This window comes from Rhinolophus sinicus, linkage group LG15 (genome assembly GCF_036562045.2).
Source record: "Rhinolophus sinicus isolate RSC01 linkage group LG15, ASM3656204v1, whole genome shotgun sequence".
Lineage (NCBI taxonomy): Eukaryota > Metazoa > Chordata > Mammalia > Chiroptera > Rhinolophidae > Rhinolophus > Rhinolophus sinicus.
Genome location: NC_133764.1, coordinates 14,098,774 through 15,207,368, shown reverse-complemented (window position 1 = coordinate 15,207,368; position 1,108,595 = coordinate 14,098,774). Strand labels below are relative to the sequence as shown.

Below are 1,108,595 nucleotides of genomic sequence, written 5' to 3'. Positions count from 1 at the left end.
GCTCTACTTGTTCCCATTGTCATACAAAGACCAACTAACCTTGGCTAGTCAGAGCCATCTACCCCCTAGTTCAGCCAAGTTTTCTAATCTAAAATTGTTCTCTCTTGCTGGTCCAATGGGGGGGAAGGCTCTCCAACTGAACAGGGCTCCCATTCCCGAAAAGGTATCATTACTCCTGCTGTTCAGACCTTCCCAGCCCCAGTTCTGTCACCTTCAAGATGAGGGGGAAAGCACCTCCTTCTCTTCTTCCTCTTCTTCCTCCCCCTCGAAGCCAGGGGCAGAGGGCAACAGTTCTTCAACTGGCAGCTTTAGCTGGGTCAGGACATAAAGCTTGCCACTGAAGAACTACTGCGGCTCAGCCAGGTGAGAGTGTGGGAGGCACAGGATCCTAAAGGGAAAGGGAAGAAAAATGGGAAAGACCTGAGCAGGGCCATGTCACAGGGACACTGTCCCACTGGCCATCTAAGTCCAGCCCCAGCAGATACTCAGTCTTCTAATGAAGGGTTCTTGGCTCTGACCTGAGCCTGCAGGAGCTGTTAACTTCAGTGACAAGAGGCAGCTCTAAACATACTTCCCTTGCTCCTCTTTCCAGAGCTGAATGCTGTAGAAACCCAGGCCTGCTCTTACCCTCCTTGCCCCAGCTACCCCGGTGAGGGCAGGGAGTGAGCAGCCTACTCAGCATTCAGAGAAGGCAGGACCTGGGACGCTGAATACACCCCATCTGTCGCCCATATACTAGGTGAGTTGTATCTTAGGTCTGGAAATATGAGTTCAGGGATCAGCCCAACTGACTTGTTCCCAAGGAGTTCAGCTGGAAGAAAGGTTTCGGGGGCCTGCATCTGGGGAAGAGTGAGGAAGGGAGGAGGTCTAGAGTTTGGAAGGTCAGCAGAGGCTCCTGAGACTGTGAGAAGAGGACGGGGACCAGAGGCTGGAGGGGGGAGAGATTGGGCAGGGTGGTTGGGCAGCCTCCCCAGGATTCTCAAATGCCAGGCATTCCGCTTGAGCATTCCGGGTACATCTGGTATGAATTCCAGGCTGTCTGCCTGCCCCTCCATGTCTGAACTTTGTTCCAAGTTCCAAGCCCCGCCTCCACAGTTCCAACGCATGAATCAGCAGGAAAAGCCGGGCCCTGCAGCATGGCCCAGGGAGGGGGCTGGGGGCGTGGCAGGCTTGGGGGCTATAAGCTTGGGGAGGGCGGGTCTGTGCTGACACTCAGGCCCAGGGCAGGCCCATGACAATGGGAGGGGCCGAGGAGGTCTTGCCTTCAGATTTCTATACTCAGAGAGTAAGAAAGATTAGGGTCGGGGTGGGAGGTTTTCAAACTACAAAACCCTCTAGGGAAGCATGAACTTTATGGTACCTTCCTTCTCCCAGGTGACCAGTCCCAACTCCCTCCTATTCCCCTCTGTCTGAGCCGGCTCTGGTCACTCAGCGGCTGCTGAGAGTCTGTGCCAAGCAGGTGCCCTTGGCTGTGAGGCGGGGTGGGTCCAGGGCACTGACCCTCTGACCAGCTGCTCCATCAACCCTTTGGCACCCTGACAGCTTTCAGCCCAGTCTGACAGCCAGGATGACAGGCCAAATGAGTTGGAGGCTGCAACTAGGGCCGAAGAGAGGTGGGGGCGATAGCCTAGCCGAGGCCACGGGGAGGGGCTAAGAGTTGGCCGAGAGGTGGGGAGAGAAGGAGCCCAGTGATGACTAACCCAGGCGCCCCACCCAGCCAGCCGGCTTCCCAGGCGGTCAGGGCCAGGTTTGGGCTAGGGGCCCCACAACCGGACAAGCTTGGGGGAGGTGCAGAGGTGACCTTCTCTCGGCCCAAGACGGTTAGTTAGGCTGGGGGGGGGGGGTAGAGTTTCCAGGCCCTCCTCCTGCCCGCTCCCTCCACCAACCGCGGTGAAATCCTAACCTCTGCGTTGCATAAGGCCCCCGCACCGCCGCCCCCTACTCCCCTCCCCTCCCCCCTTACATAACATCCCCTGGAGGGAATGAGAGGAAGGGCCGGCCCGCCCAGAGACCCCTTCCCTGCCAGGGCGTTCAGCTGGCCCTGACCTAGTGAGTGCCAGTAGTCAAAGCACCTCTACCGCTACCAGCCCTGTCCAAATCCTCCCGTTTGGGTGGCCGGCTCCCGTATCCACAGACCAGGGGGCACCGAGGTTAGCCGCCCCAAGCCCTCCGGCCCCTCATCTTCCTCCCAGCCACTTCGCAAGACCTTCCGCCACGACTCCTGTCTTGGACTCTTTTAAAACCTCCTGACACACTACTCCAGCCAGGCCAGGCCCCTCTCCCCTAGAGTGCTCCTGCCCCCCACCGCCCCTTCTCCCCTCCCCCGGAAGGGCAGGGTGTGGCCGCCAGGACCCTACTTGCCCCCATTACCCAGTTAGCATGCTTCTCTGCTGTGCCGTCAGGACTCCAGCTCACACCCACCTGGTGCTGGGTGTGTGCATGGGGGGATGCTGAGGGTAGGAGACCAAATCAGTGCGTCCGTTCCCCAAGGCCGGCAGCGGTCTCTTCCCAGCGCCCAGCACACACCGGCTCCAGTCTCCGATCAGCTGGCGGCGTCGTGACGCACAAGTTGCGATTGCACCTCCCAGGGCCAATCACCGCCAACTGGTGGGCAGCGTGACCACACCCACTCGGGGGCGCCAGCTCTTCACCCTGGTCCCGCCTCTCCGGCCGTCCTAGTTCTGATTGGCAAGGAGGCCACCCCTTTGCTTAGTGGAGTGGCACTAAGCCACGCCTACCACCTCACGAGCTGGCCAATAGGTGAAAAGGTGTGGCTCAGCCTTCCACTTAGGCTACTTGCTTGGAAAAGCTCTACGTCAAACCAGAGTCCTAAAGGGCAGAAGGAAGTAAAGGCGAGTGTGTTTGCAGTGCATACTGGTCAATGTAGTTCTCCATCTGACACCTTGTTCCCAGAATCCAGCGCGCTCTGTGAGTTGGCATTTTTAAACTCATCTCTGAAACCCTCCCGGCGAAGTCCTTAAAGGGCTACAGCCCCTCCTTTTGGAAGCCTTGAGTGCTTCTTTTAGACAACCCCCAAACGGATTTGCTAACTTCTACAGGAGGCGATAACTCCGTAAGGAAAGGTGGAACAGGCGAAGCAGCAGGAGTGAGCAGAACTGAATCAGCCCACAGGGCAGCCGACTCTGCCATAGAATGAGAACTCCTGAGAGCTTTCGGGGGAGGGAGGACTGCCCATCTCGCCAAGCCCCAGCTTTCACTGGAGAGATCTAGTCCACCTGTCCTGGGGTTGGGGGAGCTTCCTGATCAGGAGGCTTTTCTTTTCTCGGAGATGTCTCGTCCCAGTCGCAGACAGAGGCGCTTCCTAACAAAAGATTCATGGCACAGTCTTCACCTGAGGATAGAAGGAAGACTTGAGGTCAGAAACTAGGGGATGGGCCGTGTCAAAGTACAAGTGGTCGGCAACCCCATCCAATACCTAATACCCCCATTCTGTCCCGCCCTCCAGAATTTTTTCACGGACTCAGGCCTACTTAGGGAAGAGATTTCACAGGTAGAGACCAATGAGGAGGCGGCTCCTTTCCTGGGGTCCAATCAGAGTCTAGAGGGGCGGGGGATGGGCAAAAATCTGAGAGGAACCCAATGACTTGGCAAAAGCAGCTGGACTGCTTATTTAAAGGGGCAAGTCTAGGATCCACGCCACCTCGTCACTCCCCCCCATCCTGCACCGAAGAGATACACGTACACAGGGATCCATGACTTTTCCATAGGCTCCAAATTGGGGGTAAGGGTAATTTATGAGCCAGAAAGATTAGCCTGGAGGGTGAGATAATTCCTTCTGTATTAAATACTGGCTCCGCTAAATGATTGCTGTGGTTCCTAGGAGCTCCTGAATTCTGAACTTGTGTTCAGAACATTGTGCCTTTAAGGAAACTTCCTGCCTTCCACCCCAGTAACAGCTGATTGTGGAAAGTGTGACCTCAAGGGACGAATCAGCTGTTACCACATCTTCCTCCTGGCCTGCCCTACTCCATCCCCTTATTCCCCCACCCCCCATGGGTGGGGAGGGAAGGAAAGAGATGGAACCCCAAATATGGGGACCTGCTTGTATGTACTTTCCCCTGTCACTCCAAGACTGTCTCCACCTGCCCCCCCCACCCCCCCCACCCCAATCCACCACCCCCATTCTACTGATTAGTTCTCCAGAGGTTCTGAGCTTGGAACGAGAGGTATTTCCTGTCAGCAGTCAGCTCCCACCCGCCTTCCCTGGTCTAGTAAGGGAGGCCAGTATTGGGGAGGCCCAGAATGGAGGCTGGAGGGTATGTGGGGGCTCCAGGAAGAAGTACTGGGGAAAGTCCAGTGAAGCTGCGGACCAAGCCTAGGGGAGAGGAATAGCTGTGGAAAGCAAGCCTCTTGGGATCAGAACCCTGCTTCCCAGGCCCGCTGGCCCCTACTCCCTGCTCAAGTTGCCCTATTCCCCAGACAGGGGCCTGCTAAGGGACCTCATGGCTTTGCTCATTCATTCCACTTCTAATTGTTCTTAGATGCCACCTGGTCCTTGGCTGCTCCAGTTTTTACATTCTCACCCTCCACAGCAAGGGAGCTAATGAGAAACTTCCCAGGGGCTGAAGGTGGAATGCAAAGCCCCAGGAACCAGGGGCTTTGGTTGGGAAGTCCTTCAGGAAGACCTAGGTAAATATTTTGCCCCAACCCTGAGCTGGGAGTCAGGGTCACTCCAGGACAAGCTCAGTGTGAATTCCCAGGACTGAGTTGGCAAGGTTGGGAGAAACTGAGCAGGGCCTTGGCCAAGCTTGGAAGGAAGAGAAATCTTACCAGCTGACCCATTCCCATTATCCTTCGCATAGATGTCCCAATCCCTTCCCACCCAAGGCCCTTGGGGTAGGCCTTTCTCCATTTTGTTCTGCTAAATCTCCATCCCCTCACTATCCTACCCTATCGGGCAAAAGCACAGTGTTTAGGTCCAGCGTTTCTCAACCTCAGCACTATTGACATTTTGGATTGGATAATTATTGTGGGGGCCAGCATCACTGGCCCACTAGATGCCATTAGCAACATACCCTGCCCCCCACAACAACCAAAAGCCTCTCCAGACATTACCAAATGGTCCCTGGGAGCCAAAATCGCCCCCAGTTTAGAACCACTGAGTTAGACAAACTTAGATTCAAATTCCAGCTCTTACCAGCTGTGAGCTTACGAATATACTTAACATCTCCGAGCCTCAATTTCCTCATCTACAAAACAGAGTGAATAATAAGTTTATGGTTTATTGCAGGGATTAAAAAAGGACTATGTTTGAAAACACCTAGCCCTGTGCCTGGTCCACTGGCCCACAAGCACTAAATGTTAGCTTCCTTCGCTTTTCTCCCTGTCAGATCGGTAAAGGCTAACCTCACTCGGTATGGGCTGACTGCCAGGGCAGCTGCAGCCTGCCTGACTATCCAAGCCATGACCTCCAGGAAACTCAATATTGAGGTTAGTGAAGGGGAGTGTCTAATTTGGCCCCAGATTACCCAAAGCTCAAGGGTGCTTGGGTTGGGATTCAGGGGAAATTTGGGACTACAGTTGATATCTCAAGATGTGGCCTGCAGACTGCCTGCACCAGAATTACCTGAAATGCTTGTTAAAAATTCAGATTCCTGGGTCTCACCCCAGACTACTCAATCAGAAGTACATCAGAAAGTTTGAAAACCACTGTTTCAGGGCTCAGATTGGGGAAGATGTCATAGACCCATAAATCTTAGTGCACCAGTTCCCAGCATGGCAAGAACTTTCTTACTCAAGGGAAGGAAAGAATTCTAAGAGGAAAGATTTGTTAAACCCACTGTCATTGTTGCATTGCAAGCGAAAACCACTAGAGGGCAGGGCACATGCAGACTTGCAGAAAAAGGAATGCCAGCTCAGTCTAGGTAAACTGAGACCAGAGCAGAGACCAGGTGGACCCAATTTTATTGGTACTAAGAAGCAGGTACTGATTTGGCAAGGTCAGGAGAAACTGAGCAGGGCCTTAGCCATACTTAGCAGAACAAAAATGGAGAAGGGTCTACCCCAAGGGCCTTGGGTGGGAAAGGGATGGGACATGTATGCTAAGGATAATGGGAATTGGGCAGTTATTAAGATTTCTCCTGATCATCAAAACCTGTCCTCTGGTCTCATGTATTCAGACCAAGGTACCTGAGGATAAAATATTGTAAAGGAACCCCTAATTTCCGAGGTGAAAAAAACAATAGTGCATAGCCAAATAGTACAAAGACATTGGTTTTAGAATGAAATAGGCTTGGGTTTGAATCCCGGCTCTACCACTTCTTAGCTATGTGACATTGGGCAAGTTAACCTAAGGTGGTCAGCTTCCTCATCCTAAAATGGGTATAAAAATTTCTCCCTAAAAGTGTTGTGGTGAGGATTAAACAAGATATGCAAAGTGCGTCCCATGGTGCCTAGATCCTAACCAGTGCTCCATAAATGGTGGTTTTACGTAATGACTACCCAAGGTCCTGTGACCAAGCACATTAGGGGCGACAGCTGCACCTTCAAGAAAGAGGATACAGGGGGGAGGGGGTTGTCACTGTGTCAGGAATATAAATGATAAATGTCTAACTATTACATTGTTTTGTGCACCTAAAACTAATACAAAATAGAAAAAAGTAAATTGAAAAATAAAGTAAGCACACCCAAACATTAAAAAAAAAAAAGAAAAAAGGAAGAAGAAGAAAGAGGATACAGATGGAATCAGATCATGGCAGCAGAGCCATGCCTGTATCCTCTCTAATTTGGATTTTAGTTTTTCTTAAGTGCCTTTATGGAACCATCACACCTCTAACACCAAACTCCTACAGGAGGCAAACTCTCCTAGGAGTGAGACTCAGAAAAACAGAGCCAGTGGTTTCACTGCAGACAATGGCCCATCTGTCCTGAAAATGAGTCAGAATTGAGACCCCTTGAAGGAGTTACATGGTTTTGGTGCCAAGTCTCTGGTTTCCGCTCCCTATCCCGTGCTGCACCCTCCCCCCCAGCCACCGTGGCATCTGCAAGACTCTGACCACAGTAGGCAGGCTGTGTGGCACTGCAGAAGCTGAGCTTCAAAAGGAAGTCTTGGGGGAACATATCCTTCCAAAAACTCCAGGCCTCTGGGCCTGGGCCACTTTTCTCCCTCAGATCGCCCAGAATTTAAAAAAAAAAAAAAAAAAAAAAAAGCAGGCTGTAAGCGGGCTGTGAGAGGACTCCAGGGCAGAAAGTCTCCATTCTGTCACCTGGATAAGCCTCTTTGGCGGCTCTTGGTTATCACCTGTAAAATATCAACAGTAATAACTGTCCTCCCTGCCTCACGGAGTGTAATGAGGGCCAAATGGAATGTTACTGATGAAATGTTTTGGAAAGTTAAAAGCTCCTTTTGGAAGGCAGCGCTGAAGGGACTTGATGTCAAAAGTCCCAGCTCTGCCTTTGATTTCTTATCTGCAAAACCAGAGGGCTGAGGGGGGACCAGCCCGCTAAAGGCAGGGATCTCTGGGAAAAACCTCCCTAGATCAGCGTTCTGGAGCAGGAGGAAACAGGGGTGGGAGGGCAAGTCTCGTGGGCGGTGCAGCATCCCTCTCCCTTCCACCTGCAGCGCCGGCTGGAACCCCTTCCAGCCGGGGAGGAAGTGAAACCGCTACCAGCCCAGAGTGGAGCGCTGGCAGGAGGGCACGGAGGCCCGCATGGCGGTGGCGCGGGCCGGAGGCGGGTCCTGCCCGCGGGTTTGAGCCACGTGCGGTTGTTTCCGTGCCGGGGCGATCACGTGAACAGCATCAGCTGACCGGTCACCGTAGAGCGGGGCGCTGGCACCCCGCAGCGCCCGCCCTGCCGCGCCCGGAGCGCAGGACCCTGCGGAGGGGTAAGGTCGTCCCCGCCCTCCGCTCCAGTCCCCGGCCCACCCCCACCGCCTCCGCCCCAGCCCCTGTGCCTTGCCCCTCCCTACCCCGCCGGTCTGGCACCCCGGAAGCCATCGCTAGGAGGGCTGTGGCCGGGCTGTACCCCGCGCTGCCCCCAGGCGGCCAGGAAGGGATGGCCCTGGGGAATAAGGGGCGGGAAGTCGCTCTTACCATCGGGCTGGAGGGCTGGTCCCGGTCCCCAAGCCCTGACATGGAGGAGCTACTCCAGAGCGTGGAGAGGGACCTGAACATCGATGCCCGGCAGCTGGCTCCAGCCCCAGGGGGCACCCACGTGGTGGCCCTAGTGCCCGCGCGCTGGCTGGCCAACCTCCGCGAGCATCGGCTGCCCCCGGGACCCTGCCCCCGGGCAGAGGGCCTGGGCGAAGCGGAAGTCAGGACTCTACTGCAACGCTCGGTGCAGAGGCTGCCCCCCGGCTGGACGCGCATAGAGGTGCACGGGCTGCGGAAACGGAGGCTGTCCTACCCGCTGGGCGGTGGCCTGCCCTTTGAGGAGGGGTCCTGCAGCCCTGAAACCCTCAATCGCTTCATGCAGGATGTGGCTGCCCAGAATTATCGCAACCTGTGGCACCATGCATATCATAGTTATGCGCAGCCCTATAGTCTTAGCCTTGCCCCTTCATCTGTCCCTGCCCTGGACTCAGTAAGACAAGCTCTGCAGAGGGTGTATGGTTGCCACTTCCTGCCAGTGGGTGAAACTACCCAAGGCCCACCTCATGCCAGAGATGGACCCTGTCCCACTCCGGGCAGCCCAGCCTGTCCTAGTCTTTTGAGAGCTGAGGCCCTGCTGGAATCTCAGGAGATGCTCTATGTGGTACATCCTTATATGCAGTTCTCCCTGCATGATGTGGTCACCTTCAGCCCTGCCAAGCTGACCAACAGCCAAGCCAAAGTGCTTTTCATTCTCTTCCGTGTGCTGAGAGCCATGGATGTCTGTCACCACCAGGGACTAGCGTGTGGAGCCCTGTCTTTGCACCACATCGCTGTGGATGAGAAGCTTTGCAGCGAACTCCGGCTGGACCTGAGTGCTTATGAGAGGCCCGAGAAGGATGAGAATGAGGAGACCCCTGTAGCAAGGGGTGGGACAGACATTGAACCTGGAGAGGAGGGAGGAGGGGGACCCGGATGTCCCACCTGTCAGGAGGAACTTAGGGGCCTTGTGATAGACTGGGTCCATGGCCGCATCAGCAACTTCCACTACCTCATGCAGCTGAATCGGTTGGCAGGTCGGCGGCAGGGGGATCCCAACTACCACCCAGTGTTACCCTGGGTGGTGGACTTCACCACACCCCACGGGCGCTTCCGAGACCTGCGCAAGTCCAAGTTCCGCCTCAACAAGGGGGATAAGCAGCTAGACTTCACATATGAGATGACGCGGCAGGCGTTTGTGGCAGGTGGAGCAGGTGGTGGCGAGCCGCCTCATGTTCCTCACCACATCTCAGATGTGCTCTCCGACATCACATACTATGTATATAAGGCTCGGCGCACACCCCGGTCGGTGCTCTGTGGACATGTGCGGGCGCAATGGGAGCCCCATGAGTACCCCGCTAGCATGGAGCGTATGCAGAACTGGACACCTGATGAATGTATCCCCGAATTTTACACTGATCCCTCTATCTTCTGTTCCATCCACCCTGACATGCCTGACCTGGACGTGCCAGCCTGGTGTGGCTCCAGCGAGGAGTTCGTGGATGCCCACCGGGCACTGCTGGAGAGCCGCGAGGTGTCTCAGGACCTTCACCACTGGATTGACCTCACCTTCGGGTACAAACTCCAGGGAAAGGAGGCTGTGAAAGAGAAGAATGTGTGCCTGCACCTGGTGGACGCCCACACGCACCTCACCAGCTACGGTGTGGTGCAGCTCTTCGATCAGCCACATCCCCAGCGCCTGGCCGGGGCTCCCGCCCTTGCCCCTGAGCCTCCACTCATCCCTAGGCTGATGTTCCAGACCATCCAAGAGAGCACAGGCCGGGAGGACTTCCTGGGGCACCTTACAAATGGGATGGGAAGGCCAGTTTTGGAGGCCACTCCTTGTGAAGCTGGTTGGGCCCGAGACAGGCCTGTGGCAGGGGAAGATGACTTGGAGCAGGCCACGGAAGCTCTGGATTCCATCTCCCTTGCTGGGAAAACAGGTGACCAGCTGGGACCCCCCTCTTCTTCCTCCAGTCAAGCCCCTCCAGGGCTCCTGTCTTTCTCAGTGGCCTCAGCCTCTCGATCAGGTCGCAAGAACAAAGCTGCAGGGGCAGACCCTGGGGAAGGTGAGGAGGGGAAGATTCTTCTCCCAGAGGGCTTCAATCCTGTGCAGGCTCTGGAAGAGCTGGAGAAATTAGGCAACTTTCTGACCAAAGGCCTAGGGGGCCAGCTGGAGGTGCCTGAGCAGCCCCAGGTCCAGCCACCTGTGCAGCTGCAGGACCTCTTCCATCGGGACATGCAGGCACTGGGTGTCCTATTGGCTGAGATGGTGTTTGCCACCAGGGTCCGAACACTGCAGCCCGATGCGCCTTTGTGGGTACGCTTCGAGGCTGTCCGGGGGCTCTGCACACGCCATCTCAAGGAGGTCCCTGTGTCTCTGCAGCCCGTGCTGGACATGCTCCTGCAGCTGAGTGGACATGAGGGCCCCGTGGTGGCAGGGAGGGGCAAGCTGGGCCCACTGTTTGAGTACAGGCCCATTTCCCAGGGATTGCCTCCCCCGTGCCCAGCCCAGCTCCTCAGCCCCTTCAGCTCCGTGGTTCCCTTTCCTCCGTACTTCCCAGCACTGCACAAGTTCATCCTTCTGTACCAGGCGAGGCATGTGGAAGATGAAGCTCAGGGACGGGAACTGGTCTTTGCTCTGTGGCAGCAACTGGGTGCAGTGCTCAGTGACATCACCCCAGAGGGCCTGGAGATCCTGCTGCCCTTTGTGCTGTCACTCATGTCTGAGGAGCACACAGCAGTGTATACGGCCTGGTACCTTTTTGAACCTGTAGCCAAGGCTCTGGGCCCTAAAAATGCTAATAAGTACCTGCTGAAGCCTCTCATTGGTGCCTACGAGAGCCCCTGCCGGCTCCACGGCCGCTTCTACCTGTACACCGACTGCTTTGTGGCCCAGCTGATGGTGCGACTGGGCCTGCAGGCCTTTCTCGTCCACCTGCTGCCCCACGTCCTGCAGGTGCTGGCTGGTGTGGAGGCCTCCCAGGAGGAAAGCAAGGGCCTGGCAGGGGCTGCTGAAGATGAGGAAAGTGGTCTCCCAGGGGCCAGGCCCAGCTCCTGTGCCTTTGGGGAGGAGATACAGATGGATGGGGAGCCTGCTACCTCCTCGGGCCTCGAGCTCCCAGACTATACATCTGGCGTCAGCTTCCATGACCAGGCTGACCTCCCCGAGACAGAGGACTTCCAAGCCGGGCTCTACGTGGCTGAGTCCCCACAGCCCGAGGAAGCTGAAGCCGTGAGCCTGGGCCGGCTGAGTGATAAGAGCAGCACCAGCGAGACCTCCCTGGGCGAGGAGCGGGCTGCAGATGAGGGGGGTGCCCCTGTGGACAAGAGTAGCCTTAAGTCAGGTGACAGCTGCCAAGACTTGAAGCAAAGTGAAGGCTCAGAGGACGAAGAGGAGGAAGAAGACGGCAGTGTGGTGTTGGAGGAGGAGGAGGGGGAGCAAGATGAGGTCACTGGGGCATCTGAGCTCACTCTCTCCGACACGGTCCTGTCCATGGATACTGTTGTGGCTGATGGCGGCGGGGCAGATGGGGAGGAAGAGGAGGAGCCGCTGACCGAGCAGTCAGAGGGCAAAGAACAGAAGATCCTTCTTGGTGAGTTCTCAGGTCTGGAGGTGTTGGTCAAACAGTCGTCTGGTTTTCACTCAACATTTCCCAAGCACCTACTTTGCACCAAGCAGTAGGTTGAGCATACCCACATGCAGCATCCATGTGGGCCTGCCCTGCTGGGGCTCACATCTAGCAGAGGAGATGCCATGTTGTAGATAATCCTACGTAAGTACAAATTGTGGTAGTGCTATAAAGAACACAGCTGGGGACTACGAGGGAATATAAAATGGGGCTTGGATCTATTTTCAGGGGTCAGAGAAGGCTTCCTTGAAAGTAGGGCCAGGTGAGCTTCAATGAGTAGTAGGTAGGCAAAAATGGCAGGGTCTGCAATGGGAAGAGCAGTCCATCAAGAGGGAACAGCGCATGTGCAAGGCTCTAAGGCTGTCGTTCCATTAAAGAATCAGTGAAAGGCCAGCACAGTTAGACTGAGAGCGGAGGGAAGAGCAGGGAGCAGAGGTCAGAGGAGGTAGCTAGGGTGCAGCCAGGGCCTCATTTATGAACTGGAGAAGATTCACCGGAGAGGTAACCTGGAGCAGCCCCAAAGCCAGAGTCCTGCAGGTGGTATGGGGTGACCAGGCTCAGTCTGGGCTCTTGGGCAGAGTTGTAGTCAGGGTTGGCTGGGTGGGGTGCTGGGTTGGGTGGAGTGGGAGGAGTGGTGAGCCACGATTATCTGAAGAGCTCAGGGCCTGCTCCCATCCTGCAGATACAGCCTGCAAGATGGTCCGCTGGTTGTCCGCCAAGCTCGGCCCCACAGTGGCCTCTCGCCACGTGGCCCGGAACCTGCTCCGCCTGCTGACATCATGTTATGTTGGTAAGGCCTGTGGTCAGTGCTGGAGATGAAGCTTCTCCCAGTCTCTCTGCTCATCTTCAGTCCTCTCTAGGGGATCCTTCCCACGCCTACTGCAGACCATTTGCAGCTAAGTCCTGGGTCCCAGTCTGTAAAAATCCCTTCCTTCCTTAGGTAGGGCATGGGGCAGACCCCTGGCTAGAGTGAGCAGGAGCGGCTACCACAGTCCCTGGAAAAGCTGCCCTCCTGCCCTCTGCTAGCACTCAAGGCTGCTGGCCCTTTCTCGGCAGGGTCTACTCGGCAGCAGTTCATGGTGAGCAGTGATGAGAGCCCCCCGCTGAGTGCTGGTAACATTTACCAGAAGAGACCGGTCCTGGGTGATATAGTATCGGGGCCTGTGCTCAGCTGCCTCCTCCACATCGCGCATCTGTATGGGGAGCCCGTTCTCACCTACCAGTACCTGCCCTACATCAGCTACCTGGTGAGTCCCCCATGTGGCAGGCTGGGGGCTGGGGATCTGAGGAGCCTGAGGGCCGACCTGGGCTCTCTGGGGGTGCCAGGGGGTCTGTAGGGCAGTCTGGCTCTCATCAACTCTATGGCCCTAGGTGGCCCCGGGTAGCACCTCAAGCCCCAGTCGACTGAACAGCCGTAAGGAAGCGGGGCTGCTGGCAGCCGTGACTCTCACTCAGAAGATCATCGTGTACCTCTCAGACACCACCCTCATGGACATTCTGCCCCGTATCAGCCACGAGGTCTTGCTGCCTGTTCTCAGCTTCCTGACGTCCCTTGTCACAGGGTAGGCCCCTGCCGCATCCTGTGTGGGGAGCAGCCCGGCTGAGGGGGTTATGAGGGTTGGGGGGCTGGGAAGCTTGGAGAGTCCGGTGACACTGCACTGGGTCCTGGTTCTGATCCCGGCTGTGTGACCCTGAGCAAGCCACACCTTTCTGTGCCTCAGTTTCCTCATCTGGTTTGGACCAGCTGGTCTTGTAGCTCTTTTCACTTACAGCTTTTGATAGATTCTGGGCAAGTCCCACAGAGTGGGGAGCTGGAGTTTATAGGCTCTGTTTCCAGGTTCCCAAGTGGAGCCCAGGCCCGGACTGTCCTGTGTATGAAAACCATCAGCCTCATTGCCCTTATCTGCCTGCGTATTGGACAGGAGATGGTCCAGCAGCATTTGAGTGAGCCCGTGGCCACTTTCTTTCAAGTCTTCTCTCAGCTGCACGAGCTTCGGCATCAGGTGGGCAGACCGACCTCGCTAGGATGGGCGGGGTAGGGACTGTGGACCCAGCTGACTCCCTGGGCTTCCTTCCCCCAGGATCTGAAGCTGGATCCCGTGGGCCGCAGTGAGGGCCAGCTGCCAGAAGTGACCTTCTCTGATGGGCAGCAGCGGCTGGTGGACCCCACCTTGCTGGATGAGCTGCAGAAGGTGTTCACCTTGGAGATGGCATACACAATCTACGTGCCCTTCTCCTGCCTGTTGGGTACTGCCCCCTCATGTTCCCTCACGCAGACTCTGCGGCTATGTCTCTTCCCCTGGGAGGGCCCCATGCTCCCCTTGCACTTAGAGTCAGTAGTGGGTGTTAAGCATAGTTCTCTGGGCCAGAGCAAAGAGATTTGGCCTCAGACCTTGAGTCCCAAGGTGACATAATACGAGAGACTGAGCGTTAGCCAGCCAAGAGGCACAAGAGTGACCTAGCATGTCCCTGGGGAAGGTGGGGGAGTCAGGCTGGCATGCTGAGACTCTAGGAGCTGTCTGAGAGGAGTGGTCAGCCCAACATTTATGGAGCTTCCTGTGCAGGCCAGACACTATGCTGAGCATTACCACGTGTCCTCTCCCTGAATAGGATGAACAGCCTCTGTGGTCAGATTAGTGGTCATCCCCCCACTGAAATCTAAGCTCTGTCGTGTTCACTGTTCTGTTTCTGATACCCAGCATGGTACCCAGCACATATAGAAGATGCTCATGTATACATAATGAATGAATGAGACCATGTTTTACTGGGGAGGAAACTGAGGCTTGGAGACGAAGAGTTACTTGCTCAGAGTTGCACAGCCAGTACCTGCCCTGTCTTCTGTGGTTCCCAAGTCCTTGCACGGGTGGTGGCTGCCGTCTGCCATCTTTTCTAATCTTAGGACCACTTCCATTCCCACCCAGGTGACATCATCCGGAAAATAATCCCTAACCACGAACTGGTGGGGGAGCTGGCAGGGCTGTATTTGGAGAGCATCAGCCCGAGCTGTCGCAACCCTGCCAGCGTGGAGCCCAACGTGCCAACCACAGGCCCTGAGTCAGACCCCCAGGGTGGGGGCTGCCCTCAGGATGACAGCCACTCAGGGACCTTTGGGAGCGTCCTGGTCGGGAACCGCATCCAGATCCCCGATGACTCTCAGCCTGAGAGCCCGGGCCCGCTGGGCCCCATTTCTGGGGTGGGCAGTGGGGGCCTTGGCAGTGAGGGCGAGGACAATGCCCTGAAGCGGGAGCTGCCACGGAGTGCCCACGGGCTGAGCGGGAACTGGCTGGCGTACTGGCAGTACGAGATTGGCGTGAGCCAGCAGGATGCCCACTTTCATTTCCACCAAATCCGCCTGCAAAGCTTCCCGGGCCACTCGGGGGCCGTCAAATGTGTGGCACCCCTGAGCAGTGAGGACTTCTTCCTGAGTGGCAGCAAGGACCGCACCGTGCGCCTCTGGCCGCTCTACAACTCTGGGGACGGCACCAGCGAGACGGCCCCACGCCTCATCTACGCCCAGCACCGCAAGAGTGTCTTCTTTGTGGGCCAGCTTGAGGCCCCGCAGTGTGTAGTGAGCTGTGACGGGGCTGTGCACGTGTGGGACCCCTTCACAGGTGAGCGGGCCCAGGTGAGGCCTGTTTGTTACTGCCATCCTGTACCCCACCGGGCCTCTGGGAAGGGGGCTCAAGGCTGGGGTGGTTGGAGTATCATGGTGTGTGGTTTGGGGTGACCCAGTGAGGCCACACAGAGGAGCAGTTAGAACTTGGAATCCATTAGACCTTGCATTTGAATTAGCTCTGCCACCTTAACTTGATGAATGACTTTGAGCAAGTCCCGTCACTGCTGGAAGCGTAAGTTTTCCCTCCTATAAAATGGGAATCAGAGCAACTGGTTTAGGAGCTAATGCATGTAGGGGCTTGTTTTAACAGGTGGCATGCAGTACATGTTTGGTAAATTGTTGCTCCGTTAGTTTTTGGCATTATTGTAGGGAGAAATAAAACTGAAAAGGGAGAGGGGATAGAGTAGCACTGAGGTAGACAGAGGGAGATAGAATTTGGTCAGAGGCTGCTGTGTGAAGAGAGGAGGTTGCTTTGGGGACAGGAGCCTGGCCTGGCCATGGAAGCAGGAAGGGGGGAGGGTCAAGAAACAGCAAGCATTTTCTGAGATTCTCTGGGATATGGGAGGCCGATATTGGGTAGGTTAGGGGGATATGAAGAGTCGGGGCTCTTCCGTCAGCTGCTGGGACCTCAGATCCATTGTACCTTTGCTTCCCAGGGAAGACCCTTCGCACGGTGGAGCCGTCGGACAGCCGGGTGCCCCTGACCGCTGTGGCTGTCATGCCTGCCCCCCACACCAGCATCACCATGGCCAGCTCCGACTCGACCTTGCGCTTTGTGGACTGCAGGAAGCCTGGACTGCAGGTCAGGGGAGTCTGGTCCCCTGAGCCCTGGCCTAAGTGCCTGGCAGTGGGGAGAGACCTCAAAGGGAGAAGGCCAGGGCGTAGTTTCCTTCTGGAGAGAGCTCACCCACAGCAGCAAACCCTGGGGGATGGGCCTCTGGCCTGTGATGGGAGGCGCTCTCCCCTTGATGGGGGACAGAGGCTCAGGCCTTCCAGCTGTGGGGACTTGGGGGCTGAGCAGGACCTCAGGGAGAAGCGGGTTGCAGCCGGCGGTGGCATCTCACTTTGTCTCCCTCTGCCTGCAGCATGAGTTCCGCCTGGGCGGCGGGCTGAACCCTGGGCTGGTCCGCTCCCTGGCTGTTAGCCCCAGTGGCCGCAGTGTCGTGGCTGGCTTCTCCTCGGGTTTCATGGTGCTCTTGGACACCCGTACAGGCCTGGTTCTGCGTGGCTGGCCTGCCCATGAAGGGGACATCCTGCAGATCAAGGTAACAGACCGGATCCCCTTCCCCTCCCCACTGCTCTGGGCTCCCACCTCTGGACAGGCTTAAGCTGATCTCTCTGACACCTGCCCAAGGGCAAGTGTAAGGGAGGGTCAGGAACCAGGTGCACTGTGGGGACTTGGCAGGGGCAAGGCCATGGGGGCGGGCCTCAGGGGGCCGAGCTGACCCTGCTACTCCATGGAGATGTTCTAATGAGTAACCCTTGTCCATATTTGTCTTGCTTGGAGGATCAGGGGTCGGGTCCTGTCCGTGACCCAATTCAGGTTAAATAAAGCTCCGCTGGGAGGATGTTTACTGCCCCCAGACCACTGAGCAGAGTCCATGCCCCCTGCTGGGCTGCCCTGGTGGGGGCAGGGACAGACTGGGCATGGGTATCCTCCCGCCTCCCCCCACCCCCTCCTTTCTCAGACCTCAGGGAGGCATAGGAGGTGAGGCACAGGGCTACTTGTGGGATAATTTTTCCAGGCAACTGGGACTCCCTCCCCATCCTAAGTGGAGGCCAGGGGACGTGCACTGCCACTGCTGGGGGCAGGCTGCCTGGGCTCCCTCCGGGACCCCCCAGAAACCCCTGGGCTCCAGATGCCTCTCATTTCTGACTTTCCAATCCTGACTATTCAGGAGGGCCCTGGGGTCAGCCTGGGTGTTAATCCTGGCTCTGCCACTTACTGGCTCTGTGACTTTGGTATGATTTACTTAACTTTTCTGAGCCTTAGTTTTTCTCTGCTGGAACAATGACAGCATCTACCTCATAGAGTTGTTACAAAGATGGAAAGGTAACGTGGTAACATGGCCCGTCTAACACAATGCCTGAACATAGTAAGTACTCCAACTCTAGCGATGACTATGTGAGTGACACTTTAATATAGTCATATTAAGTAACATTAACATAGTGTGAGAGGGTGGTAGCTCGTCCACTGCTCAGGATGCCCGGTCTTTCTGGGAGGAAACGGGAAGACCCTGAGGCTTGGTGGGCACCTGGAAGGCCCAGGCCCTGCTGAGGCTCTCCTCTCCCTGAGCAGGCGGTGGAGGGCAGCATCCTGGTCAGCTCCTCCTCTGACCACTCTTTGACCGTCTGGAAGGAGCTGGAACAGAAGCCCACACACCACTACAAGTCGGCGTCCGACCCTATTCACACCTTCGACCTGTATGGCAGCGAGGTGGTCACCGGAACCGTGGCCAACAAGATTGGCGTCTGCTCCCTGCTGGAGCCGCCCTCCCAGGCCACCACTAAGCTCAGCTCTGAGAACTTCCGTGGCACACTCACCAGCCTGGCCTTGCTGCCCACCAAACGCCACCTCCTGCTGGGCTCGGACAATGGAGTCATCCGCCTCCTGGCATAGGCTGAGGCAGGAGCTGGCCAGGCCCTGTTGGGCAGACACCCTCCGGGCGTCCACCCTCTCACCCTTGTTTCCCCACTGACCCCCTTCATGCAAGCCTCACGCCCCATGCCCTGTGTGCCCACCCACATGGCCTGCCAGTTATGGCAGGGTAAGGATCTGGGTTCCTGACCCCCAGAGCCACCGAGGCTCAGCTCATTCACGGCTTGGGGAGATGCTGCTCCCAGCCAGCAGGGAGCAAGAGGAGGAGCTGGGAAAGCATCGCTGTGCTCTCTTCTCCCGAGGTCTGCCCTCTGGTTCCACATGGGGACAGGGAGGCTTGGGAAGGGGAAGGGGACTGGCCCTGCCCACCCAGTCTCTAGCCAAGCCCCCCCCCTTGCTGGGCTCTCTGTATCCCTGTCCCCCAAGGACAGAGGCACTTCCCCAGTCCAGGACCCCATGGTGCTTGGGCTTCAGCCTCTGAGGAGGGCTGGCCATGGTTCAGGAGTTAAGGGCCTTGGGCTGGGGTTTAAGTGTCCACCCAGCCAGGTCCTGTCCAGTGTGGGACCAGTAGGACAAAAAAGAGGTCAGGACCAGGGGAGGGAAGATGGACTAGGCTAGCTGGTGCCTGCCAGGAGTGACCCATGCCTTGCCTGCCCACCCCTAACCACAGTGTTTGTGCCTTGAGCCGAGGAGGCAGCCCCTGGGCCCAGAACCCCTGCGAGCATGGGGAGGGGGAATCCAAGATCCTGAGAGAAGGGGTGAGAAGAATTCCATCTCTGCATCTCAGATATCTCCCAAGGGACAGGAAGACCCTGCCGTCCCCAGGTCCTCACATTCTGGAGCAGAGATGAGGTCTGGGACTGGGCCCCTGCTGTCTCCTCACTATTTGCAATAGATGTAAATATGACCAATAAATCCTTTGGAAGAGCCATGGAACTGAGTGAGGCTTCTCTTGATGGTGGTGTCAGGTGGGGAAAAGTTGAGATCCTGCAGCTTGCAGGGCAATGAGGAGAGGGTGAGGAGTGGGGCAGGAGCTGGGGAGGCAGCCTGATCATTGCTCTTCAGGCAGCACAGGGACAGGGCTTCTCATTTGTGTAGCCCCAAGCCAGTTTCCAGAACCCTCACCCTTGGGGAGGGTAAGGAGACATTGCTCCTGGTGAGGTAGGATGCTGAGAGAGGCTGTGTCCCTCAGCATCTCTCCCCATCCCCTGCCTTCTGGACTCAGGCTGAAGGCAGCCAACCAGGATACTGGGCATATAAGGCTTGGTATGGGCATCCTATCCTGGGTTCCCTACATAGGCTCCTATCTATAGCTTCCCCTTCCCTCCCCTCAGCATGGGGAGGCAGTTGTGGGAGAGAGGAAAGGACATTGGAAATGGGCATCTGGATGTAACTCTGAGTGCAGCTCTGTGTCCTTGGGCAGATCACATAGCCTCTCTGAGCCTGACTAAAGTAGGGATAACCCCCCACCTCTGTCCTTCCTGGATCTGCTCTCCAGATGAGGACAGCCTCCTCCACTGTCTCCTGAACTTCCTTTCTTCAGGCTCAGGTGGGACCCAAATCCATGTGGCTCCAGGTGGCGGTCTCAGGATTAGATGCCCTGATGGGAAAGGGGCTTCCGGCCCCAATATCAATGTTTAACCGGATGTGCCGGTCAATATTTACCAGAGGAGAAAGCTGTCTGAACAGGGGTTGGCTGAGAGCAAAGGTCCTGGTGGGAGGGGAGGGCTCAGCTGGGCTGGCTGGAGCCCGGGCAGAGCGTGGGGAGCACCCAAGTGGGGCCAGAGGGACATTGTGTTCAGCAGAGAGGAGCCGGCAGAGGTAGGAGGGGAGGGGTGGCTCAGCCTGCTCCTTGAGCAGGAGAGGAGGTAGGAGCTGCCCACCTGGCTAGGGGGGTCTGGGCTGAGGGCCTGTTATTTCTCAGTCTCCTGGGGTATGTAGGGCCAAGGTGGGGGGTCCAAGAAGAGTCTCTCTAGGACTTGAAAAACTGAAGGTATTTTCTTGACAGGAAGATTCAAAAGCCCAGGTTGGGGATCAGGGCCCAGGCAAAAGTCCCTTGTGTATGATGAGGGTGCAGCCAGGGGTGCTAAAAGGATCCTCCAAAAAGACTGGCCCCGAGATGGGGGCTGGATGATGTGAGACCTACCTGAGGCTAGACCAAGACCTGCCCATCCCCTCCTGCCAGCCTGGCTTCCCGGAGCCAGCCTGGGGCAGAGTGTTTCCCATAAGTCCAAAGGTGGCTCTGGCCAAAGTCATTCATTAGGTTCTGCTGTTAGGTCAACAAGGTGGCTCTCCGGGCCACCCCACTACCCCTGCTGACACCTCAGGGCCTCACAGGCCCATCTACCCTTGTTGGCATAGACGGGCCAGACCAGTCAGAAAAGGTGGGCCAGATGGATAGCAGGTTGGATATGAATTTTGGGGATGGAGTCCCAGGAAAGAGCAGAGTTCTCAGAAGAGGGGCCTCGGGCTAGGCTGACAACAGTCATGACTGAGTGCCAGGCATTGTACTGGGGCTCACAAAGACTATCTTATTTTGGTCCTCACAATGCCTGTGGGAGGAGGTCGGGACTTGTGCCACCATTTTACAAGATAAGGAGAAGCCCGGAGGGGTTAAGGGAGATGTCCGAGTTCCTCTGGCAAGAGTCAGAATCTGGATTCAAACCCAGGTCTGACTCACAATGCCAGGCCTTGAAGAATGAGGACTTTTTCTTGTTTTGATAATATTTTCCCCCTGTGAACCAAAACATTTTCAGTGCATGAAATGTGAAAAACCAGAAAACACAAAGGGGGGAAAAACAATTGAGGAGAGAAAATCCCACCCTTCAGAAGTGAGAGCCACAGCTAATGTGTTTGGGCGGGTGTGTTGCAACTGGCATTGTCCCCTCAGCAGTGATGGCTCAGGACTGACAGCCAGGGATCATGTGGGTGGAATTCCATGGCGGGTGTGGTGGCTTGGCCTCAGGTGGCCAGTCAGATAATTGGGGATAGTGTGTAGGGAGGGACGAGGTGGGCGCTGAGACTGCCTGTCCCTCTCAGGAACATGGTGCTGCTCCAGGGGCTCCTGGTACTCAGCTTATCCTGCCTGCAAGGCCCCTACTTGGTGGTGAGCCTGGGCGCTGGGCTGGGTCTGGGTGGGGAGGGGAGGTGGGCATGGGAGAGGCTAGAAGTCTGACGGGGAAGAAGAGGAGGGCTGGATGGTGGGAGGGTTTGGCTCTGAGGGGGTTCCCCCTTCTCTCCTCGTCCCTTTCTCAACAGTTCTCTCCAGCCAGTGCCGTGGAACTCTGGGACCAGCAGGTAATAGGGAGTGAGGGGACATGATGGAGAGGAAGGCCCTGAGGGGCTTCACCTGTGGCTTCTGCAGGGTGGGGGACCTGTGGGAAGGGTCTCTCTCCATCTGTTTTCTCCTTTCTTCAGACGATGAGTGGGCAGACCCAGGAGAAGTTGCCCCTACTTAGCTTCCTCAAGTTGGGCAACCAGGTACAACCAGGTGGGGCTGGGGAAGAGTGGGCGGGGCCCGAGGGAGGAGGTCCAATCAGCAGGGAGGAGAGAACGGGGGGCGTGGTCGTGAGGCTGAGGCCTGAAGGGAGAGGGTGAGAGGGACCAGAGGAAGGGATCGAGTCCCCAGAATGCCATTGCCTGTGTGACTTGTAGCAGAACTGGGACAAAGGCCCTGCTGCCCCCAGCCACAAGGCTATGAAGGAGATATTCAGCACAGAACCTGGATCTGACCCCTGAACCCCACTGACCCCTGATATATCCCTGCAGGAGTCTGGTGGCCAAAGTGCCTTGCAGAAGGCCACAGGAGACTGCAGCAAGGCCCCAACTCCGGAGCAGACCCGCAGGCTGGCCCAGGCCCTGATGGCCTTCACCACAGATCTCTTCTCCCTGGTGACCCAAAGGTCTACCAGCCCCAATCTCATCCTGTCGCCTCTGAGTGTGGCCCTGGCACTGTCTCACCTGGCACTAGGTACTGTGACAGCACCTGTCCAGACCAGCAAAGCTGGGAGGCCAGTAGGATCTCACTACTCTGGAGTTATTCCTCCACTGGGGTCACTTGGACGTTTGGTAAAAATGCAGGCCCACCTCCAGTCTCTGTGAATCAAATCCTCGGGGATTAGGCCTGGGGATCTGTTTCTGGTGACTTTTATGCAAGAGTTTGTTAGCTACAGTGTCTCCATTGGACTGGAGGGTCTCACTGTGGGAAACTGAGGTCCAGAAAGAGATGATCATTTTATGAGGTCACCGAGACTGTCAGCAGCAGAGATGAAAGTAGAACTTGGGGGCCTGTCACTCAGGCCAGTTCAGTGGATGTGGGAGGGCAGTGTGGGGTTCCACGGGCATGCTCATCGTGGGTACTCAAGAGGGACTGGGTGGGCAGTAGGGGTGGGAAAGAATCTCAGCCTGGGCCACAGCTCATGTGGTCCCCTCCAGGTGCTCAGAACCAAACACTGCAGAGGTTGCAGCAGGCGCTGCATGCAGACTCGGGGCCCTGCCTCCCCCACCTGCTGAGCCGCCTCTGCCAAGACTTGGACCCTGGGGCATTCCGATTGGCTGCCAGAATGTACCTGCAAAAAGGTAGGTGCTGGTGTCAGGGAGCTCCATAGGTAGTGCCCTGGGGTGAATGGGGTGAGGGAGGAGGGCTTGGCCTCAGGTAGCCAATTGGAATCATTGCTAACTGTGGAGCCTGCGCCCTGAGAACAGTTTGTGTTCGCTTCTGTGTAGGATTTCCCATCAAAGAGGACTTCCTGAAACAATCAGAACAGCTCTTTGGTGCAAAGCCCATGAACCTGATGGGAAAGAATGGGGATGACCTGGCAAACATCAACCAATGGGTGAAGGAGGCCACGGAGGGGAAGATTGAGGATTTCCTCTCAGAGCTGTCAGATGACACAGTGCTGCTTCTCCTCAATGCCATCCACTTCCAGGGTACGCACCTTCTCGTCTCAGATTCCCCCACCCTGGCAGCTCCTACCTCTGCCCTGTAGGCTGAGCTGGCTGTGCAGGCTTTGTTCTGGGGGTCCTTCTTCCTCCTCAGGGCTGGGGCAGGAGGCAGGGAGCTCTCTGGTTGTGACTTGGGGGAGGACAGGGGACAGGTTATGGTGTGGCAGGGAGGAGGCCCAGGAACTGGATGGGGCTGCTGTGGAGAGAGTACCCTAGGAGGAAACCAAGTCTGAAAAAACCCAGGGGGAGGTTGCTGGGAGCATGGCAGGGCATGGGAGAATGCAAGCCCAGATTTCAGAAATGCTACTGAAAAGAGACCTCAGATCAACTGGGTGGGATGGGGAAGAGGCTGGTGGTATAGAACCCACTCTGGCCCCAGTCTATGTGGCCCCTGCCCTCTGCTGGCTGCAGGTTTCTGGAGAAGCAAGTTTGACCCGAGCGTCACCCGGACACAAGCTTTCCACCTGGATGAGCAGTTCACGGTGCCAGTGGACATGATGCAAGCCCGCTCGTACCCTCTGCGCTGGTTCTTGCTGGAGCAGTCTGAGATACAGGTCACCCTTGATTGCCCAGGCTGGGCCTGAGTGCTGGGAGGTGGGGAAGGGAGTAGGGGGGCTGTGGAGCAGGCATGGGGTGGGCAGGTCTGCCTCTGCCTTCCTGGCAGTCATGTCCCTGGGGCACATGGTTCTGAAAGGTCTGCTATGCCCACCCAAGGGGACTGAGGTTCCAGGCTCTTTGAGGTTCATTCATTCAACAAACAATATTGGGCATTTGCCAGATACTGTTCTAGGCACTGGGCATTTGGTGGAACACAAGGGGAGCCCAGGTCCCTGTTCTCAGGAAGGAAGACTCACCGTATATGAGCACACACAAATGGACAGGATAATTTCAGATAGTGACAAGTACTATGAAGGAAAACATTTAAAAAGGTGATCTATTAGTGACTGGAGAAGGTATTTTAGATAAAATGGTCAGGGAGCATTCTTTGAGGAGGAGGCACTGAGTTGAGACCCAGGTGATCTCTGGTTATGGGGGTTTATTACAAGGACCCATGGATTGTGGGGCAGCACAGGGCCCACCCCAGCAGCCATGGAGCCACTCAGGGCCTCAGCACCCCCAAGCCCCTCAGGGAGATGTGACCTGAACTCTCACAGTGTTTCTTAGGAGGATCTGATTGGGATGGATTTGTCAGCATCCTGACAGGACATTCTGATTGGATACAGTGCTGTGCCAAGCTATTTCCGTTGTGGCCTCTCTTGCTTCTACAAGAGAAATGTGGTCCCCTGGCTTGGGCACTGATCCCTGGGCCAGTCAGCTGTGGCTGAGGTGACAATATTGGGTAGTTTCACAAGGCCACCATGACACAGGCCACAGTCACTTCTGCAGCCCTCCTGAGGGGGGCTGTGGGTGGGGCAGCTCCTTCGAGCAGCATCCCAGCTTCTCTGTAGCTCACCCTGAAAGGAGGATGGTCTGGTTTACCTTCCCACCGACTTTCTTGCAGCTGCTCCTTCCCTCTCTTCCTTCCCCCTTTCGTCTCCATTCCTTCTCCTCCTTGCCCTTGCTCTCCTCGGGCACTCTGCAGGCAGGCCCAGGCGGCCAGATGCTGGCACTCCTCCTCCCACTGCAGGGGTCCTGCCACCTGGGCGCTCTGCCTAGAGCCCGAGGAGTCACCGCTGCAAGAAACATTGAGCCCAGTGGTTTGCACACTTCTTTAGCTGCACAAACCCCGCTCACATGACATCTTATTCCCAAATCACAGTAAATATCCACAGCTGGGCAAAGTCACTGTTGAAGGTGAGAGGGGTTGAGAGAGTGCCACCCTTTGCAGCAGCTGCTCTGCAGAACCTAGGGCAGTTTGAAGACCAACAACCCAAGTCCATTGCACACATGGAGAAACTGAGGGGGGAATGCAGGGAATTCTCACGCCAAGTCACAGCGCTCGCTGGTAGCAGATGAGGAAAGAAAAACACCGTTTATGGAGTGCAGCTTATATGCAGACATTCTGCTGGAAGCTTCAAAAGTGTTACCCCTTTTGGTCACCTGTCAGCCTGCAATGTGGGCAGGTTGTGCTACTCCACTTCCCAGGTGAGGAATTGGAGACTCAGGGAGGTGGAACTCACACCTGAGAAGGACAGACTGGACCCCGGCTCCATGAGTCTCAGAAGTGCAGGCTGGCCCAGACCCCAGCTCGGTCCGGGTGCTTTCTGGTCCTCATGTCATCTCCTTGCCTTGTCTGTAGGTGGCTCATTTCCCCTTTAAGAACAACATGAGCTTCGTGGTCATTGTGCCCACCTACTTTGGGTGGAATGTGTCCCAGGTGCTGGCCAACCTGAGCTGGGACATCCTGCACCAGCCCTTGCTGCGGGAGAGGCCCACTAAGGTCCAGCTGCCTAAGCTGCGTCTGAAATATCAGCTGGACCTGGTGGCCACCCTCAGCCAGTTGGGTAAGGAGGCTGGGCGTGGGACAGCCCCCTAGGTCAGGCTGGGCATGGTGGGTGAGGAGGGAGCCTCAAGGTAGCAACAGGCCCGAGACAAAGCTAATCTTGTGTCCTGGCCTTTTCTGAGGCTTAGGAAGGTGAGAGGGTTTGATATGAGGCCCTGGGCCCTCTGTCCTGGGGGGGGGGGCTGAGTGGTCCAGGGAACGAGGACCTGCTCTGCTCAAGACAGCATTGCAAAGAATGCCAGGTGGAGAGCCTGGGGTGGCACGTGAGCCTTGCTGGCTCTCCTGCAAGCGGCACTGTACTAGGCCCTGGGAGCCCACTGTGTACAGAGAGCTCCGTCTAGTGAAGTGGGCAGATTAGGAATCAGGTACTTATCATTCAGCATAAGTGAGAAGACAGGAGGGCTTCTCTCCAGTCCACTCGGGGTAACATTAAAAAGGCACCTGTCTGAACTTTGGAGCAGAGGATCAGGGAAGGCTTCCTGGAGGAAGTGACTCTTAAGCTGATAACTTGAAGGTTAAATAGAAGTTAACCAGGGATCTGTGGGTTCGAAGTGTTCGCTGGCCAGGATGCCAGACACCCTCCCAAGCAGGTCCAGGCAACCTGTGGGGCGGAAGGCAGCTCTGACCAGCCGTCTGCTGCCCTGGGCAGGTCTGCAGGAGCTGTTTCAGGCCCCAGACCTACGTGGGATCTCTGACCAGAGCTTGGTGGTGTCCAGCGTACAGCATAAGTCCACTCTGGAACTCAGTGAGGCCGGCGTGGAAGCGGCCGCGGCAACCAGCTCGGCCATGTCCCGAATGTCCCTCTCCTCCTTCAGCGTGAACCGCCCCTTCCTGTTCTTCATCCTTGAGGACACCACGAGCCTGCCCCTCTTTGTGGGCAGTGTGAGGAACCCCAACCCTGGAGCGCAGCGGGAGTACAAGGAGCAGCAGGATTCCCCTGACAGCAGGGACTCCTTCCAGAACCTGAAAGCCTTCCCCCATGGAGACAAGCCCTTTGGCCCTGACTTGAAACTGGCACCCCCCTCGGAGGAGGATTACCCCCAGTTTAGCAGCCCCAAGTGAGGCACTGTGGGCTCCAGCATCCTGAGTCCCTGCCTCAACTCATGTGACTCTTTCTAAACAGCTGTGTGGATTAGGGGTGGGGGCTGGGTGGGCAGTCTGGGAGAGGAGAGGAGCCATTCTCTCTGTCTCCTCTTGGGGCGTCTGCGGTCGGCTGGGGCGGGGAGGAGGGGCAGCTGTGCACCTACTTTTGTCAGGAAGGGAGGTGGGTTATTCCTTAAGTCTGCTGGGGTACCTCCATGTTTGTCCCCAGAGAGGGGGGATAGGAAGGATTGGCTACCCCGGTTGGGGGGATGGCCCTCGGGCAGAGCACTGTCCCAGGGTTAGACGTTGTGGGGCAGCCTTGTCCTGCTCTGTGGGTGGAGGTCGCGTGTCCCACGTGAATGGCTCTGCCATCACCTGTCCAAGGTCCACCAGCCTCCAGCCCACCCCCAAGCCCTGTCACTTCCATCTCCCCGCTGGTCCTTAGAGATATGGACACTGCCAGGACTCCCTTTTCTTCCTCTCACCTCTTCCTCCTCTGCCGGGGGTCTCAGGGGCTGAGAGGAGTGGCATTAATTCCTGAAGGCTCTTTTGTAACGTTTTTGTAGTGATTTTTATGCCTCCTGAATAAAGAATGAATGGGCTGCTTTGATGTCACTGTTCTGGGCATGGGAGGGAACAGGGGTGCTGGAGGAAAGCGGGGAGGAGGCCCCAGAGCAGACTGCACTGAGAACCAGGCTGGGCCCTGAGGAGCAGCACCCCTCTCTGTGCCACGTTGGGTCTCTGGCCACTCACCAGCCCTTCTCCACTGTGCAGTCCCCTCTGGCCTCTCCAGGACCACCTCCACGTCAGCCTGGCTCTGCTGTCAGCCTGTTCCTATCTATAAGCCTCAGGCAGCTGGCAACAAGGGCGGCCCAGAATAGCGCCAGCCTCTGGGTTTGGGAGAAGAACTGGCAATTAGGGAGCTTGAAGAGTTTCTAATTACATGCTGGCCCCTCTGCTAGGAGCTGGCGCCCGCCAGCCGGGGGGCCAGCTCCAGCTGGAGGCTGTCAGCGCCTGAGGATTTGGGGAAAGCGGTGGGGGGCACAGAGCTGGGGACAGCATGGGTGTCCACATGGGTGGGCCCTTGTCTGTGAGTGCAGGGTGTCTCTGCAGCAGCAAACACCTGCAGCCCTGAAATGCAGTGATTAAAAGCAAGTACCTGGGATGGAATCTTGCTTCTCACAAACTAGCAGTGTGAGGAGATAGGTAATAAATAAACAAGTGAAATATAATGGTATGTCAGAGGGTGATAAGAGCTATGATGAGAGATAAAGCAGGGAGGGTCTCCCTGAGAAGGTGACCTTGGAGCAGAGATGTGAAGGAGGTGAGGGCAGGCACCATGGAAACCTGGGGAAGAGCATCCTGCACGGAGTTCCTGAGGAGGGAGCCCAGTTGGAAAGTTCAGGATGAGCAGGAGATCCATAGGGCTGGTGTGGCGGGAATGAGGGGGGAGGAGTAGGAAAGGGTCAGAGAAGTGGGGACAGATCACGGGGCCACTGTAAAGACTGTGGTTTTCATCTTAGGAGAGATAAGAAGGAATTGGAAAGTTAAATCAGCAAGCCCAACACCTTAGCTTTACCTCCTGTCTTTCTCAGCTCTCTCCTCCTCCCCATTCCGGCTCTAGTCATGGTTTGGATCTATTTAGTCATCACTCCAAGCATCACTGCCTAGGTTCTCCTCCCTGCTGGTCTGGCGGCCTTAATGCACCCTTATCAAGCCCCTCCCACATGGCCAGCAGCCCACCCAGCTCTGCGGAAGCAGCAAGGAACAAGCAGACAAGCTCCCTACCCCCAGAGCCTAAATCTGCTGGTGGAGTGGTACAGACAATCCACAAGTTAACATTTTGTGTTGAAATATAGTATGCAAAGTACACAAGTCGTAATTGTACATAAGCTAAATGAATTTTTTTTCATGAACCAAATACCCCTGTTGCAACCCAGATCAAGAAACCGTACCCACTCTCCTGACTTGTAATAACAGACTTGTTTTTCCTGGTTTTGAACTTTATATAAAGGAATCGCACAGTCCGTGTTCTCTTGTGTCTTGCTTCTTCTGTTCAACCTCATGTTTGCGAGGTTCATCTGTGGTATTGTGGATGGCAAGGGATCATTCGTTGTGGAAAGCTTTTAGTTGGGGAGTGCCATAGTGTGATTCACGCTCTAGGAGGCCCACTTGGCTGCTGTGTGGAGAACAGACTATAGGGGGGATTAAAGGTGGGAAGGTTAGTCCCCCCTTTAGTCCCCCAAGAGACGGAGGTGGCTTGGCCCAGGGCGCTGGCTGTGCAAATGGAAGTGGTCAGAAATATTTTTGCAGGTAGACGTTACATTAGGTTGGTGCAAAAGTAATTGCAGTTTAAAAGGTTAAAAATAATTGCAAAAACCACAATTACTTTTGCAGCAACCTAATAGACTCTGTGGACAGGCTGTATGGGAAATGAGGGAAACGAAAGGCTCGAGGATGGTGGGGTTCATTTTCCAAATTCCTGGAGTTTTGTCTTGAGAAAACAGGTTTTACTGAGATGGGAATCAGAGTGAGGGACAGAGTTTAGGATTGATGGGAGATTTCCATTTTGAACGTGTTGTGATCGAAATGCAACACAAATAGAGGGTGACCATATGTCCCAGTCTGCCTGGGACAGTTAGAGTTATGTCTGTGGTTCCAGCTTAATTAGTAGCACCTGCTTTTGCTCTTAGCTGTGTTTGGATGATGAGTTATATGTTCTTGCTGCCCGCTAGGCATCCATGTGCATATGTCAAATGGGCAATTGGATATCTCGATCGGGGCTGGCAGTGTATATTTGGGAGCATACAGATGCTTTTAAAGTCATGGAACTGGCAGAAACCACCTAAGAGGAGATGTAGACGGAGAAGGAAAAGGGTCCCAGGATCAAGCCAGCAAAGGGGGAGGGAAAGATGTGGCGGAGGTGGGAGAAAAACAGGAGGGTGTGGAGAGTCAAGGTTTCAAGAAAGAGGAATAGTCTGCTCTACTGCTGGCTGCCAAGGACAGGGATGGCCATTTGGTGGTCAACACAGAGGTCACCGTGAACTTGGGGACAGTAGTTTCAAAGTGGGCACCGAAGCAAGTCTGAGGTTGGGGAGGGAATGAAGCTAAGACAGTGCAGACATAAGACTAAAGCGCTCCTTCCTGCGTGGCTGTGAGGGAGAACAGAGGACTAGGCAGTAGCTTTCAGGGATGTGGGACAAAGCAAGTGTTTTTAAAGAAGAGACTGATAGAGGATGTTTGAAGTCTGGGGGATGGTCCTTCAGGAGAGGGGCTACCTGGATGAGCACAGTCCTTGAAGAGCCCAGTGGACGCCCTCTCCTTTGGCAGGAGCAGACACACTCCTTTCACGGTAATCAGAGGAAAGAGAAATCTTCTTCCTTTATAAGTGATTATAAAATAATTAGGACATGCAAAAAGGTATAATGAATTGCATAACGCCACTGTTCTGCTTAAAATATATTCTCAGGATAGTGACAGGCCTGCATTCCCTTCCCCAACCTTTCCCCTATAATCATCATTCTGAATTTGGTTTTTATTATTTTCATTCGTTTCTTTTACTTTCACCACATGAGTTTTTATCCGTAAGTGGGACATAGTATCATTTTGTTTTTCAGCCTTCCATAAATGTATCATTGTTCCTATTCTCCTGCAACTTGTATCACTCCCCATCTTGAAATAACTGTGTTGATCTAAGTGTTATCCCTTCATTGTTTCTCAGGGTTGTAGACATTTCCACCCTTTATCTAGTCTCCTGTTGATGGACATGCAGGGAGCTCCCATTTCCCCCCACCCTACACACAGTGCTTCTAGAATATTCTTGTACATACTACTTTGTGCACATATGTGGAGTCTTTTCAGCTCACGTGCTTAGGAGAGAGATTGCTGAGTGGTGAGCTTGCGTTTACTCACAGTAACTCTTGCCACGTACAGATAGATACAACTTTGCCATTTGTTGCCAGATTGTTCTTCAACATGGTTGTATCAATTTACACTCTCACCAGCTGTGCCTAAGAGATCCTGGTTGTCCACACTCTCTCCAACACTTGCTATTGTAAGATGTTGACATTTTGCCCACCTGATGAGTTGAAATACATTCATCAATTATGGTGTCAATTTGCATTCCCCTGCTTCCTGGTGAGGATAAAACATCTTTTCATAAGTTTATTGGCCGTTTAGGATTCGTCTGCGAATTACCTGGGCCTGGTTTTCTGTTGAATTTTTTTGTTTGTTTTTCTTATTGATTTGTAGTTCTTTTCTATATTACAGTTAGCAATCGTTTTTGTCAGTTATCTGTGTTACAGATATTTTCTCCCCGTGTGAGGCTTATCTTTTCGTCTTGTTTTATGGTGTCTTTTCATGAGAACATGTTTTTCATTGTAGTGCCAAGTTTATCAGTCTTTTATAAGTTGTGCTTTTTTTTGGTGTATTGTCTTTAAAAAAAAATCTCTCCTACCAAGAGATCACAAAGGAATTCATCTAAACTTTTTCAAAAATACGTGTGTGTTTGTGTTTGTTTGTTTGTTTTTTTAATTGGGGAATATTGGGGAACAGGGTGTTTCTCCAGGGTCCATCAGCTCCAAGTTGTCCTTCAATCTAGTTGTGGAGGGTGCAGCTCAGCTCCAAGTCCAGCTGCCATTTTCAATTTTTAGTTGCAGGGGACGCAGCCCACCATCCCATGAGGGAATTGAACTGGCAACCTTGTTGTTGAGAGCTTGTGCTCTAACCAATTGAGTCATCCGGCCGCCTCCGAAATTAATTTTAATAATATATTTTATTTAACTCAATACATGTAATCAGTGTAAAATTACTGAGATAGTTTACATTACTTTTTCACACTAAGTATCAAAGCCTGGTATGTATTTTACCCTCAGAGCAGATCGCAGCTTAGACTAGCATGTTTTAAGTGCTCCGTGGTCACACTCGGCTGGTGGCTATTATATTGGCCAGCCTGGCTCTAGAGACTGCTATCACAGAATGTGTTGCATTCTATTGAAACGATCTGTTCTCATGTCAGCCCGTGTTATTAGCCAGTAAGTTTCTGGAGGGTGGACACGAGTCTTATTCATCCTTCTCCGTATACCTAGCTAGTCTCTTGTGTTGAGGTGCTCAGCTTTTTGTTGAAAGGACTGAACTCTGACTTTTGACACACTTTTCCTTATATAAAGCTGAACTTTACCCACTGGAAAGTTCTACCCAGGGGCTCTTGCTCTGCTTCCCGGAGTCTCACAGGAGGTGAGGTTCCCCTAAATTTTCTCTTCCTCAGATTAAATACCCCAGAGTGCTTTCCTTTCCTCCTCTGGCCAGGATTCATACCTGCCTAGAAGACGTTTCATTACTTTCTCTAATTATCAATACTTCCCATGTCACTATTTCAGTTTCACAATTGTACCGCAAGCTCCTAAACATCCCAAGGTGCTCAGGGCGTAGGTGTTCTCCTCTCCAGGTGGCCTCGATCGTGCCTAGTAGGTGCCAGTGAGACACTGGGCTCCTCTCAGGACTAGTGGTTATAATACGTCTCAGGTCTTCCTCTGGCCAGATGATTTCCCCACTGCCCTTTCTGATCTTCAGAAATCACAGAATTTCGGGGCTAAAAAATCACCCAGCCATCCCAGTTTCACCCCTTTATTTTTCAGCTGAGAAAGGGAGGAGCCGTGACAGTTGTCTTATCCCAAACCCCAGTTAGTGCCAGAGCCAAGGACCCGGAAAAGCCCAGAATCCCAGTGTTTTTCCCACTCCACCCGCTTGCCTCCTGGGCCTCTTCCTGCAAGACTCTTCCTCTGTCCCATCTCCCACCCAGGCTGGCCAGGGTGCCCTCTGGGGGGTGGGACCACAGGCAGTGAGGAAGGCCAGGGCCTGAAGGACGCTCCGGTGGAGGAGTGGGGTGTGCGAATGTGTGTGTTTTGGGGGTGCATGGCGGAAGGGCAACAGTGGGTTAAAGTTAACACCAGACAATGATGCAATCACAGAATCTGAATTGAGTGCAGGTCGCTTTAAGAAAGGAGTAACTGTAATCTGAAGCCTACTGGACGCTGGATTGGGAGGCAGCAGAAAAAGCTCTTGTACTTGCAGGAGCCCCCTCAGTGTGCAGACCTAGGCTGGGCGCGGAGCTGCAGTGCACCCACAGGTAAAGCAGCTCCCTGTTTGGTCTGTGTGTCAGGGGAAGGCACACGGTCCTCTCTGTGTTGGGGGGACTGGGAGAGGCAGGGTACTCAAGGGAGTAGAAAAGAGGGGTGCAAGGCAGGAGGTGGGGAAACAGTAGCCCCTGCAGCTTGGGTACCAGGGTGAGTGGATGAGAGAGGGCACAGGGAGTTGGGGGTCAGAAGGTCAGGACCCAATTATCTCTATACCCCACTGTCCCACGAGGAGAGGTTGGAAAGACTTGAGTGAAGTGGGTGGGAAGCAATGGAGGGGGCAAAGGTGGGGAGGAAGCAGAGAGCTCGGCTGCTGGGTCAGTTCTGAGCAGCACCTCAAAGGAGCTCTGCAGCCCAAAGGGTAAGAGGCTGTCAGGGAGCTGAGCTTCCACTAGGGCAGCTGGGGAGGCAGCCCCTCCTGCAGCCCAGCCTTGGCTTGGGCTCAGCTCCTTGTTGCTTTTTCAAAGTCAACTGGTACTGATTTCAAAGGTAACTTCCCAGCACCACCAAGCAGCCGGTCTGTTGAGCCCTGCTCGAGGGATGGGGTGGATAGCTGGGTTCTTCTGTCTAGTGCCGACCTTTGTTCATTGGCCAAATTAGTGGCCAGTAAAAGCTGCGAAGTCCATGGGGTTTTGGTCTCTTGCAATAACCGCTATTTAGCCCAGTCGGGGTTTGGGGCTGGGGGGCTCAGCTGCCAGAACTGGAGAGAATGGCTGCCCACACCCTTTCTGCTCCCTGGGGCAAGTCACAGCAAGGACCAGGTCAGAGCCAAAGAAAAGCTGCAAGCTTCCCAGAAACTCCATCACTGTCTGGCCCATGCCCATCCACCAGGAGTTTAGCCCCCAGGCTGAGGGTTGGAGAGGAAGGGGCCAGGGAGTTCTGTTCCTGGGGTAGTCCTGTGGGGGTTTGGGGAGGTGACACTCATAGGCACCCTGGCCCAACTCAATCGGGTTCCAAGACTTCAGAAGGAACATTGCCTGGGAGCCTAGTGGGGTGACCATGGGTGGGGTAGGCCTGGAGAGGAACCCTTGGAGTCTCCCTCCCAGAGCCAGGAGAGAGGGCGGTGCCCTTCCTTGCAGTGCCCATCAGGTCCACTGCCATGTGGCTTGAAGGCTGTGTGGTTCTGGGAGGAGGAGGAGGGATGGTGTTTGTCTCACAACTGGGTTTAATCTGAAACACATGTATTGGCTCAAATTTATCCTCCCAGCTTGAAGGCAAGATCACAAAAATCACAGTTCCTGTGTCTCTTGATTTGGGCAGTGTGGCAGAAAGTAAGGCCTGACCTTGGCCCAACAGAGAGGATATCTACCTCCTCACCATGCCCTCCCCCACCTGACAGGACAGGAGTCTGGCTGGGATACTGCCCTTTGGACAGGATGGCATCGTTGTCCCTGTGCCCCTGGCCAGGCAATGGCTGCCTGCCCCAGCCCACGGAACAATCACCTTACACAGGGCATTGAGTTATGCTCAGTGAGGGCCTCCCATGCAGACCCTTACTATGTGCCCCTCACTACCCTTGGAGGGGGCTTTCAATAGTCTCTCCACTTCCCTTATTCCTAGGGCTTGAGGTGGAGGATTCAGAGGTGCCATTCATACTGTGACTGGCTCTGGGCCAGCTGTGGTGCTATGTGACTTTCCCCACTAGGGCCCCTCACCTCATCTTCAGTCTTCAGCTCACCCATGTGGTGATGGTGACCACATGACCAGGGGCTTGGGCTCAGACTCTGTAGGGACTCCCAGAGAAGATCCCACCTTTGAGAGCATTAGAATTGGGAACTTAGTTTGCTTAAAGACTATGCCAGGATGACCCCCACCTCCTTGCTCCTACCTCAACTCTCAGCCCTGGCCAGAGAGACTTGAGCTAGCAACTTTTCCTCTAGCCTTGGACGCATCTCACTGAATGTTCAATCTCCAGTAAACCAGTCCCCTGAGGCTCAGGCAAAGAAGGCTCCTGCCAGCGCTGGGTGGGGCTGGCCGAGGGGAGAGAGCAGCTGTAAGCCTGGGTGGTGTTAAGGTCTTATTTTGCACTGGGGAAAGTTTTTTGTTGTTGTCTCAAAGGAAGATTTCTCCTTGAGAGGCCGGGGCAGCCATGTGGAAGAGCAGCTGGCTAAGAATACAGGGCCCCATGGAGCTCACTCTGAGACACGAGCTCAAGATGAGGGTTAAGGAGGAAAGCGGGCAGGTTCCCACTGGCAGTCCAGCCATAAGCTGAGCAAGCTCGGGGGGCAGTCTTTTCTGTTGTTGCCTTTCACGCTCTACAATCTTGTCCAATGGATTATCAAGCTTCATTTTAAAAACAGGCCAAAAATCACACACTGCACCCACTTTCCTATTTGTTCTGAGAAGACAGAAAAGTGTGTGTGTTGAGCTGAGGGGTTATCGGTCTATAAAAGGAACTGAAAGAGCTTGAGACCCTTGGTGTGCACGCCCGCGTGTGCGTGCGCGTGTGTGTTCTAAATTCTTCACCTGGCGGTGTGAATGGAAGGAGAACATGGATCAGACAAAGGTCCTGGTTGCTGATGCTTTGTCCCCCTTTCTAACCAGAAGGACTCTTGGATGATATTATCTATGAATGCCCCCAGCTGCCTTATCCCCTTTTGCCCCCATATCCTGACTCCAGGGGTGAGCTCATAGATGCAGTGAAGGCAGGAGGGTAAGGGATGGCGGAGAACACAGAGCCCTGTACCCAGATTTCCCTTTTCCCTTGTGGTCCAGGGGCCAGATGAGAGCTGGGTCAGAAGAGACCATGGCTGGGGTGGTGAAGGGGTTGGGATGGTCTTACTGAGAAGTGGGGTTGTTTCACCTGAAGAAGGCTCTGGGGGTATAAAAGCTATTTTCAAGCTGGCAGGGGGAAGAAGACCTGGCTCCCCAGGTGAGAAGGGGGCGCTGGGATTCCAGTTGGAGGGATACATTTTGGCTCAGGGACTACTGGAAAGCTCACCTGCCTCTGGCACTCGTGCGTGCTATCAAGGCATTATCTAATTTAATCCTCATCACAATGATTTCCATTGTACAAGAGAAGACATTATGATTTACAGAGCTATTAAGACACAGAAGTGAGACTTAAGCCCAGGCTGTCTAACCCTAGACCCAGCACCCCTAACCATGAGAGGAAGAGCTCTTGGCACAGAACTGTCTGAGAAGGGAATGAGTCCCTTATGAAGCCACAGCGTCCAGGTCAGAGGAATTTAAGGAGAGTTTGAGAACTTCTTGGGGATAGCTGAGGCTGGACTAGATGCCTCCATTCTCTGTGTTCTGTGATCCTACATATGGGACCAGGGTTCTGCCCCCATTCTGTTACTAGACATTGCCCCAAATCCTATGTAATGAGCTGGTCAGGTGCCACCAGCGAAAAGCCTTCATTGTGCATTTGTGCTAGACGATATCCACATAGAGGAGCCCACTGCCCCGGAGTTTTAGGTTTGAAGGTGGGTCTCCTGTCATAGACGATGGGGTGACAGCACAAGCTCACCATAGGACTGTGGGCCGTGAAGCAGGTGGAGGGGTGGGGAGTTGCTGAGAGAGAGGGATCATCAAACAGAGGGTCCACTTCCGGCCTGTGGAGGCTGGAGGGAAGGTGCCCAGTCCTGCCAAGGCCCTGCTCCCTGCCTAGGGTGGCCCAGGTGGCCCAGGTGGTGCAGGGTGGTGGGTGAGGGAAGCAGGCTGCCACCTCTCGCTTTCTTGCAGGCCCCGGGATGCAGGTCCTGATGCTGCTCCTTTGGACTGGAGCCCTCCTCGGGCACGGCAGCTGCCAGAACAATGCTGGCAGCCTGGAGGAGGTCAGTGGGGAGTGGGCTGAGGTGGGGGTGTGGGGACGTGAGCAAGTCCAGCTCCTCCCGTGCTTAGCGGGTACCCAGGTTCCAGGCCAGGCTCTGGTCTTTATGTCTAGACAGGATCTTGATTTCTCCATCAGCAAAATAGAGACAACGTCTTGCCCTTCCTTTCAGAGAACACAGTGGGGATGAAAATAAGATCCGGAAAAGCACTCTCACAAACCAGGGCTGTCCCTTCAGTGAAGACCTTTCCTCATTACCTTGCGTGACTGTGGGTCTCACTGAGTGGGTGGTGTTCTTAGACATTTGTTCTGATGTAAAAGCATGGAAGGTCTCTTTCCTGTGCAGACGAAGCATAGCCGGGTTGCAAAAGCAAATGATGAAAGCATAATCCATGTGACCATGGGGGTTGACTGTCACACGAGGGGCCAGAGCAGCCAGGGCTTATGGGCTGGAGCCGTGGACATGGTCGTCGAGTTCTGAGTTTGAATTCTGGCTCTACCCTTTAGCTAGCTTTGTGACCTTAGAAAAGTCATTTTTACCTTAGTCCTGTTTTCTTATTTATAAAATAGGATTAAAAATACCCATGTTTACAGGGCACTGTGGCCAGGCATTCATATTTCACCTACTGAAAATCTACTTTATAGGTGCTGGGGATGGGTGGAAATATAAAAGCCTCAGTTCTGCCTTCAAGGAACTCAGTTTTTAGAGACATTAGACTTTGGGGGTATCAAATATATCAACAAGTATAAAAGGAAGTCAGTCAGAAAGGTGAAGAGACTAGGAAGGACACATTGGTAGTTACAAAGCAGTCATGGGGGTGTGAAATACAGTGTGGGGAATATAGTCAATAATATGGTAAAAACTATGTATAGTGTCAGATGGGTATTAGACTTATCGGGGGAATCGCTTCCTAAATTATATAAATGTCTAACCACTACACTGTACACCTGAAACTAATATAAAATAATATTGGATGTCAACTGTAATAAAAAAATAATCATGGGGATATATAGTACAGCATAGGGAATACAGTCAATAATATTGTAATAACTATGTACAGTGTCAGACGGGTAATAGACTTATTGGGGTGATCACTTAGTGACATATATAAATGTCTAATCACTTTGTTGCTTTGTACACCTGAAACTAATAAATAAAATAAAATGAAGTAACTCAAATGAAAGGAACAACACAGAGCCCAGCACATGGGAGGTGGTGAATAGACAAGTGAAAAAAGGTGCCTTCAGATTGGAATCATCAGGGAAAGTCTGTGGTGGCAGAGGCGACAGCTGATCAGGACCACGAAATACGGGGACGTTCATAGGACGGTCCAGCTAGAGACCTGGGAGCAGTGAGCAGAGTGAGCAGATGGGGAGCCTGGTCTGGCCTGAGAACTAGGAATATTTCTTGGGAGTGGAGGGGGCTTCTCTTTGTGTGTGTGTGTCACAGGCCTGAGGCTCACGGGTCACTAGTGTTTAAACCTGGTGAGCTAGGGGGTGGCCGGTTAGCTTAGCTGGTTAGAGCAAGGTGCTAATAACTGCCTCTCCCCAGCAGACAGCTCCTGCACGATCAGGGAGCACAAACTCATTCCCACATTAGGCTTCACATACCAGACTCAGGCAAAGGGCCAGAACAATCCCACTCAAAGCCCTGAGGAGAACCAGTCGTTCCACTACTCACCTCCGCTGGTCCTTGTACCCAATCCAGGGCTCCCCGGCCCCCACGGGAGTGTCAGTGGAAGAGGAGGATCCCTTCTTCAAGGTCCCTGTGAACAAGCTGGCAGCGGCCGTTTCCAACTTCGGCTATGACTTGTACCGCGTGAGATCCAGCAGGAGCCCCACGGCCAATGTGCTCCTCTCTCCACTCAGCGTGGCCACGGCCCTCTCTGCCCTCTCTCTGGGTGAGTTCTCTGATGCAGAAAGCCCCAGAATCCTAGAGCTGCCATCCGGCCTCTGCACATCTATGGCTGTCTAAGCCCTAGAGACACTTCACCTCAGGGAGGGGCGAAGAAACACTGAGATGGGTCCCAGCGGGATCCCCGTGTGCGAGTGGGAGCCCGAGGGCTGTGCACACACGATTCCCTTGCTCCCCAGGTGGGTGATGAGCACAGCTGACGCAAGTGTGTGGCCTTGGGGCCACTTATTGACAAGGTGACTTTGACACGCATTCATTCCTCAAACGAGCTTCTACTATGTGCCAGCCATTCGGCTAGTTTCCAGGGATATAACCGCACACAGGCAGGCATGGTTTCTGCCCTCACTTGGGTCCCAGTTGAGTTCCTGGGGTCAATTGATAAACAGGTAACGACAGGACAGTTTGGTAAGTGCTGTGACGGGAGAAGCACAGGGATGGGTAGCCCTCTCTCCCACCCTGTATCTCTCTAAGTCTGATGCCCTTAGCCTACCTTAGGAAAATCTCTGTTTCTTCTGTTGTCTTCCAATTCCTTGCCCACATACAACACCTTCAGTATCAGGAGACAAAAAGACTACCCGTAGTCTTTTAGAGTGTCCCTGTCCTGTCTTGGGAGCTGGCCTGATTCGGGCCCTGTTGGACAGTTATCGAGGCCCACATCTTTGCCTCTCTGGCAGGCGCTGAACAGCGGACAGAATCCAGCATTTACCGGGCCCTCTACTATGACCTGATCACCAATCCAGACATTCATAGCACCTACAAGGAACTCCTGGCCTCCGTCACTGCCCCCCAGAAGAACCTCAAGAGCGCTTCCCGGATCATCTTTGAAAGGAGTGAGTGTGCTCGCCCAGGCTGCCTGCTCCACGTGGGGGGCGCTCCTTTCTAAACAGTAAATCATATCTGTCTAGGCACTGCTGGGCAGGAAGGGGCCCTGTGAGCCCAAAGAGGATCAGAAAGAGGAAGTGGGCTGCGGGAGACAGTGGGAGGGTCGGGGGAGGGCAAGAACATGAAGAGAAACAGCGATGAGCAAAATCTGTAGTTCCCTGTCCAGTGTCCCAGGGGGAAGCTGGCACCAAGTCCCGGCGAGTCAATGGAAGACGCCAGGCAGGAAGTCAGGGCCTGCTGAGTGGTAAACCAAAACCTAGGTCTGGCACGCGCTCAAAGAGGGAGGGGATGCTGGTTCAGCTCGCAGAGTACAGTAACCCTGCTCTCTCTCTTCCCAGAGCTGCGGATCAAATCCAGCTTTGTCGCACCACTGGAAAAGTCATATGGGACCAGGCCCCGAGTCTTGACCGGCAACTCTCGCTTGGACCTTCAGGAGCTTAACAACTGGGTCCAGGCCCAGATGAAAGGAAAAATTGCTAGGTCCACAAGGGAAATGCCCAGTGAAATCAGCATTCTCCTTTTTGGGGTGGCTTACTTCAAGGGTGAGGGTTCCTTCACTTCTCTTTTGACCAAGGGTGGATGGTGGGTGTCAGGTGGAAAAGAGGGGATGTCAAAGACCTAATTCACCAAGAACCCAGAGCCAAAGCCAGAGGAGGACCTGAGAAATGTACTTGCCTGAGGGCTATCTACTTGTGTCAAACATTTGATAAGAGGCTTGTGGAGAGACCAGCAGAGAGAAGAAAGCACTACCACTCTTGTGCCTGTTTGGGGTGGGCTGCAGTCAGACCCGGGTCAAAGGCCAGCTCTGCCTTTGCTGGCTGTAGCGCCCTGCACAGCTTCAGAGGCTTGCTGGGCCTATGTGCTCACCTATAATGAGGGGACGATACCCCGTACTTCAGAGGACTCTGTCTACGTTGTCTCCCACCTTCCCCTCAAGCCCAGCACGGTGCTCAGGACGTGGCAGGTACTCAACACACCACTGCTAGTCCTCTAACAACATTCTTCTAGGTTGTGGTGATGTGCCCAAGACTATTCCACGGGCCCAGTGGGAAGCCAGTCCCGTTCAGATAAGTCTTGGGTGGGATTTTGGGCAACCTCCCTTGAAAATGCTTTATAACCACCTATCAGGCAGTAGCGAGAATGGGCCCCTAAACCTCTAGAGAAGGCCCCACTGATCTCTAGGAAGTGAAAGAAGCAGTTACAGAGCAGCGTGCTAAAAGGCTCCGTTACAGTCAGTGAGCTGGGTCACCACCTTGCGGTGTGAGCATTGGCGAGTCACTTCACCTCTCTGGGCTTCAGTGCTTTTCCAGCAATGAGAGGGGTGATGAGATATGTCAGGTTCCCTTCCAGCTCTGACCTCCTCCGATTCTGTCTCCCAGACACACCACTATAGGAGTTTACTCTTTGTCCCAGCCATCACGGAATTTGTACAATCCAGACAGCCAAATCAGTAAAATCAACGTATTTCCTTCTGAGTTTACTTATTCCCTGATGTGTCAGGGCCTCTGACAAAAGATTCCTTTAGCCAGGCAGTTTTCAACACTATGCTTTGGCCTCAGCCTGGTCCCAATGCCTTTCCCGTCTCCTGGGGCTCAGGGCACTCATTTGTTTCATTTCAGGGCAGTGGGTAACAAAGTTTGACTCCAAAAAGACTTCCCTCCAGGATTTCCACTTGGATGAGGAGAGGACTGTGCGAGTCCCCATGATGTCAGACCCCAAGGCTGTTTTACGCTATGGCTTGGATTCTGATCTCAGCTGCAAGGTCTGTAGGAAAGGGGTGACTGGTGGGTGGGTGGGGGGAGAGATGAAAACAGACAGATGGTGTGTAAATAGAATGACCTTTGAGATCTGTCAGCTGTCTACATTTTACCTGCTGTGTGACTTTCAGCAAGTTAACACCTTCTCTGAGCCTTTTGTCTTAAAATAAAGGTGGGTTTGGTATCACAACTTATCCTCTCAGGGTTTGTTGTAAGAATTAATCAGGTAATGTGACATGGGCTCTCAAGATTGGGCACTCAAAATGTTGGGTTTTTTTTGTCTTTTCTTTCCTTCTTTCTTTCTCTCTTTTTGAAGGGTGAGGGTGGCGGTGGGGGAGAACTTTCATTTCTGGAATTCTAAGCCTTTCTCATATACCCGACTTCTTTTAATTCTAAGTCAGAGTTCTCAAACTTTTTCTTTGGGAATCTGACGGAGCACCTGAAACCCTTGAAAGAAATGCCATGTATGCACACGCACGCATTTCTGTATATAATTTCAGGAGCCACTGGGGCCCCTGACACCATTTGTCCCATGGACCTTGGGTAAAGAACCTCTGCTCAGAGGATCCATTTCCCTGCTATTTCTGTGTTGCTGTGCCCGACACCCCTATTTCTAGTCCAGGGCTCTGTACATAACTGCTGGCAGACAAACGTTGGGAGAAACCACAGACCTGGAATTCAATTCTAGCTCGTTAGAACCACAGGAGAAAATTCTTTTAGCAGATCACTTCAGTTGGTATTAGGCCACTGTAAGAAAAGACAACAGTCAAGTTTCTGAGGGAACCTCAGTAGAGGTCTTGCTGCCGGAAAGCAATAGCTTAGAGGGACAATTGTTACATAGATTAGGGGCTGGGGAAAGCAGGGCCAGGGCCCCACCATAGGCGAGGAGAAGGCGGCCGTGTGTGTGTGTGTGTGTCCATCCCTAGACTCCTGGGCTCCAAAGGACTAACCCATGTGGTTTCCTCCTCGTTGTTTCAGATTGCCCAGCTGCCCTTGACCGGAAGCATGAGTATCATCTTCTTCCTGCCTCTGAAAGCAACCCAGAATTTGACTCTGATAGAAGAGAGCCTCACCTCTGAGTTCATTCATGACATTGACCGAGAACTGAAGACCGTCCAAGCAGTGCTGACCATCCCCAAGCTGAAGCTGAGTTATGAAGGAGAAGTCACTAAGTCCCTGCAGGAGATGAGTACGTCTGCAAGCCCCTTCCTCTTGGGGTGCTGGGGTTGGGTGTGTGAGCTTTCCACCTTGCTAAGCAGAACCCCAGGCCTCCATGACTTTGCAGGGAGACCATGGATGATTCTTTAATTCTAATACATAGTGCTGGCGGGGAAGGCTGAGTTTCCTCCTTATCAGACTCATTCCTTATCCCCATGAGCGAGCGAGCGTACATCCTATAGCAGGAACTCAGAACACTGCCTCTCAAGAACTGGTCTGTTGACCTCGTTTCTAATCTTAACCTCACTTGCTGTGTGCTTCTGGGAAAGTCCCTTAACCCTTAACCAGCCGGGAGCCCGATGTACCTCAAAACTTGCTTACCTCCTTGAATTAGGATTTAAGAATTAGGATTGTATTCTTCCTTGGGTGTTGGATAAGGCAGGGTTTTAACGGCAATCTCTCTCGATCTCTGCAGAGCTGCAATCCTTGTTTGATTCACCAGACTTTAGCAAGATCACAGGCAAACCCATCAAACTGACTCAAGTGGAACATAGAGCTGGCTTCGAGTGGAATGAGGATGGGGCAGCCACCACCCCCAGCCCAGCGCTCCAGCCTGCCCACCTCACCTTCCCCCTGGACTATCACCTTAACCAACCTTTCATCTTTGTACTGAGGGACACAGACACAGGGGCCCTTCTCTTCATAGGCAAAATCCTGGACCCCAGGGGCACTTAATGTTCCAGTTTAATGTTCAAATACCCTAGAAGAAAACCCTAGAAGGATAGTAGATTATACATTACATGAAGGCTGCCCCTATAATGTTTCAATGTATACTCAATGTTTCAATTGCAATAAAAGTGCTTTATCCTTAACTTTTTCACCCTGTTCCTCCTCCGATTTTGAGCTATACTAACATAAATAGCCCTTTAGGGATTTGCTGGTCCTGTGCTTACAGCCTGGGTCTATCAAAACGCTGCAGTAAGTCACCATTTATGAGGACTTTTAGTTATCTACACTGTATAAGGCAGGGACTGATTCTCTGCTCTGGGGTGTTTACATACTAGGACCACTAATCCCCCCAGGAGGGCATTTCCTGCGTCCACAATCTTAACAACACTAAACTTTAGGTTTTAATTTAAGCCCAGATATCCCCTAGTCCGCTAATGTCACCTGACAACACAGGACAACATATGGACAGATACGGGAGGTAATTTGTGCCTTCAGAAAAGAATTCTTTACTTTATAAAGCATTTAAAGAAAGCTCTCAAGTACACAGAAAATGGGACCTGACATGCAAGAACTTTAAACATAGTCTTTTAAGGAAGTATGCCTACTTTACACAGTAAAACAGGACCGTTGTCAGGGACATGAAACATGCCAAGTGTTTAGAAGAGAGTAACTACAGAATTGTCTACAGGACTAAATTTTTCTCCTTGAAAAAGTTATCGCTACCAAAAAAAAGTCTCACTGGCCACTGCCTTGCCCGAGTGAATTAGTAGAAAGGAAAATAAATGAGATTCTGCCTGCCCTTCATTGAAATGTTTAAGTATGAACTGTGTTCCAAATACTCAGCTTCCTAAAAGCTTCTGCCAGAAATCTTCAGAGCTATTCATTTCCTGATTATAATGCCGAGGCAACCAACGAGCGCTTTGCGGGCATGGTCAGGGTTGGCAAGCTCTCAAAGCAGTGTGGACCGGCCATGCTTTTCCTCTAACTCATCCGAACCACTTGGCCACCAGGGTTTAGACTCAGAGAGTCTCCCCATCTTCTGACCGGGATGGGGTCTAGACTGTTGCTACACATCCAAGTAGAAGAGTGTTATCACCCCTACCTCGGTCTCTGAAGTTTGAAACCACAAGCAATAATGCCCATCCTCTCAGTACCTTCTGAAATGTTTGTTCCCCTTCTCAGTACTTATGCTGGCTGTATTTCATTTGCCAGCTTGGCGAGGGCTGGTAGAAAAAAAGTCCTCTCTTTTCAGGCTTGCTAATAAACAGAACTCAGACAGCCCATGTGATATAAAGTCACCGCTACAAGCTTGATTTTATTATTTGGTCAGTCGAGTCTGCCAAGAGTATAGAATGAAAGCCAGATAATAAGGACTGGAAAACTGGTCGCAAACAAACGGAGCGTTGCCATCCTAGGAAGAAATTGCCTGACAATAAAATGGCCTCATATTTATTTCTCTATTCACAATTTGTACTCCACCAGTTATAACAAAGGATTTGAGGAAGCTAGATACCATAAATGAAACTGTGTCTCTGGAGGAATGGAGCCTTACTGATTTCTCGCTTTATAATTATTTTTCAATTACAATACAACCACGCAGAGTTTAGGTTCCCACTAGAGTGGTACACAACATTTCATTACTACTAGAAGCCATAGGACTGTTCCAGGGAAACAGACTACCATCACTCAGTGAGGTGGCATCTAGCCCACACCCCAGGCTAACCTCCAGATGCCTGCAGAGCAGCTAAGATCCTTTTAAAGGGCTTAGGCTCTCTAGATGCTCGTTTTAGGTCTTTTCTGGGAACTTGGACTTTTTACTGGAGGGCAGTTAACTATTTCAAGAAACAGTCATCAAAATAGGTGAGCGTCTCTCCAACCGCAATGCTATCCAAGTCCTTCCCACCCCTCAGACACTAAGCATGTGACTGTCAAGCAAGTCCTGTGTTTCCTGGTGACAGCTCAGTGGCAACAGAACCTCTTTAACTCATCTTCCACGGGCTCTTTTCCTGTGGGTCAAAGTCCCCTTAGAACCCTACACTGAAGGCCCCGCAGGGATGGGCGGCAAGTCCAATAAGTAGGATTTCATCTTTTGGAGCTCCTGGATTTCGTCGTTCCAAGGGCCATAGTGCACCAACAGAACCTTCTCTGCCTCTTGTATTGTGCTCAGAGCTTCGGGTATTGCAAACCTGAACCAAAGAAGGTAAGGGGAGTGAATCCACTCATTCAATCAGGCAAACGCTAACTGAGGGCCTACTCACACCCTGTGTGCATATAAGGTCGGTCATTTTGGCCCTCAAGGATCTTACCGTCTAGAAGGGCAGGGAAGAGAACTTCTACAAACACAGTGCAAGGCAGACTTTGAGAATGAAGTTATGAAAAAGAAGTACAAAGATGCCAGGATCTTGAGAAACAGGCAAATCTCAAAGTATTAATGTGATATTTACCCCAAGGTTTACTCAGGAGTCTTCATCTTAACGGTAGCCCCGTCCACCATTGACTTATCTCGGCAGCCCTTTTGTGTGTCTCTCTCCGACCAAATGGACTGTCTCTACGTCTCAGGTATCTGGTCCACCCATCATTCATAATCTTAGGATCAAGCGTCAAACACTTTCTCTCACCAATGTACTAATGGCAGTTTTATCAAGGCGGGAGGTATTCCATCCAGAACTTAGGGCCTCCCAATGAGCTCGGCTGCAAAAGTGGATGAGGCATCAACTCATCACTTTTCACCTTTCCTTTTCACCTTCCCTTTCACCTTTAAAGCGTGGCTCTTCCCTTTTAACCTTTAAAGCAGGGTTTCTCAACCTTGACACTACCGACAGTTAAGGCTGGGTAATTTTTAGCTGTGAGGGCTGTCCTGTGCACTGTAGGATGTTTAGCAGCCCTTCTGGCCTCTACGCTGACTCATGACAATCAAAAATATCTCCAGATATTGCCAACAGCCCTGTGGGGTGGGGGCAAAATTACTCCTGGCTGAACACAACTGCTTTAAAAGGAATAGGATTAGGGAGAAGGAAGAGCCCCTGGAGTTAAGGGTGCTGAGAATGAGAGCCCGAGGGAGGTGTGAGTAAGCAGGGAGGACTGAGAAGAATTGCTATGACGTGGGTGGTGGGGCTGCCTGGCAGTTCTCCCTAGGAAACTCCCTTCAGAGCTAAGAGCTTTACCCGTATCTCTCAGGAGGAAACTCTAACGCTTCAAGTTTGTCAGCAAAACAGAAGGAAAGGATCTCTCCTAAAGGGGAAATAAAGAAGTTTCACCACGCTTAAAAGCTCCATAGAAAAAAAGGAGTACACAGAAGAGCCTAATAAAAAAGACGGCACAGCATGTGGCTTGGTGAAGTGCTAGGGAACAAGAGAAAGACTTACCCATTGAAAAAGATTTGGGCCAGTTTGAAGAGCTCATGGCCCATTTCAACACTGGATGGCCCGTGGCGAACCTCGACCACTTGGAGACTCTTCTGGAGATGGGTAGCTGATTTTTGCCAGTCCCCTGTAAAGAAAGAAAAATCTGGTTCCAGAAAACAACCACAATCAACTGTGGATGAACATTTTCAGGGTGAGGAAAAAGCTAACTGGAAGGGAGAGCAGCCTCAATTGAAAGACTAAGAGATAACCAACCGGATGAGGCCGGGGTCATGACCAAACCCACAAGGCAAACTTGTTCCCCACAGCAGAAAATGAAGACACATGCCATACCTAACGTGGCATAGGCCTGGGCCAGGTCATCTTCAATTTCTCCTACCACGCTGTGTTCCGCTGACAGGAAGCTCTCAGCATCACGCTGGCACCCCAACAATAGCTGAATGGCTCGCTCTATCAATTCAAAGAAAAGTGGCCTCATTATAGACACAGACACAGCTATAGAAATGAGAACCCAGCTCTTAACATCTATATTAGCTGGGCTAAATGTGGATGCCTCACTTTGTCTCCTTGAGTTGTGACCAACTCACAATGTTTGTTCTAATAAAGCTGCTGTGTTCTTATGTTTTCTCTTTCCAGAGAAAAAGGTGCTGGGTGAGGCCTCCCCACATTTACTCTGGGCCAGGTCATCTTTCCATTTCAGTTTGAAGTATTTCACTGTGGTCATTATTTTTCTTGACTCAGAAATCTAAGCTAAAGGTCAACTATCATAAAGTAGGGTAAATACATTCCCGTGACCTCGAGCTCTAAGGCAGGGTTTTCAAGGGTAATGAGGAGTCCCACGACGCCCACTGTGGAAAAGGCAGGATACTTATATCCATTGGGCACAGGCCTCACTGCTCTCTAGAGGAGTTATGAGGCTCTGCTGAGGGCAGCACACTCTCTCTAGGAAATTAGGTCATTTGGCCCTGGAATTGAAATAAATGACACTGAACTTCTGGATATCTACAAAACTCACGGCTGTCAGGGATGACCTGTCAGTTGTCATGGGCTACTTTAACTTCGCCGTCTGATGCATAAGAGAACGACAGCTCAAATCACCTGGCCCTTTTCCAAGGACACCACACAAATTGAGCTGGTTAGGGTTTGGTCTCCTTGGCCTACACAGCCATCTTGTGGCTGGCATGGGGATAATTAAATTCAATTGTTCAATCATTACTGAGTATCCTTGAGTCCAAGGTGATCTCAGAATGAATAAAAAGGAAGGGGCGAGAGGATTAAAGCTGGGAGCCGGTCTCACCTAGTTTACCATTTCTTAGAAGCTTCCGGGCCTTCCCAACCTGCTGCTGAAGGTCCCGTAACCGAGAGACTAGGTGATCCCTGCTGACTGCTTCCGTACAAGATGTGTTGTCACAGCTCAGCACATCAGCTCCCTGTGGAAGTCAGTTATATCTTTATTCCTATACCAGAGTCAGTTAGCAGCACTGCATGTGATTACATTATAGAATGGCTCCACAGCTTCTGACCCGATGGTGGAAAGAGACTCCTGCAATAATGCACTATGACCAAAGCCTGACTGACTCTGGTTTGACAGCAGCAATTCTAAGGAAAGCAATGGCCCTACCTGCCGAGATTTAATTTTTTACATCCAAAATTAAACTGGTACAGTCTACGGTTTCTTTCCCTCTCGAGAGCCCTTCTCTCATCTCTCTCTGGGGCCAGGATTTTGGATGACAGACATGTCTCTGGTGGTTATGAAAAAGCCATAAGAAAACCAATAGGTGAGGCCTTCCCACATTTGCCCTTGGGTTTGTAACTTCAGCTTTCCAACACAACCTAGCCTACATTCTACTTATGGTTCCCCTAAGAATAGTGTGTCCTCTGGCAGAGGAGAAAATCTCTGAGGTGGACATCTGCTGGGTTTTAGACACCAGTATCTATGCCCTCATTTGGCAACAGCAACCTGATTTCTCCTGAGGATGCGCTCCCACCCTCCCATACTCAGAGCCTGGTAGCTGAGGGGGTAGCTCATGTGGCTCAAATATGGCCCATTCCTCTGGCCCAAATGCCTGGAGGAAAACTATTTGACTCATTTTCTTCCAGCCATAGGTATCATCAGGTCAATGAAACAGTAAAATTTTTGCCCGGATTGCAGTTAGACCAGTGCATGTTTCCGGTCATCGTGCCACCACAAGAGGGAAGTCTGTCTGAGGATGGGGCTAACAGAAAATGGAGCTGAGGGAGGCACAGAGAAAAACTGGGTCTTGGTGATATCACAAGCCCCTGGATCAAGCTGTATCTGAAGTACTCCTGCCCTGGGACCTTTTAGTGATTTACTTGTGCAAACAAATTCCCAGTCCCCCCCCCCCCCCCCCCGCCAAGCCAGTTTAGGTAGGATTTTCTATTTGCTCTGGCAAATCTTTTTCTTGAAAGATTATTAAATCTGACTTTTCCTGCGGTTCCTGCAGAGGGGTAATCAATGTGTGGGGAAGATGGGGTGAAAGGGAAGAAAGAGCACTGCTCTCAGCCCAGATAAGCCCAGATGGCTTCCTCCTAAAGATTTATGGCCTTTGGGCTGGATAACTGACCTCCAGGAGAAGTCAAGAAGAGCAAGGAGAAGAGAGATTCACCTGCATGAGTGCTCTGCAACGGTTACAACAGAATGCTTCCCACCTGGGCCCTGCAGCGGGTCTGTGCTTCTCATTTTGACAGGCTGGGCAGTTGCAGTCAAAGAAATACTGAGACCTCAGCTTCTGTTGCCTTTCAGCAACACCCATCCTGCTTTCGTGAGGCCCTGCAGAGAGATCACACTTGGCCGGTATTTAAAGCAAGAAAGAGTCAAGCACTACTTAAAACAACTTCAGCTTAGCAGAGGGTCTGCTCAATTATTCATCCGGTGATAGGTTCCCTTTACTCAAATATTTGTGGAACCAGATGTAGAAATAAGCTTTCAAGTTGAGGAGACAGGAAGAAAAAGAATCCAAAAAGTTGTTCCCAGCTCATTTTCAGCATACGAGGCTTATGGGATTAAGCAGTGACATACATGATAATTTAGACACAACAGGGCCCAGTAAGAAGGCCTTTTTTTCTTTCTTTTTTTTTTTTTTTTTTGCTGAGGGATGCACTGCCTCTTGCAAGACACAAACACTGGACAGGTGACGGCACCTGCCCGGTGCTTTGCTCCTTCTGGTTCACCCTGTCCTTTTTCTGCGGGAGCAGGCAGACAGCAGTGAGAAGGGATGCCTCACCATAGCAGTGGAGAATCTCTTGCCCTTTTCCGATCTGCTCTGATGCCCGAATGCTGGCGACAGTGCTCCTGAAGGACACACTGGTGTTGGGGCTGCAGGAATGGTTCAGGAGGCTGACCACAGGGAAGATGCCTGTGGCGAGGCGGACCTGCCTGCTGTTGGTCACGACGTTGTCGTTAGATCCTGGAAGTGCACAAAGAAAAAGGGAAAATGGGCCAGGACATGAGTCCTGCCCTCACCAGCCATGCCTCAGAAGACGAGTGGGGCAGTTGGGCCTGAAGCCCGCTTGAGTCATAGCTCCACAGCCGGAGCCGATATGAATCAGATGGAACATGGCTTACAGCAAACTCTGGTCCCCAGGAAGCAAAGCAAGTGAACACATGAAAAGTCCACCTGAATCCTGGAACCTAACCACTGTGTCTCAATACCACAAACACCCAAAGATTAGAACTTAGAAAACATAATTAAAAAGGAATTACCAGTTGGGAGCTTTCTAGGTAGACATAGTGTTCATAAGGACACAGAAACCAGCTTATTTCCCAAAGACTTTTATAGTCTAAGTGCTCTTTGGTTGGTTAACAGAACAGGTAACCTAATTACTACCCCAAAGTAAACAGGCTCCTATTTTACAAAATCAGTGGTCCTTATGCTTCCCTGCTCATTCTGCCCTTTGTCCCAATTTTATGGGAAGTCAGTCGGCAGTAGTTCTCTTTGAAAAAAACTCTGGACTAGCTCTATTCAAGACAGTCTCATGTCCCAAGCAATCTCTTCTTTGAAACACAATTAACCAACAATTTAACTACATGATTGAAAATTAGGAAGGAAGAAAGGAAGGAAGGAAGGGAGGGAGGGAGGGAGGAAGGAAGGAAGGAAGGAAGGAAAAATCCCTCTAAGCAGCCAGGCTATTTCTGCACCACAGCTCTTACCTTTATATGTGAGTTCTTTGTATACTTGGTGTAGGCCTACTTGCTCTTATTTTAGCCACAGTTCTAATGAGCTTGGCTATTCAGTTTCTCAGCCCACAACAGTCCAGAAACAGAACTAATAAGAGGCAGGTTTTCTGACAACGGCCAAAGAGATGGGTGAAAGACTGGAGAAGGAGCAGAAAATGTATACAAGAATAACAGTTGCCTCAGGGCAAACACTGTACCACTCAAGTTTTACTACAACTGCAGCATTTCCTTTAACCAGAGGTTCCTAGACTGACAGCATACCTGCATGGGTTTTTGTAACAGCCACCCATATCTCAGCAGCACGCACAATATGGATAAGCTGGGGCATCCAGAAGGGCTTAAATTGTGTTCAGCGGCCTTGGTTTATAAGAGGAAATTGTATTTCCAACAAAACTGGTTTAATATGAAAGATACTGGTACTCAAAGGGAAACTTGCAGTTTTCTGGAAAACTAAAAAAACATCAGATAATTCTGGTATCACTGTATATGCCGGGAATCTTGATACACCAATCTCCAAAGAAATAAATTTGGAGTCTGGGTACAAACGTAATGAATAGAGAAAATATCATGAACCAGCAAGTGAAAATGTTCTAGAAGGGAAAACATGAAATATAGGAATAATGTGTCTCTGCAGACCATTCTATAACATTACCTGTTGCTATGGAGGACAAATAAACAACACAGAGAATCCAAATGACTCCATTTTAGTCAACAGTTTTACAAATTGTATTGAAATCTTTCATCAGAGCTTCTTCTAGTGCTTAACAGATTTCAGTTCTTCTCTCCTCCCACCCCCTTTGTCCCTTCTGGTATACGTGCTAATGAGCAGTGAAAATGCTAAAAGGTAGGCAGCAGGAAGGAGCAGAACAGGGCAGGAACAGTTTGTGGTCTGAATAATCAGCCTCTGCATAATTAACAGTTGACTTGCATTCCCAACTACTGATAACTGGCAATCTATATTAGAACAGCTGCTAAGATTTTCCCAGAAAAAATGATCACAATACAGTGAGTAATGTCAGCTTCGTGAATTATTTATAGGTTATCCTTTAACAGAAGTAGGCCCAGGAACGGAGTGGGGTGAGTATTTATGTCAGCGTTGAGTCTCTCTCTAATTATTTCGAAAAAATTAAGTATTGATTTAAAAAAAAATTCAATATTTCGCATTACTCATCTATTAGTAGAGATAATAGAAAGTGAGACTATGTATGTACCTTATCAACCAAATTTAACATGTGACATTTTGTGCATAAAAAAAAGAGGAAATGATGCTTTATTTTACCAAAAGTGTATCTTGTTAATATCCCTCGTGCATTTAAGATGGGATTCAAGCAAAGAGAAAAAGATTCATTCGTAATACTTCCTGAATATTCTGGTAGGTATTTCACAAAACAAGAAATCTGTGTGTATATCAAATAGTCAAGGACCCAAACTGAAGGTAGATTCCTTGGTTGTTGAAGAGTGAAAGCAAAGGGCAGTGAATGGATCTGAACCTACACAGAACCTCACGGAGCCCTTTGCTATGACATGAATCCAGATACAACATGAGCCATTCTCACCGCGACAGAACCACACATACCACGGTCTAGAATATCATCAGTGGCTAACTCTGCCCCTTCAGATAAGGACCAAAGAGAGGTTTCTGAGGAACTTTGATTAAAGAGGATTTATTCAAAAATATTAACATACATTTTTAAAGGTTTTTTTGGTCAAAGTCTATTCTAGTTAACACTTTAATCCTTCTTCTGTGCTACTAATGAAACAGCTGCTAATGAAATTCAATGAGAACACTAAATTGGGAGGTGTTGGAACCCCAAAGAAATAATAAAAAAGGATATAACAAGATTAGAAAATATGAGCAGACTAAAACAAAATTAGATTGAATTCAAAAATGAAAGTGAACATTGCTGGTGGGCGTGTAACTGGTACAACTTTACTGGAGGGCAACTTTGTAATATGTATCAAGTGCCTTGAAAATGTTCATACAGAGCCCGCCTGGTGGTCCAGATCGCCAGTTCGATTCCTACATGGGCTAGTGAGCTGCGCCCTCTACAGCTAATATTGTGAACAATAGCTCTCCCTGGAGCTGAGCTGCCAGAGGTTGGCGTGAGCTGCCGCTGTGGGCTACCATGTGCCGCCGTGAGCGGCTCCTGCCCAGCGTGAGAGGCCAGCTTTTTTATTAAAAAACTAATTAAAAGTACAAAGGAATACATGGTAGTCAGGAAGATTTTAAACCTGAAAATTCTAGAGAAAATAACAGTCAAGTATAATCCTATAAGCCAGGTGTAACATTTGGGTGCATTTTCTTGCAGTCTTCTTTCTAGCCTTACTTACGGAATTTTAACATAACTGGTACTAGGGTGCACACAGCAGTCTGTAAGTTACTTCTTTTCACTTAACACAGCATGGCCATTTCCTTACAGCCTAACCTAAAATGCTCATCACCACCATCATCATCATCGAAATAACCAAAGCAACTTTGCCAATCTGATGGGCCAAATGGTATCTTGTTTTAATTACTAGAGAGGTCAGACCAGACCCCCTTTATTACTACTTTGCTAAAATGCTTGCTTATGTATATTTTAAACATATTTATTGAGATCTAATTTATGTAGATTCACCTATTTTAAGTGTATGAATTCAATCGGTTTTTGGGGGAAATTAACTTAAGGTGAGCAACCAATATCACAATCCAATTTTAGAACATTTCCATCACTACGCATCTTTTAAAAAGTTGGATTTTAAGAGCTGTATAGTTGCTAGCAATGTTCTCTCATTTTGTCATTCACATTTTAATTTTTGGTTATGGGTTTTTGGAGGTGGGGAGTGTTAAAACAACAATTATTTCATTTGCTTACAATGCTGTGTGCCAGCAACTCAGGCCTGAGCTCAGCTGAACATTTTTTCTGCTGGTTTTGCCTGGGATTACTCATACGATTGCATTCATCTGGCACATGGTCTTGTTTCCTCAGGGAGGCTAGCCAGGCTTGTTCACATGGCCATATTTAAGAAGTTGACAACGGAAGCTTCAAGGTCTCTTAAGGTTCAGAGTCAGAAGTCACATAAAGTCACTTCTAGTGCATTCCATTGGTCACAGCAAGTTGCTGGGCTGGCCCCGATTCAAGGGCAAGGGGAAATAGACTCCACCCTTGGTGGGAGAAAAAGCAGGCAAGCAGCAAAGGGACAAACAGACAGGGATGGGAGAAATTGTGGGGGTGATTTTTGCAAATAATTTTCCCCAGAAGCCTGGAGGTTCATCCAGTCCTCTCTGCGTATGAGAACACTGAGACACACAGAGGCTAAGTAACCCCACCACGTTCATACTGACGGTTAGCAGTACATCCAGAACGGGGACTCACATCTGCTGCCTCCCAGTCCAGTGTTTTCATTCCTTCAAGGATCTCGTTCAGATCCTCTACCTTCTTTACAGATTATAATATTTTTGATATTTGGTGGTTAGGTTAAATCTAGCTATCTTCAAATTTCCTACATTTGGTATTCTATACTTTAGAAATCTTCTCTCCTTCTAAGACCATGTAAATGTGCAGTTACCTCTTCCTAGATATTGTATGGTTTGATTTTAAAACATTGAACTTTTTAATGATTCGAAGGAAGAATCTAATACTTTTGGGGGCTATCGTATCAGTACCAAACTGTTTTTAACTATTGTAACTCAATACTGATATGAAATCTGATAGTACCAAGCCCCTTCAGTACTCTTTGAAACAAAAAGGCTGTTCTCATCCACTTATTCAAGATGAACTTTAGAATCATTGTCAAATCCCCCCCCTAAAAAAAAACAACAAAGAAAAGAAAAACATCTAATTGTATCTAATTGTGATTTTATCTGAAACTGCATCAGACTGATTAGGTTAGTGAGAGGAAACTGCCTTTTTTGCAGTCTTCAGTTTTTCCATCTAAGAATATGGCATGTCTCCACATTCATCCAAGCCTCCTTTTATAGCCCTCCAAATTAAAATATCCTGCATTTCTGGAAGAAAGTGTACTTGGTAATATATTATTATTCCTTTGATAAACTGCTGGATGTGATGTGGCAGTGATTTGTTTAGGATTTCTATACCTACATTTACAGGTGAGACTGGTCTATAGTTTTTACTGTTGGCTTTGCATAACAAATGGGAAAGGGTTCTAGGTTCCCCCAAGCCCTGGCATAGTTTATATTGTATAAAAACGATGTGTTCCTTGAAAGATTTTTTTCTTTTCTTTCTTTATTTTTTTAAAAACGTGGCTAAATATGTTCCTTAAAAGTTTTAAAGAACTCACATGGAAAAGAGTGGGACTGGCTTGTTTTTACGGAAATATTTTGGTAACTTTTTCAATTTCTTCTACAATTACTAGGTTTTTGAAATGTTTCCTCCTTCTGGGAAAATTTTGACCATTTATATTTTTCTGCGAAGTTGTCTACTTAGTATTTTCAAATTCGATAGTTTTAAATTGTATTAAATATTTGCTTAAAATTTAAAAGTGAATTTATATTATTGGCTATATCCCATTCATTGTTCCCAATTTTGGGGAAATTTTTTCCTAAATAGATTTCTTAGATTTGTCAAATCTTTGTCTATATCAGTCTGTCAACTGTAGCCTGTGGGCGAAACCCGGCCTGCTGTCTGTTCTTGTACAGATGTGGCCTAAGAATGGTTTTTACATGTCTAAGTGGTTGGGAAAAAATGAAAATAATTCTCATGACATGAAAAATTATAAGAAATTCAAATTTCAGCGTCCATAATAAAGTTTTATTGGAACCCAGCCATGCTCATTTGTTTGTGTATTGTCTATGGTTGCTTTCATGCTACAGTGGCAGCTGGGTAGTTGCAAAAGACACCACATGACCTGCCAAGCCGCAAAGGACATGCCTGGCCCTTTACAGAAAAAGTTCGCCATTCCTAGTCTATAGGACACAAGTTTTGATAAATATATCTACTGAATTCCCCAGCTTATGGTATCTTGGTTTTTAGGTTCTTATTTTTTTTTAATATAGTTGATCAGTCAAAGTCAGAGTGGTATATGAAAGTTTCTCACAACTATGGAGTTTTTGCCGGTTTCTTCATGTATACTTAATCATTTTTGTTTTATAGACACAATCTCTATGTTTCTGAGAGCTGATATATTTCAGTGTGGAGAGTTTCTTTTATAAAAATAGAATGCCTTCTTTATTTTATTAGACGTATTACCTTGGGTTCTACTGTTTCATACTGAAGGGGAGCAGAGTTTGGCACCCCAAAAATATGACTTTTGGGATATTGACTATTTTAAACTGGTTATTTTTAAGAAACAAAGCACTCAGGAAAAATCGTTGACCTTTCCCCCGTCTAAAGGGAACTGAGAGAGAGGACCTGCTCCAGGAAGGAAGATAACACAGATAGCTATAGATTAACATGAACTAGTGTGTGATAGACAGAGAGGAACCTAGCAAGGCCTATTGTTCAAAGTTATATGTGTGTCCCATTGTTAAAGATGCCCAGCAAATATTTACCAAACATTTGCTTTTCCATCTCCAGGTGAACTGCCTTCCTGCCTTTCAAAGTCCCAAACCACAAAGCCCCCTTCTCCTTAGCTCCAGAATCGCAAATAAGCCTCGACTGCACAACGGGTCTTACTCGGGTCTCACATTCTACGGTACCCCAGTGGACGTCCACAGTATTTTAGACATTTTCTCCTGTTAATCTGTCTCATGCTCATTTGATTATTAGCCGAGCCAAAATTTAGAAAAGTGGGAGGAAAGTTGTATTAGTGACCCCCGAAATATTAATACTAATACTCTGATTAGCTTTGTGATTCCTGACACGTCTTGCCCAAACACTTGGTGGTGTTTTGTTATAGGTGTCACTTTTGTAAACAGAATGTAGTTGGATTTTAATTTTTTTGACCCATTCTGAAAGATTCGTTTAATAGAGTTTAACCCATTTATACTTACTATTTATAGTCATTTTTTACCATCTTCTTATCTTTTGCTCTGTGAACTGTTTTTTTTAAAAATGTTTTTCTTTTTCCCTTGAATGATGGGAAAGGTATACAATCCGTTTTAAATTTATTAGAATAATGTTACCACTGTATGAATGTTTTTAATTTTAAAACTATAGAAAAGTTCAAAGAAGAAAGTAGTAATCACCCATATTTCGACTTTGAGAATTAATCACTGTTAATTAAGATTTTAGCACGTTTGCTTGGAGTGTGTTTTTTTCTATGTATATATTTTTAAAACATCATATGAATAAGAATAAATTATGCATAAAATATTAGAACCATATAGATGAAGCCAGAGTCTCTAATTCTCTTTCTCTCACCTCAGGTAACCAGTATTACGCTATGTATCTATTTTTTCCAGTCCTTATTAACCACAAAAAATTTGCTATCCAAAAATGAATTTTGCTATCCAAAAATTCATTCTTAACAACCTCTGAAAAATTTTACCCAAAATTTGCTATGCAGATAAAAAAATTGAGTGTAGGGGTTGCCGGTTAGCTCACTTGGTTAGAGTGTGGTACTAACACCACCAAGGTTGCTGGTTCGATCCCCACATGGGCCACTGTGAGCTGCACCCTCCTTAAAAAAAAAAAAAAAAAAAAAAATTTGAGTGTAATGAAATGTCATATACACAGAGCAAAAACATTTCTTTGGCTGTAAGGAGTAGACCAATGGAGAAAAGTGGATAGAAAACATCTTCTTTTGTCCATATGGTTCTGCCATTCGGCCACAGGGAGTCAGCCTGCGTTAGTGTTCCCTGCTACTGTTTACCTGGACAATAGTTTCCAGCTTTCAGAGCTCCTGATGTTTGAATCTTTTTTGTATGTTCTATGAAGTATTTTCGAGGCAAGACACAATAGAATTAAGAGTTGGTAAGTTTCTGCGCTATAATCTGGAAGCCCATAAACTATTTTTTATATTCAGAAAAGCAAAACAAAATGAAAACAATATTTTTTTAAATGCCACTGAATGTACCCAAGGGGAAACATAATTCTGGAAAAACACTCAACAGATTTATTTTAGAAGGTAGCAACGGCTCAAAGAAACAAAAGAAAGCAGAGAAGAAAATAGAGACTAGCTTGCTTTTATAGTGCAAAGCCAGTGCAATTACTGGGTGTTCTACATGCTTCAGGACCGGGAAGAGAGTTTTGCCCCGAAACACCTCTAGTGAAACACCTATACGTGTATACTGCATAACTTGGCAGCTGAATTAAAATTAAAGATGAAAATCTATAAAACAAAAGGTTGACAAAATTCTACATTACCGAATAGGAGATCAAAAGAGCTGAGCGTGGATATTTAATATTCATCTGTTTAGCAATCCTAGGTTTGGTTAATATCTAATTCCTCCCCTCAACAGTTGATCAGAAAATTGAGAAAAATATAATGAATTGATTGAATCAAAAGACATTATCTGCTAAAAGGGAAATTGTATGATAGAAATACAGGAAACACCCTTTCTTTTGAAATAATAGGTCTGCTGTCAGTACATGATATTAGATATGTCACTCATGGTGCTGGGCACATCTAACCTTCCCATCTACCTTAAACAGACTCATAAAAATATGACATCTGGTTTAGGAAAGCAGGGTGAGGCTGGTCTGTGTCTAGAGGTGGACAGTGGACAGCGCAAACGTAGGCTGGCCCACAGCTTACATTAACATTGTGTGGAAAGCTATGCTTGGCCAGATTCCTCTCTTGGAAATTTAAACAGCAAAATGAGAAAAATTTGTCTATTGAAAAGAGAAGAGAGAGTACCTGAGTCACACGAGTGAGCTAAGATTCTGATACCTTGACTACAGAAAGAACTGGGTCTGTAGTTAAGGTATCAGAATCTTAGCTCACTCTACAGACCCTGTTCTTTCTGTAGTCTTTATTGCTTCAGTTCTCCTTTACAATAAAAAATTAAGAGGGTAATAGGGTTTTTAGCTTTAAAGTATGTTTACAAACGAACACATCATTTTCACAACTCTGTAAAGTTATGTGGGATGAAACTACCCACTTTACAGACGAGAAAACCGAGGCAGAGTGGGGTCAAATATTTTGTTAAGGTCACAAAGCTTCTCAATCATGATAATACATGACAGCTGTGTTTTCCCATGACACCACTCTAATGGCTTCCTTTACAGGTCTTTCTCCCCAAACATTAGCTACACCAAAGCAATACTGTAAGGCAGAAAAAACGTTTCCCTCTTACCTGTTTGCTGTATGGTAGTTACTGCCTGAGCATTACATTGTAGCTGTAACACGTGTCTCAGCATGGCCACTCCCCAAATATGCAACTCTTGACACAACGCAGGAGCCATTGCTGCTTTCGGCTGAGAGGATTTCAGACCTGTTGTGAGGGTCTGTAAACTGGCTGCTTCCAGCTGCCTGCACAATGCAGAAACACTTAGAGCACAGAGGAATTTGTGCTCTGGGCTATGGTTTTCAGTATGGGGCAAAAGGTTGAAGACAGCATTATAATTATTTTCATACTTCCCATTAATATCACATCCAGGAATTGGGGTCTCAACCGTCTCACCATTTTCCTCACTCTCCCCTCCTAGGTCATCACTGAGTGTTTGCATCAGATTCTTGCTTTCAGGTAAACAGATGTCCTTGTTACTAATCTCACCACAAAGCTTCCTTATAACATTGTCAACATCCTCAAATCTAGCTAAAAGAGTTGACCTCAGGGCAATGTGGCAAAAGACCCCCAGTGTGAGAAGCAGTCCCCCTAGAGAACATTCTACACTATGGTAGAGATCCCAGGCCTGCTGCATACACTCTTGGCTGCAATACTTGGCATAGCTGCATCCATCACAGGGAACCGGAGCCAAAGTGTGCTGCAAACATCTGTGACAGTACAGGTCCCCATTGGTAACTCTGGTATCCCACTTGCTCTCCAGGCCATGACATAGTGGAGGCATTTCTCCCGGGTTAAGGACACTCACAAAAGCATTCTCCTTCACCAGGAGCTCTCCTGGGAGAATATCTTTTGTGGCAATCAGATAGCGGCCTTTTAAAGGGTCTGTACATAAACTGACAGATGATGACGCATTGGAAATTCGTTCATTCTCTTCCCTTAGGTCCATATCCTCAAAGGCTTTGGTTAGAGCTTCTGGGAAGGTTTCTGTGAGATTCTCCCTTTCTTGTACCTTCATTTTCAGATGACTAAGGGTTCTCTGCAGATTCTGAAACTGGGAAGCTGCTAGGGTTGGGTTGGCAGCGAGGTTCCTTTCGAGATCACTGATGGTCTGGCTTGCCTCCTGTAGTCTCCCTAGAGTCACCAGACAGTCTGCCTTCCGCAGCATCAGCTTGGGTTGCAATCTTTCCGGATACCGATGCATCTGTGCTCTGATGATGTCTTTAAGACACGTCTGAAAACAGGAAGGAAATCCCACAATGATCCTCGGTCCTTACTCTTCAATATCTACTGAAAGTCTTAGCACAAATCTACAGGAAAGTGAAGGATTATTAAAAATGGAGCAAGTACAGTCATGTGCTTGTTTCCTTATATCATATGCTGCTGTGTGATCTTTTAATTGAGTGATAAGAAATCCATGCTAAAGAGATTAGGTTTAACTATCTTATTAAATATTTCTGTTTTTGAGGAAAAAAGTCTTACAGATAGAAGAATTATAGTGTGGGGATTAAAAGGGCAGTCTTTGAAGCCAAACAGACCTGCATTCCAATACGGACTTTGCCTCTTACTAGCTGTATGACCTTGTGCAAGTGACTTAATTTCTCAGTGTCTTAGTTTTCTCATGGGAAAACAGGGGAAATAATACGTCACGGGGTTGAAATATGGATGAAAATAAAGTTATATATCTAAAGCGCTGAAAATAGTGCCTGAACATTGTATGTGTTCAATATATGGTAGTCATTATTGTAAGAAGGGAAGTAGAAATAACCAATATAGGGAAGTTAAAAGGGTTAAATGTTCTTCCAGTCACAAGTTCTTCTAACCACCGTTTTCAGTAGTCCAGGACTCTCTTGCTTAGGGCCTAGAGTTAGGTTCTTGCTCTTTTATTTTAGTCCAAAGGACATAAAGGTGAACTTGTGACTATTCTAGTTCTAAATTCTAAGGCATAATTTAAATTTCTGTGGAATTCTGAAATGGATGTACCAAAATGGCATTTTAGAGCTTGTCCTTAGACCTCCAATTAGGGGATGAGGAGAAAGCCACTCATCCAAAGCCCCCGCCACCCCCCCGTTAGGCATACACAGGCATTTCACGGCAACTTTTACTTCCCCACTCAAAATGCATATTGAGGGTCATCTATATTATTGCTGGAATAATCTTGATTATCTATCTATCTATCTATCTATCTATCTATCTATCTATCTATCTCCCAAACAAGTAAATAGTTTGCAAACACTTGGAACCTGAAGTATTATTAGCACCTTATCTCACAGCTGATCTAGACACTGAGAACTGCTGACCCATTGGATATAGTCCATTGTCCTGTGGAATGTGCCATGACTCTCTTGTCAACAAATACTACCTTCACATAATCACCTCCAATAGGTGAAATGAATCAGGAGAAAGAACAAGTTTGGTAGGATATCAATTTGCTTCCAATTCAACCAATGGGCCCAATTTTAGTGTCCTAAGGTAGAAGCAGAGACGAAGGTCTGGTCCTCCAGCGAACCCCATACAGACCCTCTCCAGTCACACCAGGCATCCTGATACTCACTTCATACTGACCCAGGTGGAAGAGGGCTGCGGAGCGATTGGCATAACACAGCGAAATGTCCTCAGTGTTAGGCCTTGAGTGCGATACTCCCTGCAAAACAATGAACCAGTCAAAGGTATAAATGGAAACCAGCATCTTGAAAGTATTTTTTCAGATAATAGGGGCTCTACTGTTAAAGACTGCATGAAATTGGGAATGTTACTGGATCTCTTTGTGCTTCACCTGCTTCGGCTTCATTTTTAACTACCTTAGAGCAAAGCTGTAAAGATCAAGTGAGGAAACAAATATTCAAAGCACTTAGAAGACAGCAGCATCAGACATGGCTTCAGCCACAAACAATACTAAAGGAGAATGAAAACCAAGGAACACAACAAAGGGTGAGTGGCACAAAGAGAAATTCACAAAAGAAGAAAGACTATGATATATAGGAAACAAATGGTTAATTCACATATAGATACCCAGATATATGAAAACGAATGCAGAAAAGGGCTACTTTTTTTCTATCACCAAATTGGCAAGGATTAATAATAATCATAAAAGTGGCATCTCAAATCACTGGAGCAAAGATGGGGATTATTTAATAAAAGTATTGGGACAAGTAGGTAGCTAATGAGAAAAAAAAAGTTGGCTGTCTATATATGATAAAACTTTCATTAGGATAAAGTCCAAATAGATCCGAATCTTAATGTAAAAACGAAACTATAAGAGCACTAGAAGAAACTATAGGAATAGTCCAAAGTCATGTTGGAGTGAGGAATACCTTCTTAGTTATGATATGAAATTCAGAAGTCATAAAAATTAATAAATTTGACCACATAAAAATAAAACATTTCTTTATAGCAAAAACCAATAAAAGCAATATCTAAAGGCAAACATTGAACTGGAAAAAATATTTGCAATTCACATTACAGGCAAAGGGCTCATTTCTTTACTTTATGAACAGTTCTTACAGATCAATAAGATGAAATAAGATGACAAACCAAAAATTCCATAGGAAAATAAACAAATGATATGAACAATTCTAATAGGAAATATAAATGGCTCTTAAACATTTGAAAAAAAAAAGCTCAACATCATTTATAATCGGCAAAATGCAAATTAAAACTACTGAGATGCCATTTTTTACTTATAGTTTGGCAAAAAAAAATTGATAGGACACTGAGGTGGCAAAGGAGTGGGATAATTAATATTCTCATATGTATGTTGCTAGTGGGAGTGTAAATTGGTCTCATGATTATGGAGGGCAATTTAGCTATATATATATATATATATATATCCATTGACCAGCAATTCCTCTTCCAGGAATTTATCCTACAGATGTAATTATTTATCCTATAGGTATGTGCTAAATAATATACATGCAAAGTTTCTCATCACAAAATTGTTTGAAATAGCAAAAGATAGGAAACAAATATTGGTCTGTAGGATTAATTAAATAAATTACTATTATATCCATATAACAGAATACCATGTAGCCATAAAAAAAAAAAAAGAATAAGGAAGCACTTTATGCTCTCATGTAAAAATGATCTTAAGATATTAAGTAAAAAACATGCAGTGCTGGGGGTGGCCAGTTGGTTAGAGTGTGGCGCTAGTAACACCAAGGTTGCTGGTTCAATCCCCACATGGGCCAACGTGAGCTTCGCCCTCCTTAAAAAAAACAAAAAACAAAAAAACAAACATGCAGTGCTAAAGAGTGCATGTAGAATGTTATTTATATAAAAACAGTATGTGTGTGCAGGAGTGGAAGATTATTTGTATTTATTTATAGATGCAAAGTACCTCTGGAAACATACATTTAACAGTGCTAGCTTCTGGGTATGGGAAAACTAGGTGGCTAGGGGACAGAAGAGGTAGACTACACTGTATACGCTTGCACTTTTTGAGTTCTAAGTATGTATGTATAAACACATTTCCTATTCAAAAATAAATAGATAAAATAATAATAATAAAACCATAATAATTGGTAAAGCTTAGGATAAAGAGAAATGAACATTCTCATACTCTGCTAGAAAGGATGTTAACTTCCCTGGAGAACAATTGAGCATCAACTATCAAAGGCTTTAAAAGAATACATTCAATTGACCCAGCAATTGCTCTTCTAGGAATTTAATCCTAAGGAAATAAGCAGATGTGTACAAATATTTACATAGAAAGATGCTCCTTGCAGCTTTATGATACAAAACAATCTGCCAACATTAGATGTTAAATCAAGTATAGTTCTCTGTAATGGAACACTAAGCCAGCCATAAAAAATCATGTTCTAGTGGAAAATTTAATAACATGAGAAAATGATTACAATAAATTGTCGAGGGAAAAAAAGCAGGTTACAAAACATTAAGTATAGCATTATCCCAATTTTGTAAAAGAAAAACATATTTTCAGAGGAAAAAGTGGCTGGATGGATATAAGCAAGAATGTTAACAGTACCTATCATTGGTTATGGGATTTTTTTTTTGCTCTTTATGCTTCTCTATATTTTCCATGTAAACATATATTACATTTGCAATCAAAGACAACAAATATTATTTTAAAAAAAGAAAGAAAATAGCAGCTTTATAGAAAATTGCAAAGTACCATAATCACCAAAATACTAGCTTCATGAAATAGGCTCATCTCCCTTCTCATCCAGAGCAAACCTTAACTTTTTGTCTGATTTCACTTTTTATTTTACTTGTTTTCCATAAACAACTTCCCATGTGATCACATTTATGATGCACATGAATAAAGGGGATGAGATCAGCTATGAACAAGAACTATTATGCCATTTATCAGTGGATCATTATTGCATCGAATGGATTTCAATTCTTTAGCAATCACTAATGCTTATATAATTCAGCTAAATACTTGGTTATAACATTACCAAGCAGGACTTTTATTAATTATAGAAGTTGCGATTGTAGGTCTGATAGTTTTTAGAAAACTAATTCCAAAATTTAAGCATAGGCAGTTAAAGACTCAGAGTAGGGGTCCACCTTCAAATTTACAGTCATTCTTTTAATACACAAGATCACAGACCTAGTCCAAGGGAGTGATGCATTCTTGCTTTAAGCCCATATTTATCTCTAAAAAGTTATGGAAGGAAGTCTCTCACGGACTTTGTTCCAGTTCCTACTATGGAATTAGGACAACAAAAGCAATAGGTTGATAAAAGCCACTATTCCTCGTCAAAATCTAGCTCCTTGATGGTTAGTATAATTTTAGCTATTTGTTGACAACCTTCAAAATGGAGTTCAACTGGGTGGTGGCAATTGAGTTTATTTTCCTTTCTAGTAATAATTTAATCTAAGTCATACTGGTTGTAGCTAACACTGGATAATCAAAAATCTAGCTGCTCTCTAAATCGGGACTATCAAATGAATAGTCTCATGAGTCATTCAGACAAAAATGGCATACACGTCAATGAGCTGACAGACATGAGCAAGGCGGGACAAGGGGTCCAATAAGCCTATTGCTATAAGGTGTTTGAACAAATATGGGAATAGAAGTTTCTTGATGGAATTCAGGACACATAATACAAACTACCTTTTGTTTCAGAACATAACCAACAGCAGAATTCTACCAGTTTTCTTTTTCAAGTCCAATCCACAAATTATAGACAAAGCTCCCACTGGCTATATCATTCAGCAATAAGGCTCTATCTTCTGAGGAAATACACATTGTGAAATTGTTGAAATAACCCCTCCTGCTGGGCTGGGAGTTTCTTACCTTAGAGTACAGCACTGTGGCTCCCATATAATCCTTCTCCTGAAATTTTTTGTTTCCTTTTTCTCTGTAGAAAAGGGGAGCGTTGGGGTCCTTTCCCACAAGGTAACCTCTAGAAAGCCTTTTTAAAAACATCTCATCCTCAGATCTTCATGGAGAAACAAACAAACAAACAAACAAAGCACAAGTTTATTATTTCAAGGAAAGCTCCTTACCATTGCATTTGAAACAGTAATGACTGCCTGCAAAACATTGGGACACATAAGGTTCTATGTATTACGTAGTGACTGGGAGGGAAATCTTGTCTCCGAGACAGGGACTGGAATTTCTATTTAGAGAACAGAGTGTTAATTTTTTATTCTTTATCTCGTAATTACTAGCCAACGGATAACACATCATATACAAGCATGGGTGTGGAGAATGACATAATACACAGTCTTTGCACCAAAGCATATTCTCCACTTAAACTGTGTTGAAAATACCTGAGTTGAATGGCTGCCATAGCAGAGAGGTTGGGGGGTGGGGGGTGAAGGACGGAGAGAGGGAGAAAGGGTGGGTGAATGAATCATAAAGTAAATGTAGTGAAATGTTAACATTTGGGGAATCTGAAAGAGGGATATTACACAGCTATTCTTTGTACTATTTTTGCAAGTAAATCTAAAATTTCAACTTGAAAAATTAAAAAAAAATAAGTACTGTATGCAAATGCTCTATATAACAAAATTAATAAAGTTGATCTAACATATAAATACACAAACATACACACACACTGGCAATAGAGAATGCACCCTTTTCCAATAAGGAGAAACAGTACAGAATAACCTAGATTATACCGTTTGGCTACGAAGCAAATATGAATTAACATGGAAACTAAAAATTCTCTTAAGTAACTCTAGGTCAAAGAGGAAATCAAAATAAAAACTGTGGAATGTTTAGAAACTGTTTTTCAAATTTTTGTTTACAAAGACCCACCATAAGAAATACTGTGTTGTTTTTTTTGTTGTTTTTTTAAAGATTTTATTGGGGAAGGGGAACAGGACTTTATTGGGGTACAGTGTGCACTTCCAGGCTTTTTTTCCAAGTCAAGTTGTTGTCCTTTCAGTCTTAGCTGTGGAGGGCGCAGCTCAGCTCCAGGTCCAGTTGCCATTGCTAGTTGCAGGGGGCGCTGCCCACCATCCCCTTGGGAGTCGAACCGCAAACCTTCTGGTTGAGAGGATGCGCTCCAACCAACTGAGCCATCTGGGAGCTCAGTGGCTCAGCTCAAGGTGCCATGTTCAATCTTAGTTGCAGGGGGCGCTGCCCACCATCCCTTGCGGGACTCGAGGAATCGAACTGGCAACCTTGTGGTTGAGAGCCCACTGGCCCATATGGGAATCGAACCGGCAGCCTTTGGAGTTAGGAGCATGGAGCTCTAATCCTCTGTGCCACAGGGCCGGGCCAGAAATCCTTTTTACATTGTGTTTCAGTATGGTACATCTGTGTATGTATACGTTGGAATTTCACAAAACGTTACTTTGTTATATATAATAAGTTAATATCAAATAGGATTTTATTGGTACTTAAATACAATGTAGAAAAAACTCAAAATTAGTAACACAAAAAGAAAAGTTGGGAAAGATTTTATTTAATTCAAAAGGTGTGCTTGTCTGTTTTAAATTTATTCCAGTCCAGAAAATAAGAGGACAATATCTCATGCACATCTGGTGTTCCATAGAGCCTGTTCGTTGTTCTCTTTGTTTTTGTATTGTTTTAAATTAAGTTAAACCTGAAAAACCTATTCAAACAAAAAGGTTGGGGTGAACAGTAATAACAGCATATGGATATTCTTTCATCTTAATCCAACATGATGGTAAACTCAATGTTTTGTAATTGTTTGGTGTAAGACCTAAGCTGCAATAATTCATTCTTTACTTTGGGCACCAAGTTTAACTCAGTAATTAATTTAAAGTTTTGAAAAGAAAATGGGTGTTCTTTCTTTTTTTAATATTTTAAATTTTCTCCTGGAATGTTATGATAAAAATTTGAGGAAGTGAGGTGGAACAACTTTTCTAATTAATTTTTTATTATGGTAAAATATACAAAATTTATCATTTTAACCAGTTTTAAGTATATAGTTCAGTGGCATTAAGTACATATATAGTATTATGCAATCATTAACACTATCTATTTCCAGAACTTTGTACATCCCAAACTTGTACAGACTCGTTAAACTCTCCATTCTTCACTCTCCCCAGCCCCTGGTAACTTCTATTCTACTTTCTGTTTCTATGAATTTGTCTATTCTAGGTACTCCATGTAAGTGAACTCATACAATATATGTCTTTTTATGTCTGGCTTATATCACTTAGCATCATGTTTTCAAGGTTCATCCATATTGTAGCATGTACCAGAATTTCATTCTGTTTGACAGCTAAATAATATTCTATTGCATGTATACACCACATTTTGTTTACCCATCCATCTGTCAATGGACATTTGGGTTGTTTCCATTTTTGGCTATTGTGAATTATACTGCTATGAACATGGGTGTGCAAAATATCTGTTCAAGGTCGTTTTCAATTCTTTTGAGTATAAACTTAAAAGTGGGATTTCTGGATCATATAGTAATTCTGTTTTTAATTTTTTGAGGAACCGCCATACTGTTTTCCATAGTGGCTGTACCATTTTACTTTCCCAGCAACGTGCACAAGGGCTCTAATTTCCCCACATTCTCAACACTTGTTACTATTGTCTGTTTTCTTTTTTTAATAGTAGCCAACCTAATGAATGTGAAACAATACTTTATTGTAGTTTTTGCTTTACGTTTCCCTAATGATTAGTAATGCTAAGAGCATCTTGTAATGTGTACTTTGGCATTTTGTATCTTTTCTTTGGAGAAATACCTATTTAAGTCCTTTGCCCATTTTTAAATTGGGCTTTTTTGTTTTTTTTTGTTTTTTTTTTGCTGTTGTTGAGTCTTAGGAGTTCTCTACATAGTCTGGATATTAATCCCTTGTCAGGTATATAATTTGCGAATATTCTTTTCCCATTACTCTGCTGATATTGTCATTTGATGCTCAAAATGTTTTAATTTTCATTAAGTCCAATTTGTCTATTTTTCCTTTCGTTGCCTGTGCCTTTGGTGTCATATCTAAGAAAGCATTGCCAAATCCAACGTCATAAGTTTTTGCCTTATGTTTTCTTCTATGAGTTTTATAGTTTTAGCTCTTAAGTTTAGGTCTTTGAGCCATTTTGAGTTAGTTTTTGTATGTGGTGTAAAGTAAAGGTCCAACTTCATTCTTTGGCATGTAGATTCTAATTCGGAAGCAAAGAGAAAGAAGCAAGTTCCTTCTTCTTCCAGCCTTGCTTATCTCTCTGGAGCCCTAGAGAAGCAAAGCCTCTCTTGGAGTAATTGGCATAGCAGAAAGTCCCAGCCCCAGAAGAGAGCACAGAAGATTGGAGCTGAGAAACAATATCTTAATAATTCACACACATACATATATACACATTATTTCCTGAAGCATTTCAAAGTAAGTGCAGTCATTCTGGGAGTTCACCTGCTAAGAGTAAGGACATTCTTTTATATCTTGATATCACAATATCATTATCATGTTTAAAAAAATTAATACTAAACCAAATATCATTTAAACTTCCCCCATTATTCCTAAAGTGCCTTTTATATCTTTTTCTTACCCTAACTTGATTCAGGATCAGCATTCCCATGTATTAAATTTAGTTGTTATTTCTCTTCAGTCTCTTTTGAGACAATCCCACAATTTTTTTGAAGACTCAAGGCCAAGAAAATGTTCCACATTCTGGTTTTACCTCATTGTTTCCTCATGATTAGATTCAGATTAAACAACTTTTGTCAAGAATATTAGTACATAGTTAAATCTGTATACTTGTTTCAAATCAGGAGACATATAATGTCACGTAGTTTCTACTACTGGTGACGCTAAGTTTGATCACTTGGTTAAAGTGGTGACTATTGGATTTCTCCAATATAAAGATACCTCTCCCATTGTACTTAAGTAATCTTTGGGGCCATACTTTGAGACCACGTGAATAAACTGTTTCCCAGAGATCTTTCTTCTAATGGTTTCAGCATCCATTAAATATCATTGCCAGAATCAGTTATTACACCAGGGATTACAAAATGGTGATTTTCTAGTTCTATCATTACTTCTAAATTTATTAATTGATATGCTTCTGTAAAGATAAGTGTTTCCCCCTTTCTTTCTTTTACTTATTTACATATTTATTTGAGTATCACCATGACCTTTAAAAAAATTCATTGTTATAAACCATTACATCATTATATTTTTTGATGCTCAAATTGTCCTAAATTTGGCCAGTGGGAACCTCTTCAGACTGGTTTCTATGTTCCTTTTTACATAAATCCATTAGGCTTTGAGCTCCTCTCTTTCTGGCAGGAGGTATTCTAGTTGAATCAGTACAAAATCGAAACAAATGGTAAGGCAGTGAGTGTGGATAATGAGTCTTAAGGATTCCATAGGACACTGCAGATCACCAAGCAGGGGGAAGTCATCTGTCTCAGAAGGTCTTCCATACCGATGAAAGGCATCAAATTTGGTAAAACATTCCTCAAAGACTAAAAACAGCAAGAAAGAAAACTGTATGCCTGGTTTTAAGCTTTAAAGGCCCAATTCATACTTAAAAAATTTTTTTCTCTGCTTATTTTTTATTAGTTTCAGGTCATACTTTTATTTAATGGGCATGCACATGGCGATTAGAAGTTTAAATCTTTTTTGGGTCACTTTAGATTATGATTGAATAGTTTTACAAACAGCTCTTCAGAGCTAATTTTTTTTCGCCATCCCTCCCCGACTTGTTCTGAAGTAGAGAAGTTTGAGGATACACAAAACAAATAAAATGGAGCTGGCCCGGTGGCTTAGGTGGTTGGAGCTCCGTGCTCCTAACTCCGAAGGCTGCTGGTTCGATTCCCACATGGGCCAGTGGGCTCTCAACCACAAGGTTGCTGGTTCGACTCCTCGACTCCCGCAAAGGATGGTGGGCTGTGCCCCCTGCAACTAACAACGGCAACTGGACCTGGAGCTGAACTGCGCCCTCCACAACTACGATTGAAAGGACAACAACCTAACTTGGAAAAAAAATCCTGGAAGTACACACTGTTCCCCAATAAAGTCCTGTTCCCCTTCCCCAATAAAAAACCAAACAAACAAAAAAATCCCCAAAAAAACAAATAAAATGAAGGTAATTATTAACTCCAGGGAAAACAAGAGTTGTACAAGAAAGGAAATGTAATTCAAAGTATATTTCATGGTTCATATGAGCAATATTTACAGATATAATGACATATGTATTGAATATTGGTTTAACCAATATCATATTCTATTAGTTATATTATAAATTATAATATAGTTATAATGAGAGAATGAGGGAAAAACAAAGTACAGACATACATGTGAGTGAGGGTAGGAGAGCAAAATTTGACATCTAAAACTAAAAATTCAAGAAATAGCAGTGTTAGGGCTGGACCGGTGGCTCAGGCGGTTGGAGCTCCATGCTCCTAACTCCGAAGGCTGCCAGTTCGATTCCCACATGGGCCAGTGGGCTCTCAACCACAAGGTTGCCAGTTCAACTCCTCAAGTCCCGCAAGGGATGGTGGGCAGCGCTCCCTGCAACTAAGATTGAACGTGGCACCTTGAGCTGAGCTGCCGCTGAGCTCCTGGATGGCTCAGTTGGTTGGAGCGTGTCCTCTCAACCACAAGGATGCCGGTTCAACTCCTGCAAGGGATGGTGGGCTGCGCCGCCTGCAACTAGCAAGGGCAACTGGACCTGGAGCTGAGCTGCGCCCTCCACAACTAAGACTGAAAGGACAACAACTTGAAGCTGAACGGCACCCTCCACAACTAAGATTGAAAGGACAACAACTTGACTTGGAAAAAAGCCCTGGAAGTACACACTGTTCCCCAGTAAAGTCCTGTTCCCCTTTCCCAATAAAATCTTAAAAAAAGAAGAAGAAGAAGAAAGAAACAGCAGTGTTAGCATACTGTTTATAGTACTATGAAATTAAGTGCCAGAAGAAACAAAACAATTTTAAGTAGCAATCTCTGGAGAGTAGGAATGGGGAAGAGTGAGAAAGAGAGTTGCTGTTTTTCTTTACAGGCTTTAAAGTACTATTTGACTTTTTACACTATATGCATATTAATCTGACAAAAATTAAACTGAAGAAAGAAAATATTTCAACTTTATAAGGCACCAGGTCTACATAGGTTTACAGGATTTTTCTACCAGCTTTTAAGAATTAAATATTCCCTACATTATGTAAACTATTACAGAGCACAGAAAAAGATGGGAAGCTCTCCAATTCAGGCTATGAGGCTACAATAACCCTGATACCAAGAGTTGACAAACAGAGCACAAAAAAGAACATGTAGGCTAATATCACCTATGAACATAGATCTAAAAATAACATTAGCAAATTGAATCTAGCCATGTGTTAAAATGATAGATGATAGTTTATCTTCAAAACAGTTCAACTTCAGTAAATCTACTGATGTAAATCCAATATTAACAGATTAAAAGAGAAAAAGAAAATGATCATTCCTCCCACAATATATCAAAAAGGTATTGGTAAAATTCAACATCTATTTATGATAGAATATAGGAGGACTTACTTAAATCGTAAAAGGGTATGTATTATAAACCTATGGCAAATGTCTTAAAAGACTGTACTATTCAACATTGCACTGAGCTCTAACCAATGCTATGATAACTAAAGAGTAAAATAAGAGGCACAAATATTGGAAAGGAGGATTACTATCTGCATATTTAGCTACTTACCTAAAAATTCTAAGTGAATTGGCATAAAAATTATGAATTAATGTGAACGTACAGTTAGGTGACCAATTATAAGATGATTTTTAAAAAGTCCTGGCTTTTATTTATACCACCAATTATCAGAGAATGTAATTGGAGGGGGGCAAAAGTCTTATTTACAATAGCAACAAAAACCTTACAAAAGTACAAAAGTAAGACTAAATCTAAGAGGAAATGTATAAGATCTATATAAAGAAAACGATAGCTTTCCCCTCAACCCGCCCGCCATCTTGGAACCTGTGGAGGCCTACTGGTAACTGGATTTCTAAAACAACAAACATGTCTGGAAGGCAGTGGTCCCAGGCCTTTTTTTCTGGCTATAAGCGGGGTCTCTGGAACCAGAGAGAGCACACAGATCTTCTCAAAATTGAAGGTGTTTATGCTCGAGATGAAACTGAATTCTGTCTGGGCAAGAGATGTGCTTATGTGTACAAGGCCAAGAACAACACAGGGACTCCTGGTGGCAAAACGAACAAAACCAGAGTAATCTTGGGCAAAGTAACTCGTGCTCATGGAAACAGTGGCATGGTTCATGCCAAATTCAGAAGCCACATCCCTGCTAAGGCCATAGGACACAGAATCCGGGTAATGCTCTACCCCTCAAGGATTTAAACTTACAGAAAAGTAAATAAAGTGGATTTGTTCTCTTGTAAAACAAACAAACAAACAAAACAATAAAATTTTACTTAAGGGCATAAAAGAAATCCTAAACAAATGGCAAGACATACCATTTACTTGGGTGAAGAAATTTAATATTTTGTAAAGATGTCAAGTCTCCCTAAATGAACCTATAAACCCAACACAATCCTAATTAAAAAAAACCAACAATATTTTTTATGGAACTTAACAGCCAATTCTAAAGTTTACATGAGGAAAATGTGTATGAAATAGCCAGGATATTCTTGAAAATCTTGAAAAATAATGCCTTAATATGTGTGGGTGGGAATCTGGCTTACCAGACAGCAAAGCCACATATGTACTAGACTTCCTTGCTTTTGAGAGCCCCTTCTCAATACATTTGGTAATAATATCTCAGAGGGGAAGCCGTTCCTTGTGGTTGAAGTAGGGTGGACTCCAATTGCACAACAGGGTTGGGCATGTGATATAGGCCTGGCCAATCAGAGGAGCCTAGCCCCATTGGTTGAAGGGATGCACATGTGATCAAAGTTAGGTTGATCAGAGTCCAACCCAAACCTTTTCTGCCAAAACTCTCAGGAAAGATGGCCTCCGTTTTTGTGGTTATTAGACTTTTTTTTGTGGTTATTAGTGTGTGCCCAGGGCTACCAATGGTTATTGTGCCATCAGGTGGAGAGAGTCTGACCCATGAAGAGATAGAGTCTGATGACATTATCTGAGCCCCTGGATACAATCCTGCTTGAAAATAGATCTGCCTTGGATATCCTAGTTTCATAGGCCATAAATTTCCTAATTTGAACTGGGTATCTGTTACTTGAAATTGAAAGAATTCTAATATGATACTATAAAGTCACTAATTAAAAACCTCTGGTTTTGACATGAAAAAGAGTCTAGAAACAAATTTATGGAAAAGTGGGGATTTAGTTTTTGAAAAATATAGCATTTTGAAGCACTAGGGAAATGATGAACTAGTCAATAAATGCTGTGGAAAACTTATCTGGAAAAAACTTAGACTACTCCCTCACATCACACACAAAAATAAGTTCCAGATGGATTAGAGAGCTAAAATGAAATCACAAAATTACAAAAAATGTTAGGAAAAAATAAATAATATTTTTATAACCTTGGAGTAGACTATCCTAAAACACATAATCCAGAAGCTGTAAGAAAGTGACAGACATAGCTGTATAAGTTAAAACATATACACATAATTTATATACAATGCAAGACACCATTAGTAAAGTAAAAAAGATAAGTAATAGACTAAGAGAAAAATTAGTAACATATATAGCAGAGAATTACAAAGCCAGATTTAAAAAGATCTCCTACAAATTAATAAGAGAAAGATAGACACTCCACTAGAAAAATGGGCAAAGGGTACACATGAACAATTCACAGAAGAACTATAAATGGGTGTGATGTCAGAAATAGTCAATTACTTCACTAGTAATCAGAAAAATGCAAATTAAACAAGATTGTTTTGTCCTTATGGTTGGCAAAATTAAAGATGGTTGCTTTCTAATGTTGGTGAGGACATGGGAAAGGGTTTTTATATGCTGCTCATGGTAAACTGGTAAAGCCTTTTATAGGAAGACAAATTTATTAAATTTAAAATGCTTATAACTACTGATGTAACAATTCCTCTTTCAAGAAACTATCTTAAGTTCTAAATCTATGTACAAAAACATATAACATTTGTTCACTGCAGCATTATTTGTAACAGTAAAACAAACAAACAAACAAACAAAAAACCAAACCAAATCTAGAAATAATGTAATTGCCCATCAATCAATAGGGAAAAGAATAAATTGTCGCATATTGCACTAGCAATATCATATGTGATGTTAGAAAACACCTCACAGGACAAAGCACACGATATAATCTAACAGAGAAAAAAAGGTAAGTGTATATTTATCTACAAATGAATGAGACTACATACAAAGAACTAGAAAGACACTGTGATAGTTAGTGGCATAAAGATAAAACGTCAACCTTGAATGTGAAAGGTACGTGTTTATGTATCTGCATATAGATGAGACTCTCATTTATGTGTCATATGTGCCTGCCACTGAACTAAGAGCTTTATACACATTACCAAGCTGTCATTCAATCAGTATTTTTTTTTCTTTTTTAAAATTAGTTTCAGGTGCACTAGTTAGACATTTCACCCCTCACAAAGTGATAACCCCCCTCCCCCAATCTACTACCCCTCTGACATTGTATATCTATTACAATTCCATTGACTCTATTTCCCATGCTGTACTCCACATTCTGTGACTATATATATTAAACTATAGTTGACATAAATATTAGTCAACTTCAGCTTCAGGTAATTCAATCAGTATTTATTTTATTATTATTATTATTTTTAAACACCGTTTTTTGTTTTTTTAATTGGGGAATGTGGGGGAAGAGTGTGTTTCTCGAGGGCCCATCAGCTCCAAGTCAAGTCGTTGTCCTTCAATCTAGTTGTGGAGGGCGCAGCTCAGCTCCAAGTCCAGTCGCTGTTTTCAATTTTCAGTTGCAGGCAGCGAAGCCCACCATCCCATGTGGGAAGTGAACCAGCAACCTTGTTGTTAAGAGCTCGACCTCTAACCAACTGAGTCATCCGGCCGCCCCTCAATTAGTATTTATTGAGTACCTGTTTTTTTGACACTGCACTGCTCTTGTCTACAGAAAGACAAACAAATACAGACAAGATCCTTGCCCTCATGGAGTTTACAGACTAGTAGTGAAGACAGACATTAACCAAATGATTACACAAATGTAAAAAAGGAAAGGTATGTAGTATTGTAAATGTATAAAAAATGAAGATGACCCAGCTGGGATTCAGGGAAGGCTTTCCTGAGGAAAGATTTGGCTGATCCTGAAGGATGAGAAGTTAATTAGTTCTTAGGGAACAGTGGAGTAGAGAGGAACTAGGACAAGCATTTCAGGCAGAAGAACTACAATAAGTGAAGGCCATGTGACACAAAGAAGCATAGTGAATATCAAGAATTGAAAGAAGGCCCAGTATGTCTGAAAGGGGAGAGTGGTGAAAGAGGAGGCCGGAGAAATAGGCAGTAAGAATTTTAGTCTTTATTTAAGAGCAAAAGAAACTCCTGAACAGTTTTCAGTGAGATCAATAAATCTGATCTGTGTTTTGAAAAATGATTTCTGTTGTGGTATAGAAAATAGTTCTGAGGGAGACAAGGGTGGAGGGGAAACCAGTTCGGAAGCTATTGTAATGGTCTAGCTGCCAACAGTAATTGGATTAGGGAAGTAAAGGGAGTGTATTAGGTTTTTTGTTGCTGCTGTAACAATCACCACAAAATTAATGGCTTAAAACAAACAAAAATTTATCTTACAGTTTGAAGGGCAGAAGTCTGACACGAGTTTCAATGCGCTAAAATCAAGGTGTTGGTAAGGATGCATTGATTTCTGGATGTTCTAGGGGAGAATCTGTTTCCTTGCCTTTTCCAGTTTCTAGAGGCTGCCTACATTTTTTGGCTTGGGGCTTCCTTTCTATGTCTTCAAAGCCAGCAATGTTGCATCTCTCTGACTATTCTTCCATAGTCACATCTCCCTCTGATTCTTCTCCTCTTTCTCCTTTTTCCTCTTGTAAGGACTCTTGTGCTTACCCTGGGCTCACCTGGATAATCCAGGCTACTCTCTCTATCTTAAAATTGGCTGACCAGCAATCTTAATTCCACTTGCAACCTTAATTTCCCTTTATCAGGTAACCTAACATATTCACAAATTCCAGAGATTAGGCCATGGACATATTAGAATGTATTATTCTGCCTACCATATGGGGAAAGAGAGAGAATTGACTTGATTATAAATTTTTGCATACATTTGGTGGTTATCCTAGAGGTTACAAAATGAATCCCTGATTTATTACCATATTCAGTTAGTACTTTTACCATTTTCCAAACAATATAAGAACCTAACAACAATTGAACTCCATTTATCCATCTTCCCCTTGGTACTACTGTTGTCATGTCTTACTTCTAAATGTTTTAGTTTGCATTCACTTTTGCAAGGTATTTTCGTTAGGAATAGAATTCTAGGTTGGCAAGTTTGTTTTGCTTTATTTTTCTTTCAGTCCTTTAAATGTGCCATTCAATTATCTCCTGGCTTCCGTAGATTCATTGAAACAAATCAGCCATTATTAGTTTTATTTTTATTCCTATAAAGGTAGCATGTCTTTTTTCTTTGGTTGTTTTTAAGATTTCCTCTTTTTTTTTTCTTTAGTTTTTGGCAGTTTGAGTCTGCTGTCCCTAGGTGTGATTTTATTTATGTTTCCACTACTTGGGATTTGCTGAGCTTAGGGAATCTGTGTGTTGGCATCTTTTATCAGTTTTAGAGAATTTGGGGCACAAAATAGGTGATCAATAAAAATTCACTGAATGAAGTTGTAGAAAAATTCTTGTTTTAGTTGTATGTGTGTGTGTGTGTGTGTGTGTGTGTGTGTGTGTGTGTGTACTAGGTTGTGATCTAAAATATTTCTTCCTGATGAATGTAGTCAAGAGTTTGAAAAATACTGAGGTTAGACTATATGACCTCTAAGATCCTTTCCAAATTTGAGCACTTAGGAATTTCTATGTGCAGCTAGTAAATCTCCACTACAACCTTTGGGAGATGGCAAAGTTCACAGTCTAGTGACTATTGCAAGGCACTGGTTATTGAAATATAACATTGACACCAAAAAAGCTAAATAACACCCCTACCTTTTCTGTTATAGTAGGTTAGAAAACACTGGAAACAGTAAGAATTGCTGAATGCCCCAAAATATAAAAATCTAAACTTAATCTTTCTACGAGCAACTATATGCCAACAAATTAGACAATCTAAAAGAAATGGATAAATTCCTAAAAGTATACAATCTTCCAAGGCTGAATCAAGAAGAAACAGAAAATCTGAACAGACCAATTACTACCAAAAAAATTGAATCAGTTATCAACCAGCTCCTAACAAACGAAAGTCCTGGACCAGGTGGCTTCACAGGTGAATTTTACCAAACATTCAAAGAAGAATGAACATGGGCCGGCCTGGTGGCTCAGGAGGTTAGAGCTCCATGTTCCTAACTCCGAAGGCTGCCGGTTCGATTCCCACATGGGCCAGTGGGCTCTCAACTACAAGGTTGCCAGTTCAATTCCTCGATTCCCGCAAGGGATGGTGGGAAGCGCCCCCTGCAACTAAGATTGAACACGGCACCTTGAGTTGGTTGGATCCGCTCAGTTGGTTGGAGCCCGTCCTCTCAACCACAGGGTTGCCGGTTCGACTCCTGCCAGGGATGGTGGGCTGTGTCCCCTGCAACTAGCAACGGCAACCGGACCTGGAGCTGAGCTGCGCCCTCCACAACTAAGACTGAAAGGACAACAACTTGAAGCTGAACGGCACCCTCCACAACTAAGATTGAAAGGACAACAACTTGACATAGGAAAAAAAAAAATGTCCTGGAAGTACACACTGTTCCTCAATAAAGTCCTGTTCCCCTTCCCCAATTGAAAAATAAAATAAAATAAAATACAAAAATAAAAAAGAATTAACACCTATTCTTCTCAAACTGGTCTAAAAAATCCAGGAGGAGGGAAGGCTTCCAAGCTCATTTTATGAGGTCACCATTACCCTGATCCCAAAACCAGAAAAAGACATTCCCAAAAAAGAAAACTATAGGCTGATACCCCTAATGAAATAGATGCAAAAATACTCAACAAAATATTAGCAAACTGAATTCGGCAATACATTAAAAAGATCATACACCACGATCAAGTGGGAGACATTCCTGGTATGCAAGGTGGTTCAATATCCGCAAATCAATTAACGTGATGCACCAAATAAACAAAATGAAAAATAAAATCATTTGGTCATCTCAATAGATGTAGAAAAAGCATTTGACAAAACACAGCATCCATTTATGATAAAAACTCTCAGCAAAGTGGGAACAGAGAGAACACATCTCAACACAATAAAGGCCATATATGACAAACCCACAGCTAACATCATTCCCAATGGGGAAAAGCTAAACGCATTCTCCTTAAGATCAGGAACAATACAAGGATGCCCACTTTCCCCACTTTTATTCAACATAGTACTGGAAGTTTTAGCCACAGCAATCAGACGAGAAAAAGAAATAACAGGCATCTAAATTGGAAAGGAGGAAGTAAAATAGTCATTATATGCAGATGACATGATAGTATATATAGAGAACCCCAAAGATTCCACCAAAAAAACTATTAGAACTGATAAATAAATTTAGTAAAGTAGGACACAAAATTAATATTCAGAAATCGGTTGCATTTTTATACACCAATAACGAATTATAAGAGAAATTAAGAAAACAATCCCATTTACAATTGCATCAAAAAATATTTAGGAATAAATTTAACCAAGGAAGTAAAAGACCTGTACTCAGAAAATTATGAGACATTAAAGAAGATACAAATAAATGGAAACATATACCATGCTCATGGATAGGAACAATTAATATAGTTAAAATGTCCATATTACCCAAAACAATATATAGATTCAACACAATCCCTATAAAAATACCAATGAAATTTTTCACAGAACTAGAACAAATAAACCAAAAATTTATATGAAACTATAGAAGACCCCAAATAGCCACGGCAATCCTGAGAAATAAGAACAAAGTGGGAAGTATCATGCTACCTATATCAAAGTATATATAGAAATCAAAACAGCTTGGTATTGGCATAAAAACAGACACATAGATCAATGGAACAGAAGAGAGAGCCCAGAAATAAATCCATGCCTATATGGTCATTTAATCTATGACAAAGGAAGCAAGAATTTACACTGGGGTAAAGACAGTCTATTTAATAAATGGTACTGGGGAACCTGGACAGATATATGCAAAAAAATAAACTGGACCACCTTCTTCTGCCATATACAAAAATAAAATCAAAATGGATTCAAGACTTAAATGTAAGACCCCAAACCATAAAACTGTTAGAAGAAAACACAGGAAGTCAGACATTACCTTTAGTAATAGTTTACTGATATACCTCCTCGGGCAAGGGAAACAAAAGAAAAAATAAACAAATGGGACTACATCAAACTAAAAAGTTTTTTCCCAGCAAAGGAAACCATTAACAAAACAAAAAGATATCTTATTGAATGGGGGAAGATATTTGCCAATGATACATCTGATAAGGGGTTAATATCCAAAATTTATTTTAAAAACTCATACAATTCAACACCAAAAAACCAAACAATCCAATTAAAAAATGGGCAAAGGACATGAAGAGACATTTCTTCATAGAGGACATACAGATGGCCAATAGACACATAAAAAGATGTTCAACATAACTAATCATCAGAGAAGTGCAAATAAAACCCACAATGAGATACCACCTCACTCCTATCTGAATAGCTATCATCAATAAATCAACAAACAACAAGTGTTGGTGAGGTTGTGGAGAAAAGGGAACCCTGTGCACTGTTAGTGGGATTGCAAATTGGTGCAGCCATTATGGAAAACAGTATGGAGGTTCCTCAAAAAATTAAAACTAGAACTACCTTATGACCCCACAGTTCCACTCCTGGGTATTTATCCAAAGAAATCCAAAACACTAATTCAAAAAAAATATATGCACCCCTATGTTTACTGCAGTGCTAGTCACAATAGCCAAGGTATGGAAACAACCAAAATGACCATAGTAGACGACTAGATAAAGAAATTGTGGTACATTTATACAATGGAGTATTGCTTGACCATAAAAAAGAACAAAATCTTCCCATTTCAACAACATGGATGGACCTAGAGGATATTAGTCTAAATGAAATAAGTCAGACTAAGACAAACATCATATGATCTCAATCATACGTGGAATCTAAAGAACAGAATAAACGAGCAAACAAAACAGAAATAGACTCAGAGATACAGAGAAAAAAAAACTGATGGTTGCTACTAGATGGGAGGGGGTAGGGGGGCAAGGGAGAAGGTGAAGGGATTAGAAAGTACAAACCGGTAGTCACAAAGTAGTCAAGGGATGTGAAATACAGTACGGAGAATATAATCAATAATGTTGTAAAGATTATGTAGGGTGTCAGATGGGTACTGGAGTTATCGGGGAGATCACTTCATAGATTGTGTAGATGCCTGATCACTGCACTGTACAGCTGAAGCTGATGTAGAGTAATACTGAATGTCAACTATAATTAAATATATATACATATAGTCACAGAATGTAAAGTACCGCATAGGGAATATAGTTAATGGTATTGCAATGGCTATGTATGATGTCAGAGGGGTAGTAGACTTGTTGGGGTTATCACTTTGTGACGGGTATAAATGTCTAATCATGATGTTGTTTTGTACAGCTGAAACTCATGAAAAGTAAATAAGTAAAAATAAATAAATAAAATAAAATAGGGTTACTTGACCACACGAAAAAATTAAAATGATAAAATGCTTTATGCAAAAAATAAAATAAACTTAGAATCTTTCCATCAAAATGAGATATAACTTGAGAGCACATGACAAAAGGGAACATTTCCCAGATTAAAATTTCCCTGGTTAAAGCTTTCATTCACTTACTGAAGAAGCGAAGAGGTGTGAAGAAAGACATCGCTCAAAGTCTCTGCTGTAGAAATTGTGACCTGAATGGACTTTGGGAGCAAAGACCACTTCTGAAATAGGTATGATTTCCACTCATCTACAGGCAGATCCATGCTACTTTAAGTCTACAAAATGAATAAGAAAGTAAGGAATTTAGATTTCTACAAATGCACAATTTTGAAAATCCAGATTTCATTCCAGCAAGCATGAAGCAACATAACCAATTCTTGTGCTCTTTTTCTATAGTTGTTTACATGCTGAAGAAGGATCTATATTTTCTCCAATTCACTCAACATTCTTTCATTCAGAAATTATTTATTGAAAACCTACTTTGTTCCAGGCACCACGCTAGGTGAATTGACAGCCACCATCCTTGTTCTCTTAGAACTCCATCTACCCTAGTTGCTCAAGTCAGAAACCTTGAGAGACCTCCCAGATTCTTCTTTCTCACTCTCCCCAGGGACTATTAACAAATATTTATATCTCTTACATCGTTGTTTTTTTCAATCCCCAGGTCATTCTTTTAATTCAAGCCCTCACCGTGTCTTGTCTGGCATTCTTTCCAGCGTGTCATAACTAATCTCCATGCCCTCAGTCCCCCCCCCCCATTTAATCCCTCTGCATTCAGACAGATGTCAGTACTCTGCCTTAACTTCATCAATGCTCCTCCTAGCATTTAGGAAAGCCCCATAGAAACCCTTCATTATTTGACCCTTGGCTTACTTTCTAATGTTCAAAGTCTCACCTCCTCCGTAGGTAACTACTATCCTGAGCTATTCAATGCTATCCCCAGCTTGCCAGGCTATTATTCATCACTCCATTTTTTGCATAGGCTATTCATTTTTCCAGGTTCATCCCTGCCCTCACTTGGAGTCCACCAGGCAAATTTCCACAGTTCAAATGACACCTCCTCCGGGAAGCCTTCTCTGATTTTACATCAGTGTGATTCCAGCACACTTTGTCTCTCTCCTGGGGCCCATATCATGCCTACCTTGAGTTAGGGCTACTTACAGCGGAAACTCCCGCGACAGCCTATGTTCTTTTCTGAGGGCAGGAACCAGGTCTTATTTACCTTCAGAAACCCCAGTGTGCTAATCTCAGGATCACGTCACTGCTTTGACTACATTTAGCAGCAGGGTTATCAGGGAGCAGCTCTAGCTCTCCTCTGGGCTACCAGTCGAGCCGGGTATGTTTCCGAGAGCCCGCTCGCAAAGATCCCGGAACTGTTCCACTCGCTTCTTTCAGTGGCGCTCGCGTCAACCTTGGCGCGTCCCGTATCCTGGCTCTATGCCCTCAGATCCCGCCAAACGGCGACTAGGCCTGAAGTTAGGTTTGGGAGGGTCACGTGGTCGCCCGCCGCGCCTCGGCCAATGCGGTGGCTGCTCAGCCCCTAGGCCCGCCCCTGTGCCGGGTAAACGACGAGAGGCGGAAGTGGCGTACTCAGCATTTCGGGCCAATTGCTTTAGAGCGCGCCGTAGTCCGGGGGTGAAGCCTGGGCAGCAGCGCAGCCGGAGCGCGGGAGTTGTTGCGGCGGAGCCATGGTGGGCCACCTGAGCGAAGGGGCCATAGCGGTGAGGAGATGCCTGCGAGCTGGGCCGGAGGGCCGGAGTGGTTGTGGGCTCTGGGGCTGTGCGGAGTGGAGAAGGGGATGAAGAGCTGGAGGCGAAAGGGAAGAGAAAACGAGAGGAGGAGATAGCGGGAATGGGGGGGGGGAACCGCCCGGTGGACTCCCTGGAATCATCACCCTTTCTTGAAAGGATTTTTCCCATCGTCTTTTAAACATGCTTGCGTTTTCCTGCTTAAGAACACGAAACAAAATAAACTGTTGACTCCCCCCATCTCACTCCTGAGACCATTCTCTGCCTCCCCCCCCCCCACCCACAGCCAAACTTCTCCAGAACTGTCTGTTTTCAGCTATTTCATTTCCGATTTCACAGAGAAAGCGTTTGAGCCTTCAAGCCCAGGTAGTCCATCCGACCCCGTGCCCTGGTCTGCTTGTCTGTCTCCTGCACTAGGCTGTCAGCGTATTGAGGTCAGAGACCTGTCTTGCTTTCTGTATCCCCAGTGCTTGGCACAGAGTAGACACTCAGCACATGTTGAATTCATGAAAGCCAACGCTCACCAAACATAAACACTAGATGGGGTATTCTAAAGAACCACACTTCTTGCAAAACTGCTAAAATGCAAAGGGATATTGCTTTTTTAGCTAAATCATGGCTGTTTAGAACTCTGGTTGCTTCAGAACTTTCCTATAGGTGCTACAGAGTTGTGGGGTGTGGCTGACTGCAGTACATATGGGGCATATGGGTTTGCCACGCTCTCTGAGGCAATGAGAAATCACTCCAATGAAACCAAAACCATATCTGCCATTTTAAAAACAATTAGGAGAAAGAACTAAGCAGGGGTACAGAAAAGAGCGTTTCTTAGTTGATTCTGGAGAAATGAACCTGAGCCTTGTACACAGTGGCAGCAGGACTTGGAGTGTTCCAGGCACAGCTGAAAGGACAATTTCTGAGAGCCACTGGAGTTGCACAACCGCCCTCCATCAACCCATTAACCCACTTTAATCAGTCACCCCCAGGATCACTGTAGAAATAAATAGGGCTGAAATTAACAGTGCCTCCAAGTGGCTAAATCCAACAGATGCTTCAATCTTCAATTTATCAGAGTGCTCAGCAGCATTTGAGTCTTGAGCATTGCTTCCTTCTGGTGGCAGTCTCTTCTTTGGGCTTCTGTGGTGCAGCTTGGCTGGTTTTCACATCCTATTTACAGGTTCCTCTTCGTAAATGTTTGTTGACTCAAGGCTCTCTTCCAAGACAAACTCATTACCATCTCTATGTTACTTGCTCACAAGTTTCTTTGTCCAGAGTCACCTTTTACTCTGAAAGACAAAACTCTATAATTTATCTGCCTACCTGATATCTCAAAGTCATTTAAATTTCAACATGTCCCAAGTCCATTATCTTCCTGAATCTGGGCCACTTGGTATTCTCTGTCTGGGTGAATCGCACTATTATCCATTAAGTTATGCTAGCCAGAAGTTGAGCAATTGAGGAATCATTCTTCCTGTGTCACCCTGAATGTTCAGGATACATGTTTACTTGCACATGTATCTCTTAACTCCATCTACTTCTCGCCATCCTCGCTGGCACCATCATTTTTTGCCTGGATCACTCACTGCCACTCAGCATACCCTCCTGCTATTTCCATTATAGCATATTCTCAACTTGTTCTCTCCTCCTTCCCAGTCCTTTTTCTCTTTAAATTCCTGGTTTATTCCATGCCCTTGCCTTCCACAGGGTTTTGATCATTCTTTTCCCTCTGCCTACTGCCCAGGTGGTTTTTCACACTCATAGGCGAACAATCTTCACATGTCAGTTCAGTTGTTAACTTCCCATGCTGGGTTAAATCCATTTATTTTGAGACCCAAATTTCTCTGAGTTCACTTATCAGCTCTGTGACTTTGGGCAAGATGCTAAACTTGGCCTTTCCTGTTCTATAAAATAGGGTAATGATATCTAATACCTATTGGGTAGTGGGAGGATTAAGTGAGTTCTTACATTTAAAGTGCTTAGCCCAGGCCAGATACATAGTGAATGCTCAGCATGTTACCTATTGATAATCACAGATGTAATCTTACATTTATTTGTTGTTGATTTGATTAATATCAGTTACTTTCTGTCTCCACCACTGGACTACATTTCTTTTAGGTCTGAAATGATGTCTGTTTTTTTGTGTGTGTTTTTTTTTGCTCAGCATGGTACCTTGAATACCTGGGGCAGTGCTGGCAAGTTTTAGGTGCCCAATAAATGTTTGCTAGTTGCATATGAGGCGGGGGGAAAGAAAGGGACAGAGATGAATGGGGAAGAAAGGGAGCTTGGGGGAAACGGGAAGGGGAAGAACAGTTGGCGGAATGAGTAGATATTTTAATACATTAGGAATAATTAGACCTGGGAAGTAATTGCAAATTGGCATCATTTACTTTATAGCTGCTTTTCAGACAAATTATGGTAGTAGGAAAAAAATTAGGAACAGGTCTTCACTTTAAAAAAAATGAATGATTATGAGGTTTTTGCTATATTCAAGATTTTAGAAACATATTTCTAGTGTCAGATAAAGTATTCGGTTTTATTCATAAATGACAAAGAAAATTTTTGCCTATGTTTGTGGTGACAGAGTGTAGAGGACCTTTGTCAACTTTGATTATTAGCTAAAACAAATAATATCATTTTAGTTTAAAAGACACAGGCCCTAATGGGTAAACAACTAACACACAAATAGCAGAGGCATTGTGGGTAAGAGCTAACACAAAGTAAGAGAGAATGCATGGGACTATTGTGATAAATAGAACGAATAGCTTTTATATTGTAAGTAATTGGGTAATATAAAGAAAGGCAAAGGAACTAATGTTTTCGACCATTTCCAATGTGCCAGATACTTTATAATAGCCAGTACTTCCCGTAACCCTCTAAGGTAGATTTTTATTATTACCCGTTTTACAGATGATGAACTTAAAGTGTAGAGAAGTTAAATAATTTGTTCATGGAACAAGGATTCAAACACATGTGCCCTTGATTATGGCATTCTGTTGCCTTGTGTTTTTATTAGCAATGTTAATTTGGAAAGCTTAAGACAATTTTATCTTAAGTGTACATGTCATGCTGTATGTCCCAGAAAACAGTAAATGTTATAGTCAGTATCTAAATTAAAAAGAATAAAGTAACACATGCATGTGGTTTTAAAATAAAATAGAACAGAAAGGCGTTTAATGAAATTACTGAGCTGTCCTACCTTGCCCCAATTTGTTCCCCAGAAATAACTACTTTTTTTTTTAAAGTTTATTGGGATGACTGTTGTTAGTAAAGTTACATAGATTTCAGGGGTACAGTTCTGTAATACATCACCTATATATCACATTGTGTGTTCACCACCCAGACAACTACTTTTTTAAAAAGTCACCTTTATTGAAGTTTAATTTACATTCATCTATTAAAATACACTTATTATAAGCATGCAGTTTGATGAGTTTTGACAAGTGTTGACTCCCCTGTCATCACACCACCTCAGTCTCCTTTGCCTTCCCCTCTTCTGCCTCTACCCCAGGCAACCACTGTTCTGAGTTCTGGTTTCTATCACTATAGTTTTGACTGTTCTAAAACTTCATGTAATTGGAACTAAATAATATGTACGCTTTTGTGTCTGGCTTCCTTCTCTCAGCAAATGGCTTTTGAGGTTTATTCATGTTGTTTCAGTATTTGTACCTTTTTATTGCTAAGTAGTATTCCATTGATGAATAAACACTGTCTTATTGTTGGACATTTGGGTTATTTTCATTGTTTGGCTATTATGAATGAAGATACTTTGAACATTTATGTACAAGTCTTGTGGAAATGTTTTCATACCCCTTGGATAAATACCTAGGACTGCACTTGCTGGGGCATATGGTAACTTTTGTAAGAAATTGCCAAATGTTTTCCAAAGTGGTTATGGGACTTCTAGTTGTTCCATATCTTTGGCAGCACTTAGTTTTGTCAGTTTTTGTTTTTTTTAAAGATTTTATTGGGGAAGGGGAATGACTTTATTGGGGAACAGTGTACTTCCAGGATTTTTTCCAAGTCAAGTTGTCCTTTCAATCGTAGTTGTGGAGGACTCAATTCAGCTCCATGTCCAGTTGCTGGTGTTAGTTGCAGGGGGTGCAGCCCATCATCCATTGCAGGAGTTGAGGAGTCGAACCGGCAACCTTGTGGTTGAGAGCCCATTGGCCCATGTGGGAAGCAAACCGGCAGCCTTCCAGGTTAGGTGCACGGAGCTCCAACCGCCTGAGCCACCGGGCCGGCCCCCAGTTTTGTCAGTTTTTTAAAGTTTAACTATTCTAATAAATATGTAGTGGTATATCACCATGGGTTTAATTTATGTTTTCCTGATGACTAATAATGTTGAGCATCTTTTTATGTGATTATTGGCCGTTTGTATGTCTTCTTTTGTGAAGTCTGTTCAGATCTTTTGTCCTTTTAGAAAATTGGGTCGTGTTCTTATTAATTAGTTGTAAGAATTCTTTTTTCTGGATATGTCTTTTGTTAAATATAAGCATCACATATATTTTTTTAACATAAAGTGAGTTGGAAGATGTTTTCCATTTTCTGAAATAATTTATGCAGGGTTGGTAGTTTTTGTTCTTAAATGACATACAGAATTTGTCAGTAAATCCATCCTGACCTAGAGTTTTCTTTGTTGAGCTATTTTAAAGTATAAATTTAGTTTCTTTACTAGATATAGAGCCATCTAGATTTTTTGTTTTTCTGTATGTCAATTTTAGTAATTTATGTTTTTCAAGGGACTTACCCATTTTATCTAAATTGTTTCATAAAGTTGTTTCTAATATTCTCTTATCTACATAGGATTTATAGTGATGCCTTTTTCTTTAAAATTTTTTTTAGCGATGCCTTTTTCATTACTCCTATTGACAATATATGTTTTATATTTTTTTGACCATACTAGCTGGAGATTTATCAATTTTATTGCTCAAAGAACCAGCCGTTGATTCAATTGTTTTTTTCCTATTGTCTATCCATTTTCTATTTCATTGATTTTTGCTCTTTTGTTATTTCCCTCCTACATACTTGGGTTTAGTTGGTGCTTTTTCTGGCTTCTTATGGTGGAAGCTTAGATAATTGAATATAATCATTTAAAGCTATAGTTTTTCCTGTAAGCATTGTTCTAGCTACATACCGCACACTTAGATAGATTGTATTTTCATTTTCATTCAATTAATACTTTCTAATTTCTCTTGTAATTTCATTTTCAGCAGATGGGTTATTTAGAAGTTTGCTGTTTAACTTCCAAGTATTTGGAGATTTCCTAGATATATTGGTATTGATATCTGGTTTAATTCCAGTGTTGTCAGATAATGTACTCTGTATGAATTCAATCTTTTAACATTTAATGAGTCTTGTCTTATTGCCCAGCACATGTGCTATCTTGATGAAAATATTCCAGGTGTACTAAAAATAATGTGTATTCTGAAGCAGTGGTGTTGTCGGTGAGCCCCTCGGCCTACAGCCCACTGTTGGGTCTGGCCTACAAGGCAGGAAGGCCGATTTTGGTGAGAATATGTCTGCCAACATGACTGGTTTCAGGGCTCCTGAGTCCCCAGTTTTGCTCAGATGCTGAAAAAGAGCTTGCCAGTTCAGCCATCAGCCTGCACGGTAACTATACCCACCGCACATTCCTCGGAAAGTTACAGGCTGTTGAATATGGCATCCAAGGTTACACAAGTGACGGGTAATTTTCCAGAACCATTGCTTTCCAAAGGTCTTTCATCTATTTCAAATCCTGTCCTTCCTCAAAAAAATAAAAAATAGAAGGAATTTATAATAAAATATAAACATGGAGAGAGAAATCTTGTACCAGCCTTGTACCAGTTGACACCAAGTGCAGCACATTCAGCTTGACCTTAAGGAAACAGTAGCAGGTAATGTTATGGGACCATAATTTGCTTTTTGTGCTGTAGTGGATAGTGTGCAATACAAGACTGGACTGGAACAAAATAAAGAGGAGTCTAGATCCAGTGCAGCAAAAGTAACTCTTGATAAGCTTCTACAATAGGGTGAACCTGAACCAAGAAATTTAGAACCAGCGGGTCCTCCTCCTGTCCCTGCAGAACCTGTTGCTTAACCATAGGCAGCATATGTTTCAAACATACGTTATGAAGGGAGACACATGCAGTACGCAAAGATTTCGCAGATTGTTAAAGAAACATTTAATCAACTGCTTTCTGGTCATTCAGAACTTTGTCTTCCAAATGGTTGATTTGAGCCTCTGCTTCAGCTAGTCTGCTGGTGATAACTCCTAGTGCATTCTTCATTTCAGTTATTCTTCACTTCTGACAGGTTGTTTTTTATGGTTTCTATGTCCTTTCTTATGCTTGCTATCTCTCTGTTGAAGTTCTCACTAAGTTCCTTGAGCATCCTTATAACCATTGTTTTGAACTTGGTGTGTGGTGGGTTGCTTGCCTCCATTTTGTTTAGTTCTTTTTCTGGAGTTTTCTCCTGTTCTTTCATTTGGGATGTATTTCTTTGTTTCCTCATTTTGGCTGCCTCTCTGTGTTTGTTTCTATGTATTAGGTAGATCTTCTATGTCTCCCAGTCTTGGCAGGTAGTCTTATGTAGTAGGTACCCTGTGGAGCCCTGGCTAAGTCTCCCTGGTCACCTGCTCCAGGTGCCCCAGGAGTGTCCCTTGTGTGGGTTGCATGTGCCCTCCTGTTATAGTTGAGCCTTGATTGCTATTGACACATCAGTGGGTGGCATTGTCCCTCGGGCTGATTGACTGTGGGGTTTGGCCATGTCCACAGCTTATAGGCTGCTGTGTGGGAGGCTTAACCCACTGAGTGGGATTCACCCCATTGAGTACTGGTGCGTTGAGGCTGCCCTTTTTGTGTGCCACTTGTGGGGCTAATTGGGTGGTGCTCTGCTGTGGTCTGAAGCCATCCTCCAAGTATGGTGGTTCTGGGGCCTCTTGGGAGGGGCTCCGGTGCAGGCCCAGGTTACCCACTGCCTGTGACTGGCTGGGGACACCAGGTAGGAGCTACAAAGCTATCTGTGATTGTTTGCTGCCTGTGCTAAAGTTGGAGGCATGTGGGAGAGGAAACACTGGGAACCAAGGACAGTTGCCACCAGTACCAAGCCTGGGGTAGCTCTGCAAAAAGCCAGGACACCCTGAGGCCTGCCAGCTCCCTTAAGGTTCAGCCACTGATAGAGCCTTGTATGGTATGAAAGTTGGGTAAGGCAGGGTTTTGGAGTCACTAGAGTGGGAAGAGTTGTCAACAGGTTAATGTAAATTCTGGTTTGGTGCCAGTGCTGAGCCTGGAGCTACTCAGCAAAACTCTCAGGGCAGGGGCCGGCCCGGTGGCTCAGGCGGTTAGAGCTCCATGCTTCTAACTCCGAAGGCTGCCGGTTCGATTCCCAGTGGGCTCTCAACCACAAAGTTGCCGGTTCAACTCCTCGAGTCCCACAAGGTATTGTGGGCTCCGCCCTTTGCAACTAAGATTGAACACGGCACCTTGAGCTGAGCTGCCGCTGAGCTCCCGGATGGCTCAGTTGGTTGGAGCGCATCCTCTCAACCACAAGGTTGCCGGTTCGACTCCCACAAGGGATGGTGGGCTGTGCCGGTTCGACTCCCACTAGAAATGGCAACTGGACCTGGAGCTGAGCTGTGCCCTCCTCAACTAAGACTGAAAGGACAACAACTTGAAGCTGAATGGCACCCTCCAAAACTAAGATTGAAAGGACAACAACTTGACTTGGAAAAAAGGCCTGGAAGTACACACTGTTCCACAATAAAGTCCTGTTCCCCTTCCCCAATAAAATCTTAAAAAAAAAAAAAGTCTCAGGGCATAGGCCAGTTGCTACCCTCCTGGGGATCCCAGACTCCAATAGTTTTCCAAGAAAGAATGCAATGTAGGCGGAGAAAGTGCTTCAGGCGCATTGGGGGAGTTGGGTGGGGCATGGTCTCAGCAGAGCTCACCAGACCAATGAGTTTCAGATTTGGCCTAGTTGGGGAGGCTCAACACAGGAAAGATGGTGCCCACCCCTCAGCCTCATGGGAGGAGGACCCTTCACAGGAAAAATGGTGACTCCTCTAGCCCTCGCTTTGAAGCCACACACTTCAGTCTGCCCCGCTCCCTGTGTCCCTCCAATACCTCGAGTCACCATCCCTCCACCGGAGCCTAGGGTGAAAGCCTATGAGTGAGTGAGTTTGTGTGAGGGCTGTTTAAGATTGTGTCTGGGTTTCCTGCAGCCTTCCGTACCACCTGGATGTTTGGAATACCCACTGTTTTTCACAGCCAGATGTTGTGGGCGGCGCCTCTTCCCGGTACCAGTACTCACGGCTGGGGAGCCTGGTGTGCAGCTGGGGTCCCTGGCTCCTTTGTAGGAAACCTTTGCAGCTGAGATATCCCTCCTGATTCTCAACTGTCATATGGAGTTTTGGGGCTCGTTCACGTATCTGCCCCTCCTACCAGTCTTGATGTGGTTTCTTCTTTATACTTTTAGTTATAGGACTTCTTTTTGGCTAGACTTCAGATGATTCTCCAGGTTGATTGTTCTATAATTTACTTTTAATTTTTATGTGTTCGTGGGAGGATGCAGGCACAGTGTTTATCTACTCTGCTATCTTCAGCTTATCGCTCTCTTAATACTTACTCTTTGCCTGGCCTTGTGGAGTCTCATTTTGTGTACGCACAACTTAGAATTCAGCCAAAGACTCAAGGGAAGCCCCATGTAGGTTATTGAAGCTTCTCTGTGTAGCTCCCTCCTCTCTGGTACTCTGTATCCACGAAATCCAGCGAACTCCCCTCCCTGAACCCTGATCTATGCTCAACAGGGCTGCCATGTGCTTGGGTTTCCTTCCCTGCACTGTGATCCAGAAAGTACAGAAAGCCACGACCATTGTGGAGCTCACCTCATTTGTCTTCCATCTTTTAGGGATCTCAGTCTTGCTCTACTTGTTGTCCAATATTTGAAAACAGTTCATATATTTTTGTCCAGGATTTTAGTTATGGTTGGAAGCGCTAGTCTGGTATTATTTATTTCAGCATGGGTAGAAGCAGGTCAGGCAACCAGTTTTAACTACTGTTGATTTTTCTGATGTTTACCTTTTATTTATTTTTTTTTTTAAAGATTTTTATTGGGGAAGGGGAACAGGACTTTATTGGGGAACAGTGTGTACTTCCAGGCCTTTTTCCCAAGTCAAGTTGTTGTCCTTTCAGTCTTAGTTGTGGAGGGCGCAGCTCAGCTCCAGGTCCAGTTGCCGTTTTCTAGTTGCAGGGGGCACAGCCCACCATCCCTTGCGGGAGTCGAGGAATCGAACTGACAACCTTGTGGTTGAGAGGATGCACTCCAACCAACTAAGCCATCCGGGAGCTCAGCGGCAGCTCAGCTCAAAGTGCTGTGTTCAATCTTAGTTGCAGGGGGCGCTGCCCACTATCTCTTGCGGGACTCGAGGAATTGAACCGGTAACCTTGTGGTTGAGAGCCCACTGGCTCATGTGGGAATCAAACCGGCAGCCTTCGGAGTTAGGAGCATGGAGCTCTAACCACCTGAGCCACCGGACCCGGCCGGCCCTGATGTTTACCTTTAAATGATGGCTTTTAAAAAACCTGATTGATAGTTCTTCTGTTTTTCTTTAGAAATTATTTTTGTAATTGCTAATTGAGTGGAGATTTCAAAATTTAAAAGGTATAGGGTGGCCAGATGGCTCAGTTGGTTAGAGCGCGAGCTCTGAATAACAGGGTTGCTGGTTCGATTCCCACATGGGCCAGTGAGCTGCGCCCTCCACAACTAGACTGAAGACAATGAGCTGCTGCTAAACCCCCCGGAGGGGCGGCCGGATGGCTCAGTTGTTTACAGCGCGAGCTCTCAACAACAAGGTTGCTGGTTCAATTCCCGCATGGGATGGTGGGCTGCGCCCCCTGCAACCAAAGATTGAAAAGGGCAACTGGACTTGGAGCTGAGCTGCGCCCTCCACAACTAGATTGAAAGACAATGACTTGGAGCTGATGGGCCCTGGAAAAACACACTGTTCCCCAATATTCCCCAATTTGAAAATTAAAAAAAAGTTTTTTAAAGGTGCAAAAGAGGATACACTGCAAAGTCTGCCTCGCAGATGTGTCCCCTACTCACCCAGTTCCTCTCACAAGAGGCAACCAGTATTATATAAACATTTTTTCTTTAATCCTGCATAATATTCTGTTTTAAGGATTTCCCATCTTTATCTAATTTCCTATTAATGGGCACTACAGGGAAGTTATTGTGTTGTTAGGTATGAGTACATATGTGATTGCCAGTATTTTAGATGTAATATTTCCTTGTTGGTAAGCATGTATCTCACTTTTATATTTTTATAATTTGTAGAGGGATAAAACTAGATTTTCAAATGATAAGCTCCAAAAGTGCTCTTTAAACAATGTTACCTGTAGTTTATTCCAAATCCTAAACTGTACAAATATATCAAATTTTAATCATGATTTGAGTGTATATCTCACGAGAATCTGTTTTTACTCTTTTAGGCCATAATGCAGGGAGATACAGCTATAAAACCCGTCCTCCAAGTCATTGTAAGTACCTACATGCGTTTTATGCCAAGCAGTTTTCAGTTATATGTAATGATAAATTACATTTGATGAAGGACACAAAGATTTGTTTACTTTAGGAAATTCTCTCCATCATCATGAAAAAATAGGCCAGTCCATGTTGTAACCCTGAGAAAGGAACTGGGCTTTTTAAAAAATGGGTTACGTTAGCCAGAGGTAGGCCTTTGGAGGTTCAGGTTTGAGGCTTTGCCTCTCTTTGTTCCACCCTTACTGGATGCTGTAGTGCTACACATCATTACACCTGCCTCCTTACTTGTCTTCCTGCCCTGAGGTTTATCTTGCTCAAATCTGCCTTACAGATGGCCTCCAGAGAGAGCTACCTAAAAAGAACTTGTCTGGTTAAAATTCTTCGTTAACTCTATCATTTTAAGAGGTTCTCAAATTTAGGTGGGAATTTACAAAAATCAACAAAAGCAGAATCATGGATCGTACCTGCAGATTCTGAATCCATAGGCCCGACGGTCTCCCTGTTATTCTCAAACTAGCTGCCAGTCATCGTAAGGCTTATTTCATCTCGAGGCTCTGTTTTCCTATTTCGCTTAATGCTGCCTCTGATTTCCTTCAAGTTGGGATAAATGTCTCAGCTCTGCCTCCATGTCATTCATTATATGCACACTTCTCTTATGTCTCTGCCTCCATCTCTACCCTAATTGCAAGGCCCTTCAGGGCAAGAACTTTTTTTTTCTTTCTTTCTTCATTTTGTATTTTTAGCATGTTTCCTACACGGCACCTTGCATATGTTAGGGACCTTGTTATATTTTTTTTTTTCCAGAATTGATTTTCAACCAAATTCAAATTAGGGGAGAGAGAACACAAGAGTATTGGCAACTCATTTTATTCTCATTTATGTTGTGTTTCATAATGTTAGTGGAGAGAGGTTGGTAGAAGAACCATCAAATCTAATTTTCTTTTAGTTGGATTTAGGTGTCAAGAGAATGGGCAAGCAGTTCGGTCTGTGTTGAACTAATGGCAAGCCTACTCTCCTGCCACTTAGCATTACTTATCCTTGGGGATGGGGCAGACAACCTGGCTAATGAATCAAGTTTTCTGTTCTAGAACATCCGTCCCATTACTACAGGGACTAGTCCACCCCGTTATCGACTGCTTATGAGTGATGGGTTGAACACTCTCTCCTGTAAGTATGATGTATAAACCTGGGATTTTGTGTTTAAATACTAAAAGCACACCCAACACTTGTATTGCAATAATTTGGGGCATTCCAGAAGTGTGCATTTGCTCAGATGTGTAGTTCACTCAGACAGGATTGCAGCTGGCAGAGAGCATTCTAACAATAGACTGGATCTAGTGGAAAGCTACCACTTGGCTTAATTAATTTTCTCTAACTGGTGCTTTGTGTTTTTCTTGATTAATTTCCCTCAGGATAATATTGACATTTAGTGAATTTGATGGGTTAGCTGTCTTATACTTGCCTTTATGGGGTTTCATTTCTGTGTTAGAAGCTTTACAGGGGAGAGAGGAGAGAATTTGCAGAATATATGCTTGCTATCTCAAGGACCTAGATGGGAGGACCTAGAAAAGATTTTTCAGTCTTTGTCATGAAACGGAAAAAATGATTTTCCGTTTTGAAACAGAAAAATGATTACAGGGGAGAAAGCAGAATTTGCAGAATATATGCTTGCTATCTCAAGGACCTAGATGGGAGGAACTAGAAAAGATTTTTCAGTCTTTGTCATGAAACAGAAAAACCGATTTTGGGCACTTTAAGAAATACATACGTTTCACAGTAGCAGCAGATGTTTAATTAATGCACAGCAAATTATACTGTTTTTAACTAGGCAGAGTCTGACTAGTTTTAATTTCAGGAATATATTTAAGGCATTATTTGTCTTTGCTAGTACAGGTCTGATCAACTTTTAGACTGTTATGACTGAAGTATTTTGGAGACTAAAATAATCTCTGCTTTTCAGCTTTCATGTTGGCAACACAGTTAAACGCTCTTGTTGAAGACGAAAAATTGTCTAGCAACTGTATTTGCCAGATTAACCGATTTATTGTTAACACACTGAAAGATGGAAGGTATGTGGTGTGTTGGTTTTTTTTTGTTTGTTTGTTTTTTTAATTGTGTTGTAGAATGGGGACTGATTTTTGAACAGTTCTTTGGATGCCAGAATTTAATTAGAAATCCAAAAAGCAGCGGTGAACATTCAGCGTAGAATTTACAGCTATTGAATTCTGAACTCAGGTGGCTAAAATATGGCACCAGAAGGAGAGAAATATGGAAACAAATTGGATATTTCAGAGCAGGGAATTAAAGCAGAATGCAGAACTCTTCTTATTTCTAATCTCTTCAGAAACACTATTTTTAAGATTCTCTCTCAAAGTATCTTAATAAAAAGGGGTCACTTATTAGAGCAAAAAAAATGTATAATTAATTATGTAATGCTGCCCCTTTTTTGTGATGTTGAATCTTTCGTAGTAAATACTTTATCCAGCCAATATAGAGAATGTTGAATAACTACAGATGTTACATGCTAGAGATATAATGGTGAACAGAACTGTTATTCCCTCATGGGTAACATTGCTAAAATGGATTTTTTTGTTGGGGCGTTGCTTTATATTCCATGTTTTTCTCAAGATTTTAATTTTCAATTACAAAATACAACCAAAGCACATGAGAAGCAAAAATGGCAAGTATTCCCATCGTAATAAAGATATATCAATGTATATTACACCATTATCTTTATGTTTCCAAATAACTTTTTTGACTTCTATTTGTTTGCTATATCTTTATTCTTCTTCTGACTTTCAACCTTTATGTTATTAATTTTAGATGTCTTATATAAACACTATAAGTTTTAAAATTCAGTTTGATATTTAATTAGTGAGTTTATTCTGCCTAATTATTAATTCCCCCCCCCCCTAAATTTTGTGTTTTTACTGGGTTCTTGCTTTACTTTTTTCTCTTTTCCTGCCTTGGGTTGATTTTCTTAATTATTTTTTTGTTCTACTGGTTTGGAAGTTATACATTCTATGTATGTTTTCTTTGTGGTTACTCATATTTGTTTTTAAAAATCCATATTTGAGTTAACAAATATGCTAAAATGGGTCAGTATTTTTACCATCCTCCGAAATAAAACAAAGGTCTTAAAAAGATCTATGTTCAGTGTTTTAGTTCAACTTTGTTTTTAGTCCCTCTAATTAGTATATTCTCTTACATAGTCAGTGCTTATTTAGATTTACCCGTAGTTTATTAGCTCAACCTTTGCCTCTTTGATCACACTCCTTCCTTTATAGCTCAGCTTCCATTTTCCTGAAGAACATCTTTTAGCAGTTCTAGGGAGAGTTTACTCTCATCCAAAAATGTCTATATTTGACTCTCAGTTAAAGTAGTTTAACTGGGTATAGAATTCTAGGTTAACAGTTACTTATTTCTCTATATCATGTAGTAGTCTCTTCACCTACAATTCATCCCAGGAAAATAGTATAGATCTTTTCAAAGGGTGGCATCAAAATGTCAGAGGTCTGTCACCATTTTTCTCTTAAGAATACTCACAAACCACTGCTCCCCACTGTGGAAACAAGTACCCCAGACTTCCTTCTGCCCTGCCCATTCTCACAGGACCAGTCTCCATGCCAGGTTTTCACCCCTGGCCAGCCTTCCTCTTTGCCCGACTTCCTCCTTTCTCAGCTACAAGAGAGGAAGCAGTCACACGGGGAGCACATGCTGCGAGTGGAAGGGCAGAACTGTAGTGGTTTCTTCTTCCTTGTTCCATTATATTTGTTGTGCTTTAGCAACTCTGCAAACTGACTCATGCATAGACTTGCTAGAGAATAAAAACCGTTGGGGCCGGAACAGAGCTGAAGATGCTTTTGTTCCCCCAGAGAAAAGCACTCCCAAAAGCAGCAACAAGTGCATGATGGAATTTTGTGTTCTTGTCATTATGTTTTGTAAAACAACTTTTATTATACAAATAATATATGCATATGTTACAAAAGTCACATAAACAAAAAGAGAAATAACTCTAATCCCACTGCCCAGAAATACCTATTAACATTTTGTTGTCTAGCCTTCCAGATTTTTTCTCTGAATATAAATACTTATGAATATATATTTCCTTTAGAAAAACCTCATAATATATATGGTTTTATAATACTCCTTTTTAATTTTATAGTGATCATTTTTACATCTCCCTAGGTATACCTCTGTCATATATTAGTGTATGCCATTGTATAAATTTACCGTAATTTAGTTAACATTTAAAGTATATACAGCATTTCATTATTGAAAAAGTTTTACCAGTGTTTCTTTGAATATATCTGTAACTGTCTTTCTAGGTGTGTTCAATTTTTTTAGAAAATATTATGATACCTAGTATAATATACTCAAACAATACAGAAAAGGGTACAAAGAAGGAAAAAATTGTCCAAAATTTATACATCCAGAAATAACCATATTATCATTATCGCTCAGTGCATGTTTATCACTGATTGATGGATACACAGAAATAATTTTGAAAGTAAAATTATAATGTAAATTCAGTCATGTACCGCATGACGATATTTCAGTCAATAATGGAGCACATATACGACAGTGGTCCCATAAGATTAAAATGGAGCTGAAAAATTCCTATCTATTGCCTAGTGACATCATGGCCATTAGAATGTCATAGAGCAATGCATTACTTTCTGACCAGGTTATAAAATTATCTTTTAGTTTCTTCAGACACTTCTGTGGATTTTTAAAGTAGACTTTAGTTCATCTGAGACTTATTTTTACATAGGATATGATGGAGAAATTTAGCTTAATTTTTTCCAAATGGATAGCCCATATCATGGAGGGGTTCTAGGCCCCAGTAAAGAGGTTAGGGTTTATTCGGAGGGTGATGGGAAGCCATGAGGTTTTGAGCCAGGGAGTAGTGGTATGATCTAAGTTTTAAGAAGTTTCCAAAAGATTATTCTGATAGCTATGTGGAGAATTGATGGTTGGTGGCAGAACTAGATACAGAGAGACTGGTATTCCATTTATCTAATTTATTCTGAGTTTGCCATCTTTTTTTGTTGATCTGCTTGTCTATGCTTGTATCAGTGCTGTAGAGGTTTTTTTGGTCCCTTTCCCCCCTTTTCTTTGGTAACAACTGTATTGAGATATGATTCACATACCATACAATTCATCTATTTAAAGTGTGAAATGGTATTTAGTATATTCAGTTATGCAGCCATTGCCACAATTAATTTTAGACTATTTTATCACCCCCTAAATAAACCCTGAACCCTTTAGCTATCATCCCCAAATTCCCCATCCTCTCTAGCCCTTGACAACCACTAATCTACTTTCTGTCTCTGTAGATTTATTTTGGACATTTCACATAAATGAACTCATATAATGTGTGGTCCCTTGTGACTGACCTCTGCGCACTTAGCATAATGTTCAAGGTTCATCCATGTTGTAGCGTATGTCAGAATTTCATTCCTTTTTATGGCCAAATAATAATCCATTGTGTGGGTCTACCACATTTTGTTTATCCATTTGTTTAGACATTGGATTGTTTCCACCTTTTTGCTATCATGAGTAATGTTAAGGACATTTGCATACAAGTTTTTGTGTGGACATGGTCTCATTATTTTTATATATACCTTGGAGTAGAATTGTGTGTCAGATGGTAACTTTATGATTAAATTTTTGAGGAACTACTAGACTGTTTTCCAAAGTGGCTATACCAATTTACATTCCCACTAGCAATTGTATGAGGGTTTTAGTTTCTCTGCATCCTTACCAACACAGGTAACTTCATCTACCATAGTGTTTGCGATTTAAAGTATTAGGTTGGTGCAAAAGTAATTGTGGTTTAAAAGGTTAAAAACAATTGCAAAAACTGCAATTACTTTTGCACCAACCTAATATCATAGGCAGAATATTTAGTAACTTGTAGGTGATGTCTTCCTTTACTTTTTCCCCACAAATTTTCTTGACAGTTCTGTGTTTTATTCTTACATGAATTCTAGTTATATAGTGAAGTTCAAAAAAGACAAAAATCTTGTTTGAATGCAAAGAATTGCATTAAATTTATATAGCACTTGATAGTAAGTCTTTTCATTGAAGAATATGGTATGTGAATATCCATGTCCCATCCTCCAGCTTCAAATTATCACCTGATAGCCAATCTTGTTTTTATCTATATCCCTTCCACATTTATCTTCCCCTGTAATCTTGAAGCAAATTTCAGACATTGTATTATTTTATCCATAAATATCTTAGTATATGTCTTTGAAGGAAAAGAACTTGTTTTTAAAAATCCCACTTTACACCTAAAATATAAAATATGCTGTCAGTGTTCAGTTTCCATCTATTCGTGTGTGTGTGTGTGTGTGTGTAAATTATCTGAATCAGGATCCAAAGTAAAGTTCACACTAAAGTAGGTTGATAGTTTTTTTAGTCTCTTTGAATCTGTAGGTTCCTCCTTCATAACTTTTTTCCTCCCTTGCTGTTTATTTGTTGAAGAAACCAGGTCATCTGTTCTTTATCCTCATACAGTTTCCCACTGTCTGGATGTTGCTGATTGTATCCTTATAGAGTCATAATGTGTCCTTGTCACCTGTTTTCTGTAGATTGGGATTGGTGTATTCTTTTGCTATGCTGCTGGATTCATCTTGTTAATATTTAGGATGTATGTATATTACAATATAAAACTATTTTTGTTTTTTTTTAAATGTGTTTTCTCTTAGGTTTTGGTATTAGGATAATGCTAAATGATTGATAAGCCTTCCATTTTCCTATGTTCTGGAGTAATTTTGGAAGGTAGTTAAATATCCACTACTAAATAACTATTGGATAGTTTTTATAGGGAATCTATCTAATTTTTAGGAACAGATAGTTTCAAGCTTATTTTATTGAAATATAACCTTGATATGAAAACCTGATAAAAGTAGCACAAACTTTTCAATTGTATATAAAAATCCAAAATACAGCCATCAGATCGTTTAAAGAATGCAACATGATGAAGTTGGGTTTATTATTCCTTAAATATTGCTCCAACCCATCCACTTTTTTTGTTGTTGTTTTTGGTAGGGGTGGATATTGGGGAACAGTGCGCTTCTCCAGGGCCCATCAGCTCCAAGCCGTTGTCCTTCATTCTAGCTGTGGAGGGTGCAGCCCAGCTCCAAGTTCAGTTGCCGCCCTCAATCTTTAGTTGCGGTGGGGCACAGCCCAGCATCCTGTGCGGGAATTGAACCGGCAACCTTGTTGTTGAGAGCTTGCACTCTAACCAGCTGAGCCATCTGGCTGCCCCTCCACTTTTTTTAAATTTTTTTATTGCTACTACCCTAATTTAGGCTACCGTTAGTTCTCTCCTGTTGGTCTCCCTGCCTCCAGTCGTGTTCCCCTAAAATTTCCTTCTCTGTGTTGTAGTTCTCTTTAAAATACAGACATGATCATGACATTCAAGTTTGTACTGAGCAACAATACAAACTGGCGCAGTTGTTGCATTAAGCCCTGGAGGATACCTGCCCTCATTGAAAGTGCAGGCTAGTAGGAGAAATAGATAAATGATGAATATACAATCAAAATATGTATGAATGAATACATAAATAATGAACATATAAACTATATATTAATTAAACCTTAGAGAAGTGATCTGAAGGAAAGAAGTCGTAGCTATAGGAAAGACTATAACAGAAACCTGATCTGAACTAAAGGTTAAGGAAGTGTCTCTTAAAGAAGTGATGTTTGAGACGAGAGCCAAAAAATGAGTATTCGATGAGGCAGAATGAGAGGAGGCCATCCCGGTCAGAAAGAGGCCTACGCACAGGCCTTGCGGCACAAGAGAATATAACATACCCCAGTAACTGGAAGGAAACAGTATGGCTAGAGTGCCACTCTGGTGTGAGATGAGAAGGCCAGACCATACAGAGCCTCGTGGGCCAAGTGGAAGTTTTTGGCCTATGGTCCTTGGGCAGTTACTGCAGATTTTAATTAGAGTTAAAAGTAGGTCAAAGAACTCAGTTCTTAGAGAATTATTACATTAAAAAAAAATATCTACAGTCATGGGGCGGGGGATTATCACTTTATGAGGGGTATAAGTATCTAATTAGTACGTTGCTTTGTACACCTGAAACTAATTACATATATATATAGTCATACTGATTTTCCCTGGGAAAAGGTAATTGTTTAGGTAAGTGTTATGTTTCTGAAAATAAATCACCTCTTGTTGTGCCACATATTCTTGTGTTTAATAATCTAAATTCTTATCATGTCATTTGCTCCTTGAAGATATGGTATGTAGTAAGGACACTGCATTTTAATTAAGGGACTAGATGGGAAATGAAAACCCTGTGATCGAAAGAAGCCTTGATAATGATGCAGTGAAAGATTAAGGGAAATATTTATGTAGGAATTGCTATCATATATTTCTCAAGTTATTCAATAATGAAAGCCAGCTGACAAAGGGAAATCATTTTATCAAAATGATTATTGGTGGAAAGCTTTTTAAGTAGCTTGTCATTTATAAGGCTTCTGAATTTATTTTTTCTAACTTGTTTCTATTTATTTGCCTTTGTAGGAGAGTAGTTATTTTGATGGAGTTAGACGTTTTGAAATCAGCTGAAGCAGTTGGATTAAAGATTGGCAATCCAGTGCCCTATAATGAAGGTAAGATGCTTTTTACAGGTTGTAACACTCAAATGAATACCTTTTTATAGATCTGGAATTCTACTTTTTGGGTTCAGTTTGATTTGTTAGTCTTAATAAAACGTGATTTGGGGGTCTAGGAACCAGGTTCTTTTTTCAGTTTTTTTCATTACGGGAGAAATGATGGTAACAGTCCATAAAGGAAAAACTTCTGTGTTTTTCTCTTTACTCAACATTCACACTTCTGGCACTTCTGTAACTAAATGTGTGGATTGTTTTCCCCACACTAAGTAAGTCTCGAATTCTCTGTGGGTGCCAGCTGGGAGTCTACAATTCAGTTCAGTCCTGATACCACCTACTTGGAGTTAGCCTCAGATCCCACAGGGTAAGGCCTCAGGCCCACAGGACCACCTCCCCCAGAATAGTTACAGCAGACAGATTCAGCTAGCGCAATTGTAGTCTAGGTTGGGAGATAGATTCCTGCTGCTTCCTATTCTGCCCTTTCCCCAGAATCCTCTCCACAGTGATTGTCTCTTAATAATGATTTTGATTTTCTTGTGAAAGTACATAGAAAAGCATAATGAAATTAGAAAAATTCAATTAATTTAAACAAGAGAGACAATAATAGTTTTAGAAAAAAGGCAAAGAATCTTTAATCACTGACCCCTTAAAAGGAGGAGGCTTATCTGCCCCTCCACCAAGTCAAATAAAAATAAAATTATAGCCGGGGCTGGCCCGGTGGCTCAGGAGGTTAGAGCTCCATGCTCCTAACTCCGAACGCTGCCGGTTCGATTCCCACATGGGCCAGTGGGCTCTTAACCACAAGGTTGCCAGTTTGATTCCTCGAGTCCCACAAGAGATGGTGGGCTGCACCCCCTGCAACTAGCAACGGCAACTGGACCTGGAGCTGAGCTACGCCCTCTACAACTAAGAGTGAAAGGACAACAACTTGGAAAAAAAGTACTGGAAAGTACACACTGTTCCCCAATAAAGTCCTGTTCCCCTTCAAAAAAAAAAAAAAAAATACATGCATGATATAAAATTTAAAAAATAAAATTATAGCCTCACTGTCACCAAAATAAATTCCAGCTTTGTTTAAAAAGTTAGAAAATGAAACCATCAAACAATTTTACAAAAGAGGTTGGGGCTATATAAATGTATTGGAGTAATTCACAATGAATATTTGATTATATTGAAATAAAATTTTATATGTTAAAAATACAAAGTATGTAAAACTTCATCTAGGATAAAATAGTTACAGAAGATAGGACTGACAAAGGGTTAATACAGGCATACCTCAGATACTGCAAGTGCGGTTCCAGACCTCCACAATTAAGTGAATAGCACAGTAAAATGAGTCACGAATTGTTTGGTTTCCCAGTGCATATACAAATTATGTTTACTCTCTACTGTAGTCTGCTAAGTGTGCAATACATTATGTCTAAAAAATGTACAAACCTTAAAAAGTACTTTGTTGCTAAAAAAAGTTAACCTTCATCTGAGCCATCAGCAAAAGTCATAATCTTTTTGCTGGTGGAGGGTCTTGCCTTGATGTTGATGAAAGCACTGTATCTGTGAAGTGCAATAAAACGAGATGTGCCTGTATCTTTAATATTTACTGAATTTTTTTATAAGAAAAAATTACTAAATAACAGAGTATATTGGCTATTTTAATTGTATATGTGACATTGAAAAAATTAAAAGTGACTTTCATCAGGTCAGTGTCGAGATGCTCAAAATTTTATATGTGACTTATTTGAAGTCTTCCACTGTGTATTTCCTCCTCCTTCCCATATTATTTCTCAGTAGAAAAGTAAGTACATTTGTTTTTTTAAACTCAAAGAGAAAATTAAATTCTCTCTGTTGCTCCTAATAGAGAAAGGTGCTTTGGTGGTTTCCATTGAAATATACTAATTCACAGTCCTACTTTAAACTTATCAAATGTAGTTCTTCAGTTTATCCTTTATTTTTGGTGTTAGTTGGGCTTTTGCCTGAGGATAAATAGAGTTGATCCCAATAATTCTTGTGCTGGAGGTAAACTGCATCCTGTCTTCCTACCTGGAGCTCAGTTCTAGCCTTCGCCTGCGTGGAGTAATAGAAAGGAAAGGAAAGTTTGAGGAGCTCAGGCCTAAACCCTAGGAGAGCACTGAGCACAGTAACAGAATGTTAGAGAGTTTACTTATTTTTTATTTTTTTGATTCAATTTTTTAAAGTTACTTTTTAAACTGGTCTCTCTTTTAGTTGCCAATAAGAAGGAACTATTTTAGAGATCGATAGTTTTAATCATAAGAAAAAATGAAGGTGAATGAAGTGACGAAGTGACTTGCTCACGGTCATACAGCAGATGAGTTGCTTCAAGAAATGACTCATTGTTTCTGATTTCCAGTCGTTATCCCACTTTCCACTGGACCCAGACACTCAGAGATTAGCCTTTATATCAAAATTCTTGCCTATTGTGAAAATTGTATTTAAGTTAATAGATTGTGAGTGAATCCATTACAGGAATGTTATATATTTAGTCACATGCCACTTAATGACAGGGATACATTCTGAGAAGTACGTCGTTAGGTGACTTTGTCATTGTGGAGCATCACAGAGGGCACTTACAAAACTAGATGGTATCGCCTCCTACCCACCTGGGCTCTATGGTACAGCCTGTTGCTCCCAGGCTACATGCCTGTACAGTATGTCACTGTATGAAACAACATGAGATTAAATCAAGCTCAAGGGAACATGATATAATCAAGAGATGAAGTAAACGAAATGTATGGCTGCTGCTGGTGTAACACAGCATAGTATTTTACAGCAAATTTTTTTATAAGTAGAAGGAATACACTCTAAAATAACAATAAAAAGTGTAGTATAGTAAATAATATAAACCAGTAACATAGTTGTTTATTATCATTATCAAGTATTATGTACATAATTGTGTGTGCTATATTTGTATACAACTGGTAACATAATATGTTTGTTTATACCAGCATCACCACCAACACACAACTAATGCAGTTTGCTATGACATTATGACGTCACTAGGCAACAGGCATTTCTCAGCTCTCGTATAATCTTATGGGATCATTGCTGTATACAAGTATGCAGACATTGAGCAAAACGTCCAACACATGACTAATTGGAAGTTATCTCTATTTCATAGTATGTTTGTCCATTAAAACTTGTATAATTTTAAAAAATTGAAATATAATTAAGATAGAGAGCTTTTTAAATAAGCAATTATTGAAAAGATAATATAGTTACATGTTTCAAAACTCAAAACTATAAAATATGTATTTAGAGAAATCTTACTCCTACCCCTGCCTCCTCCCACACTGTTCCTACTCACTGCTGCCCACTTTGGGTAACCAATTTTAGTCATTTCTTTTTATCCTTCATGTGTTTCTATATGTAAATATAGTCAAGTACAGATATTCTATATTCTCATTCCATACTTCACTTTGCTTACTATGTACAAAAAGGATACTATGTACACTACCTTGCCTCTTTTTTATTCTGCTTTTTAAAAAATTCTCAGCCTAGAGATATTTCATATAGAGAGAGATCTTCCTTTTTTTTTTTTTAAATGGTTATGGAGTGTTCTGTTATGTGACTGCTCGGTAATTTAACCAGCCCTTTACTGATGGACTCATGGGTTGTTTCCATGCTATTAAGACACTACTGCAATGAACAACTTTATATGTATGCAGAGGTATGCGCAGAGGGGGTTTGATTGCCAGAAGTGAGATTGCTGGATCTGTGGATAAATGCATCTGCGGTTGGTAGGTATGGTTGAATTCCCCTCCATAGGATGGAATAATTTTACATTCCATGAGCAATGCATGAAAATATTGGTTTCTTCACAGCTTTGTGAACCAATATGAACATTAACCACATACTCTGAGTATGTTCTGAATTTTCACCAATCTGATAGATGAAAACTGGCATCTCCAGGTAGTTTTAAATTGTATTCTGAGCAAGGTGAGCATCCCTTTAAATGTTTAAGGGCCTTTTCTCTGTGAGCTGTTATGTTGTCCATTTGTCTTTTGGGTTGGTTGTCTTTTTCTTCTCAATTTCTAAGAGTTCTTTAAAAAGTGAGGAGGGATCAATCTTTTTTCTCTGATATGACTTACAAAGTCTATTTGACTTTGTGGTGTTTTTGCTATGCAGCAGTGTTTTGGTTTTTATGAAGTTGAATTTTCCAATTATTTTTTTATGACTTCGGGGTTTTGAGCCATAGTTAGAAAGGTTTTCCTCACTGTAAAGTTATTAAGGCATTCACCCATGTTTTATTCTAGTACTTGTGTGATTTTATTTTTTACATTTAAATCATCCAGGCTACTTTCGTCTTACTGTTGTGGTTTGGGGCTTCACTTTCACATAATTTGGAATTTATGGGTTTTCTCTGTCCCCTAGTTTCACTAAACATGTAGTCTATATGTGGAATGTTTGGGTATGGTTTGGATAGTGTCTTTGTTGCTCTGTATAATTTTTAGGAGAAGTGGGAAGATTTGGGACTAGGTCATCACCGTGCTTGTTCCAGAAATTAGAACCTTTTACATTTTAATTTGTGACTACACAAACTAGTAGTAATTTGGTGCTTTAAATTGGAGAGGGAAAGCTGGAGTTTATTCAGGTAAAGTTCTAAAATATTAAATGGAAACATCACATTTGTTTTGCAGTAGTGAAGTTTTGTTAAAATGAGCACATTAGTCTATCTTTATTCTCAGCTTTTAGGAAGGAGAGTTAAGACAAAGCAATGCTTAGCATCTCTATGAAATCTTTGGATGCCACTGAGGTGAGGCAGAGATGACTGTGCCCGGGTTTATCACCTTTGGCCACATTCCTAATATTGTTTATGTTGTATTTAATTAAATGGTCCTTTGGACATTTTGTGTTTCAGGGGCAAAAGTATTTGAGATAAAGAGATAAAAGGGTTAAAAGGTAATTACCGCTTGAGGTCAGACTATGGAACTATGGGAAGAACTCCTTGGTCTCAGTACCCAGTTCCATTGGCTCTTCCCTTTCTTCAGGGTCTGTTAAAGTGCGGAGGGGATGAGAGAAGATTTTGCTGTTTAGGGTTATGTGCCGTTGAATTTCATTGTAACTAGATCAATCACACATTGTTACTTGGACCATCCTGGAAATAGCTTTGTTACAATGACTATTACTTTACAGGTGTATTTCACAGAAATGGTTTCTGATTGTCTATTATTAGTGGATAGAGAACTAAAGTTAGATTCTATCCTCCCAGAACCTGTGACATATCAGGTGACCAGTAAAATTAATTGACTAAACCCAGCCCAGAAATAGGCAGAGGTATTCCAGAATGTGCATTGAAATTGTCTTGTGGGACTAGTACTACCTTAAATAAAGATACTTAAAGGATTTTTAAAATGTGGGAAATAAAAGTTACAATTCATATTTCATACAATACTGGATTGGATGATTTTAAATCTTCCATATTAGCCGCTATATATTTTTGTCAATATGTATATTAGTTCTATGTACCTATACTATTTCTAATCATGATATTCTTAGACTTACATTTCTTATATGATACTTAGTACTATTACTCATTATTAGTTGGGTTTTTTTTTCTCCCTGATTCTGTCCATTTTCTGCCAGCAGGAAATTATAACTTCAATTGACTCTTCTTTATATTCTTTGTAGTTGTTGTTAAGAAAGCATTTGCTAATAGAAGTTGAGATTTTGTCATTCTGTTTTCCATCATCTGTTAGATAATTTTTATCTGCTTGTGGCTCACCTACCATTATAATGATGATAATAAAAAAGATTGGTGTGAGGGCAAGTAACTTGAGGAGCTAGAGTCTGCTTTAAACTATCCTATTTCCCTCCCAGGTCAGAGCCAGTGATATTAAGCCAGCATAGAGCAAACGAGTAAGAATTATGACCTTGATCCTTCTTGTGGAAATGGTTTGATTTACAGGTGGAACAAAACAGAAAATTATCAGAAGTTAAGTCTCTGCATTTCTGCTTTCGGGTATAATTTTAAATGTAGGAAGATTTTTATTTAGCTATAGACTGATTTCTTTCAGATCTGTGTTGAAGCGCGTTAAATTGAAGAGCAATTGTTGCTATTTAGAATGCACCAGGATTCTTACCGTCCATTTACTTTGAGTCTCTTGTGTCCTATGCTAGATTTGCAAATATGGTCCAAAGCCAGAATTAAGGATTGCTCTGATAAATGGATTAGTAGCTTTTCCTGGCTACCAGATGTGAGGGTTATTAGTTATGTTCTATATAATTAGAGTTTGGCTGCTAGAATTGGTTGCTTACAATTAAATATTAACTAGATGGTGAAGTGGATGGATCTAGTCAGATAAACCTATGTTCAGGACAAGGCTTTTGCCTTTTCCTAGCTCTGTGACTTTGAGCAAGTTACATGATCTCTTTAACCCAGTTTTCTCATCTGTTAAATGGGTATAATAAGACTATCTATATCGTAGGGTTGAAGATTAAATGGAATAATGCATTTAACTGTGTACCTGGTACATAGTAAGCACTCAAAAATGGTAGCTGATACTAATGTCTATTATAGGGCATAATTGGTGTCTTGTTAAATATTGTACTTCATTGAATCTAAGAATCCAATGATTATAAGACTGTACCATTACATTATGTACTACTAAAAAGAAATTATAACACTAATTTTAATTCATGTGTTAAAATGTCAAAAAAAATCTTCACTTTGAATAGGTAAACAGGTAAGTTACATTTTTTAAAATTGTGGTAAAATATGCATAACAAAATGTATAGTTTACCCTTTTTCAAGTGTACAGTTCAGTGGCATTAAGTACATTCCATTGTTGTGCAACCATCACCCTTAGAACTCGTCCATCATCCCAAACTGAAACTGTAGGCATGAGACAATAACTCCCCATTTCCCACTCCCCCAGCCCCTGGTAACCACTATTCTACTTTCTGTCTATGTGAATTTACTCCAGGTACCTCATAAATGTTGGTTACATTTTGATAGAAATTAAACAGTAAAGATCAGCATGATCCTTTGACCATGTCCTGTTCAACAAGATACTTGAAGAAGCAGACATTGTAACGAGGAAGCCACTCAAGAGCTTGGGCATGTTTGAGATAAAAAGAGAGGGAGAAACTACAATGGAGTATAGCAGGGGTCTGTGTATTTTTGTGGTACCATCTTTGAAGGTTTAAATCTTTTCGTTCTTTTGAATATATTTCATGAAACACATAAAAATAATTCTTTTCCTAGCCATTTAGCCCCAATACTGTTTACTGAGCAACTCATCTTTTCCCTACTGATTTAAAAAAAAGATTCATTGTAGAATTTCAAAATGTTCCTTCACAAGACACGTTATTATCAAAGACAAGCAGTTCTCCCTCTCAATTTCATATGATACTTTGTAAATTCAGAGATAGTGGAAAAGCTAAAAAGTAAACACAAAAATTCCCTATCAAGAATCTAGGCTCTTTTTTCTGTGTAAGTAAGGTCTCTCAATTTTTCTCTCCATAGGAAGAACTAAAGAATAACCCAATTCTGTTTAACTTTTTAATTTTATGCTATATTAATTTTACTCTAATGGCACAGTTTACTCTCATTTAGTCGTACCAGTTAAGAGTAACATTGGCAGAAGGAAATGACATCGGTGTGTAATATGCCCATTTGAGTTAGGGCCTTGGAAAACCCAGCAGGAATAAACCCAGTGATTGGAGAAGGCAGCGACAGGGTGACAGGAGGGCAGCTTTTTCAGCAGCACTCACCATCTTTGTTCTGAGGGCACACTAGGAAATTTTTTTTGAGCTGCGCTTGTGTGCTGCAAGCACTCTGAGTGAACAGCCCAGACAGGTTAGGTTGACTTCTACTTTTAGTGCCAGTTACAAAGGCATAATCAAATTCTGTGAATCTGGGGTTTTTTTGTTTTTGTTTTTGTTTTTGTTTTCAGTTAGGTGTATTTTTCTATCTTAACATCTTTCAACTTCATAAACATTTGTAGAAAGGATGAGGGATAAATAAATACTCTAATGGTATGGTGTTTCTTATTTTCTGCTTGAGAGACATGTTCATTTCCCCTCTTTTCCTTTTAATCTTCCTGTTTCCTTGACACACCTGCTTCTGAACTCCATTCTCATCTCTTCCTGCTGTGACAGTTCACTAGCACTTCAGGGTACCTAAGGCTCTTTCAACTCTTATTTTCCACCAACTGTCAGTTGCAAAATAAGGTTGCTTTGTTTGGGAGGCAAGGAGTACAATCCTTTCTGAATGTCTCCTTTCCTTTGAACCAAGAGCACTTCAGAGACAATTGAACTGCTTTTAGGTTTTTCTTACCACCCAGCTTTTTCTTCTAATAGATCCTGCCGTGAACACACAGCTCTGTTGATGACATCGATTTGTTGCTATGGAAATAGTGATATTGTCACAGATTCAGCCCAGTGGCTTTCCTTCAGGTTCATGCAGGAGAAATGGGCAAGCCTTTAGGGGAGAACCTCATTAAAACTGAAAGCTATCAATTATAAGCAGGTGAAAGGTAAATGGAGCCAACCTTTTATGTCATGAAAACAAAAGTGAACCCCTAGCAAATTCACCGCATGCAGTTGACTGCCCCAGCGTGAATTGTGACCCTGTCGAGTCTTTGACAGAAATCAAAAATTCATGCTTTCTCAGAGTATTTCTTCTACGTAAGTTTAACTCTTTTAACCCAAGTTATTTGTACGAAAATGGTCTTTCTCTTTGATCCTCAGGACATGGGCAGCAGCAGGTCATTCCTGCTCCAGCCTCAGCAGTCAGTCCACCAACCAGCAAGCCGCAGCAACAGAATGGGAGCCCAGGAACGGGTAAGCCCGCCGTGTGGAGACTGGTGCTGAGGACACGTGTCAGGCTTTTGAATAATGTTTTGAAATTTAGTCTGGGACTAAAGGGAGTTTTCCAAATGCCATTCATGACAGTTGCTTCTTGCAAAGAATAATTCCAATTAAATAATTCCTGCAAAGTGTGTGATTGAAAAAAAATGATTAAAGACAGTCTTTTCAAGGTACTTAATATGCCTTTTTTTGTATCAGAATGATATACTCTTCTCTGTCAGTAGTTTTTCTGGTAGTTCCTCACATCTTAGGTTTTCCACCCTCTTGACTTTGAACTTACGTACCTTTTAAATTCTAGCCTTTTAACTAGGATCCGCTTATTAAATTTGGCTTGTCTCTCTCCAAGTTTTCCATTTTTCTGGACTCTCGTGGGTATTTATCTTTGCTTGAAGACAGTGTCATTTATATTGGTCCTAGGTTTGCTTCTCAGTCTCATGGATGAGAAATACTTTCTTCTTTTAATTTTCTCTGCAGCAAGTCCTGAGAGACTGTACTGGATCATTTTGTTTTTTTTCTGGCCGTTGCTTTAGGGACCACCATTGAAAATTATGATTTGTAGAATTTGGTTGGATTTATCTTTAGAGGTCCTTTTTTCTGTCACAGCTTCACATACACCACTTCCTCTCCTCCTCTCAACTATTAGTTTCTATTTTTATTTATTTACTTCTTTTTTAGTTTCTATTTTTCAATGCTAAGATTCTAAAATAAAAAAGCAAAGTTAGGGTGTCACTAATGTTTCTGTGAAACTTTTAATACGTAAGACTTTTCCCTGTTGGTCTTCGATGCTTTTATCTACCTGGCAAAATCTATCTACCTACTTTCTATCTATCTCCCTTTATAAGCAGATCTATTCATACACGAGCCTTAAAGTACTGTTGAAGGGAGGTGGTCGAGCAGATTATCTAAAATGGTGAATAATCTAGCAGTCACTTCCTTAGGCTGAAATACAAATGGTAGTATATTATTCCTCTCCCTCCTTCCACAGATTTATTTTTTCAGTTGTCTGTCTTTGGCTTATATTAATACTTCATTTTAAAGATCAGTTAATGTTCCCTAAACACAAATCAGTTTGGTAGTGAAAGAAGGAAGACTCGGCGTGTGTTGAGAGGAAGCAACCTGATTGGGAGGTTGAAGCTTTATAGAAACAATGCACATACAGAGGAATTCTTGAACTTACAGGCTTTAATTACTTATCCTTTCCAAGTGCAAGGCAGCTCCTTAGGCTTGGATAAAAGAAGCAGAAGGAATCCTGGTGGCCAGCTACCTGTTTGTCTTGAACCAACAACTGATTCTTGCCCTTTGCTCTCAACTGAACTCAACCCCATAAACTTCATTCTGGACTTTTCAGTCCTGTAGAGCAGTTGAGGACTGAGAGTTTTCTGGGGATGTTTTGAGGTGATATATTTGTGACAGGTATTCTTCACCTCGGATGGTTCATCCACTATGTCCTTTACTTACTAGCCTTTCCTTCTGCTTTTTTTCTCATGCACCTAGTGACTTGCCATCAGTTTTACCAGTCAAGGAGATTGATTTTCTTTCTCTGACCCATTATCTTGCCCATTGCTATAAGGGAAAAGTTTAAGGAGGGTGGCCCTTTGAAAGAGCTGTGCCTGGGTTCATTACTATTATTTATTTTCTTGACCTCAGGGCTTAAGTCAGCAAATATCTAATGAACTTCTTTGTGCCCAGCATTCATCCTAGATCACTTTTCTAGCCTCCTGTTTGGGTCTCTGTTTGACCTCCATATCTCTTGACTACTAAAAAGGAAAAATTTCACCTCTCATTTTGTATGATTTCACCAGTGACGCCTCAGTACTGGAGAATTATTACAAAAACTTAACTATAAATTTTAAATAAAATTATGATTGTCCTTCTTTGCATTTGTTTTTAAAGGTTCCACTGTATCTAAGGATTATGGTGCTGCAAAGATATTTGGAAAAGCTGGAGGAACCAGCCTGGTGAACAGTTCTGGGGGAACACAAGCCAAAGTGGTACCCATTTCTAGCCTCACCCCTTACCAATCCAAGTGAGTTATTCCATAGAATAAGTTTAGAACATACTTACAAAATGTGTAAAAGGTTATTATGGGCTCTTGACTTACTTATGTGTGCACTGTTAACCACACATAAAATAGGTTTCCTCTTTTTATTTTCCTGGAAGGGGAGGAGGGTACAAATTGTGGCAGACTTGAACTTTCTCATCAGAAAAGAATGGCAGAAAAGAGTAATCTGCCATAGCATGTGGAATTTCATTTATTTTGAAATTTAAAATATTTAATGCTTAATCAGTTGGTAGCCTTATGAGTAAAACTAAATATTCTACTTCAGAAGGCATTTGTTTTATCTTCTCATCATATAAATAGGCAACTTTTAGTCTAAAAAAAGTTACTCTGATTTAGTTGACTTAAAGAATCTGTACTGTTTGTAGTAACCACATGAACATACCCTGAATAGATATTTCTTTTATATGACTTTTTTCTGTTAAAAGTTAATTTTAGCAGTTGCAAATTAGTACGTTCTCTTTTCAGAATTCTTTCAGATATGTTTTTATTTATCCTTTAGTTCTTTACAATGTAGGGAAGATATGTTCCCCTGTGAAATTGTAAGTAAGGTAACTGATGTACCCAACTCCTGCCTTCAGGAATGGAAGTTGGAAGTTGTCCTCATTTTTCAGTGTCTTCTGTCTGAGGTCATACTGCTTTAGTGTATTTTTCTTTGGGGGCTTACCAATACCATGTTTCATAACCTTGTATTTCTATTCAGTGTGTATTAGAAATGAGACGGAAATTTGACACCAGTTATATCAGTTCCCATAATGAAAATAGTGGCAAAATATAATTGCTGGTGTTACTGCATTTTCTAGCTTCGAACCTGTCATTAAGGGGATATTGTTGCCTTGGTGATGCTTTTTGGAGAAGGGAGAGAGTTTATAAATTTACTTATTTGACAGGAGAATGAGTTAGTGTTAAATTACGTTGTATGTTTTACAATTTGGTTCTTCCATAAACTGTCAAACCTGTATGTCATCTTGGGGGTTTAATTAGGTGGATTAAAATATAGCTTACCTTGTAGAAAAATGGAGTGTGCAGAAGATAAAGAAGGCTATAGGAAGATGTTATGGAACCTTTCCAATCTTTCCCAAGACTCTGAACACTAATATAATCCATTTGGTTCTTAGGTGGACTATTTGTGCTCGTGTTACCAACAAAAGTCAGATCCGTACCTGGAGCAATTCCCGAGGGGAAGGGAAGCTTTTCTCTATAGAACTAGTGGATGAAAGTGTGAGTATTTGTCAAGTGGGGAAATAGGAGTAGTCAGCGCTGAGAAACAGGAGGCACTGTGCAGGCCAGTGAGGTGAAAGACAATAGCAGGCCAGCAAGAAACATGGCTGTTGCTGTTGTTTTCCCTCTGTGGCAGTCTTTTTTTGGGTTAAAGGTCATAAATAAAATCTTTGACCTTAAACGAAAGCATTTGCGACAGTGGACATTAGTTTTCTAAATGTGTAAGTAGCCTCACGGGCAGGAGAAACCAGAGGTGCTCTGTCTGCGTTGCTGCTGGGCAGAGTTGAAGCCGTAGGAGGTGATGTCTGCTTATGAGCGAAGTGGAGCTCTGAGCCCCAGTGGGAGGCACGAGGCAGCTCCCTGGATGAGTGAATGGTTTTGTGGGAGATGAATTCTGACTATGCAGACGCTCTACGTGCTTGGCGTAAACAACACCAAACCATGATGAGGAGACAAAAAAATCCAAGTTGTGGCATCTCCACAGTCCTGTTAGCTGTTTCTCTTCTGCCCAGTAGTTTTGTTTATATAATCCCTAATATGTACTTCAAGCATTCTTTTCAAACTGCCACATATTTCCTATTTGTTCGAAGCTCTAAGAGGGCAGACAAAAATAGGTTGGTTTTTTGGAAGGTGGAACAATACCCCAAATGTATTGACTGGGTAATGCTTGAATCCCTATCAGAACCTAATTTTTTTTTTTTTACCAGATTATTGTCCTATTCTGTCAGTTGGCTAAAATTTCAGCCATTTACTAAAGTTTCTTACCCATCTGTAGCATTTTGACTGACGAGAAGTAAAAGTGAAAATCAAATCATAAGCAACTTGAAAACATGACTTGTTATAACATTTTTGGCAATGACTCATGAATATGAAGTAATTCTTTGCTTAGTGCAAATGTGAGGGAAGCTGGTGAATCATTATGATTTTAGCACACTTCCCCGTGGGCTTTAGTCGTGTCACTCAGTGTTCAAAGTAGTTTTATTTTTGTTGTCAGAATATTAAACTCACTTTTGGGTTTGTTGGTTTCTTTTTTTCCCGGGTTTCTACCTTGAGATTGATAAAGCATGATAGCAGCATCAGTTAATTAAACTTAGGTTGTTTCATAGGATTAATAATTTGACTATGTAACTATAAAACATGTTTCTGGGGTGTCTGTACTCTTACTGATCTCATTTTTGCTTGTGCTACTGCTTTAAAGAGGTCATTTGACACTTAAAAAAAAAAGTGACCTGGGGCGGCCGGTTAGCTCAGTTGGTTAGAGCGCGGTGCTCTTAACAACAAGGTTGCCTGATTCAATTCCCACATGGGCCACTGTGAGCTGCGCCCTCCACAACCAGATTGAAATAACTACTTGACTTGGAGCTGATGGGTCCTGGAAAAACGCACTTAAAATAAATAAAAGTGAAAAGAAAAAAGAAAGTGTCCTGTTTTTCACTGGCAAAACTTGAACACAATTGTAACCTGCTCTTGCATGCTTCCACAGGGTGAAATCAGAGCTACTGCTTTCAATGAGCAAGTGGACAAGTTCTTTCCTCTTATTGATGTGAATAAGGTATGGAAGTGTCGAGTCTAGAACTGAAACGGGTGAGCAGTAGGGTGAGTGAGGCTGAGGGGACTCCCGACCGTTGGCGAGCTGTGTAGTGGTACAGGGTTTTCATGTCCACTTTGATGGACTATCCCATGTTCCCTGGCTTGGCCTCTTTTGCAGGTCTATTACTTCTCTAAAGGCACTCTGAAGATTGCAAACAAACAATACACAGCTGTTAAAAACGACTATGAGATGACCTTCAATAATGAGACTTCCGTCATGCCCTGTGAAGATGATCATCATTTACCTACAGTTAAGTTTGATTTCACAGGGATTGACGACCTTGAGAGCAAACCTAAGGACTCCCTTGTAGGTAAGTCTGCCTCTGAGAGCAAGGGGAGGGGTGACGATCGGTGTTGTCTATAACACACGGGGGAGGTGTGAGACTTACCCGTGTGCTGGTTGTGCTGTAATGGGAACCTTGACCATCTCTTGCTGAAACATTGTGCCTGTGTTTTAGACATAATTGGGGTCTGCAAGAGCTATGAAGAAGCCACGAAAATCACAGTGAAGTCTAACAACAGAGAAGTTTCTAAGAGAAATATCTATTTGATGGACATGTCAGGGAAAGTGGTGTCTGCTACTCTGTGGGGAGAAGATGTAAGTACGTGGACTGAGCAGCCAGAGCATGTGCAGAAACGTGGTGACTTGTCCTGGGAGTTGTGGAACTTGGCCCACGTCGACCCATCCTAATGAAGGATTGCGCTGTCAGGGGAATATTTGAAATCCTTTTTTTATTTACTTCTGTGAGATGTGTTATGACTTAAGTGTTACATAGCGAAAAGCTGTTTCTCCTAACTCTACATTAGTTTTGATGTATCTCTCAGCAGATTCTTGCGTGTGAGGTTATCTTGTATAGATTCCATGTACCATTTATTGCATTCACTCTGCTATTGACCGTTTCCCTAGTTTTTGGTAAAAATGTTCTGTGTGTTCTTCCTGCCAGTGACACTTGTTTGTATTTGGTATTTTTGTTGTTATGCAGGCTGATAAATTTGATGGTTCTAGACAACCCGTGATGGCTATCAAAGGAGCCCGAGTTTCTGATTTTGGTGGACGGAGCCTCTCTGTGCTGGCTTCTAGCACAGTCATGGTGAATCCTGACATGCCAGAGGCCTATAAGCTTCGCGGATGGTAGGTGTTATGGGGCTAAACAAAGGGGCTATTTAAGCCTGGGCTTTGAGAAGAGATGGTTCTTTTGGTTGTTACAATCAGTATGTGAGCTGTCTGCCGAGCAGAGGGCTTTGTACTAAATGGAGCAGTTCCCCTATTTCTCAGCGGCATTATGCCTTCTGAGAGGATCCCGTTAAAGCCCTTAAACTGACAAACCTGTAATCCCATGACAAACCTGGAGAGTTGGAGGAGGAGGCAATTAGAATGGAAGTGCTGCATGCTGACCTCAATCCTGCCAAAGCAGGGTGAGGCCAGGCTTTAGCAGCTGTTTGCTAAAGGCATCTCTCTTTCCGAGGTGTAAAGCTGTGGGTTACTGTGGTGTGGGGGGAGAAAGCTTTCTTGTTCAGTCCAGTCTTTGGTGCTGATCCCACCTTCTAGCGCTTATTCACGGGACTCTGACAAAGTGCGGTGAGAACAATGGGCTTTTGTTGGCATTTTATTGCTATTCCCAAAGCACTCGAGCTTAGGAGAGCCTGTTAAAATCTCCTCCTATATCTATCTTTTTAGGGTGTTAAAACTCTGCCTCAAAAGAGCACTTCAAACTGAAACGTGGTATGCAAGAATTGATGTGATCAGGGAAAACACGTTAGCTTGAGCTTAAATAATTTGTATAGCTGTGGTCATGGGGGTGGGGGTCGGTTTCCATCTATGTCTTAGGGTTTAAATGACTAAAGAGTTAGCTCATATTATATACTCCCCACTTTTGTTTCGAGTCTAATGTGAACCAGTACTACTAGTATTTGAATAGTTTCATGAAACATCTACTGGAGTGTTCATGTCACTTAAACCAGCCTTATGAGTGTGGTCCACATGTATCTGTATTTAACATTTTGTAGCTGGCATTGTTTTATAAGGCAGGGGGCCCGTGAGCAGTCCAACCAGAAATAACCATAGCTTTGGGTCTTTATTGCTTGGTTTTCTTTCAGGCTCTGGAGCTTGACCTCAGGTTGATTGCATGCCCACATTAAGGTCTTCATATTTCACTTGTCAGTAATCGTGATCCCGGTCAGCATAAAAAAGACATGGCTGTCTCTAAAATACAGTAACCGGGCATTGATCAAAGAGAGGTGCAGTGCACACACCCCACCTAGGCCAGGATTGGAGATGTTTAGATCTTGGATATAACAATGGGGAGTTTTTATTGTAGGAAGGGCTGCCTCTCTCCTTGCTCTGTTGACTCCTGATGAGCTGTTGTTGGTGGCAAATGTCTCCTTGGAGTTTTTGAAACCGTAAACTTGTGTAGCAAGTAGTGGCGAAACAGATTTATGGACCTTGCTGTGCCTCTGTGACGGATTTAGCCGCTTGCCTGACAGAATGAGAAGGCAATTGTCTGCAGCTTAGGGCAGCGTCCATTCCATTAGATGGTTTCTTTTTAAGGAGCCTGTTCTGTGTGTGGTTACCTTTTAGTTATCCTCCTTTTGGATGACATTGGCATGTTTTTCATGTCAGACTCACTGTGCCCTGCCACAAATATGTTTCTGAGCCACTTTCTCCCTGGTCCCCCCCTTTCCTTCATATTGGCGGATATGTGATAGAAGTATAATCAATTTTAATAACAATTTAGTACAAATTAAATTTAGTATTGGCATAAAATACAAAGAAGGTAAATCTACACGAAAATCTCACTAAAAAGGTAACTGTACCAAAAAAATCTTACTAAAAAGGTAAATCTACAAGAAAATGGATAATACCTTCTAATAAATTACTTTGGGTTTTATTAGCTTTTGGGCTTTAAAAGATCTCTCACCATGGGAACATTTTTTTTTTTTGCCCCTCTGTTATAATATGTCGAATGTCACCTCCTATACTGATACATTTCAGTGATGATAAAAATGCAGCTGCTTATGGAGTATGAGCATCAGTAGCCCAAAGAACTAGACCAGAGCTCTACATTACTCCTCTACTGTTGTTGACTGTGTAGGTTACTGTTTTTAGGCCTAGGGGCCTGAGACCCTTGGGTCAGTGTTGGTATGCAAGGCTAATTTCAGAAAAGGTTCTGTGGTACTGTCTTTCTTGACCACTGGGGGGCATCAAAGCAATTGAGATAAAAAGGGGTTATTGAGTTTCTTCGGTAGGGTTAAGGTACAGTGAAGACACTAACTGCAGCCCACGTGACCTATGTTAGTTGGGTGAGGGTGCATAGCCTGCCTGTATCTGGTCTAAAGAAGTAAGTAGCATATTCAATAAGTATATAAAGTGCCCGTCATTCTTCCTTTATTTCTCAGGTTTGACTCAGAAGGACAAAACTTAGATGCTGTTTCCATCTCAGATCTGAAGAGTGGAGGACTGGCAGGGGGCAACACCAACTGGAAAACTTTATATGAGGTTAAATCAGAGAACCTGGGCCAAGGTGACAAGGTAGCCTACATTCCTAACGTTCTTCACAGACATGTAAAGTGTGCAAAAGGATGCATTTTCAAACTTGATTTCTGGTACAAGCTGTCAGGCATTAATTCAAAGCTGTGATTCTTAACTGGGGCTCTGACCGGAGCATGGCGTGCTGGGTGGGAATTACTACCAGGATGAGGAGTCGTGTTTCCTAATAGGAGTATGTTGTGTCCCTCAGGTACGTGGAGGCAGAAAAATGTTAAGAACTCTGACTTAGAGAGTTGTTTAGTTCTTAAAGGGATCGTAACAAAGTGGTCCTAACCCAGCTGTGTATGAGAATATAAACTGCCTTCGGGTCTATATTTCTTTTCTGTGATTGTTCCTACAGATTGAAATGCCCCATACCAAGAAGACAGTGCTTTTTGAGGATATATATATATATATATATATATCTCACACCAAGCATTAAGCAGGCTCAGTGTCAGACATCAGGCAGTTCACATGTACTTTCGCCAGCGGTAGAATATTAACCCCTCCTGGGCTGAGAGTTGCCAGTGTTCTCTGACAAGAATTGGCTCTGGCATTTGACTTCCGTTGCAGCTTCCCTTTCAATGTTTGTATTTAATGACCCTCCCGTCTTGATCTGAACCTGTATTCTGTCAGCAGTTTAATATTTAAATTATTTATTTCTCTTTTATGTTTCCCCAAAACAGCAATTCCTGTTTTATTATTTTCATATTATATAATATGGTTTTTATTCCTTACTGTCTCATTTTGCTGTACTCCCTCATCCATCATTGTCATCAGCTGCAACTTATAATGCTGTTATACAGCTCCTTGGGAGCTACGCGTTGGACAGATGTGTGTTGTCCTGTCATAGGAACAACCAGTCTTCAGGTTCTCTTGTCACCCAGCGTCTCTCTTAGATCTAAAGGTAGACAGTATGGAATAAGGAATCAGGCCTAGAGGGTACCTATTTGCACCCAAACTTGCAAGTCATGCTTTGCATCTGAACCTTACCTGGAAATACAGAGAAACTCTTTGGGCATTCTCCTGGGAGACTTATTTTCTGTAGAGCCCTCTGGATTGAGGAGTCATCCAAGCTCTTCACACATCCCCACGGTTATTTTGCCTCTTTTGGTCTGAAACATCGGGAAGCCCTAGAAGTAACCTGAATTCAGGGTATACCAAGAGGGAACTGTTCACCCCGAAAAAGTATCCACCCCATACGCTTTCTAGGAGAATTAAAGCAAAACAAAGAGCAGTAACAAAGCCCCAGCACTTGCCTTTAGTCTTTGTTGCATTTACTTACCAGTGATTTCTCCACTCTGAATGCCCTCAGTCAGTTATTTTTGCATCCTGCTGAATTCAATGACTTAAACCAGGACTTGACAAAGCAGCCCACAGGCCAGATCCAGCCTGCTGCCTGTTGTGAATAACGTTTTGTTGGAACAGAGCCACTTGTTGTTATTTACGTATTATCTGGGTGCTTTGTCCCAAGCAGCAGAGTAGCTCCAACAGAGACTGTGACCGAATGGCTTGTAATGCCTGAAGTATTTACTGTTTGGCTTTTTACAGAAAAAGTCTGCTGACCCCTGGCCTAGATAAAGATAAACACTGCTATTGCTTTTAATGTAGGAGGATGGTTGAACATAGCTGCATTCAATTTTACTGCATTGCTCTGTATTTCCTACATCTATTACCTTCGGAGGGTCAGAGGAACAGAAGGAACGAGTCTTTATCACTTGAAGTCTTTCTCTTTCATATACTCTTTCTCAGCTTTAATTCATTTAGTCGAATTTAGAATTAACTCTAAAGGAATAAGACACTTTAGAACTTGGTTTATTACCTTAATGGGTTTTGTGATTAGCACGAGTGATTTCTAAAACTATAGAGTGACTTACTGTGGTCAGGATACATCAACACTCACCAGTTCTACGTAAGGGCACGCTTGGGGCTGCCTCTCAGTCCATCAGTCCAGTCCTGACGCAGGCCTGGTGCTCAGTGTCTCCTGTCGCTCTTTTCTCCTGAAGGCGGACTATTTCAGCTCTGTGGCCACAGTGGTGTTTCTTCGCAAAGAGAACTGTATGTATCAGGCCTGCCCGACTCAGGACTGCAATAAGAAAGTGATTGATCAACAGAATGGATTGTACCGCTGTGAGAAGTGTGACCGTGAATTTCCCAGTTTCAAGTACCGCATGATCCTGTCAGTAAGTAGAATGGGTAGATGTGAACCGCTGTGGTGTTTGAGTCCCTGCCGAGGGCCGGGCACTGCGTAGAAAAGATTGCTCGTGATAGGAAGCCAAGCCACCGATGAGTAAGTGCTAAAGAGCTCATTATTGTTCCATAAATACGAAAGCAAGGGGCCTTCCAATTGAATAAGCAGTCTGGTTGCTCCTTCTAAAGGCTTTTTTTCATACCAGAAAGTTGCATTTAGATACCCAGCTGATTTCAGTCTGCTGTGCATGTAGTACAGTTACAGCATTGGTGGCACTTGCCTGGTAACAGTTATGAAGATAAATTAATTTGAAATGGCATTTCTGGAGAGCAGTAATTACACAGTTGATGCCTATATGTAGTTATTTTTCTTGTGGCTAATCTGTTCCCCTAGCCTCAATAGAGCTGACTTCAGAGGAATGTGACTGCATGCTGATGTGGGATTGTGGCTGTTTTGCATTTGTAAGACTTGCTTCTTTAAAGGCTTTGAAAACCTTTAAGATAAAGGGTGTACATTTTTTAAAAAGTTACCACATTAAATGATAATAAAGGTACAAGAAAACAGGCACTCTCATATTTTTCTAGATGGTGATTTGGCGGTAATATATCAGGAGCCTTAACAATATTTATATTTTCTGACACAGTGAACACTTGGAGGGCATTTCTTGGAAAGAAGTAATCAGAGATGTTACGTCTCTATGAAGGTGTCTATTACCCTGCTATTTATTTTGAAAACTTGGATAAAACTTAAATGTGCTTAATATTCTACTGGTTAATTCCTTTACTGAATATCTGTAGGATGGAATACCATGAAGGCATTAGAATTTGCTGTTTAATAGTTTCCACAGTTAAAATATTTGAAAACCATTGTTAATGCAGATGACTAAATGACACAAATAAATGTTCAGGCTTTATTAATTGAAAATAGCAAATTTAAAATGGTATGTTTTATATAGTCTGGAGGTGTATATACAGACAAAAAACCAAGTAGGGGGATGAATACCAGACTGTTGGTAATGGTTATTGCTGGTTGATTTATCTTCTATATATTTTTCTGCATTTTCTATTTATTTTCCTGCAGTGAATACTCCTATAATAGGAAAAACTTTTTTAATCTCTTCAGATAAAAAAAGTTAAGGATTCCACCTACCCTTCTACATTCTAATTGCCCCTTAAAATGTTAGTTCAGCAGGAAAGTTATATATTTAAGCTTCTTATTTTCTGTAAACTATAAACTTCATGAACTGAAATGAAGAACGTTGTTTCAGATAGTTGACTGCATCAACCTTACTGTTAAACTTCTAAGTGGAATCTCCGGCACACTGATTTCATGTGACACCCGTGTGTCTGCCGTTGCTGTTCTTGACCTGGAAAGGGGGTTCCCTTTGCCTCTAGGAGGATAACATGGGGTGAACTATAGGTGTGAGCCCTAGTATGCAATATGTTCCCTTACATTTGTGAGTGTTTTAACTTCTCTCATCCCCTTATTTTTCATCATAACTTTGTATATTAAAGCCCCATGGATATGCAAAGTGAACATCAAACCATCAAAATGATACCTTTTTTAAAAAAACCTCTTATTTCTATTAAACCTTTTACTTTTACTTTTTAGTAACTGAATTCTTTGTGATCCGCTTTCTTCCTTGACTCACCTGTTTAATTGTACACTATGGTCCAGTTGGAGACAGTTGATTGCTCATTTCTGTGCTAGGTAAATTTGGTGGCCAGCTGAAAGCCCTTAGCTCAGGCTTTTAAATCGTCTGCGATGCTCAGCAGTGACTGAGAACCATCCCATGGAGCTCCTCTTAGTGACTGAAGGACGCACAAGTTAAAATGCAGAGAACCTGCCCTGACTCATTGAAGGCTGGTTCCAACCGTTAGTCAAAAGGCCGTTGGATAGAAACTGAGTCTGGTATGCCTGGATCCTGTATCTGAAGAAAAGTTTAGTTGGGCTATATCTCCATGGAGATCTGAATTCACATCGTGTTCCTGCTGTGATCCAGACTTACCTTTTAAACTTTTTTTCTATGATACTTTTCACGTTCTTTGGAAAGAATATATATGGTGGTAATAGTTTTTTCCCTGGCGTTTATTTTAATGAGTGGAAAAAGTTAATCACCCCATTTCCTGAGTGTATCATCCTTTTATTATTTCTTTGCTGAAATAATACAGAGTTGTGTGTTTTAGGTAAACATTGCCGATTTTCAAGAGAATCAGTGGGTCACTTGTTTCCAGGAATCTGCGGAGGCTATCCTTGGACAAAGCGCCGCTTACCTTGGGGAGTTAAAAGAGAAGGTCGGTATTATTACTGTAATCGTTCTTGTGCTGTAACACTGCTCTTTAATATTTTTTGGTTTGTTTCTTTTGGGTGTTGTATATGTAGTTTCTCAGTCTGATGATTATTTCAGGTGCTCATCTGATTTTGTCTGACTTTGTCTATCTTACGCTAACAATGAAGTAAGTAATGTAGATAAAAGTGCCTTAGAAACAGCACGGTTTCTCCTATTACTGTGAGCGCACCAAAGTTGGTGTGCCTGTGATGACTGATATGGAAGGTATCTTCTGAAATAATCTGAAGTATAAGTGTGCCTTTTAAACATAATAAACACATTCCCGGAAAATTGAGCCAAATCCTGATTTAAATTCACATATAAGGTACTTGCTATTTCAGGTGGTCAGATGCAATTCTAATGAAGTAACTTTCACAAATTAACTTTATCCATTTCATTTTTATAAATTTGTATTTTTACATTTTAGGTTTATTTAATGCCAGGAATAAATGACTACTTATGCTAAATTTAGGGAAGATAGTTGCTCAAAATGTGTATAGAAGCTGGATTTTCTGGCCACACTATCTTTAGTTGACATCTATCTAAAGATTATTTTCCCCCCATTTCCTCCAAACTGTTTAGAATACTTATGAAAGTATAAGAGGGGATTTGACATTTGTTTCGGCTTGTTTTTCTTACTCTTTTCTGTCTGCAATTCTGTCCCTCTGTCCCCATTTCTTTTTTAAGTTGTCTGTGAGATCTCGAAATAATCCTAACAAGTCCTTTTATAGAAATAACTGGAATTGACTTTAAAGTACGATGGTATATTTTGTCTGTTTTGCCTGGTCCTCTATTTTCATATCAGATTTTAAGGCTTGAGTCAGCCTTTTCAGGTGTTTTTTTTTTAATGTTTTTTTTTTATGACTTTATTACATGTGACTGTTTTTACTGCTGGTGAATGAGGACATACAGAAATTCTTCCCTCAGGAACCATGATATTCTTGGAGTATGCGCTCCATGCTTTCCCTAATCTTGGAAGAATAATGGCAGCTGATACAATTTTCTGAAGGTTTAACACATTGTTTTATTTACATATCTGAAAGCCCAGAGGACTTGTTTTGTGTGTGTAAAGTAACCTTTACACAGAATTTTATGTAACAGCCATTTTCATGTTCCATGTGGCTTGCAAAGATAACACTTAGCTGATATGAATTATATAAAGTTACTATAAATTCATTTTTTGCATATTTATATAAAACGCTTTCTCTAATCCCGTTCTATTTACCAGGCTTTGTTTTAACAAAGAAGTTTAATCAAGTAGTGTTTGAGGGGTGAGGGAAAGAGGAAGAGGACTGGTTTTTTAACTTGCCCTAACCTTGTCCACTTTACCTGTCGTCTTCAGCTGCTCACCAAATTAGTAGCTGTAAATAGTGAGACTGAAATCATGTGTATAGCAACGTGAACTGTTTTTTGAGTGATTTTATAATTCTTAATTTACAGTGAAGATGCTGGGTCTCAGATCTGTTTCATCTCAAACTTTTGAAGTTTAGAAATGTGTTTCCTGGAAGTGTTTCAAATTTTTTATTGTGGTAAAATATTCATAACAAAATTTATTTTAACCATTTTTAAGTGTAAGTTCAGTGACATTAATACATTCACATTGTTGTACAACCATCACCACCATCCATCTCCAGAACTTTTTCATCTCTCCAAATTGAAACTCTATACCCATTAAACACTAATGCCCTTTTCCCACCACCCCCATCCCTGTCAACCACCATTTTACTTTATGTCTCTATAAATTTGACTGCTCTGGCTGGAGTATTTTAATTTTTAATAAAATTCTACTTAAACAGTTTTATGTAATGAAATATCACCTGTAGTCATTCCTGAGTATTTCAAACCACTGGGGTGATAATTTTCTCAGAAATATTTTTTTTTCCAAAGTCTTTTTTAAAGTCTAATAGATATTTTGAAATGGTTCAGTAGTATTCAAGCCTAAAGTTTTGTATTTCTTTTTGCAGAATGAGCAAGCATTTGAGGAAATTTTCCAGAATGCCAACTTTCGATCTTTCGTATTCAGGATCAGGGTCAAACTAGAGACCTACAACGTAAGTAAGGTCACCCGGGCTGCAGAAGGGTTAGCAGTGGGAAACTGCAGTGTGCCACCCACAACAAATGACAATAGTAGCTGTCAGTTTATTGCTTACAGACCCAATGCTAAGCACCCTGCATGTATTACTGAATCTTCCCATCACTGAGATACCATTATTATCCTCGTTTTCAGATGAGGAAATGGACTTAGAGGTTAAGTGTCTTGTCCATGGTCGGGCATCTCGGGGGAGGGAAAAATGCTGCATAGCTTTTCAGTTCGTGTACCGACAGAGACTGATAATGTGTCTGATGGACTCACGTGTTCCACGAGGTTTGGGTTCTAAAGTCAGAATATGAAACAAAGACCACATGGAGTTAAAATTACCTTGAATTAAATTGCCTACAACATCGTTTAATTGTGTAGTCATTATAAAACAGTATTTATTGAGCACTTACTAATCTGCCAGATACCGTTCTGCACCCTTTACTTTTCATAAATCATCTCACTTGATCCTGACAGAAATCCTATATGTAGGAACTAATGTTATCCCAATTTCACCAAGGCAAAATGTCGCCATCCAGAGAATAAGTAACTTGCCTAAAGCCATATGCTAGCAAGTGGCAGAGCTAAGATTCCAACCCAGGCAGTCCAAGTTCAGAGCTTTGCTTAACCATGCTTAGAAATATGACTGTGTTGAGTAATTACTATGCATGCTCAAGTGTGTGAGCCCCGGAGCTAGACTCTGCAGCCTTTCTGGGCATCACCCCATTCTGCCTCCGAAGGTACTATTCAGTCTTAATGAATGAGTGAGGAGGGAGAATTCTGAGAACATCTCTACTTGTTTCAGCGTTAACTCATTCTGTTTTATTATTAGACCTTAATCTTCATACCTGGTGATAGATGTGTTTGTTTTTATAAAGCATTAAGTGAATAGGGTGGAGTCAGGGGTTTATAGGTCCATTCAGTGCCCTGGTGGTATGGACAGGAAAGGACATGGTATGGCAGAGAGGTCGCCTCTTGCGGAGCTGAGATGGGACCCAAACCAGGTCTTTCTCCTCTGCCACAGCGGCTTTTTCTTTCACACCACACCCAGCTTTCAAAACTAGCTGTGTGGCTTTAGGCAAGTCCCTTATCTTCTCTGGGTTCCTATTTGTCCCTCTGTAAAGAGAATAAATTGAACTTTATAAGCCCTTGGAGGTCACTCCCCCATTTGGGTTCTAGGTTTCTGTGTATTTGGGAGCATGAGAAAAGGATGCAAGGGGCCTGTGTTGCAGGAGGCTTCTGTCCACTGTCCCAGTGCCAGAAAGTCTGGACTTGGCTCTCACTTGTAATTGTTTCTTTATTAGAATTTCTGAACTCTGGATCCAGCATGTGTTTGTGTTTTCTCCTGCTGGGATCATTGAAGCAATGGGAGGTTGTCACCACTGCTTCATGCATAGGTTTTCACAAAACTGCTTTTCTTTTCTCAAAGGATGAGTCTCGAATTAAGGCCACTGTGATGGACGTGAAGCCTGTGAACTACAGAGAATATGGCAAAAGGCTGATCATGAGCATCAGGAGAAATGCAGTAATGTGAGAAGAGCAGTGGTGATTGGGCAGATGTTTGCAAATAAAGAACTGAAATGAAACTGATTTCTTCTCACCCCCTGTGTGACAATTTCACATTAGCTACACGGTGCCTAGTGCCGCTTTATGGTGGACTAAGCAATTTCCTCTCTTATGTGCATCTTGGAACCCATTGGTAAGCGAAGGAGAGTATACTCAGATGGCTGTGGTATAAACCGTCAGACCGAAGGGCTTAGCCAGCAGGTAGTGTAGTGCCAGTCATTCCCTCTGTCCTCAGGCTTTTGTCAGTTTTATTAAGATGTCATTATCTTCAAGCAGGAATTATGTCACAAGTAATTGACCCTAAGTCTGCAGACAGTAAAATAAATTATGTAACTAGGGTTTCTGCTTCTCCAGTGGTGACACCTTCACAACTTGGGTTCCTTCTCAGGAGAGAGAGCTGAGAAGTGGTTGTGTGGAACCTGGTATTTTAGTAAGCAAGTCTTCCTAGAGTTCAAAGGCTCTCTTTCCAGAGGTGCCACATAGTTGTTCATGCTTGGAATGGCAATAGGGGAGAATGATTAATCAAAGACATATCTTTTATATCTGAAGACTATCCTTCCTTCAGGGTTTAATAGACCAAGTCAGATGGGTCTGATATTAATCAAAATTGTCTCTTCTGAGGAAGGCTGATAAGCATTGACTTGCTGTCCCCTAGGGACTTCCAGGCAACTACAAAGTATTGCTTTAGTTTTCACTTCAATTAATGTTGCATTTGGTTGGTGAATGTATACTTACTCTACCTGTACATATTCCTTGCATTTGTGATGCATTTCCTGATTCAAGTTGTTAAGTAGGAGGGATTTTGAAGGAAGAAGCCTTTTGTTTCCCTTGCTTTGTCTTAATAAACAGTTTATCCTTTGCTTGTGGATCCTACTTTCTTTGAATGCAGAGGGTTCTTGTAACTGGAAAGCAATTAATTAGCCTTCATAATAAATATTCACTTGGGGGAGATGTTAACTCATTACAAACTCGGAGATTAGTCCAAGGCATGGAGATCATTCTTCCTAATATTTGCAACCCTGAAATGCATCTTTAAAAGAATGAAAACACTAAAAACAAAAAGCCGCTGTGCCCAAGAATGCTGATGATCTGGCACATTGGGATTTTATTGATGTTTACACAGCAGTCTCACACCAACCAGGCTTTGAAATGTGTACAGACAGTGAGCGGGTAAGAAAACAGTAATTATACTACTGGGCTTTTCAGTCAGCAAGAGCATGCTTGCTCTGAGTGTTCCTAATCATATTCATTATCTATCCGGTTGCTGCAACCCACCGCTTGGCATTTGCTGCACATCTCCAAGTGCCCAGGTAGCGTTGTAGGCAGCCGCCAGCGGTAGGACCTGGGTTTTGATTTGCGGAAGTGCGGCATGTGGAAGCCCCCTGTGGAGCTGTAGAGTCACGATCTGTCCGTTTCATCCTGAGCCGCCCTCTTTTGGGAGGAACCAGCCGGCTCTAGGCAGGATGGCTCCCACTGCTCGGAAGAGACATAGAGGATCTTTTTCTCAGGCCCACTAATTGGACACGTTCTAATCCCAGAAGATGGTCAATGGGCTGCCCTTGATTTTCTAGCTAAGGCCTCACCGATTTTTTGTGGAAGTTCTTTTCTGTCTGACCTTGCTTATACTTGTAAAGCACTGACTAGGAAATTACAGTCTTCAGACACTGCTCTGGATTGACAAATGGTGGGTTGGAAGTGGTCATCTAGCTTCCAGTCCAGTAACCAGTCTTCTATATCTACCACTCCCAGCGGCCCCTCTCTCCCCACACGTCTGTCTGTGTCACCCCACGAGGAAAACTGACTAGCAGTGTTACTGTGACACGCTCGTCTCAAGGGACTGTACCAGTCACCGTAAGTTCTCGACGACCATGTGCTGGAACCAGCACAACCACATGGATGTGATTAGAAATCCACGAGGGAGCAGGAAGGGATGTTCTGATAGAGGACGGCTCCCTCGAGGGAGGGTGCTTAGCAGATTTCCCTACTAAAAATTGGATCGCCAGTAGAGGAGCCTCAGAAATTGGCTCCACTGTTATGCTTTGAAGAGATTTAGGTCCCCGAGGATTGCCTAAATAGATTCTGGCCCATAGTTCTTAGAATTCTCTTGGATATAGTATAGCGTACCTCAAAAAGGCTGTTCATGTTGTCCTATTTCTCATCTTTCACTTAGGGATCAATGTTTATTTTGTGTCCTCCATGACATCAGCGTTAAGCAATTAGGAAAAAATCTAATCATGTCGCCTTTATTTTAAATGGTTCTTGGATTCCCTCCAGTCTCATTGTGAAGGAGGCAAGAAAAAAAAGGGGGGATAATAATCTGATTTCTGTCCATACTTTGGGTGTTCTATGCTTTCCGTTAAAGCCTTGCGAATCTCGAGGGTGCTGTTCTGACTTTTTTGAACTGCGGGGTCAAAACTTTCCCCCTCCCCCATTTTCCCTCCCCCCAAGTGGCCTGTCTTCAAAAAGGATAAATAATATTGATCGTGGTATTTAATACACTAATGAAACCCATGGTTATTGACTACATAATTAATATACTGTCTAAAAGTGAACTTTGGCAGCCCAGTACATAAAGGTTTATATTGACTTGTGTTTCTTTGCCGTTACGCCTTCCAAGGTTTTATTTATAGAAAACGAAACAGGGTATTCGGTCTCCTTCTCTTCACTTGTTAGAAGGCCACTACTCCCCCGGTAAATTGATTGTTTCCTTATCTCAAAGAGAGGATTTCTTCCCTACCCTCACCCCTACCACCATCTTTTTATGTGGTTTGTTAGTTCTTAGATTTATAGTCCACTCTGTTGGTAGAGTTCTGGCTGTATAAACACTTTTACTGAGTGAGTATATTTTATTATTAAGCTGATGTTAAGTATTATTAATGTCTGTAAAAAAAAAAAAGGAAAGGAATGGGGACTCTTTGGATCATTGATTATTTCTTATATGAGTAATCCATGTCCCTTGTAGAAAAGTAACCTGCAGATAAGAAAACAAATGACCCCTGTCCCACCAGTCAGCAAGACCCACTTGTGTAGCTGACTACTTTTTTCTATGCATGTAACTATAGTTTCAATAAAAAATGGAATTACACTATGTATACTTTTCTGCTAGCGTGGACATCTTTTCTATTTCAATAAAAATAGATCTGCCTAATTTTAATTGGTATTTGGCTATATGGATGTGTAAATGTATTGACTTTTGCTGGATGCTTATACTTTCTAATTGTTATCCTAAGCTCAGCTTTTGATGGGGCCAAGCGTGCATTCTTTGTGGCACTGTGAAAATGTATGCCCTTTTTTCTTGTTCTCTTAGATTCTCTGATAGCTTTCCTTTGCTTTAGTTTAGTGATGACCCCTGTAATCCTGTACACCATCAAGGGCTCGCAGGTAATTTGAGCAGGCCCTAGAATCCTCTGGAGCAAAAGCAGGTTGGCTAATGTGAGGAGGAGATGGGAAAAGAAGGCTTTGGAGCCATAAGTGGTTCATCCCACCTACCACATATGAAGAGGCCTGAACACTCTTGTTTTCTGCTAGTGTGGCAGAAATGGCTTCTTGAGAACACGTTTGATTTGCTTTAGAAGTCAACCTGATTATCTAAGTGTATTAATGATTATTAAACCTTTTAATTAAATTTGGTAGTGGTTTGTTAAGTCGTTGAGAAAAGTATATAGCACTTGTCTTTTTTATTAGTTTCAGGTGTGTAGCATTTGTCTTCATTGATGACCTGTTCTACCCTCTTTCTAGGTGATTTTTAAATCACGATACCTTGTCCCCAAGAACTGGTCTGTTTGGAGCAAGGCTCGGAGCTAAGTAGTAAAATCACAAGTCAAATTAAAATTTAGAAATGAAAAGATCACCGGAGGCTGGAATCATCAGGAAACATTTCACAAAGAGTTGGGTGATTTAACATTTTCGTTGCGACATTCGTCGATAGTCGAATGGTATTTCCATGATGCTGACAGCGGCGTTCGACTTTACCCCACGAGCTCAGTGTTCCAGAAGGGCAGTTTAGGAAAGCAGATGTACATTTTTCTATATTTGTGTGTTTTTCAAGAATGAATAAGTAGGACATTTTTATACTTTAAGCATTTATTTTAATAAAATATAGCACCTTCACTGTATTTACTTAAAAATGTAATTACTGTAATTATTTTCTGTGGATTTTTGACACCTTTTGGAGAACAAACTTGAAATCAGTTAACGCAGTGAAAAGGTTAAGACACACAAATTGTAGCCTTTACGTAGATCAAGGGGTGCCTGATCTAAATGGGAGAATGTGAAACACCTGATAACCTATGGTTACCACTGAGGGGTGAAGCTGTGTAGACACCATGGAAGTGAGGTAGACGGTACCAAAGGAAACTGGGTTCCTGGTGTGAATGTTTGACCATGGATGGCATACGAGGGCTTACTTGTATTCTCTATTGCCAGACCCCCTAACTCTTGCATTGGGTTTGTCCTAAGAGTCTGTGACTTGCCAATGACTTGCAGGTATACTTGAGACTTTGAACCAACCATCTGGCCATTTTTACAGCCTTCCTACAGCTTTGCCAGGCTCTTAAATAAATGGCTGTCACCTTGCATCCCCTACTTAGCTATTGATAAATCTCAAAATGCATAACTTTCAAGAAAATATTTTTTTCAGCCTTCAATATAGACCATGTGAAAAACAATCCCACCTGCCTTGTGAGAAATATTTATACCCAATGCAAAAGGAATCATGTAAACTTTTAATAATTGTGAGCCATCCTTATAAAATCACCCCTGCTCCCTAGTGTATTACCCAGTTGGTAATTGGAAGATTGTGCTGTCATTAAAAGTGACAGCTTCCTCAGATAACACTCTTGGTGCTTGTAAAATGTAGATAACTCAGCCTATATTTAACGTGTGTGGTGCAGCTTCCTTTCAATAGTTAGGTAACCTAGGGGCTGGTGCCTGGTAAGGGGGGGGCGGGGGCTCACTGCAGGGAGCAGCAACTTTGAGCTCATGAATGCCCTCCCTGAAATGGAGTCAGAACAACCTAGACTTTTAAAAAATAAGCCCCAATTTGACTCTCATCTCTCCTCTCACAGTTGACACTGCTGTTCATGTTGAAGTTTATTTATATCTTCAGTCAGCCATGGTGCAGAGGTCATTTCTATTGGCCTAAAATTTTAGAGGCTTCTGTGTTTGCCTAGGAAAGCTGATCTCCCCAGCACCCCGCTTGGAATGCAAAGCTCGTCTCATGTAGAAGCTTTTCTGCCTCCACAGCACCCCTATTCCCACCTCCACCACCAATTTCTTCCTCCACTATTTATTTAAAATTCGAATGGCTCTAGAAGGTGCATCTCTGTAAATGAGCTCTCCTCCTCTAATGGGTTCTCTCCAGGCAGCAAACCTTCCATAAAGGAGCCACTAATTAAGCAGAAAACGGTTTGTCTTGCTTAGCCACGTTCCATGAATCTAGCAGTCAATTTAGAAGATGGCAACATCCTTTATAGCTATGATTTTAATATTCTTTTGTCTTTCAGCCAGCGGGTAGGGTGTGTGTGTGTGTGTGTGTGTGTGTGTGTGTGTGTGTGTGTGTATTCCTGTTCCTGTCTTCCTCTCTATCTTTAAGAGGAAGATGCGTTTCCGTGGACTTTTATTTTTACGAAAACCCTTATTAAAGTACTCGAAGGATCAAACCCACGCCGAGCCTTCCTGGTTGGAGAGTGATGCTGTGGGAAACCGTGTGGATTTGCAGTAGAGGCACGCACCGGCGTTCAGGGAAGGTACCTGTCAGTCAGACGAGCCTCGTGTGGTGAGAGGCCTGGATGGCCTCCTCTGGTCTGAGGGAGAATTGAAGGTGTTAGCAGGCTTGCCCAGGCGACATCACTGCCGGGTGGGTATGCATGCCACCGCTGCATACCGCACATGCCCCCTCACAGAACCTTTAGCTCCTGGAGCCAAGGCTCATTTTGTGTGTGTTATTAAAGTGCGGGCGGTTAGGAAAAGCAGAGCCCTCTTAATTAGAGAGCAACATTCTTGCATGGTAGTCATGTTCCGTTCGTGGCATAATTGTCACAGCAAATTACCAGTTAGGTTAAATATTGAGCTGGGAGTCCTCGGAGCTCCACCCCGCCCTCCCCACCCGCTCCTACCCTCACCATCACCTGCTATCCTGCACTTCTAACTTGATCTTCTGCCAAGTGGTAGCTTTTAAGTGAGGCTTAGAGAAGATACACTTTTCAGCAGGAGCAATAAATCTGGCTTTGGGCAAGTTATAGGATGCCAGGAACATCTGAACGAGGGGTGCAATTTTTGCTGGGTGTGTGTGTGGGGGGTGCGTGCTGGGTCATGTACAGATCTTACTCTAGCTATAAAACTACTAGTCGGTCAGTGTCTAACGTGGGTGTCTCTAATGTGAAAACCCTATTTGAGATGCCACAAGAAATGCAAAGGAAATAAAAGACTTAGTTCCTTCTCTAAATTTTAATCCAAGAGGGCGAGACCCTCAAGACGCAAGAACGCTTCATAAACAAAGCGATACGGAGCAGATGGAGTGTGTGGTGTGGGAAAGGAGTTTGGTGGAGATGAGGGTGGAGAATCTGGTGGACGCAGCCACAAAACTTGTGAGCTGTAAAGATGATAGAAATGGATCAGCAGGGAGAACAGGGAAGTCCATTTCAAGCTGAAGGGATGGCACACCTCTAGGCAGGGGAATGGGAGAAAGTAAACGGTGCAGGTGATACCAAGGGAATTGGCCTGGTTCAAGTGCAGATTTTTGTGGAGAAATAATAAATGAGGTTGCTAAACATCAGGAGAGCGGCCTGGATCTTGATTTTCTTGGGGCTTACTACTTAAACCCTTAGGAATGCAGGTCCCAGCGAGAGTCCTTTGTCTTTCATTGACCTTTCTGTTGCTCCTAGAGCTGGTATTCTGGCCAGTCAGGTACCTGGGCAGATTGTTCCAGTGCAGCCTGCTCTGCTTAGCCAACTAAATAGCTGAGGAAATCCTGCAGGGAATGTTATTGGAGTGTTGTACACTCAATTCCTCACAAGCTTCATGCTGGGCTGCTCATTTTCGTTGGACAAAGATAGACTGGCTCCCTCTCTTGTTGATGGAATGAAAATTCTCTCTTGCATTATGGCTCCTGTGATAACTTTGGTGGCGGTGGTGTGGGGATAATGAAGTGTCTCTTAATGGCTCTAGTTAAACCCAGTAATATCACTCTATCAACCTTCAGCGGGCTGTGGGAATCTAACCCAGTTTCGTATTCCTAAACGTCTAAAACCTGCCCCTGGCATCTTCAAGGAGCTAATAAGGAGCCAGCCGTCACTCCTCTGTTTCCTGGAGCATATTTATAAGCCAGTGCTAATTTCTTGACTCCAGAATTATGTCTCTTCCAATTCCAGCTCCCCAGCCTGAGGTCAATGTCCTTGGATAAACTTGGGAAGTCGAAGTTATTTCGGCCACAGCATCACTGTTCTCTGTCTCTTAGCTATTGGCGTGCTGGTTTAGTACCCCCAAAGGAAGAGAACTCATTATATTCTGGAAAGTGGGGAAATGAATTTGCTTCAGGACTGGCCTATGTCTAATTAACCCAGTCTGTAAGCAGAGTTTGCTCCGTGTGTGGCGCGTGTGCACGTGTATGGTGTGTGTGTGCACATGCGTGTACCATATGCATATATATGCCCTTGGCTACAATAATATGCTCTGCAATGACTGCTCTTCATTCAGGTTGGCCCACTTCAGTTCTGTTCTCAAGAGAACTGGTGGACGTAGCCACCCTACATCCTCTCTGCCTTCCTAAAAATATCCCATATTCACCCCCAAATAGAGAAGTAGCCAGGTGAGATAGGAATGCCAAGGCAACTTTTTGATGCATCTGAATGAATTAGGAAATGGAGGCCACATGCTGAGACAGGAAGAGGAAGGGGGGAGGGACTAGGAGAAAAAGACTAGATGGGGAGAGAGGTCATTTTGACCTAAATTAAATAATGGAAATGACAATTATGAGCATCAATGAGAGCCTCATTCGGCTGCCAGAACTACATGACCATGACAAATGGCCCTCCTGGGAAATGGGGTGCAGCCTCCTCTCCTGGAAGTCGGGGAGAAGGGGGTGTCTCCACCAACCAGGAGCAGGAGGCAGGGCCTGCTGCTGCCTAATTTAGCCTGGAAGTTAAAAATCGCTGGAGCAGTTTATGGAAACACCAGAGTGAGCTGCGGTGCAGGATCCAGAGATGATGGCATAAATGTTTCAAATGTGCTCAGGGTAATTAGTTTTGAATTACCATGTGCATATTTTAAACATTTAAATGATCATTCCAGGTTTTCCAAAACAGTTTCACAGGGCTTCTCGTCACTCCCCCTCCCAGTGTGGCCTCCCCACGGGAAAGCAACTGGCGGGGCCGCTGTGGATGGAGTCAGTTCGGAGGCTTCAGCGAGGAGAGGAGCAGCGGGAGCCGAACTAAACCCTCAGATAAAGGGGGATTAGCCTGTAGCCCTGGGTCCTGGCAAAGCCAGCTCGCCCAGGACTTTCCTTCCTCCAAGCCAATGTCGGCTATGCCAGTTTTTCAAAACAATTTGTTCAGCTTTTAAGTTTTTCATTGTGCATGAAAATGCAATTTCATCTGGGTAACCTTTTTTTTTCCCCCCCCCCATTTTATTTCATGAAGACGTGGACAGCTGGGAAACTTGAAGGGTGATCAGCCAGGTAGGAATGCCATGTGGTATTTTAAACCAGTGACCATGTCCCCCAGTCAGTCAGAGCAAGCTGCTTTCCAGCAACTTCAGTCTCCTCAATGTTTGGCCCAGAATGCAAACAATAATTTCTAAAATCCCAAATTCAGTAAACAGTGTAAAGGGCAAAGGTTTTTCTGTCACACCCCCTCGAGTCACCCTGCCTCCTACTGGAGTTGTTAAAGGAGGTGTCCTCCGGGGTCTCACAGAGGACCTTTGGGCTTTGAGGGGTGGTGGTGTGTGCCGTCATGTCTTGAACTTCGCGGACCTAAATTTAGAGTAGCGGTTTAGAGAAGCTGCCCGGCGTCCTTGTCTCCCTATTAAGTGCTGTGTCTCCAGCAGGGGGCGCTAGGAGAATAAAAACTGAGCCAGTGCCAAGGACCCATGAGGGGGAGCTATCTGTGCTAAGATCCTGATTGAATGAAAATTGTTCATTATGCAAACTGTCTGGTTCAATACACAGAGGTGGCCCCCAGGCACAAACCCCAAGTAGTTGCTTTTTCTCTCCCCAGATTAAAACATATGAATTGCTTTGATGTAATCTTATAACAAAGCCTAATAGAAATTTTATTTCTTCTGAAGTTCCCTGTCATTTCTTATTGCCCCCCTTCTTCTGTCCTATTAATACCCTTTCAGTCGGGGATATGCGGCTCAGTGTAGACTATTTGAGGACGGGAGGAGTGCGGTTTTCCTCAGCAGTGGCCCGGGTTATTTAAATACAGTTACACTGCTTGCAATACGCTTAATCTCTTGGGTTCCCCCCCCTCACTGCTATTTATCATTTTAATGGAATGCTACAGAATATCACATTATGCAATGTGTTTAAATTGATAAATTATATTAGAAAAATATAAGATAGGATTTTTTAATGGTAACTGGGCTTTTATAGAAATATTTTCTCATTAGTAGATCAGCTGCTTGCAGGGTAGAAATGGTAAGGATTTGGGAATAAGCTATATTTATGACCTATTTGGCTAATTAAAATTAAAGTATAATTTTAGCATGAAGTTCCTATAAGACTTTACAGGAAGGGTGGAGGAAGAAACTTGCCCAAATCCAGTTACTTTTAAATGTCAGTTGCCATAACAACTTCACATGAGCCATATTTTTACTTGAAAATTCTTTTTAGGATTTGGTTGCTATAATAATTTGCCTCAGCACTTTTTAGGAGACATATTTTTCTATTTTCCTTTTGTGATCATTTCAAGGCTTTTAGTACTGTAACAAAAATGACCACGTAAAGCTCAATTTTTCCTTTCTCCAATGTACAGGACCAGGATGGCCCCCCAAAAATTGAACTGTGGGCTCTAAGGAAGTCTGCAAGGAGGGCTGTCCCAGGACCCGGGGGAAAGGGCAAATCCTGGATGTCCATTGCTGCAGGAGCCAGTGCCCTTCTGGGTGGGAATTATTAAGCCAACAGAATGTTTTGAAGTGTAACTGTTTGGCTTTTCTGTGTCCTGGGGTTTTGCACAGGCAAAGACCAGTCTGACCCTCAGAAGGAAGCATGGGTCCGCTCATGTATTCTGACGGCCTGTCAGCTGCCATCAACTTGTTGGTCACTGGGACTCCTGGCATTTGAGACCCAGTGAGGCAATCCCCAAAGTATTTACTTAGAAGCTAAGTGGTAGCACAGTAAAGTTCAGTGCCCTTTCTTTCTCTGTTTGGCTGTTCACCTTCATTCGTTAGACAATATGACCTTGGAGAACCCGCCTGCATCTAAGATCTCTTCTGGTTACAGGCACACCAGAGGGGACATGGTACTGCCAGCCTCTCCCGGGCTGACACTGTCATTGCCTAGGGCAATCTCATGGTCCCAAGGTAAAGCTCTTGCAAGTGGGAAGAACATTTAATTTCAAGACTTCTGGCCCTATCTCCTTGAAGGAGCTTGGGCATTCTTGCTCATCTCCGAGTTCCTAGTGGAAGCTGTAATCAAGTCTCTGACTGGACCCCACCATGGTTTTAGTGACCACAGCTCCTCTTCCTGGGCCTTGCCTTGGTCCTTCTCTCCCTCTCCCATCCTTCCTTCCCCTACCCCAACTCTTTGGTGGGATGTTGAATTGTTAACCTGGGACTCTGAAACTCGCAAAGGGACAGTAGGGCTCCTACAAGGAGGATAGTAAAGAAAAAGGGGACCTGATTGCTGTCCTGCCTCCCCCCCCCCCCGGGGTCTCCCACGGGGCAACTCACATCACCTCCTGTTGTCCTTACCTTTGCAGTGAGGGTAACATCTGCCCCCCACCTTATAGGGTGGAAGTAAGAATCAAATGCAATGATATGTGGGAAAGAGAAAGCATACTTTCCATAAGTGTGCAAGGAATAATTATGTGTTCTCCTCTGGGTGAACCAGACTTTGGAGGTAACAGCACTTATACTCTAGAAAAATCAGCTGGGCTGGCACTGAGCTGCTCTTTCCAAATCTTAGTGATGTGCCTCTGGTAAAGGTTTGCATCTGTTTGGAGATGTTCAACCTTGTAATTGTTCTGTACATGTCCACTGAAATGCAATACTTGATATTTCTCGAGCACCAGTTGAGTTTTTTTGTTTTTGTTTTTGTTTCTCCTGAGTGTAACTCTACTATATGTTCAGGGAAATTGAAATAAAACATTATTGCTTGGTTTAGATGTGCAGCTGGAGTTTCTGCTTCATCCTCACCCTCCCTTGAGGACTTGCATCCTTTCCAGCCGTCAGGCACAAGAAGCGGACTGATCCTTCACCCATGAGAGAGTCAGTGTGGAGGAGAGACAATGTGAGGACTCTGTGGACAGACAGATGTGGGTTCAAATCCCACATCTTCCACTTATCTGACTTCAGAATTCATCCCCTCATGTATAAAGCACAGATGCTAATGCATGCCTTTCGGGCCTGTTATGAAAATTAGAAATAATATACATAAAGCATCTAACATATAGTAGGCTTAATTTAAAAATCACAGGGAGGGCCGGCCAGGTGGCTCAGGCGGTTAGAGCTCCATGCTCCTAACTCCGAAAGTTGCTGGTTCAATTCCCACATGGGCCAGTGGGCTCTCAACCACAAGGTTGCCAGTTCAACTCCTTAAGTCCCGCAAGGGATGGTGGGCTGCACCCCCTGAAACTAAAATTGAACACAGCACCTTGAGCTGAGCTGCCGCTGAGCTCCCAGATGGCTCAGTTGGTTGGAGCCTGTCCTCTCATCCACAAGGTTGCCAGTTGGACTCCCGCAAGGGATGGTGGGCTGCGCGCCCTGCAACTAGCAATGGCAACTGGACCTGGAGCTGAGCTGCGCCCTCCACAACTAAGAGTGAAAGGACAACTTGAAGCTGAGCTGCACCCTCCACAGCTAAGATCGAAAGGACAACAACTTGACTTGGAAAAAAGTCCTGGAAGTACACACTGTTCCCCAATAAAGTCCTGTTCTCCTTCCCCAATAAAATCTTTAAAAAAAAAAAAAGGCTGACCATACCAAGTATATGGAGCAACTGGGACTCTTATACACTTAAAACAAACAAAAAAAAAATCACAGTGATGCTTGCTATCCAAGCTTGTGGAAGGACTGAAATTCCTTTGGTTGGTCTGGCCCAGCTGCCAGTGCCCTGTGACCTCTGGGGGGATATTTTCATCCCCTCAGTTTATTAAAATGAGGCAGTTTCTGGGAGCCCAGTGGTGATCTTCATTTCTAGAACTCTCAAAGGCCAGTTTGGGATAGTGGGTGGCTGGCATTACAAATAAGTCAGTTTTGACCCAACCCAAGAAAGTGTTTTCTAATTATCAGCGTGACCAATGACATACTAGGTCACTTTAGAACATAATGAGCTTCCACCCCTTTTCCATTAAGAAAAGACTTGTAAACATTTGCAGAGCCCCTGAAGGAGAGGAGCCCTGTGCTCGGCCATTGCAGCTCAGAGCTTTGGGTGAAGACCAACCTGAGGAAGAACATTCTGGCTTCAGTGTTTGGCCTGAGATGCCTTGTAGGCCAGGTGCTCGGCAGAGAGAAGGTCCTCAGGGCTGAGTGACACTCTGAGATGGGGAAATGTTTTTGAAAGGTGTGGGCCTGGCTTTAAGGAAAGGTTCAGTGTCCCCATGGCTTTGTTACAGGGCCAAAATCACAGGTGCCTCAAGGGCAGGCAGAGGGTCCAACGGGAGAAGGCATTGCCCTGGGAGCAGTTCTCCAGATGGTTTTGGCTGTCATAGTGAGTTGAATGGTGACTCCCCAAAAGAAAGGTCAAACAGAACATGTAAATGTGACTTTATTTGGCAAGAAGGTCTTTGCAGTTGCAATTATGTTAAGGATCTTGAGATGAGATCTTCTTGAATTAGGGTGGACCCAAAATCCAATGACAAGTGTCCTGAGAAAAGAAGAGAGGAGAGGAGAGGGGAGGGGAGGGGAGAAGGTAGGGTGGGGAGAAGAGTGGAGAGGAAACATAGAGAAGTTAATTGTGAAGACAGAAGCAGAGATTGGAGTGATGCTTTCACAAACCAAGGAACACCAAGGCTAGCTACCAGAAAATAAGAGAAAGGTGTGGAAGAGATTCTGTCTCTACCTCCAGAAGAAAACAATCCTATCAATGCCGTGATTTCAGATTTGTGGCTTCCAGAACCAGAGAGAATAAATGTTGGTGATTGTCAGCCACCCAGTTGTGGTTATTTGTTTCAGCAGCCCTAAGAAACAAATACGGCTGTTCTGCCATCTTGAATTCTCTCATGCTTTTTCAGCTGGGTCAGTGAGGGGAGCCATGGGCTCACTGTTTCCACTGTATTCCATGAACCACTGGGATCCCTTGCTCCTGGGTTGTTCTGTTAGGCTCCTCAGCACAGTACTCACTCTTCTCTGTCCCCAAATGCTTCCTGGTGTCTGCTCTGTTCTGCATCACGTACAATTGTGTCATCTTCTTAGTGGCTGGGGTTTTATTTCTTAATAACATCTGCACCACAGCACGAAGGCACACAGGCCACCAGCACAAGCCCATGCCCCACGCAAAAACAGAAAAACACCGTATCACCCACAGGAAGAACATTTTCGAAAATCACCTAAAAAGAAAAAGTAGCATCAAGCATGCAATAAACAGCTTTCTGCCACAGTCTGCCAGTCATAAATTTAATCTGTTTTGACCTGGACACAGTTGTTTGTTTTCCTCTCCTTTCTTCAGCATCTTATTCTGAACTGGCAGCGGCCAAATGCCCATTGTCGTTGGCAGTGAGTTTTCATGTTGAAAAACACTTTAATGAGAGAGTTGGCACCACCTTCTGCACCTCAGTGGGTATGATTCCCTCAGCAAAGTTTTTAGTTAAGGAGTTTAGGGGTTTTAATATCAAAAGCACTAGGGAGATAAGCTGGAAGACCCCGCAGTGACATTCCTTTGGAGACAAGCATGAGGCAAGCAGCATCTGTTTTCCAAAAGTTGCAGATCAGCCTGCCAGAGGTCTGGAGGATTAAGGAGGCTATTACTCCAGCCCACCTAATGCAGCCCCCAATCCAGCCCCCTGCCCTCTCCTGGGAGAACCCCTGAACCCCTGGGTATATTTATTTGAGCTACGGTGGTCCATCCGGCTTTTCAGAAAGACACGTTTCTTCTCTGTGTAGCCAGGATTAGCATGGAAATAGAGACATCATTCTTTAGGGGACCTCTGTTGACATCTCCCTCACACATCAGTATTGGGGAATCGGTCCCTGGGCTGTGCTCTGAGGAGACAGGACACATTCATCCTGCCTCCTGGCAAGTGGTACCAAGGAACTCTCACATTGGACCCTGTCGCTACAGAATGTCAAACCTGGCCATTGCGATTCTGCAAGCCAGGCTCGGATGCTGAGGAACAGCAGGCTTTCTAATTCTCGGGACTAATAAGAACCTTGTAAACCTTTTTCCTTTCTCCCTCCCCCCTCCACCGCCTCCTTTTAATATTGTTTTCTGTCTGTGTGAAAGGACCAAGCACTGAATGCTGCCAAAAATGAAAGGAGTTGTCAAAAGTCAGAAAAGAAGGGGCAAATCCAGTGCTTCCCCCAACAGCGATAGCTGTAAGGTGGGTCATGACCCGTGCCCACTCCTCAGCAGGTGCTGTGCCTGTGCCAGCCTGACTGCCACCAGTCTGCGGCCCTGCGTGGTCACGAAGAACTCACGCACCAGGGTCCTCCTTAAATGATGCCACATTTAAACAACATCCATTTACCTTTCATGCACCTCTACTTCACGTCTTAATTATCAGCAGACTTTGACTTCCAAGGAGGCCTCTTCTGCCCATGGAATCCATTTCCTCATTCTCCCATGGAGACGGCTGTGGTCTCATGAGTACAGTGGGGGGCAGCACATTTTGTGGCAACAGATTGTGAACCAGGGGAGAAGGTTGTGATCCCTAACGCAAGAGAGCTGCTGGGAGAGGGAGGGTCCCTTCTGCAGCATGAAGTGTAAATATGATGGTTGTTGTCTCTTTCATGGGAAGTAAATAAATCAGTTCCATGTAGATTCGAGAGGTGGCTGGTGAGGCTGTGTACTTACACAGCGTCCTGAACCTGGCCTCTTCAGAGCATCTCAGAAGTTGATTCATTATGCCTCCCACCCGCCTCCTGAGGGCGGGAGGTGGAGAGAATTATTATCTCTTCTCTGAAAACCAAGCGACTGAGAGAGGTTAAGAGGCAGTAAGTTGGGAGTAGAAGGCGCCAGTCCCAGCAGCCCATCCAGTGTTTCTGCCACTAGATCATGCTCCACTTAGAAGCAAGTAATTGTCAGGTAACCTATTTTTCGGGGGCTAATTTCAGCGTATGAGGGCTTTGTCTCCTCGGTATATTTCTTTACCTGAAAAATGTATGAGCTTATGGAGCAGGAAAGAATGGCTTTAATCATGTGCCGTGCTTATCTGGGGGCCAAGGGGCCGAGCAAGGGAGGATGGGAGGATCTGACCCAGCCCAGCCCCCAGCCCCACCTGAACGGAGTCCCTTCGGCACATAGATGAAAAGTTGGAAGGGGAAATGCGTTATGTATGTGGAATCATGAGGCTTATGGCCTTAGGTTTCATGAAAATGTGGATCTGGAATCGTTTTCTCATCAGGAATCTGTTGACTGAGCATCATGAGGAAGGGCTCGGCCCAGGTCAGGTAGCCTGATGCTTCGGCCGTGGGTTCTGCTCAGCAGCCGTGCTGAGGCAGTGGAGCCTGCAGCAGGTGAGGTTTGCAAAGGTGTGGAAAGTACATGAGCTTTTGTCATCCCTGGTCTGGAATTCAACCCTAACTGTAGGATGGGAAAGCCAGGCAATGAAGAAGGCATGAGTTTCAGAACCCAGAAGGGCAGCTCGTTGGACTTTATCTGCAGTGGACTGTCCAGGGCCTCCTCATCCCAAACCCTGCAGGTCTCCTGGGGTGCCTGAGAATGAGGGGTGACAGCAGGCGAGTGCCTGCAGAGCTCTGTCGTGTGCGTTACCAAGGAGCAGGTGAACAGAGGAAACTGCCTTCCACATCCCCAAAGGCCAATTTCCTCCAACCCCAGCCAGTGTGGAGAGCCAGCACCAAGTCCCACACGGCAGGGTGGCCGGCTTGGTCTCTCACCAGTGGCAGGGCAGATTGGTGCAAACCCAGCACCTCCAGGCACCTGGGGAGCCTGTGCAGCTCCTTCTCCCAAGGAAGACACATCTGGACATGCCCGCCTGGGCATCACCTCCGCCTGTTACTTGTCCCCAGATGGAGAGAGGAAGCTGTAGGAGGCCTGGTCCCTGTTTACTCAGCCCAAAGCTGCAGGGCCCAGACTGATCCCAGCTACACTGGGCAGGCCTGTGGGCACAGAATAGTACGTGGTTAGCACTGTGGCAGGTACCTGCACCTTTATAACTGTCTGACTCGCTCTTGGCCCCCACTTCCATCCCTCCCCTTCATTCTCTCCCTTCTCCTCCTTCCCCTTCTCTCTCTTTTTTTCTCACTCAGCCTCTCTGCTGAATTCTGCATTGACATCAGCACTTCCAAAAACAACAACAAAGGAAAGTAGGTCACTGGCAGTTCCAGGTCGGAGCTGGGTCCTGGTGCCAGCTGAGTCGGGGTGCAGCCCATCTCACAGAGAGCAGAGGGATGCCCCAAATTCTGTGCCCGCTGCTTTAGAAATAGAGCTTGGTTCCCCCGATCCCATATTCTTAGGGGGAGAGGGTAGGTATGTGCATGGACGTGTACTATGCGTTTTCACACTGGCTCACTGATGGGGCAAGGTTGTGGTTCCTGCACCACAAGTAACACTCCACACATTTGCTCTGGCTCTGGTCCTGGTCCAAAGTTGGGGTTCCAGGGATCCGGCTGCACACACCCAGTCTTGTAAGTGGGAAGCCAGCCTGCAAATACATGTTTATTCACACACATGTGTGCACAGGCCCAAGGCTCTGCCTTCTCTGCCCTCTTCCTTGGAGGCTTCACACGTAATATTTCCTCTGCTCTCTACGGTCATGGAACTCCCAGTTCTACTTGAAAGATTACCCAACACGCTAATTGGGACTCCTGCTATGATTAAAAAGAAATTTCAGATTAGAGCCGCCATGCCATAGAGCTCAGGAAGAAAACAGCTCTTTATAAACCCAGCAGGAGCACACTTTAGGGGTTTATTTTTTTTCTAACTTTGAAAGAAACTGCCGCTAGCTGTTGTTTTGCCCACGACAAGTCAAGTACAAATAGCCACCAGGTAGGGCCCAAACTATAAAGAGAGGGGCACTTGCGAGGAGATAAAATTGTAGCTTTCCCCCTCTATTTATTTTTATTTTCCCCTCTCTTTTTAACAACCACCATAATGGAGTTATGTCTGTAAGCCTAGATGCTTCTTCAGCCAGCACCTTTGGCCTCCTGACTTGCAAGATGCCTCCATTCATCCTGGGTCAGACTTTGCCCAGGATAAAGCTTTTATGAGCAGGTGAGGGTGAGGAGCACATTTCAATCAAGCTCCCTAAAGCGATTAGCTCTGGAGGTCCCCAGGGGGGGCTGGGAGGGGAGATTGAAGCTGTGGTCAGTAAGAGGCTGGCACAGCAGCGAGGGCAGCACTTCTGAATGACTTTACTTGCAAGGCTGAGCTCATCACATTGATACTTTTAGATCTCATTAGGTTGGGAAGGGCGGGCGCACATTGTGCAAGTTCCCCAGGGCATCTTACCTTTTAAAGCATCTCCTCTTGTTTCAAGAGGGAAAAAGTCCTCCTAACTCCTTTTCTACCCTGACCATCAGTCCCAAGCATGAGCCCCTTAGTTAAGATTTTAAAACTTTAATGTTGAACCCATATACTCCTAGAAAGGAACCGTTCGGTTTTATGTAAATAAAGTGTCTCCTTAATACCAGCTTCATCAAAAGACCCAGGAAAAGAACATCAATGTTTGCTGATGGAAAAGTATAATTGTCTTTAAGAATAATCAGCTAATTATTGCAGATAATTGCCTGCAAGTAACAGAGAATCAGGTAATAAAGGGAAAGGAGGCCATATGAAGATGTGAAGGGGTTGGCATAGGTAAGTAGGCCCCTCAGCCTGGGTGGGGTGGGGTTGAGGCCAGGAGGATGTAAGGCGAGGACCACACTGCCCAACTCCTCCAAAACCACTGTCCCCGGAGTCTGGGATTCCCCAGAGCAATAAAATTCCAGAAAGAATTTGGAGGGCCGAGCTGGGGTGGCCAACATTTTATCTGGCCAACTAGAGATATGGCGAAACAACAAGCTGTTATGCACCCATATCAGTTCATTAAAAAAAAAAAAAAAGATCTTTTAGGGCACCCGTCTCCTTCTCCCAACCAAAAATAGGGACACAATTTCAGAAGGATTATCTTTACATTGAATAAATTTGGCTTAATGAAAAGCTCCCTACATTAATGTTTCATTGCAAATCAGTAAAATCACAATTACAGACTCCCCTGGTCTTCAGACTGGCATTTGGAAACCACTGTTCCCGGAAAGCTTTGCTTCTGCCAGTGGCCATAGATTTTGGAATGAAGAGGAAGCAGAGAGCCTGGGTTTATTAATAAAATGCTGTTGCCATCTTCTTCTGCTAGTCTCTCAATCCTTTTTTCACCCCCATTTCCTTTGTGTGAGAGAGTGGGGGGTAGACAATTTGGTCACAGGCAAATTGATCAAAAATTACTATTCCCACCATAGATTTTGTAGCTTTTCCTGCCTATGTTGTCCTTACAGCCAATGGACAATACTTTTTTTACCCCCATTTCTTTTGTGTGAGAGAGTGGGGGTCGACAATTTGGTCACAGGCAAATTGGTCAAAAATTACTATTCCCACCACAGATTTTGTAGCTTTTCCTGCCTATGTTGTCCTTACAGCCAATGGTGTCAGCCCAAAGACAGAGCGCCACCTATGGGTCAGTGAGGGGAGGTGCAGCAAAGCTTAGGATTTAATTAGTGTGAGTCTGTCTACATCAGCAGTTATTAACCCAAATTTTTGAGGATCTGAGGGAAAGCTCTCTCTAGAAACGTATACATTCCTGGAAGGCCAAGCATCAAATTCCGGGAGGTTCGTGGATACACTCCTCCCTTATTCCTCCCAACTCTGGCATGAACTCTGGTTAAGAACCCTCAGTCTGGGCAAACATTTCTTAGTACAATGATAAATTTACACTCAAAATCCTAATGTTTCATTCAGAAATATCCAAGCAAAAGTGTGACCATTCATGTCTTTGTTCCTGTTGGAAGCTTTATTTTATCTTATCAAAGTTATTTAAACATAAGAAAACTCTACCTAAATAGGTAAAGAGAATGCCATTAACTGAAAATAAATTTAGACTTGAAAAGGCACAATAACATGATGGTACCACTGGGGAAAACTGGGGTATAGGGTATAGGGCACCTCCCTGTCCATTTTTTTTTCTTTCTTTTTTTGGTCTGTATGCGGTGGGCAGACTTCTTATGAACCTATATTATTTCCAAGTAAATTTTTTTTTAAAGGAAAAAAATGTTACTAAGATAAATTGTAAAAAGTTCTATTACTTATGATAAATTAATACATGAAGAAGTGGTTGTCTGTTACATTTTTAAAGCCAATTTGCTATTAGACAATTTAAAATTGGAAACAAAGTGTAAAAAACCATGAAAATACTCCAAACAAGCAAAGCAGACATATTTGACTGAAAATTATTATGACGGTTTTAAGTTAGTTTTCCAAATGAACAAAAACAACCAAAAGAAAATATAAATTCCCAGCCTAGTCCCAAGTTTCACAGGAAGCTCTGAGGCAAGGCCAAAAATCAATGATCAGAAATGCTTGCAGCAGGAAGAGTTGTGAAGGGGCAACCAGATGGCTCAGTTGGTTAAAGCGCGAGCTCTGAACAACAAGGTCGCCGGTTCAACTCCCGCATGGGATGGTGAGCTGCGCCCCCTGCAACTAAAGATTGAAAAGGGCAACTGGACTTGGAGCTGAGCTGCGCCCTCCACAACTAGATTGAAGGACAACGACTTGGAGCTGATGGGCCCTCGAGAAACACACTGTCCCCCAATATTCCAAAAAAAAAAAAAAATGCAGCTGCTTGAGTGGGGCATCTGGGAAGATACCCGTGTCATGTTTGGTCATGGGAACCCCCATGTGCTGACAGGCCTGATTGTTTACTTCAACTAGCCTGTTGCCCCACTGCCTCCCTTTCCCATGGTGGAAGGAATTCCCCCTCATGGTGTCCTGCAAGATGTAAGTGCAAGTTGTAAGCCAGATGTAAGGCGGGGGGAACAGGTCTTCTTTCCCTGCCTTACCACTGCAGTCTATTGTGCTTTATGTGGGGTCCGTTCAGAAACCAGGACCCAGCTACAGCTGTCAAGAAACTGGAGAAACAAACCTGGCCAGTGGTGAGTTTCCCATTACTGCACACCTGTTCTCGGTGGGCAGGAAGGCAGAGATCAGGGGCTCTGCCAGCTCCTTCAGTCACCAGGTTGGGGACTCCAGTGACCTAGTTTGGAAAGCTTAGGGGGTCAGGAAAGCAAAGAGACCCTCTAGGAAAAGCTCCTGACTTCCTCCCTCGGGCTTTTGCGAATCAATTCTTCTAAGCTTGAAATTCCTGGGGGTGAGAAGGGAGAGTTGGGTCACCCAGGGTGGTCCTACTCTTAGGCATGGGTTGCATGGGATGGGGGTCGCCACTAGTGACAGCCTGAGCCTGGGCCTGTTCAAAGAGTTTGGATCCCTCCCCCTCAGGGGATAGAAGCATAGGGCTGTGTTGGGGAAGAACCCCATCTTGGATTCAGCAGCTTGAGTTTGAATAACCAGGAGACCCATGTCTTCCACTGCATAAAGGGAATTGTAATCAAATCTCCTCAGAGGTGACACTTCCCAGTTTGATATGAGGTGTGTCTCCGAGGAGACCTTAAAAATCTGAAACACTACCCAGTTCTAAGTTGCTGTTTCATTTTCACTCATCACTGACCTTAGGAGATGAAATGGATGAGGAAGAAAGAACTGTAAGAAGATAGGGCCGTGGGCTGGCTGAAGCCTGTCCCAGGGGTGGAAGTGGGTCAGCGACTCTGTGAAATGAAGCTGTCTCCGAGCGAGAAGGCCAAGAAGTGGGCCAGAGAGGCAGTTCCTGCAGCTCCTGTCGGTGGACGCTGGGGCGGCTGAGGCCAATGTCAGGCCCAGCATGAGGTTGGTGGGGTTGGAGAGAGAGACTAGTAAGGCAGCCGAAGTGATTACAGGGAGAACTTCTCTGTAGATATTACTTGTGAGGCTGAGAAGAGGGGACATTGTTTTGTGGGGTGACGGGGAGGACATATCAGGACAGGCCTGGAATCAAGGGTGGCTCGGAGATGAGGAGTTCACAGCAGCTGTGCCTGTAGCAACCTCCAACCAGAACACCCAGTCCTTGACCTGTCTCCCTCTGTGGGCGTCGAGCTGAGAGCAAAATAGGACCCGCCAGGGTGGGTCTGAGCCTCTTTCCTGATGGATACTAATGAAGGCTGGCAGAGGCAAAGGCAGGGAAGTGAGCCTGAGGGTGGTTCCTGGAAAGGGAGCTGCCGTGGACATTGAGACGAGCCTGCACCTTAGACGTGCAACGTGCCAGACGCTTGATGGCACTTTAAATGCCACAGATCAAACAGGGAGAGACTCTGGTGGAAGGCAAGGGTCAGGGACCTCAGGGCCTCTGAGGCTCGACGCTGGGATAAAGAACAAAAACACCTTGGAGACCTATGTGACCCAGAGCGCCAGGGGTGGGGGATTGGGGGAGGAGAATGGCAATGTGGCCCAGCTGACCCAGAACTCAGAGCTAAGAGGCATATGCCCATGGACCCAGTGCCAGAGAATTAAGGGTTCGAGGCCTCTTGGAGCCTCCACTGCACTGGGAGCTAGACAAACCCCTTCAGGTTCAAGGCTCAGAAGGAAATGCTGAGGCCCAGGGCTCAGACCAGAATCTGCCCCTTGTCACACACAGGTGCCCCTGACAGAGGGTCACCAGCATGAGGGGAGGGCAAGACTCACCCCACTCTTCACTCTCCCTGGGGGGTGTCTGCATGACAGACCCTTCTGACCCTCTCCTGACCACCCCCATTGTAATCAAATAAAGGGGCAGCTCTCGGCTGAAAGGTGAGCTCCTTGTGGATGGGCACTCTCGTTCACCATAGTATCCCAGGGCCTGGCCAGGGCCATGCACATGATGGGCAATCGAATCTGTGGACTGCAGGAGTGTCCCACACTCGGCGGCACAAGGCACAGTGACGGGAAGCAGCGCCTGAGTGATGTGTGTGCCTATATGTGCACAATGGCTCTCTCCCTATCATGCTCTCCTGTCTGTCTGCATCTTTCCTTGCCTCTGACTCTCTGGCTACATGACTGCACTGTAGGGCTGTGCTTCCTCTCTCCGAGTGACACTGTATGTGTGTGTCCTCTAGGGTTTCACTCAGACACCACCTTCCCTTGACCATCCAGTCCACGCCTGACCCCATCCCTTGCAGCTCTTCCTCTGTGGGTTTGTCTTGGTGGCCCCTCATCACTGAGAACGTTTATGTGGTGATTGTATCTTGCATCGCTCTCTGGCTGGAGCAATGAGCAACCAACTGGACGTCTCAATCTCCCGTCAGCTGCCGTTCAGAGGGCACCATTGTCTTGCCCCCTGGTCCCTGAAGCTGGGAGAGGGGTGAATATGGAGCCGGTTGATTCAGAGGCCTTCCACCTGTTTAGGTTCTGAGCACTTGCATTTCCTTCTTCCTTAGAGTCTGTCTCCTGGGAAATGGTACTTACAGAGATTGAAGAGTTTAATACATCTCTCGCTTCCTCTCTCTTTTCTGAGGCCCTGAGTGGGAACAGCAGAAGCTGTCGCTGGCAGGAGCCCCCTGAGATGCCTGGGTGAATGAGGAGGGGTTGATGTGGAGCCTCAGCCAATTTGGAAAGCACTGTGACCCAAGCACATTTTGCAGCAGCAATGTCAAATTCTGCTGTTCAGGCATGCCATTAGTGTGCACGCTGCCACACAGAAATCCATGACACAAAAGGCACAGCCTTCCCCACCCTCCTGGTGCTTAGAAACTAACGGCTCTAATGAGAAATAAGAGCTGAAAGGGGAAAGATGGGGGGCAGGCCCCCTCGGGGCAGGCTGGTACCGGATCTCAGAGAAGGCTGACTCATTTCTTTTGGAGGTAAGGGGTCTTGTGGACCAGCCCACTGAAATGCCACTTGAATTAGCCACTGCCTGCACAGGGGTCCCCTGTGTCCTTACTCCTCCCTCGTTCGTCTTGGAGGGAGCCTGTCGACACAGCACTATAACTACTCTCTTCTCTTCCTCCCTTGGGGCATCCTTGGTCCCTTCACCCAGTGACTCTTAGAGCCATAAACCGCCCTGAGTCTGGCAGCCCCCTTCAAAGAGACGGGCGAGGATAGCCTGCGTAAGAAAGCACGGGTGGGCGTGCATCGTGCCCAGCCTTCCGTTTTAACCCTGGCTTTTTGATTGTGCTGTGAGTTATTTAGCCAGCAATAGATGTTTATGTATATTTTTTTAGAGCTTGTATTTATTAACAGCCTGCAAAGGGGGAGACCGGGAGATTTATACCGAAAGAGTTGTGAGTTAAAAGGGACAATTTGAAGAGCAGAAAGAGATATTGAGCATAGAATTGTAAAGGCTATTTTAATGCACAATCAAAGCTTCTTGAGATATTTTCCAAGTAGACAGAAGGTAAAAGAAAATTGGCCCATTATGAGCTGAGAATGGGGGATTGGTGACAGGGGATGGAGTAATGGCTGATGGGCTACACTCCTACTTAGAAGGAGCTGAGGCCAGAGAGCTAAGCTGGAAGGAGATCAACCAGAAGGTGACCACAGCTGGGTCAGGAGGCTTAACAGCGGAAGCTGACCAGCACCCCGTCAGAGTGTATACTCACCCCCGTCAATCAAAGAATGTGCACAGAGAAAGGCTGGCATCCTCTTGGTCAGTGTTGAGCAGGGGCCTGAGGAGCTGGGTCCCAGAAGTGGAGACAGTCTGGGTGGGTGGTGACGATGCTAGGAAGGATTTGCTGGGAGCTCCCCAGGCCCCGAGGCTCCCAGCCAGCTCCAGGGAGCCCTCCCAGCAAATGCATTCTCTCTGACATGGGGGCCTGCAGCTCAGCCTCCAAGAAACCTTCTTGCCCTCCTCACGCCCCCTCAAACCTGTCAACAAGCCTTCTGGAACCCCATTTGCCATGGTGGCAGAGTGCTGAGTGATTAGTTAGGTGACGAGTAAACATTTGCTAAATGGGATTCTTGGCTCCCTGGTAATGAACAGCCCTAGCAGGAGAGAAAAGGGAGGAGGTGCAGTTTAAAGGGTTCTGGGGATCACTGATAGTCAGCTAGAGTGGGCACGTGTAGAGGTGGCTGAGGGAGTGGCTGTGCAGCCATGCTTGGAAGCAAGGAGAGGGGCTGAGGGCTGAGTCCTGCGTGGATGGGAAAGCAGGGAGCGTAGGAGACAAAACGACTATGGGATACTTTCCGAGCTTGGAAGCAGCAGGTGTCTGGAATTGGGACTCTGGCCCAGGCAGATTTCCAGAGAGCGCTCCAGCTTGCTGGCACAAGGGAAGGATCTGGCTGAGCAGAAGAGGCAAGTTGCGATGATGAAACCCACTGTTGAGGAACATTGGCAAGCATGACACTGGTGCGGACCACGTGCTTGGAGAGGTGCACAGGGTGAGGGGAAGGGAAGAGGGCCCCGAGGGGCGGCACACCTCCACTTCCAGAGTGGAGTCCAAGTCCGGGCCATCCCCTTTCCAGACTCACCTCCCACGCCTTCCCAAACAGCATTCCCAGTCCTCAACTCACAGCTCTTTGCTGATACCCCAAACGCGGTGCTATTGCATGCTTCCAGCCTTTTGCCTGGAATACTCTTAACACTCTTCTCTGGCCACTTAATCCTCTGAGAGCCATGGACTGTCATCTCCTCCTGGAAGCCCTCCCTGACTGCCTCCACCCCAGGCAAATTTCTCACTGCAGGGGTTGGGGTGGGCACTAACACAGGCACCAATCCCACACTGGTTTCACCAATCCCATACTTGTTTCCATGTGTAGGCTCTGAGCTCCTTAAGGAGAGCCATATCTTCTCATCTTGATGTCCTCAGAGCCTGGACCAATGGCTGGCACACATAGTCCCTTGATCAGCACTTGTTGAATAAAGATAGGGAGCCAGCCATGCTCAGGGATCATGGGAGGTGGTTGTGTGGAGAAACTCAGACCACTAATGGCCACCCTCCTGCAGGCCACCTTCCAGAGTGGAGGGCTGTGTGGCCCGAGGGGACAGAGGCAGAAGAGATGACTCCCTCCCTGGGCCTAGGAAAAGTGCTGAATGAAAGTGGCAGTAGGGCTCACTGCATCAGGAACAAAGGAGTGGCCTCAGCCCTGGGAGGAAGACGGGATTCCAGGGGCAGAAACCCACATCTCCCGGCCCTGAACCACCTAGGAGGTGAATAAAGGGGCCTCCCCTTAGCCCCTGACTTGTCAACTGCATCTGATGTTTTTGGCAATGGTGTCATCGTAACTGGGTAGCATGTGAGCAGCTGAGTGATGAGTGATGTCATCCACAATTAAACTGCTTTCCCCCCCACACCTCTTAGAGAAAGCTGCTAAAAATACACCTGGAGTCCAGGACCCCTCTGCTTTGCCTCTAATAACCGTCAGCAACCAGAGACTGCACTGCGCTTGACAGAAGTGGATCATTTATAAAACATTAGCATTTCTCGTTCTGACATTTCCCTTCCATATTACAGGACTTACTAAGTCTTTTTTAAAAAATTTAATAAAGTGCTTGGACTCTTGATTTTCCCACTGAGGGCTATACTGTCTAAAGTTGGAAATGAAATGAACAACCAGACAACATCCTCAGGTTCTAAGGGAGAACCAAGCCTGGGTACCAGCTTGGGTAGGAGCAGAAAGCCATCAGAGAACAACTGCAGGCTAAAGACGATTTGTTCTGCCCTCACCCGATTCCCATGAGTGCCCATCTTAAGCCATATACAGAGGTGGCTTTGTCCAGAACCTGACAACGTAGCCCTCCTCTCTCTCTGGGAACTTTCTCCTTTTTCTGAGACCAGAGAGGCAGGTGCAGCCTCCAGATCCTGTCTACTGCTGTCTGGGTCGGTCCCTGGACTCCTGGAAACTCCTCAGGGGCTGACAGTTTCTTTCCAGCCACCCTCAAGCCCCCAAGAATCAACAGCTCAGCCGCTGTTGGTGAGGCCCTTGGGAACAGGCGAGCTAGCCTGCTCCAGGGAGAGTCACAGAGATGGTGCCGACCCAGGACCGCCAGTGTGGAAAGTGAGTCATGTTCTCTGCGGGTGAGGGAAGAACCACGGAATGGAGAATGTGTGTGTGTGTGTGTGTGTGTGTGTGTGTGTGCACATGCAGCCCAGTGAATCAGCATGCCCCTGCCCCATAAAGCTCCTCCTGCCAACAAACATACTGTGTTCTCAGAGCTGTGCCCTGCCAGGCTCGCCCACCCTACAAAAGCCTGGGATCTGCCACTCCTTTAGGAATGCGGGGTTAGGAAATGAGAAACAGGATTCTTGTCCAAGATAAAATTTTTATTATTTTTCTCTCTTTAATTGATTCAGTGTTTCTTGCTCCTCACACACATCCTCTCTGGTGGGGAATTCAGGTTTGTGCAAAGCGTAAAGGAGATTGTGCCTCCCCAGGCCCCAGCCAGTAGCATGGCCAACCTGGACGGGAGCCCCTGTGCCCTATCTGGGCTGGCCTGCTCCATTCCCTGCACATCCCCGCTCCTGACCCCTGAGTCTGGCCCACTGACCGCTGCCCATCCCTGGGCATCTTCAGAAGGGCCAAGAGGGATGGGGCCTCCATAATGCAGAAGTGCCTGAGATGGTTCTTGAAATGCCCTCATTGTTCCCCTTCTGCTAAGGCCACCGGATACTTTCCCTCCTGCCACCCTACCCAGGGCCCTTGCTAGGACACCTATCAAAGAGCCTCAAGAAAAAATTCTGCAGCTGAGCCGTAATGGAGGCCTGGGATCACGCCCAGAGTCTCCCTGGCCTGTCCAGACTGCCGCTGGCAAACGCTAGGCTGACGACATTGCCCAACCTGTTGAACTAACACTGTGAAGGCTGCCTCACCCAATGGCCGAAGAAACCCAAAGCTCCTTCCTTCCCCTTCTCCATCTAGCCTGTCCCCAGGACCTGGCTCCATGAGGTCCAACATGATGCTTCTCACTTCTCACCCTGATGCCAACAGCTACTATGGTGGGGGTGATGGTGTTCCCAGGCAGCAATGGGCTTATGCTGCGTATAAAAACGAGGTGATGCTCTAACTATCTAAGAATATTGGTCCCCTGAAGTGATTCTTGCTGCCTCCCCTTCTCCCTGAACCTCCCCATAACCATTTGCCCCAGGCCCCTGGCGAGCCCAGGTTGCAGAGGGATGATTGCTGCAGGTTGGGATCCTAGACAAAAATTCTCTAACTCTTTTCTTGCTAGAAATCACCAATACAATCCTTAGCTCAGCAGATATAGTTTTCTGTATAGTTTATAAACATGGTAAGACATACAGTTTGGTAAGGGAGTGGGGCGGGGACCTGTGCCTTTGTGTACGTATATATTTATACATATATATATGTAGAGTGTGTGTGTGTATATATATAAGAGGACATAGTTATAAAACTGCACCTCCTGGGAGAGCCTCGTTGCACATGATGAAGTTCTGAATTTCAGCCTCTGATGATCTTTCCTTTGGTAATTGGTTCTTGGAGCCCAGGGTCTGGGCTGGGTCTGCCAGGGTTGCCTGAGACATCAGTAATGAGAGGTGTCACCCTGAGGGAGGTACTGAAGGTGGCAAACTGTTGGATTCAGGGCAAGTTGACAAAGTGGCCTCAGGCAAAAGCCAAAAGGCTGCCTGCATATGTGCTCCCAGACAGCTAGTCGACCCAGCCTTTTGGGGTGAGCCTCGTCTGTTCCTCTGAGTACTGCTTCCTCCAAAAATGATGGAGGCGCTTCAAACCTCTCCAAATGACCAGGATTCCACAGAGCCAGGCGCCTGTGGGGCACTGTCCCATCGTTGTTTATGAAGGATTCACTTTGCGAGTGTCAACCGCCTTGCTGGATGGCTGCTGTCCATGGCTGCTCGGCAGGGGCTGGCTGGGGCTGCGGGGTGAGGTGTGCTAATCCCCTCCCACTTGGGGCTGTACACTTTGGGTTTATAATCCACCGGGCAGGGCCTAGACAGCAGCCGAAGCCTTTACCAGCCTCTGCCTGAAACCCAGCAGATCCTCCACTGGTAAAAAAAAAAAAAGAAGAGAAATTCTGTTCCTTGGTGGACATGTGGCAATGCTGGGCGCTGCTGCCCTGGGTCCTCAGCGGAGTGTGACCGCCAGCCCAAGCATCCAGACCAGAATGGAGGCCGCCAGAGAACTGCCTGAGGAGGCCTGCTGCACCCCACTGGGGGCAAGGATGGGGGTCCTGCGGGCACACTTGCCCTTCCTCTTGGGCCGTGCTGTGGGCATGATACCAAAGCTGAACTTGTGCTGGTAGTCAGGGGCGTAGTCCTGCAGCTCCTGGGCCTGCTTCCCGGCCCCCGCCTTCCAGACCTGCTTGTGATTCCTATGGCTGGTGCAGTTCTTGCCTGGCTTCCGGGAGCCTATCCGGGAGCCAGGCAGATGGCCATGCGAGTGGCCCTTGTCCCTGGCGGGGCCACGGGGTGGATGGTGTTCCTTGCGGGCAGCCCTGTCGGTGGTGGTGAGCGTGTGTGACTTGATCTGGTGCGGGGACGCTGGCCCCGAGCAGTTCCTGAAGTCCTCGGCACTCAGCAGCTTCAGGTCCTGGCCCTGCCGCGGCTCGGGGGACACGCAGGGCACAGCAGAGCTGGAGCCACGGAACCTCCGAAGCCATTCCCACAGGGAGCGCGCCCGGCAGCCACAGTCCCAGGCATTCCCGTTGAGGCGGAGGAATTCCAGGGCCCCCAGGGGCGCCAGGCAGTCTCCCTGCAGCTCGGAGAGACTGTTGTTGAAGAGGAAGAGGGTGGTGAGCCGGTGGAGATCGTGGAACGCCTTGTGGTGGACCCACTGCAGCTGGTTCTCGTGCAGCAGCAGCCGGTCCAGGTTCACCAGCCCCCGGAAGGTGTCCTGGCCCAGGCTCCACAGCTTGTTGCCGTGGAGAAACAGGTGGCTGAGGTTGACCAGGTCCACAAAGATGTCATCCTGCAGGTACTCAATGTGGTTGTCCTGCAGGAAAAGGTACTGCAGGCTGTGCAGGCCACTGAAGATGCCCTCAGGCAGGGAGCTGAGCCCACACTTATACAGGTAGAGGGAGTGGAGCTTCACCAGGCCTTGGAAGGTCTCCGGCGCCAGCGTCCGCAGCTGCCGGTTGTCGCCGAGGTCCAGCTCCTCCAGGTGCACGAAGCCCTCGAAGGTATTGGGGTGGATGAAGGTGATATTGTTGGAGTAGATCCACAGGGTCACCATCGCGGGGCTGAAGTGGCCCTGCTGCAGGACGCTGATGCGGTTGTTCTGCAGGAAGATCCGCTCGCTGTCCTCCGGGATGCCCTCGGGGATGGCGGCGAAGTTGTGCGCCTGGCAGCTGACCGTCATGGGTGCCGGATAGCACACGCAGTCCCGCGGGCAGCCGCCGCCCAGCGGCAGCTCCCCGGCCAGCAGCAGCAGCAGAAGTTCCACACAGCACCCTGGTGGGGAGAGAGCACAGCCAGGTCAGGGGCTGCCCAGGAGGCGGGAGATAGAGACGTGCAGAGACTGCACGGGACCCTCCTAGACCAGCTGGGGCTCTGTTTTGTCTGCTCCCCTCAGTTGTCTGGGATGGTGGTCCCCTTAGGGCTTGGCTCTTGATAGGAGGAAGGCAGGGGTCAGACCCAAGCCAGGCCACCATCTAGCTCTCCACACGCTGGCACCCCACCTCTACTGGGGGTTCAATCCCCAGCCTGGGCTGTGAGGTAAGCTTGGAGTGAAGGCTCTGATTCCCCCTAGTACGCCCTAGCCATTCCCCCAAGTACGCTCCCAAACACCCCAGTCTCACCCCCTCAGGCTCTGTCAGCCCTGCTGGGTGGGGGTCACAAAGCAGCTAGTTCTGAGTCCTGTCCCAGCTCTGTCACTTACTCACAGTTATCTGTGTAAATAGTGGTGCAGACACCTACCCAAGTCAGTATCTCATATGGGGTCCAGAGTCTCTTTATTTAAATTATTCTCCCAAACAAGAGAGGCATGCATGCATGACAGCAAAGTTCATCTCAAAAGATGTCTCATTTACAGTGCCTCCCATGTCCTCAAATATGTGACACCCCTCTGTGCCTCAGTTTCCTCATTTCTAAATAGTAATCACTGTCCCTCACTGAGCTGTGATGTACTGAGAGGACACAGGTGTTCAAAGGACTGGGGGAGGCACCAGCGCTGATGGGCTCTGGGGCCCATGAAGGCCCCAGACGCCCCCATTCAGGCCCACCTCTGGCTTCTCCCCTTCCCACCCCCATTCAGGCCCACCTGTAGTCCCTCCCCTCTCCCCACCCTCATTCAGGCCCACCTCTGGCTTCTCCCCTCTCCCCACCCCCATTCAGGCCCACCTCTGGCTTCTCCCCTCTCCCCACCTCACTGGCTCGAGCTCCCAGGCTGTGGCTGCAAACCAGGCCTTGCCTTGTGATTGTCCCGAGCATTTCCTCTGTAGCTTCCCTCTAATTGGGCATTAATTAGGCATTCGTTAATGGATCCTTAAAATAATTTATTTTCGGATGTGTCCAGCCTGTGGTCAGATAATAGCCCCATGCTCATTATCGGAGCAGCCTCATTATGGACGACAGTCATTACCTGCCTTTTTCCAGGGTCGCAGCTGCCCCTGGTGGCCTGGCAGGCGCGCCGGTGCTGGGGGGACAGGCTCCAGGCTCGTCACTGCCCGAGTTGGCCTCCTGCCCTTCCCTTCCAGCTTGGCCAGCCAGGCTTCTCACGAGAGCTGGGGGCCATAGGGCAGCTCAGCCGATTCTTCCTGCTGCCAGCTGTGCCCAGAGTGTGCAGCATGAGAGAACCAACCCTCCTAGCCGCTCTCCAGCCAGCCCTGTTCCCAGCCTCACGATGGCTGCCTAGCCAGGCTCCCAGGTCTGCCGCTGCCCCAGCTGCCTGCCCAGGCTCAGGCCGGCCTAGCCACAACTGCCACCCCCCTCGTTTCTGGCAGAAACAGTATTGTAAATAAGTGACAGCTCCCAGCTGTTGGAAGTTATGGGCTCCCAGAGAGTGGCAGCTGTTTCCCGTCCCCTTGTAATCACCCCGCTTCGACCTAACGTTTCCAACACATAAAAATCATCGCACGTAATTTGGTTTTTGCATAATTGGGTTCGGTTGCAATCTCAGAGCAATTATGACCTCAGTGTTGGTGGTGGTGGCAGTGCAGCTGTGGGGACCCTTTCTGGGCCAGGCCATGCTCTATGCAGCCTCTGCAGTGCCTTTAGTCATGACCACTGGACAGCCTGCAACCTGCAGGCCAGGTACAAGGCTGGTGCCTCCTCGGCCTGTTTCGCTGTCTGTGTCTGTAATGTGAGTAGATGACCACCATGCCACCTTTTCTTCCCACGTGGAGGCTTGGATCTGACCTCCAGCCCCTCACTGCCCACCTGAACCTGGCCTAGGGACCCCAGCCCCACAGGGGGAGGCAGGAGTATGAGGGAATAGGAGCCTGGATCCCAAAACCCAGCTGATTCTTGGAGAGCCTGCAGGGCTGCCTTGAACCTCTAACACCCAGGGCTGGGAGGAGGGCCCAACCCATATTAGCCACACCTTCCAGAGCCCGGACACTGCCTTCCCCCTCACTCAGCTCCACTCCTCACCCCTGCCCAGGCTGCTGTCTTCCAGGAACTCTGCCCCAGGGAGGCAGCCTCCACCTGGCCACTCTGAGGGAGCCCAGGGTCCCCTCCTAGCTCAAAGGAGTTCATGGTGCTCTCTGTGCTGAAGAGTCAGGGCCATGGCCACAAATCTGTGCTTGTGGGACACCTCTAGGGTCCTGCAAAGACAAAGGCATTTCCTTCCCTTAAGTGTGGCAGCAGTGAGATGCTCACCGCTCACCATGGGGATGGGGGTAAGCTGGGGCAAGCTCAGCACTAATGCCACTTGACAATGACTTTTGTACAGCTTATGGAGTTGACAAAGCTCTTCTGTTCTTGCCCTTCTGATCCTCAGAACTACCCTGTGGGTGGGGAGTGAAGGGTTCACCTGTCCCGACCTGGGGCAGGGGCAGACAACAGAGCCGGCTGTCGTGGCTTTGTCTTCTTAAGGCTCTGGGATGAGGTTCTCTGAAATGATCCCCAGAGAAGCTGGGGTGTGGCGGGGGGGGGCACAGACAGCCACATCCTTCCCTCAGACAGGTGCTTCCAGGGGTGGTTGGGGCACAGGGGAAACCAGGTGAAGACCCTGTTTGGGTGAAAAAGCCAACTGCCTAAAGATCTAGGTATGAGCTTAGCAGCTGGCAAGTGAACACACTTCGGCAGGTGGGAGGGGTCAGACAACAGGGGATGGGGTGAAGGCGGAACCCGGTCCAGGAACTACCATCCCCTTCTTATGACAGGGGCCCAGAAGGAGGCAGGGAGTCCAACCAATGCTTAGCGCTGCTCTCCATCCTTCAGTGCTACCCAGATGCCAGGGGACCCATGCCACGGAAGCTGCCCACTCCCACGGGGCACTGGGGTGAGTCTCAACTGAGTCTGCTTCTCCACCCTGGAAATTGGTCCCATCTTCAAGGCCCTGGACCAGCCCTTCCAGCCAACCCCACCTACGTCTGGCACCCCCCGCCTGAGCCAACAGTGCCCTGGCCCTAGAGTGTCACCCTGCCCAGTTCCTGGCACTGCATTGCCAAGACTCCTGTGCCCCCTCCAGGAGGCCCATGGGAACCCCGACCCACTGATTGCTGATTAATGCACAAGGAGGCCAGTGCCTTTGCTGTGCATTTTAAGATTGCAAGTTAGCAGGGATTCAAATCTCCGTGGAGGAGCCTTGCATCCCCTCCCATCAGCCTCCTCGACTCCCTCCTGGCTGGGACAGGGGTTGCTCTGCCTGAGGGGGCTGAAGAAAGCAAGGCTGGGCCTCCCCCACTCTCTGGCTTACCTTAGGCTCTACTCCTCCTCCTTCCCCAGGGACATGCACCCAATTGACTGTTCTGCTCAGCTGCTCCCAAATCTGGCCTCCCACGTATCTGAGTTCACCTGCATCTCTGCAGCCTCATTCATTCCTTCCTCCATTCAACACTTGTTGCCTGAGTCCTGGAGTGTCCAGGGTGCCAGGGCAGGAAGGGGCCCAGGATGAACTGAGCGGTCCTCGTGAACTAGCAGATAGGGGGGTTTCACAATACTGGGCAGTCTGTCTAGGTGCTGGGCCCAAAGTAGGTACCTAGGGGTGTGGTGGGGGAAGGGAGGAAGCTCAGGGAAGGATCCTGCTGCCCCTGTGCCACCTCTTTCATGAAGCCCTCTGCTCCCCTGCCAGCATAGAAGATGCACAGAAGTGGAGAGCAGGTATTGTTTTCATGTCCTCCTTCCTGCAAATCCCCAAACCCCTCACCTGCTGGGCAGGGACCTGAGGGGTCAGGAGTGAGTGTCCTGAGCATGGGCAGGCATGTAATCCAGTCCACTCAGCAGCCCATTCATTGGATGTGTTTATGAATAGTCCCATGGGGGCTGGACCTGGCAGCATGGGTGGGAAGGGCATTCAAGGCAGAGGAAATGTATGTGCAAAGCCACTGGGGTAGGGAAGCAGGTGGCAGGCCCCCACCGTACTGCAGCCCCTCCCTCTCAGCCCCTAAGTAGCCAGAGCTGCTAAAGAGGCTGTAATACCATCTCAGTTGGAGGGAGGATCCCAGGACTGGGGAGGCCAGAGAGCTCCCCACTGGGACCAGCACTGACAAGGGCCCTGCCCCAGTCCCAGGCTAGATGACCAATGTGGCAGGGGCCCTACCTCTTCCCCACCCCTGGCAGCAGGAAGGGAACTAAGCAAGGAGAACCCAGCCCTCAGCCTGTGCCAGGTTCTTTCCATGGAATCCTTACAACACCTTCGTGGGTGCTGTGCCATTTCATGGGAAAGGACATGAGGCACACAGAGGGAAGTGGCTGGCCAAGGCCACACAGCTGGTGAGCCAGACAGTGGAGCAGGCCTCACCCAACTGACTCTGAATCCAGGACCTCCACGCAGCATGGAGCAGGCAGGGCAGCCTCATCTGGCGGCTGGTCAGCCCTCCCTGGCCCCAAGGTCTCGGGCTTCCTCCTGACCTGAGTCTGATACCAGGTGGCCCCAAAGGGGGGTCCTCCTCTCTACACCTGCACAGGGGCAGCCCTGACGGATTGGCATCCCCATGGGCGCCTGGGTCGGTCCACGGAGCTCCCTTGGGCTCAGAGACTGGTCAGCTGTGTGGTCAATTCTTCTGGCTCTGCAGCCCACCCTCCCCCTGAAAAGGGCAGAGCTCCCCTTCGCCCCAGCCTTGCCAGATGCTCCTCTCTAAGCCAATCGATGCTAACCGAATGGCTCTGCTGGTCAGATAATGGCCTCAGGCCAGGCCGCCTGTGCTCCAAGAGCTACTGGCGCCTCAGGCCACTTGGCACTGTCCCTCTGTGCTGCACCCAAGTACAGGCCACTTCCTAGTGGGCATCCCCACCTCCTCAGCCTGGCCCAGCCCTGGAGACAAGGAAGCCAGCCAGGGCAGAGCTGGACTTCCCTCCTTGGCACCCACTGCTGGACATGGGGGGTTGGGCAGGGCAGCCAGTGTTTCCCTGTCCCACAGCACAGGGTAGTGGGATGAGCACAGGCTTAGAAGCCAGAGAGGCCTGGGTCCGTCCCATGTCCTTTGCTTATGTGAGCCTCATTTTTCCTCACCTGTAAAATGGGTATAATCCTTTAAAGTTGCAGCCTGGCCTACTCTGTCTGTAGATGCCTATATCTACCTGTTTCCTCCATATCTCCATCTGTCAAAGTCAATCTGTCCAAAGCTGAGCTGCTGCTCTCCCCCCCACAAGCCTCCTCCATCTCAGGAGAAGGCAGTTCCTTCATTCTGGATGCTCAGGCCAAGAACCTCCGAGTCATATCGACTCCTCTCTCTCCCTCTCTCACCTTACACCCAATCTGCCAGAAATCCTGTCAGCTCAACCTCAGAACTTACCCAGAATCCATCTGTTTCTCCCCACCACCAACTCGATCTGGGTCTGGGCCACCATCATCTCTCCCGTGGACCAGCACAATCACCTCCTGAGTGGTCCCCATACTCCCACCTCTACCCCAACATCTCTGCTAACACAGCAGTAAAAGCGTGAGTCAGAGCATGTGGCCCCTCTATGGCCGCCATCACACTCAATTAGCCCTTACCTTACCTCCAAGTCCTTATCATGGCCCAGAAGCCCTCTGCCCCAGGCTGCTGCCTCTCCTCCTTCTCTCCCCCTCGCTGCCTCTCCTAGCCTCATTCTTCTCCTTGCTGTTCTCTCACAGGAGAGGCCTCTAGCCCCGTGCCTATGCTGTTGTTTCCTCTGCCTGGAGCACTTCCCAGGATATCTGCAGAGCTCCTCACCTCACCATTCTGGTCTCTCACCACCTCCCCTTCCCCAGAATTTTAAATGGGCTCCTTCTCTGTTTGCTTTTCCCCATTACATTCAGCCTCTTCTAACAAATGATATCATTTATTTATGTCTCTTATTTTCTGTCTCCTGCCAGAACAGTGATTTTTGTCTGGTGTGTTTCCTGCTGTACCTCCAGGGCCTAGAATAGTGCCTGGCACACAGTAGGTACTCAAGAAGAAAACCCTTGGGCCTGGCTCATAGTAGGTGCTCCATAAACATAGTGGTTCTTATTAGTACTGAGGCCTCCAGGGTCAGAGCAGATTCAGGATGGCTCCCTCCAGAGGTCCCCTAGGCCATCACAGAGGTGACAGACAGTGAGGGAGGACGTGCACCAGGCCTGCCTGAGGTCGGAAAGGGGGATGGGTGACCAGTGAAGGTTTGCCTGGGACTCAGGGCATTCACAAGACGCAGGCGTTGTGTCAAAACTGGAAGTCCCAAACAAACCAGGACAAGTTAGTCACCCTAGCTGGGGGCCAGGACTGTGTCCCCAACCCCGCAAAAGAAAAAAAAAAAATCTCTGGGCATAGGAGGAGGGGACAAACAGGCAGGCATAAATGAAGCATATGAAGCTTCATAAATGAAGCATATGAAGCATAAATGTTCTCCAGACACCAGCACCTCAGGCCCAGTGCCTGCAGCCTGCATGCAGTTCTGGGCTCAGACGGAGGCTGTCTATGCGCGTACACGTGCATCTCTGTGTGTTTATCTATGTGTGTGCACATGCCATGTGCACGCATGCATGCATGGATCTGAGTACACACGTGGGCATATGTAAGCACAGATCTGTCTCTGAAGGCCATCAAGGGGGCTAGCAGCCGGGCCCTTTCTTGTTGCAGCATCCCCGAGTTCCATCCTCGAGGGGGCAGGGCCCTCTTCTGAAGAGAGGTGCACCACCCCTGGCCTGTGGTGTCCCTGTCTTATCTCAGTGCTCACTCTGGCTTTGCCTTTAGCTCCCACTCTCCTCCTGACATGCTAAATTATGTACCCACTCCAGTCCCTTCAGCACACCAGGTTCTCTCTCAGCTGGCAAGTGGGCAGCCCCTTATTGGAATAACATTTTAGCTTTCATCTGCTGTGCCCAGTCTCCTGAGCAGGCCCAGCTGGGAACACCAGGTTAATTGGGCTGCCAAGCTCTCAGGGGGTCTTGTTGGATCAACCTCTGGTGCCTATCGTGTCTACCACCTCCTCACTGCAGGGGGTCCCTGTGTAGGGAGGGGTGGGGTGGGAGGCTAGCTCGGGCAGCTCTGTACCACAACTGCCTGGGCTTCCGAACAGCCCAGAGGGAGCACATTTCAGCTGGGCCACCTCGGGCAGGTCACTGACCCTCCAAGCCTTCAGTTTCTTAGTCTAGAATTGGGGTCAGGGCACCTGCCTTACTGGATATTGGAAGGAGGCAGTGAGGCTGTGCCCCTGAACTGCTAGCCCAGGGGGGCTACAAGGAGGGGCTCCCCAAGGGTGATGATTTGTTTTTCTGTTACTGTTATCAACGGGGGCTGCTACCCACCCCCTTTGAGGTCTCCCAACCCCCAGGGACTCTGGCTTTCGCCCCACTCACCCTGGTGCTCCAACCTAAGCAGCTTGGCAGAAGGACCTGAGAGATTAGACTCTGAGGTGGGGCTCAACCCCAAATTCAAGTTCCCTGCCAGGCCTCAGCTGCCCCCAGGGAACAGCAGATGGGGACAGGGTTCCCCTATATTGTCCTTTCTCCCAGTCCATCCATCCCCATCTGGAGCTGCCAGCTGTCTGCAGAAAGCTCAGGGCATGTGGACTCTATCTTCACCTTGTGAAGCCTCCACCATGAGGCTCATCCAATGTGTTCCCTGTTACCCAAATTTGCTCTTCGGTTTGGGGGCCCCAGAAATTGGGTTATGGCACCCCAGACTCCAAGACTGAGAGCCAAGGGCCTCTAGAGCCAGCTCTTCCTAGGAGGTTTTGAGAAGGCTCTGGGCCCCACCTCGTCCTTCCTCCCAAACCACAGCAAAGAGTGGACCCACCAGCAATTGAAACCACAGGTATCTTAGGTGTGTTCAGTGGGGCAGGGAAACCTCTGTGGGGGTGGGACTGTCTTCAGGGGCAAGTGTCCATTGAGATGCATGCCAGGGGGCTCCACCAAATCCTGACAGCCCTCGCATTGGGCGACACAAAACAGGAGCTGAAACCCAACCTTTGATAAGCAGGTCCAGAAGTCCCCACCAGAAGCGCCTGCTCCTAGTCCCTGGAATAGCCAGCCCTTTCTTGTTGTCATTGAAAGGCATTCAGAACTCACATCTGGGTGTTGATCACCCTGTTCTGAACCTGTCTCCCAGCTCCTTCATTCATGCGAGAAACAGCTCCATACTTGGTGCTGCAATAGTAAGCGACACGGCTCCTTCCTTCATGGAACTTACATTCTGGGGGTGGGGGCAGGGGGGAATGATTAAACAGAAGATACCAGACAAGTTCAAACTGACAAAGGGTGATAGGTGCTGGGGACACAAAGTGGGGTTAAGATTGAGGCGGAAGGACTGACGTTAGTTTGTGTGCTTATGGAGGGCCACCCTGAGCAGTGACACCTGAGCTGAAACCTAAAGGATACGATAACAGCTTTCTAGGCAGCGGGAACAGCAGGTGCAAAGGCCCTGGGACAGAGCTGAACTTGGTGTGGAAGAGGAAGAGGGGCAGGAGATGCAGTCAGAAATGCAAGAGGCAGGCCTTCCAGGGCCTTAAAAGCCTCAATAAAGAGTTTGGATCTAATTCTGGGTGTAGCAAGAAGCCACTGAAGAGCCTGAAGTAGGAGCGACAACATTGGGTTTGGGGGACTGCTACTGGAGCATGGGTTGAGGGGGAGCAAGAGGTCGAGGCAGGGAGGGCTGTGGTTATTATCTGTGAGAAATGTGGGTGACCTGGAGGGGGTAGGGACCACGGAGACAGATGTGGGGCAGAGGACAGATTGAGAAATGTCTGGGATATAGAACTGACAGGACACACAGATAAACCAGTGTGAGGGAGGGGGAATGGGAGGTCCACGGGGTGGCTCTGAGAGGATGAGGGTACAGGGAGACTGAAGGAGCCTCAGCAAGCAGGCACAGGGGCCAACAAGAGCTCTGGGGAGCCTTATAGAGATGTTTACTTGGTGGCAGCTGAATGTACAAAACCAGAGCCCAGAGGCGAGTCACACACTGGGGAATCATTGTCATAGAGATGGTATTTCAATTCATGGGAATGGATGAGGTCACCCATGAGAGTCGAGAGAGAAGAAAGAAGATTGAGGCCTCTGGCAACACAACAATTCTGAAGGAATGTGAAGGAGAAGGAATGGCCAAGGAGATCAGAGGGAAGCCAGGAAGTGTGATGTGCAGAAGCCAAGAGTGCTTCAAAAAGGAAGGAGGAATCAGCCCTGATGAGGGCTGCTGAGAGTTTACATGAGGGCAGAGAAGTATCCCGTTGATTTGGCACCATGGAGGTAATTGGTGATGCTGGAAAGTTCGTTTCAGGTAAAAAGGTGGGGGCAGAAGTCACCGATTGGTGAAGAGTGAATGGGAGAAGGTATTATGCTAAGTGAAGTAAGTCAGACAGAGAAAGATAAATACCCTATGATTTTACCTATAGGTGGAATCTAAAAAACCAAAATAAATGAACAAACAAAACAGGAACAAACTCATAGATACAGAAAACAAACTAATGGTTGCCAGCTGGGAGGAGGGCTGGGGGGATGGGTGGGAAAGGTGAAGAGGATTAAGAAGTACAAATTGCCAGCTACAAAATCAGTCACAGGGATGTAAAGTACAGCACAGGGAATATAGTCAATAATACTGTAATAACTGTTTGGTGCCAGATGGGTACTAGACTTACCGTGGTGATCACTTCATAAAGTTATAAACGTCTAATCACTATGTTGTACACCTGAAACTAATATAATATTATATGTCAACTACAATTGAAAAATAAATTTTTTTTTAAATGTAAAAAAAAAAAAAGTGAATGGGATATGAAGAAAAGGAAACAGCACTGTTATCCGTCAGGACGGGCTATGGTATGCTGATGGGTATGTGACCCCAGAGTCCCAATGGCTGACAACAAAGGCTGGTTTCTCGTGCAGGCAGGACAGCTGAGGCTCTGCTCAGGGACCTGGGGGGAGAGCACATCCTCCACCCAGAATGCTGCCAGCTACACATGACATGGCCAGCTACTTACTGGCTCTTATAGCTTTTGTTGCACGAGACACGTGTCACTCCTGCTCATGTTTCACTGGTCAAAGTCAGTCACGTGGCCCAGCCTGTCCTCAATGGGATAGGGAAGAAAACTCCCAGGGGAGTCAGGGAGCAGCACTGGTGGGTACCCAAAGGCTACTCGTCCAGGAAGCTTGGCTGTGAAGGGGGCACAGAGTCTGGGGAGGTTGTTCATTTTTAAAGATGGCAGAAACTAGAGTCTGTTTGCATGCTCATGAGCATGATTCAGGAGGAAAAAGAGAGAAAAGAAAACAAACAACAACAACAACAACAAAAAAAAAAACACCTGATGCAGTAGGAGTGAGAGGGCCAAAGACCCTGAGATCCAGAGCTCCCGAAGGCACACCTCCCGAGCTGTCACAGAAGGGAATGCAGCGAGTGCAGATGAGAGGGTGGAGCTGGCCCCTGAGAGCTCCTGTTTCCTCCATGAGTGAAGGTAGGGAAGAGGGTGAGAGTTTGTAGAGAGAGAAGACGAGTGCATCAGGCATTCCGAGTGCTGGGAAATCAAGCTACCCTAGCCACAGGAGAGGTTTGTGGGGACCAGGAAGTAGGTGTTCACAAACACAGGTCTCCAGGGCCCACTGCTCCGGCCTCTGCCCTCTTGCTGGATGGTTAGACTTATCTGGCCCCTCCAATTAAGTCTGCTCATGTCGCTCCCCTAATGCTGACAGGGCATTAGCTCAGCCAATATTTACTCCACCCCTTCCTCTGGGCCAGGCACCATGCCGGGAGGGCTCTGGGGACAAAAGACCCAGTTTCTGGCTTCCAAGGGCTGACAGTCTTCCCCAGATGACTTCAGGATTGTATGTTGTGGACATCTGTCTTTTTTTTTTTTTTTTTTTTTTTAACCTAGCCACTAAACCCTCTTCCTGTATTTTGGGAGATCTCCCAATTTATGTAAGTGAGCCTTTCCCTCCCTGTCAAACCTAGAAAGGTCAAGCCCTCACTTTCGAAACCTCCTTTGCAGCGTGGGCAAAACCCACAGCCTGGACTCAACCACTCCACACACCTACCCCAGACACAGAACGAGGAGTTAGTGATGCAAATAAGCAGGGACCCAGCAGGATCTATGCTTTCAAGGATGGCAGCAGTGGCAAAACCAACAGGGACAGTGGCTGTGGTGGGAACATTGGCCGTGCAAGCGTGGAGGTGTCTTTGTCTTCATTTGGAGCGCTGCTCCTGCCTGGGGAGCCCCCAACCCTCTGGAAAATCTGCGAATTACCAAATATCCTTTAAATAAATCTGCTTTTTGTTTAGTCAAGGCTGGTGTCCATTGTTTGCAAATAAGAGTCCTTACTAATGTGAGGTCCCCTCCAGCTGAGCATGGCGTCCGAGCCCATCATGGTCTGGCCCTGTTCCCCCCCATTTCTATCTACTCTCCCTCACTCATCTCTGCTCAGGGGCTTCTCACTCCTCTTGTCCTGCCTTCTTGAGAGAGCAGCTCCCCAAGTTCCCTCAGCAGGTGATTCAGGAGGCAGGGCTATCAATCAGTGGCCAGACTCAGCCAATGAGACTCTATCCTAAGAGGTGAACCTGAACTTGAAGTAGAGTGATTGGGTTGGAGCTGTTGCACCCAGGTGTGGCCATTCTGAGGATCCAGCCCCAGGAGTTGTTTGTACCAAGTCCCCACCCACCCACCCAGAACCACCCTGTTTCCTGCCCTCCCCAGTGGTGGGCTGTTCAGCTTCTCCTTTGGGGCCCATTTTCTTTCTGCAGAGGTCCCCTCAACACCCTTCTTCCTGGCTATCAGGATCCTTCATTTATCAGGCAGCCATATACTCTAGAGGATCTGGGCTTCTGCCCAGCCCAGGGAATGTGTCTTCACTCCACTGTCAGTGATTGGTTTAGACAGGAGCATGTGACTCCATTCTAACTAATGAGACACAAAGATGGTCTGCTGAGCCACCATATTTTGACCATGAGGGGCCCAACCGAAAGGCCAAAGCCAGCTTGGCAAGGACTACAGAGCAAAAAGATGGAGAGAACCTGGATCCATAATGACCTTATTGAGCTAATAAGCCAATCAATCCTGGGATCTGCAAACTCTTTGGTATATGACAAGATAAGCCCTCTTCTTGTTTTACCCATTTTGAGTTGGGTTTTCAACTACATACAGCCCAAATTGTCTTAACACACCTTCCAATGAGTTCCTCTTTTGCTTAGCCAGACTAGATTTCTCTTGCTTGCAACCAAAGAAGTCTAATGTATGTTAGATGGTAACTGCATGACTCAGCTCAGACAGGACCTGCTCCAGGAAGCCTCACCAGATTCCGCCTTCCGTATTAGCACCTCCACCATCCTCAGTGTTCCCTTCTTGTAGCGCTCCCTCCTCTCACAGCACTGCCCACTCCCTTAAAATTACCTGTTTCCACCCTCAGAGATATGGAACTGCTGAAGTGTCCAGTGGGGGCCTGGTACATAGAGCTCATCCATGCATATCTGGTCGATGAGTGAATGAATGAATGAGTGAATGAATGAAGTAGCTGATGTGATTCTAACCAAAAGCAAAGAAACCTGGTGCTTTCGTTAGCTGAGGGGGCCTTATTGCGAGTAAATGTAGTTGTACAATAAGTTTTAGCTGCCAGAGGACCCACTGGACACCTCAGGGGAGACACCTCATGCCTAAGAGAATAAATGAGTTTACCAGGCATTTCAGGCCTCGCCTCCCAGACCCCTCTTTTGACCCCTCTATAGAATCTCTCCTGACTGGCCACTTAAGATGCCCTGTAGGGAATATATCGCTGATATTCTGTGTCTTAAAATAAACAATGGGCTCAGGGATGTTCATTTTCTTACTCTCTATATCTTATACATACATACATTTTGATGTATGCATTTACTATTGAATACAAGAAATAAGTCATGCAAGAAAACCAAAACAAAACCCTGCAGAGTCCATTTGAGGATCTCAGGTCCCAGGCCTTGAATTGCTTCCTCCTCCCTGCTGGTCTGGGCCCTGGACTCTCTGCAGGGACCCACCTATGGTCAGCCACCGGCACATGACAGCCTCTGGCCCGAAGCCAGGGGGCTTTGGCCCAGGTAGCCCTCAGCATGGCATTCCCAATATGGTCCCCAATATCTATTTTCCCCCATAAGGTCACTCTTCATCATTTATTTCAATTTAAAAATAATACTTGCCAATGGTAAAAAAAAAAAAAAGTATAGAAATAAAAAGGAAGAAAAATCACCACAGTCCCATTACCCTTGACAACCATTGACAGTGCCATGCTGTACTTTCTTGTAATACGTCCTCCATTTATGTAGGGATATATAAAATTTAAATAAAAAATTTATTTAAAACAATAAAAATTGGAATTATGCCATATAGGCAGCTTTGTATCTTGTGTTTTCTGCTTAACTTAGAACATTCATTCATTCATTCAGCAGCTCTCCAGGTGCCTGCATCTGAAGGCTCTATACTTAGGCCGCCATGGGCGCCCAGCAGGCAGAGTGACCCCACACTCCAGGAGAGTACAGTCTGATCGGGAAACACTCATCAAATAGCCACAGCGATATAAAATCGCACCTCATAAGGGAGTACAGAGAGAGAGATCCAGGTAGCTGTGAGAACTGTGGGGCTCCTCTGGCCAGTGGGGGTGGGAAAAGTGGGAGTTCAAAGATTGAAAAGGTCTCCACTGGGGCGGGTGGAGATTCTAGGCAGAGGGAACAGCATATGCTAAGGGTCTGAGGCCAGAGGCAACACTCAGTTAAGTAACAAAAGAACGGTATGGTTAACAGGCATGATTTTTAGAGAATGCAGGGTATCCTACTCTATAAACAGACTATAATTTATTTATCTGTGAAATATTTAGATTGTTTCTCATTTTTTTACTATTAACAAATTATCATGGCAAAATTGGTAATATTAGTTGCCTCCCAGGAGAGTTACTGGAAGCTCAGGGACTGACAGGTGAACTTTTGATTTACTACCCTGTGAATGTATCTATCGATTCTTTCATTCTTTTAAGAGTCAGTTAAATTAAAGTTAAATAATATCGGGATGAACATATTTCTGCATAAAGCTTTGTCCAAATTTCTCTTTCCCTAAATCAGAGATTCACTGAGTCAGACTTTTTTTTTTCTTTAAGTGTGTTTTTCCAAGACCCATCAGCTCCAACTCAAGTAGTTGTTTCAATCTAGTTGTGGAGGGCGCAGCTCACAGTGGCCCATGTGGGGATCGAACCGGCAACCTTGTTGTTAAGAGCACAGTGCTCTAACCAACTGAGCTAACTGGCTGCCCCAAGTCAAACTCCTCTTGATGCACAATGACAAGTCACCTTCTGAAAACTTTAGCCCATAAAGCCTTTTTTTTTTTTAGATTTTATTGGGGAAGGGGAACAGGACTTTATTGGGGAACAGTGTGTACTTCCAGGACTTTTTTTTTTTCCAAGTCAAGTTGTTGTCCTTTCAGTCTTAGTTGTGGAGGGCACAGCTCAGCTCCAGGTCCAGTTGCCGTTTTCTAGTTGCAGGGGGCACAGCCCACCATCCCTTGCGGGAGTCGAACCGGCAACCTTGTGGTTGAGAGGACACGCTCCAACCAACTGAGCCATCCGGGAGCTCAGCAGCAGCTCAGCTCAAGGTGCCGTGTTCAATCTTAGTTGCAGGGGACGCTGCCCACCATCCCTTGTGGGACTCGAGGAATTGAACTGGCAACCTTGTGGTTGAGAGCCCACTGGCCCATGTAGGAATGGAACCGGCAGCCTTCGGAGTTAGGAGCATGGAGCTCTAACCGCCTGAGCCACCAGGCCAGCCCCCCCATAAAGTCTTAAGTTCAACACCCAGAAAATCACCAACCGTGGGGACTGTGAGAGACTTGACCTTTTCCCTCTGTTTGTCTTCCCAACTAGACTGTGAGCTGCACAAAAGAGACAAGAGCCACGTGCCTGGTATGAAGAGGAGAGCTCCGGGGTGGAGAAGCGAAGGAGGTCGATGTGTGTTGAATCTCTGCCGTGTGCCAGACCTACCCATCTGGGAGCATCCACATACATTCATGGAATGCTCCCCCCAAAATCTTATTGCAAAGGTATTCACATCCCCATTTTGCTGGTGAGAAAAATAAGGCTCAACAGAGTGTGGTGATTTGCCCGAGATGGTGGAGCCAAGATTCAAACCAAGATGGATCTGGTTTGAACAATGGGAGGAGAGTTCTCTGTCCTTTGAGGCTGCTGCCCCCTCAGAGACCCTCTCCCAACCTCTCCCCATCCAGCACCCAACAGGCAACTCCCCCACCTTCCGTGAACAGTATCCTTGCTCCCTTGCCAATAACTTCATTCCTCTCGCTGTGTTCATTATTTATTTCCTCCTCTTGTGCTTCACACTCATGAGACTGGGAAAATGGACAAGGCAGATGGGGAAGGAAGTGGAAATTCTGTGTAATACCATCGTCTGTATCACAAAACTTGTCTTAAGTGCCAGCCCCAGGGATTTGCTGGAGTTGGTGTGACAGAGGTGGGGCTGAAGGTCACATTAAATTGGACTAGTAACCCCAGGGGGATACTTGAAAGAGGTTGCTAAAGAAAGCCTTTCCGGCAGGAATGCTTGGCAGCTGAGGCAGGGCAGGCAGCTTGCAGGCCAGCGGCGAGGTCAAGCTTTAGCGGGGCTCGGTGGTGACAGGCCTGGGTTCACACGTCCTCCCCCAGAAACCTGAAATCTTGCCTTTTCCCCCCAATAATGAGTTGGTATAAAAATGGATCTTGAATAAAATTGTCTGCAGTTTCCAAATTTCAAACTGCATTAGTCAAAATATATCAAATTTCCATGTACTGACTTACCACCTGCTCAAAATCTGATCCTTTTTTTCAGCTGGAATATATTGAAATATGAATCACCTCCTGAGAGGAAAAAGGGAAAAGAAAGTGGAGGGAAGGCCCTCTCAAAATGTGCCGGTGGGCAAACTGGAATCCTGTGCTCCTTTGGGCCCCCAGACTCCCTCAGCCTCCTCCCGACAAAGGCTCTTTGGTGGCCCAAGCCCCTTGGCCACTTCCCCTTGACACCCAATTTCTAGCTAAAACCCTCATGCCCTGGGCAGCCTATGCCACAACAGTGCAGACAGAACACGATCATTTCAAGTCTGCCGACCTTTTCATAAGCACCTACTATGTGCTGGGCGCTCACTACGACCTCTAATCATATTGCTAAATTCTGACAATGGCTCCTTTGTCCCCATCTATTCACCTCTTAGCAGCACTGGACACAGCTGGCCCTCCGTTCTGGAAACACTTTCTTCACTTCTGAGACGGGGGCTCTGCTGTGTTTTCTCCTGCCTTGCTGGCTGCTCTTCCTCTCTGCTTGATGTCTACACACTTGATTCCCCAGGGCTCAGCCCTGGGACCGTCTCTCTTCCACAACTATACCAACGTCCAGGGCAGCTCACCCAGGCCCAGGTGTTAAATACCATCTCCATGGGGAGGAACATCACATGTGTGTCTTGGTCCTGAATTCCAGACCAGCCCACACAACTGCCCACCTGACATTACCATGTGAACAAACTCAATGCGTCCTGAAGGTGTTTGCCACACAGACTTCCCCTTCTCAGTAAACAACTCGATCCTTTTGGTTGCTCAGACTTTTCTGCAAATGAACTTGGCATTCTCCATTCCTCCCTTTCCTCTAGTCTCTTTCCCTTTAATCCATCAAGACCTATTGGTTCTGCCTTCAAAATAGATCTCAAATCTGTCCATGTCACTCTATCCCCACTGCCCACACCCTGTCCCAGCTGCCATCATCTCTTCCTTGGGCCACTGCAATGGCCCGCTTATCTGGTCTCCCTGCTTTTACTTCAGCCCCATCACCATCAATGGCCCTCACCACAGCCCCAAGGATCTTCAAAAACAGTAAGTGTTATCATGTAGCTTTTCCTGCTTGAAACCTTCCAGTGGCTTCTCATTGCACCAGAATAAAACGCAAACTCCTTACCAATCCACAACGTCCTCATGCCCAGACCCCACCCTCTCCAGCGCCATCCTCTCTCATTCTCCCTGTCACTAGCCCCATGAGCCTTTCTGCTCCTGGACCACCGCAAGCTCATTCTTACCTTGGCAGTTCTCTGCTTTATGGTAAAAATACACTAAACATAAAATTACCATTTTAATCATTTTAAAGCATACAATTCAGTGGCATTTAGTACGTTCACAATGTTTTGCAACCATCACCACTATCTAGTTCTAGAACATTTCCATCATCCCAAAGGAAAACCCATACCCATTAGCACTCACTCCCCATCCTCCCCCCACCCCCCAGTCCCTGACAACCATTAATCTGCTTTCTGTCTCTGTGGAGTTGCCTATTCTGGATATTTCATACAAATGGAAGGATATGATATGTTTGCATTGACTGTTCCTGCATGAACCACTCCGCCCCAGGCCCTCGCACGACCACCTCCTTCTTAGCATTCAAGCCTCAGCTAGAACACCACCTCCCTGACTAAAGCAGAGGCCCCCCCCACCAGCACCAGTCACTCTTGATTACATAAGCACTCTGCTCTATTTCCCTTTTAGCACTTAACACTCCCCGAGAGTACTTGTTTAATTATTTGTTTACATGTTTATTGTCTTTCCCCTTTCTGCTTCTTCCCTGCAGTGTCCCCAGGCCTCAGGACAGTGCCAGGCACCTGGGAGGCGCTCAGCAATTATTTGCAGATCGAATGAGCAAATGCACTGTCGCTGTGATGGAGCCGACTACGCGGCTGAGGAAGGGAGGAAGCAGCAGTGCTGCCAGGGAGTGGAGGAGTCACAGAGGGAAGGCAGCCCCTCCAAGGGTGAGTAGAAGCTCCTCTGGCATTTGCAGGGTGGGGGAGAAGGCAGGGATTGCAAGGGGGAGGAACGGCATGGCCAAAGGCCTGGAGGCATGAGGGGACATGTCCACTTTGGAGTCCTATGCTGTCTTCTCTTCTAGTTTGCAATCTGTCCCCTAATTGTTTCCCCAGACTCCTTCGGAGGGGAGACACAGCATATGTCTGGGAATTGGGTTTGATACAAGATGCGAAGTACTGAGAGGGAAGAAAGGACGGAGTCTGTTTCGTTTGTTTCTTTCCCCCCAGCCTGGTCCTAGCACGTGCTGAACACCCACACAGACACAAAGGAAAACAGACTGGTTCCAAGTTTTCTGATTTTGAGTCATTCTGCAACCACCTTTAAGAGAGATAGGGTTCTCACCTGCTTACTTGCCACATTTCCCCAGGGTGGGGGGGGTCTCCCCAACACCCTGCTGCCCATTTCTGAGCAGTGAGAGGTTGAGAGGTGCCCGGGAAGGGGTGACACACTTTGGGGGGTAGTGGGGCGTTGTTGGTGAAGATGGGCATCCCAAAGACAGAGGGCAGAGGATGAAGCCCTTGCATGGTAGGGACCCTCTGGGGGAGGTTAGGGGTAGTGCACCCTGCTTGCATGCTTTTCCTTTGAGGGAAGAACCCCCTCAGCCCCAGCTGCCTCCTTGCTTGGCCCTGGAGCTCTAGTTTGTGGGAAGAGTGGTAGGAGATGATGGTGCGAAGGCCCCAGCCCTTTGGTTTGGGGTCAGTGGCCTGTTACGAATCTGAGCCCTCCCCACATATCTGAAAATACAGCCGCGCCATTCCACACCCACATGTTGACACCCAAGAAGAACCAGATTGCCATTTATGATCTCCTTTTTAAGGGGGGGAATGATGGTGGCCCAGAAGGACGTGCACATGCCTAAACACCCCGAGCTGGTAGACAAAAATGTGCCAGTCTCTCCATCACCAGGCTGTGTGAAGCAACAGTTTGTCTGGGGACACTTCTACCGCCACCTTACCAACGGGGCATCCAGTATCTCTGTGACTACCTCCACCTGGACCCCCCCCAATCGCGTCTGTCACTTTGCGCTGCACCCAGCCTGAGGCTGGCAGGCCAAGGCCCAAAGGTCTGGAGGGGGATCGACCTGCAAGACTCATAGGAGGGGAAGCTGACGGAGACACCCAGAGACCAGCGCTGCCTCCAGGTGAGGCTGGGGCTGGGTGAGCAACGGAATTCCAGTTCAGAGGCGGATTTGGTTGCGGACGTGGTCAACAACCTCAGTAAAGCTGGAGGGATTCTTTTGTGTTGATCAAACTTGTGGCCAGAAGATAAAATTTTAAAGAGAGAGAGAGAGAGAGAGAGAGAGAGAGGGCAAAGTAGGAGGAGATGATGATGTTTATTATAGACAACGGTCAACTGTGTTTTGAGGATGGGGGGGCCAGAGCTAGGATGGACCTAGGGCCCCCATGGGCCCTCCCTGGCCTTATCTTTCTGGGCTGAGCCACCGGCCCCTCTGGGCACTGGGCTGTCTGTGAGCTTGCATCCTTCATTCCTCCTGATCAAATCAGGCTTGACTGACCCACGCCCTGTGGCTCTCGGAGTCCCGGAGGAGAGGCCCTTCCCCAAAGCTGGGAGGCTCATGAGGGCAAATTCAATTGTGTGCAAGGCAGGAGCCATTAACCTGTCTGTGGACCTAGTCCTGCCCTCTCTCCCCTCGGACGGCTGGGCCTGTCCAGGCTGCTCTGAGGGACCCCAGCCTCCCACCACCCCAAGGGCCCCCTGCTGTGCTCCTGAGCTGTGCCCGTGGCTCCCATGACCCCTGCCTCTAGATCAGAGTGGATTTTGAGCCAAGAAGGAAAACAAATCTGTAGGGTATTTGCTCCCTCTTCAGAGGCAAGCCTGGTTCTTGGCCCTTCCCACCCTTCAAGCTTCTGGGTACAATTTCCCTTGGGCGTCCTAACGGGGAAGCAGCCCTGGAAGCAGGTGGGGCCTCTGAGCTGAGAATTCTGAGGTCTCAGTACCTAGCATGTGGTCTAGAGCTGCGCTGTCCAGTGTAGCAACTGCTACCCAAGAAGTCTTCTGGAGACTGGAAATGTGGCGATTTCAAAGACTTAGTATGAAAAAAGAATGCTTGCTATATTGATTACATGATGGAATGATCATATTTTTGAATATATTGGGTTACATAAAAATATTTTAAAACGAATTTCACCTGTTGCTTTTTTACTTTTTTAAAATGGCTACTAGAAAGTTTAAAGGACACGCAGCTCACATTTCTATTGAACAGAACTGTCTGCAGTGATGGGCATGGGCTCCAGGTGGGGACATCTCCTTGGCCCCATGCCTTTGGGGGAGAGAACAGGAAGAGGGCCAGAGCAGAGCGCTCCACAGGGTGGTGCTGCTTGGAGAAAACCAGTCCCGACACCCCTCAAAGGGCTCCCCCAAATGAACGCAGCTAGAAAACCAGTGATTCCCACACTGAAGGATGCGCCCTGAAAGGTCCTAAAGACACCACTAGGAAGGGGTGTGGCCTGGGGTGGAAGCAGGGGAAGGGCTTCGCTGTCATTCACTCCTTCCTCCAACACAGCACAGCTGGAGCTCCTGTCTGGTGCCAGGTGCAGCACAGGACCTGTGGACGCAGCTGTGGGCAGGACGGACCTGGGGGCTGCCTTCCAGTGGCCCAAGCTCTCATAGGAGCAGCAGGCCCACACATAGCTCCCTGTAGCCCCTGGGGAATAGGGGCAGTGGCAGGGGGAATGCCCAGGAATTTGAGAGCCCCAGGAGGCAGAGAGCTCTGAGTAGACAGCACATAGAACTCAATGGGAGAGTTGGTGTAGCAGGTCCGCAAACTGAAATGCCACAGACCTGAGAAGGGAGACAGGAAGAGAGAAGAGGTGAAAGAAATGAGACAGAAGAAGGAAGAGCTGAGAGAGAGAGAGAGAGAGAGAGAGAGAGAGAGAGAGAGAGAGAGAGAGAGAGAAGCAAGGCATCTATGAGGAGTGTAGGGAGTTCTGGTGCCAGGAACTGACAGGGTTACACTAGGAGAAGGGTCTGAGTGGCTGGTGAAAGGATGGCCAGAATGGGGCCACAGAAGCCAATCGGAGGAATCTGTCTGAGGATGGGAAGGGGGGTGGGGGCAGTAGGGGGCTGCCCAGGGAAACATGCCATCCCTGCAACAGGGAGCCATGGGTGGCACCACATGGGGACAGGCTGGGCGTTTGATGGAGAAGGAAGGAGCTGTCATGGGACTGCTGGGCAGGCTGGGCTTGGGCCACTCTTGTCTCTTCTCTGAGACCTGCCAGGAGCCCCTGAAGGGATACACAGTGCTCTTCCCACGGAATAGGAGGGTGGGTTGGGAGCACTTCTGAGTGGGTCTAGCTGATCCTCAAGGGTGCACAGGGCAGAGCTGGCCTTGGGTCTCTCCCAGTTGGCTCTCCTGGTGAAGACCCCTGCCACACTCTGCCCCCACTCCAGGCCTCAGGGACACACACCACCATGGAGGACTGTGGCTTCTGTCTCCCCCCTCACCCCCAGAAAGGGACAACATGTTCGTGTTCCTGCTTCAAAGCCCAGAGCATCCTTTTAGACTCTCTGCTAAAGCTTCCACTTCCTGCCCAAGAATGGGGCCAGCTCAATGGCGCAGCCAGGATGAGGAACAAATCAGGAGCTCCTCCAGAGCTAATGAGTGATCCGAGCCTTTGGCTCAGGTCAGCAGCCCCCACCAGCTTCCTCGGTCCTCGTGATGGCTCATTATTCCAGCATTCCCGGGAGATAGGCGGAATTTTCCCCAACATTGCCTAATTACATTCCAGCTCAGTGATACAGCGACACGTGTCCAAGCCGCACACAATTCCCAGGAAGACCAAGAGGAGAGCATTCCCGCACAGGGTGTGATGCAAAGTTTTTAATCTTGAGGTGTGCCTGGAGAGCTGTTACCTGGAAGCGACACCCCTCTCCTCTCAGGAGCAAGCCCCACCCTGGGTGACTAATAGAACTAGACCCAAGCCACAGAGGGGCGGATGGAGGAGTCTTTAGAAGGAGGACAGATTGGGGGCTGGGGGGGGGGGGAAGTGTGCTTCCTGACCGTCTGCCACAGAGGACAGGAGCTGGAGTCTCAGAAGCGCGTCAACTTCACAAAGGCTCCCCTGGACTGATTGCTTCGCTGTGCCAGGTGGAGACTCTCAGCGTGTCTGTGAGGCCCTATCTGTGTGGCCCCAAGTCTCAGGGACTGCACACACTCACTAACAGAGCCAAGGGACACTGAGTTGGACGCGGAAGCTCCTGGAAGACAGAGTAGGCTCCTTTGCCCCCTCCACCCTCTCCAGTCCCTGTTCTGTTCACCCAGGGGTGTGAACTGGAGCCCCTGCAGGTCCCTGGCTCTCAGTCTTAGCTGGTCCCAGCACTGCGGCCGCCCCAGCGTCATTCTTCATCTTCACGGCTTCCTCTCCCATCTGCTCAGCGGCCAGTCCAACCTGTCCCTTTCTCCTTCAATCCCTGCCCTTGGCTTCTAGGACTAAGCCCCTCACCTCTCAGCATGCGCATTCAGCCTCTGCCTGAGGTTGGCTCTGATCCCACCCTCTCCTCTCTCCTCAACCCAAGGTTTCCATTTAAGTGCCTTCAGGGGCCAAGCAGGACACTGCAAAGGGTGAGAGGGGCAGGTAGGAAGGGGCAGGTAGCAACCTGGAAGCCAGGCCCATCTGGATAGCCCCAGGCTCCGGGTACTGCTCCCCTGCTGAAAGAGGGGCCCTAGGTTATTAGGTCTTTGGGTTTTGCCAGAGGCTGGGAATCAGGATTTTTACATGTAATTGGTTGGCAGCAAAGTCTACCAAAAAAAAACCACTGTGTGGGCCAACACAGCTCCACCTGCAGTCTGATTCTGCCCGAGGCAGAGGTTTCTGACAGCTGCCTCCCTGTCTGCTGTGCCCCCCCTCCCGGCGTCTTCAGTTCTCCACCCCTGCTGTAGACTGCTCCCTCTCTGCCTGTAGACATGTTCAAGTCTCTCCCATTGAAAACCAAACGGTGCCTAACCAAAATCTCCCCGCAGCTACTGCCTCTCTCTTCCCCTCATAGGCAAACGGCGTGAAAGGTCTGTCTCCCTGCACTTCCTTTCCCTTCTCTCCTTTTCTCTTCAAGCCCCTGCACCTGGAAGTCTACCCACTTCTCACTGGCAAATGCCCTGCTTATGCCCAAATCCAACAGCTTCCAGTCCCTCTCAACTCTCCTGTCCCTTGGGGCAGAGCGCCCCTTGCAGTCTCCTCCTCCTCAAGTTTCCTTGACACGACTCTCTCCTGGGTGGACTCCAGTGTGGGTCTACTCCACATTCCCTCTCAGCTCCTGTCATGGGCACCTCTTCCTCACCTCATTTTATCCACCTTGGGGCCTTGGGGCCCAAGGTCCTTGGGGCCACCAGGACCCATGCAAATTCATCCTCTTTTTAGAGCTCTCCTAGCTGCAAATCTGAATCTCCAGTGACTCCCACCCATGTTTCCTGGAATTTCCCAGACTCTTCCCACTGAGCATTCCCAAAATAAATATCACCCCCTCCAAACCGCCTCCCCTCTTCCTGGGTCACCTTCTTGGTGACCACCAACTCTCCAGTCTGCACAAACCTGAACTCTGCCCCTCTCCTCTTCCCTACAGTCCAGCTCATAACATCCTATGGTTTCCATCTCTGGAACTGCCCCATGCGAAAGCTGCCCCCTCACTAATCTCCTGCCCTCCCCCTTGCCCCTCTCCATCTTCTCCATCTAGGAGTTTTTCTTAAACTCAGCTCTGATTGTATCACTCCGGACATCTGTGATCCTTCTTTCAGGAGGATGTCTGATTGTCTAGGGCCCTGGGCCCTAAGTTATACCACTCACCGCCTCCCAGGAGCCCAGCCAGGTCAGCCTGTTGCAGCCTTTCATACAAGCCCTGTTCTCTTCCCTCTCCAGGCCTCAGACCATGCTGAGCCCTCTGCCTGGGATGCCCCTCCTTAACGTCATCTTCCTGCTAATTCCCACCTGTCTTCAAACTGGCACAGGTTGGATGGGATCCTCCCCACTTTGGACCTTCATGTTCCTTCAACATGGCCTCATAATTGTCAGTCTGCACGCAGGTATCTATTGTTATGTAAGAGTCTAAATATACAACAGGCAATGCCAGACCACACAGAAAAAAAGAACTCTGACCCCCAATTTGCAGTATCCAGCCCAGGAAACCATCCCATTATCTACAGTAACCATCCCAAGAAGCCAGCCTGCTTCTCGTAGGAAGTAAACCTGTAGGAAATCAGACCACATCTCTAGCAAAAAAATCCAGGAAGCCAAACAGTAACCCCTGTGACAATCAGCCCTAAATGGCCGGGACTTGATCAGCTTCCCTAATTTCTGTCCTCACTTTCAACTTTGGACCAAGCAAAGAAAACCAAATATGGTCCCCTAACCAATCACAGAGGACGTCCCCTCCGTGCTAGTTGGCCCGCCTCCATCTCCCTACTGCCAACGATCTCCAATCAGGGCAGACCTGAAGCCTTCCTTTACTTCTACTGTAAACCTTGCCACTCCTCCTCCTGCCTTTGAGCCTCTGCCAACATGTAGGTGATGATGGCTGACTCCCTTGAATAGTAAGTTCCGAATAAGTAGCCTTTACCTGTTCTCATTTGGTTAGTGTCCATTTATTTCGACATGGGTAACCAACCATTCCAAACTTGAGGACTTGAAACAAAACCATTTTGTGACCTCATGACTTGTTGGGCTGACTGGGCTCCGTGGGACGGTTCTTCTGTCGTTCTCGCTTAGGGTTTCTCATGTGGTTGCAGTCAGATGGTGGCAGGCGCTGGGTGAACTGAGATAAGATTCTGGAAGACCTGGGCCTCTCTCCCTCTCCATGAGGTCTCTGCGCGTGGTCTCTCTAGCAGCGTAGCCAGACTTTTTACATGGTGTCTCAGTTCTCCCAAAACCACAAAAGGGAGGCTGCTGGCCCTCTCCAGACTTGGGACTGGAATAGCCTCAATTCCACTGCAACCCACTGGCTAAATGAAGTCTCAGGCCAGCCTAATTTCATTTTGGAAGAGACCCTCACAAGGACAGGAGAGCAGAAGGCACAAGTTCCCTCTCTGGGGGTCCTTCCTTCCTTCCTTCCTTCCTTCCTTCCTTCCTTCCTTCCTTCCTTCCTTCTTTTCTTCCTTCAGTCCTTCCTTCCTCTGCATGGTCTCTGGGCCCTCAGTATTTTACAGAGGGCATGACTGAGTCAGTGCTCAGCAAGGCTTTATGATCCAGTGAGTAGATGGAAGCATGGTGGGTCTGACAGATGGACAGAAAGGCTCCACGCTGGCTTTCCTGCCCCCAGGCCCACACCACCACATTGCCTTCACATAAACACTGCTCTCAGCTGCTTAACACGCCTCTATTTTTAAACCTCTCAAGCGGTGAGTGGTGCTTAACATTTTTTGAATCAGGGACCCCTAAGGGAATCTCATGAAGCTATCAGAGACCCTCTCTCTAGACAAGTGTGACTGTATACAGTCCCTCACCGTTCTGCAGCATTTAATGACAGCTGCTCCTTACTGAGGTCTTTGTTGTGTGTCCGTGGCTCTGCACAGCATAGCACATCCATTACCCTACTTATTACCCCAAACATGCTGCGAGGTAGATACTGCCACTTAGTTCCATTTTATAGATAAGAAAGCTGAGGCTCAAAAAGATTCAGGAATAACTAGAAAGTGAAACTGGGACTCAGAGCAGGCAGGCCTGACAGTAAAGCCCATACTCTCCCAGCCACTGCACCCACCATACAATTTCAGGAGGTTCCGGGGTGCTCTGGAGTCCACCTGTGAACCCCAGCTTAAGAATTCCTTCTCCAAGGGCTCCCAAAGTCCTGCTTTCTGACCTAAGACCTTGAACAAGCCAGCCCCACCCTATGTTCTCCTGTGGATTTCTGACTACTTCCCGACCACACCTATGGCTCCCTTCAGCCTGGCCACTGCTGACCCTTCTTGCCTTCTGGTCCCTCTCCTGAAATGCGCTCTCTACCCTCTGTCTTCACCCAAAGTTCAAGGCTCCTTCTCGCTGGAGTTTCCCTGACAGTCTGCCCCAGACCAATGCGTATTTATTCCCTCTCCTGTTTGGGGCTCTCATCATTTCCTAAATAGGTGTTAGTTTCCCAACTTAGCTGCAATGCTTTTGAGAGCAGAGACCCATCCTCCATCCTCTGTGTGTTTCTCACCTTCCCAGACAGGCACTTGCATAAACACTAACAGTTCATAGACTCCTCCCCAGGCTTGTTTTCTCTGCTATCCTTTTGGTTCCTGGATCCTCAAACCCAAAAGCTAAATGAAACTCCGGAGTGGGCCAGGCCAGAGAGGGGATGATTGGCACTGGACACGTCTGCTTTATACAAAGAAGCAGCATCTGAAATGGTTTCGGAACCAAGCCCAGCGTCCCTCCCCGCCCAACTCTGGCCGCTCCACCTGGGATATCCGGTATCATCTGTTTCTTTCCCATCCTCAGGGGACACCATGTTGTGTGAAATCTGTGGTTCTTCTGTTTCCTGATAACAATAAATAAGGACAAAAAAGAATGTGCACGTATCGGCCGGAGATCACAGGACCAAAGAAATACCAACTTGAGTCTCATGAGCTGGTGCCACCGGTAAGCAGTGCCTGGCTCGCGGACGGAAAGCAGAGAGCAGGGTGTAAGCCCACCATGAGCCCAAGGACAGAAGTGACTGACCAGTCCCCACACAATTCCTATCCCTGAGGGCTAAGGGCACTGCCCTCCAGGCCCTGGCTCAAGCACTGTGCACTCACTTTCAACCACACGAGCAAACTGTTTAATAGTAAGATTCATTTTACAGGTGAAGGAACCAAAGCTCCACGAGGTCAGTGACTTGCTCAGGACCACTACGTCAGTCAGGGGTCAGTAGGTAGTATGAGGACAGTTTAATAAAGAGACAGTCGACAAAGATGTGGGCAGGGCCCAGGGAATGCACAGGGATAGTAACTAACAGGCAAGACACCAACGTCACCACCCCTTAGCCTGAAGGAGGGAAGTGATGGGAAATCAGAACCATAACAGAGAAGCTGTGTGGAAAGGACTCCTTGACAAGAGCTGAGACCTCAGGCAAGGATGGAGCCAGCCCGTAAGGAGGGGGATACAGACCCAGCAATCCTCCTGCCCCCTGATCACCTGCCAGTGACTCCCCTTGGCTGAACCTGAGGCTCAGTAGCCGGAGCCCATACGGGTCAACCTCCAGGCCCCCCTCGGGCACAGTGCTGGGGGTGGGGGGTGTGAGGGCTGTGGGTAGTGGAATTCCCTAGCATCTTCACCAGCTGGAAAGTGGCAGAGCCTGCATTCAAACTCTGGTCTGCCTCCAAAGGCAGGCGTTCCGGCCTTCCAAGACCAGATTTCTGTGGTGGAAGAGGCCAGAGAGGCCCAGAAGGGGTTGCACACCAGTCTGGGGTCTCCCACTGCCTGGAGTGTTGGTACCCTTGTCAACCCCAAGCATTGCAGTCTAATCTCTACCTTGCTCACTACACAGTTCTGACCCCAAAATGGACCTTCTAGTTCTTTAAGACATTATGGCCTGGGAGGGTTGAGAAAGTTCCCAGCAGAGGGGAGCTGTGGTTCTACAATTAATCTAAAAGCCTCTTATTAGCATCTTGGCCTAAGAGGCCCCAAACACCCACACAGCACTGGGTCTCCCCTATGCCGCCTGGCTTCCAGCTTAGGGGAGAGAAAGGATTTCAGCAAAGGTGTGGGCTGAGGCAGTTCAGAGCATCCAAAGAGAGCACAACCCCTTGAGGGGCGGACTTAGCCTGCACTCGTGACAAGAGGCTCAGGGCAAGCTAACGCCACATCATCTCACCAAACCCTGCTCCATTTGCAGATTTATTAAATCGAGAGCCAATTCTGACAGTTTCTTTCCAGCGGTTCTACCTTGCAGGTGAGCAAAATTTGAGATTAAAAAAGAAAAAAGAAAAAAACCATTAGAGAGAAAGTTCAATCTTCAAAGCCCACCTCTGAGACCAGAAAGAAATAAAAACAGTAGCCCATACAAACGTGCAATTAAGTTTCCAAATTATTGAGAGCCATGAGAAATGCCATCCCTGCAGAGAGCAAGTCTTTAAGGCAATTTTTTTGAATTCTATTCAGCACTCACTCAAAATGCCTTTTAAAAATAACACATGATTTTCCGACCTCTCCAAAGACTCCCTTGTTCTTCCCAGGTAAGAACGAGCCAGCTCTGGAGAGAGAAATGCAGTTGCTCATTTTGATAGCGGATCACGGACTATTTCCAGGAAGGCAGATAAGGAAGCCAAGCATCCCTGCCCACTGGTGCAGGAGTCCTCCTGAGGTGTGGGTAGGCCCAGGGGCTGGGGGCTGTCTTGGGGGGTTTCACCCACTCATAGAAAGCCACAATTCCAGAGATGAGACTCGGCTCTCAGGGGTATCTATCCACAGCCGAGGTTGGGTTTGACAAATGCCCTCTTCCCCAGGTGAAGATTTGATTCCCTGTGAAAGGGAGAAGGCTCATTCTGCTGTAAGGGTTGCTCAGAATTAAAGATTACTAGGGTGGCCAGATAGCTTAGTTGGTTAGAGCGCGAGCTCTGAGCAACAGGGTTGCCAGTTCGACTCCCGCATTTGATGGTGGGCTGCGCCGGCCCCCCCCCCCCACGCAACTACATTGAAAACAGCAAGCTAAGCTACGCCCTCCACAACTAAGATTGAAAGGACAACAACTTGAATTGGAGCTGATGGGTCCTGGGAAAAAACACACTGTTCCCCAATAAAGCCCTGTTCCCCTTCCTCGATAAAATTTTTAAAAAAGAGAGAGAGAATTAAAGATTCCTCTTTCTGCGTGGGTTTAGTGAGCTATAAGGAGGTATAAGATAGAGTCAGCACTGCAGAGGGAGACATAACACACATCCCAGCCCTGCCACTCAGTAACAGTATGACTTTGGTCAGGTGGCTTGGCTTCCCTGAGCTGTAAAATGAGACACTTCACAGGGCTGTTGGGAGAATAAGTGGCGGCTTATCTGTAAAAGCACCTAGCAGGTTATGTTCCCTGGAGCCAGGCAAAACCACTACAGCTGGGACTCAAATCATTGTCCCAATCCTGAAAAGGGCCATCAGTCACCAGACCAGGGAGTCAGAGGTACCACCATGCAGAGAGACAGTACAGGCCATGGCTGAAAGTCCAGCTTTTGAATGGGGTTCAGTTTTGAATCTTAACTCATCATTTAGTGTCCATATGCTCTTTGGCCAAAGTCCTTTGCTCTTGAACCTCAGTTTCCCCATCTGTAGAATGGGAACATTAATAATACCAGAGCAAATGAGCTAATCCACCTAAAGTGCTTAGCTAGTGCTTGGCACTGAGTAAGTGCTTAATATGCAGTTATTTTGTTATCTTTATGGCTTTCCCAGATCAGACTTCATGTGCTAAAATTTAATTTTGTGTCTTTGTATTTATTTCTGCAGTTACTTTCTATTTATGGCAAATGATATTGAGTCTCCATTTACAAAAGTGTTATCGAGTTTCCTTTTTAAATATATTTATTTAAGCTAAAGTGGGTCAATATGAAGAAGAAAAAAGAAGTGAAAAAATAGTGCAGTGGCTCACAGATGAGCAAGACACTGGGAAGGTGTGAGCCAGAGACTGAAGTTTGGGAAATACCCAGATAATTCACCTGTGCGTAAAGCCAAAAGCCGGGCCCAAACCTCTCCCCGAACCCCACCTGTGGCCATCCCAAAGTTGTCCAGAGGCGATCGACTTTGGAGCCTTCCCTTCCCCACGTTCGGGGGTCCCCCTCGGTCCACCATCTGGTCTCGGTGGAAGTCCCCAGCTCCCCTGAGGATGACTTTCCCAAAATGAGGGAGCTGAGAAGGCCGGCCTGGGCCCCGGGAGTGAACCCGAGGCAGGTCTGGCGGGAGACCGCTGGGCTGGGGGCTGGAGAGGGGCTAGTGTGTGAGGTGTGGTACCTTTGAGGAGGGAAACCAAATGCTTCTACAACTTCTAAGGAGAGACTTGGAGCAGCCAGGAAAGGAAAACACCGTCCTGGCTCTAGCCGCCGAGGTGTTACAACTCCGTCCCAGTTGCCTGGCAACCGTGCAGGTGTGTGATAGGGCGAGTGGCGCTCCCAGGGAGCCAACCAGCGCCCGCCGGCCCGGCCCAGGTGGGAGCTGGGTGTGGGGGGTGGGAGAAGGGCCTGCAGCCGCAGCCGCACCGCAACCCGCATCCGCTCGCACGTCCCGCCGACGTCCTGCTGCCCCTCCTCCTGCCCCCCTCCGAGACGAACCGCCATTGCCTCTGGGGGTCGAGGTTTGAGCGGCTGCCAGGCCCTGGCACCCGTGCTCCCCCGCCTCCACTGCTATCTGTAGCCGGTGTTGGGTCACCGGCTTCGGAATCAGTGGCCATGAGTCCTGCCTGACCTGGTGCAAGACGCCGCCCCCCACCCCCTCCCTCCAGCCCAAACCCGGCATTTCAGAGAAATCCAAGACTGGGGACAGGTGGCACTTTCCTCTCTGGAATCTGGGTTCTCCTTTGACACATAAATACACTTCCTTCTGTCCCCAGAGACGGTGCTAATGGGGCAGAAGCCTTCGGAGGAGGGATTCGGTGGACTCCTGCAATAGCCGTCCAAGTGTAAGCATTCAGGCGGGTGGGTTCAGGTGGCTGAGACAGCTGGCTTGGAATTAGGCCTGCCGTTGGATTCTGGCTGTGTAACCTTGAGCAAGTCAAGTAACCTCTCAGTTTGCACATCTGTAAAATGGGGGGAAACAGAACCCCCATTATAGGGCTGCTGTGTGGATTAGGTAATACACATAGAACATTTAGCATGGGGCTTGGCAAATTCTTAGTCTACACTCTCAGAAAAATGAATGGTTCCATTAGGGCTTGGAAGCTGTTGCCACCAGGCACAAGTCACAGAGTTGCTGGGGAGGCTCCCACCCACAGTATATGGGGTTCCAACCCCTCCTCCTAGTAACCTGTGCAGGTGGCCTCTCAGAGGTGGGGCCCAGTGAAGGATGGTGGGCCACACTGCTCCACATGGGGTAGCCAAGCCCAGCCAGCAGAAGGTGCAGCCCCTGCATTTGCTGCCTCCTGGCACATTTACAATGATCCTAAAGGAACACTGAGTGAAGGGGCAGTCGGTGGGAGCACTCAAGGGTCACCCTTTCCTGGCCCTGCCTTTTCTCTCTCCTTCTAAGGTAGCATTCTCCATGGGGTCCTCATCAGCCTACGCTAAGGACTCGACTTCCCAGGACAGTGGCCACTCAAATGCAATTCAGCAGGCCTGGGCACTCCCTCCCCCCACACACACACAATATACACACACACCTTCAGGAAAGAAAAGGTGGAAGCAGGCCAGCTCACTCCAGCCCTTTGTGCCAGATGGGACAGCCCTTCTCTTTGGAGAGCGCCTCTCCCCACCCCCCCACACACCCATCCCCTTCTTCCATCTACCCTTCACTGCAAGCGGGCAGGCCAAGTGTGAAAGCTCTGCTGCCGCCCCTGCCGGGAAGCATGTGAAGAAAGAAATCTTTGTGACTGAGGCAAACTCCATCCAGCCCCCCTGAGAAGCCTTGCTGAAGCCCAGAGGCTGAAGACCCAGACTTTGTCCCACACTCCCAAGCCTGGGGGTGCCTCTACATCCCTGCACTCCAAGCCCACATGGCTCAGATGTGCTTTCTTAAAAGATTAATTCTATGGAATCCCAGGCAGCCTTTGACATTGATGTTTACATGGGATTTTTAAAAGCTCCTGCTTTTCAGTGGAAAGCCAACATATCAACATGTAAACAAGTTGTGCTTGACTCTGCTTTGGTGTTTGGGCTTCCCTCTCTCCCCACCCCACCCCCTTCTTTATAGTTTTCTATACTTCTCAAATTTTCCACAGATGGCATGTTTTACTTTTATAGTAAAAAAATAAAAATAAACAAAAACAAAAGATTAATGAGTAGGCCTGCTTAGCAACCTGCTTAAATGCTTATCGGAAATGCAGCAGGGTTTCCCTGGGGACCAGAACTGGCCCTTGTCCCTGGCTCCAGGCTGCTTCCTGGAGCCACAACGGACAGGAAGGACCAGGAGATACTGATGGGACAAAGTGCTCCAGATGAGCCCTGTGGCCCCTCCAGGGCATGGCTGTGGTCACAGTGGGCAGCAAGAGGCCAGCAGCTTTCTGGAGTCACTGGCTCAGGGCACCAGCCAGAAACTGCCCTCTGACGAGGCCTAGAAACAACACTGACTCCATCCCTTTGCTCATCTCTATATTTCCAGAGATGTTAGGGAAACAGGCTGGGGGGTCGGAGTGGCGTGGTTCATCCGTGCAGCTGCCTCATCTGCCCATCCTGACCCAGCCCAGCAGAGTCACTGCCCCCTTCCAGCTCGGCCTGCTTCCAGCCTGATGTAGCGACACTGCCCTAGGCATTGCCCTGGGAGCTCTGTCCATGTCTCACCTTCGACCTCTGCTCCCAGGAAGCTCTAGGACCCAGCAGAAAAGGAGCCTCACCAGAATGCTAGAGAGGAAAGGGTGTAAACTCCCAAGGGCAGTGCTGGCTCTTCCAAAATAATAACAGTAGGTGAGAATACAGCTGCTGACCACAGGGCAGGTGCTGCACTCAGCCCTCCACGTGTGAAATCCCTAACCTTCTCAACACTCCAGCAAGGTAGGTGTTATTATCCATTTTCTAGATGACAAACTTGAAGCTCAAAGAGGATCAGAGGCTGCCACAACACCCGCAAGTAGAAAGTGACAGAGCAAGAGTCAAATCCAGGGCCTCTGTGGTCAGCCTCTTGCTCACAGCAGCATCGTTCTCACCATCCTCTCCCCAGTGCAGTGCCTGGCACACAGTGGATACCCCAGCAAATACCAGCTGTGTGACTAAGGCAAGGATGGAAGCAGCCCACAGCGTCTATGCCCCCGATCCTCCATCTTCCAATGGAAATGCCCAAAACCTGGGCCTGGACAAAGCAGAGTGCTCTACTCATCTCAACAGAAACTAAGGGAAGGGACAGTGCCACAAACAGTGGGTCCCCTCCTGGATGCCCTGCAGGTAGCCCTTGCCTCGTCCTGCACAGAGGTAGACTGCCAGGGCTCCCTGGATCTCCAGTCTGTTGGGTACCCCTGAAAGTGAGTGAGGGGGGCCGAACAACTTGCTGAGCTGAAGGGGTGAGGAAGGGGGTGGCTCAGCAGGCAGCAAAGTGACAGCAGGAGAGGGGCAGAGAAGTCATTCGAAACTGGGTCTCTCTTTGCTGGGAGCTCCTTGAGGGCAAGCTGGTCTTTTCATAGTTCTAGCTCAAGCGCCCAACAGGGCAGCAACCAGAGAACTGGGGCAAACACCTCTGGGGGGCAGCAGGCTGTGGGAGGCCGTTCGGTGGGTGAGCTATGCTGAGACCCCACATTCTCCTGGGGACACGTCTAGTAATGACACCAGTGGGGGCCGATTTCCAGGGATACTGATGACATTCACAGCCCCTCCCAAGGCCCTTCCCCTAATTCTGTATTCATGACTTGTTACGCTTTTTTACAGAAGGGGGCCCTCAAATTGTGTAAGTATTAGGCTCCACAACATCTGGATCCAGGTCAGAATGCCCAAACCTAGAAACTCCCTCCCCCTGCTCCCAGCTGGCGCACGTACACTGGTTTTCCTGAGGAAGAAAAGCAAGAACCAGACTAGAATGAGAAGGATTGGCAAGGGCCCTGGGGCCAAGGAAACCCCCAAATCACAATCAGATCTTGATCATAATTGAGGCCGTGTAGACACCAAATGCAGGCAGGAGGGGTGGGCAGTCCCCCTCCTTTCACACCCTCCCCATTTAGTCACAATATCACAGGATCCAAAAAATGCTTAATCTTCCTTTTGAGAATGTGAAAGCCCTGGATGCACTAAATGGCCCCCCGTACACAAAACAGTGCACACTGTTTCAGGGGGTTATGGATGCCTGAGGCCCATGGGTTGGCCCTGCAGGAGGCAGAGAAGTCCAAGCTGAGGCCCCTCCGACGCAGGCAGCATGATGTGACAATGCACAAGGGTGACAGGAAGGAGACCGGGTTCCATCCCAGCTTCTAAGTCTCTTCGCTTCCCCAAACCTCCACAAGCTTTTGCATTAGGTGTTCTCAACATTCCTTCCAAGTCTAGAATTCTGGTTGTTTCTGTGACTTTCATCTTCTGCAGGCCTGAGCAGTCCCAGACCTTCAGAAAGAAAACACCCATTACATGCAACAAGCATTTTTCATGTTTTGCTAATTTAATTCTCTCAGTTACCCAATGGAGCAAATATTCTTTGCTCCATTTTACAGATCAAGAGACCCCTCAGTCAGGATAAGGGGTAAAGGAACACCCCTGAAGGTATGGTAAGTGGTAGGGCTCAGATTCAATCTTGGGTCTGTTGAACTGCACAAGCCTGTGCCTTTTCCATGGCCTGCACCAACACACTCAGTCCCTTCCTTCTTCTCCCACCTGCTGTCAACTCTGCCTTGAAATATGGGTCTTTCCCTCCACCTCTTGCACCTCTTGGCCTCAAGCCACCTGCCTCCCACTTTGTCCCTAAGGCCTGCTAGGCACCTGGCAGATGGGAAATGAGAACCCCATTCCCACCTAGATGGATGAAATCCTACAGAGCGTGACCCCTCCTGAGGCCACTGCTTCGTTGGGGGACAATTAATGGCTGTGGCTGATTACTGGACACTTAGGCACGGAGTAGAATCAACCAGGTTTGCAGCCCCAGCTTAAAAACCCAGATTAATCGCCCTGGGCTGGTTCTGTCACACACAGGGATATATTTTCTTCTTGGAATTTACAAGTAGTTCCATCTGAGAAATAAACAACCAGAGATAAAAATTACATTGTCACAGTGCAGGTGTGATAGATGTAGGAAGCAAGCCGTCGTGGTCGCTGAGGAGGTACACTGCCGACAAAATCCACCAAATGAGACCTGGAGGAGCCCCAGGTAAACTGAATGAGATGCTGATGGGATCTCAGCCGAACGGGAAGCGTGGACTCTCTGCAATTTACATTTCATCACTGTAAATCATAGGGTTCTGATGCCGGCATCCAGGAGCCAGGGTGAGAGGTGGATTGGCAGGAGACCTCCTCAGGCTGCCCTGCCTCTCAGCAGCAGGCCTCCGGAATGGGGACTGCCGGGACAATAGGACAGGCCCCAGCTGAGAAGCAAGCAGCAAGACACTCAGCTGTAACCTTGGCAGCTCTGTCTCCACCAAAACATCGGCTACATGTCTTGTCTCTGCTACTACTAGCTGAAGGGAGCTAAGCCTACCTATGAAAAAAGCCACCTGGGAAAAGGCCACAGGAAGACCAGGTTGGATCTGGGGTCAGAATAATAATAACTAACATGTATTCAGCACGTACTAAGTGCTTGGCTCTTGGTGAAGGACTCAATGAGGATTATCTCATGTTGTCATCCTCATGACAACCCTATGAAGTAGGTACTATTATTATCCCCATTTTACAGATGACAAACTGAGGCTCAGAGAGGTTAAGGGACTTGCCTAAGGTCCCTGGAATGGATTGAATAGTGGCTCCAAAAAAGATACGTCCGTGTCCAAATCCCTGGAACCTGTGACTGTGACCTTAGTTGGAAAAAGGGTCTTTACAGATGTTAAGGACCTTGAAATGAGACCATCCTGGATTACCCAAGTGGGCCCTAAATTAATAACAAATGTCCTTGTAAGAGACAGAAGACAGAGAAGGAAGAAGCCTCGTGAAGACAGAGGCAGAGACTGGAGTGAGGCAGACACACGGAATGCCATCCACCACCAGAAGCTGGGAGGGGTGAGGAACAGATTGTGCCCAGCGCCTTCGAAGGGAGCACGGCCCTGCCAACATCTTCATTTCGGATTTTTGGCCTTATGAACTGTGAGAATAAATTTCTACTGTTTTAGCCACTAAATGTGTAGCAATTTGTTACAGCAGCCCTGGGAAACGAGTACGAATACAGCCTTACAGCTAACAAATGGCAGGGCCAGGATTCAAATCTGGCAGGCTGACCCCAGACGCAGGCGCTGCCTACCGGGTAATGCTGCCAGGCCCCGGGGCCTGAGTGCCCGTCATGGCTCTCCCACAATGGAACTGAACTGTGTGACCTTGAGAAAGTTGCTAAGCCTCAGCCTACTCATCTGCAAAATGAGGGCATGGGACAAGATAAATGGGGTGCCTTCAGGGGCTGCCACAGTGATGAGAAAGACAAATGGAGTTCTGAGTAACACAGTCAGGTGTGAAAAAGAAAAAAGCCTTAGCAAACTACCTGTAGACTACAATTCGTGTGGCTTTCTGGCCCCCCACAATATGTTCCCATCCTCCTGGACACAGCACACTGATTTTCCTTGGGGAGAACTGGTGCTTTCTAACTCTGTACCCATGTGCCTTGATGAAGCTGACCTCAGCCCTCTCCGTCAGGTGACCAAGTCAGCAAACACTCCCAGGCCTCAGTGCCTGCTTCAGGGCTGAATTTGGGCATCAGGCCCACAACTTTTGTTCATACTGTCCAGGAAAGAGATGCTCTCTTTTTCTGAGGGGAGGGGCCATCTGAACCTGGAACTGCTGGAGCCTTCTGAGCATGATGGCGACTCATGAATCCAACGCCAAGAAACAGGTGAAGAAACCAAATCCCGATGACACTGTGTGATCAAGGTGTACCTGAAGAGGAATCTTGAAGTTTTAGGAGCCCGTGAGGTTCCTTTTTTGTTCCAACAGTTTGGGTTTCTGTCGTTTATAACCATAGTGTCCCAACCCTCAGGTCACCAGGCACCACTGTTTCTAAGGGTCCTTCTAGCTCTGAAGCAGATAATTTCAGGGCCAGAAAATCCACAGTGTGTGCGTTTGCCTGCAAAGCACACCTGTGTGTGTTCACAGACATGCCTGCGCATGTGTACTTTCCTCACAGGACCCCTCCAACATCTCTGACAAGAGATCATTATACCTCCACTGCTTGACACCTCCCTTAGGAAGCTGCTGTTCCATTGGGGGGCCAGGTCAAGCCTCACCAGACTCTTCCGGGTAACTTCCAGGTAACACCCTGGAGACTCTGAGTCTAACTCCTTTATGCATCTGAAGACACTTCCCCCAAATCTCTTCTTCAGGGTCAGCCATCCCATGGCTCCTTCAGGAGTTCCTAGCATGACCTGGTTTTTAAGCATCTCCGTGACTTCCATAGTTCACCATCATTCAATAGGCGTGTACTGAGTACTTAAGAACATGTACCAAGCACGGGGTGAGAGCTACGGATACAGAGCAAATAAGTAGACAGATGTAATCCCTGTCCTCACGCAGCCCACAGTCCATGGACGTGCATTACTAATTACAGCACTAAATAATTAATGAACACAGCCTTTCAGCTCCTAGATACCACCTAGTCCAAGCGGCCACTCTTCTCTGGGGCACTGCAGTGTCTCCTAACTTCTGTCCTCGTCCCCTCTTCTTCCCCAAAGTCTCTTCCCCCGTGGCAATCAGGCCAAACTTCCAAAATATTCATCTTTTAAAAATGTAACCCAGTCCCTCTTATGGCTCACCATCACACCGAGAATATAACTCAGCAACCTCACCATGGCCTACAGGCGCTGTGTGATCTATCTACCCTGCTGCCTCCCTTGCCCCTCGCCCAGTCCTTGTGTCCCAGGCCTCTGGGGGCCGTCTTGCTGTTCCTGGAACACACCAAGCACAGGCCCTCTCAGGGTCCTTGCATTGGTTGTTTCCTCAGCCCCGCTCCTCTCTTGGCCCAGGACCCACATGCTCCCTCCCTCATCTCACCCGATCTCTGATCAGTGTCCCCTCCTCGAGAAGCTTCCTTGAACACCTTACCCCAAACCACCCCCACTCACTGTCTGTGCCCTCACTTCCCCAGTCTTCCTCAGCCCTGCCATTACTTCCTGTCCGTGACCCCCCCAGGAGTGTCAGCTCCATGACAGCAGGTCTGTGCCTGTCTTGCTCACCACTGTGCCCTCAGCACCCAGGGGCCTGGCACCCAGCTGATGTCATTAGACGTTTGCTCAGTGAATGAATGAATGAATGAATGAATGAATGAATGAATGAATGCTGTAGGCACATATAACTGGGAGACCAGGTGTAGTCTGGGGGCTCAGGACCACTTCCTGAGGAAGTGGCATTTGAGCTGAGCTCTGAAAGAGAAGGAATCATTCAGTTGATGGGGATGAGGTGGGGGCTACTTCACAGGCAACACAATCTGCTTGTGGGAGGACCCCGAAGTGGAGGGAGATTGACTCATGTAAAGCACAGAAAGTCAGCATGAGGGGTAAGCGGTGGAAGGTGAGGCTGGAGGGATAGGCAGGAGCCATTTCACATGAGGGCTTAAAAGCCCTGTTAGAAACCAGGTTCTCTATTCCCAGAACTGTGAAAAGCCAGTGAGGGACTTTAAGCAATCAAAGTGATATGATCAGATCATGTTGCCTTACATCACCTGTCTGCACTGTGGAGCCTGGAGACAAGAAGCTACAGCACCAATCAGGAGGGTATTGCAACAGTCCAAGCGAGAGATGTGCAGCGCTGGTCTAAGATGGTAGAGGCAGGGAAAATAGAAGGGGCTGAATTTAAGCAACGTGCAGGCGATCCACGGGATTGGTGGAAGATGACGAGAGAGAGCATGACTCAGTGGGTGCTCAGCGGAAAGCGAAGCAGCTCCCTCACCGTCCTAGATTTGGACACTTCTATTAATGTGACCAAAGATTATAGATGCTTTTTCGGGGGGAAGGCACATCAAACTTTCTGACTCACTGTGCTTGCAGGAAAACACTTCCTCATCATAATAACCCTTACAGAGACAAGCAGTGTCTACTGCGAGAGAGCTGGAGTGCCGGAGCCCATGGCAAGTTGCTGGATCACAGCCTTGAAAAAGATGCCGGGGCGTCACACACTGGCTGAGGCCAGAGAACCACTTGTGAGGGGGATTTCATTTTAAGAAAGAGAAAGCGGTCGTGGGCAAGGGCTACACATTCTCTCTTTCCTCCAGGCTAGTGTGGATATTTGAGACAAGAAGAAAGAATAGGAGAAATGTCACCACACGATACTACCTACATCTCTTGTTTCGAGAGGTTTCCAAGACCACTACCCACATTCTTCTGGACTGCCAGTGTATGATTTCGGAGAACAGAGAAGGCATCTATTCGGTGGAGGCTCCAGGAGCTAGTATCTGGAAGATGTAAATGGAACACGGGCCAAGTCTGAGAAAGGACACCCTCCTTAGGCAGAACTCAAATGGCCATGGAGAGGCATCTCTCAGGCTTTCTCTACCTTTTAACAACTGTTCTAGTGGTACCCTTCAAAATGGTCGTCATGGGTTGCACACCAGTGTGACTGCACTTAATGCCATAGAACTGTACACTTAAAACGATTAAAATAGTTTTATGTTATCTATAACATAGAGTAAACAATAAACAAGTCCACCTAGAGTCCACTGAAATCACCAACTACCTCCTCATGCTTTAATTTCTCTTACAAAATGCCTGCTAAGGTTGTCTTCCAGCCTATGGTTGAACACAGACAACAATAGGTATTCACGACCATGCTTAGCCGAGAACTCCATTCTTTATCTTTCTGTTAGAAAAGTTCTTGGAATAAAAATCAAACACATTTTCTTTTTAAGTCATCATGGAGCTTTTGGAGCCCACTATCGATGCTCCTTGGAATCGGACTCTTTCCAGAGCTGGGCCTTCCCATGTATCACACCCCCACAGTTGTTCTGTCCTGTTTCTTACAGTCACACTGTGCTGTGTCTCAGGAGGTGAGACGGTGTACACCAAGCCCCACACTCACCCTCCTTCCTTGTACACACAGGCCCGCACTCCCTCATGCCACACAGCCACATCGGAGCAGGGGTTTGGGCTGCATGCAAGGAAAGAGTCCCTCTCTGGATTCAGAGAGAGTCGACCTAGGTAGGATATGGTGTCTGACCTTGGCCAATGAGTACCTTGCTCGGTGTAACCACCTAAGTCACGGATTCAATTCTATTCAGCAAACATTTATAGAGCATCTTAGCACCAGCTGATTTCTGTCTGTTCTGTAAGTGCAATGGAGCTCAGCCTTCTCTCCAGATTAGAGTTATTTGTATTTCAAGGAAAAAAGGTAGGTTTTAAGTACCTGTAAGAGGCAGTAATGGATGCCTTGGGGAGGGGTGGGCATATGCTGGGGCTGAGGGAGAGGAGCTGAGAAATGTCCTGAGTCAGGGCAGCAGGACCTGGCTGCAGACAGGGAAGAAAAAGTAGACTGAGAAGCCAGATAAAGCCTGGAGGACTGTCTTTTTTTTTTTTTTTAAACCTCCCCCAACTTTCTTTTTAATCAAAAAGATGATGCATGCACATAGTAAAAACACACTTTTTTTCAAAGAACACAAAAGGGTATACAATGAAAAATAAGTCTCCTTTCCTCTCCCAGACCTGCAGTCCCCAGTATCTTTCTTCAGAGGCATCCCACTGTTAGCAGTTTCTTTTGTGTCTTTCCAAAAAATTCTATCACATACAAGTATATCTTTCTTTTTAAAACCCAGATGGTAGTGCAGTGTATTACCATTGTGTTTTCACTTAGCAATACATCTTGGCATCCACCCCATATCAGCACATACAGAGTCACTCATTCCTTGAAGTGCAGAATCCCATTGTACGGGGGTGTTGTAATCTACCCAATCGGTCCCCTTCTGATGGACATTTAGGTTGGTTCCAGTTTCTGCGATTACAGGCAATGATAACACACATGCTCCTGTATGTGCCTTAAGGCCGCCAGGTGCCAGGGTATCAGTCAGATAAATTCCTCGATGTGGAATTGCTATATTTAGATAACTGACTGAGACCATCATTGTTAAGTCCAGTTGGAGCTGTGTCTCCAGGAAAGGAGATGGTGTGTGCTGAGGCTAAACTGCTCTCCTTCCTTGCATACACAAGCCCCCAGTTCTCACACGGACATGTGGCCAGAACAAGGGTTTAGACTGCATGCAGGGAAAGAATCCCCCTCTGGATTCAAAGAGAGCCGACCTCGGTGGTTGGGGACCCAGTTGGGATTTATGAGTATGAAGACCTGCTCTAGTCAAGAGCTAAGAGTATGTAGAGGGATCAAAGCTTAACAGTAAGGCATTTAGTTAGCACAATGCCTGGTATATAATAAGTGCTCCATCAGCATGAACGATTGTTGGTATTATTATTTATTATTATTATTATTCAGAGGAAGCCCTGTCTGGCCAGGAAAGCTCCCAGGGTTGGTCTGTGTAAGAGTCCAGTTGCGTCAAAGGCACTGAACTGGGAGCCTGCTCAGCATTTGCAACTGGGCAAGAGCTGGGACAGGCAGTTCCCACTTATCACTGCTTGGCATCTGGAACTCCTGGGCCTTTGCCAGTACCTAATAAACACCATACTTCATGCCTTGCCATTGTCACCCACGCATCCCCCTGATGCCTGCTGGTGACATCTACATTTCACACGACTCCTTCATGGCCTGCTTTCTTTTTTAAGTAGTGAATACAGCCCAAATGATGTCACTGTGACATAATGAAACTAAATTTGTGTGTGACTGGGGACAAGGAGGAATAGGGTAGGTGCACCAGAACTTACAAACCCAAAAAAGAATTAGCCTTGGCTTTGGGGGCCAATCCTGGGTTTGAATCCTAGCCCTAACACTTAATAAGCTCTGTGACCTTGGGAAGTCATTTAATCTCCTTAAGCCTTAATTTCCTCACCTACGAAATGGGCTAAACTCTTGTTCTAACAGGATTACTGTTAGGAGTAAACAAGATAATGGATTTCTGAATTTTTTTTATGGATCAGCTTTACTGCAAAAATGATTTCCGGCAATTGAGATAAGGTATGTAAAGCACCTGGCACATAGTAGCAGCTCAATAAAGCATCAATTCTCTTCCCCTACCCTTCTGCCAAAGTGGTCACCATTGGACCCAAGCTCCCCATTTCAAGGTGCCGCCATCACTTGCAACACTTCTGGAACTTCCTTGTGAGAAAACTGCCTCAATTCTTGAGTGCCATCTTGTTTTTAACATAAAAAAAAAAAAAAAAAAAATCCCAACAACAAAACAAACCACATTCTTCAGATTGCTCATCTCCTTTATTCACAACACACAGCTTCAAATTACTTTTGGCCTTTTCCAAAAAAAGTCAAACCCACCCTCAAAGGTCAAGGATTTCCCAACAGTCAAGGCTATTAAGAGGAAAATGCTGTGAGATCTGAAGCCATTTCCCAAGAATGCATCAACTGTTTGGAGCTAGCACAACAGAACTGGCCTAACACAGCCTCCCAGCCCCCACCCCCCAGGACGACTTTGAACTGCCCATTCCTTAGGACACTTACATTCAAAGCCTCTTTGTAGGCAAATCTGCCTCCCTGCTCTGTGGTCCTACTCTGTGGATCACATTTCCCTCTCTCTGGGGGGAAAGCAGATTTTGCTGCCTCTGAGAAGTGTGTGCTTAGGTGGAATTTGTAGGCACTGGGTGTCAGGATAAGACGTTGAGAGGAAAGTGAGTGATGGGCAAGTTTGAGAGGATGGAATGGTCTTCCCTCCATCTTTTGTGGGGACACGGAGAAAGGAGCCCAGGGACTCTGAGTGGGAGATGGGATGTCTCAGCGAGCAGAGAGCAGTGTCTCCCCTGTGTCTGTGCCCACTGTGTTACAACAGACCCACCAACTCTCCCAGCTGGAGATGCCCTTGGCCCTTCCTAGGGCAACAGCAGGGCAAAGACTGCCTGCAGTCTGAACGTCCTCACCCTCATCCCCAGATATTCTGAAGTCAGAAAATGCCACAGGGCCCTCTCCGTCTTCTCCCTGCCAGCTTGTGAACTTGTTCCTCTCAAGCCCACAATTTGAAAGAAATTCCTGCCCCATCTGACCTCAGAGAAGGCTGCAGGCAGGGAGGCCGAGTGAGAAGACCCTACCCTCCAGATCAGTCAGGCTTGGGATCACATTGCTTGGGCAGACGGCACAAGTGGGGGGGCCTAGAACGGCTCTGTGAGGACAAGACCTTTGGCCTTCTCTAGCTCTCCTCCTTACAGGCTCATCCCGGGGAGGAAGGAGCTGACTCTTGCTGTTGAGGAAAGCACCGTTGGCCAGAATGCAGAAGGGCACAGTGATGCCGCACATGCAGAGCTGAAAAAATGCCTCTGAATCTTTATCCTCCCTCTTCGATGGCTGACTGCGGGATCTACAGTCAGTTCAAGATAAACAAGTCCTTATCCTCTTGCTAATTGGTTCAAATCGATTGACCTCATAAGTGGGTCTAATGCACAACTGGTAATAGATGGCCTGTATGTCAAACAACCTGTACACTTAACTAGCTGTCGCTCAAGCAGCTGAACAAGGCACATTAACCCAAATTTCTCAGAACACCTTCTCATGATAGGCTGCAGAGCCAGCGTTTCCCCCATTGGGCTAAAACATTTGCTGGGTCAACAGACCTGCTTAAAGGCACCGGATCCTATTAAGCGGATGGTGACAACACTAGTGTAGATTCCTCGGGGAGACAGAGGAAGTGCTGAGCCTGTGACAAGAGTCCCTGGGCCCTGCCCTGCCCAGCCCTGGCTCAGATCACTTGGCAGGAGAAGGGGCTGCATCCCAAGTGTTGGCAGAGGAGGAACAGCAGGAAGGAGGTATTCCTGGCACTCTCATGATCTGGCTTCCCATTGGCCTTTTGATTTGTTTCCTCACTTGTCCAGTTCCCAGGAAAGCTTGGGTCTGTCTCACTGACCCCACCTCCCGAGTTGGGTCACCGCTGCTTTCCAAGTGGAGCTGATGTTCAGTCTTTTATTGTGGCAGTGTCTGAAATGGTCTGGGAACTGATAAAGACAACAGACACCAGGAGATGGCCTAGAAATCTTGGCTAGGGTAGGGGTAGACGGCACCTTCTCTCCCTCCCATTCCCTCCCCACCCCGTGGAGGGCTAGTTACTGGCCCAGAATACCTCTCAGTCCTCCAGAGCCCCCACCAGCCACCCCTACCTTCCCTCTGCTCTATTAATAGACCTCAGTGAAGATCCTTCTGAGCCCCCTCCTCGGGGTTTGATCCTCACTGCTTTGCCTTATCAGCCTTGCTTTTCACAAGCACTTAAATTCATGAGAAAAGGGAAAAAGTGAAATCAGATAGAAATGCAGGTCTGTTTGCTGTTTTCTCCAATGAAATGGTTCTGGGTAAACAGCAGACGCCTTTGATGAAATCCCAGCAGGCTTAAACAATAAAGCTAGTTACAAACTCAATCTGGCAGAGATATCAGATCTGAAATTGTTTCAAAAAACATGTCAACATTTTCTAATGCTCCTTAAAAACCTTCCTGGGCTGCCCACTGTGGAGTCTGGGTGGAGGAGATGGGACAGGGGCAACCCCGGCTCTCAGAGTGCCCTGGGACTCTGTGAGCCAGGAGCCCAGGAGGCTGGCAGCTGGGGGTGGGCTACCAGCTGTATAAGTCTAAATGGCCACTTCACAGTAACTGCTCAAGCCAGGTAGGGCACCAAACTCCCTCTCATATGCCACCGCAGCCTGCCACCCCCCAAAGCTGGCCTCCCTGCCTCCACCCTTAACTTTCTAGCTTCTATTCTCCATACTGCAGCCAACAGAAGCTTTTAAAAATGTAAATCAGATCATGCCATTCCTTTGCTTAAAACCTCTAATGCCTTTGCACTGCACTTAGAGTAAAATGCAAACTCCTCCCATGGCCTATAAAACCCTATGGGATCTGCCACTGCCTACCTCTCCCCCACTCACTACACTCCAGCCTCTGGTCCTAGAACGCCAATCTCTTTACTGCCTCGGGGCCTTTGCACTTGCTGTAAACTACCTGGGATGCTTTTGCTGCAACCCTTTGTCTTGGTTCATCTCCCTGACCACTCCTGCTAGTTTTGCTGCTCTCCCTGGCCAAAAACAGTATCACATTATAGTTTATTCTCTACACTAAATTCAATCACTATCTGAAATCACTTTGTGTTTCCGTATTAACTGTTTCCTCCTTTGGAATGTAATCTCCCTCAGGACCGGATTGTGTCTCCTTGCTGGCAGCCTGTAACTGGCACGTAGTAGGTGCTCAATAATTATCTGCTGCATGAATGAATGAAAAGCAAGGATGTCATCACCCCTCTAGGTATCCTCCAGGGCAATGTCCAGGAGGCCTGAAGTACAGCCTCTCTCTTGGCCTCCCAAGCTGTCCCTGCCCCACCCAGCCTCATCCAAGGTCCCTGCAGGCTTTGGGCCTTGAAGGTCAGTTCTAGCCTGGGGGCAGGAATTCAGGCACCAGCGGGGGACTCAGATGTTCCTCCCATTTTCACTGCTCCCGCCCCCCTCCTCCACCCAAACTCACACGCAGCCTCTAAGATGTGGGTGTGCAGGGGTGTTGGGGGAGCTGGGTCGACTCGATCTTCGCAGGCCTTCTTGGAAAAGCACAAGCGCTGGCGTGCGCGCAGGCCTGGGGGAAGAAAGCGATGCCACCCGAGGGCGCAGGCCCCCCATCCCCACCCTGCCCGGGGCTGCGATCGATCCCTGCCGCTCCGGCCTCATTACGGAGGAGAGCTGCCGGGGCTGGCAGAGGAGCCAGACGGCTGCGGAGGGGGCAGGGAAGCCTCATTGGCTCCCTGGCCCGGATTAAATATTTACTACGTTTTGTTTGGCCTTTGCGGGGGAAGGGCGGGGAGGATTGTCTCATCGATCCGGAGCTACCGGAGAGGGCGGGCCGGGTCCAGGGGCGAGGGCGGTGCCCCGGCCGGTGCCCCCCGGAGCCTCCCCGGGCCGGCCCGGACCCAGCACTCCCGGGCCCGACCCTCCCGGGGCGGGGATTGCCCGCTGCCGAGCCTCTGGGCTGCGCTGGGCTACTGTGCTGAGCCGCAGGGAGCCGCTGCTGCCTGGGATACGACTCCCTAACGCGGCCCCCGCGCTCTTTGTAACCCCGCTTCCTCCGGTCGTGGGTCCTGCCCGCAGACCCGGAGCCCGAGCCCGGTGCCACGCGATCCCCGTCCGAGCGCCCAGACTGCGATAGGCCGCGTCGCTAGTGCAAATCTCAGCTGATCCCAACAGTAGCCCTGAGAGGGCTTCATGCTCCCATTTTACAGATGTGAAATCAACAAGAGGAAGAGAAAGATAGATGCGAGGCCAGAGCGGGCACAGGTCTGCCCCCAAAGCCCAGGTTTCCTCACTAGGTTCGCTGGCACGGTGCCAATGCACTGGCCCGCTCTGCCCACCTGCTGGACGGGTTGGGAGAGAAAGGTAAGTGGGATGGTCTCAGCCGCACAGGGACCCAGTCTGGGAGTGCTCCAAAAACTGGATGGGTGGGCGAGTTTGACACGCTCCTCCTGCTCCTGCGGCAGCCAGAGAGGACTATGGAGTCCCTTTTACAGCGCGTGCACACACACACACACACACACACACACACACACACACAACTGCTAGCCATCCACCACCATACACAACAGGAGCTGTGGGGGCAGAGTACGGAGGAGACAGGCCCGCCCTCACTAAGCATTTGGTCTGAGATACACCCAGTAAGAGCTGCCATCCTCCCCAGTCCCCACTCAAATACATGCTCACACATAGCAGTGACCACTCTCCAACAATCCCATTACACATTACACAGACGTACACTCACCCTAAAGATCTGCTCACATCACACTCTACACATGGAGATACACACACTTGCCCACCCAACCTCATCTCTACATATATTTGTGTACAAGTGCCCACGTACATGCACACATCATCTAAGGAGTGGCTGCCCCACCCACTGTCACGGATGTGCCCACTAATAAAAACACGCGCACATACATACCAAGAGCTGCCCCATCCCTATTCTGGCGCACACACATTCACACACAAAGAACACCCATCTTCACCTCTGTACCTGCTGGTGTACACACACACACACACACACACACACACACACACACACAATCAACAATTCCCTCATCCCATCCCTGCACACGTGTGCACACATGCACATACATACACTGGTGTCCATCCCCACCTCATCCCGGTACATGTGTCCCCATACACACACACACACACACACACACACACGCACACGCTTGCGCACTGACTACAGGCAGCTGGGGAAGAGCTGCAGCCTGGAGCCCTGCTCCTATTTAAAGAGAAGCATTGCTGGAAAAGGAACAAAAGCAAAGCCAGCTATAAATAGCCACCTCCCTCCTGCTTTTCCTGCCCTCCGGCCTCACTGCCTTGCTTCTCCTCTCCTGCCTCAGGCCCAGAGCAGCCAGGGCAGGCCTGTCCCCAGGGGGCAAGCTGCAAAGCCCTAGAAGCCATGTGGCCAAGCACTGACCACTGGGACAGGCCGGGAACTCTGGGCCTGGGTCACAGCAGGGGCATAGTGCCAGCCACCTGCAGCCAGCCCTGTATGCGTGTGCCCAGCTCAGAGGGAAGCAGGCCCACTTAGGGCAGGGCTGCTGCTTCAGCAGAACTGCAAAGGCTGGCAGCTGTGAGGGGAGGAAGGCGGGGCTGCCAAGCAGCAGCCACGGCAGCCCTGGGCACTCCTTTCCCAGCCAAGCCAGCCCTTCTCTGGGCCCAGTGTCAGGGATATCAGGTGTCCTGTCAGGAAGCCACATGGGGTAGAGGACAGGAAAGGGGGGAGAAGATACAAGTCCTACTTTGCGTTCCAGTTCTATCACCTAATGATCCACCAGCTTTGGGCAAGGCTCCTAACCACACCGTCCAGCCTTGGGTTCAACACCTTCTTCACAGGGTGTTGGGAATGCTGTAAGAAAAGCAGGTGTGCCTGGTAGGCCCTTGGGTACTGTGGAGGGCCATAGGATGGGGGAGATTACAAACTGCACTGTGTGTCTAAGAATTGGATAAAAATAACAATGAATTGCATTCATTTTGTATTTACCATGTATTTACTAGGCACTGGACTATCTTTGGCTTATTTGATCCTCTGTGAGATAGGTTCTGTTTATACTCCCATTTTACAGATGGAGAAACTAAGGTTCAAGTGTTTAACTCTAGGTCACGCAGACCCCTAAAGCACAAAGCCAGGTTGCAAAGCCAAGCTGAGACTGAGACCAAAGCCCTCCTTCCTACCTCTTGTATTGTGGGCGACTGGGGGCCCCTGGTTCTTAGGTTAGCCGCTCTTCAGGTGCCAGTGGAAGGCTGGGCTCAGCTGCCTCCCCCAGGCTAGCCTGGGACTGGAACTGGATGGGCTGCAGGGAGGGAGCTGGTTGGTCCTTGCTCCTGAGTCCCCCACCAGGGACTTCCTGCATCAGCCCACCCCACCCACCCCTGTCCCTAGCTCCCTTGAGGGGCCTCTCTCCACCAATACTGGGGAAGGGGAAGGGAGGGGGTGCGGGAAGAGCTTAGGCAGACCTACTTTCAAGGCTTTAATCCTTTTTGCTTAAAGGATTTTTTTTTTTGCTTGGGGAAGACTTGGTCTGATCAGAGGAGAGACGCAGTGAGCTGACAAGCTGCGGAGGATGGGGGGTGAGGAGAAAGAAATACATATTTATTACCCTCAATTATTAAAAAATAGATAGTACCGGATCTTAGGTCCTGGCAGACACTGCAGTGGCATGTGTGCAAGGAGTATTTTTTTTCTTTCCCTCTTCTCTCTCTCTCTAAAAAATTTTTATTTTATTTATTTTTTTGATTAATTCTGTTGAGATTGTAATGTGGCTAGCTCGTTAGAAAAAAATGCCCGGGCCAGTTCCCAGCAGGGTGGAAGCGTTGAGCACTAGAGAGGTGAACAGTCCTACTGCCAGGGAGCTTCCATACCCAGGTATGGTGTGGGGGAGCCTGGACCCCATCTCAGTGGAGGAAGGGACTGTGGCAGGACGGGTCTGTACCCCCATTTTGGGCTGCACAGTCTGGGCCCATGGCAGACATGTATCCCAGCTGCTTCTCCCCCCCACCATGCTCTCTCAGGACAAACCCGCCACCACTAACAGGCCTTCCCTATGTTGCTGCTCTTTTCAAGGGAGTAATGAGAGAGAAATTGATCCAGCTTCCTCTGTAGGGGAGGTGACAGTTCTCACCCCAGGCTGCTGAGGGCTTCACCCAGGGGCACTAACCAGCTCCTGAGACACACCCTTCTCCTCCCAGGATTGTATCAGCCTGTTGAAAAGGGTTGTCAGCTTGGTGCAAAGGTAGGGAGGCATCCTGAAAGGGCCCTGAGGCCTGCTGGGAGGCAAGCAGGTGACACTCAGCCTCTTTTGTTATGGATCCTAGAACAAAAAAATAGAGGGATCTGTAATGAGGAAAAAGGCCAGGGAGGCAGGCCAGCAGGAAGAGGACTGTGGCATTCATTCTGGTACTTGGGAGTCCCCGCAGAGCCTGGCACACAGTAGGCCTCAGTTCATAGCTATTGAAGAAGAATAAGGATGGTGAAGACTGAACAGCAATCGCTCTCTCACTGAGGCCTTGCTATATGCCAGGAAGGTACTTTATATCCATGGGCCACAAATCTCAGAACCCCAGGAGGTAGATGGCATTAGCCCACTTTCCAAATGACCAAACTGAGGCCCAAACAATTAAAAGCATTTGCCCGAGGTCAGGCAGCTGGTAAGTGGCAGAACCGGGCCCTGATTCCTGTCTGGCTGGCTCCACAGCCCTTGCTCTCAGCTGCTTGGCTCCATATACAGTGGTGGCAGGAAAACCTGAGCAGACCAGAAATAAGAGGAACCAGGCAAGAAGTAGTGTCCGTTTCCCAGGGCAAGAACCTGGGCACTGGGCTGGGGCTGGGTTTTCCTTTCTGGTCAGGGAGACCCTTTTTTGGAGAGAAGGAAGAGGCAGCTGCATAGAGGTCAGGGATGTGGCTGGGGGTTGGTGGGTGATGCACCAGTTTTCTGGGGAGGCCTTCAACCTCATCTCACTTTTCTAAGGCAGTGAAAACCACTTGGGAATGCGCTCCAGCTCCCCCTGCACTGCCTCTCAGTGGACGGGGCAGAGGGTTCAGGACAGAGTCAATCCTCCCCAGAAGCCCCTCCACCCAAGGTGACCCTTCCCTGCTGGTCCTGAGACTCTTGCCCCTGGCCAGGGCTGGCCTGTGTCAGTCTGACCACGCACATGGACTCAGCCCTGCACACAGAGAGGCGAACCTTCAAAGGGCAGTCAGGTCTGGCCTGCAGGAAGGACGGCACAGGAAGTTACTACTACTACTAACTACTGCTGCTGCTGCTGCTACTACTGTGCTACTGTTACTATTATTGAGGGAGGCATTCATTAAGCTCCTATTCTGGGTCACAGTAAAACACCAAGAACTTTATCAGCATCATCTCATTTAATCTTCACAACCCTGTAAGATAGGTACTCTTATTAGCCCCATTTTACAGAGGGAGTGACTCAAGTGCAGAGAAATAAGGTCATTCCCAGGACTTGAACCTGGGTCTAGCCAAATCCTACATGCTAAACCACCCCACTCAGAGGAGAAGGGCTTGGCCACTGATCCCTGGAATGAGATTTCCCTACCAGACTTATGGGAGAAAGCCTCCATGGAGCAAGGACAGCCACTACCGTGTTTCCCTGAAAATAAGACCTAGCCAGACAATCAGCTCTAATGCGTCTTTTGGAGCAAAAATTAATATAAGACCCAATATTATATTATATTATTATAACATATTATATGATATTATATGATATGATATGATATGATATGATATTATATGATATTATATTATATTATATTAGACCCGGTCTTATAGTAAAACAAGACCGGGTCTTATATTAATGTTTCCTTCAAAAGACGCATTAGAGCTGATTGTCTGGCTAGGTCTTATTTTCGGGAAAACACGGTAGCACAGACAGAGAGGCCACAATGTGGGCTCTGTGGGAATAGAGAGATAGAGGTGCAGGAAGAGGCTAGTGGGGGTAGAGTCCTGGACAGATAAGGGGCATGTTACCAATGCTACCAGCCAGTGTGCCTTGGACAGTCGATGGAACACAGCCAACCACTCTTAATGCTGTGTGATGCTGGGCAAACCACCGTAGCTCTCTGGGCTTCAGTTTTCCCAGCTGAGCTATAAGGTCCCTTCTAGCACCAAAGAGCCTACAAATCTGTCAAAATCACACAAAGCAGAAGCGAGGGGCATGCTCTTTCTCCTACTACCTCCTCAGGAGTTTTGGGTGCCACAAGCTACCCAAACCCCAAAGAAAACCAATGCCTCTGTACATCTCCTCCCTCTGGTGCACCCATAGCCTGTTCCCCTGGAGACCTAGGCCACGTGCACAGCCCCAACACACGCACGCACTTGTGGACCCTCTGGAAGGCTTCGATCTGTCTGGCTGCTGCCTGGGGTAGTGTCAAGCCCGCCTACCTAAGGGCATCACGACCTCCCAGGATGGCTTCCACCCACCTGGCTCCCTGTGAAGGTCTTCAACTCTCACCCTCTTCTCCTTCCCCTGACCAAAAGCCCGTACAGCACATGGGCCAAGGAACGTACCCAGGTGTTGGCTGTGGCATGGTCTCTAACAGCAAAAACCTGGAAACAGCCTCCATGTACAATCCCAGAGCACTGGCAGTCATACAACAGACATTTTGCAGTCATTAAAACAGGTTTAGAATTACCAACCTTGAAAGGTGTTTGAGGTATGCTGTTATTTCAACAAGACAGTGCACATTTGCATGAATGTAGGTAAGAAGCGTAGGAGAAAGGATGCACCAATGTACCAAATGCCCTGGGAGGGATGAGCTTTCCACTCTCTGGGTTGTGGGATTATAGAGATTTTCTTCTTCTTGCCAATCTGTGGTTTTCCAATGTTTTCTGTCCTGTGTATGCATTACTTGATAAGTTAAAAAAAAATTTGCTCTGGGGAGAAAAGGCTGATGTATGTGTATAAATGAGACAGCTGGTGAAAAAGACAAGACCGTATGCAGAACTAAGTTCTATGTTTCATCCTTTGGAGTAAAAAGGAAAGCCTTCTGGGAACTGATCTCTGACCCTGTACTCAGGCCTGAGCCATCATGTTAACAACCCAAGGAGGAGGGGGATTCCCCAATGGGAAGGGGGATTCCTTAGATCCACCACTCCTTCCCCGCTCCCCATCATACCTGTTGCTTTGGTCTGTGCTTTAGCTTCTCCTCCTGACCAACTGGCTGATGGACTTGGGGCTGACCCCAACCTCTGGTCCTCTCCAAAGGAACATGACCTCAGATTACCTGCCCTGACCATAATTGAAGCCCCAGAGGTAGCCAGGTATTGGATCAAGCACACTCCTGCCTCAGGGCCTTTGCACCTGCTGTTATCTCTATCTGGCGAGCTTTTCCCAAGCAGAAGCAGCTCTGATACCTGCAGAGAGCCTTCCCTCATCCACTTAGTCTCTCTAAAATAACAGCTCTCTGACAACCCTCTGTTCCTTAATTAACCCTCTGTTAATTTTCTTCTAAGCACCTACCCCCACCTGACAGAATACAGCTAGTCATTTATTGTCTATTCTCCCTGCTAGAATGTAAGCTCCATAAGAACAGGGGACTTAGTTTTTATGTTTTATTGCTTTATTCTCAGTGCCAAGCCAGCAGTAGGCAGGCACTCAATAGTGGTTCAATGTTTGTTAAATGGAGAGAGTTCTCCCACATCCCTCTTGGCTGATAGGATAAAAGGTGGCCAGCTCATCCATGGATAGATAATCTATAGATGACCATGATCTATAACAGGTCTGACATGGAAAAACACAGCTGGCTCAACTGGGGTCTCCCTTCTGGGAAACAAAGCCAGGAATACCAAGAATGAGGGGCAATTAGCAGCGGGGGGAGGAGGTGAAAGGCCAATTTGAAGAGCAAGCAGCCCTGGTGGCCATCTGGGGCCTCGTTCAAGATGCAGACAGTGGGACAGAAGCAAGAGCAGCTGGGTTAGGTGGAAGAAGAGGTCACGTCATGAGTAGGACCACAGACAGGCTGCCACTTCCTAGAGTCGCCCCCTATTCTAGAGGTTCTGGAGTCTAGGTCACGCATCTCCTTGCAATAATCCCCCATGTTCCAACAAGCTTCCTCCAGTCCCTGCGATTGGATTTGTCCATTAAGGCAGAAGTGCCAGCCCACTGGGGGCAGTGAGCCACTTATAGAAGGATGACAACCTCTGCTACCTCAAGGCAGCTCCAGAGCCAATTGCCACCCCACGATTTAGTGGTAAAATTTCCCCTTTGGCTGGTGCCTTCTCCTGAACGTGGCCCTGTGAACTGCCTTCACATCTCTCCCTCTGCTCAGATTCTATTTCATCCTCAGGCTGGACAACAACCTGGCAGCCACAGTTCAAAGTCACAAGTCATGTTCACAGATGGGAGAGAAGACAAGAAGCAGAGTCTTCTCACCCCAGGCACCATCTGAGCTCAGCTTCACCTGGCAATTTTATCTCCTCATGTTTGGTCCAGCCTCATTTAAGCATTTCAGATCTCTGAAGCCCAGAGTGCCCACAAGAGGTTTTCATTTGCCATGGAATCAATAGTGCAAATTTTGTTCCATAAAAATCTGCCAGGTACAACCCTAAACTTTTCTGAGTGAGAATCCTGTGTTTTTTTCCCAACACAGCTCCTGCCCCACTAGACATCCTCTGCGGTCCAGTCGGCCAGTCTTTCTGTGCCTGCTAGCTTCCTCGGGCCACAGAGGAGGAGAGCCCGGCCGGGGTCAGAGGCAGCAGCCTGGGTCATAGATGAGTTATGTATCCTCTCTGAGCCTCAGTGTCCTCGTCTGTAACTTGGGGCTCCTAAGACCTGCCTTTTCTGCTTTTAATGAGTTGTTAAACAGTGAAAACTGGGAGACTCCTTTCTGCATCCTTTCTCACTAAAAAAATAAATAAATAAATAAATCTGGGAGCGGCAGGTTGGCTCAGTTGGTTAGAGCGCGGTGCTCTTAACACCAAGGTTGAGGGTTCAGTCCCCGTGTGGGCCACTGTGAGCTGCCCCCTCCACAACTAGATTGAAACAACTACTTGACTTGGAGCTGATGGGTCCTGGAAAAACACACTTAAAATAAATTTTAAAAGTTTAAAAAAAGAAAATCTACTTCTTCCTTGTTCCTGGCACTAAGTTTCTTTTTTTTTCCTCTCCTTTTTTTTTTAAAGCCCTAAGTAATCATGACTTAATTTTTCTTACTATTACAGAACAATTTAAAAATTAGGTTTTGGTAGTAAGTTCCTTGGGTTCCAACTTGAACGCACAATCATTCAATCAACTTTTCCAATCAACTCATAAAGACATGACATTAGTTATTGATTCAACATTATCTACTCAATGTCACTATGTGCTACATTTTTGTGCAGGACGTTGTTTTAGTTGGGCCCTGGTACGAAAAACAGGGAGCACTCTCAGATTGAGTAATTTAATGAGTACCTAATAAAGGTGAGAACAGGGGGTAGGGAAACACTAAGAGATAATGTTGTTTACTGTCCCCCAACCAGGGCTGAATGAGGGGAGGGAGCACTCACTGAACCTGGAGACAGGGCTGTGGAGACGCTGGCTGGGGGAGCTGTGTAGCAGATGCTGTGAGGGCCTGCCCATATCCCTTGCCTTTACCCATTTTCAGCACACACCAGCCTGACTTCCAACTTCCAGAACCTGCATTTCTTTGCCTGAGGGCTTTCTCTAGCAGCAGAGCGGGCTTTGCTCAGCCACAGAGCAGGCCAAAAGTGCCCAGGAATTAATCCCCCCATAGGCACAATACTCAGCCAATGATAGCGGGAGTTGGGTATATAAATATCCCAGCTCCCTCCCCTCTGGTGACATAACTTTGAGGTGCATGTTCTAGACCGTGTCCCAAAGTTCCCCAGTGGGATGAAGCTCTGGTTGCCCACAGCGGTAACTTGCTCATTGACAAGCCCATTATTGGCTTCTTCCCATCTCTGTCTTAATTCCCCCACTCATTTACTGGCATTTCCTAGGATGCCTCCCAAATAAACGACTTGCACTTGAATCCTGGTCTCAGGCTGCACTTCTGGGAGGAAACTTTTGGTGATGGAGGAAGGACACAGAGAGCCATGGTGACCCACCATTGGTTGAACCCAACTGGAAGCCAGAAGGTGTGGGAGTCGCTGCTGAAGTTGGATGAGCCAACCTCCAGGACAGACAGCAGGAGAAGAGTGAAGAGCAGGTCTGGTGGGGCAAAGGATAAAAAGTAACCATCTCCTCATAGAACTCGCCATCCAATGGGGGAAGGCAGATAATATAAAAGTAAGCTGAGTCCCGAAGGATAAGAGGGAAGGGGAAGAGGCAGCCAAGAGCGTCCTAGGCAGAAGGAGCTGCTTGTACAAAACCTTCAAGAAGTGAGAGCATGATTCAGTGGAGGAACTGAAAGAGGTTCATTAGACCTGGGCCTCTGAGTTCAAAGTGGGGAGTGGGGAGTGGGGAGGGGAGGGCTGCAGTGGAGCAAGTGGGAAGGACTAGACAGCTGAGCGGGGCAGTATGCACTACCCCCTGGAGAAAAAGGGACCACTGAAGGTTTTTAAGCAAGGGAGGGACGAGACCGTGTAGCGTTGTAGAATCTGACCACAATGTAAAGCCTAGATTCGGTGAAGGCAAGAGTCGAGGCAGAGAGGCCGCTGGTATGGTCAGGGAGAGGACAGCAGTCTGGGTGGGGCAGAGGGCGGGAGGGAGGGGAGGAGGTATGAAGGACACAGAGCGAGAACATGGACTAATGGGGATGGGTGGGGTGAGGGGCTCATCCATGGGTCCAGTTCTTGGGCTGAGGGTACCTGGGAAGATGATGGTCCCAGATGCGGAGATGGAGGGGAAATAGGGAAGGAGCAGGTTCGCTGCTAGCTCGGGGAGCATCAGGGGTAAGCCGGGATGGAGGCTCTGGACAGAGTTCAAATCTAGGTCCTGGGGACAGTGTGGTGTCCTCTTGTCAGCACACAACACACATCACACCTAGTGGCCTTCCTGGGTGCACTGTCTTGCTAGGAGGGCTCAGAGGGGAGGCTGCGGGGTGGCAGTGAGGTCAGAGGAGGAGGCCGCTTGCCCCAGCTCTGACCAGGGCCACCTGTGCTTATCTATTTTATATTCTGGGCTCTGACACTGGATATCATTTTAAGGAACTCTTTTACTGCTGAAAAACATTTGGAAAACCATCCATCTTGTCATATTACACATGGGGAAACTGAGGCCCAGAGAGGAGAAAATGTGTCCAGGGTATAAGTGAGTCAGCCACAGAGATGGAACCAAACACAGCCCCAGGACTCCACGTTGGATGTTCTTTCCACAAAGTGTGGAACTGTGTCCCAAAGTTCCCCAGTGGGATGAAGCTCTGGTTGCCCACAGCGGTAACTTGCTCGTTGCCGAGTCCCCAGGAAGAAAAAGGCTGTGGCCAGGCCAAGGCCAGGGTCGTCTGGGGTGGCTATTAGAGGCACAGCCTGACAGCCAGTGAAGACAGACACAGACAGGAGAGTAAACAGCACGTGTGTGATGCTGGCAGCACATGCCCAGGAGAGAGGCAGCCAGAGGGTGACTGGCTACCGGAGGCGCAGGAACAGAGTTGCGTTCCCCCGAGGTCCACCTTGCCCAGGCTGCCCCACACTGGCCCCCAAGTGACCCACCAGGCCCGACCTCCCCCAAGGCTGGCTGGCCGAAGCCCCGAAGCCCACTACACCACAGGCTCCTTCCTTCTCCCAGTCTGCTCAGATAAGCCCATGAATAGAACATTAAAGGCAAAACCTTCTAAAAGAAAAGGCAGCTCCCTGGTAGGAGTCACCCCACTAAATGTCAAACACAGAGCAAGACTTCCTGCCTTGCGTGCGTCTTACTAATGGAGGCACCTTAGCCTCCATATCCCCATCATCCAATGGCCCTATAAATAAATCATCGTAAGAAGAATGCCAATTTCCCCCCTAAGGCCTCGTGAATCTCTTATAGAGGAGCATATTGTAAAGGCCCTTTCACTACGTGTTGGCTCAGACGCCCAGAGAGAAAGAGATAGCAAACTCTGCTGAGACAGTTTTAGAGTCAGAAGCAAACTTTCATGCCACCTTCGTGGGCTGAGAGTTGAGAGCCCAGCTTGTCTCCTGACCTGGGGAAGACTTTTGCTCAGTTTCCTGTAGACCCACGCCAACCATGGTGCCATTGCCCTCTGGAATCAGCCCAAGAAGCTGGCAAGAGGCCCCATCTCCAGGGGCAGCAGTGGTCTGTCTCCTGGAAGATCTGTAATGAGTCATGTTCACCCACCCCTGCACGGGCAAGCCACACACCCGCTCACCAAACTTTGTTCACGACATGTGGCGCACACAGCACTGGCCTGCCCACTCTTGGGGGCCCCCCACCGAGTGGCTCACCAGCTTGGCACCACACCACGCCGGACCCAGGGTGTGAATGCTCATGTGGGCTCCAGAGCCAGCAGGCCAGGCACCTGCACTCTGGGTGCTCCGCGCTGCAATAGCAGACAGCTGGCACACACACTCACAGAGCCTGCTGTGAGCGCACCAGGTGTGTTTGCGCGCGCGCGTACGCACACACTCACACACCACACACATACACACACACACACACACAACACACAACGCTGTGCCAACTTTCTTGCTGTGCCAGCACCGAATCAGAGAGCAGGGACTATGGGAAGTTTCGGATCCCAACTTCACGGGCTGATTAGACAGTCGCCAGGCTCAGAAGCAGCAGCAGAATCTGTTAGAGCAGACACCCCACCTCACCACGTGGCGGGGGCTCCTCACTCGTTGGGGGGGAGGGTCTGCTCTTCCACACGCTGAGATCAGCTTGACGCTCCTCCTTACTTCATCTTCCTTTTCCAAATTGCAGGAAGCCATTGGTGTCTCTGGAGCTCAACCATGGTGGGAAGGGGGTAAGGAGCAGTCCCTTCTGGAGGACAGCTCTGAGTTCTGCAGTTACCATCTGGCTACCAGCTATGGTTGGGCTGTGGGGACACCCTCCTCCCCAGAGTGCGGGAGCACTCTGAAGGAGGAGGGGCAGGTACGTGTGGGGGCCCTACCTCATCCAGCCTGCCAACTGCCACTTACCTGGGCCAGTGTGTTCTGGGGCTGTTGCTCCCCAGACAACCACCCGCCAGGTATGGCTGTGTTAGCAAGTCCACCAGGTAAGCCTGAAAGGGGAAACCAGAGAGAGCAACCTTTGCAACGGGCCCAGCCCCCAAATAAACCACGGCCTGGTCTTTTTCAAGGACATGAAAGCAGGCAGGCTTGTGCTGGCCCACTGTCCCATCTCTGTCTGCAATGAAGAAACCAGAGCAGGAGGCAACAAATGAGGGATGTATCTGCCCAGATATAAAGGGGGGCAGAGAAGAGGACATGGGAGACAGTGGCTCAGGGTCCCAGAAGCCCCAGGGCCCAGCCAGACACACTCCTGGAAGAACACCAGGAGGGGAGTGCAAGGGAACTACCAGGACACTCTGTGAGAAGATACAAATGATTCAGCACTGCCCAACACCCTGCAGAAACAAATGTCACATAAATCAAGGCAGATGGGCACGTGAGACAGTGGAGCTTAGAGGTGAAGAGAGCGAAGGAGGTAGTGTGGTGGCCGACAGACCTGGGATTGCATTCTGACTCAACAACGTGCTAACTGGGGAGCCTGGCGAGAGACTTCATTTGCCTGTGCCTCAGTTTCCTTATCTGTATAGCAGGGACAAGCACAGATTGATTGTGAAGGGTGCTTGTGGAGCTGACATGAGATAGAGCACAGAGGACACTTAGCTTGGCCCATCGGGAATTACAAGCAGCTACTGTCAGCACATGGGCAGGGGTTAGCATCAGCGGGTCCCAGGCAGGTTGGGAAGAGTCCAGTCCAGGTTGCCCGGTTGCCCGTTGCCTGTTAGCATCCATGCCTCCTCCCAGCAGGCTTGCCAGGCATGCTGTGCGTCCTGAGGTGGCTTTGCCTCACTCTAGTGACGGCCACTGAGTCAGCGATGCTTTCTCTCCCAAGTCAACGACCTCTCAGAAGGTCCCTGCTCCTGGGCCCCCTAGCCAGCTCTGAGAAGCCTTCACCCTAGGGACCCCATCCCACTCCTCTACCTCCTTCTCCCCAGGGTGGTCTAGCTAGTGCACCCTGAAGAAAGGGCTGTTTCCGGCACTCTGCTCAGAGGTCCTGCCTTCTGCTGTCCCTGGAGGCTCTGTTCCTGTTTCGCCAGCTATTTTGCTTCCTCGGCCATCTGTTCCCTCCCTGTCATCTCCTCTCTGCTTTAACCTTAACCACTACTTCACTGCAGATGGTACCAAACAGATCCGTTCTTGACATCCTTCATGACGCCTGCCCCCTCCTTCCTCATCTCCTGCAAGTGAACTTCTGCTCTGTCCTTTTTCAGGTCTTGACTCTGAAGCTTGGAGTTGGTTTCACCCCACAAGCCTCCTTCCTCGGTCCCATCTGCTGTCAATTCTGCTCCAAGTCGCGGGGCAAACACCTACCCTCTTTTCCCTTGCCTTTGCCTTTTCCTAACAAGCCTTCCTCTTTTCAAACTTGGCCAAGAACCTCTCATGGCATCAAGTCCACTGTCTGCTCCTGGTTATATACATGGTCTCCATAAACTGAGCCGTTTAACCCTCCAGAGGGCTCAGGGTAGGTAGTCTGAGACAGAGACCAGAAACTCTGGGATTTGTTCGTGCCTGCAGTGGAGGGACCAGAGCGCCCAGGCTAGGAGTTTGGGTCCTGAACAGTTTCTCTGTAGAAAATGGACCTGCGAACTGCAGTCAGGTGTTGGCATGACAGGAACTGAACCAAAACACATATTCTGTGTTGTCTGAGCTCACAAGGGGAACACTGCACTGCTTTCCTTGCCTTTACTCTGATTACTGGTGATAAAAATGCATGCATGGGCTTTAGTGAGCAACTCACTCTGCCTCTCCTTCCTCTTTGGGTGTCCTGGTGTTCCCCTAAAGTTCCTCCTCTTAGCTTCTCTTTTCTGGCATAAGGACGAGGCACTTTGAGGAAAGCAGCAATCCAGAAGCTCCCAATTAAAGAAGCTGTTTTGGTGACATTGGTTCTACTAGGCTGCATTCCTTGAGGGGAACAGAATTGGTCTGGGAAGACTGAAATTCCACTTCTGCACCTGGAGTTGGGCTAAGAAGCTGCATATAACTACTCTCTCAAGCAGGGCTCTTTTATTTCCCCTCTACACTTCCTCTGCAGCAGAAAGAAGAGTCTCTTGGTGGTCCAAGAACACTCCTCTCTTCCCCTCTCCACTGGGGTTAAAGTGGGCCATGTCACCAATAGCTCACACCTGGTCACACGAAAGCTCTCTGATCACCTAAGGAACCTCTGGATTCAAATCAACCAAGCATCCAACAAGCCTGGTCCCTTCCTGCCTCTGCCTTCCCTTTTTCCCACAAAGGAGACCCAATCCAACCACCAGGCCAGCCCATCTGGTTATGGAAACCAAAAGGACACAATGCATCTCACTGGGTTACAGGCCTTAACCTAGCTCTTGCTGAATTATTCAGGGACAGCATTAACTTGTAAATGAGTGTGTTTGACTGATTTTGTGGTTGATGTACAGATAAATTCTAATGAAAGACAGCTACAAGATTTTAAATTATTAATAAAGACTGCCACTTAACAAAGCCTATTTGGCACTCTATTTCCTTGCTTAACAAGACAAAAACTTTAAGGTTCTGTATTAACCCAGAAGCTGTTGATTTGCATTCTGTTTTTGTAGCTCTAAAAATCAAAACAATAGATTCTGACCTTAAGCAGACCACTTCTGGCCAAAGCAAAATCCCCAGCGGGCCACCCTTCCTTCCTGGATGGTACTGGGTGGCTCAGGCCTTGTTTGCCCTGCTTGTCTCTCATCTCTGACCAGAGGTTTGCTTTTTATATTCCTGGTTTTGTCAGGATAGGCCAGGAGATGGCAAAGCCTGCAGGGCAGCTGCCAAAGCCTTCAGCTACCAGCACCATCAGCAGCAAGATCACCGAGGACTCGGTGTTGTTCTGGTTCACCGAGGTGCGGCTGCGGCCAGCAGAGTCCGTTCATTAAGAGATACAAGGCAGCACCCCCAGTTCCTAAAATATCCTGCCAGGGGACAGCACCCGCTTGCTATAAAAGGTCAACCAGAAATCAGAGAGACGACCCTCATGGTCCAATGCCTACTCTCGCCTTCTTCCTCTTCTGGGGCTTCAAACCCCTGAGCCTCCTAACTCCACAAAGCACTCCATTGTCAAGACCATGAGCCCTACCCTTTGCAGAAAGGTAAGGGTTTTTTTCCTCTCCCCTCTCCCCAGGATCTAGGGAGGGTTACTCTTTTTTTCCTTCAAACACTTTTTCATATCATAATTAAAATACTAAACTCCTTCAGGGCGAGGACCCCACTCAAGGCTCTGCATCTGATAGGCAGGGAAACTGCAACAACTATCTGAACCCATCCTATAATATTTTTGCTTGGAACCTTTGGGAACAATTCCAAAAGCAGAAACTTCAATGGCCACCTCCCTTGACATTAGCCGCAGGCACACCTTTGGCTTTGGACACACATCTAGAATCTACACAAAGAATCTGAGTGTCCTGCGTGTGTGTAAAACAGACAAGTCCTAGGGATCAGATCTGGGGCTGAGAGAAAATTGCCCAGGAAAGAACCAAAATAAAAGTCCTTTGCTCACACAATGTCCCAGCAGCAGGCTCCAGGCCACCGAGCCCAGCCCAGCAAAAGGCTTCTCTGCTCGTTTCCCTCAGGCCAATCCAGGTGGAAAACTCTTTGTTGGTAGAACCTCTCCCACCAACCAAGCAGTGCAGGAAGGGAAAAATAACCCAAGTGGCAAACACACGTGACTGCCAAGCCTCCAGTGGCCAACTCTTGAGCAGGGTAAGGGAGCCTCCCCCTGGGGGAACGGCCCCCAGAATGCACTGGGCTCATCCTGAGCTGGGCCTCTGGCTAGCAAGGATGGGAGAGAAAGACTCCTGGAGGCTGCTCAAGCCTCTCTGCGCACCTAAACCATATAAACAAAGTGCGTGGGCTGCCTTATGGCTCATTTTTAACTGCAAACTGCCAAAAGACAAAAGACCAAAAGGGAAATGAGATGTCAGTTCCTTTCTACTATCTCCATCACAGACCTGCAGCCAGACATGGCGGCCTTTTAAAACTGCCAGAGAAGACTTCCCCACTGGAGCAAGTCTGCATGCTCCAGGCCCAAGCTTCTCAGACCTGAGCATGTACTCAGCTCTGTAAGAAGTACCCTTTCTGTGCAGAAACACTATGGCCAGCACCCCTGGTTGCTGAAAGGACTTTTAGTCCCTTTCTGCAGGGACAAGGAACTGGGGTGGATCAGCGGGAGAGACTTTTCCCACACCATGGTGAAAAGCAGTCAGCGTTTTCCTGGAACGCACCGACCCACGTGGAGGGCACAAGTCACACACAAGTTTGTGACTATTGACACGAGGATGGGGCAACCCAGGCTCCTGGGTCAGCCCGAGACAGTGGGGTCCACCCCAGGGCCCTTACTGTTCCCAGCGAAGGCGTGGTTTCTTCTCCCACCTGTCCGACCTGCTATGGGGTCTCTTCCATCACCCCACATCTGCTCCTCTCCACACATCTTGGGGCTTCACTTCCTTCTCCTCTGCCACCTCCCCCTGCCCGTTTTCTCCTTCCCCATGCTACTGTGAGGTCAGAATCCTGTGCTTACGACACCTCGGTCTGTTGCCATGGAAACAGGGGCGGATTAAGGCTGGAGCGCGGAGCGCTGGGATCAGGCCCCTCAGCTACCTGAGCTCCCGCCTCAACCTGCTCCCGCAGGGCTTTGGCTGCCCGCCGCAGGCGCCGCGGCTCGCCGGCCGCGGGGCCGGGGCTAGGGATGAGGAGGTCCCGGCAGCTCGCCGCAGCCCTCCTGGACCTGGGAGGGGGTAGAGGACGACGCAGAGGCCGGGACAGTGGGTGATGGGGCCCGCGAGCTATCGGCATGGTCACTTGCCCTCCCTGGGCCCGGGGGACCGCTCCCCGCGCGGCAGCCACGTGGGGGCGCGGCGGGACTTCCCAAGCGCCGGCGCCAACTTTGCAGCGCTCCGCAATGAGCCGGGCTGCCGGAGGGTCGTGGTGAGGTGGTCGCAGGGCCAGATTCTCTCAAGTTGAGCCTGGCATCGGCAGCACATGCTGCCGGCACAGCCTCAGCCTTCGCATCCCTTGGCGCCAGGCATAGGGAAAGTTTGGGAAACTGGACATCAGGCACTAGCCATCCCCTTCGGCTGCTGGGTGCCCAGAGCCCGTCCCTCGAGACCAAAGCAGAGCTGCAGAGAAGGTGCCCGCCTCCCGAACCCACCTGGGAAGCTAAGGCGCGCAGTGAACGCCCGGGCCGCGCGGTGACTGACCGCTGGCTGCACTGGAGCGCAAATTGGACCCTGCCCCGCCAAAGCGGCAGAAGCTGGCGGCGTGTGACCACGCAGGGGATGGAGCCTGCAAGTGCAAAACTTTATAGTGGCAAAGCATAGGTCCCAGGAGGCCAGTTCCCCTGCCATCACCGGCAGCTCAATGTGGTCTCGAAATGGCCTCGCTGTGCCATATCCCTAGGCCAGGCTGCTAGATCCACGGAGCTAATCCCGTGTCTCGCAACCGGCCACCAACGGGGGCTGAGCTCCAGCAGCAAGCCCTCTGCGGGTGCGTCCCAGCAAAGCCCGCCAGCTCGCCAGGGGCTGCTTCCCGAGCCGGAGTCCGGCGCCGGGCAGATCTCTAGCGGCTCTAGGGCTCGCGGCTCTGCCCCGTGCGCATCCAACTCCAACTTGCCCCTGCGGCTCCAACTCACCTTTGCGAAGCATGTTGGCCGCTGGGCCGCCACTCCGAGGTCGGCCTAGGCGCGATCCCTCCCGGGGTCTGGATTCAAATTCTTGGGAGCCGGCTGCAGCTAATCCGAGCGCATCGAGGTGGGGGCAAGCCGGGAATCCGCTTGTGCCCGGCGGCCCGGCCCCGCACGGGCATGGTGAGCCCGAGCCCCGCGCGGAGGGCACCGGCGCCCACCAGCAACCGCGGCGCTGCCGGGCAGCCCCGCGCGCTCGCTCAGCCCCGGGGCGAGCGGATTGCTCCGCGAAGCCGGCGGCCTGCTTCTGCAGCCCAGAGCACTTTGCAGGCGGTTTTGAGGGGGGACGCCGCCCCCCGGCCGCTACCCCCTCCTTTCCGCCCCCTCCGACCGCTGCCGCCGCGGCTGCTGCAAAAGGGCGCTCGCACGCACCGCGGAGCTCCGGGGAAAGCGCCCGGCGCGCGTTTGCAGGACCGAGAGATCGGCGGAGCGGGGCGCCTCCCTTCCTCCCCCCGGCTTCCCCCACCTCTCCTCCTCCTCCCTCCCTCCTTCGCTCGCGAGCTCCCTCCCCCTCGCTCCGCTCCCCGCCCCCGCTCATGGAGCGCCTCCCATACAAAATTTATGAAAGTGCTCTCAGCTCGCGGTGCGGAGCGCCGTCCTATTCCCAGGGCAGCAGCGCTCAGCCGCGCGGCGCCGCCTCCCAAGGTGTTTTCGCTGCGCCCGCTCCCGGGGACGATCCTCGACCCGCGTCCGTCCAAGTACCTGCCCTAGCTCCCGGGCGGGTCGTCGGACCACTTGAAAGCCCCTCCCGGGCCCCCTGGGCTTCCCGGAGCTCGCACCCGCAGCCCAACCCCCGCCCGCTCGCCCTTCGCGGATGGAGGTCACCCAGCCAGGCGGCTGGAAACGTGCGCTCTGCCAACCGACTGAGACGAGACGACTGCCACCCAGAGCGCCCCCCGCCCCCTCGCCCCATCACAAGTCCGCACCCCTGTCCATCTCTTCTTTGGCCTGTTCCGCTTCCTCCTTGGAGGCTCGACGGCTCCTGCCTGCCCAGGATAGCTCCCGCGGACCAGCTGCCTCGCATCCCGCGTCCCAGGATATTATTTTTGGGGGGAGGAGGTGTAGCGTGCCCCCAGGCAGGTCTAAACCTTTGCAGCAAGCATTGCGGAGGCCCAGTTGCAAATTCTAGAGAGAGGGAAGAACCAATGTGGGGGCTCAGGTGGGCTATCTTCACCTGGGGGGGGGCTCTGATTTCCCTCGGTCTACACAGGTCCCGCCCTGGGCTTTGTAGAAAATGGAGGAGGCACCGCCTAGAAAGCTGGTCCCGTAGAGGGCAAGTTGGGCTGAGGGTAGAGAAGGTTCAGGCTAGCCCAGATCCTGGGTGGAGACCGGCACCCCCTACTGGCCTGGGATTAGAGGGGTCCTGGGAGAGGAAAAAAGAGTGTGCTAAGTCACTCATTCAACATGCATTTACTGAGGGCCTGTCATGTGTGGGACACTACTATTCCTGGGGATTCATCCAATGAAAAAGACAAGGTCCCTGCCTTTGTGGAATTCACAGTCTGATAGAGACACAATGTGGATAATCTAGAAAAGATGGTTTTTGGAAGAAAAGCACACAGGGTATTTGTTCTGGAGCTGACATGAGGGGGTCCAGGAAGCTGCTCTGAGCAGGTGACATCTAAGCAGAGATCTAGCTGAAGTTCAGAGAACGAGTTGTGTGATTCCTTGCAGAAAAACTTGGCATGGTAGGAAGGTCAAAAAGAAGACCAGTATCATTCAATATATTCAGTACACTGAGGTTCGGCTGAGAGCTAACAATATAGGCTTAGATTTCCAAAAGCTTATGGCATCCATGAAGAAGAAAGACCCACAATCCATCTTAGAATGTGACAGGAGGCGATACAAAGTGTGGGAAGGGTCTCTGCTAGTTCTGTAGGGGATGAAAGACCATCAAGGAAGTCTTCCCAGAAGAGACACCATTTGGGTTAGGTCTTGAGGGCTGACTGAGTTCAACAGGCTGAGAAGGGGAAAGGTCATTCCAGGCAGGAGAGAATGTGCAAATGCTTGGAAGTGAGAAAGTAAGTTTGTTCTGAAGATTTAAGAAGATTGGTCCATTTTGGCGTGGAAACAGAAGGTAATACATTCTTTCTCTTAGCCTTGATCAGCTGCAGGCCTGGGCTGGCTCCTGACCCCACACCCTGCCTGAGCTCTGCCAGGCTGACACTAAAGTTGAACTTGATGACACAGAGCTTGCAGAGGCCCATCCACAAGTAAATCGAGTCCCAGGGAGGTTGAACAACTTGCTCAATATCATACAGCAGATCAGTGCCAAACTGTGGGCCTGAATCAGGGTGTTACTCCTTCTGCCACCTCCCCAAACTGCCTCCCCATGATCCCCTGCCCCACCAACTCCAGCATTTTAAGCAGAGTTGGCTGGAGCTGGGCGTGAGTGTGAAAAGCAGAGTTATTTCAGGCGTCAGGAGGGCTGGGTGCTACTTTGAAGTCCAGCCAGGGGTGGGGGTGAGTGTAGGCAGATTTTGTAGTATAATGTGGGGGTACACTGTGCGCACCTTCTTGTCAGGCAGTTATTACTCAGATTGCTGAGTAACTCAGGCAGGGAGACCCCCACAGACAAGTGGAGGTGTTCTTGAACCAAGTTGTGTGGCAACCCCCAAAGTTTTACACTGCATGATTTTGGGGAACATGCTCAAATCTGTCCTTGATATCTAGTTCTCCTGGACATCACCTGGTTTCCTAAAGGGGGCCAGGGCAGCTCATTCAGCACAGAGGCTGTGAGGCAATGTTAAAAGAGAATGGGGGCCTTCCATCATCAATGGGCCCCACCTCTGCCTAGGGAAAGGCCCTAAGGGGCAGAGTGGCTGGTAGGGAGAAGCCACTGCTGGAGCCAATCTTTCCCCCTTGGAACTTACAGCTGCAGCTGGAGCTAAAGCTGCCCACAGGCTGGGCCTTAGTGTTGTGAAGGGGCAGGGGCTGGACTCAGTGGATCCCTAGAATTGATATCCTGTACCCTGGGGTCCAGAGAACATGGAGAAAACGGGAAAGTCCAGGCTGGACTCTCATCAAGGAGAAAGGGGTGTTCCTGGGACCCATGCTGGCCACACTCCTGTCCAAAGTTGTGACTGTCCTAAGAGCATGGGTCAGTGGCCTGAGGGATAGAGCCCTGACTCCTTCTGGTCCTGCCCTTGGCTGCTCACTCTCAGCCTGCCTAGCCATCCCTCCGCTCTGGGCAGCCTCCCAGGCAGGACCAGTCCCTGGCTGCTTGTTTTTCATTTCTCTCTGCACCTTAATTAGAAGTTTCCAAGCTGGGAGGGCCTCCAGGGGAGCCTGAGGCCACAGAGATGCCTTAAAGGGCCAGCTGTGCTCACAGCACCACCTCAAGGAGAGGAAGATGGTGCCAGAGGGATGGGTGGGCAAACGGCCCTGGGGACCATTGCTCTTTGGGGGCAGACCTTGCTGAAGGCCAGTCCTGCAGGTACTTTGCTCTTCCAAAGGTCAAGGTTGTTTCACTGGCTGCTCTGCCTTCCCTTTGGGATCCCAGGAGCTCAGGCCACTGATCAGGAGAAAGGCTATCCTAGGCCTGAGGGGCAGCCTGGCAGGGAAAACTTGGCCAGAATCCAGAAGGTTTAGGTACTCTGAGTCCTTAGACTGCCCCACCCACACAGAAAAGCACCCTCGGGTGTAGGACTTTCCCCTGTTAGCAGTTTTTCACAGGTGAACCTTCCATATAGTCGGTTCTAAAGGTGATAAGGGCACCCTGGCGCTCCGGAAATGGGCACCAAGACTCAATTCGGAGGTCGGGTGGGAGCGGAGTTCTGTCCTGTAGGGGCAGTGGGGTCCTCCGAGGTCAAGAATGTGGCCCCACCCACACGCACCCACTGCTTACCCGGGGAAACAGGGAGGGAAGCAGAAGGAAGACCTGATGGTGTCCCCAAGACTCGGCCCACAGATGTCGGATAGGGAGTCGGCAGATAGGGGAGCTCTGGTCTAAGAGTCAGGTTCGGGCCCACGGGGAAGAGGAGGAAGTGGGGACAGGGTCGCGGGGAGAGTGCAACCGCGGTGGTCGGGGACCACTAGGGGCTCCCGCGAGCCCCGACCTTGCGGGCGGAGATGGGCCCCCAATAGCCCCTCCTCTATATTCTCCTTCACGGTCCCCGCCCAGCAAATCCCCGCCCCTCGCTGGCCGATCGGCGATCAATCGCAAGGTCTGTGCTCTCCGCGTTCTTCTAGCGCTGCCTTTTTGGTCCCCACGTGGGCAGGGCGGCGATGGCGGCGCTGGTTGCATCCGAGGCGGCGGAGCCTGGCGGCCGAAAAGGCCCTGGCAGAGGTGGGTGCTACAGCGTTGCGGCCTCCGGACATCGCATCTCGGGGTAGGGCCCCCAAGTCAGGGAAAAGACCAGCCAGTCCCCTTTCTCCGCCAAACCCGGAAGGCCCCGCCGTCACTCGTTCTGGGCGGCTGTCACCGGAGCCCTGAGGGACCGGTCTTTTGTAGCCTTACAGCCCCTCCTAGGTGCTTGTAGTCCTTAAGCCGGAAACGCTGCCTCCTGCCTTGGCCCGCTGACAGATGCCTGAAGACTCACGGAAAAGACGGAGCCGACGGGGAGGGAAGGAGCCAGGCGCCTTGCAGAGGGCATTCCACAAGTGGGCCCTCAGGGAATGCTTCCAGGTGGTTTCATTCACTAGGCTCTTACTGAGCGCCCACTGAATACCACGCCTGTGCAAGGTGCTGGGACCAAACTACAGCCCTGCCCTCAGGGATCTCACAGTCTCCCCGGGGGGAAAACTGACATAAACAGATTACAGCCATGTAATAAAGGAGGAGGCTCCTATTAACCCTTGGGACAAATTGAGCTGCTAAGACTAGCAGCACCTACACCCCAACAACCATAAGGGACTTGGGCCTGTCAGAGGAACTTCTGTAAGGGACCCAAGGACACTAGGCTGGTTGTTCCAAGGCCTTTGAAACAACTGAACAAAACCGTAGCCGTGGTAACATTCAAATCTGTTATCAGGGTCGCAGCCTAGAGTGCTAGTTCTCCACTGCACCCCCTCACCACCACCATCCCCCCTCACACACACACACACACACACACACACACACACACACACACACAGGGTGAAGGATCAGGTCTGAGAGGATTACACCTATCCTAGTAAGGAACCCTAGCAGAGGTTCTGGCACATAGTACAAGTTCAATAAATATTCGTTGAGTAAGTTAATTTCTTGCCTTGTCACATTTCCAAATTGGCTCCTAAAGAAATAACTGGGGGTTGAGCTAAATTGAATTGTGGGGAGTAGGATGCAGTTTAAGGGCTGCAGTTTTGCTAATGGGCTACAATGTTTTCTACAATAATCAGGGGGTTGTAATTGTATTTGCTCCCAGTAGACTACTAGCCCCTAATAGGAGAGGTCACTTTTCTGTCCACCTGTTAGCCCACAGTCCTGACTAGAGTGTGTTCTTTCCATCCTTCCTGGGGTGGGAGGTGGGTGGAATAATGAGATGAGGGAATTCATTAAAGGTGTTTATTTCCCTTTTAAATGATGAGAGGGAAGAGTGCAGAAATTAACCAGTGTAGACATAATCAGTGGGACTCAAGTAAGGAAGGCAGGGTTTTAAATTAATACTTATAACATGTTGCTTATAGATCTCTTATCTAGGGCTCAGAACTTCAAGGTGTTCTCAGGATGGGGGAGGAGGAATGTTTTCCCAGAATTCTTGGGCTGGCTTGGCTCCTGGGTTTTCCTTAGGATAGTTCTCTTATCAAGGAGCAGTTGTATAGACATTCTTTTTGCTGTTTGCCCCTCAATTCAGTTCCCTGGTGTCACCTCTGCTGAGGTAAGGGGTGAAACATGCCCCATTCATGGGTTCAAGTTGTTGATTCCCAATAATCTCACAACACGGAAAATAATTATGCATATTTCCTGCTGGTTTACTGAGTTGTCTTTCCAGCTTCAGGATGAACTCAGGGAAGAAGGCAGGGCCAACCCCCTTGGGATCTGGGATCTGGGATCTGGGCCAGAAACTTGGGTGGAGTTAACACCTTAGCTGGGTCTGGCTGTGGTTTCAGCCGGGTACTGACTCAGGCCTTACATTCCTCCTAGGTAGAGCCCCTCGGGGCCGCGTGGCCAATCAGATCCCCCCTGAGATCCTGAACAACCCACAGCTGCAGGCAGCCATTCAAGTCCTGCCTTCCAATTATAACTTTGAGATCCCCAAGACCATCTGGAGGATCCAGCAGGCCCAAGCCAAAAAGGGTGAGCCCCCAAACTTCGACCTGGTTTGGGGGTGGAGAGGTTGCCTGGCCTAGTTAGGGGCAGTGTCCCCATTCCAGCCTCTTCCCAGCCTTCTGCTCTCATGTCTGTGCTCTGTCTTGCAGTGGCTTTGCAAATGCCGGAAGGCCTCCTTCTCTTTGCCTGCACCATTGTGGATATCTTGGAAAGGTGAGGCTTGGGGCACTGGAGAGGGAGCTGAGCCGAGACCTTCCCCATGCCCATTACAGCTCTGCCTGTTGTGATCATTTTTTCCTTCTTTACCTCTGCCTTACCCAGCCCCTTCCCACGACCATATACACACAATGAGAAAAACCCCAAATTAAGACAGAGCAGGTGGTAGGACCTAAGGAGGACCTCAGAATCCTTAGAGCTGACCCTGGAATGGGCTGAGTAGTCTGTGTGAGGTCTGGCTAGGGGAACCCCTTTCTCTGGCCCATCGGGGAATAGGGGAATGAGGGGCTTGGCAGGGGGAGAAGTGCTTAAGAGATGGTATTCAGTTCCTCTGCCCCCTCTGTCTAAGTTTCTTCAATACAATGAGCCATCCTTGGGAGGGGGGTTGAGTACTTAGCCATCTGGAATGGGCACAGGGACAGGGAGGGGGAATGGAGAAAGGGGAGGTCATCTCGTGATGGGAAACTCCCACTTCCCTGCTGCTGCCCTCCCCCACCCTACTTCTCATCAGCTGCCTCCCTTTTGCCCCTTGGGGAAGCTCTCTGGGGCTTGGGCCAATTTGCATACATTTTAATCTATAAAAAATTAAGTGCTCAGGCTGACTCAGATGCCTGGGCTGCATTCTAAGGAATTGAATAATCTGCTTCTGTGCACAACCTGATTTGGGGAAGTGGGGGGAGTAGGGGCTGACAGGCAGCAGCTCAGCTTTCCCCACCATACCTCCATGAGAGGAATGGGGAGACCCATCACTCAGCCAGGACATGCCCGAGGGGTGGGTCTCAGGGAAGAGCTGGTCCTCTAGCTCCATTCCGGTAGTGAGTTCAGGGGGTGCAGGGTCTTCCCTACCCACCCCCGTCCCATAGTGATTCAGGCCTGGCAGCAGATCCCATGGCAATGTGCTGGCCAGAGCCCACTCTTCCTGACACATGAGGTGTGTGGGCAGTGCCATGTGCTGTTGTTGTAGAGCTGTGCATGGGTCCCCCATTCCTGGGCACAGAGAGCCCTGACTAAGGGTGAGGAAGTAGCAGGGGGTCTGGGAGTCAGGGAGGCTGTGTGTACCCACACATGCATACCCACGCACCCAATGGTACCAGGGCTTGGGGGTGGGTACCTTTGCACATGTGTACATGCTCACTGCTCTGGGTGGGATGTGTCGGCATTGGAGGTCTGTGTTTGACCTGTGTACGTCAGTCTCAGAGTTGGGGGTCCCTTTTGCAGTCTGAGCCTGGGCAAAGAATCAGGGTGCTGCAGAGACCATCCTCATACAGCTACAGTTCCAGGAGCTGCTGCCAGGGCTGGAGGAGGTGGCAGCTGGGCCCCTCCTACTCTTTGTTGGCAGAAGTGGCAGCTGCCTACCCAAAGGATTGGAAGAGGTAGTGAGAGAGGAGCTGGGCCCTGAAATACCTCCATGGGGTCAGGTATCACTCTCACCTCACTCCTTGTGTCGCTGTCCCATTATTTCCCACCCCCACAGGTTCACAGAGGCTGAAGTGATGGTGATGGGTGATGTGACCTATGGGGCTTGCTGTGTGGATGACTTTACTGCAAGGGCCCTGGGAGCTGACTTCCTCGTGCACTATGGCCACAGTTGCCTGGGTATGGCAGATCAGGACACCTGGATGCAGGCAGGGCTGGTTGGGAGGCAGGACTGTATGCTGATCTCCATCACAGTGCTTCTTATCCTGCTCGAAGGACAAGGGCTGGTTGGAAGGCAGGACGGTACACTGATCTCCATCACAGTGGCCTCCTTGTTTCTGGGATGGCCTCAGCCTTACTGCTCTGCAGGTGGATCTTGCCTTTTGATTTGGTTGCCTTGGAAACCATGCTCCTGTCCCAGATGTGGGTGTTTGAAAGGCTGTTGGTGGTAGAACAGGCTAGGCCTCCAGCCGAGTGAAAGAGGAAGAGCTTCTAAGGGACCTGTGACCTCCCCAGCCCCACCCCTTCCTTCTAACCCCAGCCTGAAGCCACTGGTCCTGGCTGCTCAGAGACCTTGGCCCGGGCCAGGTCCTCTGCCCCTCCTGCCTTCCAAAACCAAGTCTCCTGAACTCTTTGCTCCTCCCAGTTCCCATGGACACCTCGGCCCAAGACTTCCGGGTGCTGTATGTCTTTGTGGATATCCGAATAGACACTACCCACCTACTGGACTCTATCCGCCTCACCTTTCCCCCAGCCAGTGCCCTTGCCCTGGTCAGCACCATCCAGTTTGTGTCAACCTTGCAGGTAAGTGGACAGACAGCAGCATGGGCCCCCATGCCAGGTGCTGCAGGCTGGTCCTCCTCTGTCCTTGGCTTTCCCTCCCCCATCCACTTGCTTCCCTTCCCTTGTTATTCCTACAGGCAGCTGCCCAGGAGCTGAAAGCTGAGTATCATGTGAGCGTCCCACAGTGCAAACCCCTGTCCCCTGGGGAGATTCTGGGCTGCACATCCCCCTACCTGCCCAAAGAGACGGAGGCTGTTGTGTAAGTGAAAAATGGGGGTGGGGGAGCAGTCATAGAGAATAAGAAATGTATCCTAGGAGTCTGAAGCTCCTAAACCATTTGCTCAAGGTCACCCTGCAAGATGGGGACCAAACAGGATTTCAGGTTTCCTATCTCCCTCTCCAGTACTCTGTCCACTGTCCAGAAGGCCATGCCTCAGGTGGGGCAGGAATTGGAGGGCCTGATGGGGGATGAGGGTGGGCTAGAAATGGTGGGAATATAATTGGAGAAGATGGATGGGCACACCCAGGCTGTAGCCCCATTAATTTAGCATCCGGACAGCTAACAAGCAGGAGCAGTGTGTCTCCTGCTGCCTAATTATTTTAGGTAATGGAAATGCTTAATGTTGTGTGAATGCAGCCAGCCTCAGAGCTGACAGCTCCCAGCTGGGGCTGAGGAGGGGAGCCCCATTTCCAGCTAATGGCCGGGAAGGAGAGAGGGACACTCCTTGACTTAGCCCCATGTCTGGGGCTGCAGATGCTGCTTCCATAGGCCTTGCTACACCCATACAGACACCCCTGCCCATAGCCAGGCCCACGTCAGGGCCTTCCCCAGCCCAGAACTGGCAGTCCTGCTCCCTAGGGACAGTCCCCCTGCGCCTGTGCCTGCATAACTGAGATCACGGACACGTACCCTTGGAGGCTTCAAGGTGTGTGCTGGAGAGAGGAACACCCTGAGTGTTGGCCATTCATCAAAATTCTGTGTGGTCTCCCAGAGAAGGAGCTGCCATGGCAGATCGTCTCCCATGCTCTGGCCTCTCCATGGCCTGGGAAGGTACTGTTAGAGGTAGCATCTCCTAGGGCATGCTGGGTACAGCCTTTTGGTTAAGCCTAGAGTCGAGCCCCAGATATACTGCTTAATAGCTGTGTGCCTTGGGTAAGTTTCTTAACATCCCTGACCCTCAGTTGTATCTTGTAAAATGGGGACACTGTAGGTAGCTTGGAGGATTATTTGATAGGACTGAGTGAAGTCATGCATGCCAGGTGCTTAGCCCAGGCCCAATACACAGAATACACAAATCCAATAAACAGTAGCTGTTGTTACGACTCAGCGGCTGGACCCAAGAGCTAGTTTGGGCAGAGCGTAGCCAGAGTATACCCTTAAACCTCATTTACAGCATAGATGACACCCTGAACACTACTTCCCATGTCTGTATTGAGCTAGGTGAGGGAGAATCTGTCTCCCCATCTCCAAGTTGGGATCTCTCCTTGCCTTGGCTGCCCCTTTACTCTTCCCCCAGAAGGTTGGGGATTGGCGGGGGTGCGGAGGGGGTCTTAGATTTCGCATTACATAGCTGAAAGGGCTTTATGGTCATCCAGTTCAAACTCCTTACTTTACATGTGAGAAAACCAAGGCCTTGGGAGGTGAAATGATTTGGCCCAGTTCATACACAATCAGTAGCATAGCCAGCCAAGAACTCAGTGCTCTGTACCACCAAGCCAGTACCTGCTTCTGCTGCCCCATCCCACACTTACCACCCCCTTTCTATCCCACTGCAGATATCTTGGAGATGGCCGCTTCCATCTGGAGTCTGTCATGATTGCCAACCCCAATGTCCCTGCTTACCGGTATGGGCTGAGCTGGGCTGAGCAGCTGGGAAGGGGTGGGATTCTCTGCCACTGAGCCCCTCAGTTGGCCGAAACCTCCTCATTCCCTGGCCACTTAATAGACCCCACCCTAAAGATCTGAGGCATTTGGGTCCTGAATCTGGATATCAAACCCTGGGCTGCTGTGGCACAGTACCCATTCATCCCCTGGGATTCACACCAAATCCTAAAGCCCTCTCCCACTCTTGCCTGACCCAGCGATGGGACTGATCTTCTCAATGATAATCTCTGCCCTCGCCTCTGTTCCTAATTACCTGCATTGGAGCCTGAAGGTTCAGGAGACCAAGGGCCTGAGTCATGGAGCCGTGTGCACAGCCCAAGTCCCCTGAATGGCCGTCACCATGACCCTGACAGTTTCTTTTCCAGATACGATCCATACAGCAAAGTCCTGTCCAGAGAGCACTATGACCACCAGCGCATGCAGGCCAATCGCCAAGAAGCCATAGCCACCGCCCGCTCTGCCAAATCCTGGGGACTTATTCTGGGCACTTTGGGCCGCCAGGGCAGCCCCAAGATTCTGGAGGTCAGAGGGCTCAGCATGGCCTCTGGAGTAGGGGACTGGCTGGGAAAATCAGTAGGCTAAGGGATTTCGTCTTGGCTGCTTGATCCTGGCGATACCCGCTCTGCCTGTCTCTACCAACAGCACCTCGAATCTCGGCTACAAGCCTTGGGACTACCCTTCATGAGGCTGCTGCTCTCTGAGATATTCCCCAGCAAGCTTAGCCTACTTCCTCAGGTGGATGTGTAAGTTTCCCCACCTTACTTACCTAGCTATGACTCTGCTAAAGAAGCTTAGGATCTAGGTCCGGCCCAGCACATATTGAAGGCTGGAGTCAATGGGCATTGCTCCAGTGATGATGAGATTTTTATGTTGACAGAGCATTCATCCAGCAGGGATGGATCACACCTACTTTGTCTGCCTTGGGGCTCAGAGGCAACTGCAACCTCATAGGGGTTCTATGTGAGATGAGTTTGAAGGATGGTTGGCACCTGTGTGTCCCGGGCACTAAATTTGATTCTGGGGATACTATCACCTATGAGCTGCCCAGGCCCTACCCTCAGAAAGCTGTAGTCAGTGGAGGAAACTGAAGACAAGCAACACTATAGTGTTATTCTAAACAGCAGCAGGTGATAGTCTTTAGAAGTGTAGTGTTCATTCACTGGGTGTGTTGGGGACACAGTCATGTTCTTCAGCACGCTGCCCAGGAGAATGGCAGGACACCACCCCCACTGCCCACCCCCAGGTCTGACCTGACTTCCCTTCCCAGGTGGGTTCAGGTGGCATGTCCACGCCTCTCCATTGACTGGGGCACAGCCTTCCCCAAGCCGCTGCTGACACCCTATGAGGTAACACAGAGGTTTGAAAATCCCTGAGAAAGAGTGGCCTTTGCAACTGGTTCTGTGAAGGGAGGGATCTGAAGTAGAGTGGGGTGGGTGGGCAACATTCAGTTACAGCTGAGCCACTTCCTAGCTGGGTGACCTTGGGCAAGTGTCTTAACGGTTCTGGGCCTCTCATTTCCTCTGTGGTATGGGGTAATGGGACCATTGTAGGCCATTGTGATGATTGGATTAAATAATCCTGCGCAAAAAAAATGTTGGCAGATGTTATTGTCCTGTTTCCCTCCCCTAGGCGTCAGTGGCCCTGAGGGACATTTCCTGGCAGCAGCCCTATCCCATGGACTTTTATGCTGGCAGCTCCTTGGGGCCATGGACGGTGAACCACGGACGGGACCGCCCCCCCCAGGCCCCAGGTTGGCCTGCGCTGGGGAAGGTAGGCAGGGACTCCAAGGAGGGAGGAGTGGCCCCTCCTGGGCGCGGCCTTGGCCCTGGCTGCTCCCTAGCGACGTGAGCCGAGGCCGCCACCGTGCGGCCGCTACGGGAGAAGCATAGGAGCGGGGTGGAGGACGTCGTAGAAGCGGAATCCTGACCAAAATGTGCGACTTCAGGTGCAGGAGGGATCCACGCGCCCCTCTTCCGACGCGACTTGCGAGGGTTGCAGCTGCAGAGACAAGGCGGTGCCGCTTACTCCTTGAGACGCTCCCGGGTCTCAGGTATCCGCCCCGCCCTGGCCTCGCCCCACCCCTCCGCTTTGTCCTGGGAATGCCCACTCGCTCTGAGGCCCGCCTTCAGGGTGGTGCCAGCGTTTGGTCCCGCCCCCTTGCGTAATTCAACCTCCGCTCGGGGAAAGGCCGCTTCCGGTCCCTGAGGCGCGCTGTTCCGCACTATGGCCGCGCGGCAACCTTTGCGGGTGTTGTGCTTGGCCGGCTTCCGGCAGAGCGAGCGCGGCTTCCGCGAGAAGACGGGAGCGCTGAGGAAGGCGCTGCGGGGCCGCGCCGATCTCGTGTGCCTCAGCGGCCCGCACCCGATCGTGGACGTAGCGGGCCTGGAGGGCGCCGGGCCGGAGTCTGGTGAGACGAGGTTTGCCCAGGAAATGCGCTCCGAAGTCGCTATTTTGCCTCGTCCCCATAACACCCTTCAGCATCCGCCCACTCTGTATCCTCCCTCTTTCCTCCTGCCCCCACACTTCATTCTGCCCATACCCTTCATTTTTTCTGTCCCAGCCTCCCAGGCTTCCACCTTGATAAGTCTTTCTCCTCTCTCTATGCCAGGCGATTCCCCATCTCATTTCCCCCAGACTGACTTCTCTCCCGTCAGCCTCCTCTCTCCCTGTCAAACCCTCCCTCCCTTTCTCATTCTTTTCCTCCTGGATTCCCCCTTTCCCTAACCCCATCCTCTCCCCCATATCGCCATAGGGCCCTGCCCTCCGGAGGAGCAGCTTCGAGGCTGGTGGTTTTCAGAACAGGATGCAGACGTTTTCTCCGCACTGAAAGAGCCCACAGTGTGCAGAGGTCTGGAGGAAGCCCTGGGAACGGTGGCACAGGCACTGAACAAGCTGGGACCTTTCGATGGGCTTCTTGGTTTCAGCCAGGGGGCCGCGCTAGCAGCGGTTGTGTGTGCCCTTAGCCAAGCAGGCGATCCCCGCTTCCCCTTGCCAAGATTTATCATTCTGATATCTGGTTTCTGTCCTCGGGGCCTTGGCCTCCAGGAATCCATCCTGCAGGGCCCCTTGTCACTGCCTTCACTCCATGTTTTCGGGGACACTGACCGTGTCATCCCCTCTCAGGAGAGTATGCAACTGGCTAGCCGATTCACTGGAGCAATCACTCTCACCCACTCTGGTGGCCACTTCATTCCAGCAGCTGCACCGCAGCGCCAGGCCTACCTCAAGTTCTTGGACCAGTTCGCAGAGTGAATGATCAATAAACGCCTCGGCCCCTACACCCCCACCCCATCCCCAGTAGGGACACATGACGTTGGGTCAGCCTCGGTGATCCCCGTGCCTCCCCTTTTCCCTACTCTGGGATCTCCACTGCTGTTAGTGCTCCTCACCATCACCAATTAAGAGATAAAGACCAGTTCTTAAAACGCATAAGACCAGCTCAGCACTCAAGAAAATGGGGAGGAGGAGGCCTTACTGGACGTTGACCTTGGATCAATACTCAAATATGAAAAAGGACAGTGGAGCCCTGAATGAATAGAGGGTGACATGGAAAAAGCAGGGGCTGGCAGTACTGCTACTGTCACACAATAAAGTGGTGATTTGGATTTTGAGCGTCTTTTTCCTGATACATAAAAAATCCATTGTATAACAAATCTGGCCATCCACACAGCCTCCAGAGCAGCACCAAGCAGGGAGGTGTTTACAAGCTCCCAGGAGAAGCTCATGCATATGCGCACATACACTCACATTTTTGGTAGAAGTCTTAAGTCCCAAGCAAAAGTAAAGGAGGTCTCTGTGGCCAAATCAGGGAAGAGTTTATATCTGAGAAATTCTGGAAAGAGTTCACCTGGCAGGGCTCTGCCTGGGCCACTCTGAGTTGAGGCTTCCTCTTTCCTGATCCCTGAGAGTTGTGTGCCGGCCTTATGTCAAACCCTGGCTTCTTGTGTTCTCTGCTTTCTCCTCCATAACTGCCTTAGCATCTCTGGACTATATAAGCTTAAAGAGTGGGATGATGCTAAACCTTGGATGAAAGCCAAAGACAGCACAGAAGAAACCCTTTTCCAAATTTGCCCCCACTTAGAGTTTCTGAGATTGATACTACGTCTAGTGATCACAGACAAAGCCTAAGCAGCCCCTCTGGTTTGGAAGTGTAGTTGTTCCTAGGCATTCTAAAGACTGTCCACTTTAGCCATTTCCCCGACTTCTAGTGTCCCCACACTATGACATCGGCACTGTCTCTGCAGGCTCACCAGCCTGTTGCTTTTCTGGAAGATCATAACAGACCGTATAGCTCTCAAGCATGGTTGCCCCTAGGGACTTTAGTAATGAAACAAGAATTAGGATTAGGAGATACAGCACAAATACCCTAGCCCATCCTGAAACAACGAGACTAATATTTCTTAAGCGAAATTCTGAGTTCTTCACTATAGATAGAAACTGTCCAAGTTAAAAAAAAAAAAAAAGCTGGCAATACCCACCCAGACAGACCCAGTTTACTGGATTTAGAACATTTACAGCAGATAGTGTGGGTGGGGAGAAACTTCTTTGCTACAATTGGCCTCTCCCTTGCTCTTGGTGTTTTAAAGGGACCTGTCATGCAGGGTGTCATGCGGGGTCTCTGGTCCCACTCCCCGCATAACGCAGGATATGGCGAGGCCAAAAAGGAACACCTACGGAGCCATAGATAGGGGAGTCATACCACTATATTCTCGCTGGCGGCCGGGTTGGAGACACAGGAAGCAGGAGCCACACTATCCGCTACCTGCCGTCCACGTCTCTGCCAACCAACCTCACTTGCTGACTGCAATCCGCCGTGCTAACTGCAATCTGCTCTTGCTAGCTCAGCCACCATCTTTTTGCTAGCCCCCATTTTCTGCAAACATAGCCATAGGCAGTTATATTAGTGGCCAATGGCTCACTGGTTACAGCTGACAGCCAACTAGCCACAGCTGATGGCCATCCAATCACAGTTGATGGCCATTTACTACCCGAGCACCTTTCCACGTGAGGACGAGAGCCTGGAAACTGCACTCCTGGCTCTGTCCCCACAGGATCCCTTCCTTGGCAAAAGGGGGAGACTCTGAAATGGGCTGAATTACTCCTAAACCTGTTGAATTTGGCCCATAGAATTTTAGAAAAGACTGGATTTATGGTATTTAAAATTTTAGGAATTTCACACAAAAATTCAGATTCTTGGCTTCTCTAGAAATAAACAGTTCAGAATGGGATGCAGTGGCCCCGCAGTTCAGGGCTCATGCTTTCATGGCAATCCTAGGCTGCCGCCTTTAGCAAGGTCCCAAGAGGTGAAAATGATGGCTGTGTACCACAGCTGCTGCTGCTTGGGATTATTATGGGGATTAAAAGAGAGGGGAAGATACATTGGGGAATTAATTTTTAGCCAGGGCCTAAAGTTAGAAGGGTGAAGGTAGAGCACAGCAGTATTAAGTGAAGCAGAAGTACTCGCTTGGAGTGAGGAGAATTCCCACCAAGAATCATAAAATGTCCAAGCCAGAAGGCAACATCACGTGGTCCACTAGTTCCCTAAAAGTGAGGTGTCACCTGGCATCATGCCTTCCAGGAACAACGGAGAATCTTAGCCCCCCTGCCCCAACACAAACACACAGATTCTATGGACCATTTACATCAGCATAATGTTAAAACTTAGATTCCTAGGGCCAACTCCAGACTCAATGAATCCCTGGGACCCAGGAATTTGCGTTCTGACAAGTCATCCCTGGTCATTCCCATGCAGCATAATATTTGAAAACCACTGCTTAAAGAGGAGAATATAAGTCTCTGTTAATATGTGTTATTTGAAAAAAGCTCCTCATGTGATTCTCCTGCACTCCACTAGGGAAGGGGAGCAGGCAAGCTCTCAAGAATCACTGATCTAACATTTTCAATCTATAACTAAGGAAAATGAAGTCGAGAGGATAGAGGAATACCATGTATTAAGTGTGCCAGACACTTTGACAAGCAAAAACTTTACAGTTGCCTAATTTAATCTCACTTCATGAGGTAGATACTCTTATTAACCTAATTTTACAACTGAGGAAACAGGCACAGAGAGGCTATGTAACTTACCCAAAGTTGGTTCAGATCCAAGAACTCATATTCTTGACCTTTACTAGTCATTCTTTCCGCTGCTGCACCACTGCAGGTGAGCAGAGGCCACCACTCACTACTGTTGGGCTACATGTCTGTCTGGGCCTCACCTTTCTAATTCATAAAATATGTTGGGGTTGGGAGCAGTAAGTGATTTCCAAGATACTAAAAAACTCTAATATTGTATGATCAGTCTTCTGGTTTTTCCCCCTCTACCCACCTACTCCAGATGGGTTCCAACTGCAAAAGACTTGGTCCCTTCAGAATATCCTTATATTTTTCTTTTCTATCTCTCACTCCACCTTAGATTTATAAAGCTCTTGGGAGAGAGAGTCCCTTAGCAAAGAACCTATCAAAAGCCCCAGTCCCAGAGGTTCTGCTCAGAAAGACGTGCCCCCCCTCCCTTGTTCATTCTGCCTAAGTGCCCAGAGCTGGGGTCTCCTGACCACCACCCCTCACAAAGACATAGTAGCCTAATAGAATAGTACTTAAGAGTGAAGTATCATTCCGCAGTTTTTAAAGGTTTTTACTTACATAATTCTATTTGATCTTCACAACAGCCTTACACAAAAGGAGGGATTATTATCTCATTTTACAGAAGGCTCAGAAACAACATGGTCCCTTAAATATTAATAACAACCAGTTGGTGAAGCCAGGCTGGACCTCCTGCTTCCCAGTGCACTACTCCCACCTGCACACACTACAGTCTACCCACGGATGTCCACCGGATTCCAGAATCAAGTGCATTTTAATCTAAGACCTCAGAGTCCCTGGGTAGGAGGGAGGCAGCATGTGGGCACGGATCAGCTGTAAAACCAGCACCAATTGTCTTAGAAGGAGTTTAGAAAAGGACAGGGTATGGAAAAGTAAAGAAAATTTTGATTAATTGGTGGCAGGGCTGGGTGGCATTAACTATTCTCAACACTGCCCCTAGGGAAGTCCTGCAGCCAATGTCCAACAGCCCCTGTGGTGGGTGATGGTGGTAGCAGGTGACATACACAATGTTTTGAAGAGTTCATCGCTCACACTTCACTGGCACAACAGGACTTCGTCCCTTCTGATTCAGTCCCCCTCTTTAGGGCTAATTTGAGACACTGTCTGAAATTGGAATCCAGCACATAGAGATAGACTGCTGAGACGTTCAGACAACGATTTTGGGACCGGGATGATTTTACAAGCCCACTGGCTTCCTGAGGGTTGGCGACCCTACTTATCCTAGGTGGCTCAGAGGAGGAAAGAGTGGGGAGAGGAGTGAGGGGAGGTTGTGACTCCATCAGAAACATGGGTTCAAGGATTACTCTTCGCCCTCAGCTAAGCGTTCCTGGAAGAATGAAGTTAGGCGTATTTAGGAAAACTTTCCTTTGTCTACCCCCTTCAGTCCCTAGGAGGCAAGCATTTTTTCTTGCTTCCAGGTCCCAGCAGCTTCCCTCACACTGAGGAGATAAAAAGAACCTAAATCTCATAACTACCCCTTCTCTCGCCATCTCCTGGTTGCAGCACCTCGGCTAGGAGGACAGCTCAGTCACTGCGGCCAACGGTCAGACATACTCTGCACACCGTGCTTCCTTCCTTCTCTTCCTCGGAAGCGCGGCAGTCGAACCCCGGAGTAGCCTGCCTGCCAGCATCGAACCTCCCGCCCCGCCCCCCGCCCTCAGACTTATCCAATCTTGACTCGTCGCCCCCGCTTCCTCCTGCTCATAGTCTCCCTCAGCCAGGGCTGGCAGTGCGCGGCGCGGCGCGTGGGCGTGCTGCGGGGCGACCATGGCTGTAGACTGTTACCTTCGGTTCCCACAGTAACAATCGAAAGCCACGGTTGCCCTGGAGACGCGGGGGCGGGGCGCGCGCTGCTGACGGCACCGCGGCAGCTCCAGTTAGGCTGACGTCAGGACCGCTGGGGTGGGGGGTCGGGGGCGGGGCGCACAGCGGGGACCCGGTGCCGGACTGCTCCCCGGCTGTGCGATGTGCTTGTGGGCCCGCCGCCCCCCCGCAGCCCCTGGGGACTAGGGACGCGACGTCCCGATGGCGGAGCCTGCGCTGAATCAGCACCGCGGACAGCGGTGGCGCGGGCAGTGAGCGCAGGGCTGAGGGACCCTGGACGGGGGAGGGGGTACAAAGGTGCCAGGGGAGCGGCAGGTGGCCGGGTCCGCGGTCCTGGGGCGGGGCCAGGCGTCGGTGGCCGTGACTGGAGACTGTTACTGAGGGTGGCCCGGGCAGTAAGCAGTCTAGAGCCAAGGTGCCGGCGCGCTGCCCGGGGAGGGGGGGGAGTGCCTCTGTCGCCCGCAGCTGGGGGCGCTGCTGCTCTTCCTCCCCCGCGACTCCCGCCTTTCTCGGCCCCAGCGCTCGGGTACAGGCACGCGGCCCTTGACGTCAAAGCCCTGTGACATCAAAGATGTCCCTGCGGAGAGGCACTTCCGGCGGTGGGGGGGGAGGTTGGGGGGCTGGGGCGGGGCAGTCCTGCCGAGGCCCCGCCCCCGCCTGGTCCTGAGAGGACAGCTCCTCGCGCAGAGGCGGGAAGTCGGGGGAGCAGAGGGACAGCCCGACGGGACAGGACGGGGAGGGGGCGCCCCGGCTGAATTCAGGGCAACGGGCAGGTGGGCATCTGTCCGTCGCCGGCGTCCCGCTCAGCTGGCCGGGGACAGCGAGGCTGAGTCACCGCGATGAGGGGAGGGGAGATGGGGGCGCGTCTCTTGAGGCGCCAGCATCTCCCCACTTTCTTGGGAGAATGGCGCAGAAGCCCCAGGAAAAGCCGCGGGGTCTCCGGGGGTCCATCTTCTGTTCGATGCTCCTCCAAAGTGGCTGCGTCTCCATCTGGGTGCAGGCAGGTGCTGCACGGGTTTCTGTGTACGCCTCCGGTACCGGTTCAACCAGCTGTGAGGGAACCCTCATCCCCCACCCTGCCTCCAACCCTACCTCGTAGGGGCCCTCCAACCTGCTGCCTGCGGGTCTCCTCTTTGCTCTCCCGTCCGTGTCCATACATCCGTCCATCTATCGCCCGTCCGTGGGTCAGTCTCGCTTACCTGCCGGGCCGCGTCGCGCCCGCGCCAGCTCGCCTCCTGCAGCCCGGCTGGCGCGGCGGCTTTTATAGTCGCGCGTAGTACTCGTGCGGCGGCTCATTCATGCGGCCGCGGCTCCTACACACTGACGCGTTGCCGACGTCAGCAGGGAATTTAGGAAACGGGAAGAGGGGCTATTTATAGAGGCTAGGGGGGTGGGGACCGAGGCGATGAGGAGCTGGATGAAGAGCTGGGAGGTGGAGGAGGGTGCATGGAAGCAGGAACGGGGGGCAGGAACACATGCCCCATGCACCGGTCTACAGGGGGTTAACTTTCCGGAACTGCGGGCTGGGGGCCCGCAAGAGGATAATGCGGGGGGGGGGGGTGGCTGACGGGTCCCTTACATATGTATTCACTCTGCGACACCTCGGATGCAACCCTACTCCAGCCCAGCCTTCCAAGGTAGTACCCAATCCTACTCCTTCGTTTCTGGACCCGAAGGCTCTGTGACGTCACAAGATGTCCCACGGCGGCGTTATACTCCAATGGCCACTGCGGTGTTGTCATCCTGAGGAGTGAGGCAGGAGAGGAAGCTCCAGTGTGTGTGTGTGGGGGGGGGGCAGGGGTGAGGACGCTAGGGCAGCACCTAGAGCTATGGTGTGGATGGGGGAAGAGCAGGGAAACTCAGGGATCTCGGAAGGCTTTGTAGGAGAAGGCTGGGCCTGGAAGGAATGCCCAATGGAGGTCCAGGTATCAGATGGGAGCTGGAGACCCGAGGGAAGGCAGAAAATTGAGGAGGGTGGCTTGGACTCGCTGGAAATGAGCAAGGGGGTCCTTTATGGGGGAGGTGGGGAAAAGATGGCAGGAGAAGGGAGGCAAGAGGAAGAGGAAGCCTCAGCAGGTGGAGAGGAGGTCAGGTCCCCTAGTGTCAGTGTCAGACCCTGGCACGCAGCAGACCACGTTTAGGACCCATTTGTGGAATGATGGCATTGATAGAGCTCATATGGGGGTGATAATGAGTGAAGGGCTCAGCAGCTTGGCAGAAACGGGTCTCCAGGGGCTGGCAGGGCAGAGGAGTTCGAGTTCCTGGAAATCAGAACTGGCAGGAAGGGCCCATGCTATGTGGGTGGGTGTTCCTCTGGAGCGGAGCAGGAAAATGAATGATCCTGGTCCACCCTAGCTCCATCAATTGAGATGGGCTCTCAATCAGGGAAGGGGAGTGCATTGAGAGAGAGGAGCTGGATTGGGATGGGGAGGGGGCAGTGCTAGGCCAGGGCAGGTGGAACTAGGGAAAGGTCAAAGACTGAAGAGTGAAGCCCACTGGAAGGTAACTAGGCTGGGGGCGTCTGTGAGACCCTCCCATACAGATGTAAGGACAAGGGCTGGGGCAGTGAGCTAACTTGGAAAGCAGGGATCCAGGTAGAGTGTTGAAAAAAGACAATGAGGGCCGGCCCAGTTGCTCAGGCGGTTGGAGCTCCATGCTCCTAATGCCAAAGGCCGCTGGTTTGATTCCCACATGGGCCAGTGCCAGATGGCTCAGTTGGTTAAAGAGCATCCTCTCAACCACAAGGTTGCCAGTTTGACTCCCGTAAGGGATGGTGGGCTGCGCCCCCTGCAACTAAGATTGAAAGGACAACAACTTGACTTGGAAAAGTCCCGGAAGTACACACTGTTTCCCAATAAATTCCCCTACCCCTTCCCCAATAAAATCTGAAAAAAGAAAAAAGAAAAAACACAAGGATAGTGGGCACATGGGTCCACAGTGGACAGAATCCACCACACAAAAGAGACACAGAGCTGAGGGGCTCCTTGTGAGGCTAGGCCCTAACCCCATCAAGAGGATAAAAGATTACAGCAGAAACAGGGTCAGAGAAGTCCTCCATACTCTTTGGGGTCTGGCTGACTAGAGTTTTTCTGTTTGTTTGTTTGTTTATTTGTTTTGCCTCCAGGCTTCCTCCCAGAGGTTCTCTTCTCCAGGAATGCCTTCCTGCCTGGCGGGAGAACTCCTCTTCATCCATCAAAGCCCAGTTCTAAGAGCACTTCGGAGGACCCTTCCCACCTCCTTCCAGCACTCCTTTCACTTTTCCATCTCAGCGCACAGCACGTCCCCCTGCGGTAGGGGTCTGCAGCTCAGGAATTCCATTTTCATTTTTGGAACCTTACTACTTCCCTAGTGGGGCCATCATGGGAAGACAGAAGAGGATTAGGATAAGATTGATCCAGAACACAGAGTGGAAACAGGGTGAGGGCGGACTCCGCGGTAGGAATGGGGACCTGCGGGGACCAGGAGCCGCCTCCTGGCCCCAAGGCCATGAAGTCTCACGTGGAGGAAAGGGAGCCTCTGGGGGGCGCCAGAGCCCTTGGTGTCCGTCAGGGACCGCGAATGGCCTCGCCGGCGTCCCCTCAATGAGTGACTCAGCCACTACCTCTAGCGGGGCATCGGGGCGGAGGGCCTCATGGGGGGCGGCGAGCATGGCCCCCACCCGCCCAGCGGCCCTGAGCGGTTGTTATGTTCTCCAAGGCCTTGGAGAGACGCGATCTGGGCGAATCTCAACGGTTACTATGGTAACTCTGCGACCCAGCCTCTAGCGAGGCAGCTGAGGAAGGCGCAGCCAATCAGAAGCTGCAGGCGTTCTCAGGGACCCACTCCCACCCCCCACGTGTGGGCGGGGGTCAGGAGGTGCGGGGAGGAGGAGGAGCGTGGGCCGCAGCGAGACCCCGCGCCGCTACCAGCTTGATGCGGGCTACTGGGCTGCGCGGGGACGCTTCCGGAGTAACCCTGCATTGGCCTGTGCGCCAGTGCGGGGTCCCCTTCCTCCCACAAGAGGTGTCACCTACAAGAACAGGGCCTTCACGCGGGATGCAGGACCTTGGGGGGATCCCGGGCTGCTGGCCCTCCTGTCACGTTTCTCTCGGGTCGGTGTGTTGGAGATGAAATCGTCCAAGCAGGTCCCTCAAAATGGCTCACTCAGGAATCTGGGGGCTGCGCTCGCTTCTGTGGGATCCCCAAAAGACACTGTCCAGCCATTCCCAGTCGAATAGCCTATGTCCCCTCTATAGATCTGCAAGTTCAGGGTGGCCTGTTTGGGTAACGTGTCTATCCAGGTTCACGGAGGGCCCTACGTAGCAGCCCCCAGAGTATTCCAGAGAGCCGGGACTTGGACTCCGGAAGGGGGCAGGTGTGTCTGTGCAGATTTGCGCGCCCGCAGGTGTCAGTACCTGGAGAGGATCTGGGTGCAAACGGGTTTATTCTGTGCATGTGTCATTCTAACCCATGTGTCTGAATGAGGACATGTGTGTTTGGGGGTGGGTACAAATGGACAGTCCCATCCAGGAATGTCTAAGTAGAGTCCCCCAAGATCTTGTCTATCTTCCTCTTCCTTAGGATTTCCGTAACCATCCTCCCACCATCTACTGTCACCAGTCTTCTCCTTGAGGGCAGGACTTCTCCGAATTGGGGCAATGTGAGAATCTGCAAATATGTACACCGGAGTGTTTAGCTCAAAACCTCGGGGTTTGTGGGGCTCACAGGTCCGGAGCTTGGGTTGCCAGTCGGGCACATCTGGGAGGGTGAATCTGCGAGTAGGCCTCCCTGCAAGATCCAACTCCGCATCTGCGAGCCTCCAGCCCAGGTGCGCGAGAGGGAGGTCGTGGCTGTGTCGCGCAAAGCTCCGCGCGACCGCGAGGTGGCTCCATAACTGCAGCAGAACCCGCCGGCCCGGGCCGCTCCAGATAAGAGTGTGCGGAAAGCGCGGCGGGGCTGAGACGCGACCAGGACGTGGGGAGGACGGACCAGCAGGACAGACCGACCGGGGGCCCGGCGGGCGGAGGGCAGCGCAGCGCAGCCACGTCCCCCCTGGATCCGCCGGCAGCCGGGCCCGGGGCTTCCGACATGCCCCCCAGGTGGGTCCTCGGGCTGGGGACCGGGAGGGACAGGGGACCTAGACAGCCCGGTCCTCGCGCGCTGACCGCCTTGGGCGCATCCTCCGGCGCGGGCGTCCCAACGCGGCTGGCGTTCGGAGCTCCGAGTGTCGCCCCTGGAGGACTCAGGACCACAGGGTCGCTGCTCTGCTCCGGGTTCACGGCGGGGTCAGCGGCCCGGGCCGGCTCTGCCCGCACATGGGCTGGAGAGGCGAGGGGAAGGGAAGGGGAGCTGGCGGGCGGGGCTGGCAGGGGCGCTGCCCTGGCACAGCTCGGCGCCTGGCAGCGGGGCGGGTGGGGCGCGGGCAAGGAGCTGCCACCACCGCGGGGAGGGAAGCCTGGTCGGGCTGAGGCCGCAGGTAACGGGCCGCGAGGCCCTGCGGGCCAGGCGGGGAACAGGGGAGGGCGGGCGAGCGGGCGGGCAGGGTAGCTCAAGGCTCGACTCAGGCCCTGCGGTCGCCCGGCTGCCAAAATGGGGGGCGAGAGGAAAAGCTGGGAGCCGAGGGGACTGGGGCTGGTGCGCCCCTCCCGGCCTGTCTGAAGTTGGGAAACTTTTCCCCAAGTTTGGGGCGGCGGAGTTCCCGCGGAGAAGGGGAGCTGGGGAGGGTGGCGCCGGTCTGCGAATGCAGACCTAAGGCCGAGGCCCAGCCGGGACGCGGGTGGGGCGCAGGCCGAGGTCAGGGCCGCAGCCGGCTGCGCGCCGTGCCCGCCCGGGGCGCTGCCCCCTCCCTCCCCTGGGAGCTGCGTGGCTCCCCCCTCCCCCCCACCTGCTTCCTGCCTCAGCCTCCTGCCCCGATATAACGCCCTCCCCGCGCCGGGGCCCGGCCTTCGTGCTCTGCCCGCCACGGCAGCCGCTGCCTCCGCTCCTGGTGCCGCGGCCGCCGCCCGGGCCCCAACTGAGGGCCTGACAGCCCCCGGCCAGGGCGGCGCCACGGCGGCCACGGCGCTCCCCTCCTCCGGATCACTTCCCCCAACTGGGGCAACTTCTCCCGAGGCGGGAGGCGGTTTTCAGTCGTCTCCCTTAGATCCCACTTGGGCAAACTTCTCGGCCCTGAATGACTTTTCCTGAAGCGGACATTTCCCTCAAATCGGGTAACTGTCTCCGAAAGGGTCACTTCGCCCGAACAGTTTTCTCCTTGGAAGTCCCCCCGAAGCCAGCCTGTGTGCCCGGTACCTCCGGGCGTGGGGTGCAGGCCAGCCTGGCCTCCTCTCCACCAGCCACTCTCCTGCTCCTTCTTCTGGTCTGGGCCTCCGGCCCAGGCTCCCACACTCAGAGGCTGCTGATCCTCCGCCAGTGCCCAGGCCACGGTGCTCGATGCCCGTGCCTAGCTGAGGGGAAGGGAAAGTGGAGGGGAGAAGCGCCGGGCTGGGGACAGGCAGAGAGGGCTCGGTGCGGCTCTGAACCGGCTGGTGTGTGTCCCCGCAGGAGATTGTGCTGGGCAGAGGATGCTGGACACGATGGAGGCTCCCGGCCACTCGAGGCAGCTGCTGCTGCAGCTCAACAACCAGCGCACCAAGGGCTTCTTGTGCGACGTGATCATCGTGGTGCAGAACGCCCTCTTCCGCGCGCACAAGAACGTTCTGGCGGCCAGCAGCGCCTACCTCAAGTCCCTGGTGGTGCATGACAACCTGCTCAACCTGGACCATGACATGGTGAGCCCAGCCGTGTTCCGTCTGGTGTTGGACTTCATCTACACCGGCCGCCTGGCTGATGGCGCAGAGGCTGCTGCTGCGGCGGCAGTAGCTCCGGGGACCGAGCCGAGTTTGGGCGCCGTGCTGGCTGCGGCCAGTTACCTGCAGATCCCCGACCTCGTGGCGCTGTGCAAGAAGCGCCTCAAACGCCACGGCAAGTACTGCCACCTGCGGGGCGGCGGCGGCGGCGGCGGCGGTTATGCACCCTACGGGCGGCCAGGCCGCGGCCTGCGGGCCGCCACGCCGGTCATCCAGGCCTGCTACTCGTCCCCAGCCGGGCCTCCGCCGCCGCCCAGCGTTGAGCCGCCGTCGGGCCCCGAAGCCGCAGTGAACACGCACTGCGCAGAACTGTACGCCTCCGGTCCCGGCCCGGCGGCCGCACTCTGTGCCTCGGAGCGCCGCTGCTCCCCACTCTGCGGCCTGGACCTGTCCAAGAAAAGCCCATCGGGCTCCGCGCCTCCGGAGCGGCAGCCCGGTGAGCGCGAGCTGCCCCCGCGCCCAGACAGCCCTCCCAGCGCCGGCCCCGCAGCCTACAAGGAACCACCGCTTTCTCTGCCTCCACTGCCACCGTTGCCCTTCCAAAAGCTGGAGGAGGCTGTACCACCTCCGGACCCGTTCCGTGGCGGCGGCGGCAGCCCAGGACCCGAGCCCCCCGGCCGCCCCGACGGGCCCAGCCTCCTCTACCGCTGGATGAAGCATGAGCCAGGCCTAGGCAGCTACGGCGACGAGCTGGGCCGGGAGCGGGGGTCCCCAGGGGAGCGCTGCGAGGAGCGCGGCGGGGACCCGGCATCCTCGCCCGGGGGCCCCCCGCTCGGCCTGGCTCCACCACCGCGCTACCCGGGCAGCCTGGACGGGCCTGGAGCGGGCGGCGACGGCGACGACTACAAGAGCAGCAGTGAGGAGACGGGCAGCAGCGAGGACCCCAGCCCGCCCGGCGGCCACCTCGAGGGCTACCCATGCCCGCATCTGGCTTATGGAGAGCCTGAGAGCTTCGGTGACAACCTGTACGTGTGCATCCCGTGTGGCAAGGGCTTCCCCAGCTCAGAGCAGCTCAATGCGCACGTGGAAGCGCACGTGGAGGAGGAGGAGGCGTTGTATGGCAGGGCCGAAGCGGCTGAAGTAGCTGCTGGGGCCGCGGGCCTCGGGCCCCCTTTTGGAGGCGGTGGGGACAAGGTCGCTGGGGCTCCCGGTGGCCTGGGCGAGCTGCTGCGGCCCTACCGCTGTGCATCGTGCGACAAGAGCTACAAGGACCCGGCCACGCTGCGGCAGCACGAGAAGACGCACTGGCTGACCCGGCCCTATCCATGCACCATCTGCGGGAAGAAGTTCACGCAGCGTGGTACCATGACGCGACACATGCGCAGCCACCTGGGCCTCAAGCCCTTTGCGTGCGACGCGTGTGGCATGCGATTCACACGCCAGTACCGCCTCACCGAGCACATGCGCATACACTCGGGCGAGAAGCCCTACGAATGCCAGGTGTGCGGTGGCAAGTTCGCACAGCAACGCAACCTCATCAGTCACATGAAGATGCACGCCGTGGGTGGCGCGGCCGGCGCAGCCGGGGCACTGGCGGGGCTTGGGGCGCTGCCTGGCGTCCCCGGCCCCGATGGCAAGGGCAAGCTCGACTTCCCTGAGGGCGTCTTTGCTGTGGCCCGCCTCACGGCTGAACAGCTGAGCCTGAAGCAGCAGGACAAGGCCGCCGCGGCTGAGCTGCTGGCGCAGACCACGCACTTCCTGCACGACCCCAAGGTGGCGCTCGAGAGCCTCTACCCGCTGGCTAAGTTCACGGCGGAACTGGGCCTCAGCCCGGACAAGGCGGCGGAGGTGCTGAGCCAGGGAGCGCACCTGGCCGCTGGGCCCGACGGCCGGACCATCGACCGTTTCTCCCCGACCTAGAGTGCCCCCCAATGAGGCCCGCCTCATTGCCGCTGCGTGGCCCCTGGCCTGCGCCTCCAGGGAGCGGCGGCGGCGGCGGCAGCGAGCCGGCACACCGCTCCAGGATAACTGTAGTAGCAGCGGCAGCGTCACCGCAATGGCGGCGGCCCCACCTCTCTGCGGCCTCACCTGGCCTCACTGCTTCGTGCCTTAGCCCGGGGGTGGGGGTGAGGGGAAAACCCCGGGACGGGGGTGGGGTGGGGGAAGGGAGATTTATATTTTTGATATCAGCTTTGACCAAAGGAGACCCCCGGCCCTTCTCCGCCTCTTCCTGTGGTTTGTTGGCCCCATCCCCCCCGGCTCCGTGCTGCTTTTTGGGGGAGGGGTGTCACTGTTGGGGCGCTCCCAGCCCTACCTCCGGCCCTTGCGACCACTCCCATTCTCACTGTGAATCTCCCCGCCGGGGTCGGAGCGTCGGGCAGAGTTGGGGAGCGGGGAGGGGACTGAGCCGGCCGGAGGGCCCCCTGCCCCCGCTCCCACCCGCCCGGGGACTGATAATGTGAAGTTCCTCATTTTGCACAAGTGGCACTAACCCCAGGGCCCACCCTTCCCTCCCTCTGGAGTCAGAGGGCTAAGACAGCCCTGGCATACCCGGTCTCCCATCCCACCGTGTCTCCTCCTTCCTTCCCTGGGGCCCCGGACCATATTTATTGCATGCGCCCCGGGCAGCCCCACACCCCGAGCCCAGGCTGGGCTGGGCCGGAACGTGGTCTCTTTAGCTCCCTCCTCCTCATTTGTATATTTTCTACCTTGTACACAGGCTCTTCTAGAGCCGCTTCCATTTTCTATACTCGATCCAAACAGCAATAAAACAGTAACCAAGGACCCTGGACCCTGCGGCTCTCTTCCACGCTGCCCTAGGACCTAGGGTGGGCACAGGTGGGGCCAGACAGGCAGAGGGACCAGACACAGCGCCCTTACACAGGTGCAGAGGCTTGGACCTTTTTTCCTCCCTTCCCTCCCCAGTCTCAGAGAAAGATCAGCAAGAGGTCAGATATGTTTCATAACTAAAAATTTATTAAGGAAACAAAACCAGTGCTGCAAATGGGACAGAAAGGAGAGATGGGTCTCCCACCCACCCAGTCATTGGCCTTCATCCAGGGGAGAGGATTTCAAAGGAGAGGCTGGGGACCCTGTACCCTAAAACAGCCCAGTCTTCTGAGGCCCTGGGGAACTCATACCCCCAAATCATTGGCTGTGGCTCTTTGTACAGTCCCTCCACCTTCTGGCATAATCTTGGGCCTTGGGAAGGCACAGACTTGCTCCCATTCTCTGGACAAGCTATACAGTTAGACAAGGGGCTCTGGGGGGATTCCCCCATTGGTCCCATCAAAATTTACTCCTGGCTCCTCCTCAAAACCCTGTCTTCCCCTAAATTGCTCTCATCCCTGTCCCTGGGTTGGGAGAATACATTCCCAGCAGGAAGCCTCCAGAGTGAGGCTTTGAACACAGGTGCCAGCTAAAGCGGCAACAACAAAAAAACTGAAAGGCCAAAGGGCCCTGTGTCAAGTTCTTCTAGGGCAAAGCTAGAAAACGGGGTGCAAACTCTAGGCTAGGCCATGCTCCTCCCAGGCACTAGCCTGCAAGTTTCTCAGAGCACAGGGGCCTGGAAAGGTCAGGGCGGGAAAGCTTTATTAGGTTCCTGCCACGGGTACCAGAGGAAGGAGTCTGAGAGTTGACAAACCCCATGGCAAGGAACTGAGGTGAGGAAATGGAGGGAACAAGGAGGTGAGAGGGACCAACTAGAAAGGGAAGGAGGGTGAGGCGAATGATTCAGTGAGGAGGGAGAACAAGGAGAGGGTAGGGGAGAACAGAAAAGTCTTGAGGAAATTTTCTTCAGTGGGAAATAGAGCAAAAGAAAGGCCAAAGAGGGGAGAGGAAGCAGGCAAAGGCCATCCCAGAAGCATGGGCCTGAGACCAGATGTCCCTTCCCTCCAGACCCATGACCACCCGAGAGGAAAACAAGTGGCAAAGTGCTATGGACCCAGAGTGGTAAGGGCAGGAAGAGCAGCAGGACGAGGGGGGTAGGCGGAGGACTGCTGTTTGGGACGTGGTGTCCAGAACCCAACTTGGGTCCGTGGGGGAATCCAGGCCTCAGGGAGAGACACACCCTGGGCACTCTTTCATGGCATGACCAAGCTTCTTGGACACATTCAGGACAGGGGTTCTGAAGATTAAAGGGACCCGTTATTTCACCTGCATCTGATGGAAACCTCAACACCCTGCCCCATCTCCACCTCAGTGGCTGAGTCCCTGTGCTGAGAAAGCCTTCCCCAGCCCTTGAACTAGACAGACGGGGAGGGAGAAAGGCTGGACAGCCTATCTGGCTTGCCCACCTGCTGTCACTGCAGCCAGCCACCTCTCTACTAAGTCTTGGCAGCCCAGGAGGGTCCCAGCAGCTTCAGCCCAGCCCTCTGGAGGGCTTTGTGAGGAGCAGCTCCCCCACAGCACGGCCACGGCGTGGGTTGGAAGAGGATGGTTTATTGTCTGGGAGGATTGGTGGCTCAGGCACGTGGGCATCTCCGTGCTACACTGGGTGCCTGGTGGCCTCTCAGGAACGGTTCCACGGGGGTGGGCCCCGGTGTGGCCCCCTCAGCCCACCTGGGCCCAAGTGAGGAAGGCCGGGATGTCCCGCACAGGCACGTTCCTTGTCAGCGCCTTCACACGCAGGTTCCGGTCATCCGTCAGCAGTACCACCTCCCGCAGCAGCCGAATTGGCTCCTCTGTTGGCACAAGAGAGCAGGAGGACTTCACTGAGGGCAGGAGGCAGAGGTACTGGCCGCCTCTCCTCACTGGAGGGGAATATGGTCCTGGGGGGGTCAAGGCCAGACATCTCCTGGCCCTTCACAACTCCTTTCCCTCATGGAGATGATGAGCTGCGGGTGCCCCTCCCCTGCTGGCTGGCGAGAGCCGTGCTGGGCCGGGGCTGGTCTGTGTTGGACCCCTGCCTCCCGCACGGGGCTGTGCTGCCTCCTGTCCTGAGAGCTGCCAGAACCACCGGCCTCCATGCAGCCCTCTCCTGGTACTCTGAACTGAGGGAGCAGGAGAAGCCCTTTTCCTTCTACTCCTTCTGACTGCATGGCTGGTCCTGGACTCACAATCCTCCTCTTACTGCACAACCTCTCTCCCTCCAAGGCCAGCAGGTTGATCATTCAGGTATTAAGAGGTAGAAAATGAAAGATGGAATATGGAGTGTATCCAGGGCTTCCAGAAGTGAGGAGAGGGGAGCTCTGAGGGGACGAGGGCAAGAGTCCTTGGCAGAGCTGTTGCCAAGGGGGCCCGGAAGCTGTAGCCAAATGATTTCCTCTATTAAGTAAAAGTAATCCATGGTGAAAATATCTAACAGCACAGAAGAGGAAAAAGGAAAGGTAAAATCGGGCTCAGCCTCCCAATTTTCTCCCTTCATGCGTGGCTGCCTTGTTCCCCAGGGTAGATCTGTGTATGCTTCCAGATTTCTTTATGCACATTTACAAGTATATATACTTGTTATATAAGCTTCCCCCCACACATTACAATCATACTAGCCATACTTACTTTATTCAAATTTTATTTTTAAAAACAGATAGCCTTTATTCTTTTTACATGACTTTTAGCAGGATGCCTTCTACCACCTCTCTTCTCCTAATTCTCTAAACTTGTCATGTATTGGGGAGAATTTAAACTGGGACCAGGTACTAACACAGGAGACCTCCTCCCCCACCCCCCCGCCCCTGGCCCAAGGCCCCTGAGGTGGCAAGTACACTCCTCAGTCCCAGGCTGGGTGTCTCCTATCAGAGGCCAGCACACAATGAGGCACCGGGAACGTCCGGTGGGGCTGACTGACTGCCGGCGCTGGCTCTGCCGGGGGCCTGCAGATGTCCATGTGGGACCTGAGCACTGTCAGGCTTCCAGCCCCAGGCAGAGAGGCTGAGAACTGGCTGTCAGCCTCGGGAGGAGTTTGGGGGAAGAGGGAGGGAGAGACTTGTGGGGTTGATGGTGGTGAGAGGAGAGAGGTGGAAGGCGGGTGTGAAGGGGGGTGAGGGGCTGTGCTGGGCAGAGGGAGAGGAAGGTGGCCAAGGGGAAAGCGGATGCCCTGAGGCCGCTGCTCAACTGCCTGGGCCTGGCCTTTCTGGGGCAGGGTGGGGTGGTGGTGTGCGGTGCTGTGTGGGGCTCCCAGCTGGCTGCCCGAGCCTGTCTGCAGCCTCACCATTCCTGCCCTGGGACTCAGACCAGGAGAGTCCCAGGCTTTAGGTCAGCCAACTAAGGCCCAGCATTGCTGGCAGGGGTCTGCAGGGGTTTCTGTGGATACTTTGAGACATTTTTAACAATAAACATCCTCTGTTTTGACACTGGTAACTTCACTTTGTTAGAAACCAGAGACTGTCATCTTGTCAGGCCCCATCCGCCATAATCCACATGATTTTAAAATTCAACATCGTTTACACATAAACATTTGGTGACAGTTTCTCTGTGAATCTGACAAGTTAATCTGCTAAGAATTCACACTGACAAATGGGGTTTGATTACACCAGCCGTTGCTGATGTAATTCTGATAGGGGCGGTCCCCAGGATGGCAATGGGTTCCTGTAGGCTGTTTGGGGTGAAGTGGGGGTGAGGTGGGGAGACTAGTAGGGCCAAAGCCAAAATGTGTCTCTGCTAAGAAACAGCTCTGAGACTGGGTGGGGTCACAGCAGTATCTGAACTGTACTTCCCAACAAGGCCTTCTGCACTCCTGCCTACCTCTTCTTCAGAAGGTGCCTCTCTAGGAAGTTGCCTGGGAGCAAGCCCAAGCTCCTCTGTTTGGCTCAGCCAGGACTCCTTTTTACCATTCAAATGCTCCAGATCTGGCCTTAAGGGACAGGACAGGCAAGCTGCGTGGCAGGACCCATCTGAGGAACAGCAGTTGTGGACTCATTACCAGCCCCCAGTACAGAGAGTGAGGCAGGAGTGAGGGGCTGCACTACCGTGGGTGGGAGAGCATTAGAGAAGACGATTCCCAGACCAGCCTGGAAGCCAGGGCGAGGAAAATGAGCAGGGGGAATGGGTGACAACAACTAAAAGAAAATGACAGGAGACTAGATATATGTAGACAGAAACCAAATGGTGAGAATGCTCAGCTCTGCAGATGACGCTGAGGTAGGAGGTCCTAGGAATTCCTTCCACAAGATGAAATGTCAGACTCCTGGGAGCCAGGAGCAGAAAATACCTGAACTTTGCTGACTCTGAGGGGCTGTGCAGGAAAGTTCAAGGTTGAGTGAGGTGCTCTAGTACCTGGAAGAGAGCCCCAGGGTGGGCCTTTGGCCCAAAGATGGGCTTTTGCTCACGAAAAGGTCCCAGAAAACTGGGCTTAAGGCTCAGTCCTCAAGCTCTCACTTGCCTCTAACTCCAGCCAGCCTGTAAAGTGCTGAGCTCATGACCATAGGGACAGGCAGAAAAGACCCACAACTTGCTGGGGAAGTCCCTCCACCCCCCACCAGATAAGAATCAGGGTAAACTTCAGAGACGAAGTAAGAGGGTGAGCATGGCCCAGCACAGGGAGGTGGGCTCCAGGGACCACTGGGACTGTCCTCTCAGAGCTGCAGGGGGCTGGGCTCAGGAGACCATGGCCAGAAGAAGCTAGGCTGAATCATAAAGACATTCTTGCTGTCAGAGAACTCACTGAAGACCCAAGAAAGGAAATGGATGCACGCTGAATGAGAAAGCTCACTGCTTGCAGCCTGGCTTCCTGGGGTAGGTCCATCCTTAGTTGGCTCAGGGTCCACCTGACAGTCCCTGTGAGTGGGGGAGCTGTGACAGGGGAGGCTGAGTTCTAGGAGGGCAGGAAGCTGGGCTGGCCTCAGGGTGGCCTCAGGCTGAGGACGGAAGGGCAAGGTAGGGCAGGCAATGAGCCCAGGCAGAGGCAAAGCTGTACCTTTGTTGGTGGGCATGAAGTCCTTAGCCTTGTCTTTGCAGTAGTGGAGGCAGCAGGAGAGGATCAGGTCGTCGTTGTTACCCTGGAGGAAGACAGTGTGAGAAGTGCTACCGGGCAGGAGGGGGCACCATGTGGAGGAAGCACAGGTGTACTGTCTCTGGGGCCCTGGCGAGGGTCACACCCCAGAGTCCCTCCCACACATGCCCTGGCCCTGCCTGGCCGAGTCCAACTGTGCCAGGAGCAGTCTACGGGACAGGGAACGCCCATTCCTGGGCCCTGATCATGGCTGCCCCCTCAGCCGCCCAGGTTGACTGAGCTTCCTTTATCTTCTCCCTCCTAGAGACCCTGTTCTGAAGGCTGGCTGTGGGCACTCCCTTTCTTCTGGGGGGGGGGTCTCACCAGCTGGCCAGTGATGTCCTCACTGCGGAAGGCGATGGATTCGAGTTCATTGCCACGGCTGGTGAGGGCCCGTAGACAGGAGTCCCGGCTCTCGAATCGCCGCTCAAGGAATTCGATGGACTTTCGAGCCTTTTCCTGCACCACACGGGCATAGCCCCCAGCCCGGTGGTCTGTCTCTTGTCCCTTGGCCAGGCCGTCCAGCTCATTGATCACTGATGAGACACAGCCCCACAAGGTATCAGCCTCAGCAATCATGTCTGTCTTCACCCTAGGCCTCGCATTCCCAGTCAGCCCCATACCAGACCACAGAATCCATCCTGCCCCACAGGACTCTTCCAGTGAAAGTAGGGGACCTTGTGGGGCAAGAAGTGTCCCCGACTTTCCACAGTGCTCTCTCCTTTCTGCCTCTTCCTCCAGGCCCAGCCCTCCTCCTGGGAGGAACTTATAGAGATTTTTCTGGAACTGCTGTATTCAGAGGAAGAAACCTGGCCCCTCTATCGCATTCCTTAGTTATAGGATCAAATTGAAAGGGTCCCTCAGGAGAGGCCAGGGTCTGTAGCAGCTAAAGGGAAAGCGGCTCCCCCTCATCTACTTGGGCTCCCAACCACAGCAGTCCAAGAGGGGCCAAGTTCTATACCCCACACCCTGGCAGAGGGCAGAGAGGTTACCAACTGGGAAGTGGCAGTCACAGTCTCACTTGCAAGAGCCCTGGTATTCCCCAAAACCATGCCCTTGGCACATCTACCTCCTCTGATACTGCACGTGTGTGTGTGTGTGTGTGATGCCTGTATGCCTGTCTGCCTGCCTATGTGTCTGGGACACAGCTTCATTTTCTGGTGAAGATTCTTTCCAAAATTCCAGCCAAAAGCCTGAGGTCAAGTGGGAAATATGCACTCCTTGGGGGCTCCGGGAGAGTTTGGGGTCTGAGGCCTCTCCTCAGTGCAATGATTCATGGCTTGGGGAATCGGCATGAGCGTGCTGTTCCATGGTGAGCCTGGCACTCACTGTCTGGGTATTCAGAGCCACTTTCTGGAAAGGGCCCATGTGGGAACACAAACGGACACACACACACACACACACACACACACACACACACACACACACACACACACCAAGCGTGCGCACACACGACACCCATGCTTTCAGCAACCATGGGCGACCGTGTCCACACAATGTATGCTTAGGTTGGAGAGTAGTGGTGGATGGGTACATGGTACAGCAAACAGAACATCAAACACAAAAAACTGGTATTCCATCCCAAAATCTGCTTTCCTGCTTCCAAACTAAACAGGCTTCAAAGGGGAAGCTTGTTTGTGCTTCTGCACCAGGCGGGGCTTCTTGATGCTGGGGTCAGGCCTAAGGAGCATGGAGCAGGTTAAAGAGCACAAGAAGCAGGGAAGGCTGATGGCTTAACTGTTTGCGCTCTGGACACAGGGCAGGGCACTGAGGGAGCCTCACTAAACAGGAGCTTCTCTACAGCTCCTGGGAGCCAAGGGCCCTGCCCAGCCGAAGAAGGTTCAAAGCGTCTGCCTAGGCTGCTTTAACAGTTGTCATTTCCCAATGCCCTCGGGGGTCATCGATTTATTAGGCACATATCCTCAGGATGTTCTCATATATTTGCTTCCTCTCTACCACCTTTGGCTTTCTTCACTGAAACATAAGCTCCTCAAGACCAAGGGCTGCAGCTCTACCTTCCAGTGGATACCCAGGAACAAGGGAACTGTGCACACAGTAGGGGCACAAGAACCCTGCTAGCCTAGCATAGTGTTGGAGGCTCCTTCAGAGTCTTAGAGGGCTTCTGAGATGCCATAGCTTTCAGTTACACCATTTCTTGACCATCTAACAAAAAAGAGACCAATTCACTTTCTTCCCCCTGAAACTCCTGGGTAGGAAAGCACAGAAATCATCTTGAAAGCCGCCCCACCCCAGGACCCAGGGGAGGGGAGAGGGGAAGTTGGGACAATTTGATGGACTTGCTGCTCAGCTGTGGGGAGAAAGGCTGCTCTACTTTTGAAGAACAGAAAACCTTCCCTTAGGTCTAAGAGCCTGGGTTTAAGAGGTTCTGGCCAGGCCACATGGGGAGGGGGAAGGAAGACAGGGAGGGTGGAGGCGGGACGAGGGCTGCTTCAGTGCCAACATTCTCAGGTGGTGCTAACGTGTTTCCCACAACCCCCCAGGGTTCTATAGCCTCTGCAGGGGCGGATGTTTCCTGCCCTTTGTTTCCACCCTCATCTGGCACTAAGACACTTGGGACTGGGAGGGAAGGCCCAATGGAACATCTTGGCATGGATGTCAGAGGTGGCTTGGCAGGCAGACTGCCAGTCTGGCGGCTTTTCCAGAGGACAGGGCTCCCATATTGCTCCAAGTGGCTGCTGAGAAGGGGACAGTAAAAAGCCTGGGCTTCCCAATTATCTCCCAGAGACTCTCCCTCCACAGGATAGTCCTCAGCTATAGTAGTCGTATCAGCTAGATTAGATAGGAGCCCAGAGCCCAAAGCCCGTCCTGAGGGTCACCCACCACAGAGCTCCAAGAACTACTAGTACCTAGACAGTCCCCTGGAGACAGCCCAGCTGGGCTCTTTGGGCCTGAGAGAGGAAGCAAGCTGGCTGGGTCCTGAGATGCTGACCCTGTACCAGCACCAATGACCAGACAGTGGGAAGGGCCCAAGTGGCAGGAATCCACGGGCATGAGCCAAGGGCTTGCTCTGGAGGGTTTCTGTTGGCCTGGCCTTAGGGTGACATTGGCCAGAAGAATGCTACCTCGAATGATCATGAAAAGCTACAAGACAATCAGACCAAAGGCATCTAACCACTTCAAAATCCTCCCAGCCTCCCTGCCAGACCACCCAGCAGCACTGCCGTTATCTGCCAGGGTTGAGTGTTTACCAATAACGGGAACCAGCTTTGCTGTTTTACTGCAAGCTTTATAAGGATAAAAACAAGGGCTGGGCTCATGCAGCCTCTGGTTGCTGGGACACAGGAGTCCATTTGCTCCAGCAGTTTAAGCCATGGATCAGCCATAATAATTTGAATTGCTTTGATTATTAAACAATTTTCCCTGCCCCACACATTCCCTACTTCCCTGCAAATCCTGTCTCACACACACAGCAGGGCTCTGCCTGCCTGGCCCCCGGGCTGGGGGACGTGCGTAGAGGGGGCTGTGGTGCACGTGCAGGGCTGCTCTGGCCTGACTCACCGATGAGGGGTACCACCAGGATGTACTTCCTGCTGTCCAGAAGCCGTGCCAGACTGGCCAGGTGGTCAATGAAGCCATTGGTGTCTGGTACGAGGAACAAAGGTCTGATCTCGAGCTCCATCTGCCTCATCTGACTCTGGTCCTCCAGGACAGCCTACAGGGACACAGAACGAACGGTGAGTGAGCCAGAGAGTGAGCAGACGAGCGGGTGGGTGAGCCAGGGCCCTGACTCCACAGTGTGTCAGCATCCTGCCCCCAAACCTCGTCCCCCTCCAGAGGAACAGCCAGCCCTTGTCAGGCCTGAGGGATAGACAGGCCCAGTGGCTGGGCAAAGCACTGCAATAAAAATCAACATAGACCAAATGGCCTAGAGAATGGAGCGTGACTAAAACCTTGCCTAGGACTGAGAAAGGACCTGATGATATTAAAAATAACAGGTCTCTGAAAGTAAAACCTTGGGCTAAAGATCTACAAGGGCAAGTTAGGTTCCTTGGATATGAAAGTGGTTTCACATATGTTATGTAGGCAGGTACTTCTCAATCCAGACACCATATCCCAAATAGAATTTGTATTTCAATTTACTTCACTGTGTAGTTAAAAAAAAAAAAAAAAAAAAAGTTCAACTCAAAGGCTATACAAAAATAGTGACGCTGACAACTATTAATACCAAAGTTTCCTGCAGCAGCAGGAGTCCATAGGTGTGATGGATTAGGAACCAATTCGCAGTTTTGCGAAGAGTTAATACTCAGACTGATCAAAATCACCACCTTCCCCCAACCCTAGCAGCACAGTATTTCCTAAATGTTAAGTCTTTTGTGTTCTACTTGCACGCCTCTGCCACAACTCTGTACAATCTATACTATTATTTACTTGCTGTTTTCCTGTAAATTGACTTTAGGTCAACTCATTTTTTGGTTAGCCTCTTCTTAAGCAATGATATCCATGGGAGCAAGGGTTGACGGTCAAGTGATGTTTACTAGTGCAAACTAAACTTCCATAATAGTCAGTTGAAGGACCACCTGCATCACTAAAAAACCACCTCGTGCGGCACCAGAGGTCTGTACACCACACCTTGGAAAGCACACGGCCTAGTGCTTGTTAGTCTTACAGCTGTTTGCATTTCAGGGAAGCTTCGTGTACGTCTGGGAAAGCCCGATTTTCTCCAGTCTGACAGCCGTATGTGTGGCAGCAGCTCTGGGTATGCCTGTCACTACAGAGCAAGGTCACAATTGTGCTGCTTCCTCTTCTGGGGGCCATGGCCGAGAAGCAAACTGATTTGCTGGCATCTGCCCAGACAGCGTGCTCCCAGCATCTGGAGCTGGAGGGCACCGACACAAACCTTGCAAGGGCCAGGTGAGCAGGTCTCAGCCCTGCCACGCCCTCTCATGGCCTCCTACCGCACACCAACTGGCAGGGACAGACACAGGCGCAGGGCAGGAGGAGTGCATGTGCGTGCCAAGTGAGGGGGGCCCACAGTGCTGGGTCCTGGCCACCAACAGTCAGTGAGGAAGGTGCTCAGGTTTCACTGGCAATGACAGTAAAACTGAAAGGGCATGCCTCTGAATGCTGGGGGTGGCTTCTCTGTGACCTGCTGGGGACCTCTTCCTATGAGTAAGTCGTTGCTGCCACTGCTACCACAGCTGGTGGAAGGCACAGGCCACAGGACGCTGGCGGGCATGAGAAAATGCAGCTGAGAGGCCCAGTCTGCTAGTCTTCCTATTGCTCTCACCTCATTTGGGGAAAGTGCCACCGCTGCTGGCCACCTTCCCAGGGAATTTGGGTCACTGTCCCTCCCCCACGGGGCTGCCAACTAGAGGGTGACACACATTCCACCAAACTCAACTCGGGCATTTAAAAAAATTATTTTTTATTGCAATACAACTGACATATAACATTGCGTAACGGCTTGGACATTTTGTAAGAACAGGACACGGTCCCTACTCAGGTTCAGTAACAACTCTTTCCTATTTCTCTTTACACTGAGGGAACATCAGCATTTCTGGTCCTCATTTTCCCTGCTCTTGCGTGTTCTCTATCCAGCATTTCCACTCCCAGGAACATTTGTTTTGGTACCATAGGCATAAAATCGCTTTCTGGGTGAGAGGGAATAGAACAAGCACTGACACTGACCGGGGAAGGAGAGGGGGCCCCGGCACCTGTGGTGACAGGGGCTCAGGGTCCTCACTGGACACTGCATCTATACCACGGCCCCACTGACTCCTTTCACATCGTAATTTTCCTGCCTCCAGAAATGACACTCCAGCCCTGGTTTGACTCGAAGGAAGTGGAACTGGCTGCCATTTTTGACCACGTGTGAACGACCTCCTCAGACTTGTACCTTTACAGCTGGCAGCAGGCAGGACGGCTTTAAATTAGGCGGCCACGGGAGGCTGGGAGCCTACTTGTGTGCTCTGATGACAGGACGGAAGAAAAATCGAGCAGGGTCCAGAGAAGCTCTGAGTTCCTTGAACTCTGGCTCAGGGCCAGAAAGGTGAACAGAGGCCACAGCCTCTTAGGGAGGTAGCAGCCTTGTTGGTTCCCCGCGGGTGGGGGGTGGGGGGTGTCAAGCTGTATGAGGGTGGTCAGAACTGTGTTGCCATCATCCGGTCCCAGGGACACCCGCAGACAACTTCCCTTAACCTGGCTCTGCCCAGTGAGTCACCACACAACTGCTTCCTGTTCCCCCCATGCCCTCACGGAGTCTCTGGGGATTAAATGAAGCTGTTCCCTCTACTCCTCGGGTACCTGTGGGCCTCTGGGGCGGGGGTCACACCTGAGTCACGAGACCGGCTCAGTCCTTTTCAAAAGAATGGCAGACTGAGGAAGGACAGGGAGTCTGCAGGCCCTCTTCTGTGGGTGTCTGTGTTTCCGGCCCTCTCTGAGTGGCGCTGTGTGTGTGCGTGTGTGTGTTTAGCATTTGCCCTCCCAACTTTTCCAGATTTTACCCGTCAGATTCCTGGCAGCTGTGCACGGCGCCTGTGCCGGCCGTCACGTCCCATTCCAATCTCTGGGTCGCACGGTGAGAGAAGGACACAGGATGCGCAGGGAGTGAAAAAGTGATGTGGGTGGGGAGAGTGCCAAGTCCCCACTCACAGCCATGGACGCTTAGGGAGAAGGGGGAAGCGTGCTGCTGTGGAGTTCAGAGGCCGGTAGTGAGATTTATTTTTGTTTGTATGAGTAAAAAGCTGCAGAAGCCTCTGGTGGGGGTGAGGGGGGCGCAACTGGAATGTTGTGATTCAGACAGATTGGTCTTGGCCTGGAATCAAGTGTGCTGACCCGGAAGGAGAGTTTCATAGGAACCCTTCTCACTGCAGCTAAGATAGGGCCACAGTGGTCCTAGGACAGACAGTGAACTGGGAAATCAAGGAAAGCACAGACGCTTTGAAATCAGATCAGTGGCAATAAGGACCAAGTTGTCATAAAGTGTGGAAGCAAAAAAGAACTTAATTCTGTTTCCGGAAGGTGCTAAAGAACCAATTTTCTCTGAAGTACGGGAGCATACCTGAGCCAGCTGGTGGGGTGCTGAGAAAGATAAACCACAATAACACCTGGTGAAGAAGCTGACAGCCTTGGGTCCCCAGGAAGGGCTCTTTTACAGGTTAAATTCCTCCTTCTAGGCAGTGGGGATGGTTTGGGGATGCAAAACCACTGAACATTGAGATACTGAGAATTATTAATATAAATAAAGGCAATGTAATTAGCTCACATAGGAGTTATGGAACTTGAAAAACTCTGATGACGAAGCAGAGCCAGATCACAAGAAGGCCTGCTTAGGTCTTCCTTCTGCTTAGGGCTCCACAGAGAGTGTGGCTGCTCCCTTCCCTCTGTAGGGTGATAGAATCCTTTATCCTTGGGCCTCTCTGGCCAGAGCAATGTCTTCACCAGAAATGAGTTCTGTTAACACAGAAAATTTCCACGCTCACCTTGTATGTGAAAGTATCTATCTAACTAAGTGCCTGAAACACATATTAGTAACTTAACAAATGTCAGTTTCCTTTTTTCCTGCCCAGCTCCATTTTTCATCTTCTACATATCCCGGAGGGTAAACATCTGGGGAAACCACGAGGGAGCAGAGCTGGAGATGGGGAGGAGCCAGGCAGAGGGCTAGTGATTTCTTCTGTGAGACTCATGATACTCTTGTTGTTTTAACTATCTGGGGGTATTTTTTGAAAATGAAAAATGGGAAAACGGAAATGAAATAAAAAATAGGAATAATTGGTAAGATAACCACCAAGAGTACAGCAGGCAGTTCCTTCTTGAGCCACAGAAACGAAAGGGAGCAGATACTGCATTTGCTATAGAAAACAGGTGGAGCCAACCAGCCTCTCCTGGGAGAATGGTTAGCATCTGTGTTGGGGGGTCCTCGTGAGAAAGATTCTGCTTAGGCTGCCTTCTCTGGATGTCCAGTCACTACCACAGAGCTTAGCATATACTTGCTTTCTTTTTAAAAGTCATAAGCATGATGGCTTGCTTGCTACTTCTTATTGTTTTATGAGGATTGATCTCATTTTCAAACTAGACTAAGGAGCTCAAGGAGAACTGCCTTTTCTTAGAGATTCTTTCATAATGTTCAGCATCAAGTTTGGTATATCATAGCAACTCAATAAGCTAAATCACAGAATCTCAGGGCTGAAGGGCACTTTAAAGGTAATTTGATTGAATTTTATCTCATAACTTTTGTTCTGAGAATGCCCTGATGGAGAGGAGTGGCAGCGCTAGGCATGACACCTCTGAACCAGCACCGAGCAGCAGCCTAAGGGTGTCCCGGCCAACAGCCTGCCCATTCTGTCAGAGAACAGGACCCTCTGCGTGCTGCTGGAGCCAGGGAGGTGGGAGCGCCTGGACCAAACCGGAGACCCAGCGCCACAGTTTGTGGAGAAGCTGGAACAGGCTCTGGAACGGGTTTGTGTGGGGAGGGCGGTTGCCCGGCTCTGTAGGCTGATGTGCTTTCCTGCCCTGGCGTGAACGTGCCCCTGGCCTGGTAGCCCGCTGGCTCCCACCCTGCCTCCGACAGCTAGGAGCCAGGGCTGAGAGTCTGCCTTCCGCTAGCTTCCATACAGGTGTGGGGGGCTCTGTACATGCCCCATTGTTCCACAGTGCCTCCCCCCCACAGCTGGGTGGCAGTGTGAAAGGGTTGAAGCTATATTTAGAAACTCCCGGGGCCACCACAAAGGAGTGACTGCATCTTCAGGAGGGTGGGTGGGCGGGAAGGGGACAGGGGAGAGAAGCTATTTTCAGAACACATGTCATTGCTGGCTACAGAGCAAGACTGTGGCCATAATGCGGAGGGAAACAATAGCTGTGGCCAGAGGAAGAGCCTGTTATGTTTCAGGTGGGATGTTTGCAATTGCTCAGGAAACCTGACCCCGCCCGACAGCAGCACAAATCACAGCAAAGCCTCGTGGAGGCAAGAGGCGGCGGGGGAATCACAGGGCCAGTACGAGGTGCCAAGAGGCCACGCCTCATGCCTGGAGGAGGATTTTCAGTGACTGCTTTGCCCTGGGGGTCTAGTTAGGAATGAAACACTTCGGACCAATTTCCCAGACAAACCATGTACCCTGCTGTGGTCTCTGGACACCTCCCAAGAATGGCAATGGGAAAGAAAGGAACTCAGGTGGAAAGCAGCAAGGTGGGAAGAGCCAACCCAATATGAAGACATCTGTCTCAAACAACAGGCAAAGCCTGGAAGAGTGTGGCCTCAAAGCCCCGGGTGGGCGGACTTGGCCCCCCAGCATCCAAGGGCCTGCCTGAGAGCCAGGGCTCCAGCTGCACAGGCCCTGAGAGCTACCCACACCCCTTTTCTGACCTCCAGTCGGCCCCACTCACCAGCCCCTGTGCAATGCCGGAAACAGGGAAGGACAGGCTGCACAGGGAGGCCAGGCCTCACCTCCCCCAGCCCCACAGATGAGCTTGGGCCCAGGGGTCTAGGTGTGAGCAGGAAAGTGGGGGTGTGGCTATAGCTCAAAATCTCAGTTGGACTTTATAGCCATCATGGGGGCCAGGAAGATTTTTTTCAACCCCATCTTCATATCCCCTTCCCCAAACATGTGTGGTTCCTGTTTTGCTGCATCTGTAAAAGGCGCTGGGAGCGGGGGACTTGCCTTACACCTCTCGGTTAACACCCCTGGAGACTGATGGAGTTCAGAGCAGTGTAATTTACAGCCCATCTCTCCGATCTTAATTCACTCGATGCTCTTCTCTTCCTTATTGTATTAGTGTGACCCAAGTACCTGCCAACAATAATGGCCTCTCTAGTTAGGAGCCTCTCCCCCACTCCCAGGACAATTTATACCTTTTCCTTGGGATTTTCCCCCCTTAAATTAAACAAAAAGAGGAAAAATAAGAAAAGGTTAACATAGGCTTGGAGCACTGCAGCCCCGTGGTTCTGGGCAAGGAGCCAATGGCCCGAGGGCACACACATGTGTGTGCTCTCCCAGAAGGGCCTTCACCGGCCCTGTTTTACAGCCACCTCGGCACAGACTCCAGGGTTCACGCATATGGCCAGACAGATGTGTCTGGCTTACGTTCAAGGCTGGAAAATGAAGAATTATGGAAGTGAAGGGCCCCGGGCATTAAAGGGGGGGGGGAGAAGGGAAGGGGGGAATTTTTCCTCTGCTGAGAAATCCTCCTGTGGCTGTGAGGCTGGAGGAAGAAGGCTGACAGGAGGCAGGGCCGCCAGCAGCAGTTCATGTGGGGCCTGTTCTTAAAGGGGCCACAGCAACCCAAGCCCCGGCCAGCCCACAGCAGGCCCTCAGTGCCTGGGCCTGAGCAGCCTGCTCTAAAGGAGGTGACGGGGACATCAGCCTTCTTGACAGGGCAGCCACAAGCATGGCGAGTCCAGCCTCATGCATGACCTCCTATTTGTAAGTTGCTGTCTGTTGCTAGAGGCTGGGCCAAACGCGGCGCTCCAGGCAAGGCCATGTACCCGCAGCACGGGCTCCCACAGCATCCTATAACAGCGCTCACTCACATGTCACATCACTGGGTTCTCCAGCTCACTGCCCTCTGGGATGGGACTCTTTGTTTACGCCTGTGTCTGCTGACCACTACTAGCACAGTAGATGCTCACCACCACTTACTCAGCTGAGCTGAAGACACGGTACCTGATTCCAAGGAGTTCACAGTACAGCAGGGGAACAAGCCCAGAAAGAAGCGTAATACGAGACGTGATATAAGTTTCACACACGAAGTATAAATCAGTGCTACAGGAACACTGAGCAGAGAGAGATTAATTCCTCCTGGGGGAAATCAGGGAAGGCTTCACTGGGGAGATGGAGTTTCATCTGGGGACTGACTGAAGGAGGAATAGAATTTAAACAGGTAACAGGAAATGTGGAGCAGAAAAAAGGGTACTCGGATTGTGGGAACAGCATGAACAAAGACACGAGAGTGGGGAAGGGCAGAGCACGTGTGGGGACAGTGAGCGAAGGGGAAGATCCGTGCTGTGGTCCAGGCAGGATCGGGGTCTGGACAGGCACTTTACATGCACTGTCTTTCTGAGGTAGGAGGTCGGTGCTGTTCCAACTTTAATTTGATAGGTGGGGAAAGACACTCAGAGTTAAATAATTTGCACAATGTCATCTAGCTAGTAAGGGCTCATGGGGGATGGGAGAAGAGGTTGGGAACACATGAGAAAACCTTTAATGCCACCATAAGGAATCAGACTTTATTACATCGGCTAAGCAAAGGCACTGACGATTTCTGAGCAGGGGAGTGGCTCTTTTGGGAAGAGAACGATGAAAACATGTAAGGTGCAGGGGAGGCAGGGGGCCCACCACGCAGACTGTGTGCTGCACAATTCTAGGAGCTGCCATTCACAGACTCCAAGGTCAATGACACCCCTGGAGTTGTGCAAAGCAGAAGCCTCCACTACTATAATTCAAGTGGGTCCCTGGACTAGAACAGCAGTAGTGGCAGCAAGGATAGAGAGGAGAGAAGGGAATGAATGAGTGAACAGATGGGTTTGATAAAGAATCAGGCCCGAGGGGTTAGAGGCCAGTGTGGATTTAAGGTGATGCTCTAATTCCTACCATCTATTAAGTCACTGAACAAATATGTGCCGAGTGTCAACTATGTGCTGAGACTAAGAAGCAACAGAGAGGAAGAAAGAGACCAAGAAAAGAATGGTGGTGAGGAAGCCCAAGTCAACAGAGAGAGAGAGAAGATGAGGGTCCACTGGTGCTGACGTGAGGCTGGAGGGAGGCAGCTTCAGGGTCCAAAGCTACGGGAAACCAACTACGACGGGGGCCGCAGCCTGACAGGTATTAATACGTGCTGGGTTGAGTCAAGAAATGGAGGTAGTGAGTACAGACAGAACTTTTGAGAAGACTGATGGTAAGAAAAAAAGAGCCTCAGGACAGGAGGAAAGACAGTGTGAGGATGAAGCTGCTTTGTGGGCCGCACCAGAATCCCACACAGACCACAGAGGGCTGAGGGGGCAGCCACACCGCGGCGGATGACGCGGGCAGAGGTGTCACACACTTGATTCTAGTGTGCAGGGGGACATGAGTATGTCGAAAGAATGATGGCTCCCAACTGGTATGTATTCCCTTCCCAGGGCAGGGCTCGGTCTGATGGGTGATTAGACTAATCTCAGACTCCAGTGACCGTTTATGGAACACATACTGTGTGCCAGGCACTGTGCTAAGTGCTTTACGTGTGCCAGCTTCTGTGGGCCTCACAGCAATTCCAAGAGGAAGGTGCTGTTACCACTTTAATTTTACAGCAGAGGAAACAGGCTCTGAGAAATCAAACAATCTGCCCAAAGTCACAAAGCTAGTAAGTGCTGGAGCCCAGACTGTGATCAGGTCTCCTGACCACGTGCACTGAGGCCGCTGCCAAAGGCGAGGGAGGGGGTGGCTGGAGAGAGAGAAGGAAACAGACATTGCTAAGGAGGCTTGATGCTTCCCTATGCACATAGTTCAATGAAGGAGCGTGACTGGCTCTTCTCTATCTATCCTGAGCCCCAGATACGAGGAAGTGACCTTACAGTGCAAGAAGGCAGACCTGGGAGCGCCATAAAGAAAAACTTGCTGGAAGTTGAAGTGTGGGTCCACGAGAGGGCAAATGGTGGAGGAACCCTTGTGTGGAGGTCAAGCAGTGTCTCTCTGGGAGGAGTACGAGTGTCCTGCAGAGGGGATTGGCCATCACACTGGGAATCCAGATCAACAGACTGTGGCCACAATCTCTTCTCCCCCGAGAACAGGTGTTTTCAACAGAGAATCCCTGGCCTCTCTGGGAGTATCTGGATAAGGTTCAGGGGAACTCGGAAACTCCTGAAATTGTGTGGGAGATCGTGTATGTGTGGTGTCTATTCACAGATCATTTCTGGGGAAGAAGCCTTCGTTGGATTCTCTGAGAAGAACCTGCTCCTGCCCCCTGGAGCCCAGGAGGAGGGAGCCTCCAGGCACCAAATGTACTACCAGAATTTAGTGACGGAGAAAGAAAACGAGGGTCGAACCAGGCAGGACACTGACTTCCTCAGAGTGTGCTGCTTGACCTGACTCCCAGCACACCTCCTTCCTCCTTGTACAGCACCACCCTGATGGCAACCACCCCCGCAGGCCCTACCTGGATCTTTTCCTGGCGACGCTGCTGCTCGGCTATCTTCCTGGCCAGAGCCAGCTTCTTGGCCCGAAGCTCCCTGATGTCATCCTCGCCCCCGCTGCCTTCAGCCTCTGAATCTTCTTCAAAGTCTTCAATCACCACGTCCTCCTCCTTTCGGGCAGGCCGGGGGAGAGAGGAGACTGTGAGCCCACAGACGGCACTGAGACCAGACCTACCCTTCTATGCTCCCGGCACCCCCACTGCAGGCCTATTCGGATCATTCCTCGAAAGGGCCCCAAGGTGTGAGGGGTAAAAACAAGCTGTCACTCCCTCTCCCCACCAATCACTCCCTTTTGCACTCTAGGGCTCTTTTCGAATCCCACAGTCATAGATCCACACCGTAAGTCACTAGCACACACATATATACTTCTATGCTTATACTTGCAGCTCTTCATTCTCCTTTGCACACACTCATGAAGTCAAACTTTGGGTCTATTTTCATTTTGAAATCACCAAAAGAAAATCAACAGAGAAAGTTAAACAACCCAATTTAAATCTAATTCATGCTAATGATCTGATAGGAATCAATTCTGGCCAACAGCTAGGAGTCAGGCATGGAAGCGCCCTTGCCCTAGACAGCGTCAGGGAGCAGACGCTATAGCTCAGCAGACCTTGCCCTGGTTTCTTTGTGAGACCACAGCTTGGCGGTGTCAGGGCTGCTGGGCCCCCTATAGGAACTCGCATGACACGACCTTGCTCAGATGCCCTACGAGGGCCTGGGCAGGTTAGGAGATGGCTGGCTAGCTAAAGGAGTCTCCTGCCAGGCTGGTGGAGCCTTCCCTGGGGATGGCACCTCCCTGCTCGCAGCTTCTGCTCTGTAGAGGCCACTGCTCCCCGGGTGGTCCCAGGCTCCATTCCTCACTCTCTCCCTTTTGGCCTTGGTCAGTAGAAAACATGCAGCTGCCTGAGAGAGCTTCCTTTGAGGGACAGGGTTAGCATGGGTAATAGGGAGTGATTTAGTAGGAGAGGATTCCTGTGTTTCTAACTGGATGATAATAATGACAGTGATTATGACAATAATGGTTACCATTTACTGAGAGCTGAGTATTGGCCAAGGACTGGGCTAAGTGCTTTTTATGTATTAACTCATTTAATACTCACAACAGCCGATGGAACAGATGCTATTATCATCCCTATTTTATAAATGAACAAACTGAGGTTTAGAGTTAGACAGTCTGCTCAAGGTAACAAAGCTAGTAAGTGGCAGAGCGGAGATCTGAACTCTAGTGAGTCCAGCTCTAAAGTCTGTGCTCTTACTGATCACACCAAGCAGCGTGGGGGGCCCTGAGTCTGGACGGTGAGCCCAGACCCATCCCTTCGTGGCTCAGCTTCGCCAAGCCCGCCACAGGCGCACCCGGCCCTGTTCCATACACACCGCTCTCTCCTCTAACTGTCCATCTGAAGAGGATATTCCCATAGATTCTCTGGCTGGAAGTGGCTGGTAAAGTGTGTGGGTGGGAGGTGATGCTGTGTCTTGGGAGCAGAATACAGGGGTGGGAAGACAGGTGTTTTGGTAGCATCCCGAAGGAACGGGACTCTGAATGTCTGAAAAAACATATCCCTCTTCTCTCCCAATCGGCTTAAGTGACTCAGTCTCGCAGTTTGGGGAGATGAGATCTCAGGGGTCTGGGTGCTGTCTGCAGTCACCACTCATCTGACCACCTGCAGATGACAGTGTCACAGGGTTCACTTCCAGAGAGGCCCAGGCCATGGGAAGGAGGAAGACTCGACACATTGACTTCCTTCTTCGTGGGCTTAACCTGGACTGGAGTGAGTGGAGCAGGATGCTGGCCGGTCTGTGGAGGGCCACTGCCACTGCCTGCTCTGATCAGGGACACACTGGGTTATCACGGGGCCTGGAATGAGCTTGACTGAGGTCACAAGAGGGTCAGCGAAGCTTGTCTGAGGTTCGCTCAGCTCTCACAACAAACGAGGAAGTGCAGGGTTATGAAATTACACAGACCAGGGTACGGAGGGTTTCCCAGGGGCCACTAACATAAAGGAACCCAGGAGACTCGTGGGAAAAGGAAGAAGTGGGCAGTGTGGCATGGGTCACAACCTTTGTCTGGTCCGTAAGACTTAGAAGGAGAGAGAGGGCGTAGCACAGCCATGATCTGGGACGGGAGAGCTGGTCTGCTCTCTGGAAGTGTGGAGGAGCCCCACCCTGGCTGTCACACCGAGGCCCTCTCTGGGCCTCGCCTGCCTAACTGGATTTGGCATCGCAGGCTCCACTGGCCAGAGGACGTCTCTTACGGCAATCCTGGAGAGCTAGTCTTGCTGACCTTCCATCGCCTGCCTCAGCCTTAATGTGTGGGTGAGATAACCGAGAGGCACTGCCCCACCCATGCTTCCCTACACAGCACCCAGGGCTGGGGTGGCACTGCTCTGACACGCCTGAAGTCTGGACGCCCACCGATGGCTTTAGCAACCCCACCGTCTCCTCCCATGCTGCCAGCTCATTCCTTCCCATTATTCCAAGCCCAGGTTTCATCTGGAGAGTCTGGAATCATGGGCTCAGCTTTATCCCTGGAACCACCTCTGTCCTGGAAGCGAAGCCCCATGTCATCAGGGGTGGGGTGGGGTTCTCCAGTTATTCTAATGAAGCCAGTCCAAGACTTTGCTGCTCTGAAGACTCTGAACTGAAGGTGGCCACTCTATCACTGCTTCAGATCACAAACGACAGCTTCCAGCTGACATCTGGCTTCCCTGGCCTGTTGCTGATTTCATCCCTGCACCCCACCCTGCTCCACCAGGCGCTGGAGACTGCTGCGGGCCAAATGACTGTGTTGGCCTATGGGTGACCTGGCCTCTGGCTAGAATCGCTTCCGTCCCTTCCTTAAGTCCCACGTTCCTTCCTACCTAAGGCCCCTCTGTCTTTAACACTCTGGGGTAAAAAGAAGGAAAGAATCAACCATCAGGCAAAAGTGAGCTGTGCGCGCACACACACCCAGACAGAGTTACCCACACCCAGACACACAGCAGGGCCGCTGGCAGTGATGTTAAACACATATATGCGCCGACACCATCCCACACTCACATTCACTCAGAACCCACAGACAGCAGGGAAGCTGGCAGCAGTGTTCAACTTAAACTGACACACAAACCCACCACATACAGACCCATGACAACAATCACCCTCAGATACATACACGCATGGCAGGGCAACTGCCATCAGGATTTAGCAGGGGTGGGTACACTGGCTCACGCGTGCGCACACAAGCGCGCAAGGTCTGGAGTGAAGCAAGGGCTACAGGAACAACCAAGGGCAAACAAACAAGAGGAGAGTTCCTTAATCACATCAGGATGTGCAGGAGAGAGGGAGGGAGGGAACGAGGGAGGGAGGGCAGGCCGGGGGAGGGGGTGATTTTCCACACGGGGCCAGCAATGTCAGCTCTTCCTGTACGTGTGCTAGAGGCTGGAGTTCAGGCCTGTGCTGCACTGAGCTCCACACATCTATAAACTTGATCCTCAGCCTGAACCCTAACACCCCCCCCCCCAATGCCTTTCCTAAGCCTCCAGAGCTGCACATTATTAAACTCTTTCTTTCCCTCCCTTCTCCTCCAATGCAACATTAAAAAGAAGCATCTGGAACTCGTAGCAGAGTGAGATGGAGGCACTGGGGTGGGACTGGCAGGAAGGGGCACCAGCAGAGTGCACTCTTGAGAAGTTGGCTGGTCACGTTAACATTGACACTGCCCTGAGTGGTTATAAATAACCAGGGGTAGAAGCTGAAGCCGTGGGTAGAGCAGGGCTGGAGGGGGGAGGGGAGCCTTCCCTCTGCCACAGCGGCCTCTTCCCGCATAGTACCTCATCTTCCAGTTGTTTTCCCTCTTGGCTTCCCATTTCCTTTCCCATGGTGTCTGGGACGGGTGCCACTGACACATATTTTCCACCCTTGAATGCCAGCAGAGGCTCTTCTTGTCCACAAAGGGCTTCCAGAAAATACTTCAGCACTGTGACCCTTTTGCAGTCGGCTGCAATAACCTACAGGGTGGGAGGGAAAGAAGAAAAACAGCATTTTTTGAAAGGGAAGATGAAGATGAGAGACACTGTTTATTGGCTGAGGGGCACATGAGAAACGTATCCAAATTACTGGGCAAGGGAGGCAGAGCGTGTGAGATGGTGAGCAAGGGCCATGAGTCGGTTGAGGACCAAGATCGACTTCTGAGGGAAGCAAGTCGCCACCATCTCTCCTGAGGTCATTGCTAGGGTAGCAGACAACCTCAGGACCAATGACAGGTATCCTCTGGGCTGTTGCCTTTCTTTCACTGAAGTCTTGATAAAAAACAACGACAACAACAAAAAAACACTCAACTAAATTCTTCTAAGTTTGGGATCCAACTGATAGAAGGAAGGGTGAAGTGCGAACCACTGGCTCTCACAGAACACAGCGCGCTGGTAGCCCTCACTGCCCCTCTCCATTCTTCTCCCAGTTCCCCTCTCTCCAGACTCCCAAAAGGAGAACTTTCAGCCTGAGTACAAAATGAATGATGAGGGTTTTCTTGGCTGTTTCATTTCAGCCAGATCATTTTGGGCTTCCCCTGACGGGTTCCTGCCCCACCTAAGAGCTTCTCATGCTCAAGAGACTGGGGTCAGGCAGGAAATTGTTGTCAGGAGAAGGGAGACAGGCAAAGCAGGTGGGGGGTGTTTCACCAAAGCTCTGCTCCTCCAGGGGTTCACACCATCCTGCTCCCATGTGGCCACATCAGCACATAAACCAGTGCTGTCAGAGAAGCTGGGGCTGATTTAGCTGAAATGAAATTCAATATCTTGAACAATTGTCAAATTTGTAAGTGTCTCAGATGAAGTTTCCATAGTCACCCTGTCTGGGGTCCTTCTCACGTGAGACCACACATGCATGGCCTCACCTGCAAACCCATCTGCGCTGCTTGCACCCCCTTATGACCTTCTCTTCATCTCTAGCCTCTGAGGTCCTCTCCTCTGTAATGGCAGAGCACTCACCAGGGGAAAGGAGGGGCCCTGCTTGATCTGGAACTCAGAAGCTGGTAAAGGCCAAGCCATGCAGGGAAATACACTTCAGTGGCCAGAAATGCCACAGGGTGGCAGCCCCTTATCATCACTGACGAGCTCGCCCATGCGGAGTGCTCCTCCCACGCAGTCCTGTCCCACTCTATAAGGTGAAAGGGACTGCTAGGTCTGTATCACACAGTGAAGTGCTAACTTGGGTCTGCCTCTGATTGTTTGCTCACTTTTATAGGTGCCCTGCATTTATTATCTCCCTCACCTAGTCAACAACCCCAAACCCACTGGTAGCAAAGACTACACCTCACGCTTCTCTGGCAAGGGGCGCTGTGGACCAGCAGGGCACACAGGAGGCTCCCAGTAAGGGCTGACAGGCACAGGGAAACGCCGCTGGGTACCACAGCGTGCGCACAAGGCGGGCATGATCCAGCTCCTGGGGACACAGTGGGAATGAGCACATTTTGCCAGCTGCCTGACAGGGAAGTGCAGCACACACCAGTCTCTTGCCACCTTTCTCAGGCAAACCTGCTACTCTCCCTGCCTAGAAATGGCCCCTGCTCACCCTCACCAATGGTCCTGGAGTCATTATAGGCCTGAATCTCAGGCTAAATACTTCGACCACCTCCACCTGAGAAGCTGATGTAGCACATGGTCAGCTACCCAGAAAAGGCTTCAGAAAGAATAGCTGTCCTGGGCTTGGCATGCCCAGTCCTGGGCTTATCTCCTTGAAGGAGGAAGGAAGCTCTCTTGGGCCAGGGCAGGTAACCATGGGTTCCATCGCGTGTATTCAAACATGTGATGAGGAAGGCTAGAAATACAGAAGCAGGGCTAAGAGGCATTAAAGAACAGAGCTGAAATGAGTAATAGCCTGGCAGGCAGCACGCACAGTGGCCTCCCTGCATCCCCAGCCTCTCACTTGCAGAGGAAACTTCTGCATTTCCACAAGACTGCCAGTTTCCTCTCTGTGGTCTAATTTTAACCACCTTGTCGTTACAGTGTGTGTCAGCCACCTGACCCCACTATGACCTCTGACCTTATGCCCCAGCTACTGCTCGCACCATAGAGAATTATGTAATGGGTCTAGGACTTTCCTTTTTGGTGGGAGGCTGCTACTACTGAATGGTAAGGAGGTGGGGGCTAAGGGGCGGGAGGAGGACAGAGAGCAAGCTGGCCATGGGCCTTGGCATCACCTGGATGGTGAGAGGTAGGCTGGCATTCCTGCGATGTGCAGCAGAAATCTGCCCAGAAGAGGAGTGTGTGCCTGAGTGTGTGCAATGACAGGAGGGCAGGAAAATTCCCGCTGTTAGAGCACAGGCTGGGTGGCATGCCGAGTGGCTCAGGAAGTGTGTGATTCCTGGCCAAGAGGGAGAAAGGCTGCATGTGTGGACGTGGGACTCCTGGAGACGGGGATTTCCAGGGCACAGCGGGACCCAGGGATGCAGACATCCTGACCCTGCCTGCAGTACATCCTTAGAGGATCAGTGGGAAGTGTCATTCACAGGGACTCAAAAGCAAAGAGGAGTGCCCCCACGTCCCCATTTTCATTTTCACCCTGTTTAGAAGGCACTTGATTTCCTTGCAGATTTTGTCTGCTATGGCCATCAGTCTCTTCCCTAGGGCAAGGGCAAGGGCAAGGGCAAGGGCAAGGGCAAGGGCAAGGGCAAGGGCAAGGGCACTCCTGGCTGATTCTCAAAAGGGCTTTGATCCAATGGGGTCTCTGAGCTGGTGCTAAGAGGCCTGAAAAGGATTCTACGTGTTTGGAAAGTGAAAAAGTCACCCAGTCTTTAAGAAGAGTGTCCCCACTCCTTTGCCACCCAACCAGCAGGGAGAACAACCAAAGTTGCACACAGTCTCCTTAGGTTTCCAAAGTGTACTGTGGGTGTGGGAAATGAGGTTCTAGCTATTTGGCAGATGGGGAACTGGGAGGCAGAAAGTCGAGGGCTTGCCCAGGGACACAGAGCAGTCTTCTGTCTCTAGCCCGCTGGCCTAACGGCTAAAGCATTCTGCTTTAAGGTAGGAGGAATGAGCCCAGTGAGGTGAGGACCACAGTTCTATATGGGTGGTTTATGGGAATATTCTCCTAGACGAAGCCTCCAGCACTTGAGTCGGGGTGGGGGGGAGGGCAGTTTAAATATGATTAATAAGGGACAACATGACAGAAGAAACCCTTCAAACAACCCACAAAGAGCCAAGTTGGAGGTGATCTTTGGCCACGGAGGACTTCCTGGTAGTAGAGGGGTTAAAGCTAGGCTCCCTGCTTGGAGAGGAAGGAGTCCAGATGAAGTCTATGACATAATCCCCACAACAGCTCTGTTCATGAGTACATTTTTCCATTCTATATCAATGAAAAACAGAGAATGTAAGTGGTATGTACATTGTAGCTCTGGGCAAACTCTAGATTCTCTAGAGGAGAAAGCTGGGCAGGAGAGGCTTCCTTCCTGGGTTGTTAACCGGTTGCGTTGAACTGGGGCTAGAGGTGGGTAAAAGGGCTGCTGGCCAGGGAATACCCTAGGGAACCTGGGACCCAGCACCTTCTCAGTGGCAGTCATGCCCCTCCTGGAGGGAGACTCACTGCGGAGATTATCAGGAACTCCAAAGCGAATGGACAAAATGTCTCACGAAACATTCCAGTCAGCTATGAAAAGAATACTGGGGCTTTAGGTCAGGGAAGAGCCGCAAAGAAAGGCACCCAGAGAAAGCCCCTCTCCCTTCCCCTGACTACCATCTGAGACAGCGCGCCCCATCAGTGGGAACTGAAACCTCTAGCTTCAGGGCTCCCGTTATCACCCAGATCAGGTCCACATGCAAGAACCCAGTGGAAAGGAAAACTGAAAGTGAGATGTGGCAAAGTGATACAAGAGTCTGGCCGTCCCAGGCTCAGTTCCTTAGAAAGAGATAATGTGAGTATGCACAGGAGTGTGGTGGCTGGAGCTAAGAGGAAGGTTAGGTCTTGAGGAAAAAAGGAAGAAGCCTCTAGGTCAACAGAGAAGAAGGAATGTAGACTGATTAACAGTCTGGGGCACCTTAGCAGAGGGGTGGATAAATCAAGAATGGAAGTCTCTGAAAACTGGTGACTCTCCACAGGCACTCCGCAGGGCACATGCCTGGCCTGGGCAGAGATGCCAAAGGAGGAACAGAAAAAGAGATCTAAGCTGCCTTATGGAAGACAGAGGAGGGTGAGAGAGAGAAAAGGAACTGAGCACCAGGCGCCAGGGACTGATACACTCTGAGCTGTAAGATTTAACCTACCTCAGAGCAGGACAGGGAGAAAAACCCCAGTCTGGCTAGGGAACAGGAGGAAGGTCAGAGAGCTGAACCAGGCTTCTCTGGACGCAGCTCCAGGGAATGAGGGACTCACTCCATCGCTTTTGGGGCCCAGTTCTCCATACAGTCCTCTTGGAAGGCATGAACACTATACTGACTGGTTAGGTTTTGCAAAATTTTTTTTCTGCACTTTTGGTTCGGGAGAATAAGAATTTAAACTTGTATTATCAGCCAGTTCTATTTTTTCTGGTCTTAAAAAGTCTTGCTTGCTATTGCTCCTCTGGTTAAAGAGAAAAATCACATGGGTTTTCCCCTACAAACTCAAGTTTACAGGTTTTTTTCTTGTTTCTCTAAATGGAGTCAATTATTCTCACATTTGTTGAAACCTTCAATCAAACTTTATAGCTTGTTAATTTTACAGAATGTCCTTAGAGCAAATAAGATGCAGACAGGAAAGTGAAGTCTTGCTGAGATTATTAAGAAACCTTAAAATAGCCTACAAATCCACCACCAAGGCTGGTAAAATACAGGCTGCTTGGCTGGCTTCTGAGGTCAATTAGCAATGGGTTAATTATCATCTTTAATGAGCCCAGCCTACAGGATTGGCAACAAGAAACTGAACTCAGACTAAACTGTTTTCACTAACTGGGAACCTCTAGTTATGCACGACTCACCCTCACAGGAGACTGAAGGGTGGGTAGGACAATTCTGTAGTGGCCAAGGGTGGGTCAGCCTAAGGAGAGATCTGCCAATGAAAGTTCCGACCCAGGGAATCCTCTGGAGCTGGGAGGGCGGGAGGAAATGGTTTATTCACATTCCTAGGGGGAGGGGCTTCGAGGCAGGGAGCAGACTCCAGAGGCAGGAGGGAAGCTGGCCACAAGGATCCACAATCACTCTGAAGACAGAGGCAGCGGTTTCGAGGGGGAGACAGACATGCGAAGCCTACCTCAACCAGAACAAGTTGTACTGAATTGCGAGAAAGGGTCAGAGGGCAGAGAAAGGAAGCACCAGTGCAGGGGCTGACAAAGGGGTCAGAGGGAGGCAGGGCCCAGGTCCTGGTGCCAGATACATATCCTGCCGGCCCCTGGGCATACTGTCCAAGGGGAGCAACTCAATCAGTATTTCACTCTTTCCCTGTTCCTGCTGCAGGAGAGCCTCATTTCTGTGCAAGGCAGCTAAGCATAGGTCTCTCCCTCAGTCCCTTTTGATCCCAATGTCCAGACCCAGCCCTCCCTAGTTCTATGGTTGGTCTGTGCTAGCTGAAGGGTCAATAGGTCACAAGATGAAATGCTAACATCATCAGCCAACCCATAGCAGTCACACCATTCCACGTGTCTGTCCCAACAGCTGTTTCCTTCTTAGCGGAGGCAACGTGGGCCGTTACTAATCAGCCGGTATGGCAGTCTGTTCACCCCATCCATATCCACTGTGTGTGTGTGTGTGTGTGTGTGTGTGTGCACGCACGTGTGCGTGTGCCGGCCTTAAGTCTCAGAGAGGGGTGTGTGGGAACTGGCAAATGGTTAGGTGGGAACACTCGGTGGTGGGGGTAGAGGCTACTCCAATAGTTTTACTGTAAACTCCAAAAGGTGCAGGTACTTGGCTACTGAGAGGGAGATTATGTTCCCACTGGAGAGAGAGTTGGGAGAGCATTGGGGAACATACACTGGCAGGGAGGAGGTAAGTACAGCAGGAAAAACGGGTCCATTCTGGGAAGATGCAAGTTGAAGCAATATAGGGAGTTAGTTATTCAAGGACCTGGGCTTCATAGTCAGTCTATGAGACCTGAACCTGAGATCTTAAGATTGGAACCTGCGTTCAAGTGTTAACTGTCACTTCCTAGCTGTGTGTCCTCTGACAAGTTGCTTAAGGTCTCTGAGCCTGTTGGCTCAAGTTGTTTGTGAGGTTTAAAAGAGATAATACATATCAAAAATTTAGCAAAGTGCCTAAGCCCAGTAAGTGCTCAACAGACGAGTGGCTGTGACTTTTTTCCTTCCTGGCTGTCTCACTCTGCTCAGAGGTAGGAGGGCACCCTGCCTAACACCACTGCAATGTGTGGAAGCCAGACTCAGAGGTAAGCAAGGAAACGTGGGGCTCCCTCCTAGGGAGGAGGGGAGAGGCCCTGGAATGCTCACCTGGGTGTTGAAGCTGCTGAAATATTTTATTCAGAGCTAAGGTGCTGGATCCAGGCTGCTGGGCAGGTTACTTGGTAGAGGGAAGGCCCAGTCTCTCTCTAGCTAGCCCTCGTCCTGTTCTCCAAAATGCTTCCTGGACTTAACCAGAGGCAGGCATGCATTCTACAGGACTCTAGCGAGGTCCACGGACCTTGGTTTTAGGACAAGCACACCACCAGTGCACACACATCAGGAAAAAAGCCTGCAGTGAACATCACAAATGCCTTGCCCATCTGGTCCCTCGTCCTGGGGTGTGAGTGGTGGCTTTGCTTTTCTTAACGGTATCCTCCTCAAACAAGACCAGCTGGGTCGTTGTTTCTGGTCTCTCAATAGAAAAGAAATGATGAAAAACCTCCCAATGAGGCATTTTCTACCCACCTGCACTTCCTGAACTTGAACATTCTGAACAAAGCCAGATAGGAGAATGGGCACTCCTGGGCAGAGTACAACTTGCTCTTCTTGAACTGTTCCCTCACGGAAAGAAACTATTTTATTCTAGAGCTCTGCACTCCAACCGTACGAGTAAGGTGCACTCTCAACAGTCAGTGCGTCACAGAGCAAACTATAGGCAGTGGAAGCTCGGGCTGCAGTCCAATCGGCTTCCCCTGCAGAGTGCTCTGAGAGCAGCCACCCACATTGGCAGGGGTTAGGGGCGGATACTGGCACTGCCAACACGAGCCTTTCGGGTCTGGCCGGCTTCAGCTGGTCTGAAACCTGGAACACAGGCGCTGAGGCCCTCACTTACTGAACCAGCAGGGGAGGCTACAAGCTCAGCCCCTGGGGATGCAAGTGCTCACGTCTGTCTCAGTCTGCAAATATCCACATGCCGTCTGCTTCTGCACTGCCAGTTAGTTCTGGGCCAGGAGCAACGTATCTGGGGCTCTTGTTGCTCTGAGCCACACTCTTATTTGCCTTGTAGACAGGCACGATCAGGAGACCACCCCTTAGGTTTGTGTTCAGGCCCCTTTACCGAATTTGCTCCTAATTTTATTTATTTTGTGTGTGTGTGTGGGGGGAGCACCCTTTCTGAGACATCTACAGCGTTCAATTCAACAAATATTTGTAAGCGCCTACTGTGTGCACTAGGCACTATTCTAGACACTGAGGATTCGGTAGAGAACAAAACCAAGTCCCTGCTGTGGGGGGAGTGGAGGTGGGTCCCATTTAGATCAGGTACCTCAAAGACTTCCTGTATCAAGAGAGAAATACCCACTCCCCCCACCCCATACATTACCTACAGCACTCAGGGGGCACAGTTTTCATTCCTTTTCCCCAAGGGAAGAGGAAGAGGCAGCCTGAGGAGAAGAAAAGCTCCTTATGGAGACCTGGCACACTGCTCTATCTTTATACTTTTTAGGCAGAGGGTCCTAAGGAGGAGAATTCCCTGTGCTCAGCCCTGCTACAAAACGAAATTCCAATCTTTCTTAGTGCTTCCAACGATCCATGCCAGCCCTCTATGCCCCCACACCCCACTTGTCCCCACTGTGCATTACCACCCCCACTTCTTGCTATTATTCCCCAGTCCTCAACTCCAAGCCCCAGGCAACCTGTTCCATATTTTCCTGCATGGCTATCTGCTCCCCTCTGCACCTCTCAGACTTTACAGATTATCCTCCCCACCTACAGTGCCTTTACCTTTATGCAATCAATTCCTTTCTCTTCCTTTAAGTTTGATAAGAAGGCTTTGCTTTCAAGAAGGCTTTTTCCAGCCTGCCAGCCTACTGTCCACAAAGTCTTCCCCAAGGCCCTACTACGTGACAGGGACTAGGCTAGATACCCTGGGCACACAGGAGAGAACAAGGCAGAGGCAGTCCTTGACTTCACATAATTTTCAGTCCAGAGAGGCTGACACTAACCTCTTCCAAATGCGCAGGTGTCCCTTCAGCATCTATGGGCTAGGCCCACACTTCATTCATCTTCTCTGCGCTCATTAGCAGCCCTCAACATCTTATTATTTATATGCCACCAAGTGAGTCACCCTTCGTTCCCGGCCACACTAGGACCGCCTCAATATCCTCTCCCTGTGATCCAACCTTTACCTTTCTTGAATATTTTGGGTGGAAAGTATTCAAGACCCTGGGGAAGCTTTTAAAACCATCATTACTTAATGTTTAAGAAACATATAAGTAATTTTTTATTATTACCTACTTAATAGATTTATTTTCTCTGTTAACTTTCAGTCCTGACTGCTGTGTGAGAGGTCTGTTACTGTCGTGGATCTGTGAGGGGGCTCATATGCTACCAGGGAACCCATTCTATTTTTTTTCTCTTCTAATTGGTAGAAATGTCTATGCCTTTTAAGCCCAAATCTGCCTCCAAGTGCCTCTAATTCTGTCCTCTGGGGCCTCATAAAAAAACTCTAATTCTACCTCTATATGACTGGCCTCAAATTATTTGAAGTTGGCGGTGTTATACCCTCTGTAGGCTAAACAGTCCCACTTCCTTCAACTGTTCCTTCACTTCAGCTGTCTCCTCAACATCCTGCTTATTCTTTCCCTAAGACTTTCACTTAGAATACTACGTCTCCTAGAGTGAGTGCCCATGTGTGATATGGCAGCAGGGAACCCAGAGGAACATCTCCTCCTTGTTCCGTTCTGGACACCTCGATTCTATGAATAGGCCAAAAGGCACTGCTTTTGTTCTTCACCACCTTACACTGAGGACACACTGTGAACTTTTAATCAACAAATCCCTGAATTGTTTTCACATATGTGGCTAAGTAACATCTCCCCCCACTGAGTGCAAGACCTGCACTGTAACGATTGCCTTTTGTAACATTTCTTCACCTAAGTCTCTGTCCCCCCGCCACCCCGCCAAGAAACCCTAGTATCTGGTATTGTGCTGCGGCCACCTGCTATGTGCAGCTGACTTTCTGGATAAGGTAAGATTTTACATTTGTTCTTACTTATTTGATTTCATTTTGTTATTTACTTCTTTCATTGTAGCCTGTCAAGTTCTCTTTGGATCTTAAAATCGTCATCTGAGAATGTATTCCCTCTCAAGTTCATGACATACATAAATTTGACCTGTTGACTTGTTTACGCTTCTCACTGTCCTTCTCCCATTAATCTGTCCTGTTTTCTCTCTTAAGTAAGATTCCTGAGGGCAGGCACTGTGATTTGTACACACACACACACACACACACACACACACACAGAAAAATCTGTCTGCAGCATCTAACATACACTACGGGTGCTTGGACAACGTGGATGATTCATCATGGGAGGCAGGTGGCAGCCTTAGGAAAATTCCAGAGGACATCATGGCCACGGAGGGGACGCCAGCCACATTGCGTACTATGTGACACATGCTCCTAGTATTGTGCAACACAGACACCCTGGGCGACTCAGATGCTCCTGCTGCTGTGGGTGGTGCACCCATGGAGGTTTAGGCTCAGGAAGGGACAGGAACTGCCTTCTGACAGCTGCCTACAGTTTCTAGTTGGAAACAAAATACCACAAGACGCCAAGCTCTGGGCATGTCTCACCTTGCCTTAGTGGAGGCTGTTGCTCCAGGGCAAGGTCCTACACACCTCAGCAAGAGGCGACACTGAGGCTCTTCGAGCACTGATGTCATGCTCTGGGAAAAAATTACACCCTTATCTGGAGAATCCCCTCAGCAAATTAAAAGCTAACTAACTACTAATGAAAGTCTATTCATAATCTGAGATGAGGTGTAAGTAAGGTAAGTACGTGCCACATGGAAGAGGTTCCCTTTCTTCACCTCTGAACACTAAAACGCATTTTTTTCAAACCACCTGGGTCGGAATCACATAGTGAGCCTGTTAAAAATGCAGATTCCTGGACTCCACTTTGTACTAAGGAAGTCAGTATTTCTGGGAATCGGGCCTTGGCCAGTGCACTTTAAACAAGTCTTCCAGGTACTTACGAACATCAAAGTTTGAGAATCACTGCTTTAAAGGTTGCAAGGCTAGCTGAAGGTAGTCACAATTTTAGTCCATTCTTCAAAATGCAACTCCACTTTAGTTAAGGTACAAAAAAATACTACCTTATATTTGTCATGGCACTTTTAGGATCTAGAACATTCTCAGCACCCTACAAAGCAGTTGCTATTACATTCGGATAATGAGAATATAGGTGAGGAAACGGAAACTTGAGTTATTTAAATGAGCTTTGAAGCCGGGTGTAATGGCTTCCTCGTCCAGTGTTCTTGCCAACTCCCCAGAGCAGCTTCCCGGGAGAGCGTCCCTGGGCCTTCTAAGGTGTAACAACAAACCTGCCTTGTGCTTCTCGCGCCCCGAGCGGTCACAGATAACACTTAGTGAATGGCTGCTTCGTGCCAGGCGCCCCGCCAAATGTTTTACATGTACCAAGTCATCTAATCCGACAACCACCACATGAAGTAGCTATTATCATTATCTCCATTTAACAGAAGAGGAAATCAAGGCACAGAGAAGTAACTGGCTTGAGGTTACGCAGCTAAGAAGTGGAGGAACTAGAATGGGCCTTTGCTCTTAATTGGTACCCAACTGCCCACAGCTCTCAATGGATCTGGGCCATTTACCTGTGGGTCAGGCAGAGACGCTTACAATTCCCACAAGGGGAAAGATCTTATCTGGTACAGAAATTCAGACGTGGCAGTCTCTCACTGCTGATTTCTGAAGCCTGAGCTCCTTCGAGGCTGGGTATACCTCTCTTAGGCAGTTGGTATGACATGGTTATGGGCAAAGCAGGATCTAGAGGAAAGTTCACTTCATGCTCTCCTTACTTGGGCAAATGTTTGCACAACAATGATTCTTAAGGTCTCCTACCATTCTTAAAGGTTTCTATGATTCTGAGCAGTCATCTTAGAAAGGAGGAGAGGAAAGACAGTTCAGTTCTGCCACTGGCCTTAATGCTGGAGCTCGGCTCTGTCACAGGGCACAGAGCTGGGCTTGGCGTTTTTGGAAGGGCTGATGATTCAGAATCTGAACTAACAGTGAGAGGCTGGAGATAATTCCTGATGGAAAAAGGTGGTATAGGTTCTTCTCATATGATAAGCCACTCAGGAAGACTTGGAGGCTTGTATGGAATCATTAGCACAGAGCTCCCCTCTGGCCACAGAGCAGAGGAAGAAACAGCAGACCAGTTTATAAAGCTCCAGAGCGGAAAATTTCTGTTGGTGTCCAAACTAAGTTTTTGGCTTTCTGTGAGGTTTGGAAAGACTTGTACTGATGTTTTAATCACCTGTTTAGTGTTCTGAAGACTCTTGTCAGCGGCCTCACTGAGCCTGCTCCAGCAGGCAGTGGGGAGCTGCTGGCTCATGCTCCGTGCTCTTTTTGTGAGCCGTTTCTTTCCCATGGCCATCTCCAACACCTTGTAGCTCCCTCCAGGCCACTTGGAGGATATAAGCCAAACCTGTGAGTCCCGTAGGAGGCTGAGGACAAGCTTTCTGGCTAACTTCTCACCAGATCTGAAGCCAGGAAAGCCTCCTTAAGAAAAGCCAAGGTGCAAAGAGGTAAGGAGTGGTCTCTGGAGACCAGTCTGCTGGCAACACCTCTGTGGTGGCACAAAGGGCACAGGCTTGCCTTCTAGAAGAGCCATCACCTAAACATGCTAAAGCCCTTGGGTAGTGATCATGAAAGAAATCCTCACAAGTGAAAACGAATACTGAACAAACTCAGGGTGGGTACATTCCAGACACAAAACCTCACAAGCATGCAAGGAGCCCATTACGGAGATTGAGGGTAGGGACACGTACAAGCCAGCATTTACTTCCTCTGCAGTTTTCACTGCTCACAGCTTCTTGGGGGCTAACATATCCCATTTTACTGGAAAAGCTGTGGTGGGGATGAAGTGTTAAGTGATGATTGCTAGGCATTAGGTTATTTCATTTGATTTTTACAGTAATCCTGTGAGATAGAAAGAAGAAGAGGAAACTAACCGAAGCTCTGAGGAAAGAAACGTCTAGTAAGTGGTGAAGCTGGGATTTGAACACAGATTTGTCTTACTCCAAAGTCTGTGCTCAGTCCATTATACTCTGTACCCTCTTAGGAAGGTAATGGTACTTTTGGAGAAAGGGGCTATTTCAAGTCCTTTTCACGAAAGGGTACTACCTCCCCAGCAGCAGCCCAAAGTCCTGCGTGCCTCTAGGACAAAATAAAGAGTTTTGATAAATTTGCGTTTAGATGAACACAAACCAAATGGGTGCTTGGCTAAGCTACAGGCAAGAACAGAGATAATGAAATTAAAAATTTCTCAGAGCACCTGCCCTAAAAGGAGTTCTATCACTCAGATTAATTTCATTTTCCTGGACACAGTATGGGCAAGACATCAGCTGAACAGCTGACGAGCTGAATGAATATGGGAAACTAGTCACTGTGGGATGCCCCCTTAAGACTATCAATGAGTATCCTCAGAAAGTTCTCTGCACTACACAGTCTTGACTTCTGGGTGTACTGTAAAGAGGAAGGTCCAACAGAGAGTCCGGGGGCAAGACAAAGGAAATCAAAGCTCCCTCCTACTTGGCACACAAAGGCTACACATATCTGTCAATCCAAGAAACTTACTGTGCAAGCAACCGGGTGGGTTGTTCATCGGGCAACCCTTGATCTTGGAGGAAGATATGAAAGCAGAGAAGAGAAAGAACAATAGTTTACTTCTCAGTAGGAAGACAGGCTTAGGGAAGAGATGCTGATTTCTGATTGAGTTCTCAGGGAGTACTTCCATGCCACAGAATTTTCTTTCCTTCTCTTCTCTCCAAAGGAAGCTTCTTCAACTGTCTTCTCTCTCTGAGAATTAACTTCCCTTGGTCTGGCGAGACCACTCCACACATACCATTGTTCCCTGCCCTTATGCCTGAGTTCAAACAGATAAGCCGCCAACAAGGCTTTAATGGAGGAAGGGAGGGAGTCTCTCAAGGGAACTCTGCTTACTAAGGGGAAAGAGACTCTTATAGTAGCAAATGGCACACACTGCCTTTCCTCAGTGATCTCAGAGGAATCTACGTACAAAGGCTACAGTTAGAGAGGGAAGAGACAGAAGGAAGGGAAAGAGAGGGAGCCCATGAACAGAGAGGTCTAAAGTCCCACAGGAACACTGTGAGGACAAGGAAAAGGCCGCCTTGTCACGAGGACAAAATTAAACAGACCCATGTGATTATGACGGAGAGAAGGAGGGTCCTGGGTTAATGACTGGGAGCAGAAGCGTACAGACCACTGCATACATGGGGGAATGTAAGAGACAGGTATTGCAAAGCCGATGACGAGGCAGACAGGAAACTTACACGTCCTTGCTGACAGGGAAGAAAGAGTAATATTTTGGGTCATCTCTCATCTGCAGGATTTCTAATAGGCGACTCAAGTTCATCCTCTTCCCAAGGATGTGCTGACAGCTGGGAATACTGCCCTTCAGGTCAGGCAGGGCAGGGATCTAGACCTCTGCAGAAGTTCACAAAGAAGTTCAGTAAGGACTCAAACCACGATCAAAAACACAAATGGGACTGCCATTTCCTGTTGGGTTTCCATGCTGTAAAAAAGTAGGGGAGAAATGCCAACTACAAAGTGCTCTGTCTTCTGTGGAAAATGGAGTATGCAATGTATCCGGTTCCAGGTTCTGACTTGTAAATCTAAGTGAGAACTAGTTGCTAGCTGCTAGAGGATTATAGTGTTAAAGAGACATTCCACCAGCAAATCTGCCAGCCTTTCTAAGCTCACTGTCCGTGGACTTCTAGGGAGCTGATGACAAAATTGTCTTGGGCCTCTGTAGGAAGGGCGGCCTTAGGCTTTGGCAGCTCCTTCTGGACCCCAGTTCACTGTCCTGTGTTCTTAAATAGCTCTGATGGAACAAGCCATCTGTGAAGGTTATTTAGCTTGGAACTGGAAAAGGGTGAGGATGTGGAAAAAATAAACTGAGCAGTCAAAGGATGGGGCCAGAAAGAGAAGGCAGGTGGCATGTTCATGGGACGATATGCCAGGGCGGAGAGTGGGATGGGACTGCAGAAAGGAAGCATGCCGACAGGAGGCCCACATGGGAAGCGCTGCGATGCCCAGGACAGCATGGTTTTGTTTCCAAAGTGGTGCTTTACTGTGTCCCTTCAAGGGCTCACAAATCCTCACTTGAGAGTTTCCATTATAGGGATAATGGAACTATACGCACATCTGTTTTGCCTCCTAAAAACTACCTAATTTCTTGTTGGGCCTGAATTTCAGCCTAAAAGGTAAATCTAACAGGTTTTCCACATCTAAAGTCACTAGATAATAGTAACAGCTGAAAGGGCAGAAAATGAAGATGGTGGAGAATCTGAGAAAATCCTCATGAATTACAGAAAACAGCAAGAGAAACTACAGGATAATCTGGGAAGACATATGGGAATCTGGTGCAGGACTGGACTGGTAACTGGTTGTTTCTTTGGAGTCTTTGTAACTGCCCCCTCCACTCACTATGAAGAACATATATATTGAGAGAGACTTTTATTTTTATAATCTAGACATTTTCACTTATGTTATCTCATTTAACCCTTACTGAAATTTTATGAAGGGACGACTGTCATCCCCATTTCAGAGAGTAAACTCAAGCCCAGACAGAACGAAGAATTTATATGGAGTTGTCTTATGACCAGAACAGAGCATAATGAAGACTATGGCTTTTATTTAGATCAGGGAGATGTATTTTTCTGCAGGTCTTTTTGGCAAAATGGCATTAAGAGTTGTTGGTATCTCATCTGATCCATTCCTGGTCACTGAGCCTATGAAGCACATCCTCACAGGATTTGAAAAAAACACAAAAAACCTGCTGTTAGAATATACTTCTGATTGTTTGCAAAATCTTTCCATGTTATTAGACTAGAAACAGATGTAGAGATGGCAAGTTGGTAGCTATAAATGCTGTTTCCCTACTTTCAAAGCACCCACGTAAAAGACATGCAACAGTGATAGTCCTTCCTTATCCACGGTTTCACTTCCTGAAGTTTCAGTTAGCCGTGGTCAACCGTGGACCGAAAATATTAAATGGAAAATTCCACAAATAAGCAATTCCTAAGTTTTCAATTGTGCGTTGTTCTGAGTAGCATGTGAAATCTCACGCGTGCCCGCCTGGGGCGTGAACCATACCTTTGCCCAGCATATGCATGCCATACACCAGGGGTGTCCAAACTGCAGCCCACGGGCCAACTGCGGCCCGCAATCCATTGTTAATTGGCCCGCAGCAAATTCCAAATATATATTTAGTTTACTTAAATAAACCAGGTGAGGCAATACGTACTTCACCTCGAGTGAGTGGCCCGGCTGTTTGTGTGTTTTACCGCATGTGGCCCTTGGTGAAAACCGTTGAAAAAACTTTGGACACCCCTGCCATACACTCCACCTGCCGTTACTCAATAGCTGTCTGGGTATCACCGTGGTAACCCTTATCTTACTGAATAATAACCCCAAGTGCAAGAGTTGTTTAAACTTGATCACAGGTATGTAAGTACAGGAAAAAATATAGTATATATAGAGTTCGGTACGATGTGCACATTCAGTCATCCACTAGGCTCTTGTATGAATCCCCCACGAATAATGGGGACCACTGCATAAACTAGCTTCAAGTACAGTTTCAGTGCTTCATACTGATAAGAGAGAGAAAACTTCTGTACCTGCCTGTACTAGGGAAGCCTACACACAGCCTAAACTTTTTTTTTTATTGACTGCAGAGATAAAAGGTGACACTGAATGCTGTTATTTAGGCTAAAGCCACTCTTGCTGCTGACAAAGCAGAAAAGTTCAATCGCCAGCATCTCCTCCGGGAGGCACTGAAGTATATGGTGGCATCTTGGCTTCAAGCACCAGGCCAAACCGAAGCTGCTTAGTAATGTGTAGTGTAAACACACAGCACTATGGTACAAACAAACAAACAAATAAAGAGAAGACTGAATTTTAAGAACAAAATCTTCCCACGCCTGGTTTCTAGGACCGCTGATCCCCAGCCTTGCTGCCAGTTTATGGTGTGTCCTTCAGAGTGCTTCATGCATATACTGCCATATAGGGCACCATGGGTTCTCCTAGACCTTTTATAAACATATTTGTATCAATGGTGATACACTTGCAATTCTTTAAAACCTGAGCATCTTAGGGATCATCAACACGGTTTGTGAATCACATCTCATACCAGATGCTAAACGTCATCAACAATAAGGTTCTGGAACAGACCCAGAAAACCTAATGTGTTTATTGCAACCAAGTTTCTCTTACTGGGAGGACAGGAAGACCTAGCAAAGGCCTCACAGGAAAAGCAGAGAGGAGAAAATCCCTGTTCATCAGTCAAATCCATCCCTCATCATCAAGTCCAACACGCCTGGGAGTGGTCAGCAACAACAGACCCCCCAACCAGGCAGGGTCTCAGATGACAAAAAGCTGGGCAAGTGGAACTGCATTTACGTATCAGAAAAGAACGTGAAAAGTGTATGTATGTGCCCCAGTCTGCATGCTACCCAGAAAGAGCTCCCACACCAGAGGGTCTTCAACAAATCTGAAGGCCAGAAACAAACACTACAACATTTTCTTTACTGTGAAAATTAGACTGTGTTAATTCCATCGCTATGTGTAAGCCAGGTGTTATCACAAGCAGCAGCTTGGACAGCTGAAGGCTTAGGCACTGCCTACAAGTGCCAGTCTCCCTCTCCGGGACCATATGCAGCTACCATGAGGCGTTTTCGGTTTCTCTCACTGTCGGAAGCTCTACTGTGTAACAGCACTCTATTCTAAGGCGGGGTATAACTCTTTGCATCCTAGCCTGTACTCCTGAAACATTTTAAGGTATTCTGTTGAATTCATTCAACAAATATTTATTAAGCACCTGCTATGTCTGGCAGGCCTTATTTAAGGCACTAAAATAAAGCAATCAATACAACAATGTTCCTGCTGTCTTGGAGCTTAACATTCTTGTGAGATTGAGGAATAAATAAGCAAATAAATACAGGACAAGTAGTGGGAAGTGCTATGAAAAAAATAAAGTAGGGTAACGGGACAGAGAGTAACAGGGTGGGGAGAGTATTGCTATTTTATACAAGATCGACAGGGAAAGGCTCCTGGATAAGCTGCCGTTTGACCAGACGTGACAGAGTGAGCTACAAAGGAGAGGGCCTTAGAGCAGGCTTGTTCAGTGGGTAACCAGAGTGCCAGAAGTCCCTTCTCTCCTAGAAGGGGCTGCCAGCTATGCAGTATGAAGAAAGGAGAAGAGACTCTTCTAGCCCAGCAGGGTGAGAGGAGAGGCCTTTGAGAATTTATGCAGCTTGCATGGCCTCCATTCAGTTTCTGGGTAGTTTCCATCACAGATTGAGAGTTTTATGTTGAATTTTAAGTTGACCACAAATATTTAACTTCCCTGGACCACAAATGCTGTATCTTCTCTGTGGTTTAGCTGGCACCAAGTACATATTTACGAATCTCTATATGTCTGCCTGTTATTTAAATTTCGTACAGAAGTGCCAAGGTCTTTAGTTGTGATTTATCCCCTCCCACTCCGTATTAGAGGGTCTGAACCCTGATCAGGGCTAATTCTTAGAGAAAGGAGGTATCTTTACATTTGAAGCTTGGGGGTCTTCCTAGTTAAATTTCGTATTAAAAAAATATCAATTGAGGGTCTGTTCTAAGTTCTTGTATTTTAATTACTATGTAAAAATTTTAAAAATTCTGTGTTTTCCCCACTAGAGAACAAAGAATAAAACTTAGTACATATACATACTTTAGCTATATTAGAAAGCAAAACAAATTTAAAAAGCCAGGTGTAATAAACCCCATACATCTAAATGTGTACTCTTATTTACTCCTTACCAATTCCTGAGAATTGTAACCAGCACTGGAGTTACAAAGAAACAGTCCCTGTTACCCAGCTCAGTCTTCAACAAGCCGGCTTGGGAAAGGACTCTGGCTCAACAAGGGCATAAAATTCTGAATCCTCCCTAATCCTAGGGTCAGTTTCTCTTACCCAGTGGCAAGAGAGCCACGTAGCATTTTAGCATTTTTATCAAATAAAGGCATACAGGCAGATCTCTGAAACTCGTGAGTTTCAAAACAATCATTGCTACCCCATTCTGGATATCATTTACTATCTTATCTTTCTCAGTGCAGCTTATTGGACCTTTGGGCCATGGTTCTACTCATATTTAGGCTGCTGGCGTTGGGGAGGGAGAGATACCAAGCTACAGAGTTGAGACTTGAGGGTAATTTCATGAGCACAGATTGTTCCTTCCTGAGTTTACAGGCAAGTAGCAGAGCTACTTGTTAGGAAGTAACAAGTCGCACACGTGTAAATCCATGAAAGTGCATTTTAAGAACAATGCTCACCTTAATAAGGTGTTTATTAAAATGAACAATGACCATCAATGTAGTCAACTTGGAAGGCTAGACACTCATTTTTAAAAAACTATCACTGACTTGTAATTAGAATGGCTTTAAGTATATGCTTCTAGCTATTCTGTCCACCCTTCCAGTTTTCCACTGAAATGAATGGGGGAAAATGAAGAAAGCATATACCAGTACTAGGCAATCACATACCAGAAACTAAGGAATTTTCTGCAGGACAAACTGCAGATGGGACCGGAATGAGGAAAAGGACAACTCGTGTTCAATCCTTTGCCTGCCTGGTAAGTATGTAGATGAGACCTTAGCAGCAGTACCCCACTAATGCTCTTATCTTGGAGCAACTAAGACAAGAGCCAAAGGGGATTGTGGTACACTTAGAAGGGCACAACCTGGGTTCCCACCAGGGTATCAGAAGAAACTTAGCGTTTGCTGGCTTACAATTGGTATGGTAGAAGAAAAGATAAAGCTGAGGCTGGATTCTAAAAGAAGCAAGATCCTCAGAATGAGAACATCTGAGTTGAGAAACTTGGTCTACTCCAGCAAAGAGGGTGTAGCGCCTTGCCATGACTATCTCTAGCTCCTAGTTTCCTTTCAACGCTCCTCTAGGAGAGTTTAACACCAGCAGTACAAATCAGATGTTCCTCTTGTCAATTAATCTGCACCTGAAAATCTTAACAGACACATCTAAGCTCTCAATATGAACAAGTATGATTGCTCCAATAAGGATGAAAAGACATCATCTAATATATGAAAAGGTATTACAATTAAACCTCAGAATACCAATCTAAGGAATAAGTAGCTATTTCTCTGGGAGAGTCATTGTGAAAAGTTTGGAAACTTTTAAACTAATATTCAACATTAATAGCCTAAGGACAGATAAATGTCTAGAAACAGACCCAAGCGTGTATAAATCATCTGCCTTATGACAAGGTACCACTGCAGTTCATTAGGTAAATTGATCTTTGAATAGTGTTTGATCAACTGGGTATCTATATGGGAAAAAAAACCCTGACCTTGCCTCTACTTAAAACAGTAGTTTACATTACTTTATGAAGATTAAACCTGAATAAAAAAGTAAAAAAAAAAAAAAAAAGCCCAACCATAGTAAATTGCATTTCAATCTCGATTAGGCAGTCATATGAGGAAATGATCAAGAAAAACTACAGGTAAGGCAGTAGGCGGCAGTTAAATACAAAAGACAACTGAATTAGTGAAATAGATGACTTACTTGACCTTCTTCTACAACACAATAAAAACAGATGAAAACAATGAAATTTAAAAAAGCAAAGAAATGTAAAAATAGAATCCTTTATCTTTAAAAGCTTTTCCAGAAAGATCAAAACTGATAGAAGAGCAATAATTTTTAAAAAATGAGAAAGGAAGAAAAAACAAGGAAAGGGAAACTTTCCTGAGTGAAAAAGAGATTTAAAGCCAGAACTTTCAAAGGGCATGCTAAGAAACTTAATATCAAGAGACCAACACCTTCATTATGGATAGCAAAAAGGTGTGGTTTTGTTTTTTATTTTTTTTGGGGGGGAAAGGGTTTTATTTTTTTTTTAAGGGAAAGTAAGGCTTCATTTGCATTCAGTGGGAAAAAGTGCTGTACTCAATTAGTAATGCATAGATTGTCTTTTGCATAGAATGAATGCATACCTACCTACCAGACAATTGCTGTCCTTGACCCAGTTATCTTGGTTCAGTCTTTAATTTCCAAGGATAATGAGAAACAATAATCCTATAAACCATTTACACACACACACACACACACACAATTGGCCTCAGACTTTTCTGCCCCCAAACTAGGTAGCCATTCATGTGGAAAGGCAAAAGTCATTTTCAGATAAACTAAGACTCAGAAAGATAATAAAAGATAAAAAAGATAAAAAATATTTTTCAGAAAAAATATTACTTAAATATGTATCCCAGTAGAACAAGGTATTAGTAAAAACAAAACAAAACAAAAAGGGCAAGAACATTGTTTAAAAAAAACAATCAAGAACATCCTCAACAAATAAATGACATAAGAAAAGAGAGGTGGAAATTGTTATACATTAAACGAGTCTTAAGAGACATCAACCAAATACAAAGTATGGAATTTGCTTAGATCTTAATTCTGACAAATTCACTGAGAAACGACATTTTTTAGATAGTCTGAAAAATTTAAAAATGGACTATATGTATTAACAAGTTATTAATTTTGACATGTGTAATCATGTTATGGAGGTTATGCTAGGGGAAAAAGCCTTACAAGTTAGGAGATACCTACTAAAGTATTTTCAGTATGACGAATGGAATTTGATTTAAAACCTCCAAGAACAAAAATCTGGCTGGGGGACAAGGATAATGATTGAAACAAAATATTGGCAAAACGTTGATCACTGCTCAAGCTACATGGTGATTCATTACACTAGTTTCTTTACTTTTCTTGTATGTTTGAAAATTCCAACAGTAAAAACAAACAATAATATAAAACCTAAAAAAAAAAAAAAACAACAAAAACTAAATGACGAAAAGCAAAAGGAGTAAAAGATATTTAATTCTATATAAGTGATGTTAATAGAATTCTGAAACAGTGCCAATGTGAAAAATTATTCTTCAAAGAAAAGACAGACAACGTACACACCACAATGAAAAAACATTTAATGACAATAGGGGTCAGAGTGTATAGTGGTTAATATGGACCCTACAGCATGGGTTTGAATTACTGGATGTGTGACTTTAAAGTGCTTAATCTTTCTGGGTCTTAGTTTCTTTATCTGTAAAATGGGGATAATAGTACTTACCCCAGGTAGGGTTGTTGTGAAGATTAAATACTGGCATGTTGTAAGCATTTAATAAATAGCTACTACTGTGTTTCCCCGAAAATAAGACCTAATCGGAAAATAAGCCCTAGCATGATTTTTCAGGATGACATCCCCTGAACATAAGCCCTAATGCGTCTTTTGGAACAAAACTTAATACAAGACCCGGTCTTATTTTCGGAGAAACACGGTATTACCTAACATCTTACTGATAGCTATAAAAACTAAGAAATTGGAGGAGAGGAGAGAAGAGGAAGTAGAGTATCCTACATGATGCATGGGAGGTGTGGCAGAAACTACTTGTTTCCCATTATCTGTTCTTCTCTCCTTCTATAATAGAACTCTTGATTTTAGCTGTGTCCATGGCTACCCAGAATAAAAATATTTCCCAGTCTACACTGAAGCTAGGTTTGGCCACATGACTCAGTTCTGGCCAAGAAAATATAGACCGGAAGTATGTATGAACTCCCAGGATAGATACTTAAAGGGAGAGGTGTCTTTTAAATAAATAAATAAATACATACATACATATATGTATTTTTTTTAATTGCATTCCTTGTTTTAACTGTTTCTACTCCCCACAGGCTTGTATGCTGGTTAAAATGACTGGCATTCCAACAGCCATCTTACACGTTGGGGGTGGGGAGTGGTCCTTGGAAATGAAAGACATGTACAGCTGAGCAACAAAACAGAGAGAACCTTGGTCTGTGACACCATGGAGTGTCAAACCAGAAAACCTCTGGGCTTCTTCAGTTTGACAGGGAAATCTATTTCTATCTTATTTTAGTTACTGTTATTTTGGGGTTTTCTGTTTCTAGCAGCTGAACATAATCTTAACTAATGTGAGACCCTATTATAGTCTGTTTAATTCTTCTAGATAAGCAGAGAAAAATAATCAAAGTATTTTATTTTAATAATTAAAGATAAATGAGTGGAATTAAAATACAATGAGTATCACGGTGATAATTGCACAACATTGTGAATGTTCTAAATGCCACTGAATTGTTCACTTTAAATGGTTAATTTCATATCTAATAAAACTTTTTAAAAATGCAATGTGTAGATACAGTTTAGAAGAGACATAGTTAAGACAATGAGATTTTTTAAAAAGCTGGAGGGGTGGTATTAGGCCAAAATCTATCAAGCAAAGACAAGCACCAAAACAAGACACAACACTAAAGTAGGATTCAAGTCAAGAATGAACTGAAATAAAAATATAAAAAGTAAAAACCTTTGAAATACAAGGAGAAACTGACAAAACCAGAATTGTAGTGGCATAATACCATTTTAACTTTTAATATATCAAGCAGGTAAAGATGATAATATAAGCAATAAGAATAGTATAATAATGATGGTTCAACAGCTATATATATTGAATTTTGTATACAACAAAAATACATTCTCAAAATTCTTCAAACTTTAAAAAAAAATTATTAGGTCATAGAATTTTTTTTAAATACCCCAAAGTAGAAATTAATAACAAAAGTTTAAGAATTTCTACTTCAAAAAGCAAAACTCTCCCTAAAACCATTAGAATCAAAGTGATAATCAAAGACTATTTAGAAAATGATCATCAGAATAATACACATATAAATGGATTAGAATGTGGCCAAAGTATTAGTAATGGCATATTCAAAGCCATAGTTTTTAAAGTAAACTAATCAAAACAAATGAACACAGAAGATCCAACACAAGTAGAACAAAACAAGCCTAAGAAAAAGAAAAGAAAGTTAAAAATAAAAATTAATAATTTACAAAACAATAATTACAAAAGCCAGTTTTTGAAAACTAAAAAACGCAAGTTGCTAACAAATTTAAGAAAAACATAAAAAAACAAAAACCAAATAAAATTAGGAATGGAAAGTAGATGTAATAATATATCCCTAACTTATAGTTAGTTGAAAGATTTAAAAATGTGAAGATTGTAGAAAAATTAATGATTCTTCTGGATAATATAACAAAATTGACACAAGAAGTGATGGAAATGTTCCATTCATGTGATAGGACTGCTGAGAGATTGAAGGTAGAGTCTGAGAGAGTCAAGAATGACTCTTCAAGTGATAGACACTTTTCAGGTCACAGAAAAAGAAAAGCTGCTTCCCATTTCTTTTTATAAAGTCAGCACACCGTAATACTCAAATACTAAAAGGAAAAACAGCAAAGACAGCAAAGAGAGGCCAGGCCCACTATGGAAATGCATGTAAACACCCTAAGTAAAATAACAGCAAATCAAATTGAGCAGACCATTAAAATACAACTAGACTAAGTCCAAATAGGGTTTATCCCACTAAGTCAACTTTTTCAACACGTCACATAAATCAAAGAAAGAAATAATTATTTTAATAGTTGCTGAAAAGACATCTGTTAAAACTTCAACATGTGTTATTCTAAGAAGCTCAGAAAATTAAAATAGACAGTTCCTTAATATGCTAACTATGCCTTTTTAAACAACAGAAACATTATGTAAATGTTTAAAATACTAAAGTATTCCTATTAAAATAAAAAAGAATTCCTACTTTTAGCATTATTATTTAATGCTTTTAAAAGTTTCAGTTAATGAGATGAGGTAGAAATCAGAAAATGAGATGTATGACTATTGAAAAGAGATTACACTGTCATTATTGAAGTAAATATACTTAGAAAATCCAAAGTGATCAGCTAAAAAATTTAGAATTAACAAGAAAATTTGATGTGATGGCTAGATATAAATAAATAAGTTAGCTTTTCCCAAGTACTATTTAGAAGGTATAATGGGAAAAAAATCCCATTACAATGATAGCAAGAAAATTAATGAAAAAATGTGAGAGACATAAAAGAACTGATATGCAGAGAATACATTATGAATTCAACTCCAATAAAATACCACGAGGAGTAGACACTTCTGCAGCACATATACTAACACTGGAAATGATACCGAGAAAATCAGCAATGTGCTACACAAGTATGACACTCACAATTTGTGAACATCCCATATTTTTTACTGTATATTTGAAAATTGCTAAGAGAGTTAGATTTTAAAAGTTTTCATCACAAAGAAAAAAAATTGTAACTGTGTGGTGATAATTGTTAACTAGACTTATTGTGGCTGATCATTTTGCAACATATATATTAGGTTAGTGCAAAAGTAATAGCGGTTTTTGCAATTATTTTTAACTTTTTAAACTGCAATTGCTTTTGCATCAACCTATAAAATCACTGTGTTGTATTACTTGAAGCTAATATAAAGTTATATGTCAATTACATCTCAATAAAAAAATACCAGGAGGATTTCTTATTTTGGGGGGGGGTAGATAAAGGGACTTAAAATTACTTTGAAGTTTGCATAAAGCATAAATAGGTGGGGAAAGTCACAGGTAAGTTGCAATAAAACATATAAAGGGGTATGTGTAAACTCACATCACTAGTATTAAAACATAACCCAAAGCTACAGTAACTAAAACAATGTTTCAAGAATAGACAAACATAAAAAAAAGGCCCAGAAACAGATAATAGTATGCATCTATATCTATCTACAATATATTCTAGTATAGCATGAATATATTGTATGTATATCTGGTATATGATAAAACTTAACTCTTAGTTAATAGGAGCAGAATAAATTATTCAATAAATTATTTTAAGACTGCTTGTAACTATTTTAGAAAAATTAAATTAGCTCTCTACCTCACATCATACAGCAAAAGAAATTCCAGATGCAAGCTTTAATAATTTTTCAAAAAGTAAAATAACAGAAAATATACAAAATAATAGCAAATAATAGAAAAATCTGATTTTATGTTAGGAAGACTTTTCTAAGCATAGAAACAAATTTCATAAAGGGAAAATGGAAAGACTTGACTACACAAAATTTAAAATCATTTGCATTTGGGAAAATTCCATAGACAATGGAAGGTAAGTGACAAATTGTATAAAATATTTTCAATATAAATTATTGGAAAAGGGTTACAACCCTTACTATTAATAGAAAGGCCTTTTAAAAAAACAAGTGAAACATATTCCAATAAAAAATGGGCAAAGGACATGAGAAGGTAATTCACTAAGATATACAAAATGTCTATGCTCAGAAGTGCCTGAAAACTCCTCTTTTAAACATTTTCAAAATCAGTTTATTAGTCATAGTGATAATACTCATTATTTCAAAGACCCAATTTATTTTCGACCCTAAAAAGGAGTAATTCAATTTGCTCACTGTATTTATGGTTCAGTAGAAAATATATTTACTATTCTGGATTCCAAGTGTTATTCTGGCTATAAAAAAAATCAAAGCTAGACTTAAAGTCTCAAGATTTGACATCCTTACAGGTATCTAAAGAATGTCTCATGGGTCCAGAAAATAAATGTCTACAAATTCTTAAGTTAGCCAGTGCAGGAGTTCTGCTTCCAATATGACCAAGTAAGCTCCTAGACAAAATATTAGTAAAGGCATAGAAGACCTGAACAACACCATTGGCCACTTTGACCTAGTTGATATTTATAAAATGAGAGGCCCAACAACTACAGAATACATTCTTTTCAAGTGTATACAGTTACGATCTTTAAGACAGACATGTGTTAAGCCACAAAACAATTCTCAATACATTTAAAAGGACTGAAATAGTGTAGAGTATGCTCTCTGATCACAATGGAATTAAATCAGGAATCAATTAACAATAAGCTATCTAGGAAAACCCCAAATATTTGGAAATTAAACACACTTCTAAATAATCCTACAGTCATCAAAACGATAGTAAGAAATTATTATGAACCACTTTATGCCAATAAGTTTGACAACTTACATGAAACGAACAAATTCCTTGAAAACTAAAGCTTACCCAAATTCACACAAGATAAAAACAGAAAATATGAATAACTACACAGTATATTAAATAACCTGAATTTCATTATCAAAAAGTTCCCCACAGAAACTCTAGGCCAAGATGGTTTTACCAGTAAATTCTATCAAATATTTAAGTAAGAATTAACACTAATATTACACAAATTCAGAAGATGGAGGAAGAGGTTACACTTCCCAAGTCATTTAGTGAGGTAAGCATTACTCTACTGCCAAAACCTGACAAGCTATAATGATAAAATTATAAATATCCCTCATGAACACAAAGATTCTTACCAAAATATTGGCAAATCTAATACAGCAAATAGGGTTTATTCAAGTAATGCAATGTTGTTGCTGTTTTTTTAAATTTATTGGGGTGACAATTGTTAGTAAAATTACATAGATTTCAGGTGTACAATTCTGTATTACATCATCTATAAATCCCATTGTGTGTTCACCACCCAGAGTCAGTTCTCCTTCCATCACCATATATTTGATCCCCCTTACTCTCATCTCCCACCCCCCACCCTGCAATGTTGTTTTAACATTTAAAAATCAATCAGTGATTCAAATCTTAATAAAACAAACAATCCAATTAAAAAATGGGCAAAAGATCTAGATACCTCACTGAACTAGATATACAGGTGGCAAATAAGCATATGAAAAAATGCTCACCATCATAGGTCATTAAGGAATTGCAAATTGAAACAATGAGTTACCACTACACACCTATTAGAATGGCTAAAATCCAAAACACAGACACCACCAAATGCCAGTGAGGATGTGGAGTAACACAGTCATTCATTGAACGTAGGATGCAAAAATGGTACAGCCACTTTGAAGGCAGGCTGGCAGTTTCATACAAGGCTAAACATGGCCTTACCATACGATCTAGCAACTTCAGTTATTGGTATTTACCCAAATGAACTGAAAACTTATGTCCACACAAAAATCTGCACACAAATGTTTATAGCAGCTTTATTCATAATTCCCTAAACTTGGAAGCAACCAAGATGTCCTTCAATTAACAAACTGTGGTGTATCCATGCAAGGGAATATTATTCAAAAATAAAAAGGAGCTATCAAATCACAAAAACAATCTTAAATGCATATTGCTAAGTGAAAACAAAAAACAATCTGAAAAGGCTATATACTGTATGATTCAACTATATGATATTATGGAAAAGGCAAAACCATAGACAGTAATAAGATCAGTGGTTGCCACGGGCTAGAGAAGATGTCCATGGATGGCACAGGTGGTGGAGCTCTGGGTATTTTTAGGGCAATGAAACTATTCTGTACGACACTATAATGATGCATACACCTCATTATACGTTTGTCAAAATCAATAGAACTGTACAACATAAAGCGTGAACCCCAGTGTAAACTATGGACTTTAGTTAGTGTAATAATGTACCATATCCGCTCACCAGCTGTAACAACTGTACCACACTAACGCAAGATGTTAACAGTAGGGGAAGCTGCAGGGGTGGCGGCGGCGGGGGAGACGAGTGCAATGACTTGGGTTGTTCAGCTCTCCTAAAGTAATAGCCATAAAAGAAAAACCGGATGAATTAGATTTCATCAAAATTAAAAACTTCAGCTCACCAAGACTGTTAAAAAAATAAACAGGCGAGCCATGGACTGAGTAACAATATTCACAAAACATATATCTGACAAAATACTTATATTCAGGATATATAAAGAAATCTTATAACCCAAAAACAAGAAAACAGACAACTCAAAAAAAATGGGCATAAGAGCTGAATAGACCCTTCATAAAGATATACAAACGGCCAGTAAGCACATGAAAAAGTATTACTAGTCTAATAATATTAGTCTAATATTATTCTATTGTTAAGTCATCATGAAAATACAAATTAAAACCCAAATGATAGATCACTGGAAAAATCTAGATATCCATCAATCGATCAACTGGAGAATGAACAAACTGTGACATTTTCATAAAATGGTATAGTACTCAGCAACAAAAAAGAATAAACTACTGATAAATGTAACAACATAGAGGAATCTCAAAAGTACAATTAATATTTTTCCATTTCATTGTACATAAATTTAACCTCAAAAGAAAAAGCCATAAACATACTGAACTCTAGTTAATGATACGTATGTAGACTGATTTACAGAAATTGTATTGATGACATAGATCAAAAATAAATCGATGGATGGAGAGAGAGATGGATAGATACATGATAAAGCAAATACAGTAAAATGAGAGAATATAGATGCTGAGGATAAGTGAGCTTACTGTAAAATTCTTCAAACTTTGCAGTATAATAAAATGTTGGAAATCAATTATATCACTAAAAAATAAAAAGAAAATGTACATTTGGATGCAGTGGACAAGGTTGTCTGGATTTAAAAAAGAAATATGTATCTCTCTTGCCTTTACTAAATGGCCGTCTTACTAGCTATTAAGGAAAATACGGTAATTGTCAGAATGCTGGTTTTGCCACCTAAAAGAAGTCTCCAATCATTTGTGTCATAACATTGGCTCTTATGTAAATTCCAAAATTCTAAAGCTAGAAATCTGCAAATGTAGAGGCAGGATTGGGAACTGAGAGATAAAAATGTGGCTCTGTCCCTGGGTGGGAGTGGGGCCACAGCTAAGCTCAGTTAGAAGTGGCTGGTCAGTGAGAGCCTCTCAAGCTCCAGAAGTTCTGTGTCTGGACATCAGCCCCACATACTGGCTTAAAATCTCAAGAAACTAGAAGATCTCACCAGTGGGATCAGCCAGAGCAGCTGAAACACGTCCTTGTAAACAATAAATGTTTATCTGGGCAGATAACCTGGCAGATAGCCACATCCTGATCTCAGGCAACTTGAAACCCCACCACAGGAGGCTGAGCACAGAAGAGCCCTTTGCCACACGGGTAGGAAGGCAGAGATGGAAGGTGGTCCTGGCTCCTAATACAAGAGAGGCAGCAGGAAGCCATTCTGCAAATGCCAGCTTCTTCTCTACTGGGCGATGGCCAGATTCCCCTAAACACAGAGGGTGGGGACAGAGAAGTCAAGTCAACCAACACTAAACAATGCCACCGCATAAAGCTGGCTGTTACACCACAGCCCTGAAGGTATGAGGAGCTCTGGCGTGTTTGGCTGCTGCCACAGGAACCACACTGGCTGAGGGCTTCCCCAGGCCTGGGTGGGAGGCTCGTCACTGACTCCGGCCACACACACAGGCTCAGTCGCCACCTCAGTCAGTGGCAAACAGCTGCTGAGAAGGGAGGGGCAGACCCAGGGGTGCTGTGCACAGCAAAATCTGCCACTTTAGGAGATTCCAGACAAGATTCTAAGAGACAGACGACTTAAACCCCATGGACGTACCAGGTGAAAGGGCTCTACAGGGAAGAGGCAGCTGGAAGAAAGGAATGGAGGTGTGTTGATGGAAGAAACTCCTTTCATTGACAATTGTCTCTGCAAATAATTGTATTACTAGTTTTGAAAAGCCCACTCCCTAATTGAAGGATTAAATCTTGGCACTGGTTATCCCTCCCATTTATATGCCTCTGCCCACATTCCTCTAGGGAGGGGAGAGGACAGGGAAGTAGAACCCACAGTTTGCCTAAAGGGAAAGTTCAGCTCTCGTTCAGCAGACTAGGGCTGAGCTCTCTTCCAGGGAAGAGAATGGAGATAGTTTAACAAAGGTTCTTTGCTCTGAAACAGTACCAAAGTGAAGCCCGGCAGAACAATAAGGGTGTAAATCTGGGATGGAACCTAAAAGAGGAGTGTAGGGGAGAGGGAGGGAGGGAGGGGGGGAGGGAGGGAGGGAGAGAGAGAGAGAGAGAGAGAGAGAGAGAGAGAGAGACACACAGAGAACAGAGAGAGAGAGAGAGAGAGATATTGAGAGATTTCATCTGTTTTTGGGGGGAGGGGGAATGGGGTGATGCCAATCTATTCTTTTGACTTAATTCGCACTTACAGCTGCTTTATAATCATTTCCTGAAAACACAGTAGGAAGAGTGGGATTTGCTCACCCCACCCTGCATCTAACATTGCCCCAGCGATCCAACTATGTGTTTTAAACAGAGAAGAGGCCAGCTTTTTGCCTTTGGCAGCACTGACGGCCAGACATTACCAGCAGTCCTGTGAACAGCTCAATGCTCCACCCAAGTAAGACTGCACACACTGAAACCCAAGAGGGATATCATCCCAGCACAACAACCCAGGAGACAAACAGGAGAGCTGAGGAGGCGCTGTGACAGTTGGGACACTTCTAAGTTCTGACACCAGAACACCTAAGTGGTTAGCACAGATATTTTGGTGGAGTGGTGACAGACCAACTCTTGTGTGGGTAAACCCAAACGCTACATAATATACTAAGTGAGTTATCGCCATACAAGGAGAAGGGTGAGGGTGAGGGCGGGGTAGGCTACCGGGCAGTAAGGTGGAGAAATAGTTTTCAGAGAACTATGTAGCTGCTGGGCTAGTCCAATTCTGAATATACAAGGGAGGCTGCAGCTTCTTCTTAGCAGAGGCTGACGTCAAGTGGCGACGGCAGGCCAGGACATACAAGTCCCACTTCTGGCCTAGAAGCTGACTGGAAGGCTCCTCTGCAGGGCCGTCGTAACAGAATGTTTATAGAAAACACCACAAACCCACTGCTCCTGGCTGTCCAAGGCGAACGGCATATTCTTCCTGGAAAGCCGCGTGTGAGCCTCTAGGCGCTAAAACTCCCCATCTTATTTATTAAGTTTTCCTGTTTGCTCTGAGAAGCGCTGCAAATCTCCCTGGGGAGTGTTTGGAGAGATGCCAGGGAAGGGGGCGGCAGGAACACTGCTGTGAACAGTACTAAGGACACAGCTCTGTGCCCTATATGACTTTTTACCTGGTTAAGAAAGTGAGACTGGACATGAAAAGAGAGTTTCCTAGTTTAATTCATTAATTAAGGAAGTAAGCTTAATGTGCTTCCTTTACTTGTTCACTTCTGATGTGCAGGGATCTCTCAGACTCTTGATCCTCAGGTAAATGGAATCAGGAGTACAACAATTCTTGGCACCTAAGGGCACGTTTTGTTATTTCCATGAGAGCAGCATCAGACCGATAAAGTGTCAGCGCTTTAAAATAATCTCCATCTTCTGTTAGAGAGGGAATTTCTTTTAAAACACTTGCCCCATGTTGAGCACCATGGTCTCTGCTTATGCAAAAACCGGAAAAGGCAAAAGGAGGTCCATTTCAGCCAGAGGCACTCTGTCTTTTGCTAATCTTTTGAAAGCAATAGGTTCTCTTTGGTTCTGGAGGAAGCCAGCCATTTCCAAAAGGAAACAGGGTCTGGTGCTGCACGACTTGCATCTCATTTGGGGGGTATAGGAGGGAGAGGGAGAGAGGGGAGAGAAAACACAGAGGAAGAGAGACATCGCCTGGAGGACTTAAGCCCTCCGATATGCAGGTCTGTCTAACTATACTTTCCATGCGGTGCAGTCATCCTGAGACCAATGAGGATTCAGGCCTCTGCAGATGTCACCACAGTCCATTGTTTAGAAAGGAAAGCAAATCTGAGGATGCTTCTCTAGGGCTGTGCTGTCCAATACGGCAGTCATCAGCGACATGTGACTATTTAAACTTCAATTACCTAAAATTAAATGTAATTAAAAATTCAGTTCCAATAAACAGAAAGACACCCCATGTTCATGGATTGAAAGACTTAATATTGTTAAGATGACAATATTACCCAGTGATCTACAGATTCAGCGTAATCCTCATCAAAGTTCCAATGGCGTTTTTTGTATAAACAGGAAAATAGACCCTAAAATTCAATGAAATCTGAAATAGCCAAGACAAACTTGAAAAAAGAAGAATAAAATTGGAGGACTCCCATTTCCCAATTTTAAAACTTAATACAAAGCTACAGTAATCAAAACAGTGTGGCATTGGCGTAAGGACATACAAATTAGTAGAACAGAACAGAGCACCCAGAAATAAACTTTTACATATATGGTCTCATTCAACAAGGGTGTCAAGACCATTTAGTGAGGAAAGGACAGTCTTCAACAAATGGTTTTGGTAAAACTGGATATCCCCATGCAAAAGAATGGAGTTGGACCTTTACCTTTCAACATATTAAAAAATTAACTTCAAAATGGATCAAAGACCTAAATGTCACAGCTCAAACTAGAAAACTCTCAGAAGAAAACATAGGGAAATCTTCATGTTTCCAACCTCAAACATGTATCCCCAAGGGCTTCCTTTTTTCTGACTTTCCCATTTTAATCAACAGCAGCTCAAATTTTCTAGCTATTTAGTCTTCAAAAATTTGTAAAAACACTCAGTTCTTCCCTCCTTTACCCAATTTATGTTTCAAGAAATACCAAGTCATACTGTAATCCGTCCTTTCCTTTTCATTACTGCTGCTGCTAGTCTGAGCTAGATTCTCATCACCACAATCTGAGCTATTACCCTGCTCTCTAACTGGCTCTTGTTTTTACTGTTTCTTCCCTCCTACACACAGCCACCAGATTAGTGCTCTGTATCTCCAGTTCTGTCATATTATTCTCTAACATTTTATTTATCATATAAAAATATAATGTATTTTTTAATACTTTAAACATTTATTTCCCACAGTTGTCCTTTTAGCATATAGCATACTCAGATCTGATTCCAGGTTTCTCCTTCCGTATTTCCCCACCACAATTAATGGTAAAAACACAGCTGTTGCTCAAATATTATATACAGAAAGAATAAGTGGCATGCAGGCAGCAGAATAAAAACATTTAAGAAAATAAGTGAAAAACAAGATGTATCTCCCACGAAATAAGAATGGTCAAGAACACACACGTGTATGTTCATTTTGGGGGTAGGAGAGTAAGGATAAAAACACACTGCGCTATTTTAGGAAGGAAATGATAGTTCCACATTAGAAATTTATGAATGTATATCTCCATATTAACAGGTCAAAAAAGAAAGACCACATGATCATCAACATATGGAGAAAAAATATTTAATAAAATTTAACCCTCATTTATTTATGATTAAAAATAATTCAGCAAACCAAGAATAGAAGGGACCATCCTTAACCTGAAAAAAGATATTTATCAGACATCTATGGCAAACAGATCTAATGATACAACTTTGGAAGCATTGCTGTTAAAGAAATAAAAGGGTAAGAACTGCTGTTATTATCACTAGTATTAGAACTAATCATAGTAGGGTTGGTAGATGGAAGATCAATAGATAAAATAGTACTCATATTTATACCATTAATAGTTAACTAGAAAACACAGTATTCAAATTAGCAGTAAGAGCTGTGCAAGGCTTTTACAGAAAAGATTACAAAACATCTTCAAAGGACATAAAAGAAGACCAGTGTATCACATTCATGGATGGGAAGACTCAATTATCGCAAATATGGCCATTGTCCCCAAATTAATCTTTGAATTGTTTGTACAATTATAAACAAAATCCCCACAGAGTTTTTGGTGGAACTTGAAAAGTTGAACTCATCTGGGAGAAGGACTAGGAAGAGTCAAGCCATTTCTGCAAAACAATAAGGTGGGGAGACTTGCCCTACGAGTTTTAACGACTTACAAACCAGAATTGTGCTACTGGCTGGCCCACTGGATCAGTGGAAGAGAAAAGAGAACTAAGAAACTGATCCACATATAAGGATTTTGATTTACAAAAACAAATTCCAGACAGATCAAAGACATAAATGTATAAAGTAAACTAAAACTTTTAGAAGAATAAAACAAAAAAAGGTAATTATGTATATGGTCCTTGAGACCTCAGGGTAGATAAGGCTTTCTTTTTTTCTTTTTCAGGTAGAATTGCAATTCTTTTTGGTACATGTTTTGTGTGTGTGGTTTTCTAACTTTAATTTTTTCACATTAAATTTACTGGACTGACAGTGTCTTCTTGATACATTTTCACCTAACAAAAAAGTGGTTAGAAAAAGATCAAATGATAAAATCTTACATGGAGATAAAAGAAATCCTTTTACCCACCAAATTATGAGCTTTGGCTTCTTATTAGGGCAATTGCTTTTTATATACAATAAATTAGTACATTTGCTACCAAATGCATTCCAGTGGACTTGTTTTAATTAAACACTGTATTTTATTATGGAAAATTTCAAACACAAGGTTGCCAGTTCAATTCCTCGAGTCCCGCAAGGGATGGTGGGCTCTGCCCCCTGCAACTAAAACTGAACACGGCACCTTGAGCTGAGCTGCCGCTGAGCTCCCGGATGGCTCAGTTGGTTGGAGCGTGTCCTCTCAACCACAAGGTTGCCGGTTCGACTCCCGCAAGGGATGGTGGGCTGTGCCCACTGCAACTAGCAACGGCAACTGGACCTGGAGCTGAGCTGCGCCCTCCACAACTAAGACTGAAAGAACAACAACTTGAAGCTGAACAGAACCCTCCACAACTAAGATTGAAAGGACAACAATTTGACCATTGTTCCCCAATAAAGTCCTGTTCCCTTTCCCCAATAAAAAAAAAATAAAAAAGAAAAAAAAGAAAAGGAGATGCCATGTGTAAACATGCAAAATAATACTACGTAGTTTATGGGTATATATGTTTAAAAGATACATAGATAATCAGGAATTCAGGATAGTGATTGCCTTTAGGGAAGGAGAAAGAGAAATGGGATCCCCAACAGGGATACAGAAGGAGTTTCAACTGTACCTATAATGCATTACTTCTCTTAATGCTGGGTGGAATGTACCCAGGTGTTTGTTAACTATTCTATTTTTCTTTATGTAAGCATCATTTCTTTAAAAACAAAATAAAACAAAACAAAACAAAAAACCCCAAACAACTGGGTAGAGATTAGGATCATTACCAAGACTGTTCTAATTTGCACAAGGGTGGAGTTCAGCCTCCGTTTATGACCCTTCACTCACAGTCAGGTCTTCTAGTTTAATGGCGGTAAAACTGTAGCTCAAAGTAGGTGGTACTGGAACAAGGTTATGTGACTAAATCAACTCCCACAGTTAGTTTCTTATCGAATGGCCCTCTTTATTTCCCTTCGTGGTATTTAACGCAAGTTGAATTTATTTTGCTTATTTCTTTCCTTGTTTACTGCCTGTCTCCCTTTAACTAGAACATAAGGTCCATGAGGTAAGAGGCTGTGTCTGCCTCACTCACCGCAGAATTCCTAGCACTGCAAATAGTAAATGCTCAATAAATATGTAATGTTAAACGAATGCCAGAAGTCAAGTCTACCAGAGTAAATTAAGGGGTGAAGTCTAACCTGTGCGGAGAGCTCAGGCTACACACTGACTGCAAGTTCAAGCACCAGTCTCTGTGAGTTGTCCATGGGAAAGAGGCAGGGAATGAATGATATATGGGTGGTGCACTTACCAGCTACCGCTAGAACTGGGACACTGGAGCAGGGGGAGTGGGAGTGAAGAAAAAATAAAAATTACATTTGGAAACAACATTTCTATTAACAAGATATAGAAACTTTGAACCTCGGAATTCTCTACCTACACCTAATTAATTACCTAGCATAACCTTCTCATTCAAGTTCCAACATGAGTTCTGGGATATGAACTTTCGAAAAACCTAAAGCATGTCATTTCTTAAATAAAATATAAAGCATAAAGGAAACAGATGATAAATTTATCAGAGAAAGAATTTTTTATACAAATGAAAACACGATATATAAATAAATTTAAAAGATAAACTGTAGAATGGGAGAACTTTTTCCCCAGCGCCTCAGGTTTGGGAAAAGGATTGAAGCAAGAACATAGGGGATGGAAAAACAGGAAGACACATCAAATACATTGCTTTAACACAGCTTCTGAATAATCCTGAGGAGAACGGCATGCCCGTAGGGAGATGTCTGGAAAAGCTCTTCCCTTGGGCCATGGCAAAGGCCATCAACATTTAGGCAATCACAGCACTTCCCCGCAAGTCTGTGTAAAGTAGCAGTGGTTCAGAGGATGGAATCTGGGGCAAGACCTCCCGGGCTTGAACTCTGTCTGACTCAACTATTTACTACCTGTGTAAACTGGGCAAGTCACTTAATGGTTCTGTATCTCAGTTTCCTTAAATATAAAATGGAGGTTAATAATGGCACCTACTGCATAAAGTTGTTGTAAGGATGAAATATTTTAATATATGTAAAGCTCTTAGAATAATACCTAGGATATAGCAAGTCCTCAATAAATGGTAGCTTTTATTGTAACCATTCATCTGGGAGAGAGAGAAATTACGTTTAATTCTTTGGAGAAACTGCTAGCCCTGGAGGCTTGGAAGACTAAATCATTAGCTAATGAAGCAAAGACAACATGAAACAGTGGGAAAGTACCAGACCAAAAATCAAACCATCTGTTTGGGCAGAGATTACCAGTTATCTCCCAATACCCAGTCTCCTCTTTAGTAAGAGAACTTTTTAGCTGGGTACATTACTGTCTAACTAGGAGACTGTACTTCTAGACTTTTCTGCAGCTAGAATAGCCATGTGACTGAACTGTAAGAAGTTTTATGTAAAACCTCAAAGAAATCTTTTTAAAAGTGCGAGGGGGACCTTTTCTGTCCTCTTCTTCCATTCTGCTGCCTGCTGATGCTCTAGCAGCCGTCCTGGGATGGGGCCACATCCTAGAATGTATAAGTAGTGAGATGAAAGAGGCCGCAGTACCTGCCAACTAACTTGGTGGAATCCTCACACTAGCCTTGGACTGCCTACTTCTGGATACCGATGTGAAAGAATAAAACCTTCTGTGGTTAGGTCTCTGTAGTTGGGGTTCATATTCACTCAAACTTAATACTTAATGATATAAATATATGTGGTCTAGCCTATTACTATTATATGATCTCTGACAAATTAGTTTTTCTAAATCTTCGTTTTCTCACCTGAAAAATATGGGTAATACCTCACAGAATTGTTGTGGGAATCATGTGAAAAAACTTGTAACAGCTCTGTAGAATGTTACAATTTTTATCAATGTTAATACAGTTTTTATCAATGAAAACACGAGAGACTCAGAAAGGAAAAGCAGGTGATAATGACAGGGGCACAAAGATAAAGACAAAGAAAGGATTAGGAAAAGAGCACGGGAGAAAGACACTGTGCTTGTAAGAGTAGAAAAATTTCTTACAGACATCATAAAAATTGATCACTTAGGCAAGGTAAAATACCCTGTATCTTGAATCCTGCTTAAAGACATTACTAAATTATCTCAGTAAGAATCTCCTAATTTCCCACTTTTTGGAGTCCACTATCTCTGATGTTGACTCATTCTTAATTAGATGGCTTTTGCCATTCAAATCCCAGTGTCTCCCTCTCTACATCCTTCCTGTCATTACCCCCAACCTTAAAAATCAAGTCATACTTCTTGACTTTACCACAAAGTAGAGCTGTCCAACGGAACTTCTAGTGATGAGGGAAGTCTTCTATATCTACTCTTGACAATATGGTAGCCGTTAGTCACATATGGCTATTAATTACTTGAACTATGGCTAGTGTGACTGAGAACTGAATTTATGTTTAATTTTAATTTAAATAGACACACACAGCTAATTGCTACTGTTATTGGACAGTATGGCCTATCGAGTGAGCTCTAGGAAAGAGAAGTAAATTGTATGTCATTTCCTCATCCTATTTGATTTATCCCATTTATTGTTAATAGCTATGCTAAAATGCTTTCCCTTAGCCTCCCCCTGATATGGCCCTAAATCCTTGGGGAGTCCCCATTTCCCTATTTGGGATTTGGGCTTATTATCTTCTTTCCAGAGGAATAGACATTATTTGTTCAGCACGCATACATGGTCCTGAGTGAGACAATCTTAGGGCAAAGCTTTACTGAATACACTAGAATAACTGGATTCATGGAATTCACCAGACAAATGCACCAAAGATGATTAATTCACTGAAAAGGCCAACTGCTTTTTTGGCTTTTTGGTCTAAAGACATCAGAAGTTCAATTATTCTTCTTGATCAGTCCTTATGCATCCAACGTAAGTTTAGTATGCTCTTTTAATTAAATAAAACAGGGAGAAACAGGCAAGTTCTGCTATTAAGAGAAGATCAAACTAAAAGAAATGGCCTGAAGCAAAGTTACTGACCATGGAAAGCTTGGTATAGTAAGTAAAGCTGTCAAAATAAACAATCTGTCAATTTGAGGAATTAGTATCTTCATGATGGGGATGGGAGGTTGGTTAAAATAATACTGCAGGTGATTTACCCCCCAATGAAAGGCGGATGCCTCTCAACAATGTTACCCTCTCAACAACCAGTCATCAATTCACTGGCCTGCTTCACCTGCCTGGACAACCGCAGACACTTGAACTTGCAGGTTATTTCAGCTCAGGACCGGACAATTTCCATTAGGTGTCTTCTATGCGGCTGACAGGCAGGACAGAGAACAAGCTCCAGGAAGAAGAGGGTACCAGAGGTGCTGGTAATACAGACAAATGTTTTTCAAGCTCCAAATACACTCTAGAACAAATACCCTGACCCGATGACCCCTCCAAGCTGCTACTCAGGTGCTCAGGTTTTAGATGTGAGCAAAAGTCTAATTCCTTCAAAAACTCCTTGATGTGAATCCAAGAAATGATCTGACAGTACTTGCTGCAGATTTCCCTTAGAGGCATACCAGTATGACCTTTTTCAAATGCAAATTGGCTTACTCATTATAGCTGTCAGGTTTCTTGGGGAGGAGTTTATAAAATAAGGCAATGCTCCCCTCTGACTGATCTGATGAGGATGGCTGCCCTTGATTAAGTGACAACGAGGGACAAAGGACACCTGGAGAATGACCTCTGTGGGCAGAAGGCTCCCCAGGACTGGCCCAGACAGAACTTGATGGGAAATGGAAATCTCTGGCTTTGCAGACTCTTGCTTGAGTTGGACCACTTTGATTTCAGCAGCCCCCTCCCTCCTGATCTGAGTACAGAATTGAAAAGTCCTCTAGACCACCAAGTCAGATCTCCCTTGTTTTCAGGTCAGGAGTGCCTATAAGCCGTGACATCAGCGATGTCCCACTGGCTCTTACTCCCACAGGAAGTATTCATCAAGTCCTCATGAGATCAGCACCACCACACTGGACACTTGGGAATGTTTGTAAGAGAGTACCTTCAAGGAGCGTACAATCTAAGGGTCCATGTGTAGTCTTAAAGGCAGATACAGGCAGAAAGGTGTGAGAGATGACCCAGGAGAACTGAATCTACACTCAGAAGATACTTCCGGTCTTTCTCGGGGTTGTTCTATCACAACATGGAAACTGAGTTATTTAGTAGGGGGTAGAGAAATAGAAACGTTGTGATTTCAGAAATGAGAGAAAAAATGTGGGGTAAAGGCAGGTAGTAGTTGGGATTAGTGAAAATGACAGAGTGGAAGCTTTGGGCTCTCTCAAATAGAAAGGCCAGGGAAGGGAGGCCTGGAAATTCAAACATGCCTAGATTAAGGAGCCTGTCCCAAACTACAGGAAGTTTATCCCCAAAATCTAAATAGTCATGTTTTAAAATCAACAAGTTTGCTGGTTTTCAGCTGCCACTGACCGGAACCCCCAGTGGCTCTGGCCCGCAGTGTAGACAGACTGTGCCCAGCCGGACTAGATGAAGACATGCAGCCGGAAGTCAGTCAGCCAGCCTGACCCCGCCCAGCTTCGGGAGGAGTTTGAGCAAAATGCTACTCAGCTACATTAGTAGACAAGATGGTTTAACCCTAGCAACACAAGGCTATACCAAGGACCCTGTATCTCAATCAGCAGATTCAGAGAGTAAGTGGTCTAGGACCCAGGGGGACCCCAACAATGAGAACAGAAACTTATCAGCAAGTTCAACAGGACCTTTGGTCCCCCACTGCTCTCCCTCCTTGTCCACTGTAGTTGCATATTCACGTTCACCGTCACATATTTAAAAAATCTGATATAATTATCTCCTAGAAATTACTGTATGTAGCCTCTTGGGATCTAAAGCAATTAAGTGAAGATAAATTTCTTTCATGGAGCAAGCTGTCAAAGGATGAAGCAATTTCATTCCCCATTTGAAGTGGAAGCTTTGGGTCATGCATGGTTTATTTGAAACAATGCCATCACCTAAAGCTGCTGATCTTATCTCTAACTCCGTTCTCCATTTCAAGCTGCTGGAGATATGTAGCGTGGCACTGCCTGAAGTTATGACATCTGGCTCAAGGCCAGCAACCGAACAAGCCAGCTCCTCTCCAAGGTTTCAAGCATAAGAAGACAAAAATCATATTAAAATAAGATAACTATATAGGTGAAGCCTGTTAAACCCTAAAAAGTAGAGATGTCCTCTGGGCACCTATGGAGGAACCCTAACAATGGGGAAGTGGTACAAGAGTGGGCAGAAATGCCCCCCAAAGTGTGTAGGGCAAAATAAATGCCAAGGAATACATGTCAGATTTTTCTCTTCTGAGACACGAAATCAAACAAACAGTGGGGCCTATTTCATGAAACAGCCTGATGGATGGAAAGCATACCAGGCTGAGAATCAAAAGCCCAGGGTTCTAATTCCAGCACTACAAGACTGTATGTGAGATTTAGGGGATCTCATTAACTCTTTTCATTTTGAACTGTGGTTGGCACTTTATTTAACAACAAAAAAAAATTCTTCAAAGCCATATTTATTTTATAAAATATAGTCAATGTGCTACCTAGGTAGCAGTATTCAAACTTTTTTTTAAAGCCATTCAAACTTTCTTCAGATGAAATCCATGCACGTCAGACCATGTCTGAGCACTGCTTTTAACAGAACCTTGAAGAACTAGAAATGGCTTTCAAGTGCCAGGGCACTGCAATCACTAGAAGAGCTTGTTAAAAGAGACTGCTGGGCTCCACCCTTATAGGTCTGGAGTAGGGCCGAAGGCATTACATACCTAACATGCTTCCAGGTGAATCTGCTGGGCCCAGTACCACAATGTGAGAACCAGTGGTACAGAAGAATCTGGCCAGGAGCATGATCTAGAATTGGAGTGTCTAATATAGTAGCGTCTAGCCATAGGTGGATATTTAAATTTAATTGAAATTAAAATTTCTGTTTCCCAGTCACACTTGCCACATTTCAAGTACTCAACAATCACATGTGGCTGCCATCTAAGATGGTATAGAAATAGAAAATTTTCATCATCAAAGAAAGTTCTATTTGATAGCGCTGGTCAAGAACCTATTTAATTGTGCTGGTGAACGTTTACCTTAGAGAACAGTAAACTTAAGGAGAATTTCAAGTATACTAAGATGTGTCAGGTATAAGAAAAATAAAGACTTTGTGACTCTTAGAGAATCTCTCTAAAACCAGTAAGTGGGATTACAGAAAGGCAGACTGTGTTCAGTTTCAGAAAGAACTGTTTAATAGTGACCGTTTCATGACATAGTCAACTCTGGGAAGTATCTGAAGCAGAGGCTATGAGGACACTGGGAGACTATTTTGTAATTAGGTAGAAGACCAACTGTGATGTCTTCTAAGGGCCTCCCAACTTCTTGATTCTTTCATAATCAATCTGATCCAAAATTATAATTACTATCACAACAAACAATCCCTTCCTACATCTGGGATAGTTTTCTAAAGTATGTAGGTACCTCAGGTAGAAGGAACTTCTTTCGTAAGGGTGTCCTGGTGATAAACTTTCCCAGTTTCTACTGTTTAAAAATGTCTTCGCAACACTGACGTACAAATAACAAAAGAAAAAACACACACAGATAAATTGGATTTCATTAAAAATTCAAGAAAATGAAAAAGCTATCAACCTCCAGAATGGGAGAAAATATCTGCATATCATATATTTGTTAATGGACTTTCACCAGAATATATAAGGAATTCCTACAACTCAACAATAAAAAGACAAATAATCCAATTTTTAAACAGGCAAACTATCTGAACACACATTTCTCCACTTTTGTAAAATCTTTACAAAGTAGTTTCACAGACCTGATCTCCTTTTATCTTTACAACAGCTCTTTTAGTTGGATAGGGCAGTTATAAATTTTCTAGTTTTATTGGAAAAGAACTGAAGCCTAGAGAGGCTTATGAATTGTCCAAGGTAGCACAACCAGCATATACCAGAGTCAGGATCAGAGCACATCTGACACTTTCTTTTATTCCATCCTGCCTTCCTTTGCCTCAGAGGGAAAAAGTTAATGCTTAGGCATCCTAAAGCCAATCAAATAGAAAAGTAAAAACTATATATTTTAAATGTACAGTAAGCACGTGAAAAGATGCTCAACATTAATATTAGTTACTAGGGAAATGCCAATCTAAACCACAATGAGATATCACTTCACACTCATGAGGATGGCTATTTAAAAAACAACAACAACAAAAAAAACCCACAGAAAACAACAAGTGTTGGTGAAGATATGGAGTAATCAGAGCCCTTGTGCATTGCTGGTGGGAATGTAAAATGGTACAGCCGTTGTGCAAAGCAGTATGGCAATTCCTTAAAAAATTAAACACAGAATTACCCCATGATCCAGCAATTCCACTTCTGGATATATATCCCCAAGAAATGAACGCATGGACTTGAACAGATATTTGTACACCCACGTTCATAGCAGCATTATTCACAATAGCCAAAGGTGGAAGCAACCCAAGTGTCCTCCATCTATGGATGAATGGATAAACAAAATGTGGTGTGTGTGTGTGTATATATATATATATATATATATACACACACACACACACACACACACACACACAATGGAATATTATTCAACTTTAAAAAGAAAAAAAATTTTGACATGTACTACAACAGAATGAATCTTTAAGATGTTATACTAAGTAAAATAAGCCAGTCACAACAAGACAAATATTATATGATTCCACTCATATGAGGTTCATAGAGTAGTCAAATTCAGAGACAGAAAGTAAAATGGTAGTTGCCAGAGGCTGTGGGGAAGGCAGAAAACAGGGAGTTAGTGTTTTATGGGTACAGAATTTCAGTTGGGGAAGACGAAAAGTACTGTGTAGATCGATGGTGGTGATGGTTGCAAAACAGTGTGAATATACTTAATGCCACAGAACTGCACACTTAAAAACTGTAAAAAGTTATGCGTATTTCCACAATTACAATTTTAAAAAGTGGAATGAACCTGTTTTAAAGAATAAAACTTTCATGAGAGGAAAACCACACTTTCTGATACAGGCATTTTCCAGCTTCTAGTACTGATAACATAAGGAAGAACAGATTAAAACTATGAGTGAACCAATGGCTGCCCTGTGACCCTGGCACATTTGGTGCAAAAAGCAACCTAGGAATTCCTTGACTTCATGGTCTGATTCTCAAGGCCAAAAACTACCCTCAGCTTTGTCTGTGTGAGATTCTGAGCTAAAGGAAGGAACAACAAAGTATTTTCCTTCAGTTGTCTGCTTGTGGGCAGGGCCCTCCAGGAAACAGAGGTGACTCTTAGTTCTACAAGGGTAAAACTTGCCTTATATCAAAATGTAAGCCAGCGGCAAAGCACCAATTCCAACATTTAAGTTCTATGTCCACAGGACTTGAATGTTCCCACAGGGAGGATCCTGCTCATGTTTTGTAATCCTGAAAGGCAGAACTGCCTGTTCTTTAGTGTTCAGTTTAGCCTGAGGGCTAAAACGAATACAGGTTGGATTCTGGGAAGAAGGCCTTCTTGGGCCAACTGCATCCATACTCTTGAGCATCAAGGGCATAAGACCAGTGCATGGGACAGATGACATTAGTGTCCTTCCAGTGTGTTCATTAAGGCCCCCAAAGAACAGTTATGTCCCCACTTAGTCAGAGGTAGCTGCCTCTCACAAGGTTATGCTCTCTTGATTCTTAGATGCTTTGGAAGTGATCAGACCTTATTCTGATGGCCATCTTGAGACGTTGTTTATATCGCACTTACTGTTTCCAGAGTCAGAAAGCAGATCACCACAGATCTCTGCTGATACAACGTGTAACTGTAACTCTAATGTAATAAGACATATTTTTAAAAATCACAGATGAGTATCAGAGTAATCAGGGTACTTGGTAGTCACACCTTACACTAGGCTGTGAAACACTCTTTCCCCAACTCTTAGGCCCAAATCTTACTCGAGTGTGGAGGAGGATTTTACAAAAACATCCCTAACCCAGCTGTGACACTTCCTTCCACCTTTACCTGGACATCTGTTTCCTACAGAGTGCTGCTGCCTCAAGTGAGATGCGTGAGGCTTCTGTAGATGCTGGGGAACAAGATGGAACAAAAATGCTTCACACCTGGCTCCCAAATTACAGGAACGCTGGACTGGAGCCAACATAAGCTGGCACAGCACCAGCTGAAATGGACATCAATTAAGGAGCCTGTCATCTTTCAAGACTGCAGGCTCTTTTTTCACTCCACGATCCACAGTGCTCCACAGACCAGCCACGGCACCACTGGCAGAGTTTTCCAGATGGGATCATTTCCCTTAGATTCCACACTTGCAGATTTATTGCAGAACTTGTTTTTAACTCCTCCCTTTGTTTTGAAAGCCTGAACTATTATTCCACACTACAGTTTTATCTTTAATTGCTTTTATGTGTCCTTGGTAAAGTGAGAATTTTGTACCTATATGAGCAGAAAGAGAAAAATTTTAAGCTTGCCTAAAAGATGCTTTGTTTACAAAAAAAGGCATTCAAATAACTGAGATTAGTAAAGGGTCAGAAATTCTTCTCTGTACACATCACTCGTACTGGGGTCAGAAGCCAGAGAGCCTGACCAGAGCATTCGCCTGGAGAAACGCGGTCCTCTAGGACGAAGGCAGGCCTCTCTGACCATCCCATGCAATGCTAGCGATCCATGTCACGTGCGGAAAGAAAAGCAACTCTGCTAGTGTCTAACTAGTGGCGAATACTGTTTAAGAAAAACACGGTAAGAGTGTCAGCAATTAAAAAGTGACAAGATTGCACATACTACCTTTCCTTGACTTTTGTCCAATGAGGCAAGATACATTTTCTCCCCTGTACTTAAGTGGGCTGCCCTGTGGAAAGAATTCCATGCAACATGAAAGCGTCCCATGATAAATAAATATCTCATCCACATTTAATATATGTTCTGAAAATTGAATTCCATTGCCTCAGGGGGCTGCCTGTTGCTGCCAATTTGCTTCTCATGGCAGAATCCTGTGTGGCAGAGCCCTGACTAGCTTCTGCTGATGCTTGTTTGCAAAAGAGTCCAGCTGGAGATGAAAGAAGATCTTCAAAGTGGGTGACAACTTGGGGGCTATCACTTCAGGGCTTGGGAATGATTACTTATCAAAAACAACTTCAGTCTGGAATATACTCTGGGCAAAAAGCTGGACTGCCCTCTTGGGTATTCTATTGGAGTTTGCAGAGCTGGAGAGGCCTCAATGAGCTTGGAGTGATGGCAGAAACTGAAGAACCAGCTGAAGGTAAGAGCCCAGAACCCACATCATAGGTGGGGACAGGAGAGAGAAATTTAAAAAAGCCTCAGACATCTGTCTGCACAATTCAATCTTGGCCCACCCCTTTCCTCCCTCTTTTATTTTAAATAAACAGTTTCAAAAGGGGTGGTCCTCACATCTTTCTGCTGACTAAGGTCTCAATTTCCTTACTTTACCAGGAGAGCCTGAAACCTCTAGCTCTCAGCATTTAATCAGTCAAAACTTAGTCTCTGAAGCAAAAAGACATGTCACAGACTGAGAGAAAATATTTGCAACACATATATATTTGACAAAGGACTTGCATCCAGAATATATAAAGACCTCTCAAAACTCAGTAAGAAATCAAAACAATACAATTCAAAAACAGTCAAAAGATCTGAAGACACGTCACCAAAGATAATACAACGGCAAATAAACACATGAAAAGATGCTCAACATCATTAGCTATTAGAGAAATGCAAATTAAAATTGCAATGAGATACCTATTAGGATGACTTAAAAAAAACACACAAAAACTTCAGTACCAAGTGCTGGCAAGGATGTGGATGAACGGAAATTCTCATATACTGCTGGTGGGAATGCAAAATGGTACAGCCACTGTGGAAAACAGATTGGCAGTTTCTAACAAAGTGAAACATACACTTAACCAAATGACCCACCCATTCATTCCTAGGTACTTACACAAGAGAAATGAAAACTTAAGTTCACATAAAAACCTATACATGAATGTCTGTAGTGGTTCTATCCACAATCACCCCAAACTGCCAACAACCCAAATATTCATCAACTGGTGAACGGATAAAAAAATTGTGCTATATCCATACAATGGAGTACTAACCGCACTGCAACAAAAAAGAATGAATTACTGATATGGGCAACAATATGGATATATCTCAAATGCATTATGCTATGTGAATAAAGCCAGACTGAAAAAGCTAATTACTACATGGTTTTATTTATATGACATTTTGGAAAAGGCGAAGTCACAGGGAGGGAAAACAGATCAGAGGTTGCCAGGGCCTGGGAGTGGGGGGCGGGGGGAGTTGGTTGCATGAGAGTTTTTTTGGGTGCTAGAAATACTCTATATCTTAATGTGGTGATGGTTACGTGACTGAATGTCAAAATTCTGTAACAAAAAGTAGATGTGAATGCATGTAAATAAATAAATGAATCTTAGTCTCGGGGGAAGGGAATGAACTGGAGGAACATCCCTCCATTCTGTGAATGTGGACACTTGGAAGGCATACAGCTAGAGTAAGACAGGGATGACACAGAACCCACTTTCTCCCTGAAATTGGAAGTAACATTAAAATAGACCCAAATTTCTGCTGTAATAAAAGAACCTTTGTACCCTTTGTCTCCCAAATTTTTCATTACTGCGGAGACAATACAACCTTCTTCACGTAGATAACAAGATACCAAGTCCCAGCCTGGTTTTCCTCCTCCCCCTTTCATTTCCTGTTTCATTTGGGCAGAAGTCTCTGTTTCTACAAAGGGCAAAGTGTATGCAAGTTTAAACATCACGGGGGAAAATCAGAGGCCTAGGCTAACTGGAGTCTTCTTGGCTTGAATGGATTAATGTGCACAGAACCTAATAAAACTAAATCCGGAAACATTTAAAAAAATAATAAACAAACACCTGCTGACATCTAATTAAAAGTATTCTCCACGAAATCTCTATCATGTTGTCTGTGAGTGAGGTCAAAAAACAAAGTATACCTGTAATAATAAAATTTCTTTTAATATTATTATTATCCAATCATGAAATGATGGGGGATGGGCACTCCAAAGGTGTAGTATCTTGAAAGAAAAATTATACTTCTATAATGAGGTCACAGGACCAGAGGCAGCAAGAAGGTCGAATGAATAAAAAAGTGTGTTACAGCGGTACCTGGAGAGCTGTGAAAACAGTTAGCTTCCAAAAGACAACATATTCCCACTCTCATTTTAGTGGCTTATCTTCACACCTCTGCCTCACAGCTTAATCCTAGAACTTCCTGGGTGCTTCAAAGTGAGAGGAAGGAAATAGTACTTGTAAACTATAACTAAGCTAGAAACTCTTAGCTCCTACCTTCGAAGAGCACAAGCATGTAAGCATATGCACACATACAAATGCAGAGAAAGGGCTTTTTCATTTAAATGGAGGAAGCTGCCATGTCTACCTCTATAAGCAAAAATATTAATCATCCACCGTCTGGTTTTAATCCACACGCTCCTGATCCTGCATCTGAATGTATTGTTATCAGGGGAAGGAGCATTTCTGCTCAATCTTATTCACCAGCCAAAAATCTGAAAATGTGAAAACCACATTGGTGAAGTGCCTTCTTGGGGACCCAGAAAACTTTGAGCTGCTGCTTTTTTATTGTTTTCTTTCTTTCTTCCTTTTTTAAAAATGATGAACAAATGTGAATTTCAGAGGGTCTGGAGGGGGAAAAAAAGAAACAGCTCAAGTTACAGGTCCCTCATATCTTGGAGTGACATTATCCTCAGGGAAATTAGCACTTTCTCCTGCGCGTTTCTCAGAAGGGATCCAGCCACACAACCTGACTGACATCAGCCTGTCAGAGACAAGCTTGGGCACCCAGGTGCATCCCTTAGGAGCATTTACAAATGAAATGGCAAGCCCCAACAGCAAGTCTTTGCCTCTGGTCTCCATTCTTCTGTTTTGTGCTTTGCTAGCAGGAAAAGTAGGGACTAAAAAAGTGTCTGTATGTGTCTAAGCATGCTTCTCCCACAGTCTGTGCTGGAGACCCTCCCCTCTCCTCAGGCTCACCCAGAAAGGGTCTCCAAGCCAGTACGTGGGCTTGAGGGCCTTCAAAACCATTAGTCACCACCCATGCTGTCTCACTCCGGACTGCGAATGGGGCCACCCGTGACACAAAAACTCTGGCAAGATTAGGGGATAGCAACAGCAGAAGAAACCACAATACGCCTGAGACTCCCAGGAGAACAATGACTAGGGCTGGTAGGGAACAGACTGACAGACAGAGCAGACAGACTGTAACCAGGCCTTGCTCTGTTTTTGATGCAACACAAATGTTTTCCATTAGAAGTTCCCTGCCCCACAAACACTCATACAAGCAGCTATGAAATCCACATACTTAACTTCTGCTTTTTGGCACCCTGACCCATCTACCTCTCCTGCTCCTCTGGAACAGAGCAAAGTTGAGAGCAAAGAGATTCCAGTACCCCCAGCATAAAGGGAAGAGAATGAGGATCAGAGCATGCTTACTAAATAAGTACCATCTAATATGAGTGCAACTGCGTAGGCTAAACGGAAGAAGAGAGAAAACAAGGACTTTTCTTCTGCCAAGAAAGAAACAAGTACTGTATAGCTCTGGCTCTAACTGGTTGGCTCCTATGCGTTCAGCTTAAAGTTTGGCTTTACTTTCTAGTAAAGTCTGCAGCTGATCTTCATCAGGAGGTGTCAGTCGTCATTAAAAGCAAAACAGGCAAAAACCTCAAAAAACTCATTATAAAGTCTGCAAAATTCCAGTACTGTACTAAAAAAATCAGGGAACGCTGGCTGATCAGTAATCCATATTTCAAACACTCAGAACCAGCTGAGTATTGCAATTATGAGAAGCTGAACTAGAAATCCTTAAAACATCAACAACCATCCGCTGTAGAACCTGGCCCAGGTTCATGTCTAATCACAATCACAGAGGTGGGGACATGTGATTGTCTGGCTAATTAATCTCTTTCCTTAAAAAAAAAACAACACGCAAAAAAGAAAACCACAAATAAGAATTCAAAGGAATTTAAAAAAAAGAACAAATATTAAAAAGAAGGGAAAACGTGAATTTTTAAAACGGCATGTAAGGAATAAAAGGAAATCCCCTATTCAGGCAGCTCTGGAGTTCCCTAATTGCACAAGAGCAAAGGACACCCCCCCCCCCCCATGTGTATGCCTTGTTAAGCAATTGCTCAACCTACACTCATTGTGCAATTCCAACCTTCCAAAGCTTTTTGCTGCACATATGCAAACCACGTTTTCCACTGTACTCTAGAATTAAGAACAGTTTCTCATTTTTCTCTTCTTCACTTTAGAGGGGGCTGTGTGCATGAGGAAAAAAAAATCTATTGCTAGATAAGCATTCACTACAAATGAGGTTTTCCATTATTTCATCTGGTTATTTCTAAGTTTACTAGTAGTCAAGAAACATTTGGATTTACTCTTAGGCAGCTAAAGATTAGTTTTTCCTGTCACTGACAATAATGATATCACAGAAAATTGTCCACAAAAACATCAAACTTTCAAAAGCCTTTGTTCCAAATGATTGCAATTTTGGAATATGTGGAGCACTTAAAAGTGGCAGTCCGGACTTTACAGCCAAAACTCCAGTGGAAGTCTGGGTAAATCACAGTGTATCCTGTTAATTATATACCTTTCTTTTTAGAGAAATCAAGTTAAACAATCAGCAAGAACAATAGGTTTATGCAAAGATGAGGAAAGTATGACAAGAAAACCTAAATGTCATATAGGAAAAGACAGATTTGACTACAAAAATCTTAAGTTGTGCACTGTAAAAAGTATAAACAAGAATATAAAACAAGCTACAAACCAGGAGAAAACTATCTGCAACATATAAAATAAAATATATCTACAGTATATAAAGAATGCTTACATAGCAGTAAGAATAATAAATAACAATATAAAAATGGCAAGGCCATAAATATGCAAGTCAGAGAGGAAGAATATAAATACACAATAAATATACAGAAAGATCCTTTATTCTGCTAGTAAACAAATGCAACTTAAAATGAGATTTTTTTTAACCCACAAAATTAGCAGAAATTGAAACTATCAATAATAATACACAGAATTGGTGAGAGTATAAAGAACCAGACACTTACATACTATTAATGAGAATGTAATTGGTATGATCATTTTGGAGGGCAATTTGGCAGTATTTGTCAAAATAGCAAACATGTATATCTTTTGACAAAACAATTCCACTTGTAGGAATCTATTCTACAGAAACAGTCGTGTAAGTATACAAAGATTTAAGTACTTGTAGGAACAAGGAAGTTCATTTCAGCACTGTTTATAGTAACAAAAATTGGACATAACTAAATATCACCTAAAAGACAGATGGATAAATTACGTCTGTACAATGGAATATGATGTAACTTGAAAAAGAATGGTATAGATTTATATGTACTGATTTAGAAACAGTTCCAAGGTATAACAAGCAAAAAAAAAAAAGTAACGTATATATAGCATGCATTTTAATTTTATTAGAAAAATTAATGCTCTGTGTATATATGTCTGCAAGAATGTTTACCAAACTGATAACAAAAATCATCTTTGGAAGGGAGGGACTTGTACTCTTATATTCTATAGTTCTATATTATTTTAATATTATTGTAGAGAGCCTGCATTAATTTTGTAATTAAAAAGTAAATTACTTTTGGAATTAAAAAGTCCACCTTCTGTTTCTGACCATGATGGAGTAACTGGTACAGGACTAGTCCTCCCACCATAAACAGCTTTAAAATACATAAGACAACTGTTTGAGGTGGTGCGCAACAGGCAGTGCAAGACTGTGACCCCTGACAGCAATGAGCCTGTGATCACACAGTCCTCTGCTTGGCAATCATTTTCCAACCATGACACAGAAAGCTGAATCCCAAGAAAATTATGGTGGTCCTGCCGAGCTGAGGAGGCAGACAGCAGAATTTGAGGCAGCTGAAAGGGCTGAAATCTGTCAGTAAGGAAATGGACAGGAAGAAACTGCCAAGGAAGGGCATGGATACATGTAAGAACCCTCAGGAAATAAGGGGGTGAAAGCTGGCCTGAACATAGGCAGGCCAAGACCATCAAGGGTTGAGAGTGGCACACAGAGGTATCAGAGGTAGAGCAGAGCTGGGGGTATAGCACAGGGTGCCTAGGGACTGGGGGAGGTGGAGTTCCAACACTGCCAGAGTGAAGAGATTTTAATACCTCTTGAGTTAAAATCTGAGACCTCAGAGAGGCCACACCGTAGAGTTAGACCTAATCTAAATCTGCGCTAATAGATCCTAAAACCCAAAACAAAATCTGCAGGGGAGACAGGGCTTGGAGGTTGACTATCACCAAGTTACTGGGGCTTGGGAAACATCCTAGATTTCCAAAACCATGCCTACACAAGTTCAAGATAATCAAGCAATAATTTAACTGTCTGTTAAAATAAAATAAAAAATACTCTCTAGAGAGGAAGGTAACAAGCTCCAGAGTCTCTCTAACAAATTATCCACAATGTCCAGTGATTTTAAACAAAAATCTCTAGATACAACGAAACAGGAAAATGCAATCCATATTTAGTAGAAATCAAATGTGAGATGGCCCAGATGTTGGAACTGGCAGGCAAATACTTTAAGCAGCTATTATAAATATGTCCAAAATATTAATGGGAAAGATGTTCAAAGAATTATAGGAAAATATGATCTGAATGAGCAAACAAATAGGAAATGACAGCAGAGGAAAGAAAATTATAAAAAAGAACCAAGTAGAAATTCTTGAACTGAAAAGCAAAATAATGAAATAAAAAATTTAAGAATAAATTTAAAAGTATATTGGAAATGGCAGAAAAGTCAATGAACTTGCAGACAGATCAATAGAAACCAAATAATCTGAAAACCAGAGAGAAAAAACACTTAAGATAAATGGAGCCTCACAAATCTGTGGGATTGTATCAAAATATCTCACATACACATAATTGGAATTCCAGAAAGAAGAGAGGGTAACTGGGGCAGAAAAAAGAATCAAGTCTGAAAGACACCTCAAATTTAATGAAGAACATCAACTTACAAATCCAAAATGATCAGTGAACATCAAGCAGGATAAATGTAAAAAGAACCACACCTATGCACATCCCAATCAAATTTCTGAAAAGCAAAGGTAAAAAGAAAATATTCAGAGCAGCCCCTACAAAATGATACATTACTTAGAGAGACATAAGAACGCTGGTTTCTCATGAGAAGTGGGGGCCAGGTAAAAATATTAGGTTGGTGCAAAAGTAATTGTGGTTTAAAAGGTTAAAAACAATTGTAAAAACCGCAATTACTTTTGCACCAACTTAATAGAACCACATCTTGAAGATGCTGAAAGAAAAAATCTTCCATCTAGAATTCTGTATCTAGTAAAAAAAAATCCTTAAAAACCAAAGATACAAAGAAACAGAGACATTTTTAGATAAACAAAGGCTATGGGAATTTATCACCAGCCAACCTGCTTATGTACTATAGGCTCAAAATAAAGGATACCAGATGGAAACTCAGACCTACTGAAAAGAATGAAAAGCACTAGTAAACAGATAAATATAAAAGTATGTATTTTCTTTTTGTTTGTAATTTACTTGAACTAAGTAGCAATAAAAATATCGTACAGTAGGGTTTATAACATATAAAAAGTAAAAGGTAAGACAACTGCACAAAACAAGAGCGAATGGGTAAATGGAATGATATTGTTTTAAGGTTACTACATTTGTAAAATGTGAAGCAGGAAATAGGAAGTATAAGATGTAAAGTGTAACATACAATACTGACCCTAAATGTATTCTGAAAAGTTAAGGATACAGATTGTTAGCCCTAGAAAAACTACTTGGAAAGAAATTAAAAAGGGTGTACACACACACACACACACACACTCTTAAGAAGACAAAAGCAAAGATTTCTTAAGACAGAGAAAGGCACTAATCATACAGGGAAATTTTGAAACACTGTGACTTTATCACACACTGCAAGAAAACAGTCACAGGATATACATCTGACAAGGGTTTGTGTCCAGAATATATAAAGAACTTTTACAACTAAATAAGACAACATCACTATCCCAATTTTTTAAAAATGGGTGACAGGTATGGACACCTTCCAAACAAGGCACATGAAAGGATATTATGAATTACTAACAAACACATGAGAAGATGCTCATCAATCAGGGAAAGGCAAATCAAAACTGAGATACCACTTCACACTTACTAGAATGGCTAAAATTATAAAGACTAGAAATACGAAGTGTTGGCAACTGGAACTCTCGTACATTACTAGTGGGAACAAGACAACTTTGGAAAATAGTTTGGTAGGTTCTTTAAAGTCAGATACATACTTATCTATATGACTGAGAAACTCTATTCCTATTTACTCCACAGAAATGGAAACATATATCCACAAAAAGACTTGTACATTAATGTACATAGCATCTTTATCCATAACAGCCCAAAATTTAAAATAACCCAAATATCCATCATCAAGTGAATAGACAAACAGACTGTGAAATATCCATGCAATGGAATACTAATCAACAAAAGGGAATGAACTACTGGAAAAACACAACACGCATGAATCCCAGAGATATTATACTGCGTGAAAGAAGAAAGACATAAAAGTACATACTGTATGATTCCATTTATATGAAATTCTAGAACAGGTAAAACTAATCTATAACAAAATTAATGAGATCAGTGGTTGCCTGGGGCAGGGAATGGGATTGGAGAGATGGAAATACTCTGTGTCTTGGTTGGGGTGGTCTTTACCTAGGTGTACACATACATCAATACATTCAAATGTATGATTTTATTATATGTAAATTGCATACAAGTTGATTAATAAAAGTAAAGATATAAACTAAAGATTAATTTTTTCAGATATCTAAAAGTTATGAAGTAAAAACATAATGCATATTCTTTTATATATAACATATTCATATATACATGGGATTATATTAGTAAAGAAAAATTTAAAAGGTGGTGCAGGTAGTACCACCGGTAGAGGTTTATGTCAATAGTTAAGTCTTTTTGCTAAAGAAGGCACATCTTCCTCTTAGTAATTTCAACTTTATTTTTCATATGGCTCATTTTATTAATTCTTGAGCCAAAGACTGTTTGCATGGCGATAGGTAGGCAGGCTTAGAGTGCTGACCGTCTGGTTTTTATGCATCAGTTACCCCCATCAGCCAACTCCCAAGAGTCACTGATCATCTTTAAGGAATCCTGTTTGCAAAGTTCAGAGTCCAGGGCATTGTCCTGATCTTCTGGTCCTTGGAAGTTACACTACCACTACTGTGCCCTTACACACACTTCCAAAGTGATGTAGATCATCCCGTGCATATACTCAGGCCCTCTTAGAACACTTTCATGGGTTTGTCAAAAATAAATCAAGCTCTTTTTCCAAAGACTTATATTCTAGACCGAGTATCTGGACCCAGGGTATTCCAAGAGTTGAAGAACATTCAACCCAGAGAAAGAAGCAGGTAAATTCAATCTGATCATCCATTCCCCTCATATAAACTTTTACTTCTTTGTTCATCCTCAGGAATTACGACCTAAACCAGATCAACAGCTCCCAAGATCCTGGTGAGAAATCAAGCTCCCAGTGAAAATAACTGTCAAAGCTGAGAAGAGAACTGGACGTACTAAGCAATATGTTTGTTCAGCCACTCTATTACTATATTTATATTGAATTTTTATTTACTTTAAGTGTGTTTTTCCGGGACTCATCAGCTCCAAGTAGTTGTTTCAATCTAGTTGTGGAGGGCGCAGCTCACAGTGGCCCATGAAGGGATCGAACCAGCAACCTTGTTAAGAGCACCGCGCTCTAAACAACTGAGCTAACCGGCCACCCCACTATATTTGTATTCAATTAAGGCTGTGTGCTCTCGATTTTGAATTGCTCAGATTTGATTCCTTTATTCTCAGCTGTGTCATCCTGGGCACGTTCGGCCCTATAATTCAAATTCCCATAGGGCTTTTGTGAAATTTAAATGAGATAATGTAAAACATTAAACCAGTGCCTACCAGATGATAAGCACTCACTAAAAGTCTGCTGTTTTGCTGAGGCTCTTTTTGGGAAAGGAGACCCAGACATGTAACTCTTCATATATATTTAGGAAAAAATGTATTTATAGCATTCTGAACATAACTTCATTCTGAAGGACTCAGAAAGCTGTTGGGCAAAATGGAGGTAAAATATATGAACTCTCAGGTAATATGCTCTACATTCCAACGTTAAAGATAAAATTAGGAAGATTACTTATACCAGAAATCTTTATTACTTTTACCTGGGCCAAAACCTTTGTCTGATGGCTGCAACCCTGGCAGCCCCCAAATTCCTAAAAACAGTGGGTCTCAAAGTGTGGAACCCAGACCACTGGCATCACCTGGGAAGTTGTTAGAAATGCAATTTTTTAGTCTCTCCTCCTTCTGACTAATCAGAAACTCTTGGGGTGGGACCCAGAACGGTTGTTTAACACATCTTCCAGGTGATTTTGATGATTATTAAAGTGTGAGAATTACTATCATAGAACAAAAAGAACCCTAGTGATTGATCTATATCCACAGCAAGGGCATAAAGATAACTGAGTTCAACAGGGTCCATTTGGGGAATTAGATTTATACATTAGGCAGTAACTTATACAATCAGGGATTGGAATAAGTGGTAATCAGTAATTTTATATATTTATAAACAATTTTATAAATTTATAAACAAAGAGGTGAGAGAGCACTAAAAAGGTGAGGGAGGGCAACAATGAGATAGGAAGAGAGAAACGTAGCCCATCAAGGTATTCACTCACCTAAAGTGAGAAGAGGGGGGAAAAAATCTAAATTCATAATGTTTTCTAAATATAAACCAGAGGACTTGCCAAAAACACTGTGACAACTATTACTAAGTTTATACCCATATTAAGGGCTCCTTCGATTAGGCAAGCAAAATAGAGAAGGAAATAGATACAGTCCATAGTTCATTTCTAAATATCTGGCTGGAAATGATTTTTCCTTAGATATCTGTGGACTGATAGAGGGAGGTGTAAGGAGAAACTAAACGAAAGGGTGAAAACAAAAGATCTTACCTAGCATGATGTGACAGAGGAACACACATATTCTTATTGCCTAAAAAGTAGAGTGCTACACCCTTCCCTTCCAAGATTCCAAAAGTTCTCATCTCATTCAATATAAAAATAAAACACGTCTTGTACAAAGGTAACCGAAGAAAGTTCAAAAGTTATTTATAAATAGCTTTTACAAATCATTAAGGAAAAAAGGATGTCAAATACACAGTGATGGAAGGAGAACTGACTGGGTGGTGAGCACACAATGTGATACACAGATGATGTATTACTGAATGGTACACCTGAAATCTATGTAACTTTACTAACAATCGTCACCCCAATAAACTTTAATTAAAAAAAAAAAGAAAAACAGGATGAGCATCTCAATGGTAAAATAGGCAAAGAACTTAAGGCAATACATGATAAATATAATTATACATATAACCAATGAGCATAATACTTTTTAAAAAATCAACCCTATTAATAATCAAAAAATGAAAATCAAAACAATGAGATGCCATTTTTGTCCATCTCTCGCAAAGCTGCAAAAAAATTAAACCATTTAGGATTGGTGAGAATGCTAGAAAACAGATATTCTCAACATTCTGCAGTTTAAATGGCTATAACTTTTTTGGAGGGCTATTTGGTATTATTTGTTGAAAGTGTTAAAAATGTGTATACCCCCTTTGACCTAATAATTCCACTTTGCAAATTTACCCTGTGAACTAATAAAAGATTTATGTAAAGATTTCTGTATAAGATTGCTTGAGATAGCATCATTTATAAACTGAAAAATTAGTAATTTCCTAAAAAGTTTAATGACTGGGGACTAAACATTATGGTATATACATGTAAGTTGATATAACGTAGCCATTAAACTTCATGTTATAGGTGAACATGAAATATGTTCAGGATATATTTATTGCTAAATGAACAAAGTAGATTAGAAAACAGTATATACAATTTGATTCTGTTTGTTAAAAAGAAAAAGACTTCACATTTATCCACCTATCTGTCCAGCGATCCGATCAGTATAGAAGGATCAAGGACTCTTTATTTCCCTTATTGCTAACCTTGACTTCCCTAGCATTTCTAAAATTAACATCTATTTCATAATACAAAGAAAGATTATTTTTATAATAAAAAATGTAAAAAGCATTGACTTCTGAGTTAAATAATTCTACTTTCAATATCCCAACTGAAATAACCAAACTGAATACACAGAGTATATCCCCCATGCCCCATGAGTCCTCCTTTGTTTACTGTGTTCACTCCTATGGCTGTGGTATCCTCCAGAATGGTGCCTGATGCATAGCAGACAGTCAATAGCTGTTACTGGGAAATGCCATCCATCTGCCATCAACCATAAGAATTACTGTCAGATGGACAGAGGATAGCAAGAAGGTCATTAAGAGCCAATTCACAGCTTCCCTTCCTAGGAAAGCAACTTTTTAAAAAACATCATTTTGTTTGATGTTAGTTCGCAGACATGGATTAATTTTTCGTATACTGACTTTATATCCAGCAACTGTTAAATTCACTTATTAATTTTAATAATTTATCCTTATTTTCTTTAGGTTTTCTAAGCATGTATCACATTATTTGCAAATAATGACAGCTTTATTTTTTTTCCTTTCCAATTATCTTTTTTAAGACTTTGTTTCTTTTCCTTGTCTTACTGTACTGGCTAGGACCTCCAACAAAGCTGAATAGAACTGGTAATTAATCACCCTTGTCTTGCTCTATTTCTTGACCTGCTTGGTGGTTATACAGTTGCTCACTTTGTGATGAGTCTTTGATTTATGCATTTCCATATTTGTATTTCATAATTAAAACGGTTAAAAAAGAAAGAGAAAAAGAAAGCAGCAGGAGAAGTTAATGAAGAGCCTGGCAAAATTCTCCAGTTTGGAAGGATGTATTAGTTTCCTACTGCTGATGTAACAAATTACCACAAATTTAATGGCTTAAAACAATACAATTTATTATCTTACAGTTCTGGAGGCCAGAATTCCTAAAACCAAGGTGCTGACAGGGCTATGTCCTTTTGGAGGCTCTATAGAAGAATCTGTTTCCTTGCTTTTTCTAGCATTTAGAGATCTGCATTCCTTGGCTAATGGCCCCTTCCTGCATCTTCAAGGCCAGCAGCATGCTATCTCCAAATCTCTCTCTCTCTCTCTCTCTCTCTCTGTGACCTCTGGTTTTATCATCACATCTCCCTTTTCTGACTCTGACACTCCTGCCTCCTCATAAGGACCCTTATGATTACATTAAGCCCTCCTGGATAATCCCAGGCACATCTCCCCATCTCAAGATCCTTAATTTAATCACATCTGCAAAGCTCCTTTTGCATTGTAAGGTAACATATTTAACAGGTTTCGGGGATTAAGACGAGGGCCACCTTTGGTCTACCTACCACAAAGTCTGAGGACACATGCAGAACACTACTTGGAAGCCTTTTCACTGCTACAAAGCAGTACTACTTACAATCAGAGAGGGCCCAAGATAAGTGGCCAGAGGGTAGAATTTCTTCTTGAAAATGGTAGGCCAGCTCCAGGAAGGAGGTCAGAAAGTGCCATTATCATTTATGTGAAACAAAGACTGGACAGAGGAAACTAGCTTTGGTATAGCAGCTCCACTATAAACAGAAGAGAAAATGTAAAAACTAAATTCATTTATTGAGATTGTACCACCTGGCCTCCTGCCCACTCCCTTCAGAGTGGTGACTTGGTATTTCAAACTTGTATCAACCACCTTTAGACTTGAGAAGGAGATTCTAAATAATATTTGGAGACAAAGAAGGCATCCAGTGAGACTCTACTTAACCTGTTCTGGACCAATTATCAGACCTGGGTAAATCTTTCTTTGTTTGAAGAAATATAAATGGCCAGAATCAGATTGTAGAAATCCAAGTTGGGGCCTATGAAAAGAGTTTGCAACATAAAAAAAGGGAGATCATAGCATGCAAAGAGACAGAAAGACAAAACATATATTTTTTTTAGGAAAAAAATGTTAGATGAAGAAGACAGTGTCTGTCTTATTCTTACAATTGAATTTTTAAAATCACAGAAACTGTGAAGTATGCTAAAAGATGAATGATAAAACAAAGACAGATAAAAGGGATCTGAATGAAAGGCAAAAAGTATAAAGGTTACAGGATAAGAGAGAGAAATAATATAAAGGAGCAAATAATGTAATAACAGATTTAAAAACTGAATTAGGGGCCAGCCCGGTGGCTCAGGTGGTTGGAGCGCTGTGCCCCTAACGCCATGGTCACGGTTCGATTCCCACATGGGCCAGCAAGCTGCGCCCTCTGCAGCAAAGATTGTGAACAATGGCTCTCCCTGGGGCTAGGCTGCCGTGAGCAGCTGGAGGTGGGTGTGAGCTGCTGTGTGCTGCCGCGGGCTGCTGTGTGCTGTCGTGGGCTATAGTGTGCTGCCAAGAGCAGCTAGTGGCCAGTGTGAGTGGTCATGGGCTACCATGTGTTGCCAGTGGCCAGCGTGAGTGGCTGGTAGCCAGCGTGAGTGGCCAGCAGCCAGTGTGAGCAGACGGCAGCTGGTGAGAGCTGCTGTGCGCTGCTGTGAGTGGCCAACCGACTGCCTCAGCCAGGAGGGAGTGCAAGGCTGGTAACACCAGCATGGGCCAGGGAGCTGTGTCCTACACAACTAGACTGAGAAACAATGACTTGAACCAAAGTCAGGGGGTGGGGGGGGAAGAGGAGGGAAGTCGGAAGAAGGGGAAAAAACCCCCACTGAATTAGAAGCATTAAAGAGTAGAATCAGCACTATAAAAATCTGAATCAATTATAGAGAAGACAAACTTGAAAAGCCCTCTGAGAATGTAGAGGCAAAGCAGTATGTGATGAAAATGATGACAGAAAAAGAGATGTAGAGGACAAAGAATGGAGATCCAATCTATTAGGACAAAAGAACTTAAACAGACCATTAGCAATCAAGGACATAAGAGATGAAAACTTTTTTGGTCCAAAGACAGAACTGGATTTGCAAATTAAAAAAGCTCATTAGGTACCATGAAAAATTAAAGTACAGAGCCCAACATTAAACAAATCTTCACACGATTTGAAATTCAAGGTTAGAAAAAATTATGTTACCCATGCTGGGCTAAAATAGTTTACCTACAAAACAAGAAAAATCAGACTTTCCTCCAATTTTTTCTAATTATTAATGCAATGGAATAATATCTATAGTTTTAAGGGGGAAAAAGTTAACCTGAGCTAAGGGCCTTTTCATGTGGAAGGACAAAGTAGGAACAATTTCAAGACACAAATGTTCAAAAACTAGTCATGATGAATGTCCTTAATATATTGTTTAACGCAAAGAGCAAAGTAAGGAAGAGAATGTACACCACACTATCACTTTGATCACCTGTATATATGTGTATAAATATGTTTCAATGGGCACATAAGTGGTCTAAACAGACATATATCAAATTGCTAGTAGCGGTTATCCCTGGAGGATGGCTTTTGACGACTTTACATATTTTTGTGAATTGTTTGATTGTTTTGCATAATAAATATGTGTATCACTACTGTATTTTACAAGTCATCTTAATTTAAAAAAAGCATCCATGACATCTTTGCTGAAAAAAATTCCTCCATGCTGCATTTGAAGAACAGATGAATCAAAATAAACACAAAAATGGGAAGCCATAGAATAATAAGACAGATGGTAAGCTCTGAAAACACTTAATATAAATTAATTCTTAATAATTAAATTTAGAAACATAATGCAATTGGGTGAAAAAGAAAATGCATATTGTAAACTGTCCTAATTTTCACAACCTAAATATGGGATAGTCAACAGCTTTTTTTTTTTTTTCATTCTTGATGTTGATACTTTGAGAACAGAGGATCAAATATGCTTTTCAAAAAATTAGTCACTGGTAGCACTTACAATAAATATTTTCCAGACCACCAAATACCAAAGACATTTACCCCCAAACTGCAACTATAAAACAAGGGTATATAAAAAACATAAAACAAGAACAAAGCATATATTGTATGGTCCCAATTTTAAGAAAGGAAAAGAATAAGGACACACATATAGCATGGTGGGAAAAAGACAGGAAGGGCATATACTAAACTATTAACACTGGTTAATTTTAGGTGGCAGCTTATAGGTGATTTTTATTTTTTTGTGCTCTTCTATATTTTTTATTTAAAACATTTTTGGTAATTATATGAACAAACAACATGCCAAAAATGTCATTTAACAAATTGACAAGCCAGTAGTTCCAAAGGCTGGACAATTTAAGCCTCATCTTTAACCTCAATTATATATTTTATGAATGACAAAGCTTCCTGGGATCCTATATCCAGACAGAAAGCAAAGATGACTATAAAAATAAATGGGATGTGACATGAGACTTATAACATGACTTTATATCATGACTTGTAATGTATTCCCTAATCTAGCCAGAGTGGCCCTGGCATTAGCCTGTTCGGAGGTTCTTCACTTAGTTGTCATATGGAGGAAGACAAAGAACATCACACAGATTAATCTACCTTGGGATGCTAGAATGAGGATTGCTCATATCTGCTTATGAAATAAATGCTTTGGTATCCACTAAATAACTAGTGCTTTAGAGCCTAAGGAAAGGGCCTGTCACTGAATAGATCCTTGTTTAGTATCACCTATAGCTATATAGTCACACGCATATATTTTGAAGATGATTAATTAAGCTTTTTTTATATTGACTAAGACACAACATGAATTCATTATCTTTCTTCTAAAACAGTTTCCTTTCTATGACTTGTCCTATCTGCCTACAGGGTTGTTGGGGTATTGATGAGAAAATGCACGTAAAGAGCTTAGCACTGTGCCTAGAACATCATTAGTGACTGCAAGAGCTTAATTTTATTATTATTATGGTTTGATTACTTTTTCAATCACTTATGTACTATAATGTGGCAGGAAGGACACAAAGTTTTATTCATTTTGCTTTCAGGATGGCTATTTATTACTCCTTTTAAAAACTGTTATTATGAACAATACACACATATACAAAAGTAGAATACTATAATGAACTCAATGTACCCGTTTTTCAGATTTAGTAATAACGATCAATATTTAATCAATAATAATAATGATCGATATTTAATAAAGATCAGTATTTGGCCTTCTTTTCAGTTATACTCCTATCTGCCCACTTCCCTCTCCAGGGTACGGTGAAGCAAATCCTAGACATCAAATCACTCATCAGAGCGTGAAGTTCCGAAGTGATACAGACAAGGGTTCTAATCTTATGCTTCCTTCCTAGCGACGTGACCTCGGGTGGGCTACTTAACCTCTGGATTTAGGTGCCTAGCAGCCACTCAATGAACCTATGATCACTTCCTTTTTCCTGGTTGGCTCTAATTGGCTTCAACATCTGTGATGTTTCTCTCAAAATGTAACCAGCTCCACTCTATTGCTTTTACCAGAATCTGTACTCCTTACCTTACTTCTGAATAATCCCAATAGCAACCTGGTTTCTCACCTCTTGCTCATCCCATGCCTGGGTTTTCTACTGTGATTTGTTTATTTTAGGCAGATCACTAATCCTGCAAGATTTTACTCACAGTAAATCAAAAAGATCAAGGGTAAAAACAAATATGGGAAAGACTGCAAAGCCTCTCCTTCTTACAATGTACACTATATAAAAAAACACCACGAAGTCTGCAGTACTAGGTCCTGTTTTACACTACTTTACTCTAATTTATATGATCATAAAACTTTCACCCAACAGTCAAGAACCTACAAAACTAGAATTCCATAGAACGTGCTTGGGAAATACAGTGCTATGTTAACGTCAAATCAGTACTCCTTAAGCAACACCTTCAGGGGGATACTATCAACTCAACAAAATTTCAAGAGTTCCTCCTTAATTATAGGTTCAAATTAACTTACGTTTCTTCTCACGTTTATATATGCCACAAACTGCCTCCCAAATTAGGGTGATCTTTGTCTTATATGTCTGGATCTCTCATGTGTGTGTGCAAGACATTCTCAGTAATTATCTGTTGAACGATCATCAAGGCTGGACTGAACATGTGATTAATCTTGACCAGCAATAAAATTGCTCATGTTGCTGCTACTATCAAGTCCTTGAGATATTTTACATTTCTTAGGAGTGAACACTAGAAACTGGAGAAAATGTCTATCTTTTTCCTGTTTCTAAAAGGTCAAGAGTTCCTAAAGATTCCCTCTGACACATTCATAGTAATCTTCTAGGTCAGTCATGGAGAAATGAGTTTCTCATCATTCTTCACCCTTCTCTTGAGCCTCAGTCATCTCTTTTAAAAAATGAAAGTACTCATACCTAATTGACAGGCTTATTGTAAGGACTTAATAAAATAGCTAGTCCAGGGACTGATACGTGCTAGATATTCAAGAGATGTTAATTTTTCCCTGCCGTGGAGAATAAAGCAGAATAAAAGGAAATGAAAGGCAAGTAACACCTTATACAGGATAGCTAGGGAAGACCTCTCTAACAAGGTGACATTTAGAAGGAATGGGAGAGCCACATAGTCATCTGGGGACAGACTGTTTCTTCCTGGTGGAGAGGAAAGCAAGTGCAAAGACCCTTACGTAGGAGTGCGTGCCTTATTTGAGGAACAGTAAGGATGCCAATGTGCCTAGAGCTTATTGGGTACGAGGAGAGCAGTAGGAGCTGAGGTCAGAGAGTTAAGAGGGTGTAGGTGACATCAAGTCATTGCGGGCACTGTAGGCTGTTGTGAAAACTTTGGCTTTTATTCTAAGTGAGAGGAACAGCCGTCAGAAGGTTTTGAACAGAGACGTGACATGATCTTATTGATGTTTTAAAAAGATCATTCCAGTTGCGGTGCTAAAAATAGACTGGGGAGTAAGAGGAGGGAGGAACGAGAGAAACCAGTCAGAAGGCATTTTGATGAATTGAACTAGGGTGTGGTATTAAGAAAGAATTGTATCTGCATTTATTTTGAGAGTGAAGAAGACATAAATTGCTGATGGATTAGTTATGGAGATGTGAGAAAAACAGAAGAACCAAGAATAACCCCAAGAATTTTGACATGAGTAACCCAAAAGTCAAAGTTGCCATTTACCAAGATGGGAAGACTGAAGAAAGATCAGGTTGGGGGTGGGGGGAGACATTCAGGAGTTTGGATTTAGATATGTTATATTTGGCACACCGATTTCATAGTCCTTGAAGTGGAGCCCTACCTCAGTCTCAATGAGCTGTAACTGCCCCGGGTAGTCGGTGAATCACTACCACAGGCTGTGGGCTCTGTTCTTCTCGGCCAGATCATATACTTACCATATATAATGTTCTATCATATACATGTATCGTATCATGTACTATCTCATACACATGTATCATACACTGACCCCGACACTGGGAGAGCTAATGAGAACACAGGGCTTAGGAAATCTGAAACTGGCTAGGACTCCTTCGCTGGTCTGCACTAAAAGGCAGCTAACCCAAAAGCCAACTCCCACAACTACCCTCAAGAGTCAAGACCACCTTGTGATCACATAAGAAGAGAACCAGGATCCCCTGACTCCAGCCATGGTCCTCCACTTTCTCTTCTAACTCTTGAACTGAACATCTTCTACAAAGTGAAAACTGTTAGCTGTCCTCAGCCTCACATACTAATCCTATTCTTATCTCCTTAAACTGGAAGAGCAAGGTTTCATTCCACCTTGCACTGGAAAAGCATAAATGAGTATCCCTCTTGCTCTCACATTCCCAAGATCCATTAGCCATTAAGTGCATCCATTAGCCATTAAGTGCATTTTGATATGTCAATGTCTAGAACCTTTACCTACTTACAGAAATGTATCCAAAGGGAATATATACCAAAATTCTGCTACAAGAAATCACTTCATTGTTGATAGTGCAAAAAATTGGGAACAGTCCCTTGGTTCAATAAAGCAAAGACTTGGCATATAAAAGAATACTAAGTGAGCATCAGCAACGATTCCATGTGAGACTACATTAAAAAGTATTGAGTAAAAGAAACAGATTACAAATATTATGTATAATATGACCCCCAGTTTTGTTTAAAAAAGTGCATGCGTATACTAGAAATTAAATATGATTATACATGATCAGCAAAAAATAACAGTGGTGTTACCTTTGGGTAGAGGAATTATACCTAAATTTTTTTTTCACTTGTCTACAATGAACTTACAGTCAGTTTGTGTACTACGAACAAGTTTTAAAATTTTTATGTTTAATATAAAACCGCTCATATTTGCAGTTTATGTTTGAAGTTTAGTTTTTACTACTTGATTTAAAAAAACAAAATCTACCTACATGTCTGTACACATACTTCATCTAGGTCAAAAGACTTCTTCCTGAGAAGCCATTTGTGGGCTCTTCCCCCAAAGCCTCTCTCCCAGGGGACATGACGCTAACAACGCCACAGAAAGCTCAGTCACAGGGTTCCCCTGCTCAGCACAGGAGACTCTGCTACTAGGGTCTGTGGGTGCTACTTCCCCAGCCTAACAACCGCTGCACGGGAATGCGAGGCAGAATGAAACGCCTTGCTCTCTGCACCTGGCCGAAGACCCAACTGTTAAGCAGAGACTAAGAGTTGCATAGTCCCCACCAGGGCAACAGGCAATGGGCTTTGTTTTCTATAAACAGACAGACAAGAAAAAAGTTCAAGTTAAAACACAGTCCTCAGAGGAAGAAAAATAGAAACCAGGCAGCGGGGAATGCTTCATATTCCTAAAAGCTTTTTTTGTAAGTTAACACATGGTGTCTGCTTCTCTCTAGTCACCTATTTATCACTCTCCTCCTTAGAGAAGGGAAAAAGCCCTGGCTGTTTTCCTAGTGCAGAGTTTTGTGGCTGGGGGGAAGGAGGAAAGGGGGGAGGAAGGAGGGTGCTTTAAGCATGATGCAAACCATTTGGAGTTGAGTGAGAGCACTGCCAACACAAGCTGGACTATTTAAACAAGTGAGGAAATGATCGTATATACAACATGCCAGCAAGCACACACACCAAAGGAAGTCGAGAGGCTTTTTTTTCAGGACACAGAGCTAGATGTCAGCGGCTAAAAGGTCGATATTTTCCCTTAACACCCTTCTCAATGACTTAATCATGTTCCGTTTGCACAGAAAACTTCCCAAGAATAAAAAAGTCTGGAGAATTAAGAGGAAGGGTGAATGGGGAGTGATGTTTGGCCTGGGGCTGACCTTATCCGAGGTTTTCTCCACGTAGCAGGGGTCCTGAGGGGCAGCCAGCAAGGGGACAAAGCCCGAGAGAAGCCGATCCTCTTCCAGGATGAGAAGGGTGAGGTCATCGTCCGGGTCCTTGTACAGTGGCACCTCAGACTGATTCACCGCAGTCAGTATGTTACAGAAATCAGCCAGCATCGACCACACATCCACAGCAACCCTGTGAGAAATAAGGTAAGAAAAGAGGAGCAGCTCTAAAGAGGGACCAGTAAAGTATACTAAGCACTTGTGAGCAGGGTGGTGCTTGTGGCGAACGTTATCTACTGCAGGTATTTGCCAGGAAATCTTACCCCAAAAGCTAGGATACAAAATTGCACCCATGGCAGCAATCTGGTGAATATGTGTCCGTCTATGCAAAGTCAAAATTGATTAGGAGGAGTTTTTAATCCTAACCAGAGAGGGAAAAGAATTTAGAGAATCAGTTGCCTAATGCAGGTCCTGTCACCTTTCCAGATAGTGTGCCTGCGACACTTACTCAAACACTCTAGACACCCAGTGCCTGAGGCAGCTCCCAGAATTCCCCCACTCCTGTTCAGCCAAGTATATGCCACACAGACAGCAAGCGAGTGCCAATCTCCCCTCCTCTTGCACAGCCAGAGGGAAGAGTCTGGCTGTGGAAAGAGTCATGTGGGCTCCCCCCCACCCCAATGCTTTAGAAATCTCTTCCTATATATAAGCAGGAAAACACACACACCCAACAAAAACCTCATCCCTGGCTGGCCAAGCTTCCTAAGCATCCAGCAGCTGAACCAGTATCAGTGCCGTCTCGTCTATCCTGTTCCTTCTCCTGTCCCTCCCTTGTGGAAGGTGAGATACATGGTAATCGTCCTGGTTTGCCTGGGACTGTCCCAGTTTTAGCACCGAAAGCCCCACATTCCCAGAAACACCTCAGGCCTGGGCAAACCCGGACGGATGGTCATCCTAACTGCGTATCACCAGGTCCTGGTTGAACTGAGAAGAAACCTTGAAAATGCAAAGGCCAGTTCTCCCCCGTTCAAACTCCAGGGGAGAATTATAAAAAGAAGGTTCATTTTTCTGTCACCATTTGTCAAAAATCTACTGTGGTTCAGATCCCTGCTTTGGTGGGCACTAAGGATCCCTACAGCTTTCTTTTTTCCAGCCCAGGACATACGTAGCTCAAATAGCCAAACTGTGGTCAGATCCAGAGCCTGCCAAGTCTACAGACTTGGCTGTCTTCCCCAGAGGACCACCTAACCAAGGAGTTTGGAACAGGAAGTACCCTATGGATGCTAAGCTGTACTCCAAAAAAAGTGAGACCCATAAAAGAATTACAAAGAAAAGCTTTACAACTAGGTTCAAGAGGTGGAATGGCAAGAGGCAAGAAGCAAGGGGAGCTATACGAGCGACCTACATCCTGGAATCTTCCCAGACGAGTTACTGCGCATGAGTCAAATCTACTAGGGAGGGGCCTCAGACCTAAGCAATTTGTTTCTCCTGGAGACTAGGAACCTTTGGGAAGTGGCAGAAAAGAGGGCATTCAAGGGACATACCACTGAAGGTGATGCTGGAGGAGAAAATGGAGTAGAGGTGTGGGGACTCCCTGACTGGCTCCAGGTGGAAGGAGCCTGCACTGGTTTATTTACTGTAATCACTGCGCTAGGAAAAGGCAATGAAATGAAACATCTTGTTTTCAAGAGTGTCCTGGGAACCAGGCGGAACACAGCCCCATTAATCACACAACGGCACATAATCAACACACGTGTACTGCAGAAGTAACTCGCTTCACAGGCTTTGCCCAGGAAAAAGGACATGATTGGGAAGAATCACCTGAGGGACGAGAGTTTTTTAAAGCCTCTCTCTGCACAGACACCAACAACCAGACTCATTCACAAAGCTCCATCTTTTGGCTCAGCCGGGTTTGGCTGTCAGAAATGTTTAAATATGGAAAAAAATAAACAGTTGCAACACGTTTCTGTGCAGAGATCTGCCTGAGCCCCTTTGTGATGTAATGGGAAACGCGGCATTCAGGCTACCAGCTGTAGAATAAACAGAACTTCGAGGGTTAAAAGGAACTGAACTTTCCACGACCCCATCTGCAGAGAAGAAAATAATAAGAGGAATGATGCACTGCCCCACAGCTCTGATAGTTTATCCTCCGGTCCGGCTGCAGAGACAAGCACCGGATGTGATAGGGCTGCTCGGGGCCGCCTCCGAGGTTAGCGCTGCCCATGGGAGACGCGCAGGGAGGCTCTTCCAGCTCCCCACTTCCTCCCCCAGTGCCCTGCTGGCCACTTGAGCCCACTGCCTGAGTCCGATCCCACAGCGCTGGTGAGCTCTGGCCAACAGGCACTGCTCGGCTGCAGAGCAGCAATTTGGAAAATAAACAGGAAAGACGACAGTGAGAAGGAAGAAGGTGAAAAGTCTCCCAGCTGAATTCTTGGCTTGGGGGCCTGGGTTGGTGCTATGCAGGTCAAGCCTGCTTCAGGATGCAGTTGGGGGTGGGAGGTGTGGGCAACAGCATCCCCGGCCAGGGAGAGGCAGCAGAAAATTACCCACGGCGGCCACAGTGGGAGGCCCCACATCCCTCTCTCATCCTCCCACCCCTACCATCTTGGATCCAAGATGAAGAAATATGTGGTACCATGTGGTTCTCATTACCATGCTCCCCTGTCCCTTAAGGCTCAGATAAACCAAAACTGACTCCTCCCAGAGATTGCTGGCCACCACTAGGGACCCCTGCCCACATTTGCCTTTTGCCCATTACCACCCACCTTGTGCCAAAACCTGAAGACTCACTGCAAACATGAGGTGGATGAGAGTTCCTACTTCAGTGTGGATTTTTAAGACAGCAGCTGGTGCCAAAAGACATAGGATGTGTCCTGAGTTCCCAACTCCGAAATATAAAGCTACACTGAGCAGAACCAAGGGAAGACACAAAATGCTTCAATGATAGATCATTCCTGCCCTGATCCATTCAGACTGGTCTTGTGTTGGAACTCTGATTCTGAGTAGCTGCTTTCTTCTGGTATCTCTGGATTGCCCAAGATCACTTCACATTTCATCATCAGTTGTCTCCTCCCTCAGCACCACTGACAAGAACACAGCTAACTAGGCACCCATGGCCCGTATGGTGACTCTCCCCAGAAGGCGGGGAAGAGGGGAGTGTTAGGAAAGAAATACTAAAAGGAAGAGGTACTCTGAAAAACTAGGTGAGATGCCTGAACTCAAAAGTTAAGATATTTGCAACAGGATGAGGTAATTCCTGGAACTTGGGCAACTTCACCCGGCTTTACCCCAATCAGGCCTCCGGGCCGAGAGGTCAGTTCCGTGGGTGAACACAAGGTTTCCTGAGTAGAAGGGGAAAAGCTTAGCTTTTTCCTGCTCTAGTTCCTTATCCCAGTTAGGAGTGCCTTCCAACCTTCACCCTACAGCAGCCCTTGAATACTAAGGATTCAAGGTTGGCCTGGGCTAAGGAACCCAAAGTCAAATTCTGGTGGCTATGAGCAACTTGAAACAGCTCCCAATGTTTTACAAATGCTTGGGAAATGACTCCCCAAAAGGTTTTTCAGATAATGTCAAACCACTTTTGGTTCTAAATGGACCCTCCAGAGCGGTATGGGCTCAAGCAAGTCCCTTGGGCTTGTTCTGGTCCCAAGTCATATTTTGGGGAAGCTCCCAGAGCCCACGAAATCCCACTAAAGTTAGGGTGCCTTCTTCACCTAGCAGACACAAAGCAGCCAGAGAATATGAAACTGTGTCCAATGAGTCCGTTTATGGCTCTCAGAATGGTGGCAAGGGAGCCTCTTAGCAGCTGTGATGTGATTAGTGAGCAGGGATCAGCAGTTGCAGGGTGACCCAGTGGCCCAACCCCACAGAACACACCACACACCAGGCAAGCAGACCCCTGGCTGGAGTCTGAACACCAGATCCTAGCTTGGGACAGACCAGCAGTGGCTAGTTAGAGGTATGCACTCAGGACCAAGGCTCACTCACTTCCCCACAGACATGCATTTACTTACTCCACCAGGAAAGGAAAAAAATAAGAGTTAATTTACTTTTTATTGCCTCAGAATTCCAAGGTTTAATGTAGCTGTCAGTTTGAGTGCAGTGCAGCTGCTGGCCGATACAATGCAGCCCAGGCCAGCCCAGGTGACTGGGGAAACACATTTCACAGAAATGAACCAACACACACTCTTGCTGGTTGTTTGGGGGATATTGACTTGGGGAATCAGATTAACCCTTCAGGCTGGGGTTAGTTCTGCAAACAGCATGAGAAAAACAGCTTTAGTCCAAGGAACTGAGAAGCCCTGGTGTCCGGTGGGCCAGTGGATTTCTGTGTTTCTGTAATTTTGGGAGTTTTCTCATACAAGATGTTATTCAGCTATAAGATGCTCTGAAAGATAAAGGTATGAGATATGTGAGGCAAGTAATACCACAACAATCTATCTCCTTCCTAGAACTCAGAAAAAAGGGGCAGATCTGCCAGCTTTATAGGGAAGAGGTCAGGTAGGAACCTTTCGGCAAGCTCCATCCAGGGCGGGACCAAGGGAGGAGACAGTTTGGAGAGTGGAGTATTCAGGCCCAACCAAGGCTCCGGCCATCCTTCTGGCAAGTCTAAGGAAGACTGAGCCCTCACACACCCCTTCATATTTTTACTGGGGGAACAGGCTGACTGGTGATTAATATCAAGTACAATGACCCCATGTTACAAGCCTGCAGGGGCCTGTGGAGGTGGCCATTTCCTGTGTAATACCAGCTTGTTTAAACACTAACATTCAAACTCCACAGCTGCAGAACAAACCCGGAAAGAGTTGAGTGAGAAGAAGCCCTGCATTGTGTTTCGGAGCTATGGAAGATCAGAGAAGTAGTACAGATGGGAAACGAGTTGGGTCTTTTGGTTCCTGGGGTGAGGCGCTCTGGAAATATAGCCAAGATGGCATGGAAACTATGAAGCTGAGAAAGAGAAAGCCCATGGACTATAGACACAAAGGGAAAAGATAAAAGGCCATAACAAGAGAAATGGTCTTAAGATATACAATATCCTCTTTTTAAAACTTCTTTGCCTATGGACCATTATACTTGAGCCCACAACTCTCGACATATGGTTCAATGGCCAAAATGAGACCACTGCAACCCTGGCGGACTTCCCATCCCACTGGAGAAAATTGCAGGAGGTAAGCAGAATAGCAAAAATGGTCCTGCCTCCAACAGGTCAACTTGGGCCCTTGGGAGCGTGCCCAACTTAAATTAATTCTGCCCAATGGAGCAAATCAAATTCTGAAGCTCAGTTACCCACGCCACTCCAAGAACATAAACTTCTCCATGTTCTCAGCAGTGCGGCTGGAGCTCTACGGCTAACAACAGGTCACGCTAACCTCATTCCAGGGTTTCTCAAGTACCTCTACTGTGCCTCCCTCAACCTCTATCTAGGTCAGCGCCTCATTTGATTGCAGTTCTCCCAAGCCGCACTCATATGTATATCCTGTCGCATCACTATGGTGTGTTAAACCCATCAGCCCTGTGTGTTTGGGAAAGAGCAGCCCCCAGGGGACCGCGACATCTCCACGGCATGAGTGGAGCCCTCGGCGGCCTCCCTGGTGCGGATTCTCACGGTTCCTGCCTGTCTAAATTTTGAGCTGTAACCACTCCAACACGTCTTCTTAGTTTAGCACACACTGGACCCAAATAACCTCAGCCCAGAGCTGGAAAGTACTCTCCCTGGGGTCAGCTGCTGTACCCTGCTGGGGTCAGACTGGAGCCTTAGGCCAACACCCCTTCCTCTCCCAAGGAGCCCTGTGGGAGGAGTGGGGAGGGGACAGAGGCTCCTGCCGTGGGAGCAATCACGTGTGCCCCACACTCAGCACTTGGAGGAAGAGGAACCCCCTGGTGCCAGGCTGTAGTGCTGACGCCCTAACACGGAGCCAGGGAGACTGGGTGGGGAGCCAGGGTAGCAAAGGGGCTTCCCACAGTCACCACCACTTCCTTCAGGGAAGTGCTGATGGACTATTACTTAGTGACCTCCTAAAATGCCCTTTTGGGAAGACGTATTAAGCGTCCTTGAAGGGGTGCCGATTAGACCTGGGATTGGTTATTTCAGAACTGCCCAGTGAAATAGCTGTTTTTTAACTCAAGAATTTCTATCTCATCCATAGGGTCAACACATGTAGGCTCCCTGAGGAAATGAGCTTACTGCATACTCCCTATGTATCCCTACGTCTCCCTATGTAACAGCACCTCAGAGGGCTCCCTACAAGTCTTTTCCAGCATGCTCTGTAGACTATACAAGACAAGCCATGGAAAAGCAGCAAGTCCAGGAATTTCTGGAGTTTTTTTTTTTTTTACAGTACTCCAATCCAACAGTGTGATAAATGCATCCGAGCTACAATTAGGAAGATATATAGCATCAGAATGCGAAGGTCTGGGCAGCCTGGTGAAACGCGGGCTCTCCAGAGCCCCAGCTATGTTTCCCATTATGTAACCCTGGTCATGGGCAGACAGCCAGACTCCAAATGAAAAAGAGACTCTGGCTTGGCACTGGTTCTATTTTCCTATCCTCATTCGGGGTCAGCGCAGTGTCATACAGCTGCAGAGAAAGCTCTGGGGATTAAACCTGGGAAAGCCTCCAAGACCAGGACCTGGGTTCAAGTACCAGCTGAAAGCAATAAACCAACTGCCACAGCTGGGCTAGGTTTGGATGTTCTCAAAGTCCCCTGACTCTTTCACTTACTGAGAACTAGAGATCAAGATGAGGGAAGATTTGGCTTCAGCAGAGACTATGAAATGAGGTAGGCTGTCCTACTGCCCTTGCCTTGCCAAAGGTCCTGGGATGCCAGGGGTCACTGAGCTTAGGCTCTTGGAAGACTGTTGCCCTGCTCCTCTCCATCACCTGACATTCACAACTTGACTCATGCGCACTTAGTAAAGTGGGGAATGGCTGCCTCTCCCTTCTAACAGGAGGCCTGGCACAGAAACTGTGCTCCCCCCTCCTCTCTCACACCCCACAAGTAGGTGGCCCCTCCAAACACTGTGGTCTGTTCTAAATAGACCAAAGCACTTGACACTGTCTCTCACAGTGGCCCAAGGCAACTTTCCACACCCTGCTACAATCCTCTGTACCAAAATCTCCTGGGATAGAAAGCCATCTCATTACAGCTCCTAACAGGTACAAATGGGAAGCTAACCTACTTACATGTTGACCCTGCACACAATACTTACTAAGTACCATCGTGTGGGAAGGCACAAATGGCCCTGAAATCCTGCCCCCATCACTCTGCAGTGTCAGTGATGTTCTGTCACGTCAGCCCAAGTGTCGCACAGGTGCCTAAGTGGCTCTTGCCTAAGAAAAGCAGACCTGACCAGAAAGAAGAGGAATATGGGCAAGAGGAGAGAACCAAGGAGACTGAGGGTGAGCGCTGGAATTCCCCTAGGAAACGAGGGGATGCTGTGAAACGACTCTCAAACTGTACAAGGAAGGGAGGTAACAAACTAGAGACAGGGAGAAGATTAAATAAGGGTACGAGTGTGTCAGGGAGACAATCTGGGGGTGGGGGTTTCTGGAGGAGAAGCAGGCTATCTGGCCACCTTGTCTTGGGATCACTGAGGAATCTATCTTCACAGAGAACAAATGCAGGCAAAGACCAACGCAAGCACACAATGTAGAGGCGCCAAGTGGAAGCCATTTCCTTCCTCCTCTCCTGAGAGCATTCCTGAACCCTCCAAAATGAAGATCACACAAGGACCTTGAGAGTGTCAGAGGGATTACTATTCTGACACCTACAGAACTATCTGCAGTATGTGATTCCTTATGGCCTTAAAGAAAAGGCTCCAATATATGAAAGATCAGTAGGCATAAGATGTGACTTTGAAACCCACAGAACCACCACACCTTGCCAATCTTTCAACCATAGTATTTACTCAGTAAGTGCTAGGCAGCTATATGAGAAACTAGAAAGGAGGGAGATAAATTCATATTCCTCTTTTCCAATGCTTGGATCTGAAAGCTATGAGGTAGAACCACACTCAGTGGTGGTCAGGTTAGGTCTGCTCTGTCCAACAGTGGCACCAGCCCTCAAACCACCAGGCCTTGTGGTCAGGCCCCAGGACAGTAAGGCCCCTCCTTTATGCTTAAACTTACATTCCAGAGCCAACCAGATGCTGTTCCTGATGGCAGAGAGGGACAGCTCAGAAGGGAACTCGATTCTCTACCACACTGACGTCTCTCGTCCAGGCTTCATCAGAGAGTAAGTGGTGCCCACAGCTATAGAAACTTGTTTACTGGGCAATAGGATTCAGTATACTATTTGGTCAGATTTCCTTCCCCCATGAAGAAATCTAAAAAGACGAAGCAAATTTGACTGAAGAGTCCCAACCCCCTCTGCCTCTCTGTAGCCCAGGAGGTGAAGCCCAGCTGGGGATGGCTGTAGCTCGGGACCACGTGCCCAGCTGCTGATTGAGCCCTTGCCCAAAGATGGGCAGCAGCTCGCATAAGCCGGCAACGGGCCATTTGCTACAGCATCCAAAGAGAAATCAGACTCAGCACCTCAAGCAAATGAGGCCCAGCACTTCCTGTGTGAGCTTTCCATTTCTTCAGCCAAACAAAAGCCAAAGAGAGCAAGGGAGGGAGGCGGGATGAAGGGAGACGGCTGCAGAAGAGAGTTAACAGGCCTGATAGCCCAGGATATGGGTAAACAGGGGCTGGATGGACCGTATCTAAGGGACTTGTGGTGAGGTGACCCAGGGAAAGCCCAAGCTCCAGGGACAGATGGTCTGCCTCCCCACCCCCTGAAAGGAAGGGAAGAACACTCGGTGATTCTCGCACATGCTCAGAAGCAGTGGCTTCAGATATTTGGAGAGCTGAGCCTTTCTTTGTCATTTTTCTTCCACAACTGCAAATCGCCTAGTTGGCATTATAGATTAACGGCCTGAAAAGTTTGAAGCTGTACATGTTAACTCTTTGGGGAACATGGTGGGAAACAGCTGACCCCTAGCCAGAAGATCTGTCAGTTCCTTTGTGTGGCCCCAGCTGCCTACTCAGGGCTCAACCCTGGCTCATCAGGCCTCAGCCTGGAGTGCATTTTGGAAACCTAGGAGAGTTTACAGAGGAGGATGCAGAGAACTGTTTGATGCTGTGAACATCTCTCACACGGTTCGAGTTAGAGCCGGGGGGAGAGGGGGGGGAGGGAAAGAGGGCCAAACAGTCCAGGGGCACATCTTGGGGTGACGAACAAGAAAGCTCAGTAATTGCTGGCCAGAAATCTCTGCTGTAACATTCCCTCTGTGGGGCACTCCCAAGTCCAGGGCTCACATGACTAGGCCCCAGCCCAGAGAAGCACCCCTCTGCACTCCCAAGAAGTGCCGTCTGCAGGAGCCTAGGTCTTCATACTGTATTCTCCAGTGTTTTCCCCCTCCCAGAGGAGCACTAGAGAAGAATGATGAGATGCTGGGTATGGACGCTTGTTACCAAACACACGTACATATACCCAACACAGAGCCGAAAGGAGCTCTGCGTGCACTGTACCTGCCAGAGACCACAATACAGAGAACGGAAGAGGGAGGGAGGGGAGAAAAGTAGAAGGAAAGGAGAAGCAGAGAGGCAAAGACAGAGAGACACAGAGAATCCAAGAGAGAGACGGAGATAGGAAGAGAGAGAGCGAAAGGAAGAGGGAGGGAGAGAGTTGAACAGTCAACAGAATTGACCAGAAAGGGGCACCTACATGCAAATACATTAAGACGCTACTGTGCAAACATGAACACACACACCGTGACACTAACACAGAGAAGAATGGGACACATGGGAACATGGATATAGATCAGGAGTTGGCAAACTTTTTCTGTAATGGGCTAAACAGTAAATATTTAGCTTTGTAGACCATAAGGTCTCTATCGCCACTACGACTCCTCTTTGGTGCGGTGTGAAAGCAACCACAAACAAAGCACGAACAAATAAGTATGGCTCTGTTCCAATGCGACTTCACGAACACCGAAATCGGACTTTCATATCATTTCCACAAGTAATGAAATATTCTTTTTAAAGTTTTTTTCCCCAACCATTAAAAACATGTAAACCATTTGTGGCTCATGGGCCATAGTTCACCGTTCCCTGGTATAGACACACACAAACACAGCAGAGGCAGACAGAGGCAGGCAGGCAGGGCCAGGCAGGAGGGGTAGGCAGAGGCAAGAAGGCAACAGGTGAGGCAGGCAAGAGACACAGGTGCAGCAGGGAGAGGCAGGTGGGTACAGGCAGACCCTCACACACAGAAGTCCCCCCTCCAAATGAGAGACCCAGTCATGGACAAACATAGACACAGGCGGTCTTGGACACAGACATTAAGGCACACATACAAACACACACTCCCACAGGACACAGACACACACAGAGACATGGAAAGGACCAAAGCAGACATGGGCTGACATGGGCCCAGCATCAGACACAGACACAGACGGACATGGATACGGGCACAGAGACATAGAGACACAGACACACATTGCAACAGACCCCTCATGGGGACACATGAACCCCACACATAGACCCACACAGTCAAGGACAGACAGAGACAGGTACGAACACAGCCTATGGACACATACACGACAGGCATGGACAGGTCCAAATGAAAGACCCTTCGGTGGACAGACCCCCAGAGACAGAAACACAGACCCTCACACTCAAATACAGACAGATACACAGAGACAACCAGACCCAAATAAGCACACACACAGATACAGTGCACCACAGATACACACAAGAAGCAGCCGCATGTGGTTGTGCAACAATGTGAATGTAAAGTGCCACTGAACCGTACACTTAAAATGGGTAAGACGGCAAATTTTGTTATATATATATTTTTACCATGATTAAAAAAAGAAAGAAAAAAGTCACACAAACACGCAAACAGATCTACATAGATACGCCTAGGCATACACACTAGTACCCTAGCCCAACACACGCCACACCAACAAATGCTTGGACAGACACCACACTGAAACACAGAGACAGGGAAAGAAGTGAATGAGGAAAAAGGTGCATGAGCTCCCCACTCCCCACACACTACAACGTGGTGCGAGGGAGGAAGGCAAGGAGACAGAGGGCGCAAGACAGCACGAGAAGCAGAGAGAAGTAGCCTGAAAGATGCATAGAGATAAACCACAAGTTTTAGGGGTTTTTGGGGGAGAGAAACAGACAAAGTCTCTCTCACACACATTAATATACATCCAGAGTCAAAAGGCAGCGCAGAAACAGTGAACATGAACAATATAAGTGAATGAGAGAACAAGAGCAAGAAAAAAGAACAAAACAGAGCACGCTAGGGAGAGAAAAAGAGACTGAGAGAGGAGGAGGAACAAACCAGAGAACAGGCAAAAACAACCTTCAACATCAAGGGACAAGGAAAGTGTTCAGAGAAGGGGAAAAACAAAGTTCAAATGAGGAGGAAAGAGAGAAACAAGGGGCTGTGGAGGAGAGGAAATGAAGAGGAGGACGGGGAGGGAGCTGCGGGAACGCAGGAGGGCCAAGGCCAGCGGCAGCGCTGAAGGAATGAGCAGCTGACTCACTGTGAGGGCAGGTCCAGGGATGTGGGCGGAGGATTCCAGGTGTGTGGGTAGCCGAGCATCCAGTCTGACCAGACTTTCACGCTGGGGAGCAGTTCCTTCAGGTCCGGGACGAAGGAAGACACCTTGATGTCATCTTGGTCATCCCCGTCCTCAGGAGAGGACAGCTGAGCTGCAGAGGCAAAGGGTGAGAACTGGGCCTATGTCTGCTGTGGCCCCCGAGTGAGGCCTGGGGCGCTGGGACGGCAGCAAGCTCTGAGGGAAGGGAGACCAAGTCGACAGGAAAGCTGGGCCCAGAAGCGAAGGACAAGTGCCAGCACCTAAGAGGATTCTGAAAAGCAGGACAAAGAGAGAACCAGTGCACTGGGTCTGCCCCTGCAGACAGCTGTTTCTGCTCCACCTGTGGCCTGGCTGAAGTTGCTACTCTGGCCTCTAGCAACCCCTTTTAGCTTTCTTTCCGCACAGTACTGAGATGGCACCAGAGTTCCTGCCACAGCTGCATAACCTGAATTTAATCATGAGGAAATTGATCAGAGAAACCCAAATTGTGGGACATTCTACAAAATAAATGGCCTGTACACTTAAAAATGTCAAGGTCGTAAAGCACAAAGAAAGATGGAGAAACCACTCCAGATTGAAGGAGACTAAAGAGACGTGACATCTAAATGCAAAGTGTGATCCTGGAGTAGATCCTAGACCAGACAAAAACATCTTTTTTAGGACAATTGGTACAAACTGAGTAAGGTCTGTAGATTCAATAATAGTACTATATCAGTGTTGGTTTCCTGAATTTGATAACTGTAGTGTCATGTAAGAGAATGTCCTTGTTATTAGGAAATACACAGTCAAGTATTTGGGGCTAAAGGGCTACCATGTACGCAACTTACAATCAAATGGTTCAGAAGTAAAATAGTAAGTGTAAGTCTAGTGTGTGTGTAAAAAGAGAGACAACTTGAATCAAATATGGTCAAATGTTAACAACTGGGGAATCTGGGTGAAGGGTACGAAAGAGTTCTTTGTATAGTTCTTGTAACTTTTCTATAAATTTGAAATTGTTTCAAAATTAAAAGTTACCACGACCCTCCCTCCCCAAAAAGGCAGCTGCAGAGGCTGGAGGCATTCACAAAGCTGATGTGGCAAGAGGATGAAGAGGGCCTTCACTATTCACCAATACTGATCCAGGAGCTGAAAGGAAGGTGCAATCTTCAGCCCAGCCCTGCCTTACACAGCTCAGCAATCAGGCTTGGAATTCTAAGGGCAGCCTTGAAGGACATAAGACACTGCTCAACCCAAGGGATCAAAATAGCCCCTGCTCTGGTCCAGTGAGTCTCCCAAGATAGCTGGTCCACAGCGGTTATAACACCCACCAGGTACCAGACAAAGGGGGGTATATAGAGGGGAGAAACCAAAACATCCATGATGAACAAAAAGGGAAACTCATTTTTCTGTTTTTTAAAAGTGGCAGGAACATGCAGCAGCTCATAGATACAGAAAAAATGCCAACTACGAAAGGAGAAAAGAGGGAAGGAATAGTTCCACAAGGAGGAAAGAGGGCCCCAGAGGTAATCAGACTGCAAGAGGAGGTGGGATTAGTTAGGTGGACCAAAGGAAGAGGGTAGATTGGGAAGTGGAGAGTGGAAGATGAAGACACCGAGAGTAGCGTGACATTCTGAGCTTGTCGGGATAGGGCCGAGGCAGCTGGAAGGCCAGCCAGTCAGGGGGGCCCTCATCTGCTTACCTTTGGCAGACTCCTTAAGTAAGTGGGTACAGCGCTGCACCAGGAGAGAAAACATGGCCAAGCCCAGGGCTGCGGCTTGCTCTTGGATCACAGAGCGACACTCCTCCGAGAAGCAGTCTGTGGAGAGGCAAATGACACTGCATCAGTACGCTGGGGGGCCAGGGCTACTCTTCCTGGCCTAAGTCACACCCTTGGTCACTTCACTGAGCTCCTTTTCCTCACTTTAGACTGCGGGGAGTAACGTTCCCTCTCTCGAAGGATAGTCGTAGGGCCAAATACAGTAACGCACGCAGAGCACTTACCCCGATGCCTGGTGTATGGTAACATTATTAGAGGAATCAACTGTGTACCTTCTGCATCACATCACTTCCGCAGCACCAGTTACTCCAAGCTGTGCTGTCTGAGCTGGAGCTGCAGGCTCTCTGTTTCAGTTAGCTACTGATAATGTGGAGCCATAGTAACAAGAACTCATATTTAATTAATTCAGTCTCTCTAATGTAGAGATAGCAGGAGTACAATCACCAATGAAGAACAGAAAAATACAAATGTTAAGAGTATCTTCTTGAATCACCATCCTTTGGTTCCATCCTAACCTCCTCTGTGTTCCTCTCCTAGGAGAACACATATGACACTTATAAATAATCTATTTTCACTGAATGAGTTACTATTATATAGGACAGTGCATGGTATACAACAAGCACTTAATCGTGTTAGTGTTTATTTTCACAAATTCTTTCTCCTAGGGCTACGCAATGAATCTGGCTCCTAATACTAGCACCCTTGCCTCCTTACTTTCTCAGCCTGGCTAACTTCCTTCTGGCTGCAGGTCAGTGAAAGGACCCACCGTGGTGCTGGCCAGAGCTCTTATTTGGCAAAAGCTACATGTGCACCCCGAAACCGCTGCCTCACCTTCTCCTTGTCAGTGCCCCTCCCTGGGAGCCACTTCCTCCAGACTTGAGAGGAGTCAGTGACAAACAGAAGGCAGCAGTCCAACCTGCAGCCTCAGAGGAGGAGACACCCAATACACGCAGGAGATGAAATCAGGGGCCAGGCTCACTTACTCTGGCAGCAGCTAATCTGTTAATTCCCTCTGTAATACAGGAGAACTCTCAAATCTCTGAGTGTTAAAAGGATAATTAGCCACATGTTGTGCTCTCTGTCCCTGACTGCATTTTAACCTTGACAGTCAAGGGGGAGCCCTCTTCCCTCAGTCTCCACTGACACTAGTTTTGTCAATGGGCCTAACTGAGGTCTCTACTCCAGGAGATACTACACAACCACATTTATTCCTAACCATCTTCACCACAGGCGCAAACATGATTGGAGTATACAAAGCCAGCCCCAAACCACTTTAGAAAGCCATGGGAGTGAGAAGGAGCAGGCTACTGCTCAGAAGGTCCCAACATATGAATAGCATCTTCTATTGTGGCTTTCCCACCAGCCTTCCAGATGCCCACTGGTTCCGAATGTCACCCTCTAACTCTCCAACTCAACTGCGGCAGGCAGTGAGGAAGTGGTAACAATCCATGTGATTAGAATAGATCACCACTCTCATTCTTCTGGTAAGGCCCTGAAACTCTGTTAGAGACAGAAAACAAGCATCTAAGAACCAAGAGGAAGGAGGATGGAAAGTAGGAAAGGGAAGATGTGTAAATCATCCCAAGAAAAGTTGCCAACGTCTCCCCTCCACCCCTTCGATAGGCGGCAGCACTGTCTGTACCATCCCAACTCAGCCCAGGCCCCTGCCAAGCAGTGCCAGCAGCCTGCCTCTAACTGCCAACATAGCCTGCAATGAAGGAATAAGTCTGGAACAGAGGAGGCTGTGATAGGACAAGTGGAGGCTACGTCCTGGTGGGTGACACACTGAGTACACACTGGTGTCCCCTCATCAATTAGGCATCTTAGGTAGAAGTTACCTGCACACAGAAGGCCCTTAGAAGAAATGGGTGTTTGCTCCAAGAGACTGGTATATCGAGAAGCCCAAAGCTACAACAAGACACTTATTGGCCTGGACAAGATGGGGCGGGGAAATTACTTTCACCAAGCCCATTTCTGTTTTTATGACATATAGCAATCTCTGGCTAGACTATTTCTTAGAATTCAAAGTGGGGGCTAGGGCTCAAAGCGGAGCATGAACTGCTTAAGAACAATGATACCTGTGGCCTCTGGGGAGTCCAGGCTGGCTCCTTTTTTAAGCCTCCTGCAATAGAGCCTGGGGACCAGGTGGGGGAACAACTGGCGCCTCTTTGCTGTTAGGTCTAGAAGAGCTCAGTGGCCTCTCAGAGGAGCAGCTGAAAGGCAGCTTCATGACAGCTGGTTTTTGGCCATGGTTAGATCACCTCAGCCCTTTTTCCACCTCTCACCTTCTCAGAATGGCCTGAGAGCACTCCCTGATGGGTGTCTGGTCCGACTGATGGGGAGGTACAAACCACTAAGTTTTACTGCTCTGATCAAGTGGGTGGCAATACCTCAGCTCTGTGGGGGTCAGAACGCCTAGGTTTCAGACAGCCCTCTGAATGACCACTTCATATGGAGTCCTTTCTGGAAGGCCTGCCCTTCTTCTCCATGGCTCCACGGTACCACAAGCATATCCTGTGCATCTACAATGTGCAACCCTATGCTGGGTACTGTGGAGAACACGGCTACAAATAAATCAGGGTCCCTATAACTGTGGGACATTTCAATCAGGTGAAAAAAAATAGTTATTTAACCACGTAACCATGGCAACAAAGACCCAGTGCCTCCAATAAGAAATATCTTAAGTGCTATAGTAGCTTCAGGAGATGCTCTTCCCCTCACGCGTGCTTCTGTGGGCTAGAAGCCATATGATGCCATTCTTTGAAAAGTATTCACTTTTTACAAGTAAATAGGAAAACCGTATCCAGGTTCCCAGAGTCCACCCACTTTGGGGCTAGACCTGGGAAACGGGGCCCAGTCTGATGAATGCCCATATATATCCCTGGAGTAGGGCTGGGCCAGGCCAACAAATGATGTGGGTGGGGGAGGAAAAAGCATTGTTTGCCTTGGTATTTGCCTGGGTTCCTCTGGCTTTGTGTCAGGTAGCAGGAGGCTGACATGAGCTGAGGAACTCATTAACATTGTGAGACAGCCTTTCCCCTTCTTTCCAAAAGCAGGTTTGCTCAAGGGTTTAGGGGGATGGTTCTGGCTACGGAAGTCAGATGGAAATATTTCTTACCAAGAAAGTCACCTGAGGTCTGAACTTGGTTGTGCCCTTTCCCACATGCTCTCAGATGGGCAGGTGACCATGGCTCCCACTATTCCTGCGGCCAAATACCTGCTCAGGCTGAAATACTCTTCTTGCTCCTATGTAACAGGGAGACTTTCTCATTTTTCTGAGAACATATTCATGGAAAACATAAACCAACTGTCGTCAAAGTTGTATGAAATCAGGAAATGGAGCGGCCGGGAGAAGGCTGCCATGTGGCCGGATGTTATGTATTTCTAATTAGTGCTATACATCTTTCAACAGCAAGTGTCCTTCTGCTGGGAAACACAACACACTGCCCTTGTTATTGTAACTGTCAGAGAAGTGCTTAAACAGATAATCTCCAGGAAAAGTGATAAACACGTCCCCTCTCCCACCAGTGTGTGTGCGACGGTGCTGCCAAAGCAAAGCTGTGCTTGACGGCTCCAGGATGGCAAAGCATCCTCCTGCAGGAAATGGGAGTGAGGCAGGAGGGGTGGAGAGGGAAGAGGAGGGGAGAGGCAGGCCCACCTGCTTGGACACTTTAAGCCCAGCCAAGGGACAATGGTTCAGAACCATCGCTTCTGATCAACTCCTGGGTCAGGGAGAGATTTGGAGGAAATCAGTATCAGTAGGGATGAGGTCTGGCCGGTCAAAAAAAGAAAAAAAATACACACACACACACACACACACACATCTGGCAGTAATGGAACAAGCAGAGTTCCCCGGGTGCACACAGCCAGCTTCCTGGCAAGAGGAGAAGAGTAATGAAGGGAAGACACAGGATGGATGACACATAAGTCTGATACCCTGACAGCAGCAGACGGGATTCAGAGGGCACTGGGGTCCTCCAGTCATTCCAGCAGAGAGAACCAACCAACTATTTGCCTGGCTGCTTCACTAATAGCTGGAGAAAAATGCAGGCAAGACCACTTATTCACTGATTCCCTCCCCACTGGCTCCTCCCAAAGGGAGGAAATGAATGGTCAGTCACCTCCAAACTAACACCACCTGGAGGCGATTTGTTGGCTCTTATCGTTCAGACATAAGACTGCTTTTCTCATGAGTCAGTCACCAGTCAGACACAGGGCTGGCACAGCTCCTCAGCAGCCCACCCGGACCTCCTTGTCTACAGGAAGTGGGCAGTGAGAGGCCTTTCGACTGCTGCTGTGTGAGCCAGAGTGCTCTGTGGCAGCTGCTGGCTGAAGAGAAGGTGGAGGAGGCAGTCATTGTACAGGAACCAGACAAAATCTCAGAGCAAAAACAGAGATGCCCATGCCATCAGGACATAATTTCCTTCCCTGAGGAGAATAAATGAGTCAGAAGAATCAAGCATCAATACTCCCAAACAAATTGTTTGTGTACAAAGGCAGAACACAGGCTGAGTGGAAGGCAAGCCACGACATACCCCCAAACAGGGTACAGCTGAGACAAGACAGAGGCATGTGAAGGGTAACGCTCTTACCTAAGAGTCCCTACTGTCATGCCTGCTACTCCCTTTGGATTTTCTAGGATTGTAAAACTCTTAACTTTTAGTGGGCAGATGTGGAGCAAAGGAAATCCCAACCTCCTAACAAAGTGATTGCTCCCATTATTTCCAGAAATATTTATTTGAGTGCCCAACTGTGGAGGATATAAAGGAAAATAGGATCCTGTCCATGAGAAGATGATAATCGAATGAGGAAGACAGAAAGAATAGATACCCAAATAACTGTAATTCATGACAATGCCTTACATGCCATAAGGAAGATGGAAGGAAGATGCTTTCTGTCACCAGAGGGAAAGGAAACCATTCCCAGCTAGTGTCTATCAGAGGTTTCGTGAAAGAGAGCACTTCTGAGCAGGGCCGCCTAAGGTAATGATGGGATGGGCAGGATAAAGGAGGGACTGTGTGTATTCAGGAGGCAGCAGGTGGGGACACACCAAACATGTTCCCTGATGGCAAGCACTGTGCTCAGCCTGCTCTGTACGGGGACTGCAAAGCACAGGGCCTGTGGTGCCACGGCAAGGGAGACAGACTGGACTGCACAGGCAGTGAGGAAGGCACTCGGCTCAAGGTTTCTGAACGAAGCAGAGGGATTTCATGAAGATTAATCCAGTTAAAGCATTTAGGACAGATTAGGGCAACTAGAAAAAGGTAGCAGGGACAGAGATCAGGTGGGAAGCTAAGAGGGCATGAACTTGTTTGAATTAAGAGAAATTACATGTAGAGTACTTCATAAAGCTTAGAATAGCAAATAAATGTAACATCTTTCTTACAAGAGGTGGAAGAAGGATGGGAAAGGAGTGCACAGATGTCAGAAAGGCCACAGAAAGAAAATCAAAAGAAGGTGGAGATGAGGTGGGGGAGGTAAGGGGTGAACTGGAATAGGTCAAAGACTCTCACTGCTAATCTCGGCAGGTTGCACAGCATCCTGAGACCTCCAGAAGGGTAATACCCACCAAACAAGATTCAGGAAATGGGCAGAAACTTGGGACTGCAGAACACCTGGAGGGAGGGAGGTATGCATCAAGGAGTCCCCAGGCTCCTGCCCACTTGGCTCAGGGCCAGGCCTGTCTTTCCAGAACAAAGACACTTCAGGGGGTCAGAAATACTCGAGGAAGACCTTGCATAAGGAGGCCTGGGAAGTCTGAACTGGCTCTCCCTGTGGAAGCCATTAGATATTCAGCACTTCATTTGTTTCTAATTCTTGTATGAGTGCAGCTCCAGGCTGTGGGGTGAGAGGCTCCTCTCTGACGTAATCAGGAAGCAGCTGCAAAATTAAGGAATCCCTCATGACATCATAAAAAGGGTCGATGGTTTACTGGGGAAAGTATAAAAATTAATTACATATTCCCACATGATTCCCTTCCCCTAAAGCTGTACACACCCCCTCCCACCCTCACACATTCTCTCATCAACAACATCCAGAAGCCACCTCACTAAACAGGGTACAAAAGGGCAAACAAAACCCAGGAAGAGAAAGTTCTTTGATGTACCCACTGTCTGCCCCATGCATTTGGAACTTAACAAGTGATAACCTTCTCCTTGAATTTTTATACATGTAACATGTTTCCCAACAAAATTATAAGCCCCTTAAGGAAAAGAGCTATGTCAAGGCTTCATGTCCTTGAAAATTAGCACCATGAAGGGGTTCAAGAAACGTCTGTTGTTTATAACGGTAGGTATACTTGCCTCTCTCATTTGTGAATCTTAACCATAAACAACATGATTCTACTGTGGCCAGAAATGATGATCAACATACACTGAGACCTGCATTAGGCACAAAACAGTTACATGTTATCTTAAAGCTTTACAAATGATTTGCAAAGGAGTATTAGTCTCCCTTTCTGAGAGTTGAGGAAACAGACTCAGAGAAGTTAAATGACTTGCGCAAGGTCACAGAGCCAGGAGGTGTAAGAGCTGGGATTTGAATTCGAGACTGACTGCTCTTGTATCCACAGTTTTTATACCTAGCTTTCAAATCCCTGCGATTCAAGCTTCAATCTCCAATTGCTCCGTTCTCCTTTGCTATGAACACGAAAACCTCAGACTACTCCAACCACACAAAAGCTCTGAGATACCAACTATGTGGAAACCAAAACTTAAAACACAATACCATTCACAATAATGCCAAATAAAATGAAATACTTAGGTATAGAACTAACAAAATATGTATAGGATCCCTATGCTGAAAATTAAAAAATGCTGATGAAAGAAATCAGAATAACTGGAGAGACTTACCATGTTCATGGATCGGAAGACTCAACATTGTACAGATAGCAGTTCTCCCCACATAGATCTCTATAGGCTTAATGAAATAACTACCAAAATCTCAGCAAATTTTTTTTGTACCTAAAGACAAGCTTATTCTAAAGTTTATATAAAAAGGCAAAGGACCTAGAACAGCTAAAACAATTTTGAAAAAGAACAAAGTGGGAAGAATCATTCCTCCCAAGGTTAAGTCAAAGAAAGAAGGATTGCCTTGTTAACAAATGGTGCTGGAGCAATTAGATACCCACAGGCAAAAACAACAACAACAACAACAACAAAAACTGAACCTTGACCTAATTCTCACATCTGATATAATACTTACCTGAAAATGGATCAAAGACTTAGATGTAAAACATAAGATCATAAAACCTTTAGGAAAATAATAGAAGAAAATCTTTAGGACATAGGACTAAGCAAAGAGTTCTTAGATTTGAAAAAAGTGCAAACTATAAAAGGAAAACTGATACACTGGACCTCATAAAAATTAAAAACTTAAACTCTGCAAAAGACTCTGTAAGGGGATGAGAGAGAAATTACAGACTGGGAAAATATATTTGCAAATTATACATCTTACAAAGGACTAGTGTTTAGACTATATAAAGAACTCTCAAAACTCAACAGTAAGAAAACAAACAATCCAATTAGAAAATAGACACAAGATATGAACAGACATTTTACCACAAAGATGAAATATAAGCACATGGAAAGATGTTCACTATCATTAGCTATTAGGGAAATGGAAATTAAAACTGCAATGAGATAATCACTAAACATCTACCAGAATGGCTAAAATAAAAACTAGTACCACCAAAAAGCTGGTGAGGATGCAGAGAAATTAGATCACACATACATCGCTGATCTGAATGTAAAATGGTATAGCCCTCAGGAAAACAGTTTGCCAGTTTTTTCTAACACTAAAAATGCACATATGATATGACTTAGCAGTTACACTCTTGGACATTTATTCCAGAGAAATGAAAACTTATTTTTGCAAAAAAACCCCCCAAAAAACCTGTACACAAATGTTCATAGCAGATTTATTCCTAACAGCCTAAAACTGGAAACATCTCAATGTCCTTCAATGGGTGAATGGTTAAATAAACTATGGAACATCATACCATGGAACACTACTCAGCCATAAAAAGGAAAAAAACTACTGACACGTGCAGTAATGGGATAGACTGTCAAGTTATTATGCTGAATGAAAAAGCCAATTTCAAAAGGTCACTTCCTCCATGATCCCATTTATATAATCTTTAAAAAAATTTTTTTTAAAGATTTTATTGGGAAAAGGAACAGGACTTTATTGGGGAACAGTGTGTATTTCCAGGATTTTTTTCCAAGTCAAGTTGTTGTCCTTTCAATCTTAGTTGTGGAGGGCGCAGCTCAGCTCCAGGTCCAGTTGCCATTGCTAGTTGCTGGGGGCACAGCCCACCATCCCTTGCGGGAGTTGAACTGGCAACCTTGTGGTTGAAAGGACGCGCTCCAACCAACTGAGCTATCTGGGAGCTCAGCGGAAGCTCAGCTCAAGGTGCCGTGTTCAATCTTAGCTGCAGGGGGCAGAGCCCACCATCCCTTGCGGGACACTCGAGGAGTTGAACCGGCAACCTTGTGGTGGAGAGCCCACTGGCCCATGTGGGAATCGAACCGGCAGCCTTTGGAGTTAGGAGCACAGAGCTCCAACCGACTAAGCCACCGGGCCGGCCCATATATAAGATTCTTGAAATGATGTAATTATAAAGGTGGAGAAGGAAGGTTAGGATTTGGGGATGGGAGGGGGTAGGGATGGGTCTAACGGGGTAGCATGAGCAGCTTTGTAGTGATGGGAACAGTTCTGCATCTTGACTGTGGTAGTAGTTACATGAAGCTACATGTGTGATAAAACTGCGTTGAAACTACACACACAAACACAAGCGCATGCATAACTGGTGAAATCTGAATAAAGGTCTGTGGATCGTGCCAATGTCAATTGCATGGTGTCGCTTTGCACTGAAGTTAAGCAGGACGCTGAAGTTATGGAAGGAGGGATGAAGGGTGCACAGGACCTACCAGTACATTTTTTTTTACAACTTCTTGTGAATCTATAATTATTTCAAAATAAGAAGTTTAAAATACGTAAACAAATACAAGTAACAAACAAACAAACCCCAAAAAGATCTGACACAGGATTCCAGAAACTTTTTTACTTAGAAAAGGGCTACTTAAGACATTTTGGGGACACTTTCTCCGTTCGTTGATGGCTACGTGCAGATGCTGCAGCCCCTTGTTCTCATCTTGTTCTGCCTGGCCTGAGCTGCTGGAGATGCCCAGCTGTGGGGTCCTTATCTGGACTAAGCGAAATACTGCCAGGGGCAACCAAAAGGAAAATTAAAAAAAGAAGGGAAAGTTCACTGAAGACCAAACTTCTGCCTAAAGAATAAGAAGTAAAACAAGAGAACTTCATCATCAAGGCTATGACTCATCGGATCAGTAAAATCCATGTCAAGCAGCACAAAGTGAAGGTGATGAGAAAGTGAAGAAAGATGACAAGAAGAACGAATTGCAGAAGCTAAGTGAGCTGTTTAAACATGTTCTTGCTGCTCAAAAAATAAGTAAAGGTATAAATCTCAAACCAATGGTATGTGCATTCTTTAAACAAGGGCAGTCAGGGAAAAAAACTGCTTAAAACATGAGCCTTAGCACTGTTTTCTTCATAAATGAAATTGCTTATGCATTTTCAGTGCTGCATTACTTTGGACCATTAATCAGATGGGTATTAAGAAGTTTTAAAAATTGGCAGCATCAGCTGCAATACCACGTTAAATTGCCCCTTTGCCAATAAATCTACATGTAAAGATCAAACTTTAAAAGAAATAGACTTCATTAAAATAAAAAACACTTGCTCTTCAAAAGATAAAAATGAAAAGAGAAAATTTTCTAACTGGGAATCAACAGTTGTAAAACATGTCCGACAAAGGACTCTAACCTAGAATATATAAAGAACCCTTTCAACTTAAGATAAAAAAACGAGCAAAGAAGATATATGGATGGCAAATAAGTACATGTTCGACATGCACTTATGATAAGATGCTCAACACTATTAATCATTAGGGAAATCAAAACCATAAATACAACTCCACACCCACTAGGACGGCTGTAATAAAAAAGACATAGAATAATAAGTGTTGGTGAGGATGCGAAGTAACTGGAACTCTCACACACTGCTTTGGGAATATAAAATGATACAACCACTTTAGAAAACAGTTGTGAAGTTTCTTAAGAAGTTAAAACACACATTTACCAAATGTAAGTTAGTTACCCACGAGAAATGAAAGCGTGTGTCCACACAAAGACGTACACCTGAATGTTCATGGAAGTTTTATTCATAACGGCTAAAAACTGGGAAAAACCCAAACGTCCATCAACAAGGGAATGAATAGACAAACTGTGGTGTATCTATACAATGGAAGACTACTCAGCAACAAAAAGGAAATTACCGAATCATTCAACAAATGGCTGAATGTCAAAATCATTATGGGGCACACAGACAAGCAGGGGGGTTAGAACAATCCTAGAAAACGCAAACTAATCTACAGTGCCAGGAAGCAGATCAGTTGTTGCCTGGGGACTGGGAGGAGAGGGTTAGGGAAGAATGGATTACAAGGGGACACAAGGAAACTTTTGGTGGTAAAGGATATGTTCACTATCTCCATGGTGGCGATGGTCTCACAAATGCATACATGTCAAAATTCACCACTGTATTCTTTAAATGCTTGTTGTCTAAAATACATCAATTTATCTTAATAAAACTGGTAAAAAAAATTTTTTTAAAGAGGAATGATATTCGAAAGGCTACTCTGACTCATCATTTCAGATTTTCAGAGTTCATATTAGAGGCTAACTTTATAAAGAAAACTAGACATCTACTGGGTGCCTAATACATACTGCCCTGGGTAAGGTGTTTTGCATCCTGCAAACCGGTAGTGACATTCTCCACTTTATAGATAAGGAAACTAAGCTTCAAAGAGGGTAAGTTAACTTTCTTCGTCAAGGTCACACAGATGATAAATGGCTGAGTGGACAACTCAGATCCTTGACCTGGTTGATTCCAAAGCTCTTTATAGCACTACAACACAACTGCGACCTTCTGCAGGTGAGAAAATGACCTACAGAAGTACTAGGCCTTCTCCACAGGACAGCTTGGCTTTCCCTTCTCCTTCATATGGCACTCTAGGCTCAAGAAATGTCCTGGAAGCTCTATCAATACATTTTGGCAAGACAGACAGCAAATGAGTGCTTAGCTTTTTCCAGAAAAATACCCATGCAGTTTAGAAATGGTGCTCCTATAGATTTCCTGGGAAATCAATCTACCAGTCAATCAATCAACCAATCACCAGCCAAAACACACTCTAGCCATTTCCATCTTAGCTGTGTCCCTGGATTGGTATTTTTGTCACTCAGAATTTCCTACCTCATTCCACGGTTATTCAAAAAACATGTCCTCTCTTGGGTAAACAGAGATGCTGCCAACAAAATGGCATGCTGGCAGCAGCTGAGTCCCTCAGGAATGGGGCCCAGCAGAAGAGAGCCTGGCATTCCAGCATCTCATTTGGAAGAGTTACAAGTAGACCTTGTAGGACAGAGTTTCTGCTTCTACATTGCTTGCCAGGAGTTTTGGGAAGCTTGCCTCACTCCCAATATTTGGGGGAATCAAAGGAAGAGTAAACAAGAATGGCGGCTTATCAATTACACCAGGCAGGTAAGTCCCTATGAAATTCCATCAGCAGATCTGGGGTGTCTTGTGACAGAAGTTACTTAAGGTTACAGAGGAGAATAGAAGTGAAAGAGGCTTCCTAAGAGGCAGGACCATTAGCCAACCTAGAAGGAAGCTTTTACTGCAACAGTGAGAAGGAATTAATACAGCTACATCCCTTCTGATAGAGCAGGCAGAGATTTGGCAGCTGATGCAGACAAACAGCTTGAAACCCGCCTGTACTGGTGTGAAGTTTCAGGAGCACCTAGGGCTTAAAGTAAAAGTTAATGAGAGAGAATGCCTGCAGACATCCTGATTCACAGAAAGCGCCTTTGATATGGGTGGCAGAGGGGCAGAGAAGCGCTCAGCATCCACATTGACAGATTAAATCAATTTGTTTTCACTTTATGGCTTCCTGAAGAATTTTTTTTAAAGAGTTTGACAGAATTTGCAAACAACGCCAAAAAACAAAACAAAACAAAACAAAAAACCCAAAGAAATAAACAAATAGAAACAATTTTGAGATAGGTAGGACAAAGAGGCACCCAGGATAGGAAGCATCTCTTGGACTCCTCAGAAGCTTCTAGAATGCAAAGATTAGAGCCATCAAACAAATCTTGAAGAGTCAGTACTAAAAAATGAGGCCAATGATAAGTCATAATTCTTGGGTGGATTCCTTGTGAAAACGCAGATCTGCACATTCATCTGGCTCTGCCCCAGCAACTTACCCTAAAAATTCCTCAAAGCTTCACAATCCAAGATCAATGCCCAACCTCGGGTGAGTAAGTAATGACTTCATCCAACCCCACCCACCATGTAACATGTCATTTGAAAGCAGAAAAGAGGTCAGCAGAATAATAGCTAAAGAAAGCAATTATGCCAAAGAAGAAAGTGCGAAGGGTAGGACTCAATGAAGGTGTAGAAATCCGGTGAGCGAGGCAAGAGCAGTCCTGACTTAGAAGCTTTACAAAGGATATCCCCTTTAGTAACAGCCCTTCCAAATTTGTATTCAATTTGCTGACTGGTCAGTTGTCAACAATACTTATTGAAATTTATATACGTTGTTTTAAACTAGATTTACATTTTAAAATTTAGATTTATTCTTTTATACCTATTCCACAAAAGATTTCTGACAGCTAAGGCAAAAACCACCTACAATGAAATAACATTAAAGTACATGTAGAAAATCAGGACCAAGAAACAGGGAAACACAAATATGTCAATCACAGGGGTTAGTCGTCTGCCATGAACGAACTTAAAATTTGCCTCTGATTTTCCTGGTAGTCATAGCAAAAAAGGAAACACCAATAATTGTATAGTTGTCATTATTGGAAAGAGTAAGTATATCAGTTCCTCAGGAAAAACAAATCTTTTCTCAGCACTGAGTTCTAAAAGAATTTTTTAAAATATGGACTCTATGCAAGTGATACTGTATGGAAAAAAGAACAATGATCTTGAAAAGGTCTTTATAACACATAGCCTTACACTACATATTGTTACAAGATACCCAAGAAATCATATCCTAGTTATCTGTGTGGTGAGACAAAATATGTATGTATCACAATCTAAGAATACTTTCCCAGTAACATAGATATAGGAATATTTTCTATATTAATAGGTATACAGTACTTTAAGAAAATCTTTAAAAGTTAAAATAACATTAGATGATAATTCTTATTTCAAAAGGATCCATGAAGGGTTTCTTTAAGCAGAGAATCCTGATGTGTAATGCATTTGTTTACCCAACATTCAGTATGTGACAGAGAGATTAAGGGTCAGAAAAACCAAGTGCAACTGCTATCTATATGCAGTTGATTACTAAAGACTGAAGCATTCTAAAATCTTAAGAAAATCCTAGATAAATGAGAAAATGACATACACTGTATACGATCCTTATTTAAAAAAGCCAAAAGATATATTAAAATATATATGCTATTAAGTATATACATATATAAACATAGATGTAGGGATATGAAAGGGAAATGGTCTAAACTGTAAAATTCAATTTATGAAGATTTTGGGGCTATTTCTAAAACAAAAAGTACAACAGCATGTTATAAAACAAAGAGATTTAAAAGCTAAATTTCCATTTGGGCCCTGGTACAGAGAACAAAGCTCTACAATTCTGAGATTAGCACCCCCTGCCAAACAGACAGTTTTTAAGCACCAGTTCAACTTCATTTTCTTGGTGAGATTTCCTGCATTTGGAGGGCAGAATGGATCTGCTTCTGCCTGGTTCAAAAGACCTAACAGATTTATTTATAGAGCACTGCCTTGCTTCTTAAAAAGGGCCCCCACCACAAGATAGTAAATGACAACAGCCAGGAAGAAATAAAATAGCAAGCCTGCCTCTGTGGCCCTGAATGGCCATTCTTCCACCCTCACTCTGGAAAGCCTACCTCTTTCCTCTCCATTATCTAAGTCCTTCCTTCAAGACCCGACATATATTTTTTAAGCCTGTACTGTGCTGCCTGATAGGCCTCCTTCCTCTGGTCTTGAAGTATTTCTATCTATAACATGCACCAGGCATGTGGCTCAAAGCACAGGATTTACAACCCATCAAGCTTTCCCAACGAGGCTGGAAATCCCACCAGAACAGAGTGTACAGTGCAGACTCCAGTAAACACCAAGCACTTACCAATGTGCCTGGTCACCAGAGTTGGTCTATTCTGAGTAGTACCTCACTAAGCGCTGGATCAATTCATTTCCTTATTCACATAGTCAGCCTTTACTAAACAGTTACTACATAACCTGTGCTAGGCACTTAGTGTTCAAAGATGAACCAGGTATAAACTGGACCCTCAAGGAGTTGAAATCTAATAGGATTCATGCATGTAGTTAACTATAAATCAAAGAAGAAAGTGAAAGATATCTTCAGAGATAATGTTTGAAATGATATGAACAAAGAAATTCACTGCTACATCGTATGGACAGGAAAAGCCTGCAAACAACCTAAATGTCCATGCGTAGAAGACTACTTAAATTATGGGACATACATACATTGGAACAGATAGCCATTAAAAAGGGTGAGATAATGCTATTTGTAAAAATACATGTATGTAAAAATGATATAGTAATTAAAGCTACTATCTACTGAACTCTCACTATGTGCCAAGAAGGGGAGGGGGAAGCGGGGCAAGCAATACGCAGCAAGCAGAGCAACAGAGAAGGCTTTCTTGGTTCCAATCCCTTCTGCAGGCCTGGCCATATCCTTGTCTTCACATTCCTTGCAATACATTTCCTTTCTTGTTTCAGATATTTCAAGATGGTTCTTGTTATTTTCAAATACCCCTTACATACAGGGTAAAGAAGGGAAAAAAGTGGGGTTGGCATTTGTCAAAATGTATCAAATCGAACATTTAAAATCTGGGCATTATTGTTTTATGTAAATTATACCTCAACTTAAAAATAGAACCAGTGAGGCTGAAACATACGGAGGACACTGGTACCAATAACAGATACTGTATGTAGCAGGAACAGTTCTGGTGGGGCAGCGGGTGATTTGGTGCCCGGCCCAGATCACCTCCAGGACTAAAGCACTAATTCTCCCAACTGCTCAGAGTGTTGGCGGCAATAGATCCCAGCTGATCCCTCTCCCAGACTTGCTCTCAGTTGAAGAAAACCATCTCCCCAACGCCACGCCCCCGCCCCCCCCCCCCCCAGGGTAACTCATCCATTCACTGGTTGACGGAGGGCAGGAGGTGGTATAAAGATTCAGCCCCTTTGGCCCAACTGGGGACTACACTGAAGGGTTAGCCCAGTTCCAGAGCTCCTCACAGAAGTGGCTAAGGCCTCTGTTACAGGTGCAGTGCAGTTTAACTTCGCCCTCTGCCCCATCCTGCTTCCTTCACATGCCCCTTCAGGTTGAGCTTGAGAACATTCCCCAACCAACTTCCGGGTGGGGTGTGTGTGTGTGCAAATCTCCATTTTAAGAGTTTGCATCCTGGGGAACTTGATTTGCAATATGTGAAAAACACAATGAGTCCATTTTTAATAAGCTTGAGATTCCAGGTGAAAATGTCCAACAAGAAGTTAGAAATGTGGGCTAAAGCTCAGGAAAAAGATCTGGGCAGGAAAGAGATTTGGGAACGACCCAGAGAGGTGACAGTTAAAACCATGAGATTTTACAGTACACCAATGGGGAAAGACTGAAGAGAAAAAGGCCAAGGTAATATCTTTAGTTAAGTGCTGATATTTAGGACACTGGATAAGGAAGGGAAGACCCAAGAAACGGGAGAGGAAGGGGAAAACAGAGAGAAAACAGAGTTATGATCACTGAAAGCATTTCTAGCAAGTCTGCTGTCAGCAAAGGCAAACGCTACCCAAAAAGCTAAGAAGAAACACCCAACGAATGCTTAATAAACCCGTTAACTGAACTGAGTGGGATATGTGGCCTGCAGGATACTCAACTTTTGTTGGGTTGTCTTCAGCAGCTTCTGTCTTAGAGGACAAGCACACAACCCATCTGAATGCCCTAAAGTAGACCCACTGCTAGGCTGCTCAGCAAAGAAAAGCTGAAATGGCACAGTACATAAACCTAAGTGAGCCAAGACAGAGGTCAGCTGCTTGAGCAATTTGGAAGAAACCCCCTTCTAAAAGGCTTCTTTCAAGAGAATTCCCAGGGATTATCTGAACAAACAGCTGGGATCCTTGAGAAGGATCATTCCTTACTGAGCACATTCAAACCTCAGTCAAAACCCACAGACGTTCAAACAGATAAAACTGATTCCGGGGCGGCTGGTTGGCTCAGTTGGTTAGAGCGCGTGCTCGTAACAAGCTTGACGGTTCGCTTCCCACATGGGCCAGTGAGCTGCACTGTCCACAACTAGATTGTAACTATTACTTGAGCTGAGCTGCCACTGAGCTGCAGGAGGGGCGGGCGAATGGCTCAGTTGGTTAGAGTGCCTGCTCTTGACAACAAGGTTGCCGGTTCAATTCCCGCATGGGATTGGTGGGCTGCGCCCCCTGCAACTAGATTGAAAAAAAAAACCACACGGCAATTTGTAGCTGAGCTGCGCCCTCCACAACTAGATTGAAATACAACAACTTGGAGCTGATGGGTTCTGGAAAAACACACAGTTACCCAATAAAAAATTAAAAAACAAAAACAAAAAACTGATTCCAAAACAGACGTGCACGCGCGCGCACACACACACACAGACAGTGTTTTCCCGAAAATAAGACCTAGCCAGACAATCAGCTCTAAAGCATCTTTTGACGCAAAAATTAATATAAGACCCGGTATTATATTACATTATATTATATTATTATATCATGTGATATAAGACCCAGTCTTATATTATAGTAAAATAAGACCGGGTCTTAAATTAATGTTTGCTCCAAAAGATGCATTAGAGCTGACTGTCCGGCTAGGTCTTATTTTTGGGGACATACGGGATATATATAGATAAATACATATATTTGCATCAGACCACAGGTATAAAAGGGGAGGAGTGATGTAATCACTATAGACAGTACCGACATCATCACGCTTTGAAAACAAACTGTTAGCCATGGCACCCTAAAGTAAGTGACATACCACACAGCAGGAGTTATTTGACCTACAGTCCTTGGCTGGCGTAGCCAGAAAAGAATTTACCTTCCGTGAATAGACGGAATTTATCGTCTGCTCCTGTGCCCAACACAGCTATGTAATATTCTTCAATGACTCATTGACTTTCCCTGTTTTCCTCTGGGTGTGGCGGGGGGATCCCCACATCTACATCTCTTGTCCCAACTCCTCCCGCCCAACCTGCCATCAAAGGCCAAGGCACAAAATATCGCAGACTCCCTAATGTGGCTGTATTTCCCACAGAGATCTGAAAACCTGTTAGAGTTTCTAAAGTCAGCACCAATTTCAAATCTGATCAGCATCTCTGAAAGTCACAGTTACCATACAGCTGAATAAAATATTTTTTCATAAATTTAACGCCAGCGTGTCTGTGTTTGGAAACTTTGAAAATAACATGTTGTATGGTTTACTGCACTGGAAAAGGTGCCAACAGAGTTTCAAAGGAAGGGAAGTGTATAACTGTTTCCTTTCAAATGCATTTTCCAATGGGATCCATTCAGGGAAAAGGCTGGAACTAACTAAAACATTATTAAAAACTGTTATGGAAAGAGACAGGGAGATGGAAAAAGATAGACCCAAAAAAGTGAAATACATAACCAAGAGTGAGACAGACATACAAGGAAAAAGAAAGGGGATCTGGGCAGAGAGACAGGTTGGACAGGGAAATGGGGTGAGATGAAGTTTTGTCTGGCAGTTGCTGTTCGTGGTCTCATATTGTTGCAGATCAATCGATCAGGGCTGCAGTGCTGCTGGCCCAGTGGCACAAGACAAACCACAGAGTTGGCTTTAAGTTCGGCAGTTGCGAACTGCTGACCTTCAGTTTTCAAACCAAAAATATTCTTTGGGAAACAGTAATACCAGGTTCAGCCCAACCAGCCAAGCAAAAACAAGGACTACTAACCTGAAGTAACACCCTATTCAGTTACATCAGGCACCAACCCTTCACAGCCATCAACGGGGAAGTCTACAAACCTGAAACCACACCCCACCAAAAACTAACTCCAGGTTCTGACTCAACCAACTAGGCAATGATAACTAGAAATGCTAAAACAAGTGACATGGTGTTTCAAAGTTGGCTTTACCAGGACCTACCCAAACAAGAAGGCCAGTCCTCACTCCCAGCGCCAGAGATAAAGCAATTCCTCCTCAGGTCACATGTGCATGACTCCAGTGGAATCCGCATGCAACGCTTAGGGCAGGGCTTGGCGCTAACTTACAAAGCCATTACATTTCTAGACAAAGAATTAACATGTTGTAGTGAGTGAGGTTTTTTCCTTTGGGTTTTTTTTGTGTGTGCTAAATTCATGTAAGCTAGGGTGATGCTAAAATTGATCTCCTAAACTGAAATACTTGTGAGAATGAAAGGGCGTGCTATTAGTAACTCATAAACAGGGTCTATCCCTGGGCAAACCAGGGCTTACCTTCACCCTAGTCTAAGCCACAGCAGTTTTTCTTCTCCTTGGGTCAGGATTATAAAAATTTAGCTCAGAACAATCTTTTTAAAAAGCCAAGACTGTTCCTGATTAGTGCCAAGGCACTTTCTTTTTGAGCTCCTCCAATGGAGAGGTAAACAAATCAATTAAGTTAACTGCAAAACTAACAAGAAAGACCGAGTTGACAATCAGGATTGTGGAGGAGCTAGAAATTCCAGGCAGCAGCTTCAGGGGGGAAGGAAAATCTGCTGTAGATGGAGCAGCTGAGGCTGATCCACCAGGCCTCTCAGCGCTAGGCCCTGATGCCTCGGCCAGCTTCAAACAGGGAAGGGCGGGCAGACCTTGGTGCAAGTTTGCTGAGTTCCAGGCCATCATTCTTGAGGGTGTAATAACCATGGGCTGTCGCACACATGTTGAGGGATGAGGGAAAAAAATAAACAGAGAGACAAAAGAATGAGGATGCACTGCCAATTTCAATTGTGCAGCTTTTATTTTTAAATGCTTATCAAGCTGAGAGAGAGCAGAGTTCTTGGAAAACAAGGTTTCCTTTTTTCCAATGCCAGCGTAAAACACCCTCAAGGACGGGCACTGCACGGGCTGTAACAACAAGGACCGGGCTCTGCATCCTCCCAGCAGCACAGCCCGCCATGGGTCTCACGCTGCTCTGATTTCGGCTCAGCTGAGAACTGGAAATAACAGGCCCACTGCCTCTGGTAAAAACTGCTCTTTTTAAATTTTTTATTAATCTCCAAACTGGCTGTGTTAGAATTACAGCCCATTACCTACCAACTCTCTTCACTAATAAAATAAATTTGTAAAAGGCCTAATTACTACTTTTACTAAACTACACTGCCTGGGGATCAAGTACAGGAAGCCGAGGGCTCAAACAGTTGTCAGCTAGGGGATGATGGGGAGGGGGTTGGGGGAGGACCTAGAGTCACCAGTGGGAGAGAACATGAGGTCCACAGACAAGTCTCAGAGCCCGTGCCCAAAAAGAAACAAAAGGGCACTCACCCTGTTTTTGGTCTCAGCAGTACCATGCGGACCCAGGCCATCATGGCATTTGGGGAGGCCTGTCACGAGTTACACAGGCCATGCTGCCCACGCCCCAGCTCAGCAGAAAAAAAGTACTTGCAGTCCAAGACTGATGGATCCCGGCTGGGCTCTCAGCAGAGCCTGGAGAGTCTGACCAGTAAGGAAACAGACAACCATCCTTCCCACCTATCCCACTCTCTCCTTCCACCCCAATCCAGGCCCCCAAAGAGGAAAAACAACAACAACAACACATGCAGACAACTGCACAACAGCTGTATCACGAAGGTGAGGCCGACTGCAGCAACTTCTGGGCTGTGCCCTGCACCCCACCCCAGAACGCTGATTACTAACGCTGGAAACGTTACTCACACACTGAGCCAGTCAGCCCCTCATCCAGGGCTGGTGCTGAGAAGTCTGATTAGGAACCAGCAGTCAACTCCAACACACTCATTTATAATAAAAGGTGTGTATTAAACAAACTAGTCCAACCTTAGGCACAACGTAAGGAGAAAATAGGACTGTCATTCTTAATTGTTCACGAATAACCCTCCTAGCAAATCCCATGCATCTCTTGGACTTGGACAAACGGTATTTCTCCTCCAGAGAACACCATTGCCAAAGAATATCTTTCTTAAAGAATCCTGCTAAGAAACCCTGTTATAGCAGGTGAGCTAAACCTGTGGAGACATCCCTTTTTGGGGATGACCGGACTGGAACATGGCATTTCACCGAGGCAGAGGTCTGCAGTTACTCTCTGCATGCCACATGTTTAACCCTAAAGAACTGAGGAATGCTCTCAACGGGAAAAACACAGCAGCAAATGCTGTGATACCAAAGCCACAATTCCATGGGCCCCTGGAGTCTCTCAAACTAAGCTGCCAGCTAGGGAGCTAACACTAGCTTTGGATAAAATGCAGCTCTGGTAGAGTAATTAATTTTTTTCTTAACTGGGATTACATTAATTTTCAAGGACTAATGGAGTCCAGCTGTAATGGGAAGAGCGGCTGCTGATGCACAAAGGCACTTGTGCGTACAACATTATAAACACACACATACACACACACACACAGGCCTATAAAAAGGATCCACTATAACAGGATATTTTTAGTTTCTACAATGCTGCACTAAAAATACAGCCCCGGCTGATACATCATGGCAGAACTATTCTCTCTGTCCCTTCAGGAACAGTTTAAAACATTTATTTTTGTTTCCTTTTGCAATGGTCAGAGTAGAGAGAGAAAATAGCAACTCATTGATAAGAGGAAACGAGAGAGACATGAAAAATTGAAAACTACCTAAAAACTCATGGAGAGGTTTATTTTATTAGTTCTTAATAAATATCTTGCAGATTTCCTCAGGAAATACACCAGATCACATGTAAAATAGTTTGATACTGATGTCAACTGCATCAACATATGAAGTCTATTAGGGTGAAGCCGCAGCAGGGTGATCAGCGTGCTGAAAAACTCCACAGTACTTGGGGGCAGGGAGGGGGGGATCTCACGGCCTTCCAAATTCTTCGAGAGGTAAAAAAGTCAGCCAAGACGCAGAGAGAGAGAGAAAGAGAGAGAGGGAGAGAGAGAGAGAGAGAGAGAGGAAAAAAAAATCCCACATCCTGCTTTCAGCTGCCAGCAATGTGAAGTGCCCAGAGATTAATTCTACGTCTGGCCTGGAAATGTGACTTTAAAGCATGAGGGAGGGGAGGTGGGGGTGGGGGTGGGGGTGGGGGGTGAGGAGGAAAGAGGAAAGAGAAGGGCAGGCTAACTGAGGCTGGCAGCAGGCCACTAACCCCCTCCCAAGCCATGTTTCAATGCAGACAGAAGTAAACCCCAATAGACAGCAGCGCCTCAGCCTGCCAGGGCCTTACACCAGCTGCAGCGCATCTAGCTCTCTCCACTCAGCCCCAGTGCAGATGTTCCCTACAGCATCACTTCCGCTAGACTTTCTTTTAAAGAAATAGCACACATATGTGGAGGCCTTTCTACCACGTCCCAATACAACTTTCTTTGCCTTTAAGGGCCTCAAAGCAAGGGTGAAACTCTGACAGCAGGTACCACACGGCTGAAGGAGCTGTTCCAGCCTCCTCTGGAAAGGAGCATCCGTGGGATAAAGAGCCATTAGTTAATTAATAGGAAGTTCTTTACAAGTCTGGCTTCCTATTATCTTCAGAGGGAGAAAGAGGCCCCCATAGTTTGGGGCTAAGAAAAAAAAGGGGGGAAAGTATATCTAAGATTTTAATCCTGGTTTCTCAAAGCAGGCGATTGTAGTATTATCACCACAAAGGGGTTCTGGTGGCTTTATCCTCATGGAGCGAGCTCGCATAAGGTAGTCTTAAAAGAATTTTTTAAAAAGCACATTAATATTTTACCGAGCACAATTACTTAGCTGCAAGAAAGACATAGATTTTAAAGAAATAAAGCTTGTTACTTTCTTATATGCCTAAACTCATTTTATACAATCCCAGACCCTGATTAAGTTAATCAATCAATCACTGATTAAGGACCTAATTTTGAAGTCAGTCTTGAACACTGTTAGGGATTTGATAAAATATCATAGTCTCTTGTCTTCATGGAGTGCATACTCTAGTTGAGGGATCTGTGCATTTTATGAAGCTAAAATAATGGCATTTTTTAGAATAGCTGCATAATTCTCAGGTTGTTTGTTCTTCTGGAATGAAAGAAGAGAGAAGAATCAGTAATGTCAAAAGAAAACAAAACAGTTGGTAAGCCCTCAAAACCAAAGTTGTTTTGGTTGAAATTCAAGTTCAAGAGAGCAAACAGAATCTTCCCTTAAGGGAAGGAGAGAAATGCTGGCAATCAGTAGCAAACATACTATGGTGAGGTTTAATTCAACAAATATTTATTAATTGATTTTTATGTAGAAGACACTAGATGTAGAAAGTACAGATATAGAAGTGGTTAAGTAATTTGCATGATACAGCAAATAACACAACCAGACTTAGAACCTAGTTTTACCTAACTTCAAATAGTTTTTGGTCATTACAATTTCTAAAAATACATTTCTTATTATAAAAATTTTGTGATCATTACAGAAAACTACAAAAATACAGAGAAAACAGAAGAAAATTAAAAACACTCATAATTCCACAATCATAGAGACTCATGATTAAGTTTTGATCAATATCCATCAGCCTATTTATGAATGTATGTGTAATATGTATAATTTTATAAAAATGTGATCAACTGCAAAGTTTATAACCATGGAACCACATGACCTTCAGAGAAAGGGGACACCACATTTTTAGTCGCTGACCCCGCCCCAAGAGTCAATCACCTAGAAAACAGAAACATCGTAACCTGGTTCCCCATACTAGGCAGCAGCCATCTGTTCCATCCCTATACCTCTCTCTGAGTTCCCTAAAGCAAAGAAATTTCCAAGATATCTCATTATACTCTATCCTCCTGTACATCCTTCAGTCCAAGATAGGTATGCGGACTCACTCAGAAGAAATACTGCCCTCCATACACAGTGCTTCCAAAGCCAAGACTAACCAATGAAAAAGGCCGTCAGAGATTATGGGAAAACTTGTATCCAAATGTCTCTGGCTGAGTATGGTCCCATGAGCTGGTGGCTCATGGGCCCCTAATTGCCACAGCCTTACTCCCTTGCTGTTCAGCTCAATAGATGGTTTAAGCCTAGAGCTTTTATTCTAAAATAAATATGGACTTCCCCCATAGCATTCTGTTATGCACAGACGATTCATTCGTTAGTGAAAACTAGAAGAGCCACAAAGGCAACCGTGCCCCTTCCTCTCAGAAATGGCAAGACCACACGACCACTCACCTACATGCCCATGTTATTTTCCAAGCTTCAACTATTCCCAGCTGGCAAGTTTTCACCTATAGTAAGATGAGGTGAAAGGTCTGACCCTGACAATCAGTCCATGATGACTCCAACTGTACGTACCTCACTCAAAAGAATGCATAGAAATGGACTGATCTGTTGGTTGGGAACTTTTATATCTGATGCAAAAGATTTACTCTCACAACATGCTGCATTATTTAATTATGTAGGGTTCCTCACATCTCTTACCTAACAAATGGTGCTGGAATTCCCTCCAGCTGAAGCAAATGAAAATATAGTTGCAGAACTAGTTAAAAATTTCTCCAGTGGAAAGACCTTAAGGTCAAGAGCAATGGAATTAATCACAAAGGAAAACAAAATGGCATTTTAAACTAAATAAAATTAAAAAAACTTTTATACATTAAAAAACATAAACATCATTGAAAATCAAATACAAATAAATTACCAATGAGTATAGAAAGGACTTGCTATATGTACTATCTGGAAAGCTCAAATAAATTGATACAAAAGACAGTAGGCTGGGGCGGTCAGGTAGCTCAGTTGGTTAGAGCGCAAGCTCTGAATGACAGGGTTGCTGGTTCGATTCCCACATGGGCCAGTGAGCTGCACCCTCCACAACTAGATTGAAGACAACGAGCTGCCGCTGAGCTTCCAGAGGGGCGGCCTGATGGCTCACTTGGTTAGAGTGTGAGCTCTCAACAACAAGGTTACCGGTTCAATTCCCGCATGGGATGGTGGGCTGTGCCCCCTGCAACTAAAGATTGAAGGCAGCAACTGGACTTGGAGCTGAGCTGCGCCCTCTACAACTAGATTGAAGGACAATGACTTGGAGCTGATGGGCCTTGGAGAAATACACTGTTCCCCAATATAATGTATTAAAAAAAAAAATACTAGGCTGAAATAGAAAAATGAGCCTAGAGGCAAGACTACACATAAACGGTTAATAAAACATCGGAAAAAATGTTCATTCTCACTACCAATCAAAGAAATGCTATTTAAAACAAGATAGGATGGAAGACGATTTAGCTGTTTCTTACAAAACTAAACATAGCCTTACTGTATGATCTAGCAATTGCACTCTTTTACCTAAAGGAGTTGAAAACTTATGTCCACACAAAATCTGCACACACGTTTATAGCCGCTTTATTCATAATTGCCAAAACTGAGAAGCAACCAAGATGTCCTTCAGCAAGTTAATGGATAAACAATGAAACATTATTCAAACAATGAAATATTATTCAGCATTAAAAAGAAATGAGCTATCAAGCCATGAAAAGACATGGAGGAATCTTAAATGCATATGACTAAATGAAAGAAGCCAATCTGAAAAAGCTACATACTGTGTGATTCCAGCTATATGACATTCTGGAAAAGACAAAACGATGGAGACAATAAAAGATCAGTGTTGCCAGAAATTAGGGGGAGGGAGAAATGAACAGGCAGAGTACAAGGATTTTTAGGGCAATGAAACTATTCTGGACGATACCATGATGGTGATACATGTCAATACACATTTGTCCAAACCCACAGAATTTACAACGAAAGTGAACCTCAATGTAAACTATGGACTTTAAGTAAAAATGATGTGTCAGAATAGGTTCATTAATTGTAACAAATGTACCACTCTAGTTCTGGATATTGATAGTGGGCAAGGTTGAGTATGTTTGGGGCAGGAGATACATGGTAACTCTGTACTTTCCACTCAATTTTGCTATGAACCTAAAATTTCTCTAAAAATTAAAGCCCACTGAAAAAATGATAGGTTTTATTCCATTATTTACTCAACAAATATATGAATACTTACATTGTGCCAGGGACTATAAAACATTAAAACTACTCACTGCTAACAAGAGGTGGTGGCTGGGTATTCTCAAACACTGCTGCTAAGAGTATAAACTGGCACAACCTCTTAAGAAAGTAATCCAGCATCACGTATGAAAAGTGTTAAGACTTCAAATCCTTTAACCCAAAATCTGAGCTTCTAAAAATATATTCTAGTAAAACAATATGAAATGCAGACAAAGGTTTTAAGTACAAAGATGTTAATTATAGTATTATTTACAATACTAGAAAAGTGGGGAAACAGGCTAATGATTAAATGATGCTAAAATATTCATGAGAATGTTATTTAGCCATTAAACATGTTTACAAAGAATTTTATAACTGAATACTTATAGTAAGTGAAAACAGTAGAATCAAACATTTTATATTCAGTATCCTTTCAACTATGTAAAAAACACTTGAATATTCATACATAGATACAGGAAGAAACATCATTGCTGGGAAGTTGGTTTACAGGTGGTTTCCACCCTTTTTATTATTTTTTAGTACTCTCAACAAAACCCAAAATGTTAAGTCTTTTTAAAAAAAATCTAGTTTTCATAAACAGGACAGTCACTCTAGTACGGTGAGAGTAAAAATATGGTAAATGAGTACAGAAGGAGAAATAAAAGAATATTTATGGGCAAGAAGAAAGGACAGAGAATAAATGATGAAAGATTTAGGAGACCAGAAAAAACCAGAACCTACGCTGTTCTCAAAGAAATTTTGCTTTCCAGAGCCCTGAAGACATTGACACCAGGATTAACACTAAATACAAAGGCATATTTAATGTATTTTAATTTAATACCAGGATACAAACCATGCATTTAGAAATTACACTTTCAGAAATGTCATCTACACAAAAAAACAAGGAAAGACAGCAAGATTATGAGCAATGACCCAGATAACAAATATCCCTGGCCTTGCTATTCAATCTTCATTGCCCAGACTGACTTGCTGACAAACTTTATTCTTGAGTTGAACTCAATTAAAAACATACTTATTGAGAACTTATGGCACACTAGGCAGTTCTAGATGCTCACAATACATCAGCGAATAAAACAGGTCAAGGATCCCTATCTGCAGGGAACTTACATTCTTGCAGAGAAGCAGTAGGGGAAAACAGGTTAATAAACACATGCACAAAATTAAGTTATCTAGCAGTTATAAAATAAGGGTTATGAAAAAAGAAAGTAGAGGGCAGCCAGATGGCTCATTTGGTTAGAGCACGAGCTCTTAATAACAGGGTTGCCAGTTCGAGTCCCACATGGGCCAGTGAGCTGCGCCCTCCACAACTAGACTGAAGACAACGAGGGCTGGATGGCTCAGTTGGTTAGAGCACGAGCTCTCAACAACAAGGCTGCCGGTTCGATTCCTGCACGGGATGGTGGGCTGTGCCCCCTGGAACTAAGATTGAAAACGGCGACTGGACTTGGAGCTGAGCTGCGCCCTCCACAACTAGATTGCAGGACAACGACTTGGAGCTGATGGGCCCTGGAGAAAAACACTGTTCCCCAATATTCCTTAATACAAAAAAAAAATTTAAAGAGCAGGATAAGAGAGATTGGGAGTACAGGGTGGGAGTGCAACAGTGTTAATAGGATCTTGAGGGTAGGCCTCATGGAGGTAATATTTAAGCAAAGACTTATAGGAGGTAAGGTTATTTGCCATGCAGATAGCTGGAGGCAGAGCATTCCAAGTAGAGAAAACTGCTAATGCAAAGGCCCAAAGGTGGGAGAAGCCCTAGCTTATCAGAGGAGCTGCAAGGCCAGTGTGGCTGAAGGAATAAGTAAAGTAAGACAGAAGAACAGTAGGGAACGAGGTCAGAGAGAGGCAACGTGGGGAGTGGGGTGTTTCATATAGGAAGACCTTACAAAGACTGTGGCTTTTACTCTGAGTGAAATGGGAAGCTGGTAGAGGATTCTGAATAGTGACATGATCCTGATGCTTTTAAAAGAACCACTCCTGTATAGAGAGCAGGCTAGTGTGTGCGTGCGTGTGTGCAAGCACATGTTTTTTTTGGGGGGGGACACAGGGGTAACAAAGAGATTACTTAGGACTTTCAAGTCTTGGTGAATTGTCTTTCTCTTCATGTTTAAAAATAAGTTTTCTCCACAAAGGGTATCCAAGCCATGTTTGCAAAGAGGGTTTTCTCTTCCAATGTGGAATCTTGAAGAATGTGTCAATGGCCTGCAATTGTGTCCTTAGCAGGCATCTCAAAATAATGATTACCAAACATTTCTCTCTGCTCATTGCCCTGACACGAGTTCTGGGCATCACCCTCTCTCAGGGGAGAGGTGAAAGGAAGTTATGCAGAACAAGGAGTGATAACAGGATGACGTCACAGGTGTGCCTCAAAGAAGCCCCCAGTGAGTTCGGCTCATAACCATTCTACAGTGATTTACTCTACCCTGCCAACGCCAGCTGGAAAAGGGATGCAGAAAGCTGACACAGCCTTAAGCCCTGGGCAGGCATTATAAGATCCTTCTCCCTCCAGTCCCCTGCCAGCCCCTCCCCTCTTCAACCGCTGATCCTTGCTTCAGAAGCCAAAGTGTGAACAGCACGTGTCTGGATTTCAGAAACCTGCCCAGCAGTTGGAAATTCCCTGCAGCGTGTCAATTGCTGCATCTGCTGTTGGCACTTGGGGCAAGGGATCACATGGGCATTTTCTGAAATAACCTTCAAGATGGGAGTCTGATGTCTGAAGAGAGGACTAAAGAAGCCAGAAAACCCCAATTATAGTAAATAAATTGCTAGTACTGCCTTCTAAAAATGAAACTGAGACATACAAGCAAACCAAACAGCTCTAAGAACAGAAGTAGTCAAGAACAAAAGCACAGAGCACCCTGACTAATGGAAAGGATTTTATGGGCCAACAGGGTTCACCAGATATGTAATGTAATGTGGCTGAAATGAGAAAGCGCTCTTTTCCAGATCTCTAGCTCATACCCTTTTAGTAAGAAATAGCTTCTATCATTTCGGCTGCAGGCCTCCCTCCCACCTCCCTTTGCCCAATTAGTCCCCTAAATAGTCTATAACTTGAATACCTCTTGGAAATTTTAAAACATATGAGCCCAGTAACACCGCCTGCCATAAACTAGGCGGGAGGAGCTGAAAAAGGAGCTACCCTTTGAAAGAGCAGCTTCCATGCCCTTGCCACCCTAGATGCAGGTGCTCCAGTCACACCGCTCATAGGCAGAGCTCAAAAACTGCTCGAGTCTGACGGCAAAAAGAAAAAAGGAATCATAGCATTTCTCCTAGTAATAGGGCCGGCAGTTTAAGTACCTAGATCTACTCTCTCAAGGAAACAACTAATTATCCTACAAAAAGTATTTTAAAAATGTTTTTAAAAAGCATTGATGAGTTAGTAAATTAAAAAGGAATTTGTTGGTCAGGGATTGGATAAAGACGGGAAACTAGAGATTCAAGTGTGGAACGTAGCCAGCCTTTACCCTAAGAACATTTGCTACCTGATGAACGTGAGCTTTGGTTTCCAAAGCTTCCTGGTACTGCCAACATCAGAAGATGCCCAAGATCTCTACCATAAAGCTGGGATCTGACAGAACTAAATCCAAAGAATAGGGGTGAATCAGAAATATCCCTCAGCCTCTTGAGAAGACAGCTGGAAAACTGACTACCTCCAACTCTGGGGCTGACTGGAAGAGAAAAAATATGGCACTGAAAATATGGATTATACACTAGCCCTCACAGGGGTGTATAGTCTGAATTCACATTACCTCGGTGGTCTGAAAAGCTTCAAGCAGATATTTTAAGTTAGAGTAATTATTTCAGACTGCTACACCAGGCTGTGGACAAAAGCAAACTCAAATCCTTTTCCTATTTTCACCCTAGGTCTCCAGGAATTCTCACTAATGAAACCCCACAGAAAATAAGCCGATTACTGAAAAAATTTTAAATGACACCTGAAAAAATTTAAAAGGCACATGAGCAACAACCAGCAGAAACAAGAGATTAGCAGAAACTCACATAAAAGGACCCCTTCATCAATCTCTAAAATAAATAACCATGTTTAATATATTTTAAAGAACTAAAAGACAAGCTCACAAATATGTTCAGGGAACAAGAAACTATAAAGAAGGAGCAGATTTGAGGGGAAAAAGAACATCTGGAAATAAAAATTTATAACGAAAATATAAAGCTCAGTGGGGCATATTTAGCAGATTAGATATAGCCAAGGAAAGATTCAGTGAACTGAAAGACAGAGCTATGGAAATTATCTGGAATGCAGCACACACACACACACACACACACACACACACACACACACACACAGAGAGTCGGAAAAATGAAAGAGAAGTTTAAAAGATATTAAGACTGAGTAAGGTCTAATATATGTCTAATCAGTCACAGAGAAGAGAAAGCATGGGAAGATGTAGTATCTTTTTTTAAAAAGATGTAGCTGCTAAGAATTTCCCAAAACTGCTGAAATCAACTCATAGATACATGAAGTCAAAAAAATCTTTAGCAGAAAAAATAAAAAATAAATCAGACAAATCATTAAACTGCAAAACATCAAAAAGTTTTTGAAAAGACCTACAAATCACCCAGAGAAAAAAGATAGATTACTTTTAAAAGAGAAACAATTAGACTCATAACTAACTTTTAATCAGCAACAGTGAAAGCCCAAAGACAGACAGTCAAGTATCTTAAATGGGCTAAAGGAAAAGAACCGTTAACGCAGAGTTCTATTACCAGCGCGTACCAATAAAAGATCTTTTAGGAATAGGGAAAACAAAGCCTTTTTTCAGGCAAGTGAAAAATAAAAGTTTGTTATCAAAAGAATTTCACTAAATAAATTCTAAGGAATATACTTAAGGCAGAAAGAAAATGATCCCAGGTAGGTCTGAAATGCAAAATGGAATGAAAAGAAAGTAATAAATATATGCGTGAGTCTAAACAAACACCATCAAAATAATAATAACAACAACAACTGAAACAAAAACAATTACTTTGTCTTGTAGGGTTTAAAAGGAAAAGAAGAATTGAAATATATGACAGCAGCAGCATATAATTGGGCCAATAAACTGCAAAGAGAATGAATAGAATTTAAGCATTCTATGGTCTGTGTATTATTTAGGAGGAAAGTGAAAATGCTGAATGCCTTTTGGCAAGGTAAGTATGCATGCTTTAATTCCTAGGGTAACCACTAAAAGAAAAAAAGGATCTAGTGGGGGGGCAGATGAGGAGGGAGAGAAGAAGGGAAAAAGAAATCCCAAAGAAAGTAAGAAAGGAGCAGAAGAGAAACAGAATGGGTAGGAGAATGGGAAAGCACGGGGAGAAAATATGTACAAAACATTTATCTGATAGGGGTCTTATATCCAAATTACATAAAGAACTCTCAAAGCTTAATACAGATAAACAACTTGATTTTTAAAATGGGGAAAAGAGTTGAACAGACACTTGCCAAAAAAGATATACAAATGGCAAATAAGCACATGAAAAGTCACTCATCATCCTTAGTTATCTAAGAAACACAAATTAAAACTAAAATGAAAAAGCACTGTACATCCATTAGAATAGCTAAAGTAAAAAAGACGGATAATACCACGTGTTAACAAGGATGCAAAGAAACTGGAAATATCACATACTGCTGGAGGGAATGTAAAATGGTTCAAACACTGGAAAAAACAGTTTAGCAGTTTCTTATAAACACTTACTGGATGACCCAGGAAATCTATTCCTAGGTATTTACCCAGAGAGATGAAAACATATGTTCAATTCACAAAAAGATTTTCATAAAAATGTTCATGGCAATTTTATTCATAAACCCCCAAAGTGGAAACAACCTAAATATTTACTAACAGGTAACAAGATCAATACATAAAATCATAGTATATCCACACAATAGAATATTATACCGTAAGTAATATGAAGGAATAAAATACTAATAACATGTAACAACATGAACACATCTCAGAAACATTTAGCTGAGCAAAAGAAGCCAGACACAAAAGGGTTTACACTGTATGATTCTATTTACATAAAACTTTAGAAAAGACATATCCAGTGTTTCTCAGTGGTTTCCTGGGGCCAGGGCTCGGGATGAAGATCAACTGCAACGGGCACAGGGAGAACTCTATGGGATAATGGAAATGTTCTGCGTCTTGACTGTGATAATAATTACTTACTTAGGTAAAAAGTGGCCAAACTCTTTGAAATGCGTGTGTTTGAAATGCGTGCACTTAAAATGCGTGCATTTTCTTGTATGCACACTTTACATCAATGAAACTGATTTGAAAACACAGGATGGTATAGTATATAATCCAAATATACCAATAATTACAATCTTGTCAATGGACTCGATGCTCATAATAGCCCCAAAGAGAAAACTCAAACGTCCATAAACAAAAGAATGGGTAAACTATAATAAATGAATAAAATGTAGTGCTGTAGCAATGAAAATGAATACTACACACATCAACATGGACAGTACTCACAAACAATACATGGAACAAAATAAGCCAGAGAGAAAACAATATAAATAATATGATGAGCATGATTTCATTTATATGTAAGCAAAACCAAACTATGTTTTGTTTAGGGGTGTATACTTAGATGGTAACACTATAATGAAAAGCAAAGGAGTGAATTCCACAGGTCAGGATGATAATTACCTGTAAGGGCAAGGGAGAGCTCCGAGGGGGATGAAACACACAGGGAGCTTCTGAGGTACTGACAATATTGTATTTCTTAACCTGGGTGGTGGTTATATGTGTATTCCCTTAATCATTCTTTCAAATGTTTTATACTCTCATACTCCTTTCTGTATGAATGCTTTACCCACCTTCTCCCCATTTTGTCTAAGAATGACACGTGAAAGCCTCTTTTTTTAAAAAAGCAAGAAGGATACTAGAAAAGATGGTGAAAATACACAACATTCTTAAAAAGTCCCCTGCCCCCCTTTTTAAAAGACTCTACATATCCTAAAGAAATTCCCCCCACCCATGACAATAGTAAATATGGATCCCGGACAACCCTGATTTGCTCAGACCACATCCTTCTGCCAGCGTATTACCTGTGGCCCCCACTTTAGCCTCAAGCAACTTGGGAGAATTTTGACTCCCCCATCTCCCTCATCTCTACTTCAGTTCCTCTTCTAGTCTCAGATCAGATTCAAGGATTAGTTTTTCATCAAAGAATGGCAGCTGCTCAGATTTGGGGTTGGGTGGGGGGATTGTTTGCATTGTTTAGCTGTCTCAAGTCCAGAGAAGTTTTTGTGTCTTCTGATATAGAAGGCTGGACACTTGAGACCTGAGTGTAACTTACTACCCTGTTTCCCCGAAAATAAGATCTAGCCGGACAATCAGCTCCAATGCGTCTTTTGGAGCAAAAACAAACATAAGACCTGGCATTATATTATACTATATATTATATTATATAAGACCCGGTCTTACAGTAAAATAAGACTGGGTCTTAAATTAATGTTTGCTCTAAAAGATGCATTAGAGCTGATTGTCCGGCTAGGTCTTATTTTTAGGGAAGCACAGTAGCTGTGCAACATTGCTCGTCACTTAACCTTACTTATATGTTTCTCAGCTATAAAAAAGGACATGAAATATCTATCCCACCTGTCTCAAAGGGCTGACAGATCAAATGGGAATTCACATGAAGCAACTATAAAATGTCACCAGGTGTTATCAGTGTCGTAGTGTTGGCATTATTGGCCACTACCTCTGAAAGCTACACTTCTTCCCCAGACCAACATTTAGTTGGTTAGGGTCCAAAGGGCAACTTACTGCCCCTAACTTCTATCCCTAGACACACTCACTTCTCCCCGTTAATTCAGCAAACAGTACAGTGCCTCTCGGCCTCACCGCCCAAGCTACCCATTTAAAACTCTACTCCTCAGGAAAAGCTTAAAAAGAACCCCACAAAGGCAGCTGAGTGTCCCGCTGCCAACACTCCACCCAATGTCTCTTTTGCAGAATAAGTCCAATCTGGGGGGGAAATCAAATTGAGAAGCTATAAAATGGCCAAAGAAATGAGGTATCTAGCCCACATTAACTACTGGCCAACGATGGGCTATTGCAATTCTTACTCCACACCAAAGCAGCCACACCGTTAACTTGGGGCAAAAACACATTTCTTTAACTGACATGATAAGAGGCTTAATTTTATTGATATAACTGAACTGTCTCATTTCTTTAGCTTTTCATAACTGCTTCTCCCCCAGCCTAAAGTAAGAGGTTCATTCTGAAAACAACAAGGACCCTGGATTTCAGAGTTGGGAAGACAGGGTGTCCCTGGACAAGCTCACTTCTTTAACTTTTTCTTCTTTTCTGGGAAATTCTGAGGGAAGAAGTCTATGCTAAGCAGCCTGTTGATAAGTTCTATCTTCCCCCCAAAGGAACAGAGGGCATAGCTGAAGGATGCATCCTCTGGCCTGCCTTCTAAAGCCTAACTAGCCTCTTCTGACCTTTGAATCTATTTGTCACAAAATTTCTTGGCCAGTCTGGCTCTTTCTTTGTTCATTTATTCTAAAATGAGCAGTCCTAAAAATGAAGGGCAGGCAGTGCTGATTACCTGTAGAAATCTACCCATGGACCCTGGAGGAGAAAAAGCTGAAGGGCTTCTACCACCAGAGATACAGAAGGAGGAATGAGAAGGACAGTTTATTCAGCTAAACTCAAGTCTAACCCCTTATGAAAGGTGGATTTCCTGTACAACTGTTCTGACAAGCAGAGGATTAGGCACTTCATACATTCTGCTTGGGTAAGAGACTCCGACAGAAGTGAATTGCCACAAAGGAGCAAATTGCTTTACTCAAGATCTCTAAGGTGGTTGTATGCTGGAAGACAAAGCAATTTTGGTTGTGAATTGAACTTCTCAACTATAGTCAACTTGCATATACAACAATGGCAGGAAGGTGTAAGGTCCCCATCTCAAGTATCCCACACATCTGGATTAAGCTCTACCATTCCCATATAGACAGCTAAGATTCTCTGTCCCTCTGGAAGTGAACATATGGCACTCCCTCCACCTCCTGCAGCTCAGGATTACTAACAATCCATAAAAGCAAGCATAGATGATAATGAAAGGAATGCCAGGTTAACTCTGCCTCAATCTGAGCCCCTAAATGTTCCCAAAGGGCAGGAAGCACCAACTGCACACACAAGAAGTGTCTCTTGGGTGCCCTCTTGCTGCCACCAGCGCTTTTCTGCAAGGCTGAAATGGAGGCCTACTCTGCCTGTGCGCTGGTAGAGGAGGAAAAAGAGGGGGCCAGGGCATAGAAAAGGGAAGTTATTCCAGTGGTGGCCAATGAATAACATCCAATGATTTATAGGAAGTATAATCCAATAATACAGTAAAATAAAACAGTGTGTGCCTGAGATGGTTTTGATTCCAGGAATTATAAAACATATTTTTTAAAAAGAGAGAGAGCAAGAGGGGAAGAGAAAAAGGAAGGAAAAAAAGGCCAGATTGGAGCAAATTGGGCACAGATGGGGGATGCAATGGGGTTTCAGTGATGCCCTACCACAAATGTTGCTTCAATTATTCCTCTTCAAGAAACTAGAGTTTTATTTCCTTAAATTACAAAATTTTTAAAAAATTAAAATTCTTGGAGTGCTTGTGGTTTAGATCAGCAGTTCACCCTCCAGCATCACGTCAGCCAATCAGATGGCTACTGAAGTGTTAAATGCTGAGGCACGTGGAGAAGGCCCCATTTCTCCCTTCAGGCTCAGGAATGCCATAGAGATTACCAATTGTGACATCACTCTGGGAACCAACTATCACCACAACCCATCACTCACCAAAGGATAATTCTGGACACAGGCCAGGTAAGGAACACACTATTCAATGAGAGCTGGCTTGCCTTCTTCATCCATGCATTCAATAAATAATTACTGAGTGCCTAATAAATTCCAGGCACAATGGTAAGGACCCCAAACACCCCTCAAATTTATCTGTCCCCAACAACTTCAGCATAGAGTATTAGGATTCCAGACGCTCTGTATTCCCACTGATGTAGGATTTTTGTATAGGGCCCATGAGAGGAGGAAATAAAGGTCTCCCCACCAATAGCCCCGAACCCATGAGTTTTAAGATCACTCTGAGACTGGAAAATTTAGTTGGTTAAACGATGTGGCATAACTCAACTTATTTTCTCCTGTGGGCAGGAGGGCAAATCTGACCTCACAACCTCTGCCTCCCTGAGCTCTGGGGAAAATTACAAACTAGGAAAAGGGGAAAGATGCCTTTCTCTCACTCCCATCTAAGTTTTTTTCCTCCATTTTGTCTTGTGAGGTGTCCAAAGCTTTTAAAAAGTTCTCTGTCTCCCCTGACCACAAGGAAAGCACAATTGAAAAACAATCACACTGAAGTGTCGGTATCATTTCCGTCCCTGGACTATTGGTATTTTGAAAAGAGGACAGTTATACAAGGGTAGCACTGAATATACACAAAAAATGAACTAGAGGCATCACTTTTTATTTTTAGTGAGAACATGCCTGCTGCTCTCCCAAACATACTCCTTAGGGCCACATCCACAGGGAAGGCCCAGGCACAGACTGAGAGGATCCAATGCCTTAGGGGCCACAGATCACCTCTGCTTCAGGCTGGAACGTTCCTTCGCCACAGAGTCCAGAAACTGACATGTGCAAACACCCACCCAGAAGGACATGTCCAAGAAGGAATGGAAAGAAAAATGATGGCCCAGATGTTCTGTAACTTGCAGTGACTGCCAAATCTCCACAGACCCCAGCACCTGGGAGGCCAGGCAGCAGCAGGCCCTTGCTTCCTGGTGTCAGACAGCCAGGGTCCCGCGGCTGGGTGGCGACTCTGACAGCAAGCAGAGTGGCCTGGAGAGAAGCCTTTAGAAGGGCACCGGCTGACGGGACTTGGGGGCTCAACACTCAGGGCTGATTTATCACTTCCTTACTCATAAAACTGTGATTCAAACTGCTGCTGATTAGTGAAGGATTTAAATCTTTACCCTCTCCCCAGCCCCCTTCCTTCTCCACCCCCGGCACAGATGCTGCTCCTCAGCCACAACACCCCCTTCTTGCCACTGTCCGTGCAAGCACAGCACAGGGGCCCAGAGAAGATGACTCATGTGCTGGGAAATGGAAAAGTGCATCTTCCCACCAACCAGCCCGCTGAGTGCTCTGCTCACCCCTCTCCCAATGGCAGCCCACACAGTGGGGTCTGGACGGCCGCCTCAGCTGCACACCGGGTACTTGGCAGCATGTCCACAGAGCTCTCTGTCCTAGTTGAGTGTTATATCCTGTGGCCCAGTATGCCTTTCCCTGAAACACCCTTGGAGCTTCTGAGCACCTCAGCTCAGACTCTGCTGGGCCTCAGTTGCCTCAGATGAGCACCAGGACGAGGCCAGAAATGAATAGCAGGGTCTCAAGCCCAGGCTTTGACATGTCCTTCCTGGCTATGGGTCCTCATCATGACCAACCATGGAGAGGAGCCCTAGAAAAGGTACCTTGGCCTCAAGTGGGGGAACCACCTATTCCCTTCTTTCTCTGTTCTCACCATCTCACCTTCCTTTCACTCGTATTTTCTTAACCTTTACCGAACAACTGTTGCAGGAAAAGGCCACTGGTGGCCTATGAAAAGGCCAAGGTATTCCTTTTCATGGAGCAGAAGCTGCTGACAACAGATGCTTCACAGGCAAGAGTGGCAGGTCCTTTACAGTCACACCTCCCAAGACAAGTCACTTGACACTGGAACAATACCTTGGCAGAGACTGTAGCTCACTGAACTCTGTGGCTGTTGTTAGAGGGAGGCAAGAAAAGCAACAGGAGGGCACCTCGGGAGGCCCCATTTCTTGAGTCCGGTGAGCTTCCCACGTGGCAGCAGAATCACCCGAGTAATGAAGAAGAAATCAACCTCCCACCCCTTTACACTCCACAGTCTCACCAGGACAGCACTTTACAAACTTTATTTCCTCCTTCCTGGAAACCACCACTGCCCCTCAGGACTGCACGCTTCCTCAGAGCTGTTCTCAGGAATAATTAGCCAAGTTCAAAATGGCACCTAAGCCTCTGCATCTTGCCTTCTGCTGGGAATTCTAAATGGGGTAGCAGGCAGCCTGAGAGAAGGAAATCCTCTATGATTCAGATGGGACTGCAAACCCAGGCAGAACAGCAGAGCACCTTGCAGAATCCCAGGAAGAGCCGAGTTCCAAGGGAAACGGTGGCATACTTACTCACCGGGGGGTAATACCTACCCCCCACCTTCCTCCAGCAAGCTGATGCAGAAACTCCCAAATACAAATACAAACTCCACAGTGAGAGAAAGCACCAAGGAAAGGTGCAACAAGAGAACTAGTGACACTCTGTCCAGAAACGCCAGGTCTGTTACATAACAGAGTCTCCATGGGGCAATTCCCACTTCTTGGCATTTCAGACAATAACCTTTCAGCCCTGAAACCAAACTTTACTCTTGGTCAATGCCAGGAAATGATTCTTTGGCACCATGGACCAAATCTCTCTTGCAAACAAACATACAAAATAATGTCACCCCTATACTATATGTTTCCATCAAGTCAAACCACATGATCCTTACCTACACGGGGTAAAGGGAAGGGAAGGGATCCTTTGACTGTGACCTGGTCATCAGAACATTTAAAAATCCTTCCAATCAGCACTCCCCTGCCCCCCTCTCCATCAAAAAACTCCCGTGTTCAGAAAAGTATTTCAGAACGCACACCAGTATGTTAGCCAAACTCTGGGCCTGGTGATTTTTGTGCTTCCAGATTTGAGTCACCAAAGCTCATCAATTCTCTGTTCTTACTCCCTGGCAGGCTCCCACAAGGGATATCCCACAGGGAAAACTAGACTTTTCCATATTGAACAAACAGGGTACATGAGTCCAGAAACAGCTATTCCCAATCCCTGCCAAGCGTATGGTCTCTGCAATGAAACATTTCAGCAATGCCTCTCCCCTGGGAGAGGCTCTGAGGCTGCAGACTCCAAGAGGCCTTGCTGCTGCCTTTAGCACGGCCAGATGTGCAACAGCATCGCTGGGTTTGCAAATTAAGTTCTATACCCATGATTCCCTCCTTCCATCCCACCCAAGCACTGGAGAGTCATACAGATTTCAGAGAGTAAATTAAAGATCTGAGAAGCAATGGTGGGTGGGGGAGGGGGGAAGAGAGAAAGAGAGAGAGAGAGAGAGAGAGAGAGAGAGAGAGAGAGTTGGGAAGGGTGTAGTCGTATGGTAGCAAAGGAAAGAAGCTAGAGTAATCTTTATCTGTCTAGATAAAGAAACTGGACATGCCTTACCTTTCAGCTGGGAGTTGTGTACAGCAAACATGTTGATGGTCATAAGCTGCAGCATGCGGGTACTTCCGATAGGAGACGGACTATGCTGCAGCAACACCTGAAACTCCTTGAGGACTTTCTCAGCCACTGCAGGGAATGTCTCCATCCTACAAATAGAGCCAGCTCGTCAGTGAGGCACATCCCCAAGAATACTGGGTGTACGTATGCGCGCGCGCATACACACACACACACACACACACACACACACCTGTCTCTCTTGGCAAGCAGACAACTAAGGCCTAGGACGTTTCTTTGCTACTTTCACAAACCTTCCTGGTATCCTAAGGTTGTGAACAAATTTAAGAGAAAGAAGTGTGCAGGGTTCAGAGATGGAAACAACTCAATTTTGGATAAATTGCTATGAGTTATTATGCTTTGGTATGCTATTTCCTAACCCCTGGCAATAACTGGATTCATGCTGAAACAATCGGTTTTTTAAAACAGCAAACAAATTTCTTTTAAGCTCTAAGACCTACATGTTCCCCAAACATTCTGGTATGAGCACTGTATTCTAAAAAAGGTTCATTAATCTAAAGATTCTTTACTTGAGGCTTTACTTCGGGCAACCAGAACTAGTTCTGCTGTTGTCTCCTTAGGTACTATCACACTAAGTGCTCCACCCAAGGATCCCAAATTTCCCCTCGAAGAATGCCTAGATCTAGGGCCCCAGTGATCAGTTTCAGCCTTTCCCCTGTCGCTGTTCTTCCCTCTCTCACACAAGACTGCTCATCAGGGTCTGTATGTTTTCAGGCCAGTGGAAATATAATGCCCTGGCCAACTGCCACTCCCAATACAGGAAGAGCCTGTAATGTAGGGAGGTAGAAATCCAGCCAGTGACCTAGGGCTCCTAAAGAGAGGTCATTCAAACCACTGCTTGCCAAATGTGGCCACTGGATCCCAAACAGTGGTGCATGTCTGCAGTTCCTTTGGCAATAGGAACAAACCACAGCTGAAGTCCTCAGAAATAAAAGCAAATTCAAACTTGGTGCTAGAGAGAGAAACCAGGCACACTGGGCCTTAGGGCCATGCTGAACAATTCGTGGTCAGCAAAGTATCTTTTCTCCATCTTCAACTCCCCCCCCACACACACACACAACAAACTGCTTGTGGTGCCTGGAGGTGGGGTGAGGAAGAACTTCAGGCTGGATTAATAAATAGCTTCTGAAATGCCACAGGAAAGGGAATCCTTCTCAAAAGAGACAAAACAGTTTCAAATCCGAGAAAGGTGTTTCTGGCTTCACCCAAACTATGGCCCTTTCCCCACTGAGTAGTACCCTCCCCCGGTTAGAAAACTCCAGAGCTTTCTAGTATCCTGGCAATCTTCATTCCTTGCCCTTGGATGTCAACTCTATTATGGACCTTCTGGTACCCAGAAGTCATGCCACAGCTATGGGTCAGTTACAGTTTATATTCCAGTTCCATTTTCTGAAGAGCTGCCCTCATTTTCATTGGCACAAAACATGCCATGCATTTGCTTCCCCCTTCACATACTCCATTTCAAGTACCCCCCCCCACATGCCAAAAAAAAAATGTATACATACACACACACCCGAAAAACCCTCTTATTTTTTGTCTCGCTCTAAAAAGTTTCAGAACCATTAAAACTCTTGGTAGGTTTAGAATGGCAGAGTGATATGTTTGGGGCTGGACTGGATCCATTTTCCCCATGGGCTGTAACAAAGGTTTCATTTTAAATCCTGATACTGTGCAGCACTCTTTCTGGTCGGAGGTGGGGAGGGAGGTTAGCAATTCTTATTACGAGAATAGCAGAGTTCACTCTGCTTGAAAAGCAGCCACACTGGGCAAGTTTCAGAGCCATGTGTCTCCGTGTTGAAAGGCGGTAGAGAGCCAGCACAGAACGACATGACAGAATGTCATGTGGGACAGTCTTGCTTCGAAACTGTGTCTGAGGAAGCCTCTTCCCTGGGATGGGAATTGAAATAGATCCATTAACACTTCCTAGGTCAGACTGAGGTCTCAAACGAGGCCAAATGTCCACCGTCTTTTTTTTTTTAAGTTGAAAAAATAAAAAATCCTCCCTTCACCTTTGAACTAGTTTGATATGATTAAAACAAAAGAAAAAACCAAATGCGTAAGGATATAAGTTAGAATAACTTAAATTCTGAGATTATGAGGGAAGATGGATCTACTCAGACAAAATCAGCTTTGTCAGGTGATAACTGAGGAACTCACAGCACAGATAAAAGACTCTTCCTCAGAGCTCAGTAATGGGGTTTCTGGTTCCCAATTTTGTAACTAAGATGCTGTCTGATTTTGGCCTCAAATTACCTCTAAGTAGTTTTATGTCTTTCTCTTTGCTTCACCCCATATTAAAAACAAAAACTATACTAAAACTGTGATAATGACAGTATACAATTTATGTTTAGAAAAAAACCACAAAATAAAATTATGGTTTTTATGGATACATACAAGTAAGAAGGTTTGGAAGAACACATAACCTGATGCCTAGTGTTCTCTTTGGAGGGCACAGGATGGGGGAGAGTGGAAAGAAACTTTAGCATCAGCAGTAATGTTACATTTTTAATAAGGAGATTTTGTATATTACTTATGTAATAATTATAGAAGTTTTAGCCAAGAAGCAGGAGTACCAGTAGCAACAGAAGAGGAGGAGGAGAGAAAGCATAAGAGGACGGTAATTTATAACAGCAAAAAAGTGGAAGCAGCCGAAAATGCCCACTAATAGCAGGTGATTCAGACGGTCCATCTATACAACTGAATTCTATTTTTTGAAAGTTGTATCAGATTTTTAAATCATGTTTAACATACATTAAATGAAAACAGTTTTTAAGTAGTTTAATGTGATCCCTTTATATATTTGTCAAAAATAAATGTGTGTGTGGTGATATATAGAAAAAAAGATAAAATTATACATCAAGTGTTGTTATCTGTTAACAGTTAATCAGACAGTTACCTCTGGATAGTGAGAATATGGGTAATTTTTTATTTCTTCTTTTTGCTGGGTTTTCTAAATCTTTTACAATGAGGACTGCATATAATAAAGAGATTTCCCCTATAAAGAATACTTCTGGCTTTTACATAAAACATAATTTTAAAAGTAAGTCAAGACACAAACATTATATTTTTAACAATTCAAAGTCCAAAATAAATATATCAGTCTTTGACTTCCAAGAGACCTTGAAGCTGTTCAAATAGCATGACTAGGCAAGCAAGTTAAAAACTAAACTAATAACTTTAACCGAGGTAAAAATGGGAAGCAAAATTATTCTATTTGTCACAAATCAAAAGTCGACAGGCTGCCGGCTTCCCAGCCTCTCTCGGTGGAGTCCAAGCGCAGGTCTGATCTGCCTGCCTCTCAACAGGAAAGGCAGTGTCTGTCAGGAGCCATTCGGCACCCCTGACTGACTCCTCTTCCTGAGAGGATTCTGTCCCTATCCTTTAAAACTGCAGAAGATACAATCATTCTCAGGATGTGCGTTTCACTGACTGAAGTGACTACTTTCTGAAGTGATCTCTAGAGACACCTTGTCTCATTAGAATGGCAGTTTCAAGAAACCAATCTTTCATACAACACTGAGACCCAAACCTGGGAGGGACTCAGTGACTAACGACACAAGACGCAACCTCTCAGATGCTGAGCAACACAGCTGAGCTAGACAACATTCTCCTCAGAGAAGAGTCAGGCTTTCCTAAGTCTTCTCAAATTCTTAAATTTTTAAAAACTGAACAAGACAGAAGCAAGCCAGTAGCAAAAAACAAACAAATAAAAAAACCCAAAAAACAACTAATCTGTGTGACAAGCGTAGAAGTGAAAGAGAAAAAAAAACCCGTTTGTGCTACAGAACATCAGGACTGGAATGGACCTTGGATATCATCTATTTAAACTACTGATAAGGAAACCAAAGCCCACAGAGGCTTTGCCTTGTTCACTCTTGAGGCCTTGTAACTAGTTAATGTTGAAAAACAAATTCTTTTTGGCACGTGATTCCACCAAACACTCCGAGCCTCTTTTTCACTGGATGCTGAGAGTATGGAGACTTGTGCTGCCCACAGTAGGCATTCAAGAATATACTGATGCAATCTGGAACACTCAGCACAGACAAGATGAAAACTGGGAGAGCAACGTTGGGGCTTTTCTCCAAAGGCAGGCGGGACAGTGGATGTGTCTTCAGCTGCTCCCCATTACAATCTCCTCACTCTTAATTCATTTTCAACGCCTCCCACATTTCACATCTTCTTGGTAATTAGGCAACAGTCCATGTTGTTGTGTGTGGTTTGGGCTCATTGCTTTTCTAGTCTTACAGCTTCTATACTTCTTTTTTCTCGAATAGAAAAGTTATTGCTGTTTCTGCCTTCCAAAATAAATATGGGGCTCGATTCTCTTTTACCTCCAGGAGAGCATAAGAAGAACACTCATGGAGCGGCCGGAGTGCCCAGAACGTACATACGCTTCCCTCATGTGAACACCACTATAACTCATTTTTTATGAAGGTGAAGTAGACTGGCCTTATCTTTTTGCCAACAGAACATATCATATGTAGAAATGGAAGAGATACTGAAAAATAATCTGGACCACAGCAAACCACCTCTTACAAAGAGATAATCTATTCTTTTTCACAAGCTTCCAGAGAAGAAAATTCCTGAACATCTTCCCTCTGTGACTTTTTTTACACCGAACCCAAATTTCTCCAGCTGCAACACAAGCCTATTTTCTCTTGCTGTCATCCCACAGAAATCAAAAGTATCTGGTTATGACTCTTTTATATTTAAACACTGTTAGAAGAATCCACAGCTGTCTTTAAATAATTGTTCTTTTACCTTAATTTTCTTAAGATTAATTTTTCCTCTCAGAAATCATGTTCTAGCTTTTTAATCATTATTGTGGTTCTTTCCCAAACCTTCTCCAAAATACATGTATCTGAATGTGAGAATTTTAAAAGGGGGAAAAAATAAGGTTCTAACTAATGCTTAACTTGATAAAAAAAATATTATATATCCTACATATTCCTATATTCTGGACCAAGATTTAGAACTTCTTTCGTCTCTAACAGAGCTAACAAATACCTAGAGCAGTGGTTCTCAACCAGGAACAATTTTACCCCCAGGGAACACTTGACAATGTCTGGAGACATTTTTAATTGTCATGACGAGGGGAGAGGAGAAGGGATGCCACTGGCATGTATGTGGTGGGTAGAAGCCTGGGATGCTGTTAAACATCCTACAACGCACAGGACAGCTCCCTACAACACAGAAAAACATCAACAGTACAGAGGTTGAGAAATCCTGACTCAGAGCAACATGGCACATGAAAATGTAAAGAACACACTTAGGAAAAGGGAAAAAGGAGACAAAAACTGAGTGGAAAGCTAAGAATGGAAAGAAAGATTTTAAAAACGGGAACTAAGAAAGATGATGAAGAGATAAAAGAACCACAGTAGCTATTTCAAGTGCGGCTCAACAGTATGTCTTGCTATGATGTGTTATTTTATAAAACGATATTGGTATCTTGCCCACCTGTAACTGCAGCTTTACATGACTAAAGATGGGCCTGAGTTCACTGTAACCTACTAAAATACGACTGTAGATCCTTCTCTCCAGTCTGTCACAGTCTATCCATTTCCATAACGATTCACCCATTCATGCAAATACTTACTGAGCACCTACTACATGCCAGGCTCTAGGGATACAACAGTGTTAGGCAAAGACAACTGCCAGAGTAGAGCTCACACGGGGGTAGGAAGGTGGTAAGAGGGGAGCTACTGATGCACCTAGTTCACTTTTCCTAAGTGAATTGCTTCACACTTATTTCTACTAATAGAGATGCGTCTATTGGCACTACTCGAAGTTTCCCAAGTCATTTAAAAATCAAGACTACCCTTGTGATGACCATCACTGTCACTCTTGCCCACACTGACGACAAATGAATATGTAACAGGCACACTTTCTAGTTCACCATCCATGGCACAGTGTTTCTTCAAGCAGGACAAAGCGTCTCCCACTAAGGCAACCTTCTAGAGCATTACAGATAAACTTACAAGGTTATGACAGAAAGTGAAAGGGGAACACTAACAACTGGGGGACCTATAACACAAAACAAATCACCTCAAAGGGTAGCTCACAATAAAACTCCAACTCAGAAAATATTAAAATGCAGCAGAAGGCCTGTCTGCGAGCACAGCCACCGAGTTCGCTCCGAGACGGAAGCAGCACTCAGCACACGTCCGCTCTGGTGTGCGGCCACTAGTCAGGCTTGAGGGTCACCGGTTTTATGCAGTGAGGAAAAACACTGATCCAACAAAGGAACACTCAAAGGTTGATCTCTTTCCAGGGATTGAATGGGTGAAGTAACGGTTTTGTTTTGTTTTCTGCCACATCACCTTCCCTGAGATTTATGTAAATCCACCATCGATGGTGAAACCATGGAGAAGTCTTAGCATTTACCGAGCTCGGCAATATAATGCAAGAACCTGAGCGCAGAAGGAAGGGGTATGGGTCATAAGGAAGAGAAAATGTTGGAGGGAAGAAAACGTAATTCTTCTCTTTAAGAGAAAATAAGTGGGCAGTATTTTCACCAAGGAGGACCCCTGACAGCGCACCCAGGAACTGAGCATGACTTCTCTGAGGAGCTCACTAAGGGTTGAGCTGGAAGGCAGAGGAAAGAGAAACCCAGAGGGATTAGGAGTGGGGGGTTGATAAAAGACTGGGCTTAAAAGGGGGCTTTAGTAAAGGTAGAGAAAGAAGACACAGACGGATGGAGAGTCACATTCCCCAAACTTGATGAGCACAGCAGGAGACTGAGTGAAGGGAAGAGAAGGTGGAGGCCTCTCAGAATTCACACCCTGTGCCCTCAGTTACAAACACAGTCTAGTTGCTAACAATATTAAATTCCAAAATGACTTGTAATGTAGGAAAATAAAATAAACATCCTGCACACTTACCCAATCCGGGTAAACAGCTTCCCATGGGCATGGAGAAAACTGAGGATGAACCTTTTGTTCAGCTGCATGGGAAAAAGAGAGGAGAAAACAATTAAACTTTCCCCAGTTTCCTGTTACTGAACAGAGTCCCTAGTGACACAATAACCTGGCCAGGGTCTAAGGGGTGGGCACTAGGGATGGGAACCAAATGGACATGCCCAAACTTTCACACAGACCCAGGGCACATGCCCAACAGCTGCTGCTTAGCTGAGCCAAAATGACGGCAGGCTCAGTGAACGAACAGCACCCTCTGCTGGCAGCGGTGCCTGTGTGCCGGGAATGAAGCATTGAATCTCAACTAAGTTGAGTCGAAAGGAAGATGCCTGCAGTTCTCTGAGATCTGGGAGCCACTCTGGCCCCAAAATGATGGAAATGAAACACTGGCGAGGACAGGGCTGATACTCACTCTGGATATGTCCCTAATATTAGTTATGAGCTATTTTTCTATATACCTAAGAAAGCAGGACTCGTCTTTGGTAGAAAAGGGTAAGGTGACCCACCACTCATCAAATTATACGTCTCCATCTTTTAAGACTGAAGTTCAAGTTCAAGCTCAAATTCAAGTGTCCATAAGGGGCCAGGTTTGAAATAGGCTGGCTGCTGGGGACAATAGCAATCTGTCACTGGTCCACTCCCGTTCTGTTCTTTGTGGACCCAGTATTATCATTTCTTTCCTTTCCTTTTTTTTCTTTTAAAGAAAAGCTGAAAGCTGGGTTTTTATGTGAAATCCTCTGGCTTTTAAATGTTGGCTACTAATGAAAAATATTTAAACATTAGGCAAGTCAAAGACACAAATTTGCCAGCCACATCTGGCCCATGAACTAACAAATTTATAATCTCAGTTCAATGTTCTAAAAAACTTAATTCTATTAAAACTGAGGGGGAGATTCTTCTGAGCAAAACAAGGGTGGGGAAAAAATTAAACTCCAAAGAAAAAAAGTGGAGATAATAAAAGGCCAAACCTTGTTGTCCTCTTCCCTGGTCTCCTAGAAGCAATATGCTCAGAGCCCTACAGCCAGTCAAGAATCTTGATCTGAAGGGGGTGGGTAGGGCAAGAAACAGTCCAGCACTCCTGGATACTTTGAGCAACAGAAAAAAACCTTTCTGGTTTATCCCCTTGCAAAACAGAACACCAATCAAATTATGGCCATTCCATCTATTTCACGTGGAAGCTGGGTGTGGCAAAACAGCGTATGCTCATCCTAACAATGACTTCAACAGCAAACTCTGCATACAAGCTTTGGCCTTTACTTTCGCTTAAACAAATTATATTTAATCAGCAATACTACATCACACATTAAATTATGTAGTTAAAAAGCTCAGGATACTTCGGTGAAGTTAACCTGTCTCTACAGTGAGGTGAGTCAGGGCCAGGGATACTGGGTGCCATGAACAGAAGCAAAAGATGAGGAACTGCTGCAAAATAAATTGCCAATGGTTAGACCACTGTTAGTGGCAAAACCTGGGCTAGAACGCACGTCTAGCTCTACCGTGTTTCCCCGAAAATAAGACCTTAGCCGGACAATCAGCTCTAAGGTATCTTTAGGAGCAAAAACTAATATAAGACCCAGTCTTATTTTACTATAAGACTGGGTCTTTGATATATGATATGATATATGATATGATATATGATATGATACGAGGTCTTATATCAATTTTTGCTCCAAAAGACGCATTAGAGCTGACTGTCCGGCTAGGTCTTATTTTCAGGGGAAACAGGGTGCTAGTAGAGGAAGGTGGTGAAAAACATGGACTTTCTTGTCAAACCACTGTCACTTACCTGCTGTGGGACCTCAGACAACTGACCTAACCTCCCTAAGTTTTTCTTTCTATACATGGAGATAACAGTACTCATATGTTAATGGGTTGGTACATGAGATAAGCAAGTAACAGCATGCTTGAGATGTTGTAAACACTAAACTGTTAGCTGAACATTCTCTCCCAATGAATGATAAAGCAGATAATAAAATGTTAACAACTGGAGAATCTAGTGAAGGCTATATGTGAGTTCTTTGTATTCTTCTTACAACTTTTCTACAGGTAAGGAATTATTTCAAACTAAAAAGGTAAAATATATATATTCTCTCTATTCCTATTTTAACTAGAGGATCCCTTTTTCCACAGCTGTCCATCAGAAACTGGTTAACTCATCCATTACCAGGAGAAATCCTTCAGAGCTGGTTATATTTATACATACAGGATACTCTGGGAGGAACAGAAAACTACCCCCTCTCATTCAAGCCAATTATCATCCCCCAAACCCTAAGGCAGCTCAGAAACTTAAGGAACTTAAATCAGTAAATGCCAGAGTTAGAACTTGTACCCAGGTCTTCTGATTCCAAGAAGTTCTTCTCTTATGAGGCCTCTATCTCAGGAAGAGAACTAGTGAGCTTTATTCCTGAAGGGCTGATGGAGTAAGAGCAACTGAAAAACAGTTCAGTTTTACTTCTAAGTTTTCTTTACCCATTAGGTAGGAAACTCTACTGTGTGACCCACCATGCCTCCTGCAGTAAAGTGGGAGCACCAACAAGTTTCTGAATATTGTGGTTCCATCTATGCTTCCCAAAGATCCTTTCCTTAGGGTAGCAGATGAAGCCCACTTAATTACCTGAATACGCACTTGCCATTATTATATTTTACTGTATGTAGTAGAAAGTGGATTTCAATGCGTTGTATTTCTACTTGTGAGAGTGAAGGGAATCTTTAGGAACATTTTCAAACTATACACACTTTCTCTCTGACCTTGGTTAATGAGAACCACTGCTTTACTTTTAGTCTGAAAGTATCTGTCACCCTAAACACATATGTAGTTGACCCTTGAACAACATGGATTTGAACTGCATGGGTCCACTTATACAGATTTTTTAAATAAATTCTATAAATGTATTTTCTCATCCTTATGTTTTTATTAGTAAAATTTCTTTTCTCTAGCTTGCTTTATTGCAAAAATACAGTATGTAAGTATAATACATTAACATACAAAGTATGTATTATCAATTGTTTATATCATCGGTTAAGACTTCCAGTCAACAGCCGGCTATTAGTAGTTACATTTTGGGGGAGTCAAAGGTGACATGTGGATTTTTGACTGTGCAGGGGGTTGGTGCCCCTAATACCCTCGTTGTTCAAGGGTCAACTATAGTTTCTCTCTATCGTCACCAACACTTCAAGGAGGGAAGGAGCTAAAAATGTAGATGCATTCTAGAGAGGTAAGGCGTCTTATATTGAGGAAGTAGGTTTGTTACCAAGTAGGTTTGTTACCCGTTGATCAATATGGGTCTAAGCAATACCACACGTAACAATATGAAGTCCCGCTAGAACTGAGGCAGAACTTTGGGAAAAGCTAATTGACACAAAGTCCATGGTGAGGAAAGTCTGTTTGAGCTTCCTCCCTCTGCAACACAGAAAGCCTCTGGAATGGCTTTCATTTTTGCAACTTTTTGTTTTTTAACAATACACTCAGATGGTCTCCCTCTGGTAGAGAAAGAAACGTTGCTCCTGGAATGAGGAGACTATCCGTCTCCAGATCTTTCATGCACATTTATGTATTGTTCACCAGAAACTAAAAAAGCTTCTTGGGTATATCCCTGAGAGACAGTGTCAGAATTATTAAAGGGTTCCTGGCTCCTTATTTCAAGTCCAAACGCAAGTCACAATGGACTCCTGAGCTTTATTATACCATCTGAAAGCAATGACCCAAAGGGACACTAATGGCAATAGCTGGATGGCTAAGCCTCGTCCTGCCATTAACTATGGGATGATGAGTAAACTGGTTTGGGTTGTTCCTTGACTGTCACTGACATTACCTAACTCAGAGCTGAAAAGGACAAAATAAATAATACAAATTAAAGCATTTTGAGGAGTAAATGTTTTATACAAGCCCTGGTAATTATCACTCAGAACTGCCTAAGTGCTTTGCAAACTGTGGAGCAAGGAAGGAGAAGGAAGCTGCTTAGAGGCAGAAATACAATACAAGACAAGAAGATTCTAAAATATGCCCAATTTCAATTCCTAAATAGTTGCTTCTGCTTCTAAACAGTTGTGTGGAAAACTGGATTTCTAAAAAGTGAATCATTTTAAAGATAGTAAGAGGACTCAGTATTAAAAGACATGCCAATGTGCATTTTTAAAGTGTTTTAGGGAGCATAAATTATCATTCTTTAATTGGTCCATCTGGTCCTTTTATATACCACGTATTAAAATAAAAATACTTGGTGTGTTTGAAAAAGGGGGCTCTATCCTCTTGGATGTGAGACAACATAGGTGGAGACCAAATTTCAATGGCACCTGCTAGCAAATGTCCGTGACTTTCAGAGCACGCAAAGGCCACTTCTCGTCTCCCTAAAACACTGCGATCACAGGGTGGAGGAGAATCTGAGCACAAAGAGGACACTGCCACCTCCATCCCCACGCCAGGCACAGTCAAGAGCAAACCAGCAAGACAGGGTCCCCAATGCTAAGGAACTTGTAGTCCAACAAAGATAAATAACATACCAGTTTGCCAACTTCTCATTTATGCTCCAAAACCTACGAGGAGGCTTGAGGGCTACAAAGGTACCAGGGGGCAGTGTCCCTCAGCCCCGGAGACTTTGTGAGAGGTGAGATCTAAGGAGGTGATAAAGAAAGTGAGGAAGGGGGGGCTGGCACACAAAATGTGGGACCCTATCAGTAAGTCAGTAATGTAATAATCACGTAGCAGAGGACAACTTTTTTCATGAAGACTTTCAGCATTCCTCTTTCTAGGACATAAAGAACCACACGGAGGCTGAGGTGGAGCAGGAATGGTGATTACTCCTCACCTTTAGTTTCTCCACCCCTGAATTGTTCTGGGCAGGATGACAGCTCAATTAGCTCTAATTAAGCACAAGTTCCATGTGGCGATGTCCTACTTAGACTGCTGGACCTGAGCCATGTGAATTCAAGTGTAAAACATGCCTCTTAAAACCACCACTTCCAACTAATGCACCCCTTGAAACAACGGCTCTCACCCTCACACTGCAGCTTAGTGCTGCCTCAACAAAGTCTTACATTAAAGCAATTTACTGGCTATTATTTCATTATCTCTCCTACTTAAAGCCAGCAGACCGGAGGGAAATTGGGCTAAATGTCAAATCAGCAGTCAGCTCCAGAAAACCCAGCCAGCAAGCAGAGGGGCAGCAGAGCTTAGAGAACCCAGCAGGCTCTCAGGAGGGAAACTGGCACTACAGTGTTTCCCCGAAAGAAGACCGGGTCTTATATTAATTTTTGCTCCAAAAGACGCATTAGGGCTTATGTTCCGGGGATGTCATCCTGAAAAATCATGCTAGGGCTTATTTTCCATTAGGTCTTATTTTCGGGAAAACACAGTACATATACAGAAAGGAAGGAACCACAATTTTGTGACTGTTCTGTATTTATTGCTCATTTGTTTATTGGGAGGAGAAGAGAAGAGAATGGTACAAAGACCACTAACCTTAGTCAAAGACCTGGGTTCAAATTTTGGTTATGCCATTTATTTTCTATATAACTATCAGCAAGTCACGTATCTTTCTAAAGCTGTTTATTCAACTATAAAACGAGAAGGTTGAGTGAGATCAGTATCCGTGATGCTATAACTCTGAGTATGTGTGCATCACAAGAGCTCCTGTTAAAAATACAGAATCTCTAGCCCTACAGAATCAGAATCCTCAGGGATGGCGGAAGGGGACTTCTCAGCATTTTTTTTTTTTAAGTCTCCAGGTAATTCTGAAAGACAGCCAATTTGGGAACCACTGGGCTGGATCAGGGGTTAGCAAAGTGTGGCCCAACAGTCAAATCTAGCCTGCAACTGGCTTTTTGTATGGCCCATGAGCTAAGAATGGATTTTATATTTTTTAATGGTTTAAAAAAAAAAATCAAAAGACAGTTTCATGACATGTGAAATTTAAATTTCAGTGTCCATGAATAAAGTCCTATTGAAACACAGCCACACTTGTCTGATTAAATACAGAGGGTGCCAAAAAACATATTCACATTTTAAGAAAGGAATAAACTATTAAAATTGTAATACTCAATATATACTGAGAACAAAAGATAAATACAAGTCACGTGTATACATTTTTTTGGCACCCCTGGTATTGTCTGTAGGTATTTTTTCCCTACAAAGGCAGAGCTAATTAGCTACAGTGGAGAGTGGATGGCCCAAAAGACTAAAATATTCACTATCTGGCTCTTTACTGAAAAAGTCTGATCTCTGGGCTAGGTCATCTATAACACTGGTGTCTCAAAAATGTTTGTACCTGCACAACAGTTGAGGGCCACCACACACACAGGATGGAAACAGCAATGATTCTCAAGGGCTGAGCAGTGAGGCGGGGTGGTGAATAGGAGTGTGGTTTAATAGAACCCCCACCTCCTTGGAGATTCTGATACGTACCTACCTACCTCCTACCGCCTCAGGAGAATCACCAATCTACACTATTCCTTCCAATTCTAAAAGCCCACAAACGTCTAATTCTAACTAAAGCTAACCCTTCTTGCCAGCTTCTGAGCAAGCACCATCTTATTCTATGTGGTGCGCGCACGCGCACGTACACGTACACACACCCCCCCATCAAAGGTCAAAAATGCTGCTCTCAAAGCTTTTGAACTCAAATGCCCCAAAGGCTACAGAGAAATATAAACATGGTGCTCCAGGTTTTTACTTTGGAAGCTACGATGGGACTAAGTGACCAGGTAGAAAAAGAACACAACCAGCCCAAAAAGATTTCACTTAGGCCTGAGGGCCCCTGGACATCTCCCCAAACATCCCTAATCCAGGGAAAGTGCCAGTTTAAGGTTTACGAATCCTGTGCTGTAGTCTGACAACCTACAGCAACCAACTCAGAAATGTCACCGGCTTAGTACCTCCAGGTATACAGAGAAAGAGAGAAAGTTCACCCAAAGGGCAGCACTCTGCTCTGACTGTGTTGCTTTCTGAATGACTCTTCTCTCTGACTCATCTTTCTCAGTGCCTGGGAACTCTCAGCCTATCCACCTCGCTATACCCTGGGTCTGGACTGCACCAAGTGAGAGACAAGAGGAAATGGCGGACCCTCCCACTCGGCTAGCAGGTGGGCAACCAGAAAACAGTTCTCCAAAGGCACACACACAAGCTCAAACCTACCTTACAAATGAATGGGTCAACAGAGTGTGAGGACGGTGAGGTCCTTTTCACACTTTCCACCCATTCATTTATGCATTCAACAAAAACTTCCTCCCCACCTTCTATGTACACGACACTGTGCGCGAACTATGAACAAGGCAGAGATAATCCCTGCTCCGTGGGTAACACAATTATAAAGGACCGTGACTGGGGAAGTACAGGATGCTGGTATTCCCACAAGAGCATCAGAGATCTCCAGAGGAAGAGACCCTTGAGTTGAAACCTGAAGGTAGGGTAAATTAATCAATTGGTTTTGGAGGGGTATGGAGTCATACTTGTGTGTCATAAACAAAGGGAACAGTGTGTGTGACAATTCCAAGAGTGGTATATGAGAGACTGGCAAGGCCAAGTGAGTGATTCTGAAAGAGGCAGGCTGGAGAAATAGGCTGGACCAAGTTGTGGACGTCCTTGTTAAAGAGTTTGACCTTAATCAAAGCCAGGGAAGTGACGTGAGCAAACATCCATTTTTAAAAGGACATTCCAGCTACTAATTAGAAATTTTAGGTTTTTTATGGGGGGGGAGGTGGGGGGCCGACGGGGTCAAATGTGTGGAGGCCAGGAGACCAGCCCAGAAGCTGTTGCAATCATCCAATGACAATGGAGACAGATGATCATTCCACACTCAGACAATTATGATCCCTGTTCCTACCTACCAGTGGTTCCAGTTCTAATTAACTAAATTTACAGAGACCAGCAGTGGTTCAGAACCAAGTATGAGGCTTTAGAAAAAGACTCAAACTAAATGAAACACTGATTTCATTTTTAGAAGTAATATGGATGTCTTATTTTCTTTCAATAATATTTTTAAATGGCCTAGCATGGTGTTTGGTACTTAGTACATATTCAGTGACTGTTGAAACCTACTCAAATATATAGATTTTATAGTGATTAAATATATGATCCAAGAAACACAAAAACAAGAAAAATAGTACAGTACTAATATTAATGCTGTAGAAAAATAACATACTTATCACTTATTGTACGAATTTAAGTCTATCTCTTTGGGGAGGGTAATTTAGCAAAACCCAGACAAAGGTATTCAAAGGCAGACAGCGTTCTATCAGGACTTAAGGACTCGGCTCTTGAGTAACAGCAGTTCCATCTGCCCAAGAGAATGGACAGGACGACACCACAGTTAACGTCAGAATAAAGCCAAACCCTTTACAATGGCCTGCACAAGGCCAATACAATAATCATGTCCACTCCTGCGGCCTCCTGTTCCTTGAATGTGCCAAGCATGCTCCCACTTGGGGGCCTGTGTATTTACTCTCTAGCCCAGTGATCCTCAAACTTTACAGCTTCTTGGATTTGCCTGCAGATCTTTAAAAAATACATATGCCTGGCTTCCATCGCTAAATATTCTGATTTACTTGGCATGGGGGTGAGACCTGGGCATCAGGATTTTTAAAAGCTACCAGTGACTGTACTGTGCAGCAAAGTCTGAGAACCACTGCTCTACTTTATCCTGTTTTTAATAGCACTTATCAGCCATTTTTACACTCTTGTGTGCACGTGCACGCACACACACACCTTGAGAGCAAGGCTGTTGTTCACCACAGAGGGCGCAGAGAATGTAACCAACAAATACTTGAACAAATAGCCTTTCTAGCCTGGTCTTCGGCTGTTCCCCTGCCTTCTTGCTGATACAGTCTACCTTTCGACAACAAAAAATTATTCGTGGTGCCCTGAATTCACCACGTTCTTTCCACTGCCCAATCGCCATCTGATGCCTTCTCATGCACTCCCTTCTATATCCAGTCAAGTCCTACTTTCCTTGCTTAAACCTCTCCTAACCCTCTACTTCCAGGCTGAACCTCATACTTTATCCTCAAGGCTCAGAAAATATTTCATACACTTCCGTAATGGTAGGCACCACAGTACATCTTAATTATATACATATATGTTTGTCTTTAGACCAGCTCTGCCCATGGAAATTTTCCATGATCATGGAAATGTTCTTTATCTTCACTGTCCAATACAGTATAGTCACTTGCCACATGTGGGTAATGAGTATTTGAAAGGTGGTTAGTGTGACTGAGGAATTGAATTTTTGAATTTTTCATTTTAATTAACAGCCACATACAGCTAGTAACTACCATACTGGTCAGCACAGCTCTAGACTGTGATGTCCTTTAGTGAGAATGATTCTTTTTAATATCCGAGGACATAGGAATTATCAATAGGTGATGGATGAGTGGACGATGAGATGGATGGACGTGAGAGAGTTGGCTCCCAAGATTACAATATCAATACTTTTACAATTTCTAGCTTGCCATACGGTAGGAGCAAAAGACACTCTAAAATACAAAGGACTGGGAAAATCAATCAGTATTCCACTCTTCTGCTCAGATATACAATCTACACAGTGTGGGCAGTGTGGCCTAACACCTGATTTTAACTACTGGGTTGCACTTTTCAGAAGTTTGGGGGCAGCCCCCAACTAAGGACAGGCTGAATTTATAGAGCTGGCGCTGTTAGAAGTTAACAGTACGCCAAGATGCTCAAAGACACAATTCAGACATTAAAAGCTCAAGTTTTCCCTGCTGAACAAAGCAAGTGTCATACTCAACCACCTGAATAATAATAGTCAAAACTTCCACAGCACTTTCATGTGTAAGGCACTATTCTAAGCACATTATGTCTATTAACTCATTTCATCTCACAACAATCCTATGAGGTAAGTACTACTATCATTTCTATATTACAGATCAGGAAACTGAGCAGAGAGGTTGAGTGACTCGCCCAAGGTCAACCCAGATAACCTGGCGCCAGAGTCTGAGCTCTTCATCTTATAACCTTTAAAAAAGGCAACCTTTCTAGCAGAACCAAGAAAGACATGACGATGTTTATAAATGGCCAAAAGCTAAAGCAACCCCAAGCAAAAACCCACCGATGGTAACAGCTGTCAGTCACGGAGAGACCACTAGGTCAAACCAACTGAGAAGTCTTGCAGATTAAGGGAAGTAGAAACTTCCCATCCAGATCCCATCATGCAAGTCAGTGGAGGCACTTTACACCTGCATCCCAGGATAATGCCAGTCAGAAGAGAGAAAAAAGTGAGAAAAGTGAACAAACACTTGTTTTCCATAACAGTAAAACAGTAGTAATAAAACTAACAAAATAAAATCCCTAACATTTTTCTTAGGAAATCCACAATCTGCCTATTATTAAGGAAACAGTTCTTCAAGAGTCAAAGAATATATGTGCATTCAAACACTACCACCAAGGGACTGTGCACAGTTCAGAAAACAACATCTGCAAACATACCCTCCTGCCTCCTCACCTACTACAATACAGGAAAACCCCTGAATCTCTCAGGAAAGGGAGGGGTAAGAACTAATCTAAGAACCCAAAGGAGAACAAAGCTTAAGTTTAAGAAAGATGTGGTCACAAAGGTTTCACAAACCACTCTGCTGTGGGCACCAAAAAGCAAATAATCAGCATACAGAGAGCTCTGGCAACCTCGTACAAGCTTCAGATGTAAGCAAGGCACCAAATAAGGGAAGGATTCTGGCGCATCAACTCCTAGGAAAAGTGTTTCAAGTTAAAAATGGCTATTCAGGTTTGGATGTGAACTTTTGTATCTGTTCTTTATCAACAGAGGCACCTCTACCTCACTGGCAGCTCGCAGCAGAAAGAGAAGAAAACTGTTAAAATACACTGGACACTGTGACCTGGTACAGCCTGGCATTTACCTGGACCCCAAAGACAAGACCATAAACATGGCAATGCAGAGCTTGTGGAATTCCACATCCCAGCTGGACCCAAGCATCGCCAGAAGCAGGCAGGCCATGATGTCACTTTTCCCTCAACAGCTGGATAGTTCAACATTAAGGCTGAAAACCACAGCACTTTTGGTGAGAGACTCAGTTTCACTGTGACTGGAGGCAAGATCTGCTTCCATCTAGTTTTTTGTCAGTCATATCTTTTCTGTGCTGGTTCCCAGACCCAACATACCTAGTTCAAAAAACATAGCAAACACCTTCAAATTTCTTATCTTCGATCCAATTCTCCTTATCTTCTCTCAACAGTGAAAATCAATCTTAGGCATACCAAAAAGCAGGAAAATCATGAGCACTACTTCTTCTTAACTTATTTATTATGCTCTATCTCTGTCACTGTTACTATTAAATGCATAAGAAAAATTTGAGTTTATAGAGTTAAAAAGGAAGAATGAAAGTGGCACAAGTCAAAAAACCAATCACTCTGCTGGTTACACAGTATGCTTAGTTTGTGACAATTTATCAATCCATATGGCTCTGACAGGTGCACTTTTCTATATGCATATTATACCATAGTAAAGGTATTTTGTTAATTATCATCATCTTTTCTGCTGTTCCACAAAAAATCTTTATTCCACAGCCAATGCCCTTTGCCCCACATGCCCTATACCGCAGCAAGCGTCTAACTCTGAGGTGATAGAAACGAAGGTCACTGTGCTAAAAGTTTGGGGTTCCATCCAGGTGCAGAAAGCTACATGGTGTTAAATACCAGACCTGTTGATGGTGTAGACTGTATTCCTATTTTATAGATGTAGGACCAAGGAAAGAGATTAAGAAATATGTTCAAGGAAATTAAAAAAAAAAATCAGAAATACAATCCAGAATATCTGACTCCTATTCTGCATTAGCCACAAAGGGACAGCTTCTCAGGGACAGAGGGCATCTGTTAGTGCCTTATTCAACCTTTTGATACATGTCACTTCAAAGAACTTTAAAAGCCATACTGTTTTACAGATCTGTCCAGAAGTCTAAAGGAAAATCTGCCAAAGAAATTCCTCAGAGAGAATGTCAACTGACTACACATAGTTTGCTTTACAAATTAGGACCTGGCATGTCGGAGATTTGTAGCACAAGTCAGCTCAAAATCTCATTAGATAGAATAAGGTTTTACATCTTTCCCAAGAAAGAAACAATCCAGAAAAATGCAAATCCACAGAGGATGTTATTCCAACTCCTCTTTCCCATATGCTTCAGCAGTTGCAGCCCTACTGTGCATGTGAAAGGCAAGAACAGGACTTATTGCCAATGGTTACAACACAAAGCATAACTCATTCCTAAGCCAAGCTGGGGCTTGGCTCAGAAAGCTTCCCAGAATGATGGAAGGCATGACTTTCGGATGACTCAACCTTTGCTAATGCATAAAATAAAGCAGAGAAGGACCATCTGAAGGATCCACTTCTACGCTTGAGCCAAATCAAAAGCCCAGAAGTATCTACTTTGTGGTGAATCTGCAGTTCCAGTTGATTGATTAGACACCATCAATGTGGATATCTGTACCAGGGCCTAAGATCTTCTAATGACAGACTCTTGGCTAGGAATCTCAGAAGCAACCACTCGCAGTTTCTAACCACACCATGTTTTTAATACGTGTTGTTCCTTCTGCTAGAAAGTCTGCTACCCACATCTACCTAAAGAACTTCTTTCATCCTTCAAAACTAAGGACAGATCACCTTTCTAGGTAGCTTTCCCTGTTCATCGTGAGTCAATGTCTTTCTCCTCTGTATTACCGCTGTACAGTGTACATTATTTCTATTATTACACTTGGAACACTTTGTTGCAAGTATTTATTTACTTATCCATTTTTCCTAGTAGACTGTGAGCTGTACTTTGAGCGAAGAACCAATATCATTTAGCTTTCTATATGCAGTGCCTAGAATAATTATTAACATATAAAGGTATTCACTAAATATTTAAGGAAATGACTCGAATGGGGATGGGGGAAGCTTGATCCCCTCAGAGATTACTAGCTGACCTGAGAAAGAGGTTTTACAACTGAATAAGCAAGAGAAAAGAGGAAAACGCCCCTATAAAACTGTGAAGCCACTTAGTTAAAGCAATATACAAAGTTATATACTGTACTACAAGATAAAATAAATTAAAAACAAGAAAGAGGAGTCAAAGAGAAGAAAATTAGAGGTCACTAGTAGTAAGGACACAACACAAAATGTATGCCAGGAAGTCCTTCACACTTATTCAAGGAAGTTACAAGTTCAGTTCTAACCTCCGGAACAATTAAAAAGAGAATTATTCTAAATAACAAATTCATAAATGTGCAAGAAGTTAAAAAAGAAAAATCAAAACACAGCATGACTATCTCTGATACTAAAAGTAGAACTTTCTCCCATGAGTTTTCACTAAGAAGACATCATGTAATACAAATAGCAATGATTCCCTAGACTCTTTGTTATTATTCGTCTTAATATAGGCTGATGTCCTAACACCAAAAAGTACAGTTCAGAGAAAGCAGTATTACTAGGGACCGACATGTCACCTAGCCACACAGCTCTCTGATGGTTCTAGGCATGAATGACATGGAAAGAACAATAGGAGAGATGCCTAGTGATTCCTATGGCACATGCTCAATAAATTTTTGGATCAATGGATAGATGGAAGACAAACAACTGGAAAAATTACTGAAGCTCTTAAGAATAAAAATGTGTGGTAAATACATTTTATACTCAAGCATCAGAAGGCGTCTCGAAAGTATTTTAAGCTCCTTCTGGTCTAGAGCGTCTATATAATAATACTCAGGAAAACAAAACTGAGCAGTAACTTCAATATTAAATATTTATGAGTAAAATGAAAGGCTTCCAAGATGGGGAAAAACCCGGAGTTTCCCCCTGGAGCCAAACAAATAGTCTGCCGACTGGGGGAAGATCATGAGCCAAGAAAACAACTATTTCATATTCTCTGTCTGAGCCCAAACATCACATCCAAGACAGTGAAAGTAGGCAGATAAAACTGTGGAACCTTTAAGAGTAGAGAGGGATTGCAGAATGATAGAATTACAAATACATCTCCCCCAAGAGTACGGTCAGACACAAAAACCAGTCTAGGAAATTGGTGAGAGAGGCAACATGGGGAAAACAAAAAGGTCGGTGCAGTCTCTTACCCCACACAACAGGCAGTACGTTACTACATAAAGTGAGCTGCTCCCACAGAAACATCACCTCACTACTCTACTCCTTCCTATAGCAGCTGCAGATTAAACAAGGATCCAGTGGATGGGGCTCACTCTGATTTGGAAGGCTCTTCACAGACTAGGAGCCGGATCCTAAGGGACGATTTATATTATAGTACACCCTTACATACATTCCAGTTGGCTGGAACTCAGCAGCTGATTGCTCCCTTGTCTAACTTGGTGAGGAGCCAAAGGAGGACTTTTCTCAGTCAACTCTCCCAGGCTGGAAAATTCTCTAGCCCCAGAGTTCTGGCTTAATTCTGGATATCAGGTTATTCATGAGATGCCAAAACTACATCTTTACATTGGCTTTGAACAAGTCTCTCAAGTAAGTAAACCATACGGATTCCCACAGATCTCAAAATCATCTGGACATTAAGGCCAGAGATGGCCACTCTTCCTCTCACAAAGAGACGAACATGCTTTTCAAAGCATGGGCAACATCAACACAAACCTTTCATCAATCTCAACAATTCCTGAAATGGGGGAACAAGCAACAAACAGGCTCATTAAGTGGTCTCCTCAAAAGCGTTTCATTCTACCCTACTGAAAATTTGCCATATGCCACTAGCTACTCGAATTCTCTCATTATGGTTGATCCCTACGCCATGAAGAGCCAAATCCCAACTCTGTCCGACTGAGAGGATATGAAGGAGGAAATCTTAACAAGGTGTTTCTGATCTCATCAAGTTTCTTATTTGGTATTTCTCAACCAGAATTGTACCGCCCCTCCCAGGAAGTGCTTGGAAATATGTGTGAGCCACTACTGGCATCTAGTGGGAGGGGCCAGGAATGCTAAACATCCTGCGGTAACAGGTCCACAAAATGAAGGACTGTCCCCCCAAAAGGCAAAACACCCTCGTTAACAATTAATGTCCTAAATGAAGGACCTCCACGTTAACTGCCTTCACCCTTCCCAGCTTCTAGAGCAGTGGTGGGTAAGCTTTCTGTAAAGGCTCAGGCAGTAAACAGTGCAAGCCTTGTGGGCCACATATAATCTCTGTCACATGTTCTGCTTTTTAAACAACTCCGTATGTAAGAATGTAATAAACCATTCTTAGCTTACAGGCCACTGGCAGACTTCATCTACCCCTGTTCTAGAGTATTACCTGACTCATTACAGTCTGTTTATATTGAGATGTTGATTAAAATTAAATGTGATGGAGCATGTTATAAACAACTCCAATAATGTATACTACAATTTAAAATAATACAGTAAGAGCTTCAGAATTTAGCCTTAAAACCTAAGAATTGGGACATGTACTTGACTTTTAATCAATTAAATAGTTTTCTCATTTCCTTTCCTCAGTGCATTCCAGTTGCAAATTTTCTTCCGAATGTTCATTTTCAAACCTGTTACTGGAAAGAACATAGGCACTGTCTTTCCCTCTCCCTTCAGGAGATCACTTCCTATTCACCACTTGTGCCACTCAAAAACTCTCTTTAAAATTACTACTGGTAACATTTTCTAAAATGTCTAAATCAAACCAAAGCCTGGAAATTCTGACTGGTATCTGGGTCCTGACTTTCCGGATGGTAACTAAAGGTCACGTGAGGTGGAAAGTGGCCTGTGGGTAACACAGAGTACACACATGCACGCGAACAGGATATGTTGGTAATCTGGTTTCCTGAGACCTGGTGAGTTGTGAGAGTTCTCATCAACACCCTTGGGGAAGATGAAAAACCTTAAGCTGGGAAATACTGGATTTTAAGAAAGTGTCCATTCTTGGAATTAGATTTCTGGCTAAAGCAGAATGGGCAGGTACGTCTCTTCTTCCTCCTCATTTTATTTATCTAAAAATACAAACACAAAAAATAAATGAGTATCTGACAAGGTTTCCTCACAGTGTGGAAGCTGGTGTTTGTAGCATGGCTTATGTCACGTCTCAAGCCCAGAAAGACGAAGAGTGTGGTTTTGGTGTTTAACCAGCCTCAACTGCACCCTGGCACTCTGTTTCTTCCCTCAGAGAAATTTGCTCTGTTAGAGGAAAGAAACCAACCTCACATCTTGAAACGAAACGGCCAGGATAAAAATAAAGCCCTGAAGTGGTTTGGTGACCGAGGTCATGTGTGGCGTTAAGGTTTGTAGGTAGGGCCAATGTACTTTGAGAACTTCCACTCACTGCCAACCACAAAGAGACAAAGAAAGACACCAGCCCAAGAGTCCAGCAGTCATCCTGGCAAGCAGCCCCGTCCTTGCCTGTTAGGGGCTGCTCCTCACACGACATTTCACATTAGCAAGAGCTGAAAAACCCAGGCCTGGTCCTGACTATCTTTGAGAGAAATCTCACCAAGCTGTTTCTAACGGTCTAAGAAACAAGAAAGCCAATCTGTAGCCCCTTCCTATAGAAAGAGGCTATTATGAACTCCTGTCATTACACGTTGCCAAATCTCAGTTCACAGAATACTTTCAAACAGCTTCCAGGGTGAAAGAATATGACATGAAAGGTACAGACCGCAAACTACTTTACAGAAGCAACGGGCAATATGAATGACACGAAGTTAATATAATCCCCACAGCAACCCTGACAAACTGCATGGTACTCACCTTACAGATACGGAATTTTTACATTCATCAGGCCAAAAAATTAAGCTCATTTTCTCTGCTATGATTATATAATTATTGGGCAATGAAATAATGGACTCACCACAGAAAAACCATTTACCTACTAGCACAGAGACTCACTTCTTCTCTATCACCATGGATTAAATCAATGCTTATGTCATCCAAAGAAAATTGGGTCAAAAGCTTTTTTGAGCTTCATCATGGCACTAGTTCCACAACTGCCAACCTAAAGTTTCCTGATACAACTCTAGCAACTGGAACTCACTCCAGTACAAGGCAAATCATCTTGCCTAAGGAAACAGGCCTTGTGAAACCATGCTTTGACCTATAATTGTGTTCACGGGGCAGGGGGTGGGAAGGAGCGAGGGTAAGGTGAAGGCATTAACTGTGTACCACCCACACTTCACAGCTTTCTTTTCACCACAGTGGTCGTGGCAGCAGCAGCAGCAGCTCAGGTGCACAAACCATGCAAGGGGCATTGAAACACACGACAAATGATGGGTCTGAAGAAAATGCCACATGTATAACACACTTAAAAATAAAAAAAGCCTTCAAGCAAATAAAACAAGTTGAGCACGTGTAAGCTCTATGCTACAGGCCACCTGACCTGGGTTTCCCACAGTGAAGCTGTGCTCCTTTGTTGGCATGTTTACTTTGCTGGACTCTTGATGAAATGCAAGAAAAAAATTTATACTCATATATTATCCAGCTTCATAGAGCCAAGTATTCAGAGTCAGAAAGAAAATCATCATTCTCAACTTATAGTAGAGCCTCGAAGAAAAAAACCAACCATGGAAACATGGACACGAGAGATTTAGGCAGGGGCAGCATGCAAAATTTCAGGCAGAAAATATGATTCCCAAATCCAAGGAGACAAGGTTCTCACTCTGCCAACGATTTCAGGTAACTACTAAAAAGCCGGAGGGGAGGGGTAGGTAGGGAGAACTACGAGACAAGAAAAGTTGATTTCTAACTAACAGATTTGGTGGGTGGCATCCAGACTTTACCAAAACATAGTCGGAAGTTTTTCAGTTCACACACGTAAGCAGTATAACTTCTCACTTTCCATCAAGCTTGGTTGCAACAGATGCTAAGGAAAGAATCTGTCCCAGAGCTCTGTACGTAGATCTCAATTCCCAGAAGCACAAATTTCATTAGGAAACAGAAGTGATACCTTCAGATTCCTCAGGCTCACTATTGGATAGCACACAAAGAGTGAGCCAGCCTGGTAGCAGGACATACTGCTAACTAGTCCCTGGGTCAATACCAATGACAATGTGACATGAATCCCAGCAAAACACCTATGGCTCAATGATTAAGACACTTCCCTGTGCCCAAAGTCAGGCCTGTTTGGGGGGACTTGCCAATGTTAAACAGAATCTCTGAGAAACAACTCAATACCTCTTAAAAAACTGGATTGCAATAACCCACTTTGGTGACATTTTTAAAGGAAGTTACCGTGGAAGCACATAAAAATATCAAAACGAAAAAAGCTTTGCCCTACTTAATCAAAGCCATTGGCAATTTCCTCCAACAACCAAGACTCAAAGAGATACTAGTATCTTCTACACGTTTGAGTTCAGAATGCCTAACGCACTGTCTAAAAGAGTTGCCCTCAAATTTTAATCAGCAAACTATGGGGCAAAAAATTCAGTCAACTGCCACCCTACCAAATTTAATGAATGGAACAGTATTGCTTTTGTTGAATTAACAATACAGACATGACAATAAACAATCAGGAATTCCAGAAACATTATTTCCAGAATCCAGAAGTACATTATATGGGCCAGCCCACTGACCATCACCCACGTATATCAAGCACCAAATGAGAAAGCTCTTCCTGTGGACGCTCCGTCTCTCTACCACTCCAACTTTCTCACATCCTCCTCCAAATGACCACAGGTTTAGACACCCTGCAAACCGTCTGCTGTGTCATACCTCCTCCATCTTTGCTCATGCTGTTCCTTCTCCTTGAAACACTCTCTTCTCACTCTGCTCAGTTTACTTTTCCAGGAAGCCTTCTGAATTTGTTCTCCTTTTCCTCCTCATAACCCACGCCTCGGCCAAGATTGGACCAAGTGCCCTTCTCTGTGCTTCCATGGTACCCACACATCCCTCCCTCACAACATTTTCCACAATGCAGGTGAATTCACAGATACGGAATCCACAAACAATGAGGACTCTCATTGTTTGTGGATTTCCTATCTGTGAATTCACCTCCTCGCTAAAACTTAATAGTAACACCAAAATGAATACGCTTGGTGTTTTTGCAGTCATCTGTGGACATGCAGAGTGGCAAAAACGTTTGAGTTGTCCAATACTCATGTTCCCAGCTGAGGTCAAACGGATGCCTCTTCGACTTCTTGTTCAAGCTCTCACACAACAGACAAGAATCCTTCCCATGGTCTATTTGGTGCCCCATTTTTCACACTTTTGTACTTTGTGTAGGTAATTTCGCTGATTAAAATGGCCCCCAAATGCAGAGCTGAAGAGCTGCCGAGCGTTCCTAAGCACAAGAAGGCTGTGATGTGTCTTATGGAGAAAACGTGTGTTGGGTAAGTTTTGTTTGGGCACGACTGAGTGCTGTTGGCCATGAGTTCAATGTTAATTAACAATAATATTAAATAATGTGTCTTTAAACTAAAACAAGGTGATGTATTGGTCAGTTGATGAAATTCTTATAACCAGAGGCTCACAGGAACCTAACCCTGTATTTTCCTTAGGAGCAATGGTTCAATATTCACTAATTCAGTGTCCGTGGCAACTTTATAGAACATAAGTGCTGCAAATAACAATAATCAACTTGATACTGAAACATTCTGTTTATGTAGCTATTCCTTCCACTAGACCAGAGACTCGCAAACTAGGCCCATGGGCCAAATGCAGCCTGCCACCTGTCTTCGTAAATAGTTTTACTGGAACACAGCCATACTCATTCATTTATGTACGGTCTACAGCTACTTTACAGCCACAACAGCAGAGTTGAGCACTTGTGACAGAGACCACGTGACCCGCAAAGCCTAAAATATTTAATATCTGGCCTTTTATATAAAAGGCTTGCTGACCCATGCACTAGACACTAAGTTTTTAAAGGAAATACCAATGGCATCTTCATCCTTACAATCCTGGCACAATAGGACAGGTAAACTATACTTTAGTCTGGTTAAGCACTGGACATGGGTCACTTCTACTCCAAAAACTCAGGGGTAATGGCACCAAATTCAGGACCTGAACAAGTCCTGAAAAGAGATACTATGCAAAGAAATAAAGAATGGAATGTGACAGAAGGACGAGGAACAAAAGGAAAAGGCCAAGGCAAACAATATCATTTGGTGGGTGAAATAAAGTTTGAGAAATTCTAACAAGGAAAAGCCAAATAATAGATATTAGAAGCTACTGAGTGATGTACAGTCTCGTATGAACCCCTAAACAGAGAAGGGCCAAAAAGAAGGAAGGTTTGGCAAGAGCTTGGCCAAATGTACAATGACATTTCACTTGTCTAAAGATATATTTTCTACACATAGCACCAAGCGTATTGAAGGTACAATAGTCATAGTCAGTTGGGGAAAATGCTGGGAATACTAAATCAAATCATGCCAGAACATGAGAACTCTAATTAAAGTTGGAGAGACAAATATTTATCAACAGCTCCCATTCTCATTTGCTCATTTCTCCCCAATAGACAGATATGTGTGACATTCTATTCAAGATGCTAATAAAGCAATCAAGTCTGAAAAAATCCTCAGCAGTTCCATCAGAGACCTTCACCTTTCAGTGTGAAAGTTATTTTTCTGATACTATAATTTAATATCCTTAAATAACTCATTGACTACCAGCAACAATTCATTTGCTAAGCATTACCCTTTTCTGATTGCTAAAGGGAGCTAAGCATAGCAGAAGGCACATCCATGAAATAAAGAATGCAGCTGGCCCTCTGGCTCAGGTGGTGGGAGCCCCATGTTCCCAATGCCGAGGTTGCTGGTTCGATTCCCACATGGGCCAGTGAGCTGTGCCCTCTACAGCTAAGAATGTGAACAGCTCTCCCTGGAGCTGGGCTGCCGTGAGCAGCCGGAGGTCGGAGTGAGCTGCCGGCAGGCTGCTGTGTGCTGCTGCCGGCTACTGTGTGCTGCCATGAGCTGTTGTGAGCTGCCGACCAATGACTGGCAACCGACTGCCTCAGCCGGGGGGGAGGGGGGGAGCGCAAGGCTCATAACACCAGCATGGACCAGGGAGCTGTGTCCTACACAACTAGACTGAGAAACAACGGCTTGGACTGGGGTGGGGGGGGTATGGGGGTGGGGGAGAAATAAAGAATGCCTGGAACTCTGGTGACATTGAATTTGAGTGGCCTATCTGGCAGGGGTAGAGTTTAAATGGGAGTCTTAACAGTTTAAGAGGAGGTCACTTAACAGTTGAGGTTGGCAGTCCCTCTCCAGGTTGCATGTTCAACCCAAACCACATCTCAAGGCTGAAAACCAACAACCCACAAGCTAACTTCCTGCAGCCATTCAGAGAGAGATCCAAAGCCCATGCTTGGCAAAGGGAGAACAAACTAGTTGGGAATTTACTATCACTACTAACAACCATCTGAAGCCAAACATTCTGTTTCTTATTCATGGATCTGAATTTTAGTAGTTTGTGCTAGAAACTCTCTGGGAGTTGTCAAAGGAGCAATTCCTATTAAGGCTAATCACCCAAAAAGGACAACTGAAATGAACAAGCAATGCACAGCAAATATTTAAATTACACACATAAGTTAAATAAATGACATACATCTTTATAATGGTATATCATGCAGCCATATTAAGAATGTACTAAGAAAAGGTATTCTTAGTGGAAAAACAGTCAGTTTTACAATAATGTTTTGAAATTGAGAATTTGTTCCATTGTGACCATATTAGGGAATAATATGAGCACAACACAAATTTTACATTTATGTATGATTTTGTTCATGAGAAACACCAGGTGAACACAGAAAACTGCACCCAGCTGAACTGAGCCGCATAGGAATACATAAAACACTCATTTACCAGCTACCACAGTTCACATGTGAACCCGTGTCCTGAGCCACACCTGTCCACATCTGGTATTAAACCTGCCCATCCAGTATCAAATAATAACGAAGTGCTTCCACCACTTCACAATAACTCACAAGCTGCAACCCTCTGAATCCCACTTCTACGGGCAAACTTCATGTTTTTTTCAAGACAGTATTTATGTTATTTCTTAACCAATGGACATGTATAAAATTGTACGACTGTTTTATTAGGTTCATAGCTTTTTTTTTTAATATGACACTGTGGAAATTTTTGAGTGTTGCTCTCCTAACCCCATTTTTCTCATAAGCTCTGTGGTTTTTATTGTGTGATTTTGCATAGCACAGTGATTTTTAGAAATGTGTTATGTTACAGCAGAAGACATATATATAGACTGTATGTCCAACTAATAATGTAAAAAAGCAAAACTGCAGATTGGTATATATAGTATAATCCCATTTTTGTTAAAAAATATATTTCATGTGTCTGTAGGCATGTATGCATAAATACACACTTACAAATGCTTACAAAAAGGTCCGCAAGGACCTCCATCAAATAGTTAACAGTGGTGTCTCTGAACGCAAGAATACAAGCAACTCTCACTCTAAACTTTAAGTACATTTTTGTTTGATTTAGATATAATGAATTGGGGTTACTTTTGCAATTTAAAAAATTCCATTTAAAAAAACAAAAAATCTTTCCAATACTAGAAAGACTAGAAAGTGATTACACAATTATGCGAACCCCCTGCTTACACTCTTCAATGCTTGAATGCAAACTTCTCAATATGTATGAGGCTCTGGCCCCCTCCTATCTTCTCCAGCCTCATCCCCCACTGTTCCTCCCCTCATTTATATATTCAACTAAGATTTATTTAGAATCTTCTATATGCAGGCACTGGGGGTAAAGCAGTGAACAACTAGATATGAATCCTACCCTCACAGAGCTGTGACTCTAGCAAGGAGAGATCTTAACTAACTACAACAGAAGTGCACCTAAAATTACTTAATAAGAAATGTGATATTACAGAGGGAAAATAGCCAGGCTCAGGGATCAGGAAGTTTCCCGGGAAGAAGCAAGTGAGATTTAGGTTGAAAATTTAAGGCTAAGAATGGGACTGGATAAAGAGAGAAAAGTACTGCAAGCAGAGAGAATGTGCAACAGCCAAACGGCCAGAAAAGAGCCCAGGCCCTTCAAGGAAGAAGCCAGTACAGCCAGAGAACAACAAAGAGGGGAAGAGAGATAAAAGGTTAGCAGTAGCAGGGGCCAAACCATGTGGGGCCCTGAGACTATGTTAAGGATTCTGGACCTGACTGTACGAGCCAACAGAAACAACTAAAGACTTTAAAGTAGGGAAGTGACATGATCAGAAATGTGTAATTTGAAGCTCATTTGGGTTACTGTCTAAAAAGAAAGGCCTAATGAGGAGCAGAAATAAATGTGCAAAGGCCATTGGGACCTTCTTTCAATAGTCCGTGGATTACTGAATGATGATGGCGTGGGCTAGGATGGTGGCAGTGGAAACAGAAAAGAAGATGGAGTCAAATGATGTTCAGGAGGCAGATTCAACAGCTCTTGGTATTGACTGGATGTGGGGGTACAGGGAAGGAAGGGGTAAAGGATGACTCAAGGCTCTAGCAAGAGCACTTCTCACATCCTAGCCTCCAGCCATACGAACTAGTTTCCTAAGCCTTCACGCCTCTTTCAAACTTTCATGCCTCGGAATGGAAATGCCCTTACGTCATCCTTCAGCTGCAAAATGCCTCCTCATCCCAGCCTTCCCTAACTCTGCCTGGATTAGGTGTGCTAACTGCGTGCTCCCGCAGCCTCTCATGTTTACCTTTATCACAGCACGTGGCACACTGCATTATAATCACATTATTTATGTTTCTGTCTTCCCCATATGACTGAGTGCTCCCTGAGGTTAAAGAACATTTTTCTGTAGTTTTCATCTCTGTATCCCCAACGCCTAATCACGTAAACATATGTGAATAAATCCCCACTCTCATCAACTGTATGTTCCAAGAACAGAGAAAGCAAGCTGAGTTCTTATTAAAAAATATATATATATACATATATATACATATATATACATATATATACATACACATATGTGTATGTATATATACATCTATATACATCCATATATCCATATATATCCATATATATCCATATATATCCATATATATCCATATATATATATATATATATATATATATATATATATATATGTATGGGAAGCTGACTTGGGCCTGAGAAAGCAGGTAAAAAAGGCAGTGTGCTTTCCTGACTGGATAAACAAAGAGCTATGAAACTGCAGACTTCTTCCTCAAGTGCTGGTAGTCTAGAGCTAAACCCCAAACTCACAGATGTAAATTTAAAAGAAATGAAGGGAAGGAATTACCTAAGGATTATGTATAGGCTGAAAATATATAAAAAGCTTCACAAATAGTTTAGAAAAAAAATCACCACATTTTACTTTACATACATCTGTAATTATTTGAAATTTTTACTAAACATATATTCCTATGTTATTTGTATAATTAAAAATAAAATAATTAATAAAATTGTAATTGACCCAATGATAGTTCACATGCTAAAAATGCCTTCTCTGAGATGGAAATAAGAATAAACACACAAACTTAAGAACACACTACTTAAAAAATAAATAGGGGCGGCCGGATGGCTCAGTTGGTTAGAGCGCGAGCTCTCAACAAGGTTGCTGGCTCAATTCCCGCATGGGATGGTGGGCTGCGCCCCCTGCAACTAAGATTGAAGGACAACGACTTGGAGCTGATGGGCCCTGGAGAGAAACACACTGTTCCCCAATTAAAAACAAAAACAAAAACAAAAAACCAGAACTTAAGTAAATAAATAAACACCTCATAGAAGAAAGAGATCTATAAAAGATTAGTTAGGACCTTTATGAGGGATACTCCCCAACTGTAAGGCCAACGCCAAAGAAAGCAATAAAATGCTTCCTCACACTGTCATTATTGCTTTCATTTTAAAGATTGTTAGATAGTGGGGATAATCCAATAGAACAATTTATCTCTTTTTCAGATAGGTTTCCAGCAACTGTAATACTCAAACTAGAAGAGGGCAGCAGTGAAGGATTCTACTACAGCAGCAACTCCTCAGAAGCACCTTAACATGTTGGGGCCCCATGCACACCACAGCACATAGAAAGTTGACAGTTTCATTTATAAGCAATAACTACTTCATAAGTCATTCAGAAAACAGCTAAAGACTAAAAATACAGGAAGATAAAAGGAAATTTTAAATTAAACCACATAGGACAAGTTCTCCTATCCCACCACTGACTCATTCTTAGCAGAAAATCATGCCTCCAATTTCAAAGAGAAAATAGAAAACATCAAAAAGGCCGTCCCTCATCGTACTCCTACAACACTCACAAACTTCCCTGCATCCCCAATTACCTATTCCTCCTTTCTCTCAAGCATTAGAAAATAGGGATCATGCACCCTCGTTCAGGCTAATCACTTCACTTGTGCTCTGGATCCTATTCCATTCCCATCCTCTGCAAGGACCTTTCCCTGCCATCTATCTCCTTTCTTTCTTAGCTCTTCACCTGTTTATTATTCTGTGCTTTCTCCTTGAATAACTGAATTAACTCTCGTGACTTCATTATCATCTGTAAGAGGATGTCTTCAAATACGTATCTTCATCTCTGACCCAGACCACTTTCCTCAGCTTACGGTATCTGTTAGCCTCTAAAACTCTCCACTTCAATGTCCTATAGAATTTCCAACGTGTCTAAAACTAAACTCATCATCTTTCTCCTAAAACCAACTCCACTAAAACCAACCAACTTTATTCCTTATCTCAGGGAATGGACCATCATCCACCCAGTTTCTAAGCCAGTAACCCAGGTGCTACTTTTGACTCTGTCTTCTCCCTCAGCTCCCCATGTCCAATCGAATCCTTTGGATTCTACCTCCTTAAAACACCTTGTATCTGTTCACTTCTCCTCCTCTCCAAAGCCACTTCCTGGTTCAGGTGCTTTTTACATCTTGGATTACTGTAGCACCCTCCTACTCTTCTTATTTCTCGTCTTACTCTTCTCCAAATTTTTCACAAGCAGCCAGAATTACATTTCTAAAATACATATCTGACATGTTATTTCACTCTTTAAAGCATTCAATAGCTCCCTCCTACTTTCAGCATAAAGATCAAATGATTTATTGCATGACCCCTCAAGAGCTGGTGCTAGCTTATCCCACCACTCACTCCACTATGAATTTTACTCTCAAGGCACAATGAACCAGCATTTACAGTCCTCCCAATACTATGTTCTCTCTCCCTAGCTTCACCAAATCCCACACAGAATCTTAAAGCACCATATTGGTAACTCCAAACCCAAAGCAGCACTATTTTACGAAGTAAATCTTCATTCAGAAACTACTTTTACTAAATTCTACAGTGCCACATAGTGGTGAGAGATGGAAGCGCACAATGAAGATAAAGAAGTGTAGGTGGAGGGGATGGACCAGAAGAACATCCAGGAGCCCGAGTGATTTCCCTTCCCTGTCATTATTGGGAAACGACTATGCAGCGCCTCATAGCTGCATGTACCAGAGCACTGTACACGTATCCACAGGTACTTTGCTAGTCTTGCTCGTAACAGCACCCTCAGGAACTTACATCACTGGGGCTCAGGCTGCCCAGCCCATTCTCCTGCTCAGAATCCTTCCCAGACTCAGTGCCCTGAGAGGACCGGGGATGAGATGGATGAATCCAGATCTCCAGGCGAGTAGTGTCATCTCCAACATGCCGGAAAGTAGACTTCTTTCCTTTCCGCCATTGGTCAGGGCTCAGTTCCAATTCTTCATGTTGCTTTTTTTCCATCTGTTCTGCCTGTACAACATACAAACATAAAAGCTCAGACTCTCCTGGGATTCAGTTAATAAAGAGAAGCGCTCACCTCAACTGAGTTTGTTGCCCAAGGACTGTAAAAAATAAAGACTTTCCCACAGTTACATGGTAGCAGAGTATCATCTGCTTTGTCTGGTAAAAGTTATTAATTCTGTAAACTAGATGCTATGGAACATATATGTACACTCAAGGGCCCCCGAGAGCTCTCCCAAAAATGAGTGGTTCTACACAGGGACTGAATGACTACCCTCAGCAAGCCTGATGGGACCCCCTGAGGACATTATTAGTCGTTCCCTTAAGGACACAGAAGCACTACGAGAAACATTCCTCTGGGAAGGAGTGATTCTGCCTGCATTCCCACTCACCTTTCGTTTGGTCTCTTCAAATAAGCTCATGAGACTCTCCTTGGCAGTCAGGATAGGGTTGCTGGCAGCTAAACTGCGCATATAATAATACACAGCATCAAGCTTCCTCCTCTGTGGAAAGAGGCCAGACACACACTGTCAACCAATTCTCTTCCTGACTCCCAGGCTAAGTCAGCTGACCCAAGAAACCCTACTATCTCTCCCAACCAGTGCCCCAAGCTGTGAGGAATTCCATAAGAAAACCAGAATGCTACCCATTGAGGAAACCATGGCAATTATATCACAGATCTCTTCTTGCAAAGTACTATATACCTTACAGAGATACTCTAAGAGCCAAGTACTCACCAGAGGGAAAAAGAATATAGAGCCTCATAAAATATAAAAGCCAATTATGTTTTGTTTTTAGAGAAAGAAAATGTTCAACTTACTTACTAATTATTTTTAAAAATTATAAATAACAAGGTCAACATCATTGATTAATCATAATTAAATATGAGGAAAGTGATAAGCCCTTCATAGATAATATCTCTAAACCTAAGGATACCACCCATAATTATTAGTCCCATTTTAAAGATGAAGAAATGGGAGCTCTCCTCAGAAAAACTGAAAATCGAATTACCACATGATCCAGAAATCCCCCTTATGGGTATATACCCAAAAGAACTGAAAGCAGGACCTTGAAGAAGTTTTTGTACAATCATGCTCACAGCAGCATAATGGCCTAAAAGTGGACGTGTCCACTGAGAGATAAATGGATAAACAAAATGTGGTATATACATACAATTGAATATCATTTGGCCTTAAGAAGGAGGAAATTCTAATACAAGCTGTAACATGAATGAACCTTGAGATATAATTTTAAGTGAAAAAATAAGCCAGTCAGAAAAAAGTAAACACTGTATGATTCCACTTATATTAGGTATGTAGAGTAGGCACATTCGTGGAGACAGAAAGTAGAAGGGTGGTTGTCAGTGGCTGGAAGAAGGGGAGAATGGAGAATTGTTGTTTCAATGGGTACAGACTTTCAGTTTTGTAAGACGAGGAAAGTTCTGGAGATTGGTTACATGACAATATGAGTACACTTAACACTACTGAAAAATGGGTAAGATAGTAAATTTCATTTTATGTGTATTTTACAATCAAAGAATTTAATTAGAAAAAAAGGATAAAGGACTTGAATAGACATTTTTCCAAATGGCTAATAAGCATATGAAAAGATGCTCAACATCATTCGTCACTAGGGAAATACAAATCAAAACCACAATGAGGTACCATCTCACACTCACTAAATTTATAGGTACCAACAAACTGATTTTAAAGTTTATATAGAAAAGGCAAAAGATCCAGAACAGCCTACACAACATTGAAGGAGAAGAACAAAGTTGGAAGACGGACACTATCTGACTTCAAGACTTACCGTAAAGCTATAGTAATTAAGAAAGTGTTGTACTGGCCTAAAAATAGACAAATAGATCAATGGAACAGAACAGAGAGTCCAGAAATAAACCCACATAAATAGTCAGCAGATCTTTGACAAAGGAGCAAAGGCAATTCTATGGAGAAAGGATAATCTTTTCAACAGTTGGTGTTGGAACAACTGGACACCCACATACAAAACCATGAATCTATACAAAGACCTTACACCTTCCATAAAAATTAACTCAAAATGGATCACAGAATTAAATGTAAAATGCAAAATAATACAACTCCTAGAAGCTAACACAGGAGAAAATCTAGGTAAGCGTGGGTTTGGCAATGACTTCTTAAACTCAACAGCAAAAGCACGATCCGTAAAAGAAAAAGTTGGTAAGTTAGATTTCATTGAAATTAAAAAACTTCTGCTGTGTGAAAAACACTGCTAAGAAAATAAAAAGACAAGCCACAGAGAAAATATTTGCAAAACACATATCTGATAAAGAACGGGTATCCGAAACACATGAACTCTTAAAATTCAACAAGAAAACAACGCAATTTAAAAACGAGCAAAAGATCTAAACAGACACCGCACCAGAGAAGACACACAGATGGCAAATAAGCAAATGGAAAGATGTTCCATATCATATGTCATTAGGGAAATTCAATTAAAACAAGATACTACTACACACCTATTAGAATGACCAAAATCCAAAACGCTGACACCACCAAATGCTGGCAAGGATGGAGAGTAACAGGAGCTCTCATCCACTACTGGTGGGAATGCAGAATGGTACAGCCACTTTGGAAAACAGTTTGGCAGTTTCTTCCCAAACTACATACATATACTCTTACCATATGACCTAGCAATCACACTTCTTGGTATTTACCCAAATGAGTTGAAAACTTAATGTCTGCACAAACACCTGCACACAAATGTTCACAGCATTTTTATTTATAATTACTAAACTTGGGAGCAATCAAGATGTCCTTTGATTAGGGGAATGGATAAACAAACTGTGGTACATCCATAAAATGGAATATTACTCAACAATAAAAAGAGCTATCAAGCCACAAAATCAACCCTAAATGTATACTGCTAAGTGAAAGAAGCCAATATGAAAAGGCCACATACTATATGGTTCCAATTATATGACATGCTGGAAAAGGCATAACTATAGAGACAGAAAAAATAGCAGTGATTGCAAGAGGTTCAAGGGAGGGAAGAAGGATGAACAGAGAAGAGGGTAGCACACACGGTATTTTCTGGGCAGTGAAATTATTCTTTATGATACTATAATGGTGCATACATGTCACTAAACATTTGTTCAAACCCACAGAATGTACAACAGTAAAAGTGAACTTAATGTAAACTAGGGACTTTAATAATAATATATCAATACTGGCTCATTAGTTATAACAAATGTACTACACTGATGCAAGATGATAATAGAGAAAATTGAGGGAATTGAAGGAGTACATGGGAATTTTGTACTTTCTGCTCCATTTTTCTATAAACCTAAAACAAATCAAAAAACTTAAAAAAAAAATTAAAGAAAAATAAAATGTCCCTAATGGGGGGGGGGCCCACAATGAGACATTACCTCATACTAAGTTGGTCATTAAAAAAAGTAACATGTTGGAGCGACTGTGGAGAAATCAGAACCCTGGTACACGGCTGGTGGGAATGTAAAATGGTGCAGCCACTATCAATAATAGATTGGTGGTTACAGAATTGCACACCTGAAATCTATGTAACTTTACTAACAATTGTCACCCCAATAAACTTTAATTAAAAAATAATAATTGTTTGGTGGTTCCTCAAAAAGTTAAATATAGAATTACCATATGACTCAGCAATTCCACTCCTAGGTACAGACTGAAAAGAATTGAAAACATATAAAAAAAATACTTGTACTTCACAAAAGCACTGTTTACAATAGCTAAAAGGTAGAAACAACTCAAGCATCTGACTGATGAATAAATAAAATGGGTTGTATCCATACAGTGAAATATTATTCACCCATAAAAATGAAATATTGGTATGTGCTATAAAATGGACAAACCTCAAAAACTTTATGCTAAATGAAAGAAGCCAGATATAAAAGGTCACATCTTGTATGATTCCATTTATATGAAACATCCAGAATAGGTTAAGTCCAGAGACAGAAAGCAGACTAGTGGTTGCGAGAGGCTGGGCTCCAGAGGAATAGAGAGTAATGGATACAAGGGTTTCCTTTTAGGATGATGAAAATGTCTTGGAAGTAGACAGAGTTGTTGGTTGCACAACACTGTTAATGTAATAAATGCCAATGGATTCTACAAATAATTAATGGTTACTTTTATATTTTGTGAATTTTACTGTAATTTTTTAAAGCCATTGAGGGAAAAAAATTAAATTTTCTAATTGACAAGAAACATATCATTCAATAATTATAAAGAAGAAAAACTAGAAAAGGAGACAAGAAATGAGAAAGAAGGAAAACTAGACGATGGATAAGGAGAAAGGGGAGAGAAAAATATAGCTACAAAGACGGGTGAAAAAAATCACGAAGAGAATAGGACAAAGGTAAAAAGTGAAGACAGATTCTATATTCTGAAGGAAGTGTATCAATAAACCACGTTTCTTAATCAACAATTTCAACCCATAATTAAATATTACATATTTATTTGAATCTTTTGTGGAATAAAGGGGAATAAAACATTCACTTAAACACTGCTTATTTGGGCATTTTATAGCATGAAGAAAACTCTCCTGCTAATGAGCATGTTTAGCTGCTTCTTAACTTGAACCTTTCGTACCTACCACTGGCCCTCACCATTCCCCCTCCAATCCAGCTTCCTCACTAGGAGCTCTGTAAGTTCCCAAGGCTCTCTGTTACAGCCACATTTAGAGGAGCTTGGTAAGATCCAGAGAGATACGATTTGGCATTTACTGTGCTCCTGCCTAGACTCCTTAGGTGAAAAGCTAAGAGGAATAAGGGGATGATCTGGAAGGAGAAAGGAAACAAGGATCTGAGCACTCAGGGCTAGTTGAGGACTTTAAGGGGGAGAGGTAAAGGAAGCCTCACTTTCTTCTTAGAAACAAGTAACCTAGTTCAATGAGATAGGAAAGGGAAGCAAGTCAAGATTCAGAGCAGAAGCCTTGGTCAAACAGAGTGGTGTTGGCTGGAGCATGAGCATTCCCCTAGGAACTTAAGTGCAGTCAAAATGGAGGAAGTGCAGATTCAACTGAAGTGAGGGATCACTGACAATTTACCTCAAAAAGTAACAGTAACAAAGGAGCGTAAGGATGGGAGACAGAAGGGGATATTACAGTATTCGGATGAAATCTAGCTCCAGGAGCTGATGCTATCAAAATCCATATTTCTAAGATACTGCCTGCAAAATTCTTCCCGTCCTTAGGATTTCTTACCGTATACACTGCCAGCAGAGCCAATTGGTTGTAGGGGCGCCCATTCTTGGGAGCAATGTGCTGGGCCTTCAGGTACCAACTGGAATAGAAATAGAGTAAGAAAAAAAAATGCTAGTACCATATCAACTCTTTCTCAATTCATCACCTGACAGTCCTTAGTACTTAAGACATAAGCTGGAGTATTAGATGTAACCCCGGAGTGGTAAAGTATGCCTACAAAGACCAACATGGACACCTGTAGGACACCCATATGGGAGACAGCTCAGGTTGTCCATTGCTCTTAATAGGGCTTAGCTTAAACCCACACAAGGAAGAGAACAAGAAGTACCTGCGAGCTTTCCCATAGTTTGCTGTGTCATTGGCTTGCTCCCGATACCTAGCGATATCTCCTTGACAAATCATACATCGCTGGGCACTGATCAAGGCGTATTTTACCTTCAGGAAAAACAATCAGTTAATAGCACACCCAAGAAACGCTACCTTCAACCCCAAAGGACAGGGATGGGGTCGAAATGACAAAGCAGATTTACTCAACAAAGTAAAAAGTTTTCAATCTAAGCTTGACTAGCCAAAGCCAACAATGATGAAAGAGTTGTTGAGAAAGAGTGGCAGAGAAAGAAGGAAGAGGGATGTCATTCTTATTTCGAATCTCAGGCAAATGGAAGATACCATTCTGAAACTAAGTCAGGAGACCTGATGCCCGATATAATAGTTGTGTGATCTCAAGTAGGTCTTTGGGACTCTTTGGGACTCGGTTTCTTCATCTAAATGTGAAATTACCTATGCCATAGGGTAAATGGAGGGAATAAGTATAAAAATACAGTGGTACCTCGGTTTTCGAACATGTCCGATGACAAACATTTTGGTTTACAAACACTGTAAATTTTATGGGTCTATGGTATCATTAGATAGTAAAATTCACACTAAATTTGCAGCTTCAGGGGTTGATTTTAAAGGTCTGGAACGGATTAATGCATTTTGCATTACTTTCTATGGGGAAACCATGCCTCGGTTTTTGAACGTTTCAGAACACGAACGGTCTTCCGGAACGGATTACGTTAAAAAAACGAGGTACCACTGTTCTTTACAAGCTATAAAGTGACACATATATATTAAGACAATTGTTTACTCTGTTCTTTTCCTGCCATCATACTCTTTCTCTCCTCAAACTGTTAATATCATTGCTCTGTGTTACTGCATTATATCCCCTTTGCAAAACAATAGTAATTCCCTAAAACAGTAAGTTATCCTTTACCCGACACCTAGAATGTGCCAGGACTGTGCAGTACATATATGTGTGTGCGTGTGCGTTTTCTCAATGATGGGCTTGGCATCTGTCACTCAGTGAGAAAACAACAGAGTAAACCCTTAGCAATCCTAACACATGTGCCCAACCTAAAAACCTCCCTAAGGAACATCACTTCATAACATATTCCATTCCACCCCACACACAATTACCATGTCATTGAATAAAGAACAAGGCTTCAAAGAGAAGTACATAATGACCCCCAAGAAGGTTCACTTACTAGCTAAATAACTAGCTCCTGCACGTCAGCTTCCTAACACATAGCTCAAATGTGCACCTCAGGAAACTTATATATCACTACATCATACACCTGCAGAATCCTGACAATTCTACACATTCTCTCTAGGAATGAACACCAAGAACTCTTGGTATTTAACTGATAAAGCATCAAGAAAACTAGTTATGTTTCCATACTACAGGCACTTTGTTATCTCAATGAAAGGAAGGAAAAAACATTCCACCAAAGGCTTACTGCTCTCTGCAGAACGAAGTCCTAGATGCCCTGGCCTTTGCTCACCTCCTCAGCACCACTTGCCTCCTCACTCTCTGTCTGTCAGACGTGGCTTTTCTTGGTTCCCCTAACACACCATGATCTTTTCTATTTTAGGACCTTCACATATACCTCTCCCTCTCCATAGAATGTTGTAGTTCTCGCATCTTCACAGACACCTTCACCTGGCTAACGTCTCAGGTCTTCAGCCTCAGCTTAACTGTGACTTCTTCAGTCCTCCATGACCCTCTAGGTCTCTACACAGTATATACCCCAACAACATCCTTTGCAGGAGTCATTTCATCTGCAATTACTAATCCAACATCTACACTCACTCCTAATCAAACTTGAAACTCCAAGAGCTGGGATCATGGTATTCTTGTTCAAACTGAACTGTGCGTGCCTAGAACGGCACCTGGCACGTAGAAGGGACTCAATAAATACTTGATTAGTAAAAGAACTTGTGCACAGCAATTCATCAGAAGGAGATGAAAGGCAAGAGGAAGACTCTGCTCCATAGATCCACTCCTTTCTCCAACGAATTTCTAACCTCTTCCTTTCCCCTGGCCCTTTCCTTTCAACATACTAATAAACTCAAGTCTCTCCCAGCTTAAGAACAAAGAAACTTCTCTTGACACTATGTTCTCTTTTAACTACCATCTCCCCTCCTTGCCCTCACAGCCAGGATTCTTTAAAGAATAGTCTATATTACTCTCTCATTGTATCTACTGCCCCACTTCTCATTTACTACAATCTGGCTTCCATCCTCTCCAATGAAAAAAACTTGTGATAAGGTCATCCAATCCAGTAGACACTTTTTCAGTAATCTTAGCATGTGATGCTTCTATAGCACTTGACAATTTTACCCATCACCACCTTGAACTTTGACCCCCCCCAATTCTCTGTCCAGCCTTCCCAGTATCCCAACTTCTACTTCAATTATCACCTGAATCCGTATCACCAGCCCAGCTCTTTCTTCTGAGTTCTAGACAGACCGATTATCCATCTGTTCATTTTCAAGCTCCTCCACCTACTCATGACAAAACTGAACTAACCTCTTCCTTCCTAGCCACTCTCCTGGCCATAAACTGGGAGATGAGCTAAACTCCTCATGCCTCCAATCTCATCATTCACACCAAATCAGCCAGCAATTTAATTCTATTTCCTTTATATCTTTCCAACATCCCTTCTCTTTTCTACTTCCACTACCTCTACCTTATTCAGGCCCACACCCTGACTCCCCTACCTCCACTGATACCCAAATTCACTGTTTGCCAGAGTGGCTGGTTATAAGACCAAATCTATGATATCCACTTGTTGGATATCAGTCAGTGGCTCCTCACTGCTTTCAGAATAAACTCCGAATTCTTCAGCATGACATACAAGAGTTTTTGATCTATCCCTTCCTACTTCATTAGCTCTACCTCCTATACAGCCCAACTCCACATTACAGATGTCAGCATACTGAGCTTCTTGCACCTTTCCAATAAGACCTGGTTCTCTCTCACTGTGCCCTGTACTGAAACTGCCCCTTTGGCTCCTAGTCATGTTTCAAAACTCAATTTGATAGTCTCTGAGAAGCCTTCCTTGACCTCCATCAATCTAAATCAGATCCACTTTCCTCTGTCCCTTCAATACTCTGTATACACCATAATGGTAGTACTTACGACATTACATTATAATTATTGGTTTGATGGGTCTGTTCCCCCACTGGATTGTACCTTTCATTCTTGTATTCTCAACACTCTGCACAGTGCCCAGCACATAACCAACACTAGATAGATGCTTACTAAAAGGATGAATCAATTTAAGATAAAGAAACTGGCTTACTGTTTTGCGTAATGGCTTGCTGCGAATGGCAAGACCGTCCATGTAGTCCTCCAGTTTGAACTTGTAAGTAACCTGCAGCTTCTGGAGCAAACTATCAAAGAAGTCACTACCCTATAAAAAGAAAAAAAATTAACGATACAGCTCAATCAGCCTGTTCTGATCCAATCTACCCACCAGAAACTGGGGCAAGTGATCCTTTCACAGTTCTGCTAATGCTCAGCCATCTGATGTAAAGGGAGGCATATACAGTATTTAGGGGCCACCAACTAACGAGAAATTCATCGCATAAGCCTCTCCATGGTTTTAAAGAAAAGAACACATGCTCACTCTTCTCCCCACCCTCTGCAATCCCCCTACCCATGGCTAAGACATTCAGAAAGCATTCAAGCTCAGAACTAACTCCAATTTTAAGTTACGGTCTCAAGAAAGCAACAAGGGTAGGGTAGACCTAAATCCAAGAAAGAACATACAGTTTTTTGTCAATGTTCTGTTATAAAACATGGTATCTCAGGTAATAAAAAACTCATCACAACTACAGGATGCTGAAGCCTTTATCCTGAGGGCAAAAACATAATGGTTTACCTCATCCAAGAGCTCCAAAAGTCTGTTCCGAATCTGTTCTGGGTTCTCAACATTCGGATCCTTGAGAAGCTGCCTGAACTTCTCAATCACCTGATAGAAAGCATTCTTCCACAGGATCTGATCCACATTCTGATTATCAGAGAACTCAATATCTAACAGAATACAGCGTTCATACAGCTGCAGCAGTTCAGCTCTGCAATAAAATACATGCAACTTCTAGTTCCAAATATACCACATAAAAGGCTAAACCCACGATTTGAGCTACCTGCAAATGAAACATCTTCCTGGTGGAAATCCAAAATGCTGTCAGATATACCGTGTTTCCCCGAAAATAAGACCGAGCTGGACAGTCAGTTCTAATGCATCTTTTGGAGCAAAAATTAATAAAAGACCCAATCTCATTTTACTATAAGACCCGGTCTTACATAAAACAGTGTCTTATATAATATTTTACTGTAAGACTGGGTCTTATAAAACCCGGTGTTATATTAATTTTTGCTCCAAAAGATGCATTAGAGCTGATTGTCCGGCTACGTCTTATTTTCGGGAAAAGACGGTAGTACTCATTCTAGTTTCCATTCTGCACAGCAGAATGTCATTCTGAAGACAGTTATGTCGAGGAAAGTAGTTTTTTCTCCATATGCCTCCACCTAAATTTAACAGCTGAAATAAGATCTTCACCACAAGTTATATGTTGTTCATTTCTTGGCATTCTGGAAAGTCTTTCCTTTTCCATTTCCAGATTCCATGTTCTCTTAAAAGATTTTTTTTTTCTTAAAGAAGAAGTGGGGAGCGTCATCATTTCTAAGACTAGAAACAAAATTTTCTGTTCTGCTTTTTCCAACTGCCTCTCTCACACAAAATCAATATGAAAGGCAGGTAACACCTAGTGGCTTACCTAAAAGGATTCTACCTTCCTCAGATATAGCAGCCTATATACCCCCAGTTTATCCCCATTTCCCTCTAGCCTGCATGGAACACACCATACCTGAGCTGAGCCATCTTCTCCAGGCCCTCAGGACTGATGCGGTCCCTGGAGAGCAGGTTGCTGAGCTGCAGTTCCTGGTTGTCAGCCACCCGGAGAAGCCTATGTAATTCCTGTTGCTGCATGTTCCTCATGTGCTGCTCCATCTCCTCAGGACTCATGGTGCTGGCAGGGAGAGGGCTACAAACGTACTGTCCTGATGGAGTTGGGTAGCCTGGGTAGTAAGGCCCTGGGTACACACCATTGGTAGGGCCCACTGGGTACTGCAGAGGGCTGTAGCCTGTATAAGGATACTGGGAAGCAGGGCCTGGCGTCCGGGGGTAGTAATAGGGGTTGTCAGAGTTTTGAAATTTATAGTAAGATGCTTGGGCCTGGCGTGAGTCACCCCACGATGTAGGGCTGATTTCATCATCAGTGTCCAAGAAATGTAGCTGGGGAGTTTGGCTCTTTAGAGCAGGTTTCTGATCAGGATTGTTGGGGTCCCACAATCGTCGAGTGGTGCCTCCTCGGCCCCAACTCCGAGAGCCCTTATTACCAGATCCAAATAAAAGCCGAGTTCCCAAAGGTGCAGACTCTGGAGAACTGGCTGAATTGACAGAGAGGGCAGTATGGGCAGGCAGAATCAGAATGCCACGCCCGCGACCCCGAAGTTCTTGCTTCAGGTTTTTGGACTCCTGCTTCTCAGAGCCTTTACCCCGAATGCTCAAGCCTTTGTCAGGCTTTATCCTATCCACATCCTCCCTGGCTAATCTCACCGTAGGGGAATCTTTGTTCATGGTTTCTGCGTCAAAAGTGACACGAAGAGTGCCTCGATTTTCTTTACCATTGTTTTTCTGCTCTCCCTCTCCACGGCCAGACCAACTTCCTTCTACATGTTTCTTCCTTTCTGAGCTCCTCCTGGGCCCATCGGGCTCATCAACTCTGTCCTCATCTAAGGAATCAGTTGAGGACATAGATACTTGCTTCTTCAGTCGTGGCCTCTCCTTGGTCCTATCTTGGCGGCGGCGGCGGCATCCATTATCAGTCAGGCCAGCCCCCTCAGCACTGTTGTTGCTACCAGCTGAGCTGGTACTGCAAGTGCGGTAGCGGTTCCTTCGTTTGTCTGAGCGGGAATAGCGCTTTGCAGAACCCGGCTTCCCCTGTGCTAGGTCATCGTTCACTTTCTTCATCTCCTCCCCCTTTTCAATCCTCTTTCCTTTTTCTCCCTTTGCAGCCCTTACTCTGTCACCGTTTAGGCTCTTTTCTGCCTCATTTTTGTCTGGTTTATTCACAACCTCCTCTTTCATATGTCCCCTACACTCATTTTCCTCTACTCTCAGTTGTTCTACCTGGTTGAGGATTTCTTCCTCATCTACCCGGCATTCTTTGGTAACAGTCTGCAAACGCCTTCCGGGTTGATAGATCTGCATGTCAGGTTTCTTTGTTCGCTTGATAATTCTTAGACTTCGATCCTCTTGCCCAACATTCCTAGGGAAGGACTCCTGTGCCTGAATATTTTCTGGGTCTATAGGACCATTTTGTTGTTGGTTGTCCAGTTCCTTGCAGATATCTTTAATGGGCTGTGTACCATTTCCAACAGCAGAAGAATCTCTGTCATTAACAATTTCATCCTTAAATTCGTCACTCCCAGAGGGTTCCTTAATTTTAGGTTTGTTCCTTAGTCGAGAAAGACCAGGCTTATAGATTTCCAGATCTGGGCGTCTGTTATCTTTCCGCTGCCTGGGCTCCTTCATGTTTTCTGTGATGTTGGAAAGTAGAAGAAAAGAATAAAGGTGGAGGGAAAGAGAAAAAATGTCATTCTGGTAATGTAATAGAAAAGTCAAGCAAGAATTACATATTGAAATGCTATTATTGATGGACAAGGAAGGAAATTTCTGCAGCAGAAATTCTACTAAGTTTACATTATTTGTTCAGGAACTGGCATGGCTAAGAACTTAACATGTTGCGTACAGCGGGGTTTAAATCCCTCGTGAAGATTCTCGTGATCCGTACGCAACGTGTTAATTGTTAGCGCTATCTCCACCTGGGATAGGGAAACAGGAAAACAAAATCACGTGTTACACAAGTTATATTTGGATCCCTAAACTACCCTTATTGCTGTCAGAATAAAAGATTTCTAACCATTTCAGCATTAGACTGTTCTCTACCATAGAGCCATTGGATCCACTTAGTTTTTTCTTCTTCTAGGGTGGCTAAGTCCTTTTGTCATACAAAGAAAGGTATGCATAAGAAAGGTATGCATAACAATGCATGGCTCGGGACATCTCTGGAGAAAAAACATTACAATTCTAGTTTCTGAACTTGGCCAGGAGAATCCTCTTCTTCAGCAAACCGATTACCCAGTCATATACCTCCTATTGAAACAAACAGGAAGCAGTTTCTTCCACAATCTTCAATTTCACTCATGCTCACCAACTCTCTAACAGCACGCCAGCAGTCATTCCAAGGAAATACTGCTCAGACTATCATCATTAGAATACTGAGGCTAACTGCTACTATGATGATGGAATATGAGAAGGAAAAAGTTCCATAAGGGAGCTTTCCCTAGAAGATGATGGAAGTATTATGACATGCTGTCAAAATACCAAAGCCTGGGGCACTGAAGAATAAGAGCACAGGACTTCAGAAACCACCCTCCAGGCTCCACGAGCTTACTGAATGACAGATAAGCAAGTATCTATTTTTCGTTTCTGTTACCTTTATCTATTAAACGGAGAAACTACTACAAAGAGCCACTAAAGATTTCAGTGGGAAAGTGACAGGAATTAGTGAGATTACAGAGTACACAAAACAGAATGCTACAGAAAATCCTAATGTTGTTCTAGAAACACCACTGTAAACAAACCCATAATAGAGATCATATACTCCATTTACACTCATGGGTGTAACAAAACAGAAAACAAAAACAAAACCCTGAAGTTTAACATACTGCCTCAATATTATCAGAAGTTTAAAAGACTGTTTCAGTAAGTATGAATAAAGGTAAAGCAGTTTAACTCCAGAATAGCTCACCCTCAGCAGCCTTTGAAATTAGATGAAGTGGAGGAAAGAAGAAGGAGAGCTACTACTTTCCCGCGCAGAGAGAGAAAACAACCTGAATAATCCAATTCAGTAGATCAATGAAAACCAATTTCACAGACTTTGGCCACAGGTCTACAGAAGCATAGCTACCTTTTTACACAACTCCACTGCCTAACAAAGAAGAGGTGAGACACTAGAATCTTCCTTGGAGCTTTCCTGGTGTGGCTGGAGGCTTTAACTTGCCAGTTGAGCATCCTCTCTGATTAAAAACTGCTCCCACATACGCCAAGGCCAAACCAGAGTAGAGTCAACTCTCTGAGGTCCTGGATCCCTCCAGTGGCGCAGCCTTCAGAAGCCTGCCTTGGGGGGAAAAGTTCAGCAAGGAAGTCCCAAGCTGTCAAACCTTCCTCAATTTCCTAGGTCCTTCTCTCCAACGCTAAAGAGATGACGGAGCAGGCCTGCGGATGATTCCTCTGGGGACGATACACCCAGGCCTCCACCAGACCCCAGAGCCCATTCCTTTCCGCGTCTCCTGACGGCTGGGAATCCACCAGCTGGTCTGAGAGGAATGGGGCAATGGGGAACAGTCACCTTCGCGGTAAGAAAGGGGGCGGAGGCAGGGATTCGGGTTGGGATCTCCCGAAGGGGGCCAGAGCTGGCAGAGCGGGACCCCACACAGGCCCTGGGGCTGGTAAAGCGGCGAAGGGACCGCCCTCAGCCCCCGCCCCCACTGCTGAGGGAAGGGGCGGGGGCTCCGAAGCGCCGCGGACCAAGCGGGGAGGAGGGAGAGGAGAGGGAGGCGGGGCGGGCAAACCCGGCCCAGGAGCTGGGCGGCGCGATTCACCTCTGCTCCCGGCCTGCGGAGCCAGAGTGGTCAGGATCCCTCGCAGCTCCGACGCGGAGATCCGGACACGCTCCAACCCCTCCGCCATCTTCGCAGCTGCTGCTAGAGCTGCAGCTACTTCACCACCGCCGCGCGCAGCCAGGAAACCACGACGGACGGGCGGCGCGCGCGCTCACCCACCTCCCACTCTTTTCCCCGCCCCCTCTCGCCCTCCTCCCCAAACGACGGTGGCCGCGCTGGGAGGAAAAGCGCCGAACGCACGTTCAGCCGCTCGAGAGAGGAAGAGCCGGGACGCGAGCCTGGGCGGGGAAGGCGGGCGCCGCGCGTGCGCAGAGGTGTGATCGGGGGAAGGTGAGCTGCAGCTGGAGTTGGAGGCGCGGCGCCTGAGGTGAGGTGAGGCCAGGCCAGGCCAGGCCAGGCCGGCGTTGGCGGTGATGGCTGATGTTGCTGCTGTGGTAGCCATCGAGGACGCTGGTGCTGGTCTGGGGCTCGGGTTGACCGAGACACCCCACAGTCCGGCCCCCTCCACTCGTTTTAGGCCAGGATCTCCCGCCACAGGCCCAAACTAGTGCCCCAGGCTTTTACTTTGGGACCTTAAAGATCTTGTGAGAGTAATTATTATCCCCATTTTTTTTTTTTTTTTAAGAAGAGGAAACTGAATCCCAGAGAATTGTAGTAAATTACTTAGGATGACACAAGTTGGTAAGAACCATAGTATCAGTCTTTTCCTTTATGGCAAAGTACATCCCCGAGCCTCACGACTTTTTCTTTAAAAAAATAGTGTACTTGGCTCTTACTGAGGGAGGCGGGGGTGTGGAAGTAAATCAGGAGGTATTATAAGTCGATTTGTGTATTCTTGGAAAAATTACTTATTTGGATTACAGGTTGATTTTTTTTCATCCTTGAAATGTAACTCGATCAAAAGACTGGTACTTTTAACTTTTTGTTCAGAAGCCCCTGTTCAGAGCTGTGGTGAAACTCCCTCCCTCAAGTCTGCTTCCCTCTGCCTGTTGCTCCTTCCCAATCCCATAGTCTATTGAACCTCAACACCATCAAAGAATAGTTACAAATTATTCCTTAGACTGGGCCTAAAAGATTTGAACAATCTCTGTGACAGAACTCATTCAGTTCCTATTATGTGACAGACACTTCCGCCACCAGAAGGTTAAACAGATGGAGAAAGTCAGTAGATACATGAAAAGATTCAGTGGGTCAGAAGAAGGGGAATAATTTGAGCGGTGGGAGCAAATGGCAATCTTTAAGACAGATATGAAAGAAATAGGAAGAAATGTTCAAAACTAATTTGTTTTCACATTGAAGTTGGAGAGGACGTTGCATCAATGTTTTTTAAAGATGGAAAAATAATCTAAAGAAAACTTTCTTAAACAGGAAAAGCATGATTGCCAAATTAATGCAACAGTGCCAGTGAACTGCAGGTGAGATATGCCAAAAGAATAAACCAGCTCAAGAAAATTGAGCAGAACTCAGAGGGAAAATATAATAGATAAAAACTGTTAAAGATGAGGATAGAAGACATGGAGAATGGATCCAGAAAGTAATAATCAAATATGAATTCCAGAAGGTGGTAACAGAATTGACTCAGGAGGAGCAATAATCAAAGAAATAATAGAAGAAAATTTACTAAGCTGGTGGAAAATTTTGAATTTAAGATTTCAATTCAACCCTCAGATTTAAAGGGCTCATGAAATATCAGGTAAAAATAAATGAAAAGCCAACCATATTTAGAACTGTATCACAACAAACACTTCTGAGTTTAAAAAATTAAAATAATGTTGACATGGAACAGTCTTCAATATGTTGAATTTTGTATTTAAAGTCAGTTGTGGGACAGTATATAAAGTATGGTTCTATATGAAAACAGCAAAACTGTCTACTGTATATGTAAATTTCTATATAAATACATGAGAAAAGGTGTGGAAGAATACATATCAAACTTTTAAAGTGGTTATCTTTGTAGAAGAGTGGCTTTAATAGTAGAGAGTGAAAGGTCTATATACTTCTATAATGTTTTACATTCTTACGGTAGGGATTTGGTCACATATTATGTGAGTAATCCAAAAAACAACAAAGCAAATTTGGATAATGGGGGAGGGAGGAATTCAATTTCTAAAACCAAAAATTGCTGAGCACAAAGTAATAAAACTAGAAATGAATAACCACAAATTAAACAAAAAATTCTAACCACTTGGAAATTTTTAAAAAACACCAATTTAAAAAAACTCATGGGTTGGGGTGGCTGGTTGGCTCAGTTGGTTAGATCGCAGTGCTCATAACACCAGCATCGCTGGTTTGATTCCCACGTGGGCCAGTGAGCTGTGCCCTCCACCAATAGATTGAAAACACCTCCACAACTAGATTGAAAACAAAAAACAAAAAACGACTTGACTTGGAGCTGAGCTGCGCCCTCCACAACTAGATTGGGGGAGAAAAAAACAATGACTTGATTTGGAGGTGATGGGTCCTGGAAAAACACACTGTTCCCAATATTCCTCAATAAAAATTAAAAAACAAAAAACTCATGGTCAAAAAAGTAAACAAAACTAAGATGATGGATTCTTTAGAAATTAAGATTAATGAAAATATTGCACATAAAACCTATGGTATATTATTAAAGCAGTACTCAAAGGAAAATCTGTAGCCTTAGATGCTTTTATTATTAATTTAAAAATGAAAATTCAACAAGGATAGAAAAAGAAAAATAGAAGAAATAAAGATAAAATCAGAAATTAATAGGGGAGGGGTAGACAGTTAGCTCGATTGGTTAGAGCGTGGTGCTAATAACACCAAGGTTGCCTGTTCGATCCCCACATGGGCCACTGTGAGCTGCGCCCTCCTTAAATAATTATATATATATATATAATTTTTTAAAAATAAGGGGAAAAGAACTACTTGATAAATAAACTGAGCTCATTCTTCAGAAATAAAATAGACATGAAAGTAAACCCATTTCTGGCAAAAAATCTAAAGGACATCCTCTGGGATGTCTCATAATTCAAACTTAGCTCTTCAGGTCTCTGATTTTCCCCTAAAATACTTGTTTGTCTTCAAATTATACCGCCATCTAAGTCAAAACCCAGGAGTTATCCACGACATTTCCATCTTTCTTCATATTCAGTATCAGGGTATGTCTCTTCTATTTCTAGTTGACATGGAATTCATCACCTGAACATTCTCTGCTTCCTATTCTCTTGAAAACTGCCCCTCACTCTCACTCAGAAGTACTTTTTTGTGTGTCTTTCTCTTTCCTTTTTACCTTCTTTCTTTCCTCCGTCACTCGCTTCGATTGCTCCTATTTTTCCTTCAGGTGCAGAGATTTGAGAAATCATACTATTTGGTTCACATGATCATCAACAGGGCCTTTCTCATTTTATCTTTTCCTTCATTCCAATTCCCACTCATGTTCCTACCCTCCCTGGTTAGGTCGCCACGTTTGAAGTACATCCTTGGATATACATTTATGTTTGAATAATACATAGTTTTGTGTATGTATATGTTTTAAATGTACATAATCGATATTGTGTGATAGAAATCACTCTGTTTCTTTTTCATGTTTCTACAAATACTTCTGTCTATTGCATAGTATTGTCTTAAATGACCTCATACCCTTGGCCACTGGTCCTGGGCCAAGATGGGCCAATCACAGTCCTTACCCAGAACTTTTGAACTGAAACTAAGAAAGAAAATCCCTCTCGAATGTGCAAGCTATAAAATGTAAAACACAGGAGCTGTCAGCAGCCACGCGTCCTGCCACGTGGAACCAGCTGGTCTGCAATGAAAAAGAATGAAGCTGACATGCAGAAAGCAACAGAGGTGAGAAACAATGAGAGTCTCGGAAAATCTCAAGTTCCTGGTTCCAACTGTTCCTGAAGCTCCATATTCTGCCCCCCCCCATGGTTCAACTTTTCCTTTGATTCCATGAGCCAGTAAATCTCACCACCTCCATCTTATTTATGCCTTAGCCAATTCAGATTGGGGTTCTATCACTTCAAGAGAACTAACTAATTATAATCTCCAAAATGTAACTAACTCTTCCTGTTTTATTTTTAAATTGTGGTAAAATACATATAACATGAACTCATAACCATTTTAAGTGTACAGTTCGATAGTGCACATTTACATTGTACAACCAATCTCCAGAACTCTTTTTGTCTTACAAAATGAAGCTATACCTTTTAAACACCTTCCCTTTTTCCACATCTACCCAGGATCTGGCAACCCCCATTCTACTTTCTATGAATTTGACTACTCTAGGTACCTCACATAAGTGTAATCATTAAGTATTTGTCTTTCTGTGACTGGCTTATTTCACTTAGCATAGTATCACTAAGATTCATCCATGTTGTAGCATGTGTCAAAATTCTCTTCTTTTAAGGATGAATAATATTCCATTGTAAGTATATACCAGATTTTGTTTATCCATTCATCTGTCACTAGCTATTTGGGTTGCTTCCACCTTTTGGCTATTGTAAATAATGCTGCTACATAGGTATACAAATATGTCTTTGAATCATTTTGGGTATATACCTAGAACTGAAATTGCTAGATCATACGGTAATACTACATTTAATTTTTTGAGGAACTACCATACTGTTTTCCATTAACAACTGCACCATTTTACATTTCCATCAATAGTGTACAAGGACTCCAGTTTCTCCACATCCTTGCCAACACTTATTTTCTGGGTTTTTTTGGTTTGTTTTTTTTAAACTAGTCATTCTAATAGATGTAAGGTGGTATCTCATTGTGGTTTTGATTTGCATTTCCCTAATAATTAGTGATATTGAGCATCTTTTCATGTGCTTGTTGGCCATTTGTATATTTTTAGAGAAATATCTATTCAAGTTCTTTACCCATGCTTTAAGTCAGATTTGTTTTTCCAAAATGTATCTTGAATGATTTTTTCTACCTCCACTTTCACCATCCAAGCCACTTGTCTTTCATGTGGACAACTGTAATACTTCTTAACTGAATTCCCTGATTCCACTCTTATTTCTTTACTTTTCATTCACAATGTAGCCAGGTGATTTTCTGAAAACATGAATTCTAACATGTCATTCACCTGCTCAAAATTCTCCAGTGATATTCCACTGCTCTTAAGAAAAAAAATGAATCATGGTCCCTTATGATTTTAGACCCTGCCAACTTCACCCTCATTTTTTACCACACTCCCCTTTGATCACTATTTTCAGATATATTGCCCTTCTTTCAGTTCCTGGAATATGCTAACATCTTTTCCTCCTGAAGGCTTTCACACATTCTCTCTACCTGAAACACTTTTCCCCCCTCTGCTCATTCGTCTTAAGCTGTGGGTCATAACTTAAATTTCACTTCTCCATGGAGGGCCTTCCCTGATCTAAATAAGGCCCCCATTATAGTATCCTATCATAACACACTTCCCTAATCATAACACACCTATCACTATTTGTAAGAATGTATTTATTTTTGGATTACTTATTATACATCTCTCCACTAGATTATAAGCTTTGAGAGCAAGGACAAGACTTTTTCTAACATTATATCCCCAGACCAAACAGTATCTAACACATAGAAGGTGCTCAATATTTCATGATTGAATAAATGAATGAATACCACAGATAGGAAGAATACTTAGAAACATTAATATGTATAATATACTACTAAATTTGAAATTTGAAATTAGGTGATTTTGCCAAAAAATAAAAGTTATTGAAATTGAGGAGAAGGTGGCAAATCCACATTAAACAAATAACTGAAGTCACTGAAAAAGTTACCAAAGGAATATTTATAAGGTAAAGACAAATTTATTTGGAGATAGCGTGATTATTTGGAGAGTAAACTGTAAAACTATTAGATCTAACAAGGTAATCTAGTACCCTATTACATGATAAATATACAAAAATCAATAGCTTTCATATACATTGTCAGTAAGCAGTGTAAAAATCTAAGGAAAGAAATATCTTAAAAACAACAAAAATATATTGTACTTTGGCATAATAATGTCTCTATATAGGATACAAACTATGAAAACTTTACTGAGAAACCTAAAACAAGAAGACTTTACTAAACTGAAATACACCCATGTTCATGGATAGGAAGACTGACTATTTTTAAATGTCAATTATGCCCCCAATTCATTTCTAAATTTTACAGTGGAATTTCCTGCAAACTTGATAAAGAATTTCTAAAGTTCCTTTGAAAGAATTTATGTGAGAAAAGCCAATACATTTTAGAAAAAGTAATCGGGGAAGAACATTAATGAACAACTGGAAAAAGAATTGGCACTCTGATCAATGTAACAAAATAAGAAGTCCAGAAAAGCCCCAAGCATTAATAGAAATTTAATTTTTGATAAATGTGGCATTTCAGAGGAAAAGGATGATTCGATTAGTAAACAGTGTGTCAAAGATTCATTAAAGAATAAGTGGCCAATAACTATACAGAAAAAATGTTCAATCACTATTAAAGAAATGTAAATTCAAACTACCAGACGTTTCATTAAATTGACAGATAAAAATGATACAGCAAAGGGGAAGGAAAATGGACATTCCTTAGAAACTGCTGTTGAGAGTGTAAATTGGAGTAATCTACAACTCTTCTGGAGATCAGTTTGGCAGTGGCTAGCAAATGTCTTAGCAGTGTGCATGACTTTTGATGCAAAACTGCCATTGGTGGAATCTACCCAAAGCATGTATGTAGATACCCAAAGATCTTGCAATAAAGCTGTTCATTACATCATTATTTGAGACAAAAAAAAAAACCTCAATGTTCAACAAAGTTATATGTAAAACTAGTATTTTTGTAAAAAATATATTAAACCATTTTAAAAGTTGTATAACTATACCTATTGATAAGCAAAAATTCTGAAAGAATCTTTGAAAAGTATATTTATACTTTCTAGTCTGAAAAAAGCATGTTACCAAACCTGTCAAAGTTTTGTGTGCATATACCGGGGGTGCCAAAAAAAATGTATAAGTGGACACTGGTCAACATTGCTCAAGCAGTGGTTCGCCGTAATCGGAAGTGTCTAGATGCTGATGGTAACCACTTTGAGCACCTCTTGTAATTGCAGAAGTCAAACGTGACTAGGATTCATCTTTTGTTATTGGTATTCATTATTACAATTCTAATTTTTTCCTTTCTTAAAATGTGTATACATTTTTTTGGCACCCTCTGTATAGGTGGTCCTGGAAAGATAAACACCAGAGCTTAGATAGCAGTCATCTTGGGGAGAAAGCAGATTAAATTCTGTTTTTCTATTGAACATGAATTGTTATTAATAAGGAAAAGTAAAGAGAAACTTCATGTTTAAATGCTACAATAAAAATAATGAAAAATGGAAGCATAATGCAGTTATTGAAAATTATAATTATGAAAACTTTGAAGAAACTAAGCTAAATGGAGTAGGAGTAAACAAAATGTTATCTTTGCTTTGATTTTAACTGTCATGTATATTGAAAGACAGAAGGAAATATAGAAAATGAACAATTCATTAAGATGGTAGGATTGTAGACAATTTTCCCCCCATTAAATAATTTTTTTAAATAAAAATTTAAAGCAGATTTTTAACCTAGTTTATTACAATAATGGAAATGTAGAGACCAGTGGCAGTCGAGGGATGGATGGTATGGGTGAGGGGTGGGTTTTAAGCTTTCCATAATCACCACCAATTCCTATAAAGCTTCACCAGGTAAAATCTTACATTTACTATAAAACTCAGCTTCAAGACAAGTTCCCTTCTGTACAAAGATTCTGGAGCCCTGGTAATGGAGACATTTCCCATAATAACACAAGCCCCAGTTCTGTTTTCCTGTGTTGTGCATTTTCTTTAAAGATACATATATTTTTTTTTTTTTTTTTTGAGTAAGGCTCACAGCAAAATTGATGGAAAGGTACAGAGATTTACCAAAATTTTCCTGTCCCCCACACATGCACAGCCTCTCCCATTATCAACATCTCCCACCAGAATGGTACGTGTTACAACTAAACCTTCATTGACACATTACCACCCAAAGTCCATAGTTTACATTATGGTTCACTCTTAGTGTATATTCCATGGGTCTGTGTTACGCATTTTCAAAATATGTTCATTGAACACATTGTCTCGGACTTTACTTTGACGCCTTTTTTATTCCTGGGTTTCAGAACCATGTGTGCTCAGTACTGCATCTCCTTTGCTGATGTTGAAAAGGCTCATAACAACATTCAAGATTTTATCCACCTCACACCAGTGCTAACAAGCTCCATTTTGAATCAAGTAACAGGGCGTAATCTTTTCTTCAAATGTGAACTCTTCCAGAAAACTGGATCTTTTAAGGTAACAATCCTTCTTGAGTGTTATATATCTTTTCAAACCCCTTTCACATATAAATGTATTTGATTTCCTGACTACCCAGGGTGAGGCAGGTAAAATTAGTATCTTTTCATAGCTGAGGACCTTTTCCTTTGATCAAATCCTGGTTCCTTCGAGCCACTTTTACACAATCTCAAAATTCCTTATAATTAGGGTGATGATATAATTTACTGTCCAAACTAGGTCATGTTTTAGAATGAAAAGAGACAATAGAAACCACCCTGTACTGTTGCAATGCAAAAATGGGCAAGTGTGATCATCTTGTATAACCAAAGCATTCACTTTGTGTGAATTTGCTAGTCATTGATACTTTATTATGAATATAAAAGGCCTAAGCCTAGCTAAATCCTCATAATCTTTTTCTACAAAATATATCAGTGCCTTTCCTATGCAAATAGCCTTCTGTATGTTGATTCATTACCAGAATTTTCTGACCATTTGTTGAGCTTTAAGATCCTTTCAGGTAAGAATCTGAAAGATGCATTTAGTATTGTTGACTGAGTTATTAGTATCTAAGTAAATTTAAGATTGTAAGAATCTACCTTTTTCCCTGCCCATTCACTGAGAGCTTTTATATTAAAACAAAACAAAAAAATTCTCCATTCCTTTGCCCTTTGCTTCAGTCATGGTTTACATCACACATCAAGCACTTTCACTAACTATACGAGGCATATATACAGTAGGCCTTGCCCTGTATCCATACTTGCAGGGTAAGACAGGCTGGTCAACAAAAAGGTTTATGAGAAGTATCTTAAGAAAGAGACATACAAAGTCCCATGGAAGAATAAAGAATGAAGTGACTAATTTTGCCTGGGAGATCAAGAAAGTTGAACCAGACGATGTTCCAAGTTATACAGGATGAGTGCTTGTAGCCACTCAGGGAATTGGGGGAAAAGAACTACAGGTAGAGGTATGAGCATGCTCAGGGGTGTGAGCTAAACTGGTAGGAGGCAAACTAGAAGCAATTTATGATGGCTACAACAGTGACAGAGGCAGTAGATAATGTTGAAAGGCTGCAACTTATAAGGAATTTGTACTTATGACAAAAGGCAAAGAAACAACATTTGTTTTTAAAAGATCACCTTCATAAACTAGTGGAAATATTAGATGAGAATGATCTGTGAGGTAGGATCTGTGAGGTTTGATAACACACAAGTTGAGAAATGAGGCCTCATTAAGGTAGTGACAAAGAAGACACGAGATATTTAGGAGGTAGAATCGGTAAGATTTAGTAATGGGCTGGATGTGCAGTGTTATGAAGAGAAAATCTAGAAAAGTTTGTTTTGAAAAAAACTTAAATACACGAATTCACCATCCCTCTTTTCCAGATTCGTGGTGTCATCAACGCAATCCGAGGCTTGATGCCGACCACTTCCGAAGAGAAGCCCAAAGCCGTTGTTACTCACAGCAGTGGAAACCATGGCCAGGCTCTTGCCTATGCTGCCAAATTGGAAGGTACTTGGTTAATTTCTTAGGGTACTGGGTAGGATCATTAGAGTGGAAAAGTATCCTTACTTTCACTGAGATTGGTAATAGCTGTGGGAAATAAACTATCTGATTACAAGCAACTGAATATAGAAATTTCTATCCTAAATTCTCATGATTTGTACTAAATGTGTTTCTCCATCTCAGGGATTCCTGCTTATATTGTGGTGCCCCAAACAGCTCCCAACTGTAAAAAATTGGCAATACAAGCCTATGGAGCCTCTATAGTGTACAGTGAACAGAGTGATGAGGTAAGGGAGAGAGCAATATTCCAACCTTTTCTGTCTACACTCACTCAGATAATCTCATTAATCTCATAGTTTAAAATATCACCTATACTCTAACTCTAGCCTTGACCTTTGCACTTAACCCAGATTTGTAGATCCAATGGATACCCAATATTCCCACCTGGATGTCTTCATAGGCATCTCAAACTTACTATGTCCAAAACCAAACTCATGATCTTATTTCCCCTATACTAATCCTCTTCCAGTCTTCCCCATCTCAGTAAATGGCAACTTTTATCCTAGTTGCTCAAGAAGAATTTTGGAGCCATCTTGATAACTTTTGCACCCCACATCCAAATCTTAGTCCTACTTTCAAAATATTTCCATAATCCAACTACTTGTAACAGCCTCTACCATTCAAACCAACATCAGTTGTCACCTAGATTCAGTAGCCTCCTGACTGGTCTCTGCTTCCACCCTTGCCCCACTGGTCTGTTTTCAAAGAGCAACCAGAGCTATCCACTTGTCTCGTCGGCTCAAAATCCTCCAAGGATTTCCCATCTCATACACTTGTGGAACCAAAGTTCCAGTGTTTGAGACCTAGATGAACTGGTCCATTCCTATCCTTCTGACATCATCTCCATTATTCTCCTTCAAACACTCCACGCTAACCACACTAAGCAGCTTCTTAGAAAGGCCACTCTTACACTGTAGTCTTTGCACTTAGAATTACTCTTTCCCTGGAATATTTTGGAGGTGGGACTGATTCAAATCTATTAAAATGTTACTTTATCAGAGGCCCTTCCTATGTACCCTATATAAATTTTCTTCATAGCACTTAGATACACCATATATTTACTTACTTTATTCTACCCCTCCCCACGTTATAACTCCCTTGAGCACAGGGACTGTTTTGTTCAGTTATAGCCCCAGTGTGCAAAGTCTCAAAAAAGTAATTGGTCAATAAAGTGTTAAATGACTGAGTCTAACTTGTTGGCAACTCTGTTAAATACAGATAAAGTACATTATTCTTTCAGTCCAGAGAAAATGTTACCAGAAGAATTATGGAAGAAACGGAAGGCATCATGGTACATCCCAACCAGGAGCCTGCAGTGATAGCTGGGCAAGGGACAATCGCCATGGAAGTGCTAAACCAGGTAAAAAGGCCTACTCAGTTCTTGTTGAGCTACCGGTAAACCTGATGTTTATCTATAGAGTCAACTATTTCGTATGTGTATATAAAACTGGTTATTATGGGTCTCTTTATACTTTATATTCTTTCTCCCAAAGGTTCCCTTGGTAGACGCACTGGTGGTACCTGTAGGAGGAGGAGGAATGGTTGCTGGAATAGCAATCACAGTTAAGGTGAGAAAACAGCTTCTGGAGGACTCCCCCACTTCAGCATAGAGGACTTTATTTTACATCATAGTACATTGTAGTACTTGTTCAACATTCCCCCCAAATTGCTCTTCCTTCCCATCGTTCCTTGGCACTTAAGATGGAAGGCCCTTCTCTGCCTCACTACTTTTCTTAATTTGCCAACTTTACAGCACAGAAACAGTTACAGTGAGTGGCACCCTCACAGTTCTTTCTCTGAATTCCATCTCACCAACCTACTATCTAAGTCAGGGGCTACTCTTTTCCCAAGTTACCAAGAGAACCAAATGTGATTGAGGCAACTAAAGGCCAGTATTGGGCATACAATGTAAAGTGCTTTAAGGTCATATTTTCATTATATCACAGAGAAGGCTCTTACTTGGGCAGAAAAGTGTATTTTACTGCAGGCTTGCAGGCAAAATGCTGTGGTTAGTGGTAAGGTGTCTAATATTCCTCTTCCCAGGCTCTGAGACCCAGTGTGAAGGTGTATGCTGCTGAACCCTTGAATGCAGATGACTGCTACCAGTCCAAACTGAAAGGGGAACTAACCCCCAACCCCTATCCTCCAGAAACCATAGCAGATGGTGTCAGATCCAGCATTGGCTTAAATACCTGGCCTATTATAAGGGACCTCGTAGATGATGTCTTCACTGTCACAGAGGATGAAATTAAGGTGAGACTCCAACGGGAAAGAAAATAACAAAAAGAATGGAACAACTTTTTAGGCAAAAGAAAATGAAGTAGCAACTCATCCACTGGGAATTGACTAGGTGACTTCATGACATGTGGGAGGGTGTCCTAGATATTAGGACAACCCTCTCAATAGAAGCAGAGTTAGGTTAAAAAAAAAAAAAAGCTCTACTCTTCACTGGCAAGTATATACACATATATATACACATACCTCATTTGGTCTTTAATTGTGAAGGCCAACCAACTGGGCTCTTTCCCCTTTTCCCATTTCACTAACTGTTACTCCCTTCTATACCAACAGTATGCAACCCAGTTGGTGTGGGAGAGGATGAAACTGCTTATTGAACCTACAGCTGGTGTTGGAGTGGCTGCTGTGCTGTCTCAGCATTTTCAAAGAGTTTCCCCAGAAGTAAAGAACATTTGTATTGTGCTCAGTGGTGGAAATGTAGACTTAACCTCTGTAACTTGGATGAAGCAGGCTGAAAGGCCAGCTCCTTATCAGTCTGTTTCTGTTTAATTTATGCATAAGAAAGAAGAGGGATTCAGTGTCTCTAGACACTTGGGAATTTTGTTTCCTTGTCACTGTCAACTTCCTATCTTACTCTTCAACAGTTTTCAAAATCCTAATGGAAAGTGGATATTTCAATAAGATTTAGTAGTTTTTTGGACTAAGTGGCAATAGAAAAACATCCATACTTAACTGAGACACCTTGTCAAGGCCAAGAAAAAACCTTTTGCAGAAAGGGGCAGCAGACCTCTAGGCTCAACACAAAGTTTGCCCAATTGCTACCTGTAGGTTCCCATCCCTCGAGTGCTAATGAGTAGCAATGAGACGGAATCTATTAAATCCATTACTCTGTGTCCACTTCAGGCACCGTTGAAGAAATCTCACTTTTCACCCAAGGTACCGGTTCTGGTACATATGGATCATAAGTCCATTTGGGGAAAACTCGTTTATAGAGGTTCATCAGTACTGTGTCTTGCGATTTTAGCTTCCCATCAAAACTGCATTTCATATGGCCATGAGTACCTAGAAAGAAAACACAGCAAGTTGGTCAAATTAAAACAGAATTTGAGCCGTGGTCTTCTACCCCCGTAGATTTAGTAGCACTGGGGAAGTCCAGACAAGGTTCCAAACAGCACGTTCTCTTACCTAAAGGCTCCTTGATGTGTCCTCTGCGGCCCCACTTTGTTCGCAGTTCCACTGGTTTAAACCACAGCACATCCTCTTAGAATGAAACACACAGACCAAGATGAAACATTTCCCCACAAAATGTAAACCCAACCTTCACCCCACAAAGGCAATCAGGTCCCATCCTTCACACCTACCTCTACTGAAGAACATGTAACGCACTACTGCCATCTTAGTAAAAATTTTGAAAGGATGACCACTCAGAACAACTCTCTTGATGACCATTCTGTCCGGATCCACTGACAATAGATGGCCCGTGGCAATGAGGCTGTGCATTCCTAAAGAACAAAAGGAATCTACAGAGCCAAAACCTTCATTTTATTGCTCCAGTCCTTAAAGGAGTGGCACTATGCTGCCCTCCTGGGCCCATAGCAAAGATTACTAAGTGCTATTCTTGCTGAGCCAGTCCCCAGAATCTATCCTAAATGCAGCAGTCTGAGCAGCCACTACCAATTAGCTGAAGTCTGCACGCAACGTCAAATCCCATTTGTCATCCTTGCCTTAGACCCACTGTGAGGCTGAGATTGGGATGTTCTAAAAACCATCATTATCTCTTCATACCAATTTGGCTCCCAAATCTAAATACAGAAAAGTGTGTTAAGACTATTAGGGACCTACAGGTCTGTTTATTTCTGTAACATAACTTACCATTGCTATTCTGTTTGAAAAGCAGCACAGATGCAGGAGGAAAAGTGATTGGGGCATATGCTGTCACCACCTGGGCCGTGTCAGCAGTCATGAATCTCTGAAATTTATGTTTATCCGCTGCCATAATGAAAGTTAAAAAATAAAAACCAAAAACATGTTGAGAAACTATAGGTAATCCAGAGACCTGTGAAAAGCTGTAGCACTGCAGCTCTTAAACCCAAGGCAACTAGTGTTTCTTTACCCCTTTAGTTCTCACAATATTTTCCTGCCTCAATACAACTGAAAGATATAAAACCCAATCCTATAAGAGTGATTTTTTTCCACTAGGGGCAGAATCTTGGAGCCTGGACTATATTCTGCGTTTAAAAAAGTTCTCCAGGTGATTCTGATACCCATCACCCCTACCTCCTCTGAGAATCAGTGCTTTATAGAGAATATGCCCACTAAATCAATAGCTCTTAGTCTTGAGCGAGTATTGGCAAACATTTTCTATAAAGGGCCAGAGAGTAAATATTTTAGGCTTTGTGGCCATACAGTCTGTTCCAATTACTCAACTGTCATTGTAGTACAAAAACAGCCATTGATAATACATTAAAAAAAAAAAGTACAACTGTGTTCCAATAAAACGTTAGCAAAAACAAGTAGTGGCAAAGATTTGGTCCCTGGGCCATACTCTGCTGACCTCTGATCATGGGGACTATCTGCAGCTTGTGTTTTTACCTTTGATGAAACTCTCCTCCTTTTTTAATACTGTACTTATAGGGAAATAAAATGTTTTAAGGGAAAGAAAAATTAATCCCTCATTCAGACAGCATGGCTGGTGTCTGAATTATCCCGAGCACCCATTAATACTTCCTTCATCGTCTTCCTCTGGCCGTTGCTGAGAGCTGAAAAGTGTCTGGGTGCTGTTCAGAAGCCCCCAAGTTAGTACAAAACATATTCCCACTTCTAATGTGTAGGAATACAGTAACTTTTGCCACAAAAGTGTCCCTGGTCACCACTCTCCAAACTCATCCAGTGTCGACATGTCAGAAGCCACACATCTCTGCTCTATCCAACTGTAGGCTACCCCTACCCTTCAGCAATGCTACCACTGGCACGTCAGATGCTAAGAGTGTCACACTTTGACACATCATTTTTATAAAGCTGCTAACTCCAATTCAAAACCTACTCTGGAACCCATACACATGGCAGAGGAGCCTCAGCACCACACGGGGGCTGCATCCCTGGGATGCTTCAGACAGGTTCAGACATTTGGAATAAATACATCATTGGTTCCTAAATCGGAATTCTGAAAATGCCTAACTCAGGGACCTAGAGTTTGAAATTGTGTACTCTGCGCTTCCCCACCAAAAGTCACAGTTCCCCAAAAGACAGTAAGATGAACAAGAATCCAGAAGGTTCCCCACTGCTTACCTGCAGTGTGCTGAGAGAATAAAGGCGAGGCTCGGAAGCGCCTGAACCCACAGTGGAAGATCAGCTCCTCTTTAGCTTTCACAGGTTCCGTGTTGCCAGGGTGCCGGCTCACCACCATATTCAGTACTGACATCTGGGAGCCAAGTAAGAGCAAAACAGAACTGCATTATCGAGGAGTAGAACAGCTTAACCCAAAAGAAGGCAAACCAAACTAACAGATTCAGATTCACTCTAAGAACTGCCAATGCTAACATATGGTGGAGTGTAGATGATGGGACAGTCATCCTTTACCTCCACCAACTGGCATTTGAGCCGAACACAGGCTGGTTTTCAGAGCTTTCATGTACCCTTCTATACTAGTTGACAGGCCTATGTCTAATATGCAAGAGCCCAACCTCTACTTGATGGCCAGTGCCTTTAAGCCACTCACCCATCACTCACCTCAAAACCACACTCATTCAAGCCCCTTTTTCCTCAACCCTTACACTGCCCAAAGGCCAAAGTTCTCACACACACTCCAATCTACATGACTGCTGGGCAAGAGCAATGAGATCTACACATTGGCATAAATCCTCTTTATTTTTAAGACTGCAAGCCTTGGTTAAAATCTGGTATGACAAACATACTTATCTCAGAGAAGTCTCAGAACCACATAGAGTTTGCATCACTGAGATGCTTCAGACAGGTTCAGACATGTTGGGTAAAACCATCACTGACTTCTCTATCATCCCGATTCCTAATCCTACAGGCAGATTTTTCACATCCCAATGAGCAAAATGTCTGTCCTAAGTAAAAATTTAGATTGCCAGACAAAACTGGTTGGATTGGAAAGTTTTCTAACTCCCGTTTCCCACAACATACTAACTCACCTTCTGTTCATGAGGTAGTAAAGAAAACGCAATCAAGGGTGCTCCCCGCCTGAAGTGCTCAACCACAGACACAGGTACTGCAGAGACATGAAGTGTGACATACCAGCCAACCTGCCAGAAGAAAGCAGAAAACAAACATGCAATTACTCTTTAGGCCTCAATAACGATGAAGCATTTTTCCAACTATGTTAAAAGTCTCATACGACCCTAAAGCCAAACCTCACCCTTCAAATTTGCCTTTCACAGATGCCTCAACTACCCACATTAAACCTTCTCAGTTAATATTTCTGATACGTCTTTATTCGCAATGTCATTCTTATCACTGACTCAGTGGCTCCTCTAATTAAGCTATGGACAGCACGAAACTAAGGGACTCTTGCCAAGAGAAGGAGTAAAGGAGGGGCACCTTGGCCAGTGAAAGCAAACTGTAGAGATGGAGAAAGGAAGGCAGATACCTCTGCTCCTTCAATCTCTTTTTCCTCAATCTCTTTAAAGATGCGTTTCCTAGTATTAGTAAAGTTCTGAAACTGAAAGATCCGAGCATAATCTTGAGGAAGGTTTTCCTTAGGATCCCATGGAGATGTCCGGAAGCTCTTGAGGCCTCTGTATTTCTGAAATCTAGAATATAGGAAATTTTATAGAAGTTAATAGTTAAATTTATATGGTGCTACTTACTGTTTCACTCAAGTCAATAATATGGCTCTAACTTCAAGAACTTTTATCACTCTCTCTCAAAATAACCTAGTAGTCTAGGTCAAGACCACAGTTCAAAACAGTTTTTAACAGATACTTCAGAACCAAATCCAAGCTTCTCACTGACAAAGGACAAAGAATTTACAGTGGCTCCCTGGTGCTTACCAGGGAGTATCTTCTTAACCCGACAAACATGGTCCTCGATAAAAACCTTACGTCTCTAATATCCAACGTAAGCTCTCTGGGTTTAATCAGACTCACCTTCAGAGCAGAAATGATCATCTACACCTTCATGTTTTTATTCTTGTGGTTCTACCCCAACTCCCCAAAATCTCCAAACGTTATATACTTCAATTGAGTATTAGTTCACAGAGGAAGCATATGTTAATTAACCTTCGTTATTTCTCATTAAGTACTGTAACGTTATTAGTCTATACCACACAGTCTGGAACTTGATTATACATTCCTGTTTCCTGTACGTATGTCTTATTTTCCTGTATATTTTCCTGTATAGAATGTTAGCCCTTCAGGAGCAGGGACAATGTATTTCCCTTCTTTTGCATCACACTGATAAGGTGTGAACCACATAAGGTTTAATAAAAACATGTTGACTGATTTTAGACTTGTTAACTAACCGAATTCTAGCAGCCACGTCACGGGGGGTATCTACTTCATCTGGAAACATCTCTTCCAATCTTTCTTGTTTATATTTCTCCAACAGTTTTTCTTCAGCCTCTTCATCCACTTTCTCATCATACAGATCATCACGCACGGACTCTCCTACAGTCATAGTTTCACATTCCTCCTCTTCTTCCTCTTCACTACTCTCATCCTGTAAAACCAAGGGTTACAGTTTCAGAAGAAACCCACACCTGACTATACCCTAAAAGCCATGAAGCTAAGAATAAAATAACTTTAATGGACACCTAGTCCAAACCAGTATCAATTCTAAGAGACTCAGTTATAAAACAAATCTCAGTCCCAGCAACTACAAAGCCATTCCTAAGAAAGTGACCACACACCCCTCGGGGTCAGGAATACACTTTGCCTTGCCTTTGAGGCTGTACACAGACGTGGCGTAAGGGTCCATTTCCTTACCTGAGATTCCGCTTCCATAAAATCCTCATGTTCTACATCATCATATTCATCTCCTTCCCCACCACTTTCGCCATCCTCATCCAAAATCCATTCAGCTTGGTAACTGGATGTTCCTTTAGGAACCTTCTTTACCACCTTGGAACTTTCCTTCAAGAAGTCTGTAAAAGCCCAAACAAGTAAATTATCAGGTTGGTGCAAAAGTAACTGTGGTTTTTTGCAATTGTTTTTAACCTTTTAAACCACAATTACTTTTGCACCAACCTAATATATACCTCCTTTCCCCTTATTTAGGTATTGTCACATAGGCAAGACACTATATACTGCTGCCAACACCGAAAACTCTAGCAGTCGCTATGAGCAAAACAGACTACTACTTCAGTTGCCTCAAAACTAGCACTACTGGGGCAGCCGGATGGCTCAGTTGGTTAAAGCGTGTGCTCTTAACAACAAAGTTGCCAGTTTGATCCCCGCCGGGATGGTGTGCTGTGATGACACCCCCCCCACACCACCACCCCCGCAACTAGATTGAAAATGGCGACCGGACTTGGAGCTAAGCTGCGCCCTCCACAACTAGATTGAAGGACAACTTGACTTGGAGCTCATGGGTCCTGGGAAAAACAGTTACCCAATAAAATTTAAAAAAGAAAAAACAAAAAAAATCTAGCACTACTTAATAAACCTTGTAATGAATCCAAAGATGTTTGTTCATTAGAAAACAATAACAAGTAATTTTGAGAAATACAGCAAAACTGTGTCCAGTGTTTGCTTAATGCAAACATACAGCATTTAGGGGTGAGAGGATACAGACCTCCAAATACATCCTCATCCCACTCTACCTTATAGGTTCCTGACTGTGAGCAGCTAGACAAAATCCACAATTCCAGGCCAGGTGAATTACAAACAAGTTTGCCATTACCAACCATTTGCCTCATTCAGCTCCTCCTCAGTGGGCCAGGTTTGCTCGCCCTCCATTGGATCTGGGATAACCTCTGTCTGCAAAGATTCTTGTCTATCGGGGTCTGCCTTCATTAGGACCTTAAGGTCTTCTTCCATGTCAGTTACAGCATCCATATCACACAGCTAAAAACCAAAAGCACGTGATAGTCAAACATTAACCAAAAATCTACTAAATCTAACATAGTAAACAGAAAGATCCAGAAATAACAAACATAGTCCTCAGGTAGAAGATGAATGAAATAGAATGAAATAGAAAGCCACAACTTGTCAAGTTTTTTCAAATGGTTCTATTTCTTAGCCTTTTAACTCTACACCTCTGCTTGGCTCTTGAGGCCTCTCATAATCTGGCCTCACTCCTACCTTACTCACATCAAGCGGATTTCTTCAGGGTTCAAAGAAACCCTTTGATCCATCATTGTGCTAGCTTCATGTTGTCTCTTATCTTCTACGATAGTCTTTCACCTCTCTTCAACTCATAAATGACATCCATCTTTCTCAACTCTTGGCTCAAGTCTGATCTCTGCTGTGAAGCTTGCTAGTCTGTTTTCTCAACTTCCACAGCAGGTCTGTACCTCAACCACTTTCTCAATCTTTACTTCACAGGTGCTTGCCATTTTTTTTCTGACCTAATCGTCTGAGGAAAGAGACTGCATCTTGTGTCTTCTATAAACTCAGAGCCAATTGCTGTGTAAGACATCTACAGAATGCTGGATAAATATATAATATAGCAACATATTTGTAGTTGACTATTGCCTTACTTTGAACTAGCCCCCAGGGACCAGTGTAGTTGTCTAGGTGTGCAAAGACTACCTTCTCTGAAGTTAGTTCCCATCCTACACCAGCTTACACATGAATCTACAATACAAAGTCTTTAAAAACATCAATCTTACCTCCATTGCCATGCCTGGGTCCTTTTGGGATTTGACCACTCTAGGATTTAAGGGGAAAGGGTCCACAGGGGCATCTATCTGTTTCATCTGGAAATCGCCATGTCCAATGATATGCAGTAAGCTATTTACACTCAGAGTCTGCCCACGAACATAGCCTGAGATTTTCAAGGTGCCCACCAAGTTATTCTCTTCATTAGGCACAAAGTCAGCAGCAGAAGCAAAGAGGTAGGCCCGCCGATCTCGAAAGGCAAGATGCCGTTGCTTTTGGTTAGCCAACTGCCTGAGCAGCATCCCTGCCTCCTGTTGAGTGTCTAATTGGAGGAGTTTGTCATCAGGAAAGCGCTTCTCCACTACTTTACTTAGCTTCTTTCTGGCATCTATTTGTTTCTTCGGTGGGAGGCCAGAAATTCCCTGGATAGCTAATGCTGTGAGCAAAAGAGAAAGGGCTTCATGACCTGTTGATTCACTATAAGAAAATAACCCCTGCAAATTCACAAACAAGTTCACAATAAAAAGCTAACAGTTGTGAGCCCAAAGATCACTGGGAAATTCAACACTCAGCTACGCTAAAGAAATTTCACAGTAAAACTTCAACCCTTCTTCCTCTGGGCAAAGGATAGTACAGAAATAAAAAGGCCCCCTGCCAATTTATAAATAACGGACCAAATTTAGGCCATACATGTACAACCCACCATCAGCTGAACACAACAAGTTATATTCCCGAATCAAGCGTCAGGCACAGTGCCTGGCAAATTATACATGCAATGAATGCTATTTCACTTCCTTCATGGCCTCCAATATTCCACACACACTTACTATAGGTGGGAAGGCCCTGAGCGAAGAGGCAGGAAAGGCAGTAATCCCCGGTGCTGTCCCAGCCTTCTAGTGGATCAAGGAGGAACAGGATGGTATCAGCCACTTTAGCCAAGTCTAACACAGTGTGCAGATCCTCTGGAAATAGAAGACAAAGTCAGCAGGAAGAGGTGGTCTGCACCAGCACATTATACGAAAAAATATTACCACTATGCAAAACATAATGATAGAAAATACTGTTGTATACGCTAACCTGGCCTTGCAGATGTGAAAAACCACCGATGTTTCAAGCGGGGGCATAACAGCATAAAGCTGTGGGTGCTTCCCCAATCATTCAAGTGTACTGTTCCAGTATCCCTATCCTGAAGCCTCTGGAAGGCCTCTGGCAGGGAAATCCTGTTGTGCAGGGGCACCACCAGTACCTGATGAGGAGGGCCATCCTTGCTGCCCAGCTGCCTCTTCTCTGCAAGAACCTGAAAATAGAAAGGATCAGAGAGCATCTCAGTGTTTCAGTACTTCGTTCCAGTATTGCATTTCCAACAGTACAGATGCCCCACGCCCAGCATCTAGCAAAAAGCGACAAGTTTGTGGTGGGGATTGGGGAGTGGGCAGGAGCTCAGACCAAAGCAAAGAATGCTCTAGCATGCGTCCAGACCCGCACACCTGACATGTGCGCTCGGGTTATTCTCCATCTCCGGTCCCTTCCCAGGGTCACATTTTCTAGTTCGAGGCATTATCAGCCCAGAACGATTGTGAAGCCACACCATCCCCAATCCCTGTTCTCTCTCACCGCCTCCTTCTTCTGCTTTCGGAGCTGGCTGGCACGATGCCTCTGGTCTACTCTGCTGAGCTCCTTCCTCACCTTCTTGCTTAGGGTTTTCGGTGCTAGACGGCCTGGAGGGAGGTCAGAAAGGGCTCTTGTGCAGGGTCTCACAAGAAGGTCAAGAAAGGGGACCCCTTTTCGCCCACCTTAGAGCCTTTACGCGGCGTACAGGCCGGAGGTAGGAGCTGTGTCTGGGCATGGAGAAAAGCAGTTAAAGTCGACTAAACAGCCGTTCTTTCTCCAACCCTATCTTCTTACCCTTGCCGTCCCGCTGCGCAGACCCCCGACCCCGATGCCGCCCGCCTTTATGAGCTTTATTCTGCTGCTTGAGCGGGCCGGAGCGGTGCGCCGCCATGCTGCGACTCACGTGTACCAAGTCAACACTACTTCCGGGCTGGACCGAGCGCTTCCGGTCCCCTCTTTGGGGCGTGCCCTCCCAGTGGCGGGGCGGGGCGGGACAGGGATCCCGTCCTTCGCGAGGGTCCTTCCCACCAGCCTCTGAAAGCAACGCTCCCGCCTCTCTACAAAACCGCGTACTAAACTTTTCCCACGCCGTAGTCTGCGGTTGGGGGCTTTAGAACTACGGATGTATACTCCAGGTTTGAACTCTCAAGTCTCGGGGAGTCTGTGTTTTCTCCTCTGTATTTTCATTGTTTGCGGTATCAAGTTGCATCACTTAGGAAGATGTCAATCGGAGGATTCTCCATTCCTGTGGAAGAGGGCTGAGCCCCTCCTCTCACCTAGTTTCTGCGTGCCGCCCCTCAAGTTTGCAGCAACAAGTGTTCTTTATCACTTTGAGCAACCATATGTCCCTCGATTCCCTTATTGGGCTGCTGAAGTCTATAAGGCAAATCACAGAGAAGGTTCTTTCATCTTCACGGGTTCGGTACAAGTTCCCGCAGGTTTCCTTTACCCCAACCGGCGCTCCCACCTCCCACATAGTTGCAAGAAGAGCAGGACTGGACGTAACGATTCCCACGGAGGAGGAAGAGCTTGCCGAGCCTCTTTAGGTCCGGGGCGGCTGCGGTCCCATTCGTTTTCCCCAACAAGCTATGCAACGAGGGCGACCGGCTTGCAGGGGTTTTAGAGCAACGATGGAGCTCCGGCTTTTCTCAGCCTGGGGGCTACTCCTGGCTTCCCCTTGGCCAGACCCGTTGGGAAAACGAGCGGATAGAAATCAGGGGGAGTCTAGCTGGATAGAAGCCAGCTCCTGCGCGAAAGACTTTCCCCTCAGCCGCGGGGCCCAGGGCGCGCCCCGCCTCCCCGCGGGTCGCTGTGGGAGCCTGGCTGCAGACGCTCACAATGCGGGTTCGCGCCCTCGGCTGTGGAGCCGGCGCGTTGCCATGACAGCGGCCCGCGTGGCGCGCTCCCGGGCTGGCCGCCCCCAGGCGCGCGCAGCCTGCCCCCGCCCCGACCCCCCCTTCGCTGAGTGCACCCCCCGCTCCCGGCTGTGGGAAGGGGCCGGGCCAGGCGCCTGACGTCTGTGCGGGGTTCGGAAGATGGCTGCGGAGCCGAGCACCGGGCAGTGGCTGCGGCGGCGGCGGCGGGCCGGGACCGCGGTAGGCGGGGGCTCCGCCTTGCGCGTGTGGCGCTGAGCCGAGGCGCGGAGGCGGCGAGGGCAGCGCGGGGCTTGGGGGGCCGCTCGGCACAGCCTACTGGCCACCCGCCGCACCATGGGCAGCGCGGAGGACGCAGTTAAGGAGAAGCTGCTGTGGAACGTGAAAAAGGAGGTAAAGTCGGGGCAAGGACCCCCGGGGGGCTCGGGTCTCTGCCCGCGCGGCCCCGGGGGCGGAAAGGTCCGTGCGCACCCTCGCGCTGGCGCTTGCTGGCCCCGGCCTGGGCCGGGCGGGGGCGGAGTTCTGGACTGGCTGCGGCTCCTGCTCCTCTCCCCGATCAGGGGGCAACACCCCTCTCTGCCCGAGGGGTCTAGGCCAGTGCTCCGGGTCTTGTTTGCTCCGGGATCCCGCAGCTCCCCGCCCTGTGACGGCAGCAGCGCTGGGAGACCGAGGTCGGGGGAGGGGTGGCGGCGATTTCTAGAGAGCCAGAGCTGCCCATTCATTGCCGGCGCTGCGTGGGGAGGGGGCGGGGCACCGCGCGGGTCTCCTAGGGCGGCTGAATGGGTGATTTCGGGTCTTAGCTCCGGTTTGTCCTACACCCCACTCTGTTATCCTTCTGGGAAATGAGTGGCGGCTGCAGGAGGGTTCGCCGCACACCTCACTGCTTCTCGCTCCACGCCCACCTCCTTACCCGGCGACGCGGTGGGCGAGGTTGATAATGGTTTTAAAGACTCAGATTTCCCCCGCTTTTGAGGAGCCTCCCCATATCAGAAAGAGATGAGTCCTTCTCTACTAACGTCCTTTACCTTGACCCTGCCCTAAACCCATTTCGATTTCATGGTTAGAGGGGCGGGGGCATATGAATGACTCACCCCCATATGAGAGCTGGAGAGCTCAAACCCGCAGAGTAGATTAGAATAGATTAGGCTTCTGGGGCCATGAATAACTCTCCCCTACCTCTGTGTCTGCCAGATGTGTATACTTCATGAGGGCAGGAAAACCATCTGTTTTGTCCACTACTTTTGTATCCAGTGCTTAGCACACAGTAGGCACTCAATGGCTATTTATTAACTAAATCTGATCTTGGAGACTGCAAGCTCTGGTGGGAATGCATAAATTTGAGAATAGTCTGCCCCTGGCTCTATGTGATCTCGAATAAGTTACTTAACCTCTCAGAGTCTCAATTATTTCATCTCTAAAATAGGGATAATGGAGTGGCCAGTTAGCTCAGTTGGTTAGAGCGCAGTGCTCTTAACAACAAGGTTGCCGGTTGGATCCTGAGATGGGCCCCTGTGAGCTGTGCCCTCCACAACTAGACTGAAACAACTACTTGACTTGGAGCTGATGGGTCCTAGAAAAACACAAATAAATAAAAGTTTAAAAATAAAATAAAATAGGGATAATGATATCTGCCTCATATATAAAAGTTTACCATAGTGGTTCCTTTACCCCCTCCTAGAGTTTCAGGATTGGAGAAGACTGAGTCTCATGAAATCTCGGAAGGCTCTAGATGGTTTTCATGCATTAATTATGGCCCAGCTATTGTACCCTAACACTTGCTCTTTTCCTTCTCGTTGGCAAAGAAGTGGTTGAAGCCATCACTTTTCTAGCAGTGTATGGGAAGCTCCATTGTGCCTTTGCTGTGAAGTGGCCAAGAAAGAGTTTTTTAGGCCAAGGGTATATCAAATTACAATGTAAGCCCCAATTGCCATCTCCCCAAAGAAAAGAGAAGTCTCGGGTCTCAGTGATTATCCTCAGGAAACAAGCAATCTAGTGATAGAGACTTATATGAACAGTATAAACAAGAACGAAAAAGTAGCCATCCCCTAACTATGGACAGAGGGGTTAGGTTTGTTGATGTGATCCAAGTTTGGGGTTGGTCAGGGATGATAGGAAAGATTTTTGAGAAGACAGTGATTCTTTTTTCAGTACTGAGAAGGCTGTCTGTACTCCAAGAATGATTCGTAAACAAATGTGAGAACTGTCCAGAATATGCCACCTGTGCTGAACTCTTAGTTCTCTTCCCCCTTGAGTGCTTGATTTTAAGAGATTTTATCGTTTCTTCTCCTACAAGTAGAGATAGTGTGGATAATTAATTGTAGGCAAGGCTGGCCTTTCACAAAGACCTCTGGTATACTTCTAGGGGCATCTGTAAGTTTTCCGAACCTGAAATTCTGCCCTGCTTCAGATGCCTATAGGTCTCTGAGTTGTGACGTTGTGCTCTGTTTAATGCAAACACTCCTTGGGAAGTAATCTAGGAAGAGTTTAGAGTTTAGAGTGCAGGATCGATCTGAACTCCCTTTACCTAACCGCTAACCATGAGCACTTTCCAGCAGGGAGGAGCTTTCATCTCCTTTCCCCCTACACCCCAGACTTTAGAGACTCTACCACCCTCCAAACTCTGTAATCCTAGGTGAGGGACTTGGGAGCAAGGGCAGCACCAGGATACTGCATGCCTTGTCCAAAGAATGGCAAAGTCCGGCTCTGCCCAGGGCTTACTTTATCTGGAAGATTTTACACTGGGTTTGAGCTAATCCGTTCCTCTAACTTCCAGGATTAATATCTGTCTCCTGGCAGGTTCCCTCAGGACATCAAAAGTGCTTGGTTTAAGTGTTGGGAGCAACTAGAACCTCACATTCTGCTGATGGGTGTGTAAATTGGTACAACCACTCTAGAAACAATTTGGCAAAATCTAGTAAAATGGAAAATATGCATCAGAAATTCCTTGCCTAAAAATATAAATCCAAAGAAATGAACACCTGTGTTCACCCAAAGACATGTCCAGAATTTCATAGCTGTACTATTCATAACAGCCCCTAATGGGAAACTACCGAAATGCAAGTCAGTTGTGGCATGTTCACACATTATAAAATGAATAATCCACAACTACACACAATGTGAACAAATCTCACAATCACACTGGGGAGCAAGAGAAACGCAGTCACAAAACACTGCACACTGAGTGAGTCCATCTAGTAAAAGCACAAAAACCTGCAAAACTACTCTCTGATGTTAAAAGTCAGGAGAGTGGGTACCCTTGAGTACCCACTAGTGACTAGAAGGAAACTTGGCAGAATGGGGGGTGCTTTGGGGTACAGGTCACATGTTCTATTTCTTGATCTGGATGCTGGTTTCACAGGTGTGTTTAGTTTGAAAATTTATCAAGCTGTATAATTATGATATACACCCTTTTCTGTATGTTTACTATATGTCAATTAAAAAAGGTGTGTGTGTGTGTGTGTGTTTAACTGTTTTCTTAGAAATGTGACTGCTTACCTCACAAGGTATTTAGAAACTTACATTCAGATAGGAACCCAAACTTCAGGGTTTTGTTTTGTTTTTAAAGATTTTATTGGGGAAAGGGAACAGGACTTTATTGGGGAACAGTGTATACTTCCAGGACTTTTTTCCAAGTCAAGCTGTTGTCCTTTCAATCTTAGTTGTGGAGGGCGCAGCTCAGCTCCAGGTCCAGTTGCCATTGCTAGTTGCAGGGGGCGTAGCCCACCATCCCCTTGGGAGTCGAACCGGCAACCTTGTGGTTGAGAGGACGCACTCCAACCAACTGAGCCATCTGGGAGCTCAGCAGCAGCTCAGCTCAAGGTGCTGTGTTCAATCTTTAGTTGCAGGTGGCGCTGCCCACCATCCCTTGTGGGACTCGAGGAATTGAACCTGCAACCTTGTGGTTGAGAGCCCACTGGCCCATGTGGGAATCGAACCGGCAGCCTTTGGAGTTAGGAGCACAGAGCTCCAACTGCCTGAGCCACCAGGCCGGCCCAAACTTCAGGTTTTTACCTAAACAAGAAAGAAGCCTGGACTTGTGAGCATGTGGAGAGTGTCCCTGAGGCCTGGATGGACCTACCCCTAATCTCAGAGAAGGGGGTGAAAAGGAGGGACAAGTTGTTTATCTGCAGCCTATACTGAGACAGTTTGTCCCTAAAGGACAGTGTGTCTGCCCAGAAGCCCTTCTCCAGCTAAGTACAGATGTGCAAACAGCATCCTATCCCTGTTCTCCACAGCAGGGCACTTCCTCCTGGGCTGGAATGTCTGCACTGATTGGTTGGTGCGTTTATATTATCTCTTTTCCTGGTTGCCTTTCTAAGATGCTTGGAGCTGTCTGTGCTGAAGAAACTTCCCCACCCCTCCCATCCCTATCATATACTGTGCAAGTATCTGAACCCAGACAGGAGGGCAGAGTCAAGCTATTTACTTGCCCACAGGCCTTTGATCAGAAAAATAAATGAACGACTATGCTGCCCATTTGTCTACAGGTGAAGCAAATCATGGAGGAGGCTGTCACCAGGAAGTTTGTGCATGAAGATAGCAGCCACATCATTGCGCTGTGTGGTGAGTGAGTGACTGGGGGATAGTGGGAGATGGGTTTAAAACTGAAAAAACTATCCTGCGGCCAGGGAAACATGAGTCCTCAGGTTAGTAGTTCTTAAATCTGGCTGCAGGTCCGAATCAACTCAGAAGCTTTTGAAATCTCCTGGGACCCCATCCCAGGCCTACCGAATGAATATTTCCAGGGCTCAAGAATTTATGTATGTTTAGTCCCCTAAGACAGTACTGTTCAAATTTTATCGTACATTAGAGTCACCTGAAAGGCTTCTTAAAACAGATTCCTGTATCCCAACATTGGAGTTTCTGATTCTAGTAGGTCTGGGGCGGGCCTGAGGATTTGTATTTCTAACAAATGCACAGCTGATGCCGATACTGCTGGTCCAGGGACCCCACTTTAAGAACCATTGTCCTAGGTAACTCAAGTGTGGGAGCCACTGGTCTGGCTTAGCCTTACTTTATCTTTGAGGAAGGGTTTGTGTTTTTCGGATGCTTTCGGTGCCACACCTACTTTCTAATTCATCCCACTGGTGTTGCTTCAGCATCCCAAATCTCCAGGCACTTGATTGGATGCAAAATGAAATGAGTGTAGGATAGGAGAGATAGCCAAAGACTTCCCGCCTTAGAAAGGAGAAAGTCTGCACCTGAAACTAAAAAAAAAGGGGGGGGAGGGGAAGTGAGGGGAAAAAAAAAGAACTGTGCTTACAGAATAAAAAGAAAGAAAGAAAAATAAAGATGCCCCCATACCTAAAAAAAAAAAAAAGGAAAGAAAGAAAGAAAGGAGAAAGACCATAATAAGCCATCGCTTTCTCCTCAGTGTGAACACTTCTGCCATTGTAGGAGCAAGCCTGCCTCTACGCACAGCAGAATATTTTGGATTTCCAGAAATTTGAGCTTCTTTTCAACCCCTTTCCAAGGGACACGGAGCCATTGCCATCTTTATGTAGTTTTCCTTAGCCTCTGAGATTGGTGTTTGGGGTTCGTGGAAGGGAGATTGTGCACTTCTGAGGGGAAGGAATGAAAGGAGCAGATAAGGGAAGGAATACTTTTGACAGCAGTGTGGTGAGGCAGGTAGAGCTGCCCTTCCCGTCAGCCCAGCAACAGACACTGACGGTCCACCAGGTTCCAGATGCTGTTCCCCAGGTAGGCAAACAGCAGTAACAAGGTGGACAGAATCTCTGCCCCAGGGCTTACATTCTTTGGGGAGACAGACAGACAACAAATGCACACATGAATATATCATGCAATGGCAGGTATGATAATAGCTATGAAGAAAAATAAAACAGATGTGGGAGGGCGACTGGGGGAGGCGGCCTGTGAGCAGAGCCTGAGTGACAGACTGAGGATTCAGACAAATCCTGGTGCTCTGCTTATTTGGACAAGTTTCTTAACATCTGTCACCCTCAGTTTGCTCCTATAAAAACAGGGTGATGGTTCCCACCTCAAGGAATTTTTGTGGGGATTGAGGTGATGCACGTGAATGTTCTTAACATAAGAGCTCAGAAAATGCCTCTTTCCTTCTCCTTTGGGTGTTGAGGCTGAAGCTAGTTTTGCAGGATTTGAGTTCCCACCATCTACCTCCCTTTTGGGTAAGTTTCCCCAGTTCTTTAGACGATATAATGATTCCCATGTTTACAAGGAGCAATTTGACCTCATCTTTTCTTGGGCAGAACCTGTGCTAGGGAAAAAGCATGCTAGTTTTGCAATAAGTGGCTTGGAAGAGTGTTAGAACTCTACTTCTTTCTACCTGTGCTGGGTTTGTTCCCCTGACGTCAACCGCTGTCTGTTATTGTCACTAGAAGGGCTCTTCTGGCGGCCCAGTTTTTCACGGCTTGGTGCTAGGCTTCGTCCAGAGCAAACACAAAACAGAATAAATTAGTGCAAGCAGCTTGTGCATGGGCGCCACACATGGGTGGCCATGGGGGGTGGGGGAGGAGAGGTGGGGAGAAAAGCAGTGGGCATCCCACGTTAGGCCAAGTAGGGTGAGAAAAAAACATCAGCTCTCTAATCAATCCTTGGGCCCCCAGGAAGCAGTGGGGCTTTCGCTTTTTTCTCCTGCCTGGAAGCCCAGGGCTCTTTATAACAGGCAGGGTATCACCTTCAAAAGAAATGATTCTTCTGCTTTCAGCCAGTTTCAGTTGCTGAAATAGAAAAAGGGTTTATGAAACAGACCCAAGTCTCCAGGGTTCTAAAGTCAGCCCTGGAGCCAGAGGAACCCTGTTCTGCTGGATCTTGGGAGGTGTCCTGGGTCCAGGAGTGCAAACTCAGTTGCCTACAGGGTCAGATGAGAAAGGTCCTCCAGGAAGCTGTCTGGGTATGAGACAACGGGCAGCGATGGGGGCTGGGCTGAGCTGGACAGTGCTTGCCCTGTGTGAAGCGGGCAACCACCACTCAGATCCTGCAGGAATGATGGCCCATGCTCGCCATGGCCTTTGTTTTATTTTAAGAGAAGACATATGTCTGGGTTTTTATATGAAATTTCCCAATTTTTAAATGCTGATAACTAATTCCTGTTTTTTAAAAACTGTGTGGGCCAAACAAGCCTCTGCCAGTTTGCAGCCTCTGCCTTGGGCTCAGTGCATAGTCACGGAGGGGAACGTTAGCAGGAGGGGCTGCCGACAGTGCATCGCTAAGGTGAGCTGGGCACCTCAGACCCACGGAAAAGGGAATCCTCACACTTGGTCAAAACCCAGGAAAGTTGTGCCAGAGCCCTGTTCTCCTTACCCATGGGGAGGAGTGAGACTCCCAGGATTGGTGAGAAATGTGTATTTGTTGTGTGTTTGCTGTGGTTATTCATAAACCTGCCTGTCCAGAAACCGGTCAGGCCCCTGAAGGTAGAAACCTTATGAGGAAGCTTTGCTGGCAAATCCTGGCTGGCAGGGAGGGGGTTCTCCGTGTGTTGTTCTCCAATGACAGAGCATGGCTGCGGTGCTGTCTGAGGCAGTTCCCTCTGAATGTCCAGGCCAGAGGGTCAGAATCTGTGTGACTGCCCCCTCCCACTGGTGGAGGCTGGGGCTTGGAGAGTAGGCCCAAACCTGTATGGTTTGTCAAGTCATGGCAGGTTTGCATTGTTTCAAAACATGGTCGTTGAAACTTTAATGTTAAGACTTCCTCCCGAATCAAATTAATGCTTCTTGTTTTCCCTGTGGCCTCTTGAACCACCCTCCCCCACCCCACCAACCCATGTAGACTGATAGTCTCCTGCTAACCCCTCCCCGACAGGGTAAGGTGCTTTTAACTTTTGCTGTGGGCAACTCAAGGTCAGGGTTAAACAGCAAATTGTCCCAAGTTTCACCTGGGAAGTCTGCATTTGTAGTAATAATATATGTGCTTTAAGAGGCGTAATCAATTTAGGCCTCAGCCCAGGAGTCCAGGAGCTCTGGACCGCCACCCCCCCCACCCCCCCACCCCCGCCCCGGAGGTGCGGGGAATGTCTTCCTCCACAATATAAGCAGACCTCAGAGATAGTGTGGGTTCAGTTCCAGACCACTCGCTATAAAGCAAGTCTAGCAAGTCGTAATCTTTTTGCTGGTGGAAAGTCTTGCCTTCAGTTTGTTAAAAAAACGCATCTGTGAAGTGCAATAAAGCAAAGCACAATAAAACGAGTTGTGCCTGTATTTCTGTTTGCTCTATTCTGATTGGGTGCTGAGGTTGGATTTTAACCTTTAGTGGTGGAGTGGGTTTTGGAGCTTCACGGAGAATTTCCTGGCCTGGCATAACAGGTTCTCAGACTCCTAAGGATCTCTTCTTCCCCTGCCCCGCCCCCGCCTACCCCCAGGCATTGGGGGCGGGGCCCAGGCCTCGCTGCGGCCATCCCTGCCCCTCAGTCACCAGATTCCCTGCCCTCCCTGAGAAGATCGGCCAACCTGAGGGTTGCTTCCACTGAGGGAAGAGCTGTAATGGGAGACAGGGGTGGAGTCTGTGGAGCTGGGAACCACATCAGGGCTTTATCAACCTGCTCCCTGTTGCTAAGCAGCTGTCATTAGCTAGGAAGGTCGGCGGCGGTGAGCCCCTCCGGGGAATGGCAAGGAAATGCTAATGAGCCGGGAGAGAAGCAGGTGCTGCGGAAGCATTGCACCCACCTGGGATGTTGCTGCTGGAGATTTTAGCACATTCTGAGATTCAGACTCCAGGCAGTTTTCAGTCTGTCTCTTTCCAGTGAAAGGGATTCCTTCTCTTCTTCCCACCCACACTGAATAAACAGCTCATTCTCAGGATATCTGGCTTCTTCCTTCCATCCGGAAATGAAGTAGTAAGAAGGAAGGGCTTCTGGGGAACTGGCTCCCTTCACCCTGTTTTGGGGAGTGGCTGAGGGTGTGTGGTGGTGATCTATGGCTGAGGCTTTGGAGTCTGACAGACTTGGGTTCCCATCCTGACCAGGTCCCTAAGTGTGTGTGCCCGTTTTTTTAGCAGTTTTTTTAGCAACTCCGAGCCTACCCTAGAAGTTTGACTTGGGGACTAAAGGAGTGAGGTAGGTAAGGCACACAGCATGGAGCTGGGTAGGCAGCAGGGGCTTGGGAATGTGGCTGTCATCTCCACCACCAATGACATTCTGCTTTGTTCTTGAAAGCGATCTTGCAACCTTTCTCATAAAGCCTCCTGGGACCTTCTCCAGGATTCCATCTGGGAATCCATGTTTCTGGGAGTTTGGAGCATCCGGACAGTCCAGAAATTGGAACTCCAGGAACTCAATCAGGAAATTTAATAATAATAAATTTCTGTTAATTTTGTAGGTGCAATAAAGGTATTATGCATGTGTTTTGAAAGAGTCATCTTTTAGAGATACATACAGAAATATTTATGGATAAAAGTGTATGGTGTCTAATCTAAAATTTGCTTCAAAATAATGTGGGGAAAAGCGAAAAAGTGATTGGAGTTGGTGGAGCTGAAACAAGACTGGTCATGACTTGATCGTGGCTTACGTTGGCTGATGAGGACGTGGGGGCTGCCATGTTGTCCTTTCCACTTGTGTCTATGTTTGGAATTTCCATAATGAAATGATTTTTTTAAAAAAAGGAGATGAGGAGGAGGAGAGGATGGTAGAAGGAAGAGATACAGACAGTGAATATAGACAACTTTCCTGAGGAATTTTACATAAAGCGGAGCAGCGGCATGGGGACGTAGGGCCAAGGGAGGTGGTGGGTGGTTTTTTCTTAGGTTGGAAAAATTACAGAATGTTTGTATCTCATAGGGGAACATTAAAGATACAGGCAAGAGAAGGGACATTTGCTGGAGCAACGCCCTCGACAGGAGAAAGGGGCCAGAATCCAGTGCGCAGGTGGAAGGGGTGGCCTTAGGAGGAGCACAGCCAGACCGTCTTGGGTACAGGAGGGACGGCAGGGCGTGCAGATGAGGCACAGGGAGGGAAGGCACCAGCATTCGTGATCCCCGTCAGGGTGTGAGGCAGTAGAGATCAAGGAACCTTTTGCACCTGTGACATGCTGTTGCTTTCGGTCACTCGACACCCACTGAAATCAGACTTGTTCTTTTCCCTAATTGCAGCCGAAGCTCAAGAGTGATTTAGTGATTTGCATAAAGTCAAATAGCTAGTAAGGAAAGGGTTTGAACCCACATCTGTCTTGCTTCAGAGCCTGTGCTGCCCAGGAATGGGTCTGCCCAGGAGGTCTGCCTACAAGGGGAGCCTGGGGGTGGGGGGCATTGAAGAGGAGTTGGCCCTCGTGGAGGCATAGCTTGGGTGATGAAATAGTGGACTCATGGTGTCCAAGAGCTACTCTGGGAGACAGTGGTCCCTTGCCAAGCTGGGTGAGGCCGGCCCTGGCCTGGCTCCCTGGGAAGTCACTGTGGGCACTGTGCATGCAAACTCAGCCCTACATCCAGGAAGGTGGGTATGTGTGGTAGGAATTGCATGTCCCTCGCCTGCTTGGTTCTGGAATATCGGGGCAGTGCTTTCTTGTTTTAGGGCGTTGAACAAGGCTGAATGCTGCCCCCGCCAAAAAAACAAAACAACCCAAAACTGAAGCAAACAGCCAGCATCACCAGTGTAGGCTGAGAGAAAATGTATTCTAGTTACCATAGAAAAGACTTGTTCCGAGTGGAGGCAGCAGTTGCAAATCCCTGGGTGTAAGTACCCGCTAGGGAAGTGGGGAGGAGAGAGGCGGATGATGGATGACGCCTGGCCTGGCCTCTTTGCTCCTCCCCCCTCATCTCTGCTGCAGACAAACATTGACTTCCTCCATCAGCGCCTGGAGGAAGTTCCTAACTTAAAAAGAGGCCACATTTTCTTTCTCGCCAGCGAGCCTACTCCTTTCCTGGCAGGCTTGGTTCCACTATCCAAGGCATTCGACTTTTAAAAATTCTGCTCTGAGTAGTGTCCCCTAGAATTCCAGGACCAAAACCAGCCACCTGTGGCTGGCTGCTCCACCCAGTACTTTCCTCATGGGGTTCTCCATGACAACTACAACCAAGCTCCTCCACCACACAGAGAGCAGCTGGCAGAGGTAGGGAAGACTTCCACACCTGCAGGGAAGACTTCCACACCTGCTGCTCCCATTACCGAAGCCTCCCAGCTCAGAGCCTTGGGCCATGTCATGCTGTGCTAACTCTGGGGGCTGTGTCTCTACACCTCAGTCAACTGGCCTAGTTCTCTGAAGGCTGTTCAGTGGGTCCCCATATTACCAGTCTGGGCTTGTCCAGGCTTGTGGCTGCTGAGCACAGCTTTAATAATAGATATGCACATGAGAGGCAGGATTGTTTCTGAGGCCCCCTGGGCTGATCGAGGACCCTTCTCAACCACTGCTGCGTTTCCTGGGCAACCGTCGCTTTTGTCCATTCTTGGGGGCTCCTGAGACACCTAGGCTTGTCCCTGAATTGTTTCTCTGGTCCCTGCCCAGCTCAGATTACCTATGGCTGCCCTAAGCAGATGCTTCTGTGGGGATGGGAAACTAAGCCAATCGGGAGACTCTATCTGCTGAGAGAGCTAGTGAAGGAGTGGGTGCCATGGACGGACCCACCTTTCTGAGTTCTGTGAGTTTTGATTCATCTCCAGGTTGGAGAGAATCTTTGGCATCATCTCATGATGGAATACTGGTACTTGGGTTGGATGGCCATCTGCTTAATTATTATAATCATTATTTTGAATTGGTAATACGTTTACTTGGTTCAAACATCAAAGCTATACAAAAGGTATATGGTGCAAAGTCTCACTCCTCTCCCTGCCCCCATTCGCCCACTTCTCTTCCACGTACCTGCTGGTTCCCACACAGGCCGCCGCTCCCACTTTCGTTTCTTGTGCATGCTTCCAAAGTTTTTTATACTAATAAGAAAAAACAGCCCGTATTCCTTGGTTACCCAGTTTTTGTAATCAGGGTGTCGTTCGGTCTTACATACGGCTCCGCATCTGGCTCCTGCCATGATTTGCTCCCGCGTAGCTGCCTCATTCTTGTTCCGAGTTGCATAGCGTGCGGATGTGCCACGTTGACTTAACCCGCTCTGCGATGAACATGTGTGTGGTTTCCAGCCTTTTGTTCTTAGAACTAAGTGACCTTGCCGTCACATCTGTAGACGAGACTCTCAGATGAAAGGTTACTGGGTCAGAGGTTACTTGCAATGCTGAGGGACGGCGCCGCATGGCCTCCGTAGGGGTGCTACTGGCAGCCTTCCGTCCCGCATGGTGTGAGAAGATTGAGTAACTTCCCAAGTCCCTTCTATCTCTACCAGTGTCTCCTCCATTCTAAATCGGACTCCTTGGAATGGTTAAGTTGGTGTGTAAGGGGTTTGTGGGAGGGGGCCCTAACGGAATCCATTAGCGCTTTGTGGTCTCCACCCATTTAGCATTTATTAAACCCTCTGACTTAATAGATTTTCGGGGCACATCAGAGGCTGGCGAGGAGAATCACAGGTTTAGTCTGGGCCTGTAGTTCCCAGCCTTTTCCTGGGAAGATGGTGCCAGCCCTTTTGAGGGAGGGGAGGGGAGATGCCCACAGCAAGTTCCACTCCTGCCCAGAGTTGCAGCTCTGTGAGCCTTCCTGTCAGTGGGATGTGAAGACGGATGGGCTCATCTGTCACCGTAATTCCAAAGGCCACCAGGAGGCCAGGGTGGGGAGTTAGGGGATCATGCTTGAGTCGTGTCTCTGTTTCTCTGTTTTGACTCATTCATTCAAACCTTTCCACCCCAAACAATGACCAGAAACAATGTTGATTGTTTATTAGTTAGTATGCATTTTTCAGAAATGAGCTGAATGATGTCAGGGCTGTCTCACCCCTGTCCACAGGGGCTGGAGGTGGTGCCTGCATGCCCTGAGACAGGAGGTCCTGAAACCCATACGTCTAGGTGATCAGGGCCAAGACCGCTCATTTAGGAGGAAGATGGGTTCAGCTGCTTTCTGGGGCAGGAAGAGGAGTAAGACTCGAGTGTGCTCCTGCTTGGTGCTCTGGGCCTTCAGTCAGGAGGAGAGCAGCGCGGGCCCCTGCGTGGACTTCTCCTTGGGGAGCAGGGACAGGAGGAGAGGTGGACATTGTTCCTGGTGGCTCTGGAACTGCAGCTCTGATATTGGAGGAGGAGAGAGAGTTTTTATATTCGCATCTCTGAGTTTTGACTGATGGGAATGTCTATGTTTCTGCTCAACCCCAAAATCTCAGAGCAAGGATTCTTAAAGTTTTGGGGGTCAAGTACTCCTTTTGGAAGCTAAAAGCCATGGATCCTCTATCCAGAAAAAAAGCGCTCACCTTAAGTATGCTGGAGCACATCAGCAATTTTGCACATGATTTCAGGGGGTTCTTAGAGCCCCCGAAGCCCATCCACAAGCCCTCTTAGAATAGTAGGTCTCACTTATTATTAGTGTTGTTGTTATTATTACTATTTTGCCTACATGCTGCATACAGTAATATTTTTCATAGCCTGCGGGGACAGCGCTGTAGGAATGGGGAAGGACAGGGGTGATTTGAACAATCACTGGCCAAGGACCCGTGGACCTGGGGTAGCCATACCTGGCACAGAGGGTTGTTTACTTTGCTTGAAAAGCAGAGAGGTGAGAGCAGTTTCTCCTTCCCCAGACATTGCCCGGGCACCTTCCCTGGGTTTCACAGAAGGCAGTTAGGAGCCCTAGGATGAGCAACGGGGACTGGGCATGACATTTGGGCTTCTGCAATATTCCCTGCCTATAGTCATCACTAAGGAATGCCTCAGCTCAGCCTGGAGAACCCTGCTGCCCGGGCTCCGAGGCTGCCTCGGAAGGTGGGTGAGGCCAGGCGGGATGGGAGTGCCGCTGCCTGCTGTCCCCAGGCTTCCCGGCTGGCCGGCTGCAGTCACTTGCCTGGGAAGGTGGGAAGGCTAATGACTCATTATCCCAGCCATTAGTCACACCACTGAGGCATGTGATTCCCTGAAGAACTGGTGCCACCTGTTCAGTTGCTGCTTCTCTCCTGCTGTGGTTGGGGAGTGCAGCTCAAGGACCAAGAGCCTGGGACAAAAGGGTCACTCACCTGTCCATCCCAGGGCCACCCAAGACCTCCAGGGACCAAGGGGACTCGCCATGGAAAGGAGTATGTGCACATACTCCTTTTTAAGCAAAGACTCCCCCACAGGCCCCATACACACATCAAACATGTGGATACATCTGTCTGTATACACATGGGCACATAGATGTGTGAACACACGTGAAGGAAAGACTGTGTCTGGTAAAATAAATCCTGTGAGGCCGGAACAGGGAAGAGCTTTAACAGGAAGCACTCGGGAGAGGGAGGGGCCCTGCCTTGTTTCCCCTCCCCTGGGCTGCTCTTACCAAGGGGCCAGCCTCCAGGTCGGCCCCAGGGACTGTCCAACTTTTTGACATCAGTACAAGAGAGGGCCAAACAAAACTCTGTTATAGAACAGCAGTGACTACCTGTCAGTTACTAAGAATGAAGGTAAAAAACAGGTGAGAACCTCTGTTTTTCGTAATGACTTCCTAACTCCAGATTTCATATTCTAACACTAGTCACAATAAACGATGGGCCTCAATTCCCCTCTTTCTAAGAGAACAGCATCTTTACCCCCATCTGGGGCAGCCTATGATCCTGTCTCCAATGCGTCCTCTCTTCTCCCTGGCAGGGAGAGGTCTTGCAAAATCCCAGCCCCTACAAGTTAGTTGTAGAACAGGATCTGGACAAAAAGGTGAGGAATCCGGAGCCGACAGGGGTCAAGTGCCAGACCCTGTGTGAGGGATTTTGGGTACCCCATCTCATGGGACATTTCATACAAATCCTAAGAAGTATTCCATTTCACAGATGATAACACTGAGGCTCAGAGCGTTAGGTGACTTAAGTTCCCCAGAGATAGTTTTGAGTGGCTGCATCAAGCTTCAGACCCCCACCCCCACCTTCAATACAGCACTATTTTCAATCCATGTGAAAAGAGCACCTGTGAAGTGAAGGGAGTGCCTCCTCCCACCTGCACCCTCCTGCCCTCTGAACACACCTGGAGGAGGTGAAAGGGGCTCAGGGGGGCTCAGGCCAGGGTTTGGGGCCCTAGGTCCTAGTCCCAACTTTGCCACCATGTTTCTGTAATCAAATCCCTTCCCCTTTCTGGACTCTTCCTCCTCACTTATAAAACAGTCAGCTTGGCCTCAATAATCACCAAGCCCCTCCTCCCCCCACACATAACACCCTAATATTTTTAGAGTCTGCACATGGCCAGGGTAAGTCTCCACCAAGCCTTCTTTCTTTCCCGTGGGGTCTGTCTGCAGGAAGCAGGCTTGAGACGGAGAGCGCAAGCCTAGCCCCTAAAAATATGAATGAATGGAAGGAAGCCCTCCCTGCATAGGAAATAGAAATCTCTCACTCTCGACTGCTGGACTCATCAATAATTCAGGGGCCACTGTCAGGTCTCATCTCTGCAATGGCTACATCAATATTTCAGCTCCTTCTCCAGAGCCTTGTTCCTTAGCAACCACATCAGCCACGCACTCCAGGAGGGCTGCTGGGCTGTGTGCTGCCTGCACCCCCAGTCCTTCAGATGCTGTCCATGATTGCCCTTGAGGGCAGGGGGTGGAGCCACCCATGCCAACTGCAACTGGCAGCTTTGGTCGTCATAGCACCAGGGGCAATGCGGTGTACAGGCGGCATGTACACACCAGGTGAGGGAGAGGAACGGCATGGCATGGTATGTCCAAGCCCCCGCAGGTCCACCCCGGGCAGGGACAGACAGAGGGGGATTTCGGTGTATCTTCCTGTCCTGCCTTAGGCTGGCACCCCACCCCATAGTCCTAGCATGGGTCAGGCCTGCCCTTGGCCCTCTGTCCTCCCTAGGTATGGGGCAGAGGGGTGTTGTCTCTTCTCCCCCTTGCCCAGGCTCAGGTGCTGGTTCCCTTTGTGGCCCAGGTGTGGTGGAGGCTTGCCTCCTGCATCAGCTGAAGCGCCGTGCCGCTGGTTTCCTGCGCAGTGACAAGATGGCAGCCCTGTTCACCAAGGTGGGGAAGACGTGCCCAGTGGCTGGGGAGGTTTGCCACAAGGTACAGGAGCTGCAGCAACAAGTAGAGGGCAGGTGAGCCCTGGGCCAGCCCCACCCACCACCCCCTTCTGCTCTTTTCACTTGGCATTTGCTCCTTCCCAGGTTGGCTTCCTGGGCCCATTTCTTGCAGGGCCTCTCAGGACCTGCCTAAGGGTGGGCACAAGGCCTTTTTCCCCCACTTTAAGCCCCCCCCACCCCATCCCGGTCAGTCCTCCTGGGTTCTTGACTTGTGGCACCAAATTCCACTCCCAGTGCCCCCAGTCCGGGGCTTACCCCCAGCCCGTCACACTCCTAAAGCCCATCCACTCTTTGCAGGAAACCCTCAGCCGGCAACCAGGAGGCTCTGCGGAGACAGGGCTCTGCCAGTGGGAAGGCCCCAGGCCTCAGCCCACAGGCCTTGAAACACATATGGGTACGCACAGCACTTATTGAGAAGGTGCTGGATAGGGTCGTGCAGTACCTGGTAGAGAACTGCAGGTGAGTGCCCCTCCCTGGGACCCACCTCCTGCAGCCCCACCCCTCAGCATGCTTGGCTGTCCACAACACTCTGGAGGCATAACCCATCTCCCCATAGCACCCTGAAAGTATAGACCATATCAGGCACCCCACAAAGCTCAGTCCTTGTGGGTTATTTCTTCTTGGTGACTGACATGACTTTGGTCTTTGTGGGGACGTCCCTACTTGGTGAGCTTGACTGCCCTGGAATGAGTCTGGGAGCCCTAGCAGTCCCACTTCTGTCTCTCCCCCTGGCAGCAAGTACTACGAGAAGGAGGCGTTACTGGCAGACCCCGTGTTTGGCCCCATCTTGGCCTCTCTTCTAGGTGAGCATGAGAGCAGAGAGGCCTATGCTGGGCCAGGGGGGGCTGAGGGCAGGTGCTGAGGGGGCACCCTCTGAGCTGGCCGTCCCTGTCTCCACAGTGGGACCCTGTGCCTTGGAGTACACCAAGCTCAAGACAGCTGATCACTACTGGACTGACCCCTCTGCTGATGAGCTGGTCCAGAGGCACCGTATCCGGGGTCCCCCTAATCGCCAGGACTCCCCTGCAAAGCGCCCTGCCCTAGGAGTAGGTGTCCCTCTCCTCATCCCTGTGCTCATCCAGCTGGTGCCCACGGGCCATTAGGGAGGGGTAGCCAGCCTCCACGCTCCTTGCAGACACAGGCTGGGCCTTGGACATGCCCCAAGGTGGTGGCCACCTTCGAAAAGCCTTTTCCCACAATGGCACTTACATAAATGCCAGGAGCACCCCACTGGTCTGTGGCTAGAGAGCAGAGGGTGGCAGAGAGCAAACCAGGGGCAGCAAGGGCCCCCGGGGTCAGCTAGAGAGTCTGCATGGAAGGAAGCCACGGAAGGAAGCTGAGGGTTCTCAGCCTTCCAGATTGACTTCCCAGGGCTGGGGCTGAGCTGGGCTTTCCTGTGCAGATCCGGAAGCAGCACTCCAGTGGCAGCACATCAGGAGACAGGCTGGCGGCCTGTGCCCGGGAGTATGTGGAATCCCTGCACCAGAACTCGAGGACGCGGCTGCTCTATGGCAAAAACAATGTGCTGGTGCAGCCGGTAGGGAAGTCGAGTGCCCGTTCCGCATCTCCCTCCTCCAGGGACCCCAGGACCACAAGCTTCCAGCTACATTTGTCCCTTTCCTAAGGGGCTTGACCAGAGAAAAGGGGAGAAGGGCCCCACCCCCACTTCACTGTTTCATACTCCTCACGCCCAGCCTTCAGCTGGCAGGAGCCAGCAATGGCATCTGCTCTGGCTAGCTGAGAACCAGGTTATCCAAGGCTAGGAATGGCAGCCAGCAGGCAGGGTGAACTCCCAGCTTGGGTATGGCCCGCCCAGGACACACCTGGCATCCAGGAGGTTGACAGGGCAGAGCCAGTGGCACCTGGCCAGCCAGGAAGAGGAGATGCCCCCATCTGGGTGTGGTTCGTGTTTCCCCCTGCTTCCACCCAGCCCCCATTCCAGGACCTCCTGACTGGATTAGGTTGGCCGCCCCCACTCCCCCCTGGAGCTGGGTTTCCACAGGCCATCCCTGGAGCCGCTCAGCCCCTCATCATCTCTATTCTGGTGTGTCTGCTCCCGGTAGAAGGAGGACATGGAGGCTGTCCCTGGCTACCTCTCCCTGCACCAGTCTGCAGAGAACCTCACTCTGAAGTGGACACCCAACCAGCTCATGAATGGGACTCTGGGGGACTCCGAGCTGGAAAAGAGGTGGGGGCTTTGGGACTCACTCCCAGGAGCCAGGGAAGGAAGTGAGGGCTTGCCCCCAGGCAGGGGGGTGGAGAGACGCAGCCTGCTCCAGGAGGCAGGCCTCACCCCTCATTCGATGCCAAGAATTGCAGAGCTGCTGCCTGGAGAGATTGCCAAGCTCTCTAAGATTCAGCCAGGCCTGGGCACGGAGAGGTTTGCCTGAGCCAAGCTCTAGGCAGCTGAGACTGCCAGGCTGTGTGCCCTGAGGGCAGCACGGGGCCCCGAGGGACTTGGCTGGCTGAGGTCACTTCTTGGCTATGGTCATCCGGTCTTCAGGGTAGTTTCACAGGTGTTGGGGCCACGAGATGAGAAAGACAGGATGGCTGGTCTTGGGACACAATGACACCAATCTGGTTTCTTTTCAGCGTTTACTGGGACTATGCCCTGGTGGTGCCCTTCAGTCAGATCGTCTGCATCCACTGCCACCAGCAAAGTGAGCCTCCCTGGCCCTGGGCACAGGGGTGAGGGGAGAGACTGCTGCCTCCCAGCCATGCACTGGGCATGGCGCGTCCGATGTCTGGTCCTCCTTTCATCAGCCCCACACTCCAGCCCCCCTGTCCTACCCGGCCTGGGGGCCTGGCCGACGGGGCAGCAGTGATGGCTGGGAGGTCTCAGGGAGATCCAGCCTCTCTCACCCATGGTCATCCCCCAGAGAACGGTGGCACACTCGTGCTGGTGAGCCAGGATGGCATCCAGAGGCCACCGCTGCACTTCCCGCAGGGAGGACACCTGCTGTCCTTTCTGTCCTGCCTGGAGAACGGGCTTCTGCCTCGAGGACAGCTAGAGCCCCCGCTCTGGACCCAGCAGGGGAAGGTACCTCAGGGCTTGGATGGCTCTGGGTGGAGGGATGTGTGAGGTGGGTTCTCTGCCCACCTGCCTTCCTTCCCCACATGGAGTTCTTAGGAGCAGCCACGGGTGGGACTCTGCCCTGGAAAGGCTGACCACCCACCTCTCCCTCCCTAGGGGAAGGTGTTCCCCAAGCTACGGAAACGCAGCAGCATGCGGTCTGCGGACGTGGAGGAGGTGGGCGCAGGGCGGGCCACAGACTACGTGTTCCGGATCATTTACCCCGGCCACAGGCACGAGCACAGTGAGTGCCCCACACTTCTCCCATGGAGGACAGGAAGATGCTGAGGGCGGTGGGGGGGCACTTCACCACCCAGGGGACAGCAGGCAAAGCCAGCTAACCAGGCCAGTTAAGAGCAGTGGTTCAGTACTTAGCCTCTCGCTGGACCTTTTCCCTGCAAACCATCCCCCTGAGAAGTTACCTCTCTTCTGCCTGCTGTTTGCCCCCTACCTCGTCACCCCAAGACTCTTGGCTTAACAGATTCAGGCGTCTCTGCAAAATATTCTCTTAGTCATGCTTTCATGCCCTGCCCCAGGAGGAAAAAATGTGGCAAGACTAGAAATAGAAGGTGGAGAGCTCTCCATTTCTCCTCGGCCCGCTGCCTGACGTCCACAGGTGCAGGCAGCCTGGGTGCAGGATCGGTGTTTCTTTTTGGATGGCACAAATTGTTCACTGACTCTGCTAGAGCCAGAACCCTCCTCAAACCAGCTACTGATGAGAGGAGCTGTAACTGGAGTAGGGGCTGCATCTGAAGAGGATGAGACTTCCAGCTGGTGAGGGGCTGACAGGTGGCCTGGCCCTCGTGGGTCCAGCCCCTCCTAGGTGGGCCCAAGGGAGCCTGTCTATAGGAATCTACCAACACCAGAGTTCCCTTAGCAATCAGAGTGCTCTGCTCCCCACGGGTTTCTCTGGGCGACACTTGCTGATCTGAGGGAGAAGGGCAGGGAATTTGCCAGCCCAGAGCATTTATTGCCAGACAGACCACCTGCTCCCTAAATTTCCTAACCTATGCCAATAAATCGTCAACAAGTTGTCTCTGTGTTAGCAGACATATTACCCAGACTGCAAACACATAGCCACAGTCCCAGTAGTCCCAGCAGGCTCAGCGGGCACAAGATGTGGGGATCCTGCTTCCCTCCCTGAGGTGCCTGACTAGGAGACACACCTTCTGCCAGAACGTTTGCAAACCTGGATGTAGTCTCGGGATGTTGCTCGGCTTCGATTATTTAGTCTGCACTTGCTGTCTTCAATCCTTGGCATTTCCCATTTCTGGTCACTTTACTTCAAGGACTACTTCCCCGGAGGGCAAGCCAGGGCACCAAGGAGCTGAAACCCAGTGAGGTGACTCAGCCTCCTAGAGAGCAACTCTGAGAAACCCTGGGAGGAGGAGGTTGGATTTATAGTCTGAAGAGGGGAATTTGGGGTCATCTTCAAGATTTGGCCCAGCCTGACCATGACGCAAGCTGGAGTAGGATCCGACCCCACCCGCCAGCAGTTGTGCCCAGGCCTGGGGGCTCCTGAGCTGCCGGCATGTCCCAGCTGGTTCCCGCCTTTCACTACCCTGGCTCCCCCCATCAGTTCTCTCTTTCTGTTCTTCCTAGAGAGGGCCTCCTCCAATGAGTGGAGCTCTGTAGCTGCCGCCGTTCCCCGCCCCCCCCAACTTTCTTCCCTACTCTCCCCAGGAAATCATCAAAAGACTCTCAGGTCCCCCTTCCCCTCTTCCGTGCCCTGCAGGCTCCAGGTGACCCAGACTCCACTCTGCTCCCCATGAGGACGGAGTCGGGTCCCTCCCGCCCGGGCCTAGGGTCCTCACACTCCGCCTCTCTCGCCGTTCTCTTTGAGCAGTCACTATTAACTACCACCACCTAGCGGCCAGCCGGGCGGCCTCGGTGGACGATGATGAGGAAGAGGAGGATAAACTCCATGCGATGCTGTCAATGATCTGCTCGCGGAACCTCACAGCTCCCAATCCGATGAAAGGTTTTTATCCCTCCCCCCCACTGACCCTCACCCCCCCGCCCCCCCTGGGCCCCCCTGCCACCCATCGCAGGGGCTCGCATGGCAGTGTTGGCATTCCGGGACTTGCACCCAGGGTGGTTTTCATTTGGGCAACCCCAAGAGTGTTGCTTTCTTTCTCCCCTGCTGGCTGGGCAGACCAGCTTCTGGGCCATGTTCCTCTGACTCCAGGCTCAGTGGAAACAGGATGGTAGAACCAGGCCCCTCCTGGGCAGGGCTAGGGGCTGGACAGCTTATGTAGACAGCACTCACCTGTGGTCAGGTGAGAGGTTGAGGCCACCATGGAAGGAGACCCAGGGCTCCGTTTACCCAGCAGACCTGGGTGCTCCAGCAGGCACTGCCTGGCCCTTGAAATTTCTAGCGTGAAATCTAGAAATATGTGCCAGGGATATGTCAGGTGCGATCCGCCCTCATGGGCTTCAGAGCACATGGTAGCAGAGGTCCCTTCATTGTAAACACAGGACAGTGCCCATAGCCACTCTGTCCATTACCCGTCTTAGCACAGAGCTAGGCTGGTGGAGGGGGAGTCCCACTCTGGAGAGCGATTAGCCAGGGGACCTGGGGGGCGAGGCTGGGGTGCTCAGAGGAAGGGGTGAGGGCCGGCTTTCTCAGCGTTTAGGGGAACTTCCCCATCCCCATTCAATCACATGCCACAGAATCAATTTCTTCTCCCCTTTCTTTACCCTACAGAGGGTGTCTAAGAATATGGGACAGTCCCATTATGCTTCCACAAAGTTCTGCCAAAGAGCCCAGTTCCTTAGCCCAGTCACCAAGCCAGTAACGAGTCTCCCCATCCCTGGGCAACCAAGTCTGTGGCCTAGAACACACACCTGGCACACCCTCAGCACATCCCTGCCAGCTGCCGCCACAGAACCCACCACATACCTGCCTTCGTGTCCACCCGCCCTCCCAGCCATTCCAGTAGGAGCTACAGGCCAGCCCGGGTAGGAACGCAGGGGGGCCTCACTTCTGAGGTTCATTGGCTGCACACAGCCTGCCACCTGGTTCCTAGCGAGCCTGGGCTTGGGGCTGATGCTTATTTACAGGTTAACTGACTAAGCAGTGTGGAAAGGCTGAGTAAGGAGGCCAGGGCTGACTGTTCTAACCCCACTCCAGGGTAGTCAGGCTGGAGGCCGGGCAGCGGGCTGAGTCCCAGAAGAGCCCCTGTCTTGACAGACTTGGTGATAGGAAGCACATCCCTGACGAGTCTTCATGCTGAGGCCTCCAGGGTCAGAGAAACCTCCCGGCCTACCAGGTCCGGAGACCCAGGGCTTATCTGGGCATCTTCTTGGGGGAACTCGGGGGCCAGACCCACCCAGTGTGCCTGTACGCAGTCCCTGGGATTCCACTTCTTGGTAAAGGGGAGGAGCCATGAGGCAGAATCGGCAGGTGGTTGCGGAGATGGGATGGCAGCTTCCCCCTCCACTCCAGTCCATAATGACAACACTGCTAGCCATTGCTTTTCAGGCCTGCAACATGCTTGACTTGTGCATGTGACTCAAGTGGCGGGTGTCCAGACTCTCCTTGCCCTCCCCTCCCTCTCTTCCTGCTTCCTCCCCACAGAGCAGAGATGCTGTTCACTCTAATTCTGCTCCAGGCCAGGCACCTTTCACTCGGAATCTTAGGGGCTGTGGGGTTCAAGCACCCTGATTGTTTTGCTTCAGACTTTCCTCAAGCCCAGAGGAGAGAGAGTCAAAGCTGGCCCAGCAGAGCCCCCATCCAGCCTGCTGCCCCTTGCCCAGTCACTCCAGAGCTCCAGCTGTCTGCACTGGGTTAATTCAGAAATGCAGTGTTCAATGCTGGCTGGTTCAGCTCCTTCCTGGAGAATTAAGGTGAAGAGCATTGACCCAGGAGACCTGCCTTGGCTGAGCCCTGCTTTCTGGGCATGAGCTCGTGTCCCTTTGTGCCCACCTTTTGCCCTCTGCACCTGTTGCCCCCCCCCAAAGCCCCCAACCACCCCACCCCACCCCCGCCTGCTGCCTGCTGCCTGCCTGGCTGGGCTTGCTCCTGCCCTGGCTCCTCCCATGACTGGCATTCTGCCTGCTGCAGGGCCATGAGCTGGGCTCACCTGCCCCATCCCACCTGCATTTGTCCCCCCTTCTTCTTCCCAGTCTTGGGCATGGCTTGCAATCCCTTACTCCCAGAGCCGCAGCCCCTCCATACCAAGAATGTTCCCTTAATTTGCCTCCTGGTGGAGCTGAAGGGCCAGATCTCTAAAAAAATCCCAGCCGTGGGCCTGGGAAGACAGCCCCAGGGCCGAGACATGGCAGCTCCTGAGGGGACTGGAGGGGGCTCAGCTCAGCCCTTCCCCCCCAAGGCACACCCAGTGGGAGTCTGGCTCCCACAGAAACCAGGCCTAGGTCTGCTCCAGACTCAGCAGGCCAGGGCTCAAGCCACCATTCGCAGAAAGAAATACTGATTGAAAGAAGTCTTCATCACACACATATAGCGCTCTCTTTCCCTGTTCTTCACTCTTCTCTGCTCTTTCCCTCCTCCTGGCATCATCTCCTAGTCCTTTCACTTCCTGCCCTCACTTTGCTTCATCTTTGTGGCTCACTGGACCTGCCAGAGTCCCCTATGAGCACTGCCTTGCCCCACTTGGGCCCTAGAAGCTCTCAGGAGTCTTGAGTTCTGATTCAGACCATCTGGGCTGGCTGAGAAGGCTCCATCTGCTGGTGGTGTAGACGTGTCCAAGGAGCTGTCTTCTGAGGCAGCACCTGGGGACATTCTTCTGGATGGTGGAACTGTGTGCACAGCCACCACCCACATCCCTGCGGTGGCCTGGCAGCCCTGGGAATGCCCTTCCCACCAGCTCACCTGTCTGTTTGTAAGAGGCCACTGTGCTGAGTGATGCCAGTCTAGGCAAGGATGGAGAACTCAGGAAGGGCCCACAGGAGCTGGCAGCAGGGTCACCTGGCCTGGGCAGGGAGCGGTGGCAGGAACCACTGGCCATCAGGTCTAGAACCCTCAGTGGTCTTCAGGAGCTTTGATCAGGGGAGACTCCTCGCATAGGAAGGGTTGAAGTTTGCGGCATTCCAAGTCCAGGCTCCTTCCCTGCATCTCAGCATTTACCCAGGAGGATCAGGCCGAAACCTCGAAGGCCAAGCTAGCTGGTGGCATTATAGGGAGCTCAGGCTTTTGTTGTTCCTTCTGTTTCTTTCTCCTTCCTCCAGAAAAGCAAGTGTTTATTCTATTGCTAATAGCAAGATAGAGAGAAAAGGCACATTTAACCATGACTTAGTCAAAGTATTTTAGTGCGAGGCTGGGAAGTGTCAGGCACCGCCCCCTCCACCGTTGTCATCTCTGGGCTCTGAACCAGGCAGGCACCACCACTGTGGTTCACAAACGGGTGACTTCTTGCTGCAGCTCTGGGTACAGAGGTGGGCACACTGCAGGCTGCCTGGGGGAGAAAGCCTGCCAGGCCCTGACCACAGCCCCCTTCCTGCCCTCAGATACTGGAGACATGATTGAGATGCAGGGCTTCGGGCCCAGCCTGCCAGCCTGGCACCTGGAGCCCCTGTGCAGCCAGGGCACCTCCTGCCTCTCCTGCTCCACCAGCAGCTCCCCATATGCAGCTCCCAGCCACTGCAGCTGTGTCCCTGACCGGTGAGTGAGCAGGGTCCAGGAAATCAGCTCCCTGTGAGGGTGTCTGTCCTTCCGTGTGCATGTGTCAGTCTGCCGTGTGTCACTCGCCTGACAGAGTGGCCTCAAGTTGGACAGACCTGGGTTCAAATTTCACTTCTACTACCCATGTGACTTTGGCAAGTTACTGAGTCTCTATAGGCCTCTACATTCCTGAGTCTCAGTTTCCTCATCTGTAAAATGGGGATCATAACACCTGCTTCCTAAGATTCTTGTGAGGACTGAATGAAGTATATAACCCATGTGAGTACCCAGAACTATGCAGTAGGTGCTCAATACTTGTGAGCTCCCCTTCCTAGTGTGGACATAGATTTCCTGTCGGGCTTTATGTCTGGGAACACACAACAGGTATCTGGGCATCTGCCATGTGCTTGGAACAGCGTGGGAATGGTGTTTGTGTAAGGATCATGTCCCAGCACTTGATGCTTTTACCACTGCTCGCTTTTACCTATTACTTCATTTGTTACCTGTTAACTCCTGATGACCCTGAGATGGTTCTCTCCATTTTTCACTCAAGGAAGCCAAACTTCGCTAACGTGAAGTTACTTGCCCAAGGTTCCCTGGGTGGTTGGAGGTCAGGCTGGGTCCCTAGCAACTCTACCCAGGGTGGCTGACAGCAACGGGGAGCCCAGTGACGTGCTGCCAGGCTGTGAATCCTGTTCCCTGCACCACCCTGAGTGCCGTAGCTGCCCCCCAAACTCCACACCCCCCAGAATGACCCTCCTCATTCTCCTCCCACCCGAGGAGCCCATAGCCCTCTGAGTCAGGTCGATTCCACAGGTTGCCCCTCCGGCTACTGTGTGAAAGCATGAGGAGGCAGATCGTGTCCCGGGCCTTCTACGGCTGTGAGTGTGGGGTGAGGTGGGGCCATGGGGGGTGGTGAGGGCAGGGGAGGCACTGTGGTCATGGCCTCCTGGCGCCCCGTCCTCCCCCCAGGGCTGGCGTACTGCCGCCACCTGTCCACGGTGCGGACCCACCTGTCAGCACTGGTGCATCACAACATCATCCCGCCCGCCCAGCCCCCAGGAGCCTCCGGGGGCCTCACCAAGGACGTGTGGAGCAAGTATCAGAAGGACAAAAAGGTATACACTCTGGGGTGCCGGGGCCAGGGGCGGGGCCAGAGGCCGGGGCGGGGGGGCAGCAGTGCATGCAGAGTAGTCTGCTCTGGGACCAGCTTCCACGGACCAAATGGGCATTCAGGTAAAACTCAGTAGGTGGTGGGATTGACAGGCCAGGACTGAGGTCCTTGGAATGGCCCAGGTCCTGGTAGAATCTCATGGCTGGGGCTGTGGGTTTCCATGGGAAGCGAACTAGATGGGGAGTCTGTTCTGCTTGCACATTACTCCGCAATATTGGGCAAATCTCTGCATCTTTCTGGGCTCTCTTTCTGCCTTGGAAGGAGGGGGGTGTTGAAGTAGATCTCATCCAGCTCTGACCTGGGGCGGGGAGGATGTGACCGACCCCACAGCAGGGTTTGGTGGGGCTTCAGCAGAGTGACTGAATCACTGTCCCCAGCCCCAGCTCCTCATGGGCTGGGGCCACCCAATGGGGCCACAGTGACTGTAGGGGCTGCACAGTCTTCACTGCCTGGGTCCCTCAGAACTACAAGGAGCTGGAGCTGCTGAGGCAAGTTTACTACGGAGGCGTGGAGCATGAGATCCGCAAGGACGTCTGGCCCTTTCTGCTCGGCCACTACAAGTTTGGCATGAGCAAGAAGGAGATGGAGCAAGTAAGGGGAGCCCTTTCCTATGGGGACAGGGAGATGGGGAGCCAGGCCAACAGGCCCCAGGGAGGGCCCTTCCCAGCCAGAAAGAAACATGGCAGAGGAACATGGTAGCCAAACGGCACCCCTGTCCTCACCCCTCTGCCCAAGCCCAGTCTCCAGCTGTCCCAGCCCCTACAGAGGAGGGCTTGGTGCACCCCTCCCCATGGTCACGGTGTGGTCTGAGTACAGGTGGATGCCGTGGTGGCAGCGAGGTACCAGCAGGTGTTGACGGAGTGGAAGGCCTGCGAGTTGGTGGTGAGGCAGCGGGAGCGGGAGGCTCACCCCACCACACTTACCAACTTCTCCTCGGGCAGCAGCATCGACAGCCACGTACAGCGCCTCATCCACCGGGATTCCACCATCAGCAATGACGTGAGCCAGACGGGCCCTGGGGGGGGGGCCGGGGGCCACCCGAGTGTCACACGCAGGACCCTGAGCATCAGCCCGACCCCTAGTACTCACTGGCGGTGGAGCCCTGGGAGGACGGCTTAATGTGTCTGTATCTTGTTTTCTTCCACTGAAAAATGGGACAACTGTCCCCTTTACGGCCCACTTCTCGGTTTTGCAGGAATACAGCGAGATAGCACACTGTGTTCTGTTTTAACGGACTAGGAGGGCGAGATGAATTTCTGGGCATTTAGGGAAGCCCTCCCTCCTGCAGAGAGAGCTGAAGGCCAGGAAGAGGCAGCCCTGGGTTCTCGTCCCAGGTCCCTGCTAATGAGATGAGTGACTTGTCTTCCCCGCTCTGAGCCTCAGTGCCCCCTCGCCGCTCTACTACCCTTGATGGTAGAGGCTTCACTGAGCTGTTGGCCAGAGACCAGCAGAGAACTTAGAGTGGTCCCATCGGTCTCTACTGGCAGGGTCTCCACCATGGTCCTCATCGTCTTACAGAAGCGACTGTGCAAAGCCCGTTCAGAGCCTGCCTACTTCTGGTGGCATTACCCCTGCCTGTCTGGGAACAAGTCCCAGGCTGTGGCCGCTGGGCCCAACCAGAAGTGATAAGAAGTCTCAGTTTTAAGGACACTCTTTTTCTAACTTTCATGTTTTTTTCTTTAAAAGTGCCTCTTTAGATAATGTGTATTCTCTTTACTAAATTCTTACTCACATTGACAAAAAACTCAAGCTGGAGCAAGACTTAAAGGGATATAACTACCAGGCACACTCTCCTTCCATGAACATATTCGTCCCTATTCTCTTTCTCTCTGGCTTGGGTTTTGCAAAATCCTGTGTCTAGACCGGTGCCCCAGCCGCTTAGCTTACGGGCAGCAGTAGCCTTCCTTGCTGGCACAGTTCTGAGGCTCTGGATTGCCTGCATCCCAGCCTTACCAGATACTGTAACCCAGCACCACTTCGTTCATGCTTCTTTTAGCATCCCTTTACCTACGTAGTCCAAATAGAAAAACAAAACAGTGTGTGTGTCTCTCTTCTTTTCCCTGTGACTTGTCCATGGTGGTAGACTGTTTCCAATCAGCAGAATGTGTTTCCTTTTACTTACTTTTCCTCAGCTCGTCTGAAGCTAATATAACTGGTTAGGTACTTGCTAGAGAAGTCTCCTGCCTTACCTTGTTCTGCTGAACATTCAGTACTGACAATAAGGAAGAACTTGTTTTTCCGACGGCCTCCAGCCTGCTGTCCTCCAGGCTGTCCCAGCAGCTACACCAGGACACTAAGGACGCTCTTCTGACCTGAGGCCGCCTCAGGACTTCAGCTATTTGTACAGTGACACAGCTCACACTGGCCATCGAGGGACAGTGACTGTCCAGGCCTCCAGTTCCCCTTCTTCCCTGTAGCAGCCACAGGAAGCCTGGAGTGCTTCACACTTTTCCTCCTGCCCCAGGGAGAAGCCGGAGGCAGGGACTGGATAGGGCTGAAGATGGTATTTTGGTGTTTGCTCAGAGCCTGATTTCTCTGCACGTGGTTGCCTGGGTCAGAAGGGGAGGCTCGGTGCTCAGGGGAGGCAGTGTTGGAGGCCATGTGGTGGGAGTAGGGGGTGTGAAGAGAATTCTCTCCGTCCCTCTCATCCTGACCCCAGGAAAGAGACAGTGGCGAGCTGAGGGAAGGTGCTGGAATGCAGGTGTGAGCCCCAGCATCTGTTCACCCCCACTAGGTGTTTATCTCGGTGGATGACCTGGAGCCCCCAAAGCCTCCGGGCCCTGAAGATTCCAGACCCAAGCCTGAGCAGGAACCCGGAGCAGAGCCTCCGGGCACCGCCATGGTGGAACAGCAGCAGTCGGTGGAGTTTGACTCTCCAGACTCGGGACTGCCTTCCTCTCGCAATTACTCCATGGCGTCGGGCATCCAGTCGAGCATAGATGAAGGGCCGAGCATGGGCTTCGAGGAGGAGGATGGCGTTGGGGAGGAAAGCTCTGACAGGCCGGTACCTGCAGTCCACGCTTTCTCCGAACCCCAAGATCCCAGCCAGGAGAAGGCCCCGCAGGCCAGCGAGCTGGAGGCAGGGGAGGAGCTTGCGGCTGTGTGCGCTGCTGCCTACACAGTATGTGGACGTTACCCAGACATTGTTCTCAGCTGGCCCCAGAGCCTTCCTGCCATCCCCAGGCCTGGGGGCAGGCTGGCGGGTGGAAGGTGGGGGTGCCCTGACTGTCATGGAGGGGCCCTGGGCCTGTCTCTCTGCATCCTCAGAAGATTCAGTTCACTGAGGCCCTTGGCTCCTTATCTTTGCTGCGTTGCTTTATGTGGGCGTCACCTGTGGCCTCAGCTCACCCCGGAGGGCTCTCCACTCTTTCAGATAGAACTCCTGGACACTGTGGCCTTAAACCTGCACCGCATCGACAAAGATGTACAGCGATGTGACCGCAACTACTGGTACTTCTCACCCCCCAACCTCGAGAGGCTCAGAGACATCATGTGCAGGTGCCGTGACAGGGCAGGGCGCAGGGCGGGAGGCAGGGACCCTGCTCTGAAAGGCTAGGCCCACGGGCACCCTGCTCCCCCCCTCGCACCCGGATCACGCTTGGCTCTCTCTGTCTGGAACACTTCTCCCCTGCAGTGCCCCCTGCCCCATCCCTCTTCATTCTTAGAGGCCTTTCAGATCTCAGCTTCAGCCATCCTTCTGGAAGCCTTATCTGGGTTCCCTCACCCCAGGGCTGCCCCTGCCCCAGCATTGTCTCTTCCCCAGAGAACCCGAGTGTCTTGAGGACAGAGCCTGTGGGTTGTTTACCATTGAACTCCCAATGCTTTAGGGTTACCAGAAGGCTGACTTCTGGGTAGCAGGCTATTCCAGGGGCCGTCTCCCCAGGGATCCCTGAGGGGCGGGGAGGGCGGCACACATCCACAGTGACTCTGTCTCTGGCATTTCAGCTACGTGTGGGAGCACCTGGATGTGGGCTATGTGCAGGGCATGTGTGACCTACTGGCACCTCTCCTGGTCGTCCTTGACAATGGTGAGGAATGGGGCTGGGGAGGGGTAGGTGTCCCCACAGTGGTATCAGGGTTGAACTGACGTAAGCTGGGAAAAAGGAAAAGAAGACCATTAGGTCTAGAAGGGTGGGATGTGAAGGCACCTCTGTCCTCTGGGCCACAGGACACCCCCTGTGAAGTGCTGGGGTCTCCTACCCTGTGGCCTCACTCCCGTCTCCCCTCAGATCAGCTGGCCTACAGCTGTTTCAGCCACCTCATGAAGAGGATGAGCCAGAACTTCCCCAATGGGGGCGCCATGGACACCCACTTTGCTAACATGCGCTCCCTCATCCAGGTGAGGTCTGTAGCTGTCCAGGGGCACGTGACCAGGCACCATTGGGCTTGTCCATCATCCACAGGGAGGCCAGGGAGCATTCCCAAATTGTCCTTTATGAATAAGCTTAATTTCTTTCATTTTAAAAACACATTGTTTTCTTTTTCCAATTACAGTTGACATATTAGTTTCAGGTGTACAGCATAGTGGTCAGACCCTTCCGTGACTTATGAGGTGATCCCCCAGAAGTCTAGCACCACCTGGCTTGTATACTGTTATCTGCTGTACCTTACACTGCATGACTGCCCATTAGGACTTCTTATTCCCTTCACCTTCTTCACCCAGCCCCCTAACCTCCATCCCATCTAGCAGCCATCACTTTGTTCTCTGTATCTATGAGTTTGTTTCTGAAAAACATGTTGTTTTCAATATTATAAATTGAGGAGGCACATCAGTAGGTGAATGCCCGTGCTCATGAAAGTTCTGGTGAGCTGTGCCCTCTAGGATGCAGTCAAACACCCAGAAAATGGTGTAACTCCAAAAAGAGTACAACCCAGAGAGACAGCAGGTAGGGCAGCAGAATGCAGCCTCCAGGAGATGGGAGAGGGCTAGAGCGCAGCTGCCAGGCGTGAGACGCAGCACGGCCGGGGAGCTGGGGGCGGCCAGGAGAGGCAGCCTGGGTTCAGTGCGGCTCCCTTTCTCCACTCACACAAGATCCTGGACTCAGAGCTGTTCGAACTGATGCATCAGAATGGAGACTACACCCACTTCTACTTCTGTTACCGCTGGTTCCTACTGGATTTTAAGAGAGGTGAGTGATGGATTGGATGGTGCGCCTGGGAGCAGGGGCACTGGGAGATCCCTCGTCCCCAGAGTCTGGTTCTCAACCCTAATTGCACTTGGAACCACTTGGGGAGCTTTTTAGAAACAATAGTGCCTTGAGCCCCACCGGTGTGGCTGCCTGGGCGTGGAGATTTTAAAGGCTCCTTGGGTGCATCCAAAGTGCAGCCAGGGTGGAAAAATCACCCTCAGGCAGTGGTTTTCGTAACTGTTTTCAAACCAAATCTCCTGAGCACGAAGGTCTGTAAAAGCAGAGCCATTCTAGCTGGAGAGAATGTGGTGTGGGGTCTGCAGGAGCCTCGTGTGCAGGGGTTACCAGGAAGGACAGGGCCTTGCCCAGGGGCACGGAACTGGGCTGTGTATAGTAGGGAGACCCCAGGACTTTGGCCCTGGGGCCAAAGCTCTCCCTCCATATGTGGCGCTATTGGGGACCCACGGGTGGCCAGGCTCAGCCTTGGCCCTCGCTGTCCCCAGAGCTGCTGTATGAGGACGTGTTTGCTGTGTGGGAGGTGATCTGGGCCGCCCGGCACATCTCGTCGGAGCACTTCGTGCTGTTCATCGCCCTGGCCCTGGTGGAGGCCTACCGTGACATCGTCCGCGACAACAACATGGACTTCACCGACGTCATCAAGTTCTTCAACGGTAGGAGCTGCGCCTGGCAGGGATGCAGGGGCCTCCACTTCTGTCCTGGGGAGGGTGGGAGGGGCTCAGACATACCGGGTCCCTTCCTTTAAGCGGGTGTCAGGAGTCCAGCAGGTAGCAACAGAGCAGGGTGGGCGACCCGGGCTCCTCTAAGGCCACTGCCCTCGCTCCAGCACCCCCACAGTTCTCCCTGTCCCCCCAGAACGGGCTGAGTGTCACGATGCCCAGGAGATCCTGCGGATTGCCCGGGACCTCGTCCACAAGGTGCAGATGCTCATTGAGAACAAGTGAGGGCTGTGGCCAGGAGGCAGCAGCCAGCCAGAGCCTGGGCTCCCGGTCCCTGGGCCCCTGCAGGGAGAGGGGCGGGGGTGGTGAGGCAGAGACGGCCCCAACCTCCAGCCCCCCCCTCCCTGCCCCACTGTTCCTAACAAAGTGCTTGTGAGCCTGGGATCCGACTCTGGGCAGTGCTGGCGAGTCAGGGGCCAGGGTGCCCTCAGGTCAGGGCCGGGATGGGAAGCGTCGGCCTCAGGGAGCAGCTGCCTTGGGGAACACCGACTCTGCTCCCCTCTCCAAAACCTGAGAATAGCCCACTGCCACGTGCAGCCTCAGCCTGAACTCCCCACAGCCTCTCCTGAGGCCTGCAGAAGTTACCAGGCTGTAGTTGCCTGGGTCCCGTCCGGCAAGGGTCATGTGGGACAGGGGACCTCTGTGCTCTGTTTCTTCTGAGAGTCCCTTTGCAGGCCCTGTGAATGTGGGCACACCAACCCCACAGCTGCCAGGTGGGGTATGTGTCCTGGTCACAGGAAACCTGGGCCGCTTCTGGGCCCTCCTCTGAGACTGTGGGTGGTCAGAAGTTGGGCCCTGGGTGGAGGAGCCCATCTCAGCAGCACGCCACTGCCTTTGGCCACCTGAGGAGACCCCCCGCAGTCCCCCAGCCCATGCAGTACACCCACGTGTATCTGGAGTCTCACTCTTGCCACCCTGCTCTTGCTTTATGCATTAGATGCATCCCTGAAAACTGCATAAATGATGCTTTGACAGCCAGAGGATCTGGAATGTGGTGGGAGCACTTCCTCTGAAGAGGAATCCCGGGTTGATTCCTTAGGGAGGCAGTGTTGTCACAGCCTTGTCAAAGGTGGCCCTGGAGCTTGGGGACAGCCCATCGCCCATCCCAGGCATCTGCTAACTACCTGAGGCAGGGCGGTTATGCCTGGATCTCCCTTGTTTGTCCCTGGTGAGAAGCAAGTTTTCCACATGCTTCTGAGGGTGTCAAGAGGCCTAGGGACCTAGAAACCCCCTTGTTAGAACCTCACTCATGTGGGGTGCGAGGAAGGGCTCAGCTCCTGATCCCAGGCCAAGGCACGCTGCTTGCTTCGTCCTCCCTGTCCCCACCGTCCAACACGTGTGGGCGAGGCCTTGCTCTGGGGCCAGGAGGCCGGCTACTCTGCCACAGGGGCTGGGGCCTGCCCAGCAGTCACTAAGGTCTGGAGACTTCCTGCGTTTGAGAAACACGAAAAAGGGCCCAGCAGCCCTTCTGCATCCAGCACAGCCTTCCCAGGCCGCCCCGCCCCCAACCTCGGGCACTGCACGACCTGTTTGGGGGCCAGCCCACCCCACTGCCCACCCTTGTTGTCCATGAGTCCTTGGCCTCCACAAGCACCGTGGCCATTGTGTGCCTGCCTTAGTGACTGTTTTTTTGTTTTTTTTTGAGGAGCAGAGTGTGTATGTTTTTTGGCTCAGAAACTATACTCTTCAGTGTAACAGACCAATAAACACAGCATTTGGCAATGCTTGAGGCTCTGGGGGCTGTTTGTGGGCTGGCACTGGACAGCGAGTGACTGTGTGTTGGGGAATTCTGTAAGCTCCACAACTGAACTGGAAGAGGGTCCACCCCACAAGGCAAAGATGGCAAAAAGAGAAGCAAAGTTTCCAGGAGAGAGGGACTTCGGCGATGGGCTGGTCGGGGTGCGGGGTGATAGCCAGGCCCCAGGTACTCAGAGAGGGCCCTTTGGGGGGTCCTCATCCGAGAGCCAGCAGTCCCATCTCAGATTGACCAATGGCCTCTGCAGCCTCTGGATTAGTGTATGTCCCTGTCCCACTGCTGCCCCAGCCTGCCTGCCCTCCTGAACAGCTACCGTATTTCCCGGAAAATAAGACCGCGTCTTGTATTAATTTTTGCTCCAAAAGACGCATTAGGGTTTATTTTCAGGGGATGTCTTATTTTTTCATGTACAACAATCTACATTTATTCAAATACAGTCATGTCATCTTTTGGAATATCGTCATAGCTCTCAAAACCCTGAATTCCAGCTTGAATTTCTTGCGACTCCATTTCCTGTAGAACCATTGGCCCCAATATCTTATGTCCAGCAATAGAGCTCTCCTTAAATGAGCACGTCTTGTCCATGTAGTGCATTGGCAACACAGCTGTCAGTGATTTTATCCCATGAATTCTTCACCCAAGTCACGACCTCTTGCAGGTGAGGCTTCACAAAGTTTCCACACTGATTTCTCTCCATCTATTTTCAATGTAGTCATTGATTTCCATGCGCAAATGGTCCTTGAATGGCTTGTTTATTGCAATATCAAGAGTCTGCAGATAGGCAGTCATTCCTGCAGGAATCATTATTTGATCTACTCTTCTCTCTGCAAGGAAGTTCTTCATGTCTTTAGCGCGGTGAGTTCTGGCTGAATCCCAGACTAGCAGACCTCTTTGGCCACCTCACAAAACAAGTGGGAGCATTAAATCGACCCACTTCCTTATAACTGTTTGTGTGCACCAGGCTTTTTCGGTTTCAAGAACATAAATGCCTGAAACATATTCAACCTTATCTTTCTAGCCCTTAGTGATGATTAGAGGTGGGGCTTTCTTTCTATCCAGAGGAATTGCCAAAATACAGGTAACACATGCACGCCAGTAACCAGTGGAGGGAATGTAGATTGACGAGGCACCCCTCTGATCAACTGTCGTTTGAGATCCTTGGTCCATAAACACTGCAGTTTCATCCACAGCAATCATGTGAGAGAGTTGGTATTTAGAAAAGTCAGGACTTGAATGCAAGTGCACGTTTAATAACTTCAATATCTTCCAGCTTGAACAGTGTTGTCCATTTTCTTAGAGACAGTTCATATCACTGAAGGAAGCCATCCAGCCAGTATCGTGATGCTTTGAATTCTTCTGGGGATATTTCTGTGGTGCCATTGTGAGGGCAAATGCTTGAATATCAACCCTGCGCACAACCAAAGTCTTTGCTCTCCTGTCAGCAATCCATTCACAGGTGATGTCTTCCAGCTCAGGAAATAATGGTTGCCGACCTGATCCACACTTGCGCTTCTTAGCATTTCCTTCGTCCACCTGTTGACTGAGCTTATTGTGCTCTGCTCGCCATTTTCGGACCATTCAGAGATCCAACTTCTTCTCTTTGCAGAAAGCCATAGAGTCTTGCCCCGAGAGTCCTCCACGATTCCTTACTTGTATTCGACAGAATAGCTCTTTCTTTTTGCACTCATCTTGTCTGGGGGTCAAAATATTATTCCCTTTAAATCTACCATTAAATCAAGTGTTAATTGAAGACTTATGAGACGAGTGGCAACAAAAGTGATGACAGTTAAGAATGACGGTCCACACAAAAGCGATGAAAAACTGCAGGCACCAAAATTCAGAACATGGTTCTTTATTTCACACGAGTGCATTAAGTACGTCCGTTACAACACACGGCGTATTGAATTATGAAGATTCACATTAGACGCAACCACGTCCATTCGTTATCAAGTGTGCACGTTATTCGTGCGTTGTGTCTGTACTCTGATTGGTCATTTGGCAATAAGTCTCGAGTTCATCTGTTTACATAGGCGTTTACCTCTCGTCCAAAGGTGCCCACTTGGGTATTTATAAATAATTATAATTTATATTATCATTTAAGTATTAATGTCAATAATATTATTTATATTTAATTATGTATTATTATTTTTTTAAACACATATTTATTCAGCGTCATGATCAGACTATTACATTTAGCAATCAACAGAATGGGTGCAAAAAAAAAATCTACATTAAAACCCTTTGTTGGAATGCTTTACATTTTCCACAGAACAGAAACTAAAATCACCTGTTATACAATTAGTCACAAATACAGTCCTCGAGTTTTTTGCCCATATACATGAGTATTGTCTAAAACGTGTCTTCTTTGTAGCAGCGAGGCCCTGCCACCACTGTGCTTGGCTGAGTTCACAAATCTGTTGTAACCTGTAGCTTCCCTGTCACTTCTCTGGCTCTCCTCTCCTGCTAAGCTTTGTGTCCTGGCAGGAATTAAAACCTTCTGCCACTGCCATAGCTACTGCTGCTGCTGCTGGAACCACCATAGCCACCTTGGTTTCGTGGTTTGGCCAAGTATTGACCTCCACCACCATAGGGGCCAGAGCTTCTGCCTCCAAAGTTCCCTCCTTTCATGGGTCCAAAATTTGAAGATTGATTGTTGTAATTGCCAAAATCGTTGTAGCTTCCACCACCTCCAAAGTTGCTTCCACTACCACCGCCAAAGCCGCCTCCGTCTCCTCCGTCGTTTTAACTGTCATAGCTGCCACTCCCGCCACAGCCACTGCCCTGGTTTCCATAACCCTTCCACCACTTCCATAGCCTCTGCTTCCTCCAGAGGAACCAGGGCCGCCTCCTCCATAACCACCATCATTACCAAATCCATTATTGCCGTCCCCACTGCCACCTATCCTCCTCCACCACGACGGCCTCCAAAGCCACCTCGACCACTGAAGTTTCCTCCACGACCACAGTTGTCATTCCCACCAAAGCCACCTCCTCAACCACCACCGAAGTTTCCAGAACCACTTCGACCTCTTTGACTGGATGAAGCACTAGCCATGTCTTGCTTAGATAGGGCTTTCCTTACGTCACAGTTGTGGCCATTCACAGCATGGTATTTCTGAATGACAATCTTGTCTACAGAGTCACGGTCATCAAAGGTTACAAAAGCAAAGCCTCTCTGTTTGCCACTGCCTCGGTCAGTCATGATTTCCATCACTTCAATTTTCCCACACTGTTCAAAATAATCTCTTAGGTGATGTCCTTCAGTGTCTCCTTTAATACCACCGACAAAAATCTTTTCCACAGTTAAGTGGGCACCAGGTCTTTGAGAATCTTCTCTTGAGCAGCCCTCTTTGGTTCCACACCTCTTCCCTCCATGTTGTGTGGCCTTGCCTTCATGGCTGCACCCACCTCCTCCACAGTGGCATAGGTGACAAGCCCAAAGCCTCTGGGCGCTTAGTGTTTGGGTCTCTCACACAGTCTGAGCGTTCCCCACTGCTCAAAATGGCTCCTCAGACTCTCATCGGTTGTTTCAAAGCTCAAACCTCCGCGGAAGAGCTTCCGCAGCTGTTCAGGCTCTTTGGGAGACGCTGACTTACACATGACGACCGCGAAAGGGGAGACTTTAACGATGCTTCCTCGGCGGCGTCCACCCACAGAAAAGTAGTAGTATTATTTTATAATTCAATACGTCCGTCATGTGTTGCAATGGACGTACCAAATGCATCTGTCTGGCTGACAATCTTAACTGGGGCTTATTTTTGGGGTAGGGCTTATATTCCGAGCATCCTAAAAAATCATGCTAGGGCTTATTTTCCGGTTAGGTCTTATTTTCAGGGAAATACGGTAGTGATGAGCTAGAGCTTGACTGAGAATCTATCTGCAGGAGCCTCCTGGCCCCTCCAGCTAGTGGGAAAAGACCTTGCCCCTCTAGTCTTGGCTTTTGTCCACTGAGTGCTGTCTTTGAGATGCTTCAGACTGGGGCACGGGGGGGAATGTCAGGAGAGGTCAAAGCCGCTCGGGCATGGAAAGGGCCCGACTATAATAGCAGGTTCTCATCTGTCTTCCCCCACCTCACAGGGCCTCTGCCCTCATTTTTCATGGTCTCCGGTAGAGGGCTCCTGTCATCAGCATATAGTCTCGTCTAGAGGACACTGGCTTTCTGAGTATTAGGGCCTATTGTCAACTCACTCTGAGCTGCCCAGTCAAGGAAACCAGTTAACACAGGGAACGCTGGGGCCAGAGAACCTCATAAACCTCTCTCAAGGGAACATTATACACCCCCAAGCTGATCCTGTGGCTTGGCGTCCTCAGAATGCCCTCTGCTGTGATTCCACCTGAAAGGTCACAAAAGGCCCCTGATAAACTAGCCTGGAAGTCGCCTGGTTCCTTTACACACTCCCACCCAGAAGTGCTGGCACTCTCCAGGCCCCTGGCTGGACTTGTGGGACCAAGGGAATCCCAAAGCCAAAATGATGGGTCTGCTGAAGGTAACTGGCTAGGAGGAGCAGGAAGGAAGAAGAGGGTACTATAAAGGTCATCTCAGGGAACCCTCTAACTCTGGAAATAAGTCTCTCCCACAGAGCAGAGCCGGTACCTGGAAGCTCCTGGGTTCTTACTTGAGATGTTTGTTTTCCATCACCCTGATCACAGGCCTCGCTCTTGCAGGCCCCGGCTGAGCTGGGGGGACTGTCCTTTGAGTGCAGGGAGGGGAGTTTCTGTCTCTAAGATACAGTGATAGCTCTCAGATGATACCGGGTCTTCCCTGCCAGGGGCAGGTCTTCATCTTTGTCCCCAGTGCTGGGCAGTGTCCGACAATGGGCACTCAGGAAATATTACCACTACTGCTGGGCCCTTCCTGAAGAAGAGACTGATCTCTATCTGGAGCTACCAGCAGGGGGAGCCAGCATGTCACAAGTGAAGGGCTGGTGGACTTGTGGGGCAATGGATCTGGCCTTTTGAGGCTTTCCTTCAGCAAATGGAACCCCAAGACATTGGTGGCCACCACTCCCTTCCCTAAGGATGACCCCCTTCCCCCATATCCCCAGACCCACCCCAGGAAGAGAAGCTGAGTCAGTTCCCCTGGCTGGGGCGGGTGTCAGGAAGTTAGAAAAGGCAGGAAGGGACAGCATGCCTGGTCCATAGCTTGGCCCAGGTAATTGTTCCCTCACCTCCCTACTTACTCCTGGGACAGCCTGCCAAAAGGGTGGTTTCCCCTAAACTGGGGAAAGATGTAGTCAAAGGGACAAAGGTCTTCCAGGCCCCGCTTATAAAGTGGCTTTGACCTCTTCCTCTTCTTTTCCCTGAAAGGACAGCTTATGGACTCCCCATATGACCTGTCCTAACCACTACCCCATAAACACATCCCCTCCCAGGAGGCCTTCACCTTCTGGGCACAGATCATCCACCCTTCCCACTGGAAATTGGTTGAACTCAAGATTCCCAATTCTACTACAGGCCGCAGGGCAGGATGGCCGTGCTAGGGAACTCTGTACCAGCTGACTGCAGCACAGGACCAGGCTAGCTGTGTGACTAACGAATCACTCACCCACCTCAAACTTGTTTCCTTTTCTGCCAGAATGGGGCTAGTTCTTGGCTTATGTACCTCACCGTGCTATTAGGAGATGCAATACAGTTAAGACAGTGTTTGTAAAAATGGTTTGAGGAAGTATAAAGTATTGCAAAAACATAAGGCCAGAGATGTGGTTCTCAAAGCTTATTGAGGCTTTAGCACTGGGATCAGAACTGGAAGGTCCCTAATCCTTTTCTAAAAGTGACCCCCCCAAACTTCAACAGGGAAAGGCCCCTGCTGCTTCCTGCTGGAGGCCTTTACCTGAAGGTCTCTACCTCCTTCTGTAACAAAAGGACCCAGATGCTGCAAGCCGGCAGCTCCAATCTCAGGTTTCAGTGCAGGTTTATTTCAATTTTATATTTTATTCCAGGCAAGTGCTTATTACAAGGATAGTATTCATGTCTCAATACCTAGTCTTGGAGCATGAACAGCCACTAGAATACAGTTCAATAGTAAAAATACAATATGTACAAAATTAGGGTTTTTGTAGTTTTTTTTTCCCCCCACACAGCAGATGTATCCAAACACATAAAAATCTCTAGTCTGGGGTCACTACGGTTTATATTTCAGGAAACGGAGACACAGTGACCGAGTCCTCACTGTAAACAAGGGCCACCTCTTGGGGGGTGGGACCGGGACCCTGGGATAGGGGAGAAGAAGCTGTTCCTGGAGAGAGCAGGGCTTGTGGTGACCCCTAGCTCCCCTCCAGGCATTCCCTGCCCTTCTTTGCCCCCCACCAAGGAACCAGCCTCCCCCTCTCCCCGAGGTAAAGACTCCCAGCCAGTGAGCCACTCCGAACATCAAAGTAAAACACGCATGAGAGGTAAGATGTGTGTGTGCACGCGCGCACGTGCGCGTCCCCCAGGCTGGAAGGGCTAGGGAGGGGAGGGGCAGGCGGTCCCACAGGGCGAGGACAGATGTGGTCCTGACAGCTCGGAGGGGAGATGCCCAAAGAAGGGCTGGGCGGCGGCTGCCCTCTAGGGCACACAGCGTCACAGCATTCACAAACAACGACAAAAACAACAGCTACAACACCCATCGTCACCAATCTGGACATAGTCATTCGGCACTAGATTCAGAGGCCCCCGTTGCTGGGGCCGGGGAGGGTCAGGGGCAGCGGGCGGATGAGGTATCTGTGCAGGCCCGAGGGGCAACTGGCTGACAAGTTTCAACTCCGGACCGGCCTCAGGGTGCAGGGAGGTGAACAGAGCTGAGGGAGGCTCACCAATGCTTCTGACTGTTCCCTGGGTGCCAGGCCTGCCTATCTCCCTCTGCTTTTCCATTGTAATCACACTGGGAAGAGCGAAACTGGCTCCCTGGAGAACCAGGGTGGTGGTGGTGGCTGCAGGCGCAGGAAGGCAGCAAGCTTGTAAGGTGGGAGCGCTGTGGGGCGGTACGGGGTTCCCTCCTGGAGGCCGCTAAGGCATGGATAGGCCTTCACATTCCCCACCCCCAGGAGAGAAATGAGAAGAAAACAGTCCCCTGGGAGGTCTCCAGGGGCAGGAAGGAAACCAAAGGGAGTTCTTAGGCATCGAACTCCATTCAAGACCCCTGCTGAGGTCACTCTAGAGGATCCTGGGCCCCTACACTCACCCCACCCCCAAGCCTGTCAGTGCAAACTTCACACCTAGGGACACTAGCTTCCTCCCCCCACACTGAAAGGCCATCAGTGAGTGTGTCCAGGTGGGGAGCCAAGTGTGCACGTGTGTGTAACTGAGTGTCTGCCACAAGGCCACTTGTAATAAATACCCACATAAAAAGAAGCCAAAGCAGTCCGCCAAGGCAGAGGCAGGGAAAGCAGCATTTCCTGCACACCAGGCCCCCACGCTCCTCCCCACCCCAAGCTTGGCCCCGCCCTTGGCCCAACAAAGGACCTTTCCTCAGAGGAAAGCGGTAGCACACCACAGCTCCCACCAGGAAGGGTACACTCAAAACAGCCCACTGGAGAAAGGTGGACGTCTAGGGGAAAGAGGTGGTGCGAGAGACAGAGAAATGGGGCAGAAGCAGCAGCCTTCCAACAGTCTGGCCCTGCTCTCTCTCTACAGGACCCCAGGGCCGGTTTGGAGAAAGGTTGGGAGCTCTAGTGGAACCCCTATATTTTAATTTCCTGACTGCCTCCACAGTGTGGCTTCAGGCTCCTGGAACCAGACGCTGGCCTGTGTCTCCCAGGAGGCATGAGGCACCAGGTCCACCCACCCCTCAGGGGAACACAGAGCACTGAGCAGAGGCCAGGGAGTCGGGAGTAAATGCCAGACACCACCCTTTCTCTCTGCCTTCTGGAAGCCAACAGCCATGCCCAGGCATGGGGACAGGGGTCCAGAACATCTCTCAGTTCAGACCCAGACTCCGGGGCGGAGGGGGGGGGGCGGGGGGTTGGCGACAGGAAAGATGGGGACAGCCAAGCCCCCTTACCCACCCCATCCTCAGCCTATCCTCCTGAGGTCAAGAGCCCAGTGACAAGGGGGGGGGGGGGGCGTGTTCAGAAGCTTGGCAACAGCTGGGGTTTGGTTTCTTAACCAGTTTCTGCTGTAAGGAATCACAGTGACTGCACCTGGGTCACAGAGCCCCAAGAGAGGGCGCCCACCTCTCGGTAAGACTCCAGACCAGCCACGTCCTAGGACCTGTCACCTGGACTCAGAGCAGGGCTCACAGTGGTCCCCAACTTTCTGCACCAAGTTGCTTCAGTTCAGTTTCCCCCCTTTCCCTCCAAAGGCCTGGGAAGAGAAGGCGGAGGCTCAGGAGGAGCGAGCCCGGGTGCTCAGCCACCTCACCCGACAGAGCAATAGCAGCAACAGCACAGGAAGGCCGCAGGGGAGGGACAAGTTCCACATCACACTGGTTTCAGGGCACCACATGGGGAGGCAGGAAGGGCACCAGGCCGGACAGGCAGCAAGCCCACCATAGCGGCTCTCATCCCTTTGCCACGTCCTAGTGCAGTGGGTACCTCCTGCCCTGTGCCCATCCCTGGGGTGGCCCCTCCCTTCCCTGGCTCAGTCTCTGCACCCCCTTCCCCTAGGAGGCCTGGGGGTGGGGATGGGTGGGGTGGGCCTGGCTGGAATGTGTGGAGCTGGTGGGAGAGTGGGGGACAGGTCCCCCTCTGTGCCCCCACTGGGGGCCTCTGAGCGGCCTCATCCTCAAGCCAGCTTGAGTGTGCTGACTGGGAAGGAGGGCATGGTGACCATGGTCACAGGGTTGAGCACTGTCTGGCCCACCAGTTGGGGGTGGTGTACCACCTGAGCCCCCACGGCGGGCTTTGCCATGACGGTGGCAGGAGGCCCCAGCCCGCCTGTGCCATTCACTTGCTGGTGTGAGAGGGTGTGGGCAATGTGGCTCACCGCCACGGGCTGGCTCACTGCCACAGGCTGTGGGTACAGGGGCAGCTGGGAGCCAAGGTGGGCCACGTGGTTGAGGGTGGCAGGGTGCACTGTGATGTGGCCAATGGGGGGTGTGGCAGGTGCCAGCTGCACAGCAGGGCTGGGGGCCGAGGGGGCAATGTGAGCAATGTGTTTGCCGCCCGGCCCCTGGAGAACATGGTTCACAGTCTGGATGACTGAGGCGTGGGTAGTGGCCGTGTGGGCGATGACCGTGGAGCCTCCCCCAGCTGTAGCCACCAGATGGGCCGGAGCGGGCACCAGCGTCTGGGCAGGGGCAGCTGGTGGGGGAGGAGGGGCTGGCAGAGGTGTCTTCTGCTGTGGAGGCGGCTGCTGCCCGGGGAGGTGGGCAGGAGACAGGGCCACAGGCTGGGAGTGGGGGTGTGGATGGGGAGGCAGAGGCGCAGGGGCAGTGCTGGGCGGTGGCTTCGGCAGCTCCGGGTGGGGGCGATGGCTCAGCTTAGGTGGGCCCAGGCCAGCCTGGTCCTCCTCCATATCCTCGTCTATGTTGTCCTCACCCTCTGTGGGGGGACATGGGGATAAGGACAGGTCAGAAGAGCTTGGGAACAAGAGACTGGAGAAGTAGATGCCCTTGGGGTTCTCGGGCTATTACAGGGCTGGGGCGGGGGGCATCTTTTCTAGCAAGCAAAGGGCTGGACAGGAAGCTGGCATGTGAGGGGTGGGGCTCACCAGAGGCAGTAGAGGTGGAGGCCTGGTCGTCCTCGGGCTGGCCCGTCTGCCGGAGCACGCGGTCAATCTCCAGCACATCCATCCATTGGCTCAGCTCGTGCTTGAGCTCCGCCAACCGCTGCTGCGTGGCAATCTTCTCCCGTGCCAGCCGCTCCATCTCATGCTCATATTCCTTCTCCTTTCTCTTCAGGGACTGGAGAACAGGGCAAGGGACAGCAGACTACCCTGAGCAGGAGCCTCGGGGCCACAGTTCCTCAAATATCTCCCCTCAGCCACCCTTGCTTCCAGATCCCCTGGCCCACAGGGGCAGGTCTGCAGTGACCAGGGGGCCCAGGCTGATGGGGGCTGATGGAGACCACAGCTGCCTCGTGGGCCGTGGCTCTGCTCAGTGAGGCCCAGTGTCCCGGGGAATGTGGGCTCTCAGGCAGGTACCACTGACAGAAAGCACAGATCCAAGTCAGCTGCTGCCCCATCTCTACAACTCTGTCCTAAGGGGCTTTGCTGCCTCTTGCTCCATCCACCCTCCTGGCAGCATCTCCCTTCATTCTGCAGAGGACAAAAAGGATGAGCGACTTCTCTGGTATTGCCCAAGGCCTCCACCGCCATGCACTCCATTCTGTCACTCACTGACACGAAACCACAAGCTACACTCCTTGAATTCCATTCCCCCAAGAATCACAAATGATCCAGCCCTCCTCTCCACTTCATCAATCACTAGTCTCCTTAACTTCAGTATCCTTAGAGGATAACCCACTAGATTTTGTGACCCCCCCCCACCAATTTCATATCCTTGACCTGCCTCCAGCTTGCCCTCAGCAGCTGCTGGCTCTGCACCTCCTCCCTGAGCTCCGGGACGACTGCCCGCGGTGTCCACCATGACACCTCTACCCAGCCTCACACTGTGCCTGCAGCCTCTAGTCTCCCCAGGCTGCTGAACAACCCCCAAGCCCTGGAATGTGCCCTCCTTTCACATCTGAACCTGAGTTGCAATGAACAATGAGAAATGGCTCTTGGGGTACTGGACAGCACCACTGACTCGACTGAGCACCCCTGGAGAGGCTTCTGTCCGCCACCACAGGTTCCAGGTCACTGCTGCCCCCAAGACACTGATCCCACCCACTTCACTAAGAACCATGGGGGAGCTCCCTTACCTAGGGTGCCCTTCAATTCATTCAGGGCCACAGGCAACCTGTGTCCCTTATATCGACCCCTCACGTAGGTGCTGGATGCCTTGCCTCCCTCACTGACACTGCTTCCCTATCAGAAGGGTGTCCAGTTTCCCTTTGCATGAGGTTTTATTAGCTCCAAAGTGCCAGCTCATGACCCATTTCTCGGCTTCCTTCCACACCAAACCTTCCCTGTCCTCCATGACCTCCTGACTCTGACACTATGAAACCAACCTAAGTCTCACAGGCCTCCCTGCTGCCAGCTGCTCCTTGGCCCAGGCATGCCACGACTGCTGGGTCTACCACATGACACAGACAATCCTGCACTGCTGCCTCCTGGGTCTTACCTGCCCTGCTCCTGAGCTTCTAGCTTCCAAGCTTGCCCGGTCATGGCCAGGTACAGAGCACATTGGCTCTTCACACACCAAACTCACCAGCTTGTCTTAGTTTGCCTCTCCCGACCCTGTGTGCCCTCTCCTCCCTTCTCACCCTTCTAGGGCTTATCTGCTCATGCTCCAAGGCCTCTGGAGCCGTCCTCTGCCCCATGTCCTCACCAGTACATCCTCCTGACCTCCACCAAACACCTGAGCATTTAATGAAACTGTCAGGTAGCGCTTTATCAGACACTAGTTCATATGACCTCCTAAATATTGCATGTTTTGTCTTTCCATCTCAACACACACTGTCCCTGTCAGACCCTGGGAGAGAAGACAAGAATTCTTCTACAGTTAGTTTATACAGTGGTACCTCAGTTTTCAAACGTAATCCGTTCGATAAGACCGTTCGAGTTCTGAAACGTTCGAAAACCGAGGCATGGTTTCCCCATAGAAAGTAACGCAAAATGGGTTAATCTGTTCCAGACCTAAAATCAACCCCTAAAACTGCAAATTTAGCATGAATTTTACTATGTAATGATACTATAGATCCATAAAATTTTTGGCGTTCGTAAACCGAAATGTTCGTCAACGGAGATGTTCGAAAACCGAGGTACCACTGTATTCCGACTCTACCAGTGGCAGGGCAGAGCTACGTACAATGTCTCACTCGGCCCCTGGGGAAGAATCTGTGAGGGCGTGAGCGCGTCAATACCCACCTCTATCCTGTGTCTCCCCTTCATCACAGTGAGTCAGTCACCCATTGGACTTGAGTATCCCAACACCATTTCCTACCGGCCGTTTTGCAGGGCCTCTCCTGATAGTTAACCTGCTCCTCCTGGGAATGGTGACATTTTCAACCCCACACACCAACTTGGCCCAACTTCCCCATGCTCCTTCCTGCAGCCCCTAACTCCTTGCATTTCTGACCTCACCAGTAAGAGATACCTCAAACCATTAATCAGTGCCTGCGACATAAAACCCAGGTCCAGCCATGCCCTGTATTGGCCTGAAACGTGGTAGCTTTATACTTCTGTCGCCAGCCCCTAGCCAAACATAGCCCCCTCTATCCTGGCTTTGAGATTTACCTGCTTCTCCCCCATATTTCTGCCAGAAAGATTCTTCCCCTGACCCACACACACCTGTCTGGCTTCTCACCCCAAGAGGCCAGTGCTAGACATGACATCAGATGAGGCCACATCAATAACGGGGGCTGTGGTGAATCAACCCTCACTCCAACCTGGCTGCTGAGGGCTGGAAATGGCCATCCTAAATTCTACCTGCTAGCAGAGAGTGTAGACTTCTGGCTCAGGGATTTGATAGAACCTTAGGGGCCCAAACCTCTTCTCTCCTAATCCATTTCCCCACAAGCCTAGAGGCCTCTGGAAAATTTTCCGAGGGTCTAACTTCAGTCCCCATTGCTACATTTAAAACCCATTCCCTTCCTACAACACCTGGATGTATGGTTTGGTACTTGCTTACTCCTCTTCCTGTTTCTGTCCACTTCACTGTGGCTTTCTTCAAATCCTTTACCATCTCCAAGCCATTCTGGGTCTGGCTGGGGCCTACAGTCTTTCCACAGCTTCCTGCCTCAGCACACGACCAAAGCCCTCAGTCTACAAGCCCTACATGGTCTCCAGTAGTCTTTCGACTCCCATCTAATACCCTGCAGCCCTCATTTTTGTACGGCAACCCCCCTGACCATCTTTAACTACCAGAAAGGGATCCTGCTCCCTCCCACTGGAGAAACTTTGGCCTTCACTGCGCGTTTTGCCCTCCACTTTGCTTAAGTCACCCTGAGACCTTTGGGTCTCAGCTCAAATGCCCAGTCCTCAGCAACAACTTCCCTAACTCCCCCAGAACAGATCCTGCAACCCCTGTCCCTATTACGCCCTCATGGCATAGTCCTGTTTGATTTTATAGTCTGCCACAAGACCAAACCTACAACAGACCCACTTTCTTCCTTGCTCCGGCTTTAACCCCAGAATCCTACACATGGCTGTCCAAAAGTATCTGAATTAATAAACAAATGAGGTGGAGAATTTATAGCCTTATAAGTTTCCTGTTTTTGCTTCCACTGTCAGCCCCAGGACAAGTATCTCTGTGGACCTGGGTCCACCTTGCTTCCTTCCTACTCAGCCCATACCCATGTCCTGAGTCTGCTGGTTCTGAGTCTCTATTTCTGACTTTTCAAGCCCACACGTCATGCAAACCAAGGCTCCCCTCCCTAAGTATGTATCTATAAAGAACCTTCTCACTTCTCAATAATTGCTATTGTTAATATTAGGTTGGTGCAAAAGTAATTGCGGGACCGCAATTGCTTTTGCATCAACCTATTATTTATAGACAGCCAATCATCCTAACTACCCCATGATGAAGTTAAGTACTTTTTTTTCCTGTTTAGCACCACTGCAGTACAGGAGAGGAAACATATTCACAGAAATGGCACAGCATTTAGACAGGTATTTTTGGTGCCAGGACATCTGACTGTACCATTGAAGGAACAGTAACTTCTAAGCCCAAGTTCTGTAAAAACATCCCAAAAATAAGCCTCCAGGGTAACCGTCCGTACGCACGCGAAGCCCCGCCCCTCCCGGGGCACACGCGCACCCACGCGGACCCGGCTTTGCTGCGTCACTCCCCGCCAGCCGCACCCTCCCTCCTGGCGTGCAGGAGCCCCGCCCCGCCCCTCCCAGGTGCCGAGAAGAGGTGCACCAGCCCCGCCCTCTCGCCCCTCCAGCGGGCGGAAGGGCGTGCGTTCCCGCCGGCTGGGAGCAATCGCGAAGCAGTGCCTCCGCCCCTTAACGAGTCAGACTGCGGTTACCACAAGGCTGTGACCCCGCAGTCGATGCCGGGGGAGGGGTGGCGACCAGCCACTGGCTCCCAGCCCAGCCCCCAAGCTTCCCGAGCACACTGATGGGGAGACCCTGAGGCTCCTCCGCCCCCGCGCCGCTAGGCGCGGGCAGGGAGCCCTAAGCCCCTCCCACTCCCCAAAGGCTCTGTTCCGACTCTATCTCCGCGGCAGCAGAGCGTGGCCGCCTGCCCCACCCCCACAGCCGCCTTCCCGGCACGCGGAACCGTCCGCTGGTTTCCAGGGAAACCGAAACTTGGGCAGTCATGGCAACAGTTTGATCTGGCGGGCGCCTCTCCCCTGTACTGCAGAGGCGAGCCAATACCCAAAGGGAGGGGACACAAGGCCCGGAGGGCCCCTTGAAAAGGGCTTTTTAAAAACCCAGACGAAAGGAGGGCTCGGTGACCCCGGGGATGTCTGTCACCCAGTCAGACCGCCACATTTACCCAACTCCCAAGTTTAACCCCCAAACTCGGGTCGTGGCACCTCAGTGCTCTCACTGGAAGGATCTTAATCCTTCTAGGGTGAAAAGGGGGGGTGGGGGGCTCATCAGCGAGCCGCCATGAGTAAGGGGCCACGCCCAGGGTACTACCCCTCTACACACACCAGGAGCGATAGACTGGGTTCCTGCCAGGGCACTGCTGGCGGGGTGGAGGTGCTGCGGCTCCACGCCCCTCTCACCCGTGGTGCACTAATACCATCAGGGGATAAGGCAGAGCCTGGCACCAGGTTTGACACCGAACTGTGGGGCGGTGCAGATGGCAAGGCTCGGCGGGGGAGGAGTTGAAAAGGGGAGCAGCGAGGAGCACCCCCGCCGCCCTCGGTGCGCAAGCGCACGCGTCTTCCCGTCCCCTCCCGGGCGGGGAGCCCCGCTGACGTCAGCCGACCATGTGCTCAGCGCCCGCGTGGAGGGAGGCGGGGCTGCGGCGAGGGGCGGAGGGCGGCGGGAATGGGGAGGAAGTTGGCGCTGCATTGCCGCCACCGCCCGCCTCCTCTCGACCCGCTTCCCTCCCCCATACCTGAATGTACCGCAGCGCCGTCCGCAGCACGCTCAGATTCGAAGTCTTCTTGTCGTCTACGTTGGGGATGTTGCGCTTCAGGGTCTCAAAGCATTCCTTCAGATGGGCCCTCCTGGGGAGAGGAGGGCAAGCGGCTCGGGTCAGCCAGCGCCCAGTGGGTGGGGGCACGCTGGGGAAGGGGAGGGAAGGTCCAAGGAGAGCTTGGGAGAACCAAGGGTGGGACGGAACCAAGGGTGGGACCAGAGCCACACACGCACGCACACACACCTGTTCTTCTCCAATTTGTTGTGGACTTCTCTGGTTCCGATCCTGCAACCCAGACAGACAGGGGGCTCAGGGAGGAGGGCCTGGTTTAGGCAGCCTTCCTGCCCCGGCCCCGCCCCCCGCCCCCAATGCCACAGGCTTTTTGTCCCCGACTTTCTATAAAAGCAGCAATGGGAGCTGTTCCCCTTGTGCCCTGGTGCATTCACCCCCTGGAGAACACATGTATGCTCAAGTCACAACCCCTTTAACCCTTGATGCCACCGCTCTACTTGAGACAGAAGGGATCCTGGGACTCGAGAAATAGCCAGTTTACCCTAGCCCTCACCCAAGGAGGCCTATGATCCGACACTGTCCAAAGGCCTGGAAATGCTATCAGCCCTAACCTCGGAGGGGGTCAGAGAACACACAAGCCTGAGAACAGCGGGCTAAATAGCCACTGGTCACTGCCGCGATGGGCACGGGCACGGGCACAGTGAGAATGCCCGAGTATCGGAGAGCACTTCCAGTTTGGAGCGGTAGGAGGGTATGGCTCTGAAGGGTTAGCTGGGGAGGGTACTTTCTCTTGCACACACAGCCTAGGGGTGGGTAGTTCTCCTCTCCATCCCACCAGCTCAGTCTCTGCCAAACCTCACTCACCCCCCAGGCCTCTTCTTCTGTTCGCTGGATTTGACTTCTTCAGCTGGTGCCAACTTCAGGGTTCCAAGAGTGGGTGGGGGTGGCTGCTGGGGGGCCAGCTGGGGCTGGACTCCCGGGTGTGGTGCTATGGTCAGGATGGGTGTGGGTAGGGGCTGCAAAGGCTTGGGGCTGCCGGTCGGGGGAAGGGTGGTCTTAGAATCTGGCAGTAGGGGAGCAGGGGTGGGCACTTGTGGCCTGGTGGGTAAGGGAGCAGACTCCTTAATGCTGAGTCCAGGGGTGCTAACTAGGGCTGGCTGGCGAGGTGCCAGGGGCAGAGGCTGAGCTGCAGGGGGCAGTGGTGGGGGTGGGGGCAGAGTCTGAGGGGAGTTGGTCACTACTGGAATAGGAATGACAGTCAGTGGTGTGGGGGTGGCAAGTGGTGGTGGGGGTGCCGGTGGGGGTGCTGGGGGTGACAGAGGCAGGGGTGGTGCCTCAATTCGGGGTTCTTCCACAGGAAGGGCATGGGCCAGCCTGGCCAGGCTGCTGGCCTTCTTCTGCTCCTGCTCCCGCTCCCGCTCCAAACGAAGCCGCTCCTGCTCCTCTAAGCAGAGAGAACACAAGGGGTGTCTCAGTGGGGCCAACAGTCCTGGGCCCCAGCTTCATATGTCCTCCCACCCATCCTCTAACCTTGTCCAGGTCGGCATTCAATGACACCTCTGCTCAGCCTGAGATGCCACAAATGCCCATCCACACCCAGCCAGGTACTGGGCTAAGTGCCAGGGACACAGCAGTGAACAAATGAAACAGACCCAGTCCCAGCGATTGGGGAACTCACAGCCTGAGGGGTCGAGGGAGGGACAAGTAACCGAGGTAACAATCCAGGCTAGGGGAGCAGAGGGGCCTTAGAAAGGTGGAGCAGGAACTGTCAGAGGATGCAGGAGGCCTGGGAGTCTGAAGGGTGAAGGGTTAGTTGACAAGCAGAGAGGGTCAGGAGCAACAGTGATAGGTGAGGTGGGCAGAGGCCAGTCCACAAAAGACCTCACAGGCCACCAGAGAAGGGGGGCAGGGAGCGGATAGATCATAGCTTGTAGGCAAGACCTCAACAATATTTACCAAGTACCTTCTAGAAGGCAGGCAGTACCTTCATTTCACAGATGAGATAAATTAGCTGAGAGGGAAAGTGATTTGTTGAGGGTCACCCAGCAAGCCACAGGTAAAAACAGGCTAGACCCAGCCAGGTCTCTTGACACCTGGCGGATGCCCAATATTTGCTGTGCCAACATATGCTCACTACATGTCTACACACACACACACACACACACACACACACACACATCCTAACAAGAGCCCCCCACGGGCAGGACAACGACATCACCTTCAACTCACATGAGGAAACTAGACCCAGGACTTGGGACTACCAGGCTAGGTCCCAAAGCCTCTGGTTTCCTCAGGGACCATATAAAACACACGTGGTCTTTCTCTGCCCTTTTTCATGCTAGAACTCATTTCTCCCCAATCCCCCCATCCTCCCACTACCCCCAGCAGCACAAACTAGTAAGAGGCAGGCAGAAAAGAAAGCTGAGTTTTTTAATACGCATTATACAGGGTAATGAGCTTGGGCAACTTGCACGGTTGGTCCAGCATCTCTGCTGAAAGCCCTACAAGAAGGGGAGAGGGCCCCTATTCCAGAGGCCCAGCTCCATCTCCACCCTGCCCCATTTAGGGGCCCCACCATTCTGGTTCCCTGGCTACAGAGCTGGGCCATGGCCCTGGGGAGCAGCTGCAGCCCCTAGGCCAGAGATCAAGCTGGTCAACCAGCCCTCCCTCCCTCCTGCCCCAATTCGCCACTGCTGACTAACCCAGGCGACAGCATTGGCCTACAGACACGCCCCAAACACGCCACCCCACAAGGGGCGGGGCTATGGGATGAGGTTGGCTAAGTTCTCAGCAGGAGGGTATCAAACCCCACTTGTCTGTCGACGCAGGACACCCCCCCACCCCCCAAAAAAAATCCTGAGGCCTCAAGGACCTTTAGCCAATCAACAACTTGAGTGAGCCAGGCCTGCTTGGAGCCCCTCCCTCCACAGAGGAGGAGAGGCAAGGAGGAAGTAGAGGGGGACGGGCTCTGAGAGGGGAAGCACTCAGTGGTTTCCCAGCAGCCAAAGATCAGGGGTTGGACAGGTCAGCACCGGCCTCTTCTGTATCTCCCCTGCCCTTCAGGAAGTGGAGCTGCCAGATCAGGCCTACTCCAATGAGGGAAGGCCTTGCTCTCCCAGGCCTTTCCAGCCAACACTGACTTATGTTACAGCCCCAGAGAAAACCAGCTCTCTGCGCTCCAGCTTCCCACAGACCACACTGTTCATTACAGATGAGCCCTTCTCAGGCCCAGCTTGGGACATTCCTAGTCCTCACTCCTCCTCACCTCCCCCACCCCATCCCCAAGACAAGGCCCTGGAGCTCAAGGCCCAATACAGCCTCCACCTCCTCCTTTGAAACAGGACCCAAACTTTCATTGGCCTTAGGGCAAATGTTCCACTCTCCCATAAGCAGGGGGACAGACAGGGCCCCAGGTGCCCTAGGAACTCAGATTAAAGGCAAACCTCTTATCCCCCATATTTTAAAGTAATTCCAAAGCTCACCCAGGAGATGGCAACCTCCTTTTCACCTACCCTCTCTTCCAAAGCTAGGTAGCCTCACAGGTGCCAGGAAGGACCCAGGTGAATGGCCAAGCGCTATCACACCTGGATCAGCACGATAAAGCTTAACTGGTGGTAAAGAAGAAGGGGTGGCCTAAGCAAGATCTAGCCCATCAAAGCTTCCTGCCTCCTCCCTGCCAGCTCTGACTCAGTATCTACCCAACAGCACTGCAGAGGGGGAGACAAAGTGGGGGAAGTAAGCTGGCAGTCCCTCGGGACCTCCCTCAGAAGTATATGGGTTTAGGCTCTTTAAAATAATGCTCCGCTGCACCCATGGCTGCACTCCCTGTCACATATGCACATACATAGTATGGTACCTTCCATGGGCTCTGCCCAGAGACCACCCCTTGAGAATTTAGCATAACCCCTCTGGGGTGATCCCGGGGCCACAATGGAGAGTATGGACGTTGCGCTCCCTTTAGCCATCCCTAGCCACTGTGGCCCAGGGGCTCAGCAGGCACAGGGCTGGGGCCGGAGGAATTTATACCTGGTGGCCCCAAATATTCAAGGTCATTCTCCCTTTCTGCATGCTCACAGGGAACTTGGCACATAAGGCAGGCCTCAGGTGCACCTGTGGACACTCCCGCCAGCTCCTTCCAATCAAGGAAGAAGAGGGTCCCATTCGAGCCACCTCCATGAATGCTGGAAATGACCAGGCCCTCCTACTAACCACCAGAATGGCCTTTCCCTTCCCTCTCTGTGCGCTCACGAGCCCACCGCCCGCCCCCCATCCTCAGGTTATCATGTGAGTAAACTGGCTGCTCCAGACCAGAAAACTGACCCTAGAGGTTAAAGGGGGGCATGCACAAGAGGCTCCCTGTTCCGAGCTGCTTATCAGGTACATGACCTGAGACAGCAGTTCTGATCAGCTGGTTCATACCACCCCCTTCTCTCCCATTCTTCCCATCCCCCGCCAGAGGAAAACCCTCAAAAAGAGAAAAAAACAAATTCTGGAGATTATACTGCTGCGGCTGGGTTTACACAAGTTTTTGATGCAGATTTGGCTTTCCAGCATCCATCCATCTTCTAAGACCCCCACCCCACCACCAAGAAACTGTGACTGGGCTGCTAAACTAGGCCTCAACTCAGCTCCGTCCCCAGTTCTCACCACCTGAAGGAGAGGGCAGAGATCTGCAACTTTTTAGGAGAGAACCATTCCCAGCTTCCTTCAAAGTGTTGTACACATAATCCCTGTCCTCCTTACTGGTCAACTGTGGACTTATTTTAGAAAAGGCAGCAGAGATAACAGTGGGAGTCTTTTCCCCTTCCCCATATGGTCAACAAGTCTGCAGGAAAAGTGAAGGTGAAGTGTTTCCTTGGGACAAGGTCAGGGTCAATCCTGTTCAAATCTAGCACAGTGCCTGGTACACAGTGGACACACAATAGGTATTCTTGAATTGCATTGTGTTGATGGTAGCAGCAGATGACTCAGTCTCTCCAAATATTGTGCATGCTCCTACCCCTCGCCCCACGCAGGGCATTCTCGGTTACCACCAGCACTGTCCACCGCGCGACCCTACTCTGGACCCCAAAGACAAGTGGGAGGGGCGTGTGAGCTGATGTCCCAACTCATCAGTTCCGCAAAACCCAAGCATCTCGGTCTCACATATCTCCAGTGACTCTTGACCTTGAGAGGCCGGCCGGTCGACCCGACTAGGCCGGCTGACCCACCACTCCCCCCGCCCCTGGTCCATTGCCACTCCCCCCACTGACCGCGGCAGCACACGCTGCAGGCGCGCGCGCGCGCGCACACAACACACACTACTACCTTCTGCATGACTCATCATTGAAGCAACAATAGGCAGAGAGAAAGGAAAGGAGGGCGAGCGCAATCTCCACCACAGCCAACCCGACTGAAGGGTTGGGAGGAGGAGGGTTGGAGAGGGCAGGAGCCCCCGATACTGCACACACACCAACCGATCCAAGGCTTAGGCCCTGGCAAAGGTCCGGAAATCGAAGGCCTATCCCCCCATCCTCTATTTCTGCAATACCCTGAAGCTGGGGACCATCAACAAGGGCGCGTGGGGATAGGGGGCATCAGAATCTTCGTCTCCCCTCTGTCGAGGGACCGCCAAAGTTTGCCTCTTCTCAGCCTGGTTCATTCCACAATGTGGCCAGGGATGTTGCCAGGAGGTCCCGGTGAGAATGTTTTGAGGTCAGTGGGAATGTGAGCTCTAAATGACCTGTCGCTCTGCGATTCTGAGGGTTTCCCAGGAACAGAAACAGGAGGTTGGGGCAAGAACCGACAGGTGAGCTCGGCTCCTCCTTCCAGGGCAAAGGCTCTCCCCGGGAGATGCCCAGAGCCAGGGCCCAACCCGGCGCGAGACCGGCCCCGCCCAGGCCCCGCCTCCGCCTGAGCGCGAGGCAGAGAGGAGGGGCCGGACCGCGCCGTCCCCAGCGGGAGTGTCCCCGGTGCACGTGGTCGGGGGCGGGACCCGTCCACGTCACCACCCGGTGTAACCAACGGGCTTAGAACGCAGGCACACGCAACATTCCAGTCGAGAGCGGGTTTGGAACGCGCAGACACGCCACATTCCACACCGGCTAAAGTGGGGCGCAGCAAGGGGGGCCCGGGGACTGCCCCCAGCGACCTACGGGCCATTATCTCAAAACACCCTGAATCAGCCCGGCTCTCACCCAAACCCCCGACGCGCGACCCAGCCCAAGCTCTGGGAGGCGGGGTCAGGTGGCTGGCCTGGATCATAAGACACGCGATGTCATTTCATTCTGCAAAGGCCGCCTCCGCCCCAAGCGGCGCGTAGATCTGCCGGGAGCGCTCTCCGCACCCTCCCCACAAGGCCAGGGAAGCCGGGGAGCTGCTCGGCGTAGAGTAATTCCTACCCCCCACTCCGTTACACACACGCCCACTCGTGTGCACTCTACACTCTCCCGAGTACACGTCCGTTCATCCGCTCTCAAGGCTCCCATTACACATCACCCGTGCACACACGCACGCACAGGCGGGTCTGCCAACCCCACGCAACACCATTGCTCACCCCACCCCGCCGGCTCACACATCCTCAGCGCTACCGAGAGCGCCGCTGGCCCACGCGAAAGTAGCCCCCCACGAAAGGTGCACCAGGGGTGGCAGCAGCTGGGGTGGCGCCCACAGGGGCCAGGTCCCTCGCTGCATGTTAATGAATTCATTAGTTAATTTCACTACCCACAACACTCCTCCCCCGGCGGCTGCTCTTGCGCGGAGCCTAGCGCTGCCAGGCTTCGCCGGCCTCCTGGGCGGGGGTCCTGCCCGCGCGGCTTCAGCGTGGGTTCGGGGACCGGGGTCGCTCGCCTCCCCTTCCCGGGTGCCCCTGGGGCCCAGCCCGGCCGCTCACCACGTGCTCTCTGTTGTTGCTGCGCTTGCCATTCCAGGAAGCGGGCCGCCTCCAGTAGCGTCTCTATGCTCATCGCGCCGAGAGCTGCCGGGGGCGCGCCTGGGCCGAGACTGCGGCCCGCAAGCCGGGCACAGGTCAGGCTGGCGGGCAGGCAGGAGGGAGGGATCACCTCCGGGGGGCGACAGGGCTGGGCGGCGCAGCGCACTCCGCAAGGAAGAACGGGGGAGCACGGGAAGAAAAAAATCAATGTCTCCCAAAATATTTGCAAAATACAATTTGCAAATTTAAAAAAAAATTGATGCAAAAAAAAAGGCGGCACTGCCTCCCTCCTTCCCCTCCCTCTCTTCCTCTCTTCTAATGCCTCCCGCCCTGCGGCCCCCGGGAGTCCCGCCGACAAGAAAAGGCTTTGCAACAAGATGGCGAGGAGGCACCGACACACACAACAAGGGAAGGAGCCGCGCTGCCCCCGGCCACCGCCCCCGCTACTACACCGGGGCCACAGCCAAAGCCCGGACCGGAGCCCCCACCCGCTGGGCCGCGGCGTCTCACGGAAGGAGGGGCGGGGTCTTGAGAGAGCTGCTCCCGCCCACTATAGACGGCGCGCGCACACGTGTCCTGGATCGGGGTGGGAGAAGCCCCAGCCGGGTTCGCGTACTGCATTTCCGTTTTCCCGCCTAGCCCCGCCTGGATTGCAAACCACAAGTTGAGCAAGGACTGCGGGTTTGGGTCATTCACAACGAAATTTAACCTGCTGGAGGAAAGGAAGGATGGAAGACTCACTCAAGACTTGTTAACTCAAATGAGGATATTCCGAGTCAGGGAAACCTTAGGATGGTAGAGACTGGCCTGAACCTTACCCACACGTGACCTAGTTCCTGCAACCACCCGGCTGTTGCAATTCCCCCGGGATCCGCCCCTGGGCGGAGCTGACAGCAGGAGGCTGCCAGAGAACTGGCGCAGGGAGCGGAGTGGCGATCCAATTCCGCGTTTTGTCTCCCTTCCTCCCCCCGCAGTGCGTTCGCATCCTATTAGGCGACGTCACCGGGCCGCGGGCCAATGGGCGGGCAGGACAACACGGCATGGAGCAGCTCCACATGGACACCCCGCACCGCCAGCCTTCTGTTTAAAGGGCCAGTGTCTAGCAGGGTCACATTAACTGGTGCGGATGGGGCCACTGTATGAACCGAGGGTGGAACGCCGAGAGGGAAATTCCGCAGTTGTGCCCTAGTCTATCCTCGACTCTTCACCACGCCTTTCTTTAAATCCAAGTCTCTCTCTCTCTTCTTCCCCTAAACTCTTTGTCCACCCATGTCTAATGTGGGTGGAGACTCCAACTGTGCCACCCCAGAGGCCACCCCATCTCTGAGGCCGGGGCGGGGGCGGTTAAGGCGAGGCACCCACAACCCAGACCAAGGGGGCGTGGTCCAAATCGGGAACAACAACGTGGAGGGCGGAAGCCCGGCCCTCCCCTTGGCCCGGCGACAGAGGCCGCAAGCGGGACGCGGGGGCGGGGCCACTTCGCTTGGCCTTAACCGCGCACGCCGTGAGGGCGGCGACCCCGGCCGGCGCTCGTCATCGCCGTCGCTTCTTTTGCTAGTATTTGGGGGCGTCTGGGGGTACAATCAGAAAGTTAGACCTTGAGGTCAGTTTGCCCAAATCCTCTCATTTTGCAGATAGGGAAACTGAGGTCCAGAGACGAGATAGAACTTGTCTAAGGTCACTCAGTATTCCAGTTGCTCCTTGCCCTGTAGGGAGGAGCATTTATTCCCTGACCCCACGGGCGACTCTTTTTGAAGGCCGTTCTAGGGCAGGGCACCCAATTGGAAAAAAAGTCCTGGAGGAATACCAAATTGTTCGCACGGGAAGGGGTCTGGCCACTTAAGAAGTTGTGATTGGGGCCACCAAAATCTACCTGAAACCCTGCTGTTCCACTTTGGTGGAGGCCTCAGAAACCCCACCGGTATAGTTAGTAGTGACAGGCACAGGCCGGTTGAAGGTGTATTAGGGGTACCCTGCAGCACGTCAGCTCTGCTGTCCCAATGGCAGCAGCCTGGAACCCCTCGGGTCTGACCCGATTCTTTCTTTGCTACTATAGCACATTGGGACAATGCCATTTGGGTTCAGGATCCCACAGCCTGGGCTTCACCACCACACAAAGTCAGAATGTCCACCCTGACATCCCATCCCATCCCCACAGCACCCTAAAGGGGTACGTTCCTATTTAGGGGACTACAGGAGAGCTAGATGCATTGAAGATGTATGCTTGTTGGCTTTGCTCCTTACCTTTGAAAGCACAGTGCATCCTCGGCAAAGAAAATCTGCACAGATCCGAAATCAAGAACATAGTGAACAGGAAGAAGGGGGTGTTTGCCAGCACCATCTACAGAGGCCACCTTTGCACATTTAATGCCCCTGCATCTGTAGATGAGCATGGAGTGCCCCCCCCACACACACACACGCACGCACGCACGCCTGGGCACTACTGTTTATGATGAAGCTGGAAAGCAACAGGGTATTAGAACACAAGAGCCCAGCTGAATGAATACCCCTTCCCTGTGAGGGCTAGATCTGGGCTGGACCTGACAGTGCTTCCTTTAAGGTGTCTGCCACCTGCTACCAGTGTGGTTGGGCCTGGCCCACTGCACAACCAAAGAAAATGGGAAGTTTAAAGGCAGTATATAGGTGTGTGTGGCGGGGATGGGGGGTGGCTAAACAGTATATAAAATAGTGACCTGAAATAATGTTATTGACCAAGGTCTCATGTTGTTTGGGGTCAGCATGGTACCGTTCTGCCCAGTGGCCCAGGATGCTCAGAGCTACATCTAGCCGTACACTTCTGCCTTTCTCAAGCAGTCACGGCACTCATATAGCTCTTGAAGTCTCTTCTAGGGGCTGAGGTACAATTTTTTGACTCTTCTTGTGAGGGACCAGCTCTATCACACTAAGAAGTCACTACTCTGAAAAGCAGTATTCTGAAGACAGCTTTTTGTTCAGGAGTGGGGAAGCAAGAGATAAAAGTGGGGTGAACCAAATGCCAGTCTCTACCTTGCCCCCAATACCCCATCTGCTCCAGAGCTTAGTGGAGATGCTTGCTATTTAAAACAAACAGCCTTACTGGCTTCACATGATCATCTGTTTATTTGGGTCATGTGGGGACAGCAGCCAGGGGATGTTAGGCAAAAGCAAGGGTTTAGAAAGGAGGCTTTTTCTAGGCCTGTTGTTGCCTACAGAAGCCTGAAAATGGTCAAATAGAATTTCTCATCAACCAAGGTTTCCCTAGTTGGGGAGTGGACAGTGGGGAATGGACACACATTTCTGTAAAGGGGTTGAGTGGGGAATAAAAGGAGAGGGGAATGAATAGGAGGGCTGTTTAACATTTTAGCCCCAGCTTCCTATCCCAAGTTGTTCTCAAGTTTATGGCTTCTAGGTGCTCAGTACTTTTGGGGCAGCAGGACCGTCCGTGTGCTTTCTCATGAGATTCCTATTTTCAGTCTTCCTCCTCAAGTTTTGTGCACCCCAATGCCCAATTCAAATCCCTCAATTTTTTAATATGCTGAGCTGGAGACATTCCCTAAGGAGACTGTCTTTCACCCTCCGACCATTCACTCCAACAAAGCTTAACATATATACACAACTCCAAGAGCAATGAAAATTAGTTCCTTGACCGCTACAAAGCATATGTAATGAGATGTGAGAAATGTGTGAACCTAAAAGTACATGTATTCACACTAGATCCCAGAAGATGTCCTAACCCTTCAGGCCTGACTTCTCAAATTTTGCAAGTGGTTTTCGGGAGCTTTTCACCTATCATAATTAAAACCAGAGGGAGAAAATTAGCTGTAAGATGAAGATGGAACGGAAGACTAGCACACTCAGGGACATACCAGACGACATTCATTTAACAAATATTTATTGTGTGCCTAACATGTGCCAGGCACTGAGCTAGGTAACCTAGTAGCCAAGGCCAGGGGACCTTTGGTAAGTCAGAGTGGGGTAAAAGGTCACAGTGCACAACTCCACATAATACCTGGAACAGGTTAGCTTTGCTTTCTACCACCATGCTAGACGTAGCACAAGAAATCATGGCTATACAAAATCCCATGAGCACGGAGATACTCATTTTAGAAGGTTAGGTTCTCGACAATCATTTTTCTAAAAAGGTATAAGAAAAAATTAAGTGGATTTAAGATTGGGTTAGCCAACTGAACCTGAATCCTGACAAACCCACTCTGAATGATGAGCAGGATTTTGAATGACTTTAATAGAGGTGTATCCTATAGGGTACTCATTCAATCATCAGTGAATGGGCTCTCCAGAGCCAGAAGTTTCCACTGAAGTCTTCCTCCACTCCTTGTGAGCTGTCCAAGGACCTCGCCTGAACCTATAAAACAGGTACAATCACGTTCTATCTTCCTATTCATGTACTTTCCCCTCTTCATTGCCTCATGTGATGTCACAGCTGGAAGAGTGGAGATCACTTGGTCCAGCCTCCCAAGAGAAGGTGTCTTATCCAAAGTCACACAGCCACTGAGTGTTAGCAGGGATGAGAAGTGGCCTGGTTCTCCTCTGACTGTGTCAAACAGCCCAGCTGGGCAAATGAGTCCAGAGTCCTTGAAGACCTCACAGAAATGGGTGATGATAGGGAGATAACTTCTCCCTTCCTGTCTAAGACAGGAATACTCCTTAACTTTGCTTAGTGGTGCTCAGTAAACAAACTTGGCAGATGAGTGAGAAGGAAAGAGAATCAAGACTTAGAATCCAGGGAGTAGAGGACCTCAGAGGACACTGCACTGCCTCAGGCCACTCCGAGGAATTAAGAGCTTCTAACTGGGCCTGGGTAGATAGCCATTTCTCACCGGAGCTTATGTCTGGCCTAAAAAGGTGACTGTGGGAAGGGGCAGATTTTTATCCAGGCAACCGCCCTGGGTGTGGACACTGAGTAATAAGGAAAGAAATGCAGTTCAAAAGCAAAAAGGGAGGAGCCATGCACTTGGAGCTTTTCTGAGAAACCAAAGAGGCTAGCTAGCTAGGCTCGCTATGCAGCTAGAAGAGATGGGGGCTGTGGATGACTTGGGGAGGAGGAAACCAATCAAAGTGGAAGGCACAAGGGAAAGGATGAAGACTTCAGTTATTCCTCTGGGGAGGGGGGAAGAGGTGGCTTTAGAATAAATTAATTCAGGTCATGGGAATGAGACTGGGCGAAGTTAGTAGACAGAGGTGAAGTCTTGCAATGTGAGTCAAGAGCCAGCTGGATCAGTGGGGGTGGGGAGAGGTTGATGATTGGGAAGGCCCCTCCCAGGGCACAGAAGCTGGAATGAAGTCAGCACCCTACAGAAAGGACTATGGTCTACTGTAACAGAAGACGATGTAAGGCCCGGAGCAGTGGCCTGTCGCTGGCTGGACTGCCTAGATCCAGGGCTCAGCTCCATGCCCGTAATCAGATTTCTTACCAAGGCCCCAGAGACAACTGGGAGAGTCTCTACTGGGCAATGTTGGGGATGCTCCAGGAGCCACACACCAGCCTGTGCCTCTCCTTCCACTTCCAGGCTGGGGTCTGGGATAGAACATACCCCTACCCTCCAGCCCCCAGGCTGCTCAAGTCCCTGCCCATGACGGACACCTCAGATGGCAGTGTAAGAGCTTACCAGTCATCTCTCTGATGAGTTACTCTGATGACGCTGAACCATTCATTAAACAGTTAGGTCCTTAACCTCACACTATATACCAACACAAATTCAAGTGTTAAATGTAAAAATAATGCCAAAAAGAGCCATAATAAAATATAGGCAAACATTTTTCTGTTCCAAGGTGGTGAAGGAGGTTTCTTCCCATAAAGGAAAATATATAAAAGCTCCTTAACTGTAAAAACAAAACAAAATCACTATAAATAAAAGGAAAAGGTAAATGACAAAACAGAAGGAAGCATTGGCAAGAAGTGCCCTTGCAATTCAATAACAAAAAGAACACCTGGATAGAAAAGTGAACATAGACCATAATCTAAAATTTATAAAACAATAAATATACAAAATAATTCATACAACATGAATATGTATAAATTATCAAAAAATGTTTGATCTTGACACTACCATAATAAAATTAAAACAATGAAAATATTCTTGCCTATCAATTGATAAAGGGTTTCTAAAGATTAGTCTTCTAATGCTCTCACAGGTGTGGTGAAAACAGGTATTTGTGGAAATGTAAGCTAGGCACAACTGCATAAAAGGTTCTTTATAGAACCTTTAAAAGAGTCATATCCTCTGCTTCAGTGATTCTAATATAAATTTATGCTAAAACAGTAAGAAAACACATAAATATTTTTAGAAAGATATTCACTAAAGCATTATTTACAATAATGAAAACCAGGAAACCTAAATTTCCAACAAGTTTAGTGAAGTGACACTCACAATATGGCATGTGAAGAAAACACGGTTGTTAATAAATGAAAATACTAACTGGTTGACTTTGGGCAGTGTGATTACCAGTAACGTTTATTTTCACAAGTTTTCTAACACAAAAATTAATGTCATAATCAGAAAAAGGTTATTATAATATATGGCTAAATGGAAAAGATTATAAAACATAATATATAGTATGATCCCCATTTGCTGTTTAAAAATATATAAGCATACAAAAATAATAAGATAGGTAAAATGTAAAATAACTCCATTTGAGTAGTGGAATTGTAAGTTTTTATTATTTTCTAAATTTCTTATAATGAAAACGCATTACTTTTGTAAAATCAAATTATATTAAAGGGAAAAACAGTTCTCCTGTGCTTTATCAGAAAGGGCCTTATATTTCTGCATCTCAACTAACGTGACCTGTTGCTGTGGGTCTACTTCCCATTCTAGTTTTTCTTCTGAAAGCTCTCCCATTTCACCCCCGAAATCAGGTTTCATCCCCCCGCCCCAAAACCTACCCAAATCTGCTCGGACGCTTAGCTCCGAAGTCCCCCAGAAATGGTTCTGGCTCCCCTTATAGGCCAGGTGAGAGGAGAGACAGCACGAGGCTGCGGCAGTAACATGGAGAGGCGGGGCTGGGTATGGGAGCTATTTCTAAGGTGGAAGATTTTAGTCCCTGGTGGTGAAGGAGATGGAAGAGTAAAGATTTCTAATCTGGACAGCTGGGTGATGCTCAAAAATATAGGAGAGAAACAGGTAGACAGTAAGTCAAGTCTGACACAGCCATGGTCCTGGGGGAGATGTCCAGTAGGTGGTTAGGTACGTGCATGTGGGAAGTTCAGGAAGGTCTAGATTTGGGCCTGATGAGTGTATAGGTGAGCAGTTGGAAGTCACGGAGATGATCGGTGCAGCCATAAGTGGGAGAAAAGAGCAAACAAGGCCCATAGACAGAATCTTTGGGATTCTCCCTTTAAGAGATGAGAAGAACTCTAAAAAAGGAGTGTGGGCAGCAACTAGACTTCAGTAGCTGAAGTGAACAAGAGTTAGGAAAGTGGAGGAAGCAAATATTAAGTTCTACTGCCTGGCAGTAGAAAAGGTCACAAACTTATGGTGTACCAGGTTTTTATAAACTACAGGATTAGTTGTCAGGATTTATAATTATATAAATTTCTCATAAATCTGGATTTCTGGTTTCCCTAAAAAAAACACCCCAAAACCCTCAAAAGACCCAACAACACTGGTCACCTATTTTTGCAGGGCAATAACCAGTAGGAATTGAATAAAAGCTACTTCCTTTTAGTCAGAGCATGAGCCCCATCTCTTCTTGCCTGGCCCCTGGTGTAGGAAAGGAGGAAGTCTTGTACTTCCCCTTGTGAATGAAAAAGTCCTTATTAGTGCTCGTCTAGAGGTCACTGAAAGACAGGTCAGAGTTTGACCCACAAAGCCCACCTTTGGCCCTGAAGGCAGGAATCCTGGGACAAACAAATCTGAATGGAGGACCCTGTTGGACCAGACTGGGAATGTCCATTCTCCAGCCAATCTAAGGGAGCAGGCCCTGCCAGACCCACTGTCCCAGGCCCAGCAGCGATCTCTGGCTCGCCTCCTCTTTTGGACAGCAGCAGCACATTTCCCTAGGGACGAGCTGCTGGAGCCAGCCAAGTTCCCCAGCTGGGAATTTCCTAGCTCTGGTTTCTAGACTCTCGGGCCACACTCCCTGAATGGGTCTACCAGATGGCAGGCAGCCTTTTCTTTTCTCCAGATTTTGAGTTCATTCACCCAACCAAACACAAAATTCTATGACGATTTGGTAGCATAAATGAAGAACTAATTATAAGCAATCTCACCTACTAAATCTTGCTCATTGATCATAGACTGGAAAATAATATTACCTTATAGTGCTAAATTGTACAGCTGGGTAAGAGGTGTCCTTTCTCTCTTTCTTGTGTCATATAATTTCAGTCTCCTTTCCCAGAGGTAGGTCAAATGAGCCTGGAAGTCTATTTCCATCCTAAGTGTAGCACTTGTTCCAAACCTTGAAATTTGTTACAAGATCCCTGTCTTGGATCTCTGGGCCTGAGTTCAAATCCTGTTTCTGTGACTTAGCTTTGTGAATAACCTTAGGGCAAGTCCCTTAAGTTCTCTGAGCTTCCATTTCTTTAATCTGTCACACAGGGACACCATACCACTTTGCAGGGTTAATAAATGAGACAATTTATATAGAAGATGGCCAATCAATATTGGTTTCCTGTTCGTCCCTCCAGGAAGCTTGAGTTTAGCTCTTGGTCAAAAAGTGGTAGTCGCGCCTGCTATTATATACTCGAGGTCTCGGCCTTTTCACTGGAGTTTATTGGTAGAAACGATTTTCTGACAAGAAGTCGATAACTCAAAGAAGAAGAGATGAACAAGCTGAGAAGCGTACTCTTTGCGTATGTACTCGTCCAGCTGTTTTAGTACTTCTCTCACTTAACTGCTGCTGCAACTCTGTGAAGCAAGAATCCCTCATCTTTCCTGAGGAAAAGGCTTAGGAAAATTGGCTTCCCCGGTCAGGGGAACTGGAAGGTACCCATGACTGATGAACGGTGAAGTCTGCGCTCTTTTACTGTTTTTCATTCCCCTGGGGTGGTTGGAAAAGCATTTAGGATTTAAATATCCTTTGCCCTCTTAAAAACATCATAACAAGCCAAGTCTGCCAAGTTCACCTGCACTTTCTGGTCCACTCCTTCTTATCTTAGTTCCTTGGCTCAGAGTAAGCACCAGTGACCATTAGCTTTCCTGCAGCGAAGCCAGCGTCGCTGATGGCTCTGCCTGAGCTGACACAGGGGACAGACTACACCTTACAGGGCATTCAGCAGTACACGGCCTTCACTCAGTCACAACAGTTCCTCGGCGTAAAGGCACTGCCTCCACAAGGCAGCAATTAAAATAATAAACTGCTCTTTTGGTCATTTGGGTGAGTCACAGCAGAGGGCATGAGTGTCTTTACAGAGCAGAGTGTGTGTGAGGCCCTGCTGCTAGTAGGGGAGCCCTAGGCAGGGCTTTCTAATACTGTGCTGGCACGGGCACCAAGAGATTTGTACTTGGGAGCATTAGAAACGTTCAAGAACATCAGTACCCTGCTCTAGGAGGCAGCGGCCAATTCATTCTGCTAGTCAGCCTCTTCTGGGTTTTACTGGGGTTACTGCCCATTTAGCAAACCAAATCTCCCAAGCACCAACTTCCCTAAAAAAATGTGGTCAGGTCCTTTTCCCAGGGGCACCTCTTGATGGCTGTAGAACTGCTGTACTTTTGAGACTTTCCTACTCCCAGAGGGTTCCTTAGTTTTCCAAAGTGGACCTTCCTCCTAATGTGCAAATCTATTGGGCGACCGGGCACCTGTAACATCTGATTCTGTGCTGTAAAAATAAGGGTAGATGGAACTTTTCCTTGAGTCACATGGACCCCAGGGTTAGTAATATACATGTTCTACACAGAAACACCCCTTGCGGGGCAGAAGGCCCGGCTAACTGTGTATATAACACATACCACACAGAACCAACGGTGCCAATTTTTGATGTAAACAACATATTACATGAGTGCTAGTCAGCCAGCCAGATAAACCAAAACAAGAATAAAAAGACAAAAGAACATTGAAAACAGTTTCTTTCTCAGAGCTCTCTATATGACTCTTCCTGGAACATAGAGTAATATAATGAAGACATCCAAGGCTTTTGAAAAGTTACTGTTTAAGATTACTAAAATTCTCCCTCTAGTGCCCCAATTAACTAGACACCAAGAAAAAGTTGATCCAAAGTACTGACCCAACTTGGATATATTGTAGAGTAGCAGGACAGATGGAAAGAAAAGAAAAAAATAGTCAACTGGGACTATAAAGAAACAAAAAGGTTGGAAGATTATGCCCAGATAAAAAGACCAGGGGATAGTGGAGTTTTAATTCTTTCTCCTTTTATTTTCCAAGTTTTATTTATGTGAAAATGTACTTATTTACATAAAAATATTTATCTGGGTAGCAATCGGATATTTCAAGAAAATACCAAGGACACAGTTTTATTTATTCCCACAGAGCAGTTAAGGCGCTTGATAAAAGGGCCACAGGTGCCCCCGTGTGGCTACGGAGGAAAATGCTGTGGCTTAAGTAAGATGGAGGGGCTACTCCCTTCTTTCAAGAGGCCTCGGGTTTTCCACACCTTGCAGTTTTATTACTTGTCAGAGCTTGGAAGTTGGTGTGCTCACATGATAAGCTTTGATTTCTATCAAGAGGAGAGGTTTCATGTTTTAAATAATATTATATATATTAAAGTTTTAAGTAATCAACAGGAACCCTGAAGAAAGCTGAAACTGTTCTGCAGGGACGCCAAGCCTGCTAGGACATGTGGCAGTGCTCTGGTAAGTGAGTAGTCAGATGAGGATGTGGGGTGAGGGAACCAAACGGTTGGAAGCAAAGCAGATTCCAAAGAACAAAAGCAGCTTTAGTCCTCCATGGAAAACAAGTTCAGTTTCTGTTCCCACTTTAGTTATCAGGAGATCAGAAGCCAATGTCAGGGACCAGAACAGGATTTAAGATAATACCACAAATATTTAATTCCATACCAATCCATCAACATGAACTTGACCTCCAGACATTTAAGGCAAGTATCATTCAACATTATGATACATGGGTCAATAACCTGGTTCTTTAAAGAAAAAAAAAATCCTCTTTCCCCTATGCCAGAGGCATATCTATGCTATCACATATCACATAATGATAAAGTATATGCATAACTAAGAGAATTTTTGGATGTCTTTTAAAAATGTTTTCAATGTTCTCTCATGAGATAGAAATAAACTTCTTCTCAGAAAAGGAAATGAAGACATCCAAACGCAAAGAAGGCACTCACAGCTCTAGTAGTGAAAGCTACCCCGTCACATACTTTTCAAATTCTAAGAACATTAACTTAAAACCTATTAAAACCTCCTCCACGACACCAAGGCTTAAACATGGGGCACTGAAACACACATACAGACACAGTTATACAGCCTTTTCTCTGGGAATCTAAGTACTAGACTTAAACAAAGGCTAATTAATATTGTGCCTGAAATGCATTTTGAACAGGCAAGGAGTGTAAATAAACACACTACTGTTACCATGTGTAAAAATACTTCTAAGATGTTAAATTAAAAAAGCATAATATAAAACTGAAATAATAAAAAATAAAAATAAAAAAGCATATCTCACAACATGAGTAAACCAAAGTCAAACCCACACAATCACACACCCCATCTATAGAAGGAAATACTAAAATACCAGTAGTGGCTGTGTTTGAGAAGGTTGATACTTTGTTGCCATTTTCTACTTTCACTTTTCCAAATCTTTAGAGCACTGTGCTAATTCTTTTTTAATGAAGCAAACAAGACTGACTACTTATCAAATGAACAGTTGCCACTTAACTCAATTACCCTAAAATTCTATCAAGATAGAAACTTAGGTTTGGGTCTGGCATACGATTCAGATGTGTCATCAGAGGTAAGGAGAGCAGGACAGCGTGGGTGGGTGCAGGAGGAGGACCTGGACAGGAGGAAACCAAAGCCATGGATTGAATCTTGGCTCAGTGTGACCCTATGCGTGTTTCCTCATCTTGTCAGATGAGAGGATGGACTAGAATCGTGGTTCCTAATGCTCAGGGGGTTATTGACCCCTCTTCTCTCTAAATCAGGAACTCCTCTCCAGGAACACACACACACACACACACACACACACACACACACGCATGCACACGCTCACAGAGCTTTTGGAAACAATCCAGGAAGTTCATGGATTCTCTAGAGGGTCATGAACTGGGTAAGAACACTGATTGGTTAACATGTTATCTTCTGTAGCTCTGTCTCCACTGCCACAGGAAGGTATAATATAGTCCTATTTTCGTTTCCTGTATCTTTGCTGAGGGCCTGGTCTTGCTGCTGCCAAAATATGCCAAGGTCATCAGTATTCTGCCCTAACCAATAGCCACGTTTCGAAAGTGTGGCTTCATTACTCAGCCCCAGTCTTCTTTGCAGATAACAAGGAGTTCTGGCACCATCCTCAAAAATGTCAGTCTAAAAAGAACCGTGGGCTGCTGGTATAAAAGCAGGCTGTGAAAGTCAAGCACAGCAGAGGGTAACTGAAATACCAAGGGAACAAAACAAAGCGAGACGCCTTTTCCAGAGGCATTCTGCTGTGCCCTGACATTCCAATTAGAAACCTGTGTTAAGAACACGCTTACCCAGGCCTCAGTTCTCCTATGCTAACAGGTAAGCAAAGAGGGGACAACAAAGGAATCCACAAGAAGCAGTATTTGATCAGGTACAACTTATGTGCCAATAGATGAGAATTTCTTAAGCAACCTACCACACATAAGTATCTTGCTCCATTTCTTATTTCTATCATTTACCCATTCAAAGCCAAGAAAATATTTTCCCCAACCCCAGTGTTCAAACACAATCAACAGTTCTCAATTCTGAATACTCTTATATTGACAACAAAAGTTCCACTTCAAATGTCATATACTAGTGAAACTGCTACGAAACAGTACTTTCAATAGGTTGGAGGTAGGAGTATGGCTTCCTTCTGTTGTGTCTTTCAGTCACATCTGGGAGTTTTGCTTACCTAATTCTGTTTCTGAAATAAGCAACATCAAAACAGCCGTGAGTCAGGAATGTGATGGCTCCAGGCGCTCCCCAGACCAGCCCTTCTTCTGGCATTACTAGCTTTCTCTCTCTGACATTCCCACCGCCTACCATCAGGCCAGTTTTTTTCTCAGTTCTGACCCAAACCAGATTCCAAAAAGAATCCTTTTGGCCTCAGAGAAGCAGTCTAAAGCGAAGGTGGGATCACCTTAAATCAGCTTTAAATCCCTTATGAGTTTTCTGATGGCTTTTTATTGATGCCGATACAATTCTTCCTCTTGAACTACCACCATACCACAATGCCCTGTAACTTTAAAAAAAAAGGGGGGGGATGGTAGTTACAAATGCATTAATCTGTTTCTGTTTTTAAAGATAATTCCTAATAACGCTACCAATAAACCCATGGCGGAATTCTTCTTGCCACTCCACAGGCCACTCCAAAGCAAGCTGCTTTAGAGACTTCTCGACTGTGCAAGAAGTTGGGAGTTAACTCGCCACAAGCCTGAAAATTTGGTTACGTATGTAGGTACAAAGCTGGTTCATCAAATCCCTGTTCTGGCCCTCAACCCAGTGCATTTCAACCAAGGCATCATCTACCTCCTTCTTAACGTTTATCAGACACTTGAATAGGTAACGTCCGGCCACTCCTTGGAGATGGTTCCCTCTGTCAGACACTGGATGGTGGAACTGCTCAGAAGCCTCTCGGACTTGTGCTCCATTGCTACAGCCTTTACAACTTTCTAAAACCTCCATCTCTCCCTTCTCCTCACTCCTTTCATCCTCCATGGGTTCTGGGTTTTCTTCCTGGGAAAGCGAGTCCTGGTTTGGGCCTGGGTCCCCAACAGTGGCAGACTCGCCTTCCCGTAGAGCAGGCCCCCACAGGGCACTTTCCTGGGGGGCCGGGTCCGGGCTACTGCCAGACTCTTTGGGAGTGAACCTTTTCTCTTCCAAGGCTTGGATGACGTCCTCAGGAGCACGGGGCACTTCTCTCAATTGTCTCACTCGTTCTCTTTTCTTTCTCCTTAAATGAATCCAGGAGTTTTCTACAGCTGTCAGGAAAAGGCTAACTTCCTCTTTTCCACAGGGAACGCGTTTATGTTCGACCTGTTTGGAGGAAAAACAGGATTTTATAGGAAATCATTTTCCTGCTCTCAAAACTCCTTTAAAAAAGAACAAGAAAAGAAAGAAAGAGATTATTATGGTATAAGTACTTCTTCAATGTGCATAACCAGGTACCTTCAGATCGGTGAGAATTTTTTCAATCCACGTCGTCACAACTACTATGCCTTCAGCTGTCTCGGAGCCCAGAGGAGATGCTTTGAGGGCCAGTTCTTTCATCACAGACTCTAGCACTACAAATGTAATGGGTTTCCTTGGCTTCTCTAATTTTCTTCGCTTACTTGGTGGTGACTGAAAGAAAAGAAGGCAGGGGAGAAGAGGGGAAATTTACCCAAATAATTAAATCCCATGTATTATAATGAACTCAGCTAGTGAAATTTCCGTGACTTCTGCTACCAATTACATAGCACTAAAACCACAAAGACCTTTCTTTGCATGTTTATTTTTTTTTAAACAACCCTGAAAAATAGCGATCATCACCTCCGCATTTTACAGAAGGGAAAACTAAGATACAGAGAGGCTATGTCACCAGCTCAAGGTCACAGAGCTAGTAAGTGCAAACTTAGGATTTGAACCCAAAACCCAAGTTCTTTCTGCCATACCACACTTCCGGTGTTCTGGCTATCCTCAGATGTAACTCCTCCTATTACCAAATATCGTGGATCACCCTGTTGCGCCCCCAACAGGTTAGTGTAATTACTTCCTTCATGGCAACTCAAAGACCCTGGGGGCACCGTGTTCTTTTCTGTAAAGAACTGCACAGCTTAAAATCATCGACTTGTAGTCTGAGTTTATATTTGCTGAGGCTTGAAAGAAGGCAGCTGTGAGCCCCAGCTTTTGAGCGCACATACTTGGAATGACCAGGGCACTGAGATCACACAGGCAAGAGAGGAGCACCGCTGCATCTCGGCTAATGAGTCAGGCCAGTGACTAGCTAAGCTCTGTCCCTCAGCTGGGGAGAGAGGACAGCAGTGCCGATGAGAACAGTGGATTAGAGAGCTGGTTCCACGTAATTCAAAATTGTCATCTTTCTTTCTGTTTTAAGCTTGGAAAGTGAACTATACTCTATCCACTAGAGGGACTCAAGTTCCATTTTGAAAACCAAATGACACTGCTGTATTTAAAATGTATTTCTTTACTCCTTTAGTAAAAACTTACTAAATATTTTAATGACTCTTAGCTAAGACCAGCTATATTGTGGACACTTTAAGAGACAGACTTGTACTTATTGACAAAATTTATCAAACCTTTTAAAAAATTAAGGTAATTCTAAGGTCAGTGTCAAAATGAGAAGGTAAGGATTATAAGGAGAAAGTCTAGTTAAGAGAAACACCTAGTTAGTTAGCTTGAAGATCCTTTCCTATGAAAAGGAGTCCCTGATAATTATGCTGCTGTTAAAACTCCAGTTCTACCTGGAAACAGTGACAGAGCACGTGCGCGCGCACACACACACACAGACACACACACATACACACACAGAGTAAGATCCAATTAGTGGGTGGAACTAACCAGCAACCCCATACCCCATACACATACAACAAAATAGCCAGTTTATTCTATGTTAGAAAACTTTTAGACGGTATTTCTAAGAAACAATTGACATTTTCTCTTTACACCATTAACTAATAAAAAATAAAAATGAAAGAACACTAGAAAACAAGCTTAGAAGAAAAGGACTAAAACCAAAGGGTATCTGTTTGAGTAAGAACCTGCTCTTGAGAAAGGAATAGTGGACTCTAAGCCCTGAGTCTGAACTTGCTCAATTAAGGTTTCAGACAAGAAGAGACAAATTCATATTGACATCATGACAGTAGTATTGTTATTACTCAAACACCCAGTGTTAGAAACATAGCTTCTACAGTCCACGAAGAGCCTAACACTTTGCACTAAGGAGCTTAAGGTATGATTATGACGCTCAGGAGGAAGAAAGATGGTGGTGTGTAGGATGGGGCACAAGAATCAGACTCTCCATTCCACTCCCCAACATCCAAGACTGTTATCATGGAGACATGAGTCACTGTAACAGGGCCATCCCTGACAGCGCTCCTAGCCACCAAAGGTCCTCAGCAAATACAGTAAAAGGATAGTGCCTCGTATCTCTTCTCACAGAGGGAGTGATCGTTTGTGCTTACAAACTCCAACCAGCAAAGTGAAGGTACGGCTGTGTTTCTCATGTGTTTTGCTAGAGCCAGCCTGCTGTGCTCTTTCTCCACAAGTAAGAACGGACTAATCATGATTTCTAGAATTTAAGGAGAGAAATACATCCTCACCAAACCTAACAAGTGTTCTATCAAGGATCCACTTTCCAAGTTTTGAGGGTGCCAGGAACAACAGAACAGAGAGTTTATTGCCCTGATACCCCAGGGCCCAGGGCAATGAATGGTCCTGATATCCCAGGACTAAAATGAAAACTTCTCTGTGTCACATATGGCTCTTTTACGGTGCTTGCATCCTGGCACCAGTTTTCCATATACAATGATAACTGACAAATCTGGATACACATATACACACACATGTTCTCAGGATTGTTTTAGTTTTACACTATTATAGAAACTAGGCACTCAAGAGACAGATAATTTATACTCTAGAAATTCTAAAGCAAAGTTTTTAAATGATTGAAGATTAACTTAAGCCTGGCTTATAGCAATCATTCTTTCCCCCCTCATGTTTGTACTGAGAATTCTTAGTAGGCAGGGCCAGAGTAAAATACAGGAACAGGTCTTAAGAAATTAATAGTTAAGATCAACCCCACAGGTCTCTGGTAGTAGATAATTTTATCCCCAGCCACAACACAATTAAATAGAAGCTGTCTATTCTTCCCCCAATTGAGATGGTCTTATTTTGCTAATATGCTTGTAATCTCAAACCACAAATGTTTTAAATGAAGAGTGCTACACTCAAAGTATCATAATCTCGTTTATCAGGTAAGATAATACAAATAATTCATCATTTTTAAATGTAATAAAAAAAAATCAATCCTTTAAAATGGCTAATTCAGTTTAATGCAAAGACCAGAAGGTGAATTTACAACTGATTTCATATGAGAAGATGCACTGCTATGTTACCCAGCTGAAATTATAATGCGAAAGAAGTTTGGTGGGGAGCTGTAAACCCCACAGGAGACACAGGGTTTGTATCTTTGGAACTGCAAGTATTCAATGAATAGTAATCAACAGGGGAAGAAGCTTCAAGTGTTACTTTGTTGCAGTGCTAAAAACACATTCGATTGAAACCATAAACTGGACAAAAACAGTTCTTAAATTTTAAAATATGCTTTACCTAGCAGTGCTGTTTATACATTTCTTAAATCCACACTCTTACTTTAATTTCTAGATCTCAGTGGTGTGATCAGTCAAGAGACTTTCAAATTAAGTGTAACTTGACACAAATCCAGTAGTATTACCTGCCATGCTGCCAAAGCTCTGCTATTAACTACAGCTAAAGCAAATACTCCCAATGAGGCCACACACTGCAGGAAATCATTAAGTTCACCCTAGTATACGCAGGGAGAGAGTCATTCACTAGAGATCTGCTGAGCATGAAGCCACAGCCTCCTAGTTTTGACAAAGCAGCTTCTAGAATGGTCTTGAAGGGGAAGGAACACTTTAGACCATTGCCCTGCGATCTCGGCTGCCACATGGTGAATGGCTACTGCCCCAGGTCCTCCAGGAACAGGCAGAATGCCTGTGAGCTGTTGACTAAGCACAGGCTATCACTATTGGAAGAAACAGAGCCAAGGGGCCCACACGACACCTGGCATGAATACAAACAGGAGGTGAGCTGGGAAGGCCAGCCAGACTACCTCACCAACTGTGCCTTATCCAAACGTCTGTCACCTCTGCCCGTGGAGTGGACTGGATATTTTGTTGTCTAAGGGTGTAGCTTCCCTATTAACAGTCCAGTGGACATTTCTATTGTTACCGTAATCTGACAGATTATTGTTTAAAATATCCCGATCATCTCCAGGATATCAGTAAAAATTGTAAAAAGTTAAAAAGCAAGGGAAGAAAAGTTTATGTAGAATGCTACCTATCTAAAAAGGGTAGTTATAACTCTGCAGGTGTATTTCCTTATTAAAAAAAAACAATGGAAGGATAAATTATGAAACCGTTTAAATAGAAACCTACAGAGCAGCGAGGGATTAGGGTGAAAGACAAGAGAAAGAAGCTCGACTTCTGACTACATCTTTTTATTTTGAGATTTGATATTGACACCATGTAAATATATTTCATAATTACAAAACAAAATTAAATAATACAAACAAAGGCAATCCCTAAAATATAAAGTCAAATGAAACAAATGACCCTAGCTGTGTATACAGACTTGGTGACTATAAAACTCACAAAGAGGAAACATTCCAAATGACCTTAAAATCCATCATGAGATTGTCCCCAAGAACAAAAAGAAAAAGCAAAAGAAAAAAAATAGCATTTTCACAAATCTTTTTGTTGATAGTAATGTTAATTCTGAGACTTGTGGTGCATCGTGGGTCAAAACAAATGAGTAATTATGTTAGTATGGTTGATGACTGATATTTTTGACAAGGAATTTTTGGTGGGAGATATAGATGGACAATTGATAATGTTAAATAGAAACCGAATAGAAAGTATCAGCATGAACTTAGAATGTACTTCATTTTTAAAAAGAAACTAATTATTCCTAGCTCTACCCACAGAAAAAGTCTATAAACAATGACCAACCTACTGCTCAGATAAATACCTCTAAATACCATTTACCACTAAAATAAACAAGAGGTCCTCGGAGAAATGATTGATTCCAGGTTTGGGATGGAAAAATAGATGAGCCAGGAACAACTTGTCCTACTAGAAAGCAAGGAAGCTACCAAAACTCTAACTGCCACGTTAAGAAGACTCAGGAGTCAACTTGAACAAACTCTCCTTGGCCGATGATGGACAAGCTGGGCATCAATACGGACAAGCGTAACGGGCTGAAAAATAATGAAAGTGTAAATCCATGAGTTCATAATACTCTACAAACAAAAACTAAACCACCCTGTTTGGTCAGTTTTGGGAGACAGGGAACCACTAACTCATCCTTTTTTCTTTTTTCTTTCCTTCTCTTTTTGTAACTCATCACTCTTAAAACTGAAAAATAAAGCAAAATAAGCAAGCACTTATCCTGACTTTCTTAGATGAACTGTCCAATAACCAAGTAATTGATAAGGGGAACTTTCTCTTTACAAAAGTACTCAGCTAATAAATAAAGAAGGAACAAGAGAATTGAAATACCATCATTTTACAACTCTAAATGAGTTTATGGATCTAGGCAATGGTCATCAATGGCTGCTCACATTACAAAATGACACAAGCAAATATGTGCCTCCTGCTGGAAGTGTACCACACACACCACCTAGAAAGTAGTCCTACCCCTCCCCTCCCCCCTTCCCCAAATCAAGCCTGTATCTGATCAAGCCTCTAGATCTAACTACCAATTTACAGGAAAGGCAGGGTCTGAGGAACATGTTAACACCATGGAGATGCACTCAGAAAAATCCGGATGTAAAAAACTGTACAGTACAAATATCCCAGTTTCTTCAGCAAATTACAAGGGAGTGAGTGAGAGAAGGGGGGAAGAAGGGGGGGGAATAAAGAGGGGGTCACTATAGAGTAAAAGCAATTTAAAGGCTATATCAACCCACTGCAATGTGTAAAACTTACTAAGATTCTAGTTTGACATACTTTAAAATATTTGAGACCATAAGAAAAATCTGATCAACTATAGAGCTGACATGAAGGAATTACTGTTAATTATTTTAGGTGTGACTATAGTATTATAGGTACGGTTCTTTTTAGAGAGAATCTGATCTTTTAGAGATAAATATGAAAATAGTTATGGATGAAATAATACACTGTCTGAGATTTGCTTCAGAATAATCAGGCCAGGAGGAAAGGAATACCTGGGAATACAGATGAAAGAAGAATGGCCGTGAACTGTCAATAGTTAAAGTGGGTGATAGGGAAATGGGAGTTCATTAAACTGCTCTCTTTCTATCTTTTTGTAAATTTGAAATTTTCTGCAATTAAAAAGTTTTCTTAAAAATTCCTTTGCGAAATAAGACAGAAAAAGCAGAGAACCATGTGATTTCACTGATATGTGGTATATAAACCAAAAACAACAAAAGAACAAGACAAATGAGAAACAGAAACTCATAGACACAGACAATAGTTTAGTGGTTACCAGAGGGTAAGGGGGGTGGGGGTGGGAGATGAGGGTGAGGGGGATCAAATATATGGTGATGGAAGGAGAACTGACTCTGGGTGGTGAACACACAATGGGATTTATAGATGATGTAATACAGAATTGTACACCTGAAATCTATGTAATTTTACTAACAATTGTCACCCCAATAAATTTAAAAAATAAATTATAAAAAAAAAATTCCTTGAATGTGAAAAATCAAATGATAAAGCTTCTAGAATAAAAATAATATGAGAATACATTCTTGTCCTTGAGGTAAAGAAAGGTTTCTTAAATAAGACAAAAAAAGCCTACCCACCACAAAGGAAGACTGGTACATTGGGCTAAATTAAATCTATGATTTTTTGGTTTATCAAAAGATGTTGGCAAGCTATAGTCTGGGAGAAGATAGAAGCAACATATACAACTAAAAGGAGTTTCACATCCAGAAAATATTGAAAATGCCTACAAATCAATTAAAAAAAAAACCAAAAAAAAACACCTAGTAGTAAAATAGGCAAGAAATCAGACACTCAACATGAAGAGACTATCCAAATAGTTGATAGGTATCTAAAAAGATATTAAACTTCATTAGTTACCAGGAAAGAAAAATTAAAAACACAATGATTTAACTGTTAGGACCTCAAGTGCCAGTGAGAACAGGGAGCACCTGCCAATAGCATCACACACTCAGGGCGTAAACAACCCCTTTCCGAATATTTACTAAAGCTGAACCCACACGCCCTGGCCCAGCAGTTCCACTCCTAGGTTTATACTCAACTGAAATGTAAAATCATGTACAAGAATGTTCACAGAAACATTATTCATAACACCTGCACACTGGAAACAACTCAAATGTCTCTAAACAGTAGAATGGATAAACTGTAGTATATTCATACAATATAGTTACACTGTTCCAAAGGATGAACTCTCCTTCCCACGACAATATGGAGGAATCCCACACACACTACTTGCATGAAAGAAATCAAATACTAAAGACTGCAAACAGGCAAAAAAAATCCATGGTGACAAGCGGTGGGATATTGAGAAAGGAAGGGGTTACTAATTGGGAGTATGAGAGGGAATTTGGGTTACTGGTAAATAAGTCACTAAGATTTAAATTTATAATAGACATATTTTTATAAAAGCATATATCTTTCAATTAAAAAAAAGTTTACAAAATTATATCTGAATATAAACAGAATCCAGGCAATTGAAACTGTGTAAAGTTGATAAATGAAGAAGCAAAGGTAAAAAGCATATTAACTTTCTGTAATGATAGAAATGTTCCATATCTGTGCTAGCCAATACGTAGCTTCTAGCCACATGTGGCCATTGAACACTTGAAATGTAGCTAATGAGACTGAGAAACTGAATTTTTAATTTTAGTTAATTTTAATTTAAAGAGGCACATGTGCTAGTGGCCAGCATATTGGACCGCACAGATCAAGAGATACGGAGCACCACCATAGGAACCAGAATCCACGAAAATATTTTCTCTCTGGAGAGTGGAATAGTATAAAGAAGTCAAGATGGGTGAGGCCAAGTTGCTTTTATCATCTTCCCCCCCCCTTTCTTCTGCCTCACCCCCTCCCCCACTCCAGTTCAAGCTGTTGTTTCTCAGTCTAGTTGTGTAGGACACAGCTCCCTGGCCCATGCTGGTATTATGAGCCTTGTGCTCCCCGCCCACTGCTGAGGCAATTGGTCACCAGGCACTGGCCCATGTGGGATTCGAACCGGTGACCTCGGCGTTAGGAGCATGGTGCTCCAACCAGGCTGTCCCACAAATTCTTTTGTACTATATGATGTGTAACATTCTGTATGGATCACGTAGGCAGAAATTAAAATTTAATTGTAAAAAAGAAACTACTCTTTCTTTTGAGTTTCTGAGGCACTCAAAATTGTTAACAGTGCTTATCTCTGGGTGGTAGGATTTATGGTCGTTTTTCTTTTCTTTCTTAAAAACATTGTCCATATTTTCTAAAATGTTTACCATAAGGAAACATTAAAAACGAACAAAAAACCCAAAACTTAAAAAAAAAAAATAGTGCCTCAAACTTAATCCCCTCTTCTCTAAGGAAGGAAGAAAAGTAGAAAAAGGGTGTACTGGTTCAATAAATATTAAGCGCCAAATACCGCAGACTGCTCAAAAAATGTGTAGAATAAATGAATGAATGTATGATTTCTACCCTCAGGGAACTTCCAAATTAATGGATAAATCAAGATGTCTATGGTATAAACATAAATCAGCAAGGCTGGTTTTTAAATAAAGATTTAAATAAACCAACGTTCAAATTCAAGGGAAGGCCATCTGCTTAAAGTATTTACCTTGGGAGAATCATCTAGTACAATAGTTTAAGAAGCCATGTAATAGTTGTAAGAAATACCTTCGAGCTATTGAAAGAAAAAAACCAAACCCACTTTTAAAGCACAAAAGTATTCCATCTTGGATAACATTCCAAAAAAGCTAGTATGTGGGCTTTGAAAGCAATTTTAACAAAATTCCAAACTCCAAAAGAGAATTCCTTTAGGAATGAAAAATAATTATAAGCTGAAACCAAAATAAAATGTTTTGATAAATAGTAATAGAATACATGCAAGACCTACTCCTACTAATCTAACATTGTATTTAATTCTGTGTGCTGCATTTTGGGAATAGAAAGGTAAAAGTAAATGAAAAATTGAAATACTGAACTTAATCTTTTTTATGATTTATAAAATAAACATTATTTGTCATACTTTGTAGAAACAGCAATGGAACTAAATGATAAATATAGGATATCTTCTTAGATTATTGTCAATTTGACTCAATGGTAAAATTATTTAATTAAAAAAATGAAAAACATATATACATTATGGAAGAGAACACAAAATTCAAATGGATTTTAAAGAGAAAAGAGGAGAGTACATGAGCATAAATTACTTTTTTGGGAATTTTATTGTTACCTTGATGCTGAGGGATTTGTAACTTTTCTGCGATAGCTGGTACTTCAGTGGAAAAGTCTGAGAATCACTGTACCATGTCATTTATTGCTTCATTTTCATTCACTTAACAATTATTATTTGAGGACCAGACACTATGTCAGGTTGGTGCCACATAAAAGATACAATAATGGGAATATGAACAAAGTACTATAGTGAACACAGAAGGATCTTAATATCAGTTTAGGAAGAGTCAGGGCAAGCTTCCCAAGAGGTGGTAGCTAAACTAACTTGATAGATGAGGAGTTTGATGGTAAGAAAGGAATCTCCTGGTAAGAAAGTCAATCTCCTGTTGACTACCATGTTTCCCCTAAAATAAGACATAGCCGGACAAACAGCTGTAATGCGTCTTTTGGAGCAAAAATTAATATAAGACCCGGTATTATATAATCTTTATTATACTATGTTATATTATATTATATTATCCAGTCTTGTATTATATTAAAATAAGATCAGGTCTTATATTAATTTTTGCTCCAAAAGACGCATTATAGCTGATTGGCTGGCTTATTTTCGGGGAAACACGGTATTTGGATATTGTCTTTATGTACAAAAAAGGATTTTCAGAGAGCAGTTGCTCAACATTATTGGAGCATCAAATACATGAGCGGGTGAGAAGAAATGGAGGGAAATGATAATACAATATATTTTATTGAGCATTTACATACAGACACTGTGTTAAGTACATTTAATCGTGAAAGGCCTATGAGCAAAGGCTGAACAAGGTCAGCTATAATTCTGGCATCATGAGAAGTCTGTGGGGGCTCATATGGTAGAAGACAGTATAGTAGGGAAAACAGGGAACAGGATGGAAGGGCAAGTCAAGGACAGATTTAGAAGGCCCAAGGAGGAGCCAAATGCCAAGCCCATTGGCAGTAGGTAGCCACTCGGGAGTTTCTGAGCAGAATGGTGAGCTTAGGATGAACCCACGTGACTCGTACAAGGGAAGAGAGGCTGCTGGGGATGGCCTAGAAGCCAGATGATGAGGGCTTACAGTGTAGGTCCTTACATGGTCAGACGGGAGCACAAGGCAGCACTTTGAAAAGCAGAGTATCGCTGACGAGGAGCGCAGGCCATGACTCAGAGCGACCTGGGTTCCAACCTGACTGTTCAGCCTCTCCAGTTCCCCAGTTTACTCATCTAGACGAGGGGGCTAATACCATCTCATTCACCTGACTGTTGTCAGGTTTAGATAAGGTGACATAATGTGCATGAAGCATTCAAATAACAACAAAGATTATATCCAGTGCTTCAAATCTACTAACTCTATGAATGTCCTGCTCGCAATGTTGCGCCTTAGTACAAGTCCTGTGTCATTCCTTTTCACATTCAGCAAACAGTTACTGAGCACCAGCTACAAGGCAGACACGGACAATTCCTCCTCCATGAGGTCGTCTCTGATGAGCTCAGTCGGAACCGCCGCCTTTTCTGAAGTCCTTAACTCCCAACTGTTCTTGTCCCTACCATTCATTTCAGTACTTACTCATACATAATTTTGCATCAGTGCTTCATGTGTTTTTTTCTCTCCCCTAAAACGAATCATTGTAAAGGACAGAAAAATCGTGTCTTATTTCTTTGGTATTATCTCAATGAAGATCATACTTCATAACAAAAGTAACTAAGAGGGTCCTTAGCTTTGGGTTTGCTCAAGAGCTCAGCTGCCTCATCACCACATCTGTGTTACAGCATAATGTAGAATTGCCTAGTATAGTACTGGTCTTCAAACCATTTTTTAAACAGCGACGCCTCTCAACAAATAAAACCAATACATAATACTGTTAAAAGCAGATCATCTCTGACTGAAATGAGAGTGAGGCCTGAAGTATCAACCTGATGTCCTCGCCCAACTGTCCTCCCCTGGGGTACCCCTGAGGGATCCCTAATCTACCTGGAACTAGTTTGGAAACCTATGCAGTAAGCAGAGCACTGTCAGGAGACCCCAACTCTGAAACTGACAAGGCTATCTAATTAATTTGACCCCTTCCCTCCACCTGCTCTCCAAAAGGCCTGCTAGTTATTACTCCCTAGGCAAGAAAGTCCCAGGAAATAAATGTCTTGAATGCACAGGAAGAGTTTTCTTTTCTTTTTTTTTTTTTGAACGCAGGGGAAAACATTTTAAAACCAGAGTTCCTGGGCAATGCGCATACCCAGAGTGCACAACTTACTAGATCCACATTATTTTTCCTTTTTGTTTTAACGAGCGTCAAACCTCTGAAAGCAAAGCAAAGCTAAAATAACGCCCAGAGCAATTACTCGAGAAGCTGGGACAAAGAGGCATTCTAAGGGGCTTGTTAAAAATTCTATAAAGAACAGTCCTTACAAGATGCTTCCTTACATCCATCAATAGTCAGAAATGATTGTACAAAAATTCTATCCACATTAGGACTCGTCTTTTTGCTGCTAAAATAAATCAGACAAGAGCAACGGGCGTAGTGGAGGCACTTGAATCAGCAGGGAATTGGAATTTTTCAGATTCAGCACCAACAGAAAGGAGTCGTAGGCCTGAGATAAGTGAAAACAGAAGTTGCCATAGTAACTTGCACATTTACCCTAAAAAGGCGGGAGTGGGGTTGGGGTGGGAAAGTAGGTCAATATTTCTGCTTAACTAGCTCTAGTTCTTGGCTTCCACTCCTCACTAAAGCAGCATCCTCTTCCCTCCCCACCCCCTGAGGAGCAAGAGGGGGAAAGTCAGGTGATAGTCACCCCTGCAAAAAGCAAGGTAGAGGGAAGGAGCACCAAAAGGACAGCCCACTAAAAGCCTCGCGAGTGCCCTAGGACTACCCCTGGGAAAGCAGTTGCTGGGGAAGGGCGCCAGTGCTAAGAAACTGTTGCTGGGTTACCACAAATCAGAAATTGCCCTTTTCCCTGTAGCAGTTTAAGTGCACCTAATGGAACACTTGGGAATGCATTATAACAGCTTTGGGTTGGGGTAGTGGAGGGGAGGAATGAGTACGCTGGCATGGGAGAAACCTGAGGCCCTTAGCAAGACGCATTCTTTGATGATGGAAACTATGAACAGGGCTCGAGAAGGGCCTGAAAGACAGATAGGGAGGGAGGAAGCTCAGAGGGCTCCTTTTCAAAATAAGCTGCTTTTGCGAACATAGAAACATAGTGCCCTTCGAAACTTTGAATTGAAATAGCTACGAACCCAAGACAGCAAGAACAACTCTGGCCTCTGAGATGGCCTGGAGGGTGCCCGCGCTCAGTGCCAGCTCTTCCACCTGCAGTGCCAACAGATGTGGGAAGCGGGTGAAACAGAAACCACTTGGAGACCATTTTCCTGCAGTTGTTAAGTGTCTGCAAAGAATAACCTAGGGCATTACTGATGATTTTAACCATGTGGTGTGAAAGCCCTGGTATTCTAGAAGATGACAGAAATAGGAGGGAGGTTCGAAAAGCAGAAACATCTTTTTTAACCAGTGAACATTTCACACTCTAACCGCTAGATAGCCCACAGCACTCATTGTACAGACGTGGGTCTAGGCTTCCATGAGACAGGCCATTCAAACTTGACTGGGAAATCTACTTCAACCCAGCAGCACAGCTAGCTGCAGCGCACAGCACGGGCAGGCTCAGTTTCAAATTTGGGCTCATGCACTCAGAATGATCTGCAAATTGTCCTGTTGTACTTCTGCGCATGTCTCTACTCCTCTGCCCTATGAGAGGAGGGAAAGAGGCTCATACACATCACCATGTAAGGACTGTGCAGACCGCGAGTGGCCCCGACCTTGGGAGAGGAGCACCGAGAGGAAGCCGACCAGACGGACAGGGGATCAGAAATCTGAAGGACCAGGTACTAGGCCTCCATCAATCCCATGGGGACATCTGACACTAATAAAAAAATTTTGTAAAAAAAAAAACAAGAAAAGAAAAAAAAAAAAACCCCACGGGCAGAAGGAGCACAGGCCAAGCAATGCGGCAGAAACTTAAGGGGGGAATCCCACTCCAGGCAACAATAAGTGAATCACTCCTGCGAGAACAAATGGATGCTATCCTATTGCGACCTCTAGGTACAGCCCAGAAAACTTATTCAGTCTCACCAGTTCATAAGCATTTTTCCTTTACATACAGCAGCAGAGGGGGGAAAGCAGAAGTTTGTGGAATAAATCATTTTTTAAAACGTTCTATTACAGAAAATGTTCAAGCTCAAGCACAAAGTAGAGAGAATAGGACAATGACCTATCACCCACTTCAAAACTGATCAATACAGCTAATCCGAAAGCCAAGATAGGGATCATTCTAGTGAAGGGTTCTAAGTGTTACACATCAAAAGCCTGCAACCCAAAATGGCCATTTCTATAGTCACCCAGGAACCCTAGGAGACAGCTACTCTAGGAAAGCAACAGTAGGAAAGGGAAATAAACAGACTTCCAGTTCAATTCTTGAGGAATGTCCAACAGGATAATTATACCCACAAGGTGTTTCTGTAAGATACATTACCTGAATTTGCAATTCCTAAGAGATGCGCTTCCAATTCATTAATGTTTGCTAAGCAAGAATCACCACACTGCAGCAACCCACGGGAAAGACACCATGGTCACCAAAATCAGCCTTCCAGAACTGCGTCTTTACAACCACTTTCATTCTGACATAAGCTGGTGGGACCAACTTCAGGGAAACAGAACAGTACGAATTTAGTGTACTTATGACCTACTAAACCCACCACGTGCTGGCATTTGGAGACGCAGAGCAAGGTCTCTACTTACTGGTACTGTTACATCATCATAAAAACTCCAAGCTAAGGCCCATCGCATTGTCCGACCTTGACAGAATTCAGTGTAGGTGACTTTAGGAACCTGAAACCAACGAACACAGTATCTCATCAAATTGAGGTCATTCTACCAATATGTTTCTGGCTGCTGCCTCATGTTAAATTATTGGTGTTGCTCTTTCTTTTTATCAGTTAACAAACGCTACTATCCAACAACAGTTATGCACAGCTGCCTAATAATGAATAAATTATCTCGCAACAAAGTTGTGCTTTTTTCCCCCTCCCATAAAACATTTCAGAGAATTTATAGTTCTGGCTTGGAAGTGCAAATATATTAAACACCTAAAACACAGCTCTTCAGAGAATCATTGGCAAAATGATTCAAATGGTTTTCTGTTTTCTCTTTTTTTAAGAAAGAGAGCCACCAAAGGCTAGCTAGACACAGCTATGTAGTCTCCCTTTCGTCCATCAGATTTTGGGAAAGAAAATGCAACTACTTTGTAATTGTCACAATTTTAACAAAGAAAAGGGATGGTAGGGAAAATAGAATGAGTAGAGGTGTCAGAGAATAACCAGAAATCAGAAACTTGGTTTCTACCGCTGACCCCATATCTGATCTCTTCTCTGAAAAGTCATCCTGCTCATTCTTACTCAAGCCAAAACACCATAAACTGGGAGGGGAGTCAGAGGGGAGTAGTTATTCATCACTTGCTTTTCAAAACAGAAGGGGCTGATTGCACCATAGTGGGAAGCACACTGGATGAAGGATCATTCTGGTTCTAGCTGCTCTTAGATAACTAGACTTGTGACCCAGAACAAGCCCCTTAACTTATGTAGCCTTGAGTTTCTGCAATTATAAAGGAGTCAGGTGCGGTGTCAGTGGTAGGTAAACACCAGGTTTTTTGATTTCTGGGTTCTCTCTGATATTCTCTCTCTCTCTTTTTTTATATATCAAGGTAATACTGGTCTCACAGAATGAGTTGAAAGTGTTTTTCCTCGGTTTTCTGAAAGAGTTGTGATGAATTAGTGTTTTCTTCTTTTAAATATATATATTTTTTTTCCAAGTCAAGTTGTTGTCCTTTCAATCTTAGTTGTGTAGGGTGTTGGTTCAGCTTCAAGTTGTTGTCCTTTCTGTCTTAGTTGTGGAGGGCACAGCTCAGCTCCAGGTTCAGTTGCCGTTGCTAGTTGCAGGGGGCACAGCCCACCATCCCTTGCGGGACTCAGGAATTGAACTGGCAACCTTGTGGTTGAGAGCCCACTGGCCCATGTGGGAATCGAACCGGCAGCCTTCGGAGTTAGGAGCATGGAGCTCTAACTGCCTGAGCCATCGGGCCGGCCCTGATATTCTACTTATCCTGTTTTCTCACCCTTTCTTTAAGTAATTGTCAAAGAAGGCCTTGTTTTAATAATTTGTAAAAAGGCCCTTTTAGCCTTAAAATTAAAAACTAAACAAGCAAAAATAAAACAAAAACCCACTTAGAGTTTTAAGGTATAAAGGAAAATTCTATACTCCAACTACCATTAAAAGTAGATACACAAGAACAATAATGACAAAGGCTTACCCCTTGTATGCGAAGTTCTTCCTTCAGAGGAGCAAGGCTGCATTTCTTTCCCAGCATACAGCTATACCACCTAGGGGGAAAAAAAATCAGACAAGTAAAATACCATTTACGTGGATACATTTTTAAATTAAGCATTACTTAAGTAAACAAGATGAGAACAGCAGCAAACAGATACTGAGTTAAGTTATAAGTGACAATAATTAAAACTGTATATAATGTACTGAAACAAAAAATAAATCTAGCTAATAAAAACAAGCCCAAAGCAACTTAAAACAACAAAAACCGCTAAGTCTCTCCAGTGATTCAGGGTTGTTATGAACTTGGAAAGAGGGTGACAGAGAGAGATGTTGCACGTGTGATGCTCAGAATATAGGCCACTTATTCTTAGAGCAGAAATCAGTTAATAAGTAACAATAAAAATAAGTGTACCTAAAACTAATAAATATAATGCTGTGTGTCACTCATACCTCAATTGAAAAAAAACAACCACCATGTACTGTATAAATACTGTTCTCACCATATTAAGGGAAGTTATAAAATCTAGCGTGAACCTGTATTTTGAGATGCCCTCACCTGCAAATAATTTAAGGATATATATTACATTAGAGTTTCAACAGGACATGAAATCAATTTCTTCTATAGTAAATACAAAGGGTGCCAAAAAAAGTATACACATTTTAAGGAAGGAAAAAATTATTAAAATTATGCTGATGGTAACCACTTTGAGCAACGCTTGTAACTGCAGAAGTCAAACTTTTATTCAGCTTTTGTTATCAGTATGTATTGAGTATTACAATTTTAATACAGTTTTTTCCTTTCTTAAAATGTGTATACATTTTTTTTTTGGCATCCTCTGTACAAATCCAAAAAAGGGAGTATACAGAAGATGGAGTGAACTAGTTAAATGATAAAGGGACAGAATTTATTTCTTCTGATTAATCTAAAAAGTTTGCAAAATGAAATTTATACAGCATTTCTCTTTAGCCTATGAAGGATTAACTACTACGGGAATTACACTTCCATCATTAAAAAAAATAGGAAACTGGACAAAATATATGAAACAATTGTTTTCCAGACATTGAACAACTGCAGTGAAGACCTATAATGTCAGAGCGAGAGAGAAAAAAAAAATGAGTCCTACAACTGCCAGAGCTTATTGCTAAAGGAAATTTCCAAGCTGCAATGCAGGGAAAGAAAACTCAAACAGAGCCCAATAATCTTGGGCTGAATTGATGAGATAGATGTTGGAATTCAGAGAGGTCAAGGCAGCAAGGCTTTGAATAGCAAAATACAAGGAGCTGCATAGAGAGAGAATTCTGGGCATCCGCAGAGGGGGTCCCTGGAATATTTTGCAGAATGATCTGCACACGTGGGGTGGAACTCCGTGGGGGCTAGGGAGAGAACTCACTCCCAGAAAGCAGTAAGCTCTACAATTCCTGGAGTTCAGACAGAGACAGGACTAGTCTGTGGTTCTACTAGTGAGAGCAGAAGGCCCTTGTTAATAAAAGGGGTATCTACATAGTAAGAGTTCAGGAAAGGATATGGCTTTGTAATAGGGCTACAGGCTATTCTATATGTACCCTAATGAAGCTTAAAAGCAAGACTCAAAAACTGATCACAAGTAACTTAAGAAAGCATAAGAACAAAGGCAAACACTCTTTAAAAGGGATACAGTGAAACACAGCACCTCAAAACATAGTACCTACGATGTCTATCATCCAATAAAAAATTACCAGATATTAAAAGAAGCAGGAAAATGACTCACAACCAGGATTAAAAAAAAAAAAATCATTAGAAACAGACCAATACTTATTTCACTCAGCATAATACCCTTTAGGTCCACCCATGTTGTAGCAAATGGCAAGATTTCGCTCTTTTTTGTGGCTGAGTAATATTCCATTGTATATATGTACCACTTCTTTAGTTCCATTTCTTTAGTTAGAATATCAAAGATATGTTCAGGCTGGGTAGTTTGCAATCTCTAAGAATTGGCTAGCACAAGGAGGGGCAGTATCGCTCCATCCAGAAAGATTTTCAAAGTCTCACAACATCATAATACACAGAAAATTTAAAATATTTACAACACAAAAATCTATTAAATGGGTGCAAAAGTAATTGCAGTTTAAAAGGTTAAAAATTGCACGCCGGCCCAGTGGCTCAGGCAGTTGGAGCTCTGTGCTCCTAACTCCGAAGGCTGCTGGTTCAATTCCCAATGGGCTCTCAACCACAAGGTTGCCAGTCGATTCCTCGACTCCCGCAAGGGATGGTGGGCAGAGCCCCCTGCAACTAAGATTGAACATGGCACCTTGAGCTGAGCTGCAGCTGAGCTCCCAGATGGCTCAGTTGGTTGGAGCACATCCTCTCAACCAAAAGGTTGCCGGTTCGACTTCCGCAAGGGATGGTGGGCTCTGTGCCCCCTGCAACTAACAATGGCAACTGGACCTGGAGCTGAGCTGCACCCTCCACAACTAAGATTGAAAGGACAGCAACTTGACTTGGAAAAATGTCCTGGAAGTACACACTGTTCCCCAATAAAGTCTTGTTCCCCTTCCCCAATAAAATCTTTAACAAAATAAAAAGGTTAAAAATTGCAAAAACCACAATTACTTTCACATCAACCTAATACATTCTGCATGATTCCATTTATATGAAAGTCTAGAACAGGCAAAACTATTTGACAGAATCATCAGTGGTCACTGGAGGATGGGATAGGTTATGGACAGACTGCAAAGGAGCACTAGGGAACTTTTTAGAGTGGTGGAAATATCCTACATCTTGATTGTGGTGGTAGCCATGTACACATTTGTCAAAACTCATCAAACTGCATACTTCCAATTGGAGAATTTTACTGTATGCAAGTTATACCTCAATAGAACTGATTTAACATAAATTTCTAAATGTGATGTATCATATACTTTCAAATAAAAAGAATAGTTAATAAATGTTTTGCACATTTCTTTTTTGTTTGTAACATGGCTTAGTTACACCAGCAATACAGACTCTGTATCCTGTGTTTTTCAACAAGCATCATACAGTCACTCCTAAGTCATTTGATATCCACCTAATTGCACATTATTTTTAAAGAGAAATTTCAAATTGAGGAGATATGTATTCAATATTTATTTGTTTACATACAAAATAGCTACTATGAAGGTGAATTTTAAAGTGACAAATTCTAAGTGACTTTAGGAGCATCTAAAGACATGTATTAAGTTAAAAGTATATAAAATTGCCATTTTTCTCAGTTGAAAATTGTTGACGACTGGCAATTTCATATGGTTCAACCTAACACATTAAATAAAGTATTAATTGTACAAGTATGACTAATACTATTACATTGTTTTAGAAATAGTGTGCATTAACCAATATTTTGTTTTCTTTGTTTGTAGGTTCAACATGTGACTGCCCCTATTTTTGTTTAGTCAATCCCGTTTTTCTTTCAAAATACAAAGAAATAATTGTTCTACCTAATCTACTTTAAACAAACCTGGGTAAATTTACTTAGAGCATAATCAATTTCATTTGGTGGTTTTAAAATGTTTGGAAGAAAAAGAATATGCTCCCTTTAAAAAGACAGTATATAAATGGAGAAACCAGGAATTAAAAGCCTTTGGTATGTTAGGAACAAGATGAAGAAAAAGAAATTAAGACCAATTAGTCCTCACGTAGTAACAGTATAAAATCGGTTAATTAACACCTCTCCTTTAAAATTAGCGTTCCTGATTAGATCAGATCACCAGAAGCCAAGAAATGGCCCAGAACAGAGACAAAAGAAAGATACTGTAAATTTCCTCAGGAGATGAAGGAAAGCAAATATTTAGATAAACAAGGCTTCTCATAGTTAAATGTCATTGGTACTTGATGTTCATATTTCTTTAAACCCTTGCTATAAGGCGAATCTTTTAAGATTTAACCTCATCAATATATTTACTGTTTTCTGCAAGTTATATTTCTTAGACAAAAAGCAGAAGTAACTGGGTGTATTAAAAATTCTGTGTTAACTTCACTTAAAAAAAAATGCCTACCCAATAGATTTTAGTTACTCTCAACAGGATCTTGTGACAACTAATCAAAATCCAAGTAGAAAAAAAATTAACAAAAGGAAGATCTAGTTACCCAGGAGACTTTGAAACCATTATACTATTTTAGTGATGAAAGCAGCACTCTAGTCATTACAGCATTTAGCAATTTCTCTAAAACAGCAGGTTTCAAGAAAACGTATTCTGAAATAATTTCAAACATACAAGAGTTGCAAGATTAGTACAAATGATTGTGGTATATACCTCACTCCCATTCATCGATTGCTCCATTTGCTTGCTCTATGTCTGTGGCGTTTTTCTAAACCATTTAAGAGTTAGTTACAGACATCACCATGCCCCTTTAACCCTAAATATTTTGCCATGTATGTTTTAAAAACAAGGGCATTTCTCTTTCATAACCACAGAAGAGTTATCAAATTGGAAAATGTAACACCCATACAATACTATTATCTGGAATATAGTCCATATTCAAATTTCACCAATTATCCCAATAATGTCTTTCAAGACAATTGTTTCCCCTGATGCAAGAGCCAATCTAGGATCATGCATTTCATTTACGTGTCAAGTCTCTTTAGTCTCTCAATCTGGAGCAATTCTTAGGTCTTTTTTTTCTTTCATGACCTTAATATTTTTGAAGGATTGTCTTACAAAATCCCTCAAGTAGGTTTGTCTGAAGTTTCCTCCTAGCTTGATTCAGGTTGTCATTTTGGGCATGAAGAGCAGAGCACTGCTGTCGAGAACTTCCAGGTGCCTCGGATCAGGTGGTGATCACCTGGTCAAAGTGCTCCCCCCAGGTTTCTCCACTGTAAAGTTACCACATTTCTCTTTGTAATTATAAGTCATTTGTGGGGAGATATAATACTTTGAAACGATGCAAATGTCCTGCTTCTCTTTGTTGATCCTTCCACAAATCAATTATTACTATAATGAACGCAAAATGGTGATTTTTTTTCTAACTTCATTATTCCTGCTACATTTATTAGTTGGCATTCTACTGTAACAAAGAGCATCTTCTCTATCCCCCTTATGTATTTCACTTGCTTATTTTATTCAGTGGGTCATAATCCATTACTGTCATTATCCATTATGAACTAATACTACCCTATACACGGCTTGAGCTGGCACCTACGTTCTTCTGACATTTAATACTGTAAAAGGTATTAATCCATCCTTATAGACCAGGAAAATGGAAGTGGTTTACCCTTTTATAAAGGCAAGTCAAATTCACAGCAGAACTGGACAGTCTTTCAGCTGGAGAATTAACTAAAAGTTCAGTTATGAAATCTACAATTGTTCCCTGCAACTATTACTTCTAGCACCCCATAACTACACAAGTATCTAGTTAAAAAAAAAAAAAAAAATACGGAAAGGGAGGGGAAGCTCTACATTAACGTGAAATAACAAAGTACCTGTAACATTTCCTTTTAACACCATGGACCTTAGCATTTAAATCTACTGGATTCCCTAAAACAGTCAAGAGTTAAGATGATCATATTTAATATTCATTATTATTATTAATTATATCAAATACACATTCATTTAATTCTATGACTACCCTACGAGGTAGCTATTGTTATTCCATTTTACCAATGAGATTTACCAAATTTTAAACAAAATTTAAGTCAAAGAATCACATTTTAAAAAAGCCCAGATTATTACATTTATCTGTCCATCACCAAATACATGGATTACACCTAAATCTAAGAAGTATCCACCATCTGGCAGGGGGTAGGGAATGGAAAGGAAAATGCATAAAAAGGGAGAATGGGTGAAACCAGTATTAAGTTGGAACTCTGTCAGATACAGATCTCTGGTACCCGGAAAAACCGTAAAATCACTGCCATAAAGGGCATCAGTTATAGACATACCGACCACTGACAAGAGTGGAATCCAGGCCATGAGGAGTTTGATAAAGTCTGCTAATTTATTTAGAAGGTTAGGGGAATGAGTCTCTAAAAATGAAAATTAAGTAAGCTCAAGTCACAGGCACAAAAAGTGAAAGGTAAGGATGACAAGCACTTGCAAAGTTTCATCAGTGATAGAATGGCTGTCTAATGTTATACGTCAATTACAGCTCAAGTAAAAAAAAAAAAGGTTGTCCAATGAGAAGGCCAATTGCAGGCTGGGCTGCAGAGGCTGCACGGGGTGGTGGAAAGAGCACTGGGCCAGAACCAGGAGATCGGGGTCCCAAGTCTCTAATCTGCACGACTAAGAGGCTGTATAACCACCCCGCCAAGACCTCCCAGCTGCAAAATTCCTTAAGATACAAAACTGCAGTTGCTACTGGTGAGGCATCTGAGTGCCATCACTGAAATCAGTCTAACAAACTGCACTTATTTTTTTCCCTATAATGTTACAAATTTTGCTTAGCTGCTGCACTTCTTCAGGAACAAGAAAAAAGTCTAGAGGGATAAGAAGCAGATGGATTAAAATACTTGTTTTTAATGCATTATTTTTTGGAGCTTCAAAATATGCAGTTTCCAAAGCATGCTAAAATTTGAGAATTACACAGTGGAGTAAATATTATGTCAACTATACAAATATGCAGGAAGACGTGAACAGGTAATATGTACAAATGAAAGTTGTCATGGCACAATGCGAAATTGTAAACAATGTTTACAAGTAATACTCTTTCAAAACACAGGCTCTATTTTAGTTTCAATAAAAATCACTTCATTTCTTCCCTTCCTTTTATGGTCCCTCTCAACTTGCTTGAGTCCTAACACAGCAGACAAGACTACTGAAGCCTGTTTTTAATACATCACAACTGGGTAGGTAAGGTGACACCAACCTCAAAATAGTCAACTCTCAAGAAATAAGACAGGCTCTAGCAATTTATCCTTCCTAGCAAACGTATGCCTTTCATTCAGTTTGGGGGCTGCCACAGAGCCAGGTGCAGGCAGACTTGGAACATATTGATCAATTTCTCTCCCTCAGAATGATGTTCCTTTACAACATATTTTTGTAGTTCAAATGGGACTTTGGAAATAATAGAAATGTACTGATTAAATGCCTCCTGAAAACAACCTTCCCCATTTTCCTGGTTTAGTTTCAGTCCCCTCAAAAGCTGACAGATACTGAAATGGTCACACGGCCCGGGTTACCTCTTGTCACGAGTTCCAGGCTCTGCTACCTTTTTTAAGTTCATTTTACTTACTCAGACTCTTCTCAGTTCTCACTGTAATTTAAGTCTCATTCTTCTTCATACCTTAATGTATCTTTGAAGGAATCAATTTAAAGCAAAAATTTAGTAATCTTTTGGCTTCAACGATGTGTAAATTTTCTAAGACACACCATCCAACAATCCAGTTGCTTTCCACAAATATTTAAATAAATTCACACTTAACAAATCAGAATATTTATTGATTTCAGAATTGGCCTTTTTCTAAAAGCAGCAGCTTTAAACACCTATAAATCCAAAAGAAAAAAAGAGTCTTCCCTATTCAGCAATGCCACTTCTGGAAATATGTCCAAAAGAATTGAAAGCAGGGTCTTAGGAGATATTTGCACACCTGTGTTTGTAGCAACATTATCCACAGTAGCCAAAAGGTGGAAGCCACCCAAGTGTCCATCAACAGATGAATGGGATAAACAAAATGTGGTGTACACATACCATATCAGCCTTAAAAAGGAAATTCGGACACACACTATAACGTAGCTGAACACTGAGGAGATGATGCTAAGTGAAAGAAGCTAGTCACAAAAGGACAAAAACTATTATGATTCCACTTACATACGGTACCTACAATAGTCCAATTCTTTGAGACAAAAAGTAGAATGCTGGTTGCCAGGAGTTGGGAGGAAAGGGGAATGGGATGTTGTTTAATGGATACAGAATTTTACTTTTCCAAGGAGAAACAATTCTGGAGATTAGCTGCACAACAATGTGAATGTACTTAACATTACTGAACAGTACACTTTAAAAATGGTTAAGATGGTACATTTTGTTATGTGTATTTTAGCACACTTTTTAAAAATCTTCTTTATGTCCCAAAGCTAAATCATACAGTGGAAAGCCCTTTTAGTTTGAACTACTGCATTATCCATCATTTCAACAACACTTGGCAGGGTGAGAAGTCAAGCAAGACAAATAGCTCTTTTTGAGTACCTTATGCTGCTTAATGACAGGTGTGTTGTCCAAAATAATTAGCTTTTAAAAAAGAACAGACTTAACTCTCCTCTGGCACTGGTTAGTGATCTCAGTTTCCCTTCATTAAGTTCTTGACAGCTCAATGTCCTCACATCTGTCACTGTTTGGGATACCGATTCCAAGAACATAAATTATTTCAAGGACTAGGCAACAAATTTATTCTGGTTCATGGGACAGATCTGAACCCATCTGTTTTCTAATCAAAAGCCATATTTGAATCAGTATTGTTCCATCACAGTACCGAAAGGAAAGCAATACGATCATATGGTATTTTCCTCCTTTCTTTCCATGTAGTATAGATGATTACAGGAAACACAAATAAATTAAAGGCATGAGAGCATCCTCAGAAACAGGGTCTTTGCAGACTGTAGGATCTGCTACCTTTTCAGTTTTTATAGGTTTATTCTTTAGACCACCATGGTTACATTTACTCTAAGTGACATGGTTTCTTTGAGAATCACATAGAGGGAAAATACTCCCATACTGTAATAACCAACTTACCTCAATCTTTTTTTAAGTTGTAAACTGTCATGGATGATCCTTTTAACAAACTCTAATTCACCTCCTTCTGCCATGATCTCTGTGATACCACCTGTATTGACAGAACTAGGTGGAGGTCTTCGAGGATTTCGAGAATTTACTCCCTGAACAACAACAAAAAACCCTGGTGAAAAATTTTTAGACCTGAAGACCAAGTCTTCCACTATAGTTTAGTTCTAAATAAGAATGCTTAGACGTAATGCTAGATTTAGGATTTAAAAATCACATAATCATTGCAATATTACATTTTAAACAACTGCCTTCCTAGAGTCTTTTACCTTCCAAGTGTGTTTGTGGTAAAACATACAAAAATTTTACCTTTTTATAGTAGCCAATTCTGAAACTTTTTCTTTATGTTTTGTCTTGGTATCATGCACAGAAAATATTCCACCCAAAGATTTATATAATTATTTACTTATGTTTTCTTCTAGTACTTTCATGGTTTTACTTTTTAAATTTAAATATTTAATCCAGTCTTAACTCACACCATATGAAAAAAATAACTCAAATGGATCAAGATCTAAATATAAAAGCTAAAACTATAAAACTCTTAGAAGAAAACATAGGAATAAATTCTCATGACCTTAGATTAGACAATAGTTTCCTAAATATGACACCAAAAGCATAAGCAACAAAAGAACAAATAAATTAGACTGCCTCAAAATTAAAAACTTTTGAGTTACTCTCAACAACAAAAAAACAAACAACCCAATTGAAAAATGGGCAGAGGACTTGAAGAGACATTTCTCCAAAGAGGACATACAAATGGCAAATAGACATATGAAAAAATGCTCAACATCACTAATCATCAGAGAAATACAAATCAAAACCACAATGAGATATCACCTCACTCCAGAATGGCGATCATCAACAAGACAAATAGTAACAAGTGTTGGAGAGGCTGTGGAGAAAAAGGAACCCTCATACACTGTTGGTGGGAATGCAGACTGGTGCAGCCGTTATGAAAGGCAGTGTGGAGGTTCCTCAAAGAATTACGAATAGAATTGCCATATGACCCAGCAATCCCTCTCCTGGGTATATACCCAAAAAATCTGAAAACATTTAGAGATAAAGACACGTGTGCCTCAATGTTCATTGCAGCTTTGTTTACGGTGGCCAAGACATGGAAACAACCAAAATGTCCTTCGATAGATGAATGGATGAAGAAGTTGTGGTATATATACACAATGGAATACTATTCGGTGGTAAGAAAAGATGATATAGGAACATTTGTGACAACATGGATGGATCTTGAGAGTGTAATGCTGAGCGAAATAAGTCAGACAGAAAAAGCAGAGAACCATGTGATTTCACTGATATGTGGTATATAAACCAAAAGCAACAAAAGAACAAGACAAACAAATGAGAAACAGAAACTCATAGACACAGACAATGGTTTGGTGGTTGCCAGAGGGTAAGGGGGTGCGGGGGGGGGAGGGAGATGAGGTTAAGGGGGATCGAATATATGGTGATGGAAGGAGAACTGACTCTGGGTGATGAACACACAATGGGATTTATAGATGATGTAATACAGAATTGTACACCTGAAATCTATGTAATTTTACTAACAATTGTCACCCCAATAAATTTAATTAAAAAAAAAAAGAAAAACTTTTGAGTTACAAAGGATACCATCAAGAACATGAAAAGACCACCAAGAATGAGAGAAAATGTTTGCAAATAATATATCTAATAAGGGACTTGTTTCTAGAATACACAAAAAATTCTTACAACAATGATAAAAAGAAAAATAACCCAATTTTTAAATGGGCAAAGGATCTGAATAGGCATTTCTCCCAAGATATGCAAATGGCCAATAAGCACATGAAAAGATTTTCACATCATTAGTCATCAGAGAAATGCATATCAAACCTACAGAGAGATACCACTTCCTACCCACTAGGATGGCTATAACCAGGACGACAGGTAATAACAGGTGTTGACAAGGATGTGGAGAAACTGGAAACTTCATATGAATACACTGCTGGTGGAGGAAGGACAAATGGTACAGCCACTTTGGAAAACAGTCTGGCAGTCCCTTAACTGAACACTGAGTTATCATATGACCCAGTAACTCCACTCGAAAGTATACATTAAAAGAAGTGAGGGGGCCGGCCTGGTGGCTCAGTCGGTTAGAGCTCCATGCTCCTAATTCCGAAGGCTGCCGGTTCGATTCCCACATGGGCCAGTGGGCTCTCAACCACAAGGTTGCCAGTTCAACTCCACTGAGTCCTGCAAAGGATGGTGGGCAGTGCCCCCTGCAACTAAGATTGAACACGACACCTTGAGCTGAGCTGCCGCTGAGCTCCGGGATGGCTCAGTTGGTTGGAGCGCATGCTCTCAACCACAAGGTTGCCGGTTCAATTCCTCAAGTCCCGCGAGGGATGGTGGTCTGCGCCCCCTGCAACTAGCAACTAGCAACGGCAACTGGACCTGGAGCAGAGCTGCGCTCTCCACAACTAAGACTGAAAGGACAACAACTTGACTTGGAAAAAAGTCCTGTTCCCCTTCCCCAATAAAATCTTAAAAAAAAAAAAGTTTTAAAAAAAAAATAAAATAAAAGTGAGAACAGGTCCAAACACTTGAATGCTCACAGCAACATCTTCATAATAGCTAAAAAGTGAAAACAACCCAAATGTCCATCAACTAATGAATGGATAAGTAAAATGTAACTATTTCCATATAATAGAAAATTATTTGGAAATAAAAAGAAACGAAGTACTGATAAGATGGTACAATATGGATGAACCTTGAAAATACACTATACTTAGTGAAAGAAGTCAGTCACAAAAGAACATGTATTATAGGATTCCATTTATATGAAATGTCCAAAACAGGCAAACCCATAGAAGCAGAAAGTAGATTCGTGGTTCCCTAGGACTAACGGGACTATAGAGAAATTAAGAGTAACTGCTCATAGGTATGTGGGTATGGGCTGTTTTTTCTTGGGGAGGCGGGCAGGTGAGGAAAATGTCTAAAATTGTGGTGGTGGCTGCACAACTCTGTGAATATACTAAAAATAATTCCACCTTTTAAGTGGATGAATTGTATGGTATGTGAATTATATCTCAATAAAGCTGTTATAAAAAGATATTTAGTTCTAATGCTAGTAATATTGTATTTCTTCATCTGGATGCTGGCTCCACAGGAGTGTTCACTTTGGAAAATCCAGTTTATACTTATGGCATGTGTACTTTTGTATGTTGTATCTCAACATTGCACAAAAGAAAAGAAAAAAAAACACTCCAAGATGTGACTGTTTTAGTTCTTACAATTTATCTGCATTGAAGGCTAAAATTTAGATTTCTTAAATCTTGCTTCACTTTATGTTCCAATCTAGAATGTTGGTATTACTAATAAATTTCTGTCCCACTCTCTCCTCCCCCCTCAAAAAAATTTAATCCATCTGGAATTAATTTTGTTATGAGATATACAAATGGTACATTTAGGGTATCTGAGGGATTCTAAAAACAATTTATTCTTTCAAAGCTTTAAGCATACCATGTTTCCCCGAAAATAAGACCTAGCTGGACCATCAGCTCTAATGCGTCTTTTGGAGCAAAAATTAATATAAGACCCGGTATTGTTATGTTATGTTATATAATATAAGACCCGGTCTTATATTAAAATAAGACCGGGTCTTATAATAATTTTTGCTCCAAAAGACGCGTTAGGCTGATGGTCCGGCTAGGTCTTATTTTCGGGGAAACATGGTACACACCCCACTTCCCTCTGATTAATATTACTCACTTTCTATTAATAGGGAATTACCTACACAAAGGAAAACCTGGGTTAAATCAATATTTTATTTTAATGAGTTTTTTAATAGGTTCATTGTTTTTATCCAATGTATATTTCTTTCCATATTTATAAGCAAATATATTTTTCATTTGAAGTTGGAAAGACTAAATCGGACATTTGTTTACTATCAAATGATAGATGGCAGTAAAAACAGTGACCTTCCTCCCTAAGCCAATAAGCCCAATGCAGAAGTAGACTGTGACCTAAGTTGGTCCAATCAGAGGAAACCCAAATATTTAATGGTTTGAGGAAGAAAAGAGCGCTCTCCTCACCCTCTCCCCCTCCCCAAATATTACTCTGGCACATGTAAACCAGCCTGAGAACAAAAACAACCAAGGGCCAGGTCAGAGCCAAGAGAAACCTGGAAAAAAAAAAAAAAAGCAGCCTCAGCTTTGAACTACTATGAACTCCTTGATCAAATTGTTCCTGAAGTCTACACTATTGCTGGATTTCTCAGATACGTAAGCCAATAAACTTTCTGGTTAAGTTAATCTGAATTGGGTTTTCAGGTGCTTGATACCAAAAGCATCCTAACTCATACAGTTTCCAATATAAAAGCTGCTCTTTGCTCTTATTTTTGCAAACAATGTGAAATTAAGTAAATATTCTTTAATTTACTTTAAAGCAGAAGATATTTTACCTTGGCTTCCAACTGATTGGCAAAAAAGGGAGGGTTGCACATGCAAAAGTCATAGATTATCTCAGATTCTTCTTTAAGAGCATCCATCAGTAGCGTCTTCTGTGGTACTTTTACCACTAGGAGAAAAAATAGAATTGTTAACTAGTATTAATGCTGTGGTAGTTTTCAAATATGTCTAAATTCTTTGACACTAGTCCCCTCAAAAAGTGGAGTTTAATGTCCCTCTCTTTAAGTACAGGCTGCACTCACTGACTGCTTTATAGGACAGAATGTGACAAATGTGACAGGGTATAACTTCGGAGGCTAGGTCATAAGAAGCAATATGGCTTCCTCCTTGTCGTATCTCTTGAATTACTTGCTCTAGGAGAAGCCAGCTGCCATGCTGTAAAGGACGGTCAAGTAACCCTGAGAACAGATTCACATGGCAATAAATTAAGGCTTCCCGCCAATAGGCACTTAGGGGAGCTATCTGGGAAGCACATCTTTACCCCCAGTCAATTCTTCAGATGATGGCAACCTTATGAAAGACTGACCCAGCACCACCCAGCTAGGCCATGCTCAAATTCCTGACCCACTGAAACTATTAGATAATAAATGTTTATTGTTTAAAGCTGCTAGATTTTTGAGTAATTTGTAATACAGGAATGATAACTAAAAAAAAAAAAAAAACCGCATTAACAATTTTAGTATCTCTCCTTATAATGATATGCTTGACACTAGTAAGAAAAGCCTATTTCTTCCATAAAGAAATATGAAGTCTCTTTAATAATTTAAAAAACCCCAGCCATTTATATATAAAATAAGCATAAAAATACATAGTAACTGATCATTAAGGGGATTTGATTATTTGTAGCACAATTCCAAGTACTGAAATAAAAAAGGTGGTAAAGTTTAATCAACAACAGTAAGTAGGGTTTTCTTCCTTTTAAAAGTGACTAGGTTACTTCATATAGAGTTGATTCTCATTATTTGCAGTACTTGAACATATATTTACTTATGTTCTATAAAGTCATCTCAATCACGGAATTACTGAATACTGAACCACTGGCTCCAAGGAGAAATACAGGGCTAGGTAACTGTGAGCCTCTGGTCCAACATTTTCATCAACCAATCAATACATAAACTTATTTTATATGTGTTTCTGTTTAAAGACACCTTATTTAATATACATTGCTGATTCATTAACATCGAACTCACGGTCAACAATACTCTAACTCAGGTCTGAATGAAGTTTATCTAACACACGCATTTTCTCTGTAAGGCACATCACAGCCTTCCCGTACTTAGGAACAGAAGATAGCACTTAAGCACTATGTTTAGGGACCATTTGAAACAGCAAAATCACCAAGAAAAGGCACAAAAGTGCAAAAAAAAAACCACAAAAGGCACTAAATAGACCATGAAAAGGACACTTGTTTACAGCATAAAAGCTGAAACAAGAAGGCAGGGTGCTGGCTTGTTCATCTTCAGCTGGGAACATGCATGGTGGCTGACTGCATGTGTCTGTGGATGACCACAAAAGTGCCACGAGGACTGATCTGGGGGTTAAAAATCAATAACCCCAAGTAGGCAATTTCACAAATACAGAATCCATGGATCAACTCTTATTTACTCTATTTCTTTCTGAATTAATTCTGATAACAAAACAGCAAACTCAATTACAATGTACCAGATTTTTAAAAAAATTACCCAAGTTTGTATATTAAAGCAAAAGATAATGAGATGTGTTAAATTAGAAAGACAGGTTAATAAGCAAAGCTTGAAAGGGATATTAATTCTGTAGAGCTAACCTTTTATAAGATCAGATAAGTTATTCTGTTCCACATTTTTCTTTGCATAGTTGAAGCACATATCGTCTACTTCTGTTGCAAGGAAATACCAGCCATTTAAGGTACTTCCAAGTAAAGGATAGATGCAGGAGGCCCCAGTACCTAGTAAAATGAAAATTCAAAACATATTGCACACACCTAAGGGAGAGGTGAGAATAATAAGCAAAAACACCATTCTTCTCTTAGAATTCTTATCGCTTTAACAATTTAAATCACAAGCTGGTACCCGATTATATACATACTGTGGCTTCTGTGTTCTCTAGTCTTTTCATATGTTTTAGTCTTACCTCCTAATTAGATTCAAACTTCCTAGAGGATATAAATCTTGCTGTCCTCTTTTTTTGTATGTTGTATATAAAATGAAGTATGCATAATTGACTGGTGATCAAGGGATAATATATGACTGATTAACTGAAAATTGTCAAAACAATTTTGCTTTATGATATTTGTTAAAACACAACAGTGATATTGTAAAGTAGATCAATATGCATCCAGTCTCCAAAAGCAAAAAAAAATACACAAGGTACAAAATTTTTATATTATAAAAATATAATAAAAACCACCCAATTCCCAATATATCCGTAAGCTGTTACTTGAAGGAAACCAGAAATAAGATTTTTTTAAACTAAAGAGAGAATTCATTTCTTAGATGTAGAGACATGGAAAGACATTTGATCCAGATGTAAAACATCAACCGTTGGCTTGACCCACCATAGTTTCAAGGATTAAGAAGCAAATGTTCCAGGCAAAAACTACTCTTTGACAACTAGGGTTTGGTCCTAAACTTGTATGTAGAACCCCTCACCATGGACTGAACTACATATTAACCATAAATATTGCTTTTACGATCATTGACTAATCTTGGTCAATAAGATCTTAAAAAGCATATTCAAGAGAAGAAAAGCCAGTTTCTCCCGAAGGCCTACAGAAGTCAGCCCATACCAGCCACTCCAGGTCTGCTTTCTTCTAACCCAGAGGAAACCCAGACTCATCTAACTGCTTCCTCATGCAGTATTCTGAACAGGCTAGTAAAAGACATGACAACTGATGGCCAGAACATTTAAACTCTTTGACAGTCACAGAGATTGCTACACTTTCTATCATGCTTACCTAATAGCACCCGGGCCCTGATGCTACTGGACAAACACCTCCCCGGGGATGTGTGAGGGTGGTGGAGGAACGGAGTGGCTCCTGCCAGAGGCCACAGTTACTTAGCCCCTGCCAGCCACTCTGGTAAACCACCGTCATTCAGAAAAAGGAAATTTAAGTAGCAATTTCAGCTCCATAGGAAAAAATTCCAGACCAGATCTCAGGCCCTTGATTCTCACATAACTGCCTCTCTCTTCATATTTCAATGTCATTTAAAAGAAAAAAGAAAAAAAATACGCTTTCCTCTAGTTGCCCAACGATCAGGTAACTCCAAGGTAATAAACGCAGATAAGATTCTGTCTTCCGCCAAAAAAATCAAGTTTCTCAATTCTTAAGACCAAAAGACTTGCATTCTAACATCCCAATCCCCTCAGAAAGCCGAATGATATTTTTAAATGGGTAATAATCCTTTTAATGATAAATAAAATTGGAACGTGTATAATCATAGAATTAGAGCAAACTGATGGAGTCTGGGGGAAGAATTTCTATAAAACACTAATTAGAATGAATGTGATTTTAGCACCAGTGCCCTTACAAAGAACTAAAATCCATTAACCTCCTATATCCCCAAGTGTTATTTTAGAAGGTTTGGGGCATAATTAAAATAAATTAGTACCAAATAGGCTCTCAAGCTTTTTAAGTTTTCTGTATATCCCATCAGCCAATCTTCTGCCATGAACATGAAAGGGCTGAAGTTTCTGTTGAACCCCTTTATTTTTACATAATGCTTAGGTCATACGGAGTGTTTGCAATTTTGAATGTTGAAAGACTGATGTATTTACCTGGCAACATTCAAGAAAGTATTTATTAGATACCTACTATGTACCAGAAATTTTTCTAGGCCTTTGGATATTATGGTAAGTAAAAAAGTAACAGGCTTGGGGTGACCGGTTAGCTCAGTTGGTTAGATCATGGTGCTGATAACACCAAGGTTGCCGTTTCGATCCCCACATGGGCCACTGTGAGTTGCTCCCTCCTTAAAAGAGTTAACTATGCCATTGTAGCATGAAAGCAATATGTAACCAATGACCATGGCTGTTTCCCAGTAAAAAATTGAAAAAAAAAGTAACAGGCTCTGTACTTTGCAATCTAGTGGTAGACAAAGACATTAATCAATCAGACAAGTGAATATATAGTTAGAAACTAAAAAAAAAAAAAAAAGAAAAGAAAAGAAAAGAAAGCCACAAAGGAAGAAACATGGTTTTCTAAAGCTCATAATCAAGGAACTTGTCTTATGTTAAAAGGTCAGAGAAGGCTTTCCTGAGAAAATAAAGCTTGAGTAAACAACTACAATATTAATGCGAATAAGGTGAAGGTGGGGAAGTTCTACACAGAGGAAACAATATGTACAAAGGCCCAGGGGTCAAGGTGCCTTAACAGCAGAACTAAAGAAAAGTGCAGAAAACAAGGAAGACAAGCACATAAGATGAGGCTTAGCAAGGCCTAGGGAAGAGGGCAGGGATCAGACAATGGAAATCCTCACAGGCCAAGTCAAGGTTTTGGGTGCTTATAATGGGAAGCTATGAAAGTGTTAAAGATATGATCAGATATGGGTTGAGACAACTTTCTGGAGAATGGAATGGAGAGGCAACAGAGTGGGTGAGAACAGAGTAGTTGAGAAGCTGTTCTCCAGTCCAGGAGAGAGAATGGTGACGTGGACTGGGAAGGTGGCAGTGGAGATGAAGAGAAGTAGAGAATTTAAGAAATATTTAAGAGAGAAAATCAACAGGAAAAGGTGATAGACATTCTCAGTGAGAACGAGAAGTAAATATCAAGGATGACAGGGTGGATTGTGGTGGAGTCACTGAAATAAGGAACAAAGGAAGAGGACCAAGGTTAGGAAGAAAGAACATGAGTCTGGTTTTGGACATGGCAAAGTCTGAGATGTTTTTGAGATATTCAAGTTTCACATATATATGGGACTAGAGCTCAAGAAAAGTAAGCTGAGTTGGAGAAATATATAAATTTGTAGGTTATTTGTATGGAAGTGGAAAATAAAGTCATACATGTGGATCAAATTGCCTAGCAGTAGGGTGCTGAATAAGAAAAGGGCTAAAGACTGACCTCTAAGGATCTGCAATAGCTAATGGCCAGATACAGGAAAGTGAGCCCGGAGGAGGAAGAATGACTAGAAATGAAAGAGCAAAACCAGAAGAGTCTGGTGTCATGGAAGCCAATGGAAAAGGGTGCATAAAGGAGAAAGGAGCGGTCGATAAATGCTGCTGAAAAGGTCCTGTATGCAGAGGACTGAAAATACACGTACATGTTAAAGTTAAACTTTTACTACTAATAGGAAATTGTGTTTCCTATTAACTATACTTTATTTAGAAATAGGGTCACAGAGTTTTTAATTCAATTTTTCTCACAAAGGACTGGTAAAGGCCACAGGATTAAAATTAAAAATTAAACCGTATCAAATGAAAACATTGGCTATAACAAACATTTATAATTTGCAAAACATACGCTGGCTTCATTTCCTTCTGTATATCCACTTACTCTCTTAAATGAATCAAATGGGACCATCTTCTCTATTGTAGTTTACAATTAAGAGGACATCTTATTTTTAACTCAATGACTTTTTTCCCCTCCCTTTAATTTTGGATTAAATACCCTCTATGAATAATCATCTAAGAGGTCACTGAAAGTATTCAGGCCCACATGATCTTTTATTAAATAGCCATCCCTACAAAATCCCAATATGGGCACTACATGACTACCACCAAATAATTCAGAGTAAAAATGATACCCAGTAGATACGGACAGCAACATGGTGATCTGAAAAGCTAAGAAAACAAGAGCCTCACTTTTGTTCTGCCTCTCTCACCCCTTTGCTCCCTGTTTGGTGCTGACAATCCCTTCTCAAGAGAAATCAATAGCAGAAAAGCCCAGGTGTAGCAAATAATACCTGTAGCCAGCTTCTTTCACACAGCAAATACCCAGAAGAGAATTTTACAAAAGAATTTGACATTGCAAAGTGTGTGAAACTTATGTTTAGCCCCCTAAAAAAAGAATTTAAAAACATATACCTATGTCAATTCCTCTTCGGAGAGTACTTTTGTCAGAGTCCTGATGACCAATCAGATCTTCTACCCAATGAATATAGTTGAGTCTCAAGGGAACTGTGGGAATTAGTCTCTCCAATGGAATATCAATAGAAAGTCCAAAATCTTCCTTTAGGAGAGTACAAGTCAGAGCTCTGACTGCTTCAGGGTCTTTAAAATTAAGACTGAGGGGTGGAAAAAAGTAAAGCCAATTAGTAAGGTTCGCTATGCTGTACAAGTTCTATGGCAGCCAGTCAATACCAAACACCCATTTGAATTTCCTAGGAGACCACACGTAAATAGCTGTGTAGAATATGCAACACAGTGGCATATGCACAGAGGTATCCAACACACGTACAGTATATGACACGCAGTGTATATTCCCACCCAAGACACTGCCTTTTCATACATGAGAAGCATAGAGGACAAGCGTGCCTCCATTCCAATCCCTGCCTGATTGTCTCCTTACTTAGTTATGTGACAGCACAAGCTGAGCACTGTTTCTTCAGCTGTAAAATGGGAAGACTGGTGCCTACATCATAGCGCTGCTACAAGATAATCTGTGAAAAGCACTTAGCAGAGTAATGACCAGTACACAGTAACTATTTTAGAATGATGGCCATTTTTACTATTATCAATTAACATGATTTGACATTAGCATTCTTTGAAAATCAAACTTATAAGTGGAAAGAAAGCAGAAAAAAATGTTTAATAATGAAAACAGGATATGATACTTAAATATAACAAATATTACAGACATCAAATTTAAAATGTGACTACTTTTAGCAGCTACATTGAGGTATATTTACATACTATAAAACTCACCTAAAGTATACAATTCAACAGTTTTTAGTATATCCACAGAGTTGTGCAACCATCACCACATCCAATTTCAGAACATGTCCATCACCCCAAAAAAGAAAGCCATGCCCATTTGGAAGTCATTCCTTGCTTCTACCCTCAGCTCCAGGCAATTACTAGTGTACTGTCTCTATAGATTTGCCTTTTGTGAACACTTCATATAAATGGAATCATAAAATGTGTATTCTTTTTGTCTGGATTCTTTCACTTAGCCCAGTGTTTATGAGGTTCATCCATGATGCAGCATGTATCCGTATTTCATTCCTTTTTATGGCCAAGTAATATTCCATTGTATGGATATTACTGGATATTTGTGGTTTGTTTATCCATTCACAACCTGATGGTCTTCTGAATTGTTTCTACTTTTTGGCTACCATGAACAACACTGCTATAAATATTCATATATAAGTCTTCATATGAATGTGTTTTCATTTCTCTTGGGTAGATACCTAGGAATGGACCACATAGGATATTTAAGTTTAACTTTTTAAGAAACGTGTGCCAATGTAACTATTCTGATGTTCAAATGCTACTAAAGTGAAAATCTTAAAAAGAAAACCAACAGATCATATTTATAAATAGGGCAATGAAAAGAGAGCAGAAAACTAGTAGATGGGACTGAACTATGAAAGGTAAAAAGAGCTTTAAAACTAGTATCTGCTCAGAATTCTGGCCTAAAATTGTATGGTCAGACAACTGGCTATCCTCAAACAACTTCTTTTCTGTTCCATTCTTGGTCATCAAATGCCCAATCATTTTGAAAAGCTCAATACACAATGCTTGAGTGCCAAGATAGAAGGAGGAATGCTCTAGCCACCTGGTTACCATGGAAACTTCAGGTAGTACCATGGACCCAAGCGCCTCCATCACCCACAGCTAAAATGTTCTAGTATGGGAGTTCAGAAACTTGGACTCTAATTTTGGTTCTGCAATCAACTAGCCATGAACTTAGTCACTTCAGTTCTTAAGTATCACTTTCTTCAACTGTAAAATTAAGGGATTGGACACAATAATCTAAGGGTCATTCCAGGTAAAATTTTATGACTCTATGAAGAATATTATGAACCTGTGCTATGGTAGTCATTTAAATACTTATAGAGCGAATTATGGAGACATGGAACAATGGAAACAGTTTCTGAAGACAGATATAATAACCAAACAACAGTAAACATTTCAATAACCCTTCTCTCTGACCTCATAAAAAATTGTTCTTCTGCTACATAAACATACAGTAACACTATTAAATACATATGAAAGAATATACAATCAGTGGTTGTTACATGTTACTCTTTAAAAAAATATTTAGAAAAACACAACTTTAATTGGTAGCCAAGTAAAAGAACTTGTGAAAAGAGGGATAATGTGCAGGATTTGAGTTCAGGAATATAGATTTGTTTGTTATCTATATAAAAATCGCATTCCATACTTGAATATAACTGTTTCTTGTGACCTTTAAGAATGCTTCAGGGAACGAACAAACAAAACAGAAACGAACTTACAGATACAGAGAACAGACTGATGGTTGCAAGATTGGAGGGGGATTGGGGAGCTGGGTGAAAAAGGAATTAAGAAGTACAAATTGGTAGTTACAACATAGTCATGGAGATATAGGGTACAGCCCTTACATATATTTGAATGAAGAATGCTAGGGTAAAGCGTGGGCAATGTACGCAGGCAATAATATTATAATAACTATGTATGGTGCCAGGTGGGTACTAGACTTATTGGGGGGATTGCTCGCTTTGTAAATTATATAAATGTCTAACAACTATGCCATACACTTGTAACTAATATAACATAATATTGAATGTCAACTGTATTGAAAAATAAAAATTAATTTTTAAAAAAAGTGCTTCAAGGCACGAATTTATGCAGGAAAAAATGGAAGAGATTAAGAACAAAACTTGAATATAATCTACAGAAAACAGAAAGAAAATAGCTACAATGGAATCTTAAGAGATACAGTAAGAGCCTAGAAGCAGTGACACTGCCATAGCAATGAGCATACCTAGTGTTCCAGAACTTGGTTTCCAAATACCACTCCCCACTGAATGGAACTGGAGCTCCAGGTCTGAAGGGGCTCCCACTAGCCAAACCTGGGACAAGCTGAATGAAGAATGCTAGCAAGGGATTATAGACCATAGAATAAGTCCTTGAGTCCATACTTACATAAATAGATAAACACAGGGAGAAAGGACAGCTCTTACTTACAGTGGAATGACAACAAATTAGAAGTAATGAAGGAGTTAGACATGGCAATTACCATGCTAGTAATTGTCTCAATTAAGAATCACCAATGGATGCTAAAACGAGTAGGTAAAAGTTTCATGAGAAATAGAATACTACATAGTCTCAAAGCATTGCCCCACAAAGTATCAATTACAAATATTAACTCTACAATGAAGAAATCTGATGGATACCACCTAACCAAGTGATTGAAGTTAACACCACTGATCATGGGACAAACTGAAATCATATGCTTCAATGAGACATTGAGAAGGACAAGAGGACAAAGACAACAAGACTTTAAAAAGCATGCAAAATGAAATAGAATTCAAGAATGAGATGGTGGTGATGATTATACAATCTTGTCAATATACCTAAAAAGCACTGAATTATATAATTCAAAAGGGTGAATTTTATAGTATGTGAGCTATATAAACAAATGAAATGAAAATGAACAAGAAGTTTTTAAAAATTAGAGAAAAAGTAATAAATAGGGGAGAGGTAGATAATGGAGACCTCCTCATACACATAATTGGTGTTGCTGAATAAGAGAACCAGAGGAGGAAGTAGCACAAAGAAACATTCAAAGATATGATTCAAGATAATTTTCCAAAAACAAAAGATTCACTATGTCCCTAGAAAAACTGATAAAAAATTAGCAACACCAACACATACCCTAGAAAAGTTACTAGACTTCAAGGATTAAGAGAAAAAATCTTTTAGATATCTAGGCAAAAAAGTAAAATCAGCTATTGGGGGCCGGGGAGGGGGGGTAGCAGAGCAAAGGAGGCTGGCTTCAGACTTCCACATAACATTATTTAATAGAAGAAGACAAAAGAACACTGATTGCAAAGCTCTTTGGGGGGAAAAGAACATTACTCTGTTATTCAACAATTTTATACTCAACCAAATTATACTTCAAGTATAATAACAGATAAATATTTTTGAGCATACAAGAACTCAAGAAACATGGTGCCCACGACCCTTTTGTGAAAAAGTTCCTAACAGAAAAAGTTCAACCAATCAAGAGACAAATGAAGAAACTATGGCACAAGGACTATCCGTGAACACTGAAACTGTTTTAACCCGAGAGCTAATATTAAAACACCTGCGAACTGTGGCTACATGATAGAATGCAAATGTTTGTAAACCATTTAATGTACACATAGCTAAAATCCAGGAGGGGAAATGGGAAAGGAAAACGTAATTTAGTATGTTATTTCCTCATCTTTCACACATGGGGCCAAAGATTTTTTTCTAAAGTTGATAAATTAAGTAGCAGAGATATAAGCATATATTGAAAAATACAAACACTAGGGCCGGCCCGGTGGCTCAGGCGGTTAGAGCTCCATGCTCCTAACTCCGAAGCCTGCCAGTTAGATTCCCACATGGGTGGGCTCTCAACCACAAGGTTGCCAGTTCAATTCCTGGAGTCCCACAAGGGATGGTGGGCTCTGCCCCCTATAACTAAGATTGAACATGGCACCTTGAGCTGAGCTGTCGCTGAGCTCCCGGATGGCTCAGTTGGTTGGAGTGTGTCCTCTCAACCACAATGTTGCCGGTTTGACTCCCGCAAGGGATGGTGGGCTGCACCCCCTGCAACTAGCAACGGCAACTGGACCTGGAGCTGAGCTGCACCCTCCACAACTAAGATTGAAAGGACAACAACTTGACTTGGGGGAGAAAAAAAAACCACACACACACACACACACACACACAAAAATATATATATATATATATATATACACACTAGAAAAATTAGGAAAAATAATATAATCAAATAAAATCATGCGGTAAAGAAAAGGAAGATGCAAACCAGATCACGCAGTGTAAAGAAAAAAAAGCAATCAAAACACAGTATAAAACAAATGTGAAATAAATACATGTAAATAGTAAACTGTTATTGTAAGCCACAGAGTAAATCATAACCAAAACCAACCATAATAAAGTATGCTATAAACAAAAACTATGTCTAAAACAAAGTGATCCAGATCCAAGATGGTGGAGTACATAAACGCTGTGCTTGCCTCTCTCGTGAACACATCAAAATTACAACTAAATTGTAGAACAGTCAACATAGAGAACCATCTGAAGTCCAGATGAACAGAAGTCCTACAACTAAGGATATAAAGAAGAAGCCATGTTGAGGCAGATGACAGAAATGATGCTCAGGAGAGTAGCTTAAGAGACCTAATAAAAGAGCCGCCAGACACCCACTATGGTCTCCTCAAGTACCTGTGCCAGATCTTGACAAAAGTAGCCAAGTACCATGTGCAGAATCGCATGAATGTCCACAATCTTGCCACTGTATTTGGACTCAATTGCTTTGAAATAAACCTGTCTGGTGACTTACATGGAAGAAGTAAAGTGTGCCATCCGGGCTTGAAGGCATGAAAGAACAAGACCTCTGCAACATGATAATGGCTCAAATACTAGAAAATTATAATACCCTGTTTGAAGTAGAGTATACAGAAAATGATAACCAGGTGTGAAAACTGTGAGGCTCATCATAGTAAAAGAAGCCAGTTGTAAGAACTCCTTGCCCATCCTTCTAACAAAGACTTAGATAGAGACATGCAAAAACCATCTCCAAAAACCAAGATACCACAGTCCAGGAGTGAGGGGTTGATTCGGGCCCACAGGGTACCACAACCAGAGCTACCTGATGGTGTTCCTCAGGTCAGCCTGTGACTAAGAAAACCCTGCCGGGATGCCATGCAATCAGCAGGGAACGCTAGGGGGGCCAAACTGGTATCCAGGTTGGCATATTTCCTTCGTTTACACATTACATATTGCATTGTCTGCTCACATATGTAGGTATGTTTGTATGTATCTATCACTGGGGTCAATAGAATTCAGAACAGTAAAACTATTTAAAATTTAAAAAAAAAGTGATCCACACATTGAAAATTAAAGCTTATGCAAAAGTATACCAGTCAACTTTAAATAAAAAAGAAATAGCAGTCATGATCCTGTATGGAAAAATAATAATAACAATAATAATAATAATAATAATAATAATAAAGCATTACATGAGATAAAAAAGAAACTGCAGGAATGGTTAAAAATGCAAAATGCTGGAACAAAGTTAGGAGAATAACAATGCCAAAGGTAACTGACTTTACACTTAGCTGTGAATTGGTGACCTTTTAAAGACCAGTTTCTATAAAACAGTAGAAGTGTATGTTTATTGTACAAATATATGCTAGCAATGAAAAGTCTCACTAAAATACACTGTCTATTTAAAGGGGTGTTGATAAAAGAGTTAATCCATGGGCAAGCAATCAGAACACATTTCTGCTTCACTCAGTGGCAGAGCAATTGCCTCAATTAATTTTCACACTAAAAAAAACAACAGTCGCACTACCTTTGTATTTCTTCCTCAATTAAAAGCAGTACAAACTCAGGTTCAACAAGATAAATAATGTACAGCAATGAAAAGGTATGAAATCTATTAAAAACTTTATTTTTAATTCTAACAAGAATATTATATTTTTATTCCCGTGAAATCAGTCAAGCATGTGAAAAAGATGGGCCACTTCCATTTCTTCAGTGAAACAGCAATGAGAGTTCATTTTTACACATGGAAAGAAGTTCACATCTGAGTATGATACTAAGGCATTCAAAGAAATTCACAGTCTTTATTCTATAATAGTCCAATCTATTTCTAAATTTCATTGCTAAGCACACAAAAGAACTACATCCCAATATGTCTATGTTCAAAGCCTTAAAATCTGAAACGTAAAATTTCAGGATTTTTCTATCAAAGGAACTAGATACCTTATAAAATAAACTTGAACATTATTACCTAAGACCAGTACATATTGACATAATTACTGTCCTACAACTTCTGAATGTCATTTTGCACTGGCATTTTAAATAAAATTTGTGAAAATCAGGGATTGTGAACTCAAATATTTACAAAGTGCTACTCAAAATGCCAGGCCCTGACAAGACATGGAGCTTGGGCTGGAATGTGAATCAACACATTGAAGAAAGTCACGCAACCAGAATGTCTGCTGAAGTAAACGTGTGGTGTAAGGTCTTTATCTCTGGAGAGTAACAAAGAGTTTGTGGCCGAGCAGACAATTCAGCGACCACTTTCAGCAGCACTATGCCAGGTGACACCAGATGACACGAATGACCATCTCAAAGGGTATGGCCACCACTCCGTTCTAGGTAATTAATGCCAAGTGGGTTTACCTGCCCAGTTTTGCCAAATTTCTAAAATTCTCAAGTGAACCAGCCACCCATAATTTTATATGAAATTTCCCCGATTCCTAAAAATCTACGTGGGTAATAAACAACTGCAAGCCTTATACAACTCAGAGGCTGACAAGTTGTACCCTCTATTGTAAATAGTAGAATTTTTTTAAAGTTGGGGCATTTGGCCACTTCACACTTTTACAGATGAAGTATAAAAATGTTTCATTCTCTTTGTGTACTACTTTGTCCAACGGAGTTCTATGGAATAGGTTAGAATTTTTAAGAAGTGAGAGCTAGCATTCATTCCTTTATTCATTCAACATACTTGTTATATGTCAGCTATGTGCCAGGCATTGTGTAAAATGCTGGAGATATTGCAGAAAGCAAACAGACACAACCTCACCTTTCATGAAGCTGACCGTCTGGTAGAGCAGGTATTAACTCAAGAATCACTCAGACACATGTAAAATGATCACTGTGATAAATACTGCAAAAGGTAGGTAAATACAAGGTGCTATGAAACCTATGTAGTAAGTGAACTGCCTTAGGAAAGTCCGAAAAGGCTTCCCTGAGGAGGCAACTGAGCTAAGAACTGAGAGTAGAATAACAATTAACATAGAAAAACTAGGGGAAAGGAACATGGCATTCCAGGGTCTCAGGTAAAAAGAACTGCAGGTACAAAGACCCTGAGGCAGGAGAGAACTTACGGGAAAGTCCAGGTACTGACAGACAGCCAAAGAGTCTGCAATGCAGAGGGCAAGGTTCAAGATGCATAGTTCAAGATGAGGCTGGAGAGGAAGATAGGGGCCAGATTATGTAAGGCCTTATAATTAGGATAACTATATAAATTTATCATCTAATCCAGGACTCTTTCAAAAGTGAAAGTAAAAGCTATTATAACCACACCAGATAATCATAATCTATGTTAAGGTTTTAGGTCTGGCATGGAATAAGGAAGGACTAGCCTGGAAGCAGAGATGCTAATTAGAAAACAATTGTTGTATTTGAGTTAAGAGGCTGGATAAAGGTGGCAGTAACAAAGGCAGGGATACGTGAAAGGGATTAAGAGCTATTTAGGAGGGAAAATTTACAAGATGTGGTGATGGACTGATATGTGAGGGAGGGAGGACGCGTTCACCGTCACAGACGTCTCCTATGCGTCTGTATTGTTCAACAGGATAGGCAGTGCCAGTCACTGAAAGTGGGAACTCTGGCAGAGAACCATTTTTGAGGAGCAATATTATAACTCTGAGCTGTATCTGAGACACCTAAGTAGAGATATGAGGTAAGCAGTGATCTCTAGATACAGAGCTCAGAAAACTGGGCTGGAGAAATAGACATGTAAGTGACGTGCAAACCAACAAGTGAGGCCCTGGCATAGAAGAGAGTGCTTCAGGAGAAAATACACAGTGAAAAGAAAAGAGGTGAACATTAAGCCCTGAAGCAGCCTTTAGTGGTTGTAAACATGATCATTACAGAGGAAGTTACAAGGAGACAGAAAGGGTGGAAGAAGGAAAACTAGAAGAGTGTGGTGCAGTGCCAAGGAAGCCCAGGGAAGAGGCTGCCCCTGAGGGAGAAGCGTGAGCAGAGTGACCTGTTTCTCAGAAGCCAACTGAAGAACCGAAACTGGACTTAGTGACATGAGATCACTGGAGACCTTTTCAAAAGCTGCTTTGGTCGTGGTAGAATTAGAAACTACCCTGGAATGAGCTAAAGATTAAGGATGTTGTGACAAAAAGGAAGATAGTAAATACAAACAATTCTTTAAGATGTTGAATTGTATAAGAAGAGAAGTGAGGCCATGAAAGCGACAGGGTTGATGGAGTGGTTTTACTAATTTTTTAATGGAAGACTTAAACATGTTTCGAAATCAATGGGAAATCACAAAGGCCACATATTATGATTCCATTTATACGAAATGTCCAAAACATGTAGACATGTAGACAGAAAGCAGATTGGTGGTTTCCAGAGTCTAAAGAGAGAGGAGTGGGGAGTGACTGCTAAATGGGTACCCAGTTTATTTTGGGGTGATGAAAATGTTCTGGAATTAGATAGTGGTTGTGAACATACAACTGTATACTTCAAAATAGTGATTTTATGGTATGTGAGTTATATATCTCAATTTTTTAAAAAGTCAAAGGGAAGAACCTAGTTGACAAAGAGGGATTAAATATTTAAGAGAAGGAATAGTGGACTGTGTCAAGTTCCTGACATGAGGGGAGGGTATGAGATCCAAAGCACAGATCGACTATTTAATTCAATTCAAATACAATAACAATCGTAATAATAATTAATAATAATTGGTTGTTGAACAGAACCAAAAGCCAAACCCATGGACTTCTGTTGTATTTTCCACCAACTTATTCCTCCCCATGACAGAGTTTAAGAATTTGTAAAAAAACAGTAACACCTCCATGGGTCAAATAAGCAACTCGATAGTAATGCACAAAAGCAAAGATCCTGGAACAGTGGAAATGATCATTACCAATAACCCTAAATTAACTAAATAACCCCAAATCCTACCTGCAAAATAGTAAGAAACTACCCATGCAGATCCCTGTCCTAAAGAAAAAATAACGAGAGAAAACCTGGTCATCCAAACACCTCTTTACCCTTTCCAAGTACAGTTAAGAGTATAGCAATTTTCTAGCACAGCCCAGGGACTTACCCTAACTTCAGTGAAACTTGAAAAAAAAAAAAAAATCCAACAGTCAGGGAAACAGCTAAATAAAGTTTTATATTACAAAAAAATTAGGAATGACCTAAAAGAAACAAGAGAGTTGGCTGAATACATCCACACGAGAACACTCTGCAGTCATTAAAAGTTGTAAGACTAAAAAAAAAAGAAGGTTGTAAGACTGGGTTGACCCACATATTCTTACATGAAGAGCGTTCCTTGATCCTTGATATATTAAAAAAAAACACCACAAAACTGTAAGTTTGAGTAAAAGCATATACATATATTATGATCACATTCTGGTAAAAATAAAACAAAAACAAAGCAAAAGATTGTGCGTGTATACATGCATAGAAAAGGTCTGGAAAGGTAAAAACCACCTGTAGATGTGGAAATGCACGGGTGGAGAGTAAGAATGGAGATTTTCACTCTCCTTATATTTTTGTATTATCTGAATACATTTTATATAATATCACCTTCATAACAGTGTTTTGTAACTACATGGAAAATGCTTATACTATAATGTCAAGGGGATAAAAATAAGTCCTATGTTGTATCTGTATCAAAATTACAACTACAAAAGTTACTATATAAGTACAAAGGCTTTACAAAGTAATTTGATCTCTTGGGGTGGGAGAACTGTGACTTTTTCCTTTTACATACACAACTTTACCGTTATAAATGTACTTAGAAAAGCTATATTTCTGTTATTCTCCCATTAACGGCTCTATATTGTCTGCATAATAAAAAACAATTCCTTTTTCAAAAAAGGAAAACATGTTCTTGGTTCTAGAGTACTTGTTTCTGTTGGAGATCAAACTGGGACAGTTCCCACGGTAACAGTAATCACCAAAAAATAATACTGCAGTTTGGGCATTAATTACATAGCGTCATGAAACATTTGGTGCAAGAGAAACAGCAACATAATTCATGTTTTTTCTTAGTGCCTTCAGAGTTCTTTATAGAAATAGTTCTGCTTTTCAAAAAAGAAAATATATATATACACATATATATATTCACTTTGATGGACCACTGCATACAATTTATTAATAAGGAACTACATCTTAATCACCAAAAAGTACAAGACATCAAGTAGAGGCTGGTCTAATTGAAGAAAATAAGCTGAAAATTCAACAAAGAGTTGATAGATTCTGTTAGCAAAATGAGTGTTCATTTTCTTATGTCTAAGAAAATACAGACACTACTACTCTGAGGGTTGGAAATCTTTTTGTAGGACAAAGTCTAGTCATCCGACTTTACTAGTTAAATATCTAGGTCACTTCAGCACCCTGGGACATTAAAAAATCCTGAACACAGGCACGATCTCCTTTTACTCTCCTTTCTGAGATCACAGGGACTAAAATTAGCTCTCACGTGGAAATTAGCAATTTATTCCATCAGTCTTTGTTGTTTGTTTAACACATCCGGCTTCACAAAATAGACTATTGTCAACAGGCTCATATCAGATTTCCCCAGAATGACTCCCGCTCTGCTGCTGCTGAATACAGCATTACCATCATAGATGGCATTCGGAAGGACACATCTGTGGCCCATGGTTAAAATAGCCAGCATTCTAACACTGCAGAGGCTGACCCTGATGTAACAACAAAGGCTGAAGCCTCCCGGCTTTACTCCAACATGGGTTTCTAGTCAGATCTTCACTGAATTGCTAAAAATGGTACAGTCACAGGTGTGACAAAGCCCTTCAATGCTCGGTCTTTGGTGTAAAAACAAATCAGTTGAGTGTCACACTCTATTCAAACTCAACTGACAGGGTTCAGGTAAATGGCAGAATGTCCCCATGGGGCTGGTAACTGTAAAAAGCACAAACAAAAATCTAATTGCAGTGGTCAGATATAATTATAACAAGTAGTGACAGGCACAGGGAAGAAAAACAGAGAGAAATGACACCAACAACCCTCTTCAATTACACCAGGCATCATAACAATGAGAAAACCTATCATTTACTGTCCACACGTTGCCAGTGACTGCATGCATTAGTGCTAGACTGTATGACAACCATCCACAGTATGGCATTTATCCCTCTTTTTTAAAAAAGGAGGACATTCAGTTTTAGTACAGCTAAGAAAATTATCGAAAGCCTCACAGCTGGTCAATGGCACCCTCAAGACTGGTCTTAAGGATGACTCACTCAGAAGTGCCCCCTCTTTCCATGCCACACCCCACTACCCTTAAGAGTTGAGCAAACAAACGACACGGTCAGTCCCTCTCAGAGCTGATGTGTTGTCTGATAGTCCTTTCCCGTCTTTAGCTGGGTTTATATCTGGACCATTCTTTTTCATACATCTCATGGAGTGAAATAAAAAGCCATTATAAAAATAAAGCACATTCTATCAATGCAGACGATCATCAACGTCTCCTACCTGAGTAAGTAGAAATGGGATAACGTCTATGAACAGCTAGGTCATTTACACTAAAAAAAAGTCCATCTCCCCTCTCCTACATCTATCACAGATCCCTCCTAAATATGCTATAGGGCCAACTAATAAATAAGTTCACGCTGCTCCCTTCTTTAAAGAAGAGGAGGTTCTCCTCAAGCTTGCCTTAACTCTCTTCCCATCCCTTCACAGACAAGCTTTTTTCCTTTGAAAAACATTTAAAAATTACTTTTTAATTTATTCCAAAAACAACCACTTTGAACATTAAAGCTCATAACCTTTTAGTCCCTTTCCATGCACAGCATACCAGTGCTGAAATTTTGGTTTCAGTTTGAAACAAAATTATCATGTTTTATAATCTGCAACATCAATCAATAGGCTACGTGGTATTCCACTGTACAGGACTTCATTCTAAGAACCCACAGTACTGGATTCTGTCAGTATGCTTTTTAGAACTTTCAAGGTTGCAATTCTACCAGCATTTTACCAGTCTGACTATATCATTGCCATGGATATTGTAATATTTCACCTTTGCTAATTTGGTCCACTTTCCCCCCTCTCTTGTGAATTACCTGTTTTTATCCTTTACGCTATCTATTAAGACTTCTTTCCTTTTTCTTATTGTCTTATAAGAGTTCTTTATATAAAGGAAGCTAATACTTTATCATATACTGTAAATATTTATATTGTTTCATCACCTTTTAATTTTAGTTATTTCCTGATATGTATAAGTTTTTACATCCTATGTACTAATTAAATCCACCTTTTCTTTTATGAATTCTACTCTTGGAGTATGCTTAGAAAGACCATTACTACACCTAAAGTTATATAGTCATTCACTCACATTTTTTTTCACGTACTTAAATATATATATTGAAATAATTAAACCATCAGGAATTTCTCTGTATGACTTAAAGAGAATCTAATGCACGCTCCCGATGGCTGTCCCAATTGCATTTATTTAAAATAAACTATTGAAAAAAAATTCAATTACTGTCTGTCTCACCCCTAATGACCTGAAATGCTACCCTTATTCTACACTATAGTCTTTACATGGTGGGGTGGTTTCTTACGTTGGAGTCAAGTTCCAACGTAAGCAGATAAAGTGAAAATCCAGTATGGTCAAAATGACACGGCAAAATCTCTTTTGTCATACACAGCACTGTGAGATATTCACATTTTGAGAAACACACAGGAGTCGAGACTGATTAAGGAAGGAAGAAATACCCTGCCCACTCTGCACTCCCTCTGGGAGGTACCCTGTGGAGTAGAATGACAGGCAGCAATCATCCCACAATTTAATGTGCACATGCGATGGTTTCTGCTGTTTAGACTTAAGTGTGTTTCCGAATGCCACTCTGCGTGGGAGAACTGATAGCCCATTCTTACTCCAACACTACTATACTAATATTTTAATTACTGTGTCTTCACAATATATGTAACTATCCTCTGGGAAAGCTTACACACTTACACCTCGCCATCATCCATCACTGTTTTATAACATTTGCTCTCAACATCTTTTCTTTGTACTTTGGAAACATTATGTCACTTATGCTCCCAAAAACACTTATAGGGATTTTTACTGGGGGAAGAATCAACATTTTAACCATATTGAATCTCCCCATTCAGAAACACAGCATCTCCCTAGATTTGTTCATGTCTTCCCCAGGCCCCAGGGTAACTTTGTTGTTTCACCCCCACAGATCTTTACGTATTTTTTGCCAAGTTCCTGCCTATTTCTCTTTGCTATTGTGGATGGAATCTTTTATTGCAACTATATTTTTCAACTAGTTTTTGGAAAACTATCAATTTTTGTTGTATTTATTTTTATGTCTTATATTTTTAAAATATTTAAATGCACATTTTATTCAGTAACCTTGTTTATTTAAATTTTTTAGACGATTCTCAAATGATTTTCAGGTAGACAATAATTAAGTCATCTGTAAAATATCATAATTTTCTTTTTCTTTCTAATATTTATAATTTAATAAATAAGGAAAGCAGTAGACTGAGCCAGAGAGTGTTCTGGCTAAGTCACTTCATTGGGTTATAAGCCTGTGCAAGTTATTTGAAAAAAAAAAAAAAAAATGTATTTTGTAGGTTAAAAAGTTCTAAATACATCATTAAATCAAATGTATTGACTACATTACTTAGCTCCTCTATCAGCAGTACTTAAGCTTTTGGGGGGTCAATGACCCTTTTAAAAGTGGAGTTCTAAATTATAGGTTAAAGTTTTGAACACTATCTCCTTAAGAAAAGGAATACATAAAAGGTATTTTTATCTAATTTGTCTTTGAAGTATTCAGGATCCTCTGAAAGTCCCTAAAGGCCATTGCTCTCTGTTTATTTTTGGTTGCCAGTATTAACCAAATACTCTTTGGTATTAACCAAAATAACTGTTTTTAGTATTAACCAAGAGACTGGTGAACAGTTAACGGTATTTCTAACCAAGTATTGCTACCTGGTTAGAAATACAAAGAAAAATGTCTTCGAATTATATCAAAGACTTTTTAAAAGGTATTTGTTATATTTTTCAAAATGTGAAAAGTCTTCATTTTTATTTACTTTGTGTGTGTGTGTGTGTGTGTGTGTGTGTGTTTCCAGGACCCATCAGCTCCAAGTCAAGTAGTTGTTTCAGTCTAGTTGTGGAAGGCGCAGCCCACAGTGGCCCATGTGGGGATCGAACCGGCAAACTTGTTGTTAAGAGCACCGCGCTCTAACCAACTGAGCCAACCGCCCGCCCAAAAAGTCATTTTTAAATTTTCACTGAAAGGTACTTATCAATATAAACAAGCAGCTTTTCCAACTTGATGCTTTTTTGCCTTCTATTTAACTTTTTCTGATTTGAAGGGAACTCTCACTTGCCTAGTATTTTTGCCCATCCCTTTTTCATTTATCTGTGATTTTGTTGTAGGTATGCCACATGTAAATGGCAAATAGATTTTATGGAGGAATTATTCTCATGTATTCAACAACTATTTATTGAATGTCTATTACTTGCCAGACATCTTTAACTCATTCAGAAATATTGCAATAACAGATATGTTTGGTCAGCTCTGAGTGATTTTTAAAAAAAATATAAATCTTAAAAATCCTCCTCTCGTTCTTCAATGTCTGAGCAATCAAGTCCATTCCATGTCCATGCTATGAAAGGCTCTTTGTGACCTGTTCTGCTTTCTTTTCAGTCTTATCTTCTTTTAGTCCCCGACCTGCTATCCTAAATCCACTTCCGCCCCATCTACATGCAGTTCTCCAAACTTCCCATGCCGTTCACAAAATTCTATTTTCTATACTTAGAATACTTCCCCTGCTTCTATTCATCCTTCAGTATTCAGTTCAAAGACCCAGGGCCTTCATTAACACCACCCCCATATCACTGCGGTGTCCCTCTTCAGACTTCTATTTTCAATGGCCTACAAAATACTCCACTTAAATATCCCACAGACTTCTCAGATTCCATATGCCCAAGTTGAAAATCATCTCCCCCAAACCAGCTCATTCCCCCTTGGTCCCTCCTTCAGTAAATCCCACAACCCTCTATTCTTGCTCTTGCTAAGTTGGAATCCCAAACACCACACTTGGCTCAGACTTCTTAATTTCCACGCTGTCCTGATAAACCCATGAATTTCTCTTACATTCACCCAGTGACCTCTATCCCTACTGCCTCCACCTAGTCCTGCCACCAGTACAGAGCTAATCTGCATGATTGAAATCATTCCCTGCTTACTTCCCTAACCTCGTCTTAATTCCCCCTGCAATCCATCCTCCACGATGCCCCTAGAATACATCTATCTAAACACAATTCTGACCACGTTATTCCCCTGCTTGAACAATTTAGTGGGTAAGGGAGATGGGTAACTCTGAGTACACAAGAACTCTCTGCACCAAGTCCTTAAGATAAATTCTAACTCCTTACTGGGCCTTACAAAGTGCGGCGACCATCATCCTCTCCAGCCCCATCTCCTGGTGTCTGTCTATGGCATCCTTGTGCTCAACTCTTCCAGTTCCCCTACTACTCTGCTCTTTGTACACGCTACTGTGTTTCCCCCAAAACAAGACCTACCCCCAAAATAAGCCCCAGTTAAGATCGTCAGCCAGACGGACACATTTAGTACGTTATGATGATGTTCCAGAAGATGACATGACTATATTTGAATAAATGTAGATTTTGTACATGAAAAAAATAAGACACCCCCTGAAAATAAGCCCTAATGCGTCTTTTGGAGCAAAAATTAATATAAGACCCGGTCTTATTTTTGGGGAAATATGGTGTAAGACCCGGTCTCATTTTTGGGGAAACACAGTGTAAGACCTGGCCTCATTTTCAGGGAAACACGGTGCTCCCTCTGCCCCTCTGCCTGCAACACTCGTCTTTCTACCTGGCTAACTCCTACTCAGTCTTCAGAACACAACCAGGACACGCTTCTGTTTCAAATGATTCTCTAAATCCCAAAGTCGGGGTCAGATCACCCTTCTATGCGAGGCCACTGCACACCCCACCAATTTGGCCACATTGAGAAATATCGGTTTCAGAAATACCAAATAAGGTTAACTGCTTGTTTATTTGTCCACTTCCCCTACTAGGGTGGTAAGCTCCAAATATGGCAGTGACTATGCTTTTCTTCTATTTCTTTTCCTATTGTTTAATCTGTAGGCAAAACATTTAGGAAAAACTGGGCTAGTTTGGGGAGGAGTGAGAAGTGGTGGGAGAAATGAAGCAGGGCCTTGTTGGCAGCCCCACAGAAGAGGCCTCTCCAGGTCCCCGGCCCAGCCTCACCTTTACTTGACCTACCTATAGCTTAACAATCATCAACCCCCTGTGGCTTGAGATCAGAATGTCCCCTGTCCCGTCCAGTTCCGTTTTAGAAAATTACCCTGAAACTTATGATTAATACCCTTAGGTTTATTGATCATAATCTCTATGGTCTAGCATTCTTTCCAGGCTCCTCCCATCTTTGTTTCTGGGTTGTAGACTCCACCACAGAATCACGTGACCAGAGAGAAGGCTCCATGCAGAGCCCCAAAACTATCATGTGGCCTCTAGAGGAACACCGAGATTTTCCTTTAAATACCCCCAGCCAGTCTGAGAATGTTAAGGCAGTTTTCTGAGGTGTTAACCTGCTGCCTTTTCAGACCACCGGTCCGCTGATAATATATACTTATTATTATTATTTTTTAATTGGAGAATAGTGTGTTTTTCCAGGACCCATCAGTTCCAAGTCAAGTTTTTGTTTTCAATCTAGTTGTGGAGGGCGCAGCTCACTGGCCCATGTGGGAATCGAACCAGCAACCTTGGTGTTATGAGCACTGCGCTCTAACCAACTGAGCCTTCCAGCCGCCCGTAAAAGCTTATTCTATGACCCAGCTCTTATCTCTGTCTTTTGGTTGAGCGGCGCAGGCAGCATGAGCCTGGACTTGCTTGGCCTCTGGTTTCAGAAATATCAATAACTTAAGATATGCAGATGATCTGGCAGAATGTAGTACTGATTTGAAACAACTTTCTGATGAAAGTGAAAGAAGAAAGTGCCAAAGCAGGACTGAATTTGAATATCACAAAGACAAAAATCAACACTGCAGAATATACAACTTTAACGTTGACAATGAAGACACTGAAATTGGTAAAGATTATGCTGACCGTGGCTCAGTCATCAATTCAAATGGAGAGACTGCAGCCAGGAAATCAAGTCTGAGACTCGTAAGGGCAGCAATGGGAGAATTAGAAAGGTGACCAACAGAACTGATGCGTCATTAGAGACCAAGGCTAAGATCACCCACACTCTCGTATTCCCGATTACTATGTACATGTGGGAAAGGTGAACAGTGAAGAAGGCTGATAGGAAAAAACAAAATTATTCATTTGAAGTATGGTGTTGGAGGAGAGCTCTAAGGACTCTGGGTCACCAGAAAGATCACGGGGGACCTAGAGCATATCAAGCCTGCAGCATCCCTGGAGTCAAAAATGACAAAACTGCAGTATTATTGGAGACTATTTCCTTCAGTCCCAGAGCCTCAGAATATCAGGATGTCTGGTTTCAGTTGTATTGTTGCTCATTTTTAATTGTAACAGTCTTAGCAGTAGAAACATTTTTGTTTGGGCTAATTGCTTTTTTATCAGGAAGCTGTTTTATAAAGTAACAAAGTCATCCCTCAGGTGTCAAGTTGTAAAAACTATTTCCAAGAAAACAGGTTTTGTAACAATTTTTTTCTTGTCTTTGTATTGTAATGTAACCTTTCTTACCACATAGAAGGAAACAAATTAAGTATGTTAAAAATAAAGCCTTGACTCTCCTTAGCTATAGTACAATGTCAGGCCCAGACATTGCCACTATTAGAAGTGAAAGGAGACTTTGACTTGAATAATTGAATACTAGTAATTCTTAAAAACACAGTGGTTTTCTCCTAATAATTACTTGTGCTTGCTCACTTTATAATCTGTTTCTAATCGATAAATAGAAAAAGATGAGAAATATACCTACATAGTTACAAATTTCAGATGTATGCCTGTGGCTAATAGAAATTAGTACGCACAATCATGACAAAAAAGTATTATTAGAAATTATTATAATCTCTTTTTCTGGGCATCACTAGTGGTCGACTCAAAAGGGATGAACTATAATTTACTTCAGTTAAGGAGGTTGAAAATTGGAGCAACTTTTCAGCCAAAGCAGTTCATTTTCTAACACAGTAACCTATATAAATTGAGAGAGTAAGATTATTAATATATAAGTAGAGAGCATGGGACTGACTGCAATTAACTGCACTCTCTGCTATGCATGTACAATGTATTAAAGTGTCACTGCCAAAGAGAATAGAAAAGACTGAATGTTTTTAAACTTCATTTAAAAAAAGAAATTTGATTGCTCTGTGATATGTTTTAAACAATAAAAAGATTTTGCTCTTGGGGAAAAAACAAAAAACGGAAGCTGTCCTACTTTGGGCACATCATGAGAAGGCAGAGTTCTTTGTCACAGATCCCTTTGAGAATCTGATAAAAACTAAGGATTATCTTCCAGAAAAATGAACGTAAATATATTTTAAAAATACTTTGATATTTCTAGAGTATTTTGGTCCTCAGGTTAAGCCCTGCCCTACGGCCTCTATTTCTAAAGCCCTAAGGCGACTGCTAGGAGGAAGGAAGAGGTCACCCTATGATCCTATTATTCCTTACCTTCCTTCTTCTCCACAAATCCTGCCTTCTCCTCCCCAAGGTTAAATCACCACCTTTCCCCAGGCAGGCTTGGAATGAAACATTTCCCTCTCAAGGGTACATCACACACATCAGTTATTCCCATTCCATTATCATAATCTTGCCACTTCCTGAAGCACTCATACCATTCTTTCATTTATTTATCAATGACAGTTGACATTCAATATTATATTAGTTTCGGGTGTACAGCGTAGTGATTACACATTTATATAATTTATGAAGTGATCCCCTCGTAAGTCTAGTATCCCCCTGGCACTATACAGTTATTACAATTTATTGACTATATTCCCTATGCTGTACTTTACATCCCCATGATTATTTTGTAACTACCAATTTGTACTTCTTAATTCCTTCGCATTTTTCACCCAGCCCTCCAACTCTCCTCCTATCTGCCAACCATCAGTCTGCTCTCTGTATCAATGAGTCTCTTTCTGTTTTGTTTGTTCTTTTATTTTGCTCTTTAGATTCCATATATGAGATCAAATAGTATTTATCTTTCTCTGTCTGACTTACTTCACTTAGTATAATACCCTCTGGGTCTATCCATGTTGCCATAAATGGTAAGATTTCATTCTTTTTATGGCTGAGTAATGTTCCATCGTGTGTACATACGCATATATGGGGTGCCAAAAAAATGTATACAAGTGGACACTTTGGTCAACGTTGCTCAAGCAGTAGTTTGCAGTAATCAGAAGTGTCTGGAAGCTGATAGTAACCACTTTGAGCACCTCTTCAGAAATCAAACGTGAATGACTTGTATTCATCTTTTGCTATCAGTATATATTGAATATTACCATTTTAAGTTTTTTCCTTTCTTAAAATGTGTATACATTTTTTTGACACTGTGTGTGTGTACACATACACACACATATATGTGCATAGAGTCGAATAATTAAGTTCACGAATTTTCTACCATGTGCTCACACAGTGGAAGTTCATGAACTTAATTGTCCGTATATCTTTCTTTTTTTTTTTTTTTAAGATTTTATTGGGGAAGGGGAACAGGACTTTATTGGGGAACAGTGTGTACTTTCAGGACTTTTTTCCAAGTCAAGTTGTTGTCCTTTCAATCTTAGTTGTGGAGGGTGCCGTTCAGTTTCAAGTTGCTGTCCTTTCAGTCTTAGTTGTGGACGGCGCAGCTCAGCTCCAGGTCCAGTTGCCGTTGCTAGTTGCAGGGGGTGCAGCCCACCATCTCTTGCGGGAGTCGAACCGGCAACCTTGTGGTTGAGAGGACGCACTCCAACTGAGCCATTCGGGAGGCAGCTCAGCTCAAGGTGCCGTGTTCAATCTTAGTTGCAGGGGGCGGAGCCCACCATCCCTTGTGGGACTCGAGGAGTTGAACTGGCAACCTTGTGGTTGAGAGCCCACTGGCCCATTTGGGAATCGAACCGGCAGCCTTCAGAGTTAGGAGCATGGAGCTCTAACCGCCTGAGCCACCAGGCCGGCCCATCCGTATATCTTTTCGAATTAGTGTTTTGGATTTTTTTGGTTAAATACCCAGAAGTGGAATTGCTGGGTTATAAGGTAGTTCTATTTTTAATTTTTGTGGAACCTGCATACTGTTTTATTTTCTTGATTTGGGGCGAGTGGGGGAATCAAATCATTTTATTGAGGGCCTTTGGGAAGACAATGAGATCCAATGTCTTTCGCCCAGCCAGGATATCTCCAGCTTAACAGCCGCCAAAAGCTTATTTTCTTAATTTTTAAAATCAACTTTTTAACTTAAATGTAGTAAAATCCTAGGTAATAATATCCGTGAAATCATGGTTTTGATGTTGTGGTTATTATTTTCCTACCTCACATCAAAATAAACAACATACTTGAAAAAAGGACTTCAAACCCTTACCAGCAACCAAGTTTTAGAGGACAATCTTAAGGTTTCTACAGTTACTCTGGGATCTCTGGGTAAGCAATAATTTGGACATCGAGAGTTCTTTTTTTTAAGCCAGAGCAAACTTAAAAACATTTGGTCTAATCCTCTTATTTTGTAGATTAAAAAGATGAAACCCAGACAGGTTAAAAATTTTGTCCAAGGTCAGAGGAGACATTTAATAACATGTCTAAGATCAGGACTCAGGTCCACTGTCAGTCCAATATGCTTTCCACTACACTGTATCCATTCAGATTACACTAGAATAATACAGTATCAAGAATTCTTCATCTGTTACCTACCTCACTCTTCCATTCAGATTTATCTGAATATGCTGCTTAAAATCTGGATATTTGGATGCCAGATATGCAAAGTCAGGAGGTTTGTCCTTGTATCTATTTCTTGCATGCATTGATTTACTCAGAGCCATCTTTAAAAAGAAAAAAAAGGAAAAAAAAATCAGCATATTTAGTTTTAAAAAAAAACATTAATGGGGAAAAGCTGTGGTTGCCAAGTCAACAGTTACAGCCAACACATCCTTGCCAATGAAATGAGAAAATAGAAGTTATATTTTTAAAATGTACACAACAAATAAGCACATGAAAAGATGCTCACCAACATCTGCCATTAGAGAAATCAAAACTTCTACCCATTAGGATGGCTATGATTTAAAATTTTTTAAAATTTAAAAAAATAACAAGTATTAGAGAGGATGTGAAGAAATTGGAGCCCTCGTGCATTACAGGTGGAAATGTGAAATGGTACAACCACTGTGGAAAACAGTTTGGTGGTCCTTTAAAAAGTTAAAACACAGAATTACCATATGACCCAGCATTTCCACTCCTAAGAGAGCTGAAAGCAGGGATTCAAACAGATACTTGCATACCAATGCTCATAGGATCACTATTCACAAGAGCCAAAAGGTGGACACAACCCTAAGTGTCCATAAACAGATGCGTAAACAGAATGTGGTATATACATACAATGGAATACTATTCAGCCATAAAACGTAATGAATTGATACATGCTACAACACGGACAAACCTTAAAAAGCATTATGCTAAGGGAAATAAGCCTCACACAAAAGGAGTATTAGGAATATTGTATTATGCCACTTATATGAGGTACCAAGACTAGTCAAATTCATACAGATAGAGAGCAGAATAGAGGTTACTTGGGGGTGGGGGGAGGGAGCAATGATGAGTTATTCTTTAATGGGTACATAGTTTCTGTTTTAGGATAAAAAAGTTACAGAAATGGATAGTGGTGATGGTTGTACAATACTATGAATATACTTAATGTCATTGAATGGTACACTTAAAAATGGTTAAATTGGTAAATTTTATCTTATATGTATTTTACCACAATAAAAAGAAATGTACATAATACATGATGATTTTTTTTAACCAAGGAAAGAAAGTTGGAAATTATTCCTTTAAAAGCACCAAAATAGCAGAAGGTGCAGTCCAGAATCTTATTATCTACAGCCAAGAATATTATAATCAGAGATTAGTATTTACAGTGACCTATAGACTAAATACTTGGTGGTGCCTCATAGGGTCACTAAAGTTTCAAAAAAATATCTTCTATTCCAACCTCCTTTATAAATTTCAGTCTTGTCATTCCTAAGTAGCTCAAACCAAATGAAAACAAACTTAATTTTGTCTTCTTTCAGATTACAAAGAAGAAAAAAGTTAATGCATTTAAAGAAAGAAATAAAAACTAGAAGAAAAAACATTGTTGTGGTTTAGTAAACCTCTAAGTAGTTGATAATTTTAAAATATGTTAGTGTACTATATATCTCTGAGTGGTAGGTGATTTTTATTTTCTTCTTTACACCATTCTGCATTTTCCATTTTTATAATGAGCATTCATCTAACCAGTGTTCCATAGTCAGAAACCTGGGAGTTACCAGATTGTTCTCCACCCTCTCATATCCCAAGAAGTCAGCATGTGGACGTAACTTGCTAAATACCTCTCAAATCCATCTATTTTTCCCTATCTCCACTAATGTAAGCCAGTACAAGTTACCTAGACTACAACAGCCTCTTAATTGGTCTCCCTGAATCCCTTTTATTCTCTCCACTTCTTTTCCCATCTTGCAGTGATCATTTCTAAACACAATTCTCATTATGTCCTTCTATGCCCACTGGCTCAAAAGTTTACTCTTAGGATAAAAATAAAAACCTGACTTCAGCATACGTATAAGGCCCAGCATGGCGTGGGCTCACCTATTTCTTCACCATCAGCTTAAGTCACACCGCTCTAACTTATTTTTCTGTCCTTCCACCCTGGCAATAGAATCTTTACACAGCTTACTCCTTTTGTCTATGTTCTTTCCTCCTCCTCTTCACCTGAGGAATTCCTCACTCATCCTTACTATCACAGTTCAAGCATCTCTTCTTCAGGAAGGTCTTTCCTTCCCTAATTTCCCGGGTTGAGTCATATCCCCTATCATAAAGTTTCCTAGCAACAAAGGACCTTTCCTTTGCAGGCTTTGTTAGAGGTGTAATTTTACATAGTAATAAATCTGCTAACACTCTATTTCAGAAGGTTTTTGACAGTTTTTGACATTGGAAATATAACAACCATTTTCAAAAAAGAATTGTTGTCTTCACTCCAGACCTTTCCAAATCATATATCGAACTGCAAATGAGACTTTTCACCTGAATGGTTCAAAAGTACTTCATGCACAATATGTTTAAAATTAATAATTTCTACCCACCCCAAAATCGTCTTTTTTGAATCTTCCCTATTTCACTGAATGACACCACTATCTTTGTATGACACACAACCCAAAATCTTTAGCATCTTCTCCACTCCATGTCCCCTATTCCAAACACACCATGTCCTGAATATTCTCTATCTCTTAATTATTTCTTGACCCTATCTATTTTTCACCCTTCACAACGCCCCCCCCCCCAATCATTATCATTTCTTACTTGGATTGCTACAATAGCCTCTAACTGATCTCTCTAGAACCACTCCTGCTCCTGCAATCTCCTTTTCACCCAGCAGACAATCTTCCCTCCTCCATCCCATGCAAATTTGAACATTCCTTGTTAAATCACGTCAGTGTGATTAAGTCCAAAATCATTATCGAGGCATATAAAATCTAGGCCTTGCCTATCCCTCTAACTTCATTTGTTGCCACCTTTCTCTTCTTGCAGATGTACTGGTCTTCTTTCATTCTCTGCTGCATCAGGGTCTGCCCTCCCATCCCTTCATCCTGTGAAGGCTCAGGAGTCCTTCATATCATATCCTTGCATCATTTTCTCTGGTAGGCTTTCTCTGACACCACACATTCAATCAAATGCCCACTCTATATGAGGCCTGAAAATTAAGTTCGCGAACTTCTTGCAACAATGTTGCTAACCTTTTTTGATATCCCAGGGATTATTCATTATGAATTTGTACCAACTGGACAAACAGTTAACCAAGTTTACTATTTGGAAGTGCTGAAAAGGCTGCATGAAAAACTTAGACGACCTGAACTTTCCGCCAACAATTCATGGCTCTTGCATCACAACAATGCACCTGCTCACACGGCACAGTCTGTGAGGGAGTGTTTAGCCAGTAAACAAATAACTGTACGGCAACGCCCTCCCTACTCACCTGATCTGGCCCCCAATGACTTCTTTCTTTACCCAAAGATAGAGCAAATATTGAAAGGAAGACATTTTGATGACATTCAGGACATCAAGAGTAATACAACGACAGCTCTGATGGCCATTCCAGAGAAAGAGTTCCAAAATTGTTTTGAAGGGTGGACGAGGCGCTGGCGTTGGTGCACAGCTTCCCAAGGGGAGTACTTTGAAGGTGACCATAGTGATATTCAGCAATGAGGTATGTAGCACTTTTTCTAGGATGAGTTCGCGAACTTAATTGTCTGACCTCATATGCTTTCAAAGCTTTCTATACTTTTCCCTCAGAGACCTTTGGTTTACATTTGTCACACACACACCAGGCCATAACCATGTCCATCTTATTCTTCACTATACCCCCCCCCCAACAACTGTCATATACTAAATATTTGTTTAGTAAATGAATAATTCAGAATTGGGGGGAATTAATAGTCTCTTGGAAGTTTTTCCGCACATTACTGTTACCTTTTGGCCCTCACATTGTTACAGAAACTCACTATATACAAGTTTTAACTTCCTAACATTAACATACCCTTTACAGACCATCAGGAAAGAAGTGAGCATAAAACCAGGACAGGTCCCAGTCCCCAAGAAAAAGTTGAAAAGGAAAATATTTTCCTTTCTTGTGATTCTGGCAAGCAACAAAAAAAGCAAGGTACTCTGAACAGTAATTTCAAGAGACACTGGTATGTTAGGGCTCTGCAACACATTAAGACTTTAAAGACATACATTTAAAGATTTTAATGTATGTACATTGATGTCAGCTGTAACATGTTACAGCTGACATCAATGTACATACACTAACACTCTGAACATATGTGGAACAAATTAAATTACAGATGTGTCCACAGAATATCCAAACCTACAGAAAAGTTTTATAAGAGTTTCTCGGAGCCAAGTTTTTTTGAGGACATGCCCAGAAGCAAGATATCAATGGTCTGGAGAATGGCAGTCTTGCAGTTCCTTGTATGCATTTAGAATAAAGGAGAAAACATAAGGAAGGCACAGGAAATCCACTGGTGGTAGATTAAGGAGGCAGGAGAAAGAAAGCAAAGCAGGAAAATCTCTAGGGTTGGATAAAGCAAAACGGAGAAACACAGACTTCTTTGACATTAGTGGGTACAGGATAGTTAATTAACATTTACAACACACAGCGATGGTATTCGTGTAACAAGATAACAATGAGAGGTTCTGTGGTCTCGTGTTATGGTGCCGATGGTTGTGCCTTCGTGGGGTCTAGAAGAGAATATTACTCTGACATTTCAAAGTATGTTATCCTAGGTGCATCAGAACAAAAGACAGGCTTCACTTAAGGTAAAGACTGGCCTTTGCTAAGGAAGCTATAAGCCTGGTACGTGACTACCGGCTATGACCTGCCCAGTTAGGAATTTGTGATCAGACTATCCTGTGGGGTTACTTTCGGTCACTGAGCTTTTTCAGCCTGCTGTGTGGCCCCTTCTGAGCTTATCAGGTTTACTACATAGACCCTTTTTCATTCACATATGGCAGATTCCGTTCATTTCCTACATTATTCAACTTTTCTGGTCAGAACAGATAGAACGAGTCAATAAAGCCACTTCTTGCTAACCAAGCTCCTAATATAGGCAATGGGTTCTTAAGTTAATCTATCCCATTCCTCAGCATTTAACTGAGTGTCAACTCTTACCTGTCCTCAGCATTGTCACTTCCTTCTTGCTAACTCAATTTATATTTCTCTTTCTGGCTCATTCTGCTCTAGCTACACTGACCTCCTTGTTGTTTCTCTATCAACTCTGGTATATTCCTGCCTCAGGACTTTTGTAATTGATGTCTGGTCTGCATGGACTGATCTTCCCCTGGAAATACACACATACAAGGTACCCTGGCCTTGTTCAGGTCTCTAAATCAAATGTCACCTCTTCATTGATGCCTTCCCTAAGTACTTCTACTTTAAAATGCAGTAAGTGAACACACTTCGTGTTTCCCTTACTAGCTTCAATCTTCTACATAGAACTTATGCATTTGACTGACATTCCATATATTTCACTTTTTTAAAACATTTTCCCTGCCAGTAAGCTTCATGAGGGAAAATGTTTTGCCTATTTGTTCACTGTGATTTCTCAGCACCTAAATTAGGTCCCGTAGGCACTCAACCAGTATTTGTTGATTGAAAGCATGACGGAATTCTTTTCACTGTCCAGGCCACTGAAACACAGCACCCTCATTCTTGGTGAACAGTCGCGTCTTGATTCCCAAAGAGACTCATCCCTAGGGTTGGGGCTTTTTTTTCGGGTTACCCGAGTCAGTCCAAAAAGCCAAAACAGAACCTTGAAGCTACCGTTACCTTGGTTTCTCTTGACGTTTAAATCCTCCTCCTCAACTGCCACTTACCTTAACACACATATTCTAAATTCCGCGTTCAGAATTTCGAATTCCTTCTGCCCAGATCCCTCCCACTTCAATCCCAATCTTTTTTTTTTTTTTTTTATCATTGCCTTCCCTCATAAATCCTACTTTTTCTTCTAGTCCCGCCAATGCCAGTTTTCCATTTCTTCCACTACTTTCACACCATCTTACCTACTCAGATTGTTTTCCCGCCTCAGTTTCGGATCCCTCTAAATCTCCTCAGCCCTGGGGGTCTTTCCTACCTCAATCCTAGTCTCCATTCTATTCGCCAACTCCTCCCACCCACCCTACCACCACTCCAGCTCGCGCGCGCACACACACACACCCATCGGGTCTCTCTCCCTAGACCCCGAAGCCAACACCTCACGGGCCCAGAACCCGAGAATGAGAAACCTGGGTGATACATGGATTAAGCGAACTCGCAACCCACATGAAAGATATTAAGGGACTCACCTCTAAGGTCAAAGTTCCTGCCAGACGACCAGTCTGAAGTGGGCCTCTAAACCCAGCGTCTTAAGGCAACCTCGGCGCTAAGCTCCTAGAAACGCAGATGTTACGCTCCCAGCGCGCCGCCATCTTGGGCAGCCATCCAGCCTCGTGATTGGACGAGTAACTCTCGCGAGACCTGTACAGATTCTGAAGAAAGACGAACCTATCGCGAGACTGGAATTTGCGGCTCCTTTTGAAAGAGGGAGGGGGCTTGGTAACAAGCGGAGTCCTTTTCGTGAAGGCACCTGCGTTAGCATCTGCTAGGTAACTTGTTTTTTTAAATGTAGATTTAAAAAAAGTAGCTTTCTGGGTCCCACTCCAGACTTTGGGGTTGGGCGGGAAATATGAGGTTGGTGGGGGACCGGGGAGAGAGGGCTTTTGGATTTGATGGCGGGCAGTTAAAGTTTATTGTGCAACAGGTCTCTCCTCACGCTATGTGTTATTGAAACATCACAGATAAACTGTGAGGTGAGAAGGAGTAGTCTCTTTTACAGAGGAAGAACGGGATCAGAAATATGAAGTCGTTTGTTCAAGATCTTACACCCAGATCACATCAAATCTTTGTTCTTTGTATTTCCTCACTTGCCTCTTGAGCTGGAAGCGTTTTATTTTTCTTTTCAACTCGGTTATACTAATTTTACCCTCTGGGAAGTAGAGTGAGCATTAATCTCCCCATTTTACAACTGAAACAAACAGGTGAATTACTTTCAAAAGGTATACAGTTAGTAACGAAACTTGGGCTAAAATCTGAGCCTCTGGACCCCCACCTAGTACCTCTTTCTATTTAAAAAAAAAATAGCCTACGTCCTAGTAATTAATGTGAGAGCTTCTGGCAAACTATTGCCAATTGAGAGATAGGTGCTAAGGAATGGAGACTCCAGCTTTAGGAAGAACTAAGTTTCCCAGCAGGGGCCCAAGGAAATGGAGGTTTTTTCATTATCTATTGTATAACAAACCACCCCAAAATGTACAGTTTGAAACACGCCAGTCTGGGCTGGGATTAGCCGGCTCCCCACCCCACCTCACCCCACCGTCTCCCCACCCACCCCCTCCTCACACCTCCGGCCATTCTGCTGTCCTTGCTCTTGGTGGTAACATCAACTGGGGGCTGGTTCAGCTGGAATGACTGGGCCACTCTCTCCCTGTAGACTCAGATTCTCTCCTCCATGTGATCTTTCCACATTATCTCTCCAGCAGAGTAGCCATGCTTCTTACATGGTGGCTAAGGGCTCCCAAAAGGGCAAAAGTGAAAGCTGCTAGGCTTTCTTAAGGCTTAGGACCAGAAATGGTGCTTTGACCACATTCTGTTTGTTAAAGCAAGTCAAAGGGCCAGCCCAGATTCAAAAAGAGGGGAATGGGGTAGCTGGTTAGCACAGTTGGTTGGTGCATGGTGCTAATAACACCAAGGTTGCCCGGTTCCATCCCGGCATGGGCCACTATGAGCTGCACCCTGAAAAAAAAAGGGGGTGGGGGACTATGCAAGGGTACCCTCCAGTACTTGAACGTATGGTTCACTGGGTCTACCACTGTAGCAGAATACCACAGAAAGCGTTCTGTCTTTAGTTGGTAGTGACTTTGGTACTGGTTATTTTTACAGTATTTGGTGCTTTCTTCTGCACCAAAGGCATGACTAATAGACTTGAATGTGGATTGTATTTAAAATGTTGGTGAATTTCTCTGTCAGCTCCAAACAGATCCAACTCTCCTGTAGGTCAAACCAGAGAAACCCTAACTCTGCAGCCAGGGAATCTGGGCTTTAATCCTGACCCCACCACTTACTAACCCTGTGATTATGGACAGTTTATTTAAACTATTCAAGCCTTGGTTTGCTTAATATTGCAAAACTGGAGAGTAATTTCATAAAGTTGTTGTGAGAATTAAATCAGATAATGCATGTACAACACTTAGTATAGTTTCTGATTCATAATAAGCTGTTATTATTATTACTATTACTATTATTCCTTGTAACTTCTCTGGTCACTTTCCATTTTTGAAAAATTATTTCATAAAGATAAAACATCCCCCGTCCTAACAAAAATTTAAAAAAATAAATAAAAACATGTTCATTATAAATTTGTAAAAGTAAATTTGTAAAAAAAAATTAAGTAATTCAGGAAAGTATGACAAGAAGCCAAAAATTCTCTAAAGTCTCACCACCTAGAGCCAATGACCATCAAATTTTGGTAACCTTACTTCTAGACTTCTATATATTCATAAGGATATAGGACTAAATAATTTTTATAGAAATATTTTATATTTTTTTACTTAAATATAAGTCTTGGAGGTTCTACTGCAGTTAATATAGTTCTATATGATCCTTTGTGATGGGTGCATAGTTAGAAAAGGGGCTAACAATATGCTCCCCCCCAATATAAAATATGCCAGACAAATTATCAGAGAAAAACACCACACCCATTGGACTATTGCCTATATCACATTGATGTGCTTTGCCTCCAAATTTCTTGACTATTTTTAAGCCACATCCCTTAATCTGTTTTCCAATATGGACTATGGTCCTTCTATTTTGAAGTTCCACAGTCTTTAAAAAAATACATGTAGATGGCATTTTAGAACTGGGAAGTACCTAAAATTCATTAAGGATTAACCAGTAATTTATATTTTTCCTTTAGCTTAATATTTAGAATTCAGTTTTAAAGTAATCTTATCTCAAAATGGTCCAACTAGCTTCTTTGCTTTACCTAAGTTATCAAAACACTTTGCGCTAAGAATTTTTTATCCAAGTATCATACATAGGATTAAAAACTAAAACCAAAGAGGTTTAAAATGAAAATATAAATACACCCCACTTGGACTCCATGTCCTTTTCCCCAAAGTATTTCTTAGCTACTTCTCCTGGTTGTGCTAATTTATTTTGAAAATTACATTTGTTCAAGTCAAATTTACACTTGATATTCCTTGTTGGGTTTCTTTAAGTCATACTGGTGTCCTCTCAAGTTTCCCAGGTGTTTTGTGCGTCAGCCTTGTGCTACTGATTTTCCTGTGGCTTTGTTGGTCAGATCCACAAAGGCAAACGCAAGTGTTTTTCCTTGCTTCCGAATGTGTGCCGTAATTACTGTATCTCTTCCTAATTTAGCAGATGAAAGGTACCTTGTGTTCCTATTGACACTGATGCCAGGTGTTCCCCTTTCTGTGCAGATCAGGCGATTGTTGATATGTTACCATTGAGGTGGCTATCAACCTCCTGGGGAGAGGGCCCAGCTTGTTGGTTTGCTCCTCTTCTACTTTCAGTTTACAAAGCACTTTCCCAGGAGCTGCAGAGACAAGAGTCACCTGCTCCATAGCTGCACTTATCGCCCTCACTGGGCAGTTGATATAGGAGTACCGGGGCAGCCTTTAAATTTTTGTTTTCTACATAAAATGAAAATTGTCTAGAGACTCCACAACATAGATTAACAAGATATTCAACATCTGGTTCTTAAGGTTTATCTCTCTGACTTACCCTCAAATTCCCAAGAATATAATCTGGAAGAAGTCGATACAATTTCCATACCCCAGCAAGGACAAAATAGGCATTCAACTGAATTGCGTCCTTTGCTCCATGCTGTCTCTCTGTTTAGGAAACTGATGCTGCATGTTCAGTGAGTAATGCTGTTAATTCTGAAATATTGCAGAGCTGATACCGGAACTGCTTTCAGCCACTTGCAGGGCTGACATCAACCCTTGAGGGCATCAGCCTGGACTCCCACTTTACAGAAGTGAATTATTTCAAAGACCTTGTTACTCTTCCCTGCTTGTCCTTTAGCCAGGGCCAAGTCAATATCCACAGGTCTCTAACTTCATGTCTCAGGAAGCAATGATTGAGTATCAGTTCCTTGTAGCCCAGAACACGCTGGCCTTCTTACGTAAATTTATCCAGCTCCTCCTTAGGGACCAAGTTAATATATGAGAGATCTAATGGCCACCTTAATTAAGTCACAAAAGCTATGCCCCAATCCCAGAATAATGACTGTTTCTCAGCCTACATGTACATAACTGAGAGAGCTATGCAAGTGACGCTTTACCCTTAGGACACCGTATTTTTTATTATAAATAATGCTGAATTCTTTTAAGAACTTGGAAGGTAAATTTCAAAAATGAATAGCTGATGGAAGAACTGGATCTAAATGTACATTTGACTACCCTCCCTCTTGGTCTACGTCCCCAAAACAGAAGATATTAATTAAAAACAAATAAATTCCAAATAGGCTGAAAACCCAGAAATAGTGCCATTAACACACCAAAAAATTGAGGATACTCTGAAAAAAATAGGACACAAATAGGAATAACAAATAAAAGGCCAAGAGGTGTTTTTTTTTATATAGGGAACTGTAGATGGTTTTGAAATTTGTCTCAAAAACAATATGCAAGAATACCTAATAATAATGTTTTCTACCTTAAAAATATTAAAATTACACCATACCTAAAATACATTTCATAGAGATAATAAAACAATTATAAAAACAAAAAACTCTATAAACTATGAGAAGAATGTAGGAAAATGTTTGTGTAAACTTAGAATAGGGAGAGCCTTCTAAAAATACAAAACAAAAACTGTAAAGGAAATGATTGCTAAAGTTGATTATATAAAAATTTTTAAATTCAATATAAAAAATACTACAAATAATTGACAACAAACAGAAAATATTTGCAATATATATAATAAAGAGTTAATATCCAAGATATATTCTCAAACAATGACAAATTAATAAGCAAATAATCCAGTGTTAAAATGAGCAATGCATATAAAGAAGACACTCACAAAAGAGCATATATAATTGACCAGTGAATATATTTTTAAAATGCAAAAACCCATAATCATAGAAAGACATAGTAAAATAACTATAACGTACCATTTTTAACACAGCAGATTAATAAAAAATATTGATAATGTTCAGCGATGGCAAAGTTTGGTATGTTGGTTGGCTTTTGCTGTGTAACAAACTAAAACTTGGTGGCTCAAAACAACAAACATTAATTATTACTCACAATTTTGTGCATTAGATGTGCAGTTATTCTGGTCTGGGCTAGTTCAGCTGATCTCTGTAGTTTGCTGGAGGCTACACTGGGGCTTGGATGGTCTAGGATGACCTTACATGCCTGGCAATTGGCAGGCTGGTTGGTTTAGGGTAAGGGTCAGTGAACCAGTGGGCCAAATCTGGCCACAACTGTTTATTTATATGTTGTTTATGGCCGCTTTCACAATACAACAGCAGAGGTGAGTAGTTGCAAAAGAGACCAGATAGCCCGTAAAGCTGAAAATATTTACAATTAGCCCTTTACAGAAAAAGTTTGCCAACCCCCAGTTAGGGAACCTAAGATGGGAGTACGTCGCTACTTCACGTTGTTTCTCACCCTCAAGTAGGATAGATTGGGTTTATTCACATGGCAGCAACATTCCAAGAAAGCTAGAAAGTAAACTACAATATCTCTCAAAGCCTAGGCCAACCCAAGTACAAGGAGTGGGGAAATAGACTTCACCTCTGGGTGGAAGGAACAGCAAAGAATCTGGTCAGTTGCAACCCACCATAGTTAGTATATATTGCCTTTTTGAAGGCTCATTAAGCAATATATATATAAATCCAGAATGGCCAATCCTAGAATATTTGTGAAAGGAAAAAAACTGATGACAGTGATTCCGTCTGGAGTGACGAACTGATGATTGGGAAGCAGGAGTAGGAAGACTTGCTTTTCAATATGATTGATGTCGTAACTTGAATTTTGTACGAAGGATATATTGAAAAGTAAATAAATGTGTATATATTCTCCTAAACAGCAATTCCATTTTTAAGTTATGTTCCAGAGAAATGCATATTTATTTATGGTGAGATTGAAGTAGGTACACTGATGTTCGTTGTCACATAGTTTATAAAAGTGAAAAAAAAGGGAACAATATAAATATCCTTCAGTAGAGGAGTAAGTATACAAATTACAATACATCTGTATGGAATGCTATATAGCTGTTAAAAAGAAATAAATCTATATCTACTGACATGCAAAATCTCCAAGGTACAGAATAAGCTAAAAGGAAATTGTGAAACAGTAGGTTCAATTTGATACTATTTATATAAAGAAAAACAAAACACCTATTTCAATATAAAAAATACAAAAGTAGCCATAGGAAAAGATCTGAAAGGGAAAACCCTAAACTGGGAAGTGGTTACTTTGGGGAAACTGAGTTGGAATGTTAAACATAGAGCATGAGAGTTTTAATTTTTTTCTGTATCATTGAAGTGTTTTACAAGGACAATGAATTAATATACAGTTGTACAATTCAAAAATAGATTTAAAATAATAAAAGATAAACAAGAAGATAAAATCAAGTTTGTCAAGAAACCACAGCCTGAAAACTCATGAGGCAAGGACAGTTTGGAAGGGTGGCAAAATTGGATAATATGAGATAAAAGAGATTTGGAAGATATACTCAGATACTCCTAACTCTTTTTAGTAGGAGTTCCAGAATATGAGAACCCAGAAAATAAAAAAATAATGGGGAAAAATTTCCTAAAACAGAAAAAGATAACAAATCTTCACATTAAAAGAGTTCACTGTGTACCAAACTGAATAAATTTTATAAGGCCCACGCCAAGTCAAATTGTTAAAGTGGACCCTAATCCAATGTGACTGGTATCCTTATAAGGAGAGGAGATTAGGTCCCAGACAACACAGACAGGAGCAACCATGAAAGGACACAGCGAGAAGGTGGCCATCTGCAAGCCAAGGAGAGTCCTCAGAAGAATTGTGAGAAAATCTCTGTTGTTTCAGCCACCTAGTCTGTGGTATTTTGTTATGAAAGCCCTAGTAAACTAATATAGCTTCCTTGATTATGTTTGTTTTACAAGTATTTTATACTTTTTGATGCTATTGTGAGTGGAATTTGTGTCCGGTTTCTTTCATTTAGGGTCCTGTTTTCAAGGTTCATCCATATTGTACCATGTATCAATACTTCATTCCTTTTTATGGCTGAATAATATTCCACTATACGGATATACCACATTTCACTTATCCGTTCATCGGGTGATGGATATTTGGGTTGTTTCCATTTGTTGGCTAATGTGAATAGCGCTGAAGTATTCCTGTACAAGCTTTTGTTTGAACATTTGTTTTCAATTCTCTTGAATATACTCCTAGGCGTGAAATTGCCAGTTCATACGGTAACTCTGTTTAACTTTTTTAAAGTTAATGGCTGCATCATTTTACATTTGATCAGCAGTTTATGAGTGTTCCAACTATTATTAAAAATAATAAGTGTGCTTAGTTCTAAAAAATAGTGCTACAAGGCTAATGGCAAAATACAATAGTCCTTTACCCATATCTCTGTTCCATTTCCCCAGAGGCAACTACTTTCAATTCTTTTAATTTTTTCCTTTGTTTTTTCTCCATTTTCTAAATTATATTCATACTACAATTTCATAGTTTTATCAATTCTAGGCATTATGCTGACTTCCAGTACTCTAATTATGTTTTCTTTCTTGTACAACTTTTTGGTTTTCCTGAAATTACCGTCATATTTTCACTTGCTTGGTTTTCTGTGTACCTATCTCTATTTCACTACTTTTTCTCAACTGCTCCAAAACATCTGTCACATGACTGTCAGTAGTTTTTCCATGCACTCAAACACAAGTTGAAGCCTTTGTTGGTTCCATTTGCATTTTTTAAATCTGGAGACCTCTATCCCTTAGCCCCCTCTTCCTTCCCCAATTTGAACTAGCTGTGCCTGCCCGGGGCCTGTTCCCACCTGAGTCCTGCAGGGTCCGCCCTCACCAGTGCCCTGGGTTGGAACTCCAATTTCCAGGGTCCATGGTTTCCCTCCTTCATATTGCATATCCTCATTTTGCTAAAATACATCTCTCAGGAGGAGTCTAAGATTGAGTGCTTCAGAAATTAAATACCGGAGCCCTTATATGTCTCAGTATGTCTTTATTCCACCATAACACTTGGCAGGCTGGTTAGGATAGATATAGAGATCCTTTTTCCTCATTATTCTGAAAGCAAAGCTTCATGGTCTTGTAATAGCCAATGACTCTGGTAGGAGCCCAAATGCCACTCTAATTCTTGATGCTTTGTCTTTGGCCTGTTTTTCCTTTTTTCTCTTTGGAACAACTTAGGATTTTCTCTCTGTTCTTGGTGTTCTGAAATTTGATGACAAATAGCTGCATTGGGTTTTTTTGTTTGTTTGTAGTGCAAGCCTTTTGGTGAGCTCTTTCAATCTGGAAACTCAAGTCCCTCAAATCTGGAAAATATTCCTGTAGTATTTCCTTTGATAATTTAAAAAGATTTTTGTTATCGGGACTTGTTGAATAATCTGAACCAGCTCCTTTATAAATATCCAGCAAATGCTTCTGGATGTTTCTGTATTTTGTGTTTTATTGTATTTTTTCTGATTATAAAGATAATGCCTACTTACAATGGAAACTGTAAAATTTAACATGCTTTTTAAAGATTCTGTGAAAGTGGAGATGCAATAATAAAGACATAGAGTCATTTCTAACAGCTGCGTAGCATTCCATTAGAAAGATGCACCTTTATGTATTTGACTAGAATTCTACTAGTAGGCAGCTGTTTTCAGTTTCTCTTTCTATGACCGATACTGGGATACACATCTTGTATGCATACTCGTAGATACTAAAATTTAAGCGCTCTCCTTATCCCTGCTGTATTGGGGGACAGTGGAAGTAGGGGAAGGGTCATGAGAAGAGGGGATTCTAATTGTTTCTTACAGAGGAGCTGTTGGGAGAGTGTCTGCACCTTTCTGGAGATGAACTTGGCGTGACTTCTCTGATGGCAGTGCCTAGGGCAGCCCCTCTCCATCCTCAGTGTGCACGTGGATCGCTGGGGAACTTGTTAAACAGCAGGTCCCTGAGCTGCACCCCAGAGAGATTCAGTCTGAGGAGGGGCTTGAGAACCTGCATTTTTAACAATCACTCCAGCTGATTCTCATGGGGGTGGGTGGTGGCCCACATTTAGAGAAATACTGTGTTTTCCTGAGAAATGAGTGGGGGGCTGATAGGGAAGAAAATTAAGCATCTTCAGTTACCCTAGGGGACTAGGCTCCAGTGTGCTGTGGATTAGAGCAGAACTAACACATCTGCCTTCATTCTGTAAAAGGATCCAATGATTCTGATAGTCACATAGAAAGACCCCCCCAAGTCCCCAAGTCTGTCCCTAAACTGTCATTTCCTTCCCTCCTTTGTGCTCAGTGTTATTCAGTTATGAAAATGGGTTATATAGAAACATTTCAGCATGTTCATGGGGCATTAGAAAAGTCATGGGCTCTGGCTGGGAAAGGTGGGAGCTGATCCCAGGGTCACCAACAGAGATCCCCAACCAAGGTTAGAGATACTTGTGGAAAGTGGAAGAATGATACCAAGTCTTGGAGAATGTGGCGCAACAGGAACTCTGATGGGTGGAACATAAATTGGTCCAACCATTCTGAAAAACAATTTGACCCAATAATTCCACTCTAGGGTATATACCCCAGAGAAATTGGGCTCCAGGAAACACAGATATCAATAAACAGCAAAAAACTAGACAATCCAAATACCCTTGGACAAAAGAATGGATACACTAATTGTGGTATACGAGTATTTACACAATGAAATAATATACATAGTATAAGTGAGTGACCCATACACACATCAGCATGGATGAATTTTAGAAATATAATGAGTTGAAAAAAAGTAATTCATACAATGAATGTATTCCTGTTAAACTTAAAAATAACGATAACTAAACAATTTATTGTTTGGGGATTTACGTGTGGGAAAATATAAAGAAAAGCAAAAGATTATGGGACAAGTTCAGAATAGCAGTCACTTCTGGATAAGGCAGGGTTTGAGATCTTTGAGCATTGGCGATGTTCTAGTTCTTCGGTGGGGTGATGGATTCACAGGTGTTTCTTGAATTATTATGCATGTGACTACACATATATAACATATGTCCTTTGGGCTATATCAAATATTTCAAAATTTGAAAAATAGATGAAATCTCTTAGCCACTAGTGTGATCTCTCAAGGTTATTTATCCTCTGAACCCCATCTCTCCTCCAACAGCCATGATGGACCAGAATGTAAGATGTCAGGCCCAAAGAGGCCAATGGCAGTTTGTAAAATTCCAGCCTCTCTGATCAGCCAGAGATCAGGGCAAACCCCTGTTCTGCCCCTTCCCAGTCTGTTTCTCATAGACTGTACCTGTCACTAAATGATGACCTCTTTGCCCAGCTGAGCTGATGGCGTGTTTAGGTAATAAGGCATTTTTCTCTGACACCAGTTCGATGCTTGGGACATTGTTTTCTGAACAAGCAAGCCATCCTAATACCTAATTTTTCTTACCCCAAGGCATCCCTAGCACCCACTCTTTTCCATCTGCCAGTCTCACATCTGGCTGGGCCTCTAAACTTCCTTTTGCACCTCTGATGATGAACGTGTTTGGCTTCCTTGCTCACTGCCTGTGAGCTCAGCAGCAGGCCTAGGGCTTTCCTGGGCCTTCAGTGTTCTCCCTCTGCGTGCTTCCTAATTCAGAGACCACTCAACTTTTAGTTTAGAAGAGGGGCAAAGCCCCTGAGGTGAGGGTTTTGTTTTTGTTTGTTTGTTTTACACTTTATTTAGACATTCAATATTATTTTATATTAATTTCAGGTGTACAGCATAGTGGTTAGACATTTACATAATTTAAGTCCACCAGACTAGTCTAGTACCCACCTGGCACTATGCACAGGTATTACCATATAATTGACTATATTTCTATATTTTACATCCCCATAGCTGTTTTGTAACTACAAATTTGTACTTCTTCACCTTTTTCACTTTGCCCCAACCCCCTTCCCATCTATCACCCTAATTAATGTAGTATCCATCTGACAACATGCATAGTTATTACAATATTATTGACTATATTCTTTATGCTACACCCTGCATCCCCATGACTACTACTGTGTTTCCCCGAAAATAAGACCTAGCCGGCAGATCAGCTCTAATGCATCTTTAGGAGCAAAAATTAATATAAGACCTAGTACTATAAGACCAGGTCTTATCTAACATAATATAAGACCGGGTCTTATATTAATTTTTGCTCCAAAAGATGTGTTAGAGTGATTGTCCGACTAGTTTTTGGGGAAACGGTATGTGACAACCAATTTGCCCTTCTTTTTTTTTTTTCCCCCCTTCTTGCACCTCCCCCCCCCCACTTCAGTTCAAGCCATTGTTTTGGCTCATGGCAGTACATGGTAGCCCCCTGCGGCAGCTTATGCCAACCTCTGGCTGCTCACCACAGTCCAGTTCCAGGTACAGCTGTTGTTCACAGTCTTAGCTGTAGAGGGCGCAGCTCACTGGCCCATGTGGGAATCGAACCTGCTACCTCGGTGTTAGGAGCACGGCGCTCCCACCACCTGAGCCACCAGGCTGGCCCCAATTTGCACTTCTTAATCCCTTCCCCTTTTCAGTCACCCCAACCTCCTTCCCATATGTCAACCATCAAAATGTTCTCTGTATCTATGAGTTTGTTTCTGTTGTGTTTGTTTGTTTATTTTGTTCTTTAGATTCCACATATAAGCGAAATCACATTGCATCTGTATTTCTTGGTCTGTCATACTCTGCTCAGCATGATACCCTCCAGGACCATACATGCTGCCGCAGATGGCAAGAACCCGTTTCCATATTCTGATTGTATATATGTACCACCTAATCTTTATCCATTCATCCATAAACGGAAACCCAGGCTGCCTTCACATCTTGACCATTATAAACAATGCTGCAATGAACATATGGATGCATTCATCTCCTCGAAGTAGGGTTTTGGGTTTCTTTGGATAAATACCCAGAAGTGTAATTACTGGGCCCTTTGTCTCTTGCAGCCTCTGTTTTAAAGTCTATTTTCTCTGGTATAAGTATTGCTACCTCAGATTTTCTGTTTTGCTTGTTTCCATTTTCATGAAATATCTTTTTCTCTTTACTTTCAGTCTGTGTGTGTGTCTTTCGATCTGAAGTGAGTTTCTTGAAGGAGCATAATAAGGGTTTTGTTTGCTTATCCATTTAGACCCCCTGTCTTTTAATTGGAGCATTTAATTCATTTACATTGAAAATAATTGTTGATAGATAGGACGTTATTGCCATTTTATTCATATTTTTAATCTTTTTTTCTTCTTTTCATCTTAAAGAAGTCCCTCTAAGATTCCTTGTAATACTGGTTTGGTGGTGATGATTGCCTGTAGCTTTTTCTTGTCTGGGAAGCCCTGTATCTGTCCTTCTATTCTAAATGACAGCTTTGCTGGGTAGAGTAATCTTGGTTGTAGTTCCCTGATTTTCATCACTTTGAATATTTGTGCTAGTCCCTTCCAGCCTGCAAAGTTTCTGTTGAGAAATCAGCTGATAGTCTTATAGGAGCTCCCTTGTAGGTAACTAAGTGCTTTTCTCTTGCTACTTTTACGATTCTCTGTTTGTCATTAACCTTTGGCATTTCAATTATGATGTGTCTTGGTGCGGGCCTATTTGGGTTCATCTTGTTTGGGACTCTCTGTGCTTTCTGGGCTTGTATTTCTATTTCTTTTGCCAGGTTAAGGAAGTTTTCTGTCATTATTTCTTTAAATATGTTTTCAATTCCTTGCTCTCTCTCTTCTCCTTCTGGTATCCCTTTCATGTAAATGTTGGTATGATTCCCTCTAATGTATTCTTTATTTCCATTATTGTATTCTTTATTTGTGACTGGTTCTTTTTTATGTTTTCTATCTACATTTTTTGTGTTTTCTGTCTCTTTGTTGAAGTTCTTCCTGGGGCCATAGAGCATCCTTATAACCAGTACTCAGAACTCCGTTTCTGGTAGATTTTTTGTCTCCATCTTGTTTAGTTCTTTTTCTGGTCCTTTGTTCTGTTCTTTTATTTGGGACATGTTTCTTTGTCTCCCCATTTTAGCTGCCTCCCTGTGTTTGTTTCTATGTATTAGGTAGAGGTGCTATGTCTGCTGGCCTTGGTAGAGTGGCCTTATATCGTAGGTGTCCTGTGGGACCCAGTGGTGCAGTCTTTCTGGTCACCAGACCAATGCTCTAGGTGTGTCCCTTGTGTGGGTTGTGTGTGCACTCCTATTGTAGTTGAGCCTTGTTGCTGTCTGCATATCAGTGGGAGGGATTGACACTCAGGCTAATTGGTTGTGAGGACTGGCTGTGACTACAATGGAGGAGCTGTGGTGCACGGGCTGAACCTATAGAGCAAGATTCGGTTTCATGGGACTCTGGTGCCTGCCCAGTCTGCCCTTTGGGTATGTTGCCCTTGGAGGCAGCTGGGTGATGCTCCATCTTGATCCGAAGCTGGCCACCAGGCATGCCAGCCGTGGGGCCTCCTGGGAGGGGACCCGCTGCAGGCCAAGTTTAGCCTCAGCCTGTGCCCTGCCTGCAGCCACCTGGCATGAACCACAAAGCAATCCACAGATGGCTGCTGCCCACACTGGGCTTGGAGTTGCCTCAAGAGGTCAATCTACCAAAGCCTGCTGCCTCTACTGGGGGCTTAGGGATGTTCAGCCAGAGGTATAGGTCATGCCGAAGCCAGATGCTGCTTGTTTGGGTTTTGTGAACATTTGAGAGATTTTAGGAAAGTCCACAGCATGAGTTAAGACAGGTTGTTTATATCAAAAAGCCACTAGAAGTGGCTTGGGTGTGCCCGAAACTTAGGTAGGGCGGGGTCTCAGGGAATCACTAGGGCAGGGCAGACGAAAGGTGATAGCCAGTTTGATGGAGACTCAGATATGGCAACTGCCTGTGTCTGCACGCAGGGAGTGGGGAGGGCTCAACAAAGAAACAGTGGCTTCCACGAGCTCCTCCTTCCTAGAGAAAGCTGCCCCTCCAGCCCTCACCCTGAAGCTAGACAATTTAGTTCCTCCCATATGTCTCTGGTAGCTTTCCAGCTGCTGCCCAAGCACTGGAACTCAGAGCGAGTGAATCTGTCAGCTATTAAGTCCATGGGTGGTCCCTTTAAGAGGAGCACCTAGGATTGCAGCTGCCCTCGTGCTCACTCAGCCACAATCTCCACTGGTTTTCACAGCCAGAAGTTATGGGGACTTCTCTCCCCAGGACTGGAACCCTGGGCTGGGGACCCTGGTGTGGGGCTGGGGCCCCTCACTCCTCCAGGGGGGACCTCTGCAGCTGAGATATCCCTCTCAATTTTTAATGGTCACACATGGGTGTGGGACCAGCCCGTTCTGTGTCTTTGCCCCTCCACCAGTTTTGAGGTGGCTTCTTCTGTATTTCTGTAGTTGTAGACATTCAGTTCAGCTAGACTTCAGGCGATTCTCAATGACAGTTGTTCTGTAGTTTAGTTGTAATTGGTGTGGTCCTGAGAGGAAGTGAGTACAGCACTTACCTACAATGCTGTCTTTACTGGAAATCCTGAGGTGAGGTTTAGCCTTGACCAATGCAGTTGAATGGATTAAGATTCTAAATAGGTGCATTCTTATCCTCTCTTGATTGTGTGGCTTGGAGCCTATTGGCTTGCCTGTGGGTAGAGATTGTTGTCTTTTGGGATGTTGATAATGTGCAGGGACCATTAAAAGATGGAAAGGATGTTAAAGTTCATCTAGTTTCACCTACTTGTCTTAGAGATGGAAAAACTAAGACTAGAGTATGGAGGAGACTTAGATGGACCAGGCATACTTTACTGGCAGATATTGGACTAGAACCCAGGTTTCCTGTCTCTCTAACACCTTGCCTCCCTGTTGTTTGCTGAGGCGTAGAGGTGAGGGAAGAGGCCCTACAGGCATTAGCTTAGCCCTACCCCAGCTCCATCGAAGGCCGAGAAGATAATGCCTTTGAACTGCTGACACTATCTGGAGGCAGGAAGAGCCTGCCTCACCTGTCAGCTGGTCCATTGCACAATCTGGCAAGCTGAGGCCTGAGACTCCTTCCCACACTAGGCCCAGCTGTAGAAGGGATAGGTCAGGGTTCAGGGAATAATAAAAATGTTGGTCACTACCCCTACCTGTCCCTCAGACCCTACCCATCCCTCAGGGTTTGGGGTTTGTTGAGGGTAGGAGAGGCCTGAGGGAAGGAGAAGCAGAAGTGGGTAAGCAAGCTCTCCCTAAGAGTTGCAGGGGAACAAGGCTAGTCTTCCTCCTCACCCCAGAGTGGTCTTTTGTTTTGGGAAGGGAATTTGTGGACAAGGTAGAAAGGAGGAGGAAGAAGCCTTTGGCCTGGTTCTTCTTGCAGCACATGGGTTGAGAGTTTATCTTTGAAACAGGGAAAGGGGAGAAAGTGAGACAGAGAGCTGAGTTGGTCCATGAGGCTGCCAGTGTAGACTCTGATGGAGGCAGTGGAGACTGGACTCAGTGCAAAGATGTCTGGGGTCCCAGTTTGGTCCCCTGACCAGTGAGGCAGCAAATAGACAAGCCAGGACTACATATGGCCTCTCCCAGCTTTGGCACACATGCAAACTGCCATACATCAGCCCCCATCTGAAACACAGCCACTATTCAGAAATTCCATCAAAGGCCCCTGAGCAATCCAATTAAAGATTTATTTTTTGTTTTTTAATTACTCAGTTGTCATATATGAGACCACATGACTATAATACAAAGGGGAGTTCTTTTTTCACTTAACATTACAATATACCTATCAAGTCTACGCTAGATTTTACAATCTGAACACAGGTATTTAACTTCTTCCATGCTGTTTATGTTTATAGTGCACAGAAATCCTGTAATTTCAGCTGTGCCTTTTGGTTACTAGAGGAACCTTTGTAGCTGCCACAAACTTCAACCCCCAAACTCAGTTGTATGAAAAATAGAACTTAGCTTTTTTTGGGGGTTCTCCCATTCCCATGAGTTATGCACAATTTTGGGAGGACTTTTGTTGTGGGGAGCACCAAGGTCTCAGGCATTAGTCCCCGCAGGACACAGAGGCTCTGACGACTGTTTCCATTCCTAACTCAATGACATGGGATTATGTCCCCAGATGCAGAGGGCAGCCGCGCTCTCCCTGAGGGCCTAGGGCTCCTGCTTTCAGTCTCGCAGTCTTCTCTGCTCTTTCGTTTTTTTCCTTCCACCAGCTTGGGGGGAAAGATTGATGTACAATTATCAAAATATTTTAAAAGCAGACTTAAGATATAATAACGTATAGATTTTTCTTAATGGAATACCAGGATCTAGTGATGGAGCTAATAACGTCATACTTTTGAAGTGCTGATTAATGTAAACAATATTTCAACGTATTGCAACAACTATAATAGGATATGAAAATAGCTGATTTTCACAGGCACAGGTACTGTTAATACAACGGTAGTTTATTTCCTCTATTTACAGTTGAAGGAAATGCTACAATTCAGATACAGGTTAATGGAAATAAAGATGTAATTTTTTTCCCCCTGTTCAAGATCAAGGGCCCAGGTCATAAGAAACTCTGGTCAGAGGATATTCATCTCTCCTATCCTCTATTTCTTCAATAGGAGCCACAAATTCTCCCTGAGCAAAAGACCTATTATCTGCTTGAATAAAACGGGAGAGAGTACATGCATAGTTTAATATATCAATTTTAAAAAATGGGGGTTTACTCCTAGTTTACACACACAATGTTATTAACATGGCTGATAATCTCTTTTCTTAACTCACGGAAAAATAGAAGCAGCACATTAGAAAGAGGGATATGCAGCATCTAAGAAAACACATTTATCATACAGAAGGTGACTGCACACAGCCTGAAATGTAGGAAGAACATTTTTTTAAAGGCAGACAAGAATTCAAAACGCATAGAAAATTGGAAAGATTTCGTTGGTCTAGGAGCAAATAACTATATGTACTTTAATTTTCCTGATTGCTTCTCTGAGATGACAATAACGGATATTCATCACTATGACCCTATATTCTGAAGGAAAACACTAAGAGAATGTATGCTTGTTAACCTATATTTAAGAAGAAATACTGGATATAATATACATATTTAGCATGGTTTCCAAGCAAGATGGTTAAAATAAAGTTTTGATGCTTAAAGGAGTAAATCTGCAAGTTCAGGGTAGTTGAGGTTTTGAAATCAATGTTACACCCATGACCCGATGTACCCTTAATCCTGGGGTTCTTCTTACAGGACACTTTTAAGCTTCCTAAGCTACCTTGGGAGTAAAGGACAGTGTTGGGGATTATGGGACCACAGGAATAGAACCCATCTCAGTTCAGATGGCAACATCCATGGCAAATTATAAAGCATACAGCACAAGACCAGGTGACTCCCATTCATCCAAAGATAGTCAGTAGGTACTAAACCACAGAAAACCAAGACTCTGAAATCTTTTTCTATCAAAGCCAAAGCTCTTCAGCTTCACAAGGTCCTGCCAGCAGACGTGCCAAAAGAGATATCAGAGACAGACACAGCTTGGCTGATTCAACACCTGCCTTTTATAGATGAGGAAACTGAGGCCCAGAGATGAAGTTAGTGAAAAATTAACATTGTTTCTTTCTGAAATATTTGGGTAGAATTCAGTGACAAAGCCATCTGGGCCAGGAATTACTTACAAGAATGTTTTTAAGTATTAATTTAATTTTATTCATAAGTATAGAACCATTCAGATTTTCCATGTCTTCTTGTGTCCATTTGGGAAGTTTCATTTTTCTCATATTTGTCCATTTCAACAAAAGGTAGAAATGATTAGGTTAAAGTTATTTGTAATATCATTCTATAGTGATATCCCTTTGTTTATTCCTGGTAATGGTTATTGAAACCTTTTCTCTCTTTTTCTCGGTCAGTTGTGCCAGAGGTTTAGCAATTAGTCTCTTCAAAATACCAATATTTATCTTTATTAATGTTCTCTGTTGTATGTTTGCTTTCTACTTCATTAAGTTCTGCTCCTATTTCTTTTTCTGTTTTCTTTGAGTTTAATCTGTCATTTAAAAAAATATCTTGACATGGCTGCTTTGAATATTGGTTCTTAGCCTTTCTTCCTGTCTGATATATGCATTTAAAACTACAAACTTTCCTTTAATACAGTTACATCTGACAAGCTTTGGCATGTCATATTTATATTATCATTTAATTCAAAACGTTTTCTCATTTCCATTGGTAGTTCTTGTGTGACCTATAGTTAATATAGAAATGCATTTTAAAATTTCCAGAGATTTCCTAGTTAATCTTTCTGTTGTTGATCTTGAGTTTAATTCCATCATAGTCAGTGAAAAAAACTCTATATGATTTTAAATACTTTAAAATTTGTTTAAAATAATAGTCATTTAAAGTAATATTCGTTTAAAATAAATATTGTCAATTTTGGTAAATGTTTGTTTCATCTGCCTAATATATACTAATTTGTATTCTGCAATTGTTGAGTATTCTGCATATGATAATTAATCGAGTTTGTTAATTAGTTATTGAAATCTTTTATATCTATACTGCCTTTTTTGTTTGCTTGTTCTTGAGTTGCTAAAAGAGGTATATTAACACCTCCCATTATCAATGTAGAGTTGTCCAATTTCACTTTTAGTTGCATTAATTTTTGCTTGCCCTATTTGGAGACTATGTTAAGAGCATAGACATTTAGAATTGTTTTATTATCCAGATAGTTGAAAGTTTTATTAATATAAAATGTCCTTATTTGTCTTTAGTATACTTTGTCTGGTATTGAGATAGCTACCCCAAGGTTTTGTTGTTACTGTTAGCATTTGCAAAGTGTATTCCCCTCCCTTTTTTTAAAGATCAGTGCACAACTTCAATTTCTTTTTTAAACATTCAAATTAACTGTGATCTAATTAGCAAATTAAATGGATAACTAAGGTATTTTTCCATTTTTATTTTCAATGATCTATTTACCACTTTCATTTGATTTTCTCCTTTTAAAATTTTTCTTTCTTTCTTTTTAATGGGTGTCAAGTTTTGTTGTTGTTTTTTGTTGTTGTTTTTTTCAATTTTGTTGGAGAATATTTGGGAACAATGTGTTTCTCCACGGCCCATCAGCTCCAAGTCATTGTCCTTCAATCTAGTTGTGAGGGTGCAGCTCAGCTCCCAGTCCGTTGTCGTTTTCAATCTTTAGTTGCAGGGGGCACAGCCCACCACCCCATGCAGGAATTGAATTGGCAACCTTGTTGAGAGCTCGCACTTTAACCAACTGAGCCATCCGGCCACCCCTCTATTTTTAATTTTTAATTGTGATAAAATACACATAACGTAAAATTTACCAAATTAATCTTTTTTAAGTGTACAGTTCAGTGGCATTAAATACATTCACATTGTTGTGCAACCAATCTCCAAAACTCTTTTAATCTTGTAATCTCAAATCTGCACTCAGATTCCAAGGATTAAAGTGAAAAGGACAAAAATGTCCCAGAGAAAATGACGCTGGTAAAAAACAAACAAACAAACAAAATACCTTCACATTAAAGGAACTCTCAGAGATATTCCATGACATTGAAAGCTCAAAGGATAAAATGTTGGAAGCTGATCCAAACTTGGAAAGCACTGTGATAGTTCACCAAGCCATAGAAAAGATGTTTATATAAAAATTATATGATGAGGAGAAGGTAAGCACAGTAGAAAAGTTTTCTACAAAGAAATAAAACATTTTAATTTTCAATGTTTTTAATGTTCTAAATAACAGTGTACGAAATAAATATTAACTTTCCTTTACTTTTTTCAGTTTCCTATGTACTTACAACTGACAGTAGAGGGATTTTAACATTTTGACCAAAATATTTAAAAGTCACAGAGCACTCATACTTATTCTCAGTGATTTTTTTTCCTCATTGATTATTAAGATTGCTTAATAAGTTATTTTTATGATCCTGCTACCAGGCAAAGTAAAGACTGCCTGTATATAGTATTTATTACAGGGATTTGATCTTACATAATTGTGGGAGCTGGTTTAGCAGTTTCTGCAAGGCTATTGTCTTTACATCCGACACTGGAGCTTGAAGTCCACAGAGCAGGCAGTGGGAATGGAAAATGGGTATAAAGTGAAGGAGAGCAAGAATAAGCCGGAACTCACAGGCGTGAGCTGGAGCCCACGTCAGCTCTTGTTCCCTCTGATGTTGATGGTGTGAGTGTCTGGCAGAAACCAGGGCCCTTTGCTCAGAGCTAAGCACCCACACCTGGCTCAGGAGTCAGACTAGCTGAAGAAAGATTCAAGGGGAGACGAAGCAGTTGCAGGCATGGCTGCTAGCTCATGTCAATAAGGAGAGGCAGCAGATAATGAGCAACATGTGTCACTACAAAATAGCTAGTGCTTCACTTCCGCCCTCCCGATCTCCCACAAAAAACTCTCATGTGGCACATGCTAGCTCGCAACATACTGAAAAGGGAATTTGGGAAAATGTAATTTAGTTTAGACAAGCTGATACATTTCAAAGGCATCAGACTTACTCAGTAGCTAAATGGTTATGTACATCTGCCCTAGAGTCAGACTTCCTAGGTTTGAATCACAGTTCCTTTATTTAAAGCTGTTTGTCCAAGAGTAGGATACTTAGTCTTTCTGTTCTTCAGTTTCCTTGTCTGTAAAATGAAGATGTAATAGTGATACTTAGCGTATAAGATTTGTGTGAGGTTTAAATGAGATAATATATATTTGCTGTTGATATATTGATATATTATCAATAAGACTTGGGCCATTGGAATAATTCAATAAATATTAGTTATTATTGTTTGACCTTGGGCAAATCATTAATTTTTCTGATCTTCAATTTGTGGTTTTTTTATCTGTAAAGTGGAGATAAATTCCTTGGCCTATTGAAAAGTCTTCTACTGAGGATAAAATGAAATAACCTGTCTTAAAATCTTAGTCAAGTGTGAACAGAGGTGATGGCGATAAGCACCTCTCTTAGCTCCTTTCAGCCTCAGAACTGATACCTACCCCAGTGATTAATGTAAAGCCAGCTCTTGAGTGATTATTCGTTAGAAGAGCGATTCTCCAAATGTACCATATTAAAGTAAGATGTGAATAAGAGGGGAACCTGGATGAGGGGGTATTATATGGAACTCTGTACTATCTTGCAACTTTTCTGTACATCTAAAAGTATTCAAAATAACAAATTTATTTTAGAAAAACTTTAAAAAATAAAATAAAACTTAGAAAGAGAAAATAGTTCTCAAACTTTAGCAGGCGTTAGAATCTCCTAGAAGGCTTGTTAGAATATACCATGCTGGGCCACACTCCAAGAGTTGTGATTCAGTAGGTCTGGGGTGGGGCCAGATAAGTTGCATTGCTAATAATAAGCATTGCTGAGACTGCTGATCTGAGAATCACACTTTGAGAACCTCTGACATAGAATTTAAACTACTATATTAGTTTCCCTGTATTTCTCATCAACAGAGGTTCCCATTCATCAGGGCCCATCATTTCTTGGCTCATTCTGTCTATGACATCACCCAACATTTACTTACCAGACAGGAAGAAGGAGACAAAAGATGACCAACTCTGTCAATTCAGCAGAACAGAGTTCAACAGGGCCTGCAAAAATCCTTTTACCTTCCTTCTCCTGTTCTCCAACCTCTTCAAAGCTCTAGGCCACGGATCAAGCCATGCTTAAAACAATACACACACACACATATTTAAATATATAAATTTCATGATAAAGAAAAATATGCTCATGGAGGAGAATTTCAAAAAGTAGAAAGAAGGAAAAATTACCCACAGCTTTCTCACCCAAAGACAATCACTTAATATTTTTTATATGTTTATTTCTCCAATTTTATTTCAACTATATTTTAAGATTTTTCTTTTAAACATTGTTATAGTCAAAAAGGATATACATTTTTATACTCTTCTTTTTCACTTAGCATTATACCATAAACATTTTTATATTTGTAAACGTTAAATCAGGGGTGTCCAAACTTTTTTCAACGTTTTTCACCAAGGGCCATATGCGGTAAAATACACAAACAGCTGGGCCACTCACTCAAGGTGAAGTACGTATTGCCTCACCTGGTTTATTTAAGTAAGCTAAATGTATTTTTGGAATTTGCTGTGGGCCAATTAACAATGGATTGCGGGCCGCATTTGGCCCGCAGTCCGCAGTTTGGACACCCCTGCATTAAATAAATGCACAATACTGCAAGTGTTCCCCTCTTGTTGGATGCTCCAGTTTTTCCAATTTTTTCACTGTTGTAAAAGAAGGTTCAAATTTCACAGGTAAATGAATTCAGGTTTGGAAAAATATAACTTCATTTATTTTTCTATAACTGAATTAAATTTCTTTGTTAAGCCCCAACTTTCTAGAAGCAAAAAACATTATCAAGTCACCTCCAGGTAAACTCAATTATAATCAGAATCTTTCTGCTCTTCCCAGCTCTTCACCTCTGTGTGGCTGAGGGAGGTTTGCAAATGTCACCGAGGAGTAAATGGAGAGGGGACAACCACTTCTTGGTCTTTCTCTGCTTTGTCTCATGGTGGCTTCCTGCTCAAGTATAACAGGTGAGTCATACCTGTCTGGCTCCTAGAAAGGCGGTGCTGTGTGAGTGGGAGTTGGGAAGGGTCCCTTCTCTGTGCTGACAGTCGGCTGCTGTGGAACCACATCCTCATCTGCCCGTGTGGATCCTCCTAACTCAGCCAGGAGACACCCCACCACCACCGTTTTCCCACCCCACCCCCAGAAGCTGGGAGAATCTGCTTCTGATCTCAAGCCTAGACATGCCAAGCTGTCAGTTCTACCACATAGAATCTGCACCATAAGGTGGAAAATTTGCCTCTGAGGCTTGCTGCCTGCCTAGGTTTGTCTAGGAATCAAGGTCTTTTCTATCTCCAATTAAAAGGGGTTTATTGAAGTTCAGATGGGGCCAGGTGCACAGTTCCTGCTGTTTTGCTTCCTCTTTAAAGGTTCCACCTGTCTAATAAGACTTATCTTTTCTAGAGTGGAGGTGGGAAAAATTTTTTGGACTATTGTTTTGACATGTCTCTTCCTACATCGTTCAGTCTTACACTTGGATATATAGTTTGTAAGTTTAAAAGCTGGGGGTTTTGTTGATTTTCTTCCCTGGTTCTATGCTAGCAATTTCTCTAGGTGCCCTCCAGTCTCACAACCCAAAAGAAGGGATGGTGGTCTTGGATTTAAAGGGATTTTGAGAAGGGGAAAGAACACACTGGTTATCACCTCATTACCCTGCCTCATAACTAATGCTGTAGAAATACCTAGACACATGTCACTAGTGACCTTTGACAGACACAGTAGGGCTGACAACTATGTATCAGCCAAAGCCTGATGTCATTAAGGAAGGTAAGGGGAGGTTCTAGAGGCTGAGGGCAGAGAATGATAAAAGCAAACTGGCATTTTAAGAAAACTGACCTGGTAGCTGGGAGGTCTATGGATTGAAATGGGCTTTCTGTTACTCTCTAGCCCTGACTTCCTGTTAAAACTTTATGGTTCTGATTTCCTGCGGGAGGGATATAGAGAGAGAGGTCAGATTGGGAGAGGGATAGAATGTTGCATGTGGGCAGCTGGCTGGAGGTGTGCATTCTCTCACTGCGGTGTTGTTTTGCTTTTGCTTTTTCCTCTTTCTGGTGGACTACCTGGAAAATTATTTTGTCTACTCAACAAGAGATGGTCTTGTTGACCACCATATGTACAACGTACATACATTGTATGCAGATGGTCCACTGGATGTACAGCAGTGACACTGTCCAAGGAACTAGGAGTAATTGCCTGCTCCTCCTCCTTCAGTGAACAAAGATGGGGAGAAGGCCCTGACATATTTAAAAGTGCCCTTTCCAAACCACAGGGACAATCTACCTATCTGTTTATCCCCTTTATATATGTAATTTAGGTATTTTTCTTTAAACATTTTCTCAGAAGCGGAATTACTGAATCAAAGGATAAAATTTGTATAATTTTGATGTTAACAAAGAGATATACTGCTATGGTCTTAATACAAAAAATGCTAAAGCTGTTAACTCAAGGGTGATCAAGCATCAGACCCTGGTTCTAGAGAATAAGTCAGTACAATCTTCCTGCAGGGAAATTTGTCAGTATGTCAGTATGTATAATACACTTTGACCTATCATCTCCACTTTTGGGAATTTATCTGAAGGAAATAATTGGATAGATGTGCAAGGATATATATTGCCAAGAGGTTCAAAGACACATGTTAAAAATAGATGTGATTTAAATATCTAATGATAAAAGATTATTAAATAGGGGCTGGCCCCGTGGCTCAGGCAGTTAGAGCTCTATGCTCCTAACTCCGAAGGCTGCCGGTTAGATTCCCACATGAGCCAGCGGGCTCTCAACCACAAGGTTGCCGGTTCAACTCCTCGACTCCTGCAAGGGATGGTGGGCTGCGCCCCCTGCAACTAGAAATGGCAACTGGACCTGGAGCTGAGCTGCGCCCTCCACAACTAACACTGAAAGGACAACAACTTGAAGCTGAACAGCACCCTCCACAACTAAGATTGAAAGGACAACAACTTGACTTGGAAAAAAGGCCTGGAAGTACACACTGTTCCCCAATAAAGTCCTGTTTAAAAAAAAAAAAAAAGATTATTAAATAAAATAACAGTACATTCACATGATGAAATCACACGCAGTCCTTAAATATGATGATAAGAATCAATATTGACTGAGAAGAAAAATATTCATGATATAACACTGAGTGAAAAGAGCAGATTAGAAAAAAAACACATATAGTATTATCCCTTTAAAAATTATATTGTGTATATATGCATAAAAGACCAGAAGGAAAAATACCAACATATTAGTAGTGGTTATTACTAGGTGGTGGAATTATGGCTGCTTTCTCTTTTCTTAGTTATTCTTTTCTATATTTTTTTACTTTATATTACATTACTTTTAAAAAATCATGGGGAAAAACACTGAAAGGTAGGTAGCATATGTAATTAGGCTACTCGGAATGTTATTTTATACATTTTAATCTGTAATATTCACATGAAGATCTAGCTACACTAAAATAGATTTCTTGGATCCCATGTCCCTTTCCACTTTACTCAGCTCAAGCCCTGCTCTTCCTTTCTGGGTGACTGCAGAATTCCCCACTCTCATTCGCCCGCCTCTCATTATCTCGGCTTCCTCCCACAAGCCCCTATTCTATTTCCACCAGGCTTCCTCAGTCCACATTCTTTTCAAAAGTGAGCCTTGCCCCTTGTGACATCTCTCTGAAGTGGCTCAGCCTGGAAAATCTCCAAAGACAGTTGCCCTTTGCTGACTTTCACTGCAGTCAGAGTTGGAGGTCACAAGTCCTCTGCAGCATGGGGCCTGGCATGGATGAAGGAGTCAGCCAAAGTGGCACTTCTGGGGCGCTTACTAGATCAAACAAAGTCCACTGCCAAATAGTCACCTGGGCCGGGTGAGTAATGTACTCCTGATAAGCTGCTGGGAAAGTCTGGTCTTCAACCCTTGGACTCCAGCCATGGGAGGACTCAGCAGAACTCAAGGTCCTGCTCATCTAGCTGGTTTGGGCCTCAGATGTGCCACTTCCTGCCCTTAAACCTGGACATTGGAAGTAAGGGAGACACAAAGGGCAGGGAAGACTCCTGGAAATGCTGGAGGTGCCGGAACCTCTCAGGTGCAGCCCTTTCACTCAATGAGGGCATTCACTTTCTCTTCTGATTAACTTCCCCTGCAAAACAGGTCCTATATGGCTCGTGGGCTCATATAGGACCTCAGAGCTGAAAAGGCCATTAGACATCAGCTACTCCAAGCCTCTCCCTTTATAGCACAGAGGATCCAGGCGACTTGCCCAATGATGCTCAAGTTTATGACGCAGCAAGTACCAGAGCCCAGCTTTCCTGACTCCTAGCTCAGAGCTCTTTAATATAATACTGTTTATCTGTTTCACAAAGGGGGAATTTCTAAAGCAAACTGTCTTATGTCTTATGTCATCTTACCCTCAAATCCACGCTGACCCAAGGTATGACTGTAAACCATCAAAACTAGAAAATAGATGGGTCCAACCCACTTGTTTTTTTGCAGTTTAGTCTGTACTTTTAATTTTTATTTATTTTTATTTTACAATTACAGTTGACATTTAATATTAGTTTCAGGTGTACAGCATAGTGGTTAGACATTTATATAACTTACGAAGTGATCTCCCCGATAAGTCTAGTACCCTCCTGGCACCATACATAGTTATTAAAATATTACTGACTATATTCCCTATGCTCTACTTTACATTCCCTTGACTATTTCATAACTACCAATTTGTATTTAATCCCTTCACCTTTTCACCCAGCCCCCCAACATCCATCCCATCTGACAACCATCAGTTCTCTCTATGAGTTGTCCAACCCATTTATTTTACAAATGAGAAACTGAGGCCCAGAGAGATTACCCAGGGTCCTTGACTGTCCAAGTTTGGAGCCAGACCTGTGGTCTCATTCACAGCTGTTTCCATTACAGGTGGCCCAGGCCCTCAGCCAAATGGGACTGAACACCATAGAAAGCAGGTTTGTGTCTCTAGGCACAGACAATCGCCAGGAACCTCTTAAGCAGATAACTATTCTCTTCCTCTCTTTTCTCCTTATTTCAGTTCAGCATTCTTGTGTTTAATTCCTGGAGAGATGAGTGATCCAGCATCTGTGGATGTTGGTTCTGGGGAATAGAGCTCTCAACTTAGGAAGAATCGATTAAAAGAAAATGAGAGGTGGAGTTAGAAAATATGTGTGTGAGGGGATGGAGAGGGGTGGGTAAGGCTGAGTGTGACGGTCTTATGGGGACCATGTTTTCCAAATAAAATGTTGAGACTGTGATCTAGTGCTTCATTTAATGAAAGGGAAGAATATTTCAAACTAGGATTGTTTGTTTGTTTTTTTGTAGATAGTTTAAAATTCTGAAAGATGCCTGTGAATGATTTGCTTAACTGCATCACCCAGGCCATACAATTGCCAAATCTTAGAGCAGAAAAGTGACAATGAATTCTTCCCTTAGCTTCTAGGTTGGTAAATGTTTCAACAGTCCAAGACAAACGGCTGGTGCCCACCCTTCTCTTCCTGATGTCTCCAGAGGGATGATAGCACATCCCATCACATATTCTCTGAGGGATGACACACTGAGCAAGAACGGGAGATGGGACATATAACCCAGGACTGGGACATATAACCTCCCCAGGGACTTGGGGTTTGGGGTCAGCCTCACCCAACCACGTGGATTGCAAGTGGGAAGGGTGGTTCTTCAAAGTAAAATCAGGGGACTATTATTAGAAAAAGGGGACATGCATAGCAGGGAGGGAAAAAATAGCTCTGCCCATAAGAGAGACGATGATTTCCTAGAGGTGACATGCTGGATCTCTGGGCAGGACCCTCAGCATTGATGCCAGTGGTCTTCCTGTGCGACAGAGGCTGAAAAGATAAAGCTACACTTCCCAGATTGCATGCAGCTAGGATTCTGAGTGCAAATTAAGTTCTATCCCTTAGATATAGTTCTGCGAGCTTTGAAAAGTGGAAGGGAGGTGGAGATCACGCCATATTCTTGAGATGAGATTGCCAATATCTGGTCTTCCAGTTCAAGGATGTTGAGAGGAAATTGTGGAGACAGAAGTGGGAGAGTTCCACATTTCAGTGTCCAGGTTGGGCTGGTGGCAGCAGCCTTCTGGTCCCAGCTTTCTGGTATATGGATTGTGGCTAGAGCAGCATGTCCTGGAACTCCACTTTCTTGAGGGTCACAAAGGGAATGGCTCCCTGGAAGTGTTCTGGGAATGTTCGAGGAAGCAAGCCTTGAACCTGCTCCTCCCACCCTTCCAGGGGGGCCGTCATCACCTAACCTTTGTGTTGGATCCATTCTATTGTTAAACACTGGAGGTGATTTCGTTTCCTCACCTGATCCCTGAGAGTCACTGATGTAGAAGAATGCAGGAAAAGATGTTGATGATATACTAAGAGGTGAAAGGAAATTACAAAGTTGTAAATATGATTTTCTGCTCCTTCTCCTCAAGGCATATGAGTCTATAACCAGATGTCCGCCTCAGGAGATTGCCAGTATTTCCAGCCTTTGAGAGCCATGCTTTTCTGATTATTCAAATAGAATGACTCCCACCTCTATTCCACAGACTCTGGAGCCCACTCTCAAATAAGCTCCTAAGAGTTTTCAGGAGGCTTACTGTTCTCCTGGTCACTGCAAAATTCTCAATCTTCACTCTGTTTTCATCACCTTTTTTGTTCCTTGCTGGACCATCTCATTCCTTCATTTCACCAAAAATACGGTATTGCAAACCTCAAATTCGGTGTGTAGCAGACTTTACTGAAGATTGGAAGAATCAGAACACTCTATGGTTTGGGTAATAGCTTAAAACTGAACATTAGACATCAGTGCCCTCCATAACGACCTGCCATTCTCCCTCCCGAAGACACTGTTTGACGTCCCTGTGTTTGCCACCTCCCCACGGGCTGCCCACTACCCTATACTGTGCCTTTGTGGAAATTAGGAGAAGATGCCTGCCCTGAGTGGGGCTGATGCAACACTCGCCCAAAAAGAATATGTGGGCAACTGGAGAGTTTATGCTCCAGCTTAACTGGGCAGGTGCTACTCTCCTCTGGCCAATTGTCGCTTATCGGGAATGATGTGAGCTGGGGTTGCCAGGTGTTGTAAAAGGGAAAAGAAAAAACCAAGGGAAAAACAAAAAACAGCCTGAAACCTAGATTTTTATTTTGATCTCAATTTTTGTTAGTAACTAACAGGCAAATCGAAGAACATATTTAATAAGTACTTACTGTGTGTCAGGTACTTTCCTAAGCACTTGCTAGGTATTTATTACTTGGTCTCTATAACAACCTGTAAGGTCACTACTATGATGATGTCCGCTTTACAGATGAAGAAACTAAAGCATAGAGATTTAAGTTGTCCAGAGTCGTATGGATAGTAAGTGGCAGAGCGGGATTTGAACTCAGACATCTGGCTCTAGAGACCACCCTCGTAATCATCTTGCTTTACTGCTGTGAAGTAGATATGGCCCGTGCACAGCAAGTTTTTGCTCTTTGTTCAAGACCAGTGCAATCCAGTATAGCGCTCTGCAATAAGGGGATGTTCTATTTTTCGCTGTCCAATAGGGTAGCCGTTAGCCCCACGTGTCTGGTGAGTACTTGGAAAGTGGCTAGTGCATCTTAGGAACTGAATTTTTAATTTTATTAAATCTAAATAGCCTCATGTAGCTAGCTCTAGTGTCTACCACATTGGACCGTGTGACTCTAGACCCTTCTCTCTCTGTCAGTTTTTTCACTGCCTTCATGTTTTAAATTTCATTTTTAATGCCTTAGTTCCTACCCCTTCCAACTGGCAGAGTGTTTTATTGCTCTTTGTTTTTCGAAAACATTTTCTGTCCTCATCTCTTTAAAACTACAGTTCTGGTGTGGAGGAGGCGGGCAGGCTTTTGATATTCGTTGACTCATGGAGCCCAAGGAGCTATTTTCCCCACAGAAGAATTATCTTATCGCTGAGATAGGAATCATGCTATTCACCCAGGGGCAGAAATACAGTAGTCATGGGTTTTGTTTTCCAGATAGCATTTTCTTCTCTTTGATGTATAGTGATAAGTATAAAAAAAGATTGGAAAGATATATACCAAAATGTTAATGGTTGTGTTTGGGTAGAATACACTTTTATTTTCTTTCTTGTGCCTTTAAACTTTTTCTACAGTGAACAAGTAGAAATCACAGTAAATTTTGAAATCATATGAAAATAGTTATAAAACAATTCTCTTTGGAATTCCCAGGAGGTCAGCAAAGGAACACCTCAGGAACAAACCTTGCAGAGGCCCAGAGAGCAACCTGGGCAGGTGGGGGGAGGAGCTGTAAGAGGATGCACAAGGAAAAATGGAATTGTGGGATTATCTGACAAGTTTCACTGTGGAAAATTGGCTTGAGGGGGTTTACAGAGTCCTGGGAGAGAGCGGGAAGATTCACAGTTTCAAACAAAGCTGAGTACATGAAAAAAAGAGGAAATTAACTCGGGGAAAACAGAAGGGAAATGTACTTGAGTCTGTCATCATTGATATGTACTATTTATCTAGTCATTATAAGAAAGGCGTGAAATACGGCTTTAACCAAACTTGTGTTAAAAAACATTGAGAAAGGATGGGGAAAGGTGAAGTAAGACTTAAATCCTCCGTGTTCATAATAGGAAGCCCGTGGGTAATACCTGCAAATGAAAATTTGGGAAACACCAGGATACGCTTATTATTAGAGCTAGGGGGTAAATACAGAAGAAACAGCTGAAAAGGAATGAAAAGTTGGATCTGAGGAGCTGGACTTGGGTTGGGAGTGAGGGGACAGAGAGCTGCTATTTTTCCTTGAAACCTTTTTTTTTTGACTTCCTAGCTTTTAAGAAACTCTGTACCTATATTATTTTATTACAGATAAACAGGTGTGGCATTACCTTGGCTTTCTCTTCTCCCGGTGATGTCAAGTGGATCCCTGCTTTCTGGTCTAGTCCTGTTTGGGTCACATTTTTGTCAGGAATGGTGACTAGGATGGGATACCTCGCCCACACAGGCTGAATGACTAAGAGGTCAGGAAAGGATTCCCCCACACACCCCCTTTGGCTTTGATGGGTAGTCTCAGTTTTCTAGGGCAGCCACATCGCAAGGGTCTCTTCCACCAGAAACTCGCATTGCTGAGGCTGATGAGCAGCATGATAGCTCCCTGCAGGAGGAACTCTAATGCCACAGGATCGTGCTGGGGGTGCAGACGAGGGAAAGAGACTGGGGTGTGGTTCTGTCCATTAATTATCCTGGCCCTACTCATCCCACTGAGCCCAGCAGTGTGCCAGCCACAGCTGGAGGTGGGAGAGGTACAGGAGACAGTCAGGACCTGGGGTTCGCACAGGTTCTCTGCTAAAGAATCCAGGGACCAGGACAAATTCAGTGTCCGTCCTAGATGATAGCGGCCCTTCTCCCCACCCAACCCCATGGAGGCAGACTGCCTAAGGAAGACAGGACAGGATGCCTGGGATACCCTCTTCCTGCTGCTCCGCTTTCTTGCCCGCTAGAAGCCCAGCCCAGGAATCTCACTGGGAAACGGTGTGTGTGTGTGTGTGTGTGTGTGTGTATGTAAATATATATAACATAAAATTTACTATTTTAACCATTTTTAAGTGGACAGTTCAATGACATTAAGGACATTCTCATGGTTGTGTAATAATCACCACCATCCACCTCCAGAACTTTTTCATCTTCCCAGACTGAACCCACTACCCATGAAACAGTAACGACCCATTGCCTCCTCTCCCAGCCCCTGACAACCACCGTTCTACCTTCTGTCTCTACGAACTTGACTACTCTGGGTGCCCCATATAAGTGGAATCATACAGTATTTATCCTTTTGTGTCTGGCTTATTTTACTTAGCATAATGTTTTCAAGGTTCATTCATGCTGTAGGATGTGTCAGAATTTCTTTCTGAGACTGAATAATATCACTTTGTACATATACACCACATTTCACTTATCCATTAATATTTTGATAGACACTTGGATTATTTCTACTTTTTGGGTATTGTGAGTAATGCTGCTATAAACATGGGTGTATGAATATCTGTTCCAGTCCTGCTTTCACTTCTTTTGAGTATTTAACCAGAATTGGAATTGCTGGTAATTCTATGTTTAATTTTTTGAGGAATTGCTATATTGTTTTCTACAGTGGGTGCATCATTCTACATCCCTACCAGCAATGCACGAGGGTCCCAATTTCTCCACACCCATGTCAACACTTTTTCTTTTCTTTTTTTTAAATAATAGCCATTCTAATGGGTGTGAGCACAGATTTTTTTTTTTTTTACTTCTCTCCTAGCCTTTCTCCTTCTCCTTCTCCTAGGCAGTCATTTAGTTACATTGAAAGGCTATAGGTTGAATTAGGCTGAGCTTGTCTGAGGTACCAAGGCTTTATTGGGGGATGCTGAGCTAGCCTGGGACTAATAGGTAGGACTAGAGAAGATGGAATTTACCATCTTGCAGCCTAGTCCTGAATCAGCCTTGAGTGATGGTTAGTGGCACCGACTTTAGAGCCAGAGCCTGGTTCAGTCCCTCTCTCTGCCTCTGCCTCTGCCTCTTCCTCACTCTGCTTTACTGTAGTGTGACCCAGAGCAAGGCATTGGTCTCTCTAAACCACAGCTTCACCCTCTAAACAAGAGGGATAACAGTGAAATCCCCTTTCTAGACTGTTCTGAGGATTAGAGAACAATGCCCAGAATGTAGTAGGCACTCAATAAATGTTATCTATTTTTATTAACTCTTTCCAGGAAATACTATAATAGCTTTTAGGTCTGGCCAAATGTCACCAAGGCCCCTGCTATAGTCTAAATGTTTGTGTCCCCCCCCCCCCAAATTCATATGTGTGTCCTAACCCCCAAGGTGATGGTATTAGGAGGTAGGTCTTTAGGAAGTGAATAGGTCATGAGGGTGGAGCCCTCATGGATAAGATTAGTGCCCTTAGAGGAAGAGATTCCATCATGTGAGGACACAGTGAGAAGATGGCATTCTAGGAACCAAGAAGCGGGCTCTTACCACATCCTAATCGACTGGCACATTGATATTGAATTTTCCAGCCTCCATAACTGTGAGAAATAAATTTCTGTGGTTTATAGGCCGCCCAGACTATTTTTTTTATAGCAACCCAAGCTGATTAAGACAGCCTCCTTTCCACATTTGATCCACAAATCTTTATGGAATGCCCATTGTGCACCAAGCACTATGCTAGGCACATGGGATCCAATGATAAACAAAAGTAGACAAGATCCAGCTCTCATGTAGGTTATAATCTAGTGAGGGAGAAAGACTTCAATTGAATAATCACCTTAACTGCATGTATGATTACAAAATAAGATAAATGCTATTGTTGCAGATACTCTAGTAGTCCCTCAATGTCCATTCTCCCCTTCTTTATGAGTAATATAAGTAAATGTCCACTTCCAGGTGTACACATGGTTACCGAGAATAACGATTACATTCACCAGCCTTCTTGTAACTAGATGTGGTCATGCGGCTAAACCCTGGCCAATGGTATGTAAGCAGAAATATTATGTACAACTTCCAGGAAATGTCTTTAAATGGAGGAGTCTTGCCCTTTTCTCCTCTTTCTTCTTCTTGCTTGTGGGAATGTGGACATAATGGCTGGCGCTCCAGCTGCTGTCTTGGATCATGAGGTGACTTTGGGAATGAAAGTCACGTGTAGCAGAACAACAAGGTAGAAGGCACCTAGGCTCCAGGTACCATGGATGTGAAATGTGAAAGAGAAAGGAGCTTTACTTTTGTTTAAGCCACTGTTCTTTGGAGTTTTTCGGTGATTTTCAGTTACAACAGGAAGATACGTGGTTTTACCAGAATATATAACATAGAACCTGACCCACACTGGGGGGCTTCTTCAAGGAAGTTATGCCTGGATTGAGTGAGCCAAGAATAGAGTGGGATGTAAAAGGTTTTCCGTCAAAGGGAAACTTCTATGCAAAGGCGCTGGAGTGGAAAGCAGCTTGGCATGTTGAAAGGAAGAGGAGAAAGGTCAGTGTGTCTGGAACAGGAAAAGCAAGGAAGGAAGTGACAGAAAATGAGATCAGAAAGATGACCACATAGGGTCTGATAAGCCTGTTAAGGCTCTTGGTCTTCATCCCAGGAGTAATGGGGAGCCATTGAAGGGGTTTCAGTGACGGGTTACAGGATTAGATGTGCTCTCCGTTTTGGCTAGTAGTTCCGTCTCTCTGAAGCATAGTTACCATCTCTCAACCTCAGACTATTCTTGAGGCCCAGACCACGTATTGTTTATCTATGAATAAATTCGTTTTGGGTTTTTGGGTTTTTTTCACTATTTTATTGCTGTGGTAAAATATGTAACATAAAATTTGCCATTTTAATTATACTTAAGTGTACCATTCAATGGCTTTAATTACATTCACAATGTTGCGCAACCATTACCACTATCTATAACATTTCCAATTTTTCTTTTTTGTGTGTGTGTGTGGATGAACTTTTGCTCTTAATAATCATTTAACAGCTGTGTGTTGGACTGAACTGTGTCATCACAACAGTAATTGTGTATGAATTCCTAGAAAGTGGGCCGTGGGCTGTGAGGAACAGGTGACCAAGTCAGAGACACAGCTGGGGTCAGCCTGAGGAATGTCATACCCTGCCAGCAGGTCCACCCGTCTGTCAGCTGTCACCACACAGGTCATTTGGTGTGCTTTGCTTAAGGGACAAATTACACCCTAAACTGGAACAGGGATAGAGACCAGAGTTAACTGATGTTTGATCTCTTCCAGGATCTTAGGAAAACATTTTGACCTAGTTGATCTACCAAAGAATGCCAGGAGCAACAGAGAACGGATTTTCTGTGTTTCTCAACCTGGGGCAATACACAGTGGTGTGTCCCGGACACATGGGACCTCTTCCTGGAGCATGCATTTGACTTGATGGAAATAACTTGCACGCTTTTCCTTTTAAACAAATGTACACGTATTATGAGACAGAAAGTAATGTATAATGAAGTCTAAGGGTAAGATAGGAGCTTTAAAGCAATTGTACATGTTGCTTTGGATCTTACTCTCAGATTTCCAGGAATATTTGTCCCTTTCCCCAGTAGAATTTTGGTGTAATATAGTAATTATGAATAAGACTCTCAAGCCACATGACCCAGAGTCAAACTCTCGCTCTGACATTTCTTAGCTGTGTCACCTTGGACAAATTATGCAACTTAGCAGAGTCTCAGTTTCCTGATCTATAAAACAAGAAAAATGATTGTGTCTAACTCACAGAGTTAGTTATATGTCAAATACCTATAAAATGCTTGGCGCATACCAAGTATGCACTAAGAGTTTTCATTATTGGTAGTAGTAGTAGTATCAGATGGAAATGTTTCAGCCCTTTGGCTCTTTTTTCAGCCTTTAAACTTACAATCCTAGCTGTACTCTCTGCTGATGTAAAATATTCAAACAATATAGAGTACGTATAGGAAACCATGGATGTTCCCACTCCCTCTTAATTCTGGTGAACAAACCAGAGGTAAACACAGATGACATTTATGGAGCACCAGGTACTTCGTGCTACCATTGCATTTTCCCCCTCATTCTTCTGCTGTGTTTTAGTGCATTTTGGCTGCGATGCTGACATAGCCTTCTCCCAGAAACTTGTGATGTGTGGCATCACGGAGAAGGAATGGAAAAGACTGTGCTCCAGACCCAAACCTGTAAGCAGTAGCCACTCTGTCCACAACCTCCCTCTAGGAAAATCACTTCGACAAAGGATCTTTTATGATAATAGAATCTGATGAGACTGAGAGACTGGGGAGTTTCAGAAAAATCGGTCTTGGCATTTTGTGTTTGTTTGTTCTGCTTAACGTAAGGCTTCCATCTTGATTCTGTGAGTCCATACTAAATGTGTGCGAAGAGGATAGTTGAAAGTTGAAGGCTGATTGAGGCTGCTAGTTCTTTGTCTTCATTTCTAAATGTTCCCCTCATCCTTCTCCTTTCCCTCTTCTCACTGAAAAGGCAAAATATAGAGGGTCTCAAATTCTCCTCGGCGGTCACTTCTTCCAGGCATCCTTCCTATGTCCCTCTCCCAGTGTGAATCATGTGCCCTCCTACTTACTTGCACAGTATCCTTGAAACTTTGTTGTAGTTTCAGTTGCACTGCATTGTGGTGTTAGCTTAGTTGTCTGTGTTCTTCACTCCATCAGATCTTCTTGAGGACAGACGATGTACCTGTTTTCTCTTTATACCTAGGACCTACCATGTGACACACGATATTTACTAAATCAGAACATATTGAATAGGAGGTAGGAGTGGTCATATGTTTACAAAGATGGCTACAATGATTTTTCACACATTTATATGCAAGTCCCTTTGCAATGTGACTTTGTACCTCCCATCAAAGGGTGAGGATTATTCCTTCACTCCTTGAATCTGGGCCTGACCAATAGGACATTAGCAAAAGTGATGCAAGCAGAGGCTTGAAAAGTACTTGCACAAAAGAGCTGACCCTGTTTTGTATGTGGCTCTAACCCTGAGACTGAGAAGTGAACCAGCCTGAGCTTGCCCAAACGAGAGGCCAAAATGCAGGGTAATTGAGGACACCCAGCCAGCAGCCTGCTCTATGTCCAACTGGCCAGTTGCCTGACATGTGAATGAGGCCATCCTAGACCATTCAGCCCTAGTTAAGATCCTTGATGGCTATAGACAGATGAATGACTCCGGGTAAGACCAGCAGAAGAACTACCCAGGTGACACCAACCAAAATTGTTGACCCACAGAATCATGAACAAGCCAATAAGTTTAGAGGTGGTTTATAATGCAGCAATAGGTAACTGACATGGAAGCTACTTTATAAGTGATAGTTCCTTCATGCAGTTTCTCTTCCTACCTTACTTTTAGTGGATATCTCTTGTTTTTACCTGTCCAGGCTTTATTTACTTGCTTGTTGTAGCAGCAAATAGATATTTTCAGTAAATACAGAAATATTCTTAAAAACAAAAATTCTGAATCTAAGAGTAGTAGACATTATGATTTGCTTTCCAGTTTAAAATTTTGATAGCCTTGATGATAGTGGTAATATTTTCACAGATGTATTTATATCAAAACATAAAATTTTATACTTTAAACATATCATATGCCAATTATACCTCAATAAAACAGTGAAAAATTTGACAGGGAAATTAAATATAAGCTTGGATTTTACCAATATATGGGCAGTGGTGTGCCAGAATTGCCTTGTCCAGCTTGTGAGAGCTGGTGATTAAATTTCGAGTGAGCCAGTTATTAAATGCAGCCGTCATTAAAAAGTAATTTATACATACTTACAATTAAACTAATTATATTTTTGAAAAGTAATAAATACTCAAAATTCATTTGAACTACATTTTACTATTATCTATGTTTGTAAGGTGATTTACATCTATTATAGCTGAATGGTAGAAATATTATATAATGTTGGGCAGCTGTACTTCTCTTCCCAATTCCTTATTCAGTGACGTCACATTGGAAGTTTGAAATTGGCTATGATGGAAGTATTTATACCATGGAAATTGGCAAGCATGGTAAATTAGGGCTTTCCTCCCCCCTCCAGAGAACCAACTAATAAACATTCTCAGCACTGTGCTATTTAGGAGTAACCACAAAAAGAATTAAAAATGGGTGTATCTTTTAAATCAACAATAGAGAATTTAGTTTATCCAGTATAAGGTACTAAAGGAGGGGGAAAAAAAGATATATGATAAATAGAAAACATATTGACTGTCTGATTAATCATGCCAATTAAATCTAAATGTTTGTTTGGTCCCTCCTGTTACCCCATTAAAGTCACAGTAAAGAACTAAAAATAATAAGCCCGTAGGTCAAAGAGAACAGTAGCAGAGAAAACATGTCACCTACATCTTGGGAAATGGAAAGAGAATGGATTAGTGATAACTGATTTAGGTTTACACTGTCTCTTTTCTGCTAAGTCCTCTAGAGAAATAAGACCACAAGAAGGAAGAAGCAGCAGATTTCCCTTGAGGAATTACTGTCGAAAGCCTCAGAAATTGGAAGCATCAAACACCTCTCAGGGTGGGAGTGGAGGTTAGTGCTAAACACAGAAGCACAGCTGACAGTTTGTGTAAGTAGTTCCCTTTCCAAGCCCACAAGAGCAGGTAACTTCTCCCAGCAGGAGACGGGAGGTCCACTCCCTAGAAAGATTGAAGAGGCTGTGGACTAGGGACTCCAAGCACAGCTGAGAGCAGGTACTTTACTGAAAAGAAGAAGATAGATTGGAAGTGTGCTTACTTAACGCCCAGCCTCCTTCCTCTCTTGGCCTCAGGAACATTCACTGCCAGGATTATTACAACTTTCCACCAACCCCCACTCTGTAATTGGAGGGTTTCTTTCTGGAGAAATTGACCACATGAGAGGAAAGTTCTAAAGATACTGATCTGTGTGGATCATTCAACCAAATGACTGGGTCCCTCACTCACAATGAAGCTAGCAGATATCAAGCCTTACCCATGCCGAGTTTCTAATCACCTTTCCTGTACCTCACTCTTAAAAAGAAATGGATAAGGATCAGACATTTGATGGCCCTCAGGTGATGAAATAGAGACAATGCAGAGAATAGAACAGAACTTAAGAAAAAACCAAAACTATGATTAATAGTCCCAGAGTGCTCAGAGAGGCATCTAATGTATGAAATAAGAACAGGATGCTTTGTAAAAGGAACATTCAGCAAATAAGAAGTACATCTTTGAAAATAAAAACATGTAAACAAAAATAGTTGGGAGATAAGGTTAAGGAAATCTAAGATGTAGAATGAGAGTGGGGCAGGGAGAAAGAAGAGAGTAAAGAAAGAATTGTTTGTTTAGAAGGTCCAACAACTAAATAATAGGATTTTCAAGAAATAAGAGAACAGAGAAGAATAATTGGGAGGAAAGTATTAAAGCACAGAATAATTCCCCAGGATTAAATAATGAGTTTTCAAATGGAAAGGACCTACCAATTGTCCATCATGATTATTGAGGAAATATCCACACCAACCCAATCTTCATGAAATTTCAGAATACTGGAGACAATAGAAATTTTAAGAAAAATAAAACAGGTTACATATAAAGAATCAGAAATCAGAATGATACTGGATTTCTCATCGTAAAAATTGGCAGCTAGTATACAAATACCAAATCATTAGTTGTATACTTGAAACTAATGTAACATTACATGTCAATTATATCTGAATAAGTAAATTAAAAAATGTATATAAGCACAAGTTGAAAATTAAAAATATATATATTTATATATATACATACATATATATATATATATATATATATATATATATATATATATACACACATATATACATACATACATATATATGCAGCTAGAAGACAATGGAGAAATGCCTTAAAAATTCTAAGGAAAAATTGATTTCCAATCTAAAAGTCTAGTCAAACCATAATTCAAATGTGAAGGGATAATAATTTGAACACGCATGGTCTCCAAGAATTTATCTCCTATGCAAGTACATTTCTCAGTAAGCTCCGGAAGTATGATCTCCACCATAATGAGGATAACACAGGTCCATGAAATAGGGGCTCCAATATAAATTAGAGACCAAGCATGGACATGGAGGAAATCCAGGATAATAGTTCTTAGCAGGTCTTAGGGGTAACTTACCCATATTGGAGCAGGAGGCTAGAACGCTTCAGAGGCAACATTACCAAGATAGCTGTGTTTGCCCATATTGAGAGCAGCTTTAGAGTTATTCTGCAGACTTTGAGCATGTGATATCTACACGGAAAACCAACCAACCAACAAAGCAAGGTCATTTTTAATGCCAGGAAAAACAGAATGTTGTCAAAGAAAGGACACATAATCATGGCATCATACTATATGGCTTAGCTGTGAACAATATTACATGGTTGTATCAAGTTGAGCACTGAGTATCAATTCTTAAAAAGTGTCGTAAAGCTATATTGGTAGGATGATGGAGGATGCCTGTGAGTGTGTGTATGTCTGTCTGCTGCAAAATAGAACAAACTCCTATTCTATCGTAAGGAATCTATAGAGAATATCAAAAATAGGAATACAAAAAATGACAGTGTAAATATCTTGCTTAGAGATACGGAGAGAAATACCAGGAGAAAGTGCGGAGAGGGTGCAAGTGGTGGCTTCTAGGGCTTGGGGTTGGAGAGGGGTAGAGCAAGGGATTGCTGAACGTTATTATACCCTTATTGTTCTATTTTATTTTAAAGTGTATGCACTCACACTACTTTAAAAAGTCAATTCCCCCCTAATTTATCTATAAATTCAAAGCAATGCCATCATGATATTTTTAAGGAAATTGAACAAACGTATTCTTGTTAGAATAACTGAATTCATTTTGCAAACAAAGAGCAACAGGAGAGGACTAGCTCAATCATATTTTATGATATAACATGAAGCCATAGTCGTAAAACAAGAATGGTGATGCTACTGGAATAGATACATAAACCAGAGGAACAGAATAGAGAGCTCAAAAATAGACTCATACATCTATGGGAATTTGATATAAGATGAAGATGACACTACAAGTCAACATGGAGAGGAGGAATTATTCAGTAGATGATGTCAGGAAAACTGTCTCAGGAATGTAGACAAATAAAATATGATTCCTATCACCTACTATACACTAATCTGCACTCCAGAGGACTTAAATACCTACCTATATGTGAAATATAAAAGAACACCCACACACACACACACACACAAAACAGGAAACCCACTAGTAAAATGGACAAAGACTATCAGTGGGTAATTCACAGAAGAAGAAATGCAAATGACTCACAAGCATAAGTGATGGTGGGAATTAAAGAAATGAAAATGCCTTTGCATTATTATGGGAGTACAAACTGGTACAGACTTCTGGAAAGAAATGTGGCAGAATTCAGCTCATCAAAGATAGAAAGACCTAACAACCAGTGATTCCAACCTGGAATATGTGCTCCAGAGGGTTCTCAGGTCCATAAGGGATCATGTACAAGGATGTCTGTTGTGGAAATGAGGAGCTGGGTGCATCCGAGGTATCCATCACTAGTGGAATATTTGGGAGCATTTTGTATGACGCTCCTCAGCAATAGGACCTATGAGCTAGATGTACATGCAGCAGCATAAGTAGGTCCTAAAAACAGTGTTGAATAAAAAACAAAACAAAAAACAGAAAAAGATCCTTAGACCAGTACTATTTATGTAAATTTAAAACATGCAGGAAACAGCAGTATATATTTCATGAGAATACGTACATATGCAAGGGCACATTTCAAACACCTAACAGTGGGTGTTTCTGTGGGAGGGGAACGAGAACGTAGACTGAGATAAGGGAAGGGTTAAAATAAGTGAAGAGCCTTCCACAGAACATGTGTGCTATGAACTGGGGAATCTGATGAACTCAGTTCTCAGCATGCAAGGCATCCCCAGGCCCCAATATATTCCTTCAGCAAAAATCTCAATGGAATTTCCTGGGGACTTTGCAACGTAGTTCTAAAGTTTTTCTGGAAGAATAAATAATGAAGAAAAATTCAGAAAACTTCAAAAACGAAGAGCATCTAGGGATGACTTGGCCTACCAGATAATAGAATGTATAAATAATGTAGCAGTCAGTAGAACAGTATGTTACTGGCACAAGAATAGACAGAAGAATCGATAGAACAGACAAGAAAGGGCAGAAATAGACCCAAGAACTTAACAAAAGCTACTAGATGATAAGAGTGGCATTTTTGATCAGTGAGGGAAAGGCTGGATTTTACAACAAATGATATTTGAAAAGTTGATGAATGATTTTTGGAGGAAGTTAGAAAATATATACAACAATAATTAAGAGCTCTGAGAGTAAATAGACTTTGCATCTGAATGCCAGTTTTGCCACTGACTAACTGTAAATGCAGGCAAGATACTTAACCTCCCAAGCCTTATTTCTCCCATATTTATAAACAAGGTAATAAAAGTGACTACCTCCTATGATGGTGTGGACTAAAAGAGATCATGGGTGTTAAAAACTAAGAACGTGGTACCTATCACACAAAATGTGCCCCATAAATGTTAGCTATTATTATTTCTACCCCTTACCACTTGGCAAGTAATGTACAAAATGAAGCTATAAATGTTCCAGAAAGAAAATAAATGAATATTATTATAATCTTGGGGAGCAGAAAGACTTTCTAAATAGGACTCTAAGGGTAGAAAACAGGAAGGAAAAGAAAATAGTTCTGACTGAAAAAAACAAACAAACAACAACAACAAAAACCTTCTTAATGTCAAATCCCACCACAAACTTAAAATACAAATGGCAAGCTGGGGAAAATATATGCAATAGACAAACAGTTAATATCGCTTACTGATTGAGAAGGAAAAGATGGATACAGCCATAGAAAAATGTACCAAGAACATTACCAAATAAACAAGCAAAAAAGTGATTACAAATACACACCTAGAGGGGGAAATGTTCAACCTCCCTAATAAAGAATGCAAATTAAAACAGAATCTCATTTTTCATCTATCAAATGAGCACAGTAGATTTTTCATGATATTTTATATAATACAACATTTCTTTTGTGTGTGGCTTATTTTCAAGGTTCGTCCATGCTGTAGCGTGCATCAGAAATTCATTCTTTTTTTAGGTTGAATAATGTTCCATTGCATGTATACACCACATTTTGGGTATGTATTCATCTTTTGATGGACATTTGGGTTGTTTCCACCTTTTGGCTATTGTGAATAGTGCTGCTATATGTGTTTGAGTCCCTGTTTTCACTTTTTTTTTAGTGTATATCTAGGGGTGGATTTGCTGGATTATATGCAAATTCTATGTTTAGGCGCTGGCCCGGTGGCTCAGGCGGTTAGAGCTCCATGCTCCTAACTCCGAAGGCTGCCAGTTTGATTCCCACATGGGCCAGTGGGCTCTCAACCACAAGGTTGCCAGCTCAACTCCTCGAGTCCCGCAAGGGATGGTGGGCTGCGCCCCCTGCAACTAACAACTGCAACTGGACCTGGAGCTGAGCTGCGCCCTCCACAACTAAGACTGAAAGGACAACAACTTGACTTGGGGAAAAAAAAAAGTCCTGGAAGTACACACTGTTCCCCAACAAAGTCCTATTTCCCCTCCCCCCCAAAAAAAATAAAAATAAAAAAAATTATAAAGAAAGTGATTAAAAAAAAATTCTATGTTTAACTTTTTGAGCACCTGAGACACTGTCCTTTTTCGAAAAGTCAGGTTTATTAAGGAATAATATACATACAGTAAAATTCACTTTTTAAAAAAAATATTCATTTGTTTATTAATTAATTAATTCATTCATTCAATAAATATTCATCAGGCCCTTGCTAAGTACCCAGCACTGTTCCAGGCACCAGGTGAACACAGTAGACAAGTCCATGACCTGGATAAAATTCACTTTTTAGGGGCACAGTTCTGACTTGTCAAACACATGTAGCCACGTAACTTACCACCACAATTAAGATACGGAACAGTTCCATCACCCCAAAAAGTCCTTGTGTGTTCCTTTGTAGTCCATTCCAAACCCTAACCCTTAGCCTCTGGTAACTCTAATCTGATTTCTGTCCCTATAGTTTTGACTTTTCCAGAATGTCCTACAAATGGAATCATTGGAGCTTGGCTTCTCTCATTCAGCACAATATATTTGCGATTCATCCATGTCAGTGGATCAATAATTTGCTCCTTTTTATAGCTGAATATTATTCCATTATATGGCTGTACCATATGTATTTATCCATGTACCAGTTGATGGACATTTGGTTTGTTTCTTCTATAGGCATTTGCATACAGGTCTTTGTGCAGACATATTATTTTTATTTCTCTGGGTAAAATACCTAGGTGTGGGATTTCTAGGTCATATGATAAATGTATGTTTAATCATTTTAAACTGCCTGTTTTCCAAAGCAGCTGTACCATTTTTGCATTCCCCCCATCATGTATGCAAGTTTCAGTTGTTCTGTATCCTCTATAATTTTTGGCATTGTCAATTTGTTTATTTTTATTTTAGCCATTCTAATAGGTATATGGTGTGGTATCTCATTACAGTTTTAATTTTTCACATCCTTAATGGATACTGATGTTGAACTTTTTTCCATATGCTTACCATCTTTTCCTCTTACCTGGTGAAGTGTCTGTTCAAATCTTTTGCCCATTTTTACATTGGGTTGTTTTCATACTATTGAATGTGAGAGTTTTTTTATATATTCTGAATATAAATCTTTGATCAGATGTGTGTTTCGCAAATATTTTCTTTCAGTTATGTCCTCTCATTTCATTTTCTTAGTGTATCTTCAAGAGCAGAAGCTTTCATTTTAATGAGCCTAATTTGTCAATTTTTTCTTTTAAGGTTCATGCTTTTTGTGTCTTATCCATGAAATTTTGACTAACCTTAAGTCACAAATCTTTTCTCCTTTATTTTATTCTGGAAGGTTTATAGTTTTATGTTTACATTTAGATCTGTAATTCATTTCAAGTTCATTTTCATATACAGTACAAGGTACAGATCATGGTTCCTTTTTTTTTTTTTTTGCATATTGATGTCCAATCATTCCAGCACCATTTGTTGAAACAAACCTGTTCTTAACTGCCATTATATTGTATAAAATAACTCTTTTCCTCATTTTGTACCAAAGTCTGGTGAGTTGTGGGATATACAGGTGATACACTTGTACTGTTCTTTATAGTTTACAAAGTATTTTTGATTATATAATCTCATTTGACCCACAATCAACCCTGTGAGGTAGGAGTAAAAATCTTATTCCTCCTGGTTTACAAATGAAGAAACCCAGAAAAGCTAGCGATTAGCCAAAGCTTTTGGTGCTATTTTCAATAGATTATTGACCTTCATTGAACACTGAACTGCCTTTTCCAAGATCCAAGCTACTCCCATAAATCTGTCCAGTACTCAGGAGCACTGGAAACAAAAGTCAATACTCACGACTTAATTTTGAGCTTATTGGTCCTTGAAAACTGGAAAGGCTAAGAGATTTGGTGCAACTGGGATCAAAGAGGATGGTCATTTGGACTAACCATGAAAAGTGGTCATATGTCTCCACTCTGCTATGTGAACTGACCATGGTCATGCAAACTTCATTCTATAAAAATGTATTTGAAATCTCTTCTTTAGAATATTCCTGAGCTTTAAGAAGTAAAAACTGATTTGGTTTATGTTTTTGGTCATTTCTTCAGTCCACTAAGCACCCCACTTTTTCTGGGAAGCACACCCACATACCACATCATTGGAATGGGCTCTTGAGAGCCATTTTGCTACCCCCCGACTGCCTTCTTGGCGGTGGCTGTTTGCAGCGGAGGTGGAAAAGTTGCCCAGGTTGATGATTAGATTATTTATTTGGGGAATTTAGGATTGAACTGAAACAGATAATCAGTCTGCAGTTGACTGGAATTTTAACATGTGAATTGGAAGTTATATAGTGGTCATATTCTGCCTGTCAAGTGAATTGGAGGAGGAAAAAAAAAGCAGAGAAGCAGGAAGGGAGAAGTTGGGACTCAAGAAGCCTGCTTCACTGTTCTTGGTTCCAGATGTTTTCAGTGGCCTTGCTGTGTACCTGACCTTTGGTGCTGTGAAAGTACCTATCCTTTAAAAATTGTCCCCCCTTTTTTTTTTTTCTTAAGCTAGCTCGAATAGATTTCTGTTACTTACAACCCAAGAGTTCTAACAAATACAATACAGGTAAATTAAGTTATCATGGAGTAGAAAGACATGGCCTTGAGCTGCCTTAAGGGGATTTAAAAAGAGAGATGACTTTTTGGGCAATGGGTACTATAACCGGGAGACAAAATTTCTCCCCTTTTATTCTTTATAAAATAAATTGCATGAAAGGTTTAGGACAGCTGAGTGAACATCTGCTGGTACAATGAAAACAAGGGAGAGAATTATCCAGGTTCAACTATCATTTGTTTCCAATCGGGAAGGAGCAGGGAGGAGAATCGATAAAAGAAACTGGGGTGAAAGGGAAGCCAGTGGAGGAAGAAAGGATAAGTCTGACATGGCACGGTGCCCAGAAAAATTTTATACAGTCACATTTGGAGACTCCTTTATCTTTGAATAAAAAAAAAAGTGCTGATCAACTGCCAAGTATTATTTTGTTAATTAGATACTCTCGGTGAAATTAGCCTTCTGACACATTTCCAACCATTTCTGAAGCAGCCCGGCGGAAACCCTGACTCTGTCTTTACAACAGGATTAAATACTATAACGGCCTCGTGTTCTCTCCCTCACCCAGAGGCTCCGTCTCTCTGCCATGTTCCTGCCTTTGCCGTTTGCTGTGATGAGCAGAATCAATGATGCGTAGAGGCTGGTGGGACAATGGAGCTGATTCATGGTTTGAGAAAACGGAATTGTCACAGAGCAAGCACTGACCCTTCTTTTTGCTAGGGGCACTACAATGTTTAGCTGAAAGCATCTTGTTTGCATTCTTCCAACAGTGGATAAGCATCTAAATGGCAGGAGCAACGTGTTCCCAAGGTCCTTCAGGGCCCTTAAAACAATCCTGAGATATGCTGGCAGAGCTTATGCTCTTTGTAAACAGAGAGAGTTTATTCAAACAGCTGTTAATTTCATTAAGAAGCCTCATTTTAAGGTCCCAGAACAGGCATTTCTTCTTATGTCAGGATTATCTCTGAGTTTTATATTTGCATCTGCTCCTGGTAGCTTAGCTGGGATGTCAGGTGCTAAACTTACATTTGCATTGGTGTTTTGGCTTGGGTTTCAAAAAGAATTTACCTTTAGAGCAGACTAAATTTGACCAAAATAAATTTGATGGACAATTTAGGACTATTTATATACATTTTTATTGCTATCATATTGTACATAATATTTTGTGATCTTTTAAATTGAGCCCTATAATATGAAAATAATAATTTACCAACAAATTTTAATCTACAATATCACTTCTATATGAATGAAACATCATTTAACTAGTCCCTTGTCTTTAGACATTTAGATTGTTCTAAATTTTTCATAGCTATAAACCATGTTCCAGTAACAATTACTGTAGCCAAATCTTTGTACCTTTCCTTACTTTCATAGGAAAAACAATCCTGGGTTTTGGTTGCTGGGTCATAAGAGATGATATAGATATATAGATATATTTTGACTGTCCTAAATTGTTAATTTTACAAATATTACTCGTATTAGCGGTAACAGTGGAGCTGGAGAGTATTGCGACTTCTCCAAGCCGCACGGGGAGACCACCAATAGTATGGTGGAATTTGTGGCCCTTTCCAAGGCCACGGCTCTTGTGGCCTGCAGATGTCAGTCCTCGCATCTCCCTGTGCCTGGGGACTGGTTTGGTGATCCTTTGGGTGTCAGGATTCTGTGTGATAGCTTTATGGAACGGATCAATGAGGATAACCTCAAAGAATTTGTCAGTGGAATCTTCACCAACCTAGTAAGAATCCAGGACTCTCAGAGCCCACAGTGGTGTCCAGCAACAGACTGAAGGCTTCGAGCAAACTTTAGTTGGTTAACACTGTGATGGACAGGCTTGCTGTAGGACGCACCCTTAGGCACTGGGTGTTTGCGGCCACCACGGTTCACACAAATCCGATATATGACATTATACATCGTGTTTTATCGAGCCAGGTAGGGCTGGGAGCCCTGTGGAACGTAGAGCTGGCTGTACTGCCAGCAGCGCACCCTGAGAAGAACGCGCATTACATCGGACTGCTTCTTCCTCCATAGCTCCTGGATATACTTGTAAGAGCCCATCTTGAATTACCTGACGGCTGAGGCCAGACAAAAAAAAAAAAAAAGCAAGAGATGTATATTTTTAGTGTTTTTGACTTGTACTGAGAAATTGCCCTCCATAGTACTATTTATACTTCCCTTAAATATGAGAGTGCTTTCCTTTACATACCCCTGGCTCTTCAGTCAAAACTTAATTTAGTTAATTTTCTTGGTTTTTCCAGGTAAATGATCATATAATCTACAAATGATGACTTTTGGGTTTTGTTTCATTTACCAAATGGACAAAAGTTGAAAGAATTTATATTTCATTGTTGGTGAGACTATACTAATAGATAAATGGATGTTCTCAAGCCCTATGACATTAACTTAGAATGTTAAGACTAGTTCTAACTAAGAGTAGTAATGGCTGACATCCTTGTCTTGTTCCTGACTTTAATAGTAATGTCTTGAATATTTTGCAGTTAATATTGGCTTTTGGTTCTTTATTCTCTTTATTTCCTGTCTCCGACATTTTTCCTGCATGAGGCTCATTTTCTAATATTGGCATTCATCATAGACTGGAGCCACAGGCAGCTCTGGCCTCGGTCAACATGGAGAACACAAGAATATACCCTCCTTGTAACAAAATTCAGATGACATAGAGTTTCAAAAGTAAATAGCAGCCAAATTGTGCAATCCAGGGGGTAGGTACCATTTCATCATTATCTATCTGAAAAGCTGTGCATTCCCCAAAGAAAATTGTGTATTTTTGTACCAAGGAGATCATCTCTTGTTTTTGCCTGCACAAATAGTCCCCGAATTTTACCTTCCATATTAGAGACAATCTCTCTCTTGGGTTGTCATCAAAGGGTGGGCACATGCATGTCCCAAGCTAAGACAATCAAAATCTCTCTCCCTGTAATTTGAATATTGAGTTGGAAAATGAAAAAACCTACTGGAGTGTGTATATTCTAACAGCAGTACCATAAAGAGCCTACCATCGGTTGCTTCTCCCCAGCTCCTTAGGGCTCTGTGATTCCTGTTCTTTCTGACACCTGATTCCTCGCATTTTGCTTACGTCCCTGAGAGGACCCTAATTATGCGATAAACTTTTTCTGTTGTTGTTTTTTGTTTTCCTAAATTAGGCAGTCAGATTTTGTTGCTTACAAACAAACAACCCCAAACACAAAACTATAAGTATGTATACAATATATTTTTTGTTTTTGTTTTACCATAAATGGATTATACTATATGTATTGTTCTGCAACTTGATTTTTTTCTCTTAATTATATGTCTTGGAGATTTCTCCATGTCAATATATCTATTGATCTACTTCATCCTTTCAGATATCTTTCTCAATGTGTGTATGTGTGTGTGTGTGTGTGTGTGTGTGTTTAAAAATGGGTCACTCTACACATATGTTTTGTTAGTTGCTTTTTAAATATGATAAGCTATCTTAATCATTTTTTTATTCTCATACATGGATCTAAGTTATAAGTTTTAATGGCTAATTCCTATTCAAATGTCTGAATATAAGTTAATCTTCCTTAATGGTGGATATTTGGGTTGTTTACAACATTTTATTATTATTTAAAAAAATGCAACAATGAACATTCTTGTACAGACACATATTTGTGCATTTGTTCAGTTTTTTCTTAGGATAAATGCCCAGGTATACACATTTCAATTTTTTAAGTAATTAATTTTTAATAAGTATATATGCGCATGGTACAAAGTTCAAATAAAACAAAAAGATTTAGAGTACCATGTGGAAGTTATACCAAAAATGTAACTTTGGTTTAACATTCAAAAACTAATCAACGTGGGGGGCCGGCCTGGTGGCTCAGGAGGTTAGAGCTCCGTGGTCCTAACTCCGAGGGCTGCCAGTTCGATTCTCACATGGGCCAGTGGGCTCTCAACCACAAGGTTGCCGGTTCAACCCCTCGAGTCCCGCAAGGGATGGTGGGCTGCACCCCCTGCAACTAGCAATGGCAACTGGACCTGGAGCTGAGCTGCATACAGCTAGGACTGAAAGGACAACTGCTTGAGGCTGAATGGCACCCACCACGGCTGGGATTGAGGGGACAACAACTTAACTTGGAAGAAGAGGCCTGGAGGCACAAACTGTTCCCCGGTGGAGTCCCATTCCCCTTCCCCAATAAAATCTTAAAAATACAAAAAAAAATTAGTCAGTGTAATTCACCATATTAACAGAATAAAGGAGAAAGATCATATAATCATCTCAGTAGATGCAAAAAAAAAAAGCATTAACAAATTCAAAATCATTTACGGTTAAAACAAACCTTATCAAGTTAGAAATGGAAACGAACTTCTTCAATCTGATATAGAGCATCTAAAACAAACTCAGCTGACATTGTACTTAACAGTGAACCATTTTCCCCTAAGAATGGAAGCAAACAAAGCAAGAATGTCTGTTCTTACCTCTTCTACTCAACATTGTACTTGAATTCCTAGCCATTATAATAAGGCAAGGGGAATAAAAGCATAAATGATTGGAACAGAAGAAGTAAAACTATTGTTGTTTGCAGATGACATGATTGTGCATGTAGCAAACTCTGGAATCTACCCCAAACAGCCCTACTAGAACTAATAAGTGAATTTAGCTAGGTCATAACACACAAGGCCAATATACACAAATCAGTTGTTTTTTATATATTACCAATAAGCAATTGCAAACCAAATAAAAATAGCATTTATAATAGCATAAAAAATCATCTGGAGGAATAAATCTAATGAAAGATTTATTTAAATACGGTATCTTCTAACTGAAAACTATTGAGAGAAATTAAAGAAGACATAAATAAATAGGAAGATATGCCATTTTTATATATTGGAAGACTAAAATTAAGATTTCAATTATATCTATATATAAAACATATATATAATATACATATAATATACATATATATATTGTGTATATATATATATATATATATATATATATATGATGCTTCCCCAGTCAAAATCCAGCCAAGTTATTTTAAATGAATCTACTTTATATGAGGTCTGATGATTAAGTTAGCAAACTTATTGCAACGATGTTGCTAACCTTTTTTGATATCAGAAGGATTATTCATTATGAATTTGTACCAACTGGACAGTTAACCAAGTTTACTATTTGGAAGTGCTGAAAAGGCTGCATGAAAAAGTTAGACAACCTGCACTTTTTGCCAACAATTCATGGCTCTCACATCACGACAATGCACCAGCTCACACAGCACTGTCTGTGAGGGAGTTTTTAGCCAGTAAACAAATAACTGTATTGGAACACCCTCCCTCCTCACCTGATCTGGCCCCCAATGACTTCTTTACCCAAAGATAAAGCAAATATTGAAAGGAAGACATTTTGATGACATTTAAGACATCAAGGGTAATACAACGACAGCTCTGATGGCCATTCCAGAAAAAGAGTTCCAACATTGCTTTGAAGGGTGAACTAAGCACAGGCACCGGTGCATAGCTTCTCAAGGAGAGTACTTCGAAGGTGACCGTAGTGATATTCAGCAATGAGGTATGTAGCACTTTTTCTTGGATGAGTTCGCAAACATAATTGTCCTACCTCGTATGGTTCTATGCCAAAAAAGTTTGAAAATCTTGATGAAGAAAGAAAAATCATTCTTCAAAATGACTCAAGGACAAGATGAAAACCTAAAACACCAACGATCACAGCAGAAACTGAAAACATTATCAAAGAATTATTCAAAAAATTGCTAATGTACAGATAGCTTCATGAAAAAATTTTCACCTTCAAGGAATTGACCATTTCTATGTTATCCTTTTTTTAATTTTCAAGTATAAAGAAATGTACAAATTGCATTGTCTTTTTATTACTGATTTGTAGACGTTCTTAATATATTATGAATATCCATATATTAAGGTACAACCCTGTAGTAGAATGTTTTCAACTGCAATGGGTGTGATTTCTCCAAACATTTGAAAGAAGTCAATCCGAGAGAATGGATTGGACACATAGGAAGAAGCACTGACAAGAGGCTGAAAGAGCGTATCCTGGAAAAATTCACATCTCTGTTTCCAGTCCTTCACTCCTACACTTTCTATGGTTGGTATATGAGCCAATACATTCCTCTTTTTGCCTCAGCTGCTTTCATTTGTATTTGTCCCTTGCAACCAGAAGAGTACTAATATAATAATTATTTAAAATGTACAGTCCCAGGTGACATCTTGTCTGATATCTTGTCTGCAGCCTTGTGGGAAATCCCAAGCCAGAACTGCCCAGCCAAACTGCTTTTAAATTCCTGATTCACAGAAAGTATAAGATATTATAATAATGTTTCTTGTTTTAAAAAATGATGTAGAAGTTTATTTATTGACAAAGAAAAGTAGTTATGATATATTGTGAATTGAAAAAGCAGATTATAAAACAGCATATGTAGTATGATTGAGTTTTTATAAAAGTAAACAATATATGCAAATGTAACTATACAACTACAATTTAAAAATTATGGGAAGATAGATACCAAAATGGAAAAAGTAACTACCTCTGTGTGGGAAGAAATATTTTCATGTTGCTTGTCTTTGTTTGTTTGTTTCCTGATTATTCTGTAATGAATAAAAGAGAAATTTTTTTTTAGAAAAAAATAATACTCAGTGTTTGTAAGAACGAGTGAAGCCACCGACACTACCTTTCTAAAAAGTGACTTGTACGTTAAAAGCCTTAAGAAAAACCTGCTTACCTTTTGGCCTAATAATCCTAATGCTAATCTTTGGATTAGAATAAAATATTTCCTATCTTAAGAAAATAACTAGGTCAATGATGCAAAGATTGATGATTAAAAAATTTCATCATGTTCTATATAATAATGAAATATTAGAAATAGCCTGAATGCTCATTAAAAGAAAAATTGTAATTCCAACCCAGAGCATTTTTGGCTACAACTGAGGAATGCTGCTGGCATTAGTGCCCAGGGACCAGGGATGTGACACATCCTTCATAAAACAGTACTGTCCCAACTTCCATTTCTGGAAAGAGGGAGTAGATGTACTTTTCCCTATTATTTCTAAGTACAACTACAGACCTTGAATGTTGTGAACAAACATAAGAAATACTTCCAAACTCATTATTTGTGGCTAGCATTACCCTGATGACAAAGCAAGACAGACACTACAATAAATAACAAACTGCAGACCAGTATCCCTTATGAATATTGGTGCAAACATCCTCAACAAGATACTAGCAAATCAAATTCAGAATCATATTAAAAAGATTACACACCATGACCTACTGGGATTTATTCCTGGAAGGCAAGGATGGTTCAATGAACAAAAATCAGTAATGTAATACAGCATTTTTTAGAATGAAAGGAAAAAAATTACATGATCATCTCAATTGATGTAGAAAAAGCATTTGACAAAATTCAATATCCTTTCATGATAAAAACACTCAATAAATTATAAATGGAAGAAAACTTCCTCAACATGATAAAGGCCATGTATGAAAAACCCACAACTTATATACACAATGGTAAAACACTGAACACTTTTCCCTTAAGACCAGGAACAAGACAAGGATGCCTGCTTTCACCACATGTATTTCAACGCAGTATCCAAAGTCCTAGACAGAGCAATTAGACTAGAAATGGGAGGAGAAGGAGGAGGAATCCAAAGTAGAAAGGAAGAAGTAAAAGTATCTCTTTTTGTAGATGACATGATCTTATACCGTGTTTCCCCCAAAATAAGACCTAGCCGGACAATCAGCCCTAATGTGTCTTTTGGAGCAAAATTCAATATAAGACCTGGTCTTATATTGTATAATATAATATAATTATATATATAATTAATATATAATATATAATTAATATATAATATATAATTAATATATATAATTATACATATTAATTATATTATATTATATTACATTATATTATACTGGATCTTTATAATATAACATTATAATATAATATAATATAATATAATATAATATAATATAATATATAAGACTGGGTCTTATATTAATTTTTGCTCCAAAAGACACATTAGAGCTGATTGTCCGGCTATGTCCTATTTTCGGGGAAACACAGTATATAGAAAACCCTAAGGATTTTACATACACACACACACACAGACACACACACACCCCTGTTAAAGTTAAACTCAGCAAAGTTACAGGATAAAAAGTTAACACACAAAAACCAGTTGCATTTCTATACATTAACAATGAGCAATCCAAAAAGAAAATTAAGAAAACAATTCCATTTATAATACCATCAAAAAGCATAAAATACTTAGGAATCAGTTTAACCAGGGAGGTGAAAGATTTGTATTACTGAAAATCACAAAACGTTGCTGTAAGAAATTAAAGAGGACCTAAGTAAGTGAAGAGACATCTTGTGTTCATGGATTAGAAGATTTAACATTGTTAAGTTTTAACATTGACAATATTAAAATTCAAACAAATTCAATACAATCCTTATCAAAAGTTTAATGGCTTTTTTTTTTTTTTAAGAAATAGAAAGACTCATCCTAAAATTCATGTGGAATCTTAAGGAACCCCAAGTAGCAAAAAAAGGAAGAACAAAGTTGGAGGATTTGCAGTTCTAAATTTCAAAAATTACTACAAAGCCACGGTAATAAAAATCTTGAGATACAGACATAAGGGCAGACATAGAGACCAATAGAACAGAAGAGAGAGCCCAGAAATAAACCTTTGCATATATGGTCAATTGATTTTCAATGTGGTTGCCAAGATCATTCAATGAGGAAAGGACGATCTTTTCAATAAATGGTTCTGGGAAAACTGCAAGATTAAGTTGGACCCTTACTATATAAAAAAATCAACTCAAAATAGTTTAAAAACCTATTTTGAATTGGGAGTTTTTAAATTATTAATTCAATACCCTTAATAGTTATAGGGCTATTTGGATTACCTGTTTCATATTGGAGTAGTTTGTAGTAGTTTTCAAGGAACTGGTTCACGTTCATATAAGCTGTCAAATTTGTGTGTAGAGTTTTTCATAATATTCCCTTATAATCTTTTTGATGTCTGCAGGGTCAGAAATTATATCCCCTTTTCCATTCCTAATTGGAAGTTTGAAAACTTACAAAAGTGTATTTCCAGGCCCAGTTGGAAATCAAATATTTAAAAAGAAACTTAACACCAATTCTACATAGTCTCTTCCAGTAAATAGAAGAGAAGGAAACACTTGCAAATTCATTTTATGAAACTAGTATTATCCTGATACTAAAACCAGAAAAGACAGTACAAAAAAAGAAAACTATAGACCAATATCCTTCATGAATACATACACAAAAATCTTCAACAAAATAGTAGTAAATAGAATTCAGCAACATATAAAAACAATTATACAGCATTAAAAGTGGAATTTATTCCAGGGATGCAAGGCTGTTTCAACATGTGAAAATCAATCAATGTAATCTTTATTAGCAGGTTTTAGAAGAAAACTCACATAATCATAATAATTGCTGCAGAAAAATCATTTTACAAAATCCAATACCATTTCACGATAAAAGCTGTCACAAAAATAGGAATAGAGGAGAATTTTTTCAACTTGATAAAGAACATCTGCAAAAAGCCTATAGCAAACATGGAAAGTCTGAAAATGCTTTCTTCCAAAAATTGGGAACAAGTCAAGGATATCTGCTCTTATCACTCTTAGTCAACATAGTGCTGGAAGTGCAATAGGCAAGAAAAAGAAGTAAAAGGCATATAGATCATAAAGGAAAACATAAAAATCTCCCTGGTTCAGATGATATGGTTGTCTATAGAAAATCCCAAGGAATCTTAAAAAAAAAAAAAAAAAAAACCCTCCTGGAACTAATCAGTGTGACTTTAGCAAAATTGCAAGATAAGTGATAAACATAACAAAAAAAACCACTATTGTTTTTCCATATACTAGCAATGAACACGTAGTCACCAAATTAAAAATACAGTGCATTCTTAATTACTCAAAAAACATGAAATACTTAGGTCTAAAGCTAACAAAATGTGTTCAGAACCTTACATACTGAAATCTACAAATTGCTGAAGGAGAAAATACCTAAAGAAAAGGAGAGACATGTGATGTTCATTAATTGGAAGAATCAACACAGAAAAGATGTTAATTCTCTCTAAATTGATGTACAGGCTTAATACAATTACTATTAAAATCCCTTTAACTGTTTTTTGTCGATGTTGACAAGATTTTTCGACAATTTATATGGAAAGGCAAAAGAACTAGAAGAACTAAAACAATCTTGAAAATATAGATGAAGTAGGAGGAATCCCTCTTGTCAATGTTAAGTTTCATCATATAGCTATAGTCATCAAGTCTGCGTAGTATCGATGGATTGGCATCAATGGGACAGAAGAAAAACCCCAGAAATAGACCCACATAATTATGCCCAATTGACTTTTGACAAAGGTGTAAAAAACAATTTAGGAAGAAAGATAGCCTTTTCAGGAAATGGTGCTGGAGCAATTGGACATCCACAGTTTAAAAAAAAATCTCAACCTAAGCCTTACACCTTATACAAAAATTAACTTGAAGTGTATCACAGGATTAAGTGTAAAACAATAGTAATTTCAGAAAAAAACAGAAAATCTTTGGGATCTAGGGGTAAGCAAAGGTCTTAGGCTTGACACCAAGTACACATTTTAAAAACAAGAAAATTGATAAATTGGACTTCATCAAAATTAAAAAATTTTGCTCTGTGAAAGACCCTGTTAAAAGCATGAAAAGACAAGCTACAGACTGAAAATATTTGCAAACCACATATCCAACAAAGGATTCGTGTCTAGAATATATAAAGAAGTCTTAAAACTCAATAGTAAAAAAACAAACAAACCAATTAGAAAGTAGGCAAAAGACACGAGGAACCATTTTACTGAAGAGGATACACAGATGGCAAATAATCACATGAAAAGATGTTCAACATCATCAGCCATTAGGTAATTGCAAATTAAAACCATAGTGAGATATCACTACAAACTTATAAAAATGGCTATTACCAAAACTAGTGACAACACCAAATTCTGGCAAGGATTTGGAGAAACTGGATTGCTCATACATTGCTAGTAGGAATGTAAAATAGTAGAGCCACTCTGGAACAGTCTTGCAGCATATATATATATATATATATATATATAACACAAACATATATATGTATACACACACACTATATATATATATACACATACATATATATGTAAATATATGTATATGTACATATATGCTATATATATGTATATTTACATATACATATATATAGCATATATGTGTGTGTATATAGCATAAACATCGTGTATATATGTATATCATATATATACCATATATACCATATATATCATATACATATATATGATGTGTGTGTGTGTGTGTGTGTATATATATATATACACCTTGTTTCCCCGAAAATAAGACCTACCCGGACAATCAGCTCTAATGTGTCTTTTGGAGCAAAAATTAATATAAGACCTGGTGTTATTTTACTATAATATAAGACCGGGTCTTATATCATATATAATATAATATAATATAATATAATATAATATAATATAATATAATATAATAATATAATATAATACCGGGTCTTCTATTAATTTTTGCTCCAAAAGACGCATTAGAGCTAATTGTCCGGTTAGGTCTTATTTTGGGGGAAACACAGTATATATATATCTCCAAACATGCAACTGCCATGTGATCCAGCAGTTGTACTCCTGGGCATTTATACCGGAGAAATGAAAACTTAGGTTCACACAAAAACATGTACACAAATGTTCATAGCAGATTAATTCATAATTGCACCAAACTGGAAACAACCAGATGCCCTTTAACAGGTGAATCATTAAACTGTGGTATATCCATACCATAGAGTAGTGCTCAGCAATAAAAAGGAATAAACTATGGAATACACATAATCGAGATCAATCTCCATATAATTATGCTGAGTGGGGGGAAAAAGCCAATCTCAAAAGGACTGGCTTACTCCATTTATATAACATTCTTAAACTGACAAAGTTCTGGAAATGAGGAAGGGGATGGGTAGGAGGGAAGTAGATGTGACTGGCTATAGAAGGGCAAGGTGGGGGAGCCTCCTATTGATGGAAATGTTCTGTATGTTAATTGTATCAATCTCAATAGCTGTGAAGATATCTTGTACTATAGTTTTGCAAGATGTTACCTGTGGGGTAGGGTATCAGGGTAGAAAGGATCTATTATTTCTTACAACCAACTGTATGTCAGTCTACAATTATCTCAAAATAAAAAGTTCAATTCAAAAAATTTAAAAAAGGATTGTCCCATCCAAAATGCCAATAGTCACCCTGTGAGAAACACAAATACAATGGACTATTTGTTAACCATTAAAAGTTCATGCTTTTGAAGACTATTTAATGACATGGGAAAACGTTGATTTTTTTTTTAACCTTCGGGTAAAAAGTGTTAAGATTCAAAATTGCATTTAAATTAAGATCCTGATTTTATCAAAAATATTTACTTACGTATATGCAAAAAATTGAAAGTATATGTATAATTTTTTCACTGTGTTATATCTGAATTATGGGATTACTTGTGATTTTCCTTTTTTTCATAACTTCTGCATTTTCCCAATTTTTTGTCATGGCATAAATCATCAATACATGAAACAAATATCTAATGAGAAGGAAAAGGAAATCTCACAAATAAGCAGGCTGTGGTTTGTGGGGCATACCGGCCTTCTGCCCTAAGTTATGTTCCATCTCATCTGTCAGTGCTCACAGTAACCTGTTTGCAGTCCTAGAAGATGCATATGTATTTAAAATAAACTCCAATTTTACAAAGAAGACATTTGGAACTAAATTTGACATAATTTTAAATATGCATGTATCAAAAGTGATTTTAGGGAAAAGAATATTATTTTGTTTAAGTACTGTATACTGGAATCCAGGAGGAAATCATAAATTCTAGATATGCAGTCATATTCTACTTAGTATAGAGTTATTGTACTAATTTTTTTTTTAACGAATCTGATGTGAGTTGCAAATGCTCTCAAAGATGCACAGTGAGACGATAGAAATTTCTTCCTGCTGGTGTACTGGTGGAGGGGGTATCAGTTTGTGCCCCCAAACCCTTACTGCAAACAGGGAAACTGTTTTTGTTTGCTGGCTTGTTTTTATACACATGGGAATTCTGTACATTATTTTGTTTGGGAAAATAAGCTTTGAGGAAAAAAAGTATGAAAACCACGATTTAGGGTATGTCTTGATATAACTTAGCATTAGTGGTTTTTCCGGACCATCATTTTGAGACCTGAAATTCAATCTTCTTTTCTCTGTACAGTCAATATGGTTGGGGAAAACAGTGTGCTGTTGAAGAGAGTAGGGAGAGTTCTGTTTGGAAGATGAAGGTTACTGGTTTGTGGTCTTACACAAAGACAATATAAGCAAGCAGCCCCATAGCAAACAGAACAGACTAGCTTCAAGATATTCAGAACCTTCTAGTCCAGATTCTCTTCCCAATCTTACAGCCTATATACTGGGGCTGCCAAAAAAAGTGTATACACATGACTTGTATTCATCTTATGTTATCGGTATATATTGAGTATTACAATTTTAATGCAGTTTTTTCCATTCTTAAAATACGTATACATTTTTTTGGCACACTCTGTTTTTTTCCCTTCCCCACTCTGCAACCCTCCATCAACCGTCCCCGTCCCCTCAGACACAAACATTCCTTTTCAGCTATTCTTGTTCCATTTTTTATTCCCAGAACTTGCCTTCCACATTTATAACTCCATACCTTTGCTCAAACCATTCTTTCTACCTACATTGTCCTTCCCCCCCGCCCCCCGATTTGTACTGCCCAGTCTGATAGCACTAGCCACATGGGCTATTAAGTACTTGAAATGTGGCTAGTGTGGATTTGGATATTCTGTACGTGTAAACTGGACACTGGATTTCAAAGAGTAGGAAAAAAAGATAAAATCAATTTCAACTTTTCCTTTTTAAAATGTGGCTACTACAAAATTTTAAATTACAGTACATTCATGTTTCATATTGTATGTCTATTGGACAGGGCTGCCCTAGATCCAGGAAGTTTTTCCCCTTATAGAATTGACCTTAAGGACGTGTTGACTCAGCATTTGTGAATCCAAGTGTTTTAATCAGAATTATACTAACTTCATTGAATTTTTAGGGGAAATGTATTTATTAGCAGAGTTAAACCACTTCCATTTTTTCTATTTTCATTTTTATTTTAATTGAATTATTTTCCTTGGAATTGGTTCTTTCCTCTAATAATTTTACAAAGCAAATTTGACATATTTATCAGGTTTTTTGTTGTTGTTGTTGCCTCTCTTCTATGGTTTCTATCACTGTGAGTATCCTTTTGTGGTCATGATTTTGACTACAAGCAATTTTCCTGGGTCAAATTTGGCAGATAAAACATTTACTGTGTGAAGTTTCAGCCATTGCCATTTACATGCTGTGCAAATCATTTCTACTAGTAATATTCATTTTAATTGGATAAAAGACCCATTGCTTATATTAATTTTTAAATTTATCCATAAGAAAATTGCAGGCTGATCTCAAATAATTCAGGATAATTCTATTATCCAAGATTGCTTAACTATACGCTTGTCCAGTTTCCTCATAACTTATGATCACTCATTGTCTTTGGTGAGGCAAAGATCAAAGGGTAGTGTCAAAATATTCTTAAGGAATTATTGTTATTCTTTTAGGTTTAATAATGGTATTGTGATTACGTTTTTAAAAGATTTTTTTAAAAAGAGATACATCCTAAACTATGAATAGTGAAGTAATGTGATATCTAGCATGTGCTTCAAAATAATGAGGGGGAATGAGTGGGAGTATAGATGAAACAAGATTAGCCGTGAGTTTATGAGGTTTCATTATATCATCCTGTCTACTTTTGTATATATTTGAAAATGTCCATATTAAAAAGATAAAATAATAATAGCATTATGATTTGTTAAAAGTCTTCAAGAGCAAAAGGCAAGGGTCAAAATGTGTTTTCTTTTTTTTCTTCTTGGTCCTTACCTTTGTACACAGCTACAAAAATGTAACCCAAACTCCCTACTATATTCTCAAGGTCCTGCATTATCTGATTCCTACCTGGCTCTCTGATCTTGTCGCCTGCTTTTTCCTCTGCTGGGTTATTCAGGGAATAAAATAGAAGTGGTGTCCCCTGGACCAGTGCAGTCAAGAAGACTCCTTCCTTACCATCATTTCACTCCATCCACCTGGACATTCTTTCATTTCCTGGAACACAGCAAGCATTTTCCTGCCTTGGGGACTTTGCACTTGTTCTTCCTTAATCTGGAATCCCTTGGCTACTCAAACCTCAGTTTAAATGTCACTCGCTCCTCAGAAATGTCTTCTCTTACCACACTCACTAAGGTAGTCCCTCCTGTTTTTCTCCACCTCAGTGCTGTTTATTGCTTCATAGCTTTGTCACCTTCTTTCCCTGTGTCTTCTGCCAGAATATAAACTACATGCGCTCCGGGATTCTGTTTGTTTTGCTCATTGTGTATACTCAGCACACAGCACAGGGTCTGGTACATAGAAGACACTCAATAAATATTTGTTGAATCAACTAATTAAAATTCTAGCCATTTTTAAAGGTCTGCTTTAAATTACTTCCTTCATAAAGCCTTCTTTAAATCCTCTAAGTGAGAATTAATCTTTTACTCTACTAGGTATACAGACATAAAAGGGAAGAAAGTTTGTTTTACCCTGTGCCTGGTCTACTGTGGTGACACCTAGAATGAACGTGATAAATCTTTTTATATTGTTTTTTGTTAGCACTTTAAAATTATTTTTCTATTTTTTTTAAGGTTCCAGATTACAGGCACTAATCATCAGAGAAATGCAAATTAAAACCACAGTGAGATATCACCTCACACCTCTCAGAATGGTTACCATCAATATATCAACAAAGAACAAGTGTTGGCAAAGATGCGGAGAAAAAGGTAGCCCATGTACTGTTGGTGGGATTGCAAATTGGTGCAGCCACTATGGAAAACAGTTTGGAAGTTCCTCAAAAAATTAAAAATAAAACTACCTATGACCCAGCAATTCCACTTCTGGGTAATTATCTGAATAAATCCAAAACACTAATTTGAAAAGATATATGCACCCCTATGTTAGATGCAGCACTATTTACAATCAATAGAAGACTGGATAAAGATGTGGTACAATGGAAGATATATACAATGGAATATCACTTGGCCATAAAAAGAATAAAACCTTACCATTTGCAACAACATGGATGGACCTAGAGGGTATTATGCTAAGTGAAATAAGTCAGACTGAGAAAGACAAATACCATATAATCTCACTTATATGTGGAATCTAAAGAACAAAATAAACAAACAAAACAGAAACAGACTCACAGATACAGAGAACAAACTGAGGGTTGCCAGAGGGGAGGTGGGTTGGCCATCTGGGTGAAAAAGGTGAAGGGTTTAAGAAATACAAATTGGGGCCTGCCCACTGGCTCAGGTGATTGGAGCTCCATGCTCCTAATGCCGAAGGCTGAAGGTTGAATTCCCACAAGAGCCAGAGGGCTCTGAAGCACAAGGTTACCTGCTCAATTCCTCGACACCTGTAAGGAAAGGTGGGCTCTGCCCCCTGCCACTAAGATTGAACACAGCACCTTGAGCTGAGCTGCCACTGAGCTCCCAGATGGCTCAGTTGGTTGGAGTGCGTCCTCTCAACCACAAGGTTGCTGGTTCGACTCCGGCAAGGGATGGTGGGCTGCACCCCCTGCAACTAACAACAGAAACTGGAATTGGAGCTGAGCTGCGCCCTCCACAACTACGACTGAAAGCACAACAACTTGACTTGGAAAAAATCCTGGAAGTACACACTGTTCCCCAATAAAGTCTTGTTCCCCTTGCCCAGTAAAATCATACAAAAAAAAAAAAAAAGAAATACAAATTGGTTGTTACAAAATTGTCACAGGCATGTAAAATATAGCATAAAGAATATAGTCAATAATATTGCAACAACTATGTATAGTGCCAGGTGGATACTAGACTAACGAGGGGGGAATCACTGAATAAATTATATAAATGTCGAACCACTATGCTGTACACCTGAAACTAATATAAAATAATATTGAATGTCAACTGTAATGGAAAAAAGTAAATAAATAATTTTAAAAAAAGGTTTCAGATTACAAAGTGCGGCTTCTAAATATTTCTTCTATGTCCAGTCTGAGAGTTTCACCTCTTTTCATAGTTTTTCATTTGTTTCTCTAGCCTCCCAATGTTCGTGACATATGAAGAAGTCATGATGCTGAGATGAAGAATGACTGGTTTAGTTGAGCTTGCCCTCATTGAACTCATTGACAGGTCCATGCTTTGGGGAAATGCAGGTACACAAATTAATTAGCTAAAATCTCCTGGAGTTAAGTCTCTTACCAGTTGAGTGATGGTTCTCTTTCATATGGGACTTTGACACACATAACTTGTATGCCTGAAAGCTACCTTCTCACCATTTACTAATTGCTTTGTATCAAATATGCACACACAACAATGTATGTTTGTCTATAAACAGAGGACGGTTTAATTCTCAAAATAATGTTTTAACATGTGTGCTCAATTGTAAAAAAAAAGATTTTTGCTCTGGAGCTACTTTTAGAAAAAATTTTGTCCTCTCCCCAATAGCAATATTTTTGGAGTGTTTCTTCCAGTCAGCTCATTTGTAGAATTGTTTAAACTAACACTAATTTTACTGCAGCAATTGAAACAAATGTTTCCATTTTGAAAATGTCTGCTGGAAAAATAAAGATTTGCAATTCAAATGAATGGAGAGATTGTTAGATTGTGGTAGTAAATGGATTTTTATTTTTGTTGTTGTTTGTGTTTTTTCCGAGTTTTGGTTTTTATTTGTTTTTGTGAACCTTTGCTGACATTATTTATAGCAAGCAACAATTCGTAACAAAAAACTGGATAAGTCAAACTTAATTTCTCTTTCTACCTAAAATAGATGTTTATACTTAGTTTTTTTCAAGAATCATCCAAAATATTCATTTTTAAATGTTTCCTGGACGGATCTAGTAGGTTCTGTATAAGTCCTTACGAATTATGATTGATAGCATAGATGTCTTAATTCTCCATTCTCTATAGACAAGTGTTTATTAAGATAGATCTATCGTTTTAGCAACTGAAAAGAAAGTATACAGAAAGAACACATGGTTCCATATAAAGTCAAGCACCCAACAATTTTCTGTTCAGAAAAAATTGTAATCAAGGAAGAAAGTTTTTACATATTCCTCCAAAGAGATTGCTATAGAAATAAATCCATTTTTAAGGATTGCTATAGAAATAAAACCCGATCTCAATTTAGTATATAATTACGTAATACAAATTTTAAAGGATTCTAAATATATGAATCTATGAGCTCAAGGTTTATAGGGGTTAGTGCTACCTATTAGTATCATATCAGTGTTTATCGATGTGATTCTGATCTCTTTCTGGGCAATTTTGTTGGCTTTTAGAACATTCATTTTAAAAAATAAAGAACAGATTTACTCAGCTGATTAAATATCAAATAGTGTGGTATCAGGCAATAATAAATATTTTAAAAGGCAAAAATGAACCAAAGGTAGATTCTCAGGACAAGGTATGTGATTTCATGTTCATCAACTTACTGGACGTTACACGGACTAAATCTCTGTGCCTCGTGTTCTCATCAAACTAGAGAAGCCCAGAACTGCAAATCTGGAAAATACCTTCCAGAGATCATTTGATTTCCTTCCCTGCCTTCATGAAGGGGAAAACCCAAACTCTCCATGCAATTCGCTCATGTCCCTCTTGATCACCAAGGATAGAGACAACTTTTCTTGATGAAAAAAACCTTGTTTTGCTATCAAGCTACAGTAATGGTTACATGAGTTACCCAGTAAGGCAATCTACTTCACACATGTAGCATCTCCTCTCTAATTCTCACAAAAGCCTTACAAGTTAGTTAGTTATTAAGTCTATTTCATAGAGAGGCCCAGGCCAGAGAGAGTAATTTAGCCAATGTCACATTTCTGGTAAGTGGCTGATCCAGGATTATATCTTTCATTAACTCAGCTGCTTCTCAAAGGCAGTGTATGTAGGTTGGTGCAAAAGTAATTGCAGCTTTTGCAGTTATTTTTAACCTTTTAAACTGCAATTACTTTTGCACCAACCTAATATTTACTTGCATAAAGGGAATAAAATCCATGAACATAACCCTAAACCTGTGTTTCAGGAAGAGTTTCCTTGGGCAATACAAATTAATGATGAGACAATCACACTACAGTAGATAGCTCTTATTGAAAGAATATTCCATATTGAATGATTCGAAACCTCCAATCTGGCCTCTTTTTAATTAAATGTCTGTGTGGAATAAATTGACTACAAATCCCCAAGACTTCTTTGTCATCAGTATTTCAACCTATAATTTAGCACACACACTCACAAGCCATGTAGGGATAAAGTTCCAGACCTTTCTTTGGGAGACAGTTTTGAGACTTCCAGAGTCGTGTGTGTGTGTGTGTGTGTGTGTCTAAAAAAAGAATAGCTGAATCACATCTAAAAGCGAATGCTCCCAATTAAAAATCTGTAATAAAAATGAAGACAATTAGGCATTCCATCAGATTTAATCTCAACAGCTCTTCATCCCAAACCAACACAACAAACTCCCACCCCCGGCCCCAAGCTGGGAAATAAACCCAAAGGCCGGAGATAGAACGGGCGACAGCTTGGCTCAGGCTCCGCTTTATTCTGAAGCCTATGGGGGTTGGCGTGTGTGTGTGGGGGGGTGAATGGGGAGCCAGAATCCACGGATGCCAACGGGTACCGCAATTAGCCGGGGGAAGGCGGGAGAGCGCGTTTGTCGGCAAAAGCAGGACTGGGAGGTGAACGGAGACGGAGTTCGCGAGGAGCCAGAACAGTCAGATGAGGGTCTAGGAAAAGGAGCGCCTTTTTGCCAAGGTTACACAGACGTACAAGGCGCGAGGAGGGGCGCCTCGTGCGCAAACTCGCTCGCCGATCTCTGGGTACCGCCAAGCCGCACCAGCCGCCCGCCCGCTAAGCCGAAGGCCGGTGCGGCTCAGGGCCCAGCCCAGGTCAGCGCATGCGTCGCAGCCCCTCCTCCGCGCTCGGCCCCCTCCCCTCCCTCTTCCCGGCTGGTCTGGGGCGCGGCGGCGGCGGCGGCGGCGGCGGCGCGGTGACGTCAGGGCGTTGGGGCAGCTCCTGTGACAGACGGAGCTGGAGCGGCGGGGCGGCGGCGGAGTCCGGCGGCCGAGATAGCGAGTGAGCGAGCGAACGAGCAGCGACACCGGGGTCCAGGGAGCGAGAAGGAGAAGGAGGGGAGCTCTCGGGCGCGAGCGAGAGAAACCGCGAGCGCCAGGCTTGGGCTCGAGCCCCGGAACGGCTGAGGAGCCCGCCCGCTCCCCTCCCCCTCCCCGGGCCCGGGCCCTGCGCGCCATCCTCCCCCTCCCTCCTTCCCTCCCTCCCTCCTTCTTCCCTTCCCTCTCCCTCTCCCCCTCCCCCGCCGGTGGATGGGAGTGAAGGACGGAAGAGGCCCTGCGGAGGCGGCGGTGCAGCGCTCCGGTAAGGCGGCGAGGGTCTGCGCCCTTCCCTCTGTCTTCTTCACCGCGCTCGGGCGGCTGCGGGCCGGGCCCGGCGGCCTGACGATGTGGCTGCGCCGGTCCCCTCCCTCCCATTCTCCCCTCCCCCTGCCGCCGCCTCCTCCTTCTTCTTCTCTCCTCGCTCTCAAAATGGCGGCCGCGACGGCCGTTGAGTGAGACACACGGAGGAGGGGGACAGGCTGAGGAGGGCGCTGCCCTCGCTCCGCTCCTTCCCCGCCCGGGTTCGGGGGTTGCCAGGCCTCCGCGGCTCCACCCGCGGCCCTCCCCGGGAAGGGATCACCCTCCTCTCTCGGTGACTTAGCAAGAAAAGTATTCTTGGGTAGGAAGGGCGTGGAGAGCAGGTCGCTCTCTGATCTTGGGGAAAGTGTTCAGCCCTCTCCCCGGCCACGGAAAGCGAGCTCCGCTGTCCCCACCCCTCCCGTGGTTGGTGGCTCGGGAACCGGGCTCAGCCCCGCGCCGCCTCGGCACCTACAGGCCTTCCAGGCGTTCCGTCCCCAACCTGTCCTTAGGATGGGGTGACCTGAGAAGGATGGCCCACCCCTTCCCTGGCTCCCCTGTGCGGTGGTCCACCCTCTACACCCACTAAGGAGGAGGAGGAGCGGCCCGACCCACAGAAACATCCGCAGCATCCACCCACCAAATCAGGCAGGTTTTTTTTTTGTTTTGTTTTCTTTTTTCCTGCCACCGGCTCCTCAAACGGGAGTTGCCTTTTGACGTTGTAACACGGGGTTTCGAGGCCCTCAGCCATTCCTCTTCATCTAATCTCCCCACTCCTTTAGGAAATGCAGTGCCTTCTTCCTTAGCTCCCAGGTGAGAAATGCCTTTGAGGTGTTGGGCAAAATTTAATTCTACGTCTCAAAACATGAGTGGAGAGGATGAGGAGGTTTTCAATATCTGAGATAAGAGAGCAAAGCTTTATTTGTTTTTCTGCCTTTCTTCAGTGACTTAGCAAGAAACTCCTTGGGAGGAGGGCAGGAGATTTTCTTTGGGGATTAGGGTTTGTATCAGTCCGTTGGTTAAGAAATTGTGCTTTTGAAGAACCAGATTTGTGGTCTCATTCTCAATGGGCGATGTCATGCCAAGCCCCCCCCCTTCCTTAACAGGCTAATCGGGAGAGAATAAAGATACTAACTGTTATTCCGACCTCTAGTGTAACACACAGTCCTTGAGATTCATAACGTCATAAAGTCTAAACAAAAAAATTGTGCCATTTTTGGTAATTCTATTTTGTTGGGAGGTGGATTGTTTTGTGTGAATTTCATTTTGAGGCTAGGGCGGAGGAGACAGTACTTGGGCCTTTCAGACCAGTAGTCTCATTCCTCCCCTTTTGCCACAGTAGTATTTGCTTAAATTTTTTATTTTTATTCATTTGTTTTTTGCAGCAGGGTTTGAGTGCTGCGAGGTTCAATCCCTTAATCAGAAAAATTAACTGCCTGTGTATGTCTGTAATGATATAATGTTAAATATATAAAAGCTTTTACTTAAAAAAATTCTGATGGGGGTTTAAGGCATTAGCTGCTTTTAATCTCCCATGGGGATCTTTCAAGACACAGTTTTGCAAAAATAAGTGGCAGTTGCAAATTGCAGTTTTTATTAGAGCAGGAGAGTAATCTGTATTTGGGTGATTTATTCTTTCATGTTCTATTATAGATGATCATTGTTTGGATTGTTTAGAAGGGAAGGATCTCCTATAACAAATTTGAAGCTTTTTTTTTTAATGTATCAGGGAAAGGAACCCAATTTTTCACAAAATATTTCCGTATATATTGATTTTGATGGAGCTAGCCCTATTTTGTCACCCCCCCTAAAAAAAAAAAAGGGCTAATATTTGTGGATGCTGTGAACAGCCATTGAGCCATGGAGACTGGGTGGAGTAAGAGAGCAAAAGCTGTGAAGTGCTAGATTTAGATTGCCCTTTCATAGCATTTTTATCTTGCTTATGTTTTGTAATGTTATTTGATCCTAACTGATGCTGCTACCACAAAGACATTTCTCTGTAGTAAATCTTAAAATCTCATGTTTAGTTTCCACTTTTTTTGCAAGGTGGATGGATAGTGAATGGGGTGAAAAACCAATGTCCCTGCTCTAAAACAGACACTTACTGTCTATGTATCTGTACATATACATACATACACATTCATATGTATGTATATATGTATATGTATGTATATATACACACACACACCCTTCTTAATGTTTTTTGTTTTAGTCAAGTAAATGTAAATTAATGAATGCCAGAAATATTTGGCAAGAAATAGAAATGTTGCAAAAATCTAATACGACAGATATTTTCTTTCAGTTTGCATTAAAACAATAAATGCAATTTTTTAATAACAAACATCAAAGATAAGCAAAAAAGGATAATTTGTGTTAAAGGCTCTTTATATGGACATTTTCTGTTGTGTTGTCCCTTGAAAGGGTCCTTTTTGTAAGGTACTACCATAAGAGAGAGTAGGTCACTTTAACGTTTTGTATTAAGCATTCATGTGAATAGACATCTTCAAAAGAATGTCAGATTCATGTGGTAAATGTGATTTTGATGAGCCTTATAACTATGAGTATATGTATTTTCGCACTTGTTATTTTTAATGAGATTAGAAAGTAGAAGGGTTCCTATGGTGAGGAGTGAGTAAGGTTAGGAATGATAAGTCAGTTACATGTCTGACATATCTCCATCCCTAGTATTTGTAGCTATAAAAGTGCACTAAGAGCAGTGATTTTTCAGTAGATTATTAATTGATCAGGAGCTTAATACAATTTGACTTAAGAGCTTTAGTTCCAGATGTGTATCTGTGTGTGTTTCTGATACATGTGGCAGAATCTTTTGCTTTATTTGGAGGTCAATTTTTGAAATTCTTCATAATCCTGTATTTATAAAACTTTTAATAAGAGTGGGATGGATTTCATTTTATGGAATTACTTGGTATCTGTTTTCTAGATAAAGTAACTAGTATGTAAAAGATTCTGATACATTTCTGGAAGGGAAAAGTCAAACCATATAATTTTTGGTTTTCTAGGTAGAACATTCATGTTTCGTTGTGTATATTTTTTCAATGTAAATGTTTTCCTTCTATGTACTAAATTATATGTAAATATATACATGACTACTTTTTGTTTACATGAGGTTCATATTATTCACAACTTAATAAACAAGCCATAGAAACTATGAAACTTGTCAACATTAGGATGGATAGCTTAAAAAACAAACCCAAAACAAAATCTTACGGTAATCAAAGTGAATTTTCCAGTTCTTCCCATTGAGTTCTAAAGCAGTGAATCATGCACTCTTTTGCCAAAAGGACTTGAGGCTTAGTTGGTTTTAAACCTGCTGTGGTTCTAAAAGAGATTTTTTTTTTTTACTTGCCTCTAGTCTGTTGTGAAAATATTTCATGATGACAAGTAACCTGTTTTCGTGTACATTAAAGAGAGAAATGGTTAAGTTTGAAGTGGAAATTCTTTGCCCCTGTTCTGTCTTCTACAAAACTGTCATTGTTTTATTACTTAAAAAGTTGCTCTATTTAAAATAAAACTAATAGCATGCAATATAAGTTCTGAAAAGAAAAAGAAAATCTGTTTTCCTGTAGATGCTTAGCTGTAGAGTGAATACTAGTTGCTGATAGTCAAATGTTTTGAGAAATCTGTTCTTCATGAAAGATGCTGTGTAATATAAGCCTAATAGTTAACTGCAGTGAAGGCTTTCTGCATTGTTTTAGTTTTGTTGCTCACTTGATTTGACACTTTGGGCTAGTCATTTAAATGGAACCTTAGTTAAGCTTCTGCTATGTGCATAATTTTTAAACTTGCCATGGCAGTTATAGACTTAATTGATATTTGTGTAATGTTTTATACTTGTTGGATGCAGGCATCATAAGTGCCTATTATTTTGATTTGTTGTTTTTCTCTTCAAAAGATGGTGGCTTTTGGTTGACTTACCTGGTTAGGATTGATCTGAGCATTTGTCAAGAATGCTTCTGAAGTTACTGTTGTTTAACATTGTCATAAACATTTCCTTAGAGCTTTGTAAATAATACGGTACTCATTTTCACTTGTTCTGTCAGCTGTTTTTTCAGGTAGGTTGGTATTTTTATGGGTGAGAGAACTGAAACTCAGAATTTGTTTTCCTAATGTCACATGTTAGGCTAGAGCTAGAATGAGGTATATATGTATTACAGGCACCAAATCCCTTGGGTATTACCTTGTGTGGTCAAGAAAATGTTCCTTTTTCTTTTGACAAAATGGACTCATTTTATAATTATTCTTATGTTTGTCAATTTCTTTTTTTTAAATGGTGAAAATCATGGCATTTATTGCCTGCATCATTTAAATTGGCATTTATTAACGTGGTCTTATATTGTTAACTATTTTGCTTGCATAAGGACTTCGACATTTGAGTAGCGACTCCCAGAAAGTGCCTACTACTGCTTTACAGTAATATTAATAAGTTAATAAAGACTTGTTGCATGCATGCACGTGATATACAGGTAGTATTAGTGTTAATAAGTAAATATTGCATTTGATTGAATGCAGGCTTATGTGAAAGGAAATATGCTATCTTTTGTAATAACTTCCAGCGATCTCTCAGGAATTAAGGTGAAGGAAGGAAAAGAGTTTATACTTCCCTTAAAGAGATTTTATGGTGTCTTAGGGAACAGTGTCATGCTTCTGACATAGGGCCACAAGATTCTCGACTATAAGAAGTGAATTAACCCAACTGGACAAAGTGCATTTGCATTTTATAATGAGCTGCTCTTTGCATTTTCATTATTGCTCTTGAGCTCTTAGGTGTTGACAAGTACAGCTGTTAAGAAATTTTCTGATAGAGTGTCTCTTGATAACAGTAAAGTTAAGAATCTGGGAGATTTTTAAGGAATTTAATTTTTGAAGGCATTATGCAGTTTTATGTTTATTAAGATTTTTACATTATTGATTAATTGACTTTTAATCTATGGCAAAGATAGAAGGATGCATTTATGATATTAGTCTTGTATGCATAAGGCATATATGCTATTTATTCATCTCATATTTGTTTTTATCGAAAATATGCTGATTGCAAAAGCAGGGAAGGTGTAGCTAATGAGTCCGTTTTATTGATTAGTTTCTTTTTGGTTAACTTATTTTTTAAAGGTGGGAAAAGGCTATAAATATGGCATTATCAGAGAAATTTAAATAAAGCTTCTGACTAAAATCATATATGAATATTTTAGATCCTAATACTAACTCCACAACTTCCCAGCTTTATACCTCGAGGAGGAGCCTCAGTTTCCTTATCTATAAATGGATAATGTTGACAGTATCTAACTCATTGGGTGGTTACTATTATTGAATGATAAAAGGCCTATAAATCCTTCAGTAAATGTTTTTTTATTGTTAGACTTTTTTTTTAAGGAAGAGAATTTAACATACAGTTTAAGCATATAAAGAAAGCCATTACTATATTAATATAATTCTTACAGTTTTAAGTGTATTTCTTAAGAATTAGTATTGAAGATTCTTTCCCCTTTGGTATCCATTCTGTTATCTGAAACCAATGGTGGCTTCAAAGCTTCTTAGTAGGCAAGAAGTGCTATGTAAATCAGTGCCAAACAAACAACAACAAAAATCAGTTTTTTAATATAAAATTATACTGCAAATAATCATTTTATTTAAACTGCAAAGTACAATATACATTTTTATTTTAACAATCAAAAGTTTTGTGCCTTTGAATATTATTTTAATCACATTTTTCCTGTTTTTTTGTTTTTTTTAAAATAAACTATTTTGGACTAATTCTAGATTTACAGACAACTTGTAAAGATAGTGCACAGTTCTTGTATATGCTTGCCACCCAGTTTTCCCCATTGCTAACATCTTACATTTCTGTGGTACATTTGTCAGTGTTGGTATTTACTATTAGCTAAACTCTAGACTTTACTTGGATTTTACTAGTTTTTCCATTCATTTTTATGTTCCAGATCCAATCCAGGATACCACCTTGCATTTGGTTATGTCTCCCCAGCCTTTTCTGGTCTGTGACAGTTCCTGTCTTCCTTTGTTTTTCTTTACCTTAACAGTCTTGAGTAGTACTGGTTAGGTATCCTGTAAAATGTCCCCTAAACTGGGTTTGTCTGATTTTTTTTTTTTTTTTTTTTTATGATTAGACTGGGGCTATGGGTTTTTGGAAAAAACACAGAGGTGAAGTGCACTTCTTATCACATCATGTCAGGGGCTTCATGACACCCACAAAACATTACTGGTGATGTGAACCTTCATCACTTGGTTGATGTAGTGGTGTGCCACTTTTCCCTGTCATCATTTTCTTCCCTTTCTCAAACTTTATCCTTTGGAAGTAAGTCAAGTCTGTGTCCCAGAGTGGGGAATGTGACATATTATTTGGAATTCTTCTGAAAGGCAGATATATCTCTTCTCCTCCATTTATTAAAACAATTTACATCTTTATTATCAGAAAAATTTCACTTAGAATTTTAAATATTATTAATTTAAATAACCTCAACATTTTCCTAGTTTTTTAAAAAGTAAAAAAAATTGTTTTTTTCTTTTTTTTGGAAGGGGAGCAGGACTTTATTGGGGAACAGTGTGTACTTCCAGGCCTTTTTTCCAAGTCAAGTTGTTGTCCTTTCAGTCTTAGTTGTGGAGGGTGCAGCTCAGCTCCAGGTTCAGTTGTTGTTTCTAGTTGCAGGGGGCGCAGCCCCCCATCCCTTGTGGGAGTCGAACCAGCAACCTTTTGGTTGAGAGCCCATGCTCCAACCAACTGAGCCATCCCCGGGGCAGCTCAGCTCAAGGTGCCGTATTCAATCTTAGTTGCAGGGGACAGAGCCCACCATCCTTTGTGGGACTCGAGGAATTGAACTGGCAACCTTGTGGTTGAGAGCCCACTGACCCATGTGGGAATTGAACCGGCAGCCTCGGAGTTAGGAGCATGGAGCTCTAACCGCCTGAACCACTAAAAAGTAAAATATTTTAACCGTAGTTTGGAGACTAAAGATCAGAGCAAGTCTTTGAAGAAGCTTATTAAATTAATTATATATCCCTCTAGAAATTATTCTCAGTAAAGTTTAGTGTTGGGATTGTAGAGAAAAGCTCCCCATTTGGGGGCTATGATCTGCAAAGAAAAACACATAGGGTATCTTACTCATTGGTTCTATGCTAGTATTTGACACACCTTGTTCTTCCCCTTTCCTTCAAAAATGTTTTAAATACTACAGCAGAAAACAAAACATTTTGATTAGACTCTTTATTTTAAAAACAACTGGTAGATCCATGTCCTGAAAGACATTTATATTAAGGAGAATTTATTATTTGAGAGCAAGAGAATTGAGAATTATAGTTATTACAGTTCTTGCAGTTGGTTTTATATCTTAACCTTTCCATTGTAACACTTGTATAGAGAATCTCATTGGGTTTCTACTTTTAAAAAAATTACTCAACACCATTACATATTTTTATTTATCTTCTAAATTTTCATCAATTTTTCTGTCCAGCAAACATTTGTTATATTTAAGCTATATTATATCCCAAGTATTGAGGATAACATGATTATCAACTCCTGCCCTCAAAGATCTTAAAGTTTATAAACATTTAATATGCAAAAGTAGCATAACAGTTCTACAATCAAAATATGTACTTGGTGAGATGAGAGCCCAAAATTTCCAAGGAAGTCTTCACAGAGATATTGGTTGAACATCTTTGAAGAAATCTTGTCACATTGGGGTTTCAAGCAGAGGAAGTACAACTTGGTTGGTGAGGGAAGTACCCTGTTCAGTGTGGCTGGAGTGGTGGGTGAGTAGAGAGTACATTACCCTGATCTGCCCTGTAAAATAGGTGGTGCATAGACCCTTCTCAGATGGAGATTTTTACTTGTTAAAAATGTAAATTTCCAGGCTCCATCTTAGATTTATGCAGTACAAATTCCATGGAGGGGCACCTGGGATTTCTGCATTTTTAATAAGCTCCCTGGTTGATTGTTTTTGAGAAGCACTACTTTTCCCCTTTTGAGGTGCCAGTGGAGGATTTTAAGTTATGATAAGTAGACCTATGAGGAGACTGTATAAGTAGCAGTGCATGTTGAAGAATGAATTTGAGAGAGATTCAGTCTGTATAAAATTAGTAACCAGTTGGATATGCAAAGTGAGGGAGATGAGGAGTGAGGAATTGAGGTTTTTGGGGTTTTTTGTTCGTTTTTTGTTTGAGCTGTAGAGTGGATGTGGATGTTATGAAGGAAAAAGAGAGTTGAGGAAGGAACAAAGTTGGGGAAAGTTATTTTGGTTAGGGAAAGTTTTTTTGGTTATATTTGTTTGTGTATGTTTAACAGGATAACCATTAAGTGTAGAGGGTGTGTGTGTGTGTGTGTGTGTATGTATGTAAAGGCTAGCTATTTAAATTCTCGTAGGTAGTTGTGAGCAGTAAATGAACACTTGTAAAACACTTAAAGCCGTGACTAACATCCAGTAAGTGCTATGTAAATATTTGTTAAATAAATAAAAAATAGGGAGCCAGTGAAGGGTTTTAAGTAGAGAAGTGATATGGTCAGATTGTATTTTAAACAGATGACTCTGGGGGCTGTATAGAAGATGGGTGTTAACAGGCCAAGACTGGATTGAGGGAGACCTGTTGAAATGAATCCAGGTGAGAGATGATGGTACAAACTATGGTAGCAGTGGTAATAGACAGAAGGAGAATAGTTCAACAAATATTGGCGATAAACTGGCAGATCAGGTAATTGATTGGATATAGAGGGAAGAAAGAGTCAAGGTTGACTCCCACATAAAGTATTATTTCTAACATTTTAAAGTGATAGTCTTTTAAAGTACTTTTTGGATCTTAGATGTCTTCTATGCAGTGATATTTGAGACATTTAGAGTATATTGTGATGCTTCCATAAAAATGAGAACAACGTGAGATAGTGTTTAAGTTCTCTAAATTCATAGGCCTTTGCTATTTTTCTCAGATAAATTTCTCTTTAAGGATATACTATTCAGAAAACTCTTCATTTAGCCCAAGTTCAAAAGGCCAGAAAGCATGAATAATGATTCTATTATGTTGTTTTTATATCTTTATGTTGAGACATGTAATTATAACAGCACCACGGTAATACTGTAAAAAGTTAAAGTGACTGCTGAATCATTAAAAAATTAAAATTTGTTACTTTTGTTATATCCAGTTTTTTTCATTATTCATATATGATAAAATAAACTTTGACCAGAATATTTCATCACCAATTCATTCCTTGGATACATCTTCTCCTCCCTATTTCTAGATTTGTCATGTTAAAATTACTTTTTTGTCATTTGGTTTTATAAAAGGGGAAAAAACTTGAAGTTAGAACTTTCTTGAATTTGAATTTTCTAGATTTTTAGTGAAATATGTAATTAAATGGGTAGGAAATTGATTGTCCTTATGTAGTATTTTAAATCTGGGTCCTGGATATAATGGTGTACATTTGTATATGATTATCTGTCATTTAGGCTATTGCAGGACCCATCAAATCTCCCCACCAAAGACGGTTGAGAATGGTGATATTAAACTGAACCTGGAATAAATAATTGGAGTGGACATGGTGGCCATTTTAGGTAGAGAGAATGGTAACATACACAAGTACAAAAGCATGAAAAACTATTATTTATATGTATGCTGAAAAGTAGTTTGGCAGAGGGGATTGTAGAGTACATACGGATATGCGCCTGGAAAGGTACATATGAGTCAGGTCAATAAATGTGTAAATTATATTCTATTTAAGTGTGTAGGCGATTTGGAAGTCAGCAAACAATTTTCAAGCAAAGGCAAGCATTATGATCAGATGTGTATTTTAGATAATTTATGTGAATGCCAGTGAGTAATACGGATAGGAGATTTTTTTCAGGAAAGAATGATTAATGCTTGAAATAAGACAGTGACAATAAAGGTTGTTGATTGGAGAAAGATTTAGGAGGTAGGATTGTGAATGAGTAGTGTGATGGGGAGAGGGAAATATTAGAAGACATCTCAGATTTGTAGCTTGTGCGACTGGGTGTTAGTAGAGAATAAGAGGAGGAATTATGTGGGATATTGCATAAAGCAGTCAGATTAATTTTCCTGAACCACAGTTCTCAAGTCACTTTCTTGTCAAAAACCCATTTTTACTATCAAAAAGATTTTTACTATCTTTAGTGAGGTATGTATATAAAGCGCAAAGGGCACGTTGCTAGAAACGTATTCAATAGATGTTAGTTTAATCCTAAATGGGCACTCAAGGACTTTTCTAATGTATCCTAACTGACCTTTTCTTTTTTTTTATTGCCTGCTGTGTATCCTATGATTCGGTCTTATGATGTTCCTTAGATCTATCACTTTTTTACCATTCACCCTCTTCTGTTTTCCTCTGTGTGTCATCTGGCCTGTCTTTTGAATCTGCATACCAGATCTCCTTTTCTAGGCAGCCTATATTTTTCACCTGAAAGAAATTTTCTTTTCCTCTGAATTCACAATCTTACGGTATCTATTGCTTTTTCTCTGGTATAGCTTATACAAAGTTTTATCTGATTAATCAAATGAGTTATTGCATTTAAAGAGCCTAGAACAGTACCTAGGACATAGTAAATATTCAGTAAATATTTGTTCTTTATTATTATAGTGTTGATGGTTCAGGTGAGTTGATAATAGGGCAGTCTACCTTTACTTTGCGTTTTTGTGATGGCAAAACTGATTTGCGTCCTTACTACTGGAATGCAATCTTTTACTTTGCTTATGTAGGTACAGAAAGTACCAGGCCGTATCATTGTCTTCAACATGAAATTATCATCTTCATACATCTTAACTATTTCTGAGCTCTATGGAAGAAAGGAAAATGGCAGACAGCCCTTCACACTGATTATCTCACTAAGCTTCACCACTGTTTGAGGTAGATGGCAGTATTAGCCCCTTTTATAAATGGGCAAATAGGCTTAGAATGTTTGAAAATTTGCCCAAGGTCATGCATAGTTTGTAGTAAGTGGCCAAGTTAATGTTTGAACCTCTGCTGTTTGACTCCAGAATTCTACACCGTAGGACTTAAGAAGTGTGGGATTTATATCATTTACATATTCAACTTGATGTCAGAGGGTCTGTCATGTACTCAGAAAAGTGTTTTTTTCCTTTTAAATTTTATTTTACGTATTCACAGTTTATCTTTATTACAGAATATGTCAAACATGCAGGCAAATATCCTGCAGTAATTTAACAAAATAATCCACATACGAGTAGCTACTACCAGAATTGACAGATGTCAATTTTGTCATATTCGCTTTAGAGTTTTTTAAGACAGCATTATTACAGTTACCGTTGATGTTTTTTTGTACCTCTTTCCAATCCCATTCCCCTCCCTCCTTTTTCCCAGTTGTAAAATTCCTCTTAAAGTTTGTATATATCCTTTTTTCCTGTTTTTATACTTTTTTACTATACATATGTATCCATAAACAATGTATAATAATGCTTAGAAGTCACAGGAATGTTATTCTATATATTCTACAGCTTGCTTTTTTTGTCTAACAAAATATAGTACTGATATGTATACAGTTTATGTTGTTTAGTTTCTTATATAGGATTATACTGTAATTTCTTTAGATGTACATTACAGAAATGGGCATTTGTTTTCACATTTTCACTACGGTAACAGTAAACTATAAATCGGTTCAGTTGAGACACTGCTGGTTTTCCAGTTGAGTTATCCTAACACCTGGGCAGTTGTCTTTGGATGTAAACAAGGGATCTGTCTTTAGGACCAAGATCGTATCCTAGAGAAGGCCATCTTCAAGAACAAGTAGTAAACTGTGTCAAAAAAAAATTCCACTTTTACATAATTACAGTTGGACCATAAAGCTCCCTCCCCCCAAAATCATTCCCATTGTTTCCATCCTAGTCAGGCCTCTGTCACCTTCTACTTCCTGCCTTCCTCTACTTTAATATCTCCTATGCATTATCTCCAAAACTATCAATGTGAAATAACCAATTTTAGACTATCACTCCATTTCTTAAGAATTGCAGTAATTTCTGTATTGTCATAATTCCTTACTGTATTAGTATTCACCATACTTTGTGCTTAAAAAAATGCACATAGAACAGTATGTCTTCTGTTACTGTTTGTATACTTGGAAATATTAGCAAGCTTTTTTGTTCTTAAGGCAATGAATTTTTTTGTGACTTTGTTTTGACCTTAAAAAAATCTTATCTACAGGGCTGTTGTAGCTGTTTTTCTAATTGTCACTTGAAAATGTAAACAGAAACCAAAAGAGGAACACACATGTTGGCAGGTCAAAAGGTCTTTAATTTTTAAAGTTTCAGGATAAAGATAGCCAATTGATTTTCTGCAGGATTTTTAAATTGGTGTACTTTCTCTGACATGTATTAATTAGTGTTCAATCTTTACAAAGAAAAATTACATCAAAACCAGCCCCAAACAGCTGGACTTCGATGTTTGCCCATATTTCAGAATTTGATTTTTTGGAATTTTAAAAAGGGATTGAGAATAAAGTGATACAATATGTCTGTAGTTTTGAGACCATAATGAATTTTTATCTTAGTTTTACTGTGAGGCCTGTAGTAGTCATTTAGAAACACTAGATGCCTACTGTGTGTTGATTACCGAGCTATTTAGTAGTGATACCATGAGGAGTAAATATGTCAAGGTTGCAGCTTTGGCAGAGTGTTGTTGAGGAGACACCAACAAGGCAGATAATTACAGTGCAATGTGAGAAGTGTTAAATATGTGTATGTACAAAGAACTCGGATATCATAGAGAAGGGAGTTAACTCTGCTTAATTTTTTTGTCAAAACTATGTAAATAAATAAATCCAAGTTCTATTTATGCTAGCTGCTGAGAGCTCTGCTAATGTTGTTTGAATGCCATTGATAAGTACTAGGTTGAACCTGTGTAATTGCCATTATTGGCAATTTGATAAGGTTTAATCCTAATAGTATTTCGGTGTGGCAGTTAAAACAAGAAAATGAAACATGGTTAATGTCTTTTGCCAATACTGTATGACAGTTGTTGGATAATTGATATTTTATTAAAATAAAGCTTTGAATATTGAATGAATGTGCCATTTTTGGAAAACATTTTTAAAGTTCAGCTTGGTTTCTCTTTTTAAGAAGATAATATTTATGAAAGAAGTTTATTAACTCTAAATTTCTATGCAGTTATAAATTATTTATAATTGCCTGTAACTGTGGAAATACAGTTATTTGGAAAGTTTTACTTTCAGAGTTTGATTCCCTACAAACGTGTTGAATGCCAGACACTGTGCCTGGTACTAGAGGCAAAGAAATTCAGTTCAGTGTTTGCTCCTGAGGAGGTCCGTCTGGCACTAGCAATGGCTGGTATGTAGTTATAGAGAATGCAGGAGGCAGCACAGGGTAGAGTCAGTTATTTGTTTCCAATTTATCTTAGCAGTGGAAACTTTTACCCAAAAAACTCTTATGCAGAAACCCAATATATAAACAGATAAAAAGGGAATCCTGCCTCCTTGGCCTCCTCTCTGTCCTCATTCCTGCTGTTTGAAACCATTGGTGTGGGAGTCAAAAACAAACGTGGTTTGAATCAGTGGCCTTGACACCTGCCTAGCTATTTGACCTTGGATTCATGACCTAACCTTAGTGAATTTGTTTCCTCATCTGTTAAATGAGGATATTGGTTTCTTCACTAGGTGTTGTAAGAATTAAACATTGTAGGAAAGGGGCCTAGCATGTAATGACATTCAGTAAATGTAGCTGTTAGGATTATATGGACATGACACAGTGAGACTAAAGAAGAGAGAGAGTACCTACCTCTGCCAAGGGGAGTGGGCTGGCCAGGGAGAACTTCACATAGAGGGTGATGGGCTGCTGCATTTAGGCTGAACCTTGAAGGCGAATGGAAAATTGCAAGACGTGGGTGAGGGACATGCATGCAAACTAAAACATTTTAATAGTGAAGATTTGGGCATGTGGAATGCTACCCGTACCTTTCTGGAGACCAATGGCCTTATGTGCATCCTAGGTAGCTTTTTCTTAACAATCTTTGACTCACAATTTAGTATTAGGTTGGGCCCGGCCAGAGTGAGAGGCATTAACTTTCTTTGGCTAATTAAATTGGACTACATAATTAACTAAAGGGGAAAGTACTCTAAACCTGAATTTGTAAGCCATGTCTTGGTTATAATGTAATGATGTATTTATAGACAAGTCCTTCCTAAATGCAGTTGCATATGTGTGTTGAAAATTAGTCATCTTTATGTCCTCTGACATCTTAGTAGGAAAGATTTTTTAATGCCTGAGATTCAATTAATAGGACTACTGCTATGGATCAGTTGCAAGTTGTGATACCGAGGGTGCCAAAAACGTGCACAAGTGGACACTGGTCAGCGTTGCTCAAGCATTAGTTCGCTGTAATCAGAAGTATCTGGACGCTGGTGGTAACCACTTTGAGCACCTCTTGTAATTGCATAAGTCAAACTTGTGTTCATCTTTTGTTATCGGTACATATTGAGTATTACAATTCTAATAGTTTTTTTCCTTTCTTAAAATGTGTATACATTTTTGTGGTACCCTCTATATTTACTTTGGATTTTTGAGAAAGAGAGCTAGAAAGTTAGTTTCCAGGAAAAGCTAATGGATACTTTTTCTACCTCAACAATGAAGGCTCTTTTCTTTTTATAACAATCAGTCACATTTTAGGCAAAACATTTCAATTTGACACAGTGAAGGGGGTATTAAATAAAATGTAGGAGATACAGAAACCAAGAGCAATTATGTGTGTATAGAGTCATATAGCAGCTACAATGTACCAGGCACTGTTCTAAGCACGTGTATCAACCCACTTAATCTACCTGACAAACCCTGTGAAATAGATATTACTATTAAAAGTAGCCTGTATAAAATAACTTCATTTGTCTAGTTAAGGGAGTTTGCAACCTATGATTGGCAAGCTAGATCTTGCCTGCTACTTGTTTTTGTACAGCAAGCTAAGAATGATTCTCACAATTTTAGTGGTCGAAAAAGCAAAAGAATAGTATTTTGTAAAATTTTATTTTGTAAAAATGTTTGTAAAATTCATTTTGTAAAGTTAAAATTATAAATTAATAATTTGTAAAAATTACATAAAATTCAAATTTCACTGTCCATAAAGTTTTATTGGGACAGAGACACACCTGTTTCTTTACATATTGTGTATTGTTGCTTTCTTGCTACAGAAACTGTAAAGTCGGTAAAACCTAAAATATTCACTATATTTATAAAAAAATGTTTTACAGGAAGTTTTTTGACACCTGGTCTAGATACAAAGGGGAGAAAATACGCTCAAGATAAACAGCGACAAAGTTAATGTATGTGCAAAAGAATGTGCTTTTTTTAGAACATACAGGAAGACTAGATAGTTATATAATGCACAAACCAATTGTATTTTTTTTCTTGAAAGATTGTTTTTAAATCTTTAATAAAAGCTTAACTATAATTGAAAAATGCTTACTTATTTCAAAATTTGGGGTTGACCTCTTTTTTCCTGTTAATATAATGTCTCTTTCTCTGAGGGGTTTTGTAACCATTTATTTGAATTTGAGTGACAGTTATAGCAAATGCCATTGAAATCAGAGTACCTTGGCCTCACAATTTGTTTTTTGCCCCTTGGATGGAGTTAAAGTTTTCTGACACTGGTGATTTCTGGATTTCCCCTTTAGGACTAGCTTTAATTTGTACTGTTGAGTGTATGGCTCCTGAGATTGTGCATTAAAATAACCAGGAGAAATTTTTTAAATTTATTAGATGCCTCCTCAGAATCTCTTGAGGATAAGGCCTCACCATGATTATTTTCAGGAAGTTCCTCAGATGGTTCTAATGTATACTCCTAGTTAAGATCCATAGTTACTTCCGTCTTCAACTATTATAGTACATCCAGTTTGAAAAAAATACATGTGTGGCATTTATTATTCTGTTTCTCAGAGTTGTTTTTCAACCCTACAGAATCATTGCCTAAATTTCTGTAAACTCACACAGATTAACAGCATCTGTTCAGTAAATTCGTTTTCTCTTTTGATGTTATTCAATGAATAGAATAATGGAATCCAACTTGGAAGTTACATTAGAAAGCAAGTAGTATAATTTAGTATTCTTCATTTTTATGAGATATTTATTTGGCATCATAGAATCCCAGTGAATCTGAAAATAATGGATTTGGTAAGGTAGAACACAATTTATGGGAAACCCAACATTTTTAGGAGGAATAGTTTACAATCCAGAATGATTTTGTTTTGTCAGTGTTCCTATCAGGCTGTATGTCTGTAAGATAACCATATAAATAGTAGATCTTTTCCTTTTGCTTTCATTTAAGTGTATTTGACACTGAAGTAAATTTAAAAGAAAAAAGTGACCCATAATCTCTAAAGTCATGTTAAAACAAATGTTTGTCTTTTTTGACATTCCTTTCCACTGTTTACAGGCATACACAGTTGTATCATATAAAACAACTGGTTTGAGATAAAAAGCGATATACAACGAAATCTAAGCAAGTCAGAATTTAGTTTCTTTGGAACCTTCAGATGTTCAAAATGGCTTCATGCCTTAAGTTAAAGAAGAGAGGGAAACTTCTTTTTTTTTTTTTTTAATAATGAAGAAGCAGCCTTTGAGCACCCATCAGCAAGCAAACACTGCTGGGATGGTAAACACAGATCTAGTATGTGTTTGATCTGTGTGCCACAGGAATGCCGGTGCTTCGTGCTAATGTTCATAAAGGGAGAGCCAAGAAGTAATGAGGCAGGGCCGGCCCGGTGGCTCAGATGGTTAGAGCTCCATGCTCCTAACTCCGAAGGCTGCCGGTTTGATTCCCACATGGGCCAGTGGGCTCTCAACCACTGCTGGTTCAACTCCTCGAGTCCGGTGGGCTCCGGCCCCTGCAACTAAGATTGAACTTGTCTGCTGAGTTCCCAGATGGCTCGGTTGGAGCACGTCCTCTCCACCACAAGGTTGCCGGTTCGACTCCCGCAAGGCATGGTGGGCTGCAGCGCCCCCTGCAACTAGCAACGTCAACTGGACGTGGATCACGCTGAGCTGCGCCCTCCACAACTACGACTGAAAGGACAACTTGACTTGAAAAAAAAAAAAAAAGGCCTGGAAGTACACACTGTTCCCCAATAAAGTCCTGTTCCCCTTCCCCAATAAAATAAATAAGTAAATAAAAAAGAAGTAATGAGGCAGACAGGCCTACAAAGCAGCAGCAAGGACAGAAAAGGGAAGAGAGGAAAATCAGCAGTAATGAGATGGTGCTTATAAGTTGCAGTGGCATTGAATATCAGAAACTCTTAGTGGAGAGAGTGATGAGGAAACAGGAAAGGATCAGTTCTCAGTTACCTGTTTTGCCTCTCAGTTGCCTTTGTTTAGCACATCTCTGCTGTGTGCTGTGGATGGGAAGCAGTTTTTTACATCTGATAACACTTATAGGCATTAATTTGCCTGGAAAGTATCAGAGGAGGTAGAATGAGAGGTGAATAGTTTTCATTCCAGTAGAGTTTGGTGAAAGGCTAAGCCTATTAATAATAAATGTTGCTATAGTATTAGAACAGAACTATGAGTTTGTGGGTATGTTAGGATTCTCCAGAAAAACTCAACCAATAGAATGTATTATATTTAAAAGCAAAAAGTGACCCACAATCAATCAATCTCTAGAGGAGTGGGGAGGGAGATATTTGAAGGAATTAGCTCACTTGATTATGAAGCTTGGTAAATCCAAAATCTGTAGGGCAGGCTGGCTGTTTGGAGACTCAGGGAAGATTGATGTTACAGGTCAAGTCCAAAGGCAGTCCGCTGGCAAAATTCCCTCTTCCTTGGGGGATATGAGTCTTTTAAGGCCTTCAACTGATTGGATGAGACCCACCCACATTATGGAAGGTAATGTGCTTTACTCAGAGTCTACTGATTTAAATGATAGTCTCATCTAAAAACAAAAACCTTAATAGCAACATCTAAATTAGTGTTTGACCAAATATCTAGGTGCTGTGGCCTAGTCAAGTAGACACATAAAATTAATCATCACAGGAGGTATAATAGAAGCCATCATAATATGCCAGTGTTCTAGTGAATGGCAAAGACAAAAATGGCTGATCTTAAAAGAAAAATTGGACATCTAGAAATGACTGTGTTTTTAAAATCTAAATCTAATTTCAAAGCTCAAAAATGGTTTCTTTTTTTTTTTTTTTTTTTAATTGGGGAATCTTTGGGAACAGTGTGTTTCTCCAGGGCCCATCAGCTCCAAGTCGTCCTTCAATCTAGTTGTGGAGGGCGCAGCTCAGCTCCAAGTCCAGTTGCGGTTTTCAATCTTAGTTGCAGGGGGCGCCGCCCACCATCCCATATGGGAATTAAACTGGCAACCTTGTTGAGAGCTCAGGCTCTAACCAACTGAGCCATCCAGCTGCACCTCCACTGCACAGCTCGTTGTCTTGTCTTCGATCTAGTTGTGGAGGATGCAGCTAGCTCACTGGCCCATGTGGGAATCGAACCGGCAACTCTGTTGTTCAGAGCTCACGCTCTGACCTACTGAGCCATCCGGCAGCTGCCCCTCAAAAAAGGTTTCTGCTTTGTCTCTTCGGATTCATAATCTGAAGCTATGAAGCATCTATTTGCAACACTTGCCTTAATATTTACTAGGTGAAATTGGTAGGAATAACTCTCAGTGAAAAAAATGATATCTTAATCTTTGGCCCAAGATTAAATGAAAAATGCAAAATGTGTTTTCTATGTACAATTTGGATGAGTGACTTAAGTCTTGCAAAATATGAGATGTGGTAGTTAGCTATAACTAATAGGAAAGTGAGGAAATGGTGCGGCTGTTGGAAGAATTTTACTTTTTCATGGAACTATGCCTGAGCTCAGTCTGTACCTCATTGATGAACCAACCTGGTCTTTTTTTGTTGTTATTGCATGCCAACAGCAGGTCCCAGTGAGTCATGGGCCTCCAAGCTGAAGCAGAATAAAAACAAGTAGACATTAAAGCCTAGCTATTTGATTAAAAACATTCAGTGGTCTGAAATTTTCATATTGTGGGAGTGGGAAAAATCTTTTCTCATAATTGTTCACGAAGAGCACAAAATAGTGGAAGAACAGTTAATGTTTTGGTCAATTTTGCTATCTTTTTATTAGACAATGATTTTGGAACTCTAGAAGCTTAGCTCTGTAGATGGGAAAGTGAGGAAATCATAAAAGTTGATTTAAGGAAATGATGTTACTCTTAGGGGTACTTTGTTGTCCTATGTAATCTCACAGATTTAAACTATAGATGGGAGTAATTTTCAGAATATGCAATGCATTGACTTCATAGTTCAGTTTATTTTTCATTTTTTGACTGCATTGCAGTGCAGCATTAATGATACAGTTTTAAACATTGTTTTTACCTAGAATAATAGGCAAAGTGAAATACTGAGAACTTAGAGAAACCCGTAACCTGGGATCATGTCTGATGCCATGTTAAGGAGCGTCATTTGATGCAGTGATAAAGAATTTGCAGGCACACTTGAAATACCCACCACCAATTATTTGTTTTTTTTTAATTTTCAATCATTTAGATTTATTTGTAGGAGAAAATCCAAGGGAAAAAGTATCTTTGTTTAAATCCAGGAGGGGCCTTTCTAGTAATAATAGATACATTATTATTATACCATTGACAAGCAGAGGAATAACTTGTTTAGTATTTTCCTCTGACTCTTAAGTACTGCTTTTGGGAATTTTTCTTTGGCTTTGAAATGGAGTCACTTGGCTCTAACCACTCTTTTAAGCAAAGCCATGCCACTTAAAAAACCAGTATTTCGTGCTAAGGGAAGAAATACTACAGAAGAGCAAAGAGCTTCAGTGTGTCCTTTTTAAAATTTGAAATCCTAGTTTACACCAATTCAGATTTTATATTATGTGAACATAATTCATAAAGCCACCTTGTTACAACCACAGCTAATCAGGTCTAGTGATTGGTTAAATTTTACACTTCTTTAAAAAAACGTAACACTGTCATATTATCTAGATGCATACAGAGAACGTTGCATCTTCAGATGCAAGGACAATCCAAATGTTCATCAATGTTCTGATATAATGGGTACACTCTACAAACTCAGTTCTAGAATATGAAATCACCCACCACCAATTATTTAAATAATTATAGATGTTCCTCCTTTTACTACAGGACTGTGCAAATCAAAACACGTGTGTCTGCTGGGTTAATCATACAGAAATCAAAAGGATTTGGATCGTGCAGATAATTTGGGGATGGTGCAAATAATTAGGGGTGGTGCGGGGAAGAGAAGATGGCACAGATGAAAAAAACATTTCCAGAGAAGAAGACCATGTTTTGGGAGAGAAGAGCTTATTTTTATTTCTCATGATTTGCAGAACATCAGTCGTGAGACTACTCAGGAGATCATAAACATTATTCATTACACCTTATGAAAAATGTGTCAGAAATTAAGCCAATTTCAGGGGCTTTTTATAAGAAAGCATGTCCCAGATTCATTGCTGGTGTTGGTTGGTGCTTAAGGTACGATTTTGAAAATACATTTAAAGTTCAGAACTCTTTGTGACATACTGTACCTATGTCAGTAGGTAACATGTATGGTATTCTTTAGTTTACAGAGTTTATATTATTATCCTGTTTAATTCTCACTAAACACTGTGAGGTAAATTTCACATTTAAGTCCATTTCATAGTTGAGAAAACTCAGGCTTAATAAGGAAACGGAGGCTTAGGGTATATGAATACAGCTTTTTAATTATAGAACTGGAAGTCTTACAGAGAACTCAGGAATTCTTTATAATATGCTCCTATCCCATATTTTCATAAATATTACTTGGTAAACTCCACCTGGTTTTTAGTATATTAAAAAGAAAGTGAGTAACCTCCAGTTTTGATTAAATTTTGTTCCTTGTAGCTTAAAACTTACGGTGAGGTTCACTAAGCATTTGCTGCATTGATTGTGTAACCCTAAAGTTAAGATAGTGTTGTACCTTGCTTGCGTACAGAACATTCTTGGAACTGTAACGTTCCCCCTAGAATGGAAATGTATAGATTGTTCATAAATACAAAATTTCTAATTCTCCAACTTTCTGCGACTTGACTATATTTTACATCAGTATTCTCTTACACAATATTTCAGTTTGATTCTTTTTTGATTATGTAAAAGACAGAATATTAGGTAGGAACATTATGACATGCGACACGAATAACCAAATATCAGTGTATCTTTTTTGTTGGATGCTGGTTATCTGTGCCCTGTAAACCTTGATCTGATTCTTTTAAAACATGTATAGCCAGCATAACTAAGAAAGTAGCTTTTATTTGTCTAACTTAAATTGAAACCTTAATTCATTATAGACAAGTATTTTTTTACCACCTTTTAAGAAAAGATCAGCTTTTGTTTTCTTTATTGGATTATTGTGTACAAAATCTATGTAAAAATAATTGGACAAAATTGTAAAAATAGTTGGAAACATCAAGAGGGGTATATTTGTAATATGAGTAATCGTACAGATTAAGAAAATATTTTATGTCCCATTAGTGACATTGAGAAAAATTCTGTTTTTTTGGAACTGTTCTAAAGGATTTGCACAGTATCATGGTTTGCACAGTTTATTGGGAAATAACAGTTTATTTAACTCTTGAAAATGAGTCTGAAAAGGTACTCAATAATTCTTGATTGACAGTAGCCTCTGCTTTGCCTCACTATTGTATCTGGACAATATTTGAATTAGGATTATGAGCTATAATATGTGCTGTTCAAGCAAGATAGATAATCTGCTGACCCTTTTTAAATAAAGCATTGTCAAGTGAAAATTTCATGAGAGCAGGAGTCATTGGTAATCACCCAATTATTGTATGTCTTTAAGTGGCTCTCAAACTCCTACTTCTACATCTAATAAATGAATCTGATGATTTCCATTTTTTATGTTAATATTCATCTACTATTAACATATAATTAGTTATGTTTTTCCTCACACACATCCTTTATTTTCTGCATTATTTTCCCCTAGTTTATAAATTCCTAGTTAGCAAGGAGCAACTATGAAGTAGATTATTAATGAAATAATATTCTATAAAGGTTGTTTTGATAAATGTGAGACCTGTTTTAACACATCGAAATTTAAAATGAGAAGAATTTAAATCAACAATTCACTCACTGTCCTGTTTTATAAGATCATGTTTTAATGCTATGTTACTTCCCTTGTGTTTTCTTTTTTCCTTTCCCCCTTTCTCTTTCTGTGGTGAGGTACTTACCCAAGCAGTAAAACATTGTCTAGGAGAGTTGCATTGGTGTAGCAGATGAGTGGATATAATGTGAGAATATAGAATGCTCAAGAATTCAGCATTCCAGAAAACACTGAAGCCTCTGTTAGTAGTGCTTAGGCAGCACAGATCTGATCTTTAAAAATGTCTGGAGATTGACATGCAAAGGAAAAAACGAGACTTCTTTGAAATATGTTTGTAATATATACAAGTAGCTTACAAGGGATTATTGAAATACTGCCAAAAGACATTTCAAAAATGTTGTCTTTTCATTCATTATGTTGACTTTGGAAGAATTCATGAATCCCCTTAAAATGCATGTAATATTTTGTTTATATGTGCTTCTTTGAGGGAAAAGTTCTAGGCTTTCATCACATTCTTAAAGGAATCCAGCGGACCCCACCACACCGCCCAAAAAAGATTAAGAATTCCTTCACCAGGTGGTATGAAAATATTGCCTGGTTTATTTGTACTATTGGTTATAGATTGTTAATTGCAAAATGCTCTAAACTTTAATCTTCTTTGCTCCACTTGAGATCCATTTATTTTTGTTGTCATGTGATATTTTGCAATTACATGTTAAAATATTAAGCTGACAGGTAACTGGAAAGATAAATCTGAGAAAGGCTATGCATTGTATTGTTTTAAGTATGATAGCTCAATCACATACTTGTGCTTTCCAATAGCAAAAATATATAATAGTAATATAAATAATAGTTAACAAATTGGGAAGTCTTTAATCATCCACTCTGACTCTTCTCCCAGTTTATAGGAAGGCAGCTATACTCGCCACAGGTTATAGGAACCTCTGTTTTCTTGATCCCTCTACTTTCTATTTGCCTTTCCTGTTTTCACTTTCTGCACAATACAGTTTAGGGCTGGGGTGTCCAAACTTTTTTCAACATTTTTTACCAAGGGCCATATGTAGTAAAATACACAAACAACCGGGCCACTCACTCGAGGTGAAGTACGTATTGCCTCACCTGGTTTATTTAAGTAAACTAAATATATTTTTGGAATTTGCTGCAGGCCAATTAACAATGGATTGCGGACCGCAGTTGGCCCGCGGGCCGCAGTTTTGACACCCCTGGTTTAGACTCTATGATCCATTATTTCAACTCCCCTCATCATGCATTGGTCCCATACCTTGCAAACCCTCAACGCAACGCTAGGTCTCTAAATATGCAACTTTTCCTTGTCTGCAGCCAGACTGTACATACTTGTTAGAGAAGAATCGCATGTTTTTGTAGATTGGCACCACTAAAAATTCATTGTCTCTAATCTAAAAAACGTCCTTCTGTTCCATTTCTTTGCTGTCCGTAAGGGCTATTTCAAGCCTCCCAATGCCTTCTTCCTTACCCCTTCTACTCAGCAAATGACCTCACCATCTTCTTTCTAACACAGAAGAGGTGACCCATCTTTATGTTTAAGATTTTTCTACATATGGATCACGTTCCTTTCTCTTCCTCCTCCCTTAGCTCCTGTTCCATCGAATGTTTCGTTCTCCTGGTTTTTTTTAAATAAACTTTTTATTATAGAAAATGTCAGACCCTTAAAATTAGAGAATAGTGTGTTGAACCCTCTTTGTACCCATTAGCCAGCTTCAACAGTTAACAACTCAAGGCCAGTCTTGTTTTATATTATCTCCCCCTATCCTCTCTTTCCAAAATTTTTGAAGCAAATCCCAGACATTTTTAACTGATATGTTTTTCATTGTGTAAAATAACCACAATACTATCATCACTCTTGAAAAAATTCAATTCTTTAATATCATGAGACATCTAGTCAGTGTTCAGATTTCCCCAGGTGTTTATTCATTGATTTATTTTGCAAACAATTGTTTATTTATAATCAAATTTTTAAAATCCAGCTCTAAATAAGGTCTATACATTGCAATTGGTTGATATGTCATTTGTCTTTCTTAATCTATAGGTTTCCCTTTCCAACTTTTTCTTTCCTTGGAATTAATTTGAAGAAATTAGGTCATTTATTTTATAGGGCTTTTCACAGTCTGATTATATCCTGATGGTGTTTTTAACATATTCTTCTGCCCTCTATACTTGTTGCAAATTGATAGTTGGAGCCAGAGACTTGAACAGTTTCAGATTGATTTTATGACAAGAATGCTTTATAGGTGGTGTAGTGTAATTCTGTCAAGAGATAGATCATATCTGGTTGTCTTTTTGCCTTTGGTTGATTATGGGGTGAAAATAGTGATACTAAAATTCTTCATTCCTTTCTTTAGTTCTCCTCTGTCTTTTTTTTCTTTTTCTCCACCGTTAGCATTTAAGCATCTCACTTGGTTGAAGGAAAAAAAACCCAAAACAGCTTCTCAACATTTTCATCTATTCCTAAGATATTTCTTTATGGTACCATCTTTACTTCACCTCTTTGTACTCATTTAAATATGGTTTTTGCCATGTTAAACCATGTGGCTACCATGTTACTGAAACCACTGTCATCAGTGAGTGCTTTAGAGAGCAGACCCATTTCAGACATCATTTTGCCAAATAAATAATGGATAACTTTGGATATTTTGATTCCTCTCCTACTTCTTTGGCTTCTGTGACATACTCTCTCCTGTTGTTACTTTTACCTCTTTAACTGCTTTCTCTCAGCCTCAATTGTAGACTTTTTTTTTTTTTTATTGTTGGTGTTGCTCTTCCAACTCTAGTTTAGGCCCTCTGTTCATCTTGCTCTACACATTCTCCATGTATCACCTCACCCATTGTCATGGCTACAATTATACCATCTCAAACCTTTTGTTTCTTTTTGGTAGGGTGGTTCTCTTTAGAGCTGACTTATTTGTACAACTTCCTACTAGAAATCTCACAGGCACCTTGAAATCAACGTATCTAAAATGGAATGATACATGCACTTTCCTCATCTCGCTCACACATAAGAGTTTCCTGTTCAATTTAGTTCTAAGCCAGAAATCTCTGCAAGGTACCCTTGACTGATCTTTCTTTCTCTCTTTCTTGCTGCCCACATCTAAGCACCAACCCTGTAAGATTTGTCTGGTAAATAAATTCATCTAATTGTCTTCATTTACTGCTGCTGTGCTAGTGTGAATCCTCATCGTTACTACAAGTCTCCTATCTGGTCTCGCTTCCTTTGCAGTCTTTCTGGTGCTTCACTATAAAAGTGAGAGTGATTTTTCTAAAAAACGTTATCTAATGACTCCCCATTACCTCTGGGATAAATTGTAAAGACCTGAGCTTGTTTTGTGATCAAGCCCCTGCTAACCTCCTCAGCTTCATCTGGTGTCGTCGCCCCCCCATGTGGTAACACTTGTCACACTTTCACACTGTTTCAATTGCCTGTTTCAATGACTCTTCAGTAGACTCTTTAACTTCTTGAGTGTAAAGACCAAGTCTTTTTCTTCATTAAACCTGGTCCTGGCACATACACAGTAAATGTTTTGGAAATGATTGGTGAATGAATAAATTAACTTATGCAGTATACCAGTGTACTGTGCAGTCACTAATTTGTTTATGTCTTGGTTTTATCATCCCTAGTATTCCAGTACTATTGTTGTTATACATTGATTTTCTTTTTTGGCTAGAGGCAGTCTCTCCATAATTAAATTAGACCTTGTAACGCACATAAAATATTGGATTTTTTCCTGATTAAAACAGGGATTTTTGCCATGTTCCTTTTTCAGTTTGCTTATATGATTAATTCTCTTGTCAGTGTATTGCCTTCATCCCAGATAATAGAAACCTGTAGACAGTTCAGATAGTCCCACCTCAGGTAATCCTGTCCCTTCTGTGACCTTTGTCAAGAGTGTATGAGACTCTATGTGCTTTGGCTTGGTGATAACTAAGACTTAGAAAAGTGAGGCTTAAATAATTAAGAGTTGTTAAATACCAAGGGTGGTTTTCTGGGTTGTCCATTGTGTTTGGTTCTCATTCGCCTATTTATTACTGACAGTCATAGTTCTCTAGATGTAGACATAGTGATATGACAGTTTTCAGCTGTCATTTTGAGCTAGCTGGCCTCCAGGTCAGAAGAGTCATTAAAAATCATAAAATAAAGCCCTGATTAACATTTACTAGAATTGCTCAATGGAGAGGGATCTCCATTAAAATCAGCACCTGCCATTGGGCACTCACTTTTTGACTCAGTTCTTTTTTTTTTTTTTTTTTTTTATTCCCTCCCCCGCCCCTCAGTTCATTTTTAAAACCAGAGTCTTTCATTTTACCTGGATTGGCTTATTCACCGCTGTATCCTCAGTGCTTGGAATAGTGCCTGGTGTGACATGAAAAAGGTACTAAATGCTCTTTGTCACCTCTGTCCATGTTGTGTCTCTTGATAGGTGGTTCCATAGGCCCTTCGTTAAGTGCTTATTTCATTTGGAGGATGATTTCGTATTTCTTTGAAGTGTCCCTTCCAATTGAGTTTTATATAAACCAGTAGTCTGCATTTTAAGTAAGATTATCTCATGTATTTCCTAACTACAGTGGAAATTCTGTCTATTTTTGTGCAATGTGATGACACAACAATTTTTTTGTAAAATAGGAACTTTGAAGAATAATTTTTTTTTAAGAATAATTCTTTAAGAAAGCTAGATTTTGCTTATTTTTACCTACCTTTACTCTCATTGAGCTGATCACGATACTTTTTAGATACTGTACAGAAATTAATCTTATAGTGTTATAGGTATAAATAAAGGGCTCTGAGGTATTAAGTAATGCTCCCTAAAAACTAGGTTAAAGAATTAGATTACTATCATAGAATCTGTTAGTTCATTCACTTTTTATTTTTAGAAGACCTGCTTCTAAAGGACACAGTAAATTGAAATAATAGTCAATTATTTCTTGGTAAGTGCGTTGGTTAAGAGAACATTAGGTTGCCAAATAGTTTACTTGCATTATAAGTAATACCAGCTATTCTAAGATTATTGGTGACTAATATTTCATCTTGAAGATGACTTCAGTTATGGTTGGTACCTTTTGGCTTGTGGACAGTTTATCAAACCCCTATCTGTCATGCTTTTAAGATTATACCTTTTTTGTAAATTAGAAATGTGATTTTTTTTTTTGTCTTTAAGGGAGAATGACAGTCTTCTAGGGAAGTCATGTTAATGTTTGAAATTTAATGGAATTAGTATCAATGTATAGCAGGTGACATGGTAGGGAGTGAGTACATTTTAAAATAGTGCTGTAAACGATTAAAGATAATTTTAAATAGGTTGAAAATAGCTGATATTCATATTAGTATCCCAATAACCATCTTTGAAAGTGTGTACCGCAAGTAATAATTTAGTAGTAGCTTAAATTCTAAGTGAAAGAAATAATCTTTTTTCTCTCTCTTTCTCCTTAGGTGGAATGAACCTTACTTGTTGAATATCTCCTGGTTACTCGTTGAATTCATTTGTAAAAGAATCATCTGCCCTTGCGTGGAAGCCACTCAGTGGCGTATTTAACTATAAATCCAGGGATCACAAAGCCTTTTGATTTCCCAAAGGAGGGGACATACCACTATATCAGATAAGCTTGACATTACAGCCAAAATGGTGCTGTCCCAGAGACAACGAGATGAACTGTAAGTTTCTCTGTTTTGTGTGTGTTTTAAATTCTCTCATAAAGGACCAAAGTAGTAAATTAAAGTACAGCTTTGGGTGGGGGGGGGTGTCTATTCTCATTAATCAGCTATTGTTATGAGTATTCAAGAATTGGTTTGGGCCGTTGGTCTGATTTTAAAACTGGGTCTTAACTTTGGTATAGCATTATTTACCCTTGTGATCTTATTGTGTGTAAGTTTAAAGCAAAACAAGTTAGTTGAAATAAGTTTTATCCTAAGCTTGTCTTAAATATATTATGTTCAGTTGGAAGATAGGTGCTTCAGAGCTCTTCTAAATTTTTTTGTCTGTAATCCATGTATTAGAAAAATGAAAGCTTTTTTGTTGTTACTACTAAGGCTTTGTTTGCCTTTGCCTTACTGTACTTTCTATCATCCAATGGCTGTTACAGTGTTTGGACTTTATGAGGTAGCTAACATAATAATTAATGCAAATGCATTAAAGAGAGGCATGAAAATGATTTGACCACTGCTATTATGTGGTATCTTACAGCATCCCATATTTTACAGCATTCTATTTTTGTAGGTGAAGAATACAGTGGGGAAAAAATTAGTTTTGTGTTCTGTGGCTTTTTTGAAAACTTTATTTAGAAATAGTTTCACATTTATAGATTTGTCTGATTAGTACAAAGAATATTTAATATACATTTTATCCAGGTTCACCTTTTATTAACAGTTTTTACCATTTGCTTTCTCATTTGCACGTTGTAGCTATATGTGTACATGTACACACATGCGATATTGTTTTCCTAAACCATTTGAGAATAAGTTGCATACATCAAGGAGCTTTCTCCCAGACACTTCACTGTGGAGTCCTATAAGGATATTCTTTTATAAAACTACAATACAATTAGCAATTTCAGTAAATTTAACATTAAAATAATACATTTATTTAATTCACCTTCATATTCCAACTTTGTCAATTGACCCAGTCATGTCCTTTACAGCATTTGTTAAATCCTCTCTAGTGCACCATAAGGTATTATGTTCAGTTGTTGTGTCTCTTTAGTCTCATTTAATTTGGAACATGTCCTCAACCTTTCTTTGTCTTTTATGACATTGATGTGTTTTTTTAAAGGATTCGCTTTATTTAGCAAAGCTTTATTTATTTATTTATTTATTTTTAAAACTTGTATTTATTTAAGTGTGTTTTTCCAGGACCCATCAGCTCCAAATCAAATAGTTGTTTCAATCTAGTTGTGGAGGGCGCAGCTAACAAGGGCCCATGTGGGGATCGAACAGGCAACCTTGTTGTTAAGAGCACCTCACTCTAACCAACTGAACTAACTGGCCGCCCCGACATTGATATTTTTGAAGAATAGTTCCCTTCCCCCACTTTTTTTTTTTAATAGTGTGTACTTCATTTTGCATTTGTCTAACTTGAATTTGTTTCCTCATGATTAGATTCAGGTTATGCATTCTTAGCCAGAATACTGCATAAGTAGTTTTTAAATTATTTTCAGTATATCATATCTAAAGACACATAATGTTCATCTGCTCTTCAATGATGATGTTAATTTTGATCCCTCAGTCAAGATGCCTGATTTCTCCACTGTGTAGTTATTATTATTTTCTTTTCAACAAATAAGTGGGAAGACACTTTAAGACTATGTAAACATTTCCATCAATATTTCCTCCCTTAGGTGGTTGCAAAGTAATGACTTTTCAACGCTCTTATTATTTCCACATTTGCTAGTCAGCACTCAGCATTTTACTGTAATCAAGGGACCTTGTCCTCCTTTTTGTTTACTTGTCTTTTCATTATTGGTATGACCTCATGGGTTCTTATATTTTCAATAGTTTCATCATTTATTACTATTTTCACTGTTTTGATGCTTGAATTGTCCCAGATTATCCCATTGGAGAGGCTCTTTAGTTGACTCTTAAATGTGCCCCTAATTTTTGTATGTGCACTTCTTTCTGGAATAACAAGATGTTCCAGGCTTATTGTACCAATCCTGCCTTAGCCCTAGAATCAGCCATTGCCCCAAAAAGCCCTGGTTCCTCTTAGTGGGGAATGGTGTTAAAGATCAAGATATGGGCAGTAAGTGTACTTATTACTACTAGGTTATTTTTGCTTCTGGGCCCTTTACATAGACAGAACCAGGAAACTTAAGTATGTGTAACCACCTATACAGTGACACCCTGGTGTACATCTGTACTCAGGTTTCTCAGTCTTGGCACTGTTGACATTTTGGGCTAAATAATTCTTTGCTATGGGAGGTGACCTGTACACTGTTGGTTGTTTAGCAGCATCCCTGGCCTCTACCCATAGATGCCACAATCAAAAATGTCTCCAGAGGGGGCCGGCCCGGTGGCTCAGGCAGTTAGAGCTCCATGCTCCTAACTCCTAAGGCTGCCGGTTTGATTCCCACATGGGCCAGTGGGCTCTCAACCACAAGGTTGCCGGTTCGACAACTCGAGTCCCACAAGGGATGGTGGGCCGTGCCCCCAGCAACTAAGATTGAACACGGTACCTTGAGCTGAGCTGCCGCTGAGCTCCCGGACTCCCGCAAGGGATGGTGGGCTGTGCCCCCTGCAGCTAGCAACGGCAAAGGCAACTGGACCTGGAGCTGAGCTGCGCCCTCCACAACTAGGATTGAAAGGACAACAACTTGAATTGGGGGGGGAATGTCTCCAGATGTTGCCACTGTCTTCTGGGGTGCAAAATCTCCAGTTGAGAACCACTGATACACGTATACACGTGCACATACTTATTTTAGAAATCGTTAGGCTATATTTTAATTCCAGTCTATTCCTACACGGTTCTTTCTTGTCTTCTTCTCTGCCTTATTTGTATCTCATCTTCTATAGTGAGATCCTGTCTTGCAACAATATCAGTATGTTGACTCATTTGCTCAAGTCTATAATACTTCTAAAATAGTTTTAGAATTGTTATGCTCATACCACTTCATAAAACAAACCTCCTGGAAAGGGTTCAGAATTTGTATGCAGTTCTCTCCCTATCCACCCTGCCCAAAGCAGAGTATATAATCAAATACAGCAGGTCCTCAAATAATGTTTCGTTCAATGTCATTTCATTACAATTTTGATGAAATGCCATAGAAACTTAACTCTTGTTTTATATCAGTTAGCCTATGGTAAAATTGGTTTCATTATCTGTCATTTCACTGCAGTTCCAAGAACCTATTGATGACATTAAGTGAGGGTTTACGGTGCTATTTGTAAGTTGCTTGGATTAGTTTTGTATTTTTCCCTCTTCATGTGGTTATATTATTTATTTGAGATACATTTGGGTTCATCTGTTCTAGCTTTTCAGTTTTCTGCATCCCCTTTCCCATCTGTATTAATATAATATTTTGAATATGTAGAAGATGATACAAAAATGTATACTCAGAAGTGTTACTCTCTTCTGAATCCCTTCTAAGTTACCACCCTTATCCCTGGTAAGAACCAGCCTCATTGTTTTATAAAAATAAGAGAGATGTATGTATGTTTTCTTGTTCCTCCTTTCTTAAATAAAAGGTAGCATACTATATGTGCTCTTATGCGCTTTGCTCATTTTTGTTTAGCAGTATCTCCTGGAACTCACTGCATATCACTTCATAAAGATCCTCCTCCTTTTTTTTCTTTCAACAGCTGGATAGTACTCCACTGTGTGTATACCATTATTTCCTCAGCCATTCTCCTATATTTGAACATTTATGTAGTTCCCACTATTTTGTAATTATAAATGACATTGTAATTATTAGGTTGGTGCAAAAGTAATTGTGGTTTAAAAGGTTAAAAATAATTGCAAAAACCGCAGTTACTTTTGCACCAACCTAATAATAACTGCATATTATTGAAGGTATATCTCGTTTTTAATCATTCTTGTTTCTAAGTCAATTCAGGTCTTTTTCTTCTAGATGCCTTATGTGACCTGACTGCAAATCATGCTTTTTACCATCATACTCAGGATGAATATTTAAATATTATGGCCAAAAATAGAGCTTTTCATTTGGATAAAAATCAGTTGAGAAAGGGAGAACCTAATTTCAGGTGGCTGAATTTGTAGAGAATTTTAGATAAGAATGGACTTAAAAGGGCTCAAGTAATGAACATTTGTCTTATTGATCTAAATGTAAAGGGGAATAGATTTAGTATCTTCTAGTTTTTAGTAAGGAAATAAAATGAAGGTTCTTGCTTTTTCTCCTATTTTTGAAAATAATATAAATATATATTTACTATGCTAAAAAGAAATAAATGTTTATGTACCTCTTACAAGTAAGATAAAGTCTGACACCTTAATTTGCCTTTATAACATTTTAGCATTTTTAATAGGTTAGATACCAGTAGCAATTAGCCTATAAAATTCTTTTAGATATTTTTGGGGAAGAAGTGAAAATTTTTACATACTTGAAACAGGTAATTTGAGCAGTACTACTAAATGTGGTTCAAATAATTAAATGAATGTTGCCTGCCTTCTGTGTTCTTACTACTTTAAGGTATACAAACATGAATAATATAAAAAACATTTATGTGGATAGCACAGATATCTTTATTTTATAGATAAATCGAAGATTGGGGAAATAAAAATTATCCAGTTTCATGACTAGTAATGGAGGCAGAACCAGTTTTCTAATTTAAGTTGATTCATTAAACAGAATTCAATTACCAAAATTAATACAAATCAGAATGTAAACATTATCCCTTCCTCGGTTTCTCAGTCCCGCTTTGCAAAGCTGGCCAACATTACCTCTGTTTGTTATTATCTTTCCAGATATTTTTCATATATTTACAAAAATTTCGTGAATATTTTTTCTTAAGATTATAAAATAGAATTGTACTTTACAACCTGTTTTTAATATTTGTTTGTCACCCTTTCTGTGAATTTGGAAGTAGTATTATCTGTTGTTAGTTCATCTAATAGTTACTTTTAACAAAATAAATTTGGACCTCTATTTGTTTATCAAATTTTACCCATTGATCTCCCCCCATGAAAGATAAAGAAAGTCTTATTTTTATGTTATCCTGGTTGATGATATTTGCACTCTCCTTGAGTGCAAATGAGGGGTTGCTCAAACCTAATTCTTTTGTGCCACAACTTTCCCATTCTTGTATTTTTTTAACAGCTTTATTGAAGTATAATTGACATACTACACATATTTAATGATGAATTTGGACCACTCTTGTATTCTTACTTTGATTACTCGGTTAGTTGGGTGGATTTTGTCATTATGTACCTTTTTCAAGATGGGCTCATAAATGTATCTCCCTGAATCTTTGCATGCTAGGAAATAATTTTTCACTTGCTCCCATAAATAAGTGTCAAGTAAAAAGTTAGGTGAACAATTCTTAGGTTATACATTTTCCTCACTCAGTTATGTAAGTATTAAGGGGGGAAAATGTCGCTCAGTGGGCTGCAAAGAAAAATCTCAAATTCCAAAAAAGCAGAAGGCCTCATTGCTTGACCATAATGCAATAAAAATAAAAATTAATAGCAAAAATAAAGCTACGAGAAACCTATCCACATGAACATCTAAAAATGTACTTCTAAATAACTGGAGTTAAAAGGTCGAAATGAAACTTAGGAAGTAAAGGAAGCAGTAATACTGAGGGTACTCCTAACAAAGTCCTGTGGGATGTAGCCAACACCACATACAGAAAATTAGATAGTCTTTAATGAATATATTTTAAAAACCAAAGATCAGAAATGAAATACACATTAAATTGAAGGATAAAAACAGAATAAGCCCAAAGGAAGCAGAGGGAAGGAATTAATACTAAATAAAACAGAAAATATAACATGTTAAACTTCATTGGTAAAATTAAGTACTAGCTTTTTTAAAAGACCATAAAATAGACAAAACTGATTAATAAAGAGAAAAGACACAAATGAACAATATAGTAATGAGAAAGGCAACTTAAAATGAACTAGACTCTTAATGCTCTTTAGTCTTTAAGGACCAGTAACTCCCCAAATTATATGGTCTCTTAAAGAACATAGAGGTGGAAAACTTAGGATCTCATTTTATGAGGCTAGAATAAACCTGATAACAACACTAGGCAAGAGTAAAATAATGAAGAACATTACAAGCTAATATTTAATATGAACACAGATATAAAGATACAATATAACAGTGAAAAAAGTTAATTATGGCCAAGTATAATTCTCAACATTAAGAAACCTATTGATGTAATTAATATGTTAATAAATGGAAAAACGATAACCCATCCAAAATATGCAGAAATCCTATTTTTAATACCCATTCCTGATTGTTAAGATTTTCCTAGAAAACAAATAGGATATTTTTTTAACTTGATTAAGGGTCTGCCAGAAGTTTACAGCAAACATTTAGAACTATTAGGTGCATTCCCATTAAAGACAAGAACAGGTTCAGAGTTCCTATGTTTCTGCTACCATTAAAACTTGTATTTGGAGATTCTAGCCAATGCAGTAAGAACAAAAAAGACTAGATAGGCCTTATTATATGAGGTGTGATAAAAAAAAATATAGTGAATGTTTAAATTTAAAAAACTTATTACAGTAAAAAACACATGGCCATTAACCCCCCCTCAAAATACATCCCCTCGCTTCAAACACATTTATTCCATTGTTCTTGCCACTTTCTGAAGCAGTTCTGGAAGTCGTCTTTTGTGCGTGTCTTTAGTTGTGCTGTCGTGGCTGCCTCAATGTCTTGAATCGATTCAAAACGTTTACCTTTCATGGTCATTTTGACTTTGGGGAAGAGCCAGAGAAGAGTTGCACAGTGCCAGATCTAGTGAATAAAGTGGATGAGAGCACACCGTAATGTTTTTATTTGACAGAAATTTCCGTACCAGAAGTGATGTGTGACATGGAGCCTTTCCATTGTGATCACAAAATACAGTGAATGCTGCTGCAGAGTGCCATCGAAGGGAAAGGCAGGGATGTTCAATATGGGAAGCGGCAGATCGAACCTTAGTAACAGTGTGTGACAAGTTTCAACTTGTTGGGTGCAGTCAGTCGGGTGTGAGCTACGGTTGAGAGAAAGTGTGTTTTAAAGTGTGCCATAAACCACCCTACTTCATGACAATGCTTCCTGTCACACATTGCTTCTGGTATATGGCAATTTCTGTCAAATAAAAACATGACAGTGTGTCCTCATCCACCTTACTCACTGGATCTGGCACCATGCCACTTCTGGCTCTATCTCAAAGTCTAAATGACTATGAAAGGTAAATGTTTTGAATCAATTAAGGACATCGAGGCAGCCACAACAGCGTAACTAAAGACGCTCCCAAAAGAGACTTCCAGAACTGCTTCAGAAAGTGGCAAGAATGATGGGATAAGTGTGTTCAAAGTGCGGGGGATTAATGGCAATGTGTCTTTTACTGTAATAAAATTTTTTTTTAATTTAAACATTCACCATATTGTTTGATCACACCTCATATTTCCCAGCTTCACACTAAAGAATATAAAAGAGGGTCAGGTTATGGTCCCTTTTCTTCGAGGAAATTGTAAATCTATTTGAGGAACAAAACCAAAGTTACTGACGTGTGTAAAGCCTAAAGAAAAAAAGAAAATGAAATTCAATAGAAGAATCTTTTTATGAAGGCAAGATGTGAATTGGGCCTTAAAGAAAAAAGAAAAAGTGGCATTATAGACAGGGGACTGAAGGAGAGAAAGGGAAAGAATAGTATATGACGAAGATCTCAATGTATACTTGATCAAATTCTTCAACATTTTTTATTTTAAAACATTCCTTAACCAGGAAAGGTCTTCATTAAGATTAAAAAAGGATCTTATCGTTAACATTTAAAAAATAAACCTCTCAAACCTTCAACCAAATGTAACAGATAATGGTAAAACACTAGAAAGAATGTCAAGAACATTGATGTCGAGAGTAAGACAAGGATGCCTATATCAGTACTATCATTTTAAATGGTTCCCAAAGCAGTCTATCTAAATAATAGATATAAATATTGGGAACAAGATTAAATGAGCTAAATGGCTGAAAAGACAGAACAGGAACAGGTTATGGACAAGCATGGCAAAAAACAATTTTAGTGAAAGTGGTGTTTTAAAAAGACCTATTTCTCAGAAGCCTACAAGCAGATTAGATGGGATAGCAACTCAGTAAAGGAAGATCATCACATTTTAAGTCAAGCCCTAAAGAATAAAAGTGAAGATCCCGTAAAATCAGGCCATATTGTAATAACTATCTCCAGAATTACCTGGCTAAATATAGGATCCATTTGTTGATGGAGCAGTTTTTACCCTGCATTGAACAGTAGGATAGTCAATAATCTACAATACTACTAATAATGAATTTATATTTTTAGAATTAGTATGCGTCAAGTCCTAATATGTGGCTGTCATTCCAGTGTTGCCTGATGAATCATTTTCTTGTTCCTCATCCCGTTTCATCACTCTCAAATACCTAATTGAATCCCAGCCCTCAGCTGACTTCCAACCTCGTATTTGAAATAGGATCTACTTAACATATATAACTAACTTTCTCAACTTCCTGATTGGCATTTGTGGCATTGCCTTCCTCTTCTGTAACAATCCTCTTCTAATACAATCCTCCAGAATACGGTCAAGTCCTGTAGCGAAATGAAATGTGATACGGCACAATAAAAGGGCTTTCTATGAGTTCCACAGAAAGTCAGCAATCTTGACCTCGATGACAATATTTTAATTATCTTTAAGGATGCCTACAATGATGTCAATAAATGTTAAATATATTTTTTGAGACCATCAGCAATTTCATAATTTGGGTTCAAATTCACAAATGAAGTATTTGTTTACGGGCTTATTGTTTTAACAAGTCTAATATTAAGAACAACAACACCTCATATAACAGACACTCATCCCTTTCTCCTTCCTTGTTTTGCTTTACATTTAAAAAATGTAAATGTTTCAGAGTTGTCAATACATGACAATTATTTATACTGGCTGTTCTTCATGTTGTACAGCCTGACTTTTCCTTATGGGTTTCTTAAGTATACAAAATAATTTTTTACTATATTCTAAATGGATCTCACAGTTAAATAAAATAAATGTCTTATAATTATTATAAACGTATTAAAATTGGAGGGAAAATATGTTTTAAAAGTTGCAAGTTGTACTGAGGAACAAGGCAAAATGTCCCCCTCTGGAGACATTGCTGACCTCTGAATTACATTAGGCCATGCCAACTCTCTTAACAGGTTAAGAGGGTAAAGAAGAAAACATAAATAAAGGGCGGGGATCAAAACGGAACTGTTCAGTGGTGCCAACTGCTTTGTGGTTTCATGACTCAAAAAATTTTGTCTCACTATGAGAATGAATAATAATGCTTTTTTTTTTTTAAGATTTTATTGGGGGAGGGGAACAGGACTTTATTGGGGAACAGCCTGTACTTCTAGGCCTTTTTTCCAAGTCAAGTTGTTGTCCTTTCAGTCTTAGTTGTGGAGGGCGCAGCTCAGCTCCAGATCCAGTTCCCGTTTCTAGTTGCAGGGGGCATAGCCCACCATCCCTTGCGGGACTCGAACCGGCAACCTTGTGGTTGAGAGGACACACTCCAACCAACTGAGCCATCCGGGAGGCAGCTCAGCTCAAGGTGCCGTGTTCAATCTTAGTTACAGGGGGCGCTGCCCACCATCCCTTGCAGGACTCCAGGAGTTGAACTGACAACCTTGTGGTTGAGAGCCCACTGGCCCATGTGGGAATCGAACTGGCAGCCTTTGGAGTTAGGAGCATGGAACTCTAACCACCTGAGCCACCAGGCCGGCCCCAATAATGCATTTTTTTGTGTTCACTTTTTTGGTTTGCTGTTTTAGAAAACTCCAACAGTGTTTTTACTTACTGGGTAGATAGGTTTTGTTTTTGCTCTGGTGTGGAGAGTGAGGAATACATTCTACCTCAGACCCAGATATCTGCTGATGAGAAACAGTAACTGAGAGGCTCGTATACCAGGCATCTGTTCTGCTTAATGGTGAGGATGAGGGTCCATGCATTCTGACTCGCTCGCCTAAATTTCATTCTAGTTTTCCTTGTCACTGACAGGATAATCTCGTTGTGACGTCTTACTGTGCTTGTACTTGTCCCAAGACTCATAGCAATTGCATCCTGGACTCCCCTTTGGAAGTTGGTATCTTCAGTTGTGATGGTGAAGGATGATCATTGTAACAACCCTTTGTCAGGGCATATTCGGTTGGAAAGGTGTAAGACCTATGGCCAGGAGCTCATCTGTGCTACTTTTCCCCCAAAGACTCAGTGTGTAATTGTTGCATATTTAAGAAGTCATGTTACCTATGTGGCAGCAGCTTTTAGAATGAATGACACTCAGTAGTATCTCTGCTTAAAATGAACTTTATTCACACCTTCTCCAGGACTGTGGAGTTCATCTTGGTGTTAGTCTAAGATGGTGTTGCCTTGGGGCAGCCGGATGGCTCAGTTGGTAAGAGCAAGAGCTCTGAACAACAGGGTTGCAGGTTTGATTCTCACATGGGCCAATGAGCTGTGCCCTCCACAACTAGATTGAAGGCAACAAGCTGAGCTTCCGGAGGGGGGCCGCAGGATGGCTCAGTTGGTTAGAGCGCGAACTCTGAACAGCAAGGTTGCTGGTTCGATTCCCTCCATGGGATGGTGGGTTGCGCCCCCTGCAACTAAGATTGAAAACGGTGACTGGACTTGGAGCTGAGCTGCGCCCTCCACAACTACATTGAAGGACAACAACTTGGAACTGATGGGCGCTGGAGATACACACTGTTCCCCAATATTCCCCAATAAAATTCAAAAGAAAAAGAAAGAATAGTTTTTTTAAAAAATGGTGTAGCCTTTGGTGTGAGTTTTCTTCTGGTGCAGGGCACTACAGATAACAGTATACTCCTGGTGGCATGGACTTCCATGCTTGATCCTGCCAGTTCCTCAGTTATTTTAATGATGTGCCCTCATAACCCTGCAGGCATCCCAGATTCACTGGGCAGCGGTAGCCTTGTAGAGAGATGTACCTTATCTCCATTGCTATTCTAATCCCTGAATATGTGAGATCAGATCAGCCTTTTTCAGTGTATCTTGTTTAATGGTCCTGAGAAGAAAACATCTGTTTGTCAGCTTTTGATTTACCCTTGTTTCTCCTCATATAAGCAATGAAATTAAAATATTTATAGAATTCCAGAACACTTTTATTCAACCTCAGAGTACTAGAGTACACAGCTTGAAAAACACTAATATCATTTTGACTACAAGAGAACAAGGTTTGATTCCCAGCTGCACCACTTGCTAACCAGAAAGTCAGTTAAGCTCTGTGAGCCTGTTTCTTTACCTGTGAAAAACAGCTTCTACCTCTGTCTTCTCTAATGCATGCTCTGTAATTCTCTCTGCTCCAGTTAAAATTTGGGAGAGATGTTGGGGACTTTGAAGTATTCTGCTTTTATTGATACAAGCGTATGTTGGTCATATACAGTCTTTTTAAAGTTGTCATCGTTTGGCAGTTCATAACATTTAGACTAATTTTTAAAAATTGTATTTTCATTTATAAGAATGAAAGTGTATATGGGTTGGTAGTGGTATGGTGTTGTGTTATGGCTACAGAATTATTCTGGGGAATGAAAAAACAAGACAGTGTAGGAAGTTGGCCAAAATGCTTAAAATCTAATCCTGGCATTTTAATAAACTTGGAATAGTTTAGAAAACGAACGCAATCTTATTTGTTATTGTAATAGTATCAAAGGACAGCAGTGGACATTTTCAGTGTGGTGCTTTTCCACATGTGAGCCTAAGCTCTGTCTAGTTCTGTTTGTTCATGGATAAAAATCCTTCATCTCAGTTCTTTTGATTTAAACCATTTTCTCTGATTCTATAAGGGTTACTGGTTTTGGTCTGCTCAGAATGACCTATTATACTTCTGCATGAATTTTTCTTTTATCTTCCTGATTGGTTGCTTTTCTTTATCTCCTGGGGCTTAATTGGTTACTTTAAATCAAGTATATGAAGTTTCTTTGAGAGATTATTATAAACTTGTACCTTGAGGTCCAGTTGTTTCAAAAGAGTTATAAGTCTTCCATCCTTAATAAAACTGATGAAAATCAACTCTAGGTCAACAACTGAAATTAGTAGCAAACCCCAGAAGCACACTTGAGGCTGTTAGAACTAAGAGATCATTCAGTCTTATTCTTACATTAAGGGGTGGTAGTATCCATGCTTCAGTTATAGGTTCCACATTCACTGGAACAATAGTTGGCTTAGATATTGAAGGATGAGACAATGGGGGCGGGGCCAGAATGACCTGTCCCAGGGAAACAGACTTCTGTTGCTTGACTTTGTCATCATCACTTACCTGACCTGTGGCTAGAAGTGTGACTAAATTGTATTTGATTGGGAAATAGAATTGACTAGACTCTTCTGGGACTGGGTTGTAGACTTCGTAAATTATCAGTATGTTGTACAACTATCCCTCATGGTATTAGACTCATTTAAACTTCAGTTCTAATTTATTCTCTGTTTTTGCACGTATATCTTGTTCTTTTGGTAGTTCCGTATTATATTATTAATGACATGTGATATCTCCTTTATTTTCCTAAACTCTCAAATGTCATGGTGTTATTAAATATTTTACCTTTATTAGATAGAAGGAGATCCCATCACTGATATTTTAAAAACTCACTGCTCCTTCCCAACTTCAATATTTCATAGTGCTCAATTGACACCTTATTGTGGAATGGACTACTGACACTTCTTTAAATTCTAAAAATGCACTTGCTAAAGTCAACATGGACCTCTTAGTAGCCAGATTGCTTGGACTTTTTTTTAGACTTATTTTGACCTCTCTTAGATCTTTATCACTGTTATCCATTTTCATTTCTTTGAAACTCCCTTCTCCATTGGCTTGCTGACATTTCTCAATTCTCTTAACTAGGGTCCTTCACTGTGATAACTTCTTTTTTAAAAAAATTTTTTTTATTGAAGTATAATTGTCATACAACCTAATAGCTTAAGTATTGATATCTGTCAAGTTTTCGTTATTTACCTTCTAGTCACCTTTTTTCTTCCCATTGCATACCTTCTTCTGAAGTGTCTTTCACCACTTACATAGTTTGAAGCACTACTACCTGTTTGCTAATTTTTCCAAATCCTCTTCTTGTCAGATCTCTCTCAAGCCTCTAGCTTGTATATCCAGTTACCTGTTCTATCATATATCTTCATTTCAATATCTTAAGCTACTTCAAGTCAAAAGATTTAAAACTTAGCTTATTATAGTCTCACCTCTTTTTCTTCTTCCTCTTCTGTGTTTCCTATCCTAGTAAATGTTACTATGATCCATCAAAAACCACGAATCAACTGTTTTCTCCCATTTTCCACATTTAGTCAAGTTACAAAAAAACAACAAACCTAGTGGTTAAAAGTTTGAGTCATTCTTCGTTTCAAGGGTTTGTGTATAGGGCTCTTTTAAGAGCAGTTTAAGTCCATTTTAAACACATTTATGAAAAAATACAATTGGAATTGTTTTCCTAAGATTTCACTACTTGCTAGTTTTTTCACCTTAGATAAATCAGTCTGCTAATATATAATATAGAGGTACCACACTTTTCTACCTAATTTAACAGGACGGGTTTAGAATCAAAAGAGACAGTGAATATTTGAGGTGCTGCTTTATGCACATTTGGAATTACCTACGTCTTTCTAATTATATTTGCCGCACAACAACTTTTTAAAATACAGATGTTGGGTTAAGCCACATAGAATTTGGAAATACAGGAAGTCCTCATTTAACATCATCGATAGGTTCTGGAACTGAAGAACCAATTTTACTTTAGGCTAATTGATGTGTAAACAAGAGTTAAGTTCCTTTGACATCTCATCCATGTTATAACGAAATGATGTATTCAAGGACCTGCTGGATTGCGGAGGTCTTAAAAATTTAGCATCTAGTCCATGTTCATAAAAGTTACATGAGCAAAATCAAAAGGTATCGATTATTTCTTTATTTTAGTCAGTAAATACTAACCCAAATGTTTTGAAAAGTAAAGATGTTGTAAAGGAATGACAATCATAACTACTGGTAGGAGTATAAATTGGTACAACTCTGGGAAGCAATTTGACAGTAGCTATCAAAATGTCTAAAAAAAATGTATGTAACTTTTGTCTTAGTCTGTTCAGGCTCTATAACAAAATGCCATAAATTGGGTGGCTTATAAACAAGAAAGGTTTATTTCTGACACTTTTAGAGACTAGGAAGTTCAAGATCAAGGCACTGGCAGATTCGGTGTCTGGTGAAGCATGATTCCTGGTTCATAGTTTCTTTTATTAATGAGTAATCACCTCCCAAAAGCCCCACCTCCAAATACCGTTACATTAGGGATTAGGTTTCAACATAAGATTTTGGGGTGGTGTGGGATACAGACATTCAGTCTGTATTGTCTTTTGATTCAAATGTAAAGATATGAGAAAGGCTTATCTATATGAATATTTATTTGCAACATTGTTTAAAATGGGAAAAAAATTAGAAACAGCCTAAGTAAGCATCTAGCAATAGATGATTGCGTAAATAAAATGGGTGCATTTATATAATGGAATATTGTTTGAGTATTAATAACTGTGAAGTCATAAATGAATATTTACTGAGAAGGAAAGATTTTTCACAACATGTTGAATGAAATTAGCAGATTAAGTTACTTAATTAAAAGCCATGCATAGGCATACATGGCGATGTGAACATATGGACAAAGAACATGGTATGAAACTAGGTTGAAAGGTTAGCAGTAATCTCAAAGTGTTGGAAATTTTTTTTAATAAGGAAAAAGGAATAGTCGTTTTGCATTTTTTCCTTTTAATATTCTTACCTGGAAAAGTGTCACCATTTATCTATTTTTTAAAAATCCATTAAGATTTATAATCATTACAATTTGTGCATATGTAACATACATGTTATCTGTTATATGAGCTTCAGAGTTGTAAGCTGTGTGCGGTGTGTTCAGGCAGTTTCAGGCCTTAGGACTTGATCCTGAAGTAGGAGTGGAACTAGGTAGAAACATTAAATATTTACAAGTACTATATATATGATTCGTTTATCCTTGACATTTCCCCCATTGTTTGTTTGCTATTGGTTTTTTAGATTAAAAGAAAATAAAGCTAAGAAATAGATGTCTTTTAGCTTGTTTCCCTTATTATTTGGGATATTCTAACCAAAGGGAAATTTATTTGTGTTGAAGGTTTATATTACAGACTTTGACAACACAGTATTTCATGGAATATTTTGAGAGAGTCATTGCCTTCCTATTGTGTATTGTTTTAGAAGGCCCAGGTAGAACTATTTGGTGGAAATTAAGAAGTAGATTTCGGCTCTGTGTAAAGAAGATTCTTGTTAATGAATCAAGTTATCATTAGTGGAACAGGCTGTGATATGAGCAGCACACAGACTCACAATCATAGTAAGAATTTACCTTTCCTCAGCCCCCCATCCAGGAAAGCCATGTGCTGAGCTTGTCTTACACTAGTTATTGTATTTTAATCTTTGCTATGCTAATAATTGCCTGGAACATGAAGTGTTTGCTCTAATGCCCTGTTGTCTTTCTCCACTGTTTGTTTAATTTTTAACGTGCCATTGAATTAAAACTTAATCCCACCAATTCTACGATATTACTAGAGTGTTTTTATTTCCAAAAACATTAGTGAGGCAGTAGCATTGACATTTATATAAGGATAATCATAGCAGCATTGTTTGTAATAGTAAAAAAACGCATGTTTCCATAATGGAAATACAATATAAAAGAAAAGGCAGATTTACATCTGATAAAGAATGATTGCTAAGATTAAGTAAGTGGATGTGACATTGGGTGTAAGACATACGTAGTGTACTGTACTCGTAGTTTATTTTAAAAACAAGTATTGATTATCTCTGGACTATGCAGGGATATGTGTTTATAGGTAGATTATCTCTGAAAGAAAACACAAAACACTGGTTAAAGTGATTGCTAAAATCACTTTTTAAAGAAAATCCCAAGCAAACAACTATCTGTATCACAATGGACTTAAGACTCAAAAAAAAAATTGAGAGAGAGATACTGGAATAAATAGGTTGCCTTGGGAAGGAGGTAGTTGATTTTCTGTTTGAAAGAATGTAAGATCATGAAAAGGCCATATGCTAATTCAACTTCTTTAACCTTCACGTTCTTTGTAATTCTAAATGAATGTCTTATTCTGTGATCGGATGCTAAGTTTAAAGCTTGTGCCCTTTTTTTCCACCTACTCTAATGATTTAAAATTATCTCTTACATTAAAATTCTTCTTAATTATAACTTTATCAGAACAGTTCTTTCTGCAAAACTAAATTTCAGTTGCATAACAGGTAGTAAGGGAAGGCTAAAGGTACACAGGAACAAAATAGATCATTAATGTCACAAATCCATGCCTAATTATATAAGCCATAACTTGACCTATAGAGTACCCACTCTAAGGTAAGCAACACATTAGAATCTTAAAACTAAAAGCTCAAGAATAATATATATGGGTGTACTATGTCATGGCTACAGGCTTGGGGAGGGGAGGGGTCCCTTTTTTGTGAAATACTTGTGTGACTTGGAAGGTAATACTCTTAAAATAATGTCATGAGATTTTTAAATAATCGTTTCTTCAAAATAGAGATGAGATTTTGTTAGGAGTCATTTGAATTTGTTTTCTTTCAGAAATCGAGCTATAGCAGATTATCTTCGTTCAAATGGCTATGAAGAAGCATATTCAGTTTTTAAAAAGGAAGCTGAATTAGATGTGGTATGTTTGACTTTTACAATTACTCCTAGTATAGTTAATGAGTGGATTTTACTCAAGTATCAGCAGTTAACAGTCACCTGAGTTATTCACAGATCTTATCATTTGTCATTTACTTGGCACTAAACTTGATTTTCACCCTTTTTTGTATAATTAGATTTTTTGTAATGTATAATTAGATTTCTTGGACTTAGAGATAAATGGTCTGTATGGCTTGAACTATTGTAGTTGAGCCATTTTTTAAAAGGTTCTCCTTTTTGCCTCTAGAATGAAGAATTAGATAAGAAATATGCTGGCCTTTTGGAAAAAAAATGGACATCCGTTATTAGATTACAAAAGAAGGTAACTACGTTTTTTCTTTAAAGTTAGTTGTATTTGGAATGTTCTTACATAAACTTTCTGAAATTATTAGCATAATAAATTATTCTCCTGCATTAATTATAATTATATTTAACCTTGAAAAGGCAAATAAAAATACATTTTTGTGCATTGAAAAAACCTTGACCCAGACAGATCGTTGCTGATACATGCTAACTCGTGTAAACTGGTACTGGTGGGTTGAATCTACACAACCCTGACTTCAAGGAATTGATAGTAAAGAATGTATTTGTGCACTTAGATGGGAAGAGCGCTTGGAGCCAATATGATGCTGGGAAAAGAGCACTAAAGTATGTGCTTAGACAAGTTATTTTTATCTCTGAGCTTTTATTTTTATGTGTAAAGTGAAGGCAATAAATAATATTCTGGTCCTCGAATTTAATTTTTAACATGCAAAGTTAGAATAAATAAATAAATAACATTGTTATAACATGAATTAATTGATTCAAAGTTCCCAACACATAGATGCTAAATAAGTGTTAGCTTTTATTGGGAATATTAATATTATTAGCATGTACAGTGTAAACTGTGGTTTGGGAAGAATTAAGAGTAGCAGACTTCAGAGGGCTCAACGTGGGTGTACTGCTCTTCCTTTAATTAGTATATATAAATTGAAATTTTTCTTTGAGTTAAGTAAGACAAAATTGTACTGAATTTTTCTCAATTTTCAGTTTGTCATACCACTAAAAATTTTGCTGGTATATGATATAGATAATTTTTAATAAATCTGATGAATGCTTTGTAAATTACTGATTGTTTTTCAAGTATCCTGCATGCATGCGCATATATATATATATATATATATATATATATATATATAATGCAAAATAAAGGCAGTATTTAAAAATATCAAATATGCTATCTTTATTGGAATCTGTATGTAACTATATGTTCATTCTCAAGGTTATGGAATTAGAATCAAAACTAAATGAAGCAAAAGAAGAATTTACGTCGGGTGGACCTCTTGGTCAGAAACGAGACCCAAAAGAATGGATTCCCCGTCCACCTGAAAAATATGCATTGAGTGGTCATAGGAGTCCAGTCACTCGAGTCATTTTCCACCCTGTGTTCAGTGTTATGGTCTCTGCTTCAGAGGATGCTACAATTAAGGTAATTTTTTCAAAATGAATGATGTATAGTAGGATAATTATTAAAAGTATATTTAAATTTAATTGGGTGAAAGAAAAAGATCCTGAAAATGAGGACTTAAAAGAAGGTCAGAAGGGACTCTTTGAAACTGTGTGATTGGTTCTAAACCTTAAAAGACAGAATTAGAATAAAATTTCATTGTAGCTGCTGGGAGGCCAGCTGCCAAACAAGTTCACTGAATCTGAGAAAATGGGTGTTGCTAATTTAGTGTTGCCCAGTAGGTCACCGAGTGGTTGAATAATTTTTGTTCTTGGAGAATGAGGATAGAAGTGTGTGCCTTTTAAGCAGAGGTGATAGACGAAAATACAGGATTACAACACTAGTAATTCAGGGGATGAATATATTCTGCAAAAGAATCCAATAGAGGATTTATTTAAATTAGGCTCTCCTTGATATAGTTAATATTGGCTATGATTCCAAATTAAACAGTTCTCTCCAGGGGTGTGGGAATATAAGGGCTTTTCACTTTATGTTATTTATTTATTTATTTCATTTTTGTATTTTTCACAATAATCATACACATTTTAGTGTTTTATCTTTTGATCAAAAAAAGGTAGTTTTTATAATTCCCTTTGATCCAGACACAGTACAATGGCGGTTGTATAAACCACCTGCAGAAAGACAAAAAAATATAGTTAAAAGGTTTAGGTATGTTTCTGTGTTCTAAGACTTATTTCAGATTAAGTTCTAGATTATAAGTTTTGTTTGTAGAGGTTTAACTAAGAAAATGTGAGTAGATTACAATTGTATACAGAGGGTGCCAAAAAAATGTATATACATTTTAAGAAAGGAAAACTATATTAAAATTGTAATACTCGATATATACCGATAACAAAAGCTGAATACAAGTCACGTTTGACTTCTGCAATTACAAGCGGTGCTCAAAGTGGTTACCATCAGCGTCCAGACACTTCTGATTACAGTGAACTACTGCTTGAGCAATGTTGACCAAAGTGTCCACTTGGATCCATTTTTTGGGCACTCCTGGTACATCACATAGCAGCAGTCGAGCATAAAATGCAGGAATGACAAATGTGACTATACATAACCTGTTCTTCGTTGTTAAACATTGTTTTGTGTTTTCCTTATGTGGTTTCTTTAGTTTCTAAATCAGTGGCTTCCTTCCATCTTGTGTTCTGGTGATCCAATGGGCGGCTGCAAAATCACTGGAAGAGAGCCTTAAACTCATATGTGCGTCATGTATTTCTGTAGGCTGGGATGACTACATACTAGTACACTAATATATTGCTGTTTTTCAAATGTATATAGACATGTGTTTAAATTATTGACTTCATGACAGTCTTTTTAAGTACAAAAACTGCACTGCTATCATGAGGCATAGGGGTGAAGAAGAAATTCTTGAATAAGTTGAAAATCCAGTCTTAACTATTGATTTTGCAGTGTTGGTGTAAAAGCAGAAAACAGAACTGTAAATGTACCATCTTAAAATATATCTGTTGAGTCAACTCTGAAATATTATAAATGAAGTTTTAAAATTTTTCTGTATAATCATACCACATATCTCAGCAACTAGTCAGTTTTTCCTTCCATTTAGTCTTTATTTAATATACACACATGGTTTCCTTAATAAAAGGCATTTGTTTAGTTTTGTTTCCTTTTATTAAACTTATTTTAGAAAGACCTTTCTTTGTTTCTAATGAATCATCATTTTTAATGATATCAAACTGATAGTTTGATTTATATGTGGAGGCTTTTTAGGATAGTTAATGGTCAAGAGCACAGGCTCTGGGTTCAAGTACTGACCCCGACACTTAATAATTAATGTGATCATGGGCAAGTTAACTTGCCGTGCTTCTCTTTCCTCATCTGTAAAATAAAGATAATTAATACCTGTTTTAAATGGCTTTGGGGAGGATTAAATAACTTAATACAGGGAAACTGCTGAAAATAGTGCTGGCCGAATAATAAAGGAATACTTATCAGAGTTAGCAGTGTTTTAGTACTACCATTAACAAATCTTCCTTTGGACTTTTAAGTATTTTTGGTTATCTACTATCATAAATAATGTTTTCTATTCACTTTTTTTTCTCATAAATTACTTCCTTGGATATTCTGTGGAATTTTTTTTAAAAAACAACAACTGGGTCTACTCCCCTTCCATACTTTTCTTTGTTCGATTGTGGAAGGCTAGGTGATTTCTAAATGATGATTATGCTAGAACTACTTTCCAAACTTAAAGGAGAACACAAAGACAGAATTTTTTGTAATTTTGTGACTATCTTGGGCAAAGTGATTGATATGTTTAAGGCTCAATTCATTTGTTGGGAAAGGGAATTAAAAATATGTCATAAGATTCTTTTGCTTAAAATGAAGTAACATATACATAATATATATATAATAGTATAGTGCCTGGCTAATAGTAGAAAAATGGACTGCAGGAAATGAACAGATAATTAATGCATAGAAGAAGAAAAAATGGCTAACCAACAATAACAGAAGTTTTGGCCCCACTACTAATAGTAGAAGAAAGGCAAATTAAAACTACAATATGTATCCAATCTGCCAAGATGTTTTACTTTTTAAATGAGAATTCCCAGTGGTGATTAGAATTTGATGAAGCAGGCATTCTCATTACATGGGATACAGTCTTATGGTAGAACAATTTAGCAGACTATTATGAAGAGCTTTAAAAGTTTATACTTTTTGACCGAAAATTTCTTTCACCATCACTTTATAACCTAAGTATTGAAAAATGAGGACAGATACTTTTCAGTATTCCAAGATTTTCACTTGACTCCTTTAAAAAGAATGTTTACTAAGTTTTTCATGACGTGGAAAAATTGTTCCTGTCAGAAGCAAAGGGAAAACCGGATAATGAAGTATACAAGTTCGCTATACTTCAAAAGCATAGAAAAAATTCGGGAAAACATGCCACTGATAAGATATTTATTTCCTTTATATCTGTACATTACAATTTTTTATCATGAGCATTTATTTTATAATCAATCATACAAAAGGTAAATATAGAGAAAAATAAAATTCTTAATAATTCTTGACATTAAACTAACACTGAAATGCTCTATTTGCTCACTATTTGTGAAGAAACAGAGTTAATTTTCTGGTTATAATTATTTTAGAGAAAATGCTTTAATGTTCTTGAATGAATGCATGGAAAGAAAGTTAACTGAAACTGAAGTGAACTTCAAGATCACACCTTATTTATTTTTCAGTATGTGAAATATTCATCAATTCTTGGTGTCAAAATTAAACAGATACCAAAATAAGACAAAGATATGTAAATACATATAATTATAGACCAGTACAATACCTTTCATAAACACAGATGCAAAATCCCTAACATAAGCAAATTCAATCCAGCGATTCATTAAAAGGATGATTAATACATCATAATCAAGCAGTGTTTATTCCAGAATGCAAGATTGGTTCCACATTCGAAAATCAAATCATTGTGATTGATGAACAAAAAAATGTAATAGGTTCATAAAAAGCCTTTTGACAAAATTCCAGTATGCGTTCATGAGAAAAAACTCTGAACAAGCTAGGAAGGGAGCTTCCTTAACCTGATAAAAGGTAAAGGTATCCGAAAAACCTACATGAACATAATGGTGGGAAACTGAATGCTTTCCCCCTGAAATCAGGAACCAAGGCCAGGATGTCCATTCTCAGCCACGTGTATTCACCTTTGTACTGGAGTGCTCAGCCAGTGCAATAAGGAAGAAGTAAAAATAAAAGGCACGCAGATTGGAAAGGTAGAAATGAAACTGTCTTTATTTGTAGATATGATGTTCTATGTAGAAAATCCCAAAGAATTTACAAAACCTACTAGAACTATGACTGAATTTAACAGAATCATGGGATACAAGATCAATGTACAAAGCATAACTGTATTTCTATAAACTAGGAATGAAGAATTTAAATTTTAAAATGCCATTTACAGTAGCATCAAAAAAACCCCCACAAATTACTTAAGGATAAATCTAACAAAATTACACAAAATGAAACAGTAACCCTTCTATGTAGAAGTACTTGAACATTTAAATGATAAAATTTTTGTTTATATTGGGAAGGTTATGTAAATTTTCTATTAAATGTTAGATTGTTTTTTTTAGGTTCATTTTTTATGTAGTTACGATCATGTATATAATCTTATGTTCTTTACATAATATTATACATGTCATAAATTCCTTGTAGTTGCAAATTTTATATTTTATTTAGTTATTCCCTATGTTGAATATTTAGATTATTTCCAAGTTTTCAAAATGCATTTTCTAAGTTTCTGTAAATTGGTTAATATACATCCTACCACAGATAAATTTGAACTCATGGGAAGAATGGAATCAATCATTTGATTTTAGAGTAATGTAATTGGTTAAAGATCAAACTTCCGACTTACATTTGGCTGACAGAATGAAGTTTAATGTGTTCTTGAGATCTCTTTGTAATATTTAGTCCTTTTTCAAAAAAATTTATAAAATTTTATTTGAGCCAGATTGACAACATATACCAGGGAGCAAGATCTCAAATGCTCCCTAACAATTATTCTTGATAGCTCGTTATTTCTATTAGAAAAGTTATCTTTAAAATATGTGGCTGTGACTTTGTTTTTACATCAGAACGACATATGCTTTTGTTAATCTGCTATTCATGGACAGTTACATCTTATGAAGTCTTTTCTGGGCCTCTTAGATCTCTGAGCTCTGCTTGTCTAGTAGAATTGAGTACCCCTTTATCGTTCCCCTCATATTCTACATATAAATGCCTGTCATAGCCTTGTAAAACTTTTTTGTTTGTATTTAAATCTACTTATTTACATGTCTGTTGCCTACTCAGACTCGAAGGGACTTTGTCTTATGGCTTTATATAGCTAGTCACTAGCATAATTAGGATATGGTAGATAATGTACTACTAGAGGTCATTTTAATAATTGCACCATCAATTTTCACTATAGAGAAAAGACCAATTTATACTTCAAGATGTGCTATTTCTAAGACAGTTACCCTTTGTCACTTGCTCAGTTAATTAGTAAGGTGCCAGACTGGACTGTTGAGTGCAAATGTGAAATGAAAAAAGAATTATAGGTTGATATTAACCAATTTTCTGTTCACGTGACAGGTGTGGGATTATGAGACTGGAGATTTTGAACGAACTCTTAAGGGGCACACAGACTCTGTACAGGATATTTCCTTTGACCACAGTGGCAAGCTTCTGGCTTCCTGTTCTGCAGATATGACCATTAAACTATGGGATTTTCAGGGCTTTGAATGCATCAGAACCATGCACGGTAAGGGTAGAGGATGGTTATTTTGAAATTGATTTCTAACCTGGCATTCCAGAGACAATATTGTTTTCTAACAGTGTGCAAGTTTCCTTTGTTCAATTGTCTGTGTTGGTGGAGGATCCTATGATTTAGATAGTGCATGGATAAGCCACAGTAGTTAACGGTTGTTTCTGTTACGAGGCTTTAAGTATCTCTTAGTTATATAAAATATTTAATTTGTTTCCATGAATATTTTTAGATAAGAAACTGCTTGGACATCTATCTTTGGGAAACTGAAGTTCAGTGAGAGTAGGTGTAATAAAAGCTGGAACCCAGATTTCCTTGCTCACTTTTTTAATGTTCCACATATACTGTAGTGTCTCATTGTTAGGTTGTTTTCCTGGGTTTTGTCATGGAGACTGTTCTCTGAGGCAATTTGGCTTTGGAAAGCGCTTTGGAATCAGATATCTGGGTTCAGATTTCTACTTGTTTACTTATGGCATTAGGAAATTTTAACCTCTTTCATCTTCAAGATAGAGGTAATAATACCTAAGTCATAGGCTTGTGAGGATAAACTGAGATCACATAAAGGCATACCTTGGAGATAGTACGGATTCAATTCCAGACCACCACAATAAAATGAATATCACAATAAAGCGAGTCACAAATATTTTGGTTTCCCAGTGCATATAAATGTTATGTTCATACTATATTGTACTCTATTAAGTGTGCAGTATTATATCTGTAAAAACAATGTACATACCTTAATTTGAAAATACTTTATTGCAAAACAAAAGGTAAAGTCATCATCTGAGCTTTCAGCGAGTCATAATCTTTTTGCCGGTGGAGTGTGCTACCTCGATGTTGATGAAAACGCTGTGTCTATGAAGTGCAATGAAGCAGAGCGCAATGAAACGAAGGATGCCTGTACTGACTCATCTTGGTTTAGTACCTGACACGTAGAAGGTGTCCGCTAAATAAGAATTTTTGTTGTTTCTTTAAACAATGAAATTTGAATGTTTGGATTTTATATAAGGAACACGTACTATGTTAGTAAATAAACATTTTTCTGAGTAGATTATCCAGTGATATTAGCACATTAGGAAGCTATGTGGTTATATAGAGGGTATAAGTTGAAGAGTGTGTTTTCTTCCCAAATTAAATGCATTCATGAAGCTTACCAAGTAAAAGAATTCTATTGAATACTTTTGTAAAAAAATCTGTATTTATGTTTCTTTAGCCTGTATCTTGTTGCTCTAATTTAAGAAGAGTTCTTTTCAACCATTGTGTATTCCTTAAAATAATGTATTTATTAGGACTAGGGGGCTTTTTTCTCAAAGGATATCTAATTAGGATTGTGAAATAATGTATACAGAATAATGCGTTTTTACCGTCATGAACATCAACAACAAAAACAATCGTTTTCAACCACTATTTTAAATATAGAACCAAATCCCCATTTTAAAAATCTGTTTAGCTGTATAAATCTTATTTCTATTTAATATCTTAGAATATCAACAGTAGAAACTTGTGTTTTTTCTAGTGTTCATACATAAACATTCAGTGTTATTAATATAGTCCTGATGATACTGATGCCTTGTGATTTTAAAACAGTTGTACAGATTGAAATTTAATCATAAATTGAGCTGGCTGCTTATTTCATTGTGGGTTATTTTATTGTTACTAGTTCCTTAACTTTTTTTGTGTAAATCTAAATTTTTTACAAAGTCCAGTGTATTTAAAGTTGCTATGACATTTGAAATTCCATGAAGAATATCATGGTAAACTCATGGTAAACTTACTGGTATATCGCTTAATATGTTGCTGTGTTATGTGTTTTAGGCCATGACCACAATGTTTCTTCGGTAGCCATTATGCCCAATGGAGATCATATAGTGTCTGCCTCGAGGGATAAAACTATAAAAATGTGGGAAGTGCAAACTGGGTAAGTAGATGTAGTTGAAAAGGTGTATCAGCTAAAGAGACAGTAACAAAATTGTGTTCTGAATGTTCCAGTAGTTTTGGCTTTAACCCATAATGATCACCATGACAATGTATTATATACTTTAAAATTAAGTTTTGATCTCTAAATGTATCCCAAAAAAGAACAGAGAAATTATAAAAGAAACTGTGTCCTTCCTTGGGAGCCATTTTCTGTGTAATGGCTTATTTTCTCTGTGGTCTTCTTTTAGGTGATCTCTCTGTGGGTTGAAATATATTGTAAATAACATTGTGCAGGTATGCCCCTATTAGGTTTAATTTGGCTGTGCTTAGAATTACACGATTGTTATAATAGAACCTTAACCTACCAGTTTTACTCAGATTAGTAGAGCATGCTTTCTTCCCAACATGGCTAGAAATATTTTTGTCAGGTTTATTGTGTGTGTTTAGTTTTGAAAGATTATATATTTTACCTTCTAGATTTTTTTGTTGGTTTGGTTAGCTCCTTAATGATAACTTCCATCAGCTTATTTTAACTGATGTTTGACTTTCCAGCCTGTCCCTATCTTTTATTAACCAGGAGTGTACATTTGTTCTGTTGACTTGCATACGATTTCTCTACCTTGATGCCATTCTCTTCATTCCAGTGTATAGCTAGTTTTGTATTGCTTTTGGGAAGTGTTCCAATGATTGCTATGTATAATGTAAATTATTACTTATTTCGATAGCTACTGTGTGAAGACATTCACAGGACACAGAGAGTGGGTACGTATGGTGCGGCCAAATCAGGATGGCACTCTGATAGCCAGCTGTTCCAATGACCAGACTGTGCGCGTATGGGTCGTAGCAACAAAGGAATGCAAGGCTGAGCTTCGGGAACATGAGCATGTGGTAGAGTGCATTTCCTGGGCTCCAGAAAGCTCATATTCTTCCATCTCTGAAGCAACAGGATCTGAGGTACTGTGATTTATGTGTCACGTCATGATTTTATTGCTCATATCTCAGAACGTTAGTAGTTCTTCTGATTCTCAGTTTCAGGGCCATTAAGGCATTTAAAAATCTGCATTCCAGAATTCTGGATCTTGAAATTCTTTATTCTTTCCAGTTTGCAGATGTGTTTATATTTTTTAACCAGTGATTATTATTGCTGTCAGCTGACCCTTAATATGTGATAGGGATGGGGGTTCTCCTGAAGAATACAAATGGTCCTTCACATTTATCAGAAATGCCATTGTTTTAAGAGTATACCAGAGCAAAATAAAACTTATGGGAGAGATTAAAGTTATCTTTTAGAAGAATATCCTTTTTAGTGAACATAATTATTTATAAAATAATTTTTGGTGAAATGCAATTCAGTGTTGTAAATACTTGTTTTTAATGAATATTTCATATGGAAGCCTTTGATACTCTTGATCATTAGACTCACTAGCTGAGTCTCAGTTTTATTATATTTCTTTACGATTCTTAACTTGTGTTCTTCATGTTATTCTTTATGATTAATACCTTAAAAGTAAATTATAGAATATTATTTCTGTGAGTAAATAAGTTATGAGCAAAAATTAAGCACATTTCTTTTTTTATAGAGACATTCCTATTGTGGATTTTTTTAAATTGCATTTTAAGAAAGGAAGGAGGAGATTCTTCACCTGCGCCTATCCCCTCCCCCCCCAAAGTTTATTTTTCTAAATGAAGCTTCTATTGTAATCTCTATTTTGGCTGGCTGCTTGCATTTTCAAATTCTTTTTACTGCCCTCTGGTGGTGGTTACTTACCATATGTCGTAAATTTGATTCTGGCTGGACTTTAAAGGCTGAATTAAATAATTTTTAAATCCTTCTTGATTACAGAAGTCTTGAGCAGTAAATTTATCATCTTGGTATTGTAGAATTGAATCTTAACCTAAGTGGAGATTTTCTATTTTTATATTATCTGTGTAGCCTAGGTGTGTTAAAAGACTTGTTACATTTTGATAGAGAAAAACAAGATGAATAAGTCCTGGAGATCTAATGTATAGTGTGGTAACCACAGTTAATAATACTATATTATACACTCGAAATTTGCTGAGAAGGTGGATCACCACCAAAGGGGGGAGGTCTATGAGGCGGTAGATATATTAATTAGTTTGCTTGTGGTGATCATTTTAAAGTCCTTACGTAACTTCTTGCATGGAAAAATCAACTTTTATATGGTTTCTTATAGACTAAAAAAAGTGGCAAGCCTGGACCGTTCTTGCTGTCTGGATCCAGAGACAAGACTATTAAGATGTGGGATGTCAGTACTGGCATGTGCCTTATGACTCTGGTAAGTTTGAACAATCGCACTGCTGCTTTTGCATCGTTACTGTGTTTGTACCTTTTGGGGTCAGATGTCTCGTGATATCATTTAATCTAAATTATTCTAGGCTTTAAAATAACTTCTTTGTAAAAATACTGTTTCTTAAACTTTTGTTACTCCATTGTTACAGTGCTATAAAAATTATTCCTAATCAATGTCATGTTATGTAAAGGAACTACAAAGCCAGTCAGTGCTTGGAAAGAGGTCCTAGCTCACTGTATCTTTAAAAATGATACATTTCTTATGGATGGCAAATGAGTATAGACTCATTTATTTTTGAAGCTGTTTGTGTCTGTTTCACTATATTTCATTTTAATATGAATCCTTTATTACCTGTTTTTTTCACATGTTCCAGTTTTATTTATTTTACTATTATAGAAATTAATGGTGCTGGCTTTATGACTTAGAAATGCTTGTTTCATTTTAGAAGCACCTAGATTTCAGTATGAGAATATATAAACTATAGTATGGGATTGTGGGCATTCTTGTTTGCCTAAGAAATTTCCAAGGGGATCTGTGGGCATTAGTCCAGTAGCAGTTTTTGTAATTTGGCATCCATATTTGTTTTAGAGATTCTTTAGATGGTAACTGTACCTTGAATTGATTATAGGATGTGATAGACACATGAAAGTATCATCAAGAATTGATTCGAAAATTAAACTCTCCTCTAATAATCTGAGCTGAGTTCAGGTATAATATATTATTAGGAAAGATGAGCTACACTTAAAATCAGGTAGCATGTGCTCGCTCCTCTTCTGTAATAACATGGTTCACCATTCATTTCCCTGGAGGTTTTTGGCTCCTGTTTTTCAGCTGAAGGGGGTTACTTTTTTGTTTTTTAAGTAACAGTTATTTACAGTTCAGAAAAATTTAGAAATATGCAGAAAAGCCAAAAGAAGAAGATAAAAATCACACTTAGATCACTGTACCATATCTAATAATACTACAAGTGTATTTGTTAGACTAGAATTGTCTGATAGAACTGTATGTGGTGATGCTCTGTACCTGCTCTATCCAGTGTGGTCGCTACTAGCCACGTGCAGCTGTGGAGTTCTTGGAATGTGGCTAGTAAAACAGAAGAACTGACTTGGCGATTGTATTTAATTTTAGTTTATATTTAAATAGCCAAATGTGATTAATGGTTACCCTGTTGGACTGTGCAGTTCTAAATCTTTTTCTTAAATTACTATGTAGATGAATGTGGTGATGTGGTTTGGTTTTTTAAGTAAAAATTTTTTACTGTACATACCACTTTGTAGTGAACTTTTAATTTAGAAGGTGTATGACACTTGCTCATGTCATTACGTACTCTGCACTGATTACATACAGTGCTTTGATGAACATCTTTTTAAGCTCTGGGCACATTCTTAATTCTTAGGCTAAATTGTAAGAAATGGAACTACTGGACAGCAGATATAGATGGATGGATGGATGAATTAGATACACAGCGAATACCTATATATTTTTCACTTAGAGTCACCAGTTGTTAACATTTTCCTATGTGTGTATAGGTGTGTGTACATTTTGCTGAATAATTTGAGTTACTTGTAGACATCGTGACAACATGTATCCCCTAAGAACAAGGGTATTCTAATATTAATACACAATTTCTTCAGTTATTCCAGCAGTGTCCTTTATAACTTTATTTTAACCTCTATCCAGGAACCAGCCAGGCATCACACACTGCATTTACTTGTCACGTTATTAGTTTCCAGTCTTCTTTAATATAGAAGAATTCCCAAGACTTTTTTTTTTTGGTCTTTTTGTCTTTTTTGGCATTGCCTTTGATACTATAGTTTTAGTGCACTTTGAGTAATGACTTACTGTTTTCATAGATGCTACTTAAATAATTTATCCCTTTACTAAGTCAGATACCTTTTTGTTTTTAAGGTGGGTCATGATAACTGGGTACGTGGAGTTCTGTTCCATTCTGGGGGGAAGTTTATTTTGAGTTGTGCTGATGACAAGACCCTACGTGTATGGGATTATAAGAACAAACGATGCATGAAGACCCTCAATGCGCATGAACACTTTGTTACCTCCTTGGGTATGTATGAGTTATGAGGTTTCTGAGCAACTAGATTTTGGATGTAACAAAGTTTTATATAACCCTATGGACTTTTCCAGGTAAGAAATGACCATGTGCTTTTAGGACAGAATAGAGAAGGCAGGTTAAAAAACTTCATGGATTCCTACCATTTGTTTTAAATTCTCTTTTCCCTAACTCTCTCTCTCTCCATCATCAGCCTTATAATAAATAAATAAATAATTACTTTCTCCATGCACAACATTGGTTTTAGAAATTAGAAGTGTGAAGAGGATGCTTTCTGACCACTCTGATAGGTAATTTTTCTCCCCTGCTAGTTTGTAAGTTTCTCAAAGGAAATCTTGCTCGACCTTTGTCCTCTGGCAGGTATATACTATCAGGTGCTAGGAACTCAGGGAATTATATTTCAGTTTAATAAACATCCTTACCATCATCTGGACCTGAATCTAGAATCGAAGATAGTGAATAAAGTAAAATATAATACGCTCGGGTATGGTGGAGCTAATAATGAAAATAAAACCTTAGCAGAATAGGGTTACAGGATGGTTACAAGATTTGAACATGAACATAAAGCATTAGCATTTAGCTTAGAACATGGTTTGTGTTCAGTAAATGGACACATTGCAGCTACCCTTGTTAGAGTGTTTATTCAGCCTCAGTTGGGATAGGGTTTTTGTTTGTTTGTTTGTTTGTTTGTTTGTTTGAGGTGTTAATACAGGATTGAACTATTAAGTCTCAGTTTCCCTAACATAGTTGGTTAGCTTGATACCTTCTAGGGGTGTATGTGGGTGTAGAAAAAAGTGGGTATTCCTGGCCCTTGGACTTGCTTATTTTGTAGCTTATTAAAAATTATATCCGACTCAATCTGACTTTAAGCCTTTTCTTTTTCTTTCAGATTTCCATAAGACGGCACCATATGTCGTTACTGGCAGTGTAGATCAAACAGTAAAGGTGTGGGAGTGCCGTTGATTGAGTCTCATTTGGCCCCTGCTCCCTTTTTTCCTCTGGATGCACTCTGATGATACCATGGTTACCCCATTGAGCTCTGTTTAAATAAATATTGTCCTTTCATGTAAATTATTCTGGATGTAGATTGAGCTTATTAAATGTTACACACAAAGTACTCATGCATGGTGAATCCAAATTGTATACTGTAAATTTACATGCGTTGTCTAGAAGTACCATAGGGTTTGAAAACCTGGGCTGGCATTGGTCACACCAGGCCTAAGAAGGCAGAAGTTGAATAAATTAAACTAGGGCACTAAACTGAATAGTTGACAGTGTCATTTTATGTTGGATTATTAATTCTTGTTTTTCTTTCTGCTATCTGTTGGTGCCTGACTTGATGGCCTCATTTGGGGGAAAGTGGTGGTTATTAGGGCTTTTTCTGAAATGTGTATCTATGTAACATCACTTAAGTGTGCTTAATAAATCTTCTTTAAGGATGTTAGATAATAAGGCTACAATTCAAAATCTTCTGAACCATCTATGTAATTATTGAGGATTACACATCGGAATTTTTGTCATGACACATTTGCCAAACCAATAGAATACGTTTGTTTTGGCAGCCTATCAGGCAAAGGCTAGTGGTATGTTTATGTAAGAAAATGACTGTAAATCTCAAATAAGAAAAATCTCAGCAGCTAATAGCAAATCATTTATTTTATTTGGGTCTTAATGCTTTGTAAACAGGTTGAAAAACACTGTAATACTCTAAGCTTCTATTTTCCACACTAGACACACTTCTAGTTGTATTCTCCATACTATGAGACTGTATAGTGATGTGACTTCCAAGTAGAATTTAATCTTCCCATTTGAGTGTGTCATGGTACAATAAATCACTATTTGTTTTTGTTTTTTAGGGATGTGCAATGTGCGTTACATAATGACAGAAATATTGAAAATGTTATGTTTGCCCATTTTAAGGGAGTGAGAGAAATACAGCAGTTTGTTTTCCAACATGACTCTGATATCACTTTGAACTGTGTTTAACTTAAAAGTTAAAAAAAAAGACAGTTTAATGGAGCGTGCATAAAAATGTACTGTGTTTTCACCGTTTGTTTATATGTAAATGTTTATAAGTATATGGGCCTGTCTAGTAAGTGGGTAAGTCCATATATGTATCTCACACACATACAACCTCCATGTCTTTGGGTCCTGAGCTTGAAGAAGTGCTAAAACATAAAAGTAGAATAAATCTTGCTATGGAATACCATGCTTTAGAATGAACCCTTTTTGATCCTCATGCTTCTGAAAACTAGGTCTGACTTGGGGGGAATTTTTCCCAGCTAAAGGAAAATCACTTCCGTTATCCCTCTCCCCCAATTGGGCTGTTCAGCATTTTACACATCCCCCACATATTGTATATTGTGATCCAAAGTTACTACAAGTAGGTTTAAGAATTATCTGTGACTTTGGAAACAATATTCCATTACAGATTATTAATAAATAATTCCATTGCTTAGCTAACCAACAGTTATTTTTAAGAAGGTCATTTGAAAAGTTAACAGTGAAATAACAAAAGACAGTTTAACAATGAAATTTATTCGGAATTACATTTTATTCATTTGTGTAATAGGTGACTTTTTAAATGTCCCTTTTAGTATATTTAATGAAAATTTGGTTTCTGAAAAAGACAAAGGGTTAGAGTTAACGTCCTGTAGATACACAGAGAATAGGCCATATATATACTAGAAGCAGCTTTATGTCTAGCTTGTGTCTTTTTGTTTGTTTGCTTGTTTTTAATTCCTGAGAGACATCTCTGGAAGGAAAAGTGTTTTGAGAACTAATGGCTATTTTTGAGGACATAAATTACAACTTAAGCTAATTTCTTAAATACAGTAGAATAACTTTCAGGACAATATTGCCTCACAACCCTGCTCACATTGAGAAGTCTTTTTTTGTTTCCCCTTAGCTGTTCTGACTGGATTTTTCTACAAAAGCTATGGAAAAATATCTTTGTTCTCATTTGCTGCTATTTCCTGTCCTGTTTTAAGAAATATAAATACATAGAAATGGTGCATCTTAACATTTGTTTGTACATGTATAAATGTCTTGTATTTTAATTCATTTTTAGCATGTAGCAACACAAATTGTTTAAGGGTAAGCCACAACATCTAGAAATAACTCATAGATATGAACAATAAAGGAAAAAAATGGTACCGATTAAGGAGGAAACAAAGCTGCTGTTCACTGGGTTTTTCACCCTGCAGCATACAGTGACTTTCATTGACAAAGGAGAAACATCGTTGCTCTGTAAACAGTTATCCTTACTTGGGAGATTGCCACAGCCTGCTGCTTAGTTGAGTTCCCAGACATCCTCCATTTAAGAAGCAGCAAACATTGAATCTCAGGGATGGTCCTCAACTGGATCCAAATGTAACGAGCCCTGTTTGAATAATGAAGGGGGTGGGGGAGAGTGATCCATCCACAATACAGAATCAGATTTGCAGAGGTTTCCTGCACTGTTGTTTGACACTGCCCTGTTGATGCCCTTTCTTCCTGTTGCCTCCATTTTCTGTCTGCTGTCTAACCCTGTGCCTTGCCTGGGATAAGTACAATGATTAGGTTACTGGTTTGGATTGTAAGTAGAGGAATTTATTAATTGGTTTTAGAGGTTCACTGCTGCTTTGTCACTTTCTCAGTCAAATTGGCCATGTATTAAGAAATAAAAAGCTGGTAGAATTGCATCCTCAGATGATTACTGACTGTGTGTGTGTGAAGACAAACATTCCAGTGCCACCCGTATATAATGTGCCCAAGAAGTCCTAGCTGCACCCTTGAAAGTGCAAGCCACGGAAACTGGTTTAGACATCACTCGGAGAATAGTTGCTTTTTGACATGGCATCTTGCACTTTAGGAGACTAAGACCGTCCAGTTTGGTCCGTTTGTGGTGTGACCAGTGCTGTGCCCAGAGCACTGCTGTAAGATCAATAGTGTTAGCAAGTCGTCCGGGCTGTGAGGCGCTCGCTGTCGTCTTTGGAAGCTTTGGCTGTAGGTCAGCAGGCCCAGTCTCCTCACTGTCAGTGCCCTGCTCTCCTGTTTGCCTCTTTCTGTTTCTGTGTGAACTTCCAGGTAATATCACTCATTAAATAGTTTTTTTTTATTAAAGAAAAACTATTTAAAAGTAAAGGGTATTTTGTTGACAGTGGTGGCTTGATAATCCTTAAAGCAACTGAAGTTAAAATTGTTGGAATTAAAGGACAAGGCACTTAAAATGGTTACTCTTTCTGTCCAGCTGTATATAAGTCTAATGTGTTAATCTAGATGATGCAAAGAAGAATCTCCTGGTAGAGAAGCAACATGTACAAAATCGGTGAAAAAAGTTGTGTTTTTTTTTTCCAGTGGGGTGGGGGGAGGGCAAGCTGGATTTACAAGTCACAACTGGACTGAACTGGCCTTTTTATCTTTCCACTATATCATGTAAGTAGCTGCTTTCTTGTCCTGCCTATCCTTCAGGCATCCCTACAGCTCACTCTGAAGATGACAGAAACACAAAATCTTCGAGTTAGAAGTTGATTCTGACACTGACATGAAGGCAAGCATTGATTTCATATGAACGTTGCAGAGGTGGTGATTGGAGAAAATTCCCCAGATTGTAAGAGTAAACTGAAGATATTGACACATTTTAAAAAATTCAGTAAAGGAATGTATATAATATTGCTCTTGTGTTTTACAGTAAGATTTGTTGCTCTCAGACTGTGTAAAACAAAATTTATTCATGTTTTCTGCATATTAAAAAATCTTATTGTACCAATTGGTAAACTATTAAATGCCTATAAAACTAGATGTGATTTTTTTTTGTTTGTTTCCTTGTGCACAGATTTAAAACCTTTTAAGTTGAATCCTAATAGGGGCTGAGGGTGTGTTAAGCACCGGTCACAGAGTACGATGTAAATTGGTGGCAGGGTAGCAGGCCCTTGATGGAAGGCTTTTTTTCCTTCAAAGCAATGTCAGCACTGCCTCTGCTGTCTGCTTCTCCCTATTTGTAGAAAGGAGCTAGGAGCTGTGGTGGGATCTGCCAGCTGCAGCCTTGTTTTCTAAGGCACCACCCTCCCCTCCAGCAGCTCTTCCTGACAGTGTCTCTACAGCTGAAACCAGGAATGACCTATTACAGCCACCTGTAAAAAGATTTGGCCCTCATGTGGTCAGAGTCCTGAGATTGCGGTCCCTCCCCACTTTTCTCAATGAATGAGCCTCTTATTCTGCCTAGTGGTCTTGGATTCTTGAAGATTCTTAGTATTGTTTTAAATTTTGGTTGAAATGTACCAAACGAGTGTTCAGTCTTGCCCCAGAAGTCCGAAGGCTTTCTCTGCTTAACATGTGTTGGATGTCCTGACTTTCATCCCCAGAATACTGCTCACCTAGCATCCAAAGTGCCTTTAGGGAATTTGAGATCCAAGGTGGAGTAGGTAAATGCTGGGCTTGTCTCCCACGAACACATTAAAATTACAACTAAATTATAAAACCATCAACCTGGAGAACCATCTGAAGTCTAGCTGAACAGTTTTGTAACTGAGGATATAAAGAAGGTACATCGAGACTGGTAGGAGGGGTGGAGATGGGGAACGGGCCCCAGACCTCCAGGTGGTGGTTGAGAATCAGGAGGAACATCTTGACCTTGGAGGACCCCTCTTGAGGAGCTAGGGCCCAGCCCCACAGCAGGTTCCCTAGCCTAGAGTACTGGTGCCAGGGAGAGTAGCCCCCCACTACATCTAGCTGTGAAAAGCTGGGGATTCCAACTCTCAGGGTGGGTCAGAAGACTGGGAAGCCCAGCTGTCTTGCTCATGCACAGACTCACTTGCTGGTACTCACCCTGGGCTCCAGTGGAAGGACAGTGACTTGAGGGTGTCAGACATGGAGTTGAGTGGCTTCAGGGTATTATAGGGACAGTTGCCATTTTTCCCTGTGAAGGGTCCTCCCGTGCAGCCAGTAGGCAGGTCCTAACTTGCCTGTGTTTACCCCACACACACAAGCCAAATCTGAATCTGAATCGGTCTGGTGAGCTCTACTCCACCCTGGTGACTCCTTGAGACCCTGCCCCACCTCCTTAAGAGCTTCCCAGACAAGAAAAATCTAAAGGAGTTTATCACCACCAAATCTGTATTACAAGGAATGGTAGAGGGACTTCTTTACGATGGGGCAAAAAAGATAAAAAATAGGAATAATAAAATGGCATTAGGTACATATCTATCAACAATTTAAATGTAAGTGGGTTAAATGCTCCAATTAAAAGGGTGGCTGAATGGATGAAAACAAAACCCTTACATATGCTGCCTACAAGAGACTTCAGATTGAAAGGTACACACAGACTGAAAGTAAAGGGATGGCAAAAAATATTTCATGAAAATGGAAATAAAACAACACAAAAACTGAGATAGCAAAACTTACACCAGACAAAACAGACTTTAAAACAAAGGCTACAAGAGACAAAGAAGGACCCAGTAATCACACTTCTGGGTAATTATCTGAAGAAACCAACAACGCTACTTCAAGGGGTCATGTGCATCCATTACAGCATTGTTTACAATGGCCAAGATGTGGAGGCAGCCTGGGTGTCTGTCGATGGATGAATGGATAAACAAGATGGTACATATATACAATGGAATATTTGCTCAGCCAGGGAAGGGAGTGGGTTCTTGGGTTCTTGCCATCTGAGGCTGTATGGATGGACCTAGAGGGTGCTGTGCTGAATGCAGTATGTCAGAGAAAGACAGATGCAATGTGATTTCATTTATATGTGGAATCTAAAGAGAATAAACAAAACAGAAACAAACTCATAGATACAGAGAACAATTTGATGGTTGCCAGATGGGAGGGGCTTGGGTGGGTGAAAAAAGGGAAGGGATTAAGAATTACAAATTTGTTTTTACGCAATAGTCATGGGGATGTAGGGTATAGCATAAGGAATTGTAATGCAGGGTCTCAGCTCCCACTCCCCGCACAAGAACGCAGGATATGGTGAGGCCAAAAAGGAACAAAAATGGAGCCATAGATAGGAGAGTCATACCACTATATTCTCGCCAGCAGTGGGGTTGGAGACACAGAAAGCAGGCTCCACACGATCCGCAATCTGCCATCCACACTTACTAACCCCACTTGCTAGCTGCAATCCGCCATAGGCTTCTCTGCCAACCAACCAACCTCCTAGCATAGCCACGGCAGTTATATTAATGGCTAATGGCTAATCGGTAACAGATGATGGCCACACAGCCACAGCTGATGGCCATCTAATAGTTGAGCCAGCACCTTTCCACATGAGGCCCAGAGCCTGGAAACTGCTCTCCTGGCTCTGTCCCCACAGGAATATAGTCAACAATATTGTAATTAGTATATATGGTGTCAGATGGGTACTAGATTTGTTGGGGAGATAGATGGGGGGGGGGGTTGGGGGACAGGGTGAAAAATGTGAAGAGATTAAAAAGTACAAATTGGTAGTTACAAAATAGTCATCAGGATGCAAAGGACAGGGGATATACTTAATATGGTAATAACTATGTATAGTGCTAGGTGGGTACTAGACTAGTCAGGGGAATCATTTCTTAAATTATATAAATGTCTAACCACTATGCTGTATACCCTGAAATTAATATAAATTATTGAATGTCAACTGCAGTTGAAAAATTAGAAAAGGGGGGAAAAGGTGAAGGGGAATAAGAGGTTCAAATTTCCAGATATAAGACAAATAAGTCATAGGAATGTAATGTACAGCATAGGGAATATAGTCAATGATATTCTGACAGTGTGGAACAGTGTTAGATGGTGGCTGGACTTATCATACTGATCACTTCTTTGGGTATATAAATGTTGAATAACTATGGTGTACACCTGAAACTAATATAATATTGTGTTAGCTATATTTTTAATAAAAATCTTAAAACAACAACAACAAAGTGTTTTTAGGGCACCCATGAAGTCTCCAGCCTTTTTCATGTATAAAGGACTTGTTGAGTCATGTGGTCGCTCTTTTCTTACAGTCCAGTTGTTTTCCGGCCTCCCGCTGAGAGAGGACTCTCCCCAAAAGGGAAGCAGGGCCAAGAGCACCAAAGTAATTTGTTCGAAGTTAGCTTCCTGGGTTTTGCAGCTTTTCCCCTTTCCTTGTAAGATCAGATGCGCCCGACCACTTGCCTAGGATGGGAGTTCGAGCCTCATCATCTCTCCTGAAATGCAGTTAGCTGATGAAGACCTGTGAAGTAATTCACTGGTATGTCACACACAATAAGCTTCCTTCCAAGATTCATGGTTGTGTCTGTCCCAGATAGAGGATGAGGGGTAGGAAAGTGGAAGAATTGGTGAAAAACTGGTGTGGTCTCCATGCACACCAAGTGACAGCTCTGTCCCTAGTCTTTGGTGAAACTTGACTTGCACGCAGACACAAAATGCTCAACTGCTGACGTACCAGAATCCTCTAGGAAAGTGTTTCTCAAAGTGTGTTCCCAGGCAAGCAGCGTCAGCATCACCTGGGAACTTGGTAAATTTTGACTCCAGCTCAGATCCACTGCATCTAAAACAGGTGGGTCTTGGCAGTTCTATTTTAACAAGTCATCCAGACAATTCTGATGGAGGCTCAAGTTTGAGAACCACTGATTTAAATGATTCAGCTACTCATTGAAGGAGAAATTTGGACAAAAGTCGCTGGTCCCTGGGTCTCACAGCTGGGGTTTGAAGTCAGAGCTCTTTTTCCACCATCACTTCGACACGTGGAGTTTGTTCCTTTGTGAATATTTTTTAAGGACATCAGTCCCACTTAGTCACCAGCCCTCTGCGAAATTACCCGACATTTGCACGCCTGCTCGGTGCCGACACCTTCTTCTCCACACACACCCTTAGTCTCACATAGACCCCCTGCTGGTGGATAGTAGTGCATTTTTATAGACCAGAAAACAGGCTCACTTAAGGTGAGGTCATATGCCAACGGTATGAAGCTAATTAAAGGGTGAGCTGGTGACCCCAACATACTTGCTCTTTCCCTTATCTGGTTCTGCCTGTATAAAGCATCTTATTCGCTATTTAAATGCCAAGAAAGACCTTCTCACATCTTTTAAGCAGTTTTTTGACTTTTAGTAATACAGGCAAGGCCCTCATCCCATCCGAGCCCCTCTCTACCACGTGATCCTACTGCCAACTCCCCTCATTCTCTAAGAAATGACTGTATTCTCAGGGTAATTGTGTCCTGAATGGTCTGCATCTCGGTGTCTGATTTTTGTTTTTGTTTCTAAGCAATAGCTTTGCCTGCTGAATGGGGGTGTTTCACTTTCCATTGGAGGAGGGTCACTTGCCCTCTGTAGGTGTCCTGATTATGCATGCCTTATTTGCTCTGGGAGTTTCCACTCTGGAAGAAAGTGGTGGGTACATACTTGGGCCACATCCGATACCTTATTCTGTGTCAGGGTAGATAGGAATTCTTCAGTGAAGTCTAACAGTTCTTTTCATCCTCACTTAACAATGATAGTTTGGAGGGCAAGAGGGCAGACAGATGGTACCTTAAAAGTGTAATTTGGCTATAATTTTAAAAATATTTGAAGTTTATAAAATGCATGTTAAAAGAAATCCAAACATAGAAGAAAACCTTAGAGTGGAAAGTGAAAGACCAGGTGGGGGACATGAAAAGACATGGTAAGTGTGGCTCACGAAACTTAATTTCCTTCTCAAACAGCTGCCCATGGACACAGACCGTGACCTAACACACGCCAGTTGGTACATGAACCCTTCCTGATGACCACTATTCACCCTTTTAAAAAAATTGGAGTCTGGGAAAGAGAAAGGGTGGAGTGCACACCTAGAGCCTCTTGTTTCCTTTATAAAACAACAGCCTCGTCATCTGGATTATCAGAAGGTATCTAACGACACTAATATGCTTAAGGGATCAACCAGGAGAAATGGGCCTCTCAGGTACAATTAAACCTGATCCATGCTCTGCTTCCATTTGCAGCTTTACAAGATGATGTCCCCATTTCTAGAAGTACTGTGAAGCACGTGACTGGTGTTCACAGGATAAAGGCCATAGGAAGGCACGTTCAGAACACAACCGTGAGACTGTGAAAGAAACTGGCGGTGGAGGGTATGGGGGGTACATGTGTCCAGTCACCAAGGACAATCACTTGAAAGAAAACCTCGAGGTCAGGGATGTTTTTTTCCAGTTGGCTCAGGAAAACTAACACATTAGGGTTGAAATGCCCGAGACACAAAGAACGCTGCCAGTATTCCAAAAAGCATTCACGTGTGTGTGAGGCTCAGGGCAGGGGTGGCCAAGCAGCAGCCACCAGCTGAGACGCCCCCTCTTCTCAGACAGGCCTCACCCCCATTCCCACTTGAGGCCCTGCCCCTCAAGCTGGCCTAGGTGGCCCCCCTTCCTCTTCTCACTAGGTCTCCAGTCTTCCTAGCCCTAAAACTTACCCCAGGATGGCAAATTTTGGACACCCCTCCATTCTCCTAAAACTCCTAGTCTTCGTGGGGGTGCTGCCCAATCCTTCAGACTCAAAAGAACAAGGACAGATGCCCAGCGTTTGGTGACTTATCAGGCCAGCATGCGCAGGGCTTGGGCCTCCACCTTGTAAGCACCCCTCACTCCAACTGGCCTCTGCTCCAGCCTCCATCACAAAGGAGGAGCGAGTCTCCTGTGACCACCAGGTGGTGTTCATCTATGAGCCACTCTCACAGGTCTAGACGCAGCAGGGAAACCTGTGCTGGGTGCCTGTGACCGCAGCCCTTGTCCTCCCTCTTCAATGACATGAGGACAGCCTTGAGTTTGATCACATTCAAACACATTCATGGGTTTTAAAGTCTTCTACTAATAGGTTGGTGCAAAAGTAATTGTGGTTTTTGCAATTATTTTTAACTTCTTAAACCGCAATTACTTTTGCACCCACCTCATAACATTTCCGGCAAGAGGCCCACGATCATGACACCGACACAGAACACACAGGAGAGGCTGGGGCAGCAGGTTTCAAAAACTCACTTTATTCCAATGTGAAATGAAGACGTGATGGTTTAAAAACAAGAAAAAGTTCTTGATCAGCTGTGGGGATGCTTTGCTTGCTAGCTCACGCCCACTCCCTTTGAAACAAGGTGTTTGGACAGACCATACCCATAAGCAGCTTCCCCCCAGGCAGAGACCCCAGCAAGGGAACAGCTCCCTCAAGCTCACAAGGGTGGCAACCTTCCTCGCCATCAGGGCCCCAACAGCAGGTACAGAGAAGCAGCACAGGCAGTGGGAGAGGGAGCAGCCGGGGCCTGTGGGGCCACCACCTTCCATGCTGGCCCCCACTTGCCACCCCAGAGCTACTCGCTGTTGAAGGTGCTTGTGTGGCAAGAACCAGGGAGGGAGCTGGGCTCCACAAATAATGACAACTACTCCTGTTATCAGGTAACTTCCCCCCAGGATCCATGATTCAGTCCTGGTTCCCTTAGGCCTTTGCCCTACTCATTCCCACTGTGCGTTAGGCAGCTCAGGTTAAAATGGGGAGAAGGATACATTCAGACTGTAGCCCCCAAGGTACCCCCAGCTTGGGAGGAGGGGGCGGGGAGGCAGACAGGTGGGGCTGGGCACAGCGGTGTCTGAGGAACCACCACTGCCAAGCCCCCCGTCTTTCCCCACCCCAAGCACAGCCAGGCCAGGCCCAACCATGATTAATAAAGCCGCTGCAGCTCTCATCTTGCCACAGAGCTAAAGTGCACCCCAGCCCTCTAGCCCTGCCACAGAGCTCTGGCTCCCCATTTCAGGACTCAGAAAAGCTCCCCTCATTTTGGCTTCAAACCTGGACTTTAAGCCAAGTTGGGCCCAGGGGTAGTGGCAGCAGAAGCAGCAGCCATGTCAAACATACAAATGACCTGAGAAATCGCATCTGCACGTCACCCACTCCGATCTGACTCGGGCTATGTACAAGTTAGGACGGACGGATCAAGACGCTCACGGGCACGGACACACTCGCACACACCTGCTGGAGGATGGGGAGCCTGAGGGGCACCCACCCCCAGCTGGGAACTGATGCCCACACACTCCATTCACGTGTCTTCAATTAGGCTTCTGCATCATATATTCATTGAGCCAGTGCAAAAACATCTCTCGGGGTGCAGGCAGGCCAGGGTCCCAGGAGGATGCTGGGGGTGGGGTTGGGGTTGGAAACGTGGGAGAAGAGGGCCTTGCTTCCTCTCCCGATCTGCAGGGCGTGCCCCCTTCTCCTGAAGTCCGGATCACTGGGTAACGGGGCGGCTGACTGACTGTCCGTCTGTCTCTCCCTTTCTAGCCCTGCAAGCTTGGGGAAGGAGGGTCCTTGGCAGCCTGCGGCGGGGAGGCCGCATCCTCCGGGGCCGCCGCCGGCTCAGGCTCGGTGGCCATGGGCTCCTCAGCCTTATCCCTGCTTTTGCTGGCCTCCTGGAGCTGGTGCCGCCGCGCCACCTCAGCTTTCAGATTCTCCAAGTCTTTTTGGCTGAGTAGAAGGATGGGGTGAAGGGTGGGTGTCAGAGCAGGCCTGGGCCCTCCGCCACCTTACTGGCTTTGCTCCACTTAAACACGGGACACGATCAGGCTCTGTGCTGTTTGGTGCGAGGCCTTCGTGGAACAAGTGCTCCCCTTGCCTCCCCAAAGCAGGAAGGCCCCCTAGTGCTGAAAAAGGAAGAGCTCATGCACTTGACAGAGCACTCAGTTAGGGCCTGGCTCCCACTCAGCCTTCACACCCAGTGCAGACCCGCTGCTCCTGTGGTCGCTCCCACGGCAGATTGCACACAGAAAATGGGAGTGAGGCGGCTGGGTGACACACAGGAGATCCTCTGTAAACACCCTAGCCTCTGGCTGACCAAAGCCACGTCCGAGGACGGACACAAGGCCAAGGGTCTCACAGTGGCAGCACTGTTTGTAAGAGCCGCACCAGAGCCCCAGGGTCCGGTTTTACGGCACATCCCTACCCTGGAACAGCAGGAAGCCAGAAAGAGAATGAAGCCAAGATGCAGTAAGCGAAGAAAAACGGATCTATGAGCATGGTTTGCTACAACTTTGTTTAAAAGAAGAGGAAGGAGAAAAAAGCTTACAGAGACAAGTTTGCTCAATTATGCAGAGTATTTCCGGAAGGATGCACAAACAACTTCTCACCCCTGGCTGTACTTTCCCACACTGAGCTACGACAATGGATTATATGTTTTAAAAACCAAAGAAACTAAAGGCCAACTAACTTCCCCGTGGGGGTGGGGAGCAGGTGGAGGAGCCTCACCTGAGTGGAATGAAGAGGATACCGTTGATGACGTTGAGCTGTTCCAAGACACTGGCCATGCTGGGGGCTGTGAACTGAGGGGGACAGGGAAGATGAGCCACCGTGCAGGCGCCGGGAGGTTGGGGCGGGGGCCCCCAGCTCCATCCCAGATGTACCTTGAGGGGTGGGATGTTGGCGCTGGAGCCGTTGCGGTAGATCTCGTTCATGGTGCGCTGCAGGGCCACGGCCTGCTGGGTCAGGCACTTGAGGTACTCAGAGCTCTCCTTGGTCTTCTCGTGGTCCTCGCCCAGCTACAGGGGCGAGAGCCGCACAGGCAGGAAGGGGTCAGGGCTGCCCGAGGCACCGGCCCAGTTGCACCCCCAGTCCCCGCCGCAGCCCACCTGGGTCTTATAGATGGTGTAGCCTTCCTTCTCGTGCTGCAGGGCTGACCGGAACTCGGCTTTGCTCTCATAGACCCGGGCAACAAGGTGGTGGCTGCAGCAAGCATGGCATGGGCGGCAAAAGAGGGACATGAGGGGCTGGGCAGGGGGCCCTGCCTAACGGGGATGCGGACTAAGCTAGATCCCGCTCCGCGATCTACCCAAGGGGAACCAACAAGCCCAGACTCAGAGCAGGGATGGAAGTTGAGAGAGACTTCCTCAGGAGCCAGCAGGACAGAGCACTGAGTCCCACGCCCACCCTCAATCCCAGGGCTTCCTGGGACCCTGGCCCCACGGCCCTGGGCCTCCCTGCCCCCTCTCCCAGCACAGCCTCACCTGAGGGCCACCTTGAGGGACTTGGGCCCATGGTACTTGGTGCTGACCGCCAGCGCATTCTCCAGGAAGCGCAGTGAGAGGTCATACTCCATCACCCCATGCAGCACCAGCCCGATGTTGTTCTGGGGGCAGTAGGGAGGGCCCTGGTCAGCTCCCGTTCCCCCGGGAAGGGGGCTCGTCCCGCCGCCCCTCCCCAGCACTCACGTCCAGCAGCGCCATCTCAGGGTGGTCTTCCCCGAACACGAGCAGTGTGAGGTAGCGAGCGCGGTACAGCAGGCTCAGGGCCGTGGACAGCTGGCTGCTGGCGAAGCAGTACAGGGCCAGGTGCATCTGCAGGGGCAGTGATGTCAGGCCAGCGTGGCCGTGGGCCCCACCCACCTGTGCAGCCTTGACCCAGATGGCCACTCACATATTCCTGAATGGTGTTGGGGTGCTCGATGCCCATCACTCGCTCACTCATCAGCACAGCCTTCTGCTGGTTACTCAGGGCCTGGAGAGGTAGGAGGTTGTCATCCCGGGTGAGTCTGCCTGGCTCTGAACCCTCAAGCCCCTCCAGCAGCTTGGCCTGTCCCTTGGGGCTGCACTTTCTATTTTTCTCTTTGCACAAGGCAGTAAAGAAGGGGTCAAAATTCAGCTGTTGTGACCATGCAAGTCTCCGCCCCACACTCGGACTGTTTCATCTTTTTAAAAAGCTTGTCTTAAACCTTTTCTCCCCCCTTATAAAAATCGGTGTAAAAACGTATATACAAATCTAAAATTGTGCTAAAAATAAAGTATTAATAATTTTTAAAAAACACCTAGACAAGTCTCTGTGACCGCAGGGGAGTGGGGAGCCTAAGCGTGCCTGCCCCATGAAACAGCCTCTTGAAGCCCTGGGGGCTGACAGGGCAGGTGAATGCCACCAGGCCACCCACGCACGCACGCACGCACGCACGCGCACACACACACTGCTTAAAGAACGAGCAGGGACACTCCTCCTAAGAGCTTCACAGGGTGCTCACACAGCACTAGGTACAGTGAGTCTCAGAATTTATCCTTCCCGGCGTCCTTCCCTGTGAAGGGAGGCCCTGCCATCACTCCCAGTTTGTCACCACAGCTCCCCCAAGGACACAGCTATTGAGTGGGGGACATGGGGGGAGGAAGCCCAGGCAGAACAAGCAGCTCCCGGGGTCCCCTGGTCTCTGCCAGTGCCTCCCTGTCCCACTGGCCACCTGGTGAGCAGCACCAAAGGCGCTCGGACAGGGGCTCCACCCACACAGGCCTAGACGCCCACTTCCTGCAGCTCCCTCGCTCGCCAGCCCCCAGGCCTCTGCTGACACAGCCCAGACGGTGCGCAAGGCCCACCTCGGCGTAGTCCCCCATAATGTAGTGGAGACGGGCGAGGAGGCGCAAGCAGGCGCAGATCTCCACGTGCATGGCTCCGTACACATTGTTGAACAGGTTCAGGGCCTCATTGATGAGCTCGCAGCCCTCCTTCAGGAAGCCTGCAGGGCAACCCCAAGGTGGCGAGGTCAGGCTCAGGCCAGGGGGCCCCCCGTCTCCCCGGCCGCACCTGGCCACGCACCCTGCTGTACTTTGGCCTGTCCGCTCTGGAAGAAGTGAAAGGCGTCCGAGGCCTTGGGGTTGACGTGCTTGACCACGGGGAAGATGTTGAGCACGTCCTCCTCGGTGAAGGCAGGTTTATGGCGGCTGTCAAAGCTGTACTCCTTCAGCAGGATCTGGGGACACAGCCGACGCCCACATACGCACAGGCAGCCTCCACCCCAGGCGCACATGGCCAGCACCTCCCAACCCACCCCTACGTGAGGAGCGAGCCCCCCTGGCTCAGTGGACCTGGCGGACACTGGAGCACGGGAAGGACACTTTGCCCACCTGGATTCCGGTTTTTAAGGAGATCTCCCGCAGCAGTGTTATCTTCTGTAGACCGTACGTCTCTACGACCTGGTCCACAGTCTCACTGGGGGAGAAGAGAAAGGCGGGACTAAGAGCCCAGCGCCCAGCTCTGCCCTTTTCAACAGCTACTGCACCCCCTCGCCCCAAGCCCAGGCACCATCCCGGCCACCCTCGCCCTGCAGCCAGGACTGACGGCTCCCATCCCTTCTCTCCTGTTCGGCCCCTTGGGTTGTCAGAGGACCCCTGCCTGCCAGGCCCCTGGCGTGTCACATACCACTCAAGGCTGAAGTCAAAGTAGTTCTTGGCCTCCTGGCAGATGTTCTTCCAGAGCTCCTGGGGGGTCATGACGGCCCAGGCGGTGTTATCTGCTGCTCCTGGAGGCCGGTTTTTCCTCCTTCTATTCCTCTTCTTGGAGACCAGCTCGTCGGCAGGCAGGTGGGCCACAGGGTTGGGGTAGGAGCTCAGGAAGCAGTTCAGGAAGTGGCTGATGGCAGCTGAGAGGCCCGAGAGCTCGACTCCCTGAGAGGGACATTTGGACCAAAGTCATGAGGGCCCTCGGGCCCCAACCCAGGGTTCTTCCTGAGACTGCACACTACCCAGCCTGGGGAGGGAGCGGTGGTACCTGTAAGTACGTCTTGAAGATGTGCTTGGCAGAGCGGGTGATGAGTTCTCCAATGCCAATTTTCTACAAAGGTTCAAAGAGGGAAGCCGTGGTCATGCCCAGGCCTCCAGCCTGCCGCAACGTCTCGTAGCACCCCCACCGGGCAACACTCACGTAGATGTGGTCCAGCTGGTCCCGAGCTGGGCTCCGGAGCACCAGGTCCAGCACCTTGCCCAGGTAGCGCATGTTGATGCCACGCTGGCGCATCACCTCGGACAGCGTGGCCCCATCCATGGGCAGCACCACATGGTCTGTGCAGTCCTTTACCTGTGGGCTATAGCAGGTCAGCCCCCAGCCCAGGCCCTCTGCCTTCTCCAGCCCCACTCTTCCCGGGGGAGCTCACAGAATCCTGAGACCCACCCAACGAGGAAGCAGGGGACGAAGACCCCAGCTACCAGTTTGGAAAAGGGGAGGAGACAAAGCATCAACGAGGACATGAAAACGTGTCCCTTAGCCTTCCACACAAACCAAGGAAAACAGGGGTGCCTGCCAAGCCTATCTGATGGGGAAGCAGGGACAAGGGAGTCCCACAGGTGAACTGAGAAACGCCCAACGGGCAGCACAGGCTCCCCTCTGACCAGGCCAGGAGCAGAGATGACCACTCAGGGGCCAAAGCTTCACCATACCTGTGCCGAGCATTAGAGGGGTCGGGCAGGGGGCCCGGGCAGCTGGCAGAGCAGGCTCGGCTCAAAGATCTGAGATAAGCATGCCACCTGACCACAGGGCTGCCCTAGTAGGGAGCAAGCACCCCACCATCCACAGGGACTACATAGAAAGCCCATGAGAGTGAAAAGGGCAGGACCCCCCAACTTTACTCCCAGATGACCCCCTGCCCTGTCAGCTGTCTGTCACGCAGGGGCTTAGAGGACCAGACCCCCAGCCACCAGCCCACATGGAGGGCACGGCAGAGCAGAGCCTACGCCTAATACCTCCCTTGGTCTCTCTGGGTCACTAAGCAGCCCCCCTCTGCACAACGGGGTCGAGCACTCTGCCCCGCCTGCCTTGAAGGTCAGCAGGTCTAAGAAGTCACTCCTGTGAAGGTCCCACAAGCCTCCAGAGTCGGAGATGGATGAGGTTTCAAGGCCTGTAACAGCCCCCCACCTTGCGGCCCCTCCCTCACCAAGCCGGGGATCTGGCAGGAGAGCAGGAAGGCAGCAGCATCTTTCAGCAGCTGCTTCTGGTCCCGAACTTCCTCCTGGCAGGACTCGGGGAAGCGGACCCCTGTGAGTGGGACAGCAGAGGCTTGAGGTAGGTAAAAGGAGGTGGGGGCGGGTGGCGAGACAGATGCCAGCACGCAGCTGGGTGGCCCCAAGGTGGCCCCGCAGTGCGCTGCCCGCCCTCCCCCACCACCTGCCTGGTGAGAAGATGTCAGGGTTGAAGCGGACATCGAAGGCCGTGCTGCTGATGGAGCCGACTGCCTTGCATGCGTTGCGGATCACCTCCCGGCTCCGCGGGTCTGCTGTGGAGACACGGCCCGCTGGGAGGTAGCCCCACTCTGCCATCGGCAGAGCCTGGCTGCCCCGAGCCTCCCCCCAGCTCCTCGCAAACACATCTGCCTGCCTCTCTTGGGGCTGGGTTGGGAGCCACCCCTCGCAAGCACTAGCTAAGATAGGCCTGGGGCTCCCCGCCACCCCCGCCCCGGGCACCCACAGCAGCCCCACCTGCCCCGTCGTCTGAGGCGATGGTCTCTGCCAGCTCCTTCACCCTGGCTAGGCCACTAGCATTGCTGCCCTCCTCCTCACTTCCCGCCTCAGATCCCAGAGGGTCTTCAGGCTTGGACTCCGAGGAGGGCAGGCTGCCATTTTCCAGTGAGGTTGGGTTCTCTATCTTGCTGGCTTTCTGCTGCATCAGCTGCAGGGCAGCCAGCTTCATGAAGAGGAGGTACCTAGAGATGGGGACGGGAAAGGGTGTGTGGCAGCTTCACTGGCCTAGAAGCTTTCTGCTGGCTGTGGGGACCAGAGCCAGGCCCCGGGCTCTGGGCTTGCTGGGGGTGATGAATGTTGGGCTGGACATCCTGCTGGCACAGGGACACATCCCACCCAGTGTACAAGTGTCAATGCACACATGCATGCGCCAACCCAGTTATCCTACCAGGTGGCAGCAGGTCACAGCAAAAACAGATCTTTCCAGACAGGAAGAAAACAGCTGGGGTGCAGGGAGGGGAATAACTCACCATGCAGGCCAGGGCTCTCGGGACTGACAGGAACCCCAAAGGCATTGGGAGAGGGAGAATTATTCACGGTATAGGACACCTGACGTGGCTACCACCTCAGCACGAAATGCCACCAGCAGCGACCCCCTGGCCGTCCTCCTGGCCCCTGGCACTGGGACTTTCAATAACACCCTCACAGGTATTTCCACATGCTCCTTAAGGGAAGAGCACCGCTTTGGCTGAGAGCCCGTGGTCTCACTGCTCGGTAGTTTTTGACCAACAGAAAGCTCTTGGATGTCCCTGTGGGGAGCGTGGCGTCACAGTGGGTGAGACTGGGACCGAGTCTGTAATGACTGTGGCCACTGTCCAAAGCTTCTCCCGTCAGGATGAGGCCCAGAGCCCCCACTGGCTGGGAGCTGCCGGCCTCGGCCCTCACCTGTGCTCCACAAAGGCGTCCACCAGCTCCTGGCGCAGGCAGCAGAGCTTGTGGCGGTGGGTGCGGGGGAAGCCGGCCCGGGTGCACTCCTCCGGCAGCCGCTCGCCGGGCACAGGCAGGAAGTTGAGGTCCGGGGGGAAGGTGCGCAGCAGGTCCAGGATGTAGTGCCGCCCGTCGTTGCCAATGATGCCCTTGCACTCCACGGAGGAGCAGAGCTCCACCTCCTCGTCGCGGTCGTTGAGCACCCGGTGCCTCAGGATCTTGAGCGGCCGGCTCGTGCGCTCCAGCAGCTCCAGGTACCGCGGGTGCGACACCACCGTCTTGCCGAAGTCGATGGAGCCGTAGATGACGCTCTGCTCCTGGTCCCGCTCCAGGATGCCGGGGATGATGGACTGCGCCGTGACGCGGTAGCCGCGGTAATCCACCACCACCGTGCCCAGCGTGTACAGCCCCTCCACGTCCACGGCGTTGTACGTGCGCACGCCGTTCAAGTCGTTGGCGGGCGCCACGTAGGCGGCCACGTCCCCGCCAAAGTCCTTGTAGTGGTCGCGGACGTCGAAGCCCAGGCTGAAGAAAATGTTGTTCCAGATGAACATCTGCATCTTGGTCTCCTCGCTGGGGTTGATGGCCATCACGTTGCCGTCGATGACCGCCATGGCGCCCCGCGTGGCCGCCGCTGTGAAATCACTGTGCACCTGGGGGGCCAAGGTTGGGACGGTGAGAGGGGCCCACCCAGCACGGCCTCGGGTTTCCGTCCTGCCTGGCCGCGCTCACCAGGATGGTGGAGGCAAGTAGGCCGCCTTGGGGGCCGTTTCCTCACATTTGGAAAAGGGCATTAGTAGCCCCTTTTATGAAAAAACTTATCACTTACACTCAGAGATGGCAGGGCTTAGTGATTAACAAGGAATGGAAGGCCTGGTGCAGGTTTGGGGTCCACCAATTAAATGCCAGGTAAACTTGGACAGGCCACCTCTCGGACCATTTTCTCATCTATAAAGCACTGATGATACCAGTATCGGCCTTTAAAAAGTGTCCAAGAGAGGACAGGACAACGCCTATGAAACACCCCACAGCCCCTGGCAAAGTTAGTATCCAAAACATTCAGACCTTTTTATCATCTCTAAGCAGTAAGATTAGGGGTGATTTTAAATTTAACTTTTTTTTGAAAGCACTATTTTTTCCTCATGTCTCTTAGCTCAACAAAAGTACTCATAACATCACAGTAGGGCACGTATGCCCAGGCAAGGGCCCGATGGTGGTCAGTGGAGGGCAGGAACCTGGAACGGACCTTGCCACTCAGCCTACATTGGAGGCAGGTCCCAGCCCTGCCTATGGACTCCAAGTCTCAGAGGCCGGGAAAAGGAGTAGGGGCAGTCTGCCAGGAGGTGGCGGCTAGCTGAACGTCCCGCAGGGTGCGGTACCCTGATAGCACGTCCGGCTTCCCTTCTGTCGAGAAGAAAACCAGCCGGCAGGGGCAGGTGGTCAGGCACCAGGGGATGTGGGCACCTTGAATATGGCTCTTTCTCGCAGCAGCCGCTCAGGCAGGTTCTTGCGGGGCAGTTCCCTTGTCGTCTGCAGCTCCTCGTTCCAGTCCCGGGTCTGCAGGGGGACAAGGGAGGGAGACACCAGCTCAGGCTGTGCCCCACGACCTGCTGTGCTCTGGGCAGTCCCTTCCTCCACCTCCCCGTGGACAGCCCCACAGGCTCCCATGTGAAAACGACACGACAAGGAGATGGAGCCCCCAGGGAGGTGCACCCTCAGAGGGAGCGGGAAGGAGGAGCCCCAGGCAGCAGGCCCAGGCCACAGGCACCTGTCCAGGAATGTGCTCCTCGTAACCCAGCCTCGAGGTGTACGCGTCCTCTGCACGCACACAGTCCATAGCATGCTCTGCTTGGGGGGCTGTCCAGCTGTACACCTGGAACGGGGTGGCGATCCTCTCAAATGGGTGGCGCTGGACCCTATGGCAGACAGAGATGGGGAGATGGGGAGGCCTGCCTAACTCAGAGCCTTGCCCCGGGCCCCTTCTCTGAGGTCCCCAACAGCTTGTGTCTCCCCACCCTGAGATGCCTGCCCCCAGCCCCCAGAAAGCCTGACAGAAGCAAACGGGCACCTCTCCTACAACTGCTATCTCAGTGCCTGGCTGACGACTCCCTAAAGGGAGGGCACAGCTTCTTAGGGTAGAAACGCTAGCGTTCAGGCTGGCTAGTTCACCCCATTCCCCCACGGGACATGAGGCAAGGGGCAGAGACAGGGCAAAGGCACTACCTTTTCTTCTGCAGCACGGCAAAGTTTTTTTTGAAAGTCGGGCTGATCTGGTTGAGCAGCTCCACCAGGGAATGGCTGAGGAAGCGGGGGCTGGCGGGCTTGGGGTTGAAGTGATACGCTGTGGACCTGCAGAGAGGGTGGTCACTGCACAGGGCCCCCCACATGATGCCCAGGGACCTGGAACGGGCTTGCACAAGGACTCACTGGTTCAGGTAAAAGCCCCGCGTGGATGCAGTAATGCTGACTTGCCGGTCCTCAGCTGTGATTACAAACAGGTACATGAGGTCCCCGTGCATCTTACGGTTCCCAGGGGGCGGGTTCCAGCCGCTCATGGTGAGCACTTTCAGGCACTGCAAGGGCTGCAGGAATGGGCAAGCGTGAGTGGGCCGGGCCTCCTGGGGTGGAGGTCCCCTCCCAACCAGAGACCTGCTCGCAGCTGTGCTCTGGGAATCCCACCTTCCAATCACGGTTCTGGGGCTGCAGGGGACACAGTGGCCGCTCCCGGCTCCCTGGAAGGATGTACTCAGGCGGCGTGCAGTCAATAGGGTCCATCTCCAAGCCCTTCTTCCGCTTCCCGCTGTCTGAGGGACCCGAGGCTAGTGGTCAGCACAGGACTACCCACGGGCCAACAATCTGCCTGTCTAAACTGGCCCCAGTCTGGGTGCCTCCAGCCCCAGCCCCTCCACGCGGGACGGCCTGGCCCCTCTGCCCAAGCCCAGCCACAATGCCTCGTGCACCTCCCAGGTCGCCATCGGTAAAGACACTCAGGAAGGACAAGGAGTTGCAGTCAACCCCGTTGAAGGCATCGGACGGGTCCAGGCTCTTGAGCAGGTCTCGGACGTGGCGCACGTGGATACGGGCCTCACGTACCGTGTATGGCTCTGTCAGGAGGGAAGTGACAGGCGTTGCCAGGGCTCTGCTCCCTGCAACAACCCTCCCAGCACAGACAGGTCTGCCATGGTGCTACCATGGCTCATCTCGATTTTCAATTTTAGGCTTCCATTGACAAATTCCATTATGAACACATAAGCTCGAGTTCTGGTTTTAACACACACACCTGCCTGCTGGTGGGCAGGGATCCTTGTTTGCAAAGAACCTTTTGCCAAAGGGCACAAGAAATGTCTCTGGAAGCACACAGGCCTCAGCCTGTCCACAAAGCCCCCTGCTCTGTTCACAAGTGTCACAAGTGAGCAGGCCAGCAGAGATGCGGGGCCGCCACGGCCTCTGTCCTGTTCTCCCAGCGCAGCCTGCGTCCAGGGACGGCCTGAGAACCTAACAGGACCTGAACTACCACACTGCCCCCTAATATGTATCATGAAATGCTAATGGGGGCTCTTGTGGTGGAGAAAGGGGTCTATAATCAAGCAAGTTTGGGCTCAGTTGGGTTACATTTTTTTCACATTTCCTTGTAAGTCAACACACTGGGAACCGCGAAGCCACTTCTGTCCAGGGGACCCAAAGTTCACGAAAGCTTTATTTTACAACTACACCAGCGTGACCATACCAGCTGATCACTCCACACTGGGCCTGACTTCCCTCCTCAAGAGTTGTGAAACTAGTTTCCATAAGAGATCTAACTTTTATCTCTACAGGACTTGATTGGGCCAATTTCAAGCCTTTGCTTGGTATTGTTTTTATTTTTTAAATCACGATTCGTATTGAACCCATGAAGTTAAAAGGTGCACAGGTGACAGACAACCTGAGAAGCACACCTGTGCTCCAATCCTTCCCCCTCAGTTTGATACCACTCTGAGCCTCCACGTACTATGACCAGCTAGTGTGAGTGGAGTGCCATCTGGCCCTGCCTCTATGTGCCCTCCCTTGGCGGGCCGCCCAACTTGCGGACAGACCTTCTACCACCCGCAGCACCGAGCCCTCCTGTAGCCCCTCCACGCTGCGCAGCTCTGAGAAGTGGTCCAGCATGTTGCCATCCAGATGCAGTGAGAAGCAGGTGCGGTGACACGTGTCTTCACGGTCCATGAGCACCTGGTGGATCTCCTGTACCATCTCCTGGGGGGACACCTGCCAGGGAGAAGGCCCCGACCACCCTGGTGAGGACATATCACTTTCCCCAGCCCAAAGTAGCCAGTTTCCCACTTTTTGGCTTCTAAATTGCAGGCCCTGTATATATATATATATTTATGCCTATCTACACCTGTGTGTGTGAGTGCAGGGTATACACACGTCTGCATGACAAGAGTCTGGCCCCAGTACCCTCAGGCCTAAACTATTTCTGCAGACCAAGAGTAAGCCCTGAGCAGAGTAGCAGGAGATGTAAGAATGGGGGAAAGAAAACAATCCTGCCTTCTCCCTTGCCCAATGCTGAGGTCCCCAGGGCAAATGGCTTCCCCGCTCCAGAAGGGGTGCTCTGGGGCCCAAGCACGTGGGTACAAAAGACATAAGAGCACTACCTCATTCCCCAATGAGTTACCAGTCTGCAAGACCCCTGAGTTGGCTCTGCTCTTGGAGACCACCCAATACCATTCTCCTCTCAGGCAAATGGTAAAGCCACAGCCAGAGAGAGGTGACTTCCCTGAGAGCACAAAGCAGAGGGCTGAGGAGCCCTGGACGCCACCACCACCCAGCTACCACCATACCTCTCCCCAAACAGGGCTGGCAGTCCCAGCAGGGAGCTGTCCCATAGCAATGGGACCATGACCTGAACCTGGAATCACACATCCACCATGCTAGCTGAGTGACCTTGGGCAAGGCACAGGAGCCTCGGTTTCCTGCCTATCACATGGGACCAGGATGAGTACAGGCAAGGGCTGGCTTTTCCCTTGTCCTCCCAAAGAGGCTTGGGCCTTGGTCCCCATCCCACCTGCAGGGAGAAGGGCTCAATCCCGGGGGCCAGGATCTTCACAGAAAAGCCCGTGTCCTGAATGACAATGACTTCCTGTCCAGTGGTCTCTTCTCCCGGCTCAGCCTCATCCAGCCCATTTTCCCGGGGCGGTTCGGGGGCCCCCTCTTCCTTTTTCAGGCTCTCTGGGCAGTCTCCATTCAGTAGCATGACCGACGGCAGCTCTGCGGGTGACAAGAAAGCAATGAGTCAGAGGGGTCTGGCTGGTCAGGTGGGGCCGTTCGCCTCACCCACCGGGCAGGGGTGGGCACCTGCCTGTGCTCCCAACACTTAGCCCTACCCCACATTCCAGTCCCCCCACCCTGGGCACAAACTTCTCTCCGTCCTGCCACCTGCAGGCCACAGCCAGAACCCTTCCACTGCTAGGGCCCTCCTTTCCCATTCTCTTTAGTCTACCAGGCCGGCTTTTATCTGAGCGTGCCACCCAAACCACTCTCCTCAGAGTCACCAATGCCACTCTAAGGGCCAAACCCAAGGGTCTTCTTTGGCCTTACTGTGTCCCACTTCTCAGCAGCGTCCCCTCTCTGCTATTCCTCCTCCTCGTCCCTGATGGACACGGTTGCTCTTATTCCTCGTTCCATCCTCTCCCAGCAGTCTGAACTGTCAGTGCCCTCTCCTCCTTCTCATCTCACCCTCCCCCGTGGCATCAAATACCCTCATGCATCACAGCTCACATAGCGGTCCAGGCCTGCTCAAGCTTTTCAATATGTGGCATCACCAAAGACATCTTGTCAGCTTGGGATTCACAAACCGGCCCCCGCTCTGTGAATGTACCCCACCCCGATCTAGTCACCCAACCTAATCTCCACTGGTCACAGGACCAGGACTCGACAGCCACAGCCCCAGTACAGGCCATTTCCCCTATTTCAAGAGCACCACTTAGAACCTTCTGATACTCCCCACTGCTCCCACGATCCAAGTTTCTCAGGCCAACATTCTCAGGCACCAGCCTGAAGTCCCTCTCAGCTCCTGCCAGCTCTCCCTGTCAAGGTGTAGCCACACCACACTACTCGAAAGCCTGATGACAGGCCATACATCTTCCTTTCCACCTGTGCTTTTGTTTATTCTGTCCCCAATGTCACATTTCCTTGGGCAAACACCTCTTCATCCTTCAAGGCCTAGGTGAAGTAAATCCTCTTCTCTAAAGCCTGCCCAAATGACCCTATGGCAGAATTACGACCTCCCACTGTCCCCAGAGCCATGGTCACCACCTCCCAGAACACTGGACTGCTGCTTTCTGGGTGGCTGCGCATACCAGCAGCTCTGCTTTCCTCCTCTTGCCTGTGTACAACAGAAAGGCACTGAATTAATGAATTAATTACTGTAAACACAGTGAACAGCACCTAACACACATGCTGTGGAGAAAGGGGGTGCAGGTGACAAAACCTTCCATTTCTACTCAGACACTAAGGGGAACAAAGGAGAGCCCCCTCGCTCCCTTGGGGAGCAGAGGGCCTGCTCACAGAAACCCTCCAGCAAAACCCAGGCCTGGCTTCGTACCCATTTGGCCCACGGAGCCTTCCGACCCAAGGTCTGCCTGGCAACCAAACCAGCCCCTTCCTTGCCTGGGAGTTCCAGACAGGTCCGCTCACCCGCTCTGCTCCGGACCCCATCCCATCCTACCCTTTCCCTACTTTTCCCTACACGGCTGTTCGGAGTGGGGCTGCAGTACATTTCCCCAGAGCTGTATGGGCCCTATCCAGACCCATCAGAAACACGGAGCGAGGGCCTTGGGAAAGGAGATAAGCCCAGCACAGAAGGGCACACCAGGGGGACGTGGAGAGAAGCCACTCCCTTTTTCCTGGGTCCCCTCAACTTAGTGATAAACAGGACCGCCAGGAGCTCAGATACAGTCCCCTCCTCCTTCCCCCAAATAAGGACGTCCGAGGCCCAGAAAAGTTCAGAGCCTTGCCCAAGGTCAAGAGTCAAGAGTGGACCCTGCATTCTTGTGCCAGCACGTCACCATGCCCTCCATCCTGGCCACTGTGGACCTTCACTGACCATCATCCCCCAATCTCCATGCCCAGCGACCTTCTCCAAACCAGAAGGGAAACTACCGAGAACCACAAGGACGCACAAGGACCTCTCCTTCCAGGGAGCCCACAGCCCCTAGAAAGTAAGCAACCAGACCCAGAGGGAGAACCTGGCCAACTCTATGACAAAGCCAACAGGGACAGGAGGGCGGGGAGACGGGCGGTGGTTGGTCTGCTTTTAAAGGCAGAAAGAGGGAGGGCAGATACGAGGAGGCACTTCCCCCAATCGGGTCTCTGAGGAAAGCTTTGTGGCTGCAGAGCCCCTGGGATAAGGGAAGATGCAGGAAGGGGCCCCCACCCAATACGGAGCAGCAGCTTTGAGATCTGAGACCCCACAGTGCAAAGTCAGGGACCTGACCCAGACAGGCAGACTGTACTCCCTGAGTCGGGCTGGGGAGGGCAAGAAGGGCAGGCAAGACAAGGCAAGGGGGGGACACAGTTCCCACTCCCCCTTTGGCAGTCCAGGGAGCCTGCCCAGAAGGCACCTGGAACCAGGTTCCCACCCCAGGGGGTACCCAATCCCCTATCACATTTCAAAGGAATGTGGCTGGTTCCCATGGGCCTCCACTCCCCAGGACAGCCTGCCCTGCCCCTCCTCCTTCCTCTTAGGGGACCCTGAAGGTCTCCCTAACACTGGATTAAAACCAAATGATCTCCCCACAAGAAGCTGGCCACCTGGCTCCACTGCCCCCACAGCCCACCTGGTCTAGTCAGCGGATGCCCTCTCCTTGGCTCTGGAGTCTCTCGACCGCCATCACAGCAAGGCAGGCAGCTCTCCGGCTCAGGCCCGGCACTGCCTGTGTCCCCCATTCCGGCCTCTGCCACTACCCTTGCCCCCATGCAGCTGGTCGGCCCAGGGCTGGAGTTCTGGCTGGCTTCGGGTTTCACTGGGGCCAGGCCTGCCGGGGCGGCCCCACGAAGGGCACACTCCCCCTGACTCGCATCTTGCTCAAGGTCGGCCAGAAGGACAGCTGTGGGCCAGGAGGCCCTGGTGGCTCCAGGACCCCAGGTGGAGCTGCCATCAGCACTCAGATCCACCTTCCTATACTCCCCAGAAAGGGAGTCACTGCTGATAAAGCTGTTAGGGGGGCAGGAAAACCCAGCGTTTGGGGTACCTAGGCCCTTCAGGATCGAGGACCCCGGGGACTGGCTGGCAGGGGCAGGGTCCAGCAAGGGGGTCCTCTCCTCAGCCCCAACCCCAGTGGGGGTGGGCAGAACTGCTTCAGCCATCTGCCGGCAACAACTGGTGCAGACCCAGACCCAGGCCATGAGGTGGCTGCCCTGTCCACCAGTCCCAGACGCTAAGCACCCTGCCTGCCTCCTGGGTCAAGGTGCTGGCTGGGGCCTCTGGCTCATGCTGCCCCCTGCAGGTGACCTGGCAGCTCTCCCTTTCCAGAGAGTCACTGGTTCTGGTGGGAGGGGGGATGGGCCACCAGAGGACAACTGCACCCGTGCCCCAGGCCTCCAACTCCACCAAGAAGCTGGCAGGCTCTGCCTTCCCTTCCCAGCAGCCCCTGCTCTGCCAGGAGAAAACCAACTCTCTCCCCCGGGGGGGGAAACAGAGCTGGCAGCAAGAGGCCGAAGGCTGTTCGGCTGTGGAGAAGGAACATGCCCAGCCTCGCCAGGGCGCCTTCCCAGGGCACTCTGACTTGTTGCCAGGGCCCAGCCAAGACTGCTCCGGCATCCATACTAACCAGGGTGGGGGCGGGAGCCAGGTTCACTCCAGACCCCCTCCCTTCCAATCCAATCCTGTCTCTTCCCAGGCAGCCCTGATGGCCCTGCACAGGCCAGGTTCTCCGCCTCCCCCAAACCCCCACCAAAGGTTCCGACTGCACATACCAGATGTTACTAAGGGCCAGGTCCTGGCAGAGTCCCTCCTATCCTATCCTCCTCCCCAAATACACCCTAACCCTCTGAAGAAGGGTGTCGGGCAGGCAACGACCTGCAGAGCGGTGACAGCCACCTTCCTTCCGGCCACCAGAAAGCCAGTGCTCACTCTGGGCCCATCCACAGCGGGTCCCTCAATCACTTCGACTAGCCCATCTCACCTGAGGAAACAGAGACTCCAGAAAGCTAGTAAGCAAGCTGCCCAAAGTCACAGAGGGAACAGGCAGCCAAGCCAGGTCAAGAAGAAACTAGGTCCATCAGATGCCTAAGCCCCTGCTCTGAGTGCCACTCCCCCAGGCTGTGGCGCCCCCAGGTACACAAGACCCCCCTCCTCCTCCAGGCCTCAGGCCTCAGCCCAGGAGGCAAATCGATCTCCAGCCATAGGACTCCCTCCCCTAGCCTCTACACCTTGCACTGGCACCCCCACCTCTCTTATCCCAGGGGGCATCCCTGAGCATTTGGGCTTTAGGGAAAGGGAAGTGGTCCTCTGCAGAATGGGAAGGGGTTTTCCAAATAGCACTGGATATACACCCCTAGTCTTCATTGGTCAAATCAGCATGAAGAGACAACGCGTGGCCCTGCCCTGGCCTGGAAGCACAGGGACCCCACGGGCAGCAGAAAGGAGGAGTTAGAAACTTAGGCCATCCTGGGTGGCCTCTGTGTGCCTTCCCCAGCCTGGCATGGCCTTACTCAGTAGACGGTGCCAGAGCCAGGCCCCGCCCCAGCCAAGGCCTCAGCAGGTGAGGCTCCAGCAGGAAGTAAGGCCCCAAAAGACACATGGCCCCATCCCAGGAACTCAGGGCTTCAAGGGAAAGGGGTGAGGGTAGACAAGCAGCCTAGGGAAGACTCCAGGATGCGGGCACCTGTTTGCCTTCCTCCTGTCCCCCAGGCCAGAAGCAGGTCTGCAGGGTCTGGGGACAGTCAGTACTCCTCAAGCTACTCTACTCCACCTACCCAAGAGAAGAGCTTTGGAATCCTGTCAGGGAGCTCCCCTATGCCCCCAAGCTCCTCCCCAGTCTGCCACCCCTTCTCAGCACTGGGTGCCAACTCTAAGGAGCCCTCCCCTAGGCAGAAGGAACTCGACACACCACTGTGAACTTGAAAAACCTGCCTGTTCTCTTAACCCCTAAAAGCAGCTTATGCCCAAGAAGGTAACTGACCCTTGCTCCCTCCACAAAACAGGAGCACCTCTTCCGTGGGATTAGGGAGTCTTCCAGAGCTGGGTAAGAGACTACTGGGAGTCTCCATTAATGCCCCCTCCTACTTTGACTAGATACAGGCGGGCTGTAATTCAAGTCCTACCTACCTGTACTAGCTTCCCAGAGAGGAAGGAGCCAATGTTCCACCTGCTAGTATGAGCCCCGTTTCCCCAAAATGAACAGCTGGGCAGGGCTTCACTCAGGCCTTCAGAGACGTCCTCCAACAGACTCTCCCCTCGTTAGCCCTCGTGTTCTCAGCACCATCCCAACCAACATGCCTGTCGCAGCTTCCTCTTGGGACAGTCGGGGCAGCCTTGGCATGCCTGCCTTGAGCTAGAAATCCAAATGCTCTCGACAGCTACATCGCTGTGTGACCTTGGGCAAGTCGCTTCATCTCGTCAGGTCTCTTTGCTAGAGAGGAAACCAGCCAGCCCCTTAATCTACCTCCTCTTATCTAGCATGCCCTCACTGATTCAGAGCCACATAGGGCAAAGCCTGGAAGGTTGGGGTCATCAGGATCTGTTGTTTTGCCCAAACCTTGGCCTTGTCTAGGCAATCAGCAAAGCTGTCACCGTACCTATCCCCTACCACAAGGTAAACCCGCTGTGACAGGTGACAGGGTCAGAGAGCCGACCTAACACTTGCCCCATCCTGACTCACCAAAGCTGGGTGGGAAGTAGAATGACACTAACAAGTCCTTGTTGAGGAGAGTTGGGGGCAAGTGGGAGACAAGGGGCATTCTGCCCTCCCACCCCCACACAGGGCAGAGAGGGCCCAGTCCAGCCCTGGGGCTCTGGGAAGACTCAGACATGACACCTGATGGGCTAGGAAGGAGCTTCGGCCTCAAGGCCAGATTCTGAGGTGTGATGAAGGGAACAAAGAAGGCCCAGGAGAAACGGAGAGAAGCAGTCCCCACCAGAGAATGCTGCAGCCATTCCCAAAGCCACAGCCACACAGCCCCCATGGGGGAGAGCCAGGAGCTCCACTCCACACTGACGACCTTTGCCTTAAAAACAGCAACTCTGGGCTGACCCACTTTTCGCAATAAGGCGGGTTAATGATCAAGTTCTGGCACAAACACCTCCTCCTGCCAAGGAGTTTGGCTCTGGCCCCACACACAGGCAGACCCCTAGGTCTGCCGACCAGGCTAACTGGAACCCGGCAGAGAGCCGAGCCTGAAGACCTGGGGTTAAAGGCTTGCCTCCGAATGAACCAGAGAAACCCCTTCACAGTACCCACAGCTGAACTCGCGCTCTTCCCAAAGAACAAGCCTGGGAAGTCCCAAGTGGAGCCTTACTCGCAGGGCTGCAGCCCGTGCACAAGGAACGCTTTTGAGATCCTGACGTGGACCGGTGCCTGAAGAGCAAGTGTCAGTGACCCCAGCCCCGAGAGCCAGTGCCCGGGAGCAGGGGGGGTGGGGCCGCCGATTCTGTCTGCGGCGGCGGCGCACCCCGAAACCGCGTGTGCGCGCACGTGTCTCCGCGATCTGGCGCGCGTGTGCCAGCCGCCGTTGCCCTCCTCGGGACCCCACGTGCGAAGCCCCGGTCGTAGCCGGGGGCGACAGTGAAGGTGACCTTCAGGGCGGGGGCGGCCCGGTGGAGGGCCCGGAGAGATGCAACCCCGCCCGGCGCGGAGGGAGGGCGGCGGTCTCCGTGGAACCTCGAACCAAGCCGCCCGCTCGGCCCAGTCTGGCCTCCCCGCCCGGCTCCCCACTGGCCCCGGCCCTGCTCACCGGCCGCGCCCGGCCGTCCCTTGCCACCAGCCTGCGAGTTGGGTTCCCGGGCGCTGTCGGTCGGGGCGGCCGCCGGCAGTTCGTCCGTTTTGATGACCATGACGGCGGGAGCCGGCGTCCGGCTCAGCTGTCCGCACCGCCCGCCACGCCACTAACCCAAGTGCCCTGCTAGCCGCGGCCGCTGCGGGAAGGACGGAGTCACCGGCCCACGTGGTGCGCGCTGTAACCTTTGACCCCACCATCGCTCCCCTGCCCCGCCCCTGCGCCCGGCCCGGCCCACGGCGGCTCGTAAGGGACAAAACGCGCCACGCCTCGTTGGCCGGCCACCAAAGCTGTGACGTTTTTGAACGTCTTAAAGGGAACGTACGTTGATTCCTGGGAGAGAGAAGCTTCGGGCCCCCTAGAGGGGCGGGGCTGCGGGAGGCGTACTTGTGGTTCGCTGTCCGTCGGGCGGGCACCTTGACCTTGAGTGGAGACTTTTCTAAGACTGCAATGCCAACCGCCTCCTCCCCCAGTGTCCTCTTGTTTCCAATTGCAAATCTGCCAAATGACCACGCGGTCTCTAATCTGCGATGTTAGCGTGACCCTCAGCTCCCTCCTCCCTAAGCTTGCCCTTTGCCGCCAAGGTGTGGGACTGGGGTGCCTGGCTTTTTGAGGAGTGGGTGGAGGATGGTCACTAGAGGCGGGAGTGGAGAATGGCAAATGGGGATGAAGTGTCAAAAATAAACCCACCACAGACTTTGTCCTGAGCCACAACGGGCTCCTCCTTGCCAGCGGCCTCGACACCCCCACCAGATAAGTGAGTCCTCATTTCCAGACTGGTACACTGTCTCCATTATACAGAGGAGGAAGCTGAGACTAAGGTCGTACAGAGAACAAGAAGTAGAGTTGGGTCAGGCTGAATCCACAGCCTGGAAGCTTAACAGTAATTCAGATTTTCAGGTGGTAGGACTTGGTAGGGACTAAGAAGAGAGGTCAGAGAATGCTGCCCAGGTGACATTTTACCAGTGAATTGATGGGAATGGAGAGTGAGGAGGGTCTTCCATGCACAGACCCAGGAAGCCATTGGGAAGCACTTAAGGCATATTCCTAACATTTTCCAGGATCTAATGGGAATTGGGAAGCTGAAGCTGCAGAGCTGGGCTGGGGCGGGCCCTAGGGCCTCATAAAAATTGCAAAGGAAAGTGGACTTTGTCCTGGAGTATAGGTGGTGGGAATGGGAGCCAGTGATAAACTTTGAGCATTTAAGCAGGAGGAAGGGAAGTGAGAAATGCTCTGGCTGCTGTGTGGGGGATAAGGGGGACTGACCTAGACTAGAGTAAGATCAGTTAGGACTATTGGCTGGAAATAAAAGCAAGACCTGACTGCTTGGTGTACATAAAAGGTAGGAAGCCAGGGTAGTGCATGAACCTAACACTAGACTGGATTGGAAATCTGCACCACAACTTCCACCTGTCTCTTTTTGTAACCTTAAGCAAGTCTCTTGAGTTTCACCCCACTGAATCTCAGGTGCTTCCTCTGTCAATAAAAACACCCATATATATCTAGCCTCACTTAGCTGTTGGAAGGAGATGGTGGTATCACTTGTAAGAGCTCGGTGCTACAGAAAGATCAGAGATGAACAGGATCCAGTCCTTGCCAGGAAAAGTTTCAATCTGGTAGATGAAGTGAGATGCACACAGCAACTTCATGTACAAGGCTGCAGCATAAAGGCCTCTAAGGAAGGCTATTCTGAGTGTGTGGAGGAGGCAGTCAGGGAGGGCTTCTTGGAAGAGGCTGCTCTGAACTGTGCTTTGAAGGGTAAAAAGGATTCTAATGAGCAAATCAATGGAATCATATAAGGAGGCACAGAAAGAGTGACTCTGGGAATTTATTCACTCATTTAGTTTTTTTAAAAAATTTTAATTTTACTTAGAATTTTGAATAGGTAATAGATTCACATGGTTCAAGCTTCGTAAAGTACAAAAAGGGTATACAGTGAAATCTCTCACCTGCTTCCAGCTACCTAGTTTCCCTCCCCAGACCACCAATTCTTTTATATTCTTCTAGAGATATTCTTTGCATATAAAATGCGTATATAATAAACATATATACCGTTTGAGTTACACGACTGGTGACATACTGTACCTGCTATTCGTCACCCTGATTTTATAATTTAACAATATAGTCTGGAGATTGTTACATATCACTACACAAAGAGCTTTCCTTATTACATTTTTAAAAATATTTTTTAAATTGGGGAATAGTGGTTTTTTCCAGGACCCATCAGCTCCAAGTCGTTTTTTTTTTCAATCTGGTTGTAGAGGGCGCAGCTCACTGGACCATGTGGGAATTGAACCGGCGACGTTGGTGTTATGAGCACTGAGCTCTTAACCGACTGAGCCAACCAGCCACCCCTCTCATTACATTTTATGGCTGGATAATATTCTATTGTGTGATTGTACCATAAATCTTTTAACCAGTCAGTCTCTTGATTGATGGGTTCTTAGTTTGTACTCATGAAACGCAAGGAATTTGGAGAATCGTACCAAGTCCAGTGTAGCTGAAGTTGGAAGCCTTCTCCATGTTGGTAACATTACTCAGAACCAGAAGCATAGCTCAGTTTTAACTGGGGGGTAGCAAGCCTGGGGACGAGGAGACAGACACAGAAGTGTCATCCTCTGATCACTTTCTCTATAGTGAGGTGGTCTGACCTCTGATCACATATTAAACAGATTGTTTCTTGCTTTCAAGCTGCCTCTATCAATGTCGTTTCATCACAGTTTTAACAGCAACTACTCCCACCGCTTGGCCTGATTATTTCCACCATTGCCTGTACGTTGTGCTATGGTTAAGGTGACCATATAATTTAGCATCCAAACCAGGACTCTTTTGAGAGTGAAAGGAGACTACCAATAATGACATTGGGACAAGGGGCATAAACCGAGACTGTCTTGGCCAAACTGGGATGTCTGGTTCTCAGGTGAGGAGTCTAGCTGCTAGACTGGGGGACTTCTGGAAGACAAGGGCCATACCTTATTTATCTGGGTATCCCCAGCATCTTCTCAGAGCCTGATGCATTATAGGTGTTTAATGTTGTTAGTTGAATGGCTGACCCGGGTGTAGGGAGTGCCAAGCAGTCCTTTCGAGGCCTCCACAAGATGCTAAGCAGGAGCGTTTCTAGCAGATCAGCCTTCACCTTTGAGCCCCATCGTTATTTATAATATCTCGGCTTTCCTTGCAGATATCCTCTTTGTGTACACTGTGCTTTGACCTTTGTATCAGAAGCTTCAGATCATGTCCACAATGCCTGGCTGAGACCCACCAGCCTGAGCCCTGGAAAAGCCTGTACTATTTCCTTGGCCTTCCTCCCCTGTCCTTCTCAAGGTCAGGGGCTGTGAGTGCCTACTGGTCAGCCTGGGTGCTGGTGACTAAGTGGTCCCAGCAGCCTTAGAAGCTATAACTTGACTTCCTTGGACCCCTACCCCTTTGGACCCCTACCCCTTTTCCTAGCAGGCTCTTGTCACACAGTCCCCATCCGCAGGGCGGTCTGGGTAGCACTCCTGAGCACCTCAGTTTCCCCATCTTTAGGGCCCCTGGGTAAAGATGCTAAGTAAATACAGAGGGAGGTGTATCAAGGCTGAGACCTAGCCTACATAATTAGCCTGCTTGAAACCTCCCACCTCCCTAATTATTGTTATGATGGATGTACCCACTCAGCTGGGCATTCCCATTTGCCCCCTCCTTTTCAGAATTCCCAAGGATAGCAGGAGGGTTCCCCCCTACCTCACTGACCTGACTTTGGGGACCTGTAAGAGAGGAAATGCTCCACCTTCCTCAATCCCAAACCTGTGTGGGCAGAACCGCCGGGAGGGAAGGGACGATAGTCCGCCCTGGGCCTCAGTCCTCCGATCTGTAAAATGAGGGGTTTGCATGGGTCATCTCTGAGTAATCTGATGACGATATTGTACATTTCACCCCACACTGTGATTCTGGCTGGGCTCAGCAGAGCACCCTCAGGGGTTGGGGGGGGGGACCCTAAGATCCTTCTCTCCCTGCCCTCTTTTCTCCTTTTTCTCAAATTGTACACGAGACCCTGAATCCTGGGCAGATGTTTATCCAGGGTTGGGCCTTCCCTCTCAGAGCTGCCCCAGGAGATCAAAGGCCAGGGACAAGCAGAGGCCTGGGCCATACTTCCTGGGCTTTCCAGCCCATCCTGTGTTCAAACCTGATCCCCAGAGGCTGGAGCCAGGAACTGAGATGGGACTGACTGGGCCTGCCTACTGGTTCCACCTGGACACACTGGATAGGAATCAAAATATGTGACTTCAAGTCTAGCTCCATCCCTGACTTTTTCCGCTATGTGACCTTGAGCAAGTCAACTGGGGACAGATGTGGAAATGATCCCAGGTCTCCGAAGTCAAACTCAAATACCACTGTGTCTATTAAATTTCCTGTTAGTCCTGGCAGCTGGAAGTGGTCACTCCCTCCCCAGAACTCTGCGAATATTTTATTCAATATATTTTATTGGTTGGCATCCATTTGTTTTTCCCTCACTGATGAGTTGTTCTTGGACATCATAGGACTGTTGAAGTTATCAAGGCACTAAAACTCAACTCAAAATGGCTTTTAAAAGTGTGTCACAGATTAGAGGAAACTAAGAAAAAATAACTCAGTGCAATGGGATCCTGGATAGGATCCTGGGACAGAAAGAGGACTGTCATGCAGGGTGTCATGCGGGGACTCAGCTCCTGCTCCTGACATAAGAACTCAGGATATGGCGAGGCCAAAAAGGAACACCCACGGAGCCATAGATAGGGGAGTTATACCACTATATTCTCGCTGGCGGCTGGGTTGGAGACACAGGAAGCGGGAGCCACACATCCACTACCTGCTGTCCACTTCTCTGCCAACCAACCTCACTTGCTAGCTGCAATCCACCGTGCTAACTGCAATCTGCTCTTGCTAGCTCAGCCACCATCTTCTTGCTAGCCCCCATTTGCTGCTAGTGTAGCCACGGCAGTTATATTAGTGGCCAATGGCTCACTGGTTACAGCTGACGCCCAACTAGTCACAGCTGATGGCTATCTACTACCTGAGCCAGCACCTTTCTATGTGAGGCTGAGAGCCTGGAAACTGCTCTCTGGGACTCTGTCCCCACAAGGACCCTAGAGGAGAAACTGATGTAATTCAAATCAGGTTTGTGGTTTAGTTAATAGTCATGTACCAATATTAACTTCTTAGTTTTGATAATTGTATTATAATAAAGTAAGATGTTAACATCAGGGAAAGCTAGGTGAGCGATACACAGGAAATCTGCATTTGTATCAAAACTTTTAAGTCTAAATTGTTTAAAATAAAAAGTAGAAAAAACCCACTAATTAATGCTGACTACTTAAGTACAAAAGTGGGGGAGGGGGCTTATTGGTCTGTATAACTGAAAAGGGCAAGGATATGTGGGCTGCAGGCATAGCTGGATCCAGACTGCTTAATTCTCAGGAATTGTCTCCATTTCAATTGGTCCTGCTTTTTTTTTTGGTGGAGCTTCATACTCAGGCAGGCCCTGTGGTGGCAAACAGCCTGCCAGACCTCCAGGCTGATATGCTGCCACTTTAGCCACCCAAGAGTTTGTCCTCAATAATCCCGTTTTGTTCCCTGCTAGATCCCTGTCACCTAACTTGGTGTTGACTGAATGGTTCCAGTAAAAGTCTTGAGATCAACTCTCATTGGCTCAGACTGAGTCATGTGCTCAACTACAACCCAATCAGTGTGACCTACCTTACCTGGGTCACGTGTGTGGGGTCAATCCCTTCCCCCCACCACATGGACTGAGATGGGAGGGCAGTTGCTCAAAAGGAAGCCATGGTCCTGTTATCAGAAGGATTTGAGCAAAACTAATATGTCCCCTGCAACCTTAGAATACAGAGCTGCTGCTTTTTCTGCTAGAACCTTCCACAACACAGAACTACACTGAAAATGTACAAGCTTGGGTTCTTGTGGGTGCTAGGTGTGCTGAGCTGTCAAACTGCAGCCCCAGGATAACTGTCATTAGTGGAGGATAAGAATAGGGCTCTTCTCTGAGGTGCTGGGCTTCTTGCAGCTGGATCATATGGGGGTGGGTGTCTGGGAAGGGGACCAGCATGGCCAAAGATGCCAGAATACCAGGATTCTTTCCGGGCCAGGACAATGGGCAACTTCAGGCATGGAGCTCTTCCAGTCTATCCCTCCCAAGCCTAGCCAGGAGCCTCTGAGGTAAGGCCTCATTTTTTCATTTAAATTGGGGTGGCATGGAGAGGACAGGATGAGCCTGAGCATGGGGGACATCTCAGATGAGCACCTTCTGCCTTGTGTGAGGAATACTTACTGAGGGGACTCCCAAGTCTTAGCTCCCAGTCTCACCCAGCCCACTGGCTGACTCCCAAACCACTCTATCTCCCCACATGTCTCCCACACCCTCCGGAACTGCGTTGGGGTGGGGCGGAGTGCCACAGAGAAGAGGTCTGGCTTGTTTTTCAGATATTTTATTAAGAATAAGGCATATGACAGTCACCCCTAACACATAGGGCTCTATTTCTGTGGGTGAGTGACTACACTCTGAAAAGCATTGGATTAAAAAGCACAGCCAACAGAGAATTTGGAGCAGGATGCCTCTGCCCTACCCTGCGTGTCCCCCATTCAAGGCTGGCACCTCAGCGAGCAGGCGCTTACAGATCCTGGCTCTCTGTGCTGAGATGCGGTTCCATACCCTCTAGGCCTCCTTCCTCTCCACAAAGGAGGCCTCCATTCTGCTGCTTGTTTGACGAAGAGCTACCCCATTTCAGCCTTGAACTGGTCCTCCAAACTGCAGGCCACTCTGGGTGGGATATGGAGGGGGTCGGGGTACAGAGCCTCACGCTGTTTTGCCCACTGGTCTCTGGCTGGTTTCCAGATCAGGGAGGTGTCCCCAGCTTCAGCTCTCCTTCCTAGGTCTGTCCACATTTGGGGGGTGGCTGGAGCTCCAACTAGGACCCCTGACTGTCCATGTCACCATGCCCCTCCCCCAATGGGGATCCCTGCAGTAGACAAGAGGGGAGGAGGGGGAGAAACAATCCTTTCCCTTCTGGTCACCTAGGTGTTCCAGGGGCTTGTGGGAGGGTGGGTTCCCCAGGCTAGGAAAGCGGGCAGGGCCTTTCCAGGCCCTGAGGCTGAGTTCTGGGACCCCTGAGGCCAAGCCTAGGCCACTGACTTCAAGTTCCATTCTGCTGCCCTGAGGGTTCTGTTCCAAACTCCAGGGGAGGCAGGTGGAGGGAAGTCTTTAGCCCATTATTTCCAGGTGAGGGGTGGGGAAGGGGAATGTCTGTTAAAATTGGAAGCCTTGCATCTGCCTCTGCCCCTCCCCTCCCTAGCTGGCTGAGTAGGGCGGGGAGGGTTGTCTTATTTCCTTTCCCAGGCACCCCCAACACCGCAGCTGAGAGTCTAGTCAGCCGCCCCAGCACTCAGGACTTTCATCTGGGGTATCTCCAAGCACTCCACACACAATTAAGTGTCATTATCACTGGTTGTTGGAAGCGAGACAGGACTTGAGAGGTGCTGATGGGGGTCACTTGGGGAGAGGCAGGTAGGTCACCTGAGGATCCCTGGGCTTGGGGTATGGTAGGGGTCCCCAATGGACAGCTCGGGTTCAGAAGGAAAAGGGGAAGAGGGCTATTGCTATAGAGCTGGGGGGTAGGCCAGGTGGGCGTAACTATGGCTTTTCGTGGGTGGGTGGGTGGGTGGATAAAGTACTTTGTCATCTCTGTAGAAGAATTGACGTAGCAAAGTCACCCTGTTAACCCCAAAAGTGAGGTTATGGGACATGAGGGTCTGGGTAGACACCTCCAGAAAGTTACCCTTTCCCTCCTTCCCACAGTCCTCTGGGCCCCTTCAAGTGAGTGCAGCCAAGAGAGGAGAGAGGCCTCCTCATACAGACACACTCTGAAAGGGAGGTGACAGAGTGAGGGTACAGTGAGTTACACACACTTGAGGGGAGACAGAGAGCAGAGGCACAACCACAGAGACTAGAAGGAGTGGGGGTTCAGGAGGGGGGCAGGCAGAGCAAGGCCCCTAGGCCACTCCTGTGGCCCAAGTTAGACTGGAGAGCAATGTTTGTGCCAAGGATGCCCACACCGTGACCTCTGCATCCCAGTAGCTGGACACCTAGACCAGGCTGGTTATTGCTCAGTGGTCTCAGCAGTCCCGAGCGCCACAGGCCGGGGAGGGGACTGTGTCAGTGTGGGCTGGGAGTGTGCTATTTCCTGCTCCCTGTCACAGAGTCAAAGAGGGTATGCATGGGGATTTCTCCCCCTCTTCCTCATGGGGGCTGTGATGGGAGAAGGGCTCATCACCCCTAGTCATTGGCTCTGCTCATCTCACGGATCCCTGGGTGACACACAGAAAGCTCAGCCTCAACCAGGGTCAGGATGTGCCAGGATGGGATGTTTGTGAGGTAAAGGCCTCTCCCTGCCCCATGTCCTCCCTCTGCAGCCCCTGGATGACCTCACAGGCACTTAGGACTCAATGAGGGACCAACAGAGGAGGGATGGCATGGGGCAGGGAAGATGGGGGTTCTATGGTTTTGTCCTTCTTTCGAGGCTGGGCTTGGGGTGGGGTGAAGGCAATGAGCTGGATTAGAACTGCCTTTGGTCATGAGAGGGGAGCTGGGGAGAAATGCAGTTAGGAGGTGGGGCATTCCACTTTCCATTTCACCACTCCCCAACCTAAATAGAAGGGCACAGAGCACCCCACCACTGTCAGACCTCTATCAACAACTGCCACTTCCAAGAAACTGGGCCCTTCTTCCAGCCTCTGGGTGCACCCAGCTAATTAGGAAGCTGGGCAAAATTAGCACCAATAAACAGGACTAGGCAACTCCCAGGGCACCTTCAGATTCCCAGCTACCTCCTGAAGGCAGTTTCTGCCCCTCCACCGGCCTGACAGGGCAGCCAACTCACCAGCGTCCCCTCACTTCACCAACACAGCTCCCAGTCTGAATCTCAGTTGGTGTCCTGTGGAGGAACCCAGCAGAAGACAGTTCTAAACCAGGCTCTGCCACCAAACCCATCCTGTAATCCTCTCTAAGGGTCTGTGGGTGCTACCTTCCTTAAGTTCAAACTTCCATCAGGCCACACGTTCCCCACCAGGGTCTCTGGGAGGAGGTGTCTTCTAAAGTGTTCGGTGCTCACCTGTAAGGACCTATCTGCGGGGTAGAGGGAGGAGAAGCGGCTTCCGAGGAAAAGGTCCAGCCTCTAGCCCCTGAACCCGAGCCTCTCCTTGGAGGAAGGCTTGGCGGGAAGAGCAGCCGTGCGGGGCTGGGGGAGGTCGCGGGGTGGGGACAGGTTGGAAGGCCTAGGGGTGCTAAGTGCCACTCTGGCTCCTTTCTGTAGGCCAGCCCAGCCTTCCCCCTCCTGCCAAACGATTGTCAGCTTTCCCGGGGCATGGCGCGACCCCCACCTCCTTCCCTCCCAGTGGCAGGGTGGGAACCAGATAAGGATCAGTACTGCTAGTCCTCTACAAAAAAGGTGCGCTGGCGGAGTCCCGTGGAGGAATGCCTTCGCGGGAGCGGAGAGCTCGAAGCTTCGGAGACGGTGGGAAATACAAAAGGCGGGGCGGTTGGAACGGATGGAGGAGCCGGGGCCACCTCTGCCCGCTCCCTGGGGGAGTGGCCGGCTCCCTCGGCCCCCGGGATCTGCCTGTGTGGCCCGGGCTGCGTCCCTAGGCGGGGGCCGGCCACCCCCACTCTCCACTCCGCCAGCCCCGTGCCTACTCGGGGGCCCCCGGCGCACTGGGCGGGCTGGGTGCAGCCAGTGGGTCAGCTTGGTCCGGGGGCTCCTGGGGAGGCGGCTGGCGGGGGCTGCGGCCGCTGGGCCGCGGGGGCCTCCGGGCGTAGAGGAAGAGCGCGGGGTCGGGCATGGGGTCGGCGTCATCCAGGAGGCCGCCCGCGCGGTCCCAGGAAGCCCAGTCCCGACCCGGGCCCTTGGAGGCGGCCTCCGCGGCGGGCTGGCGGCGGGCCCGTTGAGCGCGCCGGCGGGGCCGGGACTCGGCGGCGACCGCGGCGACGGGGCCTGGGCGTGGTGTCTGCAGTCTCTGGCGCGCGGCATGCAGCTGGCAGGAGAGGTAGGCGGCCGCCTCGGTGTGCTTCTGCAGCTCGGTGCCCAGAACGGTGGCGCGGTGGCTGCGGCGACGCAGCTCCTCCAGGAAGCGGCGCTCCTCAGCGCGCAGGCTGCAGCGCAGCGCGGACACCAGCGCCTCGCGCTGCGCCACCTCCCGCCGCAGCTCCGCATTGGCCGCAGACCGCTCCGCCAGCTGGGACTCCAGCGTGCGGCACTTGCTCTCCAACTCCCGGGACGTCGCCTCTGGAAAAGGGAGATAGAGGTGATAGTCCCCGCCGGGCCGAACCCGCACAGCTCACCCATCTTCATAACAACGGCCTCTGACTCCCCAGCTACACGTCCTGTCCGGCTCTCCCTCCCCACGGCTACGCAAGCAGTATTTTTTCTTCCTCGGGGCCCTTGCGTCCATCCTACCGTCTGCTTGAACTCTCCCCTAATTCTTCAGATTTCAGCTTAAATGCAAAACATTTCCTGACCATTTACTCACCCCATAAATATTTGTTGAGCCCTTACTATATGCACCATGTTAGGCACTGGGGATATGGTGGGTAAGAAAACATTCTCATGAAGTTTCATCAAGCGTTGGGGGAGAGGTACAGGACGGAATCACAAACGAAGGCGAGGTTAGTCATGTGCCAATGCCCTGACTAACATGAGAATGTGACTTAATCATGGAAGTCTCCTCAGCAGAATAGCGACTTGGGCTAGGTAGGATCTGAAGGATGCATGGGAGTTAAGTAGTGGAGAGGGGAGAGAAGGGTGCTTCAGACAGAGGGAACAACTTGTGCAAAAGCCTGTGGCAGGAGAAACATGCAAGAGCAAGGGGCTGAAAGAACTGGGAGTGTGGGCAGAAGAAGTCAGTGTGCCCCAACCTTGTTTCCTTCAGAGACAGAGCATTTATTACATTTCGTAATTTTTTGTTTACTTGTCTATTGTTTGCTTTTGCCCCCTGCATTGGGTTTCAACCCGGGATATACATTGGAACCACCCATAGAACTTTAAAATGTAGTTTCTCGGCCCCTCCCAAAGACCAGTTGAGTCAGCATCTCTGGGATGGACCTGGGAACTGGCACTACTTAAATCTTGCCAGGTGACTCTAATGGACCCCCAGAGTTGAGGACCCCTGCCTCCTGGATCATAAGCTCCATTTCAGCAGGAAAGCATCCCAGGATTGGCACATGTGAGTGAGTATAGGGACACAGGTAGCTGAAAGGTGACAAAAGGTAGGTAAAAGGTGACTGGAATGGAGTCACCAAGTGATTTTCATAGAAAAAGAAAACAAAGAGAGCTCTCAAGCCCACTGAGAGAAGATAAAAACCGGGACACTGGGGCAGTGACTTCAGTCCAGAGAACCCCCAAAACCCTTTTAGAGGAAGGGCAACAGCTGGAGTGAAAGCTACTGTTGTCACAGAACTGTCCTTACTTGGTGTCTGGGATGTGTGCCCCCTTCCTCCCAAGTACCTAGGCACCAAGAGGTAGCCCATGGTTGCCACTTAAAAGAAGTGGGTAGAATTCCTTCAAGTCCATAAGTGTTTAGATTCTTATGCACGAATACTCAAAGCAATTTGTAGGGCTCCTACCCTTTTACCTTAAGCTTCCAGCCTTCCCCATCGCTAACTCACGTCGTGTTGCTCTAGTTGTATAAGCAGCACATCAGTATGGCAGGAGTCCACTCTTAAATCTCTCCTGGCTAAGAAAGACTATTTTTGTGATTCATTTTTAATTAAGCACCAACAGAGTCCCTCTCCACGTCAGGTAATGTGTGGTACACTTCGAGACAATGGGTGCCACCCAGTCCTAGATCTCAGAGATCATACAATCTGGTGACTAAGATCTCAACAATGCAACCCCTTCCATTAAAAAAAAAATAGTTTTAAGTTGTGTTAAAAAAACCCCATAAAATTTACTGTTCTAAACATTTTTAAGTGTATGGTTCAGTTGTGCTAAGTGTACTCACAATGTTGTGCATCAGATCTCTAGAAATTTTTCATCTTGCAAAACTGAAACTCTGTCCCCACTGAACACCATCTCTCCACCCCACCTTGCATTTTATGGCTGAAGTCATAATCTGTAAAAAAGTCTTTTAGTGGAATGGCTACATGGGCAAGAAGTCATGCTTTTGTAAAAATGAAGGATTTGCTAATACGCGTGTGTCTACTTTTTCCTCATCTAGGCTAAAGTTGTTGAAGTCAAGGACCCCATATGCCATTGTGTTGCATCTTGACACTCAGCATCTTGAAGGATATGGACACTGGCCATGGGAATCACTTGTGCAACATGGGAAAGACTGAGGAGGTAGGTTTCAGAGAGGAATGAACTTGGCCAGGTGGACTTCCTGGATGCCATCTCCTTCCTGCTTTCCTTTTCCTACTTTGGCCACAGACATGGATACAGGGCACTATGTATGGTGGTGCAGGTCGTCCACTGCACAAGGTCATCCAGCTTAGTGGGCAAGTGGGGCTGACATCCTGCACTGTGCTCAACAAGCTGAGGAGTGGCTGTCCCCAAGTCTGGATGGAGGACAGAGAAGGCTTGGATCCTACTAAGTGGTGGGGAAAAGGTGAGCCATTGCGCTCCCAGGGCACTTCCCCATCAGTCATCCTTCTCTTACCTTGCTGGTGAGATTGGGCCTCTCTCATCTCCAGGTCATGGGTCAGTTCTGCGGGGAGAGAAAAAAAAGGTAGTCGCGCGCTTGTGTGTGTGTGTGTGTGTGTGTGTGAGAGAGAGAGAGAGAGAGAGAGAGAGAGAGAGAGAGATATCAGGGAATCACAGCTCAGTAAAAATGTCAGTAAAGATCCTTAGAAACCATCCATATTACGCCCCCACATACCTACTGTGTTTTCCTGAAAATAAGACCTAGCTAGACAATAAACTAATGTGTCTTTTGGAGCAAAAATTAATATAAGACCGGGTATTATATTATATTACATTATATTAGACCCAGTCTTATAGGAAAATAAGACCGGATATTATGTTATGTTATACTATATTATACTACATTATATTATATTAAAGACCCAGTCTTATAGTAAAATAAGACAGGGTCTTATATTAATTTTATATTAATTTTAATTTTTATATTAATTTTTGCTCCAAAAGATGCATTAGAGCTGATTGTCCGGCTAGGTCTTATTTTTGGGGAAACAGTTACCTATTTTACTACAGCCCAGTGAGGGAAGAGATGAAGAGAGGTGTCAAGGCATAGCCTGAGTCTGATCTGCCTGATTCTAAGCCCAGGGATCTTTCCAGTGCATGCTCTATGGCCTGGATTTCGGGATTAGTTTAACTCTGGTGGGATTGAGAAGCCTGGCTTGCTTTGGGGGTTGGAGGAGTATTTGCCCCTTCCCAGAGGTGATATATAAATATTTAACATGCCAACCAATTAGAGCCATTTTGGAAGACCCCTCTAGTGTTTAGTTGGTGGATCTGGGAAGCCTGGAGGGTCCTGGGCTGCTTGGATCACTGGAGCAGGACTCAGAGTAGCGGTTATTTACCCAGAGGACACATGCGTTTCGCTGTTTTCACAGCCAGCACTGCTGTGCCAATGTTATTTTTTGAATATCAGCCCTGCCCCTTTCCAAGCCCGGCTTCCATCGTATTCCACCAGACAAGGAAAAGGGCTTCACGGAGCACAGCGCCACCTGGTGATGGAAAGCCTGCATGGTACTTGGCACGGTGTGTGGCTTGGCGCTGAGGGGTGGGGCGGGGCAGCCAAGGAGCCCGCCAAGGGCGCTGGTGTAGGAGCACTTTTTCCCTGAGCAGTAGAGCACCCCAGCCCCCACCTCTCTGCCTGTCTGTCTTCCCAGTCCCCATTACTTACAGCCCAGAACGCCCCACCCTTCAGCCAGCTGAGTTTGATCATTTTTCCAGTCCTACCCACCTTTCCCCAACTCCACCAGGTGTTGGGGAAAGGGGTACCAGGGAGGTGGGGAGTCATAGCTTCCTGTGTGAGGGCACTTATTCAGGAGCACCTGTGTGTACCTGAAAGGGTGCAGTCTAGTGCCCAAAAGGAGGTGTGAACCTGGGGGTGGAGGCAGGTAACATGTCTCTGGGACCAGCACACAGCAGCACCTACAGAGACAGCCTTGTGGACCCTCTGCCTGCCCCTGCTCTCTGCCCTCACCCAGCTCTTCTAGAGACCAGGGGCTCTGGGGAGGCCAGCTATTGCTAGGAGATGGAGAACCGGGGTACCTGGGCCTTTTGCTGTGACTGGAGTTTGAACCTCCTCCCTGAGGACCCTGGGAGGACTGATGCCTCCATCCCCAGGGCTTCCTGGGGCCAACTTGGCCCCTCCTCCAAGGCCCTGCTATGTAGCCCAAGGGACCCTGGACTAGATTCAGGGGCATAGCCCAAGGGAATTTGGCTCTGCCACTAATTCTTTTTGGGCTGGTTTTTCCTCTAACCTTAACCACAGGAGTGGGGGAGGGGAGATAGAATCCCAGCTGGACCCCACTCCCCCATCCCATCAAATCTCTCTGCCCATCTTCTGGTCAGAGTCCTCAAGGTTTAGATGAGCATGCTGTGAGGTCAGACACACTGTGTGATCTTGGGCCAGTGACAGCAGCTCTTTGAGCTGAGCCTCAGTTTTCTCATCTGCAAAACGGAGACAAAAATCACACCTGCCACACAAGGGGCTGTTGCTGGGATTAAATGAGAGAAAATAAACAGAGGGTTCAGCCCAGGGCTGAGTCAGTGCTGAATAATACGTAGGGTCAGTTCTTGTTATCATCTAGCTGCCCCACCACCCACCTGTCAAGCCCTTCGTTCTGAGCTGTCACCCCTTTTTGGCAGGCTCTCCCTGCAGCCCTGTCCCCTTTGCTCCTGCACCAACCCCTCCCCTCTCCCCTCCTCCCCTTCCCAGCCTCTGAGTCCCTCTTGAATTTACTTTTTTTAAAAAAGTCTTCTCTTGTGTTCTGCTCCCTTCTCCTCCTCAATCCCCCACCCCTTAGAGGGAGGGCCTTACTCAGTCATTTCAGGCCCAAGAGTGGCTGCCCCAGGCCAGCCCAGAGTTATTTTTATCTCCTTAATCTATAACCAAGAGGCTGCAGGTCCATACCCATTTGAGAAAGGTGGTGGGGGCCAAGGGCCCTCTGTTCCTGCCTATTACACTTTCTTGGGATCTTGGCCTGTGTCCTGAATGGAAGGACCCAGGTCTTCAGAAACAGGGCAAAGCAAAAAGAAATTACAGGAAGAGCTGTTGGGTCTTAGGGTTCACTCATCTCAACGTTCCTTTAATGCTACTGCAATGAAAAAGTGGCATCAGGCAGGGTGAGTTGGCGTGGGACTGGCCATGGCTGCTGTCCAGGCTTTGGGGGAGATTGCAGGGAGCCTGGCCTTGGAATGTGGCCAGTGCATACGGAGCCAGAGGAAGCTGTGGGGCCGACAGTCAGGACTACTGGTTTCCCATGACAAAGTTAGAAGCCAGGCAGGGTGTTCAAATGCTCTGGGCCTCAGTTTCCCTCTGGGAAATGGGGAGCCTCCCATGCACAGGGAGGGGCTGGAAAAGAGGTAGAAGTCTGAACATTTTGGGGACAGAATGTGCAGAAAGCTGCAGAGGCACGTAAGACTGGGAGCTCTGGGTTCTAATCCTGGCTCTGCCACTAACATTGCCCTCTCTCTCTCTCTCTCTCTGGGCCTCAGTTTACCTGCCTGTACAATGAGGAGGTTGAGCTGTTCCAGCTGAGACATTCTGTGAGTCATTGGCTCTAAAGCCTGCACTTGGAGACTCAGCCTGAGTGAGCACCTAGGCCAGAGGCAGGCCTCTGAGAGGGCCAGGCAGCTGAGGCCTCAAGTCCAAGAGGGAGGTCAGGCCCCGGGTTTAGCTTTGTCCTTGGTGCCTTCCTCTGTCTTGCTCACAAACCCAACTGGTTGCCAAGTACTTTCCTTCCATCTGCCTCCCACTGGTCCTCTCCTTTCTATCCCCCTTCATCTCTCTTCTGGACCATTTCATCAGCTCTGTCACTAGCCTCCCTGCCTCCCTCTCCCACCAATTCATCTTCCATACAACTGCCAGGTTGAGTTTCTTAATGCAGCATTATGTTGCTCAAAACCTTCACTACCCAGGAGGACAGGCCAAATTCTTAGCTGTCCTGATATTTCTCAAGGTCTTCCATGATCTGGCTCCAGCCGTATTTCTCACCCTGCTCCTTTAAGCTCAGCTTTATCCATCAAATAGAAGTTTCCCTAAGCTTTTGGTTTCCTACCTCTGTACTTGGTCATGCTGTTCCTTTCATTTGGAATGTTTTCTCTACCCTCATTCCCATGTAATGTCTCAGTATGTCTAAATCTTACTCAGCCTTCAGAGAGTGAAATGCTTCTCTTCTCTGGGGAACCTGGGATTCCTGGTCTCCTCTCCCATTACCCATGCCTCAAGCTGTACAGGATCCTACCCATGAACTCCCATTGGCCCTATTTATTTTCTATACCTCTTAATATTCCCTGTGCGTGTGTGTCTCCCCAACTAGACCAAGGACTTCTTAGGGCTGGGAGATGCTGGGTGAACATGTGATAGAAAAGGACAGGAAATCCCCAGGAATGGACTCCAGGTTTCCCTCCATTACCGAACCAGAACCCTTTGCCCTGAAACTTGTATCTCATCTCCCCAAGATTCAGTTCCGTCATCCAGAAAAAGGGGTGATGAACACCCACCTGGAAGGATTGTTGTGAGGCTCAGAGAGACTCACGGTGGGCACCCCTTTGGAGACAAATGATTATGATGTTGGCAGTCGCCCCTGCCCGCCCTGCCCCCACCCCCCAGCCATCCTTCCCAGCCTCACCTGAGCAGCGTTTCTGCAGCCTCAGGATTTCCAGGTGCAGGTCTCGCAGCAAGGCCATCTGCTCTTTTTTCAGGAAGCTGATGTGGCGTTGCACACTCTGGATCTGATGCTCCAGGGACATGGTATCCATGGAAACCCAGGCCTGGGCCCCACCTGGGGAGGAGGACAAAGTGAACCCACATCTTCTGGTTCCATCTGCCCTCAGATCCCTCACAGTGTCCTTCAATCTCAGGTCCTGTTGCCACCAGGTAGATGATTCTGCCTTTATGGTCATTTCCCCTGTATTTACTCACCAAAGCTTCACGAACATGTGGGTGGGTTGGCAGGGAAATATAATTATTCCCATTTAACAGATGAAAAACCAGAGGTCCAGAGGGAAATCGCTTCACTCCCTTGCCCCATGGTCTCCTTTACTTCTCAGAGAGGAAAACCAATGGAGCAGCAAAGTCAGTAAAGAGAGACAGAGATGGGTTCTAGTCTGCTTCTTAACCAGCTGTGTGACTTTAGGCAAGCTCTTTCCCTCTCTGGGCTTTTGGTTTTCTCAGGGCTAAACTAAGATTTCTCTCTTAGTTTGGAATAAAAAAAAAACCCTGAGGTCTCTTCCAGCTCTGCCATCCTGTAAGCATCCCAGCTCATGAGCCACCCTCACCTGGCAGGGCAGCAGGGTGGTTCTGAGAACACCCTCTCCCAGTTGAACTCCATTTCTCTGACTTAACCCCAACCCAGAGCTCTGGGCTCCTCTAGGTCAGGGAGGAGGAAGATCTGATGAATGTTTTACTAACACTAACTGTGGGCTGAAGGCAGGTGGTGGAGTTCTTTTTTAAAAGAGGAATGGGAGAGGGTGCTAAGGAGACCCATGCAGGGAATCCATGGGGGAAATGAAACCTAAGACACTGATGGAAGGGGGAGGTTTGCATCCCTGAATCCTAAAGATGTCCTGGCCTTTCAGGGCGCCCTCTTCTGGCCCCTCCCATTTCCCAGTCAGTCTTTCCTGTGGTCATCGGCATCCTGGAAAAGAGAGGCAGAGGGCAAAAACAGGAGGCGGGGGGCAGTGGAGGTCCAGACCTCTGGAACCCAGCACTCAGCTCATACCTTCTCTGCCAGGGACTCCCTAAACTTTTGAAGGAACTGCCTCCACTTGCCCCAGGAATTCCCTGGACAGAGGAGAAGAAGGCCCATGGATAGATGGATGGCTCCATTCAGCAAATGGTCCCCTCCCAATGGGCTTCCATGTAAGTCTCTGCAAATGCAGATTCTCATTTATAGGGTCACCCCAAGCAGGTCTACCTGAGACCCTCACATTCATAGGCTTCTCTTTCTGGACTTCCTTCCCTTGTGTCCCCCCGACACCAGAGTCCAACCAAATAGGTCTTTCATTTCAGCAGAGGGTGGCCTTTTGGCCTGTGGGTATCACTGGCTACATTTACTGACAATCTGCTATGTTTGAGGAACTGTATAGACATTATCTTACTTCTGCCAACCACCCTTCAGTAGGTATGCCACCTCATTTCACAAACAAACAGAGACTCAGAGCTGAAGTGATTTATGCCAGTTCACATGGTCAATAAGTGGTGGCAGACCCAATTGTCCAACCAAATCTTTTGAATCCTAAGAATATTCCACATTTACACTGAGAACAATCCCCAGTTTAAATCATGGGTCTTTCAGTTACCTGCTGTGTGACTTTGGGCAAGACAGTTAACCCCTCTGAACCTTTTTACCCCCTTTCTGTAAAATGAGGCTACTAATACCATGTTTCCCTGAAAATAAGACCAAGTTGGACAATCAGCTCTAATGTGTCTTTTGGAGCAAAAATTAATATAAGACCCGGTATTGTATTATATTATATTATACAAGACCTGGTCTTATAGTAAAATAAGACCGGTCTTATATTAATTTTTGCTCCAAAAGACGCATTATAGCTGATTGTCCGGCTAGGTCTTATTTTGGGGAAACACGGTTCTAACAGTTCTAGGACAGCTGTGAGGATTAAATGAAATTAAAATGGATGGAGCACTTAGCACAGGACCTGGCTGAATCAGTGCTACGTCCCTTCTCTTCTCTGTTCAGTGTGTGAGTGTAGGTTAATCCCTGTCTGGATTTGCTCATTTGTTCGTCATTTATTCATTCAATGATTGACTATCGCCAACTGTTATGCTGGGTATCAGGGTCACTGTGATGAACAAAACAAAATCTTTGCTCTCATGAAGCTCACAGGGCGAAGGGGAGAGAATCAAACAAGTAAATAATGCATCAAACAAACATAATAATACAAAGAAGTGTACAATTACAATGTGATAGGGACCATGAAAGAAACCTACAGGGTAAGGTGAAAGCATATAAAGTGAAACCTATTTGACATTTGGGGTCAGAGAAGGTATCTTTGAGGAAGTGACTTTAGGCAGAGATTTCATGGCAGATAGCATTCTAAGATGGCCCCCAGGATTCTCAGCCTGTGGTAGTCTCACTCTCCTGTTTTATCTCCTTACCTTGGGTGTGGGTGGGACTGTGAATTCTGATGGATTTCACTCCTGTGATTAGGTTAATGCAGAGATGAAGGGATTCTGCAGGTGTAATTGAGGCCTCCAATCAACTGACTTTGAGTTAATCAAAAGGGAGATTGTTCTCAGCAGGCCAGTTCAAAGGGCCCTTACTGAAGGAAGAGATCTGAAGCCTGAGAGAAATTCTGCTGGCCTTGAAGGGGTAAATTGCCATGCTGTGACACAGGCTGTGGGGAAAGCCACAGGCAAGGACCTGAAAGAGGCCTCTAGCAGTTGAAGATGGTCCCTGGCGGGCAGCTAGCAAGACCATAGGAGTTTCAGTCCTACAACCACAAGAAAATAAATTCTGTTAACAACCTAAGAGATCGTGGAAGCATATCTCTCCCTAGTTGAGCCTTTTGTTAGCGATGCAGCTAGTCTTGATTTCAGCCTGTGAGACCCGGAGCAGAGGACTCAGGTAAAAAATGCCAGACTCCCGATCCTTGTAGACTGTGAGAAAATGCTTTTATGTTGTTGTAAGCCACTTAGTTTGTGGCAATTTGTTAGGCAACAGAAAAGTGACACAGACTTGAGGGAGGGGTAGGCGTTAGAAGAGTACTGGGAAGAACATCCCAAATAGCAAACAGCATCTGTGAAGGCCCAGAGTTGGGATAATAATGATAGAATACATTTATTGAGTACCTACTATGTGCCAAGCCCTGTACTAAGTGCTTCACATGGTCTTTTTGAGAAACAGAGACATTACCAACTGCTGGTGACGGCTGGTGTGTAAGGTACTAGGGGAGGCTCGCAGGACGTGAGGTTAGCAAGGGAAGGCTCACACAGGGTCTTGTAAACTATATTAAGAATTTTGGATTCATATCAAGTGAATTGATAAGTTATTAAAGGATTTCAGGCAGGGAGGGACATAATATGATTTGAATTTTAAAAAGATCACCCCGGTTGCTGTGGGGAGGGCAGATTAGAGGGGGCAAAGTGGATACGGGGAGGTCAGCTGGGAGAATGTAGCCATTGTCAAGGTGAGAGATGATGGAGGCCTGGACCAGATGATGGAGGTAAAGATAGAAAGAAGTTCCAGGTATATTTTGGGGGTAGAATTGGCAGGATGTGGGATGGATTGGATGGGTCATGATGATGGGCAGGGGAATGTCCAAGATGTTTGCCAGTTTTCCGGCCTGGGCACCTCAAGTATGAAGGCACATTTGCTGGATTTCCCCCTCACATTCTCATCTTTCTCATTAGACCACTTTCACGCTGGACCCCTTCTCTATCTAATCACTCCTAAGGTGATTTCGTCCAATCCTACAGCTGTAAATTCTGTTTATATGCTGACCCCTAAACTAACTCCCCGGAACACTAGACTGACTACCTAATACATTCATTTGGATGTATAATAGGTCCCTCAGACTTACAAGTCCCAGTACCAAACCCTTGTGGTTGTTCCTACAAACCTGCTCTTGCCTACTGTCTGCCATCTTGAAAAACAGCGCTGCCATTTGCCTCTTCACCCAGTTGCTCAGGCCAAATGATTAGGAGTCATCTTTGATTCCTTTCTTTCTTTGTATTCCACAGCCAATCTATCTGCAAATTCTGTTGGCTCTACCCTCAGAAAAAATCCTGAGTCCAATCGGTTCTCACTACCTCCATTGCCGTCTCCCTAGCCCAGCTGCCAAGCCTCTCGTATACCCCTGCAGTGGCCTCCTAACTGGCTTCTCGCTTCTATGCTTGCCTTTGTTTTCCACACAGCAGCGACAGTTCCTTTAGCAAATCTGCTCATGTCACCCCATCCTTCACTCACAACTCTCCAGTGGCTTCCCATCAGGCTTAAAACCAAATCCAAAGTTCTTACCAGAGTCTACCTAATTGCTCCAGGCTCTGTTTGCCCTCATCTCCTACTATTCTCTCATTGCTGGCTCCATCTTAGCCACGCTTGCCTCCTTGCTGTTTTCTGAATATGCCAAGCTCACCCCTGCCTCAGGGACTTTGTATGTGCTGTCCTCTCTGCCAGGAATGCCTCTCACCAAGATACCCTCATGGCCAATTCCCTCCCTCCATCCAGGACTCTGTTCAAATGTCATCTACTCAGAGCCCTTCTCTGATTATCTGATTTAAAATAGAGCCCTCTGTCACTCTCCACACCCTTAATCCGCATTGTTTTTCTCCCATGAGCTCATCACCACATGCATATAGTGCATTTTTGTTTATTGTCTGTTTCTCCTGCCAGATTGTTAGCAATACAAGATGGACTGTTTTGTTTCCTCCTGTTCCCTAGCACCTAGCACAGTATCTGGCAAACAGGAGATACCCAGTAAATATCGGTGGAATATATGAGTCAGAGAATTTGCAGAGCCAGGGTGAATTGATGTGAAGGAGCCGATTTGCAGAGAAGGTAAGCTCCAGCCTGAGACATGTTAGATTTGACGTGCTCAAGAGACTCAGACAAGGAGAAATAGGTGCCAAACGGGCAGTGCGATATCCTGGGGCATTACTTGGGAGGAACAGGTGAGCTGTGTCACTGCTATTGAAAAATCTATGTTGAGATGTGTGTGCATGTGTGTGTGTGTACAGGTCCCTGTGCCTGTTCCATGCCTCAAGGAGTGCACGATTGTGTGCATGCCTGAATGTGTGGGCTCTTGCTTTTCTGGAATCTGTATGTGTGCTGTGCATGTAACTGGAAGATGAAGGTGTGTGGGCCTGTGCTTATGAGGAAGAAAGAAAATGTCTATTCCCAGCTGCTGAAGTGCAAATGTTTCAGGAGAGTCAAAGCCTTTTCCACACAGCCCTGGAGACTGGACCCTGGCCACAGTGACACGATGAGTCAACCAGCTGTTTCCGTGCCTTTGCAGAAGGACTTGAGTATTTGCTTCCAACTAGGCAGGCTGCTCTTCTCAGGGCAGAAATTTGGGTCACAAATGATCTTGGCAAATATTCTTTCTTAGACGTTATTGTTTAGTTTGTTTGGGGAACGGCGGGAGATGGAGTGGGGAAAGGGGAACCGGGGACGACAGATCTCTGTGTGGCTGGGGAGTCACGTGTACTTTGGAAGGCCCATCCCAGGGAAAAGGTCAGGTTTTAACAGAGAAATGCAGCCCCGGAACCTCCTGGCTTCAGAACCTCGTGCCTGAGGAGGGTCCAGGCCAGTGCAGCAGCTGAAGGGTGAGAACCATCAGCTCTATCGTCTCCCCACACCCAGTCTGAGATGCCCAACCTCACAGGTTAAAGTCAGAAGCGTCTGTCCACTCTCCTAACTACCTCAGGAACTGCGTTGTCTCTGCTGTCCCTGTCCTTCTTTTTATTTTCCTGCTCGATGGCAAAAGTTCATTTTTAAAAATTAAATAAAAACGGCCCGTAACACAGAGTTAATTATAGAGTTAATTCCAAGTCCTTTGGACATGCTTCTGATCTGTCTGAAAGTTACAAATATTTTTCCCCTTTGGGAAGTTGGTAGGAGGCGCCTTCTGTGCTCAGTTCCCCAATTGCAGACAAAGCGTCAGGCGCAGGAACCCTCTGACCCTGGCACAATTCTGACTCTCTAAGGCCTGAGCTCCTGGTCCCTGAAAACAACTTCACCTCCTGCTTGTCTCTTTGGAGCTTCTGGGTACCCACTTTCCTTCCCAGCTATCTGCCTACAACTGACTTGGCAAGTAGGAAATTGTGGTTCTCTCCCCTCTCCAGTTCTTACAGTTCTTTGGATTGGAAGAACCACAGAAAGGACAGAATCATAGCGCTCAAAGCTCTAAAGAGTCTTCAGAATCATCTCAATCGGTGATTTTCAAATTTGCTCCATGGAGCCCCCGAGGTCTGCAGAGGGGTCTCAGATGATGCCCAAAGGGGCTGGGTGCAAGGGGCAGGACTTGAGGCTTTGCTGTTTTTACTCCTCTTTTTTATGGGCTTGTGTGCACAAATTCATTGGAGAAAAGGCTCCTGCTAACCAAAAGTTTGAAAACCACTTTTCTAATACAATCTCTCCTTGGGTGACCAACCACTCCCCCTCCCTTAGTCTGTTCAATGTCCCCTATCCCCTGCTGACCCCCATCTCTCCCTCAGGCACACGCAGTGGCTGGGAGAGGAACTAGAACTGAAGACTCTTGCTTTCTGCTTGCATGGAGTTTGCATTATCTGCCACCTCTCACCCTTGACTGCTTCTCTTGTCCCAGTTTCTATTTCATTCTTAGTATGTCTTTTCTCTTTGGGACTGAAAATATTTATCGAGTCAACAAATATCCTTGTGCTGTTCTGAACACTCAATAACCACATTTTGTTAAAATTCTTTAAGTATGCCTTCTTGTTTCAAGGAGAATGTTAAAATTATTTGCATCATTCTAATTGCCAAGGCAGGCATATTAGGTAGGACAGTCGTGCTAATAAATGAGCAAGTAAATGAATTAAAATGTTTTTTATTTTTATTTGTTGTTATTCCTTTTAACTACCTGACTCTGAGACCTGTAGTAAGAGAGAGAGTAGGAACTCAAGACGTCTTTCTCTGATCTGGATGCACGAGTAATAATACATAATAATTATTATTGTACAGGTAATAATACTTATAATAATAATAACTACAACAAATAGCTGGCACTGTTCTTAGCATTTTACATGTGTTAATTCATTTATCTTCACAATAATCCTACGTCGAAGGTTCTGTTAGTACACATATCCACTCCACAGATGAGAAAACAGGCTCGGAGGGGTTAAGCAGTCTGCCCAATACACACAACCCACAGCGCCTGGCAAATAGGAGCACTCCACTGGGTGCTCCCCTGGCATTTAAGGCTCTTCACCATCTAAAAGCAGTCTGATCTCTTCCTCTTTTGGATTCTACCTCTTGCTGTTCTCACAACAAACTCTCCTCGTACCTGTGAACATCCCTCACTTACTATTCCCCCCCCCCCATCTCTGCCTCCTTAAGCCTTGAAGGACGCTCCCCTGCTCAAATGCTGCCTTTTCCAGGAAGCCTTCCCTCACCCCCATGGAGCTGGACTGGCTCTCTCCTGCCACCGTGTTCCCCAGGCATTCTACCATGTATCGTGTGTGTGTGTGTGTGTGTGTGTGTGTGTGTGTGTCTTCTGCTCTAAGCCATAAGCTTCCTGAGGGCAGGTTTTTGTCTTCAGGAATCCCTTGCATGGAACAGGAGCACAAGGAATATTGGTGAAACAGGGAGAATGAATTGAATGTTACTGGCAATCACCAGGGCAACTAAGAACATGTATTAAAAAATAATCACTTCCCCCACCCCCAGGTCCTTGGCTCTCCTGGGGGACTTGAGTTGGGAACAAGAAGTCAGCCCTTGACAAATGTCTGAGACTCTCTGTAAGGGGGGGCACTTGGCTACTGGTGGAGCCACATTCTCTAGGGGTCTTGTGTTCCTGTCCACTCCAGGCCCTTCCTCCTCCAGTACCCCTAGGCTATGGCTCCCCCACTCCACTGAAAATCCCACGACCCCAACATCAGCAAAGCTGAGGATTCAGGCACACAGGAGAGGGGTATATGGGAAAACTGGAGCCCCCACCCCCTTCAGTCTTGATGTTCTGCCCTGATTACTCCTGGAACATGACTCCCAGAGAAGGTGGAGGGATATGAGACTAAGGCGGAGGGGGAAGAGCGGCTCCAGGCAGGACAGAAAACGGTAGGCAGAAAGAAAGATGTGTGCGACAGGAGGTGGCGGTGGCTTAACCTCGGCTGCTCTGGACTCTCCGCCAGGGCCAGAAAGGGCCCGAGTCTGCACGGTGGAGCACAACTTCTGCCAGCAGCCCGTGGGTCCTGTCTGCCTGGCGCGCTGCGGTGCCCAGCCCCGCACCAGCCCTCCCAGGGGAGCTGGAGCTCGGGCCGTGCTGCTCCCCACCCGGGGTCACCCCGGCGCCCACCCCTCAAGCCCACCAGCTTCCTCACCTTGGGGACCTGAGGGAGCTACAGGCCAGAGGAGCCCTGGGTCCGGGCCGGGCTGGGTGGGGGAGGCGCTCTTCTTCCCCGCGCTAGCTGCGCTCGGGGTTCCGCAGCGCCCGCTCCGGCTGTGGCGCCATCAGCTGCTGCGAGGCTGCGGGGCGGCAGGGCCCGTGCTCTGGGGGGCTCCAAGGCGCTGAGGGGGCGTCCGGGGAGGCCTCCGGGCGTAAACACCCAGCAACGTGACCGGAACTGGCGAACGAGCCGTAGGGGGGAGCTGGGGGGGGGGCGGGAGCGATAAGGGGGGAGGAGGAGGGACCTGGGACTGGCAGGGAGGGGCAGTGGGCGGGGCGGGGGGGAAGGGAGGCTGGCGGCTCCGCGGTCTGGGGAGGGGGAAACCCCGGGAGCCCCAGGAGCCGGGCCTAAGGACCCCAGCGGGCCACCGAATTCGTGGAGCTGGCTTTGGCTGGGAGCTAGAAGGGAAATGCCGGGAACCCGCCGGCCACTTGGCGAACAAGGGTGAGGCGGGCGGATCAGCACCGCGGACAGCGCCCAGGCCGCCAGGTCCCGATCCGCTCCGCCCCTCCGCCCACCCCTTGGCACAGTGCCCCCACTGGCCCAGGGAAGAGTTGGGTGAGGGGCGAGCTGGCCAGGGGTCAGATAATGTACCCGGTGCCTAGTTGGCAGCAAAACTGCCCCAGACCTTCCACTAGCTGTATGACCTTGGGTGAATCACATCACCTCTCTGGGCCTCAGTTGATAAGACATCCTCTTTCCCTTTACATGAAGGTCCCAAGAGCCAAGAGTAGATACTTTAAAAACTCTAAAGTCTAGAATATTGCTGTCGATCCACTTTCACTGCACACGGAAGGCTTCTGAAGTTGGGCTGCTTGGCTTCTAATTCTGGCTCTACCAATACCTTCCTCTTCCCTGGACCTCAGTCTTCTCATCTGTAAAGTGGGATACTGATGGTCTATGCAGCACCTAAGAGCTTTGGGTTGTTGTGAGGAATAAATGAATTTGAATGTGTAAAGGGCTTAAAACAGTGCTGAGTGTTCATTAGGCATTTGTGCTCATGATGGCAAGGGACCAGATGACATTGTGTGAGTGGCTGGTGGCTCAGAGCTCTCTCTGGGTAAGTCATTTCCACCCTTGCCTTCAGGGACCTAAGGAAGGAGCTGAGAGGATTCAGACTAAAGGGCTTGTCTGGCTTTTCACAGCCAAACAGTCCCTGCCCTGACCTCCTGGGCCAAATATCCAGAGAAGTCCTCTTCCTTGTCTTCCCAGCTGGGAGACCCTGGCACGAGGGCCTGGGGGGGGAGGTGTCTCAGCAACTCAGTGGTCTCAAGGGCTGTCTGCTTTTTCTCTATGGATCCCTTTTCTCCCTGTCCTCCCTAGTCAACTTTTAAGTGTTAAATGGGCTTGGGTGTCAATGGATAGAAGCTTTAGCTGCTCCTGGAAGATTCTAAGCCTCAAAAAGCTGAAGAAATGACTCTTAGTCATTTCTGCTTGACAGGCAGTAGGGTTTGTATTTTGTTCGAAGGCGTCTCAAATCCCACTTTGTAGGAACTCCAGCTTCTCGCTGTGCTTTCTGTGGTCCCTCTTCACTCTGTCTGCCCTGAGTCAAAGTCAACTAAAGTGTACAAAGAGTACACATCTCACCTCAGAGATAACCATTATTTTGAGCTGAGCACTTTACCCATGTAATCTCATTGAAACTTCAGAGTTGGAAAGTCAACGCCACCCAGCTGATAAGCAGCAGAGCCAGGATTCAGGCTCCAGCCCAGTCAAGGCTGGAAGTGAGGTTTGTCACGCCTCTCAGCAAGGACATGAATCCAGCTGTGGCAGAAGGCACCCACACTGGTCATGAGCTTTAGGCGAAGTTAAGTGCCTTGAATGCTAGCTAGGAGAATGAGGTCTGGGTGGCAGAGAAGGCCTAGAAGGTCCCTTCATCTCCTCATGACAGCTTGTAATACTGCCTTTCTGAGTTCTGTTTGGGTAACAACTCTGCATGAGTCAGTGTCCTGGCAGGGAGCAGACAGGACATTTAAAATGGATCATTTGAAAAGAGTTAAGGGACTATTTACAAAGCAGCTGACAGAGTTTAAGGACAGGGATAGGCAGAGCTATTAGCATCCCTAGGCCTAGAGGGACAAGAGAAGAAGGCCGTTATGGGAACTCAGAAAGGATGGATTTGTGGAGAAGGCTGTGATTTTCCTTAAGGGGAAGTAACTGACCCTCACTGAACTGTCAGGGAAGGAACTGAGTAATAAATAAGCCAACCTTCCTCTCTTCCTGCCTCCCAACCCCTGCTAGTGCTTCCTTCAGTCAATCTTAATCAGAGGCCAGAAGTTAAGGGAGTCCATTAACATTGTTTGTACAGATTGACTTCCCAGGGCACAGGCAGAGTAGACAAAGGTGAAGAAAGATTCTGGAGGACCAAGATATCTGGCACAGTCTTCCTTGCCGGCTTGGGCTGAGTTTGCTGTTCTCTTCCGGACTGCTGCCCACTGAGGGCTCCAGCATCGGTGAGCACCAAGACCCCTTTATGCAACAAAGAGGCAGGTGTCAGTATTACAGGGGTAGCCTCTAATCGTCAAAGACGCTGGCTATATTGTCCTGGCCTCAGTTCAGCTGGGCCCTCAAAAGACCACCCAATCTGGGTTCCTTGGATTCTGAGGCTAGAGAGATGGTGTGTTGGGAGCTCTGACATGGTAGAGTCAACCAGAGGTTACTGTGGATACGTTTCTTAGCTAGCTCACCTTCTAATGAAAGATCAAACTGGGGCAGGGCTGTACTCTCTTTAGTGGTGAGATGCCTGATTTGGACAAAATAGTCCCTAAAATCTCAGCTCTGACTTTCAGAGTCTCTAGCAATACATTGATCATTCCTAAACTACTAGCATGGCAAGAGGAATGATGTGTGTGTGTGTGTGTGTGTGTGTGTGTGTGTGTGTGTGTACATATTGGGCTACAGTTTCGCCTCAGACACATCCTCTCTGCCTTAACCATGCCCACATCCTCCTCCATCTAGGGCAGAGAGCTCAGTAGCTCATCTCCCAGGTGTCATTGGAGGGATCCTGAGAGGTTCCACTGCCTGTGCCTGAAATCCTTCCATTTCAGACCACTTTCTGTGATCTTGGGCAACTCGCTCCCCAAATATTTCATGATCTAGTGTACCCTGTGACACCCTTTTCCCTGTATTTTGCTCCAACTTTATATCAGCTTTGCCACACATGATGCTCCACATTTTGCCTTAAATGTACCCCTTCCTACAGTCAGTTCTTTTTAACATTATGTTTTGTTAGAGAAGTGTTAGAATTACACTTCAGAAAGATTGGGAAACGCAGTAACAAAAAGGTAGCTATAATCTTGTTGCCCTAATGCAACTAGTATTATTTTGTGAATTATCTTCTAGTATTTTCATATTCAAGGAAAAAACCCTTTTTCCTTGCATATATTTACACATTGTTTCCATGGCATAACTATCTGATGTTGTTTTTAATCCACATTGTATTATTGTTCCCCCATGTTTCTGTATAGTCTTCACAATTCTTGCAACCTTTTAAAGATAATTGGCTATTTGTGGTTGGTTTCGTCTATTTGTTTGAAATACATTATTTAAAAGTGATTTTTAAAATTTCTAATGAAGAAAATAAATAGTCTATAATCTCACCATCTAGATACTACATCTCTCTATATATTTGTTAATGGTGGAAATTTACACACACACACACACACACACACACACAGTTTTTTATTTTGAAGGCATTGACCAGATCATACAGTTCCACACTCTGTTCTGCACTGTGGTTTTTTTACTTGTATCTTGGAGGTCTCCTAAAGATCGTTAAATGTTTCATTTGCTAATCATGGCTGTGTGTTTAAAAAAATTTTTTTTCTCATTATTCATTGTAGAAAAATTAGGAATTCTAGATAAGCAAAGATATGGAAAAAATTGCCATTTATACCTCCCAGTCATAACAACCCCCTAACATTTTACATTTGTTTAAAATCTTTTTTCCTTGCATATATAAACATTATACATATTTTTAACATCTTATTTTATACTTGGCTTTTTAAGTCAGCAATACAGCATGAACATTTTCCTCCTGTGCAGAGTATTATTACACTGTAAGAATAAACTACAGTATACTCTATCCATTTTCTTATTGTTTGAAAGTTAGAGTATGTCTACTCTTTAATGTTATAAATAGTAATATGATGAACATCCTTGTAGCTTAATTATTTAAAAGTGACTTTTATTATTTTTTGTTATTGCACATGCTTATTTAGAAAAATTAGACTATATGGATAAGAAAAAGAATAAAATAAAAATCACTATAACTTTACCCAGCTAGAGATAAATCACTTTTTTATATGTTCCATAATTCTTCCAGATTTTCTGCAAGTATACTAATGTACTAGTTCTATTTGGAAACTTTTTTTTTTCATTTCAAATATGTCTTTTTAAAAAATTGAGATGTAATTGACATGTCATATTAGTTTCAAGTGTATAACATAATAATTCAATATTTGTATATCTTGCAAATGATCACCACAATAAGTCTAGTTAACATCCATCACCACACAGTTACAAATTGTTTTCTTGTGATGGAAACCTTTAAAATCTACTCTCTTAACAACTTTCAAATATGCCATGCAGCATTATTAACTATAGTCACCATGCTTACAACAAAATATATCTTGATTTTTTTCATGTCAATAAAGTCTTCCTGAGTAGCGGTGTAATATCGCATGACAGGGGCAAGCTTCTTAACTAATCTCCTGTTGGACTTCTGTGTGGTTTCCAGTTTTACTCTATTATGAACAATGCTGCAATGGATATTCTTCTACAGAGACCTTTTTCCACATTTCTAGTTACGTCCTTAGGATGACTTCCAAGGAGAGAAATCACTGAGTCACCAGACATGCACACTTGATGGCTTTACATCATACTGTCAAATTGCCAGACACAAAGATTGGACCAATTTGTACTCCAACCTCAGTTACGATTAGGAGTGCCCACGACCCAGGAGTGCCCACAACCCTTCTCTATACAAACCCTGTGTAGGGTAATTAAAAGCAACATAATTAACTGTCCCAAATTTGATAAGGAAAAAATGGTATCACACTTACTTAACTTTCAAGTACTTAATTTCTAGTAAGACAGAATTTTTAAAACGTGTGCTACTCGCCATTTATTTCTTTTGGGACTTGTTTCTTCATGTCTACCCATTTCTCTATTGAAGTGTTTATCATTTCTTATTCCTTTACAATGCATTTTCAATATTTTAATTTTTTATGGTAAATACACATAATATACAATTTACTCTTTTAACTATTTTTAAATATGTAGTTTAGTGGCATTAAATGTGTTCACACTGCTGTGCAGACATCACCACTGTCCATTTCCAGAATTTCTTTCATCTTGCCAAACTGAAATCCTGTGATCATTAAGCAATAACTTCCATTCTCTACCCCCTGCCCTTTCTTCAGACGCTGGTAACCAATATGCTACTTTCTGTCTCTATAAATTTGACTACTCTAGGTACCTCATATAAGTCGAATCATACAGTATTGTCCTTTGTGCCTGACTTCTTTCACTTAGCATAATGTCCTCAAGGTTCATCGTTGGTGTAGCATATGTCAGAATTTCTTTCCTTTTTAGGGCTGAATAATATTCCATTGTATGTACACACCACATTTTGTTGATCCATTCATCTGTCCATGAATACTCAGGTTGCTTTCACCCCTAGGCTATTGTGAATAATGCTGCTATGAACATGTATGCACAAATACAGATATGCATTTTAAAAACCAGTTTGTTGTGTTTCTGTGATGTGCTAAAGTTAAATATTTTTATTTTAGTCAAATCCATTAATCTCTTCCTTTATGGCTTCTACCATTGATGTCAAGCTTAAAAAAATCCATCCCCACTTTAATATAATGTTAGTACTTACCCATGTATTTTTTTAGTTATTATATGTATTTATCCACTTACATTTATAATTTATCTGAAATATATTTTGTGATGTGAAATAGAGACCTTGTTTTCCCCCTTATAAATAGTGAACTAGTTGTCCCATCATCATTTCCCTCACTAATTTGAAAAGCATATAACACACACACACACACACACACACACACACACACACACACCCCTTTGGGGATGTTTCCAGACTTTCTATTCTGTTTCCTGGTCTCTGTGTTAATTATGTTGGGAAAGCTTAAAGGAAGGATGCTCAAAGGCAATTGCTAGCCTCTTGCTAGACACTACTACACGTAGGGGTCAAAGGCAAACTACCAACCTACCTTGTTTGTATCTCCTGCCTGATTTTTTTTTTTATAGGATGCTGTTGTGTTGGTTACATTCTCCACCTTCTGTTGCTTCCTGTTACTTCTTTAGTTGAGACATAGTGGAAAGCACAGGTAAGGATTCTTAGCATTTATATAATCTTGATTTTTGTTGAATGCTGGGAAGGGCACCTATGACTATAATGACAAGTGTCAATAGCATTTGGATTCCTCTGCACACTTTTCCAGTGCTCCTGGGAATGGCCCAGAGTCCCTAAGAGGAAGGAAGTTCCCAGGATCTCCACACTGGGGCCAGGTTTTGTCCTCTCTGCATTGTTTCCCTCCTGCAGAGGATGTGGGTTGTGCTGGTATGGTAAGCAGGTGAATTGGGAGGGCACTGTGCAATGTGTAGAGAAATGTTTATATTTATAAATATTTCTAAAACTCAGTTCCTTCAAACCAGGGTTGAGGTGCATGCTCCCATGATGCTATGGGCCAGGTAGGTTTCCGCTCAACTCCAGGAATGAAAGCATCCTAGGGTCGAAGCAGGTTGAAAGCCTGGGAGGAGCTGCTGCTAGGCTTGGGCAGTGTGCCCTGCCAATGCCATGCTGTTTGAATTACGCTCACCATTCACATATTTTAATAATCTGTAGGGCACCTCAGTCTTTATGTTAGACATTTAGAGTAGCTTAATTTTTTAAAGAAAACTTTTATTTATTTAAGTGTGTTTTTCCAGGACCCATCAGCTCCAAGTTAAGCAGTTGTTTCAATCCAGTTGTGGAGGGCGCAGCTCACAGTGGCCCATGTGGGGATCCAACCGGCAACCTTGTTAAGAGCACCGCGCTCTAACCAACTGAGCTAACGGGCCGCCCCAAGAGTAGCTTACTTTCTTTAAGGCATGTCTTTCTGGGTAGGCAGAACAGGTGTCATAGGGAATAAAACGCAGATGGATTAGGTGGATCCCTTCCAGTTACTCAGCAAGTCAGGTTTCCCTCACAGTAGAACTTGGAGAGACTGAGTCCTCGCCCAGTACTCCCGAGACACTGGTGAAGGGACAGTCTGTGGTCTCTGGCTCTGGCAAAGGAGCGCGGTCACCCAGCCCCAGTGGGCTCCACAGTGGGGCGGGCCTCAGCACTAGGGGGACACTGACCGCACCGCGGGTGCTCGCCCCGCTTTGCCTCACGCCCGCCCCACCCGCTGGGCTCGGCGCGGCACCCTGCGACAGCGAGCACGCCCTCGGCACTGGCCTGCGGCAGCCGGAGCAGCCGAGGCGGGCAGGGAGAGGGTGGCCGGCCGGGCGAGACATGGCGAGCCGCCGGGCGCCGGGGGAGAAGCGTTGGCAGCTGGTGCGCTGGTGAGTGGGCACCTGGGGTCAGGGGGCCTGGCCACCGCTGGCGCGAACCCGTGTGCGCTGCGACCCGAGGCAGGGCCGGGCGTGGAAAGGAGCAGGGGCGCTGGCCCAAAGTTTCTTCTGGAACTGAGGCTGCGGGCCCGGGTTTACGGAGAGGCTCTGGGCTGCCTGGTCACAGTCCCCGCGCCGGGTCTTTGCGGCTCTCCAGGGAGATCGGCGCTGGGACCTGGGACCCGGTCCCTGGCGTCAGGTTTTGGAGGGACTCCATCCTCCTGCCACAGGCTCATGGGCAGGGCTTCCCCTCCTTCCCTTTCCCCCCCACCTCGCTTTTTTATTTGTGCATTGGGGGTCCCCTGTCTACCTCCATTCCTTCTGCTACTCAGGGTCGGGCCACGGACTTGAGCCTGGAGAGGGCACAACGCACAGCCCTCAGCGCCTGTGTTCAAGGAGTTGCCCTGTTCTACACAGGGACCCCGGGGGATGGACACTGTGGGGAGGGGGGCGTACAAAAGGAGGCCTAGGAGGCAGGGAAGAGGTCTCAGTGTGCGGGGTGGTTACCCCTACCCCCACCGCAGTCCTGCCTAGCCTGGGAAATCAGAGCCAGCCGGTGTCAGGTTACGGGACTGCAGGCTGAGAGGGTTTCAGACGCATCGCAGCTCAGTCAGCTGGGTTGGGCCCATGTCCCCGGGGACTGAATGTCGAGGGCTGCTTCAGCCAATGACCTGACCTCTGCTTGGAGGGGCTTGGAATTCAGCACAGCCTGCTCAGCCCACCCCCGACCTGGGGGGATTCCAAGAATCAAAAGAGAATGCCTGGCTGGGACCCCTTCACATCCCACATCATCCCGCCCACACCAAGGCCAGGGGCATCTCTGAAGTAGCATTCCAGGCACATGTCACCAGTTACATTCTGTAGCTTGAATATAAATAACAACAATATTATCAATAATAACAACCTAGGCTTCCTGAGTACTTCCTATTGGCTCCACCATAATCAGGATCCAGGCATTGAACTCAGTTATTCTTCACAGTGATACTCAGAAGAAGGTATTAGCACCCCCATTTTACAGATGAGGAGTTGAGGCTCAGTGAAGGAAAGTGGTTAGTCGAGGTCATTCAGCAAGCAAGTGGCAGTCAGGGTTTGAACTCAAATCTTGCTTAGGGGCTTAATTGATCCTCTGTTTTGCTTCTTATTTCCTGGACCATCACACCCAGCCTGGCTACACAGCCAACTTCATGTGGTCAGAAAAATCTCAGTATATCAGAGCAGGAGGGGTCACTGCGTTTCCAGCCTGCTCATCAACCCCCACCTTGGGAGGATTACAAGAATCAAAGTCCAAATATTCAAAATTATTATTATTATTAAAGATTTTATCGGGAAACGGGAACAGGACTTTATTGGGGAACAGTGTGTACTTCCGGGACTTTTCCAAGTCAAGTTGTTGTCCTTTCAATCTTAGTTGTGGAGGGCGCAGCTCAGCTCCAGTTGCCGTTAGTTGCAGGGGGCACAGCCCACCATCTCTTGCGGAAGTCAGGGAGTCAAACTGGCAACCTTGTGGTTGAGAGCCCGCACTCCAATCAACTGAGCAACCGCCTGAGTCACCGGGCAGGCCCTCAAAATTATTATTTAGCGGTGGAACTACTCTTCAAATGAAGCCCCAATGCATACGTCAGATAAAAGTAGAGTTAATCTGTTTGGAAAGCTGGTGGGGACTGGCAGTTACTTAGTGCCCTCTACCTGGAAATGAGGCATCACCACAGGACTTCCCAGATCACTTTGCTTAGTTTAAATCCTTACCTCACTTCCTGAAGGAGAAACAGGAGAGTTTAAAAGGGGCAGAGCTTGGATTTCTGCTCTGACTCTCTCTTTCTGCCCTGGCACTGCCTGGCTGGGTTGGATCTTGGGCTGGACCTTATAATGCGTGAATCATTGTTAGTGCCCTAATTAGGTTTTGGGTCACCTTCCACCTCCAGATTAAAGCCCATTGTTTTAAGAAGGTCCTGAAAGTGACTTGAGTGGTGAGACAGCCTGGCAGGGAGCACTCTTGAGGGCAAAGAAACCCTCTGAACCCCATGGCATGCTCCCAACATGGTCAGCCTTGACTCCTGGTTCCAGGATTTCAGGTTGCATAAGTTCTCAACTCAAACTGGCTTTATTGGCTCACAGAACTGAAAACTCCAGGAACTCTGTGTTTCAGGCATAACTACATTCAGATGCTCAAATATTATCAACAAATAGTGCTCTACTCTCTTTATCCCTTTACTTTCTCAGCTGTTCCACTTTTACTTCCTTGTGGAGGCAAGTGGTGATCAGTTGCAGGCAGCCTTCCAAGTTAGTGACTATCATAGAAAGAGAGCTCTTCTTTTTCAGTGGTTCCAGTCAAAGTCTCAGGATGTCATCTCATTGGCCTGATTTGGGTCACATGTCCATCCCTGAGCCAATCACTGTGGTCAGAAGGATGGACTGCTCAGATTGGCTAGCCTGGGTCATGTGCCCACCCATGGAGCTGGGGCCTGGGGTCAGCTCCACCCAAACCACAGGACTTTTAGTAGGAGAGAGAGTGATGAATGGTGAATTATTGGGCAACAAAAACACGCCATGCAAACCCACAATGAAGTTAAAAGGTAGAATGGAAACTAGATAACAATATTTCCACATAACAGGTTAAATATTATTTTGCTAAATATTAGAAGCACTCTTATAAAAAAAAAAAAAGAAGCACTCTTATAAATGAATTTTTAAAAATACCACAGATTGGGTAGCTTAAACAACCAAAATTTATTTTCTCACAGTTCTGGAGGCTGGAAGTCCAAGATCAAGGTGCCAGCATTATCGGGTTCTGGTGAAAGCCCTCTTCCTGGCTTGCCATAGGCCACCTTCTCCCTGTGGTCTCACGTGATGAAGAGAGAGTATGTAAGCTCTCTGGTGTCTCATCTAATAAGGACATTCATCTGGTTGGATTAGGGTCCTACCTAACCTTAGTTACTTCCACGAAAGCCCTGTCTCCAAATACAGTCATATTGGAAGTTAGGGCTTCAAAATACACAAATTTGGCTGGTGTTGGGGGTGGTGAGGAGACAAGGACACAAACGTCAGTCCGTAATGCTTGCCAAATATCCTGGAGTCTAGATGGTGAATGATTCAGGCTCAACATCTGAAAGCTAGTGGATGCTGTTCAGGGTCTCTTTTGGGGAAATAATGTCTGAACATGAACCGAAGGAGCCAGCTTTGGAGCCCAACTGTGGGACACCACTGCAGAAACAGCAGATACAGATCTCCCCAAAGTAGTTTCCATGTCTCTGCGGCTGTGCAGGACTGGTGTTCAACAGTGCCACCTTGTGGTGTGGAGAGGCAAGGGCAGTAGAGGGTTGTTGACTCCAGTTTTCCCAGCATCTGGTATTTCAGAAGCAGGACTAGGTAAGGATCTGGGCTTTTGGAAAATTCAAAAGCAAGATATTGAACTTTATAAGAATAGAGTTTGAGGGAGAGGTAGGATTCAAGCAATTAGAATAAAAAGAGAGATGACCAGATTCATACCCTAAGCTATTGGTATAGGTCGAACCAGTTCCACAGGAAATAAATGCATAGCTGTTAAGCTCCTTGGTCATAAAAGTTTTCAGCTGTTCAGATTGGCTAACCTCTTTATATATTCATGGTACGTAAGAGTATAGGCACACCTAAATAGCCATAGAATATGGGGCAAGACTTTAGTGGTTCTCTCATAAAATAAAATGTTTCACATGCCTTTAGAAAGTGAAAACCCAAGGCAGAACCTTTGTTTAATGTCCAAGGGTGGTAAATTACCATGTTTGAATCTGTGGGAGAATTGAGATCTTTTAGAAACCATATCAATAATTTGTTAAAATGTACGCTTTAAAAGAAGTAGTGGTTTAAAACAGCAATGAGATACCACGACATACTTTTTGGAATGGCTAAATTCTGGAACACGCACAGTGCCAAATGCCAGTGAGGGTGTGGAGCAACAGGAATTCTCGTAAATTGTTGGTGGGAATGTAAAATGGTACAGCCACTTTGGAAGACAGCTTGGTAGTTTCTTACAAAACTAGACGTACTCTTACCAATACGATCCGGCAGTTACACTTAATATTTACACAAAGGAGTCGAAAACTTATATTCACACAAAAACCTACACATGAATATTTATAGCATCTTTATTCATAGTTGCCAAAACTTGGAAGTAGCCAAGGTGTCCTTCAGTAGGTGAATGGACAAATAAACTGTATATCTAGACAATGGAATATCATTCAGCGCTAAAAAGAAATGAGCTATCAAGCTATGAAGAAACTTAGAGGAAACTTAAATGCATATCAATAAGTTAAAGAAACGCTACATAAAGTAAAGGCTACATACTGTATTATTCCAACTATATGACATTCTGGAAAAGGAAAAACTAAGGAGACAGTAAAATGATCAGGTTGGAAGGGGATGTGTGTGTGTGTGTGTGTGTGTGTGTGTGTGTGTGATGAATAGATAGAGCACAGAGGATTTTTAGGTTAGTGAACATACTCTGTATGATATTACAATGATGGATACATTGTTTTTTAAACAACTCATGTCCACTTGTCCTTCCAGAATAGCCCTCTTCCTTCGGACTCTCCTCCAAACTCCCCATAAAGTACTCATAGTTAAATTAGAATTTGATTGGGTTCATCAGCTCAATTTATTAAATATGCATGTTTTTTTCAGAATTCCCACTATATTTAAGGGCCTATGGTAGGCCTTGCCAGATTCTGAGGGTAGGTCTTAGAGTCTGGGACAGGGAGCTCACTGAAGCTAGAGGTCAAGGCTGAAACAACAAGTGGTTGAAAAGCAGCGCAGAGTGCTCTGGCAGTGTTCTTTTTACTGGCTGCATCGTATTCCATTGTAAGTTGGACCATAATTTCTTCACCTAGCCTCTTTAGGGTAATTTGAATATTTTTTTTTTTTTTGTAATTTGAGTATTTTGACATTACAAACAATCCTGCAGTGAACATCTTTGAACCTATTACATGCACATGTGCAGAGATAATAGTTGGACATAGTTTTCAAAGTGAAATTGCAGAGTGAAAACACATGCATATTATAAAAGACACTGCCAACCTGACCTCCAAAGAAATTGTACCATTTTATACTATCTGCAGTGATGTATAAGTGCCACTTCCTCCACAACTTGGCTCACACTGAAAATTAACAAACTTTTAAATCTTGGCCAATCTCACCGGTGAAAAATGGTCTCTCATTGTTTTAATTTTCATTTCTTTACTTAAAGAAAAGTTGCATTTTTTCATGTTTACTGTTCATTTGTGTTTCTATTTTTATAAACTACTCATTAATTTCCTTTGCCCTTCACCTCCCCTTTTTGCTCATTACATATTTTTTCATATTGATTTGTAAAAGCTCTTTGTTTATCATGGGAATTAGTCTTTTTTATTTTTTAGTAAATTTTATATTTTAGAACAGTTTTAGATTTACAGAAAAATTGAGAAGATACTACAGAGTTCCCATACACCCCACCCCCAGTTTATCCTATTATTATTAATGTTTGACACGAGTATGGCATATTTGTTACATTAATGAACCAATATTGCTGTATTGCTATATTATTATTATTAACTAAAGTCCACAGGTTATTAAGATTTTCTTATTTTTTCCCCAGTGTCCTTTTTTTGGTTGTTGTAGGGTCCCATCTGGATGCTGCGTTACATTTAGTTGTCGTGCCTCCTTAGGTTCTTCTTGGCTGTGACAGTTTCTTGGACTTTCCTTGTTTTTGATGACCGTGACAGTTTTGAGGAGTACTGGTCATATTTTGTAGAATGTCCCTCAATTGGGATTTGTCTGAAGTTTTTCTCGTGATTAGACTGGGATTATGAGTTTGGGGGAGGAGGACCACGGGGATAGAGTGCCATTTTCTTTCTTTCCTTTTTTTGTTATTTATTTATTTTCAATTACAGTTGCCATTCAATATAATGTTATCTTATATTAGTTTCAGGAAGTGGCATTTGCATCACAGCATATCAAGGGTACATACTATCAACATGATTTGTCACTGTTGATGTTGACCTTGGTCACGTGGCTGAGGTGGTGCTTGTCAGCCTTCTCCACTGTAGAGTTACTGTTCTCCCACCCCTTTTCCATAATGTACTCTTTGAAAGGAAGTTACTAAGTGAAGCCCACGTTCAAGTGGAGTGGAGTTGTGATCTATCTTTTCTAGGGCGGAATATTTACCTATACGGTTTGGAATTCTTCTGCAAGGAAGATTTGTCTCTTTCCCCCCTTTATTCATTTACTCAGTTATTTATTTATATCAGTACGTATGTATGGATATTCACTTATTTTTTATAACAGCTTTATTGAAATAGAATTCACATACCCTACAACTCATCCATTTAAAGTGTAAAATTCAGTGGTTTTTAGTACATTCAGTGAATTGTGCAACCGTCACGATAATCAATTATAGGACATTTTCCTCACCCTCAAAAGAAACCCCATAACCTTTAGCAGCCCTCCTCCTCCATTACCTCCCAACCCCGGCTCCCCCCAGCCTTAAGCAACCACTAATCCACTTTCTGTCTCAATGGATTTGCCAATTCTGGACAATTCATATAAATGGAATTGTACAGTATGTGGTCTTTTGTGACTGGCTTCTTTCACGTAGCATAATGTTTGCAAGGTTCAGGTTTCAGTGCCTGCATGACCTACCCCAGTGTTCGACTGAAACAAACAGGTGTAACCTGTAAAATGCCAGACCCTGCTCTCTTGGGTAATGGGTTGCGTCCTCCTGGGTGTGTCACCCACCCCCACAATCTGGAGCCTGTTTGTATGAGCAGCTCCTACCCTCCCTCTCTCTCCTCATTCCCTTCAGTCAGTGCCCAGGTCCCTTGACTCCTACTTTCCCAGGGAGAAGCTGGTTCTTGCTAAAGCTTTAATGGCTCATAGTGGTTTATAAGGCAGACCCTCTGCACTATTCAGTGTACTGGTCAATGGAATTTCAGGGACAAGGCAGGGAGATATTTGGGGATGGGTAGTGTCCTGTTTTTCCTCATATTCAATGTGGTCTAATTCAGCAAATATGCTTCCTAAGTTAAACTGGATTTATGGTGGAGATAATCTGTATCAGAGCTTCCCAAGGATGTAATGAGTCGACAATCACTGTTGCTGTCATGATTTTTATGGCAGACTGGCTTAGTCGACCAGAGGGCTGCGTGAGGATGTTGCAGGGTTTTCAGAGCCGAGCAGACACAGTCTTGCACTCTAGCGGGGAGGCAGACAGGCACATAAATAACTCAAGTACAGGCGGGCAGAGAACAACATTGTGATCAAGGTTAGGCAAAGCATCCTGGGAAACTTGGAGCTGACTTGGATTCTGGCTGGGGGTTGGGGACCGATTCTTAGAGGCTGTGTGGTTTGAGCAGTTGGGGCAGGGTGGGCAGGTCTGGGGTAGAGATGGAGGGAGGGCAGTTCAGGTCAGAGCACAGCCTGAACAAAGGCTTCAAGGTAAGAAAAGCCAGGGCATGACTGAAGAAGGAAAGACTGTCAGGCATGCAGGGGTCTGATGTGTGAATGTGGAGAAGGGTGACATATAATGGTGGGAAAGCCTGGAAGGGAACAAAGTGGGGAAGGGTTGGATGTCTGAGGTGAGCAGTTTGGATGATATTTGACAAGCAGTGGGAAGACACTAAGTTCTGGGGCAGTGGGGGAGCTGACAAGGTCTGTGTTGGCAGGTGGGGGCTGGTATGGGGGAAGGAGAGGAGGTGTGTGTGCGGAGTGGGCTGGTTAGGAAGAATCTGGATGCCATGGCTGAAGGGTCGAAGGAGGCCAGCCTCTGCTGCTTCCTCGGACAAGTTCATGTCCCTCCCCAGCCTCTTCTTCCTCATCTCTCAAATGGGATCCACCTGTTCTAGGGGGTTTGATGTGAGGCTTAGAGCAGAGAATGCGGAGAGTGGATTTGTCTGTCATCGGGGAAGCATGTAAGGCCTGTAACCGGTGAAGGCCCATGAGGATGGTGGGGAGGGAAGGCGATAATGATGCCATGACAAGAGCTTCTCTAGCATTATCTCATTTAATCATCACAACAACCCTTCAAAGTGGGTATTATTATTACTCCCATTTGACAGATGAGGAATCTGGGACTCCCCGTGGAAAATCACTCACCTACAGTTGGTAAGTGGAATCCGGGTCAGGGCGCCTTCAAAGAGTGGGAGACAGTCCCCTCCACCTGTCTCTGGGAGAAGGGGATGGAGAGAGAGGGGAAGGGAGGGGTGCCTGGGTTTTGACTGGGGCAAGGAAGTGGAGATGGTGCTTGTGGCTGAGGTTGTTTGCACTCCCCTGTTGGCAGGGGTGAGTGATGGGTGAGGGGAGGATTTGGGTGGGGATGGTTCCTGAGTCGCTTATTTTGCTCTCAGCCTAGGGATGTGTGTATACCTGGTGTGGTTAGGGACAGCCCTGTTTGTGGTCTGTCAGCTGGGAGTGGAGGGGATACCACTATCAGGTGTTGGCTCTTTCTGGCCTTGTCAAGCCCTGTGCCCGCTCTGCACCTCATGTCCTCATGTAAAATAAAGCTATGGGACTCATGAGTGACCTCTTGGGGTTTTTTTTTTTTTTTTGGTCCTAATGATCTAAGACTTCGTGATCAGCAGAGTTCTCAAATTAAAAAATAAAAAAGATGTTTACTGTTCGAAAACATAGTATATTCGCATGGTTCAAATTCAGAAAGCACTAAAGCAGTTACAATGCTACCCAGCCACTCAGTTTCCCTCTTTGGAGGCCATTAGTTAATGGCCATTTGTTGATCCCACACAGACACAAGAGCTTGTCATTCGGACTGAGTCCTGAGGAGCCCAAAGGTGGGGAAAGGCATGGAAACTTGTCATCAGAATAGGAGGAGAGTGGGCGGCTGGATCGCTCAGTTGGTTAGAGTGTGACCTCTGATCAACAGGGTTGTCGGTTCGATTCCCACATGAGCCAGTGAGCTGTGCCCTCCACAACTAGATTGAAGACAACAAGCTGCCGCTGAGCTTCTGGAGGGGCGGACGGATGGCTCAGTTGGTTAGAGCTCAAGCTCTCAACAACAGGGTTGCCAGTTCAATTCCCACATAGGATGGTGGGCTGTGCTCCCTGCAACTAAAGATTGAAAATGGTGACTGGACTAGGAGCTGAGCTGCACCCTCCACAACTAGATTGAGGGACAATGACTTGGAGCTGATGGGCCCTGGAGAAACACACTGTTCCCCAATATTCCCGAATAAAAATTAAAAAAGAAAAGAACAGGAGGGGATTAATTAGGGCAGGCTTCCTGGAGGAGCCAAGTTTTAAGCCAGGTTTTGTAGGAGGGGAGTCATCTTGGGGCAGAAAGCAGGTCACAGAGGAAGGTCATGTCCCAAAATGAAGTCAGGACCTTCTGTCCCAAACCTGTCCTTGTCCAGCACAATAGCACTGCAGCCAGCTGCCTGCACAAACCAGGAACACCTGGCACAACTTTGCCACCTGTCTCCTCCCCTCACCCATGTCCAACCCATCACCCGGTCCAGCCAGCACTACAGCCTTAATGCACTCGAGAGTCCTCCCATTTCACTCCGCCTCCAGCACTAGCCCCCTTTACAAACCACCACTGTCCCACCTGGACCCCTGCGATAGCATCTCACCTGGGTGCTTTGCTAATTTCCACCCAGCAGCCAGATGATCTTCCCACAATGCCCACTGGATCATGTCGAGTAGAGTAAAGGGAGAAAGGTGGGGGCCAGATGCTCTGAATGGGAGGCCACGGGAGCAATGCAAGCCTGCTCTGCTCTCCAGGAACCTTGCCTTCTGGGAAATACCCGCCCCCAGTAAATAGCCTGAGCCCCATGGGACAGTATCAGAGCAGCTGCACAATTTTTTTTCATAGAACTTTATGCAGTTTGTAATTACACACACACACCATTTGGAATAGGTAAAACCTCTCCTGTATGAATACATTATTAAAAAGTCACTCTCCTATGCCCCATGTACCCAGTTCCCCCTTTTCCCCACCTGGGTAACCGTTTTTATTAGCTTCTGTGTCTCCAGGAAATCTATATACAAAGATAAGTAAATATAAATTCATAGTTTATTCCTTGCCCCCCTTTTAACATAAATTATAACATACCGCTCTTTCTGCACTTGATTTTTGTCTCTTAAGAATGCATCTTGGAGATCTTTGTATGATAACACACAGAGAACATTGAAAACGTGTTTTTTTTTTTAATATGGCTGCGCACTGTCTTTCTATATGGATGCACCATAATTTACTGTATTTTGCTGTGTATGATGCACACCTTTTTGCCCAGCTTTGTGAAGGATAAATAAAGATGCACATTATACGTGGGGAGTACTAATTCCGTATCCATATAAATGTTTTTAATTCTTCTATTTATGCTTATGAGTTAAAAGTGTAACTCTAGAAATCAATAACGACATCCGTACGCAAGATAATACCCTGGAATACGATAATCGATTTTGTTGAATTTACGACGAACTTGCAAAGATGAAGAGTTCTTGGCCTTCTACAATGCATAAATATCATAAATTTGTTACCGCTATGTAAAATTTCTTGTACCTTGTATCTGTTCTTGTGTTTTGTCATTATTTGTTACATAAAGATTTTTGTACCATAATATGTTAAAAAATAAATGCTAAAATTCCTTTATGATGCAAAAAACAAGTACCTACATGTGAACAAATAAAAATTTGAATTAAAAAATTAAAGCGAAAGATTTTTTCCCCTGAAAGTTTGGGCCCCAAACGTGGGTGCACTTTATACACGGCAAAATACGGTATTTAACCAGCTCCCTACTGATGAGAACTTGAGTTGTTGTCAGTCTTTTGCTATTATAAGCAATGCTGCAGATAACCTTGTCCACATGCTAGAGTCTGTAGATTAATTCTCCAATAGGGGAATCGTTGGGCTGTAAGGGAAATGTAATTGTAACTTAGACAGATGTTGTCAGGTTGTCCTGGAGAGGGGTTGGACCCATCGGCACTCCCACTGGTAATGTATAAAGGGGGCCGTTGGTAATGATGTATTTGTTTATATGTTTATTTGGTGGTTTCTCTTCCACAAGACTGTGAACTCCAGGAGGGTAGGGATCAAGTCTCTTGTGCATCATCGTCGGCACTCAGTAAATGCTGGATGTATGAATGGATTCATGGTTCTACCAGGAGGGGCTGGCCAGAATGGGAGAGACCCTTTTGTGTTCAGCTTGCCCAGCCCAGCTTCCCCCATCCTTACATTGGGCTGATTGTCTATCTGGAGGGTGGCTGGGGACCTGTGACAGATCTTTGCGTTTCTGGAAGAACTAAGCCCAACATTTAACTCATGACCCCCTCTCCCGAGCAGCCCTTCTGTTGCTGTGATATCAAGAAATCCAATGTCTTAGTACTGTAGGGGATCGGAGAATAGACCCTGTGTGATGCTTAAATCCTCTGCTTACTTACCTCCAGTGACAGAAAACTCACTCCTCCCAAGTGACTCCTTTCAACTTCAGGCAACTAAATTTTAGAAAGTATTCCACCTACTGAGTTGAAACCTATTCCCTGTAGCTGCCTCCTGTTTAGGGAATTTTAATGGTGGCCCTTTGGAAACAGTGTTTTCAGGAAGATGAGCAGGGGGCATATTTGGGGACAGGTACTCCTGCTCTCTCTTTTTCCAGCAAGCAGGGCTAACTCCCCAGAAGAGCTCTGCAGAGCCCTGCCTGCCCACCTCCTGACTCTTTCCTGTCCCACCCTCAGGTACGTGCAGGAAGGGCGTTTCCGAATCGAGGAGAGAACGCTGACAGCCTTCCAGTGGCTCTACAGCCCTCAGCAACATCGCATCCTCAGTCGTGCTGACCTCGAGTCTCCCTCCAGGTAAAATATCCCATAGCCCTTACTCATATTCTTTGCCTGGGGACTAGGCCCCCTCAGGTGGTACTTACACAGCCACGCTGGTCCATAAGCTCACAGTGGGGAATCATTGCCCTCAGTGGTGGAAAGGCCTCCCAGGGTCCTGCAAAGAGTTTGTCCAGCCTAGAATGCACTGAGTGATCTGAGGTAGATCATGGCCTCCACTTTCTCCTCTGTAAAATGGGTATGATCATATTTTCTCTGCTTTCCATCAGGAAGATCGTGAGTCTCCAGTGAAATGATGCCTGCAGCGATTTCCAAAGCCTGGAGATCAGCAGGTTCCTCTGTAAGAGGGAGAGTGGCTGGGCAGCCCCTGCTTTGACCTGGGTAGAGACAGCCCTGCCTTCTTTGTCTCTCTCTTCCCTCATACCAGGGAATCCAGCTGGGACCCTGAGTCCGGGTGAGGGGCTGGGATATGAGGACTTTTCTTGGTGCAAATTCCTGCTCCCAGGCTCCTGCCCACTCTTTGTCCACACTGCAGACAAGTATGACCAGTGTTAGCAGCGTCAACAGAAATCTCCTGGGTGGCCCTCCTGCCAACCTCCCCCTTCCCAAAGCTTCTGCTAGACCTGATTCTGGACCTTTCTTCCCACTTTCCCCACCAAAATCTCTTTGCACCAGCTTCTAAATGAGCAGGACCCTAAATGAATCCAAGAACGAACAGCTCTCCTCCCAGGAGTGGCTGAAGGAAAGAGAAATGGAAGTGATATCATGGGGTGGGGGGGAACACGTGGCCTGGCTAACAGGAGAACAGGGATGATGCTCTTACTGAAGTCCCCCAAACTGGCCCCAGGAATAAGGTTTAGAAGTGATGGGAGCCTTCATCCCCCCAGACACATGCCAGGAATCCTATTTAGCTAAGAGTAGTTCATCTGCTTTGTCGCAGTGATGACTTCAGAAGGTATGGGAAACAATGAAATGGACGGGTACTTTGGATTCAGTTCTGTCCAAAAAGGAAGAAATAATTAGAGGATGATGGGGAAGCGACAGGAACCCTGGGAAAGGTGACTCAGGCCACCTGGGAACTCCTAGTGTTCAGGGAATGGGTGGTCAGACAAGTTCCCTGGACTTCAAATAATGGATTTCAAGTAATGTAGTGAAAAGACACAAAGGCCCCTAGAGCTTAAGGCGAGAGTATTGGGAAGGGTGCAAAAAGGAAATTCTGAGTGTACAGTAGTGAACGCATGCAGGGAAAGAGAAAGAGGCCAGTGTGGCTGCCCTGGGAGCATACTAGCGACACTCGGACATTAAGGGTACATGGTGGGATTCAGTTTTAGGCCACATGCAAAGCCTAGTGCAAGCCAAATGCCATCTGACATAATGTAGTTTCTCCCTCATCTTCTTTCCTGACCGTCAAAGCTCGCACCTCTCCTGGCATTATCTTATTTGTCTGTGTTTTCATTGTTGGTGCCCCCATCCCTTCCCCCAGGATATAAGCTCTGTGAGGGCAGGGCCTTTCTATCTCATTCTCCTCTGTACCCCGAGGTCCTAGCCCAGAGCAGAGCTCATTAAACAGGCACTGGATGGATGGGAAAGGAACACAACGCAGTCTCAGAACCTGTAGGAAGGTTGGTAGGGAGGCCCTCCCCCCACAGACTGAGGTGGGCCAGCTACACCTGCCCAAGATAAGAGCAAGGGAAGAAGAGGAGGGTGAGACCTCCTGCCTGGGCAAGTGGTCTGAGGCGACGGAGCTGCTCTGTTTTCTGAACCAAAGAACAAGGATTCTCTTCAGAATGTAGGAGCAGAGCCGAGTCTGTGAATGAAGGAAGCAATCATAAGACAGGATGGAGCCATTTGCTGTAACTTCAGCTTTCATACTTGGGAATGTTACGTCCCAGGATACTTGAAGAGGAGGCTGCCATAACTCCGTGACTGTGCTAATTTCTGGGATAGAATGTTAATAGTTATTTTCTGAGGGTTCATTATGTGTCGCGTTTGCAGGAAAAATGGATTTAGTCTTAATCACCATGCTATGACCTAGGTACTACTGTTCTCCCCATTTTTCAGATGACAACACCGAGGAGCAGAGGTAAAATAATAACAGCGAGTAAGTGGCAGTGCTCACCACCACTGTGCACATTGCTTCTCAGAGAAAAAGGCATGTGCCCAAAGGCGGGAGATGGGGAAGGTAATTTCTATCTTTACAAAGAGGAAATAAGTCCACAGACCATAGATAAAGGAACTCAGCATCAGTCCTGGTCCGGCTAAGAGTCTGTTATTAAAGAAATGGTTTGGAGGCACTTAGAAAAGGAAGAAGTGGGTGATCATCAGTAGCGAGTGAATGTCTGGAGAATCCACACTGCTGCGGGGAGCTTATTTGCTGTTCTGATTAGTTTTCCGGACTAGAAAGTAGGTTGAGGCTGTTGGAGCAGTTGTGAGTTTGAGCAACAAATTGTTCCTTTCTTCCTGGCAAAGCCTTGCAGGTGACACAGAGGAGTGTGGGCAGGGAGATGGCACAGCTAGGGAGGTTGAGGAGTGGGCTGCCATTGGCTGAGTTTCTGAGTGGCTTGGTGACATTGCTGATGGCAGGAACCTGGGCACCCTCCCAACAGGAGAGGTGTCCGAACTGGGACCCATACTGCCCTACAGGCTGGATTCCAGATCCAAATCTAGAAGGTACAATGTAACACGGATAAAGGCGAAGTCTGTTTTGGCCTCCAGTCCTGTCTGTCCCTGGGTAGCAGGGCAAGGGAATCAGAACTGTGTGAGATGTTCCAATTGACTAGAAGCTTGGGTATGGCCTTGTGTTTTAGGTTTTAAGAACATGCTTGTATCTTGGGGCTATAAGAGCTCAGAGCAATGTCCAGAGTGAGGGAGCGAAGGACACGCTGTTCTGAGTCTCAGACTCTAAGAGGAATGTTCCCTTGTTTGTTCATGTATTTGGTGGATAGGGACTGAGGACTTTTCCTCCGCTAACACTGTGCAGACGTCACTTTCGAATGGCTGAGCAGGTTGCCTTTTGGGGTAATGGACCAGGCAGCTGAAGGGACTCAGACCGTGGGCGGACCACCCCTGCCTTCCTTTCTTCCTTCCACCCTGCTCTGAGCCAGGCCCTGAGGTTACAGTGACTTGTTTCAAAACAGACAAAGGTCCTGCCTCCGTGGGACACATATTCTAGTGGGAGGGATAGACTATAGACACATAAACAAGAAAATGTCCCAAGATGATCAGAGTGCTGAAGAAACTAAAACAGGGCATTGAGCTAATGAGTGACCAGTGGGTATATGGGATTTTGGAAAAGGTGGAAGGCCTCTCTGAGAAGGTGACATCTGAGCTGAGTTCTGCAGGGTACAGGGGGCAGCTATATGGAAAAGCTGCTGGTGAGGGATGTTGAATGGATAGGGGGAAGGTATTCAGGAGATGGGGTGGAACAGTATTCCTGCAGGGGGGACAGCAAGTAGGAGGCCCTAATTATGTTGTAGAAACAGAAAGCCATTGTGGCCAGAGCAGAGTGAGGCCGTGGCCAACAGATAGAAGCCAGGCCAATTTGCTGGCAATGACGGAAAGGGCTTTCTAGCACTGAGAGCTGCCTGAGGACAGGGTAGGCTGCCCCCTTAGGGAGTGATTCCCATCATTGAGGTGTGCAGCCATATTCAGAGGACATTCTCCCTGGAAGTTACTAAGAGACGCGGGCATCCCAAAAGCTGCCTAGAAGACCCTTTATTCCTTCACCCCCTTCAAGTTCAGCGTCCTTGGTTTGGCAGAAGCCTAGAAGATTTGTGTGGCTGGAACGAGTCAAAGCTCCAGGCTGTCAGGTCCAAGGCAGGGGCACTTTCATTGGTTGTGGCAGTCCCTGAAGCCTCCCATTTGCAAGTCCAGACAGCACTGTTCCCCATTCTCAGTCCCAGGGCTGGAGAGAACCCCCGAGTGTCTTCAATAGACCGGGAACCCGTGGATCTTTCTGCACCTTGATTCCCCAGCGCCCCGGGGCCCCATCCTCCAGGAACTTCTGTGGGTAGGTGGGCTGTTCTCGCCTTTCTCCTCCGGGTCCCTTGGGCGCGCCTGCCCCGCCCCGCGCCTTTGTTCCCGAGGAGCCGCTTCGGGCAGTCCCCTGGCGGCGGCGACGCAGGAGTCCCAACAGCGGGCACGGCGCTCAGGACCCGCGGTATCCCCCTTCCCAGCCCCGGCGCCCTCCTCCACCCCTGCGCCGGCCCTTCCACCCCCTCTCCCGCGGCTTCGTGGTGGCAGCGCCTGGCGAGCCCGGTCGGCACAGCCCGGACCCCGGCCGGAGCCGGGTGGGGCGCCGCGGGGGTCGGGAGAACGAGGTGGGCACGGCCCGCAGCAGGCGGGTGGCGGCTGCAGGGTCCCCGCCTCCCGCCGTGCGCCCGCTTTCGGGAGGCTGGGGGCGCCCACCAGGTGTGCCGCAGCTGCCGGCGGGCGGAGGGCGCAGCTTGGTGCGTTCCGAGCCGCCGGCGGGTGTGCGCGTGTGCGCGCCGCGGTGACGGTGCACGCGCTGGGCGGGCGGCTCGGGCAGCCCGCCGCCGGGGAGGAGGAGGAGGGGGCCTGGGTCCGGATGGAGGCAGCGGACGCCGCCGTTGCAGGCGCACAGGCGGGGACAGCCGCCGCGACTGACTGTTGACATTCCGTCCACGTCGAGGAGTGAATCTGGGCGCCGGCGTCACAGAAGGTCAGTGGGTCCAGGGCTGGGTGGGAATTCCACAGTCAGCCTGGATCGGGACGTGAGTCCCGGGTGTGACTGAACGTGGAATTCGGGTGTATGTTGTGAGTGGAAATGCGTGTGTTTGCAAAGAGAAATCCAGTCCTCATGGACGTGTGTGAGCTGCGTGCTGCGATTCCACAGAGCAATTCAGCGTGATGTGTTGTTTGGGAGGTGGGGTGGCTGTCCTCTGAAATCCATGCGAGTGGGGCGTTGCTCCTGAGTGAGATGTTGCTCAGCCCCTGTCAGTCTCTGGCTAGAGAAGCTGACCGCGGCGGAGGTCAGAGTTGGGGTGTTTACAGGTGGTGGTAGAAGGAAAAAGCCAGGAACCCCAGGAGAACCCTGTAGCGAGGCTGGCTTGGTTTGTTTTTTTCTGAAAGGTCATAAACCCCACCCCGTCCTCGCTCCAACCTGTGTCTCTGACAGGGAGGGGAGCTAGGATGGTGGGGTGCGGGCTGAGACGCCTTCCTGGACCTTTGGGGCAGGGCCAACCTCCAGGCTGACATTCAATTCTGGGGGCCTGGGTAGGTGCGAGTGAGGCAGCCAGCCCTGAGTGGGGGTCCAGGGCAGGTGTGTGTTCAGAGGACCTCAGGACTGCGTAGAATCCAATTGGTTTTGCCACCACCATACGCTGTGTGTGTCTGGATCTGGGAGCTGGTTGGGGGGACATCCTTCTTTTTCCTCATCTGTTTTCTATATCTCCTCCTTCACCCTTCTAACCAACTGAAGGGCATTTACATGCAAGTGGGGTTTGGGCTCTGAATGCTGGGATCCGCCTCTGAGTGGCCCCCATTAGAGCAGCCTCCACAGGGAATAATAAGGTTGTGCTGGGCTGGGCGCCAGGGCTCTCTGGTTCTTTTCATGCTTTGTGACCCTGGGGCTGTCTCTGAAGCCCCACGGGCCTCAGTTTCCCATGGAGAGGGGAGAAGGTAGCTCCCTCCCCCATTCTTCCTACTGTGGGGTGAGGAGTAAACAGAAAGCTCACACAGCTACTGGGGCCTGAGGTCCCCAGCAGTGGATTTCCCCAGGAAAGCCCCAGCACATCTTTGTAACTTGGGCAGGAGTCCAGGGACGCTCTCCCCTGTCCTCCAAGCAGGTGTGTTGGGTTTCCTGAGTCCAGGGGTGGGGCAAAGTGGGTGTCTGCTACATAGGGCTGCTCAGGCTTCAAACAGCGACCTCAGGTCTCCCCTTCCTTCTGAGACATTGAGGACTGGGGGTGGAGTGGAGCTTGGGGGGGTGGTGGTCTGGGAAGGGGTGGGATGGGGACTGGAGCTGAAGAGGCACATAAGTTTCTGGGCAGAGGCAGATGCTAAACTTGGAGAGAGCTAGGGCACATCGAGCTGGGACTGTCACTCAGCCCAGGGTGTTGAGGCAGTTTGGCGAGAGGTGGCTTTAGTTCCAGAGAAGATGACCCTAGTGCTTCAGGCGCCGTCACACCATCTCCTTCCTCTTTCCCATGACCCTGACTGGATCAAGTGTGGCTGAGCCACAGTGGTTCAGAATGACTTGAACCTTGAAGGAAAGGGACCCTGACATGGACGGTGGTGGCACCGCATAGCATGGTGGTTAAGCATAACAGTTCCGTTGTCACTCACACCTGGGTTTGAATCCCACCTCCACCTCCCACTCAAGGGGTCTGTACCTGTGTTCCCCCAAAGCAGAACCCGAGTGGTCTACTTGGGAGGTGGTCTCGGAATAAGGGTGGGGGGAAGGGTATGAGGAGAGAAGGGGAAAGCGGCACAGGGTGCATTATTTTTAGCGTTACCATCACTCTGTCCTGAGCAGGTCTCCTGATGAGCCTATGGAATGGGTTTCAGAGCCGCCCTGTCGGAGACAAAAACAGGGGAGTGTTCATCCATCAGCTCTGCCCCCCGCTGGACAAGGGTACCTCCATGGGCATGTGTGAGGCCCATGTGCGTTCCTGTGGGCATCCCTCACTGTAGCTTCAAAGAAGGCCTGGCATGGCCCTAGATGAAGCTTTGCCATGGGAACTAACAGGTCGTTGCGGAAGTGACTGGGGTAAGAAGTGGGGCAGAGAGAGTTTGAAGTGGCACACTGAGGCATCCAACATAGTGCATGACCTTGGGCAAATTACCTAACTTCTTGGAGGCTCAGCTTCCTTATCTGGGGGTTGCGAGTGTTAAATAAGATATTTATTAAAATTTTGAACACACTGACGGGTCCACAGCAAGGACTCCATGAATGGAGTATTTTTGTGTATTTGAGAAGATAGCATGTTCTGGGTGGCTCAGATATTCATTTGTTCAAGTGGAGGAGGAGGCTGGGTAAGGTGACCTCTAAAGATACCCCTCCTGGTTGTAAAATCTGGGGCTCCAGGGCCACACACCAGTTCTTCCTGGAGCTGTGGCCCAGTCTCCCAGACCCCCTGAAAGGTTCTATTTTGTGAATTGGAGCCAGCGATACCCTGCCCCTGGGCCAGCTGCTCAGACGTGCCTCTTGCTGGGGTCTGTCCCAGGAGGACATGGGAGCCTGGCAGTGGGGAGAGGGGACAAGCAGGCAGCTTGGAAGCAGGTGCTTGAAGGAGGAGTGGGGGGAAGGTGGATGCTGGCGTTTGGAGCTGGCAGATGGTCATGGGCACTGGTCTGGTCAGTTACAGTCAGTAGGAAGGACAGGGTAGGAGAGTGGGGGAGGGAGAGAGAAAACGGAAGGCAGGGAGGGGAGAGTAGGTTGGCAGAGGGTGGACAATAAATATGAAAATCAGGGCAGTGGGGCGACTTACACAGCCTTGATGCATGGGATTAGGGGTGTTTGGGGTGGCGGGGGCAGGCTGGGGAGAGTGATGGGGTGGCGTGAAGGAAGTGAAAGCAGTGGTTGAAGATTAGATGGGGAGTCCTAGGGCATAAACCAGAGCAGGCTTCGTATTTCAAGGTACAGCAATCATAGGCGTCCTCATTCTCCTTTTCCCTAATGTGTCTACCTGTCCCTCTTGGGCCATTGCCCCCATTGGCAGGGGACATTCTGTCTGCAAACACTCAGGTCCTGTTGTGAGTGATGACTGGAGAAGGCGCGGACGTGTCTGCTGAGGCCTGTTGCCATGGTACCATGGTGGCCCTTGTGTCTCTACCCTCTCCCATCTCTGAGCAACATGCCACCCCCTCAGGGAGAGGTCGCACAGTGGGGAAGGTGTCCAGCTGCCTCTTGCTCATGCATGGGCCACACAGGCTGGCAATATAAAGGTCACTGCGTCCATCCCTCAGCCCACAGGCAAGGTCACACCCAGCCTAGGCTGGGGAGACGCAGCAGCCACTCTCTTCATTTACGGTCATTTAAAGGCACCACAATTTGGGACTCCTTTTGTTTTTAGTAAGTTTAGTCAAAAAGACAAAAAACAGTAACGCAGCCTATTCATCGTCTCCCCTTTTCAAGAGAGCATCTTTATGGAGCCAGATGGCACTCTTCTTGCCCACACCTCTTTCAATGCTTTGGTGCTTCTCTAGGGGGAAGTTCTGCTTCATGTCTGAGCTCAGCCTCCCATGCTGCTCTTATTTTTTTTCTCTGTTTGCCACAACCTTTCAGGGCTTCCAGATAGTCATAAGGGGATTCCTCTCCACCAGGTTAAGATATGAAGCAGATGGAGGGGCTCCTGAAGCAGGTGGAACACCAAGGAAAAGATTGTGCCCTGGGGGACCTGGCCTGAGACCAGTCTGTGCTGAGCCCCCCGGCCCTGCCCACGCTCAGGGTCTGGACTTGCAGCTTGCTCTCAGGGCTGGCTGGCGGCCCAGCCCCTTCCCTAGCTCAGATCCAGGGCTGTCAGCCTCCTTCTTGGATTATGCCGGGAGTGCTGGCTGGGCCCTGCCAGGTCTCGGTCAGCAGATGGCATCAGGCAAGGGCACGGGGGACCCACTGATGAGATGGACCGGTAGTGGGCAAGAGCAGAGGGGAGTGACAGGCAGTGAGTCACAGTGAGATGCGCCTGTAGGTGTGTGGACATCTGGGCACGTGTGTCCCTGGAGGGCGTGTTGCTGGGTCGCTGTGTCTGCACATCTGTGTGTGGCTCTGTGTGTGTCCCCTGAGCGTGTGTGTGTATGTGCACTGCTCTGGTTTGTTCCTGTTCTTTTCTGTGGGTATGTGTGTGGGCTGCCCACCAAGCACTCTCCAGGGGCCTTGAGGGTGTGCCTGTTGGGTGGCCGGCGAGCCTTTACCCCTGCAGGGTTTCCTGGCCCCCTGGAATTCCTGAATCTTCTGCCCTACCCAGTTCTGCCCTCTCTCCAGGCTTCCTGTCCCTGTTCCTCCCTCTGCCTTGAGGAAGCTGCTTCTCCTCCAGTGGCTGTGTGGGTACCCACTGCTGTTGGGGCGGGGCCTGGGGAGGGGCAGCCAGTCCAACTTCCAGCCTTATCCTTGGAGCTTTTGGCTGAAGGTGACGGGTGGGTGAGCCCTGGGTTGAAGAGATGAGTCAGGGTTGGCTGCAGGGGTGGGTGGAAGCTGGGCTGTATGTCAGCATGCCTTAGGGAAGTGTGTACCCTCCACCTACTCATACCACTCTCAGAAGCTTGGGCACAGCACAGCAGTGGGAAGGCTCCCTCACCCCTGCTAGCCACGCTCTGTTCCCCCATGGCTAGCATAGGTTCTGACGGGGAGCAGAGTGGTTTCTGCAGCTCTGGGCATCCCATTGGGGACTTAGGCCTCAGTATACTTCCTGTCATCACAATCATTTAAATTTATAGAAGCTCTTCCTGCACCGGGCCCTGAACTGCACGCTACACATGTGTTAGCTCGTTGGCTTCTCGGAACAATCCTATGAGGTAGATTCTGAAAGCATCCCGATCTTATGAGGAAGTAGATGCTTAGAGCGGCCGAGTTACTTCTACAAGGTAAAACAGCTAGTAAGTAATGGAGCTGGCATGTGAACCCAGGTCTATTCTTAACACTTGCTGCTGTTTCCTCCATTCTTCACAAAGCTGGATCCATTTCACACTTGCAGTCTCCTCTTCAGAGAGGCTGTCCCAGCGCCTCCCCTTTAAACAGAGCTCCCCACCCGCCTGGTTTGGACATCACCTTAGGGTAAATACCTGTGTAAAGCTATTCCTCTTTTATCCTCTATCTCCTCACTCCCCCACCGCCCCCAATTGTCCCAGAAGAGAGCCTGAAACACAGTAGGGATGCAATAAACATTCGATGAATGAATGAAGGCATGAATGAATACTTGAAGATATGTCTGACTCCAGGCCAAGCTCTAAATCCCTCCTCTACACTGTCCCCCCCACAGCAGGGACCACAGAGCAGCAGGGAGCACAGGCTCTGGGGCCAGCTCACTTGGTTCAAATTCTGCCTCTCCCATTGTTCTGGTATCTAATGCTGCATCCATAATAAACTACCCAAAGGCTTATGGCTTAAAACTATGGTGACATTTAGTTTGCTCAGGAATCTGCAGTTTGGACAAGGCTTGGTGGGGATATTTGTCTCTGTTCTGCCATCGTCATCCAGGGTGACTCAAAGTCCAGGGGCTGGAATCCTCTGAAGGCTCAGTCGCTCGCATGTCTGGCATTTGATGCTGGCTGTTGGCTTGGGGGCTCAGTTCCCCACCACATGGGCCTCTCCCGTGAGCTCTTTGGGCTTCCTCATGGCCTGGTGGCTGGTTACTGAGCAAGAATCCCAAGAAAAAGCCAGGCCGAGTCTATTTCACCTTTTCGTACCTAGCGTTAGAAATACTGCAGGTCCACACAGATCCAAGGGGAGGGAACGTATGAGGTCGGATAATCAAGTTCGCGAACTTTTTGCAATGATGTTGCTAATCTTTTTTGTTATCAGAGGGATTATTCGTTATGAATTTGTACCAACGGGACAAACAGTTTACTGTGTTTACTATTTGGAAGTGCTGAAAAGGCTGCGTGAAAAAGTTAGACGACCTGATCTTTGCCAATTCATGGCTCTTGCATCACGACAATGCACCAGCTCACACGGCACTGTCCATGAGGGAGTTTTTAGCCAGTAAACAAATAATTGTACTGGAACACCCTCCCTACTCACCTGATCTGGTCCCCAAAGACTTCTTTCTTTACCCGAAGATAAAGGCAATATTGAAAGGAAGACATTTTGATGACATTCAGGACATCAAGGGTAATACGACGACAGCTCTGATGGCCATTCCAAAAAAGAGTTCCAAAATTGCTTTGAAGGGTGGACTAGGCACTGGCATTGGTGCATAGCTTCCCAAGGGGAGTGCTTCAAAGGTGGCCGTAGTGATATTCAGCAGTGAAGTATGTAGCACTTTTTCTAGGATGAGTTTGCGAACTTAATTGTCGTACTTCGTATATCCCACCTCTTAATGGTGGGGTGTCAGTGTCACATGGTGAGAAGAGCATATGGGAAGGGGTGATATATTGTGGGATGTGTGGCCATATTTGGAATATACAATCTTCCACAGCCACTTACTAGCAGTGTGACCTTGAGCAAATTACTTAGTCTCTCTGTGTCCCAATTTCCCCATCTGTAAGTGGGGATACCATCAATATGTACCTCATGGGTTATTCCTTTAGTCGTGATTACACTTCCACCCATGGAGCTCCCTGGCCACACGTGATGCGTTGGTCCAGATTTCCACCAAACTACAGTATCCAGCCCCAATTCCCCACCCACCCTAATGTAATACAGAAGGTTCCTAACTGGGCAGAACCCTTCTGAGGGTGGGGCCAGTAATAGGAGAGAAGAGCGGGCCTTGAATGGAAAAGGCCTTTTCCATCTCAGTTCATTGTATTATTCTGAGTCAGCCCTCCAAAGGGGCAAAGGATAAGCATCGATGGAGATGCCATGAGGCTGGACCTCCAACAGGATTCCTCTGGGCCTGGGGGTGGGGCAGACCCCACTAGGACCCCCGTCTTTATCCAAGGAAATCAGGATAAATGAGTCATGAACATGCTGTGTTTGAGATGTAGGCCTTTTCATTTTTATTTTTATTTTTAAGTGTCTGAGGGAGCTCCCTGCCTCTCCTCTGTCTCCCTGCCTGCCTCCACCTGAGTCACTGCTCATCTGCCAGTAGTATGACTCCCCAGCCCAGACTGCCAGGCCTGGGGGGAAGAATCTCTGGGTTTGCTCCTCCTGATCCAGGTTGGGGCTGCTCCTCCGCTGGGCATTGGCAGGAGACCCAGGAAGAATCTTGGGGTTTGCCCCAGCCCAGCCTGGCAGTTACTCACATCTACTGCTGCCCTCATTTGGGGCCTGCTCTTCAGTGAGCCTTCCCTATAGGAATGGCAGTATAGTTCAAAGCAGGGATGCTGGGTTTCAATTCCGCTGCCACCCTAATGTAATACTAGCTCTATGACCTTGGGTGAGTCTCTTAACCTTTCTGAGGCTCCATTTCCTCACAGGAAAAAGGACATGGTTGTGGTATGGATTAAATGAGATAAAACGTGAGGCATATCTGGTTCATGGGAGATTCTCAAGAAATGATGGCAGTTATTCTCTACAAATGATAAAACTGAGGAGGGAGTTTAAGTGGTTTCCCCACAGCTATTTTACATGTCAGAACCAGAGCTGGAACCCAGATGTTCTGACACCTACTGGTTATTATTTATCTCCTGCAACACAGAATTCCCTCATCCCTCAATCCGTTTGGCCAGTGGGCAATATGTCTGCCATCCTAGAAATACCAGCAAGAAAGTGGCCCCCCTTTTCCTTCTTGCACTACCCAACTTGCCTGCAGGGGCGCTGATGTCTACCTTCTGGCCCATCCTGGTGAAGAAAGTATCCGGGGGAGGCCCTGCAGGGGTATGGAGAGTGGGGAGGGACCCAGCTGGGTGGAGGGAGAGTGAAGAGCTGGCTTTGTGATTTCTCAGTGAGAATCCCCTTCAGACAGCTCTTAGTGCTCAAGCCTTTCTACAGGTAACTCTGGGGCCATCAAAGATAATGGGAATACTGTAGTAGATTTCATTCCAGTATTTCTCACTGGATCAGAATCATCTGAGGATGTAGATTTCCTGGCCCCAACCCAGGACAAGGGAATCAGAATTTTAGCACTCACACTAGCTGACACGGCCATAGGTCTGTGCCAGGCCCTGCTCTGAAGGCTTAGCATGTATTAATTTACCTACTGCTCCTAATCCCTATGAGATAGGCACTGTTAGAATCCCCGTTTTATAGGTAGGGAGTCTGGTTTGAGGCACAGAGAGGTTAAGAAACTTGCCCAAGATCACACTGCTGGCAAGGCAGCAGGGCTGGGGTTTGACCCCATGCTATTCAAGCCCCAGGTGGTTCTCACACCCACTGCATCTCAGAACCACTATTTTATAACATCGGGCCCATCCCCTTTCTTGTTTCCTTTTATTTGTCATTATTTTAAATAGCATTTGTGTTTTTCAAATTATAAACGCAAGATTTGCTTATTACAGAAAATTTATAAAACTCAGAAAAGCACAAAGGAGAAAAAAAATTATGATCTTGACTCTCATCCCCTGAACAATATGGTCCTAAGCATATTAATTAGCCTGTGTCATTCCATTCAGAAATTTTCTGTAATTCTTTTCCGTGTCGTTACATATACTTCCATGCCTACTGTGGACTAGCTGAGAAGCACTCCGTTGTTAGGAGATACTGTCTTTCTTGAACTTACCCCCTACTGTTGGATATTTGGGTTGTTCCCAGTGTTTCATAGTTATGATAACAATGTGCTGGAGACGCTCAAAACTACAACTTGGTACACATTTCTGAATTCTTCCTCGTGCGATGGTATCGAATTGGGAATGGAATTGCCAGGTCAAAAGGCATGCATGTTAAAAAAAAACAAAAAACAACACAACAAAAAAACCTTTTTAGTAAGCATAATATACATACAGAGAAGTGCACAGATTGTAAGTGTACAGGTTGATGAATTTCCACAAACTTGACACATCCATGTTAAACCAACACCCAGGTCCAAAAATGGGCCATGATCTGCACTCGAGAAGCCTCTTGGGCATGCATGTAAGGGTTCTGATTTGTAATGTCAGACTTCCTCCAGCAAAGCTGTACATGGCTCTCCTTTGAGTTTTTCTTAAGATTGAAATGCAAACTCTTTTCTTAAAAGCAGAGTGATGGTAAAACTATCTGGAACCAGGCAATGAGAGACAGATGGTGGTCCTCCCTGTCTGGGGCAAGACACACTTCCCTTTGGGGTGGAAGAGGTGGTCCCAGGACGGGGATCAGTGGTCAGCTTGAGCTCCACGTGGTGTAAGAAGGTTTTAAAGAAATGAGCCTTTGTACCTGCTTCTCTTCCTCTGTCTCCTCCTTCTTGTCCTTTTTCTCTTTGTCCTTCTTCTAGAGCAAACCATCCATATAATTAACATTTCCTCTTTAAGTTGTAACATGTTCGTGGTTAAAAGACAAAAAAAAAAATCAAGTAGCACAGAAGGACACTGAGTGAAAAGTCCCTTCCCCCAGATTTCCAGTTCCAGTCTCACTCTTCAGTCTCACCATTGCTTCTATTTCCTTCCAGAAATTGTCTAGACAAATGTAAAAATTCACGTATTTATTTAAACGAATGGGATCCTACCATATGAGCTGTTCTGTGTCTTTTCTTTTTTTTAACCTGAGTTTTAAGGGTATCTTTAAACAGTAACATTATCTAAATTCTGCCTCCTTCTTTTCAATGTTACCTAATATTCCATATATGCTTGTTCCACAATATAGTTAAATGGTGGTCATTTAGGTTATTTTTTGTGTTTGCTGTTACGGAGAGATATTGAACACCTGTGTGCATACATCTTCTCATGTTGTGTGAGTTTGCCTGTGGAATAAAGTTCTAGAAACAAACATGTTGGTACAAAGTGTATGTGTGCTTACCATTTTGATAGATACTACCGAATATCTACACACTGATGGTGAGGGTGCCTGTTTTCTTACATCTTCACCCCATTCTCAAGTGTGTTTTTTTTTAACCTTTACTGTCTGATGGGCAAAAGTGATATTTTCTTCTTATTAAAAAATTTTTTAAATTATGGTACATTTTGTAGCTTCTTTAGTTCATAGCCGTGTACTGCTAGTAATTCTCTTGGAAGGCTGGCATTACTGAACAGATCAGAATAAACTGTGCAAGCCTATGTTGGGGTCCTGCTCTTGGAACCCAGTTTTCATAAGCACTCATCTTGAAGTTTTTTTTTGTTTTTGTTGTTATTGTCTTGCTTTTCAGAACTTGTGCAATGGAAAATTCAATCTCGCCCTTGAGATGAGCGTGGGGGACGTGATCAGTGTACTGTAAATCACAGTGCGGAGGTTAGATGTCATTTGATCTCCACCCTGAGGTGTGAACTCCTAACTTGTATGGGTTTGCTGGCTCCGAATACCACTGTGACTGGATTTCCTTCTCAGAGTGTCCTTCTCTGCCGTCGTCCTCTGTTCTCACCTGGCTTATAAAGGAAACAGAGGCTAATCCAGCCTCCCCTTTGAGGAACATTTGGCTGAAGCTCCCAAAGAGTCCATGACCTGCTCAAGGTGATTCAGTGGTAGAGCTGGGAGGAGAGCTGAGCCCCACTGGGTCAGTACTGGTGCCAACTCACAGTGTCTGGAGTGGGGGAAGATCTAGGCCAAATGATTGGGTGGCTGCCTCTCTCGGGGCATCTGTATCCTGAGCTTCCAGTAACTGCCTCATCCCCACGCCTGGGAAGGGACCTTGTCTCATCTTTCAGCTCCCACTGGTGGCTGTGAGGACAGAGCTGCCTAAGCAGAGGAAACCACACTGTCTCTCCCTTCCCTCCTGCTCCCATCGTGCAGACACGATGGAGGGACTGCTGGCAGGGGCCTGGGCTGCGTCGTCACCTCTGATCCCAGCCAGCTTTCTCAGCTACCTTGTTCCTGTAAAACCCAGAGCGCTGGGTGGGTTCCCTGGAGTTCTGCCCTGGAATTGGGAGCCTGACTGGGACTTGCCACTTCAGCTGGTTCCAGAAATGCCCACAGGCTTCCACCAGGGAGGCCAGGGCCTTGTGACTTGGTGACTCACGGTGGGCTCTGTGGAAGAGGTGAGGAGCTATCTCGGAAGAGAGGGAGCCCATCTGGCGAGGTGTTGGGAGGACTTGGCACTTGCTCTTTCCCACTTCATCATTGTTCTCTTCCAGCTATTGAGCTGAGTTTTTGCTTTCGAGGCCTTAGTTTTTCCATCTGTAAATGGGCACTACATCAACTGTGTATTTCTGTAGGCTTCACAATCAATGGGGCAGGTGTGATCCAGAGATTGGCACCTACTGAAGCAGATCGTACAGAACAGTGGCCGAGAACTTGGGCTCTGGAGTCAGACCGAGCTGTGCCCCCATCATGCTGGGTAAATTTTGTCAAATTCCTTATCCTCTCTGAGTCTCAGTGTTCCCATTTGTAAAATGGGGATAACAGTGGTACCGTTTCAGAGGCAGTTGTGAGATTGAAATGAGCTAAACTGGTAGGTTACTGCTGGCCTGTAGTAAACTTACAGACACGGGCACTGCCCCTGGCTCCTCGGTCCCCATAGCTCGTCCTCATCTGCACTCTGACCTCCCGGCATGCTGAATCAGCAGAGGTCTGGGAGGAAGCTGAGCTGTGCTTGGTGGGGGCAGGAGGGCTGGGCCGGGCTCACAGCGTGCTTCTCTTTTCTCTTGACTCACAATCTTTCACAGAGAACCCATGGACCCCTTGCTGCCCACTCTGCACAGAAGGGGTTAGAGCAGGGATGGCAGGAAGCTGAGCGGGGCCAAGGGAGGGGGCAGAACTATGATAGATAATAATTATAACAGCTCCCATAAGGGTGTGGGAGCCCTGTGCTACGGTGTTTCCCTGAAAATAAGACCAAGCCAATCAGCTCTAATGCGTCTTTTGGAGCAAAAATTAATATAAGACCCGGTATTATATTATATTATATTATATTATATTATATTATATTATATTATATTATATTATATTATATTTATTATATTATATTATATTATATTATATTATATTATATTATATTATATTATATTATATTATATTATATTATATTATATTGATCCGGTCTTATATTATAGTATGATAAGACTGGGTCTTATATTAATTTTTGCTCCAAAAAATTCATTAGAGCTGATTGGTTGGGTCTCATTTTCGGGGAAACACGGTAAGTATTTACATTCATTTATAATCTTGTGAGGTTGGTGGCAGCCACCCCACATTATAGAGGAGGCAACTGAGGCCCAGAGAGGTTAGATAACTTGCTGGAGGTCACACAGTTTTAAAACTTAGGAGACTGAGTGCTGAGGAGAGGAGAGTGGGGGAAGCTCTAGAATGGCTCTCCTTGCCCTGCAGGACTTACAGAGAAAAATGAAAAGTCCTCTGGGGCCTTCCCCTCTCTCTCTCCAGGCCCTTGCTCTGGGGGAGAGGAGGACATAGGCCCTCTTCCAAGGTTCCCGGAGCCCAGTGGCCTTAAGAAAGTCCAAGATGCTCTGAGTTCTGTGCCCTTCTCTGCTTACACAGCCAGGCCATTGCCGCGTCTTGGATAGGTGTCTGAATCCCATGACTGTATCTTTTATGGCTACCGTGCAAGGGACCAGAAGCCCAGGTGGGAGAATCCAGCCTTGGGGTAGCAGCAGCTGAGGCCTTGAAATGCTCCTCCCTGCCTGGTCCCTGGGCTGCTCTGCTGACCTTCAGATGTGTGGTTCTGGGCCTGCATCCTTCCTGGGTCTGTCAACACTTGGCCCAGGTGGCCTCCTACTGGGTGTTTACCTGAGTGTTTCTATAGATTGTTTGTCTTGTTCTTTTGTTATTTTTGGTTTATATACCACATATCAGTGAAATCACATGGTTCTCTGCTTTTTCTGTCTGACTTATTTCGCTCAGCATTACACTCTCAAGATCCGTCCATGTTGTCACAAATGTTCCTATATCATCTTTCCTTACCGCTGAATAGTATTCCATTGTGAATATATACCACAACTTCTTCATCCATTCATCTATCGAAGGACATTTTGGTTGTTTCCATGTCTTGGCCACCGTAAACAAAGCTGCAATGAACATTGGAGCACACGTGTCTTTATATATAAATGTTTTCAGATTTTTTGGGTAGATACCCAGGAGAGGGATTGCTGGGTCATATGGTAATTCTATTCATAATTTTTTGAGGAACCTCCACACTGCCTTCCATAACGGCTGCACCACTCTGCATTCCCACCAACAGTGTATGAGGGTTCCTTTTTCTCCACAGCCTCTCCAACATTTGTTACTATTTGTCTTGTTGATGACAGCCATTCTGACTGGGGTGAGGTGATACCTCATTGTGGTTTTGATTTGCATTTCTCTGATGATTAGTGATGTTGAGCATTTTTTCATATGTCTATTTGCCATTTGTATGTCCTCTTTGGAGAAATGTCTCTTCAAGTCCTCTGCCCATTTTTCAATTGGGTTGTTTGTTTTTTTGTTGTTGAGTTGCATGAGTTCCTTGTATATTCTGGATATTAGCCCCTTATCGGAGGCACTGTTTGCAAAAATCTTCTCCCATTCAGTTGGTGGCCTCTTTATTTTGTTGATGTGTTTCTGTAGATTGTAAGGGCTTATACAGGAGCGTCTCTCAGCTGTGTCTTCCCCTAGAACACGTGTGATGGACAGTATCACGCATGGTCCCATGTGTGTAGAGATGAGTCAGAAATGCCCAAGCATGGTGACCTTCACTCCAGCTCTTTCTCTCCTATGTGAAAGCACATCAAAATGCACTCCAATAATGGGCTTGTCATGAACTCCCTCTAATTGATGAAAAAGAGAGTCATTTGCAAAAGGAATTTTGTTATTAGTAACCCACGTGACACCAGCTGAGGCTGTGAGCTGTGTCTGGCTTACCCTGGTGTTCTGTGCACAGTACCTGGCCTGTAGTCCATGTGTCGTCGGCATAGGTGAGGCAGCTGGCTGAGCGGCTGATGGGCTGTTTGTTTTCACCTTCATTCTTTCTCTCATCGAACTCCTTATTTTAGTTGGGACTTTCTCAATGGAGAGAGAAAAATTCAGCTCATATTGGCTTTAGGCATAGAGGGATATATTACTGTTTCTTAGCTACCTGAGGATCGAACTGGCTTCCAGCACAGCTGGATCCAGAAACTCAGACGATGTCCTTAAAACCTGGTCTTTCTTATGTTCCCCCTCTCTATCAGTCCTTCCCTTGCCTTCCTCTGGGTTGGCTGCATTTTCATGTGCTCTCCACCCTGTGGTTTAGCAACCCTAGGGAAAAGAGGAAGGAGCGTTCTGGGAGTGAGTCCTGTTGGGACCACCGAGGTCTCCTGCCCACTCCTGAACCAGGCACTGTGGCCAGGAAGGTGGATGCCCTGGTTGGCCAGTCCCGGCCAGGTGCTCCCCCTCGGGCGGATAGGGAACGGTTTTGCTCAGAGAAAGGCCGTGTGGATGTAGGGCAGGCAGGACCCAGGTCCACGGTACCTGGTGAGCATCTCCTGGGTGTAGGAGGCAGTGGGGGTGTTGAGTGGATGCCCAATAGGGAGCCAGTGGTCTGATGCAAGCCCAGAGGGTGAACCACAAGGCCCTTCCCTTCCTGGTGAGGGTGGGGTGGAGGGTGGGGCCTGAGCCGAGGATCACCAGTCTCCTGCTGAGAGGCCAGCTGCCTTGGAGGAAAGGGCCCCATACTTGTCACCCCCAGCCCTGAACTGGGCCAGGACCCTGAAGCTGCCCCTGTAGCCCATCCAGAATGCTACCTGAGGCCCCTCAGAGTTCCTCGCTGTGGGGGAGTCAAGAAAACAGAAATGTCTGTGCCCTTTTTCCATGACCTGGGTGGGAGGACCTCTGGCACCACAGCACAGATCTGACTCCCACAGTGGCAGCAGGGCCCCAAACAGGAAACTGCGGGGAGGGTGGGCCAGCAAGAGAGGCCAATGGCTGCAGCCACAGCTTTATTTCCCTTTCTCCACTGCTTGGGGGCGGGGCATGGGCCTGGCGCTGCTTCTGTGTCCCCTTACCCTAGTCTTGTTGCAGTACATGTGCCACAACCCTCTGAGGGCTGTCATTAGTGAGCTCCTACTGTGTACCTGGCATGGTCAGCACTGGTGCATGCAGAAGTGAGAGCTAGCCTTTAGTTCCAGCTGGAAAGACAAACACACTGGCTCACAGGTGCCACTCTCCCACCTCCACCACTGCTGAAGCGTGTGCTGTTGACCTCTGTGTCCACAGTCGGAGGGGTCTGAGAAGTGCGAATCTGTGCCTGAGCCTGTGTATGTGTACATGTGAATGTACTTTGTAGGCATGTGTGCAACCTGGGTTGTGTATGGCCTGGGTGTGCACGTGTATGTTGATGTGTATATGTGAGCAGGCGTGTCTGCACCCATATGAGAGCCTGTGTCTGTATGGGGAGTTGTGTGTATAGCTGTTTGTACAGGTGTCTCTGTTAATGTCTATATGAACCTGCGTGTGAGTGTGCAGTACCTGTGCTCGTGCATGCAGGTGTCTAATGACACGTATGTGAGCATGTGTGTGCCACTGTGTACCTGTGAATATATATGTGCACCTATGTGTGTGTCCCTGTGCAGGTCATTACATGCATGCAGGTGTCATTATATGTGTGGGGGGCTTTATCTGGTGTGTGCTGAGCCATGGTGGGGTAGGAAGGCAAAGGTTCGGTGTTGAGCAGCCAGCCCCAGGGACGGGTGTGAGGGGCCCCGGTCTGCAGGGCTCCCTGAGTCTCCCAGCCAGGTCTTCCTCTCCCTGCCAGGCCCAGTGTGGGACTCCTAGGGCCTCCTTTCGGTTCCAGGAAGCTAGGGCTGTGTGGGGCTGGGCTGGCAAGGCAGGCTGTGGTGCAATTTGCCAGCTGAGCCTCTTCCGGAGCTGCGGGTTCCTCTAGGTGGGGAAGCTGCCCTCTGCGACCTCCTCTGCTTGTCAGAGTGCAGGGCACACCTCCTGGCCCGGCAGCCTCACCCACAGGAAGCCCAGGTTGGGGGGCAGGCCATAGGGGAGGTGCCACGCTGGGCGCCCCGCCCTACACCCCTGGTGCTGACCCTGCTGCACTACAGCTGGTCCCTTTGACAACAGCCCTGGGGACATTGCTGGGACCTGGGGCCCCGCAGCCGCGACCATGTTTAGCAGGAAGCGCAGCGTGTCCTTCGGGGGCTTCGGATGGTGGGTGACAGGTGGGGGGGTGGTTGAAGGGATGGGAGTGACCTAGCTGTGTGATCTTGTTGCGTGTTGTGGGTGCCTGTGGGAAGAGGGGCATTCAGGTTGTGCCTGAACCCTGGGTTGGTAGGGGCACTTTCAGATGCCCAGCAGATGGCGAGGGAGGATTCTGGTGGGGGCATCAGATACTGTAAGCTTTCCTCACGGTTCCTCAGGTACAATCTTCGCGGGGATTCTGAAGGGCAGAGCTGGAACTAGTGTGAATGTGACTACTTGTGACTGTGGTTGAATGTGTGTGTCCCTGTCATGTATGCGCATACATGTGGAGGCACCTCTGTGATGACCGTGCACGTGTGTGCGCATGTCCGAAACCGTGCGTAGTGTGCATGTCTGCAGCTGACAGTCTGTGCGACCGTGTGTGAAGCATGTGCCTGGCTGGGTGGCGGTGCCAATGCGTGTGCCCATGGGTACACTCTTCGTTTCTGAGCAGGTGACCGTCCGCACCTGAGTTGCGTACCTGTGTGTGCATGTGTATTATGCTCCTGTCTGTGTCATCTTTGTGACTTGGTGGCAGGAGGAGTCTGTGGCCTGCTCAACCTTTGGGGCTGCCTCCTCTCTGCAGGGGGTGAGCTGGAGGGAGGGGCAGGCCTGTCTCCAGCGGTCCTGCCCCTCCTTCCCCCACCCTGGCAGCCAATCCTAGTTCTGTCCCAGCCTGAGCAGCTGGGTCTGTGCTACAGCCTCTTGCCTGGCCCTCTGGACCACCTTTGGCCACTAAGCTTCTGTCTGGGACATGGGACAAAGGCTTTTTTCTCCCCAGGGAGCCAGAACGTGGGGAGACTGAAGTCAAAGGCTTGTCTCTGGTTACCAGCTGCTGGCAGCTTCTCCTCAGCTGGGGAACAGGGACTCGTGGTTTTAATTATCGGTTTCCTTTCAGCTTCTGGGCCTGGGGCATTGTCAAAGTCTCTTGCTGCTGCAGGGAGGATGGCTGGGGGGTGTCCTGGGGTGGGTGGAAGCTGGTAGGCTAATGGGAGGCCGCAAGAAGCAAGGGAGACGGGGAGGGAGGCACCAGGGACTGGGAAGACGTGGGCTTTGTTCCTCTGGCCAATTCCTCACTCCCATATGTGTGCAGCTTTCCATTTCCCCTTGACTCCTCTTTGAAAACACTTTGCTGTCCATCCTCTGGTAGGAAGGGCTTATGGGTGCTCCACGTTTGGCAGATGGGGACAGTGAGGATGAGAAGATGCCAGGGGTAGCACAGTGTGGTCTAGTGCCTGCTCATGGGCGCTCCCTGACACCCAGGCCAAGGGGCTGCGGTCCTGAGGGTGGGTCTGGGTTTGAATCACCTAAGCTACTTTCTGGTCAGGGATAGTATGCGAGGCTGGGCTGGGATTCTTGTCGGGCAGGACTCAGGTAGTGAGATGGTGTCCTCTGATGCCCACCCTTGTCTGGGAGGCATGGAGCAGACAGAGGGAAGGTGCTTGGCACATTGTACATGCTCATTAGATGCTTATGGAATGACTAAGTGAGGTGTGTCGACCGCGACAGGCATTTGGTTGGGGGCTTGTGGAGCTGGAGGGGGTGCCAGGGCTTCCTGGTGGGGTTGGAGATGTAGGGTGGGTATCATCTGGAGATGGCTGTCAGCTGGGAGAGTATATGACAGTTGGTTGGGGAGTAAATGACAGATTCCTGGAGCCCTGGTTCAGACAGTGAGCAGAATCTTGGGGATGATATTTTACAAGTCCCATTGGATGCCTGGGTGGACAGCCACTAGCGCCAGGGATGGACAAGGTGATGAGAGTGAGTGAAATGGAGTGGGCAGGAAAGAGAGAAGGTGCCAGGGACAACCTGGGGACTTTGACTTCTTGAAAGGAAAAGTCTAGTGTCAGAGCTGCTGCTCTATCTTCTGCCTCAGCCCTGCCAAGGCCTTAGGCTCCGCCCTCCTGGGGCCACACCCGAGCATGGGAACCCTGTGCTGGACAGGCTGCTTGCTGGGTGGATGTGGATATGGGCTCCGGGTTGGGTTCTTGTGACCCAGAATGGTGGTTGGGTTGAGAGGGTGTCACCCCAGAAGCCTGGGTTCTATTGCTGACTCCGCCTTGACTCACTGAGGAACTCAGATGGGACACTTCCCCTCTCTGGGTCTCAGTCTCCCCATGTGTAAGTGGCAGATTTCTGCCTCACCCACAACACAGAAATATTGAAAGAATTAAAAGAGATTCCTTGAGAAAATAGAAAACGTGAGGGCTTATTGTTTGGGGTTACAAATATTACAGCAGAATGTGGGGCTCTGACTCCTGGGTCCAACCTACCCCCACCTGGTGGGTTGGATGGGGGAGGAGGAGGGGCTGCATCACACAAGGAATTGGGGGCCCAATGAGACCCTTAGAGACCGGTTGTGGAAGCCTCAAGGATGGGGCTGGGAAGGTGTGTGAGGAAGAAGCTGGGCGGGACCTGGACCAGGACCCTTAGGGCAGGCCCCTGGGGTGGGGCTTGTTTTACTGTCGGGAACCTACCGCAGAAGGTGCTGGGAGTTTGCTCGGAGTGGAAGGATCCCAGGCCCCAGCTCAATGGCTCGGTGCTGACTCGTGTTGCTGGAATAGCTCGGCATCCTCACCAGGTGGCCCCTGACACCAGTCCCCTCCCCCTGCTCGCCCCTGTAGTCCTTTGTAGGGGAAGGAAGCTTGTGGCAGAGCTGAACTGGCTGGATGGGGTAGCTGAAAAGAACTCTCCAGTGTTTCAGGCATCCTGAAGGCGGTTGTGATTTTGGTGGCACTGACGGTGATGATGACATAGGAGTGGTGGTGACACTGATGATGATGCTGGTGGTGATGGTGGCAATGAGCGTAGTGACATCGATGGTGATGGTGACACTGGTGATGATGGTGACATGGGGCAGTGGTGACATTGATGGTGATGGTCATATTGGTGATGGTGATAGTGACACTGATGCTGATGGTGACACTGACAGCAGTGGTGACAGTGGTGGCGATGGTCATAATGGCAGTAGTAGTAGTGACATTGGTGATGGTGACACTGATGGTGGTGATGATACTGATGGTGATGGTGACACTGGTGGTGACGGTGACATTGGTGCTGACACTAGTGGTTGTGACCCCTAAACAAGAGGAGACACAGACAGTGGGAATTTTGCCCACCTTTCTGTCTCTGGAGAGAGGAAGGGGCCTCTTGTACCAGCCAGGAAGGCTGACATATGCAGAGGGTGAAAATAGGAGATAGCAGCACTGCCTTGTCCAGTGAGGGAGGAGCAGGCCGCGGCGGAGGAGCTGGCTGCTGGGACAGTCTGCCACGAATGTGACCTTCCCTGCTCTGAGCTCCTGGGCCTGACAGGTCCCACATGCCCCATGCACCCTGGAGCCTGCTGTCAGGTTCTGGTCCCAGGAATGGGGTCTGTCTTCTTGGCTGGCCTGGCAGCTCCCAAACAGGAAGGTCCCTGGTACTGGGGGTGCCGAGGGTGCTGGTATCTTTCCAAAGCGGGATCCCGGGAAATATTGATGGTGGAACGTCCAGCTGCCAGTGACTGGCAGAGTCTTCTTGTGGAAGGAGGGTAACGAAGGGAGAGGCTACATACAAAGTGCTCAAGATCCCTGGATCTGGAGTTGGATATCTGGATTCAGACTGGTCTAGTGATTTTACCCTTCTGAGCCTCATTCTCCTCATTTCTAAAATGGGGAGAATAACTGTATTCATCTCAAGGGGAATGTGTGGCTCCAGCCCTTCCAGAGCTCACGGTCTTCCCTTCCTGGGCTGGAGGAGAACTTCCCCCTGGAGCAGCTGTCTCCTGCAGCGCCCTCTCCGTCTGGACTGGCCCAGGGAACTCTCCCCTGCTAGGTGGGAGCCTTCAGCCCTGGCACTGACGGGAGCCTTTGCTTTTCTCTTGGCAGGATCGACAAGACCATGCTGGCAAGCCTGAAGGTCAAGTAAGTACCCACTTCCTGTTATGTAGTGGTCCAAGATGATGGTAAACTGGGGCTCCTTTGGGGCCCTCTTTTTTCCTTAAGTTGTGGGAAATATGGGTGGGGCTGCATTTGTCCATTCTCCATCTTAGTTGGGGGGCTTCCGGATTGGAGGAGTCTGGATCAGGCTCTTGATTCCTGGCATATCTGGGAAAAGATAGAAACTAGAATGGAAGCAGCAGGTACTAAAATGGTGGGAATGTGTTTAGTGGTGCGACTTTTAGGCTGCAATTTAGGGATGTAAGAAAGATCATTGTATTTTCTATCTCCTTAATTTTCACGTGCAGCCTGGTCCATCAGGCTTTCTGACACGCCCACCTACCTGAAAATTGTGCCACATCATTCTAGGACCGTATAAAATACCCCTGTGTGTGTGTGTGTGTGTGTGTGTGTGATCAGTTGGGTACCGAGTCATCTGTTAGCAAACATATGTCATGCTGGTCAGCCTGGTCCTGGGGCTGTCTGAGGCTTTCAACACCAGATTCAGGGGCTGCTTCATTTACCGCTTATCCATTTCTCTGTCTGGGAAGACCTGAGCAGACACACCTCTCTCCTATAACCTCCGACTGCACTTCCCTCACCACCTTCTTTCATTTTCCCTCCACATTTCTGGTTAAAGCATCTTGTCTGCATCCTGATCTCTTTCCCCATTGAGACTTAACAAAAGTCAACTTCCATCTGCATCCCTCCCTTGAGCAATGAGTACTGACCAACTACCTGCTTCAATGGAGTGAGTTGAAAAGGAGGGAAAGTCTACGAAGGAAAAGTAGCATTGGTCACTAGCTCAAATTATTATTCTGACACATGTGGGTTAGTTTTTATATGACAAACCCCTCCTTCGGAGGCAGCTCTTCATGCCTGTATCTCCCCTATCTCAGTGGAAAGGTTTTCTAGGCCTGCCGCCCTCTGCTGTGCCATTCAGTTGCCCGCACTGACCGTGTATCTCCTGGGTACAGGTTACTGGGCAAAGCACAGCTAGTCTTGACAGTTGTCATATAAGGTGGTCAAAATAAGAGGCTTCTCACTCTGGTTTGTTTTGCTCAGATGGGTGAGGGTGGGCAGTTCGCAGCGCAGGGAGGGATGGCAAACTGTCCTTGCCCTCTGAAAGCTTTCAGTCTCTCTGTCGAGCTGATGCCAGGGGTGCAGTGGGAGCAGTCCGGGAAGACTGACAGAGGAGGTGGCTTCTAAAGCAGCTCTGAAAGATGGAGCAGGACAGTGGGCCCACCTGTGCCCACGCTGGTTGACGTGGGTGTGCATCAGTACAGCCCACTATTCAGGGCAAGTCACTCTCGGGCAGAACACAACTTCTCGGGACTTCAGTTTCCGTATCCTTTGTCCAATGGGCACAACAATGTTTGACCTTCCTCCCTCTTCTTATCTGCATATTAAATGTGATGCTAAGCATGAAGCAGAGATGCTAAAGGGTGTCGAGTGACAGGAGTCTTTCTTTTGGTGCTGTCTTGGGACATCTTGTTCAATTTCACAAGCATTTATTGAGGGCCTGTTTGTTTTAACCGGTAAAGGTGACATATGTAACCTAGAAAGGAACTAGTTACGTGGTGGAGTGAAGGGCTGGCGGCATGGGTCAATGTTGAGATTGGGACCCCAGTGGGATCTTTGGGTACCTGGGAGACAATCTGAGGAGTTAGGCCCTGGGGATTGAGATGATTGTGGTGTTGAGATGATTGGGACAGTGTGTGGGACCATGTTCCTACTGTACTTGGTTAGGATTCTTTTGATTTCAAGAAACAAAACCCAGTATAATCTGGTTAAGCAAAAGATGGAATTTATGGAAAAAAATCCGAGAGTGCCTCAGGGAACCCAAGGAGGAGGTGGAGCTAGAGCTCTGGAGAGGTTGACCAGGAACTGGAAACCCATCCCCATCAAAATCCCAGCTGGCTTCTTTGCAGAAATTGATAACTGATCCTAAAATTCATATGTAAATTCAAGGATAATCTTGAAAGAGAAGAACAGAGCTAGAGGACTATACTCCTGATTTCAAAATTTACTGCAAAGCTACAGTAATCAAGACAGTTTGGTGGTGGCATAAGGATAGACATATAGATCAATGCAATAGAATTCAGAGTCTAGAAATAAACATTCACATTTGTGGTCAATTGATTTCTAACATGGGTGTCATGATAATTCAATGGAGAGAAATAGTCTTTCAACAAATGCTACTGGGACAACTGATATCCACATGCAATAGAGTGATATTGAACCCCTTTCTCATACCATATATAAAAATTAACTCAAAATCAATCAAAGACCTAAATGTAAGGTCTGAAACTATAAAATTCTTAGAAGAAAATATAAATGAAAATCTTTGTAACCTTAGACAAAGCAATGCTTTCTTAGATATGACACCAAAGTCACAAGCAAAACAATAATAACGAATTAACAAATTGAACTTCATCAAAATTAAAAACTTGTGTTACAAAGCACATCATCAAGAAAGTGAAAAGACAACCCACACAATTGGAGAAAATATTTGCAAATCACATATCTGATAAGGTATTCATATCTAAAATACATAAAGAACTCTTATAGCTCAATAATATAAAGAAAGGCAACACAATTAAAAAATGGGCAAAAAATCTGAATAGACGTTCTCCCAAAGAAGATCTATAAATGGGCGAAAAGCACATGAAAAGATGCTCAACATCATTAGTCATCAGGGAAATGCAAATCCAAACTACAGTGAGGTACCACTTCACACCCACTAGGATGGCTATAATTTAGAAAATGGAAACTAACAAACATTGGTGGGGATACGGAGACATTGGAACCCTTATACACAGCTGGTGGGAATATAAATGGTGCAGCTGCTTTGAAAAATAATCGGGCAGTTTCTCAAAAGGTTAAACATGGAATTATCATAAGATCAACACTTCCATTCTTAAGTATATATCCAAGAGAAATGAAAACATATGTCCATATAGAAACCTGTACAGGAATGTTCACAGCAGCATTATTAATAATAGCCTGAAGTGGAAGTAACCGAACTGTTTATCGACAGGTGAATGGATAAAGAAAATGTAGCATATCCATCCATACAATGGTATATTATTTGTCCGTAAGAAGGAATGAAGTGCTGACACATGCTACAGCATGGATGAGCCTTGAAAATATTATGCTAAGGGAAAATCACACAAAAAAACACCTATTGTATGATTCCATGTATATGACATGTCTAGAATAAGCAAATCCATAGAGACAGAGAGTAGATTAGTGGTTTCCTAGGGCTGGGAGGCTGTTGGGGAAACAAAGGGAATGAATGTTAAAGGCTACAGTCTTCTTTTTGGGGTAATGACGATGTTCTGGAACTAGATAATGGTAATGGTTGCACAACCTTGTGAATATACTAAAAACCATCGAATTGAACATTTTAAAAATGGAGAATTGTATGGTATATAAATCACACCTCAAAAAAGCTATTAGTGAAATCACATGGTTCTCTGCTTTTTCTGTCTGACTTATTTCGCTCAGCATTACTCTCTCAAGATCCATCCATGTTGTCACAAATGTTCCTATATCATCTTTTCTTACCGCTGAATAGTATTCCATTGTGTATATATACCACAACTTCTTTATCCATTCATCTATCGAAGGACATTTTGGTTGTTTCCATGTCTTGGCCACCGTAAACAAAGCTGCAATGAAATCTATGTAATTTTACTAACAATTGTCACCCCAATAAATTTAATAAAATAAACAACAACAAAAAAAAGCTGTTAGAAAAAGAGAGAATCTGATTGGCCCAGCGTGGGTCAGTTGTATCCCTCTGGTCTAATCAGTTTAGCTAGAGATGGGGTTTCAGGGATAAAGTATGGCTGCCGCGGCCACCTCTCTATGTGGGAGGGTTCAGTTCTCAGAGAAGAAAGATGGATTGAGGGCTGGGAAGAAACCATAGGAGGTTTTATCCAGCCACTCCCACTCCCCTTGGGACTAAGAGGAAGGTCGGTATCCATTCCCTCTCCCCTCCCGTTCCCCCACTGGCAGTGCCTAATATGGATATGGTTCTGCTCACTGACAGGTCCATTAGGCGGCCAGATACTGAGATAGCTCCTTATTTCTGCCTCTGCTGGGTGAGACGTCTTTCTCTTTCCTATGCCCTGCTTACTGCTCCACTGAGCACCAGATATCCCTGGGCTGCACCTGTGCTCCCGGTTGCCTGAGCGCCTTCTCCAGGGACCTGGTGTCCTTGACATGAAGGCAGCCATGCAACTCCTGGAGGTGTTCCTGCACCATATAGCTCTGAAAATGGGGTTTCTGGCCCCACTATTATCAAGCATTTACTTGCACAGCATTTCATTGCACAGTTTCCCTGATGTTTCACAACCAGCTCATGAAGCACCTACTCTCTGCGTTTTACAGATGAGAAAATGGAGGCTCAGAGAGGTTAGGAAACTTGGTTAAGGTCATCAGAGAATAAGTCATGGAGTTGGGATTGAATCTAGGTCTGTACTTCATGGCTGGTTCAATCCAGGCTGGAGCTGAGTACTGGTCAGCACCTACCCCACCCTACTTTCCCCCTCTTTTCCCAATGTATATAGAGAGTCTATGTGCCTTGGCCACAGAATGCACCTCTGCCTCCACAATGCTCTGGGTGGGAGGGCCCATCCCCCTGCTGGAGGTCCAGGTTGAGAGGGGTCTGTGGTGCCTGAATGACAAGGACCCTCAGAGGCAAAGGGTGCAGGGGGCATTGAGCCACGCAAGAATGCTGGAGAGGGGGGCAGTGGCAGTACATGCAGGAGAAAGACTTGGGAGGGGAGGTTATAGCCCCAGGCTAACGAATGGGCAAATCATTAACCTCTCTGACCCTCAATTTCCCCATCTGTAAAATGGGAGGCTTGGACAAGTCTCTAACCTGCCCTCTTCTAGCTTTGACATTAGGAGTTTACCTTCATGACTGTCGTCATTTCGTATTTCTCTCAGGACCTTGATGATGGTAGGTGCTGGCTGTTGACTAAGTGAATGCATGCACGAGTGAATGGATGTCTTTGAGAGCTGGGCCTCTGCACACTTTGTCTCTGGCTCCCAAGGATCTAACACCACAGCACCTCGCAGGTTCTCAGTCTACAGTTGCTGAATGAATCACGAGTCATCAGAATTAATCCTTCATATGCAGGTGGAAGGATGGAGAGAAAGAGGCAGGGTCAGCAGGCTGGGCTGGCTCCCCCTGCTCCAGCCTGCTCTGGGGCCAGCTTGAGATAAGGCCCCCATCTGCAGTAGTTGAGCCATAGTCAAACTAGATTCCCCGCAGAGGAAAGCTCAGGGTGGCAGGACCAGGTGTCGGGGGTTTGTTCAGGGAGGTCCTTGAAGCAGCATCCAAAGGGTGAGGACCTGAGCTGGGAGCCTCAGATTCTTTCCTTCACTCCTTTTTGCTGCCTTTGACCACCCTCTCAGGGACCATGCTGCTGCTGCTGCTGCTGCTGCTGCTGCTTCTTCTTCTTCTTCTTCTTCTTCTTCTTCTTCTTCTTCTTCTTCTTCTTCTTCTTCTTTTTTTTTTAAGATTTTATTGGGGAAGAGGAACAGGACTTTATTGGGGAACAGTGTGTACTTCCAGGATTTTTTCCAAGTCAAGTTGTTGTCCTTTCAATCGTAATTGTGGAGGGCGCAGCTCAGCTCCAGGTCCAGTTGCCATTGCTAGTTGCAGGGGGTGCAGCCCACCATCCCTTGCGGGATTTGAGTAGTCAAACTGGCAGCCTTGTGGTTGAGAGCCCACTGCCCCATGTGGGAATCGACCTGGCAGCCTCCAGCATTAGGAGCACGGAGCTCCAACTGACTGAGCCACCGGGCTGGCCCCGAGACCATGCTTCTTTGCTAAAGAAAGAGATATGTCTGTCTGCTGCACAGGCTGGTAAGCCATGCTCCAGCCATCTGAGATGACTGTCACACAGGAACTGGCCATCATGGGACTGGATACGTGTGGGATGCTTCAGTGCAGCCTGTTTCCACTGCTGGGGGTTCAGTATCATGCACCCTCCTGATGATGGGGACATCTAGAACCTATGCCTTATAAGGAAAAGAATCCAACTTTTTAATTGATGGTCCCAGCTCTTCGTCACTAGAAATGGCATCTCTGAATAGAGAGAAAGCTCATGATGGAGCCTAGAGGTGACTGTGTCCTTTTATTTCTTTCTCAGGAGAGGGCCTGGCTGGGGCAGCATTTCAGCTGTCCTGTGGTTTAGCCAGAAGACACCACACAGCCACCTGTACTGTAGGTTTCAGATTTCACCAGCTAAGAATTCAAAATCCTATTAGAAGTGAGTTGACCACACAGGGCAGGAGCAGACACAGTGTGTCTCAGCGTACCTTCCCTTGGTCCCTGGGGTCCCCGCTGGCCGCTGCTGGAGGCATTGTCCATGCAGGATGGGGGATGGGAGCTTGCCATATCTAGAAAGCTCAACGTCTTGCTATGTCACAGCCCTGTTAAACTCAGGGCTTCCATCCCCATTCTATGTGAATTATGCACAAAATCTAGATGATTACAGACACCTAGTTCTCTTGGTGCTGTTAACAAAGCCACATTCTCATCTTAGGGAGAGAGAGCCAAGGCAGGGACCAGGTTTCAGTGCATCATGTCTGTGCTTCCAGCTTTCTAACCTTCCTTCCAGAAAGCCCGTCCCTCCCCAGTCTTCCCCTTGATTCCAAATTACTAGCTCTTTTCATGCTTTGATTGAGGGCCATGATCACCAACCCATTTTCCTGTCTTCCACCACGTCTTTGTTTACTGTGGATTACAAGAATGCTTGGGGCACCACAAAGATGTTCTAGAACATTCTGGGGCTGCTCCATCTTAGTCAGCTCCTCTCTCCCACACCGAGGACATCTGCTGGGAGTTTGCTGGGGTTGTCAAGGATGGGAGAACTTGGTGTTTTTTGGGGGTTAGAAGGCTGAATCAGTTCAGCTCACTTTACTGGGCACCTACATTCTAAGCCCAGTGGTAGGTCCCAGGGTTGCTGGGGAAGCAATGATGAAAAAGACACAGTCAGTGCTCATGAAAGCTCACAGCCTGCAGAGAGACAGACACATAGATAGACAATCGCAATGGAATGTGACAGGTGCTAACACAGATGTCCTCAGAGAGGGTGATGGAGGAGGGCTTCTTGGACACCTGGTAATGCCTGAGCTGTCTCCAAAGGTGAGTGAGACCAGCTTGGAGAAGAAGAGAGAGGCACTCCAGGCAGTGGCAACGCACACAGGCAGTAGGTTAGGAGGGACCAGGCAGAAAACTGGGGTAGGAGTGCCAGGACAGGGTGGGCTGCCATGTCTAGGAGGGCTGTGTGTAGAGGGCGGGGCTTGCTTCTCTGGCTGACCAGGAGTAATCACAGGGTTTTAACATGGAGAGTAATGTAGCCAGATTCGAGACTGACAGCCTCCCTGGCTGCCCTCTGCTAACTCATTAGAGAGGTTGGAGATTGGCGCAGGGGCAGTGGCGTTGGGGAGAGGGGACTAACTGGGGACCTATTGAGGAGATGGATTTCCCAGCCTGGAGCTCTGGATGGCTTGGATATGGGAGGTGAGGGCATGGGAGGGGTCAAGGTGAAGATTCTCCGGTTTCCCCGTGGGCCTTTGAATGGATGTTAGTCCCATCTAAGGAGACAAGGGAGGGAGTAAGGCTCTGAATATACGATCTCTGCTCTCTTCTTGCCACTCTCCCCTCCTGTGTGGCTGGCTTAGATTATGACCATTATAGCTACCCCCTCCCTTCTACCTACCCCTCCCCAATAGAAGGGGATGGAGGGGAGGAGCAGCAGCAGCAGCATCTCGGGCTGCGAGAGCTGGTCTGTGGCCGGCGAAGCAAGCCAGGCAGTGCTCTCTCCCTGGCCTTGCAGGCAGAGCTGGTGGAGGTCCTGGGCTCTGCTCTACCCTGCTTGGCTCTTGGAGTGTCTTTGGCAGGTGACCTTCAGGTGAGCACTGGTTGCCCTTGTAACTGACAGCTGGCCAGACCGGACACTCAGGGAACCCACTTTCAGACACATTTCAGCTGGTGTGTGTAGGTACGTAGTATGCTTGCCTGTGCAGGTGGACATGAGCTTTGAGGGCCCATGTGGGTGACTGCGGTGCCTTTTTTGGCTTTAGCGAGTTCCTATGGTAACCACGAAGAACATGTCTGTTTTGGGATCTGGAGTGGTGGGGCGTGAGTGGCTACAGGGAAAAGCAAGGCAGGCAGATGCTTAGCCGGCAACTGGGCTGTGGCCTGATTTCATTGCCAGACCCTGGGGAGGCTCCTAGAGGTGCCATTTGCCAGGCAGCCAGGACTGCACAGTCCCGGCCTTGTGTGCTCGTGGCCCCCATCCTGGCCGGTCCCCAACATGCCCAGGAAGCCCTGGTGAGTCCCTGTTCTGATTTCTTGATGGACAAACATCTCCCTGGGCCTTGATGGTCTGGTGGGTATCTGCTGATGGGCAGGCAGGGGCCAGCTGGCAGCTCTGGTCAGCAGGTACTGGGCACTGGGGCTCTTCGGAGACAGGTGTGGGCAGGAGGGGCTCTGCTCCTTCCCAGGGCCCTGTGAGGTGGTTTTCTGTGTGGCTGGTGAGCTGAATGGTCCTTGTTGACCCATGGGACAGGGTTCACTGTGTTATTGGGGACAAAGGCACTAGAGCAGAATGTAGATGGGATAGCCTGTGGCCTGCCAGCCTGGGGTCAGCTGTTCCTCACCCCATTCGGCTCCCTGAAAGAGTCCTTGTGGACCCCCAGGTCTCTGGCCATCCACTCAGCTTCTTCACAGGTTGCACCAGGCCCAGAGGCCTGCTGGCCTGGCCTGGATGGTAAGGCTCAGGGTCCTGTGGAGAGGAGCCAGAGGGCTCTGCCTGGCTCACTGGGAGCTTGCTTTGGCCAGGGCTGGGAAGAGTTGCTCCCATGGGGCTTTGGGGAGAGACTCTGACTCCCCACATGTGCATCCCTTGTGCGTCCTGTTCACACTGTGGGTCGTGGGTGTATCCTGGTGGACAGCAGTCCAGGAAGCACTCAGAGGTGTCTGGGAGTGGGAGTGTGTGTGCTTGTTTCTACCCCCTTCCTCCTGCTGGCTCCTCTGGCGCTGGGGGCAGGGAGTTCACAGGGAGCATCAGGAGGGTATGTAGCTAGGCCTTCCCCCAGGGGCTACCTGCTCCTTCCGCCTCTGTGCTGGGATGGGGTGGGCCTCAGGGCTTGCTGGGTCTGGCCGTGGGGCTGTGGTCCTGGTGAGGGGCAAGGGGAGCACAGAGGTGGCCTTTCTGTGCTTTTTTTCAGACCTTTTCTCTCTGGAAGGCAGAGTGAGTCCGGCGCCTAAATCCGGATAGTGCTTCCTGGGAACGGTGTGAGAGAGAGCGGGAGCCTTCAGGAGAGGACCCCCCCAGCCCCCCGCCCCAGATCTCTGGAGTCCTTGAACCTTAGGGGCGTGAAATAAAAAAAGTCAAATAAACTCCTATGTGTCCCTCGTGCCTCTAAAACTAGTCACCCAGCCTGAGATTGGTTACCTCCAGCTTGTTTCCTGAAGCTCAGGCTTGTAAGGATGCCTGGTCTACTGCATTACAGCTCTGATTGTTCAAAGCTGACCATTCTCTTCATCTGGACTCTATAACTTCCCCTGCTTGGTTTCTTATCCCTCAGCCCTAAACAGAAAGGGTGAATCCCTTTCTCTCCTGAGAGCCCATCAGACTTTGGAAGGTGGTTCTTGTTTCCAGAGTCTTCTCTACCCCAGCTGGCTATCCCCGGCCCCTTCGGTTTTATTTGGGATTTCTCACTGCCTGGGCCGATCTTTGGTGGAAGGGTTCAGGTTTTCCAGGCTTCCTCTCAAAAGCTGGGCCAGAGGGGTGGGTCTGGGCCTCCTGCAGGAGCCCAGTGGACATGAGGACGGACAACTGAGGTCATGGGCCTCAGCCTCCTTATTTACAGATTAGTACACTGAGACCTGGGTAGGGAATATTCCTAACATGAGATGGCACAGTGCGAAGGTGGGATGAGGATGTGAGAGGTCAGCCCTTAGTTTCTGTGCAGTGCCTGGCTCCTGCCTGCCTCCACCAATCCTCCATCTTCACAGCTTTCTGGCTGAGGAGCTTGTCTCTTCTTTCTGAAGACAGACTCGATGTCGGCAGGGTTCTGGCAGCACCAGATTCCACCACGGGGAGGGGCTGGGAGCAGTGACAAGCACACAGCGGTGCTCTGCTCGGAGGCCACCTGTCTCCTCAGAACTTCCCTTTACAAGAGAAGCTGGGAATCTGGAGTGTTAGGCAAAATCTGGACAACTAACTCAAGAATGTAAAAGCAAAGCCATCTGAGGCCTATGCTGCCAGTCAGATTTAGCGCCTGGGTCACCAGGGCACCACCTTTGTCCTGGGGGTGTCATCCCTTTCAGGTCTCAGGTCCTCTCTCGCCCCAGTGGACTCCCTCGGCCCTCTCCTCAGGTCACCCCTTCTCTCGTGCTCTTGTCCCGCAGCTGACTTGGTCATTTCCTGCTCTGTCCCCAGATTGGACTCACTCTCAATTAACCTTTCCTCTCTTCCAGATCCAGTTCTTTCTCTGTCACTGGGTTGCCACCGGGGTTTGGTCCTCTCCTGCCCTCCTCCCGGTTCAGGCCCATTATCTCCTGCCCAGACGGTGACAAAGGCTGTCTAATTAACCTTCTCGTCTGGGCTCTGCCAGCTCTGACTAATTCATCATCCCCAAAGCCGTCGCTAGCTGTGCCCTCCCTGGCATTGATGGAAGACCTTGTTAGTGCTGATTCCACACAGGCTTGTCCCGCCAACCCTGGTGTGGGGATGGCCCCACTCCCTGTGCGTGGGGGGCTGGGCAGTCTTTGGGGGTGTTGACTCCCTAGTGACTTCTCTTTCTGGCATTAGCATCCACTGTCTTTGTTCCACACCAGATAGTTTGATCCTCTCCCTCTCCCCCAACGCAGCAGTTCCTGAACTTCTCTGCACTTCGCTATCCCCCAGGAGGCTGTCAACAAGTTCTGATGCCCAGGTTGCCCCCAGGGCCAGAATCGGAAAGCAGAACGTCTAGGGTGGGACCCAATGTCGGTACTGTTAAAAGATCCCCTCTGCCCACGAGATGCCAGCAACCTATCCCCTAGTACTGACAATCTGGGAGAGGGGTATAAAATCTCCCCCACCCTGCTGAGAATCACTGTTCCAGGCTAAGCCAGGTTCACCCTGAGAGCTTTCTAAAGTAAGTGCAGAAGAAAGGTGACTAACAGGTGAACCCCTCTTAGCAGTCAGTTTGTGGGCTTTGGAGTCAGGCAGCCTATGTTTAAATCCTGACTATCCGCTGGGTGATCTTGCTTGGACAAGTTACTTGACCTCTCTGTGCCTGATTACATCTAGTTTTTTTTCTTTCTTTCTTACAACTGTGCTTCCTCTTGACCTTTCGTTCCAGCCAGATGGTGTGACTTGCTGTTTTCTGGCACTTTTCAGCCTTTGCTTCTGTCTTTGCTTATGCTGTTCCGCTGGCAAGAAATGCCTGTAGTTCTTCCGCCTCTCTTAGCATCGTCCTGCTCATCTAAGACCAGTCTCGAAGCAGCTTCCTCTGTGAAGACCTCTTTCCTAAGCGCCTCCTTCCTCGTGTTCCTGGAGAAGCTAGAAACCCAAGGGTCATGTTAGCTCAGAGGCTGTGGGAACCTCTGGGCTGCCCAGCCCGGGCTGCATCACTGTTTTGTTATTCAGGTGAGGTGGCTGACCCCTCCCTGCCTCTGGTTGTGCTGTGAACCAGCAGCTTACCGCAGCATCACCCTTTACCTCACACCCAGCTCATTCTGAGAGGGTGGAGTGGGCGGAAATCCGTGCCTGGCAGGCCACAAAGCCACATAACTGACTTGTGGAGTCCTGCCCTGGGGTGTGTGTGTGTGTGACACGGCAGCCATTGCCACCTTTGTGATTGCCTTGCCACTAACAGATGCCATCTGGAATTAAGGAGCTTTGAGTTCTAGACTTTCCTAAGCCCACTTCTGGGCCCAGGAGCAGGACTTGAAGAGACAGTGCCTGTCCCCACCCTGCCACACCCTGTCCAAACCCTATCAGCCAGCTCAACCTAGGCTGGACCAGATTACCCACTCTGGCTGCAATGCAGACCCATGTGAGGGACGCTGCTTCCTCAGGCCTGGGTGGGGCCAGGAAACCTGAGTGTTATCAGGGCCAGAGGTGGTGCTTCTCAGGCAGCTGGGTTTGCAGCGGTTTGGGAACCAGTGACATTTAAAGCTCTCTCTCCCCACAGTACAGAATCAGTGGTTAGGTTCATGTGCTCTGGGTGACCTTGGGCAACCTCTCTGTGCCTCAGTTTCTCTATCTTGTGCTAATAATAGTACCTACATGTAGATACAATTGATGTGAGGTTTAAAGGAGATAATCCAGGTAAGCATGGAGCACTGTGCCTGGTACATAGTTACGCTTGGTAAGTGTTACCTGCCTTAAATGTTCCTGGTATTAGTAATAATAATCCTGGGCTGTGTGGACACATGTAACCACCTAGCATATGCAAGCATACCCACAAGGGTAAACTGGAACATGTGCACCCAGGCCTGCTGCTAAGGACAGACCTTGCAGGCGGTGTATCACTGCAGGCACACGTGGGAACACGTGGTCACTTGATAAACGTATCGGGAGGGCAGATGTGTGTGTGTACGATGCTTTTATTTCATTCACACTCTGACGTTATTTCTGGAGTTAGCAGCACCTGGGCTGAGCTCTGGGAGCCCAGGGTGCCCCTTGTTTCCATAGGAACCACAATGCAGTAAAAATAGGAGGTGGAGGGAAGAGAGGAGAAGGCCTGAACCTCCTGAGCTGGCTGGGAGGGGTGCCTTGCCTGCCACTGGCCCTGTTTCCACAGCCTCAGCTGTACTGAGGCTCTTGTTTTGTTTGTTTCAGTTTTACAATAATGACACGTCAAACCTCTGAGTATTGATGACTCAGAATTGACAGTTGTTAACATTCTGTTGCATTTTCATCAAACCTTTTAAAAAATTGTGGTAAAATATACATAATGTGAAAGTTTCTATTTTAACCATTTTTAAGTGCACCATTTAGTGGCATTAAGTATAGTTATAATGTTGCACAAGTGTCACCACTATCCATTTCTAGAATTTTTTCGTTATCTCTGAGTTTATACCCATTAAACACTAACTCCCCATTCTCCCCTCCCCCAGCCCCTGGCAACCACCATTCTACTTTCCATTTTTGTTTTTTTTCCTGTGAATCTGACTACTCGAGGAATCTCATATGAGTGGAATCATATAATATTTGCCCTGTTATGACTGGCTTATTTCACTTAGCATAATGTGTTCAAGGTTCATTCATATTGTAGTATGTGTCAGAATGTCCTTCTTTCTTTTTTAAGGTTGAATACTATCTCACTGTATGTAGACACCACATTCGGTTACCCACTCATCTGTCAACGGACACTTGGGTGGCTTCCACCTTTTGGCTATTGTGAATAATGCTGCTATGAACATGGATGCACAAATATCTTTTTGAGTCCCTGCTTTCAGTTCTTTTGGGTTATACCCAGAACCTGAATTGCTGGATCATATGGTTATTCTATATTTAACTTTTTGAGGTTTAGTTTTAAATAAAAGAAATAAAGCATCATTAATTTAAGTTCCTATAATCACTCCTTCTTGGCCTCATTACTCTGTCTCCCCTGTCCAGAGAGGTGCACAGGAATTTTGTGTGTTTTTCTCAGTCCATGTTTTGAATACTTTCACATCTATAGATAAGTATCTAGAAACACTAAATAGTTTTTTGTGTATATTAAAAATCCACATGTACAATGTCCTGTTGAATGTATGCGTCATGGCATCAGACTGCTTAGGTTCAGGTCTTGGCTCTGCCCCTTACCAGCTGTGAGACCTCAGGCAGGTAACTTAATTTCTCTGCGCCTCAGTTTAGTCATCTGTAAAATGGGAATAATAGTAAACCCTAAAACTTTCTTGTAGGGTTATTTTGGGGATTATGTAAGCTTACATATGTCATGTGTTTAGAATAGTGTGGGATGTCAAGGGCACTAGATGTGTTAGCTGGTACTGTTACAGTTCTGCATTTGTGCCCCCTCCACATGGAATCTACCCATAGTGTCACAGATCGCTTTCTTGGTTTAAATTGCCATGTAGTATTTATTTGTATAAACATATCACATTTTTTTGTTTCCCTCATTGTAGCTGCCGTTGATGGCCTCTTAGATTGTTTTCATTTTCTTATATTGCAAACGATGCTGCCGTGATTGTCTCCTGTGATGCTCTGTGTATTTGCTTGAGAGGTCATGTGGAGAGGGACATGGAGGCGGGGCCGCTGGCTTGCGGCTCTGCCAGATGTAGCCAGATTGCCCCCAAGAGAGGTTTTACCATTTATATTCCTACCCAGGGTGTGTGAGAATTCTGTTAGGGTCCGCGTCCCCATGTCCTCACTGATATTTAATTTTTACATGGATTTGACTGATCACAGCACGTGTTGTTTTCTTCTTTACTGTACAAACATTAATGTAACTCTGAATGAGCGAATGAAAGCCCTCATAGACTCCTGGGGTCTCTCTCCACGGCCGGGTAGATGTGCTTCTGTTCTTTTTTCTGCATTGTATCACGAGCATTTCGCCATATTGGCACAGTCTTTTGTCCCCTTTTAAAAATAGCTTTTCCCCTCCTGATTATAAAAATAGTGCATGCTCACCGTACAAGATTTAGGAAATATGTACAAATACTGAGATGAGAAATGAGAAATGAGAAATGAATATTCAGAGAAAATAAAAACCCATGACCTGCCACCCAAAATGTTATCATTTTGATGTGTTTCTTTGCAGTCTTTATGTGTTCTTTAGTTTCTTTTTAAAATTTATTGTATAATGACATTTTCGACATCATTCAGTATCCTTTAAAAACATGATAAAAAATATGGCTTACTATCCTATCATTATGTTGTTCCATAATTTATGTAACCATTGCTTTATTTTTAGATATTAAGGTTCTTTCAATTTTAAATGATTAATAAGTAATGCTGTAAAAACATCCTTGGATAGAAATCTTTGTGTATCTTTGATTTTTCCTTTGGCAACCATTAAAGGTAAAATGTTTTCACACATTTATTTAAAAAATTTTTTGAGAAAATATTTCTTAATGACTCTGCCTATTTTTCTATTGGAATATTCACATTTTTCTTGTTGATTCATTAAAGCTCTCTTTTAATTAAAGCTGTTAATCCTTTGTCATTCATATTTTTATTTCCAAATAATTTTTTTTCAGTTTACCCTTTACCAATAAATTTGACTCTTGTTTTTTAGTGCAAACGTTTTAAATTTTAAGAGTAGAATCTGTCAGTCATTCATGACTTTTTTTGTTACTTTTATGCTTAGTCAAGTTCTTTTCCACCCACAGAGTTGATGGTTTTCTGTATGTTCTTTTTCTTCTTCTGTTTCTTCTTCTTCTTCTTCTTCTTCTTCTTCTTCTTCTTCTTCTTCTTCTTCTTCTTCTTCTTCTTTTTTTTTAAAAATCGCTTCATTTCCTTTTCACATTTAACTCTTTAATCCATTTGGAATTTAGTTTGAGGTAAGATGAGAGATGAAATTATAATTTTATTTTTTCCAAATAGTCAGTTTTTTGTTCCAGGACTACACTTTAATTTTCCATTTCCATCACTGAATTCCTACGTATTCAAAGATGTCTGTCTGGGTTTCTGTTTGATTCCGTTGACCTATCTGTTGACTCTTGTACAGGCTCAGAGGTGAAACAGAACACGTTTTGCTTAAGTATCGGGTGAGGCTGGGATCTCAGAAGAGTGAGGATTCAGGTCCAAAGTTTGGGGGGCGCGTGGTGTTTGTGGGCCTTAAAAGTCAGCCTTCAGAGTGTGTGTTCAGTTTATTGAACTATGGGGACATAGTTGGAGGTTTTGAGGAGAGGTTTGGAGGATTCCATCTAAGCTTTATAGGAAGGTCACTAGCTGCTAGGGTGGACCCCATGAGACCCTGTTGGAAGTGGATAGACCTGGACAAGCTACTGCTCAAGTGAGATGTGAAGGTGGCGTCAAGTGTGGTGTGGAAACAGACCCATGGCTGCAAGAGGCCACAGGGTAGAATCTGTAAAATGTGGAGACTGGCTGGACTTGGGTTGGGAGGAAAGGGGGAGCCAAGAGCTATGTCCTGGCATGGCATCTTGGGTTACCCAGAAAATTGTTCTATTAATTAGTTTTTTTTCAGGTTGTAATAACGTATATGACGATGGTTTAATATAAAACTATGCAGGACAAATAATAATTTTAACACACACTGCATGCTATTCTGTGCAACTACACTGTGTGAAATGCTTTTGTATACATTACCTTGATTCTCCCCCAATCCCTGGGAGATACGTGCTCTGATTCCTATTTCACAGAGGCAGGAAATTAGCCTCGGAGAGACTGTGGCTTGCATAAGGTCACACAACTGGCAATCTAGGTACTGAACCAGGTTTATGTATCATCAAACACGTGCTTGTGCTCGCAGAAAGGAGGCACAGAAGGGCCCTGGATAGTTCTTCAGTCACGTGACATTCCAGCTCTTCCAGGATTGGGGTGTGTACCATCCTAGAAGCATGCCTGGGACCCACTAGCAACTCCAGGGGCCTGACTCCTTGTCTTTCACTAGCAGGTGTTCATTGCTCCCTGCTGCCTTCGCCGAGTGCGCATTGTATTTAGATGCCCTAGAACAGGATCCAACTGCTCACTTGGTCATCATCTGGTTGGTCAGGATTCTTTGTGGAAGTGGCCAGAACCCAGGTCAAACCAGCGTACACGGAAAGGGGTATCTCGGTTCTTAGAACTGGGTTGTCCAGGGACTCGGTCTGTCTGGCTTGAGGCAAAGCTGGATCCCAGGGCTCAAACAGTCCTGCAGACCGGTATGGTCACCGGTGGCAATTTAAATCTAAATTAATGAAACTTAAGTACAATTGCAAATTCTGTTCCTTAGTTGCACTAGCCTCATGGCGAGGGGCTACTGTATTGGACAACACAGATACAGAATATTTCCATCATCACAAAAGGTTCAGTTGGACAGCGCTGGTCAAGGTTGAAGGCCAGACTCCTCTGGTGGTCTTCCCAGGGCCGGACAAGCCCAGAGATTCTACCCAGTCTGTGAGTTGACACATGCTGCAGACATGTTCCCAGACCTCCAGTGCAGCTGTCTGAACCGCACAAATCCAGTGCTACTAGGTGGCGCTGCGGAGGCGGCCACGAGCTGTTACCTGGCAGCTGGGAGCTGTGTGAACAGGAGCAGAGATAACTTGGTACATCCAGTTCAAGTGTAATAACTTGTGGGACCTGGATTCTCCCGCATTCGCACTCAGACACCCACAGTCAGACACCCATATACATTCAGACATGATCACACACACATCTGTCACTCAGGGTCACACACACAGTCACATCCAATCTCAGAAACACAGTCCCCAAAGAGGCACAAGCTTGGCTGATGCCACATTCCATTATGACAGCAACAAAAATAGCACTGGCTCTGTCACCTCATTCCATCCTCACTACTGTCCTGTGAAATGGCTCCTGATGTTCTTCTCATTTCAAAAAGGAAGAAGCCAAAGCTAGGGGAGTTTAAGTGACCGGCCGTGTCACACAGCCGGGATTCTGGTCATGTGGGACTGGGAGGGCTGTGTTCAGAGAGGACACATCAGATGCCTGTGTCTTATTTGTTTTGGTCTCCCACCCTGGGGCCTACGTTCCTTGGAGTGAATTGGGACCCAGGCTTTGTCAGGGGAGCCCCAGCGATGTCTGCACGCCCCGCCTCCCACATGGTGTGGGTTCAGGAATTTATAAACATCTGAGGAAGAAAATCTTAGGATTCTAATTCAGTTACAAAACCATCTTTTTCTTGGTGTCTCACAATCCACTCCTAGGCAAGTACAAGTACCGAGTAGTACTCGTGTGTGGTGTGGACGGGCCTTGAGCATACAAAGTAATGTGGGCTGACAGCTACTTCTCCAGGAGCCGAGCACTGCACGCTCCCCTCAGGGTGAGCTGTCCAGAACTCACAGCTCACATACCCACTGAGTAAAGGTCAGAAGAGGTGGCCATGTTCCTGAATGGCTGTTTAATAGGTAAGGCAGCTGGCCAGAGTGCAAAACAATATTAGCGCAATTACTGATTAAACAGAATGGGGAAACAATGAAATTAGATGAGAGATAGTGTACTGATCCCAAATTCCGTCGACTAAGCAGAGTTTGTCTGGAAAAAAGGACGAGGAGGTAGGTGGACGCATGTGGCTATTCAGAAACGAACATCCAAAATCTTTGAAGGATGCCTCTGTCCAGTGTCTGGTTTCGCCTAAAAATTTATCATGCTCCATCCCTTTTAAACATAAGCTTATCACTAGTGTTTCTCTTACCTGTCACAGCAGGGTCATTTTTGGCTCACAGTTTGGACAGGAGGAGGGAGAGGAAGAGAGGGAGAAACTTTGCACGTGTAACTGGGTCAGAATTGGAATAGAGGAAGCAAGAACACAGGAAGTTCATGCCTTTGAGCTGTGAACAGCAGCGAGGTCTGAGGCAGGAGAAATGAAGGGGTTTGTTTATCTAATGAATATTCAGCGGGCACCTCCCTGTGCCAGGCACTGTTTTAGGTGCTGGGGATCCTGGCTCTGTCACTCACTAATGAAGCTCTTGGACAAACCCCTGAACCTCTCTGAGGTTCTGTTTCACTATCTAGAAAGTGAAGGCGATACACGTCCCTACCGTATAGGGATGTTTGAGGGTTAAATGAGCTCACACTCGAAACGCACTTAGCGTGGTCCTTAGTGCTCACGACTGTAGCTGTTATTGAGGATACTGAGAGTGGTTAGGTGACTCAGAGCCTGGTCCTGTGCCCAAGTTGCTCACAGTCTCTGGGGGAGACACACATTTAACAACCAGTGCCGGTAGAGATATGGGACAAGCACTGAATTCTTCCTGGGGGAATCACTATGGCAAGGCTCCCTGAAGGAGGTATTTGAAGGTTTAAAAGGAATCTCCTAGGAGGGGAGTGTTGCAGGGGGCATTTTAGACTGAGGGAATGACCAGGGCAAAGGCACAGGGCAGGACAGCATGTAGAGCTGTTTGAGAAACAGTGAGTCAGGTACTGAGGCCAAGTGTGGAGTTGGCTCAGGGAGGCTTTGAATGTGGTGCTGAGGAGGGGATGGGGAGCCCCCTGTCTCCAAGGCAGCTTTGGGAGTCCTGGGAATGGAGTAGGGAGGTGAGGAAACTCGGTCCTGAAAAACCCAGAGGTAGGGGACTGGGGCTAGAGGGGAGGGACCTAGCCAGGGCCGTGTGAAGGTGGAATCCTCAGGTGATGTCCACGTGGGAAGTGTGAAAGGAGTCCTGTAGAATCCAGGGTTTCATGCCCAGAGGATTTGCAGAGTTGTCATATGGGTCACTGGGGAGCGCAGGAGGGGAACCCAGTTTGCAGGGGGAAGATAATGACTTTGGCCTTGAACAAGGAGAGTCTGAAGAGCTTGTGGGTAGTCCCTGTGGAGTTTGAAGTTGGTTCTTGAGCTCAGCTGAATGAATATGGAACCATTTATTCAAGTGCTCGTTGCTAAGCGTGTTCTGAGTGAGAAAGTGGACCACTTGAATCCGGTGGGGCCTCGTGGTACTTTCTAATGGGGGAAGTAGACAGGAACAGAATAAAGAGCCTTTGTGGTCTCAGATAACGTCCAGTCTCATGAAGGAAACAGGACATTGAGGTGATGGGGGTCAGGGCACGGAGGGGTGGGCTACTTTAGGTGGGTGGTCAGGAACAGCCTCTCCCTAGAAGTGACGAGGAGCCAGCCACGAGGATACCTGGGGGAAGAGCATTCCAGGCAGTGGGAACAGCACAAAGGCCTAGAGTCAGGAACAGACTTGGAAGGTGTGAAGATGAAGAAGAAGAAGGAGCAGGGGATAGGATGGGAGTTTGGTGGGCACGTCCTGGGTTGTGGGCAAGATGGGAACACGGGCAGTTCTCCCTCTACGCCAGCAGGTGGCGCTGTTAGCCCAGGACTGCCCTCTCTGGGATGTGGCCAGGCCGGCAAGGGGCGGGGAGAGTAGGTGCCTTGACCTCAGGTTTGTAACTGAGGGATGTGTGCTCCTGCCTCTGGGGAGATGACATGCACGCTCCTGGGAGCCACGGCCAGCGCCAGAAGAGCAGGTGACGATTTCTGAACCGTTCTGCTCCCTCTGCTGTGTCGTTTTCAGTGTTTCTTTGCTCATCTCCCCTCCAGCGGTGATTGTTCCCTCCCTGTTTCTGGGTATCTGCGTCTTTCCCCTCTCTTTGCTTTTCAGTCTTGCTCTCTCTCGGTCTCTGTTCCTCCCCTCTCCCGTTGCTCCCTAGCGCAGCTGCTTCCTGTCTCAAAGATTAATTACTTTCTCTCCTGATGTAGCTTAGATGGAGGGCATGGTGAGTTAGAGTCAGGGAGATAGTTTCTTATCTCTGTTGCCTCCCCCTCCTTCCGGGGGCTTCTCCATGAAAGGCCAGGGCTCTCGTAGTGACCCCCATCAGCAGAGAATGCCGCCAGGGACCCCTCACTCCATGACCCCTTGAGTCTGCCTCCCAGTGCCATGTCCTGCAGCCGGGGCTTCAGCTGGTCTGAGAAAGGAGAACTGGACAGCAAAACAGATGGCATGAAACAGCAGAAGAGCTCCGCGTAGGGTCTGTTAAGAAAGGGTCAGTTTAACTGACAAAGATAAAGCATCTACTCCACCCTACATTTAGGCCAGGCCCTTTGAATGATTTCTACGTGGAGACTGACTGGCTGCAGCCTGGTGTTGACCTCCTGGCTATTATCTGTCAGGGTTAAGGCTGTTGGGTGAACACAGTGGTTAAGAGCTTGGTCTCTTAAAGCCTCCTGCCAGGGGGGAAGTCTCTTGTGTTCAGTAACGCCAGTCTCTTCCTACGGTCTACTCCCCAGAGTAGCCACTGTTCAGAGTTTGGTACATATTTTTCTAGATATTTAAAAAATATTTTTACATGCGTCTTAAGTAACTACAGATGTCCTTACGTGCAGACTTAGCCCATTCCTTCCAATCATCGTATAATAGCGGGCTTATGAATGTATCCCACCTACTTGTCTGTTTCTTTTCTAAATGGTCGTTTCTGGTACTTTTTTACTTTTACAGAAAATGCCTCCGTGAACATTCTCATTCTCAGACTTGTCTCTATACACACATGCGTGTATTTGTCTAGACTTGAGTACATCTAGAGGTGATATTGTTGGGTGATTGGGTAGGTGACTTTTTATTTTAATAATGCTGCTAACTTGCCCTCCTGTTTCTACACCCACCACTAGTAGGCGTGTACATTTTGCCAGTCTGTTGAGTGAAACATCCTATCTGTGTTGTGACTGCATTTCTCTGGTTTCTCCGTTTCTGAGTTTCCCCAGCTGTGCGTTGCCTGCCACACCCTTTGCCCATTCTATTAGCACAGTCCCCTGGAAGTCAGTGGACTGTTGCTCTCTGAAGTTCCTGTATCCGCCTGGGATCTTTGCATGATGGTCTTTGCAGGATGGCCAAGAATATCCTCAACCTCTCCCTTTTCAGAAGCCCCAAGAATCCAGAGAGCTTTATTGACAGGAGGGCTGACCCACAAGTTGATTGTGAGACTGAATGCACTGACTTCTTCAGTCAGGTGGAGAGGGGTTGACCTTGGCTTTTCATCCTTTCACAGTTATTAAGTCCTAGGCTCTGCCAGGATATTCCCTCGGGGAAGCCACAGCTTGGAGCCCAAATGCATTTCCTTTGCTGATTGACTGAGAGGCCAATACTTACTGGGCTAGTCCAGGGGAGTTGTCTGTCAATCTCAAACCCAAGTGCAAGTTCTAAGGGTTGGGTCCCCTGAGAGACCTGAAATGGGCAATTGGATGGGAAAGGGGTGACCTTGGAGACAGTTTCTGTCACTTACAGTCACATCCTTAGAAAGGACCTTAGGCTAGAAAGGACCATCTCATCTAAGTCTCTGCCTTTAGTTCTTAACTCCTCTCTACCGCTCCACCTACCTATATGCTTGTACTGTACCCCTTAGACACTTCAGCCCTCATTTCACAGCTGAGCAAACAGACTTGGAAAGGGGCGTACAGATAATGAGAGAACAGGTCTGTTCCAGAAGCTGGTTCTGCTGGCCCTGACCCAGTGCTCTTTGCACACCAGTCTGCTGTGTCACAGAATACATGCACGCGTGTGTACACATAAGGTCACTCGCCGGACATGTACCCATGTGCATGTGCAGATTTGAGGGCAGGTATAGGCAAGGGTGGTGTGTGTTTTTTTCAACTTTTTATTTTGTAAATTACTAACATGCAAAAATGAGAAAAATAGTGCAATGAGCACCTGTATTCACTCAGACTCACCACTTATTAACATTTGCCACAGTTGATCTTTCTCTGTGTAATGATAATAAAATAAGGTAGTTGCTGGCATTGTAATACTTCATACCTAAATCCTTCAGCAGGTGTTTCCCCAAATAATGTCATTTTCTGACATAACCACAATACTATTATCACCATAAAAAAATTAGTATTAATTTAATACTATTACTTAATATACATTCCATATTCAAACGTTCCCCAAATATAAATATGGATTGTATATTAGATTATATTACTGACTTATTATTAATGGTCACTCATCGCACTTGGTTGTCACATCTTGTTAGTCTCTTTAAATATAGAACAGCAGACCTGGCAAAGTTGTTTTGTAGAATGTACCACAATTTGGATTTGTCTGAATGTTCCCTTTTTCTTCTTCAGTGTTTTCCTTGAATAGTCCTTGATTTTACTGAATAAAGATGAAAATGAGTGACCTACATGCTGACAGCAGTGAGGAAGGGAGCAATTCCTTTTTTATTTGCAGAGTCAGATTTGTGTCATCCTGCCTTCCCTTGAGTAGGGTCGAGGGGACTGTCCCCAAGCCTCACTCCTGGGGTGCACTGGTACATCGGAGTCTGTTTGGTGTTGGGGAAGCTCCTCCTGGGAAGGCTTCTCCGTAGCCCACTTTGGGGGATGCTCCCTTGCGTGAAGGAGTGATGGAGCCTTTTTACTTGCCTAAAGCTGCTGTTTTGCTACTTCATGTGTTTCCTTGAAGATAGAGATATGGTATATTAATTATCTGGACTGCTAGTGACAGGAATTTAATTCAAAAGAGCTTAAGAAAAAAAAAGACACGAAAAGAAAAACAAATCCAAGAAAACTCTTACAAGTGATACATTTAAGAAAAGTAGCTTCAGGTATGGCTGGATCCAGGTGGGTCAGAAAATGTCATCAGACAATCTGTTCCTACCTCTTGGCTCTGCTTTCCTCTGCATTCACTTCATTCACAGGCAACTCGCCTTTCCTAAGACAGCTACTGACTTTGGAAACCTGAGGGAGGAGTAAGCTTCTTCTTTCTATGGTGCCAGCAAAAATTCAGGTGTACCTTCTGTTTGGACCAACTAGGTTTGTATGCCCATCCCTGAAGCAATCACTGCAGCCTGGTGAATAGAGTACATGGATTGGCCAGGCCTGGGCCATGTATCCACCCTAGAGCTCAGGATGGGTAGGTCGTGAGAAGGACAGTCCCACCTGAACCGCAAAACTCAACCATGGTGTCAGGGTATTCCCCAAGGGAAAATCAAGGTCTGTCAACCAGAAGAAGGGGCCTGGGTGCTGAGCTTGCAGAAAAGCAGACTCCACTTCCTCTGGTGACGGGCATGGTGAGCTTCCATTGACTGAGGCATCTCCTCATCTCCTGGGGTCTCTAGTCCTCTTCCTTTTGGATTTTGTGGGATTCTGTGTCTATGGGGACCATTTGTATCTGGGTCACAGTTCTGCTTCTTAGTAGCTGTGTGATCCTGGACAGAAGATTTAACCTCTCTGAGTCTCAGTTTACTCATCTAGCAAATGGGAATGATATTAATATTCCTTCCTTACAGAGCTGTGAGTTTCCAATGGAGTAATAGGTGTGAAAGTGCTTGCAACTGTAAAATGCTGTTCCAAAGGGATGGTGCTTATTACCGTCTGAGGAGATTCTTCTGCTTCAGGGTGAGCGGGGTCTGCCTTCAGAGCTGCCCCTCAGGCAGGTGGGGTAGTGGTCTACACCAGGCCATGGACCCCTCAGGATGGTGACCATAGAACAGGGCAGAGCACTGCCCACAAGGGGACCATCCGAGCCCTTTGCTCATTCTCTGAGCTTCTGATGAGGAGGAAAAGAAGGTGGAATACATGGTTTGGCACAGAGATTCCCAAGTGGGAACTGGGAAAGTGGCATTTGGTGGTATAAGGACATAACATTGCCGGACACTGATCCTCACAGAAAAAGCCATTCCATTAAAAAAAAGTTTTTTATTAGTTTCATGTGTACAAAACAATGTAATAGACATTTATCATTTATACCCCTCACTAAGTGATAACCCTCCTCCCCCAATCTTCTCCCCTCTGACATCACATACATCCGTTACAGTTCCACTGTCTCTATTCCTTATGCTGTGCTCTACATCCTGTGAATATCTATATCTATATCTATATCTATAAAATTGCAGTTGACATTCATTATTGTTCAGCTTCAGCTTCAGGTGTACAGTGCAGTGATCAGGCATCTACATCATCCCTGAGGTGGTCTCCCTAATGAGACAAGTGTCCATCGGATACCTTACAAAATCTTTACAACATTATTGATTATATTCCCCAAACTGACTTTCGTATCCCTGTGGCGATCTTGTGGTTACCGATTGTGCTTTCTAATCCCCTCACCTTCTTTCTCATCCCATCCTCGCTCCCATCTATCAACCTTCAGTTTTTCCTCTATGTCTCTGAGACTGTCAATACTCTTTCACTGCTCCTCACAACCTCAGGAGAACATCTCAGTCAGGTGCTAACATGTCTTTAACACCTCTACACCACGGGCTAATAATCCTAACTAATAGGGAGACTGCATCTTGGGCTCAGGACCTTGGGCAGGCAACAGTGTCTAGCTAGCTAGCTGGAATGTAATAACATTATTTAACTTTCATTATATTTACTTTTGGAAAGGTAGACAAATTTTTAGGGCAGTTTTAGATTTGCAGATAAACTGAGATGATAGTACAGAGAGTTCCCATATAACCCGTAACCCAGTTTCCTCTGTTGTTATTTTAATGTCTTGATTAGTGTGGTACATTCGCTATGATTAATGAACCAATATTGATATATTATTATTAACTAAAGTTCATAGTTTTTTTTTCAGATTTTCTTAGTTTTTTTTCTAATGTCCATTTTCTGTTCTAGGATCCCTTCTGGATACCACATTACACTTAGTTTTCATGTCTTCTTAGGGTCCTCTGGGCTGGGGCAGTTTCTCAGACTTTGCTCGTTTTGATGACCTTGACAGTTTTCAGGCGCACAGATCAGGTAGATCATACGATGTCCCTCAATTGGGACTTGTCTGATGTTTCTCTCACGGTTAGGGCCACATGAAGGTCACGGCTGGCTTTACCTGGAGACGGTCTTATAACACCTTCTCCACGTCTCCTCTGCCATGACAGGCTTGATGGATGGTGTTCACACGAAGCTGACTGCTGAGTCCAACTCCCCATAACCTTGAAACTGCTCTAATGTATTAAGGAGAAGTGAATAATTGGGAAACTTTGGTCACTGTGACCCATCATTTGTGACCCATGCCACTCCTGTCCTGCTTTGTGATTATGAATGTGTGTGTGTGTGTGTGTGTGTGGGGGTGTGTGTGTGTGGGAGGACGGCGGGGATATTGGGGGCAGGGGAGAGAATGGACGGAGCAGTTTGGAGCCTTGGGGTTAGAGGAAAATGGGTTTAGCTTTTGAAGATGCTTGGGACTTGGGGAGGGGTAAGATAGTGGGAACTAAGTGGGGTTTTCCCTAAGGGTGGAGGGGAGTTGCTCACCAAAAGAGAGCTTAGGTGACAACAGGAGTGATGCAGGCAAGACAGCTGGAAGAACTTTCCTGATAGAAAGGGCAGAAAAGCAGGCCTGGTGTGAAGCTCGCGACTTGCAGACACACAGCTGCTCAGCGGGAGGCTCAGAGCTGGGGAGTCTGTGTCCACAAGGAAGATAAGCTTTGTGTTTGCCAATGAGGCTAAAAGGACTTAATGTCAGGGTGCGAAAGAGCCATTAACACACCAAAGAGTCCAGAGTCCGTAGTGAAGGAAAATCCTCGCCGCTAAGCCAGAAGGCTTTGATTCAGCCCACCACTAGGAGCAATTTCCTCTGGAAAGGAGTATCCAACCCAGAATTCTTTAGGGACCCAGAGAAACGAGATTAGTTAAGACAACAGAAAAAAAAAAAAAAGAATTTATCTGGAATCAGCTAGATGGGGCTCCAACTCATGAATGTTCTGGTTGACCAGGCTTGGTAACACACACACACACACACACACACACACAGGCCAGCTGCCTTCTCCTCTCCTATGGTGAAGCCCTGGGGAATGCAAACACTGCACTACCACCTAAGCCCTGCTTCGCACAGTGGGTGTCTGTGTGTCTGTGTGTCAATAAACACTCTGCTCAGACACAGCGGCACCTCAGTCTTTCTCAAAACTTTTGCCCGCAGCAAACATATACAAGTCAGGAGGAAAAATGGGGAGCCAAAGAGAGGTTCTACAGCTGGGGTCAGAAAGCCCCCCAGCGGCTCCCTCTGATTTTTGTCAAGCTCGGTTATTTGGTTTCCCAGTGAGGGGTCATTGTGAGCAAGAACTTAAAATAGAGAGAAAGGCCACTTAAACAAGTATATGCCAATTGCTTTCACATGCATTCTCCTTTAATTAATGATAATATCTACCTTTTTATTTATTTACAAAATTAATATGTAGTCCTTATAAATTTGTGAATAGAAGAAAAATACAAAGACAGCAATAAAAATCATAATTCCGGGAAGAATCGCTATTAACCTTTTCTTATACTATGAGCATTTCTTTCTTTCCTTCCTTCCTTCCTTCCTTCCTTCCTTCCTTCCTTCCTTCCTTCCTTCCTTCCTTCCTTCCTTCCTTCCTTATGGAAAATGTCCAGCACATACAAAGTAAATAGAATCGTATAATGAAACCCCTGCACAATTATTAACATTCTGTCGTTCTTGTTTCATCTATATCTCTACTCACTCCACTTCCTACTTTATTATTATTACTATTATTAATTTCAGTTCTTTGTTGAGGTAAAATTCACCTGTGTTGAAATGCCCATATCTTAATTATACATTTTGGACAAATGCGTCTCACCACCCTATCCTGACATAGACCATTTCTATCCATCTTTCCACAAAACACCCACCCCCAGAGGCAGCCACTGTTTTCATTTTTTGTACTTTAGATTGTCTGTTTTAGAACTTTGTTTAAATGAAATCATATAGTATATATATTTTACATCTGGTTACTTTCACTCAACATAATATTTCTGAAATTCATCATGCTGTTGTTTGTATCAGTATTTTGTTTCTTTTTATTGCAGTGTGGCATTTCATAGTGTAGATATACTGCAGTTGGTTGATAGGCTGTCTGTTTTGAATAAATCTATGAACATTTTCCTACAAGTCTTTGGATGGACCATGCATACTTATTTAATCCTTGCAAGAATCTTGGGAACATGGCACTGTTGTTACCCCCACTTTACAAATGGCAAAACTCAAGCTCAGAGAAGTTCAATTTCTAGCCCAAGGCCACACAGATAGTAAAAGCTGGAGATGGGATTCTAGCCCAGGTTTGTCTGACTGCAGGGTCTTTTAGTTTTTATTCCCACACTGTGGAATCTTTGCATCACTGCTGATTGAGATCATTAAGTGCAGGGACAAATGTGTCCTCGCCTTAATGGCCTGTGAGTCCATAACTGAGTGTTGGCTCGGTAGAGTAGGGGATATTGATAATAATGGCTCTGAGTCACCAAGAAAAGGTTACATTAAACCTGTCTTTAAAAAGGACAAAAATATGGAAGACATTGTCGAGAGGTTTTTAGTCAAGGTCATTACCATCAAAGCAAGCAAGCAAGCAAACAAAAGTTTTGCCACTCAAAGTTCTGTTGTCTGGAAATCTCACTTAAGTGTAATGTATCATCTCCCGAGGAAGCCAGGCACAGAAGGCATTACTTGGTATATAAAATAGTATATAAATAATACATGTATAAGAAACCATTCTGTTTTTCTGTAGAGCCAAACAGAATAGATTTTTGGAAAGTCTGCTGGTTCTTGCTTTGAAAGATGTTGCTAAGCAATGTTGCTAATATTATGGAAAGACATCTTCCCTCCCCTCTTTTCCACTCAGCCCCAGAAACCCTAGAGCTGGAAGTGTCTTTGGTGGCAGCAGCAGCTGGGGCGGTCTGGTAATCAGTGAGGTGGGGGCCAGGGGACCCTGGGTGTGAGAGGACCATGTTGTAGGCCACCAGCCCTCGGCCTCATTGGCTCCTGATTCTTTGCAGTGACCCCTGGGCAGCCTCCATGCAAAATTCACTTTTTCATGTTCATCAGAAATTTCACACTCAGAAGAATCCTTTTAAATGTTTCTACTGTGGGGAAAATTATGGTCATGCTGCTTAGATGCATGGAGTCAAAATTCCATAAATGAACCAAAAAGAAATATTTTAAATACCTTCAGTAACCCAAGAAATAGATGAAGAACTCCTTTCTTTCTCCTCCTGCCCCGTTTTTAACCCCTGAATGGGAAAGCAGCAAAATTCTGATGGACATCATGCATTACAGACTCAGGGTACCAAATGATGTGCAGCCCATGGGTGGGGTCTGTGGGTTGCCTCGGGGCATGGCTTCCTTTCCCCAGAGCTCGGAAATGCCGCACAAGTCACCAAGATCTGTTTCCAAAAGCTGAGCCAATTTCTCGCCAGAACTTCAGTATGATATGTGTGGCTCCAGGAAAGTACAGCTAAGCTGCGGTTCCCAAGCGTGGCTTTTAGGCCTCCCAGCCTGGCCTGGGTATGGCCTGTAGTTGTCAGTGAAGGACCCTGTTGTGGTGGGATGGACACTTTTGGGGTGGTCGTGGGTTCTTGAAGGGAGATGAGGAGCTGGGAGAAGAGCCAAGGTGTTGGCAAAGTCTCTCTCTCTCTCTCTCTCTCTCATCAAAACAGAAACTACTTCCTTACCTCAAATGACTTTCTCCATCTTTCCCTTATCCACCCCCTTCCTCTCTCTCGCTCCTTCCCTCCCTGTCCTCTCTCTCCCCCTTTCCTTTCTCCTTTTCTCAAATGGTGGTATCCCAGAGCCGTAACTGTAATGTGGCCCAGCAGGGGGCGCTGATGTACCAGCCAAGCATGAATGTCAGGCTTTTTTAAACCAGCACAGGTGTGTGTGCCCCGCACAAGTGAGAGGTGAGGGAGGTTTCTGAGTGATTTCTCCCAGTTGGTGTGTGTATGGATTTGCCCCCAAGGCATAAGAGAATGGGGGTGCCTGCCTCTCTTGAACAGGTCTAAAGCTGTTTGTTTGCAGCTCTTGAATTGCTCCCAAGCTTTTGTGATGCACGGGTTGGCTGGGGGCGCTGTCTCTGCAGAAGGGGCGGGGCAAGGAAGGCATCTGAAGAAATCTGGTTTTCCTAAAGGGCCCCACCCCGTGGCTCCACAGCCCCTCTTGCTGCACATCTACTCCCAAACCTAGCCAAGAACTGTTGCAGTCATTTTGCAAAGCAGCGGAGGCCGTGGGAGTCGGAGGTGGCGTGGGACGAGGGAGTACTGGCTCCACGCTCTCTGGGAGACCTCCGGGAGGCTCTGGCAGCGAGGCTGATTCCCAGTTTCACACGGACGGGCCTCCTGGAGCGGCTTCACAGGCACAGAAGGCCCTTTTCTTCAGGACCAAGCATGCGTGTCTGTCTGTCTCACTCCACTGGCCCCTTAGGACGGGACTGTGCAGCTGTCTGCCCTGTGTTCATGATTAACTTCCCTGTCCCCCTCCGCCTCAACTCCCACCCAGGCCCCCGAGCCTTTGAGTTTCCCCAGATTGGGGCAGAGACTCAGGTTGGCAGCTGCCTGGCACTTTGTTCCCAGGGACTGTGGACTTGGGGGAGGGAGGGCTGAAACGGGCCTTTCAGGTCCTGTGACCTGCGACCCTGCTGGGGATAAGCTGCTAGGTGGATTGGGATCTGGGAGAAGACCCTTCTCTGACCTCTGCCGCCCTCAGCACCCTCGCTCCCTGTGGTCTTGATGTGTCCTGCCATCTCTGTCGACCTCAAAGTGCCACATGGATGTGGCCTTAGAAGACCTTTGAGTCACTAATGTGCAAATTGTTCCCTTTGGGTTCTTTTTCAAACTTTGTGATTTCTTCAAGGACAGTGTCTACCTTTGGTGCAAGTGTGTAGCTAACACCTAAAACTTGTCTATTTTTCTCTTTTAACCAGGGCCCTTCAGGCTCAGAGCCTTCATCAGGCAACAATATTTAGCTAAAATTTAATAAATTGGTATTTGTTTTCATGGTGTGAATGACGAATGATACTGGATTTTAATTTAGGATAACAATGTTTTCTTTGAAAATTAATTAAGTAAAAAAGTGAGTTGATTTCATTAAAGCAAAACAATGAGTTAATAACCGAGTAGTATGGTATTAAAACAAAAACTTGTGGAGGGAATATGTGAATGAGGTGATTTTGGGGAACAGTGGCTGGGTCACATTGCACAAGCTTGGCTGGGATCGTTTTGTGGTTTCGTGTGTGTTAAGTCCTGTTTGTTCTGGGCAAGAGCGGTGGTCTTCCATTTCTCTCTTACCCTAGTCTCTTGCACAAAGCTGGACGCATCCTGAATGTTTAATACATGTTGGTGGAGTGGGCAAATCTGGCATAGACGGCCATTACATTTTCTGCCCTGGATGGGTTCCCTTATGCTGTGATGTTTCCTGTGCAGGGTGTGGGCAGAAGGAAAGGCTCTCCAGGAAACTTCTCCCTATTAGGACCCCTAGGAATCAGACCAGGTTATGGCCTTTGGGCACATCCTTGTGTTTTCCGTCACATTAGGGCTGGAATCAATCATGGTAGCAGAGGAGCTGAGAGGGCCTGGAATCCCACCCAGAATAACAATGAATAAAGTTACCTGCTTGGTGAAAGACATTTTTGCCTTCATCCCAAGGCCCTGTTGCCCACTGATGCACTTGATCTAAAGCATCTCCCAGGCAGTGGGGGATGGGTGGGGACCACCTACACTCACCCACCTGGGAGGGAGTCAGGCCTTGCCCTGAGACAAGCAGCTTACCCTTGTGTATAGATAAAATACACCCCCTGTTGGGCTAGATCTATGGCCTGTGTGCGCCCACCATCCTCCCTGGAGTCTGGCTGAAGTAGTCCTTCAGCCAACCTGTCAGTTCTGTGTACTGCTGGAGGCAGGAGAAGCCGGGGCTGTATGTGCTGTGCTCTGCCCTCTTCCCTACCGAGGGCACTCATTGCCCCATTCTTTTTCCAGGCTGGTTCTCAGGGCACTACTGGTGTAGTCCTTGCAGCTGGCCTAGCTTCAGTCCCACGGATGGGGCCTGGGTCACTCACTCTCGGGCTATAAATAGATGTCCATCGGGATATTTGTGATCCCCACCATCCAGGCAGGCTCAGGGGGGCTGAGGCCATTGCTAATGGATGCTTCATAAATAAACCAGGCACATTTTGGCTCCACTCTGGTGCTCCCTCTCCTCTACTCCAACGCCAATGCCAGCAAGAAACTATGCTCACAGGAGACGCAGGGTTGAGGACTCAGGCCCTTGAATTTATCTGCAGCCCCTGTACCCTCTCTAGCAAGGTCCCCTTTTCTGCCTGGATTTTATGTGCTTGCTTGAACACCAGACGGTATAAAAACCAAGGCAAATTGCCTCAGGGACCTCTTTGGCCCCAACAGGGCTGTTTCCAAAGATGGACTAATTGGCTTGTTTTAATTCCCTCCAGCCCTCTGCCCGATTCCCTTCCCTAGGGGGCTGGAAGGAGAAGCAAAGCCAGTAGTTTTGCAGGGATGGTTGGTGGGGGTGGTAGCAAGAGGGGGCTAGACTTCCAGGCAGCAAATGGAAGTGAGTGGGGCTTAGAAGCACCTGCGCTCTTAGCAGAGATCAGGCCATGCCCCTTTTCTCACCAGCCGGCTCGACTTCCGTGAGGATGAAGCTTGCACGCGGTGCGCAGGAGGGGAAGACCGAACGCGGGGTGTGTGCGGCGGCCAGCGCAACGGCCCGGGTGCTGGTGGGGTGGAGTGTTCCCTGCGTCTCCCTGGCAACATGGGATGCGAGGCCGAGGTGTAGCCGAAATTGATCATTGACCCTGTGTGTGTCTAACTCCCAGAGCCCGGAAAACAAACGTTAACAGGGAACTGACCCCCGCCCCCGTAGGCGCCCACGCTGGAGTGGACCCACCCACCCCCTCCGCACCACGATCCTTTCCCAGACTTGGGGAGAGGGAGAGGTAGTGTCCGGCAGAGTCAAAATGCCAGGGAGCCTCGGCTGGGGAAGGCGGGCGCTTGGCGCTGGGTGCCTCCCTCACTGTCCCGCAGCATGGCCTTGAGGCCGGGAGGCCCGCGGCGGTGCCCGCAGGCGGAGGCAGTTTCGCTTGGACTGAGGACGCGCGGTGCTTGTTTTTTCTCTGTTTTAAAGACAGTGACAGCATCAGAGAAGTATCCCGGCGGGCCGGGCTGGGAAAGCGCGTCAGCCTCCTTTGCCCAGGGAGGGAGCCCGGCCCGGCCAGCAGGGGCGGGGGACGGGGAGCGCAGAGGAGGAGACCGAGAGGGGAGGCGAGAGTAGGGCGGAAGCCCAGGCGCGGGGCAGAGGGCGAAGGCGGGCGCCGAGCCCCAGGGAGCGCTGAGCGCGAGCGGAGCGCCTCCGGGTGCTGGCGGCCGGGCCGCCAGTTCTCCTGCAGCCCGGGTGCCCGGGGCTGGGCACAGGAGGCGGGGCCAGGGCGGGGTCCCGGCGCGGGCGGCGCGTCTGAGCGGGAGCCCTCGAGCCACCCGTCCAGGCCGCGCCCGGAGCGAGCTTTGGAAATGCTCGCGCTCAGGGAGCGGACGCCGGCCGCCCCGCGGGCCCTGAGGAGACGCTGAAGGTCGCCGGGAAGTGAGCGCCCAGTCACCTGACCCCCGGGGCGCACCTAGGCGGGGCGGGGCCCATGCGAGGCGGGCAGCCGGGGGCCGGGGCGCGGGCGCAAGGGCCGGGAGCAGGCGGCGCAGAGCGCGCGGAGCCGGGCCGGCGGGGGCGCGCGGCGGGAGGGCGAGGGCGCGGCCGGGCACCGGCGGCGGCCTCGCCATGTCCCAGCCCGCGCGGAGGATGCATTCCCGAAAGGCGGGGATCCGCGCCGCCGTGGTGCTCATCGGACTCCTGCACAAATCCCGAAAACAGAATAAAGAGAAAAGGTAAAGCCTGGCAGCGCCACCTACCCCTCCCCTCCGCTCTCGTGCTAAAATCCCGTTTTCTTTGGGGTCGACTTTTCCAAAAGGGCGTGTGGCTCCGAGTGGGATGGGAAAAAGCCTCCATTCCAGGCGCCGTCGGGGGAGCGAGTTCGGAGGTTGGCCCCTGGCACTAGCTGTTAGGAGAAAGCCAAGGCAGGGCTTTGGCTGGGTCGGAGGGCGGCCGGGAGGGCCCTTAGGACTTCATCTCCAGCAGACGGGCCCCAAGTCCTAAGCCCCCACTCTCGGCATTTGCGGATCGCGGCGTCCTTCCCGAAACCTGCAGCGCGGGGAGCATTGATCCGACCCGGGCGACAGTCCCTGGCTCAGCCCGAGTGGCTCAATGCACTGTGGATGCCATTTGCTTCTCTGCAACTTGGCTGATCCCTCGATGTGCCCGCCAGGCCGGGATCTGCTTGCTTTGCTCTTGGTTCAGGCAGGCAAGGAGCAAGTTTGGATGCTGCTTCAACCTCCACCCGCCCCTCCGTTCCCCCTTCCCCGTGTCTCTCTGTCTTTGGGTTTTTCTGTCTGTAACTCTTCACCTTTCTTGGGATTACTCTACTTTCCTGATTGTTTGCTCCTGGGTATTGAAAATCCTCTCTGCTGTTTCAGAGATCTGATCTGTAGGAGAAGAGGTATGGGGTTTTGGGTGGGCAGAGGAGCTTCTACGGCAGCTTCCTGGGCTCCAGCCCCCAGCTGCAGGCTTGATGTCCAGAAGATCCCAGGGAGCTGCCCACACAGGCTGGCACAGCCTCTCTCCTCTGCTAGAGCACAGGAGCCCCAAGCTTCCCAGCAACTGGGGGTCATGGGAGCTGACTGTCCACAGAGATGTTGTGGGGAGTTGACCCTGCTGGGTCCTAATTTCCAGAGGAATTTTGGAGTGATTAGTGCTGTGCTCTGCATTAGATAAGAGCTAAGACTAGGGCAGGAGGGACAGAGACATCTGGCTGGTGACTGGTGGCCACTGGGCTTGCCCAGAGGTGGTGTGCCTGGGGTAGGTACTGGAGCACTTTGAGAAGCTGGCGTGGCTTGCCCCTGTGGTGCGGCTGTCTGACATCCCTCCCTCCCGCTTCCTATAATGTAGTGTAATTCAATGTTCCCCACGGCACAGGGTGAATCTCCACTAAAATGACTTAAGGTGGTTAAACATGAAATAACCTGAGTCACCTAGTAAGAAAGTTCTTCCCTTTTCAGTTCTCTACTAATCCTTGTGATTTCTTTAAGGGAAAAGTTTCTGGTTGGTGCTAGTCTGGCTTTAACGCCTTTTAAATACTGGCTTATCTCCTCCTTTTATAAGAAAGTGAGAGCAGACCTTTGGCTCAGGGCCTTTAATGGGGAACAGGAACAGTGCCTGCCTACCACTTAGGTTGTTTTTGTACTATTTATTTTTAGGATTCTCTCCTAGTTATGGCCAGGGGTACTGTTTTCCCCTTTGTAGTTGGTGGTGATAGAAAGCCTCACTCCAAGTTGAATGTATAACTCACAAGAGTGAGTCTCTGTAATAGAAATAGTAGTTATAGTACAAATGGTATAGAAAGTGGCAGGAATCCTGCAGGTGATCTAGGAATGGCTGGTGATGGGGACACAATCGTGTAGCAAAAAAAGCTGTGTGCAGGACTCTGGAGCCCAGCGCTCCAGGTCTGGGCCCCATTCTTTCCTAGACTTTGATTCTTTTCCGTACTCTGCCCATCAGCATTTTATCGGTAAGGGCGGGATGAACAAGCCAGCCCTCTCAAGTCAGGAGGATATGGGATGGCTGTTCTGAGACAACCTGGGCCTATTCTGAGGAATGAGAAGGAAGACTTGCTTGATAGAAAGACAGGTGTATCAGAGCAGTGCCTGGCTCTGAGGACAGAATGTGTGGTGGGGGAACGTCCCTGTACCGGGAGCTAGTCCTGTCATGTGATAGTATAGATTTAATTTCCCTGAGCCTCAGTTTCTGTATCCACAGGGGTTGCAAGGCTCAAGTGAGATACTGGGGGGAAGATGCATCTGCAAGGTACAAATGGCTGCATAAGGATGGAGAGGTTTTATCAGAACTGCTCCCATTCTCCTCTCTCTGGGCCTGTGCCCCTAGAAACCAAGGTGAGATGTCTGATGGTGACAGCCCCACTATTAGTCAAGACCAGCCATGCATGGCCCAGGAAGCAGCCAAGTAGGCATGGGCCTGGGTGGGTGGGAGCAATGAGGCACAGGGAAGGACGTGGACAAGGGACAGGAAGGGTTTGGTCTGAGTGAGAATGCTCCAGGCTCATGGCATCTCCACTTCCTCCTGGATGCACTGTGCTCTTCCCTGCAATGCAGCAGACATTGGTGACCCTCCCAGCTCCTGCCTTCATCCCATTCTGCTGTTCCTTCTGCCATCCTGATAGCTTTGGCCATGGACTTAACCTACCTAAGGAGAGAGAGGGATTGCTTTCATGTCGATGCTAAATGACCTTTGCTTCCCTTGATGTAATCTGGAGTTTCTTTTTCTCTAAGCATCTGAAATCAGTTCAGTGCACACTATTGACCCTTCCTCTGTGGGCACCAGCCATGGGGGGCCTGGAGCAGGCTGCAGCTGCCAACCTCTCTTAAGCACTCCCGTACTCCATGCTGGGTGTGAAATTTGCTGAGTTCCTCCTTCCTCCCACCTCTCATCAAAGGGTCAGGTCAGACTCAGGCCCCGTCTTTGTCCTTCCCTGAAGGCTTAATCCATCCATCGATCTTCCCTGTACCTCTAATTGACAGGCTTGTGGAGATAACACTCCTGGCTGTTGGCCATCAGGGATGAAATGGTCCCATGTGGCTTGCAGTGATGGCCCACGGTCCGTGTCATCTTTCTGCTCTCCTCCCAGGCCACATGGAAATATTGCATATTGGGGACAGGTAGGTGTGCCAGGCAGGATGGCAGTGACTCAGGTATCCCATATGGGCCCAGACCCAGGAGACGCCCAGGCATTCTTGGTAGGTCCTGAGAACTGTGCTCAAAGCTCCAGCCTTAGTTTGTCCTCTGGAGAAATGGGTGTAGTGCACATCTGCCTTGACATGACAACTCTCTACAGGAGCTGTGGGACAACCTGGGGATTCTGTTCTTTGTGACCATCCTCCAGGGATGCCATCACCTGGGATCTTGCAAAAATAATGTTGTGTTGGAGAGGGGATTGGATTTGAGCCTGGTTTCAAGGAGGCACCTGAATGAAGCCTTCCTGGGAAACAGCTGTAATGGAGAGCTCCTTGAAAGTGCTTTGCTTTTCAGAGCCTGCTTTCTTATAGACGGGGCAGATCAGGGTGGCCCAGAGCAGCCTCTCAGGAATGACGGGAATAAGTGGTGGGGGGAGCGGTACCCTCTGGAGAGAGGTCAATTAGCATGCATGTGAAAGAAATCCAGTACTTACACAGGGTAGTTATTTTGGGTCAACTCCCACCATGGGGTTTATGAGGAGGAATATATGAATTCACTCGTCATTCCGCAAATCACCAACAGTGGGCTCTGGAGGGCAGAAGAGTGAATCTGATGAATGTAATCTTTCCGTTGTGGGGTATATGTCTAGTGGGTTACTCCTGTGTAGATTATTAGAAAAAGCCCATCCCTAGCCCCGCCCTTTTAAAAACTTTTATTGCAGAAATTTTCAAGTGTGCACAAAAGGGGAGGGACTAGTGTAATACGATACCCAGTTTCAGCCATTATCAACTGATGGCCAATCTTGTTTCATTTATTTACCAACCCACTCCTCCACAAGATTATTTTGAAGTAAATCTCAGACATTATATCATTTCATTTTTAAATATTTCAGTATGCATCTTGAAGAATTCTTCTAAAAAACACATTACCATTATTATATACTCTAATTAACACTAATTTCTTATTATTGTATTCAATCAGTGTTCAAATTTCCCCAACTATCTCATTAAAGTTTTCCCAAATTTTTTTGAGTCAGGATTCAAACAATCCAATGTGATTGGTGATATCTCTCTTTAGAAGTTTTCTCTTCCAACTCTTTTTTTTCCTTACAGTTTCTTTGTTGAAGAAACTGGGTTGTTTTGTCTTCGGGAGTTTCCCACAGTCAGGATTTTGTGGATGGTGTCTTCTCCTGTCATTTAACATATTCTGCTGTCCCTTATGTTACCGTAAGTGGGTGTTTAGTTTTAGAGGCTCTGTAAGATTTGGGTTTGATTTTTTTTTTTTTTTTTTGGCAAGACTGTGTTATTGGAGGTTGTCTAGTTGTCTGATTTTCTGATGTTGGCAGTCATTGATTGATTTGTCCTTAGAGTTTGAAGGCTGGTGTTAGGGAGGATATTTGTGTTCTGCCATGAGAGAGCCAGTGACAGCCCTATGAGCTGGGTGGATGTGGGGTGTGAGCCGGTGGGGTTTCCAGGAGCCCTGAGTCCCAGAGTCCCAAGGCTGGAAGGGGTACAAGGCAGGAGCAGATCCATTCCCTGGCTCCAGGACAGACAGCTGCTTGTTTCCTTCTTAGGACCTTGCTGGGTCCTGCCCTTTGGGGAAGGGCCTGTCACTCACTCTCTCTTGTCTGATGTTTGAATGCCCACCCTGTTGGCTGTCATTGCCTTAAAGAATAAACCCTTTAACCAGCTTCCCATTTTTAACCTCACTGAGAGTCTGAGGAGTTAAGGGACAGAGTTTATTCGATTTCTTTTGAGTCACTATTTTAATCTATTTGGTGTACCCAACTTCTTGTCCCCCTTATCCTTTCTCCTTATGGTTCCCAGGGTGAAGTTTTTAAAAAGTCGTATAAAATCAAGTCTTTACTGCAGAAAGCTCTCCATAGGCTTTCCATTATACTTTAAATGAAATCCACACTCCACAGCTGGGCCTGCACCCCCTGCTTGGTTCTCTGCCCTTATCTCATACCATTTTCCCCCTCACTCGCTGTGATCACTGTACCTCTGAAGCTGCAAAGACCTTCTTTCTGTTTCTGGACCATGCCAAGCTTGTTCCTGCCCCAGGCCCTTTACACATGCTATTTATGGTGACTTAATCGACTGCTGCTTCCTCGTCATTGGGCTCTCAAGTCAAATATCATCTCCTCCAAAAGGTCTTGACCATCTAATCGAAGTAGTGCATTCCAGCCGTTATTATTTTACCCTGATTTATTTCCTCTGTGCTACCGATCATTATTATCCACCTTTTGTAGTAAACAGTTTATTGACTGTTCCATCCCCAAAATGTGAGCTGTCTGAGAGCAAGGACTTTCCCTTTTTCACCTCTGGGTCCCCATTGCCCAGAAGAGGAGGTGCTCAGTAAATATTTGCTGAATGAATGAAGGAATGAATAAACAAGACTCACTGATTCCTCCCCAGGTGAAATGTGCCCATTGCCTGTTACTCCTCTGAGTCCTTCGCTGCCTCTGCGTGGTTTGGGGACCCATAGATGTGAGGGTCCAGCCTCGGTCCTGACCATCCTAAGCTGGGTTTGGGCACCAGAGGTGTCCTGACTCTGGGTTCCTAGGTCTAGGGTCCTGGAGCTGCTGTCAGATAAGCAGATACAAAGCAGATCTCCGTCATTCATGCCAGAGAGGGGCCAGTGGGCCTCTGAATTAGTGAACAGTTGCTATTAGCGAATATATATTTTTTTCTAAACGCAGCTTTATCTCTTTGGAGCCTGCGTGGTGCACAGATGGCTGGTTACCAGAATGTTGCCAAATCGAGGGCTTGCCAGGCCTGCTTGGTTAAACCAATGAAAATCACTTCTCTGCAAACGAAGGTGCTGAAGGGTTCAGGAAGTTTCTCAATCATTTTAAGCAGATGAGGCCCTCCTGACTTCCCACCCCCATCACACCCCACAAACTGAGTTTCTTGGCCTCTGGAATCCAGAAAAGTAATGAGGTAGGCAAGATGATGTCAGGTAGACAAGTGCTTTTCATTTTAATAGGTATTTTAAAAAATGAGCTCTGGCAAATGATACTGGTTTTCCATGTATGATAGTTACATAACATTTAAAAAAAGTAAATTTGTTTAAGTAAAAGATCGCAAGTCGATTTAAAGGAAAGAGTTAGGAAAAGCAATAGTCAGGTGGTACTTGGATTTGGGGAAAATTGGGAAGATGGTGAGGAAATACTTGTGGTTTAGGGAGAGTGGTTGGAAGGCGGGGGGTGGGGGAGGCACATTTCTCATCTGTTAAAATGGACCTTATAAGCACCAATGTCCTGGGGTTGTTGAAGGTTGAATGGTGCCTTTCCAGGCTTACTGTTTGCTAGGCCCTGTGCTATCTGTGCATATCTGTGTTACTTTTACCAGGTACTATCTTTGTTTTCCAGCTGAGGGACAGAGGCTTGGAGGTCAGGACCATGCTGTTAGGCGGAATCAGAGGTGGAGGAGCAGGGATTTTTAACCCTGTCTGTTGAGGTCCAGGGCCATGCTCTTAACTATTATATTACTCGGAACCCAGGATAATTTCTTACTCAGTGCGTGGCTTCTGAGAAGTGCCTGATACATGCTGCTGCTGCTTTTGTTATGAACGTATTGAATTGTAACTTACATATAGTAAGTGCGTCAATCTTGAGGGTACAGCTCCATGAATTTCCACATGTGTATCCACTTGTGTAGACACCACCCAGATCAAGATATAGAACTTTCCAGCACTTTCTAGCAGGCTTCCTCATGCCGCTCCACAGTCTGGTTATAATCGCTGTGGAGTCAGGCCCATCGCCTTGTATCTGGGTGCCACCTTGGGAAGCCTCGACACCCGTGATCAAGGGAGGAGCACGTCTGGGATTTTGTGAGTAGGATCTGTGAATGGAAAGTTCTAGTTCAACCCTGAAGAGGATAGTGTTCAAGCATTCACGCCGATTTCTAGGGGTGAGTGAACTTGGTTTCACCTTTTTCTCTCCTTCCAGATACGCTGGGTGGGAACCTGGAGCGGATGCTGTGTTTTATTCATTGCCCTTGGAGCAAGGGTGGGTTGAAAAATTGTCACTTGCTTTTAAGCTTATCAGTTATGAACACTGTTTCGTGAAGGCTGGAACTCCAGCCAAGTCCTTCCCGGAGCCCTCTGGGGGTGGGCTGACCCTGCCAGGCCTCAAGTTAGTCCACTTCTCCGAAGGCTGGAGGGAGCAGGCTCATTGATTAGAGCTGCCTCCTCCTCTGTCCTTCACCTCCTCCCCCTCTTTCTGTTTCTTTACTGTAAAGATCATTACGGGGCACACTGAATGTGAGTGGTAGAATAAGGGCGCTGTGATTGTCCTAAGTGCTTGCAACGCGTAACGGCCCCCCAGCAAGGCACAGCTCTCACCTGATTTATAGGACAGACCCCAATAAGGGTGGAGGCAGGACTCCCCCACCCCCGTTTTTCACTGTCATGTGCTACGTTACTATGCTGTCCTATCTGCAGAGAGCGGGGATAGCAGCACCCCTGGCACCTGGGAGTTTGCAGTCTGAGGCAGAGGTTGCAGTCGGCCCCTGCAGTTCCCCCAATCTTCATGAAGCTTCTGCTCTGCGCCAGACGCTGTTCTAGGCACTGGGGATCCGGAGGAAACAGCACAGGAGCAAAGCCCTGTGCATTCTCCAGGGGCTTTGTGGGGCCCACATACGTGTTTTCCTTTTAAGCTGCTGTTTTAAAATTAGAAGGTTCCGTGTTACGAATCTGTATTTCAGTCTTCTCTTGAGAAATCAGAAGCCCTGGCAACATGGACTGGGCCTGCTTTTCTGCAGGACGGCTGGTGCCCTCCTGCTCACCCGTAGCACCCACACCTGGCCACACCTGAGCCCCTCACCCCGCCCCCGAGAGCATTGGATATACTGTGTGAGAAGCAGGTGTCTCAGCGTTGGGGCGCTCTAGGTGTAACTCACTGAATGGGGAGGGTGGAGGTTAGGTCTAGGTTTCCTCGGTTTGGGGCAGGTCCATTGTGATTGGAAATGAGGGGACAGGGCAGCCGGGCTGGGCTCCCTGCAGGAGCTGGGCTGAAGAATGACCACTGTTAATTTGCCGTTAGATGTTCCTCCTCCCTCACCCTCCCTAGTTACTCCCAAATGAAATAACAGAAGTACGGGAGGCTGTGTACTACAGTATAAAAACTTAGGAATCCCCACTGAAGGGGCAGGGATGGGAACTTGTGTTGAGCTCCACTTTTGTTTAGCACTGGGCTGGTACCTCAGCCTCACTTATTTCATTCTCTGCACGTTGCTTATTATCGTCATCTCCATTTCTTGTAGAGGAGAAAGCGGAGGTTCAAAAGGGGTGACATAGCCAGGGTCGCTCAGCTTGTACGGCAGAGCTGCAATTCACACCCAAATCTGTCTCCTCTTGTCCGTCTCGATGCCAAATTCTATTCCTTTTCTCCCATCACCAATTACATTGTGACCCTGGCTGGGTTACTTGACCTCTCTGCCCTTGACTTTCACTATCTGTGAGGTGGACAGTAAGTAAGGCTGTTCGGGTATATGAAATGCACATCAGGTGTAGAACATTCAAAACCATGGTACTTAGCACATTCTCGTTATTTTTTGGAGAAAGGACTGTGTGGGACTCTTGGGCAGCTGGCCTTCTTTTGACACCTAGGCCTGAGCTGGGGTGGGGGGTGGGGGAGCCTAGAGTGGGGGGAATGGTCTGTCCTGCCAGGCTGCCGATAAACAGAGGTCTCCTGGCTGCAGTCCTCATTCATTAGAACAGACATTCCCGCTTCTCTGTGAGAACGAGTAGCAGGTCCGGCCTGGAGCCTGGGTTACCCGTGCCATCTGTATTTTAATAGAACATTTATTTTAATAAGATATTTCACCTGAGCTGCAAAGGCAGAAGCAGCGTATCAATCAAGAGGTGACTGAAACAGGCTGCCTAGATCTGCAGAGGTGCCAGGAAGGACTTTTGAGTGTGACATCAACAAATGCTGCTTTCTGATCGCCGAGAAGGTCCCCCAAGGGCACAGCCATGGATGCAAGCCTTGGCTCAAGTAATGGGAACAGGGACACCTGGCTTCCACATCTCAGTTCTTCTGGCCTCCCCGGACCCCCCCCCCCCACTCCACTTGCAGGAAATTGCTGTCTCCTCCCCCTCCCAGCATGTGCCCTCTCTTTCTCCTCCATAAATGCAAATGTAGGCAGCAGTCCTGCATATAAAAGGGTTGTGTTCCTAACATTCATTCCGAGCTGTTTTAATTCACTTCCATCAATATTTGTGGAGTGCCAGCTGTGTACCAGGCACTAGACAACAGGGTCCAGGGCAAGAATGAGACACTCTCCTTGCCTCATGCAGCCTATGCTCCAGAAGGAGAGCCCAGACATGGAATATGACCCCAACACTGAAGAGGATGGTGTCGGAGAAGAGGTGCCAGGTGCTGGTTGTCAAAAGAGAGGAGGGACCACCCAAGGCTCCCTTTTTCCTGAATCCATCCTGAAAGTTGAGACAGTCAGACATGTGACTGTGCTGGACTTCATTTGGGAGGACAGCCTGGCCTTGCTCAGGGTTGGCCCTTGGCTCGGGGGTGTTAAAGAATGCTTCCCCAGCCTCTTCTGCTGATGCTCAGTGGACCCCAGTTGCCCTCAACACAGAAAGTCTAGGTTATTTGCATACGGATTGCCACTCCCTCCGGCCATCTAACCATTGGGTGCTCTTGGTCACAAGGCCCTGGCTGAGAGTGGGGCTGGCTCTCTGTGGTCCGTTCCCCTGCTGGAGGCCCAGGCCCAGCAGAGAGCTCAGGGTATGAGAGGTAGGGACCCCTAGATAGCAAGAATATAACTTCAGAAGGGCAGAGGGGCGGCCTGAAGCCTCATTAAAACCCAGGGAAACAGCACCATATGTGACTTGAACGTATGTGGTGTTCGAATTTTGGCTCTCTGTTTCCCTATCTGTGAAATGGGACTAGGACTAATGAATGATTTTCAGTTGTTCTTTAATGGAATTATTTGTGTAAACAAAAATATTACTCAGCAATTCCACTCCTAGGTATATACCCAAAAGAATTGAAAGCAGGGACTTGAACATATATCTGCACAGCCATGTTCATAGCATATTATTTACAATAGTCCAAAGTGGAAGCAACCCAAGTGCCCTTCTGTAGATGAATGAATAAACAAAATGTGGTATATTCATATAATGGGATATTTTTCAGTCATAAAATGGAATGGAATTCTGATACAACGTGGATGAACCCTGAAAACATTATACTACCTGAGCTAAGCCAGCCACAAAAGGATAGGTATTGTATGATTCCACTTATGTAAGGTACCTAGAGTACGGAAAACAGATAAAAGGGTGTGTTTCTCTGGTGGCAGATGAGACGGGCAGGTGGGGATGGCTCTAGCCTGGTCCCCATGAAAGCTGAGATGCTTTTGGAGCCAGCGTGCCTTGGTGATTCCAGGGAAGCGACAGCCCTTCCTTCCCTAACAGCCCATGTTTTGAAGTTCAAGGTCCCAGGGCCTCTGTCCTGCCCAAGCTCACTTCCCCCACCGATCGTCATGTGTTACTGGGGAAGGTCAGCCTAGGGAGCAGGTGCTGGAGGATTGGGCCACCTTGTGTGAGCTCTGCTTTTATCCCGACGTTTCCCTTTCCTGCAGTCGTGGGCTCATGGATATGGGTGTGCTAGTGCCTTATGGGGCTCTCCTCTGAGGCTGAGGGGTGCGTGGGGACTTGGGGGCTCAGCGTGGGTTCCAGGAGGAATGTGTAAAGAAGAGTCTTGGCTCTGTGCTGACTGATGGGCGTAGACAAGAGCCCCTGGCCACACGCGGGAAGGCTTGGGTTCTGTGCACACAGTGTGGATGCCCTTAGCGACCTGCCATCTGTCCCTGAGGTGGGCAGCAGCCAACTCAGGGTACACTGACCATGCAGGGCAGGCTTCAGGAGTGGACATCGCTGCTGTCCCTGACGTTTGCACGGGCTTAGAACCTTCCTTTGAGCACTCTCTGGGCTGCTTCTTGCCAATCCGATTTATTTTATTTATTTATTTATTTATTTTTTATTAGTTTCAGGTGCACAAGACAAAGTAATACTTAGACGTTTGTCATTTATATCCCTCACACTGTGTGAACCCTCCTCCCCCATCCACTATCCCTCTGACATCGCACAGAGCCATTACATTTCCACTGTCTCTATTCCTAATGCTGTAGTCTGCTTCTTGTAAGTATATACATACATATATATATATACATACATATATATATATATATATATATATATATATATATATATATATATATATATATATAAAATTATAGTTGGCATTCATTCGATTTTTAAAAAATGTTTATTATATTTAGAAAATCCTTGTTCCTTGCTGAAAATTTGGAAAACACAGAAAAGTACAAAGACTAAAATAAAAATCATCTGTAATCCCAGATGGGGAATTGCAGAGATAACCACTATTAACATTTATTGTATTTTTTTTTTCCTATCCAAACACATACCACACACATATCCAAACACATACTCACACAATATATTTACATCTGTGTCTACACCTGTTTCTCTGTAACAAAATTGGGATTATATTTTATGTACATACAGTGTATTAGTCAGGACTCTTGGGGGCAAGTGACAGAAACCCAGGTTGAATTAGCCAAATGAAATAGGGGGATCTATTGTCTGGCATAATCCGTCTGTGGAAAGGGCTGGACCTCAGGAACAGCTGGATCCAGGACCATGGACAGTCTCTCTTCCTCTCTGTTTCTTGTATCTGGGTCTATTTGTGTTGTCTTTCTTTTCTTGGGCCATCTCGCCCCACTATGTTGCATTCATGGTTGCAGACCACTGTGGGCTTAACGTTTTAACCCCTTTTCCTCCAGAGGGGAGAAAAGCTGCTTTCCATCAGCTATAATTAGACAGGTCCCAACGAGTTCTGATTGGCCTGTATCGCATGCCCATCTCTGCATGAATCCCTGTCTGGGGGTGGGGGTGGGGAACTAGGATTGGCCCAGCCTGAGTCCAGGGCTCATTCCTGTGGCTAGTGTGGGTATTGTGACTACAAGAGGGAGAAGGCAGATCCCTAAAGTAAAGGCGGGGAATTTTATTACCAGAGGAAGGGGTGAAAGTGAGTTGGGCAGGCAGAAACCCCAAACAAAAGCTGTTTTGGCATTGGTTCCAGTCACGGGGGGCTAGCACAATGTGTGGGATGGGCATGTGGGTCCTCATTCTTGTACTAATTTAATAATGGGTGATCAATTGGTACCATCTTCTAAGCAATACAATTTGGTAACACCTGTCACCATTATGCATGCATATCCCCTTTGACCCAGTGAACACTCTTGGCATGTATATTTCCAGCATGTATATTTCCACACATGTGAAATGATGTAGATCCGGGTCATTCACTGTAATATTATTTGAAATAGCAAAACATTGGAAACAACCAAGAGCCTATCAATAGAGAACTTGTTACCTGAATGATTTCACATTCATGGATGATGTACTACCTTACTTAAAAAAGAACAGAGAGCTTTCTATGTACTGATAGGAAGTTCTCCCAAGATATTTTGAGTGAAAAAAGCAGGGTGCAGAATGGAATGTACAATATACTACATTTTGTGTAAAAAAGGGGGAAAATAGGGCTTCGTCTTTGTCTTGGCTTCTATTTGTATAACGAAACTGCAGAAGGGTGTATAAACACCATTTCATGGGCCAGTGGGAAGCGGACAGATTGGGACAAGGAGAAGACCAAACCTTTCACTATATACATTCTGATCATTTTTGGCTTTTGAGCTGCACTAATGTATTATTCATTCAAAAATCAACAGATCAGTTTTTTGCGGGGGTGATGAAAAAGTTCTGGAACTAGAATGTTTGTGGTGGTGATTGTCGTTCAACATTGTGAATGTACATAAAGCCACTGAATTGTATACTTTAAAATGAATGAGATGGTAAGTGTTGTTTTGTAGGTTTTGCCACAATTTTTAAAAAGTGAAAAAGTCAATAGACAAAAAAAGAAAAAGAAAAAAAAGTGGAAGAAACTGAAAAATAAACAACACATGGCATGTGAGCCCTGGCGTCAGATGGCCTACGTTCAAATCCTGGCTTTGTCACATTCTAGCTCTAGAACTGTGGACAAATGCCTTAATTTCTCTGGAGAATCAGTTTAATCATTTATAAAATAGAGATAGTAAAAAGGCCCTATATTCTGAGGATTGAATGAGAGGTACAGGATTTAGCTTAGAGCCTGGGGTATCGTAGGCCACCCTGTGGGTTAGCTATCGAGGAAAATGAGGATTACAAGATGAAGATTGCCAATCTGTTGTCTGTCTCCATGAGTTTTTTGTTTGTTTGTTCATTTGTTTTGTTTTTGTTTCTTGATATTCCACATATAAGTTAAATCATATGGTATTTTTGTCTTTCCCTTTGACTCATTTCACTTAACATAATGCCGTCAAGGTCCATCCAGGCTGTTGCAAATGGCAGGATTTCACCTTTTTTATGGCTGAGTTGTATTTCATTGTATACTACTATATATGCCACATCTTCTTTATCCATTCATCCCTTGATGGACTCTTAGGTTGTTTCCATATCTTGGCTATTGTAAATAATGCTGCAATGAACATAGGTGTGCGTATATCTTTTCTAATTAGTGTTTTGTATTCTTTGGGTATCTGTGGTTACCAGAGGACAAGTGGGGTGGAGGGAGGTGAAATGGGTAAAGGGGTTCAATTATATGGTGATGGATAAAAACTAGACTTTTGGTGGTGAGCATGATGTAGTATATGCCGAGACCGAATTATAATGTTGCACACCTGAAACTTTATAACATTAGAAACCAATGTTTCCTCAATTGAAAAAAAAGATGCATATTACCAGGGCTGCCCAAGTCAGGCTCCGTCTCCTTTGGGCTAGCTGGGACATTTGCATTTTAATGGAGAGTCTTGAAGACTAAACACATTCAAAACTCAAAGGGAGGAATGGTTGGAATTTCAGAAAAGTTTATAGCTCCAAGTGGGGAAAATGAGGTTGTTTCTTTTCCTGAGGAGAGTTAAACTTTTACCTCGTCCTCACCTGTGGCCCAGATGGTTGGGTTGGAAGCATAAGAATGAATGACCCACTAACGGGATGGGGGGTGGACTAGGAGAAGGGAGGGGTCCACACCTGAAGGTTTGAATCTAGAGAAAATGAGACAGTCCTTGAAAACAAACTAGACATCAACCAACCCAGAAAAGACCTCCCACCTCAACCTCCCTCATCCCCATATCCACCTCCACCTACTGCTCTCTCTGCTCACCTTTACAGCAGAACTTCTAGAAGACTGCCCAGCTTTGCTCTCCACACCTCCGTAGCATCTGATCTGGTTACCAAATCCAGTGGTTACCTTTTCGGTCTGCAGCTTAAGAGTCAGTCATTTCACACAGCTTAGTACTCCCTCCTTTCTGAAATGCTTTCTTCATTTTGCTTGTGAAGACTCACCCTCCCTCCAGCTTTTCCTCCATCTCCTGGCCAGTCCATCACTTTCTCATCCTCTTTCTCTGATGTCTCTCTTTCTTTCTTCCTTCCTTCCTTCCTTCCTTCCTTCCTTCCTTCCTTCCTTCCTTCCTTCCTTCCTCCCCCCCTTTCTCTCTCTCTCTTTCTTTCTTATTAAAGTTTATTGGGGTGACAGTGGTTAGTAAAGTTACATAGGCTTCAGGTGTACAGTTCTGTCATACATCACCTGTGTATCACATTGTGTCGTCCTTCTCTGATTTCGATGCGTTCGTTTTGTCTGGGCCTCTTCCTCTATCTCTCTCAGTCCTCTCCACTTGGCTGTCTGAAAGGCGTTCTAAACTGAATATGCCCAAGGTGGAATTCTTGGTCTCTATTTCCCTGCCCCTCAACCTCCCCAAACTTGTCCTTCCTATAGCCTTTCTCATCTTAGTTGCTTAGGACAAAATTCTTAGAATCATCCTGTATTCTTACCCCCCACATCCAACTCCATTAGCAAACCTGTTGGCTTTGCCTTCATATGGCATCTAGAGTTGGACCACGTTTCACCATCTCCACAACTGTCAGTCTAGTTCAATCCATCGTCAGCTCTCACCTGGGTCATGGAAGTAGTAATCTTTTAAATGGCCTCCCTGCTGATACTCTTTGCCCCCTTATAGTCTGTTGTCTTTACTGCAGCCAGAATGATCCTCTGAATCCATCATCACAGCTCTGTTCTGCTTACAATCCTCCCTTGCGCGGTTGCCCATTTCCCACAGTAAAAGCCAAAGTTCTTACCACGGCCACAGGCCCTACATGATCGGTGCCCTGTGATTTCTCTGTCCTCAGCTCCTGTTCTTTACTCTTTGCTCACTCTGCTCCAGCCACACCGGCCTCTTTGCTATTCCTCGACAAACTATGCTCCGACCTCAGGACCTTTGTACTTGCTGTTCCTTCTACCTGAAATGCTTTTCTCCCAGGAACCCTCCTCACTTGCTCTCTCACTGCCTTTATGTCTTCCCTCAGATGTCACCTTCTCATTGAGGTCTTCTCTGATGACCCTATTTAAATCTGCAAACTTTTCTCTGCTTTAGTTTTCTTCATAGTATGTGTCACCACTTGATATACTTCATATTTAAAGTTTTTCCATTATTAGGTGTTTATCTTTTCCTCATTGGAATATAAGCTTCACGAGGGTAGGGGTTTTTGTCTATTTTGTTCGCTGTTCTCTCCGTTGTCTAGAACAGTGCCTGGCACATAGAAGATGCTCAATAAAAATGTCCTGAAAGAATGTATGAAATTTGGTCTTCATAGTGAAGGTAATGGGAAGTCATTTCAAGGCCTTAGGTAGTGAGGCTTATATGATCAGATTTACATTTTGAAGGGTCACTTCAGCTCCAAGGGGAGAAGTACTGGAGTGGGACAAGAGTGGGGTCATGGAGATTGGTTAGGAAGCTGTCAGTGGGAGATGGTGGAGGGGGTGGTGGAGGACCTGAGGGAAACGTAGGAGGCGGAATAAAAGGGTTGTTGATTATTAGAGCTGCACTTCTCAGATGAGGTGTGATCCAAAGATATGGTGAATGTTTAAATAGAAAATAATTTATTACAGTTAAAGACATATTGCCATTAATCCCCCTCAAAATACTCCCCCTCACTTTGAATACACTTATCCCATCGTTCTTGCCACTTTCTGAAGCAGTTCTGGAAGTCCTCTTTGGTGACTGTCTTTACTTCATCCTCCATCATAACAATGCTCTGTGTCACACATCACTTCTAGTATGGCAGTTTCTTGCAAATAAAAACATTACGCTGTATCCTCATCCACCTCATTCACCGGATCTGGCACCGTGCGACTTCTGGCTCTTCCCCAAAGTCAAAATGATTCAGGACATTGTGGCAGCCATGACAGTGCAACTAAAGACACTCATGAAAGAGGACTTCTAGAACTGCTTCAGAAAGTGGCAAGGACGATGGGATAAGTGTGTTTGAAGTGCGGGGGAGTATTTTGAGGGGTGTTAAAGGCAATGTGTCTTTTACTATAATAAATTTTTTAAAATTTAAACATTCACCATATTTTCTGATCCCACCTCATACTTGACTGTGCACACAGGTCACTTGGGCATCTTGTTGAAGTGCAGGTTCCCATTGGTGGGTCTGAGGTGGGCTTCAGAATTGCACCTTGAATGAGCCTCCAGGTGACAGCCCTGCTGCTGGTCTACGGACACACTGTGGGGTTGGATGGCCAGCACACGCAGCAGGAAGGGTTAGGAGCGCTTGGTGCCTTTACCTGAGAGGCAGAGCCTGGGGGAGGAACAGGCTGGAGGAAACGATGAGGTTACTTTTGGACACATTGAGTCTGAGGTGCTGTGAGATCCCAAGGGGAGATGTCCAGTTGGCAGGGGAGCCTGAAGCTTGGAGGAGAGGCCTGAGCTGGAGATGGAAAATGGGGCATCATCATAGGGACGGCAAATGCAGCCTTGGCAGGGGTGGGACTGAGTAGGGAGAGGGTGCATCGAGGGCTGTGAGGACCCCCGACCTCTCCGGAAGCTGTGTTCCTGGCACTGCCATGGCACAGCCATTGGTTCAGACACCCGGCAGGACTTGGGGCAGGTCGTTTCCTCACTAGGCTCAGGCAGTATGGCTCTGACCTTGCTGGTTTAATAGCCCCACCGAGGAAATGAGAGGGAACATTTTCCCTGGAGGAGGTGGCCGGCCTGGGGGCATATGAGGGAAGACAGACAACTCTGGTTCGCAAGGAGGAGGTGGGACTCTCTCCAGTTTTGGTGCAGCTGCCCCAAGGGGCCGTCCTGGAGCATTTGGGTGCCCTTGCTGCCCAGGAGCCCCACTGTGGACTCAGGCAAACCTGGGCTCAGATCCCGCTTAGCCAGTTGGTAGCTGGGTGACCTTGGGCAAGCCACTCCACCTCTCTGGACCTCGATTTTCTCATCTGTGTGATGGGGTCATCACAGTGGTTGTGAGGGGCAATGAGATGGTGTGTACAACACACTGAGCCCAGAGGCTGGAGCTGGCCGGTGCTGAGCAAGGTCAGAGTAGGAATTATCTCTAGGGTGGGGCACAGTCTGGATGGGCACTGGCCTGGCTCACTTCCTCCCTCCCTGCCCGCTGCATGCACCTGGCTCAGCCCTGCCTCCAAGCCCTTCTCACACTAAAGATCCCTGCTTCCTCCTTGGTCCCTTTCCTTGGCTTGAACCCTCTCCCTTCATTAAGATCAGTCCCCATGAACCGTCTTGCTCTGAATCCCGCTGGTGCCCATGTGTTCAAGTGAATTCGCCCATTCACTTTTCCCTTCTGAGTCTGCCTGTAGGCTCCCTGGGGACAGTGTAATTGTCCACCTGTCCATCTCTGTCCCTCATTACACTTTGAGGTCCTTAAGCCTGGGTAAGTGGTAAAGTAGGGGTGAGGCAGATCCGATCTCTGCCCTTGTGGAGCTCCTAGTCCAGCAGGGAAGACAGGCACCAAACAGGTCATTATCGTGGCGGGGTTGGGTGCTGTGACAGAGAGCCCAACCGCCCTGACCCGGAGTGGCACTAGGTCATGGCATCTCAACGCAGGGACACGTAGGCAGAGACCCGGGGGTGAATAGGACACAGGTCGGCAAAGTCTGAAGAGGCGGCATGGTCAAGGAGACGGGCTCCCTTGTGAGTGAGAGAGTGGCTTAGTGGGAAAACTGGCAGGTTTTGTGGACTGTGGGGCAGGTGAGGAGAGGATGCAGGCGAGGGGATGAGGCTAGATGGGGCGGGAACAAAGGGGCTCAAGAGCACATTGAAAAGTTGGGTTTGAGCCTGAGGGTCATGGGGAGCCATTGAACGGAGGGTGTCACGATCCACTTTGCATTTATTTTTCACCTTTATTTTTTTATTGTGGTAAAATACACGTCACAGAAAACTTAGCATTTTAGCCGTGTTAAAGTGTGCAATTCATTGGCAGGAAGTATATTCACGGTGTTGTGCACCCATCACCACCATTCTTCAGAACGTTTTCATCAAACAGAAACTCTGCCCATTAGCAGTCACTCTCAGCTCTGCCCCCCACAGCCCTCGGCAGCCCCCACTCTACTTTTTGTCTCTGTGGATTTGCCAATTCTGGACATTTCATTGCGATGGAATCATACACTATGTAGTCTTTTGTGACTGGCTTTTTTCACTTAGCACAATGTTTTCAAGGTGCCTCCATGTTTGTAGCCTATGTCAGTACTTCATGACTTTCAAGGCTGCATAATATTCCATTGTGTGGCTAGACCACATTTTATTTATCTGTTCATCCGTTGGTGGACATTTGGGTTGTTTCCACCTCTTGGCTATTGTGAATAGTGTTTCTATGAACATTCATGTGTACATTTTTATTTGAACATGTTTTTCAATATACCCAGGAGTGGAATTGCTGGGTCATGTGGTAATTCTGTGTTTAACTTTTTGAGAAACTGCTAACTGTTTTCCAAAGAAGCTGTACCATTTTATATTCTTACAAGCAATGTATGGGACTTCCATACAAAAGAAAGTATACTTTTCCCCCTATCTATTTACTTTAAAAAAAAAGTCTATCTATCATTCTATCTATCTATCTATCTATCTATCTATCTATCTATCTATCTATCTATCTATTGTCTATCATCTAATCTATCTATTCATTTATTCATAAAATTATGGTCATCCTACCATGTTGGATGCATTTTTCATTTTAGAAAGATCCCTGTGTCTGCTTCCTGAAGGTAGATTGAGAGGTGCAGTGGATGGAGATGGGGTAGGATAGTCATGCCATTGTCTAGGTGAGTGACTGAGAGATGATGGGGTGACAGTGGCAGTGGGGTGGAGAGAACAGAACCGACTGGGGAGGTGGTGAGGACTTAGTGAGGCACTGGAGGCCTTGGGCGAGGGAAGAAGGGGCTCAGACACGACTTATTCCTGTCACATTCCTAGGGGCTGGAGCTGTGCTGGCACCTAGTGGGTGCTTTATAAATACTCAATGAGTGTCACATTCCCAAGGAGAAGAGGGGGCTGTGATGCGCTTTGGGCCCTTACTGATGACCCTTCCCATGACTGCTCCGTCATAGTGCCCTTGATCTTGGAGGGGTCGGGGAAGGAGAGGCCTTGGAAGCCTCTCTTCGGAAGGAGTCTGCAGGGTTTCTCAGGTGGGAGTATGGTAAAGGGGGGAGGGCCACGGACAGCAGAGCAACCTCCTGCTCTGGACCACCTCTATCCTTTTTTCATTTGAAGGTCACCATGTGGGTGGGGTTGGGGAACTGGAAAGAATGGCCTTTTGGATGAGGATCTGAACCTGGGGGTGGGGGGGAGAAGGGAAGGGGAGGTAGTCAGTGGCTGAACTGGCAGCTCTGAGGGCAGCAAAGCTTTTTTTGAGGTCCCCAGGCTTTGGGTAAAAGCACTTCCTGTCTGCGGATAGGTCTGGGACTACACCCTCCCCGCTGCTCCTTGAGGGGACATCTGGGGAGCACTCAGGGGTTTTCTCCACTCTTGACACTCCTGGCAGGATTCTGGGAGGATCCAGAAAGACCTGGCTCAGCCCTTTGTGTGGTTCTACTGATGTTCCTGGCTCTGGTGGGGCTTCTCCAGCTTGTTGGCCTTTTAACTGATGGATTTTGGCCTTGATGGGGAGGGAAATATCTTCTATATAAAGCTCCCAAAAGCTTCCCTGTTCTCTTTTCCTCCTTTCTCCATCCTGTCTTTCCTGTCTTTTCTCTCTCCCTTTTTGTCCTCTGGCCCCTACCCCTGTTTTCTCTCTCTTGTCTACTCTGTTCTGTAAATCTGTAAAACAAACACATTTGGAAAAAATCTCATTTATCTATTCTACCATGTTTCCCCGAAAATAAGACCTAACTGGACCATCAGCTCTAATGTGTCTTTCGGAGCAAAAATTAATATAAGACCTGCTGCTATGTTATGTTATGTTATATTATGTTATGTTATATTATATTATAAAGACCCTGTCTGATATTATAGTAAAATAAGACTGGGTCTTATATTAATTTATACTCCAAAAGACGCATTAGAGCTGATGGTCCGGTTAAGTCTTATTTTCCGGGAAACACAGTATCAGCAGCTGGGAGCAGGATAAAGCTGCTGCTTCCCTTGGGAGTTGGCTTTTGAGCTTTGGGCTTTAGTCAGCTCTGTTCCTGCGGCAAGTGGCAGAGAATCCCAGGGCACTGCCATGTGGCCTGGGGCCTCCTCAGCCAGGCCTCAGAGGCTCTGACCCAGATAGGCGGGTAGTGGCCCTTTTTCTGTACTCCCTGCTTACCTTCTTCTCTGGAGAGGGACCCAGAAAGGACAGGCAGGGGACTGGGAGACTTTAGCCAGTCTTTGAGCAACAGCAAAGCTAGATAGTCTACTGGAGTCACCCCCGTCTGTGTGGACTGTGGGCTTCTTGGCAGACTTGACCCCTCCCTGCTCTCCTCTCCCTCCCCAGGGAGAGTGCAGGGAGCACAGGGAGGATTTGCTGGAGCCCACCTCCTCCTGGGGGCTTGTGTTCCTGACCTAAGTGAGCCATGCAGCAGCCCCAGGTGCTACCCCAACAAGGTCACTGCCATGTCCTTTGCTCAGCCAGACAGGAATTGATTGCTCAGCACGGTTGGAGATGGAGGGGGGTGTAAGGAGCACAGCATGTGCTCCCCAGAAGCTTGGCGTTTGCGCTGCTAGTGAGAATCAGCCTGACATAGCAGGACCCTGACTGAGCGGGGAAATGAAGTGCCTTGCACTCTGCGCTTTGCTGTGGGGCTGATGGAACGCGGGAATGCGTGCTGTGGGAAGGCAGAGTGGGAGAGGTTGCGGCTGCAGCTGTCTTTCCGTTCATTCTTTCCCTCGTTCTACCACACATTCACGCCACACATAACAGGATAGTTCGGAGCACAGATCTTGCAGTCAGAATTGTTGAGTGTGAGTTCTAGTTCCTCCACCAACTTGCTGTGCTTCCTTTAGCAAATCATTCAGCCTTCCCCAGGCCTCCGCTGACTCCTGCATAAAAGACGAAATCATCACTCTTTGTCCTAATCATCTTCTGAGAATTGTGCTTGGCAGAGATAGGTGATAATAAACGTTGTCAGTGCAAATTGTTATGTGAATGGAGCATTTTGGCACTAACAGTTCGGAGGGCCTGTGGTGTACGAATGCTGCTCTGGGGCCCGTGGTGGCTAAGACAGTTCCTGCCCTCGGAGAGCTTACAGCCTGGCCTGCAAATAGACACATTTCTTGGAGAATATGGCTGGAAGGTTCTCATCGTGCTTTCTCTTGGGGCACTGACCCAACATAGCCATCAAGCTCTTCTATTTATTCAACAAATAGTTACCGAGTGCCCACAGGAGCCAGGCGGTGCATGGGGGCACGCTGGAGACCAGCAAAGGGCCCAGGTGCCCACTCAGCCTTGAAGCTGTGCCTGGCTCCTCTCGCAGAAGGAGGCTCTGTGTCCTCCTGTCCCCCCACATTCACTAGGTTCTGAGTCAAGAGCCTTTGGGTCATGCCTGTTTATTGAGTGATTTTCTGGCTGGCCTAGGAGTGGCCTCTTCTTGTCACTGAGGGTCTGGACAACTGGGCCAAGGAGTTGATCTAGGACGGGATGACAGAGGCCCTGGGCAAGGTCCCTTCATTCTCCACAGCCCCAGCTGCCTGTGGAGGCTGACTTGATGCCTCCCGGGGAGAATAATGCCATGTCTGTGGACAGGCCCTTCTAGCCTTATTGACACTGATGCATCATCTTGTCAGTTAATTGACTATGACAGCTGGAAATGAAGGCTGCAACAGCAGCCTTTTCTAGGCCCTGGTTCCCTGTGGCAGGTGCTGCGTCTGCTCCCCAGGGCCATGCGTGCTCTGGTGTGATGGGTTGCATCCGAAGAGCAGAAAGCAGATGTGGCAGGGCCCCTCCCCACACCAGTCCACTTCATTAGATGCCTTTGGATTCTCTGAATTTTTCCTCCAATGAGTATGTATTAATATTTATAATACAAATCAGAAATAGAATGATAGTCTCTCACTCAGTGGTGTTGTTTGAAACAATCCAGAATGCGTTATATCTACTTAAAAGGATATTTTTGTAGGCATTTAACAAATGACAAATAAACCTCTTAAGAAAAACAACAGCCCACCTCAGGCCCTTTCCCAAGCAGCATTGCTTTTGGACCTCAGGTTGGTCTAGGAGGAAACTCCCAGGCCTTTGAACGTTAGGGTTTTTTCCAACAGAGGGTTTAATAAATGATCCCAGTGTGTCAGCTGCCAGGTCTTAGAGACCAGGGCTGCTGGGGTGGGGAGCAGGACCGACGCTGAGGCCTCCGAAGCAGGAATGCAACAGAGGGGAGCCATCTGGAATGTACCCTTGAGAGTCTCTTAGAATCCCAGCTTTGCCACTTACTTGCTGTGGGACCTTCCACAAGTCACTCAACCTCTCTGAGCCTCGGTTTCTTTATCTGAAAAATGGGAGAATAATTCTATATCTACCCCATAGGGTTGTTGAAAAGATGAAATGATACATGTAAAGAGCTTCGCATAGTGGTAAATAATTATTAGCTGGTATTAGGATACTGCTGTTGAAGGACACGTCTATTATCTTTACGATCCATGCCCAGAGGAGTAATCCAAGGTCAGGAGCAGAATCAGTTACCAGGGATCAACTGTTGAGGAATGGGTTAACTCTGTCTCAGACACTTGAGCAGGGAGTTGAGGTCAGTTAGAGCAACAACAGAGAGTAGACCAAATTGCAGTGGTGATAATGGGGCCTCCCCCACGCTCCTTTAACTTAGCCCCCTGGCTCTGAGGGTCTGTGAGCTCTTCATCTGTTTATTTATTCTTCAGTTCATTCAGTGCCAGCTGCTGTGCTGGGGGCTGGGCCAGTGGGCAGGGTGCATGTTACAGACCAGCGAAGGGGCCAGACAAGGGTAGCTTGTCAGGGCCCTCTGTTCTCACTGAGTCAGGAAGTTGGCCTGGCCCAGGAGTAGGTTTCTGCTCATCACTTGGAGATCTTGGTTATCCAGTTGTGCTCCAGGCTGCCAAGCCCTTTTCCTGAACCTTCCAGTCATAGAATACTGCAGGGGTCATGCCCTTTTCCAGTGTGCCCCTGGAGGCTCAGTTATCCTATCTTTCCTTTCCTAATATCCCCATAAACAAGCCAGTTCGGGAAGGAGACAAGAAGTTTGATGTCACTGGGTTTGGTTCAGTTGTATCGGGTTCTGTAGGCTGGGTTAGAGCATGTCATTGGTGAGATGAGGTTGCAGCCCTGGTTCTTGGGGGCTGAGTCACCTGCGCTTGGTTGCTGGGACAGAGGTGCACCCTGTGCTCTGGACATTTATGTCCCAATGATTCAAGAATGACGATGGGCCACATGTCCCATCCGGGTACTGGAAAGCAGTTCCAAGCATTTGTCTTTCTAATGAATGAAACAGGGAATAACGTTATTAATTGACTAGATCAGACATATTTACTCTGACACTCAGTGGTCTAAATCCACTGAGACTGTCATTTAGTTTGAACCAATGATGAAAATTGCTAATCTGGTATGTCACCAAGTAATAACTTATTCTGGAGAGTTAAGAGGTAAGAGGCACAGTCTTGGGGTAGAGGGTGGGGTGATGGCTTAGCTGGGAGGCTGGTCCGCTCTGTGATAGGTGACTCCCAATGCTGACAGACTGATGAATAGTTTTTGTTTAAAATTTTTTTTTTTAATTGGGGAATATTGGGGAACAGTGTGTTTTTCCAGGACCCATTAGCTCCAAGTCAAGTTGTTGTTGTTTTTTTCAATCTGGTTGTGGAGGGCGCAGCTCAGCTCCAAGTCAAGTTGTTGTTTTCAATCTAGTTGTGGAGGGCGCAGCTCACTGGCCCATGTGGGAATTGAACCAGCGATCTTGGTGTTGTGAGCACTGTGCTCTAACCAACTGAGCCAACCAGCAGCCCCTGAATAGTTTTTTTTAACATGAATGATTTCATACATTGCTGTGCTGGGCACCGTGAGGTGGGGCTCCTTCTCTCATAGGGCTTACTAGGAATTTGGCCAAGGCCTGGGACCACTTAGGAAGCTTTGTGTTCTCCCAGTAGCAGCATTTTTTGGTTCAGTTAAATAGTTAGTGTTTATTTATTATGACCGTGCAAATATTGTTGAGCCAAGGAGGGTACGATAATTATGTTTTCTTTCTTGTTTAACCTTTTATTTTTCCTGGAGTTAATGATTCACTCATGTTCTCCCAATTAGCATAGTTTTCTGTGTACCTATATTTTCCTATTTTTAAAATTTATTCTACCGTAATTCCTTAAACATTTTTTTTTCCTACCAAAAGCTTACACCCATTAGATATCCTGTCAACTCCATTCTTTTCATCAGAGTCCTCGCTTCCAGAGCCCTTTCCTGTTGCTTTTTAACCTAAGAAAGGGTGCAAATTTTTTTGGTCTCTGGAATATTCTAGAAAGTCTTTAGTCTACTGTCAAACCTGGTTGATAGTTTGCTTGGGTATAAAATGTTAAGTTGAAAATAATTTTCTTTCAAGATTTCAAAGGTATTACATCCTTACCTACTAGATTCCAGGGTTGCTGTTGCAAAGTCTAATGATACGCTGATTTACATTCCTTTGCATATGGTGTGTATGTATGTTTTCTCTCTGGAGTCACTGAGGATTTTTCATTTACCCAGGTATTCTGAAATTTGCTGACAGTGTTTGGGGTGAATCTTTTGTCATTCATGTGCTGGGTGCTTGGTAGATCCAGACTCAGGTCCTTCAGTTCTGGGAAATGTTCTTGTACTGATTCTCTGATCATTTGCTCCTGTCATGGTGAAACCACAGCCATTTTATTATGCTCCAACTCTGTGGGTTAAGATTTCAGGTAGGGCACATCGGAGATGGATGGCTCAACTCTGCTTCACAACGTATGAGACCTCATCTTGTGGCAGGGGTTGGTGGGTGCTTAGATGGCTGGAGCTGGCTGGGATGCTGAGCTGGGATCGTATGTCTGAACCTTTGGCTCTGGCTTTGCTCCTAGGTTCTTCTCCTTATGGCATCTGCTGCACTGACATGTCTAAGATGATTTCTTCACTTGCATGGACTGGGATGTCTGGAATATCTGAGAATTGGCTCTCAATGCCACCTCTCCATTTTGTAGCCACAGCATGGCAATCTCAGGGTAGTCAGACTTTTGACACGCTGGCTTGCTCTCCTTACAGCAAATGTTCCTAGAGATGGAGGTAGAAGCTTCAAGGGTTCCAATGACTCAGACTTGGAAGTTAAGTAATGTTACTTTTATCCCATTCCATTAGTCAAAACTGAGTTGTACACTAGCCCATAGCACTCTCTCCTTGTGTCATGGATACAAAATCTTATCTCTTGGAGGCTATTCATTATAGTATTTTTTGAAGTCTCCATTGGTTGCTTGCATGGTCTGTTTCCTTCAGGTTCCTCTTGATTATTCTGATGTGCTCTTCCTTGTGTTGGAAGCTTTCCTCAAGTGTCTGGCCATCCTTGGCTGTCTTTCTGTACCCAAGAATGAGGCACTAGGAAGTGGTTTGGGGACTGTGTGTGTTGGGAAAGTTGTGCCAGCTGGGGGCTTCCATGCAGGATGATGATTGGGTAGCAAGCTGCCCTTTCCATTGGAGGAACCCAGATGTTGTCTTTTCTGAGGGATTGTTCGGTTTCGCATGGTGGTGAAACATGGGGAGGTCACCTGGCTGTCGAGGAAGTGATGGGTTGGGGACATCCAAAGTCTCAGTGTCTCAAATATCAAGCACTCCCCCCGGTAGTCCATCTCTGGTCCATCTTGCAGGCACCTGTAATTTCTTGTAGGCTGAGTTTTCCTCTAATTTCATCTATTATGTTTGTTTTTGTCAGCTCACACTTTTTTTTGTCTTTTAAAAACCTTATTCTGGGGTAGCCAGTTAGCTCAGTTGGTTAGAGCATGGTGCTGATGACACCAAGTTTGCTGGTTTGATCCCCGCATGGGCCACTGTGAACTGTGCCCTCCTTAAAACAAACAAACAAACAAACAAACAAACAAAAAACAAAAACAAACAAACAAACAAACAAAAACACACACCTTATTCTAAGGGATTCAGAAGAAGCAAAATAAATGCCTGTGATCAGTCTGATATGTTCAGGAGGCTGAAGACTATGTCTGTCTCTATCTGTACATTCATATCTAATCCATATCCATATTTATATCTATCTCTCCTAAAGGAAGAGAGAACTACTTAAAAATTATTTTTTATTGTGACCCATGTTATACATCCAAACTGAAACCTAAAAGAGGCACCCAAGTACTTGCCATCCAGGTCAAGAAATACTAACAGGCTGGGAAAACGCTGCGATTCTGTGCCTTTGTGACTCAGTGGTTTTGTGATTTTGACTCTGAAGCTGTCTGAGGCCATGACCTTGTGAGCTGGCCGCCTTTGCTCTGACCATGATGTAGCTCCCTCAACTGAGGCCAGGCAGTGCCAAGCAGAACCACTGACCCCATGAGGGAAGCGGCTCACTGGGCAGTTTTCAAGTGATACAGTGCGTTAAGGGCTGGATGAGATGCGCATATAGGTTAGTGATTTTCCTCAGCCCTGGGGAAATGGGGCCTCTGGTAAATGGGGTGACTTGCCCACTACCCCCTTCTTGGCACTCACCCTTCTTGTGGCTTTTGTACTCTGTTCTATCCGGGTGTGGTCTTCCCTCTCTCACTTCTCTTTTCCTGCCCCACTAAGGGCTCCTGTCCCTTTCTGCCTTTATGGCCCTACCTGTCCTCCCTGGGAACACTCCTCCCGTGGCTTCAGCCTCCACCTCTGCTCTCCTCACACCTGTCTCTGTTTAGGCTTCAGTTCTTTTCGTATCCAGGGGCCTTGAGTGTATCCAGAATGAATGCAGTATCATCTGCCTCTTGCAAACCAATTCTCCTCCTCAGTCTGTCATAGTTGAAGCATTGATCACTTAGTTTTCCGAAACTTTTTCATATGTTTAGCTCGCTTCCTGCTTTACTGTCAGTCACCAAGTGCTCTTAATGTTGCCTCTGAGATGCCTATGGATCTGACCCTCTTGTTTCACTTCTGTGGTCATAGGCATGGTGAAGCCCCTCCCATTCTGTTCCCCCCTTCGCCTCCTCCCTTTCCAGTCCCTCTGTCCTCTGCTCTGCTGCCATAGAGCCCTGCAGCAAAGCCCTGTCGGTCAGCCATGCCCTGCCTTTGAAACCTGCCACTCCCCTGCCCACGAGAGAGAATTCAGTTTGCTTAGCGCCTGGTTCCCAAACTTCAGCCATCCGCAAACCGCCTTCACTGTTTCTGTCACGTCTGCACGCCACCTGTGTTAGTTACTTAATAGTTTCCTGTACCAGGCTCAGGTTTTAAAACTTGAATAAACTCATTTTAGAAGGCAGCGTTATGTCGCTACCATAAAAGGAAAATCAGAGTGGCCTTGTCACAAATGGAAGGTCACTGTAAGAGATCGAAAAATAACTATTACAGTCAAGTCCACCCCAGATAACACTCAGCTGCCAGGAGGGAAGTGTGCACCCCATTCTGGGAAAGTGTGATGTGGGCGCTCCTTGCAGGTGGGCTTCTGTTCTCTCCCATGGGCAGTGCAGCGCAGTGGTTTATGTTGTGGAATGTGAAGCCAGCCTGCCGGGTCCAAGCTTTGCTTTGCTCCTTTCCAGCTGTGGCAACTTGGGGAAGTAACTTAACCTCTCTGAGTCTCAGTGGCCCCATCTGTAAAGTGGGCTTAATGATATCGCTGCAAAGGGTTGTTGTAACTATTAAATTAGATAGGATATGGGGCTCACTTGAAATAGTACCAAGTCCAGGGTAAGCCCTGAGGACTGTTAGTTTTCACTTCTCCTTTCTGAGGGCCTGCTAAGTGCCAGGGATGTGTTTCCTCTCCATCGGCGGGACAACCAGACAGTCCCCCTCAGACCAACTTTGCTTCCTCCTCCTCCATCCCCCCGTCCTAGCCTCTGCTGCTGTGGTTTCCCTTTCCTTTTTCTCTCCCAGGCAGATGCTGGCCTTTCCCTCCAGGTCTAGCTCAGCTGTCACCTCTTTTGTGATACCTTAGCTGATCTCCCAAGGAGACCTATCTCTCTCTTCCCCATGTGCCCATGACACTTTATTCTGTATCTGTTCTAATTTCTAACCCACACTTAATGTTTGGGAAATGCATGTGCCGCGCTTTCAGGTTGGTTTTTGCGTTTTCACTTCTGCCTGGATTGTCTTCTCAGCTGCTTGTAAACCATACAAGCATCGTCCCCCGTGCTAGGACACAGCCCACCTTGGTCTCCAAGAACTCAAGCTTAAAGCACATGAGCCGGTGCTGCCCTGTGGCCTCTCCTCATATCCTGCTGTGGCACGCAGGCCAGGCAGAGCTGGCTTTGTCATTGTGGTGGGGAAGGGCCATGGAATTGGAGTTGGAGATCTTGGGGGCGGAGGACCAACTCTCGAATTTTCTCACTCTGTGACCCTCAGGCCCATACAGAACCCCTGAGAGTCTCTACTTACTCATCTGTGAACTGTGTAGCATCAGTCAGTTCTAAAAGCTGTCTTTTCAGAAAAAGCTGATTTCCCTAGGAGTGTGGAGATTTGCCTGTCTGTGCATGTAGGGTGGTCCATCCGCTTTGAGACGTGATGGAGGAGGAGGCTTAGTCATCCCCAGCCGGGGCCATGGCTGGGTCTCCATGGCAGGGTCTCCAGGGCTGGTTTGCCTTGTTGTATCCTGACTCCCCCTGGCACCCACCCTGGGCCCAGGTTAGGGATTCAGGGTCTTCCAGGGAATAGCAGCACCCTTACCCATCACACGTAGAGAGATGCCAGTGTGACCTTTGAAGCTGCAGGCATGGAGCATGACCCAGGCCTCTGGGTCCCACGTGCAGCCACGTCTGGCCACCTGGGCCTGTGTGTCACATCTGGCACACCTCTGGCGCAGCCCTGGCCTCGTCACTCCACTCCTTATAGGGGACCATAGACTCCTTGGACCTCTGCCCCTTCTCTCCCCTCACACAGGACCCTGGCACTCATGCTTTATAAAGGTTTGTTTATAAACCAGCTGTGCTGCCTAAGACGTGACCTCTCCCTTCCCGCATCCTGTGCGGAGGTGACTTGGGAACTGTGTCTTCTCTCCGGAGAACAGGAGAGAGGCTAGCAGTGGGGTTTGGGCATCCCCACCTCTCCGGGCCTCAGCGGCCTGGTCTGTGTGATGGGGCCGTTGGTGACTCCTATGGGTTTGTCTCAGGGCCGCTTGTCTCTGTGACTGTGAACCCTGGGATTGGGTGGCACAGTGCAGTGGGGGTTGCTAGTTTGCATTCCCTGGGGAGTTTTGAGTTATCGAAGGTCCAGAGTTGTGCTCTAACTCACCAGGATTCTCCTAGAGTATGTGTGGAGATGGGATGTGACACCAGAAGTCCACCCTGCCAGGTACTGACAGGTGAGCAACGCCTGCTTCTTTCCAGGGGGTTCTCCAAGGGGGGCATTGGGAGGCTGTCCCTCGACCCCTCGGAGCCTCTCATTCCTGAATCCTGTGGCCCCCCTTCCCTCCCTCCGCACCCCTGCCAGCTCTTCTGGGCTCAGGTCTCCTCTTCCACAGAAGCCCCTGCGCAGGATGACGCTAATGTCCTCACCTCCGTGTCTGTCCCCGTGGGGTTTGGAATCAAGTCATGTGCATGTCCCCAGGGCTTGGTGGCCCCCACACAACGGCTGTGATCTCCTCTCTCTGCCTCCCAGACTTAGGGTCCAAAGTATGTGGGCCTTCGAGTTCCCCCAGGTTTGAAGCCACCCCTGCCTCCCCTCCAGCCTCTGATGGGCTTTCTGCCTTGACCCTGTCCATCACGCCCACTTTCCAGCTCACTCAACGACAGCCTTGGCAACAAGAACAGTGGCGACCAGTGTGGCGTTTTTTGCTGAGTAACTGGGCACTGTGCTGAATGCTTTACAGGCTTCGTTCAGACCATCCAGTGAGGTGGTATTATCACACCGTTTTACAGACGAGGTTGCTGAGACATAGCGAGGTGAATAATCTGACCAGGGTCACAGCCCTCATCGGGGTGGTGCTGGAATCCCGATCTAGGCCTGTTGGACCGTAAAGCCAGTGCGTTTGACCCACTGCACACCCGCCTCCCTCGAGGCTGACAGGCTGTTCTGCCATGCGTGCATGGAACTTCTGGAACGAGTTTCCTATCCATGGGGATGCCCCAGCACTGCTGGCTGCTAGAATGTGGGCTACATGATTGTGCTGCGGGGCCTTGGGTCTCTGTAGACAGCAAGGTGGACAGCTCTGGGCATGGACCCTCAGCCCCCACCCAGCTCCATCCCTGGCCTGGAGACCACATCATTCTCTGCCACCATGGAAAATGTCTAAGACTCCAGTCATATTGAGGAGTTGAGCAATTCTCTGAGTCCTGTGCAGGAAGGTTGGAAGTTAGTGGGAGTTGGGAGTTCACGTGCCCATTCTGCAGAGGGGAAAGCAGAGAGGCCACGACCCCGAGGGCCCAGCTTGTCTGTCATCGACCTGGCCTCTGACTCCCTTTTTCTTCCATTGAGTTGCTTTTTATGATGATTTCTCTTGAAGCTCTTTATTTTATATGATGTTACTATTATTTTATTTCTTATTGTCTGTGGTCGAGTTGGTTATATAGGATGTAGAAATGTGAAGTTAGAACTCTTAAAAATCTCTCCAAGAGAATGTCTGTGTTGCAAGTACTTAAGAGTGCTGGGAGTAGGGAAGAAAGGCATTGCTTCCGTTCTCTTTTCTTTTTCCTTCCTTCCTTCTTTCCTCTTTCTGTCCCTCCCTCCCTCTCTTCTTCTTTCCTTCGTTCCTCATTCATTCATTCATTCATTCATTTTTATTGAGCTATAATTCACATATAAGGTGTTGCTTTCATTCAGCAGGAGAGGCTTGTGAGGCAGTCCCACTCAGCATCTTATGCATTGCCACAGAGTAAGAACTTGCGTGCAGCCCAGGGCCCGGTGGGCACAAAAAGGCAGACAGAGAAGAAATTTAACAGCAGGAATAACAGAAATGGAGCCCATCTGGCCCCTTCTTTCTTATGCCATTTAAAAAAAATTGAGATATAATTTATATATGATCAAATTCACCCCTTTAAAATGCATAATTCAGTGGTTTTTAGTATATTCACAAAGTTGTACAACCATCACCCCTGGGTAGTTCCAGAACATTTTTATCACCTCATGCTGTAATTCCCTGTACCCATTAGCAGTTACTGCCTATTTTCCCCCCCAGCTCTTGGCAACCACTAACGGCTTTCGGTCTCTGGGTTTGCCTGTTCTGGACAGTTCATATAAATGGAGGCATGCAACATGTGGCATTGTGTGTCTGGCTTCTTTCACTTAAGCCTAATGTTTTCAAGGTTCGTCCACGTTGTAACATGTTTCAGTGCTTCATTCATTTTTATGGCCAAATAATATTCCATCTTGTGGACAGACCACAGTTTGTTTATCTGTTCATCGGTTCGTGGACACTTGGGTCATTTCCACCTTTTGGCTGCTGTGAATAATGTTTCTCATTCCTTTTGGTTTGGTTTTCCTGAGAAGCTCTTTGCAGTGGCCAGCTGTCTATATTTCTCTAGCTTGGCTATTTGGAAAGTTGGAGAAAGCGCAGCCAAGCGTGGCAGGTGGCTGGGGAGCTGGTGTGAGCGATGCAGATGCAAACAAGGGGAGTTTGAAAGTCTGGGAGAACTCTCTGCCAGAGGGGGGGCTTATGTGTGGCCCCAGAGCCATCTGATGGTGAGTGGGTATGTTTCCTGTTGATTATTAACCGATGTTGTGATCCTGAGAGTAGATCCCTGGGGCTGGAATTGGTGCTTATTGGAGATGCCAGAGATGTTTTCAAAGACATTAAGATTGCCCTGGACCCTTGTTTCTCTCTCTCTACTTGGAGACCAAATCACCATTTTATGAGTTATGATGACAGTAAAGATGAGGATAATTATGATAATGATGGTCTACATTTGTAGAGGACTTTATGTGGGGTTGTAGGTAGAACCATACTTGAACCCAGGACTCTCTTGATTCTCAGTGGAGGGCATTTTTCAGAAGTGTGTGACCGATGATGGCTGCAGTGACCTCAAGTGGTGTGAGGCAGAGCCAACCAGACTAGAGATGAGAACCCTGGAGGCCTGGCTGCTGTCCGTGGGGTCCTCCCATGCGAGTCTGTCCAGTTCCCTACGAACAGCCCCATTTGGGTGCATCATCCATTTGGTTTCTTGGCTTCCATTCCAGGCTCTTTGATCATTTTCTCCTGAGATTTGCATTTGGCTGAAGCTGGCTAGGACTTCTCCGAGCCTCCCTGTGCCCTCCCAGCAGCCGCGCTCTGGGGAAAGAATCCCAGAGTAGAGAACCTCAATGCCATGTGGCTCTGGGGCAGAGGGATGCTGAGCGGGCTGCACCTCTAGGATCCCCAGAGGAGGGGGGGACGCTCCTCACCTGCCCATCCACACCTGGTTTTACCACCCTTCTTTCTCTTAGCTGAGCGAATGGTCTTCCTCCTCCCTTCCTCTGTCTTCTCCCAGTCCTGCTTTTCCCCTCTTCTGCCCCCATCACCACCTCCTCTTCTTGTGGGTCCCTGCGTGGGTCTGGGAGCCTGTGTCCTCGGAGCTGTATGTGGGCATTTGGCTGGCCTGGTTGGAGGGGCAGTTTTCAGTCTCAGTGCCATGACACATGTCAAGGTCGCTGTGGGTTACTAGAAAGAGGTTCAAAGAAGTGTAAGGGTGCCACCTCTGCTCATAATTTACCTTTTGCTTATAATAAATTAGAGCAGATTCAGTGACAGAATTGTGTCACTCTCACCGACTTCCCTGTGATACATTCGCCCGAGAAAAGGCTGGAATCACCTTGAGCACTGTAGTTCTTACGCGGTCTTATCTCAGCACCAGCGGATGGCTGGGCCTGGCTGTCCCTGGGAGATTGGCTCACACGTGAATGTCATTGGTTGTGAGGGGTGGGGCAGGACAAGGTGAGGTCGAAGCAGAGATTTCACCCTCCTTGTTTTGGATTCTCCAGTTACAATGCCAAGGCTAGAACCTGGGCTTGGGCGGTGTTTTCATTTCCTAGGGCTGCCGTAACCAAGTGCCACAAACAGGCAGCTTAAAACAGCAGACATTTATTGTTTCAGTTTTGGAGGCTAGAAGTCCAAAATTAAGGTGTCATCAGGGCCATGTTCCTTCTGAAGCCTCCAGGGAAGAATCTTTCCTTTTCTCTTGTCGCTTCTGACAGTGTCCAGCCATCCCTGGCATTGCTTGGCATTCTGGCTGTACCACTCCCAGCTCTGCCTCTGTTGTCACCTGGCCTTCTCCCTGTGTGTCTGTGTCTTCACATGGATGCCTTCTTCTCCTCTAAGGACCCCAGTCACATTGACTTAAGGGGCTGACCTAATGACCTCATCTTAACTTGATTACATCTGCGAAGACCCCATTTCCCAATCAGGTCACATCACAGGTACCTGGAGGTTAAGACTTCAGTATATCTTGAGGGGACACACAATTCAAGTCTAATAGGCAGTTAACTCTTAAATAAGTGCCTTTGGCTCCCAGGAGGGAGGGCTGGAGTCAAGAGTAAGGATGGTTCAGTGTGGTTGATACCCTGATAGGTGCCACTCCAAGCCATCTGTATACTAAGGCAGAGTAGATTCTAATTTGCGGCCAAGGGCCTGTGTGTGCTCTGAGTTCTGATTCTTTTAAGAACAGCAGCCATGCCTTCTGCCCGCCGTGGCATCCCCTCTGGAGTCTTGGATGGAGCCCTGGAGCTAGCATGAGGCTGGTAGCCTCTGGTGCTCATTCCTGCTCCAGCACCTTCCAGGCTCCCAGCCGCATTTGGGAAATCCTTCTGGCAGGAGCTGCCCTGGGCTCCCACGTGATAGTCCCCACCACTCCCTGGAGACTGGTCCCAGGAGCTTATGCCAGTGTCCAGGGAAAACAGGCTGGTGCAGGGGAGAGGGGCTCAGCCCAGGGAGCGGAGGGTTAGGCATGGGGACCCTTTGCCTGGGACGCATGGACCTTGGATAAGAATCACATCTGCTCTGGTCCAATGGCAGTGGACATCTTGCCCTTATGGAGAGAACCACCCAGAGTGACCATGTATATGAGTGTCCCTTGACCACTGATATTAAAAACCTGCCATCATTATCCTCTCCTAGGGTTTGTGTTTCTGGAGAGCCAGGGTGGCTCTCGGTCAAGTTTGCCCACAAGCCATCTCGAGGGTAGTAGGCCAGAGATTGTCAGCTAACCCCAGCAGTCCTATAGACTGGTTGGGGGGGCTCGTCTCCCCTTCCCTTCCCTCCCTGCATGCTTTTCCCTCCCAGGCTCCCAGCCCCCAAGGGGAGCGGTCTTTGTCCGTCCTTGTGCTCTTGGCTCTCCCCATCCTTCGTCATCCTTCCTCCGTTCCCTTTTCCCCATCAGGGCTCTCAGGGGCGCAGGTCCATTGAGGAGGAGCAGGGGCTGCTTGAGAGAGTGCAGAGTGGTGGGAGGGGGCGAGCCGGCGTTAGACCCAGCTCTGTCGGCTCCACAGGCAGGTGAAGGCCGGAGCATCCCCGCTGGACCCCACCATGGAAGGGAGGCTGGTGGCTCTGATGGAGCTAGAAGAAGCCACATTTAGTCGTGTGTGTGCACGTGCACACACATGTGCTCTGTCTCAGCCCTGCTGTCTCTTGTGCTAGTTACAGTCTGGATCAGGAAGGAGGGGACCCCCCCTTTCCAGCCATCAGAGTGAGACCAAGGTCCAAGAAGAAAGAGGGGGAAGGCAGATGGAGGAGCAGTGAGGCGGACTGGCAGGGTTGAGGTTAATGGGGTCGCGTGGCTCCTCCACCAAGCCAGATGTTCACGTAGCCTCCTTACCCAGCTTCCTGGAGGACAGGCTGCAGAGCAGGCAGGGGTTGTATCAGAGTGCACGGGGCCCTATGGCGCCTGGCCTGGTTTCTCTTAGCTGGGGCCTCCCTGGCTGAGGGAAGCTGGGATGGGGTGGTGTCTGGGCCCCAGGGCAAGGGCTTGCTCTGGAAAGGCAGAGGGCTGGGCTCCGTAGGGGGCGGGTTTCTCCTGAGGGAGGTTAGGGTTGGAGCTGTTACCCCATTGGTAGGATGTGGGCTGGAAGGAAGTACAGAAGCATTCTCTCGAGGTGGCAGGGCAGTCCTCTGGTCATTTAAGTGGGACCAGGTGTTAGGCTGACTCAGGCTGGGGTTCTGGAGAAGGAAACAGTTGCAAAGTTGGGGGCTTTGACGGCTCAGTCCGGTCTTCTAGGCTCTTCATAATGTTATCCTTGCCTTCCCTCCCATCCCAGGATATAACTAGGGCACATCCGGGACACCAGAGGCCCTCGTCCGGGGACTCCCCCAGGTTCTGCCCAGCTGGTCCTATTGTGTAACTGTTGTTCCGAAGCCTTATCCCACTGCAAACATTCTGCCTAGTGATCGGACTGCAAACCAGCATTTCCTGGTCACCAGCAAGGGCCAGATGGAAAGTGGGGAGTGTGTGAGAGCAGCGAACTTGTTGCAATCATGTTGTCATGGTGACACAACTCTGTTTAGCTGCCTCTCCCCATTCTAGCCCACATGGACTAAAATAAGTTTTACCTGCAGCTTACATAGCAGGCAGTCCCGCCTTTCCAAGGTCAGCTCTCTGGCTGGTGCGTGCGTGCGTGTGTGTGTGTGTGTGTGTGTGTGTGTGTGTGTATTTAGAGACTCTAGGGAGGATGAATTGAAAACATTTACCCCTCTCCCCTTCTTCTCCCTCTCCATCCCCAGGCCTGTATCTCGTGGCCCTATAGTTGTCAGACGTCAGCATTGCATCAGAATCAGCTGGAGAGATTGTTAAAATACAGATTCCTGGGCTCCATCACTGGAGAGTCTGGTGTGCACCTGAGAATTTGCATTTCTCCCAAGTTCCCATGTGCTGCTGCTGTTGGAGCAGGGAGCACCATAGGAGCAGTCTTGCTTTAGATTTTAGTACATGCCAGCAAAAAAATGCACTCCACTCTCATTTTGCTCAGTGTGTGTGTCAGACTGTGTCCTTAAGCCCAGCCACTCTTCGAGGAGAGAGGGGAAGGTGCAGGCAGGCCCCCACTCACCTCTTTTGTGTTCCATGCCCTCCTTACAGGAAGCAGGAGCTGGCCAACAGCTCGGATGTAACCCTCCCAGACCGGTCGCTGTCCCCTCCTCTCACGGCACCTCCCACTATGAAGGTAAGAAACTCAGAGTTGGTTAGAGGGAGGGGAAGTGGGTGGGGGAAATCTCAAGGCCTTGCTTTGTATTGGCACCAGACCGTCCCAGTGGGGCCCACTGAGTGCCTAGATACCTCTGGAAACAGCGTTCCCTTGAGCTCACCGGGGCAGGAGGAAAATGTGACTGTGATACTCAGGTGTTAGGGCGTGGTCAGGAAATAGACAGGGACTGAACAGGGTTGGCAGGACACTTAGTAATTAGCGAGAGGCCTTATGGAACTGTGGACCTGGGTTTTGGAACAAGGAGCCCAGGCAGGAGTAAGTGGGAGAGACTTAGAATGTAGCTACAGGCTGGTGCCTTAAGGGGCTACTCCCCAAAAGGGCTGCCAGGGACTGGGGGTGAGGAAGAAGGGGTCCTGTGGGCTGGGACCCTCCTGGGACCTGAATGGCACTTGCATGCTGATCTTCCTGCCTCTGATGGGCTCCCTTGGGCTGGCCCTGACGTCCCAATCTCTGTAGGAGAATTAAATGCCTTAGAGGTTCTGGGGAGCCAGTAATTCTTTTCCTATTGGCACTTTATTCACAAGTCTCTTTCCTGGGAGATCACATCCCAGGACCCCAAGTCCAAGCCCCTTTCATTCCTGGAAAGAAGCCAAGGGGCAGCACCATCCCCCTACTATGCCCTTCCCCCTTTACCTTTTAGTCTCCCCTGGCAGGATGGTCACATACACCTGAGCTGACCCTCAGGGAGGACTTTGGCTCAGCCAGTATTCCTACCTAGGCAGCAGTGCCCCTCCCTTCCTCCCTCCCTCCCTCCATCCCATTTTGCCAGGTAAGGACTAGCTCTGAAGAAGTCACCTGCCTCTTGCATCATCTGAGGGGACATCTAAGCCAGCCCCCATCTCTGTCCTGGAGCTCTTCTGTGAGGTGGCTCCCAGGGAGATAATTAGGGCTCCTCGCTATTGCTCTCTGTTGCACTCCCTCTTCTCTGACCTAATCTGTTGCAAAGTGATACCCCAGAGGAAGTAGATGAAAACCATCTTCCCGTTTTCATCCCATGTTGAATGCCCTCCACACACAGAGCTGGTATACTTGGGGGAATATCATGGAATGGCAGCCGGAGCCGGCCCCGGTTGGATTAGAAGTTCAGGAATGGGTGGGGTGTATGGCTGACTGAGGACACCTGTTATCTCTTCCTGGTGGGGTGTCTGGGGGTATTGAAAGCCAGACCAATTTCATCCACCTACTCACGTTGCTGGCATCTGAGCCAAGTGCTGGGGTGGCTTGTTTGCATGAGGTAATGCTGAGGAGTGGGGTGTGAGATGCCAGTCGCTGTGCTTGTGGATGGTGGGAGTTTGCAGAGAGAACTCTGAAAGTTTCCTAGGAGGAGTCACTGAGTTCTCCTGGCAGGCTTTAATTCCTCACATACACATTTAATTCATTCAACACCCAATATTTATTTGAATGCTGTATTAGTCAAGACTCTTGATTTCAAGTGACAGAAACATAACTCACTTTGGCTTAAGCATAGAGGAAATTTGTTGCCTTCATAGTGGCAAGTATAGACTCCAAGCATGGCTGCATCCATGAAATCTGTCTCTTTCCATCTCTCTTCTATACTGGTTTCATTCTCTGTTAAACTCTATCTCTGGTGGCAGGATGGTGACAGCTGTTCCTACTTGGTAAATAACTCCAGTGAGAAGAAGAGTCTTTTCCCTAGTAGTGCTAACAAAAGTACCCGGGAGGAAGCTCATTGGCCTGGCTTAGGTCACATGTCTGTCTCTGAACCAATCATTGCAGCCAGAGAGATGGCAGGCTCTGACTGGCCAGACTTGGGTCTCATGTCCACCACCTACACCCTGAGAACCAAGAGTGGAGGAGGAGTGGCTCCTCAAAGGAAAACTGAAGTGTCACTATAAGAAAAAGAGAAAATGGATGCAGGACAGGCAAGACCAACAACTTTTCACTTCCAGTTTTGACCATGTGCCAGGCCCAGTGCTGAGCGCTGGGGACCCAGTAGTGAATAAGACATTGTGTCCCCTGTTCTGGAGCTTGTGGTCTAGCTAGGGAGACAAAAGTTGGAAACATACTTTCAAGAACGAGGGATGGATAGTTAGGTGTGTTCCAAAGGAGACACGCAGCATAGCTGAGGGACAGTATAAGGTCTGTGGAGGGGGGACTCTAACCTAATCTTGGCGAGGGTCAGGTAGGGCTTCTTGGAGGAAATGATGTTTCAACGGAACCCTGAGAGTTGAGTGGGACGTAGGCAAAGATGCAGTGAGGGTGGAGGAGAATGTTCTAGATGCTTACCCCTGGAAGTGAGGCCAAGCGACCAGTAGCACCTTCATTGTTTGGGAGTTCCTTAGAAATGCAGCATCTCAGGCCTCACTCCTGACAACTGAACCAGAATCAGCATTTTACCCACATTCCCCTTCGTGTGCACGTGACAGCTTGAGAAGCACTGCTCTAGACTCTGGAAGGCCCTGACGCAGGAGAGAGAGAGCTCCTCTAACCGGAGCACCAGAATGGCCCGAGCATCCATAGTTAGGGACGAAGAGTCAGACCCTTGGAAGTTTTGCTGAAGATTTTGGGCTTTCTCCTAATTAAGGCATTGAAATCTCGAAGATTTTAGTCAGAGGAGTAAAAGGACGGGACTTTTGAAAAGTCACCTTGGCTGTTGTGTGGAGAGTGCATAGGAGGGAGCAGAGTGGAAAGTGGGAGACGAGTCGGGAGGCCTCCCCAGGACCCAGTGAGGAGAGGACGGTGGCCTGAGTCTGAGGGCTGTGTGAGGTGATTTGGAAGTGGTCAGATTTCCTAGGAGGTAGATTGATGAGATATGAGGACTTGTGGGGAGGTAGGAGGCAAGCGTGGGCCCAGGTTTGGAAGAATTGGATAAATGTTACAGCCATTCTTTGAGATGGAGTGAGCCGGCAGGGAGGATGAGAGCTTAAGTTCTAAGTGCTGGGTTGGACATGCTTGAGACATGAATGGGGGTGTCAGTGAGCAGCTGGGTATTTGGGGGCCAGGCTTCAAAGGAGGGTCAGGACTGGAGGTAAAAATCTGGAGTCATTTTCATAGAGGTGGGAATTGAAGCTTGGGGTGGAGGGTTGGGTGGGGGCAGTGAGTTCTCCAGGGAGAGGGTGGAGTAAGAAGAAGCTTCCTGGTTCGGCCTGGTGGCTCAGGCGGTTAGAGCTCCGTGCTCCTAACTCCGAAGGCTGCTGGTTCGATTCCCACATGGGCCAGTGGGCTCTCAACCACAAGGTTGTCGGTTCGACTCCTGCAAGGGATGGTGGGCTGTGCCCCCTGCAACTAACAATGGCAACTGGACCTGGAGCTGAGCTGTGCCCTCCATAACTAAGACTGAAAGGACAACAACTTGAAGCTGAATGGCACTCTCCACAACTAAGATTGAAAGGACAACAACTGGACTTGGAAAAAAGTCCTGGAAGTACACACTGTTCCCCAATAAAAAAAAAAAAAGTCCTGTTGCCCTTCCCCAATTAAAAAATTCTTTAAAAAAAAGAAAAAAGAAGAAGCTTCCTGGGTTAGCACCTTGCATTGCAGAGACTGGTGTGGAGGGGACTGGAGACATGGTGGGAGGAGCATTTCACAAAGGAGGGTGGGCGGCCGGAGAGGCCAAGTACCACGAGCGCACAATGTCCTCTGGGCTTAGTGGCCTCGTTGCCATTGCTCATATAACCGAGAAGAGTTGTGGGGAGGGATGGGTGTGTGAGGCCTGGGTGTGTGAGGAGTGAGTGGAGATGGTGCGAGAGTCAGAGGGTGTAGACAGTGCTTGTGAGGTGGGAGCCGTGAGTGTGTGGAAATGCTGAAAGGAGGGATCCAGGAGGGTATAAGGAGATACAGGAGAGAGGGGGGCTGATCAGGAATTTGGAGCATGAGTAAGGCATTATTAGTTAACACATGGATTAATTCGGAAAATGATTTATGAACATCCACTGGGTGCCTGACCCCATTCTGCTCTGGCAGCACAGGGCCAGCAGCACAGGGCCAGCTGGCTGTCAGCGGGTAAGCCTGGCTTGTGTGGGACCCCAGGTAGGCTCAGAACAGAGCAGCAACCTGCAGGGAAGTCTTCCTGACCGATGGTCAGAAGACAGCCCCACCGCTGGTGCTCTGTCCTTCTTGTCTTTTTATTCTTAAAGATTTTATTGGGAATGGGAACAGGACTTTATTGGGGAACAGTGTGTACTTCCAGGACTTTTTTCCAAGTTAAATTGTTGTCCTTTCAACCTCAGTTGTGGAGGATGCAGCTCAGCTCCAGGTCCAGTTGCCGTTGCTAGTTGCAGGGGGCACAGCCCACCATCCCTTGCGGGAGTGGAACCGGCAACCTTGTGGTTGAGAGGACGCACTCCAACCAACTGAGCCATCCAGGAGCTTAGCGGCAGCTCAGCTCAAGGTGCTGTGTTCAATCTTAGTTGCAGGGGGTGGAGCCCACTATCCCTTGCAGGAGTTGAGGAATTGAACAGGTAACCTTGTGGTTGAGAGCCCGCTGGCCCATGTGGGAATCGAACCAGCTGTCTTCAGCGTTAGGAGCATGGACTTCCAACCACCTGAGCTACCAGGCTGGCCCCCTGTCCTTCTCATCTCTGAACTCAAGAATTTCTCAGCCTGTGACTTTACTGTCCAAAGCCCCAAGGCCAAGGTCAGAGCTGGGAACTCAGAGGACGATGCCAGGGGTCACCCTGGGGACTCACCTTGGGGGTGGGACCCTTTTATGGTTGGCGTTGGGGGTCAGCATGTGGCATACTTGGAGTTAGGGGTCTCTTTGTAACTGTCATTTGGGTTTATTCTTGCCTAAGACTTAGCCTGTGGCTGTGGTTCCAAGTCTGTTGTCTGTGGCAGGGACATTTGTTTTTCCCTTTGTGTAAAGCTAACGGATCCATATGGGACTTCAGACCACGAGCCTCATTTACCTCGCCCGGCCTCCTCCACAGAGGGAGCGTCCCTTTTGTGACTTACTTATCAAGTCATGTTGCTGGTCATTGGAAGCTTCCCTGCATTGAGTTCCTTGAGGGCTGTCCTGCTCTGTGGGTCCCCAGTCCTGTCTGGGGTGGGGTGCCTGACAGATGTTTTATGGTGTGTTGACCGTACGGGACTCCAGGTGGGAGAAGCTTAAACTTGATCTATTCCTCTGGTTTGCTTGACTCTTACATCCCAGCTGAACCTCTGTCTCCAGGTAATACTCTTCTAAATTAAGCTCGTAGACATATGTTCTTTGTGGTGTGGACTGCAGCCCCATCCTTCCCCATCTGTCTCATGTGGGGTCACCTGGGCAGACTCTGGGCGCCCCCCTGCGATGAGGGCAGGATCAGGCTCTCGACCTCCTGGTTGTTATTGTACACGGAGGTCTGAGACACCCGAGGTAGAGGCTGGACTCTCTCCAGGGTCTCTGGCCCTGGGGGTTCTACAGCCCCCACACAACATCTGGGCAGTGGGGGAGGGTCTCATCCAGTTCCCTTGGCAACACAGGTTGGGGCAGGGCTGGCAGGCATACCCCTTTGTTATTGGTTAGCTTGGGGAGTCACAGAATGTCAGGGATGGATGGTCTATTTCCTTTATAGATAAATTGGATGAGAAATGACTTGCCCAAGGTCCCCCTGAAGATACCGTGTTCCTCCTGTAGTCAGCAGATTAAGTTAAATTCCAAGGCCCAAACTATGTTTGGTAAAGTGCTCTCTCTTCTCATCCCACCCCACACACGCAGAGACAGCCCTTCCTCTAGTTGCTTCTCCCATCTGGAAGGGACTGGTGGAGGAAGAGCGAGCCTCCAGCCTGAGAATCTCTTCCCCCCAGGCCCCTGCCCCTCACTGCCATGACTGCTGCAACTGGTCCCTGACTCACCCTCCCCCACCTCTTTGCTGTTTGTGTTTTTCAAGAGGATTTTTTTTCTAATATGAAACTGAGAAAAAGCAACCAGAGAAAGAGATGCAGAGCAGATGGGCTGAATGAGAGCCCAGTTCCCAGCCAGAGCTCAAACTGTGGATGACGCAGGGTGGGCTGGGAGAGGAGTTTGGGGCTGTCTCCCTGGGAATGCTGTGGATTGTTTCCAGGCCCACGTTTGTTGTCATCTTGTTTTCATGCCCAAATGGATCAACAGGCTTTTAGGGAGGGCTGGCTTTGTGTGCCCAGCGCTGCACTGGGTCCCATGGGGTCAAACCAAGGCCGCAGACCTCACCCCTCAAAGAACCTGCTGTCTACAGGGGGCCTTCCTTGAGTAGAAGAAACCATATGGCTCAGCATGTAACAAGCTCAAGTGTGTCAAGTGGCTTTTCAGTGTGGTGGAGAGAAGTAAGGACAGCTTTGTGGGGAGGCGGAGTGGGGAGTTAGGAGGGGCCCTAATGGCAAGCATGGGGGCTGTGCTAGCCCCCCTGGGTCCAACCATACACAACAATCTCCCTGGGCTTCTTGAAGTGAAGGAGTCGGGGTTGGGTGGAGCCTCCTGATTCTCCGTTAGCTCACAGTACGTGTGCAGAGTTTTCGTTGAAGGTGACAATGCTGGGATTTGATGTGACCTTGATCTGAACCGTCACCACTGGCCTCTGCAGCCCCACCAGACCTGGGCTGGCCTGGTCAGCTGGGAGGTGACTGTTGTTCCGTCTTCTCCACCCACTTACTGCAAGTCTGAGGGCAGCGCCCGCTCAGACCTTCCTCTTTCCAGAAGAGGATGAAGAGGCCCAGGGTTCCTTCTGTGGGGTGAGCGGGAAGTCTTGTTCCTACTTTGCTTCCTTGGTACTTCGCTCTCCCGGACTCATGAATGTTCCCGAAACCCTCCGAGGTAGGTCAGGCAGGTACGTAAGTCTCCAGATGCTGGGGAAGAAAATGGAGGTCAGAGAAACCTTCTCTTCTGCCGTCTCTTCATTCCCTCTGGGCAGAGCTGCGCTGGTCTCCTTCTGTCCTCCCAGGCTCACCAATTGCCCCCCAGCCAGTCTCTCTCCCTGGCAGTGGGCTGGGGCTTTCTTTCCAGTTTGTAGCACAGCCCCAGGCCCAATGCCATCTCTTCATTTTGCCCCTGGTTCCTACCTACCCCTCTCTTCCATCTACCTTGGGAAGGGTTGAGTGAGGGGGTATCTGCATCCCTCAGATCTACCCATTTTTATGGATGAAGTAAGGAGGCATTTGTGGGCAGGATGTGGGGAGCCTTCTTGGGTGGGGGCAGGGAGGGCTGGAGGACATCAGCAAAGAGGTTTGGTTTTCCCTTTCGTTAAGAAAGCCCTGGAGGGGGACATGAGAGGACAAATATTTGTTCCCCTCATTACCACTGCTGCAAGAGGTTTAGCGGGTCCTCTTGTTGATGCTGTGGGCCCTGGGAGAGCCGTCCCTGGTCTCCCCACAGGCCCTATTTATGCCTCCTGTCCAGATGCCCTCTCCTCAGGAGCCACTGCCAGAAGCCCTTTGATTTCGTTTCGGCCAGCGGACAGGGAAACCCCAGGGCAGTGCAGACGTGAGGAAGGGCTTACTTGGGTCTGCATCTATGGGGACACAGCTTGGAGGCGTGGACCCTCATGTCTGCTTAGCTGTGCATATATATAGTATATATTGTTCCTGATTTTGTTCATGTTTTAAGGCCAACTAGCTTACACTTCTTGCAAATTACTTTAGGTATAACTGGATTTAAAAAAAAATGGACGTACATCGAAATGCATAAATGTTAAATGCATACTTTTATTACCCATGCGACCCATAGTCTGATTCAGATGTAGGACGTTTCTGCCATTGTAGAAAGTTCCCCATGTCCCTTTATAGGCAATCCCCTCCACCCCCCAAGCAACCAGTGTTCTGATTTTTTTCACTATAAATTAGTTTTGCGTGTTCTAGAACTTAATTTAAAAGGAATTATGCAGCATGTACTCCTTTGTGTCCAATTCAGCGTAGTATCTGGAAGATTCGCTCATGCTCCCGAACGTACGTGTAGTTTGCATATGAGGCACAATTTTTTAATTCTCCTGTTTAGTTGTTTCCAGTTTTTGACTATAGTGCATAGGTTTTGTTTTGTCTTGGACATGTGTTTTCATTTCTCTTAGGTAAATATCTAGAGTGAAATGCCTGGGTCAAAGGGTAGGTGAATGTTTAACTTTCTGTGAAAACGTCAAACTTTTTGCCAGACGGTTATACTATTTTACGTTCCTACGGGGCGGTGTTACAAGAGTTTCAACTGTTTCATGTCCTCGTCCACATTTGCCATTGCCAGTCTGTTTAATTTTAGCCACTTGTGTGGGCGGGTAAGGGTATCTCCTTGTGGTTTTAATTTGTGTTTTTCTGATGACTAATAATATCGTTACAGTTTCTGTTGACCATTCTTATAGTGTCTTGTCCCCCTCTTCCCCTTTTAAAATTGGGTTGCTTGTCTTCTTGTGCATTCTTTACATATTCTGGATACAAGTTCATTCTTTTTCTTACCGGTGTCTTTGATGAGCAGAAGTTTTCATTTTGATGCTATCTAATTTACAGATTTTTTTCATTTTGTGTTTATCGCTTTCTGTGTCTTAAGAAATCTTTGCTTACTCTATATCACAAAGATTTTCTTCCATGTTTTCTTTAGAAGTTTTATTGGTTTAGCTGTAGGTCTAAGATCCATCTTAATGTAATTTAATTGTGTAAAGCATGATATAGGGGTCGAGGTGTATTTATTCCCATATGGATATCCAGTTGTTGAAAAGACAATGTTTTGCTTTGGTACCTTAGTCAAAACTCCACGGGCTGTGTGAGTGCACCCATGTATTTGTAGTTTGTCACTGTAAGCCATGGTGTTTCTCTAGATCAGGGATGGCAAGTAGGTGACGCTTGTGTTATCAGTCCACCCTTCTGCCCCTATGGCAGTTGTTAGTAGTTGATCATGGCACTCTTTCCCAGAAGTTTAGACATGGTCTCAGAATCCTCTCCAACAAAGCACTGCAGGCAGCCACCGCCAGTCGTTTGGAGTTGACATTCGAGATGAATTACTTCTGGCATCGCTGATTGAAATTGTCAGAAGAAGTTAAGCTATTTGCTCCAGATTCCACAACCGGTGAGGGCAGAGGCAGGATTTGGAATCCGGTCTTTTTGTGTGACACCGAAGCCTGTGCTGTCTTATCCACTCCTCCGGACTGCTTGGCAGGAATCATTTAAGCGTGTTACTTAATCTCCCTGACCTCCAGTTTCTTCACCTGTGGAATAGGGTCAGTGGCCACCTAGAAGAGCAGCTGGGCAGAGTAGTGAGGTGGTGGAGTGAAGTAGCTGGTGGCGTGCCTACACGAGTAAGTGCTCACTAAGTGGTAATGCAATAATGTGATAATGACGACGATGACGTGGTGGTTGTTGCCCTTGAAAAGCAGTTAGAGCTTCTCTCTAGGGAACTGGCAGCCAGCAGCACATGAGAGTCCCTTGCCTGCTCCCATGGAGGCTTGGGCTCTTGGCCTTTCAAGCTGGAGGCCCCAGAGGGGAGTCCTGCTTCCTAGGAATTGCTAATGGAGCCCAAGCCACAGCCCTAGGTGTCCAGACCACCTAGGCCTTACTCCTTCTCCCCTTTGTGTTGGGGAACAGGCCTGCTGGGCTTCCAGAATGCTTTCTCTGGGAGCCCTCTTTCCCTCGCCTTTGATTCTCCAGCCTATTTCCCTTTCCTTTGGACAGGCCACATGCTCTCCATGGCGGCTAATCCCGTTAGTTTGACTTGGACCTGCATCCCTTTGAGGTTCTTCATCAAAAGAGGTGAAGTAATATTGAATCGCAGTTCAGAACACAGTTTCTGGAGCCAGTGTGCCTGGGCTTAAGGCTTTATCACCTCCTAGCTTGTAACTTCTCTGTGCCTCAGTTTCCCCATTTGTAGAATAGGGATATAAGAGAACCTGCCTCATGTGGTTGTAATGGGCACGAATTGAGATGATGAACGTTTATCACTTAGAACAGAGACACATGGCACGTGTGGCAGAAGTGTTAGTCATTAGTCTGCCAGAGAAGAGCCGTGCTGAGAGAGGAAGCCTGGAGGAAGACACTGATTTTCCTGTTGTTAATACAGTTTCTCCTCAGGACTCCCTGATTTCCTGCCCTCCCTGGTCCCCACGGCTGAGGTGCCTCTCGTTGTCCAACGAACAGAAATTGAAATTGCATTTGATGTGATTTGCCCCACCTGAGCCCTGTGTATTAGACCTGAAACCCTGCCTGAAAAATGTGGGTGGCAGTGAGAGTATTGGAAAAAGGCCCCAAACAAAGGCCCTGCCCAGCAAACTCAGACAGACCTGGGGAAGGGTTTTCAGGGAGGGAGCATCCCTCTGCGTCATGCTCCCAACTCCTGTAGTCGGGCTGGCCTTAGCCCATCGGGGGCACAGACCACGTGGCCCCCATGGGAACAGGAAGACTCTGCAATGTCGGAGTCGTCAGAAAGGATTTTGGGGTTGGACGGAGTGGAGACCTAGATAATTCAAGACTGTGGAGAGTTCCACGGTTGGCCTTAGTGTGCATTTTATGTTTGTCTCCATCAGAGGTTTCCTTCCTAATTCCTTTTGCCTGTGGCTAATATGAAGAGCAGTCCATATTTCTGACTGACCTTGTGCCCCGATAGAGCACTTTACATTCAGGGCGTCTCTGGGGGGCTGCTTCGCACACTGCTCTAGCTCAGGCTGTGCCACCTGCGTTGGAAGGCCTGACCAGCCCTCCTCCCCTAACTCACCCCTGGCTCTGCGACATCCTGCTTGTGTGGGGTCCCGGTTTTCCCGATGGATTGTTCTAGGTCTGGGGCGCAGAGGCTGGGACCTGGGCCTGGACTTTAGCAACCACTGTGTGACATCGTGCGGTTCAGTCATCTTCTGTGCACCTCAGTTCCTTCATCTGCAGAACTGAGCCCACCCCACATTGTTGCTGTGAGGAAGCAGGTGGGCAAGGGCTTCAGAAAGCACCGGGCACATACAGGCATTATGCATTCGTATGTAATGAATACTAGTGGTTGTTTTCAGGCAATGAGCTGAATGCTTGTGGGCTGGTTTCGTTGAGTATCCCTCTCTTCTCCTCTTCCAGCTGCCACAGACACTTCTTTACTGGGACCAGCTCAGGAGGGGTTCCCCCCCACCCCCATGCATGCATGTCATTTACCTGACACTCAAGCCCAGTGTGTCTGGTGCTTTGGGGGGCAGTGGATGGGGGGTTCTGTGTTTGCTCCTGAAGGGACATCACCCGCACAGTTCTGAGCCCCTGTGGCTAGCTCCTATGTGTCCCTCTCCTGTTAGCTCCCCCTGCCCCACCTCTGGCAGATTCCCTGCTGAGTGTGGAGATGGCGTTTTAGGCCTTAGCTGGGGTATTCATTTCCCGGGACTGCTGTAACAGATGACCAGAAACTTGGTGGCCTAACAACAGAAATTTATTCTCTCACAGTTCTGGAGGCTAGAAGTCCAAAATCAGGGTGTTGGCGTGGTGTGCTCCCTCCAAAGGCACTAGTGGAGGATGCTTGCTTGCTTCTTTCAGCTTCTGGTGGCACCAGGCATTTGTTTGGCTTGGGGACTCCACTCTCTGCCTCCATCTTCACATGGCCACCTCTTCTCCCTGGCGTGGCTGTCTCTGCTTGTGGGTCACTTACAAGGATTTAGGGCCCACCTGAATCCACCTGGGTCCCATTTCAAGATCTTTAACTTGGTTCCATTTGCAAAATCTTCTTTCCAAACTAGGTCACATTTGAAGGTTACTGGACATGGACATATTTTTTTTTTTGGCGGGGGAACCACCATTTAACCCGCTATAGGTATGGGCTGCCGTCTCTCAGGAGCTCCTGATGGGAGTTTGGTGAGGCTCAAAAGCTGTGCCAGCACCTGCTCACCCTTGTGTAGTTGGGTGTCATTTAAGTGTGAGTGCAGGGGTGGGGCGGGGTGTCGCAGGGGCAGGGCTGGGAGGATCTGGTCCAGGGCCGTCCCAGCTCAGTATCCTGAGGGACAGGGTTGTTTCTTTCCATCCTTGCTGCCAAGGGCCTGGTACATAAGGGGCCCACAGTAGGCGCTTCATAAACACTTAGTAGTCGGTGCTTAATAAAAACTCATAATAGTCTTCACTGATGGAGCCAGCCTTGAGAATGTGACTTTGAACAAAAAAGCCCAGTATTTTCTTGGAGAATTTTCATAAGAATTATTTTTCCCCCAAATAGCAGCCCCCCCTCCGTGATTTTTAAATAAAATGATATATGCTTATTATAAAAAAATGAAGCAATTGTAAAGTACAGAGAAAGGAAAAAAACCTACCCCTAACAATATCCTCCCATCCAGACACATTCATCTTTACCATTTGCCCAGCGTCCAGACATCTTGGCATCATACACACAGATAGAGGCATAAATAAACGGGATCTCACTGTTTGTGCTCCTTTGTAATAAAAAGAGTTAGATTCAATTTTACTTGCATTTATCCAGTGGTGAAAAAAACCAGGAGGCTCAGGCGGGATTGCTGAAATTTGGATAAATGTTTCCTCTCTGTAAGACGTATTAATTCTTATAAGAGTCCTCTAAAGATGAGGTAAAAGATTAAAAAAAAACACACCACACACACAAAAAAAAACCTTTGAAGGTAGAGACATTAATTTTTGTTTTTACTAAATTATTTCAACTTTATACATAGTGGTTGGTTCCCTGATTTAAAATACAAGAACCAGGTGATTTTGGAGGGGAGGTGGTACAGTCTGTGAACTTGGCCTCTCAGAGGGCACGACATACTGCTTTTGAGGGGAACTCCTATGCCCTTCCCAGGAGACTGGGCTGATGCGTTCTGCATCTCCAGCCACATGAAGGGAGCGTGTGAGAGCCCAAGCTCAGTTACACATGGAAAGCAAACTGAGCCCTGGGCTGCTGGATTTGTTGGGTTTGTTAGCAGATGACACGGGCTGAGTTGCTTTGATTTGGCAGCGGGGCCAAGAAGTTTCTGAAATGTCAGATGTGACTCTGATGGCTGGTTGGCTCTAAGTGGGATGCCAGAAGTGAGGGGTGGATGGCCGGTGGTGTGAGCTGCTGTAGAAGAGAAAAAGAAGAGGAAGGGGGGAGAAAGGAAATTGGAGGTGGGGGCGGGGAGGAGGCAAGGAGAGGAAAAGAGGGAAAGACCGGTAGAAGAAGGGAGTGGGGAGGCCGGTGGTGGTAGAAGAAGGAAGGAAAAGGGTGGGGATAGGTGAGGAGGAGGAGTTGGGGTTACTTCATCATTCGCTGGTAGGCCTGGGCCCAATTTATTCCCAGACATGCTTTGTTCGACCAACATGATATTTAAAAATTCATTTCAGTGCTATGGGGGAAGGATGTGTTCTCTCCAACCCCTATTTTGCCTTATATCCTCCTGATTCCTAAACGTGTCTGGGTTCAGGACCTTTGCCAGATGGGCTGCTGCTCTTTCTAGAGCTCTCCCTTCCCTGGGGCTGCTTGTGGTGGTGGCCTGGGCTCCGAGGAGACAGAATTGCATCTCCCCCCAGAGATGTAGTGGGGATCAGGATCCGGCTGGATTCCCTCCCAGCTCCCCAGCCTCACCCTTCTGTGGGTGTCCAGATGGGGTTCAGGACAGCATTTGAGTGTCCTTTTGTGGGGGGTGATTCCATGTTTGGGAGAGCTGGGCTGTGGGAGACAGGAAGCAGGGGCTGTGGCTTATTTATCTCCATCTCCTCATGTTTGGTGACTCTTTATTGAACTGGAAAGGTATGATCTCTACTCTTAGAGGGTATGATGACTACGAGGACGCAGAGCCCAAGAAACCACGCTCTGAGAGTGACCGGAGATGAGACACGATGTCTACTGAGTGCACCCGGGGTCCCTTCAAGGGTGGCCTCAGTAAGCGCAAATAGGCAGGAAACCCTTGCACGATGTCACTTCCCAATGAGGGGATGGATCTAGGGGGCCCCAGAGTGAATCCCTTAAACACCAGCATAGTGAAACAGAAAGCAGGTCAGGAACCATGGTCAGATCTGAGGAGCAGGAAGGTGGGTCTTCAAAGTCTTGTCACCCAGAGCCTGCAGGTGCCTGAGGGTGGTGCTGGCAGCGGAGGTAGGAACCAGGAAGCCAGGCCTTCCAGGTCACTGGCCCAGCCTGAGTTGTCATGGACAGACAGTGTCCTGATCCTGTTTGCGTGGTGTGGTCCTCTGCCACCGGGTGGGCAACCTTTCTCCTTGCTGCCTGAGTCCCAGGTCCAGTGGAGGTCAGGAGTCCACACCTGGTTTTGTGAAGACCAGGAAAGAGCATCAAGGCAGTTATTAAAATATTAAAATCAAGTTCACCCCAGATGGTGCATATGTACCACAGAGCATTTCAGTTTTAAGGAATGGGGTAAGGTTACCCAGTCAGAGGCACGGAGCTAGAGCCTCCGAGTTCCTTCCTCTCCACAAAGTCTTGCTGGACATGTACTATCAAGCTGTCTGTATTAGTTTCTTATGGCTGCTGAAACAAAGGGCCACAAACGTAGTGGCTTAAGATAACACAGACTTATCATCTTATAGTTGTGGTGGCCAGAAGTCTGACAAGGGCCTCATGGGGCTAAAATCAAGGTGTTGACAGGGCTGCCTTCCTTCTGGAGACTCGAGGGGATAGTCCATTTCCTGGCCTTTTCCAGCTTCTAGAGGCCGCCTGCATTCCTTGGCTCTTGGCCCCATTCCTCTGTCTTCAAAGGCAGCAACCACTAAACCAGATCCTCACACTGCCATCTGTCTGGTTCTCTCTCTTCTGCCTCCTGTTATAAGAACTCTTGTGACTGAACTGGGCCCACTTGGATAATGCAGGCTCCTCTTCTCATCTCATGGTCAGCTTATTAGCAACTTTCATTCCATCTGCAACCTCAATTCCCCGTTGCTGCCATGTAACCTCACATATTCACAGGCACTGAGGATTAGGGGGGCATTATTTAGCCTATGACAAGATCAGGGCACCTTCATGGTTCAGTGGGAGAGGCTGGGCTTTGTTAGACCTGAGTTCCCCATCTGTAAGATGGGGGATTTTTTATCCACTTCCTAGCGGAAACTCTAGAGGCCCAGCACACAGTAGGGCTTCTTTCTGTAGGATTCCGTGGTTCTGTGACTGATTCTTGGCCTGCCTGATTTCATTGCTTTTTGGGCCCATGACATTATATGATTTCAAATATCCTCCTCCTGACTATGGGATTTGAAGAGCATGTCGCATGTCCCTAAACTTTTCCACAGAGAAAGGAAGGCCACACAACACCCACACTGCCTGTCTAGAGCTGAGAGGTGGCCTTGATTTTGTTACCTTGAGTCGGCAACTAGCTGATCTCCCATCCATGTGGAACGATAACCCTTCACTGAGGAGAAGATGGCATAGGTGAGCTTCACCTTGCCCTGATTTGCAGTTGTCCAATATTCTCTTGAAAGGAGGTGCCCTTGCCTACCTCCAATCACACATTGTCATCTCCCTCCCATCTAACCTGAATCTTTCTTGCTGCAGTTTCAGCCTGTTGGCTCTCCATTTGGCTGGCAGGGAAGCAGCAAAGCTGCCGCCAGGTCGATAATGACACCTAATCCTAGTGATCTGCTTCTGTCCCATTGTAACAGTGCCACCACTTCTATCCCCAGGCCACCCTCTGCTTCTTCCCATCAGAGGGTGCTGTCTGTTGTGTAGGTCCAGGGTCATTTGGGGGTGAAGATGGGAAGGCCCGTGGGAGGAGCGGGAAGCACTTCATTATGCTGAGACTGGTTGTGCTTAGATAACCCTCCCCAGGTGACCTGCCTGGCACAGAACGTCCCTGTCCTGGTCCCCCAGGTCAGATAGTGTTGCCTGGCTACGGGGCAGCCAGCGCGGCTCTGGCAGGGAAAGTAAATAGGCACATATGTTTACAATTCAGTATCACTGGGCAGTCAAACATGTGGCAGCACCTTCCAGCCCACCAAGAATCTGTAATTCTCCTCACTCCATGAGTGTGTGTGTGTGTGTGTGTGTGTGTGTGTGTGTGTGTGTGTGTACCAAGACCCAGATGGTCTCTTCTGGGAATTGGCCATCCGTTGTTGTGTGGGACGGGGAGTGGGTGGGTGAGTTACAGCCTCAGCCCCAGGGGAACTGTCAACCTGGTCACCTGGGCAAGACTCTTTAGACACTCTGGGGCTGGCCTGGACGCCTCAGCTGGCTGGAGCTTTGAGGGCACGGGGCTCTGGGGCAGCTCATGCAGATTTTGCCTTGGACTGCAGCAATCGGAAGGTGTGCACTGCCTGGGGCGCCCAGCGCAGGGGATGGGTAGGGGCTGAAGTCAGCAATCTGCTGGCCAACAAGGTGTCCTGTGTGTGGCTACCTCTGACCAGAGGAAAGGATGGCTTTTCCCAGTTGGTCCACGGGAGGGGTACCCTTTTTGAATTAACACAAAGGATAGCCTTGGTCCTGCTAAAGGGGACTCATTAAGTTGGTTGAGTCCCAAAGACCACATGTGGGATGCCAAGCATCGTGTGGCTTGTCCCCAGGCAGCCTCAGTGCCTCCTCAGGTGGAGCAGGGGTCTTGGCAGCTCTGGGGAAACAGGAGGTGGACAGACCCATGTCTTTCGTAAGTGGTAGGAAAGCAGGCCGGCCTTCTCTTAGCTGGAGGTACACAAATGGCTGCCTGGGGTACCTGTGGGCACTCAGTGGGGGGAGAGCCTAGGATGGTGTCCTAGTAGGGTCACTTCTGGCAGGGATCATTTGACAGCAGTGGGTGGTCCACAGCCAGTGAGGTTGACTATTTTCCCTGCATGTGCTTTGTGCTTGTTCCTCTTCTGTTACTCAAAGACTTCTTCCTCTCCCCCACCCTATTGCCTCCCTCCTTCTTTCTAAATCTCCTGACTCAAAGGCACTGCTAGGATGCCACCACCCCCATGAAGCCTTCCCTGAACTCCTCTAGCGAGAGTTTGTATTGCTTGCTCTCCTGCATTAAGAACACCTTATACATGGAAGTGCCAGTGAAATGCCTTCATTCACTTTGCAAATGATTTATTGACTGCCTGCCATGGATTAGGGACTGCTCTAGGGCCTGAGGATACAGCAGTGAACATGATTCCTGCCCTCATGGCGCGTACCTGCCAGTCAGGGAGGTGGACTGTAGATAAGAAAGTCACCTACAACTGCAGCTTCTGATCGGTGCTCTGAGAGAAAGACACAAACGTGATGTTGGGGTGGTCGTCATTTCAGGGGTGCTATTCGAGAATATCGGTGTCGTATCAGTGTCAGTGGGAGGGAGAAATGGCTTTCTATGGGGGCTCGAAGAAGGCATCTGGAGGAGGTAATGTTTAAGCTGAGCCCTGAGGAGGATGAGAAGGAATGTCTGTGTGAAGAGCCGGGGGTGTGCCTGGATGCCGGAAATGAAAATGCGAAGGCACCAAGGTCAGGAAGAGTCTGTACTTTTGAGGAACAGAAAGGAGGCCTGTGTGGCTAGAGTAGAGTGAACAACACGAGGCTGCAGAGAGGCAGAGCCTGTCAGGCCTGTGGGCCTTGGAGGGGTTTAGGTCTTCTTCACCAGCAAAGTGATGTGATGTCTGTCCGGCTGCCATGTGGCGAAGGGATTACAGTTCAGTACAAATGGAAGGAGGGAGACCAGATTGGGGGTTGTTGCTCTAGTCTTGACAAAAAAGTGGAGGGGGCTTGGACGTGGGAGGTTGGCAGTGGAGATGGACAGAAATGGGTGAATTCAAGTTTTATTGAGCAGGTCGAGACCACAGGGTGAACTGATGGACTGGACATGGGAGGTGAGGGACAGGGAGGAATCTAGCTGTGTCGTCATCCTAGATGGTACTTGAGCAATGGATGGGTTTTGGTCCCGTTTTTCTGAGACAGAGAAGCCTGGGAAGGTTCGGGGAGGAAGATCAGAGGCTCTATTTTGGACACACCAAGTCTGAGATATTCATGAGACAGTGAAGTGGAAAAATCAAATATGTACTTGGAGATGCTGATGTGGACGTCCAAGGAGAGGTCAAGGTTGGAGATATTCATGTGGGGCAATCAGCAGAGAGGCGGTTTGAAGTCTGGGAGGATGGATGGGTCGCGTGGGAGGACAGTGGAGACACACGAGAGGAGGGCCTTCAGAGAGGCGGAGCCGGTGGAGAGGGCTGGAGGCAAACAGGAGAGCAGGGCTGCTGTGGACACCCAGTGGAGGGAACGCTGCAAGGAGGGAGTGGTGCTGCGCGATGAAGAGGAGGGCAGAAGTTCTTCTTGTATGTGGCAATGTTGAGGTCGTTGGTGGCCTTGATAAGAGCTTTTCAAGGGGGCTGTGGGGCCAGATTGATGGCTGCGCTGATGGAGGCAGGAAGACTGTTGCTTAAGGTGTGTAGAATTCCCCAGAACTGACCAGAGTGGCCAAGCTTAGGAACACTGCAACTTCATTCGTTCCAGCTGGAGGTGGGGTCTCCTGTGTGCAAGGTGAAGCTATCCTGGTGGTGAGGACCCCTTGATGACCCTGCCCCGCGAAGGCAGTGGGATCCTTTTGCAATCCAGATACACGGTTTCCCGGGCAGAACAGATCCAGGCTGCCTGATGGTTCCAGGAGGGGATGTTTATGAGGGTGAGTGGCCAGCCTGAGTCTCATAGGTTCAGCCAAAATCAGGAGGCGCCTTCCTTAGGCCTGGGAAAGCAGGGTCATGATTTCACCTCCTGGTGGCCCTTTCAGACTGGTCACTCCCAGTCTGGATAGCCGCAGGGCCAAAGGAACTCCCAATTTAGTGAAAATGAGGCTATGCCCTGAGTCCAGGGCATACCACCTGCTCACTGGGGGAGCTGGAAGTGTGTCTGGGACTTTATCCCAGAGCTCTCTTTAGATAGATCTGCTTTGCAATCACTTGTCTTGACTGTATCCATCCACATCACAGGAGAGTGGCTTGGAGCCCCAGCTGTGGGTCTGCACCTTCCATATGGCTCACCAGGCCCCCTTGTGGCCGATACCATCAATACCAGATGGTGGCTGCAGAGGGGCGGGAGGCAGGTAGGGGGGAGGGGTGCGATCAGGGTGGGAGCTGAGACTGGGGAGAGTGACAAGCCCTCCAGCTGCCCTCTGAGTCAGCTCAGCAGACCAGGGGCTCAGGCTGCCAGGAGCTGGGGCCCCACCACTGTGTCCACTGCTAAACCTCACCACTCAGGTGCCCCTGGAGACTTCCTTAGGAGAGACCCGGTTTAAGTGGGGGGCCGAGGGAGTCTCCTCAGTCAGGCTGAGCACTTCTGCTGCTGGGTCCTGCATCCCTAGCTTGGCAGGCTCACTGGCTGTTCCAGTCCCCCTGGGGCTTCAGTGCAAGCTCTGGAAGGTGGCACCAGCCCTCTGAGCCAGGCGCTGGCACCACTTCAAACACATCCCCTGGATGCATGGATCTCTTTTGGTAGAAAAGGAAGTGGATCGTGAAAAAGAGGCTGAGGTTTCTAACTTCATCCTCTTTCCCTCTATGTGCTTCCTTTGTTGTCTGTCTGTGTTTGAGGACGGGACCGCTGGGCAGGCAAATTGCAAGCAGCAACAGATGATAACTGTTTATAGCAAGAGGGCACGTGCAGCTGGCTGCTACTGCTCCTCACCTTGGGGGCCCATGAACCTCTCCAAAGCCTGGGCATGTGTGTTTTTATGAGTGAGTGTTTATTGTGTGTGTGGGGTGAATGTGAATGTTTGGGGAGCTCTCCATTGTGTACCATCCATGTGTTCTGGGAATCTGTTTGGGCACGCGTTGGTGTGAATGGATTTGTAGCCAAATGCTTCTCCCAGCCCGAACAGCTGGGCCTGGGGTGGGCAACCCGGTGGCCCTACCCCAAACCTTGTTAGGTCCTCAATTTGCACCAGTACCCCATTCATCAGCCCCAGCTGGCAAAATGGGGCGGGACAATCGTGCTATTTGACATATGGTTTATGGAGAAGAGAGCTGTTCCGCGTGGAAATCCCCACACGGTTGTATCTGTATAATTAGGCTGTTGGAGCTCAGGGACTGACTGTTAGAATCACTTGGGATCAAAGCATTTATTTAGGTAGTCATTAACTAGAAGATGGGGAAGGAAAAGAACATGCAATTTGCGGACGTCCCTTCCCTGCAGGTCAGCCTGAAAGGAAACAGCCTTCCTCCTGCCATCTCCCTCTGGGGAAACGAAGGTTGGGGTCTTTTAGAGGTGGGGTGACTTGGATGACATCTCTCAGGCCCGTCAGGAGCATGAGACCCCCAAATTACCAGTTTCTCAGGACTTTTCTGATTATCTCCCTTGGCTCAGCCAGGCCCAGCAGCAAAACATCACGTATTGATTGATTCAGTTCTCGGTCCAGTCCATCTGATGAGAATCTATGTGGTAGGCAGGGGACTGCTGCCAGCGAAATCCCAGTAACCTATTGTCCTATGGGGAGGGGGGTGTCAACAGGAAGAACCCAGATAATTGTAATTCTGGCGTACATAATCTCTAAAGCTTGCTTTTGCCACTTCCTCACACTGCTGATGTAGGCATGGGGGTGGTGGCTTTGTTTTTCTTCTTCACCTTAGAGCAGAGGTTGTGCAGCTGGAAGCGTCACCTAGCAAGAGGGTGCTGGGAGTAGCCAAGCTCTGGGCAGTCAGTAGTCTGCGGCTGGCACCCAGTGTTCTCTCTGGGGCAACAGCTCAGCCCCCATGGAAGGGAAGGGAGGGTGGCCACCTGCATACTCTGTAACGTGTGTGGAGACTGAGGCACAGAGAGAGGAGAGGCTCATTGAGAAGGTTTCTTGGTATATGGTATATGCCTTAGTATATGGTGCCTCCTGCTTAAGGAATGGTGTGAGGTTGTATCGTTCCACTCGCTTTTCCCCAAAAAGCCCTGGAAGTGAGAATCTTTATTTTGGAAATGAGTGAACTGAGCTGCGGTCACAGCCAAGTGACCGTAGATCAAGGACACCTGGTAGCCGGGTATGTTCTGGTTCCCTGAGATAATGTTGACTCTGCCCTGGGGCAGTGATGCTCCCCTCGGTGGGGGAGATGGAGGGAGAGCTTCAGGCAGGGGACCGCTTCTGAGATAAAGGATGGGAGCAGGGTCTGCTGGGCAGGGCACAGGTTCCACTTCTGCTCTGTGACGGCTTCTCTCTGAAGGGCATTTTTCTGCCTCTCTTCCCTCCCAGGCACAAGTCCAGGCCAGTATTGGGGGAGGAGGCTAAATTGGTACCAGGGTCTACAGTGCCTGGTTCCCAAAATTGACTTGTGGAGGGAGAGGTGGTGGCCAGGCTCGGGAAGCTTCTGCTGCCCCAGTTGCAAGCCCCGAGTCCAGGTGTGTTGGTTATGGCTGCAGTTTCCACTCTCAAGGAGCCAGCAGGAAAGTGGGCAGGAGGGAGGGGAGGAAGGAAGGGAGAGGGGAAAGACTCGTAATGTGAGAGGATGAGTTGGCCGGTGCCCTGGTTTGTGCAGAAACCTTGCCTGGGGAACAAAGACCACTGGAGTGACGGAGGGTGGGAGCCATGCCGCTGAGGCTCAGCCAGACGCCTGCTGCCAGCGCCAATTAGGAGAGTACAGCTTTGTAGCACATGACACGTTGCATTTCAGGGACAAGGAGGTCTGCGGGAGAAGCAGAGATTTTTTTCGGGAGGCCAACACTGTCCCTTGCTCCCATGCTCAGTCTCGGGGTCGCTTTGTTTCCTGTTCCTCAGGATAGAGACCAGCAGAGGCACCTGGGCTTCTTGCCTGGGCCACAAGGATGGCCTCTGGTGAGACCAAAGCCACACCGACCCCCTCCTCACTCTCCTGCCTCCAAGCCTTGGGTTCGGCTATTGCCTCTCCTGAGTGCCTAGCCCTCCAGCTCACCCTGCTGCAGGCCTACAAGGTCTGTTTCAAATAACCTGATGAGATTTGCAGAGCTATTTTTTACAATTCCCTCACTGTGAGTTTCAGACCTGAAGTGGAGCCCAACTTGGTTGGGCAGACCGGAAGTTTCAGGCCACAGACACGATGAGAACCAGAAGCGCTGCCAACTGGCGCCCCAAAGCCTGGCACGAAGGAGCCTGCATGGTGTAGACGCCTATTCCTTAGCCAGTGCCGGGCTGGGGACGTGTGTCACACACACCCAAGTTCCAAGGTAGGGGCAACTGGGAAGCAGGAACCACAGTTGTTTCCTAGAAAATGGGTCTGGATTGCTGAAAGGCAGCCACGTTCTCACAGCGCCCCTTACAAATACCCACAAGGTCTCCTGGCCTCGCTCCTGACCACTGGTCATGTCCCTCATCCACGCTTCATCCTTGTCCTGTTTGTGCTTTAGATTGACGGGTACAGTGCTTTACAGTTTATAAAACACTTTCGTAAACTCTTCTGGTTCTCACAGCCACCCTGGAAGAGAAGAATTATTTTGCTCACTTAATAGATGAGGAAATTGAGCCTTAGACAAATGCAATACTTTCTTTAGTCAGCTGGTAAGACACAAACTTGAGGCTTGTGATTTCAAGTTCAGCATTCTTTCTACTACTCCAAGAAATAATTACTGAGTACACATAATTACTGGGTGTCTACTACTGTATCTCGTGGCTTCTAAGACACACTCCCCCCGCCCGCTCCCCACCCCACCACATTTATCATGTCTGAAATCAGGCTGTATCTCCCAGCAATAGCATTCCACAGTTTGTAATTGGTGGTGTTTTTGCTTTGTTAGTGGTACCTAATGTAATGTGTATCTTACAATGGATGTCATTTTAGATTTGATGAAATCCAATGTGTGTACAACTCTGGTGTGTGTGGACAGAGCTTCTGCCTGCCAGTTTTCAGTCTAGAGGAAAGATCAGTCAGTCCTAGCCATTGCTATAAAACAGTATGCAGTGTACCCAAACCAAGTCCAGTGCTATGGGAATTCTGGCGGAGGGGGTTTCAGAAAGATGTTGGAGAGGATGGGTGGGATTTGGATTCTGAGCGTCCTGCGTCTTGGGTATCAACCAGCTGATGGAAACAGCAGACCCGTCCTCGTCAGTGTGGCGGCTTAAAGCCGGGATGCCGGAGGCTGACTGTGTTTGCCTCGCTGATGCCGTCTGTTGACCCGTTATTTCACTCTCAGCCTTGGTTCCACAGCTGTAGAGTGGGGATAATAGTGACTGCCTCATGGGTGGTCATGAGGAATAGATGCGACGACATGTGTGAAATTCTTGGACAAGGGCTTGGTACACGTAGTGAGAGCTCAATAAATGTCCACAGCTCCCATTGTAACAGTAACTATAAATTCACCCGAGTCATTTGTGGATCAATTGCTGTCCTTGTGTTGGGTGCATTCATGATTGTCATCTCATTTCCTTTTCGGAAGCACTCGGGAAGGTGGGGACCATTATGCCCACTTTATAAATGAAGAGAACGGGGCCCAGGTCACACAGCCAGGGGCTGGGCTGGGATTTGGATGCTGGTCTGCCTGACACCCCAGTCCCGTGCTCTTTTTCAGCCGCTGCTGAAAAGTTATAGGTGAGGAAGGAAATCCTGCTGATCCTGAGAACTCGCTTCAGGCAGGGCGTTTCCTAATCAAATTGTTACCGTTGGGTGCTCGGAAAAGTGGGATTTCCGGTATAGAAGGACAGAGGTCTTATTCAAAGGTACAGGAGACTAATTTGACAGAGGGTGAATTTGCTCAGATCTTAGTCTCCCCTCCCCATCTCCATCACCAGTGGAAAGTGGGCAGTTTTCCCCCACCAGAGTGGCTGTTGGTCTCCCTGGTTCTTGTTCCTTCTTCTGTGATTGGCTGTCCTGGGGCTCACTCCAACTGGCCTGTGTCCCCTCACTGCCCACCCCGGAGAGACCACCAGTGTGTCGTCACCACTGTTACTCATGACCCCGTGGGCCTCCTTGCCTGGAGTCTCCTTCCTGCCATCTGAGTTTAACACAGGCAAACACTTTTTCTCTCCCTACCCTTTCCCGCTCTTCCTCTCCATTCTTTCCACTTCATCCTCTTTTTCACCTAGAACACTCGGCTCTTCCACTAACAGGCTGTGTGACCTTAAGCAGGTCAGTTAACCTCTCTGAGCTTCATTTCCCACTTCCTCCCTAACTGGATTATCATCAGGGTCCAATGGGAAGTAGTGGGAATGAATTCTGGATCTGGATATTGACTCCTGCTCTACCATTGTGTGTCATTAGATTCAGATATCCTCTGTGACCTTGTCTGCAAAATGGGGAAAGTAACCCTTTGCTGCAAAGTCCTTCCTTTGCAGCACAGCCATTGTCCACTCCTCTGTGTGTCACTGCAGGTGTTGGCTTACCCCCATTACTGCTCCTCTTTTATTGGATTGTAATTATTTACTTCTGTGATTGTCTTAGTCACTAGATGGAAGTCAGTTCCTTTGTTCAGTTATTCATTCAGCAAGTATTTATTGAGCACCTATGTGCCAGGTGCTGAGGTTACAGATAAACAAGAAATTATAATACAGAGAGGTAAGTTGTTCGACAGGGCACATGCAGGATGCTAGGGGAGTACCACCTCAGGGACGGGGATGGGGTGGGGAATGGAGGCCAGGAAGGCTTCCTAGAGGAGGTGATCTCCAAGCTAACGCCTATGGGACAAGTAGGAGCCCACCAAAATAAAGGGGGAGTAGGTAGGAGGAGAGGGACTGAGACTGCCCTTCGTTGGGTCCCTAGCCCCAAGCCAGTGCCCGACCCAGAGGGTATCAGTAAGTCAATCCCCTGTCTCTTTCCTTCCTCACTGCCTATGAATGCATTCCTGTACACAGACAGGGGCTTGGACCACAAGCCTTCCTGGGCCCTGGGCTGCTGTGGCCAAGGGCTGTTCTGGATAGGGCATGTCCCGGGGAACTGGGCGGCAGGAGCAGGAGTGGCAGGGTGGGGTGGGTCTCTACAGAATGAGTCACTGTGTCTGAGCAGGAATGTGGGGAGCCAGAAGCAGGTGTGGGAGGGGCCAGGGAAGATGCTGAGGATACAGGAGCCTTACCCTGGCTCCCTTTCTCCAGGGGAGAGAGAAAAGGGCTCATTCAGGACAGCCCACTTGGGCCTCTGCCTACAGAGGCAGGCCGGTGAGCTTGACTGCGTCCCTTCTCCTAACGTGGTTGTTTTCTATTAGAATTTGAAGAGTTGGAAGGGACATTGCCAGCCTTCTTTGCAGCCATGGTTCCCTCTAGCACGCGGCTTCTCCAAATTCTCGAGATGGCCCAGTTCACATCCCAGAACTCTGTCCCTCTCCTCCCCACACTCCTTCTGACCTCCAGTGTCACTTCAAGCCCCCAGGGATGGACCCATGCCAAGGCCCTCTCTGACCTCAATTGAGCTGTGCCTGCTCCCAGCCCCTGACCTCTGTTCTCCTGTGGATGGTGTTGGGGTTGCTGGAGCTCGAGCAGGAATAGGGGGGCTGGGCTGGAGAGAGGAAATTGGATTTGTGCCTGGTGGTGGGCTGGGCCAGAAGAGGGAAAGCAGAGACAAGCTGGGTTTTCTGGGTGGGGCTGAGTAGATGGTGGGGTACTTTTCACACTGTCTTGGGGGCCAGGGCGTGAAGAGCGAGCTTGGAGCCAGAGCTGGGAGGAAGCAATGATGACCACCTTGGTTGCCATTTACTGAGGGTAATTTGTGTCTCACTCTTCACTGGACACACTCTATAACCACATCCTATTCTACAACCATCTTGCAAAGTGGGTCAGATCTCCCATTTTACAGGGTTGGAAACTGAGGCTCAGAGGCTGAGTCAGCAGCCCACACAGCTGGTCCATTACAGCAGAGCCACGAGGTAAAACCTTGTCTGCAGCACTAAGTCGGGGCAGTTTCCACCACACCACAATGCCTTTTTCTGAGGGATTTAAAAATTTACCTTTTCGGGCGGCCGGATGGCTCTGTTGGTTAGAGCGTGCGCTCTCAACAATAAGGTTGCTGGTTTAATTCCCGCATGGGATGGTGGGCTGAGCCCCCTGCAAGTAAAGATTGAAAACAGTGACTGGACTTGGAGCGGAGCTGTGCCCTCCACAACTAGATTGAAGGACAATGACTTGGAGCTGATGGGCCCTGGAGAAACACACTGTTCCCTAATATTCCCCAATAAAAAAAAAAATCCCCTTTTTCCTTCCAAGCAGAGCATGTTGTTTTCCTCGCAAAGCTGGAACAGGATGGAGGGCCCTGCCTGGGTTCTAAGTGTGACGTGTTTATTAGTGTTGGAAAGAGGCTCTGAGACCCAGGTGAGCCCTGGGCTGAGCTCCAGGGCCTGTCTCCTCTCCACACTGTGCTCTTGTTAACAGCACAGCTCTCGAGCGCCTGTGGGCCCCGAGCCTGACATGCTATATGCATCTCCGCAAGCCATTCACTTTATTTATTTTTAATTTTTCTTGTGGGATAGCTGCAGGGCATGGGGACTACTCTCTTTTTTTAAAAGCACATTTAAAAAAAAATTTTTAAACCAAAGTAATATATGCAATGATTAAAAAACAAAACCCAGGCTGTTTGTGAAAGAAACAGTTCACTCTACCCCTGCCCCTTCTTACAAGCTCCACCCACAAAGGAACTACTTCTTAACCCTTTGAGCTGTTTCATCAAACCTTTGAATAGGATGTTTTAGCTCCATGAGGTCCTCGTGAATGCCTTTAAAGATGCAGGTTAGGGCAGCGGGTCAGCTCAGTTGATTAGGGCACGATGCTCTTAACAACAAGGTTGCCGGTTCGATCCCCGCATGGCCCACTGTGAGCTGCGCCCTCCACAACTAGATTGAAACAACTATTTGACTTGGAGCTGATGGGTCCTGGAAAAACACACTTGAAAAAAAACAGATGCAGGCCCCAGCTTTCTTTGAGTATCTTTATGCTCCTTACACTTAGGGCTTTCCAATTCACAAATGGGAAAATCGAGGTTCCAAGCAAGTGGGGCCTGCCCTGCGTCCCACACGTGTTAGACACTGGTTCTTCTTCAGGCCTGTACTATTCCCGTGTCCTCTGCTCGGTTCTGCCTTCATCCCGCATCACAGGCCAGCAGTGTTGCGAACTCATTCAAGAAAAGAATGGAAGGGCAGGAATGCTTCCTGAATCCTGAGTTTCCTTGGCCCCTGAATGGATCTCCTCTTACAACCTGCTGGCATGGTGGTGCCTCTTCCCGTGGAGGGACCCTTTGCCTTATGACATACAACGTGTGGTGACTCTACCAGCCCTGGGCTGCCCAGATAAACAGCACTGGCCAAGGAGGGGTCAAAGGTCAGGGCCAGTCAATGTGGCATAACAGCTCCGGGCGGACACCCAAGTCCTGCAGTTCCTTGTTTGATCTTAAGGAAGTTGTTCAACGTCAGCAGCAGCAGCTGGGCTGGTAGTAGCCACACCTACAGTAGTCCTCAGGGAGACAGACAGGGTCCCCAACTCGCAAAGGACAGGCACTGGTGGGAGATGATGGATTTCTTAAAGAATCTTTTGGTGAGTGGCCCGTGCTGTGGAGGAATGCCCGTCCGGGCCCCCTCCACCCCCAGCCCAGAGTGGGTGAGGGGGGCAGAGACAGAGCTCCTCCTGCTGTCACTTGGCAGGGAGCCCCTGCTTGGCCTCTCATGGGGCAGGGAGGTGCCTGTCCCTCAGGGGAAGGGGGAACAGACAGCAGGTACAGAGAGGGCTGTGTGTGTGGAGGCGGGCGAGGGACACCATGGCACAGAGTCAGGGACCAGGGCCTTTCCTCTCTGGCCGGAGATATGAGGTGGGCGTCCTGGCACTGCACTGGGCAGAGCGCACGTCTATGCTCCTCTGACAAGGCTTCTTGGTGCCATGCCAGGGCCTGAGAGGACCCACAGCCAGCTGCCCGTGCTGCCGGTGGGGGTGCCAGGGCGAGAGAGGGAGGCATTCTAGCTGGGCTTCCGCCTGGCTAGCAGAGACTTGGAGCTGGCCAGATCAGCCTTGGGGGGCTAGCCCTTCTCCCCTTGGTGCCCAGGATGGCCCTGGCAGGGGACTCTGTGTCCTGTCACAGAGTCTCAGAGTTGTGCGGTTCGTTTGACACTTGGGGTTGGTGTGTGTGATGTTCCCAGTAGGCCCTGGAGAGTCAGTGTGTTTTTGTTCCAAGCAAGATTGAGCCTGGAGGCTCTGTGGGTCCCCTGTTTCGGCTCTGCCAGGACTTCGTGCCCCTCCCAGTGGACGTGGGGGCCCAGACTGATGGGCCCTTCCTCATTCATGGACCTGCCTGCTGGAGCCAGTGTAGGGGTGGTGGTCAGTGTCCTTTTTCTGTCTTCTTCCCCTTGCCTGTGCTGTCCTCCTTTTTCTAGGGGAGCTGAGGATGGCAAGTTAGGGATGCGTGTGGGGAGTGACAGGGTACTTGTTTGGGGGTTGGGCCAAGGAGTCCCCCAGTCTCAGGCTGTGTCACCACTGGCTTCAGGACAGGGGTGAGCCTGGTGTCTCTGTTACCAAACAGAAACGGCCTGAGCCCTTTGGACCTTGGCAGGGGTGTGGAGTGGTATGTTGGCGCGTTTTAAGCTGAGGACCCAGGTAACCTGATTGATCTTTCAGAAAGACCTTGTCCCTGTTGTATGGGTAGCTGATTAGGGACGTGCTAGTGTGAAGGCCGGGAGCCCAGATGGGGCTGCCACATGGTCCCCATGAGGGACAGTGAGAGATGCTGAAACTGCTCAGACTCGGGATTTATCTTGACAGACTTGCGGGTGGATTGGATTTGGGGAGTGAGGGATGAAGACATCAGTGACGTCCCTTGGGCTTTTGTCCTGAGTGGGAGGGTGTTTGGACGATGGGGAGACAGGCTGGGGTGGAGGAAAGTGTTTGAGGGAAAAAGTTAGGGAGTGTTCTGTTGGGCTTTGTTAAATCTGAGATGCCTATCGGACATTCGTGTGAGATGTGGAGCTGTCTAACCTAGACAGACGTGGGTTTGAATCTGGCTTCTGCCTTCACTGGGTTCACTTTGGGCAAGTTGCTTAACCACTCTGAGCCTGCTACTCTAGGGTAGCATTTGTGAAGTGCCCAATTCAGTGCCCAGGGCCTAGCCCATCATGGGTACCCAACAGAGGATACCTGGGGCTTCCTAAAACTTTGCTTCTATCATCCCATTTTCCAGCTCAGGAACAATCAATGGCTCCCTGTTGCTCAGAGTCGAGCTTGGAACTTGTGTCTGGTGGGCTGATTTGGCTCATAGATGTATATGGTCTACATAGAGATTTTTAAAGATTTGACTTGGTTATCAATGTATAAGAATTGGGAGAGTTCACGCTCAAATTTGGATTTCTGGCTTATCTTGAAAAGTTGAAAAGTCTGGTAACACTGAACTTGTGTTTCTGCTTGCACCCCGGCTACAGATGAGCAGCAGCTGCCCTTTTCGGAAGGGGCGTGCACGCTTCAGTTGACCCTTGCTTCACTCTCCCCTTCTTTTTTGGTTGTTGTTGAGGTGAAATTCACAGAACCTAAAATCAGTCATTTTAAAGTGAATGATTCAGGGTCATTTAGTACATTTACAATGTTGTGCAACCACTACTCCTATCTAGTTCTAAAATCTTTTCATTACCCCCCAAGAAAACCCCATTAGGCAGTTACTCTTCATTCTCCCCTCCTTCTAGCGTCTGACAACCACTAATAGACTTTCTGTCTCTATGGATTGACCTATTCTGGATATTTCATAGAAATGGAATAAGACGTATGTAAGGTTTTGTATCTGGTATCTTTCACTTAAGCATAATATTTTTGAGGTTCATTCACATTCTAGCATGTGTCAGTGCTTCATTCCTTTTTATGGCTGAATGTTATTCTATTGTATGGGTATGCCACGATTTGTTTATCCATCCATCCACTGCTGGGCATTTGGGATGTTTCCACCTTTTGGCAAGTGTGACTAGTGCTGCTCTTCAGTATACAATTGAACAGCATTTGTGTGCAAGTATTGTTTGAGTACCTGTTTTCAGTTCTCTGGGTTTCTACCTACGAGTGGAATTGCTGGGTCATATGGTAACTCTGTGTTTAACTCCCCGAGGAACTGCCGAATTGTTTTCCAAAAGAGCTGCACCATTTTACGTTCCCACCAGTAATGTACAAGGGGTGCAATTTTCCCACATTCGTGGCAACACCTGTTATTTTCCGTTTTTTGATTATAGCCATCCTAGTGGGTGTGAAGTGGTATGTCATGTGGTTTTAATTTGCATTTCCCCACAACTAATGACGTTTAATATCTTTTCAGGTGCTTATTGCCTGTTTGTGTACCTTCTTGGGAGAAATGTCTGTTCAACTCCTTTACCCATTTTAAAATTGGGTTGTTTGTCCTTCTGCTAGAAGAGTTCTTTATATATTGTGGATACTAGACTCTCATCAGATGTATGGTTTGCAAATATTTTCTACCATTCTGTTGGTTGTGCTTTTACTTTCTTGATTATGTCCATTAAAGCAAAAAAGTTTTAAATTTTGATGAAGTTCAGTTTATGTTTTCTTTTGTGTCTTATGGTGTCGTATCTAAGAATTCAATGCCAATCTAAGGTCACAAAGATTTACTCCTGTGTTGTCTTCTAAGAGTTGTATAGTTTTAGTTCTTAGGTTTAGATTGTTGCTTCATTTTAAGTTCATTTTTGTATATGGTGTGAGGTGTAGGGGTCCAACTTTATTCTTTTTGTAGGTAGATATCTAATTTTTCTGGCAGTTGAAAAGACTGTTCTTTCCCCCATTAATTGGTCTTGGTACCCTTGTCAAAATTCAGTTGGCCATTAACGTGTTGGTTTATTTCTGGACTCTAAATTGTATTTCACTGGGTCCATATATCTATCCTCACCCCACTACCACAATATTTTGATCATTGCAGCTTTGTAGTACGTTTTGCAATTGGGAAGTGTGAGTTCTTTTTCAAGAACATTTTGGCCATTCTGGGTCCCTTGAGTTTTCCTATCAACTTTGGGATCAACTTTTCAATTTCTACAAAGAATCCAGCTGGGATTCTGATAGGGATTGCACTGAATCTGTAGGTTACTCTGGGTAGAGTTGCTGCTTAACAATATTAAGTCTCCTAACCCATGAACAAGGGATATCATACCAATTATTTAGATCTCATTTAATTTCTTTCATCACTGTTTTGCAATTTTTAGTGTACAAGTCTTTTACCTCCTTGGTTGTATCATTCTAAGTTTTTTTTTTTTATGCTATTGCAAATGGAATTGTTTTCTTAATTTTCTTTTCAGATTGTTCATTGGTGGTGTATAGAAACACAACTTTTTTGGGGGTATTGAACTTGTACTCTGCAATTTTGCTGACTTCCCTTATTAGCCCTAGTAGGGTGTTTTTGTGGATTCTTGGGGTTTTCTATATTGGATCATGTAATCGGCAAATAGAGAGAGTTTTACTTCTTTCCTTCCAATTTGGATGCTTTTTATTTCTTTCTCTTGCCTAATTACTTTGGCTAGAACTTTCAGTACACTGAATAGTAATGGCAAAAGTGGGCATCCTTGTTTTGTTCCTGGTCTTAGTGGTGGGGAAAGCTTTCAGTATCATTGAGAATAATGTTAACTGGATTTACTTTTTTTAAAGAACCCTTTATCATGTTGAGGAGGTTCCTTTCTATTCCTAGTTTTCCGAGCGTTTCTTGTCATGAAAGGGTGTTGGATTTTGTCAAGTGCTTTTGCATCAGTTGAGATGATCCTATGTTTTTTTTTCATTCGTTCTATTAATGTGTTGTAATCAACATTGCTTTTCTTATGTTGGTTTTCTTATGTTGAACCAACCTTGCATCCTGGGATAAATCCCACTTGGTCATGGTTTATAACATGCTATTGAATTCAGTTTGCTACTATTTTGTTGAGGATTTTTGCACCTGTGTCTATCAGGATTATTGGTCTGTAATTTTTCTAATTTTTCTTTCATTGTAGTTTTTTAAATACGGTTTTGGTAGTAGTGGCCTCATAGAATGAATTAGGAAGTGTTCTCTCTTCTGTTTTTTGAAAAAGTTTATGAAGGATTGGTGCTAATTCTTTAAATGTTTGGTAGAATTTACCACAAAGCCATCTGGTCCTGGACTTTTCTTTGTTGAAAGCTTTTTTTTTTTTTTTTTTTTTTTTTTTTTAAGATTTTATTGGGGAAGGGGAACAGGACTTTATTGGGGAACAGTGTGTACTTCCAGAACTTTTTTCCAAGTCAAGTTGTTGTCCTTTCAGTCTTAGTTGTGGAGGGCACAGCCCAACTCCAGGTCCAGTTGCCGTTGCTAGTTGCAGGGGGCACAGCCCACCATCCCTTGCGAGAGTCGAACTGGCAACCTTGTGGTTGAGAGGACACGCTCCAACCAACTGAGCCATCCAGGAGCTTAGCGGCAGCTCAGCTCAAGGTGCTGTGTTCAATCTTAGTTGCAGGGGGCGGAGCCCACCATCCCTTGAGGGACTCGAGTAATTGAACCAGCAACCTTGTGGTTGAGAGCCCACTGGCCCATGTGGGAATCGAACCAGCAGCCTACGGAGTTAGGAGCATGGAGCTCCAACTGCCTGAGCCACCGGGCCGACCTGTTGAGAGTTTTTTGATTACTGAATCAATGTCTTTACTTGTTATCCCTTCATTGTTTTACATTCCTTGCCTGTTACCTGTAATTATTTTTTGCATTTTCAAATCCTAGCTTGAGATTTAAACATGAAGCTGCCTAATTTTTAAGAAGACCTATAAAAACCCAGGCATCCTCCTATTCTAACTTACGCTGCCCCATCTCTGCTCTGGCCAGGTTGGTCCCTTGGACACACCACCTACATGAAACACAATTTTATAAGTCAGTGGTTCTCAAAGTGTGGTTCTTGGACCAGGAATATCAGTATCACCTGGGAACTTGTTAGAAATGGAGAGTCTCTGGCCAAGAATTAGAAACGCTATGGCTGGGGCCAGAAACCTGTGTTTTAACAAGCCCTGCAGGTGATTCTGTTGTAGTACCAATGCCATAGGTACCATATTTCCCTGAAAATAAGATCTGGCCAGACAATCAGCTCTAATGCATCTTTTGGAGCAAAAATTAATATAAGTATAGTATAATATAATACCAGGTCTTATATTAATTTTTGCTCCAAAAGACGCATTAGAGCTGATTGTCCTGCTAGGTCTTATTTTTGGGGAAATATAGTAATAGCCTGGCAGCCTCCTGGCCCAAGTTGATGTAACTGAAGGACTCCCAACGGAGGAGTTGTGCTCAGTGTGAGTTCGTGGGAGGGGAGGCCAAAGGAGGAAAAGAGGAGCATGAAGGTAGGATGGGGAAGATGGGCATTGAGACTTGGTTGGGACAGGACCTGTCTCTGGCTGTGACTTACCATTGGGGCATCTGTTGGGGATAGGGTTGGCTGTGCAGGGTGAGGGGTGCAGTCTGTTGCCAGAGCACAGACAGTGCTTGCTAGCAAGGACATGGGCCTGTCCAGCCCTGACGCCCAGGCATAGGACTCAGCCTCCACTGCCTGCTTCATTCTTGTCTTGCTGGGTAGAGTATTTAGTCGTTCATTCAGCAAATGTTTCCTGAGCATCTACTATGTGCCACGCAGTTACCGACCCAGGGATACAGTAGTGGACAAAAGAGCTCTGCCTTTTCTTTTAGTGCCTTTCCAGTGTTTTCTTTGCCTTTCTGTGGGGAACAGCTCAGGTTTTCCTCAGGTCCTGGCAGCCAGGCTGGTGGCCAGCTGGTCTGCATCCTGCCCACCCTGAGGGCCTCTGAGCAGCAGAGCCTGGGCAGTGTGGCATGCACTGTGGTCAGGCAGCTGTGGGACACATCTCACCTGGCTCCCAATGGCGTGTGTGCTGTGCGTTTCCAGCTCCCCCAACTTTCCAGAAAGCTCTTTAAAAATCTCTCCAGAAATCCTTTTCTTTTGGCTGTGGTCCTTCTCCGTGGGGACGAGAGAATTGCTTTGACCCGTTTTCCTCCTCTACCCAGCACTGCCCACTCCACGTCTCCATCCTGTTTTTTGCGACCTGTGTGGGGTGGAAAACACTCTGTCCTCTAGCCTTGTCTTGTGTTTTTAGTGTTTCTGCTTGCTATTGACATGCCTTTGCCCCTTTGCGTGTGTCCTGGCTTTAGGTGGGCAGGGATGAGGAGGCAGGCGCCCCGTGCATGGGGGTGTTTTGTGTTGGGTGCTCTGCCAGGCAGTGCAGACTGGCTCATGTTATCCCACCTCAGCCCTGTGTCGGTGCTGTTATATTATAGGCCTTGCTTCAAGGTCCAGGCGCTCAGACAACGTCATCCTCTGCTGTGAGCAGTGGGTACGTGGCACCTCCTGGGCAGGGGATGTAGAAAGGCTGCTTGCATGTAAACACACTCCTGCCTCCAGGAGGGGAGGCAAGGAGCCCAGAGCTAGGGCAGGTTGCCCAGCAGGGACCTGGTGGGCAGTGGGTGGGTGACAGTGGGTATCAACTTCTCCAACTAGGGTCAGGGAGGAGGAGGGAGTAGGGAGTGTGATGCTGGGGGCCTCCTGAGCTTCGATGCAACAAGGAGGAAAGAACAGGTGGCTGCCCATCTGCAGGGAAAGGCCACATCCATGGGTAGAGCTTCTGTGGGCCAGAGGGAGGCAGGCTGGGCTGCTTCTGGCAAGGGGTGGTGAGAGGGGTGGCAGTGGCCCTCCTACATAGGAACATGCCACGCTTCTGCTGCTTCACTGCCTGGGCAGGGGGCAGCACCAGAGACAGCAAGTAGGGGCATTGGGAAGATTTCTCAAGACTGGCCTTGCAATTCCTGTTCACTTCTGCTCCTGCTACCTCTGACCTCCTCCAGCCTTCTTCCCCCAAGGACTCCTTTGCCCTTTCAAGGGAAGACCAGGCAGTTTCTATATTGGGAGGTGAGGAGGACTGGGACTGAACCCGAACCGAACCCTGGGGCCCAGCCTGCAATTTCCTTGGTGGAGCGCTGGCTCTGTGTGAGTATTTCACGGCCTACTTGACTGGTGTTAAAGCACGGCCCATGGGGAAATGCTGCCCATGGCTCTGATTTGGGTGGCAACAGCTGTTGCTAATAATAAATGAGGCAGCTGAGTGGATGCTGCTACGTATTGATGAGGAGGCCGAATTACATTTCTCTGTGACAATCCGTGCCTGGCTTCCTGATGGAGAGGGATTCCCTTGTAAGGATGCCCCAGGCGGGACTTCCTTCTGTCCTAAAGGGCCTGTGAGGCAACACCAGTGAGTCAGTGAGCATTTACTGAGCGCTTGCTGCGTGCCCTGGGCTGTGCAGCTCTCTCAGGGGGTGTGGACAAGCGTGGCTGGGGCTGCTGTTCCAGGCTGGCCTGAGTCACCCCGCTGCTGGGTGGGAAAGGAGACTCCCTCTTGACCAAGGCTGGAACTGTCCTATTTGAAAGTTCAACCAGTCACTAAAAAGTGGGGCCGGCCCAGCTGAGGCCCGGGTGCCACTGGCTGATTTCTGCTCCGGACACTGTCCCCAGGAACCATCTACCCAGTGCATCACTCAGGGCTGAGGCTGAATCACAGTCCTTTTAGCTCACCACCTGTGCCAGCCCCAGAACCCTGGGGCCTCTTCATTCAGGAAACACAGACCCATTTTTAACAGTAATTTAAACACTGTTTCTGGGAAGACCAATGAAATGAAGGAAAGCTAAGTGTCCTAAATCAGGAAAAGCTAACTATGCTAAAGCTGCTAGGCTGTCTCCCAATAGGACAAGGCTTGCCGAAGGAGCTTTCTCCTAGTCCCTTCTGTCATTGTTATATACCGAACGCTTGCTGTGGACCAGGCCCTGGCTGGGCATCTCTCGTCCATGTTCTCACTTCATCCTCACATGAGCCTTGAAAGACATGTGAGGTTATTTTATTCCATTCCCTGGTGAAGGAATGGAGATTGAGTAACGTGGCTTATGCCACACACCTGGGCAGCAGCAGGCGGCCACTCGCCAGTGGCTTTGACCACTGGACTCTACTGCTCCCTGTATCTTTCTAACTATACCCCAAGCCTCAGTAGCTCTCCACTGCTTTCCAGATTAAGCCTGAATTCCTGGCATTCGTGGTCTCAGGCCTAGACCCCCGCCCTCCTCTCCAGTCTGAGCTTCAGGATGTTGACCTAGAGGTCTCAGTGCAGCCAGGTTGATCCCCTCATTGTTCATCGAATACACATCACGCTTCTCCACCTTCCCACCTTGGTCCACACCGTTACCTGCAATGTCTTCTTCACGCCTCTTTATCAAGTGATTGATTTATTCTTTAAGGTCTTTCTGGGATCCCACCTTTTGCAAGAAGCTTTCCTTAATATGGTGGTTTTAAAATATGCCCGTAAATTCTTTGGTACTTCTCGAGCAGTGGAAACTAATCCCCCACCTCCGCCTCCTGAGTGTGGGCTGGTTGTGCCACTTGCTTCTAAGGAATAGGATCGAGTGGAAATAAGGTGTATGATTTCAGAGACTAGGTCATAAAAGGTACTGTCGCTTCCTCTGTGCTTTTTCCCCTGGGTGCTCGTTCTGAGGGGAGTCGGCTGCCATGTTGTGAGGACACTCAGGCAGCCTACGGAGAGGCCCATGTGATGAGGGACTGCCAACACCTTGTGAGGGAGCCGTCTTGGGAGCAGAGCCCCCGGCCCCAGTCAAGCCTTCAGATGATGCAGCTGCTGTTGGCATCTTACTACAACCACCTGAGAAACCCTGAGCACGAACTGCACAACTAAGCCTCTCTGAAGTCCTGACCCACAGAAATTGTTTTGAGTCACTAAGTTTCGGAGTAATTTGTTACACGGCAGTAGAGAACTAATACACTTGACCTCCTAGCCTGAAGTGCTTCATGTGTTCTCTGGACCTGTGTGGCACTGGTCATCTGTCACGTACCCCAGGACAGCTTTGTCTCAGAACTAAGATCAGTACACTGGAAATTGGGCTCTTGCCTAGTACTTCCAGCGTCCAGTCCATGCCCTGCAGGGGCTTATTAAATTGGAGTGAACTGATTAACCAATACAAGGGCATTGTCTAAAAACACACCTAAAATAATCTTTGATTGCCAGTTTGCATGGATAACAGAGTGAGCTGGTTTTGGGGGTGTTTCAAGAGAGCCTCTGAGTCTGTCATACACAAAGCCAGGGTTAGACCTGAGCATGAATTAGCCTGAATCCAGGGACTTTCTTTGGGCACTGAAGGCTGTGTCCTCATGTCCCTAAACATACCCTGTCATGAAGGTGGGGGAAGGCCCTATAGCAGGGGTTGGGGGAAGCAAAGGAATGCCAAACCTCTACTTATGTGTTGAAGTCTTAAAAACATTGATTAATTGCAAAAATAACATAATTGTAGAAAACTTAAAAAATACTGAAAAGCAAAAAGGAAAAATTTATCCTTAACGTATCACTCATTTAGGCATGTACCCTGCAAGATATGTTTCTCTGGATGGGTGATGTATATATTCATCTATCTATCTATCTATCTATCTATCTATCTATCTATCTATCTATCTATCTATCATCTGCCTACAAACATGTTTTCTCACATTTAATTGAAAATAAAAAAAGGATCATGTTCCCAACTCTATTTTCCTCACTTACCCACGCAGTGTGAATCTTTGCACTAGCAGAATTAGCACAGATCTCCTCTCATAGTATTTTACTGTATGGACATACTCCCATGCAATATTTACTCTTTCCCTCCTTGGTGGATACTTTGGTTGTTTGCACTTTTTTACCTGTAAACATTGTTTCAATAGATATCCTCGTATAAGTATCCTGTGTAGTTGCCCAAATGTTGCTTTAGAGTAAATTCCCGAGAATGGGTTTATTGGACCAAAATATGTGACCATTTTTAAGGCTTTGGATACACAGCACCAAATTGCCCTTCGGAAAGGTTGTACCAGGTACACACTTCTGTATTGTCCTCGTGTCCTTAGCTCCATATCCTTGCCAACACGGGCTTTTCTTTTTAATCTTGGCCAATCTGATAGATGAAAGATGTTATTGTATTATCTTAATTTCTTTAATAATCAGGGAGGTTGGGCACGTTCCTTGTGTTTATTGGTCACTTTGTCTTTCTCCTTCAGCAAATTGTTCATGCCCTTCGCACATTTTTCTGTTTCCTTTACAAAACTTATTTGAAATTTAATTATGCAAGTAATGTAGGTCTACATGCTTGTGGAGTTGGCCGTATATAAAGCAAAAACCTTGGGGTGAGCGGTTAGCTCAGTTGATCAGAGTGTGGTGCTGATAACACCAAGGTTGCCGGTTCGATCCCTGCATGGGCCACGGTGAGCTGCGCCCTCCTTAAAAAAAAAAAAAAAAAAGATTGTTTGTTTTTTTTAGATAAAACAAAACCTCCTTCACCAGTCTCCTCCCCTTCTCCATAGAATCACTTTTTGACAGTGTGAGGTATATTCTTCCATAGTATTTCCTATGCGTTTATATACATACATGTAGGTTACTTTAGGTTTTGTTTTTATAAAATGGGATCATATTTTCTGTATTGTTCTCTGATTTGCCCCCACTCCATACTTAATGTGTCTTGGAGAGCATCTTATTAAACAATACAGATCTATTGCTTTCTTTTTGAATGGCTGCATAGTGTGTTTTTTTCGGAACAGTTTTATTGAGATAATTCATGTACTGTAAAGTCACCCATTTAAAGTGTACAATTCAGTGGTTTTTCGTATATTCACAGAATTGTGTACCATTACCACAATCAATTTTAGAACATTTTCATCACCTCAGAAAGAAACCCTGTACCGTTGAACTATCACCGCCGAAATCTCTCATTTCCCTCAGCCCTAAGCAACCACAAATTTATTTTCTGTCTCTATAGATTTGCCTGTTCTGGACATTTAATAGAGGTGGAATCATATAATATGTGGCCTTTTGTGTCTGGCTTCTTTCACTTAGCATAATATTTTCAAGGCTTATCCATGTTGTGGCAAGTGTCAGTACTTCATTCCTTTTATGATGGCCAAATACTATTCCATTGTATGGCTATGCCACAATTTGTGTTTATTCACAAATCGATGGACATTTGGCTTGTTTCTACTTTTTGGATACTATGACTATTGCTACTATGAACATTGGTGTACATGTTTTTGTGTGGACATATGTTTTTATTTCTCTTGGGGTATATACCCAGGAGTGGAATTGCTAGGTCAAATGGTAACTCCGTGTTTAACTTTTTGAGGAATTGCCAAACTGTTTTCCACAGTGACTGTACCATTTATATTCCCACCAGCAGTATATGATGGTTCCAATTTCTCCATATTCTCACCAACACTTGTTATTATTTGTCTTTTTGGTTATAGCCATTCCAGCGGGTATAAAGTGGTCTCTCATTATGGTTTTGATTTGCATTTCCCAATAACTAATGATGCTGAGCATCTTTTCATGTGTGTGTTGTCTGTTTGTACATCTTCTTTGGAGAAATGTCTATACAAATCCTTTGCTCATTTTTAAATTGAGGTATCTTTTTATTGAGTTGTAAGAATTCTTTGTATATTCTAGATCCAAGTCCCTTATCACACATATGATTTGTAAATATTTTCTCCTATTCTATTGGTTGTCTTTTCACTTTCTTGATAGTGTCCATTGGAGTACAAATGTTTTTAATTTTGGTGAAGTTTAATTTATTGATTTTTTTCCCCTTTCATTGCTTATGTTTTGGGTGTCATATCTAAGAATCCATTGCCAAATCCAAGGTCACAAAGATTTACGCCTATATTTTCTTCTAAGAGTTTTATTATTTTAGTGCTTACATTTAGGTTGTTGATCCATTTTCACTTAATTTGGACCCTGAGATGAGGGTCCAACCTCATTCTTTGTATATGGCTATGCAGGTTTCCCAGCACAATTTATTGAAAAGACTCCATTGAATGGTCTTGGCACCCTTGTTGATAATCAATTGCCCTAAATACACGAATTTATTTCTGGACTCTAAATTCTATTCCATTGATCTGTATGTCTGTTAGTACTGCGCTATCTTAATTACTTTTGCTTTGTAATATTTTGAAATTGTAAAGTATGAATCCTCTACCTTTGTTTTTCTTTTTCAAGAATGGTTTGGCTATTCTGGGCCCCTTGAGTTTCCATACCAATTATAGGATCAGCTTTTCCATTTCTAGAAAGGATCCAGCTGGGATTTTGATAGAGATTGCGTTGATCAGTTGGAGAGTACAGATATCTTAATAATACTGACTCTTTGAATTGTGATCATGGCATTTATTTTCATTTATTTAGAACCCCTTCTTTCCTCAATGTTTTATACTTTTCAGAGTGTAAATTTTGCACTTCTTTTGTTAAATCTACATCCAAGTATTTTTATTCTCTTTTGTTATTGTAATTGGAATTGCTTTCTTAATTTTATTTTTTGGATTGTTCATTGCCAGTGCACAGGAATACAATTCATTATTGTATATTGATCTTATATCATGCAACCTTGCTGAACTCATTTATTATATTAGTTCTAAAGCTTTTTTTTTACAGTGAATTCCTTAGGATTTTCTCTGTATAAGATCACGTTATCTGTGAATAGAAATAGTTTCACCTCTTCCTTTCCAGTTTGGATGCCTTTCATATAATTTTCTTGCCTAATTTCTCTGGTTAGAACATACAGTACTATGTTAAATGAAAGTAGGGAGAGTGCATATCCTTGTCTTGTTCCTTACCTTATGGGCAAAGTATAGTCTTTCATTATTAGGTATGATATTAACTGTGGGTTTTTGTAGGTGCACTTTGCCATGTTGAGAAACTTCCTTTCTATTCCGACTTTGTTAAGTGTTCTTTTTTCAATCAAGAAAGGGTTTTGGATTTGTCAAATGCTTTCTCTATGTCTAGTGAGATGATAATGCAGTTTTTGCTTTTTATTTTATTTATATGGTGTATTACATTCATTGATTCTTGGATATCCAACCAATCTTGCATTACTGGGATAAATCCCACCTGGTCATGCTGTATAATTCTTTTTATATGTTGCTGGATTCAGTTTGCTACTGTTTTGTTGAGAATTTTTGCATCTATGTTCATAAGCTATATTTATCTGTAGTTTTCTTTTCTTGTGATGTCTTTGGTTTTGGTTTTAGGATAATACTAGCCTCATAGAATAAGTTGGGAAGTGTTCCCTCTTCTATTCTTGGAAGAGTTTGTGGGGAATTAACATTAATTCTTTAAATTGTAGAATTCACAAGTGAAGCCATCTGGACTGGTCTTTTCTTTGTGGGTAGTTTTTTGATTACTAATTCAATCTATTTATTAGGTCTTTTTAGATTTTCTATTTAGATTTTCTATTTTTTCCTGAGTCAATTTTGATAGTTTGTGTATTTCTAGGAGTTCACCATTTCATCAAAGTTACCTAATTTGAGTTTTCATGATATTTATATTTTATTCTATGAATGTAGCTTACTCTAACCAATTTCCTATAGATTGACATTTAAGTTGTTCCCATTTTTTTAATGTTATAAACAATGCAGCAATGAACATCTTAATGTATCTTATCTTTGTGATTGTATTGTATCTATCTCTGTGTATATGTGCAAGTGTGTTTATAGTATAGATGTCTAGAAGTGGAATTGCTGCCTCAGAGGTCTGTGTATTTAACCTGTTGATTGTTTCTGCAGCCCTTGTTCTCTTTCTGTTTGTCTTTCTAGACTTATTGATATGTGTGCGTACTTTATGTCTAGTAATCTTGGTCTCCTGGAGACTGGAGTTTGGAAGAACGCACAGAGCAAGTGGTAGGATAGGTTTGGGAGCTGGGGGTTTGGTGGCTGCCTCTGGTCCAGGGTGTGTGATGGGGGGTGCGCCATGCGTGTCCTCAACTCTGTACATTCACACATGGGGTTTTGAGACCCTGGAGGTTAAAGACTCTGCCTCTGACAGGCCAGCTTTGGCCTAGGAAAGTTCATTTAGCACCCACAGCAGGGCGAAGTCTCCCCAGGTGACTTTACAAGGGTGCTTCCCTTGGAGGTTCTCTTCTGAGGAGTCTGAGGGCAGCGGGAGCTCCAGGGAGTCCTGGCCGTTGGTGCCCGCAGAGGAAGGGAGTGTTTGAAGAAGTGACAAGGACACATGTGGTCCTTCTTATCACTGCTTCCTTTTCTCTCCTATTCACCTGGGAGCTGTCTGTCCCGGGCACTCTTTAACTCATGGCTTGCCAGTGCCCTGATGTGGGCAGTGGTGTTAGGACAGGAAAGTGTGGCTCTTTCCACGGAATGGGGAGTGGGGAAACTTCTGAGGGACCTCTGCATGGGTTTTGTTAAGGCAGCACTTTCAGCCCCCCACCCCTCCATTCTACTTCCTTTTTTCTCCTATTGGTCTTACCTGGAGTTACAAAGGTGGCACCAAAGTAGGTTAAAGGTTTGGACTTAGGTAGTTTGAGATTTTAAAATAACCCACGCAGGCCATTCAATGGCTTTCAGGCTTTGCTTCCCAAGCTCTAAGATCCCAAAGAGGTGCCTTGGGGGCAGGGGACGGGGCAGGCAGAGGTTGACACATCCAGGGCTCAAGCCCCACAGCTGCCCTGGCCAGCGCGGCTCTGCTCTTGCTGTTTTTGTGTATTGGCGTTCTAAGTTAGATTTTGAAGGAGGAGTTAGAAGGGCTGTGATGGCACCACATTTGGAAAACTGCCCTGGTGGACATCTTAGCCCCACTGTTGGATTGAAAACATCCCAAACATGTATCCTGCTGGAGGCTGAGTCCCGGGCCCACAGGCCTTTTGGGGAACTTAGCTTTTCCCAGGGGCCCTACAGGCTCCTCTCTCTTGACAGAGACAGAGTGGCTGCTCTCTCCAGGGCCATTTGCCAGCCAGTATGTTTTGTTGTTGTTGTGTGGGGTGTTCTGGCCCTCCAGCCCTGCAAAAGCAAAATCAAATTATCTTCACTCTTTATCCAAATTAATTTTGTCCCTGGGGAAGTCCTGGCTAAGCTTCCAGATGGTTGGTGAGGAGGTTTTCTCAGCAGACCCCCGGCTGATGCCCTGTCTTTCTCTCACTATCTTCTTTGTGTCTTTCAGTCGGCGGAGTTCTTTGAGATGTTGGAGAAAATGCAGGTGAGTATCCCCAAAGTGGGGAAGCCGAGTCCTGGGTGGAAGGTGCTGCAGTGACCTTGAGGGTCACAATACCAGGCGAAACTCAGGGGACCTTGGAGGGAGGGCAGAGAAGAGAGAACTCAAGTCCCGATGGCCTGGACAACCTGAGGCCATTTCCATATTGAGTGGCACAGACGATTTTGGGAAGGCTCCTGCCTGAAGAACAGGGAGAAGATAAACGACTTCAGAACTACACAGAAGAGCAGATGGGGTGTCATCAGCCCCACTGATGTGGGAAGGGTTTGAGAGGGTCTGTTGTGCCTGTAATGGGTAGGCAAGAAAGCCTGAAAAGGAAAGCCCCTTCTTAGGGAAGTTATCTTGTGTCTGGAAGGCAGAGTGGTAGGTAAGAGATGGACCTGAGTTCGAATCCTGCAACTAACACTTGCTTGCCAAATTCCTTCCCTTTTCTAAGCCTCTCACTCCTGTTTTTTGTCTACTCACAGCACTGTTTGTACCTCACTGTGACACCAAATGTGTGGTTGTTTCCCCCCACCCAACAATTCTGTGACACCAGCTGAGTGTCCTATAATTCTGACACTGTCTACCTGTAGTGTCAGATCCCACGGGGTAAGGGCTCTGCCCCACAAGACTGCCCCCACTTCAGTGCCAGTCCAGCTTGTCACCTGTGCTTCCGATCAACTGTGAATTGGGAGTTCCCATGATCCTCCTCTTCCAGTTTGATTAATTTGCTGGAGTGGCTCACAGAACTCAGGAAACTGTTTACTTGCTAGATTACCAATTTGTTGTAAAAGGATATGACTCAGGAGCAGCCGGATGGAAGAGATGCATAGGGCAAGGCATGTGGGAAGGGGCCCAGAGCTTCCATGCTCTCTGAACACACCACTCTCCCAGCACCTCTGTCTGTCCACCAGCCCAGAAGCTCTCTGAATCCTGGCCTTCTGGGTTCTTGTGGAGGTTCCATTACATAGGCGTGATTCCTTAAACCATTGGCCCTTGGTGATTGATTGAACCCTCCAGCCCCTCCCCTCTCCTGGGAGGTTGGCTGTGGGTGGCAGTGAAAGTTCCAACTCTCTGATGATTATGGTTGGTTCCCTTGTTGACCAGGTCCCCATCCTTAGGGATGTCCCAAAAGTCACCTTACTAATATAAACTGATCAGTAACACCCCTTTTACCTTTATGGTTCTTGAGCGATTTTAGGAACCAAGGACAAAAGGCCAAATACTGTAAGAAAAATGCTCCCAAATATTCCCATTGCTCTTATCACTTAGGAAATTCCAAGGGTTTTAGGAATTCTGTGCCAGGAATGGGATGAAGACCAAAATATAAGTTTCTTATTATAAAATCACAATATCACAGGCTCTATAAATAAGCAAGAATAAAAATACCCACTTACATGGTTGCTAGGATGAAATGAGATAATATATGTAAAAACTTCGTAGGCACAGAATAGAAATCAGTGTTCAGTGTGGATTTGGGGGCCTTTATAATTATTCCCCACCAAGGGGTCAGGGCTGACAGGTAAGACCTATTACCCTAGGGAATATGGGGAGAAGTCCAGAAGGTTAATTGATACAGGTGGAAAGAGCGGGAAGAAGATATTGATAGTATATATATTTTAAGCACTTGTCTGGAGTCAGAGATTGACAGATGTTATCTCATTTCTTCCTGACAAGTCCCTTAGGAAGTAGGTATCTTAATATCATCATCCCCATTTCACAGGTGAGAAAACAGGCAGAGATATTGCATAAAACACTCAAGGGCTCGTGGCTTGTCAGTAGCTTCAGAGCCAGAAGGCTTAGCCATTCATTGTATTATGATGCATTTTACCCTAAGCAGATGCTCCAGGCTCAAGCAAGGAAGATTCTGTAGGAATGGTCTGGAAGGTATAGGAGGAGAGGCACATAGGGTGCCCACTGCAGTCCTGAGATGCAGGTGGAGCTGCTGACAGGGCTTCTGCTGTGAGGGAGTGAGGTCCTTATGGGAAAGCTGGGTTTCTCTAAGGATGGGGAAGGGGAGGGACTGTTTGAGGGAAAAATATTAGTAGTAGTTATGTCATTATCATGAGCAAGTTATTAAGATTCTCCTCTGTGCCCAGCAGTGTATGGACTCCAAATGAATTTTATATGCATTTATATGCATTTAGGGAACTTACAGTCAGGTTGAGGAAACAGGAATGGCATGTGCCTTGACAGCGAGTGGTGGGAGACCGTGCATAATTAAATGCTTAGTTGCCTGGAGTAAAGCTGGTGTTTTCACCCCAAGCCCATGGAATCATGGCACTCCGGCAAGCTGGCAGGGGTTGTGGCGGCTCACCCTGTCCTCACCCTGCCTTCTCTCTGGTTGCTCCCACCATCCACCCATCCGTCACCCCCAGTTGGAGCACCCTGACGCCCCGCCCCTACAGAGGGCTTCTCTGTTGGAAGCCCCACGTGCCCAGCCTCATATTGTTCTGTTGTTTTGAGGCTCCAGGGCTTGCCTGCTTCCTAGATTGGGAGCCTCTGAAGGGCAGGACTCTTGTGTTTCGCTCCCTCCTCATTTCCACGGCAGCCGACGCCACAGGTGGTTTGCCAGTTCCGTCTCAGTTGAGACCGCTGGGGCCTGAAATCAGAGTCCCGGTGTTTAGGTCCCTACCACGGGCTCACTGGGCCCCAGCCCTGGTTTCCAACTCCGCTGTATGTGGGAAACTCACGTATGGGGAACCGGTGGGGATGAAGCGGGTGGCGGGGCCCGATTCTGGCCTTGAGTAGTGGGTGCTGTCTGTCCTCACGCTGCAGTTGTGGAGACTGAGGCTCTGCAGTCAAGTGTCCTGGGTGCTCTGCGAGTTGTGAGGAGCTGAAACTAAGACCCAGGACTTCTGAGCCCCAGCCCGAGAGTTGAGGAATTTGAAGAAGCGCCCAGCTCCTGTGAAACAACAGGAGTTACATGCACAGTGTGGCGTCCCCTCCATCCTGGGTTCCAATTGTTACCCGGACACTCTCTAGCTAAGTGGCTGGGTAAAGTCACTCTACCTCTCTGAGCCTCAGTTTCTTCATGGCAGGGGAAAGGGAGGTAGTGACAATACTTATTGTAAAGGATGACACACACAGGGGAGAGGGCCCAGTGCTGGGTGGCGGCTCTGACGTGGGGGAGGGGTGGCAAGGAGGTTTGTTCTTCTGCCCAGGGGCTGTTCCCAGGCTGGCATGACTAATGCAGGACAAACAAAACACACTTCTGACATCACCCACCTCCCCATCCGCCCAGTTTGCCTCCCTGGATAAGGTCTACAAGGCCACCCAGGTGGTTTTCTTCCTGTGTGGGGAGAGGAGTACCTGTCCGGTAGGAAGGGCCCCCCACACCCAGCTGAACAATGCTTTGGGGTGACTCAGCCTGGAGCAGCCAGAGTCTAAATCTGCCCAGTGAACAGGAACCCTGGGCCCTGCGGGCTGCCAGATATGGTCAGATGGCATCAAATCCAGGCCCCGCCACTTACTAGCTGTGTGACATTAGGCAAGCAACTTCCTCCCTGGGCCTCAGTTTCCTCATTGGTTCAAATCCCACTGTGTTATATCATGATTAGGCAGCCGCTGCTTCCGGACTCTCTTCTTTCCAGAGGGGATCTGTTTCTCCTAGTTGTCCCACCATCTCCTACCCTCTTTGGATTTACTCAGATTAGCTTGGGAACAGCATGTGCTCTCCTCCCACAAAACCCAGTTGTCAGAACTTGACTATAGGACCACTGGACAAGTGCTGCTCCCGAGCAGTGAATTTTCCAGATCCCTGCAGGGGAACCCTTTTAATCCAGGCCCAGTCATGGTGTCTGATCCTTGCAGTGATGTATCGGTGAGGTGGGAGGGTGGGTGTTAGAATCTTTCTTTCACAGATGAAACTATGGAGGCTGCAAAAGGCTCAATGTTGTCAGGGTCACCAATAGTAAGACAGTGGCAGAATTGACCAGACCCAGACTGGTGCGTCCTCCTATCAGGGAGGGCATGGTGCTGCTGTGGCATGACCTCCAGAGTGCTAGCTCTGACCCCCACAGACATGGGTTCCCATTCTGCCTCTTGCCTCATCTTCTGAGAGCCTGGAGGAGATATTTCAACACCAGGATGATAATCCTGCCTACCTTGTGATAATAATAACTCCTAGCTTTTACTATATACCAATCACTCTTCCAAGGACTTAACACGTTATCCACATTTAACCTTCACCACTACAGTAGGTCCCATTATTGTTCCCATTTTACAGATGGGAACACTGAACCACAGAGTGGTTTTTGTGACTTGCCCAAGGTCATAAGTTTGTAAGTGGCTGTGTTGGGATTGAAACCCCAGTGGTCTGGCTGTGCTGGTGCCTTGCCTGGGTTGCTATGAGGTCTGAGTGTGACAAGGTGTGCGACCTGTAAGGGTCTCAGCACACAGCTGCTGTTCTTGTTATTACTGACCCCCAGCTAAGGCAGGTGATCTCAAGGGATTTCTCCTTTCTTTGGCCCCTGTTTTGTGTGACCCTTGCTTTTCCATGGATCCTCTTTCCTTGTTTCTGCAGGGGATCAAGCTTGAAGAGCAGAAGCCAGGACCCCAGAAGAAGAAGGTGGGCTGGGTGGGTGAGGTGGCAGCCAGGTGGGCCTGGTGAGGCGGCCGGGTGAGAGGAAGGTAGGGGGAGCGCCTGGCATGCTGGGGGCCGCTGTTGTACACTGTCTGATTTTTACCAAGAGACACATAAGTGGCTGCACCTGTGTTGACTGGGACGTAGTGGGCAGCAAAGCTGGGTGGGGTGGAGGCCTGAGGGGAGACCTGAGGCTATGGCTTGGCCTGGGTCCTCTGTACCCACTCCTGTGAGCGAACCACACACAGCATTTAGGGGTGTCGGGCTCTGTGCTCTGGGCTCCAGCAGGAATCAGGCAGCTTCAAGTCCATTTCTGAGGCCCAGAGTGCAGTTCCATAGTTGGAGGTCAGGCCCCTTGCCTGGACCGTGTGCTGGGTGGAACCAGGGGTTAGCTTCCTGTTGGAGCCTCCTAGGGTGAGAAACTGCTGTTAGGAGGGGTGTGAATTTCAGTGTCTCTGTGTTCTGCATCTTCCTTCTTCTGTGTATTGCATCTTCAGCTGGCTGGTTTGCGCTCAGGTTCTGTCAGTTTGGGGAAGAACGCCAGGGAAGCCAGATCCCAGAACTGCCCCTAGGCTGTTTGTCCTGGTGCAGCCTACCAGGCTCCCCAGTGCGCCCTGTCCCCAGACTGGGGAGAGGGAAGGGAAGTAGTGATCAAACTTCTGGGCACTGCTGGGACTAACGGTGGCATTGTTGGCTTGTCTTGCAGGATGACTATATCCCGTATCCCAGCATCGATGAGGTAGGAGCCCCCTGGATCCTGTCTCAGGGGCGAGGCTGGGGGCACTGATGGTGAGGGTCCCTGTCTCGCCCCACGTGGAAGAGAACCTGGGGCCTGAGGCCTCTTCCCCTTTATGACCTCAGCTTTTCCAGGTTTAAACTGGGAGTACCAGTCTAGGCCTTGCAACCCTGGGGCTGCAGGGCCGGTAAAGCTGGAAATGTTGTGACACTGAGAGGAGGGGGTTCCTGTTTTTGCCTTTGGCTTCGGATACTGGGACCCCCTTATTGGGGCAGCTCAGAGGTGGTGGGACACCAATTATGGGGTCGCTCCCCTCCCCCTGAAGGCCCAGGGCAGACTTCAGTGTGTGATCCTCCCTCTGCTTCCAGGTTGTGGAGAAAGGAGGCCCGTACCCCCTGATCGTCCTGCCCCAGTTTGGGGGCTATTGGATTGAGGACCCGGAGAACGTGGGCACACCGACCTCCCTGGGCAGCAGCATCTGTGAGGAGGAGGAAGAGGACAGCCTCAGCCCCAACACCTTTGGCTACAAGCTCGAATGCAAGAGCGAGGCCAGGGCCTATCGCAGGCACTTCCTAGGGAAGGTGAGGCTGAGGGGCCCTGGGTGAAAAGAGCTGCCAGTGTGGGACTCTGCACGGGGAACCCAGCGATCCTCTCCGGTGCCTCTCTCTCTGTTTCCGTTCCTTTCTCGTCCTGTCCCCCTCCTTGCTGCCTACCTCTGTCCTCCTTGGAGAGGACTGACTGGTTCTGCTCTTGGGCAGGGGGATAGAGGGTGTGCAGAAGTCTGGAACGCTCAGCGTGGTGGGTCCTTGTGGGGTTCACCCCGAGAAAACGTTCTAGGAGGTGACGGAATGGGTAGTATTTGGGTGGAAGGAAAAATGTGTTCTCACACCTTGGAAGTCTCTATTTCCATCTAAATCGTACAAATCTCTCATGCCCTCACTCAAGCAGGTCAGGTGCTTGTCCCGGGTGATGTGTTGTGAGCCTCTGGTTGCTTAACAGTGACAGTTACATTTCTTTAAATATATCCTGCCCTTCAGACTTACCAGGTTTCAGAAGTCCCAAGGGCAGAGTCTGGAAGTCTCCAGCCTGAGGCAGCTTTTCTGAGTCTCACAGGGAGGAGACAGATAAGTCTCTCCTCCCCGAGCTCATTAAAATGCAGATTCCAGGGCCCCACCTCATATGGCAGGTCTGAGGTGGGCTCCCTGAGCCAGGGTGAGGCCCACTGTCCAGAGACCGCCCTGCTTCACTTGGGTGGATGTGCCAGGGTTCCCTCCTAGCTTTCTTCTCACAAATAGTCTGAATTGGTGGGGGCTGCGCCCTGGGAGCAAGGAAGTAGACCTGGTGTCAGATGTGGGTTTGAACCCTGGATCTGTCACCTGCTAGTTGTGTGACCCTGAACAGTTACTTAACCTCCCCGAACATGGTCTCCCCATCTGTGAAATGGGGATGATGATAGTCTCTCCCCCATAAAGTCGTGGTCTGGTTAAAGGAGATAATAGGTGGTAAGCCCTTAGCCCCGCTCCTGCCACATCCTGCGCACTTGGCAGTTGGAACCCATGACTCTGATCCTTCTCTTCCTCCCTCCTCCTCATCGTCATCAGTAGCGGCCTTCAGCAGCAGCATCCTTCGCTTCCTCCTTCCTGTGGGGCTTCTCAGCCAGGAGGTGATTTTGGGGGCCATGCCTGGAAGGTCCCCCTCTTCCTCGCTGACACCTGATTTCTGTTTCTAGGATCATCTGAACTTTTACTGTACCGGCAGCAGTTTGGGAAACTTGCTTCTGTCCATCAAGTGCGAGGAGGCCGAGAGCATTGAGTACCTTCGGATCATTCTCAGGTAGGGCGGCTGCACTGCTGGAGGCCACACCCCTGGTGGTGGGGACCCAGAAATACCAGTCTGGCCAGTGGGATGTGGGTGTGGCGGGGGGTGAGTGGGGGATAGACCAGCTGGAATCCTGCGGCTGTGTGCAAGGTGCCAGGCAGGGAGACAGGTGTTTATACCAGCTGGCTGGTTGCGGGAGTCAGAGTGCTATCCTGGTCTCACGATCACCTAGACCGGCCTCTCTTGCCGGGGACCATGGCTCTGGGGAGGATGGGAAGAAAAAGTCAGTGTGGCTCATCCTGCTGAGACACAGCTCCAGAGCGTCCTGGGAGAGGGTTTGCCAGAACACTGTCAACGGGAGAAATAGATCCCAAAGCATCTGTTCCCCAAGATGGATTGATGGTCACGACAGGAGCAGTGATTTATAGCTAAGCCAGGGACTTCTCTCAAGGGCAGGAACTGGAACTGCTTTCTATTTGGTTCGACTAACATGCTGTGTGGAACCTCCTTTATAAGCACTGGGGATGAAGGGATGACCGAGCTGTGGTCACTGCCTTCTAAAGGTTTATGGTCTAGTGGGAGAGAAAAGCAGAGGATTGTAATATGTGTCACTGGTATTATTTAAGCAACATGCACAGGATACTGTGAGAGCACAGAGAGCCTGTGTCTTATTTCTCTGTGTCCCTGGTGGGCTGGAGGAGCCAAGAGGGCAAGTGTGAAGGCCGAGGGCTGGTACTTAGCTGTGAAACTGTGAAGCTCCCAGTCCCTATTTGTGGAATCTAAGTAGAAGTCCTTGAAGGTATTTGGAAAAGAACAATAACATTTTTTTTCCTGCCCTAATATTGAGGTAAATATGGGAAGGGACAGGGACACATAGCCCAGCTATGAGAGAGATGGAGTGGTACCAGGAAGTTGTCAGTGCCCATCCAATCTTGGCTTGCTTTTTTAATCAGAAAGGGAGCAATTTTCTTTACTGAGGTTCACCTGGCTAGAAATCATATTTGCAAGGCACGGAAGAGTCAAGTAAACCACTACAGCCTATCTATGAGGGAGTAAAGCTGGATCTCCATTTCTAGTAAGATTTTGAGCTAGGTGAACCTCTGTAAAGAAATTACTTCCTTTCTTAATAAAAATTAGACCCAGATGGGGTAGGATATCTGAGTAAGATGAAAGAAAAGACAATAGATAAAATGAGGCAACAGAATGAGATGAAAAATCTCATTGCTGGTTAAATTAAGGAAATAAGAAAACTGAAAATGGTGAAAAAGAATTTTAAATGGCAGTAGAAGTAGTAAAGAACAGAATCTACTTTGTGGAAAACACAGTAATATTGAGAACATGCTTCAGAAGCTCTCACATAATTTAAAAGAAAACATAACTTTAAAATGATGAGCAAAATTATAATGAATATGGAGAACAGAGAGCAGGAATTAAATGTGGATAATTGACGTTTTTAAGCTGATTGAAGACTTAAATCTGCAGATCAAAATGACTCATCCAATATCAGAGAAAATCAGTGAAAGAAAACCAGTAGCTGGACATATTTTGATGAAAATTTAATATTCCATGGGTATAAAATCACTGAATGAAAACATCCCAAATAATAAAAACAAAGAAAACATACACATATAGAAAAAGATGAAAAATAAAGGAATCATAAATAAATAAATATGATAGTAGAAGTAAGTCTGTCTGAGTACAGAGCTGACGTATAATAAATAGTGAGTTAAATTCCACTATTGAACAGAAAGATTCTCAGTTTGGGTCATCCCTCAAAAACAACAACAACAATAGCAACAAAAACAACAACAAACAACAAAAAAAAACCCCAATCAATCCATATTTTATTAAAGAAAGTAGCTCAGTATATTTAAAATGAAAAGTATTGAGAAAAAGTTATAACAATCAAATACGAAAAGAAAGCAGAGTTGGCAATATTAATATGGAAAACTAGAATTCAAGGCAAAAAAGTTTTCAGTGTGATAAAGAGGGTTATTCATGAGATGAAATCCACAAAGATATCTGATGAGCCTTTTTGTTATAGTATATATTATAACATAATGTGTATATACAATGATACATATATATCATTGTATATATACATATATACAGTGTATATGTATATATAGTGTGTATATATACATATATAATTAAAATATGGAGAAATTCACAGAATACAATTGTAGTGGTATCTTCTTATCATAGATTAACTAGGATAGGAAATGAGAAGATGTGGATAATTTTAATATTTATGTCAATTATACATATTTATTTTTGTGTGTATCTATATTTAGCTATCAAGCTTTGATCCTCTGAGATTTCTGCTTCTTTTCAACTGCTTATGGAATATTTTTACAAATTGATTGTAAGGTATATTAGTGGTTTTCTGTGAATCTGCTACAAGTGTGTCATCTTGGAGCTTTAAGGCAAAACAAAGCGAAACACCAGAAACAAGACCCAGACTTCTAGGCGCCAATCATTTAAAAAGCTATGCAATATATAGATGATGTATTATAGAATTGTACACTTGAAACCTTTATAATTTTACTAACCAATGTCACCCCAATAAATTTAATAAAAATTAATAAAAAATAAAAAGCAATAAAAATTTAAACATATGTATATATTTGAATATAAATGTGTAAGGTATACAAAGACATAAATAATAATATATATTCCTATTTCCTCCTTATTTCTAGCATTGTATAGAACATATTGTTCTGTAACTTGCATCTCTTAGCAATATATCTAAAACCCCTTCCATATGTACATAAAGAGCATCTTAATTCCTTTTACTGTGGCATAGTATTTCGTTACATGGATGTGAAATAATATATTTAATGGATCTCCTATTAATGGCAACGCTCAGTATTTTGGTATCACACATAATGCTGCAATGAATAACCTTGTACAAATGTCAATTTGTATGGATTAAAATAATTCTCAGAAGTGACACAGCTGGGTCAAAATATAAACAGTTGTATTTTAATAGATTTGCCCAATGGCCTTCGATAGGAAGTCTGTAAATTTGAACTTTTACCAGTAATGTATCAGAGTGCCCATTTTTCCAAAGCCTCTTCAACAGAGTATTTGGTCAAACACTTGGATTTTTGCCGATCTGATAGGTGAAAATGGAGTTTAAGTATCGTTTAAATTTACAATAATTTTACTGAATTACGTTGAGCATGTCTTCATACTTTTAAGGGCCTCACGTGTTTATTTTCTGTGCACTTTCTGTTCGTAAACTTGGCTCCTTTTCTATTAGTCCAAATTTCTATTTTTAAAAATCTTGCAGATAATTCTTGATAGCAGGTAGATTTAGGAACCAGTCTTATAAGGCACAAAGTAAATCTAAATAAGTTTCAAAAAGCAGACATTTTGCCCAATATATTTGCTTACAGTGTGACACTAAAACCGGAAATTAATAACAAAATCATGTTTAAAAAAACCTTCTTACCCACTTAGAAATAAACAGTCTCAACACTTTCCTAAATAACTACTGGGCCAAAGAGAAACTCAAACCTGAAGAGTTTTATAAACATATTTATAGAATATTTACAAAATAATGGCATTTATAATATTACATATAAAAACTTATGGGTTGTGTCCAAAGCTGTACTTAGAGGAAAATTAATTTTCTTAAATAATTTCTTATTAAATGTGCAAGAATGATGTTTGCAAGTTGTTAAGGTGGTGGTTGTTAGCAACTTCTCTGTGCTTCAGTTTCTTTATCTGTGAACTGCGATGGTAGTATCCACCTTAAAACTATTGAATGCTTATTATGTGCTAGAGCCTGATACACTATAGCTACTCAGCACGGGTAGCTTCTGTTATTATCAATATTATTATCTAAAGAAAATAAGAGGAAGGAATTGACAAAGATTAAGGCCAAAATAAATAAATGAGAAATAATAAGAACACGAGTCTTGATAAATAAATCTAGGCTATAGATTTATTTATAGCATAGAAAAAGATATACTTCTTTTGGGAGAACAACACAATAACCAAGTAGGTAACTAGCCAGTCAAATGTAGATGAACTGAGAAAATGAAAATACCCAAAATTAGGCATTAGAAAAGGCATGTAACCACAGAGGTGAAGAAAATTAAACAATTACTAATAGATGTTATATTCAATCCATGCTATTGGAAATTTTATTTGAAACAAATACCTTCCTAGGAAAGCATACATTACTACATTTAACACAAGACAAAAACCTGACCAGCTCAATCACTATGGAATAAATTTAAAAATTTTTCAAAGAATTATCTCTCCAAAAGTTTCTAGATTTAGATGGTTTGCAGGTTGTTATTTTAAACTCACAAGGAACAGATTTCATGCTATTTAAACTGTTCAAGAAAAAAAAAAAAGTATGGAAAGCTTCCCAATTAATTTAACAATGCTTAGAAGAGTCTCATGAAAAATATCAGACCAATGAAATGGAAAAAGAAAGAAAGAAAAATAGGAGCCAGTATTCCTTATGAAAATAGAAGTAAAGATTCTATACAAAATACCAGTTCTGCCAACTCAAATCTAAGCAGTCTATTAATAGAATAATTCACTATAGCCAAGAAAGAGTTACTTTAGGAATGCAAAAATGGTTAACATTAGGAATTTATTCATTCACTGTTTTTAAACCAAGGCTTAATAAATGCCAGACTTTCTCTAGGAGTAGGGATAATGTGAGGAATAAACTCTTGTTACCTGGCTATAGAAAGCATTCCATACATGTTAGATAGTCTTATTCCTACTCACCTTCTTCTGTGGATATGGATTATTATAGGCTAGTGAGGGGATCCAAAGATAGATGGTGTGGGAGAACTGAAAGAAGTTCAGAAGAGCTTGAATGTGGAGTGTGTGTCTGAATGTGTATATGTGTGAGTGTGTGTAAGGTTGAGAGGTCAGTCATGCTGGAAAGGTAAGAAAAGGCTAAATCATGTATGGGCTGTGTCTAGGAACGTAGATTTTATCCTATGAGCAATAGGAGAGCTCCTGAAAGGAGAGTGTCATGATCAGATTTGCACTGTAGATGTCATGGCGAGAGTAAGGAGATTGGCTTGGAGGGAAGGTAAAACCAGGAGCAGGGAGATGAGTCGAGAGACTGTTCTGATGAGACTGATGATTATCTAGGCCATCAGGTTGTATAATGTGAGTGGTGCCCCCAGAGCTGTGTTAACTGACAGCCTTGATGGGAACTGGAGTCAGGATGTCTTGTACTGAGGATAGAGAAAAATGGGTGGGAAAATTTTAAATACCCAGGGAAAACTGACATTAAGAAAGACAGCCAACAACATCAACAAATGAGAAATGCATTTACTGCTGATGAAATACAAATAATGACACACTTTCATTATGACTTAAATATATTTAATGTCCTCAAAAGATAAAGAATGAGTAACATCTATAAAAGGGATAATGAATTATGATACAATGAATGAATAAAAATGAATCAAGAATGGATACACATGGGTGTAAAAAGAAAACAATTGGAATTATTGGAAATAAAAAATAGTTGTTGAGATAAAAAACTTGATACATGGAATAAAATCTAATATAATCTGTTCACAGTCAAAGAGTGAATCTGTGAATTGGAAAATAGTCTCCAGGAATTCATCCAGAACACAGCATAGATATAGTGATGAATTACATGAAAAAGAAGATAAGCATATGAAAGAGAGGCCCAAGCATTTGTCGTAAAGGAGTTCAGGAAGGAGAGAATAGAGAAGCCAGTGGAGAAGAAATATCCAAAGAGAGAATGGCTGAGAATATTTCAGAATTGAAGAAAGAAAGCACCCACTATGGTGCTGAGCAAGATTTTAAAACAAAACAATACTTCTAGACACATGGAAGTAAAACATCAAAGACAAAGAGAAAAATTTAAAGCTACGTAAGGATAAAGACATTATCTGTGAAGTAACACCAACTAGGCTGAGAGCAAACTTCTTATCAGCCATGGGATGGAACAATAGCTTTAAAGTGTTGGAAGGAAGGAAGAAGGAAGGAAGGAAAGAAGGAAGGAAGGAAGGACGAATGAACTATTTTAACCTAAAATTCTATACCCAGAAAAACTATTCACAAAGACAAAATAAAACTGTTTTCAGACATTAGAAAAAAAAAAAAAAAAGAAGGGATTGTACCACTCACAGACTCTCTCTGAAAGAATTACTAAAGGATGTACTTAAGCCAGAAGAAAAGAGAAATCAAAAGAAAAGATGCAATTAAAAGTGACAAGAAATAGGTAAAATCTGTTGATAAATTTAATTATTGACTGGAAAAAAATAAGTAATTAAAGGAGGCTTGTGAACTAAATTTACAAACAAAGTAAGAAGGACGCTGGGAAGGGAAGAGTAGTTATTGTTTACCCTTCCCTCCTCAGGAGAGAGATATTAAGTAGTTTAGAATTTGTTGGAAAAATATCGTGTTTCCCTGAAAATAAGACCTAGCTAGACAATCAGCTCTAATGCATCTTTTGTAGCAAAAATTAATATAAGACCCGGTCTTATGTGATATTAGATAAGATGCAGTATTATATTATATTATGTTATACCTGGTCTTATATAATAACATATTATATAAGACCTGGTCTTCTATTATAGTAAAATAAGACTGGGTCTTGTATTAATTTTTGCTCCAAAAGATGCATTAGAGCTGATTGGTTAGGTCTTATTTTTGGGGAAACACGGTATATAAATATTTGTATTGGGAGTTATAGAAGTACACTCTGTAGCTCTTAAACTAGCAGAGGGATAAAAAGAGTATTTTAAAAAACTTAATTAAACTGGAGGTTGGAAAGGAGGAAAAAAAAAGGAAAGAAAACACAGGGTAATAGAAAACACCAAATGATAGAAATAATTCCAAATACATTATAACCACAATAAGTATAAATAGATTAAAGTACCCTATGAATATATCAGATCATCAGATTGGACTAAAATACAGCTGTATTCTGTTTATAAAAGAAAGACCTAAAGAAAAACTATGTGGAAAGATTTAAAATTAAGAAATGAAAAAAGGGATGCTAGGAAAATATTAATCAAGAAAGTGGATGTTGAACTATTAATACCACACAGAATAGAATTTCAGGGAAAAAAGCATTAAAAGGGATAAAGGGAACACTCCTTTGTAACTTGGCAACACTTCTTCCCATTCCCAATGTTTCCTGCTGGATGGGCGGGAACACGTCTGAGTAACAGCCCTGGCTCTCTCCACCTTCTCTCATAGGTGAATCTGGGAGCAAGAACTTGACATGTGTATCTGTGTTCCTTCCCTTTACCCTCTTGGAGCTAGCTGCCACGAGGGCTTCCCTCTGCTCTCCTGTACTAAAAGTGCCACCTGAGCAGACCCCACGAGAGGAGGCTTGCCTCCATGTAGCAGGGCCTGTGACTGGGTGGGGAATTCTGGGGTTTAGTGAAGAGATTTAGTTCATCTTCAGGCTAAGCTATGTGCTTCCTCTTGGCCTTCATCAGTAACACAGGAGTTATTTTGACTTCCCACTCTTAATTTTTCGTTTGTTGCTGAATTTGTTCATAACCTGGGCAGGGAAAGATGACCTCTACTGGACCCCCTCAGAGGCGTCAGCCTACATGATGATAAAGAGAACAGTCGTGACTGCCAGAAGATTGAGTAGTCACGAACTTGTGAACTTGTACTTAGTAACATAGCCTTGAATTTAGAAAAGGCAAAAACTGATAGGACATAAGCAATAGACAAACCTTTTGTTATAATGGGAGATTTCAATAACATCTCTCCTATACTGATGGACCAAGCAGACAAAAAATTGTGAAAATATAGATTTGACCAATTCAGTTAACAAATTTGATTTCCTACTATACTTTCCTGAACTCAACAAAAGAAAAAATATATTCTTTTCAAACCCACACTGAACATGAAAACCAAAGTGTGTATATTAAGTCAGTAAATTTCAAATAATTAATATCATACAGACTATGTTCCTTGAATATAAGGGAATTAAATTAGAACTCAACAATTAAAATACTGAAGGAAAAAACTCATACATTGGGAAAGTTAAAAGAAATCCTTTTAAATAACTCATGGGCGAAAGGGGGAACTCACAAAAGAACTGACAAAATATTTAGAACTAAATGACAATGAAAATACTACCTAGCAATGTGTGGGATGCAGTAAAGTGGTACTTAGAGAAAGATGTATAGTTTTAAATGCCGTAGTGAGAAAGAAGAAAGATTAATTGTGTAGGCATGTGGGTCAGGAAGTTAGAAAAAGAATAGTAGAAAAACTCAAAGAAAATAGAAGGAAGGAAATGAAAAAGACAAGAACAAGCTAGTGAAGTAGAAAGCAAAAATATTACGAACAAAGAAGAGAGACAATCAACAAAACCGAAAGCTATCTCTCTGAAAAGATTCACAGATAAACCCGCAGCAAGGGCTGATTAAGGAAAACAGAAAAGACAGTATTACAACGATGAAGGAAGGGAAACACAACTACAGATAGAGATGAAGTCCTAAGACAAGGCCCAAAACAACTTATGTCAATGCATTTGATGGATAATTTTGTAGATAAATATAAGATACCAAAATTGACTCAATAAGGGTAGAAAAACCTAAATATTCACCATTAAAGAACTGAATTGGTAGCCAAAGGTAACCTCCCACAAAACACAGCAGGCCCAGAGGTTTTACAGATGAGTTTTAGCAAACCTTTAAGGAACAGAAAATCCCTATGGTATCCCAAACTAGTTCAAAGGATGAGAAGCGCCCCAGCAATTTTATGAGGCTGGACTAATACCCTGATATCCAAACCTGACAAGGAAAGTATTAAAAAAAAAAGAAAAGAAAAAGGCCAGTGTTGCTATTGAACACAGATGTGTAACTCTAAATATTAACAAATTACATTCAGCAGGATATGAAAAAATAATACATAAGCAAGTGGAGTTTTACCCATGGAATGAAAAGATGGCTCAACAGAAATGTAATCCACCAGGTTAACAGATTAAAAACCATGATGATCTCAGCAGATGCAGAAAAGCATTCAGTAAAATTCAACACTTTCATGATGTGCTAAATGAATCGGGAACAGGCTAAATTTAGAGTCTTATGGTGAATCCCTTTTATGAAGCAACTTTCACCCCATTTATATTTTGAGTAAATCCAGGTTTTCAAATACTAGATTTTCTTTTCATAAAAATTTCGTTGTGAGAACCCAAATATATTCAGAAGCTGTGCCCAATTCTTTGGGAGAACACAAAAAACCCCACAAACAAACCAAAAAATACTGGTGAACTTGAAAGTGACTATTTGCTTTTCCCATATCCTGGTTTTAGTCAGCTTGACCAGGCAGGTTATTTAAGTATAGACCTCCCATGAGGTACCTGTGTAGGATTTCATTTTCCCACTGTTTGAGTGATGCCCAAAGCCTGGGTTGGTGAAACGAGACAGGTCTGCCCTGGGGAGACATGAAGCAAATGTCCCTGCTTTGCGGCCTGGCATGATCTCAGCTACCTTCCTCACTGACTCCATTTCTTGTCACTCTTTTCTCTTTTTGCAGATCCAAGGTGAAGACAGTGCATGAGCGGATTCCCTTGGCTGGACTGAGCAAGTTACCCAGCATCCCTCAGATTGCAAAGGTGAAAACCAACCCCTGAGAGAAGCTGACTTTCTCTTTTAGCCCAGGGCTGGCCTCTGGGGTAGGGGTGCAGGCTTGACTGGGGTGGGCTTTACCCTTGTGTAGAGGAAGGCCACTTGACCTTTTGTCTCTTGACTGCATGGAGGACCCTCTATCTTCCCGACACCTTCCCAGCTCATCCTTGCTGCTGAGGCTACTTGATGTAACCCATGGTCTCTGCCCCCAAGTTCACAGCGAGTTTAGGAGACAAGAGACATGGAAAGACAGGGCTGGATATGGAAAGTAGGACTTCAGAGGAGGAAGGGGAGGAGGTGGCCAGGCAGCCTTCATGGCAGAGGAGAGTTGGGCAGGACAGTCAGGCTGTTGGTCCAGATGGAGGACCCCTTCAGGTAAGGAGCCATCAGATGGTGGATGGGCCTGTGTCACTGCTGTGGGATACCGGGGACTTGGGAACTGAGCAAAGTGGGGTGAGAAGGATGGTCAGCTGGGCTGGGTTGGACCCACACTTTAGGAGTGGCAGTGCTGGGCAGAACTGTGCCCAATACCTGCGGTGGCCTCACTTCATTAGGAAACCCCAGGAAGTTTCGTTGACTTTCCTGGCCACACGTAAGTGAGCAGCAGAGCCGGATTCAGCCCGAGGCCTCCTGACCCTGCAGGTCAAGACCTCCCATACTGTTTCTGTCGTGGGCAGAGGAGCCCAGAAGCTCTCCAGGACATCGCCCCTGAACTGTGTGTTTCTCTCTCCCTCTTAGGCTTTCTGTGATGACGCAGTGGGGCTGAAATTCAGCCCTGTCCTGTACCCCAAGGTGAGGACCTTTCCCTCTTCCCTTACCTGGGGCTCTGTGGCTTGTTTAGCATGGATTTGCACCCCTGTGACTCTGAGGGAAGTTCTCTGCATCTTGGTGGGGTTTTATGGGGTCTCCATGGTAAACTTCCATGATTTTATTTCTAGCTGTGGAGCTGGTGGAGATATGGTCAGCCCTCGTGGAGGGTTGGGGGGTGGGCAGAAGGCAGAGAACTCCACTAAAATATAAAAGGCCAAACTGCAACTCCTCATTATCAGGGTTACCTCAGCCCTGAGGCCTTACAAGCCCCTGCCTGGCCCTGGTTCTCTGTTATTAGTTTCGTTAGGCTTGGCCTGATCTTGACCCCAGTTCTGATGTGGGCATGGGGGTGGGGTGCAGAGAGGAGCAATAATAACCAAACAAACTAACAAACCCACTCAGGAACAATTACGGCATGACAGGACTTAAATCACCCACGGACAGTGAATTGCTTCAGATTGGCCACAGGAAGAGACCCTGTGCACGAGCCAGCAGGGTCTAGAGGGAGAACATGGAAGCAGGGCTGTGTTTCTGAGCTTGTACTTGGGCCAACCCTGTGGCAGCTGAGGCTTGCTGGGGCTGGTTCAGTCCGTTCCCTGAGTCCCAGCTCAGACAACCAGGAACCACGAGGTACACTGTTTGGCGGGGAGGAGAGGCCCTGTCCTGGCTGGGCCATCCAGCACCCCCTGGAACAAATGCCTTCAATTCATGATTGGGCAGGACACTCTATCCCTACGCAGTGGCTGAGCTAATGGCAGGGTCCTCTCCTGCACAGAGAATGTGCCAGAGCCCTTCTTCTCTCATGCACCTCTTCTTAGCTCTCTGAGCATCTGTAGGCACTTACCAGTAATATGCTGCACTCCACTGAACATTTTCTATCATTCAGACTGCCCTCCTCTTTATAATTAAAGCTGAATTAGTGAGGTTTAACCAAACATTAAAACCCCATCATAAAGGCCTAACTTAACTACAAGTTTGGCAATTTTTGTTGTCAAATCATATCCACTGAGAGAACCGAACGATGCTCATTTGCATAGTTCTCTCTATAACTTGGAAAGCCTCCTGCGCTGGGAATAATGAAGGCACAGCTGTATTTTCATGTTTTCTATATTTGAAGGACAGCCTAGTCCAGCTGGGATGTTAATCGGGCTGAGACGTGTGTGTGTTTTTAAAATTCACAGAGTTTAGAACGTTCCTTGGAAGGTCTCCACGGCTGGGCGCCTCTTCTCTGGTGGGGCAGCTGCTCTGCTCCTTTGACTCATCCAGGCAGGAGTGGGAGGCTCCCTCCGGGTCAGCCAGCAGTGCTGTTCCAGCGGGAGCTGGGAAAGGGTCCATTTCCTCAGGCAGCTGAGAGATGTCATGGGTGGCTACCTGACACGGGCCGCGTATTCCGGGCGACAAGTCGTGCCTGGGTTGTTCTTTTGGTAGGATAACACGAGGTCAGATCATTCCTTTTTATTGCAGAGGATACTCCCATAGTACCCACATCTTCTCTTTCCCAATGAGCTTGTTCCTCTATGAACTTTTGGGGGGTTACGTAGATGATGACGATGATGATGAGAATAGCTGCTCTGGGGGTCAACCACACATTTCCACTTAATGAATGAGGAAACTGAGGCCCAGAGAAGTTCAATGGTTCACTTGAAACTACACAGGTAAAAGCAGCCGACTCAAAATTAGAGTTTAGTGTTTCTGACCCCCGGACACCAACTCTCTGAAGTGCAATAGAAAATTAGATAGAACCAGGGGTTGGGTGTTGTTCTTTTTCTTTGCATGTTGTCTTAGGGTGCGTCCCTTCTTACTGTGGTCTCCTTGTAGACCTCTCATGTATGGATAAGGGGGATTAAAGTCTGGGCAGGAGCAGTGCCTTGTGCAAGTGACATTGCTGATGACAGGTGGAATTAGAGCTAGTGTCATTGTCACTTGTCCATTTTGGGGTCCTGGCTTCACTTTTTACACCACAGATAAAACAGTGGGGGTGAAGTCAGCTCCCTGGATCTCCTTGTGTGTCCAAGCCCTGGCTGGCCCGTCTGGATGGGAATGGAAGGGGTGAGCCAGAGGTGTGGTTACTGGTGGGGGACACCCAGGTGTTGAGAACTAGCAAAGACCTTTAGAGTTGCATCCTGAGCGTCTACTTCCGACTTTACCCTTTCTCCTTTTCCATACGTGTGGATGTCTCGTGTCAGGGGGGCACATTCTTCACCAAAATGGGTGCTTCCCCTTCCACTTGCCTCCACGTTAATAAACAATCTGACTTTTTGTTCCTACATTCTCCAGGCCTCCCAAATGATTGTGTCGTATGACGAGCACGATGTCAAGAATACCTTCAAATTTGGGGTCATTTATCAGAAAGCCAGGCAGGTAAGCACCACGAATTCATACTGGTCACTATATCTTGTGGTTTATCACCAGGGACTCTTTTTTCCCCCTCCCTCAAGCATAGGAACCCTGCACTAGGTTCTTCTGTATTCTGAATGCATGACCACATTTCAAATATGCATTAGACTGGAGGTAGCAGAATCTTTAAGGTAGGCTACGAAGAAAGGCCTACAAAGCCTTTGAATGGTAATGCAGTTTTCCATACAGTAACTTCTAATTCTTGCTGACTGCCTCAGCTTATGTTTATCTATGGGCTGTCTGCACAAGACAAATCAGACTATCAGACCAGGTAGAGGGAATGGATTAGCGCAAGCTGCTCTCTCCTTGCCCACCCTCCTCCCAGCTGGGAATAGCTTTCTTGACCTAGATTTCACTAGTGTGCTCGAGCCAATTGTGTGCATCTCTTCCCAAATCTGTGTTCAGCAACTTCATGTTTGTAGCTTGAAATCAACCAGCCAAGGGAGAAGTATTTACACCACGGAAATCAGGCATCACCAGGATTGGTTGTTAAACAATGTACCCGTCTCACCCTCCTCGGTCTCTTATAGCACTTACATGCTGCTTTGGAGCTAGTTGGCCAAATCATGTTTCTCAACGTGTGTTCCATGAGACACCAGTCTGGTGAGGTCCTCTGTGAAAAATGACTTGGAGGGTCTTCCGTTATATAGGAATATTTTAAAGGCTGTTACCCAAGTAAAGAACCCCCCCCCCACAAGTAAAGAACTCTGTCACTTTGTTGAACTTAGTATTTCCCATACTTATTTGACCACAAACTTCCCATTTTTCCTACCATGAATGTTCACTGCTATCCTGAGATGTGGCCTGATGAACAGATTAATGTTTCCTAGGTTTTATGAAAAGAGGTTCCACACCCATTTCATCTTTGTATCATCTAAGATCCTAGCATGATGACTTTATATAATCACACTCATAATTTTTTGTTATGTGAATTAATGAATGAATAAAAAGTTGGGCCCTGTTAATGGAAGGTCTGTCGATAGCTTTCAGTATTATCTGTGCTTTTTTTTTCTTTTCTGGCGCATGATGTTGTCTCTCTTGGCTAGATGATAGCTAACTTCCTCGTCTGAAGATATTAGACCACAAGACACATGTGATCACTGACAAACACTCTAATTAAGTGAAGAGTTGAGGAGCTGAAAGATCAACCCAGATAAATCTTATAATTTAAGGGAGATTATTCAGGTAGCTGCTCTGATGATTTTCACATAATTGTATTTTTATTTTGTACAACTCTACTAACATAACCCACCTAATTAAAGTTCTTTCCTTGTGAAATTTACCAAAGCAGATTTCATAAGGCGATTACAATCCAATGTTCCAGCAAAGTTATAATTACCGACCATTAACCATCCACCTCTGAGAAGGAGTCTCTCTGTTGTTGATGTACCTGATGCTGCTGAGGCAAGATGGGGGCGTGCAGGGAGATAAAAGTCTTTTTTTGAAAAAAACCAACCAGGCAGATTGTTGTTTTGCAAACCTATAGCCAGGGAACATTTAATATGAACATTTGTTGCATGAAATCCCTATGCTGGTTTCAGGACATAAATAAACCCCATCTAACTCTCCTGTTAAGATAGCGGACTGTTGACTATTTTCTAATTGGAGTATTTTTTACTGTTAAGTTAAATTTTTTTAAATAATAACTTTATTGAGGTATAACACACATACCATAGAATTTACAATGGTATGTGAATTATGTCTCAATAAAGTGTACAATTCAGTGGCTTATAGTATATTCACAGAGTTGTGCAACTCTCACCACTATCTAAGTCCAGAACATTTTCGTCACCCTCAAAAGAAATTCTATCTCATGAGCAGTCACTCTCCATTACTACTCTCTCTAGCTCCTGTCAACCACAGATCTGCCTTCTGTCTCTGGATTAGCCTGCTCTGGACATTTAACATGAATGAATCGTAAATATGTGGCCCTTTGTGTCTAGTGTCTTTCACCAAGTATACTGTTTTCAAAGTTCATCCATATAGTAGCATGTGTCAGTACTTCATTCCTTTTTATGACTGAATAATGTTGCATTGTATGGATACACCACATTTTGTTTATCCATTTGTCAGTTGATGGACATTTTGGTTATTTCCACTTTGGGGCTATTATAAAGAATGTTGCTATTAACATTCATGCACAAGTTTTTGTGTAGACTTATGTTTTTATTACTCTTGGGTATATTCTTAGGAGCAGAATTGCTGGGTCCTATGGTAACTCTGTGCTTAGCCTTTTGAAGAACTGCCAGAATATTTTCCAAAGTGATGGCACCATTTTATATTCCTACCAGCAGTGTTTGTGGGTTCTGATTTTTCCACATTCTAATCAACACTTGTTGTCTTTTTGATTCTAGCCATCCAGCGGGTGTGAAGTGCTATCTCATTGTGGTTTTGATTACTATTGAATTTTAAGAGTTCTTTATGTAGTCTAGATAAGTCTTTATGTAGTCCTTTGTCAGAAGTCCAACTATTAATTTTTCATTCATGGATTGTGTTTTTGGTATCAAGTCTAAGAACTCTTTGCTTCAGCTTTGCTTTTTGTACTAACCAGCAGCCTTTGTTCAAAGAGAACGTCCTCATTAACTAGCCCCCAAAATCCATCTCTGTTGAATGAGCCTCAGTCCTTCCTCCTCTTGAGGACAGAGCCACTGGATGGTGACTGTGGTGGGGGATAGGGAGAAAGGAAGAAAGGGACCAGGTATCGGGACCACCACATTCCTTCCCCTGGCACCAGGAAGACTTTTCTAATTCCTACCTTGATCCTGTTTCACTTCCAGACCCAGGAGGAGGAGCTGTTTGGGAACAATGAAGAGAGCCCAGCTTTCAAGGAGTTCTTGGACCAGCTGGGAGACACGATCACGCTGCAGGACTTCAAAGGGTGGGTTTTAGCCAAGTGAAGGCTCCATAGGTGAGGCTCTAGAGGAAGGGCAAGGGGTGACAGCTGAGTTTCAGGGAGGGCATGTGAGAATTAAATACATATGAAAAACATGGGATTGTTTTTCAGCAAATGATCAACACTCATTCCTAAGGAAACGGTGGTCCCAGGGATAATCCATTCTGGCAGGTTATCTGAAAGGCATTGACATCTGGCCTTAGGATGCGCGGTGAGATTGCTGCACTTCAGATTTGCCTTCCTAATTACATTTGGCTCAGACTGAGAGTGAAGTGAATCCACCTTCCCTATCACTCACCTGCCAGGCAATCAGGAAAGAGGGCCCTTTGCAGTTTGGGGGGGAAACGATCCATTTTAGATCATGCACAAAAAGAAAGGATAATTAGGAGTTGGTGGAAATACAATAATTTGCCTGGCAGGAATCTATGCAATAGTCTACTATGTTTCTTTCAATTATCCATAAGAAAGGATATCCAGCTATTACTTAGAAAACTCTGGCCCTTGATTTTCCTTGGCAAAGACAACATTTGGGAAGGGCCTTCAGACCGGGCCAGCCTGTTCTATGCTTCGTGGCTGGCACACGGCTGAGCCCTCAAATTAATAGGCTCTCCTAATGTATGAAAGCACCTGGCTCCGTGCCTAACAGGTACCCTGTTTCCCCGAAAATAAGACCTAGTCGGACAGTCAGCTCTAATGCGTCTTTTGGAGCAAAAATTAATATAAGACCCAGTCTTATTTTTACTATGTTATAAGACCGGGTCTTATATTAATTTTTGCTCCAAAAGACGCATTAAAGCTGATTGTCCGGCTAGGTCTTATTTTCAGGGAAACACGGTGGTAGGTGTTCAGTAATTACTTCCTTCCTCTGCTTCCTTCTCTCCTCTTCTTCCGTCTCCCTTTTTCCTCCTCTTCCTCCATCTTTCTCTCCTTCAAGGTCATCATTACTGTCTGCAGTCAATAACAGATGGGTTACAATCTCACCTCCGTCCCTTATTAGCTCTATAACTTTGGACGAGTGACTTAACCTCTGCAAGCCTCAGTTTCCTTATCTGTGAAAAGGGAGATAAAGGCAGTACCAACCCCAGAGGTTGTTTGGGGATTAAAATGCACATGAAGTGCTTAAGCTAGTGCTGTGCTTTGAGGAAACACTGGGAGTCGTTATTGTTATTGTTCTTATTATATTACCTTCCACTGACTCTCAGATGCCGTCTTTATAAGATGCATCCTGATTTCAGAGATGTTAAAATGTGAAAAAATGTGTCTTAGGATAAGTGAAATAAAGTATATTAAAACCAGGAAGGACCCCAGAGATCACGTCATCCTATCCCTTTATTTTATAGAGAAAAGAAACTGAGGCCTAGTGAGATTAAGTGATGTGTCCAAGGTCATGTGCTGACATAGGGGCAGAAGCAGGTCTAGAACCTGGAGCATCTGACTCCTGCCCCTTCGTGCTTTTTGCTATGCCAGGCTGAGCACATTTTCTGGCTCGTATTACAGTGCTTGGGGGAACTGATATCCAGGGTCTATTTTATTTCATTTTCTTAAAGGAACCCGCATCCTCCTTCCACGGCCAGTGGCCCTGTTTCCGTAAAGGAAGAAGGGGCAGCTCCTAGAAGCCCACCCGGTTCCTTAGTACTGTTCTTCCTTGTCTGTGAGGAGATAGCCAGAGACCTCGTCGGACACCTCCAGGCTGGGTGCTGCTGTGGTTGGGTCTCTAATCAGGGACTGGCTGAGTAGAAGTCAAGCATCTGTCACCTCTTCAGGCCGACTCCAGATTCCCACTTGGGGCTCGCCACCATCCAGCACGATGGCCAGTTGCCCTGGCTCTGGGCTGAGGACTTAGACATGACCTTGCAGAGAGCAAAGGCTCATGCCCAGCCGTGGGGGCCCCTGGTACCTGGGGTGGCATTTGTCTGTGATTGTGGGTGGATGACCCCCCTTTCCACATGACCCTGTGGTGTGGAGGGGACACAGCCACAGCTTGAAATGGAGGTTCTGCCTTTGTCTTTTAAATACGGGTTTATGGTTAGAACGTCAGGGCTCGTCTGCTCAGAGGAGGAGATCTACCCGGTTTCCACGCATCTCAGTCTCTCAGCCTTCAATTCTCCGCGTCTTCTCATTCGTTCTCCTACCCCCGTGTCCTTAGGGAAGGTTGCACCCAGTTGCCTCCTCACCCTCACTTTCTTTCTCTGGCACTTGCCCTGTTGTTTTACTGACAGTTTCCGAGGAGGCCTGGATGTGACCCACGGACAGACGGGAGTGGAATCAGTGTACACGGCATTCCGGGACAGGGAGATCATGTTTCACGTCTCCACAAAGCTGCCGTTTACTGAGGGTGACGCCCAGCAGGTAACCTGGGTCAGGAGGGCTGTGGGAGCCCCGGGGCGTGTGAGGTGAAAGCCTGCTTCTGGTCCATCTACCTGAGGGACTGCGCTCCCCCACCCCCATTTTCATAATCAAGAGGCCAGTCTGTTCAGCTGTGTTCTTCTCGTCAAAGCCTGTTCTATTGTGTTATTTTGCCAAGGCCACACGTCAGAAGCCGGGTGCAGGAAGCAGTACAGGGCTCGTGGACTGATGGGGAAACTGCAGCTCAACGTGGTTAAAAGACTGTTTACTAGTTGATTAGGGGCAGAGCTGGGAGCAGAGCCCGGGTGCCCTGGTCATGTAGGGTGGTGGTGAAGAGCAGTATATGATGGAGTCTGCAGATGTCAGCTTGAAGCCAGTTCTGCACTTAGGAAGGGGTATGTGACCCTGGGCAAGCCGGTTAACCTTGTGGCCTCACTTTTCTCATCTGTAAAATGGGCATAACACCCTGTATGTCAGAGGGCTATTGTGGGGATCTGACTGTGGTTCATATGGTTCTGAATGTAGGGCTTAGTACGATGCCCGGCTTGTGGCAGGCTTCCTATGTAACAGCTGTTCACTGTCCAGGCCATTAGGCATTTGCCCTCGCTCCTGCCCCAGTGATGTAAAGCTGGTTATTGCATGAGACAATCCCCACCTTCCAGCTTTTTTAGTCTCCTGTCCTCATCTCACCTGCCTGCACGCAGGAATTCAGCCTCTGCCTCAACCAGGGAACCCTGGATGAGACCTCCACTTCCAGGGTTTTCCTGCTCGCCCTCTCATTTGCTGCTTCTGACAGCTGTGTGTACCCAGGGATGGCCTGGCATTTTTTCTCTTTGCGCCCTAATGCCAGCAGTTGATTTCCTGGCTGTTGCATCATTTGCCTCATCCCACTCTTTATGGCCCTCTCAGTCTCTAGGAAAATAATAAATGAAAGTAGGCCTTTTACCAGACTCTGACCCATGCATTTCTGAGCAGGGAGTTGGGAGGGAGCACAGATGTGATATTGTAAACATAGTGCCTGTCTTTGGAAAAAAGGAAGTTGGCAAATGAGACTGTGATTTGGCTCTAAAATAACTACTGAATGTTCCAGAAACAAATGGGAGCAGGACTCCTTTTGTATCCAAAGGAGGTTTTCTCTCAGTGTTTTACCTTCAGTCTCTGTTCCCTCACGGCCCCCCTTACCCCCTACCCAGCCGGCGACTGAGGGCTATTCTGTGCCTAGCTCTCTTTTAGTCTCACCTGTGTTAAGTGGGAAGGACGCAGAGCTTGGCTCTCGGCAGGACTGAGTAAATATTAATTTTCTCTTCCAAGAAATGGGATGATGTGTGTAGAATAAGTGAGAAAATTTGTGTAAAAGTGACCAGTATGGGGCTCAGTATATAGCAGGTCCTCAATAAATGAGAAATTCAAAGTGAAATATAGCACCTGCATGCAGTAGGTGCTTAATAAAGGAACAAATGCATGTGTAAACACCTAGACAGGACTTGGTACACAGGAGGGCTTTATGTTTGCAATCATGCATGTGAACAGCCCAGCATGGTTCCTGACACACAGTAGGTGCTTGGTGATGGAGATCGCCTGTGAAAACACCGGGCACAGTTTGGGATACTGAATGGGGTTGGATTTCTCTCTCCCCCATGACCTCCACCAAGCCAGATTGCCCATGTTTCTCTAAGCATGGCTCATCTCCCCTTTGGTATAGAATTATCTGGCGCCTCATCCCTGCTCATCCACATGTCCATCAAGTCCCCCCCATCTCTTCTTCCAGGAAGCCTTCTCAGATTACCATCAGACCTCTAACTTTGCCCTCTTCTCTGCCCCCGTAGTGTTAGGCATTTGTGTGCAGGAGCTGATTTAGCACTTGCTGGCTAGTGGCTTTGTTTGTGTTCTCAGGTGGCTTCATCTGTGTTTGTGTCTCTTCTGTATCAATTACAGACTCTACCAGGCCAAAACCCAGCCCTCATCTTTTAACTCTTTTCCCCGAGTCCCGAGTCAGGGCTCTGCATGCTGTAGAGCTCAGTAAGATGCTTGCTAACCTCTACCTAACAACTTGGGCATCTTCCTAACTTTTTTTTTCTTTTTTGATGGCTTCTAAAGATTGAAAGAAAAAGCTCCCTGGAGAGCTAAGTCTCCGAGTTGCAGGGTTTACATATAAAGATAGAATAATGTGGAATTTCCTGTATAGATCTATTCTGCTTTCCGGATGTTCCTAACTGGCTTATGACAATGGACCACTTTTTCTTTAGCTCCAGAGAAAGAGACACATTGGGAATGACATCGTGGCCATCATCTTCCAAGAAGAAAACACACCATTTGTCCCCGATATGATTGCCTCCAACTTTTTACATGCCTACATTGTGGTGCAGGTTGAGAGCCCGGGCACAGAGACCACATCCTACAAGGTAAGGAGAAAGTCTCAGAGGATGTCCAGGCACCTCACCACACTTTATGGATTCAATCAGTGATATCAAGGAACGCCAGTTCTCAATGGCTCCCCGGCCGTTCTCCAAAATGGCACTCCTAGTTTTGGTGTGATCAATTTTCCATGGTTCTCAGGTTTCTGGGATTTGGGAGCTCAACTCTTGGTGGAGAACACCTTCTGAGGTCATCTCATCCACCTGGCTTCCTCCAGGCTCGATGACATCTAACTCCAGGATTGAGAAGCCCCGGTGCCCCTATTTGGAATCTCGTAATGCCATTCTCTAGAGCAGGGGTGTCCAAACTGCGGCCCACGGGCCAACTGCGGCCCCGCGATCCATTGTTAATTGGCCCGCAGCAAATTCCAAAAATATATTTAGTTTACTTAAATAAACCAGGTGAGGCAATACGTACTTCACCTTGAGTGAGTGGCCCGGCTGTTTGTGTATTTTACCGCATATGGCCCTTGGTGAAAAACGTTGAAAAAAGTTTGGGCACCCCGCTCTAGAGTAAGGCAGAGCCAGAGGAGAGCAAGAAAAAGTAGAGAGGACTGTCAGGAAGGGAAGAAAGGAAAGAAAGAAAACGGAGACATGTTTATGGTGAGAAGGGTGGAGAGCGGGGGCCTGGTAGACCCAGGGCACTGGGTAGGCCCTCTGGTTTAGCTGTTCTGGAATAAATGATTGATCTTAATTTGAAGACTCTCAGGGGTTGTGAGTCTCCCTGGGTCTCAGCCTCCTGACCTATGAGTGGCTCAAAATCCTCACACATGCACACGAACCTATCATCCTCAGCCGCCCTTACCCTGCCCGCTCCTGGTGGCTGTGTCACTAACCCTCTCCCCTCCTCTTCATGAGAAACCTCGTGGACAACAGCTTCTCTATATTACAGTGGGGCTGGGGGAGGGGGGCCTGGGGCCCAGGGGAGATAGGCCGAGGCAGGGTTTTTAAGGTGGACGTTAGATAGCCTTTGAACTGCCTGCAGATACGCGCAGGATGTTGAGTTTATGTGCTCCTTTGCATTTTCTGGGGAGAGAGGCCATAGCTCAGGTTCTCAGAGGGCTGCCTGCTCCCCAAAATGGTAAGAACCTCTGTTACAGGGAGAGGGAAAAAGAGCTTGTCCTTGCTAATAGGAAACCCTGAGGCCTGCAAATGTTTCCTATTTAATAACTTAGGTTAGTGCTGCTTCCTGGGGTTCACGAAGCCATAGTAGTTCATGGGCATCTTCATGAAGGAGCAATTTTGCTTGAAGATTTGGGGAAATGATGTTACATAATGGTTATATCAGTACAAAGCCGGATAGATATATTATTCATGTCTGCAAAATTCATATCAATTTTAAATCCAAATATGAGATTTCAAACAAACAAAACAAAACAAATCCCCCCACAAAACCCACACGTCTCTCCTGTTGAGGAGATGATTCCTTTCCATGTCCATATACATATTCATGCTTCTCTGTCATTATGCAGTTTTAGCTGAAAAGTTGGAGAAGCCATGATTTGGTCATTTCCTGGAGGGCTCCAGGATCAGCTGCTTTGACTGACAGGGAATTTCCTTCAAACAGCTGCTGGATTTGTGGGTGGAGGCAAGTTTTATTCATTCAGTGCCTATTGTGTGCCAGGGGTGGAAGTGACATACAGAACCAGCACTCAGGGAAGGGACAGAAGAGCCAGTGAGTGCAGTTCAGCCACTGGGCCGCTCCAACAGCCAGCTGGTTCTTTTGAACAGCCAGTAGAGGCCTAGATAGGGTTTCCAGGCCGGAATTCCCATCCATTCTCAGGAATTTTTTTCGCTTTTCTGTTCCCGAATCCCGAGAAAAGTTGGTTGGGAAATCAGGAAAATCGGCTCCTTGAACTCAGGTGGTTGGTAGTATCGGCCATCACTTTGTGGAAACGATTCATCGTGGAAAATATATCTCGGGATTTGGGAACGGGAAAGCGAAAACAATTCCTGAGACCAGGCGGGAATTCCTGCCTGGAAACCTTAGGCAGAGAGCTACCGGATCAGAATCCCCAAAGGAAAGCTGTGTGATTGGAGGGTCTCCCAGACCCGGCCAGGCAGTCATGTACATATGTGTGGCTTGTCTCCTGGGCCTCTGCTGGCAAAATGGGGCCTCTTGTGGACATTTAGTATTTGCTCTTAGTTTCTGATAGGAAATGGAGCTTAACTAACTGACTTCTCCACTTTCCCAAGAGCTCAGTGGAGTGGGACAATAGAAAAAAATTAGAGGTCCAAAAAATACCACCCCAGCACCAGCTTTGATGCTGGAAGCCTTTACTGAGTCTTCCCAGCCAGTCTATGGTCCAGGAAAAATCACTGTCCTCAGGGAGGTGGTGAGAAGCAGAGACGTAAGGACCCACAGGAAGAGCCAGGCTGTCCCTGGGATGTGGGACCTTGTGTTCTACCTGCCAGGAAAACGTTGAGGTTGTCGGGCAAGACCTATGATTGGGGGCAGGGAGGGAGACAGACTTCCAAGGTGCTCCCCATAGCTCTGTCCCTCCACACCCCCAGCAAACCCCAGGGGATGAGCAGATTGAGGAGGGCCTGGTTAGATCCCTCAAGAGGTCCTGGGTGAAGCGAGACCTTAGCTGACCCTTGCAGGCTTCTGGGCTATGGCAAAGGAGGGTGTGGTTTCCCCAGGGGCTGAGCAATGTCCCAGGCAGCATCCCCTGGAGAGGATGGGGTGGGAATGTGCAGAAAGGGGCCCCAGACTAAGAGGCTCCAGATAGGAGCCTGAGGTACTTGTCCTGGGCCTGCCTCTGACTGCTGTGTGACCTTGGTCCAGTTCCTTCCCTCTCTGGGCCTCTGATTCTGTATGAAATGAGGAAGTAGGACTAGACAACCTCTGAGTTCCTTCCAGCCCTGACATGCTGCGGGAGAGGAAAGAGGGGGAATTGAGAAACAGGTGTGTGTGTGTGTGTGTGTGTGTGTGTGAGAGAGAGAGAGAGAGAGAGAGAGAGAGAGAGAGAGAGAGAGAGAGAGAGATTAAGAAGTGGTTTGGGGGAACGCTAGTATTTCAGGTATCCTTCATTAGGTGCAGATCAGTAGAGAAAGTAAAAAAAAAAAAAAAAAAAGCGCTGGTGACAATGGCTACCTCTTACCGGGTCCTTGCTCCATGCCAGTAAAAACACGGTCTTCTTGAACCCTCACATGTCTCTGGCTCAGCAGGGCCTCTCATTAGCCCTGTTTTACGGGAAATTGGGGCAGAGAGCTTAAGTCACTTAAGTCCTGAGGCCACAGAAGCATTGGCGCTGGAGTCTCCCTGTCCAGGTCTCTGGTCATCATCCCTGAGTGGTCAGGACAGGTGGGAACTTGGCTCCAAAGCTCGGGTGTGCATGAGATGTCACATCAGATTATTGTTCAGACACAAATTTTGTCCCCGTCCTGCCAGGTTGGAAGGAAATTCCAGCTGAGCCATCACTGGGACCCCCTCCTCTCCATGCCTGAGGTCACCCCGTCCCTGCCCCTGAAGTCCTGCAGAGGTCTCAGGAATCTTATGCGCAGCAGACCACTGAGGAGGAGTCCTGGCTCTGTGGCCCTTCCCCTCACTGCTGACATGTTGTTTGAGCAACTCCATGGTTCTCGAAGGCTTCTGGGCCACACTTGGGCATGGGTGGGGATCTTGAGTGTGGGGCCCTCTGAGGTTGCCCACCTCCTGGCACACCCTTATTCCTCACACCCCCCAAGCCTCCTTCCGCTTTCCACCTCGAAGAATCTCTTCCCCAGAGTCACCTCCTGCCTCTCTCCTAAGCCCTGCCCTAGCCCCTGCTGGGAGGCCCTTTCTGAATTTAGAAAACAGGAAGGTGGGGCTGTGTGGGGGCAGCTTCTGCTTTCAGCCCAGCAACCCAACCGTCCCCCAGAGGAGGGAACAACAAAGGCCCGGCACTTTGTTGGAAAGGGGTCAGGAGAGGAAACACAATGGGGACAGAAGATGAATGGCTGTCACAAGGAAGGATCCTGTCCTCTGCTTTTCTGACGTGGCTGCTGCAGTGGGCTTGTCTGGCTGGGAGACCTGGTGGATTGAAAAGCATATATGAAGCCACTTACCCAGTCCGCACAGCCCATCTAATGTGAGCCTGAGAAGGAGAGAGTATTGAGATGGGAAGAGGGGAGAGCTGGGCCTGGCCTCTGGCCTCGGGCCAACCAGCCAGCCTCCCCCCACTATCCCCCCACCCCATTCTGGCTCTGAGGGTGGACTTTTTGACTTGTGCCATGGGTGCATTGTGGGTGGTGGTGGGGAACTGTGTTTGGCAGTTGGAACCAGCCAGAAATCATGGCAGCCAAACATACCCTGGATCCTGACTCTTGGCACTGCCATTTGGGCCATGCAGACAACCTTGAGCTTGGGGAGAGAAAACCTTCAGCTTGGTATTGACCAGCATCCTCCTGCTCCCTTCCCCTCCAGACCCAGGCAGGGCCTTTCCTTGGCCCGGCTCCAAGCTGCCTGCTCACCCATTGTGGCAGACTCTCAGCATCTGCCCTACTTCACAGGCCAGGGAGGCTGGCGGCGTGCCAGTGCCAGGCTCACGTCAGCGGCCGCCTGCCTGGGGAAGGGAGAGGGCAGCGTCTCCAGAGAGGCCTGCAGCCTCATGGGCTGAGAGCAGGTGAAACCAGGGCACCTGCCTGCAGAGGGGAGATGGAGGTGTGGGGTCATCCCAATCCTGGGAGACCCCACACACAGCCCCTGGATGCTCCCCATGAGTTCATGCCTTGCCAGGCTGGCCAAGGCACATGCCCACCCAGAGCCTGGTACACTCCTCTGCAGCATACTTTGATGTCCCCCACCCCCAGTTCCCAGCCTGGGCCCTGTGCTCTGTTCGTTCAAGCCAGCCTGACTGACCCTGCATGTGGGGTCAGGATTCCAAACACTAGTCTGCCCACCATATAGAAGCTCTCGGGAGTGTTTAACGGGTGCAGGTTCTTGGCGCCGTCCCAGAGCCGCTGATTCAGTAGGTCTGGGCTGGAGCCCATGCAACTGGTATTTATTGTTTAAACACTTGCAGTGATCTAATGTTTCTGAAGGTCTTCCTCCTGCCCTCCCGGCCGCCTGTGGCCAGGTTTCGGGTCAGTGTTGTGGAGAGACCCGGAGCAGGGTCTGGATTCTCTGTTCATCTCTGTGGGTAAATCACCTGGGTGCCTTGGGGACCACTTCCTGTCTCTGGGCGTCTGTTTCCTCATCAGTGAAACAGGGCTAATCATTCTCACTGTGCCTTCTCTGTAGGCTTAGCCTCCCAATCCAACGAGGTAATGAGATAAGGCCTCTTGGAGGCTTGTGCTGCATTAGAATTAGGGACCCAGGCTGCTCCCCAGCCCTGTCCAGTCATCTTGCCGGACTTGCTTCTGGCCTCCAGCATCACAGAAGAGAGCACGTGGATGGCGCCATGGTGTCCAGCCCCACTGCTAGGAGCTCTGCCTTGCTGGTGATGGCTCGCACAGGCATTCTATTTGTATTCTGGCAAGGAGTGGAGGGAGAAGAGGAGCAGATCTGCTGTGGGAAGTGGGGCTCCCCCAGGGCCCGAGCATGGCATGTGCAGTGCGTCATCATCACCCTCAGCTTGGGTGTCTTCCCTCCCGGCCCACACTGAGGCTCTGTTTCAGGTCTCAGTCACTGCGCGGGAAGATGTGCCCACCTTTGGCCCACCTCTGCCCAGTCCCCCTGTTTTCCAGAAGGTAAGAAAATCTTCTTTCTGCTCTTCTCATGTCCAAGACTCCAGGTTCCCATACCTCAGTGGCAGTAATTGGAGTGGGACTGAATCTGGGCTGGGAATATCAGGAGGACCATTGGCAGGGTTGGGGGAGCTCCTTACTTGGACCATTGGCAGGGTTGGGGGTCTCTCCCTACCTCTCCTGCTGCCAGCCTGACCTACCACAGGGCACTTGACAGGGTGTTTGACTTTCTGCTAAAAGAAGCATTTTTATACTATGCTTCAGTCCCAGGCGCCTTGGGCAAAAATTGTGGATGTGGAGGGTTGATTTCCTGGGACACAGGGAAGTTGGTTTCCATGCTGGCATCTTAGCAGGTGGGCTTGGCCTGGGCTAGAAATGATCAAATGCCAGAAAGGACCTTTCAGGGGATCTCCCAGACTTTCCATTCTGCCTACGCGTTACTGAGACTGGGAGCGTCCCGGGGCTTCTTGTCTGTTCCAGGGCCCGGAGTTCAGGGAATTCCTGCTCACCAAGCTCACCAATGCAGAGAATGCTTGCTGCAAGTCGGACAAGTTTGCGAAGCTAGAGGTGAGAGCGGGTTTTCTGACGGTCTTCCTCCTGCCCTCCTGGCCACCTGTTAGCCAGCCTCTGTTGGGGGGCTGTTTGGGGGGGGGGCGATGAGCACTGTCTTTGCCTCTGTAAGCCTTCAGCCCTGTGTTGATATTGGAACTCTGTCTTCTTTTGGAAGCTAAATCCAAACTTCCGGTCTAGTCAACCATTCACCAATCATTTATTGAGCACCTACTATGTACCAGGCTCTGGTCTGTTACCTGGGATATGGGCATAAATGAGATTCTGTTTCTGCCCTTACAGAGCTCACAGGCAGGTGGGAGGGGCCATTACTAAAGAGACAGGTGTGGTACAGAGTGCCAGCCCTGGGCCAGCCCGGGGCTGTGACTCAGGATGGTGACTGCCTCTGCCTATGGCGGACTGGGATGTATTCAGGGAAGGCTGCTTGGAGCAGGTGGCCTGTGAGCTGCTGAGCCTTTTTCCAGGAGGAAAGAGTAGGGAGGGTTATACCAGGCATGGAAAACACAATGAGCAAAGAATCAGAGCATGACTTCGTGAAGGAGCTCCAGAGGGTTTGATATGGCCTGAGAGAGGGGCTCATGTGGGGGTGGAATGGGGGGAGACTCAGTTGGAGACATTGGTTCAGTCAGATCAGCAAGCGCTTTGAGCAAGAGGTGGTGGGGCCCTGATAAAGTACTTAGGCAAGAGAGTGATGACAGCTTGCTTCTACTGGGCATAGAAGGAAATGATTTGGGGTCAGTCGGGAAGACTTGATGGATTTCTGTATATAATGGTGGGGCCAACTGGAATTGTGGGGCGGCTCTTAGGCCTCAGCTTGGGCTCTTTGCTGACATGGGCACCGGTGGAAGATGAGCTCAGGCAGGACCTGCTCCTACGGGGGTGCCTGCAAAGGCTGGGTTGCTGGTCTCGGTAAATGGCGCCCCCTGGAGGTCATACACATGGCTCTGGACAAACATCTGGATGGAGCAGAGCAGTGGGCAGTTGGGTATATGGATATGGAGCTTGGGGCAGAGATCTGGGAGTCAGCAGGGGTGGAGCTGGGAGGGTGGGATGGCCCAGGGAGAAGGGGCAGAGGGAAGGGAGCAGAGGGCTGGGCGCTGGGCTGTAGTGTTAACTGCAGCATGTGTGAGCATGGAGCCCAGTCTGTCCTTAGGTCACACCATCACCCGGATGCAGTTGACTAGAATAACAGCCCTCAGGCTAGATGTCTGGAGCCCCCAGGGAGAGGGCACATCTCTGTCTTCAGTGCCAACTCCACAGACCCCACCCTCTTCCCTTCCAGGATCGGACGAGGGCCGCCCTCCTAGACAATCTTCACGACGAGCTCCATGCCCACACACAAGCCATGCTGGGACTGGGCCCAGAAGAGGACAAGTTTGAAAATGGGGGCCACGGGGGATTCCTGGAGTCTTTTAAGGTACGACAAAAGAGTGGCTGAGGATTGTTGTGGCAGGGAGGTGTGGGACAGACAAGGGCAGAGGTCTGAGGTCTGCAGAGCCCAAGTGCCAGCCTCAGGTGGCAGGACCAGCCGGGGCACCACAGGAGTTTGCAGAGGGCCGGGCCTCAGGAAATGTGAGTGGTCGGAGCAGCCAACAGCGTCTGCTGCGTCCTCCACATCCTTCCTTAATCTGGATCGTCTCCTCCTGGCTGGGAGTCTGACAAGTAGGGACAGGGACAGAGTTAGCAGCGGGAGAAGAGCCAGTGCAAACCACGAATATTATTGCTTCCATCTGCCTTCTTTGTGGTCAGAGCCCAGGGCAGGATGGCAGGAGCAAGAACACAAATCTTAGGGGTCTTTAGCAGCCAGTGTGGGGTGCTGCAAGGATTCTTCCCAGCTGGCAGGGCACTGGGGGACCTGGTCAGGGTCACTGGGATGGAGTTAGAGTAAGTCCCTGTGGACTTTGCAAAGGGAAGAACTTTCTAACTAGGATGAGCTGCTAAAAGAAGTAGCGTGCTCCCTGTCCCTGGAAGTATTCAGGTGGTGCTTGGACAGCTGGCATGACGTAAAGAAGATTCATCATCGTATGCTTGTGAAGTGCTTGTTGGTCCACACAGCACTTGCACCCAGCATCCGATCTGAGCCTGGCTGTTACCCTGTGCAGTTGGCAGAACAGGTCTTATTATTTCCACTCACACACAAGGGGACAGGATGAGAGGCTGCAGGAGTGCTTAAAACCATACACCTGCTGAGAGGTAGAGCCTTGTTTCGTACTCAGGTTTTCTGGTTCTTAGGTCAGTGTTCTGCTGAATTGCCCATTGCAGAGTGATGGGTAAAGCGACAGTGTGTGGGGTTGGGGTTAGACCTGCCTTTATTAGAAACGCCAGCTTTGGGATCCTGGGCATGGTCTTTACAGTCTGTAGGCCACAGTGTTTTCGTCAACAGCACAGGAATGATCAATAGGACCTCTGTGATGGAGTCATTGGGAGAATTCATTGAAATAAAGTCTGGAAAAGTTCACATGGCCTGGAATACAGTAAATGCTCAGTGAAAGTGTGAGCTGTTATTATTATCCTGGAAAGAGAAAGTTTACCACACATTATCCCGTCTAAAGCCTCACAGCTGCCCTCTGTGCCCTGTGGGGAAGGCTATTATTAAGGGTATAATTATTTTGGTATCATAATTCATACCCAATTTTAATAATTATGAGCATAATTTTACATGGGAGGCAACTAAGACTCAAAGAGACAAAATGTTTGTCCCAAGTCACCCAGCAAACACGGGAGTTACAGCTGGGTCTGCTGGATCCCAAAGCCTGTGTTCCCAATGGCTACATGATACTGCCTCCCGGTTCCCCGACTCGGTTAAGACTCCACACATGCGAGCCTGACCTGGGAAAGCCTGGGGTTCATCCCTGACGTCCGGGCTGCACCTCAGAGAGCAGGGCAGGCCTCTGCTGGCCCTCATCGGGGCCAGCTGCTAAGATTCCTCACAAGGGCGCGGGTAGGAGCCAAGCTGCTTGTCCAGGCTGGTGGGAGATTCCTGGGACATCTGTTTCAGTCCTGATGGACAGTGGCAGCCAGCGTGAAATAGGAGAAACTGGGAGACTAAGAGGAAAAGGGGACAAGGGGAGAAGAGAAACCGGGGGGTGGGGTGGGGGGGGCGGGGAGGAAGGTGGGGAAGGGGGAGCCAGGTAGGGTAGCCTAGCTGAAAGGGGTGAATATGAGACTGGGTAAACACGAAAACCTTCATAGGTTCCGCCCCATATCAGATCAAGTGTATCAGATACTCCCACATCCCACAGTAAATGTAATTTATATAAGACTTCAGCTGTAGTTGACTGGCGAGCATAATGTTATGTTTTGCAGCCGTTTAATGAGGCGTTTGTTGCTTTCAGTTTTGTTGGTTTCTTTCTGTATTTTGGAGTTAACAATTGTTTTTCCAGGTTTCAAATATTTTTATAACCTAGAAAAGCTTGTCGGCTGAGGACACTCTGCCCACAGAGCCCAGTGGATTAAATGTCCCGGCAGCTGCATACAGGTTGTGCGTGTTAAAGGACAGTGGCCTGAGGCTATTTTTTCAGTCCCCTGCCTCTGGCAGGAGTAGCACTTGATCTCTGTTGGACTCCAGCAGGTCTGACTAAAGGGGTTTCCGAGAGAGGAAGATGCCTCAAAACTTCATCTTTACTTGTCTTTGATCCAATAATCCAGGGAATTTTTCTTTTCCACCTTACACGCTGAAGATAGACTCGCATCTGCATTCTGCTTCCATGCCTGTGTCCCAGGTGGCCCTGGGGGGTGAAAGAGGGGGGCTCTTACAGTCGGTCAGTCGCACAGAGCAGCTTTTCTGCCCTCCCTGCTGGGGCACACAAGCTCTTTTGCCCTGTCCCTTCCATTAATGTCCTCACATCTCCCAAGCTGTGGAGGCCGGTGCTGGGACCAGGCCAGGCGCTGCAGCCTTGCAGCATCCAGTGGCCTGGGGGATTCTGATGTGTGGGCCGAGCCTGCGGCCAGGCCTGTGGTCCGTCTCAGCTCAGGAAACTGTCTCTAGTTTGGGTATTTCTTCCTGGGTGCTTCGGCTGGTGCTATGGTGTCAGATTTGTTGACATTCCTGAGGGCGTTCCTTACCCAGACCTCTGTGAGATCCCTCTTGCAAGACGTGGTGCATGGAATGGTCCTAGGAAGAAAAGTTACATGTTTTATTTCCTTCCTGTCAAAGTTCTCCTCTCACAGGCACATGGAAACATAACTGAGAATTCCCAGGGCTAGAAGCGATCTCAGCCATCCACCCCCTGCTTCTTATGACTGTTCTTCCCCACCCTGCAGTGCAGTGACCCTTTGTCCCTCTCTGGAGAAGCAGAACTGTCACTCTCCTAGGCTGTGCTCCTGGCACCTCACACCACTTAGAATAGCTCTTCTTCACATCTCTCTTCAGCTCCATTGGCTGTCATTGCAGTGTTTCTTCCATGAGAGAACAGTTGGTTTACGGACGTCTAGACCTACTTCTCAAATTGAGATGCTTGGAGATATTTTCAGGAATCTGCCAGTTCTACAGACACTTTGAAATTTTGCATTTTCACTTAGCTGAAAATATAAAAAAATATATTTTCAATTATAGAGACCGAACTTTTACAGTGAAACTCACCATTGAAGGACATGAATAAATACATAGGTATGTTGCAAATGCAGCCACAGGACCACTGGTGTTGGGAGTCTGTGGACATGTTCTTGGAGTCTTGCAAGAATATTTTTCTTTATAAAGGAGCTGTACATTATTCACCTTTGAAAAATACTGATCTCCAGACTATTGTTCTTCAATGCCATTCTCAGCCACTGCCAGCTGTTGAAGTTTCTGTTGGTCCCCAGTGAAATGAAAAGAAAAAGTGATGCTACTTGACGTACCACATATGTCCATAAAGCACACGGAAGCCCCATTTTGAGAAACCCCGAGCTAGCCCCACAGACCTCATCATGCAGAAGGGGAATGGAAGACCAGGGAGAAGAAGGCCCCCCAGGGGCCCCAGAACTGGGATCACCCAAAGCAGGGAGCTGTCAGGTGAATTTCTCCCAGCCTTTGAGGGCCACTAGTAGTTAACGCTCTGGTCTGATCTGACCCCTAGTGGCAGGAGAGGAGCACCAGGCTTCCGATATTCTCAGCAAAGTACCCGCAGGCTGGGGCAGCTCATGGATTGGAGCTCTGGACTATCTGAGTGGAGATGTGGAGGGATATTTCCTTCTCCCGTCAGTCTCTGTCCTTTATGTGTGCTGCTAGTGGGACAGAAGACCCTGTTCTGGACCTCAGAGTGCTTCCTGATTAGGGGCCATGGCGGTGGGCAAGGAATTTCATCTTTCTCTCTAAGGGCCCCTGCCTTGGCTGCTTGCCTGGTACAGGTAGGCACGTCCCCCTTGGTGGTCATCCCCATGCATTTGGTCCCTTAAGTTGAGTTTGTTAAATGGAAACAACTCACAGAAGCCATTTGTAAGGAAGCGAGGTTTGTGGCTGGCCCGGAGGAAACATGTTCCCTCCGTGATGCTAAGTGGTGTTTGTATTCCCGGCTGAAATGAAGTGACATAAACAGATAATGAGAAAGTGATCCCATCCCTTCTTTCTCATTCCCCTAAAAGAGAACTTGTTCAAAAGTAAGCTATGATGTGTGCTGAGGGCTGGGACATCATGGTGACTGAGGATGGGTACAGAACTGGAAATGACTAGCTGGGAGGAGAGCAGACTCAGGATAGCCAGGGACAGTTGTGTGAAACATGGAATGGACTGGTCTAAAATTCCGTGGTTTAGAAATGGTAAGATTTCAGCTCGATGCGCAGCAGAACTTTCCAAGGGACAGGCTCTCCACTGCTGGAACAGGCAGCCTTGAAAGCAGTGAGCAGCCGGTCCCTGAGAGGAGGGTGGATGAAATGTGGCCCGATGTCCAAAGGGCTGAGTAGGAGAGGGGCCAGATCGTCCCTGGAGACCTCTCGATGCCCATACAAAGGCTGCACGGGCCTGTCCTTTTCTCTCCTGCCTCCCTCTTTCCATATCACTGCCCTCTGTTCTCTTCTTCACCCTGTACCCGTCTCTTCTGCCCAGCGTGAAAAGGCTAGTGCTTCCAGCTCTGCATCAGAGTGAAGCATGAAATACTTTAGACCATGTCACTGGATGCTTCCGTCTGAAAGGAGCATTATTTAGATCTCTCTCTCTCTCTCTCTCTCTCTCTCTCCCCCCCCTCCCTCTCCCCCTCCCCTTCTCCCCCTCCCCCTCTCCCTCTCCCCTCTCCCCTCTCCCCTCTCCCTCCCTCCCTCCCCAAGAACTGGGAAGGAGAGTTAACCTTGAGCGAGCAGGTATCATGCCAGGTATTTGGCACACAGCATGTCATCCTCACACAGGGACTGTCACCACGTTGCAGATGAGGAAACTGTGTCTCAGAGAGGTTCACACACCATGCTGGGAAGAACAAGACTCAAATCCCTTCCTGTTTGCTTTGGGCAGCAGACGGCCACCCTGTCCATCCCTGGGATTCCCCGTCAGCCTATTATCTCCTCAGATTTATCTCACTGACTCAGCAGGACCAAGGGCATTTGAGAAGATTCTTCCCCAACATCAACCTTGCAGATTTTTTTTGAGGGGAAGCCAATCACTTGGTTTCTAATCACCCTTAGTCCATCCACCTGTTGAATTATATATGTTCACTCTGGACCACTTTTTGGGCTACTGGTGCCCCTTCAGCTGGGGCCCAGGGTCCTGGATTTGGGTCCTGGCTCCTCTCTTACCTGCAGGGTGACCTTGGGCAATCATTTACCTTTCAGGACCATTTCTATCAGTGCCTGTCCTCTCTGCATCTTAGAGTTGTAAGGACTCAATGAGATCTTGTATGTGGAGCTCAGCAGACAGATACCATCACACAGGGCTTATTCCTCACGTCGAATCTTTGCTGGACATGGATGGTGAAGAATCCATCAGAACATACATGAGTAATTGACATGTCATAGTTGATGACCGTCGTGGTGGTGGCACACAGGAGGGCGCCAACAGAATGTCATGATGCTGAGGTGATGGAGCACTTGACTCATTTACGGAAACTGGCTGTTTATCCAAGGACACCTCAGAGTGGTACCACACCTTTCCTGCCCTCAGTTTTCCAAAGGGCACATGACTTAATGATCTTTGAGTGGTGGAATGAATAGAAGGTGCTGGCTGTTTTAACACATGTTGCAGGAAACTGTTGCTAGGCGACTGTTCTGTGGTCTAGAAAGGGAGAGAGAGTTGACGTCCCTCCAGGGGGCGTCTTTGACTCAGACAGCAGAGGCTAGATGACATCAGCGGTGCGAGGCTGGTGGGCTCAATGCCTCATTCAAGAGGAGCTGGTCTTCACGGTGGTCATATTTACAAATGGTCCTCTTTCCTGAATCAGCTTTCCATGTCAGGATAGAAAGGCAGGCAGGATGTGGGCCTTGGCCATTCCTGCACTTGGAGAATTCCTGATCTTGGGGAGAGCTCCCCGGGGCATCTGCTATTTGGGGTGGGAGCAGAATTCCTGCTGATTTCTTGGGACTGACTGTCTTGCTGTAGACCAAGCTCTTCCCTTCATGCTTCAAGGGAGGGAAGAGGGTTCATTCTTCCACACGAGACCATCTGTGTGTTGGCACATGGAGTGAGTAAGCCGACGTGTTTGTATGTGTGTGGGTTGAACCCGGTGAGGACGGGAGCAGCGTCCACACATTTGTCTTTCTGTGTCAGTTTTCTGAAGCCGAGGTTCCGAGTCCACCCGACCTCAAATGCCTCACACAATAAGGAAAATCCATTAACTCACTTAACGAAAAGGCCCCATGTGGCTCATGGCTCAGCGTGGTCATCGGCAGCCAGATTCCTTCCCTTTTCCCCTCTGCCATCGCCAGCTTGTCAGCTTTGTCTCAGGCTTGATCTCTCACGACCCAACGTGGCTGCTGTGGTTCCAGGGACAGACATATCACATCTCTTTTAGGAATTATTAAGGAAACCTTTCCCCAGAGCCCCTAGCAGATGTCCCCTCATGTTCCATTGGCAAGAGGATGGGTTGTGTGACTGCTCTAGACAGGTCAGAATTTACTCCTTTTGATGGAAGAAGAGGGGACATTGGACCGAACAGTGGTTCTGCCAGCAAGGAACGTGGCCTCGATGGTACTTGCACGTGAGCAAGTAATGATATGTGCATCCACGAGTCTGCATGTGCCCCTGAGGCCGTGGGGGCCCTGGACAGCTACTGAATGCAGAGGGAGGACCCCCACAGGCCCTGCGTCTTTTCACATTGCCCCAATTTTAGGAATGTGTCTTGTTTCCCCTGCTGACTTGTGCACTCCTCGGAGGCAGGGTCCATGTCTCACCCTTCTTTACACTCCTCCTAGAATTCTCCTTGTTTCTGGCACAGTGCTGGGCACACCAGAAGCACGTGACAAATGCTTGTTATTAACAATTAGAGTAGCCACTTTTACTGGGTGCTTATGATGTGCCGGGCTCTCTGCTAAGAGCTTTATATGCATGGCTGCCTGGCTGTATTATTGAGTGACTGAATGAATGATTAAAAAGAAGTGATGTGGGGCTTGGGGACTACTGGAGAGAAACCTCCCTTCCTAGAAACCTCGTGTCATCTTTGAAGGCCTCCAGAACCAGGGAGCATCATCTTCGTGGTAGGTGGAATTCCCTAGGACTTGACTTATCAGGAAATCCTCCCTTGAGTTGAGCTGAGATCTGTCTGCCTCACTATAACCACTACCGTCAGGTCAGGTTCAGAGGAATTCAGGCCTGCAGAGCAGTCTGAGGCGAGCGACCATCCTATCCCAGGTCCGCCTCTGCCGTGGGCTCACCAGTCTTCATTTTAGCTGTTATTCTCGTCGTTGCATGCACTGACCATCCTGGTTTCCCCTCCTGGGCCGGTGTACCCTTTTCTGTTGGTGGCCCAAAATGGGCACAGGGCTCTGTGTGGCCTGGGCAGCTCTGGGCCCTCCGAGATCCCGCACTTCAAGTCCGAGCGTACGTGTCCTGTTTGGGCAGCTGCACCGGGCGGCAGGCTCGCATGGATGACGTTTTAGCCCCTGCGAGTGTGAGTGGTGGCTCAGAGCACAGTGAGAAAGAGCCCCTCTCATGGTTCCCCAGTAGCAGACATATTCCAAGTTGTACAAGGCACTCTTTGGGGTGGCAACAGAAGGGATACCCAGTGTTTAAATACAGAGGGATGCTTAGCTTTCTGCCAAAAAAAACAAAATGAAAAAAACCCCCATCAATTTGGGGTCAGGCACTTGTGTCTGATCCCCCTGCGATCCTGCTTGGATCATGTCGTTTCCAATTTACAGGTGAGGAAGCTGCATCTCAGAGAGGTTGGTAACTAGACCGGGGCCACACAGGTTGGGTGAGCTGTCTAAGCCTCACTTTCCTTCCCTGTAAGGTGGGCTAACAGCCTTTGTCCACCTCGCAGGGGACCTGGGGCACTGACCCCTCAGACTCTCCCTGGCCGGTGTCCTCTCTAGCCTCTGCCAGCAAAGAGCCACCTATGCCCGCAGCATGTGAAAATCTTGTGCATATTGTAGTGATTAGTGTAGGGCCACCAAGGGGAGAGAGAGAGACAGAGACAGAGAGAGAGAGAACGTGAGCGTGCACACGTGTTGAGGGCTGTGTCTGCACACCCAGCCAAGAAGGTGGGGTCATTGCACAGGCCTGGCTCCAGCTCTCAGGCCCCTGTCACCTGCTGTCCCCACAGAGGGCCATTCGCGTGCGCAGCCACTCCATGGAGACCATGGTGAGCAGCCAGAAGAAGCCTCACGGCGGGGGCCTCCCCGGCAGCCTCAGCGGGGGCATCTCCCACAACAGCACGGAGGTCACCAAGACCACCTTCTCGGTGAGTGCCCACGGACACTGGGGTCCCCCAGGTCTCTGTGGGGGAGGGGTGTGTTCACCCAGCCTTGGGCCAGGCGAGTAGAAGAGGGTGAGCTAGATGACAGAGGGAAACTAAGGCTGCATGAGGGTGACCCCAGGCCCTGCCCTCTGAAGTGGAGCCTCCGTTCCAGGCAGCACCTGGGACCGGCCCAGACTGGAAGCCTTCTGTTGTCCTGTTCTCTGGGTTTCCCCTTGGGGCCAACCCTGTGAGATGGTCCTGGGGTATGTTTCTCTGCCCAGCAGCTTGGGACCCATGACTGTGAGAGGGGTGTCCTTGCTTTGTTATTATCAGTGATAACAGTAGCCGCCCCTGAATGCTGTGTGCTAGGCACTGAGCTAAGTAATGCCTGGGCATTATCTCATCCGATCCCCATAACAGCGCTCTAAGGTAGGTCCTGATGTGTCCTCCACTTTACATTTGACGAGAAGGAGGCTAAGAGGGGTTAAGGAACTTGCTACAGGGCACCTGGCTAAGCCGAAGAGCTGGGGTTTGGGTGCAGGTTGCACTGACCTCAAGGCTTCGCCCTTAGTCACTGTGTATCCTCCAAGGAAAGAGCCTGGCAGGTCTGTGGGTTTGGGTCTGGTCAGCTTGCACCAGGGCCAGGCCGGATGAAAGAGCCACATAATTGGGCCTTTTATAAAGCAAAGTGGCTTTGAATTCGTGTAGGTTAGGGTTTTCTTCTTTTTCTTTCTTTTTTTAAAATAGCAGGATACCCACCATGATACTAATGATTAGTATTATAAATCATCCTGCATAGTTCACGTAATTTACCAGGTATTTTCATTGCTCTTATCTTGTTGCTCCCAGCAGGTCTGTGAAGGGAGCAGGGCAGGGCAGTTACCTCCAATCTGTGGATGAGGAGAAAGGCCCAGGGAGTTTTGCCACTCGCCTAGGGTTGCACAGCACGTGAATGGCAGAAGTTGGGGCCTGGGTTAGAGATGTGGCAGGATCTGAAGATTGGCTGCAGGCTCCCATCTCCCCCGCTCAGTCTCCCACCCTCCCTCTTTCCCGCGTGTGGCTGAAGCAGAACCTCATTCTTGGCCGCCGCCCCTGCCTGTGCGTGCGCGTGGCCCTGGCTCGGCTGCTCTCCTTCTGTCTTGTTACCGTGACACCCGGCTTGGACTCACTTATTTGCAAGGAATGGATGGAGAGTCAGGGGTGCTGGGTTCTTGTGCTCATCCTGCTGGTGATTTGCTATGACCTCGGCCAAATCCCCTCCTCTCCTTAGTTTCCTTACCAGTAAAGCCAGAGGTTGAACCAGGTCACGTCCAGGGCTCTCTCAGCTTTGTGGTTCTCCATCTGTGAGCCCCTGAATCCCTTCACAGACCTTCTGGGAGCAACAAGATAAGAGCAGTGAAAATATCTGGTAAATTACGTGAATTATGCAAGATGATTTATAATACTAATCATTAGTAGCATGGTGGGTATCCTGCTATTTTAAAAAAAGAAAGAAAGAAAAAGAAGAAAACCCTGTCCTTCTCAAAATGTGGGGCTCTCCTTAGAGTGGTCCTGACCCCATGTTCCTCCAAGGATTCTGGACTTCGGTGGACTGTTACCCGGGGCCTTAGCATCTGGCTTAAGAAGACAGGAAAATGGGCTGCAAGTGGCTTGAGCCTCGGGTCTCAGCTCCTGTTACACAGATCCCAACCTTACTGGCTGTCTTGCTATTTCCTGGCATCTCTTCCAGGCCAGTTAGAAGGTTGTGGGGGCTATTTGTGGACAGGAAAGGGGATGATGAGGAGGAGATCTGGGTTTGTGGTGTGAACACTCATTTTGGTGATTTCATTGGCAGCCTCCAGTGGCGGCGGCAACAGCGAAGAACCAGTCACGGAGCCCCATCAAGCGACGGTCGGGGCTCTTCCCCCGTCTGCACACGGGCTCTGAAGGCCAAGGGGACAGCCGGGCACGATGGTAACTGTCCAGTGTGGGGTTCGTCAGTTTCCTCCACCACAAAAGCTGTAGGATGGCCACTTCGGGGAGGGCTATGGCTTCCTTCCAACCTGGCCCACACCTCAGGCCCCTGTTTCTCACTCAGCTCTCTATCCACCAAGGCAACTTTGGCCGTCTCTGCACTGGACTTCCAAAGTTGTTCTTGTTGCATTTGGACCCAAACTAGATTTTTCTCTTTCTTTGCTTCCATTTTCAAAACTCACTTGTATGTCCCCTCTTATGGAAGCCTTCCCTGATTCTGCCAGGCAGAGTTAATTGAACCTTCTTCCTTTGGGCTTCTAGAATGATTTTTTTTTTTTTTTTTTTTTTTAGCAATACTTGTATCATACTTCACCTGTTCTTGTTGTCTCTCTGACTCTTCAACCAGTGAGCCCATTTGTTGTTTAATTTAGCAAGCAGCATTTCTTGAGCGTCTGCCATGTGGTGGGCTCAGTGCTCAGACAAGAGCTACAGAAGACACAAACCTGCCTTCCAGAAGCTTATGGTCACGTGAGGGAAAGGGAGGCATTCAGGTTGACTTCCCAGTTTCCAACCTGTCTGCCTGTCGCCCTGGATGGGGGCACCAGTCCCTGAGCTTGGGCATGCAGGATGAGGGGCAGGTTTTTGGAAGAGGATAAAAAGCTCTGTTTGGAGCGTGGACATGTGAGTGAGTCCTGTGGGTCACTCAGTAGAGAAGCCTCGATTTCTGAGTGGTCAGAATTGCAGGAGGTGGGAGTCCCAGGGGTGGAGAGGGTGGGTAAAGACAGGTCAGTGAGTACAACCAGCCAGGGGTGTGTGTAGAATGCCTGGGGAACACCAGCATTTAAGGGCACGTGGAGAAAGGAAGAGCCAGTGAAGAAGCCTGGGAAGGAAGGAGAGCAAGGACGGGGAGAGCTTGGAGAGGCGACATTCCAGGTGGGAGGGTCAGACATGCAGAGAAGTCCAGCACAATGACCTGAACCCCTGCTTGGGTTGACAATTAGGAACTCATTAGTGACCTCGTTAAAAGGGCATGGAGGTACTTCATGCCTCTAGGATGACTGTAATTAAAAGGACAGATAACAACAAGTGTTGGCAAGGATGTGGAGAAACTGGAACCCTCATGCATTGTTGGTAGGAATGTAAACTAGTGCAGCTCCTTTGGAAAACAGTCTGGCGAACAGTTCCTCAGGGGGTTAAACATGGAGTTACCACATGACCCAGCACTTCCACTCCTGTATATCCAAGAGAAAGAACACATATGTCTGCATAAAAACTGGCATACAGATGTTCATAGCAGCAGCATTTGTAATAACCCAAAGTGGAAATGATCCAAATGCCCATCACTCGATGAATGGGTAAATAAAATGTGGTATATTCATAAAATGGAATACTATCTTGCAATACAAAGGAGTGACGTACTGATATATGCTACAGCATAGAGGAATCTTTAGAACACTGCTAAGTGAAAGAAGCGACTCATGAAAAGACTACACCATGTTGTATGATTCCATTTATGTGAAAGTCCAAAGTAGGCAAGTCCATAGAGATAGAAAATATATTAGTGGTTGCCAGGGGCCAGGAGCGGGAGGATTCAGGAGTGATTGTGAATGGGTCTGGGGTTTCTTTTAGGGGGGATAAAAATGTTCTAAAATTAGATTGTGGTGATGGTTATGAATATACTAAAAACCACTGAACTGTACATTTAAATGGGTGAATGGTATGTGGCTTATATTTCCATAAAGCTGTTAAAAGATAAAAGTGCCTTGAGGACAGGGCCATTATGTCCTCAACAGTGGGCACAGGGCAAATAGTGGGCAGCGGTACATGGTCTTTGTTAAACTGTAGCAGAAGAAGACCCTTGGGCCCTGGGCTGGGAGTAGCCCATTTACCCAGATGCCCTTCCCAGCACTCAGGGCTGCCTCGGCACATGCATCCAGGGAGCTCATTTTGTAGTCTGTGTGAGGGGGCTCCCTAGAGTTATGCAGCGGTGGCCCTGGCAGCACCCCGAGGAGTACATGTACACTGTTGTTTTCTGGCTGTGGCGGTAGATTTTCTAGACCCCACTCTATTCCCTCTGTAGCCTGCTCTTGACCTAGAGCTCTGCCAGGGTTTGCCTGCTTGGGTGGGGGGTGGATTTGGGCATGGGGGCATCGAGCCAGGACTCCTGTCTAGTAGCTGTTGACTGTCACTCAGGAACCTTGAGTAACCCTTGCAAAGCACAAAACCCTGTTGTCTGCGCCTGCAGTCTCTGAGGGGGGCTTGGGTGGAATGGAGGTTCTGGTGGCTGTGCTCTGACAGGGGGCGCTGTGACCCCACAGGCCCCCATGGTACTGAGAGCTGCTAGGGGCTTTGTCTCAGGCCTGGGGCTCAGGTGGGAGTTGGAGACCGGCCCCCTGGCCTCATTCCTCTTCATCCTCATTTCCTCAGTGACAGTGCATCCAGCAACCCCAAGACCCCGGATGGTGGGCACTCTTCTCAGGAGATAAAGTCTGAGACCTCATCGAATCCCAGCTCTCCGGAAATCTGCCCCAACAAGGAGAAGTAAGAGTGAAGGTGGGGGAAGGGATAGCTTTAGCCACTTGGCGTTCTGGGCTGTATCTCCGCTCCGGGCACCTTTTGCTGCGGGAACTCCCTGGAACACAAAAGCCAACAGGCAGGGTGATGGGGCTGCTGGCGGGCAAGCTCAATCTCTGTGAGGCCGCCCTGCCCTGCCCTCGGCCCCGGCGTGTGAGCAGGGCCTGCCTCCCTGTTCCCTCCAGGCCCTTCATCAAGTGGAAGGAGAATGGCCGGGCCAATATCTCCCGCTCCTCCTCCAGCACCAGCAGCTTCAGCAGCGCGGCCGGGGAGGGCGAGGCCTTGGAGGAGTGTGACAGTGGGGTAGGTGTGGCCCTGGCCAACGCTGGGGAGTGGGGAGGGCACCCTGGGCCCAGCCAGACACCCGCTCTGTGTATTAAAATAGCTACTGTGGGCACAGCCCCATCCAGGCTCTGCACATAAAGGGGAAGTGTGGAAACTCCACCCTCTGGGAGCAGGGCTTTCTGGGGTTGCCCTGGCGTGACATAGGAGCAGGAGCAAAGGGTCAGAGGCCAGGCGGAGTGGTGCCCCTGCCATGGGCTTCCTGGCTGGAGAGGAGAGGGGTCAGTGCTTCAAGGGGCTGGGTCGGGGGCACTTCCTGGGGGGTGGAGGGGAGAGTTGGAGGCAGCAGAAGGAAAGAGTGTGTCCAAGTGGGGAGTGGAGGGCAGGTGCTGTGCGGGGTCTGCCGAGGTGCCAGCCACTCTGGGGGCTGCCGGGGGTGGGGCTGGTCTCACTCACCCGGCCTCTCTCCCCAGAGCAGCCAGCCGTCCACAACCTCACCCTTCAAGCAGGAGGTGTTTGTCTACAGCCCGTCCCCAAGCAGCGAGAGCCCCAGCCTGGCAGCAGCCGCCACCCCCATCATCATGAGCCGGAGTCCTACAGGTCGGTGGCATCTGGTGGTGTGTCCACGTGACCACAGGCAGGCGCTGGAGCTGTGCCCTGACAATTGCTCGTGGGGCTTGTGCCCCAGGTGTACTAAACTGGCCCGTTTCCACCCCAACTCCAAAGCGAGAGGCCCTTGAGCTCTGTTAGCTCATGGTATCTGTTCATCAACCTTAAGAGGCCTGTGTTTTTGTTCTCTCCTTACTCATGGGGAAACTGAGGCTCAGAGAGTTCAGTGATTTTTTTCTGGAGGAATTGGGATTGTGTGAGTCGAAAGGTGAGGCTCTTTCCACTGACCCCGTCACTGACTCAGGGCCGCCCTGCCACAGTGATGGTCCTGAATATACGAGGATACGAGGTGGTGAGAGTTTTGCAGGTAGAGGGGACAGCACATGAAGCAAAAGCCTGGAGGGAATCAAGAGACTGTGTTCTGGAACCGCACATGCGTCAGTGTGGCTGAAGTTCGTGGAGGGGGTGGGTGAGAGAGGAGACAGCAGTTGGAACACCAGGCTGAGGCCACCACGGAGACCGTGGTGAAGCCACTGGAGGGTCGTAAGTCTTGGAAGGTTTTTAAGTAGAGAAGCATCGTCAGCAGTTGAGAAGGGCTATTTTGGTGGCGGCAGCTGGCTGAGTAGAAGAGGTTGGTGGGGAGCAGGTACAGGGAGTGAGATCAGTGCGGGGTCCCAGTGAGCGGTGAGGGGTGACAGGCCATGGACCTAGGGGTGTCTGGAGCAATGGGAGAAGCACGTGGATTCAAGAGCTGCCAAGGAGGTAAAATCTTTCGGGCTCAGTAGTGTGGGTTCAGGGAGAGCAAGGAGCGTGGGCCTCTTGGGGTTCTGCGATCCCTGCAGTTGGGCAGAGTAGTAATAACTGGCTCTGGGGAGAGGGTGAAGCGTTGGCACCTGAGGGGCATCCAGATGGATGTGTACGGTAGGTACTGCTGAGCACTGTGGGTGCCTAGAAATCAGAGCCTCGGTCTCGCCCTCGGGGAGGGCAGCCCCGTGTAGGGCACGCACAGGACTCTGGAGCCTGCGTCCTAATCCTGGATCCCCGACTTATTAGCGGTGTGACATTGGACAGGTTACTGAGCCTTTCTGTGCCTCAGTTTCCCCAAGCAAAAAATGTTGGGAGGGGAATCGTTTCTCCCTCATGGTTGGTTGTGGGAAGATTAAATGAGCTTATGCTTGTAAGAAACTTACAACTGTCAACCTAAGTGTTTGTTAAATAACCGGAATAGAACGATCGTATAATCTGTAGCTCTCACCTGGGAGCGATCTTGCTCCCCAGGGCACATTTGGCAAAATGTCCTTTTGATTTTCTCGACTGTGGGAGGAGGGTGCTGCTGGCATCTAGCGGGCAGAGGTCCAGGATGCTGCTAAACATCCTACAATGTGCAGAGCTGCCCCCACAGCAAACAATTATCTGGCCCAAATGTCAATAGGTTGAGGGTAGGAAACTCTGATCTAAATGATGGAGACATAGCCAGGGCCAGTTCAGGTGCGTCCTCTTGCTCGGTTCCCTTTGGCCGGGTAGCTGTGGAACTGGGTCCTCATCCTGGCTACCTGGACAGGCCGACCTTTCTGAGCCTCAGTTTCCTCATCTATAAAGTGGGGATAGTCATACAGATTCCATGATTAAAAAAATAAGGCTTAGTTAACTATTGAAGAAATGAATGAACGAATCCATAACCAAGCTCGGCTCCTACTTGGTATTAAATAAATTTCAAAATAAATAAGGTTTTGAGTAAAGGGAGGTGTAGAGAGTGTCTGCGACTTGCTGAAGGTCACCCGGAGAAGAAGGGGACCTGGGATGGGCCTGGTAACTCCTGCCTGGTGCTTACTGCATCCGCCGTGGCCCCCCCCCATAGTATTTAATGCTGAGCGGCCGCTACCTCTCACCCTCAGCCCCATGGAAGTTTTCCTGGGACCCACTGGACCATCCCTGCCCTGTGGAGACCTGGAAACCTGTTTTAGGCTGTCCAGTGGCATCTGGGAAGAGACAGGGTTAAGGGGAGGGAGGTGGCCTGGAAGGGCCTGACATCCGTCTTCCATGATCTCAGATGCTCCCACCATCCACCATCCGTCATTTCACACCTGGATTCCCTGGGGCCCTGAGAGGGGAGTGGCGGAGAGGTGCTCCTGGTGCTGGGTGGGGCTGCTTGACGGAAGCACGAGTAAGTCAGCGGCCTCCAGCTGGAGGGTACTGAGCTGTCGGCTCCCTCCCCGGGTCAGAGGAGAACCAGAAAACCAAGTGGTCCCCTGTCCATGGTGTGCTGGTAAATATCTAACAACGGGCTCTCTTGCCACACACACACACACACACACACACACACACACACACACACGTTTATGTTTACTGTAAATTTTACTGATGTAAAGGACCTGAAATACAATTTATAAATAATGGTAAAATATACAATATTCTTCCCTATAAATCCCACATAGCCAACTGATGCTTACAGACACTTTTATCGATATGTGCCTAACCTTTGCATTTGTAGACAACTTAGGTTGCAAATTACAAACAAGTGTTCCTCTGACCTCAATGGTGATTGATATTATTCTGTCAGTGACACAAGCAACTTCTTTGCAGAATCAGACAATAGTTTTCAAATATTGGAAGAATATTTAATCAGTTATTTTTGTGCTGTTCACAGTGTAATCGCTATAGATACAACACAGTTTCAAGTTTAGCCTATACTGTGAATATTTTCTCCGTTAATTTCTTAAGTCTAGACAACGAAACAATAAATGAAGCTCTGATTTGTAGTGTTTGCTGATTTCTGTGGCCTTAATACTCCTACTTTGGCTGATCTGTAGCTACCAATGTGACGTGGAGTTGGGAAGAACTACCAGACAGATACAATAAACACCAATAACTTTAAGAGAATAGATAATAGTAGAATGTAGTGAACTAATGAGGAAGTGATGACTTTTGAGTGTTTAGTACTCTTGAGGAAAATCATTTATTTAATTATAAGTTTACATAATTTAATTTAAAAATGTGTATATCAACCAGCTCACAACATTTCTAAAAATGTAAGAGTTGGCTCTCGTGCGAAGTGGAGGGGACGAGGCCCCCGTTTCCTGGCCTCCCTGTCAGGTTCCTCCACAGTGACCTCTCTAGTTCCACCCTCTCTTCATGGGCATTCCTCTTTTTCCTAGATGCCAAAAGCAGAAACTCCCCGAGGTCAAACCTGAAATTCCGCTTTGATAAGCTCAGTCATGCCAGCTCCAGTGCGGTAAGGACTAGGGGTAGGGAGGTGGCAGGGGGAGCCTCCTGCACCCAACATTCCAGCCTCTTCCAAAAGCCAGACTTCCCTCCTGGGGGCACATCCCACCAGGGGAAGGAAAGCTCTGGTCAGATCTGGGGGGATGCTGTGGGCCCCCACATAGTGCAGTCAGTCTGGGGGGTCGCCGGCCACTTCTGCCACACGTCCTGTGTTGGAGGCACATCCTGGGACACACACAGGTGTGAGCTCTGGACTGTTGGCTCTGGGGGCTTCCGGTCCCTTCCTGAGCTCACTGGAGAGCTGAGAGCTGAGTGCACAGAAGCTGCAGTCGGTGGGGATTCTGTCGTCTAGTTTTATAAGACGCTTATATGGATTTTTCTTGAAACAGGGTCACTAATATAGAAGAGGAGTCCTTCGCCTGTCAAAGGTGGGTCAAGTGTTTCTCCTGCTCTGGCCACATGATCTGATAACCTGAGAATGGCCAGAGATTCCCTGACAGCTGGGGAGGGTCAGTCGCCTCTTCCGAAGCCTATGATGGGGAAGAAGGCCAGTGGCCTCAGGTGTGGATGGGAAGCGTTGTCCTAAAGGATTGCCCAGACTCACTGAGGCCATCTGCCTGCCCCAGGGGAGTCTGGTTGAGGGGCAGGGGCCTGGAGCCCACCTTCCTCCCCTGGAGTAGGGAGCCCTCAGTTTGCCCCCTCGCCTCTCTGCTCCAGCCAGCCTTTCCCTCCTTGTGTTTTTGGCCAGGCTCTGGGCCGAGATGTGTCCTCCCTGCACATCCAGACATGCCTTACCCCCTACACATTGTGCGGGAAGACCCGAGGGAGGACCCCTGCTCCAGCCTCAGCCAGCGGAGCTTGTGGTTCTCAGCAGAGCAGGGAGCACGGGTCCAGCTCACCTCAAGGCCTGAACTCCTGCTAGTGAAGTTACTAGAGACCCATCTGAATTTCCACCCTGCCACGAGGCTCAGGGGTGTGAGTCGCAGTTGGATTCAAGGGGAAGGGCAAAGCTAAGCCCATTTTATAAATACCTGATCTATGAAAAAAACCAGAAGAGAAAATGGGAATGCTGACATGACTTCCAACTCTCATCCTGTACTTCAGTTGCCTCAGTTCACGAAATTCACATTTATGCCCAGCTTCTCAGGCTGTAGACAGTCTGGTACCCTTGTATTTGGCACTCTCCTGTCCTAAGCATCTTCAGTGGGCTTTGGCTGTGGACACATGGGTTCTCCCTTCCTCCCTTCACCCACTGTTTGGTTATCATCTTCTTCCTCTTTGTCTCCTCCAGGGAAGCTCTGATTCTGTCTCGGAGAAGGCTCCTATTCCAGCATTTGGGGGTGTCGTCCACTACTCTGACTGTCACAGGCCTGCTGCCCCACTGGCCACCTGCCCATCAGACCAGCTGTCTGTCTCAGTGTCCAGACCTGGCCACAGCCCTGCCTGCCTCTTCGCCAAGACACCCTGCCAGCCCCTCCCCATCTCTGGTCCAGGCCTCCTGCCTCCAGGCTCCCCTGCTCCTGACCACCCAATTTGCTATGTGTCTGGGTCATTTGTCATCTTGTTTTGTCTGCAGAGGCAAGAGTTGGGTAAGGGGGGATCTGGGTACTGGTGACTCAGAGACCGGAGAGGCAGAGAGAGTGGTGAGGTGGGGAGCAGAGGCTGGCAGCAGGGCTGCGCCCGGGAAGGGACAGTGCTGTATCCTGGAGGTGGCAGGCACAACGACTGAGTTTAGTGGTAGTGGAGGAAGCACTTTTCCAGAAGCCAAAATGTGTAGCTCCTCGAAGTTGCCCTGACAGAAATCAGCTCTGTTGCTCCTATCTCGGGAGGTCCCAGACATCCGTTTGCTTCTGTGCTAGGAACTGTGTACCCATTTGCTGACCTCGGGCCACAGGCAGCATCTGTGCCTGCCGCCAGTGTGTCTTGAGCGGCCCAGTGGTTGGAGTTGAGACAGAGCTGGGTGTGTGTGGGAGTGGGTGCCCCTCTCTTCCTTGACGGCCTGATTTTCCACAGGCTCCTGATTGTGGTCACTGTGGGACCAGCCCTGTGTCAGTCTCTCCCCTTTGAGCAGATGTTTTTCCCATGAAGGGATGGGCAGATGGGAGTGAGAAGGAATTCTTGGAGAGCAAGCCAATGAGCGCTGGGGCCTTGGCTGAGGAAAACCTCAGACCCGAGGGCTAGGCCGGGGTCCAGGTCTCTGCTGGCTGTGGAGGTTCGTGGGAGCGTGCCTTGAGCCTACCTCTTAGGTGAGAGCCGGAGACGTGAGGTGGGGATGGCTTGTCAGGTTTGGTCAGGCCCATGTGTGGGTGGAGACCTTGGCTGTGGTGAAGGAGCAGTGTCCTGCATTTTATGTTCCTGGCGTCTGTGGGGGGCCCAGTGCTGCCTGGGGGTGTGCCCTTTGGCTGTATCAAGGCTTGGTCCCCCAGTCCTCCTCTTCCCCTCTCCAACTGTGAGTCCACGGGCAGTTGTTACACTGGTGGGATTCCTGTAATCTGGGCCCCAGTGGGGTGCAGCTCAGACTGCAGACTGCTGCCTGCACCCTTGGCCGGGCCACCTTCGCTGGGATGAGCCAGCTCGCCTCTGAGCAGCAACCTGCTCCTCGCTTTTCACCCATCCGAGTCTGCAGGGCGTTTCTGCTGATGGGCCCTGGTGGGGTTCAAGGCAGGGCGTCCTCCAAGGAAAATATCAAGTCTGAAGGTGCGGCAGCGTCAAGTGCATATGGGGCCTCCATGACAGCGGGCTGCCAAGGTGACGCTGGTTGGGCCCCTGCTTTACTGAGCAAACGACAAGGATTTCCAAACCAATGCTTTATTTGCATTGGGAGCTGGGTCTATTCCCAAGCCAAGGCACATAAACATTATGCTTGTTTTTGGCTGATGTGACAATTTCCCTTTTGCTTTTGCCATGAGAGCAAAACCTCGATCCTTCATTCCCCACTCACCTGGACGTTGTGGAATCCTATTTGCAGGCCGGTGGACCTCTCCCCTCACACTCTTTGGGAAATGTGTTTACTTAACGTACTAGTCCAGTAAAATTTATTCTAGTTAGAAAGTCAACAAATGTCTGTTTAGCTTTTATGAAAAATCTCTAGAGCAGCACCCATGGCTGGAATGAGGCCCACGGATCCTGGCAGCGTCCTGTTGGCTGGGTTTCTGAAGGAACTTGGAAGGTCAAACTGTGTTTTTGTAAAAACAATTCCAGGGCTCTGGCTTGCTTCTCTGGGGAGCTGGTATTTACAGCTGCTTAGTGGTTGTGCTGTGTTGTGTTGTGCTCTGGGGGCCCCCTGGGGTTTCCAGGTTACCCCCACTCTATCCTACTTGGGGACCTCATCCCGATCTCCCCCTGCTGCTCTGGTCGCTCTCCCTGCAGCCCCCACCTCCTGGGAGGCTCTGCTCCTGCCTGTGAGCCAGTGGCCAGGATGGCTGGATATGGCCAGGGAAACCGAAAGGTGCAGGCTTGTGCCCTAAGAAGCAGCCCTGAGAGGTGGTGTCTACCTTCTGTTTACTCATGGGGGTACTCTGGGCAGGATCTGAAATGTCCCTCCCTCTGGGTCCTGTGTCACCATCTCTAGGAAGTCCATGCTGTGGCTTCCACAGTGTACCTGACCTGTCCCCGTGAGGTCCCAGGGCTGAATAGCACTGAGCAGTCTCCCCTCACCCTTGGGGGCCCTGGGGACAGGCAGCTAGCGTTCCTGGATGCTGCTTCCTCCACACTCCCTTTGCATCTTCTCTGGCCCTAAATGTCTTTCCTTTTATCGCTGTGCCCAGTCTTGGGGCTCAAGGATTTGCTCACGCTTCATCGGTCCTTGTGACTAGACTCATCCTGGTATTTGGTGCTCATGCTGGTGTTTGAGGCGTCCTGCACGTTATCTGGACACAGGAGAAGTGTTTACTGGACACGTCTCTGGCTCTGGGAACTGCCTGACTCACGGAAGAAACTATATTTGTCATCCTCTAGGGCACTCAGATGCTTCTGCTCGCTTGATGCTTGAATACAGATGCAGAAAGAGCTTGAGATAGAAGGCCACAGCTAGAGTTTCTGTCCACACTGATCAGTGGAACATGGTATTTCTTGAAAAGCATTTTGTGGTCCAGCCTTGACACCGGGCCTTCTGGGCCCCTTTGAGCATCTAATCCAACCACGTCATCTCCCAGATGAGAAATCTCTGCTCCAGTGAGGGGACAACAACTTGCTTGAGGTCACATAACCAACTGGTGGCAAAGCTGGCATTAGAACCCACAACCCAGGGCCCTTGCTTTGGCACCACCGACATGGTTGGTTAAACAAATGGCTGCATTTCTTGGGACCTGAGTTTTGTGGAAGCCAGTTAGCTGGTGTCTTGGCACTGACAGGGAGAGGTCAGCAGTCAGGGTGCTGGTGGGGCCTCAGTTTCTCTTCTTTTCATCAGGTCGGATATTCTCTCGGATTTCTTACTGAGGGCCCTGCGGTTTCGGATGCGGCTTGGGCAAAGGAAATGAGGAGGGAAAGAGATGTCAGTGGGTTGTGCCTCAGGGCTGTGGGCGCTTCCACTCTGGTCTATAGGGGATAGAGGCCAGGGCAGAGATGCAGTTAACCAACCCTGGGTTTCCCCTTTTCAAGTTAAAAAGTGTAAAAGAAAACTCTTTGGTTTTCCTAGATCCTTCAACAAGGGTGGTTAGGTTAGTAAAAATGTAGACTCAAGCGATGAGGTGGGACAAGAGCCTGTTTCAGTTTCTTACCCTGACTGTTCAAGGTGCCGACGCAAACACTACCTTTTTCATTCAATTCGGAGTCAACAGAGACAGGTCTGTTGTGGGGGAATGGCTGGGATTCAGGTCGATCTTACGGCTGCAGGTGGCCAGCAGGGTCCTGGCCAGTTAGCCATGCTTGGGACCCTCCGGTTCCTCCCCCAGCCTCTCGCCAGCCACCCCTTTCTCAAAGGCAAGGGTGGGTCAGTGGAGTTTGTCAAGGTGATCGCTGCAGCCTGCTGGGGGGCTGGTTGGAGCATTCTTCTACAAGCGCTGATGTCTGTTTTACCACCAGCCCCTTGCCCACCCCAGCCCCACGTCGCCCTGCTTTCAGCTTAGCCATGTGCCTCTTTGGGAGGAAGGAGACAGGCCCTGCTAAGGTCAAGGACAGTGGAGCCCCGCCTAGTGAGAGGCCGTTGGGGCAGTGGCCCTGTCCTGTGCCTTACCATCCCTGGGGAGAGGCTCTTTGTCCGGAAGACTGGAATTTAAATGCCATCGTCTTTGATATTGTGACATTTCCGCTTGGAAGGGTCAACCCCCCTTCCCGCTCCTTCGCATGTGTGCCAACTCCCCCCTGTCCTGGCGTTCTTCCACACTCCAGCCGGGAGTGCTGACATTTAAGTGTGAGGAGATTCCTCTGTGTGGTAGAACCTAAGAAGTGTAACTTGGAAATGACCCATGTGATGGTGAGTTTCTTTTTTCCCTCTTCCTGAGGTGATTTGTAGACCCTGACTGCCTATGTAATGTAAATAGTGTACATTTAATTTATTGCTATGGTAGCACATTGTATTTGTTAATGTATAAAACAAATTCTAAAAGGTCAACAAATGTATATTTTGTTGCTTAAATGTGTCTTTGCAGAAATTGACAATAAATAACATATTTTGTGTCCATCAGTGTTCAGATTTCTTTGCTTGGGGCCCCATCCCTGAGCTTCATCTTGTAGTTCCCTGGAGGTTGACTACTGGCCGCCCATGGGCCATAATGTTCCAGTTAGTTGCTGATGTTTAAAAACTGACCACAATTAAACTTTTTTTTTAAAAAAAAAACCTAGATACTTCACAGAAAATATGAATTTTCTGCTTCTCTTAAAAATCAGATGTTGGATCCACTCCTTAGGAGTGGCACTAATTGGTCAGAGTGCACTAGAGGATACCCTTGTGGGGGGACCTGAGTGCACCATTGTCCCCCCCCCATTCCCTGAGGGTTATACCTGGAGCATTTCACTCATACCTGCTATTTGCGTGGCCCCTGTGGCCCTCTGAGTTTGAGACGCCTGCTATTCACTGATTTGTCTGCAGCCGGGGATTTTCTTCCTTCTGCCGACTTTCTTTCCAAATTCCCGGTTCACTTCTTCAAGGATTCTTTCATGAATAAATGCCTTCCCTCCTCTCCCCTTTGCCTCCTGAATGGCCACACTCTTACGTATGGACACTTTGCTTTACAACATTTAGATGTAAATTTAGAAGTAATATCTGTATTATTTTTTCCTTAAAAAACTTGAAAGCAAGGACCAGACCTTTATTTGCTGGGACTTGCTTGTGTAATCTTGGGCAAATTACTTAACCTCTGGATTTGCATTTTTTTAAAATGTGTAATTGGAAAAATAATCCACATGAAAAGCATGAGGATAACAGTGAATTCATAACTCAGAAAGAACTTGGGAAAAATAATGGCAAGTGTTATTCAAGCACCAGAAGTTCCATAATAATTGTTATCATACTAACAACAACAACAGCTGACATTTATTCAATGCTTACCATGCGCGTACGTGTTTTACATATGCAGTCAGTTCTGCTCTAACATGATAGACTAGTTCCTAAAAAAATCACAACACTGCAAAGTTGTGCAAATGGAAAAAATAGGGCTAGGGACATATAACAAAGTTTGTCAGTGACACATAAAAATTCATTCACTACTCAGTGAAAATGGTAGCATAGTTTTACATATGTCAAATGATTAAGAAATACATAAATACTACAATAGATATGGCAATTTACTTTGAAACAGACCTGAAATTTGACTGTGGAAGTGGGCGTTGGAAGGGTTGCCACTTGTGAGTTATTGCGAAGAAGTGGAATGAGAGGTGTTCTGAAATCAGACAGCAGTAACACCAGGTATGGATGGGCGTAGCTCATAACTCACTGAGTGCCGAGGTAGCTGGTGGATGTTTGAGGTGTGTGCATGTGGGTTTTGTGTGTTCCTGTGCAGCTCAGTTCAGCTGGGTGTGGTTTTCAGCATTCACCTAGTGTCTCTCGTGGAAGAGTTGCATTATCAAATATGCAATTTGTGTGATATCAAATTTTCTTATATCAATTGCATTGGACCAAATTCCCATTTTCAAAACAAGTATTCCAGCAGAACTGACTGTATTATCTCATTTAGTCATCCAAACAACCCATTGAAACGTGTGGTTGTCTCTACTTCATTTAAAGAATCAGAATCAAATTGCGGCTTGGAATCCAAATTTGATGTAGATTTACATGGATATGCTGCTAACCTCAATATGAAGGTGTGTTTCAAACCATGGGGTTCCAGATGCACAGGGGTGTGCCACGTAAAGGGCATTCCAGCCCTCTTCGGTTTCTCTGCCCAGCTGGGAGCCGCAGTGCTGGAACCCATGTCTGCTGTGTCCTGTCTCAGCTGAGCCCATGGCTTTAGGTCTCCTGTTGCTCAGAGTTTTAGATTCCATTTGTTGAGTTCCCATGGCTGCAAGTGAAGCTGCATCTTTTACACAAACGGCCCAGGCCCATCTGAACCTCATGGTTTGGCTACTTCCTGGATTCAAGCCTTCTTCCCAGGAGCTGAGGGATAGCTGATTCCCAGGAGCCTTTGTGGAGGCTGAATGTTTTCTGCGTCTGTGGGAAAGTGCTGCTGGAGGCATGGGCAACCTTCAGCTGGGCTACTTCCTGTCCCTCCAAACCTGATTTCTCTGAAGGCCATGCAAGCTCACCTTTCAGTCTAGGTCTGTGTTCACGTATCTCCACTAGATGGCGCACTCCTCCAAGTCAGGGGCTCATCCTTGGGACTCTTGAAACCTCCCCACCTCAGTGCCCAGCAGCTCATAGCAGTCATTGAACTTGTGCGCCATTATTCTGCCTGCCACGTGGGGGAAAGGTTTTCCTGAGCAGATGCTCAGGCCGTGCTCAGTTTTTCCTTCAATCTCATTTTTCAAGTGCCTGCTGTGTCCAGTGGTGCTACCAGCTGTGCTCTAACCAACGCTTTGCCCATTGGGTAGCTGGCTCCAGGAACAATATCACAGTCCAGTTCTTTAACTTTGCAGTAGATACCCGTTATTAAAACAGTGTCAGTTCAGTTCAGACTCAGTCCTGTTTGTTTTAAACTTCAATTCACATTCAATTCAAAGCCCTCCCCACCAACCCTCTGGGGCAGGCTAGCCTGGTGGGTCCAGTGTCTGGTTTGTGGCAAGGACCCCCTCCTTGACCTAACTTTTGTCAAGTTCCTCTCAGCACTCTTTTCAACTAGGAGTCATCTTTGGCTTGTCCTTGTCCTGCAAAGCCCAGTTTTAGCAAAGAATCCCGTTAAACTGGTTTATCAAGGATCTCCCCCCACCCCTACTCATCACCTTTGATATCCAATCAAGTTGCTCTTCCCCCACTCTTGATATCTAACCAAGTTCCTCTTAGTAATTTTCCATCCAGTCCCTCATCCTACCTGGTGTCTAGAAATCCCCACTTGTGCCCGTTGTATTTGGAGCTGAGTTTAATTTCTCTCCCCGATTGCAATAGTCTTGAATAAAGTCTTCCTTGCCTATTGAACTCCTTCCGGTGTAATTTTTGTTTGGTAGATGGCTGGCCTACCCTCATGCCCAAGTCCCTGCTTCTCTGCATGTTCACGCCAGTGTTGGGGTGAGGAAGAGAGAGGCAGAAGAGACCTCTCATTTTGAGACTGCCCCTGAAAGAGCACAGTGTTAGTCTGGGTACTCTGAGAAGCGGACACCAAGATAGGAATAAGGATTTTATTAGAGGAAAGGGCTGTGAGAGGAAGTGGAGAGGGGACTGGAGAAGGCTGGAGAGCTGTCAGCCTCTGATGCAGGTCTGAGCCCAAGTGAAGGAGAGATGGCAGGAAGCAAGGTTGGGAGGAGGCATCTTTGATAACAGTCCATTTCTAAGAAAAATTCAGCAAGGCTGTTGGGGAGTCCCCTAGCCAAAGGTGCCTGCCAGGGGGGTGCTGCATATCACAACGATGGGCCTAAATGTACTCCGCCTGACACACCCAGTCATTGGGTGAGAGCAGCCTATGGGAAAACTGGCTGTGGTGCAAGCTGTGGAACAGTGATAGATTTCAAAGCAACTGGGGCCATTGGTCAACTATGCCCCCTGCTTGGAGACGTGAGAGGCACATTCTCATGGTCACCACATGAACTTGCCCCAATTTTGGTTGGTTACAGTTTCCTCTCATTTGCAGATAGGTCCACAGTAGCGCAGCGGGAGGTGGAAGCCCCCTTTCTCTTGGTTCTCTCTGCCTCTCTGTCTAATACCAACCCTCCAGTGGTTCATGTTGCTTGGCAGGCATTCAAATGCTGCTGTTTTGTCACAAGTCCCCTGCTGTGAGAGATGGGCTCAGGCTGGTCCCATTTCTCCCCCTTCCCCAGCTCCTTCGCAAAGAAGTCTACCTTGCAGCCTTTGGTTCACGGTGTAAGCACTTCAAGCCCCACCACCTCCTGGGTGTCCACTCAACTCTCAGGATGTTTCTTTACCCCAGTCATTCCAGTGGGAAGCAATGTCTGCTGCTCTGTGCCATAGCCTAGCACTCTTTACTCTGCATCTACCTTCTCCTTTCTCCAGACCCTAGCAGTGACAGGTAGTCTTGGCAATGTTAAGACAATCACCATACCGTGACGCATTGGAGAATGTGTTTGGAGGACCCTCAATCTTGTAGGAATAGACAGAGCCATGTCAAATGCTCCCCCTCCTTTGCAGAGCCAGTCCTCTCATTGGCTGGAGAATGAGGTGGGGTGTTGATTTTATTGCTGGTTCTGATGAAATGGCGCCTCTCGGCAAACCTGGTGGGGCTCCAGGGCTGGCTCCAGTGACTCCAATGTTTCTCTGAATTAGAAATGGGAATTTTGTGGATTACTGCTATGGCGCATTCAAAGATCTGCCCTCACACATTTAATGGTGCACATTGTGTTCCTATGGCGGACACCGTTTATGGGAGCCAAGGTTTAATTCTAGAGAGGAACTCTGAGACACAGCTGTGACACCTAAAGGCAGTGATTTTTGGAAGGGGACTTCTGGTCGCCATTTCTTCAGGCAGAGGTAATACCTGCTGGAAGTATCAGGGTCTGCAGAAACAGTGTAGATGGTCATTCCCAACTTCAGACCAGTCCTCTGTGCTCTCGGAACAGGATACGGCTCCCATCTGTGGAAGGCCATCTTCTCCAGCAGTTCAGCTTTAGGGTGCATAAAGATCACCTGGAGAGATTGTTAAATTTAACGCAGATTCAGGCACCATTCCACAGATTAGAATTCAACTGGGCTGGGCCCAGGAATCTGCATTTTAAACAAATGCATGTGGGATTCTGATGCAGTCTTTCACTTGGGAACCACTAGTCTAGTTTGCAGTCTCTTAGTAAGTCTCTCTTCTATTTCAGTCTCAGGCCCTGTGAGGAAGGGGTGGGGAACAGTGAGGGTGCTGGGGGTGACAGCTGCTGGTCCTCCACCTAAGGGGATGGTCATCACCATTATCCCCAATGTGGGGCAAATGTATGTTCCAGCAAGATACAAGATCTTGCAGGAAAATGAAAGGGAATCGCTAGAGAGAACAGAATAGAGAAATACACATAAAACATAAGCTTGTAAGGAGTAGTTTAGGATGAAAATGGATTATGGCCACGTGAACGACAAGGGCATCTGTAACAGGAAACACTGGGAGAAAAATGAGCATCATGCATGAAACAGATAGAAGGAAACTGGTGAAAAGAAAAACAAGATACAGAGAGAATTGAAAATTAAAATAAAAAATTGAAATACACAGCAAGAGCCTCTTTCTCCAAACCAAAGCAAATTATCAGATGAAAGATGTGACATGAGACTGTGGAAACCTACCAGCAACTTAGGAACAAAACAGAGCTGCTGGAAAGAGCTGAAGCGAACACCCAGAGGTGATGTGTTCCCTGTCACAAATGATGTTAAAGGCAAAATAATCTAGTAACTACAGTAGATAAAGAATGTGGTGGATGAATTGACTCCATCAAGTGGAATAATAACACAAAACAGCCCATATAAAAAAACTAATAAAAACAAGCTACAACATAAACGGCTCCACATGAAAACATAAAAATGAGTGATTAGACAGACACAAGTGAAACTGTTTATGGAAAGTTGTATTTCTGAGAAGGAGGGTAGAAAACCTGCTCAAATTATTGGATCAGATGAATTTTACTAATCCCCTGCAAGACATTACACTAAAAAATTTAAATAAAAGACTAACAAGGAAGTATTTATAGCCTTGCTCTAAAATATCAGATTGGTAGGTTTTACAAGAACTTACCACTAATAAGGAACCTGAGGGAAAATTCCAGGGAAAACGGACATTAAAGCCCAGATGAAATCCAGTTACACCACTTGAGAGTGCAGTAGTGAATATACTAGAAAAGGATTTTAACTTTTTTAAATTATAGAACTTTCCACTAAGGAAGAGAGTTTCCATAAACTGGAAAGGTTAAACTTCCAGCAGATACAAACAAGTAACCTATTAGAAGGACTCAGCAATGATAAAAGTATCTAAGATTTTCACTCAGTGACTCGCTCTTGCCAGCCTGTGTTGATTAGGAAGACTTTGTTGCAGGGTTGAAGCCAGCTCAAGCTAGGTTAAGCTGGAAACAAGTAGGCATTTATTAAAAAGGGACAGAGGTGTCTGTAAGAATCAAAGGACAGGGATGCAGGTGAGCCACCGGAAGGATAGCAAAGGTCGTCCGGCCTCTTGCCTATCTCTTGCCTCTGCTTTCTGCTTTTCTCTGTGCTTCTCTGCATTTCTTTTCTTTCTAGCGGGTTCTTGGTCTTTTCCTTACAGCTTTGTGATAATTTTTTGTTTAACGTTATTCTCTCCCTGAAGACCAGTGGAGTTGGTCCCAGCACCAAGTTTTCCCTTGGCTGCCTAGACAGTGAGATGGATCTGGTCCTTTAAATGCTTTCTTTGCCAGTTGGCACAGTGTTAAGCTTTGTCAGTAGAGGGAGCAAGAGAGACGTGGTCCTACTTTCTCATATCCTTGTATGTAGTCTTAGTTCTTTCCTGAAGTTGTATGGAGTCTCCTTTTATCCTGGCACTGAACCCTTTGCCTTTTGCTTCATCGGGGGTTGCTTTCTCAGCCTCCTGGGACTCCTGTAGCCATTGCCCCGGGACTCCTGTTTGCTGCTCCTCTGGGGTAAATCTGTGATTTTTCTGGGTCCCATGAACTCCTTGTTCTTAATTTCCTCTCTGATTTTCTGGAGCTGGTGCCCCAGCAGCTTCCTAAGTAAGAATGGGAAACAAACTTTTTGAGTCCTTTCTTATCTGAAATGTCTCTATTCTGTCTGTGCACTCGATTATTAGTTTGGCTGGAACTTTTGGGTTGAAAATATTTATTTCTCCAGAATTTTGAAGGCATTGCCCACTGTCTTCTAGCAACCAGAATAACCATTCTGATTCTGGAGTTTTACAGTTGATTATACTGTATTTTCTGGTCACATTTCTGATCTGCATATACATCTGATCTGAAATTTCTTGATATGTCTTGGTATGAGGTCTAAATAGATTACTTTCATTGTTTTGGACACTCAGTGAACTTTTTAGCCTTCATATGTGTGACCATAAGGTAGGGAAAATTTTACTTCTTTGATTTTATTGCAAATTTATAAATCCATGTAAATTTCAGATAAACTTTTCTAGTTCCCAAACACTTTTTTGGAATTTTTATGAGGATCACATTAAGGTTATAATTTATTTTAGGGAGATTTGGCATCGTTATTATATTGAGGCTTCCTATCCACAAAGCGGGTATATCTTTCCATTATTTCAAGTTTTCTTTTACACATTCCAGTGGCCTATAGAAGAAACTGAACGCTTCTTGTTAAATTTTTTCCTACTTAGTTTTCCTTTTTTTGCTGCTATTACACGTAGGACCTTTTTATTCCTATTATATTTTCTACCTGGTTCTTTGCATATGGAAACACTATTGTTTTGGGATATTGACTTTGTACCCAGACAAATCATGCTATTCTCTTACTGTTACTAGTAGTTTTCAATTGACTCTCTATTTTTTCAAGTATACAATCACATCATCTCCATGTAACACATTTTTGCCTTCCCTCTTCCAGTGAATGGGATCTTTTCCTCTACAACATCTTTTCAGTTTTTGATGCTAGCATAGAGGAAAGTTATAGTCTTCTTTCCTTTTATTTCTTTCCCTCTTTCTTCCTGAATACCCCCACACAACGCATTCCACACACATGTATATCTTTCTTCCAGATACCTTGCTGAATTCTCTAGTTTTTATTGAATTTTTTTGGATTTTCAAGTATAAATCTTTTCACCTGAAATTATATTTTGTCTTTTTTCTCCTTTCCCATTTTAACTGCCCTGCTCCCTCTAAGGCGTTATAGCTCAATCAGGCTCTACAAAACATTAAATGAAATGGTGAGATCGGGGGTATTTATATGCCCCTTAACTTTGCTAGGAACGTTTCTGGTGTTTCACACAGTGTTGAGATTGTGCTTTCTGAGTCTTTATTAAATTAAGGTTTCTTTAAATTCCTAGTTTACTGAGAATTTCATTTTTGTTTTTAAACTCAGTAATCGATGTTAAAATTTATCAAATGCCTTTGCTTGTCTAACGATCTGATTGATCATTGTCACTGTGCATTGTTCTCTTAATGTAATCCTGGACTTCACCCTCTGGTATTTCGTTTAGATCCTTGCATCAAATACCTGTCACACAAGAGAGAGCCCGGGCCGTGGGGAGCAGGTGCCTGGTGGTCGTGAGTAGGTTGGCCTGGGACTACTTTGCTCCTGGGTGGGCGGGGTGGGTAGGCAATGTCATCCTTTTTTCTGAATTAGGGGAACGCTAGGACGGTTGGAAGAGTAGGGTTTTTTTGCATGTAAGAACGATGCTTATTATCTCTGCCCATCCGCCACTGGATGGCGCGTGCACGCTGCGGAACTTGGTTAAGCTCAGCGGCGGACTGGGAAGGGTAATTAGAACGCCGACCTTTTCGGGCGCGAGTCCCGCCTTTGTGGTCTCCCCATTCGCTGTCAGCCTCCATTTTTCTTCTTACTTTCTTTTTGTTGACACAACTACGTTATCTTGTCATCCCAGACCGAGGTCAAGGGACATCTCCTGCCTGGCCCCTCCCCTTAGCTCGATTTGCTCCTCTGTGCTCTCCTACTGTGCTCTCCAGTGTTTACAGAATACTGCTGTACTTGGTGGGCGCTGTACAATAGTATGAAGTGTGTTTTGCACCCTGAGTGATGAACTCTAGAGCAGGAAAGGACTCGGGACTACCTGACAAGCCAAGGCAATTCATTGTGGTTTTGCAAGGGGAACACCAACAGCATAAATCCACTGCGTCAGATAGCAGTGATGGGGTTATTTGTCTACAGGTGGGAGGGAGAGAGTATGGAGGGTTCAGTTGGAGATAGAAGTGCCCTGAATATCTAGTGAGATCTGGGGAAAACTGGAACACTCAGGCCCAGAAGGCCAGCTGCTGAGGTCTCTTATCCTGGCCAAAATTCTTATCTAGACCCAACTCTTATGTAGACTCAACTGAAAACAGTGCAAAATGCAAGCCATATTAACTTCCACCCCCACCCAAGGGGTGATATGCAGAGACAAAGGACAACTAAATAGGGAATCGCAGCTACAAAAATGAGTATGTACATTAAGAATCACCAGCCCTTTCAAGAGAACGAAATCCGTGAAAGTGTCATGATACAGACAAACAAAAAGAAAGAACTTACCAAAGAAATAGACTTAATAAAGCATAAGAATAGGATTTTAATATAAGTATGAGGGTATCTTAAGAACAATATGGTAGGGTAACACATCCATGAAAAAAAGACAGTGGTGTGTAAAAGAATTAGTTAGCAATCTTGCAAATGAAAGATGTAATTGTTAAAAAAAAAAAGAATAAATTGTCCAAGTAGCAGAATGGACCCAGGTGATGAGTAAGTAGTGAGGTGAAAGATCAAGCTGATGATTTTTCCTAAGACGTGACACATAGAAGTAAAGAAATGTGAAATATGAAAGGTTTGAGGGTAGCTAGCTGGTTCACTTCCAGCTATGACCCTAAGTCAAAGGGTGGAAACTTTCTAGGCTCTACTCATAAATGAACAGAGCCTTCTCAGCTCTTTGTATTTTTTATGTACAGGAAGTCCAGTTCTAGATCCCACTGACATGAGTCCTCTGACTGCAACTCTTGTCTCTATGGGAGTTAAAATTCCATCTCCTAAAGTTCCCAGTAGTCCCAGAGGCCACACTGATTTAACTCCTTACTACTAAGGATTCACTTTCCACTTCTGGCAACTGGTCGTTTTTCCTTCCAGGCTTTCAAATTTGACTGTTTTTTAAAATTAAAAGTATATTATCCAGACTGTCTATGTGTTTGGAGGGGCAAGAAGTATGTTTCCCACATCTGATCATCCTTCCCGTTTGGAAGTCAAACCCAATGGCAAATCAAACTTTTGAATCATTTAAAAATTTTTTTTCAAACATACAATAAAATATGAGAAATAATTTTAGACATATAAGTACTCCCTACAAAAATTAAATGATATTAATTTGTTACCTTATTGTGTCACTTCTCTCTCAAAAAATGTTTAAAATGTTATAAATACTACTAGAGCATTACCCCAATTCCTCCCCCCGCACCCCCCCCGCTCCACTCCATTCTGTCCTCTTTCTCAAAGGAACCATTTTCCTGAATTTGATGTGAATCATTTTCAGGTATGTTTGTATTTTAGGGGACAGTTCTCAAACTTTTGGTCTCGGGATACATTTACACTCTCAAAAATGTTGAGGGCCCTGAAACCCAAAGAGCTTTTGTTTACATGGATTGTATCTATCAATATTGCCATATTAGAAGGAGATTTTAAATGTTTATTTATTAATTCACTTAAAAAACAATTATGTGCCCATTACATGTTTCTATAAGTAAAATTTTCAATGTAAAGTAATATACTTTTCAAAACAAAAATTTAGTGGGAAGAATGGCATTGTTTTACAGTTTTTTCAAATCGTTTTACTATCCGGCTTGATAGAAGAGAGATGGATACTCATATTCGCTTCTGTATTTATTCTGCAGTGATTTCTTATTTTGATTGAAGTTTATGAAGAAAATCCAGCCTTATGCAAACATGTAATTGGAAAAGGAAGGAGTATTTTAATACCTTTTCAGTTAATTGTGGATATTCTTATATGATACTACATCAAAACTTGACAAATGGTTTCTTAAAGGTCATTAGCAACGTGGAATCTGATACCGTATCAGTGAGCTTTTTATCCTCTATGACATTAAAGCCTATTGGTCTATCTTGCATTTTGAATTGATCTTTTATTCATGTGTGACTTTGCTACATAATATATTGGTTATTTGGAAAATATTGGCTTACTGAGTTATCTGAGTTATGAATATCTTCCAAATGTTGAAACGTTTTATTATATATTGTTAACCTGTTTCATTATATGTTGTTGATACCATATCTAGCTATAGCTATAGCTGTATCGCCTATATCATCTATATCTGTGTCTTGGATTGTATCTATCAATATTGCCATATTTAGAAGGATATTTTAAATATTTATTTAATAACTCAGTTAAAAAACAATAATGTGCCCATTATATGTTACTGTAAGTAGAATTTTCAATGAAAAGTAATATACTTTTCAAAACAAAGTTTTAGTGAGAACGTTTTATTATATATTGTTAACACATTTCATTATATGTTGTTGATACCATATCTAGTTATAGCTATAGCTATATCGCCTATATCATCATCATGGGTCTCATCAAAAAAGACTTAAAGTGTTGGGAAGCTGTCGCGCTCACTATGGTGGATACAAGTTTTCCAAAATTCTAGTATTGACTTGAAAGCTCAAGTATTATTACCAGTAGCGGATGCTGTCAGTTGTTTTCCTAACAGGGATAGGCTCATTTCCTTCGTTTTTTGAGACAATATCTGCCAAATACTCAAGCCTGAATAACTATTGTTTATCTGTCAGTTGTTCTTTCAAATAAAACCTGCCCCTGGGGCAGGGCACAGAGGTGTTGGTGCAGCTGGAGCGGTAGACCCCGGGCAGTCTGGCTGAGCTGGCACTGAAGCCATGAGGCTGCTGCTTTGGATCCTCATGGTGGATTTGCTAGACATGGTTTCTGAAGGTGAGGAGGCTGAAGAAAGATTGAGAGGCTGGAGGGTAGACCAGAGAGGAGGAGAAGGATGAGCTGTGCTTTCAGCAGCCGTTTGTATAGGGGGAAATGGACTGGGCTCAGTCCTGGAAGGCGATCTTGCAGGTTAGGAAAGGTTGGGTTTTAAAAACATTGAGGCCTCCAGTTATCTGTGACAAAGGAGGCAAGAATATACAATGGGGGAAATGACAGTCCCTTCAATAAATGGTGTTGGGTAAACTGTATAGACATGTGCAAAAAAATGAATCTGGACGACTTTTTTACACCATATAGAAAAACAAACTCAAAATGAATTAAAGACTTAAATGTAAGACCTGAATCCATAAAAGTGGAAGAAAACATAGGCAGTAAACTCGTTGACATCAGTTTTAGCAATATCTTGTTGGATATGTCTCCTTGGGCAAGAGTCACAAAAGCAAAAGTAAACAAATGGCACTACATCAAACTAAAAAACTTTTGCACAGTGAAAGAAACCATCAACAAAACAAAAAGAAAATTTACTTAATGAGAGAACATATTTGCAAATGATATATCCAATAAAGGGTTAATATCAAAAATATATAAGGAACTCATACAACTCAACATCCAAAAAACAAATAACTGAATTAAAAAAATGGGCAGAGGACCTGAATAGACAGTAACTGAACTCCTCAATTCCTCCAGAACAGCCCAGGTCTGTGGCCAGGTGTCTAAGGCCTGAGGATGCCTGATTCCCAGTAGACCTCCTGCTTCCCTGATCTTGTGCTTTCCAGTCCAGCAATGCCTTGCGGCTTGTATTTTTCCAGAAGGCCACAAAACGCTTTGCCTCCAACCTTCTCATCAGCTATTCCTTTTCACCAAATGTGCTTTCTCTACTCTGCTCTTCCATTATTGGTCTGGCAAGACCCCTTAAGCTCCCACACAAGAAATTCTTCCCGGTGACATCTCCTCTTGCCCCAGAGGTACAACTCTAGCCTTTGCCTTATTCTTGGTCTTGATGTTCTTTAATGTTGACCCTTAAAAGTCAGGTTACCCCTCCACCAAGACTGTGAAAGTCTTGAGAGCAGGGACAATATCATTTTCATTACTGTATCCCAGGACCTCTCACAGAGCCTGGCACAGGATAGGGATCAAGCAATGAGGGTTGAATGGAACTGGCTAGAATATTAGGCATTCCATGCATTTGAGATGGAGAAGAGTTATAAGTCCAAGAACCTAAATGAGTAAGTGACAGTACATAAAAATGCAGTTGTTTGGAAAATCAGCCAGTGTGCCATGGAAATGTGGAACCTGTTCTGAAAATTCAATCAGGAACAAAATTAATTTGAAATGGAAGCAGGATTACTTAAGGTAGGGGTGGGAACTGTGACTCACCTAGGAGATAGCAATTTTGAGCTCTAGGTTTTAGGGGAGAGGCCAGTCTAACCTTTAGTAAATGAATGGATTTGTTATTTCAATGAACAGAGTTGAATTCCCAGATACTCAGTGTCGACGGTCCAATGAAAGTACATCAGAAGTCTGAGTCCATGTCTCAGCTTAACACACATAACCATTTTTCGAGCAAATAACTACCCTCTGTTGAGTACTTGGTTAAACAGTGTGTTAAGAGCTTTTACATATGCTAGGATCTTATATTTATTCCCCACGACAGCACTATTTCTATTTTTTCCATTTTATAGGTGAAGCAACTGAGACCTAGATGGTTAATGAGTTTCTCATTGTTGCTCAACCAGTAACTCATGGAGCTGGTAATTGACCCCTGTTTTCTGCCTCCCAATTTCACACCCTAGCTGCTCTGCCGTGCATTAAACAAGAGTGATGATGCCTACCTCTCTGTGGGTTTACAGAAGAGCGGAAACGCTGGATGTGGAAGCACTTTTAAAGCTTGTGTAAATGGGAGGTGCTGTGATGGGGATCACAGCTGGAGGGAGAAGTGAATTCCCTACACAGAAGGCATTAGAACAGGCTGTACGATGTGGTGGGCTGAGTAATTATTGCAGAGTTGATTCAAGCTTTTAGTGGAAGTAGGTGGTGGTTAAGGCCTCTTTTAACCCCCCAAATTCCAAATTTGACAGGAACCATATGGTTCATTCGAATGAAAATAAGAGCGACTCTTGGCACAGGCACTAGAGACTTTTTGTATGTGCAGCTTCCCACATCTGTTATTTGTTACCCATGTAATTCTATGGTTCTACACCATGAATGAGCTCATTTATTCTCCCAGTATTAGGGAGGTTTTTAACTGAAGAAATCTGCCCAAGTGACCAAGTGATTTGGTGGCAGAGACAAGGCTTTGACCAGGAGTTCCAAGTGAAGTATTTGCTTTATGTGATCCTCGCACTGGGAGTACATAGAAAACCTAAACTTAGGCCAGTAAAAGGGAGGCTGCTTGCCTCTTAGAAAATCAGAGTTTCAGTGAGAATGAGAACTTTTGGGTTCATTCCAGAGACCACTCCAAGACCCCCAAATTCACCTGAGGGTAAAAATGTGCACCCTGAGTGACCCCAACCCTGAGCACACTCTGCCACCACCTTTTTCTGTCATGCAGACAATGGTTGTCCACTTCCTCAGACCACATCAGAAATGACTTCCTTCCATAGCCTGTTGCCTGGACTTACAGTCCCTTGGGAAGTCTGCCTGACAGGATGGAGAGAAGGAGGCAGGAAAGAGGACTGGGAAAGTCAGAGGACATCCAGAAGAATAGACACCTTTGCTTTCTAGTTCTCAAGCCATGTGTTTCCCACACTCCAGTGCCATCACAATCACCTGTGATGCTTTAAAACAAAAATCTGGTTCTTTTGACCCTCTTCCTTGAAATACTGGTTCTGTTCTGAGAACCAAGCTGTTTTCAGCAAACACTCAGTGATTCTGATGGTACACTTTGGGAAACACTGCTCTGAGTCTGTAAGAGTCTGAACATGAGTGTCCGATGGCCTCAGAGACACATACTCCTGGGCAGTGTGGCTGGGTGGAGAAGGGAGAGAGTGTGGGGACCGAATGGGAAAGAGTTTCCAACTCAGCATTGGAAAACTGGGCTTTTGTACCTTGTCTGTTGCTCCCTGGCTGCATGACCTTAAAGAAGGCATGCAATCCCCGGGGGCCTCCTCATCTCAGCCACGAAGACTTTCTTGCATGTTTGACAAGTGTGTGCACTGGGGCACTTTGAAAACTATAGAATGCTAAAACGATTGGAGTGATTGTTATATTACATTTAAATAATAAGGAATTAGATTATATGAACATTTTCAAAGTATGTGAGTGTGTTTGTCTGTGAGAGAGAGTAAATAGAGACTATGAGAAAGGGAGAAAAGACAGAAAACGTTAGCCAGAAATGTCCAGACCTTACCTGCTACTCTGTGCTGCGCTCAGAGCTCCCTGGTTCTGTTGCCTTCATTTTCATCCTGCAGATGAAATTTCAGTCAGGATATCAAGAATGCTAGACATTGCTTTCTGCATAGGACTTGATGACTTGTCCTTTTGGCTGACTGTAGGAAGCAGGGCAATTCGTGTTTGGATAGTCAGTCCTTGCAAAAGAAGGGGCAGAAGATAAGGCTTTTAATGCCCTGACGAGGATGGGGGAATCTGAGGACTGCTGATTCAATCCCAAGCTCATAAAGAAAGATGGCGCACTGGGACCACATTCAGGCCTGTTTATCAGTTTTGAAGAGGACTTTGGGGGATAATCCCAAGACAGCTTGTTGAGATAAACCTGGATAATTGCTCCAATGTTAATATATATAAGCAAGGTTCTTGAGAAATTAGTCTTGTAAACAAAGAGTAAACCACCTACAAATCGGGCAGCAATAGAAGATAGAGTAAACCAGAAATAAAGAAGACTTCTCATAGAGCTCAGCCTGACTTTGAGTCATCAGATGTCTGGGACATTTCAAGCACTAAACTTGGATTTAGATAATTCCAGATTGCTAGTGACTCTAAGTACTAAGTAAAAGAGATTTAAAGAAATCATGTTAGGAAGAAATAATACCAACTTACACGTCACATTATTTCTCTTCATCATATTTTCACATACAATATCCAGCACAAACTCAAAGGTAAATAGACACACAAGGAAATAAGATTCCAAAAGCAAGAACCAATAGCTGCAGACATACAGGGACATTAGATAACATAATAATCAGACACAGAATGAAAAACAATGATGTTTATGATATTTTAGGATATAGAACCAAGTGTGAACATTTTGGCAGGACTTTTTACAAACTGAACTAACGTGAGTAACCAGCAGTCAGGTAAGAGACACATTTCTAGTCTTGCAGAAATCCTCTCATGTTCCCTTTTCGTTGCTGTTCCTGAAAGGGCAACCACTCCCCAGACTTCTAACAGCATAAATTAGTTTTACCCATTTTTTTACTTTGTATAATTGGGAGTATACCTTTTATACTCTCTCATCTGCTTCTTTCACTGACTGTTGTATAGATGAGGTTCATCTATATTGTTGTATGTGTTGTAGATTGTTCATTTTTATTGCTGCAGAGTGTTCTGTTGTGTGAATATACCATTAAAATTCTTTATACCATTGATGGGCATGTTTAATTTTCATTTGTTTGGCTGCTATGAATGGTGCAGCTACACAATCCTCTTGGGCATCTATTTGTAGGAGGATTTTCTGGATGATAGGTCAGGTCTATGTCTAGTTTAGAAGATAGTGCTAAACAGTTTCCCATAGTACTGGTACCAGTTTACCGTCCCTGTAGCAGTGTATGAGAGTTTCAATATCTCCATATTCTTAACATGATTTTATATTTTTCTGTCCTTTTCATTTGAGCTTTTTGGTGGGTATGTAGTGGTATCTCATTGTGGTTTTAATTTTTCATTTCCATGATGACTAATGAAGGTAAGCACCTTTTCATATGGTTATTCTTCATAAGTAGATCCTTTTGTGTTCATTATCTATTCAAGTCTTTTGCCCAATTTGCTACTGAGTTATCCTTTTCATGTTGATTTGTTGCAGTTCTTTATGTAGTTTTGTTATGAGTCCTTTGTCAGATGTATGTAGTAAGACTATCTTCCCCAACATTGTGGGCTGACTTTTATTCAATTAATCGTGGGTATTGAGAAACAGAGATTTTAATTTTAAAATAGTCTGGTTTATCAATTTTCATTTTGTAATTACTGCTTTATGTCTTGTTCTTTTGTTGTTTTCAGTTTTATATACCACATATCAGTGAAATCATATGGTTCTCTGCTTTTTCTGTCTGACTTATTTCGCTTAAGCATTATAATCTCAAGATCCATCCATGTTGTCACAAATGGTACTATTTCATCTTTTCTTACAGCCAAATAGTATTCCATTGTGTATATATACCACATCTTCTTTATCCATTCATCTATCGAAGGACATTTTGGTTGTTTCCATGTCTTGGCCACAATAAATAAAGAGCTGCAATGAACATTGGAGCACACATGTCTTTATGGATAAATGTTTTCAGATATTTTTGGTAGATGCCCAGGAAAGGGATTGCTGGGTCATATGGAAATTCTGTTCTTAATTTTTTGAGGAACCTCCACACTGCCTTCCATAACGGCTGCACCAGTCTGCATTCCCACCAACAGTGTATGAGGGTTCCTTTTTCTCCACAGCCTCTCCAACACTTGTTACTATTTGTCTTGTTGATGATAGCCATTCTAACTAGGGTGAGGTGATATCTCATTGTGGTTTTTATTTGCATTTCTCTGATGGTTAGTGATGTTGAGCATTTTTTCATATGTCTATTTGCCATTTGTATGTCCTCTTTGGAGAAATGTCTCTTCAGGTCCTCTGCCCATTTTTCAATTGGGTTGTTTGTTTTTTCGTTGTTGAGTTGCATGTGTTCCTTGTATATTTTGGATATTAGCCCCTTATTGGAGGTGCTGTTTGCAAAAATCTTCTCCCATTCAATTGGTTGCCTCTTTATTTTGTCGATGGTTTCTTTTGCTGTGCAGAAGCTTTTAAGTTTGATATAGTCCCATTCGTTTATTTTAGCATTTACTTCCCTTGCCTTTGGAGTCAAATTCATAAAATGCTTTTTGAACCCAAGGCCCATAAGTTTAGTACCTATGTTTTCTTCTATGCAGTTTATTCTGTCAGGTCTTATGCTTAAATCTTTGATCCATTTTGAATTAATTTTGATACATGGTGACAGATAGCAGTCCAGTTTCATTCTTTTGCACGTGACTTTCCAATTCTTCCAGCACCATTTATTGAAGAGGCTGTCTTTTCTCCATTGTATGTTTTTAGCTTCTTTGTCAAAAATTATCTGTCAATGTTTATGTGGTTTTATTCCTGGGTTGTCAATTCTATTCCATTGGTCTGTGTGTCTGTTTTTCTGCCAATACCATGCTGTTTTGATTATTGTTGTCCTGTAGTACAAGCTAAAGTCAGGGAGTGTGATACCTCCAGCATTGTTCTTTTTTCTTAGGATTGCTTTGGCTATTTGGTGTCTTTTGTGGTTCCAAACAAATCTGATGATTTTTTGTTCTATTTCTTTAAAAAATACCATTGGGATTTTGATGGGGATTGCATTAAATCTGTATATTGCTTTGGGTAATATGGCCATTTTAACTATGTTGATTCTTCCAATCCATGAGTGCGGAATATCTTTCCCTTTCTTTGTGTCTTCTTCAATTTCTTTAAAAATGTCTTATAGTTTTCAGCATATAGGTCTTTCACATCCTTGGTTAAGTTTATTCCTAGGTATTTTATTCTTTTTGTTGCAATTGCAAAAGGAATTGTTTTCTTTATTTCTTTTTCTGAGGTATCATTGTTAGTATGTAGGAATGCAATGGACTTTTTGTACATTGATTTTGTAGCCAGTAACTTTTCTGGATTCATTTATTGTTTCTAATAGCTTTTTGGTTTAGTCTTTAGGGTTTTCTATATATAGCATCACGTCATCTGCAAAGAGTGACAATTTAACTTCTTCATTCACAATTTGGATGCCTTTTATTTCTTTCTCTTGCTTGATTGCTCTGGCAAGGGCTTCCAACACTATGTTGAAAAGCAGAGGTGATAGGGGAGAGCCCTGTCGTGTTCCTGAACGTAGAGCAAAGGGCTTCAGTTTTTCACTGTTAATTATGATATTAGTTGAGGGTTTGTCATATATGGCCTTTATTATGTTAAAGTATTTTCCTTCTATACCTATTTTATTAAGTGTTTTAATCATAAATAGATGTATCTTGTCAAAGCTTTCTCTGCATCAATTGATATAATCATATGATTTTTGTCCTTTATTTTGTTTATGTGATGTATCACATTGATGGATTTGCATATGTTGAACCATCCTTGTGCCCCTCGGATGAACCCCACTTGGTCGTGATAAATAATCTTCTTAATGCATTGTTGCATTCGAATTGCTAGAATTTTGTTTAGGATTTTTGCATCTGTATTCATCAGAGATATTGGTCTGTAGTTTTCTTTTTTTGTGTTATCCTTACCAAGTTTTGGTATCAGGGTAATGTTGGCCTCATAAAATGAGTTAGGGAGTACTGTCTCTTCTTCAATTTTTTGGAAGAGTTTGTGCAGAATTGGTATTAGATCCTCTTTGAAGGTTTGGTAGAATTCACTAGTGAAATCATCTGGTCCCAGGCTTTTGCTTTTGGGAAGGTTTCAGGTGACTGATTCAATTTCCTTACTGGTGATCGGTCTGTTTAGATTTTCCAGTTCTTCGTGATTCAACATAGGAAGGCTATATGTTTCTAAGAACTTGTCCATTTCTTCTAGGTTATTGAATTTGGTGGCATATAGTCCTTCATAGTACTCTTGGATGATTCTTTGTTTTTTTGTGGCATCATGATAACTTCCCCTCTTTCATTTCTGATTTTGTTTATTAGTGTCTTTTTTCTTTTCATCTTAGTGAGTCTAGCCAAAGATTTGTCAATTTTATTCACCTTTTCAAAGAACCAGCTATTTGTCACATTAATTTTTTCTGTTGTCTTTTTGTTTTCTATTTTAGTTCAGCTCTGAGTTTTATTATTTCCTTTCTTCTGCTGACCTTGGGTTTCATTTGTTCTTCTTTTTCTAGTTCTTTAAGGTGTAACGTGAGTTTATTTATCTGGGATTTTTCTTATTTCTTGAGATAGGCCAGTAATGATATAAATTTCCCTCTTAAAACTGCTTTCGTTGCATCCCCAAAATTTTCGTAGGATGTATTTTCATTGTCATTTGTTTCTATGTATCTTTTGATCTCTCCTCTTATTTCTTCTTTGACCTGGTCATTCTTTAAAAGTATGTTGTTTAATCTGCACATATTTGTGGTTTTTCCTGCTTTCCTTTTGCAGTTGATATCCAATTTCAAAGCCTTGTGATCAGAGAATATGCTTGGTATGATTTCAATCTTCTTAAATTTGCTGAGGCTAGTTTTATGTCCCAATATATGGTCTATCCTTGAGAATGTTCCATGTACACTAGAAAAAAAAAGTATAATCTGATGTTTTAGGATGAAATGCTCTATAAATGTCAATTATGTCCATTTCATAGAATGTGTCATTTAGGGGTGCTATTTCTTTCTTTATTTTCCATTTGGATGATCTATCTATAGCTGTCAATGATGTATTTAGGTCCCCCAGTATAATTGTGTTTTGGTCAATTTCTCCCTTTAGTTCTGTTAGTAGTTGCTTGGTGTATTTCGGTGCTCCCTGATTGGGGGCATAAATATTGATTACTGTTATGTCTTCTTGTTGTATAGTCCCCTTTATCATTATGAAATGTCCATCTTTGTCTCTTGTTACCTTTTTATTCTGAAGTCTGTTTCATCTGATATCAGTATGGCTACTCCTGATTTTCTCTGGGTTCCATTTTCTTGGAGTGTCAATTTCCACCCTTTCACTTTGAATCAATTTTTATTCTTGTAGCTGAGCTGTATCTCTTGGAGGCAGCATATGGTTGGATTTAGTTTTTTAATCCAATCTGCTACTCTGTGCCTTTTTATTGGTGAGTTCAGTCCATTTACATTTAGGGTGAATATTGATATGTGAGGATTTCCTATCATTCTATCTTTGGTAAGACTGTGTCTTTATTGTTTCTTTGCCTTTTTGTTGTTGTCTATTATTTCTGTGTGGTGGTATTCTATGATTTTTCCCTCTGTTTCTTCTTTTATTACATTATATATTTCAGTTCTGGATTTTTTTGAGTGGTTACCATTAAGTTTATGTAAAAGAAAGTTTCATATTTACAGTATTCCATTTTTTTCAGCATACTTACTTTCTCCATTCCCATATTCCAGTTCAGGTCTTTACTCTCCCTCCTTTTATGTTTTGGTTGTCACAGATTACCCCTATTTATGCTGGTTGAATAGCCTCCTTCAGTATTTCTTGTAGCACAGGTCATGGGCTAGAAAATTCCCTCAGCTTCTGTATGTGTGGAAAGGTCTTTATTCCTCCTTCATAGCTAAAGGACATCTTTGATGGATATATTATTCTTGGCTCATAATTTCTCTCTTTCAATAGTTTGAATATTTGATTCCACTCCCTCCTGGCTTGTAGAGTTTCTGCTGAAAAATCTGATGATAATCTAATGGGTTTTCCTTTGTAGGTTACCGTCTTCTTTTCCCTGGCTGCCTTGAGGATTCTTTCTTTGTCATTAATTTTTGACAGCTTCAATACAATGTGCCTTGGAGAAGGCCTATTGGGGTTGAGGTAATTAGGTGTCTTATTTGCTTCTTGGATTCGAGGATCCAGTTTTTTCCACAAGTTTGGGAAGTTTTCGTCGACTATTTGTTTGAATATATTCTCTGTTCCCTTCTCTCTTTCTTCTCTTCTGGTATTATTCTTATATTGCTCTTTCTGATGGAGTCAGAAAGTTCTTGTAGAGTTCTTTCATTTCTTTTAAGTCTCAAGTCTCTTTCTTCTTCCATCCGTGTCATTTGCAGATTTTTATATTCGATGTCACTGATTCTTTCCTCCATCTGGTCAACTCTACTACCTAAGCTGGCTATTTCATTCTTCATTTCTTTTATTGAGTTCTTAATCTCCAGAAATTCTATTTGGCTCTTTTTTAAAATTTCAATCTCTTTGGTAAAATGTTCATTTTATTCTTTGATTGTGTTTCTTGGTTCATTAAACTGCCTGTCTGTGTTTCCATTCATCTTGTTGAGTTTTTTCAGAACTGCAATCTTGAATTCTCTGTCAATTAAGTCACATATTTCCATGTTTTTAAGTTCATTTTCTGGAGACTTTACATTTTCTTCCTGAGCTGTCTTGTTACCTTGGTTATTCATGGCAATTAATGATTTATTATTTCTCTTCCCAGACATCTACAGGAGTGGGTTCTGTAACAGGTTGATAGAAAGGTCTTTCTTTTGTTTCCCAGTAAATGTTGGTAGAATGTTTTAGTTTCTCTCTGACTGTAGCTTTTTATTCTCTCTCATACTGCAGTGTTATATTTTCTCTGCACTATTCTGGCTTCTCACACAATGGGGGTATTCCCTGGAAGGCAGACTTCTCCTCTGTGAACAGTTTGCCTGGGTCATAGGGCACCACCTCTGTGGAGGGATGTGGAGAGTTTCTGAAGTTCCAAAACTCTTCCTGCACCAGATTCAGAGCCCATGTTTCAACAGCTCTGTTTACTCCTGCAGGGATCCGGCCCAGATAGGTGGGGACAGGGGAGGGGTGGGTTGTGAGAGGTGACACAGAGCAATGGCAGTGACCACCACCACAGCCAGTCCTGCTTCCACAGCTCCCTCCTCTTTGCTGGAACTAGTCGGGCTACGAGTCCGTGTGTGCGGACCACAGTTCTCAGAACTGCAAATATTCTGTTCTTTTGATCTGACACTGCTACTGTTCCACTTCTAGCATTGGGCACGTGGAGGTGGAGCAAGCTCTGGAAGCATAGGGAGGGGGTGGCTGGGCTTAGTGCCTAAGGCTTCCACTCTCTGCTCAGCAGTGAGGGCTTAAACCACTGTTTTCAGCCTTCTTCCCTCAGTCTTTGCTCCTCGGTCTCTTCTGTGAGTGTTGGGCTCAGCCGTGTTATATGCTGTCCCCTCAGCCCTGTGGGCCATAAGTGGAGCCCTAGCAGTCCGAGTTCTTCCCTCTCCCGCAGCTGCGGTGGTTCCGGGATGCAGCGAGCTCGGCACACTGAGCTAGGTCTGCGTCCTGCGCCCGCGCAGCTCCGTCTCCACCCTTCTCCCTTCCCTCCTCCCCTGCTCACGCAATTTGCCCACTTTTAGATGATTTCTGTAATGCGCCTCTTAGTCTTGCCTGTCTGCTCTGCAGGGAGTCCTTTGTGGAGTTATAGTTGTTCAATTTGTTGTAAATTCCAGGGGAGATTTCAAGAGGCTCCCCTCACACCACCATTTTTATGACGTCTAATTACTGCTTTTAAAATCTTGTTTAATAATCTTTGCCAATGTTCTCCTATAATTTCCTCTAAAGGTTATACTGTTTAACCTTTCACATTAATATCTGCTATACATCTAGAAATTATTTTTGTATCAGGTGAGGGAGAAATCAAGGTACATTTTTCTCCCACAAGTATGGATATCCAACTAGTCCAATCCCACTTACTGAAAAGACCATTCTTTCCCCACTGCATTGCTCTGTAAATCTTTATCATTAGTTAGGTAATGTATATATGTGAATTTGCTTCTGAACTCTTTATTATATTTTATTTGTCAAATTTTCCACCTTTGCATCATTATTCTACTCCACTGTGTGCTTATTTTTATCTTGCCTGTAACACCCCATTTAGTATTAAATTTTTTTGTGTGGCACATTCCACAGTTTTGTTTATCAGAAGATTCCATTCATTTTTGAAGAATGTTTTAGCTGTATATAGTCCATATTAATTCAACAATTAAAAGATGCAGAGAACAAACTGATGGTTGCCAGAGGGGAGGAAGGGGGAAGGATGGGTGAAAATGGTAAAAGAGAATAAGAGGCACAACATTCTAGTTATAAAATAAGTAAGCCATGGTAGGGGGGATATGATGTAGAGCACAGGGAATATAGTCAATAATATTGTAATAACTTTGCATGATGACTGTTAGTTACTAGACTTATGATGATTACATCATTAGGCATATTAATGTCAAATTACTATGTTGTACGTCTAAAACTAATATAATAGTGAATGCCAACTATACTTTAATAAATATATTTTTAAAAGATTGCATTGCATTGTTTCTTTTTGTTTCTATCATTTCTGTTATGAAGCTAATTGCCATTCTAATTGTTATTTTTATGAAGATAACGTGCCCCCACCCGCCCCCTCTGGCTGCTTTTACGATTTTTTTCTTTGCATTTTTTCCATTTATTTTATTTTATTTTAAAGAGATTTTTATGAAAATATAGCTAATATACAACATTATATTACTTTCTTATGTACACCATAGTTACTCAACATTTATATTCCTAAAGAAGTGATCACCATTATAAGTTCAGCAACCATTTGACACTGTACCATGCTATCACAATATTATTGGCTATGTTCCCTATGCTGTACATTATATCCCTATGAGTTATTTGTTTTATACTTGGAGATTTGAACCTCTTATTCCCTTTCACCTTTCCTCTCCTTTAAAAATTTTTTAATTACAGTTGACATTCAATATTAGTTTATATTAATTTCAGGTGTACATTTGTATAATTTAAGAAATGATCCCCCTGACTAGTCTAGTGCTCACCTGGCACTATACATAGTTATTACCGTATATTGACTATATTCTCTATACTTTGCTTTACATTCCCATGACTATTTTGTAACTATCAGTTTGTACTTCTTACTCCCTTTATCTTTTGCACTCTGCCCCCAACCCCCTCCCATCTGTCACTCCAACAATATAGTACCCATCTGACACCATACATAGTTATTACAATATTATTGATTATATTTCTTATGATATACCCTACATCCACATGATTACTGTGTAACAACCAATTGGGGGCCCAGTGGCACAGTCTCCCTGGTCACCTGCACCAGGTACTCCAAGAGTGTCCCTTGTGTGGGTTGTGTATGCCTTCCTGTTATAGTTGAGCCGTGGTTGCTATTGGCACTTCAGTGAGTGGGATTGACCCTCAGGCTGATTGGCTGTGAGGTTTGGCCACATTCACAGCTTACAGGCTGCTGTGCAAGGGGCTTGCCCCACTGAGTGGAATTTGCCCCAGTGGGCTCTGATGCCTCTTGAGACCACTCTTTGGGTGTGCCACTTATGGGGCTAACTGAGCTGTGCTCTGCTGTGGTCTGAAACCAACCTCCAAGTATGTTGGCTATGGCACCTCTTGCTAGGGGCTCTGGTGCAGGCCCAGGTCACCCGTGGCCTGTGACCAGCCCAGGACTACCTGGTAAGAACTACAAAGTGATCCACAGTTGTTTCCTGCCTGTGCTAAGCCTGGAGGCATGTGGGAGAGGCCACTCTGTGAACCAAGGATGTCTGTCACCAGTACTGGGTGTGGGATAGCTCGGCAAAATGCCAGGACACCCTGAAACCTGCTGCCACTTGCCAGCTCCCTTAAGGTTCAGCCACTGATAAAGCCTCATGTGGTATGGAAGTTGGGTGAAGCAGGGTCTCAAGGAGTCACTAGAATGGGAAGAGTTGTAGTCACCAGGTTAACGTAAATTCTGGTTTGGTGCCAGTGCTGAGCCTAAAGCTACTCAGCAAAAGTCTCAGAGCACACCAAGGCCAGTCGCTGCTGGCCTGGGGTCTATCGGACTCTGATAGTTTTCCAAGAGTGCAATCCGGGCGGGGCTGGCTGCTCTTGGAGAAAGTGCCTCTGGCATTGGGGGACTTGGGTGGGGCAGGGTCCCAGTGAGTCAGCAGAAAGGAGCTGTGGAGATCACCAGACCAATCAAATTCAGATTTGGCCGGAAGTGTAGGGGCGGGCTCAATACAGGAAAGATGGCGTCAGCCTGCCGGCTACACAGGAGGAGAACTCCTCACTGGGAAAATGCTGACTGTCTTCCAGCCCTCATTCTGAAGCCACAGAACTCAGTCTGCCCCCGAATGTCTCCGACATCCTCCGAGTTACTGTCCCTCCGCTGGAGCCCAAGGTGAGTGCCTGGAAGTGAGAGAGTCTGTGCACGGTCCTTTTAAGAGGACTCCTGGGTTTTCTGCTGTCTTCCATCCCATTTGGATGGTCAGAGTCCCCACTGTTTTTCATAGCCAGATATTGTGGGGGCTCCTTTTCCCAGCACCAGTACTCTGGGCTGGGGAGGCCACTGTCGGGCTGGGGTCCCTTGTTCCTCTGAGGGGAATCTGCGCGGCCAAGATTTCCCTCCCGGTTCTCAACCACCACACGAAGTTTTGCGTTAGCTAGTTCTGTGTCTCTGCCCCTCCTGCCAGTCTCAATGTGGCTTCTTTTTTATATCCTTAGTTATAAAACTTCTGTTCAGCTGGACTTCGGATGGTTCCCAGGTTGATTTTTCTAGAATTTAGTTGTAATTTTAATTTGTTCATGGAAGGAAGCAGGCAGTGTCTATATACTCCGCCATCTTGGATTTCCCCTCTTTGTATTTGGTTTTAAGAAGTTTACTATTGTATGCTTAGATTTGGTTTTGTTTGATTTTATACAACTTGGTGTTTGCTGAACAACCTAAATCTGTAGTTTCATGTTTGTGGTTATTTGTTTTGAAAATACTTGGTTATCTTCTCCTTTTCCATTTTCTTTCTCCTGTCCTTTTTGGATTCCAATGATGTATATATGTTAAACCTTCTGTGTATGTCCCATATATCTCTTATAATCTCATTTGGGTTTTTTCCCCCTTTAATTTTGGGATTCAGTTTGGGTATTTTTGTATTGTGATGTCTTCTAGTTTATTAATCCTGTATCCTGCTATGTCTAGTCTGCTATTAAACACATCCACTGAGTTCTTAATTCCAAATACTCTTACTTTTCACTTCTAGAATAGCCATTGCTTTATTTTTATTTATATGATTTGCTGGTGAAAATTATGTATCCTTTTAATTATTTTCAGATATTAGTCATTGCATTTTAAATTCCTTATCTGCCACCTCTAACATCAAGCTTATCTTTGCTCCTCCTCCTCCTTCTTCATTGTTTTTTTTTTATTGTTTTGTTTTTCTCTTCATATGATTTTGCCTCTTCCCTAGCCTAGTAATTTTTTATTGTATGCTGGATATTATTAATACTGGTATTATTCTGGCTCCAGGTAATGTCATCTTCTAATGGCAACTGTACTTTCTTTTCTGTAATACAGATATGGTAAATGGGTTGATTAATACAATCAGGTATTGATTTGGTTTAGAGTTGGGTTGCTGTCTTAGGAAGAGTAAGTTTAGTGCTTCCTAATGTGTGGTCCTTCTAGGCTTTTTTTGAGAAGCTGATGAGTTCCTCAGCTCTGTAAAATAATGGGGAATTCTCTTTAGAGGTTGTTTGTTTGTTTGTTTGTTTGTTTTTTCTTAGCTCTTTAACATTTTACTTCATGAAACTTCAAAATTTGACAAATAATCGTAAGGGAAATATTAGACTTGTGTTTGAAGAAGGCCTCCGCCCTTGATGAGTCTGATTCTTAGTCCTGAAAGACAGCAGGACATTTTGCTCTGCCTTTGAGAAGACTCCACCTAGCTCCCTAGAATTCCACCAGAACCAGCAAATGTCCCATGAGGAAAGCCATCAATGGATTTCTGTCCTTCAGGTTTCCAATCTCTTTATCCAGTACATATGACTGCTACAAGTTTTGATGTGTTAAAATAACCCACAGTTACTTTTCTTTAATGTAGTAGGGATAAATTATGGGACTAAATGATTGAATAAGTTGATCAATAAGGAACATTTCTTTCTCTGTTTCTGGAATTATATTTCTCAAGCAATAATTGGACTACACAGTACAATAGGTTATCAGTCTTATACACTTCAGAGGGCAAATATTTCAGGAGAGAAAATAATGAAGTCAGAGAAGGAAGAGATCTGGGCTGTGGAAGCCAGGGTAGTATTCCTGGTGGAGTAAGGCATGAGGTTGCTTCCTGTGCTGCCTGTTCCACTACCCAAAGGATGGCTAGTCATTAAGAAGTCCCTGCCCTAGACCTCCTAGTGGATTTGTTTCAGAGTGGCTTTGAAATTTACTTTGTTTGTTTTTCGAAGACCTAGGTTCCACTAGGACCCAATATCCCTTGGCCTAGGAAGACAAAATGAGATAAATGAGAAGGGATGGGAAAGACTCAGGTGATGACTACAGAGGCTGTATCTCCATGTGCCTATAATGAATAAAAAAGTGAAGGATCCTGGGCTAAAGCCCTGAAGTCATCTTCAGACACACTCAGTAAGTTAGGCTGGAATGTACATGCCTTAGGGTTCTCTTCCAACCTTAGTATCCAGATTACTGAAATTCTATGATGTGACTCTGTGGAATTGTTCTTCAGGCAGTGTAACATCCAAGTAACTGCTCAACATTCTAGAAATATCTTGATTACTGTCTACCAGACCCAATCTCTTTATTTAAAATAGTATTCATATGTATTTCATAATGGAATCCTATATATTTTGCAAGGAATTCTCATAAGAGATTTCAAGTTTATAGTAGCTTTGTGAGGTAGGCAGGGAAAAGTCAGTAATTTCATTTTAATGCTGAAGAAAATAACACATAGAGAAACGAAAGAAGTAGGTAGGCTCAGATGTCTCCTCAATGGCAGCATATGTGATAAGTGATATCTGACTGATGGCAGCTCCCTAATCAGACATTTTATTTCAAGGGATGAAGCCTACTGGCTTCTCAGAGCACAGAAACTCCTGGAGTTCTCTACTTCCAACACACCTTACTCTTCACTGGGAATAGAAACATCCCTTACTACCCTCTCTGCAGCCATATGTTCACTTTATTCTATCCTTTAATATTTATTTGACTTTTTGGGGCTCAGATCCGAGCAACTTTCTTTAAAAGAAATAATAAATAGCAAGCACTTCCTGGGTGCTTTTGTACTTGTTATCGATAAAGTGAAATAAAGGTTAATTTTCTGTTTAACATCACATAAGAAGTAAGTTTGCATTTTAGATTTGAACTCAGGTAGTTAGGTGCCACAGCCCAAGATCCTCAACTATACTAGAGACTATAGAATCTTACTCCCCTCCTTTGTAATGGTGCATTCTATTCCATTTCAATCAAGTGTCAATTAGTCATTCTAATGTCTTTCCTGTCTTCTCTATGTTTCTCATTGTGGTTTTGAATTATGATTCTCTTCGTATACAATTAGAAAGTATAGAACAGGGTTGTGTGCCCATATTTTTTTGGGGTATGGGGCAAGCAGGTAATGTAAATGAGTGTAAAGCGTGCCAGATTTAAGAAAAATCAACTGTGGAAATTTGATCAAAGATATTTTATTAAAATATGGATGATGCCTCTATTGTAATTCAAAAAATGTGCTTCTGAAGATGATGTTTTAATTTTGACGTTGAATAAATTCTAATGGAAAATAGAAATACTTAGTCATTAAATACGTTTTTGTATTTTGTTACTCCTTTGATTTGGGACTGGAAGTCTGGCACTGTTTCTTTTGACAATATGTCAGTGTGAAGTCCTTTGTTTTTTCTTGAATTGTAGAGTAGAGAATTCAGGCTTGAGTCCACTATATATATATATATATATATATATATATATATATATATATATATAGTAACTCCAGTCTCGCCTTTATCCGAGATATGTCTCGACGTCCCACTCAGACAGAAGCAGCCTCAGCCCACCTGTGTCTGCAAGGAATGACCCAGGATGTCCAGGGGGAGACTCATTTGTGGCTAGTCCCTTTGGACTATCTAGATGGAGATGAGAAGAATGAGAGAATGTATTATTATGGGCTTCACATGCAAAGAGGCTATGGATTGTCCAGGTCAGGAATTAGACTATAAAAGAGAGATAGAAAGATGAGCCAGGCTATCTCCTAGAAGACAAGTGCTGTAGGGCGTAGGGGTGGGGAGTGATTTCCCCATCACAGAAGGCATTCAAACAGGCTGTATGAAATAATAGGCTGAGTGATCGTTTTAGAGCTGATTCAAGCATTCAGTGGAGATAGGTGTTGCTTAATTTCTCTTTTAACATTAAGATTCCAAATTAAAGAGTAAACATGTGATGATCCTTTGGTATTTGAGTTAAAATGAGAGTAATCTTTAGGACATGCTCTAGAGACTTTTTTGTATACAGCTTCCCACATCTGGTTTTGTTACTCATATAGTTCTCCCATGGTGCTACACCATGAATGAGCTCATTTATTTCTCATAGTACTTAAGTGAGGCTTTGAGATAAAGAGGCATCTTAGAAAAGCAAAGAGTTTCAGTGAGAAAGAGGAACTGATAGGCTCATTCCAGAGACCACTTCAAAACCCTCAAATTGACTTGAGCATGAAAAAGAGCAACATGGTGACTCCCTGAGTGACCCCAACCCTGAGCACACTCCACCACCACCACCTCTCTTTCTGTCGTGCAGACAAAGGTCATCTACCTCCTTAGACCACATCAGAAATGACTTCCTTCCACAGCCTGTGTCATCAACAATCACTTGTGATGTTTTAAAACAAAAAGCCCATTTTCTGGCCCTCCTACTTGAAATACTGGTTCTTTTTTTAAGAACCAAGTTCTTTTCGAATTCACCTGGCGATTCTGACTGTACACTTTGGGAAACATTGCTCTGAGTAAGAGTCAGTGGGTTCTGAACACTTGTGTGGTCAGTTGGTCTTAGAGACACAAAGCTTTCGATAGTGTGGCTGGGCGGAGAGGGGAGAGAGTGTGTGTATGTGTGTGGGGGGGAGGTGTGGAAGAAAGCTCCATTCTCAGCATTAGAAAACGTCCTTTTCAGACCTCCTGTGTTGCTCTCTAGCTGTCTGATCTTGAGGAGGTCAAACAACTTCCTTGAGCCTCCTTATCTCACCCATAAAGCCTCTCTTGAAGTTTGAGAATCACATGCAACAGAGTGTGTGACAGCACTTTGAAAACTATAGAATGCTTAAAAAGATTGGAGGGATTGTTACTTTTCTTTAAATACTAAGGAATTAGAGTATATGAAGATTTTCTTTTTTTTTTTAAATTTAATTTTATTAAATTTATTGGGGTGACAATTTTAAAAAAATAGAACAAAAAATCATTAGATTTGTTTGGAACCACAGAAGATTTTCAAAGTATGTGAGTATGTTTGTGGAAGAGAGAGCAAACGGAGAAGAAAGAAGATAAGAAAGGAAGGAGGGGAGAAAGGGAGACAGAGGGAGAGACAGAGAGAGAGAGAGACAGAGAATGTCTGAGATGTCCAGACCTTACCTACCATTCTGTGCTGGTCTCAAAGTTGCTTAGTTCTGTTGCTTCCACTTTCCTTCTGTACAAGATGAAAACTTGTCAGGACATAAAGAATTGTAAGTCATTGCTTCTGAGTAGGATTTGGTGAGTCAACCTATCGGCTGGGGTTAGGATGGAGGGGAATTGGTGCCTGGATCTTCAGTGCCTGCTACAAGGAGAAGAATGTAAAGTTGTGGATACTCTGATGGTCCTGGGGAACCCCTTGATACCAAGTTCATGAAGAAAGAGGCTGAACTGGAGCCACATCAGGCCTATTTATCAGTTTTGGAGAGGTTTTGGGAAGGCAATCCCAAGAGAGCTTGTTGAGATACGCCTGGATAATTGATCCAATGTGAGTAACTATAAGCAAAAGTCTTGGGAAATGAGTCTTGTTTATATGGAGTAAACCAATTCCACATTGGTCAGCAACCCAAAAGGTGCCCTAGGAGTTACTCTTACTAATTATGATTAAAGAAGGCATCACACACATGTTGCAGCCTGGCTTTGAGTCATCAGAGGACAGGAAAAACCTCAAGCACTAAATTTGGGTTAGGATGATGGCAGATTGCTAGTGAATCTGAGTACTAAGTAAAAGAAATTGAAAAAACGTCAAATTTGGAGAAAAATAATGTCATCTTAGACCTCCAATTATTTCCCTCAAATTTTTTTAAACACAACGTTCGGCACAAAACAGACATACAAGGAAATAGGATGTTGAATGTAAGAACCAACAGATGAAAGCATAAAAGGACTCTAGATAATGTATTAGGTTGGTGCAAAAGTAATTGCGGTTTAAAAGTTTAAAAATTGCAAAAACCGCAATTACTTGGGCACTCACCTAATAATCAGACATAGACTGATAAATAATGATGCTTACAATATTTTTGGTATATAGCCAAGCCTGAAAATTTTGGCAGAAATTTTTACAAACTAAACAAACGTGAGTAACCAGCAGTCAAGTAAAAAACATTACCAGCGCTGCAGAAATCCTCTCATGTTCTCTCCTAGACACTGTTCCTGCAAGAGCAATCATTCCCCTGACTCCTAATAGCAGCAATTAGTTTTACTCATTTTTGTTCCTATTTAAATGGAAATTTACCTTTTTCACTCTTTTCTGTCTGCTTTTTTCATTCACTGTTATATATGTGAGGTTCATCTGTATTGTTGTATGTGGTTGTAGATGGTTCATTTTCATTGCTGTGTAGTGTTCCGTTGTGCATTCTACCACTCATGGACATGTCTAGTTTCCATTTTTTGAATGTTATGAATAGTTCAACTACACATTCCTCTTGGGCAACTATACATAGGAGCGGAATTTTTAGATGATAGAGTAGGTCTATGTCTAGTTTTAGTAGATCGTGCTAAACAATTTTCCATAATACTTTTTTATGTATATACATACACAATTATATATACATAATTACATAATTATGTATATATAATTATGTAATTATATATAATTCTTACCTATTTATCCAACCTCTAGCATTATAAAAAAGTTCTAGTTGCCCCACATTCTTACTGTGATTTGGTATTTTTCTATCCTTTTCATTTGAGCTTTTTACTGGGTACGTAAAAAGTATTGTGGTTTTGTGTGGGTGTTGTGATTTTAATTTCCATTTCCACGATGACTAATGAACTAACCACCTCCATAAGTATATCCTCTTGTGTAATATATCATTAAGTCTTTTGCCCATTTTTCTATGGGGCTGTCTGTCTTTCATGTTGACTTGTAGGAGTTCTTTGTGTATTCTCGTTATGAGTCCTGTGTCAGATGTATATAGAAATATCATCTCCAACTTTGTGGGTTGACTTTCATTCAATTAATAGTACCTATTGATAAACAGGACATTTAAGTTTTAATATAGTCCAATTTATTAATTGTCATTTTATAATTAGTGCTTTTAAAATATTATTTAATAATCTTTGCTAAATCTTTGCCAATGTTCTCCTGTATTTCCCCCTAAAGCATATATTGTTTTACCATTCACATTTTGATCTGCTATCGAGCTAGAATTGATTTTTGTATCAGGTGAGGGAGAGATCAAGATACACTTTTCTCCACAGATGTGCATATCCAACTGATTCAGTCCCATTTATTGAAAATATCATTCTTTTTCTACTGCATTCATGTGTAAATCTTTATCATTAGTCAGGTGACTGTGTACTTGTATGTCAGTCTGTTTCTGGACTCTATTCCATTTGTCTGTTTGTCTATCTTTGCCTCAATACTCCGCTCATTAATTACTGTATCTTCTGCTAGGATCGACATATGGTTTAAACCCTATTCTCTTCTTCAGTATATCTTTGGCTAGTCTTGGCTCTGAATTTCCCATATAAATTTTAGAGTAAGCTTGCCAATTGTATCAAAAACATCTGCTGGGATTTTGATTTGTGCTGTATTGAAACGAGATAAATTTGGGGGAGAATGGACATCTTTGCAATACTGAGTCTTCTAAATCATGAATTTGGTGTATTTCTACATTTATTTTATTAATTTATTTCAGAAACATTGTGTAGAGTTCTTCAGTAGAGTTCTTCCCCATCTTTTGCTAGATTTATTATTATGTATTTGATGCTTTTAGAGTGCTATGAAATTGGTGACATTTTAAAGATTTTGTTTTATACTAGTTTACTACTTGTATGCGGTAATACAATTACTTTTTGCATATTGATTTTGTATCTGGTGATCTTGCTAGGGGCACCAATAATTCCATTGGTTTGTAGACTTTTGTATTCTTTATGTTTACACTCAGGTTTGTGAATACTGACATTTTTTTCTTTCGTTGCAGTCCTTATGTCTTTTATTTCTTTTTCTTGTCTTACAGCACTAACTTGGTCTTTCAGTACAATGTTGAACAAATGTGATAAATGACCCTCACTTCATCACTGATCTTGAGGAAAGCTGCAAATATTTCACCATTGTAAATGTTTGCTTTGAATCAGGGTCAACAGATTACACTTTATGAGTAAAATCTACCTGCCACTTGTTTTTGTAAGTAAATTTTATTGGAATACAACCTGGTCCACTCATTTACATATTGTCTATGACTGCTTCTATGCTACAGTGACAGAATTATGCAATTATTTATTTATTTGCATGTGAACTTTTTTCTTTTTTTATTGTGTTAAAAAACACATAACATAACTTTTACCATCTTAACCATTTTTAAGTGTACAGTTCAGTGGTATAAATCCATTCACATTGTTGTACAGCCATCACTACAATCCATTCCCATACCTCTTTTCCTCTTGTAAATCTGAAGCTCTATACCTATTAAGCAATAATTCCCCATTTTTCCCCTCCCCCAAGCTCCTGGCAACTATCATTATACTTTTTGTCTTTATGATTTTTTTGGACTCTAAATACCTTATACAAGTGGAATCATGCAGCATTTGTCTTTTTGTGACTGGCTTATTTCACTTAGCATGATGTCCTCCAACAAGGTTCATCCATGTGGTAGGATATTGCAGAAGGTGCTTCATTGTGAAGGCTGTATAATATTCCATTGTATGAATATACCACCTTTTAATCATCCATTCATTGGTTGATTTGACACTTGGGTTGCTTCCATGTTTTAGCTATTGTGCATAATGCTGTGAACACATATTGCTTTGAGACCCTGCTTTCATTTCTTTTGGGTATATACCCAGAAGTGGAATTGCTGTGTCATATGGTAATTATATTTAACTTTTTTGAGAAATCTTCGTTCTGTTTTCCACAGTATCTCTACCATTTAAATTCCCACCAACAGTGCACAGGGTTCCAATTTCTCCGTATCATCACCAACACTTTTTTTCTGGTTTTTTGATAGTAACCATCCTAATGGGTGTGAAGTGTTGTCTCATTGTAGTTTCTATTTGCATTTCCCTAATGATTAGTGATGTTGAGCATCTTTTCATGTGCTTGTTGGCCATTTGTATATCTTCTTTGTAGAAATGGATTTTTGTCCATTTTTGAACCAGATTGTGTGTTTTGTGTTGTGGAGTTTTAGGGGTTCTCTATATATTCTGGATATTAATTCCTTATCGGTTATGTGATTTGAAAATATTCTCTCCCATTCTTCTCTTTATCTTTTTGTATCTACTGTAGGTTTTTTTCTTTGTGGTTACTATGAGGCTTGCATAAAATTTCTTATAGATATAACGTCTCTTATAAGCTGACAAAAACATGACTTCAACCATATGCAAAGACTACACATTTACTCCCTTGCCACACTTTGCTATTGATGTCATAATTTACTTCTTTTAAAATTAACAAATTTTATAGTTATAGTTATTCTTAATACTTTTGTCCTTTAATTTTTTATACTGTGGTTAAATGTGATTTTTGTATCACCATTACAGCATGATATTGTTTGGTGTTAGTTTATATATTTAATTTTAACTGTGAGATTTATACTTTATATACTGTTGGAGTGATGTTAGCATCTTTATTTTTAACTTGAAGAACTTCCTTTAGCATTTCTTGAAAGGCAGGTCTAGTGGTGATGAACTTCCTCTGTTTTCATTTGCCTGGGAAAGACTTTATCGTTCTTTCCTTTTCGAAGGAAGGTTTTGCTGGGAATAATGTTCTCGGTTGACATTATTTTTCTTTCAGCACCTTAAATGTATAATATTACTCTTTCCTGGTCTGCATGGTGTCTTCTGAGAAATCAACCGATAGTGTTATGGGGATCCTTTGTATGTGATGGATTACTTTTTTCCTGATGCTTTCAAAATTATCTCATTGTCTTTGACTTTCGGCAATATTATTACAATGTATCTTTGTGTAGACCTCTTTAGGTTCAACCCATTGGGATATTTGGGCTTCATAAATCTGGAAGTCCATTTCCCTTCCCAGATTTGGGAAGTTTTCAGCCATTATTTCTTTAAGTACATTCTTACATCAGGTAATGATGGGAGTATGTTCTAAGAAATGAGTCATTAAGCAATTTTATTTGTTTGGACATCATAGAGTGCACTTGTACATACCTAGATAGTATAGCCTTCTACACACACACACACACACACACACACAACACACACACACACACACACATATATATATATACACATATTCATATTCTATTGCTCCTAGTCTACAAACCTGTACAGCATATTACTGTACTGAATACTGAAGGCAGTTGAACACAATGATAAGTATTTGTGTATCTAAACATATTAAACACAGAAAAAGTATAATAAAGATATAGTATAAAAGATAAAAAATGGTTGGCCTGTATAGGGCACTTACAACAAATGGAGCGTACAGCACTAGAAGTTGCTCTGAGTGAGTCAGTGAGTGAGTGGTGGGTGAATGTGAAGACCTAGGACATGACTGTACATTACTATAGACTTTATAAACTCTGTACACTTAGGCTACACTAAATTTATAAAAAATATTTTTCAGCTCTGCTATAATTTTATGGGACCATCATCATACAAGTTCAGACAATTAAGCTCGCGAACTCACCACTGTGCGCTTACAGTGGCAGCACTGTACAAACAGCTCAGTAAGGTTTCATAACGTTGATATATCAGTGTCTCATAGCTGTGTTTATGTTGACATGTGGTGGTATCTTGCTGAGTGGCAGTCATTATTGTTGTTGCATGTTTTTATGTGCCATTGCGAGAATGTCTGGAGCTTGAATTAGAGCATGGAACAAACATTACATTTCTTGTTAAACTTGACAAGAGTAGAAGTGAAATCAGGGACATGTTAGTCCAAGTTTATGGGGATAATGCTATGAAGAAAACGGTAGTGTACAAACGGATTAAATGTTTTTCTGAGGGAAGAGAATGTGTCTGATGAAGAGAGGTCAAGGCAGCCAGTAACAAGCAGAACTGATGAAAACATTGCAAAAATTCATCAAATTGTGTGTCAAAATTGTCGGCTGACTATGAGAAGCACAGCAGACCAAGTAAACAGTTAGGAAAATCTTAATTGAAAATCTTGGTATGAGAAAGGTGTGTGCAAAATGGTCCTGAAGGAGCTCACCGATGAACAAAAGCAAAGGAGAGTCGAATTTTGCCAAGACCTTTTTGAGAGGCAAGACGATATTTTGGGCTGTGTTATCATTGGTGATGAACATGGGTGTACCAATATGACCCTGAAACAAAGCGTCAAAGTGCACAATGGAAGTCAGCCAATTCTCCACGACCAAAAAAGTTCCTTCAGTCCAAATCAAGAGTCAAAACGATGTTGCTAACCTTTTTTGATATCAGAGGGATTATTCATTATGAATTTGTACCAGCTGGACAAAGTTGGTACCAAGTTTATTATGAATATTTGGAAGTGCTGAAAAGGCTGTGTGAAAAAGTTAGACCTGAACTTTTCGCCAACAATTCATGGCTCTTGCATCACGACAAGCATATGAGCACCAGCTCACATGGCACTGTTTATGAGGGAGTTTTTAGCCAGCAAACAAATAACTGTATTGGAACAACCTCCCTACACACCTGATCTGCCCCCCAATGATTTCTTTTTTTTTGCCTGAAGATAAAGCAAATATTGAAAGGAAGACATTTTGATGGCATTTAGGACATCAAGGGCAATATGACGACAGCTCTGTTGGCCATTCCAGAAAAAGAGTTCCAAAATTGCTTTGAAGGGTTGACTAGGCGCTGGCATCAGTTCATAGCTTCCCAAGGGGAGTACTTCGAAGGTGACCATAGTGATATTCAGCAATGAGGTGTGTAGCACTTTATGTAGGATGAGTTCACGAACTTAACTCAGACAAATTTCTCTTTTTAAATGCTCTGATGAATAAGTAGTAATAATATAGAAAATTTGTTATAACCCTAGATAATAGGAATAATTTTTAGTTTTTAATGCTCATGGAAAAATTATCACCCTTATCAATAATTATATTGGTTTATTGTATATTTATTAAGTAAATATAATAAAATGCTAGTAGATTTGTTGCTAGTAAAATGAATAACAACAATGAAACAGTATTGATGCAACCTTGGGGAAACAGTTACATTTTCATAACTGTTTGGCAGATAACTATTTGGCAGTATAGAACATGACCTTTAAAACTATCCATAAGTACAGGTGATGTCATTATTTTTAAGAATGTAGGCTAGTAGAATAAATCACATGAAAAAGTAGTGCTCATCATAATGTTGTTTTTTTAATATTTAAAAATTTGAATTAATCCTTAAACAGCATAGTAGGGCAATCTTTGACAAAACTATGGTGTGAGGGTGTATTGGCACACCTTAAAAAGTATGATTATGACAATTGTGTAAACTAGCTTGTTACAGGGACATTCATATACAAAATATAAATATTAAAGAGTAACATAATTTAAGATAAAAGGTAGAACTAAAAATATTGGTGAATATTAATTTAAACAGTGAAAATTGCATGTCTGTTAATTAAAAGGGAATATGGGATGATGCGGACCTGTGTATTATAAGTTTAAGTAAATTTTTACTTTAAATTTAAGTACTTAGTAAGCATAGTTTCAAAGATAGACTGAAATCTTCCCAGCATATGAATCCTGGTAAGTGGATGATGCTATATTAAACCCCACAATGTCCTCCAAAAGAATGATTTAAGCACAAGCTCCCTTCTAGTTTCACAGGGCAAGCTATAGGCAATTCCTTCTCGAGAGTGAATTGACATTATCTGCTGCTGCTCAGCTTTAATTTTAACAAGGACCACCACCACAATAGCTGACATTTATTGAAAATGTACTGTATACTAGGAATTAACTCTGTGCATGTTTACATGCATGTCTAATTTATCACAAACAATGCTTTACATACATTACCATATTCAGACTTCCTGACAACACAATGAGGTAGGTTATACTCATTTTGAAAGTAATTTCCCAGGGTCACACAGCTTACAAGTGGCAAAGTCAGGGTTGGAACTTGCTTCAGTTTAACTCTAGAGCCACTGCTGTCTACCACTTTGCTGCACTACTTTTTATTGTAAGGTAAACAGGGAACAGGTGATCTGGCTGTCAACAAGTAACTTCCACTGGCGAGATATTATCTTCAGTAATCACAACCTGCGTCACTGCATCAGGCAACCAGATACTTAAAGGGAAACAGACAAGAATGAAAAATAGTACCCAGTAATAGTTTTTATTTTCTTATAGAATTTAATTGATTATGGTGAACCTTATTGTACATACTCATATATTTGCCCTAACTTTTACTGACTTATATTTCCAACAACTTTTACAGAGTCAGCTTTTTGGTAACCATCAGCAATAATCAATGTATTATGAAGATGTTGACCTGAGTTGATCTTGAGAGAAATACAGGACAGTGGGCTAACTGTGGACCATATAAGTTATGAACAGGTGATGGTGGTCCTGAATGCTAAGATGAATAATTTGAACTTTATTCTGCAGGCAGTATAAAGCCGCTGGAGATTTTTTATAGGTTGGTGGTCAGGGTGATATAACCGTATTCTATGAAGATTAATCTGATTGTGGTGTGAAGAATAGATTGAATGGGGAGAGAATGGGGACCAGAGAACTTCTAGAAGGGTGTGTCAATCATTCAGGTAAGAGATTATGAAGTGTCCATAAAAATCATTCTTTCCTGGCTCCTAACTTTATGATTGCAATTATGCCAGTTTTGTATAGCACATATTAATGATGCCAGGCATTATGCCAAGTGGTAAGCACTGGGGCTGCAAAGATGAAACTGACATGGAAGGAGTTTCCCTAAAGATGAAAATGATGTTTTCACGTGAAATTTAAGATGTTAGGAAAAATGGGGGTCTTAGATATTCGGTAAAATATTGCAGTAGGTCTAAAAGTCTTGGGCCCGGCCCGGTGGCTCAGGCGGTTAGAGCTTCATGCTCCTAACTCCGAAGGCTGCTGGTTCGATTCCCACATAGGCCAGTGGGCTCTAAACCACAAAGTTGCCAGTTCAATTCCTCGAGTCCCGCAAGGGATGGTGGGCAGCGCCCCCTGCAACTAAGATTGAACACGGCACCTTGAGCTGAGCTGCTGCTGAGCTCCCGGATGGCTCAGCTGGTTGGAGCGTGTCCTCTCAACCTCAAGGTTGCCGGTTTGACTCCCGCAAAGGATGGTGGGCTGTGCCCCCTGCAACTAGAAATGGCAACTGGACCTGGAGCTGAGCTGCGCCCTCCACAACTAAGATTGAAAGGACAACAACTTGACTTGGAAAAAAGGCCTGGAAATACACACAGTTTCCCAATAAAGTCCTGTTCCCCTTCCCTAATAAAATCTTTTTTTTTAAAAAAAGAGTCTGGCCATTAATCTAAGAAAATAAAATTCCATTAAAAAAAAAATTTAAAAGTCTTTAGTACCTAAAGACTCCATCAAATCCTTTGCAGTCCCAGTTTCTGTTCTCTCAGCATAGGGCCTTCACAGACATGGGGCGGCCCCCCTGAGGCACAAATATTTCAAGTTCACATCACAGGTCCTGGAAGTGAGGTCTCCACTTTCTCTTCCTCTCTCACTCTTCACCGCTTAATTGTGGGGAATGCAATTGGGTGGAGACCTTTATATTGGATGTGAAGTCAGTACCTCTGAGCAGAATGAATTTTCCTAACCCAAATTAGTTTCCTCAGGGAAGACTTGATATCTCTGTTCCTCAAACTGTAGATAAAGGGATTCAGCATTGGAGTTACCACTGTGTACATCACTGATGCCACTGTGCCTTTCTGTGCCGAGCGGGTTGAGGGGGGACTGAAATAAACACAAAAGGAAGTCCCAAAGAATAGGGAGACCACGGAGAGATGAGAGCTGCAGGTAGAAAAGGCTTTCCGCTTGCCCTGAGCTGAGGGGATCTTCAGGATTGTTGAGAAAATATACGCGTAAGAGATAATCAGGCAAAGCACACAAACCAGGCCTGCGAGACCCCCGATGGTGAAGATTACCAGCTCATTGATGAAGGGGTCTGTGCAGGACAGACTCAGGAGGGGGTTGATGTCGCAGAAGAAGTGGGGGATCTCATGGTCTGCACAGAAAGACAGGCTGTTCATCAAGAGTGTGTGCAGGAGGGAATGGAGGGCATTCACCGTCCAAGAAGCAGACACTAGGAGGACACAGAGCCCCGGGCTCATGACCAGGATGTAATGGAGTGGGTGGCATATGGCCACATAGCGGTCATAGGCCATGACAGCTAAGAGGAATGCCTCCAGCATCACAAACAGCATGAAAAAATACAGCTGTGATAGACACCCTGCGTATGAGATGGCCTGATTCTGGATCCATATGTTTGCCAGCATCTTGGGGACTGTGGTGGACACAAAGCAGGCATCAGCGAGGGAGAGGTTGGCCAGGAAGAAGTACATAGGAGTGTGGAGTTGAGCATCGGTGACGATAGCCAGGATGATGAGGAGGTTGCCCGCCACGGTGATCAGGTACATGGACAGGAACAGCCCGAAGAGAACCTCCTGCTGTTCTGGCTGCTCAGAGAGCCCCAGGAGGAAAAATTCTGAGCTGCTGCTCAGGTTTTCCCATCCCATTTGTCTGTGAGCAGCAAGTCGGGTTAATTGAATGAAGCTGATAAGCCCTGGACTGTGAGCTCTGAAAATTACGCAGTATTCCAATGTTGATCTTCTAGTATGAAGTGGAATCATTGGAAATCTCCAATATTTAACTGCTTGGGACCTATAAAAATGATAGTTTCATATAGTTCAACTGAATATTTGCAAATAATATTGCATGGTACCATGCTTGGTACCATGGGAAACCAAAGGTTTGTTTGGAATGGGAGAGAGGTGTTTTTTTGTTTGCTTTTTTTTCTTTCTTTTTTTTTTTTTTTTAAATTTCAGGTGTACAAAACAATGTAATAGACACAGAGTGATAACCTCCTTCCCCCAATCTACTACCCCTCTGATATCATATACAGCTGTTACAACTCCATTGACTCTATTCCCTATGCTGTACTCCACATCCCGTGAATATATATATATATATACATATATGGCCAAAAAAATGTATACACATTTTAAGAAAGGAAAAAACTGTATTAAAATTTTAATACTCAATATATACCGATAACAAAAGATGAATACAGTCACATTTGACTTCTGCAATTATAAGAGGTGCTCAAAGTGGTTACCATCAGCATAATTTTAATAGCTTTGAGTTAATGGAGTGCTTGCCATAGGAATACGTAGTTAACATTATGGTTACAGAGGCATAAAGATGTTAAACAAAACAGATACACTCTTCCTAAGTGAAATTCTGGGAATGGAACAGTGTTTCAGTTGAGGAATTAACCCAAAGAATCAGTTTTCTCCTGTGCTACTTTTTCCCCTCTGAGGTTAAACATGTCCTACAAATCTGTCAGCCCCAACTGCACCACTGAAATTACTACTCACCAGACAATAGTGGCATCTGTGTTATTCTCTTACTGACCATGAGTATCTCTCAGCTAACTATCTTCCTCTTGGATGTAGATACCCCAGCTCATGCTGCATGCTGCTATCCTCTCATTAAAAAACCCAACAAAGGGAAAAAAAATAGGAAGCCCAGAAAGAGAGCACAGTATATATCAGATTTTGGTCTGGTAAAGGTGACATTGCCCATTGGTAGGAAAGGGAAGAGGGATGAAATCAATGGTGCTGGGATAAGCTAGTTAAGTCTTTGGGGAAAATTAACTTAGAGTCACACCTCACAGTGTTTACTGAATAAACTTCAGGTTGCTAAGGCATTATATCTACAGATAGAGCTATAAAGCAACTGCAAGAAAATATTGAACAATAACTATTTGAGCTCAGGACAAGGGTAGCACTTCTAACTAAAAGGAATGGAAGCAACGATGAAGGAAAAACATTGGTTTAATCAAATGAAATAAAAAATTTCTCCCTTTAAAGGAAAAGATCACACACAAAGTAAAAAGGCAAGCAAAAAGTTGGAAGCTCTTTTAACATACATTATAGAAAGAATTAACATTCTTAAAGAGTAATTAATAATTTTAATTAATAAATAAAGGACATGCCCCCAATAGAAAAATGAATAAATAATCACTAAGCCTTAAATCACATCCAGCATGGGTAGAACTGGATCTAGTCTCAATCATTTAATTCCAAGACTTGTGCTTTCCATGCTCTACGTGGTCTCTCCATAAATCACCATACTTTGTCTGCTAGCAGCTGAAATCTCCAAGGTTGCCCACTTGTGTGCAATTGGCCAAAACATGAACATAATGGAGGGTGGCTCTTCCACTTTCTCTCAAGAGTCCCTACACTACTCAGGGCTGTGTTTATTAGACGTTGTATTCCCCACACCCCAAAGACCTAGCTCTAGGTGTAGTGTGGGGCTTAGTGCGTATTTGTACATGGCTGCTTTAGTACACCTTTCCTAATGTTTCTCCTGAGTACAGTCATGTCTGCGGTTCCAGGGCCCCAACAGCTATTGCTTTTTCCACTGCCCAGAGCTGACTGTCACTTCTCCTTCACTCAGAGCAGAAGGCCTCTCATTGACTTATGGAAGATCAAAAAGGCCCCAGAATCTTGTCTCTTGACCATTTCTGACTCAGCAGACACAGAACCCTCAGCCCTAATTACCCACCACTTTCCCTTTTAGCTCCCTGAGTTACAGACCAGAGACCTTACTTCCTCTTTTCTTTTCCCATTTGCTACTGTTTAGCCCCAATGTTTAGGCTATCTTTTGCCATATGAATACCTAGTACTTTATTGAAACATAAACTCATTCAGTGTGTTGTCCTTTTCATATGGGGTTAGTGGACATTTTTCCAGGCTTGTTATAAACTATAACTCCTACCACTCAAAACAAATTTGTTCTTATATTTTATATTAGCTATGTGCTGTTTTAGCACATAAATTTTCTGTGGTTGATTATAATTTTCAGTGAACTTAACTTGGATGCTTTCTGGATTCAGGTTCAAGTTGAAAACAGAAACGAAATTTAGAGAACCTGTGTTTTCCACTGATGAGGAAAAAGCATCCAGAGGAAAGAAGTAAAACTAATAAGGTTAAAAACAGAGGGAATAAGGTGGTGTTGGTGTTGGTGGTAGGGGATGGGACTGAGTGATCAGGACATTTCTCAAACTCCTATTCCCATATTCATTCCAGATATAAACATTTTAACCCCACCTCTCCAGATAATATATATACTTTGTTGACTAGTATGTTTGTTGAAAATCTCTGGAAGAATAAACAGGAAACCAATAACAGTGATTACTTATTAGAGGTATGGGAATTGGGTGGATGAGGCACAGGAGAGGGAAGGAGATTTTTATGTTTACCTTTTAGTACATTTTTTTTAAGTCTCATTGGTGTGTTTTCTTTTAAAGTATAGTTGTTAGACAATCTTATAATGATTACATTAGTTTTGGGTGTACAATACAGTGAGACATTTAAGCTGAGTGAATGTACTACTTATTGAAAAATAAATTAAGGAAAACATTTCCCCAAACCAAACCATGGGTTCATAAAATGTATAAAATGAAAGACAATGCAGAATAATGCAGCTTCTCTTTTCTGGAGATTCCATAAATAGCAGAGAAATTTGTGTGGTTGGGGCCACATCCCTGTAATGCCTTAATGCAGTGTGGGGTCATGAGTGTACACATTCGTGTATTTGTGTGTGGGTGGGTGTGTGAGTGTGTATGTGTCTCCTGCAGAGGCTGGAGGTTGAATGAAAGAGATCATCTCAGAGACCTATTTGAAGAGAAGTCACTGTTGATTCCTGTTCCCTGTTCTCCTTATAGCATATTCATATGACTCTCGTTGTCTGTAAGATTTTAAAGACCTGGGTCTCTGCCTCTTTTAGCCACTAAAGTAGCCCAGTATCATCAATGTTGTTACAGGACTATCTGTGAAAGCTATGCTCCCAGCTAACCACAGAGTGAGATGGGCAGAGGCGGAAGAGGGAGAAAAATGAAGCAAAATGGAGTCTTGTATCCTCTATCCTACTACTTACCCTGCTGTTCTTACCAGTTGCTGAGGGTGCTACTGGCAGGCTTCTGTCTGCTTCACATGCATCTCTCCCACTGGATGGCCAGAAGAAGGTGACAGGAACTTCTTTTAAAGGCACCAAAAGGAAATTTGCTTCATGCTCTGGATATATTGAATAATGATTTTTGTCATCACTGTGTCTGCTCAGTTTCCCCCTTTTGCCTTACAGTATTAGAGAACTTATTTTTGTCCATTCTGAGAAAAAGGGACAAGAGAACCAGGTTAAGAGTATGAGCATGCCAGTATATGGCATCCTGGGAAGCTGCATTCACAGAACACATAGAGCCTAATAACCAACGCACAGTGTCCCTTCTCTAGTTATTTTAGAATTTGCTGCTAGTGTCTGCCCCTTTTACTTGTTCATAGAACCCATGAGAAATACATTCTTGTCATTTCATCAGCACCCTTAGAATTAAGGTTCTGCTATTCTTAGCTGTCGGTTGGAACAGGCTCAAGATCTGTTAAATTGAAGATAATTAATTCTGGGAAGTACCCAAAACCCAAGAGGATAGAGAATCCAGGGCTGTGTCCCTGCTGTGAGTTGGTCCAAGAGAGACTAAGGCATTAGGGACCTGTCTATGACATCTCTGTGGTCCTAGCAGGATCCTAGCATTGCATTCACTAGCAAAGCAACAAAGTAAGCTTTGGTTGTTTCATTTAGTCTTGTGATTTCCCCCCTGGAACTTTTCAGGGGGTTGTAAACAGTGGCCTTCAGCACCATGAAAAAAGGCCAGATGAGGTGAACCACTTTTGGACTCAGAGAGTACTTTACCATCTTGTCATCTAGACATGAAAATCCTAGTTCAGGTTGGTGCAGCCCCACTTGTACTATGTATACCTTCTTTGAGCTGGGGAGATCCAGGGTAAGAAGCTGGGCATTCATCATCATGGCAGGTGCAACCTGAACCCTACCCTTGTAGATGTTGTATGAGCAGACCTATGGGGCAGGTGAAAGCTGAAATGACAATCAGCAAATGGAATCTCTTCTTTCTCCTGTAGAAATGGTCTCATAATAGCACCTCTTCCCCAAGTTTATCTAATCAAGGACACAGAGAATAGAAAAGCATAGCATATGGGAGACCTGGGAGTATGGCTTATTTTGGGGGTCTCTTTGGGACAGTGGCCAATTTCTTGTGTGTTCTAGAACTGCTGGCCTGATATAACCTTAAATCAGTAGTCCAATGGTTTAAATATACAATTTCATTTTATTGAACACAATAACAACCACATAATTCCATACTAAAAAAAATCTAATTTAATTTCTTTTCTACTGTGAGCAAAAGGAAAAGAGCGAATTAGTCCTATAAGAAGAACATGTAACACAGCTTGAAACATTGGTATTTGATATTCACAATCCATTGACCAAAGTGGAATGGCAACTGGCACAGCTGAATGGACAGTGATTGGGAAGACAGCAAGGAAGGTGTTGGAGCTCGGAAAATATCTGTGCTGAGTTCTTCTTCCTATACCACATCCTCTTCTCTTAGAATCTAGAGAGGCAGAACATAAAGAGAGCCCATATGTAACCCATGTTGCCTCAATTTGACCAGATTAGCATCTCCAAAGCCCCCCTTTATCTTTTGTTCCTCAGTCCTGTACCTAGAGATGTATAGCATCTTGCAAGTTATCTAAAGATTGAAGTCAGGTAGTCTGGGACTGAATTCCAGCTGTGGGAACCTGCACACGTTTCATAAGTTCTTTAAGCCCCAGTTTCCTCATCTTAATGATCCCTGAATCAATCGTGCATGTAACAGATTCCAGCTAGTGATAATAGAATTGAACTGTTGCCCAAGAGGAAGAGTTTTTAGTTTGATTTCAGCCACATTATGTGCCTGCTGAAACAAACAAGTAAACAAACAAACCTTGACATTTTGGAAAAATATTATATAACCCAAAGTCTGCATAATATAATATCCACAATGTCCAGGAATCAATAAAATTACTGGACATATGAAGAAACTGGAAAACAAGAGCCATTCTCAAGAAAAAAGACGTTCAGTGGAGACCAACCATGAGATAATTTAGTTGTTAGAATTATCAGATAAAGCTTTTAATGCCACTATTATAACTGTGCTCCATGAAGTAAAGAAAAATATGCAATCAATGAAAAAATTATAGGAAATCTCAGTAGAAAAATTAAAACTATAGAAAGAACCAAATAGAAAGTCTAGAACTGAAATTTACAATTATGTGAAATACAAATACTCTGACTAGCCTTAATTACACAATTGAGATGGCAGAGGGAGTAGGAGAACTTGAAGATAAATAAATCTCTATAATCTGAAGCCAGAAGGAAAAATTATTGAACACAAATTAACAGAACCTTAGGAACAAGTGTGACAGTGTCTAAAAGTTTAATATATTTGTAATTACAGTCTAGGAAGCAGAGAATGGAAGTAATTAGGAAGAAAAATTATGACCAACATTTCCCCAAATATATAGAAGACATAAACCTACAGATTCAAGAAGACCAGTGAAACTGAAATAGGATAAATTCAAAGAAAAGTGCACATAGGCAAATTTTAGTCAAACTGCTGATAAAGATAAAGAGAATATTCTGAAAGCAGCCAGAGAACATGACAGTTTACATATAGAAGAACAATGATTTAAATTACTGTGTAGTATCAGAAGAAATAAAGGAGGCAAGAAGACAGTAGAACATATCTTTAAGTGCTAACAAACAAACAAAACCCAAGCCATCAACCAAGAATCTATATCCAGAGAAAATACTTTTCAAGAATGAAAATAATTTTGAGATAGAAGAATACTAAGAGAATTATTTGCCAAAAGAACAAAACAATGAGAAATACTTAAAGAAAATGTTTCAGGCTTAACGGAAGTAATATCCTACAAAAATTTGGATTTTTAAGAAGAAATGAAGAGTGTTATAAATAGTAAAAGTCTAGGCAAATATAAAAGTCAATGTTTTCTTATTAATTTCTTTAAAATACGTATGATCATTTAAAGAAAAATTATAACATTGATTTGGCCACTTGTAATGTATGTAGATGTCATATATATGACAACTATAGCAAAAGGCAGGTGGAAGGGTAAATGGAACTACGTAAATGCAAGAATTCTGCATTTTCCATGAAGTGGTATGGCATTCAGTGCAAATGGACTGCAAAAAGTTAAGATGTCTGTTGAAATCCCCAGTAACAAATGAAAAATAAGTCAAAGAGGAATAACTAAGAAGGCAACAGATAAGTTAAACAGGAATATAAAAAATGATCAAGGACAGTAGCCTCCCCCTGCCATCTGAAGTTTCACTTTCTGCAGTTTCAGTTACCTGGGGTCAACTTGGTCTAAACACATCAAATGGAAAATTCCAGAAATAAACAATTCATACGTTTTAAATTGTGTACCATTCTGAGCAGCGTGATGAAATCCCATACTGTGGTGACTTATAGGATGGCGATGGGTGAGGCAGAGCAAGAAGTGTCAAGGACGATGCCTAAAGTCCAGGAGTAATTTTATTGGTTACTCTGGAAGACCATCATTTTCCCCACTATTTATAATATTTATTTAAACTTATTATTATATAATATTTCAAATATATGAGTATAAAAATAGAAAGATACAACAAAACTCCTTTCTTATTTATATTTTTATATTATGTATACATACATTTTAACATACATGTTTTATATTGTATAATTCATCTATTATAGTTTAATTGCATGCCCGCTCCAAATTACTGTGACAATACACTCTGCTATGTGCTTTGGCTGATTAAAAAAAGGAGACAAACATAGTTTGATATCAATTCTAGATTGTACTTGTTTTACTTCCCCAACTAGAATCCTCATTCTGCATCATGGCCTCCTTTCTTAAAATTTAGTCATTTTACAAGAGTCTCAGCCTTTAGTCTCATATTCTTAGATGACTTCATCCATTTCATAACTTTATTTATCAACTCCACTCTGATCCATGCTCTGTTAATTTTATTCTAAAGTTTCATGTCTCTCATTCTACTATTTGTTTGGATACCTCCTTGAAATCATGCCCAAAAAGGAACTAATTTTTTTTTAATTACACTCTTGTTCACTATTTTCATTACAGACATCATTCTTCTTTTAGTGGCTCAGCCTCAAAACCTAGAAAACACCCCCTTGCTTACTACTTTCATACTAATTACCACGTCCTATTGTTTCTTTTTCCACATTACTTTGGCATCTAGGTCTTTATATGTTCACTATTTTTCATATTGTTCTAAATTCTTTAGAGCTTTTTAGATTCTTTAGAGTTTCCTAATGAACCTCCTGGTCTCACCACTCTTCCCTGCTCCCTTTCTTCCCTCTCTCTATTGAATCTTAATTCAACACAAACTCTCATCATTGCTTCACACAGAGCTGTTATTATCTATCTGTTTATCTATCTATCATCTAATCTGTCATCTATCTAGATAATATTGTAAATACCCCTAGATCTACCATGCAACCTCAAGGTTAGGTCTTTAATAATAACTTAACATCTAACTACATTGTAACCCCAGTTGCATGCTCCTGACTCTCCGCTCTTGAATTTCTTCTCATTCTGAATTCTATGCTCATCTTCGCCTCGCTTTTGTTTTTAATGCATTTTTATTACATATATATCTGTTCCCAGAAAGTTTATGTTTTGATTTCTTTAGCTGTTTATAACCTTATAAAAGGGTATCAATAATCTTTTGGGATTTACATTTTAAAATATTACTATTATGTTACTAAGATTCAGTCACATGTAGCATATCTCTGTGGGCCATTCAGAAAAAGAGAGATTTCTCTACTGGCTGGAGTGACGGGCCAATTACCAAGGACATTTTGTTGCTGCTACACAATGGGATGGGGTAAGGAGGACCATGTGTAGAACGATGTCTGGCATGCCTCTTGTATTTCCATATGCAATAACAGAGACTAATAGCAGCTACAGCAAGCGCCCCCCCCCAAAGGGGAGTACTATGGAGGACTCACACCCTCCAGGAATGAAAGCTTGTGTCACCTCAGTAGGTGAAGACCAAGTGGCAGCAGCTCCTCTCAGAGATCTGAGCGTTAGATATGTGATCATACCTCTTCTGAGCTCCTAGGTCCTGGTAACACCACATTTCCCTTTTGTGATGAGGGCATGTAACTTCTTCTAGCAGTTTATAATTCTGGGGTACGTTGATATTGTCTTTTTTCTCCTTTAGTCTCTTTTAGGACACACCTATATATCTACTTCCCTGTATTAAGTCCTCTCGGTTTAAAAATACCAGATGCGATTTCTGTTTCCTGAATGGAGCCTTACTGACCTGAACTGACCTCCCAGATATAAACACTTTTCTACACTTAGTCCATCCCTGGGCATTGGTACATGAAGTAATTTAAATTATAGTGTCAAAATTATTCCGGGACAGCATGTTTGACAGAATCAAAGAGAGATGGCTGAGACCATGACTTGATATATAGGTGTAATGACTTTTATTTGCATTTAAAGGTATAAACATATCGATTCTTATGATTGTTGTAGGAAATACAGTAGGGGAGGTCAACTTCTCTTGTTTAAATGTAAACAGAGGAATAATGTCAGATTGATAGAACAGTTAAGTGGTTTGGAAGTCTTCTAAGAGTTTACATCTTCAGCTTTTTTATACTATCTTTTGGCACTTAATATTTCACTATGGGAAATAGTTTAGCTATCTCATATCATTTGGCTTTCTTGAGTTCACCCATAACAAGAAAATTAACCTTGCTGCATTCCATATTTAAACATAATGTTGCAGGATTCATTTATTAATTTAATAAAAACTTATTAAGTAGTTACTATATGTCAGCACTGCCTAAGTGCTGAAGATAAAGCCGTGAACAAAACAGATCCCCAATCTTTACATGCTCATGGGGAGAGATAGAATAAATTTATGTAATGTTTTCATTGGCCAACTTTGAAAATTCCTTAAATGAGGTACTTTTTTTTTTTTTTTTGGTTTTTAGGGTTTTCTTTTTTTCTTTTTCGCTTGTTCTCCACAGCTGCTTTTCTTAAGAACGACTGAAAAAAACCTACTTCATATACAGCTCCCATAACCGCGATTTGCACGTGGGTGTGATATTGGTTGGGTTCTGCTTCCGAAATGCCAAGGTGACTCACGCGGGGACACCCCGGGGCGGGGCGCAGGAGTTTCTCGGGTGGCAGGCGGGGTCGCTGCGCCATGTCGCTGCGCCGCTGCGAGCCGACCCGAGACATTGCAGGGAACGTGACCTGCCGAGTGCAAAGTCCCTGGGTTTCGGAAATCCCCGGCTGGCCTGGCCGCGGCGGTAAAACAGGTAGGGAAAAAAGAGAACTGGCAGTCTGCAGCCTTGGCGGCGGGCCAAGTGCCGAGTGCTCAGAGCCCGGGGGGCGGAGCCGCAAGAGAGGCCGCAGGAAACCGGCGGTGGCAGCTGCCGTCGCAGGCGCGGTCCACACCCCCGGCCCGTCCAGCCAGCGAGCGAGTCTGGAGCCCGGGCATCCATGGGGCGCCGCTTCCACCCGGCTCCGACCCCGACCACAACCACGGCCTGCGGCGTTCGCCTGTCCTGACCTGGTACTTGGGACTTCGAGAGAGAATCGGGCGGCCGGGAGAGGTAACCGCTGCATCCCGGTGCAGTCTGCCCGGGGCTCCTCGGGGCACGGGTTGTGGATGCGCTTTTGGCAGTGACTTGCGGGCTGGACCCGTCGACTTGGCATTGGTTTTGCAGCGGTCCTGGAGGGCAGTGTGTTGGCCGTTTATGCTCACTGTGTAGGTTTTGAAATGCTGGGAGTTGAGGTTGCCGCGCCAGATGTTAAGGTGACAGCCCTGGATTCCTCCAGCCCGAGGTACCTTCATTTTTTCCATGATCTGGTCATTCATTCACACAGATTTATATGCATTTGTAATCAAATCCTTTTTGCTTAAAAAGAAGATCATTGGGATTGTTCTCATCCTTGGTACATTTTAGAGACCCAAAGCGCATCAAAAGGTGAATTATATCATCTTCCAACATCCATGGACAAATTCTTGGCAATGTGAATTATCTGTACAAGATAATAATTTTATATTTATTTTTACTGGCAGTTAAAAATAGTAGATAACAAAACAACTTGCACACTGTTCTAAGATACATTCAATCAGCCTCTTCAAAATGTTATGCTGTTTAGAAACACGATATTTAAGGACAATATTATATATATATATATATATATATATATATATATATATATATATATATATATATAATATATAATATATTTTGGGTAACTGTGTTTATTCCAGGACCCATCAGCTCCAAGTCAAGTCATTGTCCTTCAATCTAGTTGTGAAGGGTGCAGCTCACTGGCCCATGTGGGAATCAAACCAGCAAACTTGTTGGTAAGAGCACTGGCTCTAACCAACTGAGCTAACCGGCTGCCCCAATCATTTATATTTTATTAATATTTTGAAAAAGTTTTATAATTTTCTCATGAACAGAATCAAATTATAGGTAGTGGAGTTCCTTAATGGGAATTTAGTGACCTGCTGGATTAACTGCCTCTGTTTTGGTGAATATCACCTACATAATCAGGGTTGGCCATCCAAAATAAAAGTCTCCTCTTCCCTGGCCGTGCTGGAGAAACATGGTCACATCATTTTCAGTACTTCTCTTTCTTCACTTGTTATTTGGGATCCAAATTTTTTGTCTCTGTGGCTCTATTTCATGTTATAATTAATTAAATCAGCACTTCTGCATTAATTAAATCAGAATATTTATTATTTAAAAATGCAACAACTCTATTGATGAGTATCATTTTAGTAAGATTTTAGGGAGAGTCATATGCTTTTTAGAAACAGTCTAGTTTAATCCACAATATAGCAAAAACAATAATATCTCCCCAGGTCAGTTCCATTAAAGATTTTAATGGATGGCTAAATATTGTCTAATCTGATTATGTCTGATAATTCTCAGATTACATTTCAGAGACTGATATTTTCATTTGTTCATCTAACTTTCCACCAAGAATTATTGGATACACTTAATAAGACCAAGATTATGAAAGGTACAGTGATGTGTTAAGACTTGCCCTCATGAGGGATATAAATGATAAATGTTTAACTATGACATTGTTTTGTACACCTGGACTAGTAAAAAAAAAAGTGAAAAAAAAAGACTTGCCCTCAGAAGATTGCAAGCATAGTAGGGGTAGTTAAACATGATATAGTTCAATAAAAATTGATATTTGATTAGTGATTTATAGCTTCAAATAAAGAATTATCATTATGCTTACATCCTGTGATAGGCAGATGTTATTTTTTCTAAATATAGATGTAGCAGCTGAGTCTCAGACCTTCTCAACATTAGTCTGATAGTACAACAGCTGGGACATGAGCCCAACAGTCCAGTGCTGCCATTCTGCCAAAGGACAATCATGTGTACAGAGTGGTAATTTCAATAAGATGTCTCATAAATTGTTATATAATTTTAGAGAAGACTTCCTAACTGGACATATCAAAGGTGGCTTCTTGGAGGGGGAGGACATTGGGGATAGATTTTCAAGTGCCTCCTAATTAGTAACTGCAGTCTCCAATATGAGCTCACATTGGTAATGAGGAGATTCTCTTGCTGAACAATTTCCTCAGGGCAGCCTTCATGTCCCTATTTCTCAGACTATAGATGAAAGGATTTAACATCGGGGTCACTGCCATGTACATTACACTCATCACAGCATCCTTTAGATTGTAACTAGTCAGGGGACGGAAATACATTCCCATGACTGTCCCATAAAACAAAGAAACAACTGTGAGGTGGGAGCCACAGGTGGAGAAGGATTTGAGCACACCCTTGCTGGATGAAACACGTAAGACCACGGAAAAGGCCCCAACATAGGATATGACAATGCATAGTAACGGCACAGAGAAAACACCAACCCCTAAATACATCATCTTCACATTAAAGTGGGTGTCAGAACAAGACAACTGGAGCAAAGGGGTAATATCACAGTAGAAGTTGGCCACTTCCTGGTTGCCACAGAAGGACAGACTAGCTGTAAGCAGAGTGTGAAGGAGGGCATTAGCATTTCCAACCACCCAAGACCCAACAACTAGCAGGACACAAGTCGTTGGGCTAATTATTGTTGTGTAATGAAGTGGGTGGCTGATGGCCATCGCACGATCATATGCCATTGCAGCCAGAATATAGCTATCTGTATTACCCAAAGCAATCATGAAATACATCTGTGTTAGGCATCCCCCAAAGGAGATGATATTGGTGCTCAAGATATGGTTGGTCAGTGTCTTCGGGATGGTTACAGAAGAGAGGAAGATGTCAACAAAGGAGAGGTTAGCAAGAAAAAAATACATGGGCTTGTGAAGGTGAATGTCAGAGCAAATAGCCAAGATGATGAGCAGATTTCCAATCAGTGTGATGGGGTAAATGAACAGGAAAAGGATGAAGAAGAAATCTTCCTGTTTCCGCTGACCGCTAACTCCCAGAAGGATGAAATCCAGGGTAGAGGACTGGTTTTCTTCCCTCATGGTTCCTTTATTAAGAAAGGGGAGAAGAATCCAGAATTATTAGGGAAGTTACTGTGTATAATGATCTTCCTTAGCCAACAGTTTGTCTCAAGTGATCAGCCACCTCTACAATTGAGTTTACTAAATCCAGAGAAAGCCAACATTTTGGGGAAATATCTTTGTTCATCAGTGGGACTAAATGATAGCCCTGGACACTCATGTCTAAGAAGTGAGCAATCTTTGAATCAGAAGTGCCCATCCTCCCCCATCCCAACACCACCATCCAAACACCTAGCATTTAATCAATTAACAGACACTTAACTTTCATATTGCATGTGCTTCATACTTTGAAAGGTTTATGGAAAAATAAAAAAATATGTGAAAAATAAAATGTGTTAATCTATTTATTCAACATGTAAGGCATAGTCTCTGCTCTGAGGGACCTTACAACTTAATGGAGAAGCCAGAATTACATGTTAATTTCATTACACATGACCTGGGAAGGACAGCATTTTGGAGTCTTTGACAAAGTACTCCAGTGCAAAGGTTATATTAGTGCAAGGACTAGCCTGGAATCAGGAATTGTTCCAATGACCAAACTCATAATGATCCCAAATCCCAGGAAATAACAGGTATTGACACTGACATTGAAAGATTATAAATCACAAAGACCACTGGGCTTATGACACCCTAGCGAAAACAAGCCTACTGAATTTTCTACCAAGTGTCCCATTCCCAAAGAAGATTTTAATCTCTTTGGAAAACTCTCTACTATAGATAATTGTAAAGCTTTTCTCTTCAGGCTTCTCTTTCCTTTGTTGTTTATTTTGGTGACTCATCCAACTCCAGAGTCACTTCAACTACTGTGTAATAAACTCTTAGGTCCGTATCTGTAGGCTTGATGTCTCTTTCCCATATTTCTATCTTTAGGCATCCTGCCAACATGTCTGCACAAACTCCCTACTCTGCACATCCCTACCTAAGTAGTTTGAAGATTTTTTGAGGAGGAAAACCATACTTTATTTTAATCACCCCCAGAGAGATCATTGTGAAATATTGTTCATAATATGAACCAATGAGTTTGCACTCAATGTTTTTAAGTTAAATCCAGGTTTATTTCTTGGTTTCCCCATATCTGGGATGCTTACAGGTACACTCACCCTGTTTATCCTTCACTTCTACATCTGATCTTATTGATTCTTCATTTAAAATAATTCTTAACTAATTCAACTTTCCTACTTATCTCAGAGCTTTAGCTTAGATCATTGTCATTTTCTACCTGAAATGTTAAAATACTTCCTTAACTGCTTGAGTATAGATTCCCTCCTCTTTAATCCACTTGTACTTGAGGCATATTAATTATGGCAGAGACTACTAGCTACTCCTCCAAGCCCATGTTGTTCTCTGCTTCCTGGACATACGTTAGACTACATTTCCAGGTTCCCTTGTACTGAGGTGTGGACATGTGACTGATTTTACTCCCATCCATGTGTTCCAGTTCTGAGCTTCCTCCATACTCTTTTTGCCCTCGAGACAACTAGATGGAAATGACCAGGAAGCTGAGTGGGATGAGGAAATCACATGGGGAAATGTGCTTGTGTCTTTAGTTCTCTACACCCAGCAGAGCCACTTACCACCAAGGATACCCACTGGGACTTTTACATAGGAGAGAAATGAACTTTTATTCTGTTTTATTTATTCTGTGTAAACTATTATGCATCTTGAGATGTATGTATTACTGTAGTCCAGGATATCCTAAATAATTCACTATTCTAAAGAGAACGCTACTCAAGAATTAATTTAATCTATAATTAATTCAATCACTAATTCTCAATATCTCCAATAGTATATGTGTGAATTACCTGCTAGGCATAGGGGATGCAGATCTAAGTATATTTTTCCCAAATATGATGTGCTTTTCCATCTCTGAACCTAAAGGAGTTTGGTATTCTTTCTTGAAATACTTTTCCTTGTCTTTGTATAGAATCATAATATCTTAAGGTTGAGAGGGCTCAATAAAGCTACAGGGCTCAGGGACTATGGTTAGTTCATATGGTATGGAAGCGTAATATTTTAGAGGAGTGGTTCTTGGCAACGTGGCATACTAAGCCAATGTCAATAGGTCCTGTTCCAATTAAAACATATAAAAATTCTAGACAAAATTTAAAACTAATAAAATATGCATATAACCAAATTTAAAAGAAAGAAATGGGAATACTTAGGTGTGAGAAACAAAAAGAATACTCAGAGCAAGAGTTGTAAGACAGCTGAATGTGTTGTGGACCCTTGGGTTTTCCAACTACAAACAAGACCCAAAAGGCTGGGGTTTGGTGTGTAATTCCCCTTTGGTACAGGAGATGTGGCCACAGGCCTGTATGAAGTAGACAGCTGATTTGAGTCCTCTGTGTAAAACACGTGAACTATTGCCCTATTCTATTGTGAAATAACACTAGAACTTATTTTTGCTGAATTAGAATTGGAAAGGAAAGAACAAAAGAATAAAATTTACAGAAAATCTGATTGTCTACAAAGAACCCAAAGGAATCTCTAGGTCAATCAAGGATTCCCAAGGGAATCTCCAGAGATATTAGCAGGTCCGTTTGATGTAGACCGATATTAATAACAATAATACTGTTCTTGTTCTTGAATAATAATAAATTAGAAAATATAATTAAAAGAAAGACTCACACTAGTAATAAAACGTATTAAGGAATCTGGAAATAATTCTAACAAAAGAGGTCCAATTGGTTTCAAAAATGACAAGACTTTATTGAAGGAAGGACAAGAAAAGAACACCTAAGAAAATGAAGATAAGCAATGTTAATGATGAGGGTTACTGTGGTAAAAATGTCAGTTCTCTTCCAATTAATCTATGAATTTGATGCAATCCCAATCAAAATACTACAGGTTTCTTTTAAACATGCAATTTAGCATGCAGAAAAATAAGGAGCCAATAAAAGCTAAGACAACTTGAAGATAGAAAATGAGGAGAAAATAATGGCCCCATCAGGTGTCAAAATAATTTACTATGGCAGTTCAAATAGCAGAGTAGTACTGACGTAGGAAATGAAAAATAGACGTGTGTAACAGACTAGAGAGATGGATCAGATGAAGCATTTATTAGCAGTTGGTACATGACATAAGTTGGTTTAGAAATGGCAGGGAAAGGATAGACTGACCATTTAGTAAAGAGAATGGGAACAACGGGATACCCATATATGAAAAATAATATTGAAAAATAACCCCTAAAGGATTAATTGTGAAAAGCAAAACTTCAAAAAACTTAGAGGAACATATAAACATCTCAAATCAACACATAATCCTTAAACCTTTACAGTATTATATGTCAATTATATCTCAATAGAGCTGAAAATAATTAGAGGAAAATATGTTTATGATATCAGGAAAGGGACTAATTTTTTAAACCAGCACAAAACACACAAAAAATAAGAAAAATCTATTACACTTTGACTATTTTAAATTGAAAACATTGGCATGAAAAAGACTATAAAGAAAGGGGAAAGAGAAATCATGGGCGCAAAAGAGGAATCTGCTGCACATATAATCAATAAAGCATTAGTATTAGAATATGTAAGAGTCCCAGATGCTCGTAAGAGGGTCAAAAAGGAAACTATGGGCAACTTGTTAGAATAGATCAATCATAAGAGAAGAAGCTGTTATGACTAATAAAAGAAAAGAGGTTGAAGTAAATTAAAACAAAATTTAACAAGGAATAGTGGAGAAAACATACAAAAGTGGGAAATCAGCCTGGAAAAGAAGTTTGGGGTTATAATGTGGAGAATTTTGAACCAACATAAAACCTTTGTACTGGATTTGTTACATACCAAAAATTAGTATAGTGGATGTAAATTGTACTACCCTTTTTGGCAACAGAAATATGCAACCTTTTGTAATACAAGCATTTGGGCATATAAAAGGGCTGGTGAATAAGGCAGCATTTTCAATGACAATCTGGTGCAAGGATTATCACAAATTGATTAAAAAAAAAAAAAGAGTTAATAAATATAAGAAAAAGCTGCACCAGAGAAGAAGTAGTTGGTTAAATCAATGCAACATAGGAAATATAGTCAATGGAATTGTAACAGCTATACGCAATGCCAGATGGGTAGTAGATTGGCAGGGGGTAGAGCAGGGAGTTATCACTTTGTGAGGGGTGTAAATGTCTAACTATTACATTGTTTTGTACATCTGAAACTAAAAAAATTTTTATAACATCTTAAATGGATTATATGGCTAAATTAAACATATGCTCTAAAAATGCAACCATTGAAAAGAGAGAGAGAGAGAGAGAGAGACAGGAAAGCAGAGAAGGGAAGTTTCTGAGCACAGGGACTTCGGAATCCTCAGTGTTAAATGTCACAGGGAGAGATGATTTCTGCTGAAATCTTGAAGAGAGAGGTAAAAGAACTGTATATCCCCGGAGAGAGGAGCCAGGAGAAGCATCAACATGAATGCTAGAGACAGAGTAAGAGCCTTGAGTTCACTGGAATTAATCAGAATTCCAGGCAATGCTGGGCTGCTAAAATCCACTTTCCTGGCAAGTGTTGGTGCTCTGAGATATCTGTCACATGAGTGTGACAGTGCTGAGGACAATTTTCCAGGGACATAAGAGGCCAAATACACCCCCTTGCCATTGTGGTTAGCAGACAAGGCCAAAGGAATGTCCAAGTACTTTGACCCATCTATGTTTTGATAATTAAAATAACATAATTTTCTGAAGGGGCCTGTTAGCATACACTGTGAATGTGGGAATACAAGGTGGGTTAGTAGCAGCTCCTCTCTAAGAAAATGGGTTTGTGCTAGTGCATGCACACACACACACACACACACACACACACACAATATTAGTTCATGAGGTGGAGAGCTTAGGACTGAGATAACCAAATCAAAATTCCTCCTTCCTCATCTGGTTTTCATGGATAAGGGCCCAAGAATAACAATTGTCACAAGGAGAGTTCCTCCTCCTCCCTTCTCCTCCCCTTTTCTCCCCTCTCCTCTCTCCTCCTCTCCTCTCTCTCTGTTTTGTTCACGCAATCTTGAGAACCTGGGTTCTGGAGTCAAGGTTTGAGTCCTAGTTTTGCCAGTCCTTCTCTGTGTGATTTTAGATAACTCAGTTCACCAATTTTTTCTTTTGATAAAATGACAAAATAATTCTACTTACCTCTTGTTGTGAGGCTCAAAAGGGATAAGACCTGTAGTGCAGGTGCTGGCTATCTGTCCCTTGATATCACTGTCATAGAGATTGTTCTCCACTGTCCACGGCCCCTACGTGCGGAGTCAGCTCAGATGTTGTCAAAAAGCCTTTGGTCCTGTGCCCTTCACTCCTCTTCCACAAATGGGAAGTTTACAGCCAATGGGCCAGCACCCATTCGCATTCTTTTTCGGGGGCAGGCATGTTGGAGAGCAGGTCTTCTGTTCCTGAGGCAGAGGAGACAGGACTTGGATGGCTTGGAAAGAGGAACCCCAAGTTTCCCAACTGTGGAGCAGAAGGGATGGAGGGAACTTGTCCTGGATAGAGCCTGAAAATGAGTACTTTAGTTTCCTCCTCTCAGAAGTAGGATAGAGAAAAGTATGAATGATTCACTAGGTTATAAAGTCTCTTGAAAAATGATTTCCCCATGTTCATTCAGGTCTTAGTCAGAGTAATTGTTGAGACTCATTACACACTTCTACGTCTGTGCCCTGAGGGGACAGTGGTTCTCAAGAGTAATCTTTCCCAGAGTTCTAGAAGGAAGGATAGGCAGCAGAGTTTTCAATATGGTGTGTCTCCAGGGTCTAAGCACTTGGCTGACCTATTCTAAGCTTTTTCTCGGAATGTGGGCTCCTCTCTGCTGTTCAGTACAAACTTGAAACCATCCCTTGAGATACAAGGACTATGGTACAAGCGCCTGGTTTTATTTCAGGCTATACTGGAGGCTTTTTGGTATTAAAGATGCAAAACAGAAGAATTATATTTCACCTTTTGTTTATGATTTCTCTTGAGGAGGGTTATGGTGATAGTTCAGCTTTCTTTTTTCTAGTATTTTAATAGTAAGTCTCTGAATTTTTTAAATTCTTAGATATGGAAAGGGCCTAGATGTTGTCTAGTCCACCTCATGTATGCGTCACTTTTATAACAGCCCCATTAATGGTCAGTAGGTTACTATGACTTAGCACCTCCTGTGGCAGAGAGGTCACTGCTTTCTGTAGAGGACCATGGTGAAGCTCTGGCTGGGTTTCATTCCAGGCTCTGCCACTTACTGGCTGCAACTGACCTCAGACAGTTATTTAATGTACTTACTCATCTCTATTAATTAGAATAACAACAGCAATAACGGCATCCTCATAAAGTTGTTCTGAGGATCAAATGAACAAATATCTGAAAAGTTCTTGAACTAGAGCGTGGCACAGAGTTAGCACTGTTATTTGACTAACTCAATACTTTACTACCTCTATGCTATTAGCTTTACTACCTATCATGCTACCTACTGACTACCTATTTTACTCCTGGTCATGTAATTATTAGACAACTCTCCAAACTCTTCTTCAGATTTTGCATATGGGACATATCCAAATATTTGTTGAATTCCATTTTCCTTTAGGCGTACACATATTTTGAGTCACACCTTCCTATTTGCTCTCTCATTACCTGCCCTGTGTTTAGATCATGCTCCAGCGTCCAGGACGTGGGTTCCTGAGACACAGATGATATCTCATCATAAGTATTTTCCTCCTGGTAATCATATTTGTCTCTTTATATATATTTTTGAAATCTCTTACTATTTCCATGTTTTATTTTCTAGGTACCAGTAGGAGCAAGGAATTACACAATGCCATCAAAGAGAACTACGAAGAAAACGATACTTTAATATCAAACATTGCAAATATTTCTGTCTATAGTGACTACACCTTTCATTAGCCAGTGAAAGGGATTTCTGACTTTCTGTGTCCTAAAGAGACAATCCTGTGGATGGTAAAAGAAGCTAAATTTAATTTTCTGTTAGAAAATTTCAGGCTTTGTTAAATCCCTTATAGTTTAAAGACACTTTAAAAAAGAATGATCTATATTTGCAGAGTAAGAGAAGAACAGTCCCTTAAGTACGTGGAAGAGAAACTTGTGTTTGAATGCAGTTAAGGAAGGAAACAGAATTTTTTAAAATTATTTTTTCATATTCTGAAGACATTTAAAATGAGAGTAGTAAACAAATTCAGATGAAAATGAAATTGACATAGAAACAGCAGACAGAAGTGAATAAGGAGCAGAAAAATGATTTTAATTCCATTTTAAGGCAGAATTGACATTTCAGAAAATAAATTAGTAATAGTCAGGACAGAATTCAGAAGTTGTCTTAGTCTATTTGAGCTACTATAAAAAAAATGCCACAGGCTGGGTAGTTTATAAACAGTAGAAGTTCATTTTTCACAGTTCCGGAGGCTTGAAAACTCCAGGATCATGCCACTGGCAAATTTGGTGTTTGTTGCGGGCTTCCCAGTCCATAGAAGACCCTTTTCCTTGTGTCATCATGTGGCAGAAAGAGGGAGAGAGCTCTGTAGGGTCTCTTTCTAAGAGCACTAATCCTATTCATGAGGCTCCATCCTCATGAACTCCCCAAACGCCCTGCCTCCTAAACCATCACATTGAGCATTAGGATTTGAGTGTATGAATTGTGTGTGTGGGGGGGTGGGGCTGCAGGTAGGGACAAAAACATTCAGACGGTAGCAGAAATCCTTCCTTAAGGAAAATTAAAAGGACAAAAATTTTTAAGCAATAAAGAAGTTTTGAGTGTTGAAAGAAAATGAAGGTCATGCTGGGGAGCCTGGTGTGGGGCTGGGACCCCTCGCTCCTCGACGTGGGGAGGTGGAGGGGGGAACCTCTGCAGCTGAGATATCCCTCCCTATTTTTAATGGTCACATGAGGGTATGGGACCATCCTGTTCCTCATCTCTGCCCCTCTTACCAGTCTTGAGCTGGCTTCTTCTGTATGTCCGTAATTGTAGGGCGTCAGTTCAGCTAGACTTCAAGTGATTCTCAATAATGATTTTTCTGTGGGTTAGTTGTAATTGATGTTGTCCTGAGAGGAGGTGAGCACAGCGTTCACCTACTCTGTCATCTTGACCGGAAATCCAAATTCAATCTCTTTTCTCCACCCTGCTCTGCACTCAGGGAAGCTGATCAGTACGAACGCAACAATAGGCTGCCTTATCCTCTGGCATTTGGTTTGGTTTAGCCAATGGAGAGCTGCCGCGGAGACTGGAGGGAGGGAAGAAAGAGAGGTTGGAGAATTTATTCCTAAAACTACTAATCTGTGACTCCTGCATCCCTGTGTAAAAGTCACAGCTCCTGCGAGGCAACTATCTATGCACATCTCTGTTTCTGTTCTCTGCCTCTCTGTATTTTGATGTTTCCTCACTTCCCTGCCTTCAGATTTGGGGTGTAAAGTCCTTCCTGATATTTCAAAACTGATTTCTGGATGATAAGTGTGCTTGTTGCTATGGAGATGTCATTGCTTCTAGGTCTGCTCAGTGGACAGAGTTAAGAAATACAGGTATGTGTATATACACATACACAACCCTCTATATCCATCTATCTATCTATCTATCTATCTATGTAACTATGTATCTATCTATCTATCTCTCTGCCTATGTATTTATCATCTTTTTAAAAGATTTTATTGGGGAAGGGGAACAGGATTTTATTGGGGAACAGTGTGTACTTCCAGGACTTTTTTCCAAGTCAAGTTGTCCTTTCAGTCTTAGTTGTGGAGGGCGCAGCTCAGCTCCAGGTCCAGTTGCCATTGCTAGTTGCAGGGGGCGCAGCCCACAATCCCTTGCAGGACTCGAGGAATCAAACCGGCAACCTTGTGGTTGAGAGCCCACTGGCCCATGTGGGAATCGAACCAGCAGCCTTCAGAGTTAGGAGCATGGCGCTCTAACCGCCTGAGCCACTGAGCCGGCCCAAGTCTCAGAATTTTTTATGAAAAACAATTTATCCACGTTTTCATTTGTTTAGTGCTTTTTGCATCCTAAGAAAGCTGCTTACCACAGGCTCGATAGTTTTGGCTGTCATACTCAGGTCTGTGACACATCTTGAATGAACCAGTTGTTACAGCCCCATTTTTATTTTATTTTATTTTCTCAAAACTGTTCAGTTTATTAGTATATTATGGTATAATTTGGCAACTTTGTAATATACTTAATAGCATTTTCCTCTCCACGTCACCTTAAATTTGGGTGTTTACAAATTTTAGTTCCATTTCATTTTATTCTTTTTTTTTTTTTTTTGTATTTATCATCTTGAGAACCATGAGTTTACACGCATACCTCTAGTCTCAGCCCAACACACAGGGTTCATTCTAGCCTTTTCACTTTCTGTGTTTAAAATTCCCTTCCGCAACAATAAGAAACCTGGCTGTTATTATCCTCATTAGAATTACTTATTTGCTCAATTGTAGGACACACATCGTTTCAGAATCACTAACTCATTCTATAAAATAAATTTCTATAGTTAAATGTGTCATTAGCCTGAGGGTAGTAAAAATACCATGTTCAAAAGCTACTTGGTTTAATTTCCTTCCTCCTTTTTAATGTGATTCTATTATTCATTTGAAACCCAGTTAGATTTGTTTCTGTTTGTATTCTATCTGATTTGGTTTTCTCCTACCCTTGATTTTATATCTATACCTGGTAACTATACCATATCTGAATATATATATATATATATATATATATATATATATATATATATATATATATATATATGATGTGTTTATATATATGGTGTGTTTTATAACCTGGTAAAATTATTTCCACCCCACTCCCATGGTATTTCAAACAAATAACATAACCACACTGAAAGGGGGCAGGAGGAAGTAACCTAACCAATTCTTGAACATAGTATTTTGACTATATATAGCCTCATACTAGGTTAAAAAAGGAATTGAAAACATATTCTCTAGTTATTTATTTGTTTTTCTCAGTGGTATGAGTTAGCAGTTCTATGACAGCTTTAGGATATTCTAAGAGTCTAAGCTTTTCTTCTCCAGTGTTTCCCTGAGGGAAGAGCAGGGAAAGCACTGGCCACAGAAATGCTGGTGGCACAAGATTTCCTAATTTTAGCAGAGACCTTTTATGACTTCATTAAAGAGTGCCGCTTCATTGATGAGCAACCAAAGGAGATGTTTTTGGATGGATCGGGTGGTTCTCTCGTTCAACTCAAGAGACAGGCAGTTAATAACTCTTCTTAAAGGAAATCACAATATGGCTGGATGACATCCGTCCAGTAACTGCTCCTGAGAGGCTGTCAAGGGCATGGGACAATTACTAAGCTGCAAACTCCCACAGGATCCCCGAGAGAACTCACACTGAGGCTGCCTGGGAAATAAATAGCACAGGTCCCCTTATAGCCCAAGGCTGAGACCCTAGGGTTATTCCACAGGTTCTGCTGTCATGAACAGAACCCCGTCTGCAGCCCTGCTGCAGTTGGGGTGTAAGAGGGGCTTGCTGCAGCAGAGGCAGGCTACCTGGACATGAGCCTGTTGTTATGTTCACATGTGTCCCTGTGTCTTGCCTCGGAGTCCACAGCAGAATTTTCATGTTAATCTCCAATGACGTAGAGGATTGAGGAAGAGGCAATAGGTCATCGGTGATGGTGGCAGAGATGGACACTGGCAGGAAGGTAAGCTTGACAGCTGTGGTGACACACGTGTCCCAACACAACTCCCTGTGCAGCAGCAAACATGGACCAGCACGTCCAGGGGCAGTGAGGATATACAGGTCACTACGGCATGCTGTCCATCTCTGAAGTGTCTGAGTCAAGTAGGGAAGAAAAGACCTCAGCATTTGATAACGAAAGTATAACAAAATCTCAGCACTGGCACAGTTTGGGAGGAAGGAGGATGTTAAAGTGTAAAAGTATTTCAAAAATAATGTAACTACACTGAAAGAGGGCAGGAGGAAGTAACCTAACTAATTCTTGAATGCAGTATTTTGACTATATGTCCTCATGCTAAGTTCAAAAAGGAACTGTAAACACATATTCTCTGGTTATTTGTTTTTCTCAGTGGTAAAGATTAGCAGTTCTAAGACAACTTTATGTATATTCTAAGACTGAGCTTTTGTTTTTCCAGCATACTATTGTCTGTGTCCATGAGTTTGTTTTGTTTGTTGCTTTCTATTTTATATCCCACATTAGAGTGAAATGACCATGCTTTGCCTCATTTAATGCATTCCCGTGTATAATGCGCACCCACGCTTTTGGCTCACACTTTCAGGTAGAAACTCTTTCATTTTAATTTCTTCATTCAAATTTTTATTTGTTTGCATTTAGGTACTTGTTTTTTTGTATTATAAAGGAATTCTAGCATTTGTATTTTAATATATTATGGTACGAAAAATTTTATGTAACAAATAATTGCAAAACAAGAACAGATACAAGATACACGAAATTTTATGTACTGGTAACAAATTTACGATATTTACGCATCATAGAAGGCCAACTCTTCGTTGTTGCAAGTTTGTCCTAAGTTCAACAAAACCGATTATCACATTCCAGGGTATTACACACACACACACACACACACACACACACGCACACACACACACACCAGTATACACATATATATACATATATGCACACATATATACATATATACACACACACATATATACGTATATATGTGTATATACAGAGGGTGCCAAAAAATACACATTTTAAGAAAGGAAAATTGTTTTAAATTGTAATACTCAATATATACCAATAACAAAAGATGAACACAAGCCACGTTTGACTTCTGCAATTACAAGAGGTGCTCAGAGTGGTTTCCATCAGCGTCCGGAGACTTCTGATTACGGCGAACTACTGCTTGAGTGACTTTGAAGTGTCCACTTGTATACTTTTTTTTGGCACCCCCGGTATATATGCATATATACACATATATTAATATATATATACATATGTGCCACATCTGCTTTATCCAGTCATCCGCTGAAGGACACTTAGGTTGTTTCATGTCTTGGTTATTGTGAATAAAGCTGCAATGAACATAGGGATACAGATATCTTTACGAATAAGTGTTTTCAAATTCATCCTTCTTTTTATACATAATTTCTCTCTATCCTCAGAAGTTTACACCATTCCTAGCACTTAGTTCACCCTTAATATTACCCTCAGTAATATTGTTGAATAAGTGAATGTCGTACCGTTAGTCCTGGAAACAGCATGTCTTCTTGCCTTATGGCAGAGTTCTTTGGAGGGAGAGAAAGAAGCTTTGAGCTCACCTAGGAAATCAGAGGGAGAATCAACTTGGTGTGGTCAAAGATAAGAGCTGAGGTTTCAGATTTTGAGAGAATTTGGCTTGTCTTGATTCTACCACTTAAAAACTGTGTGGACTAGGCTGGTTATTTTGACTTAACTTGTCTGACCATCACTCTTCTATGTAGCTGGAGCCAGCTAACGGCTTCTACTTCATGGTGTACTGTGAAGGTTAAATAAGATGGTACAAGTAAACTTTGGAAAGGGTTCTGGAGAGTAAGTTCTCAATATATGTTGATTACTATTTAAAATTATTTGGTATATGTTTATCTTTGAAATGTAAACATTCCAGGATATGACAATGTATGTTCTTCTATCCTTCAAAAATTATGTATAAAATTCAGAGAACCATTTGGATGTCCAAATGCAGGACTCTTTCCATTTTAGTACAATTTGATTCAGATTCATATATTTTGCTTTGTTCCTTTGGAGTGTCTCATGATATTACATTCCTAAATACTAAGCATATATCTCAAAAGTAATCTTTTCCACACGCCCTAAATAACATTTTCACATCAACCCAAGTAATAATTTCTTATTATTATCCACTTCTAGTATATAGTCAAATTTCTCCACTTATCCTCAAAAGTGTTTTTTCAGTGTCTTTGGTCTACCAAACTAGGAATTTAATCTAGGACCTTGCATTGCATCCAGTCATTGAGAATCTTGTTGAAGATTTTTTTTTTTTATGTCTAAGGATTCATTTTTTCACAACAGTGACTAATTGAAGAGATTGCCTCAATCTCCTCTTTCTCAAATTTATATTCATTGATGGCAGCGTCAGCAACACCTGGAGCTTGTTAGAAATGCAGAGTCTCACAGACAATAGTTTAGTGGTTACCAGAGGGTAAGGGGGGTGGGGGTGGGAGATGAGGGTAAGGGGGATCAAATATATGGTGATGGAAGGAGAACTGACTCTGGGTGGTGAACACACAATGGGATTTATAGATGATGTAATACAGAATTGTACACCTGAAATCTATGTAATTTTACTAACAACTGTCACCCCAATCAATTAAAAGAAAAGAAAAAAAAAAAGAAAAGAGAAGAGACCATGGGAGGGCACAGCGAAGGGGCAGCTGTCTGCAAGGCATGAAGAGAGTTCTCACCAGAAACCAACCATGCTGGTGCGCTGGTCTCAGACTTCCAGCCTCCAGAACTGTGAGAAAGTAAATTCCTGTCGTTAAGCCACCCAGTCAGTGGTATTTTCTTATGGCAGCATACTAATATACTCTCCTCTGTTCTTATTCTACAATAATAAATAATTAGAAAAGAGAAATTAAAAAAGAAAAGAAATGCAGAGTCTCAGGCCCACGCCCAGAACCACTGAATGCAAATCTGCATTGACCTGTGTGCCCAGAGTGGCTTATATACACACTGAAGTTTAGGAGGCACCGCTGTAGTCTCCTACCTTTACAATTTGTGTGATTCTTTGCTCTTGGTGGAGCTAAGGTTCTCCTTGAGATCATGTATTCCTGTAACTGGAAGTTGCCAGCAATTTTATTACATGGATATTAAACATTTTTAACTAAAATGCATCACATTATATTGCATGCCATGATTGATCTCACCATCTGGATTTGTGAAATGATAGCCTGATCCCTCCATCGTGAACTCACATTTTCTTTCTTGTGTCCAGGAAGGATTCTGTGAGGTGTTAGTTTGGCATCATATAAATAGAAAAAGAGATTGTCTACTTTTTAAAGGCTTGGTGGGAAGCCCTGTGAAACTAGGTGATCCTGGCACTTCTTTAGGGAGTAGCTGTTTGACAAATATGCTAGACTAGATTTTTGTTGTCAGTTATCTACCTTCCCAGAAGGAAGATTATACACTCCCACTGTTTGCTATGTCATTTTCACTGCTTCCCTGTGGGAGGTTATAGTTCTGTGTCTCCCTGGCATCTAGTTAGCCATGTTACTTGTTTTAACAATGGAAGTGAGTGGACATGTGTACCACTTCCAAGCAAAACCTTTAAGAAACATAATGAGCTCTCCATGTCTTTTCTCCTTTTCATCAAGAATGGCATGTCCCAAATAAGGGCTGCTTTAGTCAGAGCTGCATACAACTTGCAGTTGACATATAATATAAAAAGAGGAAATAAATCTTTGTTTTTGTAAATCACTGAGATTTGAGAGTAGTTTCTATCACAGTCCTACCAAGAGAAAAATGATTAATGTAACATTTTTTTGTTATTGTTTGTGAAATGTGGTTGGCTTAGACTTTCTCTCTACCAAAGTTATTTTGGTACATTGTATTCTCCAAAGGTTATTCATTTCATCTGAAATTACACATTTATTTGCATGGGCTCTCTCTGATCACATGAGGTTTTCCATTATGTTGATACCTTTATATAATATATACTCTTAGTCCCTTCTTTCTTTAGACAATATCTTTTGTTCCTAAAAACAACAATAAAATTAACTTATAACATTTAATTCTCCTAAAAGTACAGCTGAAGAAAAATACATTATAACTAAAGAAATTTGGGACAGAAAGAAGAGCAGATAAATAAACCAGGAAGTCTAGTCTAATTCTCTTAAATTGTGTCTCCCATGCTTCCTAGTATATTCTATTTTATAGGTTTCAATAAAAATACACAGTGTACATAGTATGTGATCAATACAAATCCACTGAAATAATTCTTTCCTCTTCTTCTCTAGAGTTCAGAGAATGGCACATTCATCAATCATCTACAGTGAAATATGAGAGTTTTAATGGGTCTCACTCAAGGTGTCTTTCTCTGACTTCCAGGCTCATGGCAGGAGGGAACCGGACCAGCATCTTTGAGTTCCTCCTCTGGGGATTCTCAGAGAGGCCAGAGCAGCAGTGCATCCTCTTCCTGCTGTTCCTGTGGATGTATGTGGTCACTGTGGCTGGGAACCTGCTCATTGTTCTGGCCATTGGCACCAACACATGTCTCCACACGCCCATGTACTTCTTCCTCGCTAGCCTGTCCTGTGCAGACATTCTTTTCACCTCCACCACCGTGCCCAAGGCCCTGGTGAACATTCAGACCCAGAGCAGATCCATTTCCTATGCAGGGTGCCTGACTCAGCTCTACTTCTTCTTGCATTTTGGAATCATGGACATCTTTCTCCTTGTCACAATGGCCTATGACCGCTACGTGGCCATCTGCCACCCTCTCCACTACACCATGGTCATGAGCCGCCAGCGCTGCACACTCCTGGTTTCTGCCTGCTGGGCCCTTCCGAGTCTCGCTGCCATGACCCACACCTTCCTCATATTCCGACTTTCCTTCTGCTCTAAGAAGATCATTCCTGATTTCTTCTGTGATCTGGGCCCCCTGATGAAGGTGTCTTGCTCAGACACTCAGGTCAACGAGCTTGTGGTCCTCGTCTTGGGGGGAGCAGTCCTTTTAATCCCCTTTATGCTCATCCTGGTCTCTTATATCCACATTATTTCAGCCATCCTGAGGATTCCCTCTGCCCAGGGAAGGCGCAAGTCCTTCTCTACCTGTGGGTCCCACCTTGCTGTTGTTGCCCTGTTCTTTGGGACCACGATCAGAGCTTATCTGTGCCCATCGTCCTCTTCCTCCAACTCAGTGGAAGAGGACACAGCAGCTGCTGTCATGTACACCGTGGTCACTCCCTTGCTGAACCCCTTCATTTACAGCCTCCGGAACAAGGACATGAAGGGAGCCCTGGGGAGACTTTGCAGGGGCAAAGTCTCCCTCTCGTGGGGCCGGTGACGCCTGCAGAGAAACTGCAGGTGTCTTCTGTTCTTTCGTGTGAGGAACGTCATAGAAATTTCTACTTCAAGTGTCTCATTTCTGAATCCCACATGTGCCTAATTGCCACTCCTCTCCTTGACTCCTACCATGAATTTGATATTACTGAGGAAAATCTCAAGATTTCGCATTGTGCTTTAAAGTTAATCTGTTAAAGAGTTACTTATTTACTCATTTTTTACTTATACAATAACTTCACGAGGATGAATGTCTTTTGCACTGTTCATAATTCTAAAAGTTTGTGCAGCCTTTTATGCTAGTTCATCAAAACTCAATCAGTGAGGTGATGGACTGTGGGTTAATTAGCAAAATATTAGCAAGGAAAGTCAATATTTGATTGCAAGTGCTGATTTTAAGTGAACAAGTATATTTTTTCCTACAAAAATAGGAAACTATACAAGCACTTGTTGTCTCAAGGTTATGAGTCTAAATCTTTGTAACCATTAAAATAATGCACAGTTACCATTTTCATCTCTGTGTGTATGTGTGGTGATAGCACTTAAGATGTACCCTTTAAGCAAATTAGCAAATTACAAGTATACAATGGAGTATTGTTAACTATAGTCACACTACTGTACATTCAATCTCCAGAAATTATTCATCTTGCAGGACTGAATTTTGTACCCTTTGACCAACATCTCCCCGTATGCCCTGCCTTGCCAAGAGGCTCACGGGCGATGCTGTTGCTGGTGGTCTGAGTAGTACGCTTTGAGTAGCTGGGCCACTTGCTTGGTAAGGTTCCATCAGACAAGGAGAGAAAGTAATAGTAAAATGGAATCGTGGTAGAAATATCTCCGGGTGTAAAAGAAATAAAGCCAAAGATAAGAAAACGTATGAACAGACTTGAAATGGAAAAACATAAGAGGTAGTTAAAGAAAGAAAGATGATAAAAAGAATTTATAAAGATAAAAATGTCAAAGGAATTTTAACTATATTAGAACTAGGTGGGTCCCGTAACCTGGAATCTGGTTAGCAATACTTGTGGAGACATCCAAAGCCAGCTGCTCTTGCTGGGGCCAGCAGGATGATAGGGACAAATATTGACTCTGACAGGCAAGATCTTCCTCACCAGTCCTGATCACCTGGTCACTAAATCTTTCAGAAGGCAGATTAGAGAAGGTGAATTGAAAACCTCTGCAGTAGAGGCACTGATAGTGATTTTTAAATAAGTATGGAAGCTGGCCAATCTCTTGTCATCACATCTACAAAGCCACATTATATATTCAATCTGGCAAATAGAAACGAAAGAAAAAATTTTCTGAGACCACAATTTTTAAGATCTTGAAGGGTTACGAGGGCCACAAGAAGAGTGAAATAGAGACTGATTTATTCACCTGGAATTTATCATGACTCAACTAGGTCGAGCCACTTTTAATAAGGTAACTTCCATAGGGCAATAGAGAATTTCCGCAACAAGCTTAACACTGAAAACAACGACTGTGTATCTTGAAGATGCTCATGGGATAATGGCTTTCTAAACTGGACATTTGGCAATCAGCAAAATTTACTTAGATTTTTGTAATGATGTAAACAAACAGTTACACATGCTTAGTTTGTAATTTTATTTGTGGTTTTACATAGGATATACCTTCATCAGGAACTGAGCGCAGGTCTAGACTTCTCTCAGAATTTGTCTTCCTGTAACAACAACAAAAAATATTTGTAACTATTAAAACAAACCTCTGAACAATACAGGAATGGTCCATGTTATTTTCAGCGAACAGATTTATGAATAATTTTTAATGAGACGATAAAATATACAAATGTAATATTCTCTAACCTTCCTTATCTGCTTAAGTCATGGCTGATTGCAAATGCTGATATGCAGTAAAGGAATCTTGTATCTTCTCAAGGTTCTTTCCATTGAGACTTGTGGCCTCTAGCCTCAACCAAGGCTGCATCAAAGATAAGATTTTCATTTCTAGAGTATAAAATTCACATTTCCATGTCAAGATTGAGAGTAAATACAAAAATCATTGTGTGAAGTTGAGGACTTGGAACAAATTTATTGAAGAGCTTCATGAAGAAAAACCTCTGGGTTGGTTCCCAGGAGTCCCAGATGCTAACCTAAGGGCCTCCACTTATTTGTATGAGTCTAGTCTTCTCTTCTGTGAAACAAAATTCTTGATAACTGAGAATTTTAGGGAAAATGTCTACAGTTTGGCTATTATAGTAGAGAAACTCTAGTCAACTCCGGGGTGCCACAGAGAGCTGACCTCCAGGCTGCTCCACACCTCCATGCTTCCAGCTTACAGGGCACACAGATTGATAGGGTGCAGACGTTACCTTCAGACGCCCAATAGTGCCTGCTGCTTCGTCCATTGGGATACAGAGACTTGTATGTTTTAAAATGGAAAAGCGTTTTACAAAGTATCATTCATTGCAGTTAGCAAGATGAAAAAGTTGTTCATACTATCAAATAATTACCCTTCTGAGATAGAAGTGACCTCAGCAGCTCCTTTAAGGTGGAAACCAAGCCCAGCATTGTGAAGGGGTTGAGTGAAGAAACAATGGGGTGCTCCCATGCTGGATTTCCTGCTTCAGAATTCTGACTCCTGCAGGGGGTCGCTGCCTTCTAATTCTAAGTTCAATGACTTCAAACTCAGTGACTTCAAATGCTTGACTATTTTAAACAAATGGAAAGCTGTTATTCTCTCCACTTCCTAAACATATTCTTAATATACAAACTAACATTTTTCAGTTTTCTTTTTTAAATATTTTTTTTTAAATTGGGGAATATTGAGGAACAGTGTTTCTCTCCAAGTCACTGTCCTACAATCTAGTTGTGGAGGGCGCCGCTCAGCTCCGAGTCTAGTCGCCGTTTTCAATCTTAGTTGCAGGGGGCGCAGCCCACCATCCCATACTGGAATTGAACTGGGAACTTTGTTGAGAGCTCAGGCTCTAACCAACTGAGCCATCTGGCTGCTCCCATTTTTCAGTTTTCTTAGCATGAGATTTCTATTCTGTTTCTGTGATAAAAACACAGGGCACTTTACCAGTATTATTTCCACTTGTGACTGTTTTGTATATTTTTACTGATTAAAAATGTTCAAGGTTACTTCCGACTCATATATACATAGTATGTTTAAAATGTGTATATAAAAGAATTCATCTGTTGCATTTAGGAAACTGTTGCATGCAAATTATTTTAATATTCTTAACTCAATAGAATTAAGTCAAAAGGCATGATTATTAGTGGTCAGAGTTTTCAGTGTAATAAAAGAGGTCAAGACCCTGACACTATTCAAGAAAATCCAAAACCCAAATTTATTTACTGAGGAAGCCTCCTAGGCTGTAGTAGTTTCTTAATGACTTACATCTGAGCCGACGAGCATGCGGGAAGCTAAACCTTGCTGGACCCTAAGCCATATAATCTCCCAAAAGGCAAACACTATTCATGTCTTCTGGGCCCTAAGTCCTGGGCTGGACCCTTGGGACATTGAGAAGAATGAATAAGTTTTACCTAAGAGATGGAAGCACTTTTCATGAATCGGGATTTAACATCCAGGCAAGGATGCCTGGAGCTGGTCCTAATTATCTGCTGAGATGTCCTTTGAAGCTGGATATTGATTATAGGGCCTCTTAAAGATCCACAGTCAGACCAAGTTTGGCAGGAGCGTGTCTTCTTCCAGGACCCTGGGTGGGCAGGAGTGTTCCCAGCCCATGGCTTCAAGGGGGAGAAGCTGGGTTATGATAGGAGCTGGGGCCACTTCAAGGTCTACAGGTGAACTGAGATCAGTGGGCCTACTTCTGGGGCCACAGAAGAAGAATGTGTCTTCTGGCGGGTCTCTAGACAAGCAAGATTGTTCCTGGCCCATAACTATGGTGCTGGAGCCAAGTCACAGGGCCGTTTCAGTGTCTGCAGTTGGACCAAGGTTGGAGGGCCTATCTTAGGGGCATGGATGGGTGTCTCTCCTGCCTTGTCCCTGGGTAGGCAAGACTAGCAGCTAATAGGGGCTGGAAGTCAGTCACGACCCCATTAGCATTCACAGCCATGGCTGAGGTTGGTAGACCTATTACCAGGGCACAGGTGGGCATGAATCTCACTAGGTCCCTTGACAGATACTGCTGGCAACAGGACCAAGGCCAAGTGGGGCTGTAGTCAAGCTCACAGGGGAGCCAGTCTGTTACCAGGTTTGTGGCCAGGACTATAGTCAGCAAATCTGCCACCTTGGCATAGGCCTGCTTTAAAACAGCCCTCCTCGGTCTTGGGCTCCATCAGTCTCACAATCTCTTACCTAGGTCTCAAAGCTCCCACAAAAGCACTTTTGTCCAAGTATGGCTGCCAAATATTATTGCTGAGGGGGGAATATGATTGGGACCCTCCTTTTCTGTCATCTTGCTGACTATTATAATAATATATACTACCACATACAGTGTAGATATGATCAAGCTTACATTTTATGGTGTTGGGGCAATTTTTTTCAACTGGTGGAAAAAGTTAGAGCATACACAAAAATAAATTCTTTAAAAATTTTTTTAAAATAATTTTTCAATTTTTCAATTACAGTTGACATACAATATTATATTATTTTCTGGTGTACAGCATAGTGGTTAGACATATATATCATTTATGCAGTGACCCCCCCCCCCACCCTGATTGGTCTGTTGTCCACCTGGCCTTATACATAGTTGTTGCAATATTATTGAATATATTCTCTAAGGTATACTTTATATCCTTGTGACTATTTTGTAACTACCAATTTGTATTTTTTAATCCCTTCACCTTTTTTACTTAGCTCTCCAATCCCCCACCCCTCTGGCAACTATCAGTTTGTTCTCTGTATCTATGAGCCTGTTACTATTTTGTTTGTTCATTTATTTTGTTATTTAGATTCCACATGTAAGTGAGGCCATACAGTATTTGTATAACCAGTGTTTTGAACTTTGTGTCTCACACACACACACACACACACAAATTACTTTTATAAATTTAACCAGTGAAAAGAATTTCAGATGTATGGAAAGATATATAAATAAGAATATTCTAGTATTATTAGCAATTATTTAAAAAAAGGAAAAGAAAAAAGAAAAAAACTTGGATTACATTAGTAGATGTTTGGATAAATAGGTTCTATATTTATATACAAATAGGTTATAAATATAGTTTATACATTAAGTTTATAGCTTGTCTAAGTTTTGTTTAGTTCCTTTTCTGGAGCTTTGTTTTGTTCTTTCACTTGGGATGTGCTTTTTTGTCTCTCCATTTTGGCTACCTCCCTGTGTTTGTTCTATGTAGGGCTGCTATAGCTCATGGTCTTAGTAGAGTGGTCTTATGTAGTAGGTGTGCTGTTGGGTTCAGTGACACATTCTCCTTGGTCACCTCAGTCGGATATTCTAGGTATGTCCCTTGTGTGGGTTGTGTTTGCCCTCCTGTTGTAGTTGAGTCTTGGTTGCTGTTTCCATGTCACTGGGAGGGATTGACTCACAGGCTGATTAGTTGTAAGGACCTACCTGGACTACAGTGGAGGAGCTGTTATGCAGGAGCTTACCCTACAAAGCAGGATTTGCTTTAGTAGGACTCTGGTGTCTGCCTAGTCTGCCCTTTGGGTGTGTCATCCTTGGAGGTGGAATGGTGGTGCTCTGACTCAGTCTGAAGCTGGCCACTGGGTATGCCAGCCCCAGGGTCTCCTGGGAGGGGACCTGCTGCAGGCCAAGTTCAGCTGCAGCCTGTGCCAGCCCATGGCCACCTGGAATGAGCCACAAAGTAATCTACAGATGGCCACCACCCGTGCTGGGCTTTGAAGTGGCTGGGAGAGGCCAAGCCTTGAAAGAAACAAGGCCAGCTGCCACTAGTGCTGGTCTTGAGGCTACTAAGCAAGAGGTATGGAGCACACTGAGGCCATATGCTGCTAGTTTGGGGTTTGTGAACATTTGAGAGATTTTAGGAAAATCCAAAGCATGAGCCAAGACAAGCCATTTGTATGGAAAAGCCACTGGAAATGGCTTGGGTGAGTCTGCAAGTTGGGTGGGGCGGGGTCTCAGGGAATCACCAGGGTGGAGAGAAATGTTAGCCAGGTTGACAGAGACTCAGATATGGTGACCACCTGAGTCTGTATGCTGGGAGGAGGGAAGGCTAAACAAAGGACAATGACTTCTGCCAACACTTTTGTCTGGGAGAAAGCTGCCTCTCCAGTCCTTGCCCTGAAGTCAGACAATTCAGTTCCTCCTAGTATGTCCCTGGCACATTTTGAACTGCTGCCCCAGTTTTGGAGCTGAGAACAAATGAGTCTGTCAGCATAAACCCACACATGGGCCCTTTAAGAGGAATGCATGGGACTTCAGCCACGCTCTGTTTCACTCAGCTACAATCTCCTCTGGTTTTCACAGCCTGAAATTGTGGGGACTTCTCTTCCCAGTGCTAAAACCCTGGGCTGGAAAGCCTAGTGTGGGGCTGGGACCCCTTTCTTCTCAGGGGGCACTTCTGCAGCCACAATATCTCTACAGATTTTAACCACCATACATGGGACCGTTCTGCCTTTCTGCCCCTCTTACCAGTCTGAATGTGGCTTTTTCTGTATGTCCTTCATTATGGGACTTCTGTTCAGCTAGACTTCAGGGAATTCTCAATGATGGTTGTCTGTAGTTTAGTTGTAACTTTGATGTGGTTGTGAGAGGATGCAAGCACAAGATCTATCTACTCTGCCATCTTGACCAGAAATCCGCTTGACTGCTTTTTAAAATAACTTTTTTTAAAAAAAATTGAAGTTCTTCTATGACATTGTTATAAATACTGCCATTGATTATGTTTTTGTAGCTGATGAGGTAACTTAGCCTTAAAACTAGAACTCGATCATTTGTTAAAAATATGAATGAGAAAGACATTTGATGATAATTAAAATTGATTTGATAAAACTCAAAAGGCAGTCAAAAAATCACTTATGTATTAAATATTTCATTTAAAAAGAAATGTAAAAGTACTAGAAAACATCACTGGCAAATATTTGTACAGGATTTAGATGGAAAAGTAGTTTTTTTCTAAGCATGACGTAAAACAAGATAAATTTCATTAAAATATCCAACTTAATTTGGGCAAGAGACACCCTAAACAAAGTTAGAGACAGATGGGAAGTTGAGGGATATTTTGCAATAGATATGTCAAAGAAATACTATCCTAAAATGTGAAGAGTTTCCACCGATCAAGATAAAGATAAACTACCCCCAAAAGAGCAAAAAACATGAAGAGGTGCTTTTGAAATAATAAACATAAATACAAATAAATACAGAGGGTGCCACAAAAATGTATACACATTTTAAGAAAGGAAAAAAAACTGTATTAAAATTACACTGATGGTAACCACTTTGATGGTAACCCCTTGTAGTTGCAGAAGTCAAACGTGACTTGAATTCATCTTTCGTTATAGGTATACATTGAGTATTACAATTTTAATGCAGTTTATTCCTTTCTTAAAATGTGTATACATTTTTTGGCTCCCTCTGTATATAAACATCTACCTAACCACAATAAGGAAAGAAATTAAAATGTAAAAATAATGCAGTATTTAATGTAATTATCAGTGTTTTATTTATAATACCCAAGGAAGTCAACAAGTAAGATAACAATCATCCTCAATATTTCCTTGCAAATTGCCCTGGCGATTCTCAAACTGCCAATCAGGATGTAAAACGGTACACATCTTTTTGCAAATAGAAAGGCAGAATATTTATCCACTTTTAACTTTGCATTTCCTTAGTGTGAGTGCGCGCACACACACACACACACACACACACAAATTACCTTTATAAATTTAACCAGTGAAAAGAATTTCAGATGTATGGAAAGATATATAAATAAGAATATTCTAGTATTATTAGCAATTATTTGAAAAAAGGAAAAGAAAAAAGAAAAAAAACTTGGATTACATCAGTAGATGTTTGGATAAATAGGTTATATATTTATATACAAATAGGTTATAAATATAGTTTATACATTAAATGGAATATTATGCATCCTTTAAAATGGATAACAGATTTGTTGGTTGACATGTAAAGACTGATACGATATAATGTGGACAGGGAAAAGAACAGATTACAAAATAGTATGGTGTTTGGAATACACGTGTGTGTGTGTGTGTGTGTGTGTGTGTGTGTGTGTGTGTGTTCATTTGTCTGCAAAGCTAGGCACCAACTATTACCAATAGTTAAAGAATGAGATTATTGTGGGAATGATATAAAAGAGTAATGATGACATTCCGTATGTTTTGAATTTCTACAACATTTTACATTACATGTATGATCAAATATGCAGCAAAGAGATTTCCAGTTTGGAATAAAAAAGAAGCGACAAATTCCAAAGGAAAAATTATTAAAGAAACCCTGAGATCCTGGAAGGTGGATAGAATCAGTGTTGTTGGGTCCTTCTTTATGATGCTGAACCCACGGATCCATTCCTCCCCAGGGATCCACACAAAATCCTCTCTTGTGGTTTTATATGATTGTTCATATGGCAGAAAGGCCAGGGGCACAGGGATTTTTGGAAGTAAAGAAAAATCTGTTTTTCAGCAGGGGGAAATTCTGGTGGGTAGAAGCAGTGATAGTGGCAGATGTGGTAACTCTTCTGGGTAAAAAGAGTGAAACAGTCTGTTCATTCAGACTAGTAGAATCAGAGAGCATTACAGGTGGAAGAACCATGTTGATAACCTTGTACCTCTATCAAATATAAGCTGAGAGAAGGTAAAGAACTTACTCAAGGTCAAGGGCATTGTGGATGAGAGGAAGTGACAAGGTGAGAACCATGTTGCAGGGCTTCCTTGACAGTTTCTTTGGAGAAAGCTCTCTCTTTGCATCCTTGAATTTTGTCTGGTGACCTAAACAGGATCAGGAGAGACCCATATTTCCCCCAAGTTTCTGACAGGATTGGCAGGCATGACCCAAAAGGCAGGGAGTGAATTGGTAAGTTGAGGAGTTAGTCACAAACGCTGATGAGATTTTAGAGATGTAGGTGGATAAAATACCAGCATTCCTTTTCCCTTCTTCCCCATCTGATAAACTTTCTCCCTGACATTCTAAGAGCACCTTCTGTTTAGAGAAGCAAAAAATGAGTCCCCTGTACACTTTTTAGCACTTTTATCAAAACTTAAAATATTGCTTTATTCTTGGTAGAGAAGATGGACTATAGTGACGATGTCAGAGCTGCCAGAATTGGTTATTGCTGGACAGTACATAATAGGAAGCCCACATCTCTGACCCCCTAATTTTATTACTACACTTCCTTCCTCTGGTCTTTTACCAGTTTCAAGGAATCTTATCCAATCTCTCCATTCTTTCTCATTTTTCACTCTATCTCTACCCCATTCAGTCCCCTTTTGCTTGAAATTCTATCTTATTTCTCTCTATTCCTCATCTTTCATCTTCATTTTTTTCTACAAACTCCCCCTTGTTTTGCTTTCCTCTATCATGTCCTCTCTCTTTGCCTCTATCTCATCCCATCCTTCCAGTCCCTTCACCCCCATAAAGTATCATGGAGGAGCCAAGCCACAGGTACAGGCCAAAGGGAGGTTGTAGGGAAATTAATTGGGAAACATCAGTGGCACAGTAGAGATGCCAGGAATGGGCAATTAGTCCTAAAAGGATGCTAGAAGGAGAATTAAGCTACATGATACTGAACTAAAGGCTGGTAAGCAGCAAACAAGATGAGGTCTTCTTCAGGGTTAGAGACATATTTTCCTACTGATTAGAGAAATTTAGGGTGAGGCATCACCAAATACAACAGACTTGTATTTACAGCTATGGGTTGTCTTAACTAGGTTTGGGGACTGAGAGTGAGAATTTAGAGGGGAATTTTACATTGAGTATTCTAATTTTTTTTAATGTTGAAATAATATTTTGATTGTAAATGCTTATCTTTTCAAAAGATTTGAAACATTAGAAGGATAAATGAGGAAATTTTATTTTTGTATTATAAGATTTATCATATGTGTTAATGGAGTTTTAAATTTTTTCACACAGGGATCATGCCCTCCAAAGTTACTAGAGAATACATGACCGTACAGCTCCTCATCTGTCCCCTCTATATCCTCTGGCATCTTTGTGTGATAGGGAACAGACGAGCTGCTTTTTTTAGGCTTGTAGAAACCTGATGGGAGAAATAAAAGAACTCATTTCTAAGCCTATGTTTTATATACAGACCAAGCATACCTGAACTTGAAGGAATCAGATGACCCTCTGGGGTGGAGTTTGGGGGTGGGAGGTTTGTTGAGATATTTTTGGGAATCCAGGCCATATGCAACTGAAGAATCATTCCCTGTGGGACATGAACCTGTAAGCATTCAGGACTTCCTATGTTTCACTTCTACCCAGAAAAGGGAGCACATAGTGACTGAAGTTGTAATTTGTCAAGGGGATTGACTTAGCATTAACTTATACAACCATTGCCTATAATTGGTCAGGGCTTCTTTGGGAAACAATAAGTATTATCCCCTACAAAAAAATCCTCATGCTCAGGGAGATAGAAGCAGTTCCAGACAGCTAGAATTTTTCCTTTAATCTAAAAAGAAAAAAGGAGGAAGTGACACTCAAGATCTTATCAAGCGGGTGACTGTCTCCCGGTGAGCACCCGCCAGAGGGCGCCCTGCACATCAGGGTTTCTGAGGCTATAGATGATTGGATTCAGCATGGGGTTAATGACTGTGTTAAAAATTCCAATAGCTTTATCCTTATCTGAAAGCTTGGCTGAACCTAGTCGCATGTAGTTAAAGATACCTGAACCATAGAATAGGGCAACCACAGTGAGATGGGAGCCACAAGTGGAGAAGGCTTTTTTCCTGCCCCTCACGGAGCGGATTCGTAGAACTGCAGCTGCCACATGGATATAGGAGGTGACAATGAGAGCCATGGGGGTACCTGCCATTATGAAACCAACAGCAAAGAGCAGCAGCTCATTGAGTTGGGTGCTGGAGCACGAGAGCTGGAAGAGCTGTGGGAGGTCACAGTAGAAATGATTGATCACGTTGGGACCACAGAAGTTGAGCGTGGATATGGCTACAGTGTGGGTCAGTGCATTGGTGAAGGCACAAGCCCAGGACACAGCCACCAATATCCTCTGGACCGTCTGGCTCATGCGGGTGCTGTAGGTGAGGGGCCGGCAGATGGCCAGGAATCGATCATAAGCCATGGCTGTCAACAGGAAGCAGTCCACACCAACCAACTGATGGAAAAAGAAAAGCTGCGTGAGGCAGGCTCCATAGGGAACTGTACGCTTGCGAGACAAGAGACGACCCAACATTGAGGGGACAGTGACGGTGATGCACCCAACGTCGAGCACTGACAGGTTCCCCAGGAAGAAGTACATGGGAGTGTGGAGTTTGGGCTCCACCAAGATGGCTGCCAGGATGCTGAGGTTGCCCCCGACAGTGAACAGGTAGGCAAAGAGGAAGAGTACAAAGACAGCTGGTCGCAGCCCTGGTGTCTCCACCAAGCCCAGCAGGATGAACTCCGTAATGGCTGTTTCATTGGCCCAAAATGTTGGCTGCATTACTTCCTGCAAGGAAACATTCAAGGAGATAAAGAATCATTTTTCTTACTATGTTTATTCAAAAAGAAGAAATAGACTCCTTTCCATGTGCTGAGCCCTTTGCTAAGTTCCCCCTCTCCAAGTAAGGACATTCCCACTCCTAGGAACACACCACATTTATTAAGTCTCTCACTACATTTATCTCAATAGCTTTACATCATTCTCAGTTGCAAGGACAGGAGACATCACCACTCTGGACCTCCCTCCCTGTCTTAGCTGAAAGAATCTATTTGTAGTGATTATGAAGGACAAAACCCTTGGGAAAAATAAATTAAGTAGAATGTGTATTTCTGGTTTGAACATGGCAGAGTAAATCTGGAACTTTCTCTTCTCAAAACTCATTCCTTCCCAAGACAAGCAGAACAGAAATAAAAATGTAGATTCTGTCTTCAAAGAAACTAGTAAGTATGCAAAACTCTAATACACAAACTAGGTGAGAAGGCTTCAAGGATAGTGGAGATCGAATAAGAGAGTGGCAAGGAGAGAAAATCCATAACTGTAGAAAAAGCTAGACAAGTACAATTCTGCATAGAAAGGGGGACTCATTAAGGAACAAAAATCAAAAGCTCTTCTTTGCAATAATGGGAGGAGGTGCATAGGATGGCATCATTACCTTCTCTGATCCTGGATTCAAGCAGTAGAGGGCGAAATGTCTCATGCATAGCCTACAGGCAGGCACACATCTTTCCTATGTGGAGCCCTCCTGCGTACAGCCAAATGTGAGACTGAATCAGCCTGGTGAGCTTCACATGCGCTATCCTGGTAACTCTCTGATAGCCCACCCTGAAAGCAAAGGGATAGAAAAAACAAAGCCAAAAACAAAACTGGGGTAGCAATCCTTATATCAGACAAAATAGACTTTAAAATGAAGACTATAATAGAGACAAAGAAAGATATTACATAATGATAAAGGGATCAATCCAACAAGAGAATATAATCCTAGTAAACATCTATGCGCCCAACATACGAGTACGTAAATATATAAAGTATTGATGACGTGAAGGGAGAGATCAACAGCAATACAATCATAGTGAGGGACGTTAACACCCCATTGACACCAATAATAATGAACATCAACTGTAACTGAAAAATTTAAAAAGGAGGGGAAAGGTGAAGGGGAATAAAAGGTTCAAATTTCCAGGTATAGAACAAATAAGTCATGGGGTTATAATGTACACCATAGGGAATATAGTCAATAATATTGTGATAGCACGGTACGGTGTCAGATGGTTGCTGGATTTACCACAGTGATCACTTCTTTAGGTATATAAATGTTGAATACCTATGCTGTATACCTTAAACTAATATAAGATTGTATGTTTAATAAAGTAGAATTGTCTCAAAAAGAAGGAACATTTTAATTTTTATAGATGCTCTAAATTGTTCTCTAATAAGCTCGTCCCAATAAAAATTTTCCCTAAAATTTATGAGTGCCCATTTTTCATACTCTTTCTAGTATGCAATCTTTTTTCTGTTGCTCATCTTTAGGTGAAATTAGTGTTTTTTTTTTAACTTTTAGAAGGGAGATGTGGTTACAGAATAAACAAAAGAGAAACAGACTCATAGATACAGAGAACAAACTGATGGTTACCAGATGGGAGGGGCTTGGGGAGTAGGTGAAAAAGGAGAAGGGATTAAGAAGTACAAATTGATAGTTACAAAATAGTCAGGGATGTAAAGTACAGCATAGGGAATATAGTCAGTAATATTGTAATAACTACATGTAGTGCCAGGTGGGTACTAATACTATATTCCATCACTGGAATTAGCTAAGAAAACTTAATTACTAAGACAACTTCTCACACAAAAAAAGGTAACTATAAATGTCTAATTATTACATTGTTTTATACACCTAAAACTAATTTTAAAAAGTAAGTATGTGAGGTAATGGATATGTTAATTAACTCAATTGTGGGAATCATTTTACAATGTAAATACATGTCAAATCACCTTTTTTTACACTTTAAACATATTATAATATTATTTGTCAGTTATACCTCAAAAATCTGAAAAAATAAAATAACATTTTATAAGCTTAAAAAAATGAAAAGTCCAGGAATAGACATAAAGTAATAAAGGATTTTAGTGCATGATATAACTGATATCTTAAATGAATGGAAAATGTATGATTCAATAAGTGCTATTAATAGGGGCAGTGACATAGCTATCTGGGAACAATATGTAAGTTGTATACACCCTTCATATATTTTGCAAAAATGAATTATAAATGGATCAAATATTTAAATGTAAAAATTAAACCATAAAATTATTGGGGAAAATTGGAGAATTTTAATAGTGTAAGGATGACTTAAAATATAGAAAAAAATTGAAAATAAAAAAATTGGTTAATCTATTAAAATTCAAAATTTCTAGCAAATTAGCTAAACTGGAAGTACATTTCCCAAATTCCATTCTGTGTATAGTTCCAGCTTAGGGTTCACCATAAGGAGAATTTGCATAATAGTTGTAAGGTAGAAGTGAAAAAGGGAAATTTGGCAATATTTTTCAAAATCACCAATGTAATTTTCCCTTTACCTGGCAATTCCACTTCTGAGAACTTATTCAACAGATATATGGTCATATGTAAAAAGTGACATATATGTGAGGTTATTTGTTGCAGCATTGTTTGTAATAGCAAATAATTGAAAATAACCTAATTGTTCATTGTTAGAGGGCTAAATTCATTATGGTATATCCTTACAAAGAAATACTATACAGCTGTAGGAAACAGCCCAGTCCATGCTGATCTGAAAGATATCAAAGCCATATTGTTAAATGTAAAATACAATTTGTAGAATGAATATAGTATGATTTGGTTTGCATTAAAAAAGAGGAAAAAAATATACACACATATACGCACATGCACACATATAATATGACATGATATAATGCAATATAATGTATACATTTTTTTTTTGCTTGTAAGTATATATCCAGAAGGTTACTTGAGAATCTGGAGGTATTGGTCTTTCCTGGGGAACAGGATTGCATGGGTAGGAGACAGTGTAATAGAATGAATGATAAATTAGAAAACTAAAAGGAAAATAAGTCCATTTAAATAACCAAATAGATGGACATTTGAGAAAGTATAAACAAGAAAAAAAATGGGTAAATACAATTACAAATTAGAAAGGGTTACAGCCAGAGATATTCCCTATAACTACATTACTTAAATGGAAAATTTCAATAAAATGGGCACAATGAAAGGAAAATGTAAATGAAAATATATTTAACAACAGTCTGAAAACTCAAATAAAACAGAGAAAAGAAGAAAGTGGAAAAAATTTCCAAAGAAATAATTACCCTAGTAGCAATCCCTAGGCTTATAAAGAAGCTATTGAAAGATATTTTGTTTAAACTTTAATGAACAGAATATTATCATGCTATATAAACTTCCTGCAGCAGAGAAAAAAATTTAAGCACCCCACTACTTTTTATAAAGTTAACATACATTTGACACTAAAATCTAAAATGTTTTGGAAGAAATATATCAAATATTAATAGAGAGTAACTTTAGTTATGAATATAGAAACAAGATGCTAAATACAACTACAGAAATTTAAAAAATCAGAATATTTGAAAGAATAATCTAACATTATTAAGGAGACCTCTGATAAGAAATTGAGGATGATTTAATATAAGTAAACGTATGTATATAACATAATATATCAGATCAATTACCTAAAAGGTACTTCTTACAGGTCAAAATCCAGTCTTGATTTAAAGAAAAAACACCCACTTGTTATCTAGGAATGAGAGGCTACTGCAGGATCCTTCCTAATGGAGAATAACAAATTATTCTGTGAAAACAGGAACAAGAGAAGAATCCCCCCCCCATTACATCTATTTTTTAATCATTGTCCTAGAATCATTAGCAAAATTAATGTCAAGAAATAGAAAAAACAAGTTTATATGTTGGATAGGTAGAGAAAAAGGTTTTTGATTGTCTGTAAGAGAAAACAAATGGAGAACTATTTTTCAAAGTAGCAAGATAAAAAACAAATACACAAAAATCCATATATTCCTTATATACCATCAACATATATTCGTGGAAAACATAATACAAAATACATTCAAATTAAAATTAAAAAACCAAAATTCTTATGATATAAAGTGACTAAAGCAGGACGCAAAACTATACAACAAAATATTATTTCAATATTAACACACAAATACACACACACACACACACACACACACACACACACACACACAGGAGCAAGACTAGAAGGAAATACCAAACTTTATCAGTCGTTTGAGTAATAATCTGGGTAGTTTTTATTATTTTCCCTCTACTCTTCATTACTTTTTGATTTGTCTACAATGAATACAGATGATTTTTATGTTTTATGAAGTCCCACCTCCTGGGCATGTTCATGTCATACCTACTAAATCTAACATCACAATAAACTAACTGAACAAAAAAGAAACCAGAAATCCCTTTCCCTGTGATATCTACTGTTCAGGCTGCCCCAATATCTTTAATACTGACAGTTTCCTGGGGACATTTCCTGATAATAATCACAGCTCACAGTTATGAGGAGACGTACTCGGGGCTAGGCGCTGTGTACAGTTCTAAGTGCTTTACGTGTATTAACTCATCTATTCCTCAAAACCTCTCTACGACATGGATACCATTTTAATTCCTGTTTTACAGAGAGAACACGGGTCACATAATGCAAGTTGCAGAGACAGGATTTTAACCCAGGTAGCCTGACCCCAGAGCCCCAGATCTTAACCTTTACACATACCCCATGCGAGGAAACACAAGTTGTCTTGAGAATCATAAAGCCATAAAGTCCTTCTCCTGTAATACTCTCTCAATCTATTCTGACTCATTCTTTTTTTTTTAAAAAAAAGCTTTTACTTATTTAAGTGTGTTTTTCCAGGACCCATCAGCTCCAAGTCAAGTAGTTGTTTCAATCTAGTTGTGGAGGGCGCAGCGCACAGTGGCTCATGTGGGGATCAAACCGGCAACCTTCTTAAGAGTACCGCGTTCTAACCAACTGAGCTAACCAGCTGACCCTATTCTGACTCATTTTTAAAACTCAAAGACCCACTCCCACACTTGCTATAGCTGTGCCCTCGGAGATTGCAAAGTCTTGCCTTGCAGGCTGCAGAAGCTGAAGTCTAAATGAGTGCCGTGGGTGGATCACGGTCCCACAGCTGCCTCCTATTTTCCCTTTTTACTTTAACCCACATCATCAGATTGCAAACTCTGTGACTTCCTCCATCCCCACCTTTGCTTATTGCTATTTCTTCTATATAGAATTTCCTTCTTTCCCCATCACATGGCCAAAGTCTTCAAGACTCAGCTCAGATGCTACTTCCTCCAGAAATACCTCCTCGATCTGTGTCCATTTAAAAGTGATATTTGCATCTTCAACATTCCCACTGCACTTTAATTGTCTTCTACGTGGTACTTACCACTGCACCTTTTTGCACAATCATTTAGTGATTCAGTGTAGTTCCTCCAGGCCAGTTTAAGGATAAAATTCATGTCTGATTCAACTTTAGGAGCTACATGCATGCACTCTTTTTATTTATGCACCATTTCATGAGTAAATGAATAAATGCACTGGTTGACAACTAGGTTTTCTGACAAAGGTGGCATTATTGTGGACTATAGTAGTGAGAAAAGGGTTTCTGGAAAAGTGGGAATTTGTGCTAGACTTTGAAGAATTGATATGACTTGGGGTGGGGGGGGTTAAAGATTTGGGTGAAAGGCACAAGGTTACTGCTGTAGGGAGGACTCTTTCATTTGTCTAGATGACGCATGCAGTTGTAGCAATCCACACACCGACACAGCTTTTTATATAAACGTCACACATATTTTCTATAATCAGAAGACATACTCCTTAAAAATAAGTAAGTCATTAGCCAGAGTACTAATCCCACCTAGTAGCTGCTGTGTAGTCTTCAGTCAACAAGGGATGAAGCTTACATAAGATCTCCTAATGCGGAGTTGTCCCCTGGCCTATCCGTTTAGGACAGCTGTGCTGATGAAATCACAGGAGTGATCACTGATGAGGAGGCCCTTCTAGGTCACCACTCGTGGGGTCCACTTGAGTCCCAGGCTTCCTTCATTATGCTGTGACCGCTCCCTGATTGGAAGTTCCAATGGGTCCTTCATGCACTAAGGTTGGTCTTAGGGATCTGGACAGGTTTCCCAGTAAGGATTGGGTTCTGAGCTGCGTAAGTCGAACCCTGAATCTCATCCCATTCACCCCTAACAGAATAGAAAAATAAGCTTTCGTCTAAAAAAAGAGGGAATTGGTAAAGATGCCTGAAAGAGGAACCTCAATCTCTGCATTATAGTTCCCAACTCTTCCACTCACCTGACATGTCATCCTGAGCAAGTCTCTTATTTTTGATGTTGAGACCTTGTTGCTGCATCTGTAAAACCAGGAGGTTTGACTTACTCCTTAGTACCAACTAAAGTCCCTTCCCTGTTACATGGGAGCAGAGGGAGGATCATGAAAGAACTCACTTTGTATTGGCACAGAGGCCAGTGAGGTTTCATGGAAAGGGATGGAAAGGGGGTGAGACTGCACAAGCTCAGTCAGCTACTCCGGGGGTATATATATACATATGGAAATGAGATACAGAGATGCTGAGAGAATGTCTGACATGGGACTTCTCCATCATAGTGTTATCCTCATGGGACCTCAAAATTAGCCTAAGAAGTGGGAGGAGGATGTGGGGAGAGCTAAGGACAGGCAGATAATAATATAAGCCCTAATAAACACTACAGAGGTAAAGCACTGGTGCCTTATACCTCTGTGGTGATTTAGAATTTCTCCAAACATCATCTCTATCCCCTATATAATCTTCCGGGAGAGTTAGGGTAGTTACCATAATATAACACCTGGGACATAGGGGAGCTGTTTGCTTTCCCAAAGTCACCCAGGGAGCTAGAGATGGAGCCAGGACTGAATCTGGGTCCCCAGACTGAGGGTTTTGCTCTCCTAGGCGCCTGGTCCAAACAGGACCTGGTGGCAGAGACAAGCTTACTCCTAAACCTGGGAATGAGGAAGAAACCCAAGGCAGGAGGCAAAAGCTGGAGAAGCCATTTTAAAATTCAAATTCTTAATGAATCCTCAGGAACCATGTACACCCCACCCGGGGACCTGTTAGTGAGGGCCAACAGAGACTGTGCCGTGGGAATCCCTTAATGATTTGAGAAGTGGCAGAAGAACTGTGCTGTGCTAGGAGGGACCAGGGGTGCCCCGTTGGGAGTTGCCCCCAATCATCAGTTTCTAGGCCAGGCCTTTAGAAAACGAGAGTCTTGTGATACAGATGAAGAGAGAGAGGAAATTGGAGAGACTGTATAGTGCAGCCCTTGGGCTCTTGTGTCCCCCTCAGTTAACTACTCCCCAAGCCCATGTGACAGCCTATTCTCTTCGGGAAGCTTGATGGACTTTGTAGATGAATTGATCTGCTCTTCCAGTTATCAGCAACTGCTGAACCCTTTTGGACCCCAGTATCCTTATCTGTGGAATGAGAGTAATATCCCCTCTTCAGGTTGCTGGGAGGATTAAATGAAGTAATACACAAAGTTCCCAGTAGGAGGCCACCAACATTGTTATGAACATAATAATAATTGATAACATTTATCACATGCTTATTATGTATGTCACACCATACCATGAGCTTTATATACACTAAATCCCAATCAACCTTTGCAACAGATCCATGAGTTAGATACCTTTATTATTCCTATTTTACAGATAAATAAATTAAGGTTCGGAGTGATTCAGTAGTTTGACTAAAGTCACAGAGTTAGAACTTTGTGGAGCTGGGGTTCAAACTTGCATTCGTCTGATTCCAAGGTACATGATCTCAACAATAATGCCATGTGACTTCCTCTCCCACCCCCTTCCCATGAACCCCTCTCCCCCAAACAATATACTTCCAGCTTCTGTGGCTTGTGATAAATATTGTTTCAAATATAACATGGATTATGCTCTAGATATGAGCTTAAGGCATTCAACTCTTAGTAATAGTGACCTCTGCTCCATCCCAATAACCCAATCCAGAGCGCTGACCTCAACTTCCAGCTGCTACCTCCAGTGTAACTGTCTTGTTCTCCCATTATAGCTGTTACTCTCAATGCAAATAATTATGATCTTGACTTGGTGGTTTTATGGGGAGCTGACCCTGCTGTGTTAGGCTTGCACTGTTGGCTTAAGAATGTAATAACCATGTTTCCCTGAAAATAAGACCTACCCCGAAAATAAGCCCCAGTTAAGATCTCAGCCAGATGGACGCATTTAGTACATTATGACGATGTTCCAGAAGAAGATGACATGACTGTAACTGAATAAATGTAGATTGTTGTACATGAAAAAATAAGACATCCCCTGAAAATAAGCCTTCATGGAGCAAAAATTTACATAAGACCCCGTCTTATTTTCGGGGAAACACAGTATATAAACGTTAAGGCTTTTCATCATTCAGTAACATTTTTAAAAATATAAAACTATACATAAAAATTATAAATGATAACAGAAACTTAAACATCAATAAAGATCCACAAAGAAATTAAATACACTTTCTTACATGATCCTTGGGTAAAAGAGCTAAATGACTACTCCAGTATTATATTAATGTAGGAATAGAAAGATCAAAGCAAACCAGCCTTCAGATGGATTTTCAGCCTTGACCACGTTATCTTGGTGGTCAGGGATCTTTAGCCTTGAACCCAGTTTAAAGTTGTGCTGGACAGGTAATGCGACTGAAGATTATGGACTGAAGGTTTCTGTCGTTGCCCCTCCCACCCTCACACACCTAAATTCAAATGTTGAAACCCTAGCCTCCAACGTGATTGTATTACAAGGTTGGGTCTTTGGTAGGTGATTAGGTCGTAAGGGTGGAGACTCATAAGGGTGTAAAAGTGACTCTAGTGCTACCACCACAGCAAGTGCACCTGAGCCCCAGGACCCCAACTCTGCTGCCAATCTGAGTGCTGGCACAGCAGACCTGGTAAAAGAGGCATCCCTTTGGCTAGAACTTCCCCCATGGGCATATGAGGAGAACAGGAGGACACCAGCAGCCTTTGCCACTTTGGAGCTCAATAGCTCTAGGCATCACTGCCACCTGCGGGGCCACCATAGTTTGGCCCACCAAAGACCCCCTGCAGTCTTTGCCAACATTGACCTCAGCCAACAGAGCTACATCAAACAAAAAACTTCTGTACCTCAAAGGAAGCAATCAATAGAGGCAACCTCCTGAATGGGAGAAAACATTTGCAACCATATATCTGATAAGGAGTTAATATCCAAAATATACAAAGAACTCGTACAACACAAGACCAAAAAATGGCAAATAATCCAATTTTTAAAATGGGCTAAGGACCCAAATAGACATTTTTCCAAAGAGGACATAAGATGGCCAACAGGTACATGAAAATGGTGCTTGACATCGCTAATCATCAGGGAAATGCAAATCCAAACCACAGTGAGCTATTACCTCACAACTGTTAGGATGGCTGTTATCAAAAAGACAAGTGATAACAGGTGTTGGTGAGGATGTGGGGAAAAGGGAACCCTCATACACTGTTGATGGGATTGTAAATTGGCAGGGCCACTATGGAGAACAGTATGGAGATTCCTCAAAAAATTACAAGTAGAGCTACCATATGATTCAATAATCCCACTTCTGGTTATACATCTGAAGAAAATTAAATCACTATCTTGAAGAGATATCTGTACCCACATGTTCACTGCAGCTTTATTGACAATAGGTAAGATATAGACATAAACTAAATGTCCTCTGACAGATGATTGGATAAACAAAATATGGTATGTATCTACAAAATATTATTCAGTCATAAAAAAGAATGAACTCCTGCCACTATGACAACATGGATGGAATTTGATGGCATTATGCTGAGTGCTATAAGCCAGACAAATACATATTCTGTATGGTGTCACTTGCACATGAATCTTAAAAAAAAAGCCAATTTCATAGAAACAGGGAGTAAAATGGTGGTTGCCAGGGACTGGGAAACTGGGGAAATGTAGGTCAAAGGGTACAAACTTTTAGTTATAAGATGAGTAAGTTCTGAGATCTAATTTATAGCATAGTGACTATAGTTAATAATATGGTATTGTATACTTGAAGTTTGCTGGGAGTAAATCTTAAGTGTTCTTACCACACACATACACAAAAAGAGTTGATTATGTGAGGTAATGAGTGTGTAAATTATCTTGACTTTGGTAATTATTCCACAATGTATATCAAATCATCACATTGTATACTTTAAATATATACAATGATCTTTGTCAATTATTCCTCAATAAACTTGGGGAAAAAAATTCCTTTATAAAAATATATAATTCTAGTGGATTATATTAGTCAGCTCAGGCCTCTATAACAAAATACCATAGGCTGGGTGGTTTAAACAACAGAAATTCATTTTCTTACACTTTTGGAAGCTAGAAGTCAGAGATCAGAGTGCCAGCGTGGTCAGGTTCTGGTAAGGGCCCTCTTCCTGGCTTGCAGACAGCAGCCTTACCAGGTGATGAAGAAAGAAAGAGTTCTCTCTCGGCCTCTTCATCACTTATAATGCCACTATCCTATCAGATTTGAGCCCCACCCTAATTTAACTTTACTTCCTAAAATACCTCATCATGCATAAATTAACACTAAGTAGTCATTAAAATGGATAAGGTAAGTTTTTAAGTGTTTGACAGGTAAAAAAAAAGTCTGCTCTGTAAACCAAAAACATGACATAACATGCCCCGATTAATATGAAATATACATAAGCTTGTTTATATTGATATAAAATTTATAAACATGTTTATATTTGTATAAAAAACTAGAGGGATAAGCACCAAATTCTTAACAGTGGTTTCTTTTAGAAAATCAAATTATTATATGGGAACAAAGAGGGTGAAGATTTTGACTTTAATTTTCCACTGGTAAAATTTTGTTTTGTTTTCATTTTTATAAACACAATTTCTAGTGAAAATTTAAAAATCAATGGATGTTTCCAGGTTAGAAAAAAACAAGGAGAAATCCCGAAAGAAATATAAACTCTCCACTGTTAAATAACTCTAGAATCTTGCAATGTCGACAGGGTACTGGAAATCATTGTCTCAAATTACACTGTGGTAGGTCTGGATCCTTGAGTGGGATTCTGCTTAAAAGCATGTTGGGGTAGCTGTTTCAGAGGAAGCCTGGCCGGAGGATGTGCTAATACTTGGCACCAGGCTGTGATTCTGCATATTCTAGTTTGGAGAGAATCTTTGCTGGTGTATTTTTGGGGATCCTGGCAGAAAATAAACAAAGAGTTCTGCCTTTGGGACCATGAGTCTCCCGATACAGAGCTTACTGGGTTCTACCTTTATCTGGAGTGAAAAGGGTAGCTAGCATAAAAAGGCAACAAGCCAAAGCTTCTGGTCTACAGAACCTGCAAACCTATGACCAGGGAGAGCCTTCTTGGACCAGAAGTCTCATTTCCTAACAAAAGTTGTCTTGCTCACTTCCTGTGGTTCTGCCCTCCTGAGACACCCCTCATGCAAGGGTTCGCTTCCCCGTGAACACCCGCCAGAGGGCGCCCTGCACATCAGGGTTCCGGAGGCTGTAGATGAGTGGGTTCAGCATGGGGCTGATCACAGTGTTGAGGATGCCAACCCCCTTGTCCTTGTCTGAAGCCTCCACTGAGCCCAGACGCATGTAGTTGAAGACACCTGTCCCGTAGAAGATGCCGACCACGGTGAGGTGGGAGCCACATGTGGAGAAGGCTTTCTTCCTGCCCTCGGCAGAGCGTATTCGCAAGACTGCAGCTGCCACATGGATATAGGAGGTGACAATAAGAATCACAGGTGCACCTGCCATGAGGATACCCAGACCAAAGAGCAGCAGCTCATTGAGTTGGGTGCTGGAGCACGAGAGCTGGAAGAGCTGTGGGAGGTCACAGTAGAAATGATTGATCATGTTGGGACCACAGAAGTTGAGCGTGGATATGGCTACAGTGTGGGTCAGTGCATTGGTGAAGGCACAAGCCCAGGACACAGCCACCAATATCCTCTGGACCGTCTGGCTCATGCGGGTGCTGTAGGTGAGGGGCCGGCAGATGGCCAGGAATCGGTCATAAGCCATGGCTGTCAACAGGAAGCAGTCCACACCAGCCAACTGATGGAAAAAGAAAAGCTGTGTGAGGCAGGCTCCATAGGGAACTGTACGCTTGTGAGACAAGAGACGACCCAACATTGAGGGAACAGTGACGGTGATGCACCCAACATCGAGCACTGACAGGTTCCCCAGGAAGAAGTACATGGGAGTGTGGAGTTTGGGCTCCACCAAGATGGCTGCCAGGATGCTGAGGTTGCCCCCGACAGTGAACAGGTAGGCAAAGAGGAAGAATACAAAGACAGCTGGTCTCAGCCCTGGTGTCTCCACCAAGCCCAGCAGGATGAACTCCGTAATGGCTGTTTCATTGGCACCAGATTCTGGCTCCATGGGTCCCTGTAAGAAGACACCCCATAGTGGAAGGGACCATTCTTCCCAATTTAGTTATTCAATAAAAAGAAATCGACTCACTTTTATATGCCATGCCCCAGGGTAAATTCCCAAGTGTCCTAGTGGTTATTTTCCCACTCCTCAGGCCACACCTCACTCATTGACTCTGTCTTCACCTCAATCCTTACCCAGCTTCCAAGTGAGTTGCCTGATGCCACAACTACCTTGGACTTCCCCCACCTGCTCGTGGAAGGTGTATAAATTCTTTCTTCCTTTGTTCCCTAGAATCAAGGAAGTAGGTCTTCTCACCAACAACCTGTATGAGGAGATTTGGGGGGGAAAATAATGCTAAAAGTAAAAGTGAATAGATAGTAAATAGAAAGGAACTAAAGAATTGATCATAAGTCTTTACCAAGAAATAAATACCTGTAAAATATATAAGCACTAAAAATGCAAAAATACACAAAATTAGGAAATGAAAATGTGGTGTAACCACAGACCAAAAGTAAATCAAATAATCATGGAATACCATCTGCTCTTAAATTTGAACAATCAATTGAAGAACAGTGTGCCCACCAAATAAACCAACTTCAACCAAAAAAAGAAAAAAATAGAAAAAATATTGTCAATAATGTACTTCCATGTGTAGGCTCCAAACTCAAATATTTCTTATACAAATTAGTTTAAATTATCAATGTAAACATAATAATTATCATCTAACATAAATTTCCCTTAGCTTACAAAAAAAGAAAGCCTTTCAATTTATTCTTTAAAGTTAGCAAATCTTAATACTAAAATGTCAAAATAACAAAGGAATTATTCTACACTGCCCTCATTGATAATATGTATACAAAAATCTTAAGTACAATAAATGAAATCCACCATTACATAATAGATTTTATAGGAAGAAGATGACTTAGCATTAGTAAATCTACTTTTATAGAATATTAATTGGCTTAGAAAAGAGGAATTTTTTCTAAAAGGCAATTCATAAACATTTAAATATATTCTCAATGTGAGAAAAAAACTGTAGTTTCTTGAGATGGAGGTACACCACTTTATGTGACAAGGCTATCCACTACACATCCGTATTATTCATGATGGTGAAGTAGTAGTGATATTTCTATGAAAATCAGGAGCAAGAAAGCAATAGCCTTTGTTACTTCAAGTATTTCTCATTATTCTAAAAATTTTAGACTAAGAAATAAAATACTTAAAGAATAGAAATGAGAAAAAAATGTAATTTGGAAACAATAAAACTGCCTAAATAAAAACAGGGGAACTCTTAGAATTATTAAGATATTAGCAAGTTAGATTAAAAAATCATTATATACAAGACAATGGATTCTTATATGCCAACAGTAATCAGCTACAAAACCTCAAATTCCCAACTGTAAGGTGAAATTTTATAATCTAAAATTAAAAGTAAAGGAAGAAATAAATTTATACCCGAATTATATATATTGATTCCTAGAAAAACAACCTGAAATAAACCTCACTCAGTTCCATTGACTGGTAGAACTATGGGAGATTTTTAATTCCTTTTTTCCCCTCACTTTTCTTTTGCTTTCAAATGATCTACAATGAATTAGATTACTTTTATAATAGTAAATATGTTTTTTAATGTTCTGTTTCTTCCAGATTAGAGACCTACAAAGGCCAACAATAATAACCCAATGGTTCCTCCTCCCTGTCATGTTTCCAGCAGGTTCAAGGTACTGCTACCCAACAGATCAAATAAAGGTTTAGAGTGCTACACCGACCCTAATTTGCCTCACTGCTCTATAAAGAAATAACATTTGCTTCATTGTGCTTCCTTTAAAAAAAAATCTGCTTATAACAAAACAGCCTACCAGTTTCTGCCCAAATTAATTTATGTGGTATCCATCAATGGAAGTGTTTGGCCTGTTTTATTCTTTATGTGCATGTTTTAGCAGAACATGGATGTTTTAAGATTATGTTTATCTACTACTTATTAAACTAATTCCTTTGACTTTTTTTTTGTCTTTTTGATGGGTCTTTTTAAATATAGTAACCTAGTAACATTATTGGTACCTGGAAATATTTAGGTTTTTTTTTTTAAAGTATAATTAAAAAGCATTATAGATAATAATAGTGAAAAGCTGTGACTTCTGCAACTGTATTATCATGATATGGGAATAATAAAGATAAGTTCCTAAATATTGAGACATAATTTAAATTCAAGACATAATGTCAGTTTCCCATCAATAACATAGACTCTGAGTCACAGTGGGAAGCCTACATCCACCGTGGGTAATATTCAGCCAGAATCCATTGGTACAAAGTACCAGTCTGGCGCTTGTTAAATATTTTGACTATAACCCCTACCCACGTCGTGGCCTTATCAGTGAACATAGCTGTATTCAGTGTACCCTGTATATAGTGTCATTAAGTCAAGGAAGAACCTAGTTAGCTGGCATTTTGGAGAGTATCCACTCACTCATTTTACTGATGAGGAAACTATGGTGGAGCATTTTGGGGTTGGAATTGTTGGGATTAGAGTAAATATTAAATATACTTATAAAATGTCTGGTTTCTATTTTTAAAAAACATCTGTTACTGATCCATCCTATTGTATGCTTGCTAACCGCCAAGTAACTATGAGGCCATCAGAGAAAGGATTTGTATGAGGACACCAGAAATTTGTCACTGGTCTAACCAGCCCAAGATGGCTGCTTCTAACCATTTCCATTTGGGGAAATGTCCCCAAAGGGCATTTCCTGGTGCTCACCAAGGGATGCAATAAATCCATGTCTTTCTGTAGTTCTCTCTGGAACTGCTCTGAATGACTCTTCTGACTGAGAAACCTATTCCCTACCCTTTGTGTCCGTGCCTTGCAAACCTCACGCTCTCTTGTCCACAGACCTGTCTTAGGTAGCTTGTGAACAAACAGGCTAGTTTGGATAAGGTAGGTCATGGTTATAAACAGCACCTGCCTTACTTTGTTCTGCTTCTCATTTCACTCTGGGGTTCTCCTCCCTCACCCACCCTGTGAGAGCCTGTCCTCTGTCTGATATGTCTGCCTGGTTCAGGTTTCCTATCTGCTACCAACTGTCACAGAATCACTGGTCTCTCATGAGTGCAGGTTCCTGAAGGCATTTTACAGTCTGCCTGCCAACCTCCTGCTTTCCATTTTTCCAAAAGATTTCCCATTTTGCCCAAAAGAAACCAGCCTGCTTTCCGTGCCTCTTCAATGCTGTGCCTCGTGGTCTCCCACTGGTTGGTGGCAGTCAACAGTTCATGCCCTCTCTCCGCAACCTCCCCTCCACCATCATAATCATCACTCGTTCTTGCTAGTCTCTCAAAATAAGAACCTGGGTCCTTCTCATGTTAAGAGTTTTTCTGATAAGAATAGATAGTGCATGAAAACAATGACAAATATAGAAAAGTTATACATGTTTAGGGTATCTTGTAAAGTACTGGTCATGAATGTCCTCTTGCCCTGTCTGGACAGTCCCTGGAAACCACCTCAATGGCCTCTGTCTCTCTTCTTCCACCCTCCTGCTCTCTCCACCAGCAACTGATTCCTCTAGATGCTGCAGCATCCTCTTTTCTATAAAGGTTAATTTCATACATGCAATGAAGGCAGAGAAGCAACTGCAGACATGCGGGGATAGTTGGTGGAAGCCTCAATGCCAGACTCCAAGTTAGGTCCCCATGTTGTGTGACAGTCACTTTTAGGGATGCTGCATAGAGGATTCCATATGAGTGAGAAATTTCATGCTGTGTCTCCTAAAGTCTCCTAAAAACTCTGAAATCCATGATTCCTGTTGTGTCACCCTCTGGGTCTATTTATAGACCTCGATTCATTTAGCAAATACTGTGTGAATTGAGATATAAATGAGAGCAAAACAGCTTCCCGCACATATTACATAATTAAAGAATAATTAAACTACGTCCCAATTAGCGTCTCAAATCCACTTGAACTTGAGTTAGAAGGTTTCGCACTCTGATTTCATGCCTTCCTATCTTTGCTCAAACTGTTTATTTTATCTGGAATGTCCTCTCACTAACTCTAAGTGCCCAAATCCTTTATGACTCAACTGAAATGTTTCTCTTCTGTAAAAGGTTTCCTGATACCTCTCCGTCTCAAACTACTCTCCATTACCTCCTGCCGCACTTACATTTTATACTTCACAGCACTTATCTCTGCTAATGTCTTGCATGGTCATTTCTTTAAAGAGCCCCTGACCCCCACTGCTCTACATGGCTTCAGGACAGATTTATGGCTGACTCAGCTTTGCATTTTCAATGCCTGTCTTCACACTTTGCATACAGTAGGTGCTCAATATTTCTGACACAAGTAAATGATGAACTTGGCAACAAAGACCATAAGATCAACAAGTTTTCTCTGAAAGGGGGATATCAGATTGGGCTTATAGGAGTTGGGAAATGTTTTCTGGATGAGCTGGAATTTATGCAAGACAATGAAAGAGTGATATGATTTGAGGGAGGTGTAAGTCTGAGTAAAAGGCCCAGAAGGACTGCTGTAGGAATCTCTGCTCCCTTTGTCCACATGGGGCATTGGGAACTGTTAAGACAATAGGTCAAATAATCCATTCACTGATATATGTCGTTTTTTGAAAACAGCTCAAAGGAATTTGGCAACTAGGCAGGGTAACCCCAATGAATAACTAAATCTAGGCAAGAAGATTACACTCCACAGAGATGCCATGTAACCCTCACTGTACAGAGGTGAAGCATACTTATCACCACCAAGATTCTAGGATGACCACCTATCATCTAAGAGGTCCATCATGGTGACCTGAACTGAAGATGTTCCCCTAGATCACCACTGGGGGTTCAGAATGAGCCCCAGGATGCCTTTGCTGAGTGTTCATGGCTCCCTGCTCTGACATTCAAATTAAACCCTTTACATGTCTGATGATGAAAACTCAATTAGGCCTTTAGATGCAGGGGTCTGGCCCAAGATTGCTACCTGAGGAATGGGTCTAGCAGGAAGGTTGGATTTGATGATTGCCCTCATAGTCACTCTAATAAAAACGGGAAGTAGGCTTCATCCAAGAAAGAGAAGTGTCGGCAAAGTGGCCTGGCATAGGAGGGTCCCAGCTCTTTCTCTCACTTGCTGTGTTACCCTGAGCTGGACTCTTTTCCTACTGAATCCTGTGTGAGCTAGGAAGTTTGACTCACTTGATAACAATTCAAGTTCCTTCTCTATTATTGGGGAGCAGAGGGGGACCTTGGAGGTTACTTACCTTGTTACAGGTACAGAAGCCAGAAAGGTTTCTGGTGAAGGAAAGGGAAGAGGGTGCGGCACTGTGCGGCCCTAGCCCCAGAAAGCAAGGAAGGCCCATATATAAGCAAATGAGGGGAAGAGATGAGATCATCTCTGTTGTGAAGCACTGCAGTGCCATCACCTAGGGACCTCGAAAATTAGCCCTCTCGGAAGGGTTGGGGTTTGGAGAGCCACATACTGGTAAACAACCCAAGCCTTTAATGAACCCAATAATAATGCTTCCCAACTTTGTGATGCTTTTGATTTCCTCAGAAAGGCCTCACGTCCAACTCCTTCCTGCACTTCTCATGTTGGTTCCATAGGGGTGACTAGGGGATGTTATTAATCCCACTTATCTCACAAGGACAGTGCAATCCAGAGTTTACCCATCTTCCCAAAGCCACCCATGGAGCGAATGGCGGAGCTGGGACTCGACCAGAGTGCAGACTAAGTGCTTTGCTTTCCCAGATTCATGGCCCAAAGAGGGCTCCGCGCAGAGAGCAGCCGACCCCTAGGTTTGCCTTGACCTGGGGATGTGGAGAGGCACAAGAAAGGAGGCAAAGGAAAGAACTCAGTTTTCTAATGAGTCCTCAGGAATACAATGCTTCCCCCCTCAAGACTTTGTTAGTGGGGGCCACTGGGATTGCATCTTGGGGGGTCCCATAATAATTCTGCCTAGAGTTTTCTTTTTTTGTAATGTCTTTGTCTGGTTTTGGGTTCAGAGTAATAGTGGCCTTGTAAAATGAGCTGGGAGGCTTCCGTCTTTCTGGATTTTTTGGAATAGTTAGAGGAGAATAGGTGTCCATTCTTTGTTTGAATGTTTGGTAAAATTCACCTGTGAAGCCATCTGGTCCAGGACTTTCGTTTGTTGGGAGTCCATAATGATTCTGAAAGTGGCAGTAGAAGAAGTGGGTTGTGAGGAGGGACAAGTCCCCCAGGGATGTCACCTCCCCACTCTGATATTCTAGGCCAGAAACTTAGAAGTTGAGGGTCCTAGAGATGAGATTAATGAACAGAGAATGTGGAGAGATTGTCTAGCCCTCCCTCAGTGTCCTACTCTCTGTTTGAAAAGTCGTTGCCCACTGTCATGGAGACCTTGCATTTCCTTAGCTGTAGGCACCCCAGCTCCTTATACTTTGCCAGAGCAGCCTGGTGCTATATGAAAAGTGTAGACGTGGTATATAGTCAGATTCACTTTCCCAATTATTAATGTGTGACTTAGGACCAGAATCCGAACTCTTCTAGCCTTCAGTTTCCTCGTCTGTGAGATGAGAACAATATCTCTGACCACACAGGGTTAGTCTGAGAATTATATAAAATAACATGCTGTTGTACTTGGTAGGGGATCAGCAAATAATAATAAAAAAAATAGCCATCATTTATATTTCAGTGCACGATCTTACTTAATCCTCCCAATAACTTTGACATAGCTTCATTATTTGCCGTATTTTGCAGAGGAGGAAACTGAGGCTCTGAGAGGTTAGTAACTTGCCTGATATTGTACATCTAGGATATAGAAGAGCTGGAACTCAAACCCCATCATGTGGTTTTAACACTTTTCTATAAGACATTCCATCCTCTCTTCTTTCAACTGCTTCAAAAAGCAATTGCTGCCACCTCAGACATCCCTGTGACTGTCTCTGCCATCAAGACATACTCTGATGTGCCAGCCTTTTTCAGCTCCTTTTCATGGTCAACCATAGATGCCTCCACCTACAGGATATTAGCTAATTGGGAAAGAGTTAGTGGGCATATTTTCACTTTCAGATGCTTGCCATCCATCCTACAATGTGCCTGGTATCTGTCATGCAGTGGAGGAGGCTGGGGCTCCACACCCAAATCAGCCCCGTCCTTAGCTCCGGACATAATTCTACCTAAAATCTGCTACCATCTACTGTATGACTTGTTGTCTCAATAAGCTGCTTCTGCCAGCCCTATAAGGCATCATGACATATTTTAAATGTTTGGTAATTAAAACCAAGTCATATTTGAGCAAAATTAGAGAAATGAACCAAATGAACAAGTTAGAGGAAATAATGTAGAAATTTGATATGTGACATCAATGGCTAACAAAGCAGTAGGAAAAGAATAGGCCTTTCAAGGAACAATGTTAGGGCAATCGGGTGTCCATAGAGAAAAAAAATGACACAACATGTCTATCTCCCTCCATGCATAAAAATCAGTTTCAGGTGGATGAGCTACTTACACAGAAGAGTAAAAATATAAAACCTTAAAAATAGTCTATGGAATATTTTTATGATCTTCTAGGGGCTCAGTCATTCTTATAGAAGTCCAAAAAGCATTAACCATAAAAAAAAAAAGACTGAGAAATTTGCCTACATTAAAATTTAAACCTCTATTCATCAGAGGACAATGATTTTTAAGTGAAAACACAGCTACAAATTGGAAGAGATTTGCAGCACATATAGCTATTCTGAAGTACCCAAATATATCAAAAACTTCCACAACTAATAAGAAAAACACAAGGGAGCCTATAGAAAATCAGCAAAAGATGTGAACAGGGATTTCACAGAAGAGGAAACACAAGTGGCCAGTGAATTCAGGAAAGGAAGCTCAGTCCTGCTTATAGTGTAATAAATGCAAATTAATACCACACTGGAGATACCATTTTGCACTCACTACATTATTCTAACTGAAGAAATGAGATAATAGCAAGTTTTGATGAGACTATAGAGCAACAAAAATTCTTATACACTGCTGGTAAGACCATAAAATGGTACAAGCACTTTAGAAAACAATTTGCTTTTATCCTTTAAATCTGAAGATGTACAAATTCCATTCCTAATTGGAGACCATAAAGAAATTCTTGCATGCGTGCACCAGGAAATGTGTACAAGAGTGTTCACAGAAGCAAAATACCTTCAAACAGAAAATAAATGATAAGTTATGGTATATTCATACCACGCAATACTATACAACCCTAAAAAATAAATGATCATTACAGGCAGTAATACAGGAGAATCACACAAAAATAATGTTGAGTGAAATAAACAAGTCATAGAACAATAACTATTGCATGATTCCATTTATATAAAGACCAAATGCATACAAAACAATATGCTATTTAGAAAATCATATAGCTGGAATAAAAGGATTTTAAAAGGATGTTCTTTTCCAGAATAGTATTATCTGAGTGAGGAGACAGAGGCATAGGATTAAGGAGGAACACACAGCGGTCTTCAAAGGTAATGGAATATTTTATTTCATAAGCTGTGTAGTAGGTAGGATATTGTCTGTATTATTCTTTTTTTAAGTCAGGTTTGTTAGGTATAATTTACAAACAGTAAAATTCACCCTTTGCAGGTGTACAGTTCCAGGAGCCTTGACCATCGTACACAGCTGTATACACCACCACCATCAAGATATAGACTCTTTCTGTCACTCTCAAAAGCTCCTTCACGTTCCTTTGTAGTCAATCCTGCTCACCCACCCTGTTCCCCTAGAAACCACTGATGTGCTCTCTATCACCATAGCTTTGTGTTTTTGAGAATCTTAAAACGTTAATCACAGAGCCTTTGTGAGGATTTTTTGCATAAAAAGAGCTGTAAACAAATATTGAATTCATGTTAATGATATGCACGCTGAGGTATTTAGGGGGAGGTGCACCGATGTCTACAATTTTATTGGAAATGCATGAAAGAATAAGATGGAGTGATAGAGGGATCGGTGGATAAATATGTGGCAAAACAAGTGCAGTGAATTATATGGTGAAATCCAGATGATAGACACGTGGATGTTCACTGTGCAACTATTTGAACTTTACTGTATGTTTGCAAAATTTTACAATAAAGTATTAGGGAAAAACAGCCTATCATGAGATAGAAGACCTGGCCAAATACCTTGCTATCACATATACCAGTCTTCATAATCTTTGAAATCAAGTCTAGGAATCTGTTCTAAATATAGAAGAGTTGTATGTCTAAGGGGAGATTTTAAGTAACTTATCAGTAAGGGAGTAATCAAGAAAAGTTTATATTCACTACTTCTTTATTGAAACTCTCTTCCTTGAACCCACTGTGATTCTGGAGATGGGACTAAGAGGCAATGGCACCAGAAGATGAGCTTCCCTCTGATATTCTACCCATTGTCCTTGGACTTGAGCATGTCAGCTCTCTCCACCCTCTTCCAGGGGGCTGTACCATCCCTCATGCAAATTGGCCCCAGCGACACTCTCCCACCACTGCTGTATCTGTCTCAGTTTGAAGGTGAAGTAACTTTCATTCTCAAGCGGAGAACACCACAGCATATACAATTTTGTTATATTAATGTTTTATATATCTAAATGCATTGAAAATAAAGCTAATGGGCAAAGTTATTAATCAAATGAAAAATAAGCAAAAAAGAGAGACGTTGTAGATGTTTTTCAGCTTTGTTGAAAGCTGAAGTCTGAGCACTGAAAGGTCATTCTGCTGAGTAAAATCTGTATCACAATCATCTATAAGTAAATATGACGTAACCATCATCATCACCATCAACATCCTCCTCCTCATATGTCCCAATAGGAATAAAATGGTCTAAAAACTGAAGAAAATTTGCTCCCTTCCTACTAGCTGATCTTTATGACATGAGAGCTTTGAATTGCCACATATTTATGTAAGGAACATTTTTCCTTTTCCTTCATAGTTAACTGAGTTAAAATACCTCTGTTAACAACAAGTCACGTGGCCTTGAAGCCATTTAAAACTCCCCCTCAGAATGATATAAGCAAAGGATATGGAGGATATAGGTGGGGGATATGAAGAATACATGTTTCCCCTGTCCCTTGAAAATATCAGTAATACCAGAGGGTAAGGGGTGGGAGATGAGGGTAAGGGGGATCAAATATATGGTGATGGAAGGAGAACTGACTCTGGGTGGTGAACACACAGTGGGATTTATAGATGATGTAATACAGAATTGTACACCTGAAATCTATGTAATTTTACTAACAATTATCACCCCAATAAATTAAAAAAATAAATTATTAAAAATTAAAAAAAAAGAAAATATCAGTAATGAAGTTATTTGTACCTGTGTCATGATGTAACAGGAATCTAGTCTTGAGAATGTAGAGCATCAATGGATGAGGCCAGATCCTTGCACAAATTGGGGGTAGAAATTACTCAGCACATAGGTCAAAAATCAGAGATGCAGAAACTTGGTTGCATTATTATTTATAATAATGAAAAATTAGAAGCTCAATACCCAATGGTTAAGAAAATTTTGGCACATGCAACCTATAGACTATTAGAAAATTATTTCAAAATTTTGAAGAATAATACGCTATATGAAGCTCAAAATATAAAGATAGTTTCTAAAAGCTGAAAATAAAATGTATGGCCCTGGCACCATCTGTAGGCTTGGAGTTTTCTTCTTGGAAGTTTGGTCTCCGGAAAACAATCTTAAATTTCAAATGTTACGCGTGTTCTCCTTTCTACGGCAGTTCATCTATCTCTGAGTCTGTCCAGTGCCACTGTGCTTACAGATGAAGAGTCATATTTATTATATCTCAGCCTTTAACTGTCCTCACATTAAATTTTGTGTTCTTACATCCTGGCGCTCTCTTGGACGTGGTTGCTATCAAGATCTCACTCTCCTTTCCCCACCACTGGTATCTTCTAGCTTTGCTCTGTTCTGCTGCTGGTGGAAGAGAACCATGGATCTGGGGGCCTCAGGAAAAAAACCTCAGTCGTCACTGATTGTGTCCTGCTGGGCCTAACTGAGACTCCAGCCCATCCTCTTCGCCATTTCCTTCTCTCTTAGGTAGCTACTGTAGGTGGCAATTTCAGCATTCTGGCTGCCATCCTCCTCGAACCCAAATTCCACAACCCCACGTACTTCTTTCTGGGGAACTTGTTCCTGCTGGATGTCAGCTACATTGTGTCTCTGTCCTTGACATGCTGAGGCCTTTTCTGTCCAATAAGAACAGCATTCCCGGGAGAGGCTGCCTCTCACAGCTCTTGTTCTTCCCCCTCCTGGCTGGGGTGGATTTGCTTTCTGCTGACTGTCATGGCCTGTGACCACTCTCTGTCCATCTGCCAACCCTCACCCACAGCACCATATGAGCTGGGGAATCCAGCAAGCCCTGGCATTTACGTCAGGTGCCTTTTCCTTTGCCAGTGCATTGACTCAAACTGTTGCCTTATCTGCTCTTCAATTCTGTGTTCCCAATGTGATCCATCATTTTCGTTGTGACCTCCCACAGCTTTTCCAGCTCTTCAACTCAATGATCAGTTGCTCTTTGTAGCAACAGCTTTGTGGGTGTGGCCCCCTTAGTCCTCATCACTCTGTCCTGTGCACACATGGTAGCTGCAGTCCTGCAAATCTGCTCTGCTGAGAGCAACAAGAAAGCCCTCTCTGCATGTGGCTTCCACCTCACCATGGTCGACACCTTCTACGGGACAGATGCCTTCAGCTATGCTATTTCCCCGAAAATAACGCCTAACTGGACAATCAGCTCTAATGCATCTTTAGGAGCAAACATTAATATAAGACCTGGCCTTATATTATATTATATTATATTATATTATATTATATTATATTATATTATATTATGACCTGGTCTTATATTATAGTAAAATAAGATTGGGTCTTATATTAATTTTTGCTCCAAAAGACACATTAGAGCTGATTGTCTGGCTATGTCTTATTTTCGGGAAAACACAGTAATGAGACTGGGCTCGGTGGAGGCTTCAGACAAGGACAAAGGCATTGGTATCCTCACACTGTCACCAGCCCCATGCTGAACCCACTCATCTGCAACCTCCTGAACCTCAATGTGCAGGGCGCCTTGTGGTGGGTGCTCAGGGGAGATCGCCTCCCAAGTGACATCCCTTCCTCTGGCCTTAGAGAACATCATGGCTCCACTTATTGCCTTCATGAGGTATTGTGATTAGTGCAAGTGGGGTGTGGATATGATGACATGGGGTCAGAGACTGGCTTAGGAAGAAAAGTCGATAAAAATTATAATAGCTGGCATTTATATCATGATTACTATAGGCATTGTTCTAAGTGACTGACATCTAAGTCATATAATCCTCATAAGAACTCCTTGAGGAACCTACAAATTTACAAATTACAGTTCAGGAAATCGAATCTCAGAGAGGCTAAGTAACTTGCCCAAAGTCACACAGCTGATGAACATCAGAGCTGGGATTTGAACCTAGGCAGCCTACATTTTTAACTACCGTGTTTCCCTGAAAATAAGACCTAACAGGAACATAAGCCCTTGCATGATTTTTCAGGATGACATCCCCCGAACATAAGCCCTAATGCATCTTTTGGAGCAAAAATTAATATAAGACCCGGTCTTACTTTTGGGGAAATACAGTACTCTCAAAAGTTATATCATTTCAAGGATGAAGGGTGTGTGTAAGGTGGAGTGGGGGAATGGGAAATGCAGAGAAAAAAAGAAAAAGAAGGTCAGTGTAATAGAAAAAAAACCCTAATACAATGAAAATATGAATCAAGAAGTTTTTGTTCCTTTAACAAATTCACAGTTTGTTCCAGAGCAGCTAGTAGAAGTTGAGGGAATTATTGGATGCCAGAAGTCTTCCATCTGACCACATCATCTGTCTGGCCCTTTTAGTCATTTGAGTTTGTCATTCCTGATCTAGACATTTGATGTTCTAGTTTTGGGGACATTTGGCACTATTGAGAAAGGTTTTACATCTACTGTATGCTTATTTTCTAGAATTTTCTAATTCTATCTGAACTCTAAACTCACAATACAGGAAATTTCTACCAACACATAAAATATATTCAAGTAATACTAATGGGATGAATCCGTGTCTTGTTTTAAGGAACAGGTTTACAGTAACATAAATAATCAGTCCATCCTTCTAAAATCAACCAATTTAATTCACCATGTCCGCTGACTAAACATGAAAAACATTAGGTCATCTCAATAGATTCAGAAAAAGCATTTGACACAATTCAACATTCATTTGTGAGGAAAACTCACAGGAAACTAGGAATAGAAGGTAAGTTTAACAGCTTGATAAAGGATATCTACAAAGAAATTAGAGCTCTTTGTAATCATAGTTAATGGAGAAAGACTGAATGTATTCCCACTAAGATCAGGAGCAAAGCAAAGATGTTGGTATTCACTTCTTCTCTTTAACATTGCATTGGAGGTTCCAGCCAGCAGAGTAAGGCAAGAAAAGTAGAAGTCACACAGATTCAAAAGAGGAGGGTGTTAAAACTGTCTTTATTGATGATGATATGAATAATGTTGAAAATCTCAAGCAATCTACAAGAAGCTACTAGAACTATGAAGTGAATTTAGTAAAATTAGACTATATAAGATCAATACAGAGTATAGAAAAATCAATCGTATTTCAATATAATAAAAAAGGAAAATTGATATTAAAACAATACCATTTACAATACATTACAAAACATGAAATAGGGATAAATTTAACAATATATGTGTAAGACCTATACACTGAAAACTATAAGACATTGATGAGAGAAATATAGAAAGAGAAATGTCATGTTCATGGACCAGAAGACTCAATATTATTCCCCTCCCAACTATGATTCAAGCGGTTATTCTCAGTCTAATTGTGTAGGACACAGCTCTCTGGCCCGTGCTGGTATTATGAGCCTTGTGCTCTACCCATCTGAGACAGTCAGTCCCCGGGCCATTGGTGGATGCTCACAGCAGCTCACGGCAGCTCACAGCAGCTCTCACCATTGTTCATGATCTTAGCTGTTGTGGGCACAGCTCATTGGCCCATGTGGGAATTGAACCGGCAACCTTGGTGTTAGGAGCACGGTGCTCCAACCACCTGAGACACCGGGCCGCCCTCAATATTATTAATATGTTAATTCTTCCAAATTAATATATATAGATATTGACATATGTTTTATAGATATTAGCAAGCTGATTCTAAATTTTTTATGAGCAAACAAAGGATCTAGAATAGCCAAAATAATTTTGAAAAACAATAATGAATTTGGGTGACTTAAGCTACCTGATTTCAAGACTTACTATTAAACTACAATAATCAAGACAGTGTGCATTAGTATAAGAATAAACATATAGACCAATGGAATAGAATAGAGTCCAGAAGTAGACCCACAATTATAAGGTCAATTGATTTTTGTCAAAGCCACCAAGTTAATTCAATAGAAAAAGGATAATCTTTTTAACACATGATGCTGAAACAACTGTACCTTTATTTGGAAAAAAAATCCTCAACTCTTATCTTGCACCATATTAAAAAAAATAATTCAAAATGGGTCATAGATTTAAATGTAAGAGTTAAAACTATAAAACTTCTTTTAAAAAATAGGAAAAACATCTTTGAATACGACAAAGTGATGGAGGAAGTAATCAAGAGGACATGACAATTAAAGTTATATCTTAGTAACCTAACTTTTTAAAGATATAGATACCGTAAAAATTCCAATGTGAAAAGTTAATGAGAAAAAGTACCAGAATCAGCTCATATAGGGCACACCCTGAGCTTTACCACAGACCCACCCTCTGGCCTTGGCAAGTCATCTAAGTAAGCCTCCTGGATCTTATTTTTCCCATCTATTATAAGGTGACTATATCTTTGTTCCTTTCTCAGAGACATTAGAAGCCTGGAGTGTTGTCATAAATCTAATGTTTCTTTAATAGTCTAAAATACTAGGCAGATGAGAAAAACCCTTAAAGAGTATGGTTGTTTGTCTGCCTTGGGCTTCTTGTACAATCCCTGGGGAAAGGGGATAATTTTTAGGGCCTCTGGGTGCTTGTTAGCTCCCAAATGGAGAAAGCACCAAGACAGACTCTCTTGGCTCTGGCATTACTCCCTTTATAAGCCTTTTGGAGAAAAGCCACCTTGAGTCAGCATAATATTCACTCCTCTCTCTACGAGAAACCCCACCCAAGAACTCTACCCAGCATGCTCACAGAAAGGTAAGTTCCCCCCCATGAGCCTCCCCACTGCTGTCGGAAGATCACTCGTGATCTTCATGTGGCCTTTCCCTTGTTATAGGAGAATAAAGGATTGGGTGGCACTTGGATTGAGGGAGTGGTAGTGAAATATAATGGTGAGGTTTGCCACTCACATTGACTGAAAGAATGACGGACAGAGCTGGCAAATGGAAAAATAGAGGGAAGTCAGAAGGGAACTGATTGGGGTAAAGAGCAGGGCAAATGAAGTGAGTCTGGGGAGAGCCAAGGCAGCTATTTAAATTGATCTGGGTAGAGGAATCGATATTTACAGAATCTTATACCTCTAATAAACCCAGAGATAATGCAGTACAGGCTTTCATGTTACAGGTAGATCGATAGAAAGAAAGAATAATGGCAAGGGTTTTGGGAGCCAGCAGGAGTTGGGAGAAAAGAACAAGTTCTCCATTTAGAACAAACTCTGACATGTGAATTTAAATAAGGTAACTTTTTTTGAGCTTCACTTTTCTCATTTGTAAAATGATTACCTATCTTCAAGGATTTTTTTTTAATTTAAATAGAATAACATATAATGGAGCAAAATGGAGTTAATTTAAAATTTTAAATACCTGAGGAAAGTTTATATTCAACCAAACATTAGCTTTTTGTATCCTTCCTTTTTTTCCTTCCTTTCATCTTTTTTCCCCTTTTCTCCAGGTTCCAAAGCTAGTTAGTAGTAGAAACTTCTTTATAACACAAACATCTAGACTCCAACTTCACGGCTCCTTCCACTGTGCTGCGTTATCCCTATATACCAGGAAAATGGCAGAGAGAGAGAGAGAGAGAGAGAGAGAGAGAGAGAGAGAGAGGAGAGAGACCATACATGGCTTTGTGGAGAAAAGGAACTATGTAGGGCAAATTGGACTAGAGAACCCGAGATAGACTAAACTTTGTACGGACATGCAGGGTGGGAGACGACTGAAGAAGCAGGGGGTGGGCAATGCCTTAAGGATGGAGAGATGCAGCCACTGTTCAGAGCAAGGCTGAACTCTTGTCACTGTGCTTGGTGTCACTGCTATGATTTTAAACCCAGATTGGGCTTGCCTGAAAGTTAAGCCAGGAAAATCCATCGTGAGGACATTTCCTAAAATAACAAGGGCTTCCTACAAATACTCTCTGCCTTCTCAGCAGAGCAAATAACCTGTATCAACCAATTGCCTGTCCCGGAGGTGGCGGGTGATGAATCCCTCTGCCACCTGTGAACACACTCTTCAACTTAAATCCTAGCTCCACCACGTCATAGATGTGCGAATCATTCATTCACTCTCTTTCAGAGTAGAGTGAGACGTTTAAGAACACTGACTTTGACACCAGCCTGGTCTGAATCCCAGCTCTCCATAACCTTGGACCAGTTACCTTACCTCTTTGTGCCTCAGTTTCCTATCTGAAAAATGGGGGTTGTAATAGTATAATAGTACCTACTTCAAAGGATCATTTGAGAATTAAAGGAGCTAATACATGTACAATGCTTAGAATGGTGCTTGACACATGCTAAGATCTAATTAGGTCTCTGTTATTATTAGTATTACCTACCTTAGAGGATTTTTGTATGGATCGGAGTAAATACATAAAAGTAACTTGTATAGAAAATGCTTTATACATCTTACCTGTCACTGGCTGTCACTCTGATTCCACCACCTCCAGGGAACACGCGCATTATTTCTGTACTAATTTCAAATGTACACTTTGCCGGGCCTGCCCAGCTCTTAGGGAGAGATTGTATGCATGGGACCAGCTCGTAAGAGAAGACATTTATCTTCTCCAACTGCAGGGCAGGAAGAGATGAGCTATGAGGAAGGGATTATTGTGTGACGGTGTGGGCCTGGGGAGTCAGACAGTCCCGGGCTGGAGCTGTGCCAAGAGCTAGACAACCTTCTGCTACTTGTTGCCCTTCCCAGCCTCGGTGTCCTGATTACAAAGACATAATAGGAGTTACCTGACAGAGTTCTGTGAGAATTAAATGAGAAAATAAATATGGAGTGCGTAGCGCAATACTCATAGTTTATACTTTAAAAACATTGTTAGTCCTTTGTTGACTTGCCTTCATGTCTTCCATTGTTAGCCTCTGTGTATTTCTGTTCCTTGCTCTTCTTCTCTCAGTTCACTCTCTTTCACATCCCTTTTTGATTTCATAAGCTCTTGTCCTCCTACCCTTCTTTATTGCTACTCTCTTCTATCGTGCTTTTCTAGAACGTTATACATTCTTATTTATTGAGCTCATCAGAGCTGCTATTCAGTTACTATACACCAATATGACCTTAATAGTTGCTAAAAAAGCAAAACATTTCCATATTGCATTGGTAAATAGCCCCAGTCCTGGCTCCCCAAAGTAGTTCCCTCTCTCCCAGCCTTTCCCTGGGATCCCCCAGACCTCAACCTGAACCAGCAATTAAAGAGTTCACGTCTGACATGGTAGGGTCCTCCAGGAGCCTGCTGAGCTCTAGGCTGGCATCCATTCTGATTGGTAAGTACCCACGCCATATTATCCTAGCATCCAGTAGACACAAATTAAGTGTCCACTGTGTGTCTCTCTCCCTGTTTGGCAGGCCCAAGTTTTCTCCTCCCACTACAGCTCTTCGCAGTGTCCTATGGAGCCAGGTGCCTGGGGGAATGGGACAAATGTCATTGAGTTCATCTTTCTTGGCCTAACAGAGAACACAACACTGCAAACCATCCTTTTGCTGTCTGCCTCTTTGCCTATGTAGTCACAGTGGGGGGCAATGTCAGCATCCTGGCTGCCATCTTTGTGGAGCCCAAACTCCACGCTCCTATGTACTGCTTCCTGGGGAACCTGCCTCTGCTGGACATTGGGTGCATCGCTGTCACCGTTCCTCCGATGCTGGCGTGTCTCCTGGCCCACCAATGCAGAGTCCCCTATGCTGCCTGCATTTCACAGCTCTTCTATTTTTTCCACCTCCTGGCTGGTGTGGACTGTCACCTCTTGACAGCCATGTCCTATGACCACTACCTGGCCATGTGCCAGCCCCTCACCTACAGCCCCCGCATGAGCCATGAAGTCCAGGGTGCCCTGGTGGGTATTTGCTATACCATCTCCTTCATCAACGCCTCTGACTCACACCGTGGCTGTGTCCGTGCTCAAATTCTGCGGCCCTAATGTGCTCAACCACTTCTACTGCGACCTCCCACCCCTTTTCCAGCTCTCTTGCTCCAGCATTCACCTCAACAGACAACTGCTCTTTGTTGGGGCCACCTTCAGGGGGGTGAGCCCCATGATTCTCATCTCGCTGTCCTATACCCGCATGGCAGCTGCAGTTCTACCAATCCGCTCCGCTGGTGGGCAGAGAAAAGCCTTCTCCACATGTGGCTCCCACCTCACCGTGGTCTGTATCTTTTATGCAACTGGCTTCTTCAGCTACATGCGTCTCGGCTCAGTCTCGGCCTCAGACAAGGACAAGGGGGTTGGCATCCTCCACACTGTCCTCAGCCCCATGCTGAACCCACTCATCTACAGCCTCCGGAACCCGATGTGCAGGGCGCCCTGAAGAGAGTGCTGACTGGAAAGAGGCCCCCGAGTGAGAAGGCGGAGGCACCAAGACACCCCTCCCTCCTTGAGGACCACCCCCGACTCTTTTATGCTGAAGGCCTGGATGTGGGCGGGGAAACTTCAAGGCCTGGATTGTAGGCCAAGAAGGATGAACTCAATGACAGTTGTCCCATTTCCCAGGCAACGAGGGATGGGAGAGAACTTAGATAGTATGGGCCCGGGTAGAATATGGTTTGCCTTGGATTGGGGAGAAAAGCTAAAACGTTGGTCAAAGAGTATCTACGTTGCTGATAGGAGCTAGAGTAAAGACCGATGAGAAAAAATGATAATGTGGGACAGGGAATGGGACACAAATCAATTATTTTGTATTTTTTTAATTTAATGACTGTTCATTTGAAATATATTTAAAATCTTAATCAAAAACAAAATGTTTGCCCCCCTCTCCCCTTCTAAGATAAAATATATTTGTACCAGAGCATGGGATTTGGTTTTTAAAGGTTCTTCTTCAGGAAATAGGTCTAGGATTGTGAAATTAAATTGGGGTTTAACACACCGTAGGAGCAGGGTGTTGGGACCTGTGAGCATCTTCTTCAGAGCAACGTTATCAAATACCTGTCCCCAAACCAGAGTTCCCAGCCTGGCTAACCACCAGTGGGAGCAACACATTTTCACTTCACTTCATGAGCTGACACTCACAACCCATCCACCAAAAACTTGAGAATGTATCATCTTATGTTTCATGAGAAGCATTCAGAATAGTAACTTTTAATTTTAGTGGCCCAAAACTCTGGTTTATATTGGCCATTCTGTTTAATATATGGTTTGCCTTGGATTGGGGAGAAAAGCTAAACGTTGGTTGTACGTACAGATAATTAGTAAAGTTGGGGAGACTGTTAAGAAAGGCAACATAGAGGGAGATATTGTTTGCAATTTACCAATGAATGTGTACCGGAAACTAAGATTTTACCCAAAGGGTGAAAACTAAGGCAATCCAGAGATTTCCCGTGCTAATGTGGCCATTTCTAGAATGCTTTTCTGTGAACCACTTCAGGTACTTCCTGGCCAAGAAGTTAGAAGTCTGAGAGGAGTGACCTTACCTGACATGCTTATGAACTGCTTGAGGAGAGCCGCATGGAACCCTTAAGGTGTCTGAGAATTTTTCCCAGTCAGACGGAGGTACCCACCGTCATTCTCCAAATCCAGCCACACACCGGGTCTGCTGGGCGTTCTCTGAAACTCTCACACCCACACTCTTGTCTTCTTGCAGACAGCTGCCTTTCCATTTGGGCCCGTCTGGACTCATGCAACAGCCTCTAAGCCCCGGGCCCCTTGTCCAGTCACTGCTGCCCTGATTAACCCCCCGGAGCAATGTCTGTCTCATGTCCTCTCATCCTCCAAGGGCTACCGGTTTCTTTTTGATCACTACCATATCATATCTAGACCATTGGGTGTGCACTGCCCTCCATCATTTCTTCTTGACTTCTCCACTCAATCTTTCTCAGCCACAGCCTGTCACTCAGGGAGGACTTTTCCTTATCAGGGGACTCATGCATCTTTTTGGTTTTATTCACTGTTTTTAATCTCCTCTGAAGGAGTGTCACCTGCAAGACACCCCCATAATCTTTTCTATATTCCTTGCAGCTTCTTTTGCTCTCCCCAACTAGATTATAAACTCTTGAAAGACAGGAACCATGTTTTGTACCATGCTCGCCAAAAATCCAGCATAGTGCTGAGTGCATAAAGAAATCTTGTGGCTTGATTAACTGATAATAGAAAGAAATTTGTCTTCTACATGCGAGGTCAGTGAAACTGCTAGACATTTTCAAAATACTCTAAAGGGTTCGATATTAGGAAAGTATAAAGATATCAAGGGAAAATAAAAAAAGAGAGAAACTTTCTTCTGATGAAATAAAGACAATCACAGAGTTTGACTTAACAGGGAGAAGCTTTCCTGACTTTGCAAGTGAACTATGGTATCATTTCTCTTCAAAAATAAGAGAAACTGCCTGAAGCTAAAGCAGAAGTGTCTCCTTCTTGTAAAGAATTAGAAAGAGAGCATTTAGTCAGCAACAGCTGAGCATAGAACACCTGGGTGTGAAATCCTGTAACATCCAAAGACTGGGATACATTCAACTTGGATTGGAGTACATTACAGATATGGGATAATAATACTAAATGAGTAGTCATAAGTTATGACGAAGTGTTTGTCTTTCTTTACTTCATGTTCTGAAGTGAAGTTTTTAACTCTGCTATTAAATATGAGTAATTCATGTTCCATGTAAATAATTTTAATAAAAGGCATATTTTTATTTAAAAAGAAGAGTGAAAGTATTGACATTGAAAGATATATAAACATGGATGGATCTTAAGATTATAAGGCTAAATGAAATAAGTCAGACAGAAAAATCAGAGAACCATATGATTTCACTGATATGTGGTATATAAACCAAAAACAACAAAAGAACAAGACAAACAAATGAGAAACAAAAACTCATAGACACAGACAATAGTTTAGTGGTTACCAGAGGGTAAGGGGGTTGGGGGGTGGGAGATGAGGGTAAAGGGGATCAAATATATGGTGATGGAAGGAGAACTGACTCTGGTTGGTGAACACACAATGGGGTTATAGATGATGTAATGCAGAATTGTGCACCTGAAATCTATGTAACTTTACTAACAATTGTCACCCCAATAAAGTTTAATTGTTAAAAAATGAAAGATGTATAGCACATATTGCTAAATTTACAAGTGATGATAATGTGACATGTATATGTGTACAAGGCGAAAAAGTCCTAGAGAACTACCCCCACGCTCTGGATGGTGATTCCTGCTGTGGAGGGAATGGGACTGGGAAGAGTGATAGGAAACGGAGGAGAAGAAATTGTGGTTTTTACTCCATTTACTCTTATTTGAGGTTTTTCACTGAATTCTGTAATTTGAAAAAATATATATTTTTAAAGTGCCAACGGTGAAAATGTGGGAGATTGGGGTTAAAGTGAGTTGACTGTAGTGTTTTCTCTTTAGCCTTCAACATGTCTGTCTGTCTATGTGTCTGTCGGTCCTCGGTCATTCTCATCTTTGAGAAAAATACTAAGTTGTCCTGTCCATCCAATATATGGCCACTGGGTTCACTTGATCAAAAGTCAGAGGCTTGGGGAAGATATGAAGCTGTCGTCAGCATCTTGTCCATCTTTTCTCTTCTGAGTTAAGACCCAAACCGAACCATCTAAGGAAATACCTCCAGTGAACCCTTTCCCCCTCCTCCCATCTCCTGGGCTTGAAAATTCAAATTGCACCCTCCATTCCTGCACCACCACCAACATGCCTTCTCCCTAACACTGCCTCTTAATTTTCAATCTTTTTATGTAATTCCAGTTAAAGGTAGTGACTAATCTTGGTGGAGACTGATGTAGACTTTTCACAATTTCTTATGCCACAAACATAGGTTTGTGGCCTCCTGGCACTAAAAGAAACTTCTAGCAATATTTTGGTCCAACCACTTTGACTTCAGATAGTTCGTATCCAAAAAAAACATGTTCCCTGTGTTATCAGTCCTCAACACACCTGTGAACTTCAGGACAGCCAGGATCCATCTGTCAAGCTCAGCAGATGTCAGTTTATACACCTTGGGCATCTATACGTGTCGACTTGGACATGTTGTCATTCACATTTCAACAAGGCCTCCTTCCCTCACATCCATCCTACCATCTAGAGGCTTACCATAGAGGAAGGCACTCTTAGGACTCAAAAGAATTATAACGAAATACGGTTTCTCTTCTTAGTCCATTAGCGCATAACAGTATTTACAAAGCACTTTGAAATCTATGTTTTTGTGTGAATATTGCAACTGCACAGTTGAGTGTCACTGACAGCCAGGACCAGGATTAGAGAGTAAGAAAGCCAGCTTTTATTATCCTCACTTTGCTGTTAAAAAAAACCAAAGTTACCGACAGGCTAAGTGACTTTCCATAGGCCATAGAATTAGCACAAAGGGCAGACTCCTACCTAGCCCGGTATCTTTGCCTCCCAGCCTGCCTGTCTCTAGTAAATCACCAAAGAATTCTAAACCAACAACGTTACTGCCTCTAGGTACAACGTGTCTCAGAAACTCTGAAAGTAGAAATGCTGTACAGTGGAGTAAAGAAAGCCTTAGACATAACATTTGGAGACCTGGGTTCGAATCTAATCTCTCCTACTTAAAAGTGAATTTTCTAAGCATTAATTAATTCCTTTATCTGTAAAATTAGTCCCTTCCCTGTAGCTTGGGTTTTTTCATTCACTGATAGATATTCAGACCCATACAGGATGCCAAAGGCTGGAGGGAAATAAGGGGCCATGGGCAATTAAATGGAAGGCAGTAAGGATGGGAACAGGTTATAAACCCAGGAACAATCCATGCACAGTGGATCTCTGATGGGTAAAAGTTGGTTCTTGGGCTTCAGCACCTGGAAAGATTCCTAGATTAGAGGTGGTAGCAGTGAGCCAGGCAGAGATGTGAAGGCCTGAGCGTCAACAATAATTGAAACTGAAAGAAATGAGCTTGGGAAGGAATCTTGGAACATCAGCGTGAAAGTATCTAACCTTGTTTTCAGAGTTTATGTTTGTAGGATCGGAGGAGATAATGATATCAGGGCCCTAAAAGGAACATTTATTTGGTATTTACAGGTAGTTGTCTAGGCCAGGATACAAAGAAAGGCAAATATGAATCAAATATGTTCTAGGTGCCAGGCAGCAAGCTGAGAAGCCTGTGCATTTAATCAGCTGTGGTCAAGTGAAGACAGCATTGACCTGAGAAGTGGGCAGACCCCGCTTCTGGGCCAACACTGCTACTAGCTACCTGTGTGACATTTCCTCTCTGTGGGCCCCAGTGTTCTCACTTATGAAATGGGAGTCATAATATGCACTTCACATTATTATTCTGAGGATTAAATGAACTGAAATACAGAACTATTGAGTTGACAAATATAATGTAGAAGATGTTAAAATTCCATTGGGTTTCGAGTAGGAGCTGCTGTATTCCAGAGTTTGTGCCCTCTCTCTAATACGGACCAGAGCAGGGATCTCCCCTTTACCCTCCAAAACTCCAGCCAGTGCTATGCCCTTTGTACCACGGTGGCCCTCACTTCCCTTGAATAAGCTAGTGAAGGACTCAGAACTTTAGAAGCTGTTGCCTCGCCCTCCATGGACACTGGGTGGCAGCATGATTAATCTCTTGTGGGTCTCCCCACCCTCACCCCTACCCCCTCCACCCCGCCAGCAACACCTTAGTATCTTGTTATCTTAGACAAGAGGCTACTAAGTGATAAACTTCACTAACTTCCCCAGCTTCACAGGGTCTCAGGAGGCACACCCATCCAGAAGCTGTTCTAATGAAAGTTACCACAGAGACAGCCAGAGCCGGGGCTAGAAAAATGAAGTCCTTGCAAGTTCCACAAACAGAATCCTCTAATTAGCTCCCAAATGAGAGTTCGGGTTAATTTGGTCCATGCGGGGTTGAAGGGAGACTGGGGATTTGCTGATTGTCTTCTGCATTTCTGCTAATAAGGCCAGAGGGAAGGGATGCCCAGAAAAAAACTTGCTTTCTTTTGGGTCTTTTAGTCAGAAAAGAACTAGACCTTAGAGAGGAGAGTGGAGCATGCCAATTAGTGATGTGTGGTTTCAATCATGTCCTTAGCAAGACTCATTAGCAAACTTGGGAGTAGAGGGAAGATGCGTATAAAACAGGAATGCCTGGGCATGACTTAGCCTCCCTGAGAAGACTGGCCTCCCCTTCCTTCACTTTTTGTCTGATTTTTGGCGTTCCGTTCTTCCACGCTTCACAACCCAGAAGTCTCCTGTTCTCCCAGTCCTCATCCCATCACAGCCTGTTTTTGTTTTGTTTTTTGTTTTTCGTCAATTCCACATTGAATAAATGCACCTGCTCCGTAGTTTGTAATGACTGTATCATTTTATAACTGCATCAGGATTTCCTTAATTAGTCCCCCATCTGGACACTTTAGGTTGTTCCCAGTCTTTCACGCTTAACAGCAAAGCTTTAATATGTCTTTGCTTAGCTGTTTCCTTCAATGGATCACATGCATGTGTACTATATTTTCAACATTTTATAAATATTGACAAATGATCAACTAGACAGACTGAACCATTTGACTTTTCTACCAATTCAATGTGAGAGGGCCACTTTCCTAACCCTAACCAAGCTTAGATACTATCATTTAAAAAAATCTTTGCAATGTGATAAGTGAATCACTATTTCCATGCTGTTTTAGTTTGCATTTCTTTAGTTGTCAGGGAGACAGAGCTTTTCTTCTTTTATAAATACAAGTATTAACTCTTTTTCATATATTCTGCAAATACTTTCCATATTGTTATTTGTCTCTCAATACTAATGGTGTTTTTGACATACAGACTTTTATGTAGTCAAGTATGTAAATATTTTACTTTATGAATTGTCTTTGCTGCCACACTTGAACTGATTTTCTTCATCTCAAGTATATAAACATTCATCTATATTTTCTACTACTTACATTATAATTTCACTTTTTATTTTATGTTTTACATTTTTTTATCCAAAATTCATTTTAGTACCTGATATAGGGATACAACTTTATTTTTATAACCCTATATAGCTTGTGTCCCAAGACCATTCCAAGTAATTTGAAGTACCCTCTTTTGTCAAATAAGAAATGCTTTTATATACTCGTGTCTGTTCTGAACTTTATATTCTATTACACTATTCTGTGTCAGTGCCACGATGTTTCAACCACTATAGCTTTAGAATATATATTCACATCTCATTCTGGAAATCTTACATCATCACATTGTCACATTCTCATTACTCGCTTTCCTCCCAAACGTACTTGGTTAGTCTCACATTTTCTCTTCCATTTTAACTGTAGAATCATTTTTCTGATTGAAATCTTCTACCATTGGGATTTTAATGAGAATGCGTTAAATTTATTGATAATTTGTGAATAATTGACAGCTTTACATATTGGATCTTTCCAGATAGGGACATGGAATAGTTAGTCCATTTATTCAAATGTTAATTCTAGGGAAGAATTTGAAGTCTTTTAAAACTGAGAGTTTTCACCTGTTTATTAAGTTTATTTCTAAATACATAATAGGTTTTTTTGTTTGTTTTTTACTATTACAAAGTGGATATTTTGATATGAGATATGAATATTTTAGGACTCTTAATACTGTTAAAAAGGAAACAACACCCCAAAGCGGTGTCACTTGCCCCCAGGACAGCAAACTAAGATTTAATTGCAGTTTCAGCCCCTCCCAGGAATGTAACTTTAAACCAGTCAGTCTGGATGCTAGTAATCTGCTTTGTAAGACCCCAGCCACCCTTCCCCCAAAGAAAGGAGACCCTGCCTGAAACAATCCTTTCTTTTCTTTTGCGAATAACTTTCTTGGCCTGCCCAGTTTCTGCCTATAAAAACCTTCTATTTCAGAGAATTTCTCAGAGCACCTCTCTATTTCCTAGGGAGTCAGCTTGCGAGATGATGACTCATTCAGTAAAGCCAATTGGATCCTTAAATTTCCTGGGTTGAATCTTTATTCATTAACAATACATATTGCTAAACTATCGACTGTTAACAAAATTCCAGAAATAATCTAAAGAGAGCTTTATTCATACATAATTTGCAAATCAGGGACATAGCCCTCCATATGAACTGAAGACGTGTTCTGAGGTGTGGGGGGGATGGGGCAAGATTTTTAAAGGTAAATGTTGCAAGGAACTGATGACCAAAGAGATGGGTTGCTAGGGGAAACACGACCATAAATTTACGTCATTGGTGGGGGCAACTGGACTTTCAATGTCCTCTGACTTCGTGGTCAAACAAGTGGGGTTGTGAGATGAGAACAGTGGGTAACGTATGATTAAACATCTACCAACATTCTAGTTTCAGCCCAGGCATGTGGAGCAAAAGGGCTTTTTTGATCACACAATTACAATACAGAGAGTGATATTTATGGAAGTCGTGAGCAGGACGTGTCTGTCAAAGTAGCAGTCTCACACACCTTTGTATCTTTCCACAATGTCAGACTTTATTAGAATAAAGCCGTGGATCTAGGCCTACTGACTAGTTTACCATGGGCATTAACCAAGTCTCCAGCCAGAGGAGAGCCTCCAATAGTTGAGGTAGAGCAGTTTCACACAAGAGGGTCACACAGGTTTGCAAGCAGTAAGGTTAGGAAAGGCGGACAGAGTCTTACAAAAGAAGAATGAGAGACAGAGTTTGATGTTCAGCCATAGTCCCTGTGGCGCTGGGTTGCTTAGTGTCAGGCATCAGGCCAGGCTGGTGAGACCGTCAGGAAGCAAGGTTTCAAGCGTTCCATCTGGGACTAGTGCAGATGCAGCCGGCAGCGATGAGCCATCAAAGAGCTCTGATCTTATGCTCAAGGCCGAGTGTGATGCACCCATCTGTAGTCCAATAAAGCTCATCTGCAGTCCAATAAATCCATCCAGATGGTCACACTCCACCCTGAGTCTGGAGTTGTCCGGTTAGGGCGTTCACTGGGTACGCCTTTCACGGGATGTTCTGGCATGACTGTCACTTTGGGACTGCCATAGCTATCAGAATATTAGAGTCCATTCTGTGTTCATAATTAATATTCTGTACAATGAAGGATGTAAGGAGTACAATTTATCAAACAGTACAATCAGCATGTAGTGCTGGAGCCCCAAAGGGGCAAACTCGTGCCCTCTAAGTAGCTTCAGAGTTCAAGCTGCAAAAATCCAAATGTTGGGCCACCAGTTACGATATTAAAATTCTTGTACATTCTCACTACCAATAAGAAAGTGGAATCTTAGTCTCCATTTAGAAATGAGCCATGTTCATTTCACCATGTCATCACACATATTAATTATTTTTTATTATTTCTAATTTGAGAGACAAACATATAATAATTTTACTTTGCTTTTTCTGCGTGCTAGTGAAACTGAGTATTTTGTCCTGTCTGTTAACTATGTTTGCATTTTTCTCTTTTGTAAATTGCCTTTAATTTTCTTGGCTTATTTACCAACAAGATCTGTGTTTTCACTTCCCTTTTTTCCAGTTTGTTTTGTATATATTTCTAATAGATAATACATACAAGGGAAATATATTAACCTTTTTATGTTTTCTGCAAAGTTTTCTCCAAGTTTGTTGTTTGTAATTTGGGTAACCTTTTATATAAGTTTTTAAAAAACATTTATGTAATCAAATCTACTGAACTTTTCCTTTGTGCCTTCTTCCATTGTTTGTGTTTCTAGAACTTTTGCCATCATTGACAGTTATAAATATTCACATATATGTTCCCTTGGTCTTTCACAATTTTGAGTTTTATATTTAACTCTTAAATCCACCCTGTATTTGTTCTGACACATGGTGTCAAATAAACAATCAATTGCCTTAACACTATTTGTTGAATATTCTATTCCCTGCCCACTGATTTGTAATACTTAATTTATGCACATATTTAATTTTTTAAATCCAAAAATGTGTTTAAGATCTGTGTCCTCCATTCCATCAATTGTCTATTTCTAAATAAGTTTCAGTATATCTTTATTATTGTTAATAATACTAATAACCACCCCTAGTTATTCCCATTTATTTAGCAACCAGCCAGAGACTAGGCTCTACCTATATTATCTCATTTAATCCTTATAATAAGTCACAAATGTTAGAATTTTCATTTTACAGATGTAGAAATCCCCAGGGGGCGAAATTCTGACAGAAAATGCATTGCAACGTTGTCTTCATTTTTTTTTTTTTTCCAATTTGTTTAAGGGTAGGCACATCAGCTGGCTTCTTGCAATCTCAATTTGTCTTACTAAGTGCCCTCAAGACTACGCACACTGCCTTTCTTGCCACACCTAAATTGGATCAGGGGCCAGGTCAGCCAAAGAGCTGCCCGAGGTGCCAACGCATAACAAATGCTAAAACCTCACTGCTACATTTCCACTCAGATT

The 1,108,595-nt window shown here is 45.0% G+C and overlaps 24 protein-coding genes, 2 long non-coding RNA genes, 2 other non-coding genes and 7 pseudogenes across 66 annotated transcripts; 18 read left to right on the top strand and 17 right to left on the bottom strand.

Annotated features, from left to right (window-relative positions):
- The first annotated feature begins 7,762 nt into the window (after positions 1 to 7,762).
- WDR81 (WD repeat domain 81) lies at positions 7,763 to 18,873 on the top strand. Of its 2 annotated transcripts, none has more exons than XM_019755472.2 (10): positions 7,763 to 11,686; positions 12,405 to 12,512; positions 12,779 to 12,969; positions 13,094 to 13,284; positions 13,560 to 13,725; positions 13,804 to 13,969; positions 14,644 to 15,333; positions 15,995 to 16,140; positions 16,424 to 16,603; positions 17,638 to 18,873. In XM_019755472.2, the coding sequence occupies exons 1-10, from the start codon at positions 8,017 to 8,019 to the stop codon at positions 17,956 to 17,958; spliced, it is 5,829 nt and encodes a 1,942-aa protein (XP_019611031.2). In that variant the 5' UTR covers positions 7,763 to 8,016; the 3' UTR covers positions 17,959 to 18,873. The 2 variants fall into 2 exon arrangements, with proteins under 2 accessions (XP_019611031.2, XP_074175687.1); XM_074319586.1 differs by having other exon boundaries at positions 7,797 to 7,846.
- A 736-nt stretch (positions 18,874 to 19,609) lies between these two features.
- On the top strand, positions 19,610 to 27,009 carry SERPINF2 (serpin family F member 2). 3 transcript variants are annotated; one of them, XM_019755473.2, is made up of 10 exons: positions 19,610 to 19,758; positions 20,977 to 21,043; positions 21,196 to 21,234; positions 21,355 to 21,417; positions 21,706 to 21,907; positions 22,372 to 22,515; positions 22,663 to 22,866; positions 23,293 to 23,435; positions 25,121 to 25,325; positions 25,974 to 27,009. In XM_019755473.2, the coding sequence occupies exons 2-10, from the start codon at positions 20,981 to 20,983 to the stop codon at positions 26,384 to 26,386; spliced, it is 1,476 nt and encodes a 491-aa protein (XP_019611032.2). In that variant the 5' UTR covers positions 19,610 to 19,758; positions 20,977 to 20,980; the 3' UTR covers positions 26,387 to 27,009. The 3 variants fall into 3 exon arrangements, with proteins under 3 accessions (XP_019611032.2, XP_019611033.2, XP_074175689.1); XM_019755474.2 differs by lacking the exon at positions 19,610 to 19,758 and adding an exon at positions 19,783 to 19,805; XM_074319588.1 differs by lacking the exon at positions 19,610 to 19,758 and adding an exon at positions 20,260 to 20,321.
- Positions 27,010 to 32,394: 5,385 nt separating this feature from the next.
- SERPINF1 (serpin family F member 1) lies at positions 32,395 to 42,900 on the top strand. Its single transcript, XM_019755471.2, has 8 exons — positions 32,395 to 32,534; positions 36,229 to 36,320; positions 38,025 to 38,217; positions 38,906 to 39,061; positions 39,452 to 39,655; positions 40,733 to 40,875; positions 41,849 to 42,059; positions 42,504 to 42,900. The coding sequence occupies exons 2-8, from the start codon at positions 36,237 to 36,239 to the stop codon at positions 42,761 to 42,763; spliced, it is 1,251 nt and encodes a 416-aa protein (XP_019611030.1). The 5' UTR covers positions 32,395 to 32,534; positions 36,229 to 36,236; the 3' UTR covers positions 42,764 to 42,900.
- A 1,142-nt stretch (positions 42,901 to 44,042) lies between these two features.
- SMYD4 (SET and MYND domain containing 4) lies at positions 44,043 to 82,023 on the bottom strand. 2 transcript variants are annotated; one of them, XM_019755522.2, is made up of 11 exons: positions 81,746 to 81,992; positions 80,714 to 80,859; positions 64,690 to 64,834; positions 60,982 to 61,071; positions 58,497 to 59,661; positions 49,365 to 49,547; positions 48,747 to 48,910; positions 47,417 to 47,549; positions 46,453 to 46,569; positions 46,123 to 46,246; positions 44,043 to 44,943 (listed from the first exon to the last, which is right to left on the bottom strand). In XM_019755522.2, exons 2-11 carry the CDS (start codon positions 80,845 to 80,847, stop codon positions 44,790 to 44,792), a joined length of 2,409 nt encoding a protein of 802 aa, XP_019611081.2. In that variant the 5' UTR covers positions 80,848 to 80,859; positions 81,746 to 81,992; the 3' UTR covers positions 44,043 to 44,789. The 2 variants fall into 2 exon arrangements, with proteins under 2 accessions (XP_019611081.2, XP_019611083.2); XM_019755524.2 differs by having other exon boundaries at positions 44,191 to 44,943; positions 81,807 to 82,023.
- On the top strand, positions 71,809 to 72,141 carry LOC109460274 (large ribosomal subunit protein eL33; annotated as a pseudogene).
- Positions 82,024 to 82,152: 129 nt separating the features above from the next.
- Positions 82,153 to 127,732, top strand: RPA1 (replication protein A1). Of its 2 annotated transcripts, XM_074319587.1 has the most exons (18): positions 82,197 to 82,305; positions 82,672 to 82,766; positions 92,799 to 92,846; positions 93,939 to 94,017; positions 94,811 to 94,919; positions 101,399 to 101,487; positions 110,194 to 110,286; positions 112,207 to 112,339; positions 113,491 to 113,593; positions 115,077 to 115,145; positions 115,302 to 115,494; positions 115,642 to 115,781; positions 116,167 to 116,315; positions 118,580 to 118,712; positions 120,716 to 120,892; positions 123,087 to 123,194; positions 125,194 to 125,280; positions 126,736 to 127,732. In XM_074319587.1, exons 3-18 carry the CDS (start codon positions 92,805 to 92,807, stop codon positions 126,838 to 126,840), a joined length of 1,809 nt encoding a protein of 602 aa, XP_074175688.1. In that variant the 5' UTR covers positions 82,197 to 82,305; positions 82,672 to 82,766; positions 92,799 to 92,804; the 3' UTR covers positions 126,841 to 127,732. The 2 variants fall into 2 exon arrangements, with proteins under 2 accessions (XP_019611086.2, XP_074175688.1); XM_019755527.2 differs by lacking the exon at positions 82,672 to 82,766 and having other exon boundaries at positions 82,153 to 82,305.
- A 25,744-nt stretch (positions 127,733 to 153,476) lies between these two features.
- On the bottom strand, positions 153,477 to 221,230 carry RTN4RL1 (reticulon 4 receptor like 1). Of its 2 annotated transcripts, none has more exons than XM_074319690.1 (2): positions 221,014 to 221,230; positions 153,477 to 156,599 (listed from the first exon to the last, which is right to left on the bottom strand). In XM_074319690.1, the coding sequence occupies exons 1-2, from the start codon at positions 221,021 to 221,023 to the stop codon at positions 155,275 to 155,277; spliced, it is 1,335 nt and encodes a 444-aa protein (XP_074175791.1). In that variant the 5' UTR covers positions 221,024 to 221,230; the 3' UTR covers positions 153,477 to 155,274. The 2 variants fall into 2 exon arrangements, with proteins under 2 accessions (XP_074175791.1, XP_019611084.2); XM_019755525.2 differs by lacking the exon at positions 221,014 to 221,230 and adding an exon at positions 220,037 to 220,936.
- LOC109460276 (small ribosomal subunit protein eS10) lies at positions 173,900 to 176,979 on the top strand (annotated as a pseudogene).
- A 3,030-nt stretch (positions 221,231 to 224,260) lies between the features above and the next one.
- On the top strand, positions 224,261 to 233,468 carry DPH1 (diphthamide biosynthesis 1). 2 transcript variants are annotated; one of them, XM_019755529.2, is made up of 13 exons: positions 224,261 to 224,375; positions 226,152 to 226,304; positions 226,427 to 226,490; positions 227,968 to 228,089; positions 228,556 to 228,713; positions 228,830 to 228,951; positions 230,469 to 230,537; positions 230,943 to 231,099; positions 231,220 to 231,320; positions 231,845 to 231,923; positions 232,207 to 232,347; positions 232,523 to 232,627; positions 233,330 to 233,468. In XM_019755529.2, the coding sequence occupies exons 1-12, from the start codon at positions 224,315 to 224,317 to the stop codon at positions 232,607 to 232,609; spliced, it is 1,314 nt and encodes a 437-aa protein (XP_019611088.2). In that variant the 5' UTR covers positions 224,261 to 224,314; the 3' UTR covers positions 232,610 to 232,627; positions 233,330 to 233,468. The 2 variants fall into 2 exon arrangements, with proteins under 2 accessions (XP_019611088.2, XP_019611087.2); XM_019755528.2 differs by having other exon boundaries at positions 224,279 to 224,375; positions 226,156 to 226,304.
- Positions 232,635 to 234,182, top strand: OVCA2 (OVCA2 serine hydrolase domain containing). Its single transcript, XM_019755531.2, has 2 exons — positions 232,635 to 232,984; positions 233,330 to 234,182. The coding sequence occupies exons 1-2, from the start codon at positions 232,801 to 232,803 to the stop codon at positions 233,827 to 233,829; spliced, it is 684 nt and encodes a 227-aa protein (XP_019611090.1). The 5' UTR covers positions 232,635 to 232,800; the 3' UTR covers positions 233,830 to 234,182.
- Positions 234,183 to 243,443: 9,261 nt separating this feature from the next.
- Positions 243,444 to 248,051, top strand: HIC1 (HIC ZBTB transcriptional repressor 1). 2 transcript variants are annotated; one of them, XM_019755464.2, is made up of 2 exons: positions 243,444 to 243,578; positions 245,023 to 248,051. In XM_019755464.2, the coding sequence occupies exon 2, from the start codon at positions 245,043 to 245,045 to the stop codon at positions 247,185 to 247,187; it is 2,145 nt and encodes a 714-aa protein (XP_019611023.1). In that variant the 5' UTR covers positions 243,444 to 243,578; positions 245,023 to 245,042; the 3' UTR covers positions 247,188 to 248,051. The 2 variants fall into 2 exon arrangements, with proteins under 2 accessions (XP_019611023.1, XP_074177002.1); XM_074320901.1 differs by lacking the exon at positions 243,444 to 243,578 and adding an exon at positions 244,515 to 244,688 and having other exon boundaries at positions 245,023 to 247,328.
- Positions 248,052 to 248,221: 170 nt separating this feature from the next.
- On the bottom strand, positions 248,222 to 436,842 carry SMG6 (SMG6 nonsense mediated mRNA decay factor). Of its 3 annotated transcripts, none has more exons than XM_019755458.2 (19): positions 436,710 to 436,842; positions 432,848 to 434,582; positions 431,860 to 432,052; positions 431,278 to 431,388; positions 427,980 to 428,086; positions 427,652 to 427,730; positions 422,824 to 422,934; positions 422,228 to 422,440; positions 395,797 to 395,858; positions 388,841 to 388,986; positions 350,208 to 350,324; positions 348,473 to 348,641; positions 336,920 to 337,121; positions 270,124 to 270,300; positions 266,281 to 266,427; positions 256,711 to 256,864; positions 253,516 to 253,727; positions 253,117 to 253,198; positions 248,222 to 249,949 (listed from the first exon to the last, which is right to left on the bottom strand). In XM_019755458.2, the coding sequence occupies exons 1-19, from the start codon at positions 436,795 to 436,797 to the stop codon at positions 249,819 to 249,821; spliced, it is 4,236 nt and encodes a 1,411-aa protein (XP_019611017.2). In that variant the 5' UTR covers positions 436,798 to 436,842; the 3' UTR covers positions 248,222 to 249,818. The 3 variants fall into 3 exon arrangements, with proteins under 3 accessions (XP_019611017.2, XP_019611019.2, XP_019611020.2); XM_019755460.2 differs by lacking the exon at positions 436,710 to 436,842 and adding an exon at positions 436,016 to 436,597; XM_019755461.2 differs by lacking the exon at positions 436,710 to 436,842 and adding an exon at positions 436,457 to 436,577.
- A 59-nt stretch (positions 436,843 to 436,901) lies between these two features.
- SRR (serine racemase) lies at positions 436,902 to 451,489 on the top strand. Of its 3 annotated transcripts, none has more exons than XM_019755465.2 (9): positions 436,902 to 437,097; positions 440,311 to 440,540; positions 444,852 to 445,023; positions 446,388 to 446,514; positions 446,692 to 446,795; positions 447,809 to 447,928; positions 448,062 to 448,136; positions 448,612 to 448,821; positions 449,140 to 451,489. In XM_019755465.2, the coding sequence occupies exons 2-9, from the start codon at positions 440,512 to 440,514 to the stop codon at positions 449,353 to 449,355; spliced, it is 1,053 nt and encodes a 350-aa protein (XP_019611024.2). In that variant the 5' UTR covers positions 436,902 to 437,097; positions 440,311 to 440,511; the 3' UTR covers positions 449,356 to 451,489. The 3 variants fall into 3 exon arrangements, with proteins under 3 accessions (XP_019611024.2, XP_019611029.2, XP_074177004.1); XM_074320903.1 differs by having other exon boundaries at positions 437,053 to 437,411; XM_019755470.2 differs by lacking the exon at positions 440,311 to 440,540 and having other exon boundaries at positions 436,959 to 437,097.
- TSR1 (TSR1 ribosome maturation factor) lies at positions 448,169 to 458,645 on the bottom strand. Its single transcript, XM_019755463.2, has 15 exons — positions 458,496 to 458,645; positions 458,205 to 458,308; positions 457,668 to 457,887; positions 457,418 to 457,552; positions 456,602 to 457,026; positions 455,675 to 455,834; positions 454,755 to 454,912; positions 454,292 to 454,488; positions 453,419 to 453,581; positions 452,964 to 453,074; positions 452,095 to 452,227; positions 450,679 to 450,795; positions 450,168 to 450,308; positions 449,992 to 450,066; positions 448,169 to 449,868 (listed from the first exon to the last, which is right to left on the bottom strand). Exons 1-15 carry the CDS (start codon positions 458,590 to 458,592, stop codon positions 449,690 to 449,692), a joined length of 2,415 nt encoding a protein of 804 aa, XP_019611022.2. The 5' UTR covers positions 458,593 to 458,645; the 3' UTR covers positions 448,169 to 449,689.
- On the bottom strand, positions 451,867 to 451,961 carry LOC141569058 (small nucleolar RNA SNORD91 family). Its single transcript, XR_012492452.1, has one exon. It is a non-coding gene; the product is annotated as a small nucleolar RNA SNORD91 family (small nucleolar RNA).
- Positions 452,724 to 452,818, bottom strand: LOC141569057 (small nucleolar RNA SNORD91 family). The gene has a single exon (XR_012492451.1). It is a non-coding gene; the product is annotated as a small nucleolar RNA SNORD91 family (small nucleolar RNA).
- Positions 458,646 to 459,713: 1,068 nt separating the features above from the next.
- SGSM2 (small G protein signaling modulator 2) lies at positions 459,714 to 493,055 on the top strand. Of its 4 annotated transcripts, none has more exons than XM_074320898.1 (24): positions 459,714 to 459,967; positions 464,062 to 464,137; positions 475,448 to 475,610; positions 475,893 to 476,054; positions 476,331 to 476,398; positions 476,496 to 476,641; positions 476,998 to 477,132; positions 477,659 to 477,783; positions 478,188 to 478,255; positions 478,475 to 478,635; positions 478,786 to 478,912; positions 480,515 to 480,649; positions 484,138 to 484,291; positions 485,108 to 485,172; positions 485,264 to 485,409; positions 485,928 to 486,056; positions 486,282 to 486,464; positions 488,200 to 488,586; positions 488,839 to 488,915; positions 489,411 to 489,493; positions 489,695 to 489,804; positions 490,498 to 490,594; positions 491,098 to 491,265; positions 491,468 to 493,055. In XM_074320898.1, the coding sequence occupies exons 1-24, from the start codon at positions 459,911 to 459,913 to the stop codon at positions 491,554 to 491,556; spliced, it is 3,111 nt and encodes a 1,036-aa protein (XP_074176999.1). In that variant the 5' UTR covers positions 459,714 to 459,910; the 3' UTR covers positions 491,557 to 493,055. The 4 variants fall into 4 exon arrangements, with proteins under 4 accessions (XP_074176999.1, XP_074177000.1, XP_074176998.1 ...); XM_074320897.1 differs by having other exon boundaries at positions 459,721 to 459,967; positions 488,839 to 488,963; XM_074320899.1 differs by lacking the exon at positions 480,515 to 480,649 and having other exon boundaries at positions 459,717 to 459,967; positions 488,839 to 488,963.
- Positions 493,056 to 495,433: 2,378 nt separating this feature from the next.
- Positions 495,434 to 496,812, bottom strand: LOC109460244 (heterogeneous nuclear ribonucleoprotein A1; annotated as a pseudogene).
- Positions 496,813 to 498,981: 2,169 nt separating this feature from the next.
- Positions 498,982 to 515,469, bottom strand: MNT (MAX network transcriptional repressor). The gene is made up of 6 exons (XM_019755491.2): positions 515,035 to 515,469; positions 509,028 to 509,607; positions 508,395 to 508,436; positions 508,128 to 508,239; positions 502,718 to 502,910; positions 498,982 to 502,548 (listed from the first exon to the last, which is right to left on the bottom strand). The coding sequence occupies exons 1-6, from the start codon at positions 515,105 to 515,107 to the stop codon at positions 501,791 to 501,793; spliced, it is 1,758 nt and encodes a 585-aa protein (XP_019611050.1). The 5' UTR covers positions 515,108 to 515,469; the 3' UTR covers positions 498,982 to 501,790.
- A 6,024-nt stretch (positions 515,470 to 521,493) lies between these two features.
- On the bottom strand, positions 521,494 to 591,904 carry METTL16 (methyltransferase 16, RNA N6-adenosine). Its single transcript, XM_019755521.2, has 10 exons — positions 591,768 to 591,904; positions 585,588 to 585,715; positions 563,825 to 564,024; positions 559,611 to 559,751; positions 557,821 to 557,936; positions 553,341 to 553,483; positions 544,650 to 544,719; positions 543,083 to 543,172; positions 529,314 to 529,487; positions 521,494 to 529,181 (listed from the first exon to the last, which is right to left on the bottom strand). The coding sequence occupies exons 2-10, from the start codon at positions 585,713 to 585,715 to the stop codon at positions 528,564 to 528,566; spliced, it is 1,680 nt and encodes a 559-aa protein (XP_019611080.2). The 5' UTR covers positions 591,768 to 591,904; the 3' UTR covers positions 521,494 to 528,563.
- Positions 591,905 to 591,921: 17 nt separating this feature from the next.
- Positions 591,922 to 654,672, top strand: LOC141569016 (uncharacterized). Of its 2 annotated transcripts, XR_012492412.1 has the most exons (4): positions 591,922 to 592,067; positions 614,037 to 614,161; positions 652,652 to 652,786; positions 654,080 to 654,672. It is a non-coding gene; the product is annotated as an uncharacterized LOC141569016 (long non-coding RNA). The 2 variants fall into 2 exon arrangements; XR_012492411.1 differs by lacking the exon at positions 654,080 to 654,672 and having other exon boundaries at positions 652,652 to 653,746.
- LOC109460243 (acyl-coenzyme A thioesterase 13) lies at positions 594,704 to 595,103 on the bottom strand (annotated as a pseudogene).
- Positions 638,119 to 639,893, bottom strand: LOC141568866 (large ribosomal subunit protein eL15-like; annotated as a pseudogene).
- A 2,351-nt stretch (positions 654,673 to 657,023) lies between the features above and the next one.
- Positions 657,024 to 719,811, top strand: PAFAH1B1 (platelet activating factor acetylhydrolase 1b regulatory subunit 1). 2 transcript variants are annotated; one of them, XM_074319925.1, is made up of 11 exons: positions 657,024 to 657,406; positions 685,003 to 685,224; positions 701,857 to 701,941; positions 702,206 to 702,280; positions 703,220 to 703,426; positions 708,560 to 708,728; positions 710,547 to 710,649; positions 711,374 to 711,602; positions 712,844 to 712,945; positions 714,869 to 715,025; positions 715,921 to 719,811. In XM_074319925.1, exons 2-11 carry the CDS (start codon positions 685,193 to 685,195, stop codon positions 715,992 to 715,994), a joined length of 1,233 nt encoding a protein of 410 aa, XP_074176026.1. In that variant the 5' UTR covers positions 657,024 to 657,406; positions 685,003 to 685,192; the 3' UTR covers positions 715,995 to 719,811. The 2 variants fall into 2 exon arrangements, with proteins under 2 accessions (XP_074176026.1, XP_074176027.1); XM_074319926.1 differs by lacking the exon at positions 657,024 to 657,406 and adding an exon at positions 657,954 to 658,089.
- Positions 719,812 to 725,963: 6,152 nt separating this feature from the next.
- On the bottom strand, positions 725,964 to 746,327 carry CLUH (clustered mitochondria homolog). 5 transcript variants are annotated; one of them, XM_074319924.1, is made up of 26 exons: positions 746,104 to 746,327; positions 739,214 to 739,416; positions 738,243 to 738,414; positions 737,130 to 737,273; positions 736,849 to 736,973; positions 736,597 to 736,751; positions 736,393 to 736,518; positions 735,938 to 736,085; positions 735,634 to 735,726; positions 734,128 to 734,822; positions 733,201 to 733,424; positions 732,894 to 732,998; positions 732,660 to 732,760; positions 731,654 to 731,806; positions 731,501 to 731,563; positions 731,153 to 731,397; positions 730,858 to 730,942; positions 730,550 to 730,703; positions 730,330 to 730,469; positions 729,395 to 729,475; positions 729,190 to 729,315; positions 728,986 to 729,107; positions 728,611 to 728,704; positions 728,386 to 728,520; positions 728,231 to 728,304; positions 725,964 to 727,453 (listed from the first exon to the last, which is right to left on the bottom strand). In XM_074319924.1, exons 1-26 carry the CDS (start codon positions 746,201 to 746,203, stop codon positions 727,267 to 727,269), a joined length of 4,050 nt encoding a protein of 1,349 aa, XP_074176025.1. In that variant the 5' UTR covers positions 746,204 to 746,327; the 3' UTR covers positions 725,964 to 727,266. The 5 variants fall into 5 exon arrangements, with proteins under 5 accessions (XP_074176025.1, XP_019611066.2, XP_019611064.2 ...); XM_019755507.2 differs by having other exon boundaries at positions 732,894 to 732,995; XM_019755505.2 differs by lacking the exon at positions 746,104 to 746,327 and adding an exon at positions 741,987 to 742,586.
- Positions 746,328 to 752,587: 6,260 nt separating this feature from the next.
- Positions 752,588 to 771,658, bottom strand: CCDC92B (coiled-coil domain containing 92B). 4 transcript variants are annotated; one of them, XR_012492240.1, is made up of 6 exons: positions 771,373 to 771,655; positions 762,986 to 763,138; positions 758,821 to 758,868; positions 755,196 to 756,452; positions 755,052 to 755,105; positions 752,588 to 753,134 (listed from the first exon to the last, which is right to left on the bottom strand). XR_012492240.1 is itself a non-coding variant. In XM_019755456.2 (4 exons), exons 2-4 carry the CDS (start codon positions 763,113 to 763,115, stop codon positions 755,860 to 755,862), a joined length of 771 nt encoding a protein of 256 aa, XP_019611015.2. In that variant the 5' UTR covers positions 763,116 to 763,138; positions 771,373 to 771,658; the 3' UTR covers positions 752,588 to 755,859. The 4 variants fall into 4 exon arrangements, 1 of the variants encoding a protein (XP_019611015.2); XR_012492238.1 differs by having other exon boundaries at positions 755,052 to 756,452; XR_012492239.1 differs by having other exon boundaries at positions 752,588 to 755,105.
- Positions 763,072 to 774,309, top strand: LOC141568920 (uncharacterized). Its single transcript, XR_012492241.1, has 3 exons — positions 763,072 to 763,233; positions 764,090 to 764,217; positions 773,747 to 774,309. It is a non-coding gene; the product is annotated as an uncharacterized LOC141568920 (long non-coding RNA).
- A 4,566-nt stretch (positions 774,310 to 778,875) lies between these two features.
- RAP1GAP2 (RAP1 GTPase activating protein 2) lies at positions 778,876 to 985,832 on the top strand. 15 transcript variants are annotated; one of them, XR_002139499.2, is made up of 26 exons: positions 778,876 to 779,013; positions 790,756 to 790,872; positions 815,494 to 815,529; positions 885,166 to 885,250; positions 927,890 to 927,925; positions 932,448 to 932,492; positions 933,214 to 933,246; positions 933,612 to 933,824; positions 934,973 to 935,076; positions 944,584 to 944,662; positions 945,414 to 945,467; positions 947,763 to 947,846; positions 950,660 to 950,760; positions 952,995 to 953,124; positions 955,368 to 955,523; positions 961,137 to 961,208; positions 961,686 to 961,772; positions 963,058 to 963,192; positions 971,438 to 971,575; positions 973,407 to 973,525; positions 975,953 to 976,066; positions 976,285 to 976,402; positions 976,860 to 976,981; positions 980,146 to 980,222; positions 980,602 to 980,640; positions 981,504 to 985,832. XR_002139499.2 is itself a non-coding variant. In XM_019755478.2 (26 exons), exons 1-25 carry the CDS (start codon positions 778,964 to 778,966, stop codon positions 980,608 to 980,610), a joined length of 2,319 nt encoding a protein of 772 aa, XP_019611037.2. In that variant the 5' UTR covers positions 778,877 to 778,963; the 3' UTR covers positions 980,611 to 980,640; positions 981,504 to 985,832. The 15 variants fall into 15 exon arrangements, 14 of the variants coding, with proteins under 14 accessions (XP_019611037.2, XP_019611040.2, XP_019611047.2 ...); XM_019755478.2 differs by having other exon boundaries at positions 778,877 to 779,013; positions 976,855 to 976,981; XM_019755481.2 differs by lacking the exon at positions 932,448 to 932,492 and having other exon boundaries at positions 778,877 to 779,013; positions 976,855 to 976,981.
- LOC109439143 (olfactory receptor 1G1) lies at positions 984,008 to 1,026,970 on the bottom strand. The gene is made up of 3 exons (XM_074320417.1): positions 1,026,064 to 1,026,970; positions 1,017,256 to 1,017,303; positions 984,008 to 984,081 (listed from the first exon to the last, which is right to left on the bottom strand). Exons 1-3 carry the CDS (start codon positions 1,026,968 to 1,026,970, stop codon positions 984,008 to 984,010), a joined length of 1,029 nt encoding a protein of 342 aa, XP_074176518.1.
- Positions 1,026,971 to 1,038,654: 11,684 nt separating this feature from the next.
- Positions 1,038,655 to 1,039,910, bottom strand: LOC109439142 (olfactory receptor 1A1). The gene has a single exon (XM_019719373.2). The coding sequence runs from the start codon at positions 1,039,908 to 1,039,910 to the stop codon at positions 1,038,972 to 1,038,974; it is 939 nt and encodes a 312-aa protein (XP_019574932.1). The 3' UTR covers positions 1,038,655 to 1,038,971.
- Positions 1,039,911 to 1,054,884: 14,974 nt separating this feature from the next.
- On the top strand, positions 1,054,885 to 1,057,348 carry LOC109439144 (olfactory receptor 1P1). Its single transcript, XM_019719375.2, has one exon. The coding sequence runs from the start codon at positions 1,054,954 to 1,054,956 to the stop codon at positions 1,055,905 to 1,055,907; it is 954 nt and encodes a 317-aa protein (XP_019574934.2). The 5' UTR covers positions 1,054,885 to 1,054,953; the 3' UTR covers positions 1,055,908 to 1,057,348.
- A 9,123-nt stretch (positions 1,057,349 to 1,066,471) lies between these two features.
- Positions 1,066,472 to 1,067,419, bottom strand: LOC141568932 (olfactory receptor 3A1). The gene has a single exon (XM_074320265.1). It carries the CDS (start codon positions 1,067,417 to 1,067,419, stop codon positions 1,066,472 to 1,066,474), a length of 948 nt encoding a protein of 315 aa, XP_074176366.1.
- Positions 1,067,420 to 1,078,978: 11,559 nt separating this feature from the next.
- On the bottom strand, positions 1,078,979 to 1,079,938 carry LOC109439141 (olfactory receptor 3A1). The gene has a single exon (XM_074320264.1). The coding sequence runs from the start codon at positions 1,079,924 to 1,079,926 to the stop codon at positions 1,078,979 to 1,078,981; it is 948 nt and encodes a 315-aa protein (XP_074176365.1). The 5' UTR covers positions 1,079,927 to 1,079,938.
- A 10,901-nt stretch (positions 1,079,939 to 1,090,839) lies between these two features.
- Positions 1,090,840 to 1,092,075, top strand: LOC109439140 (putative olfactory receptor 3A4; annotated as a pseudogene).
- A 5,642-nt stretch (positions 1,092,076 to 1,097,717) lies between these two features.
- LOC109439139 (olfactory receptor 3A10) lies at positions 1,097,718 to 1,098,772 on the top strand (annotated as a pseudogene).
- Positions 1,098,773 to 1,108,595: the final 9,823 nt, after the last annotated feature.

Bases quoted from the DNA above. Each gene is read 5' to 3' on its own strand.
- WDR81 (XM_019755472.2), top strand. From the start codon at position 8,017: ATGGCCCTGGGGAATAAGGGGCGGGAAGTCGCTCTTACCATCGGGCTG. The intron at 12,513-12,778 runs GTAAGGCCTGTG...CTTTCTCGGCAG, and splicing joins GCTGACATCATGTTATGTTG to GGTCTACTCGGCAGCAGTTC. The intron at 13,285-13,559 runs GTAGGCCCCTGC...CTCTGTTTCCAG, and splicing joins CTGACGTCCCTTGTCACAGG to GTTCCCAAGTGGAGCCCAGG.
- SERPINF2 (XM_019755473.2), top strand. From the start codon at position 20,981: ATGGTGCTGCTCCAGGGGCTCCTGGTACTCAGCTTATCCTGCCTGCAA. The intron at 23,436-25,120 runs GTCACCCTTGAT...CCTTGTCTGTAG, and splicing joins TGGAGCAGTCTGAGATACAG to GTGGCTCATTTCCCCTTTAA. The intron at 25,326-25,973 runs GTAAGGAGGCTG...TGCCCTGGGCAG, and splicing joins GGCCACCCTCAGCCAGTTGG to GTCTGCAGGAGCTGTTTCAG.
- SERPINF1 (XM_019755471.2), top strand. From the start codon at position 36,237: ATGCAGGTCCTGATGCTGCTCCTTTGGACTGGAGCCCTCCTCGGGCAC. The intron at 36,321-38,024 runs GTCAGTGGGGAG...TACCCAATCCAG, and splicing joins ATGCTGGCAGCCTGGAGGAG to GGCTCCCCGGCCCCCACGGG. The intron at 42,060-42,503 runs GTACGTCTGCAA...CGATCTCTGCAG, and splicing joins TAAGTCCCTGCAGGAGATGA to AGCTGCAATCCTTGTTTGAT.
- SMYD4 (XM_019755524.2), bottom strand. From the start codon at position 80,847: ATGGATCTGCCTGTAGATGAGTGGAAATCATACCTATTTCAGAAGTGG. The intron at 59,662-60,981 runs GTGAGTATCAGG...TCCTGTTTTCAG, and splicing joins TCCACCTGGGTCAGTATGAA to ACGTGTCTTAAAGACATCAT. The intron at 47,550-48,746 runs GTGAATCTCTCT...TGACTTCCACAG, and splicing joins GTTGCAGAGCACTCATGCAG to GGAGCTGATGTGCTGAGCTG.
- RPA1 (XM_019755527.2), top strand. From the start codon at position 82,273: ATGGTGGGCCACCTGAGCGAAGGGGCCATAGCG. The intron at 101,488-110,193 runs GTAAGATGCTTT...TTTGATCCTCAG, and splicing joins TCCAGTGCCCTATAATGAAG to GACATGGGCAGCAGCAGGTC. The intron at 116,316-118,579 runs GTAGGTGTTATG...TTTATTTCTCAG, and splicing joins GCCTATAAGCTTCGCGGATG to GTTTGACTCAGAAGGACAAA.
- RTN4RL1 (XM_019755525.2), bottom strand. From the start codon at position 220,625: ATGAGCGGGGGCGGGGAGCGGAGCGAGGGGGAGGGAGCTCGCGAGCGA. The intron at 156,600-220,036 runs GTGAGTTGGAGC...TCTCCCCACCAG, and splicing joins GGCCAACATGCTTCGCAAAG to GGTGCTGTGTGGAACTTCTG.
- DPH1 (XM_019755529.2), top strand. From the start codon at position 224,315: ATGGCGGCGCTGGTTGCATCCGAGGCGGCGGAGCCTGGCGGCCGAAAA. The intron at 228,952-230,468 runs GTAAGTGAAAAA...ATCCCACTGCAG, and splicing joins AAAGAGACGGAGGCTGTTGT to ATATCTTGGAGATGGCCGCT. The intron at 231,100-231,219 runs GTCAGAGGGCTC...CTCTACCAACAG, and splicing joins GCAGCCCCAAGATTCTGGAG to CACCTCGAATCTCGGCTACA.
- OVCA2 (XM_019755531.2), top strand. From the start codon at position 232,801: ATGGCCGCGCGGCAACCTTTGCGGGTGTTGTGCTTGGCCGGCTTCCGG. The intron at 232,985-233,329 runs GTGAGACGAGGT...ATATCGCCATAG, and splicing joins GGGCGCCGGGCCGGAGTCTG to GGCCCTGCCCTCCGGAGGAG.
- HIC1 (XM_074320901.1), top strand. From the start codon at position 244,652: ATGACTTTTCCTGAAGCGGACATTTCCCTCAAATCGG. The intron at 244,689-245,022 runs GTAACTGTCTCC...GTGTCCCCGCAG, and splicing joins GGACATTTCCCTCAAATCGG to GAGATTGTGCTGGGCAGAGG.
- SMG6 (XM_019755458.2), bottom strand. From the start codon at position 436,797: ATGGCGGAGGGGTTGGAGCGTGTCCGGATCTCCGCGTCGGAGCTGCGA. The intron at 422,935-427,651 runs GTAAGAAATCCT...CTCTTTCCACAG, and splicing joins CTCTGCTGGCAGTGTATACG to AGGAGGAAGCTTGATGCTGT. The intron at 395,859-422,227 runs GTAAGTTCCTGA...TTTCCCATGCAG, and splicing joins GCAGCCTGAGCCCCAGTGAT to CTGAACAAAAGGTTCATCCT.
- SRR (XM_019755465.2), top strand. From the start codon at position 440,512: ATGAAGCTGACATGCAGAAAGCAACAGAG. The intron at 447,929-448,061 runs GTAAAAAGGCCT...TTTCTCCCAAAG, and splicing joins CCATGGAAGTGCTAAACCAG to GTTCCCTTGGTAGACGCACT. The intron at 448,137-448,611 runs GTGAGAAAACAG...TCCTCTTCCCAG, and splicing joins GAATAGCAATCACAGTTAAG to GCTCTGAGACCCAGTGTGAA.
- TSR1 (XM_019755463.2), bottom strand. From the start codon at position 458,592: ATGGCGGCGCACCGCTCCGGCCCGCTCAAGCAGCAGAATAAAGCTCAT. The intron at 457,027-457,417 runs GTAAGTGTGTGT...TTTTGCTCACAG, and splicing joins TCAGGGCCTTCCCACCTATA to CATTAGCTATCCAGGGAATT. The intron at 454,913-455,674 runs GTTGGTAATGGC...GGGCTTTTACAG, and splicing joins GGAGCTGAATGAGGCAAATG to ACTTCTTGAAGGAAAGTTCC.
- SGSM2 (XM_074320897.1), top strand. From the start codon at position 459,911: ATGGGCAGCGCGGAGGACGCAGTTAAGGAGAAGCTGCTGTGGAACGTG. The intron at 477,784-478,187 runs GTGGGGGCTTTG...GTTTCTTTTCAG, and splicing joins GACTCCGAGCTGGAAAAGAG to CGTTTACTGGGACTATGCCC. The intron at 480,650-484,137 runs GTTTTTATCCCT...TCCTGCCCTCAG, and splicing joins AGCTCCCAATCCGATGAAAG to ATACTGGAGACATGATTGAG.
- MNT (XM_019755491.2), bottom strand. From the start codon at position 515,107: ATGAGCATAGAGACGCTACTGGAGGCGGCCCGCTTCCTGGAATGGCAA. The intron at 509,608-515,034 runs GTGAGCGGCCGG...CTCTCTGCTTAG, and splicing joins GCAACAACAGAGAGCACGTG to AGGAGCAGGAGCGGCTTCGT. The intron at 508,240-508,394 runs GTGTGTGTGCGT...TCCTCTCCCCAG, and splicing joins AACAAATTGGAGAAGAACAG to GAGGGCCCATCTGAAGGAAT.
- METTL16 (XM_019755521.2), bottom strand. From the start codon at position 585,715: ATGGCTCTGAGTAAATCAATGCATGCAAGAAATAGATACAAGGACAAA. The intron at 559,752-563,824 runs GTATATGTTTTT...TCATTTTACTAG, and splicing joins CCGAAGAGGAATTGACATAG to GTACTGGGGCCTCCTGCATC. The intron at 557,937-559,610 runs GTTAGCTCTACA...TTTTTCTCCTAG, and splicing joins CTTATCTGATCTTATAAAAG to TGGTAAAAGTACCACAGAAG.
- PAFAH1B1 (XM_074319925.1), top strand. From the start codon at position 685,193: ATGGTGCTGTCCCAGAGACAACGAGATGAACT. The intron at 701,942-702,205 runs GTATGTTTGACT...TTTTGCCTCTAG, and splicing joins AGGAAGCTGAATTAGATGTG to AATGAAGAATTAGATAAGAA. The intron at 708,729-710,546 runs GTAAGGGTAGAG...TATGTGTTTTAG, and splicing joins ATGCATCAGAACCATGCACG to GCCATGACCACAATGTTTCT.
- CLUH (XM_019755505.2), bottom strand. From the start codon at position 742,554: ATGGCCTGGGTCTGGGTCTGCACCAGTTGTTGCCGGCAGATGGCTGAA. The intron at 731,807-732,659 runs GTGAGGGAGGGG...TATAGCCCACAG, and splicing joins CCTGCCAGATCCCCGGCTTG to GTAAAGGACTGCACAGACCA. The intron at 730,470-730,549 runs GTGCGTGGCCAG...GTTGCCCTGCAG, and splicing joins ACAGGCCAAAGTACAGCAGG to GCTTCCTGAAGGAGGGCTGC.
- CCDC92B (XM_019755456.2), bottom strand. From the start codon at position 763,115: ATGGATACCATGTCCCTGGAGCATCAGATCCAGAGTGTGCAACGCCAC. The intron at 758,869-762,985 runs GTGAGGCTGGGA...CTCTCCCCGCAG, and splicing joins GCTGCAGAAACGCTGCTCAG to AACTGACCCATGACCTGGAG. The intron at 756,453-758,820 runs GTAAGAGAAGGA...TCCCTTTTCCAG, and splicing joins GGCCCAATCTCACCAGCAAG to AGGCGACGTCCCGGGAGTTG.
- RAP1GAP2 (XM_019755478.2), top strand. From the start codon at position 778,964: ATGGCGAGCCGCCGGGCGCCGGGGGAGAAGCGTTGGCAGCTGGTGCGC. The intron at 779,014-790,755 runs GTGAGTGGGCAC...TCCCACCCTCAG, and splicing joins CGTTGGCAGCTGGTGCGCTG to GTACGTGCAGGAAGGGCGTT. The intron at 961,773-963,057 runs GTGAGAGCGGGT...CTTCCCTTCCAG, and splicing joins ACAAGTTTGCGAAGCTAGAG to GATCGGACGAGGGCCGCCCT.
- LOC109439143 (XM_074320417.1), bottom strand. From the start codon at position 1,026,970: ATGGGATGGGAAAACCTGAGCAGCAGCTCAGAATTTTTCCTCCTGGGG. The intron at 1,017,304-1,026,063 runs AACTAATTTGGG...ACCGCAATTACT, and splicing joins TATCAAGTCTTCCCTGAGGA to TTTGCACCAACCTAATACAT. The intron at 984,082-1,017,255 runs GTTGGTTCTTAC...TCCTGTGTCCAG, and splicing joins GTCCTTTTATGCTTTCATCT to ATAACGTGCAGGACGCCTCA.
- LOC109439142 (XM_019719373.2), bottom strand. From the start codon at position 1,039,910: ATGAGGGAAGAAAACCAGTCCTCTACCCTGGATTTCATCCTTCTGGGA.
- LOC109439144 (XM_019719375.2), top strand. From the start codon at position 1,054,954: ATGGCAGGAGGGAACCGGACCAGCATCTTTGAGTTCCTCCTCTGGGGA.
- LOC141568932 (XM_074320265.1), bottom strand. From the start codon at position 1,067,419: ATGCAGCCAACATTTTGGGCCAATGAAACAGCCATTACGGAGTTCATC.
- LOC109439141 (XM_074320264.1), bottom strand. From the start codon at position 1,079,926: ATGGAGCCAGAATCTGGTGCCAATGAAACAGCCATTACGGAGTTCATC.